This window comes from Pleurodeles waltl, chromosome 12 (genome assembly GCF_031143425.1).
Source record: "Pleurodeles waltl isolate 20211129_DDA chromosome 12, aPleWal1.hap1.20221129, whole genome shotgun sequence".
Taxonomy (NCBI): Eukaryota; Metazoa; Chordata; class Amphibia; order Caudata; family Salamandridae; genus Pleurodeles; species Pleurodeles waltl.
Genome location: NC_090451.1, coordinates 60,315,127 through 61,204,122, shown reverse-complemented (window position 1 = coordinate 61,204,122; position 888,996 = coordinate 60,315,127). Strand labels below are relative to the sequence as shown.

General features: G+C 46.6%; 1 protein-coding gene across 7 annotated transcripts; it reads right to left on the bottom strand.

Annotated features, from left to right (window-relative positions):
• Positions 1–316,482: 316,482 nt before the first annotated feature.
• PTPRS (protein tyrosine phosphatase receptor type S) lies at positions 316,483–859,313 on the bottom strand. Of its 7 annotated transcripts, none has more exons than XM_069215972.1 (33): positions 859,099–859,313; positions 659,841–659,984; positions 618,216–618,361; positions 591,221–591,362; positions 581,633–581,821; positions 563,999–564,109; positions 552,860–553,129; positions 548,953–549,534; positions 547,624–547,757; positions 545,790–545,934; positions 534,361–534,666; positions 521,128–521,321; positions 518,409–518,526; positions 446,404–446,985; positions 445,491–445,588; positions 431,835–432,088; positions 424,165–424,255; positions 422,468–422,683; positions 414,160–414,320; positions 411,311–411,423; positions 406,241–406,288; positions 395,759–395,856; positions 389,636–389,759; positions 380,929–381,104; positions 377,578–377,697; positions 376,590–376,744; positions 375,824–376,109; positions 370,630–370,808; positions 369,632–369,758; positions 368,308–368,433; positions 320,855–321,009; positions 319,725–319,860; positions 316,483–318,871 (listed from the first exon to the last, which is right to left on the bottom strand). In XM_069215972.1, the coding sequence occupies exons 2-33, from the start codon at positions 659,926–659,928 to the stop codon at positions 318,803–318,805; spliced, it is 5,739 nt and encodes a 1,912-aa protein (XP_069072073.1). In that variant the 5' UTR covers positions 659,929–659,984; positions 859,099–859,313; the 3' UTR covers positions 316,483–318,802. The 7 variants fall into 7 exon arrangements, with proteins under 7 accessions (XP_069072073.1, XP_069072074.1, XP_069072072.1 ...); XM_069215973.1 differs by lacking the exon at positions 859,099–859,313 and adding an exon at positions 754,191–754,213; XM_069215971.1 differs by lacking the exon at positions 859,099–859,313 and adding an exon at positions 754,104–754,202.
• Between the last annotated feature and the right edge of the window lie 29,683 nt (positions 859,314–888,996).

Below are 888,996 nucleotides of genomic sequence, written 5' to 3'. Positions count from 1 at the left end.
TTATGGGGAAAAGTTTATTTCTACAGTTGTAAAGCAACTGGGATAGCATGATAATGGAGTTAACTCTTGGAATTATGTTAACGTATTTGTTTCTTTATGAAGTCGTCATAACTATAATGTACCTAAACGATCAGAAACTCATCATGACGATTTAGAATTATGAAAGAGCCGGAGGCTGGGAGATTTGTACAATCCCTCTGTTCTACTCTGGTGTAAACATTGTTAAATCTTAATCTGTCCTCTTCCACAAACATAGGTTATAACTTAACAGCCATATCGGCACCTAAATCCTTAATGGTTGTATCCTTCCGGCCTCCCAAAAAGGTAGTGTCTGCACGGACCCATAGCATTTCAGTCACCTACGTAGTCAACAGGTGCCTCGTATCTACCGATCTTCTCAACAGTAATGTCCCTACCTCCCATCCACTGCACCGTCTGAATGCACCTAACCACGCCATATCACTTTCAACAGCTAGCTGCCTAGATTAATGTACTAAAAAATCCTTTGGTACATACAATGGAAGTATACCAGTGCAAACACAAATCAGCAATTTGCACAAAATCCACTAACAACGTAGCAGAATCTTAGCTTACTCTACACCAACTGCCCCTGGCTGCACACAAATCAAGCAGTCAGCCCTCCGTACAACACATTAATAGTAGTCCTTTGTACATGCCATCAGTCCAAAGCGATCAGCAACAGGGTTCAGACACATTGCTGGTTACTGTTACACAACGGTGCAGGCATGCAATCCCACCCACTGACCTGACTCACCCACATGCATTAACCATATTTATCTAGTCACAAGGCTACTCCAAGGTACTCTGAAAACATTTACAGGCCCCACGGAAAAAGATATGCATTACAGGAATATAGTAGGAAAGTAGGAGTAGCACAAAATAGCATGGTATTATTCACAACTCTGAAATTCCCTTAAATAAAAGATTTCATTAAATGAAAAGACATTTAGGGGGTGATTCTAAGTCTGGCGGGCGGCGGAGGCCGCCCGCCAGACTTCCCCCTCCAAAATACCGCTCCGCGGTCGAAAGACCGCTGAGGGTATTTTGGGTTTTGCACTGGGCTGGCGGGCGACCGCCAAAAGGCCACCCGCCAGCCCAGTGCAAAACACCCTTCCCACGAGGACGCCGGCTCAGAATTGAGCCTGCGGAGTGGGAAGGTGCGACGGGTGCAGTGGCACCCGTCGCGTATTTCAGTGTCTGCAAAGCAGACACTGAAATACAAAGCGAGCTGCGCCGCCATGGAGGATTCATTTGGGCAGCGGAAAACCGGCGGGAGACCGCCGGTTTTCCGCATCTGACCGCGGCCAAACCGCCGCGGTCAGAATGCCCTGCGGGGCACCGCCAGCCTGTTGCCGGTGCTCCCGCCAACCCTGGCCCCGGCGGTCCATGACCGCCGGGGTCAGAATGACCCCCTTAATGTATTCTTGATCCAACAGCAGAAACGCATATGTCAACATAAAATCTGTACAGACGACATGTTTAGTCAGTATGACCTCATCAAGGCATCAAATGCTCTTAAAGAATTAAGTATACATCCAGGATAAAGGAGAGTACTATAAGTCAGGAAAGAACTTGAATAGTCATACGCCCCTAGCAAACTTATGAAGGTTTATTGAAAAATAGGAGTGGCATTATTGAAATGTGACAAATGAGTGAAAGTTTATCTGATGTGGCAATGCAAGACAACTCCAACATCATAGCAAATACCGCTAGAGGCAATGGATAGAAAGCTGCATGTGAGCACTGTAGCCCAGCACCATGATAGTGTAGGTACGTGGATGCCTTTACGCTTTGCACAAACACAAATGTTTATCATGATTGATACAGGCTATGACGAAACATGTAATTCTTTTATTTCACCAAACTAATTTCTTTCCCTTCTCCAGTACGTGGTGTTGAAGGTATTAACTCCTGGAAACTGGTTGCTCAGTGTTACCATGTACATATTGAATGTTGGAACAGTGTACTGGTTCAAAACGTACAACAGAAAGGAGTACTTAAGTCCTGGTCTAAGTGCTGTTCATGAACAAGCACCGTTGATACTTAACTTTGTTATCTGCAAATTCTGAGTGATTTTTTGCCACTCTTCAAATTGTGCAGAAATGTCGATCTTCAATGACAGATGCATTTGGGGCCAAGTCCTCTCCTGAGGAGAAGATGTTTTGCTCTCAAGCATTTACAGCAAGCTTACGTTCACATCCACCTTCAAGTGTTAATTGTAAAATTAGAAATTACATTTTCTTGCACTTGAACAATATTTAAATGATACCCAGACCACAGATAAATATTTTAAATCCTCCTCAAACAAGAGAATTTACTGCCATAGGATATTTTTTGTGAAAAGGGTTTTAGGAGTGGGAGTGAAACGTGAATGTTCAGGGGAGGGCCTCTGCATGTTTTGTTAGTGTAAACCTGTTGTAGTTATTTTTAAATATTTATATTGTTAAAAAAAAGCAGAATATGGGAATCCATTCTACTCTAACTGTACTCCAAGACGGAGTTCTATAGACAGCACCCCTCGTCTATGGTTAGGAACCTGCCTTCCTGTACCTTCTCAGTTTCCCTTGAATGGGCTGGGAGAGACTTTGCATGAGCACTTATCATTAAGAGCAGCTCTACCAAATGGAGATGGGACATTTAAAATCATTTAACTGAAAACAATGTGCAAGTGTGTAAAACGTAAAAAACGTTTTTTTCCAGGATGTGATGTATTTTTTTTGCATATTTTTCTGCCTCTTGGTTCATAATGAATTAAAAGTTATAAATGAGCACTGTAAAACTGTACATCATCTAAACTTCATACAAGTTTGTATAAAGAAATTTACAACAGATAATTGCACCACAAATCGTCTATAGCTTTTAACGTGCTGGTTGTAGTAGGGCAGAACTTTAATCATCTGTTTGCCCCAGGCCTTTTTGAATAAGATAGTAAAACGTTGTCCAACTAGTCATCAGGTAGGCAACCCTCTGAAATTAGCACTCTGATTTTCTTTTGTTTTAAAGCTTTGGATCATTTGTAGAACGGCATACCTGAGTTATTCTGTTGTCGGACTGGGACCCCTTGGTAGTAAATGTTAACAACAGTGTACACAGACCATAACATTGGGGGAGGGAGGGGAGAGAGACCCAGACTACAGATACTCAGACGGCATGACCCAGATTCCTACCCCTCCTAGAGCTTTCCAACTGACAGATCTTCTGCTGCATGTCTGGATATAGGAATCCTCAAGCTTTGCCACCAATGTCCATAAAAGAGCTCTTTCATTCATATACTTCTGGTTTCTAGCATATTGGAAAAACGGCAGTAATGAGGTGACACAGCTGGTTTTAAGTGAAGCCAAGAATTATAAACATGCCTGATGGGCAGAATGTCTTTGGAAAAAAAATAAACAAACTTCCCAGTCCAACGGACACAGAAACTGCAAGATATTTGGGTCCAATAAGAATATAAATAAAAAGGCATCAGATTCAGTTTTACAGATTCTAGAATCACAGAGGATATTCTCATTAGCGCACCAATTTCGGACAGGACAGACAATATGGTGGTTATAGATCACAGGCAATTAATTCACCAACCAGTGTCAAAAGAAGGGTCAGACAAGTAAACCAAGATGAAGAAGAAGCAAGTCTTTGCAATTCACGGCAAAAGAAAATCGAGCCCGACTTGTCAGGGTTCAACACCTCGCATGACCAAGGCAAAATTAATTAATTTCCTAAAGAATTGACAGAGTAGGACTTCAGGCGAGACGGAACTTGATATTATCAAACACAGCCATACCTTGAAACTCCTAAAGATAGTCTGTATGAAACGACCATCTTTTGCTTGTTGCACCCCCACATTTTATCTTTAACTGTTGATGCTGGCTGTAGAACTCTGTACACTTTACCCCTTGTAACCAGAAGTAAAGTGCCTGTGCTCCAGCTTTCAACATGATGAAATTGGTATAGCCCTAATTGTTGTATCTACCTTCCTAGTATATGGTACAATGTGTACCTAGGGCTTTTGTGATAAATGTCACTAGTGGACTGCAGCACCCATTGTGCCATCCACTACAGTGAAAAACAGCGTTTCAGTCCTACCATGTAACCCTAATAAAGAAGCAGATCGACATGTTAAAACAAACCATTTCCACAGACTTAAACCTTCCTTTAAAAAATAAATCACTGCTAAGTAGGCCTTCCAGCTCATAGTACAGGGTGCATGGAATGTAAAAGTAGGACATGTAGCAAGTTAATGTTTAACAGGGCCTTAGAGTGAAAATGTCCTAAAAGCTATATTCAAGCCTTACAAGTGCTCAGTGAGGTGTGAAAACTGCTCCCAGAGCAGGAGACAAAGGCTTGGGTGTGAGGAAGTGTTTCTGTTCCTTTGGCAGAGTGACCATTTGGGCAGTGGAAATAACTTAATTACATTCTTTGCCCTTCTTAGTCACAGGTAGACATCAGATGACATTAGTTCAGGCTCCTACTATGTTGCCCCTGCCCCTCACACACATCAGCCAATCACAGCGGGGAGGGAGCTGCCCTTGATCTGGCTTGAAGTGATCACAGAGGAGGGGGTTGCTCATTTCCATGGCCACATCTCAGGGGTTGGCACACAGGCCACACACAACGGGAGAAAGGTTTCACCATCTCTGATTTAGGCAAAGAAGGGCACTGTGGTGTTGCTTGAAGTAGAGAAGACAGAAACAGCTGCAAAAGTGGGTAGAGTTAACCGTTGGACATTTAGGGGCCTGGAGTCACTCCCACCCACATACCAGTGCCAGGCATAAATGTAGCGTCAGCAGTACCCTCGACAAAACACTACTGGGCCTGTGAAAGATCAGAAGAGGAATGGACCTGCTTGTTTGAGACCTGTGAAGGGGCCTGAAGGATTGGATCTGCTCACCTTTGTGCACCCAGGACAAATAAGTGGTCTCCAAGAGTAAAAGGTAGACCTCCTGTTTAAGCTACAGGTCACAACAAGCTGCCTTTCTTGCAAATGGTCACCAGACCAGTTCCAATCTAACTTGTCCTGTACCGTGCTGTTGGCTTCTGCTGGAGAGAGTCTTGATCTGTAGGTACTGTTCCTGAGACCCTGGAACCCTGGGCTATGTTAAAGTGCACTACTCCTAACACCCCGATATATAAGGGACTTAGGGCCAGATGTACCAAAGGATTTTCCCTATTCTGTGTCTATGGGGAAAAAGCTTTCGTACATATGGCCCTTAGAAACTTCTTGGCTCCAAAGACTTCCAAAAGGCCAGGACCAACCTGCCAAGCCAACTGGACGAAAGTACGTTACTGCTTCAGGTTTCCCCTCCACAGAGCTTTTCTGAAGCTGCAAATCAGATTCAGCAGGACCTTACATATGAGTTATCCGGCCTCTTGGAGCCATTCTTGGCCACAGCCTGCTTCCCTGGCCATCTGTAGATTTAGGACTTCCATTTTGGATACCAAGTCCGAAGGTAAAACATTGAACATGGTTGCTTATCAGACCCACACTCCACCGTGTTCAGTCTCAAACTGTGCTTAGGTCCTGGTCTACTGCAACCAGTTGCCCATGGTTGCCGCGTAGCTTTTGTTTGTACTATTTTTAAATTTCAAAATTTATATTTCATGTTCCCCTTATTGGATTGTTATCGCTTTGGTGTCATTTTATTTATTAAAGAGTATTCTATTTTAATAAATTGGTTTGATTTTTTTTTTTTTAATCATGTTTTGACTTTACTATTTTGGTACAGCATAAATACTTCACACAATACCACTAAGTGAAGCCGGTCAGTGGGATTGCAACCAGGGGGTTGAGCTCAGGTTTATTTAGTGATATTAGCTGGTAACCCTGACAGGGATTGTGATTATTACTTGCGGTGGTTAGTCCACCCCCTCAATTAAAACTCCAAAAATGTACACCCTCCTACTGTTCCAATGAAAGAAGCTGAACATGGATGTCTCCAAACTTTGATGAGATGTTAATCTCTCAAAGGCTTAGGGCTGCTACTGAACTTCTTTCCTGATACTAACAAAGCCAAAAAAATATATATTAAAACAAAATCTAGCAATGGTCAACCAGTGCTAGATTTTCAGTGTGTCTGAAGAAGTAAATCGAAAAACAAGGTTTTGAAAAAAATAAATCACACTCCAATAAATACTCCCGTTCATAAAGGGGCAAAATTGTTTAGTTTTTGCTGAATTTAGAAGATGCATACTTCAATATCCTGATACATGCAAGACACAGAAGGTCTTTGAGTTTCATGGACTAAGGACACCATTTCGAGTTGAAAGCTCTTACGACTGGTATGAAATAAACGCTTCAAATGTTCACAAAGTATATGTCCGCATTAGCAGCCTTTCTACAGTATTATTAATGTAGAGGTTATCCATACCTAGAAGGCTAGCAAATCAGACCAGCCACTTTTGCATAAGCCAAGATAATGCTAAAAACAGCTATTCAAATATTATGAACACCAGGAAGTATGTGCTTCACTAAACCAAAGATACTGTCTTTCTTGTTACAAGAACTCTACCTGAACAAGGAAATGTTATTCAATCCATGGAAAAAGGGCACAAGAGCCAGGAAGCTAAAAGCTTCGTCAGAGAGTATGTCATTGTGCATCCTGTTGCTTTTTCACTGTTTTGGGCAGGTGAGGCAATTCCAAGAGCAATTAAACGAGCAGTGGCAATAAGAGGACATAGAGTTGGTAATGACAGTCAAGAATCAGATAAGAGTCCCCGAAATGGGTAGGAAGATGGAGAATATTTTCAGAACAAAATCTGATGACAGACACTTAGCAGCTATTTCTTACGATAGACACCTCCCTACTGGGTTGGTTAATGCACTTTAAAAGGCCGACACTTCAGTAGTCTGTGGACAGAAGCAGAAGAAAAATTGCACATCAAGTTTTTGTAACTCGGGACAGTTAAATTTGCACGTAAAAAAACTTCTTCAGAAGGTAAAAGGTGTGCATGTAACAATGTGGACAGATGACATACTATATTCTCAAAAGAAGAAACCTGGGGACACATGTACGAACGCTTTTGCATGTCGCAAACAGCGAATCTGGCTGTTTGTGATGTGCAAAATGCACTTCGCCATGTACAAACCCAGTTTTGCAATTCGGTAAACTTTTTACCGAATCGCAAAATGGGATTGTGACTCGCAATTAGGAAGGGGTGTTCCCTTCCTAACTGCGGCTCGCAGTCCCATGTATGATTGTTTTGTGACCACCAATGCGTTAGCAAAACAATCGCACTTTGTACCAGTGTCACACTGGTGGTAACCCATTCTCAAACAGGAAGGGGTCCCCATAGGACCCCTTACCCTTTGTGAATGTCACTAAAAACATTTTAGAAAAAATGAAGCAAAAACGTTTAATTTTTTGATTTTGAAATGCATCTTGTTTTCCTTTAAGGAAAACGGGCTGCATTAAAAAAAAAAAAAAAAAAAAACTGCTTTATTTAAAAGCAGTCACGGACATGGTGGTCTGCTGTCTCCAGCAGGCCACCATCCCTGTAAGAGCCTCCATTCCCAAGGGGGGGTCGTAAATTGCGACCTACCTCATGAATAATCATGAGGTGGGTATTTTTCGACTACAATTGACACTATACTACATTCGGTTTTGCGACTCGCAAATTGAGAGTCGCAAAACTGAACTTTGATACATACTTTGATATAATAGAATTGAAAATTCTTGACGCGTAAGCTAGAATTTTTTTTATTCTATGTCAGGACCGGAGGCTCAGATTATGCTAGTTTAAAGCTGCCCCATTACTACAGATGCTACATCCATCACAGGCTTGTGATAAACTTTACGAAACGTATTCTCTGAAGACCAATCTGCAGCTCTCATAATGTCTTCTAAACGAGAACCTATGGCATAAGACTTGGATGCCATAGCCCCTCTAGCTGAATGAGCTCCAATTATTTTGGTATCTATACCAGCTTCATTCATTAACCATCTCATCCATCTAGCTAAGGTAGCTGATGCAACTGGTTTAAATGGTTTTTGCAATGATATCAATAATTGTCCGTTAACATCTTGTCTAAAACTTTCTGTGACATTTTCCTATTCTTTTAAACAATGAACAAAACATAACTTAGAATTATCAGGATACATTGGATATGTTACTGACCTGTGATTCGTTTTAGTCCTTCTAGATATTGTGAAAGTCACCCCATTTGGTGAGTATACTCTACCAGATAAACCTAACGCTCTGACGTCTGACACTCTTTTACAGCAAATGAGACATAACAACATGGTTAATTTGGCCGATAGTTGTTTGCGAGATAAATCTTTATTAGCAGGCCAGGAATCCAGGAATCTTAGGACAACATTAACGTCCCATAATACTGAGTATTTTGCCTGAGGCGGTTTAGACAGACGAATGCCTCTTAGTAATTTACATATTAAAGGGTGCTCACCTACAGGTTTACCCTCTATCGGGATATGTCCCGCTGAAATGGCTGATCTAAAATTATTAATCGTCCGGTAGACTAAACCAGAACTGGCTAGTTCTGCTAGAAAGTTAATGATTATCTCGATATGTGCTTCCATCGGATTGGAACCTCTTCCATCACACCAATTACTCCATCTGCGCCAGGCTGAATCGTATCTTTTATGGGTACTACTCGCCCAGGCTTGTTTAATGAAGTCCTCAGCTTGTTGCGAAAGACCTGAGGAACTCCATCTTGACCTGAAATCATCCATGCTAACAGAACCAGTTTTCTTGACGAGATCATTGGATGTTGATGGCCCTCCGGATTCAGAAGATTCCGACGAGGCGGAATGAGAAGAGGAGAGGCACAAGCTAAATTCAGCGCTACTGGGAACCAAGGTTGTGCTCTCCAGAAGGGAGTCACTAACACGATCTGAGCTTTCTGTCTCTGGACTTGAGACAACACCCTGGCAATCATAAGAAACGGTGTAAACGCATAACCTCGAAACTGAGACCAGTCCTGAAGAAATGCATCCGTCTTCATTGCACAGGGATCTGGTCTCAAACTGAAGAATTTTGAAATCTGGCAATTTAGGCGGGAAACAAACAGATCTACATCGCAATTGCCCCACTCTTTGATTATCTGGGAAAAAATCATTGGGTCCAGTTTCCAGTCGCTGGAGTCTGTCAGATATCTGGAGTTCCAGTCCGCAACTATGTTCTGGTCCCCAGGAAGGTATTCCGCAATGACTACTATGCGTTGCGTCAGGCAGAAATGCCAAAACTCCTTGGCAATCTCTGCCAGGATTTTGGATTTCGTTCCCCCCAATTTGTTGACATACCTCACTGCTGAGACATTGTCCATTTGTATAAGTATGCAACAATCTGTCTTCTGAGGGGAGAGACTCTTTATTGCAAAGGACCCTGCCAGAAGTTCTAGGCAATTGATGTGTAGGGTCTGTTCCCATTCTGACCATCTGCCTCCTGTCACTAAGGAGTTGCAACGTGCCCCCCAACCCCAAAGGCTGGCATCGGATTCGATCACCACGTTCGGATGAGACCTGAAAATCGCTCTGCCGTTCCAGGCTTCCATATGTTGTAGCCACCACTGTATCTCTGATTTTACTTCCATAGTCAATGGGATCTGTTCTGAATAGCTCAGACCCTGTTGTAGGTGCCTGATCTTGAGTCTCTGAAGGGCTCTGTAATGTAAGGGGGCTGGAAATATTGCTTGAATGGAAGTGGCTAACAACCCCACTACTCTGGCTATGTTCCGTAAGGAAACCGTCGACCTGGTCAAAAGGGACCTCAATTCCCTCTTGATGTTGCGAATCTTTTGAGAGGGAAGAAGAAGTTGACAAGAGATTGAGTTTATCCGAAACCCCAGGAAATCTATCACTTGTGTCGGACTCAACAATGATTTCTGCGCATTGGTAAGGAAACCTAAATCTTGCAGAATATTGATGGTCCAATTCAAATGCGATAGCAGGGTCTGGAGAGCTTGAGCCATCAAGAGAATATAGCCCAGATAAATGATCAAACGGATGCCCTTGGCTCTTAGCCATTCCATGACCGGTCTCATCAGCTTCGTGAAGCACCAAGGTGCTGATGACAGGCCGAAGGGGAGCACCAGAAATTCTAGGCACTGACCCTTCCATTGAAATTGGAGGAACCTCCTGTGTGGAGGAAAGATTGGGATTGACAGCTAGGCATCTTTTAGGTCTAAACGAACCATCCAGTCCCCTTCTAATAGAAGATCCCTTAGCATATGAATGCCCTCCATTTTGAAATGCTGATATAGTATCCATTGGTTGAAGTCCTTTAAATTCAAGACTAGGCAGTGACCTCCCCCTTTTTTGTCCACCACAAAAATAGGGCTGATAAAACCGTAAGGATGAGGGGTGGAATACTGTACTGCGCCTTTTTCTAATAAGGCCTGGACTTCTTTGTCTATAAAATCCTGATTTTCTAGGGAAAAAAACATCTGAAGCGGAGGGTTGATCTGAGTGGGAGTACTGACAAATTCTAGGTGAAAACCCAAAAGCGATTGGAGAACCCAAGGATCCCCGGTAATCTTTCTCCAATGTTTTATAAACAATGCCACTCTGCCCCCAAGAGTGACCTGAGAAAAAGGAATAATGCTCACCTGAGAAATTAGAGTCCTGAATGGCACTTTGTTGCCCTCTGTGAGGGCCTCTGCGGACACGTTTGCGTCCTCCTCTGTGGCGAGTGGGATAGAAAGTGGTGTCTTGTTCTCCATACCAACCACCTCTGCCCCTGGGGTAATAATTCTGGGGACTGATATATGAACCTCGGCCGGCCATGCGTCCGCCGTAACGACCGGCCCTGGTAAAAAGGCCTCGTTTAAAGACTTTAAGCGACATTTGGGCTTTATCGAGAGATGAAAAAGTGAAGCAGAACTTGGCTAACTCTTTAATAAAAGACGAACCAAATAGAAGGCCATCAGCTGAAGGACCCGCTTCCGAAGATGCTAGATCAGATAGTTTTGGGTCAATGCGCATCAATATAGACTTTGTACGTTCAGAGGAGATAGCGCAGTTAGTGTTCCCTAACTGACAAACAGCTCTTTGAGCCCAACCAATCAGGATGTCAGTGTCCACCGGGGTGCTTGACTCTTTGGCCACGTACGCCATTTCGAGAATCTTAGTCAAGGGGCCCGAAAGGTCCAAAAGTTTATCTTGGCAGTTCCGCCATGATCTAGCTAATCCTTTCTTAGGATCTTTGGAAAACTTTTTCATAAATGTGACCATGGTTGGGTCTATTTCCGGAGTCTCTGAGACTCTGCCTTCTAAATCTGGTCTGGGACATTCTGCCTTTAGGCGAGAGCGAACTTCTTTATCAAAACCTTTTCTGATATTAGTTTGCACATATTGGGCTACCTCAGGGGGAGGAACCCAATTCAAAGCTCTGGGGTGTAGATTTCCGAAGGATCGAAATCAAGTACTAGTGAAGGAGGGATGACTTTTTTAGCTTTCTTACTAGGCACTGGGGACTCTGAGTCGTCGGAATCCTCGGATGAGGAATTTTTATCTGATGAGGAAGGAGAGAAGGTAGTATCCTTTTTTGAGCTGTAATTATGCTCTCTGCTGTGTTTTTTACGCAACTTCTCAAAGGCATCCGCATGAAGGTCACTAAGAACAGGGGAAGACTTCTAAATTTTTTGCTTTTCCTTTTGCCTTTTTTCCCTCCTGGTGTGGGGCTTGGCCTTGCACCCATCCTTGAGAGCGTGCGTAGTCAAATAATTGCCCTGAGAATGGGCCTAGAGCTTTTACTAGCGCATCGTTAACTGATTGCTGTACCCTAGTATAGATAAGTTACTTACCTGTAAATCCTAGTTCTCTTCCAGGGGTATCCTCATCAAAGTCATAAACATTGAATATTCCCGCCCTTGTGCGGGGACCCCGGAGCATATATAAAATACACACATATAAAGTATGAAATATGCACGAAAAATATATATAGCATTTTTAGTAGACAAAGTTTCATACTAAACTCATATATACATGTATAAAAAAGCAATGCAGACTATATTCATAAACAGGCTAAAATGCTTTATTTCTATGGCGTTTATTTTTTTTTATTTTTAATTCTTTTCAAAATTACAATAAGAGAAAAAATATCTACCAAAGCCCCCCAACTGGGCCTAGGGAAATAAGCAGTAGTAATCATCAGAGAAAAAAAGAAAAAACTACATTGAAAAACAATGGAGCATTCTTAGCCAATAGGCTGCATGCAGGTTAACACAGGAGAACCATAAAAACTTTGGCACCATGCCTTTAATACCCTGAGCGCCTCCAGTATCCCACCATGCCTCAGGGGTGAAGGAGAGGTGACAGTTGGTTCACAGTTAGGTCATTACTTTTTTACGGTGACAAAGAATCCAGCAGATTAGATAGATGGTCGTACTGGACTTCTAGGAGACCTGCGTCCGGGGAGGAGGGTGGGTTGTTTATGACTTTGATTTGGATACCCATGGAAGAGAACTAGGATTTACAGGTAAGTAACTTATCCTTCTCTTCCAGGGGATCTTCATCAATAGTCATAAACATTGAATAGATTAGCAAGCCCATCCCTTATCTCTGCGGACGGTCTAATAGAAGTGCAGGAAGAAGACACACACTATGCAAACAAATTTCTCAGAGATGCTTGACCAACTTGAGCGTCCGCTTTGGCATCTGAATCTAAACAGTAATGCCTAGTAAACGTATGTACAGATCTCTATGTAGCGGCCTTACAGATCTCAGAGATTGGAACATTGTTAAGGAGGGCAGCAGTAGCCACCTTTCCTCTTGTCGAATGAGCCTTAGGCCTAGCCAATAACTGTTTGTTAGCCAATTGATATGCAGTTACAATACATGAAACTATCCATCTAGAAATAGTTCGTTTTGAGGCCGCATCGCCTGTTCTCATATGTCCATAATTTACAAACAGTAAATCAATTTGGTCTTATCCAGGTAAAATTTTAGCACTCTTTTCAGATCCAGGGAGTGCAAGGCTTTCTCCACCAGAGTATCCGAATTGGGGAAAAAAGTTGGGAGTGACATAGTCTGACTGATGTGAAAATCCAACACCACCTTCGGTAAGAATGATGGATGAGTTCTTAGAACAACTCTATTCTCATGGAAAACCGTATACGGTTCCTTGGAGGACAAAGCCTGAATCTCACTGACCCTCCTAGCCGAAGTAATGGCTACGAGAAAAGCGGTCTTCCACGTAAGGTGTTGCAAAGAAGCTCTGTGAATAGGTTAGATAGGAGGGCCCATGAGTTTAGATAATACTATGTTCAGTTCCCATGGAGGCGAGGGTTTTCGAATGGGTGGAAAAACCTTCTTTAAACCTTCTAAGAAATCCTTGACTACTGGCATGGTAAAGAAGGATTTCTGAGAAGGTGACTTACGGTAAGCTATAATGGCAGATAAATGTACCTTAATAGATGACAACTGCAGACCTGATTTCGCCAGATGGAGCATGTAAGACAATAAGACCTCCTCCTGAGCCAGAATAGGATTCTGACCCTGCTGACGACACCATATGTAGAATCTCTTCCACTTGAACGTGTAAGAGCACCGCGTGGAAGGCCTTCTGGACTCCTTTAAAATGTTCATGCATTCCTGCGAGACCCCTAGATGCCCATACTGCAGGAATTCAGGAGCCATGCCGTCAAACTCGGAGAGGGAAGGTTGGGGTGAAAAATCTTGCCTCCCAGCCTGCAAAGGAGATCCGGTCTTGACAGCAGCCTCTTGTGCGATTGTTCTGACAGCTTGAGAAGATCAGTGTACCAGAACTGTCGAGACCATTGCGGGGCTATGAGGATCATTCTGGTGTTGGATCTGTAGAGTTTGTTTATTACCGCCGGTATCAGGGGAAATCAGTGGAAAAGCGTAGAGAAATCTCCCTGACCAGTCTATCAACAGGGCATTCCCTCGAGACCCCGGACGGTAGAACCTGGACGCGAAGTTTGGGCATTTTTTGTTTACTTCGTCTGCAAACAGATCTAACTGAGGCTGACTCCATTGAATGAAGATGTCTGCGACTACCTCGTCGTGAAGAACCCAGTCGTGGGCATCCGCGAGGGTTCTGCTTAGGAAGTCTGCCTCCACGTTTTGCTGCCCTGAGAGGTGGATCGCTGTAAGATACATTCCCCTCGCTATGAGCCAGTGCCAAATGGTTTGAGACTCCAGAGACAGGGGCCGGGATTTCGTACCCCCTTGCTTGTTCAGATAATACACTGTCGTCGTATTGCCCGTCTGCACCAGGAGAGACTTTCCCCTGAATCGATGGTGCAAATGATTTGAGAGCCAGATGAACCGCCCTGAGCTCCAGCAGGTTGATATGGTAAGTTTTTTCTTTGCTGGACCACAAGCCTGGAGCTTGAAGGGAACCCAGATGAGCTCCCCGGCCCTGTAGCAATGCATCCGTTACCAGAGTGTCAGAAGGAATTGGGTGGCAAAACGGAACTCCTACTGACAGGTGATGTCTGCGCGTCCACCATTGTAATGATTGTCGCGCTCCTGCCGGAAGAAGCATCCTGTCCTCCCATTGGCCTGTGTGTTGATTCCAGTTTTCCTCTAGAGCTTCTTGAAGAGGTCTCATATGCAATCTGGCGTTCGGGACAATGAAAATGCAAGAGTCCCTGGAGCCCAACAGAGATGTCACCTGACGGCTGTAGGCGCGGGGGAACCAAGAAGATCGTGACACTTCCTCCTTATTGATAATAGTCATTCCTCCGAAGGATACACTTTTTCTAGTTCTGTATTCAGTATCGCCCCCAGGTAGTGGAGGGTTTGCGTTGGGGTGAGGGTGGACTTTTGGAAGTTGACTTGCAGACCTAGAGAGCGGAAAACACTGAGGACAATGTCTAGATGCTTTTTCGCCTGTTCCGGAGAGGAGGCTTTCAGTAGCCAATCGCCTAGTTATGGATAAATGAAGATTTTCTGCTTCCTTAAATGCGCCGCTACTGTTGCTACACACTTGGAGAATGCGCGAGAGGCAGATCTGAGGCCGAAAGGCAGCACCTTGAACTGATAGTGTTGAGAGGCTATCACAAACCGTAGGAATTTCCGATGTTTGGGTACGATTGAAATATGAAAATACGCATCCTGCAGATCTATGGAGCACATCCAGTCTCCTCGATGCAGCTGAGGGAAAATCTGATGAAGAGCCAGCATTCTGAATTTTTATTTCTGTATGAATTTGTTGAGCAGCCTCAAGTCTAGAATAGGTCTGAAGACTCCTTCCCGACCCTTTTTTGCTATTAGAAAATATCAGGAGTATACTCCCTTTCCCCTTTGACCGGCTGGCACCTTTGCTATCGCTCTTTTCTGCAATAGGGCGCAAACCTTTTTGCGTAGTAAGTTCATGTGAGCAGGCCTCGACTTGGTTGGTGGCAAATTAGGTGGTTCAGCACCCATTTGTCTTGTTATGCCATGCCACTCGTGAGCGAACTCTGTGATACTTCCCCCAACCGGAGTGGTGGACGGTGTTAAGGGAAGCAAACCCTCTTTGTTTTGCGGGGGTTTTGGGGGTAGACTGCTGGGGACTGCTTGATCCTCGGTCTCTTATGGCCTTGCGAGACTGGAAGAGAGGACGCCCTTGCTTCTGCTGTGGTCTTTGGGACCAATGAGGGGTTTGAACCCTCTGTTGGAACGGGCGCCTGTCGTAAGGTCTATACCTCCTTTTGAAGTCTTTCCTTCTTTCCAGACCCACTGCCCTCATCGTGTCGACCTCCGCCTTCATTACGTGCCATCTCATCATCCATGTGGGCTCCAAATAACGAGTTTCCGTTAAACGGAAGATTCATGATACGCTGTTGCGCCTCCTGCTTTAACCCTGTGAGCCTCAGCCAGGAAGATCTTCTTGCACAAACCCCATGCGCGTATCCATGTGCCGCCAAGTCCGCACCGTCTGCGGCTGCACTGATGATTTGATTGGACACCAGACGTCCCTCTTGAAGGATCTCCTGGAAGTCCTGCCTGCCCTCTCTAGGCAGCTTTTCCACAAATCTGTTCAGCGAGTCCCAGAGGGATCGCTCATATCTGCCTAGGAGTGCTGAGGCGCTGGAGACCATCATCGACGACGCCATGCCACACATCTTCCTACCCAGAGAGTCCAGATGTCTACTCTCCTTGTCCGGCGGAACCGTTGAAGAGGACGCCACTGAATGCGTCTTGCGGGCTGCTGCTAATATGACTGAGTCTGGTGGTGGATCAGCCCTGAGAAACAAAGGATCCTGATCAGGGGCATTGTACTTTTTCAAGATCCTAGCAGGAGCTGATCGGAGGTTTGCTGGCGTCAAAAGTCTCCATGGTCGGCTGGAGAAGACCAGGCACGGGTGGCAACAACTTCCTTGAAACCGTTCTGTGTTGCAGGGTTTCGAAGATCACTGATGAGGAAGTTGGAGGTTCCGGGACATCAATGTTAAGCTTTTGTGCTCCCCTGAGCAGCACCTCATTGAAAGTTGTTATATCATCCACCAGGGAAACTCTAGCTGGTGGAGAATCCGTCAGAGTCGGGGAGTAACCACTTATGGAAGACCTCGACGATGTGGACCAAGAAGGGGTCCTTCTGTGATGGCGCGACCTTGACCTAGTCCTCCTCTGGGAGCGTGACCTGCTCCTAGATCTTGTGGTAGTGCGACGAGGTCTAGTGGTAGATTGGCGAGACGTAGAGCGAGCCCGCTCTGCATGCGCCGTTGGCAATGGTGTCCTTGGAAGCGACGCTGATGGCGAGTACATGCGTGAGTACTGAGAGTCTGGAGAAGCCGGCACCTTGTTAAGGCTCTCCAACCACCTTGGCGATAGGTTTATGGGCGAGATGTGCCCTTACGATGAGGCCCTTGACCGTCTGGACAATCCACTCCCTATGGAGACCACTGGACTTGGTGGAGTGAGATTCTTGTCGGCCGGTGGTTGCTGACGCTCTTCTCCTTGAGAGATAGGCAGTAGCTGTTTCGACGTCGAGTGGTGTACAGACGTCAAAGGAGGCCCAGAATGTGCCGTAGGCTGCCCAGCTCTCGACGTCGAGCACCTCGACGGCGACTGGCGGTCCCTTGTATGTGTGCGACTCGACGTCGTATGCTTCGCCGTCGAGTGATGGGCCGCTGACGGCGGAAGCCTCTGCTCTCCACGCTGAGGCGACCTCAATGTCGTCTTCCGTGCCGTTGAGGGTTGTAACACATTCGACGGCGTATGAGCACGGCGGTGCTGGCTCGACGTCGATCAGTGGGTTACCGTCGACAGAGATCTGTCCCGATGAGGAAGGTGATTTTTTGACGTCGTATCCTTCGACGTTGGTCGGGTCGTCGATAAACGATGATGCGACGGTGGTAGCGATGACGTCGACGGGAAACAGACAGGTACTTTCTTACCAGCTGACGTCGATGTAGCCTGTCGCTCATGAGAATGGCTTGATGACTGCCTGGGAAGAGAAGAGGATGATGTTTTCTGCCTCTCATGAAGTCCATGAAGTCTGATTTTCGCTCTGTCCTTCAGAGTCCTTTTGGACATGTTTTTACAGTGCCTGCATGTGTCAGGGCAGTGGCTTGGAGGCAAACACACAATGCAGAGAGAGTGTGGATCAGACTGGGCCGCCTTCTTCCCACAGGAAGGGCACTTCACAAAAAGAGAAGGCATTTCCCAGACAGGAAAAAATCCCCTCACTCAGAAAAAGGTGAAAAACATTGAGTGAAGGTAGAAAAAACAAGGTTTTTGAATATTTTTCTGTGAAAAACTCCGAAAAACTGAGAGCTCAATGCTCCAGGATCCTCTCAGAAGAAGTCGGAAAAAAGAACTGACCTAACTGTGAACCAACGGTCACCTCTCCTTCACCCCTGAGGCATGGTAGGATACTGGAGGTGCTCAGGGTCTTAAAGGCACGGTGCCAAATTTTGTGGTTCTGCTGTATTGACTTGCATGCAGCATATTGGCTAATAATGCTCTGTTGTTTTCAATGTAGTTTATTTTTTCTCCTTTCACATGTGTTGCTGGTATTTATTCTGTGCCCTCCAATTGGGCTTCAGAAAGTTTTCTTGTAATTATAAGGGAGAGTGTTTAAAAAGAAAAAGAAAAAAAAAAAACCCTCCATAGAAATAACGCATTTTAGTCTGTTTATCAACATAGTCTGCATTGCTGTTATACACATGTATACATGATTCTGGTATGGAAATTATTTACTAAAAATGCTATATGTTTCATATACATTTCATACTTATACATGTGTGTTTTTTATATATGCTCCGGGATCCCCGCACGAGGGCGGGAATATTCAATGTTTATGACTTTGATGAGGATAGCCCTGGAAGAGAAGTTTTGTTTTATATTCACTTCTGGCACTTCAAACCAGGCTACTGTTTTTTGATTTTATAGCCTTTAAGAGGGAAATTCTGGCCATTCGACACCGCTTATTAAACCATGAGAAAAGAGGATTCCTGGTGCCCCCAAGTAAGCTTCTACTAAGAATAGTTTTTTAAGTCCCCCCCGCCAACTCTTGGTGTATATTGGCGACTCATTGCCACGGTCTACTTTTGTCCTGTAAATCTAGAGTCTAGGGTAATAACCACTGCATCATAAAGCAGCTTAGTAGAGTCAGGGGTCTGGCTGATCTCGTTCCATTTGATTCTTTGTCTAATAGGGACCATGCTGAGCCTGCCATCCAGTCATTCTGGGCCAGTATCATTAGCCTTAGAGCTCGGAATTCTCCAATCAAGGAATAAGGTATTACGTTATTTCACAGCCATTTTTCACTGAACATAAGTAACTTATAAGTCACCTATATGTCTAACCCTCACTTGGTGAAGGTTAGGTGGCAAGTTACTTAGTGTGTGGGCACCCTGGCACTAGCCAAGGTGCCCCCACATTGTTCAGGGCAAATTCCCCAGACTTTGTGAGTGCGGGGAGACCATTACACGTGTGCACTACATATAGGTCACTACCTATATGAAGCGTCACAATGGTAACTCCGAACATGGCCATGTAACATGTCTAGGATCATGGAATTGGCACCCCAATACCATTCTGGTATGGGGGGGGGGACAATTCCATGCAAACCCGGGTCTCTAGCACAGAACACGGGTACTGCCAAACTGCCTTTCTGGGGTCCCCACTGCAGCTGCTGCTGCCAACCCCTCAGACAGGTTTCTGCCCCCCTGGGGCCTGGGCAGCCCAGTCCCAGGAAGGCAGAACTAAGGATTTCCTCTGAGAGAGAGTGTTATACCCTCTTCCTTTGGAAATAGGTGTGAAGGGCTGGGAGGAGTAGCCCCCCCAGCCTCTGGAAATGCTTTGATGGGCACAGATGGTGCCCATCTCTGCATAAACCAGTCTACACCGGTTCAGGGATCCCCCAACCCTGCTCTGGTGCGAAACTGGACAAAGGAAAGGGGAGTGACCACTCCCCGGACCTGCACCTCCCAGGGGAGGTGCCCAGAGCTCCTCCTGTGTGTCCCAGACCTCTGCCATCTTGGATTCAGTGGTGTTGGGTCACAATGGACAGCTCTGAGTGGCCAGTGCCAACAGGTGACGTCAGAGACCCCTCCTGTTAGTTGCTTACCTCTTTCAGTAGCCAAGCCTCCTTTCTTAGTAGCCAAACCTCCTTTTTTGGCTATGTAGGGTCTCTCCTCTGGGCTATTCCTCAGATAACGAATGCAAGAGCTCACCAGAGTTCCTCTGCACTTCCCTCTTCGACTTCTGCCAAGGATCGACTGCTGACTGCTCCAGGACACCTGCAAAACCACAACAAAGTAGCAAGACGACTACCAGCAACATTGTAGCGCCTCATCCTGCCGGCTTTCTCGACTGTTTCCTGGTGGTGCATGCTCTGTGGGCTGTCTGCCTTCACCCTGCACTGGAAGCCAAGAAGAAATCTGCAGTAGGTCGGCGCAATCTTCCCCCTGCTAACGCAGGCACCAAACTTCTGCAACACCGGTCCTCTGGGTCCCCTCTCATCTGGACGAGCGTGGTCCCTGGAACACAGGAGGTGGGTCCAAGTGTCTCCCACAGTCCAGTGGCCCTTCTGTCCAAAGTTGGCGGAGGTAAGTCCTTGCCTCCCCACGCCAGACAGCTAACCTGTGTACTGCGTGATTTGCAGCTGCTTCGGCTTCTGTGCACTTCTCCAAGGATTCCTTTGTGCACAGCCTAGCCTGCGTCCCCAGCACTCCGTCCTGCATTGCCCAACTCGCTGAGTTGGACTCCGACGTCGTGGGACCCTCCTTTGTGACTCTGAGTCGACCGCTATCCTCAGATCTTCTAAGTGCCTGCTCCGGTACTTCTGCACGTGCTGCCTGCTTCTGTGGGGGCTCTCTGAGTTGCTGATCGCCCCCTCTGTCTCCTCCTCCAAGGGGCGACATCCTGGTCTCCAGAAAAACCTCAACATGACTCTTGCAGCTAGCAAGGCTTGTTTGCGGTATTTCTGCCTGGAACCACTTCTGCAACCTCCAGCACACCATGGGGCATCTTCCATCCAAAGGAGAAGTTCCTAGCCCTTTTCGTTGTTGCAGAATCTTCGGCTTCTTCCACCCGGAGGCAGCCCTTTTGCACCTTCATCCGGGGTTTGTTGGGCTCCTGCCCCCCCCGATACTTTCGTGACTCTTTGACTTGGTCCCCTTCCTTTACAGGTCCTCAGGTCCAGGAATCTGTCTTCAATGTTTTGCTGGTGGTTGTGGTTCTTGCAGAATCCCCTATCACGACTATTGTTCTTTCTGGGGTAGTAGGGTAACTTTACTCCTACTTTTCAGGGTCTTGGGGTGAGGTATTTTGGACACCCTTACTGTTTTCTCACAGTGCCAGCGAGCCTCTACAATCTCCCATAGGTCTGGGGTCCATTCGTGTTTCGCATTCCACTTTTGGTATGTGTTGCCCCTAGACCTGTGTCTACCTATTGCATCCTATTGTGATTTTACATTGTTTGCACTACTTTTCTTACTGTTACTTACCTGTTTTGGGTTTGTGTACATATAATTTGTGTATATTACTTACCTCCTAAGTAAGGGTATCCTCCGAGATACTTTTGGCATATTGTCACTAAAATAAAGTACCTTTATTTTTAGTAACTGTATTGTGTTTTCTTATGATATTGTGCTATATGATATAAGTGGTATAGTAGGAGCTTTGCATGCCTCCTAGTTCAGCCTAAGCTGCTTTGCCATAGCTACCTTCTATCAGCCTAAGCTGCTAGAAGAATGAGTTACTTACCTTCGTTAACGCCTTTTCTGGTGGATACATTAGCTACCTGTGGATTCCTCACTTATTGAATTCTCCCCTTGCGCCAGCTTTCGACGGAAAACTTCTTCCTAGCTTTCGCACGTCGACGAGGACGTCACAATTGCCCACGTGACGCCGTCTGACGTCATACAGGCAATAAGAGGTCCTCGCCGACGTCAGTACCAACATTTTTTACGTGCCTCTGAGACGAATAGGCCATTGAAACAAATAATCATATAACAATATTTAATTACACCAAAAGATAAAAACATCAGTCCAAAAATGTCAGTACTATGTATAGCAATCTTACAAAGTCTCCTTTCTCTCTCTCTTTTTTTTTTTTTTAAATGTACTTATATACATAAATATATACATTATATTTGAAGGCCATCAACTTCCAAGAGGAGCACACCCAAGGATAGCTTGGTAAGACCAGACAGGCAACGGGGAGGCGGGTGGGACCGTGAGGATTCCACAGGTAGCTAATGTATCCACCAGAAAAGGCGTTACCGAAGGTAAGTAACTCGTTCTTCTGATGGATACCACTACCTGTGGATTCCTCACTTATTGAATAGAGTCCCAAAGCAGTACCGCACTCGGTGGAGGGTGTGTGCACGGTCAAACCAAGAAATCCTGCAGCACCGACCGTGCAAAATGGCCATCCCTCCTAACCTCCGAATCCAAGTAGTAATGCTTTGCAAAAGTGTGGAGGGGTGACCAAGTTGCGGCCTTGCAGATGTCAACCACAGGAACACCCCTAGCCAAGGCCGAAGAGGCCGACTTAGCTCTGGTCCATCAGGGGGTTCCTTCTTTGCCAGAGAGTAACACAGCTTAATGCAAAGAATGACCCACCTGGAGAGTGTTCTCTTGTGGACTGCCCTTCCTCTCCTCTTTCCCACGTACCCGATGAAGAGTTGATCCTCCAATCTAAACTCCTTTGTTCTGTCTATGAAGAAGCTCAGCGCTCTTCTCGGGTCCAAACGATGTAGTCTTTCTTCCTCTTTAGAAGGATGAGGTGGAGGATAAAAAGAGGAGAGAGTAATAGTCTGACTCCTATGGAAGGGTGAAACAACCTTCGGCAAGAAAGCAGCCTTGGTCCTCAACACCACCTTATCTACATAGAAGGATATATACGGGGGCTTAACAGAAAGGGCCTGCAGGTCACTCACTCTCCTAGCAGAAGTGATCGCAACAAGGAAAACAGTCTTTAAACACCAATACCCTTTTGGGGCAAGAATACATGGGCTCAAAAGGTGAACACATAAGAAACGTTAAGACTAGGTTTAAATCCCACTGAGGCATAATGAAAGGAGTGGGAGGAAACTTATTAATGAGGCCTTTTAAAAATCTTAATACCAAAGGAGATTTAAATAAAGAAGGTTGGTCTGGAAGACACAGAAAGGCTGACAGGGCCGACAAATAGCCCTTGACTGTAGCTACTGCACAACCCCTCTGTGCCAGGGACAAAGCAAAAGACAAGACATCTGATAAGTGGGCACGTAAGGGATCAATTTGTCTTTCTCCACACCAACACACAAATTTAGCCCACCTGCTAGCGTAGATAGATTTAGTGGAGTGTCACCTGGCCGATAAAATAACATCCACTACCTCAGGTGGGAGAGAAAAGGAACTCAGGTTGCCCCGTTCAATCTCCAGGCATGAAGGTGCAGGCTCTGGAGGTGGGGGTGTAAAACCTGCCCCTGCGATTGCGAGAGGAGGTCTGCCCTGAAAGGAAGACGGAGTGGGGGGCACAGAGAGAGTTGGAGAAGATCTGAATACCATACCCTCCTTGGCCAATCCGGAGCTATTAAGATGACTTGGGCCCGGTCTTGGCGAATTTTCCTCAGAACCCGAGGAATCAAAGGTATGGGAGGAAACGCGTAAAGCAACTGGTCGCACCAGGACATCTGAAACGTGTCCCCAAACGTTCCTTGCACCGGATACTGGTGGCTGCAGAACAACGGGCAGTGCGAGTTCTCCCGAGTGGCAAAAAGGATCTACCAGAGGGATCCCCCACATCTGGAAGATCTGTCAGACTAGATCTGGGTGAAGACACCACTCGTGATCGGTCGAGAAGTGCCAACAGACTGTCCGCACGCACGTTCAAGACTCTGGCCAGATGGTTTGCTACCAAGCAAATCCGATGGTCCCTTGCCCAGGACCATAGTCGCAGAGCTTCTCTGCAGAGAAGGTACGACCCAACTCCTCCCTGTTTGTTTATATACCACATCGCAGTAGTATTGTCCGTCAAGCCCTGAACCGACTGACCGCGAAGGGAAGGGAGAAAGGCCTTGAGAGCCAAACGTATTGCCCGCAACTCCAACAGATTTATGTGAAACATCTGTTCCACTGGAGACCAATGACCTTTGACCTCCAGGTCCCCCAGATGAGCTCCCCACCCTAGAGTGGAAGCATCTGTTATTACGGTGGTCACTGGCGGAGGTTGCGAGAACGGCCTTCCTTGAGAAAGATTGCCGTCCGCAACCCACCATCTTAGATCCACTGCAGTGTCCCTGGAGATCTTTACCGATCCCTCGAGATCTCCTTTGTGTTGAGACCACTGCTTTCGGAGGCACCACTGAAGAGCCCTCATGTGCCAGCAAGCGTGAGTGACCAACAGAATGCAAGAAGCAAACAGACCGAGCAGACGTAGGACCTTAAGGACTGGAATGACCGCTCCACTTTGAAATGTTGGAACCAACGCCTGAATGTCCTGAATCCGCTGAGGCAGAGGAAAGGCGCGATTTAATGTTGTATTCAGTACTGCCCCTATGAACAGGAGGGGCTGAGAGGGCTCCAGGTGAGATTTGGGCATGTTCACAGAAAAACCCAGGTCGAACAACAACTGGGTTGTCGACTGAAGGTGACGCAGCACGAGCTCTGGAGATTTGGCTTTGATCAACCAATCGTCCAGGTAAGGAAATACCGCTATCTCCTTCCTTCTGAGCTCTGCTGCAACCACCGCCATCACCTTTGTGAAGACTCAAGGTGCTGAAGTAAGACCAAACGGGAGGACCGCAAACTGATAGTGCTGCGATCCCACCACAAACCGGAGATACTTCCTGTGCGACTTGAATATCGGGATGTGAAAATAAGCATCCTGCAAGTCGACAGACACCATCCAATCTCCTTCGTTCAACGCCAAAAGCACCTGAGCCAAGGTCAGCATCTTGAACTTTTCCTGTTTGAGGAACCAGTTCAAAATCCTCAGGTCCAGGATTGGCCTCAACCGACCATCCTTCTTGGGGATCAGGAAGTATCTTGAGTAACAACCCTGACCCCTCTCCTGCTCTGGAACCAACTCCACTGCACCCTTTGAAAGGAGGACTAGAACCTCCTGTTCTAGTAACAGGAGATGCTCTTCTGAACAGTAGGATGGGCGGGGCGGGATGGGGGGGAGGAAACTCCAGAAAGGGAAGGGCATAGCCTTTCCCCCCACTGCTGGTGACCCAGGAGTCTGATGTTATATCTTCCCACTTGCGGAGAAAGTTCAATAACCTCCCCCCTACAGGAGTGGTATGTGAAGGAATTGGTGGAAGACTAAGGCTGCTTCCCATGCTGCACCCCTCCAGAGGAAGAGGAAGAGGCAGAGTGCTGCTGGACGGCTCCCCTGGTTCGGACCCTACCCCTCCCCCGTACGATCTATAGGAGAGAGCAGTGGCGGCTTGTTGAAATCTGCCCCGAAAGGAGGAGGATGAGCCACGACCAAACCCCCTAAATCTTCTGAAGGGTCTTGAAGAAACAGAAGAGGAGGCCTGCAGGCCTAAAGACTTTGCTGTGGCCCTACTCTCCTTAAATCTCTCAAGGGCAGAGTCCGCCTTGGATCCAAAAAGTTTATCCCCATCGAAGGGAAGATCCAGCAGGGCTGACTGGACATCCGATGAGAAACCAGAGGAACGAAGCCAGACCTGCCTCCTCGTAGCAACAGCAGTGCCCATAGCCCTGGCCACAGAGTCAGTAGTATCCAGCCCAGACTGGATCACTTGGGTTGCCGCAGATTGAGCATCGGAGACCAGACTCAACACCTCCTGAGGCACCTCAGCATGGGACGACTTTCTCATCCATTAGGGCGTAGATGTATCTCCCCAAAATGCATGTGGCATTAGTAGATTTTAAAGCCATGCTGCATGATGAGAAAGCCTTCTTGGAAGATTGATCCATTTTCTTTGAGTCTCTGTCTGAAGGCACTCCCGGAAAAGAACCTGGAGCAGTCCAACATGAACATGAAGCCTGAACCACCAGGCTCTCTGGGGTCGGGTACCTGGACAAAAAGCCTGGGTCCGCAGGAGCCACTCGATACCTGCGAGCCACCGATCTATTAACTGCTGAAGATGACACTGGTTTCTTCCAGATCTCTAAAATTGGATCCAACAGAGCCTCATTAAAAGGGCAGAAGTGGCTCTGCAACCGTCGAAGCAGGATGCAAAACCTCCGTTAAAATACTGGGCTTAGGTTCAGACACCGGCAAGGGAAGGTCAAAAAAAATCAGCTGCTTTCTTTATTACAGAGTGGAATGAAGCAGCCTCCTCTGTATATTCTCCAGGAGATGTTAAGTCCCATTCTGGAGAGGTATCCAAACCACTCGCCGTATCTAAACCCTGGAGATCCCCCAGAGGTTCCTCAATCTCTCCTTCCTCCAATGCCTGCTTCTGATACTCCTGCTCCTCAAGAAGGCGAAGAGCAAGCCTTCTTGAATGCAACCTGGCTTCAATTCTTGGTGTCGACATGGCATCAGCCGACATCGAAGCCTGACGCCGATCCTCGGATCCATCTGATGTCGGATCCATCGGTGCCGTGGACTTCTTCTGTGCCGTATGAGGCAAAAGATGGACAGGAGTACGCTCCGGCGCCGGACCAGCAGATCTACTCGGCGTCACCAGCGGTGAAGTTGACGCCATAGGAAACCGGCGCCAAGCCAACACCTCCCATCGGAAGGAAGGGTAGCATGAAAGGTGCCGGTCGTAAAGGAGCCGGAGCACCCATATTGAAGGCCAAAGGACCCGAAGGGCCAGCCGGTCCACCACCTGGAGCCATCTGTTGAAAGACTGCAAACATCGCATTTAAAAATGCGGAACTGTCGGCTCCTGGGGCCGGGAAAGACGGATACTGTGGAGCCTGGGCTCGAGGTGACATCGGCGCCGGCCCCGCCGTCTGAGAAGCCGGTGAGAACTGACGCTGAGGAACCTCAAACACAGATGGTGGATTAAAAGGCGACGTCGGCAAAGCCGGTGATGCAAGAGGCGTCTGCGGAGACATGGTAGGGCTAACTTCCCATGTTTTTTGGCGTCGAGCTGAAGGCGACCTCGAACGCGATCTCTCCCTACTCGACCTGTGCCGAGATTCACAATGACGCCGGGGTCACGATGACGCCGATGGGACTTCGGAGAAGATGACTTGCGTCGATGCCGCTGCTCCTTCTTGGATTTCGCCAAAAAGAGCTTCGCCTCTCGCACTTTTAACGCCTTCGGGTTCATCCGTTGACAAGAGTCACATTTGTCAACGTCGTGGTCGGAGCTGAGACACCACAAACAGTCTGTATGTGGGTCCGTCACCGACATTTTGCCTCCGCACTCATTGCAGGGCTTAAAACCAGACTTTCTTTCTTCGAGAGAGAAGGCATGTCTCAAAGAAACAGTAACAGTAACTGTAACTACGCAGAGTAGAAACAGTAGCTCCCTCAAAGCATAACCGTCATTAGAATGGCACGGAAAAAAAGGGAACGGACGTCGGCGAGGACCTCTTATTGCCTGTATGACGTCAGACGCATCGCGTGGGCAATTGTGACGTCCTTGTCGACGTGCAAAAGCTAGGAAGAAGTTTTCTGTTGAAAGCTGGCGCAAGGGGAGAATTCAGTAAGTGAGGAATCCACAGGTAGTTGTATCCATCAGAAACACCTCTATTCTACTAATAAGGGATAACTGGACCTGGCACAGGGTGTAAGTACCACAAGGTACCCACTATAAGCCAGGCCAGCCTCCTACACCGAGCAGACATAGGACCTTGAGGACTGGAACAACTGCTCCATTTCGAAACATTGGAATCAACGCCTGAATGCCCTAAATCCGATGAGGCAGAGGAAAGGCCCGATCCAACGTTGTGTCCAGTACTGCCCCTACGAACAGGAGGCACTGAGATGGCTCCAGGTGAGATTTGGCCACGTTTATTGAAAAGCCCAGATCGAACAACTGGGTTGTCATCTGCAGGTGATGCAACACAAGCTCCTGAAACTTGGCTTTGATCAACCAATCATCCAGGTAAGGGAATACCGCTATTCCCTTCCTCCTGAGACTTGCTGCAACCACCGCCATCGTCTTCATGAAGACTTGAGGTGGGGAACTAAGACCAAACGGAAGTACCGCAAACTGGTAGTGTTGCAACCCCACCACAAACCGGAGATACTTTCTGTGTGACTTGAGAATAGGGATATGAAAGTAAGCAAAGTCGACTGACACCATCTAATCTTCTTTGTTCAACGCCTGAAACACCAGCGCTAGGGTCAGCATTTTGAATTTCTCCTGTTTGAGGAACCAATTCAAAACCCTCAGGTCCAGGATAGGTCTCAAACGACCATCCTTCTTGGGAATCAGGAAATATCTTGAATAACAACCCTGACCCCCTTTTCTGCTCTGGAACCAACTCCACTGCACCTTTTGATAAAAGGACTAGAACTTCCTGCTGTAACAACAGGAGATGATCTTCTGTGCAAAAGGATGGGCAGGGAGGGATGGGAGGGGAAACTCCTGAAAAGGAAGGGCATAACCTTTCCCCATAATATTGAGGACCCAGGAGTGTGATGTGATTAACTCCCACCCGCGGAAAAAATAAAATAACCTTCCCCCTACAGGAGAAACATGAGACGTAATGGGCAGAGAACTAAGCCTGCTTTCCTTGCTGCACCCCCAGGAGGAAGAGGCAGTGTGCTGCTGAGTGGCCCCTCTTGTTTTAACTCTACCCCGCCCGCTATAGGATCTATAGGGCAGACTTGAAGGTTGCTGGCCTGCCGGTTGGGGTCTCCCACGAATGGAAGCTCCTCGCCCGAACTCCCTAACCCTCCTAAAGGATCTGAATGGGGTGGCAGTGGAAGCCTGCAGGCCCAAGGACTTGGCAGTAGCCCTACTCTCCTTAAAGCGCTCTAATGCAGAGTCAGCTTTAGCCCCAAACAATTTGTCCCCATCAAGAGGCAGGTCTAAGAGGGTCATCTGGACATCTGTCGAGAACCCAGAAGACCTCAACCACGCATGTCTTCTGGTGACAATGGAAGTGCCCATCGCTCTGGCCACAGAGTCTGTTGTGTCCAGTCCCGACTGTATGACCTATGTAGCTGCAGCCTGAGCATCTGACAGGAGTCCCTGCATCTCCAATGGCAGATCCGGGAGCACAGCCTTGGCCACGTCCATCAGAGCATGTATATATCTGCCCAAAACGCAAGTCGCATTGGCAGATTTGAGGGCTATGCTAGATGAAGAAAAGGTCTTTTTGGCAGACTGCTCCATCCTCTTGGATTCGCTGTCTGAAGGCGTGCCAGGGAAGGAACCAGGAGACAAATGAGACGAGCATGAAGCCTGTATCACCAAACTCTCCAGAGTTGGATGTTTTGACAGGAAACCCGGGACCCCCGGAGCCACTCTATACCTCCTTGCAACCGATCTGCTAACAGAAGACGAAGTCACAGGCTTCTTCCAAACTTCCACAATAGGCTCCGTAAGAGCATCATTAAAAGGCAGAAGTGGCTCTGCAGCAGCTGAAGCAGGATGGAGGACCTCAGCTAAGATATTAGTCTTAACCTCTGCAGATGGTAGTGGGAGGTCCAGAAAATCTGCCGCCTTCCTTACCACAGAATGAAAAAAAGCTGCCGCCTCTGTAAACTCCCTAGGAGAGGCTAGATCCCAATCAGGGGGAAGTATCTAGTCCACTTGCCGAGTCCAAACCCCGATAGTCCCCCATGGGCTCAGCAATTCCTCCTTCCTCCAGGAGTTGCCTCTGATACTCTTGCTCCTCTAAAAGTCTGAGAGCCTTTCTCCTTGACCTTAACCTGGCCTCTATTCTCGGCGTCAACATGGAACCCACCAACGTCGAAGATCTTGGCTGACATGGACCAGGAGACATACCTACAGCTCCATCCAACGGCGGAACTGAATCCATCGACGCCGAAGACACACTGGCCCACTTCACCAGCATTGAATGAGTATGGGGCAACGTCATCGGCGCCATTGATCTTGCAGGTGATGTCCCTGGCGTCGAAGGTCTTCCGGGCGACACCAACGGTATCTGTGCCAGCGCTGGACCAACCCCCTCCGCAGGGCAAAAGGGCATTTTCAGCACCGGTCTGTATGGAGCCGGACCACCTATTGAAAAGGTCAAAGGACGTGTGGGACCAGCCAGTGCACCACCAGGGGCGAAAGAATTAAAGATGTTAAACATGGCATTTAAAATGCCGCTGGGTCCGCACCCGGAGCTGGGAAGGCTGAATAGCCCTGTTCCTCCTGTGGTGCTGGTGCCGGATCCAGAACATCCGAATGCGCTCCATGCGAAAAGCAAGGACTCTCCTGAGGCTCAACCACCTCGAAGACTGAAGGAGCTGGAGAAGCTTGAGGACTCCGAGGTGATTGAGTCGCCGTAGGACTAATCTCCCATGTCACACAATGCCGACTTGAAGGAGACCTCGATCGGGACCGACCTCTATCAGAAACGACGCCGGAATCATGCAGACGTCGTTTCTTGTGCGACCTCGAGGATTTTCCAGAACAAGACCTGCGATGACTCCTATGCTTCTCCTTCTTCACCTTGGCCAAAAAGAGTTTGGCTTCCTGTTCCCTGAGCGCCTTTGGGTTCATCCTCTGGCATGAACCACACTCCTCCAGATCGTGCTCAGACGTCAAGCACCACAGGCAGTCATTGTGCGGGTCCGTCACCCGACAAGGCTTGAATTCGGATTCACAAGGAGACATTGTAACCTACAATTAACACCTTTGGTAACAGTAACTCCCAAGAGCTAGTCAAAAACCGTTATGCTTCGAAGGAATGGAAAAAAGGGAACTGACGTCAGTACGCCGACGAGGACCTCTTATTGACACAATGACGTCAGACGGAGTCGTGTGGGAGTCGGGCAATTGGGACATCCTCGTCAACGTAGAGAGCTGGGAAGAAAAGATAAATTCTGTTGAATGCTGGTGCATTGGGAGAATTCATAAGGTGAGGCATCCACAGGTAGTTGTATCTATCAGAAATAACAGGTAGAGTCACCTCCAATCATTTTACAAGCCCTCCATGATACTGAACACAAAAAGACAGATAGCATCTCAACCACAAGACACTCTTGTCCTATACTAACTGGCTTATAATAAACAATAATCGCATAGAGATCTATGCAATGCAGAAAAAGTAAGCAGAAGGCCTAAGTTATTATTGTTAGCTGTCTCCATTACCGTAGCCGAGCAACCAAAATGGGTGGCTACCCATATGGATAGGGTCCCTGATGGCCTCCCTTTCTCCCCTCCAGTTGAAGATTCGGAATAAATGGCGTAACCTTGGTGCTGAATTTCCTTGGTCAACCACGTTTCTTAAAATTTGCAAATATCGTACTGACTTACTGTGGCAGACCCAAAGGAACAACAACGCCCTCATGGATGTGCTGTAAAAGTGTAGTAGTGGCCACATAGATATTCCTATCGACCACCGGGGTGCTACTGACCTGAATGGGTTTGCTTAACTGTGCCTCGGGTGGCTAATGTCTGTGCTAGATCAGCCTCCAGCCACACTTCAACTTCAATCCTTTCGTTGGAAATTGGATTACTATGCACTGCACTAAATGTAGTTAACTCAAAGGAGGAATAATTTCTCACGGCCATCCCATTGTCCAGATCAAGTGTGGCTTTTGGATGTACTCTATTGTGTTTGGATGTATCATGGTCGTAAGATCTTAACTGGCTAGGTCTACTTTGGGTGCTGGATTTGATAGAATCAACCTGAGCCCATGGTGTCCCATCTGTAAAAAGGTATAAATTGTACTGCAATCGACCTTTGATCCTTGGCGTGGGGGAGGGAGGAGGCAGGGGGCAGAGGTTTGGAAAGCACATTACTATGAAGTTTATTTCCCAAAAATAGTCCTAATGGAAAATCAGTGTAACCGTTTCCAACAAGATTATGAGAGGCATAAAAATAAACAAGCACTGGCAAAGCCAACCAATCTGAAATTTGCTGCAAGTCTTTTCATTTCATCAATGTGTGTCACAGCTTTTGTAACACTTTATTGTTGTGGGAGCTGCCAGGCTTTCACCATTGTAACAAGCACTGGCAAAAAGCAAAAAACGTTTTGGGGTCTCAAAAAGCATACATTGCCACTAGAGGAATAACAAAGGCCCCGTAGCCCCTGCGATATGGGTGGACCGCTCTAGGCTCAGGACAGAGACAGTGTGTGTGTGTACACCAGAACATACAATAGTAGCCCAGGAAATCGTACTCCTAGAAAATTGAAAATATTGGTGAAATGTATTTTGCATGAGCAAATATGCATGTGTAGATTTGCTCATTTAAAATCTATTCAGCTTTTACAAGTTTACTATCCCTCCAACCACTTTTTCACAACCCTGGAAGAACTTCTACTATTGTCAGGAGTAAGTTTCCAACCTCTTGAAGTATAGGAAAAGATTAAATAGCTGGTGAAAATCCTTAAATATGCAAGTTAGTAGGTTTGCAGACTCAAAGGCATTCCAGCACTGGAACTATTGCTTACTGCTTCCTCCAGCCCCAGTACGTAGATCTGCAAAAGGTGGTAAAATAAGGAAATTGCTATACCATAACCAGAGAGGATATTATCAGAGCTCTTACATAATGAGATTGCTGCCATAATTTGTCGATGAACCACATGGCACCAAAAGGACAGGTAGATGTCAGGAGAAGTAGATTTAAGAAATGAACTGTCCTATGGACAAGTAGATATTTTATAAAATTCCACAACCCTGCCAGAGCAGGGGGAAGTACTCATGTTACTCATGAACCAATGCAGACATTTTGGTTAAGTCTTCCTGGATTTCCCTTTGGCCCAGCTTCAATTCAGGAACCCCTGATAATACAACAACAACATAGGGACAAGAGGCAGGTGGTAAATTACAGGGGGCTTTGTTTTGGTGGCATTAAGAGACTCTAACTTCCCCTGCTTGTCTAGAGGTGGAGCTTGCCCCCTCCCCTTTCCCAGAGCAAACCTCATCACCCCTCATTCAAGCCAGCTTGCACTATTCAATTACCATGGATAAGCTGCGCATTCTCCCTCCCAACAGAAATAGTATTAATATCTGTGACTCTGCTCCCTGCCCAAGCACCTATCTCAGTCTGAGTGCTCACTGACATTCTCTCCTGCGCTCCACACATACTGAGCGCAAGACGTCTCTACATGTGCCCCATTTTTCCCCAGTCTGTTTATCAGAGGGGCAAGCTCGACAGTTAAAACATTTTTTTACTTGGACCACAATGTCTCTTCCCAGAGCCGCTGCCCCAGAAGGTTGGGAGTCCTCCAAATTATGTCACTCCATGATGACCTTAACCACAGGATTTACTTGAACTTGATCCTGCACTGCTCGCCATCAAGGGTCTGACACTGGCCTCCAACCCTTTCATCCCGTGACCGGTTATTCCCAGCCATTAATCCATGGGTGGCGGGCCCTGGGCTAGCAGAGATAAGTTTGAGTGTCCATAACTGAGTTAGGAGAACCGCTGCCCAACAAGAGCCGTCTTTCTGTTAACTCCATCTCGGACGCCACTACCCCAATGGAGCATCCTGTCAATCGATATCGGTTTTGGGGAGGCTGTTAGTGATGGTGCCTTGCCTGGCCACTTCTGCTCCCCTATGCCCACAACTTGACATTCCCTTCAACAGGGGTACCTTCAGGGGAGCAACTCAAAGGGTTAAATAATTGGAAATCACTCCTTCAGGTCCTACAGAGTGGGTAAAGAAAACACTGCAATAATCGCACTGACACGTACCCTAATCAAAAAAGTTGGGTCACTCACTCCACTGACACCCATCACTATCAAATCCAGACTGCCAAGCCCCTGGGAGCGACAAGTGAAAGAAGAGGGGCCAAACCTCATCCAGGCGCAGATGGGCCCGGTCTTCGCCCGGGCCCAGCAGGTCCCATATGTGCAAGATAAACACACCCTGGCACAAAATGCTGGCGGGCAGCTTCCCTCTGCCACAAGTGTGGCCGGGAGTTGTGGTCCAAGTCAGCCTATCCCAAGAGCAGGGTCTTTTCAATATAAAAGATTCTAAGGTAAAATGGACTGTCGCCTTATTCAAGAATGCTATTAAAGGGTTTAGTAACCACTTTTGCATTTTGCCTATTGACACTTCCTTTCGGCTTTGCTACTGTTGGTTATTTACATAAAGAAGTGATGAATATTTATAGGACCTGCTTTTTTTTTGTTTTTATTTTTTAACCAGTTCTCAGGCTGTTGAGAGCCTGATGAATTTTCCTGCATCCATGCTTATGGATTCATTCGGTTCACTTGGCATGTCGAGACAGGTGGACCCAGTTTTAGTTAGGGCCATCCTGATGACTCTGTTAGTGTGTACTGGCACCCTAACCAGCCACTAACTTCAACAATTTGTCAATGCCCTCCAACATATGCTGATGAAGGGACTCCAGTCACTCATGCAACACCGTCGGCTTTATGTCTCCGACCAATGAACTCAAGACACCAACGTTAAGAGCAGGGAAGCAGTTGCACGTTTTTCAGAGGATTGGAGAAAGGTACATAGGACGTATTCCTGATTAATGAGCCCAACAGACACTGTATTTGTACAATGCCTTCTTTCTAAACAGGGGAGCCAGGAGTCTTGAACCAAATCCGAGATGGTTCACAGATAAAGCTGGCAACGGGGCAAAACGTTAAATGCAAGTAGGAGTACATGCTATAAACAGCTGAGTTTGTAACACTATGGCTGAGGTGCTAGGCACTTCTAATTTTCTTTTAACTTAAAGATGAGAATATATGAATTTAGACTTGACGTTATAAAATGTTAACTAAAGATCTCTGCTGTTTCTTATTTTCTAACCCCACCACACATGCTGGAGTAAGTCCTGAATGGTCAACTATGCTACCCTGATAACAGCTAAAATGAGCACTTGGTCATTCAGCTAGAGCACAGAATTATGTGTCCTGAGGAATTAAGGGTAACAACTACCCTAGCTGTTACTGCTCAGTAATCTCAGACTATCCTGGGACTCTAAGCCCTACAGTGACACTTATGGTGAGCGTCAGATACCCAAAAAAACAAATAGCTTGGAATAGTTCTTCAGGCAATTTCAGCAAGGGTCTGTTTTAACGACTAATGTTTTTCACTCATTCACAAGAATTTCTAAAACTTTTTTGTTGAGCATGCACAACTGGCAGAAACTGGTCTTTATTCAAATAAACATAACCTACCCCGAGTTGTGATCACGTGGCCGTACCCAACAATAATGAAGTCCTACCAATCTACATCGGAGAAGGAATCTCCTCGACATGAAAGTTCCTCTACAATGAATCTCACACCAAGGCAGAGGCTTTTCAGAAGCACCGACCTCTTGGTAAAGCTTCCACCTTTCATAGGCCAAATCTCAATTAATATCGGACGCGAGTAACAGAAGAATGGTGCGACCCAGAATGTTACTTGTCAGCTACTTCCCCATCCCTGGCTTTGGGCTAATTTGGCAGGGAAGGGTGGGTAGGCGGATGAACACACTTCTTCAGCACAATCTAAATAAATAAGGCAGGTCGGCAGAGCAAAGCCTCCCAGATCCACAGATAAAAATCTGTTTTCAACAGCTGCCTGGTGACAAGTATAATAAAGCGTATTAATGGTATCATTATTACTCCCTAATTAAAAGCTAATAACGGAGAGTTAATTGCCTTTATAGGTGGGGGCAGGATTCCTCTCTCCCTGGATGCCACGAACAATATATTCTAACTCATTAATTGAATCACATCTTGCTGAAAAATAGTAATTTCCTTAGTTTGCGAAATTCGATTAAAAGGTGATTCGTTTTCTGTTTTCCTTGGAGGTGGAGATGAGCATTTGTATTTCCGTCCTGATAGAGGTTAGTTAGGCCTTCGAGCAGAAGCGTTGAAGTGTCAAATGTGTTCTAGTCCCGGCTCTCAAGCAACACGATTTAGAAAATTCTACAAGTCACTTATTTGTTTTGGTGATACAGTTACATTTTAAGTGATGCAAACAAATGTATTTACAGAGGTTAAAAACATATATATTGATCGATAGCAGTGAAATGGTTGATTTGTCAAGATACCCAAAGATTTTAACTGATAGAATAGCTGACGGGGCCATTGGTTTCTATTTGCATTCTGGTACTCAAGCCACGATTTATAACGGAATGAAAAAGTACAATTGCGTCCCTTATTCATTTTCTCTTGTGTATCTCCCAAAGAGCAGTGAAACTGTTCTTGCATCCCCCTCACCCCCCAATCACACAGAGGAATGATTTCCATTTACCATCATCTTACGTCTTGACCTGTTAACCTACAGCAGCAGGCAAACAAAAGTGCCCAGCGGTTTAACAGCCCTTGAAGACATACCTGCAAAGCTAGTGTGCTACATAGTTTGCAGTACCCACAAATGTTTCTCCATTGCCATTTTTAGGTTTCGGCTGCACATCACTTTTGCGGCGCTTGCAAAATCTCTTATGAAAGAAAAGGACCCTTGAAAGGGGCTTAGAATCCATCCATTACTTACCAATAGTCGACTCCCATGTCGCTCTCATGTTCTTGCTTCCTATTGGTCTGCACTTCCTCCTCCTCGCCAGTATCCTTGCTGGGCTTAAATCTTCATTCCTGCTGTGCAGCATGGACCAAGTACTTCTTCCTGTGGCCCATGTTCTTCCACTGGTCACAGGCCCCTTCAGGAGCTCTTTCTTTTAGTTCTCGTATAAATTACCCACTTTCATTGTCATTCTCTTTAAGCCACCTACTCCCCTCCACCCTCCTACCTTTTGTTTCCTTTTTTAGGTCGAGCATTGCAGCGCACATGCGCTGCTTCTCCGACGTGTTGGTATGTATCTGGGCTTTTAACAACGCCCACCTCACACCCATTACTACCACTCGTTCGTGGGCTTGCCCTTCAAAAAAAATCCTTTATTAACATTGGTAAATGGTTTATCTTTGTCCCTCCTTGGGGAGGTTTTGTTACCGCTTTGCCATCGGCCCTGTTACATGGCGAATTGCACTTTTGCCGATTAGTTTTACTGCGAGCGAACTTTTTTTCTTATTGTGTGTCTCTTCACACTGATGCTCATGGCAGCCATGGCACTGTGAATCGGCTCCCTTATGTGAAACTGTTTAACTTTTAATTTTCAATTTATGTGGCAAGAAAAGTCGGGTTAGGAGTTTACAACGCCAATAGCTCTAACTCAAGCAGATGCGAGACCCATTGTATTGCAAATGCTTTTTTTTTTTTTTGATTTATGTAATGCAAATTCGAATCAAAGGTATTGGAGCGCTTTACATGGGCACCACACAAGTACACACTCATTTTGGATTTTAGGCACTGTGAGATTGAGTGATTTGCACATGCTCTCCCCAGAGGAGAGGGCTGCTTGGCACTCCCACACCCCACCCTGTTTTAAGGCATGTTGTACAGCAAGGGATGTTGTGCAACATGTCTTGAAATAAATAAATACAAACTGCTATGATGCAGCCAACACTGGTTACGCCACCGCGCATTCTTTTGATTTGCTTTGAGCCATGTTGCACAGCAGCTCATGCTACTTTGCTGCATCTTGCAAAAACAATGACAACACCAATGTCTCCCACAGGCAAAACTGACTGGCTTTGCCAGTGCTTGTTTATCCTTTGCTGTGAAGCCTGCGAGTGTAAAACATGTTCAGTATTAGTTTGTTGGGAATTGAAATTAATTCAAAGTGTTGCATTGACCTTCAGAATCACACCTGCTCGCACTAGAACTACCAATCATTATGGCGGGGTTCCAATGTTCTTATGTGTTATGCACGGTTTTTAAACAAATGATGGTGCAGGACATGCAAACAAAAGAGATTAGGTGGTCAACGAAGAATTCGGTGTGGTATGAATACAGGGAGTGCAGAATTATTAGGCAAATGAGTATTTTGACCACATCATCCTCTTTATGCATGTTGTCTTACTCCAAGCTGTATAGGCTCGAAAGCCTACTACCAATTAAGCATATTAGGTGATGTGCATCTCTGTAATGAGAAGGGGTGTGGTCTAATGACATCAACACCCTATATCAGGTGTGCATAATTATTAGGCAACTTCCTTTCCTTTGGCAAAATGGGTCAAAAGAAGGACTTGACAGGCTCAGAAAAGTCAAAAATAGTGAGATATCTTGCAGAGGGATGCAGCACTCTTAAAATTGCAAAGCTTCTGAAGCGTGATCATCGAACAATCAAGCATTTCATTCAAAATAGTCAACACGGTCGCAAGAAGCGTGTGGTAAAACCAAGGCGCAAAATAACTGCCCATGAACTGAGAAAAGTCAAGCGTGCAGCTGCCACGATGCCACTTGCCACCAGTTTGGCCATATTTCAGAGCTGCAACATCACTGGAGTGCCCAAAAGCACAAGGTGTGCAATACTCAGAGACATGGCCAAGGTAAGAAAGGCTGAAAGACGACCACCACTGAACAAGACACACAAGCTGAAACGTCAAGACTGGGCCAAGAAATATCTCAAGACTGATTTTTCTAAGGTTTTATGGACTGATGAAATGAGAGTGAGTCTTGATGGGCCAGATGGATGGGCCCGTGGCTGGATTGGTAAAGGGCAGAGAGCTCCAGTCCGACTCAGACGCCAGCAAGGTGGAGGTGGAGTACTGGTTTGGGCTGGTATCATCAAAGATGAGCTTGTGGGGCCTTTTCGGGTTGAGGATGGAGTCAAGCTCAACTCCCAGTCCTACTGCCAGTTCCTGGAAGACACCTTCTTCAAGCAGTGGTACAGGAAGAAGTCTGCATCCTTCAAGAAAAACATGATTTTCATGCAGGACAATGCTCCATCACACGCGTCCAAGTACTCCACAGCGTGGCTGGCAAAAAAGGGTATAAAAGAAGGAAATCTAATGACATGGCCTCCTTGTTCACCTGATCTGAACCCCATTGAGAACCTGTGGTCCATCATCAAATGTGAGATTTACAAGGAGGGAAAACAGTACACCTCTCTGAACAGTGTCTGGGAGGCTGTGGTTGCTGCTGCACGCAATGTTGATGGTGAACAGATCAAAACACTGACAGAATCCATGGATGGCAGGCTTTTGAGTGTCCTTGCAAAGAAAGGTGGCTATATTGGTCACTGATTTGTTTTTGTTTTGTTTTTGAATGTCAGAAATGTATATTTGTGAATGTTGAGATGTTATATTGGTTTCACTGGTAATAATAAATAATTGAAATGGGTATATATTTTTTTTGTTAAGTTGCCTAATAATTATGCACAGTAATAGTCACCTGCACACACAGATATCCCCCTAACATAGCTAAAACTAAAAACAAACTAAAAACTACTTCCAAAAATATTCAGCTTTGATATTAATGAGTTTTTTGGGTTCATTAAGAACATGGTTGTTGTTCAATAATAAAATTAATCCTCAAAAATACAACTTGCCTAATAATTCTGCACTCCCTGTATGGGCAAACATGGGTGTCTGGTCTTACATTGGGAACTACCACCACCAAACACTACATACAAATATTTGATGCACTAATTTCAGGCCCACTGGAAGTACCGAGTAGAAAATACTTTTTCTTGCTACGATCAAAAAAAAAAAAAACAAAAAAAAAAAACAAAGGGGTGGGGGCGGGGCACCATTCACAAGCACCTACCACAATGGAACGTAGAAGTAGAAATCTATAATGACCATGACCCCTTACGGAAATGCAACCACCAACACCTGAACACCAGTCTTCTTAAAAAGTTTAAGACTGGCATTTGTAGCCCAAGGATCGACCCATTGTTCAGCTGGGCCCTTTATTTACGATGTCCCGTTCTGGGAGTGGATATATAGAGCTAGGCGCTGATGGGCAGCTTTTTCCTCTTGGCCATGCACAACTGATGGAAAAGAACTCAAGGCAGCGTGAACCAACCTTACTGCCTGCTGGTTTCTTTAGTTACTAATTGAAAACACCACATGTTCTCTTTGGAACCTTCTCCAGACTAGGAACTAATTTTATTACCGTTCCCAAATGCCCTACCGAGAAATTCATTAGCACCCTGCCTGCCCTGCACCTTCGTATGCTCCAGTTAAAGCAACTGGAACCCTGGAACTCTCCTTGCCTATGTGATAATTAAAAAGACAACGCCAAAACCATTCTTAATTAAACTGTAAAAAGATAAGGAAGGCTGCAGCCCGCTTCAAGTCCTTCCAGGGGAGGCTAGAGTCCCTTTGTAATTATCAAACTTACACGCTCTCACACCGTGCTATAATTACATTTTTTTAAATTCCATTTATAATGCAAACAACATTTAGCTAAAATAGAGGAAGGGTCAAGAATGCCCCCATACTGACACATCCCCCCAGAGAAGATGTTTCTGCTGTTGGTTCTAGAAAGGCCACAGAAGCACAGAATATTTAATTGATGGAGTTGACGATTTGGAGACAGGATGGAATTCGGTATGGAGCTCTGGATAGCAAGTGAATAGCAGTTGGTTTTTTTCTGCGGGGGGGGGGGGGGGGGGGGGGGAGAGAGAAAAACACTGTGCCACATCCCAATAAATTTACCAGTCACAGATCCAGCAGCATCACATGGTTGTTCGGGGCCGGTCCTAGCATATACTGGGCCACAGGCTGTGTATGAAGTGCAGATACCTATCTAATAAAAATAAATCACTTCTGCTAATAATCAAATAGTACCAATAACACATTGGTGTCTCAGCACAATTTCCATGTCCGGGTGACAGCAGGCCACTTCAGTGTTGTAGGAAAGTACCCTCTTTCTTGGCATGGCCTCCCCCATTTTCTGCCATTTGACTGGGTTCACTGGGATCCTCCTAACCAGGTCCCCAGTGATTATGCTCTCCGCCTTCCAACTTGGTTTCTTGAACCACATACACCCTACATTTGGCATACTGGTACCCACATAAAAATCCCTAGTATATGGTACCCAAGTAATTGTGGTACCAGAGGATCCCCATGGGCTGCAGCAAGTATTATGCCACCCATGGGGAGCCTATGCAAAGTATCTGCAGGCCTGCCATTGCAGCCTGCATGAAAGGATGCATGCACCCTTACTACAGGTCACTGCAAGTCGCCCCTATGGTAGGCCCTCCTAGCCCAAAGGGCAGGGTGCAAGTACCTGTGTGGGGGCACCCCTGCACTAGCAGAGGTGACCCCACAAACTCCAGTTCCATTTTCCTGGACTACGTGAGTGCGGGGACGCCATTTTATTCGTATACTGAACATAGGTCACTACCTATGTCCAGCTACATAATGATAACTCCAAACCTGGGCATGTTTGGTATCAAACATATCAGAATCCTACCCAAATACTGTTGGCAGTAGGATTCCATGCGCTCTGGTTGCTCTGTAAAGGACTCCCAGTATTGCTCCTACCAGCCTCCTGGGGTTTTCCGGGCAGCCAATGTTGCTGCCACCCCTCAAACAGGTTTCTGCCCTCCTGCTGCTTGAACAGCTCAAGCCCAGCAAGGCAGACCAAAGGATTTCATTTGGGAGGGGGAGGGGGAGTAACACCCTCTATCTTTGGAAATAGGTGTTACATGGCTTGGGAGGGGTAGCCTCCCCGAGCCACTGGTATGCTTTGAAGGACACATTTTGGTGCCATTTGAGCATAAATCAGTATACACCGGTTCAGGGACCCACAGTCCTTGCTCTGGGATGACACAGGACAATGAAAAGGGGAGCAACCACTCCCCTGTCCATCACCACCCCAGGGGTGGTGCCCTTAGCTCCTCCAGAGGGTTCCAGAGTTCTGCCATCTTGAATCAAAGGTAGGCAGGGGCCTCTGGGAGCATCTGAGTGGCCAGGTCAGGTCAGGCAGATGACCTCAGAGCCCACTCCTGATAGTCACCTGGTTAGGTGACCAATCCCCCTTACAGGGCCTCTCTCTTGGGTGGGTCCTCAGATCTGGCTTGCAAGATTCCAGCAGGACTCCTCTGCAACCACTACTTTGACTTATAGCCACTGGAACTGCGAATGGACCCTCCAGGAACTGACAGTCTGCATCCACAACAGAGACTCTGCTTGCAATATTATCTCCAAGGCTCCTTCCAGCTTCTGCAACATTTCCACGGCTGGGCATCCTCTGAGGGAGGCAAATCTTCAGTCTGCACAAGAAGATAGAAGGAATCTCCCTTGGAGTGAAGGAGTCACTACCTGCATCCGCAGGTACCAACTGCAACGACGACCGGATGCGTAGAGGTCGTCTCATCCTGAGCTGCATGGATCCTGCATCACAGGTGGTGGTCTGGAGCAGTCTTCTTGGTCCTTTCTGCCAGCTGTCTATTTTTGGTGGAGGTAAGCCCTTGCCTTCCCACGCAGGAAAGTATCCCCGTGTACCACATCTCTTGCGGCTACCAAGGCTTGTTGGCATCTCCTCCAAGGGATCTTCAGGCTCCGAGTAGCCCCAGCCCTCCTTCCTGCGACGCACAACCCAGTGCGTGCTTCTCCTACAGTGTGGGACCCTTCTCCAATTGTGCTGCGTGGGCTACTCTGCGACTCCTGGTTCCTCCTCCAGTGGGTCTCCTGTGGGGGATGCCTTTTCTTCTGTGGACTCTCTGCCTTGCTGGGGGTCTCTCTCTCACCCCCATCCCAGGACCTCCTCTGTGGACTGAGTCCTCCTGGATCTTGCTGGTCCCAGGCAGCTCCATGTTTTCTTCACCGCGACTTCTGCCTTGGCCAAGGCTTGTTAGTGACTTTTCCATGCCACTAACCCACTGCAATCTTCTATCAGATGTGGGACATTGACTGCATCCTTCTGGAACTCTTCTCCAGCTCCAGGGTGCATTGCTGACCACCTTCATCCTGTGGTCAACCAACTCCTACAACCACAGATGGGTGGGTAGACTCCTGCCCACACTTAACACTTCTGGACTTGGTCCCCTTCTTCCACAGGCCTTCCTCTTCATAAATCCACCACTGGTTTCTTGCACTCTTGTCTGGGTGTTGCATTTTCTTCTTTTTAGTCCATTTGGGCGGTTTGGAGAAAATCCAGCAACTTACTCTTTTCGTCCTGGTTGCTGGGGGTGGGGGGGCACTGTGATACTTACCTTTGGGGTTTCCTAGTTCTCCCAACCCCCTCTACACATTCCACTTACCTAGGTGGGGGTCCTGCATCATCATTCCATTTTTTTAGTATATGGTCTGGGCTCCCCCCAGGGTCAGTATTGTCTATTGCTACTTGCACTGTTTTCTATTGCTTTCTATACATATTTCTGATTACTAGTGTACATATATAGTGTGTTACTTAGCTCCTATTGGACAGTTGCCTCTGTAGTACTTTTGGTATTTGTGTCACCAAAATAAAGTACACAGTGTTTTCTTTCATGTGTATACGTTCTGTGTGACTACAGTGGTATTGCATGAGCTTTGCATGTCTCTTAGATATGCTTGGCTGCTTATCCACAGCTACCTCTAGAGAGCCTGGCTTCTAGATACTGCCTACATTACACTAATAGGGAATACCTTGACCTCGTATAATGTGTAAGTACCATAGGTACCCATCACTCACCAGGCAAGCTTCCCACAAATGTATATTTCCAACTTTTTTCAATTATTAAAAGAAATTAGATGTCATTACTGAAAGGAAATTGTTTGGTGTCTAAAGGTGGTGAGGTCCAGTCCTCAGTGGCACTCCACTTTACCACACACCCAAAAGTGTTTTGCTGCAATGTGTGTCGTGGGACACAGCACAGTAAAATTATGCCAGTTTGTCTTGGACATGTCCAAATTGACATGATTTATGGCTCAAATATAAGTTAAAAAATTAGTTCAGAAAGCATTCATTTTGACCACAGACATCAGTTTGTCATTTAAAAAAAAAAAAAAAAAAATTGTACTTGCTTGAAAAGCTGAATTTTGATGAAGTGTGTCCATTTACTATTGCCCACGCTATATTTAATGAATCATATACCTAACCACTTAAACTGGGGTCCAAAAATACAGATACACCATCAAAGCTTGCGTTGAACCTCATTCGACCAGGTACACCGATTCAAGCCAGAGACCAGAAAAGTCTACCCCAAGTCACTGGCTGTTCAACTTTGCCTTTTCTTCCTTGTACTTGAAGGTCAGGTACCTGCTAGACCACCTTGCTTTCCTCTTCTGACCAAACTCTGGTGATCACACAGGTCTTTCTTGATTCTCCCCACCTAATCTTCCCATTCCCAGGTTAGACCACTCTATAAACAAGGCCCTGTGGTTTAGCACCATTCTTATCCGCACACTGGTACAGACCCTCCTGACGGAGGTGTTTTGGGGGAGGGTGTTTCTTGGATTCATCTGTTCACACCCACAGGAAAGCTCCTTCATAAATAATGAAAGATGAAGACATGGTCTTCCAGATTATCTTCTTCTGCACACCCACCCATTAAGAAAACTTTCATGTATCAGGAACGCCAGACACGGCTCTTTGGTTCACCTCCTGGCGGGAAAGTCTCCTATGTTAACCTCCTCCACTGAGGGAAACACTCCTCCAAATACCAGCAAGCCACCCAGGATAGGGCGCATCAGTTCACCGGCTGTATGACAGAACCATGCTTGGCAGAACCACGCATGGCTTAACAACATGGTCAGAACCACATAAAAACTACCCCAATCCCCGCCCCAAACACTACCCCAACCCCTTGCGCTAAACCCTGAAAGCTACCCTGCCCTAAACCCTACCCGGCCCAAAAAACTACCCCGACCCCCACCCTAAAAAACTCTACCCCGCCAGGTCCTAAATACTATCCAGCCCCCACACTAAACCCCAAGACCTACCCTGTCCCAAAAACTACCCCTTCCTGTCCTAAAAACTACTCTGCACGAAATTCTGAAAACTACCCTGTCCTAAAAAGTACCCCACCCTGCCCTAAAAACTACCCCGACTCCCAGCCCTGAAACCTACCGGGGTAGTCCTTAAAACTACCCCCAACTCTAAAAGCTGCCTTGCTTGGTCCTAAAACCTTCTCTGCCCTGTCCTAAAAACTAGCCGCCCCATACCCTACCCCATACCCTACCTTACCCTGTCCTACCTCACCCTTTCCTAAAACCTACCCAGCCCAAAAAACTACCCCCCAAACCCTAAGAGCTACCCTAAAACCTATGCAGCCCTGTCCTAAAAACGACTGCTACCCCTGCCCTGAACCCCAAAATGTACCATGTCCTAAGAACAACCCCTCCCTTTCCCACAAAACGACCCGACCCTCACCCTGAACCCTTAAAACGACCCTGCCCTAAAATGTACCCCGACCCCCAAACCCTACCCTAAAAACTCCCCCACCCTGCCACAAAAACGACTGCAACCACCTGCCCTAAACACTAAAACCCCTAAAACCTACCCTGTCCTAAAAACTACCTCGACACCACCTAAAACCTACCCGGTCCTAAAAACTACCCCAACCACCCTAAACCCAAAAGCCTACCCTGTCCTAAAAACTACCCCGTCCTGAAAACTACCCTGAGCCCCTGCCCCCCAGCCTAAATACTACCCTGCCCTAAACCACCCTGTCCTAAAAACGATCCTGCCATGTCGTAAAAACTAGCCTGTTCCTCTGCCCCTGAACCCTAAAACCTATCCCACCCTGTCCTAAAAACTACCCTGACCCCCATGCCCACGCCTTGAACCCTAAAACCTACCCCATCCTGTCCTTAAAAATGCTCCCACCCTCCCCAGCCCCACTTACCTGGCAGCCATGTTCCTCCTCTGATTGCGGGCCTGAACTACGCAAATGCATGGTGCCTTAACAACACGTTTCCATTGTTCTGGGCAATCAAGGTAATGCTTGCATGCTTATGGCCTGCATGGCTTCGGCCACATTGTGAAGGCTGTTTCCCCAGTTTACCTCTTAACCTTCCTCAACCCCAAGCAAAAAGCGTCCACATCCCATGGATGACAGCCATCACTTGGGGGTCTGTTGACCAGTTTAATTCTGAGATTAAAAAGTGAAAACAAGGGTCAATGTGTCTAAACAGCTCATATTTGTTTAATTAGTAATTTATACATTAGGCCAAAGTTCTCCCTGCCATACATTATAGGGATACAGCAAGGTGCAGAGGATTTAAATGACCATATGGAGCAACAAGGCTGAGTTCCTTTATGATGTGACAAATAGTATACTTTTAAACGTACTGGAGAGGGTATTTTAATTCTTATAATGCCTGGTCATCCCATAACCCAACCAAGAAACGTTTTAATCATTGGTGTCTTACTTTTTCAATGAAAGAGATGGAGCAATTGCAGACATGCATTAAAAGCATCATCTGTAATGCAAAGTTAATCACACTAGAAAGCATTTTTGTAAAAAATGATATTAAATAATGTTCAATCAGATTAACAAAATGCAGTACCTCATATGGTGAAACAGAGGCATTCCAATTATCAAAAATAAACAGTTTGCCATAAAACTCTCCTTTATAATGATCATGTTAGAAAATAGATTACAAACAAAAATGCAGTGCTTGTTTAAACTGCATCAGTAATGATGCTTTGTGACCTGTCTTTCACCTGGGTGGCTGGCTCTGGCAGAAGGCACCATTACGTCACAACTCAATTGTAATGGTTTACTTCAGTTAAACAGCTGCATCATTTTCTTACAGGAGATTAGATATTTCTCAGTTTGTAGCAGGGACATTACAGATGAGCGTTAACACATATTTCAGACTCCCAAGAATTATCTTAAGTAATCCTACCATATTACAAATATATCGCAAGTCACCAAGGAGTTCCATGACCATATATAGAAGGACGAGGCTGAAGGCAGAATTCCTTTAACAATGTCATGCAACTCCAAGCTAACTTATAATATCCTTTTAACATGACTTAGGTTGTTTTATTCCTTATAACACATGGTCACACCATCACCTGTTCTACTAATCATTCAAGTCCATAGTATCTTGTTTTTTCATATCAAAGAGAGAGTATGTTTGCAGACGTGAAGAATAATGTAGAACCTGTAGTGTGAAACACTAAAAAGCAGTTAGTGTTTTGTGGCAAGAGACATTAAATTCAGTTTCATGTCATTAAGAAAATACTGTTGATCAGAATGTGCAGAAACATTCACAAATTCTATCACACCAGCAATGACAAAGTATGGAGAAAATAAAAATGTTGCCAAACACACTTGCTCACTTCAGTTACTTCAGTTACTTTTAGAAAAGCCAGAAAAGAAAGAAAATGCTGCTGTTTAAACTAAAGCTATAGTTTTGCTCTGTGACCTGTCTTTCACGCTTACTTCTGGCTCCGACATCACATCGGTTTGTAGGAGGCTGGCCTGGCCTGTAGTGGGTACCAAGGGGTACTTACACTCTGTACCATGTCCAGTTATCCCTTATTAGTGTAGAAGAGGTGTTTCTAGCAGCTTAGGCTGATAGAAGGTAGCTATAGCAGAGCAGCTTAGGCTGAACTAGGAGACATGCAAAGCTCCTACTATACCACTGGTGTCATATGCACAATATCATAAGAAAACACAATACACAGATATACTAAAAATAAAGGTACTTTATTTTTATGACAATATGCCATAAGTATCTCAGTGAGTACCCTCAGTATGAGGATGCCAAATATACACAAGATATATGTATACAATACCAAAAATATGCAGTAATAGCAAAAGGAAGTAATGCAGCAATGTTAAGTTACAGTAGATTGCAATAGGAGCACATAGGTATAGGGGCAACACAAACCATATACTCCAAAAGTGGGATGCTAATCACAAATGGACCCCAAACCTATGTGAGCTCGTAGAAGGTCGCTGGGACTGTAAGAAAACAGTGAGGGTTAGAAAAATAGCCCACACCAAGACCCTGAAAAGTAGGTTTAAAGTGCACCTATATTCCCCAGAGAGCACAGAAGTCGTGATAGGGGAATTCAGCAAGAAAGAACAACACCAGCAATGCAACCAAAGTGGATTTCTGGACGAGAGTACCTGTGGAACAAGGGGACCAAGTCCAAGAGTCGCGACAAAGTCGAGATTGGGCAGATGCCCAGGAAATGCCAGCTGAGGGTGCAAAGAAGCTGCCACCGGATGGTAGAAGCTGTGGTTTCTGCAAGAACGAAGAGGACTAGGAACTTCCCCTTTGGAAGATGATGTCCCACGTCGTGAAGAAGCTTGCAGAGGTGTTCCCACGCAGAAAGACCGCAAACAAGCCTTGCTAGCTGCAAGGGTCGTGGTTAGGGTTTTTGGATGCTGCTGTGGCCCAGGAGGGACCAGGATGTCACCACTTGGATGAGGAGACAAGTTATCGTTATCTAAAGAATTCCCCAAAGCAGAGACCCTAAATAGCCAGAAAAGGAGGTTTGGCTACCTAGTAAGGAGGATAGGCTAGCAACACAGGTAAGAGCCTATCAGAAGGAGTCTCCGACGTCACCTGCTGGCTCTGGCCACTCAGAGCAGTCCAGTGTGCCAGCAGCACCTCTGTTTCCAAGATGGCAGAGATCTGGAGCACACTGGAGGAGCTCTGGGCACCTCCCCTGGGAGGTGCAGGTCAGGGGAGTGGTCACTCCCCTTTCCTTTGTCCAGTTTCGCGCCAGAGCAGGGCTGGGGGATCCCTGAACCGGTGTAGACTGGCTTATGCAGAGATGGGCACCATCTGTGCCCATCAAAGCATTTCCAGAAGCTGGGGGAGGCTACTCCTCCCCAGCCCTGAGACCTTTTTCCAAAGGGAGAGGGTGTAACACCCTCTCTCTGAGGGTGTAACACCCTCTCTCTGAGGAAGCCCTTTGTTCTGCCTTCCTGGGCCAAGCCTGGCTGGACCCCAGGAGGGCAGAAACCTGTCTGAGGGGTTGGCAGCAGCAGCGAAACCCCGGGCAAGGTAGTTTGGCAGTACCCGGGTCTGTGTTAGAGACTCAGGGGATCATGACATTGTCTCCCCAATGCCAGGATGGCATTGGGGTGGCAATTCCATGATCTTAGACATGTTACATGGCCATGTTCAGAGTTACCATTGTGACGCTATACATAGGTAGTGACCTATGTATAGTGCAAGCGTGAAATGGTGTTCCTGCACTCACAAAGTCCGGGGAATTTGCCCTGAACAATGTGGGGGCACCTTGGCTAGTGCCAGGGTGCCCACACACTAAGTAACTTAGCACCCAACCTTTACCAGGTAAAGGTTAGACATATAGGTGATTTATACGTTACTTAAGTGCAGTGGTAAATGGCTGTGAAATAACGTGGACGTTATTTCACTCAGGCTACAGTGGCAGGCCTATGTAAGAATTGTCAGAGCTCCCTATGGGTGGCAAAAGAAATGCTGCAGCCCATAGGGATCTCCTGGAACCCCAATACCCTGAGTACCTCAGTACCATATACTAGGGAATTATAAGGGTGTTCCAGTATGCCAATGTAAATTGGTGAAATTGGTCACTAGCCTGTTAGTGACAATTTGGAAAGTAAAGAGAGAGCATAACCACTGAGGTTCTGGTTAGCAGAGCCTCAGTGAGACAGTTAGTCATCACACAGGGAACACATACAGGGCACACTTATAAGCACTGGGACCCTGGCTGGCAGGGTCCCAGTGACACATACACTAAAACAACATATATACAGTGAAATATGGGGGGTAACATGCCAGGCAAGATGGTACTTTCCTACACGGCTATAAACTTATTACAGCTGAGTCACAACTTAACTGCAATAAATTAAAGTTGAACAAGTATGTCATTTTTAATAGGTAACTAGGGATGCCAACTTCACTGTAACAAAGAAATTAGAGACGTGTTTGCACACAGATGGGTAACTGAATTCCAGGATGTTTTAATTGTGGTGTTCTGAGTGACATCAAATAGACACGAGCATCTCTGTAAATGTATGTTGTATATTTCGCCCCCTCACATCATTTTCCCCTGCTTCCCACGTATAAGAAGGGACAGTGGAATAATTGGGGGAACCATATAGAACGCCCACCCTTACATATCTCACCACCACCCTCCTGCAAACTAACAAAAAATATACCCGGATAATTCAACCGGCCTCTGCAAATCTGATTTTAAAAAATTCCATCTTGTCATCTAGGTCCAACGTGCTCTGCACAATCTCACCACCTCCCACCCTTAAGCTGTGTTCCCCTGCGTCACAGTGAGAATGGAGAGCTGGCACTGTGCTAACAGCAACTCTGTAAAAGCTGCTTTTCAGCAAAGGTCTGTTTCCTATACTAGCGTGGATCTGCAGAGACGTGTTGAGTGGGGAGAAGGAACTTGGAAAAGAGACAGAACACCAGCATTTTGGCTCTCCGGTGGGAGTGTGAACACCGAGGAGCAGGGTCAGCCTTTAACATGGGCCGAGTGGGGCCCAGGGTGCAAATATTCTGAGAAGCACATGGAGCTGTGCAAATTAAGGTTATGCCAACAGCAATGCCCGTCTAATTTTGCTCCTTTCTGTTTGATTTGCTGGTTTAAACTGGATTTGGTCTTTCATAAAGCACGGACGATGTTTTTAACAAAGTTTAGCTCCCTTCTTTGCCCTCCCTTCACCTTCTGACCCCTGTTGACACGCATCAACAAAACCATCATATGCGTGAGGCAGCTAAGCTATTGGTGATTTAGGTGAGCTGAGGGAGGTCCGAGAATGCTTGTGTCCAGAGACCAGTCGCTGCTCATCTAGCTGCTGACCAGTGAACACAAAAGAAACCCTGTGCTGCCTCATTTTATTTACTTCCATCAGCAAGGGCGCAAAAATTTCTCTACACCCATTGCCCAGGCCGTTATCTTAGCAAAAGCCTACTTGTCCAGGAGAGTACAACTTTTTCTAGCTTTTTCCATCAAAACTTCACCCTTGTTTAGAATCAGATTCTGAAAGAAAAGACAATTATGAGACTCAAGTATACTACAACCGGTAAGTTCAAGGGTGGGTAAAATACTTCTTTACAATGCAGAGTGTGCCATTAACATTTATTAACTGGGTGGGATAATCCTCGCCTCCTTAATAGAATCTAAAATTCTTAACCCACAGCTAGAAAATTTTCTATTCTATGTCAGGACCGGAGGCTCCAATTATGCTGGTTCTGCTAGGTCTAAAGCTTTCACATCGGAAATCCTGTGTGAATGATCTTAAACAGAGTAACATGGACAATTTAGCCGATAATTGTTTCATAGATAACAAACGATCATCAGGCCAATTATTCAAGAATGATAGTACAATGTTCACATCTCACAATTGTGAGTAACGTGGTTTGGGTGGATTCGCCACCCTAAATACCTTTAAGCAATTTACATACCAAAGGGTGTTGACCAACAGGTTTATTATTTATCTATGTGTGTCCTGCCGAAATAGCAGACCTAATGATATTTACCGACCTATAACACAATCCTGTTTCAGCACATTCGGACAGGACGTTTATAATGTGTTTGACCTCTGATCCCACAGGATCCACTTCCCTTCGAAGGCACCAACCCACCCACTTTTTCCATGGCACAGAGTATCTTTTGTGGGTGGATGGAGCCCAAGCCTGTTGTATAAAAAAAAAAGGTAGCTGATGACGAAAGGCCTTGCACTTGAGCATGTCTCCTGATATCTTCCAAGCCATAAGAGACAGCAGCCCCGATAGTAGAAGAGGGTGAGGTGATCCCACCGGATCCAGAAGGAGCTGAGGAAACATCAGGAGCTGCAGAGGAAGAGCAATTGAGAGTACCACAAGGGATGGAAACCACGGAACACTCCTCCATAACGGGCTGATGAGAATCGCAGACTCTGCTTGACGACGCAAGATTGTCGCTACACGTGGGATCATGGCAAACGGGGGAAAGGTATAATTCATCTGAGTTGACCAATCCTGAAGAAAGGCATCCGTTGCCAGAGCCAACGGGTCTGGTCTCCAGCTGAAAATTTTTGGAATCTGAAAAATTGAGCAAAGGTGAAAACAGGTCCACCTGACACGGGCCCATCAAAGACATGATCTTCAGAAACACAGAAGGAAGGAAGAAGTTTCCAATAGCTGGAATCCTTCAAAAAACCGGGAGTTCCAATCTGTTACTAGATTGTATTTGCCTGGAAGAAATTCCGCTATCACCAGGATCTTCCGATCTAGGCAAAGATGCCAAAACTCTCTGGCAATATTTGCTAAAAGGCGAGACTTTGTTCCCCCTTACCCCCCTCGAGCAGTTGATGTATCTCACTGTGGACACATTGTCCATTTTCGTTAGAATGCAACAATTGCTCCTGAGTGGGCAGAGAGAGCTGATGGCAAACAAACCTGCTAAAAGTTCCAGACAATTGATGTGGAGTCAAAGATCCTCTGAAGACCAACGACCTCCTGTCGAAAAGGGGCCGCATCTCGCTCCCCAGACCCAAAGACTTTCATCTAACTATCACTACCTCCGGTGACTCTTCAAAAATGGCTCTGCAGTTCCAGGCCTCCATTTGAGAAAGCCACCACTGGAGTTTCTCTCAGGCTTCGAGTCGGACCAGATGATTGTACGAGAAAACTTGTTGCAGGAAGTGAATGTTTAATCTCTACAAGGCCCTGTAATGGAGAGGCCCCGGGAAGACTGCTTGAATCAATGAAGCCAGAAGACCCACAATCCAGGCCAGGGAACTCAAAGATACCACCTGTTTCGATAATGTCATTCTTAATTCCCTCTTGAGCTATTTCATTTTCAGGGGTAGGAAGTAACAATTGGGCTTTCACTGAATCCACCTGAAATCCCAAGAATTCCATTTGTTGAGACGGAATCATGGAAGATTTCTTGTGATTGATTACAAATCCCAGTTCCTGGAGAAGAGAACCCACCCAATGCAAGTGAGTTAGTAGCAAGGATTGATCTTGTGCCATGATGATCATGTCGTCTAGATAGATTATCAGACGAATGCCTCTCCCGCGAAGGTGTTCCACCACTGGTTTCAATAGTTTGGTGAACACCCATGGAGCTGAAGAAAGACCGCAGGGGAGCATCAGATATTCGTACCAACTATCTCTCCATCGAAACTGAAGAAACCTTCGGTGAGAAGGAGCTATGGGAACCGATAAATAACGATCCTTGAGATCCAAACGAACCATACTGTCTCCGTCTTGGCGTAGATCTTGCAAAAGATAGATGACCTCCATCTTGAAATGGCGGTAGACTACAAATGGATTGAAATTTCTGAGGTTGAGGACTAACCTCTGTCCTCCCCCTTTCTTTTGCACCAAAAAGACGGTGCTGCAAAAACCCATCAGATGATGGGAAGTTAATGCAATAGCTTTCTTTGCCAGCAAGTCCTGAATTTCGCAATCTATAAAGGATTTGTCTAGATGGGAAAAAAAGGATGGGAGGAGGGAGAGCTGGTTGCCGAGGGATGGCTGATAGTTCTATGGTATACCCTTGTATTATATTCAGAACCCAAATGTCTGAAGAAATGGAGGCCCATTTTACAACAAATTATTTTAGTCTGCCTCCTAAAGGGATAGAAGGAAAAGGAAGATTTATTACCTGCGGGGTGTTATCAATGGCTTTGTAACCTCTGCCAGCCGCTCGATTGTTGCAGGTGCGTGATCCTCTGTATCTGGAGGTGTAGAAGCCTGCTTGTGAAGGGTCTTGGGTATAACCCCTACGTGGTGAAAAATATCCTCTTGCAGGGCCTTGGTCGAAGCCTCGGCCGGTCGAGCGTCCTCAAAATTGACCAGCCCTTCCAAAAAGGAGGTTGAACATTCTTTTAAGTGAGGACTGACATTTGTCCAGAAACGTGAAGGTGTTAACGAATTTCGCAATGTGTTTTACAAATTTGTCTCCAAATAGTTGCCCCTCAGCAAGAGGACCTGCTTCAGCAGAGGCCAGACTTACCAATTGCGGGTCAATGAGCAAAAAGAGGGACTTCCTTCGCTTTGATGCCAAAGCACAATTCGTATTCCCACCCCCCCCCAAAAAAAAAAACACACACATAGATGTCTCGCTGAGTCCACCCGGCCAAATCTCAGTGTGGATAGCTGCACCTTTCTCCTGTCGCCAAAGTTGTTCAGTAGAAAGGACAGATGGAGATGAGGTATCTACAGAAGGAAGAGAAGATGTAGAAGGACCAGCCAAGTCATCAAGTCTTTTAGACAAAAGGCTGTAGGGCAGAGGTAATCACTTTATCTAAGGATTGCTGTATTGAAAAGTCAATAACCTGTTCAAAACAGGGGTCAAAATAGTAATCTTCATCCTCGCATGACTCAGACATCTCTAAGCCTTGCTCATAATTCTCATCATCAGACATGATAATGTTGCAGCTTGAATTTTCAGAGATTTTAAATAACTCTATTGCAGAATCTGCAAATAGTATTTATTACAACCCCAGCCAACTTTGCTCAAGGGCGTCAGAAAAAATAATATGAATGAAGCTGCACCAGAACTTGTGGCCACAAAAGCGATCTGAGAAGCAGGATCGATTTTTTTAAGAGTATTGGCACAATTAATTCATTGCCCCTGTTCTTGCAGCCCAGGGCCGGTGGCAGTTGTACGAGGAGGGAAGTGGACACGTCACTTTCCTTCTTATAAGACGTGCGCGTGTGTGTAGCCCAAATGGGCTACCACACATGTCTTATGGTGCACTCAGTAGATGCGACCCAGAAGTCAGACAATTTTTACCTGACCCACCGGTCGCGAACCTATCACTGGATCACCTCTAAAAAGGCGCTGAAGCGACGTTGACAAATTTTGACTTCCTGTTGGTGGAAAAAGTACACTCCCCGCCAGGAAGACACAGCACCAATCACAAAATGAAAATTACAGGCGCAACACGCACCCTGCTGCGGCGAAAGAAAAGGAGTGCACTTTAGTCACAATATGACGAAACACCAAGGTAATGGTTAACGAAAAAGCGATTTTGAGGTAATAAGACAGTGAAATGGGAGAGGCACTTATCTGACTTAGGAACAACAAAGAAAGAGTAAGTCAGATGTTGCATCTCCAGTTTATAGACTACATTGGACTGCTATTGGTGGTTAAGGGAGGCGGGTTCAAAGCCTCATTTAGTGTTTCTGCGTTTACTGTTTTTTTTATTGGCTGCTACTTTTTGAGTAGTAAAGATTGAGAAACATAATCGGAGCCTCAGGTACTGACATAGAATTAGGATAGCAGATGTTTTCGTCAAGTACCACTGCACCCCTGCGTTCAGGTCTATGGAGACGCGGGCGAGATGGAAGAACGCATGGAAAACTATTCCTTGCCTGGGTGACATCACAACAGTGCATATCGTCACTGGTTAAAGATTGTTGTGATATCACCGAGGAAACAGATTTCGATTTAGTTCTTCGCACTAAAGGCTTCCAGTAAAATCCATTTACAAAATACATATAAATTAAGTTACAAAGTTGTCTATTTCAGAATGTTCTATAGTGCGTATTTGGCCTGGGGGCATCACAGCACCTTACAATGGTATAGTGCAAGTTACAAACACAAGCACACACGGAACATCAACAGTCTAACATAATGGCTATCACAAAAAAAAAAAAAGATAAAAGCTAATTGGATATAATTTAGAAAGCTTAATGGGGAGGAGCAGGGTCTGGTTTAGTAGGCGGGGGGGGGGGGGCGGTTTACCTAATGGGTAGGAAGAGGGTAAAGGCATTAATTGGTGGGGGACACTATCTATTTCTGGGCAATGTATGGGATACATAGCAAGCTTTCATTACCTGAGCAACAGACGCTCCAGTAGGGGAGCTCTAGTTTACATCTTTCTCTCCCAAGATAGGGAGACTTCAGCATTTAGAAGAAAACCACTGCACATACTAACTAGAGTATCTCTCCTCAGATCGGACCCTTCATGAAATAACCTTCATCCTTCTCAGTTTATACGGATGAAGGAACACCCCAACACCCAAAACAGCTGCCTCACTTTACCTTTCATCGCCCCTCCCAAAACCGCTTAGAAACAAGAAAAGACAAAATCGTCACCAAATGGTCAGTCTTCCTGTTCACCACTCACACGAATACCCCTCCCTATATCAGTAGAATCCCTTCAGACATGACCGTTCAGTTAACTTCTTCCAACGTCCAGCAGAGCCCATCAGACTACCATAGAAGCCCCTCTCTTAATTACGATCTGGAGCGCTCACGCAGGGTTGACTAGCTGATAACCTTTACCTCTAAGGTGTCCAAATTCTAAGTCAGGCCTTCCTGCCCGACCCATACCGACGGATCACCCACATTTACATCCCTCAACCCACGTTCGTCCTTCTGTACAGGCAATGGAACCCAGGGGACGCCGTTTCGCCCCCCCCCATAGATTCCCCATCCACAGGACAGATTCAGAACAACCCTGTCCGTTGAGACCAAGGAACCCACGTCGAACTGCCCCCGTGCCGACCTGTACGGAGGCGTCGTTGCCACTGGATACCCTTGCAGTCCGTCTCCTCAGACGAGTGCCAAGGGCGTCTCAGGCCCGCCGCTCCCTTCATCAGCTCGAGACAGCGGTCCTTCAGAGCGAGGTTCGACCAATCACCATGCAGCCCACAGCGCGAGAGGCAAGGAGCGGTGCTGATTGGTTCCAGCTGCGCGGAGAATAGCTGAACTTCTTGTGACCGCGAAGCGAGAGCAGTGCCCAATGAATATCCTAAGCGGCGGCTGCGACAAGGAAGCTCACACGGTGATTGGCCGAGCTCACAAGTGGCCCCAAAGTCAAGAGTACAGCCGCGCGCCCCGGAACCTATCGCAACGAGGCGTGCGAAGGTTCACACTCCTTGACTCAATGGCAGCAGTTTTGCAATACACTGCTTGCACTGCGGGAAGTAGAAGTTGAGCCGTTAAAGGTATAACACTCTGTGACGCAGTTTGTTTTTTACACCAATACAAGCCCGCGAGACGCAAACTATGTCGGTAACGACGTTGGCGTGTGCGTGACGCAGCTCACTGTGTCAAACAGTAACTTCCATTATGATTGGTCCAGTCCAGTCCGTCCCTGGGCCCTTCAAGGCCTGGTTTGACTTGGGACGGAGCCCCCCCCCCCCCCCCTCACTCCCCAAAGGTAATATTTGTTTTCTGCCTATTGCAATAAATGTCTGTTTTTTTGGCTAACCCCTCAGATTCCCTAAAAGGCAGTATTTTCTACCCGTCTGTAAAGTCAGAATGTTCTCTTAGGTTTATGATTAAGGTTCCTAGTTTTCTGTATTTACTGATAAATACAGACATAAAATAATGTGTTTCCTATTTATTTAAAAAAAGTAGAAATATAAAGAAAAAAATGCTTCTTGTGAGACGCCCTCCGTTGTGTCTTTCATGAATTGCAGGCAAAAGTTGAGGAGATTGACTCCATGGGGAGTTAAAATACAGGATGAGATTTCCTTAAATAAAGGCATATGTTAACGTATGTTTATAATTCAACACTCATTTGTGCCTCTTGGTGTAGTGTTTTGTTCCATGTGGTGCTTAATTTGCTAACACGTGCAAGGCATCTATGCACAAGTGCAAGCCTACTTTAAAATAAATGGAAATGTGTCATTTCATGGCTCCATTCATTCTCAGAACACAAAATATGGATACATATTAAGATGGCCAAACATACATATGACTAAATACAGACGAAAATGTTATAGAAAAGTAATACCATGAAACTGAGAGCTCAATTTATGGTACTTAATGACCACTTAAAAAAAGCCTATTTTATGACACCAAGTGGGACCTTTAAAAACATTTAGAGGTTCCAGTTAAAAATAATTTTGTTCACTTCTATGCATTTTAGAGGGACAATTCCTTAGTGCATGCCATCTTTTTGGAACACAGATGCAAAGAACTTGCTTTTGAAAGGAGAATGTCCAGAGAAATTAAAGGCGCTTAATTTTTACCTCACAAAATTAAGACTCACCAGGGTTCAAAAAATCCACTCAACCACTCACATTGGTGAGTCTTATTTTATCAGGTTGAGCTATTTTTAATACTTACTTGTTCCTTTTGGCTAGTTGACACTGAACAGGTGTTCTGTTCATTTGAAAAGCAGAGGGGCAAACAAGATGCATTTAAATCTTGCTCTTATGTCACATTTGCTCTGTGTTCACAGACAGAGGTCAAAGGTCAGTTTTTCTTATAATTAATTTACCTTCTGACTGCAGAGTTCCAGGACTTTGTAAGGTGAACTGTGTGACCTGCTGGTTAGAATGTAAAATAAAAGGATATAGGGTTTCAGGTTTTTCCTAACACACAACATTTGAATGACTAAGCCAACTGTATAAACATTTCAAAATATATATCAGTAGTTGTGAAATACCTTTTTTATACTTCTGTGTGATGAAAACATATTTTAATAGGATGAAAACAAATCAAAATACTTTATATGTTGATGTGCAAAGGATATGTTTTCTGAAACCCAATTTTCACAGATTGTTAACACACTATATAGTTTTATCAGTAAAGCTGCAAGTTAGTGAAGAGGTTTTTTGAAATTTCTTGGAAAGTTACTGTGTGTAGATGACAATATGTTACCACATCATGGTTTAGTAATATATTTATTAAAATTGGGTGTTTAAACAAACTGAGAAACACTCCTGCCCTGATGGCAATGTTGTTAGTAAACTAAAAGAAGTCCTAGGTATGTGGGCTTGACCTCATGGGTATATGGGCTAGATTCTTGTGATGCATGCAGCAAACTTTGGTCTACGTAGTCAAACAAAAGAGGTGTTTTGTACTGCAGAAATACTGAGCTCACATATTTGAAGGTGCAATCATATGTGAGAATTAAGAAAAAGACAACTCTGTAAGCTATTTGCCTAGGATCACACAATTTGAGACCCGTTTACGGGTCAAGTACATTACAGTTAGGTCGTGTAGATCAGTGAATCCCAACCTTTTTATCGCCGCGGACCGGTAAATGTTTGATAATTTTTCCGTGGCCCGCTTGTTTTGATGTAATAATTTTAATTTAATTGTATTTAAACATGCCTTCAAGAGTTGAAGTTCCTCGGGCGGCCCGGTGCCGATTGATCCGCGGACCGGCACCAGTCCGCGGCCCGGAGTTTGGGGAATACTGTAGATTATTTAAGTTAATCGACCTGCAGGTCTAGTAAAATTTTTATGATTTTTCGAGCCCTGCTCACGCCTAAGTTGAGAGTGTTGGTGTTCATGGACAATTTGAGAGTGATAGGGGGAGTCAGCGGGCACAACTCACATGCACATTTCATAATTGCGCCAGTGTCCAGAGCTTCAAACTCCTACATGGCAGCATAAGTAAATATCTGGGAGGGAGAGCTGGAACACAAATGTTTGACATTATTTCCCCTTTAACATGCATTGAAGTGGTGATTTGTAGAAGTAGTAGTTTCTTTATTGTATGGTTGATAATAACTGTTACAAAACATTTAATCAGTGAATAATAAAAAGCAAATATAACAAGCATTTGCAATGCAATAGGTTTTGCATTTGTGAGAGTTAGAGCTATGTCTTTCAACCTTGTGTTTTGGAGTGTAGGGGATGTACGTGGTATGGTGTGTAAATTTGTGGTTTGAATTGCAATTGTTAGTTGTGGAATTGTGTGGGGTGGAATGTATTTGTGTAGTGGAAGTATGTGGCATGGTTAGTATATAGGGGTGAGAGCTGCACAGAATAGAAAGGAAGATAGAGAGGGATAGTTAGTCTATTTAGGAAGTGGTGAATGAACTTGAGCCAGAAGCTGTGTTGTAGAGCATTGTGGCTGCATTTTCAAAATATATGTAACGCTGATATGTGTGTGGTAAATTGTGTGGCACTGGGGAGAGTGTTTACAGATGGTGCTATCTTCGTACTAGAGGCATTGCAGTTATGGCTGTTATGTATTACCCAGGAAAAGTATTCCTTATTGACAACTTTTTTATGAAATCATTGCTGCCAAACATGCCTGATGCACTGTGGTGAAGTAGTTTTCGATGAGTTTTATTGAACATAACTAGTTCTTATTACAAAAAAAGGATGGCGACCCCTGCTGTATATAAAGGCTGCTTTCAGAGAGCAGAAGGAGTGGGATATTTCATAGAAAAAACAAAAGAAAGCAAGTGTATAGTTTGAGACAGGGGATCCACACACCCTTCTAAAAGCTGTGTATGAAAGTGGGACTAAAGTAATAGTTCCAGTTTACATTTTTTGGGACAACGGAAGGGGATGTTTTGCAGGGTACTGAAAGGACTGATGTTATATGTAAGGAAATGGCTCCCTGTTGCAGTTAACCCCCACTTTTTGTCTGATACTGATGCTGACTTGACTGAGAAGTGTGCTGGGACCCTGCTAACCAGGCCCCAGCACCAGTATTCTTTACACAATTGGCACACCCCTGGCACACAGATAAGTCCCTTGTAAAAGGTACAAGTGGTACCAAGGGCCCTGTGACCAGGGAAGGTCCCTAAGGGCTGCAGCATATGTTGTGCCACCCTAAGGGACCCCTCACCTAACACATGCACACTGCCATTGCAGATTGTGTGTGTTGGTGGGGAGAAAAAGGCAAGGCGACATGGCATCCCCCTCAGGGTGCCATGCACACAAAATACTGCCAGTGGCATAGGTAAGTCACCCCTATAGCAGGCCTTACAGCCCTAAGGCAGGGTGCACTGTACCACAGGTGAAGGGCATAGCTGCATGAGCAATATGCCCCTACAGTGTCTAAGTCCATTCTTAGACATTGTAAGTATAGTGTGGCCATATTAAATATATGGTCTGGGAGTTTGTCAAAAACAAACTCCACAGCTCCATAATGGCTACACTGAATACTAGGAGGTTTGGTATCAAACTTCTCAGAATAATAAACCCACACTGATGCCAGTGTTGGATTTATTAAAAAATGCACACAGAGGGCATCTTAGAGATGCCCCCTGTATTTTACCCAATTGTTCAGTGCAGGACTGACTGGTCTGTGCCAGCCTGCTGCTGAGAGACGAGTTTCTGACCCCATGTGGTGAGGGCCTTTGTACTTTCTGAGGACAGAAACAAAAGCCTGCTCTGGGTGGAGGTGCTTCACACCTCCCCCCTGCAGGAACTGTAACACCTAGCAGTGAGCCTCAAAGGCTCAGGCTTTTTGTTACAATGCTCCAAGGCACTCCAGCTAGTGGAGATGCCCACCCCCTGGACACAGCCCCCACCTTTGGTGGCAAGTCCAGGGGAGATAATGAGAAAAACAAGGAGGAGTCACCCACCAGTCAGGACAGCCCCTAAGGTGTCCTGAGCTGAGGTGACCCCTGCCTTTAGAAATCCTCCATCTTGATTTTGGAGGATTTCCCCCAAAAGGATTAGGGATGTGACCCCCTCCCCACCGGGAGGAGGCACAAAGAGGGTGTAGCCACCCTCAGGGCTAGTAGCCATTGGCTACTATCCTCCGAGACCTAAACACGCCCCTAAATCGAGTATTTAGGGGCTCCCAGAACCAAGGAAGATAGATTCCTGCAACCTGAAGACGAAGAAGGACTGCTGACCTGGAGCCCTGCAGAGAAGACTGAGACACTAACTGCTTTGGCCCCAGCCCTACCGGCCTGTCTCCCCACTTCAAGAAAAACTGCAACAGCGACGCGTCCCCCAGGGTCCAGCGACCTCTGAAGCCTCAGAGGACTACCCTGCACCTAAAAGGACCAAGAACTCCAGAGGACAATGGCCCTGTTCCGATAAAAAGGACTGCAACTTTGCAACAAAGAAGCAACTTTTTAAAGACCACACGTTTCCTGCCGGAAGCGTGAGACTTTTCACTCTGCACCCGACGCCCGGCTCGACCTGTGGAGAACCAACACTACAGGAAGGACTCCCCGGCGACTGCAACCCTGTGAGTAGCCAGAGTTGATCCCTCTGAGCCCCCCCAGCGACGCCTGCAGAGGGAATCCAGAGGCTCCCCCTGACCGCAACTGCCTGCTTCAAAGAACCTGACGCCCAGGAAACACACTGCACCCGCAGCCCCCAGGACCTGAAGGATCTGACCTTCAGTGCAGGAGCGCCCCCCAGGTGGCCCTCTCCCTTGCCCAGGTGGTGGCTACCCCGAGGAGCCCCCCCCCCCCTTTCCTGCCTGCATCGCTGAAGAGACCCCTGGGTCTCCCATTGAAACCTATTGCAAACCCGACGCCTGTTTGCACTCTGCACCCGGCCGCCCCTGTGCCGCTGAGGGTGTACTTTTTGTGCTGACTTGTGTCCCCCCCCAGTGCCCTACAAAACCCCCCTGGTCTGCCCTCCGAAGTCGCGGGTACTTACCTGCTGGCAGACTGGAACTGGGGCACCCCCTTCTCCATTGAAGCCTATGCGTTTTGGGCACCACTTTGACCTCTGCACCTGACCGGCCCTGAGCTGCTGGTGTGGTAACTTTGGGGTTTCCCTGAACCCCCAACGGTGGGCTACCTTGGACCCAACTTTGAACCCTGTAAGTGCTTTACTTACCTGAAAAACTTTCAGAGTTCAAGCTTGAACAACCGACCACTAAGTAATAGAATACACCTATCCCGTGGTGGCGGAAATCTTCAGCCCCACGGACGTTTCTGTTTACGGAACCGAGCAGTCAATATATATATGATACCGATAGAGTCAGCCGGACCCGAAAATTGGAGCCAGACCAATCGTTGGCGGCACCAAAAAAACTTAGGAAAGACAAAATAGGGGAGAGTTTCATGCGCACCTGTGAATTAGTAGGCCTCTTCGCGCTAAACGGACGGAAGTGCCCGGATATTCCACCGGCATGGACAAGATTCTCCGGGAAGTCGGTCTCCTATCTAGACTACACTTTGGTGTCCCCTGTTTTATATAAGTTAGTAAACACCTTTACCATCATGGACCGCATGGAAAGCGACCACAAACCACAGGTATTTGGGATCTGTGCATCACCGCAAAAACCGGAGAAAGTGGCAGCCCTAAACGGGACACTAGGCACCGAAAATCTAAAGCGACTCAAATGGTCCTCTGACACCATTGAAAGGCAGGCAGAAGAGGCCCTACGGAAGCTAGAATCAACTATCACAAGTGGGGCAAAGTTGACAACAGTCTGGGAGAACTTTGCCCTCAACCTCATAAAAAAAGATTCCTTAAGTAACACGAGAAAGGGAGCACAATTAAATCACCGCCAAAGTTCACTTTTACCGCTGCCAGTGCGCAAAAGGAAAGCAGCAGTAGGTAAATTATTAAGGTCACTGCGTAAATGCCCAGATAATGGATCAATATTGACCGCCCTTAGAGAGCAAAGGAAATTGTATAAAAGGGATCTATGGACCTTTAAAAAAGGCCAACAGGAGGTCCTGTGAGCCAAACTACATTTTGCGACCAAAACATCTGACTCCAAAAGATTCTGGAAAATCATCAATACAATAGACAATGGTGCAAAAGCAGGCAATAACGCAAACATAACAGAGGAAGTATGGGTATCCCATTTAAAGTCACATCTAAAAGAATTGACCATCGAAGAAGGCCCCCAAATGCAGTCACATATGATTGGTGGGGATCCCAACATCCCTGAACCTTTGAAATTTACGGCACCAGAACTATTAAAAATCATTGGAAAGTCACGAATGGACTGTGCCCCTGGCCCCAATGGCTTACCGCAAGCACTATTTAAATAAGACACAGAAAGATGGGCCAATTTCCTGGCAGCAATGTTTAATGACGTGATCACAACAGGCTTGTCCCTGCATCCTGGAAAGGCTCAATAATCCACCCCATATATAAGGGTGGGAGCGCGCTCTCCCCAAGCAACTACAGACTAATCGCTCTTTTAGACGTTGACCTCAAGTACTTTTCCTGCTGTGTGCTAAAACATCTAGAAGCCTGGATTACAGAGAACAATATTCTACCCTTTAATCAAACCGGGTTCACCAAGCATCAAGGAACATTAACAAATCTTATGGGGCTAGGCTTGATCATAAACAGAGCAAAAGCAAAGGGGACTCCAACTTATTTATGTTTTGTTGACTTTAAAGCTGCTTTTGACTGTGTCTCCCGCGGCAAAATGTGGGCCACATTACTACAGTGGGGGCTGCCACACTCTATTTTAAATGCCATCAAAATTATATACTCTGATACTTGGGTAATGGTTAAATTGGGGGAAGGTTCTCACCTATCCAGGGCAGTCAAAACAACAGTGGGGGTGAAGCAAGGCTGTGTATTGGCTCCAACACTCTTCAACCTGTACATAGCAGATCTCCCCGCCAAGTTAAATGGTCACTCATCCCACTCTCCATCACTGGGCGGTCAACAAGTATCCAACCTACTATATGCAGATGACCTACTACTAATCAATAATACCAGAATAGGCATGCAGAAATTGTTAAAGGCATTAGAAGAATACTCAGGTTCTAATGATTTAGAAATTAATCATAAAAAATCTAAAATGATTACCTTAAACCGCAGGTCAACCACCCAAGGTAAATGGCATATGAATGGGAAAACCCTAGAGGAAGTAACATCATACAGATACCTAGGATTGGTGGTGGATGCTAGAGGTAATTACATACCACAAAAAGAGGCTATAAAAAACAAGACACAGGCCCTTACTTACTCCTTTTGCAAGCTAGCAAATTCAATCTGTGGTCATGCTCTGAACCCATTAACAGCAGTAAGGAGAGCGAAGCTACTTTCAACTATCACCTATGGGACCGAAATAATGAGGGGGATGGAAGTAGGTCTTCTGGATAAGCTTCTGATAAAAACATATAAACACGTTTTTTGGCTGCCCGGACGTGCATCGCCAGCCCAGGTAAGACTGGAATTTATGCTGGTCAAACAGTCGTTAGCCCGACCGGCAGCATACATTAAATGCTGCTACAAACTGAGCTGCGCTTCAAAAGGGTCTTTAGCCAATCTAGTCTGGCAGGAAATTATCCTAGAAAGAGGGAACCCCAACTACATAAAGTATCTAGAAAAAAGTAAGAATCTTTTGAGCTTAGATGAGATATGGAACCGGTCTCTACCCATCCCCGTTTTCAATAAAGCAGTGAATAAAGCAAGTAAATTACAGAGCTTGTTAGAAGATAAGATCTCATTGGCCAAAAGGGAGCATAGTTGGTTGATCCTTAGCTCCTACAAAAAATTTAAAGAATCACCACTGATGGCTGACTCCTACTCACGGAAAATCAAGCAATCCTTTCTCAGACTTAGGCTGGGTGAAGTCCCTACTTTAGACCTCATGCCAAAATGGAAGAAGGAGCGGCAAGTAGGCTCCCGGGAGTGCCGTCTCTGTCATCTAGCAGATGAAAACTTGATGCATGTGGTCTGCATTTGCCCAGCCCTGGCGGCCGAAAGGAGACTCTTACTAAAAAAAGAATTTAACGGTTTAACAATTAGATCATGCAGACAAGCATTAATTGCAGCCTTTAACCCTCGAAATACAATATTGAACATTAGGCTGGTTCAATTTTTGGAAATTTTCACTCTAAAAACCACAGCCTCTCGAAATAACCAACTCAGAAGGGAGGGCGGAAACGATAGCGAAATCCCTATAACCCACTTTGAACATCTTAAAGAAGGGAAGGCTCCTAGGTAGTCCATTGGGTTGTTTAGCTTGTGTCATAATAAAGTCTGGTACCAACAACCAGACTTAAGTAGGGGTAAATAAAATCGATAGAAGCTCTCTTCCCACTTTGTCCCATTTTTACTAATACCTCATATGGCTGTTACTGTTTTCTTTATATTTCTTTGTGGAAGGATACTTTATATATCATTTCATTTTAAACACAAGATTTTATTTGGCGTTGTATTTTTCTTACCTTCAATAAGTTTGTTCTGTTGCCCTATTAGTAATGCCTCATAGCACTAGTATGTTTTTTTCTTAAAATTTTTATGTGGAAGGAAATTTTACTTACCATTTCACCCTAAGCCAAAGAACTGTAATTGTCTTTTTGCACTAAAATTGTTCTTTAAATGTTTATGTGGAAGGAAAAGTTTTATGGTTTTAATTAACTAATACACTTGTTTTTACTACTCTACTTATCCCCGATGAAGGTTCCTGCCACCCATCCTCAAATCAAGGGACTTTTTTCAATACAGACCTGCATTTCTTTATTTGCAACTGTTGGGTGACCATGTAGTGTCCTATGCGGTCTGTTCTTTTTTAAAAGTGCCTTATATTGGAATGAAATTATGAACTCTTAACCGGCAAGGCTTTTTCTTTCTATGTCATTTTATGTATTGATATGATCTCTGTATTTTTTATTGAATGAGCAATATGGTATTTTATGATGGTTCTTACTCTTTTATGATTAAATGCTTGTAATCAAAATAAATCAATCTATAATAAGATCGTACCTGAAAAACTAACAAATACTTACCTCCCCCAGGAACTGTTGAATTTTGCACTGTGTCCAATTTTAAAATAGCTTATTGCAATTTTTGCCAAAACTGTACATGCTATTGTGATGGTTCAAAGTTCCTAAGATACCTGAGTGAAATACCTTTCATTTAAAGTATTGTTTGTAAATCATGAACCTGTGGTTCTTAAAATAAACTAAGAAAATATATTTTTCTATATAAAAACCTATTGGCTTGGAATTGTCTTTGAGTGTGTGTTCCTCATTTATTGCCTGTGTGTGTAAAACAAATGCTTAACACTACCCTCTGATAAGCCTACTGCTCGACCACACTACCACAAAATAGAGCATTAGAATTATCTCTTTTTGCCACTATCTTACCTCTAAGGGGAACCCTTGGACTCTGTGCATGCTATTTCTTACTTTGAAATAGTACATACAGAGCCAACTTCCTACATTATACTAGAGAGATGATAAAAAGGTACACTTGGAGGGATTGGAAAGGTTGATGTGGGAATATCAGATAGGTATTAAAGATTACTGGAAGATGGGGATGAGAATATTGTAGTTATGATGCAAGCAGCAGAGAACAATGTGGGGGTTCTACAGATCGGAGAGTGCAGCTATGGTAATGAGTGAAGAGACAGCACCTTGAAATAGCAGGGGTGTGGAAGGGAGTTGCTGCTGTGTGAGACATTGCTGTGATGGGAAGCAGGGACACTAACTTACTGAACTTTGCTATAAAACCATGCTCTGCAGGGTGCATAAAGGATGGCATGTCTATGCATTTTAAAGAAAGCTAATGAATGAATGCATCAATATTCATTCATACCAGGCTGCACAGGAATAACATCATGTTCCATCACTTTTAACCCCTTCTGTGCCCAGGACGTAATGGTTACGTCCTGAGGCACAGTGCTGCTGTGCCCAGGACGTAACCATTACTTCTGATGGATACAACTACCTGTAGATTCCTCACCTCATGAATACTCCCATTGCGCCAGCCTTCGACGGAAATCTTCTTACTAGTCTCTGCACGTCGACGAGGACGTCACTGTCGCCCACGCGACGCCGTCTGACGTCATACAGGCAATAAGAGGTCCTCGACGACGTGCGGACGTCAGTTCCCTTTTTTCCGTGCATTCGAAACGGTTATCTTCGAGGGAGCAACTGTTACTCTTGCGGTTACAGTGTATATCTTGCTGCGTACTCTTTCTCTGTGGAAATAATGTCGCAGAGAAAGTCTGGATTTAAGCCTTGTCGTGAGTGTGGAGGCAAGATGTCGGTGACGGATCCTCATTCCGATTGCCTTTGGTGTTTGAGCTCCGACCACGACGTCTCGACTTGTGATTCATGTCAGCACATGAATCCGAAGGCCCTTAAAGAACGTGAGGCGAAGCTGTTTATGGCCAAGTCAAAGGAGAAGCATCACAAGAAGTCTTCTCCAAGACATCGGCGTCATCGAGACTCCCGGCGCCGTAGAGAATCTCGGCGTCATTCAAGGGAGGCTCGTTCCAGGTCTCCAGATCGGCGCCGAAGGACATGGGAGGTCAGCCCCACGGTGACGCCGCATCCTTCAACGCCGTTGCCCTCTCCGGCGTCTCCAACTTCGCCTGGACAGGCGTCGGTGATTGAGGTATTGGAGCCTCAAGTGTTTTCTCCGGCGCAGACGCCGAGGCCGGCGTCGGGGTCGCCTCCGAGACAGGCACCCCAGTATCCGGCTTTTCCCACCCCTGGAGCCGATAGTTCCGCATTCTTGAATGCGATGTATGCCATCTTCCAACAGATGGCTCCAGGGGGTGCTCCGGCTGGGCCTTTGGCCTTTTCTTTGGGTGATCCTGCGCCTCTTCGGCCGGCACCCTTTATGCCCTTTCTCCCGTTTGGGAACGTGGGCTCGGCGCCAGTGTCGGCGCCGGTGGCCGCTCCGGTGGCTTCGGAGGGATTGGCCCCAAGGATTTCCATCCCGTCGACGTCGAGATTTCGGCCTGTGACTCCGGTGGGTCCATCCGTTTCAACTGCTCTTCAGTCGGCGCCGAAGTTACCTGTGGCGCCGGATGCGGCGTCGGTGGCTTCGGAAGATCGGCGCCGATCTCCGACTTCGGCGGAGGCATTGTCGACTCCGCGGATTGAGCAACGACTGCATTCAAGGAGGCGTGCTCTCCGGGTACTAGAAGAGCAGGAGTACCAACGAGTCCTAGAGGAAGGAGAGCTAGAGGACTCGGTTGATGGGCTGCGTGGACTGGAGTCGGCCAGTGGGCTGGACACTTCCCCTGAGTGGGACCTTTCGTCCCCGGGGGAATATACTGAGGAAGCTGCTTCCTTTCATACAGTGGTACGGAAGGCAGCTAGTTTTTTGGACCTGCCTTTGCCGGTGGTGGAGGCGAAACAAAACCTTTTGACAGAGGTGTTGCATCCGGCCTCAGCCGCGGCGGAGCCTCTGTTACCTTTTAATGACGCTCTGCTGGATCCGGTTTTAGAGGTGTGGAAGAGGCCGGCATCTTCCCCAGCAGTTCACAGAGCCGTGGCCAGGAGGTATCGGACGGCTCCAACTGATCCTGGTTTCCTATCTAGGCACCCTACGCCGGAGAGCTTGGTAGTGCAGGCCTCCTGTTCGTCCAAGTCAGCGCCTGGTTCTTTTCCGACGGTGGTCGTTTGAGACCAATTCTGGACCTGAGGATCTTGAATTGGTTCCTCAAGCAGGAAAAGTTCAAGATGCTGACCCTAGCACAGGTGCTTTTGGCGTTGAACAAGGAAGACTGGATGGTGTCTGTCGACTTGCAGGATGCTTACTTTCATATCCCGATACTCAAGTCACACAGGAAGTATCTCCGGTTTGTGGTGGGATCGCAACACTACCAGTTTGCGGTCCTTCCGTTTGGTCTTACTTCAGCACCTCGAGTCTTCACGAAGGTGATGTCGGTGGTTGCGGCAGAGCTCAGAAGGAAGGGGATAGCAGTATTCCCTTACTTGGACGATTGGTTGATCAAAGCCAAGTCCCCGGAGCTTGTGTCGCATCATCTGCAGTCAACAACCCAGTTGTTGTTCGACCTGGGCTTTTCGGTGAACAAGCCCAAATCTCACCTAGAGCCCTCTCAGCGCCTCCTGTTCATAGGGGCAGTACTGGATACAACATTGGGTCGGGCCTTTCCTCCGCCTCAGCGGATTCAAGATATTCAGGATTTGGTTCCAATGTTTCGAAATGGAGCGGTAGTTCCAGTCCTCAAGGTCCTTCGTCTGCTCGGTCTTTTTGCCTCCTGCATTCTGTTGGTCACGCATGCTCGCTGGCACATGAGGGCTCTTCAGTGGTGCCTCCGAAGGCAGTGGTCTCAACACAGAGGGGATCTAGAGGGTACTGTCAAGATCTCCAGAGATGCTGCTGTGGATTTGAAGTGGTGGATTGCAAGCAACAATCTTTCACAAGGAAAGCCGTTCCAGCAGTCGCCACCAGTGGCCACAGTCATAACGGATGCTTCCACTCTAGGGTGGGGAGCTCATCTGGGGGATCTGGAGATCAAAGGTCTTTGGTCTCCAGAGGAACAGATGTTTCACATCAATCTGTTAGAGTTACGGGCTGTACGTCTGGCTCTCAAGGCCTTCCTCCCTTCCCTTCGTGGTCAGTCGGTACAGGTCCTAACGGACAATACTACCACGATGTGGTACATAAACAAGCAGGGAGGAGTGGGGTCGTACCTTCTCTGCAGAGAAGCTCTTCGACTATGGTCCTGGGCAAAGGACCATCAGATTTGCTTGATAGCAAACCATCTGGCCGGAGTCTTGAACGTGCGTGCGGACAGTCTCAGTCGCCATTTCTCAGCAGACCACGAGTGGCGTCTCCATCCAGATCAAGTCCGTTTAATCTTCCAGAGGTGGGGGTTTCCTCGGGTAGATCTGTTTGCCACTCGAGAGAACGCGCATTGTCCGTTATTCTGCAGCCTCCAGTATCCGATGCAGGGAGCGTTGGTGGACGCGTTTCAAATAACCTGGTGCGGCCAGTTGCTTTACGCGTTTCCTTCCATACCCTTGATTCCTCGAGTATTGAGGAAGATTCGCCAGGACCGGGCTCTAGTCATCCTAATAGCTCCGGATTGGCCAAGGAGGGTATGGTACTCCGACCTTCTCCAACTCTCAATGTGCCCTCCGCTCCGCCTCCCTTTCAGGGCAGACCTCCTCTCGCAGTCGCAGGGGCAGGTTCTACACCCCAACCTCCAGAGTCTGCACCTACATGCCTGGAGATTGAACGGGGCAACCTGAGTTCCTTCTCTCTCCCACCTGAGGTAGTGGATGTTATATTAGCGGCCAGGCGACACTCCACTAAATCTATCTACGCTAATAGATGGTCTAAATTTGTTGCGTGGTGTGGAGAGAGGCCGATTGATCCTTTGCATGCTCATCTATCGGACGTTTTGTCTTTTGCTCTGTCTCTAGCGCAGAAAGGTTGTGCAGTGGCTACCATTAAGGGTTATTTATCGGCCTTGTCAGCCTTCATATGTCTTCCAGACCAACCATCTTTATTTAAATCCCCTATTGTTATCAGATTCTTGAAAGGTCTTCTAAATAAATATCCTCCAAAGCCATTCGTTATGCAGCAATGGGATTTGTCCTTGGTCCTGACTTTGCTTATGGGGTCCCCTTTTGAACCTATGCATTCTTGCCCCTTAAGGTATTTGGTTTTAAAAACAGTCTTCCTGATAGCTATAACATCAGCAAGGAGAGTGAGTGAGTTGCAGGCCTTATCAGTAAAGCCCCCTTATACAACTTTTTATGGGGATAAGGTGGTGTTGAGGACCAAGGCTGCTTTCCTCCCGAAGGTTGTTTCACCCTTCCATTTGGCTCAGGCAATTACTTTGTCCACGTTCTATCCTCCGCCTCATCCTTCCAAAGAGGAAGAAAGACTGCACCGTCTGGACGCAAAGAGGGCGTTGAGCTTCTTTATTGATAGAACAAAGGATTTCAGGCTGGAGGATCAGCTGTTTATTGGATACGTGGGCAAGAGGAGAGGAAAGGCAGTCCACAAGAGAACACTATCCAGGTGGGTTGTTCTTTGCATTAAAATATGTTACGCTTTGGCAAAGAAGAATCCTCCTGAGGGCATTAGAGCTCATTCCACCAGAGCTAAGTCGGCCACTTCGGCCTTGGCCAGAGGTGTTCCTGTGGTCGACATCTGCAAGGCCGCAACTTGGTCGTCCCTTCACACTTTTGCAAAACATTACTGTTTGGATTCTGAGGTTAGAAGGGACGGCCATTTTGCACGGTCAGTGCTGCAGGATTTCTTGGTTTGACCATTTCGGCACCCACCACCGGGAGCGGTACTGCTTTGGGACTCTATTCATTAGGTGAGGAATCCACAGGTAGTTGTATCCATCAGAAGAACGAGTTACTTACCTTCGGTAACGACTTTTCTGGTGGATACATTAGCTACCTGTGGATTCCTCACGGTCCCACCCGCCTCCCCGTTGCCTTTCTGGTCTTACCAAGTAATCCTTGAGTGCGCTCCTCTTGGTCTTCGAGGGTGCAATAGATGTTGTGTATAATATATTTATATATGTATATATCTTTGTGTATATACTTGATGTGTATATATATATTTTAAAAAGAGAGAGTTATATATATATATAAAAAAGATTTACAGTTATTCATGCAATGTTGTGTATTTTTACAATGTAATGGGATGTTGCCTTGCTCTTTCATTGCATTGCCTGGTTGTTCTCATGCACGTAAAAAATGATTGGTACTGACGTCCGCACGTCGTCGAGGACCTCTTATTGCCTGTATGACGTCAGACGGCGTCGCGTGGGCTAGAGTGACGTCCTCGTCGACGTGCAGAGACTAGTAAGAAGATTTCCGTCGAATGCTGGCGCCATGGGAGTATTCATTAGGTGAGGAATCCACAGGTAGCTAATGTATCCACCAGAAAAGTCGTTACCGAAGGTAAGTAACTCGTTCGTTTGGTAGGTTTCCCTAGGTGCCGGCTGAGCTAGAGGCCAAAATCTACAGGTAGGCACATTGCTAAAAAAAGCTCTGTTTTCTGTGATGTGTCCACGTTGTGTTTTGGGGCATATCCTGTAGCGGGCGCTAGGCCTACCCACACAAGTGAGGTATCATTTTTATCGGGAGACTTGGGGGAACATAGAATAGCAAAACAAGTGTTATTGCCCCTTGTCTTTCTCTACATTTTTCCCTTCCAAATGTAAGACAGTGTGTAAAAAAGACGTCTATTTGAGAAATGCCCTGTAATTCACATGCTAGTATGGGCACCCCGGAATTCAGAGATGTGCAACTAACCACTGCTTCTCAACACCTTATCTTGTGCCCATTTTGGAAATACAAAGGTTTTCTTGATAGCTATTTTTTACTCTTTATATTTCAGCAAATGAATTGCTGTATACCCGGCATAGAATGAAAACCCACTGCAGGGTGCAGGTCATTTATTGGCTCTGGGTACCTAGAGTTCTTGATGAACCTACAAGCCCTATATATCCCCGCAACCAGAAGAGTCCAGCAGACGTAACGGTATATTGCTTTCGAAAATCTGACATTGCAGGAAAAAGTTACAGAGTAAAACGTAGAGAAAAATTGATGTTTTGTTCACCTCTATTTCAATATTTTTCTTTTTCAGTTGTTATTTTCTGTAGGAAACCCTTGTAGGATCTACACAAATTACCCCTTGCTGAATTCAGAATTTTGTCTACTTTTCAGAAATGTTGCGGTTTCTGGGATCCAGCGTTGGTTTCATGCCCATTTCTGTCTGTGACTGGAAGGTGGCTGAAAGCACAAAAAATCGTAAAAATGGGGTATGTCCCATAAAATGCCAAAATTGTGTTGAAAAATTGGGTTTCCTGATTCAAGTCTGCCTGTTCCTGAAAGCTGGGAAGCTGGTGATTTTAGCACCGCAAACCCTTTGTTGATGCCCTTTTCAGGGAAAAAACCACAAGCCTTCTTCTGCAGCCCATTTTTCCCAAAAAAACGCAATTTTCACAGTTTTTTGGCTAATTTCTTGGCCTCCTTCTGGGGAACCCACAAAGTCTGGGTACCTCTAGAATCCCTAGGATGTTGGAAAAAAAGGACGCAATTTTGGCGTGGGTAGCTTATGTGAACAAAAAGTTATGAGGGCCTAAGCGCAAACTGCTCCAAATAGCCAAAAAAAGGCTCGGCACAGGAGGGGGAAAAAGCCTGGCAGCGAAGGGGTTAATAAAAAGTAAAACAATGCACATTCAATTTTCTCTCTGGGCTGCGGAGGTACAGTACAGTCATTAAAAGAAAAGTTACACTAATTAATGAACATTAACGTTGCTCTGCGGGGTGCACAGCAGTAAGGTGGTCCCTTATTAATAATAAACTTGAAAAAATCTATGTTTATCCTGCTATGCAGGTTGCACCAAGTAGACAATGTGCAACAGTAGCATTAATATTTACAACCAATCTTTGAATATTCATTGTTTTCTTCACACTGCGGAAAGGTAGAAGGTGCCTTATCGTTACGGCCACTGGAATTAAGTAGCAGGAGGGGGCAAATTATGCAGCAGGGTTGAGTAAATTACATGGCATGAAGAGGCAAATTATGCGGCACATTTTTTAATAGTGTTACTTCATTATTTCATCATTTTAAAACTTGGCAAATCTGTCTGAGCATTGGTTACACCTTATTAATACTAGTTTAATACCCAAATATTGCAATAAGCAAAAATAAAGTTGACATCCAAATATGCAAAGGGCCTTTATCTGCGCAGTAACACGTGTTGCTGCATTCTTAGTAACTTTTGAATAATTTGAACTAAGAACATTTTTTTCTTGTTAAAATATGCAGATTATGCTGCAGGTGATAGATTATGTAACAAATGCAGCAAATCTATAATTATGTGAAAATCGCTGCAGACACACAATCGCTTAATTCCATTGGCCCTGGCCTTCGTTAATATTACAGAAAGGTTCGCAAAGGGTCATTTCAGAACCGCAAGCACCTGCATTAATATTAAACTAACTTAAATGACTATATTAATGATGCTCTTGAGACAGTACACCGGCATTACGTGTACGGAACTGTTTATATTATGGGAGTAGAAAGAAGAGAGAGGAGGCCCCTGCACAACACATAAAGAGGAGAGGGGAGAGGGATGGGGTTATACTGCAAGCAGCAGAGGCAGTGTAGGGGTCCTGCAGATCGGAGAATTCAGGTAAGGTGATGGGTGAAGAGACAGGTGTCTTGAAATACCGGAGGTTTGGAGGGGAGCTGGTGCTGCATGAAACATGGCTGTGATGGGAAGCAGGGACAATAACTTACTGAACTCTGGGATAAAACCATGACAAAATGCCAACAATGAAGCGTAATGGTATTTAAAAGGAAAATATACAGGTAAATTGTCCTACCAAAGGAAAAATACCAGCAAAAAAATTAAGTTGGGATGCAACAACACAAACTCACTTCTTCCATATAATATATTTTTTGAAAAAATAAACCAGTTACATTCTTATAACAACGCCCTTCCAAGGTCATAAACAATTACATAATTCACTGCGAAGCAGCACGCTGTCCTTAACATTACAGTTACAAAAACAAATAGTTTGTACAAAATGATTTCACAATAACAAACACATAATAAACCAAAAATGCCACCAGTAAAACATGTTACACTAGCCAAAAACATGACCGTGCGAAATTCAGGGGTGTCTCCTCCGCTATGGCGAAGGAGCATTTCCCCACTGCCAGCAGCAGCTGCTGCAAAACTTTTACAAGAAAACAATAATAAACTATGTTTATTATTGTTTTCTTGTAAAAGGGACGGGGCCACGGATGATGACCGGGATGGAGGGAGAATGTACATATATGTTTGGCTGGCGGCCAAACGTACATGCGCATCATGCTGTCACTCTGCCTCGGAGCGCCCTGGCTGGGCACTCCGTCCAATCCTAACGCTGCTTTCATGCTGCCAGCAGCATGTTAGCAGTGTTAGATTGGATGCAGGACTGGCGGGAAGCCTGTGCCTGCAGTGGCGGACCAAAGAGCGGTGCGGTGAGAAAGGTAAGTCTTATTTTTATTTTTATTATTATATTTTTATTGTGGTCCCCATGCGCCACATCCCTTTTTCCGCACGGGAGCCGCCATTGGTGAAATTATAAACAAAACACACAAACAAATGCAATGCAGCACAAAAACAGAAGAATGCCATCAAATGAACACGTTTTGGTCGTGAACCAAACCAAAATAAAAAAAAGAGTGCCTCACAGATACCATAAATAAACAAGCGAATAAGACGGCATGGAGCATGAATACACAGCAAATGTGATTAGCTCAGAGTAGATGATATTTACAGCCCTGTTTACAGCAGAGCTGGGAAAGACAAACACTCCTCTCCAGTGCACCAGATGAAAGATCAGAGTAGTCCCTGAACACATCTTAAAGTGGTGAGCAGTGTATTTATATAGTTGATACGATCTCTGTGGGAGGACACAAAAAAGAAAAAAGGTGGGACAAACAGGAAGATTATCCTGAAGCAAACAACGTTTTTTAAAGGGCATGGACAAATGACAGTCACTGGGTGGAGCTGATCCTCGTAAACCATCTACAACAGGTTGCTAAGTGACAGTGCAAGTGCTGTCTAGACTCAACCTAAAAAGTAATAGTCAATAAAATGAAGATTGTGCATTCAACATTGAGGTAGGAACAAAATAAAACATTAGTTAAAATAGAATCACTCATTTCATTTGATTAAGAAATTTGTAAGATCCTAAACAGGATTGGAAATGCTAAGGGGAAACCATTTATAACAAGAATCTTTGTCATTTTAATACTCATGAGTCTCTTGTCTAACTCAGGTGTGCTGGCGTGAATGTCAAGTGGTCCATATTAACTGCCCTTTCTAACCTGTGATTTCAGGCTTTCTGAATATACATTTTTCCAGAAATGATACTTTTTCTATGTCTTCATGACATTGTGTAACAAAGGATCCCTGTTATTTAGCCACAACGTTCTAAGGAACAAGTTCAAAGGTAAACTCTAATTTGCTCTAAGGAAATCAGTTGTTTACAACACCTTACATGAAATGTAGGTTCTCACACTCTTCCTGTCTTTAACCTTCCTGTTCCTTTGCTTCTGACATCTCATCATGACTTCTGATACTGGAGGTAAAAGAGTTCAGGACAGAATATAAGGAATGGAAATGGTCATCATCCATCCTCGTGAACACTGGAGCATAACCCATGGTCGAATTAGGGTTCATTTAGTCCTGTCACATGAACCTATAGAAGACTTTATTGGAATCATCAGTAATTTAGATCACTTTATTCATTGATCAAAGGAAATTCTCATTCTCTACATTTGTTTGGGGTCACCAGGGAATAATGTGATGTGTCTTATCTTCAAGACTCAAACTAGCCATCTTCTCTGGAAAAGGTCCATTAACATTTATGATTCATTTCTGTTCTTGGAGTAGGCCATGGGTGGCTTTACCCTTTTAAAGCTGTAAGACCTCTTTAACAGATGTATAAGGCATGATTAATACTTCAGGATATTTAATATAGGCACCAGCTACTGCAAGCGTGTGTACCCACTAAAAGTCTGCTAAAATCCACACTCATTCTCGTTTGTGGGACTGCTGGAATTTCGTTTGTGATAATTGGAGTGAGGTGCCTGCTTCACATAGACAATTTTCAGGTATTGCATGTTCTCAGTAGGTCTTCCACCAGGTTGTTAATGTTGGAGAACTGTATCTTCCCCTTAAACACGTCTTAGTTTTGAAATCCTTCTATGTTTCATGTAGTTTACTAATAAAGTGGAATTAGGGGCCACAGAACAACCAAGTGTGTTCTTCTTAGTAGGAAGCAATCTGAGACGATGGACAGTTCCAGTCAAATTATGTGAAAGTTATTATAGTGCTACAGGCTTCCATGTGCATTGTGAGAGATTTTGCATGGATTTGCCACATATTTCCTGAGTGGCTACCATGGTTGTCTGGAGGCACTCCTCAGTGGTGACGCCATCCTGGATTTCTTAAAGGGACAATGAAAGCAGCCCCAGGCCTTCCAATGTCTGTGCATACCCTTCAGTCTCTTTAGCCTATATTGCTTCCCCTTCCACAGCCAGTGTAGGCGTATTGAGAGATAGATGACTGAATTATGTGCAACCAGCTTGTGCACAGTATGAAATTAAAACCTTTGGAGTCGTAGGATCCTTTTCTCTATGCACAGTTGTGGCCTTTTTTGGGGGATTCAGCAGCCACAGGGGTGTGGTATTTAATAAAATATCTGCTTATCGATGGGACAGGTTGATTAATAAATCTACTTGTCCTGTAAAAAAATCCACTTGCCCGTTGGGTGCCCTGTAGTGTGGCAGCAAATTATGGCAGCAATCTCATTCTATAAGAGCTCTGATAATAGACTCCCTGGTTATGCCAGCGCTCATACTATAGCGGGGCTTGAATACTAGTGATTTCCTTATTTTGGCACCTTTCAGCAGATCTACATCCGGAGGCTGGAGAGAGGGGTAAGCAATAGTTCTAGGGTTGGAATGCCCTTTTAAGTCTGTGCAAACCTACTAACTTGCATGTTTTATGGGCTTTTCTTTTACCAGTGCTTCTCTAATCTTTTTCCACACACAGAAAGGTTGGAAATGTACTCATCACAAGGGCAGAAGAAAAACTTTCTCCAGGGTTGGGAAAAAGTGGTTGGAGAAAACGTGAATTTGTAAACGCTCAACAGATTTTCACATGCACAAATCTACAGATGCATAATTGCTCATGCTAAAATACAGTTCACAAATATTTTCTAGGATTATGATTTCCTGGCCTACTTCTGTATATTATTGTGAATTCATGAAAGCTGCAAATCTGCACTAATGCAAGGACATATACTATGTGTGCATTTTTGTGATTTTTAAAAAAAAGTATTGGGCCTCTAATCGGTTTGTAATAAAATTCTCTCTCTTTCTCTCTTTATCGGTTGGCTTAACTGTGACTGACAGCATTCTACTCTTTCACAAGGAGCACATTGGCTCATAAAGCAGTTTTGTTCAGCGCCCGGAACTACAGTGGCAAGGTGTGCTTTTGGGACCAAAAATATTTTTGCTTTTTGCCAATGTTTGTTATGATGGTGAGGGTCCAGCAGCTCCAACAACAATAAAGGTTTATAAAAAAACATGTCAAAAGAAGACACTCTTTGACAAAACTAAAACACTGACCATCAGTTTCAGAGCTATAGGTTTTTTGCCAATGCTTGTATATCTGCATGTTTCCCATAATCTTGTTGGAACTGGTTACACTGATTTTTCCATTATGATTTTTATGGAAATGCCAGCAAAAGATATAGTACCTACATTTCACAGTGTAGCCAAACCTTTTTTCCCTACTTGCATTTGTTTGTGAACATTTTATTCTGAAAGCAAAGAATCACCAATCTTTCCTTCAAGCTTCTCCAAACATTTGCATCAAACCAGAGAGCATACTGTCAAACCAGAGAACAGACTGGGAGCATTATACGTAGCCTCATATTGTTAAACTTTGTGTACACACATGTGTGTACACATTTTTATACTGGAACCACTGTCACTAGTGCAAGTTGACTTTACATTAATAAACCATAGATACAAGTTTGAACAGCATTAACATATGGACACATATGTTACGTTAACTGCAGACAATGCCCTTTCCTGATTCATAATGTGGTACTGTAAACTGGCAGCCAAAGGGTTTGTGCTGCAGGGAGTTTGGGCCTACTTGTCCCAGGGACAAAATAAACATGAAAACATGTTGCCTTGACCTCAAACAATATGTTGTAGGTGTCGGGCTATAGGAATTCCACACCCCTGAGTCCTGTGATTAGTAGAGATCTGGCTGCTATAAAGGTATAGGGGACAATTGCCCCTCCCCTAAAGATTTTCATTAGCTTCTATCTTTGTAGGGCAGGACTGTTCTCTAGTCTCTTGGGATTAAAGCAGGATTGATTCCAGCTTACATCTACAACAAGGTCTGGCATCTTGCTTTATTCCTAATATTTCATAAATCTAGATGCAGAGAACACATCTTTGATGTTAAGAAAAGCCTAACCTTTTCATCCCTTGACTTTAGCGTATTGATGGTACTTGTAATTTGAAGCGAGTTTAGAGAACAATCTGGATTGCATTAACTCAGTGTAATGAAATGCCTCCTTTGCATGGTTACCCCCTGACTTTTTGCCTTTGCTGATGCCAGGTTATGATTTGAAAGTGTGCTGAGGCCTGCTAACCAGGCCCCAACACCAGTGTTCTTTCCCTAAAACTGTACCCTTGTCTCCACAACTGGCACACCCTGGCAGCCAGGTAAGTCCTTTGTAACTGGTACCCCTGGTACCATGGGCCCTGATGCCAGGGAAGGTCTCTAAGGGCTGCAGCATGTCTTATGCCACCCTGGGGACGCCTCACTCAGCACAGACACACTGCTTGCCAGCTTGTGTGTGCTGGGGGGGAGAAAATGACTAAGTCGACATGGCACTCCCCTCAGGGTGCCATGCCAACCTCACACTGCCCATGGCATAGACAAGTCACCCCTCTAGCAAGCCTTACAGCCCTAAGGCAGGGTGCATTATACCATAGGTGAGGGCATAGGTGCATGAGCACTATGCCCCTACAGTGTCTAAGCAAAACCTTAGACATTGTAAGTGCAGGGTAGCCATAAGAGTATATGGTCTGGGAGTCTGTCATACACGAACTCCACAGCACCACAGTGGCTACACTGAAAACTGGGAAGTTTGGTAGCAAACGTCTCAGCACAATAAATGCACACTGATGCCAGTGTACATTTTATTTGTGAAATACACCCAGAGGGCATCTTAGAGATGCCCCCTGAAAACATACCCGACTTCCAGTGTGGGCTGACTAGTTTCACCAGCCTGCCACACAACAGACATGTTGCTGGCCACACGGGGAGAGTGCCTTTGTCACTCTGTGGCTAGTAACAAAGCCTGTACTGGGTGGAGGTGCTTCTCACCTCCCCCTGCAGGAGCTGTAACACCTGGCGGTGAGCCTCAAAGGGTCACCCCCTTTGTTACAGCGCCACAGGGCATCCCAGCTAGTGGAGATGCCTGCCCCCTCTGGCCACGGCCCCACTTTTGGCGGCAAGGCCGGAGGAGATAATGGGAAAAACAAGGAGGGGTCACTGGCCAGTCAGGACAACCCCTAAGGTGTCCTGAGCTGAGGTGACTCTGACTTTTAGAAATCCTCCATCTTGCAGATGGGGGATTCCCCCAATAGGATTAAGGATGTGCCCCCCACCCCTCAGGGAGGAGGCACAAAGAGGGTGCAGCCACCCTCAGGGCTAGTAGCCATTGGCTACTAACCCCCCAGACCTAAACACACCCCTAAATGGAGTATTTAGGAACTCCCAGAACCGAGGAAGATAGATTCCTGCAACCTAAAGATGAAGAAGGACTTCTGACCTGAAGCCCTGCACCAACTGCTCTGGCCTTAGCCCTACCGGCCTGTCACCCCACTTCGAGAAAAACTGCAACAGCGACGCGTCCCCCAGGGTCCAGCGACCTCTGAAGCCTCAGAGGACTACCCTGCCTCTAAAAGGACGAAGAACTCCTGAGGACAGCGGCCCTGTTCCACAAAGACTGAAACTTGCAACAAAGAAACAACTTTTAAAGGACTCCACGTTTCCCGCCGGAAGCGTGAGACTTTCCACTCTGCACCCGACGCCCCCGGCTCGACCTGCGGAGAAACAACACTACAGGGAGGACTCCCCGGCGAGTGCGAGCCCGTGAGTAGCCAGAGTTGACCCCCCTGAGCCCCCACAGCGACGCCTGCAGAGGGAATCCAGAGGCTCCCCCTCACTGCGACTGCCTGCTTCAAAGAACCCGACGCCTGGTAAAGACACTGCACCCGCAGCCCCCAGGACCTGAAGGATCCGACCTCCAGTGCAGAAGCTACCCCCAGGTGGCCCTCACCCTTGCCCAGGTGGTGGCTACCCCGAGGAGCCCCCCCCCTTGCCTGCCTGCTTCGCTGAAGAGACCCCTGGGTCTCCCATTGAAACCAATTGCAAACCCGACGCCTGTTTGCACTCTGCACCCGGCCGCCCCTGTGCCGCTGAGGGTGTACTTTTTGTGCTGACTTGTGTCCCCACCGGTGCCCTACAAAACCCCCCTGGTATGCCCTCCGAAGTCGCGGGCACTTACCTGCTGGCAGACTGGAACTGGGGCACCCCCTTCTCCATTAAAGCCTATGCGTTTTGGGCACCACTTTGACCTCTGCACATGACCGGCCCTGAGCTGCTGGTGTGGTAACTTTGGGGTTGCCCTGAAACCCCAACGGTGGGCTACTTTGGACCCAACTTTGAACCCTGTAGGTGTTTTACTTACCTGCAAAACTAACCAATATTTACTTCCCCCAGGAACTGTTGAAAATTGCACTGTGTCTAGTTTTAAAATAGCTTATTGCCATTTTTGCTAAAACTGTACATGATATTGTGTTGATTCAAAGTTCCTAAGATACCTGAGTGAAATACCTTTCATTTGAAGTATTACTTGTAAATCTTGAACCTGTGGTTCTTAAAATAAACTAAGAAAATATATTTTGCTATATAAAAACCTTTTGGCCTGGAATTGTCTTTGAGTGTGTGTGTTCCTCGTGTATTGCCTGTGTGTGTACAACAAATGCTTAACACTACTCCTTTAATAAGCCTACTGCTCGACCACACTACCACAAAATAGAGCATTAGAATTATCTCTTTTTGCCACTATCTTACCTCTAAGGGCAACCCTTGGACTCTGTGCATGCTATTTCTTACTTTGAAATAGTGCATACAGAGCGAACTTCCTACATTCAGCCACAAGGTCATCAACATTTGGTGTCAGACATAGACCTCTTAATTGTGGAATTGAGCAGTCTCATGTAAAGGTAGAGGCACAGGCGTCCAGCTATTTTGACTTGTGTGTGAGAATCCAACGGTTATCCTTCCCCACCTCTACTCAATGACCTAGTCCTCCTCCAACCCTTCTAGTTTTTCCTCCACTTTCCTTCTTACGTGGAACACCCTGTACCCATCTCTTGTGGCCACATGTTGAACTGTGTCATTGGTATTAAGTGTTAGTTGTGTGTCCTTGAGGTACCCTACACTCCCAAATATTAGCATTGTTCTAGCATGCTACCCAGGTGACATGCTACAGTGCAACTAGATCAGCCAGGCAGTTTGAATTTCGTCAGCTAAGGAGGGTACCATCACACAAGTTGGTAATTAATATTTTGACTAATGAAGAAAGTAATGTGGCATATATCTGAGCATCTGTAGAGGAGAACATTTCCCATATTAGTAGATTTTGGTTTGGGATTTGGTTATGGCTTCTGTGTTTGCGAGTGCTGTGGTCCTACTGCCCTTGATAGATACTTGGCATTTGTGTGGATGTGTTACTTGATTTAGTGTTTCATTTACTGTGCAGACAGCACAAGTAGTGTCATCTGTTTTGTCTTCATCCAAGCTGTCAGTGGGTTTTTCATTCCCCCAGGTTTAGTTGTTCTCATGATATGTTGGTCCAGTACTGAGCAGAAACAACAGATGGATAATCTTTTGAATGGCATACACCGACTGGTTCATTTGTCCACAGCTGAGCAGGTCTTAATATGCACAGGGCACTGGACAGGAAATCTGATGTGCACCACAGTACCACCAAATGGATTGATATTTGTTTTTTGTTTCACTTTCCAAGATCTTTGTTATTATTTTTAGTATTTGATAAGTGGCATTCTGATTTGCTGATTACGCCAGCCATTGCTGATTCCATGTGAAAAACTCTTACTTCAGATAATTAGTGAGATCTCCCTAGTAAGCAAGTGTGTTTGAGGAAAAGTCATGCCACAGAGGATCAGGTGGTGCAGTACGAAGAGGCCTGATTTATTTTCCTCTACTGCTTAGATAAGCTAAGTAGAAGTAGCTTAATCCTGCCCAAGCATGCCATGCCGGTGAGCGACTTCTTGCCTGGCTTCTCTGGAGTATGTTTTGTGCCTGAGACAGCAGCTGTCTAATAAATGTTTGTCTGATAAGGTCCAGATCTGTACTGGTTCATTGTTTGTATGTTGCAGCGCAGTAACACGCATGACACAGCAATAGCGTGTAGTGAAAAACACTTGCTGTACTTTGCTAGGTTACTATGTATGGGGATGGGCTCCTAGCAGGTCTCTCTATTTATTTCACTATTACCTCATCAATACAGCCATTAACATTGACCCATACATGAGGAAGCAACATTAGCTGTCCCAAAGTAGGGGACACACACTCGGGATCTAATATGGCTTGGGGCATTTAGTCTAAGAATTGTAAATGAAAATTGATATTGCTTTTTGATTTCTCACTATATTTATGCAAGTCTATATGAAGTAAAACAATGGGGCATATTTATACTCCGTTTGCGACGAATTTGCGTCGTTTTTTTCGATGCAAATTCGACGCAAAACTAACTCCATATTTATACTTTGGCGTTAGACGCGTCTAGCGCCAAAGTCCATGGAGTTAGCATCATTTTTTTGTGTGAACACCTTCCTTGCGTTAATGATATGCAAGGTAGGCGTTCCCGTCTTAAAAAATGACTGCGATGCATACGCGTCGTATTTATACTCCCGGGCAAAAATGACGCCCAGGAGTGGGCGGGTCTAAAAAACCTGCATTTGCGCCGGATTTTAGCGCCTGGGTCAGGGCAGGCGTTAAGGGACCTGTGGGCTCAGAATGAGCCCAGAGGTGCCCTCCCCTGCCCCCAGGGACACCCCCTGCCACCCTTGCCCACCCCAGGAGGACACCCAAGGATGGAGGGACCCACCCCAGGGACATTAAGGTAAGTCCAGGTAAGTATTTTTTTTAAAACAAAATTGTGGCATAGGGGGGCCTGATTTGTGCCCCCCTACATGCCACTATGCCCAATGACCATGCCCAGGGGACAGAAGTCCCCTGGGCATGGCCATTGGGCAAGGGGGCATGACTCCTGTCTTTGCTAAGACAGGAGTCATTTCAATGGGGGATGGGCGTCGTAAAAAAATGGCGCAAATCGGGTTGTGGCGATTTTTTTGCCTCAGCCTGACTTGCACCATTTGTGGACGCCCATACGCCATTTTCCCCCTACGCCGGCGCTGCCTGGTGTACGTGTTTTTTTTTTTACGCACACCAGACAGCGCCGGCGGCTAACGCCGGCTAACGTCATTGAATAAATACTGCACCCGCATGGCGCTTCAGAATGGCGTTAGCCGGCGCTAATGTTTTTGGCGCAAAACTGCGTTAGCGCAGTTTTGCGTCAAAAAGTATAAATATGGGCCAATGTATGTTAGACAAAACTTTGAACTGTTTGGGAGAACTTCTTAAAAGACAAGACCAATAGTTTTGTTGTGTTTTACTTTTGACCTGTTCAACACATTGACTAAAATGTCTAAGAGTGGTTAAAGTATGAGGCTGAGCATGGCAATATGCTATTGTTCTGATTTAGTTGTGGTGCCTCGGGATCGGAAGTCCAGACTTGGCAGTAGAGCTTTTTCGACTGTGGTATTGACTTTATTGAACTCCATCCTGTCTCTGTAAGAAATACATCCAGCTTGCCAGTATTTAGAAAAATTTGAAAACATTGTCTTTTTGCTTTATTAAGAAAAGATGGTGTGTTAGTTTTTAGGGAAGTGGCCAGGTCCGTTATTTCTTGAGCCAGAAAAAAACATATTTGTAAGGTTACCTGCTTTACGAAAATATATAACTTGATATACCATGCTGAGAAACTTGTGATGTGGCAGAAGCAGTGTTAGGCCTTTCTGTCACAGGTTTCTGCAGCGCCCTTCCATCATGAAAGCAGGCCTTCCCACTACTGCTGCTGGATTCTCAGAGGTCTCTGACTTGATATCTTTGAAACTGATGCTTTTAAATTCCATACTCCACTTGAAAAACCTCTCTGGTGCTTGTATATCGAGACACCTCCTAGTCACCTCCACATCAGAAAATGTGGCCAGGCCTTCAGGAGATGTCCAGATATTCATGCCAACAAACTGCTGTGTCTGGGTACAATGGGTATAAGCGAACACCAGCACCAATCACAAATGGCTACACCTAGTCAGTATCCTCATTGGTACAACAGCCAGATTTAGAATCATAGTGTACACAGTTTATTTAGCCATGCTTTATGATGTGACCTGTAATTCATTTTCTCAACCTCTCAGTTAACATGTCTGTTCTAGTTTGACAAAAATATATTCCCTTCCAGCCCCTGAAGAAAAAAATGGTAACTGCAACCACAGACAGAACTGGGAAGAAAACAGTCAGACACTTGAAATGTTTTTGGAATTATGGTATTCCACAAATACCGGTATAACATAATGCCTGAAGCGTGGGGAGTAATTTGATTTTCTGTCTGAGGGAATATCACAACCAATACAGGGTTGTCTTAGAGTTATCTTGATTATTGCTGGAAGCCACTGGGGATTTTCAGTCTTAAATTGGAGTCTCTTCATTAGTCAGGGTACTAGAGGGGACAGGAGTACCTGGAGCAACAGATGGAGTGGTTACCAATGTCCTGGCATGGTGATAGTGTTGCTTGTCAGGCTTGGTTGGATAGGGATCTCTGGTCTCTGGTTATTGTGAGGGGGAGGCAAGGGTATATTGTAAAAAAGATGTGTTATTCACTGGCTGTTCTCCATTAGTGGCAGTGACCATCAGGCTTCTTAACTGCATTACCAACAATGGATTTTGGTCAAATGGTAGTCTGTTTGCCATACTGACCATAACTGCATAAAAAACATCTGTGGATATTAATTTCACAATCCTCTCTAAATTGGCCTCTTGATTCGTGTTGTCTTTATGTTTTTTCTCAATCCAATCTCAGTAAGGCCTGCTCAGTGGATATCTGTCTTTAACAGTATGTGCTGGAGCGATGGTGTTGGGGATTTACTGTCAGGTCCTTCTGTTGATAACAGCATAAGCAAATGGGAATGAAGGTCTGCTGCTTTGGCCTCTTTCACACCCAAGGACTGTTCTCTCTTCTGTAAAACTCTTTGCCAGCCATCCTTCAGCCCAGAAAGATTTTCAGCTGACCATTTGGAGCCCGTTTTTACTCTGACCTTTTTATTGAAATTGCAGATACAGGGAAAAACAAGACAAAGTACTGTGAGAGGTACTGGACAAAGTACTGGAATAATGGCCCAGGACACTCCTAAAAACTCAGACAGGCAGGATACAAGTTTACCTCCTGTCCACACTCCCATTGAGGATCCCACTCCTCTGAGGGAGGAAACCACCCCCAGGGTGGAACTTGTACCACAGGAGCCAAGAGCTACCACAGCTGAGCTCCTAGGGGTAAAATAATCTCTCTGGAAGCACAGAACAGCAAACCTTCCCTATCTTAGAATAATTGGAGCAACCCTCCTGCCCTTCCAGGGAAACTTTGGGGCAGAAGCACTGCAGCCCCCTGACAACTTAGGACAGCAGCCCTGTCTTCCCTTAGAGCCTTTAGGACAGCAACCCTGTCCTGCTCTAAACTCCTGAGGACAGCCATCCTGCCCTACCACAGAGCCTCAGTGACAGCCCTGCTCTGATACCCTTTAGTCCATAACCTAAATACAGGGAACCACAGGGCCCACAGTATAAACCCATTTCAGGGGGGAATCTCAAACTGATAGGGTGGTCCACCTCCCCACTAGGTTGGGGCCACACAGAGGATAAAAATGGGAGTAACCACTCTAATGGAGAACTACTCTCCAACCATCCCCACTTAGACAATAAAGACTCATCTGGCCAAGGTTAGCCATATTGTCCTTCGTTGGGGGGTGTGGGCATTATGTAGGAAAGACAGAGGCCCTCATTACAACCCTGGCGGTAAATTCCACCTATTGCCGTGCCGACAGCTGCCAAGATACCGTGCCCGTGGCGGTAATCCGCCATGGGTATTATGACCCACACAGAGAATACCGCCACAATACAGACACCCATACAAGTCTGCCACACCAAAAGTCAGTGATAAACTGGCGGTACCAAAACCCACACCGTTACGCTAACAGGAATATGCCCACAGTATCACGTCCCACAAATCAATGCGGTAAACCATTGGAGGTACATACTGCTGTGCTCAAAATACACACACACACTTACAAATCTACACCACATTGGACAATTCAAAATACACACACACCTGACACACATACCACACCCACACACTCACAACACTATAAAACACCCACCCACATTACCCACAACCCTTTCAATGAAAAAAAAGAGACCAAGCACAGAGAAACAAGCAAAAAGCACACACCCAACAGAGGCACAGAACACCATCACTCGTACACCATCCATGCACATTACAGTATACATCCCAACACATCACCACACACATCACCTCACACTTATCACTCACAGCACATCCATGGCACCTCGAAGACACCCCAGGTTTTCTGAGGAGGAGCTAAGGGTCATAGTGGAGGAATTCATCCGGGTAGAGCCACAGCTGTTCGGATCACAGGTGCAGCAGATGTCCATTGCAAGGAAGAGGGGGCTATGGCGGAGAATCGAGGACAAGGTCAACGCTGTGGGACAGCTTCCAAGAACAAGGGATGAGATCAGGAAGAGGTGGAACGACCTACGGGGGAAGGTGCGTTCTGTGGTTTCAAGACACCAGATTGCTGTACAGAGGACTGGCGGTAGACCCCCACCTCCTCCCCCACAACTAACATGGGAGGAGCAAGTCTTGGCGATCATGCATCCTGAGGGCCTTGCAGGAGTATCAGGAGGACTGGACTCTGGTAAGGCAAAACTTTACTACTTTCACCCCCCCCCCCCCCTACCTGCATGCCATCGCATATCTCCACCCTCACCCTTACTCCCATCACTCCATCACCTCACATCTACCCCACCATCACAACCCACACATCCCAATACCAAGCCCTGCATGCAACTCCAATGCATGGGCACCCATCACCACAGCATGCCCAGTAGAGAGACTCACCCAGCCCACAGAATCAGCAATCACACAAGGCCAATGCGACAGGGAAACCACTATTATATAAGGGAAACACACCCATCATGCAAGATGGCGCACACAGGTACAATAACAATGCATTTGCATCCCAACAGGACCCCTACCCAACGTCACCGGACAGGAGGTGTCAGCTACATCCAGTCCCCCCCACAGAAGAGGCCCACAGTGATGACAGCAGCTCTGCACGCCTGGATCACGATGACCAACCTGGCCCATCTTGGACCTCTGGAAAGTTGGTTCCCCTGACACAGTCCCAACCCACCACAGAGCCTCCCCCCTCAGGAAACACCACCACAGCACCCACCCAGTGGGCCCATGCCACTGTCCCCAGGACACGTCAATCAGCAGTGTGTCCACCACACAGGGACCCAAGGCAACCACACAAACCCAGGACGAGCAGGGACCTGGGGTCAGTGGCAGTGGGCACACAGTTCAGGGGACAGAGGCACAGGACAACAGGGAAGCTGGGAGGACTGCTGTGCGACAGGAGGACAGGCCAAGGGAACCGACCCTCCACGAGGCACTCTGAAACATCGTGGGAGCATACCACCATTCCCAGGAGACCATGGGCACGGTACTGGCCAAGTTGCTGGAGACCCAGCGGCTGCAGGAGGGACAGTACCTGGGGATCAGGGATGACTTAAAAAACATCTACACCATCCTGGTCACCATTGCAGGGGTGCTGGCTGACATGGGCAAGACCATGAGGGAGACAGTGGCACAACTAGGGGCCCCTGACACTAGCCAAACCGAGGAACAGCCTTCCACCTCTGCCGGCGCTAGTGGCCAGGAGGCCCTGCCACAGGACCAACAGGCCACCAGCACCCCACCCCCTGCAGAAGGAGAACCACCCCGCAAACTGTCCCTGCGATCCAGGCAGAAGACAGAGAACATTGCCAATACCCCGCCAGGAAATAGGACTCTCCTGATTGTCACCCTTCTGTCCCACTCTGTCACCCTGTCCACCTTGAACTGCCATTACTCCCCTTCCTATGACCCATTGGACAATGCACCTGTGATACCAAGAGACTGGACTCTACCATGGACCGTCCTCCACCATCACCCCAGCCCCTTGCCCCTACCCCCATACTATTTAGCACAAAAAATAAACACCATTGAAATATAAACCATAATGGAGTCAGTGTAATGATTGGAAAGATGTATTCAACATTCTCTAAGCATTGCAACTTCCATGTTCATTGAATTATAGCAATGTATGACAGTTGGTGGGCAGCAGTACACATAGCAGAAGCCAGAATGGGGTACACAGATCTGAAAAAAGGAAACCCAAAGGGAACAGTCAGTGGCCATACACAGAGAGTAAGAGGATGCCATGTACAATGTCCTAAAGTATACTGAAATGTGAAGAGGAGTTACAGTCTCTTACCTGTGTGTCACTGGAAGTACTGCTGGATAATGTTTGTTCTGCTGTCCACATCTTCTTTATCTGCCTCCTCTTCCTCACTGTCTACAGGCTCCTCCGCTGCCACAAGACCATCCCCAGGCTCATCCTCCAGCAGGAAACGCACTTGGCGTCTCAATGCCAGGTTGTGCAACATACAGCATGCCACAATGATCTGGCACACCTTCTTCGGTGAGTGGTACAGGAATCCACCTGTCAGATGGAGGCACTGGAACCTGTCCTTCAGGAGGCCAAAGGTCCGCTCAGTTATCATCCTTGTTCGCCCATGTGCCTCATTGTAATGTTCCTCTGCTCTTGTCCTACCATTCCTCACTGGGGTCAGTAGCCATGACAGGTTGGGGTAACCAGAGTCACCTGTAAGTATCAAGGGACAATAGTGAGACACACACTAACCCTTAGGGACAACCCCATACCCAGACACCTACATATACTGTGTGGGGACCTTGGCCTCACCTATTAGCCACACCCGGTGTCTCTGGAGTTGGTACATCATATAAGGGATGCTGCCTAATTCTCAAGATATAGGCGTCATGCAAAGAGCCAGGATATTTGGCATTCACATGGGAGATGTACTGGTCCACCAAACACACCACTTGCACATTCATCGAATGATAGCTTTTTTTTTTTTTTTTTCTGTAGACCTGTTCATGTCTGCGGGGGGGGGGGTGCCGCATGTGTACCATCAATGGCACCCATGATATTGGGGATATGTCCCAGGGCATAGAAGTCAGCTTTCACTGTGGCCAAATCCTCCACCTGGGGGAACACAATGTAGCTGCGCAGTGTTTCAGCAGGGCTGGCAACACTCTGGTCAACACATTGGAGAACATTAGCTGAGACAATCCTGATGCCATGCCACTGTAGTTTGAAAGGAGCCACTTGCCAGGAAATGGAGCACTGACAGGACCTGCACCAGAGGGGGGATTCCGGTGGGGTGGTGGATAGTTGATATCAGGTCTGGCTCCAATTGGGCACACAGTTTTTGGATTGTGGCATGATCAAGTCTATGTGATTATATTGTGTCTGTCCTCAATTGTCCACAGGTCCACCAAGGGTCTATACACCGGAGGATGCCGCCATCTCATCATCTGCCTCAGCGGTTGTAGCCTATGGAAGAGAACGGTGAGCAGAAGGTCATTTCCCACATAGATAGCACAACTGTGTGTGCATTAATGTCACAGAAGCAGTGTGTGTAATCTAGAGTCAGTATATGTGCCAATATGTGCTGTGACGCAGTTAGGTGGCATGCCATGTGGTCCCCTGAAATGGCGTCTGCCTGACCTGTGAGGAGGGACAAGGGGAAATGAGGTAACTGCGCTGGGGTTGTGCAGCGTCGCGGTAGGCCGCGCAACTGCGCATTGGTTATCATTGGGCCCTATGGTTTCCAGGAGCCAATGGCGATGTACGCCGGCGCGGACTTCACTGCCATTTTCTAGCCATTCACTCACTTGCTACCTGACTATCAACAGGAGAGGACCTACACTGCAAGTGCTGCTGTGACCTGAGTCTGGAAGCGACAATGGCTAGAGTGTCTGGGGAAAGGACCCCTGCCTTCACTGCAGAGGAGTTGGAGAAACTGGTGGATGGGGTCCTCCCCCAGTACACGTTACTCTACAGTCCTCCAGACAAACAGGTGAGTACACTGTGAGCATGATGCGTGGGCCATGAATGTAGGGAGTGCTGTGTATGTAAGCCACATGTAGTGGGGGGGCTGAGGCATCCTGGCCTGAATGTTGCATGAGAGGTGGTCAGTGTAGGTGCGTCAGGGCATGGGTGGGCACCGGTCCGCTGTCTTATCCCTCTAGGTCAGCGCCCACCAGAAGAAGGGTATTTGGCGTGCCATCGCCAAGGAGGTGCGGACCCTCGGTTCTATCACAGGCAGAGCACCCACTGCCACAAGAGATGGGAGGACCTGCGCCGCTGGACCAAGAAGACGGCGGAGGCCCAGCTGGAACATGGAAGGGGTGCCCATTGCACCATGACCCCCCGAAGTTCCGTATCCTGGCGTGGCCTATTCCGGAATTGGATGGGCCCTTGACGGCATCACAGCAGCCACCGGGGGTGAGTACCCTTTCAGAAAGCTGACTTTGCACGCTTTAGGAACTATCTGGGTGGGGAATGTGGGCTGTGAGTGCCTCTAGGCCAGGACGATCATGCCAAGGTAGGTCCCATGTGTGCATGCTCTGAGGCACTCCTACCCCATTGGTACAAGTGGCCAACTACTACTGGGCAGGGTCCTCTGGGTGTCAGGTGTGCAGGTGCTGGTGTTGGGCATTGTACCCCATGGGCTGGTGACTACTTTAGTGAGTGGTTGGGCATGGTCTAGTGCATAGGGCAGCTCAGTGTGTGTTGTGTACGCCAACTGTAGTGGTGTTACTGGCATTGAACATGTGTATCCTCTGTCTCTCCCCCCCCTTCTTGTTTTGTCACACTGTCCTTGTGGCATTAGCATCTTCTGGCAGAGGAGCAGAGGCACCGGCGACGGAGGGAGCTGCATCCCACATGGCCCATGAGGGTGAATCTACTGAGGGTGAAAGCACCAGTGGGACGGAGGGCAAGGGGAGCCCCACAACAGGGATAGGAGGGAATACCAGTGACAGCGACTCCTCCTCTGATGGAAGCTCCCTGGCGGTGGCGGACACCTTTGTGCCCACCCCAACAACAGGTACAGCCGCCACACCCCTACCAGCACCGCCCTCCAAATAGCCCCTCACCCCAGCGTGTTTCCCATGCCGGCTCACCCAGGGGGGTGGGCATCTCCTTCGCCCCAGGCACCTCAGGCCCTGCCCCAGTCAGCCCTGCTGCCCTCAGTGAGGAGGCTATTGACCCCCTCAGATCGCTCACTGTTGGGCAGTCAACCATTCTGAGTACCATCCAGGGTGTCGAGAGGCATTTGCAACAAACAAATGCATACCTGGAGGGCATTCATTCTGGCGTGGTGGCCCAACAGAAAGCATTTCAGGCTCTGGCCTCAGCACCGTTGCAGCCATTGTCCCTGTGTCCAGCCTCCCCCCTCCAACTTCCACTACCCAGACCCAATCCCCTCTACCTCAGCCTATCCCAAGCACACCTTCAGACCAGCATGCTCACACATCAACACACAAAACTGGCTCAGGAAAACATAAGCACCACACATCATCACACAGGCACTCACACAAACACCATACCCTTGCACATATATCAACATCCACTTTCTCCACTGTGTCCCCCTCCTCCTCTTCGTCCACCTCCCTCCCATTGTCATCTCCACTCACACCTGCATGCACTACATCATCAGCCACTGCCTCCATCACCAGCACGCCCATCACAACACCCCCCACACAAGCAGTCACCACCCCCACAACCATGCACACATCCCGTGTGTCCTCTCCCAGTGTGTCTGTGAGCCCTCCTCCCAAAGTACACAAACACAGGCACACACCCACTCAACAGCCGTGTACCTCACAACAGCCTCCAGCCCATGCACCTTCACCCAAGCTCAGCAGACGTACACCTCCTACAACCACTACCTCTTCCTCCACTCCCACACCTCCTCCATCTTCCTGTCCCAATGTGTCAAAGAAACTTTCCTGGCTAACATTGACCTCTTCCCTACACCCCCCCCCCTGCTTCCCCAGCCCCCGTCCTTCCCCTAGGGCCCGGATGTCTAGATCCCAGCCCAGCACCTCAGCCACCAAATAGGTGTCCGCTGTGGTCCTTGCAAGTCCGAGAGGATCGTCGGGGCACCCGTCAGGGCTGCCTGTGTGCCACCTACCGAAGCTAAGGACCACCCGATTCCGCCACCTGCCAAAGTAAAGAAGGGGCCGGCATGCAGCAGTGAAAAGACGCAACAACCACCCAGCAAGGCCTCTTCCAAAACCAAAGAGGACAGTGCCAGGGTCCCAGCAGCGACTACCAAGGTGGGGGAGTGACACAAAAGAAAGGGCAAGTCCCTTCAGGGGACGGAGCCTCCTGGTGAGGGACTGGTGACCACCATTTCTCCAGACAGGCCAGCAACCTGTACCACAGTAAGCACAGTCGCAACAACCGCCACCTGCCCGCCATCTGCACCACCCCCTGCACTGCCGCTGCCACAACTACAACTAGCATCATCACCAGTGCCTCAGACACCCAGGTGAGGGAATGGGAACTGCCACACCCCAGGTGCAGCTTCACTGGGCACCATGCCCCCTCCAGAACCAGTGGAGAGATGCATCCACTCACCCAATCCTTGGCAGGATGAAGCACACTGGGCACAAAGCCCCCTCCAGAACCAGTGGAGAAGCCATCCACTTGAGAGACTGTGGCCTTGCACTCCCCAGGAGCAAGCAGTGGGTAAACCACCCAAGTGAGAGACTGTGGCTTTGCACTCCCCAGGACCAAGCAGTGGGCAACCCACCCACTTGAGAGACTGTGGCTTTGCACTCCCCAGGACGAAGCAGTGGGCAAACCACAAACTTGAGAGACTGTGGCATTGCACTCCCCAGGACATTGCTGTGGGCATGTTGCCCTATCGAGGAGCAGTGGCGTAGTACCATCTTTTGGCTGAGGTGCCCCCCCTCCTCTTCCCCCTGTGGTGCCTGTGTGTTTTCGACCTGATGCCCCTGCAGTGTTCTCTCCGTTTTGAGGCAGGAGTCAAGTGTGGGCTTCGCCCATGGTTTTCAGGCCCACCGGTCCACGGACATTTACAAGGGACAGTGTACGGCCTTCTGTACATAATGTAAGTATTTGTATATACCGTTTTTTTTTTATACTTGTTTGCTATATTTGCATGTTCCAATATATCATTGATTGAACTCAATTCCTTTGTCCTTGCATTCTTCCAGGGAGTTATGGGGTGTATCTATAATGTTGTTGGATGTGTTGTTGTGTATGGTGTCGTGGGTGAGGGTGGGGGTGTTGCGTGTGTGTCACTCTCTTTTACCTCCCCTCGCCCCCCCCCCCTCCGGTGTGCTAGGTGCAGTACTCACCATTGTCATCATCGCCGCCGCCTTCTTTCAAATTTCTGGTGTATTAGTAGATATAACAACATGGGGAGGACCTGAAGTTCGGGCTCCATGGCGTCCTGGTTCTTCGTTGAGTGTCGAAAGGTGAGTGGTTCCCCTTCAGTGTACTGCTTCCACCGTGCTTTTGATGTCGTTGGTACCGCCCCGGAAAAGCTGGCGGATTGGCCTGGCATAATACAGTGGGCAGTACATTGTCTTCCGCCTGTCTGTTGGCAGTGACCGCTGTGGTATTTGTTGCTACCGCCCTGGCGGTCGAAGTGTTAAAGTGGCTGTCTATGTTGGTGGTTTCCGCTGTGGTCGTGATCCCATTTTTTTTTACCGCCGGTCTGTTGGAGGTGTTACCGCCGCACACAGACCGCCAGGGTTGTAATGAGGGCCATAATTTCCTCCCTCTTTTTTAACATGGTTACCCCCACTTTTTGCCTGTTTGTCAGTGTGTTGACTGGGATCTTACTAACCAGGACCCCAGTGAATTATGCTCTCTCCCTTCTAACTGGGTAACTTATTTACTTTCACCCCACATTTGGCATACTGGTGCCCCCGTGTAAGTCCCTAGTATGTGGTACCCAGGGCATTGAGGTACCAGGGGATTCTCCATGCAATGCCTCATGTATTACGCCATCCATGGAGAGCCCATGCAAAGTGTTCTGCAGGCCTTCCATTGCAGCCTGCGTGAAAGGGTGCATGCACCCCTTTTCACTCCACCAGGTCACTGTAAGTCATCCCTATGGCAGGCCCTCTTAGCCCAGAGGGCAGGGTGCAAGATCCTGTGTGTGAGAGAATCCCTGCACTAGCAGAGGTGTCCACACAAACTCCAGTGACATTTTCATGGTCTTCGTGAGTGTGGGGACGCCATTTTATGCGTGTACTGGACATAGGTCACTACCTATGTCCATCTACATAATGGTAACTCCGAACATAGGCATGTTTGGTATCAAATATTTTGGAATAATACCCCAGGGCTTTTGCACGCATTGGCTGTATGATTCCATGCACTCTAGGGGCTCCTTAGAGGACCCCCAGCATTGCTCCTACAAGTCCTCAAGGGTTTTCCGGGCAGCCCAAACTGCTGTCACCCCTCAGACAGGTTTCTGCTCTCCTGCTGCTTGAACAGCTCAAGTCCAGGAAGGCAGAACAAATGATTTCCTTTGGGGGGGGGAATAACATCCTCTCTCTTAAATAAGTGTTACATGGCTTGGGAAGGGTAGCCTCCCCAAGCCACTAGTATGCTTTACAGGGCACATTTGGACAATGGAAAGGGGAGTTAATACTCCCCTGTCCATCACCACCCCAGGGTGGTGCCCAGAGCTCCTCCAGAGGGTCCCGAGGTTCTGCCATCTTGAATCTAAGGTTGGCAGGGACCTCTGGGAGCATCTGAGTGGCCAGGTCAGACAGGCGACGTCAGAGCCCACTCCTGATAGGTGGTCACCTGGCTAGGTGACCAATCCCTTTAGGGCTAATTAGCGTCTCTCTCTTAGGTGGGTACTCAGATTCGGCTTGCAAAATTCCAGCAGGGCTCCTCTGCAACCTCTACTTCGACATCTAGCCACTGGAACCGCGACTGGACCCTCCAGGAAACGCCAATCTGTTTCCACGACAAAGACTCTGCTTGCAACATTGTTTCCACGGCTCCTTCCAGCTTCTGCAACATTCCCCCAGCTGTGCATCCTCTGAGAGTGGCAAGTTTTCAGTCTGCATGAGAAGGAAGAAGGAATTTCCCTTGGAGTGCATCTGCAAGCACTAACTGCAACTATGACCGGCTGTGTGGATCTCCTCTCATCTTGAGCTGGGTGGATCCTGCATCACAGGTGGTGGTCCAGAGTAGTCCTCTTGGTCCTCTATGCCAGCTGTCCAACTTTGGTGGAGGTAAGCCCTTACCTTCCCACGCAGGACAGTAGCTCCATGCACCACGAATCCTGCAGCTCCCAAGGCTTGTTTGCATCTTCTCCAAAGGATCTTGAGGCTTCGTGTAGCCCCACCCCCAGCACTGCTTCCTACGATGTACAGCCATCTGCGTGCTTCTCCTGCAGCGTGGGACCCTTCTTCAATAGTGCTGGGTAGGCTCCTCTGTGACTCCTGGTTCCTCGTCCAGTGGGTCTCCTGTGGGGACTCCCTCTACTTTTTTGGACTCTCTGCCTTGCTGAAGGTCCCCCTAGGATTCTCCCCCTGGGTTAGGTCCTCCTGGACCTTGCTACTCCCCAGCAGCTCCACTTTTGCTTCACCGCGGCTTCTGCCTTTGCCAAGGCTTATTGGTGGCTTTTCCACACCACTTAGTGACTGAAACCATCCATCCGGCTTTGGACATCAACTGCATCCTCCAGGAAATCTTAACCTGCTCCAGGGCTGCATTCCTGACCGTCTTTGTCCTACCGTCGACCAACTCCTGCATCCACAGCTGGGTGTGTAGTAGCTCCTACTCCTCCTGTACTCTTCTGTGACTTCTGGACTTGGTCCCCTCTTTCACAGGTCTTCCTCTTCAGGAATACACCGCTGGTTTCTATCAGTCTTGTCTGGGTGTTGCATTTTCTTCATTTCCTTCCTTTTGGGTGGGTTGGGGAAAAACTAGTAATTTCCTCCTTTCCTCCTGGTCGCTAGGGAGCACTGTGGTACTTACCTTTGGGGTTTCCTAGTACCCCCAGCTTCCCTCTACACATTCCACTTACTTAGGTGGGGGTACTGTGTTCACATTCCATTTTTTAGTATATGTTTTGGGCTCCCCTAGGGTCACTATTGTCTATCTGCATTAGCACTGTTTTCCATCACTTTCTATGCATATTTCTGATAACTAGTGTATATATCTAGTGTGTTACTTACCTCCTATTGGAGGGTTGCCTCTCTAGTACTTTTTGGTGTTGTGTCGCTAAAATAAAGTCCCTCTATTTTTGTAACACTGAGTGTTTTCTTTCATGTATGTGAGTGCTGTGTGAGTACTGTGGTATTGCATGTGCTTTGCATGTCACCTAGAGAAGTCTTGGCTGCTCATCCACAGCTACCTCTAGAGAGCCTGGCTTCTAGACACCGCCCTCACTACACTATTAGAGGATACCTGGACCTGGTATAAGGTGTAAGTACCTTAGGTACACACCAAGCCAGCTTTCTGCAGACATGGGGCCAGATGTAGCAAACCATTTGCGACTCGCAAACGGCGAAAATCGCCGTTTGCGAGTCGCAAACGTGGGTTTGCCATGCAGAAATGCATATTGCGAGTCGTTACCGACTCACAATATGCATTTCCGACTCGCAAATAGGAAGGGGTGTTCCCTTCCTATTTGCGAGTCGCAGTGGGATGCAATACCATTTGCGACCGCGTACGCGGTCGCAAATGGCATCGCAGTTACCATCCACTTCAAGTGGATGGTAACCCACTCGCAAATTGGAAGGGGTCCCCATGGGACCCCTTCCAGTTTGTGACTGGACCCAAAAATATTTTTTCAGGGCAGGGAGTGGTCCAAGGGACCACTCCCTGCCCTGAAAAAATACCGAAACAAAAGGTTTCGTTTTTTTTTTAAGTGCAGCTCGTTTTCCTGTAAGGAAAACGGGCTACACTTTAAAAAAAAGAAAAACTGCTTTATTTAAAAGCAGGTCATGAACATGGAGGTCTGCTGACGTCAGCAGGCCTCCATGTTAGCGAGTGCCTATACTCGCTATGGGGCCGCAATTTGCGACCCACCTCATGAATATTCATGAGGTGGGTCATTGCGACCCCATAGCGAGTCGCAGTCGGTGTCTGAGACACCGTACTGCATAGCAATTTGCGACTTGCAAATTGGGAGTCGCAGGGACTCGCAATTTGCAAGTCGCAAATTGCCGTTTTGCTACATCTGGCCCATGGTCTGATTAAATATCCGAGATAGCCACGGACATTAGTCTGTGCATTAGAGACTTGAATATAAAGATGTAGTTGATTGTTAAGAACATTTTTTGAGCATGTGAAGAGAAGACCCTAGTGTTTGGGTGTATTGTACTCCATTCATGCCCCAGCCCCTGTTGTGACATGAACTTTTACTGGGCTTTAGAGAAGACCCTGTTGTAAGTTTGCCAGTGCTACCCCTATTAAGGCCAGGGTCCCATGCTAGATTAAATTCCAATCCCAGTATCACTTATTTTCCTGCAATACGTTTAGAGATGTGGGCTTTCAGGTATTTGCCTTGCCCCATGTTTGAGGCATAGACATCTATATATGTGGTGCATAACCAGTGACACTGCACTTACAATGAACACCCTGCAGAATCCCTCACTATGGTCACCTGCCAGGCTGCTCTTGCCAAAAAATCAGCACCCTGGCAGTCTTAGCCGGTGCTTCTGCAGAATATTTTATGGGCTACTTGGTGTTTTTCATTCACTTACATAAGAAATGGGTCTCTCAAAGGAAGATGACATCTGTGTCATGTTTCTGCTGAAAGTCCTAAAGTTTATGCCTTTTTTTGTGATGCTTCAGCTGCTGTGTGTTAAGTGAGATCAATTTAAACTTAGAGAACAGTATATGGTATGCTTGTTGAGAATGGCATCGTACCTCTAATCGACGTGGATTGACAGGGTTAATGTAGAGGTGCAAACTAAACCTTAAATACCTCAAACCCCAAATGTGCCACAAACAGTATAACCAATTCAAGCAATGTATTTTAGTAGACCTAACCTATCAGAGGTGTCAGTGGATCTGTTGCCACCTCCTCCGCTCACAGCCCCCATCATTTAATATCTCTCCTGGCACCTCAGCAGCGTCTTATCGTTAGAGTTACCAATCCTGCTCGGGCCTTGGTCCCACTGACTGGAGGGCACCCAGTCCTAGTTAGACATTTGCTTGCTGATCTGAGGCAACTAATCAGGTATTTTCTCTTCTTCTTCAGGTGCGGGCATCAACTCATTCCGTGCATGGCCAACCTTGCTCCAGCACCCTTGTTGTGTCTTGTTTGGCTGGCTCACTGATCTTCTCTTCTGCAGTCAATTTTCCTCGACCTCGACCCCCTCCAGCTGTAGCAGGTATGTTGCCTCTGTCCAGTAATAAATATATCTCAACGTGCCTTCCCCCACGAACATGAGACAAAAGGGATGGCCCCAGCAGTACTTGATATTTTCCTTCCGTAAATAATCAGAGCCTTGAAGTCTCATCTTTTATATAATGTCAACACCGACAAGTCTTAATGAATCTTTATTTTAGCTGCCTCCATGCTTAAGTTCTCTTTCTGCTTGGCTGTGTTGGTAATTGTTTCTTTCAGAATATGAGTGATGGACTCTTGTGATTACATTTTGTGCTGGCTTGTTCAGACCACGTCAAGGAGTGGGGGTGGCAGGGGTGAATTGCATTTTATCCAGTTTGGTACTTTCCAGAGCATCAGATCCCAGAAAGTCCCTGAAAAGTGAGAGGACACACTCTTTAAGGCGATCATCAGTTTTGCTAGAGGGGATCCCTTGGATTCTAATGTTGCTGTGGTAGGACGTGTTTTCGAGTCTTCTAGTTGTTCTTGGACCTTTATGTTTTGCCATTTCTGCAAAAGGATCTAGGATTTAATGAAATTATGATCTTCCTCCCACGCATCTTTGGTCTGTTCTAGCGTGAAGATGTGCTGCACTAAGCCTTTGGCATCTTTTTGAGGTCTGTGAGCTCTCTACTCATATCAGCGTGGAGACCTCCCTGCTTAACTTCGAGGCCAGCAAATAATGATTTTAGGCACTGTGACGTGATGGGTGCTGTTTGAAATTCAGTGTGCACTCTTTTGTTAGTACTTCCAAGGAGGTCCCTGGTTTGTCTTTCTGGGAGCACTCCTTCTCTACCTGGGAGCTCTTTAAACAAATCTCTTTAAGGCTGATCTCTCTTTTCTCCTTGACTGGGGTTAATTCTGAAGGTCTAAGCCGGTATTCACTTGACAGCTAATTTTGGAGCAAATCAAGCAGATTGGCTGTGGGACACACAGAATCTAGACAAGCAGGAGAGCCTGCCTGTCACCCAGCTCAGAAATGTAGCTAGTGCTTGCTCCTTGGAATATGGACAGTGATTTGGATTTCAGTGACGGCACAGCAGTGTTTACCCAAGCTTTCCCAATACTAATGTTTGACTCTTACCAGTGTCCAGGAAAGACCTCTGCTCGGGGAGGTGGGTTGGTTGGGGTGGATAGTCGCTACCTGCCTCCATATCAGTGAGTGTCCTGCACATGCCCTAGTGTTCTCCACGAAAATTCCCATACTCTTCTCAGCTGTCCAGTGGATCCTCTCACCTCCACATTATGGTCACTGCTTCACAGCTTTCCTCACTGTTCTCACAACGTAATATATGCAGGCTCACCTAAGCTACCCTTTTGCCTCTTTGGGCCACCTGCAACTCCTATTTTAGGCCGCTCACCTCTAGGTCTTCACTAACAAGATGGCACCTCTGGAGTCAGCTGCCTTGTGCCAGAACTAGGCTCTTCAGCTGCAATGCAGACATTCTTTTCAAAGGACGTTTGCACTCATCCAGCTGGCTTGTGAAGTCTGCCAAGTCCAGCTGCAGCCCCCAGCCACCTCGTCTTCACTATGGTTGCAATTTTAAGCCTCCACCTCGTGCCAGGAGTCAATCCATTTGCATTAACCTCATGAGTAGGAGGAGGAGCAGCATCCCCTCTGCTCCCAAGGCAGGGGGGGCATGCTTGTGCCATCTGTAGGTCTTGGTGCTGGGAAACACACACTACTAGGGGCCACAGGACAGAACGTTAGGAGCTTACGTCCATCTACTCTGCCATCTTGGGCCCTCTACACTCAGCCCATTTTTTAAGATAGCCCACAGCTTAATATTACAGATTACCTCTCTCTCTGGATTTTCGGTGTCTCTTATGCTGCCTCTACCATTTTTCAAAGACCCTCGCTTGCCACTCACTGACCCTGAGCCAGCCCATCAAGACACTCAGTCAATAGTAAGATATCCCATGTTATCTCTTAGCCAACCCCAATATGATTTTAGCTACCCCCAAGACACCCTCTCCCAACCGGGAAACACCATAGGTCAGCCCTTTCACAGCCCTTGGGAACTAGCCATTGAACATCAAAAAACCGCTGCTTGCAGTCAAACACTCCAGTGGCCCTCATTCCCCTTGATATGACCCCTGTACTCACTCTACCTTTACTCAGGGTCTGTCCAATCCCCCGCTCCAGAACCTGTCACTCACTCGTACATGCCCACATTGGAAGGCCTACTCCCTGCATCTAAAGTGGGATTTACTTGTGCGCGATATTACTCCTTCATGAGGATAATATTGCTCATGAAGAAATCAGTTTAACCAGTTGAAGTCCTATTTTTGTGAATGTCCTGAACTTATACAGCAGGTTATTTCAACATGGAAGATGAATATTCTCATGGAGGTGGACTTGTGAATCGGTTCCATTGAGCATCAGTGGAAATAATTTTCATAGCTTTTATCCTGAAAATCTGGCATGGCATGGCCTGAGACGCTGGTGTACTGCTGTCACAAGGCAGTGTTCACGTAGGATTTTGAATTAATATTACATGCATAGAGAATGTAAACGCATTTGTGAAGTTGTATAGACTAGTCCCTAACACACACTCTCTCTCTCTCCCCTTCCCCCCAACCCCGTACAGTACTGCGATTGTTCTGAAAAGGATTTCAGTGCATGCACAACAGACGCTAGGGATGGAAGTGTGGATTGGCAGAGAGACAGAGGGACAGTTGGGATGCTTTCCCACTTATTTCCAGCTTTGAATTTTAATTTCCATCTGTGCTTTTTATCAGATGGTTTACAAGCTCTCGCTAAATATTCAACTGTTTTATTTATTTTTGGTGCATTTAACTATCCCTCTTGTCTCTCTGTGTGAGGTAGACCTACCTTTTTCGTGTTCAAAGTCTGTCTCCTAGAGGTAGGCTGACGGAATAAAGTTGTAAAACTTTGGTCCCCATTTATAGATAGACGCGAGTAGGACATCTGTAAAAATTTACGTCTGTCTTGTCGGTCCTTGTGTGAGTTCCTCTGCTCATTTAGTGGTGGTGCTGCTGTGAACCTCACACCTCCGCTGGTGAGAATGACGCCAGTGGGACCACCTTACTTAGGGTACCCCTCTAATGTCATTCACGCCAGCCTGTTTGGTGACCGCTTGGTGCACCATGCAATCCTGAGACAGCAAAAACTTGGCAATACGGCCTAGACACTGTGAGGAAACTTCCACTCCATCCGAAAGATTTAGGGCTAGATATACCAAGCATTTTTGAGGTCGCAAATTGCCCGATCCACAGAATCTGGGTGTTTCTGACTACAAAAATGCTTTGTGGTATGTACAAAGCCCAAATTGCAGTTCGGTAACTTGTTACCTAATCGCAAACTGGGTTTTGCGATTCAGTGTTTTTAAGGGGCGTGTTGAGGGCATCCTTTCTTAATCCTGATTCTGAAAGTTATGTATGAATATTTTGTGACTGAAATGCGGTCGCAAAACTTTCGCAATTTACTGCCAATTGAAAGTTAGTAGTAACCCTTTTGCAGATGGGAAGGGGTCCCCAAGGAACCCTTTCCCCTTGTAGAATGGTTGGGATTTTTTTTTATTTTTTAAAGAAGGCAGTGGTTGCACGGACCACTGTCTCCTTTTAAAAAATGAAACTGCAAAGTTTAATTTTTTCTTCTTGAATGCATCACATTTAAACCAAAAAATAGAGACTGCTTTATTTAAAAGCAGGTGCAGGCCTGGTGGTCTGCTGACCCCAGCAGGCCACCATTCCTGTGATGGCTGTGATAATTAATGGGTTCCAATTTGCGACCTACCTCATTAATATTCATGAGGTAGGTCTAGTTGCCACCCACTAGGAATCGCTAATGAAGCTCAAAAGAGTTCCATACATTAGAAATATCGATTTTCCTCATTGAGATTCGCACGAAAACGCAATTAGGAAATCGCTATTCAGTGCTTATGTACACCTAGCCCATCGTTTTCTTTTGTCCGTTTAGAGAAAAAAAAATGCAGTATGGGCAGGCTGGTTGTGCTATTTGTTTTATTTTCAATGCAAATTTTTTTTTTCACAAGAAATAGTATTGGCATGTTAGCTGAATCATTTTCATCAAAAAATCTACATGGAACAGGCGGTGTCTGTTCTCCTTCTGAGTTTTTTTTTTTTTTAGTTTTTTTTTTAAGAAGTGCTTGTTCGTGTTGGTGCGTATCTCCCTGTACTGAGACTGAAGGTACTCAAGACAAAAACAATGCAGACTGACAAGTGGCCCGACTTCCTACAGTAGATATAAAGTCAAAATAGCCGATTATATGCCTACACCATACATATAACTCAAAAAGTGCAAGGTTTATAGTCTGCCTGTAGGTCTGCCTTTCGTACGCATGTGTTTTCAAAGTGTGCTCATAAATGTTGGGAAAGATACAACCAGCTTGGTCCATGTTTTAATGAAAGTAGCCACCAGCACAGCCACAGAATCTAAAGAGAAACAAACCATCAGGCTAGCCTGTCTCTTGTAGACTATCATCTGTTCTATGTCAGAGGTCACGCCAGCTGTTCAGCACCTCTTGCAGAAGAACTGCTTCTCTGACACCTAGCAACATATTTGCAGTCCAGTTGTTTCAGTGGAAGCAACTCATAACCAAAGCTTCCAAAAACATTAGGGTGTAAAATGAAATCCATGACTGGAGCCAGGATGGCCCTGATCGCATGGACCTAGCCTGGCAAGCCCCTACGTTTCTGGCTAATGCGGAGACTGACTTGGGGTTAATTACTCCAACAGTGAAGAGGATCTGATGACAAGGAAAGACCCATCTGCGCTGACACTACAGTGGGATGGCTCAGTACAGGTTGGCTTGGATCCCAAACCCAGTTCATAGAAGCCTTCTCCACAGGCATGGATTATCAGATCCCTGCTAAATCTTGTGATAGACTGATAACGTTGTGCTTTGACTACGAGCTACGCTGATAAAACAAACTGACAATCTGCCTGCTAAAAAGCCAACTTTTAAGAACAGCTTGTGCTTAGTTTTCTCCTGTGGACATTTCAGTCACATTCCTAGAACTCCTGTAGTTCTGTCATGATTTCTCTCTCTGTTAAATGAAAGGAAATACACTAATGACCCCTTCTCGTGCTTCCAAATGCATCTGTGTGACTTAAAAGAAAGCCCTTGGCATAAATCTGCCACTTAAGGTAAATGGTCGGGCTCCAGACATTGCTACAGATCAAGACAAAGGAGAGAGATGCCCGTGATTCAGTGCCACCTTTAGTCTATCATAGTTATGTTTAAGTATTGCTCATTAGATTTTTTTTAAACTGATACAACATTACAGATGGCCATTGCCATCTTGTAGAATCAGTTATACAGTTCCTCATGGAAATCTCCTTGCCGACATCTGTCCCCCATTCCTCCAATCCCTTCCCCCAGTCCTTTGTCCCCTGACTTACCTAAAGTTCCTTGAGCCATTCTTCTATTACTGGTGTGCCCTTGTGTATTACTGACAGCCTGTCTCTCCTCTAATCATCCTTGAACCAATTTCTGGCCAAAATGTTTCAGGCGCACTGCCTTTTTTTGAGGGCATGTCAGTTCTTGCCAATCCAATGCAAGGAAGGTCACCACTGCCACCCCCCATTCTCACTATTATTTATAGTGGTTGCCCTTGTTAATTCTGCAGGGAAATTAGCTAGCATATATCCATCTTTAATTAGTGCAAGTTTAAAGTTTCTGATGTGGCGCAAAATCTCTTTTGCAAGTATCTGAAATCATGGCCTCCTTAGCAAGGATTTTTCTCATCTGGCATGGGTGAGGCCTTTAGCTAGCAGGTGTAGATTCTCTATTACTGTCCTGTTCTTTTATCATTCAACAGGTCTTCGTTTCTACAAGGAACCTCAGTGGCTCTCGTGCTCTGTGGTTCAGCCTTGTTCCCAGGGTTGACAATTCCTGAAAGCTGTTGCACATTTTTTGTACAGTATCAATGTAAATTATTACGGATAATGTTGAACTGTGTTGGTGCCTTCCTATTTTGCAGGCTAACATGGCAGACTCTCTGCATAGGTCAATAGTCATCTTCTTTCTATGCCAGATGTGCATGTGCTTGGTGTGGGTGAACGCTTGGTCTGTCTCTCTCATGTTTTCCCTAATTCACCCTATCCACTTTGTAGGACGTTGGCTCTGTATGTACTATTTCAAAGTAAGAAATAGTGTGCACAGAGTCCAAGGGTTCCCCTTAGAGGTAAGATAGTGGCAAAAAGAGATAATTCTAATGCTCTATTTTGTGGTAGTGTGGTCGAGCAGTAGGCTTATCAGAGGGTAGTGTTAAGCATTTGTTGTACACACACAGGCAATAATTCAGGAACACACACTCAAAGACTTACTCCAGGCCAATAGGTTTTTATATAGAAAAATATATTCTCTTAGGTTATTTTAAGAACCACAGGTTCAAGATTTACAAGTAATACTTCAAATGAAAGGTATTTCACTCAGGTATTCTAGGAACTTTGAATAATCACAATAGCATGTACAGTTTTGGCAAAAATGGCAATAAGCTATTTTAAAAGTGGACACAGTGCAAAAATCAACAGTTCCTGGGGGAGGTAAGTAATTGTTAAGTTCACAGGTAAGTAAAACACTTACAGGGTTCAAAGTTGGGTCCAAGGTAGCCCACTGTTGGGGGTTCAAGGTAACCCCAAAGTTACCACACCAGCAGCTCAGGGCCGGTCAGGTGCAGAGGTCAAAGAGGTGCCCAAAACACATAGGCTTCAATGGAGAACAGGGGGGCCCCGGTTCCAGTCTGCCAGCAGGTAAGTACCCGAGTCCTCGGAGGGCAGACCAGGGGAGTTTTGTAGGGCACCGGGGGGGACACAAGCAGGCACAGAAAGTACACCCTCAGCGGCACAGGGGCGGACAGGTGCAGAGTGCAAACAGGCGTCGGGTTTTCTATTGAAAGCAACCCAGGGGTCTCTTCAACGATGCAGGCAGGCACAGGGGGGGCTCCTTGGGGTAGCTACCACCTGGGCTAGGCAGAGGGTCGCCTGGGGGTAGCTCCTGCACTGGAGTTCGCTTCCTTCCGGTCCTGGGGGCTGCGGGTGCAGTGTTGGTTTTCTGCAGGTCGAGCCGGGGAATCGGTTGCAGAGTAGAAAGTCTCACGCTTCTGGCGGGAAATGTGAAGTCCTTGAAGTTGTTTCTTTGTTGCAAGAAAGTTGCAGATAGTTAAATAGAGCCGCTGTTCACAGGAGTTTCTTGGTCCTTGGGTGCGGTGCAGTCCTCTGAGGCTTCAGAGGTTGCTGGTCCCTGTTGGATGCGTCGCTGTTGCAGTTTTCTTCGATGTTGGGAGACAGGCTGGTAGGGCTGGGGCCAAAGCAGTTGTCGTCTCTGTCTTCACTGCAGGGCTTCAGGTCAGCAGTCCTTCTTCTAGTTAAGGTTGCAGGAATCTGATTTCCTGGGTTCTAGGGTGCCCCTAAATACTGAATTTAGGGGTTTGTTTATGTCTGGGAGGGAAGTAGCCAATGACTACTGTCCTTGAGGGTGGCTACACCCTCCTTGTGCCTCCTCCCTGATGGGAGGGGGGGCACATCCCTATTCCTATTGGGGGAATCCTCCAAAATCAAGATGGAGGATTTCTAAAGGCAGGGGTCACCTCAGCTCAGGACACCTTAGGGGCTGTCCTGATTGGTGGGTGACTCCTCCTTATTTTTCTCATTATCTCCCCTGGACTTGCTGCCAAAAGTGGGGGCTGTGTACAGGGGGTGGGCATCTCCACTAGCTGGAGTGCCCTGGGGCATTGTAACACGAAGCCTGAGCCTTTGAGGCTCACTGCTAGATGTTACAGTTCCTGCAGGGGGGAGGTGTGAAGCACCTCCACCCAGAGCAGGCTTTTGTTTCTGTCCTCAGAGAGCACAAAGGCTCTCCCCCCAGGGGGTCAGAAACTTGTCTCTGTGCAGCAGGCTGGCACAGACTAGTCAGTCCTCCACTGAAGGAATGGGTAAAATACAGGGGGCATCTCTAAGGTGCCCTCTGTGTGTATTTTTTTAATAAATCCAACACTGGCATCAGTGTGGGTTTATTATTCTGAGAAGTTTGATACCAAACTTCCCAGTATTCAGTGTAGCCGTTATGGAGCTGTGGAGTTCGTTTTTGACAGACTCCCAGACCATATACTTAATATGGCCACACTGTACTTACAATGTCTAAGAATAGACTTAGAGACACTGTAGGGGCATATTGCTCATGCAGCTATGCCCTCACCTGTGGTATAGTGCACCCTGCCTTAGGACTGTAAGGCCTGCTATAGGGGTGACTTACCTATGCCACAGGCAGCATTTTGTGTCCATGGCATCCTGAGGGGGATGCCATTTCGACTCTGCCTTTTTCTCCCCACCAACACACACAATCTGCAGTGGCAGTGTGCATGTATTAGGTGAGGGGTCCCTTAGGGTGGCACAACATATGCTGCAGCCCTTAGGGACCTTCTCTGGTCACAGGGCCCTTGGTACCACTGGTACCTTTTACAAGGGACTTATCTGTGTGCCAGGGGTGTGCCAATTGTGGGAACAATTGTACATTTTAGGTAAAAGAACACTGGTGCTGGGGCCTGGTTAGCAGGGTCCCAGCACACTTCTCAGTCAAGTCAGCATCAGTATCAGGCAAAAAGTGGGGGGTTACTGCAACCGGGAGCCATTTCCTTACACACCTATTGTTCATACTCTCACCCTCTTCCCCTCAGTTGTGAGATCTGTTGTGGGGTACTCTATTTCCACCATCATCAGATCTCACAATTGTCCAGGCACAAGTGTTTTAAGTAGTGCTAGACTGTTACAGGAGGACCATTAAAAAACATGCAAGTTGCCTACGCCATCCCCCTAAGCTGCCAATGGGACACTGCAGGGCTGAAAATGATACTCAGTGCTAAGCTACCTCTAATTAGTGTTTACATTGTTTTATTATCTGCGCATCATAGAGAATTTATTTGCTGAAGAAACTACCTGATTTGTCATTTGCACGACTACAATAGAATAATCCATACTTCCCCTACAACTCGTACAACTTTATTATGTATAATAAACTACTTTTATATTTACAAAATATAGGCTGCTTGATTTAGTAAAAATGACTGTCTGCGGTGTTGAATTATGCTGTCCTGCGTTGTGGTTTTGCCACTTGCATCTTTCATCTCGCAGAATCATTTTTGCTGCTATGCTTACAATATAAAACCTTGTTTACTTTGATCTGTACCCTGTTTAGGCCTGTAAGGGATATCAGTAGTTAGTCTCCCGGAGAAAACACCGGCACCAGTGGCTACTCATAGGGGAGTTGAATTGACTGCCATTCATAATCGGGAGAGGAGGAGGAAGCTGTTTGCACCTGTCTTACACTTACTACTACTTAGTGATAGCTTAATAGGGGAGGGCCACACCCATAACTAATCGAAGGAGTCTCCAGTTACTGTCATGAGGCCCATTCATGGACTCACTGTTGTAATGCCTTATTTCTTAGCACGCTAGTAATTATGATGTTTCTGCTCTACACTGTCATACATTGCACACTTTTCTTTCATGTCATTGTTTTGAAAGGCACTGTAATGTCACTTATTGTGCAGCCATTTTCCTGGGATTCTATGTGGACATTTTCCGACTGCTCAGTGGGCACAACAAGTGCCAGGTGTTGCTTTCTGTCCGTCCAGCAATCGTTCACAGGCTGCTATAGACATAACACAGTAGCCTTTCACTGTATCAAGCTAATATTTTAAATTGGGTCTCGTAGTGTTTAGCTTTAGAGAGGAAGATTCTAGCAGATCTGACCCAACTGTGGAACAGATGCCCTCCAGGGCATGAAGCCTGTGTAAACTGGGTTTACACTTTCCTATGAGGACCACTTGACTACGCAAGCAGAGTTATGGGGTTCGCTGCTCCGAGAGATCACTAATAATAGTAGTCTTCTACTCATACCATAATAGGATAGGCATAGGCCACTAGCTTTGCATTATGGTGGCACTATTTGTGTTTTACAGTTTTCTAACCGCTATTCAGATTTTCATAATTATTGCCAGTATTGTAATTGCATCTAATTTGCTTCATAATAGACTACTTTAGTTGTAATAAATATTTCTGATGGATACAACTACCTCTGGATTCCTCACATAATTAACTTTCCTCCATGCGCCAGCATCCGGCGGAAATTTTCTTCTAGCTCTGCACGTCGACGAGGACGTCACAATGGGCCAACTCCCACGCAACGCCGTCTGACGTCATCCAGGCAATAAGAGGTCCTCGCTGGCGTGCTGACGTCAGTGCCCTTTTTTCCGTGCCTTCGAGTGACGGTTATTTCTTCGAGGCTCCAGGGAACAACTGTATCTCTGTGTAGTGATACTTAGTTAATAATGTCTCAGCCACGAAAATCTGGGTTTAAACCCTGCAGGGAGTGTGGTGGCCGTATGTCAGTTACGGATCCACATAACGATTGCTTGTGGTGTCTCCGTTCCGATCATGATGTCGAGGAGTGCGGTTCATGTCTGCGGATGAACCCCAAAGCACTCAAAGAGCGGAAAGCTAAGTTATTCTTGGCGAAGTCGAAGAAGAAGAAGGAGAAACATCATCATCGACGATCTTCTTGTAAGTCTTTGAAGTCTCATAAGAGGCGTCGTCATGACTCCGGGCGCCGGCATTGGTTCACGACGTCAGTCGAGTAAGGACCGGTCCCGCTCAAAGTCGCCGTCAACTCAGCGCCGTACGGGTTGGGAAGTTAGCCCGACTTTGACACCTCAGCCGTCAACACCTTCTGCTTCTCCGGCGCCATCTGTTTATGAGGTCGAACCTCATCAGAGTCCGGATGTCTCACTGTCGCAGTCGGAGGTACCCGAGCCGATGCCTGTTCCACCTCAAGCACCGGCGCAGCAGGAATACCCGGCGTTCCCGGCACCAGGTACAGATCCAACCGCATTTTTAAATTCGATGTTTAATATCTTCGCCCACATGGCCCCGGGCGGTGGATCTGCTGGACCTTCGGGTCCTATGGCATTTGACTTGGGGATTTCCGGCTCCGTGCAGACCGAAGCCCTTCATGCCTTTCTGGCCTGTGGGAGGTGCTGGTTCGGCGCCAGTACCGGTGGCGTCGCCTAGAAGGCCTGTGAAGCCGACGACTTCTGCCGCCTCAGTGCCATTGTTTTCGCCTCAGCTTCAATCGAGACCGGAGAGGGTGGTCCATCAACCCACGGTGCCGATGGATCCGGCGTCGGATGGATCCGATGATCGACAGCAACCAAGTTCTTCAGCGTCGATAAACGCCTTGTCGACTTCAAGAATTGAGGCCAGACTGAGCTCCAGGAGAAAAGGTCTTCGACTACTTGAAGAGCAGGATTATAGAAGACAGCTTCTGGAAGAGGGTGAGATCGGAGAGCCCCTGGAAGACTTACAGGGCTTGGCATCCGCCAGTGGTCTGGACACTTCCCCGGAATGGAACTTGGCTTCTCAGAGGGAGTACACAGAAGAGGCGGCATCGTTTCACTCGGTGGTGAAGAAGGTGGCGGATTTTCTTGACCTTCAGCTGTGGCGGAACCGCTTCTCCCCTTAAATGAGGCGCTCATGGATCCAATCTTGGAGGTGTGGAAAAAGCCTGTGTCTTCTGCAGCAGTGAATAGATTTGTAGCGAGAAGGTATTGAGTGGGGACCCAGGATTTCTTTCAAAACACCCAACTCCGTAGAGTTTGGTGGTGCAAGCCTCATGTTCTTCGCGTACAGCTCCCGGGTCCTTTCCTGGGGCCCTGTCAGACAGAGAATCCAAGAAAATGGAACAGCCCGCGGAGAAAACTTTCTCTTCATGTAGTATGGCCCTAAAGTCGACAAGTGCAACCTGTGTCTTAGGCAGGTACATCTGTGCCCTAATGGAGAAGGCCAAGACTGCTCAGGCTGGATTGTCACAGGAGGTTCTGAACCTTTTGGCTGATGCACAGGTGGCGGCAACTCAGGTCATCCAGTCAGGGCTAGGCACATCTGATTCAGTGGCCAGAGCAATGGGCACATCCATAGCGACCAGAAGACAGTCCTGGTTAAGGTCGTTGGGATTCTCTTCCAATGTACAATCTACCCTCCTAGACTTACCTTTTGATGAGGACAAACTCTTCGGAACAAAAGCTGACTCTGCCTTGGAACGGTTCAAGGAGAGTAGGGCTACCGCAAGATCCTTGGGCTTGCAAGCTTCCACCTCTAGTCCTTTACGATCATTTAGGAGGTTCAGGGGGTTTGGACATGGCTCTTCCTTTCCGGGGAGATTCCAGTCAGCAGGACAGCAACCTAATGCTGCTCACCCCTATAGATCATATAGGGGGCGGGGTAGAGTTCGTACGAGAGGGTCCACCCAGCAGCACACTGCCTCTTCCTCTTCCTCCGGGTGGGTGCAGCAGGGAAAGCAGCCTTAGTCCTCCATCAATCCCTTCACATGCATCTCCTGTAGGGGGGAGGTTATTGCGTTTTCTCCATATGTGGGAGTCAATAACATCGGACTCCTGGGTCATCGATGTTGTGGGGAAAGGCTATGCCCTTCCCTTTCAGGAGTTTCCTCCTCCCATCCCTCCTCGCCCATCCTTCTGCACGGAAGACCATCTCCTGTTGCTACAACAGGAGGTTCTAGTCCTTTTGTCAAAAGGTGCATTGGAGTTGGTCCCAGAGCAAGAGAGGGGTCAGGGTTGTTATTCCAGATATTTCCTGATCCCCAAGAAGGATGGTCGTTTGAGACCAATCCTGGACCTGAGGATTTTGAATTGGTTCCTCAAACAGGAGAAATTCAAAATGCTGAAACCTGGCGCAGGTACTTTTGGCGTTGAACGAAGGAGACTGGATGGTGTCTGTCGACTTGCAGGATGCTTACTTTCATATCCCTATACTCAAATCGCACAGGAAGTATCTCCGGTTTATGGTGGGATCGCAAAACTATCAGTTTGCGGTCCTTCTGTTTGGTCTTACTTCAGCACCTCAAGTCTTCACAAAGGTGATGGCGGTGGTTGCAGCAGAACTCAGGAGGAGGGGGATAGTGCTATTCCCTTACCTGGACGATTGGTTGCTCAAAGCCAAGTCTCCGGAGATCGTGCTGCACCGTCTGCAGATCACAACCCAGTTGTTGTTCGATCTGGGCTTTTCTGTGAATGTGCCCAAATCTCACCTAGAGCCCTCTCAACACCTCCTCCTGTTCATAGGGGCAGTACTGGACACAACATTGAGTCGGGCCTTTCCTCCACCTTAGCGGATTCAGGACATTCAGGCGTTAATTCCAATGTTTCAGAATGGAGCGGTCATTCCAGTCCTTAAGGTCCTTCGTCTGCTCGGTCTGTTTGCTTCTTGCATTCTGTTGGTCACTCATGCACGCTGGCACATGAGGGCTCTTCAGTGGTGCCTCCGCAGGCAGTGGTTTAAACACAGAGGGGATCTCGAGGAGTCGATAAAGATCTCCAGGGACGCTGCAGCGGATCTACAGTGGTGGGCTGCAAGCGGCAATCTTTCCCAAGGTCGGCCGTTTTCGCTACCTCCTCCAGTGGCCACGGTTATAACGGATGCCTCCACTCTAGGGTGGGGAGCTCATCTGGGGGACCTGGAGATCAAAGGTCATTGGTCTCCAGTGGAACAGATGTTTCACATCAATCTGTTGGAATTGTGGGCGATACGTCTGGCTCTCAAGGCCTTCCTCCCTTCCCTTTGCGGTCGGTCTGTCCAGGTCCTGACGGACAACACTACCGCGATGTGGTATATAAACAAAATGGGAGGAGTGGGGTTTTACCTTCTCTGCAGAGAAGCTCTGCGGCTCTGGTCCTGGACACAGGACCATCGGATTTGCTTAGTGGCAAACCTTTTAGCCGGGGTTTTGAACGTACGTGCGGACAGTCTCAGTCGGCTCATCTCGACTGGTCACGAGTGGTGTCTTCATCCAGACCTGGTCCTTTACATCTTCCGGGTGTGGGGTTATCCACAGATAGACCTGTTTGCACTCAATGTACTGGTAATAGTCTTCCTTTTAAGTTTTCAGGGCCTTCCGTCCAGAGGGCAGCATCCTGGATCCTCAAAGAAAGAGAAATAGCAGTAAGTATGAGAACAGGAGAAATGTCCCATCATATCTGTCGCCATCTGTTGTGCATAGGGTCCTTTTACAGAATATAGTTGTGCCAGTCATAAGAAGAGGAAACCAACATACTCTGGGCAAGGTTCCTTTTATGTTACTTTCTGCTCCTTCCTTCTCACTTTCCCCCTGTTAGTGGGTCACAGGGTTTCCGGCAAGCGTCCGGTTAACTTTACCAGGTGTCTGGGATTACCCTTTTAAAAGGGTCAGAGATGCCATGCTTCTTGAAACACAAGAGGTGGCCTGTTAGCGCTAGGTCAAGCCCTTGTTAATTAGCAGGCTATAGTAAATGAAGAAAAATCAAAAACTCTTGTGACACCACCCTGCACCGTACCCTACCCAACTCCCAAACATACATGTTCCCTTCCTTTCAAGATTCACCCGCTACACAGCAGCTCCCCTGAGTTGCACCGGCTCTCCAGCATCCTCCTGGGATGTGTACCACTCTTTGCTCCACACATAGGGTGCTTCATTCAGGCTTGCGGTTTCCTCCTGCACGTCGACTTCAGACAGGCTCCCTACAACGTGCGTCTTGCTTCTTTAATCCTCTATTTTCCCTATCCCCTCCTTGCCTCCTTCCTGTGCAGCTGTAGCGTTCTTTTTTCCTCCTTCACTCTTGCACAATTAGTCCTTGTCGTCAAAAGCTCCGCCCTTGTGTTCGAAAATATGGTAGTGTTTGTCTCTGTGTTCTTCCTGCTTTAATTCTTTCTCTCTTTCTACTGCAGGAGTTCCTGAGGTATCGTGTGCCAGTGATGCAGACTCGTTGATTCAGGCCAGGTAAGTAGGGGGTGTTTAGGGTCCTTTTTCTCACACACTAATAATGTCTATGACAACAGTATACAAAAAAGCATGGAACAGATTCTACCTGCAGCAGACCACCCCTTTATGCCCTAAGGTAAACACACTTCTATTCCTATCACTCAACTCGCCAATTACACCTTTAATAGAACCACCCCTCTATAAACAAAGCACATTATTATGTTTCTACTCTCTCTCCCCACCAATGCTACCTGCAACAGGACCATCCCTTCTGTAATGAAGATACCTGTCTAAACAGTCCAATCCTTTTTTAACCTGCTTCTGAGCAGTTTTAGGTTTTCCCTTGGCCACTGTAAGAAAATGCATCTTTTTGCATGATCACCTCCACTTTTGGGACTGATGCTGCTGGTTTTTCGACTTTGAGAGTACACTGAGGCCTAATAACCAGACCTCCGTGCCCTATACAAAAGTATGTTTAATTGACTACCCCAATTGGCAAGTGTAAGAAGTTGGCTCTGTATATACTATTTCAAAGTAAGAAATAGTGTGCACAGAGTCCAAGGGTTCCCCTTAGAGGTAAGATAGTGGCAAAAAGAGATAATTCTAATGCTCTATTTTGTGGTAGTGTGGTCGAGCAGTAGGCTTATCAGAGGGTAGTGTTAAGCATTTGTTGTACACACACAGGCAATAAATGAGGAACACACACTCAAAGACGTACTCCAGGCCAATAGGTCTTTATATAGAAAAATATATTTTCTTAGTTTATTTTAAGAACCACAGGTTCAAGATTTACAAGTAATACTTCAAATGAAAGGTATTTCGCTTAGGTACTTTAGGAACTTTGAATAATCACAATAGCATGTACAGTTTTGGCAAAAATTGCAATATGATATTTTAAAAGTGAACACAGTGCAAAAATCAACAGTTCCTGGGGGAGGTAAGTAGAGGTTAAGTTCACAGGTAAGTAAAACACTTACAGGGTTCAAAGTTGGGTCCAAGGTAGCCCACCGTTGGGGGTTCAAGGCAACCCCAAAGTTACCACACCAGAAGCTCAGGGCCAGTCAGGTGTAGAGGTCAAAGAGGTGCCCAAAACACACAGGCCTCAATGGAGAATAGGGGTGCCCCGGTTCCAGTCTGCCAGCAGGTAAGTACCCGCGTCCTTGGGGGGCAGACCAGGGGGGTTTCGTAGGGCACCGGGAGGGACACAAGCAGGCACAGAAAGTACACCCTCAGCGGCACAGGGGCGGCCGGGTGCAGAGTGCAAACAGGCGTCGGGTTTTGTATTGAAAGCAATAGGGAGACCCAGGGGTCTCTTCAATGATGCACGCAGGCACAGGGGGAGCTCCTCGGGGTAGCCACCACCTGGGCTAGGCAGAGGGTCGCCTGGGAGTCGCTCCTGCACTGGAGTTCGGTTCCTTCAGGTCCTGGGGGCTGCAGGTGCAGTGTTGGTTCCAGGCGTCGGGACCCTTGTTACAGGCAGTCGCGGTCAGGGGGAGCCTGGCGGGAAACGTGAAGTCCTTAGAGTTGTTTCTTTGTTGCAAGAAAGTTGCAGATTGTTGAACAGGGCTGCTGTTCACAGGAGTTTCTTGGTCCTTGGTTGCAGGGCAGTCCTCTGAGGCTTCAGAGGTCGCTGGTCCCTGTTGGATGCGTCGCTGTTGCAGTTTTCTTCGAAGTTGGGAGACAGGCCGGTAGGGCTGGGATCAAAGCAGTTGTCGTCTCCGTCTTCACTGTAGGGCTTCAGGTCAGCAGTCCTTCTTGTTCAGGTTGCAGGAATCTAATTTTCTAGGTTCTGGGGGGCCCTAAATACTGAATTTAGGGGTGTGTTTAGGTCTGGGAGGGCAGTAGCCAATGGCTACTGTCCTTGAGGGTGGCTACACCCTCCTTGTGCCTCCTCCCTGAGGGGAGAGGGGCACATCCCTAATCCTGTTGGGGGAATCCTCCACCCACAAGATGGAGGATTTCTAAAAGTAAGAGTCACCTCAGCTCAGGACACCCTAGGGGCTGTCCTGACTGGTGGGTGACTCCTCCTTGTTTTTTGAAGAAGGCTTCTCCTGCTGACTTTTGATTGCACAAAGAGGCTGCACTACTGAGAGAACTGCAGCCCGAGAGAACTGCACCAGCTTCACTTTTGGGCTACTGAGCTGGGACCATGCCTGTGGCTTCATACTTCAGGAAAACTTGATTTTCCAGCTTCCCCATCTCCAGTGACTCCCACAATCAGGTGGCCAGTCCGCTGGAATGTGCTTCAGGGACACAAGAACGGTAAGAGCCAAAATCGAAAAACTGGTAGCCTCTGTGGACGTTTCTCTGCTACCAGTTGCCAGGTGCACCAACAAAGGAATCCGAGATAACCAAAGTCTGCACCCGAGTCTGCCAGACCTGGGAGAACTGTCAGTGACCAGATTTGTTGGACTACAAAGGCACAAGCCCTTACCAAAGGTTTTGCCTCGTGTAACGTCGCCAGTAGTACAGCCACAGCTCTTAAACTACAACAAAGAGGACTTAGAGGACGTCGATCTACATACCCAGGTTTGCCCCACATCACCTGTGGTCCAAGGAACCTTCACAGAGACACCCCTTCAACCACACCACTACCGGAGCTACCTTGGGAGCATCTTTGCCTGTTTCCCTCAGCATCAGGACCACTCCGTTCTTTCTTTTGGCAGTTTTGTTCTAAATTTGGGAACTTGCTTTAAAATCACTTTGGTGGCCAGGTAACTGTGCAGAGTATCCTTTCTGGCCCCGTAGACCTTCTCCCGATCAGATTTAGTCACCCAAGCCGGGCCATAATACTCAAACAAACTTGTCCAAACTTTCAAAAAGTTTTTACATTTTACATTTGCCAATGCTTGTTTGCAGTTGCATTTAAAAGTAAAGTTCTAAAAGTTCTGTAACTCCGAATCCCTCCAGCCGAGTTGAATGATTCTAGAATTCATAAAATACGCTCTATTTTTATACATTGTCGTGTCTGTTGGTTTGTGATTTTCTTATTTCGCTATATGGTGCTGTTAAATGCTTTATACTAAGTTCCTTTACTGAGCCTTACTGCTCACAGCAACAGCTGCCCAGAGTTTAGCTAGAAGTTCAGTAAACAATACTGTTCTTTCCCAAAAAGGTCTCTGTGAGTGTACTTCACAATAAGGCTACCTAGCCCTATCATATAGTGCACCCAGATCCTCACATTAGTGCCAGGCGGTGGGATCCAGAACTTGTGCTTAGCTGTACCATATAGTTAATAAGCTGATAAACACTGACAAAGGACTGACAAAGTCGACAAAGAAGAAAAAGTCTTGAGTTGCCATGTTCTGAAAAATTTTAAAGCCACTTGTTCTCTAGAAGAGAAACCATTGGTAGTGAATAAGTTCTTTTTTCTTCGAAAAAAATCTTCAAAGACAGAGAGCAAATTAATTGACCTTGCTACCTTGCCCACTCTCAAGACCACAACGATGAGAGCTATGTGCAGGAAGAGAAAATATTATCCTGGGAATACTGCATCTAAGGAAGAGCGTACTATGGTCCCCAAACTTTGGAGCCATCCAGGGGTGCCCAGGCCTTGCTTGAGGAATAGATCACCCCCACTGACAGTAGAGATGAGTTCGATGCAGCAGGATTTGATGAGGGGAAAGGATGACAATTCAAGTGGAGTACCTACAGTCAGATCAAGGAGGAAACTCCCTGGCTGGGAATGAAAGACATTCCACTTGTGGGAGGAACCAACCAAATCAGCCAGACCTTACAGCCCAGCTGAACTTGCTGGAGATCTAGAGGAAGAGGCTTGCCTTAAGGGAGAAGAAGCTGGTGCTAGAAGAAAAGAGGGTCAGGATGGGGATGATGCCCCATGCGTATGGTGGCATCAAACACAGAGAGGTAATGCCAGGTGGTGCCTATGGCCACAGATTGCCCAAGGGGATGGTGCCTAAACACACTTAGGTGGATGACATAGACAAGTTGCTAGCATCATTTGAGAGAGCCTTTAGGACAGTGAGGGTGAATGCATGTGATACCTACAGTAGGGGGAGATAGATTGCTGACACTAGAGGCTGAGATGGGAGAATCTTACACTCACATGAAGGAGGCACTCAGAGCTATTTGGTCTCCGCCCTGAAGAATACAGACAAAAATGTAGGAGCAACACAGTCATGAGTGTACTTTGTAGATGCCTCTGTGAAATCACTGGATGGATGAATTAAGGGTAACAAGGTAGATACCTATGAGGTCTTATACAATTCAGTGGTTAAAGAACACATTCTGACTAATTGTACCTCGGAGAAGTTACACCAGCATCTGGTAGACTCTAAGCTGTCAAGCGCTAGAGAGCTTAGGGAAAACAGCTGATAAGTGTGTATGCACTGGAGTATCCAAGAGGTCCCAAGGAGGTAAATCCAAAAGGTTGGGACAAGCCCCTCCTATGGGGAAGGATTCGGGTAAGTTTAAAGAGAGTGACAAACCAAAAGATACCTCAAAAGATGCCCAAGATGGGGTACTCAGACCAACATTCCAATGTCAAAAGGGGAAGGAGCATCAGGGAAGAAACTATGAACCATTGAAGGCTGGGGTGTGCTTTCACTGTAGACTGCCAAGACACAAGAAGGCAGATGCTTCATTCACAAAGAAAGCACCCATTGGTGATAGTTCCAAGGGAATTAGCAGTTTAGGGATGGGGATAGAAGAGGGCCTAGGAGATTCCACGGGGTACACTGAAGCCACTTTAGTTTCCCTGGTTGGTGAGAACATTGAACCTTTGGCCCACTGGTCTGTAGGTATGAAAAGGTACAGGAAGTGGCCCAAAATCAGTTGGGTTGAAGTCCAGACCGTGAGGGATACAGATGCCAGCATAACCATGGTGATGGCCAAGCTGGTTTCCCCAAGCCGAATCCTTCCACATGAAGTGCATGGCATAATAGACTCCAACAATGTAACAGCATCTCATCTCATAGCTATGGTTGACTTTGAGTGGGGTGGTGTTACTGTCCTTAATAGAACTGCTGTGTCCTTTGTCATCCCAGTGGACTGTCTGCTGGGCAATGTCTTGTAAATATCTGCTTGGACAGATGTGGGGAGAAGGACCATGCTGCAATGCTGGGTCTCCCTGAATGGGTGTGTATCTCCGCTAGAGCACAAAAGGGCCTAAGAGAGAGTTAAGGGACAGTGGATCTTGAAAGAGTGGACCAAGTCCCTAGCAACAAGAGAAGAGGGAGGAAACCTAGAAAGTCCTCTTCCGAGAGTCCTTAGAGCCATGAGGAGCCCAACCTGCAGGGGGAGGGCCTGGTCTCTACAGAGGAGGGACCTGCCCTGATGGACTGGGCTGACCTGATGGAAATTCATGGGGAAGGGGGACACTCCAGAGAGGACTTGAGTAAGAGGCCAACATTCTTGTCTCACTCTTGAAGGTCTGAGGGGGTTGGCTGTAAACAAGAGGAAGGAGATGTCATAGGTACCCATAAGGTATACTGGGAGGAGGCACCCCTGTACAGTGAAGCAAGGTACCATAAACCAGGGGCAACCAGGAGAACAGTGGCCCCAGAGTTTCTCCTTAGCCTAGTCCATGACATCCCCTTAGCTAGACATCTGGGACAGGTTATTAAACCATTTTGTATTGTCCCTCCTTTGTCACTTGTCAGGCCAGTGGCAAGGCAGCTGGCAAGCCAAAGGCTCCCCTCATACACTTCCAGTGGTAGGGACACCCTTTTGAGAGGGTAGGGATTGATATAATTGTTCCCCTAGACCCGCCTACTGCCTCAGGGCATAAATTCACCCTAGTGGTAGTGGACCATGTCATTAGATATACAGAAGGTATTCCACTTAGATAATCACAAAAACCTTAGAGTACACTGTTCCAAAATAGAGAAGCAGGGAGACCTAACTCTTAGGAGCAAGGGCCCTCACACATCCCAGTGGATGTCATGCTTCATCATCGGGAATGCTCCTCGTCAGCCTGGCACTGCAATGTCTGACGGGCTCCCCAAAAGGGGGCTCTTTGCCAGAGTTCTTTTATAGTGACTGCCGTAATTTGTGGAAAATGCCTTTCTGCAGACACTAAGCAATCAGGAGATCCATTGATGCTTCATCAGGACCAAAATACAACTTCTCTTATAATCAATAGTATAGATAGTAAAACATCAACCTAGTTAGTACACTCAGGTCACTTACATTTAAGCCAACTGTATGTCCGGTCAAAAACGAAGGTCGCCCTGTAAAACAAGGGGTTATTTAGTATATACAAATTCTCTTCCAGGGGATCCTCATCAATAGTCATAAACATTGAATATTCCCGCCCTTGTGCGGGGACCCTGGAGCATATATAAATAAAATACATACATATTATCATGTGTAAAACAGCAATGCAGGCTATAATCATAAATAGGCTAAAATGCTTTATTTCTATGCAAGTTTTTTTTTTTTTGTTTTTTTTTTATATTATAAAATCACAATAGATGATAAATATCTACCTAAGCCCCAAAAACTGGACTTAGGGAAGTAAACAGCAGTAAATATCAGAGAAAAATAGAAAAAAACCACATTGAAAAACAATGAAGCATTCTTAGCCAATAGGCTGCATGCAGGTTAACACAGGAGAACCATAAAAACTTTGGCACCGTGCCTTTAAGACCCTGAGCACCTCCAGTATCCCACCATGCCTCAGGGGTGAAGGGAAGGTGACAGTTGGTTCACAGTTAGGTCAGTTCTTTTTTCCGGCTTCTTCTGAGAGGATCCTGGAGCATTGAGCTCTCAGTTTTTCTGAGTTTTTCTTCAGAAAAATCCTTAAAAATAGTGTTTTTCCTATTTACTCGACAGATAACATCTTTTGTCTGAGTTTGGAAGTCTTTTTTGACAGAAAATGCCATCTCTTTTTGTAAAATGTCCTTCTTGTGGGAAGAAGAAAGCCCAGTCAGACCCACACTCTCTGTGTATTGTCTGCCTGCCACAGAGTCACTGTCCTGACACCTGCAAGTATTGTAAGAGCATGTCAAGGAGGACTCTCAAAGACAGAGAGAAGATCAGGCTACATGGGCTTCAGGAGAGGAAAAAGTCAACATCCTCTTCACTTCCCAGACCTACAGCAGAAGGAATGGCCCGATCGACGTCGACAGGTAGGATTGTACCTGTTTGTTCTCCATCGACGTCATCGGCACCACCGTCTCACCGGCATAGATCGCCGTCGACGGCGACCAGACCGACGTCGAGGGACAAAACGTCGAAGCATGGACACAGGGGTACATCTCCGTCGACGGCAGGCCGCCGTTCGGCGTCGAGTCATCTCCGGCGCTCCCGTTCGCCGTTGAGAACGTCTCACCCCTTGGCGTCGAAGGACACGACACCAAAAACACCTCGACGGCATGAACATCCGCCGTCGACCACTCGCCACTCAACGTCGAGACACACGACGGCGAGTAGGTCCAGGTCCCGCGATAGGCGATCGGCGTCAAGACACTCGACGGCAAGACCTCCGACGTCAAGACCTTCGACGTCGAGAACAGATCAGCCATCGCAACCTTCGACGTCGAGGATACAATCGACGTCGACACACCCTTCAGCTGTGTCACAGGCAGTAGAGCCAGCGGACAAAGCTCCCTCACCGGTGGTCTCTATAAGGAGTGCATCATCCCATTCCAGAGCATCGGGGCATGTTTCTCCCATCACAGCATCCCCGGATTCACAATACTCTAGGATGTATTCTCCTACTGCCTCATTACCGAGAACGCCATCGCCTACAGCTAGAGCAGGACGGGCTCGTTCTGCTTCTCGTCAGCCGACCACAAGACCTGCACACTCTGCTACAGCCTCTCGGAGCAGGTCCCGTTCCCGAAGGAGAACCAGGTCACGAACACCACGCAGAAGATCACCTTCTTGGTCTTCTTCAGGATCGTCTGTTGGGCGCTACTCCCCCACACTCACAGATTCTCCACCTGCTAGGATTTCCCCGGTGGATGATATCACCACTTTTAATGAGGTTCTTCTAAGGGGAGCGCAGAAGCTAAATATTGAGGTACCGGAGCCGGCCACCTCATCCTCAGTTATCTTTGAGACCCTACAACACAGATCAGTCTCGAGAAAACTGCTGCCACTAGTACCGGGTTTGCTGCAACCGACTATGGACACTTTTCTGTCTCCAGCCACTCTCAAGTCTGCCCCGGCTAGGATTCAAAAGAAATACAAAGCTCCGGAACAAGATCCTTTATTCCTGCGGAAGGATCCGCCACCGGACTCTGTGATCTTAGCCGCAGCCAGAAAAACACACTCTGTGGCATCATCTTCCACAGTCCCCCCGGATAAGGAGAGCAGACACCTAGACTCTCTGGGGAGAAAGATGTGCGGTACGGCGGCATCTGCTATGAAGGTCTCCAGCGCCTCAGCACTTCTGGGCAGATATGACCGCTCTCTGTGGGACTCACTCCACAGATTTACAGAAAAGTTGCCCAGGGAAGATAGACAGGACTTCCAGGAAATCTTGCAGGAAGGGGGCCTAGTATCTAACCAGGTCATCAGCGCGGGGGCGGACGGGGCGGATTTGGCTGCGCATGGGTATGCGCACGGAATCTGCGCTAGGAGGTCTTCCTGGCTACGGCTCACGGGTCTGAAACAGGAAGCACAGCAGCGCATTTTGAACCTCCCATTCAGCGGGAGTTCGTTGTTCGGTACCCACGCGGATGAAGAGATGGCCCGAATGAAAACGGAAGTCGACACGATGAGGGCAGTGGGCCTGGAACGTAAAAAAGACTTCAGGCGGAGGTACAGGCCGTATGACAGACGACCATTCCAGCAGAGGGTTCAAACCCCTCACTGGTCTCAGAGGCCACAACAACGACAGGGACGTCCCCTGTTTCAGGCACGTAGACCCACAAGAGACAGAGGGTCAAGTAGACCTCAACAGTCTACAGCAAAGACACCATCAAAGCAATGAGGCATTGCTTCCCTCAGCACTGTGCACCACTCCGGTGGGGGGAAGTATTACGCATCATCTTCGCGAGTGGCACTCAATCACAAAAGACAAATGGGTGCTCAATATTGTCGAACATGGCTATTCTCTCCTTTTCAAAAAACCTCCTCCACACTTGCCGCCAGCAAGGTGTTTTCCTTCTCATCTCAGCCTGCTACGCAAGGAAGTTCTCGCACTCCTACAAAAGAAAGCTGTAGAAAAGGTTCCTCCGGCACAAAAAGGAAAAGGGGTGTACTCCCGTTACTTTCTGGTGGCGAAAAAAGGTCAACAGGGCCTCTTCAGACCAATTCTGGACTTACGGCTCCTGAACAAGTACATAAGAAAACAAAAGTTCAGGATGCTAGCCCTTCACCAGATTGTCCCGCAACTGCATCAGGGAGACTGGATGTGCTCCATCGACCTACAGGATGCATATTTTCACATCCCAATAGCAACCAAACATCGGAAATTTTTACGTTTCCAGATAGCGTCACAGCACTACCAATTCAGAGTCCTTCCATTCGGCCTGAAGTCTGCACCCCGAGTCTTTTCAAAATGTGTAGCAGTGGTAGCGGCACACCTTCGAAGACAAAAAATATTCGTCTACCCCTACCTGGACGACTGGCTAGTGAAGGCCTCATCTCCGGATCAGGCGAGAAAACATCGAGATATCGTTCTAAGAACTTTCGAGTCTCTAGGTCTTCAAATCAACCACGACAAGTCAACCTTGATTCCAACACAAAACCTCCACTACCTGGGAGCGATACTAAACACAGAGCTCCAAAGAGTGTATCCTTCGGAGGAACGACTTTTATCAATCCACAGGAAGTGTCAACATCTATTAACAGCCGATGCACCTACAGCTCGTCAGGTGACATCGCTTCTGGGCTCCATGGCTTCATGCATCTTCATTGTCCCGAATGCCAGGCTACGCATGAGGCCCCTTCAGGAGGCATTAGAGAACAATTGGAGCCAAAAGACTGGTCACTGGGAGGACAGAGTTCGACTACCAGCAGTGGCTTTTCAATCACTACAATGGTGGATGCACAGACCTCACCTGTCGATAGGTTCTCCGTTTCACCAGACAATTCCAGTCGACACTCTGGTAACGGATGCGTCTCTTCAGGGTTGGGGTGCTCATCTGGGTTCCTTCCAAGCCCAGGGTCTGTGGTCCGACAAGGAAAAGAACTATCACATAAATCTACTGGAACTCAGAGCAGTCCATCTGGCTCTCAAATCTTTCTCTCCATTGGTTCAGGGGAAATCTATCCTAATTCAGACAGACAATACAACCACAATGTATTACCTGAACAAACAGGGGGGAACAAGATCACTACCTCTGTCTCGAGAATCCCAAACGATATGGCATTGGCTCCTGGCCAGGGGAATGTCTATCACAGCGGTACACCTGCCAGGTCAGCAAAACGTAGAGGCAGATTTCCTGAGCAGACATCTGGAAGACGCGCACGACTGGGTGCTACACGACGAAGTCGTCGAGGACATCTTCGGTCAATGGGGTCGACCTCAGTTGGATCTCTTTGCAGACGAAACAAACAAGAAATGCCCAGACTTCGCATCCAGGTTCTGCCGTCCGGGATCTCAAGGGAATGCCCTGTTGATCAACTGGTCAGGGACATTTCTCTACGCCTTTCCACCGATTCCCCTCATACCGGCAGTAATCAACAAATTTTACAACTCCAGAACCAGAATGATTCTGATAGCGCCACAATGGCCCCGCCAATTCTGGTACACGGACCTACTCAACTTATCGGAAAGACCTCACAGGAGGTTGCCGTGCAGACCGGATCTCCTGAGCAGAATGGAAGGCAGAATCCTACATCCCAACCTTCCCTCTCTGAGCTTGACAGCATGGCTCCTGAATTCCTACAGTATGGGCACCTAGGGCTCTCACAGGAGTGCATGAGCATCTTGAAAGAGTCAAAACGACCTTCCACGCGGCGTTCTTACGCTTTTAAGTGGAAGAGATTTTACATCTGGTGCTCTCAACAAGGTATAAATCCCATACGAGCTCAGGAGGACGTCATACTATCCTATTTACTTCATCTGGCGAAGTCTGGTCTGCAGGTATCTTCTATTAAGGTTCATTTGTCTGCAATTACAGCGTATCGTAAGTCGCCTTCTCAGGAATCCTTCTTTACGATACCTGTAGTCAAGGATTTTTTAGAAGGCTTGAAAAAGGTTTTTCCTCCCATTCGGAGACCTTCTCCTCCATGGGAACTGAATGTAGTCCTGTCAAAACTTATGGGCCCTCCTTTTGAACCTATCCACAAGGCCTCTTTACAGCACCTTACGTGGAAGACGGCTTTTTTGGTGGCCATTACTTCAGCGAGGAGGGTCAGCGAAATTCAGGCTCTGTCTTGCAGAGAACCGTACACGGTTTTTCACGATAATAGAGTGGTTCTGCGAACTCACCCATCTTTCCTTCCGAAGGTGGTGTCAGAATTCCATATCAATCAGACTATATCTTTACCGACTTTCTTTCCCAATCCGGAGACTCCGGCTGAGAAAGCATTGCATTCTTTAGACTTAAAAAGAGTGCTGAAATTCTATTTGGACAAAACAAAACCGATTAGACATTCTAACCATTTGTTTCTGAATTATGGTCATTTAAGAACAGGAGAGGCAGCGTCTAAACGAACGATATCAAGATGGATTGTGTCTTGTATTGTTAACACTTACCAACTGGCTAATAAGCAATTACTGGCTAGGCCAAAAGCGCATTCCACAAGGGGAAAAGCGGCTACTGCTGCCCTCCTTAACAATGTACCAATTTCCGAGATTTGTAAGGCTGCTACATGGAAGTCTGTGCATACCTTTACTAAGCATTACTGTTTAGACTCGGATGCAAGAGCGGATGCCCAGGTGGGGCAGGCCTCTCTTAGAAATCTATTTGCATGAATATGTATTCTTTCCTGCACTTCTTTCGGACAGTCCGCAGAGTTTAGGGATGGGCTTGCTAATCTATTCAATGTTTATGACTATTGATGAGGATCCCCTGGAAGAGAAGGATTAGTTACTTACCTGTAAATCCTAGTTCTCTTCCAGGGGTATCCTCATCAAAGTCATAAACAACCCACCCTCCTCCCCGGACTTAAGTCTCCTAGAAGTGCAGGACAGATTATCTTTCTGATCAGTTACACAGATTGTCACCGTAAAAAAGTACTGACCTAACTGTGAACCAACTGTCACCTTCCCTTCACCCCTGAGGCATGGTGGGATACTGGAGGTGCTCAGGGTCTTAAAGGCACGGTGCCAAAGTTTTTATGGTTCTCCTGTGTTAACCTGCATGCAGCCTATTGGCTAAGAATGCTTCATTGTTTTTCAATGTGGTTTTTTTCTATTTTTCTCTGATATTTACTGCTGTTTACTTCCCTAAGTCCAGTTTTTGGGGCTTAGGTAGATATTTATCATCTATTGTGATTTTATAATATAAAAAAAAAAAAAAAAAAAAAACTTGCATAGAAATAAAGCATTTTAGCCTATTTATGATTATAGCCTGCATTGCTGTTTTACACATGATAATATGTATGTATTTTATTTATATATGCTCCGGGGTCCCCGCACAAGGGCGGGAATATTCAATGTTTATGACTTTGATGAGCATACCCCTGGAAGAGAACTAGGATTTACAGGTAAGTAACTAATCCATACTGTTAATTACCCAGTTTGTGGCAAAACAGTGTGAATCAGTGGAGTCAGTGCTCGTGTAATAGAAGGAACTGAAATGAAGGCTTACCATCCCCAATTATGAAATGTGGCTCCTTGGGAAAGCACACGCCTAGGACTGATGATGTTACTATCAAAATAGTAATCAAAAAGTCGAATATCACATCAACAAATAACCCAAACCGTCTGCAAAGCAGTATACAAGCGTTATCCAGGATGTATTGCACCTGGATAACATCTATACACAAGTAAAACCACTCCAGTTAGGGTTTGGGAGAGACCCCGCAAGGAGCCCAAACTGGACATCCTAGAAAAAGTACTTGGCCTTTGCTAGCCAGCTTGGAGCTTGTAAAGCACTGGAATGGCCAAAAGGCCTAACTGGTGGAATACCAGGTGGGGCTGAAGATTTAGGTGTTCTAGCCTGTAACACCCAGAGTCCTCCAAGATAAATGGACTGGGCCTTACCCTATCTTATAGAAGAAGGGTGAGGTCACATACTTGGTGGACTTAGGTAGTCCAAGACACTCCCACAGGGTGATACATGTGAATAGGCTCAAACTCCATCATGACAGAGCTGACATGACTATGCTCATGGTGACAGATGGTGGAGAGGAAGAGGAACGTGAACCTCTCCCAGACCTGATGTCAACAACTTTCAAAGATGGGTCAGTGGAAGGAGTAATACTCTCTACCACTTTGAGTAGTCAGCAGCAGAGTGACTGTCACAACTTGCTGAGGCAGTTTGCTTACTTGTTATTCTTGACCCCTGGTCTGTCAAAAGTAAAATATACAGATTGGTAGACCAAGTCAAGACTAGCATTAAAGCAGAGGTTGCAAAAATTCTAGAGTTAGGGGTGATTGAGCACTCTTGTAGTCGTTTGGCAAGTCCAGTAGTTCTGGTACCCAAAACAAATCCTAATTATGGGAAACCTGAGTTAAGATTTTGGGTGGACTACAGAGGCCTACATGCAATAACAAAAATTGATGCTGATCTCATTCCAAGAGCTAATTAGCTCAGTGATAGGTTGGGGCTGCCAAATGTCTGACTACCTTTGACCTGACTTCAGGTTATTGGCAGATAGCCGTCACACTTGGATCAAATTAGAGGTCTGCCTTTTCAATCCCTGAAGGCCACTTTTAGTTAAATGTGATGCCTGGCTTTTGGTTTGAAAAATGCACCTGTCACCTTCCACAGGTTGGCGAAAAAATTATTTTCAGGCCTGGAAAACTTCAGTGCAGCATATCTTGTTAATATTGCTGTATTTAGTTCCACCTGGGAGGATCACGTGATCCACCTCAAGGAAGTGCTTCAAGCCATTCAACAGTCAGGGCTGGCTGTGAAGGCAAGTGAGTGGGAGATAGGGTAAGGGTCTGTAGTGTACCTGGGCCACCAAGTTGGTGGAGGCCATGTACAACCTCTTCAACCCAAAATTCAGACAATTCTGAACTGGGTGGCTCCAAAGACACAGACCCAAGTCAGAGCCTTTTTAGGCTTGACTGGGTACTATAGGAGATTGTTTAAAGGTTAGGCACTGTAGTGGCACCAATATCAGAGCTAACCTCAAAGTAACAGCCAAGGAAAGCCATTTGGACTGACTCACGTCAAAAGGCCTTTGTCTCCCTTAAGGAAGCTATGTGCTCAGCACCTGTCTTAACAGCACCTGACTTTAGTAAAGAGTTTGTTCTCCAAACTGATGCTTCAGAACATGGGGTTGGGGCAGTTCGATCACAGCTGAATGACTAAGGTCTAGATCAACCAGTTGCCTTTATTAGCAGGCAACTCCTCCCCAGAAAGCAACGGTGGAGTGCTATTGAGAAGGAAACCTTTGCCTTAGTTTGGTCCCTGAAGAAGATAAGACCCTGCTTACCTGGGACTCTAAAGTTTAAAGACTGCTCGAAATTAATAATTTCATTGTCATTCATCACAGTACAAATCATAAAAATTAAAGTAAAAAGAATAGCAGCAATACAGTAATGATATAGAAACTTCATAAAAACTTCTAAAATATAATAAAAGCAATTGAGATTTAAAAGTTAAAAAGAGAGAGACAAGTTATATATTAAAATAACCCTAACATTCATCTTTATGCAGCCTGGCGTGGTCATACTCTTGAGCCCCCTGGAAAAATTAATTGTATTAACAAAAGTTCTTTCTGCCTAATAGTTCAGGCTGCAAATAAAAAATTTTAAACTGCCACTACTGTCATTAATGAAGAGTTGCTCTTCTAGATTCTTAGGGCAGTTACTCGATCCAATAATGCAAGGTTTCTGCAAAGGGGAGCAATCCATCTCTGCCTCTGCACAGCATATCTAAGGCAGAAGAAAAGCAGATGCTCCTCCGTTTCTTCAGCAACAATACAGAATTTACAACTTTTGGCACCTACTACAGATGAGGCCCAAAGAGCAGTGAAAACAGCTAATAGAAAAGTGCCATACCCAAGCTGTAGGAACAGAGGACAGGCACGCACTAGTCTAGTAGTGGCTGAGGGTTAATTTTTAAATTGGAGAAAACTCCAAGTCAAGCGATTCTTGGTTGCTAGACTGGTCAGACTGAGAAGAGACTGAACGTCTTCTTAACCAATAACTTGGCATGCTGAGGTATTGCTTCAGGGGTGGCCGAGAAGTCTGGAAGTCCTAGCACTTCTCATGAGTTACTCAAGTTCCTCAGCCAGCCAGTCTTCTGCACCGCATGTACCCTGCCCCTTATATCGCTAAGACCAGACTTATAGTTATGCAGTTCTTTAATTGGCCATATGCATATCCAGTATAGCAAAGTTCTTAAGATAGCCAGGTCTCTTACAGAGTAAATTCCAAGATCAAATCTGAGGGGCAGCAAGGGGGTCCCTCTCCCCAGCCAAGTAATAGTTCTAAGGAAATTGTTTTCCTTTACGTTGAGAATGTTCAACTTACTCTGCCCCCCACAACTCAGCCCCAAATAAGGCTGCACCCCTTGCTTGCATTTTGTAAATATCAACTACTGGGTTGATTGGGAAATACTGGGCTTTTTGTCCATCCTTACAATGGCTCCTCCTCTGTGGCTGACTGCGTGTGAACATTTGGTTATTTGCTGGCCCCATGGGCCTGAATCCACCAATCTAGCACCCAGGTAATCACATTCAATCACCCGTTTGGAACTCTGTTTATTCACAATCACTGTGCCAATCAAATTTCTTTTCCTGGTAATAATCATAAATTTTGCCTTACCTGCAAATACTTCCAACCCGAAGTACTTAGAAAAAGCACAGAAACTGGCCACAAAATATTGGAGACCCACCATAGTCTTGGCTAATAGAAGGGTGTTGTCAGCATAAAACAAACCTGGGATTTTCTTTGACAAGCTAATGTAGGTGCTAGATATATAGCCTATACAGTTGTTGATATACAAAAGAAAATGTGTAGGCGCCAGGACGCAGCCTTGGTGTACCTCCCTATAAACACTGACTGGGTCTGTTAGATCACCCTTATTGCTGTGCCTAACCCTTGTATAATTCCTCTAATGGAGAACTGTATTGAAGTCTAATGATACTGGGGGAACCTTCATCTCTCAAAGTGTACTACATAACTTTCACTTGGGACTAAATCAAAGCTGGCCGAAGATCAATGAAAGCCACAAAGAAATCTCCCCCATCAATGTCCAGTCTTCCACTTGATCTGCAAAAATGTGAAGACTTGGTCTATGGCACTGATCGTCTGAATCCTGCCTGCAAATTTGAGATTGCACAACTCTCCTCAGTCCACTCCAAGAACTGGTCTAGAATTTGCTTGCACAATATTTTATGCAAGTTGTCCAACAAACTGATAGGCCAAAAGTTGGAATGGTCACTGGGGATGCCCTTTTTGAATATTGGCACTATCTCAGCCCATTTCCACATGGGTGGGATCTGTGCACCAGCTGCAATCGCATTGCAAACAATACTAATGTAAGACACCCAGATACCCATGTTAGACTTATATAAATCACCTGGAACTTTGAGGAGGCCTGGGGCTTTCCCTAGCTTAAGTGAATTAACAGCTGATAGAGATTCAGAGATTAAGAACTCAAGCAGAGCCAAAACCTTGGTCACCCTGGAGCTGGGATTTGCATGACTGGAGTATTCAGAGCCAGAATAGAGGAAGCTCAAATTTGTGACCCATTCACCTGTTAAAAAAGCAAGTAGGAGAGAAAGTATTCCTGTTACAACTGCTAACCAACTTCCAGAAGCACCTCTGATCGTTATTCTTGGCCATTTCAAGTAAGTCTACCCATCGTTCCACCTCCCACTCTCTTGGGTCCTTTCTTGTCTATACTCAGCTCTAGTTGTTCTGTTGAAGCTTCCTTCAGAGCAGGAACAAAACCAGAGGCCAGCCAGTCTTAGGGTATAAAAAAAAGACAATTTAATTTGTGCAAGGGAACTGATGGCTTGAGAGGCCAATTCCAAGCAGTCCGAATTACGGAACTCCAATACAATCTTTTATGTATGAAGACCACAAAAATGTGAAAATACATCATCCAATCAGAACAACAGAGAGGTCATTTCTTCATCGAGTACATGGTGTGATGTTGATCAGGTGATGCATGGTGTTACACATTGTAGGAAGTTGGCTCTGTATATACTATTTCAAAGTAAGAAATAGTGTGCACAGAGCCCAAGGGTTCCCATTAGAGGTAAGTTAGTGGCAAAAAAAGATAATTCTAATGCTCTATTTTGTGGTAGTGTGGTCGAGCAGTAGGCTTATCAGAGGGTAGTGTTAAGCATTTGTTGTACACACACAGGCAATGAGTGAGGAACACACACTCAAAGACTTACTCCAGGCCAATAGGTTTTTATATATAAAAATATATTTTCTTTGTTTATTTTAAGAACCACAGGTTCAAGGTTTACAAGTAATACCTCAAATGAAAGGTATTTCACTCAGGTATTCTAGGAACTTTGAATAATCACAATAGCATGTACAGTTTTGACACAAATGGCAATAAGCTATTTTAAAAGTGGACACAGTGCAAAAATCAACAGTTCCTGGGGGAGGTAAGTAATTGTTAAGTTCACAGGTAAATAAAACACTTACAGGTTTCAAAGTTGGGTCCAAGTTAGCCCACCGTTGGGGGTTCAAGGCAACCCCAAAGTTACCACACCAGCAGCTCAGGGCCGGTCAGGTACAGAGGTCAAAGAGTTGCCCAAAACACATAGGCTTCAATGGAAACAGGGGTGCCCCGGTTCCAGTCTGCCAGCAGGTAAGTACCCTTGTCCTCGGAGGGCCGACCAGGGGGGAGTTTGTAGGGCACTGGGGGGGACACAAGCAGCCACAGAAAGTACACCCTCAGCGGCACAGGGGCGGCCGGGTGCAGAGTGTAAACAGGCGTCGTGTTTTGTATTGAAAGCAATGGGGGGACCCGGGGGTCTCTTCAACGATGCAGGCAGGCACGGGGGGGGCTCCTCGGGGTAGCCACCACCTGCGTTAGGCAGAGGGTCGCCTGGGGGTCACTCCTGCACTGGACTTCGGTTCCTTCAGGTCCTGGGGGCTGCGGGTGCAGTGTTGGTTCCAGGCGTCGGGTCCCTTGTTACAGGCGGTCGCGATCAGGGGGAGTGTAAGGAAATGCCTCCTTGGCATGGTTACCCCCTGACTTTTTGCCTTTGCTGATGCCAAGTTATGATTTGAAAGTGTGCTGCGGCCTGCTAACCAGGCCTCAGCACCAGTGTTCTTTCCCTAACCTGTACCTTTGTTTCCACAATTGGCACACCCTGGCATCCAGGTAAGTCCCTTGTAACTGGTACCCCTGGTACCAAGGGCCCTGATGCCAGGAAAGGTCTCTAAGGGCTGCAGCATGTCTTATGCCACCCTGGAGACCCCTCACTCAGCACAGACACACTGCTTGCCAGCTTGTGTGTGCTGGTGGGGAGAAAATGACTAAGTACTCCCCTCAGGGTGCCATGCCAACCTCACACTGCCTATAGGCATAGATAAGTCACCCCTCTAGCAGGCCTTACAGCCCTAAGGCAGGGTGCACTATACCATAGGTGAGGGAATAAGTGCATGACCACTATACCCCTACAGTGTCTAAGCAAAACCTTAGACATTGTAAGTGCAGGGTAGCCATAAGAGTATATGGTCTGGGAGTCTGTCATACATGAACTCCACAGCACCCTAATGGCTACACTGCAAACTGGGAAGTTTGGTATCAAACTTCTCAGCACAATAAATCCACACTGATGCCAGTGTACATTTTATTGTAAAATACACCCCAAAGGGCATCTTAGAGATGCCCCCTGAAACCATACCTGACTACCAGTGTGGGCTGACTAGTTTTAGCAGCCTGCCACACACCAGACATGTTGCTGGCCACAAGGGGAGAGTGCCTTTGTCACTCTGTGGCTAGTAACAAAGCCTGTACTGGGTGTAGGTGCTTCTCACCTCCCCCTGCAGGAACTGTAACACCTGGCGGTGAACCTCAAAGGCTCACCCCCTTTGTTACAGCACCCCAGGGCACTCTAGCTAGTGGAGTTGCCCGCCCCCTCTGGCCACGGCCCCACTTTTGGCGGCAAGGCCGGAGGAGATAATGAGAAAAACAAGGAGGAGTCACTAGCCAGTCAGGACAGCCCCTAAGGTGTCCTGAGCTGAGGTGACTCTGACTTTTAGAAATCCTCCATCTTGCAGATGGAGGATTCCCCCAATAGGATTAGGGATGTGCCCCCTTCCCCTCAGGGAGGAGGCACAAAGAGGGTATAGCCACCCTCAGGGCTAGCAGCCATTGGCTACTAACCCCCCAGACCTAAACACACCCCTAAATTGAGTATTTAGGGGATCCCAGAACCTAGCAAGATAGATTCCTGCAACCTAAGACGAAGAAGGACTGCTGACCTGAAAGCCCTGCAGAGAAGACGGAGACACCAACTGCTTTGGAGCCCCAGCTCTACCGGCCTGTCTCCCCACTTCAAGAAAAACTGCAACAGTGACGCGTTCCACAGGGTCCAGCGACCTCTGAATCCTCAGAGGACTACCCTGCATCTAAAAGGACCAAGAACTCCAGAGGACAGCGGCTCTGCTCCAAAGAAGAAACATCTTTGCAACAAAGAAGCAACTTTTAAAGAATACACGTTTCCCGCCGGAAGCGTGAGACTTTGCACTCTGCACCCGATGCCCCCGGCTCGACTTGTGGAGAACCAAAACTACAGGGAGGACTCCCCGACGACTGCGAGCCCGTGAGTAGCCAGAGTTGACCCCCCTGAGCCCCCACAGCGACGCCTGCAGAGGGAATCCAGAGGCTCCCCCTGACCGCGACTGCCTGCTTCAAAGAACCCGACGCCTGGTAAAGACACTGCACCCGCAGCCCCCAGGACCTGAAGGATCCGACCTCCAGTGCAGAAGCGACCCCCAGGTGGCCCTCTCCCTTGCCCAGGTGGTGGCTTCCCCGAGGAGCCCCCCCCCTTGCCTGCCTGCTTCGCTGAAGAGACCCCTGGGTTTCCCATTGAATCCTACTGCAAACCCGACGACTGTTTGCACTCTGCACCCGGCCGCCCCGTGCCGCTGAGGGTGTACTTTTTGTGCTGACTTGTGTCCCCCCCGGTGCCCTACAAACGCCCCTGGTCTGCCCTCCGAAGACGCGGATATTTACCTGCTGGCAGACTGGAACCGGGGCACCTCCTTCTCCATTGAAGCCTATGCGTTTTGGGCACCACTTTGACCTCTGCACCTGACCGGCCCTGAGCTGCTGGTGTGGCAACTTTGGGGTTGCTCTGAACCCCCAACGGTGGGCTACCTTGGACACAACTTTGAACCCTCTAGGTGGTTTACTTACCTGCAAAACTAACAAACACTTACCTCCCCCAGGAACTGTTGAAAATTGCACAGTGTCCAGTTTTTAAATAACTTATTGCTATTTGTGTGAAAACTGTATATGCTATTTTGCTAATTCAAAGTTCCTAAAGTTCCTACTTTCATTTAAAGTATTGTTTGTAAATCTTGAACCTGTGGTTCTTAAAATAAACTAAGAAAATATATTTTTCTATATAAAAACCTATTGGCCTGGAATTGTCTCTGAGTGTGTGTTCCCCATTTATTGCCTGTGTGTGTACAACATATGCTTAACACTACCCTCTGATAAGCCTACTGCTCGACCACACTCCCACAAAATAGAGCATTCAAATTATCTCTTTTTGCCACTATCTTACCTCTAAGGGGAACCCTTGGACTCTGTGCATGCTATTTCTTACTTTTAAATAGTACGTACAGAGCCAACTTCCTACAGGGAGCCTCTGGATTTCCTCTGCAGGTGTCGCTGTGGGGGCTCAGAGGGGTCGTCTCTGGTTACTCACGGGCTCGCAGTCGCCGGGTAGTCCTCCCTGAGGTGTTTGTTTTCCGCAGGTTGAGCCGGGGGCGTTGGGTGCAGAGTGGAAAGTCTCACGCTTCCAGCGGGAAACGTGAAGTCTTTAAAGTTGCCTCTTTGTTGCAGAAAGTTGCAGATTGTTGAACAGGGCCGCTGTTCTCAGTAGTTTCTTGGTCCTTGGTTGCAGGGCAGTCCTCTGAGGCTTCAGAGGTCGCTGGTCCCTGTTGGATGTATCGCTGTTGCAGTTTTCCTCGAAGTTGAGAGACTGGCCGGTAGGGCTTGGGGCCAAAGCAGTTGTCGTCTCCGTCTTCACTGCAGGGCTTCAGGTCAGCAGTCCTTCTTCTTGTTATGGTTGCAGGAATCTATCTTCCTCAGTTCTGGGAGCCCCTAAATACTGAATGTAGGGGTGTGTTTAGGTCTGGGAGGGCAGTAGCCAATGGCTACTGTCCCTGAGGGTGGCTACACCCTCTTTGTGCCTCCTCCCTGTGGGGAGGGGGGCACATCCCTAATCCTATTGGGGGAATCCTCCTTCCACAAGATGGAGGATTTCTAAAAGTAAGAGTCACCTCAGCTCAGGACACCTTAGGGGCTGTCCTGACTTGGGGGTGACTCCTCCTTGTTTTTCTCATTATCTCCTCCAGCCTTGCCGCCAAAAGTGGGGGCAGTGGCCGGAGGGGCGGGCATCTCCACTAAGTGAGATGCCCTGTGGCGCTATAACAAAGGGGGTGAGCCTTTTAGGCTCACCACCAGGTGTTACAGTTCCTGCAGGGGGAGGTCAGAAGCACCTCCAACCAGTAGAGACTTTGTTCCTGGCCACAGAGTGACAAAGGCACTCTCCCCATGTGGCCAGCAGCATGTCTGGTGTGTGGCAGGCTGGCAAAACTAGTCAACCCACCATGGAAGTCGGGTATGTTTTGAGGGGGCATCTCTAAGATGCCCTCTGGGTGTATTTTTACAATAAAGTGCACACTGGCATCAGTGTGCATTTATTGTGCTGAGAAGTTTGATACCAAACTTCCCAGTTTTCAGTGTAGCCATTATGGTGCTGCGGAGTTCGTGTTTGACAGACTCCCAGACCATATACTCTTATGGCTACCATGCACTTACAATGTCTAAGGTTTTGCTTAGACACTGTAGGGGCATAGTGCTCAAGCACATATGCCCTCACCTGTGGTATAGTGCACCCTGCCTTAGGGCTGTAAGGCCTGTAGAGGGATGACTTACCTATGCCACAGGCAGTGTGAGGGTGGCATGGCACTCTGAGGGGAGTGCCAGGTCGACTTAGTCATTTTTTCCCCACCAGCACACACAGGCTGGCAAGCAGTGTGTCTGTGCTGAGTGAGGGGTCCCCAGGGTAGCATAAGACATGCTGCAGCCCTTAGAGACCTTCCCTGGCATCAGGACCCTTGGTACCAGGGGTACCAGTTACAAGCGACTTACCTGGGTGCCAGGGTTGTGCCGATTGAGGAGACAAAGGTACAGTTTAGGGAAAGAACACTGGTGCTGGGGCCTGGTTAGCAGGGTCCCAGCACACTTTCAAATCATAACTTGGCATCAGCAAAGGCAAAAAGTCATGGGGTAACCATGCCAAGGAGGCATTTCCTTACAGATGCCCTCTGGGTGTATTTCACAATAAATTGCACACTGGTATCAGTGTGCATTTATTGTGCTGAGAAGTTTGATACCAAACTTCCCAGTTTTCAGTGTAGCAATTATGGTGCTGTGGAGTTCGTGTTCGACAGACTCCCAGACCATATACTCTCATGGCAACCCTGCACTTACAATGTCTAAGGTTTGGCTTAGACACTGTAGGGGCATAGTGCTCATGCACTTCAGCCCTCACCTGTGGTATAGTGCACCCTGCCTTAGGGCTGTAAGGCCTGCTAGAGGGGTGACTTACCTATGCCACAGGCAGTGTGAGGTTGGCATGGCACTCTGAGGGGAGTGCCATGTCTACTTAGTCATTTTCTCCCCACCAGCACACACAATCTGTGAAGCAGTGTGCATGTGCTGAGTGAGGGGTCCCTAGGGTGGCATAAGACATGCTGCAGCCCTTAGAGACCTTCCCTGGCATCAGGGCCCTTGGTACCAGGGGTACCAGTTACAAGGGACTTACCTGAGTGCCAGGGTTGTGCCAATTGTGGAGACAAAGGTACAGTTTAGGGAAAGAACACTTGTACTGGGGCCTGGTTAGCAGGGTCCCAGCACACTTTCAAGTCATAACTTAGCATCAGGAAAGGTAAAAAGTCAGGCGGTAACTGTAGGAAGTTGGCTCTGTATGCACTATTTCAAAGTAAGAAATAGCATGCACAGAGTCCAAGGGTTCCCCTTAGAGGTCAGATAGTGGCAAAAAGAGATAATTCTAATGCTCTATTTTGTGGTAGTGTGGTCGAGCAGTAGGCTTATCAGAGGGTAGTGTTAAGCATTTGTTGTACACACACAGGCAATAAATGAGGAACACACACACTCATAGACAATTCCAGGCCAATAGGTTTTTATATCGAAAAATATATTTTCTTAGTTTATTTTAAGAACCACAGGTTCAAGATTTACAAGTAATACTTCAAATGAAAGGTATTTCACTCAGGTATCTTAGGAACTTTGAATCAACACAATATCATGTACAGTTTTAGCAAAAATGGCAATAAGCTATTTTAAAAATAGACAGTGCAATTTTCAACAGTTCCTGGGGGAAGTAACTATTGGTTAGTTTTGCAGGTAAGTAAAACACCTACAGGGTTCAAAGTTGTGTCCAAGGTAGCCCACCGTTGGGGGTTCAGGGCAACCCCAAAGTTACCACACCAGCAGCCCAGGGCCGGTCAGGTGCAGAGGTCAAAGTGGTGCCCAAAACGCATAGGCTTCAATGGAGAAGGGGGTGCCCCGGCTCCAGTCTGCCAGCAGGTAAGTACCTGCGACTTCGGAGGGCCGACCAGGGGGGTTTTGTAGGGCACCGGGGGGGGGGGGGACATAAGTCAGCACAAAAAGTACACCCTCAGCGGCACAGGGGCGGCCGGGTGCAGAGTGGAAACAGGCGTCGGGTTTGCAATTGGTTTCAATGGGAGACCCAGGGGTCTCTTCAGCGAAGCAGGCAGGCAAGGGGGGGGCTCCTCGGGGTAGCCACCACCTGGGCAAGGGAGAGGGCCACCTGGGGGTCGCTTCTGCACTGGAGGTCGGATCCTTCAGGTCCTGGGGACTGCGGGTGCAGTGTCTTTACCAGGCGTTGGGTTCTTTGAAGCAGGCAGTCACGGTCAGTGGGAGCCCCTGGATTCCCTCTGCAGGCGTCGCTGGGGGGGCTCAGGGGGATCAACTCTGGCTACTCACAGGGTCATAGTTGCAGGGGAGTCCTCCCTGTAGTGTTGTTTCTCCGCAGGTCGAGCCGGGGGCATCGGGTGCAGAGTGGAAAGTCTCACGCTTCCGGTGGGAAACGTGCAGTCCTTTAAAAGTTGTTTCTTTGTTGGCAGTTTCAGTCTTTGTGGAACAGGGCCGCTGTCCTCAGGAGTTCTTGGTCCTTTTAGATGCAGGGTAGTCCTCTGAGGCTTCAGAGGTCGCTGGACCCTGGGGGACGCGTCGCTGTTGCAGTTTTTCTTGAAGTGGGGAGACAGGCCGGTAGGGCTGGGGCCAAAGCAGTTGGTGTCTCCGGCTTCTTTGCAGGGCTTCAGGTCAGCAGTCCTTCTCCGTCTTCAGGTTGCAGGAATCTATTTTACCAGGTTATGGGGGCCCCTAAATACTCAATTTAGGGGTGTGTTTAGGTCTGGGGGGTTAGGAGCCAGTGGCTACACCCTCTTTGTGCCTCCTCCCTGAGGGGAGGGGGGCACATCCCTAATCCTATTGGGGGAATCCTCCATCTGCAAGATGGAGGATTTCTAAAAGTCAGAGTCACCTCAGCTCAGGACACCTTAGGGGTTGTCCTGACTGGCCAGTGACTCCTCCTTGTTTTTCTCATCATCTCCTCCGGCCTTGCCGCCAAAAGTGGGCCCGTGGCCGGAGGGGGCAGGCATCTCCATTAGCTGGGGTGCCCTGTCGCTGTAACAAAGGGGGTGAGCCTTTGAGGCTCACCGCCAGGTGTTACAGCTCCTGCAGGGGGAGGTGAGAAGCACCTCCACCCAGTACATGCTTTGTTACTAGCCACAGAGTGACAAAGGCACTCTCCCCATGTGGCCAGCAACATGTCTGGTGTGTGGCAGGCTGATAAAACTAGTCAGCCCACACTGGAAGTCGGGTATGTTTTCAGGGGGCATCTCTAAGATGCCCTCTGGGTGTATTTCACAATAAAATGTACACTGGCATCAGTGTGCATTTATTGTGCTGAGGAGTTTGATACCAAACTTCCCAGTTTTCAGTGTAGCCATTATGGTGCTGTGGAGTTCGTGTCTGACAGACTACCAGACCATATACTCTTATGGCTACCCTGCAGTTACAATGTCTAAGGTTTTGCTTAGACAATGTAGGGGCATAGTGCTCATGCATCTATGCCCTCACCTGTGGTATAGCGCACCCTGCCTTAGGGCTGTAAGGCATGCTAGAGGGGTGACTTATCTATGCCATAGGCATTTAGGTTGGCATGGCACCCTGACGGGAGTGCCATGTCAACTTAGTAATTTTCTCCCCACCAGCACACACAAGCTGGCAAGCAGTGTGTCTGTGCTGAGTGAGGGGTCCCCAGAGTTGCATAAGACATGCTGCAGCCCTTAAGAGACCTTCCCTGGCATCAGGGCCCTTGGTACCAGGGGTACCAGTTACAAGGGACTTACCTGGATGCCAGGGTGTGCCAATTGTGGAGACAAAGTACAGTTTTAGGGAAAGGGTGCTGGGGCCTGGTAAGCAGGCCTCAGCACACTTTCAAATCATAACTTGGCATCAGCAAAGGCAAAAAGTCAGGGGGTAACCATGCCAAGGAGGCATTTCCTTACACAACCCCCCCCCCCCAAAAACGAAAGAGGATGAGACTAACCTTTCCCAAGAGAGTCTTCATTTTCTAAGTGGAAGAACATGGAAAGGCCATCTGCATTGGCATGGGCAGTCCCAGGTCTGTGTTCCACTATAAAGTTCATTCTCTGTAGGGAGATGGACCAACTCAACAGTTTTGGATTTTCACCTTTCATTTGCATTAGCCATCTGAGAGGTCTGTGGTCAGTTTGAACAACAAAGTGAGTACCAAAGAGGTATGGTCTCAGCTTCTTCAGGGACCAAACCACAGCAAAGGCCTCCCTCTCAATGGCACTCCAACGCTGCTCCCTGGGGAGTAACCTCCTGCTAATAAAAGCAACAGGCTGGTCAAGGCCATCATCATTTGTTTGGGACAAAACTGCCCCTATCCCATGTTCAGAGGTATCAGTCTGCACAATGAACTGCTTAGAGTAATCTGGAGCTTTTAGAACCGGTGCTGTGCACATAGCTTGTTTCAGGGTGTCAAAGGCCTGTTGGCATTCTATAGTCCAGTTTACCTTCTTAGGCATTTTCTTGGAGGTAAGTTCTGTGAGGGGTGTCACTATTGATCCATATCCCTTCACAAACCTCCTGTAGTAGCCAGTCAAGCCAAGGAATGCCCTGACTTGAGTCTGGGATTTTAGAGCTACCCAGTCCACAATAGTCTGGATCTTGGGTTGGAGTGGCTGAACTTGGCCTCCACCTACAAGGTGTCCCAAGTAAACCACAGTTCCCTGCCCTATCTGACATTTGGATGCCTTGATAGAGAGGCCTGCTGCTTGCAAGGCCTTCAAAACTTTCTTCAGATGGACCAGGTGATCCTGCCAGCTGGAGCTAAAGAAAGCAATATCGTCCAGATAAGCTGCACTAAAGGACTCCAAGCCAGCAAGGACTTGATTCACCAACATTTGGAAGGTAGCAGGGGCATTCTTTAAGCCAAAGGGCATAACAGTAAACTGATAATGCCCATCAGGTGTGGAGAATGCTGTCTTTTCTTTTGCTCCTGGTGCCATTTTGATTTGCCAGTACCCTGCTGTCAAGTCAAAGGTACTTAAGTATCTGGCAGCACCTAGTTTGTCAATGAATTCATCTGCCCTTGGAATGGGATGGGCATCTGTCTTGGTGACAGAATTAAGTCCTCTGTAGTCCACACAAAACCTCATCTCTCTCTTACCATCCTTGGTGTGAAGTTTGGGGACTAAGACCACTGGGCTAGCCCAGGGGCTGTCAGAGTGTTCAATGACTTCCAATTCCAGCATCTTGTGGACTTCCACTTTGATGTTTTCCTTAACTTGGTCAGACTGTCTGAAAATTTTGTTTTTGACAGGCATGCTGTCTCCTGTGTCCACATCATGGGTACACAGGTGTGTCTGACCAGGGGTTAGGGAAAAGAGCTCAGCAAACTGTTGTAAGACTTTCCTACAGTCAGATTGCTGCTGGCCAGAGAGGGTGTCTGAATAGATAACTCCATCTACTGAGCCATGTTTAGAGTCTGCAGAGAGGAGATCAGTGAGAGGTTCACTCTCAGCTTCCTGGTCCTCATCTGTCACCATCAACAGATTCACATCTGCCCTGTCATGAAAGAGTTTGAGGCGGTTCACATGGATCACCCTTTTGGGGGTCCTGCCAGTGCCTAGGTCTACCAGGTAGGTGACCTGACTCTTTCTCTCTAGCACAGGGTAAGGGGCACTCCATCTGTCCTGAAGTGCCCTGGGAGCCACAGGCTCCAGAACCCAGACTTTCTGCCCTGGCTGGAATTCAGCCATAGCAGCCTTTTGGTCATACCACATCTTCTGGAGTTGTTGGCTGGCCTCAAGGTTTTTGCTTGCCTTTTCCATGTACTCTGCCATCCTGGAACGTAGGCCTAGTACATAGTCCACTATATCTTATTTAGGCTCATGAAGAGGTCTCTCCCAGCCTTCTTTTACAAGAACTAGTGGTCCCCTTACAGGATGGCCAAACAGAAGTTCAAGGGGGAAAACCCTACTCCCTTCTGAGGCAACTCTCTGTAGGCGAAAAGCAGACATGGCAAGAGGACATCCCATCTCCTTTTGAGCTTTTCAGGGAGCCCCATGATCATGCCTTTCAATGTCTTGTTAAATCTTTCTACAAGACCATTGGTTTGTGGATGGTATGGTGTGGTGAATTTGTAAGCCACCCCACACTCATTCCACATATGCTTCAGGTATGCTAACATGAAGTTGGTACCCCTGTCAGACACCACCTCCTTAGGAAATCCCACTCTGGTAAAGATACCAATGAGTGCTTTAGCTATTGCAGGGGCAGTAGTGGACCTAAGGGGAATTGCTTCAGGGTATCTAGTAGCATGATCCACTACTACTAGTATGTATTGGTTCCCTGAGGCAGTGGGAGGTTCAAGTGGACCCACTATGACAGCACCCACTCTTTCAAAGGGGACCCCTACCACTGGAAGTGGAATGAGGGGGGCCTTTGGGTGTCCACCTGTCTTACCACTGGCTTTACAAGTGGCACAGGAGACACAAAACTCCTTTACCTTCTGGGACATGTTGGGCCAATAGAAATGGTTAACTAACCTTTCCCAAGTCTTGGTTTGTCCTAAATGCCCAGCAAGTGGAATATCATGAGCTAAGGTCAGAATGAACCTTGTACCCAAAATTGGATTGTGAAGAGGCTTTGGACCCTCCCTCCTGAGCAGGTTTTTGGGGCCCTGTAGAAGACTCTTTACTTTTACCCTTGGATGTCTCAACACTCTTCCCCTGGGGAGTCTTTGTTTCCCCTTTCTTTTGGTCACCCCCTGTGGAAGTCTTGGTCACCCTAGTCTTGACCCAATGGTCCGCCTTCTTTCCCAATTCTTGGGGAGAAATTGGTCCTAGGTCTACCAGATGCTGATGCAGTTTATCATTGAAACAATTACTTAACAGGTGTTCTGTCATAAACAGATTGTACAGCCCATCATAATCACTTACACCACTGCCATTAATCCAACCATCCAGTGTTTTGACTGAGAAGTCAACAAAATCAACCCAGGTCTGGCTCGAGGATTTTTGAGCTCCCCTGAACCTAATCCTCTACTCCTCAGTTGAGAATCCAAAGCCCTCAATCAGGGTAGCCTTCATGAGGTCATAGGATTCTGCATCTATTACAGAGAGTGTGAGGAGTCTATCCCTACACTTTCCAGTGAACATTTCCCAAAGGAGAGCACCCCAGTGAGATTTGTTTACTTTTCTGGCTGCACAAGCCCTCTCAAAAGCTGTGAAACATTTGGTGATGTCATCACCATCTTCATATTTTGTTACAATCCCTTTAGGGATTTTTAGCATGTCAGGAGAATCTCTGACCCTATTTATATTGCTGCCACCATTGATGGGACCTAAGCCCATCTCTTGTCTTTCCCTTTCTATGGCTAGGATCGGTCTTTCCAAAGCCAATCTTTTGGCCAACCTGGCTAGCAGGAAGTCATCTTCATTGAGTCTGTCCTCAATGCTTCCAGAGTTGCTGGACTCTCCTGTGAGAGAAGCAGCATCTCTGACTATCACACTTGGAGTCAGGGTTGGAGGAACCCTGGTCTCCCTATCTAGGGTTGGAGGTGGGAGTTCCTCCAAATCACTAGTGTCCCCCTCTGTGAGGGCATCATCAGAGGGGTTGTTTTTAGCAAACTCTGCCAAGAGCTCCTGGAGCTGTACTTTGGTAGGGTTTGAACCAGTTTTTATCTTTTTGATTTTACAGAGGGACCTTAACTCTGACATCCTAAGATGCAGGTAAGGGGTAAGGTTGAGTTCCATCACTAACTCTTCTGTAGACATTTTGTTTCTAAAAGTTGGAATACTTTTTAAGAATCTAAAACTATCTCTAGAACTTAATTCAAACTTTTACAAAACTTTTAAACTCTAAAAGAAATGCTAACAGGGACTAACACAGGGCCCTAGCAGGACTTTTTAAAAATTTAGAAAAATAGCTCAAATTTCAAAAATCAGTTTCTAATGACAATTTTTGGAATTTAGTTGTGTGATCAGGTACTGGCTGAGTAGTCCAGCAAATGCAAAGTCTTGTACCCCACCACTGATCCACCAATGTAGGAAGTTGGCTCTGTATGCACTATTTCAAAGTAAGAAATAGCATGCAGAGTCCGAGGGTTCCCCTTAGAGGTAAGATAGTGGCAAAAAGAGATAATTCTAATGCTCTATTTTGTGGTAGTGTGGTCGAGCAGTAGGCTTATCAGAGGGTAGTGTTAAACCTTTGTTGTACACACACAGGCAATAAATGAGGAACACGCACGCTCAAAGACAATTCCAGGCCAATAGGTTTTTATATAGAAAAATATATTTTCTTAGTTTATTTTAAGAACCACAGGTTCAAGATTTATAAGTAATACTTCAAATGAAAGGTATTTCACTCAGGTATCTTAGGAACTTTGAATCAACACAACATCATGTACAGTTTTAGCAAAAATGGCAATAAGCTATTTTAAAACTAGACAGTGCAATTTTCAACAGTTCCTGGGGGAAGTAAGTATTGGTTAGTTTTGCAGGTAAGTAAAACACCTACAGGGTTCAAAGTTGTGTCCAAGGTAGCCCACTGTTGGGGGTTCAGGGCAACCCCAAAGTTACCACACCAGCAGCCCAGGGCCGGTCAGGTGCAGAGGTCAAAGTGGTGCCCAAAATGCATAGGCTTCAATGGAGAAGGGGGTGCCCCGGTTCGAGTCCGCCAGCAGGTAAGTACCCGCGACTTCGGAGGGCAGACCAGGGGGGTTTTGTAGGGCACCGGGGGGGACACAAGTCAGCACAAAAAGTACACCCTCAGCGGCACAGGGGCGGCCGGGTGCAGAGTGCAAACAGGCGTCGGGTTTGCAATTGGTTTCAATGGGAGACCCAGGGGTCTCTTCAGCGAAGCAGGCAGGCAAGGGGGGGGGGCTTCTCGGGGTAGCAACCACCTGGGCAAGGGAGAGGGCCACCTGGGGGTCGCTTCTGCACTGGAGGTCGGATCCTTCAGGTCCTGGGGGCTGCGGGTGCAGTGTCTTTACCAGGCATCGGGTTCTTTGAAAACAGGCAGTCACGGTCGGGGGAGCCTCTGGATTCCCTCTGCAGGCGTCGCTAGGGAGGCTCAGGGGGGTCAACTCTGGCTACTCACAGGGTCATAGTCGCCGGGGAGTCCTCCCTGTAGTGTTGTTTCTCCGCAGGTCGAGCCGGGGCGTCTGCTGCAGAATGGATAATCTCACGCTTCTGGCGGGAAACGTGCAGGCCGTTAAAAGTTGTTTCTTTGTTGCAAGTTTCAGTCTTTGTGGAACAGGGCCGCTGTCCTCTGGAGTTCTTGGTCCTTTTAGAGGCAGGGTAGTCCTCTGAGGCTTCAGAGGTCGCTGGATCCTGGGGGACGCGTCGCTGTTGCAGTTTTTCTTGAAGTGGGGAGACAGGCCGGTAGGGCTGGGGCCAAAGCAGTTGGTGTCTCTGTCTTCTCTGCAGGGCTTCAGGTCAGCAGTCCTTCTTCGTCTTCAGGTTGCAGGAATCTATTTTCCTAGGTTCTGGGGGCCCCTAAATACTCAATTTAGGGGGGAGTTTAGGTCTGGGGGGTTATTATCCAATGGCTAATAGCCCTGAGGGTGGCTACACCCTCTTTGTGCCTCCTCCCTGAGGGGAGGGGGCACATCCCTAATCCTATTGGGGGAATCCTCCATCCTCCATCTCCATCTGCAGGGGGAGGTGAGAAGCACCTCCACCAAGTACAGGCTTTGTTACTAGCCACAGAGTGACAAAGGCACTCTCCCCGTGTGGCCAGCAACAGGTCTGGTGTGTGGCAGGCTGATAAAACTAGTCAGCCCACACTGGAAGTCGGTAATGTTTTCAGGGGGCATCTCTAAGATGCCCTCTGGGTGTATTTCACAATAAAATGTACACTGGCATCAGTGTGCATTTATTGTGCTGAGAAGTTTGATACCAAACTTTCAGTTTTCAGTGTAGCCATTATGGTGCTGTGGAGTTCGTGTTTGACAGACTCCCAGACCATATACTCTTATGGCTGCCCTGCACTTACAATGTCTAAGGTTTTGCTTAGACACTGTAGGGGCATAGTGCTCATGCACCTATGCCCTCACCTGTGGTATAGTGCACCCTGCCTTAGGGCTGTAAGGCCTGCTAGAGGGGTGACTTATCTGTGCCATAGGCAGTGTGAGGTTAGCATGGCACCCTGAGGGGAGTGCCATGTCGACTTAGTCATTTTCTCCCCACCAGCACACACAAGCTGGCAAGCAGTGTGTCTGTGCTGAGTGAGGGGTCCCCAGGGTGGCATAAGACATGCTGCAGCCCTTAGAGACCTTCCCTGGCATCAGGGCCCTTGGTACCAGGGGTACCAGTTACAAGGGACTTACCTGGATTCCAGGGTGTGCCAGTTGTGGAGACAAAGGTACAGTTTTAGGGAAAGAACACTGGTGCTGGGGCCTGGTTAGCAGGCCTCAGCACACTTTCAAATCATAACTTGGCATCAGCAAAGGCAAAACGTCAGGGGGTAACCATGCCAAGGAGGCATTTCATTACAGTAACTAAACCAAGGAGGCATTTCCTTACACACATATATTAGGCATCATTCCAATCACAGTAGAACAACATTTCATGATGGCAGCGTGATACAAGATGATCACAAGCGTGACCTGCACATTCCTCAGACGGTTAGGACTTTCCAAGCGTCACCAAACCAGTTTCTTCATAACCTTTCCTCAGACCTATGTGGACATTCAGATGTCTGTCTGTTGCTGAGTGAATGAAGCAATGTATGTTGCGTGAGGTGTCTCTTTGAAGCAAGCCTTGCATTACAAGCTGTCTGTCGGGGTTAACTTAGTAAAGGTCATCCAAACTTTTGCATATGGTTTTCAGGCGTGTTCATCATTGAGTATCACAGGATGAAGTCAAGCTGGAGAAATGATAAAATGGATTTACTTCTGTTACCTCCATCTGATAGAGACTTTTAGCTGCAGAATCCTTATCTTTGAATTCCCTGGCATCAGCTCCGAATCCGGAATCTTTTTGCTGAGCGAAACCCTGCGCGTGCTGTCAGGTGGTGGTGTTCGGATCCATTTGCGTTGTCCGGTTCCGCATGGCTTCGTCAGCATCATTGGAGCCGCGTGTGATGTCACGGTCGTCTATAAAGGCACCACCCTGGCGTGCGTACGTCAATTCTTTTCCTTCCATGCCGGTTAAGTGGAGGTCCTGGATCAAGCTACACTTTGTCTTATTTGGCAAGCCTTTTTCAGCCATTTTGTTGAAGGTTTTTTCATGTCTGTGTGAGGAATGTCATCTAGGAAGACGGGGTTTAAGCCGTGTGTTGCCTGCCATCGCGCCATGTCGGTGACAGCCCCCACCAGGTATGTCTCTGGTGCCTCAACAGGAACCACGACTCGAAGTTGTGCTCTGACTGCTGGGCCATGGCCCCAAAGGCATTGAGAGAGCGGTTTCGAAAACTCATGGCGGCCCGGCAGTCTACTTCGGTTGGTGCGACTCCTAGGAGGTCATGGTACCCCTCAAGGAGGAGGTCGCAGGACCGCTGCAGGAGCCCCAAGTCCTATTCTTCCCCCTCAAAGTCCTCGGGGCACTCGGGGAAGAGGCACAAGAAGAAGAAGTCCAAGCGGACTTCGACTTCGCCATGCCTGTCGGACGACAAGGCATCACAGGAGCATCAAAGTTCCGAGCACGGTTCCGCAGAGCCGATGCCAGGGCCGTCTTTGCATCTCCCCCCTTATCCGGGAGCTGGAGCAACCCCAACTCAAATTAAAGACTTCTGCAAAGCCATGCACCTCGTTTTTGAGCGGGCTGCCCCTGGGGGTGGGTCTTCGGACCCCACGGGACAGCAGGGGCCCCATCGGGTTCGATGCCGGCGTCTTCGACCTCAGCGCCGTTGGGGACCCCAGGGTCCAATATCGGATCTGGACAGGCGCTGGTTCCACACAGTTGGTCTCCTCCGGTGCAGGGACGTACGTCGACGCTCCCCACCCATTCCAGGTGATCCGGAGCTGGAACAACATCGCACAACACCGATTTAGACTTCAACAGCACCTACTCAGCCCAGATCAGTGCCTGAGGCTTACTTTGATCAGCCAGGTGCAGGTGAGGAATGGGAGGGGTCTGAGGACCCTTTAGAATATGGATTAGAGGAGCAGGACTTGTTTGAGGAACTAGGGGAAGCCAGCGGACTGGATACTTCTCCAGATACTGGGATACTCTCACCTCCTTCTGTTGCTACAGAGGAGGGAGCATCATACGCCATGGTGGTGCGTAGAGCAGCTGAGGTCTTGAACCTAGAGTTGACTACAGTGCCGGTCAGGACTGACAGAGGTGTTTCAGCCAAGGATTTCTACATCAGAGCCGATGTTACCCAAACCCAGCCCAGGGGCTCCTGTAAATAAGACAATTGGCTGCCACCATCGACCAGCTTCTACAGACCCTAGTTTCCTCACCCAACACCCCGCTTGGTGGTCCAAGCCTCCACTTCCTGTGGTGCCTTCCCTTCTGCTCCCCCGATAGGGAGTCTAAGAGGCTGGACCAACTTAGGAAGAAGAAGTTTCCTTCCTCCAGCCTGACATTGAGGTCCGTAAACACCTTATGCCTACAGGGCTATTTTTCCCATACTTTATGGGATTCAGTGGCACAGGTGCTGCCCCAGGCCCCGGAGGCTGTACAGGGCACTCTCACTCAAGCTGACATGGCTGGGAGAGATGCAGCCAAGTTTACCATTCAGTATGGTTTGGACACGACCGACTTGCTGGGCAGGGCGATTTCCTCGACAGTGGCCCTTCGTCGCCGTGCCTGACTGTGTACCACTGGCTTTTTGAGGGATGTCCAGGCAAATCCGATGGACATACCCTCGATTGCCCACGCCTTTTTGGAGAGAAGGCTGACTCAGCGCTTGAGCGGTTCAAGGACTCTCGAGCTACAACCAGATCCTTGGGTCTCTCGGCACCTGCTCGCCAGCAGTCTGCCTAGCGCTCCTTTTGAGGCTTCGGGAGGGGCAGGGTACCACGCCAACCACAGGTCAGCCAGTGCGAGGATGAGGTTGTGGTACCTTCAGACTTAGAGGGTCTATCCAGAGGTCGGCCACCACACAGCCCCCCTCTTCCGCAATGCCCAAGCCCTCCTAGTATGGTTCTGCAAGACCATGCTCGTCCAGTTGGAGGGAGGATTCGATTTCATCTCCCTCACTAGCAGTGCATAACATCAGACAAATGAGTCTTGCAGATCATACAGACGGGCTATTCCCTCCCTTTCCAATCTTTCCTTCCTCTACACCTCCATTGAAAGAACGGCTGATGGAGGATCATTTAATCTTGCTCTGCGAGGAAGTTACAGCTCTCTTGGCCAAGGGAGCCATAGAAAGAGTCCCAATGTCAGATGTAGGCAGTGGTTGTTATTTCCGCTACTTTTTGATTCCAAAAAAGAACAAGGGTCTTCGCCCTATCTTGGATTTAAGGGACGTCAATCTCTTCCTCAAAAAGGAGAAATTCAAAATGCTCACTCTTGCGCGGGTCTTGTCTGCTCTAGACCAAGGAGACTGGATGATAGTGTTGGACTTGCAGGATACTTATTTTCACATCCTCATCCTGACCGCCCACAGGCGCTACTTGCGGTTCAAGGTGGGCCACGAGCACTTTCAGTTGACCGTGCTCCCCTTCGGTCTCACCAGTGCCCCTTGGGTGTTCACCAAGGTGATGGCGATGGTGGCAGTTCATCTGCGCAGCTTAGGGATTGGCTGTTGAAGGCTCCTATTTCACAGGCTCTGGTCACCCACCTTCAGACTACGGCGGACTTCCTGCATTCGCTGGGGTTCACTATAAACGTGCTAAAGTCACACCTGACTCCCTCTCAGAAGCTCCCTTTCATCAGGGCTGTTCTAGACACAGTGGAGTTTTGGGTTTATCACCCGAGCAGCGAGTCCAGGATATTCAGGTCATGATACCGATGTTTCGGCCTCTATCCTGCATTTCGGTGAGACAGGCTCTGAGGCTGTTGGGACTCATGGCTTCCTGCATCCTGTTAGTCAGACATGCCAGATGGCAAATGAGGACTCTACAATGGGACCTGAAGTTCCAGTGGGCACAGCATCAAAGACATTTTGTTGACATGGTTCAGATCTTGGAGGGAATGGCAAAAGACCTGCTGTGGTGATTAATGAACTGCAATTGGGTCAGAGGCAGACTCCTCTCCCTTCCCCAGCCAGACCTTACAGTAGTGACAGATGCGTCACTTCTGGGATGGAGCGGAGATCAGAGGCCTCTGGTCTGCTCCGCAATCCGGACTCCATTTCAACTTGATGAAGCTAAGGGCGAATCGACTGGCATTGAAAGCATTTCTTCCTGTTTGAAAGGGATGATAGGTATTTATACTGCAACAAGCAGGGCGGTGTGGGGTCATGGCTGGGCAGCAGGACATAACCCCAGGTGGTTCAACACCTGGCAGGTTCTCTGAACGACTGGGCGGATTAACTCAGCCGTCGATGCCTAGCGGATCACAAATGGTATCCCCATCTGGAGGTGGTGCAAGGACTCTTTCAGCAGTGGGGAGAGCTCTGGTTGGATCCGTTTGCCTCTGCACAGAACACACAATGTCAGCAGTATTGCACGTTGGAGTTTCCAAGGTGGCAATCGCTCAGCGAAACTTTTCATCACAAGTGGAATTCAGGCTTCCTGTATGCTTTTCCGCCCATACCACTCCTGCCCAGAGTTCTCAAGAAGATCAAGAATGACCGGGCCCAAGTCATCTTAGTGGCTCCGGATTGGGTACGAAGAGTCTGGTATCCCGAGCTTCTCAAAATGAGCATCAAACTGCCGATCAGGCTACCCCTTCGGGATGGTCGTCTGTCGCAGCAGCAGGCGAGGGTTCTCCACTCGAACCTGTTACCTCTGTGCCTTCATGCATGGAGATTGAGCGGCGGCAGTTGATGGCTTTTGACCTTCCTCCCGAAGTCTGTAAAGTTAATTTGGCAGCCAGCGTCCCTCCACTAAAACGGTATATGCCTGCAGTTGGAAACACTTTGTATATTATTGTACAGAAAGGTCTATTGATCCTCTTTCTGCTTCTCATTCTGATATTCTTCTCTTCATACCCTCCCTTGCCCAGCAGGGTTCTGCCTTGGGGACTCTCAAGGGCTATCTTTCTGCCTTATCGGCATTTCTTTGGCTGCCTGATCAGCCTTCTCTGTTCAAATCCCCCATTGTACAAAGATTCCTCAAAGGGCTTATACATATGTTCCCCCCTACACCCTTTTTTATGCCACAATGGGACTTAAATCTGGTCCTCACATTTCTGATGTGTGTTCCCTTCATGCCTTTGCACAACTGTCCCATCTGGCTGCTCACCATCAAGGCAGCCTTCTTAGTGGCAATAACATCTTCCAGGAGGGTGAGTGAGATGCAAGCTCTGTCATCAAAGCCACAGTATCTCACTATCTATCCAGACAAGGTGTTACTCAGAACTCGTGTCTCTTTCCTCCCCAAGGTGATGACCCCGTTTCATCCCGGTCAGAACATCACCTTGCCCACTACATCCCTCTAAGGACGAGGAGCGACTCCACTGACTGGACCCAAAAAGAGAATTGTCGTTCTACATTGACAACACAAAAGAGTTCTGGTGGATGATCAACTCTTTGTGGGGTACGTTGGAGCAAAGAAGGGTCGGGCAGTGCAGAAGCGGACCATTTTGCGCTGGGTCGTTCTCTGCATCAAGATCTGCTATGCATTGGCCTGGAGGCAGCCTTCTGAGGGCTTGAGGGCTCATTCTGCCAGGGGAAAATCTGCTACCACTGAGTTAGCTTGAGGTGTTCCACTCCTGTAGATTTGTCAGGCGGCAACGTGGGCATCTGTGCATATGTTTGCAAAGCATTACTGCCAGGGCAGACAGGTACAAAGAGACAGGCACTTTGCCCGTTCAGTCCTGCAGGACTTCTTAGTGTAAGTCAAAATATCTGCAGCCCACCGCCAGGAGGTTATGGCTTGTGTATCTATTCAAAGGAAGGGAATCTGCAACTAGAAGTCTCTGTCAGATGAACAAGTTACTTAACTTCGGTAATGCATTATCTGGTAGAGACTCTATTTAGCCGTAGATTCCTTACACCCACCCATGCCTCACCACTCTGCAGATATGTCTAATATGGTTAAGGTTTATCCCTTTCAGGGCCCTAGTTTTGCACAGACAAAATTTCGGTTCTAGCCAGGACTCCGCTTCTGGCACGGAAGTGCTGTGGATAAAAGAACTGACGTACGCACGCCGGGGTGGTGCCTTTATAGATGTCACAGACGGCTCCAATGACACTGACTAAGCCATGCGGAGCCGGACGAGTCACATAAATCCGAACAACCCCTCCCGATGGCACGCGCAGGGTATTGCTCAGCAAAAAGATTCAGAATTCTAAGCTGACGCCAGGGAATTCAAAGGTAAGGAATCTGCAGCTAGATAGTCTGTACCAGATAATGCGTTACCGAAGGTAAGTAACTTGTTCTTTGATGGCATTTAGCAAAGCTTGGCTACTCTCTGCAACTTCTATTGAACCACCCATTTTTGGGACCTTGTCTAGTCTTACTGGAAGCATCCAAGACAAACTGGATTTTGAGGGTGTCATAGAAATTCAAATGCTCTTCAATGATCCTTCCACAGTCATTCCAGTGGGAGATCATAGATTCCAAATGGTTAGCAAGTGTCTGATACAATGACGAGACTGTGGAAGGAGGACATGTTACTGCTTCCCATTTAACATTCCTCATATTATTAGTCAACTTGAGCTGCTGGTCGAATTCCCCTGTGTCAGGAGTATCTCCTGAGGGTAAAAACTTACGAATGGAAAGTACCAGGGGACATGATTGCTATTTTCATGTTCTAATACCTCCATATCCACCATACGCTCCGACAGTTGGATGTCTAAAAGGATATAATCAAAGAGGATTTTATATGTCCTTTGCCTAAATGTTGAGGCCAAATGGGCATCCGAGCGTGAGCGACCATTACACACTCTAAGTCCTTGTGCCATGGTAATAGTCACTACCTGCAAAGTTGCTCTAGTTAGATTACACCTTTACGGAGCTGTCTTTTCGAGTATACCCCATATTTGATTTTCTTCCTGGGATAGATCCCGGGCAACTAAATAAGGCTCATAGGTAACATTAAAATCTGCCAGAATAATTGGGCAGTAAACTGCCTTGAAGCCTGAGAGGAGGCTGTTCAGTTTGTGCAGTGTCACCGACTCATAGCTTTTCCCCACACTTCTGTTGGAGAAATCAATCAGCAGTACAGGGCTCACTTTATTTGCGGACAATACAAGTCCCTGCTTGTCACTTCAACCCAAATTAAGTTCTATGACAGTACAGTTTAACATGCCACTTAACCATAATAGTAAACCTCCCAAGCCCTTCCCACAGCCGACTCACAGACGGGGGCCCAGAAACTCTTAAAGCCGCTCCTATACTTGGGATCTACAGCTCAGGTTTCCCAAATGTATTCACACTTCACATTTGCCAGTGGTTGTTTGTGGTTGGATTTTAAAGTATCCAAAAGTTCTAAAATCTGTAACTCCGAAACCCTCTGGCTGATATCAATGATTAAGGACTCTAAGAATTCATAAAAATACTCTCTTTTTATCAATTGTTTTCATATCCCTACATTAGTGTGTGGTTTTCTTATTTCGCTATATGGTGCTGTTAAATGCTTTACACTAATTTCCTTTGTTGAGCCTTACTGCTCGCAGCTACAGCTACCCAGGGTTGAGCTAGAGGTAAACAATACTGTTCCTCTGCAAGTGTTCTCCACGGTAAGGCTACCTAGCCCTATTATTTGGTACACCCATATCCTCACAGCTATTCAGACTACCTAGACTCTCAACGACTTAGTGGAGGAGGGCATTGTTTGGTGTGGTGTGAGCGGTATGACTGACAAATGCGTAGGCAGCAGGAGTGGTGTGGTTTGACTGCTCAAAGCAGCTATGTTATCCAGCCAGCTGGGAGGTTGATAAACCTGCTGTCTAGTCTACCTTCAGGGCCCCTGCCAGCTGAAGGCCTCTTTAGTGGCCTCTGTTATGGCTTGGTGAAGCCGAGAGGCTCTCTACATTGGGTCTTACTCCTGGGGCTGGCATCTGGCAGGAGTCTGATCTAAAGAAAGAAGGAAAGGCATTACTTGCCCCCTGGAAACATGTGGTTGTATTGTCAGTCACATAACGTTGCAGATTCTCGAGGGCCTCTGAAATAATGCACTTTTCCCTCCATGGTATTTCTCAGGCATCATTACTATTTGCATCACTTGCCATTAGTTAATTCACCTTTACCTGCATAATTATTAATTTTTAAAAACTGTTTGCTCAATTAGATGTAAAAAAAAATGTTTTTAAAATCATGAGGTGACACTTATACATGGCACCCTCAATATCTGTTAAATACAAGTGACCAAACTGCATATTTAAAGCACCACAGAAAAATTTTACACATTAATTTGCAATTTTGACGTCCCCCTTATGCACACTCCAAAGGAAAGGTATCAACCTTTAAATAGTGTATGAATAGATAATCCGTTTAGAAATCAAAAGTTCATTCAAACGCGCTTTATTGCTGTATCCTTATTAATCATTCACACTAAATTCTAAGATAAATCACAAAAAAAGAAGAAAGTCATGTTTGATCAAGACTTCATAACATATATATTCTTCCTGTGGCTTAGGTCAATAACCGGATGCATTTCAGACAGAGCCCTTCATCAGGGGAAATATTTCTTACAAAAATACCAACAAAGAAATCTTACGAGAATGAAGCTAATACCACTCTGCAATCTACTTTAAAAATAAAAAATATATACAAAACAAGCTGTGCTTACCCTAGTGCACCAAACAACTGAAACCAGGATAGCAGTGCTCCTACTCTCAGTGTGGATGCCCTTAATGCAATAGATGAAAAAATAACCATATCGCAATGCTAAAATATGTTGAATATAAGTGACCAAACTGCAGATTTAAGCTGCCGCAGAAAAATACGTGTAGAAAGCTGGCCTGGTGTGTGGTAGGTACCTATGGTATTTACACCTTATACCAGGTCCCCTCTTAGTGAAGTGTATGGAGTGTGTAGAAGCCAGGCTCTCTAGAGGTAGCTGTGGATGAGCAGCCACAGCTTATCTAGGTGACATGCAAAGCTCATGCAGTACCACTGTAGTCACATCGCACTTACACACATGAAAGAAAACACTCAGTTGTACAAAAATAAAGGTACTTTATTTTTGGCACAAATCACCACAAAATACTAGACCGGTAACTCACCCTTTGGAGATAAGTAATACACTAAATATATACACTAGCAATCAGAAATAGGCATAGAAAAGGTTAGAAAACAGTGCAAACAGTAATAACCAATAGTGACCCTAGGAGGAGTACAAACCATATACCAAAAAAATGGAATGCGAACAAGGTACCCCCACCTAGGTAAGTAAACAGTGTAGAGGGGAGCTGGGGGTATTAGGAAACTACAGAGGTAAGTAACACAACACCCCCCAGCAGTCAGTAATGCAGGAGTAAAACACTGGATTTTCCCCAAACCACCCAAATGGAGAAAAAGAAGACACCCAGAGAAGAGAGTAAACCAGCGATGGATTCCTGAAGAAAGAAGACCTTTGAAGAGAGGGGACCAAGTCCAGAGGTACAACAGAGTCCAGTGGGGACAGGAGGCCCTACCCACCACACTGAAGATGCAAGAGTTGGTCGACGGTGAAGAAGGACAGGTCAGCACTGCAGCCCAGAAGCTGGTGAAGAGTTCCTGATGGATGCAGATGGAGTCCAACGCTGGAAGGACGATTGCAGATGGGTGCTGGTGAAGGATTTCCACCAACAAGCCTTGGCAAAGGCAAGTTCGCAGTTGGAGGAAAAGAGGTGCTGCTGGGGACCGGCAAGGCCCAGTAGGACTCGACCCGGAAGGGAGAGGGGGGCACAGTGGACCCTCAGCATCGCAGAGAGTCCACAAGAGCAGAGGCAGCACCCACAGGACGAGGACACAGAAGGTGCAAATAGGAGCCCACGCAGCACTACATAAGAGGATCCCACACCGCCGGAGAACCACACAGGAGGCTGGGATTTGCAGGAAGGAGTGCTGGGGACTGGATCTGCATGACTCCTGAAGTTCCCTTGGGGGAGACACAAACAAGCTTTGGCAGCTGCAAGAGACCATGGTGCATGGGGGTGCTGTCCTGCGTGGGAAGGGAAAGGCTTACCTCCACCAAAGTTGGACAGCTGGCAGAGAGGACCAAGAGGACTACTCCAGCCCACCACCTGTGATGCAGGATCCACGCAGCTCAGCAGGAGAGGGGATTGACGCAGCCATTCGTTGCTTGTTGTACGTGCCTGCGGTTGCCGGGAAGTGACTCCTTCACTCCAGGGGAGATGCCTTCTTCTTCCTGTGCAAGCTGAAGAGTTGCAGTCTTCTGAGGATGCACGGCGAGGGAACTGTTGCAAAGGTGGCAGGAACTCTGGATACAATGTTGCAGAAGAGTCTTCCTCGTGGATCTGCAGCCTGTACGTTCCTGGAGGGTCTAGTTGCAGTTGCGGTGGCCAGAAGTCGAAGCAGAGGAGTCCTGCTGGAATCTTGCAAGCCAAATCTGAGGACCCACCCCAGAGGAAGACCCTAAATAGCCCTGAAAGGGGGACTGGTCATCTAACTAGGTAAGCAACTTTCAGGAGGGGCTCTGACATCACCTGCCTGACCACTCAGATACTCCCAGAGTTCCCTGCCCAAACAAGATGGCAGAACCCAGAGACCCTCTGAAGGAGCTCTGAGCACCACCCCTGGGGTGGTGATGGACAGGGGAGTGGTCACTCCCCTTTCCATTGTCCAGTTTCGCACCAGGGCAGGGGCTGGGGGGTCCCTGCATTGGTGTGAACTGGTTTATGCACCGAGGGCACCAAATGTGCCCTTCAAAGCAAAGCCAGTGGCTTGGGGAGGCTACCCCTCCCAAGCCAGTCACACCTATTTCCAAATGGAGAGGGTGTAACACCCATCTCGCAAAGGAAAACCTTTGTTCTACCTTCCTGGGCTTGAGCAGCAGGAGGGCAGAAACCTGTCTGAGGGGTGGCAGCAGATGTGGCTGCCCGGACAACCATAGAAGACTGGTGGTAGCAATGCTGGGGATCCTCTAAGGAGCCCACTCAGTGCATGGAATCATACAATCAACTTACAAAAGTATTTGGGTATGATTCGGACATGTTTGACACTAAACATGCCCAGGTTCGGTGTTACCATCATGTAGCTGGACATAGGTAGTGACCTATGTCCAGTACATGCATAAAATGGCGTCCCCGCACTCACAAAGTCCAGGAAAACTGAGCTGGGGTTCGTGGGGGCACCTCTATTAGTGCAGGGGTGCCCTCACACATAGTTACTTGCACCCTGCGCTCTGGGCTAGGAGGGCCTGCCATAGAGGTGACTTAAACTGAGCTGGTGCAGTGACCTGGTAATGGAAAGGGTGCATGCACCCTTTCACAGAGGCTGCAATGGCAGGGCTGGAGAACAATTTGCATGGGCTATCTGTCGGTGGCATAATACGTGCTGCAGCCCATAGGGATCCCCTGGTTCCACAATGCCCTGGGTACCTATGTACCATATATTAGGGACTTACATGGGGGTACCAGTTTGCCAAATGTGATGTGAAAGAAGGTACAATTTGGAGGAGAGAGCAAAACTACTGGGGTCCTGGTTAGCAGGAAGCCAGTCGACACAGTCAAACACACTGACAACAGGCAGAAAATGGGGGTAACCATGCCAAGAAAGGGTACACTTTCCTACAATATGGCACATTAATTCTTAAAACATATTTTATTGGACATTTAATGCAAAAGAATTAATTGATCTAACTGGGCAGCATGATTTTGAACTGCATTTGGCACATAATAATTCCATTGGGTCTGCTCTGCCCCTAACCAACACCAAACTCTACTCTCAGTCCTTATTTGTTATCAGTACAACAAATATTATTCCTAGCTTAGGGGGTGAATGTGGGTTAGGCAAGGTTGACGTTAAGCCAGGGCTTTGGCTAGGTTTAGGTTTGACTATGGATGGGTTAGGTGGTTATTGGAAGGTACAGCACAGACCGATTTAAGGGATGCATCAGACAAGAAACGTAGGAAGAAGGAATTTGAGAGTTGTGTCACGTCAGACCCAGGCCTCTTGGTGGTGCGTAAGGGCAGGCAACACATCTCTTCAACCCCAAACATAAGTTGGTTAATTTTGAAGGGGCTGGGGCCAGTCTTATGGTCAAGGATGGAATACCTTGTTAGAGTTAACAAATGCAGCAGTTGTTAAGAATGGATCTTGATTGGCTACTTTCACCTGAAGCAACCTCTCTTTTGTGCTCCCAGACCTTTGATGTCCTCCTCGTCCTCTTACTCCTCATGGCTTGGCTATAGAAAACAAGCATTTGCAATGCAAACGGTCTTGCATTTGCTCCAGTTAGAGCTATTTGGATTGTAATTTCCTAACTGGACTTTTCTTGCCACATAAATTGAAAAGTAAAACATTAGTGAAAGGAAATGGCTCCCTGTTGCAGTTACCCCCCTCTTTTTGCCTGATACTGATGCTGACCTGACTGAGAAGTGTGCTGGGCCCCAGCACCAGTGTTCTTTCCCTTAAAATGTACCATTGTTTCCACAACTGGCACACCCGTGGCACACAGATAAGTCCATTGTAAAAGGTACCAGTGGTACCAAGGGCCCTGTGACCAGGGAAGGTCCCTAAGGGCTGCCGCATATGTTGTGCCACCCTAAGGGACCCCTCACCTAACACATGCACACTGCCATTGCAGATTGTGTGTGTTGGTAGGGAGAAAAAGGCAAAGTCGACATGGCATCCCCCTCAGGATGCCATGCACACAAAATGCTGCCTGTGGCATAGGTAAGTCACCCCTCTAGGAGGCCTTACAGCCCTACGGCAGGGTGCACTATACCACAAGTGAGGGCATAGCTGCATAAGCAATATGCCCCTACAGTGTCTAAGTCTATTCTTAGACATTGTAAGTACAGTATGGCCATATTAAGTATATGGACTGGGAGTTTGTCCATAATGGCTACACTGAATACTGGGAAGTTTGGTATCAAACTTCTCAGAATAATAAACCCACACTGATGCCAGTGTTGGATTTATTAAACAATGCATATAGAAGGCATCTTAGAGATGCCCCCTATATTTTTAACCAATTGTTCAGTGCAGGACTGACTGGTCTGTGCCAGCCTGCTGCTGAGAGACGAGTTTCTGACCCCATGTGGTGAGAGCCTTTGTGCTCTCTGAGGCCATAAATAAAGCCTGCACTGGGTGGAGATGCTTAACACCTCCCCCCTGCAAGAACTGTAACACCTAGCAGTGAGCCTCAAAGGCTCAAGCTTCGTGTTACAATGCCCCGGGGCACTCCAGCTAGTGGAGATGCCCGCCCCCTGGACACAGCCCCCACTTTTGGCGGCAAGTCCAGGGGAGATAATGAGAAAAACAAGGAGGAGTCACCCACCAGTCAGGACAGCCCCTAAGGTGTCCTAAGCTAAGGTGGCCCCTACCTTTAGAAATCCTCCATCTTGGTTTTGGAGGATTCCCCCAATAGGATTAGGGATGTGCCCCCCTCCCCACAGGGAGGAGGCACAAAGAGGGTGTAGCCACCCTCAAGGGCATTAGCCATTGGATACTTCCCTCCCAGACCTAAACACACCCCTAAATTCAGTATTTAGGGGCTCCCAGAACCTAGGAAATGAGATTCCTGCAACCTAAAGAAGAAAAAGGACTGCTGACCTGAAGCCCTGCAGTGAAGACGGAGATGACAACAGATTTGGCCCTAGCCCCACCGGCCTGTCTCCCTACTTCAACGAAAACTGCAACAGTGACGCATCCAACAGGGACCAGCGACCTCTGAGGCCTCAGAGGACTGCCCTGCATCCAAAGGACCAAGAAGCTCCCGAGAACAGCGGCCCTGTTCAACAAACTGCAACTTTCTGCAACAAAGAAGCAACTTTAAAGACTCTGCGTTTCCCGCCGGAAGCGTGAGACTTTCCACTCTGCACCCGACGCCCCGGCTTGACCTGCGGAAAACAAACACCTCAGGGAGGACTCCCTGGCGACTGCGAACCCGTGAGTAACCAGAGACGACCCCCCTAAGCCCCCACGGCGACGCCTGCAGAGGAAATCCAGAGGCTCCCCCTGACCGCGACTGCCTGTAACAAGGGACCTGACGCCTGGAACCAACACTTTACCCGCAGCCCCCAGGACCTGAAGGAACCGAACTCCAGTGCAGGAGCGACCCCCCAGGCGACCCTCTGCCTAGCCCAGGTGGTGGCTACCCCGAGGAGCCCCCCCCCCCTGTGCCTGCATCGTTGAAGAGACCCCCGGGTCTCCCCATTGATTCCAATACAAAACAATACAATACAATACAATACAAAACAATAACGCCTGTTTGCACTCTGCACCCGGCCGCCCCTGTGCTGCTGAGGGAGTACTTTCTGTGCCTGCTTGTGTTCCCCCTGGTGCCCTACAAAACCCCCCTGATCTGCCCTCCAAGGACGCGGGTACTTACCTGCTGTCAGACTGGAACCGGGGCACCCCTGTTTCCATTGAAGCCTATGTGTTTTGGGCACCTCTTTGACCTCTCCACCTGACCGGCCCTGAGCTGCTGGTGTGGTAACTTTGGGGTTGCCTTGAACCCCCAACGGTGGGCTACCTTGGACCCAACTTTGAACCCTGAAAGTGTTTTACTTACCTGTGAACTTAACAATTACTTACCTCCCCCAGGAACTGTTGATTTTTGCAGTGTCCACTTTTAAAATAGCTTATTACCATTTTTGTCAAACCGGTACATGCTATTGCGATTATTCAAAGTTCATAGAATCCCTGAGTGAAATACCTTTCATTTGAGGTATTACTTGTAAATCTTGAACCTGTGGTTCTTAAAATAAACTAAGGAAAGATATATTTTTCTATATAAAAACCTATTGGCCTGGAGTAAGTCTTTGAGTGTGTGTTCCTCATTTATTGCCTGTGTGTGTACAACAAATGCTTAACACTACCCCCTGATAAGCCTACTGCTCGACCACACTACCACAAAATAGAGCATTAGAATTATCTCTTTTTGCCACTATCTTACCTCTAAGGGGAACCCTTGGACTCTGTGCACACTATTTCTTACTTTGAAATAGTACATACAGAGCCAACTTCCTACAATTAGTTCACAAAAACGAGCCGATTCAAAGCGCCACGGCCACCATGAGCATGAGGGCGAAGAAGAGACACAAAAGGGAAAAGAAGTCTGCTTACAGCCAAATACATTGGGAATCGTGCAATTATCCATGTAACAGGGGCAGTCTGAAGGCGGTAACAAAACCTCCCCAAGGAGGGGCAAACATAAAGCATTTACTAAAGGACTTTTTAAAGGCAAGCTCATGAATGAGTGTGTATGATGGGCGTGCGGTGGGCACGGTTAAAAGCTCACAATACTTAGAACGGGTCAAAGCACTTGCACACTCGACTTTAAAAGGTATTTATTAATATTTCTACCCACCAGAGTATTTATTTGGAAGAGGTGTAGAGGAGTGAGTGGGAATGCGTGATCTGCCCGGATAAACTGGATTATAGTTCTCCTTTATATGATTGCCATATAGAGATACCATTTAGACATTTGCATTGTTATAAACATCATTGTGTCATAATAGGATATTGGTATTCATGGTATGTGAGTATTTGGAACTTGCAGAGGAGATTATCACCAGTATCCAGCAATGTGTGGGAAATCTCATTGGTCTTTGCAGGCCTTTCTGTATGTTATTAAGTGGTTAGTGGTGAGGGGTGTATAGCCAGTGCCTGTGCCCTCCAGTTGCCAGCAGGGTTCCATAAGACATTTCCTACATTATAAGCGGATTTTGTTGAAGTTGAGGGATCAGGTAGTGAATTGGTATATGGTATCATATAGGTACACAGATTATATCAGATTGAGACTACGAAGACTGTCAAAAAGATGTTCCTTTCCTCTTTTTTATGGTTAGACATAGAGGGAGTTGATCCTGGTGTTGCTGTGATGTGTGTCTGAATAGTGAGTTGATATCCCAGAAGTATTGTCTTCTCGATTTTCAATTAGTGGTTATCTTTGCCTGGAACAGCTATCTGCCTAGTTGATTTGGCTTTTAGGAGACGTTTGGGTGGACAGTAGCTAGGAGTGATAACTTACAGCCAGCGAGTTGTCTGTAGCTTTTATTGATAATCGCGTAGAACCCAGCAGTAGTCTTTACGGAGGGGATGATAGTCCCCTAGAGCCCACTACTTGAATTCTCAACATGTTGTTTATGAGCATAAGTACCCAGGTGTGCTAATTCCCTAGATGCGAGTCCCAGTTATCCCCTCTAGTGCTGAGTAGCTGTCAACCTGGTGGTATGGTGGTAGAGAGGCCGAGTTTATAGCCTTAAGCCTTTCCCAGGTCCTAACAGGCATCATCCTTAAACTATCGCACTTTCCTGGGATGTCTGGGCAAGACCCCTAAAAGATCTGAATAAGAAGTAGAGAATGTCCTAGTTGTTAAGCAGCTTGGAGCCAATAAGAGCTCTAGACCCAACAATCAGGGAGCATTGACAGTCAGGTGACCTTATGTAGTGCTATAAAATAAAGCTCTTTTCTGGTGTACCTACTTTATCAGGATTAGGCAGCACAACACTACTCAATAGGGGTTGGCAGTGCCGAAGATATGGCTTAAAACTTTAAGTGCAAAAAGAACAGGTGATGGCCGGAATGCTGAACAGTGCAAACATTCACCCCCAGTCACAAAGATCTGGGTTTAATCCATTGTTTTATTGCTCACCACACCACCCCAGTTTGGACCCTGCCATATGCAAATCATTCTTGACCGTGTTCCTCATGGGAACAGTCCAGCCGAACTGCCAAGCCAGGTCCTCCCTGGCCCAGAAACAAGCATCCTAGGACCGGTTTCAGGTTATCACCCTTCATCAGCTAGGCTACTTTGAATCCAGTGGTGCAGTGAGCACGTGACTCACGTCTGGGAATACCCTTTCCACTTGGGGCGACAAATGCAAAAAGAACAGATAATGGACAGAATGCTATCAACTGTTCTTTTTGCATTAAAACTGTAAGTGCCACTCCAGTTACTGATGAGTTTAGGTACTCAAGGCAACATATATGCACTGTCTCACTCATTCATGCACTCATACATCCATTCATACACCTTCACATGACTCATTCTTGCATTCACCCCATTACCCATCTGTAGTGAAACAAACTCAGAAACTCACAAATCTTATGAAAGATAAATGAAAAGAAAACAAATAGAAAAAACAAAACATACCATCACTTAACCGCTTCGCTGCCAGGCCTTTTCCCCCTCAGGTGCACGGCCTTTTTTTGGCTATTTGGGGCAGTTCGCACTTAGGCCATCATAACTTTTTGTCTACATAAACTACCCACGCCAAATTTGCGTCCTTTTTTTCCAACATCCTAGGGATTCTGGAGGTACCCAGAGTTTGTGGGTTCCCCTGAAGGAGACCAAGAAATTAGCCAAAACACAACCAACATTTTGTGTTTTGTTTTTAAGAAAAAGGGAAAAAGGGCTGCAGGAGAAGGCTTGTGTTTTTTTCCCTGAAAAGGCATCAACAAAGGATTTGCAGTGCTAAAATCACCAGCTTTCAGGAACAGGCAGACTTGAATCAGAAAACCCAATTTTTCAACACAATTTTTGAATTTTACTGGGACATACCCCATTTTTACGATTTTTTGTGCTTTCAGCCTCCTTCCAGTTAGTGACAGAAATGGGTGTGAAACAAATGCTGGATCCTGGAAAGCTAAATATTTCTGAAAAGTAGACAAAATTCTGAACTCAGCAAGGGGGGATTTGTGTAGATCCTACAAGGGTTTCCTACAGGAAATAACAGCTGAAATGAAAAAATGTTGAAATTGAGGTGAAAAAAACAGCTGTTTTTCTCAATGTTTTACTCTGTAACTTTTTCCTGCGACGTCAAATTTTTTAAAGCAATATACCGTTACGTCTGCTGGAGTCTTCTGGTTGCGGGGATATATAGGGCTTGAAGGTTCATCAAGAACCCTAGGTACCCAGAGCCAATAAATGAGCTGCACCTTGCAATGCTTTTTCATTCTATACCAGGTATACAGCAATTCATTTGCTGAAATATAAAGAGTGAAAAATAGGTATCAAGAAAACCTTTGTATTTCAAAAATGGGCACAAGACAAGGTGTTGAGAAGCAGTGGTTATTAGCACATCTCTGAATTCCGGGGTGCCCATACTAGCATGTGAATTACAGGGCATTTCTCAAATAGACGTCTTTTTTACGCACTGTCTTACATTTGGAAGGAAAATATTTAGAGAAAGACAAGGGGCAATAACACTTGTTTTGCTATTCTGTGTTCCCCCAAGTCTCCTGATAAAAATGGTACCTCACTTGCGTGGTGGGTAGGTCTAATGCTTGCGACAGGAAACGCAACATGGACACATCACATTTTTATATTGAAATCTGATGTGTTTTTTGCAAAGTGCCTAGCTGTAGATTTTGGCCTGTAGCTCAACTGGCACCTAGGGAAACCTACCAAACCTGTGCATTTTTAAAAACTAGACACCTAGGGGAATCCAAGATGGGGTGACTTGTGGGGCTCTCACCAGGTTCTGTTACCCAGAATCCTTTGCAGACCTCAAAATCTGGCCAAAAAAACACTTTTTCCTCACATTTCGGTGATAGAAAGTTCTGGAATCTGAGAGGAGCCACAAATTTCCTTCCACCCAGCGTTCCCCCAAGTCTCCCCATACAAATTATACCTCACTTGTGTGGGTAGGCCTAGTGCTCGTGACAAGAAATGCCCCAAAATACAACGTGGACACATCACATTTTCCCAAAGAAAACAGAGCTATTTTTTGCAAAGTGCCTACCTGTGGATTTTGACCTCTAGCTCAGCCGGCACCTAGGAAAACCTACCAAACCTGTGCATTTTTTAAAACTAGACACCTAGGGGAATTTAAGATGGGGTGATTTGTGGGGCTCTCACCAGGTTCTGTTACTCAGAATCCTTTGCAAACCTCAAAATTTGGCCAAAAAAAACACTTTTATCTCACATTTCGGTGACAGAAAGTTCTGGAATCTGAGAGGAGCCACAAATTTCCTTCCACCCAGTGTTCCCCCAAGTCGCCCGATAAAAATGATACCTCACCTCTGTGGGTAGGCCTAGTACCTGCGAAACGAAATGCCCCAAAACCCTATGTGGACACGTCAAAATTATCAAATACAAAACAAACTGTTTTTTTGGGGGGGTGGCGGGCACCTGCATTTTTGGTCGTGGGCTCAGTAGCCATATAGGGAAACCTACCTAACCCAAACATTTCTGAAATCTAGACACCCGAGGGAGTCCAGGTAGGTGGGACTTGCGTTGATTCCCCCAGTGTTTTCTTACCCAGAATCCATTGCCAACCTCAAAATTTGGCTAAAGAAACACTTTTTCTTCACATTTCGGTGACAAAGTTCTGGAACCTGAGAGAAGCCACAAATTTCCTTCCATCCAGTGTTCCCCCAAGTCTCCTGATAAAAATGATACCTCACTTGTGTGGGGGCGCAGGTGCCTGCAACAGAAAAGGGCCATAAACCTGTTGAGATTGAGGGGATAGCACAGCAAGTTGATAAGCACATATTTTTCTTTTATACATCTTTAGGCTGACTCTGTTTTGGGGACCCGCACAAGTGAGGTATCATTTTACTTGAGAGACTGAGGGGAACGCTGGGGAGTAGGAATTTTGTGCCAGAGCGGTGACCCTAAAAGAAAAGTCAGGAAAAAATGCTTTTTTAAGCACATTTTGAGGTTTGCAGAGGAGTCTGGTTAAGAAAATGTTGGGGGATCCACACAAGCCACACCTCCCTGGACTCCTTGGGGTGTCTAGTTTAAAAAAAATGTCTGGGTTTGGTAGGTTTTCCTAGATGAAGGCCGCACCCGGGACCAAAAACATAGGTGCCCCCCTCGCCCCAAACACAGGTAGATTTGTAATATATCATTTTGATGTGTCCACGTACTTCTGTGATGTTCCAAACACTAAAAATGTGAATAGAAACGCACTTAGGTTATGTTAAAAAGACCCCTCACCCACCAACCAAGTTGGTGGCATGCTTCATCTTCGGGGTCCCATCTGAGACACCTAGTTTCACAGGTGTGCTGCGATGCCTGATTACAGCGGAGCAGGTTTTGTCATTTTTACCCACATACTGGTTGGATTTGGCACGAGGGTGAGTGATGGTTCAGTAGATAACATTTTATTAACAAGACATTTCACAAAAATGAAATGCACTGTTAATAACTGAAGGCCAAAAAACTGAACCAGTGACTCACAGCTTGTGAGCTGTAAAGCCGCGTCAAGGCGCCAACCACTTTACAGTCCATTCACACACCTTTTATACATGACATGCACAAGACTATTCACGCCACCAGCCACTGTCCCAGTACATTACAACACTCGCATCGAAAGACAGCGTCACTCAAGGGCCCATCCCTTACATATGCCCACATGCCTGATACAGCAATCGCACTAGCTGATGGGAGTGTGTGGACTGATTTTTGGCTGGCACAGCCAGCCAAGCGTCACTCCACACACACTGCCAGCCAACCGTCACCTCATGCACTCCGCCAGCCAAGCGCCACCCCACGCACACCGCCATCGCTTTTTTTTAATGTTTATAGACAACTAAGAAACCACTAACTAATTACAAAATAAATACAAAACTACAAACACAAAGGATCTAACTGAAAACATGACAGAAATGTGAAACTGAACATCTGAAAATATAAAACAGGCAGTTTACGCTCACGGTATTTCCCCAAAAAATGTTTTGGTGTGGTAACTCCTGAAACAGCAGGCCACACAGGGCCCAGGCTTTGAAGGGCAATCAGGGCAGTACTTCCGGCTCTCCCTCCTGATACCTCTTCGGGCACATAATCTACATTTCTTAGTGGGGAAGTCTTTTTTGGGAGTGGGAGGAATGTGATCTGGAAAGTGGCAATCTTTCAATCTAGCCACATCCTCCACCACTGCTACTCTAGGAACTCTGCCTGTTCCACCACAATAAGGTTTTCTATCACGGACTCCTGAAATTTAACAAATTTCATCCTTGACTCAGGTGAACAATGTTTGAACACAATAAAAGCATTAAAAGTTGCCAAATGAATAAATGTATATACAATTTTTTATACCACACGTAAGACTTACACAGAGCAGTGTAAGGTTCCAACCTCTGATCTACTCTATCAACACCTCCCATGTGCCTATTGTAGTCCAAAATGCACGCAGGTTTGCACACTTCAACAACCTGACCCCAAAAAGTCACAGGGGAAGTACTCTCATCATGGATGGTAGATAGCATGTACACATCCCTCCTGTCTGAAAATTTCAGAGCTAGCAGCTCATTATACCGCAAGGCACTGCACTCTCCCCTCTCAAGTTTTTTACAGACAAGCTCCCTTGGATAGCCTTCCCGGTTAGAACGGATTGTGCCACAAGCAACAGTGTCCACTCCAAATAACTCCTTGAACAACTGCACTCCAGTGTAGAAATTATCTACATACAAATGGTAACCTTTGTTAAACGGTCGTCTACCAAGTTCCCACACAATTTTCTCGCTAACTCCAAAAATGGGCAGACAATCAGGGTGGTCAATACTGGAATCCCTACCAGTGTAGACCTGGAAATTATACACGTATCCTGTACCACTATCTGACAGCATATACAATTTAATTCCTTACCGTGCTCTCTTGCTAGGAATGTACTGCTTAAAAACCAAACGCCCTGTAACAGGTTGGCCGAACGAATATACCAGACTGCCCGATTTGGTTGATATATAAAGTGTTTTTATTGCTCTTTATACAAGTTCAATGTTTCGGATGATTGTCTTATAGGTGAATAGTGGTGATTCTCTTCCCTCTTTTCCCCATTGCTCTCATCTTCTTTCTTCCTCTTCCAGGGGCCTCGCGGGAAGCGTGTGGCAATAGAACAAATAGGAGTGGTAAGTATCGGTTTAACCTTCTTTTATTCCTTTCCTCTCTTTTACTACTTCTCTTCACTCTTCTGCCTTTAACACCTGGACCTCTCTATTTGTGGGTCCTTCCTCTCTTTCTCCCTTCAACCTTTTGGTGATGCCCATGGTCCCTTTATCTTCCCCTTTTTAATTATCTCTCTGTCCTGGGCTGGTGGGTTTCTTTCTTTTCGCTCTCTACTTCTGTTCCCTCGTATACGTCTTCTTTCCTCTCCTTTTCTTGTTCTGTGCTATTCGTGTCGTATACGTTCAGTTCCTCTTCTTTTCCTCCTTCCTTGTAGGTTGCTTCCGTGTCTCACCTATTCCCTGCTATTTCTTAAGCTCCCTGTGCGTTTCGCTTCCGTGCTCTCTTTTTGTCTATTTTATTTTATTTTTAATTTATTCCTCACGCCCTTTTTACTTCCCTCACCCCCCCTTTTGTGCAAAGCCCGTGGTTTACCTTTGCTCACTCCCCCTTTTTGTGCAAAGCCCGTGATTTACCTTCCCTGTCCTCCTCCCTCCTCCCGCTCCGTTTTCCCTCCCGTCCCGAGTTGCAGTACCTGGCTTGGCCACGCTTCTCTTGAAGCGTGGCAGGCTCATTCGTCTGCTTCCCGGGGCCAATGATCCTCCTTGCGCTGTTGAATCCACACGGCTCCGGACTCCCGCTGTTCTCCAGGTGGTTGGAGACAGGTCCTGGCGTTCACCAACTCGTCTTCGGTCCTCGTCCTCTGCTGTTCTGCTCTTGACTCTCTTGTTGTCTCCGTCAGTCTCCTCCATGTATTCCTTCCTCCTCTCCCTCCTTTAGTGTGCGGTTCCGCCCCTATATCCGACACTGAGTCGCGCGGCTTTGGTATGGAGCCAATCGAGAGCCCCGCTCTCTGGGACGCTTCCGTGTCGTATATGGCAGTGGCAGCACAAGTCGTCCTGGTGTGCGGGTCGGCCCGGTCCGACCCGTCACAGACACTCCCTCTAGAGAGCGTCAGGTGATGACCCTCGGGACAGGATGGCGTGAGAAATAATCCGCGCTCACCATGAGACGGCCCGGAGAATGAGTCACCTGGAATGAGAAAGGTTGTAGAGAGAGAAACCATCTTAGCACCCGAGAGTTGGTATCCTTGTTGCGGGCGAGCCAGGTGAGAGGTGCATGATCCGTCAGAAGGGTGAAGGTACGACCACTGAGATAATAACGTAAGGATTGAATGGCCCATTTAATGGCCAGACATTCCTTTTCAATGGTGGGATAGTGCTGCTCTTGTGGAAGCAGTTTCCTACTGATGTACAAAATGGGGTGGATTGAGCCGTCCGGTTGTGGTTGGGACAAGACAGCCCCCAACCCTACGTCCGAGGCATCAGTTTGCAAATAGAAGGGTTTAGTGAAGTCAGGACAGCACAGCACCGGGTCAGTAGACAAGGCATTTTTGAGATAGGTGAAACTGTACAGACAGGCCTCTGGCAATGAGGAAAAGGTCTTAGGTATATCGTTCTTCAACAGGTTAGTAAGTGGTTCAGCTATGGTTGAGAATCGGGGTATAAACCTCCTATAATAGCCCACTAGACCCAGAAAGGCACGTATTTCTTTTTTTGAGGTCGGGACCGGGATCTGTTGAATGGCTTCCACCTTTTCCACTTGGGGACGGACCTGTCCCTGACCCAAGATGTATCCTAAATATCTAATGGTGGATAATCCCAGCCTACATTTCTCTGGGTTAGCAGTCAACCTGGCTTCTCTTAAAGCCTGTAGGACCGCAGTTAGATGTTTGAGATGCTCTGACCAGGTTGTACTAAATATCACAATGTCGTCTAGATATGCTGCCGCGTATGCTTGGTGGGGACGTAAGACCGTATCCATTAATCTTTGAAACGTGGCGGGAGCCCCATGTAACCCAAAAGGTAAGACAGTAAACTGATATAACCCAGAGGGAGACGAAAAGGCGTTTTTTTCTTTGTCTCCTGTTTTCAACGGGATCTGCCAATATCCCTTCGTCAGGTCTAAAGTAGACATATACTTGGCCTGCCCTAGTTTCTCCAACAATTCATCTATACGAGGCATGGGATAGGCATCAAAATACGTGAGGTCATTCACCCTCCGGTAATCCACACAAAACCGAGTGGATCCATCTGGTTTGGGTACTAGTACCACAGGGGAACACCAGGGATTACTGGACGTCTCGATAATTCCTGACTGTAACATATGTTGAATCTCTTGCTCGATTAGTATTTTCTTGGCCTAGGGGACTCGATATGGTCTTTGTCTTGCTATTGTCTCATTTTTGGTATGGATGCTGTGTTCTGTTAATTGGGTATGGCCAGGCTGCCGGGAGAAAACATCCCCATAGGACTGTACTGTCTGCGTGAGTGACGTTTTATGTTCCTCAGACAGGGATGCATTGATTTGGGGACTGCTTTCATCCTGGTTAATGGTGGCGGGGAAAACAGGAAAAGGCATGTCTTCCCTATGATCAGTGGTTATATGGTGGACCCTTTCTATGTTGTCAGGTTCATGACATTCTTTTAACAGATTGATGTGGTATATCTGTTCTCTATTTGGTCTATGGGGCAGTGCCAGCTTATATGTTGTGGGGTTGATCTGCTCCAACACTTCATAGGGTCCCTGCCACCGGGCTAACAGTTTATTCTCACTGGTGGGGAGAAGGACTAATACTTTGTCCCCTACATTAAAAGTGCGGAGCACACTTCTGGTGTCGTACTCCTTCTTCTGTTTGCCTTGTGCCTCACGGAGACTGGTATGGGCTTTTTCCCAGACTGAGTGTAAGTTTTCCCTCAATTCTTTAGTGTAGGTCAGTAGATCTTTTGCTTCCTCATCTGTCTCTTCCCACTGTTCAACCAACATTTCGAGTAGGGTGCGGGGCGGCCGGCCAAATAACAGTTCGAAGGGACTGTGTCCCAGGGAGGATTGAGTATGGGTACGTATTGCATATAGTACAAGGGGTAGTTTCTTTTCCCAATCCCTCCCGTCTTCAGCTTTGCTTTTTCGGAGTAAAGATTTAATGGTCTTGTTGTAGCGTTCTACGAGACCGTCAGTTTGGGGGTGGTAGACAGAGGTTCGGATTTGTTTTATTCCCAGGGTTTTACTAACTTCTGTCATTAATCGGGACATGAATGGGGTGCCCTGATCAGTTAAAATTTCTTTAGGGAAACCGACCCGGGAAAAAAACTCAATCATTGCTTGGGCTACTACCTTTGCGTGCATGCTGGGGAGGGGTATAGCCTCGGGATATCGAGTGGCATAATCCACCAATACCAGAACGTACTGCCTTCCTCTACTGGAGGGAGTGAGGGGACCAATAAGGTCCATGCCCACCCAGGTGAATGGGGTTTCTATAACTGGGAGGGGTTGTAATGGGGCTGGGGGTTGTGTGACAGGGTTATATAGCTGGCATTTCTGACAATTCAGGCAATATCTACGTATATCTCCGTAAATTCCTGGCCAATAGAATTTTCGGAGGATTGCTTCCTTGGTTTTTTCACGCCTGAGATGTCCTTCCCCTTGATCCCCATGTACTAGCTGCATAACCTGTTGTCGGTATCTACCAGGGACTAGTAATTGTCTTTGTCTGTCATCACTAGCCTGGGGTAACCTATATAACAGGTGGTTATGGATGTGGAAGGTCGGTCCCACCCTGGGTTCCTCGTTACTCAATGCCCTTTCCCATGCATTCTTTAGGGAGGGATCGTCCCTCTGGCTCTGTCAAAAGTCTCCGGCTACCGTATATACCTTGCCTATGGTTGTCTTGTTGTTCTCACAGGGGTTTTCCCAGTATTGTTGTCTCTGGATTTGTTTCTGTCTTTTACTTAGGGGTTCCTTGAGTGAATGGTTCTCGATTTCTTCTGGGTCATATGGCACTTCTACCCACCAATTTTTTAACAGATGTTCCTCCCCTGCTTTATTCAATAATGTAGTAAAGGCAGTATAAACCGTCCCAATGATAATGTCTTCTTCAAGGTGTGGTAACACCCCCACCCTGAGATTTTCCTCTTCACCCCTCCACTGAAAGATGATGGTAGCCATCGGATAATAGGCTTGGTCTCCATGGACACAGGCGATTAAAACATGTGTCTGGGGTAGGTCTTGTCGGGGCTCCACCAGGTCTTTCCTTATAACACTCTGACTGCAACCTGAGTCTACCAACGCTATCCTCTCTTTTCCATTGAGTAGGATGGGGAGGGTGTATGTAGGCTTTGTTTCTCCTACCCAGAACACCCTTCCTTTAGTGACCCCGATCTCTATTGGTTCTTCTATATCTTTTTGTTTGTGTGGGCAATAGCGCGCGATGTGTCCCCATTCCGAGCAATGATAACATTGAGGTCCGGTTGCAGGAAGTGGGGTTTGGAGTGGATGTGGTACTCGCACTCGTTCAGGATCATGGGAACCCTGGGGTCGTGGGTTTGGTCCTCTTCCTATATTAGGACGCACAGGAGGGGGACCCGGGTGTCGACTGGGGTTGGCCTTAAAATCGGGGCTCCTATGGAAGGCACAAGCCAGTTCGATAGCCGTTTCATTGCTTAAGCCGGGGTGTTGGCGTACCCAGTTCCGGGTGGAAATGGGTAAGGCATCCAAAAACTGCTCTAAGACTATAAGGTCAAACATCTCCTCTCGTGATCGTTCCATGGGATGCAACCATCGCCCAGCAGCATGTTGCACCCTATAATACAGCGTGCGGGGGCTCTCCAGAAGGAGCCACTTCATGTGTCGGAACCGTGACCGGTAACTCTCGCTGTCCAGTCCTATCCTTTCTAACATGGTCTTTTTTATGTCTTTATATGGAAGAGTACCGGTAGGGTTTATGGCTTGGTATGCTGCTTGTAACTGTCCTGTTAACAATGGCGCAATGTATTGACCCCACTTGTCTTCGGGCCAACTGGCGGAACTGGCTACCCTCTCGAAGTTCAGGAAGAAAGAGTCCGGATCCTCTTGCTCCTGAAACTTTTGTAGCACACTACTTGGTACATTGGGGTGTACCTTTGTATGAGCGATGGTCTCTGTCAGTTTACTGAGTGCAGTCTCATGAACGAGCTGGTTGTTTGCCATGATTGTGGCCTGGCTTTTAAGGGCAGTTTGTAAGGCCTCGCGCTCCTCTTTAGCGTCCTTCATCTGCTGCTCCCACATCAACTGGAAATGACGCTGTCCCTCCTCCAGCTGGGCTATAACATCCGCCATAGTGGGTTTTTCCTCCATTTGGGTTTGTCCAATATCCCACTTCTGACACCACTTGTAACAGGTTGGCCGAACGGATATACCAGACTGCCCGATTTGGTTAATATATAAAGTGTTTTTATTGCTCTTTATACAAGTTCAATGTTTCGGATGATTGTCTTATAGGTGAATAGTGGTGATTCTCTTCCCTCTTTTCCCCATTGCTCTCATCTTCTTCTTTCTTCCTCTTCCAGGGGCCTCGCGGGAAGCGTGTGGAAATAGAAGAAATAGGAGTGGTAAGAATCGGTTTAACCTTCTTTTATTCCTTTCCTCTCTTTTACTACTTCTCTTCACTCTTCTGCCTTTAACACCTGGACCTCTCTATTTGTGGGTCCTTCCTCTTTTTCTCCCTTCAACCTTTTGGTGATGCCCGTGGTCCCTTTATCTTCCCCTTTTTAATTATCTCTCTGTCCTGGGCTGGTGAGTTTCTTTCTTTTTGCTCTCTGCTTCTGTTCCCTCGTATACGTCTTCTTTCCTCTCCTTTTCTTGTCCTGTGCTTTTCGTGTCGTATACGTTCAGTTCCTGTTGTTTTCCTCCTTCCTTGTAGGTTGCTTCCGTGTCTCACCTATTACCCGCTATTTCTTAAGCTCCCTGTGCCTTTCGCTTCCGTGCTCTCTTTTTGTCTATTTTATTTTATTTTTAATTTATTCCTCACGCCCTTTTTACTTCCCTCACCCCCCCCTTTTGTGCAAAGCCCGTGGTTTACCTTCGCTCACTCCCCCTTTTTGTGCAAAGCCTGTGATTTACCTTCCCTGTCCTCCTCCCTCCTCCCGCTCCGTTTTCCCTCCCGTCCCGAGTTGCCGTACCTGGCTTGGCCACGCTTCTCCTTGTAAGGGGTTGTAATGGGGCCAGGGGTTGTGTGACAGGGTTATATAGCTGGCATTTCTGACAATTCAGGCAATATCTACGTATATCTCTGTAAATTCCTGGCCAATAGAATTTTCGGAGGATTGCTTCCTCGGTTTTTTCATGTCCTTCCCCTTGATCCCCATGTGCTAGCTGCATAACCTGTTGTCGGTATCTACCAGGGACTATTAATTGTCTTTGTCTGTCATCACTAGCCTGGGGTAACCTATATAACAGGTGGTTATGGATGTGGAAGGTCGGTCCCACCCTGGGTTCCTCGTTACTCAAGGCCAATGATCCTCCTCGCGCTGTCGAATCCACACGGCTCCGGACTCCCGCTGTTCTCCAGGTGGTTGGAGACAGGTCCTGGCGTTCACCAACTCGTCTTCGGTCCTCGTCCTCTGCTGTTCTGCTCTTGACTCTCTTGTTGTCTCCGTCGGTCTCCTCCATGTATTCCTTCCTCCTCTCCCTCCTTTAGTGTGCGGTTCCGCCCCTATATCCGACACTGAGTCGCGCGGCTTTGGTATGGAGCCAATCGAGAGCCCCGCTCTCTGGGACTCTTCCGTGTCATATATGGCAGTGGCAGCACAAGTCGTCCTGGTGTGCGGGTCGGCCCAGTCTGACCCGTCACACGCCCCTTGAACAGAACCAAAGACTCGTCCACACTTATTTGCCTGGAAAATACACCTCTGAAATCCGATCTACAAAATGATCAAGGACAGGCCTAATCTTAAAAAGACTGTCACAATCAGGGTGATCTTGTGGCAAGGCTAAAGCATGGTCATCAAAATGCAGCATCCTAAGAAGAAGCAAATAGCGATTACGAGTGATAGTTGCAGGAAATATAGCCGTTGCCATCAAGGGACTAGTAGACCAATAAGAAGCCAGTGATGGCTTCCTTATCAACCCCATCAAAAAAGTCAAACCTAAAAACTTTTTTATCTCTTTCATATTTGTGGGAACCCACTGGGTAGCTCTAGACTGAGGACTAAGTCTGGCAGCGTTGTCCCTCAAATATTGTTCAGCATACAAATTAGTCTGCTCAACAATCTCTTCCAAAAATACATCGTCCATAAACAAGTGAATGAAATTGACAGGCAAAAGGTTTTCCGTATTGACTCTACATCCTGGGAGACCAGTAAATGCAGGTAACTGTGGCTGCTCCATGTTTGGGGCAATCCAGGTGTTAGGTCTTCTAATGGGAAACCCTTCAGCTCCAGGCTGCTGCACTCTTGGCACATCAATGTCCTCCTCTAAAACAGGCCCTTCATCTGCACTGAGAGTTGCTTCCCCATCAGAAGAATCCTCTCTGACAGAAACTCACTGCCAGAATCTCTCACTTCCTCCTCTGCCTCAGATGCAGAGTCAGTCTCGTAATCATGGGCAGAAGATGACTCAAAAAGCATGCCAAAAACCTGCTGAACAATCACTCTGCAGCTAGCCTTGATCCTTTCTAACAACAAATGGATTGCCAACAACAACTAGCACTGTCTAAAATAAGTAATAAACAAAGTGTAGCTTTATCACAAAGACTTATGTACTAAAATAATTATACCACTCACTTGCCTGAAAAAGCTAGACTCACCAGCAACTACTCTGCACAGACACAGCAATCACCAATGATATCCCACTAAAAAGAAAAAAGAAAAAAGCTAATTCGGCATACATAGACAACACAAATATCATTGTGCACACATCTAAGGACAATTTCACACACAATCCTGCATTTAGTACACCACCTACAAACATGTCATTCATGCATGTCAACAATACTCTTTTGAAGTAAATTACTTTTACTTACCTAACACATGCAACTATGCAAACTGCAGGACAACTACTGCCAAAACTGCAAGGATCCACAGCAAAGGAAGCAAAAGCTTTGAACTAGAACAAAAAGAAGAAATAAACTGTTATAATCACAAATACAAATACTTCGCCAGTTGACAAACACCCCGCCACCAAGACTTTAGAAATTTTCCCTGGTGCCTAAGTGGCTTCTGCCCCCGTTGAGGGCAGATGGGCCTAAAAAAAATAGGCTGATCTGCCCCCAAGGTGGGGCAGAAATGGCCATCAGTAATGTGCCCCCCTTTGGGGGGGGGGGCGACCCTTGCCAAAGGGGGCGAAAGGGGGTGCCCCAGAACAAACAAACTAAGGGGAACAAAAAAAAACAATTCCCTCACGTCTTGGTGGCTTCTGCTTGGGGGCAGATGGGCCTGAAAATAATAGGCCGATCTGCCCCCATCGGGAGCAGAAATGGCCATCAGTAATGTGCCCCCCCCTTTTGGGGGGTGACCCTTGCCAAAGGGGCCGCCCCCCAACACAAAACACACAAACACACACACATAAGATCCCTGGTGCCTAAGTGGAGGTGGGCCTAAAACAAATAGGCCTATCAATGGCCAGCAGCTCTGTGCCCCCTTTGGGGGGTGACCCTTGTCAAAGGGGGCGCACCCAGCACAAAAGAAACAAAAGGGAAGAAATAAATTGCGGACGTCTTGGGGGCAGATGGGCCTAACAAACTAGGCCGATCTGCCCCTAAGGAGGGCAGAAGTGGCCATCAGTAATGTGCCCCTTTGGGGGGGCGACCCTTGCCAAAGGGGCCGCCCCCCCCACACAAAACACACACAAGATCCCTGGTGCCTAAGTGGATGCTGCCTAAAAAATAGGTTGATCTGCCCCACAGCTCTGTGCCTCCTTGGGGGGGGGAGGGGTGACACTTGCCAAAGGGGGCACCCCCAGCACAAAACATCACAGGGAAACAAAAACAAAAAAACTCCCTGGTGTATTGGTGGCTTCTGCCCTCCTTGGGGGCAGATGGGCCTAAAACAAATAGGCCCATGGGGGGCAGAAATGGCCAACACTAATTCCCCACCTTTGGGGGGGGCACCCCTTGCCCAAGGGTTGCCCCCAAAACCCAAAACACACACACAAACATATAAAAAAAAAGATTGCCCCCATGGCAGTGACCCTTGCCTAAGGGGTCGCTGCCCCAAATTATTACAAACAATATAATCCCTGGTTTCTAGTGGGTTTCGACCGCCACTGGGGGCAGATCGGGCCAAAACACAGATGGTATATTGCCCCCAGGGGAGGGACCCTTGCCGAAGGGGTAGCTCCCCAGAAAACACACTAAACTAAAATCCCTGGTGCCTAGAGGAGGATTCCTGCTCCACGATCGTGGGCCTCACCCGCGATCGTGGAGCAGGAATCCATTGAAAACATGCACAGGGGTAAAGGAAAAACTCTTTCCTTTCCCCCTGTGTCTGTTTCCCCCTTATTCAAAAACCCCCAAGAGAGAAGGACTCACCTTTCTCTCGACGCGCTCGAAGGAAATGGCTTCCAGCGCATCCTTGGCAACATTTGATGACCCGCGCGTTGACGTCATCAGATTGCCATGGTGGGGGGTCAGGTGGAAAGGGAAGCGATTCCCCTTCCATCCCCGACTGGGGGGTTTGGGAGGAAGGCCCACGGGGAGCGCTAGCGTTCCCCCGAATCCCCCCCACCTCTGTGGGCCGGGTGCAGGACGAGCTGGTCTCGTCCCAGGCACATGGCAACCGTGTGCCTGGACAGGCCAGCTCGCCTGGGCATGGGAGGGGTTAAACTTGGTGGGCATATGCTTGAAATACAAAAACAACAAAAAAATTAAACATAGCAGTAGGCAGCCATCTTTCAGTAGTTTTATATGCTGTGTACCTTTGTTTTGAAGTGAAGTTCCAGCATGGCTGTCTCATTTAGCCGCAATATGTTGGAAGAAATAACTAATGGTACTCTATGACACTTCCATCCCAAGATGACCACTCTATAGAATTGCACTGAGTTGTTAACTTCAAATGCTAAGTGTATAGTGCATTACTGTTTTACTGATCCAGTGTAACACAGTGCTTCTAAACATGTTGAGTATCTTGGAACTGTAAAAGCATGATACACCATAGACATTACCGTTCGAAGATGGCCACCAAGTTTAGTACTAGTGGCCACACAGGAGGTAGCACACTGCAGATGAAATGAGCAGCAAACAAGTGGCCAAGTAGAACTACCTTGGTGAGCTAAATAATACTTTAAAAAAAAGGAAATGACAGAAAAACATGGTTTAGGACTGGCCATCATCTCAAGCAATTACACTTAAGAGCACTCCTTTTCAGTCAGATGTACACAAGTGATCAGAAAAAATGCGGTTACTCACAGGACCTCTCGGCTGCTTTTGACACCATCTGCCACCACACCCTCTGCACTCGCCTCTACGACACCGGGATCCGCCACAAGGTCCTGGACTGAATCACATCCTTCCTGTGGGAAGTTGGCTCTGTATGTGCTATTTCAAAGTAAGGAATAGCATGCACAGAGTCCAAGGGTTCCCCTTAGAGGTAAGATAGTGGCAAAAAGAGATAATACTAATGATCTATTTTGTGGTAGTGTGGTCGAGCAGTAGGCTTATCAAAGGAGTAGTGTTAAGCATTTGTTGTACATACACACAGGCAATAAATGAGGAACACACACCCAGAGACAAATCCAGCCAATAGGTTTTGTTATAGAAAAATATATTTTCTTAGTTTATTTTAAGAACCACAGGTTCAAATTCTACATGTAATATCTCATTTGAAAGGTATTGCAGGTAAGTACTTTAGGAACTTTGAATAATTACAGTAGCATATATACTTTTCACATAAAACACAAATAGCTGTTTTAAAAGTGGACACAGTGCAATTTTCACAGTTCCTGGGGGAGGTAAAGTATAGTTAGTTTTAGCAGGTAAGTAAATTACCTACAGGGTTCAGTTTTGGGTCCAAGGTAGCCCACCGTTGGGGGTTCATAGCAACCCCAAAGTTACCACACCAGCAGCTCAGGGCCGGTCAGGTGCAGAGGTCAAAGAGGTGCCCAAAACACATAGGCTTCAATGGAGAGAAGGGGGTGCCCCGGTTCCAGTCTGCCAGCAGGTAAGTACCCGTGTCTTCGGAGGGCAGACCAGGGGGGTTTTGTAGGGCACCAGGGGGGGACACAAGTCCACACAGAAAGTACACCCTCAGCAGTGCGGGGGCGGCCGGGTGCAGTGTGTAAACAAGCGTCGGGTTCTCTGTAGATTTCAATGGGAGACCAAGGGGTCTCTTCAGCGGTGCAGGCAGGCAAGGGGGGGGCTCCTTGGGGTAGCCACCACCTAGGCAAGGGAGAGGGCCTCCTGGGGGTCACTCCCGCACTGAAAATACCGTTCCTTCAGGTGCTGGGGGCTGCGGGTGCAGGGTCTTTTCCAGCCGTCGGGACTTTAGGATCAGGCAGTCGCGGTCAGGGGGAGCCTCGGGATTCCCTCTGCAGGCGTCGCTGTGGGGGCTCAGGGGGGACAACTTTGGTTACTCACGGTCTCGGAGTCGCCGGAGGGTCCTCCCTGAGGAGTTGGTTCTCCACCAGTCGAGTCGGGGTCGCCGGGTGCAGTGTTGCAAGTCTCACGCTTCTTGCGGGGATTTGCAGGGGTCTTTAAATCTGCTCCTCTGTAACAAAGTTGCAGTTCTTTTGGAGCAGTGCCGCTGTCCTCAGGAGTTTCTTGTCTTTCTTGAAGCAGGGCAGTCCTCTGAGGATTCAGAGGTCGCTGGTCCTTGGGAAAGCGTCGCTGGAGCAGGTTTCTTCGGAAGGCAGGAGACAGGCCGGTAGGACTGGGGCCAAAGCAGTTGGTGTCTTCTTTCTTCTTCTGCAGGGGTTTTCAGCTCAGCAGTCCTCTTCTTCTTGTAAGTTGCAGGAATCTAAATTCTTAGGTTCAGGGAAGCCCTTAAATACTAAATTTAAGGGCGTGTTTAGGTCTGGGGGGTTAGTAGCCAATGGCTACTAGCCCTGAGGGTGAGTACACCCTCTTTGTGCCTCCTCCCAAGGGGAGGGGGGTCACATCCCTAATCCTATTGGGGGAATCCTCCATCTGCAAGATGGAGGATTTCTAAAAGTTAGAGTCACTTCAGCTCAGGACACCTTAGGGGCTGTCCTGACTGGCCAATGACTCCTCCTTGTTGTTCTCATTATTTCCCCCGGCCTTGCCGCCAAAAGTGGGGCCGTGGCCGGAGGGGGCGGGCAACTCCACTAGCTGGAGTGCCCTGTGGTGCTGGAACAAAGGGGGTGAGCCTTTGAGGCTCACCGCCAGGTGTTACAGCTCCTGCCTGGGGGAGGTGTTAGCATCTCCACCCAGTGCAGGCTTTGTTACTGGCCTCAGAGTGACAAAGGCACTCTCCCCATGGGGCCAGCAACATGTCTCGGTTGTGGCAGGCTGCTGGAACCAGTCAGCCTACACAGATAGTCGGTTAAGGTTTCAGGGGGCACCTCTAAGGTGCCCTCTGGGGTGTATTTTACAATAAAATGTACACTGGCATCAGTGTGCATTTATTGTGCTGAGAAGTTTGATACCAAACTTCCCAGTTTTCAGTGTAGCCATTATGGTGCTGTGGAGTTCATGTTTGACAAACTCCCAGACCATATACTCTTATGGCTACCCTGCACTTACAATGTCTAAGGTTTGGCTTAGACACTGTAGGGGCACAGTGCTCATGCACTGGTGCCCTCACCTATGGTATAGTGCACCCTGCCTTAGGGCTGTAAGGCCTGCTAGAGGGGTGACTTATCTATACTTGCATAGGCAGTGAGAGGCTGGCATGGCACCCTGAGGGGAGTGCCATGTCGACTTACTCATTTTGTTCTCACCAGCACACACAAGCTGGCAAGCAGTGTGTCTTTGCTGAGTGAGGGGTCTCCAGGGTGGCATAAGACATGCTGCAGCCCTTAGAGACCTTCCCTGGCATCAGGGCCCTTGGTACCAGAGGTACCAGTTACAAGGGACTTACCTGGATGCCAGGGTGTGCCAATTGTGGTTACAAAAGTACAGGTTAGGGAAAGAACACTGGTGCTGGGGCCTGGTTAGCAGGCCTCAGCACACTTTCAATTCAAAACATAGCATCAGCAAAGGCAAAAAGTCAGGGGGTAACCATGCCAAGGAGGCATTTCCTTACACAACCCCCTCCCCCCCCCAAACGAAAGAGGATGAGACTAACCTTTCCCAAGAGAGTCTTCATTTTCTAAGTGGAAGAACCTGGAAAGGCCATCTGCATTGGCATGGGCAGTCCCAGGTCTGTGTTCCACTATAAAGTCCATTCCCTGTAGGGAGATGGACCACCTCAACAGTTTTGGATTTTCACCTTTCATTTGCATCAGCCATCTGAGAGGTCTGTGGTCAGTTTGAACTACAAAGTGAGTACCAAAGAGGTATGGTCTCAGCTTTTTCAGGGACCAAACCACAGCAAAGGCCTCCCTCTCAATGGCACTCCAACGCTGCTCCCTGGGGAGTAACCTCCTGCTAATGAAAGCAACAGGCTGGTCAAGGCCATCATCATTTGTTTGGGACAAAACTGCCCCTATCCCATGTTCAGAGGCATCTGTCTGCACAATGAACTGCTTGGAGTAATCTGGAACTTTTAGAACTGGTGCTGTGCACATAGCTTGTTTCAGGGTGTCAAAGGCCTGTTGGCATTCTACAGCCAGTTTACTTTCTTGGGCATTTTCTTGGAGGTGAGTTCTGTGAGGGCTGTCACAATGGATCCATATCCCTTCACAAACCTCCTATAGTACCCAGTCAAGCCAAGGAATGCCCTGACTTGAGTCTGGGTTTTTGGAGCTGCCCAGTCCAGAATAGTCTGGATCTTAGGCTGGAGTGGCTGAACTTGGACTCCACCTACAAGGTGTCCCAAGTAAACCACAGTTCCCTGCCCTATCTGGCATTTGGATGCCTTGATAGAGAGGCCTGCTGATTGCAGAGCCTTCAAAACCTTCTTCAGGTGGACCAGGTGATCCTGCCAGGTGGAGCTAAAGACAGCAATATCATCAAGATAAGCTGCACTAAAGGATTCCAACCCAGCAAGGACTTGATTCACCAACCTTTGGAAGGTGGCAGGGGCATTCTTTAAACCAAAGGGCATAACAGTAAACTGATAATGCCCATCAGGTGTGGAGAATGCTGTTTTCTCTTTTGCTCCAGGTGCCATTTTGATTTGCCAGTACCCTGCTGTTAAGTCAAAGGTACTTAAGAATTTGGCAGCACCTAATTTATCAATCAGCTCATCAGCTCTAGGAATGGGATGGGCATCTGTCTTGGTGACAGAATTAAGACCTCTGTAGTCCACACAAAACCTCATCTCTCTCTTTCCATCTTTGATGTGAGGTTTGGGGACTAAGACCACTGGGCTAGCCCAGGGGCTGTCAGAGTGATCAATTACTCCCAATTCCAGCATCTTGTGGACTTCCACCTTGATGCTTTCCTTAACTTGATCAGACTGTCTGAAGATTTTGTTTTTGACAGGCATGCTGTCTCCTGTGTCCACATCATGAGTACACAGGTGTGTCTGACCAGGGGTCAAGGAAAAGAGCTCAGCAAACTGTTGCAGGACCTTCCTACAATCAGATTGCTGTTGGCCAGAGAGGGTGTCTGAATAGATCACTCCATCCACTGAGCCATCTTTAGGGTCTGATGAGAGGAGATCAGGGAGAGGCTCACTCTCAGCTTCCTGGTCCTCATCTGTTACCATCAACAGATTCACATCAGCCCTATCATGGAAGAGTTTTAGGCGGTTTACATGGATCACCCTCTTGGGGCTCCTGCTTGTGCCTAGGTCCACCAGGTAGGTGACCTGACTCTTCTTTTCCAGGATTGGGTAAGGGCCACTCCATCTGTCCTGAAGTGCCCTGGGAGCCACAGGCTCCAAAACCCAGACTTTCTGCCCTGGTTGAAATTCAACCATTGCAGCCTTTTGGTCATACCAAAACTTCTGGAGCTGTTGGCTGGCCTCAAGGTTTTTACTTGCCTTTTCCATGTACTCTGCCATCCTTGAGCGAAGGCCAAGTACATAGTCCACTATGTCTTGTTTAGGCTCATGAAGAGGTCTCTCCCAGCCTTCTTTAACAAGAGCAAGTGGTCCCCTTACAGGGTGGCCAAACAGAAGTTCAAAGGGTGAGAACCCTACTCCCTTCTGAGGCACCTCCCTGTAAGCGAAAAGCAGACATGGCAGGAGGACATCCCATCTCCTTTTGAGTTTTTCTGGGAGCCCCATGATCATGCCCTTTAATGTCTTGTTGAATCTCTCAACAAGGCCATTAGTTTATGGATGATATGGTGTAGTGAACTTATAAGTCACTCCACACTCATTCCACATGTGTTTCAGGTATGCTGACATGAAGTTGGTACCTCTGTCAGACACCACCTCCTTAGGGAAGCCCACTCTGGTAAAGATACCAATGAGGGCCTTGGCCACTGCAGGGGCAGTAGTCGACCTAAGGGGAATAGCTTCAGGATACCTAGTAGCATGATCCACTACTACTAGGATGTACATATTTCCTGAGAATGTGGGAGGTTCAAGTGGACCCACTATGTCCACACCCACTCTTTCAAAGGGGACCCCCACCACTGGAAGTGGAATGAGGGGGGCCTTTGGATGTCCACCTGTCTTACCACTGGCTTGACAGGTGGTACAGGAGGTGCAAAACTCCTTAACCTTCTGGGACATGTTGGGCCAGTAGAAGTGGTTGACTAACCTCTCCCACGTCTTGGTTTGTCCCAAATGCCCAGCAAGGGGAATATCATGGGCTAAGGTCAGAATAAACTCTCTGAACGCCTGAGGCACTACCACTCTCCTAGTGGCACCAGGTTTGGGATCTCTTGCCTCAGTGTACAGGAGTCCATCTTCCCAATAGACCCTATGTGTTCCATTTTCCTTGCCTTTGGACTCTTCAGCAGCTTGCTGCCTAAGGCCTTCAAGAGAGGGACAGGTTTCTTGCCCCTTACACAACTCTTCCCTTGAGGGTCCCCCTGGGCCCAAGAGCTCAACCTGATAAGGTTCCAGCTCCAAAGGCTCAGTTCCCTCAGAGGGCAGAACTTCTTCCTGAGAAGAGAGGTTCTCTTTTTCTTGTTGTGTCGCAGCTGGTTTCCCAGCTGACTTTCCTTTTCTCTTGGTAGGCTGGGCCTTTCTTCCAGACTCCAGCTCTACTTTTTCACCCTGTGCCTTGCACTGTGCCCTTGTCTTGACACACACCAGTTCAGGGATACCCAGCATGGCTGCATGGGTTTTCAGTTCTACCTCAGCCCATGCTGAGGACTCCAGGTCATTTCCAAGCAAACAGTCTACTGGGATATTTGAGGAGACCACCACCTGTTTCAGGCCATTGACCCCTCCCCACTCTAAAGTTACCATTGCCATGGGATGTACTTTAGTTTGATTGTCAGCATTGGTGACTGGATAGGTTTGTCCAGTCAGGTATTGGCCAGGGGAAACCAGTTTCTCTGTCACCATAGTGACACTGGCACCTGTATCCCTCAGGCCCTCTACACTTGTCCCAATAATTAAGAGCTGCAGCCTGTATGTTTTGCATGTTAGGGGGCCAGGCAGCCAGTGTGGCTAAATCCACCCCACCCTCAGAGACTAATGTAGCTTCAGTGTGACACCTGATTTGCTCTGGGCACACTGTTGATCCCACTTGGAGACTAGCCATTCCAGTGTTAGCTGGAGTGGAGTTTGAAGTGGTATTTTTCTTGGGACAGGCCTTGTCTCCAGTTTGGTGTCCAGACTGACTACAGCTACGACACCAGGCCTTTTTGGGATCAAAGTTTTTACCCTTGTACCCAGAATTGTTTTGTGAAGAGGCTCTGGGCCCACCCTCCTGTGCAGGTTTTTGGGGGCCTGTAGAAGACTCTTTACTATTTTTGTTTTTGGCTGTCTCACCACCCTTTCCCTGGGGAGGTTTTGTGACCCCTTTCTTTTGGTCACCCCCTGTGGAAGTTTTGGATACCCTAGTCTTGACCCAATGGTCCGCCTTCTTTCCCAATTCTTGGGGAGAAATTGGTCCTAGGTCTACCAGATGCTGATGCAGTTTATCATTGAAACAATTACTTAATAGGTGTTCTTTCACAAATAAATTGTACAGCCCATCATAATTACTTACACCACTGCTTTGAATCCAACCATCTAGTGTTTTTACTGAGTAGTCTACAAAGTCAACCCAGGTCTGGCTCGAGGATTTTTGAGCCCCCCTGAATCTAATCCTATACTCCTCAGTGGAGAATCCAAAGCCCTCAATCAGGGTACCCTTCATGAGGTCATAAGATTCTGCATCTTTTCCAGAGAGTGTGAGGAGTCTATCCCTACACTTTCCTGTGAACATTTCCCAAAGGAGAGCACCCCAGTGAGATTTGTTCACTTTTCTGGTTACACAAGCCCTCTCAAAAGCTGTGAACCATTTGGTGATGTCATCACCATCTTCATATTTAGTTACAATCCCTTTAGGGATTTTCAACATGTCAGGAGAATCTCTGACCCTATTTATGTTGCTGCCACCATTGATGGGTCCTAGGCCCATCTCTTGTCTTTCCCTTTCTATGGCTAGGATCTGTCTTTCCAAAGCCAATCTTTTGGCCATCCTGACTAACTGGATGTCCTCTTCACTGGAGTTATCCTCAGTGATTTCAGAGAGGTTGGTCCCTCCTGTGAGGGAACCAGCATCTCTGACTGTTATGCTTGGAGTCAGGGCTTGAGAGGCCCTGTTCTCCCTAAATTGGACTGGTAGGGGGGAATTTTCCTCCAAGTCACTATCTTCATCCTCTGTGTTGCCATCCTCAGAGGGGTTGGCCCTTTCAAACTCTGCCACTCTGCCAACTCCTGGAGCTGTAGTTTGGAAGGTCTGGGGCCCATTGTTATTTTCTTTAATTTACAGAGTGACCTTAGCTCCCTCATCTTAAGATGGAGGTAAGGTGTGGTGTCGAGTTCCACCACATTCACATCTGTACTAGACATTATGCTTCTAAAAGTTGGAATACTTTATAAGAATCTAAAAACTAGTTCTAGAATCTAATTCAAACTTTTACCAAACTTTTAAACTCTAAAAGCAATGCTAACAGGGACTAACACAAGGCCCTAGCAGGACTTTAAAGAATTTAGAAAAATTTCAAATTGCAAAAATCAATTTCTAATGACAATTTTTGGAATTTGTTGTGTGATCAGGTATTGGCTGAGTAGTCCAGCAAATGCAAAGTCTTGTACCCCACCGCTGATCCACCAATGTAGGAAGTTGGCTCTGTATGTGCTATTTCAAAGTAAGGAATAGCATGCAGAGAGTCCAAGGGTTCCCCTTAGAGGTAAGATAGTGGCAAAAAGAGATAATACTAATGCTCTATTTTGTGGTAGTGTGGTCGAGCAGTAGGCTTATCAAAGGAGTAGTGTTAAGCATTTGTTGTTGTAAGGAAATGCCTCCTTGGCATGGTTGCCCCCTGACTTTTTGCCTTTGCTGATGCTATGTTTACAATTGAAAGTGTGCTGAGGCCTGCTAACCAGGCCCCAGCACCAGTGTTCTTTCCCTAACCTGTACTTTTGTATCCACAATTGGCAGACCCTGGCATCCAGATAAGTCCCTGGTAACTGGTACTTCTAGTACCAAGGGCCCTGATGCCAAGGAAGGTCTCTAAGGGCTGCAGCATGTCTTATGCCACCCTGGAGACCTCTCACTCAGCACAGACACACTGCTTGCCAGCTTGTGTGTGCTAGTGAGGACAAAACGAGTAAGTCGACATGGCACTCCCCTCAGGGTGCCATGCCAGCCTCTCACTGCCTATGCAGTATAGGTAAGACACCCCTCTAGCAGGCCTTACAGCCCTAAGGCAGGGTGCACTATACCATAGGTGAGGGTACCAGTGCATGAGCATGGTACCCCTACAGTGTCTAAACAAAACCTTAGACATTGTAAGTGCAGGGTAGCCATAAGAGTATATGGTCTGGGAGTCTGTTTTACACGAACTCCACAGCACCATAATGGCTACACTGAAAACTGGGAAGTTTGGTATCAAACTTCTCAGCACAATAAATGCACACTGATGCCAGTGTACATTTTATTGTAAAATACACCACAGAGGGCACCTTAGAGGTGCCCCCTGAAACTTAACCAACTATCTGTGTAGGCTGACTGGTTCCAGCAGCCTGCCACACTAGAGACATGTTGCTGGCCCCATGGGGAGAGTGCCTTTGTCACTCTGAGGCCAGTAACAAAGCCTGCACTGGGTGGAGATGCTAACACCTCCCCCAGGCAGGAGCTGTGACACCTGGCGGTGAGCCTCAAAGGCTCACCCCTTTGTCACAGCCCAGCAGGGCACTCCAGCTTAGTGGAGTTGCCCGCCCCCTCCGGCCACGGCCCCCACTTTTGGCGGCAAGGCTGGAGGGAACAAAGAAAGCTACAAGGAGGAGTCACTGGCCAGTCAGGACAGCCCCTAAGGTGTCCTGAGCTGAAGTGACTCTTACTTTTAGAAATCCTCCATCTTGCAGATGGAGGATTCCCCCAATAGGGTTAGGATTGTGACCCCCTCCCCTTGGGAGGGGGCACAAAGAGGGTGTACCCACCCTCAGGGCTAGTAGCCATTGGCTACTAACCCCCCAGACCTAAACACGCCCTTAAATTTAGTATTTAAGGGCTACCCTGAACCCTAGAAAATTAGATTCCTGCAACAAGAAGAAGGACTGCCTAGCTGAAAACCCCTGCAGCGGAAGACCAGAAGACGACAACTGCCTTGGCTCCAGAAACTCACCGGCCTGTCTCCTGCCTTCCAAAGATCCTGCTCCAGCGACGCCTTCCGAAGGGACCAGCGACCTCGACATCCTCTGAGGACTGCCCCTGCTTCGAAAAGACAAGAAACTCCCGAGGACAGCGGACCTGCTCCAAGAAAAGCTGCAACTTTGTTTCCAGCAACTTTAAAGATCCCTGCAAGCTCCCCGCAAGAAGCGTGAGACTTGCAACACTGCACCCGGCGACCCCGACTCGACTGGTGGCGATCCAACACCTCAGGAGGGACCCCAGGACTACTCTGATACTGTGAGTACCAAAACCTGTCCCCCCTGAGCCCCCACAGCGCCGCCTGCAGAGGGAATCCCGAGGCTTCCCCTGACCGCGACTCTTTGAACCTAAAGTCCCGACGCCTGGGAGAGACCCTGCACCCGCAGCCCCCAGGACCTGAAGGACCGGACTTTCACTGGAGAAGTGACCCCCAGGAGACCCTCTCCCTTGCCCAAGTGGAGGTTTCCCCGAGGAATCCCCCCCTTGCCTGCCTGCAGCGCTGAAGAGATCCCGAGATCTCTCATAGACTAACATTGCGAACCCGACGCTTGTTTCTACACTGCACCCGGCCGCCCCCGCGCCGCTGAGGGTGAAATTTCTGTGTGGACTTGTGTCCCCCCCGGTGCCCTACAAAACCCCCCTGGTCTGTCCTCCGAAGACGCGGGTACTTACCTGCAAGCAGACCGGAACCGGGGCACCCCCTTCTCTCCATTCTAGCCTAGGTGTTTTGGGCACCACTTGGGACTCTGCACCTGACCGGCCCTGAGCTGCTGGTGTGGTGACTTTGGGGTTGCTCTGAACCCCCAACGGTGGGCTACCTTGGACCAAGAACTGAGCCCTGTAAGTGTCTTACTTACCTGGTTAATCTAACAAATACTTACCTCCCCTAGGAACTGTGAAAATTGCACTAAGTGTCCACTTTTAAAAACAGCTATTTGTCAATAACTTGAAAAGTATACATGCAATTTTGATGATTTGAAGTTCCTAAAGTACTTACCTGCAATACCTTTCGAATGAGATATTACATGTAGAATTTGAACCTGTGGTTCTTAAAATAAACTAAGAAAAGATATTTTTCTATATAAAAACCTATTGGCTGGATTTGTCTCTGAGTGTGTGTACCTCATTTATTGTCTTGTGTATGTACAACAAATGCTTAACACTACTCCTTGGATAAGCCTACTGCTCGACCACACTACCACAAAATAGAGCATTAGTATTATCTATTTTTACCACTATTTTACCTCTAAGGGGAACCCTTGGACTCTGTGCATGCTATTCCTTACTTTGAAATAGCACATACAGAGCCAACTTCCTACATTGGTGGATCAGCGGTGGGGTACAAGACTTTGCATTTGCTGGACTACTCAGCCAATACCTGATCACACGACAAATTCCAAAATTGTCATTAGAAATTGATTTTTGCAATTTGAAAAGTTTTCTAAATTCTTAAAAGACCTGCTAGGGCCTTGTGTTAGATCCTGTTTAGCATTTCTTTTAGAGTTTAAAAGTTTGTAAAAGTTTGAATTAGATTCTAGAACCAGTTTTAGATTCCTAAAAAGTATTCCAACTTTTAGAAGCAAAATGTCTAGCACAGATGTGACTGTGGTGGAACTCGACACCACACCTTACCTCCATCTTAAGATGAGGGAGCTAAGGTCACTCTGTAAAATAAAGAAAATAACAATGGGCCCCAAACCTACCAAAATACAGCTCCAGGAGCTTTTGGCAGAGTTTGAAAAGGCCAACCCCTCTGAGGGTGGCAACTCAGAGGAAGAGGATAGTGACGTGGAGGACAATTCCCCCCTACCAGTCCTATCTAGGGAGAACAGGGTCCCTCAAACCCTGACTCCAAAAATAATAGTCAGAGATGCTGGTTCCCTCACAGGAGAGACCAACACCTCTGAAATCACTGAGGATAGCCCCAGTGAAGAGGACATCCAGTTAGCCAGGATGGCCAAAAGATTGGCTTTGGAAAGACAGATCCTAGCCATAGAGAGGGAAAGACAAGAGATGGGCCTAGGACCCATCAATGGTGGCAGCAACATAAATAGGGTCAGAGATTCTCCTGACATGTTGAAAATCCCTAAAGGGATTGTAACTAAATATGAAGATGGTGATGACATCACCAAATGGTTCACAGCTTTTGAGAGGGCTTGTGTAACCAGAAAAGTGAACAGATCTCACTGGGGTGCTCTCCTTTGGGAAATGTTCACAGGAAAGTGTAGGGATAGACTCCTCACACTCTCTGGACAAGATGCAGAATCCTATGACCTCATGAAGGGTACCCTGATTGAGGGCTTTGGATTCTCCACTGAGGAGTACAGGATTAGGTTCAGGGGGGCTCAAAAATCCTCGAGCCAGACCTGGGTTGACTTTGTTGACTACTCAGTGAAAACACTAGATGGTTGGATTCAAGGCAGTGGTGTAAGTAATTATGATGGGCTGTACAATTTATTTGTGAAAGAACACCTGTTAAGTAATTGTTTCAATGATAAACTGCATCAGCATCTGGTAGACCTCGGACCAATTTCTCCCCAAGAATTGGGAAAGAAGGCGGACCATTGGGTCAAGACAAGGGTGTCCAAGACTTCAACAGGGGGTGACCAAAAGAAAGGGGTCACAAAGACTCCCCAGCAGAAGGGTGATGAGACAACCAAAACTAAAAATAGTAAAGAGTCTTCTACAGGCCCCCAAAAACCTGCACAGGAGGGTGGGCCCAGAGCCTCTTCACAAAACAATGGGTACAAGGGTAAAAACTTTGATCCCAAAAAGGCCTGGTGTCATAGCTGTAAACAGCATGGACACCAAACTGGAGACAAGGCCTGTCCCAAGAAAGGTTCCACTCCAAACTCCCATCCAGGTAACACTGGTATGGCTAGTCTCCAAGTGGGATCAACAGTGTGCCCAGAGCAAATCAGGGTCCACACTGAAGCTACTCTAGTTTCTGAGGGTGGGGTGGATTTAGCCACACTAGCTGTCTGGCCGCCTAACATGCAAAAATACAGACAGCAACTCTTGATTAATGGGACTAGAATAGAGGGCCTGAGGGATACAGGTGCCAGTGTCACCATGGTGACAGAGAAACTGGTTTCCCCTGGCCAATACCTGACTGGAAAAACTTACACAGTCACCAACGCTGACAATCAGAGAAAAGTACATCCCATGGCAATGGTTACTTTAGAATGGGGAGGGGTCAATGGCCTGAAACAGGTGGTGGTCTCCTCAAATATCCCAGTGGACTGTCTGCTTGGAAATGACCTGGAGTCCTCAGCATGGGCTGAGGTAGAACTAAAAACCCATGCAGCAATGCTGGGTATCCCTGAACTGGTGTGTGTGAAAACAAGAGCACAATGCAAGGCACAGGGTGAACAAGTAGAGCTGGAGTCTGGAAGAATGGCCCAGCCTACCAAGAGAACAGGAAAGTCAGCTGGGAAACCAACTGCAACACAGCAAAAGAAAGGGAACCTCTCTTCTCAGGAAGAAGTTCTGCCCTCTGAGGGAACTGAGCCTTTGGAGCTTGAACCTTATCAGGTTGAGCTCTTAGGCCCAGGGGGACCCTCAAGGGAGGAGCTGTGTAAGGGACAAGAAACCTGTCCCTCTCTTGAAGGCCTTAGGCAGCAAGCTGCTGAAGAGTCCAAAGGCAAGAAAAATGGAACGCATAGGGTCTATTGGGAAGATGGACTCCTGTACACTGAGGCCAGAGACCCCAGACCTGGTGCCACTAGGAGAGTGGTAGTGCCTCAGCTGTTCAGGAAGTTCATCCTAACATTGGCCCATGACATTCCCCTTGCTGGACATTTGGGACAAACCAAGATGTGGGAGAGGTTAGTCAACCACTTCTACTGGCCCAATATGTCCAACATGGTTAAGGAGTTTTGCCTCTCCTGCCCCACCTGTCAAGCCAGTGGTAAGACAGGTGGGCATCCAAAGGCCCCCCTCATTCCACTTCCTGTGGTGGGGGTGCCCTTTGAAAGAGTGGGTGTGGACATAGTTGGTCCACTAGAACCTCCCACAGCCTCAGGAAATATGTATATCCTGGTAGTAGTGGATCATGCTACCAGGTATCCTGAAGCTATTCCCCTTAGGTCAACTACTGCCCCTGCAGTAGCCAAGGCCCTCATTGGTATCTTTACCAGAGTGGGTTTCCCTAAGGAGGTGGTGTCTGACAGAGGTACCAACTTCATGTCAGCATACCTAAAGCACATGTGGAATGAGTGTGGGGTGACTTATAAATTCACTACACCATACCATCCACAAACTAATGGCTTAGTTGAGAGATTCAATAAGACATTAAAGGGCATGATCATGGGGCTCCCAGAAAAACTCAAAAGGAGATGGGATGTCCTCTTGCCATGTCTGCTTTTCGCTTACAGAGAGGTGCCACAGAAGGGAGTAGGATTCTCACCCTTTGAACTTCTGTTTGGTCATCCTGTAAGGGGACCACTTGCCCTTGTTAAAGAAGGCTGGGAGAGACCTCTCCATGAGCCTAAACAGGACATAGTGGACTATGTACTTGGCCTTCGCTCTAGAATGGCAGAGTACATGGAAAAGGCAACCAAAAACCTTGAGGCCAGCCAACAGCTCCAGAAGTTTTGGTATGACCAAAAGGCTGCACTGGTTGAGTTCCAACCAGGGCAGAAAGTCTGGGTTCTGGAGCCTGTGGCTCCCAGGGCACTCCAGGACAAATGGAGTGGCCCTTACCCAGTGCTAGAGAGGAAGAGTCAGGTCACCTACCTGGTGGACCTGGGCACAAGCAGGAGCCCCAAGAGGGTGATCCATGTGAACCGCCTTAAGCTCTTCCATGACAGGGCTGATGTGAATCTGTTAATGGTAACAGATGAGGATCAGGAGGCAGAGAGTGAACCTCTCCCTGATCTTCTGTCATCAGACCCAAAAGATGGCACAGTAGATGGAGTGATCTACTCAGACACCCTCTCTGGCCAACAGCAGGCTGATTGTAGGAGAGTCCTACAACAGTTTCCTGAGCTTTTCTCCCTAACCCCTGGTCAGACACACCTGTGTACCCATGATGTGGACACAGGAGACAGCATGCCTGTCAAGAACAAAATCTTCAGACAGTCTGACCATGTTAAGGAAAGCATCAAGGTGGAAGTCCACAAGATGCTGGAATTGGGAGTGATTGAGCGCTCTGACAGCCCCTGGGCTAGCCCAGTGGTCTTAGTCCCCAAACCTCACACCAAAGATGGAAAGAAAGAGATGAGGTTTTGTGTGGACTACAGAGGGCTCAATTCTGTCACCAAGACAGATGCCCATCCAATTCCAAGAGCTGATGAGCTCATTGATAAATTAGGTGCTGCCAAATTTCTAAGTACCTTTGACTTGACAGCAGGGTACTGGCAAATAAAAATGGCACCTGGAGCAAAAGAAAAGACAGCATTCTCCACACCTGATGGGCATTATCAGTTTACTGTTATGCCCTTTGGTTTAAAGAATGCCCCTGCCACCTTCCAAAGGTTGGTGAATCAAGTCCTTGCTGGCTTGGAGTCCTTTAGCACAGCTTATCTTGATGATATTGCTGTCTTTAGCTCCACCTGGCAGGATCACCTGGTCCACCTGAGGAAGGTTTTGAAGGCTCTGCAATCTGCAGGCCTCTCTATCAAGGCATCCAAATGCCAGATAGGGCAGGGAACTGTGGTTTACTTGGGACACCTTGTAGGTGGAGGCCAAGTTCAGCCACTCCAACCCAAGATCCAGACTATTCTGGACTGGGTAGCTCCAAAAACCCAGACTCAAGTCAGGGCATTCCTTGGCTTGACTGGGTACTACAGGAGGTTTGTGAAGGGATATGGATCCATTGTGACAGCCCTCACTGAACTCACCTCCAAGAAAATGCCCAAGAAAGTGAACTGGACTGTGGACTGCCAACAGGCCTTTGACACCCTGAAACAAGCAATGTGCTCAGCACCAGTTCTCAAAGCTCCAGATTATTCTAAGCAGTTCATTGTGCAGACTGATGCCTCTGAACATGGGATAGGGGCAGTTTTGTCCCAAACAAATGATGATGGCCTTGACCAGCCTGTTGCTTTCATTAGCAGGAGGTTACTCCCCAGGGAGCAGCGTTGGAGTGCCATTGAGAGGGAGGCCTTTGCTGTGGTTTGGTCCCTGAAGAAGCTGAGACCATACCTCTTTGGGACTCACTTCCTAGTTCAAACTGACCACAGACCTCTCAAATGGCTGATGCAAATGAAAGGTGAAAATCCTAAACTGTTGAGGTGGTCCATCTCCCTACAGGGAATGGACTTTATAGTGGAACACAGACCTGGGACTGCCCATGCCAATGCAGATGGCCTTTCCAGGTTCTTCCACTTAGAAAATGAAGACTCTCTTGGGAAAGGTTAGTCTCATCCTCTTTCGTTTGGGGGGGGGTTGTGTAAGGAAATGCCTCCTTGGCATGGTTGCCCCCTGACTTTTTGCCTTTGCTGATGCTATGTTTACAATTGAAAGTGTGCTGAGGCCTGCTAACCAGGCCCCAGCACCAGTGTTCTTTCCCTAACCTGTACTTTTGTATCCACAATTGGCAGACCCTGGCATCCAGATAAGTCCCTGGTAACTGGTACTTCTAGTACCAAGGGCCCTGATGCCAAGGAAGGTCTCTAAGGGCTGCAGCATGTCTTATGCCACCCTGGAGACCTCTCACTCAGCACAGACACACTGCTTGCCAGCTTGTGTGTGCTAGTGAGGACAAAACGAGTAAGTCGACATGGCACTCCCCTCAGGGTGCCATGCCAGCCTCTCACTGCCTATGCAGTATAGGTAAGACACCCCTCTAGCAGGCCTTACAGCCCTAAGGCAGGGTGCACTATACCATAGGTGAGGGTACCAGTGCATGAGCATGGTACCCCTACAGTGTCTAAACAAAACCTTAGACATTGTAAGTGCAGGGTAGCCATAAGAGTATATGGTCTGGGAGTCTGTTTTACACGAACTCCACAGCACCATAATGGCTACACTGAAAACTGGGAAGTTTGGTATCAAACTTCTCAGCACAATAAATGCACACTGATGCCAGTGTACATTTTATTGTAAAATACACCACAGAGGGCACCTTAGAGGTGCCCCCTGAAACTTAACCAACTATCTGTGTAGGCTGACTGGTTCCAGCAGCCTGCCACACTAGAGACATGTTGCTGGCCCCATGGGGAGAGTGCCTTTGTCACTCTGAGGCCAGTAACAAAGCCTGCACTGGGTGGAGATGCTAACACCTCCCCCAGGCAGGAGCTGTGACACCTGGCGGTGAGCCTCAAAGGCTCACCCCTTTGTCACAGCCCAGCAGGGCACTCCAGCTTAGTGGAGTTGCCCGCCCCCTCCGGCCACGGCCCCCACTTTTGGCGGCAAGGCTGGAGGGAACAAAGAAAGCTACAAGGAGGAGTCACTGGCCAGTCAGGACAGCCCCTAAGGTGTCCTGAGCTGAAGTGACTCTTACTTTTAGAAATCCTCCATCTTGCAGATGGAGGATTCCCCCAATAGGGTTAGGATTGTGACCCCCTCCCCTTGGGAGGGGGCACAAAGAGGGTGTACCCACCCTCAGGGCTAGTAGCCATTGGCTACTAACCCCCCAGACCTAAACACGCCCTTAAATTTAGTATTTAAGGGCTACCCTGAACCCTAGAAAATTAGATTCCTGCAACAAGAAGAAGGACTGCCTAGCTGAAAACCCCTGCAGCGGAAGACCAGAAGACGACAACTGCCTTGGCTCCAGAAACTCACCGGCCTGTCTCCTGCCTTCCAAAGATCCTGCTCCAGCGACGCCTTCCGAAGGGACCAGCGACCTCGACATCCTCTGAGGACTGCCCCTGCTTCGAAAAGACAAGAAACTCCCGAGGACAGCGGACCTGCTCCAAGAAAAGCTGCAACTTTGTTTCCAGCAACTTTAAAGATCCCTGCAAGCTCCCCGCAAGAAGCGTGAGACTTGCAACACTGCACCCGGCGACCCCGACTCGACTGGTGGCGATCCAACACCTCAGGAGGGACCCCAGGACTACTCTGATACTGTGAGTACCAAAACCTGTCCCCCCTGAGCCCCCACAGCGCCGCCTGCAGAGGGAATCCCGAGGCTTCCCCTGACCGCGACTCTTTGAACCTAAAGTCCCGACGCCTGGGAGAGACCCTGCACCCGCAGCCCCCAGGACCTGAAGGACCGGACTTTCACTGGAGAAGTGACCCCCAGGAGACCCTCTCCCTTGCCCAAGTGGAGGTTTCCCCGAGGAATCCCCCCCTTGCCTGCCTGCAGCGCTGAAGAGATCCCGAGATCTCTCATAGACTAACATTGCGAACCCGACGCTTGTTTCTACACTGCACCCGGCCGCCCCCGCGCCGCTGAGGGTGAAATTTCTGTGTGGACTTGTGTCCCCCCCGGTGCCCTACAAAACCCCCCTGGTCTGTCCTCCGAAGACGCGGGTACTTACCTGCAAGCAGACCGGAACCGGGGCACCCCCTTCTCTCCATTCTAGCCTAGGTGTTTTGGGCACCACTTGGGACTCTGCACCTGACCGGCCCTGAGCTGCTGGTGTGGTGACTTTGGGGTTGCTCTGAACCCCCAACGGTGGGCTACCTTGGACCAAGAACTGAGCCCTGTAAGTGTCTTACTTACCTGGTTAATCTAACAAATACTTACCTCCCCTAGGAACTGTGAAAATTGCACTAAGTGTCCACTTTTAAAAACAGCTATTTGTCAATAACTTGAAAAGTATACATGCAATTTTGATGATTTGAAGTTCCTAAAGTACTTACCTGCAATACCTTTCGAATGAGATATTACATGTAGAATTTGAACCTGTGGTTCTTAAAATAAACTAAGAAAAGATATTTTTCTATATAAAAACCTATTGGCTGGATTTGTCTCTGAGTGTGTGTACCTCATTTATTGTCTTGTGTATGTACAACAAATGCTTAACACTACTCCTTGGATAAGCCTACTGCTCGACCACACTACCACAAAATAGAGCATTAGTATTATCTATTTTTACCACTATTTTACCTCTAAGGGGAACCCTTGGACTCTGTGCATGCTATTCCTTACTTTGAAATAGCACATACAGAGCCAACTTCCTACAGTTGTACATACACACAGGCAATAAATGAGGAACACCCACTCAGAGACAAATCCAGCCAATAGGTTTTGTTATAGAAAAATATATTTTCTTAGTTTATTTTAAGAACCACAGGTTCAAATTCTACATGTAATATCTCATTTGAAAGGTATTGCAGGTAAGTACTCTAGGAACTTTGAATAATTACAGTAGCATATATACTTTTCACATAAAACACAAATAGCTGTTTTAAAAGTGGACACAGTGCAATTTTCACAGTTCCTGGGGGAGGTAAAGTATTGTTAGTTTTAGCAGGTAAGTAAATTACCTACAGGGTTCAGTTTTGGGTCCAAGGTAGCCCACCGTTGGGGGTTCGGAGCAACCCCAAAGTTACCACACCAGAAGCTCAGGGCCGGTCAGGTGCAGAGGTCAAAGAGGTGCTCAAAACACATAGGCTTCAATGGAGAGAAGGGGGTGCCCCGGTTCCAGTCTGCCAGCAGGTAAGTACTCGCATCTTCGGAGGGCAGACCAGGGGGGTTTTGTAGGGCACCGGGGGGGACACAAGTCCACACAGAAAGTACACCCTCAGCAGCGCGGGGGCGGCCGGGTGCAGTGTGCAAACAAGCGTCGGGTTCTCTGTAGATTTCAATGGGAGACCAAGGGGTCTCTTCAGCGGTGCAGGCAGGCAAGGGGCGGGCTCCTCGGGGTAGCCACCACCTAGGCAAGGGAGAGGGCCTCCTGGGGGTCACTCCTGCACCGAAGTTCCGTTCCTTCAGGTGCTGGGGGCTGCGGGTGCAGGGTCTTTTCCAGCCGTCGGGACTTTAGGATCAGGCAGTCGCGGTCAGGGGGAGCCTCGGGATTCCCTCTGCAGGCGTCGCTGTGGGGGCTCAGGGGGGACAACTTTGGTTACTCACGGTCTCGGAGTCGCCGGAGGGTCCTCCCTGAGGTGTTGGTTCTCCACCAGTCGAGTCGGGGTCGCCGGGTGCAGTGTTGCAAGTCTCACGCTTCTTGCGGGGATTTGCAGGGGTCTTTAAATCTGCTCCTCTGTAACAAAGTTGCAGTTCTTTTGGAGCAGTGCCGCTGTCCTCAGGAGTTTCTTGTCTTTCTTGAAGCAGGGCAGTCCTCTGAGGATTCAGAGGTCGCTGGTCCTTGGGAAAGCGTCGCTGGAGCAGGTTTCTTCGGAAGGCAGGAGACAGGCCGGTAGGACTGGGGCCAAAGCAGTTGGTGTCTTCTTTCTTCTTCTGCAGGGGTTTTCAGCTCAGCAGTCCTCTTCTTCTTGTAAGTTGCAGGAATCTAAATTCTTAGGTTCAGGGAAGCCCTTAAATACTAAATTTAAGGGCGTGTTTAGGTCTGGGGGGTTAGTAGCCAATGGCTACTAGCCCTGAGGGTGAGTACACCCTCTTTGTGCCTCCTCCCAAGGGGAGGGGGTCACATCCCTAATCCTATTGGGGGAATCCTCCATCTGCAAGATGGAGGATTTCTAAAAGTTAGAGTCACTTCAGCTCAGGACACCTTAGGGGCTGTCCTGACTGGCCAATGACTCCTCCTTGTTGTTCTCATTATTTCCCCCGGCCTTGCCGCCAAAAGTGGGGCCGTGGCCGGAGGGGGCGGGCAACTCCACTAGCTGGAGTGCCCTGTGGTGCTGGAACAAAGGGGGTGAGCCTTTGAGGCTCACCGCCATGTGTTACAGCTCCTGCCTGGGGGAGGTGTTAGCATCTCCACCCAGTGCAGGCTTTGTTACTGGCCTCAGAGTGACAAAGGCACTCTCCCCATGGGGCCAGCAACATGTCTCGGTTGTGGCAGGCTGCTGGAACCAGTCAGCCTACACAGATAGTCGGTTAAGGTTTCAGGGGGCACCTCTAAGGTGCCCTCTGGGGTGTATTTTACAATAAAATGTACACTGGCATCAGTGTGCATTTATTGTGCTGAGAAGTTTGATACCAAACTTCCCAGTTTTCAGTGTAGCCATTATGGTGCTGTGGAGTTCATGTTTGACAAACTCCCAGACCATATACTCTTATGGCTACCCTGCACTTACAATGTCTAAGGTTTGGCTTAGACACTGTAGGGGCACAGTGCTCATGCACTGGTGCCCTCACCTATGGTATAGTGCACCCTGCCTTAGGGCTGTAAGGCCTGCTAGAGGGGTGACTTATCTATACTTGCATAGGCAGTGAGAGGCTGGCATGGCACCCTGAGGGGAGTGCCATGTCGACTTACTCATTTTGTTCTCACCAGCACACACAAGCTGGCAAGCAGTGTGTCTTTGCTGAGTGAGGGGTCTCCAGGGTGGCATAAGACATGCTGCAGCCCTTAGAGACCTTCCCTGGCATCAGGGCCCTTGGTACCAGAGGTACCAGTTACAAGGGACTTACCTGGATGCCAGGGTGTGCCAATTGTGGTTACAAAAGTACAGGTTAGGGAAAGAACACTGGTGCTGGGGCCTGGTTAGCAGGCCTCAGCACACTTTCAATTCAAAACATAGCATCAGCAAAGGCAAAAAGTCAGGGGGTAACCATGCCAAGGAGGCATTTCCTTACACAAACCCCCCCCCCCCCCCCCAAACGAAAGAGGATGAGACTAACCTTTCCCAAGAGAGTCTTCATTTTCTAAGTGGAAGAACCTGGATAGGCCATCTGCATTGGCATGGGCAGTCCCAGGTCTGTGTTCCACTATAAAGTCCATTCCCTGTAGGGAGATGGACCACCTCAACAGTTTTGGATTTTCACCTTTCATTTGCATCAGCCATCTGAGAGGTCTGTGGTCAGTTTGAACTACAAAGTGAGTACCAAAAGGTATGGTCTCAGCTTTTTCAGGGACCAAACCACAGCAAAGGCCTCCCTCTCAATGGCACTCCAACGCTGCTTCCTGGGGAGTAACCTCCTGCTAATGAAAGCAACAGGCTGGTCAAGGCCATCATCATTTGTTTGGGACAAAACTGCCCCTATCCCATGTTCAGAGGCATCTGTCTGCACAATGAACTGCTTGGAGTAATCTGGAACTTTTAGAACTGGTGCTGTGCACATAGCTTGTTTCAGGGTGTCAAAGGCCTGTTGGCATTCTACAGCCAGTTTACTTTCTTGGGCATTTTCTTGGAGGTGAGTTCTGTGAGGGCTGTCACAATGGATCCATATCCCTTCACAAACCTCCTATAGTACCCAGTCAAGCCAAGGAATGCCCTGACTTGAGTCTGGGTTTTTGGAGCTGCCAAGTCCAGAATAGTCTGGATCTTAGGCTGGAGTGGCTAAACTTGGCCTCCACCTACAAGGTGTCCCAAGTAAACCACAGTTCCCTGCCCTATCTGGAATTTGGATGCCTTGATAGAGAGGCCTGCTGATTGCAGAGCCTTCAAAACCTTCTTCAGGTGGACCAGGTGATCCTGCCAGGTGGAGCTAAAGACAGCAATATCATCAAGATAAGCTGCACTAAAGGATTCCAACCCAGCAAGGACTTGATTCACCAACCTTTGGAAGGTGGCAGGGGCATTCTTTAAACCAAAGGGCATAACAGTAAACTGATAATGCCCATCAGGTGTGGAGAATGCTGTTTTCTCATTTGCTCCAGGTGCCATTTTGATTTGCCAGTACCCTGCTGTTAAGTCAAAGGTACTTAAGAATTTGGCAGCACCTAATTTATCAATCAGCTCATCAGCTCTAGGAATGGGATGGGCATCTGTCTTGGTGACAGAATTAAGACCTCTGTAGTCCACACAAAACCTCATCTCTCTCTTTCCATCTTTGGTGTGAGGTTTGGGGACTAAGACCACTGGGATAGCCCAGGGGCTGTCAGAGTGCTCAATTACTCCCAATTCCAGCATCTTGTGGACTTCCACCTTGATGCTTTCCTTAACTTGATCAGACTGTCTGAAGATTTTGTTTTTGACAGGCATGCTGTCTCCTGTGTCCACATCATGGGTACACAGGTGTGTCTGACCAGGGGTCAAGGAAAAGAGCTCAGCAAACTGTTGCAGGACCTTCCTACAATCAGATTGCTGTTGGCCAGAGAGGGTGTCTGAATAGATCACTCCATCCACTGAGCCATCTTTAGGGTCTGATGAGAGGAGATCAGGGAGAGGCTCACTCTCAGCTTCCTGGTCCTCATCGGTTACCATCAACAGATTCACATCAGCCCTATCATGGAAGAGTTTTAGGCGGTTTACATGGATCACCCTCTTGGGGCTCCTGCTTATGCCTAGGTCCACCAGGTAGGTGACCTGACTCTTCTTTTCCAGGATTGGGTAAGGGCCACTCCATGTGTCCTGAAGTGCCCTGGGAGCCACAGGCTCCAAAACCCAGACTTTCTGCCCTGGTTGAAATTCAACCATTGCAGCCTTTTGGTCATACCAAAACTTCTGGAGCTGTTGGCTGGCCTCAAGGTTTTTACTTGCCTTTTCCATGTACTCTGCCATCCTTGAGCGAAGGCCAAGTACATAGTCCACTATGTCTTGTTTAGGCTCATGAAGAGGTCTCTCCCAGCCTTCTTAAACAAGAGCAAGTGGTCCCCTTACAGGGTGGCCAAACAGAAGTTCAAAGGGTGAGAACCCTACTCCCTTCTGAGGCACCTCTCTGTAAGCGAAAAGCAGACATGGCAGGAGGACATCCCATCTCCTTTTGAGTTTTTCTGGGAGCCCCATGATCATGCCCTTTAATGTCTTGTTGAATCTCTCAACAAGGCCATTAGTTTGTGGATGATATGGTGTAGTGAACTTATAAGTCACTCCACACTCATTCCACATGTGTTTCAGGTATGCTGACATGAAGTTGGTACCTCTGTCAGACACCACCTCCTTAGGGAAGCCCACTCTGGTAAAGATACCAATGAGGGCCTTGGCCACTGCAGGGGCAGTAGTCGACCTAAGGGGAATAGCTTCAGGATACCTAGTAGCATGATCCACTACTACTAGGATGTACATATTTCCTGAGGCTGTGGGAGGTTCAAGTGGACCCACTATGTCCACGCCCACTCTTTCAAAGGGGACCCCCACCACTGGAAGTGGAATGAGGGGGGCCTTTGGATGTCCACCTGTCTTACCACTGGCTTGACAGGTGGTACAGGAGGTGCAAAACTCCTTAACCTTCTGGGACATGTTGGGCCAGTAGAAGTGGTTGACTAACCTCTCCCACGTCTTGGTTTGTTCCAAATGCCCAGCAAGGGGAATATCATGGGCTAAGGTCAGAATAAACTCTCTGAACGCCTGAGGCACTACCACTCTCCTAGTGGCACCAGGTTTGGGATCTCTTGCCTCAGTGTACAGGAGTCCATCTTCCCAATAGACCCTATGTGTTCCATTTTTCTTGCCTTTGGACTCTTCAGCAGCTTGCTGCCTAAGGCCTTCAAGAGAGGGACAGGTTTCTTGCCCCTTACACAACTCTTCCCTTGAGGGTCCCCCTGGGCCCAAGAGCTCAACCTGATAAGGTTCCAGCTCCAAAGGCTCAGTTCCCTCAGAGGGCAGAACTTCTTCCTGAGAAGAGAGGTTCTCTTTTTCTTGTTGTGTTGCAGCTGGTTTCCCAGCTGACATTCCTTTTCTCTTGGTAGGCTGGGCCTTTCTTCCAGACTCCAGCTCTACTTTTTCACCCTGTGCCTTGCACTGTGCCCTTGTCTTGACACACACCAGTTCAGGGATACCCAGCATGGCTGCATGGGTTTTCAGTTCTACCTCAGCCCATGCTGAGGACTCCAGGTCATTTCCAAGCAAACAGTCTACTGGGATATTTGAGGAGACCACCACCTGTTTCAGGCCATTGACCCCTCCCCACTCTAAAGTTACCATTGCCATGGGATGTACTTTAGTTTGATTGTCAGCATTGGTGACTGGATAGGTTTGTCCAGTCAGGTATTGGCCAGGGGAAACCAGTTTCTCTGTCACCATAGTGACACTGGCACCTGTATCCCTCAGGCCCTCTACACTTGTCCCATTAATTAAGAGCTGCTGCCTGTATTTTTGCATGTGTGGGGGCCAGGCAGCCAGTGTGGCTAAATCCACCCCACCCTCAGAGACTAATGTAGCTTCAGTGTGACACCTGATTTGCTCTGGGCACACTGTTGATCCCACTTGGAGACTAGCCATTCCAGTGTTAGCTGGAGTGGAGTTTGAAGTGGTATTTTTCTTGGGACAGGCCTTGTCTCCAGTTTGGTGTCCAGACTGACTACAGCTACGACACCAGGCCTTTTTGGGATCAAAGTTTTTACCCTTGTACCCAGAATTGTTTTGTGAAGAGGCTCTGGGCCCACCCTCCTGTGCAGGTTTTTGGGGGCCTGTAGAAGACTCTTTACTATTTTTGTTTTTGGCTGTCTCACCACCCTTCCCCTGGGGAGGTTTTGTGACCCCTTTCTTTTGGTCACCCCCTGTGGAAGTTTTGGACACCCTAGTCTTGACCCAATGGTCCGCCTTCTTTCCCAATTCTTGGGGAGAAATTGGTCCTAGGTCCACCAGATGCTGATGCAGTTTATCATTGAAACAATTACTTAATAGGTGTTCTTTCACAAATAAATTATACAGCCCATCATAATTACTTACACCACTGCCTTGAATCCAACCATCTAGTGTTTTTACTGAGTAGTCTACAAAGTCAACCCAGGTCTGGCTCGAGGATTTTTGAGCCCCACTGAATCTAATCCTATACTCCTCAGTGGAGAATCCAAAGCCCTCAATCAGGGCACCCTTCATGAGGTCATAAGATTCTGCATCTTTTCCAGAGAGTGTGAGGAGTCTATCCCTACACTTTCCTGTGAACATTTCCCAAAGGAGAGCACCCCAGTGAGATTTGTTCACTTTTCTGGTTACACAAGCCCTCTCAAAAGCTGTGAACCATTTGGTGATGTCATCACCATCTTCATATTTAGTTACAATCCCTTTAGGGATTTTCAACATGTCAGGAGAATCTCTGACCCTATTTATGTTGCTGCCACCATTGATGGGTCCTAGGCCCATCTCTTGTCTTTCCCTTTCTATGGCTAGGATCTGTCTTTCCAAAGCCAATCTTTTGGCCATCCTGGCTAACTGGATGTCCTCTTCACTGGAGTTATCCTCAGTGATTTCAGAGAGGTTGGTCCCTCCTGTGAGGGAACCAGCATCTCTGACTATTATGCTTGGAGTTAGGGCTTGAGAGGTTCTGTTCTCCATAAATAGGACTGGTAGGGGGGAATTTTCCTCCAAGTCACTATCTTCATCCTCTGTGTTGCCATCCTCAGAGGGGTTGGCCCTTTCAAACTCTTCCAACAGCTCCTGGAGCTGTAGTTTGGAAGGTCTGGGGCCCATTGTTATTTTCTTTAATTTACAGAGTGACCTTAGCTCCCTCATCTTAAGATGGAGGTAAGGTGTGGTGTCGAGTTCCACCACATTCACATCTGTACTAGACATTATGCTTCTAAAAGTTAGAATACTTTTTAAGAATCTAAAAACTAGTTCTAGAATCTAATTCAAACTTTTACCAAACTTTTAAACTCTAAAAGCAATGCTAACAGGGACTAACACAAGGCCCTAGCAGGACTTTAAAGAATTTAGAAAAATTTCAAATTGCAAAAATCAATTTCTAATGACAATTTTTGGAATTTGTTGTGTGATCAGGTATTGGCTGAGTAGTCCAGCAAATGCAAAGTCTTGTACCCCACCGCTGATCCACCAATATAGGAAGTTGGCTCTGTATGTGCTATTTCAAAGTAAGGAATAGCATGCACAGAGTCCAAGGGTTCCCCTTAAAGGTAAGATAGTGGCAAAAAGAGATAATACTAATGCTCTATTTTGTGGTAGTGTGGTCGAGCAGTAGGCTTATCAAAGGAGTAGTGTTAAGCATTTGTTGTACATACACACAGGCAATAAATGAGGAACACACACTCAGAGACAAATCCAGCCAATAGGTTTTGTTATAGAAAAATATCTTTTCTTAGTTTATTTTAAGAACCACAGGTTCAAATTCTACATGTAATATCTCATTTGAAAGGTATTGCAGGTAAGTACTTTAGGAACTTTGAATAATTACAGTAGCATATATACTTTTCACATAAAACACAAATCGCTGTTTTAAAAGTGGACACTTAGTACAATTTTCACAGTTCCTGGGGGAGGTAAAGTATTGTTAGTTTTAGCAGGTAAGTAAATTACCTATAGGGTTCAGTTTTGGTCCAAGGTAGCCCACCGTTGGGGGTTCAGAGCAACCCCAAAGTTACCACACCAGCAGCTCAGGGCCGGTCAGGTGCAGAGGTCAAAGAGGTGCCCAAAACACATAGGCTTCAATGGAGAGAAGGGGGTGCCCCGGTTCCAGTCTGCCAGCAGGTAAGTACCCGCGTCTTCGGAGGGCAGACCAGGGGGGTTTTGTAGGGCACCGGGGGGGGACACAAGTCCACACAGAAAGTACACCCTCAGCAGCGCGGGGGCGGCCGGGTGCAGTGTGCAAACAAGCGTCGGGTTCTCCGTAGATTTCAATGGGAGACCAAGGGGTCTCTTCAGCGCTGCAGGCAGGCAAGGGGGGGGCTCCTCGGGGTAGCCACCACCTAGGCAAGGGAGAGGGCCTCCTGGGGGTCACTCCTGCACTGAAGTTCCGTTCCTTCAGGTGCTGGGGGCTGCAGGTGCAGGGTCTTTTCCAGCCGTCGGGACTTTAGGATGAGGCAGTCGCGGTCAGGGGGAGCCTCGGGATTCCCTCTGCAGGCGTCACTGTGGGGGCTCAGGGGGGACAACTTTGGTTACTCACGGTCTCGGAGTCGCCGGAGGGTCCTCCCTGAGGTGTTGGTTCTCCACCAGTCGAGTCGGGGTCGCCGGGTGCAGTGTTGTAAGTCTCACGCTTCTTGCGGGGATTTGCAGGGGTCTTTAAATCTGCTCCTCTGTAACAAAGTTGCAGTTCTTTTGGAGCAGTGCCGCTGTCCTCGGGAGTTTCTTGTCTTTCTTGAAGCAGGGCAGTCCTCTGAGGATTCAGAGGTCGCTGGTCCTTGGGAAAGCGTCGCTGGAGCAGGTTTCTTCGGAAGGCAGGAGACAGGCCGGTAGGACTGGGGCCAAAGCAGTTGGTGTCTTCTTTCTTCTTCTGCAGGGGTTTTCAGCTCAGCAGTCCTCTTCGTCTTGTAAGTTGCAGGAATCTAAATTCTTAGGTTCAGGGAAGCCCTTAAATACTAAATTTAAGGGCGTGTTTAGGTCTGGGGGGTTAGTAGCCAATGGCTACTAGCCCTGAGGGTGAGTACACCCTCTTTGTGCCTCCTCCCAAGGGGAGGGGGTCACATCCCTAATCCTATTGGGGGAATCCTCCATCTGCAAGATGGAGGATTTCTAAAAGTTAGAGTCACTTCAGCTCAGGACATCTTAGGGGCTGTCCTGACTGGCCAGTGACTCCTCCTTGTTGTTCTCATTATTTCCCCCGGCCTTGCCGCCAAAAGTGGGGCCGTGGCCGGAGGGGGCGGGCAACTCCACTAGCTGGAGTGCCCTGTGGTGCTGGAACAAAGGGGGTGAGCCTTTGAGGCTCACCGCCATGTGTTACAGCTCCTGCCTGGGGGAGGTGTTAGCATCTCCACCCAGTGCAGGCTTTGTTACTGGCCTCAGAGTGACAAAGGCACTCTCCCCATGGGGCCAGCAACATGTCTCGGTTGTGGCAGGCTGCTGGAACCAGTCAGCCTACACAGATAGTCGGTTAAGGTTTCAGGGGGCACCTCTAAGGTGCCCTCTGGGGTGTATTTTACAATAAAATGTACACTGGCATCAGTGTGCATTTATTGTGCTGAGAAGTTTGATACCAAACTTCCCAGTTTTCAGTGTAGCCATTATGGTGCTGTGGAGTTTGTGTTCGACAAACTCCCAGACCATATACTCTTATGGCTACCCTGCACTTACAATGTCTAAGGTTTGGCTTAGACACTGTAGGGGCACAGTGCTCATGCACTGGTGCCCTCACCTATGGTATAGTGCACCCTGCCTTAGGGCTGTAAGGCCTGCTAGAGGGGTGACTTATCTATACTTGCATAGGCAGTGAGAGGCTGGCATGGCACCCTGAGGCGAGTGCCATGTCGACTTACTCATTTTGTTCTCACCAGCACACACAAGCTGGCCAGCAGTGTGTCTGTGCTGAGTGAGGGGTCTCCAGGGTGGCATAAGAAATGCTGCAGCCCTTAGAGACCTTCCCTGGCATCAGGGCCCTTGGTACCAGAGGTACCAGTTACAAGGGACTTACCTGGATGCCAGGGTGTGCCAATTGTGGATACAAAAGTACAGGTTAGGGAAAGAACACTGGTGCTGGGGCCTGGTTAGCAGGCCTCAGCACACTTTCAATTCAAAACATAGCATCAGCAAAGGCAAAAAGTCAGGGGGTAACCATGCCAAGGAGGCATTTCCTTACACTTCCTCTCCGGCAGAACTCAGAGAGTCAGCCTCTCTCTCTTCCTGTTGTAAGACACCAAGACCATCTGCGACGTTCCCCAAGGATCTTCTCTCAGCCCAACTCTTTTTAACATCGACATGGCACCGCTCGCCAACATTGTCTGATCTCACAACCTCAACATCGTCTCCTACGTCGACGACACCCAGCTGATCCTCTCACTCTTAAGGACCCCGCCACCGCAAAAAACAACCTCCACGACGGACTGCATGCCATCGCCAACTGGATGGAGAAGAGCTGCCTCAAACTTAACACAGACAAGACAGAGATCCTCATCCTCTGCTCCAACCACTCCGCAATGGACAACTCCTGGTGGCTAGCCACCCTAGGAACCGCACCAACACACACCACCCACGCACGCAATCTTGGTTTCATCCTAGACTCATCGCTCACCATGACCCAGCAAGTCAACGTCTCATCTTCCTGCTTCAACACCTTCTGCATGCTTCGCAAGATCTTCAGATGGATCCCCACCAAAACCAAAAGGACGGTCGCCCTCGTCAGCAGCAGACTGGACTACGGCAACGCGCTCTACGCAGGAACCACAGCCAAGCTCCAGAAGAAACTACAATGCATACAGAACGCCTCCGCACGCCTCATCCTCAACATCCCACGCCGCAACCACATCTCAGCCCACATCAAAGACCTACACTGGCTTCCCGTCACCAAGAGGATCACCTTCAAACTCCTCATCAGTGCCCACAAAGCCCTTCACAACACGGGCCCTGCCTACCTCAACGAGCGACTCACCTTCCACACTCCCACCCGCCAACTCCGCTCCGCCAACCTTGCCCTCGCCGCCGTCCCTCACATCCGTCGAACTACAGCCGGCGGCAGATCCTTTTCCCACCTCGCCGCCAAGACCTGGAACACCCTCCCCGTCCACCTACGACAGACCTAGGACCTCCTGACCTTCAGGAAATGCCTCAAGACCTGGTTATTCGAGCAGTAGCAGTCTTCCCCCCCCTCCTTTCAGCACCTCGAGACCCTAGAGGGTGAGTAGCGTGCTTTACAATTGATTGATTGATTGAATGGTGGAAATTTTCTATGCCCCATGCAGTATGCTGTCATGGGGAGAAGCAGATTTTGAACGACACTCAACCAGATAAAAGAGGACTGATCCAGAGACCCACTATACATGTATGTAACTTAGATTTTTATTTATTTTTTCCTTGAATATGTATTCACTGAAAAAATAAAGGTTACAGATACATTGTACTTAGGTTCACGGTTTATCCACACAAAACCATTGAAATTCAGGAGTTATAGTTATACTTATGTTAAGAAACTATAACTCGTAGCCTAAAGATACTTTCCAGCACAAGTTATAGTTTCTTCAGATAAGTATAACTAGAACTGCTGAATTTCTATGGTTTTATGTGTGTAAAACGTTAACCTAATTAGTAACCTTTTTTTTCCAGTGAATTTGTTTGTTTTTTTAAAGCGTGAATTAATATATAATTACCGTAGGTTCAAGATCTACCTTTCTGCCAAATTTGGTGTAAAATATCCCTGCTGTTCAGGGTATAGTTGTGTTAAAAAATTGGCAAATACCCATACACATTGCATTGGGGGAAAAAGTGTTTTTGGACACCCCCCCATCCCCCTGCACCCACTTGAAGAATAACCCCAACCACAAATCTTTTCAGGCAGCAGCAGAAATAATTAGCGTTTGAGTTTTGGACATTTTGTGAAGTTTTTGCAAATAGCGGCAAAGTTATTGGCAAAATAGAAAATGCTTTGTCAGTGGGAAAAGTTGGTTCTAACTATAACTACCTACTGGTGGGGGGGGAAATATATATATATATATGTATATGTGTGTATATATATATATATATATATATATATATATATGTATTTTATTTATATTATTTACTTACTTATTTATTTTGCCTAGGTCTGGTGGACAACTTCAACTGCCAGGCATTCCTATGAGGCTCCAAGATTTAAGAGTAAGCAACACCAATACCTCGGGTACTAAGCTAAACTGTGAGATTTCCTATAACAAAATATTTGTTTACAACCTTTATAAAGTCTATTACCCACCCATTCTCAAAAGCCTTTAACGTACGCTTTTCACAATAAATGTCAGGCCTACTCACTTTGTCATAACTTTTCATAATTAACAGATTAGGCCTACAACAGTGATCAATAGCTTGTCACAATAACCAACTCAGTCCTGCTGTGTTAGACATTAGGAGTCTCGTAAGGCAACACATGCAATACAATTACTCATTTTAAGCAGAAACACATGTCTGTCCGATCAAAATTTGCACTGAAGATAATCAACATTTGTCTGGAGCCAAAGGCCTTCTCTCAGTAGTGTTTGTTATAGCTCTTTATCTGTTGAACACATAAGTTGGAGTGACTGCTGAGCAGACCAGCCAGATCTAAAAGTGGGATTTGCAGGGATTACAGTTTCGATCTGCCTTTGGAGGTGGGAGACTGGCAGCACTCCCAGGTGATTGGGTGACCTGAATCCAATGGCAACCCTAGAGTCACAGACTGGGCGGCCTAAAAGGTGGCGCAGTTTGAACCCAATACACGTTTATCAAACGTTGAATTAGAAAGATTATTTTTCACTCAATTTTAATATGAATTATGGATAGTTCACAACGAAACACACATTTTCCTTCTGACAATAAATTGCCATTTTTCAGTGAAATCATTTCTGGTTCACTTCACAACGTACATGCTGTCTACCATAATTCCAAAATTCACACAATTTTTCCAAACATCCTTTTATATTTACACTGTTCAGAACACTGCACATTGTTCTGTGCATTCCTCTAATTGTTCTGTATGTGTTTTCATTAAATGTGAATATATATTACTGCATTTGATAGGAGTTTTATCTTAATTTCCCTCCCTGATGGAGAAATGCAGATTATTTACAATCATGTAATTGCTGTGTGTGCCATTCTTGATTAAATTGAACAGCTTGTTGTGCTTTCTTCCACAGATGGATATGTCTAATTTTGATTGTGGCGACCACACATCATGGTTCGACTGCTGGTAAGAAGTCTGATCACTTTGTTTTTAACCCTTGGACCATGCAGGTTTTTGGAAATGAATTACTATTTGGTTAAGTTATGAGATAGAATGTATCCAAACTCACTTTTTTAAATTTGTTATTGCTCAAATTATATTGGCTGACACTTGCATGTAGGATCGCTTCTGAGATCCTCGTAAAACATATTCTGCTTCAGGCCTCAAAAAATCATAAAAATGTTACTAGACCTGCAGGTCGAGTCGATTGAATAATCTATTCGACCTAACTGTAATTTTCTTAACCCGGAAACAGGTCTCCAATTGTGTGATCCCAGGAAAATATTGTATTTTACACTCACCTTTTTCTTTATTCGTACACATGAGTGCACCTTCAAATATGAGAGTATAGCATTTCTGCTGTAACAAAAATCCTCATTTGATTAAATACACTAAACATATTCTCTATGTATAATAAATCTAGCCCACTTGTAGGGTACATATGATCCAGGCACGACTTGCCTCTTAGTTTACTAATAGCTTTGCCATCAGGGCAGGAGTGTTTCTCAGTTTATGTTGAAATACTCACTTTAAATAAATATATTACTAAAGCATGTTGTGGTAGCGCACTGTCATTTACAGACAGTAAATTTCCAAGAAATGTCCAAAAACCTTCCCACTAACCTGCAGCTCTACTGATAAAAACTATATGGTGTATTAACAATAATCTGTAAAAATTGGGTTTCAGAAAACATTTATAATTTGCACATCACCAAGTGAAGTGTTCTTTTTTTCATCTCATTAAAAAAAATGGTTGTATGTCAGAACGCCGCCTGCCGAAACAACGAGTGCCTGAACAACGAGGTCGGAACACCGACCTCGTTGTTACCACTAATGCCTTTACCACGAATGCCTTAACAACGATATTTCATTGTAAAGGCATTCCTGGTAAAGGCATTAGTAATAGGCACCCATTGATCCTGCATGCGTCACCCCGACCCCCTAACCCCACCCCAAAACCTAAAACGCCCGCCCCCCCAACCCCACCTCAAAACCTAAAACCCCGCCCCCTCACTTACCTGAGTCGTCACCTTGTCATTCGCGTCGTCCTCCTCAGCCGACTCCCTTGTTTGTGCCTTAACCACGCATGTTCGTTGTTCAGGACATGTGGTTTAGGCACAAAATAACGAGGTTGTGGTTAAAGAAAGCATTGTTCCGCTTTCATTAACCAGGACTTCGTTATTAAAGAGTCGGCGTAGAAGACGTTTCCCCCCCAAAAAAAAATCCGTCATACAGAAGTACAAACAATGGTCTTTCACAGCTGCTGAAATATATTTTGAAATGTTTGTAAAGTTGACTAAGTTATATAAATGTTGTGTGTTAGGAAAAACCTGATACCAAAAGCCTTTCATTTGACATAGGTCAGACAGTTCACCTTACAAAATCCTGGAACTCTGAAGTCACAAGGAGAAGTATTTGCATTGCAATAAGACAAACTGACTTTTTACCTCTGTCTTTGAACACACCGCAAATGTGACAAGAATACAATTTAAAGGCATCTTAATTGCTAATTCAGTTTCTGACTGAACAGAACAACTCTTCTTTATCCACTCACCAGAAGGGTCCAGTGGAATCTAAAAATAGCTCAACCTCATAAAATAAAACTTCTGTTGACAATGTCACTTTATATCCTATTGTAGCCTGTTGTCTTTTATTCTTCCAGATAATGTTCTAAATAATTCACAATTCTTTCAGATGTATGGACATTTTCCTTCAGTGGTTTAAACGAAAAATCCATTAATTGCTGCCTTTAGAATATTCACTGGGGTTCAACTAACTCCCTAGGCCTGGGTCGTCTGGTATATATTTGCCATTTCAAGCACATTATACTTGGCTATGTAAACAGAAAACTACTTTTCATGTAAGTGTTAAAGGACCGTTTACAACATGACTCTTTTGGTTTTTTTTTAATTAGTAATTGGAAAGACTTCCAGAAATACTATTTGTGCTTATCCTAAAAGAATGGCAGATCGTTGTCTTTGTAAGCGAAAACAATTATTCTGTTGTTGATCTTGGTAAACAAATAACTTATTGTCGTAGCTTTGTGTGATTTGCCGACAATCCTACAATTTTAGCTACGTAATCTGGCCCCATTAAAGCTCTGTCCAGTGGTTCAGCTGCTCGGATTTTATTCCACAAATTGCTTTCATTTATACATTCACCCTCTTGGTATCATTAAAGTGCTACAATTTGTCTGCCTATTGGCAGTCGTGCACCATGGTACACTGCAATTACAAACGCTTTGAAAATGAAGGATTACTAGTTGGAGACAGTGGATCCCACTCCTTTACCTGAATTGGTTGTTGAGGTTGTGGTTTGTAGCAGTATAGTAGCGAGCTGTAAAATCAGAGAAAAGTCAGTAGTTACTATGAGGTTTAAATAAAGCACATACCAACCATATTACATGCATTGGTGCAAAAGAAAAAGTCAGTTTTGCACTAATTTGTGGCTTGTGGCTTGTGGCTTGTGGCTTGCGCAGAAGGAAACAGCAATCAAACAGTGCATCAGTACATATTAAAGAAATACTTTTCCAACTGGGCAAATATGGAAGAGTGTAAACATAATAACGACGATGAAAATATGTCACATTACTTTGGATTTAAGAACTGTTTTTTTTTGTTTTTTTTTGTCCTCCAGCATTGCTATTTATACAAATTGTTGGAGGGCTCCACTATTTTGTATTAAGGCAAATACGCAAGAAATGAACTAGGAAATAATTGCCAAACATGCTTAACAAATAACTTACCTCTAGCTCATTTTACGAGTGTAATGGCGATTTTAACTAGGAAAGTCCTTTTATAAAACTATCCTCTTGTTGGAAAGAAGCCAAATTTGTATTTTGTACTCCTTTTGCTACGTACGTTCTAAAATAGTATAGAAAATTACTTTCCCTCAAACTTAGTCCCAACCTTTACATTTGAAAACAGCAGAAAATGTATATTTGCCATTTCATAATATGTAACAGGGTAGTGGAATAGTGTGGACTCCAATTTCTCTGTCGTGCCTCGGAGCAAATATCCCTTATTTGACCCCCTGTTGCATAATCAATAAAAGTAGTGCAAATGTTTTTTCTATGTCTTTGCAAAATGTCAGTATGGCCGTGGTGATTTGAATAAGGTAGACTTTACAGAACAAGTGAAAGGTATCCCAAATTTGAAAACAAGGAGAACATTTGCAGGTGTTTCTAGACTTAGAATAAGGATATGGTGGGATCTAAAACTAGCATGTACCCAGTCTATATAAATGACATTCTTGCTTTGCTATGACAAGCACATGTGGAGCCTAAATGAAGTGGACATTATAACCTCATTGGAGGGACAGTAGTTCATAGTGATTGCTTTTTTACTCTTCCGTGTTGGCTCTTTAATGTTGTCAGCTTGGGAACTATGATGGAACATTTTACTCCACAGCATGTGCCTTATAATTGCAGTATGTGCATCAAATAATCTTGATTGAGAACCATTCTTGAATAATGAAAGGATATTCCATGGTTGAACTATTTGGGTCTAAATGATTAGACAAACTGAGGTTTTCCTGAAGAATATTCTGACAAGGAGGTATTGTGGATTGAAGGGCTCCTTTAAACTTTTTATTCTCCTGTATTGGATCGTTCATAGATTCACATGCTTGAATCATCCCCGTTGTCGAGGTGGGAGCCTCACGGTAATTTTAAATACACAAAGCAGTAAGTCAGTAATGTTAAAACCAGTAGGCCTTATAGGCTATTTTACAGTCTATCCCCTTTGTTTTGTGAAAAGACCCAAACTTCAGTGTCAACCAATCAGGATTCAGCCCCTCCCAAACACTCCCAACAGAGGCTGAATTCCCTCAGATGTTCTACCGCACGTCGTGTGAAGGGAGTCTCCCTGAGCTCTGCTCAGTTTACTTTATTTCTGACTGAAAATTGTTTCTCTCAGGAAACTAGCTTTACAGCTTTATCATGTCTGAAAAGACAAAAAAGGGTCAGTTCAGAGACTGTGACAGTTGTGGGAAGAGGAGACTACATGTTGATGACCCCCACAAGAAATGCATCTACTGCCTCCATCCAGACCACAAGCTGAGAGACTGCAAGATCTGTCGCACCTTTAGTCAAAAAACCCTCAAGGACCGTGAGGGTAGACTTCTCTTATGGCTGCAGAAGCAGAAAGCCATGGAGCATCCTTCCTCAGACGAAAATGAAGCGTCATCTCATGTTTCTTACCCTCAGAAAAGAACAGGTGAGAGAGGGAGATTGTCTGATGAGCCACCTAGGAAGGTGGCCAAAAAGATCAAACAAGTCTCTACTGAGACAAAAAAGGATGTTTCCCATTCAGAGACACACAAAAATTTGCCAAAAAAGGTTCATTCAGAGCCTACTACGCCTTTACATAGGAAAAGTACCTCAAAAAAGACATCCCTGTCTCTGTCACCCCAGAAAGAGCCGGAAAAAGTCTCTTCAGGGAAAAAACACCCGTCGACGACCACCCTGTCGACGACGGTGTCGACGGTGACATCTACTACAGTGTCGTCGACGTTCACAACGGCGGTCTCACCGATGATCATGACGTCGTCGCCATTATCGTCGTGGATGATAATTACGGCAAAAATATTTTAAATGGCTTCGTCGGCAAATACATCGTCGACGGCGGAGGCCTCCTGGGTCCACCAATCGACCAGGGCACTCGCGTCTATGAAGCACCTCTCAATGGGGTTTAAGAAGACACCGCCGACGACGGCACCTACAGAGGATACGTCGACGAAACAACGGTCGACGAAGACACCGTTGACAAAGGAACCGCCGACAAAGGATCCGTCCATGAAGGGCCCTTCAACGAAGGTCCCGTTGACGAAGGACCCGTCGACAAAGACACCGTCAGTGACGGAACCGCCGACGAGAGACCCGTCGACGAGAGACCCGTCGACGAGAGAACCATCGACGAGGGAACCGTTGACGAGGGAACCGTCGACGAGCATATCGTCACAGCACTGGCAATGTATAGACCATTGACCCTCCTGGGTACTCCACTGCACCAATCGTCAACTAGTCTGCCTTATCCTCAGGACGACTCAACCAGGTTCTTACCTCTTTCACTTATCACCATGTGGGACAAAGCTTCCGATCTTCTGCCAATGCATACCTGCCCAAGCAAGGTATTGCCATACCCCCCACAACATCTCTTAGATGATGATGATGATGACGCATACTCCCAAAACAAGGGAATGTTTGGGGCAGCGAGTAGCCCGTCTCAACTCCATGTCAAGTGCCAGGATTTTGATGATGAAGACGAACAGCATTACCAGCCTAGTTATGCTTCAACATCCTACGCACAGGCAGAGCAACAATCGCCCCTCTCCATGCCTAGCACACTAGTGGCGGACCTACAATATATGCTTAAGGACTACTATAGAAGGTTTCCACCATCAACGCAGACCACGCCACCTAGACCTGAAAGCTACCAGACACCTCGTCAAACCCAGACTACTAGTCTTCCGGAAACACCACAGGCTAGCGTACCATTAACTAGCCAAACGCAGGAAGCTCATCCCTCATCAGACGACGAAAGAGAAGAGGGTGAGCTAAGAGATTCTGTGACTAGTGAATGGGATGATTATCTAGTCCCCAAACCATCTCCACCTCCAGCAGGTCCAGTAGATTCGCCTCCAGAAGACATAGGAGGTTTTCATAATCTGATAGAGAGAGCGGCAAAGCGTTTTGGCATTTCAATTGTCTCTCATGAAACAGAGTGTTTTCTGTATGACTTCAAAGAGCCATCAAAGAGATCGGTAAGAGCGATACCCATAGTAGATTTCTTATGGCAGGAAGGCTTGAAGGCAATGAAAAATCCTGCAACAGTGCCTTCACAAATGCCAAGACTAGAGAAGAAGTACAAGGCCCCGGATGATTCTCCGGCCTGTTTAGTGTCACAGCCAAAACCTGATTCAGTAATATCACAGGCAGCGCAGCGACGTTCCAGAAACCCCTCCGCGCCTATAGCATCTCCCACAGACAAGGAGGGGAGGAGATTAGACAACATTGGAAAAAATTCTCCTCTGTAGCAGCGGTCACAGTTAAGGCAGCTAACTCCCTCGCCATCCTGGGAAGATATGATCGCCAAATGTGGGCAGACATGTCTGCTTTTTTGGATCTCCTGCCAGAGGACGTCAAGGTGGAAGCAAAAAAGGTGTTGCAGGAGGGAGAAACGGTTGCCGCAGAGATTATAGACAGCGCAATAGACATTTCTCTAACTGGGTTCAGGCAATTGGCTGGCGCAGCAGTCCTGCGCAGGCAAGGATAGCTAAAGGCTACATCATTTCGACCGGAGGTCCAGAGGCGCGTTCTCGACATGCCTTTTGATGGTGAGAGTTTGTTTGGGAAGCATGTCGACGACATGTTACAGGCCATCAAAACGGATACGGATACGGCAAAATCTCTAGGTACCCTTCAATATAAAAAGCAACCTTTTTGTGGAGCAAGGGGAAGAGGAAGTTACTCCTTTCGAGGGAGATACCAACAGTACAGATCCCAGTATCAGTCTTCCTCCACAGGATCACAACACCAGTACCACCAGCAACAGCAGCACTACAGGTTACCACCGGCCGCAGCTTATAAACATCCAACTAGAGGAAGAGGAGCTGCCAGAGGAAGAGATACGGGCAGAAAACAATGACCCGCCAGTCATTCCAGCATTCTTCCCCCACCAATATCGAGGGTCGGAGGTCGCATCACTTCCTATTTCCTTCAATGGGCGGCTATAACATCAGACAGATGGGTGCTCGATATAGTGGCCAGAGGTCATACTCTGGAATTCACGCAAACACCACCAACTGTTCCTCCATCGGGGCCACCACCCCGAGGATGAACCAACTCCTCAAGGAAGTAAAAGTGATGCTGGGCAAAGCAGCGATAGAGCCAGTCCCTTTTTCTCAGAAGAACAGAGGATTCTATTCCCGCTTCTTTCTCGTAAAGAAACCCTCCGGGGATTGGCGCCCCAACCTGGACTTAAGAGCACTAAACAAGTTTCTAAAGAAACAGTCGTTCAGGATGGTAACACTTCAGGATGTCCTGCGTCTTTTAAATGCTGGAGATCTGATGGCATCCCTAGACCTCCAGGATGCTTACTTTCATATTCCCATACATCGCAACCACCGCAAATTCCACAGGTTCAGAGTGGGTGGTATGCACCTCCAATTTCGAGTTCTCCCATTCGGTCTCAAATTGGCCCCCAGAATCTTCACAAAAATGTTGGCTCCGGTAGCAGCGCATCTCTGCCAGTCGGGTATCCAGGTTTTTCCTTACTTGGACGACTGGCTCATAAAAGCACCCTCAAAGCCGCAAGTGATACGTCATATTTCGTATTGCCTTCAATTGTTAAACAGCCTGGGGTTTGTAGTCAACTACCAAAAGTCTCAGCTTCACCCCAAACAAGTATTAAACTTCTTAGGAGCAATACTAGACACGGTCCACAACAAAGCGTATCCGTCTCACGAGAGGAAACAAAAACTAACCTCCTTAGCACGCAGACTCTCTACAAAAAAGTTTGTTTCAGTCCGCATCTTCAAATCATTGCTAGGGATGATCTCATCTTGCATTCCGCTAGTCCCAGACTGCAGGCTCCATATGCGACCCCTGCAAGAGCAATTGGACATACAATGGACCCAGGTCAACGGTTTGTTTGAAGACAAGATTCACATAACACCTCTAATGCAAAACACCATGAGGTGGTGGGCGACACTAACCAATTTGTCAAACGGACTTTCATTCCTTCATCAAACACCCAGTTACATAGTAACAACGGATGCCTCTCTCGAAGGATGGGGTGCACACTGCCAGGACCTGCAAATCAGCGGATCCTGGAATGCAAAAGAGGTTCAACTCCACATCAATTACCTAGAACTCAAAGCGATACACTTAGCTCTAAAAGCTTTCTTGCCAAAACTACAAAATTCAAGCGTCTTAATCAGGACGGACAACACAACCAGCATGTTTTATCTAAACAAGCAAGGAGGCACGAGATCCCTACAACTCTCGCAGCTAGCTCAAGAAATCTGGACATGGGCCATCAAGCACAATATTTCACTCAAAGCGCAGCATGTGCCAGGACAAACCAACGTTCTGGCAGACACCCTGAGCAGGACAGTGATACCTTATCACGAGTGGGAGCTAGACCAGAAACTTCTCAATCGACTTTTTCTATTATGGGGCAAACCGAACCTTGACCTATTTGCCACGCTCGAGAACAAGAAATGCCAGTATTACGCAAGTTGGCTTCCCCAGAAAGGTTTGTGGGGGAATGTGTTTTCGATAAGATGGTCCAGGGTCTATGCGTACGCTTTTCCTCTGATCCCGCTCATTCCGAGAGTCATCAACAAACTAAAGATGGAGGGGTGTCGCCTCCTATTCATAGCTCCCAGATGGCCCAGACAGGTCTGGTACACGGAGCTCCTAATGCTCTCCGAACAGCCACATGTGCAACTCAGACAGAGTCCAACTCTCTTGACGATGCACCAGGGACAAGTCAGGCATCCAGATCCGTTATCTCTTCATTTCTCGGCTTGGCTCCTGAATACAATGAGTATCTAAAGCTCAACATTTCCTCGGAGTGTAGAGACATCTTAGCAAACGCTAGAGCTGACACTACCAACAAAACCTATAGACTTAAATGGAAATGTTTTTGTATATGGTGTGCAGCAGAAGGTATACATCCTTTTTCCGCTCCTCCAGGGCAGATACTTCCATATCTCTTGCTCTTGGCAAAGTCAGGACTTTCATATTCCTCCATTCGAGTGCATCTGGCAGCAATCTCAAGGTACCGTAGATCACCACACATGGTCTCATTATGCTCCACAAGAATTGTCAAACAATTCATGAAGGGCCTTTTTCGTGTTTTCCCGCCAGTTCGAAAACCTCAGCCATTATGGTCCCTGAATGTTGTATTAATGCAGCTCATGAAAGCTCCCTTTGAGCCGATCCACAGAGCCGATCTAAAATTCATCTCATGGAAAACATTGTTAATACTAGCTCTTACTTCAGCCAAAAGAGTCAGCGACGTTCAGGCTTTCACTGTCAAACAGCCTTTCCTCCAATTTACAAATTCCAGTGTGATCCTACGAACAAATCCTAAGTTCATCCCGAAAGTTCCCTCAACGCTTCACTTGAATGAACCAGTCATCTTGAAAACTTTTTTTTCCAAATCCACAAACGGTAGCCGAAAGGACATTACATTCCCTGGATATAAAAAGGTGTCTAAAGTTTTACTTACAGAAAACACGAGTCATCCGCCAGTCTGACCAATTATTTGTTACATTTGGCGGAACGAGAAAGGGACATGCGGTGTCCAAACAGACTATAGCCAGATGGATTGGCCTAGCAATTCAATTCTGCCATGCAAAAGCCAGTAAACCGCTCCACAGCAAGGTGAGAGCCCTTTCTACAAGATCGGTAGCCACTTCAGCTGCACTCTTTGCGGGGGTGCCACTACATAGCATCTGCAGAGCGGCCACATGGTCCAGCCAGCATATGTTTACAAAGCACTATTGTCTCGAGGAAACTAGTAACGTTGATACAGCAGTGGGACAGGCAGTGCTGTGGCATTTATTTCGTTAAGGTGAGCCTCTTACACATCCCACCACCACACTCAAGGTATGTTCGATATTGTTTTTCAGTCTTGTTAATATCTAATTTTATAACACAGTGTGGTTTACTCTAAGATTACGCTTTAAATTACTCATAATATCAACGCTTTTTCATATTGTGTTAACATGTTGCAGACCTCAAAACAACAACAACACATATTGTGTCATAATTTTCTGCCATACAGGATTTTTCTATTATTCTTATATAGATATATATATATATAAATGTACACTAACGTGATTGAGATCACTTAGAGAATTACGATAAAATGACAGTCAAATTAATTAGCTAATTCTCAAACATTACTGCTCGTTGATCTGATTCAAGCATGTTAATCTATGAAAGATCCAATACTGGAGAAGAAAATTAGTTACTTACCTGTAACTGCAGTTCTCCAGTATTGGTATCTTTCATAGATTCACATGCGACTCACCCTCCTCCCCTCAGAGGCTCCCCTGTTATACAGATATTAAACTTCACACTCCTACTAGAAAATCTGAGGGAATTCAGCCTCTGTTGAGAGTGTTTGGAAGGGGCTGAATCCTGATTGGTTGACACTCAAGTTTGGGTCTTTTCACAAAACAAAGTGGATAGACTTTAAAATAGCCTATAAGGCCTACTGAGGCCTACTGGTTTTAAACTTACTGACTTACTGCTTTATGTATTTAAACTTACCGTGAGGCTCCCACCTCGACGACGGGGATGATTCAAGCATGTGAATCTATGAAAGATACCAATACTGGAGAACTGCAGTTACAGGTAAGTAACTAATTTTCTTGTTCCATACTAAGGCTTATGTTTGTTATTACCATCTTCCTGTGAATGTCATTCAGTAAATCTCGCTTTACCTTATTTGTGGTCTACAACATTCTCGGCCTGAAGTACAGTTTGGGTGCACTGTCCCATTTTGCTCTATTTCCTATTGTAACCGGATGCACCTCACACTGTCCAGCTCAGTTCTCCCAACTACAAAAAATTCACTCTTCACAGTGCGATCAGGAACTTACGTCTGCTCTGTGAACAGAGTATTATTGAGAGTCAGATTGGCGGCTTGAAACAGCAGTCCATCGTTCATAGTAGGAGGCAAATAAGCTTAACTTTGAAGGAGAACAGGGAGTCCCTCATCTTCATATGCAGCACCTGACTGAGCCTGCCTACATGGGGATGCCTGGGAGGTCCCTTGTACCCACGTACCTTCCTACAAAGGGGCACCTTTGGAGGGCACACGGATTGTGGGCCACCTCATGTGTGGAGCAATAGCTGTGCACTCCCTAAGCCTTCTTTACCCATGCCCCCACATCTGTAAAGTGGTGTAGGTGCAAAGGGTTTCTTATTTTTAGGGAGCCACACCCCTGTGCAAATGAGGGAACACTGCCTTGTGATTCCACTGGCGCATAATGTATGCTGACACTATCAATAATAGGGCTGTAAAGTTTGTACAGCTCCTTTTGTAACACCATAGTGGTAAGGGGGTTAAAATCTGGGATAAAACGCCCGTGGCATTCCCAGGCACTCTGTAGAAAGCAGTTCCTAGTGTCTACATGATGAACGTTCTTGGTTGTAAATCAAGGATAAATGGCTGTCTTAATTAATGATGTACTGGTGGCTAAATGAGGCACACAATGGAGCCTGAGTGAAGCACTTATGTTGCCCTCTAAGTAGATTGTGCTACGTATAGATGATAAGGGATGGATATTCTGGGGGTTTGAAGCACCATTTGGGGCATAGAAGGCGGGAACTTTGGGTTTAAGGTGAGTGAAAATTGAGGTCTAACCAAAGGATAAAATGAGAACGATTGTGGCCCACATAAAGCATATTGCACAGAAAACAAACACTATTCATGCAGCCATATTTAAAGGATTTGGAAGAGATCCCTTAATATGCAGGACTCCTCATTCTCCTACAGATCTTGGCACATCTAAGAATACAAAAAGTTTTCTTAGGTGCTGTAGGCAGTACAACCCATGCTTTCAGATTGGCTTGTAGTTGGGTAGTAAACCAACCACTTGAATCAGGTACACAAAGACCCCTACATCTGTCTGCTCTAGTGTATGATCAGATGCCTTGAAACCATCCATCCCATCCAACAATCCACCAGCGTGACGATTAAACCTCATGGCATTCTCTAGCTAGGATTTATCATTTTTGTGTCTTTTGCCATGTAATGGCAAGGAAGATTCATCTGAGCACTTCCTACACCTGATGGTTCCTGTGGTCGACCCAAAACTACAACTTCTTCTGACATCACTGCTGCTTCAGCTACATCAACATATAGCCCCCCCCACACACACACTCCTTACCTCCCTACCCCTCTCCCACACTCCCACCCCAGAAGTGCTCTGAAAAGGTCACCTGTTTTGTGTTGTACTTTTCAAGGCAACCAATTACAGAATGTGGTTGAATTTTTAGAATACAAAAAGGTGCCCAACAGTCAAAATAAAAATATTTCCTTGGTTGAGAAAAGGGGCAGTCTATGAACTATTGTCCATATTTATGGCAAAGTGGGAACTAAATGAGAGGCGCAGAATGCAGTCAAAATAATGAAAGCTTGTACTTTGAATAAAAAAACTTTCTGTATGCTAAAGAAGAGCCATTCTAGTCCTCAGTAAATTATAGTAGTTGCACAGAATGAAGGACATTCTGGGACAAAATAATGGACAAGCCGGAATCGAAAAGATGTGTCCAATGGGGGCACCCTTACAGATGAGGTTCAAAGTGTGAGAGTCAGGGGTTTCTAAATGAGAAACTCAATGGAGAGCATTTGAAGAGCACAAAGATTAGTTTGGTACAAAATACAAATTTTTGTAGGTGCTGATAATGAGTTAAACCCATAGGTTCCATGTTTTGTCGACTATTGTATAGAAATGTGACCGTCATATACCTACACCCAATTTATTCGAAATGAAGGCTCACATTGTCTAAAGGCTAGGATTGGTTTGTTGAAAATGTAATTGTTAGGTGTTGCAATAGCACTTGCGTCCTGTCTGAAGGAGATGGTGTAATTATTTTTAAGAATGGTTGAAGGACGTGTAAGGGAAGAAGGAACTGACAAATATATTGACCAGTCACACTTGTATAAAATAAAAAGCTAAAGGTGAATTTACATTGTTTTAACTATAATTGTATTTTTCTTTTTTTTTATGTTTTTTTTGTATGGGATGTTTGATGGAATTATGTTTATAAGAGTTGCATACGTTTAAATGACTATCACATTAACTGGCTCCAGGATGCATGAAATATTGCCCCGCATCTCCTTGTTTGTCTAGATAAATAGAGTCCTATCTCTGTGGCTTTGTTCGACTTACATCAGCTTCCAGTCAGAAAGCAACTCATTTCTCAGACACTATCTGACATTCAAATGCCTTTGAAATGATTTAGTCATAAAATGTATTCTTTTGTACCATATGACTGTTGAGGTCTAGTCAAAGTCTAGAGACTGCTAACAGTGCCTAAATCACATAAAAAATAAAATAAAAAAAAGGCAGTCATCTCTTGTCGAAATCCGTTGTGGCAGGAGGCCACACCCTTGTATGGTCTGGCTAAGCCCTTGCCCCAACTCCATCTTAGACTAACACCCTTCTGGACCATGCCTCACTCAATGATCACATCACTTCCGGGTCATGACTGACAGCTCGGTGATGCCATAGGATTGTGTGTCGGAACAACACAGGCATTTACCATGCCTGCCTTAAGAACGCAGTCCAAACCACAAATGCGTCTCTGCCATGCAAGTCATTACAACGACTTGACTTAGTGAAAGCGGTGGTGCTTGAAATAGTATAGTTTACTATTCCATCTCCAGTCTGCGCCACAGTAGGGAAAGTTTTGGGCTAAAAGTCCAACATCAGTACAACAACACTTTCCCTAAGGCAAGTCATTGTAATGACTTGCATGGTTAAGGAATGCGTTGTAAAGACGTATTTGTGGTTCGGCCTACGCTGTAAAGGCACAGCGTGGTTCGAGCCACGTTGTTAAGGCTGTTTCCCAAATATAACGGTAGCTTGTATTTACAGATTTATGTTATTGTGCTCGATAAAAAAGTATGTTACATTTGTAAATGTTTTCCCCAGTGTACCTACTTTCAATGTTTCTGATCTTAATGCAGCGTGGGGCTATTGCAGTGTATTGCAGGAAATTTCAATATTAACGACACTTGCAGAAAACCCTGGACCAACATTTAACCGAAAAATACCTGTCTAAAGACCCATGTTTGTAGAACGATATTCATCTAAAATCAGGAACATGTACAGAAATTTACAGCAGAATTGTATGCAGGTTGTGGACTTCCTTCAATATGGTGTCTTTGCGTAGGTTCATATAAATAGTCTTTTGTCATGCCTTTTAGTCCAACGGTGTTTCTGATTGGAAGCGAGGACATGCAACTCAAGTTTTAGGGCAATTTCTTTTGCCTGGCCTCTGAATCCAGATGTACCACAATATCTTTCAAATTAATTCAAATGGGTGGCAACATTAATTAAAAGGATTGGATATCTTATTTCCTTGTGGACTTTGAAGGTAATTTAGTTGTCTTTTTCTTGCCAAAATACAAGACGATGTTCCAAAAGAACCGTGGCAGGTGGTCAGCGGATTACTGAGGTACGAAGGCTGTGTTGCACCTGTGGTATTTAAATAGATGGATCCGCATTCCTGTGTGCTCATCCGTACTGATAATGTGTCTCAGTTAGTGCTTACACCTGTCTCTGATTTGCATGGCCGATTTCTGATTCAGATGATCATTGCTCCGTGGATGCCACGGATCACTTCATCAAAATGTTTTTGGCATTTTTATAGCTGTTTCAGATATGTTCCCAAATTAATCAACGTTGCAGGAGGCAAATCCTCATTGCCTTCAGAAGGACGTGTACCACAGCCTGTCTCAGCAATACGTTTGTGTCTAAGAGTGTGTGTGACTTGTTTTTCAATGTATGTACTGTATGAATGCTGCCAAATCTTTGTCTAATGATTGTTGTACTCATTCAATGACATTTACTATACATTAGAAACATGATAGGTAATATCTGCATATACGTATGTGATTTTTGTTTTACGTGAACCTAGCTGAAAGGCAGCAAAGTGCTGGGCAGACAATATCAGAGAGTACTAGGCTTGGCTACTTACAATCAGAGAGTGAATCTATGAGGGTGTTTCTGGGTTCTGGGAGGCGGGATCGGCTACATAATATGGCGCTATGTAATGTTCTTTAAAACGGTGTGTCCTCATCCATTCCCTAAATTGTAGGAGGATAGAGGCGATCCTGATGGATTTGTGAATGTCGATGCAGACCATCGGTTCATGGATGCTTTATGAGACTGAGCTGGTGGTAGATGCAACATGGAGCTTGTTCGCCACCTTAGCCGCCTCTTGCTTTAGTGGTGCTCAAATGCCGGAAAGTGAGTTTCCCAGACCACAAATTAGCTGTGGGCCCTGAGGGCTTTCCTCAGTAGAATCAATCCGGCATATTTAAATTGGGGGACGTTTGCATCCAGAATCATATTAAATCATTTGCCGGCCGTAGTGAGAAATATATGCTGCACAATCACAATTCTATAAGTTTCTCCAAATACAGCACCCGTTAGAGGCTTCTGCAAACAACAATTGATGCAGCTACATCTTGAAGCCAAAGTGGTGATTGGTCAGCTTCAGAATGAAGGGATTTCACAAAGGTATTGAACACTAGTCCTGAATGGTCCATATAGATTGACTGCCCTCCATTCTTAGTGGGAAAATGACATCGGCTCACTAAATCATGAGTAGGTGTGATGTCAAGATGGCTCCTAGCAAGCTGGCAGTGTTAGCTAGTTTACTGCTGATACAGTCTAAATACTTTGAGCGGGTATATGATTCCCCGGTATGCCTCTGGCATATGGATTTGAATACAGCCAAGCATTATCTCAGATGCTCGGTGCATAGTAGAGATTTTTTCCATGCAGTGTGTGGCTGTCTGTTAACACATGGATTCTGCCTTGAAATTGCCCACGCTTAGAATGGTGCTTTGATGGCAGGTGCACTTGTCTCCCTGTACTCCTGGACATTATGGACGCTGAAGGTTATACGTGAGGCGCTTGCTCTTGGGCATGGGGTGATTTCCTGACGCATGGCATATACTTGCGCTGTGGGGAATGGATGGCTGCTCATTGCTTACGGAGTCCAAGTACTTAAGTTTGTTCCAAAAAAACACAGTAAGACCTTGAGTTAGTGACAGAAATATTTTCAGATTTCTGCTGAACTTACAATATGATGATATATATAACTTAAAGCGTATACCGGCCATATAAAGCCATTTGCATGCTTTTTTATCCATTTAAAAATGCCTAGACCTGTATTGTAAATCATAGTATATACCCAATATGATTTTATGTTCTTATAAATAAATACATGCCAGTGAAATGTTAATTTAAAACAAAAAAGTATGGAAAGGGCCAATATTTAGCTAGCGCTTCATGCTGGCCATTTAGTGTTCTTCAAACCATTGCTAGCATCAATAGAATTGAATAATTTTCATAGTAATTTTCAGTAGTGTGCCAGAAAATTGTGCCTAAATACGGAGTGTCGTTGTTGCATCCCACTGAAACATGTCATTCATAGTCTTGCACTTTAAATCCTGCTACATAGTTTAAAATGGAAAAAAAGCCTCTCGCTTTCAAGTGTTCCAAAGGTGTGTCTGTTCTTTTTACGACAATAGTCGTCAAACCTTTTAATTGGGTCCCCCAGAATTAAAACATTTCACAATTCCATAAAAATTATTGTTTCAATATACTAAACAATTCACCATTGCAGCTGTGTTCAGTTATATCTTTAAAAAAATACAAGATTGCACACACCATAAGCTACTAGGGCTTCCTAAAGTGTCAAAGTATCCACAATGGGGTTGTGGGCTACTTTGAGGATAATGTGGAGCCCTTCTCCCTTTGACACCTACTCCCAGTGTGGATATGAGTGACAACAGATGTTACTGAGCATGCCTTACAAAGTGGCTTATTGTTTTATTCATAAAAATCCAAGTACTGTTTTCTGCTTGGCGAGTTCCCAGCATGCCCCTCCCCCAAGATCAGATCGGGCCCGTCACCCAGTTTGAAGACCTGAGTTATAATTGTAAATTGTATTTATGTAGCACTTGGTACAACCGATGAGGTGTATAAACACTTTGTGTCAAATTGCACATTGTTCCAAAACCCAAGATTGTGTGTTAATTAAAAATTTCCTAGTTATCGTAATGGAAAGTTTCAATTCTGTTAATGGACTCAGAGGTGAGGATTAGGCTTTACATTCTTTTAATAAACATAGAAACATTCCAACTAAATTTCCCATGGCACATTGGGAAAAACATAACAAATGGTTCAGCCAATCAGGGCCACAAATGCCCACATAATGTTCCCGGGAGATGCTCTACCCTTCTTCCTACGAACACAGCCGATCCATTGTCAGGTCACTCCTATTAAGTGGAATCTGTCCCTGATAAGACAAAGAGTAGTGTGAAGTACTTGCTGATATACCTTAATTAAAAAATAAAATAACTACTACAGTGGACAGTGATTACATTTAACATCTTATACAACAGCGTTTAAACATCTCAATACTGTCAATCTGCAGATTCATCAAGAAATGACCCCCTTTTTCTATAATCCATTACACTGTGTGGGCACAGTACCCAAGCATAAGAGGGGGGGCTGATCCTCGCCTCCAAGTCCTTAATACAACTGAAACTTTCTGTTAGGTAGCTAGGACATTTTTAATTCTATGTCAGGACCCGGAGTCGAGGATTAGGCTATTTTAAAGCTTTTCCACCCACAGAGCTGCCAGATTCATCACTGGCTTGAAATAAAACCTTTTAAAGGTAGAGTCCGAGGCCCAATCTGCTGCATTAAGAATATCTTCCAATCTGGCTCCTAAGGAACAGACTTTGGAGGCCATGGCCGCTCTGACGGAATGAGCTCCAAACTGAGAGGTGTCAATTCCTGCTTCCTGCATAGCCCATCTGACCCACCTCGCACTGGTAGGCAAAGATACCGGCTTTTGAGGCTTAGTGAAAGCAACTGGTAATTGGCCTTCCCCTGGAGGACGCAATTCCTCCGTCATAGACTCATATGCCCGAAGACTCCTAACTACACATAACTTTGGAACATCCGGAAAAGCAGGATATGAGACTATCCTTGAATTATATTTTGTTCTTCTAGTAATGTTGAAGTTCACTCCTTCCGGAGTAAATGCTCTACCTGTTAAATCCAAGGCTCTTACATCCAAAACTTTGCGGCAGGATAGCAGACACAATAAAGTCACTGGTTTCACCGCCAACTGTTTCCTAGACAGATACTCATCAGACGTCCATGACTTAAACAGTGAAGGACCGTATTAATGTCCCACAACTTTGAGTAACGGGGTGAGACGGAGATGACAATCTAATTCCCCTCAAAAGCTTACAGGCCAGAGGACGTTCTCCAATTGGGTGTCCATCCACTGGCATATGATCTGATGAAATGGCCGATCGGAAGGTGTTGATAGATCTATAGGTCAAGCCTTCTGAGGCTAGCGAGGCCAAAAAATTCAAGATGCAGACAATGTCTGCCTCCACGAGATCCAACTGTTATTGATGACACCAACCCAACCATTTTGACCAGGTGGAACAGTATCCTTTATTTGTGCTATCATCCCATGCACTAGAGAGCAAGGCAGAAGCTTCCTAAGAAAGTCTCAGGACCTTCCAACATTCCCTGTAATCCGCCACAAGACAGGAAAGTGAGATAACACTAGGTGATGCTGATTACCTTGGGGATCCCTGTGGAGGTCCTGAAACAGGAGTAGTAGGATTGGAAAATTCCAAGAAACATCCATCATAACTGGAAACCAGACTTGAGACCTCCAAACCAGGTTAACTTCCACTCGGTCCGTCTGCTGACGATGTACTTGAGTGGATAGTTGAATGATCATCACGAAGGGGAAAAAAGGCATAACCCTTCACTTTGCTCCAATCTTGGAGAAAGGCATTGGTCGCTACTGCATTGGGATCCGGGCGTCAGCTATAATACCTCTCCAATTGGTGATACAGACAAGATGTGAAGAGGTGAATTGAGAAAGGACCCCAGCAGGCTTGGAGATCCCGGTACACCCCTTGATGAAGTTTACAAAGGCTGGTATCCTGCCAATGACGGAAGTGCCAGTCTGCCACCTGGTTGGACTTGCCAGGAAGATGTTCTGTTATTACAGAAATCTGGTTGGCCAGGCAGTATTTCCAAAAGGCCTGCACCTGATCTGATAGGGTTATTGACTTTCTTTTCCGCCAGGGTGATTGACATAGTGGACCACTGCCATATTGTCCTTTTTGAAGACACAACATTGAGCCTTCTCTTTGGTCCAACATTTCACTGCAAAGGATTTAGCCATTAATTTGAGGCAGTTGGTATGAAGATTTGGTCTGCGGAAGACCATTTTCCACCTGTGAAGAATTCCCCTCAGTGTGCCCACGAACCTTCGCTGCTGCCATCCGATTCTATCACCAGATCGGGTTGGGAACCAAAGATGGCCACGCCGTTTCGTGCCTCCATGTCAGAGATCTACCATTGCAGTTCCTTCCTAGCTTCCGCAGAGAGAGGAATGGACTGGGAATAAGGAAGACCTTTTTGCAAGTGAAAATCTTCAGGCGTTGCAGCTCCCTGTAGTGTAAGGGGCCTGGAAGGATGGCCTGAATTGAAGATGAGAGGAGGCCCACTACCCGGGCCAGATGATGCAGAGAGATCACTGGTTTGGCCAGGGTTCTTTTGAGCTTGCACTTGATCTTGGAAAGCTTTCGAGAAGGAAGGCTCAGGGTAGCTCCGACCTACTCTATCATGAACCTCAAAACAGTGTGCTCTGGGCTGGAATTAAAGACGATTTCTGTTTGCTGATCACGAACCCCAGAGGTTCCAAGAGGTCTATGGTGATCTGTAATTGGAGGGATTGAGGACCTGGACATTGAGAATAAGAATGCCGTTGAGGTAGACTATCAGTCTGTTACCCTGAGCTCTCATGTTCTACTACCATTTTCATCACTTTGGTGAATCACCATGGAGCGTAGGACAGACTGAAAAATACCTGTCTAAAGACCCATGTTTGTAGAACGATATTCATCTAAAATCAGGAACATGTACAGAAATTTACAGCAGAATTGTATGCAGGTTGTGGACTTCCTTCAATATGGTGTCTTTGCGTAGGTTCATATAAATAGTCTTTTGTCATGCCTTTTAGTCCAACGGTGTTTCTGATTGGAAGCGAGGACATGCAACTCAAGTTTTAGGGCAATTTCTTTTGCCTGGCCTCTGAATCCAGATGTACCACAATATCTTTCAAATTAATTCAAATGGGTGGCAACATTAATTAAAAGGATTGGATATCTTATTTCCTTGTGGACTTTGAAGGTAATTTAGTTGTCTTTTTCTTGCCAAAATACAAGACGATGTTCCAAAAGAACCGTGGCAGGTGGTCAGCGGATTACTGAGGTACGAAGGCTGTGTTGCACCTGTGGTATTTAAATAGATGGATCCGCATTCCTGTGTGCTCATCCGTACTGATAATGTGTCTCAGTTAGTGCTTACACCTGTCTCTGATTTGCATGGCCGATTTCTGATTCAGATGATCATTGCTCCGTGGATGCCACGGATCACTTCATCAAAATGTTTTTGGCATTTTTATAGCTGTTTCAGATATGTTCCCAAATTAATCAACGTTGCAGGAGGCAAATCCTCATTGCCTTCAGAAGGACGTGTACCACAGCCTGTCTCAGCAATACGTTTGTGTCTAAGAGTGTGTGTGACTTGTTTTTCAATGTATGTACTGTATGAATGCTGCCAAATCTTTGTCTAATGATTGTTGTACTCATTCAATGACATTTACTATACATTAGAAACATGATAGGTAATATCTGCATATACGTATGTGATTTTTGTTTTACGTGAACCTAGCTGAAAGGCAGCAAAGTGCTGGGCAGACAATATCAGAGAGTACTAGGCTTGGCTACTTACAATCAGAGAGTGAATCTATGAGGGTGTTTCTGGGTTCTGGGAGGCGGGATCGGCTACATAATATGGCGCTATGTAATGTTCTTTAAAACGGTGTGTCCTCATCCATTCCCTAAATTGTAGGAGGATAGAGGCGATCCTGATGGATTTGTGAATGTCGATGCAGACCATCGGTTCATGGATGCTTTATGAGACTGAGCTGGTGGTAGATGCAACATGGAGCTTGTTCGCCACCTTAGCCGCCTCTTGCTTTAGTGGTGCTCAAATGCCGGAAAGTGAGTTTCCCAGACCACAAATTAGCTGTGGGCCCTGAGGGCTTTCCTCAGTAGAATCAATCCGGCATATTTAAATTGGGGGACGTTTGCATCCAGAATCATATTAAATCATTTGCCGGCCGTAGTGAGAAATATATGCTGCACAATCACAATTCTATAAGTTTCTCCAAATACAGCACCCGTTAGAGGCTTCTGCAAACAACAATTGATGCAGCTACATCTTGAAGCCAAAGTGGTGATTGGTCAGCTTCAGAATGAAGGGATTTCACAAAGGTATTGAACACTAGTCCTGAATGGTCCATATAGATTGACTGCCCTCCATTCTTAGTGGGAAAATGACATCGGCTCACTAAATCATGAGTAGGTGTGATGTCAAGATGGCTCCTAGCAAGCTGGCAGTGTTAGCTAGTTTACTGCTGATACAGTCTAAATACTTTGAGCGGGTATATGATTCCCCGGTATGCCTCTGGCATATGGATTTGAATACAGCCAAGCATTATCTCAGATGCTCGGTGCATAGTAGAGATTTTTTCCATGCAGTGTGTGGCTGTCTGTTAACACATGGATTCTGCCTTGAAATTGCCCACGCTTAGAATGGTGCTTTGATGGCAGGTGCACTTGTCTCCCTGTACTCCTGGACATTATGGACGCTGAAGGTTATACGTGAGGCGCTTGCTCTTGGGCATGGGGTGATTTCCTGACGCATGGCATATACTTGCGCTGTGGGGAATGGATGGCTGCTCATTGCTTACGGAGTCCAAGTACTTAAGTTTGTTCCAAAAAAACACAGTAAGACCTTGAGTTAGTGACAGAAATATTTTCAGATTTCTGCTGAACTTACAATATGATGATATATATAACTTAAAGCGTATACCGGCCATATAAAGCCATTTGCATGCTTTTTTATCCATTTAAAAATGCCTAGACCTGTATTGTAAATCATAGTATATACCCAATATGATTTTATGTTCTTATAAATAAATACATGCCAGTGAAATGTTAATTTAAAACAAAAAAGTATGGAAAGGGCCAATATTTAGCTAGCGCTTCATGTTGGCCATTTAGTGTTCTTCAAACCATTGCTAGCATCAATAGAATTGAATAATTTTCATAGTAATTTTCAGTAGTGTGCCAGAAAATTGTGCCTAAATACGGAGTGTCGTTGTTGCATCCCACTGAAACATGTCATTCATAGTCTTGCACTTTAAATCCTGCTACATAGTTTAAAATGGAAAAAAAGCCTCTCGCTTTCAAGTGTTCCAAAGGTGTGTCTGTTCTTTTTACGACAATAGTCGTCAAACCTTTTAATTGGGTCCCCCAGAATTAAAACATTTCACAATTCCATAAAAATTATTGTTTCAATATACTAAACAATTCACCATTGCAGCTGTGTTCAGTTATATCTTTAAAAAAATACAAGATTGCACACACCATAAGCTACTAGGGCTTCCTAAAGTGTCAAAGTATCCACAATGGGGTTGTGGGCTACTTTGAGGATAATGTGGAGCCCTTCTCCCTTTGACACCTACTCCCAGTGTGGATATGAGTGACAACAGATGTTACTGAGCATGCCTTACAAAGTGGCTTATTGTTTTATTCATAAAAATCCAAGTACTGTTTTCTGCTTGGCGAGTTCCCAGCATGCCCCTCCCCCAAGATCAGATCGGGCCCGTCACCCAGTTTGAAGACCTGAGTTATAATTGTAAATTGTATTTATGTAGCACTTGGTACAACCGATGAGGTGTATAAACACTTTGTGTCAAATTGCACATTGTTCCAAAACCCAAGATTGTGTGTTAATTAAAAATTTCCTAGTTATCGTAATGGAAAGTTTCAATTCTGTTAATGGACTCAGAGGTGAGGATTAGGCTTTACATTCTTTTAATAAACATAGAAACATTCCAACTAAATTTCCCATGGCACATTGGGAAAAACATAACAAATGGTTCAGCCAATCAGGGCCACAAATGCCCACATAATGTTCCCGGGAGATGCTCTACCCTTCTTCCTACGAACACAGCCGATCCATTGTCAGGTCACTCCTATTAAGTGGAATCTGTCCCTGATAAGACAAAGAGTAGTGTGAAGTACTTGCTGATATACCTTAATTAAAAAATAAAATAACTACTACAGTGGACAGTGATTACATTTAACATCTTATACAACAGCGTTTAAACATCTCAATACTGTCAATCTGCAGATTCATCAAGAAATGACCCCCTTTTTCTATAATCCATTACACTGTGTGGGCACAGTACCCAAGCATAAGAGGGGGGGCTGATCCTCGCCTCCAAGTCCTTAATACAACTGAAACTTTCTGTTAGGTAGCTAGGACATTTTTAATTCTATGTCAGGACCCGGAGTCGAGGATTAGGCTATTTTAAAGCTTTTCCACCCACAGAGCTGCCAGATTCATCACTGGCTTGAAATAAAACCTTTTAAAGGTAGAGTCCGAGGCCCAATCTGCTGCATTAAGAATATCTTCCAATCTGGCTCCTAAGGAACAGACTTTGGAGGCCATGGCCGCTCTGACGGAATGAGCTCCAAACTGAGAGGTGTCAATTCCTGCTTCCTGCATAGCCCATCTGACCCACCTCGCACTGGTAGGCAAAGATACCGGCTTTTGAGGCTTAGTGAAAGCAACTGGTAATTGGCCTTCCCCTGGAGGACGCAATTCCTCCGTCATAGACTCATATGCCCGAAGACTCCTAACTACACATAACTTTGGAACATCCGGAAAAGCAGGATATGAGACTATCCTTGAATTATATTTTGTTCTTCTAGTAATGTTGAAGTTCACTCCTTCCGGAGTAAATGCTCTACCTGTTAAATCCAAGGCTCTTACATCCAAAACTTTGCGGCAGGATAGCAGACACAATAAAGTCACTGGTTTCACCGCCAACTGTTTCCTAGACAGATACTCATCAGACGTCCATGACTTAAACAGTGAAGGACCGTATTAATGTCCCACAACTTTGAGTAACGGGGTGAGACGGAGATGACAATCTAATTCCCCTCAAAAGCTTACAGGCCAGAGGACGTTCTCCAATTGGGTGTCCATCCACTGGCATATGATCTGATGAAATGGCCGATCGGAAGGTGTTGATAGATCTATAGGTCAAGCCTTCCGAGGCTAGCGAGGCCAAAAAATTCAAGATGCAGACAATGTCTGCCTCCACGAGATCCAACTGTTATTGATGACACCAACCCAACCATTTTGACCAGGTGGAACAGTATCCTTTATTTGTGCTATCATCCCATGCACTAGAGAGCAAGGCAGAAGCTTCCTAAGAAAGTCTCAGGACCTTCCAACATTCCCTGTAATCCGCCACAAGACAGGAAAGTGAGATAACACTAGGTGATGCTGATTACCTTGGGGATCCCTGTGGAGGTCCTGAAACAGGAGTAGTAGGATTGGAAAATTCCAAGAAACATCCATCATAACTGGAAACCAGACTTGAGACCTCCAAACCAGGTTAACTTCCACTCGGTCCGTCTGCTGACGATGTACTTGAGTGGATAGTTGAATGATCATCACGAAGGGGAAAAAAGGCATAACCCTTCACTTTGCTCCAATCTTGGAGAAAGGCATTGGTCGCTACTGCATTGGGATCCGGGCGTCAGCTATAATACCTCTCCAATTGGTGATACAGACAAGATGTGAAGAGGTGAATTGAGAAAGGACCCCAGCAGGCTTGGAGATCCCGGTACACCCCTTGATGAAGTTTACAAAGGCTGGTATCCTGCCAATGACGGAAGTGCCAGTCTGCCACCTGGTTGGACTTGCCAGGAAGATGTTCTGTTATTACAGAAATCTGGTTGGCCAGGCAGTATTTCCAAAAGGCCTGCACCTGATCTGATAGGGTTATTGACTTTCTTTTCCGCCAGGGTGATTGACATAGTGGACCACTGCCATATTGTCCTTTTTGAAGACACAACATTGAGCCTTCTCTTTGGTCCAACATTTCACTGCAAAGGATTTAGCCATTAATTTGAGGCAGTTGGTATGAAGATTTGGTCTGCGGAAGACCATTTTCCACCTGTGAAGAATTCCCCTCAGTGTGCCCACGAACCTTCGCTGCTGCCATCCGATTCTATCACCAGATCGGGTTGGGAACCAAAGATGGCCACGCCGTTTCGTGCCTCCATGTCAGAGATCTACCATTGCAGTTCCTTCCTAGCTTCCGCAGAGAGAGGAATGGACTGGGAATAAGGAAGACCTTTTTGCAAGTGAAAATCTTCAGGCGTTGCAGCTCCCTGTAGTGTAAGGGGCCTGGAAGGATGGCCTGAATTGAAGATGAGAGGAGGCCCACTACCCGGGCCAGATGATGCAGAGAGATCACTGGTTTGGCCAGGGTTCTTTTGAGCTTGCACTTGATCTTGGAGAGCTTTCGAGAAGGAAGGCTCAGGGTAGCTCTGACCGACTCTATCATGAACCTCAAAACAGTGTGCTCTGGGCTGGAATTAAAGACGATTTCTGTTTGCTGATCACGAACCCCAGAGGTTCCAAGAGGTCTATGGTGATCTGTAATTGGAGGGATTGAGGACCTGGACATTGAGAATAAGAATGCCGTTGAGGTAGACTATCAGTCTGTTACCCTGAGCTCTCATGTTCTACTACCATTTTCATCACTTTGGTGAATCACCATGGAGCGTAGGACAGACTGAAAGGAAGGGAGGAGCCGCGTGTGAGGGGGGGAAGATGGACAACGTAGGATAGGCATCTTTGAGGTCCAGGCCGACCATCCAATCGTTTACCAGCAACAAGTCCCTGAGAAGGTGAATACCTTCCAAGTTGAAGTATTGATTAAAAAAAAAACTTTTGTTGAACTCTCTAAGATTGATGAATGGGTGTTGGGCCCCATCCCTCTTCTCCACTAGGAACAGATTGCTCAGAAAACCGTGGGGATGCAGAGAGGTCGGCACAATGGCACCCTTCTCCAAACGTTTTCCGATCTCAACATCTCTTAACCCCACCTGAACAGAGGAAAAACGTATGGGCCTTGGGCAAAGAGTTTGGGTTGGAGAACCTTAAAAAAAACCTCTATTTGAAAGCACCTGATCGTCTGAAGGACCCAAGCATCTGCGGTGACCAGTTGCCAATAGTGAAATAATTCCCTCAACCTGCCCCCGATATGAAGACTTACCTTGGGGGTTCTTGAAGGAATTGCTGCCTTGTCCTTGTGCACCCCTCTGCCAGGGGTAGGATCTGGTGGGATAGACGCTCCCGAATTTTACAGATCCCGCCACTGTCCGTGGCGAGTGTCCGAACCCTTGGCTGCGGATTGGTGAAAAGCGCAGCCGTCCGAGTGCCCCCTACCACCGCCAGCTCTGGCAAAAACTCAGAGGGTGAAGATGCGCTTAATGGATAATTGGGTCATGTCCAGAGAATTAACCATATTCACAAACTTGCCCAATTCCCAAATGAAAGGATGTCCGAAGAGACCGCCCTCTGGCACGAGCACTGCCTCTGATGTGGAAAGTTCCATTAATTTGGGGTCTATTTTTATTAAAAGAGACCGGCACCAGTATGTGGAAATCGCACAGTTTGTGTTTCCAGAAATATTACAGCTCTTTGAGCCCAGCCTGATAAGGCAGCTGGTGATATAAGACAACCAGATGTCTTGGCATCCTTAGCCATTTCCAAAATCTTGGACAAATGGCCTGCTATGTCAAGAAGTTTGCTTTGGCATGAGCACCAAGAATGATCTATTCCCTTTTTGGGATCGCATACAAACTTTTGCAAATAACTGGCCATCTTGGGTTCAGTTTCAGACCTAAGGGACACATTGCCGTCCAGAGCAGGTCAAGGGCATTCCGCTCTTAAACGACTCTTGACCTCCTTGTCTAAAGGCTTCCGCAGGTGACTCGCAATGTATGTTATGTGGCCACCTTAGGAGCCTGGGACCATTCCGAGGGGCTTGGGTGTAAAGGGTCCTCTGGGTCCAGCATGTCTGAGACTAGGATTCGGTTGTACACCTGAGTCACTTCTAGCAGACGTAGGGTCAGGGGAAAGACGTCAGGGTCTGCTTGACTCCCCCTCCCCACCAGAGCCATTAGGGGAGTCATCCCCTTCTCCCACATCTGGGAAAGGAGAGGCGATTGGGGACTCTCCCGAAGTGCCAGGAACCTTGGGGGTCAACCGGGAAGGGGTGTGAGTCTATAAAAGCCTTTTTAAGAAGCTCGAAGGCGTCCAGGCCATCTGTCTGGCCCTCTGCTTATTTGCGTTTATTCTCCTGACCAGACGTCGAGGGCTGCATCTGAGGTAAGTGGGCCATAGCCAAAGAAGTATCTTCCCTCGATTCAAGGGTTTTTTGGCATTGAGCTTGCAGCTAGGGTATTTTCTTCTCCAGAGGCACCACTACCTGGGACACACCCTTTAAAATGTAGATGTCCATGTCAGGAGGGTATTCTTCAGTAAATACATTTTATACTAAATTTTATATTAATAAATGCCTGTTACAGTAAAGTATAGCCCAAATACAATGATCGGGTAGGGGAATTGCTTGTTTGTCAGGACAAACCTTACCAGACGACCAAGTCTCTACAGAGACCTGCTAGGGCCTACACAGGTAGAGAGGGCAGCACTCCCTTGAGATAGCTGGGAGCCTTTTTAGTCACCTGGCATGCGCCCTATTGTAAAGCCCACGTGAGGCTGGTCTTACCCACCATGCAGGTGTCTGTCTCCAGGCAAACCGCCCTGAGTAGTATGACGTGGCTGAATGTGCTTCACCTGCCAATGGGAGAATGGCCTCCCGGGGATAGGACGCTTCGAGCGTGTTTATTTTAATGTGCAGGTCCCCTAGCTGTCGAAAGACTGCACTGCCCCCAGAGCCTTGAATAATATAAAGTGGCCGCAAAGGAGCGAGAAATGTTTCCGCAGCCGCACTGCAAGAAAACGCACACAGGTGACTACGCTTAGGCAGAGTCAGTGAAACTCATAATATTGCAACACGACCAGAATTATTGGAAAACAGAGAGAGAATAGAGAAGCCACTTATCTCAGGCTGCTGGAGCGTCTGCAGGGAATCTAATGGGGGCATTTTCAGCCCTGACTGGATGAACTGTCTGTTATGTTTTTTCCCAATGTGCCATGGGAAATGTAGTTAGAATGTTTGTATGTTTGTTAGAATTCATAGCTGCTGGCTGAATAAATCAAAGAAAGTAAAGCCTAATCCTCGCCTCTGGGCCCTGACATAGAATCGTAGATTAGTAATAAGTGATTTTTTTTTCTTCCCCTTATACATTAGTTGTGTTAGGTTTGTGCTGTCGATTGTTTGTGTTCAACAGAGGTTAAGAATAGGGAAATAATTATGGGAATGGATTTGAAAGGGGATCTGGTAGGTTGTTTTCACAAGTACTAGTTGTGCCTGTTGGGAGTGACCTGGGTAAATAAGCATTTGCAAAGCCACTGGGTCTCATCTGTGAGAGCTGTTGGCTTAGCAAAGTTTTGTAGCCATGCTGTAAAGCTGTGTCAATGCTTTGCAGTGTGGCTAAAACGAATTTTAAAAAGTGCAATGATGCAGCCAGGGCTAATGTGTTTAGCGCTGAATGCATCGTAGTCCTTTATTATTAATAATTTTAGCCATGCTGCACAGCAGCCATAAGGCTATATAGCATGGCTACAAATCATTGAAAAGAAGGCAGTGGCAGAGCCAGTAGTCGCATAGGCGAAACCTATTAGTACAATGCAATGCCTAAATAAGCATTGGCAAAACCAACTGGAAACATGTTGCTGCTCACATGCAGCCTCCCATATTAGAGTGCTCCGCATCTGTTTATCCAGAATTGTGACCTGAAAGAAATCCAGGGATTCCATCTCCCTCATAGGGAAATCACCCTAAGAGCCCTCCCTCGGAGTTTAGTTAAACTTCAATGCTTCAGTCCCACCTCAGCCGTCTCCCATTGAAATTATACTTGTATTTATATAGCGCTTACCAGTGCTTGAAATGGAAAAAATAGAAGTGCAGGTACTCCGTCCCAGAGTACCTGCTTATTTCTGTGAAGTAACAAAAATCAAGATACACTGTTCCAAAAAGAAAGTGACAGGAGAAAGAAAACAGAGAAGTCCTAATTCTAGGAGCAAGAGTCCTCACACACCCGAATGGGTGTCATGCTTCATCATCGGAGCTGCTCCTCGTCAGACCGGCACTGCAATGTCTGATGGGCACCCCCCGTAGGGGGGCTCTTTGCCGGAGATCTTTTCTCAATGATGCCAAGACCCCAAGAGTGAGTTTGGAAGAAAAAAGGGGAAAAAAAGGAGAGACACACTAAAGGCTAAAATTGGCTCACGACCCAAACCTAAGGGTAACAATTTTATTAATCCATGGAGGGTACAGGCCAAGATTAAAAACGATCAAGGGAGTGCACTAGAGATAATGATCAAGCACTCTCAACCACACTTATTGGGACAAAGGAGGTGAGGAACTGCCAGACCTTCCCTGGAACAGGGTCAACATGTTTCGTGTCTCTATGGTCCAGCCGGATCCTGTGATGCTTCTTCAGGACCAAATGAACATGTACTTCTCCTATAACAAAACTGCAAGACTCCTATAACCTGAAACTGTCAGTTATAATGTCTCCAGTCACTTACACTTATCTGGTGTAACTCGAACGTACTATTCCTAAATGTCGCCCTGAAATCAAATGAACACAGGTCACTTGTAGTCTAAATGTACTGGTATTGGTATAATTTCATTAGTTATACTAAAGACAAAACTGTGTCATTCTGTGAAAAACAAGGTGATGGTGCAGGTAGTGGCACACTAATGCATTCACAGCGAGAATCAGCTTACCCTCCCAGTTGAGGAACTCCTGTCCATCCTTTGCCTCGGTCGGCGCTGAAGAAGTCCACGGCGCCAATAGATCCGGCGTCAGATGGATCGGCGCCAGGCATCGACGTCGGCTGACGCTCTGTCGACGCTGAGGATTGAAGCCAGACTGCATTCAAGGAGGCTTGCTCTTCGCCTCCTTGAGGAGCAAGAGTATCCGAAGCAGGCCCTGGAGGAAGGGGAAATTGAAGAACCTCTCGGAGATCTCCAGGGTTGGGATACGGCAAGTGGTTTAGACACCTCTCCAGAGTGGGACTTAACATCTCCTGGAGAATATACAGAGGAGACTGCTTCATTCCACTCTGTAATAAGAAAAGCAGCTGACTTTTTGGACCTTCCCTTGCCGGTGTCTGAATCTAAGCCCAATATTTTGACGGAGGTGTTACATCCTGCTTCCACAGTTGCAGAGCCACTTCTGCCATTCAATGAGGCTCTGTTGGACCCAATTTTTGAGATATGGAAAAAGCCGGTGTCATCTAGGCCGTTATTAGATCAGTGGCACGCAGATATCGTGTGGCTCCTGCGGATCCAGGCTTTTCTGATGGATACAACTACCTGTGGATTCCTCACCTCATGAATACTCCCATGGCGCCAGCATTCGACGGAAATCTTCTTACTAGTCTCTGCACGTCGACGAGGACGTCACTGTCTCGCACGCGACGCCGTCTGACGTCATACAGGCAATAAGAGGTCCTCGACGACGTGCAGACGTCAGTTCCCTTTTTTCCGTGCATTCGAAACGGTTATCTTCGAGGGAGCAACTGTTACTCTTGCGGTTACAGTGTATATCTTGCTGCGTACTCTTTCTCTGTGGAAATAATGTCGCAGAGAAAGTCTGGATTTAAGCCTTGTCGTGAGTGTGGAGGCAAGATGTCGGTGACGGATCCTCATTCCGATTGCCTTTGGTGTTTGAGCTCCGACCACGACGTCTCGACTTGTGATTCATGTCAGCACATGAATCCGAAGGCCCTTAAAGAACGCGAGGCGAAGCTGTTTATGGCCAAGTCAAAGGAGAAGCATCACAAGAAAAAGTCTTCTCCAAGACATCGGCGTCATCGAGACTCCCGGCGCCGTAGAGAATCTCGGCGTCATTCAAGGGAGGCTCGTTCCAGGTCTCCGGATCGGCGCCGAAGAACATGGGAGGTCAGCCCCACGGTGACGCCGCATCCTTCGACGCCGTTGCCCTCTCCGGCGTCTCCAACTTCGCCTGGACAGGCGTCGGTGATTGAGGTATTGGAGCCTCAAGTGTTTTCTCCGGCGCAGACGCCGAGGCCGGCGTCGGGGTCGCCTCCGAGTCAGGCACCCCAGTATCCGGCTTTTCCCACCCCTGGAGCCGATAGTTCCGCATTCTTGAATGCGATGTATGCCATCTTCCAACAGATGGCTCCAGGGGGTGCTCCGGCTGGGCCTTTGGCCTTTTCTTTGGGTGATCCTGCGCCTCTTCGGCCGGCACCCTTTATGCCCTTTCTCCCGTTTGGGAACGTGGGCTCGGCGCCAGTGTCGGCGCCGGTGGCCGCTCCGGTGGCTTCGGAGGGATTGGCCCCAGGGATTTCCATCCCGTCGACGTCGAGATTTCGGCCTGTGACTCCGGTGGGTCCATCCGTTTCAACTGCTCTTCAGTCGGCGCCGAAGTTACCTGTGGCGCCGGATGCGGCGTCGGTGGCTTCGGAAGATCGGCGCCGATCTCCGACTTCGGCGGAGGTATTGTCGACTCCGCGGATTGAGCAACGACTGCATTCAAGGAGGCGTGCTCTCCGGGTACTAGAAGAGCAGGAGTACCAACGAGCCCTAGAGGAAGGAGAGCTAGAGGACTCGGGTGATGGGCTGCGTGGACTGGAGTCGGCCAGTGGGCTGGACACTTCCCCTGAGTGGGACCTTTCGTCCCCGGGGGAATATACCGAGGAAGCTGCTTCCTTTCATACAGTGGTACGGAAGGCAGCTAGTTTTTTGGACCTGCCTTTGCCGGTGGTGGAGGCGAAACAAAACCTTTTGACAGAGGTGTTGCATCCGGCCTCAGCCGCGGCGGAGCCTCTATTACCTTTTAATGACGCTCTGCTGGATCCGGTTTTAGAGGTGTGGAAGAAGCCGGCATCTTCCCCAGCAGTTCACAGAGCCGTGGCCAGGAGGTATCGGACGGCTCCAACTGATCCTGGTTTCCTATCTAGGCACCCTACGCCGGAGAGCTTGGTTGTGCAGGCCTCCTGTTCGTCCAAGTCAGCGCCTGGTTCTTTTCCGACGGTGCCTGGGGACAGAGATTCAAAAAAGCTGGAGGCGCAGTCGAAGAAGATTTTTTCGTCCTGCAGTCTGGCATTAAAAGCCACCAATGCAACCTGTATCCTGGGGAGGTATATTCATGCTCTGATGGATGACATCTCCTCTTCGTTTACAGAGCTTCCCCAGGGTCTTTTGGATCTTGTCTCTGATGCCCAGGCTGCTGCGACCCAAATTATCCAGACGGGACTGGATACCACCGACTCGGTAGCCAGAGCAATGGGCACAACTGTGGTGGAAAGGAGACAGGCCTGGCTCCGTAACTCGGGCTTTTCGGCAGATGTACAGTCCACATTGTTGGATCTCCCGTTTGATGGGGACAAACTGTTTGGGGCTAAGGCTGATTCGGCCTTGGAACGGTTTAAGGAGAGCAGGGCCACGGCTAAGTCGTTGGGACTCCAAGCTCCTTCTTCCACGGCCTCTTCCAGATTCTTCAGGAGGTTTCGTGGATTTGGGCGTGGCTCTTCCTCCTCTTCCTTTCGGGGAAGATATCAGCAACCTGCCTCTTCCCATCCCTATAGATCTTTTAGGGGGAGGGGTAGGGTCCGCACCAGGGGAGCTTCTCAGCAGCACTCTGCCTCTTCCTCATCCTCTGGCGGGGTGCAGCAGGGGAAGCAGCCTTAGGCTTCCACCATTTCCCACTCACTCCTCTCCTGTAGGGGGAAGATTACAGCATTTTCTCACCAAATGGGAGACTGTTACGTCGGACACTTGGGTTCTCAGTGTTGTGGGAAAAGGCTACACCCTTCCCTTTCGGGAGTTTCCGCCCCTCATCCCGCCCCGCCCTTCGTATTGTTCACAAGAACACCTCCTGTTGCTAGAACAGGAGGTAGAAGTCCTCCTTTTAAAGGGCGCGGTGGAGTTGGTCCCGGAGCAGGAAAGGGGTCAAGGAGTTTACTCAAGGTATTTCCTGATTCCCAAGAAGGATGGTCGTTTGAGACCAATTCTGGACCTGAGGATCTTGAATTGGTTCCTCAAGCAGGAAAAGTTCAAGATGCTGACCCTAGCACAGGTGCTTTTGGCGTTGAACATGGAAGACTGGATGGTGTCTGTCGACTTGCAGGATGCTTACTTTCATATCCCGATACTCAAGTCACACAGGAAGTATCTCCGGTTTGTGGTGGGATCGCAACACTACCAGTTTGCGGTCCTTCCGTTTGGTCTTACTTCAGCACCTCGAGTCTTCACGAAGGTGATGTCGGTGGTTGCGGCAGAGCTCAGAAGGAAGGGGATAGCAGTATTCCCTTACTTGGACGATTGGTTGATCAAAGCCAAGTCCCCGGAGCTTGTGTTGCGTCATCTGCAGTCAACAACCCAGTTGTTGTTCGACCTGGGCTTTTCGGTGAACGAGCCCAAATCTCACCTAGAGCCCTCTCAGCACCTCCTGTTCATAGGGGCAGTACTGGATACAACATTGGGTCGGGCCTTTCCTCCGCCTCAGCGGATTCAAGATATTCAGGATTTGGTTCCAATGTTTCGAAATGGAGCGGTAGTTCCAGTCCTCAAGGTCCTTCGTCTGCTCGGTCTTTTTGCCTCCTGCATTCTGTTGGTCACGCATGCTCGCTGGCACATGAGGGCTCTTCAGTGGTGCCTCCGAAGGCAGTGGTCTCAACACAGAGGGGATCTAGAGGGTACTGTCAAGATCTCCAGAGATGCTGCTGTGGATTTGAAGTGGTGGATTGCAAGCAACAATCTTTCACAAGGAAAGCCGTTCCAGCAGTCGCCACCAGTGGCCACAGTCATAACGGATGCTTCCACTCTAGGGTGGGGAGCTCATCTGGGGGATCTGGAGATCAAAGGTCTTTGGTCTCCAGAGGAACAGATGTTTCACATCAATCTGTTAGAGTTACGGGCTGTACGTCTGGCTCTCAAGGCCTTCCTCCCTTCCCTTCGTGGTCAGTCGGTACAGGTCCTAACGGACAATACTACCACGATGTGGTACATAAACAAGCAGGGAGGAGTGGGGTCGTACCTTCTCTGCAGAGAAGCTCTTCGACTATGGTCCTGGGCAAAGGACCATCGGATTTGCTTGATAGCAAACCATCTGGCCGGAGTTTTGAACGTGCGTGCGGACAGTCTCAGTCGCCACTTCTCGGCAGACCACGAGTGGCGTCTCCATCCAGATCAAGTCCGTTTAATCTTCCAGAAGTGGGGGTTTCCTCGGGTAGATCTGTTCGCCATTCGAGAGAACGCGCATTGTCCGTTGTTCTGCAGCCTTCAGTATCCGATGCAGGAAGCGTTGGGGGACGCGTTTCAAATGACCTGGTGCGGCCAGTTGCTTTACGCGTTTCCTCCCATACCCTTGATTCCTCGAGTATTGAGGAAGATTCGCCAAGACCGGGCTCTAGTAATCTTAATAGCTCCGGATTGCCCAAGGAGGGTGTGGTACTCCGACCTTCTCCAACTCTCAACGTGCCCGCCGCTCCGTCTCCCTTTCAGGGCAGACCTCCTCTCACAGTCGCAGGGGCAGGTTCTACACCCCAACCTCCAGAGTCTGCACCTACATGCCTGGAGATTGAACGGGGCAACCTGAGTTCCTTCTCTCTCCCGCCTGAGGTAGTGGATGTTATATTAGCGGCCAGGCGACACTCCACTAAATCTATCTACGCTAATAGGTGGTCTAAATTTGTTGCGTGGTGTGGAGAGAGGCAGATTGATCCTTTACATGCTCATCTATCGGACGTTTTGTCTTTTGCTCTATCTCTGGCGCAGAAAGGTTGTGCAGTGGCTACCATTAAAGGTTATTTATCGGCCTTGTCAGCCTTCATATGTCTTCCAGACCAACCATCTTTATTTAAATCCCCTATTGTTATCAGATTCTTGAAAGGTCTTCTAAATCAATATCCTCCAAAGCCATTCGTTATGCCGCAATGGGATTTGTCCTTAGTCCTGACTTTCCTTATGGGGTCCCCTTTTGAACCTATGCATTCTTGCCCCTTGAGGTATTTGGTTTTAAAAACAGTCTTCCTGATAGCTATAACATCAGCAAGGAGAGTGAGTGAGTTGCAGGCCTTATCAGTAAAACCCCCTTATACAACTTTTTATGGGGATAAGGTGGTGTTGAGGACCAAGGCTGCTTTCCTCCCGAATGTTGTTTCACCCTTCCATTTGGCTCAGGCAATTACTTTGTCCACGTTCTATCCTCCGCCTCATCCTTCCAAAGAGGAAGAAAGACTGCACCGTCTGGACCCAAAGAGAGCGTTGAGCTTCTTTATCGATAGAACAAGGGATTTCAGGCTGGAGGATCAGCTGTTTATTGGATACGTGGGCAAGAGGAGAGGAAAGGCAGTCCACAAGAGAACACTATCCAGGTGGGTTGTTCTTTGCATTAAAATATGTTACTCTTTGGCAAAGAAGGATCCTCCTGAGGGCATTAGAGCTCATTCCACCAGAGCTAAGTCGGCCACTTCGGCCTTAGCCAGAGGTGTTCCTGTGGTCGACATCTGCAAGGCCGCAACTTGGTCGTCCCTTCACACTTTTGCAAAACATTACTGTTTAGATTCTGAGGTTAGAAGGGACGGCCATTTTGCACGGTCAGTGCTGCAGGATTTCTTGGTTTGACCATTTAGGCACCCACCGCCGGGCGTGGTACTGCTTTGGGACTCTATTCATGAGGTGAGGAATCCACAGGTAGTTGTATCCATCAGAAGAACGAGTTACTTACCTTCGGTAACGACTTTTCTGGTGGATACATTAGCTACCTGTGGATTCCTCACGGTCCCACCCGCCTCCCCGTTGCCTTTATGGTCTTGCCAAGTAATCCTTGAGTGCGCTCCTCTTGGTCTTTGAGGGTGCAATAGATGTATATATAATATATTTATATATATATATATATATGTATATGTGTATATATCTTTATGTATATACTTGGTGTGTGTATATATTTTAAAAGAGAGAGTTTTATATATATATATATGTACATAAAAAGATTTACAGTTATTCATACAATGTGGTGTATTTTTACAATATAATGGATGTTGCCTTGCTCTTTCATTGCATTGCCTGGTTGTTCTCATGCACGTAAAAAATGATTGGTACTGACGTCTGCACGTCGTCGAGGACCTCTTATTGCCTGTATGACGTCAGACGGCGTCGCGTGCGAGACAGTGACGTCCTCGTCGACGTGCAGAGACTAGTAAGAAGATTTCCATCGAATGCTGGCGCCATGGGAGTATTCATGAGGTGAGGAATCCACAGGTAGCTAATGTATCCACCAGAAAAGTCGTTACCGAAGGTAAGTAACTCGTTCTTTGTCTAGGCACCCGACTCCAGAGAGCCTGGTTGTGCAGGCTTCATGTTAATCACGCACTGCCCCAGGCTCTTTTCTGGGGGTGCCTTCTGACAGGGACTCAAAAAAGATAGACCAGTCTTCCAAGAAAGCGTTTTCATCTTGCAGTATGGCTCTCAAGTCTACTAATGCCACATGCATTTTGGGCAGGTACATCTACGCCCTTATGGAAGAGATAAAGTCGTCCCATTCGGAGGTGTCTCAGGAGGTGTTGAGCCTGGTTTCGGATGCTCAGGCTGCGGCAACCCAAGTAATTCAGTCGGGGCTGGATACTACTGATTCTGTGGCCAGAGCTATGGGCACTACCGTTGCTACAAGGAGACAGGCCTGGCTTCGTTCTTCTGGATTTTCATCTGTTGTCCAGTCAGCCCTGCTGGATCTTCCCTTTGATGGGGATAAACTTTTTGGATCCAAGGCGGACTCAGCCCTTGAAAGATTTAAGGAGAGTAGGGCCACAGCGAAATCATTAGGATTGCAAGCCTCCTCTTCTGCTTCTTCTAGACTGTTCAGAAGATTTAGGGGGTTTGGTCGTGGCTCCTCCTCCTCCTTTCGGGGCAGATTTCAGCAGCAGGCCGCCACTGCCCTCCCCTATAGGTCATACAGGGGGAGGGGGAGGGTCCGAACCAGGGGAGCCGCCCAGCAGCACTCTGCCTCTTACTCTTCCTCTGTAGGGGTGCAGCATGGGAAGCAGCCTTATTCTTCCACCAATTCCTTCACATACCACTCCTGTAGGGGGGAGGTTAATGAACTTTCTCCACATGTGGGAGGCAATAACATCGGACTCCTGGGTCACCAGCATTGTGGGGAAAGGCTATGCCATTCCCTTTCGGGAGTTTCCACCCCCCATCCCGCCCCACCCATCCTACTGTTCAGAAGAGCATCTCCTGTTACTAGAACAGGAGGTTCTAGTCCTCCTTTCAAAGGGGGCAGTGGAGTTGGTTCCAGAGCAGGAGAGGGGTCAGGGTTGTTACTCAAGATACTTCCTGATCCCCAAAAAGGATGGTCGGTTGAGACCAATCCTGGACCTGAGGATTTTGAATTGGTACCTCAAACAGGAAAAGTTCAAGATGCTGACCCTAGCTCAGGTACTTTTGGCGTTGAACGAAGGAGATTGGATGGTGTCTGTTGACTTGCAGGATGCTTACTTTCATATCCCGATACTCAAGTCGCACAGGAAGTATCTCCGGTTTGTGGTGGGATCGCAACACTATCAGTTTGCGGTCCTTCCGTTTGGTCTTACTTCTGCACCTCTAGTCTTCATGAAGGTGATGGCGGTGGTTGCGGCGGAGCTCAGAAGGAAAGGGATTGCGGTATTTCCTTACCTAGACGATTGGTTGATCAAAGCCAAGTCTCCGGAGCTCGTGCTGCGTCACCTGCAGTCAACAACCCAGTTGTTGTTCGATCTGGGCTTTTCGGTGAACGTGCCCAAATCTCACCTGGAGCCCTCTCAGCGCCTCCTGTTCATAGGGGCAGTACTGGACACAACATTGAATCGTGCCTTTCCTCCGCCTCAGCGGATTCAGGACATTCAGGCGTTGGTTCCAATGTTTCAAAGTGGAGCGGTCATTCCAGTCCTCAAGGTCCTTCGTCTGCTCGGTCTGTTTGCTTCTTGCATTCTGTTGGTCACTCATGCTCGCTGGCACATGAGGGCTCTTCAGTGGTGCCTCCGAAAGCAGTGGTCTCAGCACAAAGGAGATCTCGAGGGATCGGTAAAGATCTCCAGAGGTGCTGCAGTGGATCTAAGATGGTGGGTTGCGGATGGCAATCTTTCCCAAGGAAGGCCGTTCTTGCTGCCTCCTCCAGTGACCACAGTGATAACGGATGCTTCCACTCTAGGGTGGGGAGCTAATCTGGGGGACCTGGAGGTCAAAGGTCATTGGTCTCCAGTGGAACAGATGTTTCACATAAATCTGTTGAAATTGCGGGCGATACGTCTGGCTCTCAAGGCCTTCCTTCCCTTCGCGGTCAGTCAGTTCAGGTCCTGACGGACAACACTACCACAATGTGGTATATAAACAAGCAGGGAGGAGTAGGGTCGTACCTTCTCTGTAGAGAAGCTCTGCGGCTATGGTCCTGGGCAACGGACCATCGGATTTGCTTCGTAGCAAACCATCTGGCCGGAGTCTTGAACATGCGTGCGGACAGTCTCAGTCGGTATTTCTCAATGGATCACGAGTGGCGTCTTCATCCAGATCTAGCCCGGCAAATCTTCCAGATGTGGGGATTCCCTCAGGTAGATCTTTTTGCCACTCGGGAGAACACGCACTGCCTGTTGTTCTGCAGCCTTCAGTATCCGATGCAAGGAACGTTGGGGGACGCGTTTCAGATGTCCTGGTACGACCAGTTGCTTTACGCGTTTCTCCCCATACCTTTAATTCCTCAGGTTTTGAGGAAAATTCGCCAAGACCGGGCCCAAGTCATCTTAATAGCTCGGGATTGGCCAAGGAGGGTATGGTATTCAGATCTTCTCCAACTCTCTGTGTGCCCCCCGCTCCGTCTCCCTCACAAGGCAGACCTCCTCTCGCAATCGCAGGGGCAGGTTTTACAACCCCACCTCCAGAGCCTGCACCTTCATGCCTGGAGATCGAACGGGGCAACCTGAGTTCCTTTTCTCTCCCACCTGAGGTAGTGGATGTTATTTTATCGGCCAGGCGACACTCCACTAAATCTATCTACGCTAGCAGGTGGGCTAAATTTGTGAATTGGTGTGGAGAGAAGCAAATTGATCCCTTACGTGCCCACTTATCAGATATCTTGTATTTTGCGTTGTCCCTGGCACGGAGGGGTTGTGCAGTTGCTACACTCAAGGGCTATTTGTCGGCTCTGTCAGCCTTTCTGTGTCTTCCAGACCAGCCTTCCTTATTTAAATCTCCCTTAGTATTGAGGTTTTTAAAAGGTCTCATTAATAAATTTCCTCCCACTCCTTTCATTATGCCTCAGTGGGATTTGAACCTAGTCTTAACGTTTCTTATGGGTTCACCTTTTGAGCCCATGCATTCTTGCCCCATAAGGTTATTGGTGTTAAAGACTGTTTTCCTTGTTGCGATCACTTCTGCTAGAAGAGTGAGTGAGCTGCAGGCTCTTTCTGTTAAGCCCCCGTATACATCCTTCTATGTAGATAAGGTGGTGTTGAGGACCAAGGCTGCTTTCTTGCCGAAGGTTGTTTCACCCTTCCATATGGGTCAGACTATTACTCTCTCCTCTTTTTATCCTCCACCTCATCCTTCGAAAGAAGAAGAAAGGTTACATCGTTTGGACCTGAGAAGAGCGCTGAGCTTCTTCGTAGACAGAACGGAGTTTAGATTGGAGGATCAACTCTTCATCGGGTATGTGGGAAAGAGGAGAGGAAGAGCAGTCCACAAGAGAACACTCTCCAGGTGGGTCATTCTTTGCATTAAGCTGTGTTATTCTCTGGCAAAGAAAGAACCCCCTGATGGAATAAGAGCTCATTCCACCAGAGCTAAGTCGGCCTCTTCGGCTTTGGCTAGGGGTGTTCCTGTGGTTGACATCTGCAAGGCCGCAACTTGGTCATCCCTCCACACTTTTGCAAAACATTATTGCTTAGATTCGGGGGTTAGGAGGGATGGCCATTTTGCACGGTCAGTGCTGCAGGATTTCTTGGTTTGACCATTCAGGCACCCTCCACCGAGTGCGGTACTGCTTTGGGACTCTATTCAATGAGTGAGGAATCCACAGGTAGTTGTATCCATTAGAAGAACGAGTTACTTACTTTCTGTAACGCCTTTTCTGGTGGATACACTAGCTACCTGTGGATTCCTCACGGTCCCACCCGCCTCCCCGTTGCCTGTCTGGTCTTACCAAGTTATCCTTGGGTGAGCGCCTGTTGGTATTGTAAAGATGCTGTACATAGTCTATATGTGTGTGTGTGTGTGTATATATATATATATATATATATATATATACATTTTTTTTGCGTATTTACATATTTGAGTTGATGTTTTATCTATTTCATTTAATTGATTAAATATTGTTGTATAAATATTTGTTTCAATTGTATATATATATTTTGCTGGTATTTGTCTGTTCGTCTCAGAGGCACGTAAAAAATGTTGGTACTGACGTCGGCAAGGACCTCTTATTGCCTGTATGACATCAGACGGCGTCGCGTGGGCAATTGTGACGTCCTCTTCAACGTGCAGAGGCTAGGAAGAAAATTTCCGTCGGAAGCTGGCGCAGGGGGAAAATTCAGTGAGTGAGGAATCCACAGGTAGCTAGTGTATCCACCAGAAAAGGCGTTACCGAAGGTAAGTAACTTGTTCTTTTGTTGCATTGTATCAGTTGAGGGAGGCCATACACTGGACCATTATTTCCCCCCTATGCCCCCATCTTTAATTGATCTACTCAGTACAGCAGCTTAGCTGTGGGATTTATTTTAAGCCCCTTGATATGGATAATTTCCAGGGGCTTAGTTTTGATGATGATATTGTGTCTGCTATTTTACAGACCCCGTCCATTCTGGGAAATGATGGTGCTGGACCTTCGGGTCCTTCAAAGGAAGAGTGGGACAAATTGTCCTCACTAAAACGAGGCCTGATTAAGACAGTCCTACATGGTACAATTATGACAGAGTACCTGAGAGCGAATATAGCCCCCAACGGGTTACTTGTATCCAACATGCCCAGGATCTTTTTACAGGACCTGATCTTTAGGAAAGATTGGGCTCAGATTGCCTGAAAGTGTACCAGCGACTGGCTTGTTCTCATCATTAACACATCCAAACGGCTAGCAGAGTCCATTACCATACAGATTAATTTGATGGAAAGCATACTTAAAACATCAGTATCCATCTCTGCCTTTAAGAGTCGGTTGACGGAGATCAATTCCGAACTCAACGAGACGAAATAATTTTTGACTCAACAAAAGATCACTAAATTACAGAAGGATATTACTAAGTTCAGCAAGGAAAAGGTCTATCCTTATATTAAGGAAGACTTTGCCGCTGATACCCAGTCCTACTCTTCAGATGAGTCGTCCACTTCTGTTAAGAAGCCCCGCAAATACAGCAATAGCTCCTCGTCTGATGGGTGGAGCACTGATGATGACAGACCACAACCATATTTTCACTTTCCACAGTACCCCCTGGTCAGCCTTTAGCATGGCAGCAGCCCTACCCCTTCTACCAACCACGCCCCATGTTACCTTACATGCCTTTTTTAGGCCACGGCTGGGCCAGAGGAAGAGGCAGAAGGAGAGGAAGAGGCAGAAGTGTCCACTGGGCTCAGGAGGAGCCCTAGATGGTGACTCAAAGCCAAGGGAAAAATCAGCCAACTCGGACTTAGTAGTGAACCTGTCATCTAGACCACTCTCTCTGGATGAGACCAGGGCCCTGAATAGAGGTTTGGGCTTTATACCCACTCCCAAAGAGGACTTCTTTCATCTTCCTTGTGAACTTTCCCAATTTTTCAGAAAAATCAGACTTCAGATTTTTTTAAAGGATATACCTATTGATAACCAGCCTGAAGACTCAGGCCTTAAAAAACCGTCTAAGTTTATGCCCCCTTCATCGTCAATGCCCTGCGAAGTCTTGGCATTTGAGAAAGCGTTTATGAGGGATCTCACTAAACTGCAACCAAGACGGAGTTTTGTCAATATATCCAACAAAGAGAGGAACGCCCTTAGGACATTGGCATTTGATACCAACATTGTGATCAAACCAGCAGACAAGGGTGGTGCAATAGTTGTGATGAATGCAGTGGACTATAGACCAGAATGTTTACGCCTACTTGGGGACTCCACCTACTATGCTCAGATTAAACACAATCCTACTCAGAGATTACAAATCGAGATACGAGGGATGATAGAGGAGGCTTGTAGCAACTCATGGATTTCCCAGAAAGAAGCTGAATTCTTGGATACCATGAATCCCTGCATCCCTTATTTCTGTTGCCTCCCTAAGATTCACAAAGGTAGGATTCCTCCCCCTGGTCGTCCGATAGTTTCAGGGATAGGTTCGGTTCTTGAACCTTTGTCCACTTTTTGCGATCATTTTTTACAACCCATTGTATGGGAGTCAGCCACCTACCTGAAAGATACTAAAGATGTCCTCAATCTGATTGAATCTATCAACTCGACTGTTCACGTACATGCTCTCATTACTTTAGATGTGGAAGCATTGTACACTAACATACCACAAGAAGCTACATTAAAGGCAGTTGAGACTGCTCTCCTCTCTGCCAGCTCGGAGACAGCGACTCCTGTTCACTTCATAATGCTCTGTGCACCTCTACCAATGAAAGAGATTTTTTTCCAATTTGAAGATCTTCTTTTCCACCAGATACGTGGTACGTCGATGGGGAGTACCTTTGCCCCTAGTTTGGCTTGCCTGTATATGCACGACTTTGAAAAGCAGTTTATATTGCCGAACACCAACCCTTTCTATGGCAATAATAAATTGTGGCAGCGGTGCATAGATTATATTTTGATCGTCTGGCAAGGTGCGCTCTCGGAGGTAGATGTATTCACTACATGGGTTAACAGCTTAGACCCTTTATTGAGATTCATCTCCTCGGTATCCACCACCCAGATCCCTTTCTTGGACCTATTGATTAGCATAGATGGTGGTAAACTAAAAACCTGTACTTACCATAAATCTACTGACCGCAATAGCTTGTTAGTGTTGGAGAGTCATCACCCGAGAGCGTTACGAGACAATCTACCTTACAGTCAGTTTCTTCGGCTTCGCTGCAATTGTAGTAACATCCATACATTTGATACTCAAGCCAAAGACCTTTCCAACAAACTAAGTGACCGCCACTACCCAGACCATGTGGTTAGCACAGCCTACAAGCGGGCCAAACATTGTGACAGGGACGCACTACTTATGACGGTACCTTGACCCACAGACACTAAGTTGACTTGTGTGTCCACATTCACCCCCTTGTCTAACTCTATTAAGAAAGTGGTTAACAAGAGATGAGCCATTCTGTGCAGTGGAGGAGAGGATATTCCCAAACCCCTCTTTGCCTTTAAGAGGACCACTAACGTTAAGAATATGCTGGTTCACACCCGACCACGACTTGGCACTTCGCCTCCTAGACAAAGGGCACTTTGGCACCTTCCGCCAGTTGTAGGTCATTTTCCTTGTGGTAATTGTAATGTGTGTACTTTAACAAAACGTTTGGACACTCTCGAGCTTGAACCAATCAGTACATGGCGACTATTAAAACATACCAACTGTAATACTCGCAATTGTATTTATTTGATCACATGCCCTTGCAATTTACGCTATGTAGGCATGACCACCAGAGCAGTAAAACTAAGAATGAAAGAGCATCGTAGTAATATCAGATGCGGCCGAACTACGACTAAACTTAGCATTCATTACATGGATGTTAATCATAGCCCAGATGACATGTGGTGGATTGTTTTACAGACTAGCTCACTGAAGGGCACGAGATCTCTTTTCGAACTAGAACAACGGTGGGTGTATAGACTAAACACATGTTAAGGGGCTGAACAATGACATCCCTTGGATCAGCCTATCGCAAAGATAACTACATACAAGGTTGTGAAGCCCTCCTTACCAGATGCCACCCTACTCCAACTTCCTCCTATAACTTTCTCCTCCTTTACAGACCTCCACCTAACTACTCCACATTCCCAGATGCTTTTCTAGACACAGTCTCAAACCTTATTACACTATACTCCAACCTATGCATTCTTGGGGATCTAAACATTTGGTTTGACAAACCCAATATGCCCCATCCAAAAGCTATCACCACTGGCCTAGTCACATTGAAGCTACATCAGATTGTACACAATCCCACACACATCGCTGGTCACATCATAGATGTCATTTTTGCTAAGCCTGAACTAGTTACTATTCACAGCATCACGCCAATCACTTGGTCAGACCACCATTTGATAACTTTCTGACATACAACTCCACAAATCAACACACCCTACAACTACTTATATACATACACCTATCAACCATGGAGCAAACTCAATTTAGATGACTTAGAAACACAACTAACAGCCAACACAGATCTAGATACAATTAATTCTGTTCAAAACTTTATGAGTGGCTACAGGAAGCTTTTGATATCCTAATACCACTCAGAAAAACTAAACACAACAAAAGAAAACCAACACCTTGGAGAAACACAGAACTTAAAAAGAAAAAGCAACAAATCAGAAAGTTGCAGCGGACCTGGCTCAAAACAAGACAAACTGCAGCTACACAAACTTAACAGGATATACAAATCATCAATCAAAAAAACTAAAAAAAAAGTACTACTCAGACAGAATTCAAAATGCTCAATCTACAACCAAGGAATTTTATACAATTCTCAATGAATTTCGAAAACCTATATGCATAGAAGGAAGTCAGCCCACTACTCAAGATTTCACAAACAAATTGGCAACTCACTACACAACCAAGGCAGACACATTGGACTCCTATTTAAAACAGAAGAAAAACATCAACACCAACCCCTTTCCTAAAATACCCTCTAAGAATAAACCAACCCAACCTCTACAGTCCTTCAAACAAATATCCCAGGATGAATTTATGGATTTGGTCAAAGCAAGCAGACCTTCTGGTTGCCCTTCTGACCCTTGCCCACCACAAATCTTCAAGAACATCCTGCTATCTACTTCTGCTGCCTCACCTGTAAGAAGAATCATCAACAACTCTTTAACTTCAGGAACCTTTCCTGTAGACCTGAAAAAGGCATACATACGACCTTTATTAAAGAAAACAAACCTAGACCCGCAAGACCCCCAACAACTACAGACCAATCACAAATGGACCTTTCCTGGGCAAATTGGTAGAAAGAGCAGCATTTGCCCAGATGTCACAATTCATTGAAGACAATTCTATACTTTCAGACTTCCAAACTGGAATCCGCCCAGGAAGAAGCACTGAATCGGCACTCATAGCAATCTGGGATGATCTTAAAAACACAGTCGACCGCAGTGGAGTTGCTGCACTACTTCTCTTGGACCTCTCGGCTGCCTTCGATACAGTTGACCATGACACCCTAATTCAAAGACTCCACGAAGCCGGCATACAAGGGATTGCTCTCGACTGGATTACTTCCTATCTTCAAAAAAGATCTAATATCATCCACTCGCCCCCCTTCTCGTCCGAACCCTACCTCACAAAAGCAGGGGCCCCCCAAGGATCAATCATCTCACCTTTGCTTTTCAACATCTACATGATATCTTTATCAGAACTGATCAATGATTTCCATCTCACATGCACCAACTATGCAGATGACACACAAATACTACTTAAATTAGAATGCCCCAAAAACATTGAAAACTCACAAATCTTCAGTTGCCTCAGAGCCGTTGATCAGTGGATGACCTGGAGCCATCTCAAACTAAATTTCTCCAAAACAGAAATACTCATATGTGGTGACTGGAAAAATTATGATCCTCTGTGCGTCTGGCCTGATGATCTCGGACCACCTCCTCAATTATCCGAGGAAGTTAAAAACCTAGGAATCACCATGGATTCCAAGTTAACTATGAATGCCCAAGTGGACGAATTAGCACGAACAAGCTTCATCACTTTGAAGACTTTACGACGCATCTTCCCCCACCTCGGATTTCCACACAAGGTGCAAGCTACTATCTCGCTTGTACTATCCAAACTGGATTATGACAATGGCCTCTACCATGGATCATCTCGATCTATTATGAAAAAACTACAACGTATCCAGAATTCCGCAGCCAGGCTACTATTACATGTAAAGCCGCAAGCCCACATCTCCCCTGCCTTGAGAGTACTACATTGGTTACCCGTTGCCAGAAGATGCACTTTCAAGCAGCTTTGTATCACCCACAAAGCTATACATGGAACAGGACCGCTTTTTATCAGAAACAAAATAACCAAATACATCCAACAAAGAAACCTCCGCTCAAGATTGGCACCCCGCCTTAGAACACCACCATACAAGAAAAATACTTTAGGTGGTATATCCTTCTCCGTTCAAGCAGCCAAACTATGGAATTCATTACCCCCAACTATAAGAGCCACAGATAACTTTCTTGTCTTCAGAAAACTACTCAAGAGTTGGCTCTTTCCTTCATAACCACCATATTCAAACAACTATGGACTGCATATGCCTATGTTGATAAATATTTTTTTCTGATTATGTGTATATTTCTGGTAATAATGTATAGTTTCTTTAGAAAATATGTATCGCTACTATGTCATAACAATAAAATACACACACACTCTTTAAACCTGTTTGACTAAGTATATTTTACCCATGGTTCTAATTATGTATTGTATGTGCATATGTGTGTGTATTCATGTGTGTTTGTATGTGTGTGTGTATGTGTGTATGCATGTATATATATATATGTATGTATGTATGTGTATATGTTGTTTCTGTGCTTGGCATGTTTGTGGGTCAGTGCATGGTTCCTGGGTGGGTTGCTATACTAGATATCTATGAATTCCTGCTCGCATCTTATGATGATGGGTAGATAAGTGTGATATGTCATGTCTCTATCAAACTATCCTCCATTCCCACTCTGACTCATCCCAAATCCTTTCTACTACTTTCATCTCCTAAATAACTCTGCCTAAGCTCTTCCCTCCGCTTCCACATCGAACTCACCAAACCTCACTCTACTACAGTGACCTCCCACACAACCCTACTAAATTCTCCCGCATTTATCTCACCCTGCTACTATGCTCTCCCTAACCCTTCCACATGCTCTTCCCTCCTCCATCCCCCTTTACTCATCCCAAGCCTTTGGGTTGAGTAAACTAAGGATATACTCCCAATTAACACTTCTGTATTTCTTTCCTCCTCCACCCCTCCATTACTCCAGTCAGTCTAACTAACAAACTCTCATATCCGCGGCTCAAATTAACTCATAATAATACTAAAACTGTACTCATTATTTCCCGATACTAATCCATTACTAATTCTAGTTGGGTTCCAGAGTAGCGTGCTACTCACCGAAAAGTGCTTCAACGCCTCGTCAGGGGTAGTAAGCGCTATATAAATATGATTACAATACAATACGATTACAATACATGTATGGTTTGGGGCCACATCAACTTGTGCAAATCTTGATTAAAATATCCAGATTGGCTTCTGTCTTGAGTTGGACTGAGGTGCTTTGGACTCCCCTTCTGTTTCCTGTGCTTGTTGCATATAATTCAGTATTGGTGCTGATTTTCCTTTAGGGTCCTACCATAACCGTTTAGATATACCACTATCAACTCTGTATTTAGCATTCTGACCGGCTTAGACTATTTTGACAATTCTGTTCTTTTTCATTTCCATCGAGTGCTAAATGATAGCCCTCTTTTTATGACCATTACCTGCCAGCTTCATCGGAGCCCTTCCTTTACATACGCGGGGCTCCGTTACGAGGCTACCCGAGCATTAAGATGATGCGCTCGCTTCCAGGTAGCGGACTGCTTGGACCATACCGCTTGCGCTTTTTTTCTTTAAATGCCGAAACAAGAGTCCCCTTTTTGTGACGACTACCTGCCGTCCTGATCGGAGCACCTGCTATACACACGCAGGGCTCCGTTACTAAGCAACGTGAGTGTCAGTGTGACGTGCTCGCTTCCGGGTAGCGGGTTTTTCTGTCCTGAACACCGCGGCTTCCTCATTGATTCGGGAGCGCGGCCAGGGGTAGGTTACCCTGTGCGGTTCAGGAGCGATACAAGTAAGTTTAATGGAACCGATGTGTTGTTGTATTCACTGAATCACACGTTTTAATTTTCCTTTGACTTCTATTGAGCTTTCCTATGGATACAGTGTTCTTACATTTGCTTTAGGACAGCAGCGTTTATTTGAGCACTCCATATTTTAACACACATATGTGGCAGTTTGTCTCTCTACCTGGATCGAGTTGTGTTTTTATATATTCATGTGGCCATCTAATCAGAGATGAGCAGCTTGTGCCACTCATAGATTGACAGTTTGTTGAAAATTTTATGTAATCATTTTCACTATCAAGACAGCAACGCCTGGGGTTGTCCAATAACCTTGTAACTAATCATCCTGCTCTGACCTAGGGAAGGAATATATATGCCAATTTTCCTTCTTTGATTTGATCAACCCGTTGACGTTATTGCTGTAAGAACTCTACAGACTACTTCTATATGTACTTAGTATCTCTCTGTTGTTTGTTTGATGGGATCGTTGTGTCTTACCATGACTTATGTCCTATGGGTGGTTAGTGCTGTTTTATTTCACTACAGCCATCTAATTTTGAAGAGTGCTACAATAATGGCCATGTTGTTTTTTGTTGTTCTTTGTCTACTTGACTATTAGAAATTTTGCGCCCGGCCATTGGCCTACGCTGTCCCATGAAGCACGTTCCTTAACTGGGAGGGTAAGCGGATTCTCGCTGTGAATCCATTAGTGTGCCACTAACTGCACCATCACCTTGTTTTTCACAGAATTACACAGTTTTGTCTTTAGTATAACTAATGAAATTATACCAATACCAGTACATTTAGACTACAAGTGACCTGTGTTCATTTGATTTCAGGCGACATTTAGGAATAGTGTGTTCGAGTTACACCAGATAAGTGTAAGTGACTGGAGACATTATAACTGACAGTTTCAGGTTATAGGAGTCTTGCAGTTTTGTTATAGGAGAAGTACATGTTCATTTGGTCCTGAAGAAGCGTCACAGGATCCGGCTGGACCATAGAGACACGAAACATGTTGACCCTGTTCCAGGGAAGGTCTGGCAGTTCCTCACCTCCCTTGTCCCAATAAGTGTGGTTGCGAGTGCTTGATCATTATCTCTAGTGCACTCCCTTGATCGTTTTTAATCTTGGCCTGTACTCTCCATGGATTAATAAAATTGTAACCCTTAGGTTTGGGTCGTGAGCCAATTTTAGCCTTTAGTGTGTGTCTCCTTTTTTCTTCCAAACTCACTCTTGGGGTCTTGGCGTCATCGAGAAAAGGTCTCCGGCAAAGAGTCCCCCTATGGGGGGTGCCCGTCAGACATTGCAACGCCGGTCTGACGAGGAGCAAGTCTGATGATGAAGCATGACACCCATTCGGGTGTGTGAGGACTCTTGCTCCTAGAATTAGGACTTATCTGTTTTCTTTCTCCTGTCACTTTCTTTTTGGAGCAGTGTATCTTGATTTTTGTTGCATTGTATTAGTTGAGGGAGGCCATACACCAGACCATTATTTCTCCCTATTCCCCCATCTTTAATTGATCTATTGTTGTGAAGTGCCGGTACTCTCCAATTAAACGTATTACGTTTTTCTTCAGAAGTGCAAGTACTCTCCCACTAAAAATAAAAAAGTGCCAGTACTCCGTACCGGACAGTACCGGCCCATTTAAAGCACTGGCGCTACTACCTATAAAAAACCTCAATAGCCATGTTTACTGCCGTAACTGGCTATCTCCTCCTGCGGGCTCGTATTCTGCAGCGCTTAGCCAAGATGCAGGTCTTTTTTCATCCATTAATTGATGGAGGAACGAGGGGGGGGGGAATTGATGGAAGGATAGATAGAGGCAGAGTGAGAGAGAGACTAGAAACATGCTGGGCACTTGCTGCGGCAGGACGCATGGGTGTGCAGTCCTTTTCCAGCGTCAATGCTGATCCGGGCCAGCTCTGCTTTTAGGCGCAAGGCCGTAATTTGGCCACCTTGAAGTAATTTCAATTAGACCTGCACTCAATAAGATTGCCCGTGATAAATGTTTTCTCTCCTGTAATGGATTCTCCCTACCTAGAGCTTGCCAGGGACATCACAGAGCTGCTGTCGCTGCAGATCTGTCAGGCCTTGGCGGAAGGCCCTTGCTTGACTTTGAGACTCTGGCTAGGATCCAGGCCCCGGCCCCTTGTGTCTTCGAGTGTTGCTGCTACCAGTCACAGTCTTGTCAATGCGCAGCTCGTGGAAGCAGAGGGGCCTGAGCGCTTTGCCTTGCCTTTCGGGGTCTTTTTGTCCAACTCCACTGTGTAAATGAGACCAAATACAGCAGGAAACGGCGCACAGATGGAGAGATAGGCACACCAGAATAGAGGTCAAATTATTGGTTTGCTCCTCTGCCCCAAGAGTGCCACTCGTTGTGACTGCAATACACAGGACCTTATTCACAAAACTCCTGAGCTGTAAAGCAGAAATATACTGCTGTATGCGTGTGACTTTAGGACATCTCAAAGAATCCCAGAAGTGCTCCAAAGAGGCTGTGGTAGTCACTGAATTCTACAAGGGCCGCATTGTAGATAATGAAGCACGTGCACGGAAATGTGCCCATTTCTAAATGTTGAGATGTTGCGCTAAATCATGTTTTTTCTTTCCAACCATTTTTCTTTCCCCAAGCGAAAATATGTTTTCTTTTGGAGATTCCAACAAAAGTTTGGAAATACTCCCAAGCCATTCCAGGACTGAAAACGTAACTTCTTGGACCTGAACGAAGGTTAAGGTTCTTCATTAGAAGGCACCGACCTCACCGCAATAACTATTTAGGCCACCCAGACTTACTGCTCTTCTTTGGTTCACCAGAGCTAACCTGACCACTGTTACAGACTGAAAAGTATTTGATAGGCTGAGCATTTGTGATGGTCCCAGCCAAAGCCTGGAATAAGCTTCCTCTCTCATTAGGATCTTTCTGATGGATACAACTACCTGTGGATTCCTCACCTAATGAATACTCCCATGGCGCCAGCATTCGACGGAAATCTTCTTCCTAGTCTCTGCACGTCGACGAGGGCGTCACTCTAGCCCACGCGACACCGTCTGACGTCATACAGGCAATAAGAGGTCCTCGACGACGTGCCGACGTCAGTTCCCTTTTTTCCGTGCATTCGAAACGGTTATAATATTTTGCAAGCGCTTAAATATATTTCTGCCCCTTAGGATTGGATTTTCTTACACATCTTATTGCTCTCTCGACGTTACCTAATTCTGCCAGCAACTGGACACCTGTTCCCTGGGCTGCCTTGCATTCTACAAATCTCATCTCTTTCATTCCAGCAAATTGTTTGATCTTAGGCAAATTCATGCTCTCCCACTTATCTGCCATTATGTGAGAATGCGGAAACAGGCTGAATGCAAGAAATCTGCATCGACTTTATATTCCTCGGACAGGCCACTAGCACCATTTTCTAAGAAGTATGATAATGATTTCATCTTATTTTGGACTAAATGCGGATAGTTAACAGGTAATGGTTACCTGGAACACAACCACCGCTGAGGATTAAAGAAACTCATAATGCACTATTTAAGGTTGCGTTCTGTCTTTGCTCTTGCATTATGGTTATAATAGCATTGTGTGGAAGAACCAAACTCCAGACACATCCTTTATTGTTGGAAATGGATTTCTGAATCACAACTTCATGTGTTCTTTTTTTTAAAGACTAAACTTGACGAAAATGTTAATTTTCCACTTAGCATGGGCTGTGTTTATTCCTAGTTTCAGGACTCAATTTGGCTTCCGTAAAGAGTTTTAAGAAGCCCTTGCTGAGCTCGTCCTCCGGTTCAAGGGCAGTTTTACTGTAGAGGTGCGTGTTCCAAATACTATGTCTAAAGATGAAGGTGTCCCTAAAGCTGTGATGTGTAAGGCACAGTCTACGCTTTAGATCATCTTATGTTTTTCCTGGGCAGCTGGGCTGGGCGGAAGCTCATGGCTCCTCGGTAGTTTCAGAAACTCATTTAGGGCTTGTTTGTTACACTACTAGGACACCATGGCTTTGGCCTCCAGTCCACTGTCTGAGGACCACCTGACATAATAAGGTCTGCCTTGAGGTGATCTCATTCACAAACCTCCAAAGTGGCAGATTTGTTTCTGAAAAAGAAAAAATCAATGCCCTGACGCTTCAGGAGTTTAACCATGTGTTTCCAGGCCTTTCACAACTATGACTGCCCAAGATTACCAAGTCATGCATGCTTGTCCTGGGCAGGGAAATTCAGTGACAGTTACCTTACCTTAAATAGGGTAGTGTGATCATCTGTATGGCCTGGCAGTCCAGTGACAAACTAACTGTTAGGTCAAGGGTTTTCAACACTTTGGCAGCAGCGACTCCGCCATTGGAAGCCTTGCAATGCACCAACCTCAAAATGAGGCAGGAGAGCTGAAAGGTTGGCAGACGGCTATCCACTGATTTTAGTCAGATGCCCTGCCAGTCTCTAAATGAGGTCCTCAGTCTTTTGAGATGTCCTTACGCAGGTCTTTTCCATCAGTTGGATCTTGGCTTCCTGCATGTGCATCTGGTACTTCTGGCAGAGCCCCAGATGCAGGTAAGTCTATCCTCTCTCTACAGGCCTAGCATCAGTGCAAATGCACTTCTTTTCCAGATTCAAGGTAATTCTGGATGGTGACCAGCTGAGGCTCCACTCCTGGATCTTGTTGGCTCGAATGGCTTGTCCACAGGCCTCATTGATATTGAATCTTCGGTGTTGAATGATGCACTGCCTGAGTGAGCTAGTATTTATACTCATTTGGTGGCCATATAAGTATGTCTTAAGCCAACCTGTAAGCAACCAGTTTTAAATGTTACTAATAACAATATTATTAGGGAGAAGTAGAAGGGCAGTAGACTGTAGCAAATTAGTTTCTTACCTCTAAGTATAGTTTTGCAGCTTGAAGAATTTTCTGGATTTACATGTTGTGCTTTATTCTGCTATCTAGTGGTTGGGACTGGAATACTCCAAACTACCAGTAGTCCTTCCTTTCTTTTTTTGTTGCTGTTGTTGAGCATCTATGACCTCCTCCAGGTGGTGCTTGGACCATCCTTCTCCTGTGACATCATACACCTTCCCCTAAAGCCTTCCTCTTGGTTGCCATCTTCAGTTTTTTACCATTTCATTTTGTAGCGCAAATCTTTTCTGAATTCACATGCTGTGCATTATTTTGTAGCAGCATTTAATCCTCTGATGGTTGGGTTGAAGATGAGCTTACATTTGTGAATCAATGCTTTAACATTCTGCCTGACTTGAGCTTCTTTGTTAATTTGAATGTCAGTGCTAAAGTGTCTTGTGAATGTATGCACAGATGACCAAGTAGCCACCATACAAATGTCCTGCAGCAGTAAGTTTGCCAGAAAAGCTGTTGTTGCTCCTGTCTTGCGTGTTGAGTGTGCTTTTGGTTTGTAATTTAATGGTGCCACCCTCACTTGAGTGATATAACTGGATCTCATAGACAATTCAATTATCAACTGTACCTTTTGTAACTGTTGTTACTCTTGTTATTCTCCGGAAATGACACAAATAGTTGTGTTGTTTTCCTGCTTGCTTTCTGTTTTTCTATGTGCTACATGGTTGGCCTTCTTGCATCAAGAGAGTGTGGAGCTCTTTCCCCATTATTCATGGGTTCTTGTGGAAATCTAAAACCATTTTTGGTAAGAAGTGCTGATCAGTCCTCATGACCACCCTGTCTTTGTGGATTTGTAGGTAACGTTCCAAGTTAAAGCAGGGACCCTTCTGGGTGGTGCTAATCTTTTTGCTCCCTCTAAAAAAAATTCAATTACCAGGGATGTAAAGAAACTTCTTCCTATCTAGCCCCATGTATAGGCCACAATACGTGCTAAATGTATCCTTATAGAAGCATGTGTTAGTTTGCAATCTAGAAGAAGTGAAAGATATTTCAGGATGGTGACGTCTTTAGTATTTTCATGTAATAGATCACTCCTTTTACACCACAGGGAGAATCTTTCCCACTTGGCCATATAACATCTTCTTGTGGTTGGCCTTCTCACTTCTCTGAGGACTGCCAGTGTCTTTCCTAGAAGGCCTAGGTGGCCAAACTCTAAGTCTTCAGGAGCCATGTTGCTAAACTGAAAGTCTCTGGTTCTGAATGGCAAACTCTCATGCTTTCATTGACAACAGCTTGTGAAGCCTTAGCAGTCTGTGGCTGTGTGTGTGTGTGTGTGTGTGGGGGGGGGGGGGGGGGGGTTCTGATCAGCCCTTTAGCTTAGATTAGTTATATACTAGACACACAGTGACCCATCACAACACATCACATATGGTAGCCCTAGTTCAGAACAGTTCCGTTTCTGTTTATAGATCCTTTATAAAATTAAACCCAACCATCCCTTCTCTCCAAAGAGATCCCACCTCTCACACTTACCTTAACTGCAATCTCCCTGACCAGTCAGATATTTCACCCTTGCCATCCCCATTAAGAGTAACAGGTCCAGTGGATGTGTGACTTGCAGAGAGCAGTCACAGAGTCACACTATCGTCTACTAGGTCTCCATTTCCAACAAGCATTTTCATCATCTACTCCTCTGTCTTGCACTTCAGTATATGCCACTAGTTACACAAGCATGCACAGAGTGGTGCCATCATTATGTGCATGTTAAATGGTACAAAACAGTTGGGCCTATATGCAGTACCTGTAAATAAAAAATAAAAAACTAAGGTTACAAAACCGATCTCTTGTTCCTCACTAACAAACCAGAGACTTGATCTGATATACTCAAACACTATAATGTACAGTATATCCCTGAGTATATAAACGTTTGTAATTAGATTTTATGTATGTATCTAGAAAAGTGTATTTCTTTATACAAATATGGATAATAATTATGGTTTTAAAATATATTGATACTCTTTAGGACTGCTTAACAAAAGTATATATTATATATATATATATATATATATTATTATATATATATGTTAGATGGCATGTGTAGCTGCAGATACACATGCTATGCATATCTCTTCCGACATCTAGTGTTCGGCTTGGAGTGTTACAAGTTGTTTTTCTTTTGAAGAAGTCTTTTCGGAGTCACGGGATCGAGTGACTCCTCCTCTAGGTTACAGTGCGCATGGGCATCAACTCCATACTTACTGTTTTCTTTCCGCTGTCAGGTTCGGACGTGTTTCCTTTCGCTCTGAGATTTCGAATTGGAAAACCTTAGAAAACCTAGTTATTCGTCGGTATTGTTTCGATCGCGTTTCCCATCCAGCATCGAACCGGTAGTACTGTCGTAATATAAATTTCACCCTTCGGGGCGCATGCGCCCGCCTTAGGCCTATTTGGGCCTACCGCGTGGAAGCCTGATGAATCGGACTCCATTCTGATTCTGCCCTCGGTGCCACGCAAAGTGCCCATATACAGACCAACACCTGCTTTGTAATTTGTGCCTTTCTCCAGACCATCGGAAGGAAGACTGCAAAGCCTGCCGATCGAAGAAGACCTTAAGAGATCGCAGGGCCCAAAGACTTGAAATGGCGTCCAAGAGCACCGAACATCTCAACGTCATGGAGGAAGAGCAGGCGCAGACAGCAGTCTCCATCCGAGACACCAACTCCGAACAAGAATCGGAAGATGATAGACCCATCACGGCTGGCCAGCATGTGAGTACGTCTGCCCCTACGCCCTTATATAAAAAACAACCGAAGGCCTTGGGTACACTACTGCCGGAAGGCCATGGTTCAGCCCTAAAAAAGACTGTCGGCAACCGACCGTCCGGATCGGCGCCGAAAAGGTCACTCCTCCGTCCACTTCGGAGTCAAGCAAGTCGGCTAAAACTTTCACTTTGGACTCCAGCAAATGCCCTCACTCTTCAGAGTCAAAAATTCGACACCCTGCTTCAGAGCCGAAACAACCGACTTCTTTTTCGGGACTGAAAAAGACCCAAACTTTAGAGCCAAAAAAATCTGCATACACAGAGGAACAAGGACTTTCGAGAAAATTAAAGCAAATCTCAAAGCCCAGGCCAGAATCTCATAAAGCTTCCGAAGAAGAGACTGAGGTTGAGCCAATATTGGAGGTTATGGATGAAAGACAGTTGAGAATCCATATACATAAGGAGACTGGCCGAATCCTCACTGCACCTCCTTTAAATACTAAAAGAAAGCTGGCCTTTCAAGAGGAGTTAGATGCTGCTCAACCACCAGCAAAATTGCAGAAACAAAAGGAGAAACCAGCATCTCTCCCTACTTCTCCTCCTCACTCTCCACAACTTTCTTTTTCACCTCACAATAGTCCACCACCACTGCCTTCTCCGACACACTCACTATACTCGCATGGAGATACAGTGGACCCATGGGATCTCTGTGGCCTTGATCCCATTCCAGATAATGATCCTGACCTCTACCCCTCACAACATTCACCACTAGAAGACACTACTGCCTACACTCAGGTAGTCTCTAGGGCAGGTGCTTATCATGGGGTACGTATGCATTCTGAACCCCTCGAAGAAGATTTTCTATTTAACACTCTGTCTTCCACTCACTCCAGATACCAGTGTCTTCCAATGTTACCTGGAATGGTTAAACATGCTGAACACGTTTTTAGTGAACCTGTCAAAGCTAGAGTCATTACCCCTAGGATTGACAAAAAATATAAGCCTGCCCCTACGTACCTAGACTATATAACACATCAGGTTCCTCCGGACTCAGTGGTAGGCAGCACAGCCTGGAAAAAGAGCTAACAGCCAGTCATCAGGATACGCTCCTCCTCCTGATAAGGAAAGTAAAAAATGTGATACTGCTGGCAAGAGTAGCCACACACGCGGCTAACCAATGGAGAATTGCCAATTCTGAGGCACTGCTGGCTAGATATGATAGAGCCCATTGGGATGAGATACAAGATATTATACAGAACCTCCCAAAAGAGCATCAGAAAAGGGCGCAACAAGTGGTAGAAGAGGGACAGGCTATAAGCAATAACCAGATAAGGTGTGCCATCGATGCTGCTGATACAGCTGCAAGAAGCACCAACACTGCCATTACAATTAGAAGGCATGAATGGCTGCGCTCCTGGTTTTAAACCAGAAATACAACAAGCAGTACTTAATATGCCTTTTGATAAGAAACATCTATTTGGCCCTGAAGTAGACACCACTATAGAGAAACTGAGAAGAGACTCAGACACTGCTAAGGCAATGGGGGCACTATATACCACACCATATAGAGGCTCCTTTCGCAGACCACAGTTTAGAGGAGGATTTAAGCCACAATCCTCTGATGCATCTACCTCCCAGACAAAGCAGGGACAACAAACTCAATATCAAAGAGGGGGATTTAGAGGGTCCTACAGAGGACAATATTTCAGGAACAGAGGCAAATTCCAAGGCTCAAAACAAACCACTACACCATCTAAGCCGTGACTTCCTTCTCACCCCTCCACTCCACACATCTCCTGTGGGGGGAAGACTACAGCAATACCACTCTCATTGGCAAAATGTCACCACAGACAATTGGGTGTTATCAATTATCCACAATGGCTATTGCCTAGAATTAATCTCCACCCCTCCAAACATCCTTCCATGTCACCACAAATTGTCCCCAGAACAGAACGTTCTGCTGCAAAAAGAGGTACAATCTCTACTATTAAAACAAGCAATAGAATTGGTTCCACATTCTCAATAGGGAACAGAAGTGTATTCACTATACTTCCTCATTCCTAAAAAAGATGGCACCTTTAGGCCCTTATTGGACCTCAGGCCCCTCAATCTATACATCCTGTCAGAACATTTTCACATGGTAACTCTGCAGGATGTCATTCCCTACTACAAAAACACGAGTACATGACTGCTTTAGACCTCAAAGATGCATATTTCCACATACCCATCCATCCAGCTCACAGAAAATACCTCAGGTTCGTCATAGCAGGAAAACATTACTTGTTCAAAGTTTTGCCATTCGGCATAACAACAGCTCCAGGAGTTTTCACAAAATGTCTAGCAGTAGTAGCAGCCTACTTAAGACAACACATTGACGTCTTTCTATATCTAGACGATTGGCTAATAAAATCAAACAGTTTTACACAATGTCAACAACACACTCAATATGTGATAGAAAACCTATATACAGTAGGGTTCACTCTCAATTACCAAAAATCACACCTTCAACCAGCACAAGTACAACCTTACCTAGGTGCTATTCTAGATACTCAAAAAGCCCTAGCATACCCAAGTACACAGAGGATACAAGCTTTCCAAAATCTCATACCACAAATACAGACAAATCAACAATATACTGTTAAATTCATAATGAAAATTCTAGGGACGATGGCATCTTGCATAGCTATGGTTCCACATGCAAGACTAAACATGAGACCCTCACAACAGTGCCTCTCACAACAATGGTCTCATGCACACAGTCAACTTCAAGATCTAGTGTTGATGGACCGGCAAACACATATGTCCCGTCAGTGGTGGAATCTCAGCAATCTAATGAAGGGGCAGTCATTTCAAGACCCTGTGCCTCAGACCATAATCACAACAGACACATCCATGATAGGTTCGGGAGCTCATCTCAACAATCATACCATTCAAGGGGAATTGGAAGCCAAGCAGAAACCACCTAGAATTATTAGCGGTATTTCTTGCCCTAAAAGCGTTACAACCGCTTCTCAAACAGAAAAATGTTCTAATAAAAACAGATAACATGATAACCATGTATTAACTCAACAAACAGGGCGGGACGCATTCATCTCAACTCTCCCTACTAGCCCAAACAATATAGAAATGGGCAATTCACAATCACATTCATTTGTTAGCACAATACATTCCAGGGATAGACAATCAGCTGGCAGATCTCCTAAGCCGGAATCACCAACAAGCACAGGAATTGGGAGATTCACCCCCCAAGTACTTCAAAAGTATTTTCAAAAGTAGGGGACACCAGAAATAGACCAATTCGCAACAAGCAAAATGCCAAAACTTCGCATCCAGACACCCACATCCCCTATCCAAGGGCAATGCTCCATGGATCAATTAGTCAGGGATATTTGCTTATGCTTTTCCCCCTCTCCCACTCCTTCCCTTTCTGGTCAGCAAACTCCGTCAAACTTCACTCACCATGATACTCATAGCCCCAATGTGGGCACGTCAGCATTGGTACACTCCTAGATTTGTCTGTAGTACCTCATTCCAAACTCCCAAACAGACCAGACTTTTTAACACAGAACAAAGGTCCAATAAGGCACCCAAACCCCAATGCTCTCAGTCTAGCGATTTGGCTCCTAAAGTCTTAGAGTTTGGTTACCTAAAGCTTCCATCAGAATGTATGGAAGTAATTAAACAAGCACGTAAACCTACTACTAGACAATGTTACGCAAACAAGTGGAAAAGATTTGTCTATTACTGTCAATCTAAAAACACAGAACCACTTACAGCATCTATACAAGATATTCTATGCTATCAACTTCATTTGCAGAAATCAAATTTAGCTTTCTCCATCAAAATCCACCTTACTGCAATATCTGCTTATTTGCAAACTGTTCAACACATTTGTCTGTTCAGAGTTCCTGTTATTAAAGCCTTCGTGGAAGGATTAAAACTCATTATTCCACCCAGAACACCACCTGTTCCTTCATGGAATTTAAATATCGTACTGACCAGACTTATGGGGCTACCTTTTGAACCCATGCACTCTTGTCAAATTCAGTTTTTAAAATGCAAAGTTTCCTTCCTTGTAGCTATTACTTCCTTAGGAAAGGTTAGTGAAATACAAGCGTTCACTCTTGAAGAAACTTTCTTCCAAGTACACAAACATAAAGTTGTACTTAGGACAAATCCAAAATTTCTTCCAAAAGTAGTATCTCCTGTTCACATCAATCAAACAGTGGAATTGCCAGTCTTCTTTCCACAGCCAGACTATGTGGCAGAAAGAGCTCTTCATACCTTAGATCTCAAAAGAGCTCTTATGTACTACATCACCAGAACTAACGATTTTAGAAACACAAAACAACTTTTCTTTGCCTTACAACATCCACATAAAGGTAATCCTATATCTAAACAAGGCTTAGCAAGATGGATAGTTAGATGCATCCAAACATGCTACATAAAAGCAAAGAGAAAACTTTTAATCACTCCTAGAGCACATTCCACAAGAAAGAAAGGTGCATCAGTGGCATTTTTAGGGAACATACCAATGGCTGATATATATAAAGCTGCCACATGGTCAACTCCTCATACTTTTACAAAACGCTATTGTGTTGATGTTTTTTCTCAGCAACAGGCTATTGTAGGCCACGCAGTATTAGGAACACTATTTCAAACAACTTCAACTCCTATAGGCTAGCCACAGCTATTTTTTGGGAGGACTAACTGCTTTACCGTCTATGCATAGCATGTGTATCTGCAGCTACACATGCCATCGAATGGAAAATGTCACTTACTCAGTGTACATTTGTTCATGGCATGTAGTGCTGCAGATTCACATGCACCCTCCCTCCTCCCCAGAAGCCTGTAGTCGTTCAAGTTTAAGATTTGTACCTATGTATATACTTTTATATTTGCATGGACATCGCTTTATATTCTTATACTCTATCACTCCTTCCTTCACCCTTTGCGGGAAAACAATCAAACTATGGAGTCGATGCCCATGCGCACTGTAACCGAGAGGAGGAGTCACTCGATCCCGTGACTCCGAAAAGACTTCTCTTTGAAGAAAAACAACTTGTAACACTCCGAGCCCAACACTAGATGTCGGAAGAGATATGCATAGCATGTGAATCTGTAGCACTACATGCCACTAACAGATGTACACTGGGTAAGTGACACATTCCATATATATATATATATATATATACACACACATAAATGTTTCCTCATTTGTAAGGAGATGGCAGGACAACATCAACAAAAAAAAACCTGTTTTTTGGCGCAAATTCATGAGATTCGCTAATTCGAGGGAAAAAATGGGGAAAAAACAAGCGCGGGCTCCCGCACTTGTTTTTTTTTAAATTACATTTTTTAATAGGACCCCAGGGGGGCCAGGTCCCGGGGGCATTAAAAAATTTGTGGGGGGAGGACTCCCCACAGCTCTGGGGACCACCACCTCCCCGGGGCTTTTATTTTATTTTTATATGTGGGGGGCCTGCGGCCCCCGCTGCCATGGGGAACGCTACCTCCCTAGAGCTTTCAATTTAATATATACCCGAGGTCCCTCCGCACCCCAGGGACCATCACCTCCCTGGAGCATCCATATAAAAATATTCAGGGGGGCCGTGGCCCCCTGCGCCCCGGGCACCACCACCCCCTGAGGCTTTGGTTTAAATATGTGTGGGTGGGCCCACAGCCCCCGTGCCCTGGGGTCCACTACCTCCGGGGCATTAATGAAACTAGATTGCCACCACCTCGGGCCTCTAATTAAATACATGAGAGAGGGCCCGTGGCGCCCTGGGGACCAGCACCCACACCCACCACGGGGCAAAGTGTAAAAATAAAAAAATGAAAGGGGGTCCCTATGGGACCCCCATGCCACGGAAACCACCACTCCCTTGGGGCTATGCCCTTTTGGAGGAGGGCCATGTGCCCCCCCCCCCTTCCCTGTGGGGAGTCACTGATGGCCCTGGGGACCACCAGGGCCGGTTACGGCTATGTCCCGGGTTTGCCCACTCCAGAGACATAGCTGTTTGCTGTGGCTTATCTTGGCTGCATCCAAGCCATAAGAAACACTTTGTGTTTTGACAGAGGGGCCTTTAAAGCAGGTCCAGCTGTCAAAATCCGAAGCTTTCATCTCTGTCCCCTGCATACCTGCAGGGGACAGGGATGAAATGCTTCAGCAAGCTGGGAGCTGCTGTCAAAGCAGCTTTCTTCTTGCTGAAGCAATGGCACTGCGAGGGAAGCCCGTAAAGGGCGTTTTTTTTCTTTTTAATATATATATAAAAAAAAAAAAATCATTAAAAATATATAAAGGGACCTCTTGGAGCCCTTAGTCTTACCCCACGGTGCCAGATAGCCCGTGAAGGGCTTTTGATTCATTTTTTTTAATTTGAAATAAATTATATGAAAGCTCGTAAAGGGCTAGAAAAAAATAAATAAACCCCCCCATAGCTCAGTGTGAAGGTCGCAGGCCTTCACACAGAGCTGTGGGGGTTCAAGTCCAGCTGGACTCATTTCCTTTTTGTTTTTCTATTATTATTTTTTGTAATTAAAAAAAAGTATTATTTTAAAAAAACAAATACTTTTTTAGTTTTAAATTGGAGAAAAAATAACTCATTCTTAGTATATCAGACATCAAAGCCTAAAAACTATCTCTCTCACGCTCACTTTTTCTCTTTCTCTCTCTTTTAATCGATTCTCCCACTCAGACACTTACGCACCTGCTCACAGACCTATTCAGACACTCACGTAGCCACTCGTAGACCCACTCAAACTCTCCTGCACTAACTCACATCCTCAGTCAGACCCTCATGCACCCACTCAGGCACTTACACACTCACTCACACACCCACTCAGACTGTCACACACCCACTTACACACCCACTGACAACCTGATGCACCCACTCACAGTTCCGTGCAAATACTGACATACACACTAAAACACAAATGTACACACTCTCACACCAGACAGACACTCTGACAGCCACTCTTACCCCCAGATACATCCTCTCACACCTATTTTCACAACCACAGAGGCTGCGGCTAACGTTCGCCGTTCATGCACAATGGGCCGTGCACACCATCGGGCTCGGTGTTTGGGGGGTGTTGGCTGCAGGGACTGCCTGCAGGCTAGCCCTTGCAGGCAACTCCTACTGCGTACGGGAGAAGGAAGTGCATGGTGCAAGGTTCGGTGTTTATAGGCGGTTGGCCTCAAGGCCGGGCCGAAGGCCAGGTGGCCAACTGCTGCTGTGGTGGATTCACAGCAGTGGTTGGATTCAGGTATAGCCATTAAAATTACAATACGTTAAAAAAAATAAACCATAGCAATTCACAGAAAAAAAGGGTTACAGGAACGTTCTAGTGAGGTTCTGAATTTACTCGTACAAAACCATTGAAATTCAGGAGTTTTAGAGATCTTTCAAGTCACTAAATCTCGCGCCCTAAGGTAACTATACCTCGTGCCTTCACAAAGTGGTCCCTTAATTAAAAAATGGCCCAACTCGTCCACCATTTTTCCGCCATATATTCATTATATACAACTTCTAACGTAAGAGTGACAATCTAGATATAGACCCATAATATGACAGAATAATAAAATTAAACAATTCATATAAATCTCATAAAATTTTGTAAGCAATACAAGAAATCATATAATTTATACAAAATCCTTCTAAAATGTCAATATAAAACTGACACCAAAAATACACATCAAGAAAAATGGCAGCACAAAATGCATATTAATTCAAATAAACATCATTAGTGTGCAAAAACACGTACACCGGTCTAGCAGCAATAGGGACAGTGCAAAACATGCATAAATATTTAAGTGCAAAGCGGGCAAGCTAAACAAAGTGCAATTCGAAGAATTATATAACAGAGTACATATCAACTCCAGGAAACATCAGAAATATGCAAAGGAACGTACAACAGGTTAGCAGCAATAAAGAAACTACAACAAATGCAAAGATGTTAGAGTGCAAAACACGCATGGATGTTAAAAAACAATCATAGAAGTAGAGAATTATTGAGTCCAACACAAAGGATTGTGACACATCAGGCAAGCATCACAAGTATGCAGTCAATAATAAGTCAGCTGTCAGCGGAATAAGCAATACACAACTTGCAGAGAAATTGAAGTGTAATATATATATATATATATATATATATATATATATATATATATATATATATATATAGATCTATCAAGAAAATGCGCATAAGTGTGCAGTTGAGGGTACATCAACTATCAACGATGGAAGCAATGCACAGCATGCACAAGTGTTAGAATATAAAGTGTATATAAGTATATCAACAGGGATGAAGATGGTGTAAGGATCTGCCTTCGTGTAGATGGCGACACTAACAAGGATCTTACAGAACACATGTCAATTTTTTCAAAAGTAACGTCAACACAGGAGCACCAAACATGGAAAACCATGCAAATCTTACATAAATGCTAATGGATGCCAAACTTTCCAGGACGTCAAGGTCAAAGTCATAACAAACTGAATGAAAATAGATCATAGGTGAATATGCAACTCAGCATCAGTATTGTGGCCCCATGGGACCTCAGTGTCCAACATCAGGATCATATGTGATTCCTCTCTTCTTAAATCCTTTTCTTTTTTCCCGCCTTGTGGGTGAGCCCTTACATGTTGTATACCATACTATTGAAAACTCTCTAAAGAGTGTTCATGGTGCTGTTCAAAATGTAAGGCCATGGGATAGCTCTCATCACTCTGTCTAATAGCAAATATATGTTCTGAAATACGCAACCTCAATCTGTTAATTGTACTCCCAACATATTGTTTCCCACTGCCACATTGCAGAAAATTAACAACATATTCTGAGTTGCAGGTGATCCTCTCCTTAATCAGGACCTCACGGCCCTCAAAAGTATGAAAGACTTGTTGATTGACACCATATTGCAACCAACCTTGTCTCACTATGGGGGCCAAATAACTACGTGTTAACATGTCACCAATAGATCTAGTTCTCTTGGAGGTAATACGTGTGCCCATTTGACTAAAATCCCTGAGCTGTTCATCCTGGCTGAGCAAATGTCAATTCCTTTGTATTATAGTTCCTATTTGAGAATCTCCCTCACTGTATTGTAAAAACAAACGCTTCACATTGTCCTTTTCACTTTCTGACCTTTCATTTTATATCTAAAGCACCTGATCCCTTCGTTTGTCCACCACTCTACGTTTTGCATCAGTTAATACACTCAGTGGGTACCCCCGCGTCGAGAATCTATTTAACATCCCATCAATCTCCTCTTTAAATTCATCCGTGGAGAAGATTCTTTTTGCCCTTAACATCTGACTATATGGAATTCTCCATTTCAACACCTCGGGGTGCCCAATATTGGCATGTAGTATTAAGTTGGTTGCGGTAGAGTGTCTATGACTTCTAGTGCTCAACTTCCCAGCTAGCAGATTAAGTTCGATATCCAAAAAGTTACAGTGAGATTTGCTCCATGCACTAGTGAATCGAATATTGTACTAATTACAATTCGATCTCTCATTGAGATCAATTTCACTTCCTTTCCATAACACAAATAAGTCATCTATAAATTTCATCCACAGTGACACCTTCCACATATATTGGTCCTTGTCATCACCCCAGGCCACCTCCTTCTCCCACTACTCAATGAATACATTTGTGAAGGTGGGGGCGAAGGAGATGGCTATTGATGTCCCCTGTCACTGCAAATAATATTTATTCTCAAATATAAACACATGTGTAAGACAGTAGCTGAGCACATCAATAATCATCCGGGTGTGCTCCGGTAATTCTTTGGGTCTGTCCCTGAGAAAATACTCGCATGCCTTCACCCCATGCTCATGGTGTATTGATGTACATAAGGATTCAGCATCCAGCGTGACAATGATATATTTGTCCCTCCATGGGATCTGATCCAACTTCCTTAAGAAGTTGTTCGAGTCTCTCAGGAAAGATGGCAATTCAGTTACACAATGTTGGAGATGTAAGTCTAAGTATCTTGAGGTATTTTCTAATAATGACCCAAGTGAACTCATTAAGGTCTGTCCGGTGGCACTATCACTTTCTTGTGGATTTTAGGGAGAAAGTAGATAGTGGACATCCTTGCATGTTCAACCCTTCGATATTAATACTCGTCCCACTCTAGGAGGTCATGCTCATACCAATGTTTTAACCTAAGTGTCAACACCAGGACAGTGTGTGCTCTACGGGCAACCAGAATGCAAAAAACCAACACTCTCAAGATAATGTAATTTATGCATTGGGATGGTATGTTATTGTTTAACCTTTTGCATTGCAGAATTCAATCCTAAAGAATAATTTTTAAGGTGCTTATAAATACTGTCCATTTGCAATTTATTGCTGCAAGCTTTCAGAGTGAGTCAGGGTGTGGTCCCTTTCCAGGGCCTTCTAGAAGCTTTCCCTGCAGCATGCCTGGGTGTGGTTGTGGGCTGGGCCAAGACTCTATAAAAGGGAGCCAGCCCAGCTCCACGTGCTCACTATTCAGAGGTCCCGGTGCAGAGCAGCAGCAACTTCATGAGCTCCTGTTCCGGTGGCCTACTTTGATTTTCCAGGCCTCGCCCTTTCACTCGTTGGGTGATTCTTGATCAGGGCGGTAAGACGGAGGTTGGGCTGGGCCCCCGACTCCGTAGCAATGACGCTCGAACTCTTGGGCCTAATTTTTTCTAGTTAAAATAATTTGCTCTTGCGTGTGTGAATGTGCATTTGGACTTTTCCATTACATTTGCATGGTGGCATTCGAAACGGCAAGACGCACAATTCTTTTCTTGTGTACTAATTCATGATATACATTGTGCGCTACCATTCCTTGGCAGTTTCATGGTGGCATTCGAATCGTCAAGACGCGCAATTCTTTTCTTGTGTACTAATTCATGATATACATTTTGCGCTACCATTCCTTGACAGTTTCATGGTGGCATTCGAATTGGCAAGATGCGCAATTCTTTTTTGTGTACTAATTCATGATATACATTGTGCGCTACCATTTCTTGGCAGTTTCATGGTGGCATTCGAATCGGCAAGACGCGCAATTCTTTCCCTGGTGTTCTAATTCATGATATTCATTGTGCGCTGTAAAGAAATGGCTCCCTGTTGCAGTTACCCCCCACTTTTTGCCCGATACTGATGCTGACTTGACTGAGAAGTGTGCTGGGACCCTGCTAACCAGGCCCCAGCACCAGTGTTCTTTCACCTAAAATGTACCATTGTTTCCACAATTGGCACAACCCTGGCACCTAGGTAAGTCCCTTGTAACTGGTACCCCTGGTACCAAGGGCCCTGATGCCAGCGAAGGTCTCTAAGGGCTGCAGCATGTCTTATGCCACCCTAGGGACACCTCACTCAGCACAGACACACTGCTTGCCAGCTTGTGTGTGCTGGTGGGGAGAAAATGACTAAGTCGACATGGCACTCCCCTCAGGGTGCCATGCCAACCTCACACTGCCTGTGGCATAGGTAAGTCACCCCTCTAGCAGGCCTTACAGCCCTAAGGCAGGGTGCACTATACCACAGGTGAGGGCATATGTGCATGAGCACTATGCCCCTACAGTGTCTAAGCAAAACCTTAGACATTGTAAGTGCAGGGTAGCCATAAGAGTATATGGGCTGGGAGTCTGTCAAAAACGAACTCCACAGCTCCATAATGGCTGCACTGAAAACTGGGAAGTTTAGTATCAAACTTCTCAGAATAATAAACCCACACTGATGCCATTGTTGGATTTATTAAAAAATGCACACAGAGGGCATCTTAGAGATACCCCCTGTATTTTACCCAATTGTTCAGTGCAGGACTGACTGGTCTGTGCCAGCCTGCTGCTGAGAGACGAGTTTCTGACCCCATACGGTGAGAGCCTTTGTGCTCTCTGAGGACAGAAACAAAGCCTGCTCTGGGTGGAGGTGCTTCACACCTCCCCCCTGCAGGAACTGTAACAACTAGCAGTGAGCTTCAAAGGCTCAAGCTTTGTGTTACAATGCCCCAGGGCACTCCAGCTAGTGGAGCTGCCCGCCCCCTGGAAACAGCCCCCACTTTTGGCGGCAAGTCCAGGAGAGATAATGAGAAAAACAAGGAGGAGTTACTGGCCAGTCAGGAAAGCCCCTAAGGTGTCCTGAGCTGAGGTGACTCTGACTTTTAGAAATCCTCCATCTTGTAGAAGGAGGATTCCCCCAATAGAGATAGGAATGTGACCCCCCTCCCCTTGGGAGGAGGCACAAAGAGGGTGTACCCACCCTCAGGGCTAGTAGCCATTGGCTACTAACCCCCCAGACCTAAACACGCCCTTAAATTTAGTACTTAAGGGCTCCCCTGAACCTAAGAATTTAGATTCCTGACACTACAAGAAGAAGAGGACTGCTGAGCTGAAAAAAACCCTGAAGAAGAAGAACAGAAGACACCAACTGCTTTGGCCCCAGTCTTACCGGCCTGTCTCCTGCCTTCCAAAGAAACCTGCTCCAGCGACGCTTTCCCAAGGACCAGCGACCTCTGAATCCTCAGAGGACTGCCCTGCTTCAAGAAAGACAAGAAACTCCCGAGGACAGCGGCACTGCTCCAAAAGAACTGCAACTTTGTTTCAAAGGAGCAGATTTAAAGACCCCTGCAACTCCCCGCAAGAATCGTGAGACTTGCAACACTGCACCCGGCGACCCCGACTGGTGGAGAACCAACACCTCAGGGAGGACCCTCCGGCGACTCCGAGACCGTGAGTAACCAAAGTTGTCCCCCCTGAGCCCCCACAGCGACGCCTGCAGAGGGAATCCCGAGGCTCCCCCTGACCGCGACTGCCTGAACTCTAATTTCCCGACGGCTGGAAAAGACCCTGCACCCGCAGCCCCCAGCACCTGAAGGATCGGAACTTCTGTGCAGGAGTGACCCCCAGGAGGCCCTCTCCCTTGCCCAGGTGGTGGCTACCCCGAGGAGCCCCCCCCTTGCCTGCCTGCACCGCTGAAGAGACCCCGTGGTCTCCCATTGAAACCTACAGAGAACCCGACGCTTGTTTGCACACTGCACCCGGCCGCCCCCGCGCTGCTGAGGGTGTACTTTTTGTGCGGACTTGTGTCCCCCCCCGGTGCCCTACAAAACCCCCCTGGTCTGCCCTCCGAAGATGCGGGTACTTACCTGCTGGCAGACTGGAACCGGGGCACCCCCTTCTCTCCATTGAAGCCTATGTGTTTTGGGCACCTCTTTGACCTCTGCACCTGACCGGCCCTGAGCTGCTGGTGTGGTGACTTTGGGGTTGCTCTGAACCCCCAACGGTGGGCTACCTTGGACCCAAAACTGAACCTTGTAGGTAATTTACTTACCTGCTAAAACTAACAATACTTTACCTCCCCCAGGAACTGTGAAAATTGCACTGTGTCCACTTTTAAAACAGCTATTTGTGTTTTATGTGAAAAGTATATGTGATACTGTAATTATTCAAAGTTCCTAAAGTACTTACCTGCAATACCTTTCAAATGAGATATTACAGGTAGAATTTGAACCTGTGGTTCTTAAAATAAACTAAGAAAATATATTTTTCTGATGGATACAACTACCTGTGGATTCCTCACCTAATGAATACTCCCATGGCGCCAGCATTCGACGGAAATCTTCTTACTAGTCTCTGCACGTCGACGAGGACATCACTCTAGCCCACGCGACGCCGTCTGACGTCATACAGGCAATAAGAGGTCCTCGACGACGTGCGGACGTCAGTTCCCTTTTTTCCGTGCATTCGAAACGGTTATCTTCGAGGGAGCAACTGTTACTTTTTTGGTTACAGTGTATTTTTGCTGCGTAGTCTTTCGCTGTGGTAATAATGTCGCAGAGAAAGTCTGGATTTAAGCCTTGTCGTGAGTGTGGAGGCAAGATGTCGGTGACGGATCCTCATTCCGATTGCCTTTGGTGTTTGAGCTCCGACCACGACGTCTCGACTTGTGATTCATGCCAGCACATGAATCCAAAGGCCCTCAAGGAACGTGAGGCGAAGCTGTTTATGGCTAAATCGAAGGAGAAGCATCACAAGAAGTCTTCTTCTCCAAGACATCGGCGTCATCGAGACTCCCGGCGCCGTAGAGAATCTCGGCGTCATTCGAAGGAGACTCGTTCCAGGTCTTCGGATCGGTGCCGAAGGACATGGGAGATCAGTCCCACGGTTACGCCGCATCCTTCGACGCCGTTGCCCTCTCCGGCGTCTCCGACTTCACCTGGACAGGCGTCGGTGATTGAGGTATTGGAGCCTCAGGTGTTTTCTCCGGCGCAGACGCCGAGGCCGGCGTCGGGGTCGCCTCCGAGACAGGCACCTCAGTATCCGGCTTTTCCCACCCCTGGAGCCGATAGTTCCGCATTCTTGAATGCGATGTATGCCATCTTCCAACAGATGGCTCCAGGGGGTGCTCCGGCTGGGCCTTTGGCCTTTTCTTTGGGTGATCCTGCGCCTCTTCGGCCGGCACCCTTTATGCCCTTTCTCCCTTTTGGGAACGTGGGCTCGGCGCCAGTGTCGGCGCCGGTGGCCGCCCCGGTGGCTTCAGAAGGATTGGCCCCGGGGATTTCCATCCCGTCGACGTCGAAGTCGGGATTTCGGCCTGTGACTCCGGTGGGTCCATCTGCTTCAGCTGCTCTTTTGTCGGCGCCGAAGTTACCCGTGGCGCCGGACGCGGCGTTGGTGGCTTCTGAAGATCGGCGCCGATCTTCGACTTCGGCGGAGGCATTGTCGACTCCGCGTATTGAACAGCGACTTCATTCCAGGAGACGTGCTCTCCGTGTATTAGAAGAGCAGGAGTACCAACGAGCCCTGGAGGAAGGAGAGCTAGAGGACTCGGGTGATGGGCTGCGTGGACTGGAGTCGGCCAGTGGGCTGGACACTTCCCCTGAGTGGGATCTTTCGTCCCCGGGGGAGTATACTGAGGAGGCTGCTTCCTTTCATGCAGTGGTACGGAAGGCAGCTAGTTTTTTGGACCTGCCTTTGCCGGTGGTGGAGGCTAAACAAAACCTTTTAACAGAGGTGCTACATCCGGCCTCAGCTGCGGCGGAGCCTCTGTTGCCATTTAATGACGCTCTGCTGGATCCGGTGATAGAGGTGTGGAAGAGGCCGGCATCTTCCCCAGCAGTTCACAGAGCCGTGGCCAGGAGGTATCGGGCGGCTCCGACTGACCCTGGGTTTCTATCTAGGCACCCTACGCCGGAGAGCTTGGTGGTGCAGGCCTCCTGTTCATCCAAGTCAGCGCCTGGTTCTTTCCCGACGGTGCCTGGGGACAGAGATTCAAAGAAGCTAGAGGCGCAGTCGAAGATTTTTTTTTCGTCCTGCAGTCTGGCGTTAAAAGCCACCAATGCAACCTGTATCCTGGGGAGGTATATTCATGCTCTGATGGATGACATTTTCTCATCGTTTACAGAGCTTCCCCAGGGTCTTTTGGATATTGTCTCAAATGCCCAGGCTGCTGCGACCCAGATTATCCAGACGGGACTGGATACCACCGACTCGGTAGCCAGAGCAATGGGCACAACTGTGGTGGCAAGGAGACAGACCTGGCTCCGTAACTCGGGCTTTTCTGCAGATGTACAGTCCACATTGTTGGATCTCCCGTTTGATGGGGACAAACTGTTTGGAGCCAAGGCTGATTCGGCCTTGGAACGTTTTAAGGAAAGCAGGGCCACGGCTAAGTCGTTAGGGCTCCAAGCTCCTTCCACGGCCTCTTCCAGATTTTTCAGGAGGTTTCGTGGATTTGGGCGTGGCTCTTCCTCCTCTTCCTTTCGGGGAAGATATCAGCAACCTGCCTCTTCCCATCCCTATAGATCTTTTAGGGGGAGAGGTAGGGTTCGCACCAGAGGAGCCTCTCAGCAGCACTCTGCCTCTTCCTCATCCTCTGGCAGGGTGCAGCAGGGGAAGCAGCCTTAGGCTCCCACCATTTCCCACTCACTCCTCTCCTGTAGGGGGAAGATTACAGCATTTTCTCACCAAATGGAAGACTGTTACAACGGACACTTGGGTTCTCAGTATTGTGGGAAAAGGCTACACCCTTCCCTTTCGGGAGTTCCCGCCCCTCATCCCGCCCCGCCCTTCTTATTGTTCAGAAGAACACCTCCTGTTGCTAGAACAGGAGGTACAAGCCCTCCTTTCAAAGGGCGCGGTGGAGTTGGTCCCAGAGCAGGAAGGGGGTCGAGGATGTTACTCAAGGTATTTCCTGATTCCCAAGAAGGATGGTCGTTTGAGACCAATTCTGGACCTGAGGATCTTGAATTGGTTCCTCAAGCAGGAAAAATTCAAGATGCTGACCCTAGCACAGGTGCTTTTGGCGTTGAACAAGGAAGACTGGATGGTGTCTGTCGACTTGCAGGATGCTTACTTTCATATCCCGATACTCAAGTCACACAGGAAGTATCTCCGGTTTGTGGTGGGATCGCAACACTATCAGTTTGCGGTCCTTCCGTTTGGTCTTACTTCAGCACCTCGAGTCTTCACGAAGGTGATGTCGGTGGTTGCGGCAGAACTCAGAAGGAAGGGGATAGCAGTATTCCCTTACTTGGACGACTGGTTGATCAAAGCCAAGTCCCCGGAGCTTGTGTCGCATCATCTGCAGTCAACAACCCAGTTGTTGTTCGACCTGGGTTTTTCGGTGAACGAGCCCAAATCTCACCTCAGCGCCTCCTGTTCATAGGGGCAGTACTGGATACAACATTGGGTCGGGCCTTTCCTCCGCCTCAGCGGATTCAAGATATTCAGGATTTGGTTCCAATGTTTCGAAATGGAGCGGTAGTTCCAGTCCTCAAGGTCCTTCGTCTGCTCGGTCTATTTGCCTCCTGCATTCTGTTGGTCACGCATGCTCGCTGGCACATGAGGGCTCTTCAGTGGTGCCTCCGAAGGCAGTGGTCTCAACACAAAGGGGATCTAGAGAGTACTGTCAAGATCTCCAGAGATGCTGCTGTGGATTTGAAGTGGTGGATTGCAAGCAACAATCTTTCACAAGGAAAGCCGTTCCAGCAGTCGCCACCAGTGGCCACAGTCATAACGGATGCTTCCACTCTAGGGTGGGGAGCTCATCTGGGGGATCTGGAGATCAAAGGTCTTTGGTCTCCAGAGGAACAGATGTTTCACATCAATCTGTTAGAGTTACGGGCTGTACGTCTGGCTCTCAAGGCCTTCCTCCCTTCCCTTCGTGGTCAGTCGGTACAGGTCCTAACGGACAATACTACCACGATGTGGTACATAAACAAGCAGGGAGGAGTGGGGTCGTACCTTCTCTGCAGAGAAGCTCTTCGACTATGGTCCTGGGCAAAGGACCATCAGATTTGCTTGATAGCAAACCATATGGCCGGAGTCTTGAACGTGCGTGCGGACAGTCTCAGTCGCCAATTCTCGGCAGACCACGAGTGGCGTCTCCATCCAGATCAAGTCCGTTTAATCTTCCAGAGGTGGGGGTTTCCTCGGGTAGATCTGTTTGCCACTCGAGAGAACGCGCATTGTCCGTTATTCTGCAGCCTCCAGTATCCGATGCAGGGAGCGTTGGGGGACGCGTTTCAAATAACCTGGTGCGGCCAGTTGCTTTACGCGTTTCCTCCCATACCCTTGATTCCTCGAGTATTGAGGAAGATTCGCCAGGACCGGGCTCTAGTCATCCTAATAGCTCCGGATTGGCCAAGGAGGGTATGGTACTCCGACCTTCTCCAACTCTCAATGTGCCCTCCGCTCCGTCTCCCTTTCAGGGCAGACCTCCTCTCGCAGTCGCAGGGGCAGGTTCTACACCCCAACCTCCAGAGTCTGCACCTACATGCCTGGAGATTGAACGGGGCAACCTGAGTTCCTTCTCTCTCCCGCCTGAGGTAGTGGATGTTATATTAGCGGCCAGGCGACACTCCACTAAATCTATCTACGCTAATAGATGGTCTAAATTTGTTGCGTGGTGTGGAGAGAGGCAGATTGATCCTTTGCATGCTCATCTATCGGACGTTTTGTCTTTTGCTCTGTCTCTAGCGCAGAAAGGTTGTGCAGTGGCTACCATTAAGGGTTATTTATCGGCCTTGTCAGCCTTCATATGTCTTCCAGACCAACCATCTTTATTTAAATCCCCTATTGTTATCAGATTCCTGAAAGGTCTTCTAAATAAATATCCTCCAAAACCATTCGTTATGCCGCAATGGGATTTGTCCTTGGTCCTGACTTTCCTTATGGGGTCCCCTTTTGAACCTATGCATTCTTGCCCCTTAAGGTATTTGGTTTTAAAAACAGTCTTCCTGATAGCTATAACATCAGCAAGGAGAGTGAGTGAGTTGCAGGCCTTATCAGTAAAGCCCCCTTATACAACTTTTTATGGGGATAAGGTGGTGTTGAGGACCAAGGCTGCTTTCCTCCCGAAGGTTGTTTCACCCTTCCATTTGGCTCAGGCAATTACTTTGTCCACGTTCTATCCTCCGCCTCATCCTTCCAAAGAGGAAGAAAGACTGCACCGTCTGGACCCAAAGAGAGCGTTGAGCTTCTTTATTGATAGAACAAAGGATTTCAGGCTGGAGGATCAGCTGTTTATTGGATACGTGGGCAAGAGGAGAGGAAAGGCAGTCCACAAGAGAACACTATCCAGGTGGGTTGTTCTTTGCATAAAAATCTGTTACTCTTTGGCAAAGAAGGATCCTCCTGAGGGCATTAGAGCTCATTCCACCAGAGCTAAGTCGGCCACTTCGGCCTTGGCCAGAGGTGTTCCTGTGGTCGACATCTGCAAGGCCGCAACTTGGTCGTCCCTTCACACTTTTGCAACATTACTGTTTGGATTCTGAGGTTAGAAGAGACGGCCATTTTGCACGGTCAGTGCTGCAGGATTTCTTGGTTTGACCATTTAGGCACCCACCGCCGGGCGTGGTACTGCTTTGGGACTCTATTCATTAGGTGAGGAATCCACAGGTAGTTGTATCCATCAGAAGAACGAGTTACTTACCTTCGGTAACGACTTTTCTGGTGGATACATTAGCTACCTGTGGATTCCTCACGGTCCCACCCACCTCCCCGTTGCCTTTCTTACCAAGTAATCCTTGAGTACGCTCCTCTTGGTCTTTGAGGGTGCAATAGATGTTGTATATATTATATTTATCTATATGTATATATGTATATATCTTTGTGTATATACTTGATGTGTATATATATATTTTAAAAAAGGAGAGAGTTATATATATATATATATATAAAAGATTTACAGTTATTCATGCAATGTTGTGTATTTTTACAATGTAATGGGATGTTGCCTTGATCTTTCATTGCATTGCCTGGTTGTTCTCATGCACGTAAAAAATGATTGGTACTGACGTCCGCACGTCGTCGAGGACCTCTTATTGCCTGTATGACGTCAGACGGCGTCGCGTGGGCTAGAGTGACGTCTTCGTCGACGTGCAGAGACTAGTAAGAAGATTTCCGTCGAATGCTGGCGCCATGGGAGTATTCATTAGGTGAGGAATCCACAGGTAGCTAATGTATCCACCAGAAAAGTCGTTACCGAAGGTAAGTAACTCGTTGTTCTATAACAAAAAACTATTGGCCTGGAATTGTTTCTGAGTGTGTGTTCCTCATTTATTGCCTGTGTGTATGTACAACAAATGCTTAACACTACTCCTTTGATAAGCCTACTGCTCGACCACACTACCACAAAATAGAGCATTAGTATTATCTCTTTTTGCCACTATCTTACCTCTAAGGGGAACCCTTGGACTCTGTGCATACTATTCCTTACTTTGAAATAGTGCATACAGAGCCAACTTCCTACATGCGCTACCATTTCTTGGCAGTTACATGGTGGCACTCGAATCGGCAAGACGCACAATTATTTTCCTTGTGTTCTAATCCATGATATTCATTGTACGCTACCATTCCTTGACAGTTACATGGTGGCACTCGAATCGGCATGGCGTGCGATTCTTTCCTGGTGCTTAATTCATGTTGTTCATTGTAAGCTACCATTTTTTGACAGTTACATGGTGGTTTTCAAATCTGCAAGACGCGCAATTCTTTCCTCGTGCTTAATTGATGTTGTTCATTGTATGCTACCATTCCTTGACAGTTACATGGTGGTTTTCGAATTGGCAAAATGCGCGATTCTTTCCTCGTGCTTTATTCATGTTGTTTATTGTGCGCTACCATTCTAAGGCACTTACTTGGAAGTATTCGAGTTGACAAGTCACATGATTTATTCCTTGAATCTATGTGGTGTTATTCATGGCGCTCAATCCTTCTATGGGGGTTTAAATACCCATGTGGAAATCTACAATGTGCGCAATTCATGTTTCAACATTTAGAGAGAACAAAGAAGTCCAGAGTTCTATATGAAATGCCGTGTGTTCCTAATATGTATTCTTAAAATAAGAATTATACGAAGGTTCAGAATTTACTCAGATAGTTTTCCAGATATTCATGCTAAAGAAAGTACTTGAATCTGAAAATTATATTTAACTCCTCTTGTTTTCTCCCACAGGTATTCAGTCATCAAAAAAGTCTAGTCTTTATAAGATTCATTATTAAGGTTATTCATGTATTCAGAGTGATGATGCTTAGAGTCATAGTATAGTACTGTTTTCATGAGAGATTGTTTTTTATGCTTGTGTGTTTTAACCTTTTGCTTCCTACAGGTCTCCTTCCCAGCTGTTCCCTTCCAAATCCCCTTTTCCCCACTTGGACTCTCTTAGACTCTGTGACAAATCTAATCAGAGTATTGGAGCTGTCTTGTGGTGGAAGTGTTGGGAGCGTGCACAAACCCTGAGGATCTGGTGACTCTGACACTAAGATTATATTCCATCTCCATTTCTTTAGCGGAACTCTGAGTAAGCCATTCATAGTGTTCCGTATTCCTCAATTGCCTCTTGGCTTACGTAAGGTAGGATTCTCTATCCATAAGCACATCCTTTGCCTGATGGTGTAATTAATAATCCAGTCCTTCTGTGAAAAAGTACTTTTCTTTACTCCTCTCCTTTTATCAGGCCACCTCCTCTGCAAATTATTCAGTTCATCAGTGTAAGGAAATGCCTCCTTGGCATGGTTGCCCCCTGACTTTTTGCCTTTGCTGATGCTATGTTTACAATTGAAAGTGTGCTGCGGCCTGCTAACCAGGCCCCAGCACCAGTGTTCTTTCCCTAACCTGTACTTTTGTATCCACAATTGGCAGACCCTGGCATCCAGATAAGTCCCTTGTAACTGGTACTTCTAGTACCAAGGGCCCTGATGCCAAGGAAGGTCTCTAAGGGCTGCAGCATGTCTTATGCCACCCTGGAGACCTCTCACTCAGCACAGACACACTGCTTGCCAGCTTGTGTGTGCTAGTGAGAACAAAACGAGTAAGTCGACATGGCACTCCCCTCAGGGTGCCATGCCAGCCTCTCACTGCCTATGCAAGTATAGGTCAGACACCCCTCTAGCAGGCCTTACAGCCCTAAGGCAGGGTGCACTATACCATAGGTGAGGGTACCAGTGCATGAGCATGGTACCCCTACAGTGTCTAAACAAAACCTTAGACATTGTAAGTGCAGGGTAGCCATAAGAGTATATGGTCTGGGAGTTTGTCAAACACGAACTCCACAGCACCATAATGGCTACACTGAAAACTGGGAAGTTTGGTATCAAACTTCTCAGCACAATAAATGCACACTGATGCCAGTGTACATTTTATTGCAAAATACACCCCAGAGGGCACCTTAGAGGTGCCCCCTGAAACTTAACCGACTGTCTGTGTAGGCTGACTAGTTCCAGCAGCCTGCCACACTAGAGACATGTTGCTGGCCCCATGGGGAGAGTGCCTTTGTCACTCTGAGGCCAGTAACAAAGCCTGCACTGGGTGGAGATGCTAACACCTCCCCCAGGCAGGAGCTGTAACACCTGGCGGTGAGCCTCAAAGGCTCACCCCTTTGTCACAGCCCAGCAGGGCACTCCAGCTTAGTGGAGTTGCCCGCCCCCTCCGGCCACGGCCCCCACTTTTGGCGGCAAGGTTGGAGGGAACAAAGAAAGCAACAAGGAGGAGTCACTGGCCAGTCAGGACAGCCCCTAAGGTGTCCTGAGCTGAGGTGACTCTAACTTTTAGAAATCCTCCATCTTGCAGATGGAGGATTCCCCCAATAGGGTTAGGATTGTGACCCCCTCCCCTTGGGAGGAGGCACAAAGAGGGTGTACCCACCCTCAGGGCTAGTAGCCATTGGCTACTAACCCCCCAGACCTAAACACCCCTTAAATTTAGTATTTAAGGGCTACCCTGAACCCTAGAAAATTAGATTCCTGCAACAACAAGAAGAAGGACTGCCTAGCTGAAAACCCCTGCAGAGGAAGACCAGAAGACAACAACTGCCTTGGCTCCAGAAACTCACCGGCCTGTCTCCTGCCTTCCAAAGAACTCTGCTCCAGCGACGCCTTCCAAAGGGACCAGCGACCTCTGAATCCTCTGAGGACTGCCCTGCTTCGACGACGACAAGAAACTCCCGAGGACAGCGGACCTGCTCCAAAAAGACTGCAACTTTATCCAAAGGATCAGCTTTAAAGAACCCTGCAATCTCCCCGCAAGAAGTGTGAGACTTGCAACACTGCACCCGGCGACCCCGACTCGGCTGGTGGAGAACCTACACCTCAGGGAGGACCCCCGGACTACTCTACGACTGTGAGTACCAAAACCTGTCCCCGCTGAGCCCCCACAGCGCCGCCTGCAGAGGGAATCCCGAGGCTTCCCCTGACCGCGACTCTCTGAAACCTAAGTCCCGACGCCTGGAAAAGACCCTGCACCCGCAGCCCCCAGGACCTGAAGGACCGGACTTTCACTGCAGAAGTGACCCCCAGGAGTCCCTCTCCCTTGCCCAAGTGGAGGTTTCCCCGAGGAAGCCCCCCCTTGCCTGCCTGCAGCGCTGAAGAGATCCCTTGATCTCTCATTGACTTACATTGCGAACCCGACGCTTGTTCTAACACTGCACCCGGCCGGCCCCGCGCCGCTGAGGGTGAAATTTTTGTGTGGGCTTGTGTCCCCCCCGGTGCCCTACAAAACCCCCCTGGTCTGCCCTCCGAAGACGCGGGTACTTACCTGCTGGCAGACTGGAACCGGGGCACCCCCTTCTCTCCATTGAAGCCTATGCGTTTTGGGCACCACTTTGAACTCTGCACCTGACCGGCCCTGAGCTGCTGGTGTGGTAACTTTGGGGTTGCTCTGAACCCCCAACGGTGGGCTACCTTGGACCAAGAACTGAACCCTGTAAGTGTCTTACTTACCTGGTAAAACTAACAAAAACTTACCTCCCCCAGGAACTGTGAAAATTGCACTAAGTGTCCACTTTTGAAATAGCTATTTGTGAATAACTTGAAAAGTATACATGCAATTGAAATGATTCAAAGTTCCTAATGTACTTACCTGCAATACCTTTCAAACAAGATATTACATGTTAAATTTGAACCTGTGGTTCTTAAAATAAACTAAGAAAAGATATTTTTCTATAACAAAACCTATTGGCTGGATTTGTCTCTGAGTGTGTGTACCTCATTTATTGTCTATGTGTATGTACAACAAATGCTTAACACTACTCCTTGGATAAGCCTACTGCTCGACCACACTACCACAAAATAGAGCATTAGTATTATCTATTTTTACCACTATTTTACCTCTAAGGGGAACCCTTGGACTCTGTGCATGCTATTCCTTACTTTGAAATAGCACATACAGAGCCAACTTCCTACAATCAGTCACCAACTCATGGAACATATCAACCCCATTGCCCGGTGGTAATTGTGGACAAAATTTAGATTTAACTTTTAACCCACTAGTCACCGTACAATGTGTCACGAATCCCATTGTATTAAGGGTCTCCTTCTGGGGTATAGATACAAGGGCATCCCTTTCCACAACTTCACTGCCCAGGTTGCCCATTATTCACTTCTTGCACTTCCATTTCACAAAATCGACAATTGCAGATCACGGATGTGAACCCACATCAACCAATTCATACATATCCACTGTTTTGGGAATGTCTGCTAACTTCAGTTTGGAGGGAATCACAGCAGGCCTCCCTTCCAGCACCATTCTCTTAGGTTTTGTTAGATGATATTTATGTAGTTTCATCTTCCTGATGTATTTATAAAGTGTTATTCTAATACCAGTGGAGTCCAGGGCTGTGGTGGGACAAAAGGACAAACCTAAATCCAATATTATCTCCTGCTTGGATGTTAAAACTATCGATAAAATATTCACAACCAGGGAGGGGCTGTCAACCAGATTTATTACCCCAAATTTCCTTACTTCTGCCCCAGTCTTCTTCCTCTTGCCCCTCCTCATCCTGCATTGCCATTGTTCTCTGCCTCTCCCCCGTCGCATGTTCATGCGTAAGAGTCGTAACTCATTCTGAAAGTCCCCCTTGTCACCATGGGATTCATCTGCACTTGATCCAGGATCCGAGCTTAGTTCACTTTCACTCTGTTCCATTATTGGACAATTCCATTCTCTCTTTTGCCTGTAATCTGTCGACTTTCCTAGCAGATACACCCTACCATATTGGTAATCCAACTTGTGTCTCGTGAATTTTCGTGATTTCCTATCCATACACTCTGCCTCATATTCTTGCAAACGCTTTTCTATCTTTTCCAATTGGTCCTTCACACCCTGTTCCTCCCTAGTTTTCTCCAATTGCCTGATAAGCAATTCAATTTTAAGTGACTGTAGCTCCGTCTTCCTTTTTGCATGCTTGATTAGTGTTTTCATTAATCTAACTGAGCATTCTTCAGTACTCTCACACCACTCTGTTGTCAAGTCCATATCTTCATAGGTGGAAAGCAACATTATCCTTAAACCTCTAGGTATTGTCTTATATTCCAAATTCTTGGAGTGAGGTTATCTCCCACCATTGTTGAACCCCATATAGATATGCTTAACATGTATATAGGTCACTCCATAGTTTTCATATATGGTATTTGAATAGATGCTTATGGGTCTCTGTGTTATTTATCTATCACAATATGTATATAGCATCATAACTATTTTTTCTACAAGTGTTTCACTATTCAAATATTGAGGTAAATAGAAAATGTAAAAACGTTTAGCTATAAAAATTCACAAATAAATTAGCTTCAAGTAGAGCAACACTCGAAAGTTTATAAACTACTACTTTAAATTATCTTCCTTATGCATGTATACCCTATGTACTTGCGCATCTATATATTTATTACTTTAATCCTACTGTAGAAGAAAAAAGCATTTGGACTCTAATCAAAGTCACTACTCTATGTCTCACCTTATACCTCTCCCAATATACTCCCTGACTCATTCCAAACCTCATACTACTATGATCTCCAATATAACCCTTTTTAGAGTCTTTCCTCCTTGGATCACTCCAAACCTCATTTTACTACCATGATCTCCCGAACAACACTTTCTAGGCTCTTCCCTCTTTTATCCCTCCATTATCATATTCAACCCCAACTAACAGACACAGCTAAAATTAACTCATATTTTCCTGTACTAATCCACCACTAATCCTGTTTGGGTTCCAGAGTAGGGTGCTACTTGCTGAAATTAGCTTTAACGCCTCATCATGGGTAGTAAGCGCTATATAAATACAATACCAAAATCCAAGATGGAGAGACTATTGTCCCCTTGTGCAGAGTCTGTGTGCACTCTCAGAGGTGGTCAGGGTAATGAGCGGTGCCATCTTCTGTGGTGACTCAAAACTGGATGTGGAGGGGTGAAGCTTTCCTCCCACTGGTTTTGGTTCCAGACACCTGACTTGGGGCACAAAAATCTAAGTCTCTCCTGCTGTCAGCTAACATTTACTTAAGATAGTGAAGGCCCCTTTGAAGTACATTAAATTCCTGGGCAAACCCCAAAGGGTCTTCCTGCCATGTAAAATAAACACCTCCAAGTATGAAGCCATTGTATCACTCCGAGTGCAGTTTTCCTACCTTTTTAAAACCTAATTCAGGCCAAGCACCGGCTGAGCAGTTGCTGGAGAGCTAATGCAAATTAGCCTTTAGCAGCTTCTTGTCAAGTAAAGTTAGCTTTTTAAAAGCTGCATTTCCCATATATTAAATAAAAATCAACTTTACTATTAGTTTGATTTTTTGCTCAATATAAAAATGTGTCTTTGAATGGGGTCTGTAGCTGGTACAGGTCAAAAGTTATTGATTAAAGTGTATGATCTATACTTTGACTTTTCTTACATACCAGCTGTAGCCCAAGTGACCACGTTGGTTTGGTCCTACTCACTGGCCGAACATGCCATTTCGGATGCCACACATATTCCCCTCTTAAATATTATGCAGCCTACCTTGTGAATAGCAAGGTGTGAATAAGGATAAATTATTTAATTTCTGAAATCAGAGTTTCTTACCTGTCCAAAGGGTGCTTCTGACAAGTCTGTGCAGTAGGGTTAAAGCTGCAAATGCAAGGCTCCAAATGGTACGCCTGAAGCCATGCTTTCAATGCTACTGTAGTGGATGGTACAATGGGTGCCGTAGTTCACAAGTGGTATTTAACTTTCCATGCCATGGCTGTACCTCTGCACCACATACTATGGCCATATAAGAAACCTACACGTGCATTCACGTTTTAAATCAACGGTAACCTGTTCCAGGAATCACACATTGAGCACTGTACAGCACTGTCTCAGTGTCAGAATTCAAGATTACTAAAAGTTGAGGCCCAAAAAAAATGAAACATTTGAGTTGACCACCCAAAAAGGTGTCACTTTGCAACAATGCCCATTCATATTATATGCTGCAGTGTAAGGATATGCCTCCTTGGCATGGTTACCCCCTGACCTTTTGCCTTTGGTTGATGCCAAGTATAGATTGAAAGTGTGCTGGGACCCTGCTAACCAGGCCCCAGCACCAGTGTTCTTGCCATAAACTGTACCTTTGTTCCCACAATTGGCACAGCCCTGGCACCCAGATAAGTCCCTTGTAAATGGTACCCCTGGTACCAAGGGCCCTGATGCCAGGGAATGTCTCTAAGGGCTGCAGCATGTCTTATGCCACCCTGGGGACCCCTCACTCAGCACCTGCACACTGTCTCACAGCTTGTGTGTGCTGGTGGGGAGAAAATTACTAAGTCGACATGGCACTCCCCTCAGAGTACCATGCCCACCTCACACTGCCTGTGGCATAGGTAAGTCACCCCTCTAGAAGGCCTTACAGCCCTAAGGCAGGGTGGCACTATACCACAGGTGAGGCATATGTGCATGAGCACTATGCCCCTACAGTGTCTAAGCAAAACCTTAGACATTGTAAGTGCAGGGTAGCCATAAAGAGTATATGGTTTGGGAGTTTGTCAAATACTAACTCCACAGTTCCATAATGGCTACACTGAAATCTGGGAAGTTTAGTATCAAACCAGTGCCAGTGTGGAATTTATTGTTAAATGCACCCAGAGGGCATCTTAGAGATGCCCCCTGAATACCAGTCCGACTCCTAGTGCTAGGCTGACCAGTTTCTGCCAACCTGCCACAACCAGATGAGTTTCTGGCCACAAGGGGTGAGTGCCTTTGTCACTCTGTGGCCAGGAACAAAGCCTGCACTGGGTGGAGGTGCTTCTCACCTCCCCCTGCAGGAACTGTAACACCTGGCGGTGAGCCTCAAAGGCTCATGCCTTTTGTTACAGCACCCCAGGGCATCCCAGCTAGTGGAGATGCCCGCCCCTCCAGCCACTGCCCCCACTTTTAGCGGCAAGACTGGAGGAGATAATAAGAAAAACAAGAAGTCACCCACCAGTCAGGACAGCCCCTAAGGTGTCCTGAGCTGAGGTGACCCCTGCCTTTAGAAATCCTCCATCTTGAGATTGGAGGATTACCCGAATAGGATTAGGGATGTGTCCCCCTCCCCTCAGGGAGGAGGCACAAAGAGGGTGTAGCCACCCTCCAGGACAGTAGCCATTGGCTACTGCCCTCATGCCCTAAACACACCCCTAAGTTCAGTATTTAGGGGCACCCTAGAACCCAGGAAATCAGATTCCTGTAACCTACACAAAGAAGAAGGACTGCTGACCTGAAAGCCCTGCAGACTGCTGACCTGAAAGCCCTGCAGAGACGACGGAGACAACAAATGCTTTGGCCCCAGCCCTACCCGCCTGTCACCAGACTCAAAGAAAACTGCACAGTGACGCATCTGACAGGGACCAGCCACCTCTGAAGCCTCAGAGGACTGCCCTGAAACCTGAAGGACCAAGAAACTCCTGAGAACAGCAGCCCTGTTCACCCACAGCAACATTTTTGCAACAAAGAAGCAACTTTTATAGAACTGGCTCTTCCCGCCGGAAGCGTGAGACTTCACCCTCTGGACCCAATGCCCCTGGCTCGAGCTCCAGGAAACCAACACTACAGGGAGGACTCCCAGGCGACTGCGACCTCGTGAGTAACCAGAGACAACCCCTCTGGATCCCCACAGTGATGCATGCAGAGAGAATCCAGAGGCTCCCCCTGACCGCGACTGCCTGTAACAAGGAACCCGACGCCTGGACCAAGCACTGCACCTGCAACCCCCAGGACCAGAAGAAACCGAACTCCAGTGCAGGAGTGACCATCAGGCGACCCTCTGCCTAACCCAGTCGGTGGCTGGCCCGAGAAGCCCCCGTGCCCTGCCTACACTGCTAGAGTAAACCCTGGGTCCCCCCCATTGATTTCTATTACAAACCTGATGCCTGCTTTGCACACTGCACCCGGCCGCCCCTGTGCCGCTGAGGGTGTGTTTTGTGTGCCTACTTGTGTCCCCCCCCCCAGTGCTCTTAAAAAACCCCCTGTGCTGCCCTCCGAAGACGCAGGCACTTACCCGTTGGCAGACTGGAACCGGAACACCCTTGTTCTTCATAGGCACATATGTATTTTGGGCCCTACTTTGACCTCTGCACCTAACTGGCCTTGTGTTGCTGGTGTGGTGACTTTGGGGTTGCCTTGAACCCCCAACGGTGGGCTGCCTATGCCCAGGAACTTGAACTTGTAAGTGCCTTACTTTCCTGACAAACTAACCATTAGTTACCTCCACCAGGAACTGTTGATTTTTGCACTGTGTCCACTTTTAAAATAGCTTATTGCCATTTTAACTAAAACTGTGTATGTTAGTGCTCTAATTCAAAGTTCCGAACTTACCTGTGTGGAGAACCTTGCATTTTATGCATTTACTTCAAATCTTGAATCTTGTGGTTCTAAAATAAATTAAGAAAATATATTTTTTCATATAAAAACTATTGGCCTGGAGTTAAGTGTGTGTTCCTCATTTATTGCCTGTGCGTGTACAACAAATGCTTCACACTACCCTCTCATAAGCCTACTGCTCGACCACACTACCACAAAATAGAGCATTAGAATTATCTAATATTGTCACTATCTTACCTCTAAGGGGAACCCTTGGACTCTGTGCACACTATCTCTCACTTTGAGATAGTATATACAGAGCCAACTTCCTACATGCTGCCAGTCCTGAATGGTCTTCTTAGTGCTTAACTTATGGCAGATTGTGTATTTGGTTGCTCCTCTCCTCGAGTGGTCTGTCTACAGTGTTAGTCTGTCATTAACTGTGACATCAGGGAGTGGGGAACTGGCATCACTTGGTGTACTTATATTATTCAGTGGTTTAACTGCTGCCGCAAGGGTCTGAGCTTCTGTCACTTCTTAGGTGGATTTCATAGCATACTCCTGATGGCTTATCAGTGCCCAGTTGGTTGGGGGCCTGCCTCTTCTCTGTAGCCTTAGTAGCTTAACAGTGCCACATGGCTTTGGTCCCATTGTTGCTAGGCAGAGAAAATATAGTTTGCCCTTGGTGACTTAACAGTGCCTCGGTTTGGTTGTGATTGTTACTCCTGGGTGGACTTAATATAAAACTGGCTTAACAGTGTCCCACTGGGTTGGAGTTCCATTGCTCCTGGGTGGATTCAATATAGGGCCTTCCCTAGAAGACCCCAGTGATGCATGGAAAGTGTGATTTCTACCCATGATACAGTACACTCCTAAAGATGACACGTCACCGTGTATGACTGTTTCTGATGGATACTTCTAACTGCAGATTCCTCCCTTTGTGAATATTCTCCAGGGGTCAGACGGCTTACAGAAACTTTAAAGCGTTACTCCTGCACTCCACTAGGTGATGTTGTGCAGCTCCATGCCAGTGCCATTCCGCTGTGGAAGTGATGAGCAGAGCCATCACCCAGGCGCGCTCACGTCCATTCCTTGCTGCATCTCCTGTCCAGGTTTATGAAGATCACCACAGAAGACCAGGCCCAAGTCATCCTAGTGGCTCGGCATTGGGCCAGAAGAGTGTCCTGAACAGAACTCCTGGGCACGAGCATTATGTCCTTTGATTAAGCTGCTGCTTTAGAAGGATCTTCTGTCTCAGCATCAGGGCAGGGTGCTGCACCCAAGCCTGCACAATCTGAATCACCAGGCTTGGAGACTGAGCGGCAGCAATTGACTTTATTTGACTTTCCTCCAGAGGTTGTTGAGGTCCTCTTGGTGGCGAGTCATCGCTCTTAAAAATGTGTACATGCCAGTCACTGGGCCAGATTTGTGGTTTGGTGTGGCACCCACCAGACTGATCTTCTGCAGGCCAAGCTGCCTGAAGTTTTGTTGTTTGTTTTGTCCTTGGACTAGCAAGGGCTTACTTTGGGCACCGTGAAGGGCTACTTGCAGGCTCTTTCAGGTTTTTTGCCTTCATTGTTTAAATCAACAGTTGTGATGAGATTTCTGAAAGGTTTGCAACATTTATTTCCAGCAGAGCACTTTGTGATGATGCTGTGGGCATTACATTTTATTGTGATTTGTTTTAATGAGTACTCCCTTTGAGCCGATGCACAGTTGTCCCTTTCATCTTCTGACCCTCAAAATGCTCTTCCTGATTGCCATAACAGTAGCTGAGAGCATGTGCAAGCTTCTGGCTCTTTCTTTCCAACCACCCTATTCCGTGTACTTCCCAGATAAGCTGATGTTGTCAGATTTATCTGAATCAATGTCCCACATCGAAAAAGACTGCAAACACCACATTTAATTGTATAACAGGCATGAGAAAATCGGAACGCTTCTGTAATGGTCCCGGAAATCAAGAGGTAGCACAAAACAAAGTCCCCTCTCTGGAAGCTATCCATCCTCCCATCTTGATTGTCTAAATAAGAATATTATGACGGTACAAGATAAATGATTGTCCATAGTGTTCGAAAAAATGAACATAGTACAAATTCACTGGTGGGTTGATTTTGCTAAAGTTAAAATCCATGAAATTGAAAGTGAGGCAAGCTGAAAGGAAATGGTGCCATAACTTTGCTTCTAACTCCAGAACACTCCATGGGCCAGATGTATCAAAGTCCCGGTTTGCATTTCCTAAATAGCGACTTTAAAGAAATCGCTATTTAAAAAATGCAAAATGGGATGTATGAAAATTGTGATTCGGTAATAGAAATTCCTTAAAAGTAGCAATTGCTATTACCGAATTGCAATTAGGGAATGGGACTCCATTCATCCCTATAGGTGCGAATGGTTTTGCATTACCTAATTTGCGAATTCCTGTTGGGAATTTGCAAATTAGGTAATGCAAGCTCCAGGGAGCTGGGGGCCCCCTTTGATGCACCCCAAAAAAATATTTGTAGGCATATAAAGCACACACATGCCAAGAGGCATGTGTGTGCTTCATGTCATTTTTAAAAATGCATTTGTAATGCATTTTTAAAAATAGCACATGCTTACCACAAAACTTGAATTTGTGGTAATTGCATTTCCTAAATGCCAAATTCACATTTAAGAAATGTATGATACATGTGAATAGGTATTCGCAAATTCCCTATTTGCGATTACCTATTCAGGGAAGTCGCAATTTTAAGGAATCGCTATATATGCGATTCCTTAAAATTGCACTGCGAATTCCTTTCATAAATCATGAAAGGCGATTTTGCATTCATAAACGGTGGAATTTTGTGATTCACACCGTTTGCGCATACAGAATTCTTTGATACATCTGGCCCTGGATTTGGTGGTAATTGTATTTCCTAAATTCTCAATTCGCATTTAGGAAATGCATGATACATGTGCTTTGGAAATCGCGAATAGAAATTCCCTATTTGCGATTTCCTATTTAGAGAATCGCAAATTGCGATTACCTAAATGGAATTGCAATTTCAGGGAATCGCTATTTTAGCGATTCCTTGAAATTGCACTGCGAATGCCTTTCATAAATCTTGAAGGGCATTTTTGCATTCGCAAAAGGTCGAATTTTGCAATTCGCACCGTTTCCGAATGCAAAATTGTTTGATACATGTGGCCCCATGTCTCCCTGATGCTGAATTGCAAATAAATTCGTCAAGAACCCATTTTCTCAAAGGATTTATTTGCCAAAGAACTTTTATGGACTTTTGAAAGTAGCAGTCACCCTAACCAATCTACCTTACTATCCATTCTAGTAAAGATCTGTTGGAGATCTTTATCTCCTACCTTCAAGTAATCATCGAAATTAGAGATAACACAGGAGCAGAGGGAGATCCCTCTACTACAAAATACAAAGATAGAGGACTGTATCCCTCACCCACATAGCTCTTGCTCCACCTTTAAGCCCATCACTAATATTCAACTGTCTGATATGATCTCTCAGACTAGACCATCTGCCTCGCCTAATTACATCGTCCAGTCAAAAATTTGAACACCTCTGCCACTTTTTCTTAGATGATCTCCTGGGGCTTTTTAACAGCTGTCTTGCTCCATTTGTTGTTCCCGTAGAATGAAACTGAGCAGTCATTAAACCTCTGCTAAAGAAAACGTCTCTCAAGCCAGAAGACCCCATACATTTTCAGCCAATTGCGCGGTGTCCTATTTAGGTAAGCTGCTGAAAAACATGTATTTTGTTCAACTGCAAAACGTTAATGAAAATCACTAGCTCTTCGATTTAAATACAAAACCAAAAGCAATCATGTACTAAATCCTTTAGTGCCACTCTCTGCAGCAATTAAACAAATAATAAATACATTGAGAAAGAACACAATGTGAACAAGTCAGGCATTTGTTATGATATTGCGGATACAAGTTTGCACGCACAATCTAGCATTTAAGTGCATAACCACTTCAGGATGTCTGCCCGAACTATAACATGTGCCTTAAAAAAAACACCTTGTGAGACCAAGGCCATTAGAGGGGGTTCCACCCGGGATATTTAATCTATACTGTAAGTCACTTTGCAGCAGACCTCAGCCTTTGTGTCTCTAAAAAGCCGGATTTGGAGGCAAACAGGGGTCGGGATGCTTCTCAGACACTCCATGGGCAGATTAGATTTATCATGCCTTGCTCTCTTTAGGATGGCAAATACGCTTTAGGGAGGAATTTGCATATTCATGTTCATTGCAATATGTTGGGGTTGTTCATATTCACATTGCTTACTTTCACAATCCTGATTTTGTCACTTGTTGTTATCCTAATCATTTCAGCTCATGCATTTTATCGCAGATTGTAGTCTTTTCAATAAACGTATTGAAAACTATCCTGCATCTTCTTTCTTACCTGAGTGTATGCAAGAAACTTATTGCTAACGAGAGAAACGGATAAGACTTGTTGTACCACGATTTTCCCTGAGAGAGACTTCCAGAGTCCATGCGCTAGGCTGCCAGAAATCACCTTTACTATTTAGGTTTTGGTGAGGTGCTGCTAGAGCGGCAGGAGGATTGGGCCGACAGCAGCCAACTGGTGTAGGAGTGACTGTCACCTACAAGTAGAGGTGCAGCCTCCCCTTATACAGCAGGCTCCTAGAGATATGAGGCAACACTGTTGCATAACACCGTAACCATCTCATGCTGAACTGGAAGGTGAAGAGTTGTGCAGACATTCACCTGTCCAGATTAGCTGTTCTGCTTACCTGAGTGGGGCTGCTGCAAGAGGCTGACATGGGTGCGCAAGCAGAAGTCATGATTCCTGACGGGGTCAGAACAGTGACGCAGCTCTGCAGCTTACTCGGGTCTTTTGAGAGCCAGCGACCATATTTAGATGGTTTCTATGGCCATTTTAAATCGAGGCGCAGAGCGATGGGAACGCTAAACTTATAGGGTGTAGATTTTAAGAATAGTGATCTTGGATTAAGAGAGCTTATGTTTTGAAGAACCTGGAATTTTACAGATAAGGAAAATTAAAAGGATGATGCAGAACAAGATGAATATGATAGAGGAGAGTTTTAGCAAGAGAAAGATAGATTTGATATTAGAAGAGAAATACTGGTATTTTAGTGATCAGGAAAGGACAGAGACTGAGAAGTATTAAGGAGGCAAATTCTTGGAAGAAAAGACATAATTTATCCACTGAACCTTTATATGGAGTGATGTTAGTCTCAGGAAGAGTTTGATCAGTCAAAAATAATGGGAGATTGTAATCATATGGATGACTTTTGTCCTGGATATCAATGCAGACTTAGAGCATCAAACAGACTTTGAAACTGAGAATCCAGCTGTAGATTCAAGAGGCGCTTGAGAGACAATATTTAGCCAAAAAGGAAATTTGGCATCCAAGAAGTGCAGACTGGTGACTGATTGATCATGTAAGTCAATATATAAAAGAATTGGTTTTTAAGCCTCTTGAGAATGGGATGTGTAATGTTTGGAGAGCAGAATGTTCTTGCTCCATAATTGGCAAGAAGGTTTGACATGGCAAACGAGGCCTACTCTACCAGCGTTGGCGTAGCCTTGGACGGCTTGAGGGACTGGATCCAGAGGGCTATTTGTTTTCTAGTTAGTGACAATGCTGGGCAACCTAGTTCATTGACATGCCGCAAGCCACAGGGAGCCATCTTCACTCTACTATAATTTAACGTACATATGTCCCCGTCACTAACTTACTCCATCAAAAGAGTCCACAATTCTGTATGCAGGTGGATGATAGATACTTTTCACTATCTCTTGTGCTCAATCTAATCCATCTTTACAGAATAATCACAGCAATCTGCTTAGTTATCTAGAGATTACTAGTTGGTGCATGTCCATCAGTGTTTTAGGTCTGACCTACCAGACAGCTTTTTTGCAAAAGACCTCTTTTGGACAATAACTAAAAGTTACTATGGGCTTGGAGTCCACCCACTTCTTACTATTTAGTGCTTTATTGTCACACTAATTCGTTTGCTTGTTATTCAATGTCTTTCTTTGTCTCCTTGTGTTTATCTCTGTCCTGGAAATCTCCTCTTTACCATTCCTTTAATTGGTCACATCTATTTTTCAGCTTCACACATTCAGGGACCTCTTTTCTTTTTCTACCCCATAAGAGTTGACGTTTTCTAGCCCTCAGCCTCTTGCAAAGTTTCCTGCGGCCAAAGTGCAATGCCCCCCCACCCCCTCATTCTTCCCTTCTAGCTCCTCTATTGCTTTTCCCACACCCTGCATGGCATTCTTTTATTATTTATTTATTTAGGCTTGTATTAACCCAGCCTCGGGCGCCTCTGTTGCTCCTCTGCCCACTCCCCACTGCTTCCCACACATGGTCTTACTCTACTCCTCAAGCTCCTCATAGACGTTTACGTATTATTTTTTTCTGGCGGTTTAGGCAGCAGGCAAATGCCTCTCCGCAGTGCAAAAAGTGCTTTTACGTATTCAATTATATTTCTTTTTCCGTACCTTTCCAAGAGGCAGTAAAGAAAGAAAAGAAAAGTTATGCTCACGTTATTACGTAGGTATCTGTGCCTGTTTTTCAATCCTGCAGATTCTTCATAGCATTAGCATAAAGCATGGGTAAAGACAATAGGTCAAAAAACAAGACCTATTGGCTTTGCCAATAGTTTAAAACTGACTTTCTCAAAACTGATGTACTTACTACAACTGTAAACAGGGCCCTGAAATCAAATCTGTTGGCCTTCCTCTAGTTGTCTTTGCACGCCATAAGCTTTCTAATACAGTAAAGAATCTTGAGATCTTGAAAAAGATCCTTTCTTTTCTAGACTCCCACCTTGATGGTCCTGTTGTCAGAGCTATAGTACAGTCAGGACTGGACTATGGCAATGCGATTTATTTTGCGGCACCAGTTAAGAGACTTCAACGGCTTCCGTTGTTGCAATATGCTGAAGTCTGGCTGATTGCAGGTTGTTCAAGGTGCCAGGACGTCACCCCTATTTAGATATCATTTCATTTGCTACCTATTTACAATAACGTAATTTTCAGTTCCTTTTAATGGCAGTGCTCCGTAAATCTGTTTATATAAATTCTGTGATATCACCTGCTAAGAAAACTTAGCTCTGTGACAGGTTTTCACCATTAATTTCTAAACCCAGTCTCTCTACCATTGATGACTGAGCGTTCCATTTCGCAGAATTAAATATCAGGAACCTTTCAGCAGTGACTTTACACTCTGAAACCTAAGTGTTTTGTCTTAGAGAAATGCTGAAAAACTGGACGTTTAACCAACAAATGAATGCAACCTATGTTGATTTTATCGGTCATTTTCCTTAGCTGAATTTTTGTCCTTTTATCTAAAGTTATGAAGGTTGGTGCCTTAAATGGCAGAAGGTTTTTGTGTATGTCTGTTAAATAAATGCACCACACACAACACCAAACCGTCTTGTTGAGATCCATATAGAGTGACCTAAATTGACAAACCATTCGCCCTGTAGATGGTCTCTTTGTTTCACACACCAAACATACATGCATAACTGAGGCACACACTCAGAAAGTATCAATCCAGTTATGGAAAATGTGTATATTTTACATGAAGCGAGCTGAAAACAATCTCCTCTACGGGAGTGCAGAAAAAAAATGTAATACCCCTTTTCTACTAAACAGCTGCCATCACTACAGTCAACATATACCTTGGTATGAGGGGCAATAGTGGCAGTTGACTATGGACAAGGATACACCTAGGGTGTGCCCCTGAACTGTTTGAGCCACCAGTTGAACCTTCACCCTAGACTACTGTGAGCGAACCCTTTGGGTGCACCCCTTAACCAGGTGACCCTAACCTCTAAAGATGAATGTCATCAAAATCATGAAGTATATCTAGCATACTCTCAGAATGCGAAGTCCACTTGAATAAAAACAGCCTAGACAAAAAAAGACTAACAGCAAGATGGCACAATGTTTGCAAGTCATGCTAGTACGTCTTTCCTTACAGTCTTGTGACTCTGTACAGCATTATCCTCTGTGGCGCTGGCTCACTTATTTTAATAAATGGGGCCAAGATCTATTCAACTCTGCTAAATTTATCACCAGTAATACCAAAGATAGCCCAAATGAAAGTCCAACATAGGTCATGTGTAGGAAAGTTCCACTGGTTATCCCCCACTTCTTGCCTGATAGTCACACCAACTTTGATTGAAAGTGTGCTGGGATCCCGCTAACCAGGCCCCAGCACCAGTGTCCTTTCCCAAAATCTGTACCTTTGTTTGCACAATTGGCACACAGGCAAATCATCTGTAAAAGGTACCTGTGTGTACCAAGGGCCCTGTGGCCATTGACCCAGACACCCACGGCCGGTGACCAGGTGGCCCAACCAGCCAGGCGATTGTGAGCAAGTGCCCACCCTGGGTTGACCTTTTCAACCCTCCATGACCATGCCTCCAGAGGGAATCCTGAGGACCTCCCTGACCGCGAAAGCTATCTGAAGCCTAAAAGACCATTGCATCTGGCGCCCCCAGGCCTTAGAGAACCCGACCTCTGGTCGAGCTACGTTCATTAGGCGGCCCTCCTCCCTTTCCAGCCTGTGGTTTGTCCAAGCCGACCCCCTGGACTTCGCCTGCAGCATCAGTGACCCCTGGGGTCCACTCATAGACCAGCATTGGAAACCCGACGGCTTATTTGCACCCTGCACCCGGCCGCCCCAGTGCAGCTGAGGGGATGTGTTTGGTGCCTACATGTGGCCCTCCCAGTGCTCCTCTAAACCCCCAGGTCTGCCCTCCAAAGCCGTGGGTACTTGGAATCAGGGTACCTGCCTGCAGCTAAGTTCCCTCAGTCTCCATAGGAGCCCATGTTACATTTGCCTTAACTTTGACCTCTGCACCCAGCTGGCCCCTTGTTGTTGGTGGTGGGTGTTTGGGGTCAACTTGAACCACAACCTGTGGACTTCCTAACCCCTGGAGACTGGAACTGTAAATCAAGTACTTACCTATAAATTGTACTAATTTTTGTCCCCCCGCCCCCATCTCCCAGGAACTGTTTCTGAAAATTGCAGTCAACTTTTAAAACAGATAATTGCCAATATTTCAAAAACTGTATAACTTATCGATTTCAAACAAAGTACTATTGATATATGCGTGAAATACGAATTTATTGAAGTACGTACCTGCAACTTGAATCTTGTGGTTTTAAAAATAAGTTAAGAAAAGATACTTTTGCTATATAAAAAAAAAACATTGGTCTGGAGTTAAGTCATTGCGTGTGTGCATCTTCTGTTGTCTGTACGTGTCCAACAAATGCTTTGCACTATCCTCTGATAAACCTAACTGCTCAACCACACTACCACAAAAGAGAGCATTAGTATTATCTACTTTAGCCTCTGTTAAGCCTCTGGGGGAACCATGGACTCTGCACACTATGGGCCTGATTACAACTTTGGCAGAGGGGGTTAATCTGTCCTAAATGTGACGGATATCCCGCCCACCGTATCAAGAGTTCCATAGGATAGAATGGACTTGTAGTACGGCGGGCGGGATATCCGTCGCATTTGGGACGGATTAACCCCCTCCGCCAAAGTTGTAATCAGGCCCTAAATCTCATTATTGAGGTATATATATATATATATATATACACACACACATACACACACACAGAGCCAGCTTCCTACATTGGTGGATCAGCGGTGGGGTCTGCAACTTTGTATTTGCTGGACTACTCAGCCAATACCTGACCACATGACTAAATTCCAAAATTGCACTTAGAGACTGATTTTTGAATTTGGCAATTTTTTCTAAAGTTTAAAAAGTCCTGCTAGGGCCCTTTTTTAAGTCCTTTTAGCATTTCTTTTTAGACTTAAGTTATTTTTAAGTTAGGGATTCATAACTAGAAGTAGTTTTAGTTTCTTAAAAAGTAATCCCCAACTTTAGTAACATAATGAGCAGGAAATGGTTGTGGAACTCAACCTCACCCCTGACCTCAATCTAGGGGTGGGAGGGTTAAGGGCCCTCTGCAAGCTGAAAAAGATAAGAACAGGTTCCAACCCTAGCAAGGTTCAGGCTCTAGGAGCTCTTGGCAGAGTCAGGGATGTGGAATTCCTATCGCCCGACGCCCAAATCTTGTTTGGGGTCAAGGGCAACAAGTTTTTATGTTTACTTTGTCCTTGGGACAAGTAGGCCCAACCCTCTGCAGCACAAACCCTTTGGCTGCCTGTTTACAGAGAGTGGAACTCTCTGCAGTTGAGGTATTGTTTCCAAAAAATAATGCTGTTCGAACTTGTATTCATGGTTCATTATTTGAAAGCCTTCATTATTAGGGTGAGTGCTGTAAATAAATGTTTTAAGGTCACACTTCACTACTGACGTTGGTTCCAGTACAAAAAAAAAAAAAAAACGTGTATACACATGTTTGAAAAGTTTAGGCTATGAGGCTAAGTATAATGCTCCCAGAATGCTCTCTGATTAGATGCAAATGAAGTGTCATTTAGTAAAATGTGTTGATGCATGCTAGTATTTCCCAAAAATATTTCTAATGGAAAATCAGTGTAACCATTTTCAACACGAATATGGGAAGCATGAAAATAAACAAACACTGACAAAGCCAACTGGTCTGACATATTTTTATAAGTCTTTTAGTTTCATCAATGCGTGTCTTGTTTTGACATGGCTTTTGTAACACTTTATTGTTGTGGGAGCTACCAGGCCCTCAACATTGTAACAAACACTGGCAACCCCCCCCCCAAAGTTTTGAACTCTAAAAGCACACAGTGCCACCAGTGGCATAACAAAGGCCCCGCAGCCGCCCTCCAGGGGGCCCCTTCAGCACAGCACCTGCCCTGAGTGAGTCTGGAGAGGGGGCTCCTCCATGTTCTTTGCAAAGGGGCACCCTCCAGTTTCGTTACGTCACTGATTGCCACTGTAGTTCCTGACACTGAACAAAACTACTTTGTGTGCCAATATGCTCCTTGTGGAAGAGCAGAATGCGATCACTCACAGTAAAGCCAGCCGAAAGAGAGAGAAAAGAAGTTTAATAAAAACAAAATGTCTTTGTTAACACCAGACCTAATTTGGGACCAAGAACCATATGTAGGTAGCTTTTTGCATGTCGCAAACAGCGACTTTTGCTGTTTGCGACGTGCAAAAAGCACATTGCGATGCACAAACCCAGTTTTGCGATTCAGTAACCTGGTTACCGAATCGCAAAACGGGTTTGCCACTCGCAATTAGGAAGGGGTGTTCCCTTCCTAATTGCGACTCGCAGTGCAATGTAGGATTGTTTTTTGACCGCGAACGCGGGCGCAAACCAATCGCAGTTTGCACCCATTTCAAATGGGTGCTAACACTTTCGCAAAAGGGAAGGGGTCCCCATGGGACCCCTTCCCCACTGTGAATGTCACTGTAAAAAAAAATTCAGAGCAAGCAGTGGTGCCTGCTCTGAAAAAATGAAACGAAAACGTTTAATTTTTTGTTTTTTTAATGCATCTCGTTTTCCTTTAAGGAAGCAGTCACAGACATGGTGGTCTGCTGTCTCCAGCAGGCCACCATCCCTGTGAGGGCCGCTATTCGCAAGGGGGTCGCAAATTGCGACCCACCTCATGATTATTCACTAGGTGAGCATTTGCGAAGCCCTTGCGAATCACAGATGGTGTCAGGGACACCATCCTACATTCGGATTTACGACTCGCAATTTGCGGGTCGCAAATCTGAACCTACCTACATGTGGCCCCAAATTCTTAAAGAAAGTCACAAAAGTGCACCCATGGTATATGTCGACCCCTATAAAATATTTGTGAACTGTATTTTAGCATGGGTTAATACGCATGTGTAGATTTGCTCATGTGAAAATCTATTGAGCATTTGCAAGTTCATTTTCCCTCCGGCCACTTTCTTCCCAACCCTGGAAGAAGTTCTAATTCTGCCATTGTCATGAGTAAATGTCCAACCTTTCTTATTATGGGAAAATATTAGAGAGAAGCTGGTGAAAATCTTTAAGACATGCAGGTTAGTAGGTTTGCAGACTCAAAGGCATTCCAGCCCTGGAACTATTGCTTACTGCTTCCTCCAGCCCCAGTATGCAGATCTGCAGAAAGGTGGCAAAATAAGGAAATTGCTACAGTAGGGATTGAAACTGCAAGTATTCAAGTCCTACTATGGTAGTAGCCCTGGCATAATCAGAGAGGCTATTATCAGAGCTCTTACATAATGAGATTGCTGCCATAATTTGTCGCCACACTACATGGCACCAAAGGGACAAGTAGATCTTTTTACAGGACAAGTAGATTTGAGAAGCAACCTGTCCCCTGGACAAGTAGATATTTTAATAAATTCCACACCCCTGCAGAGTACACCAGGGACCACCCTGCTGAGGAGGAAGACCCTCCCCTCAAACAGGGAAGATGTTAGAGATGAGGAGGGTGAACTCCCCCCCTCCTCACCTAACTAGGTAGATCAGGGCCCTAAGGCCCTTGTCTCCAAGGATAGTGCTCACAGGATATGGATCTTCCACAGGGGAGTCCAGCTCCTCTGGGAACACTCCTCTGGGAACATTGAAGGCATCCTCAATTAAGAGAATCTCCTTTTAGCAATGATGGCCAAAAGATTAGATTTGGAGCAACAACTCCTAGCTATAGAAAGGGAGAGAGCAGAAATGGGCTTAACACCCATTAACAGTGGCAGCAACATAAATAGGGTCAGAGAGAGAATACTGATATCCTAAAAATCCCCAAAGAGACTGTGTCAAAATATGAATAAGATGATGATATCACCAAGTGCTTCACAGCTAGTGAGAGAGCGTGTGCAACAAGAAAGCTAAACAGATCTCACTGGGGAGCTCTCATTTGGGAACTGTTTACTGGTAAGTTTAAGGATAGACTCCTCACACTCACTGGTGCAGATACTGACTTCTATGACCACATGAAGGCTACCCTGATTGAGGGCTTTGGATTCACCACTGAGGAGTATAGAATTAGGTTCAGAGGGGCTCACAAAACCTTGCGCCATTCCTGGGTTGATTTTGTAGACTACTCAGTGAAAACACTAGACGGTTGGATAACTGGTAGTGGAGTGCATGACTATGATGGGCTTTATAACTTGTTTATGAAGGAACATATTTTAAGTAACTGCTTACGTGACAAGTTACATCAATATCTGGTAGACCTAGGTCCAATTTCTCCCCAAGAATTGCGAAAGAAGGCAGACCATTGGGTCAAGACTAGGCTGACCAACACTTCCACAGGGGGTGACTAAAAGAAAGGGGTCACTAAGCCTCCTCAGGGGAAGGATGGTGAGACACCTAAGGACAAAAACAAAGAGTCTTCACAGGGACCCCAAAATCCTGCACAGGAGTGTGGGCCCTGTCCTAAAAAGAATCCCCCTAGCACTGCTCCAGTTAGTACTCGTATAGCCAGTCTCTAGGTGGGAATCAACAGCGTGCCTAGAGCAAATCAGGTTTCAACTGAAACTACTCCAGTCTCTGAGGGTGGGGTGTATATAGCCACTCTTGCTGCCTGGTCGCCTAATATGCAAAAATACAGGCAGCAGCCCTTAATTAATTGGACAAAAGTAGAAGCCCTGGGGGATACAGGTGCCAGTGTTACCGTGGTGACAGAGAAACTGGTTCCCCAGGACAGTATTTGGCTGGACAGACTTATCCAGTCACCGATGCTGACAATGTAACCAAAGTCCATCCCATGGCTATGGTGACTTTAGAATGGGAAGGGGTTACTGGGCTGAAAAAGGTAGTGGTCTCTTCTGCAATCCCAGTGAAATGCTTACTAGGGAATGATCTGGAGCTCTCAGATTGGACTGAGGTAGAGCTCAAGACCCATGCAGCCATGCTGGGAATCCCTGAACTGGTGTGTGTGAAAACAAGAGCACCAAGCAGAGCACAGGGTGAAAAAGAAGTGTTGGGGCCTGGAATAATGGCCCAAACTTCCAAAAGAAAAGGTAAGAGTACTGGGGGACCAGCCTCTGAACAGCAAAAGAAACAAAACCTCTCTTCTCAGGAAGATGTCTTATCTCTTGAAGGAACTGAGTCCATGGAGCTGGAGTCTTGTCAGGTACAGCTCTTGAGCCCAGGGGGACCCTCAAGGGAACAACTGTGCCAGGGATAAAAGACTTGTCCCACTCTTAAAGGCCTGAGGCAGTAAGCTGCTGCACAGGAGAAGAAAGATGTCAGCGGCTCCCACAGGGTCTATTGGGAAGATGGACTCCTTTTACACTGAGGCCAGAGACCCAAACCTTATGCAACCAGGAGAGTGGTAGTGCCTCAGCAGTTAAGGGAGTTTATCCTAACTTTGACCCATGACAACCCCCCTAGCTGGGCATTTGGGACAAACAAAATCAAAGAGTAGGCTGGTCAATCACTTCTATTGGCCCATTATGTCCCAGAAGGTGAAGGAGTTTTGCAGCTCCTGTGTCACCTGTCAAGCCAGTGGCAAGGCAGGTGGCCACCAAAGGCCCCTCTCATTCCCCCTCCTATGGTGTGAGTTCGATGTGGATATTGTGGGACCACTGCCACCCACAGCCTCAGGGAACCAGTACATACTGGTAGTAGTGGATCATGCTACCAGATATCATGAAGCAATTCCCCTTAGGTCTACTACTACAGCTCCTGCAGTAGCCAAGGCCCCGGTTGGTATTTTTATCAGAGTTGGTTTTCCTAAGGAGGTGGTTTCTGACAGAGGTTCAAACTTCATGTCAGCTTACCTGAAACACATGTGGAATGAGTGTGGGGTGACTTACTACAAATTCACCACACCATACCATCCACAAACCAATGGAGTTGTTGAAAGATTCATCAAGACATTTAAGGGCATGATCGTGGGGCTCCATGAAAAACTCAAAAGGAGATGGAATGTCCTACTGCCATGCCTTCTTTTCGCTTACAGATAGGTGCCTCAGAAGGGAGTAGGGTTTTTCCCCTTTGAACTTCTGTTTGGCCACTCTCTGAGGGGACCATTGGCACTTGTTAAAGTAGGCTGGGAGAGACCGCTCCATGAGCCTTAATAAGATGCAGTGGACTATGTGCTTGGCCTCCGCTCTAGGTTTGCTGAATACATGGAAAAGGCATCCAAAAACCTTGAGGCAAGCCAACAGCTTTGGTATGACCAAAAGGCTGCACTGGTAGAGTTCCAGCCAGGGCAGAAGGTATGGGTTCTGGAGCCTGTGGCTCCCAGGGCACTTCAGGACAGATGGTGTGGCCCTTACCCAATCCTAGAAAAGAAGAGTCCGGTTACCTACTTGGTTGTCATGGACACTAGCAGGACACCCAAGAGAGTGATCCATGTTAACCTCCTGAAACTCAGCAATAATAGGGCAGATATAACCATGTTGATAGTTACAGATGAGGATCAGGAAGCAGAGAACCTCTCCCTGACTTCCTCTCAACTGACCCTAAGGATGGATCAGTGGATTGAGTTGTCTATTCAGACACCCTCTCTGTCCAGCAGCAGACTGACTGCAGGGAAGTCCTACAGTAGTATGCTGTGCTCTTCTGTTTGACCTCTGGACAGACACGCCTGTGTACCCATGATGTGGACACAGGAGACAGTTTACCTGTCAAAACAAAAAATATACAGACAGACTGATCAAGTCAAAGAGAGAATCAAAGTGGAAGTCCACAAGATGCTGGAGTTAGGGGTAATTGAGCACGCTGACAAGCCTGGGGCTAGCCCAGTGGTCTTAGTCTGCAAACCTCATATCAAAGATGGCAATAGAGATATGAGGTTCTGTGTGGACTATAGAGGTCTCAACTTTGTCACCAAGACAGATGCACACCCTATACCCAGAGCAGATGAATTAATTGATAAATTGGGTGCAGCAAAATTCTTAAGTACCTTTGACTTAACTGCAGGGTACTGGCATATTAGGATGGCACCTAGAGCAAAAGAAAAGACAGCATTCTCTACACCTGGTGGGCATTATCAGTTTACTGTTATGCCCTTTGGCTTAAAGAAGGCAACTGCCACCTTCCAAAGGTTGGTGAATCAAGTCCTTGCTGGATTGGAGTCCTTTAGTGCAGCATATCTAGATGATATTGTCTTTAGCTCCACCTGGCAGGATCACCTGATCCACCTGGGGAAGGTTTTGCAGGCCTTGCAATCAGCAGGCCTCATTATTAAAGCATCAAAGTGCCAAATAGGGCAGGGCACAGTTGTATACTTGGGTCACCTTTTAGGTGTGCTTACAGCCCAAGATCCAGATAGTTCTGGACTGGAAGCTCCAAAAACCCAAACCCAAGTCAGGGCATTCCTTGGCTTGACTGGTTATTACAGGAGGTGTGTGAAGGGCTAGGAATCCTTTCTGACTCCCCTCACAGACCTGACCTCCAAAAAGATGCCCAAAAACGTAAACTGGAATCTTGACTGTCTAAAGTACTTTGACACCCTGAAGGAGGCAATGTGCTCAGCACCAGTACTCAAAGCTCCAGATTATTCTAGGCAGTTCATTATGCAGACAGATGCCTCTGATCATGAGATAGGGGCAATCCTGTCCGAAACCAATGATGATGGCCTTGACTAGCCTGTTGCTTTCATTAGCAGGAGGTTTCTCCCCAGGGAAGAGTGCCATTGAGAGGGAGAGACCTTTGCTGTGGTTTGGTCCCTGAAAAAGCTGAGACCATAATTGTTTGGTACTCACTTTACCGTTCAAACTGACCACAGACCTCTCAAAGGCTAATGGAAATGAAACGTGAGAACCCTAAACGTTTGAGGTGGTCCATATCGCTATAGGGAATGGACTTTTCAGTGGAACACAGAGCTGGGACTTCCTATTCCAATGCAGATGGGCTTTCCAGGTTATTCCACTTAGATAATGAAGGCTCTGTTGGGAAAGGTTAGTCTTGTCCTCTTTTATTTGGGCGGGGTCGGAGGGGTGTAGGAAAGTACCACTGTTGGCATGGTTACCCCACACTTTGTGCCTGATATTGATGCCAACTTTGATTGAAAGTGTGCTGGGATCCTGCTAACCAGGTCCCAGCACCAGTGCTCTTTCCCAAAATCTGTGCCTTTGTTTACACAATTGGCACACCCATGTCACACAGGGAAGTCCCTTGTAAAAGGTATCCATGGTACCAAGGGCCCTGTGGCCAGGGAAGGTCCCCAAGGACTGCAGCATGTTATATGCCACCCTAGGGACCCCTCATCAAGCACATGCACACCGCCTTTGCAGCTTGTGTGTGCTGGTGGGGAGAAAATGGCAAAGTCGACATGGCACCCTTCTCAGGTTGCCATGCCCACAAAGCAATGCCCATGGCATAGGCAAGTCACCCCTTTGGCAGGCCTTACAGCCCTATGGCAGGGTGCATTATACCACAGGTGGGGGCATAGCTGCATGAGCTTATGCCCCTACAGTTTTTAAGTCCATTCTTAGACATTGTAAGTGCAGTGTATCCGTATTGAGTTTATGGTCTGGGAGTTTGTCATTACGAACTCCACAGCTTCATAATGGCTTCACTGAATACTGTGAAGTTTGGTATCAAACTTCTCAGCACAGTAAACCCACACTGATGCCTGTGTGGGATTTATTGAGAAATGCACCCAGGGGCCATCTTAGAGATGCCCCTGAATGTTAGCCAAACAGCTAGTGCAGGACTGACCGGTTTGTTCCAGCATGCCACATTCAGATGAGCTTCTGACAAAATGGGGTGAGAGCCTTTGTGCTCTCTGTGGCCAGAACAAAGCCTGTCCTGAGTGGAGGTGCTTCACACCTCTCCCCTGCAGGAACTGTAACACCTGGTGGTGAGCCTAAAAGGCTCAAACCTCGGGTTACAGAGCCCCAGGGCACTCCAGCTAGTGGAGCTGCCACACCCTGCCCCAGACAAAGCCCCACTTTTGGCTGCAAGTCCGATGGGAAAATTAGGGAAAACGGGGAGGAGTGACCACCCCAGCTAGGACCACCCCTATGGTGTCCATAGCTGAGGTGACCCCCCTCCCTGCAGAATCCTCTATCATGGTTTGGAGGACAGGGACCTGTAGGTTAGGAATGTGTCCCCCTCCTGAAAGGGAGTGGACAAAAGAAGGATGTAGCCACCCTCAGGGAGAGTAACCACTGATTACTGCCCTCTGACCCCTCTAACGCCCCTAAATCCAGGATTCGAGGGCCTCCCTAAACCCAGCTCAGCAGATTCCTGGTGACCTGACAAGAAAGAAGAAGGACTGCTAAGCTGAACCCCTAGCAGAAAAGAAGGAAGACGCAAACTGACTTGGCCCCAGCCCTACCGGCATGTCTTCTGCTTCAAAGAACATGCAACAAGAAGGCAACGCATCCTGTGAGACCAGTGACCTCTGCCAAGCTCCAGATGACTGCCCTGCACCCCAAAGGACCAAGAACTCCCGAGGCCAGCAGCCCTGTCCAAAAAGAAACTACACCAAAGGGCTCCAGGACCTCCCTGGATTCGCAAATCCTGACCACTCTGCAACCGACACCCACGGCTGGTGAACAGGTGGCTCAATCAGCTAGAGAGAGTCCTCGGGCAATTGTGAACAAGTGCCCACCCTGGGTTGACCTCTCCATGATGATGCCTGCAGAGGGAATCCTGAGGACCCCCTTGACAGCGAAAGCCCCGGACAAAGATATCTGACGCCTAAAAGACCACTGCACCCGCACGTCTGGTGCAGCTAGGGTCAGCAGGCGGCCCTCCTCCCTGTCCAGCCTGTGGTTTGTCCAAGCTGACTCCCTAGACCTTGCCTGTAGCATCTGAGTGACCCCCAGGGTCCCCTCATAGACCAGCATTGGAAACCCAACACCTTGTTTGCACCCTGCACCCAGCTGCCCCTGTGCTGCAGAGGACGTGTGTTTGGTGCATACTTATGGCCCCCCAGTACTCCTCTAAACCCACCAGGTCTGCCCTCCGAAGTCACGGGTACTACCTGCAGGCAGGCCTGATTCAAAGTGCTCCCGGTCTCCATAGCAGCCCATGTTAAATGTGCTTCAACTTTGACCTCTGCACCCGACTGGCCCCATGTTGCTGGTGGTGGTGGGTGTTAGGGGTAACTTGAACCCCAACATGTGAACTTCCTAACCCCCAGAGACTGGAACTGTAAGTAAAATACTTACCTGTAAATCGTACTAATTTTTCTTCCCGACAGGAACTGTTTCTGAAAATTGCACTGTCAACTTTTAAAACAGATAATTGCTAATATTTTAAAAATTATATAATTTATTGATTTCAAAGTACTATTGATATATATGTGACATACAAAATCTATTGAAGCCTGTAACTAGAATATTGTGGTTCTAAAAATAAATTAAGAAAATATATCTTTGCTATATAAAAAACCATTGGTCTGGAGTTAAGTCATTGAGTGTGTGCTTCTTCTGTTGGCTGTGTGTGTACAACAAATGCTTTGCACTAACCTCTGATAAGCCTAACTGCTCGACCACACTACCACAAAAGAGAGCATTAGTATTGTATACTTTAGCCTCTGGGGAACCCCTGGACTCTGTGCACACCTTATCTCATTTGGTATAGTATACACAGAGTCAGCTTCCTACATGTTATTTAGGTCTCGCTACCATGGGTACCAGTGGCCCTTGTGTCTCGACATTAATGGTGATCTAGAGGTAGCTGTAAAAAACTATGCACCTTAGTTGGTACATTTTAAAAATTATACAGATCGGCTCTATGTCATAAGGTAGACCATCCCTCTACACCAGCTTTCTTACAGAACCAACTTGGCCACTGCTCTTACACATTCTTGTATAAAGAGCACTCTTAGACCCTCTCATGTAATCAGAGCTCATACTCTACCAGCAGTCAACACTCTGACATCATCACACATATAGAAAGGGTTACTTTACCTGTAGGAGTGTTTTTTTTTTAGCATGAATCATCTTTGGATTTACATGCTATGCATCATCCCACCATTATAGTGTTTGCATCTGTAATTAATCTTATTTTGCCCATCATCCTTCAGTGTGTCAACACTATCTTCAGAATGGTTCCCCCCACCATTGGCTTCTCAAGCAAGCTAGACCCAGCATTTGTTATCCTCTCTCCAAGAGCTACTAGAACCCATTGTAACGTGTATATTTACAAAACTGTTCATTATAGCCTGCCTTTTAGCGCTAGGTGTATTCTTTACAGGTCTCTCCTTTCCCCCAAAGGACAGTTAAACCAGCCTACCAAGCTAGCGCTCATAGGGCATAACACAGAATGGGAGCTCCTAAAAAAATTCCAGTCCAACTCCCCCTCACCATTTTGATCTCAACCTTTGACACTGTGCCAGGAACGTTTATGTGCCCATGTATCTGCAAATTTGTGTTGCCAGTGCTACCTTCCCAGATGTGGGCAACCACTCCTGTTCCCAAAGGAAAGTTCATTAAGGTATTAAAACATACTTGAAGGAAAGCCTTCAGCACCACCGTGATTTCGGTCCTGTCATTCCCAAGAATGCTGCTTAAGAGACAGCCACTTACCAATTTGGTGCTTCATGTCTCTGTTTGGAATCTCCAGAGGCCTCTGAAGTCAGATTCAGGAAAATGCTTGGCCAACAAGGACTTGCAAGCAGACGACGAGTAAGGCCCGAGGTTCTAAATAGTCTGCATTTTTAAGGGCTAGAGAAGGGTTTGGCATTGCACATAGCTTTATAGAGAGAATACTATGACCTATAGACTCCATGGCATGCTGAAGCTGCTTTTGAGCCTTATTTCCAGATTTCAACCATGGACACTATGAAACCCTATTTAACCTAGTTTCAGAGTCCATTAGTATGCTCTCACCTAACTCTGGTCAGGCTAAATCTAATCCACTTTAGAATGGCCTTTCCCACACAGTGTACTTGGGGAAAAGACTTGCCCACCTGTCCCTGAGATGCTAGGTCCAAGCAGAGCACATACCACTTTATCTTATTTTGCACACTGTATATTGCCCCTAGATATGCTTTTATACTGCTATTGTCACATAGGGCAAAAGCTAGACACTACAAGGAAGCAATGAGCTTTGTTCACAAATTATCAATGATTAAAATGTTATTCTATAATAAATTTTATTAGATCTGCTATTGTTATTAGGAAACTATATGAATTGGTCAATGTAGTTGTAGAACTTCATTTAGATATGGGCTATTAACTTAAAATGCCTTACACGTTCCTTCCAGTAATTAGGAAATATGTTTTCATGGATGACATTTCAACTCGATGTTTTGCAGCTTTTGCCATTCTTTATATGTATGATTATCGATGCTAAATCATATGTTTTTTAAATTATTTAAAATTTTAAAAACTTTAAAATTCTAATTTGTATTTAATGGCTTTGTGATTTTATGGCAATCTGCCGAATAAAGAAAACTTACTGACTGACTGACATTGTAAGTATGGGGCTGTTTAATTATTTAATCAGGGCAGCATAGTATGTTACCACACGTTACCAGGAGAAAGATGGCATTTAGAAAAAACAGCATTTCTGAGGCATGTATGTTACGTAAAATGAAATGAACCCCCATGCCCTTACTTTTTGCATTGTACTGCATATTAATCTACCCCATAGGTACACCAGCAGTCTGCTGGTCGGAAGGTACTGATCTTGCAAATCTTTATTCTTGCTTTTGCCCCAGACGTTCTAAAGAGAAATGGAGCTCTGTGCCCTTCCCACTTACCTAGCATCAGCTTTTAGCTTAAATAGGGTCTTATCAGAGCAGCCTAAGCATCCTGCAGAGATCTTGCATGCGGAACTCTCGGGAGGCCACACCAGAGTAGGTGAGTGCTAGGGTCAGTGCTTCAATGCCCCTGCGGATGGGTCATCCTCAAAACAATTAGACTGTAGCCCTTCTTCTTTTAAACCTTGTTGAGCCATGGGGCCTGCATCTAAATGTATGGATTCAGGCGATGCTACATGAGACATTTAGCAGCTAGAGTGGAAGGAGGGTCGAATTCTTATTCCCAGTGACTCTCTGGACTACTCAGCATCTCTCTAACAGTAAACAATGATTTCTGTGTCATTCAATATTTCCCTGTTCAATCCTCCCTCAAATTTCAACCTTGCACCCTCTTCCGTTCACTTTTGACCTTTCGTACTCCTCCCCATACTTGTCTTTTTCCCTCCCTACAAATCAGATTCCCAAGATCAACAACCCACAATGCACTATTGTTTCAAGGTCATCAACCCACAATATACTATTGTTCCATCCAGTCAGTTAAGTCTTTTGTGGAAGTTTACTTCATCGACAAGGCTCCTTCCTCCTTTTCTCTATCTTGCCCCCCACCCCTTGTTCCAACTTTACAGGGCCTTCTTTTCAAACTAGTCTACACACCCACTCACTCAAACTTAAGAGCAGATTTTAGGGTTCTTATAAAGCGTGATACAGGAAACCATCACATTTGCATGCAACAGGCTTTAGTCTCTAAGACACGAGCCAAACAAAATGCTACATCACATTGTCCTGCCCCAGACCCGAACGAAACCAAAAAACACAACTCATCATTGATGGTAATCAAAAGAGACATTTCTAGCTCGTCCTTTCAGACAATCTTTCTTTAATACAAAGTTGATATATCTACATACACAGTGGCTCAGAGCCACTTCCTGTTTCCATGTGAAGTAACAGTTTCAAAGCAACAGCACTTTTGCTCTTTATACAAACTGGTGGTTTAGTTAAGGGCCTCCTCCCGGTTTACCTTCATCTTCTTGCGTAATCGGGGGGTGGGGAAGGGGCTGCCTTTCGTCCCTCTCTGGAGGGATGATATCCCACTTGGAGCTGTTGTACTTGGGGAGGTGTCAATTGCTGAAAAGTCCAACCCTTGGGATGTGTTGGATATAGACACGGTGCATCACCTAGGGGTGGTCCCTGCTAAGGAGGAGGGGACAGAAGCTTTGCGATCTTCTGGACTTGCTTACCTTTGCTAGTCACAGCACATTTATTTTTCCTATATTGTATGTCTGGGAGTATTAGATGCCATCTCTAGGTTTTGGAAAACAAAGGTCACAGAAGGATGTTGGCGCCGGCTATCTTTGCATTAAAGCTCAATTTGCTTTGGCTCTGGCAGGTCAGAATGCCCACTTATGGCCCCTCTGCCCTTCTTTGTATTACAAAGGGTGCCCCAAGCCCCCTCGAGCTGAAGGTTTTTGTTTTGGACTTCGTGCTAATGGTATCAATTCCCTGAATGGCCACATCCAGTTCAGGTCAGGGTCAGCCTCTGCCTCACCAAGCCAGGGTTCATTGTCACATGGCTGACTTTTGCAGGGCAGTTTGCGTTTCGCCATGCCGAAGTGTTTGTGGTGCATTTCCTGTAACCAGCAGCATACGAAACAACATGTACGTGGTAGGAGCTCCTGGCCCGTTTCTTTCAATCCCAGATTGGTCCATTTACTCGCTGCGACTGCTCATCCCTGCCCCTGCAAGCACTAGTCAGAGTATGGGCCCTGCAAGACTAACACACCCCTGTCCATGGAAAAGGCCACTTCTTTTTCACCTAGTCATTCTTTTTTCGAAAAAACATAACCTTTTTTTTCTTTGTTCTCAAACGAGCAAACCCAGCCCTCTCTATGATAGAAAAAGCAAGATGTGGACGTAGCGATCAGCACTGCGTTCGTATATATACACATATAACAGCCATACACAACATCTCTACAGTGAAAAAATAGACTGTCTTTTAACAGAATATGAACAAGTAAGCACGTTCTCTCTCTTCAATTCATCGACTGATATTCTTTTGATTAAAAAAAGGAAAAATACACTATTTAAAAAAGAAAAGTAAGGTTAATGTCACTTGTTATGTTACAGGTACGTGTATTATGTTACAGGTACATGTATACTTCAAAGTAAGCCGCTCGCGGGGACACCTCTACTTCCAGAGCACCGTGACGTTCCTAGCCATCCGACTTGGCAGTGAGTCCCTCTGGCTAACTAAGGCCACCGTGCACAAGGGATTAGTGGGGTTCTGGAACAGGAAGCCCACAACTTCTTGTACTGCACCAGAATTCGTTATGGCATGTGAAAGGTTGAAGGGAGGCAAGCTATATTGGGGAGAAACAACAGGGCTTACAGGGGAGTAGCGGGCAGAAAAAAACCCAGCCGTTTCCGTGTCCTTCCATGATGGCAGCAGCGCCACATTTCACAATCCAAATCGTCAAGGAATGTTGCAAAGTAATCCAAGTGGATCTAGGAGGGAAAGGGAGCTGTGAAACCCGCACAGCGGCAGTTCTAGTGATGAAGGAGCTAGATATCTGCTAGATCACACTTCCATGATGCATCAGTTCAGAGTTGGTGGGTGTCAAGCAGGACTGCATGGTTAGGAGTGGAGCGCCTTCGTGTTTTTTGGAATATGTTGAGGCGCTTTGGAGAGAGTATCGTCGGTGGCGCAGGCGGCTTTTTTCAAAGACTGGCCAACTACATGAGTAAATAATCTTAACTCGCATGATGCAATCCAAGGCAATTTTTGTTCTTCTTCCCCCCTCCCCGACATCTTCTGGGGTCCCCTTCATTGGTAAAATTACATGAGATCTTTGCCACATTTGGGTCAGTCTTGCGATGCACAAAAGGCTTTCTGAAGAGAACACCACTTGAGGTAACAGAAGTGTCAGACCACTTAAAAAGAGTCCTTCCATTTTGCCACAAAAACACTGCGTCATTTTTTAGTTTTACAACACAGGGTTCCTGAGGGAGCAGGCCTCGCACACCCTCAGCTTACCCTACTCCCACCATGTTGCCCAAATGAAAAGCTACATCCTCTCGTAGAGTTTTCTTAGTAAAGTTCTCTTTGAGGGTTAAAAGAGGCCTTCCAGGACTTAAGTGGCTGATAGAGTCTGTGGACCCATGGCTTGTTTTAGGTTGCATAGTGATCAAAGCTGCCCAAATATTCTAGAGCTGCCTGGTAGCAGAACTGATATTCGTCCTGAAATCAGAAAAAGATGGGAAATGGTAAGTTCATAAAAAGGCTCCAGAAATTAATTCCTGTCTTTTTGCTTTATCAGTATTCTTCATTTCACCCTCAATTACTCATTATAAGCACCCATGCAGCACTATCAGAAGCTCTGAAAACCATTAATAACGTACACTGAGCACCGAAAATGATTTGCCTATAGCGCCAACAATATCCCACTGCATCCCTAATCAATCACACACACGTTGAGCATTATCAATAGCTTACAACGAGTACCAAAACAATTTGCCTGTTGCACCAACAAAAACTAATGCGGAGCACCATCAACCCGCTTTAGGTGCTTTCAATATCTTACCATGAGCACCAGAAATAATTCTCAAACTACAGCATTAGTAAATTACCCATTGCTCTATCATTAACTCACTCTGTGCACCACCAGTCATATAGCCTCTGTCCCATCAATAACTTACCCCCAGCACCAAACAATTAGTCAGGTATATTATCAGTCATTAACAATGTGCATCAACAGAAATTTACCCTGGACTTCAATAATTCACCCATAACGCCATCAGTAACTCACTTTAGGTCCCACCAACAGTCATTCCAAAGACTATCAGCCACCTCTGTGTGCCAGCTACACATTAGCAAATTTTGCATTGTTTCAACTTCCCACCAGTAGTCTTGTGTTCTATCTACGGAACACAAATCCTATTGGTCATTCCACTCTATGTCACCCAAACAGCTGTGTCACTTTATGTAAAGTTAATAACAATTAGGCAAAAAAGAGGTGTACTGCATATGGCTGGATAGAACCCAGTCTAGTTTAAAAAAAACATATGAAGTGCATGCCAATGGACATCCATACCTCTGTCTGCACCATGGCTGGTCGTTGCGTTCGTAGCATCTTTACAGTCTGGAAAATATCTACCACACCCTCGTACCGCATTCTTTCCAGGACAATACTTAGCGTGATGAAGACACCCGTTCTGCCGACCCCAGCGCTGCAGAAGGTAGATAAAACATGGGTTATGTTTATTTCCTTAAGCACATTCGGCTCAATTACCAATGGAGTTTTCCAAAGAAACAAAGTCCTTTTAATGCACTTTACATGTTGTTGTCCCACAAATCTTTGCTGCTGCTACTTAAGCATGTATCAAGATATTTTCACTTGCGATGATATGTGGGCTAAAAAAAACATCATCCTATGCGAGTTGAGCCTTACAGCAGCATTGGATCTGCTGTGATCTCAAGCTTGCGCTACTAGAATTATCCCAGACCGGGCAGGGGGATGGGAGGGATCTCAGAACATTTTGTAATCGTGTGTAGTCTTTTCATGTCATTGGTGGGTACATGTGTAGTCTTTTCATGTCATGTGGGGGGGTGGGGAGAATTACCTTTTTTTCTTGACAGAACACATCCCAGCTCCCTTAGATACATCAATTTCCTATTTCCCTTGTTGACAAAATGATATTATTCTGAGGCTAATGAAAATTGTTGTGTGTGGTGAATAGCTGAAGTCCCCATTTTGATTTAGATGTATGGATGCTTTGATGAAAACAAGACCAAAGCGTAACATGGGGCTGGAGGGAAATACCTGTGAAGTCTCTCTGACGTTCTGAACCTCTTGCAAAAGGACGATGCTGTGTTCTTCCAGCACTCAGAAGGCTGGAGATCTCACAAGTAAGTCCTAGGAACCACAAATTTCCCCTCTGTCCAGTACGTACCAGTGACTGTAGCAGTCTACAATATCAGTTACCCCTCATGTCGCCACCAGCACATTAAGTAATCTTTCTGTCAGCACTTTAAACAGGCGGCCAAGGCCCTCCATCCAGCTGATATCTTATGCCTAAACCAGGTTCCATGGTTCCATGGTATTATTGGTACAAGGGCTCAGTGATCTAGCAACCTACATATTTCACCTCTAACCAGAAGCACACAGTTATGAATATCAGTGGTTATGACTGCTGCTGTGTTTTGCCTGTGACTCCAGCTTACCTGCAGTGCACAGAGATTGGCCCATCTTGACCAAACTGCTCCTTGGTTTTATGAACCTGTCCAATGAAATCAATGAAGCCTTCGCCAGATTTTGGCACACCTTGTTCTGGCCAGTCGGTGAACTGAAATTGTCGGACTGTCCGGGATTGACCGTCCTGCAGGACAAAGAGGAGAGAGTGATAAAGGCGTGTATTTATAAAGTCAGAACTGAAATGAATTGATATACTCAAACAAGGTGGTCTGGCCTTCCCATAGTGTTTAAAGAGTACATGCAATTGCAGCACAAAGATGTCTGCATCAATTTGTATGTAATTTAATGAGAAACAAGTCCAGACGTGGTTCAAGAAATATTTAAATAATGTAAAGTTGCGCAGCCAATTTTGGAGAGTAATATCCATGAAGAGGGTCTTTCTGTGTTTCCACTAATTTCTTAAATTTCAATATGTTTACAAAATACATCTTCAGTCCCCTTCAAATCAATAATCATGTTAATATATCGTCAAGTCTGTATATTAAAAATGGAATCGTAAAAAGCATTCTTTGTGAACACACAGATACAAACTCTTCCTTTTAAGGACCGCATAATTTACTCTTTGCTAAGAAGACACAATTTAAAATGTGGGAAGTTCATTGTTAACAAAAAATTCATGCTTTAAACTCTCATTTCTCCCATGTTGGCAACACAGACTGAAGGCGATTAAAATGTAAACAGATATGCTTTTGGTTGCAATTTTATTTCTCTGACCCTCGGGAATCTTATCAGAACAGATAATATAAGTTTACAATCACTCAAATTGTGTTATCGCACAATTTAAGATTGTTTTAGGTCTGTCCTATGTAATGGACCATGAGGCTATTTCCATGTAGGGGCAGGAGAACATGCATGCTGATATCAAAAGCTTTTTCTATATATGGTCCCATCAAAGTGTGCCCTTTTGACGTGCTGCAGTCTTTCATTTCTGTGCACAGTAAAATAAAAAAATGATGTTCTTATTGGCTCTTCTCTACAAATAAACAAACTACTTTCTCAATTTCTAACAGTGCGCGTGATATTGCTGCATAATTAAATTCATTTTTGTATAAAAAATTACAGCAGATTAAGAGAAAAACACTAATAAAGCTCTGAAACAGTTGTCTTTTTAGGTAATGATTTTGGACATTACACCCACTTGAGAAATATACTAGGTTAAAGTGAATGTAGCTATCCCGAGATTAAGACTCGGTTTATATACCGGTAATAATTCACGCAGTACAGTTTTATTAACAATAAACTTCACCGCATAATATTTTGGGGACTCCAGGGTAAATTCACATTGGAGGAGATAAATATCCACCTTACTGACATCTACTCTAAAAAAATGTACAATCAGCCTTTGGAGGTCCCCTAGCATCCCTAAACACAGTGAGTGGACAAGATAACTCTTTTCTATAGCCACATGGGAGTGTGGCTGCCATAACTCTTTTTCCATTGCTGCATATGAGAGTTATATTTAAACTGCAGGGTCAGATGGAAGTTTACAGACTCATTCGCTCCTTATTCTTTAATTACTCTTGAGTAGTTTCACCAGTGTGTTTTTTTTTTAAACTAGACACTAACTTTAACTTTGAAAATGTCTTCGTGGTGATAGTAATAAATAAGCCATTACTTCTTTTGCTATTTTACATATGATAAAAAAAGGAAATGCTTTGACGTTTGGTACTAATAAGTTGGAAATAGAACACTGGCCTCCCGACATCTAAATGCTTAGTTTTTTTACTTTCTCATTTAGTTGGCCTAGTCGTTTTTTCCATCTTTCCAAATCTTGTGAGCCCCAGTTACTGAGGCGATGTCTGTGTCAGCTTTAAGCATCTCTGCTTCTCTTGACTCATTTTTTTTATGTCCCCTCCTGTTCACGTAAATACAAGATACGTAACTTAACAGTTACAAACTGTATGTTGCATGTAGTGTTACAGATTCACCTGCTGTGTACTTTCCACATCAAGTGGGTGGGTCGTACCTACTACTTGTTTTTGTTAAAGTAAAAAATATTCGGGAGTGGACACGGGAGTGTATGAGTGCAGGCCCCCACATTATGTGTTCTGTGTTATATAGTTAGATTATTTTCACCAGAAGGTATAATTTTGGTATTCTACATATTTAGATTTTTATGTATGCAAAGATATTCAAGTAATGAACTTGATAATTAATGCGGACTGGGAATTGGCCTGGACTACAACCTCCTGGAGAACTGGGAGGGACTCATGGCATCCTACAAGCCACAAACAGGTGGTACAGCATGTGTTGTTGTAGGTCACATGCTGTGCACAGATAGCAAAGCAGTACCCTTTCAGCAATGCCCCAGTTGAAATGTTGACTATTGTTACAATGGCAGGAAACGTCAGCATCGTATTCACTCCTTTTACCAATAATTCGTGTCTGAATGTCTGTGACTAAAGCAGGTGGATTTCTGAAGGCGATATTAACAAATTCCAGCACAGGATGTCTTTGATTATGACCACATTGTGTCTGGACTGAGCAGCAGTTGGACTTGTAATAAGTAAATAATTTAAATAATGAAATTTTCTATACACATATACACACTAATATATATTTATTACATGCTTACTTTCTTTGCACAAAATCCAGTTGCATAAAGACACATATTTCACAGTGAACCATGAAAAGTTAGAAATATTTCAAGGTGCCCTGTGAAATAAAAAAAAATTCATCATAAAAAAAGCCTTCAAACCACTATGAGTTTTAAGATTGTTAGGGCAATTAGGACTATGCAACATGTAGGATCAAATTAGGTGGCAAGTTTTTCAAAATGAAGCGGCAAATAATGCAAATCATGTGGCACATCATTAGGTAGCCTTACTTTTATTCATTTTAGCTAGAAACATTTTGGTGAAATCTTCAAATTATGCAAATAATGTGACAAGTTTGGCATGACAATTTTCTTGCAGTTTTATGCAGCGGAAAAAAAATAAAGGGGGTTGTTTTAAAAGGATGTTTTTTTTCCACTCTATCTCCCATAAGGAATTTTGTTCACTGCTTTAGTATAAACCACCTAATGACACTTAGCATGAATTTAGAAGTTTACTCAGAAAGTGTGCTTGTGTGGTTTGGTGTAAATCTAGTCATTAGGATTTGAAAAATATGCCAGATGGGCTTGAAAGGGTTAACAGTTATGTGGATCCTGACAGCTAAAAAGGTGTTTGTTGATTTGCTTGTAACTTTCAGTACTTTTTTTGCTGAATAAGCATGAAACTTAGGGCCCAATTACAAGTCTGGCGGTCCTAGGACCACCAGACTTGCGGTGGTGGTCGGCCCGACACATTACAAGGTTTGCAGGGAGATCCTCCAATCTACGGCCGTCCCCTCCAGGATCCTGGCTGACGGCAGTGCTGGTTGTAATCAGCCAGGGCGGCACTGAACTCAGGGCTCTACATATTTCAGCCATTGGTAAATTTCCTAAAAAAGCCATTGCAGCACCTTTCTTCCTTGTGGAATGTGCTTTAGGAGTAACTAAGAGTTGCCTTTTAGCTTTAACATAGCATGTTTGGATGCATCTTACTATCCATCTTGCTAATCCTCGTTTTGAAATGTATGAGGTTTTTGAAAGGCTACAAACAGCTGTTTAGTTTTTCTGAATGGTTTTGTTCTATCTATGTAGTACATTAGTGCTCTTTTAATGTCGAATGTATGTAGGGCTCTTTCTGCCACAGAATCTGGCTGTGGGAAGAAGACTGGCAGTTCCACTGTTTGATTGATATGAAAAGGTGATACAATTTTGGAAGAAATTTGGGGTTAGTTCATAGAACAACTTTATGTTTGTGTACTTGTATGAAAGGTTCTTCAATAGTGAAAGCTTGAATCTCACTGACTCTTCGCAACTATGTAATTGCGACTAGGAAAGCAACCTTCCATGTTAAGAATTACATTTGACATGAGTGCATAGGTTCAAATGGTGGGCCCATAAGTCACGTAAGCACTATGTTCAAATTCCAAGAAGGAACTGGAGGTGTCCTGGGTGGAATTATGCGTTTTAAGCCTTCCATGAAGGTTTTAAGAACAGGAACTCTAAATAAAGAGCTGTGCTGTATATTTTGTAAATATGCTGAAATTGCAGTAAGATGTATTTTTATGGAAGAGAATGCTAAATTTGATTTTTGTAAATGAAGTAAATAGCATACAATATCTTGTATTGATGCCGTAAGAAGGGCAATCTGTTTAGATTGACAGTAATATACAAATATTTTCCATTTGTTAGCATAGCACTGTCTAGTAGTGGGTTTTCTTGCTTGCTTAATCACGTCCATACATTCTGATGGTAGTTGTAAATACCCAAACTCTATGACCTCAGCACCCAAATCGCCAGATTGAATGTGTTGGGATTTGGGTGTCTGATCCGCCCTTTGTTTTGTGTCAACAGGTCTGGTCTGTTTGGGAGTTTGGAGTGTGGTACTACTGATAGGTCCAGTAATGTTGTGTACCATGGTTGACAGGCCCACGTTGGTGCTATGAGTATCATATTGTGTGGGTTTTGACGCAATTTGTTGATTACAAATGGAATGAGTGGGATAGGGGGAAAAGCGTAAGCAAATATCCCTAACCAATTGATCCATAAGGCATTGCCCTTGAATAGGGGATGTGGGTGTGTGGATACGAAGTTGTGGCATTTTGCGTTTTCGCTTGTGGCGAACAGATCTATGTTTGGTGTTCCCCATTGTTGAAAGTATTTTTTAAGTACTTGAGGGTGAATCTCCCACTCGTGTGTTTGTTGATGATTCCTGCTGAGAACATCTGCGAGTTGGTTGTGTATCCCTGGAATGTATTGTGCTACCAGGTGAATTTGGTTGTGTATTTCCCATTTCCAAATGTTTTGAGCTAGGAGGGAGAGTTGGGACGAATGTGTTCCTCCTTGGTTGTTTAGGTAATACATGGTGGTCATGTTGTCTGTTTTGATCAGGACATTCTTCTGAGTGAGAAGAGGCTGAAAAGCTTTGAGTGCTAGGAAGACAGCTAACAACTCTAAGTGATTTATATGTAGCTGTTTGTGTTGGGCATCTCATTGTCCTTGGATGTTGAGATTGTTGAGGTGAGCTCCCCAGTGTAGGTAGTTGGCTCTGTATGTGCTATTTCAAAGTAAGGAATAGCATGCACAGAGTCCAAGGGTTCCCCTTAGAGGTAAAATAGTGGTAAAAAGAGATAATACTAATGCTCTATTTTGTGGTAGTGTGGTCGAGCAGTAGGCTTATCCAAGGAGTAGTGTTAAGCATTTGTTGTACATACACATAGACAATAAATGAGGTACACACACTCAGAGACAAATCCAGCCAATAGGTTTTGTTATTGAAAAATATCTTTTCTTAGTTTATTTTAAGAACCACAGGTTAAAATTTTACATGTAATAGCTCTTTTGAAAGGTATTGCAGGTAAGTACTCTAGGAACTTTGAATCATTACTTTAGCATGTATACTTTTTACATAAAACACAATAAGCTGTTTTAAAAGTGGACACTTAGTGCAATTTTCACAGTTCCTGGGGGAGGTAAGTTATTGTTAGTTTCAACAGGTAAGTAAGGCACTTACAGGTTTCAGTTTTTGGTCCAAGGTAGCCCACCGTTGGGGGTTCAGAGCAACCCCAAAGTTATCACACCAGCAGCTCAGGGCCGGTCAGGTGCAAAGGTCAAAGAGGTGCCCAAAACGCATAGGCTATAATGGAGAGAAGGGGGTGCCCCGCTTCCAGTCTGCCAGCAGGTAAGTACCCGCGTCTTCGGAGGGCAGACCAGGGGGGTTTTGTAGGGCACCGGGGGGGACACAAAGTAGCACAGAAAGTACACCCTCAGCAGCGCGGGGGCGGCCGGGTGCAGTGTGCAAACACGCGTCGGGTTTCCTTCGGTTTTCAATGGGAGACCAAGGGGTCTCTTCAGCGGTGCAGGCAGGCAAGGGGGGGGCTCCTCGGGGTAGCCACCACCTGGGCAAGGGAGAGGGCCTCCTGGGGGTCACTCCTGCACAGAAGTTCCGTTTCTTTAGGGGCTGGGGGTGCAGGGTCTTTTCCAGCCGTCGGGAAATGGAGTTCAGACAGTCACGGTCAGGGGGAGCCTGGGGATTCCCTCTGCAGGCGTCGCTGTGGGGGCTCAGGGGGGACAACTTTGGTTACTCACAGTCGTAGAGTCGCCGGAGGGTCCTCCCTGAGTGGGTTGTTCTCCACCAGTCGAGTCGGGGTCGCCGGGTGCAGTGTTGCAAGTCTCACGCTTCTTGCGGGGAGTTGCAGGGGTCTTTAAATCTGCTCCTTGTAACAAAGTTGCAGTTCTTTTGGAGCAGTGCCGCTGTCCTCGGGAGTTTCTTGTCTTTTTCGAAGCAGGGCAGTCCTCAGAGGATTCAGAGGTCGCTGGTCCCTTGGAAAGCGTCGCTGGAGCAGGTTTCTTTGGAAGGCAGGAGACAGGCCGGTAAGTCTGGGGCCAAGGCAGTTGGTGTCTTCTGTTCTTCCTCTGCAGGTGTTTGTCAGCTCAGCAGTCCTTCTTCTTGTAGTTGCAGGAATCTAATTTCTAGGTTCAGGGAGAGCCCTTAAATACTCAATTTAAGGGCGTGTTTAGGTCTGGGGGGTTAGTAGCCAATGGCTACTAGCCCTGAGGGTGGGTACACCCTCTTTGTGCCTCCTCCCAAGGGGAGGGGGTCACATCCCTAATCCTATTGGGGGAATCCTCCATCTGCAAGATGGAGGATTTCTAAAAGTTAGAGTCACCTCAGCTCAGGACACCTTAGGGGCTGTCCTGACTGGCCAGTGACTCCTCCTTGTTATTCTCATTATTTCCTCCAGCCTTGCCGCCAAAAGTGGGGGCCGTGGCCGGAGGGGGCGGGCAACTCCACTAGCTGGAGTGTCCTGCGGTGCTGTGACAAAGGGGTGAGCCTTTGAGGCTCACCGCCAGGTGTTACAGTTCCTGCCTAGGGGAGGTGTTAGCATCTCCACCCAGTGCAGTCTTTGTTACTGGCCTCAGAGTGACAAAGGCACTCTCCCCATGGGGCCAGCAACATGTCTCTAGTGTGGCAGGCTGCTGGAACCAGTCAGCCTACACAGATAGTTGGTTAGGTTTCAGGGGGCACCTCTAAGGTGCCCTCTGTGGTGTATTTTACAATAAAATGTACACTGGCATCAGTGTGCATTTATTGTGCTGAGAAGTTTGATACCAAACTTCCCAGTTTTCAGTGTAGCCATTATGGTGCTGTGGAGTTCGTGTTTGACAGACTCCCAGACCATATACTCTTATGGCTACCCTGCACTTACAATGTCTAAGGTTTTGCTTAGACACTGTAGGGGCACAGTGCTCATGCACTGGTGCCCTCACCTATGGTATAGTGCACCCTGCCTTAGGGCTGTAAGGCCTGCTAGAGGGGTGTCTTACCTATACTGCATAGGCAGTGAGAGGCTGGCATGGCACCCTGAGGGGAGTGCCATGTCGACTTACTCATTTTGTTCTCACTAGCACACACAAGCTGGTAAGCAGTGTGTCTGTGCTGAGTGAGGGGTCTCCAGGGTGGCATAATACATGCTGCAGCCCTTAGAGACCTTCTCTGGCATCAGGGCCCTTGGTACCAGAGGTACCAGTTACAAGGGACTTATCTGGATGCCAGGGTGTGCCAATTGTGGAATCAAAAGTACAGGTTAGGGAAAGAACACTGGTGCTGGGGCCTGGTTAGCAGGCCTCAGCACACTTTCAATTCAAAACATAGCATCAGCAAAGGCAAAAAAGTCAGGGGGTAACCATGCCAAGGAGGCATTTCCTTACACAACCCCCCCCCCCAAACGAAAGAGGATGAGACTAACCTTTCCCAAGAGAGTCTTCATTGTCTAAGTGGAAGAACCTGGAAAGGTCATCTGCATTGGCAGTCCCAGGTCTGTGTTCCACTATAAAGTCCATTCCCTGTAGGGAGATGGACCACCTCAACAGTTTTGGATTTTCACCTTTCATTTGCATCAGCCATCTGAGAGGTCTGTGGTCAGTCTGAACTAGGAAGTGAGTACCAAAGAGGTATGGTCTCAGCTTCTTCAGGGACCAAACCACAGCAAAGGCCTCCCTCTCAATGGCACTCCAACGCTGCTCCCTGGGGAGTAACCTCCTGCTAATGAAAGCAACAGGCTGGTCAAGGCCATCATCATTTGTTTGGGACAAAACTGCCCCTATCCCATGTTCAGAGGCATCTGTTTGCACAATGAATTGCTTGGAGTAATCTGGAGCTTTTAGAACTGGTGCTGTGCACATAGCTTGCTTCAGGGTGTCAAAGGCCTGTTGGCATTCTACAGTCCAGTTTACTTTCTTGGGCATTTTCTTGGAGGTGAGTTCTGTGAGGGCTGTCACAATGGATCCATATCCCTTCACAAACCTCCTATAGTACCCAGTCAAGCCAAGGAATGCCCTGACTTGAGTCTGGGTTTTTGGAGCTGCCCAGTCCAGAATAGTCTGGATCTTAGGCTGGAGTGGCTGAACTTGGCCTCCACCTACAAGGTGTCCCAAGTAAACCACAGTTCCCTGCCCTATCTGGCATTTGGATGCCTTGATAGAGAGGCCTGCAGATTGCAGAGCCTTCAAAACCTTCTTCAGGTGGACCAGGTGATCCTGCCAGGTGGAGCTGAAGACAGCAATATCATCAAGATAAGCTGCACTAAAGGATTCCAACCCAGCAAGGACTTGATTCACCAACCTTTGGAAGGTGGCAGGGGCATTCTTTAAACCAAAGGGCATAACAGTGAACTGATAATGCCCATCAGGTGTGGAGAATGCTATCTTTTCTTTTGCTCCAGGGGCCATTTTGATTTGCCAGTACCCTGCTGTTAAGTCAAAGGTACTTAAGAATTTGGCAGCCCCTAATTTGTCTATGAGCTCATCAGCTCTAGGAATGGGATGGGCATCTGTCTTGGTGACAGAGTTGAGACCTCTGTAGTCCACACAAAACCTCATTTCTCTCTTTCCATCTTTGGTGTGAGGTTTGGGGACTAAGACCACTGGGCTAGCCCAGGGGCTGTCAGAGTGCTCTATTACTCCAAATTCCAGCATCTTGTGGACTTCCACCTTGATGCTTTCCTTAACTTGATCAGACTGTCTAAATATTTTGTTTTTGACAGGCATGCTGTCTCCTGTGTCCACATCATGGGTACACAGGTGTGTCTGACCAGGGGTTAGGGAAAAGAGTTCAGCAAACTGTTGTAGGACCTTCCTACAGTCAGCTTGCTGTTGGCCAGAGAGGGTGTCTGAGTAGATCACTCCATCCACTGAGCCATCTTTAGGGTCTGATGAGAGGAGATCAGGGAGAGGCTCACTCTCAGCTTCCTGGTCCTCATCTGTTACCATCAACAGATTTACATCAGCCCTGTCATGGAAGAGCTTAAGGCGGTTTACATGGATCACCCTCTTGGGGCTCCTGCTTGTGCCCAGGTCTACCAGGTAGGTGACCTGACTCTTCCTTTCTAGTACTGGGTAAGGGCCACTCCATTTGTCCTGGAGTGCCCTGGGAGCCACAGGCTCCAGAACCCAGACTTTCTGCCCTGGTTGAAATTCAACCAGTCCAGCCTTTTGGTCATACCACAACTTCTGGAGTTGTTGGCTGGCCTCAAGGTTTTTACTTGCCTTTTCCATGTACTCTGCCATTCTTGAGCGAAGGCCAAGTACATAGTCCACTATGTCTTGTTTAGGCTCATGAAGAGGTCTCTCCCAGCCTTCTTTAACAAGAGCAAGTGGTCCCCTTACAGGGTAGCCAAACAGAAGTTCAAAGGGTGAGAATCCTACTCCCTTCTGAGGCACCTCTCTGTAAGCGAAAAGCAGACATGGCAAGAGGACATCCCATCTCCTTTTGAGTTTCTCTGGGAGCCCCATGATCATGCCCTTTAATGTCTTGTTGAATCTCTCAACAAGGCCATTAGTTTGTGGATGATATGGTGTAGTGAATTTATAAGTCACCCCACATTCATTCCACATGTGTTTTAGGTATGCTGACATGAAGTTGGTACCGCTGTCAGACACCACCTCCTTAGGGAAGCCCACTCTGGTAAAGATACCAATGAGGGCCTTGGCTACTGCAGGGGCAGTAGTTGACCTAAGGGGAATAGCTTCAGGATACCTAGTAGCATGATCCACTACTACTAGGATGTACATATTTCCTGAGGCTGTGGGAGGTTCTAGTGGACCAACTATGTCCACACCCACTCTTTCAAAGGGGACCCCCACCACTGGAAGTGGAATGAGGGGGGCCTTTGGATGCCCACCTGTCTTATCACTGGCTTGACAGGTGGGGCAGGAGAGGCAAAACTCCTTAACCTTCTGGGACATATTGGGCCAGTAGAAGTGGTTGACTAACCTCTCCCACGTCTTGGTTTGTCCCAAATGCCCAGCAAGGGGAATATCATGGGCTAAGGTCAGAATAAACTCTCTGAAACCCTGAGGCACTACCACTCTCCTAGTGGCACCAGGTTTGGGATCTCTTGCCTCAGTGTACAGGAGTCCATCTTCCCAATAGACCCTATGTGTTCCATTTTTCTTGCCTTTGGACTCTTCAGCAGCTTGCTGCCTAAGGCCTTCAAGAGAGGGACAGGTTTCTTGTCCCTTACACAACTCTTCCCTTGAGGGTCCCCCTGGGCCTAAGAGCTCAACCTGATAAGGTTCCAGTTCCATAGGCTCAGTTCCCTCAGAGGGCAGAACTTCTTCCTGAGAAGAGAGGTTCTCTTTTTGGTGTTGTGTTGCAGCTGGTTTCCCAGCTGACTTTCCTTTTCTCTTGGTAGGCTGGGCCATTTTTCCAGACTCCAGCTCTACTTTTTCACTCTGTGCCTTGCACTGTGCCCTAGTCTTGACACACACCAGTTCAGGGATACCCAGCATGGCTGCATGGGTTTTCAGTTCTACCTCAGCCCATGCTGAGGACTCCAGGTCGTTTCCAAGCAAACAGTCTACTGGGATATTTGAGGAGACCACCACCTGTTTCAGGCCATTGACCCCTCCCCACTCTAAAGTTACCATTGCCATGGGATGTACTTTAGTCTGATTGTCAGCATTGGTGACTGGATAGGTTTGTCCAGTCAGGTATTGGCCAGGGGAAACCAGTTTCTCTGTCACCATGGTGACACTGGCACCTGTATCCCTCAGGCCCTCTACACTTGTCCCATTAAGAGCTGCTGCCTGTATTTTTGCATGTTAGGGGGCCAGGCAGCCAGTGTGGCTAAATCCACCCCACCCTCAGAGACTAATGTAGCTTCAGTGTGACACCTGATTTGCTCTGGGCACACTGTTGATCCCACTTGGAGACTGGCCATTCCAGTTTTAGCTGGATGGGAGTTAGAAGTGGTATCTTTCTTGGGACAGGCCTTGTCTCCAGTTTGGTGTCCAGACTGACTACAGTTACGACACCAGGCCTTTTTGGGATCAAAGTTTTTACCCTTGTACCCAGAATTGTTTTGTGAAGAGGCTCTGGGCCCACCCCCCTGTGCAGGTTTTTGGGGGCCTGTAGAAGACTCCTTACTATTTTTGTTTTTGGCTGTCTCACCACCTTTCCCCTGGGGAGGTTTTGTGACCCCTTTCTTTTGGTCACCCCCTGTGGAAGTTTTAGACACCCTAGTCTTGACCCAATGGTCCGCCTTCTTTCCCAATTCTTGGGGAGAAATTGGTCCTAGGTCCACCAGATGCTGATGCAGTTTATCATTGAAACAATTACTTAATAGGTGTTCTTTCACAAATAAATTGTACAGCCCATCATAATCATTTACACCATTGCCTTGAATCCAACCATCTAGTGTTTTTACTGAGTAGTCTACAAAGTCAACCCAGGTCTGGCTCGAGGATTTTTGAGCCCCCTGAATCTCATCCTATACTCCTCAGTGGAGAATCCAAAGCCCTCAATCAGGGTACCCTTCATGAGGTCATAAGATTCTGCATCTTTTTTAGAGAGTGTGAGGAGTCTATCCCTACACTTTCCTGTGAACATTTCCCAAAGGAGAGCACCCCAGTGAGATTTGTTCACTTTTCTGGTTTCACAAGCCCTCTCATAAGCTGTGAACCATTTGGTGATGTCATCACCATCTTCATATTTAGTTACAATCCCTTTGGGGATTTTCAACATGTCAGGAGAATCTCTGACCCTAGTTATGTTGCTGCCACCATTGATGGGTCCTAGGCCCATCTCTTGTCTTTCCCTTTCTATGGCTAGGATCTGTTTTTCCAAAGCCAATCTTTTGGCCATCCTGGCTAACTGGATGTCCTCTTCACTGGAGTTATCCTCAGTGATTTCAGAGAGGCTGGACCCTCCTGTGAGGGAGCCAGCATCTCTGACTATTATTTTTGGAGTCAGGGCTTGAGAAGCCCTGTTCTCCCTAGATAGGACTGGTGGAGGGGATTCTTCCTCCAGTTCACTATCATCCTCCTCTGTGTTATCCACAGAGGGGTTGGCTCTATCATACTCTGCCAACAGCTCCTGGAGCTGTACTTTGGTAGGTCTGGAGCCCATTGTTATTTTTCTTATGTTACAGAGTGACCTTAGCTCTTTCATCTGGAGATGGAGGTAAGGTGTGGTGTCGAGTTCCACCACATTCATATCTGTACTAGACATTATTCTTCTAAAAGTTGGAATGCTTTTTAAGAATCTAAAACTGGTTCTAGAATCTAATTCAAACTTTTAAACTCTAAAAGAAATGCTAACAGGAACACAAGGCCCTAGCAGGACTTTAAAGAATTTAGAAAACTTTTCAAATTGCAAAAATCAATTTCTAATGACAATTTTGGAATTTGTCGTGTGATCAGGTATTGGCTGAGTAGTCCAGCAAATGCAAAGTCTTGTACCCCACCGCTGATCCACCAATGTAGGAAGTTGGCTCTGTATGTGCTATTTCAAAGTAAGGAATAGCATGCACAGAGTCCAAGGGTTCCCCTTAGAGGTAAAATAGTGGTAAAAAGAGATAATACTAATGCTCTATTTTGTGGTAGTGTGGTCGAGCAGTAGGCTTATCCAAGGAGTAGTGTTAAGCATTTGTTGTACATACACATAGACAATAAATGAGGTACACACACTCAGAGACAAATCCAGCCAATAGGTTTTGTTATTGAAAAATATCTTTTCTTAGTTTATTTTAAGAACCACAGGTTCAAATTTTACATGTAATAGCTCTTTTGAAAGGTATTGCAGGTAAGTACTCTAGGAACTTTGAATCATTACTTTAGCATGTATACTTTTTACATAAAACACAATAAGCTGTTTTAAAAGTGGACACAGTGCAATTTTAACAGTTCCTGGGGGAGGTAAGTTATTGTTAGTTTCAACAGGTAAGTAAGGCACTTACAGGTTTCAGTTTTTGGTCCAAGGTAGCCCACCGTTGGGGGTTCAGAGCAACCCCAAAGTTATCACACCAGCAGCTCAGGGCCGGTCAGGTGCAAAGGTCAAAGAGGTGCCCAAAACGCATAGGCTATAATGGAGAGAAGGGGGTGCCCCGGTTCCAGTCTGCCAGCAGGTAAGTACCCGCGTCTTCGGAGGGCAGACCAGGGGGGTTTTGTAGGGCACCGGGGGGGACACAAAGTAGCACAGAAAGTACACCCTCAGCAGCGCGGGGGCGGCCGGGTGCAGTGTGCAAACACGCGTCGGGTTTCCTTCGGTTTTCAATGGGAGACCAAGGGGTCTCTTCAGCGGTGCAGGCAGGCAAGGGGGGGGCTCCTCGGGGTAGCCACCACCTGGGCAAGGGAGAGGGCCTCCTGGGGGTCACTCCTGCACAGAAGTTCCGTTTCTTTAGGGGCTGGGGGCTGCGGGTGCAGGGTCTTTTCCAGCCGTCGGGAAATGGAGTTCAGACAGTCGCGGTCAGGGGGAGCCTGGGGATTCCCTCTGCAGGCGTCGCTGTGGGGGCTCAGGGGGGACAACTTTGGTTACTCACAGTCGTAGAGTCGCCGGAGGGTCCTCCCCGAGTGGGTTGTTCTCCACCAGTCGAGTCGGGGTCGCCGGGTGCAGTGTTGCAAGTCTCACGCTTCTTGCGGGGAGTTGCAGGGGTCTTTAAATCTGCTCCTTGTAACAAAGTTGCAGTTCTTTTGGAGCAGTGCCGCTGTCCTCGGGAGTTTCTTGTCTTTTTCGAAGCAGGGCAGTCCTCAGAGGATTCAGAGGTCGCTGGTCCCTTGGAAAGCGTCACTGGAGCAGGTTTCTTTGGAAGGCAGGAGACAGGCCGGTAAGTCTGGGGCCAAGGCAGTTGGTGTCTTCTGTTCTTCCTCTGCAGGGGTTTGTCATCTCAGCAGTCCTTCTTCTTGTAGTTGCAGGAATCTAATTTCTAGGTTCAGGGAGAGCCCTTAAATACTCAATTTAAGGGCGTGTTTAGGTCTGGGGGGTTAGTAGCCAATGGCTACTAGCCCTGAGGGTGGGTACACCCTCTTTGTGCCTCCTCCCAAGGGGAGGGGGTCACATCCCTAATCCTATTGGGGGAATCCTCCATCTGCAAGATGGAGGATTTCTAAAAGTTAGAGTCACCTCAGCTCAGGACACCTTAGGGGCTGTCCTGACTGGCCAGTGATTCCTCCTTGTTATTCTCATTATTTCCTCCAGCCTTGCCGCCAAAAGTGGGGGCCGTGGCCGGAGGGGGCGGGCACCTCCACTAGCTGGAGTGTCCTGCGGTGCTGTGACAAAGGGGTGAGCCTTTGAGGCTCACCGCCAGGTGTTACAGTTCCTGCCTGGGGGGAGGTGTTAGCATCTCCACCCAGTGCAGGCTTTGTTACTGGCCTCAGAGTGACAAAGGCACTCTCCCCATGGGGCCAGCAACATGTCTCTAGTGTGGCAGGCTGCTGGAACCAGTCAGCCTACACAGATAGTTGGTTAGGTTTCAGGGGACACCTCTAAGGTGCCCTCTGTGGTGTATTTTACAATAAAATGTACACTGGCATCAGTGTGCATTTATTGTGCTGAGAAGTTTGATACCAAACATCCCAGTTTTCAGTGTAGCCATTATGGTGCTGTGGAGTTCGTGTTTGACAGACTCCCAGACCATATACTCTTATGGCTACCCTGCACTTACAATGTCTAAGGTTTTGCTTAGACACTGTAGGGGCACAGTGCTCATGCACTGGTGCCCTCACCTATGGTATAGTGCACCCTGCCTTAGGGCTGTAAGGCCTGCTAGAGGGGTGTCTTACCTATACTGCATAGGCAGTGAGAGGCTGGCATGGCACCCTGAGGGGAGTGCCATGTCGACTTACTCATTTTGTTCTCACTAGCACACACAAGCTGGTAAGCAGTGTGTCTGTGCTGAGTGAGGGGTCTCCAGGGTGGCATAATACATGCTGCAGCCCTTAGAGACCTTCTCTGGCATCAGGGCCCTTGGTACCAGAGGTACCAGTTACAAGGGACTTATCTGGATGCCAGGGTGTGCCAATTGTGGAATCAAAAGTACAGGTTAGGGAAAGAACACTGGTGCTGGGGCCTGGTTAGCAGGCCTCAGCACACTTTCAATTCAAAACATAGCATCAGCAAAGGCAAAAAATCAGGGGGTAACCATGCCAAGGAGGCATTTCCTTACACCCAGCCAATCATTGATGCATCTGTTGTAATTATGGTCTGAGGCACAGGATCTTGAAATGGCCGCCCTTTGTTTAGATTTGTGGAATTTCACCACTGAAGGTACCTGTATGTTTGGTGGTCTATCAACACTAAATCTTGAAGTTGACCGTGTGCCTGTGTCCATTGTTGTGCAAGGCACTGTTGTAAGGGCCGCATGTTTAGTCTTGCATGTGGAACAATTGCAATACATGATGCCATCCTCCCTAACATTTTCATGACAAATCTGACAGTGTACTGTTGACCTGTCTGTATCTGTGCGATTATATTTTGGAATGCTTGTAATCTTTGGGTATTTGGGCTTGCAAGCGCTTTTCGAGTGTTTAGTATTGCACCTAAATACTGTTGTATTTGCGCAGGTTGTAGTTGCGACTTTTGGTAATTTATTGAGCACCGTAGTGTGTGCAGAGTTTGTATTATGTAATGCGCACGGTTTTGACACTGCGTATGACTGTTTGATTTTATTAGCCAATCGTCTAGATATGGAAAGACATGTATATGTTGTCTTCTTGGGTAGGCTGCGACTACCGCTAGGCACTTTGTGAATACCCTTGGAGCTGTTGTTATTCCGAAGAGTAACACTTTGAAGTGATAGTGCTTTCCTTGAATGACAAACCTGAGATATTTTCTGTGCGCCGGATGGATGGGTATATGAAAATATGCATCCTTGAGGTCTGATGTTGTCATGAAATCATGTTTTTGAAGTAGTGGGATAACATCCTGGAGAGTTACCATGTGAAAGTGTTCTGACAGGATGTAAAGGTTGAGGTCCTGAGATCTAATATTGGTCTTAGGGTGCCGTCCTTTTTGGGAATCAGGAACTGTAGTGAGTAAACTCCCATCCCTTTTTGATTTTGTGGCACGGGTTCTATTGCTTGTTTGAGTAATAGAGATTTGACTTCTTCCTGTAACAGACTGATGTGTTCTGTGGATAATTTGTGTGGTTTTGGTGGAATAATTGGGGGAGTTTGTATCAATTCTAGGCAATAACCATTGCGGATAATTGATAGTACCCAATTGCCTGTAGTAATGTTTTGCCAATTGGTGTGGAACGTTTGTAGTCTTCCTCCCACAGGGGAGGTGTGGAGTGGAAGGGGATGAAACAAGTCACTGTTTAGTGTGCTGTGAGGTTTGTTTTGAGGTTTGATATTTCCCTCTACTTCTGGGATGCTGTCCTCTATATGTGCCCCTAAAACTACCTCGTTGGTATTGAGGTTGGTAGGCTAGTTTTCCCTGCGATGTGTATGCCTCTGCTATTTGAGCTCTAAATCCACCTCTAAACTGAGGTTTCCGAAAGGATCCCCTGTATGGTGTGGTGTATAGTGCACCCATAGCTTTTGCTGTGTCTGAATCCTTATGCAATTTTTCAATTGCAGTCTCCACTTCTGGGTCGAAAAGTTATTTTTTATTGAACGGCATATTCAATACCGCCTGTTGGATTTCGGGTTTGAAACCCGAGGAACTGAGCCATGCATACCTCTTTATTGTTACAGCAGTGTTGACTCTCCTGGCTGCTGTGTCTGCTTCGTCTAGGGCAGACCTAACTGATTATTGGTGATGGCTTGCCCTTCCTCCACTATTTACTGTGCACTTTTTTGATGTTCCTTGGGGAGATGCTGAATTATGTCTTGCATCTCATCCCGAGGGGCCCTGTCGTATCTAGCCAACAACCCTTGTGAGATGGCTATCCTCCATTGATTGGCTGCCTGGGATGCCACTCACTTCCCTGCAGCATCAAATTTCCTACTCTCTTTGTCTGGTGGGGGTGCATCACTGGATGACTGAGAGTTTGCCCTCTTTCTGGCAGCGCTTACTACTACTGAGTCTGGAGGGAGTTGTTGAGTTATGTAGACAGGATCAGAGGGAGGTGGCTTGTATTTCTTCTCTATCCTGGGAGTAATTATCCTTGCTTTAACTGGCTCGCTAAATATTTGATCAGCGTGTTTTAGCATGCCGGGGAGCTTAGGAATGTTGAATGTGTGAAGGAGTGTATTAAACAAAAAATCATCATCCAAAGGTTCAGTGTTCATGGTGACACTATGGTATGCTGCAGCCCTAGCTAAAACTTGATTGTACCCTGTACTATCCTCAGGTGGTGAAGGCTTAGAGGGATAGCAGTCTGGGTCGTTGTCAGGAATGGGATCTGGATCATAAAGATCCCATGGGTCTTGTTGCGAGTCAAACGAATGTGATGGTGACTGCATTGATGTAGGACTGGTAGGAGGAGAGATATGCAGGTGTGGAGAGTGAGGAGAAGAAAATTGAGGAGGTGGCGGTCTCTCCTTTGGCTTTGGCACTTTATTTTTCACATGCTGTACATTATCCTGCCATCTAGTGTTGGGCTCGGAGTGTTACAAGTTGTTTTTCTTCGAAGAAGTCTTTTCGAGTCACGAGACCGAGGGACTCCTCCCCTTCGGCTCCATTGCGCATGGGCGTCGACTCCATCTTAGATTGTTTTCCCTGCAGAGGGTGAGGTAGGAGTTGTGAGTATACTAGATGTGCCCATGCAATGGAGTAGGTATGTATGTACATAATGTGTATTAAAATAATAGTTATTTACAAATTTTCAATTTTCATTCAACTAATAACGGCTACAGGCTCCCGGGGAGGTGGGAGGGCGCATGTGAATCTGCAGCGTCTCATGCCACGAACAGATGTACACTGGATAAGTGACATTTTCCGTTCGATGGCATGTGTAGCTGCAGATACACATGCTGTGCATAGACTAATAAGCAGTAATCTCCCCAAAATTCAGTGGCTTAGCCTGTAGGAGTTGAAGTTGTCTGAAATAATGTTCTTAATACAGCCTGTCCTACTGTGGCTTGTTGCGTTGCTAACACATCTACACAGTAATGCTTAGTGAATGTATGAGGCGTAGACCAGGTGGCTGCCTTACAAATTTCCGTCATAGGTATATTCCCAAGAAAAGCCATTGTGGTGCCTTTCTTCCTAGTGGAATGTGCTCTTGGTGTAAAAGGTAGATCTCTTTTTGCTTTAATATAGCAAGTTTGAATACATTTAACTATCCATCTGGTGATGCCTTGTTTGGATATAGGATTACCTGCATGAGGTTTTTGGAAGGCTACAATTGTTTTGTTTTACGAAATTGTTTTGTTCTGTCAATGTAATACATTAGTGCTCTCTTTATGTCTAATGTATGTAAGGCTCTTTCGGCTACTGAGTCTGGTTGCGGAAAGAATACTGGGAGTTCCACTGTTTGGTTTAGGTGGAATGGTGATATGACCTTTGGTAGGAATTTGGGATTTGTACGGAGAACCACTTTATGTTTATGTATTTGTATAAAGGGTTCTTGAATAGTAAATGCTTGTATCTCACTTACTCTTCTAAGTGATGTGATAGCTATTAGGAAGGCTACTTTCCAAGTTAAGTATTGCATCTCAGAAGAGTGCATGGGTTCGAATGGTGGTCCCATGAGTCATGTTAATACAATATTAAGGTTCCACGAAGGTACTGGTGGTGTCCTTGGGGGTATGATTCTTTTTAGTCCCTCCATAAATGCTTTGATGACTGGGATTCTAAAAAGCGATGTTGTATGTGTAATCTGCAGATAGGCAGATATTGCAGAAAGATGTATTTTAATGGAAGAGAATGCTAGATTAGACTTTTGTAAGTGTAATAAGTAGCTTACAATATCGTTTGCGGAGGTATGTAGTGGTTGAATCTGATTAGTGTGGCAGTAGTAAACAAATCTTTTCCATTTGTTTGCGTAACAATGTCTCGTCGTAGGTTTTCTAGCTTGTTTAATGACCTCCATACACTCTTGTGTAAGGTTTAAATGTCCGAATTCTAAGACTTCAGGAGTCAGATTGCTAGATTGAGCGATGCTGGATTCGGGTGTCTGATCTGTTGTTTGTGTTGTGTTAACAGATCTGGTATTTCTGATGGATACAACTACCTGTGGATTCCTCACCTAATGAATACTCCCATGGCGCCAGCATTCAACGGAAATCTTCTTACTAGTCTCTGCACGTCGACGAGGACGTCACTCTAGCCCACGCAACGCCGTCTGACGTCATACAGGCAATAAGAGGTCCTCGACGACGTGCGGACGTCAGTTCCCTTTTTTCCGTGCATTCGAAACGGTTATCTTCGAGGGAGCAACTGTTACTTTTGTGGTTACAGTGTATTTTTGCTGCGTAGTCTTTCGCTGTGGTAATAATGTCGCAGAGAAAGTCTGGATTCAAGCCTTGTCGTGAGTGTGGAGGCAAGATGTCGGTGACGGATCCTCATTCCGATTGCCTTTGGTGTTTGAGCTCCGACCACGACGTCTCGACTTGTGATTCATGCCAGCACATGAATCCAAAGGCCCTCAAGGAACGTGAGGCGAAGCTGTTTATGGCGAAATCGAAGGAGAAGCATCACAAGAAGTCTTCTTCTCCAAGACATCGGCGTCATCGAGACTCCCGGCGCCGTAGAGAATCTCGGCGTCATTCGAAGGAGACTCGTTCCAGGTCTTCGGATCGGCGCCGAAGGACATGGGAGATCAGTCCCACGGTTACGCCGCATCCTTCGACGCCGTTGCCCTCTCCGGCGTCTCCAACTTCACCTGGACAGGCGTCGGTGATTGAGGTATTGGAGCCTCAGGTGTTTTCTCCGGCGTTGCAGACGTCGAGGCCGGCGTCTGGGTCGCCTCCGAGACAGGCACCCCAGTATCCGGCTTTTCCCACCCCTGGAGCCGATAGTTCTGCATTCTTGAATGCGATGTATGCCATCTTCCAACAGATGGCTCCAGGGGGTGCTCCGGCTGGGCCTTTGGCCTTTTCGTTGGGTGAACCTGCGCCTCTTCGGCCGGCACCCTTTATGCCCTTTCTCCCTTTTGGGAACGTGGGCTCGGCGCCAGTGTCGGCGCCGGTGGCCGCTCCGGTGGCTTCAGAGGGATTGGCCCCGGGGATTTCCATCCCGTCGACGTCGGGATTTCAGCCTGTGACTCCGGTGGGTCCATCTGCTTCGACTGCTCTTTCGTCGGCGCCGAAGTTACCTGTGGCGCCGGACGCGGCGTCGGTGGCTTCTGAAGATCGGCGCCGATCTTCGACTTCGGCGGAGGCATTGTCGACTCCACGTATTGAACAACGGCTTCATTCGAGGAGACGTGCTCTCCGTGTATTAGAGGAGCAGGAGTACCAACGAGCCCTGGAGGAAGGAGAGCTAGAGGACTCGGGTGATGGGCTGCGTGGTCTGGAGTCGGCCAGTGGGCTGGACACTTCCCCTGAGTGGGATCTTTCGTCCCCGGGAGAATACACTGAGGAGGCTGCTTCCTTTCATGCAGTGGTACGGAAGGCAGCTAGTTTTTTAGACCTGCCTTTGCCGGTGGTGGAGGCTAAACAAAACCTTCTAACAGAGGTGCTACATCCGGCCTCAGCTGCGGCGGAGCCTCTTTTGCCATTTAATGACGCTCTGCTGGATCCGGTGTTAGAGGTGTGGAAGAGGCCGGCATCTTCCCCAGCAGTTCACAGAGCCGTGGCCAGGAGGTATCGGGCGGCTCCGACTGACCCTGGTTTTCTGTCTAGGCACCCTATGCCGGAGAGCTTGGTGGTGCAGGCCTCCTGTTCATCCAAGTCAGCGCCTGGTTCTTTCCCGACGGTGCCTGGGGACAGAGATTCAAAGAAACTAGAGGCGCAGTCCAAGAAGATTTTTTCGTCTTGCAGTCTGGCGCTGAAGGCCACCAACGCAACCTGTATCCTGGGGAGGTATATTCATGCTCTGATGGATGACATTTCCTCATCATTTACAGAGCTTCCCCAGGGTCTTTTGGATCTTGTTTCAAATGCCCAGGCTGCTGCGACCCAGATTATCCAGACGGGACTGGATACCACCGACTCGGTAGCCAGAGCAATGGGCACAACTGTGGTGGCAAGGAGACAGGCCTGGCTCCGTAACTCGGGCTTTTCTGCGGATGTACAGTCCACATTGTTGGATCTCCCGTTTGATGGGGACAAACTGTTTGGAGCCAAGGCTGATTCGGCCTTGGAACGTTTTAAGGAGAGCAGGGCCACGGCTAAGTCGTTAGGGCTCCAAGCTCCTTCCACGGCCTCTTCCAGATTTTTCAGGAGGTTTCGTGGATTTGGGCGTGGCTCTTCCTCCTCTTCCTTTCGGGGAAGATATCAGCAACCTGCCTCTTCCCATCCCTATAGATCTTTTAGGGGGAGAGGTAGGGTTCGCACCAGAGGAGCCTCTCAGCAGCACTCTGCCTCTTCCTCATCCTCTGGCGGGGTGCAGCAGGGGAAGCAGCCTTAGGCTCCCACCATTTCCCACTCACTCCTCTCCTGTAGGGGGAAGATTACAGCATTTTCTCACCAAATGGAAGACTGTTACAATGGACACTTGGGTTCTCAGTATTGTGGGAAAAGGCTACACCCTTCCCTTTCGGGAGTTCCCGCCCCTCATCCCGCCCCGCCCTTCTTATTGTTCAGAAGAACACCTCCTGTTGCTAGAACAGGAGGTACAAGCCCTCCTTTCAAAGGGCGCGGTGGAGTTGGTCCCAGAGCAGGAAGGGGGTCGAGGATGTTACTCAAGGTATTTCCTGATTCCCAAGAAGGATGGTCGTTTGAGACCAATCCTGGACCTGAGGATCTTGAATTGGTTCCTCAAGCAGGAAAAGTTCAAGATGCTGACCCTAGCACAGGTGCTTTTGGCGTTGAACAAGGAAGACTGGATGGTGTCTGTCGACTTGCAGGATGCTTACTTTCATATCCCGATACTCAAGTCACACAGGAAGTATCTCCGGTTTGTGGTGGGATCGCAGCACTATCAGTTTGCGGTCCTTCCGTTTGGTCTTACTTCAGCACCTCGAGTCTTCACGAAGGTGATGTCGGTGGTTGCGGCAGAACTCAGAAGGAAGGGGATAGCAGTATTCCCTTACTTGGACGACTGGTTGATCAAAGCCAAGTCCCCGGAGCTTGTGTCGCATCATCTGCAGTCAACAACCCAGTTGTTGTTCGACCTGGGTTTTTCGGTGAACGAGCCCAAATCTCACCTAGAGCCCTCTCAGCGCCTCCTGTTCATAGGGGCAGTACTGGATACGACATTGGGTCGGGCCTTTCCTCCGCCTCAGCGGATTCAAGATATTCAGGATTTGGTTCCAATGTTTCGAAATGGAGCGGTAGTTCCAGTCCTCAAGGTCCTTCGTCTGCTCGGTCTGTTTGCCTCCTGCATTCTGTTGGTCACGCATGCTCGCTGGCACATGAGGGCTCTTCAGTGGTGCCTCCGAAGGCAGTGGTCTCAACACAAAGGGGATCTAGAGAGTACTGTCAAGATCTCCAGAGATGCTGCTGTGGATTTGAAGTGGTGGATTGCAAGCAACAATCTTTCACAAGGAAAGCCGTTCCAGCAGTCGCCACCAGTGGCCACAGTCATAACGGATGCTTCCACTCTAGGGTGGGGAGCTCATCTGGGGGATCTGGAGATCAAAGGCCTTTGGTCTCCAGAGGAACAGATGTTTCACATCAATCTGTTAGAGTTACGGGCTGTATGTCTGGCTCTCAAGGCCTTCCTCCCTTCCCCTCGTGGTCAGTCGGTACAGGTCCTAACGGACAATACTACCACGATGTGGTACATAAACAAGCAGGGAGGAGTGGGGTCGTACCTTCTCTGCAGAGAAGCTCTTCGACTATGGTCCTGGGCAAAGGACCATCAGATTTGCTTGATAGCAAACCATCTGGCCGGAGTCTTGAACGTGCGTGCGGACAGTCTCAGTCGCCAATTCTCGGCAGACCACGAGTGGCGTCTCCATCCAGATCAAGTCAGTTTAATCTTCCAGAGGTGGGGGTTTCCTCGGGTAGATCTGTTTGCCACTCGAGAGAACGCGCATTGTCCGTTATTCTGCAGCCTCCAGTATCCGATGCAGGGAGCGTTGGGGGACGCGTTTCAAATAACCTGGTGCGGCCAGTTGCTTTACGCGTTTCCTCCCATACCCTTGATTCCTCGAGTATTGAGGAAGATTCGCCAGGACCGGGCTCTAGTCATCCTAATAGCTCCGGATTGGCCAAGGAGGGTATGGTACTCCGACCTTCTCCAACTCTCAATGTGCCCTCTGCTCCGTCTCCCTTTCAGGGCAGACCTCCTCTCGCAGTCGCAGGGGCAGGTTCTACACCCCAACCTCCAGAGTCTGCACCTACATGCCTGGAGATTGAACGGGGCAACCTGAGTTCCTTCTCTCTCCCGCCTGAGGTAGTGGATGTTATATTAGCGGCCAGGCGACACTCCACTAAATCTATCTACGCTAATAGATGGTCTAAATTTGTTGCGTGGTGTGGAGAGAGGCAGATTGATCCTTTGCATGCTCATCTATCGGACGTTTTGTCTTTTGCTCTGTCTCTAGCGCAGAAAGGTTGTGCAGTGGCTACCATTAAGGGTTATTTATCGGCCTTGTCAGCCTTCATATGTCTTCCAGACCAACCATCTTTATTTAAATCCCCTATTGTTATCAGATTCTTGAAAGGTCTTCTAAATAAATATCCTCCAAAGCCATTCGTTATGCCGCAATGGGATTTGTCCTTGGTCCTGACTTTCCTTATGGGGTCCCCTTTTGAACCTATGCATTCTTGCCCCTTAAGGTATTTGGTTTTAAAAACAGTCTTCCTGATAGCTATAACATCAGCAAGGAGAGTGAGTGAGTTGCAGGCCTTATCAGTAAAGCCCCCTTATACAACTTTTTATGGGGATAAGGTGGTGTTGAGGACCAAGGCTGCTTTCCTCCCGAAGGTTGTTTCACCTTTCCATTTGGCTCAGGCTATTACTTTGTCCACGTTCTATCCTCCGCCTCATCCTTCCAAAGAGGAAGAAAGACTGCACCGTCTGGACCCAAAGAGGGCGTTGAGCTTCTTTATTGATAGAACAAAGGATTTCAGGCTGGAGGATCAGCTGTTTATTGGATACGTGGGCAAGAGGAGAGGAAAGGCAGTCCACAAGAGAACACTATCCAGGTGGGTTGTTCTTTGCATTAAAATCTGTTACTCTTTGGCAAAGAAGGATCCTCCTGAGGGCATTAGAGCTCATTCCACCAGAGCTAAGTCGGCCACTTCGGCCTTGGCCAGAGGTGTTCCTGTGGTCGACATCTGCAAGGCCGCAACTTGGTCGTCCCTTCACACTTTTGCAAAACATTACTGTTTGGATTCTGAGGTTAGAAGGGACGGCCATTTTGCACGGTCAGTGCTGCAGGATTTCTTGGTTTGACCATTTAGGCACCCACCGCCGGGCGTGGTACTGCTTTGGGACTCTATTCATTAGGTGAGGAATCCACAGGTAGTTGTATCCATCAGAAGAACGAGTTACTTACCTTCGGTAACGACTTTTCTGGTGGCTACATTAGCTACCTGTGGATTCCTCACGGTCCCACCCGCCTCCCCGTTGCCTTTCTGGTCTTACCAAGTAATCCTTGAGTACGCTCCTCTTGGTCTTTGAGGGTGCAATAGATGTTGTATATTGAAAATGTCACTTACCCAGTGTACATCTGTTCGTGGCATTAGTCGCTGCAGATTCACATGTTTAGCACAGTCCGCTGCCTGGTGTTGGGCTCGGAGTATTACAAGTTGTTTTTCTTCGAAGAAGTCTTTTTTTGGTCACGGGACCGAAGGACTCCTCCTTCTTCGGCTTCATTGCGCATGGGCGTCGACTCCATCTTAGATTGTTTTCCCCGCAGAGGGTGAGGATGGAGTTGTTTGCTATAAATAGTGCCCATGCAATGGAGTGAATACGTATGTACATAAAAGGTTTATAATAATTATTTACAAATGTACAAATGTTTAAGATTTAAGATTTACTTCTAAACGGTTACAGGCTTCCCGGGGAGGCGGGAGGGCACATGTGAATCTGCAGCGACTAATGCCACGAACAGATGTACACTGGGTAAGTGACATTTTCAGTTCGATGGCATATGTTGCTGCAGATACACATGTTTAGCATAGACTATAAAGCAGTTACCTCCCCTAAAAGCGGTGGTTTAGCCTGTAGGAGTTGAAGTAGTTTGGAATAATGTTCGTAGTACAGCTTGGCCCACTGTAGCTTGTTGTGCATTTAGTACGTCTACACAGTAGTGTTTAGTAAATGTATGAGGCGTAGACCAGGTTGCAGCCTTACATATTTCGCTCATAGGAATGTTTCCTAGAAAGGCCATTGTAGCACCTTTCTTTCTGGTTGAGTGTGCCTTTGGTGTAATAGGCAATTCTCTCTTGGCTTTAAGATAGCATGTTTGAATACATCTGACTATCCATCTAGCAATGCCTTGTTTAGAGATTGGATTTCCTATGTGTGGTTTTTGAAAAGCTATGAACAGTTGTTTTGTTTTCCTGATTAGCTTTGTTCTGTCAATGTAGTACATTAGTGCTCTTTTGATGTCTAATGTATGTAGTGCCCTTTCAGCCACGGAATCTGGCTGTGGGAAGAACACTGGTAATTCTACTGTTTGATTTAAATGGAATGGTGAGATGACTTTTGGTAGAAATTTTGGATTTGTTCTTAGAACTATTTTATTTTTGTGTATTTGAATAAATGGTTCTTGTATGGTAAATGCCTGTATTTCACTTACTCTTCTGAGGGATGTGATTGCAATGAGAAATGCGACTTTCCACGTTAGATATTGCATTTCACAGGAATGCATGGGTTCGAAAGGTGGACCCATGAGTCTTGTTAAGACGATGTTAAGGTTCCATGAAGGAACTGGTGGTGTTCTTGGTGGTATAATTCTTTTTAGCCCTTCCATGAATGCTTTAATAACTGGTATTCTAAATAGAGACGATGAATGAGTAGTTTGTAGGTAAGCAGATATTGCTGCGAGGTGTATTTTTATAGATGAAAAAGCGAGGTTTGCTTTTTGCAAATGTAGTAAGTATCCCACTATGTCCTTTGTAGAGGCATGCAATGGTTGGATTTGATTGGTATGGCAGTAGCAAACAAATCTTTTCCACTTAGATGCATAGCAGTGTCTAGTGGAAGCTTTTCTAGCTTGTTTTATGACCTCCATACATTCTTGTGTGAGGTCTAAGTGTCCGAATTCTAGGATTTCAGGAGCCAAATTGCTAGATTCAATGATGCTGGGTTTGGATGCCTGATCTGTTGTTTGTGTTGTGTTAACAGATCTGGTCTGTTGGGTAGTTTGACATGCGGTACTAGTGAAAAGTCTAGTAGAGTTGTGTACCAAGGTTGTCTTGCCCATGTGGGTGCTATTAGTATGAGTTTGAGTTGGTTTTGACTCAACTTGTTTACTAGATATGGAAGGAGAGGGAGAGGGGGAAAAGCGTATGCAAATATCCCTGACCAACTCATCCATAGAGCATTGCCTTGTGATTCGCGGTGTGGGTACCTGGATGCGAAGTTTTGGCATTTTGCGTTTTCTTTTGTTGCGAACAAATCTATCTGGGGTGTTCCCCAAATTTGAAAGTATTTGTTCAGAATTTGGGGGTGAATTTCCCATTCGTGGACTTGTTGGTGGTCTCGCGAAAGGTTGTCTGCTAGTTGGTTTTGGATCCCTGGAATAAATTGTGCTATTAGGCGAATGTTGTTGTGAATCGCCCACTGCCATATTTTTTGTGTTAGGAGGCACAATTGTGTTGAGTGTGTTCCTCCTTGTTTGTTTAAATAATACATTGTTGTCATGTTGTCTGTTTTGACAAGAATGTATTTGTGTGTTATTATGGGTTGAAAGGCTTTTAACGCTAGAAATACTGCTAACAGTTCTAGGTAATTGATATGAAATTTTGTTTGGTGTACATCCCATTGTCCTTGAATGCTGTGGTGATTGAGGTGTGCTCCCCACCCTGTCATGGAAGCATCTGTTGTTATAACGTATTGAGGCACTGGGTCCTGAAATGTCCGCCCTTTGTTTAAATTGTTGCTGTTCCACCATAGAAGCGAGAGGTATGTTTGGCGGTCTACCAACACCAGATCTTGAAGTTGACCCTGTGCCTGTGACCATTGTGATGCTAGGCACTGTTGTAAGGGTCGCATGTGTAGTCTTGCGTTTGGGACAATGGCTATGCATGATGACATCATGCCTAGAAGTTTTAGCACCAATTTTGCTTGTATTTTTTGGTTTGGAAACATAGCACTTATTACTTTGTGGAATGCTTGCACTCTTTGTGGACTTGGAGTGGCAATTCCTTTTGATGTGTTGATGGTTGCTCCTAGATATTGTTGTGTCTGACACGGTTCGAGGTGTGATTTTGTATAGTTGATGGAGAAACCCAGTTTGTGAAGGGTTTGTATGACATATGTGGTGTCGTTTGTGCACTTCTTTACTGTATTGGTCTTGATTAGCCAATCGTCCAGGTAGGGAAACACGTGTATCTGTTGTCTTCTGATATGTGCTGCTACTACTGCTAGACATTTTGTGAACACTCTTGGTGCAGTTGTTATTCCGAATGGTAAGACTTTGAATTGGTAATGTATTCCTTTGAATACGAACCTTAGGTACTTTCTGTGAGAAGGGTGTATCGGTATATGAAAGTACGCATCTTTTAGGTCTAATGTGGTCATGTAATCCTGCTGTTTGAGCAGTGGAATGATGTCTTGTAGTGTGACCATGTGGAAGTGGTCTGATATGATGTAGGTATTTAGTGTCCTGAGATCTAATATTGGTCTTAATGTTTTGTCTTTTTTTGGAATTAGAAAGTACATGGAGTAAACTCCTGTGTTTTTTTGTTGTACTGGTACTAGCTCTATTGCATCCTTTTGCAGTAGTGCTTGAACTTCTAGACCTAAAAGTTCTAAATGTTGTGGTGACATTTTGCGTGTTTTTGGAGGGATGTTTGGTGGGAATGTGTGGAATTTTATGCAATATCCATGTTGGATTATTGCTAATACCCAATTGTCTGTTGTAATCTGTTGCCAAGATTGGTAGAATTGGCTTAGTCTTCCCCCCCCACTGGTGTTGAGTGAAGGGGTTGTGTGACTTGAAAGTCACTGTTTAGGTGGAGGTGTTTTTGGAGTTTGGAATCTTCCCCTACTCCTTGGGAATTGACCCCCTCTATATCCCCTGAAACCTCCCCTTTGGAATGAACCCTGATATGGTGTGGTTCTTGTTTGTTGGCTGGTGGTGTCTGTGGGTTGGCCACGAAACCCCCCTCTAAATGGTGTTTTTCTAAAAGAGCCTCTGCTCTGCGGGGAGTAGAGTGCGCCCATGGCTTTGGCCGTGTCTGTGTCCTTTTTAAGTTTTTCAATGGCTGTGTCCACTTCAGGGCCAAAAAGTTGTTTCTCTTTGAAGGGCATATTAAGGACAGCCTGCTGGATTTCAGGTTTGAAGCCTGAAGTGCGTAGCCAAGCGTGTCGCCTTATGGTGACAGCAGTGTTGACTGTTCTTGCTGCAGTATCGGCTGCGTCCAGTGAAGAGCGGATTTGATTGTTTGAGATCGTTTGTCCCTCTTCAACTATTTGCTGCGCCCTTTTTTGGTATTCCTGGGGAAGATGGTCTACGAGAAGTTGCATCTCGTCCCAGTGTGCGCGGTCATATCTGGCCAGCAGCGCTTGTGAATTTGCGATGCGCCACTGGTTGGCTGCCTGTGATGCTACTCTTTTTCCTGCCGCATCAAATTTTCGGCTTTCTTTGTCCGGAGGTGGGGCGTCGCCAGATGTATGGGAATTTGCTCTCTTGCGAGCTGCCCCTACTACCACGGAGTCAGGTGGTAACTGCGAAGTAATAAACACTGGGTCTGTGGGTGGTGGTTTGTATTTCTTATCCACCCTTGGGGTGATGGCTCTTGATTTTACGGGCTCTTCAAAAATTTGTTTTGCGTGCCGTAACATCCCTGGTAGCATTGGGAGACATAGATATTGGCTGTGTGTAGCCGAGAGGGTGTTAAATAAAAAATCATCCTCTATAGGATCGGAATGCAGTTGGACATTGTGGAATTCTGCTGCCCTAGCCACCAGTTGCGAGTATGAGGTACTGTCCTCTGGCGGTGACGGCTTTGTGGGGTATGAATCGGGATCATTGTCCGGCACTGGGGTGTTATACAGGTCCCAAGCGTCTTGATCCTGATCGTCATGACTTATGGTAGTTTGCGCTGGTGAGTGCATTTGTGGCGGTGTTTGTGCCGGCGATGCCTGTGGTGGAGAGGGTGGAGGCGTGACTTTTTTAACCACTTTGGCTTGTGGTTGTGCGTCATCCTTTGGAAGTCCGATCCTTCTTTTCCTCATTATTGGGGGAAGGGTTGATATCTTCCCTGTGTCTTGCTGGATGTACAGTCTCTTTTGTGTGTAGTCCGATTCTACACTTTGGAGCTCTTGTCCAAATCTGTGCATCTGGCCACTTATTCCTTGTTCCTCTGTGTAGGATGAAGGTGTGGAACTTTTCGGCGCCGAGAGATCTTTTTTCGGCTTCGGCGCCGACAGGATTTTTGTGGCTTTCGGCAGTGTGTCTCGATGCCGATGTTTTTCGGTGCCGGCATCTTGCTTTTGCCTCTCGGCGCCGCTATCTCGGCTCCGAGGTTGCTCCATGGCGGTCCCTCGACCGGAGTCGGGTGTCTTCGCTATGGGCGTGCCCTTTTTCGGCGCCTTCGACGGCTCGCCGGTTTTATGGGTCGAGCCATGGCCTGTTGGCAGTGGCGTCCCCTGGGCTTTTGTCTTCTCAATGGTTTTACTTTTCGACGTCTTACTCACTGTTTGTAGCTGTTCTTCGACGTCGGAGTCTCCGGATTCTGATTCCGGAACCGAGAATGTTTCCTCTTCCTCGTCGAAACGTTGTTTTGTCGGCGTAGAAGCCATTTGAAGACGCCTGGCTCTTCGGTCCCGGAGTGTTTTTCTGGACCGGAAGGCTCGACAGGCCTCACAGGTATCCTCCTTGTGCTCGGGGGACAAGCACAAGTTACAGACCAAGTGCTGATCTGTATAAGGATACTTACTGTGACATTTTGGGCAGAAACGAAACGGGGTCCGTTCCATCGGCTTCGATGTCGCACGCGGTCGGGCCGACCAGGCCCCGATGGGGGATCGAAACTACCCCAAAGTCTTCCGATGATCGGTGTCGATGTACCTAACTATCCCGATACCGAACGGAACAATACCGACGCTTTCTTCTGAGATTCTGACTAACTTTCCGAACCGAAACATGGAGCGAAAAGGAATACGTCCGAACCCGACAGCGGAAAAAAACAATCTAAGATGGAGTCGACGCCCATGCGCAATGGAGCCGAAGAAGGAGGAGTCCTTCGGTCCCGTGACCAAAAAAAGACTTCTTCGAAGAAAAACAACTTGTAATACTCCGAGCCCAACACCAGGCAGCGGACTGTGCTAAACATGTGTATCTGCAGCAACATATGCCATCGAACATTATATTTATATATATGTATATATCTTTGTGTATATACTTGATGTGTATATATATATTTTAAAAAGAGAGAGTTATATATATATATATAAAAGATTTACAGTTATTCATGCAATGTTGTATATTTTTACAATGTAATGGGATGTTGCCTTGCTCTTTCATTGCATTGCCTGGTTGTTCTCATGCACGTAAAAAATGATTGGTACTGACGTCCGCACGTCGCCGAGGACCTCTTATTGCCTGTATGACGTCAGACGGCGTCGCGTGGGCTAGAGTGACGTCCTCGTCGACGTGCAGAGACTAGTAAGAAGATTTCCGTCGAATGCTGGCGCCATGGGAGTATTCATTAGGTGAGGAATCCACAGGTAGCTAATGTATCCACCAGAAAAGTCGTTACCGAAGGTAAGTAACTCGTTCGTTTGGTAACTTGATGTGAGGTACTACTGATAAGTCCAACAGTGTTGTGTACCACGGTTGGCGAGCCCAGGTTGGTGCTATGAGTATTAGTTTGAGTTTGTTTTGACTTAGTTTGTTGACCAGATAAGGAATGAGTGGGAGAGGGGGGAAAAGCGTAAGCAAATATCCCTGACCAACTGATCCATAGTGCATTGCCCTTGGATTGAGGGTGTGGGTACCTGGACGCGAAGTTTTGGCATTTTGCGTTTTCTTTTGTTGCGAATAAGTCTGTTTGGTGTTCCCCTAGCAGAGGAAGTGATCCTGTAGGATCTGGGGATGAATTTCCCATTCGTGAGTTTGCTGGTGATCTCGACTGAGATTGTCGGCTAACTGGTTCTGAATGCCTGGGATGTATTGTGCTATTAGGCTAATGTGATTGTGAATTGCCCAATGCCAAATTTTTTGTGCTAAGAGACACAGTTGTGACGAGTGTGTCCCTCCTTGTTTGTTGAGATAATACATTGTTGTCATGTTGTCGGTTTTGACAAGAATGTGTTTGTGGGCTATTAGTGGTTGAAATGCTTTTAATGCTAGAAACACTGCCAACAGTTCTAAATGATTTATGTGGAGTTGTTTTTGTTGATTGTCCCATTGTCCCTATATGCTGTGCTTGTTGAGGTGTGCTCCCCACCCCATCATTGAAGTATCTGTTGTGATCACATCTTGAGGCACTGGGTCCTGGAATGGCCGCCCTTGGTTTAAATTTATAGGGTTCCACCATTGAAGCGAGAAGTGTGTCTGGCGGTCTATCAACACTAGATCTTGGAGTTGACCCTGTGCTTGTGTCCACTGTTTTGCTAGGCACTGTTGTAAGGGCCACATGTGTAATCTTGTGTTTGGGACAATGGCTATGCATGAAGATATCATGCCTAGAAGTTTCATTACAAACCTTACTGGGTAGTGTTGGTTTGGCTGTATGCTTGATGTTATATTTTGGAACGCTTGGACCCTTTGTGGGCTTGGAGTGGCAATCGCTTTTTGTGTGTTGAGTGTTGCTCCCAAGTATTGTTGTATTTGGGATGGCTGCAGATGTGATTTCTGGTAATTTATTGAAAACCCTATTTTGAATTTCTATAACGTATTGTGTGTGAAGAAGACACTGTTATTGAGTGTTGGTTTTTATTAGCCAGTCGTCTAAGTATGGGCATATGTGCATGTGCTGTCTCCTTATGTGAGCGGCTACTACTGCAAGGCATTTTGTGAATACCCTTGGGGCTGTTGTTATCCCGAACGGTAACACTTTGAATTGATAGTGTACGCCGTGTATTACAATCCTTAAGTATTTTCTGTGAGAAGGATGGATGGTTATGTGAAAGTAGGCATCCTTGAGATCTAATGTTGACATGTAGTCCTCCTTTTTTAGTAAAGGAACCACGTCTTGAAGTGTTACCATGTGGAAGTGATCCGACTTGATGAAGAGATCAGTGTTCTGAGGTCTAATATAGGTCTTAACTTTTTGTCCTTCTTTGGAATTAGGAAATATAGTGAGTAGACGCCTGTTCCTTTCTGATGGTTGGGTACTAACTCTATTGCTTGTTTTTGTAATAATGCTTGGACCTCTATTTGTAATAGGTGTAAGTGTTGTTTGGACATATTGTGTGCCCTTGGGGGCACATCTGGCGGGAAATTTGTGAATTCTATGCAATAACCATGTTGGATAATGGCTAGGACCCATGCGTCCGTAGTAATGTGTGTCCAGTTTTGATAGTATGCGGTAAGTCTCCCCCCCACTGGTGTTAAGTGTTGGGGTTCTGTGACATTGAAGTTACTGTTTGGTTTGGCTTGTTTTAGGTGTCTGGAACTTTCCCCTTGCTCTTGGGAATTGTCCACCTCTATATGAGCCATGAAACCCTCCCCTCTGGTATTGTGCCTGATAGGTGGGTCTGGTTTGCGAGGTGGAAGGCTCTGGTGTTTGCATTCTAAACCCCCCTCTAAATTGTGGCTTTCTAAATGTGCCTCTGCCCTGTGGGGAGTAGAGCGCGCCCATGGCTTTGGCCGTGTCCTTGTCCTTCTTTAATTTTTCAATTGCTGTGTCCACTTCCGGCCCAAACAATTGTTCCTGGTTAAAAGGCATGTTCAACACTGCTTGTTGGATTTCTGGCTGGAATCCAGAGCTTCGTAACCATGCATGCCTGCGAATGGTTACCGCAGTGTTGACTGTTCGTGCTGCTGTGTCTGCCGAGTCTAATGCGGACCTTATTTGGTTGTTGGATATTGCTTGTCCTTCTTCCACAACCTGTTGGGCACGTTTCTGGTGTTCTTTGGGCAAGTGTTGTATAATGTGTTGCATCTCGTCCCAGTGTGCCCTGTCGTAGCGAGCAAGTAGGGCTTGTGAGTTTGCGATCCGCCATTGATTGGCTGCCTGTGCTGCCACTCGTTTGCCCACTGCATCAAACTTCCTACTCTCTTTGTCAGGCGGTGGAGCGTCTCCTGACGATTGAGAGTTTGCCCTCTTTTTTGCTGCTCATACAACCACTGAGTCTGGTGTAAGTTGCTGTGTTATAAACACAGGATCCATTTGGGGAGGCTTGTATTTTTTCTCCACCCTAGGCGTAATAGCCCTTCCTTTAACTGGCTCCTGGAATTCCTGTTTTGCAAGTTTGAGCATGCCCGGGAGCATTGGCAGACTCTGGTAGGAAGTGTGGGTGGATGCCAGGGTGTTGAACAGAAAATCATCCTCTATTGGCTCAGAGTGCATTGCTACATTGTGGAACGTAGCTACCCTTGATAGTACCTGCGTATATGCAGTACTGTCCTCTGGAGGTGACGGCTTTGTTGGGTAACAGTCCGGACTGTTGTCTGATACTGGTGCATCATACAAGTCCCATGCATCAGGATCATCCTGCGTCATCCCTGTATGCGTAGGTGACTGCATAGGAGGTGTTCCCACCAGAGACAACTGTGGTGAGTGTAGTGGGGAAGGTTGTGGAGAAAAACTTGGTGGTGTGTTTTTTTTTCTCTGGCCACCTTCGCCTTTGGCTGCATTTCTGACTCTTGAAATGCCAGTTATCTTTTTGTTGTAATTGGAGGAAGAGTTTGTATTTTTCCAGTTTCCTTCTGGATATGCAACCTCCTCTGCGTATGGTCTGGCTCAACCATACTTATTTCCTGCTCAAATCTGTGTTTTTCATGGATTTGGCTGGAAAGTCCTTGCTCTTCTGTGTAAGAGCTTCTTTTTGGCTCCAAAGCCGCTATTTTCGGTACTGATGTTTCCGATAAAGTCTTTCTCGGTTCCGACGTTATTTTTCTCACCTTGGGTGAGTCGAACTCTCGGTGTCGAGATCGTTCAGTGCCGGAATCTCGACCGGAGTCGGAAGTCTTCGGCAAATCTATGGCCTTTTTCAGTGCCGATGTTTGGTCACCTTCTTTTCGATCGGTTAAGCCATGGCCTGCTGGCGGTGGCGTCCCCTTGGCCTTAACGATCTTTGTGTGAGTTTTGGACGGGGCAGTTTTACTCACTGTTTTCTGCATCGTCGTGGTTCGCTCACTTTCGGAATCGTCAGAGTCCGTCCTCTGGATGGAAATTCTTTCCTCCTCCTCGGCGTCGAGTTGTTCTCTCGGTGTCGACGCCATTTGTAGTCTTCTCGCTCGTTGATCACAAAGGGTCTTCTTTGATCGAAACGCTCGACAGGCCTCACAAGTATCCTCCCTGTGTTCTGGTGATAAACACAGATTACAGACCAGGTGTTGGTCTGTATAAGGATACTTCGAGTGGCACTTTGGACAGAAGCGGAAGGGGGTCCGATCCATTAGTCTTCGTCAATGGATGCGTTCGGGCTGACTAGGCCCTGCTGAAGAGCGGAAGCCCCGAAAGGGCCGCCGGAGCGCTTCTGTGATCTGTGCCGATACGATAACACTAACCCGGTACCGAGCGAGAACAATACTGTCAAATTTTCTATATATAGCTAACTTTCCTGATTCGAAATACGGAGCGAAGAGGAACACGTCCGAACCCGATGGCGGAAAGAAAACAATCTAAGATGGAGTCGACGCCCATGCGCAATGGAGCCGAAAGGGAGGAGTCCCTCGGTCTCGTGACTCGAAAAGACTTCTTCGAAGAAAAACAACTTGTAACACTCCGAGCCCAACACTAGATGGCAGGATAATGCACAGCATGTGTATCTGCAGCTACACATGCCACCAAACACACCAGACGGCGGACTGTGCACAGCATGTGTATCTGCAGTTACACATGCCATCGAACATGTATATATATAGAAAATGTCACTTACCCAGTGTACATCTGTTCGTGGCATGAGACGCTGCAGATACCAGATTCCTCTAAGGTGCCCTCTGGGGTGTATTTTGCAATAAAATGTACACTGGCATCAGTGTGCATTTATTGTGCTGAGAAGTTTGATACCAAACTTCCCAGTTTTCAGTGTAGCCATTATGGTGCTGTGGAGTTCGTGTTTGACAAACTCCCAGACCATATACTCTTATGGCTAAGGTTTTGTTTAGACACTGTAGGGGTACCATGCTCATGCACTGGTACCCTCACCTATGGTATAGTGCACCCTGCCTTAGGGCTGTAAGGCCTGCTAGAGGGGTGACTGACCTATACTTGCATAGGCAGTGAGAGGCTGGCATGGCACCCTGAGGGGAGTGCCATGTCGACTTACTCGTTTTGTTCTCACTAGCACACACAGGCTGGCAAGCAGTGTGTCTGTGCTGAGTGAGGGGTCTCCAGGGTGGCATAAGACATGCTGCAGCCCTTAGAGACCTTCCTTGGCATCAGGGCCCTTGGTACTAGAAGTACCAGTTACAAGGGACTTATCTGGATGCCAGGGTCTGCCAATTGTGGATACAAAAGTACAGGTTAGGGAAAGAACACTGGTGCTGGGGCCTGGTTAGCAGGCCTCAGCACACTTTCAATTGTAAACATAGCATCAGCAAAGGCAAAAAGTCAGGGGGCAACCATGCCAAGGAGGCATTTCCTTACAGGATAGGAATGTGACCCCCTCCCCTTGGGAGGAGGCACAAAGAGGGTGTAGCCACCCTCAGGGCTAGTAGCCATTGGCTACTAACCCCCCAGACCTAAACACACCCCTAAATTCTGTATTTAGGGGCACCCCTGAACCTAGGAACTCAGATTCCTGCAACCTAAGAAGAAGAGGACTGCTGAGCTGAAAAACCCTGCAGAGAAGACGGAGACACCAACTGCTTTGGCCCCAGCTCTACCGGCCTGTCTCCCCACTTCAAAAAGACACTGCTCCAGCGACGCTTTCCCCAGGACCAGCGACCTCTGAATCCTCAGAGGACTGCCCTGCTCTAGAAGGACCAAGAAACTCCCGAGAACAGCGGCCCTGTTCACCCAAGACTGCAACTTTGTTTCCAAAGGAACAACTTTAAAACGACTGCGTTTCCCGCCAGAAGCGTGAGACTTGCAACTCTGCACCCGATGCCCCCGGCTCGACTTGTGGAGAAACAACACTTCAGGGAGGACTCCCCGGCGACTCCGAGACTGTGAGTAACCAAAGTTGTCCCCCCTGAGCCCCCACAGCGACGCCTGCAGAGGGAATCCCGAGGCTCCCCCTGACCGCGACTGCCTGACTCCCAGATCCCGACGCCTGGAAAAGACCCTGCACCCGCAGCCCCCAGGACCTGAAAGATCGGAACTCCAGTGCAGGAGTGACCCCCAGGAGGCCCTCTCCCTTGCCCAGGTGGTGGCTACCCGAGGAGCACCCCCCTTGCCTGCCTGCATCGCTGAAGAGACCCCTTGATCTCCCATTGATTCCAATTGAAAACCCGACGTGTGTTTGCACACTGCACCCGGCCGCTCCCGTGCTGCTGAGGGTGTACTTTCTGTGCTAACTTGTGTCCCCCCCGGTGCCCTACAAAACCCCCCTGGTCTGCCCTCCGAAGACGCAGGTACTTACCTGCTGGCAGACTGGAACCAGGGCATCCCCTTCTCCATTGAAGCCTATGTGTTTTGGGCACCACTTTGACCTCTGCACCTGACCGGCCCTGAGCTGCTGGTGTGGTAACTTTGGGGTTGCTCTGAACCCCCAACGGTGGGCTACCTTGGACCCAAACTTGAACCCCGTAGGTGGTTTACTTACCTGCAAGAACTAACAATTACTTACCTCCCCTAGGAACTGTGAAAATTGCACGGTCTAGTTTTAAAATAGCTATATGTGTTTTATTTGAAAAGTATAAATGCTATTGTGATTATTCAAAGTTCCTAAAGTACTTACCTGCAATACCTTTCATTTGAGATATTACATGTAAAATTTGAACCTGTGGTTCTTAAAATAAACTAAGAAAATATATTTTTCTATACAAAAACCTATTGGCCTGGAATTGTCTCCGAGTGTGTGTTCCTCATTTATTGCCTGTGTGTATGTATGTACAACAAATGCTTAACACTACTCCTTTGATAAGCCTACTGCTCGACCACACTACCACAAAATAGAGCATTAGTATTATCTCTTTTTGCCACTATCTTACCTCTAAGGGGAACCCTTGGACTCTGTGCATACTATTCCTTACTTTGAAATAGTGCATACAGAGCCAACTTCCTACACTGGGTAAGTGACATTTTCCGTTCGGTGGCATGTGTAGCTGCAGATACACATGCTGTGCATAGACTAGTAAGCAGTTATCTCCCCAAAAGCGGTGGCTTAGCCTGTAGGAGTTGAAGTTGTCTGAAATAATGTTCGTAATACAGCCTTTCCTACTGTGGCTTGTGTTGTTAACACATCTACACAGTAATGTTTTGTGAATGTATGAGGCGTAGACCATGTGGCTGCCTTACAGATTTCTGTCATAGGTATATTTCCTAGAAAGGCCATTGTGGCGCCTTTCTTCCTAGTGGAGTGCGCCTTCGGCGTAATAGGTAGATCTCTTTTTGCTTTAATATAGCAGGTCTGAATACATTTCACTATCCATCTGGCAATGCCTTGCTTGGATATTGGATTTCCTGCATGAGCTTTTTGGAAGGCTACAAACAATTGTTTTGCGAAACTGTTTTGGTCTATCAATATAGTACATTAGTGCTCTTTTAATGTCTAACATATGTAAGGCTCTTTCAGCTACTGAGTCTGGTTGTGGAAAAAAGACTGGGAGTTCCACTGTTTGGTTTAGGTGGAACGGTGATATAACTTTTGGTAAGAATTTGGGATTTGTACGGAGAACCACTTTATGTTTATGTATTTGTATAAAGCGTTCTTGTATAGTAAATGCTTATATTTCACTCACTCTTCTAAGAGATGTGATAGCTATTAGGAAGGCTACTTTCCAGGTTAAGTATTGTATCTCACAAGAATGCATGGGTTCAAAAGGTGGACCCATGAGTCGTGTTAATACAATATTGAGGTTCCACGAGGGAACTGGTGGTGTTCTCAGGGGTATGATTCTTTTTAAACCCTCCATAAATGCTTTGATGACTGGGATTCTAAAGAGTGATGTTGAATGTGTAATCTGCAGATAGGCAGATATTGCTGTGAGATGTATTTTAATGGAAGAAAATGCTAGTTTAGATTTTTGTAAATGTAGTAAGTAGCTTACAATGTTTTTTGCGGAAGCATGTAGCGGTTGAATTTGATTATTATGGCAGTAATAAACAAATCTTTTCCATTTGTTTGCATAACAATGTCTTGTAGTAGGTTTTCTAGCTTGTTAAATGACCTCCATACATTCTTGTGTAAGGTCTAAATGTCCAAATTCTAAGACTTCGGGAGCCAGATTGCTAGATTGAGCGATGCTGGATTCGGGTGTCTGATCTGTTGTTTGTGTTGAGTTAACAGATCTGGTCTGTTTGGTGGTTTGATATGAGGTACTACTGATAGGTCTAGTGGTGTTGTGTACCACGGTTGGCGAGCCCAGGTTGGTGCTATTAGTATTAGTTTGAGTTTGTTTTGACTCAATTTGTTTACCAGATACGGAAGGAGTGGGAGAGGAGGAAAAGCGGAAGCAAATATCCCTGACCAGCTCATCCATAACGCATTGCCCTTGGAGTGTGGGTGTGGATACCTGGACGCGAAGTCTTGGCATTTTGCGTTTTCTTTTGTTGCAAATAGGTCTATTTCTGGAATTCCCCAGCGTAGAAAGTACGTTTTTAGTATCTGGGGATGAATTTCCCATTCGTGTATTTGTTGGTGATCTCGACTGAGATTGTCGGCTAACTGGTTTTGAATCCCTGGGATATACTGTGCTATTAGGAGAATGTGATTGTGAATCGCCCAATGCCAACTTTTTGTGCTAAGAGACACAGTTGTGATGAGTGTGTCCCTCCCTGTTTGTTTAGGTAATACATTGTTGTCATGTTGTCTGTTTTGACAAGAATGTGTTTGTGGGCTATTAGCGGTTGAAATGCTTTCAATACTAGAAACACTGCTAACAGCTATAAATGATTTATATGAAGTTGCCTTTGTTGAGCGTCCCATTGTCCCTGTATACTGTGCTTGTTGAGGTGTGCTCCCCACCCTATCATGGAAGCATCTGTTGTGATCACGTATTGAGGCACAGGGTCTTGGAATGGCCGCCCTTGGTTTCAATTTATAGGATTCCACCATTGAAGCGAGGAGTGTGTTTGGCAGTCTATCAACACTAGCTCTTGAAGTTGACCCTGTGCTTGTGTCCATTGTGTTGCTAGGCATTGTTGTAATGGACGCATGTGTAGTCTTGCGTTCGGGACAATGGCTATGCATGAAGACATCATGCCTAGAAGTTTCATTACAAACCTGACCTGATAGTGTTGGTTTGGGTGCATGTTTAGTATTACATTTTGGAAGGCTTGTACCCTTTGTGGACTTGGAGTGGCAATCCCTTTTTGTGTGTTGATTTTTGCTCCTAAGTATTGTTGTATTTGACACGGTTGTAGATGTGATTTTTGGTAGTTTATAGAGAACCCTAGTATGTGAAGGGTTTCGATGACGTATTTTGTGTGTAGAAGACACTGTTGCTGACTGCTGGTTTTTATTAACCAATCGTCTAAGTAAGGGAATATGTGCATGTGCTGTCTCCTGATGTGAGCAGCTACTACTGCAAGGCATTTTGTGAATACCCTTGGTGCTGTTGTTATCCCCAACTGTAACACTTTGAATTGGTAATGCACGCCTTGGATTACAAACCTCAAGTATTTCCTGTGGGAAGGATGTATGGGTATGTGGAAGCTGGCATCCTTGAGATCTAATGTTGACATGTAGTCCTGTTGTTTGAGCAAGGGAATCACGTCTTGAAGTGTCACCATGTGAAAATGATCTGATTTGATGCAAAGATTTAGTGTTCTGAGATCTAATATGGGTCTCAGTGTTTTGTCCTTTTTTGGAATTAGGAAATACAGGGAGTAAACACCTGTTTCTTTTTGATGGCTGGGTACTAGTTCTATTGCTTCTTTTTGTAACAATGCTTGGACTTCTAGTTGTAACAGATCTAAGTGTTGTTTGGACATGTTGTGTGCTCTTGGAGGCACATCTGGTGGCAAATGTAGGAATTCTATGCAATAACCATGTTGGATAATGGCTAGGACCCACGCGTCTGTAGTTATGTGTTCCCAGTTTTGGTAATAATCTGTGAGCCTCCCCCCCACTGGTGTTGTGTGGTGGGGGTTTGTGACGTTGGAGTCACTGTTTAGTTTGTGGGGTTTTTGGGCTTTGGAATTTCCCTCTTGTTTTAGGGAACTGTCCACCCCTATATTGTCCCCGAAAACCTCCTCTCTGATATTGGCCCTGGTATGTGGGTCTGACTTGTGAGGTGGAAGGCTCTGTGGTCTGGGCCCGAAACCCCCCTGTAAAGTGCGGCTTTCTAAAAGTGCCTCTGCTCTGTGGGGAGTAGAGCGCGCCCATGGCTTTGGCCGTGTCAGTGTCTTTCTTCAGTTTGTCTATCGCTGTATCCACCTCCGGCCCAAACAATTGTTGTCCGTTGAAAGGCATATTCAGCACAGCCTGCTGGATTTCTGGCTTAAATCCGGTGGTACGTAGCCACGCGTGTCTCCGAATGGTTACTGCCGTGTTTACTGTCCTGGCCGCTGTGTCTGCTGAGTCCATAGCCGACCATATTTGGTTGTTGGAGATAGTTTGGCCCTCCTCGACAACCTGTTGGGCACGTTTCTGGAACTCTTTGGGAAGGTGTTGAATGAAATGTTGCATTTCGTCCCAATGTGCCCTGTCGTATCTTGCCAGTAGAGCTTGCGAATTGGCAATTCGCCATTGATTGGCTGCCTGTGCTGCCACCCTTTTGCCAGCTGCATCGAATTTCCGACTTTCTTTGTCGGGTGGTGGTGCGTCACCAGAAGTTTGTGAGTTTGCCCTTTTCCGGGCAGCTCTTACTACCACCGAATCAGGAGTTAACTGTTGTGTAATGTACACTGGGTCCGTAGGGGGAGGTTTATATTTCTTCTCCACCCTAGGTGTGATGGCTCTGCTCTTGACTGGGTCTTGAAACACCTGTTTGGCGTGTTTTAACATGCCTGATAACATTGGCAAACTTTGGTATTGGCTGTGCGTAGATGACAGGGTATTGAACAAGAAGTCATCTTCTATGGGCTCTGCATGCAATGCCACGTTATGAAAAGTAGCTGCCCTGGAAACCACCTGCATGTAATCAGTACTGTCCTCAGGTGGTGATGGCCTTGACGGGTAGCAATCCGGACTATTATCTGAGACCGGTGCATCATACAAATCCCATGCATCCGGGTCATCTTGGCTCATCCCTGTGTGCGTTGGTGACTGCATCATTGGGGGTGTTGCTACTGGGGACAGATGTGGCGAGTGCGGTGGCGATGGCTGTGGAGAAAACTGTGGTGGTGTTTTTTCTTTAGCCACTTTTGCTTTTGGCTGCATTTCCGCCTCATGGAATGCGAGCTTTCACTTCATCTTTATTGGAGGAAGAGTTCTGATTTTCCCCGTGTCTTTTTGTATATGGAGCCTCCTCTGGGTATGGTCTGGCTCTCCCATGCCCAGTTCTTGTTCAAACCTGTGGCCTTGCAATTGTGAGGAAAGGCCCTGTTCGTCTGTATAGAAGCTGTGTTTCAGCTCTGAGGCTGCATGTTTCGGCACCGAAACCTTTTCGGCAGTCTTTTTTCGGCTCTGAGGAAACCTTTTTGGCTTTCGGGGTGCCAATCTCTCAGTGTTGAGTCTGGTCGGAGCCGGTATCTCGGTGCCGAGTCTGTTCGGAGTCGGATGTCTTCGGCTGCTGGGAGGCCTTTTTCGGTGCTGATGTTTGGTCACCGTGTTTTTGGGTAAAGCCATGGCCTGTTGGCGGTGGCGTCCCCTGGGCCTTCATGATTTTCGAGTGACTTTTTGCCGGGGCTGGTTTACTCACGGTTTGTTGCCTCGTCGGCTGCTCACTATCGGGCTCGTCAGAGTCCGAATCTGGAATGGAGAATGTCTCCTCTTCTTCGACGGCGGGGTGTCCGGCCGGTGTCGACGCCATTTGAAGTCTTCGAGCTCTACGATCCCGCAGTGTCTTCTTGGATCGAAATGCCCGACAGGCCTCGCACGTATCCTCTTTGTGTTCGGGGGACAAACACAGATTACAGACCAAGTGTTGGTCTGTATAAGGATACTTAGCGTGGCAGTTGGGGCAGAAGCGGAAGGGGGTCCGTTCCATGAGCCTTGAAGATGCACGCGGTTGGGCCGACCAGGCCCCGCCGAGGAGTGGAAGCCCGAAGGGCTGCCGGAGCTCTTCTTTCTTCGGTGTCGATGTGCTAGCACTAACCCGATACCGAGCGCAAACAATACCATCGAATTTTCCGATTGATAACTATCTTTTCCGAACCGAAACACGGAGCGAAGAGGAACACGTCCGAACCCGATGGCAGAAAAAAAACAATCTAAGATGGAGTCGACGCCCATGCGCAATGGAGCCGAAAGGGAGGAGTCCCTCGGTCTCGTGACTCGAAAAGACTTCTTCGAAGAAAAACAACTTGTAACACTCCGAGCCAAACACTAGATGGCAGGATAATGCACAGCATGTGTATCTGCAGCTACACATGCCATCGAACATATATATATATATATATATATATAAACAGTAAGAGGCATAAAAAGGTTAGAAAACAGTGTAAATAGCAATAAGCAATAGTAGTCCTTGGGGGAGGCCAAAAAGTGGAATGTGAACACAGGGCCCTCACCTAGGTAAGTAAATAGTGTAGAGGGGAGCTGGGAGTACTAGGAAACCACACAGGTCAGTAATGCAGTACCCCCAGCGACCAGGAATGCAGGAGTAAAACACTGTATTTCCCCAAAACAACCCCAAAGAATGAAAAGAAGACACCCAGAACAGCCTGCAAGGAACCAGCAGTGGAATACCGAAGATGGAGACCTGTGGAGAGAGGGGACCAAGTCCAGAAGTGCCTGTGGAGTAGGAGATATTACCCACCCAGAGGTACCTTTTGGAGTTGGTCGACAAAGAAGGAAGACAAGTCAGCAATGCAGAACAGAAGCCAGAGAAGAGTTCCTGATGCGTGCAAAAGGTGTCCGACACTAGAAGCTGGATTGCAGATTGGTGTTAGTGAAGGATTTCCACCAACAAGCCTTGGCAAAGGTTAACTTGCGGTCGGAGGAAATGAGGTGCTGCCGGGGACCAGCAAGGTCCACGAGGACTCTACCCAGGAGGGGGAGTCACAGGGGACCCTCGGCGTTGCAGAAGGCCCACAGGAGCAGAGGCAGGACCCACAGGTGTTCCACAGGGCAGGGACACAGAAGTCACAGAAGCAGCCCATATAGCACCACAGAAGTTGCTCCCATGTCGTCAGAGGACCACGCAGAGGCCCAGGAGTTGTAGGGGGAAGTGCTGGGGGCTGGAGCTACCCATCGCCTGACGTTCCCCTTGGAGGTGAAGCAAACAGCCTTGGCAGCTGCAAAGGATGCGGTGCATGGGGGTACTGTCTTGCGTGAAGTGAAAAGGACTTACCACTACCAAAGTGCAACAGCTCATTGAGAGGGCCAAGGAAGACTCTCTGGGACACCACCCGTGATGCAGGACCCACGCCACTCAGGATGAGGGGAGATCCACGCAGCCGGTTGTCATTGCAGCCAGGTACCTGTAGTTACAGGGGAGTAATGCCTTCACCCCAAGGGAGATTCCTTCTTCTTCTTGTGCAGGCTGAAGAATTGCAGTCTTCTGAGGATGCACGGCTGGGGAAATGTTGCAAAGCTGGCATGAATCCTTTGTTCTGCCTTCCTGGGCTTGATCAGATCAAGCAGCAAGAGGGCAGAAACCTGTCTGAGGGATAGCAGCAGCTGGGCTGCCTGGGAAAACCCTGTAAGGCTGGTGGTACCAATACTGGGGGTCCTCAAGAAGCCCCCAGAGTGCATGGGATCATACTTCCAATACTTGCAACAGTATTCGGGTATGATTCAGACATGTCTGATAACAAACATGCCCAGATTCAGAGCTACCATTATGTAGCTGGACATAGGTAGTGAACTATGTCTGGTACACATATAAAATGGTGTCCCCGCACTCACTACGTCCAGTAAAATGGGCTTCAAGTTTGTAGGAGCACCTCTGCTAGTGCAGGGGTGCCCTCACACACAGCTACCTGCACCCTGCCCTCTGGGCTGTTAGGGCCTACCATAGGGGTGACTTACAGTGACCTTGTGCAGTGACCTGTAGTGAAACCGGGTGCGTGCACCCAGACTGCAATGGCAGGCCTGCAGAACCCTTTGCATGTGCTCCCTATGGGTGGCAGAATAACTGCTACAGCCCATAGTGATTTCCTGGAACTCCAGTGCCCTGGGTACCTATGTACCATATACTAAGGACTTACATGGGAGCACAAGTATGCCAATTGTGAGGAGAAAAGGTTAGTATCAACCATATTTGGAGGAGGGAGTATAATCACTGGGGTCCTGGTTAGCAGGATCCCAGTGAACACAGTCAAACACACTGACAACAGGCAGAAAACAGGGATAACCATGCCAAGAAAGAGGGCGCTTTACTACAGTATCATTTTGCGGGGAAGGTCTGGCTGGATCTATATATGTGTCAATGTAAGGGTCAATATTGTATTGTGACCAACGGTCTGTGTCTTATGGGAAAACCACAGTATTATCCCCTGTTTCCTGAACATCATGAAGAGTGGGGGAACCCTGAGGTGTAATATCAAGGGGGTCACTCTGAGAATGAGGTGGTGAAGGGGAAGAGTGAGGGTGTATTTAGTGCCAGAGAAGAAGGCAAAGGAGAGTCCCTAGCCATCCTCTTGTGTTAGGCAGGGGGCGTATGAATGTCAATGTCCTCTTCAAAAGTATGGTGTCTCTTAGAAGGTGTCGAAGCAACAGCTTTAACCAGAAAAAGTCCAGTATGTGATTAGATATGAAGCTGCATTTGTTTAGTATCCAGTTGCTGCTTCATTCTGTGAAGGATAGGCTCAATTGAAGTACTCAGATCTAAAGTGCTCTTGTGTTTTGATCCCGAAACTGTTGGTACTGAGGCAGGCAGTCTTTTTTCGGCACCGGGGTGGTCAGTGCTGATTGGGAGGCTGAAGCTTTTAGAGCCAAAGCTGGTGGTCTGCAGCTCTGTACCGAGACAGTATGCTTAGTTGTACTTTTCGGAGCTGAGCTCAGTGACAGCCCTGTAGCCTTGGCTTCAGTGCAAGTGGTTGTCTTTTTAGGTTGAGAAGGGGAGCTGGTACTCATGCTTTGTTGAGCTGGAGGAAGGTCTTGCATTTCAAGAACTGTGTCCAGGTCCGACTGAATCATAGACCGAAAAGGCCTCCTCCTCGGCAGCCGAGGCCTCTTGTAGCTCCTGCTCAGGCTCCAACATGGTGTCTTGTAGCCCAAAGAAGTCTGGGGTCTCCTTGATCTCCTGTCGCAGCATCTCACAACGACGGGCCCTTTGATTTCTTAAAGTCTTTTTAGATCGAAAAGATGTGCAAGGCTCACATCCTCCTCTTTATGGTCCGGAGAGAAACAGTGGTTTCAGACCTGGTGCTGGTCAGTCCACAGGAACTTTGCATGGCACTTAGGGCAGAAACGGAAGGGAGTCCCATAAATGTTCATTCTCCTCAAGATGGAACCAAGAAAATGGCGGGCAGAAGGGCGCGGCCCGAAGTGCCTGTCTTGGAAGGCGGCGATCCAACGGGTAGTTTCATCAGGTCCCAGAGTGCAAAGGATAGGATATACGCGTTCGAAAGACAATACCAACTGTATGGCAGAAAAATGGTCTCGAGCCGGAGCTCGGCGAAAACAAGACCGGACCTGCAGAAGTGGAAAACAATCTAACAATGGAGTCGATGCCCATGAACATTACCAGCAAGAGGAGATTCACTATACCTCGTGACTCGAAAGACTTTTCGGAGAAAACACTTGCAACATTCCGGGCCCTAAATTAGATGACATAAGTTTGCGGACATGTGTATCTACAGCAACACATGCCATCAAACAAGTTACTTACCTGTAATATCAGCTTTCTGCCTGGCACTCCCTCATTCTCCTCCGGAAGCAAGGACAACATGCAAGTACTTCTAAAGCTGAATTGCCCAAATGTGCACTGTGCTCACCTTAGCCTTTAGGAAGAAAAGGTCTGTGAACCAGACCCAAGGTGCCTACCCGTAGCATCACAAGTCTCGCCGAATCCCACTGAACCAGAAACTTTCCTCATCCTAGTAAAGAATACACTGAATCCTGTACATATTGTTTTTTTGTTGTTTTTTTTTTTTAACCCCAGTCCCCAAGCTGTGAAACACTAGTGGAATGCTGTCATGACAACATGAAAGGAGTCAATATAACCAAGCTTCAGCCTGCTAGATGGGACCCTCTTCCTCATAGGTTACTGTACTTACCACATTAGCTCACATGACAGCCAGCCATGGAGGGACCGGCAACTTTGCAAGCCTAGCAACAGAGTTACTGCTCCAACCTTGGAATAACTCAGTGTTTCACTCAGCACCCACGGGTCTGTTTCATGTTTTGATAGAGACCTCACTGTTATATGCTTCGATTCTAAGAACTGTAGTCTAGGCACTTCTTGCACCGGCAAGAAGCAACCCAGCCCTCTCGTAATACATGTTAAAGTGTTTTTAGCAGCTACTCCAGTGTCATGAAAGATGAGAGAAAATATGTTCTCAAGATGCAGGTAACTGTAGGCATAACCGCTCTATTAACCTTTCCACTTCTAGATAAATGGAACCACTACAAAGACCTAAAAAAAATGCTGGTTCCACCTCGTCCAAAAAATGCCACCCTACTCAGTGGACATCCCACCCCCACAAAGAAGTGGCATCACTCACCCTGGCATCAGTGACTTTGAACTCCCGCAGAATGTACTGCGGCATGTTGTACTCTGCCATTGGATCCACCACAAAGTACTGGTATCTCGCTGACCGCTCAGCAGGCCAGTACTGATGACACTTTTCCTGCCAAAGATGAAATGATTTGTATTTAAATATACATTGTTAAATAAATACTTGGAGGTCATCAACAATAGCACAAACGCTTTACTTGTATAAAGAATGGGGAACCCCTGCCCAAACCAGTTTAGACTACTGTAAGGCTTTTCTTCCTTCCCTTTTATCATGTCAGCCACCTCTGTAAAACTGCCTGCCACTGATTAGTTTTATGCTGCCCCTGGTGAGAATTACATTCACTGGGGGTGACTCGTTCGTACGAGAATCAAAGCTCCACCCTCCATATTTTCTGCATTTTTTTCCTACTATACTAAATAGTGAAAAATAAAATATTCTTCACCATTACTAAGGTAGAAAAACCAGACACCTGCACATAAAGTTGCCAGCACCAGCCATCAGGCTGGGAAGGTCCCACCCCAGTCCTCTGGGCCTGCCATGCCTCAGGGCCTCCTCTCTGATAGCGCTCAGCAGTGTCACTCGTAGTGACTTCAGCCATACAGTGCCCAGGGCTACACACAATCATCCTGTCAGCCCACCTTTCACAACTGATGTGGCAAGTTGGAAATAGAGAGGTGAAAAAGGAAGTGGCTGCTCTGATGATGTTAGCAGGGGCCTATGCAGTCCATCAGCATGGACCCAATGTCACATGTTGTATGCACATCACAGCCATGTGAAAATGGGATAGCATGCGAGACAGTGAATGAGACTGACTAAGATAGTGTGTGAGAATGTAAAAGCATGTGAGTGACAGTGCGTACCACAGTGAAAGTGTGTAGGCATGTGTGAGAGAAAGTATGAGATATTGTGAATGAGCATGAGTGAGGCAGTGAAGCATTAGTGACAGTGATGGAGACTGACGCCATGTGAGCATCTGAGAATGAGTGAGCACGTAAGTGTGTTACAGATCCAGCCCAAGGGAATTATGTTGGTTCTTGGGAATTGCAGGTTTAATTGCAGGTAATTCCTGGCATGGGGAGGGGGGAGTGTTGCAAAATGAAAGGCAGACCTAGGCACAGCGGAGATCTTCTTGGTATGTGGGACACTCATAGCAATACTGCCCACCAGCCCCCAAAAACCCTATCCTAGAAGAAGTTGGGCACACTCCCAGAAATAAGGGCAAGTATTACTCTCCACCAAATAAACAAAAAACATCCACCATTGAATCCTGTCCCCAGTTTACTGAACCTAAAAGGAGAAAGACACTTACCCTTCCCATCTCTCGGAGCTTAGTCAACATCACAACAATTGTGGAGTTATTCTCCCACAACATCCGCCAGAAATCTTCAGTGGTCTCCGCCAGGGGACCCTGGGTGGCAATGTAGGCTTTCTGCTGCCTGCAATCATTTAAAACTCATAGTTAGAAGGGGGCACGGCAATAGGAACACTGGTGTACAGGTAAATACCACAGATTCCTAAAGTTGGCCGGAAAGCGAAGAGGGCCTTCCAGGAGTAAAAGAACAGTGTTGGTGTCTTGAATGCAGGTGAGGCAGAACTCTACATTTTGGTCAATGGTGGGATCCTGCAAAGGGAAAGGTGCGGTGGTGGTGGTGGTGGTGGTGGTGGGTCTGCAGCTCCTCCCTTTCATTCACTCTGTCATTATCTGCTGCCTTCAAAATGTAGTGTGCCTCCCTCAGAATGCTCTTACCCTATCAGTTGTACTCTGGTTTTCTTGGCCTGGGTTGCGAAGGATCAGGTGACTATCCTAATGCATTCTATATTTGTACATGTGAGTATATATTTTAGTAAATTGTGAAAACCAAAAAAATCTTTCTACGTATAAAAAATAAGTTCTCTGATATGCACTGTGTGGAAAAAGTATTGAAATTAGTTACAAAAACGTTTTTCAAAGCACATAACACAAAAAAACATGAACATCTTCCATAGAGCCGTTTCTTCGAAAGTTTGTATGGTGTACCCCTGGCTTCACACAAGGGCCGCTCTATTTTTGAATGTCTCACTGTATCTTACAGTGAAATCGGGCTCAGCCTTCCTCCGCATATCTGAATATAGTACCATTATTTGGTAATGGATAGTTAAAATCACTCGTCAGTTGTGTTGTACTGTCAGTTTAAAAAGTTAATACTAAATGGTGTTTCTTTTCTGGTTCTGGCTCAGTGTTTATGTTCTCATTAATGTATTTCTGAAACAGTAATTTCCACTTTTGAAAGCTACCAATTTCCGAATACAGAGTATGCCTTCACCTACCTGTATCCGTCGATAAAACTGGAGTTGATGTAGTCTGACCCCTCTACTCCTCTGATTGGCTGAAGGCAAACCCGTGTGGTTTCGTATGGCATGATATTGACAAGGCGATTCTTGAATTTGTTACATGGAAGGTTGGCACTGATGAAGCGGGAAGTGTGTGCCTTGGAGTTGGCAAGCCTCTGCAAAGAAGAGAATAGCCAAAACAGATGTTATGTGAACTGTATGCAGTTGGAGAACTGACATCTGTGTTAATCAGTACTATATTAGAGGACAGTCTGCCGCCTTCATTCAAAACCCATTGAATCATGAATAAATACATTTCCTATTACAATAGAGTTGAGCATGTTTTCTCAATCAAACATCATTCATAATTTGAAAAAATATGTTGGTGTCCTAATTTGGCTGACAAAATAAGCGGTTATCGACCAGAGATTCAGGTGTCAGCAATACTGACAGATAAAGGAACCGTTTGGCCGCAGAAGATAATACATAAAAAACTATTTAGCCATGAAAAAAATAGCACAATTTACTCACGCCCACACAATGTAGTTTGTTGTTGAAGCTAAAAAACGCAATGCAGTGTTCTTAATGAAATTATTTTCTGCTTTGGTAGCCAGGGTTTCGTTTGAAGGTCCTTCAGACTTAAGTTACAAAAACTAAACTCCGAGCCAAATACTTACTCAGAAAGCAATGTGTCTTGAAATATTGGTTCCAGCTGAGGATCTGCTAGAGTATTTTTAATATTAAATTCGTTGTGGATTACATGAAGAAATATCCCAATAAAACACACAAAATAAAACCTTTTAAAAATAAACGCAATGCTTTTTATACCAAAATATTCTTAAACTTGTCTAGAGACGTGTTTCTTCTTTTCGAAGGTAGACTTTCTCTGTCTCTGCTCAGCTATGGTCTTTCACAAAACTGAGTTGCTACTCTATTGTCGTTTTGCTCTGAGTTTTAATGAGCATGGTCTAAGATAGCTGTCCCATTCTTTATGTATTATGTTTTTCTTCATTAGCAAGGCAGGTAAAGTTGTGTTTTACCCCCAGACCTGAATACAGAAGGTCAGTATGCCAGGAATCCCTTTTAACTGGTAGCATCCATTGTGCATGGCCTGGACGTTCGCCATGAAGGCCAGTTGGTAATTTAAGACATTGAAGTACTTAGACTGCTACATTTTAATTCATTACATTTTAGGATTTCCTTTCCCAAAATGAAACTGAGGCTTGTTTAATATGTTTTCCAGGAAGAATCATGTGCATGTAGTTTCACTTTGAGAATTCGCCAGTCTGCATTGTATTGCAAAATTTGGTGTAGTTGAGTCAGTTGTTTACATGTTTTATCAGGTGTCAACAAAGAGGGGCTTCTCACTGATTGGGATTGAGACTCTGCTCACACGAGTAACTAAAGTTAATTTATAGATAACATCAAATGTCGCCACAAGTGAAAGCATGTTGTGTACAAGTGCCTTCCCGTGAAATTGAACAGACAAAACAACATTCACATAGGGGACTTCAGGAAGGCATAGTAGCGTTTTGCTTTACTGCATCACAAAAAGCTTTTCAACCAGCTTCAGTAGACATACTGAAGTGCCTCTTCATTCTATGCACACAACCTCAGATAGATGTCCAAAAAAGGAATGTTGCTGAATTATCTAGCCCGGCAAGATGGTGTGGAGAGCAGAAGGAAGCTGGGATTGCCTAGAATGGCATAACCAACAAAATACATTGTATTACTAATGCATGTGTGATTGTTGGGACTTGATGTAGACTGTTATGCCGAGTTTAGGAAGGCACGTGTTAGCAGTGACAGAGGCAATCCAATCCTTGACAAAAACCTGATGCATGTATTAACATATCCCCAGAGTCTGAAAAAAACAAAATATTTTAACTTACTTGGTATTTGGATAACAAACGTATGCCTTTGGTAGGGTTTTGAAATATTGCAGGGGCAGGGTGGTGTGAAGGGTGAGATTCCACGTGACATTCGGACAGCTCACTATTCTGATGAGTTGCACTTAAATATCTCCCAGAGTGATAACATGTGGACATGTGTGTTTGTTTGAAGAGGTCTATGGTTGTAGTAGGACCATTGTGTGAGGAGCTGGTGTAGTGCATGCAGTCCTGACACGTGGTGTTTTGCTGTGGTGAAACTAACACCTCATTTTTATAGATTGTGAGTTTTTTTTTTTTAGATGGCCATTCTGGATACTAGTCTGAGTATAGGCTCCTTTCTTCATTCACAGTTATCCATTTCATAGGTTTCTGCATTTGTGTCTTGTATTCCCAGTGTCTACTCGTGGCATGTGATCACGGCATCCATTTAGTATCCTTCTCATCATGAGGTCAGCCTACTTTTCCCTGTCTCAGTTCTTGTTTTTGTTGTGTTTTTATATTCTAAAGTATAAACTGGATCAGATAATGAATCTATCTACTAGAAGGAGTGCTTTCAACAAAAATAATTTGTCACAACCGCCAACAAATCTAGAGCGAACAACAACTGCAACACATTAGAGTACCGCTGGAGAGATTAAGGTCCGTGAGTCAAGAGCAGGCAGGGCAATGGGAACACTGAAGAGATGAAACAGGCTTCATCTTCTTTCCAAGTTCTGTTTCCTGCTCATAGTAGATCCTCTATCCACAGAAAAGGTGTAAGTGTACAATGAATGAATAAGGACTTGTATTGCAGCCAATCTTTCTGCGGTCAAATTCACCTCTTGCTACATCTTTTTTCATTCCACTGCTTGCATTCAAATATGCCTTTATTAACAAGATACAAATTCTGTGTAACTTTTAAAATCTTCTTAATACAGTCTCCCCATGTTCTGAAATTATGCATTTGCGTGAATGGTGTCCAACAATGTGTCTATGGAACTGGCCTCACTTTTACTTTATTTCTAGCATAGGGGTATAATCCCTAGCATTTAGCGATAATCATACAAGCAAAATATTAGCTACACATCTGTTTGAAATAAGTCTTTGGGACACAGAGGGTAGACCGAGCTGCCAATCAGCAAGCGCATGCTAACCCTTAGTGTGTCCAAGTTAATACCTCCCTCTACCTACTATTTACTGGCACTTGTCCCTTTGGACTCAATGGGAGGTTCAATTAATTCGACAAATAAGAGACGAGTTTGTGGCTCCCAACTTGTTTAAACGGATTTACCAAGCAATGCCTCCAGCCTCGCTGAATTCCCTTGTTGGTTTTACAAAGATCTTTTTTAATGAAACCAGCAGCTGAGGATACCGGAACTCAGACATCGATTTATTTAATATCTGCTTTAGTTTATCTTTTTTGAGCTCATATTTCTGTACGCGATGCACGGATTCCTGGATTTTTTGTCTGGCGGAACGTGAATTGAATGGTGGAGAATACTTTCAAATAGTTGCTGCAGTGGAGAGAGGATGCTTGCAAAAGAGTATTTTATTCTGCCCCTTACCTAGCCATCTAACCTCGGCTTCATGTCTTGTATCCTCAGTTATCTCGTGGTTAAACCGATTCAGACCCGTATTTCCTATACTGGGCTATGAGCGAGAGTAGCTTTCATGGTTGCCACCACGTGTGTTCTACCTTTTGTTTGTGTTGGGACGCTTTCACTGCGGACTCCCATGCTGTGACTGAGCTGTGTGTGTAATGGAAGCCTGCGCTGTTGATGCCCATGCCTTTATCTGTGCTGTCTGCGTGAAGGCTGGTTAAAAATATTTTCAATATACAAAAACCAAAAGGATTGGCTTTGTCAATACTCCCTTAAGTTAACCTTAGCACTTAAATATACACACATTAATCGTGATGTGTTATTGTGGTTATTGATGCGTAAGTTGTCCACTTACTAGCCAGCAGTATTAACACGTATTATTCCAGCAGTGACTTACATTTAATAGTGTTAGTTGTGAAAATGTATCAGGACGATTGCTTGAGAGGGCAGTATCATGTGACATTATTCTGTACCGTGAGAATGACCCACGCTCTCGACGTCGCTTGGATCTTTTCTAAAAGTAATTTGGGTATTTTTGGTGGTGGGGTGATGGGATACACTCTCCAGCTTAATCAGTGATGGGCTCGTTGCCACTAGTCCTGCGCTCTTCTCGGCGGGGCAGTTCTGGAGATGCAGCCGAGAAACGCCAGGAAATAGTAGCACCATTTTGCTGGCCTACCCTCTGCTAACTAGGCAGGGGCAGTCATTTGTCGCACGCTTTTAACAGATCTGTTTATGTCCCACCTGTTTTAAAAGACGGAGCTCAATTTACACCTGATTCAGAACCACAAAGCCCCTGGCACTCAGGCCACAGCACCGCCACAACAAATTCTCTCATCATTGGTTTCAATTTAAATTCAGTAAAGTTAAAGGTAACTGAAATTAGTTAATATCAATGAGATCTCTTTTCCAATCTTAAATCTGCGTCCCCAGCAAGTAACTACATAATACATGAATTGCAGCGCCATATATAACGGTACTGCGACAAATGCCTGTAATAAATCTGACCACTGCCGTTTTTTCCATCTGGGAGCAACGTGCAAAACCCATTACTGAGAATAGCTGAAGCCCTATCAATTACATGCCCAACCTAAAAGTTTTTAAATAAATCACACAACTACTTTTTTTTAACCATTTAAACAACCTGATTTTAACTACATCTTCTGCAGTAGGCAACATGGGAGCACGTCTGATCATACTAACAAAAAAGGGGAGGGGCATGTGGTTTCTCCTCTTCCAGAAGTGAACTAAATGTAATAGAGTGGAGCATAAGGTCTGTGATATTTTACATATAAACCATAGCCTATAGCCTGCTGAGAAGTTCAACTGAGAACGCAGAAAGGGTTTCTAAAAATTTCAAGAGGGCTGGTCATTCTTACCACACCATTATGTATTGCCTCACCACTTCTGCATCTCCTTTCATTGTGCCTCCTATGTTGTCACATCATCTTCTCCACATCTGCAGCGGAATCATCTCTCTCTCAACACTTTCCTCCCTTCCGAAGCTGTCTGTGCCTCAACTCCCAAACTTTGAGCCTTCTTTGCCACGTCCCTCTCGTTTCTTGCCTCTTATTTATAACGGCCAAGTCTGCAGCACGCATCTGTTACAGATTCACTTGCTGTTCACTCTCCTGCCCAACTGCATATTTTATTCTTCACACCGATATGTCCCCTGCCCCACCTCCCCCCCACCTCTTTGTGCCCTCTGGCACCAATTACCTTGAACTCCAGCTCCATGCCGGTGACGTGCTCTCCCACCTCGATCTGCGCCAGTTTCTGGATGTAGGTGTACAAGTTCCTGGCCGGTACCTCGGTGTTCCCACAGGCTACGGCCTCCAGCAGAGCATCGTGGATGAAGCTGTACTGGTCCTCCGTCTGCACCATGTAGTTGCGCTGGGATCTCATTAGCGTGACGTGGCCATAGATGTCCACGGTCTTTTCATGCTTGATGCGTTCCAGCATGGCATCAATGACGATGAAGCAACCCGTCCGGCCAACGCCCGCACTTAAAAAAGAAACCACATTAGGTGAAGTTTCTATAGACAGACACACCATGCCTGAAAAAGTGGTACCCCCTCACGCCATGTGCATTCTTTGTATAAAATATCTCTTTCACTGAAGTTCACTGCCAGTGTAGACTCATGTGAAGTTCATCAAGAGACTCTCCACCCGCTCCAGTACTAGAGTAGCTGTGACCAACCTTTTGGTAGTTTAAGCAGGAAAGCTGTGTTCTAAATATAACTTCTCCCCCGTTAACCAAGTTATGAGATTTTCTTCAATCAGTTGATTCGTCTATCAACTTAGGAAACATGTTAAAAGTCAATGTTTTTTCTTCTACAAATTGCCCATAAAAAGAATATTTAGATACTTTTGCATATATGTATATTTACATTTGTATTTAAACAACTGGCGCCTATTTACTCACAAGGGATCTGACTCCCCTGATGTGCAAGATCAGTTAACAAGTCAACCTGTAAGTAAGTACCTGCAGTGCACAACAATCGGGCCTGCGTCCGGAGGGTTGCATGTTTTCACTCTTCTTAGGAATGCCAGGAAAGGTGTGGGGTACTCTGGCACCCCGTGGTCAGGCCACGCTGTGAACTGGAACTGCCGGACCTCCCTCTTTTCACTGGACCCATTCTGTGAAGACAGGGGTATCATTTTACACTGGCACTGCCCAGGGCCGCTGTCTGGTGCGCAAGAACCAGCAGTGATCCGTGGAAATCATTTGTGCAAGCAGGAGAGTGCTCGGCAGACGCAGAAGAAAAGTGTGGATGACTGAAGGGTGAGGATGGTCACCGTACTTGAAGAGTGAAGATCACAGGTGGGAGGAGTGTGAAGGGCCCGGATGGAAGGAATGTGAGGAGCACGGCTGGAGTAGTGTGAGGGACACTTTGGTTGAAGCCGGAAGGTCACGGGTGAAAGGTTTGGGGAGCAAATGTGGGGGAACTGTGAGGGGTGCAGGTAAAAGAAGCATTAAGGAAAACAAGAGGAAGGAATGAGGCTGGACGTATGAGGGGCACTAGGTTTGTAGGAGGGGCTCAGGTGCGAGGCAGGAAAAGCATGTGTGGGAGGAGTGAGAAGCATATATTGGAGGAGGTTGGATGACACAAATGAGAGAAGTGAAAGTGGTACAGGTCTGAGTAGTGTGAAGGGCACTGTGGTTGAAGCACAAAGGGCTGAAATGGATTATTGTATTGTATTGTAATAGTTTTAATATAGCGCTTACTACCCCTGATGAGGCGTCAAAGCACTTTTCGGCGAGTAGCACGCTACTCCAGAACCCAAAAGGAATTAGTAGTGTTAACACTGCACGTTTGAGACATTTCAATTTAAATTCTACTGTATTGCAGCATTTGGATAGTGTTACTACCCTATGTGAGCAGCTGAAGCTCTTGCCTACATGAGTAGCATTCTACACCATGCAGGGTGTATGGTTGGAAGGATGTTGTTTAAGTGTGGTTCAAGCTTACCTTGTGTAGAGAGAATGTTCTCACACAGAATGTCGCCAGTTCTATTGTGTCAAGCAGTGTCACCTGGATCATCCCATAAGTCTCAGCACCACGGCTCGGCCAGTACTGATCGCACTTTATCTGTGTAATGAAAAGCAGCAATAAGTAAGTGTTGAATAATGGAACCTCTACCTGCCTGCTAAGCTCCGGTGTGGAAGGGCATGATGTCATGTGGACACCCAACACCCATTGAATATGGGAGATCATCAAAATTAGACAACCAATATGACTGGCTGCTATTATGAACAAATAGATGGGCAATATCCTCAAATACGATGCAATTCAACTGGTGTGGGGGAGCATCAAAGGTGGGCAGTCCTGCCATGATGACGCCTTCCACTGCCAACCACTGTGGGCAGAGGAAGGTCAGATGAGGACCTAGTTATTTGGATTTCACACAACGGTATCATGAGACAAAAAGTGTACACAGACCATTTATTCTACCCCATCTGTATCCCAACAAGTGTAAGAGGAAGTCAGAGATGAACAGTCCACAGAACACAAAGGGAGTGCAAGGCCATTGTATGTGGCCAGCCCTATTTCTAGCTAAGGCAAGTTAATTTAATGCAGAAAAGCACAGCACTTAAGGCACTCCAAATTGTCAAAACATTGTGGAGTAGCTTCCCTAGCTTATGTTGACTATCTGTTGAGTAATTGTTAGCTGGCATTTTGAAACTGACCTTTAGATTGGTTGCCTTTTTGAAAAAATCCCAATTGTCCTCTACATTTGTTGGTTGACTTTTCATTTTTTCCTTTACTTTTTCTACACATGCACCAACTCTCTAGTTTATCAGCTAATGATTACAATTTACCCTACGCACAGAGTCGGATACACACACACAACCCATCTTCACCTCCAGCAAGAGTCAAATTCAGCCAGGTCACAAAACTCACTTTGTCTGACCACACCATTGTTCACTTCACCATCTCCAGCGCACAGCACACCATCACCAAGCTCCACAGCTTCTCCCACCACAGTTGGAGGAAGGTAACAGGGACAAAGTGGACCCAGATCCTCAGCACCACCCTACTAGAAGCCTCATCAGACCTGGAACAGGCCATCCAGAACTTCTCCACCTGGATTACCGAATATGCCGGCAGTCACCCTGATAAAGCCTCTGAGAACCAGAAAAACCTCAAGACAAACCAGCTGGTACACCCCAGAGCTCAGAACCACCAAGCACAGCCGCTACCGATTTGAGAAACAATGGCGATCCACCAGGAACCTTACCGACAGATGCCCACAGAGAAGCCCTCAGCTACTACCATTGGCAAATCAAGGAAGCCAAGAGAACAGCCATCACAGCCCTCGTTGATACAGCAGCCAACCACAAGAAACAACTATTCAAAATAGCCAACCCGGCCCCACAGAGAACATAATCCACCCTTCCCAAGAACACTGCGACACCCTCTCAGACTTTTTTCACAGCAAGATTGCCAGCATATACAACATCGATTTCCCCCCCCCCCCCCCACACATTTCTCAACCACAAAAGGCTCGATCAACCAGCTCACACCAGCCGAATGATCACTGCATGGACACAGCTCACCACGGCCATCATGTCATCCATCCACTTCGGAGCACCCACTGACCCTTGCTCCCACCACTTTTGCAATCTGGGAACCAATCACATCATCACGGAACTCACCAGCTACCTCACCACCTCGGCAGCCTTTCCGGACAGATAGAAACACACAGAGATCAGACCCTTCCTAAAGAAACCATCTGCCGATTCTGGCGAACTAAAAAATTATCAACTGATCCCTCTGTTCCCTTACCCTGCCACAGTATTCAAGAAGGCCATCAACCAACAGCTCACCGAATATTTGGAACAAAACATCCTACTTGACATCCCCCAAACAGGGTTCCGAACCAACTACAGCATAGAGACCGCCCTGATCGCAGCCACAGACGACATCAGAACACTCCTCGATTGGGGTTAGACTGCTGCCCTGTTCCTCCTCGACCTCTCCGAAGCATTCAACACAGTATTACACCACACCCTCATCAACAGAGTCAACAACATCGGCGTACAAGAGAACGCCCTCAATTGGATCACCTCTTTACAGGTCAAACTCAGAGCATCTGTCTGCCTCCCTTCACCTCCGAACCCAAGAGCATCAGATGTGGCATACCCCAAGGATCATTCCTCAGCCCCAAATTGTTCAACAGGTACATGACCGCCCTCGCGGACATCGTCTGATCCCATGGTCTCATCATATCCTATGCAGACGACACACAGCTTATCCTCTCGCTTCGCTCACTGAAGACGCCCCCCCCCCCCCACCACTAGAACAAACTTCGGCTACACCATAACCAATTGGATGAAAGCCAGTTGCCTCAAACTCAACTCCAACAAAACAGAAGTACTGCCCTTCGGGAGAAACACTTCTATATGGGACCATAGCTGGTGGTCAGCTGAACTCTGACTCACTCCGGTGCCAACAGACCACGCAAGCAACCTCTGCATCATCTTTTAAAGCGAACTGACCATGAAGCAACAAATCAACAGAGTTGCCTCCTCCTGCTACCACACCCTCTGCAGAATCTTCAGGCGGATCTGTCAACACCAGAAAACCTGTCACCCAGGCCCCCGTCACCAGCCGCCTCGACTGCAGCAACACACTCTACTCCAGCATCTCCACCCAACTCCTCAAAAGACTCCAGATCACACAGAACATGGCAGCTAGACTCATCCTGGATCTCCCCAAACAGGCCCACATTATTCTCACCCCAGGAACCTCTAGTGGCGCCTCATCCAGAACGTATGCCAGTTCAAGATCCACACAGACGCCTACAAGGCCTTATATGATCAAGGACTGGCCTACACCAACCACTGACTGAACTTCCATCAACCCACCAGACACCTACGCTGCTCCTCACTCGCCCCCACACACCCCACAAATCTGTTGTTCCTTCTTCTACATTCTCACCAAGACCTGGAACGACCTGCCCCTTCAACTTCGAACAGCACCCTCCCTTGTGGGCTTCAGAAAGAAACTCAAGACCTGACTTTTTGACTGAGATCTTGCAACCCAGTGCCCAGATACCCCCCGGGTGACAGCGCTGCACTCTACAAAAATTCTGATTGATTGGTTTCTTGTGGCATTATGGGATTTGCCAATCCTCAGGTAAGTCAAATGGTGAATTAGGGTAGCCCCAAGCAGGACATAAGTTTTGGATGTGGGGGAGAATTGGGTAGACTAGATTTTCCCAACAATAACAGTATTAATATAGCCCATTGGTCTTATAATCTGGGAAGTCTGAAATGCAGAGTCAAACCCCCTCCCCCCCACACTAAGGCCTCTTACCCGAGATTTCTCCTCCAGTTTGGTCATCATCACCACAGTGGCTGATCGTTGCTCCCACACCATCCTCCAGAAGTCACCAAAGGTCTCAGGAAGCGCCCCTTGCGTGGCCATGTATGCATTCTGCTTACGGTACCCATCAATGTAGTTGGCATTGATGTAATCGCTGCCAATAATACCTGTTATAAGTGAGAGCAGAGTTAGAAACCGCCACAGAACAAAACAGGCAAAGAAAGAGGCAAGGAATAAAAAGTTATGTTGGTGAAAAAAAATACTCTTTGAAGGAGCTCAACAGAGCGAACTTTGGTTTTTTAGTCAAACATCTTAATTCTACCTAATTTCACCTCATACCAGCCTTTATGAATTACATTATTACATTTTTTTTTTTTTACTTAAATCAGTCCTTTTTGTTTGCTTTGTTTGAATTGTTAAGCACCTGCAGTGACCTACCATGGACTATTTTTTTACTCGTATTACACAGATTGCTGACAAAGGATCAGCTTATGCTGAAAAGGGCTCAGAATTACACCACCTGGATAATTTTCAGCCTATTATGTCAAGATCACATTAAGCCTGCTGGGAAGGTCGTTTGATGACCACTGGTGAAAAAGAGGAAGCACAATTAAAAACTGTGCTTAGTCTACAAGGCATTCCATTTTAAGCATCCTGGCTACATAGACCAGGGTCTCCACAAGTGTCCCACTCAGCCTGTTTTATGGGATCACCATCCTTTCACCGTCTTTCCAACAGCTTGATAAAGTATTTGAGATTTGGTGCAAGGTCCTCCTGTGTCCAAATATCTACACCATGAAATGCCCTCATAATATCTCAGATATGAAAGAGACTTATCAGCGTTCTACTTAAGACTGACCTGTTTTGCTCCATTGTTGTCCAAGAGTGGTAGTTCCCTTCTCCTCATTCATCAAAGCAATATGACTGCATAGGCAAGGAAACATCCCACTTCCTGTCTTTTCCGCATCCTAAAAGCCACGACCGAAAAGACCAGCTTCCATAGACTTTCCAGGATCATCTGTGGTACCCCAATTCTAAGTCATTATCACCATGTCAGCATATCAAGGTAGTTGCAACGATCAACAAGGACACGCCTGAATGTACACAAAGCGTTTTGTCTGTCTAACCTTTACATCCACCTTCCTATTGTACCCTTGGCACTATGAACTGTCTTGCCAGCAGTGTGCTATTCTGTAGAAACACTCACAAAATTAATGAATAGGAAAATACACTGATGTTGTACATAGAAACGTAGGTCTCTGTTTAAAAGTAGTACAATGACTACAAAAACTGCAGTAGATGCTCGAGAGTTAAAAGCTACTTGATCTTAGTACTTTGACTTTTTATCCACACAGTTCTGAATTAGCATTTTTTCCACTGCTCGGCCCATTTAACTCTGATATCCACCTTAAGGCAGTGGCAAAACTCTAGACAAATCTCTGTGCCTTCCTGCTGATTACTGCCCACAGGACAAAGTGCCTGCGTGGCACTGTAAAAGCCTCTCAATTACTTCGGCCTCCCAAAGGGAGAACTCATCATCTCATTTGCCTTCAGGGAAAGTCGCCGACTTCTGATTTGAAGCACTGCTTTTGCAGAATTAATCACAAGATTGAAACACCATGTGTTCCATCAGGTGCTTGACTGGGTGAGGGGTGCCATGTCAGTTTGTAAAACCCATCTTCTCATGACAAACACTTAGTACCCTCTGGCCCAAAGCGTAATTTCTAATTGTAGCAAGGGAAAGTCTCTTGATGAGTGGTCCAGTTGAGACCGAGTCACTTAGAAGATAGCCCATAGCTTGCCTTTCATATATGAGAATTTAGTATCAGAGGCCTGAGGAGAGGGATCACAAGACGGGAGCCACCTGTTCCACAGCAAGAAGAGCAGAAATGCTGCTCAACATTAAAAAAAATCACCTTCCTGCACCTGCCTTCAGGGAATGTCATTGGCTATCATAGGAAGCAAGAATATTTACGGACTATTGTGCCACTTTTAAAGTGGTACATCACTCCTTGGTGTATAGCACAGATAGCGATAACTTCACAGAAGTGCTGGCACTGCAGGGTGAAATGTATTCTGTGATTGATAAGCCTTAGGTTTAAAAAGAATAGAAAAACCTAAAACACAATCAAAAGCGCTAAAAACTTTGCAATTCAGCCACTTCTTCGACTGGTATACAGTCATCATGTTCTATTTATTAGTAAGAAGATAAACACCTAACGTTGTTTTGGATTTTTAGTAGCTTTTGTATTAAAACTGTGTATATTGGTTGTTGTGTGGATGCTGCAAAACATGCAGACACCATTAGTTATGTCCACTAAACCTTGATAAGTAAATTTGCAGTTTGCACCCTGCTCAACGTCCAACCAACACATTGATGTGAACCCTAACGAGAACAGCAAACCTTCAGTTCCTTTCTAACCTTTTCCGTGGGCAACCCAAACCTCTGTCACCGGCTGACAACACTCTTAATGACTACAACGCATTCTGGAAAAACCATTTGTACACCTATGCTCTAGCTAAAATCCTCAATTCAAACTCTTCATCCCCGTGGCAATCCATAGAGCTCACCAAAAACACATTTTCTATCCCCAGCCAGGAACAAAATGGAAGACAAACAGAACCCCAGATGGCTTAATGCCCTCACACCACTGAAGTTCCGTTGTATAACACACAAATAACAAATCATATCAACAAGAGCGTAGTACTATACTAACACCATCAATGAAGATAGCAACATTAGCATAATGGCCTTCAAAATCATCAAGTACTGCATCAAGGCCCTGTCCTACACTCCACGGATAACTGCAATATTATCAACCACCTTAGTGAAAAACTAAAGAAAATCCACAGCACATCAACAAGGTCCGTTTCCTCTGACACCCACACTTCCACAGTGCGTCCTACAATGGTCAACTTTTAAACAGTTAAAATGATTACTTACCTTTGTGCTTCACCACGGCCTTCACTGGAGAAACCAACTCATCCTGATTCGCCATTACAAATGCTTTTCCCTTCAAGGTCTCTATCAAGGCAGGCCAGATCCTCCCACTCCTTAAGAAACCCACAGTACAACCAGATGTTTCACTAACTTCTGGTCCATCACTCATCTAACCATTGGCAGGGGGGAAAAAGCAGTCTATTCTCAACTTCAAGATCAGATCAATGCCAACCATTTCATACACAGCTGTCTGGCTGTAGATAGCGCTGCAGCTTGGAGACAGGTACCTTATAATTCATAGACTCCTGCTGACTACAGATAAAAAGGACCCATGCCTCTTGATATTATTAGACTTCTTAGCTGCCTTCAAAACTGTCTACCGCCTGTCATCCAAGCCCTGAAGTCCGTGATTCAATGGAAATGTTCTTCACTGGTTGGTATTACCTATCCAAACAACACCAGTTCACTCACTTAGCCACCTCCAGGTTCCAGAAAATGTATCTGGATCACTTGTAGACTTTCATCTTGTCCCCAGTCATCTTCAACCTACATGTGGAGCATCTTGGAACACTACTCATTGGTAACATAAAAAATTCACCAATATACTGACCACACTCCAGAAGTCCAGTGCTCCCAGAGTCTAATGCCTCCAACACTGCTCACACCTCATCTTGTCCTGAATTCCCTGCACCTACCTGAAGATTAAAGCCACCAAAACAGGGTTCCGGCTATTGACCAGGAAAAGCAAAAAATAGTCGACACCTGGCTCAATTACATGACCTTGGACAAATTTGTACCACAACTTTGGCCTAACACCACATCAGGCCGATTCCCCCCAGACCAGAGTTTTACCCTTAAGGAACACATTGCCAAGAAAACCAAGGCTCACTCTCCTAAAGAAAGTGAAACCGTTCCTCCCATAATGCAACTTCAGAACTGATATTCAAGCCACCCTCCTGTGGCATCTGGATTGTGGCAATGCACTGCTCCGTGGCCTCCTGGATTCTACTTTAACCTCCCTTAAGGGCAAACTACATGAGGCAGTATGCCTTATCAAGGGCCCTGAAGAGATAAGAGCACATCACCCTCACCCTGGTGGAACTCCAGTGGTTAACCTTACCATCTCGCACCATCTTTAAAACGGGCTTCAGAATCTATAAAGCCATCACCACTGGCACACGTGTCCATATAGATGACAAGCTTACCATTACAGGTGGCTCTCGATGCAACTGCAGCCAGAATACAATCGGGAAAAGACATGCAAAAAAGACAGAAGAGCCAACAAACTCTCTCCATTTATGCACCCAAATTCTAGAACAACAATGCTGTGTCCATAAGGTCTGTATGAACCCTGACTTAGGAAAAGTTGAAGACCCAACTCTTGAAAGTGCACTACATCATGATGTAGTAACAGTCCATTTTGCTCTTTGAAGCCAATTGCCTCTCCGTTTGCCTTTCTGTTCACATATCTACTGTCTGAACTTTTCAGATATATTTGTGCTATATAAATAGCGTCAACAACAAAACAAGATTCTGCACCCTAGAACGCTACGCATGTTTTACCTCGCACCAGTTAATCCACATGCCCAGAACCTAGAATTTTGCTGTAAACGTGTTTAGAGAACCAGTTCCACTCAGTAAGCAGACGGGTTCATGCTAATTTTCAGTTTGAGCCAATTCCCCAGAGTCATGACAATGAAAGAGAAAAGATAATTTTCTAACCTATGTGCCACAACCTCTCCAGCCAGGCAGAACAGACTTGGTTTCACTGCGTGTTTCGCCCTTCTTCTGAATTTAATACATGGCGGCCATGTTGTTCTGGTCTAAATATATGAGAAGGAGTTCCAGGTAATGTATGTGGTGACAATGCTGCTGAGAGGGCCACATCCCCGGACTGTGACTTAGTTGAAATGTGCACCCCACTCTGTGAGAGAGGCATCTGTGATTATCTGCAGAACTGGGTCTGTAAAAGGCTTGTCTTGCACTAAGTTGTTGGTGGTCCAACATTACACAGAGTGGTTTGCTTTTCCCTGTATCAACACAGTAAATCTTCCAAGTGACCCTCTGCTTGGGACCACTGATTAGTGAGGCACTCTGGGAGGGGGGCACATGTGACGTCTTGAGTGAGGAACAATGGCAATGCATTCATAAAAAAAGGCACATGACCGTGCAAACTGCACGTTGATGATAGATCTGAAAAAGAGGACGCCAGTGTTGAAAGGGTAAGACTCTTTACTGGTTGGAGAAGGCTTTGCCTGTAACCTCATTTAGAACTGACCCTATAAACGACTGTATTTGCAGTAGTTATGATGGGACGTGGTAGCATTTATGGGGAAACCCAAGCTGTGAAGCTAGGACACCACTGTTTGAGTGTGTGCCAGACAGTACAACTTGCTGCTGCATTTGATTAGCCGATCGTTGATGTAGGGAATATGTCCATGCCTCATTTGCCAAAATGCTACCGCCACTGCTAGGCAATTGGTAAACATCCTTGAAGCTGTAGTTTCTCCAGAGGGGAGTACTCTGATCTGGTAGTGCTACCTACTTGCCACAAAGTGAAGGTATCCCAGATGACTGGGTGGGTGGAAATATGGAAATAGGCGTCCTTTAGGTCAAGCACATTCATTAAGTGCCCCTGCTGAAGGAATGGGATGACATCCTGCATGGTTGTCATGCAGAAATGTTCTGATAGGATGTATCCATTCACAGGCCTGAGATCGAGGATGGGCCTTAAGGAGACGTCCTTTTTGAGAATTAGGAACTAAAGGGAGTACACCCCACTCCCATGGTGTTCTGAGGTGTTTCTATAGCACCTTTTTGCAGCAGGGCCCGCACTTCCTCCAGAAGGGAGAAGCGCCCCGACTGGCATGGTGGGAGGTTCCCTCTGAGGATGTGTGTACCACAAAGGAGTCTGGAGGAGCCTGCCCCTTAATGTAGATATGGTCCTTTGGACAGGCTTTGCTTCTCTACCCTGGGGTGGTCACTTTAACTTTGACAGGCACTTTGAAGTTGTCAGGGGCAGCTCTTGGGGAGAAACTTGACAGTATGCTTTAACTTGGAGAGCGTCTCCCCAAGGAAATCATTCTCCTTCTGGGTAATACGCATGCCGAGATTGTGTAAAGCTGCAGCCATCTGGATAACCTCTTGGTATGCTGTAGTGTCATCAGGGGTGAGGCCCTCACTGAATAATCTCCATGGCCTCTGGGGAGGGTTTTGGGGCTGTGGGGGGGAGGGGGATGGTTTGCAGTAGTCCACATTGTAGTCGTCCCACGGTCATTGGTGGGACTGCTCTGGGCTAGTTGTACGGGCCAAAAGTGCATAGGAAGCTTCCCGGCTGAGAATTTGAGAAGAGACTTACTGGTGACTGAGGCAGTTGAGGAGGGGTTCATAAGTGTGGTTGCATCAGTGGAGGTGGTGGAAATGGACTATATGATGAGCAGACAGCTGTGTCGCGATGCTTCTTAGATGTCAGTTCAGGTGATGGAGGTCTGGAAGAAGGCTCCTCCTGTAAGTCAAGTCTCCTTTTGCAAAGAACAGGCTTTGAAGTTAACTGTAGAGCAAACTTCTACTTGCCAAGATCTTGCCTGTGATTGGGTGAATGAAGAGGAGCTTTTGCCTAGCCAACTCTTGCTGAAGCCTCTGTAGGATCAGGATGTTTGTGATCTAGTCACTGGTAGGCGATAGCGGCCTGGCTTTCTCCCTTGCCTTTGGATCCAAATTGGGTTCCAGTGCCAAGGAAGGCTTCAGATTTGACAATATCTTGTGGATGGGCACCGAAGAAGGAATCTGTGCCGTCTTTGGGTGTGAGCAATGGTGTACGATGCAGTTTGAGCAGCTGGGGCTCGACAGGCGCTAGTGATCCATGCCTTCGGTCAGAGCCTTGGTGGTTCCTGAAGTGATTATTGGTGCCAACGGGGGCAGGAAAGCAGCAGAGACCCATGACTATCTTTGCCTCAACAACTGTGCTCAGGGCTTGACTCCTGTGGGAGTGGTGCTCTGCTGGGTGTGAGTTGTTTTATGGTACCTCACCTTGGAGATATGAATATCTAGGGGTGAAGGACTACTCAGAACTGTGGGCATGGTCTTCATGCAAGGGCCGGCCTTCAGCACCAGGTCAGTGTCCTCCATGCACTGGTAGTCATATTCGCTGGGTGACAAGGTCTCTGGACTTGTGTGACAATTGCACTGCTAGGAGTCCAGATGGCCCTGCCTTCTCACGTTCTTGGGCACCAAGGGAATCTTCTTCCCCAAAGATGTCCGGTATGCCAGAGATGTCCTGCTGCTGCAGCCTCTTATGTGCCCAGAAGCGTTCTCAGATATTAGAACGCGAGGCATGAAGGGCAGGAAGCAGCATCATGTTAGGGGATAAACAGACATTGCACACCTCGTGCTTGAGGGACTGATGCCTCATGGCGTCGCCAGAGATCTTTGTGTAGCCGAAGGCTGCACGTGTCAGTACAAATAGAGTGGCGAACCTTAGGGGAGCCATATGCAGTGTGTTAGAACAGTAACTGAATGGGCCAAATGAAAAATATGTTGGGAACAAGACAACCTTGCATCCCACTTGGTGGCTGTCCGAACACCCGGCGGGTAAAAAAAACTATCTGACGTGGAGTTGGTGCCCATGCACAATGTGCAGCAAGAGGAGTAGTCACGTCATATCCAGTGACTCAGCAAACTTCTTAGACGAAAAACAACTTACAAACGTCTGAGCCCAACACTAGATGGCAGGAGTACGCTAAGCATGTGTAGATAAAGAAACACATGCTCTGAACAAATTGTTTGCATTTAAACTGGTGATTTACTTTGAGCTTCGACTATTTCTAAATAGCACTAAATAAAAATGATGTTTGATTTAGAATATTTTTCAACTAAGAAGTAGATGGCAGGATAATGCAGAGCATGTGAACCTAGAACAGGTTCTCACTGCAAAACACCCCCTTTGTCACCCAAACAGTTTTTAATTTTCTTAAGATGTTACTGTCAATTGGGATGGAGAACACAGAAACAAAATTCACTATACAATGATCTGAGCACAGTAAGAACATCCATGTACATTGATATCCACCAATCACTTAAGAATAAGTTATCTTAACCATGATACAACCTGCAGCACTACAGACATGAGCAAAAGGTTGCATAGCACTGTTCACCAAACATGGGTCTCTTGGAAAGCGACCGAACAAGCAGACACAACATTCACTACTCTTTGATGGGATGGGAATTTTGTATTGTCTACAAAAAAAGGCAACAGCCCTTTTACAATAAGGTACCCAGGATTTTAAACTACTTCACTGAATCAGTCAGAACTGCACAAACCCTGACCCAGTTTAGGACAGAGCTGAAATCGCATCTCTTCAAAGGAAACTACATCAGAGTGCAGTGCTCCCAGAAAAAAGCATCCTTTATCACTTATTGACTGTATCCTTGCTTTTGACCCTGAACAGCACTTCATTAGCGATATACAAAACTACACATACATGTAAGTCAGCAGATTCGCTTTAGTTCTATCTCAACAAAGGCAAATGGCTGTTTTATATTTTATTTATCATTAAAAATAAGTTATTTGTCTATGGGCTCTATAGCCTTAAATTCAATTCACTGAAATTGTCCATTTATTAGAAAATGTATTTCTGAGTGTCACTTAAAGATAAAGTTCAAAAAGACAAAAGATAGTCACTTACAGAAAAGATAGTTCCAGTAGGGACTGTCTATTATAAAATTGTGCTGTGGTCATCAATAGCCATTGGGAATTACCTTCGATTGGCAGTAGAATGACTCTTGAATGGTCGTAGGCGATTACATTGGCATACCGGTTCTTGGGCTTGTTTACTTCCAAGTTGGAGTGCTCCCATGTGAACTGCTGCCCTGGATCGATGGACTAAAGGGAAAAGAAAAATCCACAACAAGTTAGACTTAGTGAATTCGACCAATGGGAATTTGTTTCTTGCTCACTCCTACATTGCCTGGGAACATGCAGGCTAACAAGTGACCAGTAGTTCCCTCTCATACGTTGTTGAAAGAATGTATGTCGTACTCGATGATGGAGGTTTAATTGGACTATTTTCAATTATGTCTTACTTTGTTACATTATTAGTTTGGTGATGGCCAAACTTTCTCTATTTTGTCTTCGCAAAGTATGGTGTCACTCTCTTGATCATTAGCTATGGTGCAATATTGGATAAAATCATAGGGGTTCAGTGGCTAATTTGAAACCTCGCAGCCTTGATTATGCAGCTTTTGCTTCACAACAGGTGTTGGCAGGCTTTTTGTGTAGTAAAAATTCGGAGCAAAAATAAAGACATTGATATTTTACAATGCCTCCAACATTTGAACTGTATTTTCAATATGGACATCTTAGGATTTGGTGTCCCAAGAGAGCGCACCCCGTGTTTGGGGTTTTTCATTGGAATCCCCACAAGCACCTTCTTCAGCAGAGTTCTTGCCTCTTCTTTGCAAAGCATTTTTCCCTTCTTGCACATTCCTAGGGATTCTTTCAACACATCATCCATGGTAGGCCCTCTAGGAGTTACCACTGTACTTTTATGTGTGAACGATTAACATTTATTGATGTATGAATTGAATGTCCTTATGTATTAATTGAATAAACCTTGATCATTTTATTTTTTTGACACTTTTTTTGCTAGATTAAATCTATTGTGACTTTGAATACTTTCTTCAGCCATTAACAAAGTAATATAGTTAAACTGTAGCAGTGAAACGGTTTTTCCACTACCCTGAAAGACTTCCTGTTAGATACAGTATCACCTTATATTGATTCTGTAATTTGATTCCAAGATCTTCATGGTTTGGGACATTTTGCATGCTATATTCTACTAATATTTGAAACTTCTCATAAAATATGGGTGACTATCTCACACTTCCTCGGAAGGGCCTTTCACTCTTGACTAGGTTGGTGGGGATAATATATTGTTCATTTCCTCTCCTATTAGTAGGGATTACCTACACTTTCTCAAGAAGGCACATGCAAGACTTTTAAGTCTTGCGTAAGTGAATTGTAGACCTCTCGCTGTCATGTAAGCCAGAAGGGACCTGTCACATGTAAGCTGATGGAGAGTCACGCTCCTGTCTGTAAGCGAACAATATACATTTTCCGTATTTACATATAGATAGAATGTAGACCTATTTACCCTCACATAAATATAGAGGACTAGTCTTCAAGTGAGTCGATGTTAAAATTCTCATTTCCATGTAAAAGGATCAAAATCATTTGCTGTCATGTACGAGGGTACAGGACATTTCACAACCATGTATGCGGAAAGTAACCCATTAGAGGATGGCAACTTTTCACTCCTATGAAGATGGAAATCTCACAATGTCATGTGTCATGAGACCTCTCACTTACATTAGAGGATGGAGATCTTGGTCTCATATAATAGGATGGAGATCTTATAAGAGGGTGATACTTCATATGGAAGAGAATGGAGAGCTCTCATTGCTGCAGAAGAGAATTAAAATCTTATGGAGGGAGAGGAAGGCCCTCACGGAAGAGGATATGAAGCTTTAATATTCAGGGAAGTGAATGGAAACCTCACACTCTTGGAACAAATGTGGTAAACATTTAGATTATGTAAGGAGATGCAGACCTTTACTTATTAAGGGAATGAAATCTCACACATGCAAGAAAATGGGAAACTTTTCACTCTCAGTTGAAAGTTCTCACTCATGTCTGTGCCAATAGGGGACCTATCCGTATCATAGAGGATCTTGACCTTTCCATAAGACTGTCACTGGTCATTGAAGCGCTTCAGTAACTGTAAACACTTAGAAATAGGCTGCTCCACGTTACTTATAATACGAAACATCAGCCTTTTCTCCACCTCTTTCACTGCTTTGCTGAAAGGGGGAAATACTTGGCAATCCTATGCTCCGGTTTGTGGCACTTTTGGGCCAGAGCTGGAATGTGCCAGGTACACTCAGTATCTCCATCTTTAACAGTGTTGCTTCCATCCGTCCACACCGATAATGTAACACATCATACCTAGATCAAGAAGATCTCAAAATTGACAAGGGGGCTTGAATCAATCAGACTATGTGCTAGTGCAAATTATACTGGTACTTTGAAACCATTTTACAATGTGGGTTTAGGCCTTTCATTCTTGTACTCTAGGCCCTGCACAGTTGAACCCTTGTTCCTGCCATGTAGCACCCTGCTCTTGCACTGTTATGCTCTTCCTCAGTGCATCTGCCCCATGTCTGACATTCTTGCACCTGCCCCCTGCTCTATGCTTCGTCCCTGCAGTCTTTTAACTTGTCCCATACCCTCTTGCAGGGCTCACCTAAAATCTATCTTATCCGTACTTTACTGGGTGTCTTCTGTCAGCACTTGGTGACCGGTTAGGGTATTTAAGTTCTTAACAAGAGTCCTTAGTTAGTCATTACTCGTGCAGTGTCCCTTCATTCTTGCACCATGTGCACCCATGCATCTTAAACACAGGCACCTTAATGCAGCTTCAAGCAGCCTTGAACTGCACTCTGCTCTGGCGTCTTGGCACCGGGAGCTAATCACGAAGAACGCAGCCCCAGCCAGCTCTCTGCACAGTGTTGAATGGCGCTAGACCCAGCATCCGCAGCCAGTGCCTCTACAGTTCTGCAGTAAACTCTATGGAAATCTGTCCCTGAAGTCCGATACCAGGGCCATACAATCTGGAACTCTGTCCATTCCCTCTGCTATGCTATTTATTGTGTTTTCCATACCAATCCACCACTCACACGCCGCCATAGCTCTCACAGAACATTTTTAGTTCTTGGAAGGGGATTTGCTGCAGTGTATCTGTTTGCTCGTGATCCCTCTAATCTCACCCTCACTCATTTCATTAAAGCTGTTTGTTTAACTTTGGCTCCCCGACCAGAGAAGGTTATGCTGGAGCAGCGCCAGGGCACTTGGGATATTGCATTATGCAAATTAATCTCAGACTTCTACATCCAGCATATTAAACAGTTTCTGAATTGTATTCCAAAGTTGCAAGTCAAATATGGCAAGAATAAGTAAGCTTTTTAAAAGGCACAAACCATCGGTGTCAGGAAATAAAGGGAACAGAAGCAAGAGCAAGGTTTCCTGTAACCGGAATGGGTAGTCATTTTTTATTCTGGGACAGGGAAAAAAGCTAGAAAATTAGATATCACACAAACCCAGCCCTTTAGTATTGTCTGAGAGAGTCAGACCTAGTGTTGGCCCTAGATCCAGTGGATGGTACAGCTTGGCTAGTGAGTTAGTCACATACCGGGACAGTACATGTGGCTTACCTCTCACTCAAATGTAAGGCAGAGCATAAATCATACTCTTCCTTGGCCCTAGTGTGTTTTTTCTGAGGCGTAGGCGTGTTACTGCTGTGCCGATTTCCCTATATGTAGAGTGCTCCATAGTGTTCTCTTCAGATATACAGCTATAAAGCAGAGTTCTATCTGATGGGGCCTCAACAAATCAGTCCTAGTTAAATGAACACCTGTCACTGGGCCATTGCCCTCAAAATGTTGACAGTGACAAATCACTTGGTTTCATTATTGCTGAAAGCCAGGACTTGTCAAACATGTGAATATTCTCAACAAAAGATGCACTCTTCTAACTAACTCTCACCCCAGGAAACATGGCATATTCGAAACCAGACAAAGATCAAGTGGTACAATTACCATCCACAAGGGTTCAGCTGTCATTAAGGGTCTCCAAGAGTGGGACAAACCCCTCTTCAGTACCTCAAAAGCAAAGTCTAAATCAAAACTGTGAAATGAATAATTAACATTCAACAGAATACTGAAGGAGGCAGCTAACTTTAGCAAGCAAGTTTTTTGTATCTTCTCGAATCTGTTTATGAAAAGGGATTCAGACCATTGCACTTTTACTAAGAAATACATTCGAAAAATAGAATCTTAATTTGCGTTTAGCGTTGCAAAGTAGAGAAACGTGAGTGTTTATGAATGATGACCTGAACCAGGCAATACAAAAAGTAGGTTTGGTCTTCTCTTGTTTGGCTGAGTTATTCTGGAACTTCTTGAAAGGAAACTTCAGATCTCTTCTCCCTGCATACGATAAAGACCCTATTTACGAGACCTCATAAGGCTTGTTAATAGTGTTCTTCCATCTGCTTCAGTATCATACATTCTCATAAAAGCACTTTAAAATTGCATCTGTGCTGGTCGTGCAGCCACATATGGCCCTCCTATCACACTGTAGTGACTTCTAAACATTGGCAGGGTTGTGAGAATCAGATCATAGAGCATGTTTAAGGAGTGTCAAAGAAGTACATAGTGTGCTGAAACGTAGAAATGTGGTTTTGACAGTGGCCTTGCGCAATCTGTTTGGCATAGAAGGTTGTAAACATGCAGTTTGTTCAGTGGGGAGCAGCTGGCCATGGGCCTTGTAGGGTTATATTAAAAAAGAAGACTGTGTTGATGGCCTTTTCAGTGACATATCACCAGTGAGTTGGGCTGTTGGGAAGTGGTACTGTAGTAGAGGGGGAGAAGATGAGCAGGCATGAGGGAAAACTTGTGTACACATTTATTAGGTGCCAGGTGACTATGGAATGCACTTTTTTCACTTCCATGCAGCTAACGGAACCATGAACCCATGGATACAACATCTACAGCACACACAAGTGAGATTTGGCATTTTATTATTGACCTGGACAAGTAGAAAGCAAATAATTTTTTTAAATTGTCTTTTTGAATCTCAGAATACTTGTAGATTTACACACACACACACACACACACTATTAGCCCCAAGCCTGGAGTAACGGAAGCATTCATTTTGCACAGTATGTTGTGGTTATGAAACTTCCTTCTAACACCCAGTGCAGAAAGAAGTGATATGTACTATGACCATTTTTTTAAAACTCACAATGCACTACCTGCAGGATCTACACTTGTTACTTGTGATGTTTTTGATGCCCTCAAGTTGACTGCAGTAGTGGCCTTCAAATGTTGCATGGTATCTGGTTTCCATAGTTGCATTTTCTTCTGGTGATCCAGAGAATCAGTAACTACAAACTTATATATTCCAAGGATGTGTGTCTAAACAGCCTTAGGGGAGATTCACAGTTTGACTGGCAGCCTGCCCGACTGCCAGAAGTCCATACTGCCGACGCCCTGACTGACAAACTCTCGCGATATTTAGAGATTACCACCGGCCTAGCTGTGATCTCTATGCCTTTACAGCAAACACAATCACAGCAGGACCTCTGATGCATTGCATTTTTGGTGCGCAGCTGCCGTCCTTAAGGCAGCCATGCACCAGGCATTTTTTTCCCCAAACAAAACTGTCAAAGCGGGAATTTGGTATTGAAAAAAACAGAAACAGATGATCCCACACCCTGGGAGGTTTCTCCCGTCCATGTCGTGGTCATTTTTATTTTTCATTTCTGTCTGGGACTGCTAGCTTTTTACTGGTGTTGACAGAAAAAAACGACTGTGCTTTAAATAGCGCAGGCTTTCTGGTGTCCGTATAGGCTGTCTGGGTAAGCTATTAAAGAGCAGGTGGACCGAGGGTTTGATGGACCAGGTGCTCCTCCAAGTTTGTGGCAGATTACGCCTTCTGCCAAACTTTAATTAACACCTTCAGTGCTTCAAAGTCAGATGTGGAGACTGCATGTTCTGGAGCCTACCGATGGAGGCAATGAGCTTGGCCTGTCCTGACTGGAAATCGATGCAAAGTCTTACATTTTTATGGTGTAACTTTTCCATTGTTTACTTCTAAAATCCATTTTGTAATACCGTGTTCATGTACAGTTAGCAGATACTTCTTGGGTGGGGCACGCGTTCCATTAAAATAGCAAAACATTGTATTATGATGTTCTTGTGTAGGTATTCGGGGGCAATTGGAAAATCTCTCAAAACTGAGGGCACAAAATATCAACTCACGCTTACCTCATATTCCTGGGACAACTTCAGGTTATCGTTGGCTTTAAGGTGTTCTGTGTGTTCCGCCAGTTCTGAAATGGGGATAGGTGGGTGGTTGAGCATACCTGAGGAGAAGACAAAGCAGTACATGCTGACAACCCCGATCTACTGTTAGTTGAGCCTTGAAACAATTCACGCACTAGAAAGGAAAGTCTAGGAATGTGAGCTCTGCATTGCAAAGAGAGGTTAGCACAGACGTCAGGGCTCGAAATGATAGCCTGCAAGATCAAAAGGCAATTGAGGCTTCCCCAAAATGGCCCCTATGGTCAGCCAGAGACTCCGCAGGTACCACCAACAAATAAGATCCCCAATCTGGCCCCAAACCAAAACCAAAGCACTGCCAGAGGGAAACAAAGCAACATGGAGATGGCAGGATGAATGAAATGAATAGGAGATATTAGAGAGAGAGTGGGCCACAGATGATGTCAAGTGACCCTTTTCAGGGCAGTGCTAGAGGAAGAGAGACTCATCTTTCTTACATATTAGATCTACTTGGTGCTTTACTCAGCTCAAGAGGACATCCCTGGTTCAGGTGGCAAAGTTAAGCTTGGGGAAGGCATGTCTGAACCTTATGGATGGCTTTGCATTTGTTTGAATGTTAAGTCACAGCTCTTAAAGGAGTTTGTGGGAGGTGGTCCTATCCTACTGTAATATCATTCCAACCTTCGGTTCATGGTTGATGCCCAACAAAGAATACTCCTTGCAACTGCTAAGGTTGGTTATTTATGAGCAAGAGGACTAGAGAACTTCAGTCTAGCACATACCTGTGCTTAATGATAGTTCTTGGATGTAGACGCTGTTAACTTTTTTTTAACAAGTTGTTGCTTCACATGCTATGCATACCTATTCTGACATCTAGTGTTGGGCTTGGAGTGTTACAAGTTGTTTTTCTTCGAAGAAGTCTTTTCAGAGTCACGGGATCGAGTGACTCTTCCTCTCGGTTACAGTGTGCATGGGCATCGACTCCATAGTTAGATTGTTTTCCCGCAAAGTGTGAAGGAAGGAGTGATAGCGTATAAGAATATAAAGAGATGTCCATGCCAATGTAAATGTATATACATATGTACAAATATTAAACTTGAACGAATACAAGCTTCCAGGGAGGAGGGAGGATTCATGTGAATCTGCAGCACTACATGCCACGAACAGATGTGCACTGGGTAAGTGACATTTTCCGTTCGATGTCATGAGTAGCTGCAGATACACATGCTATGCATACACTACAAAGCAGTTAGTCCTCCCAAAAAATAGCGGTGGCTAGCCTGTAGGAGTTGAAGTTGTTTGAAATAGTGTTCTTAATACAGCCTGGCCTACAGGTTTGATTTCTGCAAATGAAGTAAATAGCATAGAATATCTTGTATAGATGCTGTAAGTGGTTCAGTGTTTTTAGACTGACAGCAGTAGACAAATCTTTTCCACTTGTTTGCGTAACATTGTCTAGTAGTAGGTTTACGTGCTTGTTTAATTACTTCCATACATTCTGATGGAAGCTTTAGGTAACCAAATTCTAAGACTTCAGGAGCCAAATTGCTAGATTGAGAGCATTGGGGGTTGGGTGCCTTATTTGACCTTTGTTCTGTATTAACACGTCTGGTCTGTTTGGGAGTTTGGAATGAGGTACTACATGACAGATCTAGCAGTGTGGTGTACCAAGGCTGACATGCCCACGTTGGGGCTATGAGTATCATGGTTGGTGATGTTTGACGTAGTTTGCTGACCAGAAAGGGAAGGAGTGGGAAAGCGGGGAAAAGCGTAAGCAAATATCCCTGACCAATTGATCCATAGAGAATTGCCCTTGGATAGGGGATGTGGGTGTCTGGATGCAAAGTTTTGGCATTTCGCATTTTCGCTTTTTGCAAATAGGTGTATTTCTGGTGTCCCCCACTTTTAAAAGTACTTTTGAAGTACTTGGGGGTGAATCTCCCATTCGTGGGTTCGTTGGTGATTCCTGCTTAGGAGATCTGCCAGCTGATTGTCTATCCCTAGAATGTATTGTGCTAACCAATGAGTGTGATTGTGAATTGCCCATTTCCATATTGTTTGGGCTAGTAGGGACAGTTGAGATGAAGGTGTCCAGCCCTGTTTGTTGAAGTAATACATGGTTGTCATGTTGTCTGTTTTTATTAGAACAGTCTTCTGTTTGAGAAGAGGTTGAAATGCTTTTAGGGCAAGAAATTCAGCTAATAATTCTAGGTGGTTTATGTGAAACTGTTTCTGTTTGTCATCCCATTCCCCTTGACTGGTATGATTGTTGAGATGAGCTCCCCAACGTATCATGGATGCGTCTGTTTGATTATGGTCTGAGGCACAGGGTCTGGAAATGACTGCCCCTTCATTAGATTGCTGAGATTCCACCATTGAAGGGACATATGTGTTTGCCGGTCCAACAACACTAGATCTTGAAGTTGACCGTGTGCCTGAGACCATTGTTGTGAGAGGCACTGTTGTAAGGGCCTCATGTTTAGTCTTGCATGTGGAACTATAGCTATGCAAGATGCCATCATCTCTAGAATTTTCATGATGAATCTTACAGTATATTTGTGATTTGGCTGTATTTGTGGTATAAGATTTTGGAATGCTTGTACCCTTTGTGTATTTGGATATGCTAGGGCTTTCCTGGGTATTTAGAATAGCACCTAGGTAACTTATGCTTGTACTGTGCTGGTTGAAGGTGTGATTTTTGGTAATTGAGAGTGAACCCAAGTGTATGTAGGGTTTCTATCACATATTGAGTGTGTTGTTGGAATTGTGTAAAATTGCTTGATTTTATTAGCCAATCTTCTAGATTTGGAAAGACCTGAATGTGTTGTCTTCTTAAGTAGGCTGTTACTACTGTTAGACATTTTGTGAACACTCTAGGGGCTGTTGTCATGCCAAATGGCAACACTTTGAACTTGTAATGTTTTCCTGATAAGACGAACCTGAGGTATTTTCTGTGAGCTGGATGGATGAGTATGTGGAAATACGCATCTTTGAGGTCTATAGCAGTCATGTAATCTTGTTTTTGTAGAAGTGGAATGACATCCTGCAGAGTTACCATGTGAAAATGCTCTGACATAATGTATAGATTGAGAAGCCTGAGGTCCAAGATGGGCCTTATGGGTTCCGTCTGTTTTGGGACTGAGGAAGTATAGCGAGTATACTCCTGTTCCTTGTTGAGAATGTGTAACTAATTCTATTGCTTGTTTTAATAGTAGAGATTGTACCTCTTGTTGCAACAGAACGTTGTGTTCTGGGGACAATTTGTGGTATTGTGGTGGAATGTTTGGAGGGGTGGAGATGAATTCTAGGCAATAGCCATTGTGGATAATTGATAATACCCAATTGTCTGTGGTGATATTTTGCCAAAGTGAGTGGAATTGCTGTGGTCTTCCCCCCGACAGGAGAAGAGTGGAGGGGTGAGAAGGAAGTCACTGCTTAGGTGGTGTAGTGGCTTGCTTTGAGGTTTGGAACTTGCCTCTGTTCCTGAAATATCGTCTTCTATAGGACCCTCTAAAGAGGAGGAGATGTAGGGAGAGGTGCTGGTTTCTCCTTTTGTTTCTGCACTTTTGCTGGTGGTTGAACAGAGTCTAACTCCTCTTGAAATGCCAGCTTTCTTTTAGTCTTTAAAAGAGGTGCTGGGATGATTCGTCCAGTCTCCTTATGTATATGGATTCTGAATTGTCATTCATCCATATTTATTCAGCCATAATAAATAATATTGGCTCAATCTCAGTCTCTTCTTCAGAAGTTTTGTGAGATTCCTGCATGGGCTTTAAGATTTGCTTTAATTTTCTCGAAAGTCCCTGTTCCTCTGTGTACGGGGATTTTTTCGGCTAAGAAGTTTGGATCTTTTTCGGTCCCGAAAAATTAGTCGGTTGTTTCGGTTCTGAAATAGAGTGTTGAATTTTCAACTTCGAGAAATGAGGTTGTTTACTGGAGTCTCAGGTGGAAGCCTTAACGGATTTACTTGACTCCGATGTGGATGGAGGAGTGGCCTTTTTTGGTGCCGACCCCAAAGGTCGGTCGCCAACAGTCTTTTTTTAGGGCCGAACCATGGCCTACCAGCAGTGGTGTACCTAAGGCCTTCGGATGTTTTTTATGTAAGTGTGTAGGGGCAGATGTACTCACATACTGGCCAGCTATAATGGGTCTATCGTTTTCCGATTCTTGTTCGGAGTCAGTGTCTTGGATGGAGACTGCGGTCTGCGACTGCTCTTCCTCCATGACATTCGAGATGTTCGGTGCTTTTCAACGCCATTTCTAGTCTTCGGGCCCTGCGATCTCTCAAGGTCTTCTTTGATCGAAACAATCGACAAGCTTTGCAATCTTCCATCCGATGGTCTGGAGAAATGTACAAATTACAAACCAGGTGTTGGTCTGTATATGGGTACTTTGGGTGGCACTGAGGGCAGAAATGAAATGGAGTCCGATCCATGAGGCTTTCCACGCGGTAGACCCGAACAGGGCTGAATTTGGCGCACACTCCCCAAAGGGCGAAATTAAGGTTCCGACAGTACTACCGATTTGATGCTAGATGGGAAACGCGATCAAAACAATACCGACAAATAAACAGGTTTTCTGGGGTTTTGTGATTCGATATCTCGGGAAACACTTCCGAACCCAACAGCGGAAAGAAAACAATCTAATTCTGGAGTCGATGCCCATGCGCACAGTAACCAAGAGAAGGAGTCACTCGATCCCATGACTCCGAAAAGACTTCTTAGAAGAAAAACAAACTTGTAACACTCCAAGCCCAACACTAGAGGTTGGAAGAGATATGCATAGCATGTGTATCTGCAGATATACATGCCACTGAACATATATATATATATTGCTGGAGCATGCCTGTTTCTTATGGTCCCTGTTTTAAGTAAATTTGAAACAATTTTTGATTTTGTATTTTTATTTACTCTAAGCTATTTTGCCCACTAAAATAACTTTCTGTGTTTTACTGTAATTCCGCAAATTTGTGTGTGACTGGCTTCATGTATTTCTAATAGAATGTAACTGCTTCTTACCTAATAAACCTAGCACTTCTTATGGACTGACACTAATTTGTGCACAATAGCCTCTTCCTGCTCCATGAATGGTTGTTTCAACCGAAATATTTTCTTTCTTTCTCTTTGTCTCTCTCTCGAAACCATACACTACATATGTTCTAGGAGCTTCATATGCTCTAGTGCATAAATTTATGTTTTTTTTAATTTCAGTATTTGTACAAAGTTTGCCACTATTTTTGCACTTTTGTAGACGAGTGTTCACAGTTTGATAACACATCCCCTGCCAATGGTTGCTTGTGCCTTGTCAGAATGCTGTTGCAAACAACTGTTATTCTGAGTTACTTTTTTCAGATTCAAAAGTCACCTTCATAAAACTGGTGTTAAAATGTTGTACGTAGCGTAAAAAGAATGTCTCCGCATGGGACATCTGGAATGAGAGCACTTGCTTCGCCCATCTAAGGCATATGATCAGTAATTGTGATTTGAGTAATTTTGTAGACTGGCAAAAAATGGCAAGGTGAAAACCTGCATGAAAATGGAGAAAAACATGCAGGAATAACTGCTGAAACGCAGTTTAAAACATGTTATTTCCCATTGACCCATAATTGAAAGTAGTTCTTACAGACGTACTCTTAATTAAGAACCTCCATGGGTGTAAGGCTCTATTGATCCTGAACCGGGACTTAAAACATTCTTCCGCCATATCATCGCCAATGAAGGGTTTTTTGTGCAGGTGTGATGTAATCAAAATAATCAAGGAGGCTAACAAGCTCGGATCCTTGGCTTTGGTCTTTCTAATGTTTTGAAATAGCTTTGGGGAGACATTAACAGATCTAGCATCAGTCCAGTCTGTTACATTTTTAAGGGCGGATGCATTTTTGCTCATGTTTAATTGGGACATAAAAGAGTGGTCTTGCATTTATGTGATATTTCTTTAGTGCAAAGCCTAGCCAAAATAAAGTGTATTTAACTTTGTACACTTCCAAACAACAGTAAAAAGCCACTCATGTATATATAACCAGAGTCATACATTTCAATGGAATGCTTGTCATTTTTACTCACAGAACATCGTATTCTTAAGCAACGTGACACTTGTGTATTCAAAAGTAACCTAATGGCCCTCAAACAAATGTAACCAAGTCCCAGCTAACATATCTTGTACACGTCAGTGGAATGACACGCACATGTATTTAAAACAACTCATGTGACTTATCTCAGTGTACTTTATATCGATCTTCCTTTGGATGATCACTCACTCGGAATCCAACTTCCTCATGTCTCGGGCTTCAAATAATTCCACTAAGTGTCACTGAACCATCAAGAACTGTCTTATATTCTTTAACGTTAGTGTTATGTCTTTTAGACCATCACAGTCTTGTTCACGTGACCATAGTTGGTCTTGTGCCAAAAAGGGTGTCAGGCGTATTCTGTGATCAATAGCTTCATACCGCGTCCTAAATATCTGACTTTAAATCCACTCCTTCACACATCATCCGCTACAGACACTTCAATTGACAAATTCAAAATTGTTCTGAGCAAGTTTCTACACTTTAGGAGTGCATAACTAAGAATGATGATGAAAGTTAACTGTAGCACCTCTTAAACTCTTGATTTCCCGCAGATATGTCTTTGGAAACTGCAGTTACTTGAAAGGAAAAGCTAGGTTCAACAACTAGTCCATGTACTCGAAACGTGCTAGACCTGCAGTGACCTCGCCTAACCCAGTAGGAAAATTGAACGTTTATCTTGATGCAGGGTAGTGAGAAACATAGGTTTAAGCTATAATGTTACTCTTATGGTAATTGTGAGTTAGAAAATATTCACATTTTGGCTAGACTCTACGGGAGCTCAATAATGAGGTTAATGGCTGCTGGATGGAGACAGACTGCTAATGGTGACAACAACATGAGATCAAATTTACAAATAAAGTCTACAACATTGCCTTACACGGACAATGTTACGAAATTTACAGAGTGTCGAGAAGAAAGTACCCCAACGACACAGCCGGGGAATGTAGACAGTGAAGAACCACAGAGTGCTGAATTGGACATGAGGCTCAAAAGAGAAACCCTTCGAGATAATGTATTTAAAACGCTCCTGAAAATACTAAAATGGCCTCAGGGAGACCTTCACAAGCACTGGATAAATGTATAAGACTTCCAAGTAGCCAAATTTATCCAAGCACATAGTTCTGACTCACACACACACACACACACACACACACACACACACACCTTTAAAGACATCTCCATCATCTAAAAGGTCTCCATACATCTTTCTCACATACCCTTCAGAAAATCATCACTAACTTTACTTTAAAGATTATTCACAGATTCTGCCATAACAGACACCATGTTGACAAAGAAACCTTTGATTGATCACCCAACAAGAGCACCCTTCACACCCCTCCCCAAACATTTAACTCCAGAAATCTATAACAACCTTATAATCACTTACCAGGACCTTTGGCAAAGTTGCCTAGCACTGTGTAACCTTAAACATATTGACTTATATACCATAAGAAGCTTGTAGTGGTATTCTCCAGCACAAAAGAAGACACTACAAACAATGTCTCTGGAACACACACACCAACAAAATCTAAGTTCTAAGGCAAATATGCTTTTGGAAAAAGATCCCAAACAGTAGGCTTCATATAAGAAGTGATTTGCATCTTCCGAACATCAGGTCCTGAAGAACTCTTCAATGCAACAGTTCTGCAAACAAAACATCCAAATAATAGAACATGTAGCCAAGAAGTGGTTAAAAATACAGTAAACAACAGTCGCAATAAGAAATTGTATGCTGACTAAATGCATTGAAAATGTTGCCTACTGTTTTTGCATCAGAATATACAGTAGAACCTCTAAAAAACCGAAGCTTTCAGTCAAGAAAGGGGCCTTGCTAGCATCAAGAAACAACTACAAAAGAGTGATTCCCATCACCCAGCAATCACAGTCAATGTCGGTCTACACTAAAGTAAATTCATAACCCTCGGAGAGGCTAGCAACCAACCTGTGCACCAACTGATAGGTACCAAATGTGCTTGACACTGCAGCACTCTCCAAAGGATTTTTCAAAGAAACACAACAATCCCCTTTAAGCAAATCTGACAAACAGCAAGTCTCTAAGCTACCATTCTGGACGTATTCCTAGCCATGATAAAATCTCATATTTTTAAAAAGGGCTCATGCTTTTCAAGAAAACAGAAGTCCAAGCTCAACACATCCCCCTAGGAAATATAAATTGCACCCAAAAACAGGTTTGAAAGATACAAAAGAGGACTCAGTCAACATGCCTATAAACAATGACCAGCCAGCAGGTAATGTACAATCAAATCTCTACTCTAACAAGTTTGACATCCTAACAATACACGTTATCTCCAAGGAGGTCTCTTTGGAGCCCAGGAATGACCATAAATCCTTGATCCACAGCAAGACTGGTGTCACAAAGTTTCAGGTGACCTTAGTGAACCTCTGCAATAGCAGCCAAAAGTTTGATAGTGAGAAGTTGCAATGAATTACCTTGCCAACAGCCAGGCACTACCCAGAAACCTGAGCGAAGCCAGCAACAAATCACTATGACAACAGTTTGGCACAGATCTATTCAAACAACCAAGTGGTCAGTTGGTGGCTGTTTCAGATTGGTTATCTCTATTTGTAATCATAAACCAGAATGAGGTTAATGAGGCAGTGTCCTGAGAAATCGCTCGATGCTTGATAATGGAGAAGGGCAGCCATTTAAAATTTCGAGCCCCGATGGAAGTCTTGTGACAAGCAGCGCTAGTGACAGCAGTGGTGGCAGCAGTAGTGGCAGCAGTGATGGCATTTCATGGTCAGCCCACCAGAATAAGTAGCACAGAGATGGCAAGCAAGCAAGACATCAGTTTTACAGCATGCTTTGGCTTTTGTACTCCTGCACCTGGGCCATAGACAAATCGGTCCCTGAGCCCCACTCGTTCCTCCTACATCATGCTAGAATGGTACCTACGTCTGACTTTGACTATGTTCTGCTCACTGATTCCCCTAATACTTACGATTCTATGGATTAAAACAAAACATAAAAATGGTAGACAGACTGCCACAACAAGGACACTGCTCTGATATTCTCATAGGCAGGTGAAGGCCACATGCTCATCTGGTAATTTGCCAACCGTTGACCTTTTCTGGGTTCGGAGTTGGACAGGACAATACATGTACTATATCCTTTTATGCAGAATAACACTAAACATATACATTTGGGGCAACAGAACATTCAGTGCCTACAAACTCAAAGAATTTAAGCTCTTCTTTTTCTGTGTTCCCACAAGTAAGTCGCTGGGCCGTGGCACAAACTTTACTCAAAGCTTCGAGGCGTTCTAAAGTAATGGGGCACAGAATCTAGACGTCACTTAGAGTAATTTTTGGTTCCTGACAAAGGATACCTCGTAAGGTAGTGCTGCATTATCAAAAGGCTTCCGCACTGGGATAGCCTCTCTGATTTAAGTAACTGTAAAGGCTTTAGTAAGACAGCACACTTTAAAGCAAGTGTTTGAAAAATAAAACAAATGAAGGGGTAGTGACGGAGATTTAGACATGGACACAGACTGTATACACCCTATTATGAAATTACTCAGAATCTCGCCAGAGTTGCTCCACCTATAGAACCTGTATGACGTCTTCTAGGGCAAGGCAAGACTAGGCACTTACTCACAACTCCATCAACAAAATCGCAGTAGAGCCAGATTGTCAATACAAAGAGCAAAAGAAAATGGCCCAATCTTAGTTGAAGGAGGTATGGGGGGGGGGTCGTGGCAAATCATCGCTTGCCATAGTAGCAGGGCTATTTATCCAGACTTGACAGTTTGCTACTTCTAGTCTCAAACAGTGCATCGTCAATATGCGATCAGCAGCATTCCAGCCATACGTGTACACACACCATATATTTACTTTCAACTTTTAATAGTCTAAGATTTGCCAAGAACATATATGAAATTGTTCCTTGCCACGGCTATCTGAGCTAAATGTAAACACATTGCAAGAGGTCATCTTTAGTAGACAGTACTCCCTACATGCTAGATTTGGCTTATATTTCAGCCTTCAAATGGCTTGAGCCAATGGACCCCTTATTTAAATCCCACCTCTAAAAGAACTGACCCCTGGGTACGACGAAAGGGCATCCTCCAAGTGCAGAGGCTCTCGGAGGATGGGGTGGGTGGGAGCTGAATCCGCCTGCCTTTGGACTAAGAGCTCATTCTTAATGTTTCTAGACTGTAAAACTGTTCAGATCCATGACAGACACATTGATGGCGTTGAGAGGGAGTGAGATGGTAAACACCAAGACCAGAATCACGTACCCATAGGAACAAACAGAGATGATGAATAATAATAGAGCAAAAGCTCAACAAAGACAACAAAAATAAAGTGAAATAATAATTAAAAACAGAAGCAGGAAAATGAACCAACAGGAACAAAAACAGACGGGAACTAACTTTCCAAGCCAAACTCAGGGTCACTGAGGGGGCTGCTGAGACCAGAATCTGCAAAGAACAGTAAAAAAAATAAAGAAATAAAAAATACAACAACGGCTATCACAACCAAAAAGTAGTCATGAGACGAAAAATTAAAATAACATAAATATTGGAGGAACAGAAATTTTTGTCATTCTTTTTGGAAGCATTTGGAGAGGGGTGCTGAGATGGGAAGCAAAATAGGGTGGGCCCAGGAGAGATGTATAGGATGCTATTCTAAGTACACTCTGGATATTCCTCTGCTAGGCCCCACTACACTGACTCAACAGCTGTTCACTAATTCCAGTCTTCTATACAAAGTAGATGGTGTACTGGAACTCATGCTGATTAAAATTCTTAAAAATGTAAAGCACAACCCTACAGTTTCACTTGGGTTCTTTTTTGCTTTAAGACCTTGTGAAAAACGCCTTAAATATCCCTTATTAATCCACTATCGCTGCCTTCACACTCTTTGGGCTGGCCACAGCATCACAAAGGAGGCAAAATTGCTCAAGGCCAAAGCACAGTCAAAGTGCTTTTTAAAGCAATGAAAGGAGAAAGACATTGGTAAACTACCCAAGTGAAGCTGACTGGGAGGTCTCTATTTTGAAACTAAAAGCGTTCTTACTTTCCTGTCTGTTTATTATCTATCTGGAAACTGCATCATTCACCAAACCATTTGAAGTAAGAGTCATTTTACTCCCTGCACATAGATCTCCCTTCATCACAATCTTCGTTTCACTGACAGGTCCCTCAGTGTTCTTCCACATAATCCTTTCTCCTGTTCTTTCTATCCGTAAGGACCTGCTCCTCTCTGTTCTTCCCTTCAAACTAGCTGGCATGCTATCTCCTCTGGACACGGTACCTCCGGTGTCCAATACGAATCATCCTCACTGTTAAAGCTGAAGGGGCACACTGACATCCCATCTCTCTCTTTCCGTTCCTCATTGTGCTGGACATTTAGATAATTAAGGGCATCTACCAGGTCCATCAATCTTCTCCTCAAAGAGACAGCTGCACCCTCTACCAAAATTACATTTTGGTTTGTATTTACAACATATCCCTTTGCTTGGCTTTACCACCCACAGCCCCAAATAAGGTCCTATTAAATATTGTATTGTCCCAATTTTACGGTAAGCTGGTGAAGGTAACTCTGCAGTGCACATTTCTAGGCATGTTAACTGTTAAACATAGCCTTATGAAACCATTACCAGAAACCAGATACTTACCTGTAACATGATTTCGCATCTTGAAGCTCATCTAGATTCACAGGCTGGGCATTAATTCTGCATCTTGCGATTGGGTCCAATAACTTGTCTTGCCTGAAATCTCTCTCTCTCTGGCTTTTGACCATAGGAGTAATCTTCATAACTATGATGTTGAGTATAAGCCCACAATTCCCCGGTATTCAGATTCTTTTTGTTTTGTGCCACATACTGTCTGTGTTGGGCACTATTGTGAGATTTCGTCTCGGTTTTCTTTTTCCAGCACCCACTACCCTCCATCAATTGGTAGGTGGGAGTTTCACATTTGAATCTAGAAGAGATTTAAACTGCAGAACCAATGTAACAGAGAAGTAATTGGTTTGCTTTGCAGTATGAATCCCCTCTAGATTCACAGCCTGTGCATCAGTTATGCAGCCGTAGTAAACCTTTGTGGAGGAGTGGGATTAAGCATGAGCAATTGCAAACAAATATTTTAACCTCTGGCCCACTTGAACCTTCCTCTGAGTGTACTCCTATGCAATAGTGTTTGTTAAACGTGTGTACTGATGACCTTGTAGCTAACCATTCATGTTTCATTCAAAGAGGTATTTGCAGTGTATGCCTTTGGCTTACTCACCAGTATCTTACCTGCCATTATGTAGCTTGTAGAATTCATCAGACTATGGTTATTTTGTACACTGGCAGCACTTTGGTCTGTAAAGCATTTGTGATAAAGAACTGTTTTGTTTTTCTTAATGACGCAGGACGCCATTTAGAGTTTTACAAATGCAGGATAGCCACAAAGAACGTGGTGGAAGGGCCAGCGGCCATAGTTCAGCGTACTCCAGACCCGCAAGTCTGCCCTGTTTAGAGCAGACGTTCTGATTTACATTTTTCCTGTCGAGGACCGCCACGGAAAGCCTGGTGTCCTGAGACAGAAAGCTATGGAAAATGCCCAAAAAAAGAAATCTAAATATGTCAACTACAGTTTGTGAGTTTACTGGCTTAAACTCAATATCAGGATGAGTCAAGATTCATCCCATCATTCACATCTTTTTAGAAGACATTCCTTCAGCGCAATTGCGGTATTTGATGTGAAACCAGGAGAGCGGTATCCCTGCCAGATGATCAGAAGATCTATATGTACCTTTACTCACATTAATCGTAACTGAGATTATTTTTCAAAGTAATTGACTATTCTAAAAAGCTGGTACAGATTCAGCTTTGCTGACATTATATTCCAAATGAACTAGTAACGAAGCTTGAAGCTATTATAAATCCATAAGCAGTGCATTATTCTCCCATTTAATGTTGGGCTTGATAATACATTTAGATCAATTTTATCTTGGGCTTGAACTGTGTAAAGTCTCAATGATTCATGATAAGGCTGACAGTAAACACACTGTACCACACCACAAAATTGACATCTTTAGAATCTATTTTTTGCCATCCCATTTGAAACACGGTTCTTACCAGGAAAGAAAGATAGGTATTTTTTAATCAACTCAACCTTGAAACATTTTTTCGTAAGGTACCAAAATAAATTTCCACCAAAGGATGCCAGATAGAGAGGACTGAAAATGCACTAAAAATCGAACAGACTCTTCAGTGACTGGGCATGGACATCACACATTTTCTGATTTAGGTCGGACCAGTGCCTTTGAAAGGGGAAGTTGCTGTTTCTGTGTTATCAACATTTTTACCGTTTTTGGTGATACAATATCTTTTAGTTTGAAAGAAAACAGGAAAAAATAAACAGCAGGTTTCCGTGATCAACAACTGACATAGGAAGATATCAATCAGCTGGAATTTAGAACCGTTCAGTTAGCCCTGAGGGCCTCCAGACACTCTTCTGGTGGAGGTGCTCAATTATTCACAAACTACACTAATGTTTTCCCTAAATAAACAGGAAGGGCATCAGTGGAAATGTGGCTCTGAGCAATCCAGAGCATGGTCCACCTCTTTGTGTATTGTCTGCCGGTTTCTAACGGACAGACACGAGTGAATCACAAGTGAGTACTTGACCAGCTAGTCTTAGACAACAAATGTACTTAATGGGGCCATGACACAATGATCTGGTTTGCAAGAAAAATACCTTACACACCGAAATTTGATGCATATTTCACTGTTCATCAGTCAGTTTAGAGCTGACTGATGTTTCCTCCAGTACCGCAGATACCACAGGTGGAGAACAAAGTCAGAACGAGAATATAACGGATACTTCAAATGCTGGTAATTTAATGCTAGAAACTGCAGTGCTACCAGATAGTCTAATCCTACAACAGGGCCAATTCAGAGACCCGGAACACAAGGAATATGAACTTGCCCGATCCAGAAATTCCCTTATGTAAACCACCGACAAATATGTATGAATATAATTTGGAAGACTCACAAACTTGCCCCACTGACGTGTTGTGCTGTTAAGTGGAAGAGTTACCTAACTGTGTCATCAAACAGCACATTTTCCAGCTTCTTTTGTGTGGTACTACATCAGAAGGAACATCTGCTGGCCACCAGTGCGGGTTATGCATCCACTAGAGTACACAAATCTGCTACGCATATATGAAGAGTCTGCAGCAGCAAATTCAGTAATGATTTCTTTGAGGTTGTGATGCATTCATTTATTATTTCACACCCCCTCCCCACCGAAATCAAAATATGCTTTAAATAGGTTTTATTTAAAGTGGTTTTTTTCTGGTGGCAGTCATTTAAGGTCACATAGTAAGTGCAGGACCTAACGTTTAAGCAAGCTCACTTACAAATATTAAAGGGTAGTATTAAGTACACCCCCCTATTTTATACCAAATGTTATTTCACTTCTTCATATAAATTAAAGCAGTGTATTACCTGGTGTTCTCAATGATAAAACCTCTGTGCAAGAAGGATGTTGCATACTGTTGATGTCAGAAGGGAACTATATTATTTTATCGATAAAAATGAAACTCTTATAGTAAACTCAACAATTTGCATCTCACATGGACCACAGATGCTAGGAAAGCCAGTGACAACGTTAACAATCACTGAATGAATTGTTCAAGCTATTCAGTTATGTTCCATTCTTGCACAAAATACGTTTTGCATGGAGCACGTCATCTGGGCTAGAAAACTACTTCCCTTGCTTTTATTGCAAATGTTTACTTGGCTGACACGTCAATGGTAGCTACAAGGTCATCTGTTAGTTCATTCACGAAGGATTCTTGTATGGATGTATAAGCTTACCAAAATGCGACAGTGGGGCAAACAATGTTTTGTTGTTTGTTTCTACTACATCGAACATACCGATCCAAGGGAAGTATTGCTGTATAATCAGCGCATTACATGTGAATTTAGAATAGGTTCACAGTGAGGTTTTGCAGCTATTCTGGATTCAAGTGACACTTCTGCCTCCATGATGAAGTGGTAAACGGCAAAACTATCTACTGTAGACCATATTTATTTCTTTTCCAGACATTACCAAAACAGAATCGAAATATTACATTGTGGAACTTAATTGCTCATGATCAACGTCGCCTTGAGTCATTTAAACTTCACCTTTTTTGTATGCCTAAAAAGGTTTATCTTTCATGAGCCCAACCAACAGACGCTAGAATAACACACCACCGTGAACCTTCAATAGGTTCATGCTACAAAATCTTACACCTGTACTTTTTATTCATTACACTGGGTTTGACAAAGTTTAGCTCGATGGCGCCAACAGGGAGATTGTGGTCATAGAGAGTCGGAGTGATTTGAAGCTAGGCAGCACCCATCAGGGAGGTGGAGAAGGTAGTCACAGGTATCATTAAACGTATGAGGGTCTGCTGATATACTCCATCCTTACCACATGGTAGCATAAGCCCACGGTTACCTGGTGTCTGAAAGTTGATGCGTCTCATCTCAACAGGGTCTGTTGGGTGATGGGGGGTGACCTCAGCATTGTTCAGAAGACACTTCGTTCTGGGCTCAGAGTTTTTCCGTTTGCTTAGAAGAAACACAAGAAGGAAATAGACAATTTTAGTCGACAGAGAATGCACTGGGAAAGTGACATCCACCCTTTACCTGATTTAGCATCTAATTGACAGGCTGATGCAAGAGTCTTCGGTCACAGGGTATTTTTAGCAAAAGCCATGATTTAGTCACCACAGAGTCAGAAACAAAAGGACAGAGTGGACAATACAGAGCATACAGAATCCGCACAGAGGCCCAGTGAGTAAGTGGTAGAAGATCAGCTATAGACGTCCTCTAGTTCTACAATGACTACTTAAGTTTGTGTTACTGGTTGTAAACATTTGGTGTTGACTTGAGTCAAACCCTTTCAAGTACCCTATTTGTGGAATTTATCAGTGGGAGCCTTTTGCAAGATCACAGGTATGGAAACCAGTGGAAGTTAAAAGAAATGCTTTTTACCCTTCTATCCCAGGGTGTATCTTGCTGTAGACAGCTGCACCTAGATCGTGATTTGTCTCACAGGGTAGCCACACCTACAGTGTTATTTTCTCACAATAGGCAGCCAAGTGTATGACTGGCTCTCTCACAGCTGTCACAGACAGCTAGGCCTAATTCTAGCTCCCAAGGGCTACCATAACTCAACCAGGAACTCTCCTCAGATATAGTGACGGCTAAACTACAGTCTGTCTCCCAGAGAACCATCATGAGTAGACAAACGTATATCACCAGTGCCAGTCATGACTAGACATAATTTTTGTCTCCCAGGCAACAACTCACAGGACCCGCCTACAGCGCGGTCTGTCCCAGATGTGACAGCCATGGACAGACATAGCATCATCTCACATAGAGCATCCTAAGCTTACTGTTGTCTTTCTCATAAGACATGCATGGCTGGAACGTGGCCTTTCTTTTTGGGTACAATCAAAGGCTGGACCGTGAATTGGCTGTCGCACAAGAGATAGACATGCCTGGATCCAGGTTTCTTTTACAGAGGGCAGCAGTCTGGCTAAGCTAAACAAAGGGCCTGATTTAGATATTAGCAGACACGTTTCTCAATCATAACAGTGATGGAGATCCCGTCCACCAAAATCTAAATCCCATTATATTCTATGGGATTTAGATTTAGGCAGACAGGATATCAGTCACTGTTGTGACTGGGTAATCCATCCGCCGAGTTCTAAATAAGGCCCCAAGTCATAGGAGACGGACAAGGCTCGAATCAGCTCTGGTCTACAGGGGAACTCAACAACTACACCATAGTCTACCTTACAAGAGAGATGCATGACTAGACCAAGGTCTTTCTAATCAGGAACTGCAATAAGCTAGACACTGCAGGGCCTGAGCCATGGAACAGCTATGGTTAAATTTAGCTTGGTCTGACAGGCAAAAGCCATGGCAAGGCCACTCCAGCTGCCTCACAGAAGACAGCATGCCAGGGTGCCTTCTGCTCTGATGTAGGGTCCAAAGCTTTAACACAGTTTGTGGCATTTCTGTAAATATTGGGTATTATCACTACCCAGCCCAATGTTCATGCATTTATCTACCTCTGAAGTATGAAAGGCTAAGGTGGCAATGCTGGGATTTAAACTGTCACCTGCGCATCACCCCAGATGTCTGCAGAAAACACTTAACTAGTGGGGGGTGATCTTGTTGACAGTAAGTCGGCAGTACGGCGCAAACCCAAAGATGCAAATCAGGCATCACTGATTGCATTACTGGAAATTGAGCTAGATCCATCGTTTCTAGTTCCACTACTACTACTCCTACCTATTTTACCACTGCCACCCGGGTTGGCCCATTCTTGGCCCATATCTACCAGCCACCTGCCTTCAAGTTTCTCCCACAGATGCATCTGTCACAGCTCGCAGGATAGATGCTGCCTGTATGGAGAACATGTAGCTTGCTAACAAGATCAATACCTTCCACACGTCCTCCACATTTGACCACAAAAAGTAATTTTCTTTTCACACAGTGACCCTGATAAGGTGACAGCAAGACCGTGGATGTGCTTACCTGTCTGGTTTGCTGTCCAGCAGAAGCAGGAAAGAAGAGAAAGAATAACATGCATAAATTATGGTCAATAAACTGAACAAGATGGAAACAAGAACCAACTGCGCATTTTTCAAGACATAGAGCCAAGACAGGCCATGTCTGTGAAGGACAGCTAATGCACGCTATGAAACAGGCTTGCAGGCTCCTCACTGCCAGCCTAAGCAGAGACAGGAAAAAATGAGCAGCCCCAATCAAATAAGCAAAGCTTCAGATCAATTTCGCCCTGTCTGATTTTTTTTTACTTGTACTTTGGCACCAGCAGTATTACAGTTCAAAACAAATCAGGGATGCAAGTTTGAGAATGCAAAGAAAAGTCAATACCACACTATGTGACAAATTGAGATCTCTTCAGAAGCCTGCAGGTTACCATGGGGCGCCATCTCCAGGAATGATGGCAAAACCTCAATACAGGAAAGAGCATGCCTGCTGTAAAGTAATAAGCAAGCCATACGGGACAAATCTCACAATATTAGGGCTCACACTGCCCTAAACATACAGATGCACCCTGCTTTATTACCTGAAGGCTGCCCTTAAAACATAACTAGATACCTTCTGTGTAACCTGAATGCTGCCCATAACCTATACCCATATCACCTCACCGCTTTAATCCTCTCACCACTTCAGCTGCTTTGGGGGTAGGTCTTACATTGTGTATACAGATGCTTATTTTCCCTAGGCTGTCCAGACACATGCGTGCCATCAGGGTGCAGCTCTTACTTTTTATAGAGAAGGATTGCAATGACAATGCAGATGATGAAGACCACAGCAAGCACTGGCCCAATGACCCAGATCAGCCCTTCCTCCCCATCAATGATTGGCTGAGGGTCTGGATCGTCCAGTTGGATGGGATCGGAGTATGGACTGGCTGCATACATCCTCTGGACGGAAAAGAAAGAAAGAGATCAGAAACAGGTTATACAGTTGCTAAGTTTTGGTAAATCTTCCTCAGATCAGCCTTCTTCTAGCCTATTTTGACTTCCTATCAAACATAATCTGTCCCAGAGTCTGGAGGTAGAAATGAGATCTGTCCCTCTGTCTCCAGAAGAGAGGACTGTACCTATATTTCATCAAGGCGGAATATGATTTATCCCTGGGTCTTTACGGAGACAAATCTAATCTGGCCTGGGGATTCTATCAGGCAAATGAAACTAGTCACCTATGACAATAGTTTGGTATCTTAAGATTTCCACAGTCCCGTGCTGTGCATTATTCCGGTATCTAGTGGTGTGGGCCAGAGAAACAGTTGATTTGTTTTATCAGTAAGCATGATGAGGTCATTGAGCACAGACCCAAGAAAACCTACTATTCCATGTGTGGCATGTAGGATTTTAATTTTCCTGGATATGCATTTATTTGGATCTTAATTTCGTTGTGCAGATTGCAACTTTTTACAACTTAATTTGTTAATGTTCATTATTCCCCTTCAGCTGGAGAAAGATGCCGTTCGTTGTATATTTAGCTGTATTTTACCTTTGTAGGTTGGTGTTAAGTATGTGTAGTAGCAACAAAATGTTTACAATTGTTTGTCTTACAACTGCTTACTCTCTAGACTGAAAATGTGCCCCGTGATATCTGTTAAGAGCGTGCATAGAGACCACCTAGCAGCGCTTCAAATGTTAGCCAAGAAAACATTACCAGTAACATCCAGAGAGGCGCTTATAGACCAGACAAATGGTAGAGTGTGCTATATAGGTTTAGCTATTTTTATTATTATTAGGTGTGCTGTGCGTCATATATATTAGTTTCCCTGCCAAGTAGCAGTTGTTTGAAATGTGCATTTGTCAAAAGTCGTCTTGATCGTGGACATCCCTAATTTACGTGAAGCATGGTTTTCCCATATAAAACATCACTGATCATTTGTGGCTATGTGACACTATATAATGCTCTTTCTTAAGCAAAAGGTTGATTATAGAAAAACCCTGGCAAATAAATTGATTGTTATACAAATGGGAAGGTATAACCGCCTTTACAATACATTTTGGAAGTGACCTCATAGTAGCTTCATCATGATGTTCATAAGATTCTGTTAACATGAGTGCCTGTATTTCGCTGGCCCAGGGAAAATATGTGATGGCTCCTAAAAAGCAACCTTTAAAGTAAGATGTTTCAAAGATTCTTCGTGCATTGGTTCAAAAGGAGGTAACCGTAACCTATTTACTACTGTATTTAAATTGCAGGTGGCATGTGGTGTAGAATGCGAAAGACAGATCTATTTGTAAGAAAAAGGAGACATTTCTAGGATGGTAGACAGCAACTTCTTTTGTGCACCATTTGTACACCCAATAGGTGCTACTTCCAGTCTGATAGTAGTGCAACTTAAGTGACTATCAAGAAAGTAAAAAAGGATACACACTGCACCAGTAGATTTCCCTGATGGTTGTTAGTTTGTCACCGTTGAATGAAATGCGGTCAGATAACGTGTCCAAATTGTAAGGCTGTTAACGTCTTTAAAAATGTTCATCCATTTTGCTAGCAATTTTAAGAGATTCAATTTTACACTTCAGGAGCCATGCTTACAAGTTCAGAGACTGTGTCTGGTGTTTGATTTTGCCGTTCAGCATTATTAGTAAACTGGGAAGTGCAGGTATTTTATGATGCTATAATATGGGCATATTCATCAGGTGTTAGTCCCATGGCTGTTGGGCATATTTTGGAAGTATTTATGTAATGTGTAACCTTCTGCATTTGTTAAATTCCTGTGAGAATAATCGGTTTGAGGAGGGCGGGGTTGAAAGGTGCAGGAAAAGATCTATGACCAACACACTGACAGGGTGTTTCCATCGGACAGCCGATGAGTGGAGCCTGGATGCAGAATTTCATTGTTGACACTTGATGCAAATAGGTTTTCTAAGGGTGCTCTCCACGGAGTCAAGATTATATATACAAACAGTTGATGTAGTTCCCGTTTGTATAGAACTCTGGTCTGCCTCCTTAAAGAGCCTACAATGGTATTATTTTCTCCTGGAAGGTATAAAGCAGGCTTCCCAGCAAGAGGGTATGATTTTGTCCTATCTTGAATCTTTAACCACAACACTGCTGTGCTTTCGGCTTTGAAAGCTGTGCTTTCGGCTTTGAAAGTGTGTCCACTTCTCCGCTCACATGAGTGAGAAATACTTTCAAATACGTGTGTTTTATCTTGAGCTCCAGTGATATAGGGGGTGATTCTAAGTCTGGCGGAAGACCGCTGAGGGTATTCTGGGTTTTGCACTGGGCTGGCGGGCGACCGCCAAAAGGCCGCCCGCCAGCCCAGTGCAAAACTACCTTCCCACGAGGACGCCGGCTCCGAATGGAGCCGGCAGAGTGGGAAGGTGCGACGGGTGCAGTGGCACCCGTCGCGAATTTCACTGTCTGCAATGCAGACAGTGAAATTCTTTGTGGGGCCCTCTTACGGGGGCCCCTGCAGTGCCCATGCCATTGGCATGGGCACTGCAGGGGCCCCCCAGGGGCCCCACGACAACCCATACCGCCATCCTGTTCCTGGCGGGCGAACCGCCAGGAACAGGATGGTGGTATGGGCTGTCAGAATCCCCATGGCGGCGCAGCGAGCTGCGCCGCCATGGAGGATTCAAATGGGCAGCGGAAAACCGGCGGGAGACCGCCGGTTTTCCACTTCTGACCGCGGTCAAACCGCCGCGGTCAGAATGCCCAGCGGGGCACCGCCAGCCTGTTGGCGGTGCCCCCGTAATTTTAGCCCTGGCGGTCTTGGACCGCCAGGGTTAGAATGACCCCCTTAATGTGTTGTTCAGCTTTTTCTGACAGCCCACGCAAGAAGGTTGTTCATGTAAGCCCCCAGCCCATGTGAGAGGCATTTTTGGTGACAGTCATAACTGGGACTGGATCTTTACACATACAATCCATTGTTACACTGTTGGTGTTCAACTAGTACAGAGCTTCTACTACTGCACAGCGTATGAACACAAGTTTGCTCCAATCGGCTAATAACTGTACCTACTGATTTCAGAGCCAGCCTTGAATTGGCTTCATGTGTGGATAGGCACAGGGGATGAAATTAAATCAAGATGCATCAGTCCTTACGGTCATAGATTGCGATGTCTATGATAGAGAATGTTGTTCTGAAAGGCCAGAATTTATTTTTCAACATAAGTCTCTGTTCCCAGAAAGGTTTTCTGAGGGACTGGCTTTGAAGACTACTTCAATTTATAGACTGAAAACATAACTGATATAACAATTGAACAACTTTGTTTATTCTTTGGTATTATTAAAATAAACTGCCCTTTACTAGCTAGAGTATGGCTACACTTAAATGGCTTCTCATCTAAGATATGCTGCCACCTTGGCTTAACATTTTGAAAATACTCTGTGTGCAGACTTCATTCCAAACAGTAGGGCTTTGAATTGATGATATTTGGCATGTACCACAGATAACGAGCACTTGCAGTACCTTCTAGCCCTGGGCATCCTTTTGGCCCACTTTTGCCAGGTAGTAGTTGACTGGAAATAGCCCTTCGAGGCATTTTCTCTGTTGTAAACCTTTTGGCTTTAGTTTAAGGGAGATTAAGCTTGTATTTGCTCTAGTACCATTACAAACGTAATGTCATTAGTATGTTTACACAGCCTTTCCCAAATGTGCTCTATATTCTTGGATTTTTCAGTTTTGATGTCAGTGGATTTAGAAGTTGGAGTATGGCTTGAGGTTTTGTAACTGAAGTTTTTGACACTGAAACCTTATCAGCTGGGGCACTGAAAGTTTAATATTTTTTTAGTATTGGCTATGCTCAAAACTGAAGAAGGTGGAGGAACAATTTCTGTTTCCTTTTTATTTTTGCTTCTCTCAGTCAGGCATTTCCCCTGTGAATAAGGCATGTAATGCACACACTGTGCTGGTTAACCAATGCGTATAAATGCCAACATCAAGGGTAGAACCTAAAATGTGTTTTGCCTATTTAGAATATAAAGACAATACAGAGAAACAACACAGAAGAAACAGAACGTCATTATATACAAGCTGGCTTCAACTAGTGGCCAAAGTCTTTTGTGATTTTGCAGGGGAAAAAAACATTTTTGCATCAAGATTTTTAGTCCCTCTTTGGTGCGTTAGCCTTGTCTCCGTGTCCTGTGCTGGCTACTTGTCCACCAAGTTCAAAAGCTTAACTTCAATATCCATTTGCTTACACGCTTTCGAACCCAGTAGTGGAAAATATCATCTGGAGATGATGGTCATTCAGTGGAGCATGGTGGGCTTGGGATTGGTGTAGGAAGTTGGCTCTGTATATACTATCTCAAAGTGAGAGATAGCGTGCACAGAGTGCAAGGGTTCCCCAATCAAGGGTTGATAGTGGCAACATTAGATAATACTAATGCTCTATTTTGTGGTAGTGTGGTCAAGCAGTAGGCGTATCAGAGGGTAGTGTTAATCATTTGTTGTACACACACATGCAATAAATGAGAACACACACTCAAAGACTTAACTCCAGGCCAATAGGTTTGTATATAGAAAAATATATTTTCTTAATTTATTTTTAGAACCACAAGATTCAAATTGTAGGTAAGTACATACATTGTGAGGTACTTCACACAGGTAAGTATAGAACTTTGATTTAAAACAGTAGTACACACAGTTTTAGTTAAAATGGCAATTAGCTATTTTAAAAGTGGACTCTGCAAAAATCAGCAGTTCCTGGGGGAGGTAAGTATTGGTTAGTTTCTCAGGTAAGTAAAGCACTTACAAGTTCAGTTTCCTGGGCATAGGCAGCCCACCGTTGGGGGTTCAAGGCAACCCCAAAGTCACTGCACCAGCAACACAGGGCCGGTCAGGTGCAGAGGTCAAAGGAGGGCCCAAAACACATAGGCGCCTATGGAGAACAGGGGTGCTCCAGATCCAGTCTGCTTACAGGTACATACCTGTGTCCTTGGGGAGCAGACCAGTGGGGTTTTGTAGAGCACTGGGGGGGAACACACACAGGCACACAAAACACACCCTCAGCAGCACAGGGGCGGACGGGTGCAGTGTGCAAAGTAGTTGTCAGGTTTTGTATTGAACTCAATGGAGGGACCCGGGGGTAACGCTGGCGATAGGGGCAGGGGGGCTTCTCTGGCCACTCACCAACTGGGCTAGGATGAGACTTGCCTGCTGGTCACTCCTGCGCTGGTAGGTGGTTCCTCTCTGTCCTGGGGGCTGCGGGTGCAGTGCTTGGTCCAAGTGTCAGGTTCCTTTGTTACCTGGCGGTCAGGGGGAGCCTCTGGATCCTCTCTGCAGGCGTTGCTGTGGCGGTGCAGGGAGGTAGACTCAGGGTGTCCATGTCGTTGGAGTCGAATGGGAGCCCTCTCTGCGGTGTTGGTTGTCCTGAACTCGAGCCGGGGGCGTTGTGTGTAGTGTGTGAAGGCTCACGCTTCTGGCGGGAAGTTAGAGTCTCTTTAAAGTTGCTTCTTTGTTGTTGTTTCTAGACGGAGCGCTGTCCTCTGGAGGTCCTTGGTCCTTTAGGTGCAGGCCAGTCGTCTGAGCCCTCAGAGGTCGCTGGTCCCGCTGGATGTGTCGCTGTGCAGGTTCTTTAGAGTCTGGAGACAGGCCGGTAGGGCTGAGGCCAAGTCAGTTGTTGTCTCCGTTGTCTCTGCGGGGCTTTCAGGTCAGCAGTCTTCTTCTTTCTTCAGGTTACAGGAATCTGACTTCTCGGGTTCAGGGTTACCCCTAAATACTCAATTTAGGGGTGTGTTTATGCCTGGGGGGCAGTTGCCAATGGCTACTGTCCTGGAGGGTGGCTACACCCTCTTTGTGCCTCCTCCCTGAGAGGAGGGGGGCACATCCCTAATCCTATTGGGGGAATCCTCCAAAACCAAGATGGAGGATTTCTTAAGGCAGGGGTCACCTCAGCTCACGACACCTTAGGGGCTGTCCTGACTGGTGGGTGACTCCTCCTTGTTTTTCTCATTATCTCCTCCAGACTTGCCGCCAAAAGTGAGGGCTGTGTCCAGAGGGGCGGGCATCTCCACTAGCTGGGATGCCCTGGGGTGCTGTAACAACAGGCATGAGCCTTTGAGGCTCACTGCCAGGTGTTACACTTCCTGCAGGGGGAGGTGAGAAGCACCTCCACCCAGTGCAGGCTTTGTTCCTTGCCACAGAGTGACAAAGGCACTCACCTAATGTGGCCAGAAACCTGTCTGGTTGTGGCAGGCTGGCAGGAACTGGTCAGCCTAACACTGGTGTTTGGGCTGGTATACAGGGGGCATCTCTAAGATGCCCTCTGTGTGCATTTTTCAATTAATCCCACACTGTCATCAGTGTGGAGTTTTTGTGCTGAGAAGTTTGATACCAAACTTCCCAGATTTCAGTGTAGCTATTATGGAGCTGTGTAGTTCGTGTTTGACAAAGTCCCAGACCATATACTCTTTATGGCTACCCTGCACTTACAATGTCTAATGTTTGGCTTAGACACTGTAGGGCAGAGGTCTTCAAACTGGGGGGCGGGCCCCCCTAGGGGGGCTTCAAGTGATTCCAGGGGGGGGCGCCAGACTCTTGCCAAAAGAAGCATTATACAGATAACAGGCCTTTGTTTTCAGCAGAAGCATGTTATTGTATATTTAAAAAGGTAAGAGTACTTAACTGTAATGTTTAAATAGGTCTAGACATATTTAAACATTGCCCTCTTTATAAAATAATTGTGAAAAATTCTGAGGGGGGCCCAATGATTTTTATTTTTCAACTGGGGGGGCACGGCATTAAAAAGGTTGGAGACCACTGCTGTAGGGGCATAGTGCTCATGCAACTATGCCCTCACCTGTGGTATAGTGCACCCTGCCTTAGGACTGTAAGGCCTGCCAGAGGGGTGACTTAACTATGCCACAGGCAGTGGGTTGAGGACATGGTACTCTGAGGGGAGTGCCATGTCGACTTAGTCATTTTCTCCCCACCAGCACACACAAGTTGTGAGGCAGTGTGCATGTGCCGAGTGAGGGGTCCTCAGGGTGGCATAATACATGCTGCAGCCCTTAGAGGCCATCTCTGGCCACAGGGCCCTTGGTACCGGGGTACCCGTTACAAGGGACTTATCTTTGTGCCAGGGCTGTGCCAATTGAGGAGACAAAGGTACAGTTTAGGGAAAGAACACTGGTGCTGGGGCCTGGTTAGCAGGATCCCAGCACACTTTCAATCATAACTAGCATCAACAAAAGGCAAAAAGTTAGGGGGGTAACCATGCCAAGGAGGCATTTCCTTACAGTTGGCATCATAAGCCATATCTACGCGGGCCATCGTCAATCCCAAAATAAAAAAGTTTTGTTTTTTCAACACTGTTTCATGAATAGAATCTGATGTGTCTTTATTTAGCTATCAGATAAGAACTCATGCCTGTGTCTTAACAACTGCCCCCTAAGTACAGAGTGCTGACTTCATGTCATGTTTGTAGGTAAACAGTGCTGAACGAGTAAAGAAGGTCTGGCAATTATTTGGTAATCTACTAATGGAAATAAGAAAGAAACTGAAGGGTGGAGAAAGGAAAGGGGTGATGTGAGGAAGGTAGAAGGAAGAAGGGTTCTAGCTTTAAGGCAAGGAAAGGTGAGTGAAGAAAGAAAAGGGGTGAGGGAGGGGTGGTAGAGTGAAAAAGGGAGGCAAAATAAGGAATGTGGGAAAAGGAAGAGGGCAAAAAGCCAATGAAGGCAGGCCAAGGAAAGAAGACAAAGGAATAACGGAGGGGGAAGAAAGAGAATGAAGGACGGATTGAGTAACGAAGTAGAACGAGAGAAAGGGTATAGAGGATAGTATGGCTACAGGAACAAAGGGTGCATAAGAAGAAGAGTGAGCAGAAGAGAGGAAATATCTTATAGGGAGAAGGAAAAGCGCTGAAGGAAGTGAAACAAGGAGGCGAAAGGAAGGGAAGAAAAATGGTGGAATAATGGAAGCATAGAAATAGGGAATGAGCACAAAAAGAAATGGAACAAAAAATAGGGAGAAAGGAAGTGTGCGGCATACAATGCTTGTAGAGTAAGAAGGAGGTAGAAGAATGGGAAAAGATGACAGGGTGCTATTGATAAACCAGTGGCAAGAATTATAACCTTAGCAATGTAAACTTACAGTCTCTGCACTGTCTAGGACTGCCAAGATAAAGAACACATAGCGCTGTCCGACCTCCAGGGCTTTGTTCAGGTACCCGTCATGCTGTTTCATATCCCCCAGTGTGAAGTGCGGCGGCAGCTTTCGAAAACGGGCAGCAATGTACGGTTTTGTGGAATCCAAGTGCCGTGAATGTCGCAGACTTCGGCGCTGGAGTCTTCCAATATCCTGGATCAGCTTGAAAATGAAGAACATTGAGCTTAATCAATATGTCCCATCAGAATGCTTTTGGGGTGTCTGTAGCAAAAGCATGACAGTCAGAGAAATAGGCTGCCAAAGAAAATCAGGGAACACGGCGCTGCCAAGAACGTAATAGCAATATCATCATGGAAAACTGAGAAGACAATAAATAAATGAATATAACTGTTGGGATACTGGGAATGCTACAGAGAAACCATATTTATACTCTTGACTCATTGGGAGCGTAACAGAGAAAACAGTCATCATGGAAACATCAGAAAACCATAAAAATAGTATGGCCACCATCACATTTATGTGGTATGACCATGTAGAACTTTGACAGGCCATACATGGGTAAAACCACCACTTCCCATTGTCAGCTGTATAGAAACTCTGAGCAGAAATCGACACTACCATTGCGAAACTACCAATTCCACTATGTGACCAACACAAATGTGGAGATACATGAAAAACCTTAAATAACTCTAACCTACCACAGTGAAAATTGAAACTCCAGACCAAAAAAAAAAAAATCAACAGCACCATAAAGAAATGAGCATATCTGCAGAGAATTCAATACAGCCATGCAGGAATAAGCAACACGTCATATACAACAAAGGCTATTTACCTGTATCAATAGCCAAACTTAGTATGGTGAGAAACATTGAGAAAGCAGACAGTCCACAAAGAATCCAAGACTACCCTGGAGAATCCAGGAACCCCAGAGATAAACTAGGACACCACAGAGAAACCAGCATTACCACTGTGAAACCAGGAGCTCCATAGACAAATGATAACAACAATCCAGAATGGGGAACTCCGTACAGAAACCAACACAGGCAAAACCTTAGATATACCAACACTACCAGCATCTCACTGTCAAAACAAACTCCTGAGATCTGCCATATCCACCTTGGATACATAAAGAACTTAATCGAGAAACCAACACAATGATAGGTAATCTAGTGCCCCTAAAAATGAACCAACACAGTAACACAAACATGAATAAACTCCACCACATAGAAACAAATACCACTATTGAGATACAAGGAACTCCATGGAAGGATCCACAGAACCATGAAGAAATTAGGAAACACCATAGAAAACCATTATCACCACCGCCAAACCTGAACTCAGGACAGCAACTAAAACAGTCATAGAGAAACAAACACCATTATGACCATGATTAATAAAACTCTGATAGCTTAAATTCACCATGAAACCAAGAATACTGCAATGAAAGAGCCCACCATAGAGCGAGTGCGCACTTCCCCGGAGAAATCTGAAAATGCTGTGCATACCCAGCACCACCATGAAACAGGGCTCAGAGAGACTCAAAATACAAGAGATAAACTGAAGTCAAACATACTATGAACCAAATAAATCGAGGCTAGATTTGGTTCAACCAATTGGTACTAATCAAACCAACCAACTAATAACAAAGAGTTGTAAAAGAAAAGTCCAGTGAACTGACTCACCTCCTCCAGGTCCATCTCTTCTGGGCTTCCCCATGGGTTCAGGAAATGTCCCTTGGACTTCTTTAAGGGCACCACTACAATATAATAATTTCTGCAGGGAGTGAGAGAAAATGTTAAAGAAGAGCATGTGAATGACAAGTTAGAAAGAGTCTTAGAAACAAGCCCAAACTAGAAAGAAAGAAAGTCGCTCTTGCATTGGGGTTTGCTGGACAGCAATATAAGAGACCACTTGTATAATAAAAAACAATTACCAACATTGACTGTCCTTAGCAGGGAAGAGAGGGTCAGGTACAGAAAGATGCAAGGAAACAGGGAGCAATAAGACGAAGAAAAAAAAGAAACAACATGGGAGGGAAAGAATGTGAAGTTTCGTATCTGTAGGAGTAGTTTTGCAGTTTGAAGAATTTTCTGGATTCACATGCTGTATATTATTCCGCCATTTTATGGTTCGGTCTGGAATTCTCTACTGTGTTGTAGTCCTTCTTCTGTTTTGAATTTGTTTTTTGGTTGGTGTCAACAAAAATATTATTTGTTGTCCTCTGGTGACGTCGCCCTACTTCCCCAGGATGTTCCTACCTTTGGTCGCCATCTTCAAATTCTCCCCCTTTTTTTTTTTGCTTCTTCTCCTCCCATCTTCTTCGTTTAATACTGCCATTGTCTTTTTAGGTAACATTAAATGTCTAAATTGTAAGTCTTCAGAAGCCAAGCTGCTAGGTTTAAAGATTCTGGCTCTGGGTGTAACACTCCCCTCTCCCCCTTCCATTGACAACAGGTACAGTTGTCTTGGTAGCCTGTGGTCTCTTCCTTGGGCTAATTGTATTATCTGTGAGTACCAAGTCTGTCTTGCCCATTGAGGTGCAATTAATGTCATCTGACTCCTCTTGCATTTGCTTAGTACTATGTGTAACAAAGGAATTGCGGAAAATTCTGCATGTATAAGGAAATGCCTCCTTGGCATGGTTACCCCCTGACTTTTTGCCTTTTGTTGATGCCAGTTATGATTGAAAGTGGGCTGGGACCCTGCTAACCAGGCCCCAGCACCAGTGTTCTTTCCCTAAACTGTACCTTTGTTCCACAATTGACAAAGTCCTGGCACACAGATAGGTCACTTGTAAATGGTACCACTGGTACCAAGGGCCCTGATGCCAGTGAAGGTCTCTGAGGGCTGCAGCATGTCTTATGCCACCCTGGGGACCCCTCACTCGCCACATGCACACTGCCCCACAGCTTGTGAGTGCTGGTGGGGAGAAAATGACTACGTCGACATGGCACTCACCTCAGAGTGCCATGCCCACCTCACACTGCCTGTGGCATAGGTAAGTCACCCCTCTAGCAGGCCTTACAGCCCTAAGGCAGGGTGCACTATACCACAGGTGAGGGCATAGTTGCATGAGCTCTATGCCCCTACAGTGTCTAAGCCAAACATTAGACATTGTAAGTGCAGGGTAGCCATAAAGAGTATATGGTCTGGGAGTTTGTCAAACATGAACTCCACAGTTCCATAATGGCTACACTGAAATCTGGGACGTTTGATATCAAACTTCTCAGCACAATAAATACACACTGATGCCAGCCCCCACTTTCGGCGGCAAGGCAGGAGAGGATAATGAGAAAAACAAGGAGGAGTCACCCACCAGTCAGGACAGCCCCTAAGGTGTCCTGAGCTGAGGTGACCCCTGCCTTTAGAAATCCTCCATCTTGAGATTGGGAGGTTTCCCCCAATAGGATTAGAGATGTGCCCCCTCACCTGAGGGAGGAGGCACAGGGAGGGTGTAGCCACCCTACAATACTGCAGCCATTGGCTACTGCCCTTCTGACCTATAATCACCCCTAAATCTAGTATTTAGGGGCGACCTAGAACCCAGGAAATCAGATTCCTGCAACCTACACAAAGAAGGACTGCTGACCTGAAAACCCTGCCGAGACGACAACTGACTTGTTGCCCCCAGCCCTACCGGCCTGTCTCCAGCCCTACCGGCCTGTCTCCAGACTCAAAGAACCTGCACAGCGATGCATCCGACAGGGACCAGTGAGGACTCAGAGGACTGCCCTGAACCCAAAGGACCAAGAAACTCCAGAGAACAGCAGCACTGTTCACCAACAGCAACATCTCCGCAGCAAAGACAACTTTTAAAGAACTCACTCTTCCTGATGAAAGCGTGAGACTTCACACTCTGCACCCTACACCCCCGGCGCGAGCTCCAGAGAACAAACACCGCAGAGAGGACTCCCAGGCGACTGCGACTTCGTGAGTAACCTGAGATGACCCCTCTGCACTCCCACAGCGACGCCTGCAGAGAGGATCCAGAGGCTCCCGCTGACCGCGACTGCCTGGTAACAAGGAACCCGACGCCTGGACGAAGCACTGCACCCGCAGCCCCCAGGACCGAGAGGAAGCAACCTCCAGTGCAGGAGTGACGAGCAGGTGGCCCTCTTCCTAGCCCAGTCGGTGGCTGGCCCGAGAAGCCCCCCTGTGCCCTGCCTGCATCGCCTAAGTGACCCCCGGGTCCCTCAATTGCTTTCTATAGCAAACCTGATGCCAACTTTGCACACTGCAGCCGGCCGCTTCGACGTTTTGTGTGCCTGTTTGTGTCCCACCCAGTGCTCTAGAAAAACCCCCTGGTCTGCTCCCTGAGGACGCAGGTACTTACCTGCCAGCAGACCGGAACCGGAGCACTCCTGTTCTCCATAGGTGCCTATGTGTTTTGGGCCCTACTTTGACCTCTGCATCTGACCCACCCTGTGTTGCTGGTGCAGTGACTTTGGGGTTGCCTTCAACCCCAAACGGTGGGCTGCCTATGCCCAGGAGACATACTGTGTAAGTGCTTTACCTACCTGAGAAACGTAACAATACTTACCTTCCCCAGGAACTGTTGATTTTTGCACTGTGTCCACTTTTAAAATAGCGTATTGCCATTTTAATCTATACTGTGTATATTACTGCTTTAATTTAAAGTTCCCTAATTACCTGTGTGGAGTACCTTGCAGTTTATGTATTTACTTAAAATCTTGAATCTTATGGTTCTAAAATAAATTAAGAAAATATATTTTTATATATAAAAACTATTGGCCTGGAGTTAAGTCTTTGAGTGTGTGTCCCTCATTTATTGCCTGTGTGCGTACAACAAATGCTTAACACTACCCTCTGATAAGCCTACTGCTCCACCACACTACCACAAAATAGAGCATTAGAATTATCTAATTTTTCCACTATCAACCTCTAAGGGGAACCCTTGGACTCTGTGCACACTATCTCTCACTTTGAGATAGTATATTCAGAGCCAACTTCCTACAGTATGGAAATGACCCTGACAAGTTTATCGTAAGGGCATTCCCTATAGACTGGTGGTGTGGTTGTCTGGAGGCAAAGAACTGGCATTTTGTGTTCTGTGGCGTTGCAAACAGGTCTTAAATAATTCTTATGCCCTGGATTCATTGGAATTTGTAAGTAAGCGTCTTTCAGGTCTGTGGTTGCCATGTAATCTCATTCTTGTAGTTGTGGTATGACTCCATGTAAAGTTGTCATTTTGATTTTCTGGGTTTTTATGAACCTGAAGTTTAATATTGGGCATAATAATCCATCTACCTTTGGAATTATGTTGAGGAATTTCCCTTGTTGATTTCTTGCTCTGGGACCAGTTCTATTGCTTGTTTGTCCAAAAACTCTCTGACCTCTTTGAGAAGGCGAATTATTTCTTCTCTTGAGTGTATCTTTGCCTTTGGTTCCCTCGCTGGAGAGAATTTGATTAGTTCTATGCAGATCTGAATTTAATTGTGTTTAAGATCCATTTGTCTGAAGTTATTTTCCTCCACTCCTGGAGGAAGTTTTTTAATTTTCCACCTACTGGTGAATTGTTTCTTAGGTCCGATTGTATGTATCCCTCTTTCAGTGATGTTTTTTGTGAAAGTTCTTCCTTCTTTATGTAGTCGCTTATTTGCGGTGTTTGCACCTCCTATATTCGACTGACCTCTTCCTCTGGCACTTCCTCGAAAGGAGCAGAACCCATGTTGCTGATACTGCCAGCTCTATTGCATCATGGTATTTAAAGTCCACTCTGGAACGCTTAATGTGAGCTCCCTACCTGGATGTTACTTATTGTGGCTGGCTGCCTTGCCGCAAATTAACCTCCTCTTACTTCTCCCCAAAACTGTAGTTCTTCCATGGACTTTGCTGTTTCATTGTCTTTCTTTAGTTGATTTAAGCTTTCATCCACTGAGCTCCTGAATAACTGTTGACCATTAAAGGGCGTGTTTATGATATTCGCCTGTACTTCTGGCTTAAACCCCAAGATTCTTAGCCATGAGTGCCTTCTAAGTGTGATCCCAATGATCATCTGTCGACTGGAAGTGTCCGCTGCATCTAACGCAGATTTTAAGCATGCATTGGCGATATTCATCCCACTTTCAGTTAAATGGACTGCTCTCTTTCTTTATTGTTCTGGGAGATGTTTCAACAGTTCTCCCATCTCCTTCCAATGTTGATGCGCATGCCTGTGCGCAGTGCATTTGAGTTTGCAGTGCGCCACTGATTTGCAGCCCTACATTCCATTCTTCATCCCATCAGTTCCATCCTCTTGCTATCCTTTTTTGGTGTAATCCTCGAGATGGAGGGGATGTTGGCTCGCTTCCTATCGATCTATGTTATTATGGAGTCCGCAGGCACCGTGCCCTTTATTTAAGGTAGGTCCTTGGAGGAGTATTTTTATTTCTTTTCAGTCTTTTGTGTCACTGCTCTACAAGTGGCTGGTTCTTTGAATGCTTTTCTTCCTTGTTCGAGAATACTTGGGAGCACTGGCAAAAATTGGCTTCTAGCCTGACATGGCAGCAATGTTTCTTTTAGGAAGGAAACAGGACTAAGGTTTACCCTCCTCGAGCTGGACATTAAATCTGCCTGATGCATTCTTTATAACTAGATTGTACATACCGTTGTCATCTGGTGGCGAGGGTTTAGATGGATAAGATTCGACTACCTCTTCTGGTGAGTATGTCTCAACATCCTCCCACTGTTGTTCCATGTATTCTCCTTCCTATGAAGCCTAATACATCGCTGTCTGCTCTTGTTCCTCATCATAGAACACCTCTCTTCCTCTTCCTGAGGTTCGGGTGTGAGTGGTGGCTGTATTTCTTTGACCTCCTTCGCATTTGTGTGTCTTGGTATCAAAGACTTTTAGGGGAACCCTGAATTCTTTGAGGCTTTCATTAAATTCCTTCTTTCTTTGAAGAAACACTGACATTTCTGCCTCCAGTCATTTTTTTTTCTTTTCCGTCTCAACAGCCCGTTCTTCGGGACTTGTGGGCCTTGTCTTTGACGTCGAACCATCTTTCAATGACACATCATTCCTTGAGCTTCAGTGAACGGCTTTCGACGTTGGTGTGTCTTTTTTCCCCTTCGTCCTTTGACGTTTTGGGGTTTTTCCAGAGCCCCCTTGAGGGTTCTGTGTGACTTTTTCTCATGGGTGCTGCCTACAGGCGGCAAGTGTTTCGACCCCGAGTTCCCCTCATATGGTCGTGATTCCGTTTTCCTCAACTCAGAAGTCTTAGAGGAATGCCCCATGTCCCTTATTTCTGACTTTCAGCTTTTCTGGTGTGCCTGCTCTTCCACGTCGATGATCGCACGATCATCCTCCACTGCTTCACCCTCTGCAGTGTTCTCGTCCTTGTCACTCGACAGCACCATATCTTTGAGAGCGGGAGTTGACTTCTGGACCTGCAACAGTGGTGGACCATCATCTGTCTTGCTCCTACTTTGAGGGTCTTCGGCGGGAACACAGCACAGGCAGTGCAGTCTTTGCTCCTATGATCTTGAGGTAGGCAGAGGTTACACACCCGGGTGCTTGTCCTTTTGTGCGTACTTGTGGTGGCACTTCTTGCAAAATTAGAACGTTGTGTTCTCCATTACTCTGACCAGGGGGCCCCTCAAATTAGCATCTTCACCACTCCTTTGTGTGGGGAAAAAAAGACTGCGTTTTCTGCGGAATTCCCTTTTCGGCAGCTCCCCGTCTGTGATCTCTCCCCGTTGGACGAACTTCTCTACTAAAAAACCTCAAAATTCTTCAAAAACTATTCCTCGTGTTAGACACCTCTCTGCAAACATCCAGACTAAATAGTGGAAAAAAATCTGAAGATGGCGACCAAAGGTGGGAACATCTGGGGGGAGTAGGACAACATCATTAGAGGACACCAAATGGTATTTCCGTCGACACCCACCCACAAACAAAAATTAAAACAGAAGAACGACTACAAAACAGAGGCGAATTCTGGACCCAACCACTAGATGGCAGAAAAATGCACACTCCAGAAAAGATTCATGCTACAAAATAGCAGAGAGAGAGACAGGGAGAGACAGCGAAGGGAGAGAGAAATATTGAAAATGCAGGGAAAGTAAGTGAGGCACACATGAAGTGAAAGCATACAGGTTATGGCTGTTCATGCACAATTGCATATTCTCAGTTGCCTTTTACAAGAAGGGTCAAGAGAGCCTTGCTTGAACTTGTACAGTAAACTGTGGTGGTGAAGACTACAGTGACTCACAGTTCGTATTTGTATCATCATGGAATGGAACAAGTCACCTTTTAAGAATGCAAAATAAAGATGATATATATGAAAAAATTCCCAGGTGGTGGTATTTAATGCTCACAGATTAATTTAAAGATTTTGGTTGGTCTGCTAGTACCCATTACACGTTTTAGTAGTCCAGATTAAGCATTTTGATATAACTGTTAGCATTGGGCTGCACTTATTAATTTCTGTATTGTGTGGTATGACGAGAGCCAACCTCTATTGAAAGGGACACAAAAAGATGTGTAAGGCAGTTGAATTTAAGACAGTGGTAGACACTTGTTTTGGGAAGAGATTGGGCTCCCTACACAGAGCGCCTTGGAAGATAGTTTGGAAGGATATGTGTTGGATAGAGAGATTAGGTTGGCAGCAAGCTTACTTATGTTTACTTAAGAGAAGCATGGATTGCAGCTGAAAAAGTTGAGTTAGGCTGGGCTAGAGAAGCAAGTGATGGTTTCAGAGTACATCGATTTAAGACTAAAGGAGTAGTACATGGTGTACATGTAGTGATAGAAGTCTGCTGACACTCATGTTGAGGCCTTAGAGATGAGTTTAGGTTTGGGGTGGCAGTGGGTGCAACATTGAATAGCAAATTAAATTGTGGTTATAATTCCAACCTTGGAAGAAGTGGATGATGGTGGAGACCAGGCATATATGAGGGTTCCAGTAGGGATTTAGGGTGGCCTGAGGTGGTTGACTGGCATATGTATGTGGGGAAAAAAGACATGTATAAATGAAGATAAGAATGTACGTTACAGTTTAAAAGGTGGAGTAAGATCATGACTTCATTTTTGTGGAGGTTTTAGATTGGAGTTGTAAGTGTTTGCTAAATGTGTGCATTTGGACTGTGTGCCTGATGCTGTTTTTAGATGGAATGGGAGCATGGTAAGAGTAGAAACGTCTTCCACATCCATGCTGTGATAGGGATGGCCAGTTTTTCGGAATGAGCAGGACACTGGGCTTCCAGTCTCAGGCTTTCATCCAGCAGCTCATGGCATTCCAGGAGCTATATTTTCTAAGGATTTGGATTTCAAGAGCGGAAAAAATGAATTCTGTTTAATTAGTGGCAGCCCTGTGTGTAGAGTGAAAGCCTAGCCTTTCAGAGACCTTACCGGACTGGCTCGGATGGCTCTATTTCAGGTAAAAGCACCAAGATAGTCCCATCAGGTTCTGGCTTCCTGGTCACCACCGGTTTCAGTCCTAGCATGTTGGGGGCAGTCCATGCAGCCACGTTCTGCTGAAGACCACCCATGGAGTTTCCTCGATTTGTAAGTATAAATGTGTAGTATGTTTTGGGTTTCAAGTTGGTGATAAGCTTCTTGGTTGTTCGTCCATCTACGTCCACATGCTGCCCGTTGTATTGAATCTGAAACAAGAAGAACTTGGTATACTTTTCTCTCTCTTGAACACAAGTATATAAAGCATGCTTTGGTATGGGTGTGTAGAAGGCATGATTAAGGCCTGCTTAGAGCCTCCATTTGTAAGTGCACATTTTTCACTTAGCATTTAATTTCTGTTGGTAAGCTTCTACATGTATTCCTTGTTCATGTGATGTGTTGAGAATTTATTGTCCATGCTGCTCATTCCTAGTAAGTCATCTAATCTGTACACTCTGTCGAAGGCTAAGCACACAGAACACGATGCTTGAACATTTTGATTGCCTGTGGAGACAGCTGCGTGTTTATAGACGTACCTGTGGAGACAGCTGCATGTTTATAGATGTATCAAGCTTGCACCTCTGACACAGTTAGACACAAATGGTACTTGTATTATAAAAATTGACTGTGTGTCATATGTGCTAGAGGAACACTTCTGTTGGGTCATTCCTGGAACTTGGCACGCAGTGCCCGAGATGCAGCTTGGCTGACTCTGATGCTGATCCTGAATTTTGATCTCTACCCTGTCCAGGACAGATAGCCTACAATACACCAGACCAGCTTCCTGGCTTCCCGGTACATCTTATCAAGGTATGGGGTAAAGTCATATTTTCTCAATAGATCTGGCAGAGGGTGCTCCCACTATGCTCTCAGCATTGTAGGTAGTTACAGATAGGAGTGTACCAATCCAATCACAAAACCATGGTTGAATTGTTCATCTTTTTCACCATCTCTGTATTGCTGGTTACCATGCTTTGTCTCGTTTGCAGTTTATTTTCTTAATGCAAGAATAGGACTGTTGCAATACATGCTCTAAAATACATTTTTGCATCTTTCTTGTGTCTAATGTTGGGTACTCTAAATGACAGCAAAAAGGGAGATCTGTGTCCACGATTTCCTTGAGGATCTAAGTAGTTATGTTTGAGGTTGCAACACCTATCTGGTACCCCCGGTCTTTTTAGGGGCTCAGGACTGGGGCCTGAGAGCTTGTTAGGAGTCAATGTAAGCATATCTGATGGTATATGCTGACTCAGACCCTATAGCCTAAAGTTTATGTTGACATAATACACAGTCCTACTTGATTTGTAGGAACCATATAACAACTGTACTGCTGTTCTGTGAATACCACCTCTTCATAGTCCTTAAGGTGAAGGGGTTTAGGTTGTTGCCACCAAGTAATCTAGCAGGCAAAAATACATCAAACAGCCATTAGTCATATCAAAGACCAACATTATACAATCCAGCATTTTAGATTTAACACCTAACAAAAACGAGTAATACAGATATACCGGGCATTTGATGTGCACCATGCTCCAAAACCAAACATAGGTGATAAACAGTCACTGGCAAAAATCAGTATTCATTGAACTGTATGGCCAAAAATACAATGCTCTACACATAGCTTCATTATCATACAACAGACAAATGCCAAACTTTGGTGTATCCGGCACATACTAAGGTGCTTTCAGATTACAAACAATCATTGTACAAAAGCAAAAAAAAAAACAGGCACTTAAGATAGCCTAAAATGAAGGTACAATAGCAAATGACTTTAGCTGTTTGGAAAAGGTCTTCCAGCCAGCTCCTCTTGCCATATGGTTTGCTCCCCTCTCTGCCGTCTCTGCTCCGTCAGCGATTATTGGTTGGTTCTGCACATTACTTGGTCAGCATTCCTTTGTTTGTCCACTTTGCCTTTCATTTGCCCACTTTTGTCCCCTGTGCACTGTTTGCTCTGCTCTCCTCCTGCTTTGTCCGTTTTTCATTTTTGTTGTGTTCTTGTGCTAATTGACTAGTATTCTTGTGGTATTCTTTTGGTGTTTTGTCCGCTTTGGTCCCCTATTAAGTGTTGGTGCTGCTCTCCTCCAGTGTGGCCCCCACTGCCTTTTCTGCAGTTTTGTGGCTGCCTTTGCCAGCCCGCACAACTCCACCCAGCGCCCCTCCCACCCCAGGACTTATCCACTTCATCAAGCTCTCCACTAGCTCTACACCGCTGCCCCACAATCCCGAGAAACAACTCCACTGCCTACTGCTCAACGCAAGATCCATCTGCAAACATACTATCTAAATATAGGACATCATTAGTACTCTTCACCGGACCCAATGTTCATCACCGCAACCTGACTCAAACCCACATCAGCCCCCGACATCACCTTCGCCATCCCACAAGGCTGCAAGCTGGGTTTACTATGACCGCCACAACAAGTACGGAGGAGGCATCACCATCATTCATAAGGACAACATCTGTTGCACCACCATCAAGGAAGACATGTCTTCCCTCATGGAACATCTCAACTTCCTATTCCAAACCACTGCCAGAACCACCGTCAGAGAAACCCTGGAGTACCGACCCCTGAGGCCCCACACCACCTTCTACAAAGCTATTACCAAATTAATTGCCCCCGGCCATCGCCTCAAGACACTACATGCTTTTAGGAGACCTCAATTTCCAACTTGATGACCCCAGTGACCACAACTTCACCAACCTCCTGGACACCCTCAGCAACTTTGGACTCAAACAGCTAGTCAACAGCCCCACAAGTATCACAAAACACATCCTTGACCCCATCTTTATAGCCAGCGACAGAATTAAATACACAACAGAGTTTTCATGGACCGATCACCACATTGTGCACTTCACCCTAACTAGCAAACTGAAGCCTTCCACCACACCCCTCCCCTCCCCACACCACAAATGGGGAAAAGTCACAGAGACCCAATGGACCTCTGCCCTCAACACCAACAAACCCAGCACCTCCGGCAGCCTTGAGCATGACGCCCGCAAGCTCTCCAAATGGGTCCTTATAACTGCGCCAACAAGGTCACCCCTACATGGAGCTCCAACACCAGACAATCCAGCAAGACTTCCCAGGTGGTTTTTCTCCAAACTCCTTATACTCAAGACAGACTGCAAACGGCTAGAAAAAAGATGGAGCATGAGCAGAGACCCAGCGGATCACCCCATCTTCAAAGGAGCACTCAGTAAATACCATCTCCACCTCAGAGAAGCCAAAAAGGTCACCCTACCCAGCCACATCAAATTGCCCCAACCGCCCCTCTTCAGAATCATCAAAGAGGTCTCCTGTTCAGCAGCCACCGAAAACACTATCCAACCCTCTCAGACCCTCTGCAACTTACTAGTTGACTGCTTCCATCTACAGCAATTTTCAGCCCCAATTCACCAGCATCAACCATCTTCTCACCCCTCCAAACGACACCCCCAGCCAACTGGTCACAGAGTGGGAGCCACTATCCATCCAGGAAACAGCTGCCCTCATGACTTTGACCCACTCTGGATCACCCATTGACTCATGACCTATGCCCCCACTACATCTTTGACCTAGGCCAGAAGGAGATCTGCAGCTTCCTCACACCCATCCTCAACACCTCCATCATGACGGCCACCATCCGCAAAGCATGGAAGCAAGCTGAGGTCAAACTGCTCCTGAAGAAACCAACCGCAGACCCCAGCAAACTCCAAAATTACCGCTTGATCTCACTGCTCCCCTCCCAGCTAAGGTCCTGGAAAGAGCCATCAACCAACAGCTCACCTGGAAGAACACTATCTACTGGACGCCTCCTAAAGTGGTTAACCGCAGCACCAAGACCGCCCTGACCGCTGCAACGGACGACATCAGGTCTCTCCTCGACCGTGGAGAGAAGGCAGCCCTGAAGCTCCTCGATCTCTCTGCCACGTTTGACACAGTCTCCCATTACACCCTTATCTCCAGGCTCCACCACATCGGAATCCAAAGCAACACCCTTTAATGGTCCATACACAGAGTCCGCCTCCCGCATTTCACCTTGGAGCCCAGGGACATCATTTGAGACATACCCTAAGGGTCACCACTCAGCCCCACCCTCTTTAACACCTACATGATGCCACAGGCTGACGGTTTTTCGCTCTCATGGACTCAACATTATCTCAGACAACAATCAGATGATACTCTCTGTAAAGAAATGGCTCCCTGTTGCAGTTACCCCCCACTTTTTGCCTGATACTGATGCTGACTTGACTGAGAAGTGTGCTGGGACCCTGCTAACCAGGCCCCAGCACCAGTGTTCCTTCACCTAAAATGTACCATTGTATCCACAATTGGCACACCCTGGCATTCAGATAAGTCCCTTGTAACTGGTACTTCTAGTACCAAGGGCCCTGATGCCAAGGAAGGTCTCTAAGGGCTGCAGCATGTCTTATGCCACCCTGGAGACCTCTCACTCAGCACAGACACACTGCTTGCCAGCTTGTGTGTGCTAGTGAGGACAAAACGAGTAAGTCGACATGGCACTCCCCTCAGGGTGCCATGCCAGCCTCTCACTGCCTATGCAGTATAGGTAAGACACCCCTCTAGCAGGCCTTACAGCCCTAAGGCAGGGTGCACTATACCATAGGTGAGGGTACCAGTGCATGAGCATGGTACCCCTACAGTGTCTAAACAAAACCTTAGACATTGTAAGTGCAGGGTAGCCATAAGAGTATATGGTCTGGGAGTCTGTCAAACACGAACTCCACAGCACCATAATGGCTACACTGAAAACTGGGAAGTTTGGTATCAAACTTCTCAGCACAATAAATGCACACTGATGCCAGTGTACATTTTATTGTAAAATACACCCCAGAGGGCACTTAGAGGTGCCCCCTGAAACTTAACCGACTATCTGTGTAGGCTGACTAGTTTTAGCAGCCTGCCACAAACCGAGACATGTTGCTGGCCCCATGGGGAGAGTGCCTTTGTCACTCTGAGGCCAGTAACAAAGCCTGCACTGGGTGGAGATGCTATCACCTCCCCCAGGCAGGAATTGTCACACCTGGCGGTGAGCCTCAAAGGCTCACCTCCTTTGTGCCAACCCAGCAGGACACTCCAGCTAGTGGAGTTGCCCGCCCCCTCCGGCCAGGCCCCACTTTTGGCGGCAAGGCCGGAGAAAATAATGAGAAAAACAAGGAGGAGTCACTGGCCAGTCAGGACAGCCCCTAAGGTGTCCTGAGCTGAAGTGACTCTAACTTTTAGAAATACTCCATCTTGCAGATGGAGGATTCCCCCAATAGGGTTAGGATTGTGACCCCCTCCCCTTGGGAGGAGGCACAAAGAGGGTGTACCCACCCTCAGGGCTAGTAGCCATTGGCTACTAACCCCCCAGACCTAAACACGCCCTTAAATTTAGTATTTAAGGGCTACCCTGAACCCTAGAAAATTAGATTCCTGCAACTACAAGAAGAAGGACTGCCTAGCTGAAAACCCCTGCAGAGGAAGACCAGAAGACGATAACTGCCTTGGCTCCAGAAACTCACCGGCCTGTCTCCTGCCTTCCAAAGATCCTGCTCCAGCGACGCCTTCCAAAGGGACCAGCGACCTCGACATCCTCTGAGGACTGCCCCTGCTTCGAAAAGACAAGAAACTCCCGAGGACAGCGGACCTGCTCCAAGAAAAGCTGCAACTTTGTTTCCAGCAGCTTTAAAGAACCCTGCAAGCTCCCCGCAAGAAGCGTGAGACTTGCAACACTGCACCCGGCGACCCCGACTCGGCTGGTGGAGATCCAACACCTCAGGAGGGACCCCAGGACTACTCTGATACTGTGAGTACCAAAACCTGTCCCCCCTGAGCCCCCACAGCGCCGCCTGCAGAGGGAATCCCGAGGCTTCCCCTGACCGCGACTCTTTGAATCCAAAGTCCCGACGCCTGGGAGAGACCCTGCACCCGCAGCCCCCAGGACCTGAAGGACCGGACTTTCACTGGAGAAGTGACCCCCAGGAGTCCCTCTCCCTTGCCCAAGTGGAGGTTTCCCCGAGGAACCCCCCCCTTGCCTGCCTGCAGCGCTGAAGAGATCCCGAGATCTCTCATAGACTAACATTGCGAACCCGACGCCTGTTTCTACACTGCACCCGGCCGCCCCCGCGCCGCTGAGGGTGAAATTTCTGTGTGGGCTTGTGTCCCCCCCGGTGCCCTACAAAACCCCTCTGGTCTGCCCTCCGAAGACGCGGGTACTTACCTGCAAGCAGACCGGAACCGGGGCACCCCCTTCTCTCCATTCTAGCCTATGTGTTTTGGGCACCACTTTGAACTCTGCACCTGACCGGCCCTGAGCTGCTGGTGTGGTGACTTTGGGGTTGCTCTGAACCCCCAACGGTGGGCTACCTTGGACCAAGAACTAAGCCCTGTAAGTGTCTTACTTACCTGGTTAACCTAACAAATACTTACCTCCCCTAGGAACTGTGAAAATTGCACTAAGTGTCCACTTTTAAAACAGCTATTTGTGAATAACTTGAAAAGTATACATGCAATTTTGATGATTTGAAGTTCCTAAAGTAATTACCTACAATACCTTTCGAATGAGATATTACATGTAGAATTTGAACCTGTGGTTCTTAAAATAAACTAAGAAAAGATATTTTTCTATATAAAAACCTATTGGCTGGATTTGTCTCTGAGTGTGTGTATCTCATTTATTGTCTATGTGTATGTACAACAAATGCTTAACACTACTCCTTGGATAAGCCTACTGCTCGACCACACTACCACAAAATAGAGCATTAGTATTATCTATTTTTACCACTATTTTACCTCTAAGGGGAACCCTTGGACTCTGTGCATGCTATTCCTTACTTTGAAATAGCACATACAGAGCCAACTTCCTACATTGGTGGATCAGCGGTGGGGTACAAGACTTTGCATTTGCTGGACTACTCAGCCAATACCTGATCACACGACAAATTCCAAAATTGTCATTAGAAATTCATTTTTGCAATTTGAAATTTTTCTAAATTCTTAAAAGTCCTGCTAGGGCCTTGTGTGTTAAGTCCCTGTTTAGCATTTTCTTTTAGAGTTTAAAAGTTTGTTAAAAGTTTGAAATTAGATTCTAGAAACAGTGTTAGATTCTTTAAAAAGTCTTCCAACTTTTAGCAAAATAATGTCTGATACAGAGATGAATGTGGTGGAACTCGACACCACACCTTACCTCCATCTTAAGATGAGGGAGCTAAGGTCTCTCTGTAATATCAAAAAAATAACCATTGGCTCCAGACCTACCAAAATTCAGCTCCAGGAGCTGTTGGCAGAGTTTGAAAAAGCCAACCCCTCTGAGGATGACTTCACAGAGGAAGAAATTAGTGACTTGGAGGGCAATTCCCCCCTTCCAGTCCTAAATAGGGAGACCAGGGCCTCTCAAGCCCGGTCTCCAAAAATGATAGTCAGAAATGTTGCTTCCCTCACAGGAGGGTCCAGCATTTCTGAAATCACTGAGGATGCTCTCAGTGAGGATGACCCCCTGTTAGCCAGGATGGTCAAAAGATTGGCTTTGGAAAAGCAGCTCCTAGCCATAGAAAGGGAAAGAAAAGAGATGGGCCTAGGTCCCATCAATGGTGGCAGCAACTTAAATAGGGTCAGAGATTCTCCTGACATCCTAAAAATCCCCAAAGGGATTGTAACAAAATATGAAGATGGTGATGACATCACCAAATGGTTCACAGCTTTTGAGAGGGCTTGTGTAACCAGAAAAGTGAACAGATCTCACTGGGGTGCTCTCCTTTGGGAAATGTTCACTGGAAAGTGTAGGGATAGACTCCTCACACTCTCTGGAAAAGATGCAGAATCCTATGACCTCATGAAGGGTACCCTGATTGAGGGCTTTGGATTCTCCACTGAGGAGTATAGAATTAGATTCAGGGGGGCTCAAAAATCCTCGAGCCAGACCTGGGTTGATTTTGTAGACTACTCAGTAAAAACACTAGATGGTTGGTTAACTGGAAATGAAGTGTGTGACTATGTTGGGCTTTATAATTTGTTTATGAAAGAACACATTTTAAGTAACTGCTTCAATGAAAAGTTGCATCAGTATCTGGTAGACCTAGGTCCAATTTCTCCCCAAGAATTGGGAAAGAAGGCAGACCACTGGGTCAAAACTAGGGTAACCAAAACTTCCACTGGGGGTGACCAAAAGAAAGGGGTTACAAAAACTCCCCAGGAGAAAGTGGGTAACACTAGAAACAAAGAAAAAGAGTCCTCTGTAGGCCCCCAAAAACCAGAACAGGTGGGTGGGCCCCAGGACACAACCCAAAACAAAGGTGGGTACCAGGGTAAGAACTGGGATGCCACTAAGGCATGGTGCCACAACTGTAAACAGTCTGGGCACCACACCAAGGACACTTCTTGTCCCAAAAACAAACCCCAGAACAAAATTCCTGGGGTAACCAGTGTAGCCATGGGAGATGACTCCTCAGATGAGGAGGTCTTCCTAGCCTTCAACTGGAAACAGGGCCCAACAGGTGAGTTGGAGATTCCAGAGGGAAGTAGACACTTCCACCACCTACTGGTGAATGGAATCCCAACCACTGCCCTGAGAGACACTTGTGCCAGTCACACTATTGTGCATGACAGGCTGGTGCTCTCAAACCAGTACATCCCAGGTGAGACTGCCAGGGTAAGAGTTAGCCTAGACAGGGTCACTAAGAGGCCTGTGGCTTTAGTGCCCATAGAAGTGGGTGGCACTCTTAGCTGGAGAAGGGTAGTAGTCAGTACAGACCTCCCCCTTGATTGTCTCCTTGGAAATGACTACCCAGAGGTTAGTCAGAGCCCAAGAGAGGAACTGGTCCAGTGCCAGTCCTCTCCCAAGGATTCTGGAAGTCCTGCCTCTACAGTAAATGCAAGCAGGCCCCAGAAGAAGAAGAAAAGAAAACAGAGTAGGAAGGGTGGACAACCTTTAGCCAAGGTTACAGCAAGCCAAGGAGATTCTGCTCCAGTAGGGGAGAACTCCAAAAATGGCCCTGATAAAGTCCAACCTGACCCACAAGAAGTCCTGGCTAGACAGGCAACTGTTAAACCTGAGTGGGTGGCTCCTCAGCTAACAGAAGAAAGAGTGGAAGAAGGGTGTTTACTACAAGATGTGGTAACCCCCCACTCTAATACAGCAGACAGGCAACCTGAACCCAAAGAGGCCTGTAACTTAGCCCCTTCCCTTTTAGGTGAAGAGCTAAAGGCGTGGTTCTGGGCACTGACAGCTGTCAGTGGCCTCTGCTGGGTGTTAGCCTTTATGGCTGCACTATCCTTAGCATGGTGGTCTGACCCCATGCCAAATAGCAAGTTAGGCCCCCTGACCCTATTGGTCATGGTGGGGTTACTCCAGCTCTGGGTAACCTCTCTGGGTAAGCTAGGGGTAACCCTGGCCAAGATAAGGTCAGCAGAGGTGGATACCTCTAAGACCAAAATAGAAAGAATGGGTGGAGACATTGAAGAGGCAGACAAGAGGCAATTCAGACTAGGTCCTATCACTGTGGAAGTAGGTCAGTTCCCCAAAGGGAATGGCCTGAACAGAAGGATGTAAGGCAGAGTAGGCCCTGCAACTAACCAGCCTATTTCTCCTACTCTTCCTCGCCTGACAGACTAGGAAGACTCTCCCAGCTTGGGCTGAGTCTCCTGGCCTGTGGGCTGGGGGGGGCTTGTGTAAAGAAATGGCTCCCTGTTGCAGTTACCCCCCACTTTTTGCCTGATACTGATGCTGACTTGACTGAGAAGTGTGCTGAGACCCTGCTAACCAGGCCCCAGCACCAGTGTTCCTTCACCTAAAATGTACCATTGTATCCACAATTGGCACACCCTGGCATTCAGATAAGTCCCTTGTAACTGGTACTTCTAGTACCAAGGGCCCTGATGCCAAGGAAGGTCTCTAAGGGCTGCAGCATGTCTTATGCCACCCTGGAGACCTCTCACTCAGCACAGACACACTGCTTGCCAGCTTGTGTGTGCTAGTGAGGACAAAACGAGTAAGTCGACATGGCACTCCCCTCAGGGTGCCATGCCAGCCTCTCACTGCCTATGCAGTATAGGTAAGACACCCCTCTAGCAGGCCTTACAGCCCTAAGGCAGGGTGCACTATACCATAGGTGAGGGTACCAGTGCATGAGCATGGTACCCCTACAGTGTCTAAACAAAACCTTAGACATTGTAAGTGCAGGGTAGCCATAAGAGTATATGGTCTGGGAGTCTGTCAAACACGAACTCCACAGCACCATAATGGCTACACTGAAAACTGGGAAGTTTGGTATCAAACTTCTCAGCACAATAAATGCACACTGATGCCAGTGTACATTTTATTGTAAAATACACCCCAGAGGGCACCTTAGAGGTGCCCCCTGAAACTTAACCGACTATCTGTGTAGGCTGACTAGTTTTAGCAGCCTGCCACAAACCGAGACATGTTGCTGGCCCCATGGGGAGAGTGCCTTTGTCACTCTGAGGCCAGTAACAAAGCCTGCACTGGGTGGAGATGCTAACACCTCCCCCAGGCAGGAATTGTCACACCTGGCGGTGAGCCTCAAAGGCTCACCTCCTTTGTGCCAACCCAGCAGGACACTCCAGCTAGTGGAGTTGCCCGCCCCCTCCGGCCAGGCCCCACTTTTGGCGGCAAGGCCGGAGAAAATAATGAGAAAAACAAGGAGGAGTCACTGGCCAGTCAGGACAGCCCCTAAGGTGTCCTGAGCTGAAGTGACTCTAACTTTTAGAAATACTCCATCTTGCAGATGGAGGATTCCCCCAATAGGGTTAGGATTGTGACCCCCTCCCCTTGGGAGGAGGCACAAAGAGGGTGTACCCACCCTCAGGGCTAGTAGCCATTGGCTACTAACCCCCCAGACCTAAACACGCCCTTAAATTTAGTATTTAAGGGCTACCCTGAACCCTAGAAAATTAGATTCCTGCAACTACAAGAAGAAGGACTGCCTAGCTGAAAACCCCTGCAGAGGAAGACCAGAAGACGATAACTGCCTTGGCTCCAGAAACTCACCGGCCTGTCTCCTGCCTTCCAAAGATCCTGCTCCAGCGACGCCTTCCAAAGGGACCAGCGACCTTGACATCCTCTGAGGACTGCCCCTGCTTCGAAAAGACAAGAAACTCCCGAGGACAGCGGACCTGCTCCAAGAAAAGCTGCAACTTTGTTTCCAGCAGCTTTAAAGAACCCTGCAAGCTCCCCGCAAGAAGCGTGAGACTTGCAACACTGCACCCGGCGACCCCGACTCGGCTGGTGGAGATCCAACACCTCAGGAGGGACCCCAGGACTACTCTGATACTGTGAGTACCAAAACCTGTCCCCCCTGAGCCCCCACAGCGCCGCCTGCAGAGGGAATCCCGAGGCTTCCCCTGACCGCGACTCTTTGAATCCAAAGTCCCGACGCCTGGGAGAGACCCTGCACCCGCAGCCCCCAGGACCTGAAGGACCGGACTTTCACTGGAGAAGTGACCCCCAGGAGTCCCTCTCCCTTGCCCAAGTGGAGGTTTCCCCGAGGAACCCCCCCCTTGCCTGCCTGCAGCGCTGAAGAGATCCCGAGATCTCTCATAGACTAACATTGCGAACCCGACGCCTGTTTCTACACTGCACCCGGCCGCCCCCGCGCCGCTGAGGGTGAAATTTCTGTGTGGGCTTGTGTCCCCCCCGGTGCCCTACAAAACCCCTCTGGTCTGCCCTCCGAAGACGCGGGTACTTACCTGCAAGCAGACCGGAACCGGGGCACCCCCTTCTCTCCATTCTAGCCTATGTGTTTTGGGCACCACTTTGAACTCTGCACCTGACCGGCCCTGAGCTGCTGGTGTGGTGACTTTGGGGTTGCTCTGAACCCCCAACGGTGGGCTACCTTGGACCAAGAACTAAGCCCTGTAAGTGTCTTACTTACCTGGTTAACCTAACAAATACTTACCTCCCCTAGGAACTGTGAAAATTGCACTGTGTCCACTTTTAAAACAGCTATTTGTGAATAACTTGAAAAGTATACATGCAATTTTGATGATTTGAAGTTCCTAAAGTAATTACCTGCAATACCTTTCGAATGAGATATTACATGTAGAATTTGAACCTGTGGTTCTTAAAATAAACTAAGAAAAGATATTTTTCTATATAAAAACCTATTGGCTGGATTTGTCTCTGAGTGTGTGTATCTCATTTATTGTCTATGTGTATGTACAACAAATGCTTAACACTACTCCTTGGATAAGCCTACTGCTCGACCACACTACCACAAAATAGAGCATTAGTATTATCTATTTTTACCACTATTTTACCTCTAAGGGGAACCCTTGGACTCTGTGCATGCTATTCCTTACTTTGAAATAGCACATACAGAGCCAACTTCCTACACTCTCCCTTTCCAAGGACCTCGTCACCCCCAGAGCTAACTTCAGCAACGCCATGACCCACGTCGCCAAATGGATGAGACAAATTCTCCTGGGATGACACCTGGTGGCCCCCCTTGCTCAGACCACCCCTAATTCCCGACTGACCATGCCCGCAACCTTGACATCATCATCGACAGCAAACTCACCTTCAAGTGAGAGATTAATGCAGTAGCTCCTCCTGCTTCCACATCCTGCGCATGCTATGGAAGATTTTCAGATGGATCCCAATTGAAGCCAGGAAAACAGTAACTCAAGCCCTTATCACCAGCAGACTGGATTACTGAAACACCCTATACGGCGGTCTCCACGCCCAGCTCCTCCACCGCATCCAAACTATCCAGAATGCTGCAGCGAGGCTCGTCCTGGACCTTCCTAAACGAACAAGCATCACCCCCCCACTTCAAAACACTCCACTAGCTGCCCATGCACAAAAGGTGCAAATTCAAAGTCCTGAACCTCACATAGAAAGCTCTCCAGAACATTAGATTCAATCTCATCAACCACAGACTCTCCTTCCACCGGCCCACCAGAGACCTCTGCTCAACTTCCTGCGCTCAAGTACCATTTGTTTGCTGCAACCTCTGCAACCTCTGCGGAGGTCGCTCCTTCTCCTACCTAGCCACCAAGATCTGGAACGATCTCCTTCTCCATCAGTGCACCGCACACACCACCTCCTGGACTTCAAGGGAAAGCTCAAGACATGGCTCTTCGATGAGATGCTATCAGTTCACAGCAAGAACCCCAGCCCCTGGATGCCCTCAGTGGTGAGAAGTCTGTGCTTTACAAACACTGACTGATAGCATCACATACAACCACCTCTCATTGCATTACAAGCTCTGGGGGGCATTAATGCAGATATCCAATAAACACTTGCAGTCAAGGGGCACTAAAGACACTTAAATGATTTGTGTAGCACAGGTCCCAAAGGTTAGCATCACAGTCACTCTACTGTGAAGATACCACAAACCATGATAGTGGACAACCCACACTCAAGACACTGAAAGCACTACAGTCCTCTCTGCGGACACACAGTACAAGTACAAACAAGTACAAAGTATCCATTCTGGAAATAGTCAATACTGAATACACAGTTGACACACAGCCATCACAGCTAAGCATTCAATCTACCAACCCTGATACATAGAAAGTCTAACACCACGGAAACCCAGCAGCAACTGATTCACAACATTTTGCACCATTCTATTGTCTTTTAGTGTACAACCTCAATCAATGTACTTACTTTGTAAGGTGCTGGCAAATTGTAATTCTCAGGAAACTCCCAGCTTAATAGAACAGACGACTTCATGACCATCTTCACCTTGAAATTTTTGGGTAAAGCTGTTGGCAAAGAGCCAGGGAAGTAACAGGCAAGCAAAGGAAAGGTGATTAGATACATAAGAAGTATGACCCATAAATGATGACTTAGAACAGAGCCTGAAATTCGTTCAAAAACCAGTCTAAATGACATTTATGACAAATTAAACACCCAGTACCCTCAGCGGCAAAATGACAGGCACCTGGATAACATAAGTAAAGTTGTATTTACACCAACCCTTGTCTTGCAGTGATCTATGCAGTGATATCACATAGTAGTGTAATGCTCTGTCCTACCACGCTGTATGAGAAAACCACCACCACAGCTAACAGACAGCTAATGGGTGAAAAACGACCAGAATCTCACCTCTTTCCTGCCCTAAAAGAAATTGCTGTTAAGAAAGGTACTTTGGTAAACATGGAGTTGGGAGTGGGGGTTAGGAAGACAGAAGATGCCTTTCGCATTATTATGCTTTTCACCCGAAAAGTAACGCAAGCGCTGCATTACATGATGATTGCAGGGGTCAAGAAGCTAAGTTGCTCAGGATAGCGCTCATGAGAATGATCGGTCGATGAGAAAATCATTACTGCAAAAGGACTAAAGAAAAGGCTCCTCCCACCTGTAATAGGACTGGTCCTGCCAAGTGCCAGTTAGAAGTGTCTGAACTCAACTTGAAGGAAAGTGAAATGAAGACTTACCTGACAGAGGTGGTGAAATTACTGTGCTAGGAAACCAGCACGCCCTCGAGCAAAGAGGCTGCAAGCCACAGCATGGGATGCTGCCGGTTTTCAGCACACCACCTGAATATCTGGGTTAGAGAGGAAATGATATGCCCTACCTTGGTCCAGGTGGAATGTGCGGTACTGGATGACAGGGCTGTATGGGCCTGCCCCTTTACTGGTGTGGGCTCTGATTTTGACATCGTATGCTGTGTTGGGTTTCAGTCCCCTCAGGATGTAGGAACTCTCAGAGGAGCTCAGGTCTATCTCCACGGGGTTGCCTGAAACACCCGCTTCCCGGTAGGCCACTGTGTACTTCTTGATGATGCCATTCCTCTCTGCAAGCACCGGTGGAGACCAGCTGAACTGGATGGACATGGAGGTGACATCACTTGAGTCAATCTGTGGGAAGCCCTTGGGCACATCCTCAGGGATGGTAACATTCATGACTGCTTCCTCCCCAAAGCCTGCCCGGCTCTTGACTGCCATTTTGAAGATGTAGGTGGCACCCTTGTGAACATTTGTTACAGTGTACTTATCATCCAGGGTTGTGAACTCCAGTGTTGACAGGGGGTCTATATCCTGGCGCCCAAACTGCAGCCGGTAGCCCAGAATCTGAGTTTCTGACTTTGGAGGCTCCCATTGCACCATTAGGCGATCCTCCAAAGTCTGATAGACGGACACAATAGGTCTCCCAGGAACTGAAAAAGAAAGATAACTTAGTATTAGATAAAAGTTTAAACACCAGAACTGAACAAAGTCAGGATGCAAGCTCACAATATTACAGCCAATGTGAACCAATTTTCTGAAGACATCCCGAGCCCTAAGGTCGCTACTTACACCTGTGAAGAATCAATGGGTGACTTAGCTTTCTGCTGCAATGTAAGTGAGGGCAAGGTAGTACTGTTCAATTGATTACCTACTGGCTGTAGATCAAAGGATCCTTAATTCTTGTCTTGCCTTTAACACCTGATCACACTTTGTGATCTGGGAATAATAAAAAATGGAGAGAACCAGATGCAAAGGAACCATCCAGTAGAAAAAAATCCATTTCACATTATCAGTCCTCCCTTTATTTATTTGTATATGTAATTCCCCCTAAACAGTCAATGAACAATCAACACCAGTAGGAATTCCAAAATGTCATATTGTTCAACGAAATCTAGGTATGAAAACTTGCTGGGACATCATTGACTGGGTGGCCCCCATTAAAGCTTGAGTAGCCGGCTTTTTAAATGTACTAGTTCTGCATCCGCTAATCCTGTCAACCCAGTTACGGTTATGTTGGAAACCTTGTATAAAGCACAGCTTTACCTACGCTATGACTTCTTGCAAGTATTGGATATAATCTCCTATTGCAATACAGTTACTATTGTTAAGAGGACCTGTTACTTGGAAGGATGATGTTTTTAGAGCTTTGCTACAGGAACAATGCATTACATTTCTTAAGTACTGTGGAAGATAATTCAATAGTGGGAGGCCCATCACAATGAAAACACAGCCCCCTTTTGATATTTCCTGAACTTTGGAATACGTAGGAGAAGCTTTCAGAGCAACTAAGGTTTCTGGGTGATATGTGCCATTCAGACTTATAGAGAATGATATACTTTTCTTGTGTAGTGCTTGATTGGCAATGAATAGATGTTATTAAGCAATGGCTATGTTTGCTCTAACAAAAAAATCGAAGGAGGGTAGAAGAAGATAGGGAGGTAAGGGAAAATAAGTATACTTGGAAAATCTGTGAAGAAGTGGTCAATGGGGAATACATGCAGAGTGAGTGAGTCGAAGTGCTGCAAGACAGAGGAAAAGAATGAGGCGAAAAAAATTAACAAGGGAGAGAAGCAGGACAGTTAACACACTACATGGTTCTGCAAAGTTGGTCCTGGAGAGCTGGGTCCATGCCACAATTTTAGCATATTCACATTTAGAAAAAAGATGTTTCAGAAATCTACAGTTTTCTAAATGTGGATATGCTAAAAATCTGGCATGGATCCGGCTCTCCAGGACCGACTTTGCAGAACCCTGCACTAGGAAACAGAGATGAAGGCGGCTGGACAGCGTTGACCGCTGGAGGAGGAGAAAAAGGCGTAGTAAAATGAGTAAAGCATTGAACTACACGCATCCTAGAAAAAGTTTGCGAAAGAGGGGGAGAATGACAAGTTTTATGCGGGGGGAAGATGAAGCATTGCATATTGGAGGCAAAACACAAGACGTGGTGCTGGTTATCTCCTGGTTATGGAATACTCATTAAGGAAATCATTCAGGAAAAAGTGGCATACTTCAGGTTGACTTTCAGAAACTTGATAGAGCTTTTATAAAAGACAATTTTGACCAAACTAATTCATAAGGGTGTCACATCTGTGTTTGTATGTGGGATTTATATAGCATATATGTTTCTGAAAGGCAACAGGCTACAGTGGAGCTCCGAACACAGAGCAAGAGCTGCTGAACAGTTGTACCTGAGCATTTCTTTTTGACAGGATACTAAAACTCTGTGTGAATATTATGTACAGGTAATGTAGCTACGGAACTGCGTCTGTGTGAGAGTACCGGATTACACTCCTGCTGCACACCTCTAGGTGTATCCTGCAGGTCACAGGTTCAAATGCTCTGAGAAATGGATAACATTTACCCCATCCAAAGTAGTCAAACTGAACATAAATGAGTTGTTAAGTGATACCACTGGTGTGACCTACTGTGTTGGACATAAGCTTTCCCACAAGGCTACATTTGGGTCTAGTGTAATAGAATTACAGATCTGTTCAAAATTACAGTTGGCAAACAATATAAAATCCCTTCTAATAGAGTCTAATAAGGATGGGTCACCAACACCAGAACCCCAATGGTAATCTGAGAAATTCTGGGTAAGAAAATACTAGCCTCCAGGATTTAGTATAGCATAATAACAATCCACCCTTAAAAGGCAATTGCCTTTAACACATACTTTTCGCAACAAAAAAGTCAGGCCTACTTGCTTTGTCATACCTTTTCATTACAAATAGATCATACCTCAGGAATCTGACAGAACTTCTCCCAGTGAACAGATAAGGCCTTTAACATTTGCCACTGGTTTGACAGTGTAACCAGCACAGGCCTACTGATGTGTCCATAAACTGGCAACCATCACGTCTGCAGTATACAGTTACAAACATATTCAGATTTAAAGTTGGCACAAAAATATGCAACTCTTCTTTATAAGTAACAAGCATTTGCAATGCAATGGGTCTCGTGTTTGCTCGAGTTAGAGCTATTAGCATTGTCAATTCCTAACTGGACTTTTCTTGCCACATAAACTGAAAATAAAAAGTCAAATAGTTGACATAAACGAGCCAATTCAAAGCGCCACTGCCGCCATGAGTGTGAGCGCCGAGAAGAGACACAAAAGGAAAAATGTTTGCTCGCAGTCAGTTATCAGCAAAAGTGCAATTATCCATGTCACAGGGTCAGTGGCCAAGGTGGTAACCAAACCGCCCCAAGGAGGGACAAGCGTAAAGCATTTACCAACAAAATCAAAGGATTTTTGAAAGACAAGCCCATGAACTAGTGATGGGCGTGCGGTGGGCGTGGTTATTATGCTCAACCTAAAAATGACAAAATAATGAAGTAATACTATCACAAAATGGGATTTTCTTTTTCTTGTTACATAATTTAGTTGACCCTTCCACATAATTTGTTCCTGCCCGGCCATATAATTCCAGTGGCCATGCCTATAGCATACTATGATATAAATACACTGTAACAGGCTTGTTGGCGTAAACAAATGCTTTCCACAATAAATATGCCAGGCCTGCTGGATATGTCATAATGTTTGAGAATAAACAGACAAGACCTAAGGCCTTTGGCTTAACTGTCCCAGCGCAGCAACCAAGCCAACAGCTGTATTGTTGGCTTGTCACCATATTCAACTCAGACCTACTGTAGTGGGTGTAAGCTTTCCCACAATGCAACCATTATACACACTGTCATAAAATGACAAAACAAAATTACAGTTGGAAAAGCAAAATACTATCTCTTGTAAAAAGAAGGCCTAAAATGGATTCTCATAATGTGAATCTTCTATAGCCATGGTATGTCAGAGGGGGCAACCAACACCAAACCCTTGCCTACTACAGTAATCTGCATGATTACATGTAACAAAATACCAATTACTAGGTTTTAATACAAAGTAATAACAATCCACTTTTAAATGTCTATCAACTTTAACACATTTATCACAATAAATATGTCAGGCCTACTGCCTTTATCATAACTTTTCATAACAAACAAGCCTGTAACCTTTATCATTGTATTGTCACCAAGACCAACTCAGACAGTGTTCGTCTTACTTGTATCCACAAGGCAGCCATCAGTTATACTGCAATAAAATTACTAAATATGTACAAAATTATAACTGTCATAACAACATGATATCTCTCCTAAAACAGCCTAATAAGGCCTATTGTGCTGCAAATCTTCTTTGCTCCTGGTTTATTCGGGTGGGTGACCAACACCAAAACTCCTGCCTAGTACAGCAATCTGTGCGATTCGATGTTACAAAACACCTGCCTACAGTCTGTAGTTGAGTGTAATAACAATCCATCCTCAAAAGCCTATTGCTTTTAACACATGCTTTTTACAATAAGTATGTCGTGCCAACTGGCTTTGTTGTAACGTTTCATATTAAACTTAAGGAGTCTGCCATAACGTCTCCCAATAAACCAGATAACGCATATAACCGTTTTTTTTGGCTTGATACAATAACCGAAATATGCCTATTCAAGCGCACATAAATGGGGAACAATCATGCATACTGTTATACTATTAAAACTAGGCAGAAAACTATAGTTTGGAAATCAATATTTCCTAAACCCTTCCCTTCTACAGTAAACTGCGAGATTACATTAAACAAAATATCTGACTATAGATTGTAACGCAACATTAGAACAACCCTCTGTTAAAGGCCTACTTGCTTTAACAAATGCTTTTCTCAATAAATTAGCTAGGCCTACTATATTATCATAAAGTCTCAAAATAGGCAGACCAGTTATATGGCATCAGACGTAAATGTTCCCAGTGCACCAATCAGGCATATAACTTGTCACCATAATCAACTCGGGCCTACTGCTTTGAGCGTAAGCTTTCCCACAAGACAACCATCTGGCACACAGTCACAAAATTGTCTATTTCTCTTAAGAAGGCTTAACAGGTATTCTTACAGTCTAAGTCTATATCCATGGTCTGTTGCAAGGGGTAACTAACACCAAACACTCTGTGATATTCCCTGTAACAAAATCCTTCTCTGCAGGCTTTGATATAGAATAAGAATAATCCCCCATTAAATGTGCGGATGTTTACAAATGCGTTTCACAATAAATGTCAGGCCTACTGCCTTTTTTGTAACATTTCAGAATAAAGAGCTCAGGACTGTAGACATGATCATTTGCATGGCATCATAACCAACCCAATCCTGCTGTCCTGAATACAAACTTTACCAGAAGCCAAGCGCTTCAGTGCAACCACACAATTTCAGCCCAATCATATTGTGTAATGAGGAAACCAACATGTGGGTGAAGCCTAAGCCCCTGTTTCAGTAGTACCTTGAAAGCTCTTTTTTGTCACATAAGATCTGATGACAACTGCACTGTCAAGCCAGACCTAAAAATGAATAAACATAACAGATGCCAAATAATAGAAAACAGACCAAACGTCGTTCAGTTATATAATTTCATCCACAGTAAGTGACATTTAATTACTCTACCAACTTCATCCTGATTGGATCACCGTTAGTGCAGTGAAGGGTAGGCGAAGTAACATGCCTTTGCTAATGTGATACGATATAGAGATTCTTCTATTTGCTGAAACCAAAATGATAGCAGCAAAAACCCTCAAACAGGCAAGCCATGCCGAGGCAACTTTAAAACCCATCCTAGTTTTTCAGACAAAAGCATCAAGTCTCCAGTGATGATTCAGGCTTAATGAGATGATGTTCCAGAATCAGGTTTTCCCGAACGTGGGAACACAAGTTCAGATTTTTCCAGGCAGTAGTTATGCACAAAAAAAGACAATGTTTTAGCCACAGCAGCAGCCAATCCTCCTACGCCATTTTTTTTTCAGGCAGGCGGACGCATCCGATGCACCCCCATACCCGCTTCAGAACTTACCTTTTCCTTCCCTGCTTCCTTCATCTTTTCTCTCCTCCCCAGCCCTGAAGCAGAAGCATACTTTTACCATCTGCAAATACCGGGAATTGGGAATTCTGTGTGGTTTTATGACCAGTAACTCTACAGCAACACCCCATTCCAAGGGGCTTAACCTGTAATTGCATGGTACTGGTGCAGATGTACTGCTCAGCACCAGTTAATTTGCATTTGTTTGTACTGCCCTGGAAGTATGGTGCAAATTGAAATAAGGGCATTTGTCTTCTCCGCGTTGTAGTTTCACCATTGTCCTAGTAAGGTTGGGCCCACAGGTCAAAGTAAGCCGGTGAGTGGGGAAAAAAACCTCAAATCACCTTAATCACCTTGTGACATGTGATCAGTGGAGAGACTGGTCTCTTCATTGCCTATGTGGATTATTAGGACAGTGCTAGGGGATCATGAAATCCACACTAATGATCAGAACAAAGACATTGTTTGCCGTTTGAAGAAGTATAACACTGATGTACTTAGTGTGTTCATGAGAAGATGTGCGGTTTACATACATGGCCCCTTTAAATTATGTGCTCTGGAGTATACAAGTATGTCGCGTGGGGTAGGTCCGTCTTAATGCTATGGTTGCCTATCAAAAATATAAGTATGGGGTACTAGAGAAAACTTAATTGTATCTTATCATGACTTTGCTTCTATAGTTACAAGCCAAAATCAAAGTGGAATAGGAGGGTCTATAACCACATCACGGGAATGTCTTTACCCCTTGACTAAATAGACTGGACATAATTTACAGTCATCTGGAAGATGATGAAATTGGGTTTTTTGAGGGGAGGTCGAAACAAAAGGAGCAGTGGTGATAAACATGATAAAACACTTTTAAAAATACAAAAATAAAATTCATTACATCTTATCAGCTGACACCAGTTGGTGAGGAAAACTCAAGCTCACTTCAGTGCCTTTCCCAAAACCTGTGTCCATTTCTCCTGGAAGGTAGTGGAGGATCTTGGACTATAATGTGTAGTGAGGTTAAGAAAGATCAGTACTGCAGGCAAACCCATGTACAGCGGCACTACAAGGTCCTCCCTCTCATGTCATCTTGGGTTTTATGACAAGCCTTAAGCCTGGCAATCAGTTAAGACCTTTTTTGGCTGGATATTGCTGGAGTATTAGAAAAGGTGCTAACTTGAGAGGCCCTTCACATCAGTCTGTTCCTTTAGGAAAGGGGTAATTACAAATTAATTGTACCGGCCAGGATAGTCTGTTGTAGTGAGATACTTTCTAGCTTAGTTGGACCAGAAAGTTTGATGCTTCTGATTCTGTTTGTTAAGTTGAGTTTGTTCAATTGGTTTGACCCTGGACAGAGGAAACGTTGACGATTGGAATATGAGGGGGATTTTTCCATGCTGCTCCTAATTGAAGTACAGGTTTTTGCAATCAGTGCCCAAAGAACGGTTAAAAGTGGTACACCACACATTTTTAAGGAACTGCAACTCTGTGATTCTCTCTCTTTAAAAGTATATCTACCCCCCCTCCTTTACCTCCTTGCTTCTCTTGGTTTGAGATGTGTTTGGCTTAACAAATGACATCTCAGAGGTAAAGAAATAGAGCACAACTACTACACAAGAAACGATCTGAAAGATCAGTGCACGCTGAAAAGACTATGTTCCAAATCACAGTAAGAGGATTTGCGAGACCACGTCTGCCACAGGCTTATCCAAATCCAAACGTGAGAAGCTCAAATCCAGCAATGTTATGGCTAAAATCATGGTTTGGTCCCATCACATCCTTGACATAGTAATTGGATCCTAGACCCACTCAAATCCAGGACTGGCTTACGATTGAGTTTTTCTTCGGTTGGTATGCTCAAAGATTTAAACATGGTCTGGTCAAATCTAGATTCTGATGGGGGAGTGAAGGCTTGGCTAATTCAAATTCAAACCAGAGTAGCTGGAGTCAGACTTTGCCATTTCTTACAGAGATGAGTTTTATAATGTGGACTTGCCACTTTTAGCCTGTTCTTCCAATGCTTTTAAAACAGCTTTAAAAGAAAGAGCACTGCTGAGGCTTTTTTTGTTAAAAAAATAAAATATAACTGTCATATGTTAGTATGGTACAGACTGCCTACCTCCACAGCTATTTGCTTGGTGTCTTGACATTGGGGAGATATGTTTGAATTTGTTTGACAAAGTTACTAAACTTAAATGGTGCTCCTGTACTGACTGTTGGCTGGTATTTTTCAGGTATTTCATTTTTATTTGTTGATATTTAAGAACGTTAAGTGCATGTGTTAGATGCATGTGGCATCTAACACATGCACTTATTGCTTATTACATACATGTAGATTCATATGTATATTTAGCTCAGGTATGGAATCTCTGAAAGGCACTGCTTGGGTGGAATTTACAAACAAAGAATAGTGGATAGTAATATTTTTGGGGTTTCTACCTTTCGCTACCAAACCTGCAAGGGAAGTGCATGACCTGTCGTGCTAAAACAATAGATGATGGACTGAATGCAGAGCAAATCAAACATTCACCCCAGTCACAGTCTGCGTTTAATCCATTATTTATTTTTTGCTTGCCATGCCATTCCAGTTTGGACTCAGCCATATGCAAATCAGTCTTGACCTTTTCCCCTATGGGAACAGTCCAGCCCGAACTGCCAGACCAGTTCTTCCCTGGACCAAAAACAAGCATCCTGGGACCAGATTCAGGGTATCACCCTTCATCAGCCAGGCTAGCTTGAATCTGGTGACATAGCAACCATGGGACCCACATCTGGGCCTACCTGGTGCAAAGTGCGCCAAAAGCAAAAAAGCACAAATGATTGACAGAATGCAGAACCAATCAAACATTCACCCAGTGTCACAGATCTGGGGTTAATCTATCAATTATTTTGCTCACCATGCCACCCCAGTTTGGACACAGCCATATGCAAATCAGTCTTGACCTTTTTCCCTATGGGAACAGTCCAGCCCGAACTGCCAGGCCAGGCCCTCCCTGGACTGGAAACAAGCATCCTGGAACCGGTTTCAGGGTATCACCCTTCATCAGCTAGAATAGTTTGAATCCAGTGGTGCAGTGAGCAAGGGACCCATGTCTGGGCATACCCTTCCCACTTGGGGTGAGAAATGCAAAAAACAACAGATGATGAACGGAACGCAGAGAAAATCAAACATTCACCCCCAGTCACAGATCTGGATTTAATTTATCCATTTTTTGCTTGCCATGCCATTCCAGTTTGGACCCAGCCATATGCAAATCAGTCTTGACCCTGTTCCCTATGGGAACAGTCCAGCCTGTCATGCTGTCACCATGCTCACCCACCATTAAACTGAATAAGGAATAACAATCACCTTAGTTTTTTAAAGCAACATAGTTATCCAAATGTGCTTGGCATGAAGTGGAGCACTAGATCACGCAGAGCATTGTCTGAGTTCCACCAAGGATTTTAAAGAAGTGTCAGTAGGTCCGGGGACAATCATTCCATTTTATAAAGTCCTGGTCTATTGTAGGACTATTTTAGGAAATATCAGGGGTGAATGAAGGATTTAATCTTATGCTGACGTACTAGATCTTTTTGTGGCGTCAACTTATTACAAAGTGTGTTCCCTGAATTGACACAGACAGGTCTTATTTAATTTTCACTGTGCTCTCTGTTTGACGTTCTCAGTCCAAGGTGGATGAAATACTGTAAGGAAATGCCTCCTTGGCATGGTTGCCCCCTGACTTTTTGCCTTTGCTGATGCTATGTTTACAATTGAAAGTGTGCTGAGGCCTGCTAACCAGGCCCCAGCACCAGTGTTCTTTCCCTAACCTGTACTTTTGTATCCACAATTGGCAGACCCTGGCATCCAGATAAGTCCCTTGTAACTGGTACTTCTAGTACCAAGGGCCCTGATGCCAAGGAAGGTCTCTAAGGGCTGCAGCATGTCTTATGCCACCCTGGAGACCTCTCACTCAGCACAGACACCCTGCTTGCCAGCTTGTGTGTGCTAGTGAGGACAAAACGAGTAAGTCGACATGGCACTCCCCTCAGGGTGCCATGCCAGCCTCTCACTGCCTATGCAGTATAGGTAAGACACCCCTCTAGCAGGCCTTACAGCCCTAAGGCAGGGTGCACTATACCATATGTGAGGGTACCAGTGCATGAGCATGGTACCCCTACAGTGTCTAAACAAAACCTTAGACATTGTAAGTGCAGGGTAGCCATAAGAGTATATGGTCTGGGAGTCCGTCAAACACGAACTCCACAGCACCATAATGGCTACACTGAAAACTGGGAAGTTTGGTATCAAACTTCTCAGCACAATAAATGCACACTGATGCCAGTGTACATTTTATTGTAAAATACACCCCAGAGGGCACCTTAGAGGTGCCCCCTGAAACTTAACCGACTATCTGTGTAGGCTGACTAGTTTTAGCAGCCTGCCACAAACCGAGACATGTTGCTGGCCCCATGGGGAGAGTGCCTTTGTCACTCTGAGGCCAGTAACAAAGCCTGCACTGGGTGGAGATGCTAACACCTCCCCCAGGCAGGAATTGTCACACCTGGCGGTGAGCCTCAAAGGCTCACCTCCTTTGTGCCAACCCAGCAGGACACTCCAGCTAGTGGAGTTGCCCGCCCCCTCCGGCCAGGCCCCACTTTTGGCGGCAAGGCCGGAGAAAATAATGAGAAAAACAAGGAGGAGTCACTGGCCAGTCAGGACAGCCCCTAAGGTGTCCTCAGCTGAAGTGACTCTAACTTTTAGAAATCCTCCATCTTGCAGATGGAGGATTCCCCCAATAGGGTTAGGATTGTGACCCCCTCCCCTTGGGAGGAGGCACAAAGATGGTGTACCCACCCTCAGGGCTAGTAGCCATTGGCTACTAACCCCCCAGACCTAAACACGCCCTTAAATTTAGTATTTAAGGGCTACCCTGAACCCTAGAAAATTAGATTCCTGCAACTACAAGAAGAAGGACTGCCTAGCTGAAAACCCCTGCAGCGGAAGACCAGAAGACGACAACTGCCTTGGCTCCAGAAACTCACCGGCCTGTCTCCTGCCTTCCAAAGATCCTGCTCCAGCGACGCCTTCCAAAGGGACCAGCGACCTCGACATCCTCTGAGGACTGCCCCTGCTTCGAAAAGACAAGAAACTCCCGAGGACAGCGGACCTGCTCCAAGAAAAGCTGCAGCTTTGTTTCCAGCAGCTTTAAAGAACCCTGCAAGCTCCCCGCAAGAAGCGTGAGACTTGCAACACTGCACCCGGCGACCCAGACTCGGCTGGTGGCGATCCAACACCTCAGGAGGGACCCCAGGACTACTCTAAGACTGTGAGTACAAAAACCTGTCCCCCCTGAGCCCCCACAGCGCCGCCTGCAGAGGGAATCCCGAGGCTTTCCCTGACCGCGACTCTTTGAATCCTAAGTCCCGACACCTGGGAGAGACCCTGCACCCGCAGCCCCCAGGACCTGAAGGACCGGACTTTCACGGGAGGAGTGACCCCCAGGAGTCCCTCTCCCTTGACCAAGTGGAGGTTTCCCCGAGGAACCCCCCCCTTGCCTGCCTGCAGCGCTGAAGAGATCCCGAGATCTCTCATAGACTAACATTGCGAACCCGACGCCTGTTCCTACACTGCACCCGGCCGCCCCCGCGCTGCTGAGGGTGAAATTTCTGTGAGGACTTGTGTCCCCCCCGGTGCCCTACAAAACCCCCCTGGTCTGCCCTCCGAAGACGCGGGTACTTACCTGCAAGCAGACCGGAACCGGGGCACCCCCTTCTCTCCATTCTAGCCTATGTGTTTTGGGCACCACTTTGAACTCTGCACCTGACCGGCCCTGAGCTGCTGGTGTGGTGACTTTGGGGTTGCTCTGAACCCCCAACGGTGGGCTACCTTGGACCAAGAACTAAGCCCTGTAAGTGTCTTACTTACCTGGTTAACCTAACAAATACTTACCTCCCCTAGGAACTGTGAAAATTGCACTAAGTGTCCACTTTTAAAACAGCTATTTGTGAATAACTTGAAAAGTATACATGCAATTTTGATGATTTGAAGTTCCTAAAGTACTTACCTGCAATACCTTTCGAATGAGATATTACATGTAGAATTTGAACCTGTGGTTCTTAAAATAAACTAAGAAAAGATATTTTTCTATACAAAAACCTATTGGCTGGATTTGTCTCTGAGTGTGTGTACCTCATTTATTGTCTATGTGTATGTACAACAAATGCTTAACACTACTCCTTGGATAAGCCTACTGCTCGACCACACTACCACAAAATAGAGCATTAGTATTATCTCTTTTTACCACTATTTTACCTCTAAGGGGAACCCTTGGACTCTGTGCATGCTATTCCTTACTTTGAAATAGCACATACAGAGCCAACTTCCTACATTGGTGGATCAGCGGTGGGGTACAAGACTTTGCATTTGCTGGACTACTCAGCCAATACCTGATCACACGACAAATTCCAAAATTGTCATTAGAAATTCATTTTTGCAATTTAAAATTTTTCTAAATTCTTAAAAGTCCTGCTAGGGCCTTGTGTGTTAAGTCCCTGTTTAGCATTGTCTTTTAGAGTTTAAAAATTTGTTAAAAGTTTGAAATTAGATTCTAGAAACAGTTTTAGATTCTTTAAAAAGTATTCCAACTCTTAGCAGAATAATGTCTGATACAGAGATGCAGGTGGTGGAACTCGACACCACACCTTACCTCCATCTTAAGATGAGGGAGCTAAGGTCTCTCTGTAATATAAAGAAAATAACCATTGGCTCCAGACCTACCAAAATTCAGCTCCAGGAGCTGTTGGCAGAGTTTGAAAAAGCCAACCCCTCTGATGATGACATCACAGAGGAAGAAATTAGTGACTTGGAGGCCAATGTCCCTCCTCCAGTCCTAAATAGGGAGAACAGGACCCCTCAAGTCCTGTCTCCAACTGTGTTAGTCAGAAATAGTGAGTCCCTCACAGGAGGGTCCCACATTTCTGAAATCACTGAGGATGCTCTCAGTGAAGATGACCTCCTGTTAGCCAGGATGGCCAAAAGATTGGCTTTAGAGAGACAGCTCCTAGCCATAGAAAGGGAAAGACAAGAGATGGGCCTAGGACCCATCAATGGTGGCAGCAATATAAATAGGGTCAGAGATTCTCCTGACATGTTAAAAATCCCCAAAGGGATTGTGACAAAATTTGAAGATGGTGATGACATCACCAAGTGGTTCACAGCTTTTGAGAGGGCTTGTGTAACCAGAAAAGTGAACAGATCTCACTGGGGTGCTCTCCTTTGGGAAATGTTCACTGGAAAGTGTAGGGATAGACTCCTCACACTCTCTGGAAAAGATGCAGAATCTTATGACCTCATGAAGGGTACCCTGATGGAGGGCTTTGGATTCTCCACTGAGGAGTACAGGATTAGGTTCAGGGGGGCTCAAAAATCCTCGAGCCAGACCTGGGTTGACTTTGTTGACTACTCAGTGAAAACACTAGATGGTTGGATTCAAGGCAGTGGTGTAAGTAATTATGATGGGCTGTACAATTTATTTGTGAAAGAACACCTGTTAAGTAATTGTTTCAATGATAAACTGCATCAGCATCTGGTAGACCTAGGACCAATTTCTCCCCAAGAATTGGGAAAGAAGGCGGACCATTGGGTCAAGACAAGGGTGTCCAAGACTTCAACAGGGGGTGACCAAAAGAAAGGGGTCACAAAGACTCCCCAGGGGAAGGGTGATGAGACAACCAAAACTAAAAATAGTAAAGAGTCTTCTACAGGCCCCCAAAAACCTGCACAGGAGGGTGGGCCCAGAGCCTCTTCACAAAACAATGGGTACAAGGGTAAAAACTTTGATCCCAAAAAGGCCTGGTGTCATAGCTGTAAACAGCATGGACACCAAACTGGAGACAAGGCCTGTCCCAAGAAAGGTTCCACTCCAAACTCCCATCCAGGTAACACTGGTATGGCTAGTCTCCAAGTGGGATCAACAGTGTGCCCAGAGCAAATCAGGGTCCACACTGAAGCTATTCTAGTTTCTGAGGGTGGGGTGGATTTAGCCACACTAGCTGTCTGGCCGCCTAACATGCAAAAATACAGACAGCAACTCTTAATTAATGGGACTAGAATAGAGGGCCTGAGGGATACAGGTGCCAGTGTCACCATGGTGACAGAGAAACTGGTTTCCCCTGGCCAATACCTGACTGGAAAAACTTACACAGTCACCAACGCTGACAATCAGAGAAAAGTACATCCCATGGCAATGGTTACTTTAGAATGGGGAGGGGTCAATGGCCTGAAACAGGTGGTGGTCTCCTCAAATATCCCAGTGGACTGTCTGCTTGGAAATGACCTGGAGTCCTCAGCATGGGCTGAGGTAGAACTAAAAACCCATGCAGCAATGCTGGGTATCCCTGAACTGGTGTGTGTGAAAACAAGAGCACAGTGCAAGGCACAGGGTGAACAAGTAGAGCTGGAGTCTGGAAGAATGGCCCAGCCTACCAAGAGAACAGGAAAGTCAGTTGGGAAACCAACTACAACACAGCAAAAGAAAGGGAACCTCTCTTCTCAGGAAGAAGTTCTGCCCTCTGAGGGAACTGAGCCTTTGGAGCTTGAACCTTATCAGGTTGAGCTCTTAGGCCCAGAGGGACCCTCAAGGGAGGAGCTGTGTAAGGGACAAGAAACCTGTCCCTCTCTTGAAGGCCTTAGGCAGCAAGCTGCTGAAGAGTCGAAAGGCAAGAAAAATGGAACGCATAGGGTCTATTGGGAAGATGGACTCCTGTACACTGAGGCCAGAGACCCCAAACCTGGTGCCACTAGGAGAGTGGTAGTGCCTCAGCTGTTCAGGAAGTTCATCCTAACATTGGCCCATGACATTCCCCTTGCTGGACATTTGGGACAAACCAAGACGTGGGAGAGGTTAGTCAACCACTTCTACTGGCCCAATATGTCCAACATGGTTAAGGAGTTTTGCCTCTCCTGTCCCACCTGTCAAGCCAGTGGTAAGACAGGTGGACATCCAAAGGCCCCCCTCATTCCACTTCCAGTGGTGGGGGTTCCCTTTGAAAGAGTGGGTGTGGACATAGTTGGTCCACTGGAACCTCCCACAGCCTCAGGAAATATGTATATCCTGGTAGTAGTGGATCATGCTACCAGGTATCCTGAAGCTATTCCCCTTAGGTCGACTACTGCCCCTGCAGTAGCCAAGGCCCTCATTGGTATCTTTACCAGAGTGGGTTTCCCTAAGGAGGTGGTGTCTGACAGAGGTACCAACTTCATGTCAGCATACCTAAAGCACATGTGGAATGAGTGTGGGGTGACTTATAAATTCACTACACCATACCATCCACAAACTAATGGCTTAGTTGAGAGATTCAACAAGACATTAAAGGGCATGATCATGGGGCTCCCAGAAAAACTCAAAAGGAGATGGGATGTCCTCTTACCATGCCTGCTTTTCGCTTACAGAGAGGTGCCACAGAAGGGAGTAGGATTCTCACCCTTTGAACTTCTGTTTGGTCATCCTGTAAGGGGACCACTTGCCCTTGTTAAAGAAGGCTGGGAGAGACCTCTCCATGAGCCTAAACAGGACATAGTGGACTATGTACTTGGCCTTCGCTCTAGAATGGCAGAGTACATGGAAAAGGCAACCAAAAACCTTGAGGCCAGCCAACAGCTCCAGAAGTTTTGGTATGACCAAAAGGCTGCACTGGTTGAGTTCCAACCAGGGCAGAAAGTCTGGGTTCTGGAGCCTGTGGCTCCCAGGGCACTCCAGGACAAATGGAGTGGCCCTTACCCAGTACTAGAAAGGAAGAGTCAGGTCACCTACCTGGTGGACCTGGGCACAAGCAGGAGCCCCAAGAGGGTGATCCATGTGAACCGCCTTAAGCTCTTCCATGACCGGGCTGATGTCAATCTGTTGATGGTAACAGATGAGGATCAGGAGGCAGAGAGTGAACCTCTCCCTGATCTTCTGTCATCAGACCCAAAAGATGGCACAGTAGATGGAGTGATCTACTCAGACACCCTCTCTGGCCAACAGCAAGCTGATTGTAGGAGAGTCCTACAACAGTTTCCTGAACTCTTCTCCTTAACCCCTGGTCAGACACACCTGTGTACCCATGATGTGGACACAGGAGACAGCATGCCTGTCAAGAACAAAATCTTTAGACAATCTGACCATGTTAAAGAAAGCATCAAGGTGGAAGTCCACAAGATGCTGGAATTGGGAGTAATTGAGCGCTCTGACAGCCCCTGGGCTAGCCCAGTGGTCTTAGTCCCCAAACCTCACACCAAAGATGGAAAGAAAGAGATGAGGTTTTGTGTGGACTACAGAGGGCTCAATTCTGTCACCAAGACAGATGCTCATCCAATTCCAAGAGCTGATGAGCTCATAGACAAATTAGGTGCTGCCAAATTCTTAAGTACCTTTGACTTGACAGCAGGGTACTGGCAAATAAAAATGGCACCTGGAGCAAAAGAGAAAACAGCATTCTCCACACCTGATGGGCATTATCAGTTTACTGTTATGCCCTTTGGTTTAAAGAATGCCCTGCCACCTTCCAAAGGTTGGTGAATCAAGTCCTTGCTGGCTTGGAGTCCTTTAGCACAGCTTATCTTGATGATATTGCTGTCTTTAGCTCCACCTGGCAGGATCACCTGGTCCACCTGAAGAAGGTTTTGAAGGCTCTGCAATCTGCAGGCCTCTCTATCAAGGCATCCAAATGCCAGATAGGGCAGGGAACAGTGGTTTACTTGGGCCACCTTGTAGGTGGAGGCCAAGTTCAGCCACTCCAACCCAAGATCCAGACTATTCTGGACTGGGTAGCTCCAAAAACCCAGACTCAAGTCAGGGCATTCCTTGGCTTGACTGGGTACTATAGGAGGTTTGTGAAGGGATATGGATCCATTGTGACAGCCCTCACTGAACTCACCTCCAAGAAAATGCCCAAGAAAGTGAACTGGACTGTGGAATGCCAACAGGCCTTTGACACCCTGAAACAAGCAATGTGCTCAGCACCAGTTCTAAAAGCTCCAGATTATTCTAAGCAGTTCATTGTGCAGACTGATGCCTCTGAACATGGGATAGGGGCAGTTTTGTCCCAAACAAATGATGATGGCCTTGACCAGCCTGTTGCTTTCATTAGCAGGAGGTTACTCCCCAGGGAGCAGCGTTGGAGTGCCATTGAGAGGGAGGCCTTTGCTGTGGTTTGGTCCCTGAAGAAGCTGAGACCATACCTCTTTGGGACTCACTTCCTAGTTCAAACTGACCACAGACCTCTCAAATGGCTGATGCAAATGAAAGGTGAAAATCCTAAACTGTTGAGGTGGTCCATCTCCTTACAGGGAATGGACTTTATAGTGGAACACAGACCTGGGACTGCCCATGCCAATGCAGATGGCCTTTCCAGGTTCTTCCACTTAGAAAATGAAGACTCTCTTGGGAAAGGTTAGTCTCGTCCTCTTTCGTTTGGGGGGGGGGGGGGTTGTGTAAGGAAATGCCTCCTTGGCATGGTTGCCCCCTGACTTTTTGCCTTTGCTGATGCTATGTTTACAATTGAAAGTGTGCTGAGGCCTGCTAACCAGGCCCCAGCACCAGTGTTCTTTCCCTAACCTGTACTTTTGTATCCACAATTGGCAGACCCTGGCATCCAGATAAGTCCCTTGTAACTGGTACTTCTAGTACCAAGGGCCCTGATGCCAAGGAAGGTCTCTAAGGGCTGCAGCATGTCTTATGCCACCCTGGAGACCTCTCACTCAGCACAGACACCCTGCTTGCCAGCTTGTGTGTGCTAGTGAGGACAAAACGAGTAAGTCGACATGGCACTCCCCTCAGGGTGCCATGCCAGCCTCTCACTGCCTATGCAGTATAGGTAAGACACCCCTCTAGCAGGCCTTACAGCCCTAAGGCAGGGTGCACTATACCATAGGTGAGGGTACCAGTGCATGAGCATGGTACCCCTACAGTGTCTAAACAAAACCTTAGACATTGTAAGTGCAGGGTAGCCATAAGAGTATATGGTCTGGGAGTCCGTCAAACACGAACTCCACAGCACCATAATGGCTACACTGAAAACTGGGAAGTTTGGTATCAAACTTCTCAGCACAATAAATGCACACTGATGCCAGTGTACATTTTATTGTAAAATACACCCCAGAGGGCACCTTAGAGGTGCCCCCTGAAACTTAACCGACTATCTGTGTAGGCTGACTAGTTTTAGCAGCCTGCCACAAACCGAGACATGTTGCTGGCCCCATGGGGAGAGTGCCTTTGTCACTCTGAGGCCAGTAACAAAGCCTGCACTGGGTGGAGATGCTAACACCTCCCCCAGGCAGGAATTGTCACACCTGGCGGTGAGCCTCAAAGGCTCACCTCCTTTGTGCCAACCCAGCAGGACACTCCAGCTAGTGGAGTTGCCCGCCCCCTCCGGCCAGGCCCCACTTTTGGCGGCAAGGCCGGAGAAAATAATGAGAAAAACAAGGAGGAGTCACTGGCCAGTCAGGACAGCCCCTAAGGTGTCCTGAGCTGAAGTGACTCTAACTTTTAGAAATCCTCCATCTTGCAGATGGAGGATTCCCCCAATAGGGTTAGGATTGTGACCCCCCTCCCCTTGGGAGGAGGCACAAAGAGGGTGTACCCACCCTCAGGGCTAGTAGCCATTGGCTACTAACCCCCCAGACCTAAACACGCCCTTAAATTTAGTATTTAAGGGCTACCCTGAACCCTAGAAAATTAGATTCCTGCAACTACAAGAAGAAGGACTGCCTAGCTGAAAACCCCTGCAGCGGAAGACCAGAAGACGACAACTGCCTTGGCTCCAGAAACTCACCGGCCTGTCTCCTGCCTTCCAAAGATCCTGCTCCAGCGACGCCTTCCAAAGGGACCAGCGACCTCGACATCCTCTGAGGACTGCCCCTGCTTCGAAAAGACAAGAAACTCCCGAGGACAGCGGACCTGCTCCAAGAAAAGCTGCAGCTTTGTTTCCAGCAGCTTTAAAGAACCCTGCAAGCTCCCCGCAAGAAGCGTGAGACTTGCAACACTGCACCCGGCGACCCCGACTCGGCTGGTGGCGATCCAACACCTCAGGAGGGACCCCAGGACTACTCTAAGACTGTGAGTACAAAAACCTGTCCCCCCTGAGCCCCCACAGCGCCGCCTGCAGAGGGAATCCAGAGGCTTCCCCTGACCGCGACTCTTTGAATCCTAAGTCCCGACACCTGGGAGAGACCCTGCACCCGCAGCCCCCAGGACCTGTAGGACCGGACTTTCACGGGAGGAGTGACCCCCAGGAGTCCCTCTCCCTTGACCAAGTGGAGGTTTCCCCGAGGAACCCCCCCCTTGCCTGCCTGCAGCGCTGAAGAGATCCCGAGATCTCTCATAGACTAACATTGCGAACCCGACGCCTGTTCCTACACTGCACCCGGCCGCCCCCGCGCTGCTGAGGGTGAAATTTCTGTGAGGACTTGTGTCCCCCCCGGTGCCCTACAAAACCCCCCTGGTCTGCCCTCCGAAGACGCGGGTACTTACCTGCAAGCAGACCGGAACCGGGGCACCCCCTTCTCTCCATTCTAGCCTATGTGTTTTGGGCACCACTTTGAACTCTGCACCTGACCGGCCCTGAGCTGCTGGTGTGGTGACTTTGGGGTTGCTCTGAACCCCCAACGGTGGGCTACCTTGGACCAAGAACTAAGCCCTGTAAGTGTCTTACTTACCTGGTTAACCTAACAAATACTTACCTCCCCTAGGAACTGTGAAAATTGCACTAAGTGTCCACTTTTAAAACAGCTATTTGTGAATAACTTGAAAAGTATACATGCAATTTTGATGATTTGAAGTTCCTAAAGTACTTACCTGCAATACCTTTCGAATGAGATATTACATGTAGAATTTGAACCTGTGGTTCTTAAAATAAACTAAGAAAAGATATTTTTCTATACAAAAACCTATTGGCTGGATTTGTCTCTGAGTGTGTGTACCTCATTTATTGTCTATGTGTATGTACAACAAATGCTTAACACTACTCCTTGGATAAGCCTACTGCTCGACCACACTACCACAAAATAGAGCATTAGTATTATCTCTTTTTACCACTATTTTACCTCTAAGGGGAACCCTTGGACTCTGTGCATGCTATTCCTTACTTTGAAATAGCACATACAGAGCCAACTTCCTACAAATACTCAGTTAGAATTGATGGGAGATTAGCATTTTAATGTCAAATTATACAGAGCTCTCTACTTCATGCGCATAACTTGCTGCCCCTACAGTGATAGATTCAAAAAAAGGAAAGCAATTTTGTTTTCAAAATGTCAGCAAATAGGCTCATCTTTCATTCTACACACAATATTCCCATTCTTAATGACACACTTTGGTGCTACGTTTTCAATTTCTCATTATTTACTAATTAATATAAACACATCTCCACCTTAAAATTAATGATTCACTTCTCAGAGATTTTACTATCCCCAATCTAAATTTGGATCAGACGGCAACATTTCTTCAAATCAATTCTTGAATAATTCATTAAATCGTTAAATAGTCCATAAATCCTGAAACATTATGGAGCCTGCAGTTGGTTCAAAAGCCTCTCCGTATCTTGTTCAAGAATTAATCATTACATAGTGCCGGAGTCAACACATGTTCCACACCCTCCTACTGCTTCTTCAGGGCTCTTGTAGGTAGACTCACCTTATATTTCAATATATATGCCCCACAGTCACAGCTCTACATCACATCAAACAATTCATAAAGTATAATCCAGTTCCTTTTAATTCACAATCCTTCACTTGAGGTCATTAAGTATACCTGGGTGATACTATGTTATATCTCTTTCAAAAAAAGGACTGTGCCAGTCATTCTCTCCATGGCCTCCTGTGACATCAGATCAACCCAGACATGAGGCTTTTTGGGTTTGTGCATCCAAATTAAATCGCACAGTGTTGTTTAACTGGTTTTGTTCTTTTATTTTTTCCAAGTACCCTTCTCAGGATCAGTGTGTAGAGTGATGCTTCTTCCAGCAGGCAACACTGGGGCAGGCTCCAAGTAGGAGTCCTCAAAATATGGACACAATGAAGTGTGAGATTTGAGCAGCTGGATGTCTTTAACCTTCCCGAAGGAGCAATTGGGGTCAAAGAGTCGGCCAGGCTTAAAGGTTTCTCACAGTGAACAATGGAAACTGCAGCCCCTCTTGAAATGTATAACATCAGATCACTGGGAAAATTACTGAGAAGATTAAAGGCAAGATCATGGGTGTATTTGTAAAACTGGACTAAGGTGGAGGATGGGTGTCGAGGAAAGCTTGATTCCAAGTCAATTCCTGACATCTTTACAAGTCTGTGTTCAGTAGAAATTGGCACAGCAGTATTGTATTTATTCTTTATACCGTGAGTGGGGGAAATCTTTCCCTGAATGGCTAAAATCCACAGTGGCATTACAATAGAAAAGTCAGCCCTCTTATTGCAGAAACGGCCTTTTTTTAATCAACAGAATGTGTCTACAATCACCCAGCCTGAGACACTTTACATTTACAGAAAAATATTATCTGAAGACGGTGTGGTTTATTTTGCAATTGTTTCCAACGCTATGGGACGACTGGTGTTAATACAGTATTTAAATTCAGCCCCCAGCCCAGAGTGACAATGAATGGCACCCAGGGGTGGCTGTGAGATAAGAGCTTCACCGCAACGAACAGGATCCTGCTTTTTAAGTAGCTGTCTGCAGCTAGAGGAAATTGGGTTTGGGGTATTAACAGCCTTTGCTGAAGGAGAAAATATACTTAAAAAAGATGAATAAATGCAATAACTGTAATGGGAAAAGGAAGGCAGGAACATAAACACTGCAAGACAAAGGGAGAGCTTTTGTTAGAAGATAAGAGTGGGCAGGAGACCGATTGAGATAGGTCAGTAGGTCTATGTGCCTGCTACAGAAACTTGCATTCAGCCTACAAATCAAAGGTTCAAATCAGAGCATCACTCAGAAAGCCCTTCTGTTGTCCCAAAGGTACTAGAACCATTGTTTTAGGTAATAATACCATCCATTATTTATAGCAACTTCAAGAAGTAAGGCTGCAACAGCAAGCAATGTATACAAATGCTATTACTGTAAGAAAGGAATTCATGACTGTGAAGGCAGAAGCAGGTTAACAAAAAGACGAAGTGAGGAGTGGAGTATAAATAAAATAGACATTAACTCAGTGGGAAAGGGAACAGCTAAATGGAAAGCAAGTAATGGACAATGGGATGGCCAAACACTGGCAAACTCGTTAAGTCTCACCTTTTTGACCTTTTGCAGTGGCCAAGATTTTAAGCAAAATGCTTTTTGCTGAGGCTGTACTGCATCAACCAAAAAAAAGACAAACACATGCTGACATAATGTATTATGTAAGGTGTCAAATGGTAATAGCAGCATTTGAGGGAAAGAGCAAGTGGGGATTGCAGCAAAATGGAGCACTAGGGTTGAGGTTTGAGGGGAGAAGCAGTACACAGGAGAGAGATGGAAAACAGATCCACTTGAGGATGGTATAAAGACAGCAAAAAAGTAGTTTCACAAAAGTGAACAGTGGAAGGTATTCAACATAGCCAATGAAAAGAGTGACACTAGGTTCCATGCAAGTGACAACCACAGAAAGAGGAAGGCAAGCAATCAAATTAGAAGCAAGCAATTAAAAGGGACAATAGTACTAATTAACGACAAGCAACCGGCGGGCTCCACACCCAGTTTTTTGTGCAGTTCCCCAGATACTTTCATCTCCAGACAGTTAAAAGTTGTCAGACAGATGAAAATTAAAAAGTAGGTGAAAGAAAAGGAGAGAAGTGACTGCACAGAGTGAAGCCACCATTATATTAAAAAAAAAAAAAAAAAAAAAATCAAGGCGAGCAGGCAATAGTGAGGTGTGAACAGAGCCGATGACTGAGAAAGACGAGAGATTAAAAAAGCTCTGATGTACTAGACAGAACAAAAAAATTTCGAAAATCATAACTCTTTGTAGCATTTTCAAAACCTCACAAAGGTAATCCTGTTTCACAAAATGGATTAGCCGGATGGATAATGAAGTGTATTCAAAATTGCTATTTTAAGGCTAAAAGACAGTTGCCAGTAGCTCCTAAAGCACATTTCACTAGGAAAAAAGGAGCTTCAATGGCATTCTTAGGGAACATACCAATAGCAGATATATGTAAAGCTGCTACATGGTCTACAGCACACACATTTACTAAACACTACTGTGTAGATGTGTTAGCCTGCCAACAAGCACATGTTGGGCAGACATTATTTCAAGCTACTCCAACTCCTACAGGCTGATCACCGCTTACTTTGGAGGGGACTACTTTACAGTCTATGTAAAGCATGTGTATCTACAGCTACACATGCCATTGAACGGAAAGGAAAATGTCACTTACCCAGTGTACATCTGTTCGTGGCATTAGTCGCTGCAGATTCACATGTTGTGCATAGTCCACCGTCTGGTGTTGGGTCGGAGTGTTACAAGTTGTTTTTCTTCTAAGAAGTCTTTTCGAGTCCCGAGACTGAGGGACTCCTCCTCCTTTGTTCCATTGCGCATGGGCGTCGACTCCATGTTAGATTGTTTTCCCCGCAGAGGGTGAGGTAGGAGTTGTGTATTGTAGGAAGTTGGCTCTGTATGTGCTATTTCAAAGTAAGGAATAGCATGCACAGAGTCCAAGGGTTCCCCTTAGAGGTAAAATAGTGGTAAAAATAGATAATACTAATGCTCTATTTTGTGGTAGTGTGGTCGAGCAGTAGGCTTATCCAAGGAGTAGTGTTAGGCATTTGTTGTACATACACATAGACAATAAATGAGGTACACACACTCAGAGACAAATCCAGCCAATAGGTTTTTATATAGAAAAATATATTTTCTTAGTTTATTTTAAGAACCACCGGTTCAAATTCTACATGTAATATCTCATTCGAAAGGTATTGCAGGTAAGTACTTTAGGAACTTCAAATCATCAAAATTGCATGTATACTTTTCAAGTTATTCACAAATAGCTGTTTTAAAAGTGGACACTTAGTGCAATTTTCACAGTTCCTAGGGGAGGAAAGTATTTGTTAGGTTAACCAGGTAAGTAAGACACTCACAGGGCTTAGTTCTTGGTCCAAGGTAGCCCACCGTTGGGGGTTCAGAGCAACCCCAAAGTCACCACACCAGCAGCTCAGGGCCGGTCAGGTGCAGAGTTCAAAGTGGTGCCCAAAACACATAGGCTAGAATGGAGAGAAGGGGGTGCCCCGGTTCCGGTCTGCTTGCAGGTAAGTACCCGCGTCTTCGGAGGGCAGACCAGGGGGGTTTTGTAGGGCACCGGGGGGGACACAAGTCCACACAGAAATTTCACCCTCAGCAGCGCGGGGGCGGCCGGGTGCAGTGTAGAAACAAGCGTCGGGTTTGTAATGGAAGTCAATGGGAGATCTAGGGATCTCTTCAGCGCTGCAGGCAGGCAAGGGGGGGGTTCCTCGGGGAAACCTCCACTTGGGCAAGGGAGAGGGACTCCTGGGGGTCACTCCTCCAGTGAAAGTCCGGTCCTTCAGGTCCTGGGGGCTGCGGGTGCAGGGTCTCTCCCAGGTGTCGGGACTTAGGATTCAAAGAGTCGCGGTCAGGGGAAGCCTCGGATTCCCTCTGCAGGCGGCGCTGTGGGGGCTCAGGGGGGACAGGTTTTTGTACTCACAGTCTTAGAGTAGTCCTGGGGTCCCTCCTGAGGTGTTGGATCGCCACCAGCCGAGTCGGGGTCGCCGGGTGCAGTGTTGCAAGTCTCACGCTTCTTGCGGGGAGCTTGCAGGGTTCTTTAAAGCTGCTGGAAACAAAGTTGCAGCTTTTCTTGGAGCAGGTCCGCTGTCCTCGGGAGTTTCTTGTCTTTTCGAAGCAGGGGCAGTCCTCAGAGGATGTCGAGGTCGCTGGTCCCTTTGGAAGGCGTCGCTGGAGCAGGATCTTTGGAAGGCAGGAGACAGGCCGGTGAGTTTCTGGAGCCAAGGCAGTTGTCGTCTTCTGGTCTTCCTCTGCAGGGGTTTTTCAGCTAGGCAGTCCTTCTTCTTGTAGTTGCAGGAATCTAATTTTCTAGGGTTCAGGGTAGCCCTTAAATACTAAATTTAAGGGTGTGTTTAGGTCTGGGGGGTTAGTAGCCAATGGCTACTAGCCCTGAGGGTGGGTACACCCTCTTTGTGCCTCCTCCCAAGGGGAGGGGGTCACAATCCTAACCCTATTGGGGGAATCCTCCATCTGCAAGATGGAGGATTTCTAAAAGTTAGAGTCACTTCAGCTCAGGACACCTTAGGGGCTGTCCTGACTGGTCAGTGACTCCTCCTTGTTGCTTTCTTTGTTCCCTCCAGCCTTGCCGCCAAAAGTGGGGGCCGTGGCCGGAGGGGGCGGGCAACTCCACTAAGCTGGAGTGCCCTGCTGGGCTGTGACAAAGGGGTGAGCCTTTGAGGCTCACCGCCAGGTGTCACAGCTCCTGCCTGGGGGAGGTGTTAGCATCTCCACCCAGTGCAGGCTTTGTTACTGGCCTCAGAGTGACAAAGGCACTCTCCCCATGGGGCCAGCAACATGTCTCTAGTGTGGCAGGCTGCTGGAACCAGTCAGCCTACACAGATAGTTGGTTAAGTTTCAGGGGGCACCTCTAAGGTGCCCTCTGTGGTGTATTTTACAATAAAATGTACACTGGCATCAGTGTGCATTTATTGTGCTGAGAAGTTTGATACCAAACTTCCCAGTTTTCAGTGTAGCCATTATGGTGCTGTGGAGTTCGTGTTTGACAGACTCCCAGACCATATACTCTTATGGCTACCCTGCACTTACAATGTCTAAGGTTTTGTTTAGACACTGTAGGGGTACCATGCTCATGCACTGGTACCCTCACCTATGGTATAGTGCACCCTGCCTTAGGGCTGTAAGGCCTGCTAGAGGGGTGTCTTACCTATACTGCATAGGCAGTGAGAGGCTGGCATGGCACCCTGAGGGGAGTGCCATGTCGACTTACTCGTTTTGTCCTCACTAGCACACACAAGCTGGCAAGCAGTGTGTCTGTGCTGAGTGAGAGGTCTCCAGGGTGGCATAAGACATGCTGCATCCCTTAGAGACCTTCCTTGGCATCAGGGCCCTTGGTACTAGAAGTACCAGTTACAAGGGACTTATCTGGATGCCAGGGTCTGCCAATTGTGGATACAAAAGTACAGGTTAGGGAAAGAACACTGGTGCTGGGGCCTGGTTAGCAGGCATCAGCACACTTTCAATTGTAAACATAGCATCAGCAAAGGCAAAAAGTCAGGGGGCAACCATGCCAAGGAGGCATTTCCTTACACAACCCCCCCCCAAACGAAAGAGGATGAGACTAACCTTTCCCAAGAGAGTCTTCATTTTCTAAGTGGAAGAACCTGGAAAGGCCATCTGCATTGGCATGGGCAGTCCCAGGTCTGTGTTCCACTATAAAGTCCATTCCCTGTAGGGAGATGGACCACCTCAACAGTTTAGGATTTTCACCTTTCATTTGCATCAGCCATTTGAGAGGTCTGTGGTCAGTTTGAACTAGGAAGTGAGTCCCAAAGAGGTATGGTCTCAGCTTCTTCAGGGACCAAACCACAGCAAAGGCCTCCCTCTCAATGGCACTCCAACGCTGCTCCCTGGGGAGTAACCTCCTGCTAATGAAAGCAACAGGCTGGTCAAGGCCATCATCATTTGTTTGGGACAAAACTGCCCCTATCCCATGTTCAGAGGCATCAGTCTGCACAATGAACTGCTTAGAATAATCTGGAGCTTTTAGAACTGGTGCTGAGCACATTGCTTGTTTCAGGGTGTCAAAGGCCTGTTGGCATTCCACAGTCCAGTTCACTTTCTTGGGCATTTTCTTGGAGGTGAGTTCAGTGAGGGCTGTCACAATGGATCCATATCCCTTCACAAACCTCCTGTAATACCCAGTCAAGCCAAGGAATGCCCTGACTTGAGTCTGGGTTTTTGGAGCTACCCAGTCCAGAATAGTCTGGATCTTGGGTTGGAGTGGCTGAACTTGGCCTCCACCTACAAGGTGGCCCAAGTAAACCACAGTTCCCTGCCCTATCTGGCATTTGGATGCCTTGATAGAGAGGCCTGCAGATTGCAGAGCCTTCAAAACCTTCTTCAGGTGGACCAGGTGATCCTGCCAGGTGGAGCTAAAGACAGCAATATCATCAAGATAAGCTGTGCTAAAGGACTCCAAGCCAGCAAGGACTTGATTCACCAACCTTTGGAAGGTGGCAGGGGCATTCTTTAAACCAAAGGGCATAACAGTAAACTGATAATGCCCATCAGGTGTGGAGAATGCTGTTTTCTCTTTTGTTCCAGGTGCCATTTTTATTTGCCAGTACCATGCTGTCAAGTCAAAGGTACTTAAGAATTTGGCAGCACCTAATTTATCTATGAGCTCATCAGCTCTTGGAATTGGATGAGCATCTGTCTTGGTGACAGAATTGAGCCCTCTGTAGTCCACACAAAACCTCATCTCTTTCTTTCCATCTTTGGTGTGAGGTTTGGGGTCTAAGACCACTGGGCTAGCCCAGGGGCTGTCAGAGCGCTCAATTACTCCCAATTCCAGCATCTTGTGGACTTCCACCTTGATGCTTTCCTTAACATGGTCAGACTGTCTAAAGATTTTGTTCTTGACAGGCATGCTGTCTCCTGTGTCCACATCATGGGTACACAGGTGTGTCTGACCAGGGGTTAAGGAGAAGAGTTCAGGAAACTGTTGTAGGACTCTCCTACAATCAGCTTGCTGTTGGCCAGAGAGGGTGTCTGAGTAGATCACTCCATCTACTGTGCCATCTTTTGGGTCTGATGACAGAAGATCAGGGAGAGGTTCACTCTCTGCCTCCTGATCCTCATCTGTTACCATCAACAGATTCACATCAGCCCTGTCATGGAAGAGCTTAAGGCGGTTCACATGGATCACCCTCTTGGGGCTCCTGCTTGTGCCCAGGTCCACCAGGTAGGTGACCTGACTCTTCCTTTCTAGCACTGGGTAAGGGCCACTCCATTTGTCCTGGAGTGCCCTGGGAGCCACAGGCTCCAGAACCCAGACTTTCTGCCCTGGTTGGAACTCAACCAGTGCAGCCTTTTGGTCATACCAAAACTTCTGGAGCTGTTGGCTGGCCTCAAGGTTTTTGGTTGCCTTTTCCATGTACTCTGCCATTCTAGAGCGAAGGCCAAGTACATAGTCCACTATGTCCTGTTTAGGCTCATGGAGAGGTCTCTCCCAGCCTTCTTTAACAAGGGCAAGTGGTCCCCTTACAGGATGACCAAACAGAAGTTCAAAGGGTGAGAATCCTACTCCCTTCTGTGGCACCTCTCTGTAAGCGAAAAGCAGACATGGCAAGAGGACATCCCATCTCCTTTTGAGTTTTTCTGGGAGCCCCATGATCATGCCCTTTAATGTCTTGTTGAATCTCTCAACTAAGCCATTAGTTTGTGGATGGTATGGTGTAGTGAATTTATAAGTCACCCCACACTCATTCCACATGTGCTTTAGGTATGCTGACATGAAGTTGGTACCTCTGTCAGACACCACCTCCTTAGGGAAACCCACTCTGGTAAAGATACCAATGAGGGCCTTGGCTACTGCAGGGGCAGTAGTCGACCTAAGGGGAATAGCTTCAGGATACCTGGTAGCATGATCCACTACTACCAGGATATACATATTTCCTGAGGCTGTGGGAGGTTCTAGTGGACCAACTATGTCCACACCCACTCTTTCAAAGGGAACCCCCACCACTGGAAGTGGAATGAGGGGGGCCTTTGGATGTCCACCTGTCTTACCACTGGCTTGACAGGTGGGGCAGGAGAGGCAAAACTCCTTAACCATGTTGGACATATTGGGCCAGTAGAAGTGGTTGACTAACCTCTCCCACGTCTTGGTTTGTCCCAAATGTCCAGCAAGGGGAATGTCATGGGCCAATGTTAGGATGAACTTCCTGAACAGCTGAGGCACTACCACTCTCCTAGTGGCACCAGGTTTGGGGTCTCTGGCCTCAGTGTACAGGAGTCCATCTTCCCAATAGACCCTATGCGTTCCATTTTTCTTGCCTTTGGACTCTTCAGCAGCTTGCTGCCTAAGGCCTTCAAGAGAGGGACAGGTTTCTTGTCCCTTACACAGCTCCTCCCTTGAGGGTCCCCCTGGGCCTAAGAGCTCAACCTGGTAAGGTTCAAGCTCCAAAGGCTCAGTTCCCTCAGAGGGCAGAACTTCTTCCTGAGAAGAGAGGTTCCCTTTCTTTTGCTGTGTTGCAGTTGGTTTCCCAACTGACTTTCCTGTTCTCTTGGTAGGCTGGGCCATTCTTCCAGACTCCAGCTCTACTTGTTCACCCTGTGCCTTGCATTGTGCTCTTGTTTTCACACACACCAGTTCAGGGATACCCAGCATTGCTGCATGGGTTTTTAGTTCTACCTCAGCCCATGCTGAGGACTCCAGGTCATTTCCAAGCAGACAGTCCACTGGGATATTTGAGGAGACCACCACCTGTTTCAGGCCATTGACCCCTCCCCATTCTAAAGTAACCATTGCCATGGGATGTACTTTTCTCTGATTGTCAGCGTTGGTGACTGTGTAAGTTTTTCCAGTCAGGTATTGGCCAGGGGAAACCAGTTTCTCTGTCACCATGGTGACACTGGCACCTGTATCCCTCAGGCCCTCTATTCTAGTCCCATTAATTAAGAGTTGCTGTCTGTATTTTTGCATGTTAGGCGGCCAGACAGCTAGTGTGGCTAAATCCACCCCACCCTCAGAAACTAGAGTAGCTTCAGTGTGGACCCTGATTTGCTCTGGGCACACTGTTGATCCCACTTGGAGACTAGCCATACCAGTGTTACCTGGATGGGAGTTTGGAGTGGAACCTTTCTTGGGACAGGCCTTGTCTCCAGTTTGGTGTCCATGCTGTTTACAGCTATGACACCAGGCCTCTTTGGGATCAAAGTTTTTACCCTTGTACCCATTGTTTTGTGAAGAGGCTCTGGGCCCACCCTCCTGTGCAGGTTTTTGGGGGCATGTAGAAGACTCTTTACTATTTTTAGTTTTGGTTGTCTCATCACCCTTCCCCTGGGGAGTCTTTGTGACCCCTTTCTTTTGGTCACCCCCTGTTGAAGTCTTGGACACCCTTGTCTTGACCCAATGGTCCGCCTTCTTTCCCAATTCTTGGGGAGAAATTGGTCCTAGGTCTACCAGATGCTGATGCAGTTTATCATTGAAACAATTACTTAACAGGTGTTCTTTCACAAATAAATTGTACAGCCCATCATAATTACTTACACCACTGCCTTGAATCCAACCATCTAGTGTTTTCACTGAGTAGTCAACAAAGTCAACCCAGGTCTGGCTCGAGGATTTTTGAGCCCCCCTGAACCTAATCCTGTACTCCTCAGTGGAGAATCCAAAGCCCTCAATCAGGGTACCCTTCATGAGGTCATAAGATTCTGCATCTTTTCCAGAGAGTGTGAGGAGTCTATCCCTACACTTTCCAGTGAACATTTCCCAAAGGAGAGCACCCCAGTGAGATCTGTTCACTTTTCTGGTTACACAAGCCCTCTCAAAAGCTGTGAACCACTTGGTGATGTCATCACCATCTTCAAATTTTGTCACAATCCCTTTGGGGATTTTTAACATGTCAGGAGAATCTCTGACCCTATTTATATTGCTGCCACCATTGATGGGTCCTAGGCCCATCTCTTGTCTTTCCCTTTCTATGGCTAGGAGCTGTCTCTCTAAAGCCAATCTTTTGGCCATCCTGGCTAACAGGAGGTCATCTTCACTGAGAGCATCCTCAGTGATTTCAGAAAGGTGGGACCCTCCTGTGAGGGACTCACTATTTCTGACTAACACAGTTGGAGACAGGACTTGAGGGGTCCTGTTCTCCCTATTTAGGACTGGAGGAGGGACATTGGCCTCCAAGTCACTAATTTCTTCCTCTGTGAGGTCATCATCAGAGGGGTTGGCTTTTTCAAACTCTGCCAACAGCTCCTGGAACTGAATTTTGGTAGGTCTGGAGCCAATGGTTATTTTTTTGATATTACAGAGAGACCTTAGCTCCCTCATCTTAAGATGGAGGTAAGGTGTGGTGTCGAGTTCCACCACATTCATTTCTGTATCAGACATTATTTTGCTAAGAGTTGGAAGACTTTTTAAAGAATCTAAAACTGTTTCTAGAATCTAATTTCAAACTTTTAACAAACTTTTAAACTCTAAAAGACAATGCTAAACAGGGACTTAACATACAAGGCCCTAGCAGGACTTTTAAGAATTTTGAAAAATTTCAAATTGCAAAAATGAATTTCTAATGACAATTTTGGAATTTGTCGTGTGATCAGGTATTGGCTGAGTAGTCCAGCAAATGCAAAGTCTTGTACCCCACCGCTGATCCACCAATGTAGGAAGTTGGCTCTGTATGTGCTATTTCAAAGTAAGGAATAGCATGCACAGAGTCCAAGGGTTCCCCTTAGAGGTAAAATAGTGGTAAAAATAGATAATACTAATGCTCTATTTTGTGGTAGTGTGGTCGAGCAGTAGGCTTATCCAAGGAGTAGTGTTAGGCATTTGTTGTACATACACATAGACAATAAATGAGGTACACACACTCAGAGACAAATCCAGCCAATAGGTTTTTATATAGAAAAATATATTTTCTTAGTTTATTTTAAGAACCACCGGTTCAAATTCTACATGTAATATCTCATTCGAAAGGTATTGCAGGTAAGTACTTTAGGAACTTCAAATCATCAAAATTGCATGTATACTTTTCAAGTTATTCACAAATAGCTGTTTTAAAAGTGGACACTTAGTGCAATTTTCACAGTTCCTAGGGGAGGTAAGTATTTGTTAGGTTAACCAGGTAAGTAAGACACTCACAGGGCTTAGTTCTTGGTCCAAGGTAGCCCACCGTTGGGGGTTCAGAGCAACCCCAAAGTCACCACACCAGCAGCTCAGGGCCGGTCAGGTGCAGAGTTCAAAGTGGTGCCCAAAACACATAGGCTAGAATGGAGAGAAGGGGGTGCCCCGGTTCCGGTCTGCTTGCAGGTAAGTACCCGCGTCTTCGGAGGGCAGACCAGGGGGGTTTTGTAGGGCACCGGGGGGGACACAAGTCCACACAGAAATTTCACCCTCAGCAGCGCGGGGGCGGCCGGGTGCAGTGTAGAAACAAGCGTCGGGTTTGTAATGGAAGTCAATGGGAGATCTAGGGATCTCTTCAGCGCTGCAGGCAGGCAAGGGGGGGGTTCCTCGGGGAAACCTCCACTTGGGCAAGGGAGAGGGACTCCTGGGGGTCACTCCTCCAGTGAAAGTCCGGTCCTTCAGGTCCTGGGGGCTGCGGGTGCAGGGTCTCTCCCAGGTGTCGGGACTTAGGATTCAAAGAGTCGCGGTCAGGGGAAGCCTCGGGATTCCCTCTGCAGGCGGCGCTGTGGGGGCTCAGGGGGGACAGGTTTTTGTACTCACAGTCTTAGAGTAGTCCTGGGGTCCCTCCTGAGGTGTTGGATCGCCACCAGCCGAGTCGGGGTCGCCGGGTGCAGTGTTGCAAGTCTCACGCTTCTTGCGGGGAGCTTGCAGGGTTCTTTAAAGCTGCTGGAAACAAAGTTGCAGCTTTTCTTGGAGCAGGTCCGCTGTCCTCGGGAGTTTCTTGTCTTTTCGAAGCAGGGGCAGTCCTCAGAGGATGTCGAGGTCGCTGGTCCCTTTGGAAGGCGTCGCTGGAGCAGGATCTTTGGAAGGCAGGAGACAGGCCGGTGAGTTTCTGGAGCCAAGGCAGTTGTCTTCTGGTCTTCCTCTGCAGGGGTTTTTCAGCTAGGCAGTCCTTCTTCTTGTAGTTGCAGGAATCTAATTTTCTAGGGTTCAGGGTAGCCCTTAAATACTAAATTTAAGGGTGTGTTTAGGTCTGGGGGGTTAGTAGCCAATGGCTACTAGCCCTGAGGGTGGGTACACCCTCTTTGTGCCTCCTCCCAAGGGGAGGGGGTCACAATCCTAACCCTATTGGGGGAATCCTCCATCTGCAAGATGGAGGATTTCTAAAAGTTAGAGTCACTTCAGCTCAGGACACCTTAGGGGCTGTCCTGACTGGTCAGTGACTCCTCCTTGTTGCTTTCTTTGTTCCCTCCAGCCTTGCCGCCAAAAGTGGGGGCCGTGGCCGGAGGGGGCGGGCAACTCCACTAAGCTGGAGTGCCCTGCTGGGCTGTGACAAAGGGGTGAGCCTTTGAGGCTCACCGCCAGGTGTCACAGCTCCTGCCTGGGGGAGGTGTTAGCATCTCCACCCAGTGCAGGCTTTGTTACTGGCCTCAGAGTGACAAAGGCACTCTCCCCATGGGGCCAGCAACATGTCTCTAGTGTGGCAGGCTGCTGGAACCAGTCAGCCTACACAGATAGTTGGTTAAGTTTCAGGGGGCACCTCTAAGGTGCCCTCTGTGGTGTATTTTACAATAAAATGTACACTGGCATCAGTGTGCATTTATTGTGCTGAGAAGTTTGATACCAAACTTCCCAGTTTTCAGTGTAGCCATTATGGTGCTGTGGAGTTCGTGTTTGACAGACTCCCAGACCATATACTCTTATGGCTACCCTGCACTTACAATGTCTAAGGTTTTGTTTAGACACTGTAGGGGTACCATGCTCATGCACTGGTACCCTCACCTATGGTATAGTGCACCCTGCCTTAGGGCTGTAAGGCCTGCTAGAGGGGTGTCTTACCTATACTGCATAGGCAGTGAGAGGCTGGCATGGCACCCTGAGGGGAGTGCCATGTCGACTTACTCGTTTTGTCCTCACTAGCACACACAAGCTGGCAAGCAGTGTGTCTGTGCTGAGTGAGAGGTCTCCAGGGTGGCATAAGACATGCTGCATCCCTTAGAGACCTTCCTTGGCATCAGGGCCCTTGGTACTAGAAGTACCAGTTACAAGGGACTTATCTGGATGCCAGGGTCTGCCAATTGTGGATACAAAAGTACAGGTTAGGGAAAGAACACTGGTGCTGGGGCCTGGTTAGCAGGCCTCAGCACACTTTCAATTGTAAACATAGCATCAGCAAAGGCAAAAAGTCAGGGGGCAACCATGCCAAGGAGGCATTTCCTTACATGTATGTTAGTAATAGTGCCCATGCAATGGAATGAATAAGTATGTACCAACTAAGGTTTAAGTAGTATATTTACAAATGTACAAATGTTGAAGATAACTTCCAAGCGGCTACAGGCTCCCGGGGAGGCGGGTGGGCACATGTGAATCTGCAGCGACTAATGCCACGAACAGATGTACACTGGGTAAGTGACATTTTCCGTTTGGTGGCATGTGTAGCTGCAGATACACATGTTGTGCATAGACTAGTAAGCAGTTATCTCCCCAAAAGCGGTGGCTCAGCCTGTAGGAGTGGAAGTAGTCTGAAATAAAGTTCTTAGTACGGCTTGACCTACTGTGGCTTGTTGTGCGGATAGCACGTCTACACAGTAGTGCTTAGTAAATGTGTGAGGCGTAGACCATGTGGCTGCCTTACATATCTCATTCATTGGAATGTTTCCTAGAAAGGCCATGGTAGCGCCTTTCTTTCTGGTTGAATGTGCCCTTGGTGTAATGGGCAGTTCTCTCTTTGCTTTAAGGTAGCAGGTTTGGATGCACTTAACTATCCATCTGGCTATACCCTGTTTTGATATTGGGTTTCCTGTATGAGGTTTTTGAAATGCAATAAACAGTTGTTTTGTTTTCCTAATTTCTTTTGTTCTGTCAATGTAGTACATTAATGCTCTTTTGATGTCTAATGTATGTAGTGCCCTTTCAGCTACTGAGTCTGGCTGTGGGAAGAACACTGGTAGTTCTACCGTTTGATTTAAGTGGAACGGTGAAATAACTTTTGGTAAAAATTTAGGGTTGGTTCTTATGACTACCTTATTTTTGTGTATTTGAATAAAAGGTTCTTGTATAGTAAACGCCTGAATTTCACTTACTCTTCTTAGAGATGTGATGGCAATGAGAAATGCAACCTTCCACGTTAAGAATTGCATTTCGCAAGAGTGCATGGGTTCAAAAGGTGGGCCCTTGAGTCTTGTTAAGACGATGTTGAGGTTCCATGAAGGAACAGGTGGTGTTCTTGGTGGTATAATTCTTTTTAGGCCTTCTATAAACGCTTTAATGACAGGTATCCTAAATAGTGAAGTTGAATGGGTAATCTGCAGGTATGCAGATATTGCTGCGAGGTGTATCTTTATGGAAGAGAAGGCTAGATTTGCTTTCTGTAAATGTAGTAAGTATCCCACTACATCCTTTGGAGATGCATGTAATGGTTGAACTTGATTATTATGGCAGTAGCAAACAAATCTTTTCCATTTGCTTGCGTAGCAGTGTCTAGTGGATGGTCTTCTAGCTTGTTTTCTGACTTCCATACATTCTTGGGTGAGGTTTAAATGTCCGAATTCTAGGATCTCAGGAGCCAGATTGCTAGATTCAGCGATGCTGGGTTTGGATGCCTGATCTGTTGTTTGTGTTGTGTTAACAGATCTGGTCTGTTGGGTAACTTGACATGGGGTACTACTGACAGGTCTAGTAGTGTTGTGTACCAAGGTTGTCTTGCCCATGTTGGTGCTATTAGTATGAGTTTGAGTTTGTTTTGACTCAATTTGTTTACTAGATATGGAAGGAGAGGGAGAGGGGGAAAAGCATACGCAAATATCCCTGACCAGTTTATCCATAGAGCATTGCCTTGAGACTGCCTGTGTGGGTACCTGGATGCAAAGTTTTGGCATTTTGCGTTCTCCTTTGTTGCAAATAGGTCTATTTGAGGTGTCCCCCAAATTTTGAAGTAAGTGTTTAGAATTTGGGGGTGAATCTCCCATTCGTGGACCTGTTGGTGATCTCGAGAGAGATTGTCTGCTAGTTGATTTTGGATCCCTGGAATAAATTGTGCTATTAGGCGAATGTGGTTGTGAATTGCCCATTGCCATATCTTTTGTGCCAGGAGGCACAGCTGTGTCGAGTGTGTTCCCCCCTGTTTGTTTAGATAATACATTGTTGTCATGTTGTCTGTTTTGACAAGAATGTATTTGTGGGTTATGATGGGTTGAAATGCTTTCAACGCTAGGAATACTGCTAACAATTCGAGGTGATTTATATGCAGCTTTGTTTGATGTACGTCCCATTGTCCTTGGATGCTGTGTTGGTTGAGGTGTGCTCCCCACCCTGTCACGGAAGCATCTGTTGTTATCACGTATTGTGGCACTGGGTCTTGGAAAGGCCGCCCTTTGTTTAAATTTATACTGTTCCACCATAGAAGCGAGATGTATGTTTGGCGGTCTATCAACACCAGATCTAGAAGGTGACCCTGTGCATGTGACCACTGTGATGCTAGGCACTGTTGTAAGGGCCTCATGTGCAGTCTTGCGTTTGGGACAATGGCTATGCATGAGGACATCATGCCTAGGAGTTTTAATACCGTCTTTGCCTGTATCTTTTGTGTTGGATACATGGCTTGTATAACCTTGTGAAAATTTTGAACCCTTTGTGGACTTGGAGTGGCTATTCCCTTTGTTGTGTTGATTGTCGCTCCTAAGTATTGCTGTGTTTTGCACGGCAGAATGTGAGATTTTGTATAGTTGATGGAGAAACCGAGTTTGTAGAGGGTTTGTATGACATAATCTGTGTGGTGTGAACACTTTGTGAGGGAGTTGGTCTTGATTAGCCAATCGTCTAGGTACGGGAATACGTGTATATGCTGCCTTCTGATGTGTGCAGCTACTACTGCTAGGCATTTTGTAAATACTCTTGGTGCAGTTGTTATACCGAACGGCAACACTTTGAATTGGTAATGTATTCCCTTGAATACGAACCTTAGGTATTTCCTGTGCGAGGGATGTATCGGTATGTGGAAATACGCGTCCTTTAGATCTAAGGTTGTCATGTAGTCTTGTTGCTTTAGCAGTGGTAACACGTCTTGTAGCGTGACCATGTGACAGTGTTCTGATTTGATGTAGGTGTTTAGTGTTCTGAGATCTAGGATTGGTCTCAGTGTTTTGTCCTTTTTTGGTATTAGAAAGTACAGTGAGTAAACTCCTGTGTTTACTTGTGTACATGGTACCAATTCTATTGCGTCCTTCTGTAGTAATGCTTGAACTTCTATTTCTAGAAGGTCTAGATGTTGTTTTGACATATTCTGTGTTTTTGGTGGGACATTTGGAGGGAGTTGGAGAAATTCTATGCAATAACCATGTCGGATAATTGCTAAGACCCAAGTGTCTGTTGTTATCTCCTCCCAGGATTTGTAAAACTGACTTAGTCTTCCCCCCACTGGTGTTGTGTGAAGGGGTTGAGTGACTTGTGAGTCACTGTTTGGTTGTAGGGGTTTTTGGACTTTGAAATTTTCCCCGGTTTCTAGGGAATTGTCCTCCTCTGTACTGGCCCGAAAGCCTCCCCTTTGGTACTGTCCCTGGTAGGTAGACGGTGTTGATTGTGAGGTGCTGGCTTGTGTGGCTTGACCCCAAAACCCCCCTCTGAAAGTTGTTTTGCGGAAGGTGCCGAAAGTGCCTCTGCCCTGCGGGGAATAGAGTGCGCCCATGGCCTTGGCTGTGTCAGTGTCCTTTTTCAATTTCTCAATTGCCGTGTCCACTTCGGGTCCAAACAATTGTTGTTCATTGAACGGCATATTGAGCACCGCTTGCTGTATTTCCGGTTTAAAGCCAGATGTGCGCAACCATGCGTGCCTTCTTATGGTTACTGCGGTATTTAATGTTCTTGCAGCTGTGTCCGCTGCGTCCATAGAGGAGCGTATTTGGTTATTGGAGATGTTTTGTCCCTCCTCAACCACTTGTTTTGCCCGTTTTTGAAATTCTTTGGGTAGATGCTCGATGAGATGCTGCATCTCGTCCCAATGGGCTCTATCATATCGCGCTAGGAGCGCCTGAGAGTTCGCGATGCGCCACTGGTTTGCAGCTTGTACTGCGACCCTTTTCCCAGCTGCGTCAAACTTGCGGCTCTCTTTATCCGGGGGTGGTGCCTCGCCTGATGTGTGCGAGTTGGCTCTTTTGCGAGCTGCCCCTACCACGACTGAATCTGGTGGCAGTTGTGAGGTGATAAAAGCAGGGTCTGCGGGCGGTGCTTTATATTTTTTCTCCACCCTTGGAGTTATCGCTCTACTCTTGACAGGTTCTTTGAAGATCTGCTTTGCGTGCCTTAGCATTCCTGGAAGCATAGGCAGGCTTTGGTAGGTGCTATGGGTGGAGGAGAGGGTGTTGAAAAGGAAGGCATCCTCGACAGGTTCTGCGTGTAACGACACGTTATGGAACTCTGCTGCCCTAGCTACCACCTGTGCATACGCTGTGCTGTCCTCAGGTGGCGAGGGCTTGGTAGGGTACGACTCAGGACTATTGTCTGATACTGGGGCGTCGTATAGGTCCCAAGCGTCCTGGTCGTCTTGGCTCATGGTGGTATGAGCCGGTGAATGAGACGGAGTCTGTGCCGGTGATGTGTGAGTTACAGGTGGAGGAGAGGGTGGCGGAGTTACCTTCTTCACCATTTTTTGTGGTGTTTGTTCTTGTGTTTGGAACTCGAGTCTTCTTTTTCTCCTGATTGGGGGAAGAGTGTTGATCTTCCCTGTCCCACTTTGTATGAAGATCCGCTTTTGTGTGTGGTCTACATCAGTGGTCTGTAACTCTTGTTCAAATCTGTGTTTGCGCATTTGAGAGGACAGTGATTGTTCCTCTGTATATGAGCTGGCAGTTGGTTCGGTTGCTGGTCGTTTTGGCACCGAAACTGTGTCTCTGCTTGTTTTCGGCTCCGAGGAGAATTTTTTCTTTTTCGGCGTCGAGCTTTCTCGGCGTCGATCTTCCTCGGTGCCGCTGTCTCTGCGTTGAGCAGCTTCGGTTCCGCTGTCTCGGCGTCGATCTTTTTCGGCAGCACTTTCTCGGTCCCGAGATTGCTGCGTGCCTGTGTCTCGACCCGAGTCGGACGATCTCGGCACCGGTTCGGCCTTTTTCGGTGCCGATGGACGGTCACCTACTTTATGGGTTGAGCCATGGCCTGTTGGCAGTGGCGTCCCCTGGGCCTTGTCTGTTTTCTTTTGTGGTGCTTGTTTCGACATCTTACTCACGGTTTCTTCGACGTCGAATTCCTCCGAGTCCGATTCATGGATGGAGAAGGCTTCCTCCTCTTCTCCTTGTCCCTCGAACTCTCGGTGTCCTGTCAGCGTGGACGCCATCTGCAATCTTCTGGCTCGCCGGTCACGGAGCGTTTTTCGGGACCAAAATGCACGACAGGCCTCACACGTTTCTTCCTTGTGCTCGGGCGACAGGCACAAGTTACAGACCAAATGTTGGTCTGTATATGGATATTTATTGTGGCATTTAGGACAGAATCGGAACGGGGTCCGTTCCATCAGTGTCGATGTTACACGCGGTCGGGCCAAACAGGCCCCGACGGGGGATCGAAATTACCCCGAAGGGCTACCGGAGCTCTTCACGATTCGGTGTCGATTCTATTCTTACCCGATACCGAGCGAAACAATACCGACGTAGTTTTACGAAGTTAAGACTATCTTTCCGTCCCGAAACCCGGAGCGAAAAGGAACACGTCCGAACCCGATGGCGGAAAAAAAACAATCTAACATGGAGTCGACGCCCATGCGCAATGGAACAAAGGAGGAGGAGTCCCTCGGTCTCGGGACTCGAAAAGACTTCTTCGAAGAAAAACAACTTGTAACACTCCGACCCAACACCAGACAGCAGACTATGCACAACATGTGTATCTGCAGCTACACATGCCACCGAACATGTTACTTACCCAGTAGACATCTGTTTGTGGCATGTAGTGCTGTAGATTCACATGCGCCCTCCCACCTTCCCGGGAGCCTTTGGCCGTTGCAGCACAATATATTGTAAATATGTATATACCTTGCATGGACATCTCATTTCTTTACTATCTATCTACATATACATGTACACACTCTTTACTTCACCCGCCTGCAGTAAAACAATCTAATAAAGGACTCTATGCCCATGTGCAGTATCACCGAGAGGAAGAGTCACTCAATCTCGTGACTCGAAAACCTTCTTCGAAGAAAAACAACTTGTAACACTACGAGCCCAACACTAGATGCTGGACTTATCCACAGCATGTGTATCTACAGCTACACATGCCATTGAACATCATGTGCCGTTGGAAAGACTTATTACTAATATTTTTACCTTGCAGACGAGAGCATTGTAGCTTGGTTTTATGCATTACTGACGTTAAGGCTTTCCAAATTGAAAAACCTTTTTTTTCATATTACTGTTGGCAACTCTGCCTAGTGCAGGGAGGTGATCCCCGCTGGTAATTTGTATATGGTGGCCACTAACATAATTTTGTTTGAATCATTACTATTACAACACTAATGACATTAGTAGCTCGAGATGGTTTTTATTGAAGATAAGGTTGGAGTCCATTGTTCTAAAGCAAAGGCATCCACTGTTGATCTGGGAGGGCCAAATCCATGCAATATTTAGTGCTAAACACAGACTATGCAACTGATTCTCATTTCAATCAATATAAATTTATCTTATCATCTGTCCTGAAATTGTGAGGTGGATCCATTCTGTGTATACAAACACTGGATATCTCACTCTAAATGCATAGTTGCTTTAAGGGTGACAGTTTCTCAGGTTTTGTAGAGAGGTGTGCTGTGACTGTGGTAGCAGGGTGACTGAGGACAGTGACAACAGATAGATGTTTTTCATTTCTGATGCAGTTGCACGATAACAGCAATGAAACTCGGGATGCAGTGAGTCAAATACCTTAAAAAAATATGGAAACATCCACTATTAAAAAGAGCAAAAAACAGACTCAACCTCATACCCATCCGCATAGAATGTGATCTAGAGTAGCACATAGCAAACCAAGAATTTGTATTCTTCATCTGTGTGGCATTCTATATATCGACCTACGAAAGATGCCACAGTACAAACCAGTGACCTACAGGGTGTACATCGATCCAAGGAACATGCCCTTAATTTACTGAAATATCGCAGCTTACTATAAAGCATTTGCACCTAAAATGCTATGTGGACTGTCCGGCTTCTAACAGTTCCACATAGCGAATGTTTGCTTCTTTGCGACTTAGACCCATTCTTTTTGACTATCTGTATCATATACTTCACTATTACCCCAATGAAAAATGCTCTTATGCACACCTAATGTGGTCCACACTATACAAAACTGCAAATAAATCAATACAAGTATTGTGGGTGTCTAGAATGCTTTTTATTCATCAGCAGTGGTGACCTTTGAAGCCAACCTGTGCAGCTATGTGGAAGGTAATGTTTGGTACACACACTACATCAATGATGAAGATGCCAATGTGAAGATTCCAGTCAGGCCTACGGAAAGGATAATACTGAAGGCTAAACCATAGTTATTGGTGAAGCCCAAAGGCTTTGGTCCAGCATGCAACACGGAATCTCGTTTCTAAAGGGAAATCCATTTATGGGTGCATTTAAACACAAATCCCAAGATTCCTCTAAATCCTGCTCGCATTATGCTCTCCCCACTCTGCTGCAATCGCAGTTCCTGGATTCATTGATGCAGAGGACAACAAAATTGAATTCCCTGGTCACTAATCCTGTCGACCACAAGGCTTCATCTGAAATTTCCTGGTAGGTCACAGCCTCTGACAAATGATATCTCCACTGCGAGAGGTGATGCATCTGCTGCCTGTAATGCCTTCTTTAACTCTGCCATCAAGTGGCACCGACTGTGTCACATCCTCAACCACAGCTGCTGCCCATATACATAAATGTGCATTTCACCAATAGCATTGATGATGCTAGCAGAATTTACTTCTCACAGTACCTCTTCTGCCATCATTGCATTATATGCCATACCTGCTGCGCATGTCGTTTCTGTTGCAGATTGTAGTTTGCAGCAGTCACTGCCATATGAATAGTACAGACTAGGCTACTTCTCCATATGCCATGTTACAGATTAGTTCCACTGCTGTCATCAGTAACATATTTTACAGTGAGTGTAACTAAATCCATCAGTACCACATATTTTACAGATAATACTGCTGTCACCAGTTACCATATATTTTACAGATAGTACTACTGCTACCATCTGTGCCATATGATTTGCAGGAAAGTAAGCTGGCACTGTTCCATATACTTTGCAGATAAGAACTACAGCTGTCACAAATGCCATATATTTTACAGAGTTATATACTGCTGTCACAAAGCACCATATATTTTACAGATAGTGCAAATTGCTACTGCCAGTGTCATAAACCACCAATGCCAAATATTTTATTTACTACTCATGCTGACCATAGGGCCATATATTTTACAGATAGTACAACAGTTGCTACCACTGCCACATATTTTAAAGTTAATGCTGCTGTCAAGAGTGCCACATAATTTACAAGCTGTTTATCTGTATTATAGAGTGAATGTCATGTGTGGAGACAGTGCTTTAAAAAAAAAAAAAATGATTTTGTTTTACCGGATGTGCTTTGGTGCCCAACCCCACCCTGCTCTCAGCACAGCTGGTTTATTGGAGTTGGACCAGATTTTGATTTGCATGTTGCCGTTCTTGAATTGATGTAATGGTCTTGAAGTGTCTCGGACTCATTAACAATTTGTTATGTGGAAAATTCAAGTGTTCAAGGATTTTTATTTATTTATTGTTTACTTGTCTTAAATGTCTTGTTCGCAACCTCAAAAGTATTTATGACTTACATGCTGCGCTCTTCTACCATCCATTGTATGTGTATTAAATAGTCTCATTTTCTCAGTGAAAACTGCGCTGACACCCAGCCCTCTTTTTCTCCGTGGAACAAACAAGTGATGTAATGGGCGTGTTCCCTGTCCTGGGAAAGTAGACTGTAGAATGGAAAGCCCTTGCCCTAACTTTAGAAGTATAACCAGAAAGCAGTCTTTGATAAGAGATCTGTTTTGACTGTGTGCGAAACTGCATCGGTGATCCCATAAATTTATCTTTCCCTGGCTTAGGAAAAATGAAGACTGTGTAACCCCGCAATGAGAAAGCAGAGAGATGAAAGGATTCACCCCTCAGTTGTTCTAGTTCTACACTGAGAAGTTTACCTTGGTCCATAAGACTACATTTTCACCAAGTAAAATTGAGGGTATTTATCAAAGATGTAAACAAGAAGGATTTGTTTGGCGGGTTTACCCTTTGGGTTAAAAAGGTTTGAAGAGCTGTGATTCTTGTTCCCCCATATGTTGTTGAGCTGTATAACACCGACTGGTATGTTGCGATCCATGATGAGCTAACTTCTGGGGGCTGTTCGAAGGGTTCTTTAAGTTAACAAATTGGAAGCCTCTCTACTTGCACGCAATTTGATGTCATAAGTTTGAAGTCTGGTGTTTGTAGACATGAATAGCTGCGAGTGAGTGAGATATTACATTTGCATCCTCCAGAAGACAAAAATATAACAAGGTAATGTACACTCCGCAGAAGATGACACTTAGAAGATGTAAGATACCCTACCCAGACATGTTTTCTAACCAAAATCTCATCTAGCCTCAACTGGATAGTTTAACGAAAAAAATGATATAGAGCTCTAATTTTGTCAGAGACTTGATGTTCATTTTGATGGCTAGTACAGAGGTGGGCATGTTGTATTCAGAAAGTTTGAGAAGCTGTTCAGGATTGGAGCTGAGGAGCAAAAATCACAAAAAATAATGCTTTTTAAGTTAGCTTTTAGAATTAAATCAAAGCAGGTAAACACGAGGATAAGGTTGTGGGAGTGCACTAAGAACAGTGGTTTGCAAAAAGAGGTTAAAAAGTCGTTGTCTTGCCTTTGTATACATCAGCTTTATAAGGAATAATTACGTTTAGCTAGGAAGGTTTCATCCATGCATTGTGGTTGAGAGAGAGCACCAGAATTAGAGAATGTTACGCCACATGACGTCCCCATGACAAGAGAGCGCACTCTAGATCAGGCCTCCGGAACTAGTTGCATTCTAGGAATGCAGCCCCTAGAACTGGACACAATACCAATGAAGCCTCCAAAACTAGCGGATGAACATACATCAGGTGGTACAACACAGTGGGCTGCAATGTTTAGTCGAAGTTAATAGCATATGAGTGAAATGGGGAGGGTGGAAGAAAACTTTGCTTGCTGTTGCTACCACAGTTTTACCAGTTTACAGTGCTGTAAATAACAGGGGTTAGTTTTCTAAGTTAACAGCACTTCGTTTACCAATATTGGAAGGGTGATGGACTCAGTTGGTTCTTCAGGGGTTCTTACCTGTGACCGCAAAGTCCAACAAGATCTCAGCAGCAAGTACTATGTATAGTGAGATACTATACCGATTTCACCGAATGCATAATTAAAACGTAGATCAGCTTTCCACTGCTGCCCAACCACTGTATGGATTGGAGTTGAAAATAGTACATTAATTCAAAGAACCTAAGGTCTCAGTTAGTAGCAATTTGAAAAACTGAGCGCAAAACGGAACTGCACTTCCTATATTTGTGGTGAAAGAAGATAAGTAAGTAGATTTGCATCACCGTTTAAGTGTACCACTAAATTCAGTGTATTTGTACATCTCCCATTTAAATGGAATGGTGTGCAACCTTTCATACCAAGGCATTTTATAGTTCAACTAATACACATGAAGGAGATGAGCATCTAGTGACATTTACATTGGACTAAATACATCCTTGACCATGCATCTCAGGGTGGGGTGAGGTTGGGTTAGCTTCTAAAGAACACTCACCTGCGGTCCTATGCTTGCTACATAGAGGGTACTTTGAAATGTGTGTGTGAGTAAATACTCACAGCTCTAAAACCTTCAAGAGAGAGAAGAACTTTGTCAAATAGCACTCGTGACTCAGCCTTAGATTAGAGAATTCTCTAATATAACAGAAAATGTGGATGTTAGCTGCAGGTTCATAAAAGGATAGTTATCTCTTGGAGTGATCTATTTGGATTATTTTGTAGATGGCATTTGTTCTATGTTTGAAAGCTAGAATTCGCTCTTTAATAGATTCACATGGTTTAATCATTCCCCTAGGTCAAAGTGGGTGTACCACGGTACCATAATAAATATAATTATAATAGGCCATAATGGCAAAGAGCCATTGGTTTAATAGCCTATGGGGGTTATTACTACTTTGGAGGAGGTGTTAATCCGTGCCAAAAGTAACGGATATACCACCAGCCGTATTACGAGTCCATTATATCCTATGGAACTCGTAATACGGCTGGTGGTATATCCGTCACGTTTGGGACGGATTAACACCTCCTCCAAAGTTGTAATAACCCCCTATGTCCTTTATTTAAAAAGGGTAAAACTGCAAACCTTAACCAATCAGACAACAACACCCTCTAGCACAAGAGAGGCCGAATCCCTCCAATTTTCTACCACACGTCGTGTGATGGGAGTTTCCTTGAGCTCTGCTCAAATTACTGCCTTTTTGCTCAACTCTTGAGAACATTACTCACTGGATATATCTTTAGATATCCTGACTAGAACATAATGTCAGAACCAGCTAAACAAAGACGTTTCAGATCCCGTGACACTTGTGGGAAGAAGAGGCTTCACTTTGATGACCCACATAAAGAGTGTTTATATTGCCTGCACCCAGAACATAAGGTGAGAGATTGCAAGATTTGTCGCACCTTTTCTTAAAAAGGATGGGAAGGAAGACTATTAATATGGCTACAAACATTAAAAACTGAGGACGATTGACATGTGTCTTCCAAGACTAACATCTCGCAAAAGGGAGAGATCTACTGAAAAATTGTCTTCAGAACCACCCACTAAGGCTGGGGAAAAAATCTCATCATACCTCCTCTGGACACTTATCCATCTTCCTCTAAAAAGGAAAACATTGCCTCATAAAAGGTTTATTCAGAACCTACTACTCCTTCCTTCAAAAAGCTCATCCAAAAAGAGCCTCAAAATCCTTACTGGTGACGACCAGATCTCTGATTAAGGTTGCAACTTCTAAATTTGTATTCTCATTTACGACTTCACCTCAATGTAGGAAAGTAGCCTCGTTCTAGCTTGGTTACCCCCACTTTTTGCCTGTTTGTCAGTGTGTTTGACTGTGTTCACTGAAATCCTGCTAATCAGGATCCCGGTGACTATGGTCTCTCCTCTAAATTTGGTTGCTGGTAACTTTTTCTTCCGACAATTGGCATACTGGTCCCCCCATGTAAGTCCCTAGTATATGGTACCTTGCCATTGCAGCCTGCTGAAATGGGTGTATGCACCCATTTTCACTACAGGTCACTATACCAGGTCACTATATGCCCCCCCATATGGTAGGTCCGTGTACTGGACAGCTACATAATGGTAACTCCGAACCTGGGCATGTTTGGTATCAAACATGTCGGAATGATACCCCACTACTGTTGCAAGTATTAGAAGTATGAATACATGCACTCTGGGGGCTCCTTACAGGATCCCCAGCAGTGCTACCACCAGTCTTACAGGGTTTTCCAGGTAGCCCCACTGCCGCCACCCCTCACACAGGGTTCTGCCCTCCTGCCGCTTGATGTGATCAAACCATGGAAGGCAGAACAAATGATTTCCTTTAGAAGAGGGAAATAGGTGTGACTGGCTTGGGAGGGTTAGCCTCCCCCAGCCACTGGTTTGCTTTGAAGGGCACATTTGGTGCCCTCCATGCATTAACTAGCCCACACCGGTTCAGGGACCCCCAGTCCCTGCTCTGGCACGAAACTGGAAAATGGAAAGGGGAGTGACCACTCCCCTGTCCATCACCACCCCTGAGTGGTGCCCAGAGCTCCTCCAGATGGTCCCTGGGTCCTGCCATCTTGTTTTCAAGGTTGGCAGGGAACTCTGGGAGCATCGGAGTGGCCAGGCAGACAGGTGACGTCAGAGCCCCCTCGTGATAGGTGCTTACCCAGTTAAGTGATCAATCCCCCTTTCAGGGCTATTTAGGGTCTCTCTCTTGGGTGGGTCCCTCAGATTCGTCTTGCAAGATTCCAACAATACTCCTCTGCAACCTCTGCCTTGATGTCTGGCCACTGGAATCACGACTGGACCCTCCAGGAACCAACAAACGCTGCTACAATGAAGAAGACTCTTCAGCAACTTTCTTTCCACGTCTCCTGCCAACTTTGCAACATTTTCCCGGCTGGGCATCCTCAGAAGACTGCAGCCTACACAAGAAGAAGGAATCTCCCTTGGAGTGAAGGAGTCACTCCCCTGCAACCGCAGGCACCTACAACAAGCGACGACGGCTGCGTGGATCCCCTCTCTTGCTGAGCTGCGTGGATCCTGCATCACAGGTGGTGGTCCGGAGTAGTCCTCTTGGTCCTCTCTGCCTGCTGTCCAACTTTGGTGTAGGGCTTGTTGGTGGAATTCCAGTCTGCAATCTTCCTTCCAGCATGGGGCTTCATCTGCATCCTTCAGGAACTCTTCACCAGCTCCAGGGCTGCAGTGCTGACCTGTTCTTCATCACCGTCAACCAACTCCTGCATCCACAGCTGAGTGGGTAGTAGCTCCTACTCCTCCTGGACTCCATTGGGAGTCTTGTACTTGGTCCCCTCTTTCCACAGGTCTTCTTTCTTCAGGAATCCACCGCTGGTTTTCTTGCAGACTTGTCTGGGTGTCTTCTTTTTATTTCTTTTTCTCCTTTTGGGTGGTTTGGGGAAAATCCAGTGTTTTACTCATGCATTCCTGGTCGCTGGGGAGTACTGTGTTACTTACCTCTGTGGTATTCTAGTACTCCCAGCTCCCTTCTACACATTTTACTTACCTAGGTGTGGGTACCTTGTTCGCATTCCATTTTTTTAGTTTATGGTTTGTGGTCCCCCCAGGGTCACCATTGTTATTGCTATTTGCACAGTTTTCTAACCTTTTTCTATGCCTGTTTCTGATTACACTAGTAGTGTATTACTTACCTTCTAAGGGTGGGTTACCTGTCTAGTATTTTGTGGTGATTTGTTCCAATAATAAAGTACCGTTAGTTTTGTAAAACTGAGTATTTTCTTTCATATGTGTAAGTGCTCTGTGACTACAGTGGTATTGCATGAGCTTTGCATGTCTCCTAGATAAGCCTTGGCTGTTCATCCACAGCTGCCTCTAGAGAGCCTGGTTTCTAGACACTGCCTACACTTCACTAAGAGGGGATCCCTGGACCTGGTATAAGGTGTAAGTACCATAGGTACCCACCACACCAGGCCAGCTTCCTACACTCAACATAGACGTTTACCACTGCAGCATTGCCTATGATTATGTCTTCATACCCGTTGTCATCTACAACGATCGTAACAGAACAATATTCAAACGTATGCTGCTGACGACCCAGTCAGCTAGTCAGACGATGACAGAGCTCATTGTTGAAGCAGCGGCCTATGAAAAAACTATTGTCGACTATGCAATCGTCGACGACAATACCCTCGACAACAGAACAGTTGATGCTGTAGCCGCCGACTAAGGAACCGTTGGCAAGACCATGAGGGAATGGTCGACGAGGAAACCATCTTGGGCAATCTTGACACTACCTCGGTACCCAATGAGTGGGATAATTTTCTCATCCTAACACCATCTCCTTCAGCACCACTACCAGGAGATTCCTGCCAGAAGATATTGGCACCATCCACAACCTGATGGAAAGGGCAGCCAAAAGATTTCAACTTCCACTTCAATGAGCGCACCAAAAAATCAATTTGAGCTATTCCTATCATTGATTTACATTTGGGAAGGAGGCCTCAAAGCCATGAATAATCAGGCTACAGCTTCAGCAGTCATCCTCAGGCTGGATATAAAATACATTATTCCCCAATATGATCGAGTGGTCAACCAAAGCCAGATTCAGTGGTATCCCAAGTGGCCCAATGTCACTCTAAAAGTTCATCACTCCAATTACCACTCCTCCAGAAAGGGATGGTTGTAGTCAGGACAACATCAGCAAGCACTTTTCTTCCTTGGCACCAAAACGATTAGGGCAGCAAACTCCCTAGCAATATTAGTCCATTACGACTGCCAAATGTGGTCACATAGTTCCACACATATCGACCTACTGCCAGAAGAAGCCAGGGCGGAAGCTCAAAAAATTCTGCAGGAGGGAGAAAGAATATTAGCTGGAATAAATCATAGACTGTGCCGCTGATGTCTCATCCATGGGATTCAGGCAATTGGCAGGTGCAGCTGTCCTCCAAAGACAGGGATGGCGAAAGGCAACCCTTTTCTAATCAGGGATTCAGAGCAAGATATTAGACATGCCTTATGACGGAGAATCACTGTAAGGAAATGCCTCCTTGGCATGGTTGCCCCCTGACTTTTTGCCTTTGCTGATGCTATGTTTACAATTGAAAGTGTGCTGAGGCCTGCTAACCAGGCCCCAGCACCAGTGTTCTTTCCCTAACCTGTACTTTTGTATCCACAATTGGCAGACCCTGGCATCCAGATAAGTCCCTTGTAACTGGTACTTCTAGTACCAAGGGCCCTGATGCCAAGGAAGGTCTCTAAGGGCTGCAGCATGTCTTATGCCACCCTGGAGACCTCTCACTCAGCACAGACACACTGCTTGCCAGCTTGTGTGTGCCAGTGAGGACAAAACGAGTAAGTCGACATGGCACTCCCCTCAGGGTGCCATGCCAGCCTCTCACTGCCTATGCAGTATAGGTAAGACACCCCTCTAGCAGGCCTTACAGCCCTAAGGCAGGGTGCACTATACTATAGGTGAGGGTACCAGTGCATGAGCATGGTACCCCTACAGTGTCTAAACAAAACCTTAGACATTGTAAGTGCAGGGTAGCCATAAGAGTATATGGTCTGGGAGTCTGTCAAACACGAACTCCACAGCACCATAATGGCTACACTGAAAACTGGGAAGTTTGGTATCAAACTTCTCAGCACAATAAATGCACACTGATGCCAGTGTACATTTTATTGCAAAATACACCCCAGAGGGCACCTTAGAGGTGCCCCCTGAAACTTAACCGACTGTCTGTGTAGGCTGACTAGTTCCAGCAGCCTGCCACACTAGAGACATGTTGCTGGCCCCATGGGGAGAGTGCCTTTGTCACTCTGAGGCCAGTAACAAAGCCTGCACTGGGTGGAGATGCTAACACCTCCCCCAGGCAGGAGCTGTAACACCTGGCGGTGAGCCTCAAAGGCTCACCCCTTTGTCACAGCACCGCAGGACACTCCAGCTAGTGGAGTTGCCCGCCCCCTCCGGCCCGGCCCCCACTTTTGGCGGCAAGACCGGAGAAAATAATGAGAATAACAAGGAGGAGTCACTGGCCAGTCAGGACAGCCCCTAAGGTGTCCTGAGCTGAGGTGACTCTGACTTTTAGAAATCCTCCATCTTGCAGATGGAGGATTCCCCCAATAGGGTTAGGATTGTGACCCCCTCCCCTTGGGAGGAGGCACAAAGAGGGTGTACCCACCCTCAGGGCTAGTAGCCATTGGCTACTAACCCCCCAGACCTAAACACGCCCTTAAATTTAGTATTTAAGGGCTACCCTGAACCCTAGAAAATTAGATTCCTGCAACAACAAGAAGAAGGACTGCCCAGCTGAAAACCCCTGCAGAGGAAGACCAGAAGACGACAACTGCCTTGGCTCCAGAAACTCACCGGCCTGTCTCCTGCCTTCCAAAGAACTCTGCTCCAGCGACGCCTTCCAAAGGGACCAGCGACCTCTGAATCCTCTGAGGACTGCCCTGCTTCGACGACGACCAGAAACTCCCGAGGACAGCGGACCTGCTCCAAAAAGACTGCAACTTTGTTTCAAGGAGCAGCTTTAAAGACCCCTGCAACTCCCCGCAAGAAGCGTGAGACTTGCAACACTGCACCCGGCGACCCCGACTCGGCTGGTGGAGAACCAACACCTCAGGGAGGACCCCCGGACTACTCTACGACTGTGAGTACCAAAACCTGTCCCCCCTGAGCCCCCACAGCGCCGCCTGCAGAGGGAATCCCGAGGCTTCCCCTGACCGCGACTCTCTGAAACCTAAGTCCCGACGCCTGGAAAAGACCCTGCACCCGCAGCCCCCAGGACCTGAAGGACCGGACTTTCACTGGAGAAGTGACCCCCAGGAGTCCCTCTCCCTTGCCCAAGTGGAGGTTTCCCCGAGGAAGCCCCCCCTTGCCTGCCTGAAGCGCTGAAGAGATCCGTTGATCTCTCATAGACTAACATTGCAAACCCGACGCTTGTTTCTACACTGCACCCGGCCACCCCCGCGCTGCTGAGGGTGAAATTTCTGTGTGGGCTTGTGTCCCCCCCGGTGCCCTACAAAACCCCCCTGGTCTGCCCTCCGAAGACGCGGGTACTTACCTGCAAGCAGACCGGAACCGGGGCACCCCCTTCTCATTCTAGCCTATGCGTTTTGGGCACCACTTTGAACTCTGCACCTGACCGGCCCTGAGCTGCTGGTGTGGTGACTTTGGGGTTGCTCTGAACCCCCAACGGTGGGCTACCTTGGACCAAGAACTGAACCCTGTAAGTGTCTTACTTACCTGGTAAAACTAACAAAAAACTTACCTCCCCCAGGAACTGTGAAAATTGCACTAAGTGTCCACTTTTGAAATAGCTATTTGTCAATAACTTGAAAAGTATACATGCAATTGAAATGATTCAAAGTTCCTAATGTACTTACCTGCAATACCTTTCAAACAAGATATTACATGTTAAATTTGAACCTGTGGTTCTTAAAATAAACTAAGAAAAGATATTTTTCTATAACAAAACCTATTGGCTGGATTTGTCTCTGAGTGTGTGTACCTCATTTATTGTCTATGTGTATGTACAACAAATGCTTAACACTACTCCTTGGATAAGCCTACTGCTCGACCACACTACCACAAAATAGAGCATTAGTATTATCTATTTTTTCCACTATTTTACCTCTAAGGGGAACCCTTGGACTCTGTGCATGCTATTCCTTACTTTGAAATAGCACATACAGAGCCAACTTCCTACAATCACTGTTTTGTAAATATGTGGATGATGCACTCCAGCCAAGTCCCTGGGTACTCTTCAGTTCATAAAGCAGCCCTTTTGGGGAGGAGAAGGCAGAGGAGCCTATTCTTTTCGAGGAGGTTATCAAAACTACAGATAACAATTTAAGTCTGTCCAGAGTCAGTATCATCCACAATATTCACAGCAACAGCAACAATCCAGACAGCCACCGGCTGCAGCATACAAGCATACAGCCAGAAGAAGGTTCTCTTCTGAAGGTAGAGATTCTACCAGAAAGCAGTGACCTCTTCATGATGAGGCAGTAGCGCAGCGGTCAGAGCGACTTGCTCAGGAGCCAGAGATACGGGTTCAAGCCTTGGTGCAATGTCCTGTGATTCTGGGCAAATAACTTAATCTCCCCATGCCCACGGACAGCGCCTTGAGACCCTCAAGGGTGATAAGCTGTGCTATATAAATCTACATTTACATTTGTTTTTAATGGTGCTCGCTACCCCCTCCCCCTCCCACACACACACACAAATCAGCAACTCAGCTTGGGGGTCCAATTTTACATTATCTTCAACAGTGGTCCCGTATAGCATCCGACAGGTGGGTGCTCGATGTCATTGCTTGAGGACATACCCTGGAGTTCATCAAAATTCCACCAAATACTCTGCCAAAATGAGCACCACCTCCCCACCTAAAACTCCTGATGCAAATATCAACCATGTTGGAAAAAAGGAGCAATAGAGGTAGTTCCAAAGACTCAGAGGGGAATTGGTTTCTATTCTCGCTTCTTTCTTGCCCAGAAAAAGTCAGAAGATTGGTACCCCATCTTTGATCCTCAGAAGCTGAACAAGTACTTGAAGAAGCAATCTTTCAGCATGGTTACACTTCAGGGTGTACTACACCTTCTCAACCAAGGGGGTCACATGACGGCCCAAAACCTCCACGATCCATACTTCAATGTACCAATCCACCTGACGCATGGACATTTTTTTGTAGCCGGCACCCACTACCAGTTCAGGGTATTACCATTCGGCCTGAAGTCCGCACCACACATTTTTATTAGCGTAGGCTCCAGTGGCGGCCTATCTGAGACAGAGCGGAGTGCAGGTGTTTCTACACCTGGACGACTGCCTCCTAAAGGTGTGCATGTATCAGCAAGCAGCAAAGGACACAGAAACCTCCCTCTCGTTATTAGACAGTCTGTGTCTAATGGTCAATGACCAAAAATCTCATCTGAATCCCACAACAATATTTTTGGGAGCGCTGCTGGATACTGTCCAAAACAAAGCTTTTCCATCGCAGGACAGACAAAAATTCAGCAACTAGCGAAAAAATTGACCACAAAAAAAGTTAGTTTCTGTATGGATATTGAAATCACTCTGCTGAATGCTCTACACTTGCATTCCTCCCATCCCAATTTGTCATCTACAGATGCAGCCCCTTCAAAAACTGCTGGACAAACAATGGCTATAAAAGCAGGGATCTTTTGACAACATATTTCGGATAACTGCAACAATGACTCAAGTCATGCTTTGGTGGACACAGAAATCAAACGTATCCAAAGGTCTATCATTTCTAGCACATATTTCTGAATATGTCATAACAACGGATGTATCCCTGAAAGGATGAGGCGTTCGCCTACGGGACCTTACTATCAGATGCAAACGGGATTATCAAAACATGAGAATGCACATAAACCTGCTAGAACTGAAAGCAATTGCCTTGGCATTACAATCATTCCCCCAATATAACCCAATCACTAGTGCTCATTCGCATGTATAATACCTCAAGCATGTTTTACATCAACATGTATGGAGGCACACGCTCACAAATGCTCTCTAATCAAGTGCAGGAACTATGGAACTGGGCTCTTCAACACCATATGAAACTCAGAGAAGAATATGTACCGGGAGTATCAAATATACTGGCAGATTCGATAAGCTGGGCCACAACCATCTGCCACGAATGGGAGCTCAACCAACAGATTCTGAGCAACTTATTCTATCGTTGGGGCAAGCCAAACTTAGATCTGTCTGCAACAATGGAGAACCGAAAATGCCAATTTTTCGCAAGTTGGCATCCAGAGATCGGGTTGTGGGGGAATGCGTTTTCAATTAAATGGTCAGGGATCTATGCTTATGCTTTTCCCCCGATCCCACTGATCCCATGGCTCTTTAAGACGCTGAAGAGAGCCTTGCTGAGTTCTCCTCATTTTTCCCAGGTGGCCCAGACAGTTTTAGTTCACTGAGCTCCTGCCCTGTCAGAACAGCCCCATGTTCAGCTGAAACCAAGACCAACGCTGCTAACGATGAACAAAGGCCAGGTTCATCATCCCAACCTAACTTCGCTCCACTTGTCGGGCTGGCTGCTGAGTTCAATGAGTTTGCCCTGATAGATATTCCTTCCAAATGCATGGGAATACTGGCAAAAGCAAAGGCAGGGACTACTAAGAACATACAAACTCAAATGGAAACGTTTCTGCATCTGGTGTGTAGAATCTAAAGTTCATCCTTTCACATCACCACCAGAGCAAATTCTCCCATAACTGCTACATTTGGAAAGATCCAGATTAACACATTGATCTATCAGAGTTTATCTAGCAGCAATCTCCAGATTAAGACGATCGATGGTGTTGTTATGGTCTAGTAGAATTGTAAAACAATTCCTTAAAGGCCTATTCAGAACATTTCCTCCAGTATGAAGACATTCTCCATCGTGGCTCCTTAATGTTGTGCTAAGGCACCTTAAGAAAGCCCCAATTGAGCCCATTGACAAAGCTGATTTAAAATATCACACGTGGAAGACAGAATTTCTCGTAGCACTCACATCACCATAGAGAGCCAGTGACATTCAGACATTCAAAATAAAAGAACCTTTCCTTCATTTCAAGTCAGACAGTGTTATGCTAAGGACCATTCCAAAGTTTATACCAAAAGTCTCTTCGAACTTCCGTCTGAATGAACCAGTAATACTATGAACGCTCTTTCTAAATCCTCAAACTGTGGCAAAGAAGTCATTACATTTGTTAGATGTCAAATGATGTCTTAAATTCTACTTGCACAGGACCCCTCAAATTTGCAAAGCAGACCATTTGTTTGTGGCTTATGGGGACTTAAGGAAAGGTTTCCCAGCTTCTAAACAGACCATAACCCATGGATTGCATCCACCATCCAATTTTTCCACAGACAAGCAGGAAGGCCACTGCACAGCAAAGTAAAAGACCCCTCCACTAGTGCTGTCTCCACTTCCACAGCTATATTTGCTGGTGGGCCTATTCAACACATCTGTCGAGCAGCAACGTGGTCCAGCAGGCACACATTTACACAGCAATACTGCCTTGATGCCTCTGACAAAATTGATACATTTGTGGGTCAAGCGGTATTACGACATCTGTTTCAATAAGGTGAGCCTTTGTTACCTAACGGTTAGATACTTACTGTTCTGATTCAAGCATGTGAACCTATGAAATATCCAACCCCGGAGAAGAAAATTAAATACTTACCTGTAACTGTAGTTCTCCAGTATTGGTATCTTTCAAATATTTTCATGCAACTCACCCTCCTCCCCTGAGAGGCTCCCCTTATAATTCAACATTGTTCTATTACACTTGTTTTCGAAAATCTGAGGGATTCAGCCTCTCTTGGGAGTGTTTTAGAGGGTGCAGTCGACTGAATGGGTAAGATCTCCAGTTTAGTCATTTTTTATAAAGGACATAGATAGGCTATTAGACCAATGGTTCATTGCCCTTATGGCCCAGTATAATTATATACAATGCTTTATTAGGGTGCTGTGGGACTCCCACTTTGACAACAGGAAACGATTCAAGGATGTGAATCTACGAAGGGTACCAATACCTGAAAACTACAATTATAGATAAGTAACTAATTTTCATATATCTATATCTCTATAGCTAGACAGATAGAGCGATAGATAGATGGCTATCTTGTGTTGTAATGTTTTTTAGCATGTTCAGTTCATAGGTGTTGTTTCATGGAATAATCCTTACCAGAAATAAATACGGTTTAGTTTAAAGTCTCAACGTAATTACCGTTCCCATAGTCAGATGGAATGTAACATTTGTACAGATCAGATGGACTTTTGGTATTCCTTCCCACTGTCAAGCAGTTAACACTGCAAGCCTCCTCCTTCCATAAAAATGTGAAAAATAATGCTCTGGATCCTGCTGAATAGTGGTTGCTTGTTCCAGCCTTGTAGTTCATTTGTGGGGCTAGTTTGATAACTTCTACTGCATTGTTTGCATGTGTGCAAGGTACAAAAGAAGCCAAGCAAACCAAAGAAACATTTATCACGTCAATAGACCCGACTTCCTTAAACTTTCTACAGGTCCTACCCAAACCTTCTAGAAGGTAAACTCAATTCTCAGCCATAGTAAGGTCCCAAAAGAAGTGCTCTTCTTTGTTCCTTGAGACTCTAAGCTTCTCAGAATTTGGAACACACATTTTAAGCTCCAGGCCAAAATATATGAATGTAAAATCTTTGTTCTGTGTTTTTTGCCTTCTCCCAAATCTGTGCAACCGTGTGTAGACAGAAAACAATTTCCGGCTGCTATTGTTTCCTTGACATGCTTTGATGTTTAGTCCCTGTAACTCTATTGTCAGTTGGACCTACTTTGGATTCTTGATTCGACTCGGTGACACTTCTCCTCTTGCGCGTGTTAATGGCTTCCAGTGCCCATGTAGATGAAAATGTTGTCAGGCCGTTTCCACAACCCCTTGAGGTGAGACAGTTGCTAATTTGATTAGATCCCATTGAGTCTCTTAATATCCAGTCATGTTGGTTTATGATTAAATCGTCCAATTTATTTTCTGTTAGCATTATCTCTCCAGTAATTTATGTGTACTGTTATGCAATAAGGTTAATTATTTGCTCTTGGTGTTAACTTTTCATTTCATCTTCTAAACTTCTCTTCAAAAGACAACAGTGACTTTCCATTGGTCCTAACTGCACCATGTTATGGTGCCTAGTAGAGGATGTTGACCTAAACTGGGACAAATCCATACCAGATTTTTACAGTATCCACATAAAATACCATTGTCTTAAATTATTATTGATCAGTAAGAATGTTTTGTATAGTCAGTGGCTATCTTAAATATTTATAATCTTAGGTCGTTGACTAGCAGAATCATAAATATCCAACTATACCTAGTTTATGGTGATCACGATGCTTGCTATTTCTGGGATTCACTTTCAGGTATTGCCATCGCCCGAGCAGTAAACAATGGAGTGTTCCCTCCTTGCCAGTGTAACCAGGCCATTAAGGTGAGTGGCACTCTTTTTCTGACCTCATTATGTCAGGTACAAGAAGTGCACTTTCCACGGCCCTGAAAAACATGCAACTCTGGGAACCTGACATTGAAAACAGTAGCATAAAATCTTATGCAAACTTTTTTAACTTGTTTTCTTGAACGCAAAAAGAACTGCTAGCCTGTCTTTGTGCTCATTCGTGCTCCGCTTCAATTTAGGTTTCTTTTCAGTTAGGTTGTTTATTTATAGTTTGTGGAAACTTCTGCTCTGTACAAATGCAACTCAACCAGATGGCAGAAAAAGAGATGTGAAGGGGTGGAAGAGTATGAAACGCTGAATTTATAAGCTTTTCATTACATACACTCTTCGTTTGATGCTTAGCTTGACTTAAGAAAACATTTTTTGAAAGAAAAACACCGAGAATAAATTTTGCCCCAACTATAAGGTGGCGTTAGTATGCAGAGCAGTTGAATCTATAAACGATTCACTCAGTAAAACTGAAAGGTTTCTCCAGGCACAGCAACAGATTGTGTGATGTCAGTGCACTATGTTTCTTCTCTAAGTTTAGCAGTTTATTTTAGATTGTTCGAAAAGGTAATACACATTGTGGCTCCTATAGCTAGAGCAGCTGTCCCTTAATCTGCTTGTCAGTATATTAGTGCTCTTTGATGTTTCAAAAGTAATTAAGTAGCTCAGTGCAAGTACAATAAAAAAGGAACTATGGCACCGGAATGCCTTTAGGCGCCTCAGGGAGCATCTGTAACGGATCATGCAAGAGGGCCCTATGTGTAAAGAGCCGTCCGCATTAAGGCAAATAGATAAACGTGGGCGGTGGGATTGCGATTTTCACTGCTCGGGGAGGAAGTTTCTAGGCACGACCTTTCCGTTTGTGTGATTACTGCTTCAGGACGGCTGAATGACAGCCAGAAGAATATCTCACAGTTCACTGGGCCTATGTTGTGGATGCTCCAAACTAGAGACAACATTACTTTACACATAGCCGCTAAAGCAGACCGTCATCCTTCATCCAGAGCTGATCAGCAGAGGGAAGAGGAAGAGCATCTCTAGCACTGACATTTTAAATACTACATTTCGGTTTTGCGTTGTCCTTCTATTGGATTTTATGAGAAAATGAAACAATGAAACTGTATTCATTTTAACTCTGTGACGGTGTTGTATGCATGCAGTGGTATTCTTATGGCCTACAGTCATATTACAATGCATGCACACAATATTGTTTCTTTCTAAAGTTTTGCTTGCACTCTCACACCACCCCACACTATTCCTAATAAAACCCTGCATTAAATTGCCCGATTGTGGACACTCCTTTTTTATGTTGAATGACTGTCCTTCCTTTCCATAGTCTGCATGCCTCATCTCTCTGAGCACAGCCGACTCCAAGTCAGATGCATGCTTTAATCCCTATTATCTCTACAATTCGCCCACACTTTATGTCAAAGATCACAACCTCTGCTTTAAAAACCATACCCCTGCACCATACCTATGCCTAATCTACTGTAATCTACTGTAGCTCATCTATTATTATCAGGGCCAGTGGAATTATGGGGCAAGAGAGGGACAAATTATGAGAGAGTGTTGGGTAAATTATGCAGCATTGAAAGGCAAATTATGTGGCATAATGCATCACATTTTCTAATACTATTACTTCATTATTTCATCATTTTTAGACTTAGTATCACTGTCTGGGCATTGGTTACACTTCATTAGTACCGTTTTAATACCCAAATATAGCAATAAGCAACAAAAGGGTGTCAAGTTCAGCTTTGCAAAGAGCCTTTCACTGTGCAGCAATACATGTTGCTGCATTTTTAGTAACTTTTTTAACCGTTGGAGCTAGAAATAGTTTTTTTTGTTAAAATCTGCAGACTATGCCACAGATCATGGATTATGTGGCAAATTGAAAATGTCACTTACCCAGTGTACATCTGTTCGTGGCATTAGTCGCTGCAGATTCACATGTTTTCGCACAGTCCGCTGCCTGGTGTTGGGCTCGGAGTATTACAAGTTGTTTTTCTTCGAAGAAGTCTTTTTTGGTCACGGGACCGAAGGACTCCTCCCTCTTCGGCTCCATTGCGCATGGGCGTCGACTCCATCTTAGATTGTTTTCCCCGCAGAGGGTGAGGATGGAGTTGTTTGCTATAAATAGTGCCCATGCAATGGAGTGAATACGTATGTACATAAAAAGTTTATAATAATTATTTACAAATGTACAAATGTTTAAGATTTAAGATGTACTTCTAAACGGCTACAGGCTTCCCGGGGAGGCGGGAGGGCACATGTGAATCTGCAGCGACTAATGCCACGAACAGATGTACACTGGGTAAGTGACATTTTCAGTTCGATGGCATATGTTGCTGCAGATACACATGTTTCGCATAGACTATAAAGCAGTTACCTCCCCTAAAAGCGGTGGTTTAGCCTGTAAGAGTTGAAGTAGTTTGGAATAATGTTCTTAGTACAGCTTGGCCCACTGTAGCTTGTTGTGCATTTAGTACATCTACACAGTAGTGTTTAGTAAATGTATGAGGCGTAGACCAGGTTGCAGCCTTACATATTTCGCTCATAGGAATGTTTCCTAGAAAGGCCATTGTAGCACCTTTCTTTCTGGTTGAGTGGGCCTTTGGTGTAATAGGCAATTCTCTTTTGGCTTTAAGATAGCATGTTTGAATACATCTGACTATCCATCTAGCAATGCCTTGTTTAGAGATTGGATTTCCTATGTGTGGTTTTTGAAAAGCTATGAACAGTTGTTTTGTTTTCCTGATTAGCTTTGTTCTGTCAATGTAGTACATTAGTGCCCTTTTGATGTCTAATGTATGTAGTGCCCTTTCAGCCACGGAATCTGGTTGTGGGAAGAACACTGGCAATTCTACTGTTTGATTTAAATGGAATGGTGAGATTACTTTTGGTAGAAATTTTGGATTTGTTCTTAGAACTATTTTATTTTTGTGTATTTGAATAAATGGTTCTTGTATGGTAAATGCCTGTATTTCACTTACTCTTCTGAGGGATGTGATTGCAATGAGAAATGCGACTTTCCAGGTTAGATATTGCATTTCACAGGAATGCATGGGTTTGAAAGGTGGACCCATGAGTCTTGTTAAGACGATGTTAAGGTTCCATGAAGGAACTGGCGGTGTTCTTGGTGGTATAATTCTTTTTAGCCCTTCCATGAATGCTTTAATAACTGGTATTCTAAATAGAGACGATGAATGAGTAGTTTGTAGGTAAGCAGATATTGCTGCGAGGTGTATTTTTATAGATGAAAAAGCGAGGGTTGCTTTTTGCAAATGTAGTAAGTATCCCACTATGTCCTTTGTAGAGGCATGCAATGGTTGGATTTGATTGGTATGGCAGTAGCAAACAAATCTTTTCCACTTAGATGCATAGCAGTGTCTAGTGGAAGCTTTTCTAGCTTGTTTTATGACCTCCATACATTCTTGTGTGAGGTCTAAGTGTCCGAATTCTAGGATTTCAGGAGCCAAATTGCCAGATTCAATGATGCTGGGTTTGGATGCCTGATCTGTTGTTTGTGTTGTGTTAACAGATCTGGTCTGTTGGGTAGTTTGACATGCGGTACTAGTGAAAGGTCTAGTAGAGTTGTATACCAAGGTTGCCTTGCCCATGTGGGTGCTATCAGTATGAGTTTGAGTTGGTTTTGACTCAACTTGTTTACTAGATATGGAAGGAGAGGGAGAGGGGGAAAAGCGTATGCAAATATCCCTGACCAACTCATCCATAGAGCATTGCCTTGTGATTCGCGGTGTGGGTACCTGGATGCGAAGTTTTGGCATTTTGCGTTTTCTTTTGTTGCGAACAAATCTATCTGGGGTGTTCCCCAAATTTGAAAGTACTTGTTCAGAACTTGGGGGTGAATTTCCCATTCGTGGACTTGTTGGTGGTCTCGCGAAAGGTTGTCTGCTAGTTGGTTTTGGATCCCTGGAATAAATTGTGCTATTAGGCGAATGTTGTTGTGAGTCGCCCACTGCCATATTTTTTGTGTTAGGAGACACAATTGTGTTGAGTGTGTTCCTCCTTGTTTGTTTAAATAATACATTGTTGTCATGTTGTCTGTTTTGACAAGAATGTATTTGTGTGTTATTATGGGTTGAAAGGCTTTTAACGCTAGAAATACTGCTAACAGTTCTAGGTAATTGATATGAAATTTTGTTTGGTGTACATCCCATTGTCCTTGAATGCTGTGGTGATTGAGGTGTCCTCCCCACCCTGTCATGGAAGCATCTGTTGTTATAACGTATTGAGGCACTGGGTCCTGAAATGTCCACCCTTTGTTTAAATTGTTGCTGTTCCACCATAGAAGCGAGAGGTATGTTTGGCGGTCTACCAACACCAGATCTTGAAGTTGACCCTGTGCCTGTGACCATTGTGATGCTAGGCACTGTTGTAAGGGTCGCATGTGTAGTCTTGCGTTTGGGACAATGGCTATGCATGATGACATCATGCCTAGAAGTTTTAGCACAAATTTTGCTTGTATCTTTTGGTTTGGAAACATAGCACTTATTACCTTGTGGAATGCTTGCACTCTTTGTGGACTTGGAGTGGCAATTCCTTTTGATGTGTTGATGGTTGCCCCTAGATATTGTTGTGTCTGACACGGTTCGAGGTGTGACTTTGTATAGTTGATGGAGAAACCCAGTTTGTGAAGGGTTTGTATGACATATGTGGTGTCGTTTGTGCACTTTTTTACTGTGTTGGTCTTGATTAGCCAATCGTCTAGGTAAGGAAACACATGCATCTGTTGTCTCCTGATATGTGCTGCTACTACTGCTAGACATTTTGTGAATACTCTTGGTGCAGTTGTTATTCCGAATGGCAACACTTTGAATTGGTAATGTATTCCTTTGAATACGAACCTTAGGTACTTTCTGTGAGAAGGGTGTATCGGTATATGAAAGTACGCATCATTTAGGTCTAGTGTGGTCATGTAATCTTGCTGTTTGAGCAGTGGAATGATGTCTTGTAGTGTGACCATGTGAAAGTGGTCCGATATGATGTAGGTATTTAGTGTCCTGAGATCTAATATTGGTCTTAATGTTTTGTCTGTTTTTGGAATTAGAAAGTACAGGGAGTAAACTCCTGTGTTTTTTTGTTGTACTGGCACTAACTCTATTGCATCCTTTTGCAGTAGTGCTTGAACTTCTAGTCCTAAAAGTTCTAAATGTTGAGGTGACATTTTGCGTGTTTTTGGAGGGATGTTTGGTGGGAATTTGTGGAATTCTATGCAATAGCCATGTTGGATTATTGCTAATACCCAATTGTCTGTTGTAATCTGCTGCCAAGATTGGTAGAATTGGCTTAGTCTTCCCCCCACTGGTGTTGAGTGAAGGGGTTGTGTGACTTGAAAGTCACTGTTTAGGTGGAGGTGTTTTTGGAGTCTGGAATCATCCCCTACTCCTTGGGAATTGACCCCCTCTATATCCCCTGAAACCTCCTCTTTGGAATGAACCCTGATATGGTGTGGTTCTGGTTTGTTGGCTGGTGGTGTCTGTGGGTTGGCCACGAAACCCCCCTCTAAATGGAGTTTTTCTAAAAGAGCCTCTGCTCTGCGGGGAGTAGAGTGCGCCCATGGCTTTGGCCGTGTCTGTGTCCTTTTTAAGTTTTTCAATGGCTGTGTCCACTTCAGGGCCAAAAAGTTGTTTCTCGTTGAAGGGCATATTAAGGACAGCCTGCTGGATTTCCGGTTTGAAGCCTGAAGTGCGGAGCCAAGCGTGTCTCCTTATGGTGACAGCAGTGTTGACTGTTCTCGCTGCAGTATCGGCTGCGTCCATTGAAGAGCGGATTTGATTGTTTGAGATCGTTTGTCCCTCTTCAACTATTTGCTGCGCCCTTTTTTGGTATTCCTGTGGAAGATGGTCTATGAGAAGTTGCATCTCATGCCAGTGTGCGCGGTCATATCGGGCCAGCAGCGCTTGAGAATTTGCGATGCGCCACTGGTTGGCTGCCTGTGATGCTACTCTTTTTCCTGCCGCATCAAATTTTCTGCTTTCTTTGTCCGGAGGTGGGGCGTCGCCAGATGTATGGGAATTTGCTCTTTTGCGAGCTGCCCCTACTACTACGGAGTCAGGTGGTAACTGCGAAGTAATAAACACTGGGTCTGTGGGTGGTGGTTTGTATTTCTTATCCACCCTTGGGGTGATGGCTCTTGATTTTACGGGCTCTTCAAAAATTTGTTTTGCGTGCCGTAACATCCCTGGTAGCATTGGGAGACATTGATATTGGCTATGTGTAGCCGAGAGGGTGTTAAATAAAAAATCGTCCTCTATAGGATCGGAATGCAGTTGGACATTGTGGAATTCTGCTGCCCTAGCCACCAGTTGCGAGTATGAGGTACTGTCCTCTGGCGGTGACGGCTTTGTGGGGTATGAATCGGGATCATTGTCCGGCACTGGGGTGTCATATAGGTCCCAAGCGTCTTGATCCTGATTATCTTGACTTATGGTAGTTTGCGCTGGTGAGTGCATTTGTGGCGGTGTTTGTGCCGGCGATGCCTGTTGTGGTGGAGAGGGCGGAGGCGTGACTTTTTTAACCACTTTGGCTTGTGGTTGTGCGTCATCCTTGAGAAGTCCGATCCTTCTTTTTCTCATTATTGGGGGAAGGGTTGATATCTTCCCTGTGTCTTGCTGGATGTACAGTCTCTTTTGTGTGTAGTCTGATTCTACACTTTGGAGCTCTTGTCCAAATCTGTGCATCTGGCCACTTATTCCTTGTTCCTCTGTGTAGGATGGAGGTGTGGAACTTTTCGGCGCCGAGAGAGAATCTTTTTTCGGCTTCGGCACCGACAGAATTTTTGTGGCTTTCGGCAGGGTGTCTCGGTGCCGATGTTTTTCGGTGCCGGCATCTTGTTTTTGCCTCTCGGAGCCGGTATCTCGGCTCCGAGGTTGCTCCATGGCGGTCCCTCGACCGGAGTCGGGTGTCTTCGCTATGGGCGTGCCCTTTTTCGGCGCCTTCGACGGCTCGCCGGTTTTATGGGTCGAGCCATGGCCTGTTGGCAGTGGCGTCCCCTGGGCTTTTGTCTTCTCGATGGTTTTAATTTTCGACATCTTACTCACTGTTTGTTGCTGTTGTTCGACGTCGGAGTCTCCGGATTCTGATTCCGGAACCGAGAATGTTTCCTCTTCGTCGTCGAAACGTTGTTTTGTCGGCGTGGACGCCATTTGTAGATGCCTGGCTCTTCGGTCCCGGAGTGTTTTTCTGGACCGGAAGGCTCGACAGGCCTCACAGGTATCCTCCTTGTGCTCGGGGGACAAGCACAAGTTACAGACCAAGTGCTGATCTGTATAAGGATACTTACTGTGACATTTTGGGCAGAAACTAAACGGGGTCCGTTCCATCGGCTTCGATGTCGCACGCGGTCGGGCCGACCAGGCCCCGACAGGGGATCGAAGCTACCCCAAAATCTTCCGATGATCGGTGTCGATGTACCTAACTATCCCGATACCGAACGGAACAATACCGACGCTTTCTTCCGAGATTCTGACTAACTTTCCGAACCGAAACACGGAGCGAAAAGGAATACGTCCGAACCCGACAGCGGAAAAAAACAATCTAAGATGGAGTCGACGCCCATGCGCAATGGAGCCGAAGAGGGAGGAGTCCTTCGGTCCCGTGACCTAAAAAGACTTCTTCGAAGAAAAACAACTTGTAATACTCCGAGCCCAACACCAGGCAGCGGACTGTGCGAAAACATGTGTATCTGCAGCAACATATGCCATCGAACCTATACTTATGCGAAAATTGAAGCACACTCGCATAATTGCAGTGGCCTTGATAATTATCCCCAACCAGTGTATGAATTCACATATCTCCCTCACCCAATAAAAGTGAAACCCAACTCGTTAACTTAATCTTCCGCACTGAAACTGGAGTAAATGCATGGCAAAGTTTGCTTAAGAGCGCAAGACTATTCTTGATAAACAAAAAAAAGCTACCAACCTTGGGTTCCAGAGCAGCGTGCTGCCTGGTCCAAAGCGCTACAATACCTTGTCAGTGGTAGTAAGTGCTATGTAAAAGCAATTACAATACAATAGAGAACCCAGACTAATGCTAGTACCATACTACTCAGTGGTTGGGAGGACGACTGTAGTTTACAGAAGCTGCATAATAATTCTCTTTAACTACTCTTACATTCAAGTGAGACAAAACTGCGAGGTGTCATATCCATCACCTCCCACTGTAGCAGTCCTACACAAATAAACCACCCATCACCAATTGAGCGGGCATGGAAAAACTGAAGAGATCTGACACATGCTGCTGGCCAACCGAGGATTTCAATTTAGTTCACTACTGCAGGTCCCAAAAAATCTACATTGTACGATTGCTTCTTGAGATCTTTGTAGGAAGTTGGCTCTGTATGTGCTATTTCAAAGTAAGGAATAGCATGCACAGAGTCCAAGGGTTCCCCTTAGAGGTAAAATAGTGGTAAAAAGAGATAATACTAATGCTCTATTTTGTGGTAGTGTGGTCGAGCACTAGGCTTATCCAAGGAGTAGTGTTAAGCATTTGTTGTACATACACATAGACAATAAATGAGGTACACACACTCAGAGACAAATCCAGCCAATAGGTTTTGTTATAGAAAAATATCTTTTCTTAGTTTATTTTAAGAACCACAGGTTCAAATTTAACATGTAATATCTTGTTTGAAAGGTATTGCAGGTAAGTACATTAGGAACTTTGAATTCACAAATAGCTATTTCAAAAGTGGACACTTAGTGCAATTTTCACAGTTCCTGGGGGAGGTAAGTTTTTTGTTAGTTTTACCAGGTAAGTAAGACACTTACAGGGTTCAGTTCTTGGTCCAAGGTAGCCCACCGTTGGGGGTTCAGAGCAACCCCAAAGTCACCACACCAGCAGCTCAGGGCCGGTCAGGTGCAGAGTTCAAAGTGGTGCCCAAAACGCATAGGCTAGAATGAGAAGGGGGTGCCCCGGTTCCGGTCTGCTTGCAGGTAAGTACCCGCGTCTTCGGAGGGCAGCCCAGGGGGGTTTTGTAGGGCACCGGGGGGGACACAAGCCCACACAGAAATTTCACCCTCAGCAGCGCGGGGGCGGCCGGGTGCAGTGTAGAAACAAGCGTCGGGTATGCAATGTTAGTCTATGAGAGATCAACGGATCTCTTCAGCGCTTCAGGCAGGCAAGGGGGGGCTTCCTCGGGGAAACCTCCACTTGGGCAAGGGAGAGGGACTCCTGGGGGTCACTTCTCCAGTGAAAGTCCGGTCCTTCAGGTCCTGGGGGCTGCGGGTGCAGGGTCTTTTCCAGGCGTCGGGACTTAGGTTTCAGAGAGTCGCGGTCAGGGGAAGCCTCGGGATTCCCTCTGCAGGCGGCGCTGTGGGGGCTCAGGGGGGACAGGTTTTGGTACTCACAGTCGTAGAGTAGTCCGGGGGTCCTCCCTGAGGTGTTGGTTCTCCACCAGCCGAGTCGGGGTCGCCGGGTGCAGTGTTGCAAGTCTCACGCGTCTTGCGGGGAGATTGCAGGGTTCTTTAAAAGCTGCTCCTTTGGATAAAGTTGCAGTCTTTTTGGAGCAGGTCCGCTGTCCTCGGGAGTTTCTTGTCGTCGTCGAAGCAGGGCAGTCCTCAGAGGATTCAGAGGTCGCTGGTCCCTTTGGAAGGCGTCGCTGGAGCAGAGTTCTTTGGAAGGCAGGAGACAGGCCGGTGAGTTTCTGGAGCCAAGGCAGTTGTTGTCTTCTGGTCTTCCTCTGCAGGGGTTTTCAGCTAGGCAGTCCTTCTTCTTGTTGTTGCAGGAATCTAATTTCTAGGTTCAGGGAGAGCCCTTAAATACTAAATTTAAGGGCGTGTTTAGGTCTGGGGGGTTAGTAGCCAATGGCTACTAGCCCTGAGGGTGAGTACACCCTCTTTGTGCCTCCTCCCAAGGGGAGGGGGTCACATCCCTAATCCTATTGGGGGAATCCTCCATCTGCAAGATGGAGGATTTCTAAAAGTTAGAGTCACCTCAGCTCAGGACACCTTAGGGGCTGTCCTGACTGGCCAGTGACTCCTCCTTGTTATTCTCATTATTTTCTCCGGCCTTGCCGCCAAAAGTGGGGGCCGGGGCCGGAGGGGGCGGGCAACTCCACTAGCTGGAGTGTCCTGCGGTGCTGTGACAAAGGGGTGAGCCTTTGAGGCTCACCGCCAGGTGTTACAGCTCCTACCTGGGGGAGGTGTTAGCATCTCCACCCAGTGCAGGCTTTGTTACTGGCCTCAGAGTGACAAAGGCACTCTCCCCATGGGGCCAGCAACATGTCTCTAGTGTGGCAGGCTGCTGGAACCAGTCAGCCTACACAGATAGTCGGTTAAGTTTCAGGGGGCACCTCTAAGGTGCCCTCTGTGGTGTATTTTACAATAAAATGTACACTGGCATCAGTGTGCATTTATTGTGCTGAGAAGTTTGATACCAAACTTCCCAGTTTTCAGTGTAGCCATTATGGGGCTGTGGAGTTCGTGTAAAACAGACTCCCAGACCATATACTCTTGTGGCTACCCTGCACTTACAATGTCTAAGGTTTTGCTTAGACACTGTAGGGGCACAGTGCTCATGCACTGGTACCCTCACCTATGGTATAGTGCACCCTGCCTTAGGGCTGTAAGGCCTGCTAGAGGGGTGTCTTACCTATACTGCATAGGCAGTGAGAGGCTGGCATGGCACCCTGAGGGGAGTGCCATGTCGACTTACTCAGTTTGTTCTCACTAGCACACACAAGCTGGTAAGCAGTGTGTCTGTGCTGAGGGAGGGGTCTCTTAGGGTGGCATAATACATGCTGCAGCCCTTCGAGACCTTCCCTGTCATCAGGGCCCTTGGTACCAGAGGTACCAGTTACAAGGGACTTATCTGGATGCCAGGGTGTGCCAATTGTGGAATCAAAAGTACAGGTTAGGGAAAGAACACTGGTGCTGGGGCCTGGTTAGCAGGCCTCAGCACACTTTCAATTCAAAACATAGCATCAGCAAAGGCAAAAAGTCAGGGGGTAACCATGCCAAGGAGGCATTTCCTTACAATCTTGCAATAACAATCAGCTATGACAAAGATCTAACACTCTTCCTACCCACCTGCGTCAGACCAAAGACCTCCTTACCTTCAGGAAACTTCTTAAGACCTGGCTGTTCGGGCAGTAGCAGCAAACCACCCCTCCTCACCCTCCTCCCGCCAAGCGCCTTGAGACCCTCACGGGTAAGTAGTGCCCTTTACAAATTCCTGATTGAATGCTTGATTGGGATGGTATTAACAAAAAGCACCCCAGCACATCTCCCCACCATTTCTCCCTTTAGCTCCCTTTAGCCTATGCCTATGCCTATGCCGTTTATTTTAACAAATATCTCACAATGGACCCAGTGCAGTTATCAGCTAAGTGGACTAAGAACATAAGAGAACATTTTAAATATCATAAAGGGACCTGTAGAGCTGCTCAAAGCTGCCAGCTTACTGAAAACCATAAACTGTGCACCTGTCTCTCACACTTCTTCATCCATCACACTGCAAAGCGCTGCGTTCTATAACAGAATAACTGTCATGCGTGATAACGGTGGTCATCACGCATGACATGGAAACACTTTCCACATAGAACTAAAACAAAGACAGCACATTTACAATCACAAATTCAAAATGGTGTTGAGTGCTACTTATGTAGACAATCACTTCAGCCCCCCAAATAGGGGTAGAAAGCGCTATATATATATATATATATGTTGCAGTACAATATTATGAGGGTGTTTGTGAAATTCTTGTTGTAGTCCATTGATAGATTACATCAGTTTGCTTGTAATCATGCCTGTCTCTTCCTTTATTTTATTTACAAAGTGGTGGTACAACTCTTTACTTGATCACTGTGGGTATAGGCTCTTCTGTTGGCCTATCAGGAGTGGATCTTGCTGAATCCAGGTGTTTGCTGTTCTTTTTGCCTCTTGGGCTCTTTTAAGGCAACATGTTGTTTATGGAGGCGTCTCTGTGCCCCCTATTGGCTGCCATATTGATGTCTATGGTCAACGTCCAGCTCAGAGGAGTCCTCACTCAGAGTAATTCACTAATTGTGACGTGTTAACAGTGTTCACCCCTACTCTACTTCTTACTGTGTCCACCATGTAGGGTTCTTCTGATTTTTTGTACTTGTGTCCCTGCAGGGAGGGGCTGTGTTCTGATTGCATTTAAATTAACACAGTAGGTTGGTCTAGTGTAGTTGACCCAAGGTGGGACTCCAAGTGTGGGCTGTCGGGTGCCTGGTTTGTGTCAGCTCTTTCAGGTTGAGATGCTGTATGCCCTTGCAGTGTAAGGAGCAGGGGTCTCCGTTTCCAGATAATAAGCCATCCCTCGGCAAATGTCTCATGTGAATTCTGTGCAGTCCAGTGTATCTAAGCCTGCTGACTAGTGGCAATAACCCTGTTTGTTTCAGTCTTCTTCCTGGCTCATACCAGTTACCAAAACTAGTGAGGCCAATGAGTTGGGAGTGTGTGGGCCACAGGTTGGGAGGGCCCAGCATCTGTAGAACAGTATGCGGGCATCTGATGACCCAGGGCTGCGCCACTACTTATCTTCACCTTGACTGGGTCTTATGTGGGCCACCTGGAGATTCGGAAATAGTCTACCTCTTTTCTTCAGAATGTGTCACACACTGTTTCACCATCCTCTGAGATTGTCACCCCTCTCCTGTGCCAGCTTCATGTGATCTGTTCTCCACTGTGCCTAGAGTCGGACCGAGGGTTAGGTTTTGTCCTACAGGTCACGGCGGTCCATTAACTGGCAGCATTCAATCCAATCTCTGCTGCTTAGTCTTGGTTGGGCCTTCCATTTTTTAGTGTAAATCTCACATCACAGATATCCAAAATGGCAGCTGCTGCTTAAGTCCAGTCCACGTTGCTGGGTTTGTCTTCAATTTGTTCCAGCTAGGAGGCATGCCAGATCATCGGGCTCTCACCTGGCCTGTCCTGATGTCCCTCATCAACTCTCAGTGTAGGCTGAAGATCTAGAGGGCACTCATGTATGCTTATTTCGGTGGGTGCCTTGGCTATCTACTGTATTGATAGGGTCGCACAGGGTCAGATTAAAAGCGATTGTTCCTCAATCAAGAATAACCATAATCGAGTGTCTAAAAGTGATACTGACTTACCACACCCCATGTCCACCAATGAGATATCCATTGCACATACAGAGTCAGTTTTATGGACTTAAGATCTGGTTCCTTACATATAACAGAGCACACTTTATTCTGAGCTCCCTTTTACCAAAGATTTTTTTCAGATTAAGGTTGAGACTGCCGGGTTGGTATCCGTTTAACCCGGCGGGGCAGACTAGCCGAAAGCTGAAGCATGTCACGACAATGTGGGTGAGGCCTTTCTGTCAATAAACAACGGATGTTTTTGGAATAAAAGTAGAGAACAAGAGTATTTAAGGTTTGAGACTCCTTAGTTATCATGTGTAGATCATGGGTTTACCCTACTTTTGTGTGGTGTTGGTATAAGAGTTGGAGGTTGTGGGGCAATAGATTAGTTCTCCTACTTCTCTTTTTGTGATTTTGAGAAGTACAATCAACCAGAACTTTTCTACCTAGTAGAGCACAAAGATCATATTAAGATATTAGAGAAAAATCAGCAGTATTCAAACAACAGCCTTCACAAATTTGACAGGAACCGACACTCTCAGTGGCTGAAGAGTTTGAGGTGAAAACATAAGGGGATGCTACACATTACACTGTTATCATTGGTAAATGCCTTACATTTGTCCCTCCTTGGGGCAGATTTGTTACCGCCTTAGCCATCGTCCCTGTTACATGGATATTTGCACTTTTGTCGATATGTTTGACTGCAAACAAACTTCTTTTTCCTTTTGTGTCTCTCCTTCGCGCTTATGCTCATGGCGGCCATGGCACTTTGAATCGACTCGCTTATGTCAACTGTTTTACTTTTTATTTTCAATTTATGTGGCAAGAAAAGTCCAGTTAAGAGTGTACAACTCTCATAGCTCTTACTCAACAAACCCAAGACCCATTGCATTGCAAATGCTTGTTTTTTTAAACAGGTATTTCTCCAGGTGAGGCTGTCCTTAAAAAAAAAAAAAAAAAAAAAAAAAACATCTCACTGTATTTTGAATGGAGTAACATCTCTGTATTTTCGGTGCTCAAAGAATTTGGAAATATTTGATGGAACAAACAATTGAAAACTTCAAGGTAAGGAGTGTATCCTCATACCTCCTGAAATCTGCATCAGTTTTAATTCCCTAAGAATGTATGAAAGATGGCCCTCACCCTTAGTCTACTATATCTGTTAAAATGGGCTGTGCATAAACATACCTATAATACCTGTATTAAACCTTACCCTGGAGCGGAGAATTATTAACAAAATCAGTTCCAGTACATTAATCCAGTCTGAAACTTTGTTGGGGACTATGCTCTTCACACTCTGATGAAGTGAGATGAAATCTGTTTGTTTAATCATCTATTTTCCTCTTCTTGTCTGCAATTTGTAGAGGTTTTTTTAAATCCCCTGCTGGACAAAGCAGGGATAAAAAAAAAATATATATAACTCTTAAGGTCCAGTAAGAAGACGCTATACATTGCTACATCGTAGATCAGGAATGTCCTAGTTATGGACAGTCGTGGTAGCAAAGGAGACACTGACTGACATTTACATTTCAGAAGTGGAGAATTAATGATATGGAATATTAAAGAGTAAGGATGACAAGGCTTTGGTCGTTACAGAGGTAACACCTGTTGTGAGTTTATATTTTGTTAGTGAGGGACTGTGATCATATTGATAACTTTGACTATTTTGTGTGACAAAGTGAGTAGTTTGGAGTTCTATCTCTAGGTATAGATTATATGAGTTTCCTGTTGACACTTCACCATCCTTGGCTTGACGTAATCTCTGGTATATCAACTCCTCTTACCTGCACCTTTGGTCACAACCACTTTTGGTTTGCTGCGGGCGCCATCCCCTTTCATTGTGTAGGCAGCTACAGTGATGGAGTACGTGGTTTCCGGCTGCAACCCAGAGATGACCATTTCCTGATTATAAGAGAGAGAACAGCAAGTCACTCCAGGGTTTTAACTTGACAAACTTCAGGACAAGTGTCACACTGATTAAAGCAGCACTGGCACATCCTAAAAGTGGTGCCACCACAACAAGACTGGTCGGCTTGCACTAATAACTTTAAAAGACAGACTTTTTTGTTGTTGCGGGCAACAAGATGGTCACACACTAGATCTCTAGTGATGGCATAAGTGACAGGTACACTGCAAATGGGATATTTATACATGCACTGACAGAGCCACTGCAGTCTCTAGAATCTTTCAAGTGACCCTTCGAGGGCCTATTGGAGGTATCGATAGACCTCATATATACAAGCTGATCTAACAAGATGGATTCCTCTTCTACACACCTCTGGATTCTTGTAAGCCCTACAGGTCTCTAGAAGTTGTATGGGTCTTCTGAAGGCCCTGTGGTCCTATTGAAGAAAACATGGATCTGTTGTAGCCTACTGGGTCTCTCTGAGCCCCTGGGGATTTCTCGCTAGCCCCATTCTTATTTTACAAGTACCATGGCCATGTCCATCCATTATTCTTTTGAAAGCTTACAGTATTTCTGGTAGGAGCCAAGGTTATCTTAAAAACATTAGGGATCACATCCACCCACCAATAAAAAACACACATACACACACACACACACACACAGGATCACATATGGTAGAATAACTTTCTAGTAAACATACGTGCAACATGCATGTTAACACATGCTGTAAACCCATGCATCTTCTAGAGACACACTATGGTTAAGTTATTCCAAAGTGTGTCAGTGCTGCCCATTCATGGTCAGGAGGTGAGGAATTAAAGGTGTTGTATTGGACAGACCCTTTTTCAAGCATACGCCAAGCTGTATAAATACAATGTCATGTCCACAATAGTAACAGTGAATTCAAATGCTGGCTAGGGCTCGTACCATTCATTTTTAGTAACGGGGTCCACCCCTGCTTAAATTAGGCAAAACTGACGGTTCCAGTGTAAGAAACACTTGTATGACTGGTTGATACCACAATTTTAACACTGCACTGAATTTGCACAATTAGCTACAATAAGATACAAATACATCATGACATGAATGCTGATTGATCTTCAAAGGATTGTCAGAGAACCCTTGGACAGTGATAGACACCCAGAAACACTACATGGACAAAATTTAATCAAATACTTAACAGAATGAGAGCTGGTATGGTTCCATACAGATGAGGTAAGGACAGGGGTATTGTTCACTGAGATCCAGTAAGCCCATACTCACAAAGCACTGACAGGGAAAAGCTCATATTGAGCAGTCATTGTCCAGCATGGGCAGAGGTACCACTTCCAGTGACCAAATATAGGCAATATATAATCATTAAAGAGCCACAGTGGGCATGGACCCTGCCCTTAGAGATCCAAAGTGGACAGAGAAACAGCTTATAGAAAGTAAGCATGGGCAGTGATACAACAATCAAAGACCCAATATATGCAGTGATATAGCCATAGATCCAACTAAGATAGGACTACAGAACATGAGGATTAGACATGGGCATGGATATGAAACACAAAAACCTAACATGTTAAGGGATGAAATCAAGAAAGGCTGATTACAAATATGGAGAACATCCTTACACCCTAGAAATAGACAGGCAGTGTTGCAATTCATGAGGCATTTCCGAGTTGCCTAACCAAACTTTGCACTGCTTAGTGTGATAGCAGATTTGGAAAGCACTGGATTTCAGAATTCCATAGTTACTAATGAATCTGAATTGTACAGTTCTGCTGTGGTTTTGGTCAACTGCTGCTATAGTGCATGTTGGACTTGGAACAAAGGTAATTTCAGAATTTTACTGAAACCCATATTTGAAATGCTACCATTGGTTCCAAAATCACACATTCTAGACCTTCTGCTTATCTCGAGTGTCTGCAGAAACGTGGGAAATATCTGGACCCATCAAGTCAAGATGACAGGTGCTAGGGTGGGGGGTGTTAAAGGTTCTTAACATGGGGTGTTCACCACAGCCTTAACCTTGCTGCTCAAACCAAATCTACCATACAACGCACCCATACCCAGGACAATAAGAATAAACACATCAATCCACAACACGCCATGCACTGCACACTGCAAATTGGACAACTCAAGGCATGGGGGGACACATGCTCCCAGGAAAGGGGGGGGGGGAAATCAAGGAATTCTGAACAAAACTAGGACAAGATTGAGACAGGGATGGGAAAGGAAGCAGGTGAGAGTTTGTTTGCAGCATTCAGCATGTTACTTACATATTCTGTTGTGTCATCCGTTTCCCACTGTGAGGAAACATGCGGAAAGCACAGAAGTTAAAGGAAAGAAAAGAAAAAGAGGCAGCATAAGGGTAAGGAGTCTGGTAACTTCCAAAGGGGTGACTGAAAAGAAGAGTAGTGGGCAGAAAATGTAGAATGAGTGGACTGTCTACACCCCTATCCTGCGGCCTTCCAATTAGCCGACATGTAAGACTGGCTAAGTTTTAGGAGAAAGTACAGAGAAGTTCAAAGCTGCTATTTGCATTAATTCCACCTCACTGATCCCTAGATGGCTTATCAGCCTACCTCTGCCATTTGGATGAACACACTCACCTGGGCATCAGCCAGCATCACATCTTTGATCTGGGGCAGCCCTCTGGCTTCTCCATTCTCCATCCTGACATAGTGCACTTGGTAGCCGCGGATCTGTCCATGTTGACGATTCTGGATGGGTGAGCGCCAGAATACTACAATGGCGGTGGAGTTCAGAACTTCCACCTCCACCTTCCTGGGTGGGGCACTGGGTACTGGATAAATAAGAACAATAAGTATTATTGAAAACCTGCACGTCTGTGTCCCCAGCAATCCCCTCACTGATATACAGGACAAATGGGAGTCTTAATCAAGGCAATCCTCGCAAAGATTAGGAAAGGCAGTTTGGATAGGCAGTAATCTAGTTTGAACAGATAGAAACCAATTCAATTAGAATTAACAGAAAACAAATTACAATGAATATGAACCAACCCAATTTCTAATGAGTGGAATTCTTCCCTAAAAAGAAAAAGAAACCATCCTGTTACAGTGTTTGGGAACCAATCCCATTAGTGCATGGGAACTAACCTACTTACAATTGATGGGAATCCAGCCAGTAAATCAATAGGCACAATCTAATTACAGTGGATGGGGCATAACCAACTGTCATAAATGAGAAATTATCATGTTACCATGGACCTGGACCAAACCAGTGACAAGAACCAATCCAGTGCTAATGGAGTGAAAGGAACCAATGCTGTGACACTGGATGTGAACTAATCATGTTCCCATGTACGAGAGCCATTCGAGCTACAGTGGGTCACAAAAAACCCAGTTACAACGAATCAGGACCAATTCAATGGATTCAATTCAGCTTTAATAAATGGATGCCAACCCACATTCAAAATATGGGCACAAGCCCAGTTACAATTGCTAGGCATCAAGCTCATTTACAATGGACAGGAACCAATCAAATACCAATGCATGAGCATCAGTCAGACTTCCGTTGATATAATCCAGTCCACCTTGAATTGACAGGCAAACATAAAATTATAATGGAGGGTGCCAGTGAAATGACAGTGGATGGTAAACAACTTGCGTACAATGCAGGATAGCGAATCCAATGGCAATAAATAGGAATAATTCAAGTTTCAGTGGAGACCCAATCTTGTTCCAGCGTATGAGAACCAATCTAGTTACGCTATATGTATAACATTATTGAGTTAATTCATCAACAGATAATAACCCCCCCCCCCTCACAATGAATAAGAACACATTTAATGACAACACACAGCAACCAATCCAGCGGCAGCGAGTAAGAGCTAATCTTTTCACAGTTGACAGGCAGCAATCCAATTGCAGTTGATCAAACCAAACTATTGGCAACTGACATGAATATATTCATAAACCAATGGATGGTAGCAGACCACATTACTTTGAATTAAACAGATTATTTCAAAAGGGGTGCAAACCATCCCAGTTTTAATGGATGAGAAACAAGCTGGCACCCTTAAACCAGGGGCAGTTAAATGAACTTTGGCAATTCTCCCAGCTCTAGCCAACAGTCCTCCCCGAAAAGTCACCGGCGCTCTGTCTGCAGAGGCTACGATCATCTGTAAGATCATCAACCCATAGGTAGTACATTAGTAGTCATATTCTGACCCCCTACATATTACATGCTTCTTTAGTAGTGTTGACTAGGAGAAGGCATTATTCAGGTACTGCATGGCTGCACATCTTGCAGGGGCTCACTCTCCAATTAGATATTAAGACAGTATTTGTTATGCAGAACTACTACATAGTTGTATGTAGCCCAGGACACTCTGAACTTAACTTCAACACTACACATCACTAGATGGTCTGGTTAGTTTTACTGCTAGAACTGGCTTCTGGGTTTCACTGTGGGCAGTACCCACCTCACCATCTTGTGTGAATGCTACTACAGCTACACTTCCATCCTTCATCAGCATGTACTGCAGTAAAGTCATACGGTGCTTGCTTTATGGCAGAGGCGAAGGGAGCCATGTCAGTGAGGTTCCCAGCTGCAGTATCCTGGTAGGAGCACTGCAACGAGCAATGTCTAGGATTTACTGCCCGGGTATAATTGAGCAACAGACTCCAAGTGTTGGAGACTGAGAAAACAAGGGCTCACACTTCAAGGTTTTCCACTTCCGGATTTGGAGTGCATCTCTCTTTCAAAAAACCTATGTTGAATCTTGAAACTGAAAAGTAGGTGTAAGGAAATGCCTCCTTGGCATGGTTGCCCCCTGACTTTTTGCCTTTGCTGATGCTATGTTTACAATTGAAAGTGTGCTGAGGCCTGCTAACCAGGCCCCAGCACCAGTGTTCTTTCCCTAACCTGTACTTTTGTATCCACAATTGGCAGAGCCTGGCATCCAGATAAGTCCCTTGTAACTGGTACTTCTAGTACCAAGGGCCCTGATGCCAAGGAAGGTCTCTAAGGGCTGCAGCATGTCTTATGCCACCCTGGAGACCTCTCACTCAGCACAGACACACTGCTTGCCAGCTTGTGTGTGCTAGTGAGGACAAAACGAGTAAGTCGACATGGCACTCCCCTCAGGGTGCCATGCCAGCCTCTCACTGCCTATGCAGTATAGGTAAGACACCCCTCTAGCAGGCCTTGCAGCCCTAAGGCAGGGTGCACTATACCATAGGTGAGGGTACCAGTGCATGAGCATGGTACCCCTACAGTGTCTAAACAAAACCTTAGACATTGTAAGTGCAGGGTAGCTATAAGAGTATATGGTCTGGGAGTCTGTCAAACACGAACTCCACAGCACCATAATGGCTACACTGAAAACTGGGAAGTTTGGTATCAAACTTCTCAGCACAATAAATGCACACTGATGCCAGTGTACATTTTATTGCAAAATACACCCCAGAGGGCACCTTAGAGGTGCCCCCTGAAACTTAACCGACTGTCTGTGTAGGCTGACTAGTTCCAGCAGCCTGCCACACCAGAGACATGTTGCTGGCCCCATGGGGAGAGTGCCTTTGTCACTCTGAGGCCAGTAACAAAGCCTGCACTGGGTGGAGATGCTAACACCTCCCCCAGGCAGGAGCTGTAACACCTGGCGGTGAGCCTCAAAGGCTCACCCCTTTGTCACAGCCCAGCAGGGCACTCCAGCTTAGTGGAGTTGCCCGCCCCCTCCGGCCACGGCCCCCACTTTTGGCGGCAAGGCTGGAGGGAACAAAGAAAGCAACAAGGAGGAGTCACTGGCCAGTCAGGACAGCCCCTAAGGTGTCCTGTGCTGAGGTGACTCTGACTTTTAGAAATCCTCCATCTTGCAGATGGAGGATTCCCCCAATAGGGTTAGGATTGTGACCCCCTCCCCTTGGGAGGAGGCACAAAGAGGGTGTACCCACCCTCAGGGCTAGTAGCCATTGGCTACTAACCCCCCAGACCTAAACACGCCCTTAAATTTAGTATTTAAGGGCTACCCTGAACCCTAGAAAATTAGATTCCTGCAACTACAAGAAGAAGGACTGCCTAGCTGAAAACCCCTGCAGAGGAAGACCAGAAGACGACACCTGCCTTGGCTCCAGAAACTCACCGGCCTGTCTCCTGCCTTCCAAAGATCCTGCTCCAGCGACGCCTTCCAAAGGGACCAGCGACCTCGACATCCTCTGAGGACTGCCCCTGCTTCGAAAAGACAAGAAACTCCCGAGGACAGCGGACCTGCTCCAAGAAAGGCTGCAACTTCGTTTCCAGCAGCCTTGAAAGAACCCTGCAAGCTCCCCGCAAGAAGCGTGAGACTTGCAACACTGCACCCGGCGACCCCGACTCGGCTGGTGGAGATCCGACACCTCAGGAGGGACCCCAGGACTACTCTGATACTGTGAGTACCAAAACCTGTCCCCCCTGAGCCCCCACAGCGCCGCCTGCAGAGGGAATCCTGAGGCTTCCCCTGACCGCGACTCTTTGAATCCAAAGTCCCGACGCCTGGGAGAGACCCTGCACCCGCAGCCCCCAGGACCTGAAGGACCGGACTTTCACTGGAGAAGTGACCCCCAGGAGTCCCTATCCCTTGCCCAAGTGGAGGTTTCCCCGAGGAAGCCCCCCCTTGCCTGCCTGCAGCGCTGAAGAGATCCCTTGATCTCTCATTGACTAACATTGCGAACCCGACGCTTGTTTCTACACTGCACCCGGCCGCCCCCGCGCTGCTGAGGGTGAAATTTCTGTGTGGGCTTGTGTCCCCCCCGGTGCCCTACAAAACCCCTCTGGTCTGCCCTCCGAAGACGCGGGTACTTATCTGCAAGCAGACCAGAACCGGGGCACCCCCTTCTCTCCATTCTAGCCTATGTGTTTTGGGCACCACTTTGAACTCTGCACCTGACCGGCCCTGAGCTGCTGGTGTGGTGACTTTGGGGTTGCTCTGAACCCCCAACGGTGGGCTACCTTGGACCAAGAACTGAACCCTGTAAGTGTCCTACTTACCTGGTAAAACTAACAAAAACTTACCTCCCCCAGGAACTGTGAAAATTGCACTAAGTGTCCACTTTTAAAGTAGCTATTTGTCAATAACTTGAAAAGTATACATGCAATTGAAATGATTCAAAGTTCCTAATGTACTTACCTGCAATACCTTTCAAACAAGATATTACATGTTAAATTTGAACCTGTGGTTCTTAAAATAAACTAAGAAAAGATATTTTTCTATACGAAAACCTATTGGCTGGATTTGTCTCTGAGTGTGTGTACCTCACTTATTGTCTAGGTGTATGTACAACAAATGCTTAACACTACTCCTTGGATAAGCCTACTGCTCGACCACACTACCACAAAATAGAGCATTAGTATTATCTCTTTTTACCACTATTTTACCTCTAAGGGGAACCCTTGGACTCTGTGCATGCTATTCCTTACTTTGAAATAGCACATACAGAGCCAACTTCCTACATTGGTGGATCAGCGGTGGGGTACAAGACTTTGCATTTGCTGGACTACTCAGCCAATACCTGATCACACGACAAATTCCAAAATTGTCATTAGAAATTGATTTTTGCAATTTGAAAAGTTTTCTAAATTCTTAAAAGACCTGCTAGGGCCTTGTGTTAGATCCTGTTTAGCATTTCTTTTAGAGTTTAAAAGTTTGTAAAAGTTTGAATTAGATTCTAGAACCAGTTGTAGATTCTTAAAAAGTATTCCAACTTTTAGAAGCAAAATGTCTAGCACAGATGTGACTGTGGTGGAACTCGACACCACACCTTACCTCCATCTTAAGATGAGGGAGCTAAGGTCACTCTGTAAAATAAAGAAAATAACAATGGGCCCCAAACCTACCAAAATACAGCTCCAGGAGCTTTTGGCAGAGTTTGAAAAGGCCAACCCCTCTGAGGGTGGCAACTCAGAGGAAGAGGATAGTGACTTGGAGGACAATTCCCCCCTACCAGTCCTATCTAGGGAGAACAGGGTCCCTCAAACCCTGACTCCAAAAATAATAGTCAGAGATGCTGGTTCCCTCACAGGAGAGACCAACACCTCTGAAATCACTGAGGATAACCCCAGTGAAGAGGACATCCAGTTAGCCAGGATGGCCAAAAGATTGGCTTTGGAAAGACAGATCCTAGCCATAGAGAGGGAAAGACAAGAGATGGGCCTAGGACCCATCAATGGTGGCAGCAACATAAATAGGGTCAGAGATTCTCCTGACATGTTGAAAATCCCTAAAGGGATTGTAACTAAATATGAAGATGGTGATGACATCACCAAATGGTTCACAGCTTTTGAGAGGGCTTGTGTAACCAGAAAAGTGAACAGATCTCACTGGGGTGCTCTCCTTTGGGAAATGTTCACAGGAAAGTGTAGGGATAGACTCCTCACACTCTCTGGACAAGATGCAGAATCTTATGACCTCATGAAGGGTACCCTGATTGAGGGCTTTGGATTCTCCACTGAGGAGTATAGGATTAGATTCAGGGTGGCTCAAAAATCCTCGAGCCAGACCTGGGTTGACTTTGTAGACTACTCAGTGAAAACACTAGATGGTTGGATTCAAGGCAGTGGTGTAAGTAATTATGATGGGCTGTACAATTTATTTGTGAAAGAACACCTGTTAAGTAATTGTTTCAATGATAAACTGCATCAGCATCTGGTAGACCTAGGACCAATTTCTCCCCAAGAATTGGGAAAGAAGGCGGACCATTGGGTCAAGACAAGGGTGTCCAAGACTTCAACAGGGGGTGACCAAAAGAAAGGGGTCACAAAGACTCCCCAGGGGAAGAGTGATGAGACAACCAAAACTAAAAATAGTAAAGAGTCTTCTACAGGCCCCCAAAAACCTGCACAGGAGGGTGGGCCCAGAGCCTCTTCACAAAACAATGGGTACAAGGGTAAAAACTTTGATCCCAAAAAGGCCTGGTGTCATAGCTGTAAACAGCATGGACACCAAACTGGAGACAAGGCCTGTCCCAAGAAAGGTTCCACCCCAAACTCCCATCCAGGTAACACTGGTATGGCTAGTCTCCAAGTGGGATCAACAGTGTGCCCAGAGCAAATCAGGGTCCACACTGAAGCTACTCTAGTTTCTGAGGGTGGGGTGGATTTAGCCACACTAGCTGTCTGGCCGCCTAACATGCAAAAATACAGACAGCAACTCTTAATTAATGGGACTAGAATAGAGGGCCTGAGGGATACAGGTGCCAGTGTCACCATGGTGACAGAGAAACTGGTTTCCCCTGGCCAATACCTGACTGGAAAAACTTACACAGTCACCAACGCTGACAATCAGAGAAAAGTACATCCCATGGCAATGGTTACTTTAGAATGGGGAGGGGTCAATGGCCTGAAACAGGTGGTGGTCTCCTCAAATATCCCAGTGGACTGTCTGCTTGGAAATGACCTGGAGTCCTCAGCATGGGCTGAGGTAGAACTAAAAACCCATGCAGCAATGCTGGGTATCCCTGAACTGGTGTGTGTGAAAACAAGAGCACAATGCAAGGCACAGGGTGAACAAGTAGAGCTGGAGTCTGGAAGAATGGCCCAGCCTACCAAGAGAACAGGAAAGTCAGTTGGGAAACCAACTGCAACACAGCAAAAGAAAGGGAACCTCTCTTCTCAGGAAGAAGTTCTGCCCTCTGAGGGAACTGAGCCTTTGGGGCTTGAACCTTATCAGGTTGAGCTCTTAGGCCCAGGGGGACCCTCAAGGGAGGAGCTGTGTAAGGGACAAGAAACCTGTCCCTCTCTTGAAGGCCTTAGGCAGCAAGCTGCTGAAGAGTCCAAGGGCAAGAAAAATGGAACACATAGGGTCTATTGGGAAGATGGACTCCTGTACACTGAGGCCAGAGACCCCAAACCTGGTGCCACTAGGAGAGTGGTAGTGCCTCAGCTGTTTAGAGAGTTCATCCTAACATTGGCCCATGACATTCCCCTTGCTGGACATTTGGGACAAACCAAGACGTGGGAGAGGTTAGTCAACCACTTCTACTGGCCCAATATGTCCAACATGGTTAAGGAGTTTTGCCTCTCCTGCCCCACCTGTCAAGCCAGTGGTAAGACAGGTGGGCACCCAAAGGCCCCCCTCATTCCACTTCCAGTGGTGGGGGTCCCCTTTGAAAGAGTGGGTGTGGACATAGTTGGTCCACTGGAACCTCCCACAGCCTCAGGAAATATGTATATCCTGGTAGTAGTGGATCATGCTACCAGGTATCCTGAAGCTATTCCCCTTAGGTCGACTACTGCCCCTGCAGTAGCCAAGGCCCTCATTGGTATCTTTACCAGAGTGGGTTTCCCTAAGGAGGTGGTATCTGACAGAGGTACCAACTTCATGTCAGCATACCTGAAACATATGTGGAATGAGTGTGGAGTGACTTATAAATTCACTACACCTTACCATCCACAAACTAATGGCTTAGTTGAGAGATTCAACAAGACATTAAAGGGCATGATCATGGGGCTCCCAGAAAAACTCAAAAGGAGATGGGATGTCCTCTTGCCATGTCTGCTTTTCGCTTACAGAGAGGTGCCACAGAAGGGAGTAGGATTCTCACCCTTTGAACTTCTGTTTGGTCATCCTGTAAGAGGACCACTTGCTCTTGTTAAAGAAGGCTGGGAGAGACCTCTCCATGAGCCTAAACAAGACATAGTGGACTATGTACTTGGCCTTCGCTCTAGAATGGCAGAGTACATGGAAAAGGCAACCAAAAACCTTGAGGCCAGCCAACAGCTCCAGAAGTTTTGGTATGACCAAAAGGCTGCACTGGTTGAGTTCCAACCAGGGCAGAAAGTCTGGGTTCTGGAGCCTGTGGCTCCCAGGGCACTCCAGGACAAATGGAGTGGCCCTTACCCAGTACTAGAAAGGAAGAGTCAGGTCACCTACCTGGTGGACCTGGGCACAAGCAGGAGCCCCAAGAGGGTGATCCATGTGAACCGCCTTAAGCTCTTCCATGACAGGGCTGATGTGAATATGTTGATGGTAACAGATGAGGATCAGGAGGCAGAGAGTGAACCTCTCCCTGATCTTCTGTCATCAGACCCAAAAGATGGCACAGTAGATGGAGTGATCTACTCAGACACCCTCTCTGGCCAACAGCAAGCTGATTGTAGGAGAGTCCTACAACAGTTTCCTGAACTCTTCTCCTTAACCCCTGGTCAGACACACCTGTGTACCCATGATGTGGACACAGGAGACAGCATGCCTGTCAAGAACAACATCTTTAGACAATCTGACCATGTTAAGGAAAGCATCAAGGTGGAAGTCCACAAGATGCTGGAATTGGGAGTAATTGAGCGCTCTGACAGCCCCTGGGCTAGCCCAGTGGTCTTAGTCCCCAAACCTCACACCAAAGATGGAAAGAAAGAGATGAGGTTTTGTGTGGACTACAGAGGGCTCAATTCTGTCACCAAGACAGATGCTCATCCAATTCCAAGAGCTGGTGAGCTCATAGATAAATTAGGTGCTGCCAAATTCTTAAGTACCTTTGACTTGACAGCAGGGTACTGGCAAATAAAAATGGCACCTGGAGCAAAAGAGAAAACAGCATTCTCCACACCTGATGGGCATTATCAGTTTACTGTTATGCCCTTTGGTTTAAAGAATGCCCCTGCCACCTTCCAAAGGTTGGTGAATCAAGTCCTTGCTGGCTTGGAGTCCTTTAGCACAGCTTATCTTGATGATATTGCTGTCTTTAGCTCCACCTGGCAGGATCACCTGGTCCACCTGAGGAAGGTTTTGAAGGCTCTGCAATCTGCAGGCCTCTCTATCAAGGCATCCAAATGCCAGATAGGGCAGGGAACTGTGGTTTACTTGGGACACCTTGTAGGTGGAGGCCAAGTTCAGCCACTCCAACCCAAGATCCAGACTATTCTGGACTGGGTAGCTCCAAAAACCCAGACTCAAGTCAGGGCATTCCTTGGCTTGACTGGGTATTACAGGAGGTTTGTGAAGGGATATGGATCCATTGTGACAGCCCTCGCTGAACTCACCTCCAAGAAAATGCCCAAGAAAGTGAACTGGACTGTGGAATGCCAACAGGCCTTTGACACCCTGAAACAAGCAATGTGCTCAGCACCAGTTCTAAAAGCTCCAGATTATTCTAAGCAGTTCATTGTGCAGACTGATGCCTCTGAACATGGGATAGGGGCAGTTTTGTCCCAAACAAATGATGATGGCCTTGACCAGCCTGTTGCTTTCATTAGCAGGAGGTTACTCCCCAGGGAGCAGCGTTGGAGTGCCATTGAGAGGGAGGCCTTTGCTGTGGTTTGGTCCCTGAAGAAGCTGAGACCATACCTCTTTGGGACTCACTTCCTAGTTCAAACTGACCACAGACCTCTCAAATGGCTGATGCAAATGAAAGGTGAAAATCCTAAATTGTTGAGGTGGTCCATCTCCCTACAGGGAATGGACTTTATAGTGGAACACAGACCTGGGACTGCCCATGCCAATGCAGATGGCCTTTCCAGGTTCTTCCACTTAGAAAATGAAGACTCTCTTGGGAAAGGTTAGTCTCATCCTCTTTCGTTTGGGGGGGGTTGTGTAAGGAAATGCCTCCTTGGCATGGTTGCCCCCTGACTTTTTGCCTTTGCTGATGCTATGTTTACAATTGAAAGTGTGCTGAGGCCTGCTAACCAGGCCCCAGCGTTCTTTCCCTAACCTGTACTTTTGTATCCACAATTGGCAGAGCCTGGCATCCAGATAAGTCCCTTGTAACAGGTACTTCTAGTACCAAGGGCCCTGATGCCAAGGAAGGTCTCTAAGGGCTGCAGCATGTCTTATGCCACCCTGGAGACCTCTCACTCAGCACAGACACACTGCTTGCCAGCTTGTGTGTGCTAGTGAGGACAAAACGAGTAAGTCGACATGGCACTCCCCTCAGGGTGCCATGCCAGCCTCTCACTGCCTATGCAGTATAGGTAAGACACCCCTCTAGCAGGCCTTGCAGCCCTAAGGCAGGGTGCACTATACCATAGGTGAGGGTACCAGTGCATGAGCATGTTACCCCTACAGTGTCTAAACAAAACCTTAGACATTGTAAGTGCAGGGTAGCTATAAGAGTATATGGTCTGGGAGTCTGTCAAACACGAACTCCACAGCACCATAATGGGTACACTGAAAACTGGGAAGTTTGGTATCAAACTTCTCAGCACAATAAATGCACACTGATGCCAGTGTACATTTTATTGCAAAATACACCCCAGAGGGCACCTTAGAGGTGCCCCCTGAAACTTAACCGACTGTCTGTGTAGGCTGACTAGTTCCAGCAGCCTGCCACACCAGAGACATGTTGCTGGCCCCATGGGGAGAGTGCCTTTGTCACTCTGAGGCCAGTAACAAAGCCTGCACTGGGTGGAGATGCTAACACCTCCCCCAGGCAGGAGCTGTAACACCTGGCGGTGAGCCTCAAAGGCTCACCCCTTTGTCACAGCCCAGCAGGGCACTCCAGCTTAGTGGAGTTGCCCGCCCCCTCCGGCCACGGCCCCCACTTTTGGCGGCAAGGCTGGAGGGAACAAAGAAAGCAACAAGGAGGAGTCACTGGCCAGTCAGGACAGCCCCTAAGGTGTCCTGAGCTGAGGTGACTCTGACTTTTAGAAATCCTCCATCTTGCAGATGGAGGATTCCCCCAATAGGGTTAGGATTGTGACCCCCTCCCCTTGGGAGGAGGCACAAAGAGGGTGTACCCACCCTCAGGGCTAGTAGCCATTGGCTACTAACCCCCCAGACCTAAACACGCCCTTAAATTTAGTATTTAAGGGCTACCCTGAACCCTAGAAAATTAGATTCCTGCAACTACAAGAAGAAGGACTGCCTAGCTGAAAACCCCTGCAGAGGAAGACCAGAAGACGACACCTGCCTTGGCTCCAGAAACTCACCGGCCTGTCTCCTGCCTTCCAAAGATCCTGCTCCAGCGACGCCTTCCAAAGGGACCAGCGACCTCGACATCCTCTGAGGACTGCCCCTGCTTCGAAAAGACAAGAGACTCCCGAGGACAGCGGACCTGCTCCAAGAAAGGCTGCAACTTCGTTTCCAGCAGCCTTGAAAGAACCCTGCAAGCTCCCCGCAAGAAGCGTGAGACTTGCAACACTGCACCCGGCGACCCCGACTCGGCTGGTGGAGATCCGACACCTCAGGAGGGACCCCAGGACTACTCTGATACTGTGAGTACCAAAACCTGTCCCCCCTGAGCCCCCACAGCGCCGCCTGCAGAGGGAATCCCGAGGCTTCCCCTGACCGCGACTCTTTGAATCCAAAGTCCCGACGCCTGGGAGAGACCCTGCACCCGCAGCCCCCAGGACCTGAAGGACCGGACTTTCACTGGAGAAGTGACCCCCAGGAGTCCCTATCCCTTGCCCAAGTGGAGGTTTCCCCGAGGAAGCCCCCCCTTGCCTGCCTGCAGCGCTGAAGAGATCCCTTGATCTCTCATTGACTAACATTGCGAACCCGACGCTTGTTTCTACACTGCACCCGGCCGCCCCCGCGCTGCTGAGGGTGAAATTTCTGTGTGGGCTTGTGTCCCCCCCGGTGCCCTACAAAACCCCTCTGGTCTGCCCTCCGAAGACGCGGGTACTTACCTGCAAGCAGACCAGAACCTGGGCACCCCCTTCTCTCCATTCTAGCCTATGTGTTTTGGGCACCACTTTGAACTCTGCACCTGACCGGCCCTGAGCTGCTGGTGTGGTGACTTTGGGGTTGCTCTGAACCCCCAACGGTGGGCTACCTTGGACCAAGAACTGAACCCTGTAAGTGTCCTACTTACCTGGTAAAACTAACAAAAACTTACCTCCCCCAGGAACTGTGAAAATTGCACTAAGTGTCCACTTTTAAAGTAGCTATTTGTCAATAACTTGAAAAGTATACATGCAATTGAAATGATTCAAAGTTCCTAATGTACTTACCTGCAATACCTTTCAAACAAGATATTACATGTTAAATTTGAACCTGTGGTTCTTAAAATAAACTAAGAAAAGATATTTTTCTATACAAAAACCTATTGGCTGGATTTGTCTCTGAGTGTGTGTACCTCACTTATTGTCTATGTGTATGTACAACAAATGCTTAACACTACTCCTTGGATAAGCCTACTGCTCGACCACACTACCACAAAATAGAGCATTAGTATTATCTCTTTTTACCACTATTTTACCTCTAAGGGGAACCCTTGGACTCTGTGCATGCTATTCCTTACTTTGAAATAGCACATACAGAGCCAACTTCCTACAGTAGGTCTGTCTGTTTTGAGTGGGAGAACATTGCTTGCCTCGCCAGTGCTAATCACAGGCCAGTTGGAGGCTGGCATGAAGTCATCAAGGATGGTTTACGCCCCTAGCCTAGTGCCTCATTGGGATATGTGAATCTGGGCTGTTAACCCCTGCACCCGTGATGTAACAGTTGAAGTGTGAAACATATAAAACCAAAGTCCACAATTCAATTGAGGACCAGAAATAATCTGATAAAAGCAGACAGCACGCCTGGCAGACAGTAATGCTCAGCTGCTGGGTTGGGGTCATAGCATATGTTTGACATTAAGCATTATCATATAACTTGGAAGCAGACATGGAGGTTTTGGGATGCAAAAGTGGAGTGGGGTCACCCTCACAGGAGAGAAGGAAAGTGACTGGGGAATAGTCTACCGATAACCAACCCAGAGAGCCTCCCACTTATGCCAACACACTCCTTGCAGCATTGTTTAAGGAATGCACATCTGATACCTGCATCCCCTCCTGTGGGATAAACCTGCCCTAGAGAAATTGGGAGTAACGGGAGGTGTTAGCAGTTCATCATTATCTAGTTCTGGCAACATAAAACAATAGTTCTAGGGAGTTCACATTTGGTTAGAATAATCTAAAGTGGAAATTACCATCTTCATCGGTGCGGGTGATGATGGGCAGACTTTCGGGCCCTGGTCCCACCTCCGTGTGTGCAGCCACAGTGATCCGGTAGTCAGTCCACTTTTCCAACGATTCCAGCAGCACTTGGTGAGTGTCCGGTGAGATCTGGGCCACCTCCTTGGGCTCGGTGTCCTCTGCATCCAGCGCTCTGTAGTGCACACTGTATCCGGCCAGGTCTCCGTTTTGGCTTGCGACCGGTGGTGGGCGCCAACTTACCAGAATTGCGGTGGACCTGGTGCTGACACACTTTACTTCCTGAGGGGGTGCGGACGGCTCTGTTAAGGGAATAGTTCAGAGGGAGTGGGGAGAAGGGGGAGAAAACAAAAGATGGGAAAGATAAAAAAAGAAAAGAAAAGATAACAAAAACTCAAAATAAAATAAAAACATACAAAGGAGTTCGGTTTAGGAAGGAGAATAACTTAAGTCTAAAACGCAAAACAAAAATTAAATTTAAGAGACAGAACTTAAATGTTGCAAATTATAATAAAAGAAACCTCAGCATGGGCTTCGGGGAACAATGTGGGGGGGAATGTATCCATTGGAGATCCTAACAGGTTCGTTACACACTGCCTCCCATTCTCCAGTGGTATTATGTACTTCCCCTGCTGGTGAATTTGATCTTTGCCCTTCAGTTGGCATTTATCTGCCACGCTTACTTAACAGTACTTGACTTTCTGGCCTTGCTCTCTCTATAGTAGGAATGGAAACAATCCCGCAGAAGATGTTTTACTACTCTGTTTACTGAGATTGTGTTATTTCGCTTACTGGATTATAAACAAGTTTAACTCTCTGGCCTAACTAGTTAGATTCCTACCCAGTCCTTCATGGGATCTTTTTTTTTTAGGGAAACGTTATGTTATCCCATCAGTTACAGTTGAACACTGTACTCTCGTCAGTGGTTTAACCTTTTAACAGGCATTAGTAGAAATGAACTCTTGCCTTACCGAATCAAACAGCCTCAGTTACCAGCAGGTTTACCCCTTGGCTAAGGGGAAGGTTAACCCATTCTTCTCTTAGCCAGAGTTAAATATCAAGATCCCTTATCAAGAGCCCTTAAAGTAGCATTGTAGCCCACCCAAGGTGTGTTTGGGAGAAAAGGACGGGGCTTTTAATGAATGGTATAGCCCAAGGCAGAATGACTCTAATGTTATTAGAACATTCCACTGCTGAGGGTAGAATGATGTCAATTAAAACTGGAAAAATAGACAAAAAAATGGATTGTTGGAAGGGTTATATCAGTCTTTTTCCCTTAGGCACTCATTGTCTCTTAGTGAAACTTTAAACATTCCCATGTTCAAATGCTAGTTTATTATCTCATCTGGGAAAGAGATTCGTTTTTATCCAAACCTTATTCTCAAATGTGCCCTTATGCAGAAGGGTAGCACAGAAACCTTAGAGGTTCCTGGAACATCATTAACCACTAACATCCAGTCCTTTCATGCCAAATCACTCCAAAAGAGTGGTTCGAAAAAGCCTTGGCCATCTCCTAGTTTGCTGAAGTCTCAAGTCACCCACTGTTGTTTTCTTCCACTAACGTCCTACATAAACGATTCACCTTTGTAAACGGTTTATGTGCCAAGCAGAGATAAACCTCTAAACCCAAAAACTCTTAATGGGGCAGATAAAATGTGAACTCTTAACTCCCTAAGCACAGTTAGGGGATAAATACTGAGTCGCATATTGTGAACCCCAACAGCTGACAGAATTCCCAACAATTAGGATGTTAATCCAACACGCAGTCTTCGAGCAGATGTGTACCAAGCAGAGGGCCTAATGCAAATATATGACTGGTGTAACTGAGGCTAAAGACTGATACTCAAGACACATTACTCCTAGGCAGCTAAAGCCCTGGCTGCGACCTCATACCCCTTGTTACTCCTGGACAAATGAAGTAGAGCCTGTGGGACACTACTACCCGCCTACATCACAACCTTAACATGTGCACTGTGGACCCTCATACCTCTGTTGGACTCAATGTCTAGCTTCCTTCACAAATACAGGGGGACTTATAAAAGGATGAACACACATCTATTAAAGTCCGTGCATACATATTAAAAAAAATATATTACATATAGCTTTCCACTTTTTTTTTTTTCAAGAATATGTTTTTTCCTAATTTTAATACAGCTTCTTATCCTTTCAAAGATCGTTCAGCATCCCATGTGGCACTAGCCTTCATGTAACATTTACCGTTCGTCATCTCTCCTCCAGCCCTACCAAGGCATCGCTCTACCCCGCTGGATCACGTCAAGCATGCCTTTGTCCATGCTCGCTGCTAAACCCATCCCTTCACCTCTAACCCCTCCCTAAATGTCCTTTCCCACAAAGATCCTCAAGTACTAAAAGAAGGGAGCTTACAGAGCACAACATGAAACACGCTTGACAAAATGATCATACTTTCTGCAGAGCTGCACCCGTCCATAAGGCAAGACAAAAATCACCAGTCCCTAAGCAGTTTTGCCTACTTCTAGCACATCTTGTGCTCTCCTCCTCTGTTAACCAGCTCTTCACTGCCCACTGACTCTTTCCTGTCGTTTCTAACCTCCTGGCGCTTCGCCCCAGCTAGCTATCTAAAATACAACAACATAACTAGTAACAACCCTGCCTACCTCCTGTAAGGACTACTTACAGCATCCATCTACTTATTTAGCCGTTCGCTAACTCTCCTACCCCTTTATTGATCCCTGCCTACTCCCCGCCCAGTGTAACTTCTCAGTCTACCCCATTCTACAGAGTCCAGCTCCTTTTGTGAAAGGAGCGGCCGGACATTTGGCTACCCCCATCAGAACAACAGACAGAACAGACTAAATAAACTAGAACAGAAAGGGGCGTAAAGAAAGTAATTAGGGGAGAAAATCAAAAAAATTATGAACCGAAAAGAAGGAAAAAACAAAAAACAAAAAAAAAAACGACATTGTTGTCCCCTTGGAGACCCCGCCTTTCACCTACCTTTAACATAAACAATATTCTTACCCACCAGCTAGAGAAAGAAAGGATAGAGGTCAGATCCAGCTCCTGGGGGGTCGGCATACGAGTCTTTTAGAAAAGGTGTGGCATGCCAGGAACCGTCTTGGTTCACCAGCCCTGTTAGGGGAATTGGAGTACGAAGAGCAACGGAGAAACTAGAACCGTGACCTGGGAGCGGGGTTGCTGGGCCTCTCCGATTCCCCCTTCCTCCCTTGTTCTGGTCCCACTACAACCTGGCTTTGCCTCAGAACATCTGGAAAACTCAAGACTGAGCAAAGGGGAGTAAGAGTTGCTGCTCCCCTCGCACATTTCACCTCATTGGGATAAATATAAGGGACTCAAAGTATTATAGCGTGTGGGCATCCCCTGCAGAGCTGGTCTGACCTCACTTTCATCTCTTTGGGTTTACAATGGCTGTACTTGTGGGAAGCACAAAAGGAGCACTTCCATTCACCAGGCGCCTGCCCCAGTGCCACCTGCCCCGCGGCAGACCACAGGAACCTGTCTTCCATGCTCGATCGCTTCATCACACAACTGGAAGACAGATGTTTTTCATCCAAAACTGTGACTCAACAAGGAGGACTGCCAGAGGATGCTGGCAGAACCACACAGGAGGTTTCTGCTTCCACTCGCAATCCAGCCCAACCTGCGCCCACACTCTGAGAACTGGGACGTGAGTAGGGAGAGGGAAACGACAGCCTGTCAGCACTTAGCTGGACCGTGGCAGCAATGTTAGTGGCAAGCAAGGAGCGAGGAGTCTCTCCATCCAGAGACTAGACCTCCTGTGAGAAACAGCTATTAAGGATCTCACGGCTTCATGTGCTACTGGCACTTTACACTGAAACCCTCCTAAATCTACCCATTATGGATCCAGCCTGGGAAGGTGTGGAGGGGGTGGAGTACACAAACAGGGAGTGGGGGAGGTGCAGAGTGCTGGCAGGGTGGGCTGTGTTTGCGAACTGACCACTACTCACCTGCACTGCCTCTCTTACAGGCTTAAAGTTGAGTGTCCAGGAAGTAAGACTGACCCTGACTGACTGCTAACAATGAAGTAGTTTTAACTCTTGCAGTACCACAGACTTCTCGAAATCTGATTTGGGACAAATCTGAGAGGACCCAGGAATCGTGCAATGTGGGCAAAGGGGGTAAGAACCAATCAAATTATAAAGCAAGTCAGGTATTCCTGGATCAGTCCCTCTGGGGCGGGGCATGTGAATGAATCCAGATTACCTCAGTTAGAGAAGTCCCTCGAAGTAAATTCGTTGGGACAGGAATTCTGCACAAGTTACCATATTAACGTCTCCAGCTGTCATGTCCAAAATGCTGGTTGTGAATTTGTTTTGCAGGAAAACGCATAGGTAAATGCCCAACCTACCCCACCAACATTTCCTGGAAATAATGACAGGGACATTGGAGTAATAATGGTATACTTATTGATGGAAATTAGGGCCCCAACTTCTCTGGCCTTTCCCCCACTGTCTCTGGTACTTGTAAGAGTTAAAACCCAACTACTTCAAAAAGAAAAGTATACATTACCGTTAGTTAAATGCATTTTTAGAGTTTTGGGAGAGCCGCCTGCCAGAAGTGCGGAGAAGGTGGTGATGGGGCCTTGTGGCAGAGCGCGGGAGCTGGAGGCTGCCGCTGTGTGCGAGTGTCAGCCTGGGTGATGGTGCACGTGCATGGCAGCAGAGGTGAGGGGGACGCACTGCCTCAAGCCTTGATGCAGACAGAAGCTGGGACTGAGTCAAAGTCATCCGGAGAGAGAAAGAGAGAGATACAGACAGACAGAAGGCTGTACAGGGATGCCTTCTCAGTGTGGGCATGCAGACAGACACAGCAAGACAGAGCAACGCGCATGAGCAAAGATTCGCAGTTGGTGCAGAGGCGCAAGAGACCAGAGGTAGGCCCTATCTATGGCGTCCACCTAGAGTGCGAGCGACAGACGACAAGAATGCTAGTGACTCAACCAAGCAACTGTCGGGAAAATAAAAATGGTCACCCAGTTACCAGCTCAATTCCACTACTGTGCTTCTTATGGCCATTGGCCGGGAGAGCATGGAAACCAATGTTCTGTGCCTGGTTTGCACCTAGATTACGGTTGTGAATCCGAGCACGTCTAGCCACGAGATCCAGCTCGCTCTTCTTTATATTGGTCAATCTCTCTCAGAAGAGCATCTCTGAGCGACCCAGTGGCCCCATCACAGACGTGAAAGCAGCAGCATCCAAATGTCTCCAAGAGGTGCCACCTACACACAGCACGTTTCCCTACAGTTTCCTTACTGCGGCGAATCTGAAAGTTTCTGGTGCAACATTGACTTCAAGGGTCCTCCTGTGACTCAGACCCAAGAGCCCTGGCTAGAGATGGCCACTGTGCTAAGAAGAACTTACACCGGATCACTCCAAGCAGCAGGTTACATGCAAAGATTACGTTTTGATTTAAAAATTAGTGTTTGCCTCTTTGGGAACAAAAACGTAGTGATAGCAAATACATGATGTTGAAGGACTTCGTAACCTTTTACAAAATTCAAAATGAAAAAAAATGAGCACTACATTTGGCAAAAATCACACATCTTATCTACCTATGCCATGGTGCCCAAGACTGTTGTCAGTCGCACTCAGGATTGTTTTCCACCAGGAAGGGTGGGTGCATCTTCTTTCAACACTGAGAGCTAAAGGAAAAGCGTGTGGGCAGATCAAGACACAGACTGTCTTTCTTTCAACCATGGTTTCAGTTCTCAATGTGCAGGTGAACCATGAATCTTGTTTCCATATGGTACAGGCTGGGTGCCGAAAGGCAGAAAAAACATGCTACTGGCATTGCAGAGCCAGTGTAGACTCTGCATGTACTGGGAGGAGTGGGTCCCCTAGCTGCAGTGCACAGATGGACCGTGACAGTGCACCCTCTGTAAGGTGCCTGTGGAAGTACATCGTGCACCTGAGACTCAGTGGAGCTGGTAGGGTATGTGCTGAGCTCCATCATGAAAACATCTGCACGTGGGTCGCCAATTGAAGGCGCCGCAGGGAACGGTTGTCGCAGTCGGGTAAGGACTTCTACCCTCCCCAATGCTCCACTGCACATTAAGGCACAGCCACCACTTACTACTTCATCCTTATTATTGAACCTTGGGTCAACTGATACTTTAACGATTGCCCCTCTGACATTTAATACATATTTTTCCTCAGGCTCCAAGACTTTGAGTCCTGATGGTGACCCCACATTTCTGACGGGATCGAAACGTTGTTGACATTGAGGCGGACACTTTAAAATCATTTTGTATCGGAGACTAACAAACGTGCTGTTTTTGTATTTTGATATACACAATGATCACTTATCTCATGTGTGTATTATGTTTGAGAGATCACCAAGCATGTTTCCCTTACTGGCAACTACTACGTCGTTGTAATGTTTTGGGTGTTTGGTACATTTTATGATTAAAGCCCCTTTTGGATTCAGTACCAATTGTTTTTCATTGACATATTAGGTAGCACAGTTCCTGTACGAGTTATAAAACCTCAGGTCTCGAGTGCTTCATTAAAACTACTTGGAAAGTAAAGCAGGCACTTTAATTTGGCCCTGACCTGGGCAGACATTTTGTTTAGGCTTTATTGTCCCTGGAGCAGAACGCAACATTGGATGCTTCATAGATTAGAACTCTACGCCCAAAAAAGCAAAAATACTACAAAGAGGGATATTAGCACAGTTTGTGTGTACGTGGGACTCTTGAGGAGGACCAGAGTGATCCCTAAAGAGAATCTTGGAGTTGTCTACTCTCATGGCTTAGCACACAGAGAAGAGAAAATACAGAGTTACTACCCTAAGATAGTTCTGTGAATACAGTGGTCATGAGATGAGCATGTTTTGACTCACAGTTTCCATGTAAGTCTCAAAGTCATACCTTATTAAACCCCAGCATTAGCGCTATGCTATGCTTGCCAACAGCAGGTCCGTACTTTCTATGTTACCAGGCAGTCAGTCACTTTTCAAGGTATGCTGCTAAAGACAGGACAATTTTAAAGCTTTGTTATGGAATTAATAGAGCTGGAAAGTAGATGTTCGCAGAAGCTCGCATATTCTATGGTTTCGCTTGGATTCCCCGGTAAAATGCCTTGATAAAGACCCGGAAGAAGATGCAAGGGGAAATCCCTTCCACGGTGCACTGTTATTCTTCGGGAGTTTTGAACTTCCAAAGTGGAAGCTGCACTACTCTCAAAACAATACCTTAGGAAGGCAGTTTAAAAACCAGCTACCCTTCTGTTGTAAAAGTGCGCCCTGAGCCGAAGAGCTCAGAGCGTAAAAACAGTCAAGTGCTCAGGCATAAACATGCAGGCCGACTTCGATAATACCATATATTATTATTGTTCCGTATGCAAAAGAAATCATGGGGAATACTGTGCTTCACGGTTTAATTCTCGTTTACTGGTAGCCCTGGTTTGGAGGATGTGAAGTTTTTGGACCGAATTGTGAGTGTAGAAACAGCTTTAGTTTGGGGTAGGCAGTGTTTGGGGGATGCGTTTTCCTCCTTTACGGTGTACTTGAAAGGATAGGGAAGGAGCTGGGTTCTGGAGTCATACTGACCTTTATGAAAAAGTGACACAGTATGCTCAGGCGTACTGCATGTAGCAAAAAACTGAATTTAAAAGCACTGCACACAGAGAAGCAAACAAAAAGGTAGGATACATTTGTCGTTCGTACTTCTAGGAAGGGCTGTCACCTAGAGGGTTACAACTAAAACAGTTGTGTCTAGCTTAACAAGGACATACGTTATGGGCAAAGTCTAACACTGGTATGGCCCAGTAGCTCCAGGGGTGCCACCCAACCCTTGCACAGCTTCCTTCGCAGCCCAGAGAATGAGCCTGCTTGTGGTGGTCAGTATTGGGTGTTCTGGTCCGAATATAAGATTGTATGGTGTTTACTGGGCATGAGGTCAGTTGATGAGTATCTATGTAAAATCATGATTGGCCCCGTTAGTTTGGAGGCAACCTGACAGCAGTGGGATGTGAATGGTATCTGGTAGAAGAAAGCATATGGATGACGGGTTTTACTTAATGCTTTATCTGTTTTTTGGAGCAGTAAGACTCCTTTTGCCCAACAGTTAGAGATGTGTGAGCTTGGCATGGCCATCTACATGACGTCATAGAACAGTAATTTGTGAAAGCCTTATGTACACCATCTACAGCTCTGTGGGATGGTTGAGAGCTGTCCGAATATGATGCAATTAGGTTTTCTGTGAGGTGCCTAGATGGTTAGTACTGCTGGAAACTGTGTGATGTGTTCAGCAGTGGAAAAATCTTTGAGTCTGAGAGAGCACCGGTTTGACTGTCATCTATAGCATTACTTTGGTGTGAAGAAAGTGTAATATAGCTTTAATCAGTTTTGGCCTGCACATGATTTACAAGCAGTCCTGCATTGGCGTGACCAGTTGCTTTACTAGCCAGCTGTAGCTCTGGCCACTGGTGCTTAGCAGTGCCCATGTGACAAGGAATATAGGGGACAGTTGCTGCAGGCCAATGAATCGGAGCAAAAAATCCTGCAAAAAAGCAAAGTTTCCAGGGAAGGTACAGTTTGAGATCTTTGCATCAGGATTGCATTAAACTAAATTGGGATCCTAAGGGTTACGCATGCTCGATTAAGTGGCAGTTTCAATGCACCTCTGAACTCCCATTAATCCTCTACTTCCTACACCTCCCTGAATCCAAAGCTTCTCCTGATGCCCTGCTCACAGAGCCCAATAGCAATCAGCGTGGTAGACAGCAGGGAGAAAAATTGTAGTTTGAAAGGGTTACCAAAGTGTTTTGCAGGTAATATGGCCAGCCAACGCCATCAGGCATAAGGTCATCTACTCTTTCTTTTCAGGCCAACCTATTTTTCAAGGCTTACAAAAATCTACTGGACCACTCACAATGGCAAGTCGTTTTTTATGAGGTCAAGCTATTTTTAGAACCTACTGGTCCCTTCTGGCAGTGGACAAAGAACAGGTGTTCTATTCAGAAGGAAACTGAATTCACAATTAAGATGACTTTAAATTTTAATCTTGTCACATTTGCTCTTTGTTCAGAGACAGAGGTCAAAGATCAGTTTGTCTTCTTGCAATGCAAATACTTTTCCTTGTGACCGCAGAGTTCCAGGGTTTTGTAAGGTGAACTGTCGGACTTGTGTGAAATGAAAGGCTGTGGGCATCAGGTCTTTCCTAACACACAACATTTATATAACTAAGTCAACTTAACAAACATTTCAAAATATATTTTAGTAGCTGTGAAAGACCATTTTTTTGTATTTGTGTGATGAAAAAATATTTTTATAGGATAAAAAAAAAGTCAGAACTCTTTAGTTGGTGATGTGCAAATGAAACATTTTTTCTGAAACCTAATTTTCACAGATTATTGTTAATACACTAAATCGTTTTAATCAGTAAAGCTGCAAGTTAGTGAGAAGGTTTTTGGACATTTCTTTGAAATTTACTGTCTGTAAATGACAGTGCGCTACCACATAATTCTTTAGTAATATATTTAATAAAAGTGAGTGTTTAAACAAACTGAGAAACACCTCTGCCCTGACGGCAAAGCTATTAGTAAACAAAGGGGCAAGTCGTGCATGGATCATGTGTACCCAATTTGTGGGCTAGATTTATTATACATGGAGCAAACATTTAGTGTGCTTAATCAAACACAGGAGGACTTTATTACAGCAGAAATGCTGAAATTGCATATTTGAAGGTGCACTCATATGTGAGATTGAAAGAAAAGGCGACTGTAAAATAAAATATTTGCATAGGATCACACAATTTAAGACCCGTTTCCGGTTCAAGTACATTAGTTAGGTCGAGTAGATTGTTCAAGCTACTTGACCTGCAGGTCTAGTAGCATTTTTATGATTTGTCGAGGACTGTAATATGACTAGCTCATTACTAAACATCCTCAGGTTCAAAAGGATAGTTAGTAAAAAGCTGAGTGACGTGACCAATTCCCTAGCTCCACATAGCTTTTAATGCGTTGTACATGAAGTACAATCTCACAAAAGGTCATATCAATGTAAACTTGCTAGCAGGTTACTCTTTAAACAAGTAAGTTTTGCAAATAGATGGCAGGTGTTTTAAATTCATTTTCACATCCACTGTTCCTATTTTTGCAGTGAGGTAACACAGGAAAGTTCAAAGCTTGCGAGGGTGATTGACAGCACATATGTAGAGCTGAAAGAAGGGAGCTAAGGGGACAAGAGATGGTGACAGTATGGATTCTGGATGAAGAGAGGACTTCAGGGAAGCAGGTCAAAAGGCAATGAAGGAAATGCTTTCATAAGTAAGGGGAGTAGACCATTCTCTTTGATTATCTGCGATCTCTAGAAACAAGAGCATGGGCGTCTGTGAATACGCGCACAAATAAACAAACATTAACATTTAATTTCACTTCCTTGGGCGAATACTGCTGAGATTTATGGATTTGTAAAGAGCTTTGTTTGCAAGCTTTGCGAGTCTGTAGGAAGTAAGATCCAAGCTTGGATCCTGCAGAAGGTCGCACTGCTTGCCTGCACCATGTAACATTTGGCAATGGGCATATCGGCCAACTCGCCTAATGGGTAGGGAGAGTAAGGGATGGGGTCCGAGAGCTCCTTTGATGGAGTTGTATGATTAAATGGATGTATTGGAAGAGAACACTGAGTTTGCTTACGGTGCTTTACTGTGAATATACACAAACAGTGCTGAGAGTGGAAGGCAGGGACGTAGCAGGCGGTGGTAGGGGTAGTAACGACAGTGGAGTTATAAGGCAGTGGTGTGATGGAAATGGTGATTAAAGCAGTAGTGGATTATTCTTTTTTTGTAACATCAGATGGGGAGAAATGTCTATAGCCACATCATTTTCTCGACCCTTCACACCACCCCCCTTTTCACTCATAAAAACAATGAAATCGCTATGCAGATAGTCACAATACCAGCTGCCCTCAGTTACATCACTAAATGCTTGCCAGGGTCAAAGCGATCTGCATGTTGTATGTTCATTTGCTCCCGGCACCAGGAGGACCACTTGCTGCTTTTCAAATTTTCCCATTTCCAAGTGTTCCAAGGGTAGGTGATTCTGAACTACATTGGAATCTTGTGTCAGCTATCTTTACACAGATATCCTAAATTCTTAGTACTCTTACGCATCCAAGAAAGGCTTATATGACTGGCAGCACTTTCCTTCTAGCACATACGGTACAACATTATTAAACAATTCCTTAAATCTACACACCATACATTAGCCCTGCATATGATGTTGCTTCTCATCTGGCTATACTCTTATTGAGCAAGTTTTTCGGAGGTGTTCCAAATCCCCACCAACTCAAATGTAAGACCTATGCTACTCTAATATGAGAGTCAACCTATTCATGACCACACTTTGTTCTAAAAGCCTCCCCACGTCCCACAGAGAAGCCTGGAAAAGGAGAGACACCTACTAGACTGCAACGTTTTCTCTTTGATCTCGGCGGTCGCAGCTCCTAGGCCTACATGCGAGTGGGCAGCAAGATGGAAGTAATACTCTGTATTTGGCTTCAGGCCATCCACTGTGTATGAGGTCACAGGGTCAATGGTTTTCGAAATCTGAGAATGAAAATGGCAAAAAAAGAGACGAACAATTGTCAAAGCTTGATGCAGAGCTTACCAAAAGTGATCAGGTGTGCAAGACAGAAAAACAACAGTTTATGTCTTGGAGAAGAGACACTTGGGGCTGCTTTAGATGACCACTGCTTTCCATACCACCCACACCAGGATGAAGCAGCAAAGAGCCCATTTGCCTCCCACTTCATCCTTTCTCTAGCATTACACCCAATGAGTTGTGTTACAAAAGAGATAATGACCATTTGTGAAGGGAAAGCACCTCTATGCCTCCCGATCCTCTTCCAATCCTGCCAGCACCTTTTCAGGTGCCTTAATTTTTAGTCTCACCTTTTCTATTTCTTTCATCCATTTGCTTCAGATTGTCTCTATTGGTGTTTAAAATTATCGTTCCCAGTGGTAATGGCTTTGATTGGTGCCAATTTATTAACGGGGGTTTTGGCGAGCATTTTCAATTGTGAATTAGATACAATGCAAAGGGAACGTCAATATGTTGCTGAATGAAAGGTAGTAGGTTTTCCCAAATATGTTAAGGCTATATACAGCTGGTAAATTCTTATTGGAATCAGAGGATAACAGTCATGCCTGTAATTAAGACATTTAAATTAACAGCCCAGCTCGGAGAAAAAAAGTAAGTTGAGATGGATATATTTTTTGACTAAGATAAGATTAAGTGTGTAACCTAGAGAGAGGGTGAACTCTAGATCATCCAGGAAGTCCAAGAGTAAATACAGTGGCTAATAATGTGCCACCCACAGCAGGTTTACCTAGATGCAAATAACTAAAACCCACAGAATCACAGCCTGGGAGGCTGCAGGGAATTGCAAGTCAAGATATCAGATTGAACAGCAGCAACATTGAAATCGTAGCCAGGTGGGAAAGAGCGCAGTCAATGGAGCGTGAACACGATGTCTGCCATTCAAACGAAATAGGTCGGCCCCATTGCTCCACAGAGCTAAAGGACTGTGTTATGTTTATAAAGATGTTAGCAAACCTCTCGGCCCACGTTTCCTCAATTCTATCCACCCTTTTAATATTATCTTTTAATGGCACAATTGTAACCAATGTCTGGAGAAACGCTAATGTTAGGTAGGAACATAAGATACAGGTGATTGTCTTCGAGCCGTACCCCAATCCTCCTTAAGTTACCTGTTCCTTGCTACTGCTTTCTACCCTCTCTCCTCAATAGCTATATTTCGTCTTTGGCATCTTCCTCTTGTGTTGTCTGTAAGTTTGCAGACCTCCAAGCTCCTCTCTTTTCTTACATGAGGTTGTCCTCCTTATGCACCTATAGGCCTCAACTTTTCCTATCTTTACTCCTTCCCTCCACAACATACACTTTTCAGGTCTCCTGGCCTTCTCTCTTCCTTACTGACAACCCACTGCCCTTGTTCTCACCCTTCCAGCACCCCAGAGCCCATATTTCTCCTCTGTTCTACCCCTTACTGGCATATGTCTGATCATTGTTCTCTTCTCCTTCCCACATTTTTCTGCCTTGGCAATCCATCATCTTTGTTGATCTTCCCACTCCACCACCTTCACTGTCACTCCTACATGCCCCTTTCACCATCTCACACATTTATGCTTCCACTTTCCCAGCTTCGCCACTTACTTGCCATGCCACATAGCGCTTTCTGTCCCCTCTCAAACTTTCCTAAGCCTCAGAGCGCTTACCTCCTTGCCATGTAGTCCTTCCTTGTAGTACAGTTCGTATGAAATGACGCTTTCCTGCCGGGGTGGGCTCCAGGTCAGCATGATGCTCGTCTCGGTTTTAGCTTCTGCCCTGAAGTTCATTGGTTGACCAGGAACTGATATTGTGATAAAGATAAATTGGGGAAGAAGAGAGTAACCGATTCAGAAAGCAAGTACCAGCGGCTCTGATGGGATAAAGGGGAAAATGCACCCCCAGGCAGTCAGCAACCTCCAAGAAGGCAATTTGTGGGTGCTTTATGGCACGAGGCGCGCTGCCTCTTTAAGACGCTCAATTGGGTAAAAGAAATTGTGTGTGAACCTGACACAGAACTGCACAAGACACTGAAACCATCAGCAACTATGAACCAGAATCGTATGTTGTATGGTAAAGATGTCCATTTTAAGGTGTTGGGTTGAAGGTATGGAAAGAGGAGGAGGCTATGCCAGTTTTGTACTGCTTATACAGAGTGGCATTGCGAAACCACACGTCAAGTGTCAGCTGCTCACTGTAAGAAGAGTGACCATAAAGAACTATCACCCTATAACTAGAATTGGCATTTCTTCAACTTAAGAGTAATGGAAAGGAAAGTGAGAACAAATTAGACACTCTGGCAAACCAAAGAATAAACAAATTTACAAATCCACTTTAATACGGTTTGGTGCCGACTCTCGTGATTGATAATAGATTTGCAATGAGTGCAGGTGAGTATATTTCAGAGAGCACTATTCCTAAATCAGAGAGCTTGAAGCAGAGGAACAATCATGTATAGATACTCAAGGTGCCCTCTAAATCAGATTGGCTTGAGCACACATTTTCACCAGAGTTGATGGAGTCTTAAACCTCTGGAGTCAGTGTCTTTATGCATCTCTAATGACAAAAAGTCAAAAGCCGCAAAAGTTATCTACACGTTAACATAGTTCACAAAACTCGTTTTACCATCTTCCTCGTACACTTAAAGTAAGGTTTGTCCTGAACGAAACCATGGAAGGTTTAGAAGTGAGGTGCCTGCACAATACTTTCTGCTTCAAACCACATATTAGGCACATGAGGCATATATTAGCAGGGACTACTTGAGCATACTTACAGACAGGCATGTTCAAACAGGCACAGCAAAAAGCATCAGCTTATAGTCAAGTTTTAGCAGAAATATGATTGTGTTATCCACCCTAACTTTCTCAGGTGGATTCAGTACTGGCAGACAGAATCATCACCACCCTTATTTTGCTTAAAGCAACTGTGTGCATGTTTTTGCTGCCTGGCATCTGCCTAACCCGCAGCATAAGCCTCCCTCCAGCCTGATCAAGACTCACCTCCCTGCTGTGTCTTGATCTGCATAGGCTCCGAGAGTGGTCCATCTCCTACAGACGTGTAGGCTAAAACTCGGACTGTGTAGGTCTCGTCTTCTCGTAGGCTCTTCACTGTCGTCAGATGGCTTCCCTCTACTATGTACTTCTGCCAGTCATTAACAGGCTTGTCGGGTTCCATGGTGAAATAGACTCTGTAGCCTCGAATTTGCCCGTTGGGCTCCACCGGCTCTTCCCAATGAATGATCATGGTTGAGGGGCCCAGCATTCGTGCCTGGACATTGCGCGGGGCACTGGCTGGTGCCTGCTCGCCTGTGCGGGCTTCTACAGTCTCACTGGGTGGTCCCTGGCCGATTGAGTTGACTGCAGACACCCAGATCTCATACTCTGAGTTGGGACTCAATCCTCCAATGCTGTAGCGAGTGGTGGTTATGTCCTCCATGATCTGGTATGGCCCTTCTTGACTCTTCGACTTGTACTCTATCACATAATATGACACGGGGTCGGGATTGCCAGAGTCCCAGGTGACAGTGATACTGGTGGCTGTGGTCTCCGTCACCACAGGCTTACCGGGAGCTTTGGGGAGTGCTGAGAAACAGAAAAACATTTATAATTGAATAGCTAAATTCCAACACTATCTGATAGTAACGTGTTCACACAGCATTTTCTACCATTCCGTTTTGCAGCTCTGTAAACAGCAGGTGCTACTATTACCAGTTTTAAGGGGCTCTGCCTATTGACCTACGAAGGATCGTGGGTTCTGTCAATCCTATCAGGATTCAGACTTGTGACCCTCATTTCACCCACAGTTGGCAATGGGTGTTTAACTCAATAAGACAGTGGTTTCCAACCTTTTGACTTCTGTGTACCCCCTCTTTATCATTACTGGACCCTCACTGAATCATTATTGGAATCTGGGGGACCCCTTCCCCCACTGAGCCATTACTGAAAGCTGGGAACCTAATCTGTTCATATTTAATTTTCTGAGCAGTCACGGACCCCCTGAAGCAGCTTTGCGGACCCCCAGGGGTCCCCGGACCACAGGTTGGGAACCACTGCACTAAGACATCTTGTAACAAATGTTTACTAGAGTGAGGTTTTGACAAAAACTGGCTATCCCTGCATCTTTAAATGGGGATGAAAACATAGGTTAAGTGTCCATATACACAATTATTTATTGTATTTGTTAATTGCTTAATCATTAACTGGTGAACACAAATTTGCTAGATACATGCAATCTCTGCCAGCGGTCTTTCGCAACAAAAAAACATGACCTCAAAAGTCACCAAACCTACAACTCCATTAAACACAATTGGTACCTATTTATTTATTACAGGAACTTAAACCTGTAGAAGTGGAACTAAATGCTCAAAAAGAAACCCTATGGTACCTCTTACTGCTCTCGTGGACCACCAGTGTTTGCACCATGTCCCAGCTTTCTCATTCATACATCTACAATTCTGCTTCATAAACAGCACAGGTCCCAGTGCCCAGCAACTTAAGGGCTCTTCCTGTGTTTCCACTTCTACTGTTCATCCATTGTCTTCCTTGCTACCCTTGAGCCCCTCGGCCCTGCCATTCCCATCCTCTTCTGGCAGTTTCACGCTTGTGAACCGTCTCACTTTCTAGTTGCGGATATTGATATTGCTGTGATGCAATCCATGCACCATGCAGAAGCAGCCGCCACAAACACTTCCCGATTCTGTAACCTCAGCTTAATACCTCTTGTCTCCAGGTTGATTCTCCTCCAAGTGTACCCACCATCCAAACTGTGCAAGCGTTGCATTTTTTATTCTCTGCCAGACACTTTATAAATTATGAACGAAGAAAAATAAGAATGCTGAAGGATGCGAGGCCTGCTCAGCATTGTGTTTTCACATCAGACACAAGAGCGCCCACTCAGAACCAAGGGATACTGAACAAACCAGGATCTGATACCAGATTTCCAAGCAGTTCACTTCACTTACACTGGTTTGAAAAGAGACAGTCATAGCTCATGCACGTGTTAAAACTACACAGGCTCTTTTCAGACACATCGCCACCAACCAATGCTTTGGTTTGGTTTTCCAAATGGCCATCTTGTGAGTGATGTCATAATAAGTCACAAACCCCAAGCAGACTTCCTAAAGCAAGAGAGCTATTCTGGAAACCGAACTGGGTGATTAGGGATTTTGGAAATACAATCAGACAACATCAAACAGAGGAACATTATAGAACCCCTATTATCGTAAATGCATGACTGGGGAGAGAGTACTAGGCACCATCAAAAATACTGACAATGTGAAATTCTGATTATCAGTGGTGGTTGGGGATGAGGGGTTGATTAACCAAAGGGGCATTCTGCCATCCTTGTAGATGGCGACGCTAGCTAGTAGTTAAGGAGAAGCACCTGCGTTTCATGGCATATCAAGCTGAAAAAAATAAGGTGTTAGAATGCTCAGAGTTCCTGGTCTCTGTCTTTAGTATGAGCCAGAACCACCATAAGGAACCAGCCAAGTGACCAAAGGCTCGGGATAGATGTAGAAACCAATTCTTGTTTGTGGGACCAAACCACATAACACACAACAAACGAAGAGCTTCTGGAACTCCAACTTTATCCCAACATAAGAAGAAATGTATCTGTGTGAAAACACCTGAGTAATCCAGGGATTAGTGGATTCAGTATCGAGACTAGCTCTCTTTCTGAGGAATCACATGAAACATAGTGCGATAACATTTGTCACTTTCTCAGTCCCCAGTGCTCTAAATTAGCCATGTGGTAGTAAGTATCGGCTCAATAAAAATAGCAAATAGAAAATGCTAGATAGACAATTAAATTAACGTACACCATTAGTTCTTGAAACTGAAACAGTAATCTACCATTTAAATAACGAGGCAGCAGTGATCTGGTAGGTCTTCTATCTTTTGGGTTTTGTGGGTTTTTCGGTTATATGAAGAAAAGGGATAGATGTAGTCTTTGTTTGTTTTATCTCTATTTCCCACCCAGTCTAACCTAAAAGCAAGCCAAGAGTAAGCAGACCCTAGCTAGAATAACAACAGCCCAAAAGGAATGCCAGTTAAACATTAAACTCTGGAGCTCACACACATTTCACACGTCAATATTATGTAGATATCGCAGAATGAGGTCTAACAATGCTTCCACTACACCAATACATACTGTACCCAAAATTAATATAGATCTCATGAAGCCCTAAGGATATTGACTGTAAATTCTGAAACCTGTCAAGATCATTTTAATTGACCTAGATTTTAAAGAACCCAAGAGATTTTGTGACAAAAACATTTGAAGCCAAGGGTATTATTTGTCTACCTATGTGAACTACGGCAAATGGTTCAGGCCTGTGAATCTCTGCAAGACCCATTGCTAGAGAACATTGGAATATCATGTTGTAATGCAGAGGGCAGCATCTTATAATGGCGTATTCATGTACGTGAGGAAGACTATATACTCATAGAAACATGCACAAATTGGGACATAAATCAACAATAGCGGGTGTCAAAGAAAGCACTTTTGGAATCAAATTCCTTTGCCTGGCTTGCAAAAGCTGTGCCATTTTTCCTTTTATGTTTTGTGGATAGGTCAGTGTTTCTGTATTTTACATCAGAGCAATTGCAATATCTAAAGCAGACAGAACTTTGGTAACAAAACGATGTTATCACTTATGTTACCACACGACAATATGATTATTAGTGCTCCGAGATCATGAAAGATTCAAAGATGAAGTTTGGCCACCGTTACTAAAGTAACATATTGTGTCACCCAACCTCCCTCTAGAAACATTGCCAAATTTCCTGCTGTTTGAACAAATGCACACACTTCTGGTGGCCTTAGGCATTAGCATGGGAATTTCAAGGGGCGAGCTGACACTAGATTAATTCCTCTTCATATTACTCCAGCCCTGTCTGCACTTACATTTCACTGTGATTTGTGCCACAGAGTCGATAACACCGAGGCTGGACATGGCGACACAGGTGTAGTTAGCAGACTCTTTGATATTGGTCAGTTCTAGCACATTGCGCCCCACGGGCATGTCGTCTTCAGGTGTCAGTTCTTCCTGCCCCATCATCCACTTCACGTAGGGCATTGGTGAGCCAACTGCCACGCATGTGATGTTCACGCTACCACCCGGCATGATCTCATGGCTGACTGGTAGGATGGAGAAGCGGGGCGCCACTCGGCGGACTGTGGAAGAAAGGCAAAGAGGGTAATAAAAAAAACACAGAGCGGACGGGTGAAATAAACCAAAAGAAAAAAAGGAAAAAAAACAAAAAAAAAATACAGAATCTGCAAAAAGTTTAAATTAAAAACAAATTAACAAAAAATAATTTTAAAGAAATGTACTTCACAAACAATATAAACTGGAAATAGAAAGACATTAAAGCTGAAATTCATAGCAACAGGTCTCCAGTAGTCAGGAGGTAGGCCCATCACAGCACAGATAATACACAAAAATATATTAGCTATTTCTCATCTTCAAAGACATTTCACATATCAGATGAAAAACAAAATGTGGCCCCTCGTTTCCTACCCCTCTGTCCGAGTTCCTGGGGCCCCCTAACTGGGTGGCTTAAGGATGGGAAGACAGCAAATGTGATAGGGACCATTCTCTGGGTAGAGAAAGGGACCCTGTACCTCTGGATAGAACATTTACGATAAGGGTTCAGCTATGCAGTTTGACATGGGTCAAAGGGTAAAAGAAAAGAGGAGGAGCAAAGTGAAGTCAATGAGGAGTGAATACTGCGTAGGAGCTACTGGCCAAGGAGAAGGAACGAAGGAACTCCTAGAGGGCCCTCACATTGCCCGCGCCCCAGAATCTCAACAGATGGGGAGATCTTGGTGGACAATGCCTAATTCTTCCCTTCTCCAGGGCCCGCTAACAGTAGGTGGGAGACAGAAGCAGAGCGGCGGGAGAGGATGGTTGATGGAAGCAGTCAAGGTGGTGTAGGGAGCAGCAGGAGATTGGAAGAGGGGAGAGAAATTAAGTAGCCAAGAGTTTTAAGCATAATTTGAACAGGAGCCCTCTAGAGACGCTCTACCGGCCGGGAGCATAAAAATAAAAATTTAAAAGATGAGAAACGCTAATGACATTTTTGTGGTTTTCGGGTGTAGAAACCCAACGAAGCCTCTTTTTGATCTGACACCATTCGATCGGTAGATGCAGCTCTCAGAGTAACAGACATCATGCAAAAACAGGGTTAAAAAAGAAAGAGAAAGTGAGAAAGAGAGAGAGAGACAAGAGAGGGGAGACCAATGCAAAGGAACATAACCCATGGGCCACTAGCAAATGCCCAAGTGAATTTCAGAGATAGAGGAAGAGACAAAAGAGAGACAGAGAGCGAGGGGAGGGGTTGGGAAGGGGCCCACTTTAATGCTGCATACTTTGTGTCGCGGATGTGATCAAATGCGGGGCTTGGGCAAAATGGGGGGCACATGGTCACATCTCAGCCCTGACAGGACAAGAAACAGAGTCATCACTGCTGAGAACTAACAAGACACATTCACAGACGGGACACCTAGGAAAATCTTAGTGCCATGTTCTCAGCATCTCCTGAGCTCAAGGTGGATGCAGCTTCCAGACCTGACGGTAGAACATGAGCAAAGGGAGAGAAAGGGGGGACGTGGTGACGTGGAAGGAATCTTACAGTGATGCGCACTCCTGAAAACACCTTTTTGAAAGCTGAAGACAGATTTTCCCCAGAGACGTGCCAAGATCATCACTAGAACCAGGTGGTCTCCATTCCCCAGGAGGAGTGGCTTTATGCACAATTTTCCCGCAGGCTCTGCAGGGCGGGTACGATCAACCACAGCCAAGACCATAACAGAGCTTTCTTGAGTATCTTCTTGTGTTGGGGTGGTAGGCATTTTAGAGCCTGCAGTGTTAAATACAGTGAAAGACGTGGCCTGTCTCAGTTTGTACAAATGTTGGAGCTGCCATCATCGCCCTATACTGTTAGAAGCCAGGAGGGTTTTCTTAGTTTTTGGGATAAGGCATTTTTTGGTTTGTCCGGGTTACAGGCACAGAAGGTTTTGAAGATTGGGCGAGGATCAGGAAGAATATACGTTTTTCAGTCCGTGCCATGTCAGGGAGACAGACTGCCTTAGTCTGTCGTGGTGACAAGTAGAGCAGAGTTCTCCGTCTGGGCTAGTTACAGAAAGAGAGAGTTCATGAGGTTGGACTTGGACAAGTTTCAGGGAGGAAGACCACTGACAGAGGGAAGGTCTTCCCTCAGCCTCTGAGTAAGACATTGAAGTCTTACTCTGTACTAAATAACCGAAGTTCATGCTTCAATAGGTTCAGCCTGTAAGGCGATGGTACTGTGATAGCACTAAACCAATGTCCACCCAGGTAAAGGTACCTCTAATCTTGGACAGGCTTTTTCCAACACCTTCACTCGCCTCAGGGCCTGAGATTTGGCCAGCCCTTGCCACAGTTAAATCACTACAGTGGTATTTGGCAAGCCACGGGCTTAAATGCTCTTTGTTAAATGTCACCCTCAGAGGGCGGCAAGCACAGCAACGGTCCAGATAATTACCCATGGATCAGCCCATTAGTCTGGGCCAGCCACAATGATTCCGGCAGGAACCTGCTGGACTCCCCAGCCAGTTCTGGCCTGTAGACTTTGCCTTCCCACCCACCAAACCATGGACCTTTCAGAGGGCAACTTCACTGCAACATTCCAGAATACACTAAGGACACGATGGAGAGACAGTAAAGAGGCACAGTGGCATGCAGACAAACCAAGGAAAAGGGGGTGGGTGGGGTGAGTCTTCTGAGGGGGGCTGATATGTCACTTTTTGGGGGGTGAAGAGGAGAAATGGGGGAACATAGACTGACGGACTAATTCCAGTCAGCAAACAGCATTAACAGCGACAAACTCCAGCGTGTGATGCAAACACTGTGTTGTCATGGAAACAGGGGAAGACGGAAAATCCAACTGAATTAAGTAAAAAATACATAAGCCAAAAGAAACTCAATACACACAGAAGGGGTCTGAACGCCTAATGTTGGAGTATGACGGAGAGTTGTTTAATTTGTATTGGTTTGGGCACAGGACGGGTGATGTGAACTTTTGTTTTAAAATGGCTGAAGACACTCACAGGAGACAAGTCGTGTTTTAGGCATGGCAAGTTAGAGTTATTTTCATTATTAATGGCAAAGTGTATGGGGACAGAATAAATGGTTGTTGTGAATGAAGAGGTTCAGGTCACAGGGGAAGCGACCCTACTGATTTGCATGTTTGTCCAGGAGCATTAACATCCCAAACAAGTTGGGTACCTCGTAGTTGAGTCGCCATTGCAATCCCAGGGGAACACAGCGCCTTAACTTAGATGAACTCAGAAAGTGGTTGTCTGTGCCTATTTCAGAGGGGCCCATGACACTGTAGACAGGTTGCAGACCCCATTCTGTAAACGTCCCTGCCTAGTTTTAGGATTAAAAGTCAGGAGCTGGTCTGGAACTCTGCTCGGGACTTTCCAGGCATGAAAGGTCAGGTTTAGTGGAGAAACCAAAAAAAAATAAAAAATGAAAGGAAGCCGGATCAAAAGCTTGGTTAACCAGGATTAAACGGGAGTTTATTCATCATTAACCATAGAAGACTACACATATCTGGAGGTTTGTCTATGTAATAAAGAGATGAAGAGGGTAAAACAAAAATTGACATATGAGGAAACTGGTGTACCGGGGTGAAGTAGGCACTTCAAATTGAAGAATTCTACAGAAGGAGAGCAAAGAAAAGAACACAGAAGAACTAGAAAGATATGAAGTATGGGACGGGTGAAGTGCTGTAAAAAAACATAATTATAAAGAGATAACTTTAAAAAAAAAAAAAAAAAGATAAGACAACCACGAAGTTTGAGGCAGAAAGAGAAAAAGTTAGGAGACTCTCTACCAGGGACACCTCTACTAGATCGCCCCAAGGGTCAGTGTGGCTATCCATGTGCACCGCGCACCAGGAGGTAGTACTGGACTTGTCCAGGAGTAGAGAGTACACAGCAGGCCCGCTGCAAAAACGCACACCCCTGGGAGGTCCACGCCAAGGGAAAGATGGGCAGGCCTTGTTCCTGCGAGTGTCATCACCTTTTTAAAGAGCATTAAAAGAGAATCGGATTCATGTGTAGACAAGTAGTCAAGAAAAAGTAACAGGATGATGATCCTGGACATTTCAAACCCCGATTCACAGAAATTGAACCAAATGAAATATGGTCAAGGAAATAAAATATATATATATAAAATCTACTGAACCACAAAACTGAAATAAAATAGTAAAGTGATGTGGATATTGGAAAGCGGCAAAACGGAAGAAGATGAGGTCATCGCTCCAACGCTGAGCAAGTGGCTGCCACAGGTGAGGCAAGAGAAAAGAAGGCAGGCGCCATCTTGGGGCATGTAGGAAGGAAAGGGAGGAGTCATTCCGTCTTACTCCAAAACAAGGATGGGAATTGGGAAGTGGGTGACGGGAGGGGTGCAAAAACAATGAGCGGCCTCAATATTATTAGTGAAGCTTAGATTACACCTGCCAATGTCACATTTGGTAACCCACCTAGCAAAAAGAGCTGGAGTCTCATTAATGTGAAGAAAATCATGCAAATTATCACTAGCCGCACCCCCTTTATTATTCACAGCGGTGACCCCCACATTCAGTTTTTGGCTGATTACAAAAGGTTGCTTTTACCACTATAAATTGAGTGGATGCAAACAAGCATTTACACTGTATATTGCCAGGCTAACAGGAGTTTCTTGGCCTTTTCTAGGGTTGATGCATTTGGCTGTTTCTGACCTTCAGGCACACTATTTCCCCTTGTGCCAAACTATCTGCTAGGCCTCCCAGGTGTTCCTTCTAAAAGCCCCGACCCAACCAGACCCGGTGCCCAGAGGTCCTGGACCTGCGCAAAGAGTGACCTCTGAACATGCAGCAGGCCAATACCTTGACTTAGGTGCTTTTGGCTTAAATTTATTGTTTGACGAGGTGTAATCTAACTTTTCCACCTAACACAAAGATCAGCGATGCTGGGGTGAGAGAGAGACAGGCAGGCAGGCGGGCGGGCATATAGGCATGCAAGCAGGCAGGCTTCTCTAGATCGGCACAGCTCTGTGTTCCTGCCCAATGACTTTAGCCCTTTGTTCCTTTGGGCGATAACACCAATGCTGGACAGTAGCAGTTCAGCCTTTCCAAATTTCTCCAAGTAGGATACCAGAGACTCACAGATAGAACAATCAGGTGCAGTTTACTGAGAAGAAGCCAAAAATATGTAGGTATATGCATGCATTTATTCCAACTGCAACATGACCGTTTCCCCACATGATTCCCTAAAATGGGTTGCTTTCAATGCCAGAGCTGTCACGGCTCATTGGACAGTAATCAACCTGTTCACTGGCATCATTTAAAGGTATGAAGCTATATTGATTCAGGTGTAAAAAACAAAAGCTAATTTTCTTCTTAATTTCTGTCCCATTCCTACATGAGTGCACAGTCCAGTCCCAACACCCACTAATATTAAGTCATATGCTGGTCTGTGTCCTGTAAACGCTTCACCATAGAAGTCGGACACAACGGACACCAATGGATAACATTCCTCTAGACGAGGCCAGAGCTCTAAACCAACATCAAAGCAATAAATGTGAACAGCTCTCAGTGGCCTAAATTGGAATGATTGGGGACAGTGTGCATAACTCAGCTCATGCTGTTGTGACAGACGTGCACATATCTACCACCACAAAAACTTTCAGCTGGCAAGTCCCCCTCTTTTACAGGCCCCTTTGGCTGATTTTAGGTTAATCCCATCACTTGGTCCCAGAGATCTATCGATTTTGGTACACAACTCTGTCGGGGTCCACAGAGAAGGGGAGATTGGAGTGATCCCATGCTATAAATGGATATGTCCTGGTGTCTGGAAGCCAGACTGTCCTGCTAAAAAGCTGCAGTGTAAAGGGCACGCGCTTCATGGGTTGGGTAATCTTAGGGACTACCAGCAGAAATGACATGTTCTTTCTTCAGACACTCTCCAGCAGCTGTGAGCTTTCTGCAGAGGTAGATCACTGACAAAAGACACTACAGCTTCCAAGTCGCCCTGGCTTTCCACCTACTAAGAATATAATCCAATTGGGCAGGAACACAGGCTTTTAGGAAATAAATTTATTCAACACTAGTACACTACAACACAGCAAAATCCATCAACAGAACAAAACAAAAGAACAAAAAAACAACAAGAAATTCCAACAAAATAATTAACGAAAACTAAAAATAAGTTTAAGAAACATCAGAAAAACAACAAATGTCATGCAAAATAATTACATTCTCCCATCATGCATCAGGCTCAATGTCCGAGCACCAAGTTACCATGACGACGAAAGTGCAAAACCCAGCAACATTACCAAAGGATGCAGAGAGAAAGGTTTCCGCAGTGCAACACATTCTCATTATCAAAAGGAACCGCCAAAAGCGGATCACGCCACGTAAAGAGGCCTCGGATTTTCGTTTTTTTTTTTTTTTAAACGAATGTAAAAATGTGGGTAAATAAAGTAAAAAAGAAAAAAAACACACCAACCTTCTCGAAGCTCTGAGGGATGTTAAGGGGGTTTGATGCGGAACACAATGACATGAGGAAGAGAAAAAATAGGGGAAACACAGAGAGAGTAAAAAAAGGCCATCTCAAGGCTGCAGTCGGCTGCAAAGCGATTCTTGAACTCGGTAACATTGAAAGTAAAGAGACAGCAACCATCTTTCTTTTCAATCTCGTTATATCCTTCTTAAAACCCTCCCCACCCCACTTGTATAACCACCCAACAGACCTCCCCTACCACACCAATGCACCCAATCAATACAAAAAACAACAAAACTTTCTGTGTCAGTCACGAGGTATCTGTGCAGGTGTCCATGCTATCCACACAGCCCCAACCTGCTGGACTCACCTCAGGCAGTGGTGTTGTTGCCCCTTGACACCAGCCCCTGTGCCTTACCTCAGCAAGCGAGGGACTACCCCGTTACAGGTCTCTTGTCCCCACCCACCTTGGTGAGGAAGTGCTCGAAGGATAACTTGTATGTTAATATAGCTTTTACCTTAAATTGGAGGCAGGTGTTCCACTCTACACCAACCCCATGCCATCCCTCAAGAAACACAAACACTCTCCACAAGGCAGGGTATTCATCGTTGAAGACATCTTATGTGGGATTCTTCTCCAGTCCTCAAACTTTGACTGAACTCTGGACACATACACTGCACATGTCCCCGGGCCTGCACCAAGTGCACGCCTTTGAAAAATTGCATATATACATGTCTAGGCTTTAGGATGTGGGAGAAGGACATGTGTATGCCAATACCTGTGTATGTAAACTGCAAATGTATTGCAATCAGCTTCAGAAAATTTGACAGGGTGGAATTAATCATAATTAAGCCCATCAAAACACAGAAGAGTGACCTTTCTGAAATCTCTTCAGAGGACATAACCCCAGCAGGCTAATTAAAAAACTTATATGACAAAAGGTGTTTTAATTGTGGCTTAAAAATGTAATACATAAATCTGTTGCCCTTTGAAAGTTTGAGGTGTGGTCTCACCTGACAAGGTGACCAAGTTGTGTCGGATCTGGTAGAAGAGATAGTTCACATTGTGTTGTTGGCTCAAATGATTCTTGAAACATTGTGTCACACATGTTTAATTTAAAAAAATAAAAAAAACTTTAGTTAACAAAGTAATTGATTCTTTTTGATAATACACAACCCACGTGTTCCACATTTTTTTTTACTTGTAAACAGAGAACTTCGCGTGCCCTTTTAAACTCTGGACCTGTTAGCTTGGTTGTCTCTTCTACCTGCCTAGATGGGTGGTTGAATGAAGCTATTTCCTTTGTATAGCACAGGTGAGTACCCAGTTGAGCAGCAAGAGGGGACAGATATAGTTAAGATATTGTCTAGTTCGAAGGACATACACAATTTCAATTTCCTAGCAAAGGAAATGCAGTTAATGCTGCACCATGGCCTTGGCTTACACTGGCTTCACTATACTCTAATCCTTGCTTGGTTTTGCATTTTGACTCTAGGTCACGTGATGCTACAGCTGTGCAGTATTGTGGACAATATGCATCATACCTTGTGAGTATGCATCATGCATTGTGAGTATTCATTGTGCACTTATCATTTTCATTTGTTTGCTTTTCCTTCAGTCGTGAGCGTTGACACTTGCAACTTGTTTTTCACTCTTGCTGTCTTTTCCCACTGTATCCAGACCCAATCGCCCCATGTTAAACAAAAGGAATGCTGGTTGTTCACGTGAAGTTGCATCCCAAAACCACCTGAATGTGTCTTAGAACACCCACGTATGTTTCGTCCCACATTGGTCGTCTCCCTTTTTCAGGGTATTTACAATTCTTTATGGCTTAGCTGGTGAAGGCCTCAAGGCATGTGGAAAGCTGAAAAAGAGACTGGTAAAACGTTTGAAGAGCTGTGCAGCAATCTCATTAAAGGAACTGGGAGGAGCCTGCTAAAGAGCCTGTTCTGTGTTTAGTAATATCGTGGCTTACGGTCTATACTGATATGGAAGCATATATTGAAACAGTGAGGAGGATTTTCTATGGTTGCCGCTAATCTGGAGCATATGGAAGGGACTGATGGGCTCTTAGGTCACAATGGTAAGAAACATGTAAAGCCTGTCTGGCCTATGCGGGACATTACCCCTCTTGTCGCCTTCAACGTGTTGGCTGTCAAGACATACTGAGACAGTCTATTCGGATACACCAACTATTAATAACTAATTGTCCTTTTATGAATTGTTGATACTCTGGATAACTTTAGTAAATTGGTTCCTCTTGTTTATACACAATGATCAAACATTATTGGTGGATTTCTGTTGCCTACTGTGAATGACCGATTCGCACTCATTTTTCTTAACAGCGTTGAAGCGAGGAGGTGCATGGTGTACCCCTGGTATACCCACCAGTAGTGTCTATAAAACCGAGAAACATTGCACGACTGTTTGCGGATGTGCAACAATAAATACTTTTGTAACCTTCTTAGTACATTTCACTTAGAACAGTGGTTCCCAACCTTTTGACTTCTGTGGACCCCCACTTTACCATTACTGGATCCCAGGGACCCCCACTGAATCATTATTGGAATCCGGGCACCCACCACTGAGTCAGTACTGAAAGCTAGAGACCTAATCTGTTAATATTATTTAATTTTCTAAGCAGTCACAGACCCCATGAGGCAGCTTTGCGGACCCCCAGGGGTCCCGGAACCACTGACTTAGAAAATGAGTGAGACCGAGCGCTTCCAGGCACTTGCAGGCAGAGTAAGTCAACATTTATGCCAGTGGCTGTAAGCCTTCCTGACCCAGTTTGGGCTGCTCTCTAGTCATCTGATTTTTACTAGATTTCCAAATCTGGTAACTCTGTGCCGAAGAGGGTTCTGTAACCTGGTGGTGCAGAGAATGCTAATGTTATGACCCAGGTTTTTGATTCACATTATTTGAATCAACCCTCCATGTGGCCAAAAAAATGTAAGCTCGGGCTATGCCCTGTAATGGCAGACTACTGCTTCACCCTGTGATCACGCACACCATCCTTCGATGTGAAGAATTATGACCAAGTGTATGTTAGCAGAGAAGAGTAGTGCACAGCGAAATGCTTACTTTTGAGCACACTTTTTGTATCTAAGAGTGTGAGCCAGGTTATCAAAGCAGCATGCCCCAACCTCTCACATATATGCTTCACAAGAAATCAAAGAACAGGTTAATGGCTTTATTTTATCATGGACTGTTGGAGAATAGGTTTTTCACTATGTGAATTGGCTTCGCTCATCACCCAAGATCACAATAGGTGTATACATTGCAAAAAGCCTAGTAAACGTTCCTGTTCCAAAAAATGGGGACAGGTCAGAGACTGTCACCTGGAGCTCCATGTTAACCTGATAAAGGAAGATTTGTGGTAGACCCTCTGATACGGTAGTCATTTCCCAGTTTACTTGCTAAATCCTTAGGAAATAGCAACATAAGGGTAGAGAATGGGGTATCTTGGATTCCACCAAATACATAGAATAATTAACGCAGAGGAGTAACCATTATTGGAACCTATGTGAGACTTTTATGTACCGATAGACTTTTAAAGTTGCTTGAAGAAAAAAAAAGTCTCTTGTAACCACAAATAAACATTCAGGAGTGGTGTGTGAGTCACGTTTTATACACCACATCATAGTCTAACTGCAAAGTTGATCTTTATGAGGCATACAACCTAAAGTATCCATCACAGTCAGATTCAAGATTCCTCATTGAATTACCACCCACCTGGGTTCCACCTTCAATAGAACCAACTAGTGATTTTTCGAATTAAATATGAACTTAATGAGATGTTTGGTTAAGCCCTGAGGTAGTGACACATCATGCAACACGTTTTAGTGGAACTAATATCATGTTGAAATGTTGTAGGTGTTTAGATGAATTAAAGTGCACCCAGCCTTATTATTTGGGAACAGTCATATGTTTGACACTGTGAACTAACTACTGCTTTTAAAAACACATTTTGGAGACAGGTACAAACTAGAAGGAACACTGCTGTCTCCAAACTGCAGTCGTTCAGCCCCTTGATGAAAAGAACTGTTTGGCCCCTTTAATCTTCAGATGCAAATACTACAATTAAATTAAACACAACACTCAGTAACAGGACAGAAACGATTCCGTGCCAAGAGTGAAAACTAAGGTTTAACTCCATTTGTCTCTGTATGGCTTCTCTAATGTGCAAGACAGTATGTCACTTCGTGTTACTCATTACAGTCCATGGAGTGCGCTCCCTCCTGCCTACAGCCTGAGGAAGCAATAGACCTGTACAGACAACGAAATGGTGAGATGTTGAGAAGCTGTAGTCAGAGCAGTCCTACTTTGATCGGCACACTGTGAGTGGACTAGGTCTCTAAACTGTTTTTATTAAACCCCGCTTTGGTGACAAATTCTGAAACCCTGGTTCCACATGTTCCAAACCAGCACCAGCACTTGCTCATGCAAGGAGCAAAGGACACCAGCTGGCGTTCCGAACTTTCCCCGTGCAGAGCTGGGGCGCTCCCTACCTCTCACGTAAAGGTTAGCAGGTGATGAGTAGCGCACTCCCGCGCTGTTGCTGGACACACACTCGTACTTCCCCTGATCTGTCTCTTCACTGTTTTCGATCTGCAGAGCCCCTGTAGAGAAGTGAAGAAAAAGCAGAGCGAGAGAGAAAGAGAGAGGAACATTACCTTCTGAAAACAGATGAACCAAGTGCTCCTGAAACTCAGACACCAGAGTTCCAATTTTGTCACTGTCAACTTTGGCGACGACGTCACAGTGGTGCGCTACCAGTACCGGTTCCAAGCTGATTTGCAATTCACAGATGGCCAACCTGCTTGGCAGCACAGTTACACTCTTTCTATTGTCTAAGCTTACAAAAGAGCGCAACCATCCGATTAACTTACATTTCAATAACCCAAACCAGAGACAGTGACAGAGGTGTTGGGACTTGACCCTCATGAAAAGACTCTTACCAGCCCTGGTTGCCATGATTCGAAATGTCCTTTCAGGATCCAACCTCTGTCGCCCCCTTTAGATTTACACTGCCAAAACCCGATCCCTGTACAGATCCATTCCTCTTGGACTATTTCCTTGTAAAAATCACTAAAATGATTATGCAGGAGACCCTCAAACACTTCATAGATGAATTGGTATCCTCTTCATGAACAGAAATATGGATTCCCCACCTTACGAGAGAATTAAACTTTAGGAAACTATTCCTGGAATCCAGCTGTCACCAACCGCTACATGCATGTTTGCTCAGTAGGTCTATAAAAGAAAGTCTCATTAAAACTCGTTTGTGCATGTATTGTGGGGATTCCGAGGTTGATAACCAGGAAGCCAATATTCCTCTCCATCAGCTGATCATACCCGAGAGGGTATTGTGTAACCCATCTGATCCAGTGGTCGAAGTTCTTAACCTCAAAAGATGCACATTATCAAATTCTCACCAAGGATATATAGAAGAAGGGAACGTTGAACCTGGTGTTTGTCAAGTTCACAGTGGCTTTCCGGCACCTTTTTCTCTACCACAACAAACACAGAGCACAGGAACAAAAAGAGTAAAATGATAATAAAAGCAGAAACGAGACCAGGATCAGAAACCACAAGTAAGGGATAACGATGAGGGGTACAATTGAGAATGAGAGGTGGACTGTTTGAGTATTTGTTGTGAGTGATAGGGAGGGGATACTCTTACCTCGTATTGGAGTAGACTCTGCAATGAAAAGTAGAGAGAAGAAGTGAGAGGATTGAAAATTGGGCACCAGTTCCAGGGACCACCAGTCAAAAAAGGACCCAACCTGGTGGCTTGCTCAAGGATGTGACCTTCATCATCTTCACGGCCATCTACCTAACATCTAGTGTCACTTTTTCCTCCGCTTCCCAAGTTGCCTGGTTCGACCAGGGCTGCTTTTCACTAATTATTTTTCCAGGCCTCTTAGCTGGCCTGCCTTCATCTCAGGGTCTTTAACTCTGCGCCTTGGTTTCCTGAATCTAAGGTGCACCTTCTTTTGCCCAGTCCCAGAGGCAGGGATACTGCCAGGAATTCCCACCCTCCTCTCTGACCCTCTTTGCCCGCAGCGCCAGGATGAGTAGGGGGGGAAATCACTGAGGAACGTCTGATTTTTTTGTTCATATCCACTTCTTTCCCCTGCCCTATAATGAAAATGTCACTTACCCAGTGTACATCTGTTCGTGGCATTAGTCGCTGCAGATTCACATGTTGAGCACAGTCCGCTGCCTGGTGTTGGGCTCGGAGTATTACAAGTTGTTTTTCTTCGAAGAAGTCTTTTTTGGTCACGGGACCGAAGGACTCCTCCCTCTTCGGCTCCATTGCGCATGGGCGTCGACTCCATCTTAGATTGTTTTCCCCGCAGAGGGTGAGGCTGGAGTTGTTTGCTATAAATAGTGCCCATGCAATGGAGTGAATACGTATGTACATAAAAAGTTTATAATAATTATTTACAAATGTACAAATGTTTAAGATTTAAGATTTACTTCTAAACGGCTACAGGCTTCCCGGGGAGGCGGGAGGGCACATGTGAATCTGCAGCGACTAATGCCACGAACAGATGTACACTGGGTAAGTGACATTTTCAGTTCGATGGCATATGTTGCTGCAGATACACATGTTGAGCATAGACTATAAAGCAGTTACCTCCCCTAAAAGCGGTGGTTTAGCCTGTAGGAGTTGAAGTAGTTTGGAATAATGTTCTTAGTACAGCTTGGCCCACTGTAGCTTGTTGTGCATTTAGTACATCTACACAGTAGTGTTTAGTAAATGTATGAGGCGTAGACCAGGTTGCAGCCTTACATATTTCGCTCATAGGAATGTTTCCTAGAAAGGCCATTGTAGCACCTTTCTTTCTGGTTGAGTGTGCCTTTGGTGTAATAGGCAATTCTCTCTTGGCTTTAAGATAGCATGTTTGAATACATCTGACTATCCATCTAGCAATGCCTTGTTTAGAGATTGGATTTCCTATGTGTGGTTTTTGAAAAGCTATGAACAGTTGTTTTGTTTTCCTGATTAACTTTGTTCTGTCAATGTAGTACATTAGTGCTCTTTTGATGTCTAATGTATGTAGTGCCCTTTCAGCCACGGAATCTGGCTGTGGGAAGAACACTGGTAATTCTACTGTTTGATTTAAATGGAATGGTGAGATTACTTTTGGTAGAAATTTTGGATTTGTTCTTAGAACTATTTTATTTTTGTGTATTTGAATAAATGGTTCTTGTATGGTAAATGCCTGTATTTCACTTACTCTTCTGAGGGATGTGATTGCAATGAGAAATGCGACTTTCCACGTTAAATATTGCATTTCACAGGAATGCATGGGTTCAAAAGGTGGACCCATGAGTCTTGTTAAGACGATGTTAAGGTTCCATGAAGGAACTGGTGGTGTTCTTGGAGGTATAATTCTTTTTAGCCCTTCCATGAATGCTTTAATAACTGGTATTCTAAATAGAGACGATGAATGAGTAGTTTGTAGGTAAGCAGATATTGCTGCGAGGTGTATTTTTATAGATGAAAAAGCGAGGGTTGCTTTTTGCAAATGTAGTAAGTATCCCACTATGTCCTTTGTAGAGGCATGCAATGGTTGGATTTGATTGGTATGGCAGTAGCAAACAAATCTTTTCCACTTAGATGCATAGCAGTGTCTAGTGGAAGCTTTTCTAGCTTGTTTTATGACCTCCATACATTCTTGTGTGAGGTCTAAGTGGTTGGTTTTGACTCAATTTGTTTACTAGATATGGAAGGAGAGGGAGAGGGGGGAAAAGCGTATGCAAATATCCCTGACCAACTCATCCATAGAGCATTGCCTTGTGATTCGCGGTGTGGGTACCTGGATGCGAAGTTTTGGCATTTTGCGTTTTCTTTTGTTGCGAACAAATCTATCTGGGGTGTTCCCCAAATTTGAAAGTAATTGTTCAGAACTTGGGGGTGAATTTCCCATTCGTGGACTTGTTGGTGATCTCGCGAAAGGTTGTCTGCTAGTTGGTTTTGGATCCCTGGAATAAATTGTGCTATTAGGCGAATGTGGTTGTGAATCGCCCACTGCCATATTTTTTGTGTTAGGAGACACAATTGTGTTGAGTGTGTTCCTCCTTGTTTGTTTAAATAATACATTGTTGTCATGTTGTCTGTTTTGACAAGAATGCATTTGTGTGTTATTATGGGTTGAAAGGCTTTTAACGCTAGAAATACTGCTAACAGTTCTAGGTAATTTATATGAAATTTTGTTTGGTGTACGTCCCATTGTCCTTGAATGCTGTGGTGATTGAGGTGTGCTCCCCACCCTGTCATGGAAGCATCTGTTGTTATAACGTATTGAGGCACTGGGTCCTGAAATGTCCGCCCTTTGTTTAAATTGTTGCTGTTCCACCATAGAAGCGAGAGGTATGTTTGGCGGTCTACCAACACCAGATCTAGAAGTTGACCCTGTGCTTGTGACCATGACCATTGTGATGCTAGGCACTGTTGTAAGGGTCGCATGTGTAGTCTTGCGTTTGGGACAATGGCTATGCATGATGACATCATGCCTAGAAGTTTTAGCACAAATTTTGCTTGTATCTTTTGGTTTGGAAACATAGCACTTATTACCTTGTGGAATGCTTGAACTCTTTGTGGACTTGGAGTGGCAATTCCTTTTGATGTGTTGATGGTTGCCCCTAGATATTGTTGTGTCTGACACGGTTCGAGGTGTGACTTTGTATAGTTGATGGAGAAACCCAGTTTGTGAAGGGTTTGTATGACATATGTGGTGTTGTTTGTGCACTTTCTTACTGTGTTGGTCTTGATTAGCCAATCGTCTAGGTAAGGAAACACATGTATTTGTTGTCTCCTGATATGTGCTGCTACTACTGCTAGACATTTTGTGAATACTCTTGGTGCAGTTGTTATTCCGAATGGCAACACCTTGAATTGGTAATGTATTCCTTTGAATACGAACCTTAGGTACTTTCTGTGAGAAGGATGTATCGGTATATGAAAGTACGCATCTTTTAGGTCTAATGTGGTCATGTAATCTTGCTGTTTGAGCAGTGGAATGATGTCTTGTAGTGTGACCATGTGAAAGTGGTCCGATATGATGTAGGTATTTAGTGTCCTGAGATCTAATATTGGTCTTAATGTTTTGTCTTTTTTTGGAATTAGAAAGTACAGGGAGTAAACTCCTGTGTTTTTTTGTTGTACTGGTACTAATTCTATTGCATCCTTTTGCAGTAGTGCTTGAACTTCTAGTCCTAAAAGTTCTAAATGTTGTAGTGACATTTTGCGTGTTTTTGGAGGGATGTTTGGTGGGAATTTGTGGAATTCTATGCAATAGCCATGTTGGATTATTGCTAGTACCCAATTGTCTGTTGTAATCTGCTGCCAAGATTGGTAGAATTGCCTTAGTCTTCCCCCCACTGGTGTTGAGTGAAGGGGTTGTGTGACTTGAAAGTCACTGTTTAGGTGGAGGTGTTTTTGGAGTTTGGAATTTTCCCCTACTCCTTGGGAATTGACCCCCTCTATATCCCCTGAAACCTCCCCTTTGGAATGAACCCTGATAGGGTGTGGTTCTTGTTTGTTGGCTGGTGGTGTCTGTGGGTTGGCCACGAAACCCCCCTCTAAATGGAGTTTTTCTAAAAGAGCCTCTGCTCTGCGGGGAGTAGAGTGCGCCCATGGCTTTGGCTGTGTCTGTGTCCTTTTAAAGTTTTTCAATGGCTGTGTCCACTTCAAGGCCAAAAAGTTGTTTTTCGTTGAAGGGCATATTAAGGACAGCCTGCTGGATTTGAGGTTTGAACCCTGAAGTGCGGAGCCATGCGTGTCTCCTTATGGTGACAGCAGTGTTGACTGTTCTTGCTGCAGTATCGGCTGCGTCCATTGAAGAGCGGATTTGATTGTTCGAGATCGTTTGTCCCTCTTCAACTATTTGCTGCGCCCTTTTTTGGTATTCCTGGGGAAGATGGTCTATGAGAAGTTGCATCTCATCCCAGTGTGCGCGGTCATATCGGGCTAGCAGCGCTTGAGAATTTGCGATGCGCCATTGGTTGGCTGCCTGTGATGTGACTCTTTTTCCTGCCGCATCAAATTTTCGGCTTTCTTTGTCCGGAGGTGGGGCGTCGCCAGATGTATGGGAATTTGCTCTTTTGCGAGCTGCCCCTACTACTACGGAGTCAGGTGGTAACTGCGAAGTAATAAACACTGGGTCTGTGGGTGGTGGTTTATATTTCTTATCCACCCTTGGGGTGATGGCTCTTGATTTTACGGGCTCTTCAAAAATTTGTTTTGCGTGCCGTAACATCCCTGGTAGCATTGGGAGACATTGATATTGGCTATGTGTAGCCGAGAGGGTGTTAAATAAAAAATCATCCTCTATAGGATCGGAATGCAGTTGGACATTGTGGAATTCTGCTGCCCTAGCCACCAGTTGCGAGTATGAGGTACTGTCCTCTGGCGGTGACGGCTTTGTGGGGTATGAATCGGGATCATTGTCCGGCACTGGGGTGTCGTATAAGTCCCAAGCGTCTTGATCCTGATTATCTTGACTTATAGTAGTTTGCGCTGGTGAGTGCATTTGTGGCGGAGTTTGTGCCGGCGATGCCTGTTGTGGTGGAGAGGGCGGAGGCGTGACTTTTTTAACCACTTTGGCTTGTGGTTGTGCGTCATCCTTGAGAAATCCGATCCTTCTTTTTCTCATTATTGGGGGAAGGGTTGATATCTTCCCTGTGTCTTGTTGGATGTACAGTCTCTTTTGTGTGTAGTCTGATTCTACACTTTGGAGCTATTGTCCAAATCTGTGCATCTGGCCACTTATTCCTTGTTCCTCTGTGTAGGAAGGAGGTGTGGAACTTTTCGGCGCCGAGAGAGAATCTTTTTTCGGCTTCGGTACCGACTGAATTTTTGTGGCTTTCGGCAGTGTGTCTCGGTGCCGATGTTTTTCGGTGCCGGCATCTTGTTTTTGCTTCTCGGAGCCGCTATCTCGGCTCCGAGGTTGCTCCATGGCGGTCCCTCGACCGGAGTCGGGTGTCTTCGCTATGGGCGTGCCCTTTTTCGGCGCCTTCGACGGGTCGCCGGTTTTATGGGTCGAGCCATGGCCTGTTGGCAGTGGCGTCCCCTGGGCTTTTGTTTTTTCGATGGTCTTTATTTTCGACGTCTTACTCACTGTTTGTTGTTGTTGTTCGACGTCGGAGTCTCCGGATTCTGAGTCCGGAACCGAGAATGTTTCCTCTTCGTCGTCGAAACGTTGTTTTGTCGGCGTGGACGCCATTTGTAGACGCCTGGCTCTTCGGTCCCGGAGTGTTTTTCTGGACCGGAAGGCTCGACAGGCCTCACAGGTATCCTCCTTGTGCTCGGGGGACAAGCACAAGTTACAGACCAAGTGCTGATCTGTATAAGGATACTTACTGTGACATTTTGGGCAGAAACGGAACGGGGTCCGTTCCATCGGCTTCGGCGTCCCACGCGGTCGGGCCGACCAGGCCCCGATGGGGGATCGAAGCTACCCCAAAGTCTTCCGATGATCGGTGTCGATGTACCTAACTATCCCGATACCGAACGGAACAATACCGACGCTTTCTTCCGAGATTCTGACTAACTTTCCGAACCGAAACACGGAGCGAAAAGGAACACGTCCGAACCCGACAGCGGAAAAAAACAATCTAAGATGGAGTCGACGCCCATGCGCAATGGAGCCGAAGAGGGAGGAGTCCTTCGGTCCCGTGACCAAAAAAGACTTCTTCGAAGAAAAACAACTTGTAATACTCCGAGCCCAACACCAGGCAGCGGACTGTGCTCAACATGTGTATCTGCAGCAACATATGCCATCGAACTTATACTTTCCCTCTTTGTACCCCCTATGCCTAAAATACATTAAAAGATTTTAAACAATGGTCTCTTCTACCAGACTATTATAGGGACTAAGGCTCTCTTTATGAGCACCCCGATTAACTGCGAAATGTGTAACGTGTAATACCACACATATCGCAATTATGAGTTTTGGGATAAATATCAATGGGTCAAACCTGCTGCTATCCATCGGCATATAATGGAACATGCTATTTCCCAAAGGCATGTTCTGCTCCAAAGACTCATAATTGGCCCGACTCAGCGGAGCCGGATTTGATCAGATGTGATAAATATTACACCAGTTACCGGGCCAGCCGTAACGAGGGCTAAAACTTACACCACTTCTATGAATTTCTTTGCATGCCATACGTCCCTCCTTCAAACTGCCTCCGTAAAAACACTGATTCCCAGCAGACACAGCAAGCTATGCTCAGCCATCTCCTTATAATACCACCAAATGTACAGACACCCTAACCTCTTGAAACCTCATATTACCAATGCAACATGTTCTTGTTCAAAACACTGGCAAATTCCGCTAAAACTGGAAGAACTGTGCATTACTGAAAGACTGTATAAGCCACTGCTCAGACTATTGATGTTGGGGGTATTTTTTGACACTTAACACTGAAGATACATGCAGGTGTTGAAGTAACACAATGCTATCCTAGTACAAGGAGTTGCCTGAATGCAAAGGACACATCCACGAGGGAGCTAGCTCAGCCCTAACCTGGAAGCAGTCCCTGCCACTGAGATTAATTCCAGCATTCAAGTACCATGCTCATAGGTCACATACGGGGTGCACCCTCCTGCGCTCAGTGGACCTTATTCTGTAAGTTGTTACTGGAGTGCTGATGTCACTTCCTGGAGAAAGCCTTCCATCAGTAATATGGTGGGCCCTTTTTTATTGGCTGGCACAAGATTACAGAGATATTTGTTTTACCACAAATCCTGAAAACAGTGCAAATGATTTAACAAATTCACCCTCTAGCATTCAAACCTTAACTGATAACTAATGATCGATCCCCGCGAATATTTAAGATGATTCTCAACTAAAATATCCAAATGGACTGCTCATGTGAAAACTGCATTCTGTGCCTATACTTTTCGATATTATGAGGAAGGGGGTTAAAGACACCCCAAAATATAGTACCTGCCACGTCCCAGCCGCCATCTACAGTAATCACACTGGTTATTTTGCCTAGTGCACCCTCAAATTAAAGCTCCAGCTTGTAAGTACTGGCAGTGACAAATAAATAAATAAGGTTGTCAAAACATGTTCTAGAACTTGAATGTGGGGACGAGACTCTTACACACAGCCCACAGCGAACGCCTACCAAAATCTTACAGACACCACAAAATGTAGCTCTAATATTTTTCAAACATGAACCTGCTGTGTTGAACAGAGTGGTGATCCCGAATGGGATTCAGGGAATTCAGGTCTAAATCACTTCAGGTGATCATTGTAACGTTTCTAAAACATATTCTAGCTCCAAAACCAGTTATTGGGGGTTTTCAAAGCATGAACCTCCATAATGCAACCAAGCTACAAAGTCACTAACACAGGTAAGCCACCCTGCCTTTCTCTACGCCAGTGACACTCCAAAATTAATGGCATTTCACATAGTGCATGTCTTAGACCGCACTTCTCTGCCCCGCCTCCCAAACCATGTTTTTTTTTAGATGCACCATTTTCAGAATAAAGGGCAAAAGAAACTCTTGATTTTTGGACATTTTAAGGCATACTAGCTGAAAGGACGGGGACAATTTGGTTAGGTTAAGCAGGGTATTTACAGGTAAAATACTAAAGGTTAAGTAGGGTCTAGTTGAGGATCTAGGTAATAGTTAGATTCTAGTATGTTAGAAAGTAGTTAAGGGATAGCAACTGGTCTAGGATAAGTAAGTAGTCAGGGATGAGAGCCTGATTAAAGTTAAAAGGTTAGAAAAGGGTTACAGACGGTTATTGGTTAGCAGCTGATTTTGTGAGAGGAACTGGTTAAAGGTAGGGAAATAGTTCAGGAATAGGAACACATTTAGTAAATAGGTTAAGGTCAGGAAATATGTGTGTTAATACAGCAGATTTGTTAGATGTTAGAACAAAGATAGAAGATAAAGGGCAAGAAGGGAAAGTCTGATTCTCCCTGCTTGAAGATCAAGTGTCTGAATAACTAGATGGCTGTGAGAGGGAAAGGGGAAACTAAATCACAGCGGCATCAACAACACAGAAAAATGCAAAGGATTCTCGGGCATGAGGCCACCTGGAGGTGTCTAGCGCCAGCATTTAGAAAAAGGCCTAAGAGGCGAGGCCTAAGAAGAATATTAGAGGAGCCATGGCATCTGGGCAATGGAAAGGAAGGCAAAGAAGTAAGAGAATTGTCTCCTACCATGGCAGCCGGGCCCCATTGTGGTGTTGCTGGGGATGTTGCGGGCGATTGATAAGAGATGAAGGGTAATGAGCTGGAAGAAGAGGACGTTCAAGGTCATTGGGCAGGGAAGGATTCCCAGGAGAACACTGAAAATCATGCGGGCTCCGGTACTATCAGGAGATCAGAAGTCAGGGAAATCTTTCCGATACAAGTGCTATCAAGGAATCAAGAAATTTATTCTGAGGCTGCCATTGTCAGGGAATCAAGAAAAACATTCTAACCATTGGGGCCAACTTGGAATGTTGAAAATCCATAGTATTGATCAAAATTCAGGAAAAAAGAAAAAAGATTGAGGAAACTGGTAAGGACTTAGAGATAGACTGACCAAGGGGGCGGGCCAATTTAGGAGGCAGGGCTGACCCTTGTGACTGGGCGAGACATGTATGAAATTGATTATGCAGATTTCTGAGAGTAGTATGGGTTCAGCAGTGTGGCTATAACACAGGAAACAGCACAGTGCTAACAGCTGCCCAGAATGCAGGAAAAGGGACGGCATCGCAATTGGACACAACACAGGAATTAGGACAGACATGAGATACATTTAGAACACATGTAGAAAACTAGATAAGGTTGTTGGCCAGAACACAGAAAGCAGTGTGGATTCAGGCAGTGGTGCAGAATTAAGGGAATAGAACGTAGGACATGTGCTTATAGAGCTCAAGTGGGGACGAAAAGTGAGATCCATTGTGTCACTGGAGTACATTTTAAGGCGCTTGAGTGAGAATGAGCTAGCTGCCTCGTCAGGGACTGCATCATCTAAAAATTGTGTTAACCTTCAGATGTCTCTTCGGAGGCAGGACGCTAGGTGAGGGAAGTTCAGTGGGACATTACCCGGGCAGCAGGGAAGGAGGATGGTGAGCCCAGCTGAAGACACCTGGGGCATGGAATGAGTGGAGAGCCCAGGAGGGGGGATGTTAGGAGCAGATGAGGAAGGTGCAGAGGATTACCAGGTCACGAGGACATTATGGGATCCTGAGGAGAGGAGAGTCCTTGTACAGGGGTTAGTAGTTTGGTGCTCAGCATGCATTCTGTAAGCAGTTAAGAAGGGATTAGTTTTAGAGGGAAACAGTGGTTTCAGCTGCTCGTTGTGTTAATGCAAATCAACTTACCAAATAAATCTGAGAGTTATAAACAGAGACAAAGGAGAGAGAAAGACAAGACAGTTAAGAAGAAGCAGAGCGACATATTGGCTTTTCGTGGTCTTCTTTGGTGGGTTCCTTCAGAAGATACCTGGAGGAGGAAGGCTTTAGGCGAGAGAGCCTGCACTAGAAGTGGGTGTATTGCCACAAGGGGGCAAGAACGTTGTGTGCATGGTTTGGAATAGTAAAACTCCCTGTGGTGCTTTGAGCATACGAAACTGAATATCCTAAATATAAAACTCATCAGAGTGATTCTGACTCTCACTACACATTTAGTGAGTATATTTGCTTCTCCCACACCTGCATGGGAAAACTGGCCACTTCAGCTCAACACAACCATTCACTTCATCACAACACATCTGTTAATCTCACTAGAACAAAACCAAAACCCAATGCTAGAAAAAAGTCCCACGATGACATCTCAGACTTTAGTGGGATGGAAAGCTTTGATCAGTTTGCTAACGCGCACTCCAAACACCCCAAAGCGCTTCAAGACAACACACAGTGGCAGCTGTGTTCTGTGCAGAAGCTGAGAATAGAACAAACTTCCATCCGGCACAGAAGAAAATGTGGGGATTTAGGGCCAGGCCAATATATCAGAAGGAATAGTAGGCCTGGCACAGACTGCCACATGCTAGGCCTAACAGGATATGTTGGTGACATCAGCCCTACAAGTCTTTGAGGTACTGGTCTGTTGCAGTCACTGCATTTTCTTCAGTCCAGATAACATGCAAGACCAGCACCGTACAAAATTATAATATCACAAGAGTAAAATACAACTCATTGCCTCACCAAGTACAGCAAGATGCAAAATGTAACCAGGATGTTAAACAAGACAGTACTTGGCCGTCACAAATTGCAAACATGGTATCACGTGCATTATTAATCTGCACAACAGCTTGAACTAAATACATGAAAACCCTGATGCCTTAAATAACTACACAAATCGGTTTATTATCCCAGGGCAGTACAGCACATTAGTTGAATTTACCACATTATGGGCCAGATGTACGAAGCATTTTTCAAGTCGCAAACGGCAAATCGGCCCGTTTGCGACTTGAAAAATGCTATTTAGGATGTGCAAAGCCCAAATCGAATCGCAGTTTGGGTTTTGCGATTCGGTATTAGGAAGGGGCGTGAGAAGGGCGTCCCATCCTAATACCAAATCCAGATGTTATGTATGATTGTTTTGTGAGGGTGGCCATTCCCAATGGGGTCGCAAATTGTGACCTACCTCATGAATATTCATGAGGTAGGTCATTTGCGACCTCATTGGGAATCGCAAACAGTGTCATTGACACTGTTGTACATCAGGTTTTGCGACTCGCAAATTGCGAGTCACTATGATTCGCAATTTGCAGGTCACAAAACCTGAATTTCGTACATGTGGCTCTTTATCACTAGAACGCAGAAAGGCACCACACTATGTCACCACCCCAGAGCTCTCAATGTTTTAAAACCATACCGCTATCACACCACATACTTCTGCACAACTCTCTTCCCACTACCTCTCACTCTTACCTAACGTGTTTCTTGTGAGTGGGTTGGGGAGAAGCTTCTTTTAGAAATGATAAATTAAGCCACAGGCTTGTTTCCAGTAAGAAAATAAAGTTCCAGAGTAAGCAGTTAGTGGGTGGGAAAGATTCTTCGGACAGCAAGAGTATGTATGAGACTGTGCACTTGTGTATGGGCGTGCAGGTGTGCTTCTTAGAGCAAGTGCTTGTGGAAAGAAGGAAAGCAGGCAGTGTGTACAACCAAGAAGTTCAAATGTCGAAATCCGAAGTACCAGGTACAAATATATTAACAGTTGTGGTACAACATGAAGCCAACAAAGGGGAAACAGCCATATTTAATAACTTAAAATGTCACAGGACAGAAGGAGCGACAAGGTGGGCAGAGAAAGACTCGAGACCTTTATGTTGGTGACTAGACCATTTGTATTTTAGATACTGAGACAGCTAGGTAGGCCAGACACTGCTGGGTAGGGAAGACACTCGTCCAGGTTCAGGATAAACCTAGCACATTTGAGATTCATGCAGCAGGCTGGGGACACCCCAGAAAATGTTTGAAAGCATCTAATAGGCTGCTGGGGTGCATAACATTCAATAGCAGTAGGATAATTGTGTTTAGAACTGTCTTCATGGATCAGTGGTTGGACTTGAACTAAGAAATGGAGAAGGGGAACAGCAGCATGGTCTTAGTTCTACATCTCGTGCAATGCTGAAGGAAAATTAGAGAGCAACAAAAATGTGGGCACCACATAATTTAGCACCATATGTGCTACCGTGTAAATGGAAATCCTGTTTCAGTCCATGTGGGACAAGTCTGTTGTGCGTTTCTTTATCAGAACAGTGCTGTTTTCACAAACGCGAAGACAATCATGACTATTGAAAACTAGCTTTGCATTTTGTTTCCTGCATCTGGTACCTAACTAGCAGAAAGCAGAGGTTCTGTTCACTTAAACTGGAAGGGTTTGAGCAGATTGAACAAGTGTTAGAAGGCACTTTAAACCTGTGTCACAGGTGACTTGAGTATCTAGAGTCCGCACTTTCTGTCAATTGCCAGTACAGGTGGAAGTATGAAAGGCAGTTAGATACTTTCAACAGGGTTAACAGTACCCAGTAGTATACGAAAGGGGTATTAATATGGTCTTGAGTATTTTGTGACATCAAAAGACAATAGTAACAGGGTCACGCCTGCATGTCTGAAACTCCCCTAGTCGTATCGTATGAGAGGTATGTAGTGATCAGACTGTAGTAGCTTCTCTCCCATTACAACAGATGCTAAAGAGCTGACCACAAGAAGTGACCTACCACATCTGTTCCCAATCACTGGGTCATGTCAATACTGCAGATCATGTTTTAAAATGGAAGTATTTTACTCTCTCATTTGGACGTTAGGTGTGAAAGGGGGATTGTAATTCGTCCTGGGGTTATTTAGGAGGGAAATAATGAAACCATATATATTTTTTTAATATTAAGCTTAAGGTATTTACTTAACGTAACCCTTGCCTTCTTCGTAGTTTGAAATTCACGTACATGGAAAATATTCTATTCAGATTATGCAGAAATAAAAGTAGAATGCCTCTTTGTGGCAGGTCACGGCTGATCAAATTACTAAGGAAGTTTGAATGGAAGCTTTGGCAGGGTTCCCTGTATCTGTTAATCCCTGCTTTCTGTTTGTTTAAACGAGATGTCTTGATTGTCTTGATTAAAGTGAGCATTTGCACGCTATAGTAAGCTGTGTATATGGTTTGTTGTGACCTGTTATTCTTTTCACATTATCTACCTCCTTTCACTTTCACTAATAAGGAAAACATCAGTTACCTACAGCAGTATTTTTTTCATTATGGATCTTGTTATAGAATCACGTGATTGATACAATTCTGTCACATATTGTTTGAGTTCAGGGTACTAAGCTTTTCTCAAGAGAAAACAGTGGGTATGGCCCACAGGTAGACTCTTTACTTCTGCTCTCAGGTTCGGAAACATGCCTGGCACTGGGGAGAGAAGAATAAAAGTCTTCCACAAAAAAAAAAAAAAACACAATGTACTGCTGTCCAAATTCTCCAAAGGAACAGAATGAATGCACAATAAAGCTGGTTTCAGTGTTGAACACTGAAGCTTTGTTCAACTTTTGTTGCCAGTACACCAACGTGTTTCTGTTGATCTTTACACTTTGAGTGTAACTTCTGTTTTCAACAAGGCCTTAATTGTTACAAATCCAATACTTGCACTTGTTTTCTAACTTAGTGCTTGAAAAATTACAAGTAACATTTTGGTCCGCTTTTGCAATGGTTTTGGCATCCAGAGATGGGGTGATATATCTATGGAAGCAGCCCAGCCTGATCAAGGTTCAGACTTCAAGGCAGGAATTTTGAGTTTAAGAGCCAGAGTTTGACAGAAATTGACAATACCAAGAAGCCGAAAAAGAGGATATAAAATGGTGTTTTTTTTTCAATTTGATATTCCATAATAATTACCAAAACAGAGCATCTAACATGCAATTACAGGGTTAAGGAAATGGAACACAAAATAACCTTTTCTTTTTTCAACCATTCCATATTCTCATGCGTTTTGTGTAAATAGCATTGTCCTGATGAAGGCCTAAGTAACAGGTCTTGTCCAGTATAAGCTGAAACATATGCTAATGTTTATGTGGTAGTGACGCGTGACAGAACATCATGCAACAGGAAAAGAAGAAAATGAAATCAAAGCACTCACACAGCTTGCATTTGTTTTTTTTGTTTTTTTAACCACACCTGTTTTTATTTAACTGGATGTGCACGGTGCTTTACTGCAATATTTTCCCATAAAAAATGTTGGTGCATAAATGTTGTTGGTCTCCAGTTTCCACTGACAACATACCACATATTAAACTAACATTTTGGATTCCAAGCTCATCCCCTCTGAGCTGCGCCATTGTTTCATCTGAAGTCCACCCACTGATCATAGTAGGGTTAGTTTGACACCCCTTACCTGCCTCTGTAATTCATGTGTACTGTACTTCATTAATTAGCTGCATTACTTACCCAGACTCCATTTTTGTTGATCCTTTTTTGGTTTGGTTAGGATTTTACTTTACAAGTTGCATAGTCCCATTACACCAGACAGTTTGGGACAAACCTTGGAGGTACAGGTAAAACATTGCAGTGTATGATACACCTTCAAGGTTATTCACAGATCTAGCACCTTCGGAGTGTGTCTCCATAATTGCTCTGGTGGCAGAAAAAGTGCACAAGGCATTGGTTATCAAACTCCCCTTTTCTCACTTCCATTGGATTGACATAAAGTTAAAAGTGTGCAAGACTTCATACGTGGAATCTTCACTATCCGTCCACATTTCATTGAGTAAGCCTTTTGTACTGGTGAATCAAACTCTGCACAGCACCTACTATGAATCAGCTGTGCACAGCATGTCCTCAGTTTCAGTGCACACTGCAGTGCAGAGTGCCTCACAATATGCCATCTGTATCAGTGCAACCTGTAGTGCCCAGTTCTCCCATTGCAAACTGCAGTGCACAGTGATGTTTATCAGTACTTATGCACCTTGCAGTGCATGGAGCCTCCCTTGGCGCCATCTTTAGATGTACACCCTGCCAGCCTCTCCAAGTGATATACAGGGAGTGCAGAATTATTAGGCAAATGAGTATTTTGACCACATCATCCTCTTTATGCATGTTGTCTTACTCCAAGCTGTATAGGCTCGAAAGCCTACTACCAATTAAGCATATTAGGTGATGTGCATCTCTGTAATGAGAAGGGGTATGGTCTAATGACATCAACACCCTATATCAGGTGTGCATAATTATTAGGCAACTTCCTTTCCTTTGGCAAAATGGGTCAAAAGAAGGACTTGACAGGCTCAGAAAAGTCAAAAATAGTGAGATATCATGCAGAGGGATGCAGCACTCTTAAAATTGCAAAGCTTCTGAAGCGTGATCATCGAACAATCAAGCGTTTCATTCAAAATAGTCAACAGGGTCGCAAGAAGCGTGTGGAAAAACCAAGGCGCAAAATAACTGCCCATGAACTGAGAAAAGTCAAGCGTGCAGCTGCCACGATGCCACTTGCCACCAGTTTGGCCATATTTCAGAGCTGCAATATCACTGGAGTGCCCAAAAGCACAAGGTGTGCAATACTCAGAGACATGGCCAAGGTAAGAAAGGCTGAAAGACGACCACCACTGAACAAGACACACAAGCTGAAACGTCAAGACTGGGCCAAGAAATATCTCAAGACTGATTTTTCTAAGGTTTTATGGACTGATGAAATGAGAGTGAGTCTTGATGGGCCAGATGGATGGGCCCGTGGCTGGATTGGTAAAGGGCAGAGAGCTCCAGTCCGACTCAGATGCCAGCAAGGTGGAGGTGGAGTACTGGTTTGGGCTGGTATCATCAAAGATGAGCTTGTGGGGCCTTTTTGGGTTGAGGATGGAGTCAAGCTCAACTCCCAGTCCTACTGCCAGTTCCTGGAAGACACCTTCTTCAAGCAGTGGTACAGGAAGAAGTCTGCATCCTTCAAGAAAAACATGATTTTCATGCAGGACAATGCTCCATCACACGTGTCCAAGTACTCCACAGCGTGGCTGGCAAGAAAGGGTACAAAAGAAGGAAATCTAATGACATGGCCTCCTTGTTCACCTGATCTGAACCCCATTGAGAACCTGTGGTCCATCATCAAATGTGAGATTTACAAGGAGGGAAAACAGTACACCTCTCTGAACAGTGTCTGGGAGGCTGTGGTTGCTGCTGCACGCAATGTTGATGGTGAACAGATCAAAACACTGACAGAATCCATGGATGGCAGGCTTTTGAGTGTCCTTGCAAAGAAAGGTGGCTATATTGGTCACTGATTTGTTTTTGTTTTGTTTTTGAATGTCAGAAATGTATATTTGTGAATGTTGAGATGTTATATTGGTTTCACTGGTAATAATAAATAATTGAAATGGGTATATATTTTTTTTTGTTAAGTTGCCTAATAATTATGCACAGTAATAGTCACCTGCACACACAGATATCCCCCTAACATAGCTAAAACTAAAAACAAACTAAAAACTACTTCCAAAAATATTCAGCTTTGATATTAATGAGTTTTTTGGGTTCATTGAGAACATGGTTGTTGTTCAATAATAAAATTAATCCTCAAAAATACAACTTGCCTAATAATTCTGCACTCCCTGTATAGGCTAGTGTGCCCTGCAGTGTACAGTGCCTTCCATAGACTCCCAATAACACGTTACAGGGAGATTGCGCCAAGAGCTTACCTGATCGTAGCTGCTTGATCCTTCCCTTGCTTGCGGCGGGGTCCACGGGCAGGAAGTCTTTGAACCAGGTGATCTCTGGGTCGGGATTGCCGCTGGCGGCACACAGCATGGTGGCCGTCTTGGTGCGCTCCACCACCTTCAGCTGAGGGCCCATGTCAATGTTTGGGAAGCCTGGTGGCAACTGGTCCTCTGAAAAGAACAATCCCAGATGCAGACACAGTGAGTGGGGGCGATGAAGGGGGGTTGGAAGTGACTGTCAAACAAGGCTGGTGAACAAGACATTTAAAACAAAGATCAGGAAAAGAGGGTGGGGAGGAGTCAAAAAAGAAGACTGGGTGCCATACAAACCCCAGCACCTACAACAAATAAATGATGAGGAAACACAGGTGTAGTGTGAAGAATGGAGTGGCAGCAGCATGTGGGACTCTGAAAGAGGAATTCACCATGCACCTTTAGCCCTGAGGTCTCTTCCACTAACCACCAACAAGAACTATGCAAACATTGTAGAAAGGGTGGAATCTCCCAAGCGTTCACCAAAGCAGTGCACAATCCCTTCTGTGCATGAGTATCTTTCGGTGGGCATGCGGCCTCTCCAATTCCTTCGCACAGGAAGCACACCCACTGCAGGTCCCTGATGTAGCTGGATCTGGCCCGTAACGAGGCAGTGGAACCCTTCTAAAGGTAGACCCATCTCACATGTGATGGGAATGGTTTCGCAAGGAAGGAGAGATGCTGCCAGGTTTCATGCAAACAGATTGTTCCCTCGGGGCTCGGTTGGGCTGATTTGCATAGGGCTGGTCCTCTCTGCGAAGGGCACGTGAGCTAACAAATTATGAGTCCTGCACTGATAGCGTAGGTTTACACTTACTGGTTAATAAACGTTGGTTCAAGCCCTTTCCACATGTTCTTTACTTCGTGCAAACATATGTTTAGCTCTTTATGGCCACAATGAGGCTTTCTACACCAACAAGCAAGCAATGTCTGTCACTGTGTTTAGCTCTGGTAGATTATGCACAGATTTCATCTGGAGATGAAGAACTTTGATGACTGGAGCAAATGGTGGTCCTGGAAACTTTTCTTACAAAAGTAGGTCTTGATGCAAAGTTAAATATGTGGGACACACCTTAAGGGATGAAGAGGTGGTTGGAGGAATTAAAGGCACAAAGATTTAACTGCAAAAAGAAGAATCAGCAAGATGCTGCCACAGTATGGAAGATAAAATCAAGTGGCAGAAGAATGATCAGAGAATTAGGGCAGGGACATGGAGTCAGTAAGTATCAACCAAAGCGTACCACAGAAGCAATGGTTAGAATTCCCTCAATCAATCAGAGCCTCTTATATTTCTTTGGGTGCATCCCATTCCACCGTTTCTTAGCTCATTTGTGCCAGTGCAGACAGGTACTGATCATACACAAATCATCCTTAACCCTACCCTAAAAGTGTACAAACCCAACGACTAGGCTCCTTCCTCTCTGGATATAAACCAACAATTCCAGATGTGGCTGGGCCTCGTTGACGAGTGTACCCTAAGTTGTAATGGAACAGCGTGTCAGGACCCACGTATGGGCATACCTTTACCACTTAGGGGACTCGGCACAAAAGCACAAAGTGCTTCCATCAGTCTGGGAGGCAGGCTGAACGGCATGACATACTTAACTTTCATATGTCTGAGCCCTAATTTGTTACTTAGGCATTTTTTGCATCTGGTTGGGTCCTACACTCGACTATTTTGCTAGTGTGCTACCACCACTACTATTTCCTCATGTCTCATCAGCATGGACCCTACAGCAGTGGTTTTGCTTTTACCCCTGATAACGACTGTTCCACTTATAGCTTTTGGTGACTCTACACTGAGGAGCTGATTACGACCTTGGCGGATGGGATTACTCTGTCCCAAATGTGACAGATATCCTGTCCGCCGTATTACAAGTACCATTATATCCTATAGAACTTATAGTATGGCGGGCGGGATATCCGTCACATTTGGGACAGAGTAATCCCCTCCGCCAAAGTCGTAATCAGGCCCTGTGTGTTCTGCTGCTGTACTCTTATCCCGTCTGAGTCGACCTTGCTTGCAGTTTGACTGATGCTGTCTCAGAACCGACAGTGCTCGACTAGCATCTGGTATGGGCTTGTGTGATTAGTTGTCATATTTATATTGCATCTTTGTAGGACAAATATTTACTTGATTGCTACCGAGCATTTATTCCCATCAGATTAGGGAAGCTTCACTGACTTGTTACCCAGCCCTCCACCTGGATAGATCCATTACTGTGGCGCAGTACAATATTACACTCATGCAACGCCCGAGTCAACATTGCACTGCTGAACTTGCTTTCTAATGTGTGCCTAGTGCATCGTTAAAGAGCCATATACTATGTAATTGTGTCTAAAGGGTTGGCCCCCCCCCTCGCTTTGCTCCTGCAGTCTTCTCTGTCTTTCACGGATTCCCCAACCTGTATCACCCATTCCGTGGCTCTCATTTTAAGGCCCCTTTACCCAGCTGCTCCTATTGCTCTTTGGGGTATCACTGGAGCTGCACCCCCAGTCAGTCGCAGCCTAGGACTACTTTAACTAATCCATATGTTTATTGCTCATCTCTTGATGGGAATGATATGAGAGGCATGTATTGCAGTCGCCTGGAAGTTTCATGGGACACGGTACCAAGTCCTTGTTTGTTCCTTTCTCATGCAAAGAGACAGATAATTTACTTTTCCCTTTGTTATGTATGGCCTTCATAGAGAGCCTCCATCGTTTATTTCAGTTTCTGAATCTCATAATATACTGCTATGAAATAGCAACAGTTGATAACTAAACTTGTTAGCCAGTGTTGTGATGCCATAAGAGTCTTCCAGGCCAGGCTTGACAGGGTACCTCTGAGACCTGTCAGCGTAGCTCTGCGTGTCTGCTGATGGGGGAGGGAAGGTGGTGGAGGCTTTGCAAGGGTGGCAGGTATTTTTTTTTTTTTACCTTTGGACAGGAATACATAACAGAAGCCATATTATGTACGGCTTCTCCTGACTCCTCTGCCACTGTGTAGCAGTTGAAAGAAGGGACAGATGATTTTGGGGGCCTACATAACATCAAATTATAGATGGGTTTTAAGTGAATTACAGGGATTTTTTTTTTTTAATCTCTGGGTTCTGAATGACATCATAGACCACTCGAGCCTTGCTGTCCAAGTCTATATGATGTCACTCAGAGCCCCTTGATGAAAAATACTGACGTAGTTCACCGTTACTAATCTGTAATTCTATATGTTATGTGAAGGTGTCACTGAGAGCCACTAGTGTGAATACCAGATTCACTACTATGACATAACAATGTGTTGTTAATGAACGCTGTTACCCCCTGTTGCTACGTCATAAAGGAATTCCAGGCTGCTCTGTCAGTGCTCTCACAGAGACTGCCCCAGGCTAGGAGCCTGCAGCAAAGCTTGTGAAATAAAAGAAAGGCACAGAGAGCGGTGGGTGGGTAAAAGGAGGGCAGAATGATTATTATTTTTAAATCTTATGTATGGCTTTGCCATCATTCCTTTGCCTCAGCCTAGCAGTTATATGCAGGGCAAAGGATTCTTGGGGCCAAACACAACGCATTAGAGATGGGTAACAGTGACGTAAGGGGGTGTTTTTCACCTCGGAGTTCTGAGTGACATCACAGACAACTTGAGCTTTGCTCTTGTTGTCTATTTCATGCGACTGAGAACCCTGAGGTGTAATAACATCCCAATAACTCACAGTTACTCATCTATAATTCTATATATTCAATGCACTGTCATAATTGATTGCTCTCCGATTAATGTGCCTGTGTTATCTGAAGTAAGGTTTGCATCACTGCAATGTTTGCTTTGTCAGCTGGGCCAACAAACAGAAAGCATTAGCAGTCCATCTTTCTTACAGCCAACAGAGCTCTGTAATGCCATTACTTGACCATACCCGGACTCCCACAAGCACACTCTACTTTCGATTTAACAGCAGATCTTTTTCAGTCCTGCTACCATATAGTCAGAATTTGCTGTACCCAACAGATCATGGCGTACAGACCTCCAGGCTCCCTGCAGCGCATACCTCAGCTTCTGAGTTGTATATTTGACAAAAACCCACCACCTCAAAAGCATGTTGCCACCCTCTCCTTCATCCACCTCAGAGCTCCTCTAAACAAACAGGCTTAAAGGTAGCGCACCACGGCTGCACAGTATATCAAAGCTACGTGTTTAGCCAACGATGCCACTCAGTTATCTCATTGGCGATGCTAAGGATAACCGTGCACAACAGTGCCACAAAATACATGCCAAAGTCCATTGGCACATGCACCCACGTGAAACATGCACCATCAGACCGCGATAGCGTTGGACATCATTTATTCTTATTTCCGAACAGGAGGAGTTTCTTTGCAATAAACCGAACAGACTGATCCTACAAGCCTAGTTACACGGGATCATCTCAGACTGTGAAGTAAAGGGTGCCTAGACTCCAAGAGTGCTTCTGTGCCATATAGTTGGTACATATGCACTTTATAAACGCAGGCCAGATTGACAAAGTGCATTGGGAGAGACAGAGGGGGCCGACAGTGATTCGGAAGTGAAAACTAAAAGAGAGAAAGACTAACTGAAAATGACCAGAGGAGAGGTGGGATGGCTGCAGAGACTGTGGAAAAGATTGTGGGTACAAAGACAGGGATGGTGGTGGGCTACCTGACGCTTGCAGAGACATAACAACTATTTGAAAGTAGGTCCCACCTCCCGGGGTCCCATCTGTGAGCAGTAGCTGGTCACCAGCCTCCGCGGGCTGATTGGTTGCCAGTTGAATCAGGCATGCCTCTGTCTGCCACGCCACCTGCCTGCACCAGGCGTCCCTGTTTAATTCAGTAGCCAAGGAGTGTGCGCTCGCTGCGCATGCGTGTGGGTGCATCGAGGGGAATCTGCGTACATTACCAGGGTACCTAATTAAGAACAAATGTTCATGTTCCATCGCAATGCCTAGTATTCCTGGGTGTTTAATTGAACAACGGTGATGTCGGACGTGGCTGGTACGCAGTGGGCTCTGCAAAGAAGCACTGCGTCCGGTAGAAGCCTAGAAGCACAACAATGGCTCCTCTCACAGAGAGAAGGGGGATTCTTGTTAGGGCTGGCCATAAGAGTTTCAGCACACAGCTATGGGAAGGCACACCTTAAGAAAATAAAGACATGCCAAAAATAATAATTCTTGTATTCTGGAGCACGTTTAAGACAAGCGACAAGGTAAAAAAAAATGGTGCAGTGCTCAGTTCAAACTGCAAAACCACCATAGAAGTGGATTCATTTCTTAAAATATATCTTTTTGTCTTATTCAGAGAAAACAATGTAAAAAATGGCATTGATAGGGACAAAGAAATCCAGAGAATGCATTTCAGTTAGGCCAAACCAACTATTAGACTCGCAGCCACTTGCAAAATATTGATGTTTCGACCCAGTCGTATAGCTGTACAGGCCCTCAGCAGGGCCAGTATATAATTCAAAACATCTGCTTGTTATGTAACCGAATGTTTATAAAGGTAACTGTACTTGTAGATAGGAAACCAAACATACAGGTGGACAAAGTCATAATGTTTATTTTTTTTTTTTGGGCCGGGTGGGGTGGAGGTTTGCAGAGGATTAGTGACTACACGAAGTACCGTCATATGCCAGTATTGATGGCTGTACTGATCGAGAGTAGAGTATTGACGGTGACTGTTGCACTCTGTTACAAGGCTGGTAATATCACGTTGCCTGCACGTTCAACTTCCCTTAACTACAGGATAATCTACATAGCCTACATTGCCAATCAGACGTTCATCTGCACACCCTCTCCTTCCCCATCCATGGAATATTCTGCCCACCCAGTGGTTCCTCATAGGAAGCATAACCACCTGCCCACAGGCTAAACTACCAACCCTCCTCCGCCATATCGCTCGACCTAACTGCTCACCCTACATCTCTGCAAGCAAATGACATTGGCCCATCGTACACCACCCCATTCATAGGTGAATGTGCCTAGTCTACACCTGGATATCATAGGTTAATACGCCCATACTATAGCTGTTTATCCAATGAGTAGCCTGCACTCCTTACACTTCATCATTCATAGCGCAATCCGTGCATCCTGCCGCTTCACTTCCTGATGGTAACCTGCCCCTCAAGGCCTCTGCATCCAAAGCGTAATCCGCCCAGTCTTTTCGGATCTACTTTTGAATGTGCAAGGGCAGTCTTTTTTATTTTGCTTTAGTAGGGACGTTTTTTTGCTTGGAGGTAAGCTTCTAGAAAACAAGGAGTCCAGCATATGGATCTGTGGCAAGAGCAGTGATTTCATAGCTCCCTAAAGCTGATGCAAGATGTCTTTTTTTAAGGCTATCCAGGCCATTTTGTAAATTAGACGTGTTAAAGCCGGATTGGGATGCTATGCTATTTGTGATGAAACAAGTTGAAAGGAAGAGGAAGCATTTTTGTACAGCCCTCAGAAACTGTGGCATTTCAACTGGTCATACTTTAGAGAACACAACACATGCAGACTGCCCTATGCGGAAATTGGGAACTTTCTTTATTGGCGGGCACCTCAGCAAACTCGGTTAGGCAAAGGCAGAAGCACTATAAGCCATCATCACGACTCTCTTGTCTCAATTGGCCTCTCACAGATGGCAATTTCCCTCCAGGAATCTGCAACATAAAATGATAACCTATACTGGAAGAACCATAGAAGGCTTTTGTTGTGCTTGCGTCTGCTAAGTATACATACAAGTTAGTATATCACTTTAAAGCAAGACCAAAAGGATCTGAAATTTCGTCACGCTGATCAAAGACGTGATCTGGGAAAAATGGCTTTGCAGATAATGTTTGTGAAGTATTACTGTAAAGTCTGACGGGATTCTCCAGAAGCTTGGACTTCACAATTTTCAAGATGACTCCAAGTTTCAGATGAACAGAATAATGTATGTAAGAATCTAACGTCCCCATTTTTTACCACTTAGAATCTTTCTTATCCCACAGTGTGAATATAGTTTGTGTTCCTCAACAGAATTAATTTTTTGTAAAACTATTGCATATATCTCCCTCTTACTTTCTGAACTCTGTGTGTATAGGTCTCAGTCCCTGCTGGTTCACTTCAACTGGGAGTCCCATCACATAGCAAAAAAACTCATCTGTAAATTTGGCAGGTGATGCCTAATGTTGAGATCTTGGTACCTTTAGGATACAGAGCGCTATAAAAGGTGCATCCTTTAGTTGGATGATGATAAAACCTTTTAAATTTGCAATAGAATTAGATCAAACTATATAGTCTCGTATATGAATGTTCACCATAAAGGGTGTACTTTAGTAAAGACCGGGACGCCTGGCGAGGAAACTGGTGAGGAATAGAATGAATAAATGCTTATGCTGGTTTTTTGTTTTTTTTGCATTATGTATGAAACATAGCATTAAAAGTATACCATGCTGAGTGAAACATGTTTACATGAAGCAGGAAACAATGACGTTTAGAAGAGGCATGACCGCAGGTTTAGGAGACATAGATTCAAATCTATGTGACCCCGCTTGGATATAGTCTGGATGCTGAACCATTCTGCTTACCTCCTTATACCTTAGTTACGTTATATGACGAAGGTTTGCACACATAGAAACAGGCTTAATTCCGGAATTAGGAGCTATTACAACAAGCGTTGGCAAAGCCAACAGGTTTGCCTTTAATGTGCCACAGAATGCAAATAGTATTTGTGCATATTTGCGTGGGTATGTAAAAGTCAGACATATCTCTTTTGTCAGTATTTATCAGCTATGAAGGTCCCCATAAAAAGGAAAAACCCATAACAAAAAAGGGTGGTTTTCTGTATACTGCATGCATGCGTATGACAAAGAATTTAATGGGTGATGATTCAGTGTACTTTTGAGATGTAAACTAGTGTCTCGTGAACTGCAATAGAAGCACTCCTGGGAGGGGAAATGGTGCACTGAATAGCCAAAAGAATGAGTTGAGGGAGAGAAATACCTCTTTGAGTGGAGCCAAGCCAACACATTTTAAAGAATTGATAACACAAGATCTTGCGGACAGTTGTGTTGTAAAGCTCACAATGCAGCCAGTCTAGTTAAGGCTAGGATTTCAAAAGGAAAAGGACAGATATTCTTACAGGCTTCTATTAAAACAGAATTATTTAAGGGAAAAATATCAGTAACAGTGGCACAGCAATCTTTACTTGCCAGGCTTCTGAAATGAATATAACATATCCTGCACAGTGCCAGTAAATGGATAATACATTTCGTGTTTGTGTCTGACTGCGTACAGTGCATTGATAACACCACTTTTAGAACAATCTCAAAAAGATAAATGCAAGGCACTTTATCTGTATGTGCTGGAAGAGGAGCGTAGAAAGTAGATGCAAAGCACCCTACACCACTCCCTATGTTTTTTTTTTTTTTTTTTACAACAGAATATTAAAATACTGAAGCCTGTCCCCTGTAGAAAGGAATGTATTTTCTGACTCTTGTATGACGAATAATTACAAAAAACAACCCCCACAAAGTGCTGAGTGTGGCAACTTATAAGCACTCATTTGTAAGCTGAGAGGTTATGGAGAGGAGTTTTACACTTTAGTTGTAAATCACTTTTAACAGGTTTTTAAGCTGTTTTGGTACCCAAAACTACCAGTGAATTTGTGGGGCATGAAGGATGATGAAGATGTTTTTTTCTGCAGTGTTTGATACTTCTTATCTCAATCTTTGGCTGAAATTGTACTTTTTGGCAAGGACAGCACCGGTCACAAGTCGAACATATGAATTGGGCCCTTTGAATGTGTTTCCTTCTTTCCGTGTTTTCAACCTCGTGAACATCCAACTTGTGACTCTAACGGATCAGACAGATTTTGCAGGCTGCTCTGAAAATAAAATCTGAGGACAAAAAGCAGGAGGAGCGAGAGCTGGTTAGATCAGCTAGGAAAGAGGAAAGGGTGAGGAGTCGCAAAAAATCTGGGAGGGAAGGGGAAAGAGTTGGTCACAGAGAGGGCTCACTGGCCGACACAAGACTGACCCTACCCTAGTTCTGGCCACCCCTTTCCAGGAGGCAGTCGTTTGACAATTCCATAGATTTCCATGTAGATCAGCCAACCTGAGATTTAGGAGTGGCAGTATAGTGCTCTATAATTGAGTTAGGCTTTCACAATAAACCATAGTGTTGTCAGAAAAGGTTAGGCTAGGATGTCCCAGACCTGGGAACGGCCCACTAGCGGCCGCAGTTTCTTTAGGTCTTGGTGACTATCTCTGCTGCCCGCGATAAGAGGGCAGCAGGTGGGAATCTAAAGACCACAATGTTTGTGGGCAGCCTTTCTGGATCGCAGTATGGCTTGGTTTGTGCCTCACTCTCTAGGACACTGCCCGAAAGGCTAGGTGCCGCCTTGTGTGCAGGATCCTGTCCTTGAACATGGAAGAATGCCTGAGGGATGTGCCACCAGCAAGGTCGAGCCAGGCTGCCTGGTTGGTTCATCTGACCCATTCTCCTTCCCCACCCAGCCACCAGTGACGTGATTAGCCATCAGGCCCTGAAGAGTGGTCTGCGTTTAATGAAAGACAATACAAGATGGGGCCGGTACCTCGGAGCACGCTGAGCTTGGCGCTGACGGAGATCTCGCCATGCGGGTTCTGGGCCACGCACTCGTACAGGTTCTCGTCCCGCGGGGTCCGCAGGGGCTGTATTCGTAAGACAGCCCCAGCGCTGTCATCGAACTCGATGGTCTGAAAAAGAGAGAGGGGGAAAGATTGTGCCGGGGAAGAAACAAGATGGCGCAAATAAAGAGATAGGGAAGAGAGAATACAGGCCAAAGGAAGACAAGGGAGAAGAGGAGGGCGAGCAATGTCAGTGGGGGAAAAGCAAAGGGGGAGAGGGCGGTTGTATGGTGGGGAAGAGACAAGTCAATATGGTAGAGAGAGAGAGATGGTGAGAAAGAAAGGGTGATAGTGGAATATACAGGGAGAGGCGACGAGGGGTGCGATGTGGAGATGGAGAAGAAAATTCATACAAACAGGAGACAGAGAAAGCAGTGGGTGTGGAGAAAGAGAAAGGGCGAGGCGATAGGAAAGCAACAACAGGGGAAGAGGAGGTTGGGAAAAGGAAAGGGGAAGTGACGGAGAAAGCGAGAGAAAATGGAGATCAAAAGAAAGGTGACGAGAGAAAATGATGAGGAAGACAAGGATATAGTGACAAAGATGAGAAAGAAGGGGGAATGGGGGAGAGACAAGGAGAAAGAAAAGGAATGAGAGTTAGGGAAGGTGACAGGAAGAGGAGATGGGAAAATAAGGACAAGAAGAGATGGTGAGAAGATGGAGATGGAGGGTGGGACGGTCGGTGGCGTGCCAAGAGCAGATGGGGCAGAGTGAGAGGGGTTGGGGAAAGAATAGTTTAAGAGGAGGGTTGTGAAGAGGAGAAAGCGACAAAACATGGCAAAGAATGACGGGAAACGCAGAAAGTGAGAGAGAAAGCAAGATAGAAATACAGAGAAAATGAGGGGGAAATTGTAAAGCAGAGGAAGGGCAGATGGGGACACAAACAGAGGAGAAGGGGGAGTAAAGGTGTCAGGAATAGGAAGTGGTGAAGGCAGGAGAGGTAGAAAGGAGTATGGAAGGCAAGGATAAAAATAATTGATTAACATATGAATATATTAGGTTTTCACTGCAGTGACTTTGCCTTCACCCTGCCACCCTACAAAGTGCACATTACAACAGGGTTATCCACCCCGCAACCCCAGACAGTAGCTGTACTGTGTCCCAGCAGCACGCTGGGCATCATGTGTGTCTCTCTAGCAGTACTTGTACACCAGCAGCAGTTTTAATGCCAGCCTCCCAGAAAGTCTCTTCAGCCCATGCCCTCTTGTGCCCCTCCTCTTGGTCCACGCCATCTCTGCTCTGATGCCCTTGGCACTCTGCCCGGTTGTGAGAAGGTAGCCTCTTTCTAGCCTTGTTACCCCCACTTTTGGCCTGTTTGTGAGTGTATGTCAGGGTGTTTGTCACTGTTTTCACTGTCTCACTGGGATCCTGATAGCCAGGCCTCAGTGCTCATAGTGAAAACACCATGTTTTCAGTATGGTTGTTATGTGTCACTGGGATCCTGCTAGTCAGGACCCCAGTGCTCATAGGTTTGTGGCCTATATGTATGTGTCACTGGGACCCTGTCACACAGGGCCCCAGTGCTCATAGGTGTGCATGTATATGTTCCCTGTGTGGTGCCTAACTGTCTCACTGAGGCTCTGCTAACCAGAACCTCAGTGGTTATGCTCTCTCATTACTTTCAAATTGTCACTAACAGGCTAGTGACCATTTTTACCAATTTACATTGGCTTACTGGAACACCCTTATAATTCCCTAGTATATGGTACTGAGGTACCCAGGGTATTGGGGTTCCAGGAGATCCCTATGGGCTGCAGCATTTCTTTTGCCACCCATAGGGAGCTCTGACAATTCTTACACAGGCCTGCCACTGCAGCCTGAGTGAAATAACGTCCACGTTATTTCACAGCCATTTTACACTGCACTTAAGTAACTTATAAGTCACCTATATGTCTAACCTTTACCTGGTAAAGGTTAGGTGCAAAGTTACTTAGTGTGAGGGCACCCTGGCACTAGCCAAGGTGCCCCCACATTGTTCAGAGCCAATTCACTGAACTTTGTGAGTGCGGGGACACCATTACACGCGTGCACTACATATAGGTCACTACCTATATGTAGCTTCACCATGGTAACTCCGAATATGGCCATGTAACATGTCTATGATCATGGAATTGCCCCCTCTATGCCATCCTGGCATTGTTGGTACAATTCCATGATCCCAGTGGTCTGTAGCACAGACCCTGGTACTGCCAGACTGCCCTTCCTGGGGTTTCTCTGCAGCTGCTGCTGCTGCCAACCCCTCAGACAGGCATCTGCCCTCCTGGGGTCCAGCCAGGCCTGGCCCAGGATGGCAGAACAAAGAACTTCCTCTGAGAGAGGGTGTGACACCCTCTCCCTTTGGAAAATGGTGTGAAGGCAGGGGAGGAGTAGCCTCCCCCAGCCTCTGGAAATGCTTTGTTGGGCACAGAGGTGCCCAATTCTGCATAAGCCAGTCTACACCGGTTCAGGGACCCCTTAGCCCCTGCTCTGGCGCGAAACTGGACAAAGGAAAGGGGAGTGACCACTCCCCTGACCTGCACCTCCCCTGGGAGGTGTCCAGAGCTCCTCCAGTGTGCTCCAGACCTCTGCCATCTTGGAAACAGAGGTGCTGCTGGCACACTGGACTGCTCTGAGTGGCCAGTGCCACCAGGTGACGTCAGAGACTCCTGCTGATAGGCTCCTTCAGGTGTTAGTAGCCTTTCCTCTCTCCTAGGTAGCCAAACCCTCTTTTCTGGCTATTTAGGGTCTCTGTCTCTGGGGAAACTTTAGATAACGAATGCATGAGCTCAGCCGAGTTCCTCTGCATCTCCCTCTTCACCTTCTGATAAGGAATCGACCGCTGACCGCGCTGGAAGCCTGCAAACCTGCAACATAGTAGCAAAGACGACTACTGCAACTCTGTAACGCTGATCCTGCCGCCTTCTCGACTGTTTTCCTGCTTGTGCATGCTGTGGGGGTAGTCTGCCTCCTCTCTGCACCAGAAGCTCCGAAGAAATCTCCCGTGGGTCGACGGAATCTTCCCCCTGCAACCGCAGGCACCAAAAAGCTGCATCTCCGGTCCCTTGGGTCTCCTCTCAGCACGACGAGCGAGGTCCCTCGAATCCAGCGACACCGTCCAAGTGACCCCCACAGTCCAGTGACTCTTCAGCCCAAGTTTGGTGGAGGTAAGTCCTTGCCTCACCTCGCTGGGCTGCATTGCTGGGAACCGCGACTTTGCAAGCTTCTCCGGCCCCTGTGCACTTCCGGCGGAAATCCTGTGTGCACAGCCAAGCCTGGGTCCACGGCACTCTAACCTGCATTGCACGACTTTCTAAGTTGGTCTCCGGCGACGTGGGACTCCTTTGTGCAACTTCGGCGAGCACCGTTTCACGCATCCTCGTAGTGCCTGTTTCTGGCACTTCTCCGGGTGCTACCTGCTTCAGTGAGGGCTCTTTGTCTTGCTCGACGTCCCCTCTCTCTGCAGGTCCAATTTGCGACCTTCTGGTCCCTCCTGGGCCCCAGCAGCGTCCAAAAACGCCAAACGCACGATTTGCGTGTAGCAAGGCTTGTTGGCGTCCATCCGGCGGGAAAACACTTCTGCACGACTCTCCAAGGCGTGGGGGATCCGTCCTCCAAAGGGGAAGTCTCTAACCCTTGTCGTTCCTGCAGTATTCACAGTTCTTCAGCCTAGTAAGAGCTTCTTTGCACCAACCGCTGGCATTTCTTGGGCATCTGCCCATCTCCGAGCTGCTTGTGACTTTTGGACTTGGTCCCCTTGTTCCACAGGTACCTTCAGACAGGAATCCATCGTTGTTGCATTGCTGAGTTGTGTTTTCCTTGCATTCTCCCTCTAACACGACTATTTTGTCCTTAGGGGAACTTTGGTGCACTTTGCACTCACTTTTCAGGGTCTTGGGGTGGGTTATTTTGCTAACTCTCACTATTTTCTAATAGTCCCAGCGACCCTCTACAAGGTCACATAGGTTTGGGGTCCATTCGTGGTTCGCATTCCACTTCTGGAGTATATGGTTTGTGTTGCCCCTATCCCTATGTTTCCCCATTGCATCCTATTGTAACTATACATTGTTTGCACTGTTTTCTAAGACTATACTGCATATTTTTGCTATTGTGTATATATATCTTGTGTATATTTCCTATCCTCTCACTGAGGGTACACTCTAAGATACTTTGGCATATTGTCATAAAAATAAAGTACCTTTATTTTTAGTATAACTGTGTATTGTGTTTTCTTATGGTATTGTGCATATGACACTAAGTGGTACTGTAGTAGCTTCACACGTCTCCTAGTTCAGCCTAAGCTGCTCTGCTAAGCTACCATTATCTATCAGCCTAAGCTGCTAGACACCCTATACACTAATAAGGGATAACTGGGCCTGGTGCAAGGTGCAAGTACCCCTTGGTACTCACTACAAGCCAGTCCAGCCTCCTACATTGGTTGTGCAGTGGTGGGATAAGTGCTTTGAGACTACTTACCACTCTTGTCATTGTACTTTTCATAAGAGAAAAATATACAAAACAAGGTCAGTGTATATACACATAGCCAAAAAGTTTTGCATTTCCTCTTTTCACTCTTTTCTAAGTGCTGAAAAGTACTTCTAAACTTTCAAAAAGTTCTTAAAAGTTTAAAAAGTTTTTTTCTGTCTTTCCAAAAAGTTCTGAAAACTTTTTTCTCTTTGTCTATCACTTTAACTCTCTCTAAAAATGTCTGGCACAGGCCAAAAAGTTGAACTGTCCAAACTTGCATATGATCACCTTAGCTGGAAAGGAGCAAGGAGTCTCTGCATAGAGAGAGGTTTGAGTGTAGGGAAGAATCCTTCCTTAGAACTGTTAATTAACATGCTTAGAGTACAGGATAAGGCCATAAGTGCCCAATCTGTAGAAAAAGTAGCTAATGGTTCTCAATCTGATCCAGGGACTCCCCCAGGAAAAGGTTCAGGAAAGAAACTTCTCAGCCTGCCCATTACTAGACAGTCTAGCATAGTTGGTACAGAGGTTGAATCACACCATACTGATGGTGTGCTCTCACATTATACTGGTAGCCAAGCTGTTAGGGTGCCCTCTGTAAGGGACAGGTCTCCTTCTGTTCATTCCCATCATACCTCTGTATCTAGAAATGTCCCTCCCACCCACCCTGATGACAGATTGTTAGAAAGGGAGCTCAATAGATTGAGAGTGGAGCAAACCAGACTGAAGCTCAAGAAGCAACAGCTGGATTTGGAGAGACAGTCTTTAGAAATAGAGAGGGAAAGACAGAAAATGGGTTTAGATACCCATGGTGGCAGCAGCAGTATTCCCCATAGTCATCCTGCAAAAGAGCATGATTCCAGGAATCTGCATAAGATAGTTCCCCCTTACAAGGAGGGGGATGACATTAACAAGTGGTTTGCTGCACTTGAGAGGGCCTGTGCTGTACAGGATGTCCCTCAAAAGCAGTGGGCTGCTATCCTATGGCTATCATTTACTGGAAAAGGTAGGGATAGGCTCCTTACTGTAAAAGAAAATGATGCTAACAATTTCCAAGTTCTTAAGAATGCACTCCTGGATGGTTATGGCTTAACCACTGAACAGTACAGGATAAAGTTCAGAGATACCAAAAAGGAGTCTTCACAAGACTGGGTTGATTTCATTGACCATTCAGTGAAGGCCTTGGAGGGGTGGTTACATGGCAGTAAAGTTACTGATTATGAAAGCCTGTATAACACAATCCTGAGAGAGCATATACTTAATAATTGTGTGTCTGATTTGTTGCACCAGTACCTGGTAGACTCTGATCTGACCTCTCCCCAAGAATTGGGAAAGAAGGCAGACAAATGGGTCAGAACAAGGGTGAACAGAAAAGTTCATACAGGGGGTGACAAAGATGGCAATAAGAAGAAAGATGGTGAAAAATCTCAAGATAAGCATGGGGATAAGGGTAAAACCAAAGATCCCACTTCAAATCTTAAACACTCTTCAGAGGGTGGGGATAAAACAAATTCTTCCTCTTCTTCCCAACCTGCACACATTAAAAAGCCTTGGTGCTTTGTGTGTAAAAACAGAGGCCATAGGCCAGGGGATAAGTCCTGTCCAGGTAAACCCCCTGAGCCTACCACCACTAATACATCAAGCTCTAGTGCCCCTAGCAGTAGTGGTACTAGTGGTGGGACTGCTGGCAACAGTCAAGCAAAGGGTGTAGTTGGGTTCACTTATGGGTCCATAGTGGAAACTGATGTAATCAGTCCCAAGACAGTTTCTGTCACACCTAGTGGCATTGGCCTTGCCACACTGGCTGCTTGTCCCCTTACAATGGATAAGTACAGGCAGACAGTTTCAATAAATGGTGTTGAGGCCTTGGCCTACAGGGACACAGGTGCCAGTTTCACTTTGGTGACTGAAAACCTAGTGCCTCCTGAACAACACATCATTGGACAACAATATAAGATTATTGATGTCCATAACTCCACTAAGTTTCTTCCCTTAGCTATAATTCAGTTTAGTTGGGGTGGAGTTACTGGCCCTAAGCAGGTGGTGGTATCACCTAGCTTACCTGTAGACTGTCTCTTAGGTAATGACCTAGAGGCCTCAGGTTGGGCTGATGTAGAGTTTTATGCCCATGCAGCCATGCTGGGCATCCCTGAGGAATTGTTCCCTCTCATTTCTACTGAAATGAAAAAGCAAAGGAGAAAAGGCCTGAAAACTCAGGATCCCTCTCCATCAACAGGTAGAAAGGGTATCACAGTATCCCCTAACCACCCTACCATTCAGGATACTATTCCTGTGGTGGGAGAAACCTCTCCTGGGGTGGCACCTGTTCCAAGGGAATCATCAGCTGGCAAAGCTAGACTCCCTGAGGTGGAAGTACCTCTCTGTGGGATAACTAACATTGGTGAGAAAAACAGCACCATTTTAGTTAACATGGAGCATCCCTCCAACCCTCCCAGAGAAACTTTAGTGCAGAAACCCTGCACTACCTCACAACACTTAGGACAGCATCCCTGCCCTAGTGTGGAGCTCATAGGACAGCATCCCTGCCCTGCTCCAACTCAAGAGAAACAGCATACCTGTTCTCTCTTCCAGCCAGATGGACAAAGTTTTTGCCCAGCTATGGCTTTTCTGAGACAGCATCCCTGTCTGGCATTTCCATCACTACAAATAGGTTCAGTGGACAATTCCCACTGCTCTAAACTAAAACTTACTGATAGAAACTCTGAAAATACATCTTCACATTGTTGCTTAGCTAAAAAACTTCAAACAGGGTGGTTTACATCCCCACAGGGAAGTAACCATATAGTGGATGATAAAGGGAGTAACCAGTCTATTGCAGAGCTACTCTCTACTTATCACCACTTAGACAATAAAGTCTCAACTGGCCAAGGTTAGCCTTATTGTCCTTCGTTTGGGGGGGGGTTGTGTGAGAAGGTAGCCTCTTTCTAGCCTTGTTACCCCCACTTTTGGCCTGTTTGTGAGTGTATGTCAGGGTGTTTGTCACTGTTTTCACTGTCTCACTGGGATCCTGATAGCCAGGCCTCAGTGCTCATAGTGAAAACACCATGTTTTCAGTATGGTTGTTATGTGTCACTGGGATCCTGCTAGTCAGGACCCCAGTGCTCATAGGTTTGTGGCCTATATGTATGTGTCACTGGGACCCTGTCACACAGGGCCCCAGTGCTCATAGGTGTGCATGTATATGTTCCCTGTGTGGTGCCTAACTGTCTCACTGAGGCTCTGCTAACCAGAACCTCAGTGGTTATGCTCTCTCATTACTTTCAAATTGTCACTAACAGGCTAGTGACCATTTTTACCAATTTACATTGGCTTACTGGAACACCCTTATAATTCCCTAGTATATGGTACTGAGGTACCCAGGGTATTGGGGTTCCAGGAGATCCCTATGGGCTGCAGCATTTCTTTTGCCACCCATAGGGAGCTCTGACAATTCTTACACAGGCCTGCCACTGCAGCCTGAGTGAAATAACGTCCACGTTATTTCACAGCCATTTTACACTGCACTTAAGTAACTTATAAGTCACCTATATGTCTAACCTTTACCTGGTAAAGGTTAGGTGCAAAGTTACTTAGTGTGAGGGCACCCTGGCACTAGCCAAGGTGCCCCCACATTGTTCAGAGCCAATTCACTGAACTTTGTGAGTGCGGGGACACCATTACACGCGTGCACTACATATAGGTCACTACCTATATGTAGCTTCACCATGGTAACTCCGAATATGGCCATGTAACATGTCTATGATCATGGAATTGCCCCCTCTATGCCATCCTGGCATTGTTGGTACAATTCCATGATCCCAGTGGTCTGTAGCACAGACCCTGGTACTGCCAGACTGCCCTTCCTGGGGTTTCTCTGCAGCTGCTGCTGCTGCCAACCCCTCAGACAGGCATCTGCCCTCCTGGGGTCCAGCCAGGCCTGGCCCAGGATGGCAGAACAAAGAACTTCCTCTGAGAGAGGGTGTGACACCCTCTCCCTTTGGAAAATGGTGTGAAGGCAGGGGAGGAGTAGCCTCCCCCAGCCTCTGGAAATGCTTTGTTGGGCACAGAGGTGCCCAATTCTGCATAAGCCAGTCTACACCGGTTCAGGGACCCCTTAGCCCCTGCTCTGGCGCGAAACTGGACAAAGGAAAGGGGAGTGACCACTCCCCTGACCTGCACCTCCCCTGGGAGGTGTCCAGAGCTCCTCCAGTGTGCTCCAGACCTCTGCCATCTTGGAAACAGAGGTGCTGCTGGCACACTGGACTGCTCTGAGTGGCCAGTGCCACCAGGTGACGTCAGAGACTCCTGCTGATAGGCTCCTTCAGGTGTTAGTAGCCTTTCCTCTCTCCTAGGTAGCCAAACCCTCTTTTCTGGCTATTTAGGGTCTCTGTCTCTGGGGAAACTTTAGATAACGAATGCATGAGCTCAGCCGAGTTCCTCTGCATCTCCCTCTTCACCTTCTGATAAGGAATCGACCGCTGACCGCGCTGGAAGCCTGCAAACCTGCAACATAGTAGCAAAGACGACTACTGCAACTCTGTAACGCTGATCCTGCCGCCTTCTCGACTGTTTTCCTGCTTGTGCATGCTGTGGGGGTAGTCTGCCTCCTCTCTGCACCAGAAGCTCCGAAGAAATCTCCCGTGGGTCGACGGAATCTTCCCCCTGCAACCGCAGGCACCAAAAAGCTGCATCTCCGGTCCCTTGGGTCTCCTCTCAGCACGACGAGCGAGGTCCCTCGAATCCAGCGACACCGTCCAAGTGACCCCCACAGTCCAGTGACTCTTCAGCCCAAGTTTGGTGGAGGTAAGTCCTTGCCTCACCTCGCTGGGCTGCATTGCTGGGAACCGCGACTTTGCAAGCTTCTCCGGCCCCTGTGCACTTCCGGCGGAAATCCTGTGTGCACAGCCAAGCCTGGGTCCACGGCACTCTAACCTGCATTGCACGACTTTCTAAGTTGGTCTCCGGCGACGTGGGACTCCTTTGTGCAACTTCGGCGAGCACCGTTTCACGCATCCTCGTAGTGCCTGTTTCTGGCACTTCTCCGGGTGCTACCTGCTTCAGTGAGGGCTCTTTGTCTTGCTCGACGTCCCCTCTCTCTGCAGGTCCAATTTGCGACCTTCTGGTCCCTCCTGGGCCCCAGCAGCGTCCAAAAACGCCAAACGCACGATTTGCGTGTAGCAAGGCTTGTTGGCGTCCATCCGGCGGGAAAACACTTCTGCACGACTCTCCAAGGCGTGGGGGATCCGTCCTCCAAAGGGGAAGTCTCTAACCCTGGTCGTTCCTGCAGTATTCACAGTTCTTCAGCCTAGTAAGAGCTTCTTTGCACCAACCGCTGGCATTTCTTGGGCATCTGCCCATCTCCGAGCTGCTTGTGACTTTTGGACTTGGTCCCCTTGTTCCACAGGTACCTTCAGACAGGAATCCATCGTTGTTGCATTGCTGAGTTGTGTTTTCCTTGCATTCTCCCTCTAACACGACTATTTTGTCCTTAGGGGAACTTTGGTGCACTTTGCACTCACTTTTCAGGGTCTTGGGGTGGGTTATTTTGCTAACTCTCACTATTTTCTAATAGTCCCAGCGACCCTCTACAAGGTCACATAGGTTTGGGGTCCATTCGTGGTTCGCATTCCACTTCTGGAGTATATGGTTTGTGTTGCCCCTATCCCTATGTTTCCCCATTGCATCCTATTGTAACTATACATTGTTTGCACTGTTTTCTAAGACTATACTGCATATTTTTGCTATTGTGTATATATATCTTGTGTATATTTCCTATCCTCTCACTGAGGGTACACTCTAAGATACTTTGGCATATTGTCATAAAAATAAAGTACCTTTATTTTTAGTATAACTGTGTATTGTGTTTTCTTATGGTATTGTGCATATGACACTAAGTGGTACTGTAGTAGCTTCACACGTCTCCTAGTTCAGCCTAAGCTGCTCTGCTAAGCTACCATTATCTATCAGCCTAAGCTGCTAGACACCCTATACACTAATAAGGGATAACTGGGCCTGGTGCAAGGTGCAAGTACCCCTTGGTACTCACTACAAGCCAGTCCAGCCTCCTACACCGGTGCCTCACTGCCCGGCTGTTACCTCGCCTCTCATCCTTGTTACTCTCTGCTTGGCACTGACTCTATTGTCTGTGACCGCACCATTATCCGAGCTCATCGCTGCCAGTCTCGGCCTTGTCACTCTCTCGCCATCTGATCTCCGGCTTCTCCCTCCTGGTCCGTAGGAGCCTCTCCTCTGCCACCCGCTCCCCCTTTCTGCCGTCTCCCTCTCTTTCCCTGGCACCACCCCCTCTGAGGCCTGCACCACCCTCCTGGTCTGAGCCCCCTCTTGCCCGCCACACACTATCGGTCCGTGCCCCACATTTCGCTCCCTGCCACTGGCACCAGCTCACCCTCTACCTCCCGCTCACCCCTGCTGCGTTGTCCCTCGCTAGGCGTGCACTGCCTGTGCCCACAGCCCTCCTGCCCTTGCCACCCGTACCCGGTCTGCGTGGCATCTTCTCTTCCACTCCGGGGCTGTGCTCTCTATGCCTCGCCACTGCAGCCTGGCCTCTGCCTCAGCTAACACCCGGTGGCCCTGCAGCCTCTCCCCCAGAGCCCAGGGTTCAACACTCGGGCCAGGCGCTACTTCTCCTTCAGGCGCTAGGGGGCGCAGTGAAAAGGCTGCTCACAGAGGCTCTCTGTTCTTGCACAGGCACTGCGGTGCGACGCACTCCTAGATAAGTGACGTACAAATCAGCGGCAACGCAGCCCGCCCATCCCCGCGGAGAGCCCCCCTCCCTGCCCCTCCAGGGGGGTTCAGAGGGGAAAGGGCCCCTCGCGCGCAGCTGCTGGCAGCCCAGTAATGAGCCAGTGGCTGGCGCACTCATACATTGGATTGTGAATCGGGGGGATGAGGGCATGACCCTTTCACCACCCCCTCCCCGATTAGCAAACAGTCATAGAGTGCACTTTACACGTTGGCAAGACATTTAAGACTCGAAAGGTGCCTTATGTGCACCGCAATTGGCAGTTTTGCAAGCACAAAGCCCATCATTTTGCAAATTGCAGGTTTTGTGACCGCGAAAGTTTCATACATCAGACCCTTGGCTGTATGGTTTACTCATTCTTTTTATTTTTTTGTAGTTATTGATAACAGGTGTAAGGAAATGCCTCCTTGGCATGGTTACCCCCAGACTTTTTGCCTTTGCTGATGCCAAGTTATGATTTGAAAGTGTGCTGAGGCCTGCTAACCAGGCCCCAGCACCAGTGTTCTTTCCCTAACCTGTACCTTTGTCTCCACAATTGGCACACCCTGGCATCCAGGTAAGTCCCTTGTAACTGGTACCCCTGGTACCAAGGGCCCTGATGCCAGGAAAGGTCTCTAAGGGCTGTAGCATGTCTTATGCCACCCTGGGGACCCCTCACTCAGCACAGACACACTGCTTGCCAGCTTGTGTGTGCTGGTGGGGAGAAAATGACTGTCGACATGACACTCCCCTCAGAGTGCCATGCCAACCTCACACTGCCTATGGCACAGATAAATCACCCCTCTAGAAGGCCTTACAGCCCTAAGGCAGGGTGCACTATACCATAGGTGAGGGCATAAGTGCATGAGCACTATGCCCCTACAGTGTCTAAGCAAAAGCTTAGACATTGTAAGTGCAGGGTAGCCATAAGAGTATATGGTCTGGGAGTCTGTCAAACACGAACTCCACAGCACCATAATGGCCACACTGAAAACTGGGAAGTTTGGTGTAAGGAAATGCCTCCTTGGCATGGTTGCCCCCTGACTTTTTGCCTTTGCTGATGCTATGTTTACAATTGAAAGTGTGCTGAGGCCTGCTAACCAGGCCCCAGCACCAGTGTTCTTTCCCTAACTTGTACTTTTGTATCCACAATTGGCAGACCCTGGCATCCAGATAAGTCCCTTGTAACTGATACTTCTAGTACCAAGGGCCCTGATGCCAAGGAAGGTCCCGAAGGGCTGCAGCATGTCTTATGCCACCCTGGAGACCTCTCACTCAGCACAGACACACTGCTTGCCAGCTTGTGTGTGCTAGTGAGAACAAAACGAGTAAGTCGACATGGCACTCCCCTCAGGGTGCCATGCCAGCCTCTCACTGCCTATGCAAGTATAGGTCAGTCACCCCTCTAGCAGGCCTTACAGCCCTAAGGCAGGGTGCACTATACCATAGGTGAGGGTACCAGTGCATGAGCATGGTACCCCTACAGTGTCTAAACAAAACCTTAGACATTGTAAGTGCAGGGTAGCCATAAGAGTATATGGTCTGGGAGTTTGTCAAACACGAACTCCACAGCACCATAATGGCTACACTGAAAACTGGGAAGTTTGGTATCAAACTTCTCAGCACAATAAATGCACACTGATGCCAGTGTACATTTTATTGCAAAATACACCCCAGAGGGCACCTTAGAGGTGCCCCCTGAAGCTTAACCGACTGTCTGTGTAGGCTGACTAGTTCCAGCAGCCTGCCACACTAGAGACATGTTGCTGGCCCCATGGGGAGAGTGCCTTTGTCACTCTGAGGCCAGTAACAAAGCCTGCACTGGGTGGAGATGCTAACACCTCCCCCAGGCAGGAGCTGTAACACCTGGCGGTGAGCCTCAAAGGCTCACCCCTTTGTCACAGCCCAGCAGGGCACTCCAGCTTAGTGGAGTTGCCCGCCCCCTCCGGCCACGGCCCCCACTTTTGGCGGCAAGGCTGGAGGGAACAAAGAAAGCAACAAGGAGGAGTCACTGGCCAGTCAGGACAGCCCCTAAGGTGTCCTGAGCTGAGGTGACTCCAACTTTTAGAAATCCTCCATCTTGCAGATGGAGGATTCCCCCAATAGGGTTAGGATTGTGACCCCCTCCCCTTGGGAGGAGGCACAAAGAGGGTGTACCCACCCTCAGGGCTAGTAGCCATTGGCTACTAACCCCCCAGACCTAAACACGCCCTTAAATTTAGTATTTAAGGGCTACCCTGAACCCTAGAAAATTAGATTCCTGCAACAACAAGAAGAAGGACTGCCTAGCTGAAAACCCCTGCAGAGGAAGACCAGAAGATAACAACTGCCTTGGCTCCAGAAACTCACCGGCCTGTCTCCTGACTTCCAAAGAACTCTGCTCCAGCGACGCCTTCCAAAGGGACCAGCGACCTCTGAATCCTCTGAGGACTGCCCTGCTTCGACGAAGACAAGAAACTCCCGAGGACAGCGGACCTGCTCCAAAAAGACTGCAACTTTGTTTCAAGAAGCAGCTTTAAAGAACCCTGCAACTCCCCGCAAGAAGCGTGAGACTTGCAACACTGCACCCGGCGACCCCGACTCGGCTGGTGGAGAACCAACACCTCAGGGAGGACCCCCGGACTACTCTACGACTGAGTACCAAAACCTGTCCCCCCTGAGCCCCCACAGCGCCGCCTGCAGAGGGAATCCCGAGGCTTCCCCTGACCGCGACTCTCTGAAACCTAAGTCCCGACGCCTGGAAAAGACCCTGCACCCGCAGCCCCCAGGACCTGAAGGACCGGACTTTCACTGCAGAAGTGACCCCCAGGAGTCCCTCTCCCTTGCCCAAGTGGAGGTTTCCCCGAGGAAGCCCCCCCTTGCCTGCCTGCAGCGCTGAAGAGATCCCTTGATCTCTCATTGACTTACATTGCAAACCCGACGCTTGTTCTAACACTGCACCCGGCCGCCCCCGCGCCGCTGAGGGTGAAATTTCTGTGTGGGCTTGTGTCCCCCCCGGTGCCCTACAAAACCCCCCTGGTCTGCCCTCCGAAGACGCGGGTACTTACCTGCAAGCAGGCCGGGACCGGGGCACCCCCTTCTCTCCATTGAAGCCTATGCGTTTTGGGCACCACTTTGAACTCTGCACCTGACCGGCCCTGAGCTGCTGGTGTGGTGACTTTGGGGTTGCTCTGAACCCCCAACGGTGGGCTACCTTAGACCAAGAACTGAACCCTGTAAGTGTCTTACTTACCTGGTAAAACTAACAAAAAACTTACCTCCCCCAGGAACTGTGAAAATTGCACTAAGTGTCCACTTTTGAAATAGCTATTTGTGAATAACTTGAAAAGTATACATGCAATTGAAATAATTCAAAGTTCCTAATGTACTTACCTGCAATACCTTTCAAACAAGATATTACATGTTAAATTTGAACCGGTGGTTCTTAAAATAAACTAAGAAAATATATTTTTCTATAACAAAACCTATTGGCTGGATTTGTCTCTGAGTGTGTGTACCTCATTTATTGTCTATGTGTATGTACAACAAATGCTTAACACTACTCCTTGGATAAGCCTACTGCTCGACCACACTACCACAAAATAGAGCATTAGTATTATCTATTTTTACCACTATTTTACCTCTAAGGGGAACCCTTGGACTCTGTGCATGCTATTCCTTACTTTGAAATAGCACATACAGAGCCAACTTCCTACATTGGTGGATCAGCGGTGGGGTACAAGACTTTGCATTTGCTGGACTACTCAGCCAATACCTGATCACACGACAAATTCCAAAATTGTCATTAGAAATTGATTTTTGCAATTTGAAAAGTTTTCTAAATTCTTAAAAGACCTGCTAGGGCCTTGTGTTAGATCCTGTTTAGCATTTCTTTTAGAGTTTAAAAGTTTGTAAAAGTTTGAATTAGATTCTAGAACCAGTTTTAGATTCTTAAAAAGTATTCCAACTTTTAGAAGCAAAATGTCTAGCACAGATGTGACTGTGGTGGAACTCGACACCACACCTTACCTCCATCTACAGATGAGAGAGCTAAGGTCACTCTGTAAACTAAAGAAAATAGCAATGGGCCCCAAACCTACCAAAGTACAGCTCCAGGAGCGTTTGGCAGAGTTTGAAAAGGCCAACCCCTCTGAGGATGGCAACTCAGAGGATGAAGATAGTGACTTGGAGGGAAATTCCCCCCCTCCAGTCCTACTTAGGGAGAGCAGGGCTTCTCAAGCCCTGACTCCACAAATAATAGTCAGAGATGCTGGTTCCCTCACAGGAGGGACCAACAACTCTGAAATCACTGAGGATAACCCCAGTGAAGAGGACATCCAGTTAGCCAGGATGGCCAAAAGATTGGCTTTGGAAAGACAGATCCTAGCCATAGAGAGGGAAAGACAAGAGATGGGCCTAGGACCCATCAATGGTGGCAGCAACATAAATAGGGTCAGAGATTCTCCTGACATGTTGAAAATCCCTAAAGGGATTGTAACTAAATATGAAGATGGTGATGACATCACCAAATGGTTCACAGCTTTTGAGAGGGCTTGTGTAACCAGAAAAGTGAACAGATCTCACTGGGGTGCTCTCCTTTGGGAAATGTTCACAGGAAAGTGTAGGGATAGACTCATCACACTCTCTGGAAAAGATGCAGAATCTTATGACCTCATGAAGGGTACCCTGATTGAGGGCTTTGGATTCTCCACTGAGGAGTATAGGATTAGATTCAGGGGGGCTCAAAAATCCTCGAGCCAGACCTGGGTTGACTTTGTAGACTACTCAGTAAAAACACTAGATGGTTGGATTCAAGGCAGTGGTGTAAGTAATTATGATGGGCTGTACAATTTATTTGTGAAAGAACACCTGTTAAGTAATTGTTTCAATGATAAACTGCATCAGCATCTGGTAGACCTAGGACCAATTTCTCCCCAAGAATTGGGAAAGAAGGCGGACCATTGGGTCAAGAGTAGGGTGTCCAAAACTTCCACAGGGGGTGACCAAAAGAAAGGGGTCACAAAACCTCCCCAGGGGAAAGGTGGTGAGACAGCCAAAACTAAAAATAGTAAAGAGTCTTCTACAGGCCCCCAAAAACCTGCACAGGAGGGTGGGCCCAGAGCCTCTTCACAAAACAATCCTGGGTACAAGGGTAAAAACTTTGATCCCAAAAAGGCCTGGTGTCGAAACTGTAGTCAGTCTGGACACCAAACTGGAGACAAGGCCTGTCCCAAGAAAAGTTCCACTCCAAACTCCAATCCAGGTAACACTGGAATGGCTAGTCTCCAAGTGGGATCAACAGTGTGCCCAGAGCAAATCAGGGTCCACACTGAAGCTACTCTAGTCTCTGAGGGTGGGGTGGATTTAGCCACACTAGCTGCCTGGCCGCCTAACATGCAAAAATACAGGCAGCAGCTCTTTATTAATGGGACAAGTGTAGAGGGCCTGAGGGATACAGGTGCCAGTGTCACCATGGTGACAGAGAAACTGGTTTCCCCTGGCCAATACCTGACTGGAAAAACTTATACAGTCACCAACGCTGACAATCAGACTAAAGCACATCCCATGGCAATGGTAACTTTAGAATGGGGAGGGGTCAATGGCCTGAAACAGGTGGTGGTCTCCTCAAACATCCCAGTAGACTGTCTGCTTGGAAATGACCTGGAGTCCTCAGCATGGGCTGAGGTAGAACTAAAAACCCATGCAGCCATGCTGGGTATCCCTGAACTGGTGTGTGTAAAAACAAGAGCACAATGCAAGGCACAGGGTGAAAAAGTAGAGCTGGAGTCTGGAAAAATGGCCCAGCCTACCAAGAGAAAAGGAAAGTCAGTTGGGAAACCAACTGCAACACAGTCAGAAAAAGAGAACCTCTCTTCTCAGGAAGAAGTTCTGCCCTCTGAGGGAACTGAGCCTTTGGAGCTTGAACCTTATCAGGTTGAGCTCTTAGGCCCAGGGGGACCCTCAAGGGAAGAGCTGTGTAAGGGACAAGAAACCTGTCCCTCTCTTGAAGGCCTTAGGCAGCAAGCTGCTGAAGCGTCCAAGGGCAAGAAAAATGGAACACATAGGGTCTATTGGGAAGATGGACTCCTGTACACTGAGGCCAGAGACCCCAAACCTGGTGCCACTAGGAGAGTGGTAGTGCCTCAGTCGTTCAGAGAGTTTATTCTGACCTTAGCCCATGATATTCCCCTTGCTGGGCATTTGGGACAAACCAAGACGTGGGAGAGGTTAGTCAACCACTTCTACTGGCCCAATATGTCCCAGAAGGTTAAGGAGTTTTGCCTCTCCTGCCCCACCTGTCAATCCAGTGGTAAGACAGGTGGGCACCCAAAGGCCCCCCTCATTCCACTTCCAGTGGTGGGGGTCCCCTTTGAAAGAGTGGGTGTGGACATAGTTGGTCCACTAGAACCTCCCACAGCCTCAGGAAATATGTACATCCTAGTAGTAGTGGATCATGCTACTAGGTATCCTGAAGCTATTCCCCTTAGGTCGACTACTGCCCCTGCAGTAGCCAAGGCCCTCATTGGTATCTTTACCAGAGTGGGTTTCCCTAAGGAGGTGGTGTCTGACAGAGGTACCAACTTCATGTCAGCATACCTAAAACACATGTGGAATGAGTGTGGAGTGACTTACAAATTCACTACACCATACCATCCACAAACTAATGGCTTAGTTCAGAGATTCAACAAGACATTAAAAGGCATGATCATGGGGCTCCCAGAAAAACTCAAAAGGAGATGGGATGTCCTCTTGCAATGTCTGCTTTTTGCTTACAGAGAGGTGCCACAGAAGGGAGTAGGATTCTCACCCTTTGAACTTCTGTTTGGTCACCCTGTAAGGGGACCACTTGCTCTTGTTAAAGAAGGCTGGGAGAGACCTCTTCATGAGCCTAAACAAGACATAGTGGACTATGTACTTGGCCTTCGCTCTAGAATGGCAGAGTACATGGAAAAGGCAACCAAAAACCTTGAGGCCAGCCAACAGCTCCAGAAGTTTTGGTATGACCAAAAGGCTGCAATGGTTGAGTTCCAACCAGGGCAGAAAGTCTGGGTTCTGGAGCCTGTGGCTCCCAGGGCACTCCAGGACAAATGGAGTGGCCCTTACCCAGTGCTAGAAAGGAAGAGTCAGGTCACCTACCTGGTGGACCTGGGCACAAGCAGGAGCCCCAAGAGGGTGATCCATGTGAACCCCCTTAAGCTCTTCCATGACAGGGCTGATGTAAATCTGTTGATGGTAACAGATGAGGATCAGGAGGCAGAGAGTGAACCTCTCCCTGATCTTCTATCATCAGACCCAAAAGATGGCTCAGTAGATGGAGTGATCTACTCAGACACCCTCTCTGGCCAACAGCAAGCTGATTGTAGGAGAGTCCTACAACAGTTTCCTGAACTCTTCTCCCTAACCCCTGGTCAGACACACCTGTGTACCCATGATGTGGACACAGGAGACAGCATGCCTGTCAAAAACTAAATTTTTAGACAGTCTGACCATGTTAAGGAAAGCATCAAGGTGGAAGTCCACAAGATGCTGGAATTGGGAGTAATTGAGCGCTCTGACAGCCCCTGGGCTAGCCCAGTGGTCTTAGTCCCCAAACCTCACACCAAAGATGGAAAGAAAGAGATGAGGTTTTGTGTGGACTACAGAGGGCTCAACTCTGTCACCAAGACAGATGCTCATCCAATTCCTAGAGCTGATGAGCTCATAGACAAATTAGGTGCTGCCAAATTCTTAAGTACCTTTGACTTAACAGCAGGGTACTGGCAAATAAAAATGGCACCTGGAGCAAAAGAGAAAACAGCATTCTCCACACCTGATGGGCATTATCAGTTTACTGTTATGCCCTTTGGTTTAAAGAATGCCCCTGCCACCTTCCAAAGGTTGGTGAATCAAGTCCTTGCTGGTTTGGAGTCCTTTAGCACAGCTTATCTTGATGATATTGCTGTCTTCAGCTCCACCTGGCAGGATCACCTGGTCCACCTGAAGAAGGTTTTGAAGGCTCTGCAATCTGCAGGCCTCTCTATCAAGGCATCCAAATGCCAGATAGGGCAGGGAACTGTGGTTTACTTGGGCCACCTTGTAGGTGGAGGCCAAGTTCAGCCACTCCAACCCAAGATCCAGACTATTCTGGACTGGGTAGCTCCAAAAACCCAGACTCAAGTCAGGGCATTCCTTGGCTTGACTGGGTATTACAGGAGATTTGTGAAGGGATATGGATCCATTGTGACAGCCCTCACTGAACTCACCTCCAAGAAAATGCCCAAGAAAGTGAACTGGACTGTGGAATGCCAACAGGCCTTTGACACCCTGAAACAAGCAATGTGCTCAGCACCAGTTCTAAAAGCTCCAGATTATTCTAAGCAGTTCATTGTGCAGACAGATGCCTCTGAACATGGGATAGGGGCAGTTTTGGCCCAAACAAATGATGATGGCCTTGACCAGCCTGTTGCTTTCATTAGCAGGAGGTTACTCCCCAGGGAGCAGCGTTGGAGTGCCATTGAGAGGGAGGCCTTTGCTGTGGTTTGGTCCCTGAAGAAGCTGAGACCATACCTCTTTGGGACTCACTTCCTAGTTCAAACTGACCACAGACCTCTCAAATGGCTGATGCAAATGAAAGGTGAAAATCCTAAACTGTTGAGGTGGTCCATCTCCCTACAGGGAATGGACTTTATAGTGGGACACAGACCTGGGACTGCCCATGCCAATGCAGATGGCCTTTCCAGGTTCTTCCACTTAGAAAATGAAGACTCTCTTGGGAAAGGTTAGTCTCATCCTCTTTCGTTTGGGGGGGGGGGTTGTGTAAGGAAATGCCTCCTTGGCATGGTTGCCCCCTGACTTTTTGCCTTTGCTGATGCTATGTTTACAATTGAAAGTGTGCTGAGGCCTGCTAACCAGGCCCCAGCACCAGTGTTCTTTCCCTAACCTGTACTTTTGTATCCACAATTGGCAGACCCTGGCATCCAGATAAGTCCCTTGTAACTGGTACTTCTAGTACCAAGGGCCCTGATGCCAAGGAAGGTCCCGAAGGGCTGCAGCATGTCTTATGCCACCCTGGAGACCTCTCACTCAGCACAGACACACTGCTTGCCAGCTTGTGTGTGCTAGTGAGAACAAAACGAGTAAGTCGACATGGCACTCCCCTCAGGGTGCCATGCCAGCCTCTCACTGCCTATGCAAGTATAGGTCAGTCACCCCTCTAGCAGGCCTTACAGCCCTAAGGCAGGGTGCACTATACCATAGGTGAGGGTACCAGTGCATGAGCATGGTACCCCTACAGTGTCTAAACAAAACCTTAGACATTGTAAGTGCAGGGTAGCCATAAGAGTATATGGTCTGGGAGTTTGTCAAACACGAACTCCACAGCACCAGGCTACACTGAAAACTGGGAAGTTTGGTATCAAACTTCTCAGCACAATAAATGCACACTGATGCCAGTGTACATTTTATTGCAAAATACACCCCAGAGGGCACCTTAGAGGTGCCCCCTGAAGCTTAACCGACTGTCTGTGTAGGCTGACTAGTTCCAGCAGCCTGCCACACTAGAGACATGTTGCTGGCCCCATGGGGAGAGTGCCTTTGTCACTCTGAGGCCAGTAACAAAGCCTGCACTGGGTGGAGATGCTAACACCTCCCCCAGGCAGGAGCTGTAACACCTGGCGGTGAGCCTCAAAGGCTCACCCCTTTGTCACAGCCCAGCAGGGCACTCCAGCTTAGTGGAGTTGCCCGCCCCCTCCGGCCACGGCCCCCACTTTTGGCGGCAAGGCTGGAGGGAACAAAGAAAGCAACAAGGAGGAGTCACTGGCCAGTCAGGACAGCCCCTAAGGTGTCCTGAGCTGAGGTGACTCCAACTTTTAGAAATCCTCCATCTTGCAGATGGTGGATTCCCCCAATAGGGTTAGGATTGTGACCCCCTCCCCTTGGGAGGAGGCACAAAGAGGGTGTACCCACCCTCAGGGCTAGTAGCCATTGGCTACTAACCCCCCAGACCTAAACACGCCCTTAAATTTAGTATTTAAGGGCTACCCTGAACCCTAGAAAATTAGATTCCTGCAACAACAAGAAGAAGGACTGCCTAGCTGAAAACCCCTGCAGAGGAAGACCAGAAGATAACAACTGCCTTGGCTCCAGAAACTCACCGGCCTGTCTCCTGACTTCCAAAGAACTCTGCTCCAGCGACGCCTTCCAAAGGGACCAGCGACCTCTGAATCCTCTGAGGACTGCCCTGCTTCGACGACGACAAGAAACTCCCGAGGACAGCGGACCTGCTCCAAAAAGACTGCAACTTTGTTTCAAGAAGCAGCTTTAAAGAACCCTGCAACTCCCCGCAAGAAGCGTGAGACTTGCAACACTGCACCCGGCGACCCCGACTCGGCTGGTGGAGAACCAACACCTCAGGGAGGACCCCCGGACTACTCTACGACTGTGAGTACCAAAACCTGTCCCCCCTGAGCCCCCACAGCGCCGCCTGCAGAGGGAATCCCGAGGCTTCCCCTGACCGCGACTCTCTGAAACCTAAGTCCCGACGCCTGGAAAAGACCCTGCACCCGCAGCCCCCAGGACCTGAAGGACTGGACTTTCACTGCAGAAGTGACCCCCAGGAGTCCCTCTCCCTTGCCCAAGTGGAGGTTTCCCCGAGGAAGCCCCCCCTTGCCTGCCTGCAGCGCTGAAGAGATCCCTTGATCTCTCATTGACTTACATTGCAAACCCGACGCTTGTTCTAACACTGCACCCGGCCGCCCCCGCGCCGCTGAGGGTGAAATTTCTGTGTGGGCTTGTGTCCCCCCCCGGTGCCCTACAAAACCCCCCTGGTCTGCCCTCCGAAGACGCGGGTACTTACCTGCAAGCAGGCCGGGACCGGGGCACCCCCTTCTCTCCATTGAAGCCTATGCGTTTTGGGCACCACTTTGAACTCTGCACCTGACCGGCCCTGAGCTGCTGATGTGGTGACTTTGGGGTTGCTCTGAACCCCCAACGATGGGCTACCTTGGACCAAGAACTGAACCCTGTAAGTGTCTTACTTACCTGGTAAAACTAACAAAAAACTTACCTCCCCCAGGAACTGTGAAAATTGCACTAAGTGTCCACTTTTGAAATAGCTATTTGTGAATAACTTGAAAAGTATACATGCAATTGAAATAATTCAAAGTTCCTAATGTACTTACCTGCAATACCTTTCAAACAAGATATTACATGTTAAATTTGAACCGGTGGTTCTTAAAATAAACTAAGAAAATATATTTTTCTATAACAAAACCTATTGGCTGGATTTGTCTCTGAGTATGTGTACCTCATTTATTGTCTATGTGTATGTACAACAAATGCTTAACACTACTCCTTGGATAAGCCTACTGCTCGACCACACTACCACAAAATAGAGCATTAGTATTATCTATTTTTACCACTATTTTACCTCTAAGGGGAACCCTTGGACTCTGTGCATGCTATTCCTTACTTTGAAATAGCACATACAGAGCCAACTTCCTACATTTGGTATCAAACTTCTCAGCACAATAAATGCACACTGATGCCAGTGTACATTTTATTGTGAAATACACCCCAGAGGGCATCTTAGAGATGCCCCCTGAAAACATACCCGACTTCCAGTGTGGGCTGACTAGTTTTGCCAGCCTGCCACACACCAGACATGTTGCTGGCCACATGGGGAGAGTGCCTTTGTCACTTTGTGGCTAGTAACAAAGCCTGTACTGGGTGGAGGTGCTTCTCACCTCCCCCTACAGGAACTGTAACACCTGGCGGTGAGCCTCAAAGACTCACCCCCTTTGTTACAGTGCCCCAGGGCATTCCAGCTAGTGGAGATGCCCGCCCCCTCCAGCCACGGGCCCACTTTTGGTGCCAAGGCCGGAGGAGATAATGAGAAAAACAAGGAGGAGTCACTGACCAGTCAGGACAACCCCTAAGGTGTCCTGAGCTGAGGTGGCTCTGACTTTTAGAAATCCTCCATCTTGCAGATGGAGGATTCCCCCAATAGGATTAGGGATGTGCCCGCACAAAGAGGGTGTAGCCACCCTCAGGGCTAGTAGCCATTGGCTACTAACCCCCCAGACCTAAACACACCCCTAAATTGAGTATTTAGGGGCCCCCAGAACCAAGCAAGATAGATTCCTGCAGGCTTAATACGAAGAAGGACTGCTGACCTGAAAGCCCTGCAGAGAAGACGGAGATACCAACTGCTTTGGCCCCAGCCCTACCGGCCTGTCTCCCCACTTCAAGAAAAACTGCAACAGCGACGCGTCCTCCAGGGTCCAGTGACCTCTGAAGCCTCAGAGGACTACCCTGCATCTAAAAGGACCAAGAACTCCAGAGGACAGCGGCTCTGCTCCAAAGAAGAAACAACTTTGCAACAAAGAAACAACTTTTAAAGGACTGCACGGTTCCCGCCGGAAGCGTGAGACTTTCCACTCTGCACCCGACGCCCCCGGCTCGACCTGCGGAGAAACAACACTACAGGGAGGACTCCCCGGCGACTGCGACCCTGTGAGTAGCCAGAGTTGACCCCCCCGGAGCCCCTCCAGCGACACCTGCAGAGGGAATCCTGAGGCTCCCCCTGACCGCGACTGCCAGCTTCTAAGAACCCGACGCCTGGTAAAGACACTGCACCCGCAGCCCCCAGGACCTGAAGGATCCAACCTCCAGTGCAGAAGCGACCCCCAGGTGGCCCTCTCCCTTGCCTAGGTGGTGGCTACCCGAGGACCCCCCCCCCCTTGCCTGCCTGCTTCGTTGAAGAGACCCCTGGGTCTCCCATTGAACTCCATTGGAAACCCGACGCCTGTTTGCACTCTGCCCCCGGCCGCCCCCATGCCGCTGAGGGTGTACTTTTTGTGCTGACTTGTGTCCCCCCCCCGGTGCCCTACAAAATCCCCCTGGTCTGCCCTCCGAAGACGCGGGTACCTACCTGCTGGCAGACTGGAACCGGGGCACCCCCTTCTCCATTGAAGCCTATGCGTTTCAGGCACCACTTTGACCTCTGCACCTGACCGGCCCTGAGCTGCTGGTGTGGTAACTTTGGGGTTGCCCGGAACCCCCAACGGTGGGCTACCTTGGACCCAACTTTGAACCCTGTAGGTGGTTTACTTACCTGCAAAACTAACAAATACTTACCTCCCCCAGGAACTGTTGAAATTTGCACTGAGTCTAGTTTTATAATAGCTTATTGCCATTTTTGCCAAAACTGTACATGCTATTTTGCTGATTTAAAGTTCCTATGATACCTGAGTGAAATACCTTTAATTTCAAGTATTGATTGTAAATCTTGAACCTGTGGTTCTTAAAATAAACTAAGAAAAGATATTTTTCTATATAAAAACCTATTGGCCTGGAATTGTCTTGAGTGTGTGTTCCACATTTATTGCCTGTGGATGTACAACAAATGCTTAACACTACCCTCTGATAAGCCTACTGCTCGACCACACTACCACAAAATAGAGCATTAGAATTATCTCTTTTTGCCACTATCTTACCGCTAAGGGGAACCCTTGGACTCTGTGCATGCTATTTCTTACTTTGAAATAGTACATACAGAGCCAACTTCCTACAACAGGTGATAATGCGGGCGCTGAATGAGTCAGTTGCCCTATTAATGAGTTCGAGGGGCTGCGATGCATGGTAGACGTTTGCTACACAACTGGGCTGGTTTCTGCCTCTCCGCGCCTTGTAAAGATGAGCTTCAACCTAGACGTCTGGGCTCCGCTTGGGGAAGTGGACACGCGGAGAGCAGCGCAGTGAGGTGCTGGGTTTCATTTTGGCGAGACTCCTGCAGTCAACCACAGGAGTTTATTGGCTCACACCGAAGCTTTGCAGGTAGCCTTCAAAACTCACTCCATCCACGAAGGATGGCTGGCGCAAATCAGCAACAGCAGTGCCACCCAGGTAAATTAAAAACATACTGGCCAGACACATAGACCCGTGACAGCGATGGGGTCTGCGTGGAACCAAAGCTGTGTAGGAAATTTGATAAATGTAAGGAGTGAGGGTACCCGAACCACTACAGTTGGAACCATGACAACAATAACAAGGAGGTGTCTGCTTTTTTAGGGACCAAAAACTCACAGGAGGAGGCTTCAGTTCTTGCCACAGCCCAGAAGCAAATGGAGATCACTTGTGTTCCACTGTGGATGGCTCAAAAGCAACCCGCAGGAACATGTTCTTTCCAGATGTCCAGGGGACCATTCCTTGGTTCGTCGAGGCAGTGAGACAGGCGGGAGCCCGGAGAAAGAGCCAATAGCAAGTAGGATCCAGCACCAGCTTGCATCAAGGGCACTTGTTCTTTCCCTTGAGGCCACACCAGTGTCCTCCCAGGGAAAGATAAACGTGTCAGAGAAGGCCAACAACAAGATGGTGGAAGAACTCAAGGCCTGGCAGTGGGTGATGGTCAACTCTTGGCCTATTGCAAGGAGGCTGCGTTCCTCAAGCTCTGTAGGGTTCACTCACCAGGAGCCCTGAGCACAGGGACTGATGTCTGAAGTGGCGCTTGTAAAAGAGATCTGCACTGCTGTCTCCTCTGAACTCTTCAGGAACTCCTGCTGCTGCTCAGATGTGAGGGAAAGAAGCTTATCACCACTTTACTCAAGAATTCTGACATGACTCCAGACACTGATGGATTGCATACTGAGAACGGTTTACCAGTGATCTAGAGACTATTAAACAGATAAAGCAGGCAAAAAAAAAAACTGGTGGCGAGGATGAGAGCACGAAGAAAAAGTTGTCCCAGGCAGGATTTTATAAAGGCTAAAGGCCCTTTTTGGCCCTGTGGTTTCTGGGTATCTGATCCCTTAGTGAGTTGTTGGGATTCTGGGCAGGCCATCGCCTCAGTAAAAGTGCCGGCTGTAGCGCGTTGGGAGCGGCTTCTCACCAGCCTCCCAGCTGGACAGTGGCCAGTCCACTGCTGACAGGAGCGGGGGCTCTCAGTGAAACCCTCCGAACGCTGTTTGCGGTGAACGTGTGTTAAACTGTGTTTCTGGGTTGGAAGGTGGGCAGCATGGGTGACTTGTGGGGGCACACTAGGACTGAAAAACAGTACGAAGGTCAACCTCACCTCACCCAGCTACATGCAGACAACGAAGCTCCCAAGGTCAAGTGTGTGTGGTTGGAGCTTGCATGCTACGGTGCCCCCCCTCCTGGCCCCCACACTTAACAACGCTGGAAGACTCGCTCTGTGCCATCTCACGGACTTGCATGACCCATCGGATCTCAGTGTCCCTTGGTGGTCACCACTCCATATATCATTTTGATATATTTCCATCATTTTGATTTATAGACACAGACTCCACGGTTTCACCTCTTTTAATAGATTGCCTTGTGTGTGGATTATTTGTTTGTTTATCTTCCCTCAGTGCTCACATTGAGGAACCTATTCTCGTGATAAGCTACTCGTGATGGAGACTTACAGATGACTATTGTTTTTTATTTTATGCACTAATGTTATTGTTTCTGCCCGTGGAATACTAGAAAAAGTCAATAAATATTTTTTTTAAAAGGGTGCGTGAATGAATCCTACCCCAAAACAAGAGTGGTTGGGGCCATCTGCCAAAACTGGGTCGCCATGTTGACTCCCACCTGTAAGCAGCACCTATAAGCGCTCTTCAACCACTTCTGTCCCTAGGTGATGCACACCTTTGCATCCTCTCTCTCTCTCCCTCTCTCTCTCTCAGCCATCATCATCACAAGACCATGCCTTGCACAGTGAGCGTTCTTGACCCGTCTCTTCCTCTGAGCCCCGCTGACTTACCGCATCCCCCCTCACTTACCTCAAACCTCTGCGAGTTCACTTTCCGGCCCTTCTTGTTCCAGGTCACCTGTGGCTTCGGGTCCCCAGTTGCTTGGCACACGAAAGATGCAACCCCACCTGAAACGCCAATCTGGTCTACCGGCTTTTTGATGAATTCCGGGGCTCCTTCAGAAGAAAAATCATAAAATCAGACAAACCTAGAACTGGAACTCCTACTGCAGTCAAAAGTAGTTAATCGAACTTAAAAACAGTCATCATGTTACTTGCACAGCATGGTCACAGTAACGTATGTTATGAGCAAATGAATGCAAGTGTCCCCTGGAACGAAGTCCTTCTGATGCTACAGCACAATCCCAGTGAAATAGTTTGAGACATAAGGTGGAACGCCTGGAATTAAAGGCCACTTTTTATATTCAGGGAGAGACAGAAGAAATGACCAACTGTACATTAGAGGGTGGACCTGCACTTACATTCTCGTGTCACTTCTCTTCGAGGGAGGGCGGTAGCTAGCAATAAAGGACGGCTTTAAACAGTCTGATGTTTGGGATGAAACAGAGGTGCACTAGACAACCAGAACGTGGCGGATATTATACTATACTGATGTCACCCGACATTACTCAGGAAAAGCACATCGTTCAAGTAACTTTTTTCCCCCCAAGTAAAACCTTCAGCAGCGGTTCCTTACACTAGCGCTCCGATTCTGCCAGAGAACATGTTTTATTAATATTAATGGACGTTAAAGAGGGGATCATCATTGATAATTGCAATTCACCTTGGTTATGCAACCTCGCCTCAGCTCGAGACGCTTAACTTAGATAGAGGGCGATTATCTCGAGATAATGCTCTCCAGAATGTTCATTAATCCCAGTGTATTCTACAACAATCGCTACAGTTTCCTTTCGCCCACTTGCTCGAGGTAGTAAAACAGAAGTGTTAATGGCCTAAAGTAAGTTACACACTGCAAGCACTCCACTGTTAAATAGGGGCTATCACGAAGGCAGTGCCACATCACCGCAGAGAGAAACTGAACCCTCCTTGAATACAATAAAGTGCACAACAGGAAGGGTCGCCATCACCAGTAAAGTACAGATAGGCCCATGCCTCTTGTCACTGGCAAAAACAGACTGCATCACTTCTTTGGCAAAGCCGTGACCATGTGAACAAACACAAGGTCTTCAGAAAAAGGGGCCAACTCCAAATTGGATAAGAAAAGTGGATACTAGATGCACCAAATGCATGGCTCACTTGGATAAACAAGGTGAATAAAGTGGTTCAGAAACTGGTTGTCACCATGCACTGTGCTGCTGTGGGGAAACAAACCCTCAGTTGTTCCGCGCTTGCTGCCACACACAAAATAATGGTGCAAACATGAAATGAGCCCATCAAACCAGGGTGGGGCGGCATTGTAGGAAAGTACCCTCTTTTTGGCATGGCTACCCCCACTTTCTGCCTGCTGTCAGTGTGCTTTGACTGTTTTCACTGGGATCCTGCTAATCAGGACCCCAGTGATTGTGCTCTCTCCCTCTAAATTTGGTTGCTTAGGACTTTGCACACTCCACAATTGGCATACTGGTGCCCCCATATAAGTCCCTAGTATATGGTACTTAGGTACCCAGGGCATTGGGGCAGCAGGGGTTCCCCATGGGCTGCAGCATGTATTGTGCCACCCATGGGAGCCCATGAAAAATTTGTCTGCAAGACTGCCATTGCCACCTGCGTAAAAAGGTGCATCCATCCTTTCACTACAGGTCATTACACAAGGTCTCTGTAAGTCACCCCTATGGTAGGCCCTCCTAGCCCAAAGGGTAGGGTGCAGGTCCCTGTGTGTGAGGGAAGCCCTGCATGAGCAAAGGTGTCCCTACAAACTCCAACTCCATTACACTGGACTTTGTAAGTGCGGTAAAGCCATTTTACCCATGTACTGGACACAGGTCACTCACTACCTGTGTACCTGCTACATAATGGTAAGTCCGAACCTGGGCATGTTTGGTATGAAACATGTCGGAATCATACCCCTATACTGTTGCCAGTATTGGTTGTATGATTCCATGCACTCTGGGGGCTCCTTACAGGACCCCCAGCATTGTTCCTACCAGTCTTCTGGGGTTTTCCAGGCAGCCCGCGCTGCTGCTACCCCTCAGACAGTTTTCTACCCCCCCTGCTGCTTGACCAGGTCAGGCAGAGGAAGGCGGCACAAAGGATTTCCTGTGGGATAGGGAGGTAACACGTTTTCCCGGGGAAATAAGTCTTACATGGCTTGAGAGGGGTAGCCTCTCCAAACCACTGGTATGCTTTGAAGGACACATTTGGTACCCTCCTTGCAAAAACCGCTTTGCACCAGTCCAGGGACCCCCGGTCTCTGCTCTGGCACAAAACTGGACAAAGGGAAGGGGAGTGACCACTACCCTATCCATCACCACCCTATGAGTGATGCCCAGAGCTCCTGCAGATGGCCAGTTGGTTCTACCATCTTGAATCCAAGATCTGCAGAGGCCCCTGGGAGCATGTGAGTGGCCAGGTCAGGTAGGTGACGTCACAGCCCCCTCCTGATTGGTGGTCACCCTCATAGGTGACCAGTCCCCCTTCTTGGGCTATTTAGGGTCTCCCTCTTGGGAGAACCCTCAGTTTCAACATGCAAGATTCTAGCAGGACTCCTCTGCATTGTTTACTTCATCTTCTGGCCACTGGGACTGCAACTGGACCCTCCAGGAGCTGACAATCTGCAACTCCAGCTATGACTCAGCTCTGCAACATTGTTTCTGTGGCTCCTTCCATCAACTGCCATATTTCCCCAGCTGCGTATCCTCTGAGGGCAGCGAGTCTTCAGCCTACACAAGAAGTAACCAACTGCAATGACGAACGGCTGCGTGGATCTGCTCTCCTCCAGAACTGCGTGGATCCTGTATTACAGGTGGTGGTCTGAAGTGGTCCCCTTGGTCCTCTCTACCAGCTGTCCAACTTAGGAGACAGTAAGCCCATGCCTTTCCTTGCAGGGCAGTACCCCTGTGCATCGCAACTCTTGCAGCTACCAAGGCTTGTTTGCTCCTCCTCCAAGGGATCTTCCGGCTCTGTGTAGCCAAGGCCCCCAGCACTCCTTCCTGCAAAGCACATTATCCTGCCTGTCGCTCCAGCGATGTGGGACTCCTCTTCAGGTGTTGTGAGTGGGCCTCACTGCAACTCTTGTGCCTGCTGCCAGTAGGTTGGCTGTGGAGGCTGCCTCCTCTTCTTATGACTCTCCCAGCTACTGTGGGTCACCCCGGACTACCCTCCTTGGGTCGAGTTCCCTGGACCTTGCTGGTCCTCTTCAGTCTTGCAAACCTTCTCTCTCTCTTGCACTTGCCAAGGCTTGTTGATGGTTTTCCGGCACCACTAACCAACTGCATCTCGAACGTCGACGTGAGCCATCACCTGCATCACTTCTGGAACTCCTCTTTACTTCCTGTGGTGCACTACTGACTTTCTTCGTCCACCGTCGACCTGGTCTGCATCCACAGAAGTGTGGGTAGTGGCTCCCGCCACCACCGGACACTCCAACACAAACTAGACTTCGTCCCCTTCCTTTGCAGGTCGTCTTCTGTCACCTTTGATTCTTCCAGTCTTAGTTGGGTCTTGCAAAATCCTTTTCCAAAGCCCTCCTATTGGTTTGGGGGAAAAACAGGTACTTATCTCTGCTCTCCTGGACGCTGGGGGTCAGTCTGGTACTCATCTCTTGGGGTTCCTAATTCCTCCAGCTCCCTTCTACTGATTCCACTTCCTTGGGTAGGGGAATGCCTTTCACATTACACTTTTTTAGTATATGGCTTGGCCCTCACTGTTTACCTATACTTTTGCAGATGCTTATTGCTTTCTATGCTCTTTACCGATTGCTAATGTGTATATAATAGTGTGTTTATTTACATCCAGTTGGGGGATTGCCTATTCAATATTCTTGTCTTTGTGTTACTATAATAAAGTACCTTTATTTTTATAACATTGTGTGGTTCCTACATGTGCGTAAATGTTGTGTGACTTTAGTGGTGTTGCATAAGCTTTGCATGTCTCCTAGATAAGTCTTGGTTGCACATCCACAGCTACCTCTAGAGAGCTTGGCTTCCTAGACACTGACTACATCTCACTTTTAGAGGATACCTGGACCTGTTGTAGGGTGATAACACCATAGGTGCTCACCACACACCAGGCCAGCTTCCTACACACCTATCGGCAATGTACAGTGATATCCACCTTTACCTTCAAGGAACAGTAGCTCACCCCACAAAACACCCTTGGGACAGTAACTTTAATTTGAATGAACCAAAGCTCACCTGCAACGCAACACTGCACTCCAGAAGTGCCACACTGACCTGAACGTAGGATTGTGCATCACAACAATGCACCAGTAAGCACTGGTCCACCAAAGGTCTAGACTGAACAAGGAGCTCCATACATACCAAAAGGCTGTATGTAACAGGGTATAACATCAACTCACCCACTTCCCTACAATGCACCGATATGTCTCAGACGAAAGGCTATATTAATGCCTCAACAGCCTGGACCCAACAACAGGTTTATGATGTAAGTGCGCTTCTGGCAACTACACACCACCTTTGCAACACAGTGCCGTAGCACAACAGTGTGTATGTACACAAGCAGCAGCAATGCCAATAGGCCTCACCTCGACAAGCTTCCGGTGTTTTATTTTTTGCAAACAAATGCAATATATCTCAGAAGTTTAAAAGTAAAAAGAAAGCCCAGACGTTTTTCATACCCTAGTACAACAGCGTGAGCCACATACAGATATGAGCTCACCCGAGTAGCAGCATTGCATCCAAATTCAATGCATGTGGGCCACATCTACAGATATGTACTCAGTGTAGTGATATGCCCCAAAGTACTGATGTCTCAGCAGGCCACTGTGCTCTAAACGCAACACAGTAGGCATAAACAGAGCATCCTTCATGTAAATACAAAATGAATGTGTGTGAAGTAGCACTGTACAGAAGGAGGATTTCAGGCCAGACACGTCTGCCACCAGTACAGCTTCAGAAGGACACAAAATGGCATTCACAGCTTCATCTGGGGGAGCTTAAGTTCAGCATAGCTCCAAATGGGGGAAGGTGTCGCACCTGCTGAGCTTCGACTACGGATTCTAGCGTTGTAATCCAGAAAGTACCCTCAAGAACATCACCTGGCAAAATTAAAAATGTATTCTGAATGCTTTCATGTGAGGAGGACGTTCAGTTTCATAGCATATTGGCTTCACTTGTGGAAATGCTACATGGGGTCTATAGCGCTTCACTTTCAGAATTTGTAATGCAATGTCTTCATCCGAGGGAGTTCATAATTTAATCCGAAAATCTTCATATGGGGAAACGTAATCCTTTTAGCCTTATCTGCTGTAATTTAGAATGTGTCTATTGCTTCATCCGGAGTAATTCATAATGCAATCTTCGTAGCGTCAACTAAGGGACCTAGAATGTAATATGCACAATGCATCTGAGGGGCACTTTACAATACAGCCTGCATACCATTAACCGGAAACGTCTGTGTTGTAGAATATCTGCATTGCTTCTTTGGGACACTATAAGGTTATCGCTATTGTTTTTATGGAAGGGATCGTGTAGTCTACACGGGGATCTTCGTGGGGTGCTTGAGGTAACCCACATAGCTTTATCTTGGAGAGGACACTTGCTTAGCTCTGCGTGGAGGCTGTCCTCCCTGCTTACACACCATTTCCTGAACACTCTGTTCTCCTACTGCGGCTGGCAAGTCACCCAGCACTCCAGCCCACGAGGTGAGTAACACTGCAGAGTTAAAATGATGACACCGGCAAATCTCGTCATTGTGCTGGGGTTGTACAACGGTAGAGCAGTGTACCCTGGGTGCATCCGGGCAGCCCAGAGGGAGCAGGGTGCCTAAGGTCACTCCATGAGTCCGCAGAGTGCCCGGGCAGACTGCAGGGAACCAGCTGAGGCTGTACAGCGCTCAGTAAGTCTGGTGGGCGGTGGCCGATCCCGTGAAGCACCTGCAGCGGATGGATGTATCCAAAGACATCTGTTGAATCTGCAGGGCACCCATGTATCCAAGGGCATCTGAATCCGCAGGGCACCCATGTATCCAAGGGCATGTGGTGAATACGCAGGGCACCCATGTATCCAAGGGCATCTGAATCCACGGGGCACCCATGTATCCAAGGACATCTGCTGAATCCGCAGGGCACCCATGTTTCCAAGGGCATCTGCTGAATCAGCAGGGCACCCATGTATCCAAGGGCATCTGCTGAATCAGCACCCATGTATCCAAGGGCATCTGCTGAATCAGCAGGGCACCCATGTATCCAAGGGCATCTGAATCCGCGGGGCACCCATGTATCCAAGGGCATGTGGTGAATCTGCAGGGCACCCATGTATCCAAGGGCATCTGCTGAATCTGCAGGGCACCCATGTATCCAAGGGCATCTGCTGAATCCGCAGGGCACCCATGTATCCAAGGGCATCTGCTGAATCCGCAGGGCACCCATGTATCCAAGGGCATCTGCTGAATCCGCAGACATGCTCTGAATCCGTAGGGCACCCATGTATCCAAGGGCATCTGAATCCGCGGGGCACCCATGTATCCAAGGGCATGTGGTGAATCCGCAGGGCACCCATGTATCCAAGGGCATCTGCTGAATCCGCAGGGCACCCATATATCCAAGGGCATCTGCTGAATCCGCAGGGCAACCATGTATCCAAGGGCATCTGCTGAGTCCGCAGGGCAACCGTGTATCCAAGGGCATCTGCTGAATCAGCAGGGCACACGTGTATCCAAGGGCATCTGAATCCAGGGGGCACCCATGTATCCAAAGGCATGTGGTGAATCCGCAGGGCACCCATGTCTCCAAGGGCATCTGAATCCGTGGGGCACCCATGTATCCAAAGGCATGTGGTGAATCCGCAGGGCACCCATGTCTCCAAGGGCATCTGCTGAATCAGCAGGGCACCCATGTATCCAAGGGCATCTGAATCCGTGGGGCACCCATGTATCCAAAGGCATGTGATGAATCCGCAGGGCATCCATGTATCCAAGGGCATCTGCTGAATCCGCATGGCAGACATGTATCCAAGGACATCTGCTGAGTCCGCAGACATGCTTTAAATCCGCAGGGCACCCATGCATCCAGTGGCACGTGGTGAATCTGCAGACATGCTTTGAATCATCAGGGCACCCATGTCTCCAAGGGCATCTGCTGAATTAGCAGGGCACCCATGTATCCAAGGGCATCTGAATCCGTGGGGCACCCATGTATTCAAAGGCATGTGCTGAATCAGCAGGGCACCCATGTATCCAAAGGCATGTGGTGAATCCGCAGGGCATCCATGTATCCAAGGGCATCTGCTGAATCCGCATGGCAGACATGTATCCAAGGACATCTGCTGAGTCCGCAGACATGCTTTAAATCCGCAGGGCACCCAGGCATCCAGTGGCACCTGGTGAATCTGCAGACATGCTTTGAATCGGCAGGGCACCCATGTATCCAGTAGCACCTGGTGAATCGGCAGGGCACCCATGTATCCAGTGGCACCGGGTGAATCCGCAGGGCACCCATGTATACAGTGGCACCTGGTGAATTTGCCGACATGCTCTGAATCCACAGGGCACCCATGTATCAAGAAGGAGTCTAGTGAATCTGTGGTGTGTCTGGTGAGTCCTCAGGCAGTCAGCGAACCTGCAGGTCAGTCATCTGGGGAATCCAGCCAGTGATCCTGCAGGTATAATTTTTCTCTGATATGCTTTAGAGGTACTGTGACCAATGTTACCACCTTACTCTAATGTCCCTACTAAATTGAGTCTCCTCTGATGCATAAAGCCTCACTTTCATGCTCAGCAATAGTAAGCAAAAAGTCTCAAGTACCTTGCTCAGTGTCAAAACATTTACAATTTTGTAATTGGTAATTGGCTCTGTACCGGTAGTTTTGCCACTTGAATTTTTTTCTGGATTTGTGTACAACCACTAGCTGGCGGAATAATGCATAGCATGTGAATCCATACAACATTCAAGTTGTAAAACCTATAAAAGTTGTCAAATAAATGGATGTAAATGATCATTTCTGTTCAGCGGATTTCATGGAACCTCTTGTTGCCTGTATTTGTGATTCATAGACTTTGATCTTTCTTTTTAATAAATTTACTCAGACTCCTAGACAATTTACAAGATGCACTTGCCAGGAACCCATGCATCAGCAGGACTCTGGTGTCTTTACGTGGCACTGGTGAATCCATAGACATCCAGCAAATCCACGATCAACCCGCCTGGCACACACATACTAGCAAGGCATCTGGTGGCCCCGTTGTGCGCCTGGTAAACCTGCAGAGTACCCAGTAATTCTGCAAGGAATCTGGAAATAATCAGGGCATCCAGTGAATCTCCGGAGTCCCCAGTGAATCTGCAAGACACCCAGTGAATACACTTGGGTGTCAGGTGACTCACAGGATGAAAAAGCATAGCACCATATATCGGTAAGTTGGTCTGATGAGCCCCGAGGGCATCAGGTGAACCACACGGTATCTGGCGCATCTGCCCTGTGCCCTGTGAATCTACAGTGTGTCCAGTGAATGTCCTGAATTTCAGTGAATCTGCAGGGCACCTAATCAATCTGCATGGCAACCGGTGAACATGCAGGGTGTCTGGTGAATCCGACATAGTGGCAGGATGCCGGGCGAACCCACGTGGTAAGTGTGATTCCGTGTCCGTAACCTCACGCACCCCATTCACCCCACGCTCAGACACCTTTTCCTCCGGTCTTCCCAGTGACACTAAACCTCGTCTTCATTTGGACCTGGCTGAGATTGCTCTCAAGGACGCAGACTGGGCCTTCCAGGAAAAATTATCCGGCGCAGCCTGAGACTGATGGGTCGTCATAGTAACAGAACACGTCACTCAGGATACAGGCCTGGAGAAGAGAGGGCCAGGGGGCGGAGGGAGGGATGGAGAGAAGAGGGAGAGGACGGAGGAAAGAACAATGGAGTGCAGTGCGGGATAAAGCAAAAGAATGGGGAACCAAGGAAGTGGAGAAGGAGGAATGATGCATAAAGGCAGCGGAATGCATGCGGGGGAAATAACGGAGGGATTGAAGAGACACAGGTGGGTGGTTGCCAACGAGGACAGGATGGCAGAGCAGAAGAGCTAGACAGAAGGGCGAGAGTGAAGGGAAAGCATGCGAGGTACAAAGGGGAAGGTGAAAAGGCGGATGTTGGGGAAGAAGAATGAGAGAAAATACGGAAATGGGTTGTGATTAGAGAGGGGAAAGAAGGAGGAACGCAGGAAGAAGAACGCGAGGATGCTGCAGAGGGGCGGAAGAGAGAGAGACGAAAATGAAAAGGGAGGGATGACGAGGAAGAGAGGCTGAGGAGGGAGCGAACAGGGAAGAAAGGTGGGGGGTTGAGAAGAAGACATGCGTAGAGGCACAAGAAGAAGGGAGCAGAATACGGGATGCGAGAGGGATTGAAGAACTACGAGGGATGGCGGAGGAACGGGGAATGAGGAAGAGGCATTGAAGAAGTAATTAGAAAAGATATGGGGCAGGAACAGGGTGCGAGGGAGTGTGTGAAAAGGGAAAAGAAACGGGCTGTGCTAGGAGGGAACAATGAGAGTGGGGCAGAAGGGCAAGCTCGTGATCCCGGGATCAGAGGCAGGGGCTGTGGAAAGGAGGGCAGGGCAGCAGTGAAGGAGAAGCCCAAACCAGGATACGGCTTAAGAAACAATTCAAGATCCAAGCACAGGGCGAGACAACAGACCACCACCGATTCACAGAAAAAGTTGTCCACATACCACAGGCTGAGACCAGGTTCCAGTGACAGGAACGCAGACCTACCACCTCCGAGTCTCTCCGTACACAACCAGACAGGACCCCGACCGGCACATGTGGGGGTACAGGTTTACAGGGGGCGGAAACACCACTCAAGGAACAGCAGCCATTCTTACATCAAGTATACACACTTTACTGGCACACCGTCCAGTCAGCAGGACTTGGACATGCACAGCACTCAAAGCACACCGCCATACCACTGAACGGAGCAGGACACACGAGGAGCATCCACGGGGAACAAGCTACACCCAGCCTCTGAAAGCTCCAGGCTCAGACAACACCTAGAGAAGCCAAGCTCTACTGTAACATCTGCTGACACGAACAGTGGAGAAGGCCACACAGGGGCAAGCAGAAATCAAACACACTCCGGCCAGCGACCACAGACCGGCCTAGACAGGCCTGGAAGCCAGACACTGAGGTCTGATGGGTAACCCCAGCCGCACGGGCCATGTGCACGACGAGGCCGCTGAGACCGATATGAGGAAACCCTGCAAAGATCAATTATCCGGAAAATAAGGACGACAATGAGCGCAGGGTCCAAATTTCAATGAAAAAATGAAAACAAAATTAAAAAAAGGCAGGAGAAAACGTGCCAGCTTGTCACCACCAGAGGCTAATGAATCTGCGTAAAGGTTTGACAGCACTTTGCAGTATACACATTTGGCAAAAAGTGTAATACGATGCCTGTAAATGTTGCTGAATTAAGACGAGAACATAGAAAAGAAAGAGAGACACAGGGAGCGGGAAAGGGGGACGAGGGAGAGAAGACAAAAAGGACAGGGTGAAAGAGGGGAGAAGAAGGGAAGCCTAAGGCAAACAGCAAAAGAGAAGGGGGAAAGGACAGGTCAGACTAGGCAGGGCATAATATTAATAACAGCACGCAGTGGCTGCAAGAAAGATAGCGTAGGACTTGAGAGGGTTTCAATAGCGCCTGCGCACAGCAAGACCGCCATCTTGCAGCTTGACCAAACACCAACTTCCAGGGCAGGAGCTTCACAACATTCTAGTATACACAATACCACAATCTTCCATGATGCCTCTCCACCCTCGCTGCAGCCCGGACCTCGGCTTAGATAGTCCCTGCCCTGCTCCAATGACATCATCTCCTTTCCTTCAAAAACATCAACTCCAATAATGAACCCATAGAAAAATCTAATTGAACCCCAAACGATTAGTCCTAAACTCACACTTTACCCCATCCTTACATCATTACCAATTAATAGTTCTTTCCTTCCTCTTTCACGTGTAGAGGTATTTTCATATTTATTTCAAAACTAAGGGTTAGCTACCTTTAGACATGCCATTCTACCTTCCTAAACTTTCATCCGCAAAAGGTGTGACCCTCTCTTTGCTCTTCATGAAAGAATAAAAGATACTTTTCCTGCAACACAATTACCTGCAACTGCAGCATGGCTCAATCCCGCACTGCAGTGTTGGCTGTGCAGTGTGCGTCTGCTTCTGTTAATGTAGCACTTACAAAGTTGTCAATGGACTGCAAACTGAATGCCCTTATGAGCCTCTCGAACAGTTGTGCTAGCATCCGACAGACATTACTAGTGTCTTCATCACTCTGTTTGCCCTTTCAGAACAGCCGCCCTCCTGTGGATGGTAAAGAGGCACACTTCAATGCCGGATCTAATTACTTGATAAGTACACCAGCATCGTTCTCTGAACATGTTGTAAGCCATTATCCAAGTTTATCCCGCGATTCTACTTCACAGTGGACTCAATGATCCAATCCTAAACTTTTCTTTTACAGACTTTCAATTTGGTACATTAGTCCAGTTGGTTTACCAGAGGGGAACAACAACACGGACAATGCATTAGGTGGCAAATGTCAATGCCTGATGATATGCTTCTCTGCAAGAGTTGTCACTGAAAACATCAGGTTTGTCCTGTGGGGACATCCTTCAAACTTTGCCAAAGCACATTTACAAACACAAAACTAAATCCCCTTCAGCAAAACATCAATGCAGTCAATGGCATGAAAATGTATTTTTCCCACACTTTTCCTGAAAACTTAACTGTTTTCAGAGGCTCAGTGACTAATCTTGTTTCACTTTTTCAGTACACTGTACATATTTACAACCACTCTTTTTTTTACTATTCATACTTAGGTGCCATATTCTCGCTCTTATTCTTCACCTGGTCATTGCCTGACCTGCGAGCCAAAATAAGGGACCCGCCTCTCACAATGATGCCATAGCCCATCTTTTCTTGGCAATGGCAGAGATCATTCCTCCATAATTTTATATAATGATTTACCTTAAACGTGAAGACTATTCTCATCAAAACAATCTCCTAACATGCCCCAGAACACTTTCAGCAACAGATTCTCCTCTGGGTCTGAGAAGCTTTTATAACGTCCATACATTTTCATACAAGTCCAGTCCTGTCGTGTATTCAAATCCGCTACTTCTCAAATTATTCTTATGACAAATAACTGGCCACGGTATTATTTTTATTACTTTTTGCCATCGGCAGACGTGTTTCTGTACACCATAGCTTCAAAATATTGACCAATTCAATTGCTCTCGTAGGCCAGACCTATTGGCTTTGCCAGCGATTGTTCTCAATAGTTTCAGTGTCTCAATTACTCAAGTTGCAGAATCCATATCGCATCACACAGATATCATACTGCTTAATTCGGCACTGAAACATCCATTCCGCTACATGAGCAAGTAATGTCAGGTCACTCATACAGGTATTTAAGGAGAGACTTAATCAAAATGCAGGGTTTTTAAACACCATAATATCTGTGTGATGGGATATGAATTCTGCAATTTGAATCATCGATTAACTAATAACAAACCGGGCTATGTAAGAAAAGGAAATACTAGACATCTAGGATACAATTCTGACACTAACGACATAAATAAGCCCTGAGGAAGCAGGTTACTGCGAAACGTGTTGACTGCATCTTTTAACAGTGTATGGCTGCGTCTTTTGACAGTGTATCATAACTCTTGGATGGACTATAACTAGTTACTTGGAATAAGAATCATTTGACAATTCGAAAATGTGAATAAAGAATCAAGAAAATCCAAAAGAATTGGACTTGTGTGGATACATGTGTACCTTAAATAAGCAATGAATATGAGTTTGCCCATTTGCTAAGATGTTTCAACATTGAATTACATCACAGAGTAATGATTCTCTAGGAAGTGAGAGCAGTAGGCTTTTCTCCGTTACCCATCCCTTTTGTTAATAAACAGATAGTAATGTTTTGTTAATTTACATCTTGGTTAAATAACTTTTTTTGGTGCAGAAATAATCATCCTACAAACAGTTACATTTGCAGGGAAATTAATGTCTCAAAGAAAATTCACATATTTAGCTAAATTAAAAAAGAAATAAATAAAAAATAAATTCGGCAAAGTTGACATTTACAGGTATTTTGCTCAAATGTTACTTTTGCAGAATTGATCAATGAAGATGATAAATTGCTGTCTGCATTAAATGCAACTTTCTCTGGGCTGCCTGCGAACTCCTCGATCTGCCAGCAGGTAGTATGGATTCCAGAATTGGCAGTATGAGGAGAGCATCCCTCTCATGCACCTTGAGCAAATGACCGACAAGTAGAGGATGGCCCTTCTGTGTCATGAAGAGAGAGAGAGAGAGATTATTTTCGGCCATAAATGTATGGGACTCTGAGCAGCATGTAACATTTCGCTCTTCTAGTGCTTGGACAGGCATCTAGCTGCTAGCCCTCACTGGACAGTGGGCACGGGTGTGCCATCTAGCAGGATGATATTAACCTTTCATCACTCAAAATGGAGGTTTTGTTAGTGATCTGCGGCACTGTGCTGCTGAGCGAATGTGGATTCTTTTGGATGTCAGACATTTTCGCGGAAGCAAACACTCACCTTCACTGATGCTATACCCTAAAAGGTTACCAATCGACCTTCTACTTGACATTTCAGCAGAATATAATTTCAGATTTCTGCCCCAAGCAACACAACCAGAAAACTAATAATCATGTTGTCATTTATATAGCAACAAACAGCCATGTCTTTGGGCGTTTGTACCAGGTACCACTGTCATTTAATCAGTTGTACTTGTTTATAGGTCTCAGAAGGCTGAAAGACTGAGCTGGCCCTGCTTGGATTTGAGCGTGTCAGCAGCCATACAAGGAAGCCTGTGACGCACTGAGCCACTTGTGTCTGCCTCGAGGTAGGTCTGTCCCTGTCACTACCTCTTCGGTTGGACCCACTGAGCTGCCGGTTCTCCCTGCCCCGCCCCTGCCCCGCGGGCAGCCCCGGTTGTAGGGAGAGTATCTGTGGTATTGTGCTTACACGCCATCCCTACAGCTGTGCATTCCGAAGCCAGAATTCACCACTGTCATTCAAATAATGACCTCGGTGCCAGGGTGCCAGGGTGCCACGGAGCAGAAGAGAGGCTGCCTCGGGGGCAGGGACACCCCAGGAACGCACTTTTGGCACATTCTCCTAATAATGACAATACTTACAACGAGGAAGAATGTTGCGTGGGGGGGGGGGGGGGGGGGGGGCTGGGACATCTTGGGTTGGGTGCATAAGTGGGGCAGTCATCCTGGGACGGGGAGGGGAAGATTTGCCCTGGGAGGAGAGTGGAAGTCACCCCAGGGGAAGAGGGACTTTCGGGGAAAAAGTTGAGGGGGCGAAGGGAGGGTGTGTGATGGTGGGCGGGAGGCAGAACTATCACCCCAGGAGGGAGGTGGGATTAGGGGGAAATCAGTGGAGGGAAAGGGACTGGGGTGAGTGACAAGGGAGGGTGAAATCGTACTCCCGTCTGTGGCAGGGGGTTTCGGTCCCCTCAGCGAGGCACATCTTGTTATATAATATGGCCAGTTACCCACACATGACAACGGTATAACTCAAGGAATTCTGAATCTGCGCAAAACTTTGTGAAAAGCGGCAAATGCTACAGAAACGAGAGCAACTGACCACTGCCAAAAACAAGGAGTAAACAGTCAAAAGCGCATGCGCATTTCTTTCCAGGATTCCTGGATGTTTAGGAAACCGCATATATGAAAGCTGAGGGGTCCGAGCCTGGGCCCTTCGCAGCCACTCCTTTAGGCAGGGGCGCTGGGGCAGTTTGCTGACTGGGAGCATCGGCTCACTAAAGTCGCTGGGATTCTAAAACATACTGGTGGTGTGTATGGGCGAGGGCGGAAAATGCCCAAAAACATTAACGGGGACAAGAGAGACGGCCAAGGACTTTCTGAGAAAATCTAGCTCACTTGTAAATGATGCATTATTCTTAGAAAGCAGGGATACTTTTTGCCAGTTTTATACATGAGTTATTTATAGAATGCTATTAATGAATCCGAGAGTTTTAGCCAGGCTTGCTTGCACTCAAAGTTAAAATAAATTTCAATTTTTTCCCACTCTACTTGGACACTTCCCTGCCACCACATTCCACAGTTAAATGGCCCGAACTGGTCCCATTTTCATTATTTGTGAAATTTAAGAAGAAGCTACTTTTTTAATTGTGCTTTCCACGTGCTTTCACACTCGACAGGACACAATCAGAAGAGTATAAAACGCCACATCTTCGAGGCCACATGACGTAAACTTAGATACACCGGACAAGGGGATGTGAACTGTAACTACCATATGCCCTTTCACTGCATTAAACAAAATGCAAATACTGTGTGAAAAGAAAACGGAGTGAGGCCTCTGTATTAACCACCATCTTTCCGAACTGACTCCAAGTCTAAGGACCTGCTGCTGCATCCTTGGATCAAGGGCCTTGTCTCATGTTTCCTCCCAGACACCTCCACGGGTCGTACTGTGTCCTAAAACGAGCAGAGCTGCTCCCTGGTTCATCTTTCCTCGCCCTCCCCCTGGGCGTCCTTGGTACCCAACATTGGACATGTGCATGGCCGCATTCAGGTATCGGGGCATGGACGTGACTGAATACCTGCGTGAGGTCCCCGCTGCCCCCACATCCTGGCACTCAGGGGAGCTGGTCTTAACTTGTTTGTGTACCACAGGCAGTGGGTGCACTGTTGCTACCCACGTTAAGAGTTCCACTGCACTTCCCTTCCAGGTCTCCAGTTATTTCCCCTTCCTGAGGCTAATATACACTTTCTCTGGGCCTGGGAAATACAGACACACAGAAAATCTGATGTTAATTTGCCAAATTAAAAAAAAAAACAGGAATTTTTACAGAATGTTGGAAAATTATGGGGAGCGAAGAAATCTGCATTTTCATGGAAAAATATCTGTGACCCAGATAGGACTTGCCTCTGTGTGCGACTGTGCGCTGCTGCCGAAATGCTCTATTTGCCGTCCTAGATATTATTCAGAGCTCGCAGACACTTAAGTGCACAGCCACGCATCTCAGGTTGGAAATGTTTTACACCCAGCCCTGACCCGAGTTGGTACTTGCATCATGCAGGTGTCAGCATGGGAAATATATCCGGTATTTACAGACCTACCCCGAGGTAATATCAGGCCTACTGGAACTACGCCTTTCTGCAGCGGCTAAGATTGTGTACAGTCATGGGTTTGCTGAACTTACCTCATCATGCCCCATTATTTTATCCATAATTTGTTAATTTCAACAGAAAAAAAATGTTTCTAGCTCAAACAGATAAAAAAATATTAATAAAAACACCACGCAATGGCGCGCAGAGGCAGGCCACCTTTCAGTTGCTGTATTTAGGTATTAAACTGATATTAAGAGTGCTAAAATGGGCAAAAAGGGCAATATAGTGACACTGTACTGCTTCAGAATGGGCTGTGTGCGCTGAATAGTTTGCATTTCCTTGCTCCAAAACGTAGTCAACCCTGCTGCCTAATGCTGACCTCCCTGCTGCATACTTCGAGTGGCCTTGGACAATATGCAGTTTTTTCCAAGGCCTAATAAAGGTGTGATCAGTGCTTCAAATGGAAAAATGGAATTGCAGGTACCTACTATTTATAGTACTTGTTTGCTCCTGAGAAGTGCTGGTACTCTCCCATTAAATTTACTGCAGCAGTACTAAAAAGTGCAGACACTCTTTCTTTCAAATTAAAGAAGTGCAGGTACTCAGTACCAGACAGCGCTTGCCCATTTAAAGCATTGGCGTTGAGCAAGTGAATGTCAAGGCACCCAGTGATCCGGTTATTTACTACTTCTAGACAGCTTGGTCCATCTTGTGTATTTCACTTCCTGGATCTGTTGGTGATGTATTTATGAACCTATGCCACTTTATAGATTTTTCTGTAAATTAGCATGCTTGGTTTTGTGTGCGTCAACATGGAAAACAATGATAGAAAAATAGACTGAAACCTTTGTCCGACTAAGATGGATGGGCTGATGAAGCACGGAGATGCCCCCCTGCTTTTGACAATCCCAGTTTAGCCCTGCTGCACGTGGCCCAGCAAGATATAGCTCTGTGGGTTCAGTGCCCAATGCTGGCACCCGCAGCCATAGTCTTGAAATCTAAAGGATTTAGATACTGGCAGAGGAGTTACTCTGTCACAACAGTGACGGATATCCCGTCCGCCAAAATCTAAATCCCATTAGAACATTGGAATGTTGGGAGCTCCATTGAAAACAATGGAGTGTTCCAGGCTTCTAATGGCTGGTAGAAGCTCGGAGCTCCAACTTTCCAGTGTTTGCCTTTCAGAGGTGTTGCTGTGAACAAAGGCCTCACAGAGCCTGAGGGGGATTTCAATCCCCTTGAGTTCTGCAAGGCCTTTGTTTTATTTATTAAAACATTCTGCCCTCTAGAGGCAGAATGCTCTACTAGCCTTAGAGCCCTCTGTAGCTGAGCTACAATGGCTTTAAAAACCCTTGATAAAGGCCCTCGTCTTTGGATCGGGCCTTTAATGACCGGTATAGCCCACTTTGGCTGGCTATAAGGCTATATTGTATCATATGGAATTTAGATTCCGGAGGACGGGATATCCATCACCATTTGTGCCGGAGTAACCCCTCCGTCAATATCTAAATCATACCCTTAGTCTTTGATCCTTCAGAAGAAACAACGCTTGCTACTCTCAATAAAGAGCAGGGCGGCCCAGGAGACACCTGTGCATGTGAGGCATTTATTGGGCGACGAGTTTGATGGTTTATATCAGGTCCTGCATCAGAGGTGAAGCCGGGTTCCTCCAGGGACCAGGCCGGAGGTGTCTCTTCCAATGAAACCTTGGTTGACACAAAGAGGACAGAAGGCTGCAACACACCCGGACTACAGATGCTGCCTGGGTTACAGACCTGATGCATTCACTCTGGCAATCCCTGTTCTGGTGCGTCAGAGCCAATAAAAGAGAAGTGGACCGAATTTAATTATGGACCAGAGAGGACGGGGAAAGGAGAGGAGGGAGGCACTGGGCGAAAGGGGGAAGTAGTGCGAGACGCGATGAAACATGAGGGCAGGGAATGAACGAGAAAGCTGACGCGGTGAGAGGAGGACAGGGGCATCAAGTGGGGAAGGCGAAAGCAAGGAAGAAAGTGAGTGGTGTCACGTGGCAAGGAGGGTCGAGGGGGAAGACAGCGAGAGGAAGAGCAAACAGCGCTCAGAGAAGAGAAATCTGCGAGGCGCGGATAGCGGCAGAGGTAGGGTAGACCTACGGGGGGATAGTGGAAAGGAGCTGGGAACAGAGGGAGGGAATGAAGGGAGTAGGCAGAAAAGACTGCTTGAGAAAAACAAGCATTTTCAATGCAACGGGGCTCGCATTTGCTCAAGTTAGAGCTATTTGCGTTGTAAACTCCTAACCGGACTTTTCTAGACACAAATTAAAAGAAAAAAAAACAGTCAATCGCGCTATGTAAAATGCAGTGTGATTGCGCTGAAATTGAAAATTTAAAAACGAAGCACGATCGCGCTATGTAAACCTCAGCGCGATCGCACTGCGGGGAAAATAAACAGATAAAGTAGTCCGGAAACCAGGGCCTAAAACATCGAGCCTCAAATGGTTTCAGTACTTTACCGGTGCTGTGTAGGTGGGAAGGCATGACATATGCATGCCTTTCACAAATGAAAGCAAGCGGATTTTAAAAGAGCAAGCCCAGGAATCAATGAAAGTGACTGACGTGACCTGGGCGTGGTTTGAAGCCCGGATGGAACGCGCTCGCCCATAAAACCGGGAGGGATGTAAACAGACCAGCAGAGCCTGTGGAGGGAAACATGCAAACATGCAAGTGCCACGGTGGGCTGATGTGCCCGCTGCGTAGCTGGTTAAACTGGGGTTATAAGCTTGGATTCTACCAAGGCGGGGCCAGCCTGCTCTTCCCCATCCTGATAAGAGGAACCCACTGTTGTTCACGAGGCAGAAGACTTAGCGCTATGAAGTGGCATCAGGATAGGTTGGTATTGGTATCAGGAAGTTAAGGAATCCTGTACTCTCTCTCCCAGTGTGACAGAATGGAGCACAACACTCGATGTGACCGTGGGCTCCAGAGCGTGCGGATGCTTCCCACAAAGGCTGGCAGGGCTGGGGCAGGTTCAGTCGCATGCGCCGCTCATTGGAGAAGTCGACCTAGTTTATCTCACAAGACCTAGGAGCTACCGTGGTACTCGCACAACAGAGACCATTTATGACTCTACTGACATCCACCTGCCCACGTACGCATACTTCACTGACTGACCCCCCTCCCCCTCAGGCGCCTCTGCCCTCTCAGACACCAGGGGTCTCTGTTCTGGCAGAGTGGGCAGGCCCTGCCCCGCCTGGCAGAGGGTACATCTTGAATTCTTCCACCCCTACACGCACGCGACCAGTGTCCGGCCCTCTGTGAGTCAGGAATCTGTGCTGCCACAGAGGGCAGGCTTCTTATCCAGTGGTCACCGCGGACAGTGCCCCTTTCATGGGTCTCCAACCCCCATCCACCACCGACAACAGTCCGTGCCAGCCCACGTGCCAGTGGCCGCTAACAAAGCCACCTCGGGGTGGGTGGCACAGAAGCCGTCCATTTGTTGCCACGCTCCCTGGGCACACTTGGCACGTGCAGGAAGGTATTTCCCGCTCTGGGAAAACATAGGAGTGTATGGAAAGGTACTTCTTAAATAAGGACAATATTTTCCCTGAGGAATCGAGTGCAAAAAAATAAAAAATACATCGGGAAATGCACTTTTGACCTTCAATAGGTTGGCAGTTCTGCTCAACGGAAGTTCGAACAAATAAATGCGGGGGTAGGAAAATCTAAAACTTTTGGAATTTTTTTCTATTGGCACTCTATGTGGTTTTTGTGAAACAAAAAAAAAGTTTGGAAATCTACGTCACACTTGGGAGCAAACCACGAGGAATGACTTTCCGATTTTCCGAGTGGATTTTTGTGTATTCATCTGTGCTCTTCAGTTCATCACATACACATGCACACAGATACATAAATACATACACATATATATACACAAACACACACTTATACACATACTAAGATTTTGCTTAAAAAAAAACCCACTGAAATTTACTGGTCAGGAAACTATCATGCACAACTAGCGTCATAAATCATGTCACCGGCCATGTTTAACTTTTGTTTGATTACCATTTCTCTATGTCATTTGCAGTGGGTGCTTATGCATTCCAGGAAATGCAATTTATGGCATGTTTTGCATGAGTTGCATATCATAATCAGGGTCTGGAATAATGGGATTATGCAGCTGCAGCGTTTTTTCACATAATTATATATTTGCCACATAATCCATTTTCTACTGTATAATCTGCAGACTTTAACAAACAAGAATGTTTCTAACTCAAACGGTTCAAAAGTTACTGAAATGCAGCAACATATGTTGTCGTGCAGTGGAAGGCCATTTGCAAAGCTTGATTGGTCACCTTTCTGTTACTGATTGTTATAGTTGTGTGCTAAACTAGTACAGTGTTAACAAGTGTACAGATACCAAAATAATGACATAATACTATCACTAAATGTGCCACATTACACCGCATAATTAGTATTTTCTTGCTGCATAATTTTACTCAATCCTGCCACAATTTGACCCTCCCATTCTGCATAATTCCAGTTGCCCTGATCATAACTGAATTTCAGTGGCTTTGCATGTTTGAGCCAGAACCATAACTCAGTTTTTACCTTGGGGTTCAGTGAATTTGTATTTTTGTCTAATCGACTTAATTCCCAAAGTTGGTCACATGGCATGGCCTTCCACCCTTATGCAGGCCCCCACGCCCATTGCTCGAGTCTTCTGGCCATGTGAAGTGGGGACAGACCGCAGGGCTTGGCTGGTGGCCAGGTCCTATGCCCAGCCTGCTGCAGGTGGCCAGTCCATGTGCAGAGAAGGTTGACTGCAGGGTCTGGCAGCACAAGTGTCCGGCTACAAGTGTGCAGCCGGGTGCAGCTGGGATTGACTTGCTCCCAGCCCGCCATGTGCACCCAAACTTAGCTCCTCACAATCCCACTGCCCCTGGCATTTTTCGATGTCTCTCTGCCTTATAAATTCTTCTCTTTTCTCACTTCTTTTTAACCTTTTACAAAGTAGCACATCACACCCAATTTGTGATTTTTTTTTTCTCAAAACGGCAAACAAATCCACTACTTAAAATTATGACTCAGTATTGTATTTTGAATGGCAAACATGATGCTGTTTGTTGCTACTCAGGCTTTGCTTGCCTTTGCACTTCTACACCTCACACCCACGGCACTACCCTGGCCTCAGAAACATCTGATGTGCTCTCTTTTACCCTGTAAGTGAGTGGAATTTTGTCCTCCTTACAGAAGGGTTTTCAAGATGGTGAAAAAAAGTCTGCCAACTCATTCTCCAACCAACACCATTTGTCAAAAAAATTCAAATGTGATTAAAAGAATTGTGGATCACTGAATCGCAACTTTCCAGCCCAACTAGCACCTTTTTTCAACGCATAAATCTCAAAAACTACTGAACGGATTTACACCAGACCATTAAAAAGCTTTCTGAGTAATGTTTTACTTCTCTGCCAAGTATGGTGTTAATCAGTTCAGTGTTTTTTGCTCTAGACGCAACCAAAATTTCCTGCGGGAGATAAAATATGAAAACACAGCCTTTTTTACTCCCCACCCACTTTATTTTTCCCTGCACAAACTCTGGAATGCTGGACTTTGACTAAGCTAAGCAATTGTCATTTTTTTTTTGCAGATTACTCCATTGGGTCAAGAGATACAGACATTTAAAAAAAGTTCCTTTTCAATGTTAAGCGCAGCTGCACCACACCTACACAGTGGTGACTCCCACTGCGGTATACACATTATATGCTTCTCTATATATGTATGGTTACGAAATAGGGAACTCTGCATAGGTCCCCAGTTTTAGGTGGGTGGAGAACAGCTCCTTTATAAGGAACACTCCCACAGTACTACCAACACTTTGAAACTGCTCACCTCAAATGTCTGTTTTTCTGTCAGTTTTTAAGCATAGGATTAGCATAGTGCCATCCAGGCCGAGCTAGAAAAGTGATACAAGGCCTTTGCCATTACTGCAGCCTTCTCTTTAAGCATCGGATTTGCTTGGGATCTACTCAAAGTTCCCTACTTCTTTTTTTTGCATAATTTATACTGCACTCTAAGCCTGAATGAGTATTTCTTTGACTTTTTCTGGGTTGTGTCTGGACAAAGCTTTGTCTCTCGGACGCGCAAGCTCTAACAAGAGCGAAACATGTGTCAGGGACTGCGTTTATTTATTTCAGGTTGACGTTGGTGGTATTTTACTAATCCAAAGCTCTAATATTGCACCTGGAGTGCTAAAGAATTTAGGGCCAGATGTAGCAAACCGTTTTACCCATTCTGTGTCTATGGGAAAATGTGTTCGTACATATGGCCCCATAGACATTTTTCGGGCTCAGTGTGGATTGCACTGGTTAACTCTATGCTTAAAGACTTTGCTGCAAAGATGGCGATGGTCTTTGCCACTTTTCTGGCTCGGCGTGAATAGCACTATACTAATCATACGCTTAAAAACTCTACTAGAAAGAGAGGCATTTGAAGTGAGTTGTTTTAGAGCATCAGTGGTGTTGTAGAGTGCTCCATATAAAGGAGCTGCTCTCCACCTAAAACTTGGGAACTACCCAGAGTTCCCTACTTCCTTTTTGACATAATTGATGAAATACTCCAAACCTGAAAGGGTATTGCCTTGATTGATATATTATATATGTACCCAAGTTGTCATTTTGAAAGTTCAAGTCAAACTCTTTCATCATTGTTTTGCTGTAATTGCAAAAACTATGCTAATGAAAATAAGAATAAAACACAATAAGTAAACAGGTGGATAAATCAGTTTTTGCATTGCTTTTACAAGTATGTTTGCTACTTGTATAAAAAAAATATTCACCCAAGGCCAAATACTTGACAATCTACATCTGACTACCTTCTGAAATAAAATATTTGGGTTTGTATTGTTTTATAGTCACTTTAATGCGATATTTCATACTCCTGATGAGGCACCAAAGCTGCCTCCGTGGAATGCCATAGGGTACTCCTTGTTGGAAGAGTCGACGTTTAAAGTGTAGAATATGTGGGAAGTATTTTGGTGTTGTACGTGATTACCAAAGAAGTGCTCTTATGTCACATTTGGCCTCACTCAAGCATGGGTTGGAGCTAGTGTCAGAGATAACGAGGCTTTAGATCACATAGCATTGTGTATGCAATTGAAATGGGGTAGGTTTCAAGGGTGGCAGATGTGGGAAGTGTTCTGATGCCGCGCGTGAACAAACGGTGGCTATGTTTGTGTTGCTGTGATTCTGTAGCTGCACTCAAGTTTGGAGTTAAGCCAAGAAGAGTGAGACTTTTGTGCCCCCATCTTTGTCTTAGAAATGGACTGTAGATCTTGAGTGCATCCAGAACTGTGCCATCTGCAACTCTGCAATGCCTTCCTTAATTCTAGATGGTGTTGAATGTTTCTAGTTTGCTGGGAGTGAATTCCATAGCCTTGCTGCTCGAGTGGGCGGTCGTAGGGGTGACAGTGTAAAGTGCAGCTCTTTATTCTGCAGCTAACTTTCAAGATTTGCTTGAATGCAGAATGCAAAGGGCTATAGATTGCCCAGTAGCCAATGGAGAGTGCCCTGAAGGAGAACCCTCTAGGAGATGTGAAGCCACTGGAGTGGTTGCAGCGGTAGGGTGATGCCACGCCACGTTCATTCCATCAAACAGTATGAGATGCTCATCAAAGGTCTCAAATGCATTGGACAGATCAAAACAGACCATCCGCCAAAACATTCTTCTTCTCTCCTGTGGGATAAGATGCCCAAAATGGCACTAGAAGCCACTTCCATAAGTTTTACCAGAAAGGGCAAATTGGTGAATTTCTGGCATGTTGTCTCTTTCTTCTCTCCAGGTCTGAGCCTAACAAAATAGTTTTTCCTTCCAGCAGCGTTGGGAAGTTAATGTTGTTCGAGTTTTGTTATTCTCTGTATAATACTTGGGTTTTTAAATATTTTTTCAAGAGTTACATCCGTTTTGAAATGTTGATTTTAAACCACAATAGTGGATTTTAAGTGGTTTTTTGGCAGCAAATAATTGCTGAAAGTTTCATTACATATTTTGTGCAAAATCCAGGTGTTATTACTTGCTGAAGCCATGCAGCCACTGGTGTGTAAGGTTAAATGGCGGTGTACATGCCTTGCAACTAGCTACTGATTTATACTTTGGGCCACAAAGGAAAGTGGTAGTAAGGGGGTCTTGTCTTAGCAATGAATCCGGAAGGTGTCCAAGGCACAAGAAAGAAGAGGAAGAGAGTGGCAGAGCACCTTGGAGAAGGTGACAACAGAGATTGAAACTACACATTAGAAACAATGGCAAAGTCATTAGGTCTCCCCTAGGAGATGAGAGCTATTGGCTTGGTCAGTGTTTTTTAGCCATGCTGAACAGCAGCACAGTTGCTGTGCAGCATGGGTTAGAGTTAAAAAAGCACTACAACGTGGTAACTGCTGGCTATATCATAGTGCTTTTTTATTGTTTGTGAGAGGGTGTGTTGAGAAGCAACACGTAGACAGGCAACATTTGAGGATGGGCAGGGGTTCAACAGTGAAAATGGAAGGTGTGGGGAAAAAAGCGCTATGAACCAGCAAGCAGTGTATGCATTGTAGCGTTTTTTTATTGTTTGCTATGGCGGGTGGGCAGGACACACGATGACAAACAGCGGAAGGAAAAAGATGGGGGCAAGCAACAAGGACGAGTTAGGGTAGTTGGTGGCAAGCAACACAGATAAAGGAGGGCAGGAAGAACACAGAGGGAGGTGAAGTACATGAGAAAGCGAGCTAAAAAAAATTAAAAAAAAAGACACACTCATGTAGAGTGCTTAAACACAAAAACAGTAACTCCAAAAAAATGCCTGTTGGAAGAATACAAGTAGTGCATCCATGTTCTAGAGAGGAACAAATACTTGACCAGGAAGGAACCCTACAGCAGCTGACCAATTAGAAGCAAGCAAATGAGAGTGACAGTGAAGCCAACCAATTGTAAACAATGGGAAGCCTCTAAATTCACTGTTAGAAAACAAAAGGTCTTGAAGAGACAGTGCAGGTGCTGTCTAGGGGAGACCTGAAAATCCATTATAGAAACTACTTTTTCGCCTGGTCCTGAACAAAAAAAACAAAACAAAAATAAAAGTAATTATCCTCAGTCCACCTCCAATCACCCGTATTCCAACATCCTCAGTCCCTTGGAGCAAATTCTGAACCTGCAGCTACAGAAGGATCTGGATTCATTCTAGAGAAAACATTTCCTTTTGAGGTTTATTTTTTTGTTTCAGATTTACTTTCCATCCAAAGTCAATAAATATTTCATGCTGTTTTCAAGTTGCGGATATTTATACATCTGCTGTGAGTGCCACTAGAGGAGAGAACCAGGCTGAGAGTAGATGGAGGGAAGAGTGAAAAAGAAGTGAGACTCAGGCAAACGTGGAGAGACAAGGGAAAATGAGGGTGGAAGAAGAGTGTAGGAGGCGAGTTGCCAAATACAGGGAGAAAGGAAGAGTGAATTAGGAAAAGGGAAAGGAGAAAGAGAAAAATAGGACAGTGGAGAGGAAAACAAGAGTGAGGTTTGAAGGAGGTGATTAGTAGGAGGGAGATGGGGCAAATGGAGGGTAAAAGCTGTGAAAAGAAGAGGCTGATAATGCTCTGAGATGAGGAAGAGGTTGAGGGACCAAATGGAACTGGTAACTGGAGTAAAGCGGGAGACGAGCAATTACGGGGAAGGTAGCAAAAGAGAGTGGGCTGAATGACTATGAAGGAAAGAGAAAAGAGGATGAGGAGGATTGAAAACAAGGCGAAAGTAGAAAACTAGTGACGAGAGAGGAAAGGGAATAGGAGGAAAAGAGAGACCAGGACCAAGAGGGGAGAGTGGAAACAAGTAGAGTGAGGGATGAGGAGAGGAATCTGAGTGGAGAGTAGGAGGCAGAAATATTAGGGAAGAGAGGGATTGGCGAAGTTAGAAGGAAGAAGAGGTGCCAGAAAGCAGAGACAGGAAGCATATGTGACAAGGTAGGAAGTGCACGGAATGAAAGGCTCGGCTAGGATAGAGAAAGTGATGGCTAGGAGGAAGTATGGGAAGGTGGGGGGTAGGAGGGTGACAGGTGGCGCTCTGTGAGAGAGAAAGAGGTGAGGCAAGCATGGCAAAGCAACTCCTCTGGCCTTGGTCCTCTGCGGCAATGGTTATGTTTTTTCTTTTGCTAGCATATGCCATGATGAAATGAAAAAAGTAAACATTTAGGGCCAGATGTAGCAAGCAGTTTTGCCCATTCTTTGTCTATGGGAAAATGTGTTTGTACTTATGGTCCATAGTTACCTAAAGGTGGTGGTCACACTCTGGCGACGAGTTTTGTAAGTAGAATAAAAATTACCCATTACGTATTTTCAGAGGAAAAAACGCAGGTGCTTTCTAGCATGCAGGTGTGCTTGGAAGATGTAGAGAAATTATTTTAGGTTGAGCTTAGCGCTCAAAGGTTTGTTTACCAGCAACTTACTAGACGCTGACAGCCCACCAGTTGCTTACCACTGATTGGCTTTATTGTTACTCTCATCTGCTCACTTCTTATTCTACAGCTCTCATTGTCCCAGCGTGTCCGTCGTGTGTTAGCCCCTGTGCTGGAACATGGGCTCTTTATTATCTCTAATTGGCTGGCTTCTGTCCTTCTGCTCTTCACTTTTAAGGACCTACTTGTTTCTTTTTGCTTCGCCACTCCATGAGACTGCATGTGTTTTACAACTCTCTCCTCCTCTGTATGCCTCTACAAGTGCTGGTCTCATGCTCCACTTCTCCCCTCGTGTTCAATGTAGTTTTCACCCTGATGTGCTTCTCCCCCCACATGCACTGTTGCGGTCATGTTCATGTGTCTTACTCTTTTGTGTGGTTCTGCCCCTTCCCCAGGTTTTGTGTTCTTACTCTATCGTGTGCTACTGCCCCTTCTCCAGGCTTCGAGCTCTTACTCTTTTGTGCACTCCTGCCCCTTCCCCAGGCCTTGTGTTCTTACTCTCTCATGTGCTTCTGCCCCTTTCCTTACTCTCTTGTGTGCTACTGCCCCTCCTCCTGGCTTCGTGTTCTTAATCTTTTGTGTACTCCTGCCACTTCCCAAGGCCTTGTGTTCTTACTCTCTTGTGTGCTTCTGCCCATTCTCCTTGCTCTCTCGTGTGCTACTGCCCCTTCTCCAGGCTTCGAGTTCTTACTCTCTCGTGTGCTTCTGCCCCTTCCCCAGGCTTCGAGTTCTTACTCTCTTGTGTGCTTCTGACCCTCATCCTGGCTTTGTGGTCTTACTCTCATATGCACTTCTGCCCCTTCTGCTTACTCGCTCGTGTCCTTCTGCCCCTTCTCCAGGCTTTGTGTTCTTTATCGCACTCTAGGTTTCTCTTTCCATACTGCAAAGCTTTTCCCCCATTACCATAAGCCGTGCATTATTTTTTATTTTAACTTTTGAGCTAAAAAAGAAACAACATTTTTTATTTAGCAATCCAAGTGGCTTCCGCCATCTTGGTTGGTAAATAAATTAAAGCAATTGGCGCTGGAGTGATTCCACTGCTGGGTGCATGCGTTCTGATGCATGCACATGGATACCTGCTCAAGCATGCATGTGCATACGCCATCCACATCAGACGTATGACCTGACCAATCTCATCATAACGCCTTTTTTTAACTGTATTATTTGACAATGCTACGTAGAGTTGGGAAATTGCCTAATGCAGTGGTGCACCTCCAAGAGACACTGGCAAAGCTAAAAGGTCACAAAGGCGAAACCTATTGGGTTAGCCAATGTGTGTTAGTGTTAATGTGCATTCCTGGAAAGTTATTAAAAACACAAGGATAACTTTAAAATACAAAAGGATAAAGAATAGAAGGGGCATTGGCAGTGTATTGGCACTCCAGGGCTGGGCCTGAAAGCAGTGTTCAGTGGATGGGCACTTGTGTTCAGGAAAAGCGCCTCTGGCTTCAGAGCGCCAGTGTCTGAAGGGCACTCACCCACTGCCCTGCTTTGGAGGGCGGAAGCTAAATGTGAATATCTGATTAACAGGTTTAAAGGTTAAGTGGGCTCTCCAAAGCTCCTTTGTCTATGTATGGGAGTGCATGATTGCATTTAAATGGGTTTTATTACATGAGGCCAGTGAAATAAGTATAGCTGTGCGGTCTACCCAATTAACTGGGTAGAAATAAGACTCAAATTCACAAAAGTGAAATAGTAGGGAAAAATAAGAATCTTAATCAAAAAATGAAACTAAATCAATCACTGAACCTGTAATTTAATGACATACTATTAATTCATTACGTCTCACTCAAAGATAAGAATAACCTCTAAATTAAATGAGACAAAAAATATACACATACATCAACTTACAAACAAATAAACAAATCATGAATTCCATGAAATGTATAGTTCTTCACTCCTCACCTCATTTCAAACAGTATGGTTGACCCCAATATTTTTATCATCAATCCACAGCAGACAGGTGGTTGCATCATCTGGCACATCCTTTTTACTTTCATCCCGATTTAAAGAAAGATGTGTTCAAAAAAGTCCTCATGGGGTATATGTCATTTTCCCTGCAACCTCTCTAACATTCACAAGGTCGACGCGTTTCGGCCCCATTCACTACGGGCCTCATCAGGAGTAACAGAGAGAGAGTACCATACACAGCAGTGGCACCAAAAGCAGCAAAAAAAATCACCATCTCATTCGCTCTTTGGGGGGTACAACCCTCTATTGATAGTTGTACTTCAGAGGAATCTGTTTAAGATACACACAGTGAATAGTCTCGTCACACGCGTGGGAACACATATTACTTTCTGTAATATATATCTTTTTTCCTGACATCTGTGCACTGCCAGCTTGCAGTCAGAATGACAGTTCTGAATCACGCACAGGCCTCGGGGTGGCGGTCCAGAGCCCCTTTGTGTGTGTACAGGAGTGCGTGTTTGCATTTAAATAGGTTTTATTGCACGAGGCCAGCGAAATAAGTATGGCTGCCTCGCCGCCAGACTTAATCAGAGGAAGAATGGGAAGAAAAGCCGTGGAAGAGGGAACTAAGGGGAAGCGGATGGTGAAGGCGAAAAAAGGATCACAGGAAAACGGAGGAGGGGAGCGCGGAGACTGGAGCAAAACGGAGGGAGAGGCGGGGAATATGGAAATACGGACATTAAGGGACTAGGGATGGAAGAGGGTAAAGGCCGAATGATGGACCCATAGCAGAAGCGGGAAGAGCGGTGCAAAAGCAGGACACGAAATGGCACAAGAAAGAGAAAGCGGTGCTAAAAAAAAAGAGCTGCGCGTGGAGACGATTCGGAGCGTGGCTGGTGGCTCGGGAGAGAGAAAAATAGATTGTGGGGCCTGTGGTTATGGCCTGCGCCTTCTGCTCTCTTCGCAGACCGGTTATTACACGCATGCCCCTGGGCCCCCGGCTCGGCTCCCCTCGGCCAGCCAGGACACGTCTGCACGGGGCTCCCCGTGCCTGGGCCCCGGGGCCCGCCCTGCCCACAATTACAGGCCTCAGACCAGAAAGGAATGAGCACTTCTGTTCCGGAGCCAAGCCCGGCCCACGCCCGGAATGGCGCGGCACGTCAGGCCTTGTTTACGGCCTGACACCCTGCCAGGGCAGAAAACCCTACCTCCGGGGCACAAGCATTCAATAACAGAGTCAGGGCAGGTGAGAGGAGGCCCCGCGCCGCGTGCACGTACAGGGGCACCCATAAAACACCCGTGCCAAAGCCACACCCTCTGGAGGCGGCTCACCAGTGACTAATGCCAGGGTACCACCCGGCCAGGGCGCAGTTTATAAACATGGCAGGCTGGTGCCAAGGAAACTGCTTAAAGCCATCATGCAAACGTCATGGGATGAAATGACGTGTGACGGCTCTTAGGCACCCTATAAAGACGCTAAGCCATGGCCCCATTATCGAGACACTCCTCAGAGGCACCCCATATCCATACCAGAGTATGTCCCTGGTACCTTACAAACATGTGCCAACATGCCACCCACCCTCGGAAGCCCTGCGTGTGCTTGGAGGAGGTCTCGGTCATGGACCCACCCATGGTATCCTCTCCAAGGCATGTTACAAATATACATCTCAAGCTGACACTAAAGGATGCACTAAAGGATGCACTTAGCAGTAGTTGTCCAGAGGGTCTATGTGCCTCAGATGCCCGTTGTTCAGTCCCAGCGGTCATGTATACATCTGTACCATGGCATGTGCCATCAAAGGTCATTAACTGTTCTGATGGAGCAGGATAATAAGGCCCCTTCTCTGACGAGGTGGCCAAAGGCCACGTGGGAATCTTGAGAAGTAGAGATTTCGGAGTAATTGTACACGAGGTTCAAAGTACTCTTTATCTTTTAGAAACATTATTCAAAGCGGTAAGACTTGTAATTGCCTCGATAGCACCTTCAGCTCTTGCCCTGTTCAGTAAGCCGGGGAAGTGCCTGGGACAACAGTCTTTTGTTATAACAACTTGTTGCAAGCGTCTTGTCACATCAAGGCGCCGATCTTAAAAGCCCCACTCCCTTTAACATCGGCTTTATAAGCTACAAAGAGTTTCCTTCTCTCATCGAGTTTAACAGAAAGCTCTTTTAGCATCAAATATAATCAAAACCGACTCGGCTGGAGTTGCACTATTAAGAAATAAATGTTGTAAGTGAAGTAGACCGATTGTCATGACAATAATAGATACCCTTTTTCAGTAAAGTGGAGCGATCTCTAAGAAAATAGTTAATATGTCCTCAACCAGCGGCAAGTGCAGGTCAGCATCTTTTCTTGCAAAGGTAATAACAATCATAAAACTCCTTTCCACGAGAACTAACAAGCTTCGTAGAGAAGTCTCCAAACCCTTCCAGGACCAGGGTACAATTTTTTCAGCAAAAAAAAAAATATATCAACCTGACCTTCAATAAAAAGATGCAGATTATCCTTCTACACCTCCTTGCTGGGTGACCCTGGCAGTATCTTTGCTCCACACAAGCCATAATGAAGATTTTTGTTTTTTAGAATGGAATCATATCCTTCTCATGACTATTGGTGCTCTTGAATGGCCTACATATATTGAAAACGTTCTTAACCTTACTAGGAGCCCTTTCAGCCTTAAGCTTATCAACCCCGGAATATGACCAACGTTTGACCAAAAAGTAAGGAGCCATAAAAAGACCTAATGGTGCTCTACCCTGCACTCCAGGCTTAAACCCAACAGCAAGAAACTGCAAATGTCACATGACACTAAATAAGTAGCAGCAGTAAATGTGCTTATTCCAGATATATTGATCCAAAAATAAATTACTTAAACGTTTACAGTATAAAACGTTTAAGGCCTTAGTTTAATAAAACGTAGAGCAGAACCAGATATTCTGACAGGACTCGTGGGGCAACTTGTACAGAAACACAGAACAAGGAAGCCCTCCATCCCAGGTTCTTAAAAATGTTAATAAAAGGGGCAGTAAAAGTAGGTGACCGATAGTGAAGCATCGTGAGACTGTGGATTATTTTCATATTTGACACTAATCTGCATCATTCCTTTGCACAAGATCTAGAAACTTGTTATAGTGAGAGCAAGATCCAGGTCAGGTTTTTTTTTTAAAGAAATGGAAAATATACAACTTTAAATTTGGAACAAGAGAGGGATGAGGAGCGGCACCAACAAATAACCAAATTTATGTTCTGCACTCCGTGACCAGTATTTCCCATTTAAAGAAAGGATTAATATTTCCAGGACAAAAGCCTATAGTATCTAATCTTTTGGGGGAGAATTTTAAATGTGGTACGAAATACTGAAAAAACTTCAAAGAACAACTGATAAAAATGAAAACATATATAAAACTGAGAATCTGAAACAAAAGAGGGATGTAGATAGGCACCAATAAATAACCAAATATATGTTATATATACTGGACCAGTATTTCCTGTTTAAAGAAAGGATTCATAATTTCCATTGCTAATATTTGTAACATATACTATTTTTAGGGATAATTCTATATGTGGTACTAACAACTCGAAACTTTACAGAGCAACTGACAAAAAACTGAAAAATATATAACTGTATTCGTAACAAAAGAGGGATGAGGAGAGGGGCACTAATAAACGAGCATTTTCAATGCAACGGGTCTCGTATTTGCTCGAGTTAGAGCTATTAGCGTTGTAAAGAGAGAAAAAACGCAGTGCGATAGCACCATGTAAAATGCAGCGAGATCGCACTGTGGAAATAAACAGATAAAGTAGTCCGGACACCATGCTGAAAACATCGAGCCTTGTATGTTTTTAGTAGTTTACCGGTGCTGTGTAGGTGGGCTAAACAACGGAAAAGGCATGACGTATGCATGCCTTTCACAAATGAAAGCAAGTGGATTTTAAAAGGCAAGCCCATGAACCTATGAAAGAGACTGACGTGACATGGGCATGGTTGGAAGCCCAAAGAGAGATTACAGAATGGGACGGAGCGCTTTGCGCTCGCCCATAAAAAACAAATGTATGGTTTGTTCACTGGGACCAACATTTCCTATTTAAAGAAAGGATTATTAATTCTCAGCACAAACTCTTCTCACATCCAATATGTTATGCTGTTCTAACAGCTGCCAAACTTCACATAACAACTGATAAACACAGTGTCTAACGATCTGGGATGCAGTATTTCTCATGTTTACTGCATGGTTAAGTGTTTTGCAGTGGACCTAAGATTGTGCGACTGCATCACTGATTCTTAAAAAAAGATTATGTTGATCGTGGTCAGGCTAAAGTATTCTTCAGGCATCGTACTACAATACTTTCTCTTTGCTGTCTGCACTGAAATGTAACCCAAATTTAACAATACAATTTACTCTTCATATTGGTTAGAGTGGGTTTTATGTGTAATACACTGTACTATTTTTTATAGCAAGGTGTTTACTCAAATTTCAGTTCAACCCTTGGCCTAACTTGTATTATATTAATTTTGAAGTCTCAATCTTTGCTTCAAAATCCTACCTTTTCATATTTTTCAGAAATTATTTGCTAATAATCGTTTTTAATCTTTACACTTTTTACTGGCTAGTTTTTCTTTCAGATTTTTTTACTTTACTTTTAATGCTTATTAGCATTTACTCCTCATGAATTCAACTCAAACTTTCGAATCTATCAAATCTTAATTCTACAGTACTGCAACATACATTTTATGTGTTTAGAAAAAAACAACTAAAGACTCTTACTACTGATTAAATTAGGTGTGTCTGCAAATAAGCGTTTGTAGAATAAGCCATCAGCGTTTGTTCCATTTTGATTTAAAACCCGTTTCTGCGTTTTTTCGTAGGTATTAAACATTCTAAAATCTTGGCAATTTCCTCTAGATATTTACCACTTCTATAATTTACACATTTTCATGGCATACTTAATTTCCTCCCCACTTAACAAAAATCCACAAAAAGGCAACTTTTATTTTATAAACATATATATTTTTAAGTTTATATTTAAAGTATTAAATTAAAAAAGGCTTTGTATGGCAAACAAAATACAAGTAAGCAACCTGGCATGTCCTTAGGAACAAGGTAATGTTAGAGAGGTCTAAGTAATATAGGGCCCCCAATGAATAGTTTTTTTGTTCAACAACTCCCCCCCCCCCCCAGCCATTCTAGTGTATTTTAATTCTGAAAGCAATGCTCAATGATATATTTGCAGGCGGCTCCAGTGGGCCTGTGCTACACAGTGGTGATGACAGTCAAACTACATCACTGATGTGTCAATAGGAATTAGAGAGATTAGAGCATCACTGCACATCAAACGTAAGTGCCACTTGGTTTTGGCTCAAAACAAACTCAGATGTGCACATTGAAGATATTTATTCGAAACTTGCAAAACGTTTGAACAATACTGAATAGCCATAGTTTGTGTTGCAATGGCCAGCCCTGCGTCTTGCTTTGTCAGTATAATTTTAACAGTGAAAACGTCAAATATGTATTGACGCAATGTAGAGAACACTGATCCAACACTTTAGTTCATTTAATTGTTAAATGTATACTGTTTATTTGGAGAACGTATTGATAACATCAAGATGCATTTCCATTAATGGTATAATCCAAGTTTCAAATGTTAAAGACGTGCTGGAATACAAAATGAATTAACATACCGGACAGCTGTCAAAATATACATAATTGTCTAGACTTTGAATTTTAAGTGCAAATCCAATGCTTTGGTTTTTAGCAGGGTTCTTCAGGCCTTGTTTCAAAACGGTTGTGTATAATTGCTACCCACAATGCGATGGCCGGTAGCAGACGGACTCGCAGTCTGTGTCTCAGAAGCCACCTGTGAACGCTAAAGACCTGGTAGGAGAAGGGGAGAGCCTCCGCGCATAAGCAAAGACGAAATATCACACACTTGAGCCGAATCAGGTCACCTATAGCCCACGATGCCCTGCCCTCCTTTGTTTTAAGCTCTTATTAATGACCTAGCCTCCAATATGATGCACCCTCATCCTTACGCCCAAGTCCTGCGTTCTAGCTCCACACATTCTTTGGTCTATCAGAAACAGTCCACCAATGACCAGGGCTTGTGGCCAATGGACAACGCAGGTAGAAGCCCACTTTCTGGTGTGTCCAATGACACCTCAGGGCTACTCACCCTTGAACCAAGTGTCCAGTGAAATCCCCATAAAGGGCCATGACTTCAGGTTACCATTTTCCAATCCAAGACCACCTACTGTCGAGCCTTAGGACCAATGGCATCTTTCGATAATAACCCAAGCTCCCTACTGGGGCCCGCCCGAGGGTTGATCCAAGACCACCAACTTGTCGGCCTCAGGACCAGCTGCATCCTCATATCCAACTGTCCACTCAGCTCAACCAGTGGTCATCTCTTTAGACATAGGGGCCCCAGATGTAAGATCCACAGCAACCTCTTAAGATATACACTCCGTTGTGGAGTGACTATGGGCTACCAACAATTACCGTCTCATAAAGGCAGGCTTTCTGGTCCCAGAACATAATGCCTGGACTCCACCTCTGAGGACTGGCGGGTCGAGGGATCACAGCTAAGATCTGTGTGTGTTCTGCAAATCACAGGTTTAAATACCAGCGCATTAGGGCTAATACCAGCACATTTGGTCTGGCCCTTGCCGTCATCCTTCGGAGGTCAAACGTTTAAGTAACACTTGTGTGGGCAAGAGACAACTGGGTTGATTCCATGCAATGCCATAGGAAGATCAAGGTGGCACCTGTAAGGCTTTACTAGGCCATGCAGCTAGTCTGGGCTGAGCAGTTCTGTCCAGGATAGCACCGGCCTACAGAGCAGTCGACAGCCCAGAAGGACTGATCGGACAGCGGTTTGTGTGGGCCGCTGTTTTGGCTCTGTGTGGGCGTCGAGTAGCCCTGCCCATGATCAGATGGGCATTTAGAGCAACCCCACAGTGCCAGATGGGCTGGTCCTATTAGGTCAGTGAGCTGGGCGGTTTTCTAGCTGCATGTGGGCCTGTTTTATGGTGCGGAGAGCTGTTTTTTTATTGTTGATTTCCATGATAGTACCACAAAATTGCCTGCATCAGGCACAAATGCGTGCGGTCTCCAAACGCTTGGCAAAATGGCTACGCAGGGTACGAATTTAAACCTGGCCATATTTACAAATGTGGGACATTTTGTAGCTGATTAGTTAATCGGGACCATTTTTATTTTGGAGCCTGGGCCTGTTTTCTGTCCCAGCCTGGCCCGGTTCCCTACATCTGTGCCCATGTAGACATCACATGGGGAGTTCATGGCTCTGCTCGGGCAGGGAGGCTGGGGCGCAGGGAGCGACCAAGCATGTGTCAGGCACCAGCTGGACCCGGGGAGAGAGGGCAGGACACATCCCTCGAGCTGGTCTCTCCGCTCCCGACAGCTTCCATCTGCTTGTGAAAGGAGGACGCGGAGAAGACGCGCGCAGACCCTCGGGCGCAGGGCTCAGCCGCCCTCTGATGGGGGCAGGTGGGGCCGCGCACTGACAGCGCGAATGGAGGGCACAACCACTTGAAGGCGTGTAGCATCTCTGCCGAGGGCACAGCGTCACCGGGAGGACAGGGCAGCCCGTCATCCTCATGAGGCTGATAAAACGAGCATCAGAGGTTGTTTAGCAATCGCGAGTATTGTCTGAGCACATAAAGCCATTCAGATGGTGACGTTCGCTATATACGTGGGTCTTATTAATATTAGGGCAGGCCGGGCAGATAGGGGTGTAAGTTAGAGACAGAGAGAGATGCAGACAGAATGCCTTAAGTGAGGAAGTGCTCGCATCTTCCTTTAAGAGATATTCTTCGCGTCTTTAAACCCTTTTTTCTCAGTGGGAATACGAGTAAATTCCCTGCAGTTTGCTTTCGGCTTAGACATCCAGAGGAGTAGAGTAATTCTGCAGCACACAAAATCTCGAAAATCTTTATGCACAAAATGAAAAGATGTTATTTTTTCTGTAGGATGATCTCAGTATCCTTATCAGTCCCTCTGTCCCGTACTCGCTGCCGCTCTCTCGGATAAAACTGAAACTATACCCGATCCTGGAGAATCAACCCAGTCCTTAAATCGCATTAGATGAGAAACGTGCACCGTGAAGGCCGCATCTAAAATCTGGCTAAATGGCATTTCTTCGACGTTTAAAGGCTGCTCTCGCAGCTAGGCTGGTGTGAAGTTCCTTTCTTCCTTAAAATGGGTCCAGACTGATGCGAGATGCTTCTGTAAAACCCTCCGTTACTAGGCTCTGCGCTTACATAACACACTCTTAAAATCCCTTTCGCAGGAACTGGCCATCTCCGAGGGCCGCAGGGAGGTTAATGTACATCGAGCCATCGTCTGTGGGTCCAGCGATTCCGGAAAAGAGCATCCCATGGCTGCCAGTCTGCGGCCTGTGCCTGCCTCCCTCCCTCCATGAGAAGGACATGCTTCTATGCTTCTCAGGACACCCTGTGCTTTACAAGGAGCCTGGTGTCCTTTAGAGCTTGTACCCCTAGCAAGAGTGCCATGCCGCATACTCCGGGCCCACTGGAATTATGCGGCACGAGAGCACCGAAGCATACTCGGGGCTTACTGGAAGTATGCAGCAAGAAAGGGCAACTTATGCAGCATAGCGTGGCACATTTTTGACAGTTTTACTTCACTATTTTGTCATTTGACACATGGTAAAGCTGTTTGGCCACGTGGTTCACCTCATTACTACCAGCTTAACAACCAAATACATAAATAAGCAGCTAAAAGAGGAATAGTTAACATTTTGAAAGGCCCTTCCACTGCTCGCCAACACGTTGCTACGTTATTAGCGACTTTTGACCCGTTTGAAATAGAAATGTTAGCTATTTTTTTTTTTTAATTGAAGGTTATGCAGCAGATAATGAGTCATGTGGCAAATCATTGAATATGTGCAAAAAAAAAAATCGCATAATCCACGTGGCCATGTGCATGCCTAGAAAAATACAAACTCTTTGTGATGCTGTAGACCAGTGGTTCCCAATCTTTTGACTTCTGAGGCCCCCCCACTTCATCATTAATGGAACCCAGGGACCCCTACTGAATTATTATGGGAATCTGGGGACTCCCTCCCCATGCGCGTGCACCCTCCCCACCCCCAATCATTACTGGAAGCCGCGCACCCCTTCCTAAACATTGTTGATAATTTGAACCACAAAACAATACAAAAATATACAGAAACAAGCATTACATCAACACATACACAAATGATAATGCATTTTATTAAATTTGCAAATACATAAAAAAAAAAAAATAGGAAGGTTGGAGCTTTTCAAAATTCTGTTGAAGCCACACATCGTCCATACTATATTCTGTTTGATGCATCTGCACTGCTCCCATGAATCAATCTGAGGATACTAAATTAATTTTTAGCCTCCAAATTCAAACTCCTTGAATTTGCAGTACATCTTTAGATTTTCAATAGTGCATTTAGCCACCTTATTTATATACATTTTATCACTATGTTAATACACTAGCTCCTCTCGCCCCAACCCCGGGGCAAGCAGATCTCCCCCATTTAATACCCTACGCCTCGCTCCCTTGTTTTTAATCTCTCATCCCTCTAACACTTGCCCCACCCCTTCGGTACTCCACCCCCTCCGACACTGGGTACTCCCCTCCACTCTCCCAGTGTCTCTCCCTCCTTCTACGGTCTCCGCTTCCCTCCCTTCGTTTGTTCTGTTTCTTGCCTCCCCCCCTCCCCTCCCTTCTAGTTCCCCTAATGGCTGGTGATTTATTTCAGCTCTTATCCTGATTGAAAAGTTTGCATTTTAGATTTGATTTATTGAAATGAAAATGGAGTGACATCACTCGATGCCACTGAGAGACTTAATTCAATCAGACGCCGGTCAAGGTGACCCCGGCCCGGCTCCGCTGTCCGTCCTTGAGCAAGGTGGGCTCCCAGCATGCACCTGGCGGCGCTCCCTTCCCAGCCCAAGGGACCGGCAGCGGGGGGCATGTGGCATAAAGCGGCGGGGCACGGAAGGGGATGGGCAGGCAGCCTTCTTCACATCGACAAGTGAGCAGGCGGCACCAAAGGGGCAGGGCAGACCCTCCTGGCATCCGCGGAGCTGGCAACGTCAGTGCCAGGGGCAGAGAGACACCGAGCAAGGCTGCCAGCGGCCCCCGAACAAGGGGTACCGCAGCCTTCGTGCGGTGGGGTGTTCACAGATCGGCTGCCCCACGCAAGGGGGACAGGCAGGCTCCATCGTGGCATCCGAGCCAGGGCAGGCAGCTTCCATCGCAGCAGCCGGGAGACATGCAGCATCCCTGCCAGACGCAACCACACTAGAAGGTTGACTCGTGTCAGCCAAGTCAGGAGGACAGGCAAGGGCAGACATTCTCCAAGTGGTCTTCGTCTTAACCACCTAAGCTGGGCAAACAGCACCGGAGGGTAGGCAGCCATCATTATTGCCACCAGGGGTTCAGGCAGTATCCTGGCCATAGAGCAGAAGTGCTCCAGTCTGGATAGAGTTTCAGCTTCTTTAATACATACCAGTGGGATGGCCAGCGACTCCAGCCAGAGGGCAAGCAGAAACCCAAGCCAGAGGGACAGGCAGTGATCTCAGCAAGAGGGACAGTCAGTGACCCAAGCCAGAGGGACAGGCTACGAACCCCAAGCCAGAGAGCATGCAGGAATCCAAGCCAGAGGGACAGTCAGCGACTCCAGCCAGAGAGACAGTCAGCGATCCCAAGCCAGAGGGCAAGCAGAAACCCAAGCCAGAGGGACAGCCAGCGATCCCAAGCCAGAGGGCAAGCCGAAACCCAAGCCAGAGGGACAGCCAGCGATCCCAAGCTTGAGGGCAAGCAGAAACCCAAGCCAAAGGGTCAGGCAGCGACCCCAGCCAAAGGGCAAGCAGAAACCCAAGCCAGAGAGCATGCAGGAATCCAAGCCAGAGGGACAGGCAGTGACCCCCAGCCAGAGGGACAGGCAGTGACCCCCAGCCAGAGGGCAAGCAGAAACCCAAGCCAGAGGGACAGCCAGCGACCCCAGCCAGAGGGCAAGCAGAAACCCAAGCCAGAGGGACAGCCAGCGATCCCAAGTCAGAGGGCAAGCAGAAACCCAAGCCAGAGGGACAGGCAGCGACCCCAAGCCAGAGGGCAAGCAGAAACCCAAGCCAGGGGGACAGCCAGCGATCCCAAGCCAGGGGGACAGCCAGCGATCTCAGCCAGAGGGACAGTCAGTGACCCAAGCCAGAGGGACAGTCAGTGACCCAAGCCAGAGGGACAGCCAGCGATCCCAAGCCAGAGGGACAGCAGAAACCCAAGCCAAAGGGACAGCCAGCGATCCTAAGCCAGAGGGCAAGCAGAAACCCAAGCCAGGGGGACAGGCAGCGCCCCCAAGCCAGAGGGCCAGCAGAAACCCAAGCCAGAGGGACAGCCAGCGACCACAAGCCAGAGGGCCAGCAGAAACCCAAGCCAGGGGGACAGCCAGCGATCCCAAGCCAGAGGGACAGTCAGTGACCCAAGCCATAGGGACAGGCAGCGACCCCAAGCCAGAGGGCAAGCAGAAACCCAAGCCAATGGGACAGCCAGCGATCCCAAGCCAGAGGGCAAGCAGGAACCCAAGCCAGAGGGACAGCCAGCGATCCCAAGCCAGAGGGCAAGCAGGAACCCAAGCCAGGGGGACAGCCAGCAATCCCAAGCCAGAGGGCAAGCAGAAACCCAAGCCAGGGGGACAGCCAGCGATCCCAAGCCAGAGGGCAAGCAGGAACCCAAGCCAGGGGGACAGCCAGCGATCCCAAGCCAGAGGGCAAGTAGGAACCCAAGCCAGGGGGACAGCCAGCGATCCCAAGCCAGAGGGCAAGCAGAAACCCAAGCCAGGGGGACAGCCAGCGATACCAAGCCAGAGGGCAAGCAGAAACCCAAGCCAGAAGAACAGGCAGCGACTTCAAGCCAGAGGGCAAGCAGGAACCCAAGCCAGATGCAAAGTTAGTGACCCAAGCCAGAGAGACAGGCAGCGACCCCAGTGAGGGAGTACCGTGCCAGAGAGGGCCCACTAATAATACTCTTCATCCAGGCATAGCATGTTCTTCCCAGTAACTCATGAGCTGCGTCTCCTCTGAACAAGGTCTTATCAGCCCGACTAGATCACCCTTAAACTGAAAGATCTACACTGGCTCTGCCCGCAAGCCCAGATAATCCTCAAAATGAGCTGCATCACTTCCAAGGTCCTCTACACCAGTGAATCCCAACCTTTTTATCGCCGCGGACCGGTAAATGTTTGATAATTTTTCCGTGGCCCGCTTGTTTTGATTTAATAATTTTAATGTAATTGTATTTAAACATGCCTTCAAGATTTGAAGACCTCGGGCGGCCCGGTGTCGACTGATCCGCGGACCGGCACCGGTCCGCGGCCCGGGGTTTGGGGAACACGGCTCTACTCTAACCCCCGACTATCGAGCTAAAAACGAACAATATCTGGGATGAGCGCCTGACCAGGAGCACCCTCATTGAGACATTTAAGACTAAACACCGCAGGAAGGAGAAAACCTTCTCGGCCTATGACCCCAGAAAGTGTAACATCATCAGAACAGCACCAACCCGAGCAGTCCAGGTGAAACGCCTCTTCCCATAGCCTGACCTTTCAGCCTTCCACTAGCACTTCCTCAGCCTCCTACCCACCCCAATGGTTGGTGCCCCCTGTGCAGCGCTCCAAGGCTTCCTTCCGGCTATACTCAAGCTTTAGAAATACCAAGACATACATGCATACAAACAGGATGCACTTATCAGGCTGAGCGCACGTAGCATTTTCGGGCTTTTCTAGGTTACTCTAAGCCTTTTGTGTGCAATCTGAGATAATGCAATGCTTTTAAGCGGACTTCATTTAGTTATATACATTTCTGGACGGTGTGCACTCAAATTCACTAACGGGCCAGCATCCATGGGACCCAGGCTATAAGGAAAATGGGAAACCTTTATTGCAGCGAGCGAGTTCTTCCTCTTAAGTGCGCAAGGACGCTAGAAGGTGAGCGTGCATATTCCTGACATATTAAAAGATTCACATACTTTGAGATAGGCAGCCAATCAGAAGCGAGCAGAGGACGGCCACAAGCGAGAGGAGGGTCGCCATCCCCGGGCTGCAGAGGATCCGCATGTCTGGCACCCAGATCAGGGCGACTCAGAGGGTGCTGGGGCGGCAAGCGTCAGTGTCTGCGGAGAGAGAAATACAGCAGTTAGCAGGCGGCTTCCAGGAGCTTGCACCGTCACTTTATGAAAACACAGCATCTGACACTACACAGTGAATCGAGGCGACTGCTGGAGATAGCCCAAGATGGCGGAGGTCCTGGCACCATGCTGGCCTCCTCTGACGCCAATGCTGGTCTCACAGGACACCTGGCACTGGTCCTGTGTACGGAGGAGGGACCGGAAGGGGCAGACGTGAGGGGGATGCCCAGGTGACGTAGGCACAGGTGACGTAGACAAGGCGCAGAACGCACAGGTGGAAGGGCACAGGCTGTATACAGAGCACAGAGAGAGACAGGCAGAGAGGTCAGACAGGCTGAGGGACCACAGGAGCAACAAACAGGCAAGAAGGGAGAGACACAGGAGGCACGGGTTAAAGGGACAGGCGGGGTGCCGGCCTGTGAGGTACCAGCGTGGGAATGATGCACAGGCAAGGTAGACAGCACAGGAGGAGACAGAAGTAGGAGGGCATGCAGAGACACACTAGGGGGCGATGAGGCGGGCACAGCCAAAGGATCAGAAGGTGGGCACGAGCGGTGGATCATCCCCATTACTGCTCCTTCACTCCGAGCTCTGCGGACACAGGCTGCCCCCTCCCCACACACACAGGCCAGGCAAATCAACTCCTATTCACTTGTATGGTAGGACTGGGCATGCAGGTCGTGTACCCTGGAGCTAAGAATGCCCATCTGCATCACCAGGCTCTGCAGACCTGGGCAAACGCCCGGGCTGGGCTTTAAAGTCTGTCCCGCGGATCTAAGCTTGGTACAGCCGTGATTGATTCCACCTCCCACAGTCTTACTTTGTCCATCATCCACTGCCCAGGTTTCTTCATTAACCCCAGCCCAAATCTGTCCTTCATTCCCAACACCCATTGCTCTGTCCTCAGCCTTGGTGCCTTGCCTCAGCCTTCGTTCCTCCATCATCTGCGGTCCTGATTTCTGCATTATTTTTAGCCCTGATTTCATGTGGTCTAAATGTATTATTCTGTTCCCTGGTACTGTTTGTCCATCACCCTCAGCCCTGATTTTTCCCAGTTTAGGTTTATCTATTCTTCCAACCCAAACTTATCCATCACTTCCGTTGTAAGAAGTCCCCACCTCCCTCAGCCCCGATTTCTCTAGCCCTGTCTTTTCTACTGGCAGCCTGGATCTGTGAATCATCCATGGCTTTGATTTCACCAGGACCTTCATACCTAATGTTTCCATCTACCCCAGCATTGATTCCATGATCGCCCCTCAAACCGGATTTCTCAATCATCCTCAACTCCAGTTTCTCTTTTATGACTCCCACCCCCGATTTGAGTGTTGTGCCTCTTGAAAGCTCGAGAAGATTGAGTTTACATTCTGTATGTAACTAACAATAATACAATTTTATAGTACACTATAAATTGAAGCTATTCAGAAAGTAGAGGTAATGCTAGTTCACAGCATAGTGCACATTTCAACAGGGCTCTCAGAATGTATGAACTGTTAATATATTCAGAAATGCAAGGTTTTAAAACAAATATTTTAAAAATGGAAGGGAATATCTAAGGACTCCGTGCAAGGACGGGGGCAACAGAGGTGAGCTCTGAAGATAATTGGCTATGCTTGGTAAGGTGTGAATGCCCTACACCCTGCACAGAGGTTATGGAAACCTGCGCTGACATGGGCGACGACGACCTCTTTTGCCTCCATGGATTCTTGGTGATGACAGGAACACTCCCTCCGTCTCCGCGTCATGGCCACTCGCCCGGATAAGATGTGACAAGCCTGGCAGAGGAAGAGGCGTCGGGGCGCCCAGCACTTAACACGACTGAGCCGCCTGTCACAGTGAGCAGCACTGATGCTCGCCAGGGTGGAAGTGGCAGTCAGATGTGCCCTGCTTCAGGGTGCCCATGTGAGGCACTGCACGTAGGCTATGGCGCAAGAGGGCAGTCCAGAATGGACCAAGCACCATGCAAGGTGTGCCACTTGGTCACACACACCTGGGTATAGCGGGTTGCGTGCTATGAGTTGAGGCCAGTCCTCAAATGATTGTTTTTTTGGTCAAAGGGCAGTGGTGAATGGCCATGGTACCTGGTGAAAGGTCACTAGGGTATGGCAGAAGGTCATGCATGGAGAAGGGATGGGGGAAAGGTCAAAGAGTTCAGGACCACGGTGCCTGGCCAGAGGTTCATGGTAAAGTTTGCCCTGTGTTGTTGAGGGTGGGTCAGTCATGACACATGGTAAAAGAGGTGCAGGTGTCAAAGCGCTCACAGATAGAGACCCGACACGTGGACAGAGGGCTAAAATGCATAGTCAGTGGATTGTGTGCATTGTCGAATAGCTCTGTATGGTCACAGAGATAGGGGCGCATGGTAGACTGGTGTGGGCCATGGCCAAAGGGTGACAGTGCATTGGAACAGGGTCAGAATGCATGATCAGAAGGTTGGAGTTAGGTGGCTAAAAGAAGAGCATCCATCGTCTGTGGTCAGATAGTCTCATGGCAACTACGGAATGCGGTGGATCAAGCCACGGCTGTCCTCCTAAACAATTCAGATGGCCAAATGACTTTGTTGTGTGGCCAAAGATGCCTGCGGTTCACTCAGTGGTATCTGAAGGTCTTGTAGAATGGTGTGAGGGCCTTACCACAGCTTCTGGAGGTCATGCAGATAACAATGCATCATATAAGGCTCACATCTTGGGTTCAGAAGGACCTACCGGTTGCATTTAGGTTTGCATAAGTCCAACACTTGAACTTGAGGGTCCTGCTACAGAATCCATGGCATTTCTAAGGTTTCATGTCAAGTTTAGTTTGCTGGGTTGGCCAGCGCTCATCTGGGATAGAATACACCACCTCCCAGAATGCCATGCAAAAAAGGAGGTTCCACTACGATTTATTTTGCACTCAGTCAGAAGGCAGAGGAGATCGTGTACTTGGTGCCTCGTGGGATACTTGTAGAAATATAACTATTTTTGTTATTTACTTCATGCAAGCAGGTGAGGCAACTGCTATGAAATACTGGCTTATGATTGTAACTAACTTATCTTCCATTAGCACAGTGAAAATACAAACATCATTTCACTGGCTCCACTCGGGAGAATGTAAGAGTAGGAAGATTGGAGGGACACTGCCACTCAACCAGCACAGCTCCATTAGCCTTACAGGTGGCACCCAACAAGAACACTCAACACCCATTCATTAATCTACCAAATGAAAAAGCACCCAATGGCGCACGCCAGCAGATCACAATAAATGCACCAATGCCACACTACCAAACTCCCAGTATATTGTAAAATGACAGAGATGACAGCGTACTGCTGATAACGCCACAAGACAGAAACACCATCTCCAGTACAACCTTCTACACGATACAGCACTGAGCCCCTATCTCGGCACCAACAACGCATCGGATGTACCAACATCACAATCAAAACAGCAGCAGACTATTCCTAGAGCAGTGTGTCGAACGTCAGCTACAACATGAAGACCAACCCACGCTTGCATGCAACCATCACAATACATGGCAACCTGCTGGGGCCCAACGGCACCAAATGCAAACACAATGGTTCAATACCAATACCACAATTACAACAAAAATAAAATGATACAAAAGTGTACACTGCAGCAATCATAAAAGAAAACAACAACCCCAAACTACACCCAACGCAACACAACAGCATGTAAAATGCTCGAACACTCAATGCACAGCAGACTCAATGACCAGCTGCTAACCTGCAAGACTGAATAAAATCCTGAGTAACTGCACTCTACACAGGTCACAGCACCATTGGACTACATGCCAGTTGCTTAACCTAGCACAGCATTTGTCATTTGTGCACTGAACAATTACTGCCAGAAAACTTCCATCACTATTGGTGGTAGGCCATTCTAAGCCGCTGGGTAAAATATTAAGAGAAGCAGCGCTCTGCTAACCTGCTGCGCCCGGTCGCATGCGCAGTGATGTAATCAAGGATGTCATTTCACATGTCACATGGATATCACTGAACCTGTCATGAGTGTTGTAATAAGTGAGGGTATAAGCAGTGAATGGTGGGGTGCAAGTTATAGTTACTTGATTTAACTATCACTGGTGAATTTCAGTGTTTTTTTGGTATAAAATGTTACGTATTAGCTGACATTTGAGATACCTATAATATTGCTTTAACCTTTGCTTTTTCAGTGAATTTCATAGATTTTTTAAAATCTAAAGTAAAATATTATAACCATACCTAGTTATAATGTCACATTGACCTTTTTTCCACCAGTACATTTCTATGGATTTTTTTTATCACAGTAATATTTTATTACCATACCCAACCATGCCATGCCAAGGTATTTCCTGTCTGTACTCCTCACACACAGACACCCCTCCCCTCCTCACACGGCTCTGAAAGATTGCAGGCACACCGTTATTTATAGCAGTGTTGCAGGAGTTTTTACACCATATAATTCCCTTGGCTGAAAAAGTCGAATGATTGCATCAATCACACGTGTTGTGGAAAGTCACAGGGGTTATAAATGCTTTTCTCAGTGTGTACAGGTGATGTATCCAACAAGCATCCCGGGGGAACGTGGGATGGATGGAGACGATCGGAAGTGGCAGAAATGGAAGCGGACGCGGTTGTGGGACGGAAACTCCGCCTCCCGCAGCAGGTGGCAAGACTGATTCAAGGCAGCCATTACTGCAGGTTCGGTGCAGCCAGGGACGGGGTGCACGGACCAGATGCCGACATGATACATTCTACACAGCTTCTTACGTATTACGTAAAGCACGTCGACCGTGCGTGGCCCGACAAAGGGGAAATGCTGCCAGCCCTTCATTATAGTTCATACTGCTTTATTTTATTCAGTTATTTTTTGGAGGAAAGGCGTTCACAGGTCGAAGCAATTGATAAACCCAGAAGAGCAGTCTGGTTGGAGCAAAGCATTACAAAAATACTGAGAGACTGGGGATGAGCAATAATGGCAACACCCTCCCTTAAGACGAAAGTCAGAAACGCTTTTCCCATTTAAAGACCAGGAGGCTTAGCACAACAGGAAGGGTTTTCGCTCAGAGAATATCAATACGTATGTCTAAAGTGCGGAGCTAGTCAAAAAGAAAGAGTTTCCCTGCGCTAAACATGAAAGACGGGGACAACAAAAACCTTAAAAACAACCAGACTTTCAACAATTTTCGAAACTCCAACAATGACGAGCTGCTACGAACTTTCCAAAGAAGAGAATTCCATAAAGTCAGACCCAAAAGAGAAACAGACCAGCCCCCCTCTTAACGTGTTGATGGCGGGGCACAGAGGCAAGACGGATATCACGAGCGAAGGTTAGGTGAGGGGGGGAGTGATGCATCAACACCTTAAGATATAATGCACCAGTCCCATGCAAAGCCTTATACATAGAGCACTGTGATGGGGAGTGCATGTGCATCTCCACCATAGACCAGTGCCGATGGTGAGGGTATCAAATAACAGAAGGCTGTCCAGGCTCATGGCAAAGCAAACGGGCTGCAGAGTTTTGCACCAAATGAAGCCTTTTCAGGACTGATTTCAGGCGCACCCAGATGAAGCACATTGCCGCAGTCCAGCCCAGATGTCATCAAGACTTGGATGCATGCAACGGAAGGAGCCAGAGATTTTTCTTGAGGCAATGAAGTAGCCAGAAACAGTGGGTACCACTTTTGAAAATGTGAATATCCACAACGAGCTTATGATGCAGCCACCTACCCAAGCTTTTTGCAGCCTCTCAAGGGACGGGTAGCAGATCCAGGTCAGCCGGACACCAATGCAAACCCCAAAGCTGTGGTTGGTTTCCAGCTATCAGTACCTCAGTTTTGTCTCCATTTGGCCTAAGAGAATTAAGCCTCATCCAACCAGCTACCTTAGACAGAGTTGAAGATTGCCAGTCCCATCCTCTTTATCATCGCTAAGCATGACAATGGTCTGTGCATCATTCACCTGCATAAAGATAGTTAAGCCATAGCTCTCAACTAGATCTGCGAGAGGCCTGACGTGCATATTGAACAATGCCAGGCTTAATGAAGACCCCTGCGGAACCCTGCAAGGCAGGTGGAAGATGAAGGGCTTGTGGCTTACAAGAGACATTTCAAGGTAGTCTTCACTTACACGTTTTAAAATTATTGGAAAACTTGAAGTAACAAACAAAAGTCCTAAAGTGACATATAAAATGCAAACCACCTGCAGCCATGTAAAAGGCCCCGTGTCTTGTGGGTCTACTGACACGATAAACACTGACAGACCCAACAGATATATTCGTGGGCCACTCTGATGAGGCCGAAGGAGAGAGGGCCTATGGTGTGCAATATATGAAAGCTATGTGCAGGCATTGCTAGATTTGTCATCGTCTCTGCTGTGCTGCACGAGGCAGCAATAATCATCTGTTACTTGTATATCGCATTTATCCAAAGCGCTTTATGTATACCATTTGTTTCTATGCAATAACTATCCAATTGAAATTGGTGTTCGTTTTACTGGCCTCGGAAGGATGAAGGGCTGAGTCAATGTTCGTATAAATCAGGAAACAGAACATCATAAATAAATACGCTTATAAACAGAAAACATTACTTACCTGCAACACTCCTTTCGGAGTTTGGGATTATTCCAGATTGATATGCTGTGCGTCCTCCTGTCATCTAATATGGGAAAAAGACTTTCAATTTGCATGTCTGAGGTTTTGGGGGTTTTCACCACAGGCAGAGTCCGTGTGACTCACAACGCGCGGCCGACCCGTACACCACAATGCCTTACACTTGCCAATTATTTTTTTTCCTGCCACTGGGAGTGGTTGTGAAAATATACGTATAATTAAATGAGACGTCTACAAACAGACACACTCTAAAGTCAGTGGTAATGACAGGGACGGAGACTGAAAAAAGTCAGCGAGGTCGGTTGTGTGTTGACTGTGAAAAGCGCTGTGGGTTAAAGGCAAATCATGTTTGTGATTGCTTGCGATTGTTTAGGGGACTCCTTTTAAAGACCAGCCTTGTAAGGAGGTTGTGCGTTTAACACAGAAGCAGCAGAACAATGATTTTTTGGGTAACTGTGCCAAAAGTATTTTCTAACTTTACCATTGCAAGTTGTTTTGAAAGACTGATCATATATTGCACAAAACAGAGACACAACTGAAGACTAAATGGAGTCTCGGGCGCTGCACACACCAGCCCCCCTGCCAGTGTGGTCTGCCCCTGCTGCCAGTGTCAGTCAGCTGCTTCTTGGTGTATCAAAGTACTTCCCTACAATGGTTCCAGAATCGGTACTCCCAGTAAGTGCTCCACAAGATGTCAAGAAACTAACTATCCCACCCAGTCACTCACTCAGAGGCTCCCCCTTGCCTCGTCTCTTACCTCTCCATCCAAGTCAGCTGCTGTCTGCACGCCTGTATTTAGTACTGGATCCCAGAGTGTGCACGGGGGGGGGGGGAGACGGGGGGGGGGGGGCACACACCAATAAGTGACACGCAGGATGGGTAGGAAAACTCGCCGACGGGCTTTGGTTACATTACCAAAAGGTGCAAACTTTCCAACCCTGAAACTTGTTTTAACCGGACCTAATCTCGAGGCACCTACTGGCATTTAAATGAGATTCAGACAAAGCAATTAACTCCGCAGATAAAGGCAATAACACCCAGATCGTATCCGCATGGTATCACGTGGTTGATGTTCGTTGGCATGCAAAAGGGGATGCCACCCTCCTTTCATAGGGCACGGGGATACTCATGGATTATGAAATAGACAATCTAGATTGTGATTTTTGAAAGGAAAAAGAGTATTCATTCTAAAATACATCTAAACTGGATACTGCGAATTGCGTTTCAGACTAAACAATTCCCAAAGGCGCTCTTATTCATAAATAGATTTGCAGATACATACGTTAACCATTACATGCATGGAACACGTCCTTATATTGGAAAATTAAAGAACTGTTGCGTGGTGTTGGCAGAACGGAAGGAGTTTTAATTTTTTTCTTCACTTTGTATCTTGTAAAAACTGTCGAGGGTCACGTTGGCGAAGGATTTGAATTGTCAATCTTTTCCCAAAGACAATGTACAGATTTTGTGCGCATTCTCGGTGCACATTATGAACTTCAAGCAATAACTCTTTGTGAAGCCATTTAATACAAAAAACGAAAAGGTTCACCAACTCTGTGTACTTCATCCATCTGCAAAGCTTGATTACTAAGAACAGGTTAAAACATACGGAACTCGATTTTTGCAGGACAAAAACTTGACAAACGTTGTTGCTTGAAGTCTTTTCGTACACAATACAAAAGATGCTTTGTATAAGCAAAACTCAGGACATGATAAACAGGGTGAAGGGCAAAACCTTAATGCCAAAGTAGCCTAGTTCCCTTGGGAGGTAAATTTGCACACCCAATGTCTGACAACCTTCCTTCTTGGGTAGGAATGGAAGAGGGGGAGTCAGGAAATTGAGACTTCCGGCCCCACTACTTAGGATCTCAATTCAGGGCAAAGGCGCTTCATTTCTCTGGTGGGTGCTTCAGTATTGGGGGGCGCAATAGTGTTTATCAATGGCAGAGGGCAGGATCAAAGTTCTACACCTGTAGGTGAAGGCCAGTAGCACAGTGACAATTCATTTCACCCAGTGCGTTCTGCATCCCAAGCACTCCTCGTCAGAGCAGAAGCGCCCTCCCAGAACACAGGCGCTGGAGGTACAGATGGTCCGGAAGCATTAAAAAGCCTTTTTTGATAGAATGGGGAATCGTAAATAGCAAGCAGGGAGAATCCAGCTCACCAAGCATAGATTGCAGAAGGTTAATTATTATAAACTTGACAGATAATCTAACTTGTGACAACAAGGAGCTGCCAAGAGGGAGTCCTATGGCAAGGGGATTGTTGAATCTATCTTTCCATCGGTGTGCATTTAACTATTCAGACAGCACACGTAGGTGCTTGAAGTAATCCAAGAGAAGGAGTATGAAAAGGAAGAAAGAAAATTAAGGAACATATCAGAATTTGGGAGAAAATATGGTCTACTTGACAAGTTGCTGAACTTGGAGCCCGCAACCTGGCTTGTAACCCTTTCTTAGATATTTGATCAAAAACCGTATCTTTTTGGTGAAGTCACTTATTCACTGTTTTAAGGTGATCATTTTAAGTGTAGAGTAAACACATGTAATGCATTTTTTTATGTCCCACTTGACAACACCACTGATGTGCAGTACACCCCATGCCTTCAGCTAAGTTGCTACAAGCCGACAACCTTGGTGGAATGGGAGAGGTTTTTTTTTTTTTTTTTTAACAAACACTCTACTACTAGGCACAATCTGTTTAAAGGTGGGAATTTCTGTGTGAAATAAGAAACCAGGGGTACCCTGAAAAGGGCCTGACCTAAGGGAGTGTCAGGGATAGACGACGGGCCAACCAGAAACCTACAAACAGAAATGTCTCACCCAGTGATGCAAAGACGTCCACCAGGTGCAACATTAGACCTCCCGAGCACTTGGGTAGCATTACTGGGGGGGACTGGCATAGCCGAGTTACAAATATTTTTCCAGATCTAGTACCATAGACATACGTTTTCTAATAAACTGCTAAGAATTTAAATTCAACTGTTTCTTACAACTCTTTATTGGTTTCTAAATGAGGTCCACTGGTTTCATATCTAACAGAAGAACATGTAGCCGAACAGAATATTTGTTTTTGGTCATTTCCTCTTCCTTCGAGGTCCTGAAGTGTATGCTTCCCACTGGAAACTACTGATCACCAACACCAGATATGTATATAGTTATTCTAGCCGCTGTCACCAGCTAACGTTTAAAGCACACTTTGTGCTCAGCACGCTTACGGATACCAGGACATGATATGCAGCTTCTCTACATGTCTCTGTGGACTACAAAGACCCTCACACATGACATTCAACCATGCATGGTCCTTCCTGCAGCCCAGCAGAGAAGATACATAAAAACACTGCCACGCGACAAGAGGAGTGGCTGAACCTAGCTTCAGGAATAGCAGGAATGTTACAGCTGCATATATTATAAGCCCATTGCAAGGAGACACCTGGAATGTGTACCAGGGCAGGCATTAAAGCGGATTGGCTGACTACAGTCTTTGTAACCTTCATCATGTTGTGTTTATTCTCCAGGCGTAGCCTTTTCTGATGTGAAGCTGTACGCTCTCCCCACTGGCTAGGTTTGGAGGATAGGATCCTGCTAGATACCGCAACAGAGGGAGAGAGGTTGTGGGGACGAGAAGAAGCTCACACGAGTTAAGCGTTTTGGCCTATGATGGTGTATTGTATACTTAACAAAGTGGACATCTTTGTTCATCCTGTTGAACATATCCTTCACGTGGGTACTTCCGCGGTTTCCGAAGGGGCAGGTGTGCTGGTCCTGGGCTGATGGGGCAACAAAGGCAAAAAGAACAGTGATGGACGGAATGTAGACCAAATCAAACATTCAACCCCAGTCACAGTTCTGGGTTTAATCCTTCAGCTTTTTTGCTAACCACGCCATTCCAGTTTAGACCCAGCCATATGCAAATCAATCTTGACCCTGTTCCCCAGGATGCTTGTTTCCGGTCCAGGGAGGACCTTGCTTAGCAGTTCATGCTGGATTGTTCCCATGAGGAACAGGGTCAAGGCTGATTTGCATATGGTTAGGTCCAAACTGGGGTGGCGTGGTGAGCAAAAAAACAGTGGATTAAACCCAGATCTTTCTGACTGGGGGTGAATGTTTGCATTGTTCAGAATTCCGTCCATCATCTGTTCTTTTTGCATTTGTCGCCCCAAGTGGGAAGGGTATGCCGGACGTGGTTCCCAGGCTCACTGCGCCACTGGATTTAACCTAGCCTAGCTGATGAAGGGTGATACCCTAAAACCGGTCCTAGAATGCTTGTTTCCGGTCCAGGGAGGACCTGGCTTGACAGTTCAGGCTGGACTGATCCCATGAGGAACAGGGTCAAGACTGATTTATATATGGCTGTCTCCAAACTGGGGTGGCGTGGTGAGCAAAAACAACAATGGATTAAACGCAGATCTTCCTGACTGGGGGTGAATGTTTGCATTATTCAGCATTCCGTCCATCATCTGTTCTTTTTGCATTTGTCGGCCCAAGTGGGAAGGGTATGACCAGATGTGGGTCCAGTGCTCACTGAGCCACTGAATTCAAGCTAGCCTAGCTGATGAAGGGTGATACCCTGAATCTGGTCCTAGGATTCTTGTTTCCGGTCTATGAAGGACCTGGCTTGGCAGTTCGGGCTGAACTGATCCCATGAGGAACAGGGTCAAGAGTGATTTGCATATAGCTGTGTCCAAACTGGGGTGGTGTGGTGAACAAAAAAAACAATGGATTAAACCCATATCTGGGGGTGAATGTTTGCATTGTGCAGCATTCCATCCATCATCTGTTCTCCTGGGCTGATGGCCACCTTTAGCTGGGGGCTGCTTCTGCTCTACCGGCAACCACACTCAAAGATGGAAGCCCTTCAGGTCAGAGTCCAGAGGGACAGAACATTCAACCCAGCTTGGTCCCACCCTGGAGAATCAAGTGAGTAGCTCCAAAAGCTACTCTTGGCACTCAGTCAGGTGATTGTGTGTACAACCTGTGCGTATGGGGGATTCAGCGGGCACCCAAAAGTCCAGTAAAGAAGGCCCACTCCTACTGTAGCCCGCCACTGGCCAGGTAGTGTCCTCCTAAGCGGTCAAGGAGATTACTGCCTTTGCACTGAACAAAGGGTCACATTTCAACAAGCCCAAGCCTGGAGCTCGGTTCATAAGCACGTGTAGCTGGCACCTGAGTGGTCCTGGAAGGTCACGTATGGGGGGGGGTTCCAAATGGATAACGAAAAATCTGGTAGAAGGACTGACACAGACAGCTCCAGACTCCACCTTTACACACAGTTGTAGGCAGTCTTTCTACCCTGAGACCCTCCCCCCATGCAACCTTTCTACACCGCCCCGTCTCTCCCCAGACACAGGTCACCACCCCCTGATAACACCCTCGTGCCCCTCGCCATCCCCACCAGACTTGCAGTTTGCCCCCTGCTCCTGGCAGAGCCTTATTTCATGATTTCATGGTCTGCGGTTCATGTCACACGAGCATGTTCAAGGTAATGAGTGCTTCTGGCGGTGACGGTGACACTGTGAGAGGTGCTGGTGACTCGTGACAATCAGTGAGGAGCGAAGCGCTCGACTCTCAGGGCGCTGGGCCCAGGGGTCCCTGGACGGTTCGCTTTCGTAGACCCCAAACAGCCAAACCTCTGGCACAAGCCCCCGCCCGTCCCCCGGCATCAATCTCCGTCCCACTGTCGCTGCGACCCTCCTGTAACACGGTCGCCTCCTCGCTGTTCTGATTTTAAAGCGCCACAAAGCCCACCGCGCCTAGAAGCAGCGCACAAACGTGCTTTAACGCCGCCCCGTGGCACCGCTTGTACCAAGTATTATTAGATCCGTCGCCATGACAAAGCCTCTATGTAAAGCCACTGCCGCGGAGACAGAGAGACTCTGTCTATTCTAAGACGGTGACAGCGGCTGGAGCTGTGCGGAGGGAGCGCAGGGGTGTGTCTGCTGGAGAGAAGGAGGCATCCAGAGGAGCCCTGGCCCCTGCGATACCTCTCATGGGGAGCCTGCGGATAACCACAACTAACCACCTCCTCGGACCCTGCAATCAGTAACCACTCCTAACCGGAGCTCCTGGCAAGGTTAACATCACCTGAGATCAACGGGCTGGCAACAGTAACCTGACAGAAGCGACTGGGCCTCCAGTGACCCAGCTCAGAGTAAAGAACAGACAAAGTTATCACGCTGAAGGCAAGAGACCGGGGGCATCACCCCCCCACGCCCCCAGCTGCCGCGGCTGTGCCCCAGCTCAGTGTGATGGCAAGATGTACGCTATCATCACCCTAAAACTAGGAGGATGGGACCAGTAACTGAACAGCAGACAATGAGTCTTCAGTGTCCCTATTCAGTGTGAGGACACAACTTAAGTCATCATATCCATAAAGGTACCAGGATGGTAACGTCACCTATGACTCCTACCACCCACCACCCTAAAAGGCAAAAGTGGCTGCAAGCTTCACCCAAAGACAAGCAAGGTGGGTCATCACCTGCTCCACCCAAGGACAGACCAAGACTAGGGAAGCTAATTCCGTGGATTACACTGTACTAACACTACACTAGTGTTTCACCTGGCCATGGCTAAGTCACCAATAGCAACACTTGAGGAGAAGAAGATACTGTTATAGTCACCCTAAGCCTATCAGGCTCACTGGCCACTCCAGCTTGGAAAGGGCTTTGTTTATCAGTGCAACACCATTCAACGGACCCGGCTGCCGGCTCTTTTTAATGTTTAGGGAAGCCATTGGCCGAACTCACTTACATTACTGGGCTTCACTTCGTGTATGCCCAAGAACATCGTATCTTTCTGCTGGAGGATTCGATCAACCCCTTGGAGTCAGCCGCAATCGTGCCTTGATGCCATTTCTCATTGGGTATGACGGGATGTTCTCAATTTGATTGGGACCAGGCTTAGTGTCCTCATTTGCTGCAGTAGATGCGCCTGGATTGCTGAGTTCTAGCATCAGGAACTGGGTGCACACCCCGCACCTTTCTCTGTGGTAAGGAAAATGAGAATGATAACTGAGGGTGGGCTGCTTTACCTTCCTAGGTGACTGCCACTGTAAAATCTTGCCCTTGGCAACTCTGACGTCTGTCTTGGGGTTTGCGTTTCTTTCCTGACACCATTAGCATCCTCCGAAAAGGGTCTTAGTAATGTCCTTAGGGAGGCCCTACTCTGTGGTCTCTGTCAGGGGTTCCGCAGGTACACTCGTTGATGCATTTCTCTGCTTCTGGTTCTCCTTCAGCCATTACATTCTTTTTGACTGTCTCTTACATACTCTTGGGTTACCAATGAGCTCCAAATCACTGGGACTAACCTTTTCCAGTTTTGGCCTTCTGGTTTACAAGTCATAGTTTACAGTTGTGTTGTTCCCACTGGCTCAATTAGAATTACCTTGGTTTAAGAGTCGCATAATGGACGGATATGTTACATGAAAGCCTAATACTAGAAAGAAAGTGGGCCAGTGACTTGGAGCTATCTAGTAGTACTACCCTATCCCGATCACGTCATCCAGCCGTAAGCTTGTGAGGAATTCCTCCAGTTTCCCAATGATGATGCCATCTCTGCTGGCGATCCCAATCGGAGTCTCCATGCCACCCAACCCCAACTCCCACAATGCTCTTCGGCCTCGCAGGTGGTCTGACAATTACGTGTTCTCCAAAAGGCAGGGGTAATATCGTCAGGAGTAGAGGGATAGGTCCTGGATCCACGAAGATGGGGCTCTAATGGAGGCAGGCTGTCTACATGGCAGGTTCCGGAGATGTGCGCAAGATACAGAAGCCCGGATTGTGTGTTCTTATTGACTAGATGCGCGCGAGAGATGGTGCACACATTAAATATTTACAAGTGCTCTGCAGCGAGGAGGTCCAGGAGGAGTCATCGCGGCGGCCTGGATGGCTCGGCTCACTTAGACCGGAAGGTGTAGGCCGGTAAGCGAGGGCTGGGCTGTTAATGAGAGCCTTTACCGGAAGCTTTCCGACCAGGAGTGTCTGCTCCGACCTTCTACTTAAGTTAGTAATGGATTTGTCCATCAATGGAGGTCTAGGGTCAGATGAGAACCATGGCATTGATTCTCAGAAACCCGAACCTGAATCCACTGTAGACAAGACACTCATGATAACAGTCCATGTGCTAGCACAGCATGCACCATGTCATCCCGGCACCAAGCAGTCACACCATTTATGTCAACCATAGATAGCCTACCAAGCAAGCACACCGCCCGTGAGCCATAAAAAGCCTACAAGCGAGCACACTGCCCAGGTCCACTACAGAGAGTTACTGAAAGAACACATCATCCAAGTGAATCATAGGTAGCCTACAATGATCACACCGTCGAGGTTCACCACAGAGAGCCAACAAAAGAACACACCATCCATGCAAACCATCGGAAGCCTACAAGCGAGCGCACCGTCCAGGTCCACTACAGAGAGTTACCAAAAGAACACACCGTCCGTGCAAACCATAGGTAGCTTACAAGGGAGAGCACTGTCCAGGTCCACTACTGAGAGCCAACAAAAGAACACACCGCATAGGCAGCCTACAAAAGAGAACACCACTTACGAGAACCTTAAATAACTACAAATGAGAACATAAATATCGGAAATTGTAGTTAGCCTATAAATGCAGTGTGAATTGCACACAGTCTAAGGACCACTAAAGCAACCATCTGAAGTGCAAATAGCCTAGGAATTACTGCACGGCCCATGTGAGCTCTAGGTAGCCTAGGGATCAACTGGTTGTCTAAAAGCCAGGAAACTGTTCATGTGAACCTTTGACAGCTTACAAAAGAGCACACCATCCGTGGGCATTGCAAGCTTGTGAACCGGCAGGCTGTAAGCGTGCATCAAGGATCACCTAGGGCCAAGCACACTGCTTGTGTCAACTTTATGTAACCAAAAAAAAGTGCCAGCCCTATGTCATGTGAATGGCAACCAGGTGAGCACACAGTCAACACTGAAAGGGTGGCTCTCAGATGTACACATTGTCCATATGTATATAGATATTCTATGAATGAGTGCATCGCCCATGGAAACTCATAAAGAGATTTCAAATCCTTGGACATCACTCATAGCTCGCTAATTAACACAGTGCGACACTCGCCACAGATAGCCGAGAAAACTGCCATGCACCAAAAGCCTACCAACATTGCATAACACCAGTCAGCCCGTCTACAGTTTAAGAACCATTGCGCTGCCAATGTATCCCAAGGCTGTCTACAAAAGAGGACACCATTCATATGCAATGAGAGCCTACAAACAGGGGCACAAGTGCACTGTCTGTGAGCCCCTTGATAGTTAAAAATCACTGGTCGGACCATATTCACTGAGGATTGTCTGCAAATGAGCACACCATTCACATGCAATGAGTCTACCATCATGCACGCTGTCGGTAAGCCTGTAAATGGCCTAGGAACCATTGCCTGGCCTATGTATACCAAGGACTGCCTACACATGAGGACCCCATCCATATTCAATGAGTCTGTCAACATGCACACCCATCAGTAAGCCCTTAGATAGTTTACGAACCAATGCATGGCCCATGTGTACCAAGGACCTCCTACAAAGGAGGACACCATCCATATTCAATGAGAGACTATCAACATGCACACCCGTCACTAGCCCCGTAGATAGACTACGAACCAAAGCATGGTCCTTGTATATCAAGGACCTCCTATAAAGGAGAACACCATCCATATTCAATGAGAGTCTATCAACATGCACACCCCTCTCTAACCCTGTAGACAGACTACGAACCAATGCATGGCCCATGTATATCAAGCACCTCCTACAAAATAGAACATCATCCATATTCAATGAGAGACTACCAACATGCACACCCATCAATAAGTTTGTAGGTAGCATACGAACCAATGCATGGCTCATGTATAGCAAAGACTGCCTACAAAGGACACCATCCATATTAAATAAGAGTCTACCAACATGCACACCAGTCAGTAAGCCTGTAGATAATCTATGAACCAATTCATGGCCCATGTATTCCAGGGGCCGCATATTAATGAGGACACCATCCATATTAATGAGAGTCTAGCATCATGCACACCAGTCAGTAAGCCCGTAGATAGTCTATGAACCAAGGCATGGCTCATGTATACCAAGGACCTCCTACAAAGGAGGGCACCATCCATATTCAACGAGAGTTTATCCACAAGCACACCCGTCACTAGCCTCGTATATAGACTACGAACCAATGCATGGCCCATGTATACCATATACCAAGGACCTCATAATAAAAGGAGGACACCATCCATATTAAATAAGAGTCTACCAACATGCACACCAGTCAGTAAGCCCGTATATAGTCTACGAACCAAGGCATGGCCCATGTATTCCAGGGGCCATATATCAATGAGGACACCATCCATATTAATGAGAGTCTAGCAGCATGCACACCAGTCAGTAAGCCCATAAATAGTCTATGAACCAAGGCATGGCCCACGTATACCAAGGACCTCCTACAAAGGAGGGCACCATCCATATTCAATGAGAGTTTATCCACATGCACACCCATCACTAGCCTCGTATATAGACTACAAACCAATGCATGGCCCATGTATACCATATACCAAGGACCTCATAATACAAGAGGACACCATCCATATTCAATGGGAGTCTTATCAACATGCTCACCCCTCACTAACTCCGTAGAGAGACTTCGAACCAATGCATGGCCCATGTATATCAAGGACATCCTACAAAGGACACCATCCATATTAAATGAGTCTACCAACATGCACACCCTTCGGTAAGTCCGTAGGTAGCCTACGAACCAATGCATGGCTCATGTATACCAAGGACCCCCTACAAAGGAGGACACCATCCATATTAAGTGAGAGTCTACCAACATGTACACCCGTCAGTAAGCCAGTAGATGGTCTATGATCCAAGGCATTGGCTCATGTACTCCATGCACTGCCTATAAATAAGAACATATTGAATGGCCACTGCTCCCCCTTCAAACAGCACTCTGTACTTGTGCACTGCAAAGCACATGGACACCAAGACTCTGAAACACACAGAAACTGCACCAGGGAGCACAGTAAACCCCACATCACTTAACACCCACTCCGCTCTTAAAAGGGACTGGCACTTGGTTTCTGAAATTAGAAAAATTAGATTAACTACTTTTACAGGCAAGGCTGTTAAAAAGTGTCTCAGAAATGAGAACTGGGTGTCGAAGGCATCAAAAATCCGCTGATCTCAACAGCCATATTTATAAACAAGCTCTGAGCGGAATGAAAACAGAGCACCTACTGCCCAGGGACAGAGACCTCATAGAGTCCACCCTCATCCGCTCCGGCGTCTCTACTACTGATGGAAACCTACTCACTACTGGGACCTGTGCCGATCCCAAGGTGCCCTCCCCTTTGTAAATGTGTCAACCCCCCCAAGGCCGGTCAGTCTGTCCAAAGAAGGCAAGACCTGCTGGTGTCCTTCGTCATCTGGCTACATTGTGGGAGTGCCTGGAGCAGGAAGGCCATCTTCCACCTGGACACACTAAGGTACGTCCACAGGCAGGTGCCTTGTGCTGGACAGAGAACCCGTAAGCCATTATCAGCGTCAGTGTCCCTTGAGCACGCTACTATGTATAAAAGTACGCCCTGCTCCGACCACCGTTTACACAACCAGGTCTGATGTCTTGACCAATATGCTCCAGACAGGTGGCCCTTGCAGTGGCAGGGGGCAAGCGCTGACCGTGCCCCTCCTCTCCCCAGCCATGTGTCTCTACAGCCAGATATTCTATATCTAAACTGCACAGCCATTCATGCAGTGCTCGACCGTGGCACTACAGCTACTGCCCATTACACTGCCCACGGGCGGGTGCCTTGTGTCCACGTCTCCACAGCCATGAGCCCCTGCAGCCACGTATTGTACTCAGGCACTACACAGCCAGGTGTGTACACCTTAAGCCAGTACCCATAGAGAGGTGCTTTATGTGGATAAGTGTGTAGTTCGCCTGTAGTCCTCAGCGGGTCACAGATCCATAGAACCATAGACATGGGCTCTATGCTAACAAGTACTCCAAAATTCATATGCCCTGTGCTCGTGAGTGTCCCTAATGCCACCTAAAATTACCCGCATGCCGCATATACACTTTTAGGTCTTGCCTACAGTTTCCTTTGTCTGTTATCAAAAGGCCTATTTTGGACAATACCAACACATAGAGCGGGCTTTGGGTCAGCCCACTGTTTATCATTGGTTGAGTTTCTTATGATTCTTATTTGCTTTCCTCCTATTCAATGTTTCCTTCCTCTTCCTGTGTTGGTTCCTTCCATGGAGAATAGCTTCTTTTCCAGCCTTTTGGGTATGTGACGTATCCTTCCACTGCTTACACTAAGGGAACTATTTTGATAATTTGCTTTTCGCAGTCCATGCGTGTGCATTTCTTGCTCTTTTTGTTGTGTGCTGCTTCCCCCTTTGCACCCCCTGACCCCTGCACTCTGCATGCTGCCTTCCCATCCTCCAGCTTGTCTGTTGCTAACCTCACCTCTCCCCATCCCGCTCTGCTTTTATTCTTACTATAATCCCCTTCCGTTGCTCAGCTACTCATCAGAGGTCTCTACTTGCTCTGCTTCCCCCACTCCTTCCCATCATTTTTATTTATTTGTCAACATTTTAGATGGGCCCAGCAGTCGCAATTTCCGACTCGGTTGTTTCTCTCTAAAAAATAACTTTAGCACATTTAATTTGTTTCATTTATTTTTTAATTTACTGCTCCAAGATGGAGATCCACCACCTGGGAATGGAACATCCAAAAGAAAGAAATGGTCGCCACATCATGACGCATGCGCTTGATGGCATCTTCACACTGGAGCCACCGTCGCCTAATGACGCATACCTGCAACTCTGTGATAATGCAGGGGCAAATATACATATTAACACTGAGGCTGGGGCATGAAGACCCTTATTCCTAAGGAGAAACAAAATGCTACAAGTCCCAGGATGCAAAATGCAATCCTAAAAATCCAGATTGGGCCGATGGTCGTTTTCCTGGCTAGAAGTTTGCAGTTATGGGGATTACTTTCTTTCTGCTCCTGTGGGGCACTGGGTCCCCTCATCATCTACTCTTTAAGGGGCGACATTACAGACGGGTTAGACTGGCCAGTGGACAGGGAATCCTTTTCATCAGGGCACCTAGAAGGTGCTTGAGATGGATCCCTGCATGCTCAGCTCTCGCCTTCTCACCGTTTCCGGTTAATTCCACCAGGTGAGATTGGTTTTCGAAATGTGTCATCGGTTAGTTTAACATCATTAAATAAATGTGTGCTCCTAGGCTCTTAGCCCTCCAAATGCCTTCACGTATTTAATAGTTGCCTTTATGATCACTTAAAATATTTTATTACCAACATTTTTAATGGAACTTTTTTTATTTTTTTATTTTTTTATTTTTTAATGAGACAGCAACCCTCCCCAAAAACTTTTTTAGTGCACAAATTATTTTATTTGCTTTTCCTCTAATGGCATTCGACTTTGATTTTTTTTTATACCAACAAACACTTCAACACAATATTCTGCCGAAAAAGCAGTTAAGGTGAGCTGGGCAGAATTACTGTATGCATTTTTTTTTTTTTTTTTAATATAGAGGAAGTCACTAATTAATTGACCTCTGGGTGCTTAATGTCTGTGCGCTGCCAACGCTTGCTCCCCCCCCCCCCCCCACTCACAAAGGCAAATTTTGCAGACTTACAAGTGCGATTTCAATTCGCAGATCAATATTTTCAGATCCTAGTTCTCTGTTCATTAAGATTTGGGATACACAAGCAAATGCTCTAGTTTGGTGTTAAAGAACCTGTGAATCGATCGTTTGTTTTTTAGTTACCTGATCTCAGTCAGTTCCATAAAGAACCCATCCCTGATCAGAATGGCAACCAGTAACAAAGCTGTTGACAAGTGGGTTGCTTTGGAAAGATGCACCAATATACCATAGGGTAGTAGACAGTGTAAGTGATCTAGAAAAGTGGTTTCCAACGTTTCAACTTCTGTGGACCCCCACTTTGTCATCACTGGAACCCAGGGTCCCCCACTGAATCACTATTGGAATCCAGGGACCCCCCACTAAGTCATTACTGAAAGCATGGGACCTAATCAGTTAAATATTTTTTAATTTTCTAAGCAGTCACGGACCCCCTCAGGAGGCTTCGCAGACCCCAGGGGTCCCCGGACCACAAGTTGCTAACCACTGATCTAGAAAACTCTTTATTTCCTTCTCTACAGAGAGTCAGTAATCTAAACAATCTATGCCTATGTAATCTGAACTTTTTTTTGGTCAACTAGTTTGTCTGTAAGAACCAAGATATTGTCTAAATAAAACCCATCATATTTCATGGCTGGTAAGTAAGAACCACGATGGCTGCCACTAGTAAGATGCTCACGAGAAAATGAAGAAGTCTATTGTCCATATGGCTCTCTGGGAGATACAAGACGGCTGCTGCTTTATAGCCGTCCCTCACACTACCAGGTAAAAACCAAGATGTCTGCCACGTCTAAGCTCACCAGTGAACCGATAATGCATACCATCTGTTTATCCTGTTAGACACAAAAAGGCTACCCCTCTATACCCACATCCTGGGGTAGATGGAAAGATCGGATTATCAAGATACTGCTTCTTACTGAGCTAGACGGATACAAAAGAGACTCTAAATGTTTACTATTTACTGATACAGATGAGCAAATGCAATAATCAAGCTATCCAGTACTTCGTGGGACATGTGATCACCGCATGAAATATCAAGAGGTTTGTTCCTTACTGGGGTACATGAGCACTCGCGAATTTTAAGAGCTCCGAAACTTACTGGAAAGATGCACGCAATAGGGGAGCCAAGATGGCTGCTGCTTTAAAGACCGTTTTACAGGCTCCCTTCACACCACCAGGTGAAAACAAAGAAAACTAAAATGTCTGCCATTTATTAACTCACCGGAGCACCAGGATTGTGGACTGTCTATAGGTTCAGCTCATTGTAATATCGAGAGGTTTGCTGCTCGCTGGGCTAGATGAGCGCGAGTTAATGTAAAGAGGTCCAATGTTTACTAGGCTGGAACAGCACATGCAGAATCATGATGTTCGGTACTTACTGGGAAGATTTACGCAACAGGAAACCAAGATTTCTGCCAATTACAGGGCCAGATGAGTGCCATGTGGCAACCAATATGCCCACGTGTTACATCCACAATGTTGAACCCAGATGCCAACCACTTTTTAGGGTTGAGCCTGCGTTGCATGCGCTCGCGCATGCGTATCGCAGCGAGATGCTTTTGTATTTAGAAAAGGGCTCGGAGCCCTGTCAACTTCACGTCAGTGTTTTTTATTGGTTTGTGGGCTTGCCTAATAAAATCTGCTTCCTTTCATTAGTCGAAGGCACGCATACTCATGCCTTTTCTAGTGGCTAGCCCTCCTCGAGCGCAGCAACCAAGTACAGAAAACATGCGAGGCTCGCTGTTTTCCATCGGGCTTGTGGACTTCTTTTTCTCTAATTTACGAGCGCGATCTCGCTTGGCAGAAGTCAAGCGCTTTACATAGTTAATGACACTTTTTTGGGTTGTGTACATAAATGCACTTTTGCCCGATAGGTGAAAAGTCGGGTTAGGAGTTTACAACGCGATCAGCTCTAACATGAGCAAACGCGAGACCCGTTGCATTGTAAATGCTTGTTACCCTTGTTTTCCGCCAATCCGTGCTCCCCCCCCCCACCATTTGAACCAAGATACATTCTATTTAAAAACTGGCTGTGCGCACACTATGTTTCAGATTATATTTGCACTGTGTAAGACATATCTCCAGCTTAGCTAGTTACTTGAACATCCTCTGAGAAACAGAGGCCTCACTACGGAGCAGATGCGAGCCGCATAAAACAAGAGGCCTTCCATTCATCTGGAAACATGAATACTGCATTGGAAACAGTAGTTTTGCTACTTTACACGAGAACCAAGGCAGTTGTAGTGTTGTGAGCTAGTTGGAGATCACATAAGGCCTGAAGTGTGCACCTAGTTACAGACTGAGGACCACAGTACAGGGCCAGAGATGCCTGGGGTATAGGTGACAAGATATCATAGACGCTGTAAACAGCTCTTACTGAGGCAAGATGGCAGGTAACAAGGGATCGTGAGCCTAGGGTTACACAAGGCCTGAAGTGTACACCTAGTTATAGTCTGAGGACCACAGTGCAGGGCCAGAGATGCCTGGCGTACAGGTGACAAGATATCATAGACGCTGTGAAAATGGCAGGTAACAAGGGCTCGTGAGCCCAGGGATACACAGGTCTGCAGCTTACTAGAAGAGTTGCTCTGTGGTCCAACTGGAAGTAAATGCACTCAAGATTATACACCATCAGCTATTAAAAAAACACATAAAGGGGTGTTCAAGCATCACAGAGCTGAACATTACGAATGGTGGTGCAAACCCGCAGAAGTAGTGTCGAGGATTATTAGGAGAATGTATAATCATTCAAGCTGCAAAAACCCTAATAGAGAAAATGCGTGGTATAGCCCCCACATTGGACAAACATTAGAAAATCACAGCTTGGGGCCTTCTTCACTCGCCATCTGCATGGGTGCCTGCTGCACACCCCACGTCTGCGACAGTGCTCTCTATCTGGCCAGGCCCTGATCGACGCCACTTGCACTAAGCGTACATGTGGCCTTTACCACTGCCTTCTGAACACTTAAATCCCAGCGCATTACTTCAGAGCCGTGGAACCCCCTCCCCCACCGAGCCATACGTTCGTTAACATGCATTAATGAGACACAGAGAGCACCTGCCTTTGTTCTCGTTAATATTAATGAGACTCTTCAGGCATTTGCAACTCTGTAATGAGGCTTATTCCCTGCTACTTGTTCATGCAGGGTACCCCCCAACCCCCAAGCCAAGACTTTCATCTGAAAGTGCCTCTCCCCTGCCAGCCACCAATCCCCTTGCATAAGCAGCATGTGCTCTAATGGAGGCTCTCGATGTGCTGCCCTGCATGTGCACTAATACAGAATGCCTCACATGCTCGCTCCATGCATACATGTGAAATCCATTGCCTTAGCCTCATGCATGCATGCTCCAGTGCAACAGCTCCCCATGCATCCATGGGGATGTCCAGGATGAGGCGTGCAGAGGCGTTCTGGATGCATTGCAGCCTCTTCTGGAGTTTGCCTGTGGTTCCCGCGTAGAGGGTTCAGGACCGTTAACAACCGTATAGCCATTGGCTGTGGGCTATAAGGCTATATTATATTGTGATTCCCTGTGCTTTCTTCCAACAGCTTATTAATTAGAGCCATCCTTTGCACTGATCCTCCAGTGTTCGTTTGATCAGTGTGAAGTCTGGGTCATTACGCAAAGCACTCTTTTGTTATGCTTGAATGGGATCGGTGTGAGGTCTCAGTCATTACTCAAAGCTCTATTTTGTTATGCTTGATGTGGCAAAGGTTACACTGACTCTGGTGCAAGGAAGTTTGATTTTTGGGTATGAAAATATATACGTATACTTGGGGGCAGTAGTCTTCTAAAACCCTATGCCTCGGTGCCACCTTTTGCACTGTTAGCTACGTCCCTGGTGATGGGCCCTGGATACAAGGCTCTGATTTGTTCCGTTCTGGGTTCTTCCTTTGACCAGTGTGTAATTATGATTTCTTTGTTTTGGCCAAGTGGAGTTCTGACCTCTGCATGCAGCTTGCTTTTTCTTTTTCTGGTATAGTGTTCAGCTTGCCCTTTTTTATGTGGTTCAGTTTTCCTTCATAGATTGGTGTGTGGTCAGGGGTTTTTCCATTTGTCGGTGAGAGGTTCAAATCTCTACACAGACCTTGCTTTTTATTTTGCTGGTGGTCTTCAGCTCGTTCTTTGATCTGTATTTGGGTCTGATTTCCTCCATTGATTGGTGTGTTGTTAGGCTTTCAACCTTGGGTCGGTGTGTAGTTAGGTCATTATTTGGTTGGGGATTGGTTCTGGCTTATACAGCTTGGTTTTTGTTTTGTCTGTGATTCTAGCTTGTCTTTGATCTGTGTGTAATTTGGATTTCCTCCCTTGATTGGTGAATAGTTAGTTCTTCCTCTGGTGTGGTTAGGAGTAGGCCTGGGTGGAACTAGCAGAGCTTTATTCCGCAGAGTTACAAAAAAAACTCAGCGAGATTCCGTGGAATTCAGTGAAGAGTCGGAACTAGGCATGCCCTGCTGCTTGCGCTGTGATTTAGCCCTGGGAGCTTTCTGCTCTCAAGAATCAGCACGAATGGCACCACTCTACGCCAGAGGGCGCAGTTTCTGACATTGATTTTGCTGTCACTTGAGTAGATTTTCTACTTGAGCGGCAGCTTCGTGACAGTGAAGGGTCGCCTGCATTGGAGAAATCTCAGCGGATGCCCTCTTGCAACTGAGAATAGCACTAGAGGGTTCCAAATCACACTCGCAAACCTAGTGTTTTTGAGCCACCTGCGAGAAAAAAAAAAAATACTCTGCCTAGTTTGGCAGAAAATGGCCAGAGCTCCGTGTTACAAGCTTAACATGGCCAAATTTCGCCAATTCAGCCGGCAGAGCGCAATATATCATCCATCCCTAGCATTTATATGCAATTGTGATTTCCTCCTGTAGTCGGTGTGTGGTTAGGAGTTCTTCCTTTGATCGGTGTGTGGTCAGAAGTGCTTTGTTTGATCGGGGTGTGGTTCTGAGCTCTGCATACTGCTTACTTTTTGTTTTGCTGTGGGTTTGTTTTCGATGTGTGCTCAGGAGTTCTTCATTTGGTAGGTGTGATATTTTGAAATCTGCATACGGCTTGCTTTTTGTTTTGCTGGTGGTCCTCAGCTCGCCCTCTGATCTGTATGTGGTTGGGATTTCCTCCTTTGGTCGGTGTGTGGTTAGGAGTTCTTTCTTTGATCGGTGTGTGGTCAGAAGTGCTTTGTTTGATTTTTGTATGATTCTGACCTCCGCATACTGCTTGCTTTTATGTCAAGCGGGATATCGCTTTGACCTGTTGTAAGTGTTGTGGGCTTTTAACCACACCCATCACTTTTATTCGTTCCTGGACTTGCCTTTCCAAAATCATTTGAGGTAATTGGTAAATGCTTTACATGTGTTCTGCCTTGAGGCTGGTTTTGTCACGCCTTGCAGTCTGCCCCTGTTACATGGATTATTACATGATTGGCGATATACTTCAGTGTGGGCAAACTCGTTTTTTTCTTTTGTCTCTCCCCTTCGTGCTGCATGAGCGCGAACAGGCACAACAGTGTGAACTCGATAGGCGGTATTGGAGCACTAATCACATTGTTCACAATTACCTAATCAAAGTAATTTCTTGTTGCTCTCCCCTTAAAACAATTGAAATTGGTAAATGCTTTATGTGAAACAGAAATTCTCAAAGCGAAAGCGGCTCTCCCGGCACAGCGGTAGAGCCGATACTACAATATTCATTTCACTCAGGAAAACTCGACCCATAATGCTTTGCAAGCATTCTTTTTCACAAAATATTTGCTCAGTCTGTGGTGATCCTAGGACAATAGGACTACCACCAAAACATTCAACATGACACATTCTTTTTGTTTAGGTCATTGCTTGGTCGTCACACTAGGTTAGAGGGGACCCCAAAATATTAACCGCTCTCACCTTTCAGTCCCTTTATAAGCTCTCTTATAGCTGGAACTTTTGTTTTATAGTTGTGTGTAGTTGGTGTTTTAAGGGGCTCAGTATTACAATAGGCCTGCTAGTCCTGAAAATATGTGATGCACTATGCCCTCTAGAGGCAAAATATATGGTTACATTGCAGTATTTTCTGACATTCTGTTTTCATGTCGTTTTGCCCTCTAGGGGCTAACTATGTGGTTACATTACCATATTTCTTATAAATTATATATTTATTGTAGTGTCTTCTAGGGGCTGTTCTGAGCATTACAGTCAACAAACTACCGTATTCCCTCGGCTGTCCCATCATGCTCTACAGGGCATTATTTTACAAAACATTGTTGCTTATCTCTGTGTCAATGGGACCACCTTCAAAACTTTCACCACAACCTGCTCTGTCTAGATCATCCCTAAGTCTCCATACTAGGTTAGTGGGGACCCCAAAACAATAACCCCTGCCACCATTCAGTGTCTTTTTAACCTCCGTCATGGCTGTAACATTTGTTTTACATCCGAGAGTAATTTGTGTTTGTATTGTCATTGCAGTAGGCCTGCTAACCCTGAAAATGTGTAATGCACTATGACCTCTAGGAGATAAATCTATTTTTACACTGCATTATTTTTGATCATTTTCTTTTCATGTGGTTATGTCCTCTAGGGGCTAACTATATGGTTATATGACCATGTTTCTTACAAATGCTATTTTCATTGTGGTGTCCTTTAGGGGCTGGTCTGAGCATTATAGTTTAATGCCAAATGTTTGTTTCTGATAAAGGTTTTTATTGGGTTTATATAATAATTGTATATGTGTTATTAAACGTTCCTTATTGCAATTATGACCATGATTCAGGCCAACTTAACATCCCTATTACACTGACTGCTTGCACAGTCTTGATATATTTAGGTGACCCTTCTAGTTTATTTCTCTCGTGGCTGACTTTTGTCTTTTTTTGGGTGAACTGTGTTAACCAGTCAGCAACTGTGATGGTGGGGTGGTGAAAGTGGTATTCTATTGAAATTTGCATGGCAGATTTAAATCAGGATGATAAATAGCAACCTCTTCTTTTTTGGGTGCAGATAGAGGGAGATCGTTAGTTATATGCAGGGTGTAAGGAAATGCCTCCTTGGCATGGTTGCCCCCTGACTTTTTGCCTTTGCTGATGCTATGTTTACAATTGAAAGTGTGCTGAGGCCTGCTAACCAGGCCCCAGCACCAGTGTTCTTTCCCTAACCTGTACTTTTGTATCCACAATTGGCAGACCCTGGCATCCAGATAAGTCCCTTGTAACTGGTACTTCTAGTACCAAGGGCCCTGATGCCAAGGAAGGTCTCTAAGGGCTGCAGCATGTCTTATGCCACCCTGGAGACCTCTCACTCAGCACAGACACTCTGCTTGCCAGCTTGTGTGTGCTAGTGAGGACAAAACGAGTAAGTCGACATGGCACTCCCCTCAGGGTGCCATGCCAGCCTCTCACTGCCTATGCAGTATAGGTAAGACACCCCTCTAGCAGGCCTTACAGCCCTAAGGCAGGGTGCACTATACCATAGGTGAGGGTACCAGTGCATGAGCATGGTACCCCTACAGTGTCTAAACAAAACCTTAGACATTGTAAGTGCAGGGTAGCCATAAAAGTATATGGTCTGGGAGTCCGTCAAACACGAACTCCACAGCACCATAATGGCTACACTGAAAACTGGGAAGTTTGGTATCAAACTTCTCAGCACAATAAATGCACACTGATGCCAGTGTACATTTTATTGTAAAATACACCCCAGAGGGCACCTTAGAGGTGCCCCCTGAAACTTAACCAACTATCTGTGTAGGCTGACTAGTTTTAGCAGCCTGCCACAAACCGAGACATGTTGCTGGCCCCATGGGGAGAGTGCCTTTGTCACTCTGAGGCCAGTAACAAAGCCTGCACTGGGTGGAGATGCTAACACCTCCCCCAGGCAGGAATTGTCACACCTGGCGGTGAGCCTCAAAGGCTCACCTCCTTTGTGCCAACCCAGCAGGACACTCCAGCTAGTGGAGTTGCCCGCCCCCTCCGGCCAGGCCCCACTTTTGGCGGCAAGGCCGGGGAAAATAATGAGAAAAACAAGGAGGAGTCACTGGCCAGTCAGGACAGCCCCTAAGGTGTCCTGAGCTGAAGTGACTCTAACTTTTAGAAATCCTCCATCTTGCAGATGGAGGATTCCCCCAATAGGGTTAGGATTGTGACCCCCTCCCCTTGGGAGGAGGCACAAAGAGGGTGTACCCACCCTCAGGGCTAGTAGCCATTGGCTACTAACCCCCCAGACCTAAACACGCCCTTAAATTTAGTATTTAAGGGCTACCCTGAACCCTAGAAAATTAGATTCCTGCAACTACAAGAAGAAGGACTGCCTAGCTGAAAACCCCTGCAGAGGAAGACCAGAAGACGACAACTGCCTTGGCTCCAGAAACTCACCGGCCTGTCTCCTGCCTTCCAAAGATCCTGCTCCAGCGACGCCTTCCAAAGGGACCAGCGACCTCGACATCCTCTGAGGACTGCCCCTGCTTCGAAAAGACAAGAAACTCCCGAGGACAGCGGACCTGCTCCAAGAAAAGCTGCAACTTTGTTTCCAGCAGCTTTAAAGAACCCTGCAAGCTCCCCGCAAGAAGCGTGAGACTTGCAACACTGCACCCGGCGACCCCGACTCGGCTGGTGGCGATCCAACACCTCAGGAGGGACCCCAGGACTACTCTGATACTGTGAGTACCAAAACCTGTCCCCCCTGAGCCCCCACAGCGCCGCCTGCAGAGGGAATCCCGAGGCTTCCCCTGACCGCGACTCTTTGAACCTAAAGTCCCGACGCCTGGGAGAGACCCTGCACCCGCAGCCCCCAGGACCTGAAGGACCGGACTTTCACTGGAGAAGTGGCCCCCAGGAGTCCCTCTCCCTTACCCAAGTGGAGGTTTCCCCGAGGAATCCCCCCCTTGCCTGCCTGCAGCGCTGAAGAGATCTCGAGATCTCTCATAGTCTAACATTACGAACCCGACGCCTGTTCCTACACTGCACCCGGCCGCCCCCGCGCTGCTGAGGGTGAAATTTCTGTGTGGACTTGTGTCCCCCCCGGTGCCCTACAAAACCCCCCTGGTCTGCCCTCCGAAGACGCGGGTACTTACCTGCAAGCAGACCGGAACCGGGGCACCCCCTTCTCTCCATTCTAGCCTATGTGTTTTGGGCACCACTTTGAACTCTGCACCTGACCGGCCCTGAGCTGCTGGTGTGGTGACTTTGGGGTTGCTCTGAACCCCCAACGGTGGGCTACCTTGGACCAAGAACTAAGCCCTGTAAGTGTCTTACTTACCTGGTTAACCTAACAAATACTTACCTCCCCTAGGAACTGTAAAAATTGCACTAAGTGTCCACTTTTAAAACAGCTATTTGTGAATAACTTGAAAAGTATACATGCAATTTTGATGATTTGAAGTTCCTAAAGTACTTACCTGCAATACCTTTCGAATGAGATATTACATGTAGAATTTGAACCTGTGGTTCTTAAAATAAACTAAGAAAAGATATTTTTCTATATAAAAACCTATTGGCTGGATTTGTCTCTGAGTGTGTGTACCTCATTTATTGTCTATGTGTATGTACAACAAATGCTTAACACTACTCCTTGGATAAGCCTACTGCTCGACCACACTACCACAAAATAGAGCATTAGTATTATCTCTTTTTGCCACTATCTTACCTCTAAGGGGAACCCTTGGACTCTGTGCATGCTATTCCTTACTTTGAAATAGCACATACAGAGCTAACTTCCTACACAGGGCCACTGGAATTATGTAGCAGGAAAAGACAAAATTATGAGTCAGGATTGACCAATTTATGTGGCAAGAAAAGTTCAGTTATAAATTTGCACGCAAATAGCTCTAACTCAAGCAAATGTAAGACCCATTGAATTGCAAATGCTTGTTTTGCTGATGGTACTCAGCTAGTCCTTTGATCTTTGTGTGGTTCTGATTTCCCTATTTGGTGTGTGTGGTTAGGAGGTCTTCATTTGGCAGGTGTGTGGTTCTGATCTCTGCCCAGACCTTGCTTTTGCTCGTGGTCTTCAGCTCGCCCTTTGATCTGCCCGTGGCTCTGATTTCCCTCTTTAATCAGTGTGTGGTTTTGGGCTCCGCATACAGAGAGCAGCAGACATTTTCCTTCCCAGCCTTCCTGTGCTCATTTACTTTGCAATGAGTGAATTAACAGGCTGTCTAGCAGCAGCTCTGGTCTCCCTTATCCTCCCACCTCTACAAGTGCCGAGGATTTGCATAATTTTTAATCTCGCCCACCAGTGATGCCGAGCAGGTTCTCGGCGCGCCTCTGAGCATAGACCAAGGGGGCTGGTGGCGGCTGGACCATTAACTGAAGGCCCACTGCCTCTCCATGAACACGAAAGCCAGGCCAACTCTAAATTAACCACTTCCGGGTCCAAACCCTGCACAGTGCAGAGGCGGCGGCGGCAGGTGACTGGGTTACAGCAAGAGTCGGGTCTAACAGGCTAAGATACCAGGTGACTGCCGAACGGAGAGCATAGTGCCTGAACTCACTTACTCTGTAATAAGCGAGACCCATCTGCCGCATAAGAAGCGCAGGGACTCATCTGCTGCATAAGAAGCGCAGGGACTCATCTGCTGCATAATAAGCGCAGGGACTCATCTGCTGCATAATAAGCGCAGGGACTCATCTGCTGCATAATAAGCGCAGGGACTCATCTGCTGGATGAGAAGGACAAAGACTCATCTGCTGGATGAGAAGGACAAAGACTCATCTGCTGGATGAGAAGGACAAAGACTCATCTGCTGGATGAGAAGGACAAAGACTCATCTGCTGGACGAGACGGGCAAGGGCTCATCTGCTGGACGAGACGGGCAAGGGCTCATCTGCTGGACGAGACGGGCAAGGGCTCATCTGCTGGACGAGACGGGCAAGGGCTCATCTGCTGGACGAGACGGGCAAGGGCTCAGCTGCTGGACGAGACGGGCAAGGGCTCAGCTGCTGGACGAGACGGGCAAGGGCTCAGCTGCTGGACGAGACGGGCAAGGGCTCAGCTGCTGGACGAGACGGGCAAGGGCTCAGCTGCTGGACGAGACGGGCAAGGGCTCAGCTGCTGGACGAGACGGGCAAGGGCTCAGCTGCTGGACGAGACGGGCAAGGGCTCAGCTGCTGGACGAGACGGGCAAGGGCTCAGCTGCTGGACGAGACGGGCAAGGACTCAGCTGCTGGACGAGACGGGCAAGGACTCAGCTGCTGGACGAGACGGGCAAGGACTCAGCTGCTGGACGAGACGGGCAAGGACTCAGCTGCTGGACGAGACGGGCAAGGACTCAGCTGCTGGACGAGACGGGCAAGGACTCAGCTGCTGGACGAGACGGGCAAGGACTCAGCTGCTGGACGAGACGGGCAAGGACTCATCTGCATGAGACGGGCAAGGACTCATCTGCATGAGACGGGCAAGGACTCATCTGCATGAGAAGGGCAAGGACTCATCTGCATGAGAAGGGCAAGGACTCATCTGCATGAGAAGGGCAAGGACTCATCTGCATGAGAAGGGCAAGGACTCATCTGCATGAGAAGGGCAAGGACTCATCTGCATGAGAAGGGCATGGAGGAGTCATCTGCTGCATGAGAAGAGCATGGACTCATCAGCTGCATGAGAAGTGCGCGGACTCATCAGCTGCATGAGAAGTGCGCGGACTCATCAGCTGCATGAGAAGTGCGCGGACTCATCAGCTGCATGAGAAGTGCGCGGACTCATCAGCTGCATGAGAAGTGCGCGGACTCATCAGCTGCATGAGAAGTGCGCGGACTCCATGAGAAGCGCAGGGACTCCTCTGCTCCAAGCAGAGACTCCTCCACTCCAAGCGGGGCGTAGGAAATCATCTGATGCATAACAAGCACAGGGACTCGTCCGCTAGATGAGAAGAGCTGGGACTCATCAGCTGGATGAGAAGAGCCCGGACTCCTCCGCTACATGAGAAGTGTGGGGACTCCATGAGAAGCGTGAGCACTCCTCCGCTGCATGAGAAGCATGTGAACTCCTCTGCCACGGGGACTCCTCCACTGCAAGAAAGGTGCAGGGACTTCTCCATGCATGGGAAGCGCCGGGACTCCTCCATGCATGGGAAGCGCCGGGACTCCTCCATGCATGGGAAGCGCCGGGACTCCTTGGCTGCATGTGAAGTGCAGGGACTCCTTGGCTGCATGTGAAGTGCAGGGACTCCTCGGCTGCATGTGAAGCGCAGGGCCTTATCCGCTAGATGAGAAGCGCAGGGATTCATCTGCTGCATAAGAAGCGCAGGGACCCATCTTCTGCAGAGGAAGCGCAGGGACGCATCTTCTGCAGAGGAAGCGCAGGGACGCATCTTCTGCAGAGGAAGCGCAGGGACGCATCTTCTGCAGAGGAAGCGCAGGGACGCATCTTCTGCAGAGGAAGGGCTGCATAGGAAGTGCAGGGATGCATCTGCTGCATAGGAAGCGCACGGACGCATATGCTGCATAGGAAGCGCAGGAATGCATCTGCTGCACAGGAAGCGCAGGGGCTCTTACGTGTAAGAAGCGCAGGAACTCATCTGCTGCATAGGAAGCGCAGGAACTCAACTGTTGCATAGGAAGCGCAGGAACTCAACTGTTGCATAGGAAGCGCAGACATCTCTTATTTTATGAACCACCTGATGTACAGGTGTTCACATGCTGTACAGGGGGTGCAATAACTGCAGACACCCTATGCCTGTTTGGAAATAAAACCAAAAAGAGCAGATGATGGACGGAATGGTGAACGATGTAAACATTCAACCCCAGTCACAAAGATCTGGGTTTAATCCATCATGTTTTTTGCCCACCACCCCAGTTTGGACCCAGCCATATGCAAATCAGTCTTGACCCTGTTCCCCATGGGAACAGCCCTGCCCGAACTGCCAGGCCAGGTCCTCCCTGGACCAGAATCAAGCATCCTTTGATTGGTTTGGGGGTATCACCTCTCATCAGCCAGGCCAGCTTGAATCCAGTGGCGCACTGAGCATGGGAGTCAGGCTGGACTGTTCCCATGGGGAACAGGGTCAAGACTGATTTGGATATGGCTGGGTCCAAACTAGGGTGGCGTAGTCAGCAAAAAAAAAAAATGATGGCTTAAACCCAGATCTTTGTGACTGGGGATGAATATTCGCAATGTTCAGCAGTCCGTCCATCATCTTCTCTTTTTGCTTCTGTCGCCCCAAGACTGAATGGTATGTCCAGACGTGGGTCCAGTGCTCACTGCACCACTGGATTCAAGCTAGCCGGGCGGATAAAGAGTGATACCCTGAAACCAGTCCAGGGACTCCGCCTACTGTGTAAGAAAATGCAGACACTGAGCTCCAGCCATGTAATAAATGCATTGACTTTGCCGCTGCTGTGTAATAATTGCAGATACTCCATGCCTGCTTGGAAATAAATGCAGGATCTCCGCCCAGCTGTGTAATAACTGCAGAGACTCTTCTGCTATGCAATAAATGCAGAGTCGGCCCTTTCTGGGTAACAAATGCAGATACTCAGCTCCTGCTGTACATGAGATGCAGTACTGTTCGTGGGTGCCGGGGCACAGTTCCTGCAGTATACGGGCGCAGTGGGGTACTCCTGCATGATCAATGCAGGAGTGGAGAACGCACACAGTAGAGGTTTCAAAGCGCAGAAGCTGCACCAGAACTTGGCAGGAGGCGCTTCCGGCACGAGGGGGGTAATGTGGGGAGGGAGGCGGGAGGAAGCAGGCGTGAGCAGGAATGAGAGCCACACGCACACAAAAGACATGCTTACCAGTAAAGGAGGTTTCTGAACGCAGTGTTTAGTCTTTAATAACACAGTGCCTCAGTATGGCAGAGGTGGCCCAACAGTAGTCAGGTCTTGATAAACCAGGAGTCAGTACTTGCAGTGTTCGGGCACTGGTAAATCAGGAGTCAGTCCTTGCTGTAGTTGTGCCCTAGTATACCAAGAGTCAGTCGTTGCAGGAGGCAGGCCTTGGTAAGGCAGGAGTCAGTCAGTCCTTGCAGTATTCTGACTCTGGTAAACCAGAAGTCAGTCCGACAGTCCTTGCAGTAGTCACACCCTGGTAAGACAGGAGTCAGTCAGTCCTTGCAGTATTCGGACTCTGGTAAACCAGGAGTCAGTCCTTGCAATAGTCAGGCCCTGGTAAACGAGAAATCAGTCCCTGCAGTAGTTCGGCCCTGGTAAACCAGGAGACTGTCCTTACAGTAGTCAGGCCCTGGTAAACCAGGATTCAGCCCTTGCAGTAGTAGGGCCCTAAAATGCCAGAAGACAGACCTTACAGTAATCGGACCCTGATGTGACAGGAGTCAGTCCTTGCAGTAGTCAGGCCCTGGTAAGACAGGAGTCAGTCCTTGCAGTAGTAGGGCCCTAAAATGCCAGAAGACAGACCTTACAGTAATCGGACCCTGATGTGACAGGAGTCAGTCCTTGCAGTAGTTGGGCCTTGGTAAGATAGAAGTCATTATTTGCAGTAGTTGGGCCCTGTTAAGATAGGAGTCAGTCCTTGCAGTAGTTGGGCCCTAGTAAACCAGGAGTCAAAAAATTGCTCTAGCAGTCATTACACCTTGGCAAGGCTTAAACTTAGCTGGGTTTACACCTTGGTGGGGCAATAATTACTCCATAAAACAGCCACGGCACTGGTGAGGCCTTGGAAGGACATTATTAGGACATGGTATGGCAGAGTTTAGGCTCAGGAAAGCATGAATTAGACCATAGTACGGTATATGTTCTTCTTTTGGACTGCAGTGGCTATACCTTGGAAACTCAGTGGTTAGACCTTGGTACAAGGTTGGTAAGTCTGTGCATCAGTTGTGCCTTGGTAGTGCAACAGCACAACTTTGAAATGACTCTTGTGTTAGCATGGCATAAGCTGGGGCTTGCAATAGCCTAGGTTTTGATGAAGGCTTCAGGGGAAGCTTTGCACAAGTTAGGCTACCTTGATAAGCATTGCAGCGATTACACCTTACAGTAATTCACATCTTAATAAGGCTTTGATCAGACCTGACAACATCATGTGCAACTCTTATAATAGCCAACCCTTGTTAAATCCACAGGTAGGCATGGCAGTACTGAGTTTTGAACTTGACTGGGTTAGGGTTAGCTCTACTTAAGACCTTGGTGACCTCCTACCTAGGCCTCCCACATATTCGGCCCAAATGAGATCATGCTTATGCCTGGCTTTGATTTTACTTTGCAGTAGTTAACCTCGGATAAAGTCGTGGTTTTCTTTGCAGGACTCATTTCTTGATAAGGAAATGGTTTATTCTTTACAGTAGTTAGCTCTTGGTAAACACATGGTTACTCTTGTAATTGTTGGTAAGGCCGTGGTTACACCTAGTGCACTGTACGTAAGGACAGAGTTATCCTTGCAGTAGGTGGCTCTTTGTAACGCTGTGGGTTCGCCTTGCTGCAAGTTCACTGCCAGTAAGGATGCTGTTATGGAGTGGTTGGCTGCTGCTAAGGACGTGTTAGGCAATAGTTGGCTGCTGGTAAGGACTTTGTTGCGCAGTAGTTGGCTGCTGGTAAGGACATTGTAAGACTTTGCTTTACCTACCTATCTGTATAGTCAGGACTAGAACTCACAGTGATGTTACATTTGTTAAGTTTGTTGCTGAACATCGCAGTAGATGGCTGTCTGTAAGGACGCTGTTACACAGTAGTTGGCAGTTAGGGCTGGACTGTTCCCATGAGGAACAGGGTCAAGACTGATTTGCATATGGCCGGGTCCAAACTGGGGTGGCATGGTGAGCAAAAGAACGATGGATTAAACCCAGATCTGTGACTGGGTGTGAGTGTTTGCATTGCCAGCACTCCGTCCATCATCCTTTTGTGTTGCTAAAGTTGCCCCAAGTGGGAAGGGTATGCCCAGACATGGGTCCCTTGCTCACTGTGCCACTGGAATCAAGCTAGCCTGGCTGAAGAAGGGCGATACCCTGAAACCGGTCCCAGGATGCTTGTTTCCGGTCCAGGGAGGACCTGGCCAGGCAGTTCGGGCTGGACTGTTCCCATGAGGAACTGGGTCAAGACTGATTTGCATATGGCTGGGTCCAAACTGGGGTGGCACGGTGAGCAAAAGAACGATGGATTAAACCCAGATCTGTGACTGGGTGTGAGTGTGAGTGTTTGCATTGCCAGTACTCCGTCCATCATCCTTTTGTGTTTACACAGTAGTTAGCTGCCAGTAAGGACTCTGATGCCGTTAGACCCCGCATTACCTGCCTCATTTTAGACCTCACAGTGATGTTACGATTGGCAAGTTCGTGGTTGGGCCTAGCAGTAGTTAGCTGTAGGTAAGGACCCTGTCACGCAGTACTTGGCCGGTAAGGATGCTGCTAGACCTTGCTTTATCTGTCACACTGTATACTTCGGACTAGACCTCACAGGGATGTTACGCATGGTAAATTCGTGGTTGAGCCTACCAGTAGATGGCTGCCGGTTGGGACCCAGTTAGACCTCGGTTTATCTGCCTCTCTGTATACTTAGGACTAGACCTCACAGCGATGTTACACTCGATTATTTCGTGGTTGAGCCTAGCGGTGGTTAGCTGTGGATAGCTGCCCTTTGTGGGGTCTTGGCTTCACCTCGCACTCATGATGCCCTGCTAAGGCTAGGCAATGGCCTAATGCGCCTGCCTCGGCCTCCATGAACCCCCCGGACGCCGGAGGAGAGAGAGCTGGGCTAGGGCTCCTGCAGCTCGGCAGCAGATGCGCTGGGCCTTGGCCAGCAAACCGGATCACTGGAAACTGCTTACTTTGGCACAGACACCGCTGATCACTTCCAGGCGGCCCGTGCCGAGGCCTGCAGAGCTGGCCGCCGTCTCACCTCCTGCGCGGGGGTGAAGCTGCAGGACAGGGTCCCCGAGGCGGGCAGAGGTGGGCCTGCTGACACCCCAGCCCAGGGCCTGCAAGGAGCTGGGGAAGCTCTCCGAGTAGCTAGTGCCCTCCATAGGGCGGAAATACAGCGGCTTAGACACGTCAGTGCTAACAGACAGATGGCTGACCCTGCAGAGTTCTCCGGTTTTAACTTCTTAAACGTGAGAACTAACTGGCATTTTTAATTCGGTCACTTGAAGTGATGTCATACAGGCCTTGACACTGACGAAGTCACGTCATTAAAATAATAACAAAAATCTAAAAATACACCCACAATAACACCAGCATCTCACTTAAAACAGATACACAAACTCAAATTAAACTCAAGGAGTAATATGCACTGATAAAAAGATAAAGCCTGGAAAATACATAATGACCAAAATGTGCAAGGTATTGGGTACTGCAGGTAAAGCCGCTGCTGGGCCCACTTTATCCCTGGGGACACATCACCCAGTATTTCGGAGGCATTGCAGATTTAGAGCTCTGCCTCCAGTCGCCAAGATTGTGCCTCGTGGGAACGAGTGCTAAAACCGATCTCTCAATATGGGAGTGAGTCTCACTCGTGATGAGTGAGACACGCGGTCCCCCTTCCATGCGTTCCAAGTGAATACCAGATAACCTTCACTTTCCTCTAACAGCCAGCCCACTTCCGGGGCTGCCCCAGCCTGCATCAAGTACGAAAATAAAGTATTTTATTGGCAAGGCAAGTAATGCGGAAACCAGACACTGGCTGAATACAAATTACAGGCTGAAAAGATTTGTGTGCACTGCAGTTTCCAGGCTGGGGCTTCAAGAGAATATTTGCAAGTATGTGCCTGCTCTTTTCTGGCATAGTGTGTGCGAGTTAGTTTGTGTGACTGTGAGTGAGTGTAACTTACTCGCCCCTCACCCTAAAGTGAACGGAACCGAAAGGTTCCTCTGATCTCCCTCAGCCACTACACTTCCGAAAAAAAAGGCCCTCTGTCCACCTCCATCTCTAGGAGTTGCTCATAGGCCGAACGCCCCCTGCAGCGAGACGCAGTGAGACGCAGTGACCTGCGTGCCATTAAATCTAAACTTGGTCTGGCTAACTCGGCCTTTCATCCGACAGGACCTGATAAAGTCGGCACCGCTGTGTCCTGTGTGTAACATACGCAAATAACCCCGGAAGGCGATGTGGGTTGTAGTGTGCGCTAAACATACAATTAACGCCACCTCCCCATCCTTCCACAGGCCCCGCTACAGCGCACACCAGGTGCAGCACTCGAGTCACCACTTCCCATGGGTACTCCGGGCCCAGCTGTATACTGGGATTGGAAATGAGGTGACACCAGCACGTCTTACATCCCAGTGCGCACCGGGGCCCATTTTAACGCGCTCACAGGCCCGATCGTCACCGAGTCCGGAGGTAACACAGCACGGAGGCAGAGCCCTTCTGTGCAGGGTGCACTGTGCAGTGTCCAGACAGCTGGTAGCACTGATGCGGCATCAAGGGGCAGACGGGTGCTTTCTTAAACTTACAACAAACAAATCTACTCCCATCCGAGTTTCTGCCTCCGTGTGTATAGTGTCATACACACCCTCCGTCCTCGGTGATTATAGAGAGAGTCATACACACCCTCCGGCCTCGGTGTGTATAGAAAGTGTCATACACACCCTCCGGCCTCGGGGTGTATAGAGAGAGTCATTCACACCCTCCGGCTTCGGTGTGCATAGAGAGTCACATACACCCTCCGTCCTCGGGGTGTATAGAGAGAGTCATACACACCCTCCGGCCTCGGTGTGCATAGAGAGTCACATACACCCTCCGTCCTCGGGGTGTATAGAGAGAGTCATATACACCCTCCGGGCTCGGTGTGTATAGAGAGAGTCATATACACCCTCCGGCCTCTGTGTGTATAGAGAGAGTCATATACACCCTCCGGCCTCACAGGGCATGGAGAGAGTCATACACACCCTCTGGCCTCGGTGTGCATAGAGAGAGTCACATCCACCCTCCGGCCTCGGTGTGTATAAAGAGAGTCATACACACCCTCAGGCCTCGGTGTACATAGAGAGAGTCATATACACCCTCCGGCCTCGGTGTGTATAGAGAGAGTCATATACACCCTCCGTCCTCGGTGTGTATAGAGAAAGTCACATCCACCCTCCGGCCTCGGTGTGTATAGAGAGAGTCATATACACCCTCCAGCCTCGGTGTGTATAGAGAGAGTCATACACACCCTCCGGCCTCGGTGTGTATAGAGAGAGTCATATACTCCCTCCGGCCTCGGTGTGTATAGAGAGAGTCACATCCACCCTCTGGCCTCGGTGTGTATAGAGAGAGTCATATACACCCTCCAACCTCGGTGTGTATAGTGTCTTACAGACCCCCCCAGCCTCGGTGTGTATAGAGAGAGTCATATACACCCTCCTGCCTCGGTGTACATGGAGAGAGTCATACACACCCTCCGGCCTCACAGGGCATGGAGAGAGTCATACACACCCTCCGGCCTCGGTGTGTATATACACCCTCTGGCCTCGGTGTGTGTATAAAGAGAGTAATACACACCCTCCGGGCTCGGTGTGCATAGAGAGAGTCATACACACCCTCCGGGCTCGGTTTGTATAGAGAGTCCTATACACCCTCCGGCCTCGGTGTGTATGGAGAGTCATATACACCCTCCGGCCTCGGTGTGTATGGAGAGTCATATACACCCTCCGGCCTCGGTGCACATAGAGAGAGTCATATACACCCTCCGGCCTCAGTGTGCATAGAGAGAGTCATACACACCCTACGGCCTCGGTGTGTATAGAGAGAGTCATATACCCCCTCCGGCCTCGGTGTGTATAGAGAGAGTCATATACACCCTCCGGCCTCAGTGTGCATAGAGAGAGTCATATACACCCTCCAACCTCGGTGTGTATAGTGTCATACAGACCCCCCAGCCTCGGTGTGTATAGAGAGAGTCATATACACCCTCCGGCCTCGGTGTGCATGGAGAGAGTCATACACACCCTCCGGCCTCACAGGGCATGTAGAGTCATACACACCCTCCGGCCTCAGTGTGTATATACACCCTCTGGCCTCGGTGTGTGTATAAAGAGAGTCATACACACCCTCAGGCCTCGGTGTACATAGAGAGAGTCATATACACCCTCCAGCCTCAGTGTGCATAGAAAGAGTCATATACACCCTCCGGCCTCAGTGTGCATAGAGAGAGTCATACACACCCTCCGGGCTCGGTGTGCATAGAGAGAGTCATACACACCCTCCGGGCTCGGTGTGTATAGAGAGAGTCCTATACACCCTCCGGCCTCGGTGTGTATGGAGAGTCATATACACCCTCCGGCCTCAGTGTGCATAGAGAGAGTCATACACACCCTCCGGGCTCGGTGTGCATAAAGAGAGTCATATACACCCTCCGTCCTCAGTGTGTATAGAGAGAGTCATACACACCCTCCGGGCTCGGTGTGTATAGAGAGAGTCATATACACCCTCCGGGCTCGGTGTGTATAGAGAGAGTCATATACACCCTCCGGCCTCGGTGTGTATAGAGAGAGTCATATACACCCTCCGGCCTCGGTGTGTATAGAGAGAGTCATATACACCCTCCGGCCTCCGTGTGCATAGAGAGAGTCATATACACCCTCCTGCCTCGGTGTGTATAGATAGAGTCATATACACACCCTCCAGCCTCGGTGTGTATAGTGTCATACAGACCCCCCAGCCTCGGTGTGTATAGAGAGAGTCATATACACCCTCCGGCCTCAGTGTGTATAGAGAGAGTCATATACCCCCTCCGGCCTCGGTGTGTATAGAGAGAGTCATATACACCCTCCGGCCTCGGTGTGTATAGAGAGAGTCATATACACCCTCCGGCCTCGGTGTGTATGGAGAGTCATACACACCCTCCGGCCTCGGTGTGGATGGAGAGAGTCATACACACCCTCCGGCCTCGGTGTGTATAGGGAGAGTCATATACACACCCTCCGGCCTCGGTGTGGATGGAGAGAGTCATACACACCCTCCGGCCTCGGTGTGTATAGAGAGTCATACACACCCTCCGGCCTCGGTGTGGATGGAGAGAGTCATACACACCCTCCGGCCTCGGTGTGGATGGAGAGAGTCATATACACACTCTCCGGCCTCGGTGTGTATAGAGAGAGTCATATACAACCTTCAGTCTCGAAGTGTGTTTATCAAGAAGGGTCAGCCATAACATCCAGCCTGTTGGTGTACAGAGGGCTAGGCACACAGCCTCAGTGAGTGAAGACCGTGTTAGATGCACCCTCCAGCCTCATTGTGTACAGAGGGCTAGGCACACAGCCTCCAGCCTCAGTGAGTGAAGACCGTGTTAGACGCAACTTTCAGCCTCAGTGAGTGCAGAGAGGACCAGATGCAACCTCCAGCCTCCGTATACACAGAGAGGGTTAGGCACACAACCTCCAGCCTCATTGTATACAGAGGGCCAGACACAACCTTTAGCCTCAGTGTGTGCCAAGAGGGTCAGGAACACAACCTCGGTGTGTGCAGAGAACGCTAGGCATAAAATCGCCAGCCTCGGTGTGTGCAGAGAGGGCCAGATACAACCTCCAGCCTCAGTATACACAGAGAGGGTTAGGCACACAACCTCCAGCCTCAGTATACACAGAGAGGGTTAGGCACACAACCTCCAGCCTCAGTCTGTTGCGAGAGTGGGTGAGACACAACATTCAGTCTCAGTCTGTATAGAGGCCAAACTCTTAACTCCAGCCGTGGGGTGTAAAGTTTCACACCTCAAGGTCGGGGTTTCTTGGACGGCCGCAGAGGGCCTGACACCCACAGCCCCAAGTGTAGACGAGGGGCGAAGCACACAGCCTACTGCGCAGCTCTGCTGTGTGCAATGGTGCAGGCACACAACCCCCAAACTCACTGTGGACAGAGTGGTTCTGACAATTAGGGGAAGGGAAGTAAGGGGATCCCACTTGCGGCGGGGGTGGGATGCGCTCGTCGTTAGGTGGAGGGGGGCAGAGGTGAGTCTCGGGGGGTTGGGGGAGGAAGACGGAAGAAAGAGATGGGAATCTATGGTGGTATTACTGATCCCACCCAAGGCGCAGTGAGAGCAGAAAGGAGCGGGCGGGGGGAGCTGGAAGAATGGGGGCGGGGTCATCGGGGTGACGGACATTGATTAATCAGCAGAGTCCCTGCCACAAAAGGACTGCTGGGTTGGCAGAGCGCACAGCAGTCACAAGGGAAGCTGAATGAAAAGTGCAAAGGAAGCGGCCTGTGAGGGACAGAGACGGGAGAAGAGATAAGGGGGCTCGACCGTGGGGGGCAGAGAAACAAAGGAGAGAGAGAGAGAAGGGCACGAGGCAGTGAATGACAGAAGAGGGCAAGAAAGAAGTAGATGAAGTGGGAGAACAAAAAACAGAGGGTGAGGGGACTAAGGGGGTACAATACGGAAACAGGTTGGGCTGGGGGCAGAAGGAGAGAACAGGAGGGGCACAAAGTGAGTGAAAGAGAAACTGCACTCCCTCCCACGTTTTTGTCTCTCTTTTTTAACACCTCTTCCCTATTCCGGTTCTTCTCGTTGGGCCGAGGGGCGTAGCTGCCATTGGTGCAGGAGGTGCAGTGCCACCGGGACTCAGAGGGGCCCACTGAACCCCGATAATTGGTATATTTCACTATTCCAACAGCTGTCAAAGGGTCCACTTTGCTTGATCTCCTTGCCACGCTCCTGATTTGAACCCCTTCCCTCTTTAACACCTGGATTTTATTTTTCCCTGCATTAGCGCCTTCAGTGGGCAGGTACTGTCAGGCACGGAGTACCTGCATTTCTTTCACTTGAAGGGAAGAGTGCCTGTATTTCCCATAACTGGGGCAATCATTTTAAATGGGAAAGTAATGGTACTTCTCACTAACAAACAGGTACTCAGGTAGTGGGTACCTGCACCTCAGTATTTCCACTTAAAACACTGCCCTTAAAATGGGGCACAAATGTTTGTATTCTATGCTGTGCAGCATCTGAAAAAAAGAGAAAAGTAGGTGGAGTAATGCAGTTGTTCGTTCTGCTGGCATGCGCATTTGTGCTGACGTCTGTAATTACGCACACTCGCGCCAGCGGAATGACATGGGTGCCATTTTCTTTTATGTCCCAGTCCAAGATGGTGGATACACCTTGGATCAGTAAATAAAACGTTTTATTTCAACAGAATCACTTTCTGCACTGCTGAATGACCCAGCAGTAAATGTCAGATAGTAGGCCCTTCAAAAGGGGCGAAAAAACCCTCATACAGTGGCGGCTGGGGCATAGGAGATCAAATCAAAATAATAAAAAGTGTCCAGGAAGGGATGGGGAAAGCAGTGAGAGAGCAATATGGAGGCAGTCGTTCAGGGTGTGGGGATGGGAAACAGCTTTCCAGGGAGATAGATAAAAAAAAAAAAAAAAAAAAAAACACACGCACTGTCATGAAGTGCTGAAAGATAAAAAAAAATAGTTCCCTACTATGAGGAGTGGAAGGATACAAGTCAGCCAATCAAAAGGGTACTAAATGGGCTAGGCCCCAGGTGAAGGACAAACACAAGTAAGGCAAATCCCTGAAGAAGAAGCAAGCAAAAGAGAGTGATAAGAAAGCCAACCAATGGTGAGCAACAGACGGGTTCTAAGCCCACTGCGATTTGTGGGTGTAGTCCACTAAAGTATTTTGCCTAGAGACAGCTAAAATCTCTCTGGTAGGCGGGACTTAAAACTACCGGCATGGGAGAACAAAGGGAAAGAGGGAGGAAATTCACCAAAAGAGAAAAAGGAAAATTGGAAACAGACTGTGCCTGGGAAAGCTTCTAGAGTGACTGTGCCCGTACAGATCAAACCTTCTAGATCCCCATGATCTAAAGATTCTATTTCAACTTACTTGGAGTTTAATGATACCCTGTCCTCTGTTCATGTCTAAAGCTTCCAGATACCCACAAGCTAACACACCTCTTTCATTTTAATGATCTCTGCCCCTAGAGCTTGAAGTGTCTAGATCTCTGTAGTGTAAAGGTACTAGTTCCTTAGAGTTTAAAGATGCTCTAATAAAGCTCAACTCTTCTACATCACAGCACCTTAGAGATCAAAAGTACTATACCTTGAGTTTATCATTTCATTATCCCTTTTCATAGAATTTATATGGACAGATTTAATAGATGCCAAAGTTTCTCAAACTCTAGGGTTCAAAATGGTTATCATCAGAGGAATAAACGTCTATTCGCCTAGAATTCAAAACTTCTTTACCAAGTTCTCTTAGATTTTAAATGTAGTATATTTGGAGTATTGTGGTCTTCAAAACTTATTTATCCATACTGGTCATGCCCTCTAGATGCTTAGAGTTTGAAGGCTATTTAGCCTTTAATCTTTAGAGTTTAAATATGCTCTGTCCGTGCAGCTTTGATGATGCTGGAGTTTAAAGCCTGTATATCAAGTTCCTTAGAGTTTAAGAGGTCACAGTCCCTAGGGATGAGTGTCTACATATCCTTGCTTCAGTCCTTCACCATTCCTAGAGGTTACACCTTCTATATCTCTACAGTTTACAATTTCTGATTCCCATGGCTCAGTATATAATTTTTTGTTCATTTCTGGAATTCAAAGCTTCCCTTACGGAAGTCAGCATTTCCTAACAATTCAAAGTTCTCTGCCCCTGTCCAAAATCAGTGTTAATGGTCTAAGACCGTGACCACTCTTCCTGTAACTTCCTGGGTTCTCATTAACCACATCCATTTGCTGACTTCACAGCTTCTCCCAGGTAATCACCAAGCCATGTTGTTCGCTGCGCTATCTGCTATGACAAATGAGTGGAGCCAGGATACGATCAATAGTTATATATTTTATTGGGACATGATAATAGGCTTGTAGCACCTGCAAACATGTTACATTTCTATTGAGAGGGACTGCCTGTACGTGCTGGAGCACAAGCCCACAGTGCTGCCTGGTACAGTAATGGCGTCCACTGTGGTGCTACTCTATAATGCTATAGTTCCTTAACCCTTTGACTTCCGAGCACCCCCACTGAATCACTGTTGGCAGCCTGGGACCCCAGCCTAAGAAATTTCTGTGATTTGTACCTCATAGAAATACACAATTCAACAGAAAAGGGTATGCATCAAACAAATACACAAATTATGCAAAATTGTCTTCGATTTACAAAAATGTAATCGTTAGTGGGAAGGTTTCTATTTTCAAAATGTTATTTTATTTCTTAGTGATAAAGAGATTCACTTAGTCTTTTTGTTCCTAATGCATATTCTCTCGTTCGCGCACACGGGGGCTACGGCTGGACCCATTGTTTGCCCTACTCCCAAGTGCCAAGCAAAGGATACCAGCTTCATTTTTAGCCATTTTCAAATTTCCTCACATTTGCAAACCATTTAAAAATTTTGAATTGTGCTTTTCTATGTGTATATACTTTATCAATCTGCTATTATAGTTAATTGTTGTGCAACAAATCACAGACCCCCTCAGAAGGCATCGCTCACCCCCTGGAGACCACAGACCACAAGTTAGGACCAATGCTCTGTTGGAACCCGCTTCTCGTTCTCATGGAACATGTATCACAAACCCGCCTTACACAAACCAGTTTCTTGCATTACTTCTTTACAGACAACACATTACCCAGCAGCATTCCGAAACACAACTCTGCCTCATTCCTGGGGCGCAAGTACCGCAGCATGGCTTAATACACCCCGCTGTGCATCAGACCCTTTCTACCCACCGACGCTGTGTAACTGACAGACCGAGCTTACATCTATCCACTGACACTAAGCACTGGACAACATCAGACCCTTTCTACCCACCGACGCTGTGCAACTGACAGGCCGAGCTAACATCTATCTACAGGCTCTGTGAAACTGACAGATCGAACTTGCATCTACCCACAGACTGCAACTGTTCTAACCACAGACTGAGCAACTGGCAGACCGAGCTTACATCTACCCCCCGACGCTCTGCAACTGACAGACCTAGCTGACATCTACCGATACTCTGTGCAACTGACAGGCCGAGCTAACATCTACCCACAGACGCTGTGCAACTGACAGGCCGAGCTAACATCTACCCAAGAACTGTGCAACTGGCAGACCGAGCTTACATCTACCCCCCGACGCTCTGCAACTGACAGACCGAGCTTACATCTACCGATACTCTGTGCAACTGACAGGCCGAGCTAACATCTACCCACAGACGCTGTGCAACTGACAGGCCGAGCTAACATCTACCCAAGAACTGTGCAACTGGCAGACCGAGCTTACATCTACCCCCCGACGCTCTGCAACTGACAGACCGAGCTTACATCTACCCACCGACGCTGTGCAACTGAGAGACCGAGTTTACATCTGCCCACAGACTCTGCAACTGATCTAACCACAGACTGAGCAACTGACAGACCGAGCTTACATATACCCACAGACTGAGCAACTGGCAGACCGAGCTTACATCTACCCACCGAAGCTCTGCAACTGACAGACCTAGCTGACATCTACTGACACTCTGTGCAACTGACAGGCCGAGCTAACATCTACCCAAGAACTGTGTAACTGGCAGACCAAGCCTACATCTACCCACCGACGCTCTGCAACTAACAGACCGAGTTTACATCTACCTGTGAGAAAGTAGCCTCTTTCTAGCCTTGTTACCCCCACTTTTGGCCTGTTTGTGAGTATATGTCAGGGTGTTGTCACTGTCTCACTGGGATCCTGCTAGCCAGGGCCCAGTGCTCATAGTGAAAACACTATGTTTTCAGTATGTTTGTTATGTGTCACTGGGACCCTGCTAGCCAGGACCCCAGTGCTCATATGTTTGTGGCCTATATGTATGTGTTCCCTGCGTGATGCCTAACTGTCTCACTGAGGCTCTGCTAACCAGAACCTCAGTGGTTATGCTCTCTCTGCTTTACAAATTGTCACTAGCAGGCTAGTGACCAATTTTACCAATTCACATTGGCATACTGGAACACCCTTATAATTCCTTAGTATATGGTACTGAGGTACCCAGGGTATTGGGGTTCCAGGAGATCCCTATGGGCTGCAGCATTTCTTTTGCCACCCATAGGGAGCTCTGACAATTCTTACACAGGCCTGCCACTACAGCCTGAGTGAAATAATGCCCACATTATTTCACAGCCATTTTACACTGCACATAAGTAACTTATAAGTCACCTATATGTCTAACCTTCACCTGGTGAAGGTTGGGTGCAACGTTACTTAGTGTGTGGGCACCCCGGCACTAGCCAAGGTGCCCCCACATCGTCCAGGGCAAATTCCCCAGACTTTGTGAGTGCGGGGACACCATTTCACGCGTGCACTATACATAGGTCACTACCTATGTATAGCGTCACAATGGTAACTCCGAACATGGCCATGTAACATGTCTAAGATCATTGAATTGTCACCCCAAAGCCATTCTGGCATTGGGGAGACAATTCCATGATCCCCCGAGTCTCTAGCACAGACCCGGGTACTGCCAAACTGCCTTTCCCGGGGTTTCACTGCAGCTGCTGCCAACCCCTCAGACAGGTTTCTGCCCTCCTGGGGTCCAGCCAGGCCTGGCCCAGGAAGGCAGAACAAAGGACTTCCCCAGAGAGAGGGTGTTACACCCTCTCCCTTTGGAAAAAGGGGTCAGGGCTGGGGAGGGGTAGCCTCCCCCAGCCTCTGGAAATGCTTTGATGGGTACAGATAGTGCCCATCTCTGCATAAGCCAGTCTACACCGGTTCAGGGATCCCCCAGCCCTGCTCTGGCGCGAAACTGGACAAAGGAGAGGGGAGTGACCACACCCCTGACCTGCACCTCCCAGGGGAGGTGCCCAGAGCTCCTCCAGCATGCCCCAGACCTCTGCCATCTTGGGTTCAGAGGTGTGCTGGCACACTGGACTGCTCTGAGTGGCCAGGGCCAGCAGGTGACGTCAGAGACTCCTTCTGATAAGCTCTTACTTTCCTTACTAGCCTATCCTCCTTCCTAGGTAGCCAAACCTCCTTTTCTGGCTATTTAGGGTCTCTGCTTTGGGGAATTCTTCAGATACCGAATGCAAGAGCTCATCAGAGTTCCTCTGCATCTCTCTCTTCACCTTCTGCCAAAGGATCGACCGCTGACTGCTCAGGATGCCTGCAAAACCGCAACTAAGTAGCAAAGATGACTACTGCAACCTTGTATCGCTTCATCCTGCTGACTTTCTCACCTGTTTCCTGGTGGTGCATGCTCTGGGGATAGCCTGCCTCCTTCTTGCACCAGGAGCTCTGAAGAAATCTCCCGTGGGTCGACGGAATCTTCCCCCTGCAACCGCAGGCAACAAAAGACTGCATCACTGGTCCTCTGTGACCCCTCGCAGCACGACGAGCGTGGTCCCTGGAGCTCAGCAACTCTGTCCAAGTGACTCCCACAGTCCAGTGACTCTTCAGTCCAAGTTTGGTGGAGGTAAGTCCTTGCCTCCCCACGCTAGACTGCATTGCTGGGTACCGCATGATTTGCAGCTGCTCCGGCTCCCGTGCACTCTTCCAGGATTTCCTTTGTGCACAGCCAAGCCTGGGTCCCCGACACTCTAACCTGCAGTGCACAACCTTCTGAGTTGTCCTCCGGAGTCGTGGGACTCCCTTTTCTGACTTCGGGTGGACTCCGGTTCATTCCTCTTCTAAGTGCCTGTTCCGGTACTTATGCGGGTGCTGCCTGCTTCTGTGAGGGCTCCCTGACTTGCTGGGTGCCCCCTCTGTCTCCTCAAGTGGCGACATCCTGGTCCCTCCTGGGCCACAGCAGCATCCAAAAACCCTAAACGCGACCCTTGCAGCTAGCAAGGCTTGTTTGCGGTCTTTCTGCGTGGGAACACCTCTGTAAGCTTCTTCACGACGTGGGACATCCATCCTCCAAAGGGGAAGCTCCTAGTCCTCTTCATTCTTGCAAAACACCAAGCTTCTTCCATCCGGTGGCAGCTCCTTTGCACCCTCAGTTGGCATTTCCTGGGCATCTGCCCACTCTCGACACTGTCGCGACTCTTGGATTTGGTCCCCTTCTCTTACAGGTACTCAAGTCCGGAAATCCACTGTTGTTGCTTTGCTGGTGTTGGTTTTCCTTGCAGAATCCCCCTATCACGACTTCTGTGCTCTCTGGGGGTTGTAGGTGCACTTTACACCTACCTTACAGGGTCTTGGGGTGGGCTATTTTTCTAACCCTCACTGTTTTCTTACAGCCCCAGCGACCCTCTACAAGCTCACATATGTTTGGGGTCCATTTGTGGTTTGCGTTCCACTTTTGGAATATATGGTTTGTGTTGCCCCTATACCTATGTGCTCCTACTGTAACTTTACACTGCTTGCATTACTTCCTTTTGCTATTACTGCATATTTTTGGTATTGTGTACATATATCTTGTGTATATTTGGCATCCTCATACTGAGGGTACTCACTGAGATACTTTTGGCATATTGTCGTAAAAATAAAGTACCTTTATTTTTAGTATATCTGTTTATTGTGTTTTCTTATGATATTGTGCATATGACACCAGTGGTATAGTAGGAGCTTTGCATGTCTCCTAGTTCAGCCTAAGCTGCTCTGCTATAGCTACCTTCTATCAGCCTAAGCTGCTAGAAACACCTCTTCTACACTAATAAGGGATAACTGGACCTGGTACAGAGTGTAAGTACCCATTGGTACCCACTACAAGCCAGGCCAGCCTCCTACACTACCCACTGACGCTCTGCAACTGACAGACCAAGGTTACATTTACCCGCAGACTCTGTGCAACTGACAGACCGAGCTTACATCTACCCACCGATACTAGGCACTGGGCAGCAAGCGTCAGACCTGGTCTACCCACTGAGGATGTGCAGCTGACAGACCGAACTCCCAGCTACCTACTGGCACCATGTATGCACTGGGCAGCCTAAAAGCAGCCGAGACCGTCTACCCACGGACACCACAGGGCACTGGCGGCCCATGTGCAGTGACAAACTCCTCACTCAAACATTCACATCAAGAGTGGACCGCTGGTTTCCGTCCTCCATAGCTGAAGGAAGACGTTCCCATGAAAATATTAAAGATCTTCCCAGAAGAAGGAAGCTGGAAAGTGGGGGCGCTGCAGCAGCCCCTCCTGCCACCGGCGACCGTGAGTTTAGAGGGACCATCAAGAGAAACTAGAAAACACGTCACCCAGTCCTGCCTCCCACACAACCAAGACACCACCAAGAGCCCTTCTAGATGTCCCTTTGTTTGCTGGTAGGGGTGGTGGGGGGCATCTTTCCCCTGATGGCCCCTTCAAATGATTGTTTGCAGTCACCCACCCTCTTGAGGAGAAACACACTGAAAATAACAGCAGTGGCACCGGTGCTTTCAAAACGGCCCCAAACCCTGGTGTACAGCCGTTGTCTCCCCAATTAATGTCATATGCAGCCCTCCCCCCAGCACACACAAGCCCCCATGGAGCTCCGTGTCTCAGCCCTCCACCCGCCCTGGAATGGGGTTCTCCCGGGTGATAAAACGGAATATATTCATTTCACTGCTCGTACTGCTCCATAATGTGCGCCAGGGAGGGAGCCGGCCAGGCCAGGGACATAAAATAAACACGACAAGGAGGAAATAAAAGTCAGCCTTCAGCGGTGATGGAAGATATCTGCATGAGAGGCCGCGGGAGGGAGAGGGGAAGAAGGAGCACGAGAGGGGGGGAACCCACAGAAAGAAGGGAGGAAAGAAAACGCATCGGAGGAGGGAGAAATGAATATTGAGGGGCGGGGAGTCCTTAGAAGGTGGAACATAAGTGGAGGGGAGGCAAGGAAGATGTAGAGGGAGAAGACGCAATGAGGGTGGAAGGTATCTGCAGGGTAAGACCTGTAGAGGGGAGAAGGGGCAACAGAGGAGAAATACAGATGGACAGAGCTGGGGGAGGGAGAGCACGTGAGAGGAGAGGGCAGAGAAAACTGAATGAAGATTGGAAAGGACGACAGAGGGACAAAAGCAACAAGAGGGAGAGAGCACAGGACTGTTGGAGGGTGAGACGAGGGAATAAAGAGACGGAGGAGAGGGGGTCCAGTAGGCCGGAAGAGGGGGTCAGGCCATTACCAAATAAGCCACGGTTCTGCAGAGAATGGGCGGAAATCAAACGAGAGGGCAGATGCAACCAGTGACGAGAGAAAGCAGGTAAGCGAGGGGATGGGAGCGAGGGCGGAGCACGCCCAAAGCCAGCCCTTCTGTAGGCTTTCTAGCCACCTGGCCTGCCCTCATCAGCCTCTCCCGCAGGCCCCTGTGAGGCTAGCACGTGACGTGCTCCCCACGTGCTGCGGCCACCTTGAAAGACTTACTGCACGTGGAGCACGGGGTTAGTGAGAGCCAGGGGCGCTTCGCACCAGCGCCCCAAAGCACTGGCTCCAGGAGCTACTTATCCGACCGCAGACCTCCGCAGTGACGTCAGTGCCGCAGCCATGACATTCAAGATGGCGGCGCATCGTGACAGCCTCAGTATCTTTTCAGAAACAATTCTCACCCAGTTTGGAAGCGGCCATGGCGCCGTCAGAGGCCTTACACGCTGGCTAGCCGTGTCAAGGCACCTGCAGAACCGAGCGCCCAGCTCCCATGAATGAGTTTTATGGCGCCCAAAGCTCTGCAACAAGACATGCCCGTAGCAAATTACTGTTACCAGGTGCTTCCGCATGGAGGCGGAAGGCCCGATCATCCACGCTGGCAGGATACTTCGTTTCAATACTGGGCTTTGAACTACCGAGTCTGTATCGTTTAAGGTGATCGCTTGGCTCCCTGTCAACCCCGATACCACTTTTTTTTTTAATTCCTAGACTTTGGTTTTAAATATTATCAGATGTGTGGGTCCAATTGTCCCTTTTGAAGTGAACCAAGACTATAACTTCGCAAACGCAATGATATGCCAGGCCTTAAAGTGCAGGCCGGACCTATTGGCATTGCCAATGCTTGTTTTCACGTGAACTCACCGAAACAGGACGCCGATCTGTTTGTTCATGGCTTCCATGTCACGTATAAATAATAAACAGCAACGACATTTTGGTTGCTGGCAATTTTGGGCAAAAACATGCAATTTAAAGTGGAACTGCAAACCCACTCTTCTTGACTGAAGAATTCACTTAACATTGTGGCACGTGGCAGCACTGGGGGACTGGGGGGCAAGGTGGGGGAGAGGCAGATGTCCCAGCTGATCCTGAGGGTTGTCATTAGTGCTTTTGGGGGAAATCTTTACTTGTGGGGCGCATATGGAGGGGTCTCTGCCCTCAGAGCTGGCGGCGGGGGTCCCACTGCTTAGACGAGAAGGCCTCGGCTGACGGGGGTAGTGAAATGTCTGTTCCTCAAGAAGTACTGAGATCTCCCATGACCTGCTGTCTGAAGAGGGGAGGACCTCTGCCCTCGTAGACCCCTCAGACCTTAGAGGTGGGTGCCTTATACGAGGAATGCAGGGTGTATCTCGACCCCAGCAGGGCCCACTGGCTCCTCGGTGCTGAGGTGATCCCTTCATCTTCGTGATGTAGCAGGGATATCCCCATCTGCCCCGTCGCCATGGCTCCTCAGTCAGAGGTAAGGTGAACACCGCTGTTCCACTAGAAAATCAGAACTACAATTCCCAGAATGCAAAGAAACATCCCGAACTGGATGAGCTACTCATTAAACTGGGAAACTTGGGAGCTCCCCATCTTTGTGATGGGAGCTGTCCCCACAGCTCCCCTGGGGGATGAGGGGGTATTTAGTTCACAGCCACTCCATGCTCCTCCTTATCTCATGAGAGGTTTTCTTAAAAAAATAAATAAAAAAAATAACCTTTAGTCCTCCCTTTCCATCATGGGTCCACAGTGCTTCAGTGGACGCCACACCTCAGTGGTCTCTGTCCCCACTACCCCCCACCCTCACGGGCTCCTGGGTGCCGAGAGGGGGCGCAGATGGTGGGAAGCCGGGACCAGTTGATGGATGCGACGCTGACAGGCAGCAGGATCCTCGCACAAAGGCTGGGGTTAAAGTGAGCCCTGAGAGGAGCTCCGGTTTCAGAGGCTGCTCCGTGCCGCCGCCTCCGGTTACCAGGGAAACCTCGGAGCAGGAATGTCTCCCTCCAGGGCTGAGATTAGGCTGTGATTACAGGGCTGCGGAGTCAGGGAGAAACAGCCCACCATAGGACCCTTCCAAGCCAGGAGCCCAACACATACCCTTGGCACAGAGGGTCAGTCCAGCCTGCGCCCTACACAGACCTTCTGAAGGGCCCAGCGAGTGCCTTACACTCACCCCAGCTAGAGCCTTAGAGAAGACCCCACCACACGGCCTACCCTCCCCGGCACCTCACACAGACCCTGGCAGAGGGTCAGTCCGGCCAGCGCCCTACACAGACCTTCTGAAGGGCCCAGCGAGTGCCTTACACTCACCCCATCTAGAGCCTTAGAGAAGACCCCACCACACGGCCTACCTTCCCCGGCACCTCACACAGACCCTGGCAGAGGGTCAGTCCGGCTAGCGCCCTACACAGACCTTCTGAAGGGCCCAGCGAGTGCCTTACACTCACCCCATCTAGAGCCTTAGAGAAGACCCCACCACACGTCCTACCCTCCCCGGCACTCACACAGACCCTGGCAGAGGGTCGGTCCGGCCAGCGCCCTACACAGACCTTCTGAAGGGCCCAGCGAGTGCCTTACACTCACCCCATCTAGAGCCTTAGAGAAGACCGCACCACACGTCCTACCCTCCCCAGCACTCACACAGACCCTGGCAGAGGGTCGGTCCGGCTAGCGCCCTACACAGACCTACTGAAGGGACTGTCGATTACACTCACCTGAGTTAGAGCCTTACAGAAGACCCACCACAGGGCCCACCCCAGCCAGCGCCCTACAATACCCAACCACACGGCCTACCCTACTGAGCACCCAATACAGACCCTTCCACAGGTCTCACCCATCATCACTCTAGACAGACCCCACTGCTGGACTCACCCTGACAGCAACCTACAAGATCCAACCACACAGCCTACCCTACTGAGCACCCCACTCAGACCCTACCACAGGTCTCCCCACACCAGCACTGTAGACCAGTGGTTTCCCACCTGTGGTCCGGGGACCCCTGGGGGTCCGCAAAGCCTTCTTAGGGGGTCCGCGACTGCTTAAAAAATTCAATAATATGAACATATTAGGTCCCCAGCTTTCAGTAATGACTTGGTGGGGGGTTCCCTGGATTCCAATAACGATTCAATGGGGGGTCCCCAGGTTCCAGTATTGATAATGTGGGGGTCCACAGAAGTCAAAAGATTGAGAACCTCTGATCTAGACAGATCCAGGACTCAACCAGCTACAAGACCCAGCTTACCCTTCCAAGCACTCCACACAGACCCTACCACAGGTCTCCCCACACCGGTATTCTAGGCAGATCCCACCGCTGGACTCTCCCAGCCAGCGTCCTACACAGATTCTCCCCAGGGCCCACTCTCCTACAAAGATACTTGCACAGGAACCACCCTGCTAGTGCCCTACACAGACCCTACCACAAAGCCCACCCCTTCCAGCGTCCTACACAGACCCTACCAAAGCCCGCCCTTCAGCACTTTATACAACAAGCATTTACAATGCAACGGGTCTTGTGTTTGCTCATGTTAGAGCTGATCGCGTTGTAAACTCCTAACCCGACTTTTCACCTTTCGGGCAAAAGTGCATTTATGTACATAACCCGAAAAAGTGAAATTAACTATGTAAATCGCTCGACTTCTGCCAAGCGAGATCGCGCTGATAAATTAGAGAAAAAGAAGTCCACGAGCCCGATGGAAAACAGCGAGTCTCGCATGTTTTCTGTACTTGGTCGCTGCGCTGGAGGAGGTCTAGCCACCGGAAAAGGCATGACCTATGCGTGCCTCCAACTAATGAAAGCAAGCAGATTTTATTAGGCAAACCCACGAACCAATAAAAAACACTGACGTCATGGTGACAGGGCTCCGAGCCCTTTTCTGAACATTAAAGAGTCTCCCTGCTTTACGCATGCGCGAGCGCATGCAACGCAGGCTCGACCCTAAAAACTATCAAAGGGCCCACCCAAGCTACCACTTGCCACAGATCACATACTATTTAACGGTCTGCAGTAGAGAGAGAGTACATCACCACAGGCCAGTGCCAGCAATAAGGCAGTGGTCGGGCATCACTTTTTCTACCACAGCTTTTAGAGTGCCACACGAGCAGCAGAACACGTTCAGTGGTACTGCAGGCCTAGCAGGAGGGTCGCCTACTACCTGTCCTAACTGTAAACCTGCCTCTGCTAACAAGTTGTCTGCATACTTTATGCTCCTTGCAGGTGTGTTTTTTAAGTGCTCTTTGTGGGAAATGGGGAATTTGTCTTGACTGATTGGACCTGTCAGTTGGCAGAGGAACGTATGCTGGAGATGCAGTCCTGTTCCTTATCTTGGGCACATCTTAAATAAAGATGGGCCTCTTCCTATGTATATGCGTTACTTCATCACACTGGCGACCAGGATGGGATCTTTTTGGAAACAGGCTGTGCTGCCCATTGGACTTGCTCTGCCACAAAGGCAGCAGGACCACAGCCTAATACCCACATAGATGAGCCCCCTTAGGTCTCATTTCTTACCACAAGGTCAATGCTGCGACGGTGCCTTACTATACCACATACCTTACTACACAAGATGCTTTTTAGTCAAGGGCCTGTCCTATGCAATTCTGTGATAGGGAGGTAGTCCGGCCTATCACAGGTCCTGAGGCAGTACTCTAGGACCTATGCTAGCACATGCCTTAAACAGTGCCTTAAACTGGATGAAAAAGTGGAGGGGGAGGGTCCCTGAAATGGTTTGGGTAGATAAGCATCTCTAAGAAACCTGTAGAAGCTTGGCCTATGTAACTGAGGGAGCAGACTAATTGATACTAATTAGAATCATGTGCTTAACTTCATAAGCAGAGTCTCACTGGACAAATCATATTCAAAATCAGAAGAATAAATTATTTAAAAAATATATACCATTATTATTATGGGCCATAAGCAGTGCCGTATGTATTGTTTGGAGTGAAACAGTACCTTAGACCATGTGACCCGAGTGTTAAAGAACAGTATCCACTGTCACAAAGGCGGCTTCTGGTGATATTTTTTTTCAGGACCAGTGTGTGGCAGGCAAGCAAACACATTGTTTTTTAAGCCTCGCTTGTAGACAGCTTTTAGTTGTCTTGTGGTGCACAACAAAAACATACGGTGGGCTTAGAACCCACCTACTTTCTTACCATTGGTTGGCTTTGTCACTCTCATTTGCTTTCTCCTTATTCAATGACTTGCCTTCCTCTTCTTGTGTTTGTTCCTCTCCGGGAGTCTAACTTCTTTACCATTATTTTGATTGGCTGACCTGTGCCTTTCCACTGCTTTAGAGAACTAGTTTTGCTTTATATTAAGAACTCAAAGAGTGTGTATGTATGTTTTTTTGGTGTCCCTCATATGCTGCATATCACATAGTACCCCAATTGTTCCTTTTCACCCACTCTCACCTACTTTTTACCTGCTCCCCGACTCCCCTTACAGTCCTTAAAATATGTTTTAAATTTCACTTTTCTTGGGAGGGCCGAGCAGCAGCCGTTTGCTGCCATGCACTCTACATTCCTAAAGATGCTTTCATACCACTCCGTTGCACGTGAGCCCCCTCCTCACTTTCTTTGCTCCCCCCCACCCGCTCACCCATTGCTTTCCATCCCTCACAGTGATTTTATTACATATTTTCAACTTTAATTTTTGGATGGGCCCAGCAGCTGCCATGTTGCTCCGCTATCGAAAAAGTGCTTTTGCACAAATTTTTATTTACCAATCAAAATTGCACCTGTGATCTTTGATCGGTAATCAAAGAAAAGAAAAAGGTGCCTGCGTCACTAAATAAACACATACATACGTCATCACCTCTGGGCACCGAAGAAAGACACTTACCTTTCCATGCAGCCCCGGCATTAACAAACAGGCAATGTCAAAGCTAATAGGTCTCGCCTATAGAAGAGCTACTGGCTTGGCAATGTGTTTTTGCCATGTTATACACCAGTGTGGCTGCTGTTCAGCTTGGCTATAAGTTAGTGGTGTCAGAGTGGAGTGGGGAGTAGTGCTGTTGAGTGGATTTGTTGGACTACAGAAGTGGTTCCCAACTGTTTGACGTCTGTGGACCCCCCACTTTATTCTTACCGGAACCCGGTTACCCCCAAACTGAGTCATTACTGAAAGCTGGGGACTTAATCTGTTAATATTATTTCATTTTCTGAGCAGTCGCGTTCCCTCCCACCCCCCACCCCCCACCCCCAGGAGGCTTCACGGACCCCCAGGGGTCCCCGGACCACAGGTTGGGAACTACTGGACTAGAGTTTTATAGATCGGAGTACGGGGAGGGGGTAGAGTGTCGTAGGGTTGTGTACAGGGGAGCAGAGTTCAGTGGCAGAGTGGGGTGTGGGTGGAATAGGGTGGAGTAGGTTGGAGTTGAATTAGGTAGTCTGGTGGATTAGATTGGAGTAGAGTGGGGTGGATTGGATTAGGACAGTGGGGTGGATTAGAGTGTGTGGACTGGATGGAGTGGGGTGGATTGGGGTAGATTAGAATGGATTGGGGTGGGTGCGCTGAATTGGAGTGATAGAACTGGGATGGTATAGATTGCATTGGGGTGGTGTGGATTGCATTGGGGTGGTGTGGATTGGAGTGGAGTGGGGTGAATTGGAGAGCAGTGGTCTGATATGGATTAGATTGGACTGAAGAGGGGGGATTAGATTGAACTTGAGTGGGGTGGATTAGACTGGAGTGGGATGGATTGGATTAGAGTGGGTGGATTGGATTTATTGGATTGGAGTGGGGTGGATTGGAGTGAGATGGAATGGAGTGGAGTGGGATGGGCCGGATTGGAGTGAGATGGACAACTTGGGTGGGGTGGTTGGACTGGGGTAGAGTGGGGTGGATTTGAAAAGATTGGAGTGGGATGGGCTGGAATGGGTGCAGTAGATCGGAGTGGAGCAGATTGTTTTGGATTGGCGAGGGGAAGACTGAAGTAGGGCAGATTGTTTAGGATTGGAGTGGGACAGATATTTTTGGATTGAGTAGGGCATAATGGAGTGGGGCAGATTGTTTTTGATTGGGGTGTGGCAGGTTACTTTGGATTGGAGTGGGTGAGAGTGTTTTGGATTGGCATGGGGCATATTGCTTGGGATTGGCGTGGGGCAGATTGGAGTGTGGCGCATTGTTTTGGATTGGAGTGGGGCACACTGGAGTGGGGTAGATTGTATTCGATTGGCGTAGGGCAGTTTGTTTTGAATTGGTGTGGGGCGAATGGAGTCAGGCAGATTGCAGCGTGGCAGATTGTTTTGTATTGGAACAGGGCAGATTGTTTTTTATTGGAGTGGGGCAAATTGTTTTAGATTAGAGGTGGGTAGTTTGGAGTAGGGCAGTTTGTGATGGGTTGGGAGGATTGGTGTGTGGTGGATTCAGGTGAGTGGTTTGATTTGGAGTGGGGTGTACTGCACGATTTGTTAAAACATAATTTAGGAAAGTACACATAAGAAAGAAACAATGTTGCTTTGCAATAGAACAACATAATCACTGTCTTTTGGGAACAGTGCCCACAAACAAAAACAAAACATAACGAGTGCAAAGTGAAAAAAAGAAGAGTTGGCAAAATAAAATAAAAGAATTAACTATACAAAATAAAACTTTGCACTTTTGTTTGTCCTGCTGGGCACGTTCCTGCTAATCATACAGCTTCTGTTTGCAGGGGCCTAAATGTTAAAAAGAAGTACCTCATTCACGTCTGGAGCAGCAGACAGGCACTGATTCAGTTGAATCAATCAGTGCTTGGTCCCTGCTCCACAGACAGGACAGGAAATGATGCTGGGCCTGTAGTGACCAATTAATAGGCTTTGAAGAAGAGCGCCATGCAAGCCAACAAATGGTAAGCAATGGGTGTGCCCAAGCCTGTTTTGGTCAAGTCTCGCAAGTGAGATGCATGCGCTTGCGCATTCTCTAGACCCCAGCAAGCAAGTGACTTGCGCTTTCGCATGGTCTAGCAGGCTAGACCCTAAAACCGTCTGCAACTAGCAGTGCGTACTCAACAAGCACTGGCCCATCACAGGGCCTATTTACATTGGGACCGAGCCCAAAAGGGGGACCAGCTTACCACAGAGGCTGCACTATGATAAGAATGTGCTTTTAGCAGGGTAGCTATTCACATATTTAACCCCACCCTGGAACTACGTCCCCTAACACAAAGCCTGCCCTAAGAACTTGGCACACCCACGATTCTGCAACACACCACCGTGCCCAAAACACCACAATACAAGTGCCCTCCTTACAAGGCACACGCACTGTGCTGCCTTACCACCCCTTGGACTTATTAACCGCTGGGGCTGTCCTGTGGCAGCATCAATGCATGGCCCACCCTATCACAGGCCCCTGTTGTACCCAGGGGCCACCCTCCACCCTGGAGAGGAGAGGCAATCCTGGACTAAGAACTGCATCATGGGAGCACGGGTGGGGTGGAGGGGTGCAGGGAGGCTGTGAAGGGCCACATATGGGCGAGAAGGGCTGCTCGGCACTGGCTGCTGGATGCAAAGAAAGTGCCACGTAGTTGAGTGGTTTTGAAACCCTCGCTGCCCGGGACCTGCCTCCCAGCTGTGGCATCGCTCTCTGTCCCGGAGACCAGCACTCGCGGGGGGAGGGGGAGTGAGCCAACTCTCCCACCCTGTCCCCGTCCTAAAAGCACAGAGGCTCCTCTGGGGAGCGGGCCACGAAAACGCACACTTTGTTTGAGGGAAAACACTGCCGCCCCCTTCCCGGGGTCCTGGTTCTGCACGTCCCCGGAGAGTCTGAGCAACTTTATCCAGAAACCCGCTCGAAAAACTAAAAATACCCCGGAGTATTTAAAGAACCCGAACTTCCAGGAAAGGTCAACACACGAAAAGTGCCTCTTCCTGGGCAAGCATGGGTTTCATATCAGCCCAAGCTGCTCTCTTTTCTGCAAATCAAATCCGAGGGTGTGGGGGAAAGAGGGGTTGTGGTGTGAGAGAAAGAGAGGGGGTAGGGGTAAATTATGTGCCCACCTACCCACAGACCCCTAGTGCAACACTGCCCCCGGTGTTACTCAGTAAGATCTGCTATCTGTAACCCACCTCTTGTGCAGACAGGTGTCTGCAGCTGGTGCGTTAACCAGCAGAGCTGTCTAACAGGAATTTTCAGACCGACATGTTAAAACCATTCTTATTCAAAGAATAACTTACGGTTCCCACCGACGGCTCCTTTAACGCTTTCTACTGATCCGTCAATTAACACTGCTGGGGGGGGGGGGGGGGGGGGCGGGGGTGGTCTTGATTTCTGTCAAAAGCCTTCCCCCCCTCCAAATCTTTAGGATTTTAAATAATCAAAAAATGACATCTTTCTGATGCTTTCAGAGGCGCCAAGGTCGGTTGCCAAGGTAACAGGTCTGACCTCCGTGCCTTGTCCCAGGGCACGCCCCTTGGGTTTATACTGTACCTCATTAAAAGAATGACCCGACCTCCGCTTTCACTTCCAGTTCACAGTTAGCTTGCAGACGAGGTCACCTTGTACGCTCTGCACTGCACGGTTTAACACAGCCCATGTCTGCAGACAAATAGTCTTCGATGAGCAGTCATTGGTGCAGCAGGTACAGTGGCACCGGAGGTGCCAGGGTCTCGCTGCGCACAAAGTATGGCTGTCCTCAATATATATGTATATCTGACGAAGACACATCCTTCACAACTTAGTCCGTGCAAAAAGCAGTTTGCCAATAAATCCCACACCGAACACTAAATAAAAACAAAGATCACAAATCCAGGTACACATAGCAAATACTAGTTAGATAATGCCGAACAGAAACAAATCCCCCATTAAAAAAAGCTAAACCGATTACCACGAGTTTCCACCCCTCACAAGTCCCTAAATGTCATCGAAACGTCCTTGCTGTGTAGGGCAGTGAATGGAGCCGATTTTAGCACAGGAACCCCCCCCCCCCCCCCCCCCCCAACACGTCGACAGTGGTGGAACGAAGACGCCAGGGGCCTGAGTTTACCACCCCTCCCCCACCTCGCCTTGTAGCACAGGAAGCCTGGCAGCAGGCTGCAGTGTTTGCTGTACCTAGCTAAGCCCCCCACTTACAGATCAGGAATGTTGTACCAGAGGGAGGGCGTGTGAGGAAGGGGACACAGTGGCAAGGGCTCGGTGCCAGCACAAAAGAGGGGCTGGGGTGCGCGCCCCCACCTCAGATACCAGCTGAAATGATCATTCATGCCTCACTACAGCCAAGGCGGATGTTATTAAAAACCTGAAGGTTTCTCTCTCCAAATGCTGAGCAGACATGGGGGTTGGGGCTGCCTGAAAATACTTGCGCTCCGCTGTACGGGGAGGGGCGAGAAGTGGGGAGAAGACAAGGCCGATCTGTGCCCAGGCTGCCAGCTTTTTTTAAACAGTGAATATCTTTAGCCCAGGCCTGGAAGCGAGCCTGCGCAAGTCGAGGGCAGGGGTGTTTATAGCAGCCTTGCACAGCCCCTCCCCCAGCAGGATATGCTAATGCCCACTCACCTCGCCCTCCTCAGCACCACAGATCCATCCATCACACTCTCCGTAGTCACAGCCCTCAGTCACAGCCCCCAGCGCGGGCACCAGATGTCCCGCCAGAAAGGGAGGCCCTTCCAGCCCTCTGAACATGCGCAGAGAGGAGAGCAGCAGCAGCTCTCAGGGCGACATTGCAAAGAGAGAGGCGACACTGAAGAAGCGGGGACTGGAGACAATGTGCAGTACAACACCAGCAGACCTTCAAGGGAAGAAGGCGCTCTACAGAACTGATGGAGATGCTGAACCAGGCAGAGAAAGGGCATGGGGTCTACAGTGCTCAGTGAGGTACAGACTGGGCCAGGCAGAACCGGGGGGGGGAGGGGTGAGGTGGACAGTACTGACTGCTGTACTGGACCATACCGACTGGCCATCAGGTTCGGACAAGGGGGGCAGCAAGGTCTACAGTACTGGTTCGGGTCCCGTGCACAACCACGTCGCCCACAGGGCGGGACAAGCACAGGAAATGGAGTGAGTACAGTACTTGGGCAAAAGGCTTGCGCAGGGAGGGACGCAGTACTGTTCTAAGTGACCAGCAGGCCAAGCGGAGAAAGTGTCACCACGGACTGACCTGGATGGACTGCCCTGCTGGGCACAATGGGGCAAGCACTGACCGACCAACGGGACAAGTAGGACAAGACCGAGGGCTTTACACCAGCAACTGACGGACGTGACGCTTCAAGCCAAGGGACACTAAATGCAAGACTCAAGGGCCCCCACAAGAGGCCAAGCAGGGGGCAGGAAAGGGGGTTTACACCACAAACCCATCACATCGCCTACTCGCGGAAGGTCCATGCCAAGGAGGGCAGTGACTAACCTGAGACCACAGTCAGGGACTTTCAGTTGGGCCACTGGAAATATGCCATTCTGCGGCCACTGCGTTTTCCGCATAGTTATGGATTTGCTACAAAACCCATCATCTGCTGCATAGTTTGCAGATTTCAACAAAACGAAAATGTTTCTAACCATGAACATCAATTCACCAAAATGCCAGGGGTAGTGAAAGTAACATCACACGCCCTTTGACCTTCTCTTTCACTCACAAACACATGCCTACACACACATTTACATAAACACTCTCACCCGCATGCGCGCCCACACACAACATGCACTGAAAAAGTATTTTTTATACTTACTTCAGCTGCCACGGAAGGCCATATTCCAGCTAATTCAACTAAATTGATAACACAATGAAGACAGCAGCCCGAACTGACTTCCATATGGAGGAGCTGCTTATCTGCCCCCGACACGGATTTTGCCACCGCTGAGGGCAGGGGCGGCAGGGGTCGCAGCTTCAAACCCTGGCTACCCCTAAATGACATCCATGTTTCTAGCTTAAACATGCGTAAGGTGTAGAAATGATGAAGTAACAAACTGATACCATCACAAATAACAGGGGTGTGGAATTTAATAAAATATCTATTTATGCATGGGACATGTTGCTTCATAAATCTCCTTTTCTTGTTACAAAATCCACTTGTCCCTTCAGTGTCATGTAGGGCAGCCACAAATTATGGTCGCAATCTCATTATATAAGAGCTCTGATAATAGCCTCTCTGATTATGCCAGGGCTCATATTATAATAGGGTTTCAATATCAGCTGTTACCTTATTTTGCCACCTTTCCACAGATGAGCATATTGTGGCTGAGTTTGCAGTAAGCAATAGTTCAAGGGCTGGAAAAACATTTCAGTCTGCTCAACCCTACGAACTTGCATGTTTTGGGGATTTTCACTAACTCATCTCTAATCTTTTCCCATACTGAAAAAGCTTGGAAATTTATTTCTGACAAGGGCAGAAGTAAAATTCGTTCTAGGTTTGAGAAAAAAGTGGTTAGAGGGAAAGAGAACTTGTCAACGCTCAACAGATTTTCAAATGAGCAAATCTACACCTACATATTTGCTCATGCTAAAATACTGTTCATAAATATTTTTTAGGAGTACCATTTGTTTATTTTGATGTTTACCTTTATCTTTTTGAAATAGGTTACACTGATTTTCCATAATAAATATTTTTTAGAAATACTGGCATGCATCAACACATTAAATAAATGATGCTTCAAAGAAATGGTACCTAAAGTGTCACAGTAGTGTAGTAAAACATTTTCCTTGCATTTTATGTAAAGGCATAGAAACCTCAATCTTCCTTTCAAGATTCTGCAAATATTGGCATCTAATTAGAGAGCATTCTGGGACAATTATACATAGCCTCATACTGTTAAACTTTGCAAACATGTACATATTTTTATACTGGAACTACTATCAGTAGTATAATCCGAACTTACAACATTTTCCTAGAGTGCTCACCCTAATAATAAAGGCTTTGCATTAATGAAACATAAATATAAGTTGTAACAGCATTAACTTATGGACACGAATATTACTTTAACTGCTGAGAATACCCTTCCTTTATTCATATATTGGTACTGTAATCTTGCAACCAAAGGGTTTGTGCTGCAGGGTGTTGGGCCTACTTGTCCTAAGGACAAAGTAAATATGAAAACGTGTGGTGCATGACAGGTTTACCGCGTCTTAATTACAAAATAATAAACTGATACTGTGACAAAATGTGCTGCATAATATGTTTTTTCGTGCCGCATGATTTAATGAAACGTGCCTCATGATTTGGTCCTCCCTTGATGCATAATTTCAGTGGACCTAGTTAAGCCTCTAACTGACCACTTGACAAAGAAGCAACCACAAGCAGAGGCAATCCGTCACTGTACTCCTCTTACCACCTGAACACACGCAGTCAGCAAGCCATCCACCTAAAGAAAGACACTGCAGGAAGAAGTCATGGCAGTCACCTAGGTTGCACGAGTACAAACTGGCTTGTCAGCCTGCAGCAGCTATTCTGGTGGGAACTGGGGTTCGGCCTAACTGCAACCTTGCCTGTAAAGGATCGAAGTTACATTTTTGAACGTAAAAGAGAGAAAGTGACAAGAGTTTGAATAAATGAATTTGAGAAACACATGTATTTGTGCAGACGCAGAGTTTTTCTGCACAGAGATTTGCCGCATTTGCCACACAATCCAACACCTGCTGTGTAATCTGCAGATTTTAACATAAAAAATGTTTCTAGCTCAAACAGTTCAAAAGTCACTGAAAATGCAGACAGATGTTGCAGCACAGTGGAAGGCCCTTTGCAAAGGCTGACTTTTCTGTTGCTTATTGCTATATTTGGGTATTAAATGGGTACTAATGATGTGCAACCAATGCCCAGACAGTGTTAGCAAGTGTAAAAATTACAAAATAATACTATCACGATATGCGACACATTATGCAGTACAATTTGGCTTTTCTTGCTGCATAATTTACTCATCCCGTCTCATAATTTGGCTTTCCTCCATCTTCTAATTCCAATAGCCATCCAATCCTAGACCTATTGGCTTTGCTAGTGCTCTTTAAACGTCATTGCCTGACTGTGATGTATCCTAAGTTTATAAACCTTTTTATGCATTACTCAAACTAAGAAAATGTATATTTTTTATGTTATGTTTCCCGAATAATTGGTTGACAAAGGGTTTAAACCAGATGACCTCGGGAAGAGATTAAATAACAGACAAGCACTTATATTGGTACATGATTGTGTAGAGAACAAATCAAATTTCTGGGCTATCTCAGCCAGCAAACCAGCATCTTTTAGTGGGGGGCAGATGGCGAAAAATAGGAGAAATGAGGGGCCAAGGGAGAGGAACTCGGAAGTAATATTTTTCACGGAGACAAGGAGAAGATGGTTTTTAAGTAGCAGTAACAGGAGAGAGCGTGAACTGGAGCCCTCAGCTTGCTTGCCTGCGATGGAAGGTCAGGCTGATCAAGGCAATGAAGACATTGAATGGGCTTCAGTGCATTCGTCAACAGGCATTTTTCCCCTAAAGGGCTACATCAACACCTAGACAAGGTCACCAAACAAGGGTCAGAGCAGGACCATGAGGATGGCTATGAGTCACGTCACAGTAGTACTCAATGGAAGAACACACCAGGAGCCATAAGTGAGGCAGGATGGAGAAGACATTGCTAGGGAGTGTGACCAGCAGCCAGTGCATAAAGGCATCAAGTGACCCTTCGCTGCTGACCCATGAACAAAGGAAGTGCCATGCGCCCTATCACACCAGGGCACAACAAGCACCCTACAGGAACTTGTAAAGGCCCAAGAGGCTTCACACCACAGGCTGATGGAGGCCACTGAAAGGCCACTAAGGCTCAAGATTCATTCAAAGATACAGGTCAACCGGGTCACCTGTAGAAACAAGTTAATATGTTTTTGTGGTGTGAATACCCTGGATGAGGAAGAAACTTTCAGATTACTTGTTATGTTTTTTTATGGCTATTTTGGAAGCCCCTGAAACCCTCTGAATTAACCACTGTAAGCAAAGGGAAATGTCTCCACCCACATTCAACTTCAGAAACACTAGGTAAACCGAGTAGGTCAGGTGCCTCGTTTGTCGAAAGTAATGTATTGCTAGCAAGCAGCTAAGTGTGCAGGCAGGAATCTTGTTCATAAAGATTAGAATCCACTGCTGTGGTTTACCACCCCGTTTCAACTCAAAATTGAGAATGGTCTTCATGAAAAGTTGGATGTAAAGCGGATTTGAGAGAAACTAAAATGTTCTAAAAAAAAAAAAATAACTTATGTCACGAACTGTAGTGCAAAGACAATTAAGAACAAACACTGACAAAGAAACTAGGTCTGCGTTTAATCTGCCAATGCATACAAACAAAGTCATTCACAAATGCAGTATCCATGTGTAAAAAGAACAGATGATGGATGGAATGCTGAACAATGCAAACATTTATCCCCTAGTCAGAAAGATCTGGGTTTAATCCATCGTTTTTTTTGCTCACCACGCCACCGAGTTTGGACCCAGCCATATGCAAATCAGTCTTGACCCTGTTACTCATGGGAACAGTCCATCCCAAACTGCCAAGCCAGATCATCCCTGGACTGGAAACAAGCATCCAAGGGCCGGTTTCAGGGTATCACCCTTCATCAGCTAAGCTAGCTTGAATTCAGTGGCACAGTGAACACGGGACCCACTTCCTAGCATAACCTTCCCACTTGGGGTGACAAATGCAAAAAGAACAGATGATGAACGGAATGCTGAACAATGCAAACATTCACCCCCGTCACAAAGATCCATTACATACAAAAATGCTGATCATTACATTCAAACCATCCCATTGGCTTGGACAGTGCTGGGAAAAAAGTAGCAACAAAGTGATCGCTTTCAGTACAGAATGCATACAGGAGAGAATCAATGGAACGTAACGAACAGCATCATAATTAAACGTACTTCTCAAATGTAAAATAGTCCTTCATGAACTCCAATGTAAGCATTCTATAACAGATGGAATGATACACCAAATGGCCCAGTAGCATGAGGTGAATCGGTGATATTGCTCTGGGTGGAGCCGAAGTCCACTGTGTGTGTATAATTTAAAGTCAGACTGAAAAAATACAGGCCTGGAGGTTGAACACAGGGGTTTGTAGCAGCCATTTTAAGGCAATACCAAGGAATAGAATCCCACCTCAAAACACCCAGTTACCAGGTTGGTGGCCAAAGGCAACAAACTCCACCCTGATTTTCTTAGCTGATCAAAAAATGAAATAACTTTAGTCTAAATACCACAGTACACAATGAACAAGCATTTGCAATGCAGTGGGTCTCGCATTGCTGGAGTTAGAACTATTAGCATTGTGAATTCCTAACTGGACTCACATAAATTGAAAACAAAAATTAAAACAGTTAACATAAGTGAGCCAATTGATAGCATCACGGCCGCCATGAACGCAAGCGCGAAGGAGAGACACAAAAGGAAAAAGAAGTTCGCTCACAGTCAAACATATCGGCAAACGTGCAATTATTCATGTAACACGTTGATGGCCAGGGCGGTAACAAAACTGCCCCAAAGAGGGACAAAAATAAATCATTTACCAATGATAGCAAAGGACTTTTGAAAGGCAAGCCCATGAACGAGTGATAGTGATGGGCGTGCAGTGGGCGTGGTTAAAAGCCCACAGATTGATTACAACACAACAGGGCGCTTGTGCACTCGACCTAAAAAAACTTATTGCTTGGAACTCAACAGAGGCACAAGAACAGGTCTTTAAGATGGGATGAAAAACGTGGAGGGGTTGGACTCTAAAATGTGTGTAGCCCAAGAATCCCAACTAAAGATCTTAGCCAAGAGATATAACATATGTAAATAAGGGTGTAACTTAAAACATGCAAACTAAAATTCTGTACTTCTAATAGAGCACCTCCTGGCCAGTATTTTCGTGCCACTCTGAACTTTCTGTTAATGTATCCAGACATATCACACAGTAATGGACAAACACCTGAAAATGAGCCATCCTATTGGCTTTGACAATACTAATTAGCAGTTTCAGGCAACTGAGAAGAACAATCAGTTTGTTGTGAATAATTAGAATTGAAAAAGATTTGATTCTGGGAATAAAAGAATATGAGTTGAACATTACAAAGGTCTGTGGAAGAGGTGGTGGTCTTCGGATTGTCTCAATCACTCCCGTCCTTCCCTTTACTACACTTCCCTCTGAAGTGCCTCACACTGCTAAACAACAACACACACTTTCCTCACCATGCCTTTCTGAAATTCTTCATAGGACACCACAACAGTAGCCAGCAGAGACTACAAACAGGCAACCTTTGGATAAAGGTGCCATGTGATCTTACACCAAGCATTGTCAAAAATCAATAGGTTCTGGCTTTGTCATGTTTTATTTGTAAAACTTTGTGTTGGAGGTGCTGCTGGGCCTGTGCCAATATAACAAAAAACGGCTAAACGCAAGGAGATTTTTTTGAGCTTAAAAAGCAAACATGACTATAGTCCCTGACACTGAAGAGAAGTACTTTGTATGAGGATGTGCTCCTTGTGAAAGGGCAGAATGCAGTCCTCCACGCGTAAGTTAGTCAGTGGCTGAAGTGAGCTGACCCGCTGCCTCGTGCTGTATTCTGTAGCAAGCAGAAGGCTATTGTGAATACACCAACGGGCCAATGGTTAAAGAGCACTGGCTCCAAACCACTATAAATACATCACAAGTCAAATTTTAGTAAAATCAGAAGGCCTTGGCTAACACCAGCCCTAAAAAGGCTGCAGACAAATAATGACAAAGTGACCACTTGACCTTTCACTACTCACTGATGTACAGAGATACGACCCTGAGTCATGTCATAACACTACAGAATGAAAGCACACTCGGGGAGCCAAGTGAGGTCACTAGAGACTTCCCACCATTAGATAACTGAGAATGAGTAACAAGCAACCGGTGGACAAAAGCATCATGTGACAGTACAACAAAGATCACTACAGATTCAAAGCGCAAACTGAGGACCACGAGCAGCTATGGGTGCGCTCCCATCTCTAACCCATGGTGGCCACAACCAGATAACTGAAGGACAAAGTGTTAAAAGACACCAGTAACCACGGCAAAGACCACGAGTCACACCAAACCACCATCAACAGACAACAGATAAAGAAAAGATTTAAGGACTTCATGCAACCCAATCAACACTGACCGATGAGGCACTATCATGTGACCAGAAATACCACTGACCGGACCATCAGTTGCAAAAGACAAGAAGGGCTCTTTCAACCAAAAGAACCGAACAACACGTTCTGCTGATCAGCTGTGAATGTGGAGACGACTGCGTGTGATGATATGCCTCTGACCAACAGCCAAAGGAGAGACGTAACACAAACAACCAGACACATGTTGTGATGAACACTAGTTTGTAGCTAACACATGGGCTGAACGATTGCCAAGTGGCTCTGCACACCTGCAGCCATGCAGCACATCAATCAGGAGAGGAAAAGCAGTATCTAATACAAATCACTTGTTCAAAAGTGAAACAGTCTGATATTTTTAAATGTAAACAAATCGTTTGACATAGGGAGGTAACAGAAATGCATTAAAGAGCCCCAAACAAAAACCTTAAGCTTGTATACATTGTATGCGTTGACATGTACCCCTGAGCACTAGTGCCCCTCCAAAATGACACGCATGTTTTTTTGTATTTACTGGTCTGAAACATACTAGTAAATAAATTACACAAAAAAAAAAAAAGAGTGCTAAACTTTTTTTTCTTAGCATAAAGATTTTTTGTTTTGTTTAAATTAATAAATTGGACTGCAGAGGAACCGAAGAGAGGGTGGGCGGAAATGAACAGGGAGTGGGAAAGGAAATCAGAAAAGCAGCACATGAGGGGGAGCAACACAGGGGACAAGAAGCACACAAGCGAGAGTACAACATGGCGCGTTGGAGTAGGGCAGCAGGAGGGTGAGAGAAAACAATACAGAACATGGGAAGCACTCGGGGGGGGGACAACTGGAACACACACTGTCGAGGAATGTTGAAACAAAAAACAAAAAGTAGTTCCTTAAATGTGAGCCACGGAATGACAAGTAAAGAGGCTCCATGGAAGACACATGCACATAATAGACAAGACAAGCCATCCAATAAGAAGCAAGTAAATTAGAGTGGCAATAAAGCCAGCCAATGACATGCAATAGGCGGGCTTTAATCTCACTGTAAATTCCTGAAATTGAAAATAGGGCTTTTACAACCAGGCAACGGAGCTCACAAGTAGGCTCCTACCAAAAATCAGGCTGTGGTGTAAAATGTAGTGCCCATCATCTGCATCACTCTTTCATTTTGTCAATTGTAGAAGTCATAGAAGTTCGTAGCTGTATCAGGAATTTGACACGTGGGCTGACAATTCCTCAAGTAATGTTTGTTTCTTGCAAATTTGCACCATCAAACACTTAAAAAAGCATGTATAAAATCATCACAGAGGGATGCCTGAGCAGTGTGCTATGTAATACTCAATCTTTACCCAGAGACAGGTCCTCTTGTGCTTACACCATGGGACCACTCTGCCTGGCCAACTGGGGGAGCAGTGCCTGCTCACCAAATCCCCTTACAAATACTGGAGGCTTGCGCCAGTATGGGCTTGTCTGAGAACTTTACAATGTTCCTTGACCGAGATGAAAAGGGATGAGAAGCTTAAATGGGAGACTCCTGGAATGGGCAAATGGTTCCCATTCACCACTCTTAGCAAAAAAAAAAGCATGTGGGGCGAACTCATGGTGCAGGAGATCTTTCCTTACTTCTTAAATGAAAAAAAAAAAAAAAAAAAATGTGGATGAGGCAGAATAGGAAACGACCCTTGCATTGTGCATGGGGTCAGAATGTATAGAGGACCTCATCAGTGCGTGGGGTCAGACACCCTCTGCTGCACCACAGAGACTGGTGAAAGTTGAGGGAGTAATTGACTCAAGTAAAAAACTGATGGCAGATATTATGGACTGTATAACCCCAACCATCAGTCATTCTCTTACACGCACACCCACTGCATTTGTGCATCACTCTTCCGCCTGTGGTTGCAGCCGCTCTGGTCTATGGTGCCAAGTTCTGGTCATTATTGCTTCCAGGACATGACAGAAATGATGGGGTTTGAATCCTTCACCAGATACTTGTTGGCACCCTGAGCTTGCTGTGGCCAGCGGCCTGCGGGTCCCCTGCTCCAACCCACACCACTATCCAGGGAACACGCAATACTGTGATCAGCAGCAAACCACAACAATGGCTGGAGCAGAAGGCCAGGTGGTACAAAAATAGGGAGCAATATGGGTGGTTAGGTGATTGATTGTTAATCAAACATCAAGAGACAGGAAGAGAGTTCGAACTCTGCTATCTCAGGCGAGCAGCAGGCCTGCTGGGGATGTGCCAGGGGCCTGGCTGCAGAGGTGACTTGCAGCCATGAGACAAACCAGTATTTGATTACCTGCACAACACTGGCTAATGCAGATAAAAAGTAGGCAACCCGTGGACTGGCCTGCACCTCTCAGTCCAACGCAAGGCCACAGATGGACAGATATGAAACTGAGCCACACATCAGTGACTGATCCAAAGAGGAAATAAAAGGGGTCGGGGATAGGCCTGGGCCCGTCAACTGGATTGAGCCCTAGAATAATGACTGAAGGACAAGCCAAGCTGGAGATAGATGGGGGAGCTGGAGAACCAAACCACACAAGTGAGAACAGCAATGGTTGAGAGACACCCAGACACAACCACACAGCATGAGACACTAAACCATCCGTGAACCACGTGAAACAAACACATAAGCACCTGTTCAACACTCGACGTGGAAAGGGCAGTGTCTACACCCACGACAGTGGGCAGCAGCCGTGCACACTGCACAGTTAGGCCTCCCACCTAGGGCGCCGCCATGTTTTATGAGTGCCCCGAGGTGGGCGAGCGAGGCTTGGTGTGCTGTTGGAGGCCCCCATTTATTAATGCATTCATTCGCTTTTCAAATGGGATAGAGGCGCCAGACAGTCCTGCTGCGGGCAAACCTAGACAGATGACGAGACGGCGCAGAGTATGATGGCATTACGGAGACTTAAAGGTCTTATCCCGTCCTGGAGGAGCCGCAGCTTCTCTCCGCTTGGCACGGATCCACCGACCGGTGCCCAGGCCGCTCAGTGCCGTGACCACCCTCTGCCCCCGGCCGCGCACAGTGCTTGGAGAGAACTGGTACGACCATGGGCCTTCAGCGCAATCGGGTCTGGAGACGCCACTTCTCATGCTCAACCGATGCCGCAATCTCTGTATCCAGACGGCCTCCGCCCTCGCCAGCATAGCGCCTAGAGAGTGTCATGCTACTGGCCTGTGTTATGCGCCAGCAGCCCCCTTCCACTGGTCTACATATTACCCTGAAGGCGTCCGGCCCTTCTCTCCACAGTGCCCACAATCTCTCCCCCCCCACTGCTTTGCGAAATGCACGGACAGCCCCCTCCCACGGCTGTACTTATTGTCCAGACAGCCCCCTCCCTGCCTCTGGCCTGCAGTGTCTGACCAGCCTGCTGCCACTACTAGAAACAGCTAACCTACATCAGCTTCATCCATAGAAAAACCTGCATCAATATGGCGCAACCGGGTGAACAGTTCACTCAATGACCTTCGATCATACAAAAATAAGCATCAGGTGGGTTCGCCCATCAAAAGACCTCGGGTATGAGGCTTTGTCTTTAAGAGGATCTGAATCAATTTAGTTTAACCAAAATAACAGCCCCCGATGAGCTTTTCACACACAAAACCCACAAGACCTTGGTCCATGCATCACAATACACATAACATCTCCCCATAAAAAAACCTGCACCAATATGGCACAACCGGAAGAACGCTTCACTAAATGAGCTTCACTGAAAAGATACATCTACTTCAGTAGCTTTCACCCACAAGAACTGCTCACTTAATGTATCATGTCCTTAGGGAAACCTGCATCCATAGGGTTCAGTTGAAAGAACTGATCCCTTGGTACGTTTTCCCATATGGAAGAAATGCACCAATATAGCAAAACCTGAACACGTTACTGAATGCAAGAGCAGCTCACTAAATGAGATTCAGACATACGAAACACTGCATGTGCAGCATTCACCCCACAGAGTAGCTCACTTAGGACCCAGACACAAGAAAAACTGCATGAGCAGCATTCACCCCACAGAGCAGCTCACTTAAGACCCAGGCACACGAAAAACTGCATGAGCAGCATTCACCCCAACGAGAAGCTCACTTAATGAGATTCAGCCACACGAAAAACGGCATGTGCAGCATTCATCCCAAAGAGAAGCTCACCTAATGAGATTCGGCCACACAGAAAACCTAAATGTGCAGCATTCACCCCAAAGACAAGCTCACTTAATGAGATTCAGCCACACGTAAAACTGCATGAGCATCATTCATCCCAAAGAGAAGCTCACTTAATGAGATTCAGCCACACGAAAAACGGCATGTGCAGCATTCATCCCAAAGAGAAGCTCACCTAATGAGATTCAGCCACACAGAAAACCTAAATGTGCAACATTCACCCCAAAGGGAAGCTCACTTAATGAGATTCAGCCACACGTAAAACTGCATGAGCATCATTCATCCCAAAGAGAAGCTCACTTAATGAGATTCAGCCACACAGAAAACCTAAATGTGCAGCATTCACCCCAAAGAGAAGCTCACTTAATGAGATTCAGCCACAAGTAAAACTGCATGAGCAGCATTCACCCCAAAGAGAAGCTCACTTAATGAGATTCAGGCACACAAAAACCTGCATGTGCAGAATTCACCCCAAAGAGCAGCTCACTTAATGAGATTCAGACATACGAAAACCCGTATCTGCAGCATTTACCCCGAAGAGCAGCTCACTTAATGAGATTCAGCCATACGAAAACCCGTATCTGCAGCATTTACCCCAAAGAGCAGCTCACTTAATGAGGTTCAGCTCTACGAAAATCTCATGTACAGCACTCACCCTTAGGAGCAGCTCACTTAATGAGATTCAGACACTCGAAAAACGGCATCTGCAGCATTCATCCCAAAGAGAAGCTCACTTAAAATGCGATTCAGCCATACAAAAACCTGCATGTACAGAATTCACCCCAAAGAGCAGCTCACTTAATGAAATTCAGCCACACGAACACCTGCATGTGCCGCATTCACCCGAAAGAGCTCACTTAATGAGATACAGCCATATGAAACCTGTACTTGCAACATTCACTCACATGAAAACTCGCATCAACCCAGTTCACACAGAACAGAGAGCTTTGCCTGTTCGAAAACCTGCGTCAGTACCAACCCCCGCCCCTCAGAAACAGCTTGCTAGATGGGAACTGCCTACTCAAAAACCTACTTCAGCGAGGTTCACCCTCGAGAGTAGCTTAACGAGCTTCATCTACAGGAACATCCTGCCTCCTTCCGCTTCACATCAGTAACACCCGTTTCAGTGCAAGAAAACCACAAATCAATCATCTGCAGAACGGGAGACTCAAGTTTAACCAGAGAACACCACCTTGTCCTTAGGTTGACTGTAGCTCAATGACTGACTGCTGGGTTATTGACAGTGGTAGCAGAGAGGCCATAAATTGGTTGAGACTGTAGTGATTGTGGAAGTATGACTGGTAAGGGGGATAATGGCAGACTGGAAGGGGCCATGATGATGCTCAAGAAAGTTGTAGTGATCGTGGTTGGTGTGCAAGGTTGGAGGTGGTCTTTGGTACAAGATTGGAGTACCGCTGAGGAGTCTGCGGTGACAAAAAGGGGACAACAAGGTGGCGGGCCACCACAGCGGAACAATGTGATGCTTGGTGTACAAAGGAATGAATGGTGGCCTTCCACAGTTTGATGGAAACTGTAGTGGGTGAGGTCAGCAATACAAGCGATGAGTGTGCTGCTGTGTGGTCAATCAGTTTTTTTTTTTTGTTTGTAGTCTGTTGGCATTTATATAGTGTATGCTTACCATTCATGAGGCCTAAAACAAAAGTGTAAAGCCAAAAATGGTGGAGGGCGCAGACCTAATGAAGGGTCCATAATGGGAGATATTTTGTGTGGTGGGCTCATTCTTGATGGTGAGGTGGCCTTATGACACTAATGGACATGGTGTTAAGAGTTGTATGTACCGAGCCAGGGAGGAGTGTGGTGGGAGAGGAAGATGTAGGTATAGAGGAGTTCCAGTGTGGAATCCATAGTTGAAGGTTGGTAAAGTGAAGGAGTTGGGTTTTATGGTTGGGTCCATGTTGGTGGAGGGCAAGAATAGTGGAAGAGCCTGCATTATTAGGCAGCGGAGATATAAGCAGTGTTTCACGCTTTGTATAACGGGTTGCATGGCAGTAAAGGAGTGTGGAGAGGGTTCACTGGTGGTAGAGTTGATATGTGACAAAAGTTCCACGGTAGAAGGGTACATGTATGACAACAGGTCGATAGTACTAGAGAAGCTGTTTGGCGAAGGGTCCATGGTTGAAAGGATGCATCCTGATGGGCCATTTGTTGAATTGATGTATGGCGCTGGGTCCAGGATGGTTAGAGGAGATCTATGATCAGGGGCTCATGGTGGTAGACAACACGTGTAATGAGGGTTAAACGATAGTGATGAGGTCCATATTGTCAGAGTGAAAAGTATAGCCAAAGCTCCATGGCACTACACAATGTGTATGAGCAGAGGTTTATTTATGGTGGTGGATGCGATGTACGACATGTGGGCCAAGGTGGTAGAAATGTGTGTGACTGACATGGTGGGAGAGGAGATGTATGAAGGGCGGCCCATGATGGTACAGATGTCTGGTTATGGATGTGTAAAGAGAGGTGTATGGTGGTATATGTGTGTGTGAGGGGGTACATAGTGGTAGATATGTGTGAAGAGGGTTGCACTGAGGTAGCGATGTGTGACATGGGGTCCACAAAGGTAGATGTGTGACAAGGGGTGAATGATGGTAGATGTGTGACACAAGGGTTCCTCAGAGACAGAGATGTATGATGAGGGGTGCACTGTGCTAAAGATTACATGATAGGGGATCCTTAGAGGTAGAGCTGCCTGACAATAGGTTCATGGTGGAAGAGGTGCGTACTTGGGGGAGGATGGCAAGGTGGTGTTTCTGAAAAGGGGCCCACAGAGGTAGAGCCGTGCAATGTAGGATCCATGGTGGTAGAGGTGTGTAATGAGGGACCCACTGTGTGACAGACGTGCAATGACAGGTCCACAGCGGTAGAGATAGACGGGGAGTGGTGCCTATTGGCTCAGCGGGTTACAGCAAGTGGTCCACAATGACAGATTAAGTGTATGAAGATGGGTCCAGGACGGTAGAGGTGGATTAATGACGGTAGGTCCATGGAGGTAGGTTGGGCTTTACAGACTCAGGGTCCACTGTGAAAGGGTGTGGGTTGTTCAGCTGAGGAGTACAGGTGGGTGCACAGCATTCTGTAGATTCCCAGACCACCTTACACCCACCTGGCGCCATCACAGACCCTCACCTTAGGTAACTTCCTAACTCACTCCTTGTTCATCACAAACACCATGCTTCTGGTGCAGGCCTCTTTACTTGCAATATCAAGTATTGGGGATAATTCAGTGGACGCAAACCGATACTACAGCACCCAGAATGCATTAGGGAGTCACACGAAAGCCCAGGCCGGGAAAAAGAGTGTGTGATTAAATGGAGTGAGACGACCACCCAAATCAACGCATACCGCTCCCCAACACGAGCAGCCCCCTGTAAAAAGGCACTGTATGTAATCTACTCCCGTGGATGGCTGGCCCTACTCTTGTACCATAAATCCCACTTCAAGACCCCTCCGCCGCCCCCAAACCACAGACACCGGGGGCTGCAGGACTCTCCTTTCATCTCTGCTAATAGGAGGAGCCCAAGCCAGGGTGCCCAGACACTCCCGTGCTTAGGGTTTCTGAGCACCGCAATCACCGGGTACATTTCGAGGTTCAAAAAATCCCGACATTTCAGCGCATATTACTAATTTAGAGTTACACAGCGCCGGTGATTTATGGAGGGGGGGGGGGGTCTACGGCATGATGCAGGGCCTGGGTGGCTTCTTTGTGGGAGGGCGACTCGCAGCAACGGGGTGAGGGGCTCATGTGTAAATAAGTCGCCTCCATGGCAGACAAGGGTCTGAGGTGATGCCTGGTGGGGGGCTACGTGTGGGGGAGGGGGAGCGCTGATGCTGGCAGTAGCGGGAGGCAGGAGGGTGGATTCCTCGGTTGAGGGGGGGGGTCTTTGTTCAACTAGAGGTTCATGATGATAACGGGGGGCTGGACACCGGGGGGGGGGGGGGCAAAGGGGGACACTCACCGTCATATGCCGGGGCTCCATCCCCACTCCGCGGTTGCTAGAGCCCCATTAAGGCCGTCGGATCCCACCGGCCTGCCGGACCCGACTATTCGTGAAATCCTAGGTCACATTGGGGTAATCCAGTGGATCTCCAGGCGATCCAAGGGTTCGGGAGGACAGCAGGTTTCGGGGGTTCCAGGGGGTACAGGGAGATCCAGCGGTCCGGAGGATCCGGGCTCGGCACCCGGGGCCCGAACCGAGATCCTTGCGACCGAACCGACGCGCCGGGCCCCGGTATCAGAACCAGAACCGGGGGCGAAGCGCCGAGCTTGGCAGCACAAAGGAGGCGAAAAAACACAAGTTTCCAATCTGAGAAAAAAACGGAGAGTGGAGAAAAGAGGGGAAGGAGGGGAGGAGGCGAGAACGTGGGAAGGAGGAGGGGGCAGGGGGAGTGGAAAGAGGAGGGGGCGAGAGAGGAAAAGGAGAGGAGGGCTGAGAGGAGAATGGGCACCTAGAAGGGAGAGAGGGGGCGGGGTTACGAGAGGGAGGGTGGAGGGAAATGGGAGGAGAGAAGGGAAGAATCAAATGACAGGGGAGGGCGAAAGGGAAAGATGGGAGGAGAGAACGGGAGTCAATGGAAAGTGGAGGAGGGGAGGGGAGGAGTCAGAAGGACATGGAAGGAGAAAAAGGGAAAGCGGGGAGGAGAAACCTGAAAAGGGGCGGGGAGCAGGAGGTGTTAAAAGGGAAATAGGAGGAGAGAGAGGAAAATGGGAGGAGAAAGATCCGAGGAACAGGGGAGGGGAGAAAGGATGTTGGATTAAAAAAGTGGGGAAAAATAGGAGCAGGAAAGAGATAGATTAGGAAAACAGAGAGAACGGAAAAGCGGCTAAAGGAATAGATGCCGGAGAGGGAAGAAGCACAGCGAAGGAGGGGATAAAAATAGGATGAGCAGATAATAATGGAGGAGAGAAACTGGATGGAGAGGGTAGGAGCCGAGAAAGGCAGGAGGGAGGCAAAGAGGAGACGGAGCTGTAAAGGTGAGGAAGGACTCAGCAGGGAGGAATGGGAAGTGGGAGAATCAGTAGTGTGCAGGGCTCGGCACAAAAGGAATAGGAGGGGAGAGGGTGAAAGAGGAGAGAAACTATGGAAGGAGAGCACGAGACAAGAAGGCCTGGGAGAGAGAAGACAAACATATATAGAAAGGAGCCTTGATAGGAAGAGGTTGGTCGAGAAGGTATAGTGAGAGGTGTTGGAACAGGAATGTCTCCTGTATGATGTACAGTCATGTCCCTTGACTTCCATATCCGAACAGCAACCCTATGATGCTGTGTGTTTTTTTAGTCATGCAACACACAAATCCTGTGTGAGTGCACTAACCTAGGCCTGGTCTTTTGACTATGACAGATTTTGGTCCAAGTCTTTAACCAGGAGGGAGGTCACAAGCACCCCCTCATTGTGACAGAGGACCGCCATGCGTGGAGCGTGGTGGTGACACACCGTGGTTGGTTAATTATAGTGACAGGCTTTTACCTGTAAGGCATGACATGTACACTTACAGGCCCATTACTCTGCTCATGATGAACCTGGAATTCTGTACGCAACATCCTGTATGTACAAGACATGTTAGTGTTCCAATGTAAGTGATAGAAGACTGTCGGTTCCATTTTGGATGTCCACCACTTGGATTAGATTGCAAGATGAAGGGGAGGATGCTTGTTCTAGACAGCATGTGCATAATGTTGGCATCTTCTAGATGAGAGGAGGAGCACGGATACCACAACGAGGAAAGACGAGACAGGTTGCCTTAGAAGTGCCAGAGTCCTTCTTCATACATGGGGCTATGAATGACTTTGCAGCTGCCATTAGGTAGATTGCGCTGGGGTACAAGCTGAAGTCTGATGTATCTATTGTTAAGGAAAGAAGCCATTTGCAGGGCCACATAATCTTGTTTCTTCCTAATCTCTTTGAGGAGGGGTTTTAAATAGCTGGTTGCAACCTGCTTTCATCTCTTTGAACTTCTGAGGTGGGCACTCCACCTGAAGACTGTCCTACTGGGCAGAGCATCCTTTACAGACGAAGACCAGGCTTGGAAAGTAGCCTGCCCAGGATAGATGTAAGGGAAAGTGTCCCAAACCGGTTCCAAGGAAGCAGACCTGGAATACACAGCCTCCGTCTGCAAGATTGGTATAAAGATGGGAGCTCAAGACCCATATTTGTTTGTTGTTGTTGTCTCTTATACCAAGGAGGGAGTACACCGTAGAATATTCGGGGACTACAATGTAACCAAGCATTTGTGTCGCACTGACAGCCAACTCCCCAGAGGCGGAGCCTGGAGTCTGATCTGAAAAAGGTATTACTGGTCTGTCCTGAGTACCAAGATATCCTACCTGTGAGCGAGGGAAGGAAGCTCCAACCCTGCAGGAGTAGCAGATAGTGGTTGGAACTGCAGTAATTGATCCTAGTATAGGGTCTTCCGACAGACTCGCTAGGCAAGTGTGCTGAAAATTTTGTGGTACTCCTGGATTGGGCAATGCGACCTTCGTCATTTATGCTCTTTGCTGTCAGCAGGCATCTGGAGCCTGCTGATAGCCAGCCTGCCTCACAAGTGGACTATGTGACTGCAGTACTGGAGTTGTGTTGGTGGTCGGAGCCAACCCAAAAGATTAAATGCCCTGGAGAGACCTTGTGAAGAATCAAGGTCTTCTCCGTGAGGCTGTGTGTGCCAAAGGCAGCTATTGGCGCCTTCCACATTGGAAAAGTATCATCAGTGGGCATGTTGTTAACATGCTCAAGAAGAAGTGCCAAGAATTCACCAAAGTGTTGGAGTGGGCTGTGTTGTGTAACAGGTACCTACTCAAGTGCCAGAGGTAGCCGCAATCGGCAACCATTGCCTGGAGACACCCATCAGAAGCCTCCACTCCCAGGGGCTCCTCCACAATGGCAGAGGAGCGTCGCCCCACTGGCTAAAGGCCAGCAGCAGAAAAATTAAACAATATTTAATTATCATTTTAGTTTTCTGCCGCTGGCTCAGTCAGCATGTGAAGGGATGGGTGGGGCTTGGCCATGGGTGGGGGGGAGATGGAGTGGAGTGCACTAAGTGTGCATGTGTGTTTGGTTGGCCATCTTAGGCCGGCCAAACGCACATGCGCACTTAGGTTTCTCCAACTAAACTGCACAGACCCCAGTGCACTGTCTGAGCAGCAGACCAAGCCGCTCAGACCAATCCTAACGCTGCTCTCGTGCTAGGTATATCATGAGAGCAGTGCCAATATTGCTAGGGAACCTGTGCTGGTGTCCCAGTGAATGCTGGGACACAAAAGAGAAGAGAAGTGAGGCTGCAGGAGGCGGAGGCGACAGCAGTGATGGGAACGATAAGTGTTTTTTTTCTTATTTGTTTCCCGCTATCCCCATCATCGCCCCAGCCCCCTGCCCCCACTGTACACCCCTGCTGCGAAGCGCTGCACTGTCGGCTTCCGAGTGGCTACTGCAAATGCTTGCGCCTGGAGGCTCTTGTTTCAGATGAGCTCCCACTGCTGCGGGAAAGCCGAATGCGACCTGCGCTGCTACAACGAACTTGGTGAAAGACTAAACAAAAGGTGCCTGAGAGACAGCCTTGAACAGCAGTGCCTTCACCAATCTACAATGAATGCTGAACCTGAGGGAGGAAAAGCCCAGAGACGGGGACCCACAAGGGGCAGGTTGAGGACTAGTCGGCAGAAGTCCCTACAGCACAAAGGCTTGCACCCGCAAACTGGGTATCCATGCATTATACATTGTGTAGTGGAAGTCTGTGGTTTTTGTAGAATAAAGAACTTGTCTTTTCTGTAAAGTGAAGCACTGTGCTGGACACTGATCATATTGCACTGCTAGAGTTTGATTCTTCTGCCTGAGTAACCCCCACACAACCTCCCTGAGAAGCTGGTGACTGCTCTTCCTTGCTACTACTAAAAGCCACGTGTAGAAAGAGGTGTACTCGGCTCAGTTTGCAGAGTCATTGTAGGACACCCCCTGGGACAGCAGTGGTAAAAGGCATCAACCCCTACATTTTTGGCTCATTAACGGGGACGTGCCCCATGGTCTCCTGAACAGCATCTGACAAGAGGAGAGGAAAACGATAGATACGGTAAAGAAAGAAGCACTACCATTGTGGGTCTGATTTTATAGTAAGTAGCAGTTGTAGTACTCCAGACTTTTAGGCCTTTCCATGAATATGTCACAGCAAATTCCTTGTGTATCAGATCCAGCAGAGTTCTAGAGTTTCCAGCTCCATAAATGAGTAACTCATCCTGTCCAGGTTCTGTTTTTCCTTTGGATTCTGGGACTTGACTTCTATTCATTCTATTAGAAAACCAAGACTAGAAGATGCAGAGTGCACACTGAGTGGAGTTGTAGCATGAAACAAAATCTAGGGTACACTATGAGTTGGAAGCGATATTGCCTAGCAGCTATTGTGACTGATTTTAGTACCTGGGAATCCTCTGTGCTTGACTCAACATTTTTCAATTAATTTGTTCACTTAATCTCTGTGTGTTTAAAAATGTGAAATGTAATGTATGAATTTTATCTATGTGATCCCCTCTTGATGTACACAGTCTTGTAGATCTGTTGGCTCACATCTAGGTTCGCGCTACGTAAATACCAACACATACACAAATTCATGAGTACAGTGGTATAGCCACATATTGAATATATGGTATACTATAATTCCCATTTTTTAGCATTGGATGGAGTCTGTACTACACCAACCATGAGTATGGGTTTGTAACCTCACATACAATCTAGAGTACACCATCAGTGCAGTGTTAGTCTCGAATGAAGTCTGTAGTACACAGTGAGTGTGATGGTGTAGCCTCAGATGAACTCTATAGTACACAATGAGTGTGGTTTTGTAGCCTCAAATAAGGTCTCATGGACACCAAAAGTGTGGTGTCGTAGAATCAGATAGTGCCTGAGACAGCCTGATTATGTTGTTGAAGGCCCAAATGGAGTCTGCAATAATGCATGAGTGCAATGTTGTACCCTCCTATGAAGTCTCATTGACACTATGAGTTTGGGTTTGTATTCTCATTTTGGTCCTATAGTGAACCATAACTGTGGTGCTGTAATCTCAGATACCGTGTATAGTACATCATAGATGTGGGTAGTAAACTCAGATGGAGTCTATAGTACACCAGGATTGTGATTTTGATGTTATAGGCTCCAATACAATCCATAGTAGAGTCATGAGTGTGGTGTGGTAGATGGAGTCCTTAGTACACCACAAGTGCTATTTTGTAGGCTCAGATGAGTTCTCTGGTATGTCATGAGTGAAGTGTTGCAGCTTCATATGGAGTCGCATGGACTCCATGATGGTGGTAGTGTAGCCTCAGATTGAGCCCCTAGTACAGCACAATTGTGAGGTCGGCTACCACCGTCTGGATACTGTGGGTTGTCCAGCCTTTGCATGGAGAAATTAGCTTGCTCAGCAGATGAGGGATGTTTGTTTTGTGCAACACTTTGCCACAGATCACATTTACGTCCTCTACATACTGAATATTATCAGGGGCCTCTATACCTGAAACAGTATCAAGAAGATGCAATACAGGGCCTTGCAACAAGTGTGTACAACACCCAGAGCTGGAAGGCCGGTCCAATCTCCACCTATCGTGTGACATAAACTAGTCAGGATGGACAGCTGCCATAAAGTGCCTGGAGGACAGCAAAGGGTTGTATTTTTTTAATTAGCTGCAGTGATCCAACAGAAATGTCAATCCGTGTTTTTTTTCATATAAAGGTAACTCAAAGTTTGGTGCTGGAAAGTAGTCCTAGAGATCTGGTTAGGATGTAATTTCTTTCCTCCATGTAATCAAGGTATAGGGCTTTCACTGAGGTTTTAGGAAATGTATATGAAGATTACACTTCAGCCAGCTCCAGCTCACCAGCGACTCAGATTTAGAGATGCACACCAATAACATACCATACAATTAAGCTCTTAACATAGTAAAAGACATCGCCTGCTCAGTGAGTTTCAATTCGTAAAACAATGGATGGATTATAAATTACCTCTGTTAAAAAAGTCAGCAAAACAGTATTTAAACTACCATGCACCCACACCTATGAAGCACTCTTCAACCCTGCAAGATACGCACTTCATACCATAACACAGAAAACACCATAGGAGTTATAGGTACCAACTCTGTGTCTAAGGACTAGCAAATAAATAAGGCATCAATACCCAGATGCTCCACACACTCAAGAAAGGGTAGCAAATACAAGTCCCACAACATAGTATAAAGCATATTAGTGCAAATTTCCATACACAACAAAGTTAGCCACAGATTTTGACAGATATGGATTCAACCAATAGAAAGGTCACAGGCAGCAAAAGTGCAAAAGTTACTCATAGTTTAATATCTTTTGTGAAGCTACTTTTGCATGGAGCAAAATTCCTTAAAATATTCCAAGTTCAAATGAGGATCTTGAGTCCAACACAGAGACAAACCAAATCACACAAGAAGTGAAACTATCATACAACCAATTTACAAACTTAGATCTAACCATTAATCAAATTCTAACTCATAGCCCTGAAAAAGAAAGTCTGAGAATGCGGATTCTCTGTGCTGAGGGCAAAGATTTGAAACACTCTCCATTACCAGAAGAAGAGAAGACTGGATCTGCTTTTGGAGGTGACTCAATATATGCCATATTAATTCAATAATTCGAGAAATAGGAATAGGAATTTATCCCATTGGTAGAACAATTTTCATGTGTATAAGAACAATATAAGACCAACAATTATTAGGGTTATAGATTCATACACATCCAGAACATTATAAAAATGTGGTAAAAATGAATCGACTTGACACTTATTCTTTTAATGTCCGAGATCACAATCTGTTGTATAGCTTATTATCAAATTCACAAAAGTGATCATACAATGGTGTTTGCCCATAGGTAGCAAAGAATCAGTCATTCTTACAAACTAGGCCAATCACCAGAGCTCACCACTAAAGAGGACATATTAAGGGATCTGTTTTTGCACTTCATAGCTTGTTTTGAATCCAGTGTACATAGAAACAAAATAGAATTTCATAGATGAGCAGTGAAAAAGCGGAATTATACAGGCAAAACACGTGTCGGCTCTGACTTTATATGTTCTTATAATTGAAGATTTGTTAAGATCATGTCAGGAATTTGGATTTTAAAATTCACAAGATCCTTTTTCCTTTCTTTGGGCAAACTTCATTATATGATCAATTCTGGATGGGTATATAGTATTTATCCCGCGGTCTTAAGCCCACATGACATTCCCACACAGATTAGTACCACACAGGTGAATACCTTGCAGCACTTTCTGGGTACTTTTTCACATGGTACTTTACCTTTCAGATAAGTATTTGTAAATGGCATAATTAAGTAATTAAATGTCAGTTAAAAAGGAAATTTAGTGGATGGGTAGGGCTCAGGATTGAAATGGTGTTAAGGGGTTTTTAAGATCAAGAGGTGGGTAAAGGTAAAGAGTATTAAGGATGGTAAAGGGGTTTTTAAGGTTATGTGGTGGGTAGTGGTAAAGGGAGGTAAGGAGCTTTTAAGGTTCATCAGGGATACATCATGGTAAAGTGAGGTAGGGGACTTTAGAGTTAAGATGCGGGAAGACATAAAAGGAGATAAGGGGTAAATAGGGAAGGCTAGGGGGTTACCAGCAAAATAGAAGAAGTAAAAAAAAGTAAACTTGAGCATTTGGGGGTGTACCCCCAAACAAATCCAATTTATATATATATAAACATTTACATACATATATATTATAAATACAAATAAACTCAGGTGTAAAAATATATATAGACACATACACAAACATATATATATATATATATATATATATATATATATATATATATATATGATGACCACGAACAGTGTGTCAAAGTACCATGATGTAATACAACAAGTTGTAAAGGACAATGTGGCATGGTAAAGGCATCCATGCTAAGTGTATCACTAATATTCTTTTTAGATACTGGATAATGAACGTAATACAACATATTGTGATCTGATACATTATTAGCTTAAGATAAGAGTGGATTTGGATTTATTGTTACCATATTTATGTAATGTCATGACTGTCTGTCCGAATCTGCATGTCTAAAAAGTTGTGTTCTCATAAATAAAGACAATTGTTAGACCCATGTGATAAATGACTATTAAATGGGGGGCTCCTCTAGTGATTCCATTATTTGTCACTTTGAATACTAGTGACTATCTGGTATTGGAGTTGTGCATCCAGACGCCTGGCCCTATTACCTTCCTACCCAAATGACTCCAAGATATGCCATGTGTCTGATGCGGTCTTCTGTGCATAGGCACTGTTAGGTTGCTTCCTGGAGTATACCCTGTAGTGTCAGAGAAGGGGCAATAGAAATCCAAATAGAATAAATCCATAATGCACAGCTGTGGACACTGAGGAAAGCCTTGCAATATTCCCCACAAATGTGGAAATTATTTTGTGGAAACATTGCTAGAAAATCAAAGCTGTTGAATCAAACATGTCAGTAAAAGTGAACCTGTGAAATGATTGCAGATCAAATAAATCCAAAGTGAAAAAATAATTGAAATACGCTTCAGTGAGAAATAGGTTTTACAATACCTCAATTTTAAAAAAATCTAATATTCAAATAAAAATACAAGAATCAAGAAAATGATAACGGATTCTGTACTTGTGGCCCTACTGCACACACGCACAAGTGCACACATTGAAAAGCAACTCATCTTAAAGTCCATTCAAACATTCCATTGATGCACATGGTAGGGAGCTAGCAGGAGCGATCTGAGTGGGCCACTGCTATAAATTATTCCTTGATGTAGTTCATTTCATTGGTGGGCATGGAAGGACCCCAGGAAAGCCTGGCTGGAGGGGAGGAAATGGTCCCATTTCATTTCAACCTGGAGGTGGAATTGCATCAAAGTCAGGAGGATGGAGAAAGCATAAGACCCTCTTAATTGAAAACGATCCCTCTCAAAGCCATACTGACTTGAAAATAAAACAAGCATTTGCAATGCAATGGGTCTCACGTTTGCTCGAGTAAGGGCTATTAGCGTTGTAAATTCCTAACTCTACTTTTCTTGCTACATAAATTGAAAATAAAAAGTAAAACAGTTGACATAAGCAAGCCAATCCAAAGCGCCACGGCCGCCGTGAGCACGACGGAGAGACACAAAAGGAAAAATAAGTTTGCTTGAGGTCAAACGTATTGGCAAACGTGCAATTATCCATGTAACAGGGTGAATGGCCAAGGCGGTAACAAAACTGCCCCACGAAGGGACAAACGTAAAGCATTTACCAATTATAACATAGGATTTTTGAAAGGCAGGCCCATGAACGACTGATAACGATGGGCGTGCAGTGGGCGTGCTTAAAAGCCCACAGATAGATTACAACACGTCCGAGCGCTTGGACGCTAGACCTAAAAGTAACAATCACATTGAGAAAGGAAATTTCAGGAGGGGGATTCGATCAGAAGCCCTTGTGTCAAGAACTCCTTAAATATTAGATAGATGGAGGAAGAAATTACATGCGAGGCAAACCAACCCCCAATGGTCCTGTCGAGGAGGGCACCAGCGGAGGTCACAAGCAGGAGACGACTATGAAGGTCACGTTAGGTGCGGACCTCACTGCAGGATAGAAAGGGGAAGAACTCTCTAAAGTTCAGGCTCATGGATGAACCCCCTGAAAGTTAGATAGGTGGGTGAGAGCCACAAAAGGCGAGATGTGGAAAGGAATCCCTTGCAGGTCAGATTAAGGGAGGAACCCCAGAAAATCAGATATTGGAAGTAAGTTACTGGTGGTCTGATTGGGAAAGGAACCATCTGAAAGTTAGGTTGCCTAGATAGCCTCCAAGAAGATCTTATTGGGGAGGAGCTCCTGAAAAAATGAGATAGGAGGAGATTCCCCCAGAAAATAAATATATATAGAGGAAGACCCGGGAAGTTCATGATATCAGACTTGAGGGGTAAGACCCTGGTAGTCGGATTAGGTAGAAATAAACACTGAAGGTAATATTAAAGGAAACAACCCCCGAATGTTAGGTTGGGGAGACAGCCCCAGACTATCTAGGTAGGTAATTAAGACAGGTGTGGGGATTGACCGATCTCCTCCTTTTTTTTTTTTTTTTTTTCTCTCTCTCTCTCTCTCCCTCTCCCTCTCCCTCTTCCCCTTCCTCTCCCCCTTCCTCTCCCCCTCCCCCTCCCTCTCCCCCTCCCCGTCCCCCCCCCCAGAATATCATATTTGGGTACCAGAGAGTGGCCCGGTACGTTGATGAACAGATTAAGGAAGAAACCATTAAAGATCAAACAGGAACCGCTAGATGTCAGATTCGGGGAAACTTTGATGGTCGGAATGGGACAGGAACCCTATTGGCATTTTTCGAAAGGGCAGGGAGGCGAGGCACAACGCTTGCTCTGCTTCTAAGAAAAACCCGACATGTTTGTAGGTCTCCGCTTGCAGTAATTTGCACAATGGCCCATCGTTTGCTTTTCACCATTGTGTGCTCAAATGAAACAAACTGTTTGGAAGGCTTTAAGCAAAAATAATGAAAACGTGACTAATTTGTGTTTCTAATCAAACCAAGCAATTGCTTGAGACAAGTATAATTTTCGTAACAATGCGAATCGTCAATTTTTCTGAGACGTGTGCAGGGAGGGGTCTGAAAAGTGCGCAAGCAGTGCACGGGTGTCTAAGGAGTGCACAAGCGTTGCACGGGTGACTGAGGAGTGTACTAGCAGTGTATGGGTATCTGAAAAGTGCGCGAGCAGTGCACGAATGTCTGAGGGATGCACAAGCAGTGCATGGGTGTCTGAGGAGTGCGCAAGCAGTGTGCCTGTGTCTGAGGAGTAAACAAGCAGTGCACAGGTGCCTGAGGAGTACGCAAGCAGTGCACAGGTGCCTGAGGAGTACGCAAGCAGTGCACAGGTGTTTGAGGAGTGCACAAGGAGTGCACGGGTATCTGATAAGTGCACAAGCAGTCCACGGGTGTCTGAGGAGTGCACAAGCAGTGCACGGGTGTCTGAGGAGTGGACAAGGAGTGCACGGGAGTCTGAGGAGTACACATGCAGTGCACGGGTGTCTGAGGAGTGAACAAGCACTGCACGGGTGTTTGAGGAGTGAACAAGCAGTGCACAGGTGCCTGAGGAGTACGCAAGCAGTGCACAGGTGCCTGAGGAGTACGCAAGCAGTGCACAGGTGCCTGAGGAGTGTGCAAGCAGTGCACAGGTGCCTGAGGAGTGTGCAAGCAGTGCACAGGTGTTTGAAGCGTGCAAGCAGTGCACAGGTGTTTGAAGCGTGCAAGCAGTGCACAGGTGTCTGAACTGCGCAAGCATTGCACAAGTGTCTGGGGAGTACGGAAGCACTGCATGGGTGTCTGAGGAGTGCGCAAACAGTACAGGGGTGTCTGAGGAGTGCACAAGCAGTGCACGGATGTCTGAGGAGTGCGCAAGCAGTGCATGGGTGTCTGAGGAGTGCACAAGCAGTGCATGGGTGTCTGAGGAGTGCGCAAGCAGTGCATGGGTGTCTGAGGAGTGGGCAAGCAGTGAATGAGTGTCTGAGGAGTGGGCAAGCAGTGCACGAGTGTCTGAGGAGTGCGCAAGCAGTGCACGGGTGTAAAGAAATGGCTCCTTGTTGCAGTTACCCCCCACTTTTTGCCTGATACTGATGCTGACTTGACTGAGAAGTGTGCTGGGACCCTGCTAACCAGGCCCCAGCACCAGTGTTCTTTCACCTAAAATGTACCATTGTTTCCACAATTGGCACAACCCTGGCACCTAGGTAAGTCCCTTGTAACTGGTACCCCTGGTACCAAGGGCCCTGATGCCAGGGAAGGTCTCTAAGGGCTGCAGCATGTCTTATGCCACCCTAGGGACCCCTCACTCAGCACAGACACACTGCTTGCCAGCTTGTGTGTGCTGATGGGGAGAAAATGACTAAGTCGACATGGCACTCCCCTCAGGGTGCCATGCCAACCTCCCACTGCCTGTGGCATAGGTAAGTCACCCCTCTAGTAGGCCTTACAGCCCTAAGGCAGGGTGCACTATACCACAGGTGAGGGCATATGTGCATGAGCACTATGCCCCTACAGTGTCTAAGCAAAACCTTAGACATTGTAAGTGCAGGGTAGCCATAAGAGTATATGGGCTGGGAGTCTGTCAAAAACGAACTCCACAGCTCCATAATGGCTACACTGAATACTGGGAAGTTTAGTATCAAACTTCTCAGAATAATAAACCCACACTGATGCCAGTGTTGGATTTATTAAAAAATGCACACAGAGGGCATCTTAGAGATACCCCCTGTATTTTACCCAATTGTTCAGTGCAGGACTGACTGGTCTGTGCCAGCCTGCTGCTGAGAGACGAGTGTCTGACCTCATGCGGTGAGAGCCTTTGTGCTCTCTGAGGACAGAAACAAAGCCTGCTCTGGGTGGAGGTGCTTCACACCTCCCCCCTACAGGAACTGTAACACCTAGCAGTGAGCTTCAAAGGCTCAAGCTTCGTGTTACAATGCCCCAGGGCACTCCAGCTAGTGGAGATGCCCGCCCCCTGGACCCAGCCCCCACTTTTGGCGGCAAGTCCAGGAGAGATAATGAGAAAAACAAGGAGGAGTCACTGACCAGTCAGGACAGCCCCTAAGGTGTCCTGAGCTGAGGTGACTCTGACTTTTAGAAATCCTCCATCTTGCAGATGGAGGATTCCCCCAATAGGATTAGGGATGTGACCCCCTCCCCTTGGGAGGAGGCACAAAGAGGGTGTACCCACCCTCAGGGCTAGTAGCCATTGGCTACTAACCCCCCAGACCTAAACACGCCCTTAAATTTAGTATTTAAGGGCTCTCCCTGAACCTAGAAACGAGATTCCTGCAACTACAAGAAGAAGGACTGCCTAGCTGAAAACCCCTGCAGAGGAAGACCAGAAGACGACTACTGCCTTGGCTCCAGAAACTCACCGGCCTGTCTCCTGCCTTCCAAAGATCCTGCTCCAGCGACGCCTTCCAAAGGGACCAGCGACCTCGACATCCTCTGAGGACTGCCCCTGCTTCGAAAAGACAAGAAACTCCAGAGGACAGCGGACCTGCTCCAAGAAAGGCTGCAACTTTGTTTCCAGCAGCTTTGAAAGAACCCTGCAAGCTCCCCGCAAGAAGCGTGAGACTTGCAACACTGCACCCGGCGACCCCGACTCGGCTGGTGGAGATCCAACACCTCAGGAGGGACCCCAGGACTACTCTGATACTGTGAGTACCAAAACCTGTCCCCCCTGAGCCCCCACAGCGCCGCCTGCAGAGGGAATCCCGAGGCTTCCCCTGACCGCGACTCTTTGAATCCAAAGTCCCGACGCCTGGGAGAGACCCTGCACCCGCAGCCCCCAGGACCCGAAGGACCGGACTTTCACTGGAGAAGTGACCCCCAGGAGTCCCTCTCCCTTGCCCAAGTGGAGGTTTCCCCGAGGAATCCCCCCCTTGCCTGCCTGCAGCGCTGAAGAGATCCCGAGATCTCTCATAGACTAACATTGCGAACCCGACGCTTGTTTCTACACTGCACCCGGCCGCCCCCGCGCTGCTGAGGGTGAAATTTCTGTGTGGGCTTGTGTCCCCCCCGGTGCCCTACAAAACCCCTCTGGTCTGCCCTCCGAAGACGCGGGTACTTACCTGCAAGCAGACCGGAACCGGGGCACCCCCTTCTCTCCATTCTAGCCTATGTGTTTTGGGCACCACTTTGAACTCTGCACCTGACCGGCCCTGAGCTGCTGGTGTGGTGACTTTGGGGTTGCTCTGAACCCCCAACGGTGGGCTACCTTGGACCAAGAACTGAACCCTGTAAGTGTCTTACTTACCTGGTAAAACTAACAAAAACTTACCTCCCCCAGGAACTGTGAAAATTGCACTGTGTCCACTTTTAAAGTAGCTATTTGTCAATAACTTGAAAAGTATACATGCAATTGAAATGATTCAAAGTTCCTAATGTACTTACCTGCAATACCTTTCAAACCAGATATTACATGTTAAATTTGAACCTGTGGTTCTTAAAATAAACTAAGAAAAGATATTTTTCTATACAAAAACCTATTGGCTGGATTTGTCTCTGAGTGTGTGTACCTCATTTATTGTCTATGTGTATGTACAACAAATGCTTAACACTACTCCTTGGATAAGCCTACTGCTCGACCACACTACCACAAAATAGAGCATTAGTATTATCTATTTTTACCACTATTTTACCTCTAAGGGGAACCCTTGGACTCTGTGCATGCTATTCCTTACTTTGAAATAGCACATACAGAGCCAACTTCCTACAACGGGTATCTGAGGTGTGCGCAAGCAGTGCACGGGTGTCTGAGGTGTGCGCAAACAGTGCATGGGTGTCTGAGGTGTGCGCAAGCAGTGTACGGGTGTCTGAAGTGCAAAAGCAGTACACAGATGTCTGAAATGCACAAGGAGTGCAGGGGTGTCTGAAGTGCGCAAGCAGTGTAGGGGTGTCTGAGGAGCGTGCAAGCACTGCAGGGGTGGCTGAAGTGCACAAGGAATGCAGGGGTGTCTGAAGTGCGCAAGCAGTGTAGGGGTGTCAGAGAAGTGCACAAGTAGTGCACGGGTGTCAGAGAAGTACGCATGTAGTGCACCGGTGTCTGAGGAGTGTGCAAGTAGTGCACGGGTGTCTGAGGAGTGTGCAAGTAGTGCACGGGTGTCTGAGGAGTGCGCAAGCATTGCACGGGTGTCTGGGGAGTACGGAAGCACTGCATGGGTGTCTGGGGAGTGCGCAAACAGTACAGGGGTGTCTGAGGAGTGCACAAGCAGTGCACGGATGTCTGAGGAGTGCGCAAGCAGTGCATGGGTGTCTGAGGAGTGCACAAGCAGTTCATGTGTGTCTGAGGAGTGGGCAAGCAGTGAACGAGTGTCTGAGGAGTGGGCAAGCAGTGCACGAGTGTCTGAGGAGTGGGCAAGCAGTGCACGAGTGTCTGAGGAGTGGGCAAGCAGTGCACGGGTATCTGAGGTGTGCGCAAGCAGTGCACGGGTGTCTGAGGTGTGCGCAAGCAGTGCATGGGTGTCTGAGGCGTGTGCTGGCAGTGTACGGGTGTCTGAAGTGCAAAAGCAGTGCACAGATGTCTGAAATGCACAAGGAGTGCAGGGGTGTCTGAAGTGTGCAAGCAGTGTAGGGGTGTCTGAGGAGCGTGCAAGCACTGCAGGGGTGTCTGAAGTGCACAAGGAATGCAGGGGTGTCTGAAGTGCGCAAGCAGTGTAGGGGTGTCAGAGAAGTGCACAAGTAGTGCACGGGTGTCAGAGAAGTACGCATGTAGTGCACCGGTGTCTGAGGAGTGTGCAAGTAGTGCACGGGTGTCTGAGGAGTGTGCAAGTAGTGCACGGGTGTCTGAGGAGTGTGCAAGTAGTGCACGGGTGTCTGAGGAGTGCGCAAGCATTGCACGGGTGTCTGGGGAGTACGGAAGCACTGCATGGGTGTCTGAGGAGTGTGTAGCAGTACAGGGGAGTCTGAGGAGTGCACAAGCAGTGCACGGATGTCTGAGGAGCCGCTCAAGCAGTGCACAGGTGCCTGAAGAGTGGACAAGGAATGCACGGGTGTCTGAGGAGTGCACAAGGAGTGCACGGGTGTCTGAGCAGTGGACAAGGAGTGCACGGGTGTCTGAGGAGTGCACAAGGAGTGCACGGGTGTCTGATAAGTGCACAAGCAGTCCACGGGTGTCTGAGGAGTGGACAAGGAGTGCACGGGTGTCTGAGGAGTGGACAAGGAGTGCACGGGTGTCTGAGCAGTGGACAAGGAGTGCACGGGTGTCTGAGCAGTGGACAAGGAGTGCACGGGTGTCTGAGCAGTGGACAAGGAGTGCACGGGTGTCTGAGCAGTGGACAAGGAGTGCACGGGAGTCTGAGGAGTACACATGCAGTGCACGGGTGTCTGAGGAGTGAACAAGCAGTGCACGGGTGTCTGAGAAGTAAACAAGCAGTGCACGGGTGTCTGAGCAGTGGACCATGGGTGCACGGGTGTCTCAGGAGTGCACGGGTGTCTCAGGAGTGCACAAGCAGTGCACGGGTGCCTGAAGAGTGGACAAGGAATGTGCGGGTGTCTGAGGAGTGCACAAACAGTGCACGGGTGTCTGAGCAGTGGACAAGGAGTGCACGGTGTGTGAGGAGTGCACAAGCAGTGCAGGTGTGTCTGAGGAGTGCGCAAGCTGTGCACGGGTATCTGAGGAGTGTGCAAGCAGTGCACGAGTGTCTGAGGAGTGCACAAGCAATGCACGGGTGTCTGAGCAGTGGACAAGGAGTGCACGGGTGTCTGAGGAGTGCACAGGAGTCTTTGGAGTGCACGGGTGTCTGCGTAGGGGTGTGGAGTGTGTGTCGGCGGGACTGGCCTGGTGTCTTCTGCACCGACTGTTAACACAGCTGTCCCAACAAGGCTTTAAATATCTCGTGGTGCCGCCAGGGCATTTTAGGAGGGTGGCCCTGAAGGGGGGGGGGGGGGGGGGGGGGGGCGCCAGGTGTGTACCATCAGCAGCGTGACCCCGGGGGCAGGCAGCCAGGTGGGCGCCCTCAGAGGGTGTCCTATAGAGGAGTGCGCGACCCTGAGGGCGACATAACAGGTGCCCACTCCTACTGTCCCCAAGGAAGGGGGAGGACCTTACAGAGGGTGAGGCGGGGAGGGGAACCGTCTTCAAGAAAGTCGGCTGAGCCAGAAGGCTTTTCCTTTTTTTTTTTGCTTTACAGCATGCTGCATTCTGGGACTTGCAGTCTTTTATGCGGTGTAAGTCGCGGCGGCGCAGTGCGCCATAAGCCTCCTATCCATTGCCCCGTCCGACACATACAGAGTATAGCTCCCGAGCCCATGAGTTTGCACAAATCTCACCACCACTGCTCGCGCCCTACTCACTTGGCCGCACGGTCCAGCCACGGTCACTACCATGCATCTCATCCTAGCCACGCTCAGCATAGTGCGGTGCACGAGTCCGCTCCTTACTGTGAACTGCACTGTGCGCCACCTCCTCCCTTCCATTGCACCCTGGGCCCGCCCTGCACGGGGTACACTGCGCTGTCCACGCGCGTCTCACTGCAGTACCGCCGACTGACCACCAGGCGGCGCGTGCCTCGGCCTTAGGTGGGCTCCAATCGACGTCTCCCTTAAAGTCTCGGAAAGTTCGAACACACGTGACCCGAGGGACAGGACTCTCCCATGCCATCTAGTCCTCCTTGTTTTAGGGGTGCGAGGGCGCTTTTCAACTGTAAAAGTGCTACGAGCCAGGACCCCTTGTCAATGGTCTCGCCCGACGATGTGGGCCGGAGAATAACCTGTGTGCATGTTACATGTTCACGCACCAATTAACAAGCTTACAGTTTAATGCACAGGGAGAAGTGATCTGCCCAGAATCATACGATCATTTGGCCAAACAGCAACGCCGGAACTGGAAACCGAACCTCCTGGTCCCAAAATGAGCGCTTTAAGTATTTTAAACCGGTCTTCATTCCTGCTGCTTGTCCCCTTGCCGTGCACAGAAAAATCACTCGTGATTCACCCGTTGTATCCATCTTACAGCTCATTCATTAACAACTCGTACATAGCGCGGCGCCTCTCAGGACAGGCCTTAGTGCACCTTCCATTGCAACAACCACAGAGGCGCAAGATCTCTTTGTATAGGCACCATACATAAGGGTAGGGTGACCAGATTTTAAGGAGCAAAAACCGGGACAGGTCAGACATAAAAGAAGGACTAACGACTTTACACTCACTTTTATATCCAGCATGTCTCGTTTTTTTGCATAGCTTTGTGAATGTGTGCCTGTATATGTGTGTGTGTATATACATATCTACTTTTTGTCCAGTAGAAGGCGTTTTGCCGAAACGCATTGACATTTCTTGCAGGACTCTGTGTCACCATTACAAGCAATAAATTCGATATAATTCAATTTAATTCGGCATTGCTGGATATGATTTAGTTCAAATGGTCGAGATTTAACTAATGGGATTGGTGCACCCGTCAGATGGTTTTCGTTCCATCTGTTGAGGATTATTATATATACATATATTTATATGTACACACACATTAAGCTATGGCTTGACCTCCCACCCTGCACCCGCCAACCCGCCCCCACCCACCTCTCTGTGCTCCCCACTTGCCTCTCTGGTTGGAGCCGACAGGGGACTGTGTTGCCTGACAGTAACATACATTTCTTTAATTATTGCATACTTTGTAGGCGTCTGTTAAAGGAGAGCATACCTTTAACTTATGCTTCCCTAGATAATCTGACCTTTGTCCTAAAACCCAGGACATTTATGTAAAGACCTGACATTTGTCCCAAAAACCGGGACATTTGTTTGATATTAAGAGAAGCGTCGGGACACCGGGACAGTCCTCTAAAAACCGGGACTGTCAGGGGAAATCAAGGACGACTGGTCACCCTACATAAGGGGGGACTATGGGGAGGTAAAAAGGGAACCATGGACTGGGTAACATAATTGGGGTGATGAACTGAAAGGACTGTCTCAGGTGAGAGTAAAAGTGGGGGAGTTAAGAAGTCCACCAACAAGTGATTGTCCTACACTTGAGATCGTCTAGACTCCAGAGCTCTCTGAGGAGAGAGTTCACCAACTCTGCTGCTGTCTCTGAAAGCGCTTGGGACACGGAAGGCAGGAATTAACTTTCAGTTTCTCCATCCGAGGTTGTATCTGCTCCTCAGGTTTTCTCGGCGAGGTGCAAGTTGTTGCCGATATAGTGCCTTGAATCAGATGAGGGATACAAAAGGTGACAAGTGGAATGCTTGAATCACTGTCAGTCCATGTTATTTACTTGGGCTAGATCCCAGTCCATCTTTTTTAACCCACCATGTCACATCAGGTTGGAAACAGCTATGTGCAAATTAGCTTTGCTTTTGCTCCAGTAGGAAAAGTCCAACCTGAAATGCCAAGCTGGGTCACCTCTGAACTGGAACACAAGCAACCCAGGACCGGTTCTAGCCTGTTTGGGCCTCGTCAGTAGGGTAAAGCTTGAGTCCTATGGCACATGAACTTAGGATCCATGTCTAAGGGTGCTGTTTCTCGGAGGTCGTCGCACTGAAGAACACAAAAATGTAATAGGTGGAATACTTCAATTAATCTGAGCCACTGATAATTACCTGTGGCCCGCATTTCAGTCCCTCGTTTCTTTACCCATCATACCACCTCAAACACAAGGCAGCTGTTATAAGATGGAGGCCAGTTTCAATACAGAAGCAGCCAAATTGACAACAAAATGGCTGTACCTAGGCATGAGATCACAAGATCCACTGTCTCCTTCCACTGGGCTGCTATGACTTTCAGATTCCACAGTTTAGGATTCCTGTGTTCTGAGATTCCCACAGGCTGCCATTAGTTTGTTATCCAAGATTCCATGGACCACTGTTACTTTGTTTCTTGAGATTCCATAAGCTACCATTCCCATGTTCTGAGATTCCACTGGCTAGCCTCACGTAGTTCCATGAGATTCCACAGGTTGCCACTAGTTTGTTATCCAAGATTCCATGGACCACTGTTACTGTGTTTCCTGAGATTCCATAGGTTACCATTCCCGTGTTCTGAGATTCCACGGGCTAGCCTTACGTACTTCCATGAGATTCCACAGGCTGCCATTAGTTTGTTATCTGAGATTCCATAGACTGCTGCTACTTTGTTTCCTGAGATTCTATTGGCTACCATTCCCATGTTCTGAGATAGCACTACCCTTACGTAGTTCCATGAGATTCCACAGGCTGCCATTAGTTTGTTATCTCAGATTCCATGGACCACTGTTACTTTGTTTCCTCAGATTCCAAAAGATACCATTCCCATGTTGTGAGATTCCACGGGCTAGCCTTACGTACTTCCATGAGATTCCACAGGCTGCCATTAGTTTGTTATCTGAGATTCCATGGACCACTGTTACTTTGTTTCCTGAGATTCCATAAGATACCATTCCCATGTTCTGAGATTCCTCAAGCTAGCCTTACGTAGTTTCATGAGATTTCACAGGATGCAATAAGTTTGTTATCTGAGATTCAATGGACCACTGTTACTTTGTTTTCTGAGATTCCATAAGATACCATTCCTATGTTCTGAGATTCCACGGGCTAGCCTTACATAGTTCCATGAGATTCCACAGGATGCCATTAGTTTGTTATCCAGGATTCCATAGACCACTGTTACTTTGTTTCCTGAGACTCCATAGGCTACCATTCCCGTGTTCTGAGATTCCACAGGCTAGCCTTACGTAGTTTCATGAGATTCCACAGGGTGCCATAAGTTTGTTATCTGAGATTCAATGGACCACTGTTACTTTGTTTTCTGAGATTCCATAGGATACCATTCCTATGTTCTGAGATTCCACGTGCTAGCCTTACATAGTTCCATGAGATTCCACAGGATGCCATTAGTTTGTTATCCAAGATTCCATAGACCACTGTTACTTTGTTTCCTGAGACTCCAAAGGCTACCATTCCCGTGTTCTGAGATTCCACGGGCTAGCCTTATGTAGTTCCATGAGATTCCACAGGCTGCCATTAGTTTGTTAACTGAGATTCCATAGACCACTGTTAATTTGTGTCCTGAGATTCCATGGGCTACCATTCCTGTGTTCTGAGATTCCACGGGCTAGCCTTACGTAGTTTCATGAGATTCCACAGGCTGCCATTAGTTTGTTATCTGAGATTCCATGGACCACTGTTACTTTGTTTCCTGAGATTCCATAATAAACCATTGGTATGTTCTGAGATTCCACGGGCTAGCCTTACGTACTTCCATGAGATTCCACAGGCTGCCATTAGTTTGTTATCTGAGATTCCATAGACCACTGTTACTTTGTTTCCTGAGATTCTGTGGGCTACCATTCCCAAGTTCAGAGGTAGCAAAGGCTGCCTTTGCTTTGTTGCCTAAGATTCCATAGCTCAGCATTCCTGTGTTCCTGGAGATCCCATGCACTCGCATTCACCTGCGCCTTGAGCTTCATTGGACCAGTTCCTTCACTCCTGAGATACACTGGCCTTGTTGCCCTATGTTCCCCAGAGATGCATGCCTGTGTGTCACAAGGTAACACCGTGGTCTTCCGAGATTCCACTGGCTCCATCCATGCACTCAGTTCCTGTAGGCTAGTCTTCCTGTGTGCCTGACAAAGGCAGTTAGCTGGCTCATTTTACTCTGTTCTTTAACATGTCCCATGCTAGCATTTGTTGCCTCTACTAAGAATATGTAGGCTGGCATTCCTTTGTTGCCAGCTCCCAAGGGCAAACTCTCCCGTGCCCCTGACACAGGCAGGCAGCTGCCTCATCTTTCTGTGTTTTTTTAAAACGTCCTATGCTAAAAAATGTTTGCCTGTCCTAGGACTCCATAGGCTAGCATATCTGTGTTGTGAGCTCCCAAGGGCTAGCTTTCCTGTGTTCCCCGACATAACCAGCCATCTGGCATATCATACTGTGTTCTTTAAAATGTCCCGGACTAGCATTCGTTACCTCTACTAAAATATGTAGGCTGGCTTTCCTGTGCCCCCTGACACAGGCAGCCAGCTGCCTCATCTTTCTCTGTTTTTTAAAACGTCCTATGCTGACATGTTTTGCCTGTCCTAGGACTCCGTAGGCTAGCGTTCCCGTGTCGTGAGCTCCCAAGGGCTAGCTTTCCTGCGTTTCCTGTGCTCCCTGACACAGGTAGCCTGCTGCCTCATCTCACCGAGGGCCAGATGTAGCAAAGGTTTTTACCCATTCTGTGTCTATGGGAAAAAGTGTTCGTTCATATGACCCTGAGTTCTTTCCAACGCCCCTTGCTAGCATTCTTTGCCTCTCCTAAAACTCGGTAGGATAACATTCCTGTGTCACGAGCTGCCAAGGGCTAGCATTCCTGTGTCGCGAGCTCCCAAGGCTAGCTTTCCTGTGTCACGAGCTGCCAAGGGCTAGCATTCCTGTGTCGCGAGCTCCCAAGGCTAGCTTTCCTGTGTCGCGAGCTCCCAAGGGCCAGCTTTCCTGTGCCTCCCAAGATGTGAAAGGCCAGCAGGGGTGACTCCAGGCCTAGATTTGCTGTGTCCCCTGAGACTGGGTTTGCTAATATTCCTGTGTCATTGAGACTCCGCCTTCCTGTCCTCCCACGGATTCAGCAGGGTGACGTGTGCATTCCACACGATTCTTGAATCAAACACAGTTATTTATTTGAGACTTTGAGTGCAGGCATTCCTGTGCCCCTGAGATCATGGTGCGAATGACTGAGTCCTGGCATGCTCGGTGCTGCTGGCCGATAAACCAGGACCGGCTGAAGGCCCCTGACCTTGGGCCGGGGGAGTTCTGTTAGCTCCTGCCCTCAGTGAGCTGCTTCCGTCCTCTGCTCCCCGGTCCTGCCTCCTCCTCCGCAGAGCTCTGCTCGCTTCCTACACCTGGGCTTCACCTCCTGCCCGGGGCAGAGCACATTCCTGCTCGCTTACTGCCTGTTGCCGTTTTATGTTTATTGGTTTTATGTAGCCCCGCACACCACCTGGTGCTCCGCTTCAGGGCGCTCTGGGCCACAAATCACTGATCGCTTCTGCCGGAGATTAATGTGTGGGAACATCAGAGGCAAGAAGGCTGCGGGAGAGAGTGAGAGCTGTGGACCGAAATATCAGCAGGGAAAGAAGACCCCTTCTGTGACTCCCGCAGAGGGTCGGATGGAATCTGTAGCGAGCCTTTCCGTCCAGGCCCTGGTCAGTTTCGAACTAAATCCATCCTCAAGCCCTCTGACCCCGCCTCGCGCCCCAGAGGCGTACTGCATAGGTGTAGATGGTGTGTCCAGTGGAATAAAAAACAGGTCTCTTTACACAGCTCTCTATCGACAACAGTGAAGACTCTAGAATGTCTCTTCATGGGATGATGCTTCATACTGTTTAACCGATCCGTGTCACCAACAATAATTACTCTAGAATGTCTCTTGTAACCAATCCTGTGTCACCAACAATAATTATTCTAGAATGTCTCTTGTAACCAATCCTGTGTCACCAACAATAAGGATTCTAGAATGTCTCTTTATGGGATGATGCTTCATACTGTTTAACCGATCCGTGTCACCAACAATAATTACTCTAGAATGTCTCTTGTAACCAATCCTGTGTCACCAACAATAAGGATTCTAGAATGTCTCTTCATGGGATGATGCCTCATACTGTTTAACCCATCCTATGCCACCTGCATTAAAGATTCCAGATGTTGTGGAGATCCTTAGCAAGATGCGTGAAGCAGGCTACTGCAACCCATGTGACGCGGGGGGCCACCCAACCCTACATGGGCCCCCCGGCCCTTAAAGGAGCCCGTTCAGTACAGCCAATAAATACGGGTGACACATGGGTGACTCAAGGGCCCCTCATCACATTCTGCAGAGGTGGGCACATCATATAGTGTTACTCCAATCTCCCTATCGGACCTTTACCGGTTGTTGTCCTCGGCTTGTCTGGTAATTCTGGCCACACATGACCATTGACTGTCCGTCTGTGATTGTGAACAAGGTAGGTATTCTCCGAAGTCTGGAAGCTAGAGGCTGTTGCGTCCACTGTGACTGTGGTGCTTTAGGTGATCCCTAAGCTGGATCATAGTGTAGCAAAGGCCCAGTCAAAGTACAGGCAGCCCCTCCTGGCTTCTTATTTTACATCAAAATATTTAAGACCTATTTACGGTTTGGGGCTATATGTCGTATGTGTGCATGTCAAAAAAATCCCACTGATTGGACATTAAACTGCATTAGAACATTGGAATGTTGGGCGCTCCATGGAAGACAATGGAGAATCTCCAGGCTTATAATGGCTGGTAGAAGCCCAGAGCTCAAACATTCCAATGTTTGTCTTCCTGTTTCTTGATCTCCTCCCTCTTTAATTTAGAGCATTCTACCCTCAGTGGGTGGAATGTTCTAATAGCCTTATAGCCCTTTTGCTTTGGGCTATACCAGTTATTAATGGCTACCCCCCTCATTGTAGCTCGGGTTCAGGGCCTTTAACAATCGGTACAGCCCTCAGCAGTGGGCCAAACAGCTATATCAAGCATCATAACTTGTACTACACCATATCTGAAACCATCTTACACACCACCTCCTCTGAGCGAGCCTCGGCTGCTCGAGCACAGCAGCCACTGGAGGGCCAAGGGACCTGAGGGAGTCTCGGCTAGCCTCTAGAGGCAGGAGTAGTTTAATCCTTGCTATACTTAGGTGCCCCACACGCCCAATTGATTGGCAAGAAAAGGTCGGATGCTCCCTATGCCTACACCCCAACACCCAGGTGTCCGCATGCTACTGTCCTATGCCCAAGCCCACCCCCTGTTTGCTTCATCTCCCTGCGTCCATCCATGGAGGTGATTCTCGCCCCTCATGGCCACACCTGCAACGTGTCCCAACACTCGCCCCCCGCCGTTTCCAGGGCCCGCGGGGGGTGCTCAGAGTAATACAGAACTGAGATTTATTAAATTTGGCGGGTTAAGTCCCTCCATCTGCTGGGTAATGCTGCACTGAGGCTTGGCGGCTAGTGAGACTGGATTAGGGCGGATGATCTGCCGAACCTCCCTCTCATTTCATCCCAGGGAGTCAAAGGTCTCCTCAGGCAGGGGCAGTGGGTACGGCAACCTGAGATTACAATGCAGGGCCCTTGTGCTGATTACAGCAGGGACACTGAGAGTGTACAGCACAGCGCCTGTCACTGACAGGTACAGCGTGTGCGTCAAAGTCTGTGCACCATAGCCAGGGCCACCGGAATTATGCATCAGGGAAGGGCCAAATTATGTGGCAGGGTTGAGGAAATTATGCAGCAAGAAAAGGAAAATTATACCGCGTAATACAGCACCTTTTGTGATAGTATTCCTTCATTATTTTGACATTTCAACACTTGTTAACACTGTTTGGACATTGGTTGCACCCCATTTGTACCAGTTTGAGACATAAATATAGCTAGAAGCAACTGCAAGGTGACCAGTCAACATTTTAAAAGGGCCTTCCACTGTGTGCAACACGTGTCCCTGCATTTTCAGTAACTTTTGAACCCTTTGTGTTTGAAAGATTTTTTGGGGTTAAAATCTACAGATTATGAAGCAGATTGTGTACCGTGTGGCAAATGTGTCAAATCTATAATAATGCGAAAAATGCCTTTGTATATTTCCAGTGGCCCTGACCATAGCCTGTATGTCTGAGAGATGGTGTATTCATCAGAGTCTGTCTGTGGGAGCATGTGTGCCAACTGTGCGTCAAAGACTCTATCTGGGTTTGTGCACCACAGCCTGCATGTCTGGGAGATTGTGTGTGTGTGTGTCCCATATCCGTCTCTGGGAGCATGTCTGCCTACTGTCCATCAAGTCCTGTGTTACTGTCTCTGGGAGCGTCTGTGGCTATTGTCTGTCAAAGCTTGTGTGCCTGTCTCTGGGAGCATGTGTGGCTACTGTGCATCATAGCTTGTGAGCCGGTCTCTGGGAGGATGTGTGTCTACTGTGCATCACATCCTGTGTGCCCATCTACAGAACCGTGTCTATCTACTGTGCATCACATCCTGTGTGTCTGTCTCTGGGAGCATGTGTGTCTTCTGTGCATCACAGCTTGTGAGCCTGTCTCTGGGAGCATGTGTGTCTACTGTACATCACAGCTTGTGTGCCTGTCTCTGGGAGGATGTGTGCCTACTGTCCATCACAGCTTGTGTGCCTGTCTCTGGGAGCATGTGTGTCTACTGTGCATCACATCCTGTGTGCCTGTCTCTGGGAGCATGTGTGGCTATTGTGCATCACAGCTTGTGTGCCTGTCTCTGGGAGGATGTGTGTCTACTGTGCATCATAGCTTGTGCGCCTGTCTCTGGGAGCATGTGTGTCTACTGTGCATCACATCCTGTGTGCCTGTCTCTGGGACCATGTGTGGCTGTTGTACATCACAGCTTGTGTGTCTGTCTCTGGGAGGATGTGTGCCTACTGTCCATCACAGCTTGTGTGTGCCTGTCTCTGAGAGGATTTGTGCCTACTTTACATCACATCCTGTGTGCCTGTTTCTGGGAGCATGTGTGGCTATTGTGCATCACAGCTTGTGTGCCTGTCTCTGGGAGGATGTGTGTCTACTGTGCATCATATCTTGTGTGCCTGTCTCTGGGAGGATGTGTGCCTACTGTGCATCACAGCTTGCATGCCTGTCTCTGGGAGGATGTGTGTCTACTGTGCATCATAGCTTATATGCCTGTATCTGGGGGCATGTGTGGCTATTGTGCATCACAGCTTGTGTGCCTATCTCTGGGAGGATGTGTGTCTACTGTGCATCATAGCTTATGTGCCTGTCTCTGGGAGGATGTGTGCCTACTGTGCATCACACTCTGTGTGCCTGTCTCTAAGTATGTGTGTCTACTGTGCATCACATCTTGTGTGCCTATCTCTGTGAGCATGTGTGGCTATTGCACATCACAGCGTGTGTGTCTGTCTCTGGGAGGATGTGTGTCTATTGTGCATCACATCCTGTGTGCCTGTCTCTGGGAGCATGTGTGGCTATTGTGCATCACAGCTTGTGTGCCTGTCTCTGGGAAGATGTGTGTCTACTGTGCATCATAGCTTGTGTGCCTGTCTCTGTGAGCATGTGTGTCTACTGTGCATCACATCCTGTGTGCCTGTCTCTGGGAGCATGTGTGGCTATTGTGCATCACAGCTTGTGTGTCTGTCTCTGGGAGGATGTGTGCCTACTGTCCATCACAGCTTGTGTGTGCCTGTCTCTGGGAGGATGTGTGCCTACTTTACATCACATCCTGTGTGCCTGTCTCTGGGAGCATGTGTGTCTACTGTGCATCATAGCTTGTGTGCCTGTCTCTGGGAGGATGTGTGCGTACTGTGCATCATAGCTTATGTGCCTGTCTCTGGGATCATGTGTGGCTATTGTACATCACAGCTTGTGTGCCTGTCTCTGGGAGGATGTGTGTCTACTGTGCATCACACCCTGTGTGCCTGTCTCTGAGTGAATGTGTGTCTACTGTGAATCACATCCTTTGTGCCTGTATCTGGCAGCATGTGTGGCTATTGCGCATCACACCTTGTGTGTCTGTCTCTGGGAGGATGTGTGCCTACTGTGCATCACAGTTTGTGTGCCTGTCTCTGGGAGGATGTGTGCCTACTGTGCATCACAGCTTGTGTGTCCGTCTCTGGGAGGATGTGTGTCTACTGTGCATCACATCCTGTGTGCCCATCTACGGAACCGTGTCTGTCTACTGTGCATCACATCCTGTGTGCCTGTCTCTGGGAGCATGTGTGGCTATTGTGCATCACAGCTTGTGTGCCTGTCTCTGGGAGGATGTGTGTCTACTGTGCATCACACCCTGTGTGCCGATTTATGATAGTGTGTGTGTCTACTGCGCATCATAGCCTGTGAGTCTGTCTCTGGGTGGGTGGGTGTCTACTGTGCATCACATCTTGTGTGCCCATCTACGGAACCGTGTCTGTCTACTGTGCATCAGATCCTGTGTGCCTGCCTCTTAGAAGAATGTGTGGCTATTGTGCATCACAGATTATGTGTCTGTCTCTGGGAGGATGTGGGCCTACTGTCCATCACAGCTTGTGTGTGCCTGTCTCTGGGAGCACGTGTGTCTACTGTGCATCATAGCTTGTGTGCCTGTCTCTGGGAGCATGTGTGTCTACTGCGCATCCGTAGCTTGTGTGCCTGTCTCTGGGAGGATGTGTGTCTACTGTGCATCACAGCTTGTGTGCCTGTCTCTGGGAGCATGTGTGCTTATACTGTTCATCAAATCCTGTGTGGCCATCTATGGAAGTATTTGTGTCTACTGCGCATCATAGCCTGTGTGCCTGTCTCTGGGAGCATGTGTGGCTATTGCACATCACAGCTTGTGTGTCTGTCTCTGGTAGGAGGTGTGCCTACTGTGCTTCACATCCTGGTTGCCTATCTATGGAAATGTGTGTGTCTACTGTGCATCATAGCCTGTGTGTCTGTCTCTGGGTTGATGTTTTTTCAACTGTGCATCACATCCTATGTGCCTGCTTCTGGGAGCATGTATAGCTGTTGTGCATCACAGCTTATGTGCCTGCCTCTGAGTGCATGTGTGCCTACTTTCCATCACAGCTTGTGTGTGCCTGTCTCTGGAAGGATGTGTGCCTACTGTGCATCACATCTTGTGTGCCTGTCTCTGGGAGGACGTATGCCTACTGTGCATCATATCCTGCATACCTGTCTCTGGGAGGATGTGCACCTACTGCACATCATATCATGCATGGAGGATGTGGGCCTCCTCTGCCTTATCCTGCATGCCTGTCTCTAGGAGGATGTGGGCCTGCTGTGTATCACACCTTGTGTGCCTATCTCTGGGAGGATGTGTGCCTACTGTACATCACATCCTGTGTGCCTGTCTCTGGGAGGATGTGCACCTACTGCACATCATATCCTGCATGGAGGATGGTGGCCTCCTGTGCATCATATCCTGCATGCCTGTCTCTAGGAGGATGTGGGCCTACTGTGCATCACACCTTGTGTGCCTATCTCTGGGAGGATGTGTCTGCTGTGCATCACAGCCTGTAATGTCTGTCTTTGGGAGCTAGTGTGTTATGGCCAGAACTTTAAGATAAACGCAATTATTGCACAACTGTAGTGTTTCCGTAATAAATATAATTCTGGTAAATGTTCTGCATAATCTGTTTATTACATAGTTTTTTGATTTTACAGAAAATTTGTTTCTAGTTCAAACTGATCTAAAGTTATTAAAATCACTGCACACTGTGGGCAACAACATGGCTTACACTTTGCAAAACTTAACTGTGGCACTGTACTCAGACTTTAAAAGGAGGGTGGTGACATTTTAGCTCAGATATCACAAAACATTGTATTAAATTATAAATATGATGAAAAATAACTACACAGAATGAGCCACATAATGCTGTAAAATGTCCCTTTCCTTGTCGCATAATTTGCATTTCTATATGTATATTTATAATTTACTGTTCTGAAATGGCTATCAGCCATGTTGGAACAGTAAAGTTAAAAAGACATTTCTGATGCATCATAACAGACGTGTCATGATCATGCTCTGCAACAGATGCAGATGCGTTGCAGCGTAAATGGGCCCACATGGGCCATCTTGGAATGAACCACTGCAAGATGGCTGCCTCACACGCATCCGCACTTATCAAGATGCATATGCACGATGAATGCTTTGTGACTCGCTAGCGGCTGTTTTGACTCTTTTTACTTTCCTGCTCCAGCGTGGCTCTTGGCCATTTTAAAACAGTAAAATTAAGATACAAATACAAAGGAAGTGTGTGGCCCAGTAGCACGTGGCAGATGGCAGAACTTCGAAATAAATAACCATAAGTGATATAATACAAACCTTTGAGAAATCCAGTACATGCGCACTCGCATGTCAAAGGCTGACCATATTGGCTTTGTCAGTGCTTGTTTCAAACAGGCATGGGCTGGGGCAGAGGTTCTTAATCTGAGGTTTGCAGATCCCTGGTGGTCTGCAGCTCCCATTCAGTCAATCTGTGACTGTTTAGAAATTTAAAAGATATTAGCAGATTAATGAATTATGTATAAATGAAGAACATTTTAAATGTTAAAACCTCTGTGAAGGTGAAGGATTTTTTTTAAATAGGAGGCTAAAAGTTAAGTGGGTTTCCATAGCTTGCTTTGTGGGGGCAGCACAAGTGCAGCAAACAGAATAGAGCATGGACGATGGGTGGTCTCAGTTGAAATGCAGACAAAAGAGAGGCGTTAGGAGCAAAGAAGACAAAGTGATGGCTAAAGTCTGGTGTATTGCTTCATCTAGTGGAATTAACAATCGAATTTAGACAAGCCAAAACCTTCTGATTAAAATTAAAAGTTCGTTTTTTCTATTTATCTTGGTGAATTAGACAACATTTTTCATTGTTTGTGTATTTTTTTAGATGTATTCTTATTTCTTTATTTTTGTCTGTTGTTTTGAGGTTAAAATCATAGAAATTGGTAGGCCGGGGTTCCTCGTTTCCAGCAATGACTTAGTGGGCAGACCCCAGTTCCAGTAATGATTCAGCGGGGGTACGCAGAAGTTAAAAGATTAGGATCTGCTGGACTGGGGTACTGGTTCCGGGGTGGTGGGGTCGGTGGCGAGGCAGGTTGCTCTGGACCCGACTATGACTGAGGGTGATACTGGCACTGGTCTGGGCCTCAGCACCGAGCTGTGTTAGGGTTGCCTGGCTCACACCCAAGCAGATGCTGGAGTGGGGCTTTGGCACTTCTGCACATATTTTCGGATGCCGTGCAGGTTCTCTTCGCATCCCTAAAGGTTGCAATTCAGAGTTGTTCTTGAGACATTGCTAGAATCAAAATGTTGCTGATGTAAATATGAATTTGCAGAGTGCAATAGATACGACTCAAGACGCTTTTTCCCCAAAGTAGTGCTGATGTCATTGTTTTGGGATAGGGGCCACCGCAGGACTTGGACCTGGCATGCGAGACCCCACTGTATGTCGGCTGTTTGTCTTCTACAACCTCCAGGAGCCACAAACCCCCAAGACAGAACCCATTGACACAGGGGTTTAGGCAGTATGTCCCTACCAGGGCCACTGGTACCAGTTGGGTGGGGCTCTCTGCCAGCTGCCAGACACACCATGAAGGAGCTGGTATACTCATACTGCCATGCCCTGCCAGCTGATAACGCCATGGGGTGGGGATAGGCAACCGTACCAATCACCAACACCGTGCAGCTCAATCAGTGGCACCCATGGCTGCGGAGACACCTTACAGCTACCATCTTCGGGGAGTTCCGGCTGCGGCCCACAGACACCCCTGGAACTTGGGCCCGGGGGACCCATGCAGCAGGCATCAGCCCGCAGCATGGGAGTTTGAGGAGGAGTACACGGTCTGGCAGCGGCTCAGGATGTGCAGCCACAAGGGGGGCTTCGGTAGAGGGGCTCAGGGGAAGACATCAGCAGACACCTAGGCAGTATAGCTTAGGATATGCAGCCCCAGACGCCATGGGGTCTTGGGTAGGCGGCTTAATCTGTGGTCCGAGGACCCCTGCGGGTCCGTAAGGCTTACTGAGGGGTCCACGACTGTTTTACAACATGAAATAATGTTAAAATAATAAAGTGTATGCAAATAAAGAAGCAAAACTGAACATCGAAAATCATTTTCTATATTTGATTGTGGTTTAAACTAAATATTTCAATATTTCAGCACTTGTTTGGTGTATACTTGCTCTTATATTTTTGTGAAGCGTTTTGAAGTTCAAATCATAGAAATTGCTTAGGCCAGGGGACCCCAACTTCTTCATAATGACTCAGTGTGACCCCCACATTGCAATGATGATTCAGTGGAAGTTCACAGGAGTCAAAATGTTAAGAACTGCTAACTTAGAATACAGCCCATACATCATGGGGGCCTAGGTAGAGGGGCTCAGGGGTAGATATCAGCAGACACCTAGGCAGTATAGCTTAGAATATGCAGCCCTATACACCATGGGGGCTTGGGTAGAGGGGCTCAGGTGTAGACAGCAACAGACACTGAGGCGGCACAGCTTAGGATATGCAGCCCCAGACACCATGGGGTCTTGGGTAGAGGAGCTCAGGAGGCAGACATCAACAGACACCTAGGCAGTATAGCTTAGGATATGCAGCCCCAGACGCCATGTGGTCTTGGGTAGAGGGGCTCAGAAGGCAGACATCAACAGCCACTAAGGTGGCACAGCTTAGGATATGCAGCCCTAGACACCATGGGGACTTGGGTAGAGGGGCTCAGAGGTAGACATCAACAGACACTGAGGCCGCACAGCTTAGGATATGCAGCCCCAGACACCATGGGGGCTTGGGTAGAGGGGCTGAGGAGGCAGACATCAACACACACCTAGGTAGCACAGCTTAGGATATGCAGCCCCAGACACCATGGGGCCTGGGTAGAAGGGTGGAGGAGGCAGACATCAACACACACCTAGGCAGCACAGCTTAGGATACGCAGCCCAAGACACCAAGGGGGATTGGGCAGAGGGGCTCGGTGAGCAGACACCGACAGACACCGAGCAGGCTCCGGCAGCGGCTCAGGATAGGAGGCCGCAAGGGACCGACTTCATGTGATGCAAGCGCAGCTGCTGGAGCGGCAGCGCCTCTGTAAACAGCCCTAATGAATCCCCCAGACACCTCACTGGGCTGCTGCCAGGTGTGTCAGACAGAGCCCGCTCCCACGGGGCGGGGGAGGGAGAGAGTCTGGTCCAGGCAGGGCATGAGAGAGGCCCTCGGATGCACCTGGGGGAGGCGAAGGGTCAGGGGAGAAAGGATGGGGGCGAGAGGACAGCACAAACCACAGACTCACTACCTAACACACAACACCTGCACCAGGGAGGCAGGAGGGGCGAGGGAGAAGGGCTGGGGCAGAGAGGCAGCATGTCAGAGCTGACCAACATCAGACAACTTCATGACCTAACAAACACCTTCACACCTGACACCCACCTGCACCGGGGAGGAAGGAGGGGCGAGGGAGAAGGGCTGGGGCAGAGAGGCAGCATGTCAGAGCTGACCAACATCAGACAACTTCATAACTTAATACCCACATTCACAACCTGACACACACCTGCACCGGAGAGGCAGGAGGGGCGAGGGAAGGCTGAGCAGAGAGGCAGCATGTCAGAGCTGACCAACACCAGACAGGTTCATAACTTAATACCCACCTTCACAACCTGACACCCACCTGCCCCTGCGAGATAGACACGAAGACTCACGGGAGGGTGAGGGGAACCAGCATTGCGAGAAGACGTCACAATGAACGACATACAACTTTACACCGCAGCTGCACCACCTGCAGTGTTTAATTTATGCTTATTGTTTCCGGTGCTGAGCACTGGCACTTATTTTAGAGGGTCGGCGCTTATTCTTCTGCATCAAGCATTTGCTGCGAGCAAAAGACCCGAATGGGAAAGACAGAGGAAGGGGAAAACAAAAAAAGTCACCAAGGGAGAAAGCAGAAAGCTGCAAGAGTGAGCTGAAGGGGCAGGGAGTGCCTGTGATTAAAGAGGCCCGAAAAGGCTTCAGAATTCCGCCCTCAGTATCCTGCGCTGGCACATATATTTAAATGCAGCAGCTGTGTGTTTAAGAGGAGCGATCCGATCTGGGCACCGGCACGTTTTTCTTTACAAATTAAGCACCTGCTCTCTTCAGAGCATCCATTGGAGGGGACGGCTGCCAAGTATGGGGGCACTGACAGCCAGAGGCGTGCGTGGAAGCAAACCGTGCAACAATGCGCGTGTTTTCACCCTGTGGCTGTGTCTGGGCAGCAGGTGGGGTGGGTGTAGCGTGGGTAGACGGTTGTTGAAGGGTTTGAGGCAACCGAGAGGCAGAGGGGCGTGGGGGGGGCTGCTGTCTAATTGCTGCCCGTGTGTGACCCTCGAACGGTCACAGGCTCGTAGCCTGCACTTTGCACTATCCACAGTGCTTTAAATGGGCCCGTACGGAGTACTGGCACTTTCTTATTTTGAAAGAGAGAGTACTTGCACTCTCAAGAAAAAGGTAATACTTTTAATTGGAGAGTACCGGCACATCTCAGAAACAAGCAGGTGCTCTGATGCAGAGTTCCCGCACTTCTCTTTTTCCATTTCAAGCACTGACTATGCAGACACAGTGCATGTGGGGCTGTGTAGCGCTCCCTGGGGGTGCTTCAGGGAGCACAGTCGCCCAGTACCGGCACGGTGCGAAAGGGGGAGCGCAGCGAATCCAGAAATAGTCCCGAGCTCTGGAAACAGGGCCGTGCCTGACAGTGGGACGCCGTGTCCTGTACACCAGGCAGGTGCCCACAGCTCCGGAAATAGCTTCGTGAGACTAATTACACGGACCCCGGCCCCTTGGGGAGGAGAGGCAGCTGGGCCCTGCGGCCCAGGCTGGGGCGGCACGAACAGGCGGGATCCCAGGCACGCAGGCCTGTCCTGCTTGGTGTCATAGCGCTTAGGTTTTAAGCGCTATATGTTTCTGTTACTACGATTAGACGAACAATAAATCGGTGATTGGACACAGCTGACTCAAACGTCCCTGGACTGATAGGGGCCGGAAGTAATGGGCGTATGGGACCAAAGAGCGGGGAACGCTGCCTGATCGGTGGAGTTTCACGCTGCAAAGGTAGCGCCTACGATCGCCCCAGACGAACCTGCTTGGTAAACTCAGGTATTAAATAGCCTTCAAGCCGAGGCAGTTATTGAAAATTAACAATGCGTTCTACGATAATTAGTGAGGCCAAATTCAGAATATTTTCCTAAAATGTTGTTAACAGAGTAGTATTTCCAGAAAGTGGCATTAAACAGCCCTTGGAGTGAGTGGTGTCACGAGAGGTCGCATCAACTGATCTTTTTTCCAGCGGAACATACTTTGTGAGCTATCAGTGTCACAATAGGCCCCCGAGGGACCCTGTCGTAGAAGGTCTCATTTAATGTCAAATGTCACGATAGCGCGTCATGCAGCGAATGACGTGACCCAAGGTACCGCCTAGTGAAGGATATGACACAGGTCTTCAGGTGAATGATACCACTAGTTGTCTCAACAAGCGAGTGATGTATTGATGGGTCTAATTCAGTGAATGACGTCACATTAGGCCTCATTCAGGGATGGACATCGCCATTTGTCATTCACAATATGTTTCATGCAGCGAATGATGTCACGGTAGGTCTCATTCATTGAATGATATAACCAACTCATGGTCACAAAGTTCTCATTGAAGAAGTGATGTCACGATTGGTCTCACTGAGTCAATTGCATCACAGTATGTTGTATTCAGTGAATGACGTCACGATAGATGTAAAAACCCGATAAACAACACAAAAACCAAGAGACATTCTGGAATCTTGATTGATGGCGGTTCGAGCTAGAGGAAAGATAATTGCATTTTCTGTTCCCACTAGGCCACTTTAAAATTCGGATACTTTCTGAACTTTCCATTAAAATCCACCAGGCACTATACAGGAGTCGCGGTATGCGTAGCAGAGGCTTGTCGGCTAGTTTGCTGCTTTTCAATCGGGAAGAATGAATGGAGTGGTTGTGAATTTGGATATTGTGGTCTGAACTGGCTTGTCCGCATGCCCTCCACTCTGCCCCCGCCGTTCCTCAGTCTCCCTTGCCCCCCCCCCCCCCCGCTTCCCTGTCCATCAGCGTGCTGTCACAAGGGCTCCTGGGCTGACTGATGGGGTTGCAGGGCCACAAATCCAATTTGTCAGACATAGAGGACGGCCATTTCATTGCAGCTTGGCCAAATTGGCTCGACATGCGAGATGTGAATTGTCATCTAATGGCAGATGAGACAAGGAGAGGTGGGAGGAGAGGTGGAGAACACAGCAACAAAGGTAAGAGAGTGCCTCAGGGGCAAATGGAAGAGAGAGGGGAAGAGCACAGGGTGAGGGCGAGAGGTAAGGAACTAGAGGAGGAGGAGAGGGGTGACCCAGGAGGGAGAAGAGGTGAATAGAGAGGGATCATATGGGCAGACACGAGTGAGAGTGGTAATAGCGAATCCAAAGGGGTCCCTGAAGCAGGAAGGAAGGGGATACCCAGCAGAAGTGACCCATGCATGGCATTGGAGGAGGTCATGAGCAGGCAATGGGAGGAGGCATAGCAACCAGAAGGGCACAATAGGAGTTTTGCCTCATGATTGGATCCCATCCCTGATATCCCTTTCTGCAAATTTATGGACGGAATTTCCAAGATGTTCCTATGGCGACCTTATCCAAGAATCCTAACATTCCTTAAAAAACTATTTCCCTTTGAAGTGCACTACTGCCAGTGGCTCCTGTACTCGTGGCCATGATCTGTGGCCACAACGTTTAGGTACCACAGGTGCCAAGGATAAGAAGTGGCCTCTCTGCCGTGTGTACTAGACATAACAAAATAAATAAGTGCATGATCAAGAATGTATTTTTTAACTAATATTTTTGCTACATAGATATGAAAAAATGTGGGGACAATTCGGAGCTTACTCATCGAAGATTTGAATTATGAATTAGGATAGTCATTAACTAATTGTATAACACAAACAACTTGGACGCCAGTGAAAAGACACACAAACACATTTCACCCATAATTCCACTCAATGTGAAATGGCCTCACAATTTGTCTCATCGTGAATTTCTCAAAATTATTTTTACAATGACTTTGCATTGAATCAGCTACAATACATTTAGCATACTTCTGATCACTGTGTACTTTCCACAGCTCTGCTGATCATTCATTTCTAAACATTCCACTCACTAAAAATTACTCCTAATTCTCTGTAGAACAATTTTCCCACAATTCTGCTACTCTTGATTTTCACACATTTCTACTCAGAAATAAACTTACCACCAGTTCACTAATTTCGATGTTTTCCCACAACTTTGCTTATAATACATGAATGGAAATGTAGGATCATCCTTAATTCGTCTAAGATTACTTACCAGTCATTTATCACATTACAGTCATAATTATTTCTCACCGATCAAATTGCCACAAATTCTGCAAAAATCACATTGATAAAGATTTCCCACAAAGGTACATTTAGACTAAGAAAATCTGCACATGTAAAGCTACAGTTACACATGGCGTAAATGTACTCCTTTCGGCTATTAACCATTTATGAGAGTAAATTTACTACAAAGTGCAGTATTACATTTTTCCACCCCAGGAATTTAGGTGATGGAGCCAAATTTGTGTGTGAAGGTATTACTGGTAACTAGTCACAAGTACATGGAGGCAATCTCATTATGATGAAAAACAGGGAGAAGTAAAAAAGTTAATTACATTTCCAACAACAATTATTAAAATTAATTGTATTGGAATTGTTAACTCAAGTTCATTTTATATATGTATGTTAAATGTAGAACCAAATAATGCTGCTGCATCATTAAGTTAATTTTAAAATATGTAATGAATTTAATTTAAAACTATTTTGAAAAAGATGTATTAAAATCACCTTAAAATAAAATTGTTATATTTATGTATGGAAAAATATTGTTATTTTAGAATTAAAAATGAAGTTGCAATATGTTTTAATTTAGAATCTATTAAACTATTCTAAAATATCAATATATTTATTTATAAGTAATTTTTGTCACTAATTTATGTATATTTTTTAGAAGTGAAAATGCCCGGGGCCACCCCAATCAGGAGGGCCCTGCTTATGGTGGCGGCACTGGGCCAGATGGGATGAGGGTGGGGGATGGGGAGTGACAGGTGCCCCTGCCCACACTTCGACATAACGGTTAGCGAGCACGTCTTTTGCTCGCCCACCGGGTTTAAGGCACCACCGACATTGGGCTATCTTGGGGCGGGGGAGTGGTTGTCAGTGGGAGGAGGCCTCAGTGATACGATACCCGGCCATATGAATTAATTGTGTTAACATGATTGTCCTTGTGTTGTTTTAAGTTCCTGTCTCCGTTATTTTCTATGTGGGGATGCTGCAGTACCAGTGGTTTGCCATGTGTGGTGCTGGACTTACTCCAGGTCGGAGCTCTATAGTATAGTCTGCCAATAGAAATGGGTTTGCTCTTTTGTGGATGGGTACATGCCCCTCCCCAAATCCCACCCTAACCCACTATTAACGTAATATTGTAGTACTGCTAAAGGTACTCCGAAATGAAGTTTGTTACCCGGCTCCATAGTGTTTAATTCATTTCTTTTTTTTTTTTTTTTTAAACAGAACGCATCATACTATGAATTTCATATGCGGAGGTAGCAGCTGCCTACATTTCTGCTGGGTAATAATAGCCTACAGTTACGCTGGTGAAGGTTTTGCACATATAGCTCACAGTGCGACCCATCGTGAATCCAGACTATACATTTTCCGTTAATGTCACAGACCCATTACTCCACTCCGTAGAACCCAACCATGCCACTCAAGCTCATATAGAAAACGGTCAATATTTCCAGACAAGATCATTTTTGTTTCCAACGTTCATATATGTATTTTTTTTAAATCAGACCTCGGTGGGTGCAGGGAACAGCTGGTGGAGTTCTGAAGTATGTTACATAACTCGATGTATGCCGCACAGCAGCAAGAAAGAGACAATTGGAAATACAATTTGGGACTGTAATCTTTAGGAGGGAATTTGAAATGGAGTGTCTCGCTTATCCCCAAGTCGGGTTAAAAGAGCTTAAGCAGTAGGAAAATTAAGTTTTGTTTTAACATTTTTAACAAATGGTCACTTTTGACTGTTTTTAACCATTGTATTAAAATGTAAGACTTATCAAGAGCAACACGACTTGTTAAAAAGGCCATAGTTAACAAAGCTGTGTATTTGGTTAAGTTAAAAAAAAATCAGGAAAGGGATAGGCATTCAGAAGTTGTATGGATCGGATTTATAAACGTTGACTCTAAAAAGTGCTTTTCTATTGACTAACGAGAAGGACAACCCTGTGGCAGGGTGGGAGTGGACTGCAGCCCAGTTATCCTAGCCCCCACCTCACTGCAGGGTTGATTCCTTGGCACAGTCTGCTTTCACCCAGATGCACTAGAGATGGTCATTGCTACATGTATATTTGTGGTGCGGAAGAGAAGCAGCTAGGGTGGCAAGACACACTGCAGAGGGCATGGACCACCCAGGGGATGCTTGACCCTACACCACAGTGGTTCCACTTTAGTAGGGGTCTGATGGGCACCGCCAGGGGTGCTTTAGACATAGCAAAGGCGGAGGTGGCAGAGAAACGTGGGGCTGGTGATGCTGTACTTCACTCTGTCAAAGAAAAGGGATCCCATGGGACCCTGGAGGAGTGGGCATGACTAGGAGAAGGCTTGCTCCTAAATATGTAAGAGCTTGTCGGTCCCTGTGTGCCTTCCCTCATGGCATGCTGCTCAGGCAATGAGTATAGGTGCAATCAGTCCTTAATTTGAGCCGGTGATTTCCGGTGCTCGGCACCAGCACTTAATTGTCAACACCGGCCTTTGTGACAGTCGGTCACATGGTGAAGTTGTTTGTCTAATTTAGAGATGAACACAAAAACAATGGTCTAAAAACTCAATATATATTGAAACAACTTAATACCCATTGCTCGAGCCTTTCTCGCAGATTTGGAGGCCTGGAAGCATCTAATTTGTCCCAGTTACAGGGGTTTGATGGTTAGTAGTTGTACTGATGCTGTCATTGGCAGTGCTGTTAGGGGCAATGGGTGATGCGTTTCCAATGATCTCCTGATGAGGGCTCTGGCACATGTAGTTTTACATATTAAGCACTGGGTTTGTAACTAGTTGCAGCCGCTAGCTTCTCAAGCCACACATGCACAGAAAAGCATAGCTGAAACCTAGATAAAAGCCTGTCCAGTTTATTTAACAAATGTCATTTACATAACCGCCATGGATAACGAGCAATTTGCTATGCTTCCAATAATTAGAGTACCTTATTAAAAGCTACACAATGGAAGAAGACAGAGTGTGAAGCCTCTCCCACTCTTTCTCTCCCTCCCAGCATGCAGCTGAAGGTCCTCCAGTCCCAGACATTGTCTGCTGCTCCCCCCATCCTTCCGGCACAAGGGCGCTTTACTTCTCCTACATCGTGAGCCCGTCCTGGCACATTGTTGACTGTCCATCCTACAATCCTTGATTTTACCTGTAAGTACCTGCCTCCCACCAGCCGAACGACATGTCCTGGCACAACGCCGACAGGCATTTTACGCCTCATCATCTGATGGACATCTCAGGGGACATTACCTGGGGGGCATCCTTCCTGCAGTAACTGATGACTATATTGGGCATTTTATTCAGATGGCACCGGGGGCAATTATCTATCGAGGCTTTACTGGCACTATACATGCGAGTCATTTCATGTTGAACAATCTTTGCACTCTCATCTTTTGAGCATTTTGTGTGGTAATACCTGAAGGCCGTTTCCTGGTCCACAATTTAAAGGTGACTTAATGGCTCAACATCCATGGGCATTTCATGGGGGTGTGTCTGATGACCGTATCGCTGACAACCCAAAGCCTTGGATTTACTCCTAGTAAAGAATGTTTTTGGTGTGGCAGTTGATTCTGATTCAATAGAAAGGATTCTGATCAGACTATAAAGCCCCCCTTGGAGTCTGCGTTGTCCTTGATTTTATTAAATATCTATATACCTTATGTTAACATCTGGTGCGACCGGGCATAGGCCTGGTCAGGCCATGCCTATGCATATACTCTATTTTTATTCCAATAACCATCATGTTTAACTCCATGTACATCCTGGAGGGCACTTTGGTGCGAAGGCCGACGAAGAAGGCACCAACACTCATAATAAAAGCCACAGAATAGTAAACTGAGCATAGGTGAATACCTTTCAGCCACGAGTCTGCTCTTACTATGCTTGTGGGACAGAGATGATCCCAGCGAACATGATTTCTAAAGGGTGTGAAGCAGTAATGGGGTAGGGTGGCCACCCCTTCTGTTTTCTTTGGTATTTCTGCTTTAGATCAAGTGTAACAGGAATGTAAACAGCCTGTAGGACAGTTAAGAGTAATTGTGTCCATAAGTTTATGGATTTCACCACATAAAGCTTTATGCACAGCAAATTAAATCTTGAAATCCATTCTCTAGTGCACAGGCAGCGCACAAAAGAGGAGGTAGCATGCACAAAACTGTGAGTGCCTTAAAATCAGCCCAATGTCGATTTTCCTAGCATCTCAAGTCTGGAAAACAGGTTCTCTGAACATCCTAAGTGAAGGGTGTTTGCAGAATCTAACCTCAAACCCATAATCACAGAGACTTTTCCTGACAATGAAAAAAAGAGATGTTAATATGTTTTTAAAGGACACAGCTGGTAAAACAGGAAGACAGAATAGCCAAGATCTGTGGGGTCAGAGAGGAAGTTACATGCCAAATTTGAATCACGTGGCCACAATATATATTACCAATGTGGGACTGATGTCCCCAAGACACTCCAATAAGTTTAAATTTAAAAGCCATACCGGGCTCAAGGACGAACACTGGCTGTCTTTAGAAGCCAGCAAAAAAGAATAGACAATGGTCTTCCAAAATTCCTGCTGGCTAACTCATACATTATATATCATACCTTGCCAATCTTGTATTTTCGGTAATAGACCCTGTATCAGTGGAATGTGAATGGACGAGAGAGCTAAAGATGGCAGCTGTTTTGTACTAACTTTGAAAATGCCAATCATCCTGCCAGCTAGTGGTACATGTTTGACTTGCACAAACAGCACATCTTCCCAGCAGTCTGCATGGGTTGAAACATGCAATCAAGACAAACAGGTTATCAACATTAAATATCCTCTGTCTGAGTTGCGGCCATACTGGTGGCCCCAGTTATCCTGGGCTAGACCTGTTTAAGGGATTTCCGTCCTCTGCCCTGACCCTTCAGAACCCTAGCTGCAGCAGTGGTTGATAAAATCTCACTACTGTGGAGTGATTCACTGTTGGCAAGAGCCTGAGCTCCTCTAAGTAATGACAGCCATCAGTAATGACAGCCATCTCCTTTCATTGAGTTAGTTACACGCATCTCACACTCTGCGTCAATTAGAACTAGAGATGCTGACAGCCATCTGTTCTCCCCTCATGTCTCTTCTCCTGCTGCCCTCCTATCCGTGCCAGCTGTGGGTAGAGAGAACTTGGAGATGCGACTAGACATATGGACCAGCTACGCAAGGAAAGCAAGACCCACCTAGAACAGGCTGGAAGGGCAAGTGTCTGAAGTGTTTTTTCTTTTTCCTCTGTTCATTTTTCACCAAAGGATCTTTGTTTGGCTCGAGAGACACCAAGTTGGTAACTGTAGGTAATTACCAAGTGTGTTCTAGACTCTGCCTGAGGTTTTGGACCCCAAGAGAGTCCCCGAAGGAATTGATGGCAGTGAAATGATCTGAATCACTAAGTCCGTGGGAGGCTGGGGTAGTGGTGACAGCCACCTTACTAATGGTAGCGAGCGTGTGCCTGGGAGGATGATCCTTTCACCCCAGTTTAAAATCCACAAATCAACTATCAATCGCCCTGACGTGGTAAGGATGCTTTAACTGATATCCATGTTCAAGGGATGCCCGCGGGTGGCGATGCCACTCTACTAGAATGCCGGCTTCATGGACCTGAACATCCTGGCTATTTGCCCCTCCTCCTACCACCAGAAAATTCTGAGTGACAAAATCAGGAATTTAGAAGCCTGGCTTGGGGATGGAATACATTTCCTGCCAGATCAACCTATAAATGAAACCTGTTACTTAATATTGTTCATTTCAATGCATTACTGACCTACTAAAATCAATAAAATGGGTTATTAAAAAAGCATGTTTACCTGATTCGATGGCCACACAAATGTGAAGCAACTTCTCTATTCCCTCCCCCACAAACTGGACCACATCACAAGTGTGATCCCGTAGTGTAAGTACTTCATTGGATCTGAAGTGGACTAGATTAGTGCTTTCCTCATGATCGCAGAGCTGTGTCTTGCCATTTCCCTGCAGTGGTTACCAAGCTGGAAAACGTTGTGCCTGAAAGCCACGTCCTTACATGCCTGTTTACTGAAGTGCTTGTTTGCTGATCAGATGTACAGGCTAGCCGAGGAGACTTCTAGCCACGAGGACTGTGCTGTATGGATAATGGGCCAGTGTGTTGCATTCACATTGTGAAGCTGTCTCAGAAATTGCCAGTATACAGAAGAGAAATGGGAAATACACACTTTGTACATTGTGCAGAAGATGTACACCCTAAACATGTCCCATAGATGAAGGCATAACTCTAGAACATGTTCCACGAGTGAAGGACAAGCATCAATAACATGGTACATTGGTTAAGGAAATACATCTGTATTATGGGCCACACTTTCAGCACCAAGAGGCTGTTGAGAGGTAGGCTATTACAAGTGGCCCATGAGCCAGTACTACTGGCTAGTGAGACGGTGGAAGGATTAATATATTGAGCACAGCCTAGAGATAAGGCTATATGCTTCTCTAAGCGGGCAAAGGGAAATGATAACAATAAATTCCAGTGATCAAGAACAGAAATGAGAACATGGCTCATAGACGAAGGATATACAACTAGACCTCGCTCCAGAGAACAAAGGGCAGGAATCTAGGAGGTGGTTCTTGAATGGATAGGCAGTACCTAATAGGTCCCGGCAGTTACAAGTGGTGAGCACTGTAACTCATTTTTAGGGAGCAGGACTTATTTTACGTCATCACTCTGCCCTATATATATAGGACCCCTGAATGTTATTAATCTTACTGGAATTGAACAAACAAGGAACCAGTGATGTCCTGTATTAAGTAAAGCTAATCAATGGTCTCAAGTGAAATTATGGCAGTTTCATTACTGAGGAGAACTCAGTCTCTGCGTTTGGTCCTATAGAGTTAGCCTATGGTGGGTTCAGGCACCATGAATATCGGATTCTCACTCCTTGGTCATAAATACTTATCACAAAGTCACCCACTTTGTTCATCACCATGGATAGACCTTGATGTGCTTGGTTCAGAAGTCTCCTCTTAATGTTATTTTTTTCCATAAACTGCTCTTTATGTTATCCTGTGGTAATGTAGGACCCATGGAGCGCTCATTCTCTGTTCTCTCCCTTCCTATTAATGGCTCCCTATGGCGTTCGGCACCATAGAAAGTTCAGCCTATCCTCCATGACATCCTATGGCAGATTATCCAGTTATTATATGGCTGGTTCCTTGCCATGGATAGTTCAGGCTCCCATCAATGTTATCTTATAGCGGGTTCAGCACCATGGATAGTTCTGGCTCCCATCAATGTTATCTTATAGCAGGCACAGCCCCATGGTTACCTCAGGCTGTTTTCAGTGCTAACCTACGGCAGTTTCAGCAGCATGGAGAGTACAGGCTCCCTTCAGTGCTAGCCTACGGCAGGTTCAGCACCATGGATAGACCAGACCCACTTTGAATGTTATCATATGGCCCGTTCAGCGCCATTGAGCGCTCAGGCTCCCTTCAATGTTATCTTATAGCGGGTTCAGCACCATGGATAGTTCAGGCTCCCTTCAATGTTATCCTGTGGCGGGTTCAGCACCCTGGATAGTTCTGGCTCCCATCAATGTGACCCTATGGTAGGTTCAGCACCACGGATAGCTCATTATGTGCTATCACCTGTTCTCAATGTTATGCGTTTGGTAATTTAAGCACCATGGAGAGCTCACCCTCCGTCTTCTCACCTGATGTCTCCTCTACATGGTATCATCTTACCCTCAAAGTTATTCTGTGGCAGATTTTCCAGTCAGTTTCAGCGTTATCCTATTGCAGGTTCAGCGCTAGCAGCACCAGATAGAGTGCTTTCTCTCTGTTTGGTTCTCAAACCTGTGCTTAGTGGCCGCCTATGGTAATTATTACCAGTCAGTGGCCCTCAGTTATCCTGGGGCAGGCTCCGAAAGATTGATAGTTTATTCCCGGTTATTTGTCCTAAAGTCTGCCTACAGCATTATCATTTAGCAGGTTTAGAAACATGAATATGTGATTGTCCTTGTTGCTGAAGTCTTTTTTTAGTGTACTATATGAGAACTCCTTCTCTGAACTTGGTGCTGAAGTCTTTCTTCGTTGTCTTATAGGATAGCCCTTTCTCTGATCTTGCTGCTGTGGTTCTCCCGCAGTTATGCTAAAGCACATTCAGCCCTATGGCTAGTCCAGTTTTCAGTCAGTGTAATCCCGTGGCTTGTTCAGCACCATGGAAAGTCCATACTATGACCTTGTTCCTCATGTCTCCTCCTCAGTGTTATCCTATGGCCAATATATAGCTCAGCCTTCCCTTAATGTTATCCAGTGACTGGTTCCACACCATGGACAGCTCATCCTATACTGCGGATGTCTCCATTTACTGCCTTCCCTGACAGATGCGGTCAGGTGACGGTGACATCTATGGTATTACGCTTCTTGTGTGACTGTGTCCGTTTCCGGTGCTCCGAGGCCCCGCCTCCGGAAGCAGAGGTCTGCCAGACGTAGCAGAAGCAGCAGCTGAACAGGAACTCATGAAGCAGAGAGGGACTGGACCGTCCACTCCACACTGGAGGAGATCACGGGGCGCGCTGGGGGTACGGGGGGGTGGGGTACGGGGTGGAGGGTGGGGGAGGAGGTGGTGTGGCGGGGGGAAGGTCTGTACCAGCAAGGGGTACCTCCTCGCTAATTGTGATCGACTTTTAACTTTAAATTACATTTGTTACTCAGTAGGGGTAAATCTACTTCGGAACAGGAATTTTGGACTCACTGTATACGCGGAGAAAGCCTATTTGCATGCTCCCGAGTACATGTACGTTTAGAACGCTGCCTATAGACAACCACGTCTGCAGCAGATATACGTTTAGAGGATATTCTCTTGATTGGCGACGTCCGTCTAGAACATGGCCCACATTGTAAATAAATCCCTAACCTGGGATATAGGTAGGAGTGGCTGGAGAGTAGATTACGGGGATGTCTAAATGTGGTGCGCGGCCGTGCATACCAGCTTACCCGTGGAGCAGCCAGGGGAGCGCGGAGGGAACACAACCTAAAACGCGGGGTTGTCTCTGAATCTGGGACACCTGGGAGGGCTGTGTGAATGGGGCACTCTCCTCCCTAGGAGGTTCCATAACACAGTGACGACCGACGCAGAGGATACCCGCCCCCAGATCACTATCTGGGACTGACTCCAGGCATCCAAGCCTCAGCACAAACTCGCACCCCGTTGTCACCATGGCAACGGTGCAGACACTCTTCTGGTCCCCTCGCGGCAAGGATGCCGAGCCATCTCCTTCATCCCACAGAGGGGACTGCGAGTGCTTGAAGATGCTCAGCGTTGCTGCTTGGTATGAAAATAGGGGTGAATTCAGCAAAACTCGGCCAGTGAGGCTGAGAGACCCCAGAGGCTGTCAGATGAATCACACAGATGACAAAGAAGGACGGGGAGACCACAGAGAGGGGCAGAAGGACCTCAGAGAGGGACAGGAGGATCCCAGGAAAGATCAGAGAGGTCCTACTGGGGGTCAGGGAAACAGGAGCCACGGCCAAGGAGACCTTAGAGGGCAGGGAACCCTAAAGAAGGACTGCGAGACCCTAGCGGGCAGGGAGACCCCTGGGAAGGACTGGAGAACCACAGAGAGAACCAGGAAGACCCCAGAGATATGAGGATCAGGGAGGGCCTGGAGAATGTCAGTGAGACCTCAGGGGTTTAGGGGACCCCCGAGAAAGACGGGGAGAAACCAGAGAGGAACAGAAAGATCCTAGAGAAGATCGAGGAGACCCAAGAGATGGCCATAGAGGCCCAAGGCAGGGTCTGGACGACACCAGAGAGTGTGAAGGAGGCTCCAGAGAGGGTCAGTAAGACCACAGAGAGGATCAGGGAGGCCCAAAATATGAGAAAAGGAGACTGGGAGATGGGACAAGAAGATACCAGTGGAATGTCCAAAAAAGGACCGAGAGAGGGTCAGGCAGATCTCCAAAAAGGCCAGGGATACCCCACACAGTCACAGAGACACGATATATAGTATCCCCAACCATAGTGCCAGATAGACCCTTGCGAGTGCCAAGTAGAAACCAGCGAGGGAAGGGAAATCCCATCAAAGGGTCAGATCCAAATAAGGATGTGAAATAACTCAGTGAGGACCAGGACGGGCAAGGAAGAGAGCGAAGCAGAACCTGTGGAGGGCCAGGATCCCTCAGACAGAGGCACCAAGAACCACCTGGAGAGATCATAGAAAAGTACAGAGAAAACAAAGAAGAAAAGACCTACACAGAGAGGAGCCAGAAGTCACCAGAGATAACCAGAAAGCAGTCAGAGAGAACCCAGAGAGGGCACGTGAGATTCATAAAAGTGCCATTGAGGGAATCCAAAGAGGAAAAGAACCACAGAGACCCAAGAAAGGGCTACATAGACCATTGGGCAGACCAGACAGACTAAGGGGAAAGACAAAAGCAATGCATGACCGCACCGGAGAGAACTCAGAGAGGACCAGAGAGCCCTTTAATAGAACAAATGAGACCTAAGAAGGGGCCAGAGAGAATCCAGAGAGCCAGAAGGCCACAGAGGCCTAATGGTGGGCTAGAGAGGGATCACTGTGAGAATCATAGTGACCCAATCAGAGAACTAGTGAGACCATGAAAGGGCCAGAGAGAATCCAGAGAGCCACAGGACCACTGAGACATAACAGAGGGCCAAAGAGACCACTGTGAGAATAATATAGACCAACTAAGAGGACCAGTGAGACATGAAAGGACGAGAGATAATCAAGAGAGCCCGGGCTAACCCTAGGGAGGGCCAGATAAATATTGGCTAGCGGAGCATCGACCACCTAGAGAGGCCACAAGGTGCTGCTACTGACGGTAAGAGAACCCCACTGCCAAAGGACCTGGGAAAGCCCAACCAGAATGTCAGACAGGCCTTAGATGAACCCCGTATAAGGTTAGGACGACTTCAGAGATGGCCAGGGAGTCCTCAGACTCCAGAGGTGTCATCCCGAGAGACCTCAGCTACAGGAGCAGAGACTGTAGAGAGACCCCGAGAGTGGAACGCATGGTGTGTGAAAGTAGCCTCTTTCTAGCCTTGTTAACCCCACTTTTGGCCTGTTTGTGAGTATATGTCAGGGTGTTTTCACTGTCTCACTGGAATCCTGCTAGCCAGGGCCCAGTGCTCATAGTGAAAACCCTATGTTTTCAGTATGTTTGTTATGTGTCACTGGGACTCTGTTAGCCAGGACCCCAGTGCTCATAAGTTTGTGGCCTATATGTATGTGTTCCCTGTGTGATGCCTAACTGTCTCACTGAGGCTCTGCTAACCAGAACCTCAGTGGTTATGCCCTCTCTGTATACCAAATTGTCACTATCAGGCTAGTGACCAATTTCACCAATTCACATTGGCATACTGGAACACCCTTATAATTCCCTAGTATATGGTACTGAGGTACCCAGGGTATTGGGGTTTCAGTAGATCCCTATGGGCTGCAGCATTTCTTTTGCCACCCATAGGGAGCTCTGGCAATTCTTACACAGGCCTGCCACTGCAGCCTGAGTGAAATAACGTCCACGTTATTTCACAGCCATTTACCACTGCACTTAAGTAACTTAGAAGTCACCTATATGTCTAACCATTACCTGGTAAAGGTTGGGTGCTAAGTTACTTAGTGTGTGGGCACCCTGCACTAGCCGAGGTGCCCCCACATCGTTCAGGGCGAATTCCCCGGACTTTGTGAGTGCGGGGACACCATTTCACGCGTGCACTATACATAGGTCACTACCTATGTATAGCGTCACAATGGTAACTCCGAACATGGCCAGGTAACATGTCTAAGATCATGGGAATTGTCACCCCAATGCCATTCTGGCATTGGGGAGACAATTCCATGATCCCCTGAGTCTCTAGCACAGACCCGGGTACTGCCAAACTGCCTTTCCAGGGGTTTCACTGCGGCTGCTGCTGCTGCCAACCCCTCAGACAGGTTTCTGCCCTCCTGGGGTCCAGCCAGGCTTGGCCCAGGAAGGCAGAACAAAGGACTTCCTCAGAGAGAGGGTGTTACACCGGCTCCCTTTGGAAAAAGGTGTCAGGGCTGGGGAGGAGTAGCCTCCCCCAGCCTCTGGAAATGCTTTGATGGGCACAGATGGTGCCCATCTCTGCATAAGCCAGTCTACACCGGTTCAGGGATCCCCCAGCCCTGCTCTGGCGCAAAACTGGACAAAGGAAAGGGGAGTGACCACTCCCCTGACCTGCACCTCCCAGGGGAGGTGCCCAGAGCTCCTCCAGTGTGCTCCAGACCTCTGCCATCTTGTAAACAGAGGTGCTGCTGGCACACTGAACTGCTCTGAGTGGCCAGTGCCAGCAGGTGACGTCAGAGACTCCTTCTGATAGACTCTTACCTGTGTTGCTAGCCTATCCTCCTTCCTAGATAGCCAAACCTCCTTTTCTGGCTATTTAGGGTCTCTGCTTTGGTGAATTCTTCAGATAACGAATGCAAGAGCTCATCAGAGTTCCTCTGCATCTCTCTCTTCACCTTCTGCCAAAGGATCGACCGCTGACTGCTCAGGACGCCTGCAAAACCGAACAAAGTAGCAAAGACGACTACTGCAACCTTGTATCGCTGATCCTGCCGCTTTCTCGCCTGTTTCCTGGTGGTGCATGCTCTGGGGGTAGCCTGCCTCCTTCTTGCACCAGGAGCTCTGAAGAAATCTCCTGTGGGACGACGGAATCCTCCCCCTGCAACCGCAGGCAACAAAAGACTGCATCACCGGTCCTCTGGATCCCCTCTCAGCACGACGAGCGTGGTCCCTGGAACTCAGCAACGCTGTCCAAGTGACTCCCACTGTCCAGTGACTCATCAGTCCAAGTTTGGTGGAGGTAAGTCCTTGCCTCCCCACGCTAGACTGCATTGCTGGGTACCGCGTGATTTGCAGCTGCTCCGGCTCCTGTGCACTCTTCCAGGATTTCCTATGTGCACAGCCAAGCCTGGGTCCCCGACACTCTAACCTGCAGTGCACAACCTCCTGAGTTGTCCTCCGGCGTCATGGGACTCCCTTTTGTGTCTTCGGGTGAGCTCCGGATCACTCCTCTTCCAAGTGCCTGTTCCGGTACTTCTGCGGGTGCTGCCTGCTTCTGTGAGGGCTCCCTGACTTGCTAGGCGCCCCCTCTGTCTCCTCATCCAAGTGGCGACATCCTGGTCCCTCCTGGGCCACAGCAGCATCCAAAAACCCTAACCGCGACCCTTGCAGCTAGCAAGGCTTGTTTGCGGTCTTTCTGCGTGGGAACACCTCTGCAAGCTTCTTCACGACGTGGGACATCCATCCTCCAAAGGGGAAGTTTCTAGCCCTCTTCGTTCTTGCAGAATCCACAGCTTCTACTATCCGGTGGCAGCTTCTTTGCACCCTCAGCTGGCATTTCCTGGGCATCTGCCCACTCTCGACTTTGTCGCGACTCTTGGACTTGTCCCCTTGTTCCACAGGTACTCTCGGTCGAAAATCCACTTTGGTTGCTTTGCTGGTGTTGGTCTTCCTTGCAGAATTCCCCTATCACGACTTCTGTGCTCTCTGGGGAATATAGGTGCACTTTACACCTACTTTTCAGGGTCTTGGGGTGGGCTATTTTTCTAACCCTCACTGTTTTCTTACAGCCTCTACAAGCTCACATATGTTTGGGGTCCATTCGTGGTTCGCATTCCACTTTTGGAGTATATGGTTTGTGTTGCCCCTATACCTATGTGCTCCTATTGCAATCTACTGTAACTATGCATTGCTTGCATTACTTCCTTTTGCTATTACTGCATATTTTTGGTATTGTGTACAAATATCTTGTGTATATTTGGCATCCTCATACTGAGGGTACTCACTGAGATACTTTTGGCATATTGTCATAAAAATAAAGTACCTTTATTTTTAGTATAGCTGTGTATTGTGTTTTCTTATGATATTGTGCATATGACACCAGTGGTATAGTAGGATCTTTGCATGTCTCCTAGTTCAGCCTAAGCTGCTCTGCTATAGCTACCTTCTATCAGCCTAAGCTGCTAGAAACACCTCTTCTACACTAATAAGGGATAACTGGACCTGGTACAGAGTGTAAGTACCCATTGGTACCCACTACAAGCCAGGCCAGCCTCCTACACATGGGACAATTTCTTAGGATTAAACCTCGTTTGGGATCGCCTTTGAATGTGAGACGCTGGGCCGGTCATTCTGGCAGGCAATAGGTATGGGGAGGCTTCCCTTTGGCTTCAAGGCACTATAGTTCACGGAAAGCACTGCAGAGACGTGCCTTTGTCGTAGAGGCTAAGGGTCACCTATGTATTAGAGACAGAGGGGCCTTCCCTTTGTCTGGGTGACACAGAGATAGTATTGTATTGAGGAGAGGGGCGGGGGTGGTCCTATGCTAGTGAGGCAGTGGGCCAGTCTAAGTCTATGGCGAAGAAACTCTGAGACGCTACATTGACTGAAAGGAAAAGCCGCAGGGGGCAAGGGCGTAAAATAGTTTTCAATCCACAGGTCCCCAGAACCTGCATCATCCCTGCACTCTGGTGTCACCCACCTCATTGCACAGACCCTGATGAGGTGGTCACTCAGAGTCACCCCCAGGCACTCTCCTCCTCGCCCCACCAAGGTTTTTGTTTTCATTGCCTCCTCGACATGCCCTTCTTTCTCACCCGCCAGCCATGGCGGCTCGTGGGGGAGGGGCGAGAAGCGGCTCAGCCAGCCTCAATGACAACTGCTTTATCCCTTGGAATACTCACAGATCTGGGATCAGCGAATATTTAATTCAGGGAGATTAGCAGCTCCTGAGCTGGATGGAAATAAAGAGATTTGGAAACATCTGATTATTCTGCCGCCACGGCCTTCGCTCCTCGGAAGGACAGCCGTGCCAGGGACACGCAGCGACCGGGCACTCTCCTAGTTCGAAGTACCCACGGGCACATGTGGGCGCGGCGGGTTACACATCTGTGCACTCAGCTGTGCAGCTTACTGTACCGCAGGAGCCCTCTGCTCGGGCTCCTGGACCCCGCAGTGTGTTGGCCAGACTTTAAAAATCAACATTCTGCAAACATAGATGCTGGACTACAATTCTGCATCTATCAAGAGGCACAGAAGGGCTTAGGGCCAGATGTATGACCATTTCATTTTGCCAGTCTCTAATTGTGTCTCATTGCGAGTCGCAATTAGAGACTCACAAAATGAAATGTACATGTATGTCTCAGACACATTTAGCGAATCCCAATGGGGTCGCAAAGACCTACCTCGTCAATACTCCTGGGGTAGGTCGCAATGTGCGACCCCATTGAGAATGGTCACGCTCACATGAATTGTGGCCTGCTGGGGACAGCAGACCTCCATGCTGTGACTGCTTTTTAAATAAAGCAGGTTTTTTTTAAATGCAGGTTATATTACTTAAAGGAAAATAGAATGCATTTTAAACAAAAAAATGAAAAGTTTTCTTTTCATTTCTTCAGAGAAGGCAGTGGTCTGTGGGACCACTACCTGCTCTGAAAAAATATTTTCGCTTCCGTTCACAGAGAGGAAGGGGGTCCCATGGGGACCCCTCCCAGTTTGCAAATGAGTTACCACCAACTTGAAGTTGGGGGCAACTGTGATGGTTTGATGGCCGCATTGACAGTAGCAAAACAATCTTACACCACCCTGCGACTCGCTATGAGGAAGGGATGCCCTTGACACGCCCCTTCCTAATTGCGACTCGCAAACTTATTCTGCAAGTCGGTAACAGGTTACCAACTCGCAGAATAGGATTGTTACATGGGGAAAAGACTTTCATACATCTGGCCCCAAATTGGCAATGCTCACCTTTACAAGAAAAACACACGAGGCACTAAGGCGAACTAAAAGCAATTTGTGCACACATTATCTGCTTTAATTTATTGACTTTCTGCTAAGGGCTGCTAAATGGCCATTCATTGGAACCCAAGGCTCTCTGGAAAGCAGATGTGCTAAATGTACTGAACTTTGACTGCACAAATAGTCCCAAACTAGAGCTGTCTCGAAACATTTGGGGTGCCTGGTCACCCTACCTTGCAGCTCCACCTGGGAGGTAGTGGGAATCTGAGAGCGTCACAGGTTGCAGAAGTAAAAACAAACCACAGAAGCCAATGTCTGGGACAGTGTTGATGTTTGTTTTGATGGGTACACAAAACAGCGCTTCTAGAAAAAGGGCTAATCTAAACAGTCAGCAAGGCGCATATTGATCTCACCGTTTTGGGGCATTACATTATTACATTTAGCGTTGTTATGTTATGCTTGTTTGACATGTATGGTGCTTGTGCCCTTCATTGCATTCTAGATCTACTTCAGAGGGCATTTGATCAACCTTGTTCAGTCATTGGCTTTATTGGCTGGGAACACTATCACATCACACCTTGGATCAGCCCATAGGAGTATTTTAGTATCTCTGGTCCCTATTAGCGGCTTGGATGTGTCCTTCTACCTCCATTGAAATACTTTATATTTTACATCTGAAATTAGTCTGTGAGCAGCCTGGTAGCACTGTGGCTGTTGGGGAATATCCTCCCATCTCCACCTTAATGCATGAGGGGCCTTACAGTCTTCCTCCAATCACAAGCGGATGTTTGTGGGTGATGTGGCTGTATGAGGATAGGCTAATTTGGGTAGATGCATTCTGCTGGTGTAATCCATCAGTCATCTGGTAAGTGAAGTGTACTGTCACGATCAATGAACAATGGGACACAGGCAGACAGCACAATTGAGATTCAGTATATATTTCATAGGGGAATGGTACAGTTATAACTTAACAGTAACCTGGAGCAGGTAGAACAACAGTTATAGTGGAAGGGCTTGGTTTTGTTATTCTAATAGTATGTATTACAGCTTGCCTTTAGAATCGCCTTACATAGCTTGTGAGTCTAAATACTCATCACCCCAACTCTAGAGCTGGTCACTCTACCCACTCATCAACCATCTTCACAGCCAGTGAGTCTATCAAATTACTGATCAACTGTGCAACTGGGCAAAATACCTACTGACGTCCATCCTGAGAGCTTGTGATTCTATCTAGTCATTGCCCTCCTCTAATGCTAGCCTTTCCACCTACTCATTCACCTAAGGAGCTGGTCACTATAACCACCACATCATTCAACTTAGGAGATAATGGAGGAAGGTCCATGTCAGGAGAAGGATACTGTGTCCATTAGCATTCATCGGCCTCTTCAAGAGCCGTTTATTGTATTTACTTAGCATCTACTTCTGTAGTTGGCCATGGTATCTTCTCATTATCCATTACTAGAGTTCACCTGTCTTCCCATTCATCAACCACCTTAAGAACTGGTCATTGTATCTACTCATTGTCCACTTCTAGAGCTAAAAGGGTATCTTTACATTATCCATCACTAAAATTCATCCATTTCCCATTCCTCAACCACTTCAAGAGCTGTTCATTGTATCTACTCATTGTCACCCTCTAAAGGTGGTCATGGTATCTTATTTTCCATCGCCAAAGTCCACCCTTCTTTCTTCTTTCTCAAAAAAACATAAAGAGCTGTTTATTGTATCTACTCATTGTCCACCTCTAGAGGTGGTCATGGTGTCTTATTTTCCATCACTAGAGTTCATCTGTCATCCCACTCATCGAGCACTTCAAGAGCGGTTCATTGTATCTACTCATCATCTACCTCTAGAGGTGGTCATGGTATCTTATTGTCCATCACTGGAGTTCATCCTTCTTTCTTCTCAACAAACTTCAAGAGCTAGTCATTGTATCTACTCATTGTCCACCTCTAAAGGTGGTCATGTTATCTTATTTTCCATCACTAGAGTACATCCTTCTTTCAACTCAACAAACCTCAAGAGCAGGTCAATATAGCTACTCTTTGTCCATTTCAAGAGCCGATATTTCTATCTGCTCATCAACTACTTTGAGAATTAGATCCACTATTTCCATTTCTCAGCCTCATTGAGAGTGGTAATCTTTCTTCCCACTCACACTCTTCTTTCGTATCTTACATGTTTATCATCCACCTTGAGTTCTGGACATTAAATCCATCCACCACATTGAGAGCTGGTTACTCTATCCACTTAACTTTCACCTCAAGAGATGGTGATGCATGACGCAAAGTCTGTATCTAAAACTCGTGACTTCTTCTCACTCATCCTTAATGGTAATTTTTACCACACTATATGTGAAGGGGGATGATCCAAAACAAAGGAAGTGCATGAGTGTAATTCTGGGTGGGGGTGAACAAGAGTAGACCTCTGCATCCCTAATACAGACGGCACTGCTGTGCGCCAGGAAGCCCTTCTGTAATCAAGCCTGTAAGGAGAAGCACAGGTGGTACTCTTGTGCTCCCAAGGGATAAGGGGGCCAATGAACGTAGACTGGTGAATTTACAGAACATTTCGGAAAAACGGAGGGTGGCATAGCTGAGGCACACAGCAGTAGACTTTCAACCCTGCAGCAGGGACAGAACAAAAAAATGAGATCAGGATCTGCTGGGTGCTTTGTTCCCATTCAGGCACAGCTTTTGTGCTTCCTGTTAGAGAGGAGATGTATTAATTACTGGCAGCAGCTCTCGGCCTGGCAGCACATTCAGGATGCTCCTCATTAAAGCCGGATAGAAAAAGGCGACCATTAGAAACTCCATTTATCACAGAATAGAGTGCGGTGTAGCTATCTCCCAAGGGCGAGTGAGGTTGGTGGCTTATAATAGCCCCAGAGGTGCCCATCATCCTGGAGTGCTGCCCTGGGACACCCACAGTAGTGACCTGTACATAGAACACAGAGTAGTGCTCCTGCAACTGCTTTGAGCCAGGAGACTGTCCTGCTAGATACACAGTGCCACTGGCACCCCCACTGGTACCCAAGAAACATCTCAGGGAGAAATCCTAACAAAGATTTGCTGGTCCACTAACCCAAGGCGTGCCCAGCAATCAGAGCTGTGAAAGCTGTTGTCTCAGACACTTCAGGGCATACCTAACACCTTCAATGCCAGCCCCTGTTGTGTGGGTGCCATCCTGCAGGCACCGTTGGAAACCAAAGATACAACAGCACCCCGCAAACATAGGGGTCTGCCTTTACAATTTGATGTGGGAGAGCTGTCCCGCCTCACACTCCAAAACATCTGTTGGCCCAAATCCCCATTCTTGTGTTCCCAGGGGACCCTAACAAAGAGAGCACACCTAATGGCGCCTGTGTCACCCAACGGTGTCAAACTGTGGTCCACACCACGAACAGCGTTCACACTACACTCCTTCAAATGCCGCCAGTACTCTCCTACAGCCGCATCTGGAACTGCTGTCCCACCCATCAGTCCATTCGCACATCCCTATCAGGGATCTCTCAGATTTAGATCCCCCCAGGAGCAGTGGCTTTTCTATCTTGGGGTAAAACTAAGACTTGGTTGCACAACCCAGAGGCACATAGACTATCCGCTCAGCACAATTCTGAACACAACTCCACCATAAGCGATGTTCTCCGCAGCGCGGCGCAGCCGTCACTCCGGCTCCCGCTCTGGCGGCGCCCACACCATTATCCGAATTTGCATCGCATTAGCCACAATCTTGTGCAATTTTGGGCCTATTCTTGGCAGCCACAATAGCCCCATTTTGATAAGTGCATGAGTATGTATACATGGGTTTGTGTCTATATATACACATTTAGTGATGCACGCCTCTCACTGCACGACGGTGGGGTCGTGACAGATGAGTTCGCAGCTACAACTCTTACTTCAGCTTCTCTGGGAGGTCTATTTTTGAGCACCAAAATATACCCCAATGCAGGTCTTCTGTGAGGTTTGTCTCACAACAAACAAGATGCAGAGAGTTCTGCCTCATGTATCACACTGTAAGGCAGCAAAAGCCACCCTACTGTGATACATTGCAGCACGCTTGTGTAAATGAAACAGAACAATATGGTATACAAACAGAGATACACTGCTTTCACTTTTACTCATGTATACTTACCCTGCTTTTACCACCATTTTTAAGTCAGGCATCTTGTTAAGCTGGGAGGCATCTAACGCGTAGACTGTTTTTGCCAACTGCTTCCCAACATGCATCTACACCACCACCGACTATCAGAGTTCTGCTACCACTGCATGTTCAGAGAATATGGTCTCTGGTCTGGAAACCGGTTTGGGGTCGCTTGAGTTCTGGTTCTGAGGGGGGCCTAGTCTACAGTTCAGGGTGGACTGTTTCTGTTAGAGCAGGGCCAAGACTGATTTGCATACCACTGGTTCCTGTCTGAGGTGGCATGGCAAGCAAAAAAATCAATGGAATGGAATGCAGTCCTGAGTAATTAACGATGGCTGTGATTAATTAATTCATCCACTCCACGCATCATTTTTTTCCGTGTTAAATTGCACAGCTACTGCGCTGTCCTTTGGGTCCTAATGTTAGCAATGATGTAGTCCTTCCCTGTCGCATCATTCTAGTGGCCATGGTGATGGGTAACCATGCCCACCAGCTGCATGGCAGAGAGGCATCACTGTGACACACACGTCTCCTAGCCCCCCGCGTAGGGCACACGTGTCAGTTAATGGTGTCCCACTTGCTTCTCTGCCCTTCCCACCAGCAGCTGTCCCTAGAAGCCCCCGCACTCACAGCAGAAGTAGAGCCCCCGGGGGGCCTCCCGGGAACCCCCGAGCCTCTCTCGGACTCCTGCTGAGAGACTCCAGCCCCCATTCACCACCTCCTCTTCGGTACACAAACTGTCAGGAGAAACAGATCGCTTTATCTGAACCATTAATCGAACGCAGGGAAACAAAGCTATCCAGGGCGCTTTACAGAAGGAGCAGTCAGGCGCTGGATCATTTCAGCATCACAGCACCATTACATTATAAGAGGCTCCCGGATGGGTGTCCTGGAGCGCCGAGAGTCGGGGTGCAGGTGAGGGTGATGGAGACCCGGGTCTGCGGGGAGCAGACCTGGTGGATGGAGACCTGAGTGTAGAGGGTGGAGCACTAAATGTGTGGGGGGAGTGGAAACCGAAGTGTGTGTGGGGGGAGGGGGGGTGGAGGCCTGTTTGTGGGGTTCAGCTCTGGTGGATGGAAGCCTGAGTGTAGTGGGTGGAGACCTAAGTGTTGGGGGGTGGAGGCCGGAGTTTGTGGGGTTCTGGGCTGGTAGACGGAGACCCATGTGTGGGAGTGGAGACCTGAGTGTGGAAGGTGAAGATCTGAGTTTGGGTCCGGTGGAATGAGACCTAAGTGTGGGATGTGGAGTCCTAAGGTGGGTTTGGAGCCCTGAGTTTGTGGGGTGCAGCTCTGGGGGATGGAGACCCGAGTGTGGGGACGCAGGCTGCTCATCCAACCCACCCAAGCTGGGGAATGCTCATCTGAGGCACCCCAAATGACGACAGGCAATGGAAACACTCCCCTCCACACCCAAAAGGCACCTTCTAAACAATCATGGCGCCCTTCAAACATCAAGAGAAGTTTGAAAACCCTCAAATCCCACCACAAACTGGCAGGGTCGGACTGGGACAGAAAATAGGCCTGGGCACCAAAATAAATGTGGCAGTAATGAATTAGATAACTGATTAAATATGGCCCATGTTTGCACACTGGGGTAGTTTTTAACTTGTAAATACATTATGTATAAGTGCTTTGCCAGGTATAGGAGAACCCAAGGATTTGGGTTTGCTGCAGGCAATGTTTGTTTTAATATCAGGAAAATCAGCCCTGAAGACCATCGAGAAGGCCTGCAAACAGCCAAATAACGGGCCCCCAAACTGACCTGTCAAACCAGCCCGTCGGTTCCTACCTGATTGCCCTGTAGGTAGGCCAGTCTGACCCTGCAATTGGACAAAATCACAAGCACAGAACCCCAATCACACATTGAAGCAAGGAACCCCCAATCCCAACACTCATTCTTCAACATCTAATCGAATCCCCATAAATCCTGCAGTAGGCAAGGAATTACTGACCCTACAGTTGTCACTTCAAACCCGAGCACCACTCAAATAACACACAAAAATATTTCCCAAGGTCCAGTGAAATCTGTCTGCAACTCAATAAGAGCAGTACCAAACACCAACAGAGGCAAAAACTCGACAAATCTCATTCTGAAACACACAATACCTTAAGAGTCTAGCTGCCCATGGTCCCTGAGGGAGCCACTGTTGTGCATCCCTCCTTCCCCTTTGCCATCCAACGACCCCTACTGCAAGCTTGTCTGGTCACATGCACCCTAGGACCATGAAACAAGTATATTGCAAAATAGAGATAGCAAGGAAATTAATATTTAAAAACGAATGCTCAGAATGAAGTCAGGAGGGCTGGAACCCCCTAAACCCACAGGAGACAGATGTTCATAACCCCATGCCCCCGCACGGACTCCCAGTGTAACAGCTACTGTCCGGTGGCTAGCAGCCATTCCTTTTATGTATGGGTCACTCATTTCTTCTGAACTGTTGCCTCTCTTCTATACCCTAGTTGTATCGGGAGTTGTGTAATGAATTGTTTGGGCTGGTACTAGTCCGTTTAACTCTATAAATACATTCTTTGAAAAGTCAAATTCTGGGTGTACTTAGAACTTTACTGATTGTGCTGCAGTATTTCTGGTACCAACCTTCACAGCACATGCAGGAGTTCGGTCTTCACTGCTCAGGCACAGCTACCACTGGGGAGTCAATGATGCTTGGGAGACCTCCTTTAGCCATTGCACTCACATCAAATCAGGGTTTATAAAGGTTTTGTCCTCTGAGCTTCAGTTGAAGAGTCAGGTTTTAAGGTCCTTTCTGAATTGGGGTAGCAATGGTGACTGCCTGAGGTGCAAGGGCAGGGTTTTCAAGCTCTTTGCTGCGAGGTAGGCAAAGGATCTCCCACCAGCCAAGGTCTTCCGTATGCAGGGTACGGTGGCTAATGCTTGTTGAGCGGAGAGGTCTTGTGGGGGAGTAGAAAGTGATGCAGTGGTTGAGGTAGGCGGGTCCTAGGTCATGGAGGGCCTTGTAGACATGTACGAGGAGCTTGAAGTTGATTCTCTTCTTGATAGGGAGCCAGTGGAGGTCTCTTAGGGGATTGGAGGTTTGTTCGCAGCGGGGACTGTCTAGGATGAGTCTGGTGGAGGAGTTTTGGATGTGCTGTAACATCTTGAGGTTCCACTGGGTGGTACCGGCGTAGAGGGCGTTGCCGTAGTCGTGTCTGCTGGTAACCAGGGCATTGGTTACGGTTTTGCGGCAGTCCTTTGGGATCCATTTGTAAATCTTCTGGAGAAGTCGGAGTGTATAAAAGCAGAAGGATGCGACTGAGTTGACTTGGTGGGTCAAGGTGAGCGATGAGTCCAGGATGACGCGGAGGTTGCATGCGTGGCCTGTTGGAGTAGGGGATTGCTGAGAGTCAATGGCCATCAGGAGTCATCCCAGGCTGATGTGGATGGTCCCAGGATGAGGATCTCAGTCTTGTCAGAATTGAGCTTGAGGCAGCTGTCCTTCATCCAGGTGGTGACGGCTTCCATCCCGTTGTGGAAAATTCTTCTTGGCAGTAGTGGGGTTTTCGGTCAGTGAGATCATCAGCTGGGTATCATCGGCATAGGAGACGATGTTCAGTCTGTGGTCCAGGACGATGGTTGTGTGAGGGGCCATGTAGATGTTGAAAAGTGTGGGGCTCCGGGAGGAGTCCTGTGGAACTCCACAGCTGATCTCCGTAGGTTCTGACAGGTAAGGCGGGAGTCTGACTCTCTGTGTTCGGCCAGACAGGAAGGAGCGTATTCACTGTAGGGCTTTTCTGCAGATGCTGGCTGCATGGAGCCTGGAGCAGAAGGTGAGGTGTGAGACCATGTCAAAGGTGGCCGATAGGTCCAGTAGGATGAGGGCTGCTGTATGGCCACAGTCGAGGAGGGAGCTGATGTCATCTGTGGCACAGTTGAGGAGGGAGCTGATGTCATCTGTGGCAGCGAGGAGAGCGGTCTCCATCCTGTGATTGCTCCTGAAGCCTGATTGGGAGGTGTCTAGGATGTTGTCCTCGATGTGCTTACGGAGCTGAGAGCTGATTGCCTTTTCGATGACCTTGGCTGGGAAAGGTAACAGAGAGATGGGGCGGTAATTCTTGAGGTCCAGGGGGTCTGCCATGGGTTTCTTCAAGAGTGGGTGGATATTGGCGTGTCCTATATGTCTTTGATTTTCCGGTGGAAGAAGTTGGCTGGCCTGTCGCAGAGCTCTGTTTCTGATAGGGGGGTTAACAAACTCTTTGACCACGGTGAAGAGCTCTTTGGGGTTGAGTGGTTGCTCTGATGCGGTCGTGCAAGGCGGCTTTCCTGGTGACTCTGATGAGGTGGTGGTGGGCTTTGGTGGCTGCTTTGAAAGCTTCGAAGTCTTCTGGGGACTTGCTGTTCCTCCATCTTTTCTCTAGCCATCTGCAGGTGTGCCTGGAATCCTGGAGTGCAGGGGAGAATCAGCTGGCCTTGTTGAGGTGGTATTATACTGGACAGAGTTCTGGGCCTAAAGGAGCCGGATAACCACTGGCATGTCTGCCTCCCTTACAACCAAGAGCATCTGGCAACGAGGCCTGACAGTTAAGAAGGACAAGGAGAACAAAGGGACAGGAAGAAGAGAAGGAAGACGAAGTGTGCTGGGACAGGCGAGGCCAGAGTGAGGAGGCAATGATGACAGGGGGAAGACGAATAACTGGGCAGTGAGGAGAAGGATCAGGGAGAAGAAGAGGCTCTCAGTGTGAAGAGAACTTCTCTGGGGCAGGTAGGTGAGGCACAGAGGCCAACACCCCAGAAGTTCACGAACTGCTTGGTCTAAGATACAACCTCTAGCTTCTTCCTTGGCTTCTTCCTTAGGTGCGTCCCCCGTGTGACCAGGGTCACTGGAGTCACTCTCAGGTCAGTGTATAAGGCCTCATTTTGGCAGGCCCACAGAAGAAGATGCACGGAGTATGAACTAAGTTCACAGGCCGCAGCCGCAAGACTGTCCCCCCCACCCCCACCTTTGGGGTTACCGTGGGCCAGGATATGGGGTACAGCCCTTTTAAGGAAGCCACCAACTTTGAGGCATGTGTTCTTGGGAAGGAACACGTCCAAGATATAGATCTGGACTAACTACCATATGGAATTCGCTAAAGGTCACGTGCAGTGACATCACCGGATGTGATGTCACAGCAAATGGGGTCACACGCCTACACTATCTCTCACCTAATAGGGAACTGGCTTCTTTCCCACAGGCAAGGCTGTTGGAAAGTGGTGCGCGCCCTGGGGCGCAGGCGTTGCCTTCCTGGAGGTACCGGAGCCGCCGCGTCCCCCCTCACTGCCTGCCTAATCACGGGCTGTGCCCAGTCAATGGGCCCCGACAGGTGATTAACTGTGCGCGGAAGGTCTCGGAGCGAGGCTGGGCGCTGGGAGGTCTGGCATCGATCGGAGCGTCCTTCTTCCGGCGGTGGAGGTGTACCACAGCCTTACAAACGAGGTGACCAGTCGAGGGGCCGCTCACCGAACCGTGGATGGCTGGCGATCCAGTGTGAGGCTTCCCCCCCACCGCCCGCGGCCCCGCTCCCCACAGCCCAGGCCGTGCCACCACACAACACTGCCAGGTCTTCACAGACATCAGTGGGAAAATCTCCTTTCTTGTCTGTCACTCCCTGCTGCCTTCTCAGAGCTGCCCTGAGGGTCGCATGACATCCCGGCCTCAGCACTCGGTTGATTTTTAAACAACCTCTGCCTGCCTTCGGGGTCGCGCAGTTTAGCATTTTTATCGTTCAACGGAATTAAACTATACATCAAAAGACACAGAGTTTTTTTGTTAGAAAGCTAGGTTTGGCCGAAGTCTCAAAGGAGGCGGAAGTGACATCACGCGCCTCTTCATCTTTACTTCCACACACATGCATACTACACAAACACTTTCACTCATGCACACTCTCACATAAACAGACTCTCACCAGCACGCACGCACACAACGTACATTTAAGTGTTTCTTTACTTACCTCATCTACAAAGGAGGGTCATATTCCAGCTAACTGTACTCTATTTTATTACACTAATAGTACATAATATATTATTCATTATTAGTGTAACTAAAAAAACTGATTAAAGACAAGGGAGTGGAGTCTCAACCAATGTCCATAAGGACGAGCTGCCCCTGTGTTTTTGACCCTGATTTTCCACCTTTGAGGCCAGGGGTCGCAAAGACAGTGCCAGGAGTTTGCAGGGGGCAAGCTGGGGGGTCGCTGCTGCGACCCCTGGCGACCCGTAAATGATGCTCATGGTTTCTTCCATTCTGCAGGAATGCTTCTGACGAAAACGTGCGCCCACCAGCAAGGTACTGCTTCAGCTCACGAACAAGGTTTCAGGTAGGACTGGTGCTGCTCTGCAAGTCTGCTTTTGTGTATGGTTCATTTGGGAGCGCGTCGACAGGGGGCATCCCAGCCCTTGCTTGAGGTCCCAGCTTTCCTCCCAGGCCTCTCCGATGCCCACCTATATACCTGACACTCTCTCAAGAAGATAGGACTGCAGCTTCGGGAGGCTGTCCCCCCTCAGCACATTTATCATGGTGCCAAAAAGCAATTAACAGTTTCCAATAATCAGCTAGGCAGCAAGAGCGATAAACCCTCCTCCGGATTGAGCTGTGATCTATGGCCTGAAATGCCCTCGCTTGCAACTGTGCTCCGTGCAAAGGCTAGAGGCTGGTGCAGAGATGCCACAGGTGGGCAAGGGTGCCATGCAGTGCCCAGTGGTGATCACTGGATGGCCATATTAGGAGCTTGATGTAGGGATGTCACAGATGGGCTTGGGTGCCCTTCAGTAATCAACGCCTGCCAAGGCAGAACGGATGGTACTGATGGGTACGGGTTCCCTGTTGTCATGCAATGGCCAAGAGCTCAGTAATTCAGGTAAATTGATTGGCAGGGGTGCTCTGTGGTTATCATCAGATGGCTTAGGCTGGAGCCGGGTGTAATGATGTCATCCTAGGCAAGGGTACCATGTAGTCATCATTGGATGGCGTAGGCTGGAGCCGGATATAATTATGTCACGCTAGGCAAGGGTGCCATGTGTCATCATTGGATGGCTTAGGCTGGAGCCGGATATAATGATGTCACGATAGGCAAGGGTGCCATGTGGTCATCATCAGATGGCTTAGGCTGGATCCAGATATAATGATGTCACGATAGGCCAGGGTGCCATGTGGTCATCATCGGATGGCCAAGACTCAGTAATGTGGTGAAACGGATTCACTAAGGTTCAGTGTGGTGTTTACTGGATGGCCAAAAGCCAAGTAAAGTAGTTAAAATAATGCCCAGATGTGCTGTGTGGTGATCATCGGATGGCCAGGACTTGGACCTGATATAGGGATACTTTGGATGGATAGGGGTGCTGTATGGCGACTGGATGGCAATAGATCAGTACGGAGGCTAAATAGGTGGGCAAGCGTTGTTGTGGTGATCGGACAAACGATAAGCTCTCACTATGGTGACTGTATGAATAGCCAAGAACTCTAAAATTGTTGGATGGACGATAGGTCCAGTGTGCTCATCTGAAGGGCGATCAGGCACTCAACATGGTGAGCCAATGGATGGTTAAAGTTCCTGTGCAGTCAATGGCATGACGGTCAGGATGCTGATCTGATGGATCACCAGGACCTCCGGAATGTGATCAGATGGTTTGACCATCTGGTGTGGTGACTAGAAGGGTGGTCGAGAGTTCAGAATGCTGACAGGAAGGATGCAGAATAGCTTGTGAATGTGACTAGATGGATGCTATAGGCCTGGTATAGTTCTGAAAATTATTATTCCGAACATAGAGCGGGGGCCGAATGGGTGGCCCATGGTTCTGTTGTAGCGATCATACAAATGATATGTAAATTGGAAAAAACTCAGTAGGGCAACTAGAGAGCCAATTGTTTGCAATGGCAATTAGATGGCTGGGCAAGAGCATTTAATGGTGACCAGAAATCCATTTCTGTGTGAAGCCCAAAAGATAGAGTATATAACACTTTTCTCAAAGGTGTAGGGGGTGCCACAGAGGGGCCATTATGCCACCACCCCTGTTATTTTCAGGGCCCCATTCTCATTAAGCAATATTCCTTTAGAGATGTTTAATTGCAGAAAAACTCTCTTCATTAAGAATGAAGCAACTGATGTGACTTGACCATTAGATAGTGCCAGACACAATGTTTTCTCTTTCCCCGAGGGGAATTATTTAAGATATGGTGCTAGCCAAAACCTTTTGATTTTATTAAAATAAAAAAAATATATGATATACTTTAAGGGGCTTTGAGCCAGCCATCTTCATCTACTGGTGTGTTCTGGTTTCATTCACATTTTACTTCCACTGACTACAGCATGGTGTAGTGTGTCAGACCACTTCAGCCATAGGCTAACTTCATTGTGAATGGCAGCGTTCTGTTCTTTCACAATGAGAAGTGGTTGAGCGTGGAGCCTACATCCAGGCAGAAGGAGGATCTCAAAGTTTATGGCAATGCGTGCTTTTTCATCACAAAATATTTTAATATTTTTGCTTATAGCCTCTCTTTCTCTCTGTCGCTACACACACACACACACACATATATATATATTATCCCAGCAAAAATAATGTTTTCGAAAAAAACATGATAAAACAGAACATGCATTAGCAAAAGGTAGACAGCCAACACCTGATCTGTTGGGGTTTTTAAAGGTTGTTTATTACTTAGAGGTGCTTGTTAAAGATGGGTGACCTATCCAGATGCTTCTACATTACGTTTTGGCCCAGGACTTACACAGACTTCTAACAAGTCTGGTACAGCTGCAGATGTTAGCAAAGGAAAAATGTGATATAGAAACAATTATTCACTTTAAAAAGAGAAAACCCTTTCATTACACAACAACCTGAATGTAAAGTTAAAATTGGTATTTAGTGGAAAATGGGTAAGACTGAGCCCTAACCTTTACAAAGTTATGACCCTAATCAAATTGGTGATCCGAGCGGGCTGCCACAGTAGGGGGTGTTGCCGCTATATTTATTGTATTTGGAGCCTAAGACACAATAAAGCAGGAAGCAGCTCAGTACCATGGATACTGAATTCTGCTCTTTGTGTTGAGGTCTCCTCCTGGAGAGGTTACGTCCTTCTCAAGAGTCCTTGAGTGTGTGGGAGGTATGGTCGATGACAGGGACAGCCCCTCCACTATGGCAGAGGTGTGTCGCCCCGGTGCTAAAAGCAGAAAAAGAAAGTGATAATAAAAGTATTTTATTATCACTTTATTTTCTGCTTTGTTAGGGTGGAGCGGGGACAGCATCCTCCACGTCAGCAGGGGTGGGCGGTGTGATGTGGGGGTTTGGAGTAGTAGTGCGCTTCAAAGTGCGCATGTCAGTTTGGCCGGTGGTCTGAGACCCACCAAACTGACATGCGCACTTAAAACTCTCCACCCGGCTGTGTTGCACAGTGGAGACCAAGCGCATTGTCTCACTCCCTCCCTGAGCGGCTTTTCTGCCCGCTCATGCCAATCCCTGCGGTTCTCTCATGCTGGTAACAGCATGAGAGAAGCGTCAGGACTGGGTGGGGAGGGAGGAAGAAGACGAGAAGAACCAAGGCAGCTGGAGCAGTGGAGCATGGTGGCAGCTGGTAAGTTTATTTATTTATATTTTCATTGTCCCCTGCGCCACCTGCTCTGTGTGCTGCCCTTCACGCCCCTTGCTCCACATGCTGCCCACAGCCCCCTACCCCTTCCTGGCAGCAGTCCCTACTGGTCGATGATGGTTTGGATTTTGGCATTTGGCCATCCGCATGCCTGGCTGGCTGGTCATAGTTCAGGGGTAAGTGGAATCAGATTATCTGCAGAGATCCCAGCGGTCCTGTGGTGATGTTAAAAGTTACTTTCCAAAGAGCCACTACCTACAGAAACTTTGAAGTAGCATTGTTCATTTATTTTCAAAACCTCTATGCCATTTACACCTTTCTGGGCCAAGTAGACCTGGCTTTCTTGACATTACATAGTTTGTGTATTCAGGCAAGATGCCCAGGAGTTTCCAGATGGAGAGAAACAACTCAATTTATGGTAAGGCTATGGTCTGGGTCAGTATTGTTTTGGGGTTTTTGTGTCCATGTAAGTCACGTCTGGTTTCCATAGAGGAAACCTTCAGACATTTGATCCCTCTAACTGGATTTGAGGCACAGAATGACGTCTGTCGTGAGTGGGCATCAGACATAGTTGAACAGTTGGTGAGATGCAGGGTGGTCCTAGATATTAGTGGGATAGCTGGTAAGCATTATCCCCAGGTACAGCAGGGCAAGTAGCGCCCCCAAGAGTTAGTACACAATATCAACCAAGTTACCTACATGCAACCATCTGACTAAGGCAAACCCCCGGAGAATTAAAATATTTTGAATACTTCCTGCAGCAGACACCTCTGTGGCACAGATCAGACACATCCGCCTTCTCGGGGGTCTGTGCAACACACACTGCAGGGCGATGATTAAAAAACTGCGAGTCAAAGAGAGAAAAGATACGTGTCGAGGGCGCTGTAAGGTGCTCAGCACTAAGGCTTTGGTGTGGAGGATGGCAGGGAGTCTGTGCAGAGCCTATAGGAAAGTACTGAGATCGAGGACAGTGCTAGGGCCAGGAGCTGGGTGGTGTTTGGATGAATGGCGAAGAGCCCAGGGCGGTATTCTTAAATAACTTACCCAGACATTAAACCCAACCCTAATCCACCCACAGTTCACTAGGAGCAATCCAGATTTCACGTTGTGCAGAGTCCTGCTGGCGAAGCCAAGCCTCACACATCAATTATTCACCAAACCCTTCCCAGCCTGCTGTTGCTGCGGAGTGTGTCACCGGGGAGCATTGATAAGCCTGAGGCAGGCAAGAGAGACCCTCAGTTTCACACACAAGGCACCAGGCCTGACAGAGGACTTCAGAGCTCAGATAAGGTCTTCTTCTGGTCTGGTGGGCCTCGCTCTCTTCTCTCATAGCTGCTCTCCGATGAGAAGAACTTGTTAAGTATCAGTAATGTGCTCCAATCTTTCAACTAGAACCAAGTTACGCAGCGCATATGTTATATTTGGCAGATATATAGATTACAGTGGCCACTGAGACATCATTGACTGACCCGTCATGCCTTCCTATGATTAAACCCCTTAAAATCTTTCGAAATAAGACCCCACTAGGATCGTACACACCCCAAGATGATGTGTGTTGTATGCCCAATGCACAGATATGTTAGTAATTACTATGTATATCTATCTATATATACACTAATCTATACTATATCAGTAGCTCTCAAGTTTAGGTGGAGAGCAGCTCAAGTACAGAGCAGCTACAGCACCCGCAACACTCTAAATCTGCTCACCTCAAATGTCTGTTTCTCTAGCAAAGTTTTTAAGCGCAGGATTAGCACAGCGCCATTAACGCCGAACTAGAAAGGGACAAAGTATTTTGCCATTTGTACATCAAAATCTTTAAGTACAGGAGCAGCTAGCCATCCATGCCGAGCAGGTGTCACCTTCTAGCTGGGCGCAGATGGCAGTGTGCTAATCCTATCCTTAAAACTTTGCTAGAGAAACAGAGAGGGCCCTCCTCCTTTGTGCTGGTACTTCCCCAGGGCGATCAGAGGTAAAAACGCCCTCGCCATGCACTGCTAATTATCTCATGACGTCTTTGATAACATCACTGATAATGTCACTGTAACATCTGCAGTAAAACTATTGATCAGATAACTGTGCATGGTGAGGGCGCAAGTTATAGTTACTTGAAATAACTCTATAACTACTGAATTTCTTTGGTTTTGTGTGAGTACTATAACCTCCCTGGAACCTTTGTTTTTTCAGTGAATATATATATATATATATATATATATATACACACACATAGAGTTATATATATAAATTTGGTGTAATTCTTTCCACTGGTTCGAGCCCTCGCTATGCCCTGCTAATTACCCCACAAACTACAGCACTCATGACATCTTTAATAACATCATTGATAATGTCACTGTAACATCTGCAGTAACATTTTTGATCAGATAACTGTGCATGGCGGGGGCGCGAGTTATTGTTACCTTAGGGCACAATTTATAGTTACTTGACAAAAGTCTAACTTTAACTGGTTAATTTGTATGGTTTGGTACGTTTAAAATGTGAGCTTAACAGTAATGTTCCTGTAAACTTTTTTTTTTAAGTGAAAAAATATATATATATATATATATATATATATATATGTTAATTACCTAGTGACCGTCTATACAATAAGCATTTCTATACAATAAGTGTTCTTTTACTTGCCTGTATCTTTGGCACTGCTTGACGGATCTTCACGAAACTTTACAAACAAATTTTGCAGTTCCATCAACAGCTGCCTGGAAAGTTTCGAGGGTGATCCATCCAAGGGGGCCGACAAAAAAGGGGGTCCCAAAACACGTTTTTCCCATGCATTTTTTCCATAGGGATTTTGAACAGCGATAGCGCAAAAACTACTTAATGGAATTACACCAAATTTGGCAGGAAGGTAGGTCCTGGTCCGGAAAGAGTGCTTTTTTGTTTTTGATGTAATTCCATTCAGTAGTTTTTGAGAAATTAATGGGAAAACAAATTTGTATATCTAGGGATGTGAAGGATTTGTGACCCCTAATTAAATGATTAATATTTCAACAAAAGAACCTGCTGAAGTGTTGTCAGCCAAATTGGGACTCAGCCTCAGCCGAGTCCCAAAAAAAAAAAAATCAAAAGGGGCCAGGGTACAAACACCCTGACCCCTTAGTTGTGGTGCTGCGGTCCCAAAGGGCTAAAAAGCCTTTTTTTTTTGTTGCCTTTACAAGGAGAGACACAGTGGATCTGCAAATTTGCTCGTAAAATCACAAAAAAATGAAGGGCGGACTCCTGCGCTTTGTTAGTCTAATGTCCCTGGGAGTGCCAAGTCCCGGGGGCCTTTTAAAAACAAAAAATAAAAAGTGTGGGTGGGGGCAGCTGGCCCCTTTCTGCTGCCCCGGGGACCACCACTTCACCGGGGCTCATTTTTTTAAATGCGTGTGGGCTTGTAGCCCTCCAGCTGCCCTGGGGACCGCCATCCCCCGAGGGCATTATTGTAATATAGGAAAGGGGCCTCCTGGCCCCCTCCTGCTGCCCTGGGGACCACCACCTCCCCGTGGCGATCTTGTAACTAAAGCCGGGGGCCTTGTGCCCCCTGCTGTACTAAGGACCATCACCCAGGCTAAGATCTTGTTGAAAGTGGGCCTTGAGACCCCCCATCGTGGATCTTCTGATGGCCCTGGGGACTGCCACCCCCAGGGCCAGCTCTTGCTATGTCCCGGGGTGTCCTTCCCGGGACATAGCTGTTTGCTGTGGCTTCGCTTCAGTGCTGCAGCCAAGCCAAGCCAGCAAACACTTCAGGTTTTGACAGTGGTACCTCTAAAGTAGATCCGGCTGTCAAATTCCAAAGTTTCATTTCTGTCCGGGGACAGACATTAAATGCTTCACCAAGTAGGGGCCTGCTGTCAAAGCAGCTCTGTGCTTGCTGAAGCATTGGCACTGTGGGGGAAGCCTTAAGGCCTCCCCTGCAGTACCAGGCAGCCCATAAGGGCATTGTTCTAAAAAAATAATAATACAAAAGTAGGGGCTGCAGGGGGAGACCTTAAGGGCTCCCCTACGGCCCCTCATTTTTTAAAATGTTTTTTAAAATGTATTCAATTTTTAGTATAGAGCCGTTTACGGCCGTTTTATATATTTTTTTTTCACTACAAAGCTCACAAAGGGCAAAAAAGAATAAACAAATTGAAAACCCCCATAGCTCAGTGTGAAGGTCAGGTTCGAGTCCAGCTTGACGTATTTTCCCTATTTTTTTTTTTTTTTTTACTTAAAACTTTTACTTTTTAAAAACAAATATCTCATTCTAAGTGTATGAGACATTAAAGCCTAAAAACATCTCTCTTTTTCTCTCACTTTCTTTCTCTCCTTCTGTCTCTCTTTCATTGAATTTCTCACACACCCACTTAGACATTTACACACCCACTCAGACACTCGCGCACCCACTCACAGTCCAACTGACACCCGCATGCAGCCATTCAGAGACCCGCAGCACAGATTGACACACCCACTAAAACACTGATGTACGCACTCACACCCAGACACACAATCTGACAGCCACTTTCACCCCAGATACACCCTTTCACATCTATTCTCACACCCAGAGAAGCTGCAGCTACCTCCTGCCACGCACAGCGAAAGGGCTGTGCACAGAGTGTGTTTGGGTGGTTGGGGACTGTTGGCCGCAGGGTCTGGCTGCAGGCCAAGTCTTGCGGGCAACCTCCTCTGTGCATGCGTGTAGGACGTGCATGGCTGGGTGCATATAGGGGGTTGGCCTCCCTGTGGCCAAACGCTGCCACATACGGCCAAAGGTCATGCGTGGTGGTGGTTGGATTAACGTATAGTAATTAAAATTACCATACGTTTAAAAAAACATAGAAATTCACTGAAAAAAAACAAAGGTTACAGGGACGTTTTAGTTAGGTTCTAAATTTACTTGTACAAAACCGTAGAAGTGCAGCAGTTATAGGTACCTCAGCTAACTATAACTGGTGCTCCCGTAATGCACTGCTTATGGCCTCACATATTATATCACATATGACATGGTCAGTGACATCACTGATGAAATCGCTGATGACATCTATTATGGCATCGCTGATGACATCATTCAGTGAGTGTAAGAATTGTATCGATGTGTGAGTGGGTGTGTGAGTGTGTCTGTGGGTGAATGAGTGGTTGAATAATTTGCTGTATGGGAGACTGAATGGATGTGTAAGTTGCTGTATAGGTGAGCAAGTAACTGTGTGAGCAGCTGCATTACATTTACTGAGTGGGTCTGTGGGTGGCTGCATGTGTGAGTGAGTGGGTGTCAGAGTGGTTGTCTGGGTAAGTGAATGGGTGTCACTGTATTGGTGAGTGACGTGGTGAGTCACTTACTTTATGGCTGTAAGTATAACTGAGTGGCTGTGTCAGTAACTGTATGCGATAGTCAGTGGGTGCATGAGTAGCTGTATCGTAAACTGAGTGGGTGAGTTAGTTTTTATATGGGATACTGAGTGGATGTGTGAGAACTTGTGTTAATCAGTGAATGGCTGTATGGGTGACTGACTGGGTATGTAAGTGCCTGTTCATGTGAGTGAGTTGGTGTGTGAAAAGTTGTACAGTTGTGTGACTGAGTGTGTAAGTGACTGTAATAATGAGTCAGTGACTGTATGGATGAGTGTGTGGGGCGTGTCAGTGTTTCTACAGCTGATTAACTCGATGTGTCACTAGAATAGTAATCTATTAATGGGGTACATGAGTATGAGTGGGTGTGTCAGTGGGTGTATGAGTGGGTGTGTAAGTAACTGTTTGAGTCCGTGAATACCTCAGTCGTGTCTGGGTGAGTGAGTGATGTTTGACTGAATGAATGTCTGTATATCACTACTCTTATGCATCTCTGAATAAGTATGTGAGTAGATGTGTGTGTGTGTGGGTATACAACAGTTTGTATCAGCAAATGAGTGGGTGTATGACTGTTTGTGTGGGTGATGTCATCAGTGATGCCATATGAGATGTCATCAGTGATGTCACTGACCATGTCATCAGTGATGTAATATGTGAGGTCCTAAGCAGTCCATTATGGGAGCTCCAGTTATAGTTAGCTGAGGTACCTATAACTGCTGAATTTCTACGGCTTTGTACGAGTACATTCAGAACCTAACTATAACGTCCATGTAACCTTTATTTTTTCAGTGAATACATATTGAATATAAATATATACATACATACACACACACACCACTGCCACCTATCAAGCTTTACACACCACATATGTTAATCTCCCAGTCAGAATCTGGCAGGACTCACAGCAAACATTTTTCAACGACATACATTTATGGAAAGCATAAAATGTGTATTTGAACTTTCTTCCACTTTTATTAAGTTTTGATTCATGGTTTAAAAAAAAAAAAAAAAAAACATGACAATTGAAAGAAACATAAAACTTTGAAGCGTTTAACATTTACATAAACCAATTAGTCCCAAAACTGATCTTTATATTTAATTGCAGTACTTCATAATCATGTAATTTAACAGCATTTATGAGTGGAGCAGTGGTTTCTCTCATAAAATACCTGGTAACAGTGCGAGTAAATCACACCCACAAGTTATATCAACAAGTTCTGATAACGGAAGGCGCTTTCTTAAATTTACTACGCAATTTTACATTAGCAAAAAAAAAAAGCAAACCAAACCTTGCCTTTTTCATAAAACTAGTAACCCAGTCCTAATATTTGTATGTAATTATGTGGGAGCATTACCATAAGAAACACTGCTTTACGCTACAGAATTGGGGCACAAATGTCAAAGTCGGATTGGGTGGATAAACAGAGAGAAGCTAGTGGTTAAACAATAACAAGGCAATACACACAATATATTTAAATTTTTTACATATTGTCTATATGTACAATAATTAATGTCATGGAGGAATAGGACATCATGTGCGGCATGGAATAGTTGTAAGTGAAGGTGAGCATTAAGTGCAATTTTTGGACCTTAAAAACTTTACTTAAAATTATCTAAAAACTTTACTACAAACAGAAATTTACTGGGAGTAGCTTGTTCACCTGTTTCTAGGCATTTCTCATTCATAATCTGTGATAAACGAACTGTGTTTATGTATGATGCTTGCTGGTTTCCTCCGCTCCTACTTCCAGAAAATGTAGCTTTCTACCCCCAAATTAATACCCCCAACCTTCATATCACACTTTTTTGTCTATGCTGCCCACAGCAACCAGTTTCTTTACTAATCTACCACTATTGGTACTGTGTCAAACACTCCTGTTCAAAATGTTGCATCTGCTTTTCAAAGATGTGTTTTTTATTCTTTACTGTACTGCTTTGACTACAAAAACAACAGGTGAGATAATCCGAAGTGCATCAACCCTTCTATGTTTGGTGGACTGCATTTCAGAAAGAAAGCTCCGTTGGAAACTGGAGCACCACTTAGGCCCTGGTCTACTAGAGGCTCGAGTAATTCAGCAAATATAGTTATTTTGGTTACAATTAAGTTATATTTTGAGTTCCTCCATGTTAGAATTCAGAAGTGCCCAAAGAGCTGCCTTGGTCCAGTCCTCAGATACATAATTCAATCAATCAATCAAACACAGGGTGTATCTCATTCAAACATCCAGGTCTTGAGTTCTGTACTGAATTGCTGGAGCATGGGGCGGTTCTTAAGTGTAGGGGAAGGGAGTTTCATGTCCTGGCTGCCAGGTGCAGGAAGGAGCATCCTCCGCAGCTGGATCTGCGGATCAGGGGAGTGTCTGTGCAGAAGCAGGAGGAAGACAACAGGTGTCTGGTTGGTTAGTGGAAGGTCAGTTGTTTGTTGAGGTATGCTGGTCCTTTGTTGTGTAGGGCTTTGTAGGTGTGGGTCAGCATCTTGACCTGGCATCTCTTTTGTATCGAGAGCCAGTGTCGTTTCCTGAGGTGGGGTGTGATGTGGGTCCTTCTGGGAAGGTCAAAGATGAGTCTTGCTGCTGCGTAATTAACACTTACTCCATTCTCCTTAGGTTATAGAGCTCTAGAGGCCGCTTCACTCAAGGTTGCTTTCCGCATAGTCTCATGCTGGTTAAGCAGAGTGCCCACATTTCGTTGTATATTCTATACTCATGGTTTATGTCATAGTGCTACCCCCTTGCACTTTCTCCCAGCCAGTAACATGTAGCCTTGAATCCCCCACATCTAGGGCAGGGTTGATGCACAGATATGGGATGCCGTGGAGACCCAGCCAGGAAATGCATGTACTTCCTCATCAGCCCTTCCGCCAAGGTACACTGGTGGCAGGGAGCACCGAGGGACTGGGAACGCTACTCCCTGGCATGCTGGAGGACCTGGGGAAGGACGAGGCAGAGGAGCAAAGCCTGGGGGCAGTGGATCCTGGGAAACAGAGGGACTGGCAGCACCAGTGGCTGAGAACACTACTCCCTGGAGTACTAGAGCCCGGAGAAGGACGAGGCTGGGAGAAGCAAGGCCTGGGATCAGTGGGGCCTGGAGCACCGGGGAGTTGGGACCACAAAGGAACTGGGGACACTACTCCCTGGAGTACTAAAGCCCGTAGTACAGAGGACCCGGAGAAGGACGAGGCTGGGAGAAGCAAGGCCTGGGAGCAGTAGGTCCTGGAGCACCGAGGAGTTGGGACCACAATGGAACTGGGGACACTACTCCCTGGAGTACTAGAGCCCGGAGTACAGAGGACCCAGAGAAGGACGAGGCTGGGAGAAGCAAGGTCTGGAAGCGGTGGGTCCTGGAGCACAGGGGCCTCCACTGCTCATTTAAGGGACAAAACCCTGAAAGCAGAAAAGTATAAGCACAGAGTGGGGCTTGCTGTCGTCACCTGGAGCACTCAGGCCTGGAGTACAAAGGGGCTAAGCACGGAGGCCCCCGCACTAGCCTGCAGCACAGAGGCCTCTCCGGCAGCAGCACCGTAGCTCTTCCTGCTGGAGCCTGGAACACATTGCACCGGGGTTATTTTTAGCTGTGAAGTCGACAGATTTCGCATTCTCTGTATCAATCATTGATGGGCAGCGCGATCCCAGCCCCGGGTACACTAAAAACCTTCAGGGCCTCCTGCCTGTTACATCCACTAAATGGATCTTTAGGGCTCAGTGAGAGAAGTGTGGCTCAGCGTCGGTGATACACCTTCCTGCCCTGAGTCCTGCAGGAGGAGGGAGGGGAGGCTGCGGGAAAGAAGCTCTACCCGTACGTCTGTAGGAGAACTAGCTGTCATAGGCCTCCTTCGCCAGCCTTCATATCTGTGACATGCTGTCTCGGATTCTAAAAACGAATCAATTTTCCTTCTAAAGCACAGCATTGAAAGGTGGCTTGAGGAAGTGACCCATTTATGCACATCAAACGCAAGATGTGTAAATCCATCTCTGTTGGCCTCAGTTGATCCACAGATCATGTGATATTCAACTTCTAACCAGGAGACAGAGAGTCTGAACCAAGCATAGCTTGTCCCCTTCAGAAGAAGCAAGTCATTTCTGCCAGGACAGAACCTAGAATCGATTTCGGCGAGGCAGGGCCGGAGGCGCAAGGCTTAGTTTGCAAATCTCACTGGGGATTCTGATGCCTATTGTTCTGCAAAAGGTGGAGGCGAATTATTTATGGGTTCGAAATGCCACCACAGGTTAGGATTCACCATGAAGTCCAAGTATTCTCTTGCATAAAAACCTTTGTCGTGAGTCCTGAAGCTTCAGCCTTCACCCAGGCAAGGGAATGTGTCCCTGCTCTCTGCATGCTGCGAATGGGCCCTTGCTCTCTGCATGCAGTGAGGGGACCCTTGCTCTCTGCATGCAGCGAATGGGCCCTTGCTCTCTGCGTGCTTCGAGTGGACCCTTGCTCTCTGCATGCAGCGAATGGGCCCTTGCTCTCTTCATGCAACAAAATTGGGCCCTTGCTCTCTGCCTGCAGCAAATGGGTCCCTGCTCTCTGCATGCAGCAAGTGGGTCCCTACTCTCTGCCTACAGTGCGTATATCTCAGTGGTTTCTGCTTGCAGCAAGTGTGTATGTGCGCTCTGCCCACAGCAAGTGGGTTCTGTACTCTCTGCATGCAGCAAGTGTGTTTCTGCACTCTCTGCACACAGAAAGTGGGCTCCTGCAATGTCTGCATGCAGCTGGTAGGTTCCTGGACACAGAATGCAGCGGAAGGGTTCCTGCAGTCTCTGCATGTAGTGGGTGGGTTCCTGCACACTATGCATGCAGTGGGTAAGTTCCTGCACACTGCATGCAGCGGAAGGGTTTCTGCACCCTCTGCATATAACAGGTAGGTTCCTGCAGCCTCTGCATTCAGAGGGTGGTTTCCTGCACACTGCATGGAGCGGAAGGGTTTCTGCATGTAGCAGGTGGGCCTCTGTTCTCTTTGCATGCAGCAAGTCGGTTTCCATGTTCCCAGCTTCTCATGAAGGATACACTTGGTCTCTGGGCGCCCTCCACCTTATGAAGGATGGATTTTCTTTCTTTCAATCAGTTCTTTTGCTCGGGGCAAAACGAGCAGAGCAGAGGAGTCTGATTGACAAGGGAGGAAGATCAGAGGGAGGAAGAAGAGCCTTTTGTGCACTAAGGCTGGGGCAGGAGCTCTAGCTTCCCATCGCAAGAGGAGTCCCAATCCTGCAATTTACAGTCTTTACCATTCACCCCAAGAAACTGTCACAATCCCACGTGTCGATGCAGCAGTTCCAAGCCTGTTTCACTGACTGCCGTGTATTGCCCAGCCCTGGCCCTCGCTGCAGCGGTTCACAGTCCATGTCACCCATCCAAGGAACTGTCCCACTCTTGCCCCCCCCCTGCAGTGCAGCAGTTCACAGCCAAACGATGCAACTATACCTGTCCTGCCCCTCATTTCAGCAATTCACAGCCCCTGCCATCCTCCCAAGAAACTGCCGCAACCCTGCCCCTCACTGCAGCAATTCGCAGTGAGCCCCATGCAACTGTCCTTCTCCTGCCCCTCACTGAAGCAAATCACATGCCAAGCCATCCACCACCAGGAAACTGTCCCAGCCCCACCCTTCACTGCAGAAATTCACACCCCATGTCAGCCACCCTCCTCCTCAAAGGAACAGCCCCAAATCATGCCCCTTGCAGCAGCAGTTCCTAGCCACACCCGTCCTCCCCAACCCCCTTCTCTCCAGAATGTACAACCCCAGACCTTGTACACATTGTGATAATGGCCAGCCCTGCGTATGTAAATAATCAGATGTATGATGTACCAAGAAACATACAGCACATATTGGGGGTCATTCCTACCCCTGCGGGCGGCGGGCGCCGCCCGCCAGGCGGTGACCGCCAAAAGACCGTACCGCGGTCAAAAGACCGCGGCGTTCATTTTGACTTTCCCGCTGGGCTGGCGGGCGACCGCCAAAAGGCCGCCCGCCCGCCCAGCGGGAAAGCCCCGGCAACGATGAAGCCGGCTCCGAATGGAGCCGGCGGAGTTGCTGGTGTGCGACGGGTGCAGTTGCACCCGTCGCGATTTTCAGTGTCTGCTTTGCAGACACTGAAAATCTCAATGGGGCCCTGTTAGGGGGCCCCTGCAGTGCCCAGTGGCATGGGCACTGCAGGGGCCCCCAGGGGCCCCACGACACCCGTTCCCGCCATCCTGTTTCTGGCGGTGAAAACCGCCAGAAACAGGATGGGGGGAAGGGGGTCGGAATCCCCATGGCGGCGCTGCTTGCAGCGCTGCCGTGGAGGATTCCCTGGGGCAGGGGAAAACCGGCGGGAAACCCGGCGGGTTTCCCTTTTCTGACCGCGGCTTTACCGCCGCGGTCAGAAGGGCCCCTGAAGCACCGCCAGCCTGTTGGCGGTGCTTCCTCCGTCCCCTGCCCTGGCGGTCCATGAGAGCCAGGGTAGGAATGACCCCCATAGTGTCATGGCGCATACACTTTGAATTACATAGGGAAATAACCAACATATGGTAACGCACACTAAATACATAGTTGTTGGGCATGGCTCCTCTTCTTAGGGGATTTTCTTAAAACCTTTTACTTTACCTCCTGTTTTTTTGCTGACTCTCTTTGCATGGCAGTAGGACTATAAGCAACTGTACTGAAGTGGGAGGGTGCGCATGCCCTTCCTACACATGCCAGAAAGGGGCGCTTACATGATTGGTTTGGGCGCTGTACCCAGGAGTGTCGTGTAAAAAGGTACACCAGATACCCAGGGTGGCTTCGGCCCTGGCTAGTGGTGGGACATAGCACTTAGTGTGCCCACCACCAGAACAGCGTGTCAAACATGTATCAGACCCACCATTTCAGACCTGTCTAGGTGCAGTTGGTCTTGTACTTAGATTGGCATGATTCACTCCCTAGCCAACCCTGAGAGGGCCTTCCACTACCCCTAAAGCACCTTCTGAAGGGCGGAGCAGGTGGTAGATGAACAGCCGGGCAGGTACTCATGAGTGTTCTATGTCCCAGTAGTGAAGAACCCCCATGTGGGTTTTCCTTACCTAGTAGATTGGCTCTTCTCATATGTTCAACTGATTCTCTTTTAGTGGCCTTGGGGCTCTGTGCACTTCCCCACTGTAAGTAAAGTGTGAAAGTGCACATGCCCTTCCTACGTAAGTGACGCTTGCAAGTGTGTGCGCACTTGTACCAAATGTGTTTTTAAACATGTGGTAAGCTTGCCAGTGCAGGCATGAGTGTGCGCGCTTGCACCATGGTGTTGTAAACATGTGTCCCACCTGCCTTTGCAGTCCAGTGTGTGAGCACTTGCACCAAGGGTGCTTTTAAATATGTGCTAAGCCTGTCATTGCAGGCTTGAGTGTGCATGCTTTCACCATGGTATTTTAAACATATGCCCAGCCTGCCATTGCACGCCAGTGTGCGCGCCTTTGCACATATGCTCTGGTTGCCATTTCTAGATACCCAGCCAACTCTGAGAAGAACTTCCACTACCATTAGGGCACCCCCAGGGTAAGTCCTGACAGGGTGAGGCGAGTGGGAGGTGACAGGCAGGGCAGGTACACAGAGGTGTGCTCTGCCAAGGTAGTGAAGAATATCCATGTGTGTTTTCCCCTACCTCTGAAGGTTGCTCTTCCCTTAAGGCTAACATGAGGGGCTGATTGAAATCACACCAAACTGCAAAAGTTAATTGCAGCGGAGCAGCCTCATGCTTCCTATCATTGGGTTCACAATGACAACCCCCTTCCTATGGTAAAGGTGGTTTTGACATTACTAGCTTAGAAATGCCACTTCTGGAAAATGGGCATTTCTGTGCTCTACAATTTGTTGTGTGCCTTTCTTCTTGGCTCTAATACACAGTGGAGGCTGGGGGAGCATATCTGTGCATTCCCCAGTGACAACTATAAACATTGGGCATGCAGCTGGAACAAAAGACTTCTGCCATTTGAGGGCTTGGCTAGATAAACTGTTTGGGAAGGGTTTAGACACTCGGCCTCTGAGAGCCATATCATGGCCCCACCAAAGATTAAGATCTGCATTCCACAGCCCCATGGCAGGCAGGACTGAAATTTAGGGGATACATCTGTGGTTCAAAGGGAAACCCTCTGAGTCACTCCCAACTTCAAAAGCACACTACAGTATAACTACTGGTGCTATATTTCAGCAGGGGAGAGGGAGACTTGTGGGGAAGTGGGGCCAGAGAACCTGGTCCACGTGGTGCACACTGCCAGAAGAATCTGTTGTGCACAAGGAGGATAACTGCCATTGGAAGGGACCACACACCTTTCCTGAACAGTGACTGGCCTGGGCTGACTACCTGCTGCTGTAGGGCACCCTGAAGTGTGTGCTCCAAAGGCTTGTTAGCTTGACCTCTGTTCTCTTGTGGAGGTCTAAGGGACATCAAAGACCTCCTGCAAGGGCTCTACACTGACTACTTATGATATCTGGAGAGTGGTGCTCTCATCGTCTGCTTAATCCCAACTGTTAGAGCAGTGTGAACGTGGAACTAAGAACTGTGCTTGGAGACTGGATTGCATTGTGCAGAGCCCCAACAGCATTGCCCACATCTACGGAGTGTGGCCCCTGCATTGTGGGGCCTCAGCACGCATAAGCGTCTTGTTGGTGGTGAGCAGATTCACTGGTTGTGGACCCTGCATGGCCCGCTTCGTTGAATGTGCTGCATCTCTCTCACGCGACACACCGAATGCACTCTCAGTGAGTGTGGTGTTCAGTTCACAGGGGGTGAGCTTCAGATGTGAGGGAGCACCCGTAGTAGTGCCTCTCATTCTACCTCGTGCGGCACTGCTGAGCTTGTGCGTGTGACTGGAACTGTCTAGTGCGACCCGCACCGGGCATTGCTCCTTATTTCCAGGGAGACACAGAAGTTGCATCTCTTCCGTGTGTGTCATCAGAGCTGTCTCGTGCAACCTGTGTCAACAAGCACCAGGCGTTGTGCCTCATTTCCCAGGTGGCACAGAATTGATAACTCTTTGTTGTGTGTGATCGGAACTGTCTGGTGCGACCCAGATCAACGAGTACCAAGGTGTTGTGCCTGGATGCGACTCTGCTCAATTTGTATGTGATGGGGTGCCTCTGTCTTTCAAAAGGTTCCCTTGCTACATTCCCCTTCATTGTTAGTTCCTTTTGGGCCCTCCATGTGGTGAACTACCTGCCCTCTTCTCACCTGGTCCCCAATGACATTGTGTTGTTAGGTAGTATTGCCCAGATGGGCCTGGGTGGTGAGAGCAATTGAGTGAGCTGAAGAAATGCTTCAGAGAGTGAATGGAAGCAGGTAAAGTTCACCGCATTTCATGTAACCTTCTTGGATGCATGTCTGGCAACAAATACCACTTTTGGTGTATGCTAAGCAGAAATTTGAAAGCTTGAAAGATGTTTTTTTAAGTCAATTCTTTAGCACTAATCTAGCATGGCTTTCGTTATAAAAACCATATTAGCTTGACTTTAGTTCCCTGAAATGTTGAAGCAGCACACTGGTCTTCATTGAGCTCTACTTTAGTTTAATGAATAGACAGACCCCCTGGAGGCACTGATAAGGTACTCTGGGCTGATCTTCTATGCATGTGTAGAAAGCACACAAATCTTGGTGCTTCTAGGTCATCCTTTGGCCATGGCCGCCTCATACATCCAAGCACGTCTTAAGCTGTGGAAGACGGTGGCCCCCAACCTCTGGCTGGTACCCAGGCTAGTGAAGCCCGAATTCTAGGCATTATGTTTCATTTAGGCCTAACTTTTACTCCCAACATCAGTAAGCTGCTCTCTACCTGTTTCCCCATCCTCAGAATGTTGAGAAAAATTCTATAATTTCTCCACATTGATGGCAAAAGTCTTGATATTTACCCAGATATAGAGGATAAATTATGGAAATGCCATTTTAACTAGGTTTGTTCAAATCTTGGATCAATAACCTTTAGGTGGTCCAAAACGTGGCTCCTTGACTGCTATTGGGACTGAGAATAAATGTTTCAACAGTCTTATACTAAATTTGTTGGGCGCAAGTGATTCAAAACATCCCTTCTCTAACAGCTGTTTTGGCTTCCAGTAGTTAAGAGAATTTCTTTTACAGTCCTTTGAAGAATTCACATAGCTATACACGAGGCTTGACCAAAGTATCTTCAAAATAAACTTTTTTCTTATGCCCACATGGACTTCTAGGCGTGCTGACTAGGCATACCCAAATGTCATTTTAGATGCTCCAGTTTTGATGGCTGCTGCTTCTTTTATATATGAACTAGTCTTGCCTCTGTGTGCCAAAATCAAGGCCTGTCATCATTTAGCAAGGAACTTAACCCCCCATTTGTTAAGAATGTAAAGACTTTACTGTTATATGGAGAACCCAAGTGCCAGGACACCCTTGCTCTACCCATTCAAATGTAAATTAAATTAATGAATGGATCACGTGAAAAAAACACATTTCTCAAAAGTGTTTCCATCGAATTTCCCAAAACGTGACTTGTGCATATAACCTACTTGACCATTGTGTGCTTTAATAAAGGTAAAAACAATATTTTCCATTTTAAAAAAACGCTCTAAATGTGTTAAAGACTTAGCTGTAGAATGGCTAGTCAGAGAACAAAACAAATGTATATTGAGTGAGTGTCTTAAAAACATTATGTTGACCATACCCCGACCATGTTGAAGCTGGCAGAAAGTCCCCTTCATTAACTCTCTGAAACGCATGAAACCGAGCCTTACCAATTGTATGTGCATTTGGATAATATGCCATTCTAACCAATGTACATTTTAACCAACAATGTAAATCTAATCCTACAATTAAACAATTGCAAGTATGGATGTCTAGACCAATGAAGGTACAGTCACAAAAACAAATGTAGGTTTGAACTATAGCCACCCTACATCGCCTTAACAGGATCAACTTTACACATACGAAGTGACCTCTGACCCTAAATCTTGCATACACATGTCCTCGACTAAGGGAACGAAAACTATAACTCCTTACTGTGTGCCATTTAGCGCCACCTAATCACTGTCAGCCATCTACTTCACCAGGAGTCAAAAGCTATCAGGGCTACAGACGCTACAAAATTATATCTCAAAACCACTGAAATTAAACATAGAATGCAAAATCCTTAACTCGGCATTTCATCCTTCGAGTGTGGATAAATGAGGTGCCACAAAAGATTCGTAATAGTGACATCTGTTATTTTTATTCCACTTAGAAATGCCAAATGTCTGGTATTTACTCCTACATAAAAAAGCAAGTTATCGTGTTTATTTAACTTGTTTTTAGTACTATGCAGCAGGCAAGGAACTGCCTCAAAGTAGGTATAAACCAATCCATTACTACGTTATATATGTTCTAACTGTATGTACATTTTAATTTACTTGTCTGGGGAAGACAAAACAATTTCAAGGTTGTTTCTGCCATGTTACTGGTTTTGCCATTGAAGCAACTTGTGGGAAGCCCTTGTCTCTAGCTAAAGTGGGGGTGTCGCAGGATACCCCTGGTGGTCCTTTGGGCATGAAATCAGCAGCTTCCATTCTGCTACTTTCAAGACTGCAACAAGGCCCAGTCATTCCCCTAAGTAATTAGGCAGACAAAGACGATTGCAACGCCCCCATGATGCATTACAAAAAGAACAAGGCGGTTGTCCACTGGTGAAAAGCCTTGGGTGGTCCAGGGAACACTTTTAAGAGGGCCTGGCCCACCTGCTGCCCCACAACCCGAGAACCTGGCCTGTTTGTGACTGTTAGAAAGCTTTTTCTACTTTTCCAAATTACTAAAGCCATCTAACAATTTAGAAAAGCTTTTCTGAGTCGCTAAATGGGTTTGGAAATGGTTTAAAAATCGCTGTTTGGTCGGGAAATGTTTTGGGTGTCCCTTCCGTTGCACTTCAAATCCTGATGCATCAGTGGTGTGCGACCAGAATCCTGGTCACAAACGATTGACTCGTTACTAAGTTGAGGTTGTAACTGATTTGCAAAGCGAAGGAGGCCCCTTTGGATTTCCACTTTGGGAATCATTGTGGCATCTCCGGGGGAGTAGGCAGTGATCTAGGTGATGATGGCCTTCTCCTAATGAAGGCTTCAAAACTGTCATAAAAAAAAAAAAATCCCTCTTTCCTTTATGGAACCAGGCTGATATTTAAAAGAAAAAAAAAGATTTCTGCTTTGGAAAACAATTTCAGAGATGGTGGCCTGCTGCTCCTTGCAGACCGCCATTCCTGCATCTGCAGCCAATCACGGGGTTGCAAAGTGCGACCAGCTTGGTGATTATTAGTTGAGCAGGTTGTTCAGCGATCCCCTGTGATACGGTATTTTGCGAATCTACCCGTTCACAAAATTAGACTGCATTCATAAAAGAGTTGTTCTATTTGTAAACAATTGTTTGTGGATGTAATCTGTACATACAAGCCTCAAGGCCCTAGCAATACCTTGGGCCACATTCAAGTCCGGGCCATCATTTCTCTGCTGGCTCTGCCAGTCGAGAGACCAATCTGAAATATTTTGCATTTATTAGCTTCTTACTGAGACCTGGGGGTCAAAGATCAAAGCTGAAAGGTTACAATAATATTTCAGTAGGACACGTGACACCCCTCAGAGTAGTTTTGGGGTGGAGGAGCATCAGCCTGGAAAACCTCAAGTAGTCTACAGCCACTGCTCAGAAAGGAAGGTGGTCAACAGTTTCAGGTTGTGTAACTGGTTCCTCAGCCCAGAGGCTGACTTACAACCTCTTGTATTCTACAGGTTCCTCAGTTAGGAAGATGGTTTTACAGCTCCACGTATTTTACAGCTGGTTCCTCAGAAATTCCCACAGCTTTAGGGTTCCTAATGACAGAAACTTAGTCCAAGAGACGGGCTTACATTGTCAGACATGTTAGCAAGTTCCTCAGCTGCGAAGACGATCTTCCAACCTGAGATATTATACAGCAAGTTCCTCAGCCCGGAAGGCAGTATTGCAGCCTCAGACATATGGCAAGTTCCTCAACCCGGAAGGCAGTATTGCAGCCTCAGACATATGGCAAGTTCCTCAGCCCGGAAGGCAGTATTGCAGCCTCAGACATATGGCAAGTTCCTCAACCCGGAAGGCGGTATTACACCCTCTGGGCTGTACAGCAAGTTCCTGAACCCGGAAGGCGGTATTACAGCCTCTGGGCTGTACAGCAAGTTCCTCAACCCGGAAGACGGTCTTCCAACCTTAGGATTGTACAGCAAGTTCCTCATCCTAGAAGACGGTGTTACATCCACTGGATTGTACAGCAAGTTCCTCAGCCTGGAAGGCGGTCTTCCAGCCTCAGATATACAGTAACTTCCTCAGCCCGGAACGCAGTATTACAGCCTCTGGATTGTACAGCAAGTTCCTCAGCCAGGAGGCAGTCTTCCAACCTCAGATATACAGCAACTTCCTCAGGATTGTAGAGCCCATTCCTCAGCCCAGAAGATGGTGGGTACAGCCTCAGGTTTGCACAGCCAATTTCTCAGTCACACCACGACCACCACTTGGGCCAGAGGCCAGGCGTGCATTTCCCCTGCTATTTCCTCCCATGAGGGTGACAACTCTTGGCTCAGAGTGGAAGAAAACGAATGAAAGAACATGAATGGTCCTTGGATAATGAACTGCAGGAACCAAGCATGGAGAGCACAGCTCCAATCATCGACCACAAACGATGGCCCTTGCATTATTTACATATTTTGCTGGTATTATAAATAAAACAGTGGGAAAAGCAGATCGCATCCGATGTACACAAGCACATTTGATTTTTTTTATTTATTTAAGCACTGTGTGAAACGGAATACAACTGAGCTGGCGAGTTGGCTTCTGAGTGTGTGCATATGCATAAGTGTGTATGTGAGTTAGTGGTGTGCGTGATAGGTCTGTTGTGCGAGAGTTTGGATGTGGTGAGTGGGACGCGTGTGCTTGCTTCTCGTGTATGCAATGTGAGTGAGAGCACGTGCTTCTTGGTTGGTGACGGTGTGCTTGCTGAATGTAATGCACGTGGTGTGTGTTCTGCGTGTGTGCGATATGGTATGTGTACATGAGTGCACGTGGTCTGTACCGTTTCCTTATGTACAGTGCACTTGTGGTGTGTGGTGTTTGTGTGTAAGTGCGTTTGCATCTTCAGTGCGCGTGACACGTGGTGTGTGCATGCTGTGTGAGGTGTGCTGTGGGTGAATGCACAGTGCTCGTTTGTGGGGAGCACTACTTACATGCTAAACTCCGCAGCTTCGCCCCTGCTTTACACACCCCAGTGGTGGATCATGGGAATTCACTTATAGAGGGTGGAGCACGGAATATACTTGTTAGGTCTGAAATGAAAGAAAAGTTGACTTTCACAATAGTGAAACGCTACACGTGTAGGGCCTGATTATGAGCATTGGAGCAATGAATCGCACCTGATAAAAACCGATACCTCGGGCTACATTATTTATTGGGTGCGTTAAACAATACCTGTTATGAGTTTATGGGGAATAATGTGGGGATCGCAGTGTTCAATGCTCCAAAATCCACACGATGCGGTTATTAGAATATATTTTTCCCTGTTAAATTCCTGCAGGTTTGGCCTGCCGAAATGTAACGAGTGTTGGGTTACTTAACACATCCGACCCATTTCATATTTTCGACTCACTCCTAATCGGCTCCTAAAAGTGTCAGGCGCGGACTGGGTACCTGACAGCAGGAACAGGACTTTCAGACCACCGACAAGACTGAGGGTGATGAGACAAGCCCCTCTCCTGTCCTCACGAGTCTCTGTGCACGAATAGCTAGCAGGGGTGAGGCATTGAAAAGACCTGCCTCTCCCTTATGTCCCCCACTCTCAAATAGCAAGTTCTTTGTGTGGGACACGTTAAACTATAGCATGTCAAGTGCCACCATCTCATGTCGTAAAACAACTCTCGCATGAGCCATGCAGGTGATGTAATGTTGGGATATAAAAAAGGTGCGCTGCCAATGGGTGCACTGTGAAGTGTCCCAGAACTAGGTGCTCATGTGTGATACACTTGATAGAAAAAATAGGAAAAGTGGCTTTTGGGCTACCATCAAAGAATGTTTCCAAGTGCCGCAAAATGCCAAATTTGTGCATTTTTTAACCGTGTGTCCAATTGTTCTTCTACACATTTTAGAGAAGTGGGTTCATGAGCAGAGGTTAGGTTGAGGGGATTTCTCCAAATGATTTCACCAAATGTGACTGAAGGGTGTCTGTTCAAGAACTCTGGTCATGTGTCTGACGCTAATAAGGATGTCTTTGTTAAATATTTCTGAAGTACTTTGTGACCAAAAGCAGGCGCCAAAGCAAAATAAGCATCCCATCTGACATCCTCGCATTAGTTACTATTGTGTAAAAAATAGGCCATCAACCTCTTGCAACAAACAGCACAATCAGTAGTCACTTTTGTGTAACAAGAGTGCCCATCATTCAGTTGTGTGAAACCGTCGTCTCCACCAATCGCTGTTGTAAAACGATCACCCTGGCAACCACTGTATCTCAGACATTATTGTACATCAGTCGCTATTGTGAAATAGTCACCCTGTCATCCACTGTGGCACAGTATGCACCAGTAATGGTCATTTGTCACCTTCACCAGTCACTAATGTGAATTAATGACTTTGTCAACGACTTTGGCGCCATTATCAACGACGTCCTATTTTATGTTCACATCAGGCACTACTGTGGAGTAGTCACCCACCCAAATGACTTGTTGTTGTGAAATAGCCAACGTGTCAAACACTTGTGCACCGCAGCCACTAATAGGAGTAACTACTGTGCAGTCGGCAAGGGAATCATCAACATTAGGCATTACTGCGCAAATATGCAAACCCAGCCAGGCCCTATCATGCAATAACACCCTCTGGATGCGCTATGCACTGCCTTTAGGCGCTACCTCGAGTCTGACCAGCAACCGGAAGAAATGTAGGATGGGCTCCTCCTTCATGTATCTGTGAGACTGTGGTAACATACTCAATATTATTGCCCCCTACAGGTGTACGATAACTCAGGGGGGCTCTACGGTGGTCAGTGGCCCGTCTCGGGCACTATAGTTGAAGGAGCACTCTTGTTTGAAAAACTGCAGAGAAATACTGCACGATTGTGCAATAGTGAGCTCTGATGTGCACTACTGTGCAGAACAGAAATCACGTTCACTACGTACTGCGCTGTGGAATATCTTCCAAAGGTTGCTTCTTCTGGTTATGTAAGAACTTTCAAGCCGTCCGTCTCTTTTTCCAATGCAGCACCCGTGACCAACAGCGTGGGGGGGGGGTGGGGGGGGGGGGGGAGTTGTGGTCAGAGAGGGGCGAAGGGGTGTCCCTTTTGTTGGGTGACATTGGGATGGCCCTGAAGTGGGCGTTCGAGGGGCGATGGTTGATGGGAGACCTCACACATGCCTCTGCATGATACTGGCGAGCAGGGGGTTTGTGCTCCCAACCCCACCAACCTTGTGTAGACGCCTCGATAATCGGGGGGGGGGGGTGCAACCAGTCCTAAGTGGACCCCGCCCCTTGAGGCAGGGGTCTCCCCCCGCTGGAGCACCCAACCCCTCGTGCTGGGGTACACGTCGGTACCCCCTGCAGTGCGCTGAACATGTTCTTACCCTAAGTCCCAGAGATCCCAAGTGTGTGCACCGGTCCCGGCCCCCCCTGAAAGTGGCAGCGCTGGTGCAACAACATGCCGAGTGTTTCACGGTGTCACAGGAGCGCTCACGAAGCGCTGCCGGGCGCGTCACTTCTTCCACCCACCGGCTCGGCGCTATTATCAGACCCCCCCCGGGGAGCACGGAGAGAGCACGCGATAGGAAAGTGCAGGGAGGGCGGCCGGGGCCCGTGTGTGCACTGATGTCATGTCTGCTGGTGACGCGGCTGCGGCGGAGGGGCACCGCCCTGGCACGCAGGGACTGCCCTCACCAGACCCGGGCAGGGAGCTGGCGCCTCGGCTCAAGGGCCTGCCCTTCTGCGGCGGAGGTGGCGGCTGCTCTCCAGGAACAGGCGGCCCTGGAAAGCGCCTCGGTGAGGTCGCTGCGGGCTTCCAGTGCTGCCTCCACTCGGTGCTGCCACAGGCCTGTGCCGGAGAAGGAGAAGCAGGAGGCCTCGGCCCCTGGATCAGCACCAGCCGCCTCCGAGACGTGGTCCGTGGCTCCGTCAGTGCGCACGGACCACTGCCAAGGCCGCGCCACTGAACGGGTGACCTTAGCCAGTGAGTGCACAGCCGACCATGCACGGCCAGCCGTAGCCAATGAGTGCACAGCCGACAATGCACAGTCAGCCGTAGCCAATGAGTGCACTGCCAACACTGCATGGTCAGCCTTAGCCAGTGAGTGCACTGCCAGCACTGCACAGTCAGCCTTAGCCAATGAGTGCACCACCAATACTGCATGGTCAGCCTTAGCCAGTGAGTGCACTGCCAACACTGCATGGTCAGCCTTAGCCAATGAGTGCACTGCCAACACTGCACAGTCAGCCTTAGCCAGTGAGTGCACAGCCGACAAAGCACAGTCAGCCGTAGCCAGTGAGTGCACAGCCAACACTGCACAGTCAGCCTTAGCCAGTGAGTGCACAGCCGACAATGCACAGTCAGCCGTAGCCAATGAGTGCACAGCCCACAATGCACGGTCAGCCGTAGCCAATGAGTGCACTGCCAACACTGCCAATGAGTGCACTGCCAACACTGCATGGTCAGCCTTAGCTAATGAGTGCACTGCCAACACTGCATGGTCAGCCGTAGCCACTGAGTGCACTGCCGACACTGCCAATGAGTGCACTGCCAACACTGCATGGTCAGCCTTAGCTAGTGAGTGCACAGCCGACAATGCACAGTCAGGCGTAGCCAATGAGTGCACTGCCAACACTGCATGGTCAGCCTTAGCCAATGAGTGCACTGCCAACACTGCATGGTCAGCCTTAGCCAGTGAGTGCACATCCGACAATGCACAGTCAGCCGTAGCCAATGAGTGCACTGCCAACACTGCACGGTCAGCCGTAGCCAATGAGTGCACTGCCAACACTGCATGGTCAGCCTTAGCCAGTGAGTGCACAGCCGACAATGCACAGTCAGCCTTAGCCAATGAGTGCACTGCCAACACTGCCAATGAGTGCACTGCCAACACTGCATGGTCAGCCTTAGCCAGTGAGTGCACAGCCGACAATGCACAGTCAGCCGTAGCCAATGAGTGCACTGCCAACACTGCATGGTCAGCCTTAACCAGTGAGTGCACAGCCGAAAATGCACAGTCAGCCTTAGCCAATGAGTGCACAGCCAACACTGCATGGTCAGCCTTAGCCAGTGAGTGCACCACCAACACTGCATGGTCAACCTTAACCAATTAGTGCACCACCAACACTGCATGTTCAACCTTACCCAATCAGCCTACCTCCAACACTGCATGGTAACCCTGAGCCAATGAGTGCACCCCTAAACTGCATGGTCACCCTTAGCCAATGAGTGCACTGCCAACACTGAATGGTCAACCTTAGCCAATGAGTGCACCCTTAACAGTGCATGGCAGCCCTAGTCAGTGAGTGTGTTGCAAGACTGTACTTTGAACTTTAACCAAACCATGCAGTACTAAACCCGCATGATCAGCCTTAGCCAGTGAGTGGTCTGTCAGCACTGCATCGCCAGCTTTAATTAACCACTGAGAGCACTGTCAACACTGTCATCAGAGCACGGCGTGAAAGTAAGATTCTCTGGGTAAGCAAAGTTTTTCTATATATAACTCCACATATATGTACATTGACTGTATATATATATATTTATTTTTATACATATATTTATTTATATATATATATATATATATATATATATATATATATATATATATATATATATATATATATATATATATATATTTTTTTTTTTTTTTTTTTCTTTTTTTTCCGGATATTCTGTCAGTGACTCCCACACTGCATGGGCAGATTCAGCCACGAATGCAGTGCAGTGCTGCTTGGTCAGCCACAGCAGATCAGTGCGCTGCTACCATCGCGTGGTGACCCTAGACTACGAGGCGCTGGCATCACTGCAGGGCCTGACACACTGCATGCACTGCAGGAGCACTGCAGGTCCCGGCTACGCTGAAGGCAGTGCTTGTCGAACCCTTGCCATGAGAGCACTGCTGCAGGCCACGGGCCGGCCGTGGGACGTGGACGTACCTTGGGAAAGCACAAGCCTGAGAAAGGGGACCCGGAAAGCCCTGTAAAGGATGACGTCATAGGAAGCGTCGAAGGAGGCGGGGCACGGGGGCGCTAGGGGTGGGGCGATTTCATACACCCCAACCTGAAAATGCAAATGAGGAGCACGGTAAGTATAAAAGGGCGTAGGGGTGCGCACCTGCACTCCGCTTCTCATCTCTTCCACCCCCCCCCCCAGCACTTGCCACCGCCCACCCCCCGTTCCCACCAACCGGACCAAGCAAACCAGACATTTAACACATTTCTACTCATCGACCCATCAACCTGAGGCAACTGTCTGCAGACAACCCCAGAACCGCACCAAAAGGACGCTCAGAGTAAGAAAGCGCCACGATGCCACACTCACGATGAAAGGCGCTATACATGTTGTGATGGCAAGAGACAGGAAGCTTCCAGAAGAGGTCTCAGTGTCAGGGGGAGCCCCCAGCGCTACTTAGCGCCACCTCTGCCAATAACTGGCGATTGCTCGGCGCGGCGCCCCTCCTGGAGCATGGCCCGGGGGAAGGGCCACTGCAGGGGCGCGCGAGACCTTGAGTCAAAGAGTGATGGAGTTTATGCCGCGCGCGCCACGGACAACACCATGCAGACACTGCGAGCGGGGAGTGAGGGAGGGACAGGCGACGAGAGAGTGAGGGAGAGAGGCAATGAGAGATATGAGGGCAGTAGCACAGAAGGTGAGAGGAAGAGCAAGAAAGGGGGCACAGAGAGGGGTACAGCACAGAGGAGAGGTGTGGTTGAGGTTTGAAGGAAGAGGAGGGACAGAGAAAAGCTGGAGAGGAGGGAAACATGACCACAGGAGAGACAATAACCGGAGGATGGAAGGGGGAAGAAGGTCACAAGAGGATTCAGGTCAAGGCGGGGGAGGGTCGGACAGTGACGGAGGGAGCGGGAAGGAGATGAGTAGATGGGAGACAGTGACAGGCATTTCCTACACTACGGCCATTTTGTTACTCCCAAGCATGTGTATGTTCCGTCATCCCACCGCCACCCCCATGGGGAGGACCGATCCTATGAATGGCCCGATGCTCATGACCACCGCAAGCCCCATCGCCTTCAAGACCTGCGCGGCTGCAACGACCAGAGCACGTGCTGAAGAGCACATCCAAGAGGGTCAGTGCAGCACACGAAGCCAAGATGTCAGATTGTACTCGAGAAAATGCTAAGGACGTGTGACAAGCGTCTCTCTCGACCTCAGAGAAGCGAACACCTGCGGCAGCTCGCGCCTGCCCATCACCTCTCCCTCACAAGGTACCAAAGTCCAACAGGAAGCAGGCCTGCAGCTCGAGAGACTTCTCTTCTCACCAGCCCCCCCTTCAACTTCTATTCCAAGAGCAAACTCGTGAACCATTCCTTCCAGGGCCTCCCACGACCCCAAGAAGCTAAACTTGCATTTCAAAGGAGCTGCATCGGCGTCTCAAGTTATTTGAATACGTGCAGTGTTATTGCACGGCACAGGTTTAATACACAAATCAGCAGTAACAACATCCGCACACAATGTGACGTTCCCACACATATGATAGTCGGGTATAACTGGCAACATATGACAATTTGCATGATTTCTGCACAGAAATAAAATCCATCCAACCGTCCGTCCATCTATCCGTCAAGGCCATGCCGAGGCCGGAAGCTCGGGATGGGCATTCTTGCCAGGACAGCGCCCTCAGGTCGTTTGGGAATCACATGCTCAAGTATCATGTGCCTGCTGGTTCTAGCGAGGACTGCCACGTACGTTTCTACCGAGGTGGCGCGGTGCCGAATTTCGTAGCCTAAGTACTGCATCCTAAATACTGATTACAGAAATATCGCCTCATTGGACTTGAGGAGAGACAATCTACTCCCAGTGGAGAATAATGTTGTCCATGATATTTAGGCCGCACTGTTTTTGTCAGAGGATTTCTAGGCATTGACATTTTAACATGAAACCAGGCACAGACAACCAGAGGCCTCGGAGCATGAATCCGTGGGTGAAGGGCCCCGTGCCGCAGAGGTCTTCAAAACGACTTATTCCAGGTCAGAAAGAACACTGACCCCGTTTCAGAGCAGCCTCGGCTGACGCCTGTTCATCATCAATAATAAAGGGCTCCACGTGAAAGTGTTTTCTAGTCCGAATGGGTCCTTTTCAGCCATACAGAGGCCCCGACACTGCTTCCTGGTGCCATGCTCCATAATCAGTCATACTGGAGCCCTGCCACAGATATTCAGCTGCACAGGAGCTCCATCACAGATCCCTGCTGCAGCAGTCCATAGCCAGTCATACAGACGCCCTCTCACAGACACCCCTGCTGCAGCAGTCCATAGCCAGTCATACAGACGCCCTCTCACAGACACCCCTGCTGCAGCAGTCCATAGCCAGTCATACAGACGCCCTCCCACAGACATCCCTGCTGCAGCAGTCCATAGCCAGTCATACAGACGCCCTCTCACAGACACCCCTGCTGCAGCAGTCCATAGCCAGTCATACAGACGCCCTCCCACAGACATCCCTGCTGCAGCAGTCCACAGCCAGTCATACAGACGCCCTCTCACAGACACCCCTGCTGCAGCAGTCCATAGCCAGCCATACAGGTGCCCTCTCACGCCCTCCCACAGACATCCCTGCTGCAGCAGTCCGTAGCCAGTCATACAGACGCCCTCCCACAGACATCCCTGCTGCAGCAGTCCATAGCCAGTCATACAGACGCCCTCTCGCAGACATCCCTGCTGCAGCAGTCCATAGCCAGTCATACAGATGCCCTCTCACAGACACCCCTGCTGCAGCAGTCCATAGCCAGTCATACAGACGCCCTCTCGCAGACACCCCTGCAGCAGTAGTCCATAGCCAGTCATACAGATGCCCTCTCACAGACATCCCTGCAGCAGTAGTCCATAGCCAGTCATACAGACGCCCTCTCACAGACATCCCTGCTGCAGCAGTCCATAGCCAGTCATACAGATGCCCTCCCACAGACACCCCTGCTGCAGCAGTCCATAGCCAGTCATACAGATGCCCTCTCACGCCCTCTCACAGACACCCCTGCTGCAGCAGTCCATAGCCAGTCATACAGACGCCCTCCCACAGACATCCCTGCTGCAGCAGTCCATAGCCAGTCATACAGACGCCCTCTCACAGACATCCCTGCTGCAGCAGTCCACAGCCAGTCATACAGACGCCCTCTCACAGACACCCCTGCTGCAGCAGTCCATAGGCAGCCATACAGATGCCCTCTCACGCCCTCTCACAGACACCCCTGCTGCAGCAGTCCATAGCCAGTCATACAGACGCCCTCCCACAGACATCCCTGCTGCAGCAGTCCATAGCCAGTCATACAGACGCCCTCTCACAGACATCCCTGCTGCAGCAGTCCACAGCCAGTCATACAGACGCCCTCTCACAGACACCCCTGCTGCAGCAGTCCATAGCCAGTCATACAGACGCCCTCCCACAGACATCCCTGCTGCAGCAGTCCATAGCCAGTCATACAGACGCCCTCTCACAGACATCCCTGCTGCAGCAGTCCATAGCCAGTCATACAGATGCCCTCTCACAGACACCCCTGCTGCAGCAGTCCATAGCCAGTCATACAGACGCCCTCTCACAGACACCCCTGCAGCAGTAGTCCATAGCCAGTCATACAGACGCCCTCCCACAGACACCCCTGCTGCAGCAGTCCATAGCCAGTCATACAGATGCCCTCTCACGCCCTCTCACAGACACCCCTGCTGCAGCAGTCCATAGCCAGTCATACAGATGCCCTCTCACAGACACCCCTGCTGCAGGAGTCCATAGGCAGTCATACAGATGCCCTCTCACAGACACCCCTGCTGCAGTAGTCCATAGCCAGTCATACAGATGCCCTCTCACAGACACCCCTGCTGCAGCAGTCCATAGCCAGTCATACAGACGCCCTCTCACAGACACCCCTGCTGCAGCAGTCCATAGCCAGTCATACAGACGCCCTCTCACAGACATCCCTGCTGCAGCAGTCCATAGCCATTCATACAGACGCCCTCTCACAGACATCCCTGCTGCAGCAGTCCATAGCCAGTCATACAGATGCCCTCTCACGCCCTCTCACAGACACCCCTGCTGCAGTAGTCCATAGCCAGTCATACAGACGCCCTCTCACAGACACCCCTGCTCCAGCAGTCCATAGGCAGTCATACAGACGCCCTCCCACAGACATCCCTGCTGCAGCAGTCCATAGCCAGTCATACAGACGCCCTCCCACAGACATCCCTGCTGCAGCAGTCCATAGCCAGTCATACAGATGCCCTCTCACGCCCTCTCACAGACACCCCTGCTGCAGTAGTCCATAGCCAGTCATACAGACGCCCTCTCACAGACACCCCTGCTGCAGCAGTCTATAGGCAGTCATACAGACGTCCTCCCACAGATATCCCTGCTGCAGCAGTCCCTAGCCAGTCATACAGATGCCCTCCCACAGACACCCCTGCTGCAGTCGTTCAAATTCATTAAACAGATAGGGGTCACCGGTAACCCTGGGAACCCGGGCAGAACATTAAACAACTTATACAAATGGCTTCCTCAGGGAGAGCTTAAAGCCTACGCTCCTTTGGCAATTTCTTGCAAAGATAACACATATACAACCAGTTATACCCCAGTGTATTCATTTCTTTAGTAAAGTACATAAACGTCCATATAGGGGCTCCAAAGAAACGGTGCAGTGAAAGTGGTTTCTGACAAAGGTGAGTATAGATGTGTAAGATATATTTACAAAAAATAAAAATGACCACTGTTGACTGATGACATATTTCTAATGGTTCAGAACTCATCTTATATATATATATATATATATATATATATATATATATATATATATATATATATATATATATATTTATATATATATATATATATTAGAGTAACTTAGTGGTAGGCAACAATGGAGCTCTTTGACGTTTCAATCCCTAAACACAAATCCTATGTCCTTTGGGGTCTTCATCAGGGCAAGGAACAACAGAACCAACCCTAAAGTCAATCCTGTGGCAATCAGGATACGGTAAAACCAGTTTGAGAAACATAAACTTCTAAACCGCTTGCACCGCTAGCATGAATCAGCAAAGAATTCACCTCGCACGCCCAGCGCAGGTTCGCTTCTGCTAGCGGATGCCGGTCACGGGTCCTTGTTGCACCAGCCACTACTCAGTGATATGTCAGCCCTGTCGCAGACCTCTGTTGCAATAATCCATATTCAGTGATACAGAGGACCTTTCAACGGCTGTGCCACAGAGCCCCAGTGCAACGGGGCATATCCCATCATACAGCTGCCCTGCCACAGATGCCCGGTGCAATGGGCCTTATTCAGCCATGCAGTTGTCCTGCCACGCATTTCTTTTGCTACAATCTATATTCAGTCATAGAGTTGTCCTGTGATAGATCCTTCCTGCAGTAGTGCACATGCAGTATAGATTTGCCTTCCAAAATATCCCTGCTGCCATAGTACACCGAGGAGCAGAGAGGCCTTCTCTTACCAAGAGCCCTGCAGGCATGAGTTCAGGAGCGCTGTTTGGAAGGCCCTGCACCGTGAGGCTGCATAAAACGTTGGGCAGAAATCAGCACAATTTCTGACCTCAGTGGCACGGTGCACTGAGAGGGCTCTTAGCATTGGCTACCGCTGCCCTGTGCCAGTGTTCTGTAATGACTACCGTCCCTCACTGTCCACTATAGCACACTTCCTTCTAACTTCAATCCCAGGAATGGCGGAGACCCTAGCTGGCTGTAGCCATGGTCACTGCAGCATCACGGGTGACAAGTGCCAAGCTAAGTTTTTCAGCCTCCACGCGACACATGCGCAGAGCATAAACCTTCACAACACAGTGTCCCTGTTGCTAAACTCTTAAAAGTATATTTGTAATCCTTTTCTGACAGAATAGTTACTTTGATAATTTCCTGCAGTGCAAGAAAATCTCTCCTTTTGTTACAGTGACGCTACACGTAAAATTTGCCAATCACATCTGTGATTAACGGGGGAGGGACACTGGGTCCCCAACGAGGAAAAAAAATACCTTTCTTTAGAAGTATCATTATTTAATTTCTTTAACATTTTGCCTTTCACTAAGGCAGGCTGACATGGCCAAATTAATGATTTCATTTAGGTACCTTGAGGTTTATTTTAGTAAAGGACAAGAATTCTGTTTTTACACCTATAAATTAGCACTTTTATCCGGCGTCATTGTATAACCCTGCCTTTTACCAACAAATACAGAGTCAAAAGCTGCTGATGGCTTTAGCAGTACGCCAGGAACCCTCCTACATATTTGTTCTCTTTCTTAAAAAGCATGCAATAATTCTCTCTTGGGATTAGGCAACCTGTCTATGTGTGCAAACGTCTAGACTTGGGCGTTGTGGTAGCTCCAAGTCTGTCAGACCTCTAGTCCATCTCTCACTCCTGCAGGAGGCCTTCTTACTGTGGTTCACATACTGTAATTCAAGGACCAGGCCCGTTCTCTGTAGTCTCTGTGCTGTAATACGATTCATAGGTTGTTGTGGGAAGATTACCTGCTGACACAAGTCCTTCCCCTGCTGAACATCAGTTCTGGTGCAGTGAAGAATCCCTGCAGCCACCGGTTCCCATCTTTTACACCTGCAACAGTTCCCTGCTTATTGATCTACGCCTCATAGCGCAGTTATTACACAGCTGTTCCAGTGCAGGATTCCTCCTGCCATTGGTTCAACCAAATGATACACTGTTACTGGATAACTCCTGTAATTGGTTCCTGATCTTTAATAGCACTACCATGGCTCAGGATTTCTGTTGCTTCTATAAAACAAACACTTTGATGCACAATCTGTGCTGCCATTGGTCCCTTCTGTAACATATCTTCTAGTGCACTGTTGCCATTGGTCCATGCTAGGTGGCACAGCTATGCCAGTACATGACCTCCGCGAGCGCCATTGGTCTATGTCTACAGGATATCTGCTGTCATTGGTTCTGGATCTCTAATACAACAGTCACGGAGCAGGATCTCAGCCGCCTTTGGTCCCTGCTCTATAATATGTCTATTCTAATGCACAGTCTCTGGTGCCATGCAGAACAGCTATTCCTCCTGGCACAGGATCCCCCATGCCATTGGCTCATGCCTTCTCACACAGCTATTGTTCAGCGGCATTGCTGATGCGATTGGTCCCTACTCCTTGATACAGCTGTACTCTGATGCAGGCCTCTGCTGCTATTGGTCTGTGCCCACTTATGCGGCACTCTGGCGCGGCTGTGCAGAGTAAATAAAGATAAGCGGAACAAGCCAGCTCCTTTTCCAGGCTGTGTTCAGATAAGAGCCTGCGAGTGAAACCTCTTCCGAGTCAGACAAGGCGAAGATGGTAGCAGGTGATATCTGGGAAGCCTGGGCAGGTAACCTGGAGCTACACGCATGGAGCACGCTCTGTACAGAGGGCGATGCTGGCTGTGAACCGGGAGGTGACAGGAGCAGGCACCTATGCTGTTGGAGTCTGGTCCTAAAAGCGAGGCCCAAAAATATGCCTGCTTGCTGACCAAAGCTGCTTTCCGCCACACATGGCTATCTTGGTGTACCCCCCTTGCGCCAAGCTTGCACCCACAATCTGCTGCTGGTGGCCCCATGCTGCTAGATATGCTTCACTCCCTCCTGCCTTCTGCATCCATAGGATGTCGTGGGCACTAATGCAAGCAGATAAGAACAGTGCCTTTTCCTCTAGTTGGGTTGTAAAATGCATTCAATATTGGGGTACAGTGCACCCAGTACCAGCTGCTTCATCTGGTGAATTATGCCCTGATGAGTATCAAAACCTAAATGGACGTCTAGAAAACAAAGGCACATTCAAGAATGCCTACTGTGATTGTTAGTGTAGCCAAAATGGGCAAACAATTTTTTTTTCTTTCGTAAATTCGCTGATGGCCTCTTGAATAGCTGCTCTAACGAAATGGCCCCCAATTCTCAACACAGATGTTAATACCTGTCAAGGTAGAATGGTGTCCTAGAGAAAAGACAGGTACGACTACGAACTCGGCAGCCTGGGCCACCCGAGGAGCTATCGAAAGTAGAATCAAACAACAAGAGGCACCGTAGAAGCAGATGTATACCGAGGCCTTTGGACCTAGAGCTTCCAGGTGTCTGCCATGAGAAGGTGATCAGGCCCAAAAGAACCTGCTGTGCACATGAGCATCATGCCTTAACCTGGACATTGCCTTCAGCTGAATCTGTCTCGTGAGTCCCGGCAGTACCGCTTCACACTTTGTGGACTCTTACTGTGCACACAGGATATTACATAGTAGAAATTTGAGTGGAACTTTGACTGTGTGATCAGGATAACTAATTTCTAATCCCTGCTTTTTTGCTTGGCAGAATTGTATAATCCTGAGCAGATCACTACCACTCTCAGAGTCTCAATTTCCTAATCTAGCAAAATTGTGTTAGCATTTAGCATTTCGAAATGGCTTTAAAGCTGGGATGAAGAACTATTCAGAAAAATAGACATTTATTTAAACATTCATGGCTCATACAACAAAAACCCCTAAATCAAACCAGAATGTCACCCCAGGCTAGAGTAAAAAGCTTTGGTTTTGTGTTTGGTGTCATTTTCATTCCAGAACCCACATCTACCCTGTCAGTGATCTTGCACATTGCGGATTTATAGCCCTTACGCATGTCTTTATGCTTCTCTCACTAAATCCCTGGGATTGAAGGAATGATTAATTCATCTAGGTTGAACATTTCCCTGAATGCAAACCAGCTCAAACAGCAAAATATACAAAGTTAGGATGATTTGGGCTATATTTAACTGGTGTCTCTGCACTTTATAACCAAACATGTTGCAATATCTCGAACAGCTCCAACAAAATGAATGTCCTTTGCCTACCTGCCTTTTACTGTTCGGTCCAGTGGCTTCAGTTGATTTAGTTTCTAAATTAAATTTCACTCTCTTGCTTCCTTGCTTCATATCCTGGTACAGGCCCACATTCCTCGTCTTGATTACAGACAAAATTCAAAGTCTTAGAGTGGAATTGTTCAGATCGTTAGAGTCCAATTTGAATAAATCTATTGCAGTTCCCTCTCTCTTCAGGGTGCGATGCTCAGTACAAGGTGCCCACACGCAAGAGAGGAGAACTATCTCATGCCATGGACTGCAGGAGGCTGGGAGAGAAGGCAGCAATCTATAAAATTACCTATGACTTAAAGTGGGAGTGTAAAAGGGGAGCCTCTGGAAGGAGAGACAGCCTGATGCTGCCATCAACCCTCCATGAGACTTTCTATTCAAAGTTTCTCTGTCATGCATTATTCATCCCACCATATCCCTGTGTCTACAGTTTCAGACATTTAATATTAACAATATACATAACACATTCATTGTATTGGAAAAATCTACAGGTTCAGCAAATAATCTATCATGGAGGGAGCCTACGTATTACCATTTTTTGTGATATATTTACACTTGTTACTCATAGGGCTTAGAAACTTCAAAAGCTGTGGTATGGAGCACTGCATAGAGAATACGTCAATCTTATCACTGAGAGGAAAATTATAATAAACAGTGAGATGCTTACAGACCCCTGCATTTGTGTGTGTGTATATATATGTATATATCTATATGTATATATATGTGTATATATATATATATATATATATATGCACACACACACATATATGTATATATATCTGTGGGTGTATATATATATATATATATATATATATATACATATATATATATATATATATATATAGATAGATAGATACACACACTACATATATGTTTTCCAAACATACTCCCCACAAAGCGTAACAATGAAAGGACGAGCCACAGCAGATCAGCTGTGCTGTGAATTTCTTTACTGCGGAGAACACAAACAATAACGCATTTCAACCACTTCCAGGTCTAGGTCACATGACCTGAGGTTCAACACTTCCCTAGTTTTCTACATCAGTATTTTCATAGAAGCTAAGGACAGACTATTGCGCGGATGTCTTACTTTATGGAAATCGATGATGCCCTCATTTCAAGTTTGAGAATGCTCAAAACGGAAGCCATGTATATATGTAATACATAATGTCGCCAGTGTAGAGCACCCACATTGATTTAAATGCAATAATCACAAAGTTATTTTACATAATGAAACCAAATTGCACAATGTTATGGTGGCATAATCGCGTATTTCTGCTTTGGACAGTGCATCAGTTAGGCTATAGTAGCCCAAGTAATCCACCTTGTGAAAATACACATGAATGTCCCACATTGCATGGATTGTCCCGCCAATATGAAACGCGTAGATACAATATGTAATGGATGTTAACCCCGACAACAAACTCTGGTTGCACAGTTATCTTGGGGGCATAGTTATGTGTTTACCGTAGTGTACAATGTATCCAGTCGGCTGAAGTATCCCAGTCCATAAAGCCCACCTTACATACATATGCACCGCTACCCCACATTACATAGCATATTACAAAAGGAAATCATACCAACATATGACGGCTGCAAAACATCAACCTCACACTCGGGTTACAGTCTAAGTGGCTAAAAGTGTCTCCACAGTCCCATTTTCTTAGATTGTTGATAATCCTCTCTTGTTCATTATTCCAACTGTGTCGAAGTAAAGGTAAATCAATATACATGTACAAACAGTGAAACAATATCATATTACCCCCAATTTTCATAACCCATATAAATACACTTAAAACTGCAAAAGAACTTACAATATTGAGTAAAAAAAAAAAACCAGTACAGATATTTGAATATAGTGCTGAATGCTACAGATGTGTAGCCAACCCCTCATTTACATTCATCCCTCTGGGGATTATGCATCTTGCTTCCACAATGAATCAGGTTTCTGTTGTGCATAAAGCAGGCACCCTGTCACCCCCTAATCTTTCTTGGTATTGTATCAATGTCAAACAATTTGGCTTTGGTCCAATCACTATTATGTTTTTCATTGAAGTGTTTAGCTGTCCCATAACTCAAATCCCTAATGGTAATAGCCCTCCAATGTTCCAAAATACGTTTTTCAATGGGGAATGTAGTGGATCCAATATACCATCAATTGGAAGGGCACGTAATGACATAGATCACAAAGTAAGTTTTGCAAATGATATATTTCGGAATTCACAAATTTTCTTCATTTCCAAAGGCTTAATTCTTGCACATTAGTGCTGTGTTTACAGGCTTTGCATTGTCCACAGTGTTTAAAGCCTTTCTCAAGTTTCAACCAGTTAGTTTAATAAGGTGACAGATGACTATGAGCTATTAGAACATTGGAAGTTGGCAGCTCCATTGAAAACAATGGAGTGCTGCGGGCTTTTACTGGCCGGTAAAAGCCCGCAGCGCCAACATTCCAATGGGCTTTGTTCACAGCAGCAGCTGTGAACAAAGCCTCACGGAGCCCGAGGGGATTCCAATCCCCTCGGGCTCCGTGAGCAATTTGTTTTTTTTAAGAGAACATTCTGCCCTGAGTGGCAGAATGTTCTAATAGCCTTAGAACCCGCCGTAGCTCGGGCATTTAACTCGGGAGCGGGCCTTTAATAGCCGGTAGAGCCCGCTACAGCGGGTTCTAAGGCTATATTAAATCTCTCAAGGAGACATTTTTGTGATATGTCACCGATGGACATATTATGAACTTGTGATTAAGAGTGGGTTCCTGTGTTAGGATCTTCCATCTCTTATTCAAAATTCTTTTACATTTTCCTGCTTGTGGTGTATATTTGGTAATGAGGCAAATAGGTTCTTCCCCTTTGGGATTGGGCTGCCCTCTAGATTTGAACAGTATCTCCTCTCTTTTTATGGTATGTGCTCTCTTGCTTGGTAATTGAAGAGCTTTCACTGGGTAGCCCCTGGCTTTTAGCCTCTCAGACATTTGTGTTTTTTTACTCCGTGATACCCTTCTTCTTGACTGCAGTTACATGTGGCCCTTAAAAATTCACTATATGGAATACTCCATCTACAATTTAGCGGATGGCAACTTGCTGCATGTAAAATGGAGTTTCCTGCAGTCTCTTTCCTACACAGAATCAAAAACTATGCGAACACAGGAAAAGACAGTGAGACTGGCATGGAAACACGGGCAGAGGACAGAAGAAACAATGAAAGGCCCAGGGAAGAACGAGCAGCTTACCATAATCAATCTCTCAAACAGGGAACTAGATTATGCACAAGTAAGGATGAACTTGTACAAGTTTGCCCACAAACGTTAACTGCTCAGATACCATACCCTGAAAGCCAAAGATGGACAAACACATAATTCCAATACAGCAGTAACTGGGCTGCCTAATCTATGTATTGATGATATTGAAATTTTGCACATTTTATATGATATGAGTACAGAGGACTTAAAAGGTCTGTGGAATGAATGTTTTGATCCATGTGATCCTAAATTTGTCAATGCATTACCAGGGGAATTTGGCGTACATACATATTTGAGCTCTGAAACAAATTCAAACCGCCCTCTAAATTTGTACCCCAGAAGCCTAGGGATCACACTGATACCTTCTGTGGTTTGGTTAGGAATAATCTATTAAAACTCAGTATAGAAGGACTCTGTAAACATAATCTGAACAACAATGGGAAGCTGTAGCAATGCGATAATTTGTTTTTAAAACCTTCAGATAAAGTGGGCAATGTAGTGATAATGTCAAGAAGTGAAAATGTAAAAGAGGCATCAAGACAACTGGGGGGGTTGGGCAATGCTACGAGAAAGTAGATAGAAGGTATTGGGACAATTTGAAAGTAAGGTATTGGGATTTATTGAAAGAATGGTACAAGGATCAGCTACTGAATTGAGATGAGTAAGAATGACACACCTACTGTCCCTACCCTAGATCTACTACCAAAGGTACACAAAAGTCTAACAAAACTCCCAGGGTGTCCAATTGTGTCATCAACAAATAGTATTTTTGAGAACACTTCAGTGTATGTGGACCATTTCCTTTCTCCTTTTGTCAAGAATTCGAATTCATACATTAAAGACACCAAGGAATTCCTTAGCAGAGTTCAGAATCTACACTGGGAAGGTTACTATATCATGGTGTGCCTGGATGTAGAAAGTTTGTATACATTCATAAGATGTGGGAATGGCCTAGAGTTACTGTGGGATCAACCATCTACAACATACTCATTGGCTATTGAAAATGATAGAATTGTGTCTGACTGAGAATGTTTTCATGTTTGAGAAGGACTTATACAAACAGCTACAGGGCACTGCAATGGACACCTGGTTCGTCCCCAGATACTCCAGCGTGGCGGTGGGATGATAGGAAAAGAAGCTACTCTGGGGCAGCGAAATCACTCAATGGACTGCGAAAGTCAGTATCTAGCTTAGATACATAGACAATGTCTTTTTTGTATGGCACGGACTTGAGATTGAATTCAAAGTGTTTGGTGAAAATTTGAATATGAATGATTTGAACCTTCCGGTCACCTTCCACTATAGCCATGACAGTATTGAGTATCTAGACCTCCAACTGAAAGTCAAAGAGGGGATGTTGACAACTAAACTGTATAGGAAAGAGACTGAAGTAAACTCCATCTTACATGCAGCAAGTTGCCATCCAGCAAATTTAGATGGAGTATTCCATATAGTAAATTTGTAAAGGCCAAATGTAGCTTCAATCAAGAAGAAGGGTATCACAGAGTAAAAAAATCAAATGTCTGGGAGGCTGAGAGCCAGGGGCTACCCAGTGAAAGTTCTCCAATTAGTAAGACAGAAAGCAGATACCATAAAAAGAGAGGAAATACTGTTCAAATCAAGAGGGGGGACCAATCCCAAAGAGGAAGAACCTATTTGCTTCATTACTAAATATGCACCACAAGCAGGAACATTTTAAATAATTTTGAATAAGAAGTGGGAGATTCTAGCAGAGGAACCCACTCTTAAACACAAAATTGGAACATGTCCATCAGTGACATATCGCAAAAATGTCTCCTTGAAAGGTTTATTAGTTCATAGTCATCTTTCACTCTATCAAACTAATTGGTTGAAACCTGAGAAAGGCTTTAAATACTGTCAACAATCCAAAGCCTGTAAACACAGCACTAATGTCCAAGAAGTAAGCCTTTCGAAACTGAGGAAAAAATTGTGAATTCTGAAATATATCACTTGCAAAACAGACTTTGCGATCTTTGCCCTTGCAATCTATGGTACATTGGGTCCACTACATTCCCAGTTAAAAAATGTATTTTGGAACATTGGAGGGCCATTACCAACATGGGTTTGAGTTATGTGACAGCTAAACACTTCAATGAAAAAATAATAGTGATTGGACCAAAGCCAAATTTTTGGGCATTGATACCATACCAAGAAACATTACAGGGGTGACAGGGTGACTGTTTTACGCAGAACAGAATCCTGATTCATTGTGGAAGCGGAAAGCGTAATCCCCAGGGGGGTGAATGCAGATGAGGGGTTGGCTGCACATCATGAGGATCTAGGAATATATTAGAATATCTGTCCAGGTTTCTTTTTTATTACACAATTTTGTCTGGCTTTTTGAGGTTTTAAGTGTATTTATATGGGTTATGAGCATTGGGTGTAATATGATATTGTTTTATTGTTCCTACATATATATTGATTTACCTTTACTTTGACACAGGGCTTCAGTTGGAATATTGAACAAGAGAGGAATATCGACCATCTAAGGGAAATGGGACTGTGGATACACTTTTAGCCACTTAGACTGTGACTCGAGTATGAGGTTGTTTTGCAGTCATCGTATGTTGGTATGATATCCTTTTGTAATATGCTATGTAATGTGGGATAGTGGTGCATATCTATATAAGGTGGGCTTTATGGATTGGGCTACTTCAGCCGATTGGATACATTGTACACTACGGTAAACACATGACTATGCCCCCACGATAATTGTGCAACCAGAGTTTGTTGTCGGTGTTAACATCCATTGCATATTTTATCTACGCATTTCATATTGCGGGACAATCCATGCAATATGGGACATTCATGTGTATTTTTACAAGGTGGATTACATGGACTACTATAGCCTAATTGATGCACTGTCCAAAGCTCAAATACGCGATTATGCCACCATAACATTGTGCAATTTGGTTTCATTATGTAAAATACCTTTGTGATTATTGTATTTAAATCAATGTGGGTGTTCTACAATGCCGACATTATGTATTACATATATACATGGCTTCTCTTTTGAGCATTTTCAAATTTGAAACAAGGGCATCATCGATTTCAATGAAGTGAGACATCTGCGCAATAGTCTGTCCTTAGTTTTTATGAAAATACTGGTGAAGAGAATGAGGGAAGTGTCGAACCTCAGGTCATGTGACAAAGACCAGGAATTGGTCGAAACACGTTATCGTTTGTGTTCTCCGTAATAAAGAAATTCACAGCACAGCTGATCTGGTGTGGCTTGTCCTTTCAATGATACACTTGGTGACGAGTACGTTTGGAATTGAAGAGACTGTGGCGGTCGCATCAGAGCACCATCTGTTTACTGTCATTGGCGGTCAAATATATAAATAGGTGTGTGTATATATATACAGGGAGTGCAGAATTATTAGGCAAATGAGTATTTTGACCACATCATCCTCTTTATGCATGTTGTCTTACTCCAAGCTGTATAGGCTCGAAAGCCTACTACCAATTAAGCATATTAGGTGATGTGCATCTCTGTAATGAGAAGGGGTGTGGTCTAATGACATCAACACCCTATATCAGGTGTGCATAATTATTAGGCAACTTCCTTTCCTTTGGCAAAATGGGTCAAAAGAAGGACTTGACAGGCTCCGAAAAGTCAAAAATAGTGAGATATCTTGCAGAGGGATGCAGCACTCTTAAAATTGCAAAGCTTCTGAAGCGTGATCATCGAACAATCAAGCGTTTCATTCAAAATAGTCAACAGGGTCGCAAGAAGCGTGTGGAAAAACCAAGGCGCAAAATAACTGCCCATGAACTGAGAAAAGTCAAGCGTGCAGCTGCCACGATGCCACTTGCCACCAGTTTGGCCATATTTCAGAGCTGCAACATCACTGGAGTGCCCAAAAGCACAAGGTGTGCAATACTCAGAGACATGGCCAAGGTAAGAAAGGCTGAAAGACGACCACCACTGAACAAGACACACAAGCTGAAACGTCAAGACTGGGCCAAGAAATATCTCAAGACTGATTTTTCTAAGGTTTTATGGACTGATGAAATGAGAGTGAGTCTTGATGGGCCAGATGGATGGGCCCGTGGCTGGATTGGTAAAGGGCAGAGAGCTCCAGTCCGACTCAGACGCCAGCAAGGTGGAGGTGGAGTACTGGTTTGGGCTGGTATCATCAAAGATGAGCTTGTGGGGCCTTTTCGGGTTGAGGATGGAGTCAAGCTCAACTCCCAGTCCTACTGCCAGTTCCTGGAAGACACCTTCTTCAAGCAGTGGTACAGGAAGAAGTCTGCATCCTTCAAGAAAAACATGATTTTCATGCAGGACAATGCTCCATCACACGCGTCCAAGTACTCCACAGCGTGGCTGGCAAGAAAGGGTATAAAAGAAGGAAATCTAATGACATGGCCTCCTTGTTCACCTGATCTGAACCCCATTGAGAACCTGTGGTCCATCATCAAATGTGAGATTTACAAGGAGGGAAAACAGTACACCTCTCTGAACAGTGTCTGGGAGGCTGTGGTTGCTGCTGCACGCAATGTTGATGGTGAACAGATCAAAACACTGACAGAATCCATGGATGGCAGGCTTTTGAGTGTCCTTGCAAAGAAAGGTGGCTATATTGGTCACTGATTTGTTTTTGTTTTGTTTTTGAATGTCAGAAATGTATATTTGTGAATGTTGAGATGTTATATTGGTTTCACTGGTTATAATAAATAATTGAAATGGGTATATATATTTTTTTTGTTAAGTTGCCTAATAATTATGCACAGTAATAGTCACCTGCACACACAGATATCCCCCTAACATAGCTAAAACTAAAAACAAACTAAAAACTACTTCCAAAAATATTCAGCTTTGATATTAATGAGTTTTTTGGGTTCATTGAGAACATGGTTGTTGTTCAATAATAAAATTAATCCTCAAAAATACAACTTGCCTAATAATTCTGCACTCCCTGTATATATATATATATATATATATATATATATATATATATTATTTGCAAGCGCAGAGGGTTACACACTATGATGCATTCAATCTATAGGGACAAAAGTGACATTCACTCAAAGAGACTGAGATTATGTAGTCTCTTGTTGATTCTTGAACTCTGAGAGGAAAGAGTTACTTGCAATGACAGGTTTGCAAGTTGCAGAATTTGCTGCTTTCAGACAGGGTGGGGTTGTTTACACCAAGAAATGGATCACTCTGTTCAATGCCTCCTAGAGAAATTACATTATTTGGTACCACAGGATGAGGCTACAGGTTGAAAAACCTGCAAGCCGGCAAAGGGAGTGGGCGTTTATACAGTTGTTACAGATAGGGGCGTAACACCTGCCATTGAAAGAGGGTTTGCTCAGGCATCACAGTCTGTGCACCAGACGTACAAAGAGGGGTAGTGTTTTTCACGTCATATTTACACAGAGGTAACAGTCTAGAGACTATGGGGGTCATTATGACCCCGGCGGTGAGTGGAAATGTGGCGGTATTACCGCCAACAGGCTGGCGGTACATACCGCCACATTATGAGAATGGGGGTTGGCAGCAGCCAACCCGCCACTTCTCTACTCATACCGCCATAGTGGTATCAGCCGCCGGGCCGGAGATATCTCCAGGCCGGCGGCTGGCATAATACCGCCGGCAGCATTATGAGGCTGCCAACCACCATGGTTTTCGTGGTGGTAGGCCCTACTGGTGACAGGGAATTCCTTCCCCGTCACCGGTAGGCGGCTTCCCCACCCCACACAACACATACCTGACACCCCCCACACCCCTTCCATCCAAACTCTCCCCCACCCACTCGGATCCTCACTCTCCCCCACCCCCATACACGCACACACCCGCAGACACGCACCACGCATGCACCCAATGACTCACATTGGCATACACAAATTCATACATGCATACTTCCAGACATGCTCGCACACATTCTTACACACAATCACATTGACATGCAGACACGCACTCACTTCACCATTGTTATACGTATTCACTCACATGCATACAACCATGCAAACAACACAACACACACAGACGCATTCACACTTACACATTCATGCACACAATCAGACACACACACACACACTCAACACTCCCATCCACCTCCCCAGTAGGAAGCCCGACTTACCTTTGTTAAGGAGGTCTTCTGTCAGGGAAGGGGTGCTACTACCGCAAGCACCTCCCCGCAAGCAGAACACCGCCAGGCCGTATCACAGATCATGATACGGCTGGTGGCATTCTACAGGCGTGGCGGTGCTCGTGGTAGCAGCGCCAGCTTACCACCGTCTGCCAGTATGATTACTGCCAGAATTCCGCCCTTCTTGTGGCGGAAGTCCGGCAGTGATCATAATATGGCGGACGAATGGTAGCCACAGTGGCAGTATGTTGGCGGCCGTCACCGCGGAGGTAGGCGTTTTTTACCGCTATTGTTATAATGAGGGCATATGTCTATAGACAGGGATAGAATCTACCCAGGGCTTACAAAAACAGCAGAATATGTCTGTAGATAGACATGGAGTGTGCACACAGATGTTACAAACTAAAGAATATGTCCAGAAGGTGTACAGCTAGAGAAGGGTTTCGTACAAAGGTCACCCCAGTTAGAAAAAGGTTACAGGCTGTAGTGTCTACAGGTGGAGAGGAGCTCTAACAGGTGTACAGAAGCTGTACAGCTAGAGGAGTGTTCTTTACCAGGTTACCCCAGTTAGGTGAAGGTTACAGGCTCTAGTGCATGTCTACAGGTGGAGGAGCTCTTACAGGTGCACAGACGATAAACAGCTAGAGAGGTATTCTTTACCAGGTTACCCTAGTTAGGTGAAGGTTACGGGCTGTAGTGCATGTCTACAGGAGGAGAGGAGCTCTTACAGGTGCACAGAAGATAAACAGCTAGAGAGGTGTTCTTTACCAGGTTACCCTAGTTAGGTGAAGGTTACGGGCTGTAGTGCATGTCTACAGGTGGAGGAGCTCATACAGGTGTCTGAAAGGCATTTAACTGGAGAAGGGCTCTTTACACAGGTTACCCGGTTACATGAAGGGTACAGACTGTAGTGCATGTCTACAGCTGGAGAAAAGGTCCTACTCGAGTTACAGGCGTGCTGGAGGTGTACAGCGTGAGAAGTGCTCTTTACACAGGTTACCCCGGTTAGAAGAAGGTTACAGGCTGTAGTGCATGTCTGCAGGTAAAGAGGAGCTCTTACAGGTGCACAGAAGATAAACAGCTAGAGAGGTGTTCTTTACCAGGTTACCCTAGTTGGGTGAAGGTTACAGGCTGTAGTGCATGTCTACAGGAGGAGGAGCTCTTACAGGTGTCTGAAAGGCATTTAACCGGAGAAGGGCTCTTTATAGAGGTTACATGAAGGGTACAGGCTGTAGTGAATGTCTACAGGCGGAGAGGGGGCCCTACTCGAGTTACAGGCGTCCTGGAGGTGTACAGCGAGAGAAAGGCTTTGTACACAGGCTACCCCGGGTTTGATGAAGGTCACAGGCTGTAGTGCACGTCTACAGGCGGAGAGGGGGTCCTACTCGAGTTACAGGTGTGCAGAAGGTGTACAGCCAGAGAAAGGCTTTGTACACAGGCTACCCCGGTTTGATGAAGGGTACAGGCTGTAGTGCACGTCTACAGGCGGAGAGGGGGTCCTACTCGAGTTACAGGCGTCCTGGAGGTGTACAGCGAGAGAAGGGCTCTTTACACAGGCTACCCCGGTTTGATGAAGGTCACAGGCTGTAGTGCACGTCTACAGGCGGAGAGGGGGTCCTACTCGAGTTACAGGTGTGCAGAAGGTGTACAGCGTGAGAAAGGTTTTGTACACAGGTTACCCGGGTTTGATGAAGGGTCCAGGCTGTAGTGCACGTCTACAGGCGGAGAGGGGGCCCTACTCGAGTTACAGGCGTCTTGGAGGTGTACAGCGAGAGAATGGCTCTGTACACAGGCTACCCCGGTTTGATGAAGGGTACAGGCTGTAGTGCACGTCTACAGGCGGAGAGGGGGCCCTACTCGAGTTACAGGCGTCCTGGAGGTGTACAGCGAGAGAAAGGCTTTGTACACAGGCTACCCCGGTTTGATGAAGGTCACAGGCTGTAGTGCACGTCTACAGGCGGAGAGGGGGTCCTACTCGAGTTACAGGTGTGCAGAAGGTGTACAGCGTGAGAAAGGTTTTGTACACAGGTTACCCGGGTTTGATGAAGGGTACAGGCCGCTAACAGTAGAGGTCACAGGCTGCAGCGGGTGTCTGTAAAGACGGGGGTGCCCTTGCACGAGCTACACGCTTCACAACGCCTGGGTTTGAAGGACAGGCTCCACATATCATTTCTCAGTTTTTGGGGGTACACTTTGGTTCCTCGGATTAGGGCAGGGGCGCTGAGTTAAGGGTGGCAAGAGATAAACCTGTAGACGGTGATGCAGGATTGGACCCGTGGGTGCCCATGTCGGCGGAGCTCGTGTGGTCGCGGGTCCCCCTGGCACAGGGAGGCTGCGCTGGCTGCCTGGGTGCGAGGTACCCCCGCGCCTTCCTCTGACGACCTCAGCGTCAATAATGAGCTTCAAATCATCCAGTTCAGAAGAGGCTCAGTTACAGCGCCACCTGCTGGCCGAGTCTGGGCTAGCCGAGAGGATGAAAGCAAACAGAAAACTGAGGGAGAGAGTGAGCGGAACAAAGCATGACGAGAGAGAGGGGCCGAGGAGGAGGGCTGGCGCCAAAGAAGGGGAGGGGGGACAGAGGCCACGAAATGTAGAGAAGGAGTGAGGAAGGGAAGGGAGAAAGGAGCGCAAAAAAGGAGAGACAATAAAGGAAAGAGGTAGAGATGGGAAAGTGAGGGGGCGTGAGAAGGGAGGCAAGAGATTGAGAGAGAGGAAACGGAAGCCTGTGGGGATGGAGGAGGACAGAGGCACAGTGACTGAAGAAGAAGGGAATAAAAGATGAAAGGAGGGGAGAGTGGGAGATTCCAGGCCGAGTGAAAGGGGGAGGGATGTGAAGAGGAGTGAGCAGGGAGAGGATGCGTGTATACATCACACGGTAAATCAAACTTCACGAATAAACTGCGCACAAGTGCTCTGCTCGGGAGCACACCTGAGGCCACATTGCAGACATCTGCACCGGCGCAGGGGCAGTTTCACCTACATGTGTGCTGATCAGTGCAGACTGAAATGAGCGCCAATATTTGCATCTAAGGTCCTCTGGAAACAGGCACAGGTTGGTGTCACATCAGTGCAAACTCTCCGAGCCCCGATGGAAGTGTCCGTGGTCCGGTGCAAGGTCAGAGGCGAAGGGTGAGCCGTGCAGTGAGGCGCACTCGAATGAAGAGTATATGGGATAAACAGCGCGAGGGCCTGAAAAAGGCGTCAAGGCACAAAATGGCGCCGTGAGGCCGGATAAATGATAGTTTTGGAAGGCGCAAGTGAACGAGAAGGGACCAGACAGGCACGTTCACGGTTGCAATGCAGAAATGTGCAAAGTTCATGCAGAATTTTGGATTCCTGGTTCTTTTTTTGTCCTTCCTGGTTACGAAGTTGGCTCAGTCTTGCCTACTTGTGTTCGGCTGTTTGCTGGAGATGATCCGCTTTCGGCCAGGTACGCTGGTGCCCAGATTCGTGCCTCTCCGTGTGCAGAGCGGCAGGGTGTGAACATGTGTAGGGATAGCCAGCACTTCATGATGGCAATGCGTAGCCTTGTGTTTTTCATTCCGTGGATGGGTGGGCTGTAGGGGCATGCAAGGTACCACTCAGAGGGGGCAGCGAGGAGACCGTGGCACCAAAAATGTATTTTGGAACATTAGAGGGCTATTACCAATAAGGGTTTGAGTTATGGGGCAGCTAAAACACTTCAATGAAAAAAATAATAGAGATTGGACCAAAGTCAGTTTTTTGGGCATTGATACCATACCAAGAAATATTACCTGGTGGGGGCGACAGGGTGGCTGCTGGATGTTCAGTCCGAAGTCTTGCTTCGGGAGGTAAGGTCTCATCTCTATTGCACTTGTCTGGATTTCGTGGCAGGGTGTGTCTTGGAGGAGAGGTCTGCGTTAACAAGGAATCCATGGCGTGTTACCGTTCTTGGTGTTTGACGCTGCATTACTGCCACCAGATAACTAGAGACACAGGGGACATCTGTCAGTGGATTCACACCCATCGAGGGCTCAACTCGAAGACAGGACAGAGATCTGTGGATTGACACTCAGGACAGGTTCGGATACTGCTCACTTGATTCATAACCAGCATATGCTCCACAAGAAGGGACACATTAGGACTCCTTCATAGATTCGCATGGGCTTCACAAAAAGAAGAGGAATAGGAACTATCTGTTGATGGACTCACATCCATCAAGGGCTCCACCAGAAGAGAAATAGTGCAAAGAGGTCTGTACATTCACCCCATGCATGGACTCCACCAGAAGAAGAGACACTGGGAACATGTGTTGATGGAGTCACACCAGCATGCACACCCTAAGAAGAAATGCATGGGAGATTCCTCCATAGATTCCACGGACATGGGCTCCACCTCAAGATGAGACACAGGAACATCTGTTGATGGTTTCACATCCAGCGAGGGCACCACCAGAAGAGGTGTAGCAGACCCTAGTTTGTAGATTCATATCCTGCATGAGCTTCACCAGAAGAAGAGACACGGGGAACATCTGTTAAAGAATTTACAACACATGAACATGCGCCAAAACAAGGGATACATGGGAGACCCCTCAAAAGATTCACAGGGGTCTGGACTCCACCACAAGATGAGGCACAGGAAACATCTGCTGATAGATTCAAATCCAGCAATGCGCTCCACTAGAAAAGACACACGGTGAACCCCTCCATGGATTCACAACGGCATTGGCTCCACCAGAAGAGCAAACACCGAAGATGCCCGGCTGTACATTCCAGCCAACATTGGCACCATCAGAAAACACCCATCCCCAGCACGAGGTCCACTAGGGGAAGAGATCCAGGAAATATCTATAGATGGAGTCATACCCAGCAACAGCTCTGCCAGAAAAAGAGACAGGCACTTTACAGGCTTGCTTCCAGCATGAGCTCCACCAGAAGGAAAGACAGAGAAAACATGTATCGATGGATTCACTTGGAATGAGAACTCCACCAGAAGAGAAACAGAAGACACCCTTTTTTAGATTCACACCCAGCATGGACTCCACCAGAAGACTAAATATTGGGAACACATGTCAGTAGATTTACACCCTGCAAGGGCGCCACAGAGGACGAACCAGAGGTCGGTTGGTTCACGTCCAGAATGAACTCCGGTAGAACATCATACACAGCGACTCCTGTAAATTGACTCACACCCGACTTGGGCTCCACCAGAAGAGACGCAAGGGAGAGTTCTGTTGATTCATTCCCTCAAAGGCTCCACAGCAAGCAGAGAAACATGGTCCACATGATGTAACCCACCTACCCATTGCTTAGCATGAAACTTGGGCTCAACCCGGAGAGACACCATGAAGGTACCAGATAAGATGTCTATAGATTTTACTTTCTCCTGTTCCACCAAAACTGTCCACAGATTCACCCCAGGCACAGGCTCTACCAGAAGATCAGACACAGAGAAACCATGAATTATTTCTCAGCCTGCATTGACTCCACCAGAAGAGGAGCCACAGGGGACATCAGCCATTGGTTCACACCAGTGTGGACTCCATCAGCAGAAGTGATGGATGGGACCCTGGTCCATAGATTCATACCGAAGGTGGGCTCTGCCACAAGCTGATTGGACCAGAGGTCACAGCCCATGAATTCATAACTATTATGGGTGCTTTGAAAAGTTAGGAAACACAGTTAGGAGTCAAGTGTGAACTCCCCCAGAGGACGTAAAGTGTTCTTGGGCTCCTGACTGAAAGACAGAGGGTTTTTCTATTCATGGAGTCCCACTTGGTAGAGACTCCATAAACAGTGCATACCACTCCATATATTCACAACTGACTTGGGTTCCAGAGAGACACTCGCAGCGGCACCATCCATGAATCCAACTCCAACCGGGACTGCATCAGCGGAAGAGACAGCAGGCAGGGCCATCCTCTGTTGACTAACACTCAGCATGGACTCCGGAAGAAAAGACAAAGTGAACACCAACCCATTGGTCCACTCCTGCATATGGGCATGGCTTCCAGAGAGACACATTGAGGGGCACCATCCATAAATCCAATTCTAATATTGATTGCACCAGGAGAAAAGACAGAAGACAGGAACGTCCTTCTATTGATTCACTCTCTGCATGGAGTACAGAGGAAGAGATGCATGTGACACCTGTCCATAGGTTCACACTCAGCATGGGCGACAGAGGAAGACACCAGCAACTCCAGTCCATAGGTTCACACTCAGCATGGGCGACAGAGGAAGACACCAGCAACTCCAGTCCATAGGTTCACACTCAGCATGGGCGATAGAGGAAGATACCAGCAACTCCAGTCCATTGGTTCACACTCAGCATGGGCGATAGAGGAAGATACCGGCAACTCCAGTCCATTGGTTCACACTCAGCATGGGCGATAGAGGAAGATACCAGCAACTCCAGTCCATTGGTTCGCCCTCAGCATGGGCGATAGAGGAAGATACCAGCAACTCCAGTCCATTGGTTCACACTCAGCATGGGCGATAGAGGAAGATCCCAGCAACTCCAGTCCATTGGTTCGCCCTCAGCACGGGCTCAGGAGGAAGAGACACAGGTGATATCAGTCGATAGGTCCACACTCAGTATGGATGTCAGAGGGAGAGATGCAGGTGACACCACTCTATAGGTTCACCCTCACAATGGACATCAGAGGAAGGGATACAGGTGAGACAAGTCCATGGGCTCACACTCCGCATAGACTCCAGAGGAAGCTGTACCGGCAAGAACAGCCCATAGGTTCATACTCAGCATGGACTCCAGAGCAAGAGATGGAGGCAAAACCAGTCCATAGGTTCATACACAACATAGACATAGGAAGATGCGCCAGCAAGACAAGTCCATAGGTTCACGCTTGGCATGGATGCTGGAAAAAGAGACGCCGGCGACACCAGTCCATAGGCTCACAGTCAGCGCAGATGTCAGAGGAAGAAACTCACGTGATACCAGTCCTTGTGTACACACTCAGTTTGGATGTCAGAAGGAGAGATGCAGTCAAATCTAGTCCATAGATTCAAACTCCTCATGGACTCCAGAGCAAGAGACGCCGGAGACACCGGTCCATAGGTTCATACTGATCCTGGACCCAGAGGAAGACAGACAGGAGCACCTTCTATAAACCCAGCCCCGGCCTGGACTGCAGCAGACATAAGAGGTTTCTATTCAACAAAGCAAAATGAGGTTCCCTCTAGAGTGCCAAGACGCCAAGTGCAGTGTCTATAACAGCACTTTGCTTGCCAGCAGGTTGTCTCTTGCAGATCTCAAGCATGTAGCTCTAGCTGCTGCCATGGTAATCAATACATTACTTATCATCGCCCCTCTTACTAGTCAGAGCTGGAAGGGAACCACACCACTCCCCTCCAGACTGGCTCCTAACGTGGCCATGCGGAAAATAACGAGGAAGTCCCTGGCATTCCTCTGGATGGCTGGCATCGCCTCAGCTGTGGGTAGCTGTGGGCACTTTCATGTGCCCAAAGTTTACTGTGGCAAAGGTCTTACTCCAAACAGGATCTCAGAGGGCAAGAAAGGGAACCCCTCTACAGTTCCAAGTAAGGAACAGAACTGGGTAAGCAAATCTCCCAAAAACCCTTGGTAGATGGGAGATGTAGTCTACTGGCTAAGAACCAGATTTCAGACACAAAAATGATGTCAGTAACCGTCGCTAGCTGAAATGGCATTGCGTCATTCATTGTATATATAGAAGTCACAGAACCACTTAATTAATCCAATATAAATAACCAATACTCTGGTGTGCAGAAGGTATGAGGCCTAAGGTTACCGACTGACCCCATGTCACGAAGGACCCATTACTCCAGTCCTGTGCTTTTCTTTAATACACTATTGTAATCTGGATGAATAGTACCATGTGTTAATTGATAGGACTACGTGTACCAGAATGCAACAGGCAGCTAAACAGAAGAAGTCCGGGACTGGAGTTGAGCACGGTGACATCGAGTCATGTGTTAACTTTAACAGAGCAGCGTTCTGCAGCCAGCCAGCAGCCACAGATGAAGGGTCTGTTACCGCACTGTCGCTTGCTCGATTGTCCTTGAAATCCGGGGATGTCGCCCTCACAAGGCGTAGCAAACACTAACATTCTGGAGGGGACACGGACAGCCTTAGGGAGTGTCCAGCCAGGGATTGGTTTGTCTCGAAGACTCAAATCGATCTGAGCCATCACACGATATAAATCAGTCAATAAATGTAATGATGAAATATTATCATAAACAATTTAATACGACAAAAATATATTTTCAATATTTGTGTCTCAGTTGGGGTCATGTGCTTATATCACTGCACTGAGAGACATTTGTTGAAAGTGATGATATATTTTTTTTTTTTAATGAAACATTCAAGAATAACCCATGTACCAACCACATTGCCACAAACTACCCAAAAATACATGTTTGTCTTGTTCTCTTTTTACGTAGCCTATACTATTAAATGTGAAACAAGATTATTTTCCATTAACCGTATAATTGTTTTTGTAGAGGCCAGAGCCTGTATTGAATTACTTCTGTGTGCTCTCAAAGAGGATGGTTGATGGAAATGATACACAGAGAAGTACAGCGATGCGCTGTGGCTCGCACAGTTTGGTCGAGTGGGCAAGCCAGGGGTTGAGGCCAGCATTGCATACTGTACAGCGCCACGACTGCAAGGTTACGGCACTTTCTCTTGCACTTGATGCCAGGGTTCAGTTACTTAATTAGTGTTAGTATATGGAGTCCACTACACATATCACACCTCAGTTGCAACTGACAGCATACGCACTTACATTTGTCATAGTCATACAATTTAAATACAATTTAAAGGGACGCTCATCTGTTCAGAATGTTTCCACGGACACTGAAGATCAGATGAAACCATGCTGCAGGAGCAGACTCTCCGGGGCTTCGAGACCACTTTGGTTTTGCTAATTATTAATCGCAGTCAATGGGGTGTTCATCTTCTCTTAAAATCCTTCTTTTTTTCAAGTCAGCTAAGACAGCAGCAACATTAACATAAAACGGCGTTATCCAGCCTCCCTTGCTCTGATGGGGCACTTGGGTTTACAAAGAAGCTGTTTTTAGGAGGGGCTCAAAGCCACCCTGCCACAATTAGATAACAAAATACCGAGGTCGCGGACACCCCGCACACACACCGTTTGCTCCTCGGGTCACAGCGCTGCTAGGATTCAGAGAGACCGTCTGTCCCCGCTTTAAATCAGTTTCCACTTACAAATCTGGGAGGATATTGCCCTCTGCCCCCTCTCCCAACCATTCAAAAACTAGGGGGTGAAATATACCCCCCACCTCCACGGTTCCCACGCCAGTGGGTTCTTGGGATCCGTCATTCTGCCGCCCCTCTTCGGTATTTCCCATCAGGAAAGAGATTGATGTGTGCCTACTTCTAGGCGCTCACTCCCCAAGGAGTAAATACCGCCCCTCGCTGGGTGCTTTGCCTCTGTGTCTAGGGGTACACTTTCTCCTATCCAAATATGTGCCGTTCCTGCCGAGGTACACGCTCACATCGTCATGCTCTGCCCCGGGCTGTTTTCTGCCCCTTTCCACGGGTGACCCGCTCTTTGCGGGTGGTTTCCCTTCCTGGCCACGTATACACCCCTCCTCTCCAAATATTTACCCTTCCAGTCTAGAGAGACTCCTCTGAAGTTCTCTCTCTCAGTCCACGAACACAAGTGCCCTCCGCGGGTGTGTATGCACACACCTTGGAGGGGCTGCCTTCAGGGCCCGGTATTTCTTCATTCATTCATTCACCCTCTTCTCTCTTAGTGTCTTCTTCCCTTTCTGGATAATCAGCCTTGAGTGTTTTCCCCTCACTGTCCAGGGGCACGGCTGCCCTCTGCGGGTGTGTATGTAAACACCTTGGGGAGGTGCCTTCAGACTCTTGGCGTCTTTCTCCCCGGCTGTATAATCACCCTCCGTCTGATCTCCTCTCACTGTCCAGGGCCCCAGCTGCCCTCTCTGGATGGTTTCCTTCCTTGTGCAGGTACATATTCCCGCTCCCTAGGTTTTCCTCTCCCTGCCCAGGAAAATAATTGCCCTCCAAGGACCTTCCGCTCCGTTCCAAGGTGTGTAGATAGCCACCCTCCCTATCCACCTGTCCTGTCACACATCCCCATGGTATCTCCACCCCTCCCTCCAGCACACACCCCGGTAGGTACTCTCCTTCTCTCTGTCAGGAGGTTTCCCATTTTCTAGACTTGTTTCTCCCCCTTCCTTTGACACCTGTTTGTTTCTCCCTCGGTTCACTCCTGTCTGTCCCCCTTTTGCGCCCCACCGACCGATGCTCCTTTCTGCCTTTCTCCTTTCCTTCCTTTTTCACTGCCCTCGTGAGGGGGGAAGAGGGTCTCTCCCTCCTTCTCGCCCCCCTTCCTCGATCATCACTCGCTCCACGCACCTCTTTCTGCCCCCATCCCTTCCTTGTATCCAGGGGTCTCCCCTATCCACCCTTTCCTCTTCTTCATCACTTCTCTCTGCCCTCCCTCCAAACTCTAGCTGTCTGCTCTCTCCAACTTGCGTCCCTTTTCCCTCTCACTCACACCCATCGAACCTCCATCTCTGCCTCTCACCCCTCCATCTTTCCATCTCTTCTGCATTCCTTCTTTTCTGCCCCTTCACTCCTCTCATCCTCTAATTCCCTCCTTCCGTGCCTTCTTTCCTTTGTCACTTTCTCTCTCTCCTTCTCTTTAGTCCCTCTCCCCCTCATTCTGAACCTCCTTCCATCTCCTCTTCCTCCCTCACCCCGCCTGCTCTCTCTCCCCTGCCTCGTCCCCTGTCCTCCAGTCTCTCATCTCTGTTTCACCTCTTCCCCCCACTCCTTCTACCTTTCCACGTGTCCCTCCTCCTTTGGCCCCCACTCGCCAGCTTCCTTTCGGCTCTCTTATCCCACCCTCTCCTGGCCTCTTCCCTCTTCCTTCATCATGCCCCCCCAGCCATCTCTCCTCCTCATCCCCCCAGCCTCTTTTTCCTTGTACATGTTGTCTCGTTTCGCCCACCCCCTCTTTTCCTTCTCCCCGTCTCCTTCTGTGAGTCTTCCTCTCTTCCCTCCAGTTTTCACTTCTCCCACTCACCGCCCTTTCTCTCTGCCCTCTCCCCGCCCTCCTCTCCCCGCGACACCTTTCTCCTCCCCTGCCCCTCTTTTGTTTCTTGCCCTTTCCGCCTCAGCTGTTGACCTTTTTTCCTATTTCCTTTTTTCCTCCATCTTCTTCCTATTTCCTTTCCACGCTGCCCCCACCCGTCTCTCCCCGCTCTCTTTCTCCCGGCCCTCCGCAGCTTGTCGCCCAGGCTAGAGACATTCAGCACCACAAGAGCGGACAGCTCCCGCCGGGCGGACGGGGAGAGTGGATAGTGAGGGGCAAACAGAGGGGTGCTGGAGGGGGGGCGGTGCGGTGAAGGGGAAGAAGCGAGGAGTGGGAACACCGGGGGGGGGGGGGGGGGGGGCGAGAGCAACTGGTGGCGACAGAGGGGAGAATGGGGGAGCGCAGGGAAACGGGACTAACCGAAGAACAAACAAAGGGGCAGCATTTGGAGGGGGTGGAAGTGTGTGGGAGGGGAGGGCAGTGAGTATGATGTGATGTGGTTCATGTGCAGGAGTAAAGGCGAAAGCTGCTGTGTTCAGATTTACAGCTCACCGACACTCCACTGAGGTGTCTTCAGGGCGCAGAAGGACGAGGGTACGGACGGGGGAGATTTATGTCTGGGTCCCATAAACCGCATTACAACACCCCCTTCCCTTCAGGGAGGGCTCAGCACGCCCGCCGTTAGGAGTTTGACCCCCTAAACATCTGAACTTCTGTCGTCCGCCCCACAGCTCGCACACCCGCCCCTAACCTTGGCTCAGCCCTTGCACCCCATGCACTTATCATCCCCAGCATTCTCTCAACCCCTGACCTCCACACACATTCCACACCTCCTGCCCACCTTCCTCAGACAGTGAACCCATGCCCCCTCACACACTGTCTACACCATCACGCCCACACCACATGACCCCGTGCAGTCTGTAGTTCCGACCCCACACACAAACCTAACCCAAACTCTGCTCCCACATACATTTCCCCCCACTTTGTACACTACTCAGTCTCACACACAAGGTGCGTGTGGTGCCTCACACACACTCTGAAGCTTGCACCGAGACCTGACACACTGTGTCCTTTTCCCACACGTCCTGCTCCCTTCAGCGTCGGGTGCATCCTGCACCCAGTGTTGTTCACTCACACAGTTTGCACCGTACTCTCTTACTAAAGGCCCCCACACACATTCTGCATCCGTCTTGGTACATTACGTACCTGACGCAAATGCTTCACAGTCCACAGCCGTGCAATCTGTCCCCTGACCCCATTCATACCTTCTGCACCCTGACCTCAGCATATCGTCTATTCTCACGGTTCCTCTAGGCGCATCCTGAGACCCCCACACACACGCTGCACCCTCCTTTGCACAAGCAGTACGCACCCACCGAACCTCCACACACACGCCACCTCAGCACGCCTTGCCCCAAATCTTCACATCTGCTTCCATAACCACTGGCTCTTGCTTGACACCAGTGACCCCGCAAATGTTCTGCAGCCACGAACCCAACACCCGCACATCCCTGTACATTCCATACCCTAGACCAGCACCCACATTCTGAACCCAGCACCCTAGATCCTCGCACCTTGTGTATAAGGACTCTTGGACATTTCACACACCCGACCAAGCCTAAAACCAGTCTGCTCCCTCCCATCACTCACACATTTGCATCCCTGGCCGGCACAGAAGCCCTGCTATCTCTTCTACCCGACATTCAGCTCCCTTGAATCCCACATGGGTACACCACGTCTGCACCCCTCGCCCAAATCTATTTCGGTCACACCAATCCCCCCCTCCAGCACCCTGCATGAATGAGACACCCATACACCATCTGCACTTAGATGCCTATAACTGGATCCAGCAGTTCACACACTTTCTGTACCCCGACTGTGTCTGCACATAGGCTACCCCCTCTCCCTTTCCCAGGTACCCCCCCCATGATCCCATCGAGTTGAGATTTCACACCTGAAATCAGTGCTGATGTATACACACCGCCCCTCCCCTGCGTTCCCCACTGTTTGGATTTGCCCCCCTCGCCCTGGATTTGCCACCGCCCCACCCACTTCCTTCACATCCTGGGGACTGCTTTGCACAGTCCACCCACCGCCCGCCCGCAGGACACCGTTTTAGATGCACCACCGTGACTGTCCCCTCGCAACTGCACCCCTCTTTATCTCTTTGCTCCTTATCGCATCCCTTTGTACTGCGTCCTTTGCACTGCCCCTCCCCTCACCGGCCCCTATTTACCGCACCACCTTTTCCCCCCTCCACCTTTATCGCACATCCTTTACTCCCGCCCTCCCCTTTCTTCATTATTACATCCTTCTCACCATAACCCCCCAGTTTCCTACCTGCAGGCTCCTCACATCCTCGCGGGGGTCGGCGGCGCATGGGCTCCCCGGGGCAGGCTGGCCGCTGCCGCGCGCTCCGCTCGGGGCTGGCGGCTCGAGGACACTGCGGCTCGCGCTCAGCTCAGCTCGCGGGCGCTCGCGCTGCCTCCTCCAGCGGCAGCGCACGGGCTCGCGCCTCCCTCCCTCCCTCCCTGACAGGTGATGTCATTCCTCGAGCCTCCGCTCCTCTCAGTCAGCGCCAAGGGGAGCAGCGCCCCGCCCCCGTCTTTCGCGTCACCGCGCCAGTCACGTGGCCCAGAGGGTGGACGCTATATAAGAGGAGTCTGTCCCGCGCTTTCTATTCAGAGCAATCTCAGTTTCCGAGGCCGCGTGCCCGCTGGATTCTGTGATTTTTTCTGGGTGGAGGCTGGTTGGGAAATATGAAGACGACTTTTCAAACACTTGCGGGCTCTGTATTTTTGCTCTAATATTTTTCCCGATTATTTTCCTAATTTACGTCAACTGGGAAACTGGGTATTTCTTCAGGACTGTTGATGATTTTATTCCAGTCAATTCGTAGCATAGGTATACTCTTTACCCTGATGTCTTCAATGTCATTTTTAAGATTTTGCAATTCGCTGGGTTTTTGCTCTGGAAACCTCAGCAGAATCTTCCTGAATATTTGAATAGGTATGAGGACATCATTTTTTTCACTGGACAGTACAATAGATTGTTCTGGTACGTCATTGTAGGACACAGCATTGTGATTATGGCGCTGTGGCACTAAATTGAGTGATGGTTGTATCCTTGGACACAACTTATTGAAAAATTGTTGCACCCCTTTTTTATGGTGTTGATCCGTGTGAGGCTAAAAGATTTAAGACAACATCGCTTTTCTTTCTGGTATTAAAAGCACAGCGTATAACTCACATTTTGTGTAAATCATGGATGTTTAAATAGTTAGGCAGTGCTTAGTGGTTAGATGTTTAACTTTGCAACCTTGATTGGTTGAGATGAGCACCATGTGGGATTGAGAGCATCTGGTACCACAAAGGAAATAGGCTTGCCGCAGGACCTTCACATTTATACAGGACTAGAACAGGGTGGACAAAACAAAATAGGTGAATATACACTATGTCGTTGGATGTTACGTCCGCAAAGTCATTTAAAGCAACAATGAATGGGGAAGTGCACTTTTGGGACACCCTCAACAGTTTTTTCACCTGAACCATTGATGGAATTTCCCCATGAAAGAATACTCTTTTGCTGAACAAGCAAAGTAACGTTGACAAATTGGTGAAGATTGGCTTGAAGGGGGTCGAAATCTGGACCTCCAAAACAGGCTAGAACTTGGGACTTGTCAGCGCAAGATATTCTTTTTTTTAAATTAAAGTTTGTTCATAAAGTGGCCAGTTACTGTACAGGAATTCCCATGATAGTACATAATTGGTATTGAGCTTTGGTGCAAGTGATAAAGACGGTCTTGGTTGGTTTCCAGGAACGTTTTGGAAAGGTATCACCAGTGCCTTAAGTGGAAATAAGGAAATGCTGGGAAATAAGGAAGTGCTGGTTCTCACTAACTAGAGAATCTATTTACTGCTGAGAAGTGCTGGCACTCTCCCATTAAATGGATTGCAGCAGTGCCGGGAAGAGCAGGTACTATCCCATCCAAATTAAAGAAGTGCAGGTACTCAGTACCAGACACCACCTGCCCATTTAAAACACTGGGTGTCATAGTTATCTCTAACCCTCAAAAATGTACTCTTCTCAGAGGTTTTTAATCCTTTGTCTTCTATGGCTTCCTACTGAATTACTACTGGAAGGCGGGGACTTGTGCTTAGCAGGTTCTATTATCTGAATCTCAAAACAATAAGCAAGCATACATAAAGTAAACGACAAACTATGAAATATTTCAATCCAAAAACAAAAAATATACAAGAACCATTTTTTTTAAATGGGAAGGTTGTGCATTTCAAAATTTGCCTTTATTTCTAAAAGAAAAAGCAATGTGTTAGTCCATTATATATTTGTTTCCTACAGGTGTATTTTCTGTTTTTGTCAGCTCACACCAGGCCATCAACTGTACGTACTAGATTCTGTTTGCTGTCATGCCCTGCTTCTGCAAATCAAGTTAGGTATACCAACTTAATTTTCAGCCTCCAGTTTAAAATTTCCTCACATTTACAGCGTGGTTTAAAATTTTCAATTTTACTTTTATGTATGCATACTTTATAAATCTTCTAATTTTATTTAATTTTCTAAATAGTCATGCATCTCCTGAGATAGCATCAGGGACCCCAGTGTAAGAACCCCTGCCCGAGATCAAACTAAATAATTCGTTTGGCATCTCAGAAGATCTGCTGGAATGTGTTTCTTTCCTCAGCCTACCCTACTCTATCTGTTCATGTTGTCATTTGTTATTTAGGGCCATCTCTCTGTCAAGCTGCTTTTTGCTCTTGGTGTGCCACATTTCAATTTGGCTTACACCTCTTCACTACCTCCCTCTCTCTCGTTGCCTGTTCCTTACTTTTCTCCCTGTGTCATAGCCTATGTTGCAGTCCGTCTCCTGACCACTCCAGTCTTCTTTTTATAACTAAACAGGGGACACTGAACCCTGATTATTGTTGTACTTTATAATTCAGACGGCAGCCAGGGGGTGGAGGGAGGTGGCGTTTCCTTCCTTGCGCTAGGGCCTGTACAGACTGGCTACGCTACTTCATCTGCAGCAGTTTCTGTACGACCCCAAGCAACTTTATCCATCCTTCTTATCGTCAGAACACCCCTGCATATATTTTTTACCAGCTAGTAACTGCACTGTCTTACTGACTCATCCCAATTACTGAGATTCCAATTTAGAATCGAGTTCAGTCAAAGATGACTAGCACTTTCTGGGAAGCATTTACCACTTGACCCTCCATCCATTATGATAATTCGGCTTATATAGTGATTTCATACACCATGCTGCTTTCTTTGATATTTAATTCATCTTCCTTTTGTGCCATGCTTGCCTTTAACTTTTAGTTTGTGTTTGATAAGCCTGAATAGTTTTAGAGAGTCCCAGTACTTAAAAAGAATAACACTTAGAAAAGCAGAGAAACAATTAAACTTGTAAATAAAAAGAAAATGAAAACACCTCCAAAGAATTAAAAAAAGAGGAAAAATGAGTGGCAACCATATCCACGAGAACCTAACATATTTGATTTCGGCAGTTGCTATCTTTTTTATATGTTAGATACCATGATATAAAATGATAAGTTTGCAGAAATTCGAGTTAACTAGAGAATCTTAGCAAATGTAGTGATTTTTGCGGCCTGTTACCCGGATTCACAGAGCTTATGGTGATTTAGTGAGAGTGATACTTTGCCGAACTTTGGTGCCCAATGAGGTCACCTTAGAGCAAACACCAAACAATAACTGCAGTAGAAAAATGCAAGGCTCCAAACACAGCAGCATAACCTACCCCCAGGCAAGTGAGAAGAAACTGAAATAGGCATCGATTTAGGATAGATATGTGTGCAGATGGATAAAATTAGCCAAGTCTGGGCAAGCAACCTGCAAGGGAGAACACCTGGCTTTTGTGCCTAGAACAGCATTGCAGAGAATGGGTCAAAATACAAGCAACAAAACAATAACTGTGACTAAAGTCAATAGTAGCTCTTGAATTAAAATACAGTATTACCTCATCCATTAGAAAACAATATTACACAATTAAATACACAATAGAACGTGACCATGCACATGACTGATGCAGTTAGGAACACGCTACTCAGTAATATTCCATGTCTTAATTTGGGTGTGCTCTCAGCTTATGTAAGTGTTCTCAGCTCTTGGCATGCTAGGTGTTTTACTCACTGTCCACTGAGGCTGACCAGCATTTCAGGCGATCGCTGAGCCACGACCGATGAGAAGGCGGTAACATACCTGGTGGCTCCATCAGTGGAGGTGACAGAGGTGTGTAGATGGAGCTGTGGTTCAGAATGTGGAGATCCCATGGAGGCTCAACAAAAGTCTTCTTCCGGATGATGGAGCAGCGGCATAGGGGTAGAAACACATCAGCACCTCCTTGCACTCTGCAGATCCCCTCAGGATGATTTGAGAGTTCATGTCACATATCCTTTTAATCCCCTTTAGTTCCTCTGATAATTAGTGATGTCCAGTCATTGCAGAAGATATAGGCGGTCATTCCGCCGCCCGCCAGGCGGGAACCGCCAATCGGCCGCCATGCGGCCAAAAGACCGCTGCCGGCATTCCAACATTCCCGCTGGGCCGGCGGGCGCTAACTTGGCCCAGCGGGAATGAGGCCGCAACACAGAAGCCGGCTCCGAATGGAGCCGGCGGTGTTGCGGCCATGCGACGGGTGCAGTTGCACCCGTCGCGCTTTTCCGACAGTGAAAAGCTGCCCGGGGCCCTGTTAGGGGACCCCTGCACTGCCCATACCAGACACTCCTTACCGCCAGCCTCTTCCTGGCGGTGAAAACCGGCAGAAACAGGCTGGCAGTAAGGGGGTCAGAATCCCTGGCGGAATCGCCCAGCCGGGGCAAAAACGACGGGAAACCGCCGGCCCCGGTTTTCCGACCGCGGCTTTACCGCCGCGGTCAGAATGGGCTTTGAAGCACCGCCAGCCTATTGGCGGTGCTTCTGTCATTCTGCGCCCTGGCGGTTCAAGACCGCCAGGGTCAGAATGACCCCCATAGACTATCTCCAACAGTCTCCAGCTTGCTAATCCAGCTCTTATCCAGTTCATGTCATGTCAGTGTTTTGTCACTACTAAGACCGGATGTGGAGATCCCATTACCGAGTAGAACACTCTCCCCTCTAATTATACCTCAGCTTACATTTATTAAAGTTGGACGTTCACTCCAATACAGGCTAGTTCCAAGTCTGGGTCTAAACTAATGTAGGCAGCCCACTAAGGAACCCATCCTTCTAGGCAGAAGGAAGCACCTCCTCTTCTGAGGCACTTGGATTGATAAAGATTCATCAATGCTTCTCTAGCCAGGCACAGCCGAGGGAGGGTGTTGCAAATGTATGGTACAGCGTTGTCTCTGTTCTAATGGATGTCGGCCAGGCCGTTTTACTTGATCCTGGGGTAGGTGTGAAATAGTGGGCAATATCAGCGGCTGGTGTTGTCTTTGCTCCTACTGCCCCCATGCTCCGGATACTGATTTTTGCATAGTTTAGTCAAGAAATTTTTAGTTTCGTTGAATGTCCAGAAGTAGCTGTGATCCAACAGTTAGGGCTTACTCTAGGAGGCGGTTAGCAGGTTTCAGCTCAGACACTGTACAGCAAAATAACACATTAAATAAATGTTAGTGCCCAACCATGTCCAATCAGAGCAATTTGTTTGCCAAACAGTTAATTTTAATATAATAGTAGAGCAAAGAGTCCAAGTTGAAATCATTTGTAACAACTTAAGGTGGCGAAGGCCTACGTGTGCTGCAATATGACCCCTAAACAGGACCTCTTGTTATTTGATGGGACCACTGAGCACTGCAGTGTAAGTCTTTGGGTGTGGTCTTTTCTGAGCATTCCACAACTGGACTATTGTTTATGTTTATGAGCTGCTAGTCCATGCTGAGTAGTTCAGTTTTTGTTTACATTGGGGTTGAGGGTATCTCAGCTGGAGCAGGGAATATTTTCTAGCGTTTTCGTTCACTCCTTTTAAAAGAAATTCAAGTACTCACCCATCTCGAAAGCCTTCTCTGCTTCAAGGTTATCAGTATGGACTTTTTGATGGTTTTCAGGAGTCAGTTGTTTTGAACCCTCTGCTTGTAGTTGACTATTAAAGGGTCTTCCGTGGGAACTTGGACCTTAACTGACCTCACTCTCACAGCTGATCAGTGCCAGTCAAAATATTTTGATGTCTAGTTTTCCAGAGGTCTCATGGGGCCAGCTCAGAGTAGGGTGTCCTGGGGATATGTTGATGTTTGATATCGTTGGGAAAAGTGTTCCAGAATTCTTTTACTGGAGGGTCCCTACAATTATGGGGAACATTCTGGATAATTTGGTGGCTACCATCACTGGAGAAGTTAGAGATATTAAAAGGATTGTGAATTTTTCTACTAAAAGGTACAGGCAAGCAGTATCATTGGACATTCAACACTTTGAGGGTTGGCGGGGGCCGGGTGCCTTCAGACATTCTCACAGCTCACAGGGAGAGGACGCTGACACTGAATCTTGATGGCCAGGGGTGACAAAGGAGTGTAGGTGGAGCTGTGGCTCAGAATGTGGAGATCCCATGGAGGAAAATAATATTTTGTCAATGCAGTGGATTGAAGCCTCCAGGCAGCATCTCTATTTCATTGCTGCTCACCTGAACTTTACTTACATTTGCTCTTCCACTTCCTCTGGCTCAACTCTTTCACCATCTTTTCTTCTTTATTTCAGAAGTGTAGGCAGTTTTGGGGCAGGGCGGGTGGGAGGTCCTGCAGTATTACCTGAGTGAGCATAATAGGGTGCTTCTCTCCCTTGAGGCACCTCTTCAGCAGGGATACAGGCAGTCCGTTCAGGCAAAACTTACAGCAGCTCGTTTGCATTTGTATGGAGATGGGAAGCGCACCGCCCTCTTTTGTGAGAAGCAGCACTTGGGCTCAAGGTCAAATGCTTTCTTTTGCATTGAGCCAAGGACTGCAGTCTATGATTGGTTGTAGATCAGAGCCGGCCCACCTTCAGACAGACTGCACCAGGTATGAAGTAGCAGTCTTTTGCGGGCAAAACTAAACTGGCTACAATTTCCCTGAGCTAGACAGACCACAGCCAGTTGGGTCTTGACTCTATCTCCATACCTGCAGCTGAACCACAGATGTTTCATGAACTACAGGATGTAAAGGTACAAGGACACAGAAGGTAAATTAGCCCTTTTCAGGATGTGAGGAGGGACAGGTATACCAGTGATTTTCCTGAGAGAAACCATGACAATAATACCATAATGCAGCAGTCCTCAGTGGAAGGAGCGCATTCACTCATCCCTCGAGCAGGGACCTCAGGCATGCACCTGGCTACATCAACCAGCCTGCACACTTAACAGTTATTAGTGGTGACAAGTCCACCAAGGTGGATTTCCTCCAGCGGTGTATGATAGATTTCACTCTCAGTGGTACAACAAAAAGATGGTACTGCACTAACAAAGTCCCCTGCCACCAAAAAGCTAGTCACCCACTGTTCCCCAAGGCGCATACTCTTGATTGGATGAATGGAGCTACATAGTGTGTGCTCTTTGTTGAAGCAGAGACAAACTGTTCAAATGGCACATAAGAGACGGCACCTGTGAGATTTCTGGGTCAGAGACCAGCAGCCGAAAAACATTTAAACAGAGGAACTTTAAACGGGAGAAAAAGCAAAATGTTGCTACATGGTGCAATTGCAACATAGACTGTGGTCGCTCATCTTTACTATGTCAGTGTCAAGGGACCAAGGATGCACGTGAGGGAGGAGTCAGCACAGTGCCCTATGCAGAGTCCTAGAGTGGGGAGAATTGGTGATTTTCAAGTGAGTGGAGTGTGCACATTGACACCTGCCAAGTATGTTGCCTACTAATGGTGAGTGTGGATTTTGATTGGAGCCAGCATTGTCTGGAGCCAAAGTACTTTTCCTTATGGAAATGCACGAGATATTGTGTATGAATAAAGCAGACTTGTGTTAGAAAGGGGCACAGCTTGAGGTCTCAGGTGCATGGGGTACATGAGAGAGTAGAGAATTGGCAGTGATGTCTCTGACAAACTCCGACGACATGCACACTTAGACGATTTGTTTCACTTTATAATCACAAACGTCTTCAAAGGTAAATTGGTCCTGATTTTTTATTGACCTATTGAGTTTGTGTTTCGGTTTTGGTTATGTTGAGTCTTCGTGGGTAGCACCTTGCAGACTCTACTGCCTAGGTACAGTAAAGACAGTGCTTCCGACGATGCACTTCCTATCTGTGCCCTAAAAGGGACAGGGTCTCAGACCAGTGTTCAATCCATTTGGAAAGTGCATTTACCTGATTTGTTCCTGAAAGGTTGAGACCAGTTTGAATTTTCTGCGCAGTTCTTGCTTGATTATTTCCTGTAAGAATGAAAAACGTTTTCCTGTTGAAAAATACAGCTTTACAGTTTAGGGTCAGCTCTTGGCATGACTGAAATATATCTCTGCATGTTATCCAGTTCTTGCAAAGTTAGGGCGACTAGGTTGCAAGAGCCCCCACCCCGAGCAACATAGAGCATCCCACAATATTAGTCATTATAGCACTAGGATTGTGGTGAGTCTCTAGTGTATAGAATTCAGTTACTAATTGTTTGACTGCCCATTTTCCTGGATTTCTGGTTTTGCTTGGAGCTGTCAAGGAGATGTTCTGTGAGTTCGTGCTTGGGCCCCTGAAGTAGCTCTGGGTGGAGTTTTTGGTTTTCCATTAAGGTGGCATTTGGGCATGTGCTGTAATAGTTGTCCCTGCCGCCCCAGCATCCTACCCACACACTAAAGAAAGTTACTCTATTCTTGCAAATTAATCAAGACAGCCCCTTCAACGATGCCCATTTTCCCTGTGAGGTTGTGCATCCTTTCAAGTAGTATAAGGTACCCTGGCGTGGTTGTGTATTACATCACAACTCTTCCATATTACACCTCTGAACGGCTCGGTTTTGCTGCTCGAAGGCTCTTATGTATCAGTTCTTTCCCCGTAGACACATAAGGTGTGAAACTCTTTGATACAGCAAGCCCCAGGCTCCGTCCTTGTGCTTTGTTCTTGTGTTCTGGACCTGACTAATGTTCCTGCAGTGTAATTCCTTCTCTGGTGTCTGCTTCACCACCACACTCCAGTACTCGCAAGCGCTTGAAGCTCTCAGTTATAGTCTTCACATTGCAACCCTCCTCGCATTGCTGGTAGCTTCAGATGGACAATACATTTCAAAGTTAGTAGATAGCAAGATTGAAATTGTGGGGCGACACAGTAGTTATAGCTGGGCCATTGAAAATGGTGAAAATGGCGGAATTAGAGAAAGAACGGAGAGCCTAAGGGAGTTTCCTCAAAGCCTAAGGGAGTTTCCTGAAAATAGAATCTCAGAAGGGAAGGGGAACATCAATAGTTAAGAGCTGGACACACACGTGGTTACACTCTCAACACCACCAGAAAGGAAACATGGAAGTCATGGTTATAGGAGGAACATTTATGTGTCTTTTTTCAGAAGCAGTACAGATGGGAAAATCCTATTAAATTCCTACAGAATAGTCTTCAAAACTGGATATTTTACCTCCCAGTAAAGGTATAAAGATGGGAAAGGCCCGGGGGTCCTTTACACAGAAAAGGTCAAAGGTCAAGACGATTTCTAGTTACATTCCTGTGTATAGTATTAGTAGTTAAGAAGGTTCAGGGTGTGATATGCGGGGACAGCAAACATAGGATTATATCAGGCGCGGCCCGTCCTTTAGGGTGGAGGGGCCACGCACCCCCACCTTTTGCCCCTCATGAAGAGTGTCTGTCAGGCTGAACAAAGGTCAGCCTGACAGACACCCTTCATTTTCAGCTCAGGCAGCCAGGAGTGAGACATGCGCGATTAGGGCAGACTCCTGGCTGCCTGAGCTGAACTTTGCTGGGCTGAGGAGGTCACACCTCCTATGGGCGTGACCTCGGCTCAGCAAAGGTGCCTCGAGGCCCTCCTCTGGGTGACGAGGAAAGCGTCACCCATTGACACTCACCGTGGATACTTCAGGTTTAAGCCCTGAAGCGCCTAGGGCGAGTGTCAATCAGTGACACTTCGTCACAGAGTGGGGTGGGGTCAGCAGTCTCACTGACCCCATCCCACTCTGTGACATGGCTGTGACTACTGCCTTCCCTCATTGGCTGACCTAAGGTCAGCCAATGAGGGAAGGCAGCAGTCTCAACCCTCCTGGGACCTCGAGGCTGAAGGTCACAGTGTGTGTGTGTATGTGTGATGTTTTAAAATGAATGTTTGGTGCGAGCGTGCATGTATGTTTGAATGTTATGAGTGTTAATGGATGTGCTTGCGTGCGTGTGTGAAAGAATGAGTGTGTGTGTGTGATGTTTTAAAATGAATGTTTGGTGCATGCGTGCATGTTTGAATGACATGAGAGTTGTTAATGGATGTGCGTGCGTGTGAAAGAATGAGTGTGTGTGAACTTTTAAAATTAATGTTTGGTGCATGCGTGCATGTTTGAATGTTATGAGTGTTAATGGATGTGGGTGCATGCGTGTCTGTGTGTGAAAGAATGGGTGTGTGTGTGTGTGTGTGTGTGTGTGTGCTTCCCGCCCGCCCCCTCCCTCCTAAAGGTGCCAGCCACCACTGGATTATATTATATTATATTATATTATATTATGCTATATTAGGCCGTTTACTTTTCAGCTTCCAAAGTATAGGTTAATAGCATCACACTCATTCCTTTGGGTCTTAAACACAGCTGAGTGTTTTTTTAACAAAAGTTGTAGTCAGAACCTGGGTAAACCTCTGTGTTTCAAACTTTATTAGCTCAAGATACTTCTGAACCAAAAAAAATCAAAAACACAATTCCCAAAGCTCTCAAAACTCTGAATCACAATTTACAAGGATGAAAAAGATTACATTATCATAATTAATATGTGCATGTAGTCATTAATGTATTCATCGTTTAATGTATTCATAAATCTTTTCACAGTTCTGGATAGTGAGGGTCACCCTCTGAGGTGTTAGTTGAGATTGTTGTACTATTAAATGATTGAATGTTATTATCAGTACAGTCCAGCACATATGATTGTGATATATAATTATCTGCAGCTTGTTTTATCACATTTTTATAATGGCGACTACTTCACCTGGATCGTGGAGTTACGCTATTCGCCGGTTCCAGTGATTTCAGTGGAATGCCAATATGGGCCTTAGGCTTTTCTAGGCCTTGCAACACACTTTTTTAGGCCCTGAACAATGCATACCTGAATTAGGTTAGACTTTGCAGTCCATGGTAATGCACATGTAAGTGACATATTCATGCTTTTTTAAACCCAATTTTTATTAATTTTCAAAGTACAGAGATAAAAACAAGACATCACGCAATGTCCTATAATATCGTATAAGGGCAACAAACACGGTAACATATTTAAAAGTCCAGGAGTACAAGAGAAAATGCTGTGCAGATGCTGATCATGTTGAACTCTGCTATGTGTGAATCAATTTAGAGCAGTAATGGACTTTTCACTGAGTTATTAATTGTTTCCACCATAAATTGCAAACATGGAATAACTTCAAAGTGTTGTGTATGTCCTCTGAGGATGAGAGTTTAGAATAGGAATTGGCAGATCTGCTTTTGCTGCAAAAGAACAGAGAGGGGCAGTTCAGTTAATAATTAGATCACGTAAGCCTACACTAGTGTTTTATGTTTGAGCAAGTGTAAGTATAGAGGCCCTACTCACAAACATACATTTGGTTGTAAACTTAAGTTTACAACCAAAGTTTCCCGTTTTATTCATGCTAGGAATTGACAAAGGAATTCCTGACAGGTATAAGCTCTTTCACAGGGTCAGAAATCTTTACCAGTAGTACGAAGATATCTGCAGCTATAAATCCCGCTCAAGTGGTGGGAAGTGGACGTTTCATGGTGTGGCTTGCCATGAAATTCAGTCGGCATTCCCAAGCCACGATCTGACCCCTGCTCACCTTAGAATGGTTTGTAAATTTACTCCAGAACAGGGATCGCATAACACTCCTTCCAGGAGGGAAGGAGAATGGATCATCCCCAGACTTGGTGGGGGTGTGGGTAGAAAGGAGGTTCTGCGCAGGGAAAAATATCCTCTCCACAAATAATACAAAAAATGTGCATTTGCACAAGTGATGAAATTTCTCGGGTATGGGAGGGTGTCTTTGTTTATCCCTTGAATGCTCCCCTTTGCACAGTGCTCACGCTGTATGGTGTCCTAATTCCTAAATTGTAGATCAGATGATGTCTCAATGCCATGATCAAAATACAGCAAGGATCCCCAAGTGGAGGGTGGGGTGATGTTATGGGTGTGAGTGTGTGTTCGTTGCACCGTAAGCTTGGACAAATTGTAAAGAATGTTGAACGTTGTGTGGAAAAAGGCCATCAACAGGAAGAGGCTATGCTACTATGCATTTTGAAAACTTTTAAATTCCATGGATGGTAGGCCAACCTTGCCTTTTTTTGTGTAAGGTTTGTACTATGTCCACCGATGTATGTTTAATAATCCCTATAATTATTAACCTGATATTTAAAGGGACTCAGTAGCCCTGTTTAGTGAAGCAGGGTTGCCCCGCTAGACCAGAAAGCTAGGAGATATTGTATGTTTACAAGGAAAACTCTTAATGGGAGGAGCTAACATAGGAAAATAGTCTAAACAAAAAGTCTCTTTATAAGATTTATAGTTGTGTTTGGGCTACAGCTAGTAGTGTTTCATTTCTGTTTCATTAGCAATTAAGATACAGAATTAAGAATCTTATCTAAGATTAAGCAGATTCATCGTGAGGGGGTCTTTTAAGTTTTGAGATGCGTCTCTGCCCCCAACAGAGAGCAAAATGCAATATAAATCACTTTCTGATTCTGTTTCAAGGATGCACAACAAAATTATTATTCCTGAATACTTTAATGTTTGATTAGATTTGCAGATGGATAGGTTGACATTCGTTGTATACATTATGTATAGTGATCTACACATTCTAATAATTATGACTTCTTTTCCTTCTCAGGTCCATAACAATTACTCATGAATTACTCAAAGTCTGCCACACACTCTTTGATGGAAGTGGTCCCTAGTGCCGAGATGTGTGAAAATACTCTTTGTGAACATGCAGAAGTTATCTTGGGCTTGCATTTTCAGAATGTACAAGGCACTGGTAGGTGATTTTCAGTTTGACATACTGAAAAGTAAAAATCTTACTTCCTCTTCGAGGGAACATGTACAGCTGTATCTTCATTAAACTCTAGGTAGGGTGGATTTAATGTGTTTGGGATGCAAAAAAGCTAAGGTGAAGTGTTGAGTTATGCTGCTCGGAAAAATGACTATTGGAGCCAGACTAAGCCTTATGTGCCTGTGGCTGGTTCCTGTTTGAGATGACACGATGGGCAATGAAAAGATGGATCAAATTATTAATTTCAACCATTATTAATTACTGCTTATCTGTCAGATTAATGAGTACATAAATATTGTGGGCATAATTAACAAGCAAAATATTATGAAGGTGTGAATATATTGGTAAGTCTAGATTCCACATCTATGCACCTTGAAGATATATATATATATAATAATATTTTGTTTTTCACTGAAAAAAGAAACGGTTGCAGGGACGTTATAGTTAGGGAATAGAATTTTTTAAAAAACTAGAAATTCACTTAAAGAACCCAAAGTTTACAGGGACATTGTAGTTAGGCTCACATTTCAAACGTACAAAACCATAGAAATTCACAAGTTAGAGTTAGAGTTACTTAAAGTAACTATAACTTGTGGCATAAGATAACTATAACTCACGTCCCCTCCATGCACAGTTTTTTTAATCAAAACTTTTACTGCAAATATTACATTGATATTATCAATGAAGTTATGAAAGATGGCATGAGTGCTGTAAAATGTGGGGTGATTATCAGTGTATGGCAAGGGTGCGAGTTATAGTTATCTTAGGCTACGACAGGTCCCGCTGTAAGAAACCAGAGTGTTTGCTGTGTTTTGGCTGCAGCTGCAAACAACTATGTCCCGGGGGTGGGCACATAGCAAGAGCCGGCCCTGTGGGGAGTGGCGGTCCCCGGTGCCATCTGTGTCTCCAAGAGAGGGGCTGCGCAGCCCCACTCCATCGAGGACATGGCCCTGGGAGGTGGTTCCCAGGGCTAATAGGGGGTCCCAAAGGGACCCCTTTACTATTTTAAATATTTGCCCCGGGGGATGGTGGTCCGCGGAGCAGCGGGAGGGCCACAAGCCCCACGCAAATTACAACAAAGCCTTGGGGAGATGGTGGTGCCAAGGGCAGCTGGGGGGCACATTGCCCCCTGCGTACATATAATAATCCCCAGAGAGGTGTCAGTCCCTGGGGCAGGGGCTAGGAGGCCCCCCAGCTTTTTTTTACAGAGAAGCTCCTGGGACTTGGCCATCCCAGGGGCATTAAAGTAACCAAGCTCTGGAGACCGCGTTTTTTTTTTTTTACGGTGGTTCCACAGATCCACTGCAACTCTGCCCGTAAAATAAAATAAAATGCTTTTGGGACCCCACCACCAGAGCTAAGGGGTCAGAGTGTCCGTACCCTGGCCCCTTTTCTTTTTTTTACTTTTGTTTTGGGAATCAGCTTTAGCCAAGTCCCAAGATGGCTGACAACGACTTCTGTTGTTGAAGTGTTATCAGCCAATCAGATCTCTGCAGATATACAAATTTGGATTTTCTTTAATTTATCTGAAACTACTGAACGGAATTTCACCAAAACAAAAAAGGCACTCTTTCTGAACCAGGACCTACCTTCCTGAAAACTTTGGTGTAATTCTGTCCTGTAGTTTTTGCGCTATTGCTGTTCAAACTTCCTATGGAAAATTGAATCGGGAAAATGTGTTTTGGGACCCCCCTTTTCTCTGCCCCCTCTGGACAGATCACCCCAAACTTTTCCCGCAGCAGATGACCGGACTGGCAAATTTGTTTGGAAAGATTCTTGAAGATTCGTGAAGCAGCACCAAAGATATAGGCAAGTTAAAAACTCTTTTTATAGAGAAACTAAGGGCCTCATTATGAGTCTGGCAGTCCTGGGACCGCCATACTCGCAATGGCAGTTGGACTGCCGCCAAAGCAGTGGTCCAGCCTCCATATTATGATCGTGGCGGAGCCGCCACAGCCCGACTGCTGGACCGCCAGACCGCCACGTTGCCACCAGTCAACAGCCTGGCGGTGCCAGCGGTCTTAATCTGCCAGGGCAGCACTGCCCTGGGGATTACGAGTCCCCCCTCCGCCAGCTTTTGCATGGCAGTACCACCGCCATGCAAAGGCAGGTGGAGAGGGGGTGCCGGGGGCCCCCCATGGACAGCCCTGTCATGCTTTTCACTGTCTGAATTACGGGCAGTGAAAAGCGCGATGGGTGCTGTTGCACCCGGCACACTGCAATATTGACGCCAGCTCAATTAGGAGCCGGCATCAATGTTGTGTTGTGATGTCTTATGGGCCAGCGGACAACTCATAATAGGGTTGGAGGGTGGAAAAACAGAGTGGCGGTTTTCCGTCCTAAAGAGTTTGGGGCAAAACTTAAAATGAGGCCCTAAGTCCTAACTATAACTACCTAGGTAACATATATATATATATATATATATATATATATATATATATATATTGTCAAGGGTCATGTATGCAAAGTTAAGTATAGTAAACTTACACTTACATATATATGCTTACCTTCACAATATTCTAGTAATCGGTATTCTGGTCACAATATTTATACAGGTCAATATATTAAACTGAATATTCTGATAGAAGTACATATTGCCTTGTAGTTTAGATTATTTCAAGTATTTCACTTGTCACATTTTGATTCCCTAAGTTTGTACTTTATTTATTTGAAACAGAATTTTAAAAAAACTGAGAAGGCCTTTGCCAAAGGCACAGTTCATTTACCGAGAAGATCAGTGACTATGACCTTAGAATTGGGGCTTATATTTTTTAAGTGGCTTTATTGTGAGAGAATGGAGCGTGCACTACTATATTGCTGAAACTGTAGCTACAAGCATGGAACAATTACAGCTATGGAAAATGAAGCACGTGTAGGGGTGACATAAAGTGTAGTAATCAATAATACTTTTTCAATAATTTGATAAAGGAGAATGTAAGACAATATTGTAACTAAAAGGAATTTAGAGAGGCTTCTGTAGTATACTCACTATTCTAGAACTCGATGAGAATGAAGTAAAAAACTGGATATAGAAAACTAAGCCACAGTAGCCATTTAACAAGCTGAAATTGCACAAATCACCCTGCGTGGATGGACTCAAGGGACTGCACAAGTCACCCTGCACATAGAGACTCAAGGGTGACATTTATAAGGACATTTCAGATACATTAGCACCATTTTATGTGAGCTTCCACACGTGTCTTAATAATACAAGCCCTTGCTGTAGAATGCAAAAGGCAGTCATTATGTTAATTCAGAAAACAGACGGAGACCACATCAAATGTTTACATTTACTAATTTAACAGGTAAATAACATTAAGGCTACAATTATGCCCATTTGTTTGGATAACAACGTGCCCAAATTAATCAGTTTTTCACAATATAGATTCGTTGAAGGAAGGCTTAGTAGTCAGAACATTAGATATTGGAGTGATTTGCGTGGTATCAAAAGAGGGAGTGAAACCCTGTATATTAATGCAATAAAAACTTTTTGAAGGAGTGGTCTGAAGGTACCTGGAAATTACCTTGCAACAATTTTGATTTGACCAAGGATTTCTAGATTTCTTTGAGATTTTGTATTAGCGAGAACTCCCATTAATGACATTACCTTAGGTAAGTTTGATCTTCACAGGGGAAAAAGGCAAGCTTATCAACCGACCCTTACGTTTTAATCTGTTTGTGTTTCATCTAGCAATTGCAATGTGGGAAAACTGGCATTACTGGCATTAAATGAGAACTGTAGAATAGCATGGAAAATTAATCTGGGAATACAGCTATCATGCATTACCACTGCTGTCTTTCATTATTAAACATCAGGAAACTGACAAGATGCCCCATAATGATATGCGATTGAAATACAGATGTATGTTATGAATGTGAAAGGACTTCGATAATGGTAGACTCTCCCCAAAACCTGGAAGTTGTTTCCCGCGGTGTGAGATGGGGTTCAACATGTTTTTTCATGGCAGTGACAGGCAGATAAAAAGGAGATCAGAATATCCGCTATAAATAGGGTGGGTGGTCTTATGCGCCTACTCTGACGGCCCCTACTCCATCGGGACTGTTTGAACAGGTTATCCAGAATTGGAGCCGGTATGGGCTCCTCCATCCAGAAATTGACTGCCTACCTGACTCAAAATTGAGCGATGGGCCAAGGATCTGATGGACAGGGTACCCAGCCTACCAACCTCTAAATCAGATTCTTAATGACTCAAATCTTGTTCTTTCTCCCTGTCGCTCTCCTTGTCGCTCCCTCTCCAAGCAGTCCTAAGCTGCATCCTCAGCGAGGGAGACTGCTCCAGGCAACTACACGTTTTCTGTTGTTTCCAGGCATGCAACTGTAGGGTTCTTTAACTCTGGCCCTGATGACTCTGGACTGGAGACGCCAGAGCCTGGGACATATGAGGAGCTGTGTAGATTGCAGGCAGCTTGCTATGCTTGGTCCCCGCCCACCCTCCAACTTCAGAAAGTGGGTAGCAGGAACAACTCCCCTCAGCTTACGTAAAAGAAATCTTGCACTCTCATCTCCATCTCCATTAAATATCCTCCTCTCTCATCCTCACTCACTTTTTTAAATCTCTCTCTTATCTCTCTCGTGTATTACTCTGACGTTTCTTAAACTAAACATTCCTGTAATGGTCATTGTTATGTTTTCATTCTAATTTGCGTGATAACGATGTACATTTGAATAAAATATAAGAAACATTGAGTAATACTGTTTCAGTCCATGTGATGGAAAACTCAAAGAAGCGCTTGGTGGCAAAAGCCACTTCTGGATTCCCTTGCCACAACTAGTGTTTGTCATCTTCAGTAAGATACGCACACAACATGTCGGAAATCTCATCACAAGAACAGCTCAAGCCTAAGAGAGTATCTTGTGGTTTATTTCAGGATGTCAAACACTTTCAAATTTCACATCCAAGTGTCCCCACCTCGCTGTCTCTCTCTTTGGCCCATCAGGCCAGGTTTAGGAAGTCAGCTCAGTCAAGGAAGGCCACGGAAGAGTCCTTCAGAGTTTAGTGTAGAGTAGGACAAGGCGGCATCGCTGGAGGTTAAAGACTGGGTATTGTGCAAAACCAGAACCTGCTAAAACAAGTCAGCTCTGGAAGGGAAAAAACAGTCTGGCACTTCCTAAATGACACAGTGTAGCAGTTCAAGAGAATAAATTATCAGTTTCAAAATGCTGCATATACATTTTCACTTCTTTGAGAACATATTTAAGTACCAGTATCACTTTGCTGGCCAGTTTGTTAAAAAAACAAGCATTTGCAAAGCTTATTGCTACTGAATGCAGACAAGCATGAATGCGCTTTGCATGAGTTAGTTCGACAGATTGGTACCATCGAATTGGATAACAAAATAGCCTACTGTTCGATACCTACGGGCTTTTTTGATTTCTGTTGTGCGACATAGCAGCTTTCCTCACCGTAACTGGTAGCACTGTCTATGGACAAGTGGCGTAGTGGTTTCATGTGCTGTGTGTCTCATCAGCAGATCACATGTTTGAATGACAACAAGAATTTGGTGGGTAAGTGCTCTCGAGCATATCTTAATAGAAATCAGAGAATCTTCTTCCGAAAAACACTAGCCTAGAATGAAGGAAAGGCCTGATTGTTATTGTAGGAGGCTGGCCTGGCTTATAGTGGGTACTTGCACCTTGTGCTAGGTCCAGTTATCCCTTATTAGTAGATTAGTAGTGTTCTAGCAGCTTAGGCTGATAGAGGTAGCTATAGCAGAGCAGCTTAGGCTGAACTAGGAGACATGCAAAGCTCCTACTATACCACTTATATTATATAGCACTATATCATAAGAAACACAATACTCAGAGTTACTAAAAATAAAGGTACTTTATTTTAGTGACAATATGCCAAAAGTATCTCAGAGGATATACTCCCTTAGGAGGTAAGTAAAATACACACAAACCAAAATCAGGTAAGTAAACAGTTAGAAAAGTAGTGCAAACAATGTAGAATACAATAGAATGCAATAGGGGCAATAGGCCTAGGGGCAACACAAACCATATACTCCAAAAGTGGAATGCGAACCACGAATGGACCCCAGGCCTAGTGTAGTGTGTAGAGGGTCGCTGGGAGTGTAAGAAAACACTAAGGGTGTCTAAGATACCCCACCCCAAGACCCTGAAAAATAGGAGTAAAGTTACCCTACTACCCCAGAAAGACAGTAAAGTCGAGATAGGGGATTCTGCAAAGACAACAACTGACTGCAAAGCACTGAAGACGGATTCCTGGACCTGAGGACCTGCAAAGGAAGGGGACCAAGTCCAAGAGTCACACAAGTGTCCAGGGGGGGTAGGAGCCCACTAAACCCCGGATGAAGGTGCAAAAGGGCTGCCACCGGGTGGAAAAAGCCAAAGATTCTGCAACAACGGAAGGTGCCAGGAACTTCTCCTTTGGTCAGAAGATGTCCCACAGCGTGCTGGAGGATGCAGAGTTTGTTTCACGCAGAAAGACTGCCAACAAGCCTTGCTAGCTGCAAGAGTTCCGGTTGAGGATTTTGGGTGCTGCCTTGGAGGAGGAGACAGAGGGGGCGCTCAGCAACACAGAGAGCCCACGCAGAAGCAGGCAGCACCTGCAGAAGCATCTGAACAGGCGTTCAGAAGATCTGAGCATGGCGGTTGTCTCAGCACAACAAAAGAGGGTCCCACGAAGTTGGAGTCCAACTCAGCGAGTTGGGCAATGCAGGACGGAGTGCTGGGGACCTGGGCTGTGCTGTGCACGAAGGAAGTCTTGCAAAAGTGCACAGAAGCCCTAGCAGCTGCAGTTCACGCAGTACACAGGATTACTGTCTGGCGTGGGGAGGCAAGGACTTACCTCCGCCAAATTTGGACAGAAGGGTCACTGGACTGTCGGGGACACTTGGATCCGGCTCCTGTGTTCCAGGGACCACGCTCGTCACGATGAGAAGGGACCCGTAGGACCGGTGATGCAGAATTTTGGTGCCTGCGTTAGCAGGGGAAGATTCCGTCGACCCACAGGAGATTTCTTCTTGGCTTCCAGTGCAGGCAGACAGCCCTCAGAGCATGCACCACCAGGAAACAGTTGAGAAAGCCAGCAGGATTAGGCGCTACAATGTTGCTGGTAGTCTTCTTGCTACTTTGTTGCGGTTTTGCAGGCATCCTGGAGCAGTCAGCGGTCGATCCTTGGCAGAAGTCGAAGAGAGAAGTGCAGAGGAACTCTGGTGAGCTCTTGCATTCGTTATCTGGGGAGAACCCCACAGGAGAGACCATAAATAGCCCTCAGAGGAGGATTGGCTACCTAACCAGGTAAGAACCTATCAGGAGGGGTCTCTGACGTCACCTGCTGGCACTGACCACTCAGAGGTCTCCATTGTGCCCTCACACCTCTGCATTTAAGATGGCAGAGGTCTGGGACACACTGGAGGAGCTCTGGGCACCACCCCTGGGGTGGTGATGGACAGGGTAGTGGTCACTCCCCTTTCCTTTGTCCAGTTTCATGCCAGAGCAGGGGCTGGGGTCTTCTTGAACCAGTGTAGACTGGCTTATGCAAGGAGGGCACCATCTGTGTCCTTCAAAGCATTTCTGAGGCTTGGGGAGGCTACTCCTCCCCAGCCCTTAACACCTATTTCCAAAGGGAGAGGGTGTAACACCCTCTCCCAGAGGAAATTCTTTGTTCTGCCTTCCTGGGACTGGGCTGCCCAGACCCCAGGAGGTCAGAACCCTGTCTTAGGGTTGGCAGCAGCGGTAGCTGCAGAGAAAACCCCAGAGAGCTAGTTTGGCAGTACCCGGGGTCCATGCTGGAGCCCCGGGATGCATGGAATTGTCCCCTCAATACCAGAATGGTTTGGAGGTGACAATTCCATGATCCTAGACCTGTTACATGGCCATGTTCGGAGTTACCATTGTGAAGCTACACATAGTTATTGACCTATATGTAGTTCACATGTGTAATGGTGTCCCCGCACTCACAAAGTCCGGGGAATTTTCCCTGAACAATGTGGGGACACATTGGCTAGTGCCAGGGTGCCCTCACACTAAGTAACCTTGCACCCAACCTTCACTAAGTGAGGGTTAGACATATAGGTGAATTATAAGTTACTTAAGTGCAGTGTAAAATGGCTGTGAAATAACGTGGATGTTAATTCACTCAGGCTGCAGTGGCAAGTGTAAGACTAGTCTGAGCTCCCTATGGGTGGCAAAAGAAATGCTGCAGCCCATAGGGATCTCCTGGAACCCCAATACCCTGGGTACCTAGGTACCATATACTAGGGAATTATAAGGGTATTCCATTGTGCCAATCAGAATTGGTAAAATTAGTCACTAACCTGCAGTGACAATTTTAAAAGCAGAGAGAGCATAAACACTGAGGTTCTGGATAGCAGAGCCTCAGTGATACAGTTAAGCACCACACAGGGAACACATACAGGGCACACTTTATGAGCACTGGGGTCCTGGCTAGCAGGATCCCAGTGACACAGGCAAAAACAATCATACAAGTAAAAATGGGGGTAACATGCCAGGCAAGATGGTACTTTCCTACACTTATCATCATTGTTCGGGTGGAGCCTTGCAGTAGTAATGAGAGGAGAATCATGATGAGACTAAATTGCAACTCAGAGTTTATCTATATGGTGCCAGAGTATCATTGTTATAATATCGCCTGACATAACTCTTCTGTCCTAATTATCATCTGACATAATTATTGTGTCCTTAATATCGCCGGACATTACTGTTGTGTCCTTAATATCACCTGACATAACTATTGCGTCCTTAATATCGACTATCGTCACGGTCGCCTATGAAGGCACCACCCAGGCGTGTGTACATCCGTTTTTTTGCTTCCATGCCAGTTAGCACAGATCCGATCTTTTTTGACTGGCCTTTTTCGACCTTTTTGTCAGGGACTTTTTGCTAGTCTGTGTAGGATGTCATCTAGGAAGACGGGGTTTAAGCCGTGCAGCACCTACCTCCACGCCATGTTTGGTGATGAACCCCCATAAGGTATGTCTCTGGTGTCTGGACCAAGACCACGACTCGAAGTTGTGTTCCGACTGCTGGGCCATGGCTCTGAAAGCTTTGAGGGAGTGGTCCCTGAAGCTCATGGTGGCCTGGTAGTCGACGTCGGTTGGCGTGACTCCTCGGAGGTCACAGTCCCGGTCGAGCAAGAGGTCGCGGGCCCGCTCCAAGAGCCCCAAGTCCTCTTAATCTCACTCGAGATCCTCTGGCCACTCGAGGAAGAGGCACAAGAAGAAGCAGTCCAAGTGGTCTTCGACTTCAACTCGCCCGTCGGCTAACAAGGAGAGTCAGGAATGTTGATGTTCTGAGCACGGTTCCGTGGAGCTGATGCCAGGGCCGACATTGAGCCTCCCTACTTTCCAGGAGCCAGAGCGACCCCTGCTCAACTCAAGGAGTTTTACGAGGCCATGTATCTCATATTTGAGCGGGCAGCCGCTGGTGTGCCTTCACGCCCCGTGGGTTCGGCAGAGGCCACATCAGGATCCACGTCGGTGGCTTCAGCCTCGGCGCTGATGGGGTCTCTTGGATCCGATATCGGATCTGGAACAATGCCGAGTCCACACAGTTGGCCTCCTCCGGCATCTTTCCTGACATCTACGGTCCCTGCACCACCGACGCCCACCAGTGGGGCAATCCCCATCCTCATACCTTATGATCCGGAGCAGGAACGGCGTCGTACAACACCAATTCCGGTGCTGACGATTACATCAGGGGCCAGATCATTGTCTGAGTCTTATTATGATCAACCAAGCATTGGTGATGAATGGGCGGGGTCGCAGGACCCTATTGAGTATGAATTGGAGCAAATGGACTGGTATGACGAGTTAGGAGAAATCAGTGGACTGGACACCTCTCCAGATGCTGGTAGGCTTTCACCTCCAAGCGTGGCTATGGAGGAGGGACTGACTTATGCTATGGTGGTGCATAGGGCAACTGAGGTCTTGGACCTAGATCTGCCTATGGTGCCGTCAGGAATAACCTCCTGACTGAGGTGCTTCAGCTGGGGGTTACCACATCAGAACCAATGTTACCCTTTAACAAAGCCCTCACTGATGTCCTGCTGGGGGCGTAGACCAGACCCAGCACAGGGGCTCCTGTAAATAGGACAGTTGGCTGCCGCCATTGCCCTGCTCCCAGTGATCCTAGCTTCATCACCCAACATCCCACCCCGGGGAGCATGGTGGTCCAAGACTCCACTTCCCATGGTGCCTTCCCTTCCGCTTCCCCGGATAGGGAATCCAAGAGGCTGGACCAACTTGGGAAGAAGATGTTTTCCTCCGCCAGCCTGGCATTGAGATCTGTAAACACCTCATGCCTATTGGGACGTTTTTCTAATACTTTATGGGATACAGTGGTGCAGGTGCTGCCTCAGGTCCCAGAGGGCATGCGGGACATTCTCTCACAAGCAGTCAAAGATATGAGAGATGCAGCCAAGTTTACATTTAAGTGTGGTTTGGACATGACTGACTCACTGGGTAGAGCAATTTCGGCAATGGTGGCCCTTCGTCGTCACGCCTGGCTTCGTAAATCTGGTTTTTCAGGGGATGTCCACGCAAACCTTATGGACATGCCATTCGGACATGCCATTCAATAGGTCCCGTATTTTTGGTTAAAAGGCAGACACAGCGCTGGAGCGTTTCAAGGATTCTTGGGCTACGGCTAGGTCCTTGCGCCTCTTGGTAACCCCTCGCCAACAGTCTGTTTTTCACCAGATGGAGGGAGGATTCAATTTCATTTCCCTCACTGGCAGTCTATTACATTGGACAAATGGGTCTTGCAGATCATACAGAAGGGCTGTTCAATATGATTCCAGTCTTTCCCTTCCTCTATGCCTCCACTAAAAGAACAGCTGATGGAGGATCACTTAAACCCTCATTTTGACAATGGTGGTAAAAACCGCCTACCACTGCCGCGACGGCTGCCAAAAGACCGTCGCCGCGGCTACCCGCCATCCGCCGTATTATTATGACCACAGCTGGATTTACGCCAGAAGGATGGCGGAAATCCGGCTGTGGCCATGCCGGCAGATGGCGGTAAGGTGGCGCTGCTGCCACCAGCAGCGCCACACCAGTAGATTGCTGCCAGCCATATTATGACAAATAATACAGCCTGGCAGTGTTCTGCTGGTGGACGCTTCTGTTGGTAGCAGCGCCCCGTCCCATCTGCTGCCGGAGGACCCCCTGGATCCAGGTAAGTCAGGTCTCCGACAGGGAAGGTGGCTGGGGGTGTTGTGTGTGTGTGTGGGGGGAGTGTGTGTATGTTTGTGTGTGCTGGTGTGTGTTGCGTGTTGGATGTGAGTGTGCATGTACGGAGGTGTGAGTGCGTGTATGTTGTGTTTTGTGACTGCGTGTGTGTGTATGTTTGAAAGTGTGTGCAGGTGTGTGTGAGTGGATGTATGCATGCGTGGATGTTGGTGGGAAAATGGTGTGTGTATGTGTGTGTGTCGGGGCGTGAACGTAGGGGGCTGCGGGGGCTTTGGAGAGGCAGGGGAGATAACTGGAGAGGGAGGGGGGAGACCCCTATCAGTGACAGGGCAGGAATTCCCTGTCACTGATAGTGCCTACCACCATGGTTTTCGTGGCGATAAGGAAGCCACGAAAACCATGGCGGTAGGCGGGGTCATAATCCCGCAGGCGGAACAGTGACGGCTGCTGGTCTGGAGATGGATATTTCCAGTCCGGTGGCTGTTACCACTGTGGCAGTCGGAGTGGTACATTGCCGGGTTGGCTTCAGCCAACCCGCCAATGTCATAATATGGCGGTAAGTACTGCCAGCCTGTTGGCAGTACTTACCACCGCCAGGGTCGTAATGAGAGCCTTAGTCTTGCTCCGCAAGGAACTTATGGCTCTCTTGGCCAAGGGAGCCATAGAAAGGGCCCTGCTGTCAGAAGTAGACAGTAGTTGTTATTCCCGCAACCTTCTGATTCCCAAAAAGAACAAGTGCCTTTTCCCTATTCTAGATTTGCGGGACGTCAATCTCTTCCTCAAAAAGGAAAAATTCAAGATGCTCACTCTGGCTCAGGTCTTGTCTGCTCTAGACCAAGGAGACTGGATGGTAGCGGTGGACTTACAGGATGTGTATTTTCACATCCCCATCCTGCCTGCCCACAGGCACTACCTGCGGTTCAAGGTAGGCCACAACCATTTTCAGTTTACTGTGCCCCCCTTCGGCCTCACCAGTGCCTCTTGGGTGTTCACCAAAGTGATGGCGGTGGTAGCAGCTCATCTGTCCAGGTTAGGAGTATCAGTCTTCCCCTACCTCGACGACTGGCTGTTGAAGGCTCCTTCGCTGCAGGCTGTTGTCACTCACCTTCAGACTACGGCAAACTTCCTGCATTTGCTGGGGTTCACTATAAACGTGCCAAAGTCACACCTGACTGCCGCTGAGAAGCACCCTTTCATCTGAGCTGTTCTGGACACAGTGCAGTTTCGGGCTTACCCTACCAAGCAGCGAGTCCAGGATATTCAGGTTATGATACCGATGTTTCTGCCTCTATCCTGGATTTCGGTGAGACAAACTCTGAGGATGTTGGGCCTCATGGCCTCCTGCATCCTGTTAGTCAAATATGCCAAATGGCACATGAGGGCTCTGCAGTGGGACCTGAAGTTCCAATGGGCACAGCATCAGGGGATTCTCACCGACACTGTTCAGATCTCGGAGGGAACTGCAAAAGATCCACAGTGGTGGTTAGTGAACTGCGATTGGGTCAGAGGCAGACTCCTCTCGCTTTCCTAACCAGATCTCACAGTAGTGACAGATGTGTCACTTCTGGGATGGGGTGGCAATCTGGGAGAGGTGGAGATTCAGAGACCTCTGGTGTCCAGCGGAATCCAGACTCCATATCAACTTGCTGGAGCTCTGGCCGATCAGACTGGCATTGAAAGCATTTCTTCCTGTTTAAAAGGGAAGATGGTGCAGGTGTTCACGGACAACACCACCGCAATGTGGTAGTGCAACAAGCAGGACGGCGTGTGGTTGTGGACCCTTTGTCAAGAGGCCCTGCATCCCTCCACATGGCTGGAACAGCAGGGCATTACCCTGGTGGTTAAACACATGGCAGGTTCTCTGAACGCCAGGGGAGACGAACTCAGTCGTCGATGCTTAGCGGATCACGAGTGGTGTCTCCATCCGGAGGTGGCAGAAGTACTCTTTCAGCAGTGGGGAGAGCCTTGGTTTGATCTGTTCGGCTCTGCAGCGATCACGCAATGTCAGCAGTATTGCGAGTTGGAGTCTCCAAGGTGGCACTCACTCGGCTACGCTTTTCATTGCAAGTGAAGTTCAGGCCTCCTGTACGCCTCTCCCCCATACCACTTCTGCCCAGAGTTCTCAAGAAGATCAAGAACGACCAGGCCCAAGTAATCCTGGTGGCTCCGGACTGGGCAAAGAGAGTCTGGTCAATCAGGCTGCCCCTTTGGGGAGATCTTCTCTTGCCACAGCAGGGGAAGGTTCTCTACCCAAAACTGTCAACTCTGCGCCTTCATGCATGGAGATTGAGCGGCAACAGTTGATGGCTTTTGACCTTCCTCCCAAAGTTTGTAAAGTTATTTTGGCAGCCAGGCGTCCCTCCACTAAAACGGTATATGCCTGCCGTTGGAAACACTTTGTATATTATTGTACAGAAAGATCTATTGATCCTCTTTCTGCTTCTCTTTCTGAGATCCTTCCCTTTATCTTATCCCTTGCCCAACAGGGTTCTGCGTTGGCCACTCTCAAAGGCTATCTTTCCACCTTATCGGAGTTCCTTTGGCTGCCTGATCAACCTTCATTATTCAGATCCCCAATTTGTAAATAGATTTCTTAAAGGGCTTGTACATATATATCCTCCTACCACCTTCGTCATGCCTCAGTGGGTCTGGAATCTGGTACTCACTTTTCTCATGTGTGCTCCCTTTGAGCCACTGCACAACTGTCCCCGCCGGCTGCTCACCACCAAATTAGCCTTTTTAGTGGCAATAGCATCTGCCAGGAGGGTGAGTGAGATACAGGCTCTTCCTTCCAAACCTCCGTATCTCACCATGTTTCCAGAAAAGGTGATACTCAGAGCTCGTGCCTCTTGCCTCCCCAAGATGGTGACCCCATTTAACCTGGGTCAGGATTTCACCCGGCCCACCTTCTTTGCGCCACTGCGTCCCTCTAAAGAAGAGGAGCAACTCCACCGACTGGACCCAAAAAGAGAGTTGTCGTTCTACCTTGACCACACCAAAGAGTTCAGGGTGGATGACCAACTCTTTGTTGGGTACGTGGGAGCAAAGAAGGTTGGGGAGTGTAGAAACAAACCATTTTGCGCTGGGTTGTTCTCTGCATTCGGATCTGCTATGCACTGGCCAAGAAGCAGCCTCCTGAGGGCTCAAGGGCTCATACTACCAGGGGAAGGCTGCTACCACTGCATTGGCACGAGGTGTTCCAGTCATGGATATCTGTCAGGCAGCAATGTGGACATCATTGCACACATTTCCAAAACATTACTGCCTGGACAATCAGGTCCGTAGAGATGGACACTTTGCCCGTTTGGTCCTGCAAGACTTTTTAGTGTGAAGAAGATTTGTCCACAGCCCACTGCCAGGAGGTTATGGCTTGGGTATTTATTCTAAGGTAAGGAATCTGCAGCTAGAAGTCTCTTTCAGATGAACAAGTTACTTACCTTCGGTAACACATTATCTGGTAGAGACTATGGCCCTCATTTCGAGTTTGGCGGGCGGAAAAGCCCACCCGCCAAACTCCTGCGGTCAGGTCACTGCCAGTGCAGTGACCTTCCCGCGGCCCCTATTATGATTTTCCCACTGGGTCAGCAGGCAGAAACAGAGTTTCCGCTCGCTGGCCCAGCAGGAAACAGCCCAAAACATTGACACTGGCTTGTAATCGAGCCGGGGGCAATGTTGCGTGCGTAGGGTGCAACAGCACCCTTTGCACTTTTCACTGTCTGCTAAGCAGACAGTGAAACACGCAACAGCGCTGTCCATTGGGGGCCGCTGCACCCCGTTCTCTGCCAGCTTGCACATGGCGTGCAACTGCCATGTAAAAGTTGGCAGAGGCGAGTCGTAATCCCCAGAGCGGTGCTGCATGCAGCGCTGCCCTGACGGATTAGGACTGCCAGCCCCTCCTGTAGAGGGAAACTGGCGGTGCCGGCGGTCCGACCGTGGCGCTTTCACCATGGTAATAATGTGGCGTTCCTAGGACCACCAGACTCATAATGAGGGCCTCAATCTAGCAACAGATTCCTCACACCCACCCATGCTTCCCCGTTCTGTGAATATGTCTAATAGGGTTAGTCAATGTCCCTTTCAGGGACCTTAATATTGTCTGACATAAGTATTGTGTCCCTAATGTCACTGTTATATTGTGTCCTTAATATTGTCTGACATAAGTATTGTGTCCCTAATATCACTGTTATATTGTGTCCCTAATATTGTCTGACATAAGTATTGTGTCCCTAATATCACTGCAATATTGTGTCCTTAATATTGTTTGAATAGCTATTGTGTCCCTAATAACGCCTGACAAAACAACTGTCTTTATAATCATCTGACATGCCCATTATGTCATTAATATCGCAAGATATAACTACTGTGTCGTTATGGTCGCCTGACAACTATTGTGTCCTAAATATTGTCGAAAAAAGTATCACTCTGTTGGAGGAAACAATAGAAAATCTATACTCTGTGGAATAAAATGTATGCCAGTAATATTTAGGAGACAGCATTAAAGTCAGACAATATTCCTGTATATAATATCCTAACAAAGAAACTTAATACGAGAAGTGAGGCCGGTTCACAAGTACTTTTAAACTTGATTGTAAGTAACTCTATAAGATTTTTTCAAACAAGTATCTGGCATGATCATCGCCCCTCCGGGTCCTGCCTCTGCTCTGGTGATGCTTCGAGCATCCTTGCTGTGGGCGGGTCTCACAGTATGAATCATGAGCTTCAGCGGGGAAACATTATTGGGCTGTGTTTCACCTTTGCATTAAATCCACCCCTCTGGCCTTCAGCAAGGTCACGGCTCGAGGCTCCCATTGTCACCATCTCTTAATGGCATGGAGGGTCTTTGAGGAAACCTTCACCTAAAGCTGGCTGGTGGGACGGTCCTTCCCGAGCTGGGTAATAATGTCGATAGGCCCAGTTATCGTACCACTGTTTGTCTGCATTATCAGTCGATTGCTAACTAGGAATCCACTCATTAAATACAGAGGCTACAGCAAAAGGGATGAATGACGCATTTGATGTTTGCCAGTGCTGGCCCTGCCAACTGCCCAGAATAAGCATCAAATATTAATTGGACAGCAAGTTGGCTCAGTGAGTTAAGCACTCTCTGCTGACATCTACGGCACAAGCGGGTCATAAGTTCATATCCGGCAGGAAACACCCGGCTGTTATCCTTGGATAACTTGAGTACTGCGGACCTGGGTAGTAGTAACAGCTTGTGTTTATAGCCTTTGGAAGTGGAGAACTGTGGTGCTCAGTACTTTACAAGAAAGTAAGTGGATTATATAAAATAATCATACCTCGCTGCATGTGATTGAGATCTGAGATGAATGATGCCACAGAGGGACGAGGTGAAAGCAGCGGAGTGAGGCTTTTATGAAAGCAGTGATAGCTCTGCTGGTCTGGGTAGGATGTATGCCGAAGACATCACGCGTGGACTTGATACATTCTGATGGAGAATGTATGGAAGGCACATGAAGCATCCTTTTTATTATTTAAAATGTTACCTCTGATGTTCCCGACTCCCCTTCACCCCACTCAAGCACCAAGCAGTTTAAGGATGTTTTGTTTTTGTTGTTACGTTTTCTCGTTGTCCCTTCTCAGTGTAACGACGCTGGACCCTTTTCGCCACGTAAAACTGCAAGTAAATAAAATAAATAACACATCAATCTCCTATGGGTCCTTTCACCGAGGTGCTCGGTCCTTGTGAGCACGACCAGTTCACGAGGAAGAGATGCTTGACACCGATGTGATCCCACATGGCCACCAGTTCATATTCTATCGCGTTCTTGGCAGCCTAGAGACTGTGCTGTTTGCAAATGCTAAATGACCCAGAAATACCAGTTCCACATTTAATTCCTCCTTTCGAAGGCGCCCCTCAGGATTCCAACTTATACTG

What these genes read in the sequence shown, in the direction of transcription:
- PTPRS (XM_069215972.1), bottom strand. Translation starts at nt 659,928, where the DNA reads ATGCGGATCCTCTGCAGCCCGGGGATGGCGACCCTCCTCTCGCTTGTG. An exon ending in AGAGAAAACGTTGCAGTCTA is followed by an intron (nt 534,667 to 545,789) that starts GTAGGTGTCTCT and finishes TTCCCTTAACAG; the next exon opens with AGCCGTCCGCACCCCCTCAG. An exon ending in CCGATTGTTGTGCACTGCAG is followed by an intron (nt 376,110 to 376,589) that starts GTACTTACTTAC and finishes TTCTTTTTTAAG; the next exon opens with TGCGGGCGTTGGCCGGACGG.